Here is a 1,153,433-nt window from a genome sequence, read left to right as displayed (position 1 = left end):
CTTGCTTGTATGATTATTGATTTATATGCTTCAAAAGCATGTTGTTTTGCCATTATGTCATGAATGTTTTTCTTATGAAATTAACTCTGCAATAAATAATGTTTGGAATATGTAGGACATAAAGGCAACTATCTGTCTTTTTTATTATATGAATCAGTAGATACTTTCTTTCTCCTCTGGTTGCAGCAGGAGAATCGATGTACTTTGTTCAGCACTATACGCTAATTTAATTGTGTGTATATAATTTTATCCTGGAGGGACGCTTTTCTTGTTTTTTGCACATATTTAGCTAACATGTCCTCCAGCATGTTTACCAATGGGGTCCCCGGATGCTCGGTCCTGGCAATACCGGGTGACTCAAGCAACCAAACAAAAAAATAGTACTGGACTGGCATTTTATCAGGAAGCACAATACCTTATATAGTTATTTTGGTAAGAAAATACTTTTCAATTGAAATGTATTTTCTGACCAATCAGCATTTTTTTGTTTGGTTTCCCCTCTGTAGCGCGAAGATGCCTATATGGTGATGCATTGTGCTTTATAAAAACTAATTACAAAATACAGTGAACTAAAACATGGTTGCAGACTCTACTGAGTGTGAACCACCCCACAGAACCGGTTATTTGATTGTGTTCGTTCTCAGCAGAGGAGCCCCCACACTTTTGCAAAGAGAGATGGGCATTCTTTTCCCTCTTAATTGTTATAGTGGGCAATCCTCCCGAGACAGGCGCCATAGCGTTTTTTTATATCTTAGGCATATTCGCTGTACTTACATTTAGTGCTTTAAAGGGCAAGTAGTTTGGTTGGGGGGTCTTCCTTCAAATGTGTAAGTTCCAGTTTCTTTACTCAACCAAACAACGTGAATGATACTCTCGTTCACAGCCTTTCTGTTATCAGTCACCTTGAGGCATTTATCAGCATCCTGGGGCAGGTCCTGAGCCTGGAAGGGAGGCAAGGTGGAATATGGCCTTTAAAGGCAGAGACCTCTTCATGACAAGGCAAAAGGAGTATGTGGTGCAGGCCCTCACCTAGGGTGGGGACCAGAGAGGACTGCCTATGTTATGCGATGGTATGTGTGCATTTCCCAATGCTTCCGATCTGTCTCCTGCATCCAAGCTTGATCGCTTTTGCACTTCTGTGAGGCTGCTAGCTGAGATGTGCTATCAACCTTGGGCATGCGCACCTTTTTCATACCAGCACTTATCTGTATCCTGCATCTATGCTACACCCTGCAGTTCTTCCTCATAGCTGCTGTTGTTAATGTAATGGGGCTGGTGAATACACAGGCAATACCCACTGCCCATACTCAGATGAATATGCGAATAGCGATTCCAAACCTTGCCCCTCGCCAATATCGTCCAGGTGAGAAATGGTACCAGCTGAGACAGCTCTACCGCCCCCACAAGCCTAGGGGTGGAAGATGAGACCAGCTAAGACTACAAACTTACTGTTGCAATAAGATAGATGGGTTGACTAGTAGAGTGACAGGGAGTTGTTGCTATGCATCAAGTCAAGTTTAGCTTTTTTTTTTAAACTTTATTTACACAACATGTGCAACAAAAACCCAAGACAATCAATGTACAACAAATAAAACATGGTAAACAATACAAGAAAAGCACAGCATTTCACACAGTTCAATGTACAGAGTGAGATATACAATAACGCAAACCCCCAATAAATCAAACAAATCTCTCAATCACCCGCCCCACCCAGCAACCACAATGTTAGAATAGCTGCAAAAAATCTAGCCCATATTTTTTCAAACAAAGCCAATTTACCAAGTCTCCTATACATCACTCTCTCCATATTTGCCAATTCATGCATCTCAGACAACCACGTCTCAACATTCAATGTCAAAGCATTCTTCCAGTTCCTTAAGATAATTCTTTTACCAGTCATTGCCCCTCTGAACAACCACTTCTTCTCACTCCGAGTGAGATCATCCAAAGACTCATCACTGCCCAATATGATCACACTAAAATCCAAGACCGGGAGACCAACAATCACTTTGTCACATACACGTCCAATCTCACCCCAGAACAGCCTCACCAGCCTACAAGTCAAGTAAGGCTTTATTTTCGGCAAAGTGCCATAAAAGCATTCAGATTCATTAATACAATATATATATAATACAATATATAACTAACAATTTGAATAAAAAGGCATGACATATGATTTTAAAGTGCATTAGTTATCAGTAAACACTGTGTGTAGAACACAGAAGTAAAATGAAAGGTCCTTTAGACAAAATTCAGCTCCAACAAAAGTTGTCCAATCAGTATTCGATATCTGATTAAAAAAAAAATCCAATTGAGATGGCATTGTTCAACCAAAATTTAAAAAATAATTATATACACTTTAAAAATGAATTATTTTAAAAAGATTTAAAAAAACAAAATCTTAAATATAGGGAGAGTAGTAAACTCGCAACCCCAAGATAAAATGATTTCCAATCTCAATAGTGACTTTTCAGAGGAATTCAGACATCATCTCCAAAAACGGGGCACATCTTACGTCTACATAACCACACCCCAATGAATATAACTTACAATGCTTGTAACACAATTAGGGTTAGTGGTGCTCTTACAAAGTTTTAAAGCAATCGCTTTGTCATAATGGTTTTAAGAGCCATGCTCTCACCCATTTCAAACAATTCATACAGAAATAAAAAGTGCACAATCGTTTTTGCTCCCACATTACATAGAGAACAAAGGCCATCCGCACCATGTTTCCACAATTTGGTAAAAGCAACGATATCAACAGCCTGATTCATGGAATTTGCGTGAAAAACGCAGATTTGCGTGCCTTTCTGCCCGAAAATCCCTGTTTGAAGTATAACTCAAATAACTCAATGAATCAGGCTATTAATGGGCTATTAATGTCCCCATACTAAAGCTAACAAACAGAGCATGCACAAATGATGGCTCCAAATAATCCAAATATTCTTCCTGTCCAAATTCTGACTTGCATACTAAATAGTTGGAGCCAAGCGTTAACATGCTAGCAGCTTCCACCTTTAACCTGGATTTGTCGCCCTTAACAATGGATTGTGGGTCCACCCATAATGATGTTTCATTAAGGTTTTATAATACCTTTTTCACGTGGGCAAGCCAGAGGATGTTGTTTCTCTTTTCTAAGGCCAGGACATGTGACATTGCATACCGATATTTCTCAAGGCCTTCTGTGCAAGGTTTAGAGCCACCGGATCTCAAATTGGATACACATTCATCTCTAAGTGCAGCAGTGAATTAGGGGAGCCTGAAGGTATCTGAAGGAGTTGGTCAGGTGTTTGTTTTCCATTCCAGTTAGGGAAGGGAGTCGTGGATGAGCAAAACGCAGACACCAGATAACAATTCCCAGGACAAGGCATGGTAATGTAGAGGAGCAGGTAAATGTTTTCCTGCCAGTTCCCGCCCCCTCACGACAGTGATATTGGGACAGTCGAAGAAAAGCCGTAGATGGGACCCACTGTATTGTTCCTATACTGCATCAAGTGTATGAGAGACATTATGCACTCAGAGAGCCATACAGAATGTACCCATCCCACTGAAAGTGTGGAAGGATGTCGCATGGAAGAAATCTACATGGAAGGATATTGCCAGCCAAAATGTCAGAATGCATCTGTGAACACCATGGACGGTTGTTAAAGTGAAAATCTGACAAGGACGAAATAATGTCACCATGAAGATATATGAACCTATGTTGAAATAATAGGAAAATGTTAAGTAACAATATAATTGAAGCACTGAGAGTAACAGGAACCCCTAAAACTAAAGTACCCATGGATCTAAAAAGAATGAAGTAACTTACTGACAAATAACTGTAAATACGCAGTAATACAAGGTAGAAAGATAATGTATAGATGCTTGCTATAGAGGAACATATAATGTGGCAAGGATGGCCATATTAGGAAAATGGACAACAGCTTATGCTGAATTTAACCAAGCTACCTCAGAGACAGTAAGGCTGTAAGAATCCGAAGATGCTGAAAGACAGCCCCATGAGCAGACCATATGATATGTCAAGGTTGGCCCAGAGCAAAAATGCTATTTTGGGGGATAAGCGCAAAGCACAAAGGGATAAGCTTTGAATGTGGGACATTCCTCATAGATGGAGGAAGAAGAAAACCTCTGTGAGAGCGAAATTGCTGGTCAATTGAAAGTGCATAAAAGTGTATAACGTTCATATGAGATACAGTGAGCAAGTCTCTAGAGGCCAAAAGGAGCAACAGCACCCTGCATAATTAAATCAAATAGCAGTATATGGAAGGCTGAAATGGACAAATGTGTGGTCTTTTCACACTTAGCTTAGAAGTCAAAAACAAAGGCTATTGACTAGAGCCTTAAGCTAAGCTAGTGGTGCGCTCACACTACCTTGAATGTTCCAGAACAGTGAGCAACAACAAAGTCAACTGCAAACGAAAGACTTTGGCTGGTGGCCTACCGATGACATATGATAGACTAATTGGGAAAATGTGGAGTATTCTGATGGGATTCAAACACCTAGGTTTTGTTTCACGTACGTGCTGCTAAGGAGCTAAAAGTCCAAGGTTGGGATAGAATGCCAACCAATCACGGGGGTTGGGGGACAACCTAACATAGAAAGTTGTAGGAGACAATCCACTGATGCTTTGTCCGCTGTAGTCAGTACTGTATGTGTTTAGAGGTAGTTCAAGGCGTGCCATACAGACACCGGGTAGCCAATGAAGCACTGATTCTTATATATTCTATGAGTAGATATGTTCCCTTAACCAATCCCTACCTTGATAGGTTTTGTAGAATGAGATCGTAGATGACACATATTGGGGTATAAGACCTCCATGTAATTAAGCTGCTGTGTGACTGAGCAAGCATCGGTCCGATGTCTGCCTGTGGACCCTGTTTTATTAAATTTAGAATAAAGTTTTATTTTGCCATACTCTTTGAGTTTTTCTGATAAGATCTATTATTGTAATTCCATATAGCACGAAAGACGCTTGAAGGTGCTAGAGCACAGTAGACACCCAAGTTAATTAATTTAATAAGAGCACAACTAATCTCTGGAATCCAGGTCCATGAGATCAGCAAACCCAAAAGCCTTTACAGCAAGTAACCGACCAGTGCCATGAGTGGCCACAAAGAACCCAACATGCACGTTAGAATGAGCTAAAACCTTAATAAATGGAAGGAAATCCAATCTCAAACACGGTATTCTAACACGTGACCCAGATATGGAAAACACTGCCTTTTCATTATGTGCCAAACACAGATGGAGCACATGCAGAACTCCCTCAATATACACACAGACACCAGACGGCACAAACTGTCAAATTCAATTAATAAAGGAGGCCTTATCGCCTTGGGATGATTTGGTATATACTTTAATTGGAAATATGGCAGACCATAGAAGTCTCCTCTCCCACTTGTGTCTCATTCATATCTTGACATCCTGTCAAAGTGTCCAAGGTTGGTAAGCTAGATGCTAACCAATTAAAGGTTCTCTTACCACACCAGCCATGGTGGATAGCACCAACCAATCAATAAGCCCTATAGTGATGTATTAGAAACAGAATCTGTAGATAGGATAGGCCCGGGTGAAGCCATCAGATAGGTATCCACCAATTAAGTGACTAACCTTTAAATGTGCTATATGTAGCTCGATTTACTAACCAACCCCAACCCATGTAGGTTTTGTAAGTTGATAATGTAATGTGATATCATTTCTGATGCAATTGTGTAATAAAACCAGCTTGGAATCGCCTGGAATACAAGAGCTACAAGAGGAAATACTTGTATGTTGTCCCGTCTTACATTTGTTGTCTGACTAAAGCTTGGTTTGACGTGCACCTCAGTCCTCCATCATTAAGTAGTTTTCCTGACTGATTGTGTGATCCTTTGCACCTCCTCAACACAAAACTGTTATGTATCCAGAGTAGTGCACAAACACACCATCATCATGGACTGCTAATCTTGCCCTGGAAATGCCACTTATTCATTATCCTAATTTCAGAAGGAAGAAGGCCATAAGAGAACTTGAAGGGAGCACCCGTGCTGAATTTGATCACTGCTGGGGCAGCATATCTCTAGTTCTGGAGGGGACACATATTTGCCTGCGCCCCAGGCCCTAAAATCCATTGACATGACACTGTTCACCTATCCGATATGTGTCCTCGGACTCCAACCGAAAAACAATAACAACTTGCTGTCAACATGTCTGTTCTTAAATGATTGTCAGGACTCACTCATGAAACTGAAAAATATGTATCTTTAAGAAGACTAACATTAATTATCTGGACACTGGCAAGTTTGACAGGCTTGTACCATATGGTTAAAGGAGTTTCTCAGGATCACATTATTGCTACATATGACACAATTGTGTAGGACAACAGGGATGTTAACCAATGCGTGGTCTGATAGGAGGACAAGGACTATTAAAGATGATACTATTATTTGCATGAGTGCTTTGGTAATGATGTAGTTTTTACACATCAGAATGACAGGTGTATGGTAGGGAGAGGTGTAGTTCCACAGCTTTGGGATGTAATATCTCAATAAATTACGCAATGCTAACACATGAATCGTGGGCTGGAAGGCTTTTTGAACTTCAATATATACAATCTCAGGCCAGTACTTCCTGCACAGTAGATGATCTAGGGGTCCATTTCAGTACCAACCATCCATACATTTGTGTATCCATGGACCCTGTGAATTGTTGTAATTTGTTTCCAAAAGTTAGGATTGCACTGGGTTGAACTATGGATGCAGCTAAACTGTATGTGACATCCCATGGATTTTTCCTGAACGGTGCCATCTTTATCTATAAAACGAATCACAAAGCTCAGCTGTTCTTTATGGGAAATGACTTTGGTTTCATCTACTAACACCGCAAAGTGTTTTGTGACTTTCCTAATGATATTCTCACATACAAGATTTACCACAACTGTGATCATGTCATTTTGATGCTCTGCAGATGAGTAGTGCCCATTTCTTCTAGTCATTTTGGTTTTAAGAAGTTCATTATTATCAGACATCATATTCAATATTTCAAAAATGTTTCCCTTATTGTTGCAATTCGTCTGTTAATCGGAATGCAAGCCTTTGATGACCCAAGAGACATACAACCTTCATTAACGGTGCACATGTTGACGGTTCTCTTCAATCTCTTGGTCTCCAACCTTTTCTAGCATGGAAACAATGGACTGTTGAGGGTCTGTAGGCTGTTGTACAAAATTAAAGTCTGTCCAAGCTACAACCGACGATGTATGCTCTTCACACTCTGAGTGTTTCTTTAAAACAAAACCTTCCTTTTCCCATTTACTGAAGCCAATGTCAACAAATAGAACATTGCCACGCACATGCCACCCTCCTTCTGAAGTAGCACCAAAATGTCTGCATGCAAAGCAGTATACTTTATCATTCTGAACTGAATACTCCAGCCACAGATTTGTTTCATAGACTCCAGTAAACTTAAGTGAACCAGTTACAGGGTATGTAGTAGCTTTAGGCTGATCAGGGTCACTGCATTGATTTCCTGACAGATCAGTCACCACAATATCATCTAAATTGGGAGCAAGAGATCATCTCTGCACACCATGTTCAGCTTGATGCATCTGCATACTCTCATCACTCTGCAACCAAGAGCTGCCTGTGCTCTCCCTGAGCAAGAAAATTTCGGTAGAACAAGCAACAGAGGGGGGATTCTCAAGCATGCCAACACATAGAGAACAATCCTCAATATCAGTATGGAAAGAACATTCGGCATTATCCAGGAATGATGAAATATTGCTTAGGTCAGCATCAGGTGAAGCCATCATGCCTATGTCTGCATGTGTTCACTACAAATGAAGGAGAAACTATGTCAGCCAAGGAAGGAGGAATCCCAGGCAAAGTGTCAGTTTGTGAAAATCTCAGGCCAATGTCAGCACATGTAGATTTTGATGTAATGGCTGCACCTGAAGAAGCAGCTCTGCTGCCAGAAAGAGTTGATGTGCTGGTTGATGGTTGGACAACATGTACAGCTGTGCTTCAACTGCCACTTGAGGTATCATCAGACGACAACCTCTTTCGCTTGCAGATCCTGTAGTAGTGTCAGCTCCTCTTGGTTTTTGAGGAAATAGATTAAGTATTGACCTCTGTTTCGGATCCTTCAGTTTTCCTGTAGTTGTAGACATGTTCATTCTTTTAGTACTGCTAAATCAGAAGCTATTATTCAAGCAAATGATGGAATCCTAGGTGTCCTCCTCACTTGTTTTGTTCTTCACTCTTCTTTGGGAGACCACTTCTGCTGCATATCAAATAAGAGTAGACAAATCTGAAATGTGTTTTTTGGGGTTAGAACTAACATTCATATATTGGGAAGAATGCAGCATTTCACAAATGTGTTTGCTTTACTATCTATCAATGGCAATAACCACATCTGAATAATGGTGTGTGTGATAGCTCAAATACTAAGAGGTGATGGCTTGGCAGGCGAACAACGATGGTCTAGAGGGTTGCCGAGAGCAATACCAGAGGTGAAGATTAATTCCAAACCTTCAGCCATCAACTCTTGTGTTTTGCTTTGGTGTATGATAATTAATAGAAATTGAAAAGCCTGAATGTCAACACGAAGCATCACTTATCTGACTGATAAGACAGCTTGTAATAAACAGGGTTGTGAGTTTTGTTAGTGAAGGTAAGAAAAAGGGTATTCTGGATGGGCCCACATACCGGTCCCTAGTTTCATGCATGTATGAAACACTCTTTAAACGCAACGACATATTTATGTTTCAACAGTATATAACTAAGCAGTTCTTTCAAGTATTCTTCTTTCTGTGGCTTACTTTTAGGCCAGTCCTATCTGTCGGGTTATAGTTTAGATATGAGAGATAAACAGCTCTAAACTGTTCAAACTCTGTCCCTAAAAAGAAGAAAACCCCTCAGTCCTGAGAATGGAATGAAAATGAAAGGAGTTCGGGCAGAAATGTTATTGGCTCAATCGATCGGGCATGTATTTCCAAGCATACATTGATCGTTCATAAAAAGAATTGCAATGCAACTTACCCAAGGTTTTCTCTCTTTAACACATGCGAAAATGACGTGTCGGGTACCGCCATCTTGTGCTAATCTTATCCCTTGATCCATCACCATAAGTTCAAGTTCCCTCGCGGCACTAATTCAGATCACCCGCCCCCAGCGCTGACATCACTAGATGCTCACAATTATCAACCCCTATTTTAATGATGTTAGTGGGAAGCGTACCCAAATGTACCCTGTCATCATCAACGTCATAACGTTATCTAACGCAGATCCAGGAACATAAATACACAGATCAACAAAAGATGCAAAACTTTAGTTTCTTTTCACAAAAATTATAAAAACAGTTTATTTTGAAGAAAATAGCAATAGTCGGCAGCATACAAAGTACTTTTAATTTTGGCATAACGCTAAAAAGAGGTAATTAAGCCCACAAAAACATGGGTAACTTTTTCAAATAGAGGTTATAGCTAGCGCATATGGGATGGTTCTCATTTTTTGTTTAACTGTGAACAGTGATCTTATAATGCTGATTCCATTCATCGATCAATTAATCCCAGTCTGCATTCTTCACAGAAAGTTATTATCTTCCATCACCGATTTATGATCGATGTACATAGCATTCCATTACAGAGAAGAAATTAGTGGTTCAAATTTCAAATGCAACACTTTCACATCTGCACTTTTTCAGAACCTATAGGCTGCCATGTTGCTGCAACCGTGAAAGGACAGATTGGTGTCTGGCAATCGTCCCAGATAATGGTTATCACAGAGGCGTTGTTGATGATTATTGTCCAATTACGGTTGTAGAAGCCATTGACCGGTAGACTGTACTCATGACAGGCGCACATCAGTATTATATAACTATCTAAAATCGAGAATGCTAAAATATATTTCAGTACCCACTTTATAATTGGATATACACCGTACATATTTATGTAAACTATCAATTTAAATTTCAATTAAAATGTATGATGTCTATTCTTTGCGTCAAATTGAACATTCATCCGTCACAACGTTTATCATGTAGCATACCGCACACTTGCCATTCTCACTTGCATGAACATTATTTAAAACTTTGCTTACATGGTGTCTTGAGTTTTCATTCTCCCTATGTGACGGATGACCAACCGCTTCGATAGACAGATCTCAGTAATAGAAACGTAACTTTCCTATGTAAGCTTTCAATATAATGAATCTTATCAATTCTTTGTGGATATTCGACACATTTTGTCCTTCAAATTGTTAGTGCAGTGGACAGAAGGGAACATGTTAGGGTGGGAGGGAGGTGCGGGGGAAGTGTTTCTTAGAACAATGGTGCATCAATGAATGCCATTTTTCAAGCAGACTATCTACAGATCCATCACAAGTGTTTGAGCTCCACCAAAGATGGTTGCTGATAGACTGTGACCAATTTTAAATATTTTCTATAGCCTTTTTTTTCCAGCAGTTGTAATTTTTTTCAAAATTGATTTTGTGAAGTACCATACATCATATTGATGCTTTATGTCTGGGAATTGCTCTTGCACGGACTTGGCTATTGCCACGTGCTTGTAAGTGACTATCAGTTCTATTTGCATTCCTCTGGTTTGCAGAAGTTTAATGGATTTAATGAAACCCTATTTTTCCATGGGAACAGTAGATGTACATTCAGAAACGTGCACAATGACTGACATCACTATTTTTTTTTTGGTTGCCATGTGTTGGAAGTGTTAAGTGCAGTATTTAGCAGAACAACCTGGGCTGTCACAATTTCAATCACCAGCAAACAAGAGCCTTTTGCCAGCGAGAGAATTATCCATTGACATCTGTTCAAGTGTCCATGCATGGCTAATAGCGGGCAACAAGAAATCCTTCTAATATTTGTTGTATTGCGTTTTTGAAAGAAACATGAGTCCAATAAAGTTACAAAAACTTGAAATTGTACTGTACATTGATCCGCTAAGCAACAAAGCAGATGAGCAAAGTACATTTCCAGCAGGCACTTTTCCAAGTATAGGTAGAGCAGACCATGAAAATGAGTTATGGTGGTGTACACAGCTACTCTTGATCTTCAGGTTGGTGCCTTTGTCTACACAAGTAAGCATCACCAGTGGCTCCCCACAAATCCTCCTATGCAATTTATGATCACATTTAATCATTTTCATAATCTTGATTAGGCAGCAGGTGAATAAAATGTATTTTGGTTCCTTCAATAGCCAATCGTCCAGTAGTATACTGTTTAGCGATTCGATGGTGGTGGATAAGTCCTCAACACTAGGAAGAGTGAAGTCCAAATCACGAGCACAATCGTCAATCAGTAGCAAAGTTGCTGCGTTATTTCTGTGTGTGATATTTCCGATCTGTCCACATGTATTGGGGTAAAAGGGAACACTGTCTGTTTCTTAGATATCATTTGTTTAAAGGGTGTGGATTGAGTGAGCAGTTCTGCAAGCAATTCTGAAATATCTTCTGTGTTGTCTGTTTCTTATGGGTGATGTTGTGTGTTGTAACAATGATCCAGTGTTACTTTCTGGTTCTATGTCATTTTATGGACACCCGTTTTTTACGATGGGTCTTTTTGTGATGAGTTTTTGCCCAAAAAAAAACATTGACATTTTTTATTCCCCCCACGCCTCCTGTCCTCTACCTATTTGTTGTTATTCCTAACCCTTTATATGCCCTTTTAACCCACCAAAAATTTCAAATAGTTTTTAAACAAAAAGTCGTAAAAACATCCGTCGTAAAAATGGGTGTCAATGAAATGACGTCGTACCTACTTTCCATGGGTCACTGCTGACAGTCAATTAAAATTCTGGCCACTGGATATCTGCATCATGACAATGAATCTTGGAAGGACCATGGTGAACCTCAAAATGTAGCTACTCGCAAGTAACAACTGTTTGGCAAGGAACATCATTAGTTTGTATAGTTGTCTGAGTCTTTATGCTCCTCTTCTTCCTAGGACTCTAATCAAAACGAAAAAAAAACATACTTAATTTATAGCATACAGAATATATGAATTACAACATGAAAATGTAATATCAATGAAATAACTCCTAAACAACTTATTTTTTTTAAAAAACATTTTATTATATATCCTTGTTTTCTGAATTTTCCTTGAAACAGCCAAATTGGATTTGTCGACCAGCAGACCAATCTGAAAAACAGCATTTGTGAAATTCCATAAACCTTGAAATTTGCTCTTCCACTTAAAGAATCGTATATACATATTTGCACATATAACAAAATGTCACAATGGAAACCATTAAAACATATTAAATATTACATCACAGTTAAAATGGATGATAACTGATATTTTACAATATTTTATGTATACCTCTTGTCCATGTGTCTCTTCAATTTTGACCGCTTCAGTAATACATTGCTTGAACATAAGAAATTCAAAGAACCTTGATTTAATTGTTGAAAAATGTAATGTTGAAATCTTTGATCCCACAAAATACATCTTGAGAAAGTTGATTTAATGATTGACCTTACAATATTAGTTAAACTATGTTTACATGTAACATTTTAAAAAGACATATTTGAAAACTGCACGTGATAACATTCAGAGATGACGCTGGGAGTTGGTGCGAGAACATCCTGCCAAACATATTAATTAAATTGTGGCCCCTTTAATGCATTGTACATGTTATATTGTTTCAGTGATTCCATTTTTCGCTGAGCAGCTAAAGTGTGTGGAGAAAAATATACACCAGTCATATAGTTCATGGGCCTTTGTTATTCAGTGACAATGTACTTTTTTCTGAAGGTTTACTTTCATTGTTTCATGTCTTTCTGTGATAAATACATCATGGTTGTTGATCTAAGTCCAGGTCCTCCAACCAGTAAATCGTGAGCTACTGGTAGCTCTCTTGGGGCTTCCCAATAGCTCTTTGTATCAGACACCAAAATGAGCACTGTGAGTTTATTTTGGTGTCTGAAGTCCCTGGACCTCTTCCCCTGCCACCTCGATCTCCTCTGCTTGCAAAGCAAACAGTCAAAAGCTGTGTGCATGGTGAGAGGAGGGGCTGCATCAGGGCTCAAAGGGGCAGTGTCACAACAAGGGGTGGCATATCAATAACAAAAGCAAAATTGAAAATGTGTGTTGTGGCCATTGTCACCAAGAGGTGCAAATAATGGGTGATTAAAAAGGGAAAGGGTGCATAAATCTGCATGTGATTGTTTCAGTCTCACTGTGTTTCTTTAGATTTATTTCGGTTAGCATTACCTTGCATGCTAGTATTTGTAGGCTTTCAATCAGAATGGGTAAAAATAAAGCTAAAAAATAAAAAAAATAACGCCACTTGTGTAATCATTTTTTGGCGAGTGTAGATGTGTGTGTGCCTGTGTGTATAAAAGACAATCCGTGACCCAGGTTGCAAGAAAAAAGATATATCTAGCATTAAGTGTTGATGTTTATGGTGAAACGCTGCATTCTTTTTTATTGAAGATACTGAAAGGCAATAGTACCCCAACTGTATTAAAGGTTAAGATGGAATATGTGATATGGATGAGCCCACATCTATACATGTCCCAATATAGGAATTCAACCGCTAACAGCAATTTTACACTTATGTAAATGTGGAAAACTACTTACGGACTGCAGTCTAGTGCTTGCCACTACATTTATACAAACTAAAGAGAAATGTAAAGTCACATGTGCCATTAATGCCAGGACTTAAAAACAATGATTTGAGAGTTCTGTGTCAGCTTTTGTATTACGAAACAAGAATACAAATTAAGTAATTGGGTGGGAAAAGTGAGCAGTGGTTTGTATGTATATACTTTGATATGTATAAGATTAATATAGCTTAAACCTAGTTACTAAGTAACAGAGCACAGTACAACACAGGATGGTGAATACAGGAAGAGAACACTGAGGAGAGCCATGGGATGGGAGAACAATTAGTAGGGTTGATCCCATTTGGCTATGTACACACATGGGGAGATCTATAGAGATCTGTGGGGAACTTGCATGAATATGTTCAAATTCTGGTGGAGGTTTTCAACCTTTCAATACAGGGTTGAAATGGTGCAATTTTGGAGCAGTGTTTTTCCTAAACAATTGGGCAACACACCATCCAATGTAAAAGTAATTCCCTAACACATAGAAAAATCCCAAATGTCTGAGGGAGCTGCACACGCAATCCAGGCATGGACCATTGGTCATGCACCAGAATGACCTGCATGATTCCTGCATGCAACAATGAAAAAGGTGGATCAGTGGAATAGGATGACACTGGTTAGATATAAATCACAAATTTATTTGGAAAAACTCATCACATGAACAATTATTTTACTTGCATAAAAATTACCTAAAAAATCTTCCATCAACTCATACCTTCATACGTATCCACATTCAGAAATACATTCGAACATCCATCGATACAACACCCTAGTGTGATAATAACACCAAATTGTGTTGTTCAAGAATTACTTTCTAAAAATATTCAATTAACATTTCCTATGGTGACCGAGTCCATAATATCAGGTGTCATCATATAACCGGTGTCCAATATCACCAGATATCCCTCCTAGAGATCACGTCGACAAGTGTTTCAGTCAGAGACCTTCTTCAGGACGTCAGGCTAGGAGCACTTGCTCCGCCCGGTTCTCCACATATCTGGGCCAGTAGTGAATCTAAAAAATGTAAAAGCCAGTATGTCATCCCTATTTCTTTTCACAGGTGACAAACAATATCACAATATGCTTTCCAAAATAAGCACATAAAGCCCAACTCACCCCCATGTTTTCCACTTGCGGGACGGTGAGGCAGGGCGTCGGAAATCAATCCTCCATGGACCTCAATATGACTGTTGAGCCTATGGAACCAACACAAACACCTCTAAGTATTTGACATAAAACACCCCATTGCATATTTGTACCAATGCGGCATATCCACAGTTGGACATAACTAAAAAAACTTACACTAACAATGTAGCTGATGGAGACTCCTATCATTCACAAGACCCAGGCGCACCTCTAGTCCATGTACATCTATGTCGGATGAGTCGGTCACACAAAACATCTCTGTACCTCTGTAACAAAATGAAGCAGAATTGCAGTGTGTACTAATTGTAATATATTCATACAACACCTCACTGTTAATTCTGCCATAATCAGTTCCCAAATATATCAAATTGGTGCAACACACCCATCCCAAAAGGGGTGTGCCCGCTGTTGCCATATTATGGACTCTCGCACCCGACATATATTGGGACCCATCAGAAAAATACCAAACGTATCAAACAATGTGACGTGTCCCGGTGGCACCACCGTTAGCTGTAACGAAAACACACTTCCAATGTGCTTCATATATCCATTTGCATGCGTATGTATGCAGGGAGTCCGTAGCAGCCATCAATTAAATCTAGTGAGTTTCCGAGTGCTCCCGCTGTGTACTATAACAGAAACACACTTCACATGTGCACTTGCATGCGTGTATATACGACAAATCAGTAACAAACATCAATTACATCTAGGGAGTTTCCAAATGCCACATACATCTGCTCCCATGTACAAACATGCGAGTACTCAGTTGCGGTCATCACATCATGAGTGACTCGAAAAAGTTGTCTACCTTAGCTAGCGTACCGCGCTGCTCCCTGCAGAATAGAAAATAAATCCTATCGTCCAGTCCTCCTGCTTTCACACAGCGCCGGAATCTCAAGCAATGACAGCAAAAATACGCAATGGTTGCTACAGCGGTCCTACACTTCTAACTTTCAAATCTCGTTCCAAACCCACCCACTCGGGCTGGAAACCAAAGAAAGACTGACACAGAGTACCTGCCAGCCACACTAACAATAAACACTAAAAAGGGACTAAAAAAGAACCACCATCACTGGCTCGAAAAAAGAACGGGCGGACCAGTCTTACCAAGAGAATCCTGTTAAAGCATGGAAAAGCAGTGTCTTGCACATTCGGTATTCAATAAGAACACAAACCTAGGTGCACAGTATAAAGAATAATATATACTGTGGCACCAATTATGTATTATTACGGAAACACGTACACTCTGAGTATTATACCACAAGAAAAAATCAACACATAAAGAAGGGTAAAGAATGAGGTAAAAAATGAATGCGGCCATCGAAAAATCAAGCTAATGTGAAAATTTAAAATGCCCCAAATTTCACTTAAACGTGTTTCACGTACTGCATGTAGTCGTACACAGCAATCGAGTAGACAAATAAATGTACACCCTGATGAAAGGAACTGGGACACACCTAAGGTAATTGCATACATATGCATATTGTACTTATGTGAACAACTGAGTATATGATATCATTAGACATAAAGTACAACGAAACAGCTGGATCAAATCCATACCCAAAATAACACATTGTAACACAGTATACCAGAACATGTCTAACCCGTTGAACTACTTCCATGGTATCTGCACACCTGGGGGTAGATACCCTTAAACTTCGAAAATAGCGGACCAGCTGAATTAAATCCATGCCCATTGTAACACATACTGACATAGTGTTGGACTGTTTTCATGATATATGCACATCTGGGGATAGATTACCATAACTTATTAACATCATTAAGTTTATTTCCATTATGTTTATTCTATCCTCCCCAACAGTACAATGATGTTCATCCTCAGTTTTTTGTAACCAAATTGTTCCATTCTACTGAAACGTTCAGTCCCTTCTGGACTGTGTTAAGGGTATATATCAATTTTTGTTCAGTACAATGCAGTATTTTGTCAATATCGCCCCCTCTCATGGTATTCTTGATATGTTGGAGTATAAACCACTTCATATCTGTGTCCTTGTGTTGCATTTTCACAAAATGTTCTACCAGCGGCTTATCTGCCACCTTATTGCGTATGCAGCTCCTATGCTCGGATATCCGTTGTCTCACTTCACGTGTGGTCTTACCCACATAAAGGAGTTTGCATGGACAACTAATGATGTAAATTACATTTTTCGTTAGACAATTAGTGTGACAGTTCATCTTCCATATTCTATTGCCATAATGGAATTCTTTCTTGGTTTCGGTCAACGGGCATGCAACACATTTACCGCATTTATAATGACCAATGATGGGAGGCAGTCCCCATTGGTCATTAATAGTGGGTTCTTTTTTGTGCTCTAAATAAGTGTGCACTAGTTTCTGTCTCAAGTTTTGGTTGCGTTTCAACGCAAACATCGGCTTTTTCAGTAATGTGCCAGGCTGTTTAACTAAATTCCAGTGCTTGTTGATAATTCTCTTTACATCTGTACTCACATGATTGAAAGTGGTAACACATACCAAGCGTTCATTCTTATTTCTTTCTCTGGTGGTCAAACATATCTCCCGATTGGTATTGTCCGCTCTCTTTAATTGATCTTTCACTAGTCTATTTGGATATACCCTGTTTTTCAGCCTCGCCTTTAGATGTTCCGCATGGAATTTGAATTCATCTTTCTCAGAACAATTTCTTTTGATCTGCAAAAACTGCCAGTAGGGTAGATTTTGTCGGAGGCTAGCTGGATGAAAGCTGTCAAAATGGAGTAGGGAATTTTTATCGGTGGATTTCCTGAAAAGTGTTGTGATAAGTTGATTTGCAGATTTTTTGACCACAAGGTCAAGAAAACTCACCTGGCGAAAGTTGTATTCAATAGTGAATTTGATATTTGTATCACATTGGTTTAGCCAGGCATGAAACTCATTTAGGATGTCACTGAGCCCCTCCAAACTACAAAAACATAATTGATGTATCATTTCCAAAACCTCAGATGCATGTTTAGAGTGGGATGGTCCATGAGCTGATTATTTTCACCACGGACAAACTGATCCTCAAAATTAGCCATATATAAATTTGCCACGTCGGGGGCAAAAGTAGCCCCCATGCTGACGCCTTTTTCTTGTTTGTAAAGTTGTTTCCTAAACAAGAAAACGTTTTCTGTCATGGCAAGCCTAATGCATTCTTGAACAAACTCAGTAGGAGGCAAATGTGGTCTCGTTCTTTTGTTCAGAAATTGGCCAAGTACATGTAAGCATTTTAGTTGGGGAATAGCCGTATATAACGACTCTACGTCCATAGTGACGAGAATGTCATCCTCTCTGATTTCAATGTTTTTGATAATGTTGATCATATGGGTAGAGTCTTTTACATAAGATGGCATAGCCAATACAAATGGTTTAAGGAATACCTCTGAATAAACAGATAATGGTTTGAGCAGCAAGTCAATGGCTGACACTATAGGTCTGCCAGGCGGCCCAGTGATATTTTTATGGATCTTGGGTAATATATAGAAGGCCGCCTTTTTCGACTCAGTTTTATTAAGGAAACAACCTTCTTCACTTATCCACCGTTCTCTTACTGCATGATCAGTTAAACTCCTTATTTCGTCTTGTAGACGACCTGTAGGATCCCTCTCTAGTTTCTTATAGGACAATGGCCCTCATTACGACCCTGGCGGAATCCGCGGTGCTAAATGCACCGCGGAGCATGGCGGAAAGCCGCCGATAGCGCCATGGGGGTTGGCGGATTTACCACCCCATGCCGACCTTGGCGGAGCGGTAAATCCCCAATCCCCATTTTACCCTTCCCCATTCCCATTCTTGCCCCATAGGGTATAATGGGAGTGGGGAAGGAGTTAATTACGCCGCCGTAAAGTACGGCGGCGTAATTAACAACGAGGTCCCTTAGCGCCATGGTTTTCTCCGCCCGGTAAAACCAGGCGGAGAAAACCTCCATGGCGCTAAGGGAACTCGTAGTACGGCGGACGGGTCCGCCGCGATTAGCGCTGGCGGAAACCCACTCCGCCAGGGTCCTAATGAGGCCCAATGTGTCACCTAATAGTCGCAAACATTCTGCTTCATACTTGACAGTGTCTAGTACCCCAATCCCACCCCCCTTATCCGTGGGTTTTATCGTGATCGAATCTTCGCTGCATAATCTGATAAGGCTTTGTCTTTCCGCTTTTGTCAAATTATCGGGTTTATGATTCTTAGATTTGATAACTGCAAGTATTTCGCGAGTAACAATGTTCTCGAAAGCTATAATTTCAGGTGTACAGGTATGTGGCGGTGGAGTAAAGTTAGATCTCGTTTTGAGCCCACTCACATTGGGTACCGTATCCGAAGCGGAAACCTTTTCATAGGGGTGCGCTGGAAGGTAAACCTCAAAAAAATGTTTGAGTCTAATATTTCTAAAAAAATGATGTAGCTCGAGTTCCATATTAAAGGCATCGGCTCTCATAGTGGGGACATATGAAAGCCCTTTGGATAACAGATCCAGATCTGATTTAGCGAGAGGATACTGATTCCTGCATGGACATGAGGTGATCCTGTGAGATGTTCTCTGTATAATTGCCTCCTTCATAAAGGGCAAATGGGTGACAGGTCACTACCCATTATGAATAAGTCACCCCTCACTACAAACATACTCTCTTTGCTCAACATTTTTGTGTAAATATTTGTATTTTGGCTGGTTGGGTTGTTATATGATTTGTGCAGGTTTAAAGTCATCACTATGAAACTGAATCTTATTTTAGCCCTGTGATTTACACTTTTTACATATAACTTGATCACATGGTTTTCACGTGTTCATTTTGTTCGCAAGGGAAGCTGCCTGCAATCCTAAAATGTTGGTAAACTAAGTGCTGCAGTGCAAATTCTGTTACAGAGTCATCCTTCAAAGTTGCTAATTATTTGATGAAAAACAAATGTACTTTTTCAAATGTTCCAATTGTGTAGGGTGTAGCGACTCAGTGACAGCTTGTTAAAGATTTTAAAAACTGTCCTGAATGTATGTCTGCCATGTCAGGTTTGCAGTTAGGTGCAAACACTATGGCAAGTAGGGTAACTGCGCTATGATTGTCTGGCTCTGCAAATATGCCCTTTTCAAATAAACTTCCAGAAATCAAAATTTTGATCCCATCTGAGAGGATCTGAGTGCTGTGCTTTTTCAAGCTGCATGCCAAATTACTGAGCATTAGCAGATAGCAAGCAGTGTCAGCCTTCATATTAAATGTCCTGATTAGTTTTCTACATTCTGATCTTCTTTGACAATTTGCAGGAGACAGCTACTAATAAAAAAATAATGTAATAAAGATGTTTTTGAAGTTGTTAATATGATAAACGCACGTTATTCCTTCTTTTATATAAAGAACAAATAAATGGAACAAAATAATCTTCGTACAAGTTCTCATATTCATTGACATCACCACACCAGTAGCTCCCGCCTATTGACCATCAACTACAAGTAGCTCTTGCCAACGTAAAGGTTGGAGACCTCTGATCTAAGTCTTTGCAATTTGCTGACACTATTGCAAATTATCAAAACAATTAGTTATCTTAAATGTAAAAAAAGATATTGCTAACCAATAAATATAAGTATAAATCAATACATTATCACTTCTCATACCTCATCCTCCAGTTGAATTGCAGTAGAAGAATAGTACATTGTCGAAGTTCCAGGCTCTGCCTATATAAGAGTAAATGTAAAAATAAAGATGTAAAATCAAGAAACAATTACATGCAAAAGATGGTTGATATTGACAAAGAAGCCTACAAACCATTTTTTATCAAAAGCTAATATTATACATAACAATATGATTTAAGTTGAACTTGAACAAATACATATTTTGTATAGTCGCATCTGAAGGAATATTCTAAATAAATTACTTGAAAGATGAGTGAGGTTGCTGTTGACTCCAGAATAGTGGTCGATGTAGCATCACGGTTCTTTAATCAATGTATTTATCCATAACATTGTTCAATAGAAAAGAGACATTAGTATTATAATTTAGGCCACATCAAAAACGATTAAAAAAAGTTTGTGTGCAAGTTGCTTGGCCTCACCATAAGGATGTTAGACATGTCTGCTGTTTCCTCCATGGTAACGGTCTGTACTTTCATCACTGCAGTATATGTAAAGACAAACATGGTCATTTTTAAAAAATGACTTATTTTTAAAGGACGCGATGTGAGTGTGTGTTTGGAAGGTCTCCCATTGCATTGAACTATTCGAGTATCCCTAAAGTAGTGATAGACAGAACAATAAAAAGTTCATAATTTATGGTCACGAAAGAAACTTGTGTAATAAAATATCAATGGAAATATTCCCCAAGAACTGAAAACCGTTCATTATGTTACCTGTTCACAGACTATTTCAATTTATTGAGTGGGCATTTACAAGACATATTATTATACAGGCAAATTTTGAAAATGGTAAAATACATTTAAAAATTCAACCGGTCAAGTGGCACAGCGAGTAGAGCGCTCGTTTTGACATCCGTGCAGAGCCTGCTAACGCAGGTTCGAATCCCGGCGGGGCCAATCTCAGCCTTTCATCCTTCCGAGGTCGATAAATGAGCACCACACACCGTGGGTAATAATAAGCAGCGCTCAGATACCTGAGGGTTTGTAGCGCTATATAAAAGCCTAATTATTATTATTATTATTATTAACCTCCACTACTCACCTGGGTCAACGTGTGCTGAAATTCTGTTGGAACTGCATTGGGAAGTAATTAGCGAAGGAGTCAGGTGCGGTGCTTTTTAGTGTACTCTGATTGCTCGTGTATATATTCTGAGAGGTGCATGCTGCAGATGCGGAATCGATTGCCCCTCACGTCATCCAAGACATCCTTGGCTCTGCTTTCAATTGCGGAAACTGGAAATCCACAGCTCAAGAGCCATTTTCTTATTAAATTTAAATCCTTTGGAAATACATGCAGGACTTTTAGCATGGTTGCAATTAATGCAACCCAAAAGGATCCAAGAAGGCATTGTTGGATTGTCCTTATGATCTGTTAAAGAAATATAAATAAATATTACTATTAAAAAAGTATCACAGTGAGTAAATCAAACATCACAATCCTTTGATAATAAAAAAAAATGTATTTTATAAAAACTGGCAAATAAAGGAAACATGCATTGAAAACATGAACTATGAAAGAATAATTGTGCGCCAAAAATGGTGGCGCAAGTGAGAAAAATCCAGTGCATGTGCGCGAATCACACGCAAGCGATTCATGGAAGTCTGGGCGCCTGTTTTTCTAGGGAGCTGCGCTGAAACCGTGTGTGGCGCACACGGGCACACACATCACTGAGACATCCCGAACGCCATGTGCGACGCACACAGCGAAAGCGCACAATGTGTAGCGCACACACCAAAAAGGGGGCGGAACACACAGAATGGGGAACAACGCGTGATATTGAGGGCGTAACTGGGAAGTACTGCTGAGAAATACATGGAACGTGCACACGCACGCAAATAACACATATTGATGGAATCGAATAGGGGAAACCCGCACATGCCAAAAGACACGCACAGGCGTAAACACGTCCACCGCACGAAGGCAGGCGGAAGCGTCCCCGTGCAGTATAAAAGTGCGTGCAAACAACAAACACGTATATACAGCTACGATGAATGTCCCATTTCTCGCAGCAGTGATCGTGGGACACTGAAGGAGGAGGATAACAGCCAGGCCCCGCATTTTTCTGCCCAGGACCAGCCTTTTTGGGATGCCTGAGGATGAGGTCTACGACAGGTATAGGTTACCACCTCATATCATCCTAGACCTGGTCACTGAGTGGGAGGATGAGCTCACATCACCCACCTTGTGCTCCCAAGCACTGAGCCCCTTGGAGAAGGTGCTCAATGTCCTGCATTTTATGGCCAATGGGTCATTTCAGCAGACAACTGCCATAGTTGGGGGTGTCTCACAGCCCACACAGTCATTCTGCCTACACCAGGTGTTGGCAATCATGACTGCATGCCCCTCAGTCCGCAGGAACATATACATGCCCAGAACACCCACAGAAAGGCAGGCCGTGGTCTAGGACTTTTACAGGGTGGCACACTTCCACAAAGTGCTCGGGTGCCATAGATTGCACCCATATGGCCCTACGTCCACCTAGGTCCACTGAGAACATCTACCACAACCGCAAGCACTGACATTCCATCAACGTACAGGTTGTATGTGATGCCCATGGAATCATCACCTCTGTCTATGTAAACTATTCTGGGTCTACCCATGACAGTTTCATATACAGAATGTCTGCCCTGAACCAGGACCTGGAAGCTGGGAAGCATGGCGACACATGGCTCATTGGTGAGTACAAATGTCTGTGCACATGCATGCATGTCACACACAGACAAATTCATAAACCCAACTAATGACAAACATCCTATCCTCCCCAGGGGACAGTGCCTAGCCTCTGAGCACCCACATGATGGCGCCAATACGGAACCCCACCACACCACCCCAGGTAAGATACAACACAGCCCATATTGCAACCAGGTGCATAGTGGAGCGTACATTCGGAGTGCTCAAGTCAAGCTTCCTCTCCCTTGACAGCTCTGGCAGGCAGCTGCTATATGCACCCCCAGTAGTGTGCAAGATCATTGTGCAGCATGTGTCCTGCACAATGTTGCAACACAGCGGGGCGTACCGGTGGACATGGTGGTGCCCCCACATCCCCAACCACAGGCACAGGCGCTGCCCATGGTAGGGGAAAGGGAAGTGGCGAGGCAGCCCGGACCCAGCTTGTGGCCACATTTTTCACCTAAACTCCCACCCATGTGGAGTGCACACAGGCCTGGCACATACCAGGTGACAATCGATGATGACAAAGAGACAGTCAACAGTCACAACCTTACCACCGTGAGAATGTTTCGACGGAAGTGCTACATTGTGTGCATCCCTCGCTACTTAAACATAACCAATCCGGTGTGACCAAAAGGAACACATGCAAGGTGCATATCACACCACTCCCATGCAAACAAGGCCATGAAAATCACTGGTATGTCACCCAGACCCTCCCAACCCTTATCACCCTCGTCGGCCACACCGTGACATGACATGCAACAGCAAAAGAGCAAACCAAATGCACAACACATGACAAATTAGTTACGAAGTGCCATGTGATAAATGGAAACAGGCCTGAGACAATCACACCTGACATGGAATCAGATGAAATGACTGACCAACAACCTCCCACACATACAAAGTCATACACAAATGCATGCCACCAGCGGTACCATCAACAAAAGACAGAATGCCTCTTGGCATGCACATTGGCCAATCCAAATTGGCAAATCCAAAAACCGTGTGCGGTGTGTGTCCCCTGCAACACACTGCTCAGCACACAGCACAGTGAGTGGCCATTGTGTTGTGGATACACCCTGAGCATCATATAAAAAAGGACAAGCAACTAAAATTGGCCAGTGACGCATGTACACGATCCAAAAATGGTAAGTGATCATGCGCTGCAGGGACACAGCATGGCAGAGAAGGCAATCTGTGTGCATGTGTGGGCATGGATGGGTGGTTGCATGTGTGGTGGTGCATTGTGTAAGTGTGTGCATCAGTAGGTACATGCACTCAATACATGCATGTGAAATGAAGTGACCCTCAGTGTCCTGTACACATCACATGTGAACATTGCCCATGTGGATACCCCAGTGTGTCAAACCACACCAATCGCCGGACACCTGAAAAGTAAACCCAATACAGGAACATTCATTGACCAGAACACATCATGTACATAGTACCCCACATTGATAATGTCAGACAGTGACCAATCACTGTAGCCCAAGCGTACTGTCCGACAACGAAAGCACCTCCCTCACTTCCTCATCACCTTGACCTTCAGAAGAACTGTCTCTGGGCTTCTTCCTTCTAGTATACCTGGCTTCAGGATCCCCCTTCCCCTTGGTTTACTTGTTCTTCATTTCATGTAAATAGGGTCTAGCCCCCTCAGAGGCGACCTTGACCGGTAAAAATACCAAATCGCAGAGAACTCCAAGGAGCCAAACCCCAAAACCAGGGAAAAAGTAGGAAAACTGCGATGTCACGCAGCAGGGAAGTCCAAGAGGGAAGACAAATACAACGTGCTATCCAAATGGAACTGAGCATAGAAGTAGTCTAGGCGGACATCTCAGGTGAGGACTGGAGCGTGAGTTGTGGTTCTTGGGTCACATTCCTAATGCTTCAACCTTTGCCACAATTCCCAGGGGCTGAACCAAACACGTACCAACTTGACATTGTCACCACCTCCCCTCCCCCACCATCAGTGTGGCATTGACAGCTAAAGGGTGCAGGCTACCGTCTACAACATGAAGTGCATCAAGCACGTATACAGGCAAGAAATGAAGAAACATCGCAATCAACTTCAATAAATGCACAGTTCAAAAATGTACTCACCAAAATTGATTGCAGATATGTGGAGAAAACATCCATGATCCCCACTAGCAGTGTAAACACAAGTAGTACAGCAGACTGGCCACAGATATGATAAAAGTAAAATGCCCTTGTGTAATTTGCTGTCCCACTGAACCATCCTTGCAAGCACATGGAAAGGGGAAGCAGGAGTGGAATGTGTGTCTGGACCCCAAGCCACAAACACATATTTCTTTCTAAATTTGCCTGTTTCTACTCTGCGCCCTCTGCAATTTATCCAGAATAGGACTTCGATACTTGTTCTTGGCCTCAAGCCCAGGGATCATATCTCCCCAGGACTGAAATCTCTACACTGGCACCCGTTAGCTGTGAGGATTAAGTTCAAAACCCTCTGCATCGTCCACAAAGCCTTCTGGGCCTGGGGCCTCAATACCTTCAACTCTCTCTTCCTAAATACCTTCCTTCTCAACCTCTTCGCTCGTCTGCCTCAAACTCCCTCAGGGTCAGTCGCTTCTCCAAGCAACGAGTTGGTGTTAGATCTCTTTCTTCGGCTGGGCCTCCCTCTGGAACAGCCTCCCTTAAACTTGAGGAGAATCATCTTTGGTGTCGGAAGCACCTCTAAACCTTTCGCTTTGCCTCTGCTTTTTCTCCTCCTCTCCCTTGCTGACTTCCTGGCTGACACTGACTTTGCACTTGCTGCCTGGCCACCCTCTGATCTCGGGCCCAGGTCTCCCGCTGCCAGTCGCACTCCTGCATTGCCCTCCTGGCAACCCCTCACTTGGGGTCTGTTTCTGTATCCCAACAGTCCCACTACCAGCACTTGACACCAGTTGTCTGCACTTACCCTTGCACTTGCCACCTACTGGCGTACTTTACCTATTGTTATTATTTCGCATCCCAAGTGCTGCACTGTCCTCTCCCCCTTCCCACCCTGCACTTCTCCCTCCTTCACATGCACTTGCGCCATCTGAATGACACCTGGCCTAGTAGAATTGCTGTCTGTCCCTCTGTTCCCTTCCTTTGCCTCATCGCGCCTTGAAACACCTGTGTGTAGGTGCGTTTTAAATGCCATATCATATATCATATCATATCATATCATACACGGGACAAGCTTGTATGGGCCGAGCTGAAACACACAGTGGATGCTTTCAAAAGCCACAAAGCACCACACCGTCACACAAATGCACAATAGACAAACAATATTATAAAAAAAAATAAAGCCCACATACGACCTGGGGGAGGAGGGCACCCAGGAGGGTGGAGGTACAGGGTGCACCTCAACACCCACATGCGAAGATGTTGAGATAAAAAAAAAATCCTCCATGGGCTCAAAGCCTGCACAGCCCGACCTGTGTGGGAGATAAGTCGTCATCATACTCACCCTCTGGATGGAAATCAGAAGGTGGACGTGGCACAGTTTCCTGACCATGCCTATCCGCAACTTGCCCCTCAACGGCAGCAAGCCTGCAGCTCTGGTTAGCCCGGTCCTGTGTGGCAATGGCATGTAGGTCAGCATGCAGCACCTCACGTGATACACGTGCTTCCTCTTGCAAGGTAGCACGTGTAAAACGGAGTTCCGCCTGCCTGGTCTCACATGTCATCTGGAGCACCTGCTGGCATGCACCTAGCTCAGCTGAGATGGTGTTCTCAAGCTGCTCCAAGCTCACTTCTGACCGCTGCCTCTGGGACATGTTGAGCACGCCCACAGTAGATCTGAGGGATTTGTGATCATCCCTCAGGGCCTCCCTGTGTGCCTCTGCCTGAGCAGCAAGTGCTTGGTGCAGAGACACAATTTCAGCCCAGCGTGCCCTGTCTGAGGCCACCATGCCTAGCCTGAGTGAGCGGCACGTGGACTGCGCTGCCTGCTGCTGGAGCTACACCTGCCTAGCAGGGGTGGGGGGCACAGATTGGGCCACACGTACCTTACCTTGAGGGATCTTATCAATAGCTGCCCCCTGTTGCTGTGAACTGGCATACATGGATTGCTCCCACTCAATATTCCCCAGTGCCGCACGGCCACCGCGTTGCCAGACATGACACCTGCGGGACCCAAGGAGCCGTGGTCCTTGCTGGATCAGCACCGTCCGCGGCTGCAGGACTACATCCCTCCATTGACATGATGCCCCAGGCACATCAGCAACTGGTGTGGAGTGTGACTGTGCATCCAGAACCACCACAGGAGGACGTTCCAACACTGTCTGACCCATCAGTGCAGGTGTCACGGACAGAGGTTCATCCACATCAGGATCACTCACTGGCGACAAATGGTCATAATGTGCATCCAACTCAACATTGTGCTCAGAGTGATCATCAAAGCTTGACTGATTGCCAGCCCTGGACACGATGGTCTGGAGCACAAGTGGGTTCTTGTGGTCTACCACCCCACGACCCCCACTTGTGCCGGGTTGCTGATGTAATAGCAACCCCATGTCTGGAATGACATTACCATCCTCTGGCACCATTTCTTCATCACCTGTAATGTGAAAAAAAAACATGATTACATATGTCAGCAGCACATAACCCACACACACATAGACATCACATCGACAGCCAACACATGAAGCAGACATGTCACACACAACTCAAATTCTGGCAAGCATCCAGTGGCATTGATATGCAATGGAAATCCCAAAAGCAAAAATAGATGCATGTAAATTGCAAAGCCTACACATGTACTGAATGTAGTATATCACCTCCATCACACACCACCTCTGGCAAGCACATATCACAGGCAGAAATGACAGATGGCAACAAAGAGATGACACGTAGCATAAGCATGTTTGAACAGCCAAATGGCCACAGCTGCAAGTGAATCAAAACACACCATGACACACGTAATAAGCATGTACACATGCATCATTAAATCATCATCACCAATATAACTTCATCCATCTGCAGCTCAGCCCATACCGGGTGTCATGGACCCTGAAGACATAGTGAATGTCCTAAGCAAAGCAAGGGCCTACAACGAGGTATGAGGGACCATAACGCCCAGTACCCAATTCAGCACTTGGTGCATTGAATGTGCCAAAAAACATTATTCAATGTGTGAAATCACCATGCCCAGGCTCCACCAGATTTGCTAAGTGTGCCTGGCCGTACACGTACTGCACGACAGTGCACCTTCAAGATTGTGCCTGTTGAACATAACGGGCGCAATGCTGAAATCTCAGCAGCATTAACATAAAATAACGACATATTAGTTATTCAACAAAAACGCTGCTGAGAACACGTGTGAATAAACACTTTCACACACACCTAAGTAAGTTGCTGCAATGTTGCACTACACAACGTTGAAGCTGCTTGCATATGTATATGTGAAAGTGTTCAAATACACCCGTGTTCATATACACCCGTATGGTGTATATGAACAGCATCCTATACAGGAAAGCAAGCAGCTTCAACGCTGCTTGCTTTGATGTATGTGAAAGTGTACACATACACACATGCAGGCAGCTCCACAGTAATTACAACTAGATTGGCAGGCTATAATCAATCTGCGGCCTATACTAGTTAGTATAGCCCGCAGATTGACCAATCTACTTTGCTAAACACCAGCTAGGATGTTCCAATACAGAGTACATGTGTCACAAGATGCACCTGTGCTAGTGCGTTTCATAACAGTGAAGGGATGAAAATCTGAACATACGTGCAAGGTCACTTTGACATTGCAGCAGTGAGTAGGCATGTAGAACGGTGTAACATGGCTCAGAAGTGCGTGCAGTGCAGAACATGTGTACATTACCAACAATCTACATCAACAAGTACGTTTTGATGTCAATCACTAAACATGACGGCAGTGTAAGGGCAAGGTCAGTCATCATGTGCAATGTGCATGCACTGGGTTGCATTAGTGAAAATGCAGGGAGGCATTGCATGGCAATAAAAGGTTGACCAGAGAGCTGTGTATTGGCAGACAGTGTTGACTAGCGTCAATTCCATCATCTCAGTCAACAGACACCACAGCAGATGAGAATGGGACAGTAAGCAGGACACATGATAAATCCTCAGTAGCACACCCATTCATGAAGAAGCCACTACACCAGTTGAACAGAGTCAGGGGGCCTGCAACAGGGGGAGGCCTGTCCCCCACACAGACAATGACACCCTAAACATGTGCGTGAAACAGGCCTGAGCCCGAGTGAGCATGGAATGGATGACAAAATGCTGTGATACGTATGTAATCCTGGACTGGACACGTACTGCAATTAGCATCCTGCCAAGGACACATAGGGGCATGCATGGAATGCACATGGAGCATGAAAGGGCACTCATGTTCCCGGGAAGCATCTGCCATCTGAACAGTCAGAGTGAGACACCCTGCATCAAGGACAAAGGATGTACCCCACAGTATGTGTCTGGCAGGTTCGCAGGGGGAAGTGTGCATGTACACAGGAGCGTGAAACAGGCCATTGCAGTAATCTAAACATGTTACCCACCAGTGCCATGGTTATATTGAGGTGCAGGGGGGTGGAGGGGCAAGGTAGCATGCCTGCGTGGAGTACCCACATGCAGGCTGTACACACATGCACATCAGTCATGTGATGACATAGTCCGAGTGCTGAGTGGAAAGACACCACAGGCTACATGCAGACAGGTCAGTGAGCTGGAACATGGACTGGAGGGGCAGCCGGGTGACTAGCATGTGAGTAGGGTGCATGTGTGGTGATGAGGACAGTCCACATCTGCTTCACATGTCCAGCATGCATCACAACAGGCACGCATTAGTGAAGCATTGCATGACTCGCACATGAGAACCATGTACACATAGCATGTAGTGGTGGTCAAGCACAACACATCACACAAGCAAACCACACATGGGCTGGACAAACACGCAACAACACTCACCGGACGGGGCATCATAATCCTGCATCTCTCCCACTCCTTTGACCAATTCTGCCGGGATGAACTCCGCAGAGATCACCTTGTGCGGAGTGAGTTCTTCCCCCTCAAGTGGTGGCCCACTGCCAGTCACCCAGTCATGGCATAATTGGAGGCACGCTTTTGCTTAGCACAGAGTTGGAGGTCATCCCAACACTTTTTGCTGTCCTAAACTATGCGCACCTCATATCCGAATGCACTAACACCATCCGCAACATGCTTCCAGTGGTCCCAATGCTGAGCAGGCGTAGTGTGGCAATTTGGGCCCACCAGCATATCACGATCGTGTTTTGACACGTAGCCTACAAGGAAGTCCAGTTCCTGCTTGCTGAAAGGCTTTTTCCTTGATGTGCTGGAGGCCGGAGCCATGTCTGGGGTCCCAGCCTCTTGCACAGATGCAACCTTCCTCCTCTTGGGCAGTGGTCCGGACCCTGACTGGCAAATGCCGCCCTGATCAGTAGGGGCAGTGGCGCTGGTGGACTGGAACAAGGGAGTGGCAGGGGGAACTGTGCCGAGGTCTGTGACCGAGACTGTCCTGGCTGGCAGACTCACAGCCAGGGTGGTGTTGGCTGCATCTGCCCATGCAGTTGTCAACACCCGGCTGCTCAAGGCAGCAGATGAAAACACTGTCCCAGGGACATGTGCCTCGGTCAGAGCATCCCTGTGCGCACGTTGCTTGTGCCTCCTGACCACCTGGGATTTAGCCTGGGTGTCCTCAGGTGCCAACGCATCATGCGCTGGCCGACCCTGAGCCTGGGTGGTGGTCGCCACAGCTGCACCTGCAGCTACCACTACCGTTGGGCCCGTGGCAGTAGATTGAACTGACTGCCGGGTCATATGGGCGCCAGTGTCAGATGCAAGAGCTGCATCTCCCGGAGCCGCAGGGGATGGTGGCATGACTGCACCTACACGTGGCAGAACATCCTGCTGAAGTGGCGCACCCCTGCCTCTTCCCCCTCTGCAGCCGCCCTGACCACCCTGAACTCCCCCTACTCCCTGGTCACCCCGGCCAGGTCCTGACCATGTCCTACATGTGGAGGAAGCCCAACTGAGGCGCCCCTCACCTTTCGTGGCCTCCCAACCATGGCACGGATGTACTAGTGCCAATGGGAGGTGTACACAACAATTGTCCTGGGCAATTGGGGTGAAGGGTGCGGGGTACGTGATGTAAATAGCACCCATGTGCTCCTGCAAGGCTGTATGTGACCCCTGTAAGAAAATGATGGGTCACGCAACGCTCAGGCACCCCAAATCTGCAATAAAACTATGCACGCAACCCCTGGTAGCCCACGTGTGTGGAATTAACCTCCCGCAGTACGCGGTGGCACCCAGAGACACAAAAAACTCATACGCATGGGACACACAGGCTACTTTGACCTCGAAAATGGGTAAGCAGTACACAGGGTGACCAGCAAAGTGAAAAATAGTGCGCGCGACTCACCGTCTGACTAGCATGGGAAAGAAAAACACGCGTAGGCAAGACCCCCAGCAAAAGAAGAGGTATATCCTCGATCCGCTGTGAAGTGATGGCGCGTGAAACAAGAAGAAGTAGCAACACACGCGCCGGTCTCCACGAAAAGCACGTATAGCGAACTGCTGAACCGCGCTCACCTTTAACCCGTTTTGAGGGAAACGCCCGCGTGTGTCACATCACTTACGAACTTAGGCCCTTTCCTCAAATTACATGCATTCACACGCGGACGTGCTGTTTTTGCATGTGCTGATTCACTCTGCATTGAGCTGGCCTTGTGACAACACACGGAAGACCACGCTCCTGCCCAGAAGGCCATATACCTGCCCCCCAGAACCCCGAGCAGCCTCCTACGAGCCATCTGCTGCTGCCTGCTTGCCTGCTGCCAACGTGCCCTGCTATTTGGTGCCTGCACAGAAGCCATAGCCAGGGATCCTGTACCCTAGACCACCTCTGCTGACCCAGAAGGCTCCCGACTGGTGTACCATCGCTCCACAGCCCAGCTCCAGGACCAAGTTGCCCACCCACACCTGCCTCTGGGGTTGCCATGTCCGACTCAACACCATCTGGGGCCAGTGGCAACCCCCAGTCAGAGAGGCAGAGGGCTGCCAGCTTCACAGAAAATGAAGTTGGCATCCTGGTGGAGCAAGTCCTGGGGAATTATGATGCCCTCTTTTCAAGTTCTCGCCTCGACAGGGATGGATGGAGGAGGATCTGGAAGGACATTGTGGGTGCCGTCAACGCAGAGTGGGTGGCATCCCACAACTACGACCATGTCCTGAAGCGCTGGGAGGACTTCAGGTCAGGGCCCTCAGGAAGGCCCGGCACCTCGTTGATGCTGGTGGAGAAGTGGGGCGCCAGGACCAGCTGACCAACAACCAGATGAGGGTCCTGGAGCACATTAAACCAGCGCTTCACCACCAGGTCCTCGAGATGCAGACCCGTCCGGAGTCGAGTGGTAAGTGTCCATGTGTTCATCTCCAGCGTAGTGCATGTTGAGGTTTGTCAGGTGCGTGCACCTTGGAGGAATGTCTTGCATACCCCATGTATGGATGTCTGTGTGCAGGGACATGACAGTGAAGCGTGTGAGTCTAGTCAAGCGTGTGCAACGACAATGGTGTGTGTGTTGCTATGCATGATGTGCACCTGCATGTGACGACGCACACATGTTTGCATGCCTGTGTCTGTACCTGGCCATGTCTGTTGTATGAATCATGGATGCTGATGTCACCCTCATGGACATGCATGGTGTACATGTGCGTGTTACAGAGTGGTGAGTGTGTGACTGAGAAACGCCATGGATGCATGATACATGCACATCTCGATGCATGCATTGACTGTTGTGGCCTAGCTGTCCAAGATTGCACTGTGATGGGAGGTGGACACGGATGGATGCATGACTGTGCAGTGGTGTATGTGCATGTGTGTTGCTTGCAATGACCTGTGTGTCGTGGAAGGTGATGATGGCTATGACATACGACCGTGCCTCTCATGTGCATTTGCTTTGTGTCTATCAGACTTACGTTCAGTCACCTGATGCTTGTCTTCAATGTCTCCCTTTCCACAGTGGCGAGTGAAGAAGAGGGCGGAGACGGCGCTGTGGAGCAGAGCGGCGGGGATGGCTCCAACGGCAAGAGACGCAAGGCCCAGTCATCCTCCCAGGTTATGCCATCTTCCGGGAATGAGGGGACTGGTGCCACATCTCCACTAAAGCCCTAGCTGCTGAGGGGAGGCCCAAGAAGCCAAGGTTGGAAGCGGGCTCCTCGGTAGCGGAAGGGGTAGGTGAGCCCCCACAGGGGCAGGACAATGTGGAAGATGGTGCAGAGGCATCCAGGTTGGTGGTGGGCGAGGAAGAGGAGGAAGCCACTTTATACCCACATGTGGGGCCTGGTGGGGGTGATTCCACTGGTGCAAGTGGTGCAGTCCAGGGACAGGGGCAGGAGGCAGCACAGGTTGCCGCGGAGGTGCTTGTGCATAATCCTGTCCCTTATTCTGCGACTGCATCTCTCTGCACCAGCAGGGATGCCTCATTCCAGGCCCGTCAACAGCTAGCGGATGTGTCCACATCAACTGACCTTCCTCTACCTGCGGACGAGGCAATCCGTGACAGGGTTCAGCCCGTCCTAGTCAGTGTCTAGATGCGCACACATGTGATTCTTGATGATGTGCGTGATTCCAGGAAGGACAACGCACATCATCACAAACAGCTGTGTGCCATCTTGAACTGGCTAGGACGGCTCATTGTCGCAGGGTTCCTCCATGTGTTGTGCGCTCTTGCAACCCCCTCCTCCTCTGCACTCACTATGCGCCAGTCGTCCTCCATGCCATCTTCCAGCCCAGATGCCACCAGAGCACCCTGTGGACCTGCCTCATCCACCACGGCCAGGCTGGTGGAGATCCCATCCCTGCTACAGTCGGGAGTCGGAGGTTCAGCAGAGGTGGTCACCCAAACAACAGGATCCCTGGCAATGGAGGATGTGCAGGCAACTTCCAGCAGGGCACGTCCACGACAGCCCCGGGGGTCGTCAGCATCCCGGAGCCAGTCATGGAGGCACAGGCAGATGACATCAAGGCAGCAGCACCAGGCTCGACATAGGAGGTGTCTGGACTCGGGGCATATAACATCATAGAGGCAGGCATCGGCCGAAGGGCAGCAGGACCCTGGACTATGTGTGTCTTCTTTGTGGCAGCGGATGGGCCAGCAGATGGATGCAGAGCGGCGGCGGGCAGAGAGGGCACGGCTCACCATGGTCAGGGTGGAGAACTCCGTAGGGCGGGCATTGAGCTGGGCACAGTTTCTTGAGGAGACTTGCAGGGAGTTGGAAGAGAGCATGTCAGCGTCCCTGTGAGCCCTCGAGGACAGAGCCCAGTCCCGGCTCCGGGACATAGACTCGGAGTTCAATGATGCCCTGGCCAAGACTCTTCGTAAGAACGGAGAGCCGTAGGACTAGCCTGCCGCCGTTGTATATAGTTAATTAGGCTTTGGTTTCCTTTTGTTTTATTTTTATTTTTATTTTGGAGTCGATGGACATTGCTCCACTTTTTGTACATAGTTGTATTTTTGTAGGATTTTTAATGTTTCATTTGGTTGTGGGATCATGGACCCTAAGAACTTTCATTGTAAATAGTTTTGGAACTGTGGACTTTATTATTTTATGTTTTTGACACACATGTTGGAATGTTTTTTTTATTTACCCTTTGGAACCTGCATTTTGTTTTCTGGACATGGACCACTGAGAGTTTTTCCTTTTCTTTTAATCACATTATTTTTTTATTTGCATTTCAGTTCAGTTCACGTTCATTTACTATTGCTTGTCAGGGTTGTTTTTCATTTGGGAGATTTATGTTATTTAATACATTTTCATCATTTCACATATGTGTGTTGTGTGCTCTCATTGGTTTGGTGCATGTGTCAGTCGTCATTGCCTCAGTCATGTGTCGCTGTGTGGTCATGTTGGGCATGTCTTTGGGTGCATGCATGTGTGCTTCTGTACATGACATGCCATGGGGCCTGTACTGGGAAGTGGGGACAATGGATGGGTGTGGAGTTGCACTGTGGGGGTGCTACATGAGTCGGGGCCTGCTAGCAGGTTGCCGTCACTGGGGATGGGGTGGGGGGACATGAGTCGGGCCTGCTGGCAAGTTGCCGTCACTGGGAGTGGGGAGGGGGGACTTGAGTCGGGGCCTGCTGGCAGGTTTCCATCACTGAGGGTGGGGTGGGAGGGACATGTGTTGGGGCTCCCAAGTGCATGGTGCCATGTGGTCTGCCTGCAGTGCATGGTCAGGTGTTATAGGGGTGTCCCCTGTGGAGTGGGCTGCCTGCAGGGCATGGGGAGAGGGGGAGGGCACACCCGCGAGGGCCCACACTGCCAAATCGCATGTGAAACTCCTCACGTACCCACGGAATACGCGTACCCCGCTCGCACCAGCCCTATCACGTGTGAAACTGCTTGCGCACCCCCGGAATACGCGTACCCCACTCGCGCCAAACCTATCGCATGTGAAACTCCTCACGCACCTCCGGAATACACATACCCCGCTCGCGCCATCCCTATCGCTTGTAATACTGCTCCCTACAAAAAATGATTTACAAAAAATGTCTAACAACTATTCAGATTAACTAATTTTTACATTTTTAAATTTAGTTTCGTAAAGTGGATGGCAGTGACACTACAAATTATACTGCTGCTCTCGAGGTACTGTCTGTATAAATCCACAGTATTGGCCGTGGTCACTGGGGAATTTATTACAAATGGCTCAGACCACACAGGCAGATATTACTCATTGAATGAAAATCCCAGTCTTCTATGAATCCACCATGTAAATGCACGATATGCCACGAACCTAGACCACCTGAGTAAAAGATACAGAAATAGTTTACTTGAATTAACCCAATAATTGCATTTTTCTGTTTGCACTACCTTGTCAAATGTAAGGCATTGTTATGCTTTAAAAAGTACCTTTTTTGTGCAAAATACTGACTGCACTTGTGATTTCAAGTAGGGATCAATTAGAAATGTGAACACACATTCCAGAAAAAAACTGTTTGGGGTGTACTTCCAAGTGAAAGAAACGTAATTGTTCAGTGGATAAATCTAAAGATGAACATTTCAGTTTCACATTAGAATGAGTAATTAATTCAATTTACAGAAACATTCATTCATCAGTGATCCATCAAAGTTATATTGATGTAGGGGAACAATATATTATGTTAGCCGTCTCGGTTGTGAAACATACAACATATATAGAGTGAACATACTTGCTACTTGGATAACAAGGGCAAACTGTAGCTCAAAGTTCATGAATAATGACCATCATCATTTGCAACACGGATCTTGTAATGCAGGTGGCTCTGAGGTCATGCAGCTCGGTAACGCATATCAATGGTGTGTCTTCTTCGACAATGCAGCCACAGTTTTCTCTGCAACAGCAGTTCTCTGCCAGAGTAAGCATAAGCTCACAACAATGGCAGGTACACCCGGTGGAAATGTGTTCCGTGCGACTGGATTCAGACTCAGTGATTGATCCTCATGACTTTCATCAGATTCCACGTCGTCTCGACTTTTTTTCTCTTCCAAGGATTTCCTCTTCTGAATATTCAGGCTCCTAGAGGAAGGGTTGAATTGTTGCCATAGTTCCTGAATAGTGCTAAAGCACAAAATCAACAGTGAGGTAAATAAAAACGTGTTGGTTTGTATTCACTAAAGAAAAGAGTTTTCCCATTAACATTGAATGTTAAAGAAAGGCAAGCGAAGAAAAAGGCATGTTACAAAAACACATTGTGAAAAGACATGAATAGGCTCAAACTTTAACAGTTTGCAAGGACACATATTTAAATATGGTTTGGTAGACATTTATCCATAATATAAGGCATGAAAAGCGACTACTGAATTAATTAATTTTAGGCAGTATAAGTACTGGTTCTCAATCTGTCGTACTTGGCAGATAGCTGAACAGAGCAGGAACAAGTCAAGAAAGCTCAAAATAAATACAGTGACATGAAGGAAAAAGAAACTCCAACGTTGTGTGATCAGAAATGGTTTGTTTACACCAGTCGAGGAATGAGGTGTCTTGGCATTTCCATGGCGACAAGTCAATAGATTGCAAACAGAGGACGTTGACATGAGATGTGCATTGGCATTGTGAAATGGGGCGTGAGCATTTAGTGATGTCAATGTTAGGGGCGGGTGATCTGAATTAGTGCCGCGAGTGCACTTGAATTTAGGACTTTGTATCAACAGATAAGATTAGCACAAGATGGTGGTACCTGACCTGCCATTTTCACATATGTTAAAGTGAGAAAAACTTGTGTAAGTTGAATTGGATTTTATTTTAAGAACGACCTATCTATGTTTGAAAATACATGCCCGATCGATTGAGTCAATAAAATATCTGAACAAACTAACCCTTGAGAAATGTCTTTACTGGCATACAGTTTGAAGTTCATTTCCTGGCATTCGCTGATTCATTGGAAGAGACACAGCAATCTTTAGTGTTGGAACAACTAGGCCAAGGCTACCGTGCAGAAATGCATAAGGACTAAGAGAGAATTAACATATGCTATCCATTTTCAATAACTTGCTAATGTTCATTTACCTCCTGCAGTAGTCACAGATAAGGCTGGATGTCAGCTGCTCAATGGTGGTACTGTTTGCTAAATTCTGAGAACACAGAAAGGAAGGAACTCCCACGAGAAGATGCAGGTCTGAAAATACAAACAAAATATCATAATGGAAGAATCATTTGTACAACACCATGTACTGAACTACCCAAATTTAAGTTGGCCAAGTGATCAACAATAAAAGATCAGAAGAAACGGTTGGTGAAATGTTAAGTATTAGGCGGGTGTCAGGAAGTAGCTACTGTTCAGTTCTTTGGGTGCCCTCATTTCTAGATCCCTGTGTGATCTTGCAGATGAGTGGGTGCTAACTGGCAGGCAGGAGCAAGATAGCCTGCATCTCAAATGCTTTGTTTATACAATCCTGTAGGGAGTTGCCAGTAGACTGTTGAGTACTTAAAAAGCGCCAACAAACAACTCACTGTAATGTGAGAGCTGTTTATCATTGACCAAAGAACAACACTGACAAGGTTCTTTATAGTGCTTCTGGGCAGATCTTGACCTCTTCTAAGAGCGGATTGATATGATACGCAGTTACCATCCATCTTAAAAAGATATCAACCTCAAAATAATTAAGGGCTGAGACAGCCAGGATTTAAAGTGACAATCTTGGTTAAAAATACTGCTGCCTCAGGGAAGATCATAACTTCCTGCCCTATTATACTGCCTTACATATAAAAATAGGGAATATGTGCTATTACTGTTCTTAATACAGAAAGCTACTGAATACTGCTGAACATTATTCTTGCACAGCTTAATATTCCATCTCCTCAATTCTATTTTTTCCTCCAAATCACAAATATATAGAAATCACAGAGAAATTAATGTATGAATCTGTCAGTGAAGAGAGACACTTCGTTGGCCTCCTCATTGTCTGATAGGAATGTTTCTGCTCTGTACAATAAGTGACCCCACCTCTTTGTCTCATGAAGTGAGTGTCTTGAACCCCCAGGTTTGAGTACCAGCTCTCTCACTTCACACATTCCACTTGGGCCCAAGAAACTGGTTAGGTCACAATCGCTCCTGGTTTCACCAACTACATATGCTTTTGTGGTTAGTAATTTACCTATCTACCACCCCTGGACTACGCTCAAAGTGCTACATACCTCTGTCTGTTGGATCTTGTCTGTTCTTCCTTCAGGGAGAGTTGTTATGGTGTTTTCTGTTCATTCTATTGCTTATGGTGTGTTTGATTAAAGTATCTATATTTTTACAGAACCTTGATTGGACATTCTCTTTATTTTGGACTGTGTTATTGTGTTCTTTGGGTCACTACTGGTTCACCTTCACACTCTCAAGATGAAACCAGGATTGCAAAAGTTTCTCCAGCATGGAATGGATAATGTTGGCATCCATGCACCATTCACAATACATCATGTTGGGAGAATCCTTTCTTAAAATGTGTGTGAGTCCTCATGACCCCAGGGCCTTGCCTTGCTCGCTATAGCTCGCAGTGAGATGTAGGCAACAAAGAATCAGCTCCCCGAACCCCATATCTTAGGGAGATGGACGGGGCAGGTTAGATATAAAGGAGATGTGACACCCTTGGAAGGAATCTGGGAGCCAGTACAGTCTGGCATAATAGTCAGGATATCTAACAAGTGTAAGGTATCCAGGAGTTGGGACAGTCTGGAAAAAGTATTACATTGAGCATACGATTAGTCATATTATTCACTACTGAAAACAGCACTTGTGAAACTCTGAGCACTCTGAGATGTGTGCAACAGCTCATGTGAACCTCCAGGACTGGCAATTACGCTATTCACATGCACAGCGCAGGCAGAAAGCAGCTTGGATGGAGCCGGGATAGCCAGGCATATAGCATTGTGGGTGGAACCCAAAGTGGCCAGGCGCACAGCATGACTGACACAGACCAGGTTGACAGAACAACTGACAGAAGCTATGCATACAATAGGGTGGCCATATTCTAGGCAGAAGACAGTGCAAACTTCGAGATCAAGCAGAAAGGAGTGTATGCTGGGGCACTCTATGTGTGCTGGTGTGTAATTGCAGCACTGAAGGCAAAGCGTGTGTGTGTGTGTGTGTGTGTGTGTGTGTGTGTGTGTGTGTGTGTGTAACCTCACCTGCCCTTAATTTATAACATAAGTAATTATCTTGAAAAACAAATAACGTTTTTATGTTTGATGCTTCATGCTAGAGAAGTACCCAATAGGTTAGTCAAGGAAAATCTTCATTACAACATGGCTGCTCTATGTGCCAAACCCAAACAATAACCACTGGCTCTGCCTATAACTATCTTCCATGTATCTACATTCTTATGCCAATAGTTTCTGTTGCTTTGCAAACCCTGTGATGCAGATCTAAAAATGAGAAAACTCATGCATGGTCATCTCTCACCCCAGAAGTGCATTTTTCTAGCATACAGAAATGTCTCTATTTTTTACAGTATTTTTCTAAAATGATGGCTTATAATCCAGAATGTGTCCATGATTTGTATCTCCTGATGCCTATGGTGCGAGGCTTCTGAGCAATCTGGCAAAGTTACAGAGCAATTTCATGGACTTCGTGGTATCTTGTCATTATCTGCCCCTCTAGTGCCAGAGGTGTTTTATTGTGAGACATGACAAGGCTGGTTCGAAATGGATGTCATCAGATGTGTTAGTATGTATATGGTAATCACACTGACGAGTTAGAGGATTCTTGGCCATGCCACAAGAAGTTGGATGGTAGTCTGTTTCATGACAGGTGAAGTCACTTGATAAAGAGTGTCCTGCCAGGACGTAGCAAGTTTCTGCAACCTTTGATCCTCCAGATGTTTTAGACTATGGGCCTCATTACAACTCAGGCGGTAAGGGGTTTACGGCAGCGTTAACAGCGCCGACCCTTACCGCCTGATTACGAGGTCCCCTAGCGCCATGGTGCTTTTAACACCTGCTTTTAGCAGGTGTTAAAATCCATGGCGCTAAGGGACCATGGAGTTAATTACGCCACCGTAATTTACGGTGGCGTAATTAACGCCTTCCCCACTCCCATTATGCCCTATGGGGCAAAAATGGGAATGGGGAAGGGTAAATGGGGATTGGGGACTTACCGCCCCGCCTAGGTCGGAATGGGGCGGTAAGTCCGCCAACCACCATGGCGTAAACGTAGTTTACGCCATGGTGGTAAAGTCACGGCCCAGGCGGTAACTTACCGCCTGGGTCGTAATGAGGCCTTATGACTCCCAAGCCCCCCACCATTGCCTTTGCTGGATAGCGCAGATGGGAGTTGTAGTTGAAAGCATCTGGAGAACCAAAGTGTGCAATAGCACCTTGAAGTGTTTATTATGCGCAAAATAGAATTACCATACCAAGCTACCCCAGACTCATATAAACGTACAGACCCAAAGAATATGGCAAAGTACTACTTTATTGTCAGTTCAAAATAATGGAGGGCAATCTGGCAAACTACAAGCAGAAGTCTGCAAACTCACACACGATTTTAACTACACAAAGGCTTTATACCTCGATATGTGTCAGGGATGACGCCATCCTACGTGGTAAACTTAAAATCTATTGAAGGGAGGGTTTGGTTTAGGAAACATTTGTACCCATATTATATGTAAGTGTTAATACCGGTATTAGCATATCTGACCGTGGCAAACTGATGAATGACCAATTTGACCGAATATTATATGGGTTATTTGGCCTTCGGGCCAATTTGACCGCATATATTGCTACATGCCAATCCTGGAGAGAGGGGGCTGCGGGGGTGTCCCCCGCTATTCAGGGTTGGCATATAGCAATATTGGGGGTGCAGGGGTGTACCCAGCTTCCTTAAAAATGGAGTCGGGGACAAAATTATTTTTTAAAATGCATATGCGTTTAAATTGGGCCCTAACCGAATAGATTTACGGTCAGTTTGCCACGGTCAGATTGACTTCGGTCAAACATACCCAAACCTGAATACCTTCATTGGCTTCCCCTTATCTAGTAGGCACGTCTTGAACTACCTCTAAATGCTTTTAATACTGATTATAACAGAATACAGTAGCAGATTGGCCTGTGCAACTTTGTATAACAGGTTGCTATATGGACTCATATGATCGGTTGGCATTCTCTCCCAACCTTGGACTTTCGATTCGTTTGCAGCACATAAGTAAAAACCAAACCCAGGTGCGGAAAACAACGTCAGACTACTACCCACTTTCTCCAATTAGTCCATCATCTCTCATCGGTCAGGCCCTTAGCCAAGGTTTCTCCTTTGAAGTTGACCTTGCAGCCTGTTTCTTGCTCTGGGACCATTGAAGGAGTGTAGGTACGCCCTTATCTTCATCTGGAGGTTAATGAATGGCCGTTGTTTTACCCTCTGAATCGCTTGTGAGGAGACCACCAATGTGTCAATTTTGACCTCTCATTTACTGCTATTTCATTTAATTGTGCTAGGTGCTATTGCTCCTCTTGGCCTCTGGAGACTTGATCATTCCATCTCACATATGATTTCTGCATTTTTAACTATTTTATAAAACAAAGGGGTGCCTGATTACAGTTCCAGGTCCTTCAGGCGTCATAAATTAGTCAAACACAAATTGGACCAATGGAACCGGGAATAGCCTCTCAAAAGTTAATGTATCTTAGGTGGTGATACTCACCCTACTCGATGCTTATGGGAATAAGGAAACTCCCCTAAATTCTGTTCTGAAGAAGGTTGTATGAACGAAGGGCCGATGAATGTTGACGTCCCGAAAAAAGACAACCGAAACACGTGTAGACGAACGTCAGTGTAATTAGGAATACACAGACGGAACCATCAGATAATCAAATGGAGGACTTTTGTGTAATGTGGAATTAGGGTTGGAGGCCGTCCATATATGAGGCCATATATTTATTTATATGTCAATAATTTGATACAAAAAAAAAAATAGAATGAATCGTAGGAGTGATTGAGTATGAGTGGAACTTTTAGATACTGGCTTGTGGAAATGTTCCAGTATTTTATATGAATTTGGTATGCAAATAAAAGTTTTTAGAAATTGACAATTGAACATGTATTGGTATTTATGAAATAAATAAATGTATTGATAGGCTATTCCCGGTTCCATTGGTCCATTTTTTGTTTGACTATGCATTTTTAACTACGCAAAACTTGACACATGTGTATGTTTGTGTATAGCTTAATCTAAGAGAACCTTGGGCCTCATTACGAGGTCTGCAGTAAACCGGCAGTGCGACCAGCAGGTTGCTGCTGACCCCGTAACACCAGATCTGCCGCCTGGCTTCCCGGTGCCACCGGGACATTACAAGTCCCGGCAGAGCGGGAAGTCAGGCGGCAGATCATGTAAGTCCCCATTCCCACGGAGTTGCATAAGACTCTGGGAACTGGGACTTGGAGCACCGGCACCGTTGTTGACGGTGCCAGTGTTTCCATGGAAACTCTGCCTGCCTGGGCCATTGCGCCCGGCAGGGTCAGACCTGCCAGGCGCAGCGGCCCCAGCAGGCAGACTCGTAGTGTGGCAGTCCAGAAACACTTGGTACAAAACCCTGTGTCATGTCCATGGCTTATCCTCTTGACTTCCTTTGTGCCTTGCAATTATTCCTTGATTGACATCCTTGATCCCAAGCCAAGAGGCTCCTCTCCATCCTTCACATGAAGCTGTTTTTCCAGCGTCTCCCATCTCTGCAGGCTAGGTCTGTTTTCTGAGGTAGCTCGGTTAGATTCAATATGAGCCTGACATCCATCTCTTTCCCCATGGCTGCGTTAGTCACATTATAGGTTATATTGCAGCAAGCTTCTATATGTCTCCTCTACCTCGCGTTTTCACATATATACATTTACTTTGCCTGTTCTCACTTGTTTCTTTGATACTCATGAGTTCTTCAGACTTAATCACATGTTTCTCTTGTTTTAGTTACATCTTTTATTCTTTTGATTATTCTTAGATTGTTTCATTGTGTCCATATGTCATTACTTCAAGACACCACTCTGCAACTGTTAGATTGTTTTTACAGTTCTTCAATGTTCATTGTGGTATGTCGACATCTGTCTACTGTCTCAGCACGAGGGTACATTCTATAATACCGTTGTCTGATTGCATAACGTCTCTCGTACACTCGATGCAGCATCAGGACAATGCTTGGTGCCAAACATACAACTCTTTCACTGTCATTCCAACATGATAGAGATAAGGGGTGGAGCTTAACAATGATGTAGTTGCCTGCTCCTCTACTTTCCCCCCTCTGGTTGAGTCTTTGACCACTGCCTCTTCCTCCATCTTCTTCATCTCTTCTGTCCATCTTGACTTCTTTGGGATCCACACCTTCTGTCACCCACCTTACTGCATTCTTTATATGTTTATCCAAACTCCAGGTTATATGACAACATTCACCGGTGGGCTGGCAGAATACCTAATGTCCAGTATAGTTCTTACGATCCTTTGGGTAGTAGAACTTCATTCCTCGATGTGCCAACCAACATTTATTTTTGTTTTCTCGGGTGGTGTCTTCAGTCTGTGGCAGGTGACCATCTTTCACTCATCCCAATTGCTTTCTTTGCAGTTTTATTGCATTGTCCTATCAATATCCTTATAAAACAGAATCCTAGCAATATTAACACTAGTATTGCTCCAAGTAGTTTGAAGGCATTCACCATCCAGGTCAGAACCCATGAGAACAAAGACAAGAACCAATCATTGTCATCTCCTTCATCAGCTTCTTCTTCCATATTCGTATCCAGGGTTGTCAACATAGTCATCGCCTCTGTCAGGGTTCCATTTTCTCCATCATGGGCAGGTGTGGATGAGCAACAACACGAAGGCCCGATTTTTGCACAAACACCTCCTTCCATTACTGTAATTAGATCCAAAACATACCTGTTGTGGAGGGTCATCAGTCTGATTGCCCTCCGTTCTTCTCTCATCGTGTTAAATGCTTTTATTGACGTATTGATCATTTGTAGCAGCTCCCATCACGTTATCTGTAACCATTTGGCATTCATTGAAGTCTGCAGTCCTGTCATGAATATAGACATAAATATCACTGCTGAATAATCTGTGCTCTGCAGGAATGTCGTCAAACGCATCTTCTGATTTCACTGAGAAATAGTTCTCTCTCTGCATTCTTTGGAGGCTATGCAAACTCCTCTTCCTCTGGTGTGCATCCATTTTTGCAAATTCTTTAATATGTAGGTCACTCTAGGGAATCACCAATGCATGAACATCTATGAACCCAATAGAGCATATTCCTTCACAGTTTTTAGGCAACAGCTTATAAGCTCTGGATCCACAGGCCCAATAATGATCGATTAGAACTGCAGTTCCACCATTCAATCCTGGTATTTCAAACATGTGATTGCATCCTTTATTCTCTGCAACTGGAACAAGGCCTTTGTTCCTAAAGTATACTGTCGCATTCTGTATAGGCCTTATGGACACCGGCCATGCTTCATTGTCAACCCATGTTAGTAAATTGGAATACTTGGGCCATGACTTTGGGCATATGTCTTTTACTAGTTTCACTCTGCTTACTGATTCCTTCATCAATAAGTGTGCAGTGCATGATAACATTCCTTCTTCCCATCCTGTGCTGGTGGCAACTAGTCTATACCAATAGCTGAGGCCTCTCCCAGCATCCTGGTAATCCTGGCATTTCCTTTATATCTGCACACCCCAGCCTATTAATTTCTGCTATCCATACTTGTTCTCCAGTCAAGGATGAATATATAAGCATTCTGCTCAACCAGCCTATGTCTTTCTCCATCTTCTGTGTTTTTACATAAGCATCTTGATATGGAAATTAGTTTTTCGATCGCCATCGTAGGGTTGCCCATCTGCCTTCAATTTGCCCTCTTGTTGTGCACGCTGCTAGATGGCTGAGGCACTTTGCATCATGTGCAGGTATTTCTTATGCAATACATGTCCTGGCTGCATTCATGGCATAGGTGATGAGGGAGGATATGTACCAGCTTTCATCTGACATTCTCTCCCCCACCTACTTCATTTATTTTTATTTTATTGTGCATTTGTAAGGAGCTTATACAACAATACATTGTGTTTCAAGCTACCACAGGGCCAGGGGAGGGAACATGGGATAAAATTATGAACAGTATAAAGGCAGTCCTACTAGACCTTGTGAACATTCAGATCGTGCAAATGCCATGCAAGTGTGCGGATACCACCTGTTGTTCTTTAAATGGACCGAATTATCAAGATACATATTAATTTTTTGATGATCTTCTCCAAAATCTCTTTTGGATCAAGCAATTTGTTCAAATATACCAGCGAAAATATTACTTGTGCCTTTGTTAGGGAGAGAGAGGGATGTCTCATTTTCAGGTATTTCACATGGTTTATAAAATAATACCTGACGAAACACGCAGATCATAAAGAAATAAAGATACGTCATAAAACAAAGTGCAGACAGAAGAAGCAATGCCATATTATTCAAATGCTGCATAGTCTCTTGTGGAGTAGCTGGTCTCTTTGTGAACGTGCATTTTATATACTAGAACATTACCATTTTTAATTCAGTTCATTCACTTTCACTTATTTTTTAGATTTTATGTTTGGCAGTGCCACATACTTGGTTAAAATAGCAACAACAATTCTGCAAACAGTAGGACCATTTTTAGGATCCTCAAAAAATGTAGCAGCATCCACTGGTTGTCTTAGTAAAGCCTGATAAGACTGAAGAATATAGGTGTAAAGTACATTCAGAAAGTTGTGTAACATTACAATTCTGGGCTTTAAAAAAAGGTATATACAGATATAGTATTGCTTTGTTGTTGACTCATTTTTCTGATATCACTATAATATCTCAAGCAGTGTAAGGTGTGCTCTGTAATTGTTATTTCTTCTGGTTGTCATACAGTCTGTTTTTCTGGAACAGCAGCAAGACCATTCACTTCCTATTGTGAATTCTTTATCCTTTCCCTTGGTAACCGATCTGGTCTGCATGCGCAAAACTTCTTCTCTTGCTTTGCAGTCAACGGGTGTCAGAGTGGTCTGTGTCTCCCCTTTGTAGATCTTCACATCGGTCAGGTGTAGCCTGACTCTTCTTCCCTTTAGTTTAACAGCAGTGAGTGCGACCTCTTCTACTAAGTACGGTCCTTCAAAAACACTGTGTATTCCAGGTACGCAAAAAAAATTGTGCCAACACCTAGTCCCCTGGGTTCAAACTAGGCTGCTTAAGTAAAGTGTCAATATCGCTGGGTTGGCTGTCTTCCTCAATCTTCTTCGACCCTTCACTCAATGTTTGATCTGTTGAGAAATGAAAGAGACACTAGCGGTCATATTTGTTAAATAATCATGCATTTCATCGACCAAAGCCTTTGCTACACTGTGGGGCATCATTTTCCACTCGAGTGAGAAGAGCAAGAGGTATTCTCATTCAGTGTCCAGTCACCAACTCATGTGGTCAGGTGGTGATTTGAACCAGGCTGGTTCCTCAGGGCATAAAAAGCAAGGGGCAGACAATGCAGCCACCTCTTCTTCAACATAATTTTAATCTTACCTATCCTTTCCTTAAGGAGTCTGTTAAATCATTCACAAATTCCTTTTGCCTGTTGATGATAGGTAGAAGCGAACTTGTGCTTTATGCCTAATAGGAAAACGATCTGCTCAAACAACTCATTTACAAAATCCGGTCCATTGTCAGACCACAGGACTTCACACACACCCCATCTTGGAACTACTTCACACACACGAGAAACTTGGCAGCACATGCGTCATTGTGCTGTGTGCATGGACCTGCCCAATCCATCTGTAAAAGGGATATATCACTACCTGCATGTTCCTATAGCCATTGCATACATGCAACATATCCACATAATCTATATGTAAATTCTGAAAAGGACCATTAGGCTTTGCAATTGTTCCGCTCACTGTTCTTAAAGTGTGTCCTGCCATGAATTTCTGACACACAATACAATTTATAATAAACTGTGGCACATGTCTAATAAATTTGGTGTGAACTAGTCTTCTGCGATAGTGGCAGCAAGACTCTCTCTTGTGATGTGCACTGGGTAGTGAAGCTGCCCCAGCGCCATCTTCAAGAATGCTAGAGGCATAACTGGCTTTCCAGTACCATCTTATCTCCATTAAGCCTCAGTGGGGGATAAAGAATACCCCTGTTTTTTCCAAAGATCCTGTTCTTCCAGTGGTGCACGACTGTGTAACTCAATTCATTGTACAGTGAAAACATATTAAACCCTTCCTTGATTATCATGCACCATCCTGACAATTGCTTCACACTCTCTGTATCAAAATTAGAAATGGTCGGAAAATGCGCTGACTGTTTGGCTTCTATATCTGTGGCTTCTTTACCATGAGAAATCATGTCTTTAGTATAGGCTGTGCACTTCACAACTGCGATAGCCAATGGAAGCTTTAGTACTTTAATAAGCTTATCCAATAGCGGCTCATGTTTTACGGGTGAGCTGTGTGCGCGGTTGAAACCCTCCTTTTGCAATATGACAAACCTGCATGCACGGTTGACCTCGCATAGGCGCAGTCAGAGTAAACTGTCTCTTCCTCATCCTTGTATCTCTGGAGTGCAGCGATAAGCGCCACTAACTCTGCAGCCTGTACTGAAAAATGCAAAGGCAATCTTGCACTTGTCACTACCTCAAAGTCACCCTCCCAATTCAATTTCACTGCTACCATCCCAGTATGCCTTTCGGCAGCTGTTTGGTTAATTGTTGAAGAGCCAGCAATAAGTAGAACCCTCCCGCAAGAGCATTTGCTCCAACATGGGAAATATCATCATAGAATTCATCATACATTGTCCAATCATGCATATAATCGTCTTTCCCTGATAATTCTGCTAGAAATGTAACTGGATTAACTGATCTGCATCTAGGAATTTTAATAGCTGGGTATGAAATGACTACCTCATAGCCTGATGCTCTTTGTGTAATCAATGTACTATTAGGTTTCTCTAAAATAGCAATTAAGAAGTTCTCAATAACACCACTGAGCACCCCAGTATAATACTTACAGCCTTTTCAAATCACAAATGCAGCAGCAGTTAAAGCTAATTTGCAAGGGTAATGTCCCTGAATAACTGGGTCTAAAATCCCACTATAATAGGCTGGTGGCTTGTGCCCATGTCCAAAAGCTGTTTTCTGTATCAAAGCTTCTGTCACCACTACGCCATTAGAGTGTGAAAATAAATAAAACTCTTCATTGTAATCTGCAATTCCTAGCATAGGGGTTGTACACATCACCCATTTTAATTCTTCAAATCCCACAGTCATTCCCTCCCTCCATGTTATCTTTTTCTTGTCTGTCTTTGCTTCCTTGAGTCCCTTTAAACGTAGTCGAATGTAAGTGCTGTAATCAAAAGCCCAGGCAATACAATAATTACATAGGCCTAAAAACTGTTACATTTCTCTTATGGATTTTAGTTGGGGAGTCTTCTGAATCACTGCTGATCTTTCGTGTGTCACTTTTCTCCCCTCTTGAGAGATCAACTGTCCTATGTATAGGACTGCTTCCTGACAATACTGTAATCTCTGCTTGTCCACTTTATATCCTTTTTCTGCTAATATAGTCATGAGCTGAGTCTTTTCTGCATCCTTCTTCTGTCTCACTGCACACTAAAATGTCATCCACGTATTGAATTATTGCACTGTCAAGCTGTACATTTCCCAGATCCATTTGGAGGACTCTGTTAAAGATTGTGAGAGACTCATAGTACCCCCTGGGGCAAACAAGTATTTTTCAGGTGGATATTTCTATATGGAAATTAAGTCAGATCATATGAGTCCTCATGAAGGGAATTGAGAAGAACGCCTTTTTTATATATATATTAGAGTAACATACTTGGCTGTTGGTGGGATGTAATATATAGAGAGAAAACAGGTTACCGCTCCCTTTTGCACTTGCCTGCTTCACGGTAACATGAAATACTTGCTCGACGTTACAACAATCATCGAGGTTAGCAACAGAGCTTCATTTTGTCCCCCAAAAAATATTTATTTATCCATTATCCAAAATATATTTTACAATTCTCGATTCATTTTCCTGTACTTTTTTAACAATAATTCACATAGAATTCACAAGACAATTCATACATTTCATAAAGAATATTCAGGAAAAAAAACCTAATCAAAAAGACATAGACAACATCATTAGTGCCCACAATGTGTTTTGTCTATACTAAAAACATTCATCAATGCAAAGCAGATGTTCAAAAATCAATTCAAAATGTTTTGAACAAAACATAAACCACACGTAACACACCTAAAGCATCAGACTGAGTTTACTACATATGACATGACCTCATTATACTCTTACTATACTCTTCATCTCTTAGTAGTTTTATGATGTACTTCTGTGTGATGTTGATAGAAAAAAGACTAGTCTGTTGATGGTAGCTAGTCAGATCTTGGTGGACACAATGGGCCTCATTATAAGTTTGCCAGTCCGGGAACCATGGTACCAGTAAGTTTCCGGTACCGTAGTTCCCGGACCAGCAAACTACGAGTTGTGCTCGCAGGTGCCTTTCTGCCCGCCAGGTCGGACCTAGCGGGCAGAGCATCACCTGCGAGCACAGCATGTCGGATGCACCGGCACTGTTCATAACGGTGCCGGTGTATCCGGCGTCCCCATTCCCATTGAGCCCTTTGCGGCTCAATGGGAATGGGGAAGAATTTTTCCTGGCGCCCAGGAATGGGCAAATACTGGGTCCAGCAAGGCTGTAATGACCCAGTAATTGCCCATTTGGGGGTGCCGGAAAAAATAAAATACCGGCAGCAGCCGTGCCTGTTTTACAGTCATGGCTACCGCCAGCCTCGTAATGAGGCCCAATGTGTTTTCGGCCCTATTGAGAATGCGCCTATCCCCTGCGTTCCCACACTATTTGATATTGGGCCTTCATCAGGACAAAGTTGCTCATGAAATCTGCGATTCCGTCTGGTATACCTCCCTTCATTTGGGCCAAACCTATTTTTGCTATGAAACTTGCTGAGAAGGATTCTGATTATTTTGGAGTGTTTCTTGTATTCTAAAAGAATCTGCACAGCGCTCCAGCGAGGCTCATTCCCCGACCCTCTCCCTCTTCTGTGTTTGTTCCTCCCTCCTACCTCAGCTCACCCTCTTGTGGGAGCTGGTCCTATGCAGGCACTCTGGCAGACAAATGGCAGGGGGTGGAAAACCCCACCCTCACTTCCTGCCTGCCCAGTCACTCTGGAGCCTAGGCAGGGACACCCAAGGGTTCCCGCCAAAGGCAAAACACACACACAGACCTCCCCCTTCCAGAATGGTAGAAGAAGGGCTGACAATATCCACACCATTAATGGCGAAAAAAGAAGAGGGCCCCAAGTTGGTACTTTGCACTACTATGGACATAGCCTGCAGTATACAATTACACAATAGTTAGTAGAACACGTCCACTGCCACCAGCCATAACTAGGAGATTGTCTATGTGACTAAAAGCTCACAGGAGCAGATAGAAGGGGGATACAAGGATTCTCTTTGGCATGCCACATAAGGTGGTGTGTGCCAATATCTCAGACTATTAAGTCTTTTCCTTAAGAACAATAGTTACTTGAGGATATAGAACAGGAATCTCAAAGGAGGACCCTTGGGGTCCCTAGAAACATTGCCCATAAGGAATGTGTGCTGCAAAAGTAAAATACAGAGGCATTTAAGAGCTATGGTGTAGACAGACTCCATTGTACATGTAGAATACAAAGAATAGAGTTCCAAAGGACAGAGCCCATAAGAATGAACGAGTGGGAAAAGGCTCCACCCATTCAGGATTTAAGGAAAAAGGTCCAAGTCCAGCAAAAAGTGCTGGGGGTCTCACTAGGAGAGAGGATGAAGCATAACAATGATACATCTACCTAACACTCTTCTCCCCCACCCCCAGACTAGGGACAGAAAGATCTAAACCACTCCTGAATGGCTCTCTTGATCCAGTTGGTCATACTTTCTGGAGAGACCATCAGCATTCTTCTGTTGGATACCTAACCTGTGCTCAATAGTGAAGTCAAAGCGTTGTAGGCTTATGGACCACCTGAGCAATTTTGGGTTTTCTCCATTCACCTGCATCAGCCACCTTAAGGGTTGGTGGTCATTTTGAATCCTGAAAGTAGCTCCATAGGTCTGAATTTCTTCAGGGTCCACACAATAGAAAAACATTCACGTTCAATTGTTGCCTACCTTGTTTCTCTAGCGTTTCATTTTTTTACTAAAAAAGCTGATGGGGTGTTCCCTGCCTTTGCTATCAAATTGGTTCAAGACTGCTCCTATCCCTGTGTTGGAAGCATCAGTTTGGACTTAGAAGGCCTCAGTGTAATCTGGAGCTCTCAGCACTGGAGCTTTACAGAGGGCCTCTTTCAGCCCTTGGAAGGATTACTTCACAGTCCTCATTCCACTTAAGCTTTTGAGGATACTTGAGAGAGGATGGGGTATTCAGAGGAGAAGATATGGTCCCATAGTTCTCAATGAAGTTCCTGCAATAACCAGTAAGTCCTAAGAAGGCTCTTACTTGAGTATGAGTAGTTGGAGTGGCCCAGTCCTGTACAGCTTGTACTTTGCGGGTTAAGAGCTTGATCACCCATCCTCCTACCTCATGACCATGACCAAGGTATACCACTTTGCTGTGCCCAACGTGGCTCACTTGATTTGATGGTCAGATTGGTCTGTTGAAGAGCCTGCAGCACATGTCCCAGGTGGTCACGATGTTCTTCCCAGGTAGGGCTGAACAATGCTATGTCATCCAAGTATGCCATGCAGAGGTTCACTAACCCATTCAGAACATGGTGAACCATTCTCTGGAATGTGGCAGGCACATTCCTTAAGCCAAAGGGCATGACCTTAAACTGGTACAAGTCCTCTGGAGTTGGGATGCTGTCTTCTCCTTGGACTGGTCAGTCATGGCAATCTGCCAATAACCACTTATCAGGTCAAACGTACTGAGGAATTTTGCTGAGCCCAGCTTATCCACCAGTTCATCCGTCCTTGGCAAGGGATGGGCATCAGTCTTGGTAACTGCATTTAATGCCCTATAGTCCACACCAAATCTAAGTTTCTAAATTCCTGCCTTTGGTACTAACACAACTAGGCTAGCCCATGGACTTGTGGAATGTTCCATCACTCCAAGGTCAAGCATCTTATTGACCTCTTCTTTTATGTGATTCGTCACAGAATCTGACATTCTGTAGTCCCTGCTTTTAACAGGTACAGTATCAGCAGTGTCAATGGCATGTTGCCCCTAGGGGTTAAGCCTGGTGTAAGTTAGAACAGAGGGGCAAAGTGAGTTAACAAATGTTTGCACTCTTGCTGTTGCTGCATTGTCAGATTAGTAGAGAGTTTTATCCCTTCTACTGACCGATCTGAAGGATGTTGCCTTAGATTATCTGGGAGAGGCTCACTCTCCTCTTCTTCATGATCATAAACTAAGAGTAAAGCTCCGATCTCTGGTCTGGAAACATAAGCCTACAGACAGTTGGTATGAAAGACCGTAGGGGCCTCCTTGGGGTTTCCCAAGTCTACCTACCAAATGTCCAATCCCTCCAAGTTTTCCTACAACTTTGAAAGGTCCCGTCCATTTGTCCTGTAAGACCCTCACACTTACTGGAACCATTATGAGAACTTGTTGATCTGGAGTAAACTCCACCATGTTTGCCTCTGGCCCTGCCAGTGCTTGACCAGAGCTTGACCAACTTTCAAATTTTCAGAAACCTCTGTCATCATTTGTGCCATCCTCTGTCTGAGGCCTAGCACATAGTCAATAATCCTTACTGGCTTGAGGGAAGGAGCACTCTCCAAACCCTCCTTGATCAGGGCCAAAGGGCCTCTGACAGGATGACCATAAAGTAACTCAAAGGGACTAAGGCCCACTCCAGCTTGAGGAACGTCTCTATAGGCAAAAAGAAGGCATGGCAGAAGAAGGTCCCATTTTCTTCTAAGTGATTCCTCCAAAGCTCCAATCATGTTCTATTAAACCACTCTAGCAACTGATGTCTCTGAGGGTGGTAGGCAGTTGAGAACTTGTAGGTGACCCCACAGCTTTTTCACATGCCTTGCATGTAGTGGGACATAATATTTGACCCCCTGTAAGATACAACCTCCTTAGAAAATCCTGCTCTAGTAAAAAATACCAAGTAGGGCTTTAGCCACTGACTGGGCAGTAACAGGTCTCACTGAAATGGCTTCTGGGTACCTAGTGTCATGGTCCACTACAACCAATACAAATTGGTTGCCTGAAGAAGTTGGAGAACCTAGGGGACCAACAATGTAAATCCCCACCCTCGCTAAAGGAAGTCTCACAACTGGGAGAGACACTAAGGATGCCACATTATTGGCTCTCCTCTTACCAGAGAACCGGCAAGCATGACAACTCCTACAGTTTTTTTTCAATTTCTGCACCCATATTGGGCCAGTAAAAGTACAATGATATCCTCTCCTTTGTTCTCTTAAAACTTAGGGGACCAACCAGGGAGACTTCATGTGTCAACTGTAGGAACTTGGATCTCAATTCTTGGGGTACCGCCAGTCTTCTGAGGTCCCCTGGAATAGACTCCATAGGCTCACTGTAGCACAGTCCATCCTCCCAGTATAGCCTAAGCTTCCCAGGATCTTGCCCTTCTCTCTGGGAAGCTGCCTGCTGACACAGACTTTCTAGAGAGGGATCCTCTCTCTGTCCTCTACAGAAGTCTGACCTTGAGGGTCCACCTTCTGCAAGCAAAGTCTGCAGCTCAGGATGGTATCTTGGATCCAGATCTTCCAGACACGGTTATATCTCCTCCTCATCTGACTCATCAGAAGAGGGTTCTTCAGGGGATTCCTCTGGCACCAACGTGACCTCTAGGTTTTCTACAGGAAACGTTTTCCCTGTGGATGTTTTGGGTTTACAGCCCTTCTTTCCTTTGGAGACTCTAGGTTTTCCCTTTGTCTCAGTTGGAAGATCTCTTAAGGCTGCCTCTCTGGCTTTTCTTGTCAACTCCCTTCTGTTCTTAGAGGGGGTTTTGGGTGTGCTGGAGACTACACTTAAGGCCTTCAAATCATTGCCCAACAGTACCCTTCCTGGCACTTCTGACTGAACACTTACAGGTATCTTAACAGTCACTTCACTACATTTAATGATAGCTGGCAGTACTAGACACATTTGGACTGGGCCTCCTGCTAACTTGGTAAGGCTTTTTGGGAGCCTTAGCAACTTCCTCAGGTTGACAGAAAGTTTCGTCTACCACCGTTATACTGGCCCCAGTGTCTCTAATGGAAGGGTTGTTTTGACCATTTACAACTACACTGTCTTTATAATACTCTTTAGTATTATCAGGAATGGAATTGTAGACCTCAATGTTCTGTTGTTCCCACAGTTCAAGAGATCCTAAAGAAACTCTAGCCTGACCACCAATGGGTTTTTCAGCTTGAGGTTGAAAGCTAGCAATCTTCAGATGCTTACGTCCATTGTGACAATGCCAGTGTGTGTCTCATTTGAACGTCCTCTGTGTGCAATCTATTGACGTGTCTCTATGAAAATTCCAAGACGCCTCTTTCCTCCTTATAAACAAACCCTTTCTGATCAGACAACATTGGAGTTTCTGCTGCCTTTGCGTCCATCTATTGCATTTCAAGCATCCATAACTCCTTTTTTCTCTATTCAGCTAACAACTATGACAAATAGAGCCAAAAAAAAGGTACTTACACTAGCTCTACGGACGTTTCTCTACAAGCACTTTGACTTTCAATAATGCATACATAATTGACAAATGTATTTGCTAAACTATATTTAAACAGTATATTTACATTGGTTGGTTTTTTCATGCGCCAATGAGAATTTTCCAGCTTTGGCCCTATTCCTGTTGTCTTTGCACTATGGGTTTTTATAAAATGTCTTTTTCTTTTCATACATTTCTTATACATGCCATTTTAAAATAAAACATCAATACATTATTTTATCCTAAGGACTAAATATATTTTTATTTTTTTCGCCTACAGTTGATTTTCTACTTCTTCAATCCTCAATAATTATGGCCTCGATTCAACCATACCTTTATGAGCCTGAGTATACCAAAGAGTAAATGCGTGAGAAAGTCAATGAAAAGATACTGGGGCCGATTCATGGAACAAATGTGCGCCGAAAAAAGTGTCGCAAGCTGGTCCAAGCAGGCGCAAGCGTGAAAAAGGAAGCGCACATGCACGCGCACGCGTGCGATTCATGGAAGTCTCTGCACGTGTTTTTCTCGGGATGTGCGCCAAACCCGTGCGTGACGCACATGGGCGCACACGTCATTGCAACATCCCGAACGCTGTGCGCGACGCGCACAGGGAAAGCGCACAACATCCGCGCACATACCAAAAAGGGAGCGGGACACGGGGCGTAACGCACGGAATGGGGAACAACGCGTGAAAAAGAAGGCGTAACTGGGGAAGTACTGCAGGGAAATTCACGGAACGCCCACACGCACGCGAACAACTCATATTCATGGATTTCAATACGGGAAACAAGCGCACACTAAAAGACGTGCACAGGCATCAACACGTCCGCCACAGGAAGGCAGGCGGAAGTGTCCCGCGCAGAGTATAAAGCATGCACAAACAACAAACACGTACATACCGCTACGATGAATGCCCCATTTGTTGCAGCACTGATTGTGGGACACCGCAGGAGGAGGAGAATAGCCAGGGCCCACATTTTTTCCCCCTGGACAAGCCTTTTTGGGATGCCTGACGACCAGGTCTACGGCAGGTATAGGTTTCCACCTCGTATCATCCTAGACCTGGTCAGGGAGTGGGAAGATGACCTTACATGACCCACCTTCTGCTCCCAAGCATTGAGCCCCTTGGAGAAGGTGCTCAATGTCCTGCATTTTTTGGCCACTGGGTCATTTCAGCGGACTACTGCCAAAGTGGGGGGGGGTCTCACAGGCCACGCAGTCACGCTGCCTACAACAGGTGTTGGCAATCATACTGCGCGCCCCTCAGTCCGCAGGCACATATACATGCCCAGAACACCCGCAGAAAGGCAGGCTGTTGTCCAGGACTTTTACAGGGTGGCACACTTCCCCAAAGTGCTCGGTTCCATAGATTGCACCCATGTGGCCCTACGTCCACCTAGGGCAACAGAGCACATCTACCGAAACCGCAAGCACTGGCATTCCATCAACGTGCAGGTGGTATGCGATGCCAAGGGAATCATCACATCTGTCTATGCAAAATACCCTGGCTCCACCCATGACAGTTTCATATACAGAATGTCCGCCCTGAGCCGGGCCCTGGAAGCTGGGCAGCATGGCGACACATGGCTCCTAGGTGAGTACAAATGCCCGTGCACATGCATGCATGTCACACACAGACAAATACACAAACCCCAATAATCACAACCATTATCACCTCTCCAGCGGACAGTGCCTACCCTCTGAGCAACCACATGATGACGCCAATCCGGAACCCCACCACACCACCCCAGGTAAGATACAACGCTGCCCATGTTGCAACCAGGGCCATAGTGGAGAGCACATTCGGAGTGCTCAAGTCACGCTTCCGCTGCCTTGACCGCTCTGGCGGGCAGCTACTCTATGCACCCCCAGTAGTGTGCAGGATCATTGTGGCAGCCTGTGTCCTGCACAATGTTGCAACACGGCAGGGCATACCGGTGAACATGGTGGTGCCCCCACATCCCCAACCACAGGCAGAGGTGCTGCCCATGGGAGGGGATAGGGCAAGTGGCGAGGCTGCCCGGACCCAGCTTGAGGCCACATTTTTCACCTAAACTCCCACCCCTGTGGAGTGCACACAGGCATGGCACATACCAGGTGACAATCAATGATGACAAAGGGACAGTCTACTGTCACAGCCTTACCACCCTGAGAATGTTGCCACGGAGGTGCCACATTTTGTGCATCCCTAGCTACTCAAACCTAACCAATCCTGTGTGACCAAAAGGTACACATGCAAGGTGTGTATCACACAGACTTGCAAAACAGGCCATGACAATCACTGGTATGTCACACAAAGCCACCAAAACCACAACATGACATGGCAACCAATAGCAAAACACCAACACAATAACAATAATGTACACATTGACATGTGAAAAATGCAAAGTGGCGTTAGACAATGATGCCTGACATGGAATCAGATGAAATGACTGACCAACAACCTCCCACACAAAGCAAGACATACCCAAATGCATAACAACAGTTGTAGCTTGAACACAACAGTGAATGCCTGTTCACATGTACATTGTGCACGGCAAAATAAACACTGCATAATACGTGTGCTGTGTCCATCTCCTGCAACACACTGCTCAGCACACAGCATAGTGACCAGTCATTGTGTGTGATGCACACTCTGAGCATCACATGAAAATGACAAACCAAATAAAAAAAAACAAATCACGCATGTACAGGATCCACAAATGGTCATAGATCATGTGCTGCAGGGACACAGTGGTACCCAAAAGGCTAACTGTGTGCACATGTGGACATGGAGGGGTGGTTGTACAAGTTGTGGATCATAGTGCGAGTGTGTGTGTCAGTAGGGACATACACTCAATACATGCATGTGCAATCAAGTGACCATCAGTGTCCTCATCACATGTGCACATTGCCCATGTGTACACCCCAGCATGTCAAACCACAACTATACCCTCACACCTGAAAGGTAAACACAAAACATGAACAGCCATTGATCAGCAGAATAGATCATGTACATAGGATACCACAATTACAATGTCAGGGTGCCCATCACACTGTGGGGCAAGGCAACTGTCCAACAACAAAATACCCCCCTCCCTCACATATCACCATGACCCACTGAACAACTGCGCATGGAGTATGTAGCCTTCATCCTTGAAGTTCATCTGGCCACAGGATCACCCTTCCCCTTTGTCTCCATCTTCCACCTTGCGTGTAAAAAGTGTCCAGCACCCTCAGAGGCCACCTTGACTTGCAAAAACAACAAATCAAAGAGAACTCAAAGCAGGCCAACACATAAGCCAAGCGAAAAGCCTGCAGGCAGTAAAACAAACCAGAAGAGCCTCCAGTAGATGACTTGAATTATCAGTATGTCACAAAGCCAAGTACTAGCACAATGATGGAACAACCAAGGTAGCACAGTAAAACAATGTCACAACAGGATGTGTTCCATGTGTGGTACATAATATCGAATGATGCACCACAAACTGATGTGTACTGTCACAGCTCCTGTGTACCGGCGCAGGAGTGGCACGAACCAACTACCCCCACCGTGGTCTGGGTGCCTGCAAGGTCAAACTCACACAGGCTTCTGAGACCCTGGTGGGGAAGGAGGGTCAGGGATATGCAGTCGGGACAGGTATTGGTATACTGGATAACCGGAATGAGGGGCAGGAGAGGGGAGTAAGATTGACAAGGGAAAGTAGGGAATGTACAAAAACATAATAACCACATTAACACATCCACAATCAGACCAAACGTGTACATCATGCACCATAGTACACCGTAGTACCAAATTACTAAAATTGAAGTCAAAGAGAAACTTATCTCTGGGGTGAGTGCTGGCCTCCTGCCTGCGCACTCTCAGGTCCGGTAACATGAGCAGCTCAATGCTGCAAAGAGAGCCAGAGTCACTAATCTGTGCGTGCCCATAACACACACGTGCATGCCCCAAAGTAACAAGATACTCTACAAACTATCTGGTGTGGTGCTTCGTACCCATACGTAAGATTCCCCCCGTGATGGTACATACACAGTCAATGCAGTAAGGAAAGCGCCGGTGGGTGCGTGGCAAATGTAAGACCAATGTGTCAAGATTCACAAAACATCCAATGTACCCTGGGGAAGCATCCAGACGCATTTAGCAAGGTACGACTTCAGTGCAAGTCGTGTTCCAGCATAACCTAAATAAAGTAGGTAGTGCATGTGGCAATTTAAACCTGTAAATGAAATGCACTGCACACAAGTCTGTCCCTCGCTGTCTGTCCCTGTGAGTTGCTTCTTTCCCTGTCTTGGAACGCTACATGGCTAATACAACTGCCTCAATGGACAAAGTTGGACCAGAGGATATGTGCCACTGCCCCTGCATGTGCCCCTGACAACTTTCGCATCAACTACCCATTACTCCACCAACGCATCTTAGCTGTACTGTGCGCTTCAACACCAATATCTGTCCAAGCTCACCGTCAGTGGTGCTACTTAGCATGCATGTGCAACTGTCCTGGTGGATGCTTGGCTGCGGTGTGGCCCCCTTGTGCTGCTTACCTTTTCTGGAGTTCCTTGAAACACGTCAGCTTCTGTATGATGTATGAGCACAATCCCTGTGGCTCTGCCTACGCACACATGTGCATGTCTGCACCACCGAACGTGGCCAGCTTCCAGACATCCAATGGGCCATGTCTGCTGGGAAAGGTGGTCTGGAGGCTCATCCCCCTGCAGAAAGGGCAGTAAACACATTATTAATGCATGAAATTTCCCTGTGTGTGTCTCCTCAGGCATGTCATGAGTGGACCATGTCAGAGACGTACATCTGAAATCACTCCATCAGTGCAACTTTCCCAGCCAAAGTGTGTCAGCCACTGTCTACAGCATGAATTGTATGAAGCACATGTACAGCAAAGATAAGAAACACACTACACAATGTATAGCAATTAATGCACACATGAATTATGAAACCACCCATCTAGCATAGGAAGAACTGCGGTCAAAATCACACCTATCATCCCCACTAGGGGTGTCAACACAAGTAGTACAGCAGCAGACATGCCACAGATATGACAGTCCTAAGCCCTTGTGTAATAGGCTGTTACACCGAACCATCCTTGCGAGCCCATGGATAAGGGAAGCAGGAGTGGCATATGTGAGTCAGGACCCCAAGCTGCAAACTCATACACGAGACAAGCTTGAAGGGACCAGCTGGAACAGACAGTGAATGCTTTCAAAAGCCACAAAGTACCACACCGTCACATGAAAACACAAAAGACAACCAATTTTAAACTATATTAACTAATTACACTAACTATCAAAAACCTACATTACCTAATTAAACTAACTATCAAATAGAAACTTAACTAACTAAACTAAAAGAAAAATCAAAAATGGCCACATACGACCTGGGGGGGAGGCACCCAGGAGGGGGAAGGTACAGGGTGCTGCTTAACACCCACATGCGATGATGTTGAGGAAATAAAAAAACTCCATGGGCTCAACGCCTGCACAGCCGGACCTATGTGGGAGATACCTCGTCGTCCGAGTCTGGCTCTTCCTGGAAAGGAGGACGTGTCACAGGAGCCTGACCACACCTAGCCACAGCTTGCCCCTCGTCGGCAGCAAGTCTGCCGGACGGGTGAGCCTGGTTCTGTGCGGCGATGACACGTAGGTCTGCATGCAGAACCTCACGTGATACGCGTGCTTCCTCTTGCAAGGTAACACGTGTAACACGGAGTTCCTCCTGCAAGGCCTGGCTGGACAACTGATGCACCTCCCGGCAAGCATGTAGCTCAGCCGAGATGGTACGCTCAAGCTGCGCAAACCTCTCCTCTGACTGCTCCCTCTGGGACATCAGAAGGACACCCAGAGTGGATCTGAGGGAAGCATATTCCTCCCTCAGGGCCTCCATGTGTGCCTCTGCGTGAGCAGCAATTGCTTCACGCAGAGACAACATTTCAGCCTGGCGTGCCCTGTCTGAGGCTGCCATGCCCAGCCTGAGCGAGCGGGCCGTGGACCGTGCCGCCTGCTGCTGGAGAAGCACCTGCCTAGCAGGGGGGAGCATGGATTGGGCCACACGCTCCATGCTCACAGCGATGTTCTCCATTGCTGCCCCCTGGCGTTCATAATTGGCAGTCCTGTCTTGCTCCCACTCAGTATACAGCGGTTGCGCGCGGCAGCCGCATTGCTTGGCTTGACACCTGCGGGACCCAAGGACTGGGTGTCCTCGTTGTGTTGGCACCGCCCGTGGCTGCACGACTACACGCCCCCGTTGACGTGATGGCCCAGGCACATCAGTGACTGGTGTGGAGAGTGACCCTGCATCTTGATCCACCACAGGTGGAGGTTCCAAGACTGTCTGACCCCTCAGTGCAGGTGTCACGGACATAGGAGTGCCCACATCAGAATCACTCACCCCTGACATATGGACCTGATGCACATCCAACTCGACATGGACATCAGAGTGGTCATCAGGGCTGGACTCATTGCCAGCCAAAGACAAGATGGACTGTAGCACATGTGGGATTTCATGGCCTACCACCCCACTACCTCCACTTGTACCGGGTTGCTGTAGTAATAACAACCCTGTGCCTGGCACGACAACACCATCCTCTGGCTCGATTGCGTCATCATCTGAAAAGTAGAGAGAAAAAAGGTCACTACACATGTTAGAAGCACACAACACACACACACATAGACATCACACAGACACCAAACACATGAAGCAGACATGTCACACACAAAAGAGAACCTGCCATGCATGCTTGGTCAACTTGACATTGCTTCTGTGATTAGGCATGTAGAAGGGTGTTATATCGCTCTGAAGTGGGTCGATGCAGTGCAGCACATTTGTACATTACTCACTATCCACATGTACAAGTACTTCATGATGTGTATCAGAAAATGTGAAGGCAGTGCAAGGTCAACTTCAGCCATCACGTGCAATGTGCATGCAATGGGTAGCATGGCTACAAGCAAACCACCCCTCCCCCCAAGTGCAAATGCAGGCATGCCTTGCATGGCATCAAAAGGATGGCCATAGACCTTTGTATTGACAGACAGTGTTGGCTAGCATCAATTGCATCATGTGAGACAAGTGACAACACAGCAGATGATGATGGAACAGTAAGCAGGACACATGATGAAACCTCAGGAGTACACCCACGTGTGAAGAAGACACTATACCAGTTGGACAGAGTCATTGGCCATGATCAGGCTGAGGCCTGTGATCCACACAGACTGTCACACCCTAAACATGTGTGCGACGCAGGACTGAGCCACAGTGGCCATGGGAAGGCTGATGAAATGCCATGCAATGTAGGTCACCCTGGACACGTACTACAATGATCATCCAGTCAAGGACACATAGGGGCATGCATGGAATCCACATGGAGCATGAATGGGCACTCATGTCCCTGCGGGGCATCTGACCTCTGCACAGTCCAAGTGAGACACCCTGCATCAAGTACAAAGGATGTACCCCACAGCATATGTCTGGCAGATTGACTGGTGGAAGTTAGCATGTACACAGGACGCATGAACAGGCAAGTACTCAACGGCAAAAATTGAAGCAGACCAGTGCAAAGGTGAAATTGGGGAGCAGGGGGGGGTGGAGGGGCACGGGAGCATGCCTATGCGAGTACCCACATGCAGGCAGAGGACACATGCACGTCAGTCATGCTATGACATAGTCCCAGGGCTAAGAGGAATGTCACCCCAGGCTACATGCAGAAGAGCCAGTGAGCTGGAACATGGACCGGAGGGGCATCCTGGCGACCAGCATGTGAGTAGGGTGCAATAGTGGTGATACGGACAGTCCCCGTCTGCTCCACATGTCCACCACCCTGCAGAGCAGCCATGCATCAGTGAAGCATTGCATTACTTGCACATCAGAACCATGTACACATGACATGTAGTGGCAGTCATGCACAACACATCACACAAGTAAAACACACATGTCCTCAACAAACACGCAGCAACACTTACTGGACTGGGCATCAAAGTCTGGCATCTCTCCCACTCCTTCGACCGATTCAGGTGGTATGAACTCTGCAACGAGTGACTCGTGCGGAGTGAGGTCTTCCTCCTCAGGTGCAGGCCCACTGCCAGTCACCAGAGTCAAGTTGTAATTTGAGGCACGCTTAGCCTTAGCGCTGCGTTTGAGGTAATTCCAACACTTTTTGCACTCTTGCGGCGTGCACACCTTATCGCCGAATGCACTCACATGTTCCGCAACTTGCTTCCAGTGGGTATCACGGTGGGCAGCCGTAGACTGACAATTAGGCCCCACTAGCATGTCACGGCTGTGGTCCCGCACGTAGTCCACGAGGAAGTCCAGTTCCTGGTTGGAGAAAGGCTTCTTCCTCGACATGCAGGAGGTCGTGGCTGTGTGGGGGTCCCAGCCTGTGCTGCAGGTGCAACCTTCCTCCTCTTGGATTGTGGTGCAGACCCTGGCTGGCAAATGCCGCCCTGATCAGTATGGCCAGTGGCACTGGTGGATTGAGCCAAGGGAGTGGCAGGTGGAGGGACGACCAAAGGCCTGACTTGCATCAGTGGCAGCTGGGTGCCCTCTAATGGACCCTGCGCAGCAACATCCGCTGTGGCAGGGTCATTGACCACGACTTTCCTGGTTGGCAGACTCACAACCGGGGTGTTGTTGGCTGGATCTGCCCCTGCACTTGCCAACACCCGGCTGGTCGGGGCAGCAGATGACATTACTGCCCCAGGGACACGTGTCTCGGTCAGGGCAGCCCTGCATGCACCTACGGTTTCCCTCCTGCCCTGTTGGAAATCTTCCAAGGACTCCTCAAGTGCAAACGCAACCTGCGCTGGCAGAGCCTGAGCCTGGGTGGTGGTGTCCACAGCTGCACCTTCAGCTACCACTACCCTTGGGCCCGTGGCAGTCGATGAAACACAGTCACACGGGCGCCAGGGCCAGATGCAGAAGCTGCATCTCCCGGAACCACAGGGGGTGGTGGCATGACTGCACCGACACATGGCACAACATCGTGCACAAGTGGCGCACCCCTGCCTCTTCCCCCTCTGCGGACACCCTGGACACCCTGGAGTCCTCCTACTCCCTGGTCACCCCGGCCACTTCCCTGACCATGCCCGCCACGAGGAGGATGCCCAGCTGAGGCGCCCCTCACCTTTGGTGGCCTCCCAACCATGGTACAGATGGAGTAGTGCCGGCACAGATGGAGAAGTGCCAATGGGAGGTGTACACCACAATTGTCCTAGGCAATTGGGGCGAAGGGGGTGGGATGCACGATTATAATAGCATCCCTGCACCTGCAAGGCTGTATGTGACCCCGGTGATGTAGTGACAGGTCACGCAACGCTCAGGCACCCCAAAACTGCAGCAAAACTGTGCACGCAACCCCTGCAGCCTACATGCATGAAATTAACCTCCCGCATTATGCGGTGGCACCCAGTAACATGAAAAACGCATACGTGTGGGACACGCAGGCTACTATGACCTCGAAAACGGGTACGCGATACACAGGGGCACCCGCAGTGAGAACAATAGCGTGCGCGACTCACCATCAGACTACCGCGATGATGAAAAACACGCGTAGCCAATACCCCCGCCAAAAGAAGAGATACGTCCTTGATCCGCTGTGAAGTTGTGATGGCGCGCGAAACAACACGAAGTAGCAACACACACGTTGGTCTCCACGAAAGGCACGTACAGCGAACTGCTGGCCCCGCTCAACTTTAACCCGTGCTGAGGGAAACACCTACGTGCATCGCGTCACTTATGCACATAGACCCTTTCCTCAGATTACACGCATTCACACGCAGACGTGCAGTTTTTTCACGCGCTGAACCCCTATGCACACGTCACGAGGGAAACGCCTGCGCGCGTAACGTCACAGACGCGCTTACGCGCTAAGGGCCTTTCCTCGGATTTCACGCTGATGTGCACTTTTTTCATGTGCCAAATCACTCCGTATCAAGCTGGCCACGCGAAAACACATGGAAGACCACGCTCCTGCCCAGAAGGCCATGTTCCTGCCCCGCAGAGTCCCGTGCACGCTCCCACCTGCCATCTGCTGCTGCCTGCTGCTCACATGCCCTGCTATTTGGTGCCTGCTTGTCAGCCATCTGCAGGGGTCCAGTTGCTGTGTCCACCCCTGCTGGAACAGAAGACTCCCGACTGGGATACCATTGCTCCACAGCCCAGCCCCAGGACCCAGTTGCCCACCCACACCTGCCTCGGGGGTCGCCATGTCGGGGCAAACACCATCCGAGACCACTGGCGACCCCCAGCCAGAGAGGCAGAGGGCTACCAACTTCAGTGAGAAGGAAGTTGGTGTCCTGGTGGAGCATGTCCTGGGGCATTATGATGCCCTTTTCACACCATCGCACGCCGACAAGGAAGGACGGAGGAGGATCTGGATGGACATCGTGGGTGCCATCTACGCGCAGAGGGTGGCACCCCGAGACCTGAGACACGTCCAGAACGCTGGGAGGATTACAAGTCCAGGACCCTCAGGAAGGCCCGGCGCCTCTTAGAGGCAGAGGATGCAGCGGGGCACCGGGGCCAGTTTACCAACCAGCAGGCGAGGGTCCTGGAGCTTATTCGCCTAGTGCTTCACCGCCAGATCCTCAGGATGCAGGCCCGTCTGGAGTCGAGCGGTAAGTGGCCATGCATCGCTGTGTGAAACAGGACATGTTGCAGTGTGCTGGTAGTCGGCTACTTGCCTGTATGTGTAACATAGGCCATGTATGGATGTGTGGGAGCCGGGACATCGTGGTAGTGCACGTGAGACCAGTAATGCATGAACCACATGGATGGTGCATGTGTTCCAATGAGACATGGGGAGCTGCATGCAGAATGCACACATGAATGCATGCCAGTCCCTGTTCTTGGACATGGGTGGTGGGTGAGAGATGGGTGCTGCTCTCATGTACATGTATGATGTGCATGTCTGTGTGTCTGAGAAGCGTGTGTGTGACTTTGAAACGCCATGGATGCATGAGCCTCCGGTGATTTGTGTACATGGGGTCAGTATGAGCCATGATGCATGTGAGTTAGAAGGCAACATTTTGGTTAACAGAGGCCCTTGTACATGGATGCTGATGTTGATTGCATGCGCTGTGCCTGTTTCTGCATGTGTGTTGTGTGCCTTGACCCATGTGTTGTGGAGGGACAGGATGGAAGTGACGTTTGACAGTGCCACTCATGTATTACTGCTTACTATCTAGGGGACTATTGTACAGTACCCTGATGCTTGTGTTCTATGTTTCCCTCTACGCAGTGTCCAGTGAAGAAGAGGGCAGAGACGGCGCTGTGGAGCTAAGCGCCGGGGATGCCTCCACCGGGCGGCGACGCAAGGCCCAGACACCCTCCCAGGTATTGCCATCATCCGGGAGCGAGGGGACTGGTGCCGCGTCTGCCACTATGGCTGTAGCGGAAGGGCCGGGTGAGCCCCCACAGGGGCTTGCAATGGCAGAAGACGGTGTGGAGACATCCAGGTTGGTGGTCTCCATAGAGGAGGAGGAGCCCTCTACTGAGCCGCACATGGGGCTTGGTGGGGGTAGTACCACTGGTGCAAGTGGTGCAGTCCAGGACCAGGGTCAGGAGGCAGCACAGGTCACCGCTGAGAGGCCAGTGCATGTCGCTGTCCCTGACCCTGTGACTGCACCACCATGCACCACCAGGGATGCCCCGTCCCAGGCCAGTCCGCAGGTAGGGGGGAGGCCCACGTCATCTGCCTCTCCACTACCTGCGGACGAGGAGTTCCATGACCGCATGGGCTCCGTCCTGATTGGTGTTGCATTGCGCACGCGTGTCATTCGTGATGACATACGTGCTTCCTGGGGGGAGCAGGCACGCCATCACGAAGAGCAGCGTTGCGACGTGGCTCTGTTGGCAGGGGCCCTGGTAGGTGGGTTCCTACATGTGTCACGCACTCTGGTGGACCTCTCCTCCTCTGTGGAGACTATGCGCCAGTCATTCTCCTTGCCGTTTCTGGCCCAGATTCCACCAGGGCCCCCTGTGGACCAGGCCCGACCAACACAGCCAGCTTGGTGAAGATCCCATCTCTTCCACAGTCAGGAGTCGGCAGTCCAGCAGGGGTGGACACCCCAACAACTGGAGACCAGCAGATGGAGGATGTGCAGGCATCATCGGACAGGGCACATGGACAGCAGCAGCAGCAGGCTCTAGGTGGGAGCAATGATGGCTCGGGGCCATCAACATCAGAGGGGCAGGCATCGGGCAGAGGGCAGGAGGACCCTGGAATGGGTGTGTCTTCCATGTGGCTGCGGTTGGGCCAGCGTATAGATGCGGAGCGGCGGTGGGTGGAAGAGGTGCGGCTCACAATGTTGGGCCGAGTGCCTCAAGGCTTTTCGCAGGGAGTTGGAGTCCAACATGGCATCGTCCCTGCGAACCCTCGGGCCATGGAACAGGACCGCCTCCAGGACATTGAGCAGGAGTTCGATGATGCCCTGGCTCGGGACATCGGAAAGTGAGCCATCAGACTAGCCTGCCGCCATTGTACATAGTTTTTAGTGTTAGGTTTCATTTTCGTTTTCATTTCTTTTGGGGTGATTGGACTATGCCCCACACTTTTGTATATAGTTATTTCTTAGGTAGTTTCTTAGATAGGTTTCAGTTCTTTTGTTGGGCTCATGGACCCTTTCAAAATTGCTTGTACATAGTTGGACTTTGGATTTATGTGCACATTTTCTTTGGATTTTACCATGCGGAAATGGATTTTGATTTTTACGTTTCCTTTGGATTTGTTTTGGTGGACAGAGAATTTGGACTATTTTTCTTCAGGATTTATTTGGATTCTTCTTACATTTCATTATTCATATTTTTGGCCATGCATTTCATTTCATGTTTGTATTATTTTTTTGCCTTTCATTTCATTTCATTGATTTTGTTTATAATACATTTTGATATTTTAATTCCATGTGTGGGATTCACTCATTGGGTTCATGCATGTAAAATTGTGGTTTTACACAATCTATGGCAAACAGTGTGTGTGTGTGACAGACATGTGTTGATGTACATGGTTGACTTTTGATTTGTGTCCTGACATAGGCATGTCGGTGTGGGGTGGATTGGTGAAATCATTGCATGTCAAGACTGGGGTGGCATGCAGTGGTATTTTGGTGCACATGAGGCCCATGATTGTGCAGCTTCCTTTCGTGTTGCAGGGGAACATGAGTCGGGGCCTGCTGGCAGGTGCCCCTCAATGCTGGGTGGATGGGGGTGCTGGGGGACATGAGTCGGGGCCTGCTGGCAGGTGACCCTCAATGCTGGGTGGATGGAGGTGCTGGGGGACATGAGTCGGGGCCTGCTGGCAGGTGCCCCTCAATGCTGGGTGGATGGTGGTGCTGGGGGACATGAGTCGGGGCCTGCTGGCAGGTGTCCCTCAATGCTGGGTGGATGGGGGTGCTGGAGGACATGAGTCGGGGCCTGTTGGCAGGTGCCCCTCTATGCTGGGTGGATGGGGTGCTGGGGGACATGAGTCGGGGCCTGCTGGCAGGTGCCCCTCAATGCTGGGTGGATGGGGGTGCTGGGGGACATAAGTCAGGGACTGCTGGCAGGTGACCCTCAATGCTGAGTGGATGAGGGTAATGGGGGACAAGAGTCGGGGCCTGCTGGCAGGTGACCCTCAATGCTGGGTGGATGGGGGTGCAGGGGGACATGGGTCAGGGCCTGCTGGCAGGTGACCCTCAATGCTGGGTGGATGGGGCGCAGGGGGACATGAGTCGGGGCCTGCTGGCAGGTGACCCTCAATGCTGGGTGGATGGGGGTGCTGAGGGACATGAGTCAGTGCTCACTTGTGCATGGTGACATGTGGGCTGGCTGGGGGGCTTCACCAGGGTGGATGGGCTGCCTGTGGGGCATGGCCAGGGGTGCAGTGTGTACCCCTGTGTTGGGGTCTGCCTGCAGGCCCTGGGGAGGGGGGAGAGGGCACACCTGGGAGGACACACACTGGCAATTCATTGGGGCACCCCCGAAATACACGTACCCCGCTCGCACAGGGCCAATCGCGGGTAAAACTTCCCACGCACCCCCGAAATACGCGTATCCCGCTCGCACAGGGCCAATCGCATGTAAAATTTCCTGCGCACCCACAAAATACGCGTACCCCGCTCGCACAGGGCCAATCGCGTGTAAACCTTCCCACGCACCCCAGAAATACATGTACCCCGCTCGCACAGGCCCAATCGCGCGTAAAACTCCCCACGCACCACCGAAATACACGTACCCCACTTGCACAGGGCCAATCGTGTGTAAAACTTCCAGCGCACCCCCGAAATACGCGTACCCCGCTCTCACAGGGCCAATCGCGTATAAAACTTCCCGCACACCCCAAAAATACGCATACCCCGCTCGCACAGGGCCAATCGCGTGTAAAACTTCCTGCGCACCCCCGAAATACACGTACCCCGCTCGCACAGGGCCAATCGTGTGTAAAGCTTCCCGCGCACCCCAGAAATACACGTACCCTGCTCGCACAGGGCCAATCACGTGTAAAACTTCCCGCGCACCCCAGAAATGCACGTACCCTGCTCGCACAGGCCCAATCGCGTGTAAAACTTCCTGCGCACCCCCGAAATACACGTATCCCGCTCACACAGGCCCAATCGCGTGTAAAACTTCCCATGCAGCGGGGTACGTGTATTCGGAGGGGTGCGCGGGGATTTTTACGGACATTTTTGTGGTTGGGGGGCTGTATGCCGGTCCACTGGGCTGTGCGCCATGTACGGGATTTGTGCGCTGTTCATGGCGCACGGGGAGAGGTTGGGGGCATAACTGGTGCTGCTGCAGGGTCGCTGCGCTACTCTGCACCACGACTGGTTATGGATGTTGAAATCCATGAATACGCTGTGCGCGGAAATGGATTTTGGCGCACGCGGCTGGCGCAGACTGTCGCACGCGCACACTGTGCGTCAGCCGCGTGCGCCACTTGTGTGCTGAATTCTATGAATTACCGCCGGTGAATCAAGTGAAAGTTGTGATGATTGCTCCTAGGCTTCTGCCCCTCAAGGCATAGAAGATATTTCAACTTTGTGTATGTGCCATCGATGTGAGGTAATGCCAACAGTGTGGAGAACAGTTTTGTAAAAAAAAAAAACGATATCTGCTTGGCCTACATAGACGAAGAAGAGCCTCCACCACTATGTTTTAACCAGCTGCATGACTTCAGGGCAGCCTGACTTACAAGATCTGTGTTGAGAATTCTGATGGTGGAGATGCACAAAAGTATAGCAAGTGTTTGCTGTCGTGCTCCTAGTAATGAGTAAGTATTGTATCTATCCGATTTATCTGTGACAACTTTGCATTGTAGCCTTTTATGTTGTTCTCCTAGCCCATTGTGATATGGGTTCACTCAGAATATATATTTTGATATATTGAAAAACGTATTGTTCTTTGTTTTTTTTTTCATGCTATACAATTCGACATTCTATTTTGAGAGTCAACACTATAATTATTGTCAATCACCAGCTATGACCAAATGATCTTGCTATGTTTTTTTATACATTAATATAATACCCTTATTTCAAAAATATTGAACTGTGACTACTTTTCTCACAATGTATGTTTTTTTAATTCCTACCCATGTCATATTTTTAACACAATAGGCAAAAACAGAAAACATCAATTATTGGATTTCATTCAAATAATTATTTTTCTATCTTTTACACAGAGGGTACAGGCTTGTGGCCTATCAAGCGTTTACCTGTTTGATATACGAAAGACTGCGATTTCACGTTTTACGTGTCATACCTGCTTGTTTCATTCAAGCCATCCGTGAACAATTTCCTAGTGCCTCATGAAAATTCAAGGGATTTTTACAGACAGTACCACTACCAGATCATTATAATTTGTCGTTTGTATATGCCATCAACCTTTTTATAAATAATATACTTTTTATTAAAATATTTTACTTTCAATGAAAAATATATGTATCTAATTATTTGGCATTTTTATTTTGTAAGTATTTCAAGTTAATGTATTTCAAATGTATATTTATCCTTGCAAATTTCGAAATGTTTTCCAACAACATACAACATGGCACAAACCCTAAATAGAAAATACCAAATCCTCAGTACTTGCATTAAAAGGGGGATTGCATTCCTTTTCTGATTATTTCTACCCATTTTACTTCTTTGTTTCAATTATTCCAAATTTCATTACATTCTATTTAGGAATACACAGGTATTTTACTAAATGTTAACAATCGTCACACTTTGACAGACATAGGAAATAAAATCAATGAAGTAATTTGATGTACAGTGAATGAAAGTGATTGTCTAAGTCACCAACACCACCAAGTATACTAATAAAAACAGTATGCTATACCACCAGGACCAACAAAGTGTATTGCTACTGCCATGAATATGTTTCCAATATCAATCACACTCAATCAAAATATATCCAAACACTTCTCCCTTATCAATGCACTGTTATCATTTTGTCCATGCCTTTTCGTTTAGTTGGAGCTTTGGGCCAGCAGGAACAACAGAGTGTAGGTCAATGTGCAACTCTGTGCTCTTGCGTCTATTGACAATTGTCCACCTAAGTCGTGGGGTCTCCATACCCCCCTTTGAAGACCCTGATGATGTAATCAACATATCTGTGTGTCATTTGACATGGTGCCAGGCCTATTCTGCTCGCTAAATCCTGATCCATCTCCCTCCCTTATCAAAGGCAGTTCTCATTTGGGACGTGTGTGCGCAATGGGGCTTGGTGGATGGGAACGCACAAGGTGTTGAATACCATGTACAACTCAAAGTGGTCTTTCACATTGGGGACCTATGGCCACATTGCCACCCAGGCCCAGTGACTCCATCCTGCCCATTGATGACCCTGCTCATGCAAAGCCAAAACATGTCTGTAGATGCTTGTGGTCTCGTGCAGAGGGAATATGATCTATCAGTTTAGGCTGCACTGCCCCTTTGCGGGTGGGACCAAGCCTGAATTACATATGATATTTTCCCTTCCTGCAATGGCATGGCAGGCGAAGAATGATGGTCTGTAGGCTTGCCCAGAGTTATGTTTTTTATTTTATACGGTTTATTACAAACGTTTAAAATATAATGCATTCTTACACATTTATGTTCAACATTACTGAAAAGAAACTCTCCAAGTTGTACTCATGTTCTTTTTAGACCAATCTTTCAAGAAAAAACAAAGCAGAAAGAAAACTAACTATGGGCGAAAGCATGGGAGAAACTGAAATAAAAACAAAAAAGAGAAGATTCGCTCATCCTCAAGCCACAAAAATAATATTTTACAGCTCCTCTCCAAAAAAAATGTCAATGCAATAGTCAAGGCCCTGTCAATCTCATCGAACATTATCTGCCACCAATCTTCAGCACCTCGCGTTGGACATTTTTCAATAAATCTTCCCAGATGGTTTGTCTTTTCTTGTCGGAGTGACGGACAAAACAACGTCAAATGTTTTAATGTTTCTTCGTTGGATTTGCAGAGTCTACATTGGATATTCATATTGCTAGTTTCACACCAGACACTTGTTTTTTCTTTTGTTTTAAACAAGTTTATACGAAATATCATGTATGTTCTTCTTCGATGTACATCGGGACATAATTTCCAGAAGTTTTGAATCTTGTTAAGAGCTCTTTTATCATGTGGAACGTATTTCATTATTCAGTGGCTTCTTTTATGGTCGCAGGTTGAGCACCATTCACGTCTCCATAACATTTTCTTTGCATGATCTGGGTAAGTTTGTAATATGTCTAACTTAATGTCAAGATCTGCCATAATGTCTTTGCATCGATTCACCCACAGAGCAAATACTGAGTTCTCATTACCAGGACTGGTTGATTGCAAGATCTTTAACTGTATTGGAGCATCCAGCATCGTAATTTTCCTGTATAAGGAAAGCATGTTCCAACACACTCGAGCTTTGATGGAAGTTAAGCTGAGTTTGTGTCGGATACATGCGGTCGGGGTTGCCTTAGGTAAGCACAAGACTGTGGAACAGAAGATGTTCTCAAGGGAGCTCCAAAGATCTTGTGAACAGCGGAATGCGAATTCTGCTCCAAAAATTAATGCAGGAACCACCTTTGATTTATAAAAGGCCAAAGTATTTCCCGTATTTCCTGTTTAAGACAGCAGCCTGAATTGCCAAAATAAGACATTTTTTTTTAGTTATTTCTACCCACGGAGAGTCATTTATGTTCTAATTGATTTGCATGCTCAAGTAACGAACATTTGTTGTTATATTCAGAGCAGTTTTGTCCAGGTGCCAGCAAAAGTTTGGCCGCAGTTTTTTTCTTTGTCCAGTTAGATTTTCGAGGACAAGTATCTCCGATTTAGAAGCATTGATATTCAACCCAATAGTTCTTACATAACAATCCAGTGCATTTAATTTTCTTTGGAGGCCAATTGGGGTTGAGTCTAATAATATTAAGTCATCTGCGTACAGGAGATGACTTATAGGCACTCCATTTATTTTGGGTGAGAATGATCTAGGAGTTTTGATGGCTTGGTCAATATCGGAGATAAACAAGTTGAAAATGATAGCGGCCAGAGGACATCCCTGCTTGACTACACACTGGGTTTTGATGGGCACAGATAATTTGCCAGAGTGATCCAGTCTAATTCTTATTACAGCATTCGTATGCAGCTCTTTTATTGCTAACAATGCGCTTGGAGGGCAGTTCCAGTTGGACATCTTTAGCCACGATCTCTCTCGATCTATGCTGTCAAAAGCGTGAGATAGGTTGATTATGGCTTGATAGATCTTATTACTGGTTCTTATCGCATCCATCTTCAATATGTTGACAATTAATAGATTTAAACTGCACCCCAATCCTTTAATGAAACCTGTTTGTCTCTGGTCGATATGCTTACTAGCAAGGGTCCAGGCTAGAAGCTTACATTGTAGTTGCGTGGCGTAGATCTTACTCAGGACATCCAGTAGTGCAATTGGGCAGTAGTCCCTTGGATTCGCTCTATTGCCCTTTTTAAATATTGGTATGATTATTGCACTTTTCCAGGAGGTCGGTGTCGCACGTGCCCTTGTAATATCTTTAAATAGATTAAAGCAGAAATCGGCCCAGGCCTCAGGATTTTGTTTTAGTATAATGTTAGTGAAACTGTTGGGCCTGGTGCACATGATGTACTTATTCTGCTAATGGTTTCAAGAATATCAAGATATTCGAAATGCAAATCCCACGTATCCAGTGCTGGCAAAACCGGATCAAGGGAGTTTTCTTTCTTCTTATAAAAATGTTCCTAATGGGTTACCCAGGCGTTTTCCGTCACCATGTTTGTTTGAAGTGCTGTCTGAGAACTCTCCTGCTTACTGATTAAGGCCCAAAACTGTTGTGTGTTTTTGTTTTGCATTTTTGAAAGCATCAATTCTGCATCCTGTTGAAGCATTATTGATTGATGTGTCTTGAGCCCGTTTTTGTAAGACTGTTTAGACTTTTTGATGTTCACCAAGTCGTCAGACGTGTATGGCTTCTTGTGTGGTCTAATTTTGCATCGCAGATGCCGTTTATGTTTCAAAATATCGACATCAAAGGCATGTTTATTGACAAATGTTTGTTTCCTCAAGCCTTGTTTCACTGCAAAATTTGTTGATAGATGTTGATATTCCACAAGGCCGTGTTCCATCTGATAAGCGTGATTAAGTGATCTCACATTTTGTTCTTTTAGTCTGAGTCTAATACGACTAGGTTCGACTGCTGTGTGATGCTTCCATGTTTGTGACGGCCCATTTTGTGGGCTACAGAGAACCAATAGTACTAAATTGTGGTCACTTTCGGGTTTAGGAACTACATGGAGTTCTTTAACACGCTTTCGGATGCAAAATAATAGTCCAGAATTGATTGTTGAGTCTGTCTCTTCCAAGTTGATTTATCTGGTGTATCACCAGAGGTGTTGCCGTTAAGAAGATGTATATTTCTCAGATCCATTTCTGTACACCATTGTGCAGCTTTAGAGACACTTGTCACATTTCTAGTTTATATTCAAATCTCCACAAATTAGAATTTTCGGCGCTGCTTCCTGTTTGTAGATTTGATCTATTGACTGGGTGACTTGGTCAATAAAGGTAATTGTGTCCTTTGAGTTGTGTTGCCAATAGACATTGAAGATGTATAGGGTATCTAGCTTGCTCTGGTCCCACCCATCCATGACCAGTACTACTTTTTGAATATATGGTGAGATGTTAGTGGCTTCCAGGATTTTGTAACCAGAATTCCTTTGTACAAATGTCAGTAGACCCGCCGAAGGTCGGCCCATTTTCTTTTTAATAGCTGGATTTAGGGCAAGTTCATAGCCGTCTACTGTCAGACACTTGGTTAAACAAGTTTCCTGCAAGCAGGCTATCACCAAGTTGTCCAGCCAATTGGATTGAAACAAATGGGCAAAACCACGGTTGTTCCAACATCCAATAGTAATTAACTTGGATGACCCTGAGTCATAACATTGGCTTCGAGTTTGAGCAGCTAGGGCTGTTGCGATCCAAGTCCAGTGTGTGACCGCAGCACTTGATTGAATTATACTAGGTACACAAACATCTCCTCCAAGTGTATGGCCCTCATGTGTGAAGGTTATCTTAATGGGATCCCTGGTTTCCAATGCTTGTGCAATACTTGATGCTTCTTGTCGCAGAGGCATATTTTCAGCATCAAGTGCTTGATGTCTGCTCGCCTTAAGTGCAGACTCGCTCTTTATCAGGTCTTTCTGCGCAAGGCATAGATTGTATTTTCTGTCCCTGTTGAGTTTAGAATCAGATGTTGATTGTTTATCTTCGGGGTCTTGAGATGGTTGAGGTTCTGTAATATCGAAACTCATGGATATTAAAGTGGGTGTAGCTTCTAATATGATGTTACATATTATTCTGGAGTCGATATGTAGTTTTACTGCATCATTTTGGTTTTTCTTGAAAAATGTGACTATTTTTATGTCATTCGTGTTGATCATCCTCAGGCTTGGAACATAATGCAACAATTGAAGAACGTTGATCCGATTAAGAGACAGATCATCTTCGATATCCTCTATATGTTCCAAACATAGACAGTATTTTGCATTAAACTGTTTGCTGGCATTTTGTCTCTCATTTTTCCTTTTTGCATTTGATATTTAGTTGCGATCGGCCTCATGGAATCCTCTCGCTTGTAGTTTGTGGTTCTTATACCTATTTCTGTTTTTATCTTCCGCATTCAATTGAGAGGTCTTCCCTTTTTCCTTTTCAATGATTGGGACAAAACCTGCTTTGGATAGAGACAGTTCTTGTTCATCACACACCAGATTAGCAGTGAGTTTGTCCCACTTTTGTGCTAGTGTCACAAATGGCGGACTTATTGGTTCAGAACCGATGATAGGCACTAACGTGCATACTCTTGTTGGTTTGTCCTTTGGGAGCTGGGTCAGGGCAGAAGGGACTTTAATTACTCCTTCTGTGCCAATGACACACTCTGCATCCTGATCTTGTTCGAGTTTGTCCATATCAATGTCTTCATAGACAGATAAATCCAAGAGCTCATTCCGGATTTCATTATTAAAAGGAGGAGAATCTGTTGTTCGATCTTGGATCAGCTCACTGGACTTCAAATTGTGAGAAACCACAGGAATTGCCTGTGTACGCACTACATTGGAATTTATAGTAACGCTTACAGATTTTATATTTCTTAGAAATGTTCTCGAATTGTTGGTCATCCGTGCTTCATTTCCCTTTAGATTTTTAGATTTTTTTAAGTTGGATTGGTTTTGATGTTGCAGTTTTGTTAACTTCTTGTTGGGGTGCTTTGAAGATCACAAAGACTTCCTCCACAGCATTTGGGCTTGCAACTGCGGGCTGCACAGGGCTCAGAAGGTCAATAGTTCGCAGTCTAAGATCATCAAAAGCCGATGGTAGTTGAAGGTCACTATTTGCATTATTTCCCACATCTTGTACCCTTTTCACCGCGTTGGCGAAAGATGTAATTTCAGAAGACGGAACAAATGCAGTTTCTAGAGAATTTTTATCGCCGCTCAATAGAATAGGTGGAATTAGGCGAGCCTCACAAACTGTATTTTCATTCCCAGAGTTGCTTTTTATTGTCACATCAGTGAAGACAGTTGTAACCTTATTTAATTCACTGGATGTCAAATTGAGTTCAGATTAGCCAATTCCAGGTGAAACCTCTTTGGGCACTTCAACTACAGCTTCTTTGTTCTTTGTCTCTGTAATTAAATCGTGAACCGTTGATCGAGGTCGAGCGGGCTCGCTGTCATGATACACGTGAGATGTTCTACACTGATGACTGTTTCCATCATGTAGGAAGTGTTTTTGTTGGCTTAATAAACCAAGAGCTTCTTTGGCCACCCCAGCCAAGAGCTTTTTATCATTGCAGTTCATTTGCTTTTGATCTGCTAAGTACGCCAAAGAACAGTCAATTTTCTTTGTTGATTCGTAGAACATTTGCTTAAATAAATTGTTGTCACACTCCAGGTTAACCACTTTGGAGTTCATCAGGGCAACTAATGTGGTTAAGTCATTCATGCTATCCTTCATTTGTTCATATAGTTTGATGAACGGGCATAGGGTGAGAGTCATTGAAGATATTAAGATTGGTTGCAAATCACTCACAATTTTAGCGAGTAGTTCCTCCAGTTTTAGAGGTCCTTCCAATATTCTCGACTTCATTCTTTTGGGTACTCTCGTTCTATGAATGAGGAATCAGATGAAGAGTCATCTGAACTGGACTCGTTTTCATTAAGCAGTGGGGTCTTGCTCAACAATGAGCAGTGGATTTCTGAACAGATCCATTGTTGCTTTTTATAGAGAGTTTTGTATGTTGATTCTTCAGGTTCTGTGCTCTCAGTTATGAGCAGACTATACCTGGAGAATCGCTGTCATCAATCCTCCTGCGTTTAAAGGGAGCAGATCGACCCATAATGGCAATGGAATAATTTCTTTTGGGTGAGGACTGGGTAAATCTGGCTGCTATCTTAATTCTAGGTTCTGTCATAGCCTCATCTGATTTTACTGCAACACGAGCCACGCTGATTTTTATAGGGTCTTGTAAAAGTTTATTCGCTACTTCTAATGAGTTTAAGCTTGGCAGCCCATTGCTAGGGTTCTGAGACAAACCATTAAGATCAAGATGAGTGGTTGCCTCAACACTCTGCCGTGCTGCTGGTATTTCGAGGTCTGCAGTGGCGTGAACAGATGTTTGGCTAAGCTCCAGCGCCGACCCACTTGAGGCGTGTTCCTCAAGAGCTCGACAGCAGCTGCCCACATATAGATTATTTGTCGATGACGCTTCCTGTGCAGAGTCACATATTTTGGGTTGATTTATTTCCGTGTGCAAAATGTTCTCTTTAGGAGGTGTGCTACTGTCTCCAGTGAGTTCAATTTCAATGAATACATCGTTATGAGGAGACTCTGGGCAGTCTCTATGAAACGAATTATGAGCAGAGATTAACGATGCATTATTGGCGAATGGAAAGTGTGTCACATGTTCGAACACACTTCCCAATGAGACCCTGGGCATTTCCCCTGATTTTGGAGGTATTGGGCCTCATTACGACCCTGGCACTAATGGGTTAACGGCGCCGTAAAAAGCTGCGGCGCCGTTAACCCATTAGCACCTGATTACGAGGTCCCTTTGCAGGACCCGACCTTAACGGCTGGTCTACACCAGCCGTTAAAGTAGGGACCCGCAAAGGGACCTTGGTGCTAAGTACGGTACCGCAATTTGCGGTACCATACTTAGCGCCTTCCCCATTCCCATTGAGCCCTATGGGGCAAAAATGGGAATGGGGAAGGGCCATGGAGGAAGGGGGAATTACCGCCCCGCCAACCTTATAATGGGGTGGTAATTCCCCCTTTCTCCATGCCGGAGTCAGTAAGTTACCGGCATGGACCATGGTGCTACTAGCACCATGTTTTTCCGCCTGGGTCGTAATGAGGCCCATTGAGTCCAACGGTACCTCTGATGCTGAAAAAAAAGGAGACGCGTGTATCAGGCAATCTGCCTCTTTGCTGAATGTTAGCAGTTTGGAGGAGGCGCGGAGCCGCCACCGATGGCTCGACCATGCACGCGAGGCGAGCACAGTCAAGGCAGGAACAGCCCGCCCACTGGCAGCGATCGCCCGCCGCCGCCTCCAGAAGCACCCCACTAGTATCTCCACCGCACACCACCCATCCTCGTCCGCTTCCAGGGCCAGGGCCTCGTCGGAAGCCCCAGCAGATGACACCACAGTCCACGGAACTGTGAGTGTTTTGTTGACCTTGTTGGCCATTATCACTGGCGCGGCGCTGTTGGAAGGCGAACAGTGCGAACAGGGCAAAAGCTGCATGATTCCAGTATTCAAGGTACTCTGGGGGGATAGCGGCGCAGGCTTGAATGCCAGAGGAGTAGACTTATGTGCCACTGATTCTGGACTTTGGAAGGGGCTATAAGAGTTCATAACAGTGGTGTTTGCAGTACGACTTTTGGGCCTGCTAGCCCCCCTGCAAATGTTAGAATTATGAGTACTGTCATGGATTGGTCTTACTTGAGTGCTGGGGGCTGCTTCCAGTCTGTGCATAGATTCACTCGCACCATGGCGCAACTACAGCCAGGTCAGGGGATGCTGCAGCCCACGTCCTCGCCCCTTTAGTCCCATTGGGGGCTCAAGCTCTCCCATTGCAGCGAGCCACACCACACCACCACGCCTCCAAAGACTCTCAAGACTCAGCTGACTCCACGTCCGCTCCGCAGAGAGTCTTGAGTTTTAAAGTGCAGGTGGCAGTAGGCTCCGCCTCCAGGCAGGAGCAATGGAAGAGTTCCTTAGGCAGCAAGAGAAAGCAGACAATCAGGAAGAGTCTCAAGACTCAGCTGACTCCGCGTCCGCTCCGCGGAGAGTCTTGAGTTTTAAAGTGCAGGTAGCAGTAGGCTCCGCCTCCAGGAAGGAGAAATGGAAGAGTTCCATGCAAGGCTTTAAAAATAAGATTGAAAATTAGCAGTCGCAGTAAGTAAAAATGTTTCACGTGACCCAGCAGCAGCTAGTAGTTCTTTTGACCACTGCAGAGCAATTGCACCACACTTGCCCAGAGTTATTGCAGAGGTCTAATATTAATTCTAAACCTTCCAGCCATCGCCCCTTTGTTTTGCTTTGTCACTCTGAGTGGGACGGGTATGCCCAGACATGGGTCCCGAGCATGCTGGGCCTAGAGAACAAGGCTACTCCTCAGTGATGATGACCAATGAGGCCAAAACATGTCAGGGATGCTTGTGGTCTCGTTCAGAAGGCATGTGACCTAGCAGTTCGGGCTGGACTGCCCCTTTGGGGGTGGGACCAAGCCTGGTTTGCATATGGTCTTTCCCCTTTCTGTAATGGCTTGGTAGGGGAAGAGTGCTGGTCTGGAAGGATGCCCCGAGCAATTGTCAAAGGTTTAAGATTAATTCTAAATCTTTCAACCATCACCTCTTTGTTTTTCTCCACCCTTGCAATCAACATATCTGTGTGTCCTTTGGCAAGGTGCTGGCCCATTGCATTCGCCACATCCACATCCTTCCCCTACCCTTATCGAAATCAGTTCTAAATTGGGACATGCTCGCGCAGTGGGGGTGGGTGGATGGGAATGTACAAGGTGATGAATACCATGTACTACTCAAAGGGGTCTTTTGCATGGGGACAACTGGCCACATGTCCGCCTAGGTGTGGTATCTCCATCAGGCCCTTTGAATTCCCTGCCCCTGCAATCAACATATGTGACAAGGTGCTGGGCCTACTGCGCTCACCACTTCCACATCCTTTCCCCACCCTTATCATAGGCAGGTCTCACTTGGGAAATGCGCTCTCAATGGGGCTGTGTGGATGGGAACGCACAAGGTGACAAATACCATGGACAACACAAAGGGGTCTTTCATACAGGGATCAATGGCCACATAGCAATCCAGACAAAGTGCCACCATGCTCCCCTATGAAGTCCCAGCCCCAGCAATAAACATATTTCTGTGTCCTTTCACAAGGTGCCAGGCATATTGCATTTGCTACATCCACATCCTTCCCCCACCCATATCAAAGGCAGCTGTCATTTAGGCCATGTGCTTGCAATGGGCCTGGGTGGATGGGAATGCACAAGGTGACAAATACCATGTACAGCTTAAAGGGGTCTTCTATATGGGGACCAATGGCCAGATGACCACCCAACACCCTGTGTCTCCATACTCCCCTTTGAAGACCCAGTCCCAGCAATCAACATATCTGTGTGTACTTTGACAAGGTGGTGTTTCCTTTGACAAGGTGTCAAGCCTATTCCGCAAGCTATGTCCACATCCACTACCGCCCTTATCAAATCAGTTCTCATTTGAAATTTGACGTCATCAATCCGTCACCTCTATCAATCTTTACACCTACCCAAATATGGATATGTACCGATACTACATCACGCTCCTAAATAAAAGACCAAACAAAATGTAGAGGCAGTCCCTCCCACAACAACTTGACATACACACCATTTTTCAAAGTGTTTATAAACTAATTCAAATCCTTAGCAAGAAAACATCTGTGCAGTTTACCACAGATATCATCATCGCACCACTTGTTATCTTCATTGCTGAATCGCCTTGTAGACTTTCCATATTAGAGGTAATTGAACTCTTGGTTATTACAGTGTTCTTGTTTTCAGCTTGGTACATTTATAGTGCGTTTACTCAATTTTCATTCACATTTTCTTTTCGTGCATCTCAATGACTTCTCCATTATCAACCTTTCTATGTATTATTATATATTGAATTGCTACATCACATGATAGGGTCTTTTTGGAATATCTAGTGTTTTGTCATCCCTCTTTTCTTTCAGTGGCATAATGGATGATCAAAGTCCATTGACATAAGAGCTGGTGGTTAGCCTGGTGGGTCGGACTAGCTTACAGGGCAGTTACCAAATTCTAAAGCGTTGCCTTTGCAAGGTTTTTATTGGTGAATCAATCACTGTCACAATTTATAAATGTGTATCCTATAGTAATTGGTTTTACTAGATCTTTCTGAGCATAAAACAATGCCTTTATGTATTATTTTTGGTTGCACTAATGTCAGCCAGGATCAGACTCTTGCACATTTTCCACAAGCAAATGTCGTTGATATGAACACGGTTGGTCAATTGTGAATTTCCAGTATCCGAGATTGACAGCAGAGCCAAGGATGTCTTGGAGGACGTGAGGGGCAATTGAGTCTGCGTCTGCAGCATGCACTTCTCGGAAGATATGTATGCGCATCAAGGTTTGCCGAGAAGCGATGCCCCATACTTCTTTTATTCTCTGAATGTTCTATATATGTATTCATATAATGTTGTTGTACATCTAAAGATCAACATATGAAAAGCACCATTATAATACTGCATATTTTTGGTGTAAATAATGTATTCTCTTTATTTTTTAAGGATGACAGTATTGTGCTAACTCTTACACCAATTCCCTGTGACACCAGTGAAGTTCCAAAGGTACATTTAAAAATCAATTATTGTTCACATTTTTAGTTGATATAATGCTTGACTTTCTCTGTATAAAAAATACATGTTTTTTCAATTATAAAAAAGTATTTCTTTTTCAATATATTTAACTTTTCTTTGGTGTTTGCATCACTTGTTGAAATTCAACAGGCATAACTTATCAAGATGTAATGTTTTTTATCAAAAAAGTTAACATTACATTGGCCCTCATTACAAGTGTGGCAGCGTTTTGCCGGTGATTCCATGGAGCCGGTGGAAGCATTTCTGGCAAATGTCACCACCAAATCACTGGCACATTACAACATTGCTGAGTGTGCATTCCGTCCTTCTGGTAACGGTGTGACCGGCATGACAGAAACACTGTAAAACAAGCATAAAATCGGTGGCACCGCCTGCAACAACATCGCCGCCGGAACAGGAAATTCACTGGTGGCCATTTTGGAAAACGCAATCCAGTTAAAATCACCCCGTTCCTGTTGCCGTCTGGACACGCAGACACTGGCGTTGCACTAGCAGGCATGACATCTCGCATCCCTGAGAGACGACAGCGGAAGCCATGCTTCACTGAGCAGGAACTAACCATCCTGACATGCATTGTACAATATCCTGGAGAGCTGTTTGCAACGGGCCACTGCCGCAGCACACATATCAGAAAGAATGCCATCTGGGAGGAACTGGCTCAGAAGGTGGCAACTGTGGGACCCATACCCTGCACTGTACCCAACTGCCACAAGCAGTGGGATGACCTCAGCCTGAGGGTGCGCAACCTGCTGCCAGCCCACTGCAAGGAATACCTGGCCACTGGTGGTGGCACAGGCTCAACTATCAAACTCATGCCATTGGAAGAGAAGTGCGGCAGTGTGCTGCACCTTGAAGGGATCGAGGGAGTCAGAGCAGCGGAAGCTGGAGCAGAGACACCTGGAGAGGGCGGTGAGTACAACATGCCACACCAAAACAAACACAGCGGGCAGACAAAGGCAGTGCACAACACATGGAGACATGCCCAACTGCCTGACACAAGACAACATCCAACACATATAGTTGTCAATGAGCCATGGCCGTTTACCAAGGGCACCCAAACATTGACGCCCTCTACGAAAAAAATCCAAACACACATATGCCCACATAAATACTGTACATGTGCAGGCATTGACGACATGAGAACTAACACATGCACAAGGCATTCCCCCATGGTGGAATGCATGCACCATGTGCAATGTGCACCTGTGACACACTCACATGCATGCATGCATCCAATCCGTCCTGACGTACTTGGCCCTGGCATGGTTGACTGCCTACATGTCAGTTCGACACCCCCAAGTTGAATAGTGCCCTTCCCACACCTCCATCTCACTTCTCACCTGTGTCATCCCTCAGGGCACCATTAAATCACCATGGTTCCCCAATACCTAGCTTGCCCCTCTGGCCCACTCGATCACAACTATTGCACCCCACTCCCAGTGTAATGCTGATGACATACCACCCACCTACAAACTCCCATCCTGTACTACCTCTCCATCCTCCCTCATACATTAGTGAATGACTGCTAATCATGCAACATGCTCTGCTGACGATCCCTGCCTCAATCCCAGCAAGACAGAGAAGGCCCTCATCGTGACACCTGCACCCTGTACCCCACCCACTCCCTGGCTACCCTCCATGTGCCCCCTCCCCATACCCCCCTGAGAACCCACAGACAATGGCGTCACTGTTGACTCATCCCACACCTCACATCCGCACATCACAGACCATGGCAAGAGTTCCAGCTTACAGCATCACCACCTGAGAGGCACCCACGCTTACCTCACCTACCCCCATAAGCCCAATGTATCCAGTGCACAGGTTCCCACTGGGCCTGACAACAGCAACAGCCCTCCCTCTCTCTGCCCTTACCCCCCGTCGCCCCCTCATGCAAATCCAGAATAGTGCCTCATGATTCAACCTTGGCCCTAAGCCCTGGGACCACTTCCCTCCAGCCCTGGATTCACCGCAAGGTCCAATTGGAAGACCCCCTCCCCCATAGACAAGGCTGTCTGGGGCCTGGTCCCCCATGCGTCACACTGGTGTCAGCCCATCCTCGACAAGTCACCCTAGTATTCCTCATCAGCATTTGGCCATGACCACCCTTCCCTGTTATAGCTGGAATCTGGACCACCCCCATCCTTCGCACTGCACTCCCCTCCCCCACTCACATCACGTGCACCTTCCCCTGTGGCTCCCATCAACATGTGCCCAGCCCCCTGTTGCCCCCACCCCCTGCAATACACCCCCTCCTATGCCGGTACACTCACTCTTCCCTCCCCTGCACAACACTGTTCCCTGCACATGCACGGTAACAAGGACACAAGGCCAGTGTAGATGTATCTCCTAATTTGTCCACCACCTTCTTGCTGGTGGCACCTGGTAACACTTGTGTATGTGCACCAATGCATGAATTGTAGACACCACACAACAGCATCAAGTCACAAACTGTCTCAACTGCATGTAGTATAGCAAGGCCATAGGATGGCACAGAGGTGACTAGCGGCATGCCCATCTAATCCCCACAGGCACATCATCTGACAGCAAACAAGGTGGACCAAGCACCTCACGGACAAGCACACACGGGAGGAGAGCCACGCCTCGCCAAACTGGTCCAAATGCGACAACAGCACTGGCCACACAAGGCACTGGCACATTGAGCATGCCGCCTGACCCAACAGAGGCACAGCCTGCAGCCCCTGTCGCAACTCCTGCTGAGCCAACAGAGGCACAGCCTGCAGCCCGTCGTAACTCCTGCTGCTCCAACAGAGGCACAGCCTGCAGCCCCTGTTGCAACTCCTGCTGCCCCAACAGAGGTGCCAACAGGATAGCCATTATGCCCCAAACACCTGCCTCCCATGTACATGGGCACACCTACGGATGACGATGCCGGACATGATGCCGGGGACACAACAGAGGGCACATCTGAACACACCCCCTACCACTGTCCCTCATTCAGCCCCACTGACACCCACAGCCCACCTCCACCACCCATCCCCAGCATCAGGGACATGGATGCATGCCTAGGGCGCATTGAGGAACAGCACAAGCAGACGGCGGGACTCATGCACCAACACATGGGGAGGCCAGCTTAATGTAGGACTGTGTGCAGGCCACCGAATGGCAATATGCACGTGCCCTCGGATGATCATCATGCGTGACGGTAACGGTCACACAAAGGGTCCGGGAGGAAAATGACGCCATACTGGCACCGGCTGCAGGCAGCACTAGAGTGAAGGGACATGGCAGGTTCAGACCCACCCTCAACCGTCACCATGCCTGCCAGCTGCATATCCCTGCGCTTGTCAGACTCCCTTCAAAAGGGCAGGCTAGGCGTTAAGAAGTCACGAAAGTGAGCCAGTGCCAGACATTGTGTGACACTGTTGCTACCTAGGGGGTGTCTTTGGGATGGTGTGTTTTGGAGGCTTAGTCGGGGAGGGTCAGTGGGGGGGTTTGGGACTGGAGTAGTTGGAGGGGGTAGTTCAGGATGGGGTATTTGGGGAGTAGTTAGGAGCATGGTAGTTGGAGAATGGGTTATTGGGGGGCGGGCAGGGGAGGGGTTGGTGGGCCAAACATTTCTTGTTGTTTGTTCATGCAAAAATACACATGGTTCTGCATATGAATTCACGTCCTTTATGGGGTGCTTTATTTGTGTGCTGGCCAGGACTATCTTCCCCACTTTCACTGACCTTTACATCAGTCCCCCACCAGAGCGGTGAAGGCAACAGAACCGTGCCTTCAACAGTCCAAATGTTTGCTCAATTGTTGCCCTTGTTCTGATGTGGGCACGATTGGACGCTGCTTCCTGGTGGCTCTGTGGATGTCTCACAGGGGTCATCATCCATGGTAGTAAGGGGTAGCCAGAATCATCTGAATGGAGAGGGACACAGGAGTGGGGACCATGTCATTGAGGTGACATGGCAGTGCATGCATGTTGCGATGTGATATGTGACACATGCATCTGGGTCTGTACACTTGCGACCCTTCAATCACCTTGGTGAACCATGTTACAGATAATGCTGGTTGGGGCATGTGTGGGATCTGTCTCCCACGGATGGGTTGGTCATTGTGGGTGGGGCATAGAGAGGATATGCTCTGATTTGTGACATGTGAGTGATGCATTCTGGTACCTGCGGTGCATTACATGTGCTTGTCCATCCATGGCCAGATTGTGCTGGTGTGTCCTTCCGTGCACTCATGTGTTACATGCCAGTCGTGGGCACCCACTCTAGCATGCAGATTGTGTCCCTGCATTTGCATGGGGCCTGTGGGCCATGCACTGGTGACAGTGAACCTTCCCCTTGCCCCAGTACACATGCCATGTGGTGTGTGTGTTGATCCTTTGACTCACTCAATAGCCAGGTCTGCTGTCCACTGTAACGCTTCATGTACCCAGGCAGCGTGCTATTGTGCAGGACCATGGAGTCATGTGTTGATCCCAGTAAGCATGCGCAGCAGTGTGTGATTGTCAGGTCCGCATTACAGACAACCTGCACATTCATGGAGTGGTACAGCTTTCTGTTTCGCTACACCTCCTCTGTGGCATGGCCAGCGACTAGCTCTATGTGTGTGCAGTCCAGTGCTCCCAATACATTAGGCATTCCCTCAAGGGCATGGAATCGGACCTTGGTAGTGTTCACCTGTGCTTGTGTCATTGGTAGGGCATCACGCTGGGACATCATGATGCAGGAGGGCATCCAGTACCTGCACAAGCACTTTTGAGAATTCGGGCTGGGAGATTACATGCAGCTCCCCGACTGTGCATTGGAATGTGCCCATGGCAAGGAAATGCAGCACAGACACCACCTTCAACAGGAGGTGTGGCAGTACACATGTTAATGACGCTCTGGTTGTCATCCTGGATGTGATCCATTATTGCAAGGATGGTCTCCGTGTTCAGGCGGTAGAGTGGGTGGATCTGAATATCACCAGCGAGCCATGGAAAGTAACGATGGATCATTGTTACAGCACACAATGTCCACCAGAGCTGAACAACAACACAGAAAATGCTTCATCATTACTTGCCGATCCTCTCACCCAATCCATGCCCTCGAAATAATTTCTGTTAAAGAAAGACATAATGTTCCCTATTTCCAAAATATATTTTGAAAATCTATAAATATCACCAATTGAAATCACTGAGGCATCTTCGGAATTCCTTGACGATGATGTGCATGACCCTGACTTCACCATGGGTAGTGCAGAGGACTTATACACCACAATAGAATCTCAAAACACTATATTGCAGGACGATTATCTAGTAAGAGAACCAAAATGCATTGTTTTTTTTTTTTTTTTTTACAGCTGCCGGCTACAGATTATACAAATGATTAAATGTGACTATAGGATACGTTGGAAGATTTGTGGGGAGCCATTGGTGAAGTCTGCTCGAACAGTCAAAGGCACCAACCTGAAGATCAAGGGGAGTTGTGCACATGACCATTACACATTTTCGTGGTCTGCCCAGCCCATTCTTGGAAAAGAACCTGCTGGAAATGCACTTGGTTCTGGTGCTCTATTGTTTAGTGGTTCAACCTTTAGTAAGATATCAAGTTTCTGTAAATGTGTAGGACTTCACTTCATTGCTAAAACTGCATACTACAAATATCAGAGATAATTCTTGTTCCCCGCTATTGGTCAGGTCTGGTCTGGTCTGGTCAGGTCTGGAACCAAAAGATTGTGAGTTCTGTTGTGGTGCAAGGGTCAGAATGTACATCCTCTGCTGCCAAGGAAAAATATGGTTTTGTTAAATCCATTGAACTTCTGCTGTCAAGGTGATTGTAAATAGAATTGATAACCACTGGCATGCCCGTGGGAATAGCAAAGGTCATGCAAGAGCAGTTTCTGCACATAAAGCATCAATTTGATGTATGGCATGTCGCCAAGTCAATATCCCAAAAATGTACAGCTGCTGGTAAAAAAAAAGGAGAAATTCTAAAATGGTCACAGTCCGTCAGCAATTATCTTTAGTGGTGTTCAAGAACTTGTGAAGGTTCTGTCCAGATCTGGTGGAAAGGTGGCATTCAATGCTCCATCATAGTTCAAACATACACTCATGGGAGGATAACAAGCATTTTCATGAGTGTGTACATGGACCTTTGAGTGAAGAGCACGATCGTAAGAAAAAAAGTGGTTGCTGCAAGGCTCCTCAAATAGCCCTACAAAATATTGTGTGTGACAAAATGCTTACCAGAGATTTGAAGGGAATAACAGAATTTCGCCACACTTGTGATTTCTATCTATCGATCTATCTATTGTGGTTTTTGTATAGCGCCATATCGCCCAAAGGCCTCAGAGTGCTCACATAGACAAACAGAGAACAAATACAGTGGACCTACAGCAATAAAAAGAGCAACGGGGGCAATTAGATTTCTCCTTCATCAAACAAGTGTGTCTTGAGTAGTTTCTTAAAGACGGCAAGTAGCACACTGTTTTTAATCAGGGGGTGGTGGGTGGAATTCCAAATCCTTGGTGCCCAATGAGCAAAATTTGTACCACCTACTCTTTCCAAAAATGTTTGTGGTTGTTGTAGGGCATGTTTATCGTTAGATCGAAAGTTTCTTTGGATGGGTGCCTTTGTTCGTTTTTTTGCAAGATAGCTGGGAGTGGTACCAGCTAGGCATTTGAAAACCATGACAGAGTATTTAAATGTAATCCTCTTTTGGACTGGCAGCCAATGAAGTTTTCTTCTGGTTGCTGCGATTTTTTCCCGTCAGCTCAATCCAAAGACTGCCCTAAACACTCCATTTATATGGTTTGCATTTTTGTAACATTGCTTTTGGATGTACCCATCAGGAGACTTATTAAAATAGTCTTATTTTGAGTTAATTATAGCTCCCGCAATCAAAGCTAGGTTATGGTCAGTTATATATGGTAGAATTTGCCATATCAGGTTTGAGTGAAACGCACATGTTGATTTGAAGGTTTTCCATAATATGTGCCTAAAGTACAGGCCTAAAAGGTTGCATTTCAGCATAGACGGTATGGAGGCCAGAGCAAGGCTGGCTGTACTTGCTCATAATTATAACATTGGTAGGGAACAAGCTAGAAACAGGAGGTGGTTTTGCTATGCTTCGTTACACCACAGCGTTTACAAAAAGAAAAAAGCAAAGGTGGCAAAGCCAAAATTAGAGCAGATGCAATTTGACTTTGTGAAAGATCTGACTTTGACTGTGCTGGCCATGCAAACGCACGGACTGACAACAGATTACGTTTCCAGGGGGCAATCTATGCCACAGAACATTGCTAATGTGGCCCGTCACCAAAAGATTAAATTGTGGAAAAGTAGATTCAAAGTGGTGTGGTCTTTAAAATGTCTTCCTATTCAAGTTTAAATCCTTTGTTTTTATTTTTTTCTATTTTAACTGCACATTTCTTTTGATATATCCGTTATTTCAAGTATTTTTCCATAAAATGAATGTATCTATTTTTCTTGTTCGATGTGTACATGTATGAATGTTTGCATATTCTTCTCAAAATTAATATTTTGGTATATTATACAAATAAATGTGAATTGCCATTGTTTTGTTGCTGTACTTATTGGTCACAATTATTACAAAGTATATTGATTCTTAAAATGTAACATACATTTGTGTGTTATTTTATTTTGAAAATTATAATTGTTTATTTTCAACAGTGAAAAATTAGAAAATGCTCACAGGTGCCAAGGAAAGCACTGGCACATTTGAATCATTAGAGTCGCACAGGTGAAGGATGTGACTTTAAATTGTTCTTTGAATTTCATAATGCAGGTCTAAAGAACCGAAGAATATGGGCCTGATTCATGGAACGTTTTCCTATGGGATTGTGCCATTATAAAACACTTCCATGAATCAGGCCCCACGTGTTTCTCACCTTGAAATATATGTATATAAATATGTCAATCTTATACCACATACACAAGGGAGAACTTTAAATGTTTGGCCTAGGGGGCTTGTACAATACTCTGGAAGATGGTGCAGTGGCATAAGGTGGAACAACCAGCCTCCCTAACCTCCATAACAACTATACCCAATAAGAAACTCGACACCACGCTCAAATTGTGAAGTATATGACAGGACAAGAACAGACAGGATACACAGACAGGCTAAGAAGCATTAGTTGTGGGGTTGCTAGAAAATGTGATTTGGGGTGCGCCCTTGGACAATGCAGAGCAAAGAGGCTGAGGCCACTTGTCTTTTATCATGGAACAAATATGCACTTGATTGTAAAGTATGCTGCAGATTGCAGTTTGTGGAAGCAGAGGTAACTGCGAGTATATTAGACAAACGACCGGTTTAATGTAGAGATGTAGAGTAATCAAGAGCGACCTACGATACTAGTATTTTCAAGGAAGGTGGATATAGTGTGGGTGTGTGTGGGTGTGTGTGGGTGTGTTTTTTTTTTTGTCCGACCATGGTGATTTGTTAGAGTGTAACTGTGAATGTGCAAAGTAGACCCGTCTGTTCATGTGATTAGGTATTTTATTAATTTTATTTATGATGACAATATCTGTCTTTGCTTGGTCACGTAACACTGCTCTAGACGAGACATTAAATAAAGTGCTTTGGTAGTCGCTCAGAATTTGGTGATAATGTTGAAATTATTTTAATTTGGAAAAGTCATTTGTTTTTTCATCTGATACATTTTGCATTTCATGAGATAACAATGACTGTATTACATGGACATCCTTTGAGCTGTATTATAGGGTGAACCTATGCTTAGAATCAGCTTATTGTTCACTATATCTAACAAGAAAAGGAATACAAATCGAAATCTTGCAGAGTTTGTTTTGCTGGAATGTAACATGAATATATTCAAAAACAGTATCCTATAAGAATGATAAAGTAACATGGATGTGGTCATATTGAACATTATATATATTATGTGTATGATGAGGTCATCATTGTGCAAGAAACATTTAAAAAGCAGTGATGAAGCTATCTTAAATAATGAAAATTAGAACCAACCAAAAGATGTTTGGACTGTGACTTCATTGATAAGGTGGTGTAGTTAGAAAATTATATGGATTGATGGAGACCAATACTATATGTGATACAGTGGTGCCAATAGCACCAGGAAGGTTTGACACTGAGTTCAATAACCATATGTCTGGGGAATATCCTCTTCGCCATCCTTATTAGTCCATGTGTGGTGGTCGACCAGGTACACCAGCAACATTGCTGAAATTGAGAACAGTCAATCACTGTATAATCTCAGTAGCATTGCAAAGGCATTAAGTCATTGTAGCAGTATAGACTGACTCTTCCTCCACTCTTCTTCAATACTGCTATGACAACAAATACTTCCTCGTGTCTATATATAATGATTTACATCTATATGTATCCATCTCTCTATATCCATCTACCTCTTTTTCTCCATCTCTATCTATGCATCTCTATAACTCACTGTATCCTTCTCTCTATGTCGGTCGACCTGTCTTTGCATGTCTGTATAGGTCAATCGAGCTCCATCATTCTCTCGGTCTACATATTTAGTAATATTGCCGTATGTATATGAATCTCTCCATCTATCTACATCCATCTCTGGCTCTGCATCTCCATTATCCATACTTCTCCATCTATCAATCTCTCTATCTACATTCATCTCTATGTTCACATGCATATTTGTATTCCGCTATCTTTTTGTTTCTCAGTGTACATATACATCACTACATTCTTTGTATTTCTCTATATGTCTATATCCAGCACCCTCAAAGCATCTCTCATATCTACAAAGTTGTCTATGTATACATCTATCTATACACACCCCCATCTATGCATTATGTCTATCCATATCTCTCTATACATATTACTCTATCTATCTCTTTATCTATATCAATCTACGTGTCCATCTTGTCTATCGATATATCTTTATACATTGCAACGTATGTATGTCTTTATGGCTCTCTATCCATCTCTCCCTGCAAATTGCACTGTATGTATCTCTTTTCATATATATCAATCTATCCATTGATCACTCTCTATCCATCTACATGTATTCATCTCCCTGAATGCATTACTCTATAGCCCTCTATCAATTTCTCTGTTCTCTGTATACATCTAGCTCTATGCATATCTCTCTGTCTACATCTTTATCGATCTCGCTCCATGCATCTGTCCACATCTCTATCTATATGTCTCTGGATCTATGCACATTTTTTTGCAAACTCTGTTACTCCACAGATTTGTCTCCCCAAGACCTGTCGCCCACACGCTCTGTCCGTATGTCTGTCTCTCTGAAGTATTGTGTCTTTCACAATATGTAATGTATAGCCTGGTATAATATGCAAAGTGCAGCCTCAAATACCCCAATAATGACATTAAATGGTTGGTAGATTCATCATATGTAGGGTAAAGCCCCAAGAGTACGCACTCAAATTACCCAACACTGTCAAGACCCAGGCCCCATACCTGACAGCCTGTCCCTCTACGACAAAGATTGCAATCCCAATACCTTTAATCCTGCCCCTCCAGCACTGAGAGCACAAGCCCCATACCTGGCATCATGCCCGCTACTACTAAGAGCAAGTTAGCCCTTATTCATTTTATCCAAATAAATTTGACTGGGAAAACAAGTAATACTCAATTTGCATTGTAAAAGTCACTGACCAGATGTAACATCAGAACACTCTCCCATGTGTGCATGCAGTCTTGTTTGAGTAATGCTGAAATTAAATATGATGTGCTTGTCAAGAGTAAAAGTATGGTCTTATTTGTATGTAGAGGCCACAAATGAAATAGAAACATAATCATTTTCATTTCTGCGGTAAAGCCGAAAACGAAAGCTAAGGGGACCTTGGAAATTTGAGCACACTATGAAGAGGCTCTTTGTAAGTTGTCCCTGAATCCCTCATAGTACAAATTCCAAGAATACAATATAGTAAGCAAGTTCAAAGGCAAGATGGACTTGAAAGAAACAGAACAGACGATATTCAATTTTCTGTTCGTACAAGCTGTAGAATTAAAATGAGTGGCATTTTACATTGCTAAAATGGAAAGTCAGCAAATCATATAAGCCAAGTTTTCGGTATCACTATAATATTTATGCAATTGTGTGCTTGAGGAGAAACAATGGGCCACATTGATCTTCAAGTTAATGGAAAGACAGCACATTTATTTAAATATAACTTATATAGAAAAAGCATTTTTTTCATTGCAATGTAGTTAATTGTGCTAATTATCTTGCCAATGGGTACTAAAATATATTTTCCTTTCTCAACTGTACATAGTTACGTCATAAAGAAGTGTGTATTTCAATGCAATCAACTGTCCGTCGATGGGTTCTTCAACCAGAATTGAAGTTTTGGCATCACAAACAGAACAATTATTAGCATCTTCTGGGACGATCGACCCGCCCAAGCTTGCCCATTTGTGGTGGCCGTCATCGGAACTAACATGCAAGCATTTAATGAAGACATGCCGATAGCAACATTTTGTTGTCGATGTATAACAAAACCTTTTTTCTCCAAACAGAATGTCATGTGCTTCGATAGAAAATAGATGATAGAACATAATGGAATTATATTTTACTCCACAGAATTTTGACTTGCTCAAATCAAGTACTGGGATTAAATCATTGAAGAATGGAATCATAAAGATTGCATGGATTGTGACTGTTAAAATAAAAAAGAGTACTAGGACTTGGAGTAAACAATCAGTTATTACACTAATTATGTGCAGCAAATGTTTGAATGTCTGATTGGCTGTTGTGATGAATCCCACAGATCCCTCACTAAACCCCTACCTAAAGTCCCCTCCCAAGTGGCCAGGGAAAGGCAGATGCTCCCTGATCCGGCCCTTGGGGTGGTGCTCTTGCTCTGCAGGAGGATCACCTGGGAGGAGACAAGGCTCGGGGTGGTGAGGAGATCTCACGGGATGAGACACAGTATTTGTTTCCAAAGGGGAAAAACCTTTTCCAAGTACCATAGCATATAATGGCTTATTGTCGTTATGACCTCTCTAATCCACAGAGTGAACATCTTAATGTGACTGAAGCTAATATAAAAGTGTTTAATATCATAAGAAAGGAAAGCCTGTTTGAACATTATCAAGTTGGAAACCCTCCTAATTCCCAAAGGTACAGTGAAAGGACACTTGTAACTGATGACTTAAATTAACTGCCTTCCCCTTTTCAAACAAATCTTTGTAATATTTCCTTGGACATACTTAAGAGAAATAAATCTGAATTTAACAAAGTAAAGCTGACTATAAAATCCAATTCTGTTGTAGGGGACTTCAAGTCTCAGAATTCCCTACGTTCTGGCACGAGGAAGAGGGCCCAGGAGCAATGTTGCAGAAGTGATCAGCTTGTTAAAGCCAATTTCCCACACCTTAGGAAGGCAGAGAGGCTTAAAAGGCCCACTCAGGTTGCCTGGACCATTGTGAAGCAGATTAAAGCTGCTGGCCCTGAGAGGGAACTTTCCCCCTAAATCTGAAGTGCAGAGGTTGCAGAGTGGAAAGCATGAAGAGAGACTGCTTTTTCCCATGTGAACCTGATTGCAGAGTCTGTGGAGAGGGAATTGTGCCGAAGACCGTGGCTGAAAGTTGGTGCACAGCTGAGAGTCTTAGGAGCAAGATGAGTTCTGTAACTGCATGATGGGAACGAGGACAGATTCTCAGAGGAATAGTAACTGTTCCAAGGAAGCCAGAAGCAGTTAAAGTCCTGCAACATACAAAGGGAGTGAAGATAGAAGCTGGTGAGTGTTACCAAGCGTTCTGCTCCCTTGCGTGAATAAAGACAGGCAACTGTAGCTAAAGAGAATCACTACCGTGCGAGTGAAAGCATTGTTAACTGACCGTTAATTTTTGGACAATGGAATGCCACAAAAATAGCACTTGTGTGTGAGTGAAACCTTTCAAAGCACCCGGTATTAGGAAAACTCGTCAAAGCACGCTGCTTGAGTCATAATCTGAAGAAAACAGATGAAAGAGTGGTTGTGTGTGCTTAATGGTGATCCTGAAGGGGATGTTAACTGAAGAGTCGTTTGGGAAGCAGTTTTGAAGGTTGTAACTTTGAATTGGTATCCAGTAATATTATCCCATTAGTACCCGGCAAGGGTCAATAAGAATGTAACAAGCATTCTGATTGGCCCTCGCTGGGGCATTACCCAGCCGGGAATCCCTCGCACGCACATACGATCCTGCGTTTGTTCCCAGGAGGGGGCGTGGCAGCCCCTTAGCCAATGGGGAGGCTCGAAACGGGGCAATCCTCACTCCAAGCCTCCCCAAGGCTGGAGGCTGCCTTTGTCCCCTGCTGGGGACTCAGGTATGTTTTTTTTTTCTCCATCCCCCTCCCCTGCAAACTAGCCCCTTCCTGCCCCCCCAACTCTTCTTCTTTTCTCGGGAGCGAACACGCTGGGAACACTGCTGTTCCCAGCATGTTCACTCCCAATTGCCACAATGGAAAGGGAAAACGGACTGCGTTTTCCCTTTCCTGGCGGCCATTTTATTTGACGCAGCCTTTCGGAACAGAAAAAAATGCAATTAGTACCCCTGTCTAACGGGCCGGGGTACTTATTGCAGTAAGCCCCTCAACGGCAGCCCAATACCACCCACGGTAATGCCCCCGGGGCCTCATTAAGGCCTTCACTACGTTGGGCCTCTAACTATGAGCTCCGGGGGCATTACCTGGGGTGGTATTGGCCCCCGTCTCGGGGCTTATTGCCACAATATATATGGTTGCCATATATATGGTCACTGGGAAAAGGCTGTGGTGACTTTGTATATGGTGACCATATATATGTGGGCAAGGGGAGTGGGGATTGCGGGGGTGTCACCCACAACCCTTGAAAAAAAATGTTTTAGGGGTTGCGGGGGTGTCCCCATTATGTTCAATGTATTCATGTCCCTGCAAACCAAGGTCATTTTCTGGCGACATTTTTGTCAGGCGACATTTTTGCAATGACATTATCACATGGAACCTTTGAATTTAAAGTGAGTGAACGTTATGAAACGGGAGTTCCAGCGAACAAGCATCGCCCAAAGCCAAGAAAGGAACACGCATTGCCCAAAGCCAAGAAAGGAACAAGCATTGCCCAAAAACAAGAAGGAAGCAACCATTGCCAAAAGTCAAGAAGGGTACAAGTATTACCCAAAGCCAAGAGTAGCACAAATATTGCCAAAACCAAAAGAGTTGTACAAGCATTGCCTAACGCCAAAAAGATTAACAACAAGGCATAAAGTTAAGCTGTTCTGGTTGGCAGGAAGAGAAGGGGCGAATTCAAGGTTGTAAAAGGGTGAAACTGATTAATGGTAATTGTTCCATAAAAGATGATTTAAAAATAAAACTCACATTGCCAAAGCCAAAAGGAGGAAAGGTGAAATTACTTCGTTGAGGGCATTTTGGTTGTTGATGTAGCAGAGAGACAAGAATGACAAAGAGGCTGCCGTTCGGGTAGGTGAATGTTCGAAAGAAGACTGCCTTGCTTACTTGGAAGTGGTGAGAGGCACTGAAGTGAATCTTGTCTTTTCTAAAAAGTTGTTGAAAGTCAAAAAGTTACAAATTATTGAAACTATGAGACAAGAGTGGCAAAGAGGCTGCCCTTCTGGAAGGTGAATGCTAAAAAACAGAGTGCCTTGCTAAACTGGAAGTTGTTGATGGAAATCCTGTCTTTTACTAAAATGTTTTTGAAAAGTCACAAAGCTGAAGTTGCTGAAACTGTTGTAAAACGTTTGGTTGTCAGTAGATTTATGGCTTCAGAAGCACTATTAAGTGTGGAACGCTATTGGCCAGGTGAGTAGAAATGCATGGGGAATCCTTGTAGAAGTGAACCTGGTATGAGAGTTAACCAGGTTGAAGCAGAGGGGCTGTGAAGTCATCCTGACAAAGATTTAAACTGTTTTATTTTATCTACAAGAAGCTTTGTTTCTTCGAATCTACAAGAAGCTGTGTTTCTTTGACTATGACAAGAAGTTGTGTTTTCTTTGACATTCAAGGCAAAGCATCCTGACCAGGAATATCATTGATGCTATTTGGTGAAGTGGAAATTATTGTTCAAGAAGGAAGAGATACATTTCTTTTGGTTGAGCATTGGTTTATCAGATCTTATTTTTGACAAATTGAAGGAACAAAGAAATGTGACGGAAATTTATTATCAACCCGGATTTCCTTGTTTCTTTTTGTTGAACTATTAGAACTGAATTCAACTAGAAACCTGGGAAGGAGAGTTCGCCCAGGTGGTAAAGAGACACTGTGAACACATTGCAAAAGTTAGTGTTGTTGTCGTGAATTGACATATATTTTCTTGCGTATTACATGCACAAGTGTGAGGGCCAGATATCCTTAATTAGAGTGTTTCCTTTAGTTTATGATAGGCACGGAAATCCTCATCAGGGTAGGGATAGTGAGGCTTTTATTGAAACTTATGATTTAATAAAAATGGCATAATTTGAGAAATCATCAAAAAGTTGTCCGCCTCACATTTCAGTCCCCTCACACTGTATTCAACTGTTTCCGTTGAATTAAGCAATATTACCACTTAGAAAATTCCCGACTATGAGTATTTATTGAAAAGTGTAAGTGTTTTGCTTCTTTTTATGAAAAGGCAGCAAACTTACTCTGTGTGTGTGTATGCATGTGTGTTCATCTTCCGGGTTTTGCTTTAGGTAATGTGATGACGTAGTTCATGACAGCATATGTTTGGCTAAGCTGTGCAATGTAAGGAAGGCATGTTATCAATAGTAAGACAGGCACAAGTGACCACAGTTCAAGGGTGTTTATTGAACTTCAATAAAAACACCTATCTAATCCTAAATCTAAAGATAGGAGCAAGCTAAGTCCATCAAATAATAAAACGCAGTCCTAGTGGTGTAGACAAAATAAAAGGGCATCTACTAATAACCCTATTGCCAATCCTTACCTCTAAATACAAATAGGGGCTCATTCTGAGCCTGCCGGTCCGGAAACAATGGTGCCGGTAAGCTTAGTGGCACCGTTGTTTCTGGACTGGCATATTACAGGTCTGCATGCCGGAGCTGCTGTGCCTGACAGGTCGGACCCTGCCAGACACATCGGCCACGGTAATCAGATAGTCACAGAAGCACCGGCACCGTTATTATTTCCCCATTCCCATAGAGTCCTATGGGACTCTATGGGAAAGGGGATTTACAATTTAACATCGCCTGACTTTCTGGACCACCGGGATTGTAATCCCCCGGTGATACTGGCAAGTCAGGCGCCGGTAAATCATTATGGGTCCGCAGCAACCTGCCGGTAGTAGCGGCACGGTTACCGCCGGTCTCACAATGAGCCCCATAGTATGGGAAACAATGTTATGTAAAAGAAAAATGTTCAAGAAATGATATGTCAGGATATATAAGCCATAGGCCTCCCTTCCCCATGTTATCAGCATGGGACAAGGCAGGACAACCAAGGTTAGCACAGTTTCTGGCTTGTCTATCACAAGGGTGCAGTTCAAAACTTCAACATCATTGCCTTCTGTGCCAAAGTCTCTTCACCATTCAAAGTCTCTTCTTTCAGGGGGCCTGATGCAACAAACAAGCAATAAAGTTCCTTTCCTTTTTGTATTTCAAATGTACACAATGTTCTTAGGTGATCTACTATTCAGCTCAGCTCCCCCTCAGTGAGGCTCAGATCCACTTTGACACAAAATCTTCAATCAGTCTCCCTCCGCTGTGCTCGGACCAATTTATCTACTTTGCCATTAACTTTCTTGACTCCATCAACATCGAAGACTTTTGATTGTGCACAGGACTTTGCTTTGCTTGACCCGTTGCAGGACCACTTCGATTCACAATTCTTTGCCTCTCTTTCACTTTTGCCACCTCTCAGCTGGATACCTTACAGAGGCATTCGAATGAGTTCACAAGTAGGGCCAGACCACTCTGTGAAAGGTTTCGTATCTTGGTTTCAGAGTTCAATCAGTCATTTGCAGCTCAACTTTGCTCAAGTTGGTTATCACACATACTTCAAGCAATGTTCGTTCCAGCGTTCGCCATACAATGTAGCCGCTTGCAACCTTGGCTTCAACACAGACTGGTCTTGTATCGGTCTTCCCAACTCACCGGCTGTGTTGATTTTTCTGTGGTGTTGCTTGGTTCTTGGAGCCAAGGACAGTACCACAGCAGCTGTCGATTCTCCCCCCTTCTTGAATATCGATGCAGGAGGGCCTCGGGTACCTCTGACACACAACGCTGGATTCCTCAGCCTGGTTCCCTGGCCTGGTCTTACGCTTTCTATTCTCGAGGCTTCAGGAAAGTGATGGTTCCTTGTTGAAAAGGTTAAGGAACTTCCCTCCTTGTGATCCCCTTATGTCTTGCTGTCTTTCTTCTCTCGTTAAACTTCCATCTTGGAATTGCTGTTTCCTCGTGTGCTTTGCCTCACTCAGAGTGTGCTCTCATGCTCCGACTTTTATCCATGTCTGGAAGTGTAATGGAAGTCAGGTGTGTGTGATGGTCAGTAATTGTCTGACCTCTCCTGACCATCATATTGGGACACTTCAGGTATACTGCTTGGTCTGTTTTCTCTTATAGCGGGCTGTCCATGAGAAAGTGTTTGTGTTGTAAAAGGGGGGTTCAGTTCCTAAATATCCTATGTGGCAGGATGTGGTAAAGGTGTTACAGGGAGGGGGATACGGCATCTCACCATCCAGTGTCCTACTCCTACTCCCCAAAGACCCCTCACCAAGGTGATCCTGCCACAGTGATCCACCCGCAGGAACTGTATCCAAAAGCGATGGCCGTGTCCTAGCCACCTGGATGACAGATCCTTGGGGACTAGTGGGTGAGACACCTTCGGTGTTTCTCACAGCACCAACATCATGAGAACAGGCGTAGCATATCGGTTTGACACGTTGATGGCAGCTTGAGGGGAGGGTTTTATGATTTACTGCAGCAAATGCACTTGAATTTAGGGGGTGATTGGTCAACAGATAAGATTATCACAAGATAGAGGTTTACGGCCCATGAGGTTCAAATGTCTAAATGTCAGAAAATCGAAGGTAAGATGCACTGGAAAAAGAATTCTGATTGATTGATATATGCTCAAAAATGCATGCCCAATCCATTGGGCCAATACAATTCCTGAGAGAAGTTCCCCTTTAACTGTTTTTAATATTGAAGCTTCACCAGAATAGTCTCATTAAAATCTGTAAATAAGTTAGATGCCCCCACACAAGTACATGTACCAATCCCCCACAGTCTATAAAGTTTGCCTCTCTCCCAACATTTGAAGGGTAGCCCCCACTGACATTTTAGCTTAGTTGCACCCTTGCTGTAAAGTATGAATTGTAGGATTACTGCTACTTCCTGTGTACACGTGGATAATTCTTTAGTGTCTATTGCAAACCCAAACCTTATTATATAACAACACCCTCCCTCACTTACTTCTTCTTTCATTTGAGTTTTGTTTATTTTATGGCAGAACATTTTACTGGTTATTTTCTACATAGTTCGTGTGCAGCCGGACCTTGGATACTCTTCCTTCTCCTCCACCTTCTCCTCCTCCTCCTCAAAGTACCAACTGCTTGCCTCATAGTCCTAATTTTCTTTCTGCATGACAGAATGGCACCCTGCCCCACCAACCCCATCCCCCCACCCCCACATCAGCAGGGCTGGCAGGTCTTGTTTAAGATTTCAGGAAGTAGCTAGTAGGGCACACAGTATCATCACAGGGCAGCATCATCATGACCTTGGCTCTGGCTGATGCCCTTGGCGGTAGTGCTGCAAGGAAGACACGTGGCTGCAATGTCAGGAAGCTACAAGCCTCAGGGACAATCCCCAACACTGGCAAAGAGCCAGCTGTCCTAATTATCTGTGACAACAGGCAGTAGGAGGCAGACTGAAGTTCTTCATGCAAGACTGGAAAATGTTGATAAAGGACATATGGCTCACAGGAATTGTATCAGAGGAGTACGCTATAGAACTCTGTGCCACACTTCCTCAGACATGCCCTGTGATAACTCAGCACTGAAGATCACAGATTGCAGAGCAATCTTGCAGAACATGCTGGAAGAACTATTGAGGAAAGATAAAGTTGCACTTGTACTGAGTTCCGAGGAATAGCAAGGTTTCTACTATCATGTATTGCTTTTACCTACATCATCGGGGGGATTTCATCTGATGCTAAACTAAATGTGAGAATTCCATGTCTCCATTTTGCCTTGGAGTTACTGCAGAAGATTTCACTGATCATAAGGGTTTTTATGTAACGTCATTAGACCTGCAAGCCACTTATCATCACATTCCCATAAAGAGAGCCCAACAGAGTTCTGGGAAAGTACTACCAGTGCAAGGTCCTCCATTTTAGCCTGAAGCCTGCTTGTGATGAATCAGAGGGAATCATCACTTCTTACCCAGCAGTGACCTCTTCCCGTGTGGACAGGAGACGGCAACGGCGGTATGGTCCTGACCATGGGGGTGACTGTATGATGCAGGATCGCCTAGGGGAGGACAATTCACAAGGGAGGGAGATGGCATTGTTGGTGTAAGGTACATACCAACGTTTCCCTGGTAGGGACATTCATTCTCTTTTGCCAAAACCCATAGGCCAACGCTTACAATCCAATATGCCTTGTAAAATTACTGAAAATCCCTTCTCAAATTCCACATATGCATCTTCCATCAGTGACTTGCCTTCAGAAGCCATTAGGAAATGTCAGCCCGGATTGTTATACAAGTTATCATAAATGGAATATTACCCCCATAACTACCAAAGTACTGAGACGAGGAAGGAAACAAGAATAATGAAAATCACAGAGCAAGGAGTCCAACATTACCGTTCTAGTCTTTGGGAAAGACAATGTGTTACCAGCACACTTAAAGTGGGTACAGCTGATATGGGGCAGGTGAACAATAGTGAAGGGAGTCTTTCTCCTAAAACAAATGGTGAGTATACATGCTGGTGACAAGAGTAGGGAAGAAGAGTTGGTAAGCAGAGAAACGGTGTGCAGACCGAGAATAGGTCTTGGAAAACCCTGAAGCTGTGGGTGGGGGGGTGACTGCGAAGCCCGAGCGAGGATGTTTCACTGGTGTACAGAGCTGGACACCAGTGGAACACCTTATGGTTGCTGGAAGGTACTGCCTGCATCCTGCCACGCCGCATAGAGCAAAGAAGAGAGAATGGAGCAAAATAGATCACAAGCTCAACATGCATTCTAGTGTTTGCTGGCACACACCTGTGCCTGGGAATTTTTAGCAGCCCAAACAGAGAGACATTGACAGCAGCTGTGGTGGCTGGTAAGTGAGAGCTGAACCTTGCTGTGTAGAACAGGGCACTGAGGAGCCAGAACCGGCGTGGGGAAGCCCAGCAGCTCACAGATGGAGAAAGAAGCCGCAGAGTGAAGAACCGCAGCAGGAATGCCAGGAGCTGGTAAGGGACTCCTGAGCATTCGCATACAGAGAAAATCAGCACACTGCTTACCGAAGCCAAGAGGAAAGCAGGCATGTCCAGCAGAAGATGTAGAGGACCGGCCGATGAAGAGAAGGTAGCCCTGAGGAGAAAGTAGGCTGGAATCCTTCATTTGCAGACCACGATAGACAGAATCAATGCCAACAAAGACTGGTGAGTCCACCCAGAAGCAGAGGGAACATTGGGTCATATACATGAAAAGCAATTCAAAGAGACACAGTATGACATATTGAAAAGCTGGAATTTAAATTGGAACAAACCCATCTTCTAATGTGTGGATGTGCTAAATGCAAACATTTAAAGAACAGTTAGAGGTTAACCTGTCACAGGGATACGTTATCCATCCTTAGAAATAAGGATTTATGGGAGCAGGCAACGGCTCCAAGTGTGTGCAAACAGAAGTCCTGGCAGGAGAGTAAATCATTCCATTCAAGTGTGTGAAAACAGAAGTCCTGGTAGGAGAGTAAACTAGGCCATTCAAGTGTGTGTAGACACAAGTCCTGACAGGGGAGTAGAGCAGGACATTTCAAGTGTGTTTGTTAAGGATCCTGGCAGAACAGTATACCCAGTAATTGGGAAATGAACAAGAAAGAAGAAACCAATTTTGTAAAACCAAACAATTTTTGTCTACAAGTGTGGTAGTTGGTCTAGCAAGGCGCAAAGAACTATTGTGTGGAGAAAGCCTCAACGAGCAAGGAAGAATCCAGGGGAAGGGGACTCCCCTCTGGAACCAAGAACCTTGTTCTCTGAGGAACTTTTTGTTTTAATTATTTATTCTTTATGAATACTTTCCCGAACCTCCCGGGGGTAAAGCCATTTCCTTTTTCACCTTTTAGTATAGTTTGTAGTGTGAGCGTCAGAATATGTTTTTGTTTTGAAGTCCTGACACATACCGATCCTTGGTTTTGGTTTAGGTAGCAAAGTTCCTCTAGAGCACCGTCAGTGAGGGCTTCTCCCAACCCCATTTCTTTGAATAAAAGTCTTTAACCAAAAACATGGCAAACCTGTGTCGGACCTTCATTTCTGACTCCTCACACTGCTCCAAAGATATTTACGAACCTGGTTGCACCCTTTATAGATCTCTTTCATCAAGAAAGAATCTAGATATATCCTTATCTGGATGACTGGTTGGTCATCAACCAGACAGAGCAGGAGAATGGGCCCATACCCTATGGATCCGCAAAAGTGTTGGGTCACCTGAGAGTTCTAGTGGCTCACAAGAAGTCTCGATTATCATTAGGTCAGAGACTTGAGGGCATTAACACCTCTATAGAGACAAATGTGACAGTGATTGTAGTAATCGCAGTAGACATTCTGCCTCTGATAGTACCAGCTCCTTGAAGTGGGGGGAACTGTTTTCTGTATATCAAGCCCTGTTGGTCTTTCATCCACATCCTCAAGGCAGGCCAATCAGGGTGTGGACAGACAACATGACAGCAAAAGCATATCTGAACATGCAAGGAGATTCAAGAATGCTCCCCTTGATGCTCATGGCAAAGATGATCTTGGAGTGGACAGAACTTAGCATTGTCTCACTGAGAGAAACCCATCTTCATAAAGCCCTGCACATAGTCAGAGCTGTTGCTGTGGATGAAGTTACCTTTGCCATTGAAGTTGACACTGTGGAACAAAGCATTCTTGTTGATCTGTGCCAAGTTTGGCTGCCTCAGACAGGCTTCTTTGTGATCAATGGCAATGCAGTGGTTCCTTTGTATTGATCACCGTTTGCAGAACCTTAAGTATGTAGGTAGGGTGGGCTGCAGAGTCTGTGGCCAAATTGTTTCCTTTTCTCCTACCCTCCCTTTCCACTGATCCCAAGGGTGCTTCACAAAATAGTGAAGCAAGAAGCTGAGATCATAGCATAGTGGTGTCTTTTCGACCCCAGAGGTGTTGGTTCTCTGTCCTTGAGGGGCTTTCAGTGACCCAGGAGATTCTGCTTCCCAGGTATTCTCCCCATTACATCTAATGGAGCAGGAGTCACCCATCCTCAATCTATAGGCCTTGTAGAGTTAGTCCATGTCAAGCAGCTGGGACAGTCCATGGGGCCAGGAGACCAACCAAAAGCAGGGTATATTCCCATCACTAGGCTTTATTTTAGAGGTGATGTTGGAGCCATGATTACAAGTTCTTAAGAGGGTCATAACATAAAGGATGATACTCCTTTATGCTGTGACCCTCCTAGGATCTTGGGTTTTCTGTTAAAGGGGCTACCTAAAGAGCTTGTGGTGGCTGCTCTTAAGGTGCAGTGGGTTGCTCTGAAAGCCTTCTAGAAGTAATGTGGTGGGTTAGTAGGTTAGGTCCTAAATTGCGGAATGGTTTTAATCTTTTGACTCCCCTAAGATGTATTTATCTATTTATTTAGACCGCGGCTATGGCCCATGGGCACAGAGGCTGTGAAAAACCTGAAGGTGTCTCACCCACTTGTCTCCAGGCATCTGTCAATCAGGTGGCCAGAACACAGCCATCGCTTTTGGATCCAAGTCCTGGGGGTGGACCAGTGCGGGAGGATCGCCTGGATGACGAGTACTCGGGGAGTGGATTGGGACACCGGAGGGTGAGACACGGTATCCTCTTCCTTGCAACACCTTTTCCCCATCCTATCAGTAGGATACCTAGGAACTCAACCCCCTGCCCCTTTCCTGACAAACACTGTTTCATGGACAGCTCACTTTGAGAGCAAACAGATTAACACTCGAACCGTATACCTGACATGTCCCAACACAAGGGTCAGGCAATTACTGATAATGACACACACCTGACTTCCATCACACTTCCCCACAAAGATAAAAGGCGGAGCACAAAAGCACACTCTGAGCAAGGCAAAACACATGAGGCAGCAACAGTTCCGAGATGGCAGTTTAATATGAGGCGAAAGACAGCAAGACCAGAAAGGGTTGCAAGGAGGGAATTGCCATTGGCCTTTTCAGAGGGAGAAAATCCATACTTTTACAAGCTCTCGACAATAAGAAACATAAGACAGGGAATTAAAGCTGAAGAAAGGTGCATTGTGAGTCGAAGGTACCTGGGGCTCTCTTGCATCGAAAGCCGAGGCGGGGAGAAGCGATTGCCTCCGAGGTACTGTCCTTTGCTCCTACAACATAGCCGCTCCAGTAAAGTCATCACAGCCTGTGACTCAGGGAGACTGATAGCAGACCGGTCTGTGTTACCAAGGTTGCAACCGGCAAAATTGTATGAAGAAATCTGCAAAGAACAGATTGTAAGGCGTATGTGATGGGGGACGCTAATATAATTGAATATCTGAGGAGTGACTGAACTTTTGAAACCAAGTTAGATGCCATATACAGATTAGACCTGCGCCATGTGGGTGCTCATTCGACTGTCTCTGTTAGGTATCCAATTGAGATGTAAACCTGTGAACTGTGAAATCGAAGTGGTCCTGCAACAGATCAAGTGCACATTCAAAAGTGTTTGATAGCTAATACGAACTAACTGGCTTGAGCCTGGCTGAGGGTGACTAATTGTGTAAAAGGATTCTGAGCCTGGCTGAGGGGGATCCAGAGTGAATTGTGGGAAAAGATACTTCTATAAGCAGTGGAGAAGAGGATTTGAGCCCGGAAGAGAGGGATCCAAACTAAAGATTGTGATAGAAAAGGAACCTGATCCCAGCTGAGGGGGATCCAGGGTGAAGAGTGAATCGCCGACTTGAACATTTGTAAAAGATCTTTTTGTTGTTTTGGTATATCAGGCCCTCTGAATTAAGAGAATTTAATAACTTAAGAGACTTGGGCACAGAAGGACCTTATGTTGGTAATGGAACTGCGCCCTTGTGCCGAAGAAGCTCCACAGTATGCTTTGCTCGAGTGAACCGCCTTACCCCGTGCTGAAAACATGGGGAAGGGAAGCCAACGGACTGAACATCCTGACTTATCAGTTTATGAACACTTTTTTCTTTTTCATGGAGTTTTCCCCACCCTATTTGTAAATTAGCGGTAAGGATTGGCAAAAGGTGTTTTAGTATAGGCCCTTTTATTTTGACGAGACTCAACTAGGACTGTGTTATTATTATTTGATGGTCATAGCGTGCTCCCATCTTTAGATTTAGGTTTACCTAGGCATTTTTCACACCCTTCTTAAAGTTCAATAAACACCCTTGAACTGCGGTCACTTGTGTCTATCTTACATTGATACCATACCTTCCTTACAAGGCGCAGAAAGAAACAAGACAAACATAAAACAACAGGACCAATATAGAACAGCAAACCAGACCAAGCATAAAGCCAGGCCAGGGAAAAGACAGCAACCCAGAAGTCACGCTAAATCGGGAAAATCAGGATAGGCAGAAAACCCATTTAAAGAAGCAGGTTTCAAGAGCTTTTTTAAATAAGAATAAGGAACGCATTGCCCACAAATGGGAAGGTTGTTCCATAGACTAGGAGCAACCGAGCAAAGGATAATCTGCCCACTCTTTCAAAATTAATTTGGGGCGTTACCAGCAGACATGTATTACTCAGGTTCAATGTACGTACTGAGGATTTGAAGGAAATTCTAGAATTCATATAAGAAGGACTAGAACCATACAGACATTTATGAGTAATGGTGGCAATACGAAATGCTAAATGTACCTTCACAAGAAGCCAATTCAAGGCTCGACAAGCTTCCATCACATGATCCCTATGTTTCAGCTGACTGATCATCCTAACTGTACCATTTTGCAAAGTCTGAAGCTCGGACTGCCACAAAAGTCGATCTTGGAGCCCATGATAGCACAATGCCAGTGCTCCTTAGAGATAAAAGGCTGTATATGACATAGCAGTTTGAAGTAATATGAAGAAGATAACGCTATGTGGTTGGTTTGAGTCTTCATGGAGAGAATCACATCAAGGTATACCTCTAATTTGTTTACTTTCGGCACGCACACACATTTTCCCATTGACAAATAAGATAGGTGCGAGCACACAGTTCCTCAGAGGGTAATAGATATTAAGGCACTTATCTCCTCTCGAGGACATCCGGACCCTGGAGAATGGCACGGAATATAGTCGGGGCAGCCACAGTTCACCGCCGCGACCCGGGCTCCAGAGTTAGCATGTCGCTACAGCCACTCATGATAACTGTCGCGGCCCAGTCTTCTCAGCAGACATACCTCCGGCGTCTCAATAGCCCGCAATTCTGCTTAGCCACAAAGCACACCGCCGCCACCCATGCTGTTCATCAGTAATTATCCGCACCGAAGCACGGACGGTTGACAGTTTAAGAAGTCATCTGATTGCACAGCTGGTTCGCTGTGCGAATGCTCTGAACTACGCAATGACCCACATCCTGCTGGGAATTGTAGTTCAAAGCCGTTTCAAAGCCGTTTCTTACCCATTACACACCTTCTCTTGCCCAAACACCTATTCCTGACAGACACTCAACTCTTTTTCAGACTTCCTGCTGACTCTCTCACACCTTCCTTCACCCCTGACTGCCTGTCTGCCATCCAGGCTTGGTGCTCTTCCAATGATCTCTGCCTTAATGCCAACAAAACTGAGATCCTTCCAATTGGGACCCCTGTTCTATCCTTCTTCCCTTCTCTCTGGCCATCCTCCTTGGGCTCTCCCCCTGCTCCTTCTTCTGAAGCCAGTTACATTGGAGTCATCTTTAACTCCTCTTTATCCGTCCTCCCTCACACGCAGGACATCGCCAAGAAGTCCCACTTCCAACTCTTCTTTCTGAAAGGAATTCCCCCATTTCTCACTTCCCCCAGAGGTTCAATGTTTCCTGAACTCTGGTTCTCTCTAGGCTTGACTATTGCAACAGCCTCCCCCTGAATCTAACTTCCTCCACTCTAGGTCCTCTTGAGCTAGTCCAGAATAGAGCAGAAAGACTTATCTTTGGCCTTAGGCCCAGGGGCCGCATCTCTCCTGCCCTAAAATGCCTCCACTGGCTCCCAGTTGCTGTACGGATCAAATTTAAATCCCTCTGCATCATCCACAAGGCAGTCTGGGGTTGGGGAGCACTCTACCTGCAGCTGTCTCTTACCAAATACTCTCCTTCTAGACCTCTACGCTGCTCTGGCACCATCGCTCTATGTGTAAAGCGTTTCACTAAACAGAGAGCAGGAGGCTGATTGCTTTCCTCAGCTGGTTCCCTCCTCTGGAACAGCCTCCCCTTCCACTGCATCTTGAGCAGGACCTTCTGAAGTTACGGAAACATGTCAAGACTCTACTCTTTTCCTCCTCCTTCCCTTCCTCCTTCCCATGCTAATCACACAGCTGCTCTGATTGGTGCCTTGGACCCTTATGCCTCCGCTGGGCCCCTGACCATTCACACCCTATCTCCCCAACATCTGTCTTCCTTCAGCACTTGCCTCGGCTCACCTTCTGCACTGGAGATTCACACTTTACACCCAGCGTGGCTCCTGGCACGAGCACTTACTATACCCTGTTCTTCATCGTTGGACACCCTCGAACACAGACACGTCAGCACCTACCCCACTGTCATATTTCTTCCTGCACTTGCACATTCTGAATACTCACAAGGAATAGTAGGTTCAGCCTTCCCTTCCCCTCTGTATTTTTTGTATTTAATTGTATATTTTGTATTTAATAGTACTGCTACCCCATGTCCCCTCCCTGCTGCCCCATAGGCACTTTAAAACAGAATTATATTTCCTGTATAAAAAAATTAATAAAATAAATAAATACTCCAGTGCCCAGGAGCTTCCATAGGGGCCCCACCACACCACACCAGGTCTGAGGGGATCCAGCCCAGTCCTCACCCATCAGGGTAAAGGCTGTGCCAGGGCTTGCAGCACAAGAAGGAAGCGTTCAGTAGGGATTGAAGCTGTCCATGACATGTGGCACGTGTCTCATTCCAAGTTCATCTCCAACCCCTTCTCCTCCGGTTTCCTTGCGGCTCATATACAGGAACCAGGAAGCTTTACCAGATTCCTGGTTCCTGTTTGTGACCAGCACAGAGGAGCCGAGGGTGGACTTGAGTGACACACCGAAGCTTGAAAAACAAGTAAGAAGACTTTAAAAAAAATTGATGTGTATTTTGCATGTGTGAAGTGTGTGTCAGATGTATGCATGTGCTATGGGTCAGTGGGTGGTGGGTGAATGAGAAGAAATGTGATAGTGTGAGTGTTTGAATCATCTGGGTGGGGGTGTTTCTGTGTTGAAATAGTAGTCAGAGTGGATGTAGAAGGTGTATGAGTGAGTGACTGGTGGATGAATGAGTATGAATTTGCTACAGTGTGTTTGCATGTTCTGGGTCGGTGGGTGCGTGTGCCTGTGTAAAGAATGCAGTGAGAGTGGATCTAAGAGGTGTATGAGTGGGCGACTGGTGGGTGAATGAGTATGAATGTGATACTGTGTTTCAATGGTCTGGATGGGTATGTGTCTGTGTGAAGAATTGAGTGTGAGTGGACAAGAGTCAGGGTTTATGGGTCAGTGAGTAGTGGGTGAATGAGTAGGAATGTGATGGTGTTTTTGTTTAATGTTCTGAGTGTGTGGGTGCCAGTGTGAGTGTATGTGAGAGAAGGTATATGGGTGAGTGACTGGTGGGTCAATGGGTATGAATGTGATTGTGTGTGTGAATGTTCTGGGTTTGCCTGTGTGGTGAATGCACTGTGAATGAATGTGAGAGGAGATGTATGGCTGGTTGAAAGGCAGTGTGTGTGGTGTGGGCATGCACGTGTCTGCAAGTGTGTGTGCTTGTGTGTGTGTATGTGTGTGGCCCTGGGAGACTGGGGATCACTAGAGCATAGTTGACACATCCTACCAGCATCCTGGTTCCTGTTTGTGACCAGCATACAGGAGCCGAGGGTAGCCTGGAGTGACAGACCGAAGCTGGAAAAACAGGTAAGAAGGAGTTAAAAAAAAGAAAATTGATGTGGATTTTGCATGTGTGAAGTGTGTGTCAGATGTATGTATGTGCTATGGGTCAGTGGGTGGTGGGTGAATGAGAGGAAATGTGATAGTGTGCGTGTTTGAATTTTTTGGGTGGGTGTGAGTCTGTGTGGAAAATGTAGTCAGAGTGGATGTAGGCGAAAGTGTATGAGTGAGTGACTGGTGGGTGAATGAGCATAAATGTGCTACTGTGTGTTTGAATGTTCTGGGTCGGTGGCTGGGTGTGTGCCTGTGTAAAGAATGCAGTGAGAGTGGATGTAAGAGAAGGTGTATGAGTGGGTGACTGGTGGGTGAATGAGTATGAATGTGATAGTGTGTTTCAATATTCTGGATGGGTACGTGTCTGTGTAGAGAATGGAGTGTGAGTGGACAAGAGTGAAGGTTTATGGTTCAGTGAGTGGTGGGTGAATGAGTAGGAGTGTGTGTTTGAATGTTCTCAGTGGGTTGGTGCCAGTGTGAGTGTATGTGAGAGAAGGTATATGGGTGAGTGACTGGTGGGGCAATGGGTATGAATGTGATTGTGTGTGTGAATGTTCTGGGTGGGTGCATGCCTGTGTGGTGAATGCAGTGTGAATGAATGTGAGAGGAGATGTATGGTTAGGTGAAAGGGATTGTGTGTGTGTGTTGTGGCCATGCATGTGTGTGCGAGTGTGTGTGCATGTGTGTGTGGCCCTGGGAGACTGGGGATCACTAGCGCATTGTTGGAACATCCTTTATTGGCTTTGCATGTTTTACTGGTATTTTTGGGCATGTGTGTCATTACCTGGCTAGACTGGCATTTTGGTACAGCCAGTCTAGCCATTGCTTGCGGTGGCATGACATTTATTACTCGGCAGCTTTGATAAAGCAAGTATGATAAGTACTAGTACCTCACTAGATTGACGTTTTGGTGTAGCGGCCTGTATATGTCTTACTGTAGCATGACTTTTTATTAAATGAGCATATATAATGAAGTAAGGATAAGTGTTCAAATGGTTTAGACTGGCTTTCATTGAAGCCAGTTTGGACATGTTTTTTTTATTGCGACATATCACCTTTAATGGCCAAACCAACTAGAGTATTTTCTTGCATAGGAGTACTGGCATATATTGGCAGAGCCAGCTTTGTGTCTAGTGCCAGTAATTATACTATAAAAAACATCTCAAAGCGAACATGAGTATGTTCTTATATGGGAATACTAGCATATGTTGGTGGAGCCAGTATGGAAATGTATGGGCACAGATAGCATGAACATGTTTTTTATACTGGCATATATTGCAGGGACCGGCATGACAATACATTGGGAAATGTGCTTGTGCACTTTTGGTGGCTTGCATCTATTGTAAGTCATGAGTTACTACACCCTACAAAAAACGATTGCAAACTGTCTGGCCTTTTACCCAAATGTTCACAGAATGTGTGCTGTGTAATGCACCATTTTAACACATTATTCAAAACATTTTCTCATGCTAGGGGGAAGAATCCCTGTGACCCCCCTGTTCCACACCAAACATAATTTGGTTAGTTCGGGCCCCCTCGCTATGCTCGGTCGCAGTCGGATACTTATGGCAAATTTTTCCACCACAGATGGCTGGTATATTTGGGGACCAGGTACCGCGCTGTCATGATTCCTGCCCCTCATGTCCCCAGCCCTCCAAGATGTCAGGCTGGAGCCAGGCCACAATCACCTACGTGGCCCTCAAGGGCCTCTCCATCCCTCCAAAGACCCACTTGGAGTCAAACTTGGCGCTTGTGGCACCAGACTCACTCACTCCCATAGGATAACATTGGGGATTGGACTTGTAGTGCATTGATGGGGACAAGATGGATGCCCCCACATATTTCGGTTCCCAGAACTGCATGTGCAGTCTAGTCTTTTGGGTGTGGTTCATCCCAGAGACACCTGGGATACCCAGAGACTATTTAAGCCACGCCCAGGCTGAGAAGCATGATTTGCGTTTTCTGCACCTGCAGCGTGACACTCACCGTGTTCGGATCGGTCTCCAGTAGGCCTGCATCTTTCTTCTGCGCTCAGCTCCTTCAAGAACAAGAACACTGTTAGGAACAGCCTTACCTTGCGGCGCTTCTGCCCATCGTTCATCGCTCCTTCTGTTCAGTGAGCATCTTCCGCGGTGTCATTCCCAGACCGGCACGTCGCTTCCTAAGGAAAAGGGAAAAGAACAGAAAAAAGGCATTAGTAAGCTTTGAGCAAATCTTCGCTTATTTTTTAAACACTGTGCGAGCTTCAAACGCTTACCTGAATCCCAGCCACTCTGGAGGAACTCTGTCTCAGGAACTTCTCATCCATCTGCAAGAGAGAAAAGACACTCCAGGTTAGCGTGGAAACATCAAGAGGCGCCGCATACCGCGCTTACTCACTGCATTTCTTCTTCATAACCGGCATCCACGCTGAAAAAGTTGCGGCACCTAATAGACACAGAAAAAGAACTCAGTTCAATACAAATACGAAAGGGTCGCATTGCGCATCGCGCTCTCACTCACCTTCAGCGCTAATCATCTCAGCAGCACGTCACCATCCCCGGACGCCAGCCATCATCGAAGGAAGGAAAGGAACGAAGTTAGAGAACTTTTCAAAAGAGTCATTATACTTACCTGTCGGAATCTTGCCAGTGAAGTAACTAGGCAGCAAGGAGCCCGCATCAATCATCGCGCCCCTGCGCTGAAAGCAGGACGGAGAGCACACTTTCGAAGAAAACATGGTGAGCTGTGTATCAAAGGGAAGGGTTGTACCCCGGGGAAGAAGGGGTTCAAGCACACAGTGATAATAGGGGGTTAAACTATACCAATCCTGTGTTTCAGGCCCAGTCTCCAGTTGAGTAGACTCCAGGGAAGGGTTTGAGGTCGTAAGAGGTCAGAACAGGCTGAGTGACGTCCCCGTGGATACCAGGTGAGCGTTACACGCCCCTTCTTTCTACGCTAGGTGAAACATTTAAGTTTTGATTAAAAAACATATTTTCTTCTTTCACTTGGAGTAGTGCATGGCCCTCCAGCAGCATAATCTTCATGGACATTGCGCACACGTAGTGTTCCAAGCTGGCCTGGGGTGTGGCATTCCCTGTACTTTGTTAAGGAGCTGGGGGTGGGGGCACATTTTGTGCTATGCCACTGATTGGGCTCTGCTTTTCTTGAATTAATTCAAGAGTGAGGTGAATGGTTGAGAGGGGCCTCACACTCGAACAGGACATTGATCTGGTGCTACACTGTTTAAGAAATAAGCGCTGGAGACAAAGGGCCTCATTCCGAGTTTGGAGGCAGCCGTGGTGCTTTTAGCACCACGGCTGCCTCCAAACTTGGGTCCGGGTCCGGGTTCCCTGAATGGGGATTTACCGAGTCATTCCAACCTTGGAGGACCTGGTATTTCCCCATTCAGGGAAGCCATCCCCATTCCCATTCGAGCCCCCATAGGGCTCAATGGGAATGGGGAGGGAGCTAATAACGGGCCCGTTAATAACGGGCCCGTTATTAGCTCCCTGGTCCTTTAGAGGCTCCCGCAATGCGGCAGTAAGAGGTTAACGCCACCGGCATCCTTACCGGAGCGGTTAACCCCTTACCGCCGCACTCGTAATGAGGCCCAAAGTCTCAGAAGTGAGAGAGCCATGGAGCGACCCACCCCTCCCCACTAAAACTCCTTCTTGGAAAGGGCTTTGTCGAAGCTTCATTCACGGGCCGGTCCTGGGGGGTATAACGCACCTCGCACATAGAGCTCTGAAAATCGTAGATGCATTGAACATCCCGCAGGTCTAACCCCGTTAATAAAAGACTATAGAGGAGACAGATGGCCTCAGCTTACAGTCGCACAATAGGTTTCTTTTATCGTAGTAGTAGCTGACTCATAGATATATTTATAAGCAGGGAATTGTGTTGATACTAAATCCTGGTCAATGATTTAATTTTCAACCCTTATTCGTGCAGCATTTTGCTCCTGGGTAAACAGACAGCACACACCTTCCCAGGTCAGTGCTTTTTTGACTTGTTTAACACATGAGTGCCACAGATAATGAGTACTGTGTCCATTGATCTATAGATGTTTCGTACATTAGATGTAACCTGCGTTAGAGACTTTGGTTACCCTGTTACAAGTACTGCATTATGTATGTTTTACATTTAGGCCCCACGTCAAATCTGGAAAATGACATTCTCCAATTGTGTGATAGTGGACAAATCACTCTTGCCTCAGTTCTAATATCTAGCTGAAATGAGAGCACCTGGAAACACGGGTGTTGGATGCATCTGAAGGTCGTGTGCCATCATTGCTGTGATGTCACTTGCGGTGAGGTAAAAGGACATCACTTCCTGTGATGTAATCAGAGGTCAAGGGTCATGTGATGTCACTTCCACTACCACTGGCCTTTTGGTGAAATGACATCCCTGACCACCATACTCGTAATGAAGCCTTAGAAGCAGATGTGCAACAAATTAGTAATTTGACAGCAGGGAATCATTACATGTTGGCATACATGTAGGTGGCTCACAACCACCACATTTTTATCATTTGCACAGTGGAGTGCAAATGTGCAGGGCAAAAGATAGCATACACGTGTGTACGCCCACTCTTGCCCTGCACTTTGTCACTCTGATGTGAAAAGTGAGTAAAAGTTCCTGATGAGCGCCTCTTTCCATGCGTGCAGGGCAAGCAGCGCTCACAATTACAATTAAACCCTGCCCGACATTCGAGCATGTCGTGCAGGTTTTAATTTCAATTGTGAGCACTGTTACGGTGTTATGCACGCAGGCGCGAGCCGCAACGAGCCCGCGCATGCCCAGTTGAATAAAAGGAGTCCGTCCAAAGGAGTTGCGGCCGGGACTCCGTAATAACCAGACCTGTGCCTGTGTGTTCCTCCAGGTACCAAACGGGGTGGGCCTCACTACGGAGGAAACCTGGTCTGCATTATACTATTTAACACTGGTGATGGGGTCGCAGCTGAGTGCAGAGAGAACTGAATTTCGGGATCAAACACTCGATTTCGGAACGTTCTGTTTCTCGGCGCCCACTAAACGCGTTATCCGCGCGTTACACGTGCAGCTGCCATTTTGTTTGTGTATTAACGGTAGCAGCCCCTCACGGGGTGCTTGTGCGCCGTTTTGGTCAATTTTTGGACCCTTCACAGCTGTTTCATGCAAATTGCTGTTCTTCTATGGACAATTGCCATGTTTCTTTGGACCTTCTTGATTGTGGGCAACGAGAGAGGTGCTTAGTAGACTTTCTTCAGATTTTTACCTTCTCCCCAGATCTGGCGAACCTGTTTATGGATGACCTGGAGGCACATTCAGTCTATGCAGATCATAATCCCTTCAAACACCTGATGAAAACTTGGGTAAGATATATCGATGATGTGTTTATGTTATGGAGAGGTAGTCCATCTGAGTTGGAATCCTTCCTCACTTGGTTAAATAATCAAGATCCTTACATTAACTTCACAATGAGCTCAAGTGTCGACAGAATTCCATTTTTGGATCTTGAGATCTATAAAAGTGACAACAATAAGTTTGGCACCACACTTTTTCGAAAAGGGACAGATAAAAACACCTTACTACTTTTCGATAGTTTCCATCCGCAAAGCTTAAGACAAAATTTACCTTTCGGACAGTTCTTACGTATACGTGGGAACTGTAGCCAAAAAGAGGATTTTGACATAAACAGCAAAGACCTGTCGGCCAGATTAAACGCTAGAGGCTACCCCTCGCATATTGTCCGTAGATCAATGAAAAGGGCAAGAAATACCAACAGACAGGATTGTCTGACCACACGACCACGAGTAAAGGAAGCCAAGATAACGTGTGTTTCCACTTTCTCACCCATTAGGAACGATCTTCGTAGGAGCATACTAAAACACTGGAGTATGATTAATACAGAGGAGTTTGCCATTAATAAACCACGCTTTGCATTTAGGCGTATGCCTAATTTAAGAGATAAATTGGTCCACACATATAGATCACCCAGAGATGGGAGCAATGATACTCAACAAACGCTCTGGAATTTACCACCTCTGGTAGGCCACTTTAAGTGTGGTAAATGTTCAGTATGTCATCTTACTACAAATTTGAAGAGTGTTGACCTGAAAGGCAGAATCTGGAATCTTAAATCTTTCACCAATTGTAATTCAAAATGGGTGGTGTATGCCATAGGATGTCCATGCAGGCTGTTATACATTGGAAAGACCAAGAGGCCCATACGGCAGAGAATCTGTGAACATAGGTCTTGTGTCAAAAATGGTGTAGCAGATAAACCCTTAGTATCACACTTTAAGTCTGCCCATCATAGCCCAGATGGCATTCACTGGTTCATTATTGAAACTATTCTTCCTCAACCTCGAGGTGGTAATGGAGATCTCAAACTGAGGCAGGCAGAACAAAAATGGATTTATTCCCTAAATACTGTGAAAGAAGGTTTAAATATCTCAATTGAGTGGGCACTGTTCATCCACCACAAATTAATATGAAACCACAGTGTAGAGCGGTTGAAATCGGGGCTCAGATCTCGGATACAACAGATGTGGGACATCCATCCATTTCCAAGATGGCGGGCGCTTTTACAGTGCAAATATTCCTTATACCTCCTTTGAAAGAAATGCGACATGTTTCGTTCGCATTCCACATAAAATTTACATTTTCAAAATACAAGTTTGTTTTTCGTTACACCGAGTTCAATGGATAAGCGGAATGTACAGACATTCCCCTTTTCAAAATGGCGGACGCAGATGCGTCGTTATAAGACAGGTACCCCTAGTATAGGCCTGGCCTGGTCCCTCATCATCACGGACACGCTATTTGATACTGCATGACAGACAGACAGACAGCGTGTCATGTGATCTTTTCAGTCAGGTGACACGCTGAAGCAAACTGCGGGCTAAGTCGTTGGCCGCCACAAGGTGAGATATAAACAAACAGTATTATTTGGCTGTTGTGTATCTAGACTACAATGTTCTTACGGTATCAGGTAATATTTTCGCCAGAAAAAATATCGCCGTACATATGGTCGTCAGGAACGGCCATAGGCGATATTTTTGGTGGTGAAAATATTAGGTGCAGGGGTTGCGGGGGTGTCCCCCCGCACATAAAAAAATGATGCGGGCGTTGCGGGGGTTACCCCCGCAGGGTCCATGTATTATTTTCGCCGCAAAAATATGGTGATATTTCTGCATCGCGATATTTTTGCGGCGAAAATATCACATGAAACCGTTCTTACACCATCCCACGGATGTGTTCACAGGCCTCGAGAGGATTAGGTTCCTAGAAGACGAACGCTACATAGACGTTCTGGAGATAAGACGTGGATACGTGTACCGCACGTCGCGTCACATAAAACAGTTCCCGGGATAGCGACCGCATTAGGTGAGCACTTTTTGGTGAACCAACTGTGGTTTTTTCAGTTTTGGGGTAGTAACTGCATTCTTTAATTAATCCTGTTTCCCCAGTATATGCAAACGAGGTGACAGAATACATCAAGCCATTCTGAATTGATACACGTAAAGAAGGCAAACATCAGGACATGGTGGGACTGAAAAGGGTAAGGATCACTGATAGTATCTGCCAGAGAAGGGGTGGAATTAGAACATTCACAACCATCAGAAGGGGCACATGGAAGAAATGTAAGTGTGTTCCTTATATAATGAAAATTTTGGAAATTGAGTAAACTAAGGAAATGGTCCCCTACAAGTATCAATGACGATAAAAATAAATGATTCCTTCTGTTTAAAATTATTCAAAGGTGAAGACGTGAAAGATGCCCAAAGAGTTTTTTTGTGACATGTCAAAAATCATAACAACCATGGTATTAAGATTTGTTTTATGTTTGTTTTTGTAGAAATGTCAGAAAGATGGCACTTTGTTTTTGCCCTCTCATTTAAGGGGGTTTCATTAGGTAGGATTCCAGTAGAGCCATTAAGTATCTCACGGTTAAGATCCATAAGGGGCTTAATTAGAGGTGCTTCTTTGCCATATGAGTCACATATGTGTTATATATATGTGTGTATGTTCATGCAAAAATGAATTTTGACTATGTCATTGTGTTTTTAAATATATGTACTGTTGATTTTTGTAATTTTGATAAATATTAAAATATGAGTATATTTTGTGATAATCCATGGTTACTTGCCCTCATTTATGATGAAAGGGGTATGACATGACTATCTCAAAGGGCATTTAAGAACTCACTAATAACAGAAAGGAAGGAAGCTGGTCTGTGGGATATTGCGTTCTTTACAGGTATTTGTCCTCACCCACACAGCCCCTAAAAAGAGGACTTCGTAGCTCTAGTTAGCTGTTCAGATTTTTACAGCCATCTTCATGGGAAGCCCTGTGTTTTGGTAGACATTTCTGAGTGTTTGATGCCTGGACTGGCAGGTGGGAGGCTGCACTTCTACTGTCTTCCTGCTGCAGGGTCTGGGCTTGGACAGTGATCTCATCTTTACCCACCTCTACAAGTAGCTTGCCTAGAAGCTTGTGTCCGTCCCTTGCCCTCACTGGAAGGGTCATTTTTCTGGCGCCATCGCCTTGGAGCTTTTCGTCAAAGGGTGGGCCCGCCTCGCACTGGACCGGTGTGAACAACTACGCTGCTGGGGCTGACTTGCAGCCTCTGGATACGTGAGAGGTGCCTGTGCGGTCGGCAGCCATGGGCGACAACGATGATGCTCAAGGGGCGGCAGCTCCACCTGTCCTCTGGGCGCAGCCCCATGTCAGACCTGTTCCCCGACAACACGGAATGTTGGCACCCATGCCGGAATTCGACATGTCTGGCCCTCCATTGAAACTGGGCCCGAAGTGGCTCCTGTGGGTCAAGAAGTTGGAGATGTACTTCAGGGCTACCGGTGAGACAGAGGATGATGCGAAAGTGGCAACCCTTCTGTATGCTGCCGGTTCCGAAGTCCATCGGATCTATGAATCGCTGAACGCTCCTGCTGGCACGTACCAGGTTACCAAAGATGCCCTCAAAGAATATTTTCTTCCCCTGGCCAACGAGGACTTCGACCGGTTTGTGATGTGTGGGGAGAAGCAGCATGAGGATGAGTCACTGGACAGTTTCTGCGGGAGACTGCGACACCTTGCAAGCACGTGCCAGTGGGAGAATGAGGAGGGGATGGTCAGAAATCAGCTAATTCAGGATTGCATTTCAGATAAACTATGACGCCAAGTGCTCTGTGAACCTGGGCTCACTCTGAAAGAAATCTTTGACATGGGTAGAGCGTATGAACTGGCTGACAGTCAGGGCTCTAGAATGGATGCAGCGGTCAAGCCCGGGAGGAGTGAGGAGGCCTACGCCATTGGGCGTACTGCAAACTCTGGGCCCCAGCACCCAAGATGGACCCAAAGGAAATCCAAGCCTCTGCAGAAGGGCGATATGCCACAACAGTGTCAGAAGTGTGGGTATGACCTCCCTCATTCTGGCAATTGCCCAGCAAAGACGAGGGTGTGCGGGCGATGCAGCACCGCCGGCCATTTTGCCAGTATGTGCCGGGCGGCTAACCCAGTGGCTGTCTCGAGGGGCCAAAGTAGGTCGAACAACGGAGGCCCATGCAAGCAGAAGGGCGTGGCCACCGTCACACAGGATCCCAAAGAAGTGGACATTGCTGAGGAAGAAGAGGAAGAGGTCTTCTTCATCTCAAATATTGATGCCATCTCGAAGAAGCGCTGACAGCCCATGTGTGAGGTCGACATATGTGAGACTTCTACCCCAGGTCTCATAGACACGGGTGCGTCAGTGTGTGTGATGGCCTTGCGACACTATGAGGCACTGCCAGGACCACCAGCATTGGCCGAGACCAAGGCCAAAGTATACTCTTTTGGGGGAGACATCCACTTTCCCTCCAAGGGGTCTTCACAACGTCCGTCAAGCATGCCAACCGATCCATCAATGCCAGATTCTTTGTGACCGACGTAAGCCCATACTCTCTGCTGAGCTGTGCAGTGTCAGAAGCCCTGGATATAGTGCACTTTGCGCTGGCCGTATACCAGTCGGACATCCATGGCCTCACTGAGCGGTTCGCAGAACTGTTTTAGGGTGTAGGCAGGCTAAAAGGAGAACCCAAACGCCTGCACATTGATGAATAGGTGAGGCCAACAGTGCTAAAACACTGACGCATTCCTTTCCATCTAAGGGCCCAGGTGGAACAAGATCTTCTGAATCTCATAGACCTGGACATCATTGAGAGGGTGGAGGGCCCTCCACCGTGGGTGTCTCCCATAGTCATGGCAACGAAACCCAAGCAGCCAGGGGCGGTACGCATTTGCATGGACATGAGGCTGCCCAACCTGGCCATCAAAAGGGAACAACACCTGACGCCAATGCTGGACGATGTGGTGGGGGAGCTGCAGGGTGCCGAGATATTCTCAAAACTAGACCTGCGCTCAGGTTACCACCAACTCGAATTACATCCTGACTCCCGGTATACCACTTTCACTACTCACAATGGCCTGTATCAATACAAGAGGCTGAGTTTTGGAACATCCTCAGCCGCAGAAGTGTTTCAAAATGTGATCAGGGTGCCCTTGTCTGACTGGCAGGGGTGATCAACCTGAGCGACGACATCTTAGTATACTCCTCCATGGAGAGGAAACATTTGGCCAGGCTGGAGAAGGTGCTGGAGAGGATTTGTGACCTGGGACCAACCTTGCATCGCAAGAAATGTGAATTATTGAAGAAGAGCATTGAATTCTTTGGATTCCTCTTTCAGGCAGAGGAGATATCACCGGACCCACAAAAGGTTAAGGACATTCGAGAGGCCATGTCCCCAGACACTCGCTCCGAGGGGCGAAGGTTCCTGGGGATGGTCAACTACTGTGGGAAGTTCATCAAGAACCTTGCCTCCCTCTCAGAACCACTCAGGGCCCTCACCAAGAAGGACGCTGCCTGGACGTGGTCAGGGGAAGAGCAGAAGGCGTCCGACACCATCAAGGCTGCGCTCATCGGTGAGGAAACAATGGCATTCTTTGATCCCAAGAAAGAATCAGAGCTGGGATGCCAGCCCGGTGGGACTTGGGGCAGTGCTGCACCAGCCGGACCCTCAAGTGCAGATGCAGCCCGTAGCCTATGTCAGCAAAGCCCTCACAGATACCGAGCAACAGTATTCCCAGATCGAGAGGGAAGCACTGGCCATCTTGTGGGGCTGCAAGCATTTTGCCTCTACATACTGGGAAAACCTGTCTCACTTGTCACGGACCACAAGCCCCTGATTCCCGTCATGACAGGGGCATCCTCCAAATGACCCCCGAGGATTGAGAGGTATCCACCTCACCCTCATGGAGTATGGGGTGATGTTGCAGTACAGGCCTGGCACAAACAACCCGGCGAACTATCTGTCACGCATCCAAGGGGCAGCGGCGCACAGCCTGGACCATCAGGAAGGGACTGTGCCGAGATGATCCGGCAAGTGGTTGAGGCGGCCCTGCCCAGTATCCAAAGAGCCCTGCATCGAGTCGATGGACAGGAGCGACCAGCCTTGGGTGACCCTGCATGCAGACTTTGGGTCCACCGGGAGGGGCATGTACTTTCTAGTCCCCATGGATCAGTGGTCCCGCTACCCGGAGGTGGAACTGGTCGAGTCCACATCCAGCAATCACACCATCCAGGCGCTGAAGAAAATCTTTGCCACCCATGGTTTTCCGCAAGAGCTGTGCTTGGACAATGGTCCCTGTTCCAGGGCCGCCAGTTTGCAGCATTCATGGACGAATGTGGTGTCACACACCAGAAGGTTACCCCTGGGTGGCCGCGGGCCAACGGGGAGGTGGAACGGTTCATGCAGACCCTCAATAAGGTGTTCCGGATTACTCAAGGTCAAGGGGGGGAATTGCGGAGGAACCTATACCAATTCCTCTGCGATTATCGAGCCACACCCCACCAGTCCACAGAATATGGCCCCCGCCGAAGCCTTGTTCAGCCGGTGCCCCCGTGGTCTCATACCAGAGCTGGGAGAACGAACCCCTGCGATCATTGATAACCAAGAGACCCTGGAGGCCAGGAAAGGGCACAATGAACATGAGAACATCCGTAGGAATCTGAGGCCAGCGAACATCGAAGTAGGGGACACTGTCCTCGTACGCAACCGTCATCCAGAGGGGAAGCTGTCCCTCAACTACGAATCCCAAGCCCATACAGGTGACTCACGTCAAAGGCTCTATGGTGACGGGGCCTGACCGGAGAGGAACAGTTACGAGAAACTCCTGATTTTTCAAGGTCGACATCTGGGATAACACTGACGCACCTCGTGAGGGGGGCGTGGCCACCCACGCCTCCAGTACGGCGCCTGGGCTGGAAGAAGACCCCAGGGACCCAATGCTGGTGGAACCTCCTCGGGAGGTGAGCAGAGAGGAGGGACGATATCCCTGTCGGGAAGGTCTACGATGCCCGGCCCATTTCAAGGATACAATCTGGACCCAAGTTCCTATGGGCCAGAAGGGATGGCAACTGCCCACGTTGGGCCTCATATAAGTTGTGTGATGATTATTACTGTGTGTGTCACGTTGACATTTTCTCTGTTTGTTGAAACTGTCGAGATTGTTTGTTTGTTATGAACAGGGAGGGATGTTACGGTGTGATGCACGCATGCGCGAGCCGCAACGAGGCCGCTAATGCGCAGTTGAATAAAGGGAGCCCGTGCCAGTGAGTTGCGGCCGGTACTGCGTAGTAACCAGGACTATGACCGCGTGTTCTTCCAGGTACTGGGCAGGGGAGTGGGCCTCACTACAGAGGGAACCTGGGCTGCATTATGCTATTTAACAATCACAGGTAAGCTCTATTCACAATTACAATTAAACCCTGTTGTACATGTGTTAAACAATGGATCCCTATGGAGTATGACTGCTTTTGCTACTGCGTAAAGCAGACAGACTGCATAGGGTTTTCCAGCATGTGTGCCAGCATAAAAATTCATGCCAGCTCAAATGCCGCAGCGGAAACGCAAGTTGTGATTTGCCCCTCCTCTCCGCCATACAAATGATTGAAAATGAGTCATCGCATGAATGGAAGACGTAAAAGCCTGAGCTTTAATGCATTCCATTTACATTACTGCCCATAGGAATAGGATCTCGTCTGTGTTTCTCCAGAGCTTGGTGTGATTTAGTTTGGCTTTTTCTTTTGTGCAACTATCACAATATCCAGTAGATGGCAATAAGAGTTCATGTTATACGTGCATTTGCCCGTGTATTTGACTAACCCGCACATACTTACGCCTTTGCCAGAATACAAAGGAGGTCGCTTTGGTCAACGTTAATTTATACTGAGATCTAAGTGAAATGTAGCAATTTCTGGCCTACAATGGAAAAAATAGTATATAATAAAAATTGGATGAACAACTGCTACACGCACAACCCGCTGGTGTTTCCACGGTAAGTCACTCTACAGCCACAATAACTAAAAGTACCTTCACAAGCGTCATTGAAGTGAAGGTTTTTGATAGTGCAGGTAGAGAGGTGACGCCAAATATGATGAATGTGTGGTCACAAAGGCTTCCTCGATAGTCTCAGTTGTTGCAGTGACCAGGGATGTAGGAGACACACACAATCTGGGAGTACAAGGGACACCCTGGGGACTTTGTTTCAGACACACCCCATTCCAAGCTGCCGTAGGGAGAGTGCTAAAGGGTTACAACTGCTATAAACATATGTTAGATTTATTTTAAGTAAGAACCCTAAATGAGGTTTAGCCACAAATATAATATACACCTGCCTCCCAAAAATACTTGTTTCTGTGCAACAACCCAGCCACTCAAAAACAAATGTAAAAGATGTTTCTAATTTTATTCTCATGTTTTTCTGTCTCTTCACAGCCTCTTCCTCAATCTTATTGGTTCAGAACATAAACCACAGCTTCATATTTACAACCTTTGGAAATTGATTTTGAAGACAGACCTAGAATGTTTTGACCCTGTATTAATTGTAATTTATATTTGCTTGAATATATGTTATTCTGGAGAACAGCCTTTAGGAAACCCAGAAGGGTGAAATGCATGTGTGTGTACCAATTTCTGTGCGTTAGCTTGAATCAGAGTACATTTACATTTGTAACATTAGCAATGGAGTGGATAGATTTTAGTTAATTTGATTGTTTTTATAATCCAGGGCACCGCGCCACTCTAGAATTGGGTGGATTTGTATTTATTTGTTGTTTTTTGTGGTTCAGCACACTGTGCCTAATTGTTTTTTATGTACTACATTTAATGCCGCAAGGTGATTAACAGCTTCATTTAGTTGGTTGCAGCAAGGTCCGCATTCAATATAATTTATCAAACTGATGGATAGTAATTTAGGCAGGGGGCAGGCGCACTGCTCACATACCACCTTTCCTGAGTATATCATTAATTTAAGTACCCCTTACATTTCTCCACGTTCATCTATGGGGATTCGAACCTGGGTCCTCCCAAAGGCTCTACGGCATTTCAAACATCTGGGACTTGTCCTGGTGCTTTCGAAGGGAAAGGCTAAAGCCCTTCCTCCGAGGTCCTGCAGTGTCTCTCTGCCATCCGTACTCATCCACTTCCATCCCTCGGATTGGGGCACCTGGTGCTCCAGTACAGACAGGCTAAAAGGGTGGATGCCCTGATGTTCCTCCGCGTGTCGTGAGCAGCACCGCCGCCGCCGTCCATCCCCAGCGGGCAGAGCTGCTAGAGGTGCCAGGCAGTCTCGGGTATGCCTCTTGTGGGGATGCGGCACCGCAATTCTCCAGAGGGGGAATGATGGAAGATATTGGGCCTCGTTCTAAGTTTGCCGGTCCGGAAACAACGGTGCTGGGAAGCTTACCGGCACCGGTGCTTCCGTGTCCCTACTCCCATAGAGTCCTACGGGGAGTCAGGTGCCGGCAAATATTCACAGTCTGGCGGCAACCCGCCGGTATCACCGGCGTGGTTACCGCCGGACCCGTAATGAGGCCCATTGACCCTTGAGCCTCAGTCACTATAACGAGAATGGATCAATACTTCGATCTCCACCTCTTAATTCAACCAGGCTGTGTATCAACCCGTCCGAGGGGTGCTGTTCTGCTGCTGCTGTCTCATGTTTTCTGCGCAATCTGGCTGCAAAAAAATGACGGCCACATTTGTATCTGCTTCTGCTGGCATACTGCTCGGTTGTGCCACAAATGAGGCACTTGAATGTATTCACTCTGCTTTCAGTGTGTATGAAGTGGACCACAGGGGCGTTGCTAGGGTGGGGGCTAAGGGGGCTATAGCCCCTGATCTTTTGGTTGTAGTCCCGGATAGAATCTCAGGAGCTACAGCCAAAAGACTAGCTAGCCCCCAGTCCCGACAGCTCCGACATCAGCATAGCCCCGGGTCTTTTCCAGACCTAGCAACTCCCCTGGTGGACCATAAAGACATTAAGGTAAAATATGACTTCCTGTTTCAAGGTGTGCATGTCTGAAGGGAACAAAGTTCCGCCTACACAACGATGACAAGGTCCAGCCAGTTGCACAAAAACACTAACAAGTTCCCTTCCATCCTCACACCAAAGTGAAAGCAGAGCTAAACAAACTGGAAGATGTCACCATCAGGGAGGGTGGAAGAAACCACGTTAGGGGTCTCCCCGATGACCCAAAAAGGTGCACGAAGTGTGCCATGGAACGCCATTCTTCATCCACACTCAATCCCATTACTGACCTGCAAGGTGTGGATATTCACCAAATTAGACTTGAACGCTGGCTAACACCATCTCCGGCTTCAACCCGCCTGATATTACAGCGCCTCTTTTCCCACTGCATGGGGCTCCATAGTCTACATTTTAGAATCTCCTCTGCAGTTGCAGTTTTTCAGCCACTATTGGGTGAGTCCTGACAGGTAGTGATGGCGTGCCAAACATAAGTGATGTGTGACAAATCCAAGGAATGTGTCCCCTCTCCCCAAGAGGGAGCCACCTCCTTTGGGACTAAGGGGGTGATCCTGCTCAGCGTATCACACTCTAGGGGACAGGGCAAGCGGGATTCCACTGGGATGAACCCACCTTTGTAGACAGGCCATCTCTAAATATGGATAAGTATCACATTCCCTCATGCCAGGTTTCCCATAGAAATGTGTTGTATAGGAATTGATGTGTGTAAGGACTTAGCCCTTCTTCTACCAATGGCTGGCCTGTTTTCTGACCCCTTTAAGGCACAATCATATATTCGGGTGGAGAATAGGAAGAAATCCCACCCTCTCACTGTACAGAAGATAAGAAACCCAAGAGCGCCAGAAGACAGTGAAAGAGAAGCCTGCAGGGCTGTAGAGCGTGAGGGTGCTCCCAGAACGAGATAGACTGAGAGGGCTCCTGCGGGGAGTTTTGGCCGGGGGCAGAGCCTACATGCCCAGTGTTGAGAGTGGAAGAGCAAAGGAGATGCCTGTCTCTCTTTCTGAGAGTCAGACGAGGGACGCCTGGTCCTGGAGGCTCTCCGAAAGCAAACAATGCTCGATCAGCAACCAAGGGAAATCGGGCAACGTCAATGCTGAGAACCTGCCAAAATGCAGCAGGAGAGGAGCCATGGCTCCCACAAACGAGGAGCCACCAGAAAGAGCCAGAGGACAGAATCTGCATCGGCCAAATAGAATGCCTGCCTGGAGGAGCACCACGTAGGAAGAAGAGGTATGCAGTTGCTCTCTGGAGACGGGAGAAGGGCAGAGAAGCAACCCAGGACCGAAGGTTGGGGTGAAAGCCTGAATGGTCCAGAGTAGGCCAATAGAGAATCAACCCCAATAAGGGTTGTACAGCCGAGACCCCTAAGGCAGGGTGAGATCCAGAAGGGCCCAGGGTGGGCCAAGAGACAATCAACCCCTAGAACTGGTGTGCAACCCAAGACCCCAGGGTAGGATGAGAGCCAGGGGGGCCCAGAGTGGGCCAAGAAAGAAGCAACAACAAAAAGGTGCTCACAACCCGAGACCCCAGGTCAAGACCAGAGGGGTCCAGAGTGGGCTGAAAGTTACCCAACCCCAAGAGGAGGTGTGAAGCCTGAAAAACCACAGAGTGGGGTAAGACCCAAAGTGTCTCTGCACAGGGATAAGAGAGGCCCCTGCTATCCATGAAGAAAAGAGAACTTTTGTGGATCAATTGATTCGAACTATGTTATGGGCAACGAGCTCTATAAATACTTGTGGGTGAAGACAGAACTTTTACTGAGCCTTAATTCGAACTGTATACCAGGCGGGAAGCCCTAAAAACATTTATTGATGCTTAATTTCAAACTGGAACTGGGCAAGAAGCCCAGAGACATTTGCTGGTGATCTGACCTGAACCAATCTACGGGCGAGAAGCCCATTCTACTATAGAGACCTTACAGTGTGGGTCAGAAACCACCCTCCCTTCTATAATTTGAGTAGAAGACCCTTATGATGGCTTTCTGTTTTAGTTAGGTTCTTTTCCTTAGTAGTGGTAAGCCCAGAAGCCAGATCAGGACAGGTTTATAGAAGACAGAGAGACTTTCTTTTGTGTGACATCCAGACAAGCCCCCTTGTGATCTCTGTCTTTTCCTTTAGCACAGGGAGGTCAGCTGTAGGGACAAGATAGGGTTTTCTATTTCAATAAAAGCAACGTTCTCACCCCCCTCCCACCTCTCTTCAAGGGGTTCCAGCCTTCACAGGCACTGTGCGACTCTCTCTCAGATTTCTTTATCTCTAAAATAGAAAAACGTCAGGAAACCATTGCTCTAAGACGATATGCTGTGTGATTTTTCCATCTTCTACGCCTACAGAGACTATCACACAGGTATGGGTAGAATTCCCTATTTTTTCAGCAGTGGAGGTTGACCGAGCCGTTCAGTGACTCAAATCAGCCGCCCCCTCATAAACAATTCCTCTGGCCATACTTAAGGCAATTATGCGGGGTATGTTGCCCTTAGTTACTGACTCCTTGAACCATGCCTGTCAATCAGGTCTGATTCCCACGGAACTGAAGGAAGCAACAGTAATCCCATTACTCAAGAAGCCCTCATTGGACATTACAGTATTAGCTAATGTTCGGCCTATTTCCCACCTTCCCTTTTCTATGAAGCTACTCAAATCACTGGTTTCACCTGTTCTTTCTTTTTTTCTGGAATTGTCCCTGTTTTCTGACCCCTTTCAGTCTGGCTTCTGCCCAGGCATACCAGGGTGGAGTAGGAGCCAGGATTTTGTTAGATCTGTCAGCAGCCTTCGACACCATCGATCACTCCATCCTCATCTTCCAGCTAGTTATGGCGGGCCTCTCTGGGACCATCCTGGCATGGTTCACTTCATTTCTGGCGGAGAGGAGCCAGGCTCTGATGTTATCACCTTTTCTAGCCTCGGTACGTGGCCTCACCTGTGGTGTTTTTCAGTGCTCTGCCTTGTCCCCTATGCTTTTTAATATTTACGTTTCACCGCTAGTTTGCCAAATCGGCTCCTTTTGATTTTGTTGTTACTCCTATGCCGACGATGCCCAGATCCTGGTCCGTCTTGACCAGGCTGGGAAATTGTCTGGCCTCTGCAAATGTCTTTCTGCAGTGGGAGATTGGATGAGTGTCAACTGGATCAAGCCGAATGGGGACAAGACGGAAGTCTTGGTGGTGGGTTCCCTGTCTGAGTCTATGTTATGGACCACCTCACTGTGGCCTACCACCCTGGGTGATCTTCCCGTTCCTGTGATGACTCAGAATCTGGGGGTGGTTCTTTCATCCTCGCCCTCTATGTCCCCAAAGGTGAGTGCAGTGTGTAAAACAGGTGATTTCATGTTAAGAGTTCTCTGGAAGGTGCTCTCCTTTTTGCCGTACCACATGAGGCCACTGGTAATAGCCTCATTGATCACTAGTCGAATAGACTACTGCAATGCGCTGTACCTGGTCCAACCTTTGGGCTCAATCCATCGGTTACAGCTCCTGCAAAATTTGGCAGCCACAAATACTCCCTATGGAGCTCATATCAGTCCTGTGCTATGGGCTCTACGCTGGCTTCCAATTTCCCAGAGAATTTGATTTAAGTCTCTCCGTCTGGTCCATCGAGCTTTGTCTGGACAAGGGGCTGAATATTTGAGGGGAAAATATCATTGTTACTTTCCGGTCTGATTGCTCCACTCTAGTGAGGCCAACCTTTTGGTCATTCCAAAAATCGGACTATCCCATGTGGGAGGTCAAGCTTTTTCTTTCACGGCCGCTAAACTATGGAATAGCCTACCTGCTGCGTTGAGGGGGATGGAAAATCAATCTCCTCTTTAGGCGGGCTCAGAACACTTTCTTGTTTTAGCTGCTTGTCTTGACGTGCGTGCTATAAGTGTCCCTAACATTATATAAAATAACATTAAAAACGTATTGATTTGTCTGTCCCCTAATTCTGACTTACCACAGATGACAGATGATACTTTACTGTATGCCACAAATGAGGTGAAACATGATTGCTTTCTGCTGGCTGTCCTCACGTGGCTCACAGATCACAATCCATCCACTGCATGTAATATGTGTTCATGCATTCAGAACTTGAATATTATATGTTATGTATGTTTTCTCTGCAGGTGACATATCAGGTGCCCCGGCAAAAGTAGATGACATCAATGCAGCAACTTCCCCTCCAACACGTACGAAATGTGCAATTTTCTAGACATGGGCCTCATTACAAGTCCGGCGGTCCAGAATTAAGGGTGCCAGTAGCAATGTACCAGCACCCTTTCCGGACCCACAGACTAAGAGAATGCCTGAAGGGGCTGGTGCTCCCGGCAGGTCTGACCTGCCGGTAGCACCGGCCTCTGCAGGCATGGTTTTCAAGGAAGCACTGGCAACATTTGCAACAGTGCCGGTGCTTTCGTGTCGCCATTCCTGTGGAGTCCTGGGACTGCATGGGAATGGGGACTTATAGTTCCCACCGCCGGGACTTGTAATATCCTGGTGGCACCAGGATGTCAGGCGGCGGAAACAGTGTTATACCACCGACCTCGTAATGAGGCCATTTATTACATCCGTATTTACGAGGCCGCAATCACAGACACCCTGAATCACCTCAGACAGTCATCTGCACTGTTCTATGCTTCGGGGATTTCCTTACTGCGGTCCCTACCATGGCCTTCTTCAAACTTGACAGGTCCACTGAGCTAGTAGTGAATGCCAGTCCCTCTGGCACTGGGGATTCTTTCATTCATAAAACATTACTCCACACTGTGGTGTCTGTAACATGAGTCTGCCGGAATCTCACCGTTACAGTACAACGCTATTCGCAAATTGAAAAGGAGGCTACTGCTGTACTGTGGGCCTCCCATCACTGCCATGCATTTACGGGAAACCAAGGGTTGTGTACAAATGGTCTTTCACTGCCAAGCCACCAACAGTAAATAATAGCATAGGACCACGCGATTTCCTGTGAATACGCAGAAAAAATCAAAATGGCTGGCACTGTGAAGCATCTTTCGTGATGTCATCCTTAGCAGACAATAATAGAGGCTCCAAATTATAGAGGACAAGGGAGCCAGGTTGGTATAGATCTAGTGACCCCCATCCCACGCTTGAAGATGACTATTTATGTGAGATCCTATTTTCTCCACTAGTGAACACATGGAGAGGCATACACAGAATGTCTCCGTTCAAACACATATCAGTCAACAGGGGAGCCATGGTCAGGACTCAAAATATTTCTTACACAATTCTCTGTCTACATGAGAATCTTGAATATCCTTCTTTCAAGAGACATGAATGCCAGATGTTGACCATCCATAAGAACCTGGGTGTGTTTGGTTCTGCATCAAAGAATTGCTAGAAAGCGGCTGATAATCAGGATGGCTCATTCCACTGCACTGAGGACTCTTCTGCTCAGAATTGAACGGGTGGGGGGGGGGGAGCAACAGGGACGAGGCTAGAAATGTATGAATGAGGGTCCTTCCCTCCACCCCACCCTCTTCCCCCCCCCCCCCCCCCCGCCTAGCTATAAGGTAAATTACTATTGACAGTACTGGATTAATTAGTAAGGCATCTTCAAGGTTGGAGTTTGTGGTTTTCCACAAAGATTGGTTTATAAAACAGGAGAAGACTAATACGTGTTTAATGCACGCCTGGGATGGCACCTCTCTTGACAAAGCAAAACATGTTTTTATTAAATAAAAAACTGTATGGGGTTGCTCATCAAATAACATGTTTGTGCAGTTAGCTGATGGAATTAACCCGCAAACATTCAAGGCAGCCTTCCTGCTACCAACCTGCATTATACACAACATGCACTGTACAAGTAAGAAGACTGATACTTAAACCAATAAAGATTTGCTTTTGCAAAATGGAATGAGTGAGAAGAAAAACAGGACCCGCATGGGTCACCGTGGGTTGGCATTCATTGGCCACCCCGCTGGCCGCAGCAGGAGCCTGGGGGCCAGGGTCCTGGTGACCCCTTCCTGTTGAGATTGTGGGAATGTGTTGACATAATCTGTTGCCTCTGAGGATTTAGGGATGCCTGGGAGCAAAACGCATCCAGGGAAACATTTTTCATGCATTGCTCTTAGTAAGCAAGGGTCAGGTGTGAGATTAACCTTCTAGGGTTTCCTGTCCAAAAAAATCACCTTAGTGAAAACGACTGTGGAAGCTAAAATGCAGTAGAATTCACAGCAATGGGAAAGGGGGGCTAAATAGTCCAATATTCCACTGCTTAACTGAGTGCAAAGGAGCAATAGTTCTTTGGTGTGGCAAACGTTTTTGATTAGAAAGAAAATTGTGTAGAGAGTACAGGACACTGGATGAACAGGAGGCAAACATTTGTGATTGATATGTTATCTTGCATTTAAAATTGCATATTAAATTGCATTTGTACAGCGCCTCCTGCCATAGATTAAGGGGTTGAAGTGGTTTTTGATTTCAGAGAGGGAAAGGTGGAGTATGATAAAACATTCAGTAGTGGTATGGAGGAGCAAAAATGGGCAGCTAGTTGGGATGATGGTGAGGAATAGATAAGATGGTCAGGAAGCCATTGGTAGGAAAGGTGTAGAAGCCATAAATTGGACCGCATTGATGGTGGGACTCAACTGTATTTTATGGGGCACTGCCCTGAAAGGAGAGACAGCTGGAGAAAGATGTTCGCTGCGCCAGGGGGTATGTCTGGAATGTACTCACTGCATGGTGATGGTGAGCTGGTGCCTGGTGAAGCCATGGTGGGCAGAAAATGTGACTACAACAAGAATAACTAGATGACTGATCAAGCACATTGATAAGGTACAGCATCATTATGATATCAAATACTGTCCTCAATGAGACCATTAGTATTGGTGGCTCATACATAAAGGGTGCGTGTTCCCTTACATCTGTGGGATGGACAGCAGGTGCATTTAGCCCTATGATACACCATGCTGCCAATTTGTGGCAATATATCCCCAACTAACTGACGCAAATACCACATTCATTTCTTTCTTCTTTTTTTTTTTTTTTTCTTCAGATCGCTGAGAGATCCTCCAAAAATTACAATACCGGTTCATCACCACCACACGAAGTGCAAGTGACTCATCACTATGTCTCATTTCGTGTGGAGTCCAGTAGAGCTCTGCGTTTTCACCAATACTTTCTGACCTTTACGTGGCCCCTTTCAAGCCACTTGTGAGGGATAAGTCACTCGTGGCGAGTATGAAATGTACTGTGTGTAAGTGCAAATGAAAACTGGCTTTCATGGCAGGGGCTGACTTACTTCTGCATGACTAGCAGCTTGCAAACTGAAATATTTACTTGCAGGGAAGGTTTAGTTGAGACCTTTGGCTACCAATTTCAAATGTGTGCAGAGAACACACAGATCGTGCTCTGGGGGGATGGGATTCTTGGTCACAGCACCTTCTTTGAGTGACTGGCAGCCCTGGCTGGACTCTTGGATGCGTGACCACGTAGTAAAGTTGGGGGGAAAAGTTCTTACTCCTTACCAAAAGGATGTCCCATGGAATTGAATCTTTTGGATGCAATTATGGGATCTTGACAGCAGTCTGCATGTGTTATGAATTGAGAGGGGGATGCTTAACTCTCCTCTCAATTTTTTTTTCTCCATTTATTTGCATTTTTAAAGCGCTCACCACACAGCCCGGGGGCATCGAGGCGCTGTTACAGGAATATGTCTCTTAATGATACCACATATCACAGGCAGAAGCCCAATTTTGCTTTTTTCCCAGTTAGCACTTCAGAGGAAGTTTGTGTCCTCTTTTTCTTTTCTCCACCAGGTCCTGATCTTCAAAGCAATTGGATGCCTAAGGATTTTGGCTTGCAGTTTGACAAAATCAACCATCAACAAACAATACAGTAGCAGAAAGTATGTTTTGTTCTCACCCCGAACTTTGGCCTAGAAACTATTTCTCCCTTGCTTGATTTTCATCATACACTGCTTGCCGAAGCCTGACCTCCACCCCAAAGCATTCAAAATGTTCCCCTGGGGCTGAGTGAGAGAATACTGTGTTTCCAATGCAAGATTCTGGAGAGTGTTGGATCTCTTCAATTAGTCAATAGAAACCACCAAACCTGAACACCTTACAGTTTTACAATTGGACAGCAATATTGTCATAGGCCTTTCCCCAGAACATCTAGGAAACCATTCACATTACCGTTGAGGAAACAATTAACAGTAGATGTCGCCAATAACTTCCATAAACAGCTTTTGCACTAACACAACATGCATTAATGCATTTACACTTGCAATGTAGTGCCTCTTTGTACTTATAAATAGAAACATCTATATGCATATGTTTATATATTTTTTTGTATAGATAATATATCAGCATTAACAATACTATAGTCAAGCCATATTGTCCCCAATATCAGCAATAATCTAGTTGAATATAGTCCTAGCAGCCTGCTATTTTACTATTTACTTCTAGAAATCTAGAGCCCACAACCAATCAGCAATGTGTACAGCCATGTACAATATGGGACAGCACAACTTACAATTGTACTCATAGGAGTTCTGCCAGAATCGGTGAGCCAGTGGACAGGTGCAGTTATATTAACCACTGCAATCCAATTAAATGGAAAGGGCTATAAAAAAGCACACTGATCCAGTGGCTTCCAAAGGAAGTTGCCTAAGTTATGAATTAGGAAATCTAGTTGAAATTCATCTACTGGATCCCTTCTTTCCATCCACTTGTGCATAGGTGGGTCCACTTATCCAGGGCGAGCAGGAGCAAACACTTGGATATGCACTTTGCCCAGTCTGCATGCACCACCAAAGTACTGTCTTCTCAAGCTCTAGAGGATAGTTGGAAGCTACATTTACAAAAATGCATCAGGATGTTTAATATCTAGCCAAAGGGAACTACAGACGGTGATGTCTCATGGAACACAACTTGTCTTGAATTATTTCATGGTCAGGACTTGGATGGTAAAGAGGGGTGTGATAGGTCAGTAATCATGTTGTAAAAAAAATATTATATGCCATTCTTTACCATAATAAATGCTTTAAAAAAGGTAATCACAAAACATCATTCAATTATAACAAATCAACCAGTGACAATGCTAAACCCAGAAATGCTTCACACATATACCTGAAAACATAATCTAACAAAATATACACTGTGCAAAGAAGGCCACTAATATAGTGTACTACAGAGACGAGAGGAGGCAAAAGGACCCTTTACCTAACTCTAAGACAATAACCTTATGTTATCTAATTCCACTGTAGTATTTCCATTTAAGTTTTTGTAATGTCTAGCCAAAACAACAGACAGAATAACATAACAAAGTGGCTAACAATTGATTAATCCAGCCTCCAAAATATAAAATCAGCCCGAAATCTTAGAATTTTGAAAAATTGGCAAAGTCTCAATTTTATAATGTATTAAAATATCTGTTTTTTTCTTACCAAAGTGAATCAAGAATCCTACACAGCTATGTAGTTCAGTTCTGCCCCCCAGTTCTGCCATCCCACATTGAATCTTTTTCCAAGGTAATTGAGTAACTTTATGCTTTAGACCTTCCCTGGAGCTTGCTTTATAGGCTGAAGTCAGAGTCATCTAAACCCTGCCAACATCCTTGCAGCCAGTGCTGAGCTGGGGGCATCAGTGCCTTAATCTTTAGTTCTGATCTTTCAAAACATCCAGGTGGCCTGTTTCCAGTTCACTTGTAAATAATGGTTATCGAGATCTCCTCCAACATTGTAATCTTGTCTCCTCCCAAAACTGAGCCGGTTCACAGCAAAGCACAGACCAACCACCATCTAAAGTTGAAACTGCCTTGCGTGTCCATTTCTCAAAGACTTGCATTGATTTCAAATGTTAACAGTGCAAACATTATGTTTTTTAAATTTTATTTGGATTTTTACTGTTCCCTGCTGCCATTTTATTGGTGGCCAGGCACTGCCGTGGATCTGGAAGAGGAGAGGGGGCAGTGGCTAGGAGGTTAGCGGGAGAAGACAAGGAATTGTGCTCAACTGTTGGTGTCAGTAGAGCCAGGAGAAATTGGTGTCTGTGTGTTACGTTCTCTATGTGGCGACCCGGGACTCTGTGCATGGGAGAAATAGCATTATGCAAGCATTGTGGTGTGCCAAGGTATTTTGTTCTAGCCATGTATTGAGTAAGTGAGTGTTTGTTGAGTCGGTTGCTTGAAAGATGAGCATCGATTGAGTTATTTGTATAGATCTGCAGGATTGACTTGGGTTGGTGTATTTTAGGAATGTCAGAGTCTAATCTAGTGTTTCCTCACACAGGAACTCCAACAAAGCCATATCAATTCAGTTGCCTGCGTCATGGGATTACCATTCATGAATCTGTCTTATTTTGTCTCTATGCAGTTAAACTTAAAACAAGACTGAAAATCAAATTCAAGAAAAAGATACACATTGTGTAATGGAGAGTTCCAACCCAGTTTTCTAAATGTGTTTTGTTCCTTGATTAAGGGCCTGTACTCTATGAAACATAAACAGTGAATTTACATTGCATTAAAAGTTAAAGCCACGGTATACCATTGAAATATTTTCTATTTACAAATACTTTATATCAGCTGATTTTGCTTAGCTTATAAATGTGGTGGCCGTGCGTGGCGAATACATTTACTGGTGCATCCCTTCCCATTAAAATGGATCACATTTCAAAAAGAATAAACAATCTAACAAAATGATGACATCGTTTTGTCTGTGAAAACTAGGACGAACGTTTGTTTGGATTCTGAGAGCAATCTGTTTTTGTAACAAAAACATGTTTAGCGGCTGAGAGCACATTTTTACTGGCACAGAGCAGTGCCCTGCTCACATTTATCAATTGTAATAGCTGACTGATGTCTAAATGGCATTTTCTAATTCCTTGGTGTGTGTCTAGTGGCGGCTGATCCAATAAAAATCATTTTAACTCAATTGAGCTTTTTAATAGCGGCAAGCATCTGTGATTATTTTTGCTGCAACATGTTAAACCCAATAGTGTTCATTACATACATTCAGACTTATATCATCATTCGTTTTTAAACGTTAAAAACAGGCTAACACAGCACATGCAACCTCCCCTGTGTTCTCTGCCTTTGCAAGGTCCTATGCATTGTTTACAGTTTGAGCCATCTCCATGACCCTTTCTTTCAAGCAAAACAGTGTAATATTTGTATACAGCCTAGAAATGTGTGCTACCCGTTGCCAGTGCATTTGGGTTTCCCTAATATCAAATCCTTAATTATGGGATGAATGCCTTCTAACAGGAAGCTAAAGTTTGGATACCTTTGCCAGATCAAATTCAGAACCTGGTCAAGCATCTTAGCTTCAGAAAAGCCCTAACCATGTGGTAGCTACCTATCTATTTGTGCAAAAGACCTTTAACACGCTGCTATCAGCAGCAGCAAAGGGCCTTTGTTGGCCCACATTGTACTTTAAAAATACCACTTAATCAAATGAATCAGATCATAGTTCAAGGGTGTTTATTGTACTGTATAGGTAGGTTGGAAAAATGCCTAATCTAAACCTAAATCTAAGATGGGAGCAAGCTTCGGCCATAAAGTAATAATAAGGCAGTTCTAGCGGCGCGTTGTCAAATAAAAGGGCCTTTACTAAAGAAAACGATTGCTAAACCTTACGCTAAATACAAAAAGAAGTGTGGGATAATGTTCATAAGAAAGAAGGAATTGTTCACAACTAATAAGTGAGGATGCGATAGTCAGGGTCTCCCTTTCCTACATTTTCAGCATGGGACAAGGTAGGATTCTGGAGCACAGCACACGCTCGCATTCCCAGCACGAGCCAACAGTTCCGCTCTCTCCAATCAGGGCATTCGGTGGTTAAGTCTCTTTTCTACAAAAAGTCTCTTTCATCCGAGGATCTGATGGGTTTCAAAATAACAAACAAAAGTTCCTTTCTGCTATGGGTGATGCCTTTTCACCCCTTGATCCCCCTCTACCGGGCTCAGACCCCTCTCGAATTTTAGCTTCCCTACATCGGATCCAATACTTCTTTCAACACAATTTAATCTGTGACATACACGCATCTTAATGTCTTTTTAAACAGTTCACTGTGGACATCCCTCTGCTGGGTTCACTCTTGTCAACACACTGTATATCGGGACTTTAGACTTCACCCCCTGTTTATCGTCATCCCTCCTGTGGGTGAACTCTTGCCAACTTTGTCAATCGCACATTTTCTCAATCAGTTCTTACGATGCAGGATTCACTTCCCTTAGCTTCACAATCATCTGTCAGTCAAAGACTTTCGACTGTACAGAGGATTTTACTGGACTCCTGTATGACCACTTTGACCCCCTTTCTTGCCTTTCCCAAGGCCTTCTGGTAACAGTAGTTTCAACAATCGGGTAATAGCCCAGAGTTTCCAGATTGAGCACCCATGTGGTGCCTGACTCCTTTGTTGCTGGTTTTCCCCATCTGGTATCCACAGTCTTGGTACTTTTTCACAGTTCAATTAGCCGTATGATACTTTCATTCAACACAGTTCGGTTTCTTATTGGCTCGGCCCTCCACTCACGGGCTGAGATGAACCGATTGGCTATTCCTCTCCCTGGAGTCAAGATTGGTACCTCTGAGACATGTATCTCTCCCCGTCTTGGCTATCAGCAGAGGAGGGCCCAGTGTACCGTTGACATCTGCTGCAACACACTCTGGCTATTGTTCGCAGTCTTACGATTCCTTCTGTGGAGGTTTCACAGGCCTTGGTAGGAAAGGGCAAGGTCGCTTCTCTCCTTGTCACCCTCTCAGTTTGCGCTGTCTTTCTCCTCCTCTTGAACTGCGTGCTGAGTTAGCTCTCTCATCGTGCGGTCTGCCTTGCTCGTATTGTGCTCTCATGCTCCACCTTTTATCCCTGTGGGGAAGGGAAAGGGCCATCAGGTGTCTGTGGTTCTGGTCAATTGCATGACTTTGCCTGACGCTTGTGATGGGACATGTCAGGTAAATGGCTTGGGTGTTAGTCCTTCATCCTTCATGATATGCGAAAGTGTTCGCGTTGAAATAGGTGGGTGTTTGAGTATCCTACATGGTAGGTTGGGGAAAAGGTGTTATATGAAGGGAGATACTGTGTCTCGCCCATCAGTGTTCCACTTCCACTCCCCGAGGACCCTCCCATCCAGGTTATTCTCCCTCACTGGTCCACCCCCAGGACCTGGTCCAATAGCGATGGCCGTGTCCTGGCCACCTGGATGATATACCCCGGGGACTAGTCAGGGAGACACCTTCAGGTTTCTCACAGTGGTCACACCCAATTTTATCCTTACCCAAGTCTGCTGCACTCCACAATGTGCTACAAATGTGGCAATAGTGAACCACCAGGGGGCGCAGAGATGCACTGACGCATTTCCTCTTGTCTCCTCCGAAGGGTGCCGTTTTTGGGACTTGAGACCCCCAGAACCCCCCGGAGTGAAGTGCCGACCCCCACCGCAGCCTTCTAACATCGTGGGGCACCTGGATACCCCAACTCCGGTCTCCCGACGTGGCGCCTTCGCTGCGCAGTGAGCCCGCGAAGATTGAAGGGAGGGAGTGCCCCGCCTCCCCTGGCGCCGTAGCTCTGCACGAAAACAACAGAGAGCCGCCGATAAGGTGAGGCCTGCAACTTCATCGGACAGAGTGGGGAGAGCAGCCCCCCCCCCCAAAACCTGACCGCAGCAGTCCCTGTGCCCCACAGAGCCCAGGCAGGGCAACGCAACACTTTGGACAACTTTCTGCCACTGGGGCCGTACCCCGGAGCAGCGCATCGGGCGCGGAGGCCTGCGCTGCGGCCTAGGGCCCCAGTGCTCAGTGGACTCGGCCGAGGAGGGCCCATTGGAGAGCTGATTTGCCCCCTCGACCACCCCAACCCCCTCATCGGAGTCTGGCGAGAGCGGAACTCCCCCCACCGGCGACTTGGAAGAGCGAGCAACCCACCCACCCCCCCCCGCTTCAGGCCCTCCCTTGACCTGGCGGTGGATCGTGTGACGTGCCGAGGGGGCATCGGAGCCCCCACGAGGTGAGAGGCTGCCCTAAAGCGCTGCATTATATTGGGGGCAAAGAGGGCCGGCCGTTGACCTAGAACCGGAGAATAGGCCTAAATAACCCTCCGCCCCAACAGTGGGCGCGGGGCCTGGACGAAGAGCAGGCAGGACCTCCTCAGAGGTGTATTGTGGCCCGGCGGCGGTGCCCATTGGACTTGGGGCTCCTAGGGATGCACCCCGTGGGGAGGTGGGAAGCCGGGGGAGGCCTATGAATGGGAATGATTCACTGCAGAAATTCCGACGTTTGAACCCTGGCTCCCCGACTCGCCCCGTGATGGCGGCCTCGACACATCAGGAACTAACAGACACAGGAACGGTCACTAAGGGTATGGCCGCCATCCTCGAGGAGATCAGAGGCTTCAGGGCGGATATAACGCTATGTTTGGACACTTTGGACAAAAAAGTGGACAATATAGATGACAGGGATCACGCGCTAGAAAATAATACTGCCTCGAACGACATCTTTGAGACGCAATTTGACATGCGCCTGGCGGAGCTCGAGAGGAGGGAAGAGAAATTTTCCCTAAAGCTTGACAATCTGGAGAACAGGGAACGTCGCTGTAACCTGCGCTTTTTAGGCTTTAGGCTTTTGGGGCTCATTTATTGGGGATTTTCTTGGGTCACATCAGGTTTTCAGGTCCACTTTGCATTTATAGAAGTGTTTCTGGGCACTAGCAGGGTGCGGAAGTTCCGCGGGAGCATTGTCATTTTGCGCTCCTCGGAGGGAGCCTTGAGCTTTTATCATCGTTTTGATGGATGATTTGCTTCAATTCGTGACAGTGGGGTGATTAAATGTACGTGGGCTTAACTCATCTACAAAGAGGTCGCTGGTAGTGAGAGAACTTTCAAGGCTCCGCCTTCATTTCCTGTTTGTACAAGAAACTCACTGGGTGCGGGGCAAGGAACCCAAGCTAAGGGCCAAGAACATCGATCAGGTGTATGTGGCGTCCTTCCGGGCTAAAAAACGCAGCGTGGCCCTCCTGGTTTCTCCCGGGGCCCACTTCGTGGCCAAAGCTCAGAAGTCGGACCTGGAAGGACGATATATTATGGTCAAGGGGGAGGTGAGGGGCCGGCTGTTCACCTTGGTTTGTATTTATGCTCCGAAAGAGGCTCAGGATATCTTTTGGGAAGGGATGAAAGAGAAAATTATGGCTTTCTCCGAGGGCACCCTATTGGTAGGTGGGGACTTTAACATGGCTCTTTGCCCCGAGAGGGATAGGAAGTCAATAAACCCATGTCCAAACTCGCGTTACCACAAAAAGTTGGCGGAAGTTTTCCAAGAAGTCAATGGAGAACTGGGCCTGAGTGATACGCACCCCTTTAAGCAAGGCCGAGACCCCGACTTCACCTTCTACTCAAAGCCTCATGACGCATTCTCTCGTATCGATTACATTCTGGTTGACGCCATGCTCCGGGGTGAGGTTACGGACTCGGGGGTGGAGATTGTCCCTTGGTCTGATCACGATTTGGTTAGAGTAAAATTGGGCATTCCCCCACCCCCCGCATCCGGATCCCTGTAGAGGTGCAACGACCTCCTCCTGTAAGATAAGGAAGTACGCCAAACTCTTTTAGAAGCCAGAAAAGATTACTTCTCTACCAATGAAAAAGGGGAGGTTGGTGTCATGGGTCTCTGGGAGGCATTCAAGGCAACCATTAGGGGCGTCCTTATAGAGATAGGTTCGAGAAGAAAGAGGGAGAGGGGCCACGAGGAGAAGATATTGAGGGAAAAGATAGATGCTATCCAACCGGGGGGGAAACTGAAAACGCAGATGTTCCCCGGACAATGGGAAGAGCTACAAAGATTGCGTTCTGGGCTGGCGGACCTCCAGGTGGGACAAACGGAAAGGAAGCTGTCCTTCTTGAAATAGAAATACATGGAAAAGGGGGAAAAAACGGATAAGATACTAGCTTGGAGTCTCTGCGAGCTCAGAAATAGTAGGAGGGTGAACTCCATTCGCACCCCGGAAGGGGACTCGACAGTGAGAGACAGCAAGATAGCTGAGCAATTCAGACAATATTACGAACGGCTGTATTGCTCGGAGTATGCAGGGGACGGGACCGAAATAGATGACTTCCTGGACTCCCTCCCGATCCCAGGCCTCTCTCCCGACAAGGCAGAAACACTAGAACTTCCCATAACCCCACAAGAAATAATAGACACCATATCCTCTTTAAAGAGTGGTACAGCCCCGGGTGATGATGGGTTCACTGTTAAGTTTCACAAGACCTGCCGGTCTACATTGGCCCCGTTCATGGCCAGAATGTTCAACTCGGCACTGGAACTGGGCTCCCTTCCATCCACGATGATGTCCGCCTTGATAGTAGTGCTCCCCAAAGAAGGGAACGACCCCTCTCAGTGCCAATCATACCACCCTATATCCCTCCTCAACGCCGACGTAAAGATATTGGCCAAACTTTTAGCAAACAGACTGCCGAGACTCCTCCCTTCCCTAGTACACAGAGATCAAGTGGGCTTTATCCCGGGTCGTCAGGGATCTGACAACATACAGAAGACCCTGGATCTCATGCATGAGGCTTCAAGGCAGGGGGTGGAGGGCCATCTCCTCTCACTAAATTCGGAAAAGGCCTTTGACCGCGTCGAGTGACCTTATATGGGTAGAGTCCTCCGGAAAATGGGTCTGGGAGACAACTTCTGTGGTTGGGTTTCAGCTCTTTACAACGGCCCATCGGCAAGAGTCTTGGTCAATGGTGGCACCTCAGAACCGTTGGCCCTGTCTAGAGGCACCCGTCAAGGCTGTCCCTTGTCTCCCCTTCTCTACGCCTTGGCAATGGAGCCCCTGGCTATAGCGATCAGAGCTGACCAGGAAATCACAGGGATTAGATGTGACAATTGTGACTTTAAACTCTCCCTGTTTGCCGACGACATCCTGGGATACCTGACTAACCTTCAGGACTCTCTACCCCGATTATTTGGACTTATAGACTACTATGGCACCTTTTCGGGGCTCAAGGTGAACACGTCCAAGTCTAGCATTATGCCCATGGGTCCCGGGGACCATGACATCGGGGGTAACTCCGAAATCCTGGGAGTAAGAATAGAGCGGACTTCCACCAGGTATTTGGGCACCACCATTCCCAGGGATCTGTCACAACTCTATCAATGTAACTTCCCGGGGATCTTGGCCAAGATTAGCAGTGATCTCAAACGATGGGCACCTCTCACACTCTCCCGGTTTGGGCGTATGGTCACGGTTAAAATGAATATCCTGCCCCGCTTACTCTACCTCTTCGTGGCCCTCCCCGTGGTGATCCCGGAGGCCTTCTTTGAGACACTATAGTCCCGAGTCCTTCAGTTCATCTGGGCCGGCAAAAGAACAAGGGTCAAATTTTCTACCTTAACTCTCCCCAAGTCTCATGGTGGATTTGGCCTCCCGGACTTTAGACTTTACTACAAAGCAGCTCAACTCCGGGTGATGTTGGAGCACATGAGGGACGATCTGGGGACATACTGGACTTTCATTGAGGATGTCCACACCCACCCGAAAAAAGTCAGGGACCTGCTATGGGCCCTTCTAAGGCCCTCCCCCCTCCCCCACCTCAGAGCGCACCCAACCTTAGCGGCCCTCTGGGCAGTCTGGAAGCCGAACAAGGACAACAAGCTGCTGTCATCCTGGACGTCTCCTTTAACATTGCTGTGGGGTCCCTCAATCGATCTATACACCAAGGGCTTTAGAGACACACAGGCATGGTCAGACTCGGGCCTGTAGAGGGTTTCTCAACTCTCTCGGGAGGAGGGTTTCATAGAATATGAACAGCTGACTGAGGCATTGGGCGACAACCCGCCCTCAGTCTTCGAATATTTGCGCCTGAAAGAGATCCTGACCCACCTCAAACGCCCCCTCACGCCTTTTGAAACTGTCCTAGCTAAAAGCACCTCCTGGAAAGGTTTTATTGCACATTGATAACAGCTAATCTGGAGGGTAGGCAGCCCTTCAAACGAATATGGTAAGAAAGGCTGGGCATGACGCTGGACGACCACACATGGTCGGCAATCTTTAAAGCTACATTCACGGGTTCACTGTACACCGCTGCCATGGAACATAGCTTTAAGATACTCCACTCATGGCATCGCCCTCCAGCCACCCTGTCCAAAATGTTTAAAGAGGTGTCTCCCTTAGGCCCAAGGAAATGTCAACAACGGGGCACTTGGTTTCACATGTGGTGGGGATGCCCGGTCATCTTGGTTTCACATGTGGTCGGAACTGCTCAGCTGGATCAAGGGCATAGAAGGGTACTCCCCGACCTTACAGCCACTAGAAATCCTCCTGGGTACTCCTATGCCGGAGACACAACAGTCCGCATTCCCAAGGGTCATTGGGGCCATGTTGAGGGCAGGGAGGCTAGCACTAGCTCAAAAATGGAAAAATGTCCTAGCTCCATCCAATGGCTTTGTAAACTTAGGTCGATCTTCACCTATGAAAAACTCTTTGCGATAACAAATGACACCATGTTGGATTTTATACAGGAATGGACCACAGTGCTTCTTAATGACAATTGCATCTCTATGCGTCTGTAAAGTATGTCTTTCGATGCCCCCATTTCACACGTATCTCCACCAACCCCAGGGACCCAGCTTGGGCCCCTTACTCGCTGTGAACTGATCTGACCCCACTATGTCAAACTGAATGTCTAATACCGTATTGATTTCTGAATGCTCTCTCTGCAGCTTCTATAACCCGCAAAACCTCTGGACCTGGTATGTTCAAAAAGGTTGCGGGGGGGGGTGGGTTTGGGGGGAGTTGGATTAAAAAAAAAGAAAAATAAAAAATGTAAACTGGCATCTATGCTTGTTCAATGTATTGCTGGCAGGGATTGCCCGCGCACCCTACCTTATATGTATGATGTCAATAAAAACAAAGTTAAAAAAAAATAAATGTGGCAATAGTCACCTCTTCATAATGAAATGGTAAAACAAATGTATAAAATGAGATTTGCACATGACCATAACACTAGGCACTGCAAACAAAATAAAAAGTCAGCGATGGGACCTGTGCACTGGCCATGCTTTGGGAAAGTTAAAAGAGACTGAACAGCTTTGATTTTGATTTTGAAATACTTGTAACACGCAACTGACGGACTAAAATGTATCTGGTCTGGGGCGCAGATTGAACCAACAAGCGGGCCGCCTTTACATCAAGGGCGACCCAAGAGGGAAAACTAGAACAAAACTAAAACCTGAATCCAATTTTTGCTTAACTGTCTGTGACCCACCTGGCCCAGCTATTCAAATAGGCAGGTTTTCAGTGCCCTTTGAATCTGATATAATGTTTTCTAGCCCAAATTTCCATCGGTAGACTATTCCATAGTTTGGGGCCATACACACTGACTCTTGGGTCACCTCTAAACACATAGTTTGACCCAGGAATTTCCAGTAACAGCTTGTTTCTAGAGCGCAGCCAGCAGGTCAGAAGGAGAAGCACATTTTCTTAGATAGGTATGAGAGGGCTAGGTTATTCACACACTTAAACATTAGACAAAGGATTTTAAAATCTATCCGGTCCTTTATCGTGAACCAATGCAAGCATCGACAAAAGTTGGAAATTGAGGAGGATTTCCTCATTTTAAAAATCATCCTTACTTCAGCGTTTTGGGCTTTTTGTATACAATGCATTTGAGTGAGTGGTATACCTGCCAGTAGTCCATTACAGTACTCTAGGTGGGAGTTCACCAGAACCCTGACCACTACTGGGTGGTCCTCCACTGGTATAAAAGGAAGGGCCTGTCGTAGGATGCACAATGTATAGAAAACATATTTTACCTTTGCACTAGCCTGGGCTGTACATCCTAGATCTTCTTGCCAGACGCAACCAAGATTTTCATATTATATTAGGGGCGAACTGTAGATCTGAATCCAGAAGGCCTGGCAGATCCGTCCACCTGGTGTGGCTCAAGAGGTGTTTTGGACCGAACAGAGCAACTTCTGTTTAACCAGCATTCAACAGCAACCCGTTAGAAGACATCAATGCTCTCACCTTCACCAGACAATTTTCGATCGTCTGGAAGGTCTCGTCTGCATTCCCTGGTTTTACGAACAGTTGAGTGTTGTCCGCATAGGAATGGAAGTTGACCTTCTGCGTTCTGAGCAGGTACATCAAGGGGAGCAAGTAGAGACTGAATAAGGGAATAGTTTCTTACCTGTAACTCCATTTCTCCAGCATTGGTATCTTTCGTGGATTCACATACTTATAATATTCCGCGTCGTCAGGCTGGGAATCCTCGGTAAATTATATAGACCTTTTCCATAGGAAAAATGTCGACACTTTTGTGTCCTATCTATGTCGTTTTCGGCCGCGTACGCCTGCGGCACTAGGACGTAGAGGTATAAGTAGCCCCGCCCCCGTGGCGCCCTCAGATTTAGACCCCCAAAGTGGTATGGGGGGACATCTGGTTTGCATGCCAGGGGAGGCTGGCGGGCGCATGTGAATCCATGAAAGATAACAATGCTGGAGAAATGGAGTTACAGGTAAGAAACTATTCCATTCTCCAGCATTGGATCTTTCATGGATTCACATGCTTAGAATACATTGTACAGCAGTATCCCCCATAGATGGAGGTGTGTATGCAAACCAATAATATTATAACCATGCATGCATATTTGTCTTGGCTAGACTTCAGATCATAGTACATGAACAGCTAAAAAAAAAAAACAACACATTAAAGTACATTAGCCGAAGGATATAACCCCGTTACTGGGGCCTACCTTATTGAAACAGGTGCCTTAGGACTGCACGACCCATCTGTGTATCCTCAGCATGTTGCTGTTCGAGGCAATAATGCTGGGTAAACGTATGTGGTACCGACCAGGAAGCCGCCTGACATATATCTCCCAGCGGAATCCCTGACCACAATGCCGACGACGACGAAGCAGATCTCGTTGAATGGGCTTGTGGACGTCTTTCCAGCGGTTTCCCAGCTTTTGAGTGGCAAAAAGAAATGGTAGATGACACCCAGCGGGACAGTCCTTGTTTTGAGATTGCTTTACCTTTAGCCGAAGGGCCATAGGCCACAAATAGCTGTCTTGTGTCCCTGAGATTTTGAGTGTGATGGAGGTAAAATTTCAGAGCCCGTCTCACGTCCAACGTATAGAGAGTCCTCTCCGAGCAGACGAAGGTGTTGGAAAAAACGTTGGTAGCACCATAGAAGAGTGCTTATGGAACATGATAGGGACTTTAGGAATGAAATGAGGATTAGTAGCCAACACGACTTTATTCTTGAAAAACCTCAAATATGGTGGACGATCACTAACGCTTGTATTTCTGACAGATGTCTAGCCGAAGTAATAGCCACCAAAAAGGCCAGTTTCCATGACAGGAATTTCAATGACGACAATGACATTGGTTCAAAAGGAGCCTTCATTAATGCTGCTAGAACCAGGTTAAGGCTCCAAATCGGAGGAAACTTCTTAGGAGGAAAAGTTCGGAACAATCCTTTCATTTAATGTTTAATCAACCGGTCACTAAATAATGCAGTTGAATGTCTCTTCCGAGTAAATCTCGAAATGGCCACCAGATGCACTTTTATTGATGAAAAAGACAAACCTTTTTGAGCCAGGAGTAGCAAGTATGGTAGAAGCTGCTCCGGTGTGATGTGAAGTGGACGTAAACCTGGCTGATCCCCCGCACCAAATACAGAATCTCTTCCATTTGTACGTATACGAAGCGTTCGTGGACGGCGCCCTTGCAGCTTGCAAAATGCAACGACAGTCCGGTGGAATTGCTAACGTACCAAACTCGGAGAAATCAGGAGCCAGGCTGTCAGACTGAGGCTGTCCGGGTCGTGGTGTCAAACCGCCCCTTTGTCCTGAGACAGAAGGTTCGGGATCCTCTGGAACCTCCTGGGCTCTGCTGCTGAAAGATGGAGTAGATTAGAGAACCACACTTGTCTCGCCCAGTATGGGGCCACCAGGATCACCCAACATGGATATCTGTGAATTCATTGCAGCATCCGACGCATGAGGGGAAACGGGGTGAACGCATACAAAAACATGTCGGTCCACGGGAAGGAGAACGCTTCCCCCAGTGAGTCTTCTTGTGGCCACCTACTCGTGTATTGTGAGCACTTCCTGTTCTCTCTCGTCGCGAAGAGATCTATGGCTGGACGACCCCACTTTTCGAAGACACAGTGTAGTTGTTGGTCGTTCAATTTCCATTTGTGTAGTCGATTCATCTCTCTGCTGAGAGAGTCTGCTTGCACGTTTTTGACTCCTGGTAAGTGGAACGCCAATAGATATATCCTGTGGCGGAGGGCCCAATGCCAGATCTCCTGGGCTTCGGTCGACAGAGTCCTGGAGCAAGTACCCCCATGCTTTCTCAGGTAAAACATTGTTGTCGTGTTGTCTGTCATTATCCGTACAACGGATCCTTTTATGCGCGGCAGAAAAGACTTCAGGGCCCAACGCACTGCCCTTAACTCCAGCACGTTGATGTGAAGGCTGGACTACTCCGATGACCACCGACCTTGAACCTGAAGGGAATCCAGATGAGCTCCCCATCCAGTCAGAGAAGCATCTGTCACGACCGTCATCTGGAACCCAGGTTCCAGTAAGGGCACACCTCTTGTTAGATTCTTGGAGATTCTCCACCACTGAAGTGCCTGCACGAGCCTGCTGTTGATGGTCAATTTGTCCGACCAACGACCTTGACTCTGTGCCCATCGATCCGTCAGGAATTCCTGAATGGGTCTCATGAAGAGACGACAATTGTTGATCAAGGGTTTAGAGGACGCCATGGTCCCCAGCAGGGACATGTACCTTCTCACCGATACTTTGGTGCTGACTTTCCATTCCGATGCCTTGTGTCGTAGTTTCAGAACTCTTTCGACAGATGGTTTTACCAATCCTGACTGCGTCTGGAACTCCGCCCCCAGAAAGACCAAGGTCCATGATGGCGATAAGGAGGACTTTTCGAAGTTTATTGTGAAGCCCAAGCGCTGGAGGAGGGACATGGTGGCATTCAGACTTTCCCGTGTCCTTTCCGGAGATAAGCCCCTTACTAATCAATCGTCCAGATATGGGTACACATGATGACCTTCCTTCCGTAACCAGGCTGCCACTGGTGCCAAACATTTCGTGAACGTCCTGGGAGACGATTTTAGTCCAAATGGGAGGACCTTTAACTGATAGTGGGTTCACCCGACGACGAACCGAAGAAATCTTTTGTGTCGTCGACGCATCGGGATATGAAAGTAAGCGTCGTGAAGGTCTAGCGACAACAAAAAATCTCCCGGTTGTATCGATCGGATAACCTCTTGCAGAGTTAGCATTTTGAATTTTAGATTTGTTAGCAGTTTGTTGAGAGCCCGTAGATCTAGAATGGGACGCCATTTTCCATTGGGTTTCTTGACCACAAAGTAACGGGAGTACACTCCCTTTCCTCTTTCGGTCACTAGGGCCAGTTCTATAGCCCCTTTCTGCAGCATAAGCGTCAATTCCTGCACCAGTACCTGAAGATGGGATTGCGGCGAGAACACTGGCGGAATGTGTGGTGGCTTGTCCTTGAACTGTAGGGAGTGACCCAGATGTATCGTGTCCAAAACCCATTGGTCTGTTATGCGTTCCCACTCGTCGACGCGACGAGACACTCTGCCCCCCGGGATGTTTCGAAACATGTCATTGCTGGGTTTTTGCATGTCGATCCTTCGCTGACGATGAGTAGGAGCCTCTCCTTCTTGAGGACTGGTAATCTCTGCCTCTACGAGTAGCTTGGGCTGCTCGTCTGTAGCATTGGGAAGAGTAGGAGGGTCGACTGAAACCTCGGTCTCTAGGTGATCCAAACTGGGAGTTTCCGGAAGCACCTCTGAAAGGACGAAAGGAACAAACATTTCTGCCACTTTGGAGGGCTCCGAGTGACCGAGCAGTGTCAGAGTCTTCTTTCATGCCCTTCAAGGCTTCATCAACTTTCTCGCCAAACAGTTATTCCCCTTTGCACGGCATGTCCAGCACCTTGTATTGCACCTCTGGTCTAAATGTCATGCACTTAAGCCAGGCTTGCCTCCTTAACACTACGCCGTTATTAATTTGTTTAAACCCGGCCTCTGCCAGGTCAACAACGATATTTATGGAGTGATTGGAGGCCTCTTCCCCTTCACGTACTAGTAGCATGGCTGTCTTCCTGTGTTCCTCTGGCAGATGGTCTAAGATAGGAGCCAAACGATGCCACATCTCTCTATCATACCGTGCCATAATGGCCAGGGAGTTGGCTGCTTTCACTGTAGTCGCACCGACTGACAATACCTTCTTTCCAAACGCATCTTGTCTCCTGGCGTCGTTGTCCGGCGGGGTTGTGCCTTTGTGTTGCGACCTCGCTTTTCTGGCCGCAGCAGAGGACAACACCGAATCCGGCGAAGGTTGAGATGTCAAGCATTTGGGGTTGACTCCGAAGCCTTGAATTTCTTTTCTAACCGTCCTTTTATCGCCGGTTCTGAGAAAGGATGACGCATTGTCCTCAACCCCTCTTGCCAGACATGGTCCAAAATTGGGATGGCAAACATCGATTTTCTTCTCTTGCCCATATGATCGAAGAGAAAGCAATCTTTCTTCACTTCTTCCGGCGCCAGGCCAAATTCCGCACACGCTTTTCCCATCATCGCATGGAAGGCCCCGATGTCATCCGGCGGAGATGGTTGCGCCGGGCTCTTTGGAGGTTCCATCTCTGCATCCGACTCCCAAGTGGGGTCCCTTGAGGGGGATAATGAGACGTCTGAAAGGGACCCTTCAAGTTCAGACTCCGACTCCGGCAGTTCTCCCTCCTCCGAGTGTGGGCAGGAACCTCCACCGGGCAAGTTGTAGGTATTCTGGTCGTCGAGCGCAGAGCCGGGCTGGTTTGGCGACGACCGGCGTAGCCTGCGGTACCGCCGGGACACCAGTGTGAGGCAACTGCGTGTCCAGACGCTGTAACAGCTTCTGCAACGTGCTCAACACCTCCAGGGACAATAGAGACTGGGGATTCAGCAAGGAAGAGGCGGTTGGGATGGCACTCCCACTCGGGAGTTCCCCCGAACTGATTGCACGTAACCCCAGATCAATCGGTTGTACGATCGGACCACGGTCATCCTCTGCCGACGAGATGGAAAGGGCCGCTTCTGGCTGCAACAAGGCCTCAGGCAAGATCGGGTCGAAAGCTTCCGGCAGCCAACCCACCGAAGGTGCCACCGTCGACATCTTCTCCATAACCGCTGTTTAACCCGCCGAAGTGATCGTGGGAAGAGTAGGCCCAGATGGCAAAGAAGACGTTGCCGATCTGACCGTCGACGACGATGAAGTTTTTGGCGCAGAGTCTTGTGGCGCACGCGTCGGTTTAGAACTCGGCTTGTGGGTCAACGACACTCGACTCGAGGTAGAGCCATGGCGGTCTCCCGAGGAGGATTTCAATTTCTTCTCCTTTTTTGATGAGGAGGAAGAAGAGGACGTTTTCTTTGACGCAGGATGTTTATCAGAGGGGTGTTTATCCGATGAACGTGGTTTCTTCGTCGGGGGCTCTGCCGATGCAGAGCGACAAGGGGGTACCGGAGATATAGATCTCGAGGCCGTAGAGCCTACCTCCGATGCAGGGTACGCACCCACCCCGTCATTGAGCCAAGTCACCAGGCGTCTGTTTCGGTCCTTCAGGGTCTTCTGGGAGAAGCCTTGACAGATCTCACACGTGTCGGCTGAATGATGAGGGTGATGACAGTAAATACAGTCCACATGCCCATCACCTTCATACACTTTCTTAAGACCGCAGGTAGCACACGGACGAAACAACGCCTTTCCAGACATTTTTGAAGGAAGTCAAAGAAAAAAGAACGCACAACCTAGCAAAAATAGCAGATACACGAGGTAATCCCACTACTTTGGAAGACGGTTGAAATCTGAGGGAGCGGCGGGGGCGGGGCTACTTATACCTCTACGTCCTAGTGGCGCAGGCGTACGCGGCTCAAAACGACGTAGATAGGACACAAAAGTGTCAAAATCTTTCCTATGGAAAAGGTCTATATAATTTACCGAGGATTCCCAGCCTGACGACGGGGAATATTCTAAGCATGTGAATCCATGAAAGATCCAATGCTGGAGAACAGGGGAGAAAGTGATGACCCATGCGGGACTCGGAAACCGTAAGGGAGGGGTTGAGGTAAAACCACCCATCTTGACCAGTTGCTGCCTCTCAGAGAGGAAAGAAGCAAACCATTTACTAGCTTGGGCCGGAGATGTTACCGATCTCTCTGAGCCGCCTGAGTAAGATACAGTGATCCACTGTATCGAAGGCTGCAGAGAGATCTAGCAGGTCCCCCTGTTCAGCCACCTCAAGAAGATTGTACCACACCGCTGTCAGTGCATTCTCTGTCCCAAAACCTGGGTGAAAACCAGATTGCAAGGGATTCAGTATAGATTCATCGTCAATGTACTTTTGAAATTGCAAGGTCACAATCCTTTCTGGGATTTTTGCCGGCCAGGGCAGTTTTTCAGTTCCCCTGGGTTCAAGTTAGGTTTTTTCAAAAGAGGAAAACCGTAGCCTTTTTTAGTACAGGAGGTACAACCCCAGTTACTAGAGACTTGTTAACAAAATATGTCACAAAAGGGGCGATATCCAGCGCTAATCTTTTAACCATTCTTGCAGGTATGGAGAATAGTCATTCATTTGTGGGTTTAAAATGTTCAAAAGACCTGCAACATACTCTTCTGTGACTGCTGAAAAAGAGAACGGTTCTCGCCTAGGGATTGCCAGTGCTGCCTTAGGGCAGTCGTTAGTACCAATTTGTCCATCGGCTAATGTGCTGCCGGTGGCAATATTATTTTGAACCAGCTCAATCTTTTCATAGAAGAAGGAGTTGAACTCATTGGCCTGTTTCACGGAAGCTTCCATGAATGAGAATATGCATTTGAGTTGCACGAAATTGTTAATGACAGAAAACATTTCTTTGGGTTAATTAATTGAATCTTCAATTATTTTTCTCAAAAATTCGGACTTGCCTTTAAATAATGCATTTCTGTACTTCAGAGACATCTCCTTCACTTTATCCATATTGTGAGTGGATCTGCACTTCCTCCACTTGTTTTCAATGCCTCATAGAGACTTGCGCAATTGGGCAAGAACTTGAATAAACCAGGGTTTGGTCATTGTCTTGCCTTCCCCTGCCTCAGCGGGGCTGTTTTGGAACAGATATTCCCCAAATCACTTTAACTAATTCGAAGAACTGTTCACAGTCTTGTGCAGCATCAACTGCTTCCAAGGCATTTTTGACCTCTAGGCCAACAATTTTATCTAAGTTCTTAGGTCTACAGAACCAGATCAGTTCAGCATCTACCATAGATACTGCTCACGTGATTGGTTGTCCCAAATTGAGCAGCCTTACAAAATGGTCAGACCAAGAAATAGGTAAGGTGTTCATAGCTCTGGTACAAACTCCTCTAGCTAGCAGTACATCGAGACAGTGGCCACAGATATGAGAAGTGGAGACTTGCAGCAATGATAGGTTGTGATTGCTTACCAGCTCCCAGAAGGCTTCAGTGTCTGGGGCTGAGCGGTCGTCCATCCAAATGTTGAAGTCGCCAAGACACTGTACTACCCTGTGCTTTGTACCTGATTCAATCAAAAACTGGTCTAGCCTTTCCAGGAAAGATTTAGCTGATTCTGCAGGCCTATAGCCTAGCACAATCTTAATAATGCTGGTGGCAGATATCCACACAATGCAGTGGCTGATCTGAGTGGAGGCATCCCTATCAAGGGCCTCGAGATGGGACATTTTAACAGAATTACTAGAAATCAATTCGAACGCCCATTCCCTTTTATTTGTTCTATTACAAAATTGAATCACGTAGTTATTGGGAACCAACCAGTGGAAAATTGCCTGAGATTAACCCGTAAGCCATGTTTCCGCAAGGAACAGGATGCCTAAATCATGTGCCTCAATAAAATCATGGATTAGGTGAGTATGCTTTACTGCCGACCTTGTATTGATCCTATTCGTTTTCCTCTGATCTGAGCAGGCAGCCATTTTGGGTGTGTCGAGTCCCAAGGCTCTTAACTTATTGAGTGTGATGTGTTCCATACCAGCTGTTTCTTGCATTTCAGTGCATTATCCCAGCATTCCTAAATCAGTTATTTCCCTCATTTCAACTGTGCAATAATGCATGAGTTGTCTGCATTCGAAGAGTGGTCTGTCTTGGCTTGAAAATACTATGTATAAAATAGAACTGCCCTATAGAGAAGGACAATTTCATGGTGATAAAGGCTTGCATTTGAGCTCATGTGTATGCCCATAGTGCTTTGCTCATGCAGCTCTCAGCTGAGGTGAACTTCTAGTGATGTCTACTGGGGTGCACTGTTATGTACGTGTGACTTAGCTGAAATTACTTTTGCTTCAAACCGTTATAAACCCACCATAACATTGCTGGTGATGGCTCAACATGCCCCAATACTCCAACCACAATGATGTCAGTCTCGACTGCACCGATGGTCCCTAATAAGGCTGAAACATCTATGTAGTTGTCTGCATCCTTGACAGCGGCCTGCCTTTGGTTGGCAGTGCTATGTATTAAGCGGCACTGCCCTATAGATACCCAAGGGCAATTTCCTGTAGATAAAGGCTTGCATTTGATCGAATTTGCATGCCCACAGTGCATTGCCAATGTAGCTCTCCCAACTGTAGGTGAAAGTCCATTGATCGCTAATAGGTGTTGATGTGATGTGTGTGACTAAGCTGAAATTGCTTATTTTACTTTTACATTTCAGGTTGAAGTTTTTTTAAGCCTTTATAAACACACTGTAACTTTGCTGGTATTTGCTCAACATAATCCAATGCTCCTACCACAACAGTGTCAGACTGTGCTGCACTAATGATCCCTAATAATGGTGAAACATGCATGTATTTGTCTGCATCCTTGAGAGCTGTCTGTCTTGTACTGAAAATGCAATGTATAAAGCAGTACTGATCTATACACTAGGACAATTTCCTGGAGCACCCATCTGGGACACTTTCAAACCCACATGTAGTGAAAGAATACCCCAGAGGGCTACGGTAAGCACTCCTTTTTTCGGTGCACAATGCTGCTCTGGCATCCACGGATCCAGCCACCTTTGGCTAGACCCTGCAAAAAGTATTTGTCCCAAATGGTGGCCCCCAACAAATGTACTGCCGCTGCCCACCAATCAGATTGTCTCTTTCAGAAAGTCAACCTGGTTTCTCCTTACTGATTCAGGGTTCACCAGAAAGGAACTCATGAGCCCGGATCCAAAGTAGCCAACAGAGTGACCAAAATGTTATATGTGGATTGTACCCAGTGTAACCAAATGCCACCTTCAATTTCTGACCCCTTTTGGGAATGTAACAAAGAAATCAGATTGTCACAAAGCCACAAAAGGATGGCAAGTCAGACCAAATACAAGGTCCTCATGGACATTTTGTGGCATAAATGTGTCAATGAAGTTTAAAAGCTCATAAAACGTAGGTTATGAGACCTTTTCTAAGCCTTTGCCGACCACACCTTGACAAAGCCACATAGAAAATGTACAAGTTATCATATTTTTCTTGGGATGTTTCAGGGAGAGTCACATAATGGGACCGACGTTATAAGCCACTCAAAAAGTTGTTCCTCCTATGGGGAGTCCAATTTAACCATAACTACAGGTTGCTATTGCCGACCTGTAATATGGTTTCATTTTAAAGTGCCTGACAGAGTCTCTATTATAACAATTTTTATAACAATGTTTCTTGTTTGAGATACCGATTTTACATGCCTCATTACCGCCTGTTCCTTTTCCTCGTCACATTCCTTATTGTTATGGGGTAACTGAACATCTGAGACAGAAAGCAAAGTGGGCAGATTTTTATCAGACCTCTGCTCTTTGACATAAATGAGCCTTGCTCCCAGCATCATTCCTGTTGTGTCTGTCTTGCATAAAGGATCAGGGTTGATTCTGGCCAAAGGTCGCCAAAGTTCTTTCATAGCATAAGCACCTGCTAGACTCTTGGCAGGTCAAGCAATTCATGTCTGACATTTGTGCAAGTCCTATGTCTGTGGACTGAGCACAGCCTATTCACAGTTGTGCATGGAGGTTCCATCAAGGCCATGACTTCCTTTTCAGTATTGTGGTTCCAGGTGGATTTTGGTGACCTCCCCCATCTGTCTTCCAGGGAACACACACAAGCATAGTCAGTGTAACACTGAGTGCTCAGTGGCAATTTTGGGACCGGATATGCTGATTTGCACCAGTTTTCACTTCTTTCCACTCATCCAATTGTTAAGAAGTGTGATAAACCAGAATGTGTCTCACCCACTAGTCTCTGGGATCTGTCATCCATGTGGTCAGGACACAGCCATCACTTTTGGATCCAGTTCCTGGGGGTGGGCCAGTGCGGGAGGATCACCTGGGTGAGAGTTCTTCAGGGAGTGGAAGTGGGACACTGGATGAAGAGATGCGGTATACCCTTCCCCCTAACACCTTTACCACATCCTCCCAAGTAGGATAATTAGGAACTCTGCCCCCTCTCCCTTTACAACATGAACACTTTCCCATGGAGAGCCTGCTATAAGGGAAAACAGACTAACATCTGAGCCGTATACCTGACGTGTCCCAAAACAATGGAGAGGCGAGGTCAGGCAATTACGGACTATCACACACACCTGACTTCCATTTAGCTTCCTCACATGAATTAAAGGCGGAGCACGGGAGCACAATGTGAGTGAGGCAAGGCACACGAGAAAACAGCAGTTCCAAGATGGCAAAAGGGGATTGCAAGGAGGGAAAATCCCTTGACCTTTTCGACAAGGAACCATTACTTTCCTGAAACCTCAAGAATAGATAGCTCAAGCCAGGAAACCAGGCTGAAGAATCCTGCATTGTGTGTCACAGCTACCCCGGCCCTCTCGCGTCAATAATCAAGGCGGAGAGAAGCACCAGCCACCATGGTACTGTCCTTGGCTCCAAGAACAAAGCAGCATCAGTGAAAGCAGCACAGCCGGTGATTCGGGGAGACCGATACAAGACCTGTCTCTGTTGACGCCAAAGTTGCAAGCAGCAACATTGTATGGTGAACGCTGGAACAAACATTGTTAAAAATGCATGTGATAAAGGACACAAGTAAAGTTGAATTATTGATGAGTGATTGAACTTTTAATGCAAAATACAATACCCTTGACAGAGTGGTCCGGCACCGCGTGGGTGTTCGGTTGAAAGACGCTGTAAGGTATCCAGCTGAAAATTGGCAAAGTGAAAGTGAGAAAGAGATCATATCAAGAAGAGAGCGAGTAATTGTGAATCAAACTGGTCCTAAAATGGGTTGAGCAAAATCCCACTCAGAATCAAAAGTCTTCGAAGTAAAGAAACCTTGGAAAGATAGATAAAGTTGGTCTGAGCCAAGCAGAGGGAGATCAATTGAAAGGTTTGTGTTAAAGTGGGTCTGAGCTCGCCAGAGGGGGGCCCAGGGTGAATCGGAAATCACCAAAGAAGTTGTACATGTGAAATCCTAAGAAGATAGGAACTTTAATGTTTGGTGTGTTGCATCAGGCCCTCTGAAATAAGAGACTTTTAATAGAGACTTTGGCACAGAAGGTCCCGATATGGAGGTTTTGAACTGTATCCTTGTGCCAGAGAAGCCAAAGAGTGTGCTATGCTCGAGTGTGCCGCCTTGTCCCGTGCTGAAAACATGGAGAAGGGAAGCCAATGGCCTGAATATCCGGACATATCATTTCTTGAACACTTTTCCTTTGCATAACATTGTTTCCCACACTGTTTGTATTTAGAAGTAAGGATTGGCAATAGGTTTATCAGTATAGGCACTTGTATTTTGACAGACTCAACTAGGACTGCGTTATTATTATTTGATGATCGTAGCTTGCTCCCATCTTTAGATTTAGCATTAGATATGCATTTTTCAAACCCAATTGACGTTCAATAAACACCCTTTAACTGTGATCACTTGTGTCTGTCTTACTGTTTGATACCATGCCTTCCTTACAGAAGCTGCTCCCAAGTTAGGTAAGTAAGCAGCCGTCTTTGGGTAGTTACATTTGGGGCAATCCTTGCTTTATGTACGATTGGTGTGATAATGTGATGTTAACAGATGGCTTGTGGCACAGAGGATATACTGCAACACCTTCCTCAAGCGGACCAACAAAAGTGGAGGCTTGGATAAATGCTTGAAGCTGTTCACTTTAACACAGGAATATTAGCTGAACTTCTTCATCAGGTTGAATAAAAATAAGAACTGATACAGGCTACACTATGGGATTGTGACGAAGCAAGAGTATTTGCCCCTTCTCCTCAAGGCGGAGCCATCCCCTTCAAGGCTATGGAGGTGACACCTCACAGCAGGACCCTCCCTAGGAGTCTGGGCAAGTGGGACCTCACTGGGAGTGTCTCCCCTTTAGGTGACATATTGTCCCATTCCCAAAGGGAACTCCCTATGCAGGACACTTTATCTACATACATGGAACTGCCTTGCATCCAAAACACGGTGTCCTCCTTCTGTTTGGCTGTAGGTAATGTGGAAACCAACACGTTATCTGAAAATAAAGGAGATATCACTTTAAGAAGAAATTGCAATGAAAACAGGACAAGATGGCCCTAACAGAGGAGAGAGAGGGATACGCGCGAGAAGCCCCCTGATGTCAGAACACCTAGGAGAGGTGGAGCTGAGTGCAGTCATGGAGCCCATGGTACTCCGGGAAGCAGGGAAGGCTATTTGGAGGACCAGAGTAGCAGACAGCAGGAGAACCGTTGTCAGGGTGGAATCAGAGGAACCGTCCAAAGAGGTGGCTTGACAACAGAGATGCCATGGCGGGCCTAGAGCACTCCTATCTATGCCAAAAGCTGTAATGACAGGAAGCGAGGAAAGCTTCCACCTGCCACCATTCAAGGGATGCAACGAGCTAGCGAGAGGCCAAGTGTGGAGCAATCGAGAAGTGAGAGCGAAGAGAAGAAATGTACCTATCCGAGCGTGAGCCGACTTCTGCAGTGAGCAGCCACCAGGAGGACGAACAATTAAGCAAAGAGACTAAGATTGTGATACATGTATTAACGAAATAACGAGTGAGCAGTAACAGATATCTGAGTAGATATTCAAAAGCCTAAAGTAGGAAAAAGGTTGTGAAGCACAAAAAAAGTAGAAACAACTATCATGGAGAAGAGAGAGAAAACCAGAAGATGTGATTTCCTGGGAGACAATTGATAAAGTGTGGGGAGGTGCCTGTAAGAAAAGCTGTGAAACGTATTGTGAGTTAGGAGTACAAAGTGAAGTACACCAAGAAAGAAGGAACTTGGTAAAGCCATTTTAGAGGTGGGGGACTTTCAAAACTAATAAACTAGAGGGACAAGTCTGAGCAAAAGGAAAGTGTTTAAAAGACTATAGTCAATAGAACAATATTATGGGTCCTTTGCTCAGGACAATGCGACCCACCAACAGTTCAGAAGAGCTAAAAAGAGCTCATGAAAGAAACATTTCACTAGCAGAGGAGATCATCATAAGGAATATTTTTGTGATACACGACACATTTAGATATTACAGACTTGTATGAAATGAGAAGACCCTGGGAGAAGTCGTAATACAAAAAGGCAAAGGGGAGGCCAATAGAAGAGGGAGATTCTTTTGGTCATAGTTTACTTAGTATTATTAGTGGTAGGGTCGGATAGGGTTAGGATTGGACTGAGGACATTTGTGATTTTTAACTTCCTGCCGACAGCCGAGCACCTTAGCTTAATTTAGTTAGGTGGGGAATTCCCCTATAGCGATAGGGCCAACTAGGCCTTTCCTACTATTTATAATAAAGCACTTAAAAATGCCTGTGCTGTGTCCGACTCCTTCATCCGACCTGCCACAGGACCTAGTGTTCAAGTCCAAATGTCCTTACCTACAATTCGATTGCCATGACTATAGCACTCTCTCAATTCTTATTTCACTTACACTCTGTGGGAAGTGGCACCAAGCATGCATATTTGTGATTCTTGACTTTTCCTATTGGTCTGAGGCTCAGCCCTCTGGGGCGGAGGGTTGTCTTGCCAGGCTCTTTAGTGAACACATCATCTACCAGCAGGTAGTTAGTATTCCCGTTGCCTTAAGGGATACCTTATGAGCAGGACTTCCACCCCTTATACCACGGTAGTACTGTTACTTTTACAAGCATGGATATCTTCCTTTTTTCCAGGTTTGTGGTTAAGCTGAAGTTAATATCCCCCACCAGCCAAGGCTTGCATTCCTGTGCTTGAACTCACAACAGGCTCAGATTCTGTCTTTTTGAGCTCTGGCTAGGGTCTAGGCTGTGGCCACAGGAAGCCTAACAGCAATCAGGCCCCCTTGCTTACTGAGTTTTGTAAGGGGTCGGAAAAATGCAAAGCGGAAAACTTGATAGATTATTTTCACAAGTAGCCATTTTATTCAATTATAAGCATGTGGCAAATGCCTAGCTTTCCCTATCCTAACAAGGATTTCCCTGCCTATTAAACTAGGCGTAAAGGAAAACACTCTAGCATCAAAGGTTATCTGTCCCTCACACGGATACATAAAACAGAATCATACAGGGTTTATATGGCTGTTCAAACTCTACAAAATAACAGTTACATTCCAATATAAACTTTATAATCAAATATCCTCGTAACCAGGGTTGGATCCCCTTCCCCAGGATTAATGCAGGATTTCTCAAATCAAAGTTCCAGTCAATAAAGTTATTTTCAATATCCATGGTCTGCTTCGAAACCAACACAAAGCTCCTTTCAATTTCCAAGTTCTGCTTCAAAGGCAAAGTTCCTTCCAATAGCCAAGTTCTGCTTCAAACACTAAGTTCTTTTACTCCATAGGTTTTTCACTTGGTACTTGGCTTGTCTTATTTTTAAACGAAGTGCATCACCCTTAAGAATAATTCCTCTTTGGGGTGGTGTTGCGTGCGAAGCAAAATGGCTGATTGATTAGGTGGCCCAACAGCTCAGGACCTTCTCACAGCGTTTTATGCACCCTTCCTGTGCACATACCGAAGCGAAAACGCAGTAATATCAATCGGAGGGCAATATCATATACCTGGCTGACTTTGGGCTCGGTCGGTCCCCACCCACTGCTACTGGCCTACGCTTCATCTGAAGCCCCATCAGCTTTGCGGCTGCAGTATTCTCCTGGCCAGCGCTGCAGCACCCAGCTCGCTGGGGCACCTGCTTGCACTGGGGCTTGTGCAGGTGTGAACCGCAGCGGTCTGTCCGCTCCTGACAACTTCTACAGGTGCCTGCGCACCCTCAATCCTGAGGCCATTACTACGCCCATCGTCCCACGAGCTATCCAGGTGTTCCGCCTAGCTCTGCAGGCATCAACGCGGTGAGTCACAACGCACTGGCAGCACCCACTCTCCTTGTCTGCCTGAGACCCTGTCCTGGTACCTCATCTACTTTTCCTCCGCATTCTGCTCTGAGCAGCGGCCTGCTCCATGCACCAGAGGACCTCTGGTACTTTTTGCCCTCCGGCATCCGGCCGCTCCTCCTGAACTGTTCACTCCCTGTGGCTGGCTAGGTGAGACGGATACCTCACCTTGGCCTGGACTGCGCTGCCTGCGGAAGAGAGACCCCCACTCACAACAGCACCACCAAAACTTCCAGGGCCAGACTTTTGCCATCCCCCTGTGCTTTTTCCACTACCGCCATTTAATGCATAGACATTACAAGATATCCTGACTACACCCCGACTGGAGGCTTTGATTCAGGCCACAGCACCCGCCACATCTGGTGTTCTCCCCTGCCTCTCGCTGATATCTACTCAATTACCTCACCTACTTACCTGTCATTTCTGCACGTGGCGAAGCCATGACCAAAGGAGGGGGTAAAAAACAAAGCTCCATCAATATGTATACCAAAGCTGCCTCCAAGGAACAGTGGCAGACGGTGGAGGCCAGGGTGGGATCTCCACATCTGCTGCTGGGGAACCCACTCAGATGCAGCGAATGATGGACTACATGCAGGAGGGGTTCACTAACTCAACACAAAACTCAATGACATAAGTGGCGCAATTAGTGCTATAATTAGTGCTATAAAGGCCTGCATGGAAAAACCCGACGCACGTGTCACTGAGGCATTGACCAGAATCGGGTTGGCAAAGGAAGATATCACAGCGCTGAGAGCAGATGTAACAGGCAGGTGCAGGCGGTCAACAAGAAAAACAAAGATTTGGAGTCCTGATCTCGGCGCAATAACTTGCGCATAATCAGTGTCCCTGAGGACAACATAGTCGGCCCCATGGAAGACTTTGTTGAACACACTCTTCTCTCTCTGCTAGATGGTGCCAAACTGTCACCCCAGTTCGCTATAGAACGCGCTCACTGCTCACTAACCACAAAGCCTAAACCAGGAGCTTCTCCTACCCAGATAATTGCCCAAGTCCTGAATTACCGTGACTGGGACACACTACTGCAGGCTGCCAGGTGTAAAGGGGAGTTACTGCTTGGTTCCAACAGAATCCATCTTTATCCTAATTTTTCCATCACTATGCCGCAGAAACAGAAGTCCTTTTGGCAGTAAAGAGGAGTCTCCGCGACCTTGGGGTTAAGTACGCTATGCTGTTTCCAGCTATGCTCATGGTTGAACATTCTGAGAAAGGTAACTTTTTTACAATTCCCGAGGAAGCAATGAAATTCCTGGATCAGCATTTCCCTAGATGAGCCTGTCTACCCTTCCAGTTTACCATTGCTCTCACATGCCGTAGCTAGATCACTGACACAAGATACGATATATACATATTGGCATCAGGGCTCCCCGACATTGGTAATCACTGTCCTCCTGTGTACAGGTTACACATATGGTATTGTGCACAGCATACTCGCCGTTTACTATGCTGCTGTGTCGACGGCCGGGCTGTATGCTGCAAACAGTCCCCCCATGCAAGGTTATAAATGTTATTGGTTTGGTTGGTATACGGTGTTCAATCCTTTGATTGCAAGGGGGGTGCGGGATGGGGTGGGTGGTCAGGAAAAGTTAAACGGAAAATACTTGACATGTGTGATGACATTTTTCTTACAATGTGCTCTTCGCTGGCCCGTAATGGGCCCATGACCTACTGTTTGCAATGGCCTAATGGCGGGTGATACCCTGTTGTGCATGAGGTGGAATGTCAGGGCACTGGGTAATCATGTTATGATGCGGAAGCTACAGCTTTATGCTGAACGACACAAGGCCCGTTTCCTCTTTTTACAGGAAACACAGGCACTAGCTGCAAGCTGTGACAGATTTGCTAAAAGTTGGGGTACACATCGCTTTTATACACATTATTCCACTCAAAGCTGCAGTGTCATGATCCTAATACACAAATCACTGCAGTATGTGCATAAGGCCACTCACATTGATCCCCTTGGGCGCTATGTCCTTGTACACTACTTGGTCTCGAGGTTGTAATGCTGAAAATATATGGCCCCAACGTCGATGACCCCGACTTTTACTCTCAGGTAATAGACCTACTGGCAACATATCCTCTTGTGACCGTCCTATGGGGTGGTGACTTTAACACCTTTGTCAACCTCAACCTGGACATATCTGGGAGCAGAGGCAGCAATTATCCAGGGCTGCCTGGGCCATTCTTGAGGGAAAAACTAGGCTAGGGGTAGAAAATACCTGTAGACTGCTATATCCACAGACACGCAGGTTCTCCTTTTATTCAACAGTGCATGATTCGCACTCCAGGATTGACCGATGGCTGATAACTGAGACACTAATTAACTGGACGGTGGGAGCAGATATACTGTCTAGGACATACTCAGACCCTGACTCCGGCTTGGGGTGCGATGCATGTCACACGAAGGCTGTGGGGGCTTAAGCCTCATGCGTTACTAGATCTGCTATTCAGGGTTGAGTTTACAGAGTGTGCTGAGGACTATTTCAAAATAAACATGGGCACTTTGGATTCCCATACTATTCTTTGGGATGCCTTTAATGCCTATATCCATGGCAGTGCCCTGGCCAAAGAATCGGGGATCGTTAAGATCATCCGCCGAAACATCAGAGACAGCAAAGTCTTCCTCAAGTCACTTGAGGCGCAATATGCGGCAAACCCAGCTGTCACTAATCTAGGTGACATTAAAGATGCACTGGACAGTTTCAGATGCCACACTGACAGGGAACGTAAGTTCCTGGATAGCCCAGGCACAGCAAGGCAACATGGTGAAGGGGAGCACTCGGGCAGAGGGCTGGCCAGAGTTATGCAGCAGGTAGAAGGCGGCCGCCACATTCCACTCATCGAGGACACCGCTGGGGTACTGGTCCATACTGTCCTGACGTAAACAAGGTGTTCCGATCCTTTGCGGTGTTCCGTTGCAGCACTTCATGCCAATAACAATGTGGTACCCGGCCCAGACATAGACGCGTTCCTAAATGGCCTTCCACTCTCTGTACTCTCTGACGAGGCTAGAGATGCTCTTGGCGGCCCGATGAGTGTCGGGGAGATCTTGCTGGACATCGAGGCTCTGCCCGCTGGCAAGGCTCCCGGTCCAGACAATATCACCATGGACTTTTATAAATGCTCTAGGTCCCTCCTTGCGCCCTACTTGTCTGCTTTATGGGACGAATCCTGTGTAAGAGAGGAGCTACCCCCCACACTCAGAGAGGCTGTGATAACTGTGGTCCTCAAGCCTGTTAAACCTGCTACACACTGTGGCTCATACCACCCCTTTTCACTCATCAATAGCGATGTTAAAATATTTGCAAAGGTATTGGCCCTCCGACTCTGCCCCTACATGCCATTTCTGGTGCACCGGGACCAGTCGGGCTTTGTGCCGGCTGCTCTACCGCCCTCAACCTGAGGCGTCTGTTTAACATCCTAGCCCGAGTGGATCCGGAGGTAGGGGTGGTGGCAGTGACACTGGACATTTAAAAGGTCTTTGATTCGGTGTCCTGGTGGTTCCTCTGGGCTGCATTCGAAAAGTGCAATTTCGGCCCCTGATTCATTTCATGGATACAGCTTCTTTATACGCGGCCAGTTGCCAGGGTTTGCACCAACGGCCTGCTCTCATCTCCATTTAACATCTGCAGGGGGGATAGGCAGGGCTGCCCACTTTCCCCACTAATCTTTGCTGTAGTTATGGCAGACCTGATGCTCCAAAAGCATGCGCATAGGGGTGTTAGGCTCTCAGGCTCTCCCGAGATCATATCGCTGTATGCAGACGATGCATTCTTGTATGTGAGAGATCCTGATGAGAATCTCGCTCCCATTATGCATGATGTCCTCCGCTTCGGGCTCCTATCTGGACTCTGAGTCAATTGTGCCAAATCCAAATTATTTCCTTTAACAGACGCCACCACTGCCCCTCGCGATCTCATGGGGTTTGCTTGGTCTCCCACTGAGATTAAGTATCTCAGAGTCACAATTACGAGGCACCAAACCTCGCTGTACGACCGAAACTTCAGATCCTACCTGCAACATCTCTCTGTAAAACTGCGTGTCTGGGTAAATCTGCCTATAACGCTTGCTGGCCGAGTGTCACTCCTAAAGATGATTGTATTGCCGAAACTACAGTACTGAGGGAATGTCCTGATATGGCCCTGCGCAGCGCTGTTCGTGGCACTTCAGGTCACTGTAAACGGATTCCTGTGGCATGCTGGGGTGTTAAGACTTAAATGGGCCACACTCACGAGACCATACAATCGGGGAGGGCTCGCCGCCCCAAACTTCGAGAAGTACTGGCTAGCAGCCCAGGCTCAATATGCGGCCCACTGGTTTACCAAGTGCTCACCACTCCCACATGTGAAGATCGAGCGACATACCACTAAGCCCTGGGATGTCCGCTCCTTGGTGTTATCCCCATTATGGAATGATCCTGGGGTGGCTGCCTCCGGATGAGCCGCTTCTGGCACTAATTATGGAAGGAGCCTCGACCATTGGGATAGTATCCAAACTGTACAGTCTGCTGCAAGATCGGACTTTCAAACCACTATCCAAGCTATGGGAGGATTGGGGTAGAGATCTGGGTTTCGATATCACTGATATGGGCTGGGAAGATATGTGCATGCAGACACATGTGGTTTCCCTCAATGCTAGGTACCGGCTAATTAAATTTAAGGTATTGCACAGATTTCACTAAAGCCCTGCTTGGATGCACCTTATGTCCCGAGACCACTCCCCCCTCTGCCCCAGATGCCATTCAGACGAAGCACGCTATTTAAATATGGTTTGGTCTTGCCCCAAAATCTCTGAGTATTGGGCCGGGGGCTGTGCTGCTGCTTCTGAGATGCTGGACCATGTTATCGAGCCTTGCCCAATGAACTGCCTGTTTCATGAGTTCTTGTTGCTTCAGTGTATCCACCACAAACTTGCTAGTCTTTGTATGATTCTTGCTGTGCGCTGTATATTGCTGCTATGGCTTAGACCTGCTAGCCCCACCGCAGAACAGTGTCTCCAGGATGTTACTTGGCCATCAAACCTTGAGGAACATTGGATCTCCTTGCAACCGGCCTGTGGCAGCCTCCTGGACATTTCCCCCCCTTGTGGGTGTATTTACAAGCACTTGCTGACAATAGACTTGTAGACACAAACCCCCCCGATTCCTCCTTACAACCATGTATGTTTTTTTACTCTGAGCCTTGAGAAGTGAACCTGCATCGAGATGTTTCACTGTTTCGCAATGTGCTTAGTGCTAAGTAAATATCACCTTGTTTAGTACTGTCGCTATGCCTGCACTTGTCGCAATGTCAAGCACCTAATAAATAAAGTGTTACAGAGAATAATTACTCTTTGAATAACTACTTTAACATTTCTTCTTCTTTAATAACAATGCTTTATCAGGATCTTTCCACCACAATCCTTCAATGCAGTACTTCATTGTCTTTTTTTCCTGGTCCACTAACCTGCCAGGACTACCACTAATAACCCCTTTTCTGGTATACTTACCTGCCAGAATGCAAATCCTACTACTACTATTAAAAGTGCTCTGTGGTGAGGCTTGCTTTGCCTTTCGAAAAGTGTTTGACTTTCAACAACATTCAGATTCACAACTTTTTCCATTAGGATAAAACACCCATTGATACGGTTTGTTCCACTGATTTGCTTGCCACGTGCAATGCAGGTTATGCTCCTCTCCCCCTTGATACTTTCTACAAGGAGGGCTTCTCTCCTGCCACCGCTCTGTTCCTACTAACACACCATGTAACTGCTGGTAATGTCTTTTATTCAAGTTTCTCTCTTGAAGACAACTGTTACCCTTTTCATCGACAATTGTCTCTCTTTGGCTTAGGCAAGGCTGGTTATCATCTTCCCTTCCAGATAGTCTCTGTCTTGATATACTATTAGAGAAATGGTTTCCTCTTCTATACTCAACATCAGGGATAACCTGGGATGTCCTGCTCTCTCTTTTGTCTCTGTAGTCAAAACTATACTTGATATATTGGGCAGAAATTAGAGTCCACGAACTGCAGCCCTACTCCTTCACCCCATCATCCTCTGTATGACGAGAAGAGAATGCAGGGTCTTCAAAAAGATTTCCTGGACACTCTCTACTGACTAAATGTCAACACTCTCTCCTGTAAACCATCCATAGCTTTCTTGTATCCTGTACCCATGAATCAGGTTGATTGTAAGGCTGGGTCTTCTCTTTGTCGATCCTACACCAACTCACACCTTGCCAGCATCAATTTGGCATACACTGTACAGCTTGTCTTGTGAGACCTGTCAGCTCTTTGGGATATACTCCAGGCAGGAGTGGATTGTTGGTTTATTTTTTCCAAGAAAGAACAACCTATGGCTTTCATCTTGGGTCCATCTCTGGATGCAATAACAGTGAGGGTGCTTGCCTCATTGGCTTTAGCCACCTCTCAAGGACAGCTCTGGTTGAGGGTTTGGTTTTAGAACCAGGTTCTGAAGGTGATGAAGATCCCCTTATTGGGTCGCAGTTATTCAGTACCCAAATGGAGAGAATGATGACAAAGTTCTTCACGAATCAAAAAGGCAAGAATTCCTGCCGTTCAAATCTAAGAACCAAACATTTTCATCATAAGTCACATTCCTTGCTCTGCATCGACTTGCTCTGTGATATTCTCACTCAAATGCAATCAGCAAGGCTGTAGGTTGGGCGGGCTTCCAACATATATGAGCCTAGAGCTAGGGATACTACCCTTACCAAACTATCAAACTGTCCCCAGTCTCACATCATGGCCTTCCCCTCCAACAAGTGCACAAACCCACCCAAGCCCAGTCAAACCAATACTATAACCAATCACAAGACTACTACGAGCAAACCTACCACTACACCCCTAAGAGGGGCATTAATCAATGCAAGATCGGTAGTAGCCCACACGTTAGACATAGCAGACCTCATCCTAACGGAAGAACTAGACTTCTTAGCCATCACTGAAACCTGGCTTCATGCAGCAGCTGGCCCAGCCCTTGCGCTAGCCATCCCTGAGAATTTCTCCATCCTCCGAGCAGACAGAACTGACTCCAGAGGCGGGGGCCTGGCTATAATCGCCAAAACCCACCTCAACCTTAAACCCGACACCACCGATCACTACTCATCTTGTGAATTGCTCACAGCCAAACTCCCCACTACTAACTCCCAAACCATCACCATCCACCTACTATACAGACCCCCAGGACCTCTAGGCTCCTTCAAGGAAGACCTTAACTCCATCCTCTCCTACAACCTAAAGAATACCTCCCAATGCCTCCTCATAGGAGACTTCAACCTTGGCTACAATGACTCTAAAGACACCCAAGCGTCCACCATCAACAACTCACTGTCAGAACTAGACGTCACCCAAAGAGTGTCAACACCCACTCATAACAAAGGGAGAACTCTTGACTGGATAGCTGACCACAACTGCGCGATTTCCATCACTGCCATCACCCCGCAACCTTGGTCAGACCACCACCTCCTCTCCTTCACACTTGAAGCGCCCAGCCCAATCGCTAACACCTCCATAGCCACAGCCATCCCGACTAGAAGCAAGAAAAATATAACTGCGGAAAAACTCATCCCTCTCATTCTACCCACATTGAACCAACTCCCTGCCAACTCCAACCCCCACCTCTTGGTTGAAAGCTACAACAATAGCATGCGCCTAGCCCTAGATGCCATCGCACCACTAGAGCTGAGAAAACCCAAGCCGATAAAACACTTGAATACCTGGTTCACACCCCACCTAAAAGCCCTCAGATCAGAGAAACGCAAAAAGGAACACATTTGGAGACAAGCTCCCACAGACAGCAACAAGCTGATCCTCAACAAAAATAGTTTCGACCTATAAAAAAGAAATCCTCCTCGCCAAACAAGAATCTTACAACCTGAGAATACTGCATGCCAAATCCAGTTCTAAAGAATTGTTCACAATATTAAAAGAGCTAGAAACACCCATCCCGGCCCCAGACACCTGTAAAAAAGACAAGCAATGGTGCACCAGCATCCAAAATGCCCTATACAACAAGGTTGCAGGCCTCCAAATCCAAACCCATCAACACCCCCCCCACGCACCATCCCTCAACACCCTCTCCCCAACCCCCTCACTCGCTTCAGTTTTTCCAAAGTTTCCACGCTAGAAGTGGAAAAAATCCTACTCGGCCTCAAGCCATCTAACTGCCAAGGCGACCTATGCCCACCTCAAATCATCAAAGACGCAGCCTCATTACCAAACTCATCAACGCCTCCTTCTCTTCAGGTGCCATCCCCAACACTTCAAAGAATCCTGGGTCCTCCCCCTACTAAAAAAACCCACACTCGACCCAGCCGTACCCACCAACTACAGGCCCATCACCACCGTCCCCTTCCTTCTAAAAATCCTCGACAAAACAGCCTACCTTCAAATTCAAAAATTCCTTGAACAAAACCACCTCCTAGGAGTCCGGCAATCAGGATTTAGACCCCAACACGGCACAGAAAATGCACTCATCGACCTCAAGGCCCAAATTGACACTCTGAGAGATAATGGGAAAACTGCCTTACTGCTCCTCCTGGACCTCTCGGCAGCTTTCGACCTTGTTGATCACAAGATCCTATGTAGCTATTTAGACTCGTCTGCCCACTTTTCCCAAGATGCTATTAGCTGGATCACATCATTCCTGAGCAACAGATCCATGCGCGTCTTCTCTACCACGGCCTCCGCTGACCCCATTCCCATCACATGTGGGGTCCCGCAGGGGTCTTGTGTCTCCCCCACACTGTACAATGTGTTCACTAAGCCCCTGTTTGATGATCGCGACGGTTTGGGCATCACCTACACTAACTACTCTGATGATACCCAAATCCTCATCCCGTTGACGGGAGATTACAACACGGATTTGGCCTTGGTGAACAAGGTGTACCTCATCATCCAGGCATGAATGGCATCCCACAGTCTATGCCTGAATGATGACAAGACCGAACTCCTCATCCTAGGATCAGCCTCAAACCTAAACAAATTGGACATCAACTGCTCCAGCTTCACCATAGACGGCAACCCTATCAAGGTAGCTAAGGAAGTGAAAACACTTGGCATCTACCTCGATTCCACCCTCTCCTTCCATAAACAGATCAGCTCCATGGCATCCACCACAGCCTACACTTGCAAGCTTATACGCTCAGCCAAACCCTTCCTCTCACCCAAATCTGCATTATTCTAGCCATAGCTCTCATACTATCAAGACTGGACTATTGTAACTCCCTCTATGTAGGCGCTAACAAACAGATTACCAATAAAATCCAGATCCTTCAGAACAATGCCCTCAGAGCAGCGCTTAGCTTCCCTAAAAGAGAACACATATCGAATACCAGAAGAACACACAACTGGCTCGCTACTTCGGACAAAATCCTGCTTAAGGTAGCCTCCCTTACCTACAAATGCCTTAACAACGCAGCTCCCCGTTATCTAGCAGACAGAATAACCAGATACACGCCCAACAGACACACTAGAAACAGCAATGTCAACCTGCTCGCTGTTCCCAGATTCAAGCGAGCGAAAATGGGCGGCAAAAGCTTCCAGGTGAAAGCAGCCCAACACTGGAACACACTACCACCCTCCGTCAGAGCACCACAAACATGCCATCAATGTAGGCGTAACTATATCCAATGGCTTAAGTACAAAGACCAATAACTGACACCCAGTAACTACTGCAAAAATCTCTTAACCTGGAACTCTGTCGTAATTCTACTCTGTCTCTATGCACCCACTCACTGTGCCCTTGGATGACAATGTATATAATAATGTAATGTATATAATAATGTAAATAATGTACTGAACTGTAACTAAGCTGAGAATATACCTGTAATGCTTGCGCCCTCATACATTCTGGTCCTGGTGCGCCATATAAATAAATAAACAAACAAACAAACAAACACTACTATCCACCCTGCTCGACAACCTAAGGATCCAGCCCTGTCTGCTCAGAGCCCTGGACTATACAGCACCTCTCCTTGCGACAGTGGAGGCAAGGAATATGGTTAGCATCAGATTTATACCTACTGTATTGTTTCACAAGGATATGCCATCAAATTCCCCTCTTTTCTACCCGAATCAGGCATGTTTGCCACTCTTTCGCCATGACTTCCATCAAAGAGTGGAGCTATTCTTTCCAGAATCAATGAGTTCCTTGCAAGGTCAGGAATATTCCAAGCCTGTATCAGTACAGGTCAAAGGCACTATTCAGTTGTCTTTCTGATCCTCAAAGCATAGGGCAAATGCAGGTTAGTAATAGAATAGGTTTGAACCTAACCATGTGAAATCTGGAAGCGCTCTAAAACATTTCTTTTCTGGAAGGAGTTCCAGATTTGTCTCACCACGAGACAAATCATATTTAAATATAGAGAATAGATTAAGGGCCTCATTACGAGTAGCGCGGTAAAAACGGGGCCATTACCGGCATGGTGGCACGAGCGGGTCCGTGCTTGTATGACCCTAATAGCGGGTGATTACGAGTGCGCGAGCATGCGCGAACCCCTATGCCGGTAATGGGCACACCGGCATGCTGCAAAAGGCCGTCCAACCCCCCCCCCCGATAGCGGCATCATGCCAATACCGGGTTTGTAAAACCAGATCCGGAAATAACGTCATCGCATCGGAACGGGAAATGTCCCGGTGGCCATCTTTAAAAACACAATCCATTGCCATCCTCCCTAACCACCAGTTCATACCTGTTGAGCACTATGGCAATACTTTGAGGATGTCCAAGGCTACCCAAAGGCCACCCCCCGGATGCATAAACAGCGGTTCTCCGACGCAGAACTGAATATGTAGGCGGACACTCTAGCTGCACATGCAGGTCCAGCAGAAAAAAAAGGAAATCTGGCTGGAGGTTGCCCAGAAGGTGTCGGTGGTGGGGACCACCCCACGTACTGTCAGGGACTGCCATAAGAGGTGGATGACCTCCGTTTGAGGGTCCGCAACATAATGTCAAGCAACAGGAGGGCGGCCATGGCCACAGGCGGGGGTCCCCACTCTCCCGCAAAGATGATGCCCTGGGATGAGACAGCTAGCAGCTTCATTGATCCAGAGTCGATTGAGGGATTCGGGGAGATGGAGATGGGTGCGGCATCATCCCCAGAAGGAGGTGAGTGACCCTGCACATCCCTGTAGGGGAAACCATGACATAGCACAAGTTATGTAGAATAGAGACGTCCCTACACCCACATCAACATATCCAAGTCCAGATTGCGGCCCAAACCCTGTCACACAGAAATGTATGCTGAGTGCCAATCCCATAACCAACACACGGCCAACACACCTGGACCGTGCCCATGTAACACATAACACAAACCCCAAATCAACGGCATGCCACCTGCCATGCAGAGAATGCCAAAATGCCCCCTCAGAACAACCTGTGTGACACACCTGTAAGACATGAATGCATAAATGAATGAACATTGAAAGCACTATTGTATGCCTCTGGCATGTGACACCATCACTGATGCCCTGCATCTCTTCTACCCCCCAGGCACCGATGAGGAAGATGCCAGGCAGGAGAACACTGCGAAGGCATCCACGTCGCGCCAAAAGAAAAGGGCTACTGCTAGCACCACCTCCATGGCAGACAAGCAGGCAACACCCACAGGCAGTGTGCCTGAACGAGTGGAAACACAGCCGACAACACCTGCTGCCAGTGTGCCGGACACACATCAGACCCAGCAGCCCACACCCACACCAGTTGTAGGGGAGTCCCTATATGCGCCGGCAACTACCGAGGATGACCAGGATACCAATGTGGACCTTGAGGGAGTCACAGTAGTGACTTGTCTACCCACCCCAAGCCCCCTGTCCAACCCCCAGCCCCATATAGAGCCCTCACCCACCAACAGCAGTTGGGTTCCCTGCCACCAAGACTCAGACTTGAGCTCCATTAAGCAGGAAAGCACACAGATTGCAGGCCCCGTCAGTGCACCACCCACCACTGCAGCTCCCACCAACACCCTGGAGTCGCATCTGTCGAGAATGGAGGCCCGACACGAGGCCATGTTGGACCTCCTGCGGCAGTACATTGCCGATGGAGAGGACACAAGGCGGGCAATCGCAACTGCCATTGATGTGACCACAGCGGCCATTGCAGCAAACACAGCCACTGTGAATGCATCAGCTGTACTTATGAGGGACTGCCTGGGGGCAGTGACACAAGTACTAACTTCTATCCTGCTCCACATGCAGCGGCCCCGCCTTGGAGCAGGCGTGGAACCTGCCTCCGAATTATCTACAGCCACCACACCTGCATCCTTAGTCCCCACCAGGCCTGTGCGCCAGACCCGAAGGAGTGCACAGCACTCCGAGATGCCATCCCCGGACAGCAAAAAGTCCCGGAAGTGGTGTGGGCAGACAATGGGAGTGGGACACATGGTTGGGGGTGAAGGGGAGCATTTCATGGAGTATATTGGGGGTGTTTTGGGGGTTTGTTGGGTGGGTATGGGAGTTCACTGGGGGTTTTTGTGGTTTGTTGGGTGGGTTTGGGAGTTCACTGGGGGTTGCGGGGGGGAGTGGTCACATTTTTTCCTGTTTGAACAAATACACCCGTTGTGTGCAAAGAATTCAATGGCTGGACATTGTTCATTTTGTGTATATCCATTTAATGTGTGACGGTGTTCAATGGCCAACTCCCAACAATCCCTGTGTGCATGTCCACATGGACCCAGTGTGTCACTGACACATGTCTATCATAGTCCCTGTGGTTCAGAAGTATTTGTGAATCAGTGCTTGGCGTACTGCATGGCCATTCCGTGCATCACGTACTGGCAGGAGGGCTACTTCACCTCCTTCTCGATCCTCATCATCCTCACCCGGTGCATGCATGTCAATGTCAGGTGGCAGTGGTACATTTCTCCGGACGCACATGTTGTGCAGCATGACACAGGCCATGGTGATCTTTGCCACCTTCTCAGGACTATATAGGAGTAGACCTGCTTAGGCAGCGGAAACGCACCTTCAATAGGCCAAAGGTCTGCTCAATCACGACACGGGTACGGGTGTGCACATGATTGAACTTCTCTTCATGGCTGTTCTGCGGGTTCCACACAGGGATAAGCAGCCACGGCCTCAAGGGATATCCTGCAAGCAAATACAAATAGATGTGTGTCACTCTGAGCTGTCACATTCAGGAAGCACAGTCATGGCCGCAGCTATTTGATGTGGACAGCACATGTCCCTGTACGTATGCAAGATTGTTACCCAGATCCATACTATACTGCTAGAAGGTGTGGTAGTCTGGATGGCGTTCAATAGATGATGCAGGGTGTAAAATGCATGCTGAGGCGGATGTACTGTGGTTGTACGACAATGTTTGGCCTCCCATTGATGCTGTGTATTCTACACTGTGCATGGTCACACTAGCCGCATTGGCACAGTTGCAATCCTGTTCAGTCATGCATTACTTGACGTACCCATGGTGGCCTGGTTGTTGTCTTCGATATGCATTAATGGTCAAATTTGTGCCAGTGGTGTGTCATGTTAGGTTTGGGAGGTTCAAGTCAGGAGTGTTTAGCTCTGCATGCATTCTCCAATCCCCAACAAATGCCACCCAGGTGGAGTATGCATCCCCCCCTTTCCCACCAAGTTGGAGTATGAATCCCCCCACCTTTCCCACCCAGTTGGAGTATGCACCCCCCCTTTTCCCACCAGGTTGGAGTATGCATCCCCCCTTTCCCACCCAGGTGGAGTATGCATCCCTACACATCAGTACCCCAAAGCACTGCCATGGACCAGTTGGCCAACTCACCAAGCAGCCAGGCACGTGGTCCTGCATGTCGCTCCATGTGACGCGGTAGCGTGGAGTTGCGCAGCACCATGTCATCATGTGTTGATCCAGGAAATCGGGCGCAGCAATCTGTGATGATCTTGCTGGAGTCACATACCATTTGCACATTGATGGAGTGGTATTGCTTGCGGTTGTGGTACACCGCCTCTATGGCATGGGGGACTACCAATTCCACATGGGTGCACTCCAGGACACCAACACAATTGGGCATGCCTGCAAGTGCATGGAAGCCTACTTTGGTGTCGGCTATCTTCTGGGCAGTCTGTGGTAGGGATATGCGAGTGCTTGCGTGCTCCAGGAGGGCATCCAGCACTTGGTTCAGCATGCATGAAAATAGTGGTTGTGAAATGCCATGCAGCTGAGCCACTGTGTGGTGATGGGTGCCTGTGGCCAGGAAGTGGAGCACAGACACAGCTTTCAGTATCGGGGGAATGGCAGTGCGTATTTCTATGAGGCTGGCAATGTCGTTGTGTATCATGTCCACTATGGTGGTGATGGTGTCCCGGTCCAACCGGTACAGGGTGTGGATCTGCTCAGGGGTTAGGTTGAATGGCCTGGGTCTGATGCGAGGGATTGGTGGCTGCCTACGAGGCACTGCTGGCTTGGCCTGTCTCACCCTCCTTCTCCTCCTGCGTCTCCTCTGTGCTGCCTGTTGTTGCTGCTGTAGTTGTTGGAGTTGGTGTTGTTGCTGTAATTGTAGCAGTATAGGCATGTCCTCCAGCGCCATGATTGCAACAGCTGGTGGTAGCATTTTGGTGTAGGAAGGGGTGTGGTGTGTGGGTGTACTCCTTTTATGCTGGGCCAGACTCCAGTGAGTGCACCTGTGGCAGTTGGCTTGATTGCTGTTTGCGGGTGGTCCACAATGCCTGTATGGCTGGCATCATGCAGCCCGTGATTACCGGCTTCTGGATGCCGGTATTTGCATGTCCGCGTGGGTTGTGATGTCCTCCTATTACCGGCATGCCGGTATTTGCTCCCCGAAGGGGCGCGTGTACGCACCCATGCCGCTATTAGAGCTACCGTTATTTAGGGTGCCGCTAATAACGAGTTACCGGGTCATAATAGTCCGGAGCGGTGAGCATCGTTTTTCCCTTACCGCCAACCTTGTAATGAGGCCCCAAGTGTGGTTCTGGAGTTTTAAGAAGGACCACACCAGATTCATATTCATAAATAGAGTTAAGATGAACTGATTTGTTGCAAAGAAAACAGTAAATTCAGCGAGTGTGAAAAGTGAAGATCATCTAAACATAGAGTAAATCAGAGATGTTCCCTATGATGTCTATTTTTCACTCATTGTTGCCTGCTGTGATCTAATTTGTGCTTTATGTGCTCATGAGCTGAGCAACAAGGGTGCTCTGAGTTATGATCGTCGTCACTTCCAAAACCCACCGAATTTCCTGGGTTTTTGTTGTGAATAAATCAACTAGAGTTTTTCACTGAATTTCATTGGTTTTGTTGTTATATCTTCTCCACGGACAACTGGGGGGGAAGTGCATGTGAGAAGCCGGAGGGTATCCTCACACCTACTCCCCTTTGATCCTCTTCTCAGGCGGCCAGGGAAAGGGCATCACTCTTGGATCACCTAGGTGGAGGGTCATTGGGGATTGGAGTGAGGGTATCAGCAGGCGAGACACGCTATCCCCCTTTTTCTGATGAGAGCCAACCTTGACCTCTCCCTGCCTTTGTAGGCTGTTGTAAACCATCTCCCCCTCCATTTTCCTCATTTAAACCATTATAGTACTGGGACGAGGAAGAGGCGACTAAGAATAGTGAACATTAATGTGTCCTTTCACCACTCTACCACTGAGACGAGCAAGAGGCCTGAGGAGTGTTGGGAGGGTCAGGCATGTCCCAATAACTATGGTCAGGCAAGGGAAACTAAGTGTTCACATTAGAAACCTGTTAAATGGTTACAGGTGTAAAAACAAAAATGGTAAGAAGCAGCAGAGAAGAGAACCAGTTGGGCCGGAGAGCACAGCCATCCGAGGTCCAGCGAGCAGAGTTTGGGCCGGTGAAAAGGACACAGACAGCAAAGAAGTCAGGAAGACGCTGCAGCCATTGTGGGCCGTGAGAGAGCCTGGAGCTGGTCAGAGCCCGTTGTCTCGTGTTCCCCGTTAGGTGTGGGGAACACTGAGATGCTGCCAACCGCTGCAGGAAGAACTGGAAAGAGCGAACGCTGCTCACTAGAGCTCCTCGGTAGTGAGAGAGGTGCGAGCGAGAACCCAGAAGCGATACCAGAGCACCCGGAGGAGCTGCTCACTCCAGTGAGTGACAGAGAAGGTTTACCGAGGCCAGGGGGCAGCAGGGGCACGAAATGGGTTAGCGAATGCTGAAAAAGCAAGAACACACGTTAAAGGGGTCTGGAGACCAAAATGGGAACTATTGAATACTGAATGAATTGCTAAGCAAGTAATGTGTTTTGAATGCTGATAATGGGGTCGGATGACCAAATACGCACTATTGAATACCGAACAAGTTGACAAGCACTGAATATGTTTTGAATGCAGAGTTAAAGAAAGGGATATGAGAATATCGCACAAATTAAATTGGAAGCAAGGTGCATTTGTGAAACAGATGAATTTAAAGAAAAGGCATTTGCAAACAAAGGGAAAAGAGCAGAAAGTAAAACATTTGGATAGCGTGAAAGCAAGGTGGTAAACAGGAAAAATACCACAAAGAAAGTGTGTGAAAGTTACATGTTCATAATGGCAAGTAGCAGGTTAAGTGAACCAGAAGTATAAGTGGACTTCTAACACAGAGGCAGAAAGGAAACCTGTGTTGTCAAGAAAGTCCTAAGAGAAAGAATTAACTGTTGTAAAGTGGCATGGGTTATTGGTTGTGGGAACTGTGATGGGTGAACAGTGTGGTCCGACAACTGCGCCTAGAGCAAGGAACTCTTCCTTGGAATAAATCAAGAGAAGTCAAGAGGCTGAAACTGGTTGGCCTAAAGTGGTTCAGGGGCTAGAAAGAAAAGGCAAACTGAACAAGTTGATGGAGATGTGAATTTGAAGCCTAAAGAACTGTGTTGAACTTGGGCAAGGGAACCCAGAATCCCTTTTGTTGGAACTGTGTTGAACTTGGGGAAGGGAACCAAGAGCAAACGTGAAGCTGGAAGAAGCTCAGAACTTTAGTTTGAACATTGTTATTTTGGTTGCTGACATCCATACACATTGTTTATCTTTAGGTGTGAGGGCAAGTGTAGGTTTTGAACACAGACAGACTTTTAATTTGAACGCACTGTCTTGGTCTATCCTTAGTTTATTTAGGTAGGGAAATCACACCTTAGAATAGGGCAAGTTAGGCCTTACCCCATCCTGACATTTGAGCTAATAAAGACCTTTTATTTGAACTTTGAACCTGTTGTCTGTGTCTTGCTTCATGAATCCTTCCCAGTGATGCATTAAGGTATGCAAATTAGCTCAGAACCATGTATTGTGCTCAAGACAATAATCATCATAATAATAATAATAATTTTGCATTTATATAGCGCTACGAACCCTCAGGCATCTGAGCTCTGCTTATTATTACCCACGGTATGTGGTGCTCATTTATCGACCTCAGAAGGATGAAAGACTGAGTTTGGCCCTGCCATGATTCGAACCTGCATTGGCAGGTTCTGCACGGATGTGAAAAGCGAGCGCTCTACTTGCTGTGCTATCTGACCGACAATAGTCTTCGCTTTATAGGGCAGCACTATTTTATGCATAGCTTTATCAACCAAAGATAGACAATGCAAGGTTGCCGAAAATCACATATGGGTTTGACCCTCACTAGGGATCATCAGTGTAGTATCAAATAACCTTGTGTTTATTAAACATTCCCCAGTTTTCTTAACACCATCAATGTTATGATGGGTTTCAAAACGCATGAAAAAACATTCTACCTGAAATGTGGGAGTAAAATTGGCCATTTCATCTAGGAAGCCAAGTATGCTACAGCACCACTCAGAATCTATCCCTGATGGTTCACCTCCAGTTCCAGTCACTAAGCAGAGCATTGTGGGCAATTAGCTTAAAAACATGCACTTTGTTACAGAAAATGATTTTTGTCTATTAAGGCAACACTCTTTTATAAATATCTTTATTAAACCCAAGGATGGGGTTGGAGAAGCTATCCTGCTGCTTCCCACTTACTTTTTCTAAAATCCCTACCTCCCTCCTTCCCCACTTTTCATCTTGCTCTCTGAAGGATCCAAAGTTATCAGTACCCTGGTAAACATCCTGGGGCCGATATGAACACCATAAACCGCAATTGCACCTCCCTACTGCGAAAGAAAGGAAATGCTGATGGGCCAGCAGTATTGGTAAGTGCAGGGAAAGATCCTCTACATAGAAGAAGAGATACGCCGCCCCTTCCACCGTATAGCAGTAGGATGATGGATTGGAGAGATTCCATCTTGAGGTTTGTTGTATGAAGGAGACCACAGAATAAAAAGAAGCACAAAAGGGTTGCCCAATCTCCAATGTTACGCCGCCCATGAAGCAAGGTGACTGCCGAATACATATTGCAGAGATGATGTCCTTTTACCTTTATAAATTTAGAGGTGGTGGCAGGAGGAGCCATCAGACAAGCATTACCCAATTGGAAATGTAACCCCTATAGAATGTTTATGTAATCACCACAAGTAACCAATCCCCGTTACCCATAGATTTTGGACACTAGGATTACAGTATGATGCGAGTTATTACAAATGTTGAATATATATGTATATTTATATGTAACGGGAGAGAGCTCCAAGAATTCAATGCTTGTATACTGTCCCTGCTTTATTTTGATGATAATAAAGCTGGGTTTTGCCTTACACTTTGTCTATTTCCGTTACTGAGTCCGGTTTCAACTAACTCCAGAACCTCTATATAATTTGAGACTTTCCTGGCCATCATAAAAGATGGTAGCAGAGGATGGTTTGCTAGGATGAGTCGGATTGTCAAGGGGTCCCCAGTGTGGCCCGAAGACTGTGGAGGTGCCATGTGGCGAGTGGGATTACCGTAACAGAGAGTTCGACAGCTGTCCCTTTGGAGAAAGTCCTGTCCGGTCCCCATAGGGCAACCCGTAGGGCAGCTGGCTTTTAGGGGAGACTTGGCAATGAAGACCTTCAGCAGATCCACAGATGTAAGTTTGACATAGGCCTGGCAAAACGGGAGGAGCGGATCGTTTGTATATTGTGGGATTGTGATCAAATGAAGAGATAAATGGTAAAAGAGATAGCTTCTGACAAGTGTCAGGAAAGATCACATGGTAAACCTTGTTACAGAGTAGTAATAAGAACAGACTAATACCTCACCAGAAGTTGAGAAGACAGCCGTAGTGTGTTTATTTGTGTAGTAATGGCTTGCACCAGCCTTCTGTTGTAAAATAGCTTAGGCTTTGTAGAAGTGGACTTTTGTGTATATTGTGGAGGTGGTGAAGCACTGGTGGGGACTGATAGTCCAGTGTGGGAGCAGCGAGGTGGGGCTGTTCAGAGCGTGAGTGACAGTTGGGGTGTCACTCAGAATGTTTGGTGGGAACAGCCAGGTGGGGCTGTTTGGAGCGTGAGTGGCATTTGTGGTGCGGCTCTAAAGCATTGGGTGACACAGGAGGTGTGCTCTCAATTTGTGGAAAAGTATTGTTGGGACAGGGTGTGAAAGATAGGCAAAAGAGGGTGAGTGAGAATTAAAATAAAATATTGGTATATACTGGTAAGGTAAGCTGTGATGTATTATCATTGGAGACACTCCCATTATATACCTGTGCAAAGAATTACCCGGTATAAGGACAGAATCTTTAAATACCACACACAGTGGGTGTGAAACACGGCAGGCAAAATGTTTACTCCCTCGCCACAAGAAGTCACTCACTCGACGGCACTACTGCAACACATGAAGACCTATTTACATACCACATATAAGGAAAACCAGTTACAGAATAGACTAGCCATTTTGGAACTATGGAAAATGTATGGAGAAGAGGTAGAGGAGCCACCTGCAAAATAATGGATGCTTAATCAGCAGGACGAAGAGGGTATAGCACCCACGGCTCCTCCTTCTCTGCCCCATAGCAGTGATCCGTCTTCGAATGGAACAGGGATTATATCCATTATGACCGTTAAAAGCAGCAGCGGGGTATACTAATCCCACGTATGCGCCCCTTGCGTACTGTAGTGTAGACGTTATAAGTGGGGAAAAAATAAGCACGCAAAGACCAGTGTTCACTCACGTAGAGTACGACGAGCACTGTAACTTACAAGTAAAACTGACAGACGCTGGGGGGGGGTCCAGAGAGAAAGAGCCAGGCAGGGCAACAGGGATGAGGCAGAGATTGTACGAAATGAATGGGTAGGACAGATAGTGCTCAAGTTGGATGGAAAGGGCTTGGCCGATTTCAAAGAAAGAGAAAGGGAAGTTAGAGAAAGGCAGGAGCAGGAAGAAGAGAAAAGAGAGGATAGAGAAAAAGAAATAAGGAAGATGTTTAATATGTTACTTTCTCATTACCCTATTTCTTCTATTGTGAAATATTGAATCTAAAAATTCTTCTCATCTTAATTTTCACATCACTATTTGACTAACATCACTGAAAACAGATAGAAGAGTTCAAGCTTCAGGGTGCTTGCCAAAAATGTCAATTGTTGATGCTCTTTTGAGTTGATGCAGTCGTTATCCCACTAATATCTGATATCCAGATCTGTTTAGTCTGTACATAATATGGATAAAATACAATATTTTATTATAGATCCATACCTTTGAAGTACACATTTGTACCATCTTAAATGTTTCTCCTGGAAATAATGGCGCGTAGGACGTCACATCAAACGTATTCCATCACAGTTTTCTGCTCGGCAACCAGATTGAGAAAACTGAGCAAAGGCACGAAGGAGAATGTGAGACTCGGAACTGTATGTCTATGTGGTTCCAAAGGAGTAAAGTGGGGAAGCTGTGTCTGTGTGAAAAGCTAAATAATGGGATACTGTTTCATGATTCCCTGAGCAAATTGAGAAAAACAAAATGCTGTATTCTCCGAAAAAGAGTCCCGATTCCCAGAGCAAGCAAAGTAACGCTGCATTGAGGGAACCACTTCATTCTGGGATACTGTATCATGAGTCCAACTGCAGGCTTCGCCAATGCTTGTTCTGTATGATGTTTGGCCTTCAAAAAGGCCCGAAGTGACAGGATGGGAAGCAGGCAATCCGAGTTGTAAAGAGTGACATGACACCACGACTTGCATGTAATATGTCATTAAAGACAATTATGCCGTGACATAATTTTCATCCATTACAAGCGATATTTGACGTTAGAATTCGCTTGCAATGATATGATATGATAGTTTATTTATATAGCGCATATACACAATGTGTTTCAAAGCACTTCAAGGTAAGGGAAGGAACAAGGGAAAATACAATGACATTCTTACAGGCCATGAACAGACAGTAAGGATGTGAAATTAACTATTGTACTTGGCTTGACACATTTCAGATAGTGCAAGAGCTAAGACATAGATAAGGAAGGGAGGGAGTGGGAAGGACACAGAAACAGACAGGCGACTACTGGACTAGGACTGACATTTGTGGTAGAGCCAGAGAAAAACAAAAGCTGAGGGAGAGGGGTGCAGAAAGGGAGGGGAGGAACAAAACAAGCGACTAGGCCTGACAACATTTCAGATAGTGCTGGGGGGCGGGGAGGAGGGAGGTACAAAAAATAAGTAAGGAGAGGGGGGAGGAGACAGACAGGGTTGCTATCATACTAACTGCAGGGACAATTCTGATAGAGTAGGTGCACAGAAGAAAGTGAGGGGAGCAGATAGGAGAAGGGAGAGGAGGAGAGAACAGAGAACAGAGAGTAAGCAGTCAGAAAGATTGGAGAAGCAAGAGGGGAGAGCGAATACAATTGCAGAAGTCAGTAGTAACACATAATGTTGCAAGCCAGGATACAAGATGAAGATGGGAACAGCATGATTCAGGGCCACCATGAGTACAAGAAAGCAAAGGGATTCATTCATATTTCAATCATGCTTTTGTAAGCACTGTATTCAAATAATGACAGGCACATTATGCTAAACTTAGCATATTATTAAGTTATTTGCGCCAATAAAAGACATATCACCAGCATCTTGCGAAGGGGAACACCTAGCACGACAAAGGGCGATGAAGCGAATGCACGTGTGATAATAGTGCATGACACCCCCCTGTGCAGGGCTCCTACATGTCGGCCTGGCATCCACCGCGAGAGGAAATCCGAAAGCAGATGCAATAAGCAGAACGGAAGGAACTTGCATCAGAGACTTGTCCACATCGGGAGGTTTATGGGTCCCGAGCCTGGCCTCGGATGCTGGAAAATGAAGTGATGGCGACACAGTGCAATGGGGAGAGGTCCCCGCCAGGTACAACAATGGATATGACGCCAGAGAGCACGAGACAGATAAACAGGAAAACAAGCGAGAACATATTTTTCACTGGTCACAGTACAGCTGTAGCCAGACAATATTTTCCTTGTACACGTCGGCACAAACACATGGCAGCCAGTAGCGTCAACATTTGCAGACAAATGAATCCCTCTGTGTTATACGTTTAAGCAGCATGTAGGTAAGTATGCACGGGCAAAATATCCACTCACAGTGATCGTTGCTTCATCAAAAAAGATTACAATTCAGCAATTTTGATTATGTACTAACGATAAACAGTTAAACATATAGGTATTGCATTTTGGATTGCACTGTTGGAGTGGTCTAGCAGAATTACTTCACAAATATACAGCACAGTCACCATTACAGAGTAAATTAGCTGTGTACAGTGACAATATGTTTGCAGCCTGCGGTAAGGAATGAACAACGTATCTTCTTGAGTTCTCTGTCTCGGGAATAAGGGTTTCTGCAAACTATTTCCACAATTCTCAGGGTCTTTTCTTCTTGACTCGCAGAGCTTGTGTGGTGTCATACGGGGTGGGCTTTCTACATGGTTTTGAGCCAGAGGAGGCTGTCCTAACACTGGGACAGAGTTCTCATTAGGTTCCTCATGTCCTTCCTCCCAGTCATAGTTCTGCTCCTCCAGCCATCTGCTCCAATCCCTCGCTTCTCCTGGATATCTCAACTCAGATTTTCTCCCACAAAACTGTTTTCTCTGTTAGCTACCTTTCTAGGGGTAGTCAGATGTGCCTTTCGGTCTACTACCTTCTCTTTGCCAAAATGTCCCTCTACACAACTTTGTTCTACCCCCTTCGCTAGCCCTTTACTGCTCTTCGTTTCCACCTATTTACTTCCTACTTTTCTTTCTGTAGGCTACCCAAGGGTTCCCCTTACTCTTTCAGCTTCCCGAAGAATCTCGTTTAACACTTCTATCCACTCCGCTTCACTTTCCTCTACTTCCTGTTCTGTTCTCGTCCATCTCTGATCAATATATTATCACACCAACTGCTTATTCTCCTCCCTGCCTTCTTCTTCTTCCCATTTGGCACCTCCTTCAACCACTTTGGCACCACTCATAGACAAATTCAGGCTTTCCAATTCCCTGCTGCTCCTCGTTTGGCTTCCTTCTCTCCTCCACTCCTCTGACACTTCCTCCTCTGGCCTCCTGTATCAATCTTCTCCCACCCTCCTAGACTTCTTTCTCCCCAGACGTGTGGGTCTTGCTCCTTGCAGCCCACTGGGGCTCTTGAGCTCCAACTTCCAGAGCCCATCTATACCCAGCCTCCTGTCTCCTTACTCCAGCCTTCTGCGTCTCTACTCCTGATTTCTGCCTCCTGCTTTCCCCATGCCCCAGGGGCTCTCCTCCAGCCTCCTGTCTTCAATTGCTTCCCCAGCGTCTTCTCTTTCTTACTACAGCCATCACCATAGACACTCTTCCTCCTACTGCCACCACCAACTAACTGAGCCCTTGAGATTGTAAAGGGCTGTGGTCACTCCTTCCAGTATCCTTCTGGTGGAGTGGGGATCGGGGTGGTGGTTTCCTATTGGGAACTTTGGAATTGTGTTTCTCTGGTCCTGCCTGGATGCGAACTTCAGCTTTGAGAACCAGGTCTGCCATGTTGGAAATCCCAAACTACCTTTTGTTCTGTAAACTGCTAGCTGACTAACTTGGGGATATCTCGGTCTAGATCAGGACACCCCTCATCTGCCACTCTCCCTTTATTCATATGGATTCTGGAGCACCTTCAGCACTTGAGCACCCAAGTGCTGCTGGCTCTGCGGGAACGCCGCTCCTAGACTTTCTTAAAGGGGCCGAAGTAGCGACCGTTAAACAGAGCACTTTGTCACGCATACCAAACAAGCTTGCCTCTAAATGATATGACTGTAGTATGTGCAGAAATAAATGGATGGCTTATTTCACATTTACCCTTTTAAAAATGTGCATAGGAGAAACATGAACCTTATTCTAATGTGAAGACACATTGGCTTTTCAATTGGCTTTCTTACATGGTATCATGATCCTGCCAGTCTATACATTGAGGGCTAGATTGATCAAAAGATATACCAATATCCTACCAAATATAGATGTTGTGGTATGCAGAGAATGAACGCCTTCTTGATTTGTGGTTTTAAGATTGTTTGTACTTTTTCACTCCCACTCATTGGCTGTCAGTCTAAATCGACATCCGTCCAGGCAACAGGGGCCGTGTGCACAGGGGCTGACATGGACTTCCTCAGAAGACTGTACGAAGGAAGGCAAGCAGAGCAGGTAATTGTGTTGTGTTTGTGTGAGTGCGTTTGGGAGCGAGGCATGGCTGCATGTCTTCGAGGCGGGGTGTGTGTATGTATGTTTTTGAGTCTGAGTGTGTGTTTGGGTGCGTGGAGGGGAGGGAGGAGACGGGGGAGCTAAAGGGGTGTTTGTGTATGAAACCCCTCCCGATAAGATGGGGGAAGCGGTTCTAAAGGTGGTTCGAGGGGGTGTGGGTGGGGTGGGGTAACTGGATATATTTAATTGGTCTTTCGTGCTTGTTGAAAGAAAGCTTAAAATCTGCATAAACAAGCAGCATTTTTTGGATGCAGCCTTCAAGTTGCGGGATTGCATCAAACCCCATCATGTCTTTTGTTGAATGCTTATTTGTAACCATTATATATTTTTATGGTGTGTTAGCTTGAAGTATTTGGAAATATAGATTTAACATTTTGGGGCTGTTTTTCTTTTTACTGCATTAGTCGGAAGTCTGTTAAGTCATTCATTAGTTCCAACCAATGCCAAAGGAACATCTTGTCCTCCATCTAGCCAGCAATGTTGCTGAGCAGACATGTGACCTTTTGACCCAGTGTGCTGCTCTCGTTTCTATATGCTTTGCTTTTTTGATGCTCATTGTTTTTCCAGAGAGTTTAAAAGATGACCAGGCATGACAATGCCAGCCAGTTGATGTCAACGCCATCCCCGGCCTTTGCCCTCTTTGCTGAAACAATAGATGTTTGGGAAGTGCGTGATGCCATCACATATAACAACGAGGCAAGTTAGATCTGCCAGTCGGTGTCAACGCCGCCAACACCCTGTGGCCCCGGTTCTGGCACGAATTGTGCTTAGTGATGCAGGTTCCCCTTGCCATGCATCACACAGCAATAGCGGAGGCAAAGGCCAATGGAGGGGAGCGCCTGGCCCTACTTTCCAACCTCATAAGATAATAGCACAGAACCAGGAAGACCGGATAAAACGACAACACTTTGTCAGCGTTCAAATGTACCAGTAATGTATATCGTCAGGCGCAGAAGATTAGAAGCAAATCAGTGACACGCTGATGTGTAACTTTACCGCCATTCTGCTTTCAATGCAAGCCAAGCATCTCGGAATACTCTTCAGACCAACGTCGCAGTGGCGGGAAAAAATCCACCCGGGCACCAATGAAAAAGTGGCCCACAATGACACGTCATATAATTCATTATTATCCAGAATACACTGAGTGCTATCCAAGGGGGTGTTTTTGGGAAAATATGTTGCAAATAATGCATTTGAAAACATATTTGCTTACTTTCATTTCACACTGGCCCACTATGACCCAAAAAGTGGTGCATTCCATCAAACAAATTGGCCCATCCCAGCATCATGGACTGGCACGTTGGCCCCTGCCCTAAAGGCCAGCCTTAGCCTGTTTAAGACCCCCAATGCCTGGCTACTTGTAAGGTGATACAATTCGCTCCTAAACACATCTGAATGTTATGTCTGTGACCCCAGCGGGAACTCTGGGTCTGAGTGTGGTGCTCCTCAGCAACGTGTTGTGTATCAGTACTGTGATGGTCTACTGGAAAAGCACCCAAAGATGTTTCCCTTCAGTTACAGTTATTGAAGCAATACAAGTCATGTGATCTTGCAAAGTTTGTGGCGGCTGGTGAATTTTTTAATTGGAGGGACATAAACATTTCCCACAAATATGGCATAGTGACTAAGCGTAATGTGGGAGCCCAAGCGAGCCAAGGAGGATTGGGAGGGGTGGGGGGTCGACCCTGAAAATATATCTTTTATATTGGGTTAAAATGGTGCATTACAAAGCACACTTTCTGTGAAAAATTGGGTAAATGGCCAGACAGTTTGATATTGGTTTTGTAGGGTAACTCCAATCCAAAATTGTAATAGATGCAAGTCACCAACAGTGCACAGGTGCATTTCCTGACACATTTTCATGCTACCTTCACCCACGATATATATATGTCTGTATAAAAACATTTTCACACTGGCTGTGCCCATTCATTTCTATGCTGGCTACACCAATGTATGCCAGAATTCGTATTTGAGAACATAACCATGTTCACTTTGTGCATAATGTTTGTAATTATACCATATGGTGGGGATTGTGGGGGGTATGCATTGGGCACGGGAGGGAGGTGGGGGGAGGAAAGGGGGCTGGTGGGTGAACCACCCAATTTCTAAGAAATCGCCACATAGTGGGAGTGTGTGGTGGTGGGATTGCCTTCCTGGGTGGCGTTAGGGGTGTGAAAACGTCTGAAATAAATCTTTCTCGTTTGTGTTCGGCCTTCAAAATGCAAAAACATTGCATAGAACCAATGTTACGGTCGAATGCAGGTGACGTGTTGGATAAATAGTTGCCCATTTACGATTGCGTTGATTGAATCTGCCCTTTTGGGGCTGGCACCCGAGCCGACAAAAGGCACAGAAGATGTTAAAATGCAATGTCTGCGACAAACGTTAAAGATAGGAGGGACCCGGGTGTCCAACGTGGGCACAAGTGCACTTATTGTTATCATTATCAGTATTATTGACACAGGTAAGTCATTCTTAGCCAATTAGAATGTTCAGAACTTGCTCACTAAGGTGTATCGACTGCATTGTTAATGTTCTGACTTCAAAAGCAGACATTAAACAAAAATGAAATTCCAGGCAAGATTTTGATTAACAACATACTGTGTCTGTGGGGATCTTTTTTTTCTCACTAAAACATACAATTGAACACACTAAAAGGAAAGCTGAAGTAAGTGAAAATGCTTCACTTTCTTATAAACAAGTTACTTTTACAATACTCTTAATGTAACGTTTACACTCTACAAGTGTTCCCCTGTCATGTGTCGGGGGACACGGAGCTGCAGGAAGGGGAGGGGCGGAAGGAAGAGTTCAGTTCATGTTGAGAGTTGACATAATAAACACGGGTTGTCTTGTCCTCTCTTGTCCATTTCCTCCCTTGAGTGACAGAGAAAAAGACCGTGTGGGCGCCTCAGGCGAGGGAACATTGAAGTACTTCACACTGGCGACGAAGGGTTTCATTACCCACAACCTTGGTGGCTCCCCCTCGCGATGTTGCGAGTGGAAAGGAAGGGCGCACTGTCCGCTGAAGCGAGGGATCATTGGCCCGTCTTCACTTCAGGTGTAGGAAGAGCCCGCTGGCAGCAGTGGCTTGCATGGAGCTCCCTCATCACTACGCCAGGGTGTGGAGCACGGCTGCCCCAAGAACTGTGAAAAATAGAGTACGGGAACCACTTAAAGGCCAAGGCTGTGAGCTCACAAGCATTGTGTGGATTCGCTGCGTGGCATCTAGCCCCTGGACCCACAGAGTACTGTTACAACCTTTGTTGGAATAATTTACTTTCACAAGAGAAATTTTCTTTGGATACATTTTGCAAGAACCCTACCCCTCACCAATGAGAAGGCCAATCCGGACAGCTTTCAGTTTAATTAAGGCACGGTTTGTTTATTTTTGCCAAATTGGTACAGATTTAATAAAATAAAAAAAACTTTGTTAATCTGATTCTGTGTTGGTCAGTGCCACCTTTGTGACAGTTGCCTGGTACGAACTCTCAAATTTAGAGGTTGCTAGGCACTTAGAAGGTATGCAAGTCCACACGAGAAACTAATGTATTATAACTTTTGGGGCTGCACCTTTAAAACAAGCCCCATTCTGCTTAGCATGGTGTCGAGTTTATCAGTCATTTAGAGTAAATCATAACACTGTACATGAATAGGAGCTTCGGTGCTGCCATATCAGGTTTGGCAATTGGCAGCTCTACATTATTTTAAAGGATGGTTACACGAGTGTTGTGGTAAGCCTTCATGTGCACGTTTTTTCGCTATATATACTTCCCTCTTAGCCAGCCATGCTGGCATGTAAAATAAATGAGATCAGAAGAAAGTATCCATAGGAGTTTTATAAATGGATGTTATAGATTCAGTTATGCACCCATGGGTTGCCTACCAATCTGGACAGAAATCATTAACACCATATTTTAAGTCACAGATAACTTTATGAAAGTGGGGCTGATTAGCAGACCAGCCTTTCATGCCGAATCCATTCACTTGAGCTCCTGACAATGGTTTGTTGAATAAGCTGCACCATTTTAGATAGGATGAGCCATATTCTCAAAGGATTTCTTGGGTACAAGAGATGCAATGTGCTAGCGCATTCCATTATGTGCACAAAACATAATGGGCCTGATCACGACTTCGGCGGTAACCCTTAAATCCGGCAGTAGCGCTAATACCGCCGGATTTAAGGGTCTGCCGAATCAGGGCTTCAGCAGATTTCGCCCCAGCTCTGAGCTGGGGGGAAATCTGCCGAAAATTTGCGCTATTACCGCCGGCGGTAAGAGCGCGAAAATTCCCCATTGAGCCCAATGGGGAATGGGGCATTCCCGAATGGGCTCAATGGGGAATGGGGAATTACTTTACCGCCGAACTCGTGATCCGGCGCCATTAGCGCCAGGGAGTTCGGCGGTAGGGCTATTACCGCCGGCGGTAGTACCACCAGCGGTAACGGCCAAGTCGTGATCAGGCCCAATATGTGCAATGCACATAGCAAATCTGATTGAGTGCATCATAGTTGCTTGCATTAAAATGTCCTTTCCACCCCCAACCCCCTTTGCACTTTTGCGTAAATAGGGGGCCTTTCTGGACATTTCAATGTGCATCCTAAATTCAAAAATGGGGTCCATATTGAAATGTACAGAAAATAAAAACATTTCCCTGCACCTGTTTGTAACAGGTGCAGGGGTAAATAGAGTTGGGGGGTGTAAAGGAGGTCCCAGACATGGCCTGCACCCCTTCCCCTCATTTCGAGGTACAGGAACGCGCTCACCAAGGTATGTGGCGTATGAAGAGCAAATGAACCTACAAAGAGCTGCAGTGGGACTCTGCCCAGTATACATCAGAAGATCCATAGCGGTTGAAGCCCCCATAACCAGACAACCCTGCGCAGCACGGTAGCCTATCAGACAGCCATACCAGCCGCTGATACGAAATGAAGAGTACCTACACACAGTCCACGAAGAGACCCCAAAAGCCTTAATGGAAGGCCAGTGGAAATGACACAAGAGCCTGAACAGATTCGAAAATGAACAAGAGCAGCTATCGAAGATAACACGCCAGTGCGAGTAACTATGACATTGAATGGAATAGGCACAGAGAGGAGACAATGTTACAACGCCAGGAAACAGTGTTATGAGACAAGATGGAAGCAACCGTCCTGTTAAACGTGTGTAAAAGGCTTGAAACGCAAGGTGCTAAGAAATCGATATTGCTTGCAATGCTTAGTAGAAGATAGAGCGGCACGCGCCAACCGTACATCTACCTCAATAAGGCACATTATACAAGTGCAACTCCATTTTGTAAAAGCAGAAAGGTACCCAGGCGGCCAGAGGCCTGCCAGGCCAAGTTTCGAAACCGAGCCAAAGGCAAGAGAAGGAGCCGAATCGAAACTCAACAAAGAGCAGCTCATGCCTAGGAAATCGAGGTCAACCGGAGAAGGGGAGGAGAGCATCAGCTCACAAGACACCAACTTCAAAGCATACCGGCCTGCCTCATGAAGGTCAAGATAAGGGGGGCCCATGCAGGTGGCTAGGCCGACACAGAATTAAATGCACTAAAAGCTGAAAACTGAAGCAGATTCATGGTGAACCAGCCAGGCGCGAAGAAGTACCATCGCCTGATGTCATCCAGGACCCGAGGATGCCATAACTTTTCCCGATAAGACACTACAGTTCCGAGGCCATCCTTAGCCAACTAATTGACAGGTCGCCCTAAAACACTGATTGATGGAAGGGAGGCAGGGTGAATCTTGGGACATCAGGCACAGGGGTGTCCATTCTGCATGCTGTTAATTAAAAGTGGAAATGTATGTCTAGGGGTGTAACCTGCCCAATCACAATGGACCAAGTTATCTTAAGTCCTATAGCTATTGTAACCAATAGAACGTCGTGGTTATAGTGACGTCTATCACGCGTGATGTAGAGGGATGGGTGTAGATACCCACCCGATAAGAGTTATCCAATCCGCATGCCCTATTATCATATATAGATATAACACCTCTACTTAAGTTACCTTTCCTAACCAATCATATTGCATGTCGAGTTTTGTAAAGTTACACGTCAATGATGACAAACATTGCCTATAAGAAGCTCTGTTCAATTGAAGTTCGAGGAAGTCGGAGCGAGACCGGTGATCGCACTACAGCCGATTCCCATTTGTTTCCCTGTTTGATGTATGTATCATTAAACGGACTTCCCTTTTGCCAAACTACTGAGTCCTCGTTATTGAGTCGTGTCGGAGTGAATCCTGCACCCCCTGTCCTAACATGGTGCAGCTATCTTGTCTTACAAGTTCTAGAGGGTGAGTGCTGACCAATGGGCCGTCAGCGAATTCCTCTCCTCGTGAACACTTGGTAGCAGAGGATGGTTCTGGCCTTCGATTATCGATTGATATAGTCATAAAACACCCTTAGACTGAAGGCACAAAGTAACTCTGGGCCTTCGGTAAGATCACAAGTCCTTTCGCCATTCCGACTGAGTAGACCGAGAAGCTTCCCGTGGACAATGATAGAGTAAAAATTTCAAACATCTGCAATGGGTCCGAAGGAACCCGCCTTTCCAAGCACAACCCTTCTCATTCCCACGGGCAGCGGATCGGACGAAAACCTTAAAAGCAGGAAGACGAAGGGGCGGTGATCCCGAAGTTCCAGAGAGGAAACGATGCGATCGGTGAGTGAAGCAATAAAACTCGTTACTTTGGCAAATGTCGTGTAGGCATTAGAGCCAGCAAGGGAAAGGTAACGGAGGGTGGTGGAGAAACAATAAAATAGTTAGAAGTAGAGAAGACTGTGTATATATATATATATATATATATATATATATATATATATATATATATATATATATATATATATGGGGTAACGACTCGAGCATAAGAAATAAAACGTAAAGAATATCAGGGCGACACCTGAAGTAAAAACGTAAGGAATATCAGGGGGGGTGGGCACCTGAAGATAAAACGTAAAGAATATCAGGGGGGCACCTGAAGTAAAAACGTAAGGAATATCAATGGGGCACCTGAAGTAAAAACGTAAGGAATACCAGGGGGGCACCTGAGCAAAAACAAAGATTCACCTTTTTCCTGCCTTTAAAGAGTGGTCAGAAGGAAAGTGAACCCAGAGCCCACAGTGGGGGGACAATGTAGGCTACAATGACATTTAAAGACGTCATAAAGGGGGTTCGTTCAAATCCCATGACGGGGTATTAATTAGAAGGCAGGTATATGTATGACCAGCTGGTGTCTGTCAAACGTCTGTCATATGTGTTCTGTTGTATGTCGAATGTAAAATAATTGTATTGGTCATTGTTTAAAATGCATTTTGGATTTACGCGATTCTGTAACTGAGAGGGAATCGCCACAATTGATGAGTTTTGAGTAAATTGTTGGTATAAAATTTGGCGGGAAAAGATTGGATTGGAGCTTGCATATATGGTGCTTGCTCATACTATTAAAAGAGTAAAATAACTATATCATTATTTTTAGTGACGAAATTAAGAATGGAGGAAGTTACCCTGCTTGCGCATTTATGCAAGCAACTGCCCAAGCATGCAACAAAGCTGAAGAAATATAGCCAGGAGTGGGTTAAGGCCACCACAAATAAGATGTTTATGCCGTGGCCCCAGAACGGGTCACTCTCTAAGGCTGTTTTATAGCACATGACCACCATCACACATGCCACATATACCGTCAAAAAGCTAGAGAAACGTCTTGCTGTGCTGGAACTGTGGAGAATGTTTGAATAAACGAAGGTGGAAGATACACCCGCAGATTGGATATTAAATGTATGTACAGAGGGGGGTGAGACGCCTACCGCGCCACCTGCCCCGCCTGAGCCAGTGTTCGAAGGAAGTAAGTCACAGGGTCTTTGCCTGCTAAGAGAACATAAGGCAGCCACGGGGTACAGCAACCCGGCATATGAGTCGCCTGCATGCAGTGGTGACGACATCAAAGAAAAAGGGCAGGAAAGTAATCTTGCCTCCGTAGTCCTGAGGGACAAGGAGAGACACAGAGATGAAGGAAAGGATCAGGCACAGAGCAGTACATCTCTCGAGAGAGTGAGAGGGAAAGAAGCAGAAAGAAAGTAGCGAGTTAGCATTCACAAAGGACGAGTGGATGGGAGATGAGATATTGCTAAAACTTGATGGTAAAGGGAGTGATGACATAAGACTGAGGGAATGGTCTGATGAGGTGCTGAGAAAGGAAAAGGAGAAAGAAAAGGATATGAGAGACGAGAGGATAAGAAAGAAGAATAGGTTGAGGCGAGAAAAACTATATTGCGAAGAGCAAGGAATACCACTGAGTCGCACACAATGCGCAGCCTACGAGAAGTACAGGCAGAATATGCTAAAGTTAGAGGAAGAAAGGAGAGTGCACAAAAGGAAAGTGAAGAAGCGAGAAGACGAGGAAAGTAGAAGGGCAAAAGAACGTAGAAATGAACGAATGAGGGAAGTAGATAAGGCTAGAGAAGAAGCAAAGAAGCGAAAGGAAATATATGAGGAAGCGGAACGTAAGTACAGACAGAGAGCACGCGATTTAGAATATGTACAACGGGAAGTTAAAAAATCCAATCCTGTTGTAGAATGGGAAGACATAGAAGAATTCTTTCCTGCAAGCGATGCGGTACCAGGTACAAGCGGGACAAATATTGAAGATGACTTCGACACCAGAAGCATCAGGGAAACGATAGATAAAATTTATGATGAGATGGGCTGGAACTAATTTCCCAAGGGGGAAGGGAGGATGAGCGCTTAGAGAGCACTCAGCTATATGACACTGAGGATGTCACCCGAAGTAATGGGAGCAGGGGACTGTCCCTAGACAGGTTAGAGATTGGGCAGAACGAAGAAGATGCAAGAAGTTGCGTAAACTGGGAGTATTCAGGGTTTGACTCCGGTGGGGAAACGGAGGAAGTGGCATATGATGAAGGGACACGGTGCGAAAAACGGCTCCCAAGGGACCGAGAGGTACGATGGTCAGATGCTAGTGGGTCCACAAGTAGGACACCGAAGTCCGCTGGACAATCCAGCCGACATGAAGAGACATTGCACGGTCAGAGGGGGGGCATCGGCGCCTGCCTATGCAGACAGGTTAAGGGCATTGTCAGGCAGATGGCAAGGCGGGAACCTAACCCCGGCAGTAGACCGGAGAACTATGGGGAAAGAGAAGGACTGTGCTTTCCAATTCCCGTTGCTAGAAAAGGGGGGAGCAAGACCAAAATATATTCCATGGCCACACATGGACTGAGAGAACCTTAAAAATAAACTTCTAATGTTGACATCGGGAGCCGGAAAGTGGATACACGAGTTAGAGAAAATGACGGGGGGTGTCACCTTATCTATAGGAGACATAAAGGGCCTCCTGATCGCCATACATTGTGAAAGAGCCGATGATGTATGGAAACGGGCAGGCTACACTAGGGTAACCCTAACTGACACCTCCCATGATGAAGCTCCCTTTAATAACTGTAGAGCAGCAGTGTGGAAAGACAGTGTACGCTATATCCAGACATGTCTGACATGGGAGAGATAATGACTCGAAAAATGAAAGAGTCAGAGGATCCGTTGCTTTATATCCAGAATTTTCAAGACGCATGGGTGCTCGAAACGCATGAATCTTGGATGAAATCCATCCCTGTATTCTATAATATATTGTGCCAACGGTTACCAGAACCGGTGCAAAAACCACTCAAGAAATTGGTGGGAATAGAAGCTAAACCATGGGCCGAAATACAGTTGACAATCGCGCACTATTGTAGATTACTACAGGAAAAGAATCAGAAAAAGGAGGCAACGCCTAAGGGGGAGGAGGCGAAGCTGGTGCAAAGGAAGCCCTCGAAGTATGCTTTCGAGGGAGCAATGCCCACCAGCCCGGCTGAACCAAGCATACATCAAGCGAATAACCCCATGCAAAATATTCAAGGTAGCACAGGATTTTACCCGAGGGGAAGAGGGTTTGGAAATAGAGGATGGCAGAGTAATCAGGGAGGGTTGCGAGGTAACCATGGAGGGTTTCAGAATGTTCAACGTGGCTTCCAGAACACACAGATGGGCAATCCAACTATGCCAGATGGACAGATGGCACGACCACCACCAGTATGTTGGCTTGTGGAATGACTGGACAGGTGGCGCGTATGTGCAGAAGTCATGGCATGTGGCAAAATAACCAAGGGATGGGCCCGGCATGGCGAATCAACCTGCCGTCCCGCAACAGGGCAGTGCCCAAAATTACACAGAGCAGCAGCAGGCGGCAGGCTTGCAGCAAGGTGCACAGCAAGTGGTTCAACCACCGAACATGGGGAATATGCCTCAAGGACAACCCCAGCAGGCACCACCGCAGATGGCTCAGGGCAATAATCCCAGAGGGGGAATTAACCCTGTAAATGGGGGAAACCCACAAGTGTAGAGTGGACCGAACCTATATTTAAAATAGGACAGCACACGGGAGACCCTGATGTCTTCTATCCTATCATTGACACCAGACCCTAATAGGGAACCTATTGTGAATGTCACCATAGGGGGTAAAGAATATTCCTTCCTAGTTGACACGGGTGCAACGCGTTCGTGCATACGAGAAGGCACATTTTCCTTGTCCGGCGAGGCCATAGATACCCAGAGTTCCACTGGAGCTCATAGTAGAGTTCCCTTTACAGATGCACTCTCAGTGGGAGAGCGCGAAATGAATGTACCTCTATTATATTCACGCCAGACCCCAGTAAATATTCTGGGTCGGGACCTGATGACTAAACTAAACATGACCATCTTGTTTACCGAGGATGGTATAGTATTCTCCACCCCAGGAATGCATTACTCAAACGTGTGCGAAATGTTCAGAGCATACTCAGGACGTATAGATATGAGAGCTATACCGTTAGAACCAGAAGTCTTTGCATATGACGTTCGGGTGCTTATGGCGGGACTGCCAGGACTCGCAGACAAATCTATGAGGACACTTGATGAGTTTCTATTCAGGCCAAGAATACCCATGCACGAAGAGGAGGGACAAGTATTTCCCTTGATATTAAAATCTGCCGCAATGCGAGGAAAAGTGGTATTGGTTGAAGGATATGACGATGAAGGAAGACAATGGTGTGCGATTATTGCCATTGAGGAAGGGTATCGAGTGACTGACGTCACCAATGACGATCTGTTCGAAGAACACCCTGACCTAGAAGAGACAAGGGTGGAGGTGAGTCTCATATTTTGGGTCAAAATGATAAAACGAGAGGTGCCACAGAGAATGATGTTGGAACTGGTACGCCCAGAATACTTCGAGGATGACATGGCGCAAGTGCCTGCCACAGTATGGACTACAGGGCCCTATGATGTAGGTCTCCTGAAAGGGGCGGGTGAAGTGAAAATCAAACTGAAACCAGGAGCAATTTTACCACGAGCACAGCAATATCCCATGTCCAGAGAGGCAGATAAAGGAATAGCGAAGACAATCTCTGCCATGATGGAGCAGGGTATCCTAGTGATGTCAGAATCACCTTGCAACACAGTGATTTACCCTGTCAAAAAATCAAAAGGAGGGTCTTGGCGTTTAATCCAAGATTTACGAGCTTAAAACGATATAGTTGAAGCCGAATTCCCTCTAGTCCCTAATCCATCCACAATTCTGTGAAACAGACCCACTGAGGCAAAATATTTCACGGTGATCGATTTGAAAAATGCATTATTCTCAATCCCTTTGCACCGTGACTCTGAAGACCTGACGTCATTTACTTTCAAACAAATGCGCCTGAAAAGTACGAGGTTGCCACAAGGATACTGTGAGTCCTGCAGATGGACCTAAGCAATATTGCGGTGGAGAGTGTTGTTTTGCAGTATGTAGATGACATTCTGGTCTGCAGCACCACTGAAGAGCAATGCAGGCATGACTCTGTGCAGCTATTGACTATACTCGCTGAGAAGGGATACAAGGTTAATAAGGAGAAGTTGCAGTACTGTCAGCCAGAAGTGTTATACATAGGCCAACTGATCTCTCATGAAGGGAAAAAGGTAACCCCGGAAAGGGCTGAAGCTATCATGAACACGGCCAAGCCGCACACAATAAAAAAGATGCAAAGCTTTTTAGGCCTGTGCAATTATGTCAGTGCGTGGGTCTTTGACTACAGCTCTTACACCAAGCCCTTGCTTCAGGCCCTAAAAAAGGCCCAGACAACAAGGGAAGATATCGAGTGGAATGAAGCAATGGAGAAAGGTTTTACAGAACAATTTGTAAGGCCCCAGTTCTCGGGATTCCTAATTATGCAGAGGAATTCTTCTTGTTCTCACATACCGATGGCAACTTTATGACGGCAGTGCTCGCACAGTGAACCTTGCTGGGGTACAAGCCCCTAGCACATTGCAGCGGGAATCTGGACCCAGTCATGAAGGGCCACTTCCCATGCAAACAAAACCTAGCTGCTGCCGCATTCGCTATTGAAAAGGCATCGTCCATTGTGATGGGATGCTCCATGACATTGTATGTTGAGCACTCACTGTTTGCCATACTAGAGAAGCCAAAGGGCACACTGACATCTCAAAGAGCATCCGCCTATGAGGTGATTATCTCCAACCCATCAATCAAAATAGTGCGATGTAAAACTGTGAATCCTGCTACATTCATAGCTGAACCAGTCAAAGAGGGAGAACCTAAACACGACTGTGCAAACTATGAAGAATTCTATGATGAGATCCCCAGGGTAAAAGAATGCCCTGGAAAGTGGAGAGATCGTCTTTATTGATGGGTCTTCAAGAATCGACCAAGAAGACGGACAAAGGTATACAGGCGTTGCCGTGATAAAACACCTAGTGAATGGGGAGTTTCGAGTACTCGTTAGTGCACGAATACCATCTCACTATTCTGTGCAAGCTGCAGAACTGCTGGCACTGATACTCGCCATTGAGAATCATGCAGACCAGGAAGTAACTGTGTACAGTGACTCAGCCTATGTGACGTCCACAGTACATGCAGGACAAGCGCGATGGAAAAGGAGGGGCTACCTCCGAGCAGACGACACGCCAGTACAACATGCAGCCTTATTGGATAGGCTGATAAAAGCACTACAGCCCCCAGTGGCCATAGTGGTCATGAAATGCACCGCTCATAGCAAGGGGACAGATTTTGTGTCACGTGGAAATCATGAAGTGGACACGGAAGCCAAGCGCATGGCATCCAAAACTGAAACAATCATGGATGTGGAGGTGGCACGTACCCATGAACGAATGATGGTAGTGCGAGCCACACCGGAGGCCTATAGCAATATGGAGCAGACCCAGCTAATGGAGCTCCAAGGGGAGGCACCACAAGAGGAGAAAAATTTATGGAAGTGTCGAGGGTGTTCTTTAAACCCCTCTGACGGGCTGTGGAGGCAAGACAGCACTGGTAAATCAGTAATGCCTGTCGCCCTCCTGAAGGTAGCATTAGAACAACTGCACTACCCCATCCACATGACAAAAGAAAATGTTGCTGCAACGCTCGCAGAAGACTGGTTCATGCCGAATTTAGCGGAGCATGTTGCATTTTTTATGGTGAACTGCATTATCTGCCAGCAATTCACCGCTGGGCACACAATTAAAAGTAGCGAGAGGAATCATTCCCAGACCAAATGGACCATTCCAGCACTTACATATTGACTACGTCGATATGATTCAAGTGTGCAATGGGTACAGGTATTTAATTGTTGTGGTGTGTCCCTTCTCTAGATGGATAGAAGCAGGCCCTATACACACCCCGACGCTGCCTGTGCTGCTAAGTTCCTGTTGAGGGAAGTGTTCCCTAGATGGGGTGTGGGCCCACTTTGTAAATTTAGTGTTCGAACAGATTAGTTCATTGCTTGGTATAAAGCACAAGTTCTCGTCGGCATATCATCCAGAGGGGAACGGGATATGTGAATGGATCAACGGCTTGCTTAAAGAGAGGATAGCCAAGTAGAAGCTCACATTAAAAAAGGGATGGCTGCACTGCCTACCACTGGCATTGTATGCACTTCGGAACCAACCAGGATCCGACCATCACCTCACGCCGCACTAGATAGTTACAGGCAGAAGGATGAGGACCCCTCTTACCCCCAGAGATAGAGCTAGTTGTGATGCCCAGCCGACTAGGGAGGTTCTGGGAAGAGAGATGCAAAAGTACCTGAACTGTTTGACATCCAGTACCTCTGTCATTTCAAGCCAACTGCAGCGACGGCGAAAAGGGGGTGGCGCAGCACAAAACGCAGCAGGAAGTGCTGAAGCAGACATCGAAGAAGGTGTACGTGCGCCCCTCATCTTCCCTGGTGACAGCGTTTTGGTGAAGAACTTTACCAGGTAAAAGGTGGGACGTGCCAAGATTTAATGGCCCTTTCATTGTAGAAGACTGCACCCCCTCCGACCGTCAAGCTCCAGGGCAGAAGGGCATGGATCTTCCTAAATGACATTAAACCCTACATAGGAGAGAGCCCTCCTGTTGCATCCAACTGCAAAGAAGCAACAGACAACAGGGAAGAACCTCAGCACGTGCAGACAAGATCCATGGCGAGGAAGAAGGATGCATGAGCAGAAAACCAAGACAAAGAACCCGAATGCAAGTGTGGCATAAAACTGGACAGGTTCCCCAAGCAAAGGGGGATAAGGACATAACGAACACTCTGTACATCCCAGTTGCAGGCTAAAGGGAAGCACAATCAAAGCCACAACAACATTGATAAAATAAACCGTTGAAAGCACGACATGCCCAAAGTGATACAAGAATCAAGACCCTGATAGACTGTAACCAAAACCTTGCCTGAGTGTGCAACACAGTATCCTGAAGCAACCAGTATCGAGACTTTGATCACGGAATTCATGGTACATTCCAGCAGAAATCTCAAGTGGGATGTGCTAACGTACTTTCAACGTGTGGTGTTATCATACCCGTCACTCATAGGGAGTGGAGCCAGTGTCACAGACTTTATTCGAGATCCTGCAAACAAGAAGGTAATCTGGCAACTGCTGACTATCATAACGAAAGCCTTCATCAAACTGCCCGAGCAGAGCGAAGAGGACACTAATGCTCCCACCTCAAGTGATCATCAATGAACTTACATATACCCTATTTTTCCGCATCATAGAGGAATGCCCGGGACTCTTCGGGAGAACCACAGATATCCTAACCTTTATCAGAGATCCAAGAAACAATTAATTTCTCAACCAAGTATGGTACAAATTGAATTATGTGGTTGCAATCCACGCAGCAGGAAAGTGTAAAAACTGTGTGAATCAAAAGAAAAGCTTGTGATCAAGACACAACCAAACAGGGCAAATGTCCCCATCACCTGAGGACACCCGGCCGGTGCACAATGTCCTGTTTAGATTAGTCACAGACTATCCGAGATGGTGGGGGGCCTGCAGATGTTGATGTCATCACCTTTCTTAGAGATCCAGCCAACACCCCACACATGGGCGCACTCCTCCAAGGCATAATGCTCCAGGTGGAGCTGTCCAACTTCCAGCGAGAATTCCTAAGGAGATTCCAGTGAGACTTTTAGCCGAGGGACAGATCGAGGAAACAAAAACTGTTAGCGCTGCAAAAAAGGCCTGTGATCTAGAGGCTAGAAAATCAGAGCAAATGCCATTAACACCAGAAGACAAACAATATTCATACCGTGTTTTCTTCCATCTCATTGAAAACTTTCCAGAACTAGTGGGCAGACCTAGCAATGTTGACATACCCACATTCCTCAGTAATCCAGCAAAAAATGTGCAACTGAACCGGCTCCTGAGGGCTATTGCAGCGCAACTAGGAAGCAATTATGGATATCCACTGCAGAGGAGAGCCTTAGAAGGAGGAAATCCAAAATAGAACTTTGTCGTCATCATTTCCCTGTGGAACAGATAGAGAAGAGAGACACTGTTCCCCAACTTGTCGCCGAGAGACCGAACGAAAGGAGCAGACAAAAGAACTTCACCATCTTATTTTTCCTGTTCTGCATTCTTCTCATTTTGTCTATTTTTTCACATATTGACTTCTGCTTTTATTTTTGTTCCTGTTGAACAACATCTTAGTTTGCGATTTTTACTCGGTTTCTATTCTCTCCATATGGTCATTTTTATCTTTATTTTTGTTCCTATTCTTACAACTTTATTTTTGTACGATTAACTCATTCTTTCCTATTTTTGCCACACGTTCATTTTTTAATTTTTTTTTATTTTTTATTTTTACTTTATTTTTATTTTTTATTTTTCATGTTCGCTTTTGTTTTCATTTTTACTTTTATTTTTACATTGCACTGGGACCGTACCTACTATAGAGATGCATAATAAATATGATGCATCAGAACTGCTAGCCTAACCCTTTTCCTCAGCCTAGCACAGGAAATGTACCGAGGACCCAGAGACAACCCACGTCACTCACGTGAAGGGGGACATTGGAGAAGCACTCGTCCCTCTGATGAGTAACAAACTCTCGAAAATACGAACCAGAGCAAAAGAAGGACTAAATAACGGTCTATGAACTCATTCGAAATGGGGGCCCAGAACAGTAACTTGGTTTTACCCCCAACAGAAGGGCGCCCCCGCTTTCCTGGAAGAAAATGCTGCAAACTTTCACTCAGAACGATTATGTGTATATGTACAGTGATCATAATTGTTTTTCTATTATTAACAATCAGAACTGCTTTCTTTATTGGTGCATGAAGTGTCCCACTATCAGTGCACCCACCAGATAATGAGCATCTGGGGCCTACAAGAGCACCCAGACCCTATATAGTGATTCCAGTTCCAAGAAAAGCTAATGATGAAGCAAATAATTTAACTTTGAATATAATTAGCAGCGATACGTATACACGTGAGGTGATGAATGAGAGAAAAAGCTGGAGACATGGTCAGCACGGAATGAATGATAATGTAGCACTGGCCACGGCATGCACCCACACTCAGAATGCACACAAACAAGGGCAAGTGACAATAGCTACAAGGCCTCCAACAAAGGCAGCAGAAAAGGAGAGGCTGCCTGCCAAACTTTCAATTCCAGAGAATAGTGGAGATAACCAAGAAAAGCCAAGTAAAATGCCAAAGAAGGAGGGAATAGCAAGATCCCTCAAAAGAACAGAAGTGGCCACAAAAAAACTCACAGAGAAGACCCACATGCTAATAGAGCATTTGTTCCCATTCATAGTCCAAGCAAAGAACCTATACGAGGAGCTGAAAAACAGAACTATAGAAACTGTAACTGCAAGCACACCTGCTCCAACGTAAGGAACAAGCTGCAGGCCTACAGCACAGCCACAAGTTGGGAGGTTGATGAACCAATGGTGGTTACGAGAAGTTTATGGCAGGCTGCAAAAGGCAAGGAAAGGAAGCACAAATCCTCCCCCTACCACAGTGATGCAGTCGAGGCAGCCTGCTCCATCAAGATACCCGAAGTGGAGAAGCAGCACAGATGCATTCAGAGATGTAGTCATAGCAAACTACAAAAAAACACTGAGAATCAAGAGAAGCCCGCATGAAGAGAACAATGAACTTAATGACTACCTGGACAGCACAGCCCATCTCGGAAACAACATATGGTACCAACACATGAAGGAAGTAGGACAAAGGTAGTCAGAAGGAGAATGCTTCGTCTGTGCACCCCTACGATACAGCATGGGAAAGTCCAAGATCTTCGTGGCTGTAGAAATTGATGTCCCTACAGCACACTGTATGTCACATGCAGGAATGTGCAACACCAGAGTACAATTTATGGGAATAGACGCCTCGTTGATATGGGCCAACGAAAAGGATTATCCGGATGAAGATGGCTACATCCAGGACATTAAAACAAGAAACCGAGCACACACCAGAAATCATGTGATCAGCTACAAGACCCCTGGCGTCAAAGGATCTGGGATAAGATGGGAAATAAACCCAAGACTGAACGTTTAAGGAAAAACTGGGGAGGCATATGCACACTAGTAAACATCCACGTTCCCGTACTAATGATCCCTAAGAATGACCTGAAGTTGGACAGTTTCCCGAAAGCAGATGCTCATCTAAGAATAAGATCTGTGGAACTGATATCCAGGATGAAGAGGGAAAATTACTTTTCTCCCAAATCAGAAGAGGCATTCCATGCAATCCTGTATGAACATAGACTGTTCAACCTCATCTCAACAGTATTCACAACACTACTCCTGCCCTACAACCAAGTTGGAGTGAATGCTAAATGGTTACAGATAACCAGGTGGGAGTTATTGCAGACCATCAATACCACTATAAAATTATTCAACGCGATCAAAGAAGAGCTTAGAGCAATCAGACTGATGACCCTCCAAAACAGATATGTGCTTGACATGATCACAGCAATGGATGGAGTTGTTTGTGCAAAAATCGGAGAATCATGTTGCACATTCGTACCATCACACGATGAAGAAAAGGGAACCCTAACAGAGGCCATAAGCATGCTGACAAGCCTGAAAAACCAGATGATCGATGAAAGTGATGAAGTAGACGATGACAGTTGGTTTGGGGACCTATTCTCATGGGTCCCACAATGGATGGCAGATATATTCAAGCTTCTGGGAGCTCTACTAGCAATGATATTGCTAGGATTCTGTGTTTCAAGATAACCATTACACAGTGCCAGAAAACTGCAAAGAAAGCCATAGGGATGAAAATAATGATTGATGTCGAACCAGGATGGAAGCCTAGAGACCTGACTGATGAAAAAATAAGAGACTTTGTGAAAGCCAGCAAATTTGCACCAGAGGGAACAAAATTCACATAACTAAGAAACAAAGAAGGTATGAAGGAACATGGATCTACTGCAGCCCAAATGGACAATGTCAGCTAATGACATGGAACAAAGACGAACATGTGAAGACAGCAGGGAGTTTGAAGGGAGTGATAAAAATATGGACTCCAAAGGCTCACACATTCACACCATCATGTACCAACGCAGTGGATGATGAGCATGACACGAAGAAGCAAAAGAAATTAATGCAAAAGGAGATTGCAGAAGTCTTCAATGAACCGACCAGAGGGGGAAGTATAAAGGAGGTCCCATACATGGCCTGCACCACTTCCCCTCATTTCGAGGTACCAGGAACACCCTCACCAAGGTATGTGACGTATGAAGAGCAAATGAACCTACAAAGAGCTGCAGTGGGACTCTGCCCAGTATACATCAGAAGATCCATACTGGTTGAAGCACACATATCCAGACAACCCTGCGCAGCACGGTAGCCTATCAGACAGCCATACCAGCCGCTGATACGAAATGAAGAGTACCTACACACGGTCCACGAAGAGACCCCCAAAAGCCTTAATGGAAGGCCAGTGGAAATGACACAAGAGCCTCAACAGATTCAAGAATGAACAAGAGCAGCTATCGAAGATAACGCGCCAGTGAGTAACTACGAAATTGAATGGAATAGGCAGAGAGAGGAGACAATGTTACAACACCGGGTAACAGTGTTACGAGACAAAATGGAAGCAACCGTCCTGTTAAACTTGTGTTACTAGACTTGAAACGCAAGGTGCTAAGAAATCGATATTGCTTGCAATGCTTAGTAGAAGATAGAGCGGCACGCGCCAACCGTACATCTACCTCAATAAGGCACATTATACAAGTGCGACTCCATTTTGTAAAAGCAGAAAGGTAGCCAGGCGGCCAGAGGCCTGCCAGGCCAAGTTTCGAAACCCAGCCAAAGGCAAGAGAAGGAGCCGAATCGAAACTCAACAAAGAGTGGCTCATGCCTAGGAAATCGAGGTCAACCGGAGAAGGGGAGGAGAGCGTCAGCTCACAAGACTCGAACTTCAGAGCATACCAGCCTGCCTCATGAAGGTCAAGATAAGGGGTTGCCCATGCAGGTGGCTAGGCCGACACAGAATTAAATGCACTAAAAGCTGGAAACTGAAGCAGATTCATGGTGAACCAACACGTGACCAGCCAGGCGCGAAGAAGTACCATCGCCTGATGTCATCTAGGACCCGAGGATGCCATAACTTTTCCCGATAAGAGACTACAGTTTCGAGGCCATCCTTAGCCAACTAATTGACAAGTCGCCCTAAAACACTGATTGATGGAATGGAGGCAGGGTGAAACTTGGGACACCAGGCACAGGGATGTCCATTCTGCATGTTGCTAATTAAAAGTGGAAATTTACGTCTAGGGATGTAACCTGCCCAATCACAATGGACCAAGTTATCTTAATTCCTATAGATATTGTAACCAATAGAACGTTGTGGTTGTAGTGACGTCTATCACGCGTGATGTAGAGGGATGGGCGTAGACGCCCACCTGATAAGAGTTATCCAATTTGCATGCCCTTTTATCATATACAGATATAACACCTATACTTAAGTTGCCTTTCCTAACCAATTATATTGCATGTCGAGTTTTGTAAAGTTAGACGTCAATGATGACGTACATTGCCTATAAGAAGCTCTGTTCACTTGAAGTTCGAGGAAGTCGGAGCGAGACCAGTGATCGCACTACAGCTGATTCTCATTTGTTTCCGTTTGATGTATGTATCATTAAACAGACTTCCCTTTTGCCAAACTACTGGGTCCTCGTTATTGAGTCGTGTCGGAGTAAGTGAATCCTGCACCCCCTGTCCTCACATGGTGCAGCTATCTTAGTCTTACAAGTTCTAGAGGGTGAGTGCTGACCAATGGGCCCGTCAGCGAATTCCTCTCATCGTGAACAGGGGCAATGCACGGTAGGGCTATACTTCACCCCGTAATGTATTTTAAGTGAAAGCAGCAGTTTCTGCTGTCATACTTGCATTTCCATCACCCAAACAGGGATATACATGCATTTATTATTTTCACATTTCAGAAAGCCCCTCCCCTTTTAGGGAAAAACGACATACCTAATTAAACATTTCCACATACACCCCTATGGTAAGCAAACGTAGGATTCAATATAAATATAGCAATAAATGAATATATCTCAAATAAATCACTGGCAGAATAATGTTGAAAAATTCCAAAAGAAAAATGTGCAAGTTCAGAAGGAATACACTAGACTACTTAAACGATATTGTCTCCAAATAGCAAGACCATAACCAATCAAAGAAGTCTCATTTTAATAGAGATAGACAGGACAACCAGGACAGCACTGACCGAAGTAGTTTTACGAGCTCTGGTGATGACAGATCACCAACAAGTACAACCAGAGGACCACCATCACAAGGAACGTCTATTAGAGGTACGGCACAACTATATCTTCTAGAATTGATTCCATTTTACTGACAGCCTCTTCTTTTTTAGACCCAAAAATAGACCCAAAGGGGTCAAAAGAAACCGAAGGTTCAACTCAAAGTTCTAATGCAAGATAACATTGTAGTCAACATCTCAAGTAAAACACTGGACAAACAACAACTATATGTATTAAACAAAGGTCTTTTCATTTGTTCCTACTGGAAACATTTGATTTTTCTTGGAGACAATTGGGCTATTCAGACTTTTACATAAGATGTAACTACAAATGTTCTTTGATACACAACCAACGAATCTAGATGTTACAACAACAATCGATTATTTAGAAGTGCGTCCTTAAAGTACCTTTGACCCACCCATTAACAATACTTCTTTCAACATCTTACAAGAAGTATTGAACCACTTACAAGAAGTTTTCAAACATTAAGAATAAACAACTTAATATTATTGACACCATACACTGACAATTAAATCAGCAGACAAAAGAGGAGCTATTGTTAATATGGATACTCATTATTATCAAGAAGGTTGCCTTATGCTTCTACAAGATGAATCGGCAGACACTGTACTGGATACCGACCCTACAAAAGCCATTAGCAAGTTTGTTAAGAAGACTCTAGACAAAGCAGAAGAGCAAACATGGATAAGGCCAGGCACCAGAGAGTTCCTAACTTGTAGGTTTCCAATCACACCAGTCTTGTACGCTATTCCTATAATTCATAGGAATAGTTCACACCCACCATTTAGACCGATTGTAGCAGGGGCTGACAGTATATTTGATACTTCAGCATCTTATCTGGAAGGGTCCTACAACCTATCATTGAAAAGAAAAGACTAGCACATATCTATGAGATACAACACACTTTTTTAACTTTGTACATGACTTAGTAGACATTCCTGAACACTGTATTAACTTTACAGTGGACGTACAAAGTGTATATGTATCAATTCCCCATGATGAAGGAATGGAAGCTATTGAATGGTCTCTACTACAGGAAGAGGTCTTTCCAACTAATAAACAATTGGTAATGGAACTTCTACATATCATCCTGTTCAATAAATGTTTTCGCTTTTGTGGAACTCTTTACCTGGAGACCTCTGGAACATCTATGGGGTTTATCAGTAGCTCCAGCGTATGCTAATATTTGTATGTACAATAGTCTTGCTTCACTCGGGCCTGCCATAGCTTGGGCTGGTGTGCCGTTAAAGGCCCTGTCTGCTCTCCTTGCAGGGTATGAAAGCCATATTATAATCTTTGTTCCAGTTTTTGTTAAAATTGTGAATTATGCCATCATGAAAATGCATTGGGCCTCATTACAAGTGTGCCGGTCGGTAAAAATGCTGGTAATTCGGATCTCTGGCATTTTTTACTGGACCAGTAAACTTTACGTTTTCCAGTGAGGGCCATGGATCAGGCCCCTATCGGCAAACAAATGCCTGATTCAACAGCACCATTACTAACTCTGCCAGTGATTCATTTAATCCCATCCCATGAAGTCCTAGTCTCCGTGGGAATGGGATCTTACTGTCACTCCGCCGCCCATTGTATCCCGGTAATAATGCATGGATATCAGGCGGCGGGCACCATAATGCAGGTTTTATATAACATTTCATTGGTCAAAAAAGATGTTGTATAATACAGTATTGTGTTTGCTAAATTACTGTCATACGGATTAGGTTCTCTGAAGACTACTATAGATTGTAAGTGGCTATCATACAAGTTTTTACCCTTTTTTCAAATTTAGTTCCATCATTTTTGTTACTTTATTTTCCCTGTTTTTCTCTTTTCTATAGATTTTTTTTATTTCACTTGATAATACAATCTTCGTATCCTTTTGAGCCCCACTCAGCATTTTTCTTTTCATTTTCCTTGCACTATTTTGTTGATATACCTGTATCACTTAGACAAACTATGACGCAATGACATCCCTGCATCTTCCACATGATGATATCACATAACGATGATGTAATTTTGGCAGCCCGGCCATTATAAACATTTTAGAGCCTGCCATTATTGCTGTTGGATCACTACAGTGTGAAGACATCTCGGCGTCACGATGATGCTACTATGCATCTTTTGGCAGCCAAAGCCATTATAAACACTCCACTACTCGCCCAGATGGTTTCCAAAATGGCAGTCAAAATTCTCTCTTCAATTTTTAACGAGTAAGCTTCCTGTGTAGTCCTTTACATTCTTTTCTTTTTTTATCATACATTACCACTCCAAGTACTAAGAATGCACTTCATAGTGTTCCCTTCTCTGTGGAAAATGTCTGCTCTTTTAGCATGTGAAGGAATTGGTTTTCACAGAGATTTGCAATATGCACAGGTTAGCCTCAAGATTGTATTCGTTCCCCAATCTTTTGTAATTTTCTATTGAACTAATACCTTTTAATGGTAATCATATTTTATTTCATTTCATTTAATGCACTTTATTTTTGCCATTTTTTTATTTTTAGAAAGCCTGGTCTTTGAATCTGAAGGTACTTTCACTCTGACACATTTTAATCATATACATACCTGTCCCTAGTAGGGCTGTCAGTCACAAGCATTACATACTAAAGTTCTATGATTGCCATCTGGATTACACAGTATCTTTGATAGTTATAGAGACATTTGCTTTTCTTTACTTTTTGTTCTTAAACTTCTTCCTGTGAAATATTGGCATTTTTCAACATTGTTCTCTCAGTGATTTGAGATATATTCATTGATTGCTAAGGTAGATTCATTCTTTTTCAAAATAGTTATAGATGAAAAATTGTGGATCCTATGATTGACACTCCTATTGGCTAGCAGTATATATAGTACATATGTATTCATTATTTCTTGTCTCACAGTTGACAGAAGTTATTGCTCCTGATGAAGGGATTATCTCCTGAAACGCACTGAGCTTGAAATTTGAAACTGGGATACAGTAAATCAATAAGACAATTAAAAGGATTTGTTTTGTCCTTACTGCACTTCATGTATTATCTAAGTTGTTAATTGTGAAATGCCTCGATTCCAATTATTGATAAAAGCAAAAAAGATTGCCTGACGGGCTCTACCAGTAGATGTATGCAGTGGGCTGGGGTATCCATATCCTTTGGATACCATTTTTATTTTGCCCCCTCTCAGGGCACCTCAATGTGGAATGCGCTTGTGGGTACCAGTAAGATATTAGCGCCAGGAGCACACACTCAACACTAATGTAGGCAAGGGGGGTGGCCAACACATCTTTTCAGCTGCTGGCCAGCCCCACTTGAATAGGCAGGTAAATAATAGGACAGTTGTATGCATGCAGAAAGAACTCTTGTAGGCTGCTTCAGTGTGATGGCAATTATTTGTGTTTACCGCCTAGTACTTGGTAAGCAGCATGTATAGGTACAGATGCATGTACAGACATGCAGATAAGGGTCATCCATCATTGGTCCCCCTCTCTCTGTGGACTAACTCATTACACTGCTGCAAATCCTAGAACTTTCCCAGTGATATCACCAAGGTTCTACTGGCTCTCCTGCTAGACTGAGCTAGCCGCATAATGCAGCATAAAACAGAGCGCACATTTCTGAAACAAGTGCCAACGAAAAGGGCATTGTCTGCCACTTTCCGTTTGTGCTACTTTTTTACCATTTGCTCCTATGACTCTCAGAAATATATATAAATCCACTCACATTGTGCAAAACTACCCGCACAATGAACATTATATCAGTACAGTGGATCAATGAGATGTTTACTAGCCATGCAGTACCGAGAATATGCCATTAAGTGTGGCTTCATTTCAAACCGGGAGACAAGAAAGGTTATTGAAAGCACTTTGCACTCACAATTCTGTAATGGTTGTTGGGCTCTTTCTGATGATACAGGTTACAAGTTAGACAAGACAGGTTTTGCTTGGGCACATACTCCACAGCAAGAGACATGAGATTGGCTATCCGATGCCCAAGAAGGCCATCAGAAATGTTCTCCCCTTTCTTCTTGGTGGCTGAGATTCTGCAGTGTTCTACTACTAGACTATAATGGCACAAATGGAGTACCTTTCTTTGCAAGTTTCCAGTGGCAATAAGCAAGCAATTCCTGAAAACTATATATCCTTCATGTTCCTTCATAAATGGCTCTTTTCTACAGGATATTTGGTTTGGAGGGTAGGTTTCTGCGACAGTTGTGATGCATATCATAAGTAGCCAATCAAGGTTTTATCAGCTAACAGAAGAACAACTCAGGACCCTTGTTCATGATTTACATTGGCAAACTATCAAGAATGTCAGAGGGTGCATTGGAGGATCCTAGAACCAATTTAACAAAAATATCACAATGGGCATATGCCTACCATGCCTCACGGACATCTCTGCATTCCATGTTTTGAAGAACCTGCAAGTTAGTGATTTGTCCTCATCTCAGAGGGAATGGGAATCCCATAAAGAGAGGTCTCCATTCGGTAGAAGTATGTTTCGAAGCCATTCATTCTTTTTTCCAGCACCAAGTAGTTGTAGTCACAGTCCAATAGTTTCTTTGACAGGTAGGCTATTGGGTGTTCCAATTTATCTTCCCGTTTTTGTTTTAGGATGGCTCCAATGGCTCTATTGGAGGAGTTGTTTCCTATTATGACGGGAATAGCAGTGTTTGGATGACCAAGAACAGGGTATGTCATAGAAAATTCTTTCAGTGCCCAGAATCTTTCTTGGGCTTGTTTGGTGCATCTAAAAGGTAGTCCTTATCTTAATGGCTGGGGAATGGGTGTTGGAGTATAGGATTATTTTGGTATAAACATTAGCCACACAGAAAACTTGAAGACCGAGGATTGCAGTTCCTTATGAGGGTCTGTAGATGTCCCTCCTTTAGACAGGATATATCCCAAGTATGCTACAGAGGAGCCATCAAAAAGACATTTGTCAGCCTTAGCAAAATGTCTATGGTGTTGTAGTCTTCACAGGACATACCTGATGTATTCCACATGTTCATTTTTGGTTTTGTCAAAGTCGAAAGTATTTTCTGAGTACATGATTACTGAACCAGTTAAGAGGTCAGAAATAGGTGGTCAATAAATCACTGAAAAGGTGAGGGAGTGTTGGTCAAGTCGAAGGTATTTACCCGATATTCGTAGTACCCAAATGGTTTCCTTAGTAGCCATTGCCTGTCGCATCGTGGGGTTTTCTGCCTTCAAGTTTAGTATGTCAGCGGTGAATGCTTCCACTGCACACAGCTGTCCTTGCATTGGTTCTATGTTTGTTATTGAAGGCCTCCAAGAGCTGCCCTTACAATATGTCCTTACCTGGACACCCTTTGATTTCTCCTTAACGGTGGTGAGGTATATATAGCCTGTCATTTCCAGACACCAGTAGATCAGCAGGTGTAGGACAGCTGCTAGACAGATGGCAAAAGGAAGAGGTGGCAAGCCCCGGGGGCCTGGGATCTGAAGGGGGGGGGGCTGGTATCACAGAACTTCAGTAGCACATGGTAGGATTCTGGCAGCAAAGGAAGAGGCAGGAGCTGTGAATTCAGGCTTCTAACAGGGAGACTTGGAGTAGCATATAGCCGGCTTTTGGCAGCAAGGAGTGAGGCAGTAACTTGTTTCCCACACTAAGCTTGGCCTTAGAGGTAAATAGGAGAAGAATCAGCAGCAGAGCAGGAAGACGTGAGTGCCAAAAGAAACTGACAAGAGGAGGCAGCGACAGCAGACAGAGCAGTGGGCGCGGCTGCAGCATGGGAGCAGAGATTCTCTGCAGGGAAGAACGAATTGGAAACAAAGTATACAAGAGTGTTTTGATACACTAGATGACGGAGAAAAGCCCTTTATATACTGCTAGCAGGAATCACTCAGAAGCGAAAAGCAGGCACCTTGCATTGGCTCGCCTGGAATGAAGGCAGCCGTCTGGTGTTGCAGAGCCGTAGTCCCTGGAAGGGAACATGGTTCCCAGTTCCAAGGATGAGGGGAAATACGGGGCTAGCACAAACTTCTGTGGGACTTGTGTCCCGCCGGCACAAGCCCTGCCCCACCCACCCCACTCCACATGTGCCAGCTCAGCTTTACGGGCCAACAGCAGAGAGTCATGACAAGAATCTGAAATGTTCAGATACACCTGTGTGTCAATAATGTATGAAGAGCAATGGTGTCCAAACTTAAAGCCATCAGGGGTTGTATGCAAACATTGATTGAAAGAGGAGGAAGGAGAAACCTCCAAGAGACACCACAGTGCACAGAAATAGGATCTGAAAGAAAGGTTCCCAGATTAGCCCTATGTGATCTGCCAGCCAGGAAACAACAAAAACATTGTAAGGCTGTATCCGACAGCCTGACCTAGACCTTCAATTGTTACAAAAAGAATCTCTTGATCAACCATATCAAACGCTGCTAAGAGGTCTTGCATCACTATTAGTGACATATCCCTTGCCGTCTTTAGCCAGAATGTCACCCCTTACCATGACCCATATACAGTTGAGCTGTCCTAACACATGCATGACGGTAGTCCGTATTTGTAGTTGGGTCCTCTCAGGAAATAGCTTTTGTCCATCCCTATTCTGGCAAAATCAGCAAGTATAATCCCATGCTCGGTAGGATCTTAGTTGTAGAGGAGTGTAAACTCCCTCATGCAGTCATAACTAAACAGCCTTTCACCTTTGTTAAAATACCTCAAACTAGAGCATATAGGCCTCCAAAACTGAACTCCTAGACAACATCATATTAAACTTAGCTAACCGCAATGAAAATTGGCTGCAAATGCAGAACTTGTTAAGAATTCTTTTTGAAAATAATCCAAACACTCAAGCAACTTTCCTCAATAATAATACATGAAAGTGTTATAAATAAAACCCATCATGACGTGTAGCTGTAGTCTAGAAAAGTAACCACAGTTCCACCTAAAAGTCCTGACTAATAAGCCTAGAAAGGCTCAATAATGTGTTGGCATTCATACCAGCTTTTAGACATTAAAATCTGTATATTTAAAAAAATGCTGACTTTAAACCTGTTGAAAATAGTTGATAACTGCAATAATAATACATTATTCACCTAAAAGGGCTCAAACAATCCAGGTACTGCTTTTTTGCAGTTTGTTGCCCCAAAGACCTATAGACCTAATTCAACCCCATCCTGAAAAAGTCCATTTAGGCGCTGAACTGCACATTTAACTCGTGTGTGCTCTGTGGTTCCTTTATGTCACAGACCACACACTGATTTATTTGGTAGTTCCCCTCCCGTAGCCAAGTGTGGAGATTTTCGCCTTATCTCAGATGGTTCTTACTCTACCTATGAGGGTAGGCTCCACTTCTGGTTTCCTCTTCTGCGTGCCTGCTATTAGCTTGATCCAGTTCTCTCTATGTGAAGGGTCCCACCAAAACCTACGTAAAGAAATCCAGGCAATCTTCAGGGACGACTTGCCCACCCTCCCCCCTAAGTTTTGTTCATTGGAAGAATTGGACATCAATATTAACCTTTTGTAACTTTTTGGTATTAATGACTTAATGGGCCCCGCTGTTTTCTCAGCAAAGCAGAGATGAGACTTGCCATGACTGGATTCTTTGAGTTTAGCTTCAGGAATGAACTATCCCACTGAAAAGGTTTTGTTTGCAGTAGCACAAAGACCTTGCGTATAGCTTCTCCTTCCACATGACTTAATTTTAAATCAACTGCCTTTTCATGGTACCTCAGTGTCCCAACATTCACTCTGATGTCACATGTAATACCCCCTCCCTGCAGAGAAAATGTTTTAACTATGTACAGCATTACAACTCATAGATATATAATTATCGTTATTGCAAATTTTCATTTGTCCCCCTAATTAAATATTTGGAGGGGAAGATGTGTCCGAAGTTACTGTATGGGATCGAGCTATTCAGATATTGGGTATTGGAATATTTAACTGTGTTGGAAGGGGTGATTTGGCATAGGGTCTTAAGTGTCCCCAATTATGTTCCAATTTCAGCTTTGGGACATGAAATGGCCTTATACTCCTTGAAAGTGAAAGGACAATGGCGTATTTTGTCACTTTATGGGACATTTGTATAAGCCCCAGGAAATACTTTATATAGTGCTTAGCTGAAGGTATGGAAAACACACAGGTTCCAACGCTAAATTAATATGTAGAACGCTGTAAGTCATTGCTCAAGGAGCATGGTATTTCGAATATTGACCTGGGGAATTAACCCATTAGGGTAATAAACGTGCTGCTAAAACAAGACTGGTATAAAATGTACACTCTTTGCATGGCTATACTAGCACGCACCACTTACAGTTGGAACATAAACTTAAAGGTTCTGTAGTTCATTATTTAGAAATATTCCCGAGTGCAAAGATTAGAACTGATTTTCACGTGTCCACTGGAATCTATATCTAACGGGAGACGTACTATTAAGACGGAAATTGCGGCACCTTGACCCCAGCACCACTCGTAGCCTCTACACAAGTGCTCTGCTGAATCTTTGGAGCACAATCCCCTCTGCTCTAGCTGTCTCACTTCCTGCACTTGCAAAGGGAAAAGCAGTCTCCATGTGCAAAGTACAATTAGTAAAGTGCAGACACATGTAAACCATCAAAAGAGCTCCCACGGTTGGAACATGAAGTCTATCATTTAGTGGACAAAAGTATGTTAAGATACTGCCAGCGTTTGGAAAAATTCCCAGCTTGGATCTAGAAAGTACTGAAGACCGTTCAAGTAAAAAGGGCACTTCCATGGGTATTGCAAAGGCATATATGGTAAAATAGACAGTTCTTTCTGCAGCTTTGGTGTTCTCTCTGGAGCAAGGCTGGAACAAAATGATAGGGTTGGGGTAATATTGGTACATCGCCACCTGAAATGTCACTTGCAAAGTGTATTTTCGGGAATTTATTAGCATGAAGACGCTGAATAAATCTGCCTTCTTTCTCCAACAATCCTCTTTTCATGGAACTGGTCAAAATAATTCCTCCAGTGTCATGGGCAACAAAAGCAAGCAAGGAAGACTACAAGAATAATAAAGAGCCTCTTTCCAACCTTCATCAATAAGATGATCCAATCAGCTCAATTTTCTTATTATGGCAACAAAATAATTGGCCCAACTTTATCTTTGAGTAGATCTTCTGGAGGGTCCATGAGAGTGGTTTTGGTCCCGATGCAGGAACAGTGCGAGATTAATGTAGAGGAGCAGCTGCATGCCTCTGCAGGAAACCTTGCCACCCCTTCCTCCCATATGTTGGAGACCTGCTATCGTGCCGTGTTTGACACCAGAAGTTGTGCCAATACTGCAACGTGTGTTCGAAAGAAGATACCCATTGAGACAACCCTACTGAATGTATTCCCAAAGTGGGGACAACCAAAGGGAGGAACTCTCTGAAGGAATATGAGAAAGAGTAAAGACAAGAAGCTAGTGGCGTACCAAAAAAGTTGACCGACGTCCCGACATACTGAGTGAAGAGGATGTATAGATCCTGAAGAAACTAATGACTAAGTAAAGAATCAAGTAAGCTTTTTAACTACGAAGAAGATTAAACATGCAAAGTGCTGCAGCAAATTAACCATTCAACAACTGTACAGATAGATAGACTAAGTCATCATAGGCTATATGTAGTGAATAGACTCAGGCGAAGCCGCCATTGCATAGAAGCTGAAAATTGGAATTATGAATTTAGTAAACCACGACCCATGATGCAGGAAGGGAAAGCTGTGTTCCAGCAAGAATGAGTAGAAACGTGGAGCTGCAAGATGAGGCTGTCTGGCCTGGAGTCAAGGTTGAAGCAGCCAAGGTCAGCTATCTATTCTGGAAAGGATCAAACGTGTCAAGGAAGAATCTTCCCTTTTTAAGGTGCAAAGAAAGAACAGCAAGAGTGCCAAGTTTAATTCTTAAAACTTTAAAAATGGACCAAATCGTGGTCTCCTGTCACGTGAGCAAAGGATGAAAATAGAGTTCGAACAGAATCTCGGAACACGATAGTGAGTACCCTCACTCCCATGTATTCTGAAAGACAAGGATACTTTGCAAGTTCAAGTTAAAAGACAATCTTCATGGCAGTAGGCATGGGCGATGAGAGATGGGGGGCTAATTGGGTGGGGAGGTAGTGCCATGCCCCATCTCCTTGCACCTGGGTCTGGTCTTACTGCTGCTAAGTGAACCGAATATTCCAGACCTGGCGCAAGCGTGCCAACCAATTATAGTAGTCCATATAACAAAGGACCTTATAGTTTGAAAACCTGTGTATATAATATTTCTGAGGACACGTTTTAGTGGTAGGCATATGTTGTCCACCTGATAGTGGACAGCCAATCACAATCCTAGTTTCTTTGGAAAGTATACCTCGATGTTCCCCTTAAGCCAATCCCGACCCTTGGCAGGTTTATCATTATTTCCACATTGTATGACATCACCTCTGAAGTATTTTTGATATAAAGTTTTGTGAAAAGATCGCTGAGAGAACTTGAGCGTACGTACGTGGATGTTCGTTGTAAACTCCCTAATTTTTCTGTTTTAGATCATTGTTAACAAAACAGTATTTTTCCATCTTCCTGGGTTAGTTTGGTTATTTGGATTCAGAGATATTCTGCGTGATCCCATCCATTACATATCGCCGTTCCTAAAGGGCCCTAAGCTCACGTGGTAGCAGTGCAGATGGTCTAAATATCCAAACTAGTTCAGCTCCAAAGTTTTAGACGATCAGGCATCCTCCGTCCTTAGCTGGAAGATCGCAGAGTTTCCTGTGTAGAGCGGCCAAATAGAAATAAACTGAAGAAGAACTGAGCCGGTGGACAGTTCCCCCTTTCAAGAAATCCCACTGGGTTTCCACGGACTCTCTGCGGAGGGAAGGCAAATTGATCGGATTGAAGGAGGAGTCGATACCGAAGGCCTCGAGTCGATTAAGAAATGGCAAGTAGACTAAGGGTAACGGCAAAAAAATGGACGGGATTGTGAAGAATTTTGAGAAATGGGAAATATTGGGACAATGACAAAGACCACCTACGAGTCCAAATTCAAGGGAATTAGAAGGAGACATTTCAAATTCCAATGGGAGTAGAGATGGAGAAAAACACACAGGTCGGGACCGTGTAAGGTGATGTCTCAAACCTTGTAACAGGGTAAAGTAAAGGCGAGAGAAGAAGTACCCCATATTTATAAATGAGATATAAATAAGTGGGAAGGTGATCACAGTGTTTATAATGTGTAAATGTCGGACTAGTCTAAATGTTGTTTGCCGAATTAAGGATCGAGAAGACATAGAAATTGTGAAGAGTTGAAAAATAACGGCGACCAAAGAGAAAGTGTAGCGAAACGATTGCCCCCAATCAAAAGAAGATATAGGTAATTGAAAGAGGATTGAGCAGCGATTGATGGTGCTTGCTCATATTTGAGGTTTTAAAACATTAAAAGTAGTGATTTAAGTCATCATGGGGGATACTCATATCATGCACCTATGCAAGACTGCCAAAACATATGCCCAAGCTCAAACTGAAGAGGGCACAGCAGATAAAATGTTCATGCCATGGCCACAAGGGGGATCATTGTGAAAAGTGGTATTGCAACACATGACCACATACTTGCACGCTACATACACAAGGAAGAAATTAGAGAAAAGGTTAGCAATTTTAGAACTTTGGAAGATGTATCAAGAGTAAAGAGAAGACCTGCCAACTGAGGATTGGATGCTTAATCAGCATAAGGGGGAAGGCATTGAGCCCTCAGCTCCCCCTACCTTGCCTGAAGCAAAGAGTGTTGCTACGGAAGAGATAGGAGTATATCCTTTAGAGGAACTAAGAGCAGGGACGGGGTATAGAAATCCAATATATGAACCGTTAGTTATAGTAGAGACGACAGTCCAGAAGAGAATAAAAGAAAGGAAGATATTTATTAATTCATACAAGACAAGGAAGAAAAAAGTGAGCAGTCTAATTTGTTGACAGAAATAGACAGGGAGATTAAGATATGGAAAGGAGAAAAGGATAAGGCTGGCGAGGTAGAACTCATACAAAATGAATGGACAAGGATAACTTAAAGTGTAAGCTTCCTGTCATGGCCACAGGCCCCAGACCACAAAACCCACACCATCTAGTGATGGGGGCAATGGGTCACTTGACTCACTTATGTCCCTTTGGGATCTATAAACACAAGGGCCTTGGCTGGACTCCATCCTGGCGCCAGGCTCATATAGAGATGTGAGCAGGAACACTATTTCAGTGCAGGAGTGCTTTTATTTTACAAGAACTTTCCAGGAGCTGAAAGCCTTTATTCCAGAGAACATCCTCATGTGCTGACTCATCGGTTGTGGCTCCCTAGGCCTGTTCTTTCGGGTTTTCCGGCGATTCGTTCCTTAATATCGTATCACGGCAACTCGGACACACGTATACCTTTGGCACTTTAGATATACGCCGTATGGTCAATATGAGTACGGGTTCACGAGACGTGCCTCTTTTATGGCAATACGGACGTTTCCTCACAGCACTTTTTTAATGCATGCCATTTTTCTACTGCATGCATTCTATAATGAAATATTTTCCATATTATGTGGAGACACAACCGCTTTTGAGACGTCGTGTATTTTGACACTGACGCACTTTCAGGTTGTTCAATCCATTGATAGTGTTGGTACTTATCGATTCACTTGTTAGGCACTATGAATAGCTGTTTTGAGACACATCTGCAGCGGTCACATTCGCATCTATGAATTTTACTTCAGCCGCGTGATTATGTACGCCATGGTTCAACTTTAAACTACGTCTTTGTTGACACTGATTCAGCTAAGTAAGTGCCTTCGGTTCTCATTCCTTCAGCCTATCATTGTTGGATTTTGAATGTCACTGATTTTTTTGACATAACATCCAGTAATAGTTTTTATACTTACCTTTGACTTGGCATTCTCCTTATACTTCCATCTGTTCTTGTGCTTCGTTTCCATAGGACATGAGTTCCCAGGATTTTTACTTGGTTATGCAGTGCTCGGTTTACCTTTTGTGACCTGCTCACTGGTTTACACATTGAGATTCGATTTATGGCAGAGTAAGTGTTACTTTGACTGAAGTTTTGCCTTTACCTGATTATAAATTAATAATCGGGACATTATTCTAGAATGCCAACGTGAGTTTATCTCTAACCTCTACCCACCTGTTGCAATCCTCATTCTATTCACCCATGGCCATCTAAGAGAGGTTTGGTTTTATTACCATAGTGTTGCCAGCCATCCATGTGCTGTTTTGTTTGACTCTAGATTGCTATGTTTTAAATGGAATTGGAGTGCGTTTTTCATACTAAATATTGAGTCACTTTTACATCTAGAGTAATTTTTGAGATTACGAATTTATTCTCACACTATTTTCTACCCCTAGACAATCTATGGGATATTTCTATTTCTTTTTCACTCTTGCACTGAACATTGGGCTAGTACTGTATTTATTTAGTTTCTATGCCCGGTCGGTCCACTCATTTCTTGTTCATGACCGCTTGTAGCTGTATTTCTTTCTTCTTTAGCAGGTCATGGGACCTTGCATTTACGCCCATTGATAGAGCGTTTTACAGATATATACTGAACTCATTGAAAAAATTGGTAATAGATCAGTAATTTCTGTTCTTTTGTTAACGTGTCAGGTCAAGACTGGCTTACAGAGCTTTGCAACAATCCAGCACCATTGATCACTGATGACTTCAGGCCTTAAATTACCCTGATGAATTTCCACATAATTTACTCAATCATGAAGATGGAAAGAAACATGTTGGTTCTTTGATAGGTCTACGTTTGTTTTGGTCTAAACTGTCAATATGATTTATGAAGGTCTCCAACCTCAGGACATTTTATTGACATTCTATTAATACAGTGCTTGCCACTGACTAGAACTTGAGTATGGTGCTATAATATTTTGTGCAATTGGTTCATTTTTGTTTATGTACATTTCGTGTATTTCACCATAGTATTTGAGGTATGCATTTTAGATGTGTATGAGTCTAGTATGGATGGAGTGATTGGTGAATTGAGTGGGTTTGGTTGTGTTGTGCATTATTTTGAGTGATTGCCTTCGACAATCATGTACTCATTTTCTTGAATTGTATTTTACTATTTCAATTTTTTGTGATACATTATGAGATTTTATAATTCTTATGATATAGTCTATTAAATCAATAAATCTATTTTCTATTATGTTTAGGATGTGAATTGAATTCTTTCACCTCCTGGTTTGTGATTTGCTCTGTACCTATCCGGTTATATTTTTAATCGGCTGTGCTATTAAGGATTCAGTCTTGTCCTTTCACCAAAACAAGAATCCATACCACGGTCTCTTAGTTGCTTTATATATACCGGCCTCTTCCAAGCATGGCCGTGGGTAGAAATTTTTTTGCTTGGAGTCCCCCATTGCCTTTTGGCGTTCCCTAGGCCCGGTCTTCATGTGCTGACTCATCAGGTGTGGCAGGCAGGCTGAACCTGGTGGGCGTGGCTTCATAAGCTCAGCTATATAAGCTGCTCCATCCTTAAGGCTGGTGCTTCGCGTTACTGTGCACTCGCGTGCAACGTGATGCTCACCGCCGCTTGGACCAGTTTACTTACCTTTGAAACCAGGCGTTCTCCTGCATACTCACCTCCAGGAAACCGGTGCTTCATCGCTTCATCTGCAGACTCAACTACTGACATCCAGTGATTTTGATCCTGACGCCGCAGCACCGCACTCTGCATCCATGAACTCGGACCCTGTGAAGAAGAAAGACAAGGTTAGAACATCCGTCCTAGGGCCGTACCACATTTAAACCCCGCACGCCCTCTAGTTAACAACTTACCAGCTACTGTACCGTTGCAGCTTCGTTCCTCATTCCCTCCAGCTGTCGCCTCGAGCTCCACAGCTTCTGCCGGGCCGGCAACATCACCTGCAAGGGAACAAAGCAAAAGAGCAAACATCAAAAGTGGAACGGACAGCAATACAAGGAAACAACCTTAACAATACAACAAAAACAGACGAGGAAAGACGAAGGCAAACAGGAAAACTTACCTGAAGTACAGTGGCTTAGTCGCAGCAGGATTGGACTACCATGTGCAAGGGACTAGTGAAGGAACTCAGTCCAGATCATACAAGAGCCCCTGCCAGAAGCAGCAGGAGGGAGTGCTTGCCAAAACTAATCAACAGGTGAGCTTTCCAGGGACAGTGCATCCCACAGGTACCAGGGTTTGGGAGAAGGAGTCTGGCGGGGGATCAGGCGCACAAGCTGGCATACTCACCCCCCCTATTCTCCACGCAGGAGCAGTCCCGAGCAGCATCACCTATTACCACCAGTCACCACATAAGCGCAGAGGGTGAAGTCAGACTCAAGCAACCTCACCCCCGGGAGGGCTGCAACCATGCCCCAACGCCTCCGCAGAGACCAGGTGAATGTAACACTTCCTAATTTGACTTCAGGGGCTGGGAAATGGATATACGAATTACAGAAAATGACAGGGGATATACGCTGGCCATAAGGGACATAAAAGGTCTCCTGGCAGCCATTCTTGGAGAGAGGGCTGATGACATATGGAGGAGAGCGGGATATTCAAGTGTGACTGCATAAAAACAGCGCATGCTGGGGCACCATTCACTAATTGTAGGGCAGATGTTTGGAGGGTTCTCAGGGTACAGTATCCTGATACATCAGATATGGGTGCAAATATGGCACGTAAAATTAAAGAAGATGAAGACCCTATTGATATATTCAAGATATTGAGGAGAAATGGCAGCTTGAAACTCGAGAGCCATGGGAAAAGACAGTGGCATTGTTTTACCAGATTTTATGTCAGGGGTTTGCCTGAACTAGTGCAGAGACAGAAGAAAAAACATGTGGGGACGGAAGCGAAGCCATGAGCTGAGATACAGTTGACAACAGTACACCATTGCCGGTTATTACAAGAGAAGAACAAAAAGAAAGATGAAAACAGAAAAACTGAGGAAGCCAAGTTGGTTCAGAAAGCGTTGTCAAAATTTGCCATAGAAGGGGCGGTATTGACAAGCGGAGAGGGAATGGGAATGAAGGAAGCAATGGGCATTACAGGCTAATGCATGCCGGATGGGCCAAGGCGAGTATGGGTTTACGCCATAAGGCAGAGGTATGGGTTATAGGGGAAGAGAAGGGGTTAACAACACACAGAACAAGAACCAGAGTAGTCAGGGAGGATATAACCAAGGTGGGATTAACAGAAGGGTTCCCCCAGTATGTTGGAATTGTGGAATTACAGGAAATGTTGTGCGCATATACGAGAGTCGTGGGAATGTACAAAATGGCCAGTTTTCCAGAGTGGGGACAGCTTATCCTCTGCCATACAGCACACATACCAGAGAGGGCTTTGCCCAGGATCACACATCTTATCAGGCACAAGCATCACAAGTAAAGCAGGTGCCACAGCAGGGACAGGCACATATGAATCCACCCAGGGGCAGTCGCAATAGGCCCCTATGCAGACAGCAGTATGCGAATACAGGCAAGTTCCAACACCTAGAATAGGAAGTGTCACTGTGGTAGGAGGAAATCCTTTCACAGGGACAGGGATGAGCTTGTACCCGCAATAGGACAGCTCACAGGGTGATTGATTTGTTCAGTACCATCTGTGACACCAGACCCCCAAGAGGAACCAAGGGATGGCAATGTTTGTAGGGATAGACTATGAGGGTAGCTCTTGCGGAAGGGTACAGACTGACGGACCTAACCGATGATGATATGTTCAGGGAAGACTGAAGCGATGATGAATGGGTGTTCTTCATGAGCATTACATATTGGATAAGGATAGAAGAAAGGGAAGTCCCACAGAGAATATTGATAATGCGGCAACAACCAGCATTTTTTCAGGAGGATCTTGAAAAGGTGCCGAGTGCCCTATGGACCACAGGCCCCTTGACTTCCTTTATTTTTACCAGCACGGCTACCGTCAGGGTTGTAATGAGGCCCATAGATGTTCCCCTTAAGACAATGCCAACCCTTGGTAGGTTTTTCATTATTGTCACATAGTATAACGTCACCTCTGACGTATTTTTCACATAAAGTCTGTTTTCTGAATAGATCGCCGAGGAAACTTGAGAGTACGTCTGTTAAGGACTCCCTGTTTTAGATAATTGTTAATAAAACAATACTTTGCCATCTTCCGAGTTGGTTCAGTTATTTGGATTCAGAGTTATTCTGTGTGATCCCATCCATTACATATGCACGTTCCTAAAGGGCCCTAAGCTCATTAGTAACCAATTAGGACACTGTGCTGCTCATGCTAGGATGAGAGCTTGGTGTTAACTGCTTATTCAAGTATCTATGAGAAGTCAAGGTGAGAAACGCTGCTTAACGGAACTGGACGAGTAACCTAAAGCACTAAGATGTACAAGAGTAACTGAGAAATACTGCATACATGAGTCAGGAGAGAAGGGCCCTTAGCATATGACCTAGTGTTTGGTGAAATCAACTTGAGTAACACTGTATACCCGGAACCGGCATAGAACGTTCCTTAAACATACGAGAAAGTCTGATATACCAAGTTGATAAATGATGTACACAGAAAATGGAAGAGAATGTTCCTAAAGTACAAAACCGGCTGGGAGAGAATATTCCTGGAGTGTGCAAGGTAGATGGTAAAGACATGCTGAGGAATGCTGCATGCAGGACATTGGACACAAAGATCCTAAAAAAAGAGGAGTGACTGCTGTTGAACTTTTGCAGCACAAGGGCACACATATCCCTTGCCAACTTGAAGAAGGGTGCGGAACATAGTGAGGGAGTGATGATGAAATTACTTCTGCCTTACAGGAGTGCATGGGTGAGTAGTGGCTATTGCGCATACACCCCCGCGTAACTGCTACACAACCAGAGTGATCCAAATCAGAAAGGTAAAACAGGCACATACTTCCTTCACCTTTTGTGTTAACATGGGCCGAGTGAAGGCTATTCTATTAAGGGGGATGTGAATGTTATTCAGTAGCAACGCAAATAGCAACGTACAACAGTTTAAAAAAAGGGAATGTCCAATCAAGGTCTATAAAACATACATACCTTAATTAGACCATCTGCAAGATTAACTAAACAGAACAACACTATAGAAAAAAAAACACCTCTGTGGAAAGGGCAGAGAATATGCAAAAGATAGCCAGATACAGCAGCCTGGGAAATAACACAGGGGAGATAGGCAAACAATAAACAAGTTTTGTAAAAAAAGTTTTTGGCGGAAAATGGGTTTAAAGGTGACCAGTCTTTAGGGCCCAAGGTGGACCAAGGGGTCAGGTAGCAGTCAGTAAAACCTTTCTGCGACTCTTGACAGTTGGACAGCGTTGAACCAGGTTTCTTGGTACTGTTTGTGCGGTCCGAAGCAGGCTCAAATGCTTTGGTCACATTGTTGTAGATGGGGAGCAGGAGCCGAGCAAGGGGCCAAGCTGACGTTTGTTGCGGATGGATAAGTCTGGATCGTGAGCGCCACCAGAATCAGTTTGATGGTGAAAATACTGGTGAGTGGATGTGCCGTTTGAGACAGATGGTCCAATGTGGCATTGCGGGTCGCGGTTTGATGAGCCCACCATGGTCTGTTTGACTGGCTATGAAAAATGGCGGTGACGATGCTGGCAATACTAAGGGGAGCGCAAAGTGGTATTCAGCAAAGTATGGATCATCAGTGACTGCAGGATCAGTTTGACAATCTGTTTTGATAGCGAAGATGCTGTTGACCATATACCCAGTTTGAGTCGGAAAGCTCTAGCGCAGCTTTGAAGGTTGAGATTAGCAGGAACTCCCTATCCCCCCCACCGCCGGCCAGGGTCTGGTCGACCCTTAAAGATTGACACAAAGATGCTGGAGGTTCAACAGCGGCGAGTGCAACAATGAGTTTCAAGTTCGAGCCGGGGCAACAAGCTGATCAGCTGCGATGGGAAACTGATTCGAGAGTGCAGAACAGCAGCTCGAAGATTGGTCGAGTGTCAAAGGCAGCTCTGGATGGTCCTGTTGGTTCAAATGGGGTTGAATGGTTCAATTCACTGCTTGCAGCTGTTTGATGGCAAACGCATAGGGATCCTAGCGGTCTTTACTCTCAGGTTGCTGTGAATCTTAATCCAGGGACTAGAGAATAAAATGTTTGTGGCTGGCAGAGATGCAGGTCTCTCTCTAGCAGCAGGTCACCACCAAAGTCCCTGGGGATGGCTAGGAAGCAGAGCTTACCTATGCCTTAGACACTCAGGCTCCACCTCTTTGGACTCTCCCAACAGAGTACCAGCAAATTCTTTCTTAGGAGTTTGTTTCAAACTGAAGCAAACTGAATCAAAGGAGTGAGTGACCCCTTCTTTTAAAGGCAAAAGTTCACAGGTGATTGGACACACGCAAGCCTGCTACGGGGTCCAATCCCTGTTGCGGAGATAAGTGGTCTTTGCCTTCTGGCATCACACTTTAAGCGCTTTGTGCTAAAGGAAGTGGAGGGGACAGGAAGAAAGGATAGAAAAAAGATGGTGGAATCGCCCTCCAACAGGTCTGAGCTACCATGTCTACACTTACCACAGCCTTTCACTTGTGAATGGAACCAAAGGCTCTTTTGATATGCAGCAGCCGGGTGTGAGGCTAGTCCTTTTGTTAAGGGTGCACCCTTTGATTCCTGTCCCAGGACCACGGTGGAATTGCTGACTCACTGGAAAAAAGGTAACCTTACTTCACAGAGGATCACCAGAGACAGCTTGGCTGAGGGGATGCATGAAACCCTTCCACAGCTGAGCTGGACTCACACATCTGTGATAAATGGCTTAGATAATTATCAAATATGCTAGCCACAATACCATCAACTCAAAGTGGCTTATATTTACAGTTTACAACTGCCATCAATATAGCAACTCATTAGTTCTGTAGATTTTAGAACCGGGGTTCATGTCGTAAATGCAGCCACTGTGCTGCCGTGACTTGGCTCTCAAAGAACTGGGCACTTGTGACCCCTGAACCTGCTCAGTGTCACTGGAGAGCAGGATCTGCAGCTCAGGATCCTGATTCTGCAGGGCATGGGTGCACGCATTGCTTTTGTCATGGATCGTATGAAAGGGGAATCTGTTTAGCAGATTACCATTTCTGAGATGGAATTACCTGCATCATGTTATTAATTTAATAAAAATTAATAAAGCCAGGACTTCTACAACCCTTGTAGATGGCAATTCCTCAAAGGAGTCTGAACCAACCAAGGGTGTTAGGAAGGCACGGGTAACGACTGATCACAGGTGACTGATTTCACTTAAGCAATAAAAGATCAAAAAACCAAGCAAAAGAAACGACATAATACTTATGTTTAAAAGGATGTTGAATGTGCTTGATTGTTAAATGTTTTCAGAGGATTACCCTCATCTCATCACACAATTATGTATTTATAGCTCATTTCAATGCAAAACGGTTTGGTGCAGAGACCTCAAATGCACTACAATACACACTGAACTTGGCATGAATAAAAACATCAGTTTCATATAAAATTATTCTTCTTTTATTTTTTAAAAGTTACCATTTATCTTTGTGTAGAAAAGATGCATACACGAAATAATAATACAATTGTCAAGCAGCATTTTCGATTTGGGTTTAGGAGCACTAATGTTCTATGTTCTCTCATGTAAGTCAACTTCATCGTCGTCATGACCACCATCATCTTCTTCACCCAAATTCAATCGGTCAGCCTCCTCCACTTCTCTGTCTCTTGAAGCAGATGCCGAATCTGTGTTTTCTGGTCCTTTGTCACCACTGCAAAGGAAAGGCAGTTGTAAGCACAAGGCTGGTCTAATCCATTCAGTTGTTTTGAAAAACATTGCTTAACACAATTACTTTCTGTGCCAAAAAGGAAACCAGCGGACAATATAGTTGAATTATAATTGTCTGGGGCAAGAGCTTTTTGAATTAAAACACTGAAGTAGAAGATTTTGGCCAATATTTTGTATGTGCAAAGTGAGTGCAAATTAGGCCTGCTGTTCTTGATCTAGGTTTTATTTTATTTACAGTACTTAGAGCGCAGATCTTGCTCCAAGGGGCTCACTGTACACTGATAATACAGAACAAGTAAAATACAGATAGCATACAAAAGGTAAAAATACAGCTATTACAGTTCTTAATAATATAGGATCTAAAACTATGTTTAATTAAGGAGGAAAAACAAGAGACAGAAACCTTAAACACATTTATTTCAGTAATTTTAAATGTTTTGAATTCCCGTTAGAAGGATAAATGTGAGTGGGCCTGTCTCAAAGTGCAAGGTAGAGTGTTCCGGAATCTAGGGCAAACAATTGAAAAAACCTGTTTCTGAGTTTGAACTTTTGTCAGCTTAGAAGTCATTAGTGTTAGTTGGTCTCTAGTGCCCGACGAATGCACATCAGCCAGAAGCAGGAGTTTGGAGAGCCATGTAACTAGACCGAGACAGAATCGGAGCCCAGTACACCAGAATTCAAAATGGATTCAAGTGGAAGCCAGTGAAGGGATGCTGCAATGAAGAACCATAGTTATATTTACAGGCTCTAGTTATTAAACAAGTGGCTGAATGCACTGCAGATTTGAATAGTCACAGGAGCCCATTTTGCAGACCCTGACCAAGAGAGCATTGCCCCCCTCAACCTGAGACAATACAAGAGCATGTATTGCGCAGTGGCGCAAGCTAGGAAGGAGAAAAGATGAGATGTTTTTAAAAAGGTATAGCTGCCATTGAACAAGCCGAGGTTTCTTGGACATGTGAGATTGCAGAGTTTTGTTTCCATTAGGTAGCCAAAGGACAGAGCGGCCCCTGCAAGAGAATGAGTAATGCCTTGTTGGGCCAAGGTTGGCAGCTAGGACTGTGCCACCCGTGGTGATTTTTTGGGCCAGAAAAAATAAGCTATCTTTCCAAAGCATTATATTTTAAACGTACATGAGCTATCCAGGCCTCCATGGGCAGTGGTGTCTCCATGAGTCTTTTGGGGGGGGGGTCGGGAGGGGTGTGAGGAGAGGCACAGAAGGGGTCATAAAAGTATGGAGGTACCTATACATGGGTGTTGTGTGAATTGTTCCCCAAATTGATGAGGACAAAGTAGCTCAAAGTGACCAAGGGGTGGTAAAATGGTTCATTTTTACAGCACAATTTTCGAGGAAAGTTGGATTAAAAAATTCTGTAGGAAACCTTTAATATTCTAATACTGCTGATGCCAGGGCATCAACTGGAAGTAAAATGCTAACTATGCATCATAGGTCACAAGTTTTAATATTGTGCCAGGATATCATGAAGTACACAGTGTTGAGTTTAGAAATGCCAGCATACAGCATTGAGCTTCATTGTCATAATTCCCTCCAAGACTACAACTCGTTTGGCTCTGGTGAATTCTCCTGTCAGTATATTACTGATCGCATTCCTCTTATGAAAACTATTACTATGTAAAATGCTATTACCTTCTGTCGGTTTTCGATAGGTCTTGGTTTCCAATTTATCATTGTGTTTAAAGATTTCTAAATCTGGGAACGTGATCCTTGTTTTACTGAAGGCCATTGTGTGTTGGATATCCAAGTCGTTGCCCTTCAAAGACTCTGAATACTGATTCAATGCTGTTTTTTCACCTTTCCAGATTAAAAGGATATCATCAATATATCTCAGCCACAATATGTTGTTATTTTTAATGGCACTGTAAGTTTGTAGTCTTGGAGTGTATTAGGGCAATGTTGCTCTATTAATTTGCAAACGTTTTAAAGAAAGAGGTTACAATTAAAAGGTTGTCAAAAATGTTGAACTAAAAGTGAAACAAAAAAGATAGATCACAATTGTTAACACCAAAACTGAAAACCAGACAAGAAACATATACACAAAGCAGGTTCATAACCAGATCTAATTCTAATAGTGATCTAATATACAAGTGGCTTAATGAGCACTGGAAAGTACTTATCTCAGATATGGATCTTACTCAATATACTTCTAGATCTCCGTTGGTCACTTTCACAATAGCTAAAGTTATCAAAGATAAAATATCACCAAGTGACCTTCAAAGGGAAACACCTACACATTTTACATGGCTGATTCCTGAAAGATGAGGATTTTATAAATGTGGCATGTGTAAGAATACGTTACTTACCTGTAACTCCTGTTCTCTAGCATTGGTACCTTACAAGATTCATATGGCTCATGAATATTCCCCATCACCAGGATGGAAATCCTCAGTAATAGTAAAGCAGTGTTGCTTTAAAGCTAAAGCTGCTCATCACTTCTATAGCTTATTGCAGTCACTTTGGGTCATAGTGCCCTAGCCAAAGACATTCATCTGCCCTAACTCCACACCTGGAGGCCATCTGCAGATTTAGTAGCGCACGTAAAGTGGTAGTTGGAACCAAGAAGAGCCATACAGGAGAAGGAGGGAGGGTTGCATGTGAAACTATGTAAGATACCAATGCTGGAGAACAGGAGTTACAGGTAGCTTATTCCTTCTCCAGCATTGGATCTTACATGAATTCACATGCTCATTCATACAATTACACAGCAGTACATATACACAACCATGGTAATTGGCAAGGCTCAACAGAAGCAATAAGACTTACACCTGGAACACACTCACCTCGAGACAACAGGTTGTGAAGCACTGCTTGACTGACATGGGACTCTTCCCTGGAATCCCTGCTGATGCAGTATAATCTGGTAAAGGTGCCGGTAGACCTCCATGTAACAGCTGTGCAGATATCCAGCAGTAGAACACCAGACGGGAATGCCGCAGTCGATGCCACAGCTCTGGTGGAGTGAGCTCTCGGCCTCCTTGGCAATGATTTTTTGCCTATCCGATGGCAATGCATGATACAGCCAGAGTGCCACCTGGCGATGGAAGCCTTTGACAGGGCTTTCCTTGTTCCACAAGTGCAAACATAACAAAAAGCTTTGGTGCGTGCAACAGAAAACTTCATGGCACATGAAACGCCCAGTGAATGCAAAGTCCATTCTGCAGGTGATGTAGGATTTGCAAAGAAAACAGGTAAGACTAAAGGCTCATTCAAATGAAAGCCTGATGGTAACTTTGGCATGAAAGATGGATCTGCCTGCAAAACCACCTTGGATTGGTGAAAGGATACATATGGTGGCTTGCATGAGAAAGCTTGAATCTCCCCAAAACTTCTGGCAGAGGTGATAGACACTAGAAAGGCAGTCTTCCAGTACAAGAACTTTAATGATGCCTGGTGAAGGGGTTCAAAAGGAGGACTCATTAGCATTGATAGAACCACATTGAGCTCCGGAGCTGGAACCTTGACAGGAGAGAACATTCTGAACAGACCCTTGAGGAACACTTTTACAAGAGCACTTTTACAAGACCACAGAGAGAGCTTGCCGGGAGCCTGAGTATACCGGTAAATGGCTGCCAGGTGTACCTTGATTGATGGACAGGCAAGTAAGAGCAGGCATTACAGAAGCTGCTGACCTGTGATACGCAACAGAAAGTGGAACGACACCGAACAGTAAAGCGTTTCTATTTGTGCTTGTAGCAGGAAAGTGTAGATGGAGCTCTGGTCTTAGCTAGAATGTCCTTGCATTTGGAGGCAGCGTGTAGTGTCCAAAATCTAGGGTTGCAGGAGCCAGGCTGCTAGGTTCAGAAATGCTGTTTGGGGGTGTAGAATCAAACCTCCTTCGCGAGACAGCAGGTCTGGAAGAGGAGGCAGTATGATGGCTGGAGCCACTGACAGATAGAGAAGATCCAAGTACTAGATCTGTCTGGGCCACGCTGGAGCAATGAGTATCATCTTGCAACGGTACTGTCGCGGTGTGTTTAGCACACATAGCAGCAGGTGAGTAGGAAGAAAAGTGTAAAGGAACAGGCCATCCCTACGGAATGAGAAAGAATCCCCCAACTCTTCGCCTGAGGATACTTGCTGGCAAACTTGTGGTACTTAACATTGGGCGTTGTGTCAAAAAGTATGATGCAAGGTTGACCCCACTTGCTAAAGAGACAAGACACTTGAGCCTGATGGAGTTCCCACTCGTGGCAGGATCGCAGCTCCCTGCTGAGCTAGTCTGCAATTGTGTTGGGAATGTCTGAAAGGTGAAACAGGATGAGAAACATCTGCTGAGCTATAGGCCAATTCAAAAGTTCTTGCACATTCCAGTAGAGGATAGGAAAAGGCGTCCCACCGTGCTTCCTGATGTAGAATATGGCAGTTGTGTTCTCTCTGAAGATGCAGACCACCTTCTCTCAAAGCTGAGGTTTGAATGACTTCAGAGCACAGAACAATGCTCACAGTTCCAGGATGTTGATGTGCAACTCCTTCTCCTCTGGAAGCCAGAGACCTCTGGCACAGAGTTAGCCCGAGTGGGCACCCCAATCTTCCAGAGAGGCATCGATAGTGACTGTCGCCTGATGAGCCGGGGGCCAAAAAGGAGCGCCCTGCGAGAGGTGCGTGCAAATGGACCACCAGTGCAAGGATGGGGCCCAGCTTAAACCATAGCTCTCTATCGTGCCTAGAGAGAATGGCCAAAGCATTAACAGCTTTGATTGTGGATGCACAGTAGTAATGATGCTTTTGCCAATCATGTCTATCTCCTTGCCCCCCTGATTGGAAGTAACCATACATGGGGAAGAGGGGTTGGATGACCTCTTTCACACTGCAGCAGAAACCACAGAGTCCGGAGATGGCTGGGGTCTCAGACATTTAGTGGCTGTCTTGGGCAACCAGTACTTCTTCTCCAGTCACTCTTTCCTAGGAGGAGCTGAGAAAGGGTTCTTCATTACCAACAGGCCGTACTCCCAAACACCGAACAGAGGAATGGACACCACAGTCTTCCTGGAGGACTCCTGCCTCTCAAAAAGGAAACCACCTTTCTTTTTGTCTTCAGGGACAAGATTGCACAGTTTGGCAGCCTGCGTAAGCATTGCATGAAAAGAGCAAATTTCATCTGGTGGAGAATCGCTGGAAGGCAAGTTAACATCTGGCGGGTCACCATCTCCAGGAATGAGGTAGTTGAAATTATCAGTACCCAGAGTACCTTGGGACGTATCCGTGTCCATGAGAGCAGCAGTATCAACTATGGGAGGAAGTGAAATGGACAGCTGGTGAGGAGTGGAAGCGGTCTGATGAGCAGGCACCAGTTGTGGCCCTGAAGGTAAAGACTGACTCCTAGAAAAAGCAGGCAAGGGCGCTGCTGGAGGCAGATGCCACTGCAGTTCTGAGGCAAGTGTGTTTAGAGTGGACAGAACGTCCATCAACAAATCCCTGGGTGCAGTGGGCACTATCCAAGGGCTAGTTGGCCAAGCCGGTGGAGCAGGCTGCAGAGAGTGATGCGCCTCTGGAAGGGCCAGTCAAGCCGGTGGAGCCAGCTGCGGCGAGTGACAAGGCCTTTGAAGTATGGGTTCAAGTTCCTCCTGCCCGCCTTCTTGGTCAGAATAGAAACCCTCTGGGGGCTTGTTGTCTGAAAGTTTGGAAGGATGAATTCATGCAGCAGCAGGAACCACCCTAGGAGATCCCACAGGGGACAGAGTGCTACCCTGTCTGGTCTTGGTCAGCTTTGGAAAGAAAGGGCCAGCTTGCGGCATCTCCTGTCTCTACTAGCACCCTTGGGGAAGGGGGCAATCACAGTAGCCTGCAGCAACATCAACAGAGCTGCCACTGGAACAGCGGAAGGAGATTTCAGGGGCAAAGTCCCCCTGGCTACGCGGGCAAGAACTGTGGTGACAGTAGTTGTGGTTGTCGAAAGGATTGCAGATGGGGTCACTGACTAGGTCGACAAAAGGGTGAAAGGTGTAGAAGATGAGGTCATCAACAAGATGGTTCTTTGGAGCAGTCGACGAGGAACGGGCACACGAGATATGATACCCCAGCTATGCCTACCTGGAAAAAAGGACAATCTGTGGCTCATCTGGACTACATCTTTATATCCCTATCCTTAAATGTCAATATTAACACGATGAAAATTGTCGCTGCACAATCCAGTGATCATCAAAAACTAAAAATGAAATGGATTACTCAACAAGAGAGGTCACCAGACCAGGTACTACCAAGACTGGATCTAAATCAAGGCCAAAACTAGGCTTCATATATCAGAAACACAAACCCCTAAAACAAACTGAACACGCATATGAAGAATGGCAAAAAACTAGATTACGAATGGCTGATCGTAGCATTCAGATCTCTGAATTCTAAACTGTCGACCCAGAGGTGCAATCACAACCATGCTTACAATAAAGAAACTGCCGCCAGGAAAAATCAATTAAGAACAGAACACAAGAAGGTCCAGCGAATCAAAGTCAGAATCAAAATTAAAATCTGTAAGCAATTAAAAAGGAATTGGTTGAGTAACACCCAGATGATTCGCTACCAGAATGACACAGAACAGATGTTAAATGCCTTGTCACGGTGTAATACTAGAAATTTGTGGAAGATCCTAAACGGACAACATGCAAATATAGATCTTACAACATCTAATGTCTCGGAAGCAACCTGGATAGCCTATTTTACCAAACTCTTTGCAAAGAAAAAAAAAGCCCACAACTTCAGAAATGGAAATTAAAATGGGAGTATGATGAAATACTGACACAAATAAAGCCTCTGAATCCAACTCGTGCACCCGGTACGGATGGACACACTAATCAAATCTTAAGAGACAATCTGGAAGCATGGGCTGATCTGTGCCACTGCCATTCCTATTGATCATGGAGCTTAGACAAATTCCAGCTACTTGGCATACAGCGACCCCGATTCCAATCTTTAAAAAGGGCGATAGAAAGATGGCATGTAAGCATTGTTGGATATGCTAGCTAAAATATTTGCCTCTTTCCTTCTACAACAATTGACGTAATGGTCTGCTACGAACAACAGAAGAGATCCGGGGTAAACAGGATTCATTAAAGGAGTGGGAACAAACATCAACCTAATGATCCTGAACTTATTCAAGCTGGAATCAATCAAAACAAATAAAACACAAATTCATGCACTGTTAATAGATTACAAGCTGGCTTTTGACAGTGTAAATCGGCAAAGATTATGGCACAAATTACATCTTTAAACTGTCCGTTAGACATCCTAGAACCAATTAAAGCTCTATACTCTAATACGACCATAAGAGTAAGACTTTCTAGAAACGACAAACTCTCAAAAGAAATACCAACCTGGAATGGGCTGAAGCAGGGATGCCTGCCTGCAGCAACCCTATTCAATCTGTATACTTCAGATCTTGCAATCTCACAGAATGTACCATCCGCAAACCCGCCGATTCTGAATGGGACCCGTGGACTGTACCTTATGTACGCAGATGATCTTGACCTTCTGGATAGAACACAAGTGGGCCTTCAAAAGAGACAGATTGCCCTGGACCAATATGTAGATGCCAACAACCTCACTATCAATGTAGCAAAGTCGCAATCGATGTTGCTGGCTTATCATCCGGGAGAAAGAAGAGAGAAGCAACAGTGTTTCTAAGAACAAGAAAATTAGATAATGTTAATGCCATCAAATACTTGGAATTTGGCTAAACCCAAGTATATGCGAAAAAGAATGGGCAGAACATCCGAGAACCAAAACGGAATCTCTCGCCCGTCAAGGTCTAATGATACACAAAAAATACACAAGGTTCTCTCTAAGGCCTCTTATCGCATTCTATCGGCAAAAGGTTGTAGTGGTACGTACCTACAGTAGTGAAGCTACACTAAATCTTTCATGGGTGACCTGGGATTTAGTGGAAGGTATCTTCTGAAGAAAAATCTTAGCCCACCCAAAGTCTTTACCTGCCCAACAAATTATTTTTTGAATTGGCTCTGCAGTCCATTAAATCAATTGTAACCTGGAAATCTCTACAGGAAAACTTTATCAGATGATAATATTCCAACGATGATCATTCTAAGCTCTAGACTGAACTCATCACACAATGTAATACTGAAAATATGGAAAGAAGCCTGTAAGCAGATGATGGACATACTCGATTGTTCTGTGGAAATTCTGATACACCGACCAACAGAAGTCAAGAAAAAAATTCAGCGTTCCGATTGGATTGACATAATAGAAATCTCAATATCAATTGGCAATACAGGGTGTGTATGAGAATAGAGCTATAAATCAACTACCTCCATACCTCACTCTTTTTCCCTGCCATCAGACTCGAGATCTCTTTCTCAGAATGCGTCTCAATATATTTCCATCAAGACAGGTGAAAGTGGCAAGAAAAAAACTTGTGGCTGGCACTAATACATGTCGATTTTGCCAAAATAACAACCAGCCAGAATCACTATACCATCTTATCATGGAATGCTCTGCTCTATCCAACGAAAGAAGAATATATGCCGCTATGCTACCCCATGAGGCGTCTATGCGCTCACCTGAAGATAGTTTGGCAACATTGTTGTTGGGCTCCAACAAGAGGCTTATTTTTAGAGTGGTGCCGTTTTGGAGAAAACTGATAGAAAAAGACTTGATCCATTTGAAAAAGCCTTTATGACTGCCCAAGCTGAAACATGGCAGAACAAGAACTAAGAATATTAACTAGTGAATATTAGTTTTTTTTGACTTATGATGTTTGCACTTTTGTTGACTCTTCTTTTTGTTTTTTTTTCTCTGTGGTCTTTTTAAGAGGGAACATACTTTATGCCTGTGACGAAATTTGAATGAAAGAGTAAATATAATGAAATTTTTTTTTTAAAAAACTAAATCATTTCATTTAAAAAAAACACCAAAAAACATTTGTTTTGGTGCCCTTGAAGCACGCAATGTGGAGGGACCTCAATCCGGACGGTGTGAAACACATGTTGGGCATTGAACTCTAGGGCAATGGACTGTAAAATAATATAGGACATTTGGTTTGTTTGTTTGTTTATTTATAATGCGCTCCTCACCCGAAGCTATCTGGGCGCAACAAGTATATGCACATTTTTATATACAGTACAATGTAATTACAGGTAAGATACTATTTATAGTACAGACAAATGACAGGTAAGGTACAAATACAAATGTAGTACAAAGAAGAGAATTTACAGAATGATCCATTACATTTAGATGTCGTTAGAAATAAGCCTGGTTTTCATATTTTTCCTGAATTTTGAGAAAGTCTGGTCGGTTCGGAGGTGCAAGAGTAAGGCATTCCAGTATTGGACGGTTTGTATCGGGAAGCTGTTCCCACCTGCTCTTTTCAGGTTAAATTTGGAAACTGTAATACAGCAGGATTGGGCTGCCCTGGTGGGGCAGGAGGTGATGTTCTGATGATGTTTTCTTGGAGGTATTGTGGACAAAGTTATTTAGACATTTGTGGGTGATGGACTCTATTTTAAATTGAATCCTATCCTTGACTGAAAGCCACCTTCTAACTCTTCTAACTTCAGAGATATGTTCTCTCTTTGTAAAGCTTAAGGTGGTTCTCAAAGCATTATTTTGTAAAATTTGGAGTTTGTTGGTGGTCTGTTTGCTGGCTCCTGCATATAGGGGATTAAAGTAGTAGAGTTTCAACAATATTAAGGCTCTCGCTAGAGTAGTACAGCTCTAAGTAGATAAGTAGGGCTTACAAGCGTGAATCAACTTACATGTGTACGCTGTAGCAGAGGAGGTGGTGTTGACTTGCTTACTCGTGTTAAGAGTAGCATCTAGATAAAAGCCTAATGTTTTGGTTTCTTTGGCCACTTTGATAGCGTACCATCAATGGTGAAAGATGTATATTGCGCATCAAGTTTATTCAGGTGGGCTGGAGCACCTAGGATTAGTATTTCTGTCTTGTCGTCATTCAGGCATAAGCCATGGGCTGCCATCCATGCCTGAATGACTCTATAAATTTTACTGAGGAGGGCTAGATCTAGGTCATAGTTTCCAGATAGAGGTAGGAGTATCTGGGTATCATCTGCATAGTTGGTATAGATGATACCCAAATGGTCCAATTTGTCAAATAATGGCTTGGTGAATATATTGTGCATGGTGGGGGACACGCAAGAGCCCTGGGGGACTCCGCATGTAATAGGGGTGGGGTCTGCGGTTGCTGACTGGGAAATACCCTCATTGGCCTGTTGTTAAGAAAGGATTGAATCCAGTCCGAAGATTCTTGAGAGAAATTGGCTGCAGTGGATAAGTGTTTGCAGAGGATTTTATGGTCCACCAGATCGAATGAGGCCCAGAGGTCTAGTAGAAGGAGCAGAGCACATTGTCTTTTGTCCTTAAGTGAGTCCATCTGCACGTTCAAGTCAATTAGTGCCGTCTCGGTGCCATGGAGTGTTCTAAAGCCTGATTCCCTTACACCTAAGAGGTTATTAGTCTCGAGGTACTGCTGGATCTGGAAGTAAGCTGTCTTGTCTAGGATTTTGAGGAGGAATGGGACCGTTGTAATAGGCCTGTTAGTTGGGACACTGCAGGTGTGAAAAGAAGCATTCATTCGTTTGGTAATAAATTGGGCCAGGTCTCTGGCGGCTTCTTTAATTATTTGGGCAGGGCAAGTATCGCCTTGGCATCTTGAGGGTTTGAGTGATGTGATCATTTTTCTACCTCTGTAGTAGATACATATGATAATTTAAACTTGAGGGGCGGGGGGGTGTCTACGAGGAGTCCAACGGGTTCCAGGTGTGAGTCTAATTTGGAGACAGTAAGTCTTTTGGTAGCAATTCTATTTTGGAGAGTAACAATTTTATTAGATAAATCATTTTGTATGTCTGTGCATCATTCTTTGTCCTTGATGCAAGGATCTTCAGGGGATATGGGGGATTCCAATTCCCTTAATATCACAAAGAGTTCCTTTGTGCTGGAACTGGCTTAATTAATCCTGTCATTATACGTACCACTTTTAGTCTGTATGATTTCATCTTTGTATTTGCTAGATAGCTCACTCAAGTTCAGTTTGTTTTCTTTGAAGGGTAGGTTTCTCCATAGGACTTCTAGTTTTCTTTTTTCTGCATGCATAGCTTTTAACTGAGGGGCAAACCATGTATTTAGATGGGCTTTTGGTTTGCTTTTACGCATTTTGGGTGGCGCAATAGTGTCTAGCGCTTGGGTCATGGTGGAGTTGTACAGTTCAACCAGCTCCGCTGGGTCAGATGATTCTGAAGTAGCGTTTAAGGTGGGTAAAAGAAGAAGCAAAAGCGTATCTGTAGTTATGTTTCGTTTGCTCCTCGTGAAGGGAGGTGGTGCTAGCTGTTTGGTTTGGGTGTCTATTCGTTTGGTCTGCGTAGTGAAGGTGATAAGGTAGTGGTCCGTCCAGGGTAAAGATTGAATAGATGAGATAGAGGTCTCGGTGTTAAGGTCTACAACCCAATCTAGTATTCTACCTTTCTCATGAGTAGGTTGGTTAATTATTTGTGTGAAACCTAATTCGGCTAAGGCGTCAGATAGTACCTTAGCTTGAAGGTTGTTGGGGTCTCGGTATCCCAAGTTAAAATCACCTAGTAGCAAAATTTGTGAGGTGGGTTTAAAGTAGTCCGAGAGTAAGGTCATAATGTCTTCTTCAAAGGCCCAATGAGGCCTGGTGGTCGGTAAATTAGGTGGGTGGTTAAAGTACTTGTCTCAGTTGTAGAGAGTTTAACTGTAAGTAGTTCGCAGGATTTAATGATGGGCGAGGTAGTTACTCTGAGCCCTAAACTTGACTTGGCACTGCCACCTCCTTTCAATGTGACTATCAGCTCTCACAATAGTGTAACTATTGGGTATAGCCAATAGGAGGGAAGGTCCTGCAGCCTCATGTAACCAAGTTTCGGTTACAGCTAAGAAGTCTAGGTCTCCTGTGTTAATTAAATCCGCTATATCAGTGGCATGGGCCACAAGCGATCTAACGTTAATTAAGGCACCTTTTAGTGTAGGGATAGTTGTGTTAAGGATGTTGGTGCGAGTCTTTCCTTGGTTGTCTCTTTTTTTTGGAGGTTTTTGAAATGCCGTTGTTGGTTCCTATCGGGTTATAGGCCTATCATGTAGTTTAGGCTGTAAGGAGAGGTTTCTGTTAAGTCTAGAACCGAGCCTGGCATTTCTATCACCAGTAGAACATGTCTGGTTCGGTGTGGGTTTCCTAGCATATAGGTTTATCTATTGAGATGGGGCTAAGGTTTCAGTGGCCTCCGCATTGGCGGCTAGGTTGGCACTGGGGTCCTTGATGGTTTGGTTAGTTCAGGTAGGAATGTAGTTGGTCTGATATTAGGGGTAGTATAAATTTGGGTTGAGGAGTGGCAGACATTTTGAGGATATGATTGCTTGTAATAGAGCCATGGCAATGTTTGTAGTTACCTTTAAGATTTCAAAAGGAGTGCGAAAGGCTGCTATAGTATGAAGGAGGGCCTGGGCTAGAAAGAGCAGGAGGGTAGTTAAGTGGCGGCTAGCAGTGCGCATGTTGTAGGCAGGGGACGGCTATTAGTTTAAAATCCTCTGACAAATGGCACTGTATAAAACAGCCCAATGGCTAACAGTGGCTTATAAGGGCAGTAGGCCAATAGAAAAGTTTATACCGGTTTAAGGCCGTGGGCAACTACCAGTAGTATGTGCCAATTCAGGGCCATAGGTCAAAAGCAGTATTTTGTGCACGTTCAGGGCAGGAGGGCAAGTACCAAAAATGTGTACCAGTTCAATGCAATAGGTAAGTAACCGTATTTTGTGCACATTCAGAGCAATAGGCAAATACCGACAGAATAGGGCAGTGCAAAGCAAAGGGCCAAAAGCAGAATTTTATGCGAATTTAAGGCAATAGGCAATGGGCAAGTACCAACAGTATGTACCAGTTCAAAGCAGTGGGCCGATATCAGTATGTGCACATTCAGGGTGGTAGGCAAATACCAACAGTATGAGGCAGTGCAAAGCAGTGGACCAATAACAGTATGTGCACGTTCAGAGCAGTAGGCAAATACCAACAGTTTGGGGCAGTGCAAAGCAAAGGGGCAATAACAGTATGTGCACGTTCAGATCAATAGGCAAATACCAACAGTATGAGGCAGAGCAGTGGGCCAATAACAGTATGTGCATGTTCAAGCGGTAGGCGAATACCAACAATATGAGGCAGTGCAAAGCAGTGGGCCAATAACAGTATGTGCAAAGTTCAAGGCGGCTCAGAATGTGTCCGGTTTTTCTTTATTAGTCTGAGGTTACCTGTCAGGTACTGATCACAGTAGAGATGGTAGGCGAAGCGAATTAGGGTGTGAGAAAAGCTCAGGGGAGTAGCATTGTGTATTGATTAGACGGGGTAATAGATGGAACCAAGGTGCTGGAGCAGAGGAGCAATTGTAACTCAACATAGTCATACAGAGCCTATGAGAGGAGTGCAAAGCGACCAATTAGATAAGTAGGATGGATAGCTGCTAGACGTACCTTGTGAGCCGGAGCCGCAGAGTTAGCCTGGCCTGGGTGCACCGAAGCGAACAGAGGCAAAATGGGCCTTTGCTTAGTGGGCCTTCCCTGCTGCGGGCCCGGCTTCCGCCTGCCAGCTGATGTTTCTGCTTCAAAAGCTAATTGCATTGCCTAGCAATGCGTTAGCAGCCTGGGGCCTTGGGCGGGCGGCCATCTTAGAGGCAGGCAGCCTCAAAACAAATGATTCAGAGTAAATAAAATTAGAGGATTTCAGCAACAACCGTGAACATGGGAGCCTCAAGGTTCGAAGGAATCCAAAGACAAGTTCTAAAAAGAGTTTTGTGAATGAAATTCAACTGACATAAAGGATATCTAAGTGATACTTAAAGGATTCCACATAATATTTCGTTTTGTTATGCATTTCTAGAACTATACTCTTAGGAGATGACATTTTGTTATGTATCTGAATAATCATGATGTTTTGATATTTATCCTTACTAACTAATGAATACACTAAGCGTATTGTTGTACAACAGACTCATTTTAACTGTATTATGGCATTGTATTAGGTGCAATGTATGCTGCACTGAATTGCTAAAATACTTAAACAAAGTTGACACTGGCACAGGCTTTTAACCTACACCTACACTTTTTTGGTGTAAGTGCAGCCTCAAATCCATCAATAATTCCAACATATTCCTGGTCAGTCACAACATGTAATGTACAGCCTTGCAGTGGCTGCAACAATATGCCAAGTGCGGCTTCAAAGGCCCCAATAATGTCAGTGTATGGTTGGTAGAGTCTGGGGAACGCAGAGAGACTGGAGACCTTATTCTCCTTGATCTCTCTGCAGTGTTTGATACTGTGGACCATGAGATTCTATTCACTAGGCTGGAGCAAGCAGGTATACCCGCCTCCATCCTGGCATGGTTCGGGTCTTTTCTGACTGGCTGCTCTCAAACAGTGCACGTCCAGTCTTGTCATTCTGCTTGGGTAGAGTTAATCTGTGGAGTCCCGCAGGGGTGAGCTCTCTCCCCTCCTCTTTTTTAATTATATGTTCGGCTATTGGCGGACCTCATCACTGAATGTGGAGTGCTGTTTTACTCCTATGCGGATGACACGCAGCTAATATTTCGGTTGGATCCTCCCAAGCTGCGCCCCCCGAGAAGGTGCGAGATTGTATGGAGAAAGTGGGAAGCTGGATGGCAGCCAACTACTGCTACTAAATGGCAATAAAACAGAGGTCCTGGTGGTTGGCCCTCGGGAGAAGGACCACCTCCAGAGCTCGCAATAATGGCCAGAGTCATTTGGCCCATGTTCGTCCCTGTGCTCCTTGTTAGGCAGAATCCTGTGCAGTTCCCTTAGGGAGCACTACAGAAAATTAGGACAGAGCAATAAATCCCCTTTGGTATCAGTCTGTACCACAAAGATTTAGTTGGTAGCTGTGGCTGAGCAGTCAGACTTATCTCAAGAGGGAGATGAGCAGTATTCAGGGTTTACACAATAGGGCTTCAGTACTATGGCACAAGGAAACACTGACCAAAGCTTTGCATTAAAAAGGAATATATATTTATTTTACACACTTCTAGTTAAACACATCTGTCACAAGTATTAAGCAAGTTAAATTCAGTCAAAGAAAACATACACAACTCCCTAGTTAAATTGTAGACAAGTTTGAGCAAGAGTGAAAACTGAGCAAAACGGCACATTGAAAACCAAACACAAATGGCACTCTATCAATTTCTCACAAGGGAGGGAAAGCACAAGTTATAAAAAAAATGTCTTATTACACACCCTAGCAACACTTTCCATAAGTTTGTGAACAAGTTTAGGCAAGGCAGTACTTTAGAATAAAGAATACTGAAATTAGCAAAATGGCACTTCACAGGTTATAAAAGTGGGAAGGAAAAGGTGGTTATAAGAAGTAGTTGCACCAACACAGTTTTAGTTGATAAGCAATCTAAAGAAGGCAGTTCTAACAAATTTAGCCAGAGTCAATAGGCCTGTGCCAGAGTCAGTGGTACAGGGCAAGGGCCCAGGAGCAAAATGTTCATGTAGCTGCAGTCAAGTCTTTGGTTAATGATTTGAAAAGGTGGATGCAGAAGGTGAAAGACAATGTTAAGAGAGAGGGGCGGCCAACCCAACAGGTAGGTAAAGGATTTAAAACACCTTTAACACTACCACACAGAAAGGGCGGCCTGGCGGAACAATGTACCTTATAAATGAAGAAGTGGCTCCTGCGGTGGCGGTTGCTCCTGGTAGTTCCTGCAGTTCGGGGGATCCAGCAGAGGAAGAGAGGCTTTCGTCATGGAGGATGGTTCGAGTTACTGCACTTCCCAGTGATGAAACCAGCCGTGGTGCTGCCCGAAGAATAAAAGGTACGCTCCTTTATTATGGGTCTGGGTGGACGGGTGCCTGGCTATCCGGTCTCCGAGTACAGGGTACTGGCGATTCAACCAAGGCAGGTCCGGGAAGGCGATTGGCAAACTGGATGGCCCCACCAGCTCAAGGGAAGAAGGCTCTTGCAGATGAAGATCTTCTCTCGTTGTGTGGAGAAAAGTGGTGAGACGCTTCAGCAGGGCTTCACCGGTGGTTCAGTCGTTGCAGATGTCTTTGGCTTCTCTCCTATTCAGCCTCTTAGTTCAAGTGGCAACGTCTTGCTCTTCCAGTCCTCAGGTCCCTGCTTTTATGTAAAAAGATCCCCATTCATACAGCCTAGCTGTCACTCACACAGTGGAGTGGTGATCATGGATATCCAGCCTATCAGGATAGAGTGTGACATGGGTTGCTGAGGCAACCCTGTCCAGGGGTCCTACTCCCCCTCCTACACAATTGACTCACCCAAGACTCAGTGGCGCCGAAAGGAGGGCTTCTTGGCAGAAGCCCGCCAAAAGGACAAACAAAGGATCCCCGACCTAGGTTAGGAGTTTAGAGAAAGACACGACAAAGAAGTTATATAAAAGTTCTGGCAAATAAAACCTACCGGAGTAAAGTTAATATTAAAATACACCGGCGGTATGTTAGAGGCTGTCAGAAAATGTGGTAGCCTCGAACAATGGGAAAATCCCATAGGAAAATATTTGCGGTCGAATATTTACGGTAGTAACCACTGGCACCAGCCAGAAACCTTTGAGAGAGGGACTGTATGGTACCCTCTCGAAAATGAACATAATGGAAAAACTATTAACCCTTCCCAGACCTCCATAGTAAGATGGGTCGTACTGGTTAAGTTCATAAAAATTGACTAGTAAAGTCAATGGGGACTTAACATGCTCTGGGAGACAGTAGTCAGTCCCAGGGTATGGAGTCTATGTTTGGGGGTCACTACACACCCCTGTGTCACTGCACGGAGGGTGCTGTGTAACCCATGTGGATAAAGATGGTTCCTATGGAGGCGAGTTAAACCCCATAGACATTAAACACAAAAAATAGTCTAGAACACACATAGCAAATATGCCTAAGAGTGGGAAAAAGAGTCACACTCTTAGCAGGAGAAAAAAACAAACCCTTCAAATCCAGCAAAGCTGCTGGGGGACTATATAGGTAAGGGAAATTAGCCATAGAATGAGAATTCTCCCCAACACTCCTCTGTGAAAAGCCTTGGAGTGAAACTCCTACCTAATGGTTCACGAGAGGCTCAGATTCCTGCCATTTGCAGCGCTGGGTTTGGAAAACTAAAGGCTTTCAGAAATATTCTCCCTCTGCTTCCCCCTGAAAGCCGGACAACTTTGATGACATCCACCATAATTGGTTTGCTAGATTACTGCAATGGTATCTATCCAGGACAACCTAATTACCAGATCCAGCGACTGCAAGTCCTTCAGTACGCCGCAGATCGTCTGGAGTGCAGGGCACCTCGGCTGTCCCCCTCTCTCGCCTTGTTACACCGTTTGCACTGGTTACCGGTGCCGGCTCGTATTGAGTTTAAAGTTACGTGTATTGTCCAACGAGCCGTGCACAATGTGGGTCCCCACGTTTTGAAACAAACTAGAGAGATATTGCCCAATGAGAAACCTGCAGTCAGACTCATCAGCTCCTCAGGATTCCCAAGTTCAGCGGAAGCAGCAGGGTGGTCGTTCTTTTTCCATACTTGCGCCCACCCTGTGGTACGCCCTTCCGCTGGGCCTGAGAACTTTGGCCGATTACCTTTCTTTCAGGAAAGCCCTGAAGACGCATCCGTTTATCTCTTTTTTCCTCTCTGCTAGAGCATTTGGCATCTTGGGTTCTGGTGGCCTGCCCTCCCCTCCACTCAGTGCCTAGACCCTCCACGGGCCTTAGTTTGACCAAACACCACCACCACCCGGAGAGCAAGCCTATACCTGGCATCCTGCCCCCGCCACCCAGAGCACAAGCTCCATACTTGGTATCCTGTCCCCCATGCAAAAGCCATATATATGGCATTCTGCCCTCACCAGACAATGCACAAGCCCCATACCCGGCATCCTGCCCCCTCTGACCCAGAGTACAAGTCCTATACCTGACATCCTTCCCCCCTCCCACCCAAACTACAAGCTCTTTACCTGGCATCCTGCCCCCCCCCTCCACCCCAGAACACAAGCCCTATACTTAGCATCCTGCCCCCACCACACCAGAGTACAAGCCCCATACCTAGAGCCCTGGCCCCCACTATCCACAGCACAAGCCCCATACGTGGCACCCTTCCATCCCCCCACCCCCAGGCACAAGCTCAATACAGAGCATCCTACCACCCAGAGCACAAGCCCTATACCAGGCATCCTGTCCCCACCTGGCATCCTGCGCCCCACCATACAAAGCACAGGCCCTATGTCTAGTATCCTGTCCCATACCACCAAGATTGCAAGCCCCATGCCTGGCATCCTGCCCACCCACCCCCAACACCCAGAGCACACATTCTATACCTGGAATCTTGCACCCGACCATCCAGAGCACAAGTCCCATACTATACCTGGCATCCTGTCACCCACTACACAGAACACAAGCGCCAAAGCAGGGTTTCCTGCCCCCACCACCCAGAGCACAATCCCTATACCTGGCTTCATGCCCCCCCCCATCCACAGCACAAACCTGATATCTCCCATCCGGCCCCCCACCACGATGACTGCAGGCCCCATACCTGGCATCCTGCCCCCCACTAGATCTAGGATGTACTCTTTACAGCAAATACAATTAGGCTTACGCCTAGATACTTTTGAGTATACTAAATCCCTTGTCATACATTCCTCCTTGTGTAGATACTAGGTTACTTACATTTAAGACACCTACAACATTTACCTGGTTGAAGGTCTGGAGCACATTCAGCTAATTCCAACTGACTTATCCAGCAACTTTTGCTTTCCTTTTTTTGGGAAAATTTATTTCGGTAAGATAATGATTTTCCATTTCACTCTTTATGCCTGTTTAGATTGCACATTTGCCTTGTTTTCCTCTTATATTTTTTCTCTCTATATATACATAATCCCTTTCTTCCCTGCATTGAGAGCAAGAGTTAGACGGACCAGGCCACTTCTGGCACGTATCAAATATCTTTTTTAATACTCACGTACAATTTAATACCGCTCCACATTAATATTTGCTCTTCTAGTGATGAGTCACAATGGGGTCACTAAACAAATGACAGGATGTTTTGTTACAAAAAAGATACTAATTCTTTAAAAATAACAATCGTGATTTTTTGAATTGATGTTATGTTCGATTAACACAAATTGTACTAAACAAATACTAATATATTGTTGTATACAATCTTTCTTTTTGTAGACTTTAATTGTTGAATATGCTGCCCCTGACGAAGAGTGTACACAACTCGAAACGCGTTGGGCATATCAAGATGCAAATAAAAAGCAAAAATTGTTTTTTATAAACACGAACTCTCTATTGAACTCTTTATTGAAATTGTACTTATATGTAATTCCAAGTGATTATAATTGCTTAAAACTCGATACTTAATCTCCATTAGGCCATCTCTGGCCTTTCTGAAAGTGTGCAGGGGACGTAGCTATCCTCACTGGATTTCTCTCTTGTTCTCTGTATATATCCAGCCTAGATACCAAGGCTGTGTTTTTCTCCCCCGCACCTTGAACAATTTCCCATAATGTTTATTTCTCTGATTACCTTTAATTGAATTACACTTATTTTGGTGTGCAAGTGTGTTTTCCTGTGTTGGTTATCCTGCCCCCCACTACACAAAGCACAAGCCCCATACATGGCATCCTGCCCCCAACTACACAAAGCACAAGCCCCATAGCTGGCATCCTGCCTGTAACACCTACCCAATGTACTTCGGGAGCACCTGGACCTCTGATGGATGGATGCCTGTCCCACTCCTCTGCACCTCTGGGATGGCACTGGAGTGTGTTTCACAAGGAACAAGTTACTTACCTGTAACTGTTGTTCTCCAGCATGGGTCTGGCATGGATTCACATGCTCATGAATATTCCCCGTTGTCAGGCTGGGAATCCTCGGTAAAGAAAAAATCAGTATCAGTTTTGTTTCTCATCTGTCTTTCTTAGTAGTAACCAAACACTGATCTCTGGGTCATACTGCCTCCAGCCAATGACTGCCATCTCCCTAAGCCCCACCACGGGCAGCCATCCTCAGATTTGGTAGCACGCCAAGTGGCAGTATGACCAAGTGAAGAGCCGCAGAGGGGTAGGTGGGAGGGTTCGCATGTGAATCCATGCCAGACCCATGCTGGAGAACAACAGTTACAGGTAAGTGACGTGTTCCTTCTCCAGCATGGGGTCTGGCATGGATTCACATGCTCATGAATAAAAGAATACATAGCAGTATACACATGCACAACCACGGGAGGTGGCAAGAGGCTCAACATTAAGCAATACAACAACTCAACATTAAGCATCTCTTACTTCCTCACCAGGCTCACCTTAAGCGAACAGGTTGCGCAGCACTGCTTGGCCGACCCTGGACTCCTCCCTGGAGTCCCGATCGACGCAGTAGAATCTTGTGAAGGTGTGCGTCGACCTCCACGTAGCAGCCCTGCAGATGTCCAGCAGGGGCACACCAGACAGGAATGCCGTGGTAGCAGCGATCGCTCTGGTCGAATGGGCTCTCGGACGGCCGGGCAGCGGTCGGTTTGCCAACCGGTGACAATGCATGATGCGCTGGGAGAGCGATCTGGAAATGGAAGTCTTTGACAGAGCCTTCCCTTGATTCACAGACCCAAAGTTCACAAGCAGTTGTGACGTCTTCCGAAAACTCTTTGTGCAGTCCATGTAGAACTTCAGCGCACTAGCTACATCCAGCGAGTGCAAAGTCCTCTCGGCCGGCGTCGAAGGCGACGGGAAGAAAACTGGTAGCACCAAGGGCTCGTTGAGGTGGAAGTCTGATGGCACCTTGGGCATGAAGGAGGGGTGCGTCCTAAGCACTACCCTTGTGTCATGAAAAGTCAAGTATGGAGGCTTGCAAGATAGGGCCTGAATCTCTCCCACTCGTCGTGCAGAGGTGATGGCCACGAGGAACGCTGTGTCTTCCACGACAGGAACTTCAAAGGCGCCGAATGCATAGGCTCGAATGGGGCTCCCATGAGCCTGGTCAGCACCACATTAATTTCCCACGCCGGGGCAGGGGCCTTCACCGGCGGGAATGATCGTAATAGTCCCTTCATAAATTCCTTTACCAGGCGATGAGACCACAAGGACGCCCGTCCCGTAGTCCTGGTATATCGGGAGATGGCAGCCAGATGTATTTTTATGGAGGCGTGAGCCAGTCCACCTTTGGCCAGCAACAGTAAGTACCGCAGGGGATTAATCTTCTGTGCATGGCACCAGACAGAGAACCTCTTCCATTTATGACCGTAACACTTGAGAGTTGAGGACGCCCTGGCCTTTGCAAGAACCTCTCTGCAATCAGCCGGGATATCGTACCCTCCAAACTCTAGTGCTGCAGGAGCCAGGCCGGCAAGTTCAGTGACTGTGGGTCGTGGTGTAAAATGGTGCCTACTTCTCTGGAGAGAAGATCCGTGTCCGCCGGCAGCCTGACTGGCGGGGACGTTGACAAGTCCAGAAGGTCTGGGAACCAGACCTGCCTCGGCCACGCCGGTGCGACGTGGATCATCCTGCACCTGGAGTTCTTGAACTGGTTGATGAGGCGAGCAGCAACGGCAATGGAGGGAACGCGTATAGAAACAGGCCGTCCCAAGGGAACGAGAAAGTATCGCCCATGCTCCTCGGCTGTGGGAACCTGCTGGCGACCCTCTGGCACTTGGAGTTTGTCACCGTCGCGAACAGGTCGACCTGGGGTTTGCCCCATCGTTGGAAGAGTCGATCCACTTGATCCTGGCGCAATTCCCACTCGTGGCACGAGCGCAGCTCCCTGCTGAGTGAGTCGGCGATGGTGTTTTTTATTAATGCCAGGTGGAAGGGAACCAGGAACATCCCCTGGGCCACGGCCCAGTGCCACAGATCCTGGGCCTCCTTGGATAGGGCTGGGGATCCGGTGCCCCCCTGCTTCCGTATGTAGAACATCGTGGTGGTGTTGTCGGTGAAGATCCTCACCACTTTGTCCTTGAAGGACGGGAGGAACGACTTCAGCGCCCAGAACCCTGCATGGAGCTCCAAGATGTTGTTGTGAAGAGACCTCTCCTCCGGGAGCCAAAGGCCTCTTGCGTGGAGATCTCCGGTGTGGGCCCCCCAACCCTCCAGAGAGGCGTCCGTAATCCCCGTCTCCTGAAACGCCAGGGTTTGAAAGTCCGTGCCCGTCGTGAGGTAAGCCTGGGTGCCCCACCATAGGATCGCCCGACGGAACTCCTCGTCGAGGGGGATCCTGTCCTCGAAGCAGCCCCCCGCCTGAAACCAGCGGGCGTCGAGGAACTCCTGTAGCGGACGCATCCGAAGTCTGCAAAGGGGTACAAGCTAGATGCATTAGGACATCATCCCGAGAAGGGACTTGATGGACCTCACCCTGGCCACGTCCGTGGCCAACAGTCGCCGTACCTTGCCCAGGATGGTTTTGGTCCTCTCCTGTGAAGGGGAGGCCAATCGCTCCACTGTATCGAGCTTCGCCCCCAAAAACAGTGCTACTTGCGATGGAACCAGGTGGGATTTGGGGTAGTTGATGGAGAACCCCAGCTCCGTGAGCAACCGGACGGTCCTCGCCGTATGATCGACGGCGAGTTCCCTTGACCTTGCCCGGATTAGCCAGTCGTCCAGGTAGGGGTAGACGTGGATCACCTGCAGGCGCAGCCGCGCCACTGGTGCCAGGAACTTGGTGAAAAACCTGGTTGCCGACTTTAATCTGAACGGTAGGGCTCTGAATTGGTAGTGGCGTCCCTGAACCATGAACCTGGGGAACTTCCTGTGCCTTTTTAGAATGGGGATGTGGAAGTAAGCATCCTGCAGGTCCAGCGACGATAGGAAGTCGCCTTCCTCCAGCTGTGCCAGTACGTGCTGGAGGGTGACCTTCCTGAATTTCTGCGCCTTGATGTATTTGTTTAACCGACGCAGGTTTAGGATGGGGCGCCAACCGCCTGTCTTCTTTCTGATGAGGAAGTACCTTGAGTATACTCCGGAGCCCCGGAGCCTCCTGGGGATGAGCTCGATGGCACCTTTCTTGAGCATCGCCTTTACCTCCAACAGCAGTTGAGGGACGTGATTCTCCTTCCTGGCCATGGGAGGAATGCGAGGGAACTTCTTCAGGAATTCCAGCGAGTGCCCGTTGGCCAGGGTGTCCAACACCCAACGATCGGTGGAGATGGACTCCCACACCCTGACGAACTTCGTCAGTCAGCCTCCCACTGGGGTGCTTCAGTGGGGGCCCGACCACCCGGTTGTTGGAAGCGGCCTTGCCGCCTTGGCCTCCTTGGCGATGACGGCAGGAACCCCCTTACTTGCCGCGACCTCTGTAGGCCTCCTGGGAAGAGTAGCGGGCCGCCTGGCGGTAGGTGGAGGAGCCACCGCTGGATCCTTTGGAGGCACCATGTCTGTCTCCAGAGCTCCGAAAGGGCCGTCGCTGCTGAAGCACCCCAAGGGCCCGGGCCGTCTCCGAGTCGGTCTTGATGGCCTGTAGAGACTCATCCACCGCCTTACCAAAGAGGTTGTTGCCGTCGAACGGCATGTCCAACACTCTGGTCTGGACTTCCTGGCGAAAGTCTGTCGCCTTGAGCCATCCTCGTCATCAAAGGCAAACTCCGTTTCCCAGTTGGCGAAATCCGGTATCAGCAATGTCCGTTGCCACTGTAATGGCGTGATCCGATGCCACCTCGCCCTCCTGCAGAATTTCTAGGGCCTCCGCCCTTTAGTCATCAGGCAGGAATTCTAGCTGCGGAGCTATCTTGAACCACAGCTCCCTGCCGTAGCGGGCCACGATCGCTAAGGCATTGGCCGCCTTAATCGTCGTCGCCGCCGACAAGATGACTCGTCGTCCCATAGAGTCCAACTTCTTACCCTCGCTGTCCGGCAGGGAAGTGGAAGTTGAAGCCGCCGCGCCCGCTGCCTTCTTAGCCGCTGCCGAGACGACTGAGTCCAGCGTGGGCTGGGCCCTGAGGCACAAGGGGGCGGCATCAGGGACTCGGTACTTCTTCTCGTACCTGTCCCTCTTGGCGGGTGTCATGGCAGGGTTCTTGAGGACAGCAAGCCCCTCGTCCCAGATGTCGTCGAGTAAAGGCACTGCGAGGACCGTCTTCCTCTTAGCCTCTCGTCGTTGGTACAGAAACCCCTCCTTTTTCTGTACTTCAGGGCAGAGCTGGAAGAGCTCGGATGCCCTGGTTATCATGGCGTGGAAAGAGCCAACCTCGTCGGCTGGGGACGCCCGCGGGGGGGTGACAATGGGATGTCTGCTGTGTCATCGCCGCTGTCATCGTCCATCCCCGTCACCGTATCCGTCGCCGTATCCTCTCTAGGGTCCGGCGAGGGGGATGAGGGGTCGACCGGTCTCGCAGGCACGAAGGGTGGAGCGGGGTGGACTCTCCTCCGCTTGTTCGGAGAGCTTCCTGACAGGCCTGGTTCTGGCTCCTTCGTCGGGGTGCCTGGTAATCTCATCCTTATCTCGGTACATAAGGATTGGATTGCCAACAAAATCGCCGCCGAGCTATCCTGTGGCCCGGGCAATGGCTGCCACGGACCGGATGGCCGCTCCAGTGGGCCCTGTTCGTCGCTATCTTTGATCTTGTCAGCAGGGACCGTCCCCTGGGATCGAACCTTCTCGAACCTCAATCGTTGAGGCCTATGGACCTTTCGTTGAGGCCCCTCTCGGTCTCCACCAGTTCCTCCTCAGAGGCTGATTCCGAGTCTGTAACGGCCACCACCCCCCCCCTCTTTTTCAGCCGGGGGCTTCACGGGGGTCTTAGCGATGGGCTGGAAAGAGGATTCCCTCCGCGGCAGCAGGGATACTCTGGGCCCAGAGGCCGTTTCCATTGGCGTAGTCTCAGCCGGCTCCCCCAAGGTCGCAGAGACCACTTCGGTAGAGGCCTTAGCCGGGTGGATCAAGGCCCTCACCACCTTAGGTGCGTCCTGGGCCTTTGCCTTGGGGGGAGGGTCAATGCCTCGCTCCCCCTTTGAGATCGAAAGAGGTCGCTCCAGCGGCCCACCCGGGTTCTCTGACTTCCTCTTCCCCGACCCAGAGCGCTGGCTCGTGGTCAAACGTGCCGGGGAAGTAGTGCCCTGCTTGGCAACCGAAGAGCCCGACCTTCCGGCGCTCCCGGAGCCAGCGGACTCGCAGTGCTTGGCCTTCTGTTGGTTCCCCGTCGCCGGGGCGCCCTCAAAGGACTTAGAAGCCCGCTCAGACTTCTTCGCGTTCTCACTTGCTCTGCCCTTCTCCAGCCAGTTGGCGAGGCGGGAACGACGATCTTGTTTGGTCCGTTCCGAAAGGTTCTTGTAGAACGCACAGTCCTTCTCCACGTGCGTCTTTGTCCCCATGGAGGCAGTAGAGACATCGCGAATGCTCGTCCTCCTTGAAAACGTTATATAATCCGCATCCATGGCAGTTCCTGAACAGCTTGGATCCGGGCGTCGAGCTCCCTTTGTCCTGGGCCATGTCTTGAGGTAGGCCGCAGATCTTCCGGAATCCTCCAAGAAGTGTAAACTCGACGAAAACTTCACCCTTGAGGGGTGTAGAAGAAATCCGAAACGGGTCCCTGTTTCGGAAGTAGAAACGGTGGAGCTCGAGGCTCGATTAAACCAATAAAATGAGAAATCTCCTGAAAAAAAAGAGAAAAAGCAGTAAAAAACTCGAGAGCTAAACACGAGGACTCCCAACACTTGAGTGTGCGGTAAAGATCTGAGGATGCCTGCCAGGGGCGGGGTTTAGTGAGAGGGCAGTCATTGGCTGGGGGCAGTATGACCCAGAGATCATGGATTGGTTACTACTAAGAAAGACAGATCAGAAACGAAACTGATACTGATTTTTTCTTTAGCCCGACGACGGGGAATATTCACGAGCATGTGAATCCATGCCAAACCCCATGCTGGAGAACTCCCTTTAACCCAAAAACGAACAGTGCTGTATGAATAAACCCTGTTGTATTTTGGGGGTAAGCGGCAGAAGTGTTTGTGGAGGTGCATTGTCTTGGATCGGAATGTGACACCTAAAAACAAGGGGACAGTTACTACCATAATGGCTGTCTCTACCCCCCCACTCTTCCACTCCCACGGTCAACTGGGGGAGGACAGTTTGTTTATTTATTTCTATAGCGCTCCGGACCCGGGAGTATGAGGGCGCTTGGTACAGGTTACAGGTACAGTGCAATGGAAACACTAATCGTAAGGTAGCAAGTATATAACAGAGTATACAATGAGGACAATAATCATAATGTAGCAAGTATATACAGAATATACAGTAATGGGAGTAATAGCAAGCAGAAATAACAGAAGAGACATGTGCAGTTTGTAAGCAGTTTGAACTGGTTCAGACTTAAGGTTGGCTTTTTGACAGGAGCCACCCAATGGCTAGTTTCCTGAACGACTGGAAGGATTTGGACTCCTTGATATTCAGTGGCAAGGAGTTCCAAAGTTGGGAGGCAAGGACAGTGAAGCTGGACTCACCGTAAGGAGTATCTTTGCTGAGACTTAGACCGGTACCAGTTACTTCAATGATCCCTGCTGTCCAGACTTGCTGCAACACGCATATAGTGCTGGGGCGAGAAAACCCAACTTCTTGAGGTGTAATGTCTGTGTTATTATCTTGCTTTGTCGTCTTCATTTCCTTTCAGTCTTTGTGGGCTTGTATCTTTATGGTTTGCTGGTGTGCTTCAATCGCTAACGTTTTCCTCTTTTTCTTTGTAGGTCACCGGTCGGTGGTATGTGAAAAGAATAGGAGGAGGGGTGTCCAGGAGGTCAGTGAGCCCACTGCAGTGCGTGAATCAGGTAAGTGGATTTGGACAAGGCGGCTTATGGTGCTGCGCGCGTGAACTGGCTCTTACTACTGTCTTTACGCTTTCCTTTTCTTTTCTAGGCTTGTTTTCCTTTGTACGGCGCACGCTTGCTGGTCCTTACTGCCTTTTTCGTTTCCTTTTCCTTTCTGGCTGGTTTTTCTTTAGTGGGGCACGTGCGCATGCTGCTTCTTACTGTCTTCTTTTCTGTTCCTTTTTGCTGACTTTTAGTGCGGCACGCGCAGGCTGCTTCTTACTGTCTTCTTTTCTGTTCTTTTGCTGGCTTTCTTTACAGACCTGGACCGGAATGAAGGAGTAGGCGCTCAGTTGCTTACTCATGGAGCAGCTGCAACGCGAAGCAAGGAGTGAGCCTCAGGGTGTGGTTCTTATAGCCCTGGGCCACTCCCTGGTTGCATTATATGTGAAGCATACACAGACAAATGTGGTATACTCGGCGGCCATGTTGGTTTCCATGCAGAATCTCTTCTGAGATGGCCATCTTGGAAAGGCAATCCAGTTTCAAATTGTGACTGAGCCTGCTGCCTGTGCCAACCACACACCAATGTAGTCTTGTCCTCTCCACTACGCCTACTCTTGTTTTTATGATGTATCCTAATGGGGTGGGTGACATGTGCCCTAGAAGAGTCAATTTGGGTATTGACTCCGGTGATCATGACAGCATTCCCCTCAAAGCCCCCCTCACGGAGTTATTGCTCGGTTGGGATTTTCCTGGATGATTTCTGTGAAATCGGGCCTCCAATCGTGGGGCCTGCACATTTGAAGCTGGTTCCCAGGTCCTGCCTAACACTTTGTACCTTTTCCAGTCTATTAAAAAGTATAGTGCGTTTCTCACTTGTTTGGAATCGAGTATCTCTTGTACCTCATATTTGGGTTCTTCATCCCTAGACACTATCGGGGGTGGTTAAGACAGAGTTATGGGCACCTGGCTGGACTGGTTTTAAAAGTAAACCATGGAACACTGGGTGCACTCGTAAAGATGGTGGTAATTCTAGCTTGACTGCCACCGGACTGACAAGTGAGAAAATAGGATAGGGGCTGATGTATCTTGGATGGAATATTCAGGGCCCCCTCAGTTGGATGTGCTTGGTGGCTAGCCATACTTTGTACCCCATGTGATATGCCGGAGAAGCTTCTCTCTTCTTGTCTGCAAATCCTTTGTAGGCTTTTATGGCTTGCTGAAGTGTGTCAGTGGCCATTTTCCAGGTTTTCTGAATGGTGTCATGCAATGGGGTAATGGCTTGCATCTCTGTGGCTGCTGGTGGATCATAGGCTGAAGTAAGCTGGTGCCTTCTGTGCAAGACGAAAAATGGTGAGAAGCCTGTGCAACTGTGTGTGATGTTATTATAGGCATACACAGCGACCCAGAGGAGTTCAATCCAGTTCTTATCCGTATGAGGCAGCATGCAGCAGAGGTATTGCTCCAGGGTCTGGTCTGCTCTTTCCGTCTGTCCATCGGTTTGAGGATGGTGACTGGTTGACAACCGTATCTCTATCTGGGCTATGGCACAACACCTCTTCCAGAATTTAGAAACAAATTGACTCCTCTGATCCGAGATTACCACCAAAGGACATCCATGCAACTTGACCACATTTTTCAGAAATGCTTGGGCTAGTTACCCTGCATTTGGTAGCCCTTTGAGAGCTTTAGAATGTGCCATTTTGGACAAAAGATCAACCACAACCAGATTTGTGTTGAAACCGTTTTATGAAGGTAGATCTGTGATGAAATCCAGAGACACAATGTGCCATGGAGCTGTGGGCACTGGTAAGGGATGGAGAAGGCACGGAGGTTTTCTTTTCAGTGTCTTGTTCTGTGTACATATATCACAGGTCTTGATGTATAAGATCATGTCCTTCCGACAGGTAGGCAATCAATAGTAAAGTTGGATCTTTTCAAGGGGTTTTGGTGATTCCTGGATGGCTTTCCACTAACGAGTCGTTGTAGTTTTGTATGATTCTTTCCTGCATCGTCGTGTTAAGCAACAATAATCGGTTACTGTGATATGGGAGTCCGTTTTTGTTTTCTCGTTGAGGGTCTTGGGCGACCAAAGCTTGCACTTCCTTGGGCGTGTGAGGAACTCATGGGGACAACAGTAAAGACAGACACGTGATCACAGTTCAAGGGTGTTTATTAAACTGTATGCAGGTTGGAAAAACACCTAATCCAAACCTAAATCTAAGATTGGAGCAAGCGTCAACCATCAAATAAAAATAAGGAAGTCCTTGTGGCATTGTGTCAGAATAAAAAGGGCCTATACTAAGAAACCTATTGCTAAACCTCACAGCTAATACAAAAAGGGTGTGGGATGATTTTCAGGGAAAGAAAGAAATGTTCTTAAATAATATGTCAGGATGCAGTAGCTTGGATCTCCCTTCCCCACATTTTGAGCAAAGGGTAAGGTGGGATTGTGCAGCACAGTACACACTCGAGCTTTCCTCAGCACAAGTCGACAGTTCTGTTGCAGCTTATCAGAAGCCTCGCTGGCCAAGTCTCATTTCTCTTGAAAGTCTCTTGCCTTTGAGGGTCTGACGTGTTCAAATAACCAAAATAAAAGTTCCTTGAACAAAAATGATAGTTTCTTGGTTTCACTTTGGGTGATGACCATTCTTTACTTCCAGCCTCCCTTCTCTGGGTTCACTACGGCTTTCCTTCTCTCACAAATCTTAATGTCTTTTCAAACAGTTCCAGTGGACAAGCGGGTTCACGTTTGTCAACACACTGTTTCCTGGGACTTTAGACTTTGCCCCCTTCTCGTCAGCATGCCTTTTCCGGGTTACACTTGCCAACTTTACATTCACCTTTGTTTGCAGGATTCACTTACCTTACTTTCTCAAGTTCGTAGATCAAAGACTTTCGACTGTACAGGGATTTTGCTTGACCTCCTGTATGACCACTTTGACCTAACTTGGTGGCTCTTCTACGGCCTTCTGGTTTCTGTAGTTTCATTCACACGGAAATCGACAAGAGTCTCGAGTTAGCACCCACATGGTGTTGGTTCTGCAGCTGGTTTCCCCTCAACACCTTGCAGTACTTTTGAACTTAGTTCATTTTGCATTCTTGAGACTTTCATTCACCACACCCCGGTTCTTATCGGCTGTCCCCCTCGACTCACCGGCTGTGATGGACTGCTTGGCTTCTTTCTTCACTGGAGTCAAGGCTGGTACCACAGTAGCAAGAGTTTTCCTCACTCCCGCTTATCAGCCTCAACACACTCTGTGTACCGTTAACATCTGTTGCAGCACACTTGGTCTATTGCACTTGGTCTTTTGATTCCCTCTGCAGAGGTTTTGCGGGTCTGCGTCAGAAAGGCCATGGTTGTATCTCTCCTTGTCAGTCTCTCGATATTCGCTGCCTTTTTCCTCCTGGAACTGCCGGACCTGTATAGCTGTCTCTTTGTGTGGTCTGCCTTGCTCGTACTGTCCTCTCTTGCTCCACCTTTTAGCCATTTGGGGAAGGGAAAGGGCTGTCGGGTGGGTGTAATTCTGAATAATTGCCCGACTTGGGTTATCAGCTTTTCCATTTCACACACCGCGCTGGAAGGTCACTACAAAGTCATATTCTGTGAAGAATAAAGCTCAGCGTAGTTGGCGAGGAAATTTTTCCTTGGCGGTTCTGAGGTATTGCAGGTTCCAATGATCTTTGATAACTGGGACAGGATGTCATGCCCCCAGGAGGTAATGCCGCCATTCCTTAAAGGCAGCTTTGATGGCCAGCAACTCCTCGTCTGTCACGGCATAGATCCGTTCTGCGAGTGTGAATTATTTTGACCAAAATACGACTGGATGCAGCTGGTTGAATTGAAAAAGCACAGCACCCATAGCTACGTTAGAGGCATCAGTTTCTACTACATAGGGGAGCTCTGGTTTTGGATGGTGTAGAATCGGGCTGTAGTGAACTGGTTCTTTAGGAGATTGAAGGCCTGTTCCTCTTCTACGGTCCAAGAGAAGGTTCTGTTTATTTTTGAGGAGTGTCGTGATGGGATGCACTATATCCGAGAACTCTGGTATGAATCGCCAGTAAAAACTTGAGAATCCTAAGAAGCTTTGGACAGCTTTCCCCGAGATATGTGACAGCCACTGGAGAATGGCATTGACCTTGTTGTTGTCCATGCGGACTCCTTGTGGTGACAAAATGAAGCCTAGAAACTCCACTTCTGTGACATGGAACGCACATTTCTCGAGTTTGGCATAGAGCTTATGTTGGCGTAATTTCTCCAAGACCGCTATTACATGCAACACGTGGTCTGCAGGCAAGGTGGAATAACTCAAGATTTTGTCTATGTAATCGATTGTGCATACGTCCAGTAGTTCCTTTAGCACATCGTTCATAAAGTACTGGAAGGCTGCCAGGTACCAATGGCACAGGATATCGTTTTTTAACCGTGAATCAATCAAAGATGGTAAAACAATGGTCAACTAACCTTGAAGAGAAAATGCAATCCCTCGCAAGGCAAGGATGTGTATTAGACTGCAAATAGGGCAAGTTTTCATTTAAACCAATCACCACTCCTCTCTTTTTCCCTCTGTTATGCGCTCTGCCATAACCCTTTTGCTCCGCCCTCATCACCCCTCCCCTCACCTCCTTCCCTCACCACGCCTTCCCCTTCCTTTCCTACTCACCTTCTCCTCCCTCCTCATGTCCATTCCGTTCCTTAATCCCATCCCCCACTCTTCCCGTTCTTCACATACCCTCTCTCTGCCCTAATCTTCTCTACCCCCCTCTGTTCAACCCTCCAGCCTCATGAACATCGCTGTCTGGAACGCCAGATCCCTCTGAAATAAGACTGCAGCAGTTTTAGACATGTTCTTTCGTCTCAACCTTCATTTCCTATGTTTAACTGAAACCTGGATCCCTCCTCACAACACTACTGTCCCTGCTTCCCTTACCACCTCTTCCTCCTCCCCCTCTCATATCTCACGCCCTTCTGGCTGTGGCAGAGGTATTGGCCTCCTCTTCCATCCCAAATACCTTTCCTCTTCCTCCCCTCCATCTCTTCCTTTTCTCCCTTCCTTCGAATTTCTTTACAAATCCTTTTCCTCTTCTCACCCCATCTCCTTTCTAATCATTTATCGACTCCCTGGCCCTCTTTCTTCCTTCTATGATGACCTTGATCACCTCCTTTCTATCATCTCTCCCTCTCCTCTTACTGTACTTGGCGACTTTAATATTCACCTCCCTTCTCCCCCACACTCCTCTCCCCTTTTATCCATCCTCGACTCCTAACTCCTTTCCCCTCTTCCTTCCTCTCCTACACACTCTTGACCTTATCTTCAACTCTTCCTACCCCTCTTCCACTGTCTCCACACTGCCCATCTATCTCTCTGATCATGCTTTACTCTCTTCTTACTCCCCTTCCCAACCCTTCTTCTCCTAAGCCTTCCCCTTCCATCTTTTCAAGATGCGACCTTCGCAACTTTGCTCCCTCCCTTTTTCTCGACACTTGTTCTTCTTCTCTCCCCTCTCTCCAAGATTTCTCTTCACTATCGGCCAATGAAGCACTTTCTACTCTCTCCTCTTCTATCTCCTCCTCTCTTGATCTACTTCACCCCCTTTCCTTCTTCCGTCTAACCCGGAAACCCTCTCAACCTTGGCTCTCTCCTCAACTTCTCTCCATGCAGCATCTCCTGTGACGTTTTGAGAGACTCTGGCTGAAATCTACTTCGCTTTCCAACCAACCCTCATATTTCTCTTATCACTCTCTTTATGACTCTTGCCTCTCCTCAGCAAAACGCTGCTACTACCACTCCTACTACTTAAATCTTCTCCAATCCCATGCCTCCCACCCTCGCCGCATTTTCCAAACTCACTCTCGTCTTCTCTCTCCTCCCACCCCTGATCCCTCAACCTCTTCCACCCTTTCTCCCTCCCACTTTGCAAACTTCTTCTCTTCCAAGATCCTTGCCCTTTGGCAAAAAATCAATTGCTCCTCTTACTCCCCTCCCCCTTCCCCCTTCGAGCTGACGTCACCGGATATTATAAGTAGGACGCACGACGCCCGTAGCCTCAGTTGTAGTTTTTTTCTCCAGAACGTGTGGCACCATTCGTCTGCCAGTAAGACCACAGAAAGCCTTGCAGAAACGTAAGCTGCAATCGCATAAGAAATTCTGTAGCGGGGCAAGTAGGGAGGGAGCGATAGGAATACGTCGTCAGACCATCCCATCGAAAGAACGTTACCAGGTAAGAGAGTAACTTGTTCTTCGAGGGGATTGGGTCCTCCGACGTATTCCATATCTATGACAGACTCCCAAAGCAGTACCAACGTATGGAGGAGGGAAAGAATTTAGAATATAGAAATTTAGAATGCCCAATTAGATTGCAGAGTAAAGGACCACCTTGCCAAAGGCCAGATCCTGCCCATGGATAGAATCTAGGGAGTAGTGCCTTACAAAAGTATGGACCGAAGGCCATGTGGCTGCTTCACAGATGTTACGAATAGGAACACACCTCTGCAGGGCAGTAGAGGCAGCCATACCCCTAGTAGAATGGGCCCGTAAGCCTACCGGAGGGTCCTTACCCGCCAATCAGTAACATTCAAAAATTGTCAAGATAATCCATCTAGACAAAGTCTGCTTAGTAACAGCTTGTCCCAAATGCCTTCCAGCGTAACCTATAAAGAGCTGATCATCCACTCTGACCTGGGACATGCGTGAAATGTAGAAACTTAAAGCTCTCCTAGGATCCAACCTATGGAGCCTCTCATCTTCCTTACCAGGATGCGGAGGAGGATAAAATGCCGGAAGAATGACCTTCTGGCTTAAATGAAATTCCAACACCACTTTCGAAAGAAAGGAAGGACGAACCCCAAGGACAACCCTGTCCTTATGAAACACTGTGAAGGGTGGCTTAACAGAAAGCGCCTGCAACTCCCTCACTCTGTGAGCGGAAGTAACCGCAACTAAAAATACAGTTTTAAGGGTTAACAGTCTCAAAGGACAAGAATGCAAAGGCTCAAATGGAGCACCCATTAGGAATTTTAGAACAAGGTTCAAATCCCAACCTGGCACCTGGAAAGGTGACGATGGAAACACTTTAGTGAGCCCTTTCAGAAACTGAGAAATTAAAGGAATTTTGAAATAAGAACACTCCTCAGACGAGCGCTTAAATATGGACAGCGCCGCCAGGTAACCTTTAATGGTATGCACTTGCCGGCCCTTGTGGGCTAACGAAAGCAAAAAAGACAGAACCACAGGAATGTCACATGAAAAAGGATCCACATTCTTAACCCTGCACCAGTCGCAGAACTTTCTCCAACGGCAACGGTACAGGGACTTTGTTGCAGGCCATCTGGCCGAAAGCAAAACCTCCATCACGTCTTCAGGGAGGTACCAATCCTTATACCTCAACCTTTCATAAGCCAAGCGAGAAGGTTGAGGGATCTGACCTCTGGATGGAGAACCTGACCCCCCCCTGCCGTGAGAGCAGATCGTCTCGGTAGGGAAGACAGCGTGGAGGGCAGATGGACAAGTCAAGAAGGTCCGGGTACCACGCTCTCGGGGCCCATGCCGGAGCAATGAGGATCATCCAGGAACCGTTTTTCCGTAACCTCCGCAGCACTTGCGGGATGACGGGGAACCACAAACGCATCCCCTAAGGCCCCTCTTGGAGGAAATTCCCGCGAGCAGAACCTTCCGCACTTCCGATTGACACTGGAGGCAAGGAGATCCACTTGTGGGGTCCCCCAAAGAGCGACGATCTCCAGGAGAATCTCCTGAGGCAGCTCCCACCCGTGAGAGATCGCTCTCTGCCTGCTCAGAGCATCCGCCGTCTCATTTTTGTCTCTGGCCAGATGAACTGCCGAGATAGAGATTTCCTGCTGGATGGCCCAGAACCAGAGCTTCATCGCCTCCCTGCACGGAGGAAGTGACCCAGCACCCCCCCCCCTTTTTGTTGAGGTAGTGCATGGCCACTGTGTTGTCCGTCAGAATCAGGACATTCTTTCCTCGCACAGTCGGCAGAAAATCCGTCAGGGCAAGCCTGACGACGCTGGGCTCCAACAGATTGATATGGAGTCTGGACTCCGACAGAGACCAGCGACTGCTGACTGTCAACTCGTTGGCATGAGCTCCCCATCCCGTGAGTGTTGCGTCTGTCACGATCGTCACCTCCGGCCAGGGTAGCCAAAATGGAGCCCCCCCCCTCATCAGATTGCCTTCGACGTCCCACCACAGAAGATCCTGGGCGACCGAGGGCAGCACCTGAACGGGGTCCGACATCCTGCCGGAGGACTGTGACCACTGCAGTTTGAGAGCCCATTGCAGAGATCTCATCTACAACCAGGCCTCTGGCACCAGAAGAATGCAGGATGCCATGAGGCCGAGCAACCTCAAGAACTCGAACGCCGGGAGACTCTGAGCATGTTGAAACTTGTGCACCATATGCTGAATGCGATGAGCCCTCACATGGGGAGGGAAACACTGCCCCAGGGACGTGTCGAGCACTGCTCCGATGTACTGGAGCCGCTGCATTGGCGTCAAGTGGGACTTCTTCTGGAGAAGCCCAGCTTGTGAAGGGAGTGGCAGGTGACTGAAAGATGATCCAGGACTTGCTCGGGGGAGCGTCCCCTGATCAACCAATCGCCCAGGTAGGGGTATACGTGAATCCCCACTTTCCTGAGATACGCTGCCACCACCACCATGAGCTTGGTGAAAACCTTTGGGCGGAGGTTGATCCGAACGGCAGGACCCAAAACTGAAAGTGCGAGTCGCCAACCACGAACCTCAGTTACTTCTTGTGCTTGGGATGGATCGGCACATGAAAGTAAGCGTCCTTGAGGTCAAGAGACACCAACCAGTCCTGAAGTTGAAGGGCCTGGAGGACTTGAGAGAGAGTAAGCATCTTGAACTTGTCCTTCCTGAGGAGCTTGTTCAAACCATTGATGGGTCTCAATCCTCCGTCTTTCTTCAAAATCAAAAAATAAGGGAAATACCATCCCTTGTTCCTTTCCGCTACAGGCACCAGTTCTATGGCACCTTTCTCCAGCAGGGATTTTATTTCCTGCGCCAGGAGTAACTGGATACCTCAATGAGAGATTCCCTGGTGGATTGTCGCAAGGCCTCTCCCGGAAAGAAAGACAGCAGCCGTGAGCTATGATCTCCAGAACCCACACATCTGAAGTAATGGCACACCATTCTACAAGATGCTGCGCCAGCCTTCCCCCACCGGTGAACCATGGGACATGGCCTCATGACTGAGCTGAAGTGGCTGCGGCATTGCCTGAAGGTAAAGAGGCAACTACCCGAGCGGCCTTGGCACCTCGAGTACCTTGTTTTCCACCTCTGGTACGCCTACGGTGGCCCCTTTGACTTGCAGCTCCTCTTGATCTACCAAAGGATGAGTAATATCGAAAGGAACCTCCCCCCATTGCTGTCCCCTAGGACGAAAAGGCGGAGGTTGGCGAACTGCAGCGCTCAACGACTTCGCTGCAGCTTTTGAGGTCTGCAACCTCTCAAGGCTCTCGTCAGCCTTGCTGCCAAAAAGAGGTTCACCATCAAAGGGCATGTCCTGTACATCAGGAGCAAACCTCGACTTCCACAACCCCGCAAATCTGCGCATTATGGTGCTCGCCGCCATGGACCGGCTGACGGAATCTGCCATGTCCAGACCCGACTGAACGAATTCACACATGGCATCCTTGCCACCCTGAACAAGAGCAAGAAAGCCATCCGGGTTCCTTCCCTTGGGGAATGTGTTCAGCCGCGAAAGATACAATTCCACAGATTATGAGTGAAACGCGCTAAGGCACACACGGAGTTGGCTGCCTGTAAAGCCATACTCCCTAAAGAAAACACTTTCTTCGCCCAGCCATCAAAACGTTTGTCATCCCTATCAGGAGGGATGGTAGGGTACGATGCCCGCTTTGCCGGGGCCGTAGCCGCCTGCACCACCAAACTCTCCGGAGTGGGGTGCGTAGTCAAGTAGCTGCAGTCGCTACTGGCTGGACGGTATTTTTTCGGCAAAGACTAGCTCACTGCCGGGAGACTCTCTGGAGCAGTCCAAGCCGCTGCCACTCTTCTTTGCAAGGCCATATGGAATGGCAGTACCGGGTCAGTTGGGGGACCTTGGTCAAGGATATCCGTCAGGTCATCCTGCAGAAAATCCACTGGTGGCGCAGACCACCCCAAGTATTCCATCACCCTCGACATAAGGTGCCGGTACGAGGACTCGGCGTGCGAACCAGGCTCAGGCCTACCGAACTCCACCTCCGGAGAGGTGTCCAGACCACTGGCGTTGTGCAAGGACTGACACAGGTCTTCTAGCTGGCTATGACCAGACACGAGTTCGTCAGGAACCTCTTCAGGAACCATACCTTCATCAGACCCTTCATCCACCTCAGAGATGTAATCCAGAGGCTGGAATAAATCCCTGGATGAGGGCACAGAAAAAGGCTCGAATACAGGCCTTACTGACTTCTGCAGGGCCTTTCTTGGAGTTTCCACCGGTCTCCGGGCCACCTCCGAAAAATCCTCCTCGAAAGGCGTCAACGGAATCGGCGTTGAGGGTGGCGCCGATGGCTTCGACACAGGCCTCGAGGGCAGAGCCCCGAGCGTGTCCTTCGTCAGCCTCGGCGCCAATGGCGTCGATGGCTTCCTCAGAGGCAGAGCCTCGAGAGAGTCCTTCAACGGTATCAGCGCCGAAGTCATCAATGTCTTCAGCGAAGATCTCACAGGCTCCGACAGTCTCGATGGCGTCGAGGACCTGGAGCGGGCATGGCTAGAGTGATCCACCTTGTCCGACCGGAACGTCGAAGGTTCCCGGTGATCGCGACGACCGCTTGAGCCTGAAGGCGTGCGAACAGTGTCTCTAGCACGTTCCTTGCCGGCGTCTTTCGACGGCGCAGACGGAACAGAGCCCTGCGACTGAAAAATCACCATCATCTCCTTACAGAATGAATCCCATTCTGCAGGGGCGGAATGCTTGGAGGGACAAGCAACCCGCCGATGGGCGGAGTCCTCGGACGAGGACAGGGAAGGCGACCGATGACAGCGCTTCCGTGAGTGCCTCGAAGAGGCAGAAGAATGGCGCGACCCGCTCCAGGACCGAGACCACCTGAACTTACGCTGACTAAGCGGAGATTCGCCCCTTGAATCGTCAGTCAAAAGCCCAGTGGATTTCGACTTCCAGGGCTTGGACACCTTACCGACAGAAAGCTTCTTCTTACGCTCCCGCAAGGCCTTCTAAGTTAACGCCTGGTAATCGTCACAATCGTTCGTGGCATGGTCCTCACCGAGGCACCAGAGGCAGGCGTCGTGCGGGTCTGTCAGCGACATCTTGAAACCGCAGTCCCGACACTTCTTGAAACCCGGCCGTGGGGTAGAAGAAGACTAAGGCATCATGGAAATCTTCACAAACAAACTGGTTCGAAGAACCGATAGAACAACTCGGAACTGAGGGTACGGGCGTCGTGCGTCCTACTTATAACATCCGATGACGTCAGCTCGACATAGGCCCTCAAGGACAGCGTATCGATGTAGGAATTCTTTTCTGAAGCAGCACAGCTGTGGTGATTACCTGTCATAGATATGGGCTATGTCGGAGGACCCAATCCCCTCGAAACCTTCTGCTGACCCCCTGCTCACCTCTAACTTCCGTCCTATCTCACTTCTCCCATTCCTCTCTAAGCTTCTCGAGCGCCCTGCCTACTCGCAACTCTCAACCTTTGTCACTAATCTCTCTCTCCTTCCTCCCTCTCAATGTGGCTTCCATCCTAAACACTCTCCTGAAACTGCCCTCACTTACATCCTTAACTTCCTCCTCTCCGCTGGACAATCCTCTGTCCTTATTCTTCTAGACCTCTCTGCTGCCTTCGACACCGTCGATCACCCCCTTCTTCTCAACATTCTTTCTTCCTTTGGATTCAAAGGCTCTGTTCTTAACTGGCTTTCTTCTTACCTCTCCTCCCACTCTTTTACTGTTTCCTGGGGAGGCCGCTCCTCTCCTACCCAGCCTCTGGAATACGGAGTATCCCAAGGTTCGGTTCTTGGCCCTTTCCTTTTCTCACTCTATACCTCCCCCCTTGCGCCCCTCTTATCTCCTCATTTGGCATTTCTCACATTTTCTACGCCGATGATAGTCAGCTCTTCCTCTCCTTCTCTTCCTTCTCTACCCACCTCCACCTTAAACTCTCTTCTTGTCTTACTTCAATTAAAAACGGGATGTCTTCTCGCTTCCTTTCCCTTAACACTGATAAATCTGAAGTAGTTTTCTTCCCCTCCAACTCTCTTCCCTCTTCCTCTCCTCCACCGTTCGTTCATTTCTGTCATGCCCTCTCCACACTTACCTCCTTCCACAGAGTGCAGGTGGCGGAGCGGCTCGCGGGTTCCTCCCGCTGCTGTGTTCATCCGGCCTCCGGGTGGACGCCACATTCAAGGGCATCCCTGGCGCCGGTTCCCACGCTTCTGTTTGGGCTAGCCTTGGTGCTTGAAGGCGCAGAGGGTTCCGTTCCCCTGCTGGCCGCGCCATGCCACAAAGGAAGGTCACGTGACTAGGAAGTTGCAGGCAATGGGGCGCCCAGAGCGGTCATGTGACCAGGAAGGAACGGTCACGTGACCAGGAAGTCACCTGCAATGTAGCGCCCAGAGCGGTCAAGTGACCAGGAAGGAGCGGTCACGTGACCAGGAAGTCACCTGCAATTGGTCACCAGACCTGGAAGCACACAATAAAAAGGGGTTAGTCCTTTCATTCATTCCTTCTCAGCTGTGTTGACGGCGTGTAGCTACTCCTGTACACTCTGCTTCATAGTTTTTGACCCTTTTGTATTCTGGACCTTGTTACTCTTTTGGATTGCTCTTGGTTTTGGCACTTGTATCAAATTAGGATTGCCTGCTCATTTTGCCTGGATTTTGGACTGCTTCTTGGATTGCTTTTGGATTTGCCCCCTTGGACTTGGTTTTTGGTGAACTTCCTACCTGCACTGCTCAGACCTTTGGAACTGCTCTTAAGGATTGTCTCTTCCTATCCCTTTGAAACAAGTTTACCTTCCCTCTGGATTTAAGCCTTTACTTCCAGACCCATTACGTGGTGGTTCCCTCCCTTTCCTCTGCACCAGCCCACCGGACCTTCAGGGGGAAACAGTTAGGTGCAAAGCACTCATCGCTCATTCCAAGGGTAGGTGCCTTCACTGTCTATCTGTTAATACTTGTATACCGTGTAACCATTAAGCGAACCTGGTCTTTTTCTTGCAGCCACTTGGGACCCGGTGTTTCCTGTTTCTCCCACCTGTGGCCCCAATAACCATGCAGCAAGTTGTTTTTGCTCCTCTATGACTGGTGCTTGGGGACGGAGGTATACTGATCCACGTGGACCACATATCATGACATTTTCCCCCTTCTAATCTCCCCATCTCTGACCACGCTCACTACCAAGGCATTCACTTTGACTCCTCTCTCATCTTTTCCCATCACATCTCTCTCACTTCTTGTGCCTGTCGCTTCCACCTCTTTAATATTCGCAAAGTCCGCCCCTCTCTCACTTTCCATGCTACTAAACTCTTAATCTCCTCCCTTATCTTCTCTCACCTCTTCTACTGCTCCTCCTTACTCTTTGGACTTCCTACTTCTCATCTCGCCCCCCCTTAAATCTATCTACCACTCTTCCATTCGCACCCTCTGTCTCCTCTCCTCCCATGACTCCATCTCTGCTTCCCTTTCCTCCCTTGGTTGGCTTCCCTTTCACTCCCAACTTAAATTTCAATTTCTCTGCCTAGTCTTTAAATCTCTCCACGGTCTTGCTCCCCCTTATCTCTCCTCCCTCCTCTCTTTCTACACTCCCTCCCACTCCCTTCACTCTGCTGACCACTTCCTTCTCACTGTTCCTGCTTCCCCTTGTGCCACATCCCGTTTCCGCTCCTTCCATCTCCTACCCTCCCTACACTGGAACTCCTTACCTCTCTCACTCTGCTCCATTTCTACCTTTTCCTCATTCCGCACTTTCCTCAAATCTCTCCTTCTCTATTCCCCGCCATGAAACCTCTCCACCCTTCTTGCCCCCCTCTCCCCCTGCCTTATCTCCTTTATCATCTCCCTCCCCTCACTCCTCCCCCCATTCTCACCCTTCACCCCATCCGTTTCCCTCCTCCTCCTCTTCCCCTCCCTCTCCCTCTCAGTTCTACTGCACTACTCTCCTTCTCCCCTTCAGTTTAATAGCTCTACTTACTGTTTTGTTGGTCTGATTCTCAATTGTAAATTGTTTCCACTGTTACAATGTTAATTGTCATATGTATCCTGTTCAAATGTGCAGTGCTTTGGTGTAAAGCGCTATATGAACTAAATCAATACAAACACAAACCTATAATCTCCTATTATAGACAAAAAGTTATCCCAAGTGTAACTTATGGAAGTGAATCCATGATTATCGCACAAAAGATCAACTGGATAAAACTAGAAGCCATTTTCTGGTGTAAAATTCTAAGGCTTCCTTCGAACTATCCAATGGGCAGAATAAGACACGAAGTAGCGACTGAATCATTGGCTTCCATTGTCTTATGGAAGCAATTAGACATATTTCGCAAAATGCTGTCTGACGAGAAAACACTGGCCATGCAAATTCTGAGATTCCATCCTGAAGCTATGAACAATTCTGTCCTACAAGCATGGAAACTTGGTTTAACATGTCAACTGGCCAACGAGGATATCATGATTGAAATGTTAACATTACGACCTCAATCTGCAAAAAGAAAACTTATGTGGATCGACCGGATAAAGACAAATAAAGAGAAAGCAATGTATCGTATGAATCATCAATCTGCTGGCGACATACGGGCCATCAATGAACTCCCTAAATATTTGTCTACATTTCCAGATCATAAAGTCCGAGACAGCTACTTGAAAATCCGCTTGAATTCTGTCCCGACATGATTCAAACTGGCTATGTCTAGACAAATACCATTCACGGAGCAATACTGCCATTTTTGCCAAGATCTTGACACACAGGAAACATTATACCATCTGATAATGGTATGCCCAGCTCTCGCTCAAAAGAGAGCCCTCTTTGGTGCCTTTTTTGAAATTTCATCGCAGAAGGTGGATGCTGAGACTAGATGGTCTATGCTGAAACTAGACGGTCTATGTTAATGAACGGCCAAGCAAACAAATGTATTTACACAATCTCCCAATTTCTTCATAATATACTGGAACTTGACAACTTAATCGTCTGAAATAGTAACATAATTGACACACTATTCTGATGTCTATTCCATTTCTCTTCTCTTTTTCCGTTTTCTTTTGTCCACTTGATAATCAGTTAGTGCAAACTTTAGAATTAATGAGAATATCTGTAATCTCTTTAAATGAAAAGTTTATATTTAAATTATATAATTTTAATAATTTTATTTTTTTTAAAGTACATTTATGCCACCCATCAACATTCCAAAGTAGAGATTTTCCACAAACAAGTTTGAAAAGATTTGGGGGGATTCCAAAATAGCCGCCAGTCAGTAAAGTCGTGGTCAGTCAATCTATGACCCCAAAAGAAACCCATTCTCAACAAAACAATACAACTCTGGCGGCCTTACGAGAAAGATTTTTTCCGAAAAACACATCAGACTCAGCAGTGACGTGGAGCCGGTCTCCACTGAGAAGTACGAATTCCAGGTTTGCAGGGAGATGGCAGACCAGGCTAGTCATAAACCCATACCTGGAGGAAGTCGAGGAGCACCTGGAGAAAGAAGGAATCACCACCTGGAACGGGTAAGGAGACAACAGATACCCGGGGGCCCTGAGGTGCACTGTTCGTCTGTTCATCCCAAATATTCCCCAGCTCAATATGATATAAAACATCTAAACTTGGGGTGACCCCTTCTTCACATGACTCGTAAGGGGGAATACACTCTTGATTTTGATCAATAGAATCTCCAAGATTCAAGGTCAGTCTTTGACTGCAAAGCTCCTGGTGTTAGAATCAAGGGACCTGATTTGGGAGTGGATTTCAATCCAGGATAAACAATTGTCAGGAAGAATCCAGCTAGTAGTGCCTCTAGAGACCCCATCACCTATTCCTTTCACCACTGGGCTTGGTAACTGTGGGACACTCTTGTTCTGTATTCTTGGACTCTTCCAGATGCTGCATGAGATGAACCTCAAGGAAAAGGTTCTGCATATCCTACAACTGACACTATTTGTGAAGGAGACCAACAGAAGTCTGAAGACACATGAAGTAGTTTAGCACTTTTATTGAAGGAAACGGGGTTGGAGTTCAGAGAAAGGCTAACAGGTTTGGAGGAGAATTCGACAACATAACAAGAAGGCCAATCCCTAGGATGGGTAAAAGTAATGATGTGTAAGGTTTACTATTTCTCATGGTTTTCCCTATTATCCTAACAAAGTTCAGCCTTGTGCACTGTAATCGAAGGCACAAGAATCACTCCAAGTCTCAAAGATTATTCAAGGGTTTTTATTAACGTCTTTGTGGCCCCTACGTCTGTCTCTCTGTCTTTCATCTTATATTGACCCTCCACCTGCACACGGGCGTCCCAGGTTAGTAGACATCGATGAGTGACGCCTTACTGTCTAAAACAGTCTTGTTTTGGTGGTGAGGAACTAAAGAAAAAACCCACTTTTCTACCCAAGGCTCCTTCGGGACGCTGTCCCTACACTATCCAGTTGTTGCTGGATAGTGTAGGATTTGGGATTGGGATTTGGGATTGTGCCTTCCAAATACTCTAGTTTATTCACACTCTACTTGACAGGTTCACTCTCTTCTCTACTCTACTCTGCTCTACTCTACTCTACTCTACTCTTTGGCCTAACTCCTCTCTCCAATTTCCTGTTCCTTCCATGTGTTCACTCCACATAGGTCTTGCCTTCACCCTTTGATATCACTCCTCCCTCTAAATTACCACTTCGACCTCTAAACCACCCTCCTTTTACTCATTACCATCCGATTCACAAACATTCCTTACACTAACACTCCCTGACAAGCTTTCTCACCACCCGCCCCCTCTCACCTCGCCCCCTCTTTGCCTACAGGGGGGTGGGGGCAACATCCTCTGGAGTACCCCGGCCTTCAGCCTCGTTACTTCCAAACACCTTGTGGATTGAACTATACTCTCACAACTTGGGGCCTCTACCCCCTTCTGAATCTGTCAAGCCCGACCCCGATTTTGCGCCCCCCGCCCTCTGTGAACATGAATACCTGGGCCTCATTGGCTTGCTAGAACTGCCATTCTTCTTTATCCGGTGCCTTGCTGGCCCCTCATCTCTTCAGGACAAAAGGTGTATCTCAGCTGGGCCCCTGCTGGCTAATCATAGCGATCACTAACTAGTTTCACAGTGAAACCCGGAGGCCCCCGCCCTGCACTGTTTGGCCCCTGCTTCTTCTCGGCTGGGCACCCAAATTAGCACAAAGCTTAGCGGAGTCCCTACGTCTCGCACACTCCTTCGGCGCCTCTGGACCCCCCCCCCCTTCTTCAGCGATCTGGTACTTGCTAAAGGAGCCCCTGTTCCAGTGAGTTACCTTTCAGTCACCTCAGATACTTCTTGACAACTCCTGAGGATGGCCAAGCACCTTAAGCCTCCTAAGAACGCAGACATTTCAACTATGCTCCTCTCTGCAGATAAAGGGAAGAAGGTGGAGCCGCCGAAACTTACGCCTCAAAAGCCCGCAGAAGACAGAGGGACCCTTGCAACTAAAGAGAATCTCCTAGCCTTTATGTCCGACATTAAGGCAGAATTCCGCTCATGCATGTTGGAGCTTACCTCTAAATTGGAGCAGACGGACCAGAGAGTCTCTGATGTGGATCAAAACCTGGGGGAGACAGAGGACCTGGTCCAGGAGCACTCCACCTCCCTTATAGAGATGCAAAGCTCAATTCAGGCTATAATGGACAAAAGCGAGATCCTCAAATACAAGCAGGAGGACCTGGAAAACAGGGCCCGCCGCAATAACCTCTGGAACCGGGGGGTCCCCTACTCAGTCCCAGACAAGGACTTGGCTGAATATGTGGGTGACTTTTTCCAATTGCTGCTCCCACACCTGGACAAGTCACAACTTCTGCTGGATCGCACTCATAGGATATGCCTGCGGCAGAGTGTGGAGGAACAATCCGCCCCGGACGTGATCACGAGTGTCCACTTCTACACCACCAAAGCAGCCATCTCCGCTATTGGTCGTTCCCGTGATGAACTGACTTTCCAAGGATCTCCACTTCCAATCTTCCAAGATCTAGCTCTTCTGACACTGCAGAAGCGAAGGGCCCTTTGACCGCTCACACTCTTTCTCCAGGACCACCAGACTCGTTATCGATGGCTTTTTCCAACAGCCCTCCAATTTTCTCACAATGGAGTCCCCCGAACGATCAGCCACCTTGACGATGCAGCAGAGATCCTACGTCCCAGTTCGCATGGAGGGGCAAAGGCCCCTGCGCCTGATTGCACCGAAGATGAACCCGATAAATCGCCCCCGCCACCGAAACGCACATCCTGGTCGAGAGTACGTAGGAACTGGAGGATGAAATGATGATCAGTGCCTCCCCCAAAGATCAGACAGCACTGGAACACAAACTGCCAACACCTGCTGCGGCCCTGTGCGGCCCATGCCCGACTCCAGGGTGCATGTCACCATATTTCCTTTGGAGTACAACCCAACCTTTATGGACTGTTGTAGCCCTGTTGGCTAGGGGAAGCCCTGATAGAATGATCTCGGCTCCCCAAGTTCTGGCTTCCCGTTGGAGGCCGATGTTGGAAGTTTGTTTGTTTGTTTTATTCACTTTTTGTGCGCGCCAGACCCAGGGGTAGCAGGGCGCAGTAGCAAGAAAATGCGAAACTTACAGGTTACATCATAGAAAAATGTACATTAGAAAATACAATAAGGTCATACAAATAATTTACATTATAGTGTTGGCTACCAATGTAGCATTGGTATCTGTGGTGTCATGGAGACCTAAATTAAAGTCCCCAAGAAGGATTGATTGAGAATGAGGTTTGAAGTTATTTGTGAGTAAGTTATGGAGATCCTCTTCAAAGGTGCCTAGAGGGCCAGGGGGTCTATATAGAAGGTGAATGATAAGTGTTTGATTATTATTTAGTTGAAGTTTGGCAGATAGGGTCTCACAAGATTGAATCGATTGGGTGGGAACTAATCAGAGTGAAAGGCTTGTTTTAGAGATTATAGCGATGCCGCCACCTCTGGCGCCTTCTCGGTCGTGTCTAACTATCGTGTAGCCATGAGGGATAGCTAGCATGAGCGAAGGTCCTGCTGCATTGTGTAGCCAGGTCTCTGTGATAGCGAGAAAGTCAAGGTTGCCTTCTGTAATTATGTCGGCAATGTCTAGGGCATGGGCGACAAGCGATCTCACGTTAAGGAGTGTTCCAACAATAGTTGGGGTCTTAGTGACCTCTGTGGCTTGAGGGGGTAGAATAGTGGACATATTGGGTGTTTTTGACTTATTGTTCCGAGTTAGGCAAATATAGGAATTAGGTTGTGAAGGTCGTCTAGTATGGCGAGGTTTACAGACCTGCTTGAGGTTTGTTTTAATGTTGGTAGAGGGCAGAGATCTGCGGAGGGGTTCATGCAGTTTAGATAGTCTTGCACGGAGTCTAAGGTTTCTGCTAGGTGTATCACATGGGTGAGATATCGCGGTGGCTGTCTCAAGGGGCTCATAGCTAGGACGTAAATATTGGTCAGGAGAGTTATCGTTCAAGTGTACTACAGACGTCAAAGGTGGCAAGGAGTTAGGTACGTTAACATCTGGCATGATGAGTAAGTGTAGGATAGTCCTCAGTAGGGTTGTGTAAATGGCTGGTAGATACATAGTTGTATAGTGGTGGCCTATCTAGAATACCACATTAGTAACCGGTATGTGCAGGCAATCAATGACTTAGAGGCAGTTACTCAAATATGGCCGACTAGGTAAGTACATGTGCAGGCAATCAATGATTCAAATATGTTATGTCTGGAGTTTCATTTATGCAGTAATAGGTAAGCATAGGCTAAAATCGAAATTACTGGCAAGTTGCAAAGAGGCAGTTTCAGTTATGCAGTAACAGGTAAGCATAGGCTAAAATCGAAATTACTGGCAAGTTTCAAAGAGGCAGTTTCAGTTATGCACTAACAGGTAAGCATAGGCTGAAACCGAAATTGCTGATATGATGCAAGAAGGGCAGTTTCAGTTATAATGGCAGCTAGAGTCGGGTGGGCACAAGAGGCGGAGAAGTACTACGGATCACAGGAGATGTGCGTAATAGCATGAGCAATTAAATATGCTAACTGTTAAGGAGTGTGGAGCAGCTCACACAGGCGGACACAGGCAATGCTAGGAGAGAGGCTTAGTTCAATAAGAGGAGCTGGGGAGGCATACAGTAGTGGCAGACAGGATGGAAGGTAAACAAGCATACATGTGGAAGAGCGCCGAGTACGTTGGTTGGCTACAGGTGTTAGTATAGTTCAGGTGCCGTGGGCGCACTGTAGTAGGCAAGGAAAGTGAGTCGGTCGCAGGGAGGCCGTGTTTAAGTCAGTTGGCCACTGGGGTTACGGCGGTTATACGCGGGCGGCGTTTCAGGGGATGTAGAACAAGTGTCTCACCGTAGTATGCTGATGCCGGACAGCGGGCGCACTCTAGCACGGCAAGCTCGGTCAGGCTCAGTCAGAGGAGTAGCCTTTGTCTGTTGCCTTCGTCAGGAGCCGGCTTCGCCTGCGGTGCACCCCGATTGGATAGGAGGTAACAGGCAACCAATCACGGGGCAGTAGGCTACTGGGGCTTGGCAGAGAGGCAAGATGGGTAGAAGGAAGTGGCGGCGGCCATCTTTAAATTGCAAAAACCTTGTGTTTTTGCATTAGCAATTCTGGTGGATGTGGGCTTCGTTTTATGTGCCCATTAAGGTTAAAGGGCTGCTGTGCTTAGCAGAGCTGCACAGAGGGGGTGCCTTAATTTTGAAATAAATTTGGCCGATTTTCTGGTAGTGGAGCGCAGATGCCTAAAAGCATGAGGTGTAGCCTCCTGGCTTACCTAGCATCAGGCAGGGCTCGAGGCTGCATGGGGCTGCTCCTGCAGCTGCTGGTCGAGGGAGCTCCTGCTCGACCTCATGGAGCACGGGAAAGACAACCAGGCTCAGTCAGTGGAGTAGCCTTTGTCTGTTGCCTTTGTCGGGAGCCAGCTTCACCTGCCGGTGCACCCCAATTGGATAGGAGGTAACAGGCAACCAATCACAGGGTAGCAGGCTACTGGGGCTTGGCAGAGAGGCAAGATGGGTAGAAGGAAGTGGCAGCGGCCATCTTTAAATTGCAAAAACCTCGAAGTCCTACCCTCCCGTTGGAGGCTACCTATAAAACCTCAGCAACAGGAAGATCTTGGACAATGGCCGAATCCTGCTCCCCCCAACCCCACCTTTGGGGCTTGTAATGACTCCAGAGGCACTCCCCCACCCCCACACCAGAAATAAAAATGTGTCACATTAAATGTCAGGGGCCTGAACTCTCCCCCAAAAAGGAAATCGACGCTTCAATGCCTAGAGGGCAGGGAAGCCTCAGTGGTCTTCCTCCAAGAGACTCATTTAATCCCAGCTGACTTCTCTCGCCTCCGCAACAGACTCTTTCCGCTGCAATTCCTGGCCTCTAATGGTACCAAGGCGGCGGGCATGGCAACTCTTTTTACAAAAAATGTTAGGCCACAAATCCTGAACTCCCTACGCTGCACGAAGGACTGCTTTACCGCAGTCAAATGCCTTATCTTTGGCCAACTCTATTCCCTCATCTCAGCTTACGCCCCCAACGACAAACGGGAGGGATTCTACGGGGACCTAGATAGGCGCTCCTTCCGTTCATCGAGGGCCAAGTCATCATTGGAGGTGACTTCAACGGAGACCCAGACCCACTCATGGACAGATCTCGCCCCCGTCTCGCAAGGACTTGAGACTGGTGAAAAGTCTTGTTCACCTCTTCCAAACCCTTGATGTCATGGACACCTGGAGAGTAATCTATCCTACCGAGAAGGATTTCTCCTTCTACTCATACGTGCATAGAACCTTCTCCCAGATCGACCTCTTGCTGGCCTCCCCTCAAATCCTGGCTTTCACGGATGATGTCAGTATTGGCCTCAGGGTCCTCTCCGATCACGCTCCAGTGACACTGATGCTCTGAGTTCATGACCCGGAGCCTCCACCCCACCGCCAGTGGAACCTGTATGATTCCATTTTGAATGACATATCAGTAAGGGACTCCATAGCCAAGTCAATCAAAAATGTCTTCATGGAGAATCGGAACGAGGACAAGTCCCCGGCTTATACTTGGGACGCCATGAAGGCGGTGGTGAAAGGGGAATTGATTGCCAAAGGGGTGGTCTTTCATAGGCTCAGGCGAGACACCCACACTGCACTGGAGAGGAGATCCAGGAAGCTGAGGCCACCCACAAGAGGAAGGGCTGGTCCCGAGAAATCCTATCGGCCCCTTCAGGTGGCACGAAAGAGACTGGAGGCACACTATGCCGAGGCCACGGCCCACATGCTAACTAAAACCAAACAATGGTACTAAGCTAAAAGTAACAAAGCAAACAGACTATTGGTGGACAAATTGGCCAAAGCCAAGAAGCACAATTCTATTCTAGCCTTGCGGGACTCTTGCAGCACAATCCGGTACGCAGAGCAGGACAAACTGCGTCTGGCTGTGGCCCACCACTCAGAAATAATGACGGCATCTCTGAGGGACCAAGCAGAGCAAAGGGACTAACTGCAGGGCGCTGCCCTCCCACGCCTCGAGGCCTCTGCAAGGTAATCTCTTGAGGCCCTCATCTTAGGTGAGGAAGTCGACGTGGCCATCAGGAGTCTCAAACCTAGAGCTCCGGCCCAGATGGGTATTCTACCCGTTTCTACAAAACTTTCCACCTCCAGCTGGTGGCCCCCTTAACAACTCTCTTTAACTACTTTACTACCACAGGAACCATATCTCCCTTTGTACAGGAATCGATTACGGTCTTCATCCTTAAACCGGGGAAGGACCCCAAGGACAATAGCTCATTTAGGCCTTTCTCAGATTGGGGGTCCCCGATTTTCACGAATATCAGATAGCAACACAATTAGCCCATATTCAGGCATGGGTACTTACCTCCGGGCGCCTGAAATGGGTGGAGATAGAACAGTCTCATCTGCCTCTCCCCATCCGGTTTCTCCACACATTCCTGCTCCCTAGCGCCGCACCTGGCCGGGAGTGCTGTTCTCAACTAAGCACTTGGTGAAGGCATGGGACTGGGCCTTGAGACCTAGGGGCACCCGAGGGGACTGAGCCCTTCCTCTCCAATTTTTCACAACCCAGCCTTTTCGCCAGGAGCCTGCTCCTCGAACTTTCAGAATTGGGTGGTGGGAGGCCTTGAATCCCTGGGGCAGCTCTTTGAGTAGGGGCGGCCACGCTCCTTTGAACAATGCAAAGAAGCATTCCAGCTAGCTTAAACAGACAGGTTCGCCTATTGACAACTCTGCCACTGATGCTCTCACCCCCTGACTCGACTGGCAGCAACACAAGCCTTGACCCCTCTAGAACTCACTACGAAAGACTTACCAGCACGAGGGAAGATCTCTGCCCTCTACAAATTGCTGCAGGAAAACCCCCTTGTCGCGAAAGCCTCCTATATGACCCAATGGGAGGTGGATCTAGGGCTCACCATGGAGGACCAGACTTGGGTGGATATCTGGTCGAGGATCCACTCATCCTCTTCCTGCATTACCAACCGGGAGTGTGCCCACAAGCTGCTACTACGGTGGTACTACGCCCCTCTGTCTGCACCGTTTGTCTCAGACTCTGGATCCCCAATGCTGGCATCATTGCGACCTCCCAGGGTCCTATTTCCACAAGTGGTGGCCATGCTCAAAGGTCAGAGAGTTCTGGACCCAATGCTTCGCCACAATAAAAGATATTACCAAAGCAGGGATCCCATTGGTCCCCGAATATATCCTCTTAGGAGTCCCGATCCTGGGCTCATACAAGAGAATGTGCAGGATGGCCACCCTCATAAACCAACTACTGCTGGCGGCAAAGATTACGGTGGCTCGCACATGGAAGTCTGTCAAAGGCACCCTGATGGTGCTCTGGTGGACTAAGCTTTGGGATATTTTGATCACAGAGAAAATGACAGCGGCCAAGGCGTACACCCTTCACCAGTTCTCGAACATTTGGGTGCCTTTCTTGGATTATGACCGCAACATTCCGGCATTGACTCACAAAACCGCGCTTAACTGTGAGAGCTCTGCACTCAGATGAGGAAGAGGGCACACCCAGTCACGCCCTGTCGGACCAAGAATGAATGCTGTCTCATGGGAATATAGGGGAAGCGGATGGGAACTGTTGACGCTTTAAGCTGGAGAGAATGCGTTGTATTTGATTGCTAATCTTATGTTTCCTGTCCACTGTTTATAAATAAAAAAATTTTTAAAAAAAAGAAAGAAGTGTTCACTAATGATCAGTCAGGATGCAGCAGCTGGAATTCTCCCTTTCCCACGTTTTGAGCACGGGACTAGGTGGGATTCCAGAGCACAGCACATGCTTGAGCATTGCCAGCATGAGCCAACAGGTCCGCTCTCAGCAATCGGGGCCTTCGGTGGTAAGTCTCTTTCCTACAAAAGTCTCTTTGCTCCGAGGACCTGATGGGTTTCAAAATAATAAACAAAAAGTTTATTTTCTTCATGCACGGCGGGTGATGACTTTTCACCACTGATCCCCCTCTTCCAGGCTCAGATCACAAAAAAGTTCCTAGTAATAGCAGGGCCTTCAGTGGTTCAGTATCTTACTTCCGAGGGCCTGATGAGTTCCAAATAACAAATCAAAAGTTCAGTTCTAATAGTACTTGGGTGCCAATTCTGCACCCCTGGATCCCCCGTTACCGGGCTCAGACCCCTCTCAAATATCAGCCTTCCTCCATTGGGTTCACTTTGACTTATTCAAAAAGATTCCTTGGCTGTATTCATGTGTTGGTGGGGTGATGATTTTTCACCCATGGATCCCCCTCTTCTGGGCTCAGACCCTTTCTTGATGTTTTGGCATTTTCACCCCTGGGTCCCCCTCTTGAATATTAGCCTCCCTCTGCTGGGTTCACTGTTAATTGTATTTCAGCACATCTGTGACATTCACACATTTTAATGTCTTATTAAACAGTTCACTGTGGACATCTCTCTGCCGGGTTAACTCTTGTCAACACACTGTACATCGGGACTTTAGACTTTGCCCCCCCTGTTTATCAGCATCCCTCCTTCGGGTTCACTCTTACCAATCGCATATTTCTGTGATCAACTCTTACGATGCAGGATTCACTTCGCTTAGCTTCACAATCTTCTATCGGTCAAAGACTTTCGACTGTACAGAGGATTTTACTAGACCCCCGTATGGCCACTTTGATCCCTTTCTCGCCATTCCCAAGGCCTTCTGGTTATGGTAGTTTCAACAATCGGGTAATTTCCCCAAGTTTCCAGAGTGAGCACCCACATGGTGTCTGACTCCTCTGTTGCTGGTTTTCCCCCTTTTGGTATCAACAGTGCTTTGTACTTTCACAGTTCAATTAGCCGTTCGCTACTTTCATTCAACACAGTTCGGTTTCTTTTCGGCTTTGCCCTCGACTCACTGGCTGTGATGAGCTGCTTGGGTTTTTTCCCCTCTGGAGTCAAGGCTGGTATTGCAGAGACAATCTTCTCTCCCCGGCTTGGTTATCAGCGATGGAGGGTCCTGTGTACCGTTGACATTTGCTGCAACACACGCTGGCTATTGTTCACGGTCTTACGATTCCTTCTGCAGAAGTCTCACAAGCCTTGGTTGGAAAGGGCAAAGTCGCTTATGTCCTCGTCACCCTCTAGGTTCGCACCGTCTTTCTCCTCCTCTTGAACTGCTGTGCTGAATTAGCTCTCACATCGTGCGATCTGTCTTGCTCGTATTGTGCTCTTGTGCTCCACCTTTTATCCCTGTGGGAAAGGGAAAAGGCTGTCATGCGTTGTGTGATTCTGGTCAATTGCCTGATTTTGCCGGACCCTTGCATTGGGACATGTCAAGTAAACGGCGTTGGTATTTGTCCGTCGTTTTTTGTGATGTGCTAAAGTTTTTGTGTTGGAAAAGTGGGTGGGGTTTGAGTGTCTGAGTATCGTATGTGGTATGTTGAGAAAAAGGCATTATAAGAAGGGAGAATTATATTATTTGTCCTGGGGGGTAGGGTTTGTGAAATTATTGGGGGGGTGGGGGGTGGGGGGAACAGCAGTGTTTTGTTAATGTTGACTGAAAGTTCGGAAAAATCCTCCTCTCTTTTTCCCTCGGTATAATACCACTCCTCACCTGGGGTATTTCTCAGAGCACAACCTCGGGCTCCCCCATCCAGGTGAATGTCTCTCTTCCGTCCTCTCCTAGGGTTGGGGTCTGAGAGCATGTCACCTGAATAAGGGATTCTCGAGGTCCGATTGGGAGAATACCCTCATGTTTCTCACACTCTTGATCCGTAGATGGTTCAAGTATGTTCACCATCGCATCAAAGATGCGTCCGTCCTTAAGGTGTACGTGGATGTGGGAGTCTGAAAAGGCATCCCCTATTGTAGATTGCTCTGCTTCATTGACCAGTGCAAGTAGAGGTGAAGTCAACAAGTTAGTCAAAGGCAATCCTCCCCCAATTCAGTTTCTTGGGCCCATTTCGTATGCAGCTCTTCTTGTATGGGGCGTATTCTCAGCATGAAGTGGGGTACTAAGGATATTGTGCTAGGTCTGAATGCGACCAACCAGTTTTTTGGAAATGTTTTCTTGAAATAATAAGTAAAAAGGCATCACTGACCCTAATCTGTGAATTTCCATGCCTAACAAAACTAACTAGAGTGCTTGTCATATGTTGTGAATTCCAAAGCAAACAGTCTGTCCTCTGTCCAAAACTAAGCTGCACTGACCCTACCAGTAAGAGAAAACAACTAAAGCCTAGGACAATGACTCCCTTTTCCTGGATAGGCTTCCATATCCTTAGTATATAATTCTTGGATAGTTTTTTGCAATCTCTTGCATTAGCTTGTTCAGTTACTTTAGGGAACTTTTCCAAGTCTTTGGTTCCCCTTTTTCTTGACTTTGTAAACGTCTCCTCCTCAGTGTTCTGGGCCTATGAATGTCTCTTATTATGTTTTTCTCAAGTGTCTCTGAAAGTCTCTCTTTCTCGGTTATCTCTACGGAAATAGAATCCCACTTTACGTTGATCTTGTTCTCCATATTTCTCTGGTTCTTTAGCTCCTCATAAGCAAGATATCCAATATCAGGATATCCCTCTTCTAGTTTACTGATTTTCTGTTTGGGGTAAGTATAATAGACCAAATAATTATTCTCATCTTCTTGACCCCTTTTGGTATTACTGAGACGAATAAGAGGTGTCCCGTAGTGGTTGTCACTCTCTTGTTTCTCTTTCATGCCTGGGACGAGTAGGATAAATCCCATAATAAGTCTCACTTTCTGTGCTCTTTCTCGTATCACTGGGACAAGTAGGATGAGTCCTGTGATGAGTCACACTCTCTCTGTTCTTTATTGTATCACTAGGATGAGTAGGATGATGGTACTCATTATACCTCTGTTTCCTCCCGGGTCTCCCGCCGTCCCAGTTACCTTATTTCCCCACAGGTTGCCATCACTAGACAATAGGGACTCCCCTTCATTTGGTCAGGGTGGCTTCTGTTTTCCCTCTTACTCTCTCTGCTTGTTGTCGCCGGCTCCATGGTGCCAGTATTACAGCGGTCTCTGCACCGTTGCCAGAATGCACAGTCCACCTCTCAAAGGTCACAACACAATTCATGACAGGCTCTATCTCTTGGGATTTTCTTCCTCTGATCTCCTCTACCTTCAGCTCCCTTGGTGCTTCTTGCACACGCCAGCTGGTTGCTGCCTCCCTGCAGAGGATCTCTCGGTCTCAGTCAGCTTACACAACACTGCCGATTTGAAATTCCCTGGTATTCACTTCTCCGGCAGTGATCCTTCTTCCCTTTTTATGATGCATTGCTGGGCCCTCCCAACCAGAGGATTATAGTCTCTTTTCTCTTCCAGTTGAGCACTCTCGATTACTCGCTCATTTCCCCTCGTCACAGTATTGCTGCTTTCTAACCACGGAGTGCTCGGTATAACTCGCTCACTCATCTTCTTCACAGTTGTTTTACCAGATATTTCTTCAGGTGGGATCTTGGATCTTAAGACACAATAACAAACAGTGGCTTTGTTTACTGGGTCTTTCTGAAGCCTTGATGTTACTGTTGGTCCAAGAAAGGGGGCTTTAGGGAATTCCTCTGCAGAACAGGAGTCCTTGTCCCCTATTGGGTTGTCTCTCCCTGTGAGGTCCCGCTTGCAACCAACTCTAGGGGGAATATTGTGTAGCAGGCTCACTTCCCAAGCCTCACAAGGAAAGGCTCCCCAAGGCATCAGCCTTTAATATCAGGTATGGAAACAAAGTATATCCATCCAGAGGAGACGCTCCCCAGATGTCATATTTTTCTGCTTAGGGATGATATAATATTCCCATTAGTTGTCTTCATTCCGATCGGAGTGTTGAGTTAGTTCCCTTCCTCCGACTCATCGATTGGTTCCTAGAATACTCCTGGTCTGTATCCATCTGGAATGGCCTCTCTGCCTCTCTCAAACTTGAGCTGGACAACCTGTAGTTCCGGAAGCTGCTCAAGACCTAACTTTTCTCCTCTGCTTTCTCTCTCGCTCGCTCTCTCTACCCTGCTGACCTACTTGCCTGCTGCACCAATTGGTTGATTGGCTCCCCCAGAGTCTCACTGGGTACCAGGCTCCTCCATGATCAGTCTCCCCTGCACTGCCTCCGGGCCTATTGCGCACTGAGGGGCTGTAACTGTAACATCTACAGCCCTCTGCCTTCTTGCACTTACCCAGAGCTGCACTGTTCCGGCTGCACACACTCAGAGCATAGCTGCGCCGATTGCAATTCCCCTTCCCTCTGCCTGGCACTTCCCCCTGCACGTTTATGCTGTCCCACTTTCACAATCTGAATATCACAAGTCCTAGTAAGATTGTTTGTCTTGGTCTCCCTCTGTCTTCCCCGCTTGTCTAGACGCACCTAGAAGCACTTGTGTACAGGCATGTTATAAATGGCATATCATATCACGCATGGTATCTTCCAAGGGGTTAGGTTCCTCTTGTGTCTCTACACAGGGCTTGGGTGGTACTGAATTAGAGTGCTGCAATATGGTTGACTTGGTAGGTGACGGCCTGCTCGGGGATACCGTGGGGGTCACAGAATGTACCTTCTTTGCACATGAAGTTGTTTGTGCTCTGCCTCTGCTCAGCGTCGACTTCTCAGAAATTCTGACACAATACGCTGCTGAGGGTGCATAAAGCTTAGTTAAAAAGGGTACTCCGTCATCCTCAAGAAGTGTATGTATATGCCAGTATGGACTGTCTGCCTTCAACTATTGTAGGCAGGCCTCGCTCATGCTCTGAGAAGCCAGAGTAGATTCTTCCTGGAGGACAACATACAGTTAATCTGTGATCTCCTCAATGGGGACAGTGTGACTCTCTCCTAACCCATGAACGAGTGATCAGTCAATGGGGTCATAGAGAGTATTATTTCAGCAGGCGTTTGTCCCTGTATTGTTGTGGATGATTTATGTTTCTTCGTACTTGAATGAGTGGTCTGTCCATTTTTTTTGAGCCATAGTCAAGGGCTTAGGGGCCATAGACAGTGACATGGTCGACAACTGAGTAGTGGTCGACTTCGTTGATGCTTGGGACATGGACGATGTAAGCACAACCATGGATGACCTTGCAGCTGACTGGCTCATGGTCAAAGTTTTGCCCATGGATGGGCTGGATTATCTCACTGTCTGGTCCATCAACTAGGGTATTGTGGACAGTTTTTCAGCTGACGGTCTGTCAGAGGATGGCCCTATCTACGATGTAGAGGATTCCTCCACCGATTTAGGAGATGTTTCTCCTCTGAATTCCTTGGGGTGTTCTCCATTGTAGCGTTTGTCCTTGGCCGCAGAAGGAGGCCGACAGTAAAATAGGCAACTGATGGTGATATTTATGACAATATGGTTGCAGGAATCAAGACGACTGGAAAGGATGGTAACAATGACATTGATATCATGAAGGTTCTGTACAAATCCATATGTGACTTTTCCAGGCTTCTTCATAAGGAGAAATGGATTGTTACAGGGACTGTCCATTTGGACTATTATTAATTGCCTGAATAGTGACTGCATTAAAGGGAAAATCCCTTATTCTGCTTGAGGGTGTAACTGGTACTGGGGAATCCTAAGTAGTCATTTTGATGGATCAGTTCATATTCAAACAGGCGCCGCATAAGAGCTGATCCATTGACATGCAAGGATCATAAGCAATCAAGGGCCTGGGACAATCGTTCAGTTTGCTCTGGGGACAAGTGAGTGTCTTTAGGATCTGGGGTGGAAGCAAAGCATCCTGTAGTGCTGCTGTTGTTTATGGGGTACTCTAGAAATACTCCACATGGTGTACGGAACAAGTTACTTACCTGTAACTGTTGTTCTCCAGCATGGGCCTGGCATGGATTCACATGCTCATGAATATTCCCTGTCGTCAGGCTGGGAATCCTCGGTAAAGAAAAATCGGTATCAGTTTCGTTTCTGATCTGTCTTTCGTAGTAGTAACCAATCACTGATCTCTGCGTCATACTGACCACAGCCAATGACTGCCATCTCCCTAAGCCCCACCTCTGGCAGCCATCTTCAGATTTGGTAGCACGTGAAATGGCAGTATGACCAAGTGAAGAGCCGCAGAGGGGTAGGCAGGAGGGTTCCCATGTGAATCCATGCCAGACCCATGCTGGAGAACAACAGTTACAGGTAAGTAACTTGTTCCTTCTCCAGCATGGGGTCTGGCATGGATTCACATGCTCATGAATAAAAGAATACATAGCAGTACACACATGCACAACCACGGGAGGTAGCAACAGGCTCAATATTAAGCAATACAACAACTCAACATTATGCATCTCTTACCTTCTCACCAGGCTCACCTTAGGCGAAAAGGTTGCGCAGCACTGCTTGGCCGACCCTGGACTCCTCCCTGGAATCCTGGTCGACGCAGTAGGATTTCGTGAAGGTGTGCGTCGACCTCCACGTAGCAGCCCTGCAGATGTCCAGCAGGGGCTCACCAGATAGGAACGCCGTGGTAGCTGCGATTACCCTGGTGGAATGGGCTCTCGGACGGCCGGGCAGTGGTCGGTTTGCCAACCGATGACAGTACATGATACAGCCGGAGAGCCATCTGGAAATGGAAGCCTTTGAGAGAGCCTTCCCCTGATTGACAGGTCCTAAGCTCACAAAAAGTTGTGACGTCTTCCGAAAACTCTTTGTGCGGTCCACGTAGAACTTCAGCGCTCTAGCCACATCCAGCGAGTGCAAAGTCCTTTCAGCCGGCGACGAAGGCGACGGGAAGAAAACAGGCAACACCAAGGGTTCGTTGAGGTGGAACTCCGACGGCACCTTGGGCATGAAGGAGGGTTGCGTCCTGAGCACTATCCTTGTGTCGTAAAAAGTCAAGTACGGGGGCTTGCAGGAAAGGGCCTGGATCTCTCCCAGCCATCGTGCGGAGGTGATGGCCATAAGAAACGCTGTTTTCCTCGACAAGAACTTCAACGGAGCTGAGTGCAGAGGCTCGAATGGAGGTCCCATGAGCTTGGTCAGCACCACGTTGAGCTCCCATGCCGGGGCCGGAGCCTTCACCAGCGGGATCTGAACAGTCCCTTCATGAATTGTTTCACCAGACAATGAGACCACAAAGACGTCCGTCCCGTGGTTCTGGTGTATCGGGAGATCGCAGCAAGACGAATCTTGATGGAAGCTTGCGCCAGTCCAGCCTTGGCCAGCGTCAGTAGGTACGGCAGTACTTGAGGAGCCGTAATCCGTAGCGGGTTAATCTTCTGTGCGTGGCACCAGACAGAGAACCTCTTCCATTTGTGTCCGTAGCATTTAAGAGTTGAGGACGCCCTGGCCTTTGCAAGAACCTCTCTGCAGTCGGCCGGTATGTCGTAACCTCCAAACTCTAACGCTGCAGGAGCCAGGCCTGCAAGTTCAGCGACTTCGGGTCGTGATGGAGGATGGCGCCTCCTTCCCTGGAGAGAAGATCCGCGTCCACTGGCAACCTGATTGACGGGAACGCTGACAAGTCCAGAAGGTCCGGGAACCATATCTGCCTCGGCCACGCAGGTGCGACGAGGATCATCCTGCACCGTGAACTCTTGAGCTGGTTGATGAGCCAGATCAGCAACGGCAATGGAGGGAACGCGTATAGAAACAGGCCCTTCCAGGGGAACGAGAAAGCATCGAACATGGTCTTCGGCTGGGTAAACCTGCTGGCGAACCTCCGGCACTTGGAGTTCGTCGCCGTCGCAAACAGATCGATCTGGGGTGTGCCCCACCGTCGGAAGAGGCGGTCCACTAGTTCCTGTCGTAGTTCCCACTCGTGGCACAAGCGCAGCTCTCTGCTGAGCGAGTCGGCGATGGTGTTTTTTATTCCTGCCAGATGAAATGGCACCAGAAACATCCCTTGGGCAACGGCCCAATGCCACAGATCCTGCGCCTCCTTGGACAGGGCTGGGGATCTGGTACCGCCCTGCTTCCTGATGTAGAACATGGTGGTGGTGTAGTCGGTGAAGATCCTCACCACCTTGCCCTTGAGGGACGGAAGAAAGGATCTGAGGGCCCAAAACACTGCATGGAGCTCCAGAACGTTGATATGGAGGGACTTCTCCGTCGAAAGCCAAAGGCCTCTCGCGTGCAGATTTTCGGTGTGCGCTCCCCACCCTTCCAGGGAGGCATCCGTGGTCACTGTCTTCTGGTGGCCCGGGGTCTGGAAGTCCATGCCCGCCATCAGATGCGCGTGGGTGCCCCACCACTGGATCGCTCATCGGAAGCTCTCGTCGAGTGTGATCCTGTCCTCGAAGCTGCCCGTCGTCTGGATCCAGCAAGCGTCCAGGAACTCTTGTAACGGGCGCATCCGAAGCCTGCACAGGCGGAGGAGATAAATGCAAGAAGACATCATTCCGAGGAGGGATTTGATGGACCTCACCCTGGCCAAGTCCGCAACCAGCATCCGCTGCACCTTGCCCAAGATGGCCCTCATCCTTTCCTCCGACGGAGAGGTCAGAAGCACCACTGTGTCGAGTTTCGCTCCCAGAAACAGTGCGTCTTGCGCGGGCACCAGGTGGGACTTTGTGTAGTTTATGGAGAATCCCAGGTCCGTGAGTAGTTCGACGGTCCTCGCCGTGTGCTCCGCGGCAAGCTCCTTTGTCTTTGCTCGGATGAGCCAGTCGTCCAGGTAGGGGTAGACGTGGATCCCCTCCAGGCGCAGCCGCGCCGCCACCGGTGCGAGGCACTTGGTGAACACCCTGGGTGCCGACCTCAATCCGAAGGGAAGGGCTCTGAACTGGTAGTGACGCCCTTGGACCACGAATCTGAGAAACTTTCGGTGTCCCCTTAGGATGAGGATATGGAAGTAAGCATCCTCCAAATCCAACGACGACAGGAAATCGCCCTCCTCCAGCTAACCCAGGACGTGCTGGAGGGTGACCATCTGGAACTTCTGTGCCTTGATGAATTTGTTCAGTCGTCGTAGGTCCAGGATGGGACGCCATCCTCCTGTCTTCTTCTTCACAAGGAAGTATCTTGAGTAAACTCCGGAGCCCCGAAGCCTCTTTGGGACGAGCTTGATGGCGCCTCTCTTGAGCATCGCCTTTACCTCCAAGAGAAGTTGAGGGACGTGATGTTTCTTCCTGGCAACGGGGGGGGACACGCGTGCAATTCTTTAGAAACTCGAGCGCGTGACCCCGGGCCAGGGCATCCAGCACCCAACGGCCGGTTCAGTCCTGCTTCGACGAGGCTTTGCCACCTTGTCCTCCCTGGCGACGACGGCGGGGTCTGCCCGACTTGCCTCGTCCCCTGTAGGCTTCCTGTGACGACGAACGGGCCGCTTGACGGTAGGTGGAATATCTGCCGTCGGAACCTTTGGAGGCACCCTGCTTGCCTCCGGTGCTCCAAAAGGGCGGCTGTCGTTGCTGGAGAACACCAAGAGCCCGGGCCGTCTCCGTGTCCATCTTGATGGCTTGTAGGGAATCGTCCACTGTTTTCCCAAACAGGTTGCTCCCGTCGAACGGCATGTCCAAAACTCTGGTCTGCACGTCCTGCCGGAAGTCCGTTGCCTTGAGCCATCCAAGCCGTCTAAGGCACACGCCGTTGCCCAACTGGCGAAACCCAGTGTCAGCGATGTCCGTCGCCATCGTAATGGCGTGGTCCGACGCCACTTCTCCTTCCTGCAAGATCTCTAGGGCCTCCGTCCTCTTGTCGTCCGGTAGGAAGTCCAGCAGGGGGGCGATCTTGTACCACAACTCCCTGTCATAGCGGGCTACGATAGCCAAGGAGTTGGCAGCCTTAATCGTCGTCGCTGCCGATGAGATGACTCTGCGTCCCATCGTGTCCAATTTCTTTCCCTCGCCGTCCGGGGGGGGTTTGACGTAGAGGCTGAACCCCCCCCCGCTTTCTTCCTGGCTGCCGCAGAGACGACCGAGTCCGGGGTCGGCTGTGCCCGAAGGCACAAGGGGGCCGCGTCCGGGACCCGGTACTTCTTCTCGTACCGATCAATTCTCGCAGGCGTTGTGGATGGGTTCTTGAGGAGGGCGAGACCCTCATCCCAGATATCGTCCAGTAGAGGTACAGTGAGGATCGTCTTCCTCTTGGTCTCGCGCCGTTGATAAAGGAAACCTTCCTTCTTCTCTTCCGGGCAGAGCTGGAAAGCTCGGATGCCCTGGCGATCATGGCATGAAACGATCCAATCTCGTCGGGCGGGGAAGCCCGGGGAGGAGGTGACGACGGAAAATCCTCATCGTAAACCTCGTCGTCTGTACCTGTCGCGGCCGTGTCCCTCCCCGTATCATCCCCACGGGTCGTGGACAGGGAGGAGGGCTGAGCAGGGCGCGATGGTTGAAAAGGAGGTGGAGGATGAATCCTTCTTCTCTTAGGAGGAGGGCTCCCAGAAGGGCCTGGCTCCGGGTCCCCCGTCGGGAGAGGTTCCTCCGTTGGTGGTAACGGCAATCTTGTCCTTATCTCCGAGCATAAGGACAAGATTGTCCTTATAGCCAACAAAATGGCCGAGTTGTCTTGCGGCACTGGTTGTGGGGATTCCGACGGGCGGTCAGGAGCCTCGTCGGCACCCTCGACGTTCTCGTCGTCTCCTACGTCGAGGTCCCTCCCGACAGGCTGGTCTTCTTCCACGCCAATGCCGTGGCTTAAGACTTCGATCAGCTCCTCTTCAGAGGTTGAGGCCGAATCCACGACAACCTCCTGCCCCCCCTTTTCTTCTCCGTCGGAGGTTTCACGGGGGTCCTGTCGATGGGCTTGAAAGAGGAGTCCCTCCGCGGTGGCAGGGAGACTCTGGGCCCCGAGGTCACCTCCACTGGTGTAGCCTCCACAGGCTGAGCCAGGGCCGCCACGACTGTCTCGATATAGGCCTTGGCAGGGTGGATCAAGGCTTTCACCACCTTATGTGCGCTCACCGCCTTCTCCTTGGAGGGAGGGTCACCGCCTCGCTCCCCCTCCGATGGGGCCTTCGAGCTCGACCGGGGTCTCTCCAGGAGTTTCGCCGGGTGCTCGGCCTTCCTCTTACCCGAGCCAGAGCATTGGCTCGTGGTTCATGGCGCCGGGTAGGATGCGCCCTGCCTGGCAACCGTAGAGCACGACCGTTCGGCGCCCGTCACCGGGGCGCCCTCAAAGGTCTTAGAAGACCGCTCGGACTTATTCTTCTTTTTCTCGCCTGACGGGCTCTTCCCTTCCAGCCAGTTGGCGAGACGCAGACGGCGGTCCTTCATGGTCCGCTCTGACATATTGCCGCAAAACGCACAGTCCTTCTCCACGTGCGTCTTATCCTTGTGCAGGCAGTAGAGGCAAAGGGAGTGTTCGTCCTCCTTAAAGACATTCTGGAGCTGGCATCCAGGGCAGACCCTGAACAGCTTTCCGGCCGTCGAGCTTCCCTTCTCCTGGGCCATGTCCGAGATGGGCCTGAGAAACTTCTGGAGTCCTCCAAAAGCGTGGCTCGACGAAATCTTCACCCTTGAGGGGCGTAGAAGCATCCGACATGGGTTGCCGTTGATCGGATAAAGAAACGTTGGAGCTTGAGGCTCTTTTGACCGAAAAAAGAGAACTTTCCTATGAAAAAGCGCGAAAACGCACTAAAGCTCGAGAGCAATGGCACGAGGATCCCAACACTTGAACGTGCAGTAAAAATCTGAAGATGGCTGCCAGAGGCGGGGCTTAGGGAGATGGCAGTCATTGGCGGTGGTCAGTATGACGCAGAGATCAGTGATTGGTTACTACTACGAAAGACAGATCAGAAACGAAACTGATACGGATTTTTCTTTACCGAGGATTCCCAGCCTGACGACGGGGAATATTCATGAGCATGTGAATCCATGCCAGACCCCATGCTGGAGAAAGTATATAGTGTGATGTACCTTGCGTAGATCACCACCCCCTAATACATTATCTGGGGCGAAAGGGCTGAGTAAAACTTTAAAAGCAATAGGGCCCAAGGTAACAGATACAGGCTTCGTAACAAGATGCGGTACCTATAGCATTGAAGTGTTAGAAGAAAGTAGTATTGTTGGAAAACTCAAATCATACAGATGACTTGCTAGGCCCCTGTGTGAGCCAGGCATTATACAGATATCCCTTTATAACATACTGAAACACAGGGATCTTCCGGATCTAAAAATAAAAAGGGATTGAAGATGAAAGTGTCTCATAGCTTGTAATTATACTGATCTTCATTTTGCGCTAGACGCTACATCGTTTGGTATGAAAGCTGGTGTACCTGAATTGAGGCATGATGGTGGATTTAGGAGTGGGGCAGAAATCTCTGTTGAGGCTCATTGGAACATTTAATTTTCCAATTACCTTCTCTGTTAAACCTATCATGTTTTCCAATGTATGGGCAGTAACAGGTGCAGGTATTCTCTATCCACCAACGCTAGTGGTGTTATAAACAATGTAACTTTCTTTTTTGATAAATAATTTTCTTTTGCTAAATCTGGATATGCTACTTATCATGGGACCTATTTCATGTGTGGGATTTCAGCATAAACCAATTAAATATGCAAGTTATTAGATAGGATATGTTCTACCTGCTAATAAACAGTACCCCAAACTGTCATCATCTCCAAGAGAACTTGGTTGGGATACTTTTATTGGAGGAATTGGATATTCAATGCCTGAAACATTAATCAAGCTAAAACATAAGATCTAGACAATATCACTGCTAATGGCGAGAGTGGCAAATGAGACTTCAATTTCGCTATCGCCGATTACTCCTAAGCACATACCTATACACACCATGGGAGTGCAGAATGGCCTCAGACAATAACCTGTCCTCAAAAGGAGGTATTTGTGCTCTTGTGGGATCAGAATGATCTATGTTTATTCCAGTGTTTGTAGATACCTTAACTGACATTGTTGCCTACCTTAGAAAGTCTGTGGCTATATTACACAAAGAATACATTCACTGGGCGGTCCCTTTGGCCCTGGCTGACCAGTTTGGTTGGATCATTAGGAGCCTCAATGATTCACAGAGTTCTGGTGATATTGCAATCCTTCTGGGAATTTATTGCATACATTTGCTAATCAAATGTGTTTCTAAATGTTTGGAAAAGAACACTTAGTACCCTGAAAGTTCAAGAGAGACTTCTATTGATGAAAACTACTGAAGTGATGTTTCAGAAAGACACTGGTAATTTTGAGCTGATAATTCAAAGCATTTAGAGGTACACTACTTTTCGTTTTCATTAGCCCCAAAGCAGGTGGGGGATACCTGTGCAAGAAATAATATTAGGGTATTTATTGAGCACAGACCTAGCTTGAGAAAGCAACAGAGCACTTTACAAGTCATGGGGGAAGGACATGGTGAGGGAAGTATAGATCCAAGGGAGCATGGAGCTAACAACAGGGGAGGGGGCAATTTAGCAGCAAAGGATCTACAAGTAACCAGGGGAGGAAACAAGGGAAAGCAGTACACCCAGTCTCAGGCTAGGTGAAGAGTTGTGGGTGTGTGGACCTAGGTGTTGAGGAGAAGCCATTCCTTGTAAAGGAGGAGCTCCTTCCTGAAAGTTAAAAGTGAGGGGGCGAGTCTGGTGTTGATGGAGAAGACACTCTGGAAACTGGGGTCATACATAGAGAAGCCCTGTCTTCCGTTTCATTTCTTCCTTTACTGGCAGAGTTCAGGTCTGTACAGGTCCTTACTTCTGGTGGGTCATAGACCTGTGGAGATACTGAATTTCTCAGTGAGGTAGCTTGGGTACTTCAGAGCAACAGCCTTGTAGATGATGAAGCAGGATTTAAAGAGGATATGTGCTTGCAGCAGGAGCGAGTTCAGTTTGATGGGGGTCAGGGTGATGTGGTCGAATTTGCAGAGTCCTTCCTTGCCTCGTGCTGCAGGATGTAGGACATCTCAGGAGTGCCAGAGTAGTCACGCCAAGGTATTTAAAAAGGGAACTGTGACCATCCACTTGGGATGGTCACAAAGCCTTTTACAGCAGATCTGAAGTGAATGTATGGGATGAAGGGCTTGATTATTCACAGGAGCTAAAGTTGGTATCAAGCCGTTTGTCTCTTCCCTGCAATGTGCTGCTTGAAGGAGAGGTGTATCAATGTCGAACCCAAGAGACTTGATGCAGGAGACCAGCTGGGGTGTGAAACCTACAAGGTATTCCCTGTAGTAAACGAGCTGTGTAATGAGCCCAATTTCACTACTATTACCCTTGTCAATTGGCCCTTCATTTTATAGGCAGTATTGAGTAGATTAGAACTTAATTAAAATGTACAAACACCAGCACATATCAATCTTCTGCAGAATCAATACATCGGCATCCTTACCCGAGGTTACTCTAGACTCTACCATGCTCAGTAGAAAACAAACACCTGAAAGGGTTCTGGATCACTTGTAGACAGCCTAAGTCCTAGAATTGCCCAGGATATTAGCCCCGTATTTGCAAATACGTTATTGCCTCAGTTACTACGGGCTTTGTACCTTCAACCTCGGAAAGCTCTGTAATTAAACCCCTTGTTTTTTTTAAAAAACATCCTTGGATCCTAAGGACATATCCAACTGATTACTTTACTTCCCTATTCGTTCAAATATTTCGAAACAGTTGTTGTTTAACAGGTACAGGGTTTTGTTGAAACGGCCAATTTGCTGGATAATGCACAGTATGGTTTTACACCAATGCATAGTACCAAACTTAAATCCTGACAAAACAGAACTATTCATCAATGACAAACCTAATATTTGGACCCCACTATTCTGTCCCACCCCACGCCTAACGTCAAAGATCTCGGTATAATCCTAGACAACAAACAAACTAAATTATTACATTTCCGCAGTCATAAAGTAGTGTTATTTTATGAGGAAAATAAAAAGACTGCAACCTTATCTGGCTTTTCCCCACAAGGTCATGGTAATTAACTCTTTGGTGTCTTCCCGCCTGGATTTCAACAGTGGCATATATCTCGGCCTTCCAGGATACCAGATTGCAAGGTTGCAGACAGTCCAAAATACAGCCACCAGATTTCTAACAAAATCCTCAAAGTATAAGCATATTATCCCAGCCCTGCGTTCTCTGCACTGGCTCCCAATTAAAAAAGAAGATACTTTTTAAGAGCATGTGCCTAGCTATTAAAAGTCTTACATCCCACAGTGGACCCTCGGTTGCACAAGCTGAGCTCATATACCGCCTTCTGTTATCCTTACAATATATCCAAGTGTGTGTCTCGTATATTCATCCCACGTGCTTGGAGGACCAGGGACCAATAAAGCAGCAATACACTTACCTGTGTGACATGTCTTACCTGCGGCATCAGCGATACAACAATAACATAGTCTTCCTCAAACTCAAAAGGAGCGTAGAACTCCTACACTCCAACTGCGGTGGCCTTGCAACACCCGCCAGAATCTAGGCTGTAGCACAGCAGGCTAGTGAAATTGCTCCTTACTAACAGTTCATAGCTCCTGCCATCTCCTGGTGTACAGGCTAGTCAGTTCAGGCACTTGCATCTCTTGCCTTCTAGTACCATTGCTGCTAACAGGCCATCTCACTGGATTTGTGAAGCTGCTTTTGACAAACCATTTCTTTCAGATTGAGTGCTTTTCTGAAATAGAGCGGTCAAGTTTCCTTTAAGACTGGTCTTTCTCCATCCTGGAGGATTGCTGACCCATTCCTAAACATTTTGCTATGTACTTCCATCAAGGGATGAGAGATGTCCGCCAGAGAGACATTATCAGCTCTGTTAGTGGTTTACTTCTGGAGGCTCCATGCATCCAGTCATCCAAAATGGCAAACATTGAGGCCACAGTTTAAGCATTAACTCGGGAAGACATATGTATGTTGGACCCTATTGGTTGTATCAGAACATATCAATTGTATCTAATTACTTTACAAAAAAAGCTGTATTTTGTTTAGGGTGGATACCATTATCCCTGGTTCCCCTGTCCCTTGCCCTCCTTGGCTCCCCCCAGCACTTGCCCAGCCCTTTGGGCCCCTGCCTTCCTATACTTCTCTCCCCTCCCCCCCTCTTCCCAGCCCTTTCTGCCCTGACCTTCCCCCTCCCCCCTGCACTTATTGTCACTGCACTTGCATAGTCTGAATGTCACAGTGCCTAGTAGGACCATTTAATGTTATTTTTTCCCCTCTGTCCCTCATTGTCTTGTGGCGGCTGGAAACACTTGTGTGTAGGCGCCATACAAATGTCCAATAAATAAATAAATACCATTCATATGTAGGAAGCATGGCTGATCAGAAGATTTGGGATAGGTATAACCCTAGGACGTCAGTGCACCAGCTCAATGTAGCGATATAAAAAGCTATGCAAAGGCACATATTGGGTTATTAAACAGGACTAAGAAAGTAAAACAGTGCATTACTGGAGCTATGGACTGTTCAAGGAAGGAAAGACCAGAAAAGGAAGGTGTAAATAAAGTTAGCAATAGTAACAGACTTGATGCATCGAGGAGAGATGTTGTTGAAGATGCTGCCACCAGTGATAAAAGTGCCAATTCTCGAGGGATCGCACCTTAGAGATCAGTGCGAGGAAGATCATTCTGAATGAAGAGATGAGAAGAGTTCAAACAAGGTGCAGAGCAGCAAGTAGCAGAAGTGCATACGAACACAGGAATCAAATTTATGAGGGGCACAGAGGGCGCCAATGGCAAAAGTAGGGGGGCACAGCCCCAAGTGGGTGTGACCTATGAAAGGTAATGTGTGACGTCACAAGCACTCCTGCCAAGAGCCTTTTGTGCACACCAACTACCCACAACTCACTGTACCTCCCCTCTCATCAGAATGCAAGCACAAAACCATGAAGTGACTAATGGCCCATCATTAGCAGTTTCGTGGCTACATTCTGATGGGAGGGGGGCTTCAAGCTGCTCTGCACACTTTGAAGGGGCTACATTTTGATGGGAGGGGCTGCAAGCTGCTCTGCACACTATGAAGGGGCTACATTCTGATGGGAGGGACTGCAAGCTGCTCTGCTCACTATGGAGGGCTACATTCTGATGGGAGGGGCTTCTAGTTGCTCGATCACTGCTCACTTTGAGACAAAAGGAGCATTGCCCTGTGATCTGCAGACATTTGCCTCAGTGAGTGTCGCAAATAACACCACGAACAGAGAACAGTCACTGCTCTCCTTAGGTAGGTGGGGCACAAGGGGGGGGCACTTGTCCCCCCCACCCCAGGCCTCCACCTAGTGACTCCACTGCGCCTCATACCCAAGCTAAATATAGTCGGGCCTTCTGCTTACAGGTCCAGCCCTCATACTGAATAATCGGGGCCCCGATGGAAACAATGTAGGGAAATCCAGGCTTTTCTCAAAATATAAATGCAGCAGGTACGGAATCGGGAAATATATGGAAAAAAGGCCAGTCTATCCAAGGCGCTCTCGTGGGAATTAAGCACCTGACAGGTTTGTAGTGCGAGACTGTGACTTCTTCGGGATGGCCTCACTAGCCTAGCGGGGAAGGCGCAGGCTAAACTCACACCAAGGGCAGGGGTTCGACCCCATCAGGGGTGGACAGCTACCTTTCCACAAATGTGAAAGAGAGTCTGCAATTCCACTCAGAGGGGTGGACAGCCACCTTTTGCTAAATTGTGCCAGAGAGTCTGCAATTCCACTCAGAGGAGTGGACAGACACCTTTGGCTAAAATGCCACCTTTGGCTAAAATGTGCAAGAGAATCTACAATTCCTCTCAGAGCCGTGTTAGTGGCGGGGGATGTCTCATTAACCCTCTGCTGTCCGTCTTGCCATCTGAAACCTGCCTGTTGCCCCCAAAGTGCAGCGTTGGGTGTGAATATCTGCAGCCTATTGGTACGTTTGAAATCAGTGCCTGTGGCGTTCCTGCAGTGTCTGCAGAAGCAAGCCCCGCACCAATTGACCTCATCATCCCTACCCTAATACAATAATGCAAATCTTGCTTGGAAATAGCTGCCAACTTGAAGGGCCTTTCTAGATATGTTTAAAACAACTATGCAATGTGTGGCGCAGCCATGCACAGCACAACTCTTTTGTGGAAGGAGATAGCCCCATGTGCAAGTGGAGGGGCACAGTGACTTGGATAGAAATGTTTGCTCTCTCTCTTTCTCTCCCTTTATGCGCGGCTTCAACTATCCGACTATTTTTACTTTAAGCAGCACCTGGTGAACTCTAAAACAATGGAGGGAGACTGTCAGCCACCTGCAGCACTCTCTACCGCACCCACTTTCTCTACACCCATCTTCTCTACCCTCACCCCACTCTATCTACCCTACCCCCACCCCAACTTGCTCTACCATCACTCTCTACCCCTACTCACCCTTACCCCACTCGCTCTAACTCACCCACCGTCCTCCCACCTTCTCTACCCCCACTCTCCCCACCCCCAACCCACTGCCCCACTCCCACTCCCAACCCACTGCCCCACTCCCTACCCCAACTCTCTCTACCCCCCACCCACCCTAACCCCACTCGTTCTGCCCCCACCCACCCTAACCACACTCTCTCTTCCACCCACTCACCCTACCTCCACTCGCTCTACCCCCCACCCACCCTATCCCACTCTCTCTTAACCCCCACTCTCTACCCCCCACCCACCATACCCCCACCTTTTACTTACCCCCACTGTGTACACCATCCTACCACCCCTCTTTACCCCCTCTTTCTGCAGCCACCTACCCTACCCCCACTCTCTACTCCCACCAGCCAAACCCCCACTCATCCACCTTATCTCTCTGTCTCCACCCACCCTACCAACTCTCACTACCCCATCTTGCCAGCCTACTAACTCTATACTCCCACCAACGCGAACAACTCTCTCTACCCCCAGCGACCCTACCCCCACCTTCTCCACCCCATCCACATGTGCTACCCCCTCTTGCTCTCCATCCCCACCCCCCTCTACCACCACCCATCCTATCCCCCTTCCTTTCTAAACTACCACCTCTCTGTACCCCCACAAACCACCATACACCCTTTTCCCCCCACCCACCTACCTCATCCTACCTCCTCTATTCCCCACCCACTCATCTTAGCCCCTCTCCCTATCCCTGCTCATCCTTCCTCTCACACACTTGTTTATTTCATACCCCCTCACTCTGTATCGCTCGTATTTCTTCTTGCTCATCATCGATGGCACCCTCTGTCAATGGCTTTCTCCTTTGCTCTATTACCCGTCTAATTCTATTGCACACCTGCACCCCATATTGCAACCTCCTTTCAAACTTTGCACTCTCCTCCTTGCACCCTGGTGCCTATAAATGCAAAATGCAAAAAACAGCTGTAAACACCCAAACTATTGGCATTGCCAGTGCTTGTTTTTAGGTGGGGATGGGCCCAAATGGAATATCGTGGAAGATGCCTGTCAGTCTTAATCTACTGACTATATAATTAGACATACATTATTTCAAAGACAAGCCATACTGATTTCGTGGCTGGCTAGTGTTAAAAAAAGCATCCATATGGTTTTTTTTAAAAAAAAGTTTATGGTAGAAGCTTTAAGACAATCTATGTGCTCACTCCAGGTTTAGGCTCTATTTGTCAACCTCGACATTCCTTGCGCCAGAGAATGCGCTTGGGCAAATGAATCAGAATGCAAATAACGCAATGGCGGCTATAGTAAGGGTGCAAGCAACATTATAATACCATTGAGACTAAGATGTCCCTCCCAGATTTCCTGGCACGCTCTAATGTCAGTCGGGGGCAGGAAATCTGGAAGTGGACAGTATATTGACATGGATGTAACCACAGTGTGCAGTAAAGGTCCGCACTTGGTGATTGTCACAAATATCACCACGAACAGATAACACAGTCACTGCTCTCCTTAGTTAGGGGGGGGGGCAAAATGGAGGCACAGGATTTCAGAGGGGGGGCACTGGCCCCCCCAGCCCCTCCCCTAGCGACGCCACTGTACGAACATCAGTGTGATCTAGAAGCGAAGATGATACTGACATCTGAGACAAGGGAAGGTACCCTAGAGGGGGCCTCAGACATGGAGCGCATCTGAAAGCATGGTGTAGGAGAGATGGGACAGGTTAGAAAAGGGCCACCCCGAGAACGCCAAAAAGACAGGAGGATCGACCGGTGCCTAATAGCCTAAAGGAAGTTGAAAAAATAGGTTGTGCCACAGAAAGGACAAACCCAGGATTCCACAGGTAAATAGATGGCCCAGGTGAAAGCGAATGTGGAGTCAATAGTGATGCATACTGGAAAATGTGGTGCCAAAGATCAAGTGGCATCTAAGAAAGGTTGAGGAATTATTAGAACTGCATGCCTGAGACATAGCAGTAGTCAAACAAGGACAGAAGACGTAAAGAAGAATTCAAGTTGCACCCTGGTAAGTGCAGGCCAAAGTCCCAGCGATGATCTAAGAGGGCTTGAGCAGTCATTTGATTTGCATGCTGGGACATCTGGTCCAATGAGCAAGTGACAGTCAAAGAGGGGATAAGCAGTCCATTTTTTTCTCCAGAAGTTCAAGAGAGTCCTAAGAACTTGCAACAATATAATTGAGAGAGAAAGAAAACATTTGAACTACATTTTACAAAAAGACCCATAGACTCTCAAGCAGAACTGGATGAGTTCAAAATAATTTCAGTTGCATGCTGGCAAATATGGTCCAAAGGAAAAGAGCATGCGAGAGAAATCTTTTGAACTGCATGTCAGATGAATTGCATGCTGACCAATGAAATCCAATGACAATCTAATCAGCGTTTAAAGAGTACACAGTTGAATTTAACTTCAAATTGTAAAGCATGGCTCAAGAACTTAACTATTTTACAAGGTCTGAGAGATGGTATCAGGGAAATCAAAAATATTGCTCCAATCCCTACAGAAAGATCACAAGAAGGAGACCAGAGGAGAAATCTATGAAACACGGACTGATGTATGATCCATCTCTTGGAACCAGATGACTGAACTGTGTTGAAGCAGAGAAAGTAAGTACTTCTTGTGAAATAATAGCAAGGAAATAACTTTGCAATGAGAAACTGAGGGACATAATTTATTTGGCCAGGAACAAGATCAAAGTATCGACACTACCAGTCAAACTGTCATCCTTTTGTTTCAAACACTGTCCAGAACATGACTGAATTCTTGAATGAAGCCATACTAAGGGAATACTGCATACTCCATGAAAAATACAATAATCTTACAAATCTGAAAATAAATTCACTCTAGAGCGTACTCTAATTTGGATGATCTGAATACCAGCAACATTCTAGAAAGAAGTGGCTGTTCAACTTCAGAAGAAAATGGGCAAAAACAGGCCTCAAAATGCACACTTGGCACTGACCACTGGTGATTGATAATTTACTCTTTAGGAGTAAGAAATTGTGTGCCATGTTAATCTGCCCAAACCAGGGAGCAAGAGATTTTATGCCAGGCAGTCCTTTGAAACCAGTCCTTTTTGTCCGTGTTTTAAACGTATAAGAGTTTGCTGAATATGCTCCCAAGTGAGACAGCGACTGATAACTCATTGTGTTGAAGTCATATATTTGAGGCAAGTGGTCAGAGACAACCCTTATTAAGTGATTGGTTCTGGTTTCCGCAAAGAGAGCGGATGGTTCTTGCTGCAGATGTTTGATGAACGCTGTTTTGAGAAAGCGTGGACTTTGGTCTGAACTGTGCTGCATTTGGATTAAACATGGACGGTGTTGTCAAACAGATATTTTTTTTTAGGGAGGACAGGAGAATTTGGATGGAGTTTATGAATATTGTAGTGAATCTGTATCAATAAGTAAAGTGAGTGGAATGCAAAAGTTGTAATCTTTTATGGGCCATTAAGAAGAACTAAATGAAGAGTGGCTTTTTAACACGGCATTATTTTCAAGTTGCAAGCTAGTAGCCAGGCATAAAAAGTCACTCCCTCTCTCAATTCTCCACATACACGCAGCACCTAATAGTGCACGGAGCACACCATTTCTAACCCTCCAAGACTAAATGAGCACTCTAACGAGTGGTGCGTGGAAATGTTGTGGTTTGAAATCATTAGCAAAAAAGGTGTCAGGAATGAAGAAAGGCACAAAGGAAGTTGAAAACAGCAAAACGCTTTTACACTTGACTTAACCAACACCAAAGGGCAATGAGTGAATACGGGAAAATGCTCGATGAACCTTGCCCCTAAACAACTGTTGATGTCTTGTGGCGGAGCCGAATATGCAGAAAGCACAGCATAGATGGGCCAAAGGAAAAAGGGAGATGAACACTATTCATAACCAAATGCAAATCTTTTTCTCCAGGAAATTGTTTGTCTCAGAGGACAGTGTTGCTTTAAACATAGCCCAATCAACCCAATAAAATATTTTTGTCAGGGCCCACTTTGTTTTTCGCTCCCATTTTCCCCTCTATATTCCCGAGAAAATGTATTGGGCTAACAATGCTTGCATCGATCTATTCTGTCCTCTATTCCCACACAAATCAAACAGGTTTTACCTTAAGTATGGAGTGGCGACATCAGCAAGGCATTGTGCGTATGCAAATTAGCATAAATGCAAATCCTTCTCCAGAAAATTGTCTTTGTCTTAGAGGGCAATGCCTTTATTCTGGTCAAATGCTTAACCAACAGCACAAGCTATCACGCATCACCATGGGGACCAAGGTAGAAGAATCTTAGTACAGTTTATCTTTGGACAGTTGAAGACAGGATTTGCAGACATAAACCGCTATAACGACTCTCCCAAATGTTGCACTTATGCCGCCCAAAGCTCGACAGATATTACTAAATCCGTTGCTTCAGTGATAGGAGGTTCCCTAACCATAAGGATCCTAGTGATAGTGACAAGTATGAGCAAGAGGTTTGGAAACTCAAAAAATGCTTACATTCCTCAGGGCGCCAGAGCATTGCAGACGTGTGGCACGTAGCCTCGAATACAGGGACTGCTCATTCTCTATTTCACCCCCACCAGAAACATTCACAAACCTACATTCTTGCCAACAAAAGCACCACGATAGGTCTTGCACAGACTGCAATTAGTATGACTCTCAGATTACAACCAATTTTTACCTAAAAGGTCAACTAAAGGTACAGACTTTTTTTTTTAGACTTTCCTGTGAAAACTTCTTTTAGGTTAAGATGGCCAATTAGATCAACTCGTATCTGTACTAGTGGTTTCTAAGGTATACTCCCCTGTATGAATAATCTAAACGAAAGGTGTAAGGAAAGGATAAACTCCAAATGTTCCTGTTGTTGCAACTCTGTTCTATTCTTGTCAAAATGAGCATAAGATAAACGCTGGTAGGTGGACATAGGTCTTACTCTACAAAATAAAAAGATGCTCTATTCTGATCAAGAGCATCAGCAGTCTCTGTTCAAATGGGACAATTGTTCCATCCATGGATCTCTGTTCCATACAGCACCCAGTATGCTTCTTTACACAGTTTTCAGCTATACAAAGCTCCACAGGCTTCTTGACATCCAAAACAGACGCTGGGATATAACTAGCAGCACACTTTACACCCAATTGCTATTGATAATTTTCATTTCAGGGATATAGCGCACAGTGACAGTTTTTCATTTGTTGTAGGGATAGAGTGCTCAGCTCACTTCTTCCATATTCCAGGCATATAGTGTCCAGATCACTTGTTTTGGCCCCCAGGGAATAATGGGCCAGCCTACTTCCATGGATGATGTATTGTATTGTACTTGTACTATATAGCACCTTTTACCATTATTATAGTCTCAATGCGCCGTTAGTCGGAATGCCTTCAGAAGGCTGAAGTCCAGCTTGTTGGACGTCAAGGAGTACGGTTAGGATGGGTGTGTGCATTTGGCCAGGTAAGGCTTAGCCGGGTTGGCCAGTCTCTGGTAGAGAGCAACCCATGAGGTCAGGCATGTAGATGGGTGCTGAGAGGAGTCAGGAGGTGGTTTGAGTGCTAGAGACTCGTTATGGGTTCAGCGTGCACGAATTTGTCAGAAGTGTTGAGTTGTAGCCTGGTGTAAGTAGTTGAAGAATTAAGTGAACAGCACAACCATATTTTGTCATAGTCCTTGCTGTATTCTGATGTGTGCAGGTAGCCATGCCTGCAGCCATGTAGTGCGTTATACAAAGGTAGCAGAATTTGGTGGCAAATTGTTGTGTGTGCGCCCGCTCAGGAAAATGGCTTCTTCCGTCGATTCTATTACCCAACTCACTCCACTATCCCCAGATATTCTCGCCCTCTGGTTGGGTCGCCCTCCTTGGCAGGATTCAAAATCACAGGTAGTGGTGTTGTTAGTCCTGTCAACACTCTGAGGCCTCATCTTTCACAAGCCTCAAGTTCTTCAGATTCCTTGGCTCTTTCAGATCTTTCAGCTCCTGCAGATATGCCAATCATTGCAGTCTGCAAAGGGCAGCTTAGCTCATCCAATAGGTTCTCCTCGTCTTGCTTGCTCGGTCCCAAAACATTAATATACTCCAGGTAACTCTGGCTGCTAGAAGCTTGCCATATGTTCTCTAGAGATGGGACTTGCTCTCTGCATTTCACCTTGGGTAACGTTTCACAACATTTTGGTCCGTCCCACAGATCAGTTTTCAAGCTCTACTGAGCAACATGATTCATCTGATGGATTTGTCTTCTTTCCTAAAACTTAAAAAAGCCTGGCAACCGCCAATTAATAGCTGAATCGCCAGCTATATGCTGTGGCTCCAAGCCGCACACTTTGCACACTCTTGGCGTCTTGCGGGGGTCTTGTCGGTAACGCCCCCCATTCCTGTCCTCAGAATGATGTTCTCCTCAGCAACATGGTTCTCTTCCTCATCGACCCCAAACGGGTAAGTGGGGTCTGATCGTGTATGTTTGTTCACCTCTTCCTGGGCTTGCGTGGCTCCAGCATGTCCATAATGAGGACAGGACATGTGGCGATGTCACAGCTTCTGTGTTTGTGGTACGGATTTGGATTCCCTTGTGTATCATTAAGGGTCACCGTCACTGGCCTGGAATATAATAGGAGTATGGGGCTCAGGGACATGGAAGTGTTAATGATCCTTTCCATTGCTAGAATACTCTGAGACTAGATACTCTTGGCCCCAGGGAAGCAGATCCCATTGAAATGAAAACTGTGTTGCGGATTCCGACCTTCCCGGGCCCCATGTGTTTGACTGTTCGGGGATAAGGAAGAACATGGAATGGAGTAAGGACACTGACTCCATCACAAATACAGATTTGCACTGCAATATTTCCCTTTTCTTGCTGCAGATTGTTTTAATCAATACCAATATACCATGGGGGAATGTAAATCCAAGAGAACAGGATCAACAGTATGGGACAGCAAAAACCAAAGAGGGGGCAGTCTTGAGACAGAAAGAAGATCTTAAAGAAGTTTTGGGCTAAGAACGATCAGGCACTGAAGGTGTTGGAGTCCAGCATGTTTTTAAATTTCAAATGTTTACTTGCCGTATGAGGGCAGAATTAAAATTTGATTAGGGTCTAAATCATGAACAATGAAATGGGGATAAGGACCAAACAGGCATTTCTTTCACTACTTTAAAGAGTTTGAGCTACTTTGACATGCATGCCAGTGGTTTTGTGGTTTAAGCTAAGCCAGCCATTGTTTTTCTTACCATTGCTATAGAACCCATCAGCGACAGATACTCTTGTTTTTTCTGTATTTGTTCGGTTTTGTTCGGTGTTGAAATCCACAGTTATCCTGGTCAAATTAAGCAGTCTTCTATTTGTGTTTTGGAGACGCATCTCAAAAAGGTGCCTTCGTTCTACTAAAAGAGGCGACATGATCAGATTCTAAATAAGAGGAGTCTGAATCTTGAATAAGGATAAAGGAGAACTAGCAGCTCTTTCGTTTCATCAGGTCCTGTGGCACAGGTGCAGCCTTAGTCACTGTTGCCACAGCAGCCTGTCATTTTCTTTGAATTCCCTCAAAAACATAGTTTGAGCCTTATTCACCTGAGCGCTCGGATAGTGATTTATTCAATATGTAGATATTGACGAAATAAATGATTCAATGGATCTGTATTTATTGCGAGATGTCGGCCAACATGTGTTCCGACCCGCCTGGGTATTTCTCAAGGCTGTGAATCATATTGTGACAGCACCATTACCTAATGTGGGTGTTAGATGTATGCTTATACACATGGTACTGCCTCACAATACGATTCACAATGTTGAGAAAGTCCCGGGAGGGTCGGAACACATGTTGGCTGACATCTCGCAATAAATACAGATCCATTGAATCATTTATTTCGTCAATATCTACATATTGAATAAATCAGCAACCCATCGCTCAGGTGAACAGGGCTCAAACTCTGCTTCGGAAGATACCACATGGAAGAGCACCATTTCATTGGAACCCCATCACCAGCAGCAGGGTATTGCATCTAGCTGAAATATCAAGTGCAGTGATCTACCTATTCTAGTGCCCCTCACCTACTTTGCATACCCTCCAAACATGTTTAGCTTCAAAACTTTGCAAAGGTTCCATTCCAACATCTGTTAGCGGGAAGAACACCTCTCCTATGAAAATGTATATAACATTTACATTTTCCCAGTCCTTATAAAGAAATAATTGAAAGGGGCGGACTATATATTTGTGCTGAAGAAAAAAAATCAAAGGCACATATAATAGAGAAAATTCAGGAAAATGGTAACAATATGAACATTAAATTCACGATGAGAAACACTTGCTGACAGTAAAGGAAATAGTAGGTGACAGGAGATATTTTATTCACGTGGTAGAAGTTGGCCAGACCTCTTAAACACTAATGGAACATCATATAACATGTAACACTAAATCCTCAAGAAATTGGTGGTACTGATCTCAGAGCATCCACTATGATGGTGGAGAAAATAGTGGCAAAATATAGGAGTATGGGACCATTCGATATACTGGGTTTAGAAAAATGGCTAAACTCCGAAAACGGTTTTTGTGCCAAGTCCTATGTTCTCGCTGATGACGTCTGATATTTAAAACCCTCAATCTATAAGAAAAAATACCATGTAGCCACATTCACATTGCTGCCACCCAGTTTACTGTTATACACCATCTCTACAGATGGCAAGGAACACAGATCAAGACCTTGAAGCTGGGTGATTTCTGTTGGTCTCCAAGAACACTTCGTGCCATTGAAATAAATAATCCTATACATGTGGGCTAAGATTTGAAGCCTGATGGTTCTTTTCTCCACACACCTATAAAAAGATTACCAATTTTTATGAATAAGGTAAGAGGTCTTCTACAACAACCTTCTGCCAATAATGTCGGCTTTGCTGTGCATGGTCTGTGAGAAAGGAGAGTGGGGGTTGTTAGATAACGGTAAGGCAAATGCAGAAAATCTCTGGCGTTACTGGGAGCAATTCAAAAGCACCAGTTACATGTGTATGTAAACTGTGTTTTCCAAGATCTGTTTCTAACAGGTTAGCCATAGGGGAAGCACACGAGTTGTTAAGCATTGACAGAGTGATTGTTGATAAGATGTGTTGGCTAGGAGTCTGTTTAGTACACTAGACCTGGTTGGTCATCTGAAGGGAGTTTGTAAAGTGCAAGATTGCAAGATCTTAGTAACGACGAGTTAGTTGCGGGATGGTGATGGGGATGGAATTGGGTATTGTCACTTTCTGGGTGTGGTAGATTTCTTTAAGGCATTTACTGTGCAGTCCAATGTCACATGGGAACTACGAATCAACAGTGAATCTTATGAGATTGTAGTCCTGAGAGGTTTGCATTGTTTGAGATTTATCCAAGATTGCGATTTGAAGGTTAAAGGGAATAACTGATTGAGGTTACATTATTTCAGACAGCACCTATTTGTATTAAGCAGTTGGGCGTGAAAGCTCTTCACTAACAGGAAGTCAAAGGAGGTTGTTCTCACACAATGACAAATGGGCATGACATAAAGCACCCCTTTTTTATTTATACTGTATGCTGCCTTGTTGGGAGGATGTCGGTTGCATACCTCTTGTTGGTTGCAGTTTTCTTTCAAGTTGGTTGATTGAAGAGCCAGGTCTTAGAGAGGTTTCCTGAACGTCGGGTGGATTATTTCCATGCAGAGATGTTTAGGTAGGATGTTCCAGAGTTTCATGGTCAGAAAGGAGGCCCCCTCCCTTGTTGTTTCTTACGAACATTGGGGGATAGGACTCATGCAGCTTTAATAGACCTTAGTACAGTGTAGGCGTGTAGTGCTGGAACTTCCTTCTGAAGGAGGGGCAACCCCATTCATGTTAGGCGTGATGGTAGATACACAAGGTTTTGAACTAAATCCTTTTCTTGATTGGCAGCCAATGGAGCATACATAGTGCTGGTGTGATTTGTTTGAATCTCTTCATTCTAAAGGAGTCATCATACCGGTGCATTTTTGACTTTCTCAATTTTTCTCATCAGGGAGTCTGGGTGTCCGAGATAAAGGCTGTTAGCATAGTCATGCCTGGCTGGTACTAGATACATTTGCAGCCGTGGCTCTGTGTGTGAATATTAAGGCAAGATATGGCGTAGAATGCATAGTTGTAAAAAGCAATGGATCTGACCTATTGTTCAAGAGTCAGGGTGTTGTCCATCGTGGTTACAAGAATCTGGACTGTGGTGGGCGATATTGGGCATTGGCCCATCTTGTCAGGCTAAGATATTGTTATGGTGTTAGAAGTTGTTGGATTGCAGCGCTTCAGTTCTGTTTTGGTAGGGCTGTTTTAGAATGTTTGCTGTATTAATGCATCCATGTTTGTGAGGCATGTTTTGATATGTGAAGCATTTGTTGGCAGTTTGTTCTCAGGTTTGTAGATAATTTGCATGTAATCTGCATAGCTGTAGACCTGTTGAGGTCCAGTAAGGGGGTCATGAAGATGATGAATAGAGTTCAGTGAATTAACTATTTGTGTACGCTGCAGTTTAGAGGGTGAGGCTGGGATTTGTAGGGGCCAATGACAGTGGGTTCAGTTCTACCTGTGAGGAAGGAGGTGATCCAGCATAGTGTTATTTATTTAATTTGAACGTCTTCCAGTCTTTTTAGGAGGATCTTTTAAAGCAGCTGAAATGTCTGCAGGATCAGAACGCTCTCAGAGTTATCATAAGTGTGGCCCAGATCACATGAATCGCTGTTTCTGTGCTTATGTATGGCCTAAAACCATGTTGTGCCTCTTCCAGGGAGTTGTTGGTTTTGATGAAGGCTCGTAGTGACTGTACATTCCAGAGGTTTCCTGAGTGGAGTGTTTCCGATTGGGATGTAGCTAGCAGGGAGAATTAGGTCTGCTCTGAGATTATTAAGCAGAGGTCAATTGTATTCAGATTTCAATGGAGCTGGGATGCTTCCATTCCCGATTGAGTCATTGATGAAGCACAGGAAAATAGGTGTTAGTTCTGATATTACTTGATGGATTGATAAAAAGGGGGGGGGCATGAATCCTCTGGAGATCTGGTTGGGTTGCATAAGTAAAGAGTAGTGAGTAGGTCCTCTGCAGAGTGAAGGCGGAAAGAGGCTAGAGAGATTTGAAATGCAGTAAGGAAGGCTTAATCAGAGTACTGTTGGTGACTTATTGGTGTGGGTGTCCTTCATTGTCGAGGTATTCTTGGATTTCGATGAATGAGAAGTAAATTCATGTTGAGAAACACTCACTGACATTAAAGGAAACTGTAGGTGGCTTTTTGGTGAAATGCGCTGCAATCTTTTCAGAGAGTTCTTGTGTTGGAGTTGTGTTGCATACTGCTATGTTTTTGAATTATTGTATGTCTTCTATATTTTCTTTTGCCTTTTTGTGCTGAAATACATTTGGAGTAGCATCCTTTGTTTGCTTGGGTCACTTCTGTCCTGTAGAAGAACAAGTTACTTACCCGTGGTAACGTTCTTTCGATTGGATGTTCCTCCCACGTATTCCTCATCTTTGATATCTCCATATCCAGCTTTATCTGCTTCGGACATTTTTTCCAGCAAGGGGCGATGCACGTTGATGCCTGTTGACTGGATGTCCCTCAAGGGTATATAACTGGCATATAGCGCGTGCAGTGACCGTTGGCTTCAGTTTCGGTTTTATGCATATTGATTTAGCCTACACCCGACAGTTACCCATCCCGAAAGAGCATAAACTGCAATAACAAGGGAATTGTATTGCGGGGTAGGTTGGGAGGGGCGTTAAGAAATATGTGGGAGGAACATCCAATCAAAAGAATGCTAGCATGGCTAAGTAACTTGTTTTTCAAATGGATTGTGTCCTCCCACGGATTCCTCATTTTATGATAGACTCCCAAAGCAGTGGGAGGGAGTCAGAATGTTCAGTTTCTAATAAGAATTTAGTAGTTCCTCATTAGCCTGTGTCTACAGAATGCAACACTGCCTTCCCAAAACCACGGACCTGGCCCGAGGAAGGGTCCAGACTATAATGCTTGGTGAATGTGTGGACAGAGGACCATGTGGCCGCTGTACAAATATCCTGAATTGGGATTCCCCTCTGTAAGGCAGAGGAAGTAGTCATGCCCCTGGTCGAATAAGCTCCAAGACCCTCGGGCGGATCTTTTCCCACTAATCTGTAGCATTCAGAAATTCATAAAATGATCCGCCTGGATAATGTTTGTTTTGTGATGGCCATACCCAACTTATGGCCCGTGTAACCAATGAAAAGTTGATCATCGCGTCTTTAACTTAGACATCCTGGATAAGTAGAAGCTAAATGCATGTCTAGGGTCAAGCCTGTGTAATCTTTCCTCTTCCATTCCAGCATGCGGTGGAAGATAAAACGACAGTTGTAGGATTTCTTGGAGTTAAATGAAACTCAGACACAGTTTTTGGTAAGAAAGTAGGTTTAACATTAAGGACCACTCTATCCTTAAAGAAGGCTTTGTAAAGAGGCTTGCAGGACAAGGCTTGGAGTTCACTCACCCTACGGGCTGATGTAAGAGCAACCAAAAGGATGGTCTTCAGAGTTAGTAATCTTAGAGGGCAGGAATGAATAGGGTTGAATGGAGCACACATTAGAAATGTCAAAACAAAGTTGAGATCTCAAACCAGGACTTGAAATGGGATTGGAGGAAATACATGTGTCACTCCTTTCAGAAATTGCATACCAGTGGTATTTTGAAGAAAGATACCTCTTCAGATGAGCGCTTAAAAATAGATAGCATTGCTATATACCCTTTAATTGTGCCAACCTAGAGCCCCGGATTAGCTAGGTTTAACAAGAACGATAACACCATAGGTGTGCTGCATGTAAAAGGGTCCACATTCTTATCCCTGCACCAGCTGCACAACTTGTTGCAACAGCAGGGTATAAGGATTTTGTTGCTAGCCTTCTGGCCAAAAGCAAACTCTCCTTTACGTTGTCTGGGTGGTCCCAATCCTTATACCTCAACCTTTCAGAAACCATGCTTGAAGGTTGAGTGTCTTGACCTCTGCATGAAGAACCCGACCATCCTCTCACGAGAGAAAGTCCTCTCTTAGTGGAAGACGTGTTGGAGGGCAGATGGACATGTCCAGAAGGTCCGGGTACCATGTCCTCCTGGCCCAATCCAGAGCAATTAGGATCATGGATTTCCTGAACTTTCTCAACCTCCTGATCACATGAGGAATGATGGAGACTGGAGGGAACGTGTAAAGAAGTGGGAACTCCCAGTCCAGTACAAACACGTCTCCTAGAGCTCCTCTGGGGGAAATTCCCTGGAGCAGTACAGTTTGCACTTCCAGTTGACACTAGTCGTGAACAGATCCACTTGAGGGGTTCCCCAAAGGGTGAAGATCTCTTGAATGACTTCCTCAGCTAGTTCCCAATCGTGGTAGACTGTGGTCTGTCTGCCCAGAGTGTCCGCCGCAGTGTTCTCCTCTCTGGCTAGGTGAACAGCTGATAAAGAGATTCCTTCTTGAATTGCCCAGAACAAGAGCTGCATTGCCTCTCTGCACAGTGGTAGTGACCCTACACCTCCTCTCTTGTTGAGGTAGTACACGGCCACTGTGTTGTGTGTCCTTATCAGGATGTCCTTTCCCCGTACTGAGGGCAGGAAGGACTTCATTTCTAGTTTGATTGCCCACAGCTACAAAATGTTGATGTGTACTTTAGACTCTTATGGAGACAAACAATTGCCGATTGTCAGATCGTTGGCGTGGGTACTGAAGCCAACAGTCGCTGCGCACGCTTTAAACCAGTGATGACGTCGACATCGAGTCAACAGGCATCGACGCGCAGCATGTTCCTGCTGGAATCTTTTTCCAAAGCAGCTAAAGCTGGATATGGAGATATCATAAAATGAGAAATACGCGGATGGACACTATCCATTCAAAGTGCAAATGTTAATTAAAGTTGTATTTTCTTGTTAAATGTGTTTTTTTCCCTTAATATTTTCTCTAGTTTACGATTTCCTTTTTCAAGCGGTTTAGTTTGGGGATGACCCATTTGGCTCGTTTCTTCTTTTGTGAATTTGTTTAGGGTTTATTTGGGTTGATACTGTCCAAGGAGGAAATACTCCAGTTATGAATGTTATGGAGTTTTGCATCTAGCATGGTTCTTATGCAATGTGGGGGAGGGTACATTTGTTTCCTTTAAGTGGTTTTAGTAAAGAAATACATTATATTTCTTTCCAGGGACTGGTCTTTGTTGACAGCTCTTCTAATGGTTCTGCAAGGGGTAGTGTCTCTGTGAATATTGTGAAACATATGGATCAACGCTCTCCCCAGTGAAGGTGTATTGAAGTCCAGGCAGTGATTATATTTTTGTTTCAGAAAGGCCATCCAGAGTGTGACCAGGTGTGTGAGTGGGGCCGTTAACCATTTCTTGATGTGTGATGTGGCAAGATTAGCTCTTGGTACCTTTGTGACAGGGTTGTCTTTTTTTCTATCCAGATGTTCAAATCTCTACATTTATCTAGAAGTTGGTGATATATGACAGTGTGGGAGGTGGGAAGGAGGCCTTTAAACTAAGATATTAAGAGGAAGCATAGTGAAGCAATGGAGCATTTCAGAGCAAGTAACTCATATTCTGGGATGATGTTGATGGAGGAGTTGAGACTATGAAGTAGTATCCATCAACCAGTACTATCCTTCTTCTGTTGTGGCCATTTGCACATATGATCTTGTAGCCTGATTTAGCAACTACACAACCATGCACCCCTTATTATGGTAGGGACTACATGATAATCCAATTAAGAAAAATCTATCGAAACACACAAACATCATTGAAATCTTGTCATCAAATACTTACGGAACAACTATTTCTTCTTTTTTCCCACATTTGGCACAAAGTTCTAATTTACAGGCACATGGCTTACAGATAATGTGATATGCGTCCTTTATAGTCTTCTGTTGGCATTTAACACTGTAAAAAACAAAACATTCAAACAACGTCAGTTTCATAAACAATGTAACTTATCTCATGTTACTATTACAACTTAAATCACAGAAAAGGGAAAAGAAGAATCCTGCCTAGTTGATTCCTTCTCCAATATGTCAAATAGTGATAGATTGAAACAATTGCACCACACACCTTAGAAGATGGAATATCTTATCAGCGTTCGGTTTTATAGCTCATATACAAACACTTTATTTTAGACAATCTGATGGGATTATTTTGCCTATATTTTCCACTGTTCCCTCCCATTTGCACTTTTATGCAATGTACATATTGCTCTGTTGGTAGTTGGGATGGAACACAGATCTCGCAATTCTACTCTTTGTTTCACTAGTGATAAGGGAACGTATGTGTTGGATGTTTACTAGCATTCAATTGTTGCATTTGCCAATTGACTGGGGGAATCACAAGATTTGTAGTGTGAGAAATCGCTTGGACTGCATACTCCTGATCCGTAACAAATCAGGCAAGTCTATTCTTGATGCCCATGATTTAAGTGTGGTAAATGGCAAAACGTCAGGTGGCTGGGCTGCCGGATTAAAGGAGTATTGGCTACATGACTTTCATCTATCCTGCTTGTAAATAGGTGGTCGCTGTAGGGGAGCAGGACAGTGAGGGGAGAGGAGCGGAATTGCCTCAAATAGTGTGAATAGTCTCGTATGGGGCATATAATAAGAGTAGACTACTATATGTTTGAGAAATCTCACTCACCTGGAGACCAATCATGTTCACCCTTGTGATACAACACAGGCACCACTAGAGTTAACTCTGAATCCACGGCATGTGTCTAGTCATCAGCCTCTTGATTCACGAAACCCGAACCGATAGCCCAACATGTGCCCTTTGCCTTGCAATGTCATTCATTGCACATGATCCTGAAACTCAGCCATTCTTTTCTACGCTTCAAAACTCTGCATTATGTGTATCCTGTTTCCAAGACTCTGAAGTTTGACTCCCATCCTCTGCCTCCATGCTAAACATCACTGCCTTTGAATTCTGTGTTACAAGATTTCCAAACAATCTGTCCCCTTTCCGCAGTCTAGTGGTGTCCAGATCATCCACCTTAGTAAGACCGGGCTCTGTGGGGAGTCCAGTAGTAGTGAGGACTAAAGAGGTCACAAACTAAACTCAGGTAGTCATACATATTTTTGTCTTTTCCTGCATATCGACTGCATTCCAAGAAACTGCTGCTCCAGGACGCTTCAGAGCTACACCACATACAAAAAGCACCCAAGGGTGATGCTTGTGCCTGCCATCAATGATTCCAGATAAGTCGCCTTCCGGCACCTTACTCATATTTTCTGGGGTATGCTTGTAAGGTGATGGATAGCGTTTGCGCATTCATTCATTCCTGTGTAGAACTGGCAAGTTCAGCCTGACTGACTGCAAGGCCACTTACCCACCTGAACTGATGGATCTTCTTGTTGCATAAATTCATGACCCAATTAACAGATTCAAATAAAGATGGCTTTGGCCACTCAGAAATCGCTGCTATGCACAGGATGGTCAAGACCCTACAAGATCAGGTTGCCAATTGAAAGGAGGGTTGGTCCATGGCTAGATCCCAATCCTCAACTTCACTAGCGACAGGTTAAACTTCCATGAATTTAGACAGTCCAAACTACACTTTCTCCTGAAACCTTTGCAGTTTCTAAAGAAAATTGGATGGTCATATTCATTTCTGGATGGTGACCCTCTGCCTTGGGCTATGCTCCTGCTAATCTCCGATTATACCATATAATGTGATTACCCATTGTTTAGTGACCTCTTCAAGAACAATTTTGAACAGTGATCCTTGCTTTAATCAATGGAATCAAGATCCTAATCCTAAAAAAAGGCCCAAGGGATTTGCTCACCAACATTGTATATTTACAGAAATGTGTCTTAAAACTCCACTTGTCCAAAGAATCCCAGATCACAGTTATTCAACACAGCTTTGAGGATCACATCCAGGATGCAATAGTGAAGTTTCACCCTACTCTAGATATCACTGGAGACTAGAGAGCTTACTGAAGTGATGCTATGGATCCATCAGCAAATCTAGGACCAAAGGAAAACGGAATGAATCGCACCCTCCTCCCTAGCCACTTCAGTTTGCAGAGCTCTTAAAAATAATGGTTGTCTAAGTGCCGGAAAAAAAAAACATGGAGATCGGGAGACTAGGTCAGCTCTCCCCAGAAAAAAAGAACTAGAAGATGCCTGAAAAAAGTGTGTATGTACTGCGGAAACAAGAGGCATTTCACACTTGCATGCCCTCTTTCTCGTTCGAGAAATGCCAAATCATAGGTAAAGGGAAACTCTCCTACGGGATTAAGAGCAATCCAATATTCCCCCTCTGGGTTTATTCATTCAAAAATGTTGCTTTTACTACTAAACCTAGACCCACGATTGTAGATTCAGACATTTTGCACCTCAAATGCTTTTCTACAGCCTCAATCTCCTATAATCCTTTACTGATGTACCACCCGCCTCCACAGAATATGGAATTTGTCAGCAATTCTTTTGATTTTTTTTTTAGCTCTGCTTCATCCTTGTTGTGCCAAATCAGCTATTTGAGACGATATAAAATATTGGTTGGATTTTCCTGAGCACTCAATCATCATGTTGTAGAGGAGGAGCCAAATACCCCTACTCCAACTGCCCCACCTCTATTACGTATAGAGTGGAAACCAAAGTATGTGACATATGTGGAACAATTGAACCAACAAAGAGCAGAACGTGGACTCTGTGCAGTACCCATAAGACTACCCGTACCCAAGAGAATCTGGGAGGCAAGGTACCCATTGAGAAAACCATACCTGCATGCAAGACAATATGATGGCCATTTGAATGAGATTCCTGAAGAAGCAGAGCAGATGAACGGCAAGAATGAATGGTGACGTCACAAAGGGAGAGATGACACACACAGAAAGATACAGAGCCCAGAGAATGCAGATATTATATAAGGCATCAAGAATGTACCAAGGATAAGTGACATCTTGTGATCAAGTTGAAGAAGCTTATCCCACAGAAACAGATGAAGATATTAATCTAGTTTAAACGTGTACAGATGCAACAGAAACACAAGCAGCAAAGTAATCTTGAATGCTAGCCTCAAATTTTATAGTAAATAGATTGCGGCACGCGCCAATATATATAGGTGCATATGGACAAATAAAAGATGGATGTTTCCACTACGCATTATAAAGCAGTGCTGAACATTAACCCACAGGCCTCACTTCAGTATGTCGCAGTTAAAAGCAAATTAAATTACAAATGAAATCTCAGCAGAAGGAGTTGAATGAGCCAAGAAGCCAAGGTCTTATCAAACAGGAATTGGCTGACATTGGATACAAGTTGTGTGAAAGAACAGAGACTTCTGTTCAGAACACTTGAGCAAAACAAAAGACGTCAGGGGACTAATGAAAAATAATATTAAATACACAAGAAGGTTTGATTTCATGGTGTCCAGTCACGTGGAAGGTGGTCACACCTCCATACGAGGGCAGGCTGTGCCTACACTCCTTAAAAATTCTCAGAGCATAGTACAAATTCAAGGCCAAACTTCAAAGCACTAATTGACACTGGACAATTGAGGTGATGATCGATTGATATATTAATTGGTGGGAAGCAAGTGATAAGATGAGCCCACTTGCACCAGGATGTTCAGTCTGCATGCTGCTAGACATAGGTGGAAAAGTACTGACGGGGGTAGAAGCCAACCAATTATAGAGGACCGCGTAATTAAAGGGTCTATAGTTTGTGTAGCCAATGGAACGTTGTGTATTTAGTGACGTTCATAGTGGCCATTTTGAGGGGAGGGCTTAGTTGCCTGCCTGATGTTAAGTACCCCATCACTTTCCTTCACGGTTCTATACTGATATGGAACTTATACTTAGACATTCACCAATAGGTTTTGTAGTTTGCCACGCAGGTAGTGACACAGGTCGACACGTCACCGATGACCAATTTGCCTAATTAACCCTCCGTTTTTTGTAAGGTTCATCGAGTAAGAGGATCGAGCGAATGCAGATGTTCGTTGCACTCCCTGTTTTATATACGTGTTAATAAAATGGACTCCCTTTTGCCAAACTATCCAAGTAATTTGGATTATTGAAGTATGAATAAAATCTGCATCCCCATCCATCTCCAGGGTATTGCTACTCATCTTAAAGGGCTGGGGCGACCCAGTTCACTTGGTAGCAGAGAGAGGGTGGTTTATTAAAAAACCCATCTACATAAGTAAACTTTAGAGTCTCGGTAATATTGCACGACCTTTGCCATTCGGCTGACAGGACGTGAAGCTCCCCGTAGATGGTGGTTAGTGTAATTGTAAAATTCCTTGCAAGGAGGGTGTGACGGGTCCCCTTAGTGTCTATAAGAATCCCCTCCCACGTCTACGAAGAGCGGAATGGAAAACAGTTTGAAGAGGCGGTAACATAGGCGTACGATCCAGAGAGTCCAAAGAAGAAAATATGCGAATGGTGAGTAGAAACTGAGGAGTGTGGCAAATTGATGCATACGTAGTAAAATAAAGGAGAGTAACGGAGGGAGGTGGGATAAACGTAACTCAAAAGTAAGAGTGTAAAAATATATATATATGGGGAATGAGATATTGACTTGAGTGTGGCTGAGCAATATAATAAGTAATATTGTGTGAGAGGCCACGATAAGGGAGTAGTTTCTTACCTGTAACTTCATTTCTCCAGCGTTGGTATCTTTCATGGATTCACATGCTGTGAATATTCCCCGTTGTCCAGCTGGGAACCTTGGTCATTTTTAAAATAGCGTTTTCCCAGGGAAAACTTCGACACTTTAGTGTCCTATCAATGTCTTTTTTGGGTGCTTTAGCCACCACCAATAAGACGTAGGGTATAAATAGCCCCACCTCCGCAGCTTCCCTTCAGATTTTAACCTCCAAAGTAGAGGCAATCCAAGCTAGGTTTGCATGCAGGGGTGGCCGGCGGGCGCATGTGAATCCATGAAAGATACCAACGCTGGAGAAATGGAGTTACAGGTAAGAAACTACTCCCTTCTCCAGCATTGGATCTTTCATGGATTCACATGCTGTGAATAGATTACATAGCAGTATCAATCATGCATGGAGGCGTGCAAATGCAAACCAATAGAGCACAGAATCACATACATAAGACAAGAAAAACCAGCAGTGATAACGGTCAAAGACACCCCGAAGCTGCGGGATTACCTTATTGAAACAGGCGTTGCAGGACTGTATGTCCCACTTGTACATCCTCACCATGCTGTTGTCCCAGACAGTAATGCCGAGTAAAGGTATGCAGCACCGACTAGATGGCCGACTGGCAAATGTCCATCAGTGGAATCTCTGACCATAATGCCGCCGACGAAGCCGTGGACCTCGTTGAGCGTGCCTTAGGACTTCTCTCCAAAGGCTTTCCAGCCTTAATGTGGCAGAATGAGATAGCCGATGACACCCAGCGAGACAGTCCCTGCTTGGAGATTGCCCGTCCTTTGATGGAGGGTCCATAAACTACAAACAGTTGTTTAGAAAGTCTGAACTCCCGAGTACGACTCAGATAAAATTTCAATGCTCCTTTCACATCCAGCGTATGCAACGCTCTCTCTGCCGATGTAGAAGCGGAAGCAAAGAACGATGGTAACACAATCGAAGAAAGTTTATGAAAAGTGGTTGGCACTTTGGGAATAAAGTGCGGGTTAGTGGCCAACACCACCTTGTCCTTGAAGAACCTTAAGCATGGAGAATCCACAACCAGAGCTTGCAACTCAGATATCCTCCTAGCCGAAGTAATGGCAACCAAAAACACCACTTTCTTAAGACACAAACTACAAGGGCGTCGACGACCGACAGACGTTCAAACGGAGGGCTCATCAGACCTGCCAGAACCATATTGAGGCTCCACCCCGGAGGAAACTTCTTGACTGGAGGAAAAGTTCGAAATAACCCCTTCAGAAAATGCTTGATGAGACGATCACTAAACAGAGGCATGGCATGCTGCTTCAGAGTGAATCTAGAAATGGCTGCCAAGTGTACCTTTATGGTGGAGAACGCCAAAACCTTATTCGTCAAATGCAATTAAGTATGGTAGAACTGAAATGTTCAAAAGGGTCCACCCCAGTTTGGCCCTTACACCACACACAAAACCTTTTCCATTTACACGCATAGGAGACATTCGTGGACGGAGCTCTGAGAACCACGGCTGCCTGGCCCAGCCCGGGGCCACCAGAATCACACGGCATGGGTATCTCCGAATCCAGTGGAGTGTCTGTCGAATGAGTGGAAAAGGAAGAAATGCGTAATAAACCGGTCTGTCGACAGGAACGAGAACGCATCCCCTAGAGACTCGGGCTGAGCCCACCTGCTGGCAAACTCCTTGCACTTCTTGTTCTCCCGCGTTGCGAAGAGATCCAATGATGGACAACCCCATTTCCGGAAGATCATGGACACCTGTTGTTCCTTCAGCTGCCATTCGTGAAGCTGGCTCACCTCCCTGCTGAGCGAGTCCGCCTGCACATTCATCACTCCCGGCAGGTGAAACGCTACAATACTGATGTCGTGCAACAGGGCCCAATGCCAAAGTTCTTGAGCTTCTTTCAAAGCACTCTGGAATGTGTGCCCTCCTGTTTCCTGAGGTAAACCATTGTGGTGGTATTGTCTGTCAACACCCTCACCACAGAGCCGCGTATGCGCAGCAGAAACGATTTCAGGGCCCAATGTACTGCTCTCAGTTCGAGGACAGTGATGTGAAACCATGACTCCACCTGAGACCATAGACCCTGGACGTGGGAGCCCTCGAGATGCGCCCCCCACCCTGTTTGGGAGGCATCTGTCACAATTGTAACCTGAAACTCCGGCTCCAGCAATGACATGCCCTGACCCAGATTGTCCAAGCACTGCCACCATCGAAGAGCTTCCACTAAGTCACCATCGACCACCACCTTGTCGGACCACGATCTGCGACTCTGAGCCCACCGGTCGGCAAGGAACTCCTGCACCGGCCTCATGAAGAGACGGCAGTTCTTCACCAATGGAATGCAGGACGCCATGGCTCCCAGCAGTGACATGTATGTCCTGACCGACATCCTTGTACCGATCTTCCACTCTACCACTTTTTGCCTGAGCTTCCGAACTCTCTCGACCGAGGGCCTCACCAGGCCTAGTTGAGTCTGAAATTCTGCCCCCAGAAACACCAAGTCCTTGGAGGGAGATAGAAAGGACTTCTCGAAGTTGACGGCGAAGCCTAGTCGTTGCAACAGCTGCATGGTAGCATCAAGACTTGCCTGCGTCACTCCCGGCGACGAGCCCCGTACCAGCCAGTCATCCAGGTAAGGGTAGACTTGATGACCTTCTTGTTGGAGCCACGCCACCACCGGTGCCAAGCTTTTCGGAAATATCCTGGGGACGATTTTAAACCGAAAGGAAGCACTCGAAACTGGTAATGATCTTGACCTACTACAAACCGCAGGAAATTGCAGTGTCATCGACGCATGCAGATGTGGAAATATGCGTCCTGTAAATCCAACGAGGTCAGAAATTCACCCGGCTGTACCGACAGAATGACTTCCTGAAGTGTGAGCATCTTGAACTTCAGGCGTTGCAGAGTCTTGTTCAATGCCCAAAGGTCCAGAATGGGTCACCACTTGCCGTTGGGTTTCTTCACCACAAAGTAACAGGAGTAAACCCCCCGGCCTTTTTCGGCCACTGGAACCAATTCTATAGCCCCTTTCTGTAGCATAGGTACAACCTCCTGCTGTAAGATGTGAAGATGAGGTTGCACAGTATACACTGGAGGGACATCTCAGTCCAGTTTTCAGTGTTGGGGAGGCTGAGCAGGCTGGGCATGACAGCCAGGTTCCCAGCACATTCACAGGTGCAACGGCAGGGCCGCAGCGGGCTGACCAGCTCACTGCACTTGTTTGTGAGTTTGTACAGGACAACCGTCAGGCCAGAGAGGAGTTGTGTACAGAGTTAGCTGGACTAGGCCAGTCCATTACGGACAACACTGCCACCCTGGTGAGATCTTTCACAGACAACACCAGTCACCTCTGCGAGGAGGTCTCGGCCCTCCGGCATGTGTTACGGCGCATAGCGGATGCCATGGAGGCAGGGCATGCCGCCACACTACCTCAGCAGGCGAACACACCATTGTCCTGCAGTTCCACACAAACGAGCCTGCTCCGCAGGTCGGTCCGTACACAGCGTCGACCAGACATGCCGCCCCCTGGGACACAGCGTCGACCAGACATGCCGCCCTCTGGGTCAGGGAGTGCCGAGTAATAGTTATGGCAGCCTCATATAGGCTTCGGGGACTCAATGGGACTTGTATGGGGGGGGGTGAGGGTGTGTGGGGGAGTTGTGGGGATAGGGGGAGGGAGGTGAGGGTGTGTGGGGGATTTGTGGGGGGAGGGGTTGAGGGTGTGTGGGGGAGTTGTGGGGGGAGGGGGAGAGGGGTGAGGGTGGTGGAGGGTTTTGTCACTTACGTTTATATTGTTACATTCAATACACCGGTTGTGGGCAAAAGAAGACCTGAGTGGACATCCATCATTGAGCATGTGTCATTTATTCATTTACAGTGGATAGTGTAAATGTACCCCCACACCCAGTGCCCCCTCTGTCCAACCATCATGTCATCCTCTGCTGCCATGTGTGTCAGAAATATTGTGCAATCACTGAATGTGCCCTCCTGTGCATCGGCACTGTGATGATGTCCTGCCACATCATCTTCATCATCATCGTATGGTAGCAGTTCGGTGTCGGGGGCAGGGGCACGTTCCGGCGGATTCACATACTGTGCAGCATTACACATGCCATGATGATCTTGGCCACCTTCTCATGCCTGTAGAGGAGTGCCCCACCCGACCGACTGAGGCAGCGAAATCGTGCCTTCAACAGGCCAAAGGTCTGCTCAACGGCCACACGGGTACGGGTATGTGAACGATTGTAATCCTCCTCGTGCCTGTTCTGTGGGTTTCGACAGGGGTGAGGAGCCACGGCTTCAAGGGATAGCCACTATCACCTGCATGAGAGGTAAATAAAGGTAAATGTTAGGCGATTCATGATGGACAGCTGTACTGATCACACATGCCTGCAGGTTATCGTTGCCCATATGCACATGTCCCTGGACGCATTGATGCCATTTTCAGTCCCTCAATGTGTCCTGTAGCATGGACTAATGGTGTGGGTTGCATCGTCAAGTTGATACATGGTGTGCACTGACATCTTGTTGTACATGCATCGTGTATGCATACACAACTGTGTTATTGTGAAATTAGTAAGGTGTTGTGTTCTGTGAGATTTACTTAGGAGGGAGCGTTGGCACTAGTCTGTGCAATATTGAGCAATCAGCGCTGATCATTCACATGGTGACATGCAGCACTCCTGTGAGTGTGCCGGCCCTGTGCAGACAGTGGATTCCTTAGTAGGTTCAGTCTGATGCACTCTCAGGGATGCTTGTCCTGTGTGGTGATATGCTGGAGTCAGCAACATGGTGCAGGAATGCCGTTACGGAGGGTGAAGGTCGCTGATGAGTGGTGCACGTGTTGTGGGATTCCTGTTAGTCATGTAGTGATAGGTGTTGACCTTACTTCATTCATATGGGATTTGGGTGTCATGTACGGTTTGTGATGGTTTGGGGCACAGTGTTCGGTGATGTGCACATCGTGAAGTGACATCAACATTGGCAGCATGGTGGTGTGTGCATCTATCCCCCAATTTCAATGCCATGTGCCAGTCCTGCTACTTACCAAGCAGCCAGGCACGTCGTCCAGCATGTCGCTCCATGAAGCATGGTGGCGTGGAGTTCCGCAGGACCAAAGAGTCATGAGTTGATCCTGGATATCGGGCACAACAATGTGTGATGATCTTGCTGGCGTCGCATACCATCTGCACATTGATGGAGTGGTATTGCTTGCAGTTGCGGTACACCACCTCCATGGCATGCGGGAACACCAACTCCACGTGGGTGCAGTCGAGGGCACCTACACAATTTGGCATGCCTGCCAGTGCATGGGAGGCAACTTTTGTATCAAATATCTCCTGGGGAGTCCGTGGTAGGGCTATGTAGTCCCTTGTGTGCTTGAGGAGGGTATCCAGCACTTGGTTCAGAATCCGGGAAAAAAAGGGTTCTGATATGCCATGCATGTGCCCATTTGTGTGCTGGTAGGTGCCTGTGGAAAGGAAGTGGAGCACAGACACTACCTTCAGTAGAGGGGGGATGGCGGTGCGTATTTCAATGAGCCTAACTATGTCATCGTGCATCAGGTCCACTATACCCGGTCCAGACGGTACAGGGTGTGGATCTGCTCAGGGGTTAGGTTGAAAGGACTGGCTCTGATGCAAGGGATTGGGGGCTGCCGGCGTGGTAACGGAGGCTGCACTGGTGGGGCATGCTGGGCCTGTCTCACCCTCCTCCTCCTCCTGCGTCTCCTCTGTGGTGGCGCCTATTGTTGATGCTGTGGCAATGCAAGCAAGTCCTCCAGCTCCAGTAATGCTACTACTATTGGAATCATCTTGGTTTCGGAGGGGGTGTGGTGTGTGGGTGTGCTCCTTTTGTACTGGGCCTGACTCCATTGCCTCCACCAGTGCGGATTGTGTGCATCTATGGCAGTTGGGAACAGGGCATTTTACAGTAGGGCGGCGATGCGGCGATGCGGTATTTACGGCATGCCAGTAACCACTTTTTCCGCCTTCATGAGGCCGTTATTTGCATGTCCGCTCATGCCAGCATGGTAGGTCGTGTGCGCGCGCCCAGACCGCTATGAATGGCATTGTATTTTACAATGCCGCTAATAGCGGTCGAGCTGGTCAGAATATCCCGTAGCGGTAAACGATGCCGGTATTCCTTTACCAGCATCGTTGTTCCCTTACCTCCAAACTCGGAATGAGGGCCAAAGTGTTCATTGGACTGTGGCTTGGTTTAGGACACTCCTTTTAAGCCATTCATAAACGGGAAAAGGAAAGCAAGTTTGAACACACTTTGCTGTCATTTCAGGGTAAAAGAAGATATTTGGTTCTTAAAGCCACAATAGCTTATTGATTTTGGACTGAGGCATGCTTAAGCCTTGATAAGAAGAAAGTGATAAGAGGTTATAAACTTTGGACTGAGACATCCTTAAGCCTTGATAAGAAGAGGATTATGCCAGATTTTCGTGCCTGAATGTGGATACAGCAATTGGAAAAGGGTACAGTACCCAGACTCATTCCGTACTGAGTTCGTGTTTGAATTTGGCCATGGTGTTACCCACTGATGACCTTTCTAGGCACATTCGTACTTATTTTGAATTGGTGTTGCGTGCTTACCCTTTGCTGGTGGGGAGAACCACTCGCATTCCAGATTTCTTACAAAATCCTAAGAATGAAGAAGTTATAAAAAGATTACTCAGTCATCACCGAACAATTCTTGCAGCTACCCGAGTACAGCGAGGAGAATACAAATGCCCCTATCAAACAAAGCAGCTCATCTTCTAGTCAGTGTGGTGTTCTTTCGTCTGATTGAAGAGTATCCGCACCTTGTTGGGAGGCACACTGATGTGCTCACCTTTCTAAGGGATCTGAGAAACACTGCAAATCTGAATGTGATCTTGGAAGGCAATATAATCCAAGTGAGCATATATTCTGAGCGAAATCACAGGTCATTGTAAAAACATTCCTTCGAGTGACAGATCGAAAGGTTGCTGATAAACAAAGAACTTTTGGTTCCTGCTGAAAGAAATTCGACATGTCGTCTGGGCTGAGGCAGATTCGAGGCATAGATTGGGAGCTAATCTATTTCATAGAGCTTGTTTTGACTTACTGAGGTCATTTTTCTTCATACTACAGAGACATCTACAGTTCAACTGATGAAAGACTGATTCCAGAGATACAAAGAAGGTTGTTTTCATCGTCCATAAAGCAGACAACTGATCGAGGGCGAATTGCTGAGTCAAGACAGCAGCTTCAAGAAGCAGTTCACAATGCTGATTTATTAAAGTTTGAGGTTTTTCCTTCCTTGCATTGTGTTCATAATCGTACTGCTTTCATTGACTGTGCGAACGGCGTTCTAAATTGGTGCAAACTGAGCCAACACTCCTGTGCATGTTTCTGAGCAGAGGGAAAATGTACACCTGGTAACTACTAGGCAGCCTAGACCCTATGGAATTATTCCTGTCCCAAGGAAAGATGGTAAAATGCCTGAGCTTAAAATGGATGTCATTAGCAATAATTCACATGCAAAACATGTCTTAGAGACTGTTACTGGACGCCAGGGACAGGCTCGGCAAAACAGGCAAGGCAAAGGGTTGATAAAAGGTAAGCCTACACAAGTAATACATGCAAATACACCTGGTCCAGTGACAATTGACTCAAAAGCAGTTTCGAAAAGAAGATCCCAAATGGAGATTATGCGAGACATTTTCGTGCCTAAATGGGCTGCTGAACAGTTGAGATTATGCAAGACATTTTCATGGCTAAATGGGCTGCTGAGCAGATGAGACGTTCTGAACTTTCTCCAACTCAAGGAGCACATGCAGGTGTACCCCGTCCACTGATAGATGCACCTATATCTTATTCAGAAAGAAGAGGCTATGTTGGTACACTTCAGGATATGATTATGGAAGCTCACTTGAAAAGAATGAGAGCTAAAAGAAGCACAGAGGAAGATAATTATGAATTGAATGATTACCTGGACAGCAAGGCACACTTGGGAAATAACATATGGTACAACATATGAAGGAAGTTGGGAGAAGAACTTCAAAGGAGGAATGCTTTGCATGTCCACTCCTGCCCTACAGCATGGGGAAATCGAAGATCTTCATAGCTGTTGAAATAGATCCACACAGCACACTGTCTTTCACACGTAGCACTTTGCAAGACCAGAGGCCAGTTCATGGGTTGTGATGCTTCTCTCAAATGGGCAACTGCTACAGATCCAGATGAAGATGATTATATCCAAGGTATAAAGAAGCAAAACAATGCAAAGACACGGAATCATGTGATCAGATATGAAAAACCTGGAGTAAAAAGACCTGAAATCAGAAGGGAAGTGAACAAGAAACTTGAGATCACAGGAAAATCTGCAGACATTCGAATTTGGAAGAACAGAGGTCAGATGCAGATCTGGGGATCAGTGTTATCACCAGATGGATGGGGAAAAGGGGTGGTGATGTGCAGAGCCTGGATGGTGACTAATCATCCTGAATCAACTATTTTGAATGCACAAGAGGTGTGCAAACCTTTAAGGCCAAGACTTTCTAAACTACTGGCATGGGTCGAAGACAGAGTAGGACCCCTGCAAATAGTGCCTTTGGAGAGCTCAAAGCTGCGCTTCAGAAATTATGGCACAAGACAAGTTGGAGAAAATCAGAAATGCGATTGTATCTTTCATACATTCGGAATGATACATGGAACAGCAGTAATCATAGATCATTATTGGGCTTGTGGATCCAAGGCATACATAAGGCTACCTAAAGACTGGGGAGGAATATGCACATTGGTGAATGTCCATGTTCCAGCATTAGTGATTCCAAAGAGTGATCTGAATCTCAACAGTTTTCCAAAAGCAGATGCTCACCTAAGGAATAAGAGATCTGTGAAGCTGATGGAGGATGAAGAGAGACAACTACTTTTCAGCCAAGTCAATAGATGCTTTTGATTCTATCCCATATGAACACAGACTGTTCAGCCCAACTTCTTCAGTGTTCACGTTGATCTTCATGCCAAGAATCCAAGATGGAGCAAATACCAAGTGGCTTCAGATAACCAGATGGGAATTACTGCAGACAATTAACACTACCATAAAGGGATTCAATGAAATCAGCAAAGAGATGAGAGCCATAAGACTGATGACACTCCAGAATAGATATGTCTTGGATGTTATCACAGTTATGGATGGAGGTGCTTGTGCAAAAATTGGAGAATCATGTTGCTCGTTTATACCTTCTCATGATGACAAGAATGGAACCTTGACAGAGGCCATAGACATGTTGACGAAACTCCATGGCCATATGATAGACGAAGTAGAAGACATTGCTGATGACAACTGGTTTGGATCTCTCTTTTGTTGGGTTCCACAATGGATGGCAGACATGTTCAAATTTCTTGGAGCCCTGATCGTGTTGGTATTACTTGGATTTCATGTAATCAAGATAATAATCTTGCAGTGCAAGAAGACAGCAAAGAAAGCCATTGGGATGAAGATTATGATTGATGTTGAACCAGGATGGAAGCCCAGAGATCTGACAGATGAATAGATCAGATACTTTGTCAAAGCCAGTATTTATGCACCTGAGGGAACAAAATTCCTGTACCCAAAGAACCATAAGAAATATGTGGTAATATGGATCTATTGCAGTATAAGTGGACAGTGCATACTCATGGCATGGATCAAGGATGAGCATGTGAAATCAGCAGGATGTCTGAAAGGAGTCAAAGATATCTATCTCAAAGAAGCAGTTCTTCAAACAAGGATGTCTAGACGTGAAGGATGATGGGAAAGTGGTTGAGGAATCGCCCAGAGGGGGGAGTGTAGAGGAGGAGCCAAGTACCCATACTCCAACTGCCCTGCCTCTATTAGCTATAGCATGGGAACCAAAGTATGTGACGTATGCGGAATAATTGAACCAACAAAGAGCAGAGGGTGGACTCTGTGCAGTACCCACAAGAATACCCGTACCTAAGAGAATCTGGCAGGCAAGGTACCCATTGAGAAAATCATACCTGCATGCAAGACAATCTGATGGCCATTTTAATGAGATTCCTGAAGAAACAGAGCAGATGAATGGCAAGGATGAATGCAGGTGTCACACAGAGTGAGAGATGACACACAGAAAAGATGCAGAGACCAGAGAATGCAAATATTCAATAAGGCATCAAGGAGGTACCAAGGATAAGTGACATCTTGGGATCAAGGTGAAGAAGCTAATGCCACAGAAACAGATGACGATATTAAGCTAGTTTAAACGTGTACAGATGCAACAGAAACGCAAGCAGCAAAGTAATCTTGAATGCTAGCCTCAAGCTTTATAGTAAATAGATTGCGGCAAGCGCCGATATATACAGATGCATATGGACAAATAAAAGATGGATGTTTCCACTATGCATTATAAAACAAAAAGGCCTCACTTCAGTATGTCGCAGTTAAAAGCAAATTAAATTACTAACGAAATCTCAGCAGAAGGAGTTGAATGAGCTATGGTCTTATCAAACAGGAATTGGCTGACATTGGATAAAAGTTGTGTGAAAGAACAGAAACTCTTGTTCAGAAGGCTTGAGCAAAACAAAAGACATCAGAGGACTATTCAAAAATGATATTAAATACACAAAAAGGCTCGATTTCATGGTGTCCAGTCACGTGGAAGGAGGAAGTTGGACGATCGAGGTGGTCACATCTACGCACGAGGGCAGGCTGTGCCTACAGTCCTTAAAAATTCTCAGAGCATAGTACAAACTCAAGGTCAAACTTCAAAGCACTAATTGGCACTGGACCATTGAGGTGATGATGGATTGATATATTAATTGGTGGGAAGCTAGTGTTAAGATGAGCCCACTAGCACCTGGATGTTCAGTCTGCACGCTGCTAGACATAGGTGGAAAAGTACTGACAGGGATTAGAAGCCAACCAATTATAGAGGACTTTGTAATTAAGGGTCCTATAGTTTGTGTAGCCAATGGAATGTCATGTATTTAGTGAAGTTCATAGTGGCCATTTTGAGGGGATTGCTTAATTGCCCCACCTGATGTTAAGTACCCTATCATTTTCCTTCATGGTTCTATACTGATATAGAACTTATTTTTAGACATTCACTTAGAGCCTATCACTCCCTCCAATAGGTTTTTGTAGTTTGCCATGTAGGTAGTGACGCAGGTCGACACGTCACTGATGACCAATTTGCCTAATAAAACCTTTGTTTTTTGTAAGGTTTGTTGCGTAAGAGGATGGAGCAAATGCTGATGTTCGTTGTACTCCTTGTTTTATATACTGGCTAATAAAACGGACTCCCTTTTGCCAAACTATCTGAGTCGTTTTGATTATTGATGTAGGAATAAAATCTGCATCTCCAGGGTATTGCTACTCATCTTAAAGGGCTGGGGCGACCCAGTTCAATGTCTTTCTGGATTGCATGATTTTGGTTTAACTCTATTAGTTAACTATACTCACATGCAAACGTTCATAGAACCTTGAACGGCATAGCTCACTTTTGCCAAATGGCAACTTTGCCGAATTTTGTTTGTGGAGCTTTTTTTTGCAGATGTTTTACCACCGAACAATATAGGGTGAGTTGGGGTAAGGCATGTAATGGGGGTTTGGGAGTGGAAGAAAGAGGAGCAGGGCACATTGGCGAAATTAAATACGCCTTAGTTGTCATTCAGTAAAAAAAATAACTCAGCAAAGGTTCATACTTTGCTAGTGGACGTTGAGCTCTCAGGAATGCTTAGGCGCAGGATCCGGTCAGCTTACTACTTCATACTCCTTGCCAGGCAAACCGACTGAAAGAGGGGACATTGCAAGGCATTCCTCTGCCTGGAAACTCTGAGGGGTTTCTCTCAGGTAATGAGTCAAATGTGAGGCTTTTGTTACAAGGCAGTTTTTTCTGGACAATACTCTCCTCCTGCAAATTCATTGGAATAATAACATATCTGCGTTTAGTTACTTACACTGCACCCCTGTAGGTCTGTGCAAGGACTGTTTCATGTCAACTACATACATTAGCATGCATACATACATTGTAATACCCGTCGGTTTGTTGCTGTTCATTTGCATTTCCGTGGGGCAAATATCACATCTCTCCTCTGTCAGTCGGACTACATTACACTAAAACTCAGGGTGCTACAAAACCAAAAGTTCCCAGGTACGACTGTTATATATGATGCGAATTAAAGTCTGCTTCCCACTAAACATAATTTGATTTTACAAATAGAAGAATAAAAAGCTTGTTCAAACTGAATGCAAGATACACGAGAGCCAGAACGCCTATAGAAGTCACGGGCCCTTAGTAATGACAATACTTCCTGTCAATGAGAATGCATCAGACTACTAATATCTGAGGCATGGCTACCAAGTGACTCAGTGTAACGTAACGAGCTCACAAATTACGGCACAGGATCAAAAATAAGACCAAGGCACTGCCTCGTGAAATGAGCATGACCTTGGTATGAGGCATACAGTTTTACAAAAACCTATTTCCTTTTGCATCACTAACTGACGTAATAGCTTTCACCCATAAGGCATACATATTTAAATGAAGTAACGCCTATATAGCTCGTCCTGTTTGACAATTTACAATTCCGCATCAGATTAATGTTTCATTCATTTGGGATCCAGAATCTTCCTGAAAATAATTTCATGTGAACATCCTTCTGGGAAACGTAAAGGGCAGATTCTTTAATGTTTCTGTGCATCTGCGTGGGCAATGTGCAGACGCAGAGCAAAGATGAAAACTGAGTGGTTTTGATTCACAATAAACCCCCCTCCCGACCAACCAAATGTGCAACACACAAATGGATTTGCAGGTTTCAAAAGAGTTTTTGTGAAACAACCTTGGTGGAGATGGTGCGTGAAATCGACGCTTTAAAGCACACCCGGATTCTTAAAGGGATGCACTTTAAAATGTGCTTCTCGAGCGCCTCTTCCCCCTGCACCCAGTGCAGCAATTGGGCATGATTTCCCCGAATCCAGAATTCCGCAAATGGTCTCCCAGGATCCTGGGTGCAGGGAACCCAACTGCCTGAATAACCATTTCACACTGCAACTGCAGTGATGCGCGGTTTCCAATGCTTGGAGATTAACGTGTGAATTTAGAGGAGATGCGATTTGGTTTGTCCGTTTCTCATTTAGGCACATTTAAGTGTCATTAACGTTCGATGGCTGCAGGCACTAGTGAATGGGGAGTGGCTATGGTCTATGACATATGCCTAAAGAGGTCTGAAAGTTGGGTGATTGGAAATTGCAGGGGTGTATAAAATTGCATTAAACACGGACTACAATCGTGTTTAATTGATGCATTTTCTTTCACTTAAGTTAATACAGTAGGAAAACGAAGATAAGGCGGTTTCCATAGTCTCACGTTATTTTGCATGCTGAGAATTGGAGAAATCCAGGTTTGGGAAAATAAAGATACCATCATACTTTTTTTTGCCCACCTTGTTACTATAATAGAGAATGTATTGACAGGTTGAATTATGAAGTGATTTGTGCACGTTTCAAGTCATCATTTTTTGTTGTTGCTTTATTTAAGTGCATATGGTTGAATTTCAACCTTTTACACTAACCAAACCAACATAATACATTATCAGGAAAACTCATGATCCACACAATCAAATCAAGTCATAATAAAACTTAGTTTAGCCCTGTATTTTTTTTAACCGTTTTTACAAGTTATCATTTGCCTGCCATGACCCCTACCCTATCCCCCTTTCCATTGCTCTGTTCACCCACTCCCCCTAAACAGGAGGTGAATGGATTACAAGAGTAGTTCCTTTTCATTTACAGCACAGCCTGTCCCCATGGTCCCTTGTTAGATCACAAGTGCAGAGGAAAGCCCAATGCTGCCAGGGGTATGCAAAGACCACAGCAAGCATTTCCCGGCAAAGAATAGAAATGCTGCTGCTTTGAATAAACTTAATATACATTTTTCCCTTTCCAACTCCCAAACAGACCACAGAAGGGAAAATTAATTTATAATAATGGGCCCATTAAGAACGATCAGTGTAAATTCATCTTGAGTCATTACATTAGTAGAGGACTTCAATGTATTCATTAGTGTGTCGGAGCACTGTCACTAATGCATTCAATAAGCGGTTAGCCCCCAGCACTATGCTATACACGTGTAGCTGGCTCCGCGCAGCCTGTCGCAAGAGCCTTTAAAATTCGGGGTTTTACAAATAGCAGTCCATTTCTGAAGAATTTGTCCACACGTTGTTTGAAAGCACTGTCCTAAGTGATATTTTAGAGGTAGCTGGTAACATGTACATGCGACCAGTGGAAATTAAATGTGGAAAAAGTACCCAAAAAATAGAGATTATGCTTAATTTGAAAATGGATCTCGATTACCCAAGAACAGTTCCTTAACAACATTGAATCATATAAACTAATATTTGGTAGAAGCCTTCACATTTATTCCATTTTCTTTTCTAAACGAGTTTCTAGTGGAGCGAATAGCCTAACACTCTGGCAAAGTCAATTATACCACAGTCCAAATTGCATAGCAATACTTCTAGAAAACGCACATGTGATTGGACCTCATGGAGTCTACAACATGGAGGTAGAACCTTTGAATTTCCAAAAGACTAGCCTTTGCAAAGAAAGGCTAGGCTTTCCCAGAGCTCTGTTCTGATCTATCTGGGATTTCCCTCCTCGAAGAGAGCTTGGTGTTCCGGGCCAGGTCTCCTTTTGCGTGTGCATTTGCAAGCGGGACCAGGCCTCCAAAGGTCTTATCTTTTCTTTCTCTTTCTGGTTGGTTTACTATACTTGCTTGTGGACCTTCTTTTTTCTGACCCGTGCAAGCATCCAGCCTACGACTTCCTGGGACCACGTTCTGTCGTCCCGTTCATCTTCTTTAGCTTATTTCCTGTGTTGCATGTTTTTCTTTCAGATTTTCTTCTTTTCCCAGAGTTCTATTCTGATCTATCCGGGATTGTTTTCTCCCTTCTGGGACTCCTGTTCCCTCTTATCTCCCTTTACTGTGGCCACCCTCGATGGGCTCTCCCCCACTAGCCTTCCTCCGAGACCAGAAACCTGGGAGTTGTCTTCGACTCCACTCTCTCTTTCATTCCTCACATCTTGGAACTTGCCAAGAAGGCCCATTTCCAATTCTACCTCCTCAGGGGCATCCTCCATTTCCACACTTTCCCCCAGAAGTTCAATGTCTCCAGAGGTCTGGTACTCTCCAGGCTGGACTACTGCAATAGCCTCTTCCTTAATCTACCTTCTTCTATTCGCTCCCTCCAGCTAATCCAAAATAGGGCTGCAAGATATATCCTGGGCCTTAAGCCCAGGTATTGTATCTCTCCAGCCCTAAAATCTCTCCACTGGCTCCTGGTTGCTACTAGGATCAAATTTAAATCCCTCTGCATCATCCATAAGACTGTCTGGGGCAGCGGACCACACTATCTGCAACTTGCTCTCACCAAATACTGTACTTCCAGACCACTCTTCAACTCTTTTTGTCAAGCGCTTCTCTAAGCAGAGAGTGGGCGGACGTTCCCTATACTCAACTGGCGCAATCCTCTGGAACAGCCTCCCACTTACCGGTTAACGTGCAATTGTCTCCCTAGCACTATATATCATGCATTACTTACCGTAAAAGCATTTCTGATGATTTTATCTGCTTTGATTCACATGCTGTGCATAGTCCGACATCCAGTGGTCACTGCAGAGTATTGCATTTTGTTTTTCGTAGTCAAAAAGGGGACGTCGACATAGGCGTGTCTGTAATACTATCCCTATAGTGACGTGCAGTGTACCCAAAATCCCTCACGCATCGAGGTCCCTCTGTTTGTATTTTTCTGCCCTGAGGGAGCCTTCTTAGACGTGAGTGAGTACAGAAAAGAGTGAAAGTAATAGATGTCTATGTTCCTTCCATCCAGTGGGGAGGAAGGGTGGGCGCATGTGAATCTAAGCATATACAATCAGAAATGCTTTTACGGTAAGTAATGCATGTCTTCTGATGCTTGTTAATCTTCTTAGAATCACATGCTGTGAATAGACTAGCAAGCAGTACCCGGAGTTGGAGGTGGGTTGTGAGAAGGAACAGTAGATACTTGCTGTCCCACCTGGGAATCAGATCTAGAATGGGCATATAGACAGTAGTGTTTTGTAAAGGTGTGTACAGAACTCCAGGTTGCCGCTTTGCAAATGGACTCAAGAGGGACATTTGCAATGAATGCTATGGAAGCCCCAGTGCCTCGAGTAGAATGTGCTCTTGGCTTGAAGGGTAGTTCTCGTTTTGCAAGAGTTTAACAGAGAGTGATGCATTGGACAATCCATCTAGATATAGTGGATTTTGAAACTGCATCTCCTTCTCTTCTTGCCGCCACCGAGACAAAGAACTGATTAGTCTTTCTCAGTGGTCTAGTTCTTTCCATATAAAACATGACAGCTCTGCGCACATCAAGTGTATGCAGGCTTTTTTCTCCCAAGCTTGATGGGTTTTGAAAGAACATTGGTAGTTCTATAGACTGGTTGACATGGAATTTAGAAATGAATTTAGGTGCAAACCTAGGATGCGTGCGTAGAACCACCTAATCCTTGTGAACTGTTACAAAGTAGTCTAGTATAGAGAGCGCTTGTAGTTCACTTACTCTCTTAATGGAGGTGATAGCTATTAAGAAAGCAGTTTTAAGATTGAGGTTCTTAAGTGTTGCTTTGTGCATGGGCTCGAAGGGGAGCCCATGAGCCTGGTTAGTACCACATGTAGGTCCCATCCGGGAGCTGGGTTAGATATAGGAGGGTGGATCCTTTTTACTCCCTCCATGAAAGCTTTGATAACTGGAACTTTCCACCATGACACTTTATGTTGAGACGTGGTGTATGCGGAAAGTGCAGCTAGATGAACTTTAATAGAATTAAAGACTAACCCTGAGTCTAATAAGTGAGTTGGGTAAAGAACAATTTGTGTGGGACAGCAGTCAACGGGGTTGATGCTTTTTGCCCTACACCAGATGGAGAACGATGGTGATCTCTCTCTCTCACTCTCTCTCTCTCTCTCTCACTCTCTCTCTCACTCAGAGTCACTCTCTCTCTCACTCTCTCTCTAATCCAAATGTTCACAAGGCCTAGTAGGACTGTTGTACTTTGTTTATTCCATTGTCTTGCTGTTTTCCCTTGTTCCCTTCCCTTTGCCCTGTGGGCACTTTGAAACACAATTTGTTTGATGTATAAGTGCCTTACAAACGCACAATAAATAAATGCATTATAGGTAGGTATGTGGGCATAGTCAAACTATCTTAAGTTCAGAAGGTTACTTAAGATGGACTTTAAGTGGCCTTTGATGGAGTACTGACAACCCAGACTTCACCAACTGAAGAATGTTTGACTGGGTCCACCTTATATCTGGCTTGACTCTATTTGCCCATTGTTAATATCTTAATGATGACTACCCTTTTCCCTTACTAATTCCCAGTCTTCTCCAATAGCATTAATGGCCATCATGCATCTTAGATGTGATGTAGCTCATTACTCAACGTCCACCAACGACTAATACAGAGACTATGCTATTTCGGACACAAACTACCCGAATGTATTCATTATACTCTTTCATTTATTTCTTTACTGTCTTGTAGATATGCTGTGTAACTGAATACAAATTTGCAATATTGTACTTTACATCACAGACCGGTACGACGTATTACGGATTCACAAGGTTAGGACCATAAGTCATAGGAGACAGGGCTCAAGGGTAAAGATCACCCAACATGTAAAGTTGACCAAGAGGGATGTACATGATGGATGCCCCAAAAGTCTCTTCTCGTCCTGGCTTTTCCAAGTGTGACAGAAAAGCCCCCCACCAGTGACGCAGAGGTGCTCCGAGACTATCAAGCTTGCAGAAGTGCATGCAGCACCAGCAGTTAGACTAACCCACAGCGTTCTTGCGACCTGCATTGCTGACCATTAACTTTTATACATCCGAAGATCACATTCTTTAAGTGTTCAACCCAAGAAGGTGCAGGTAAATTAGGAGTCATTAACTATAAAATGGACAAACTTGTACCAAGGGCAGGGAAAATTAGAAATACCAAATCAGAAACATATACAATTAAAGCACAAAGGTCCCACACATGATGAGGACAATTACCCCAAGGGCCCAATTATAAAGTGAGACCCCGATCCTGGCAGTTGTGTGAAAGTTTCAGAGGAGTAGACGGAGCTAGAGTGAACAGCGAGAGGAGAGAGGAATGAGAGGTACACAAGGGAAAGAAAGCTGGAGAAAGGGAATGGCGAGAGGAGAGAAAGGAACATCAGAGACTGGGGAGAGGTAACTGATGTAGAGGGGACAGAGGAAGCTTGAGGAGGGAAATGAGGAGAAGAGAGAGGAACAACAATGGTAGAGAGAGATTGCAGATGTAGGAGGATGAGAGGAAGTAGAGGAAGAGCGTGGAGAGAAGAAATAGGAGGTAAGGAAAGGGTGTTTATCCCCAACGGTGGAAGGTGAGAAGTGGAGGAAGGGGGACAAAGATGCAGTAAAGGCAGTAAACAAAACATCTGAAGGAAGGAATGGAATCAAGAGAAACCCAAAGAGCCTGAAAGTTGGCCAAGCCAAGAGGGACAATTAGGGGTCTGAAGGTGGTACGCAGAGCTAATGGTGTATGAAGAGATCCAGGGGTAATAAAATGAGGCAGACCCTGCTTGAATCTTGTCTCACATGGGAGGGAGCAGGTGATTAAGAAAAATGGAGTGCGACTAGTTGGAAGCCAGGGACAGATCAGATCAGGTGGAACGGCCAAGACCACCAAGGCCACAAACAACCTGGCAAACCAGAAAGACCAAGAGAGATTGAATTTAAGATACAGTATCAAGTGAGGCTAACAAATGGATTTGGTAGAATTAGGAAGTCTACCAATGAGACAATGAGAACAAATATGCAGCCAAGGATTGCTGACACAAAGGCTCCCTGGGGTGACAAGGAGCAGGAGATGTACCCCACAGCTGAGCTCTGGTGCAATTGATAAGAAGAATTGATAGGCTCCTACAAGATTCCTGAAGATCGACGGGGGTGACCTTGGCAGGGGATATGTTTATGTCAGCCTGAAAATCGAACCATGGTAGCAGGGGAAGAAATAGACTGTCAGAGGCAGAGTCAAGTGCGGTCAAGGAGGACTACCGTTCTTCACGAAGAGACGTGAGGGCCTCAAATCCCAAGCACAAGAGTTGGCAAGAGAGACTACAACCTCAATGAAGGAGTAGAACACCTAAAACGGAGTACAGTAGAAACCACCCTGTCCAAGATAAGAGTTTTTTTGCATGTGGAACATTTTCTTTGCTACACATTTTGATTGGATTGTTCCCAGGTCAACAACAACTACCCATAGATTGCAGTGGTGTACTGCCTCAAAAGGGATAGCGTGAAAGATACAGTGCATTCATTTTTTTTTTAAACTCTCAACTATTTATCATATAGGAATGAGGGCGCAAGCAAGCCATAGTCTTGTACATTTACTGAAAAGGAACCATAATGAGCTTTTGGAATGTATTTCTTTTGCAAGAATAATCAAAACCCTTAACATTGCCTGCACCCATTCACCAGTGTGAGACATGCATGGTATCAAGAGAAACACAGACTCAAGGGAAATAGTTTCCACACCTTTATTTAATACAGTTACAGTTTGGTGGAATACCTAACTGGCCCCAACTATAAAGGGATTGTTGCCTCAACTGATGTTTCTAAGGGCCATCTATGTCTGAAAGTGCAAAATCAAAATCCGTCTGTGTCTAAACTTATCCTTGCCCTCACTCAAATATAAACCACAGCTAGTTTCAGGTAGTCTTACCAATAGGTGTAGTTCTGCCAGTTCAAAATAGTTAAACTCAAAAGGGTTGCCTACCACGTAAGGCTCCTGCCGCAAGTCAATAGAGTTCACAATGTCACTGGATCTCTTGGTGTTCCTTTCCCCAAGCTTTGATCCTTCCAGTTCCAAATAAAAGACAGTTCCTGTTAGGCCTCTCAGGTTTCCGTTCCCCAAATGTAACCCTCCCTTCACAAAGATCAACAATGTCTTTAGTGGGCAAGAGTTGGTGCAGGAGTTAACCGGTGGTACATTTTGCTGTTCTTCTGACTCCTGGAAACGCGGTCCCTTTAAGGTGCCTCCACCCCATCCAGGTACAAAAACTGTACTGGCGCAAATCGCCACTGTGAGGGTTGGTGCAGGAGTTAACCAGCGGTACTGGCATACCGTTTTGCTGCTCTTCTGACTCCTGGGAACGCTGTCATTTTATGGTACCTGCACCCTGTACCGCTACAAAAACTGTACCGGGCACGAAGCGCCAGCACGAGATTTGGTGCAGGAGTTAAACGGAGTTGACTCTGAGGTGCGAGAGGGACAAGGGGCGGGACAAGGGGCTGATGGCTACCCCTGACCCGAGAAAGCAAAACCAATTAAGGATGTGTCTATCTACCCCTGGAATTCCTGCTACACAAGTTGAGGTGATTGCACCCGCAATCTGTTCGCATGCTTTGGGCAGCGTGCTAGACTCTGACCATGAATGGAATTACGTCATACACATGCTGAATTGCAATGACGACTCATGGGGCTCCACCTTAAATTTCAAGCAAGAGTTGGAGTCGCAAAATGTTATAACATCATCTTGTGTGGAGACCTGACCATCCATTTATTCAAGATTCCGGGTGTCTGGATTCCTACAGTAAAACTCCCTTCGAAGGCTCAATTTTGGCAAGGTCCATCTTTCTAATCAACAGCCGGCTTCACTGAAGATATACCACCGACCCCTACTTGGCAAAAGGGGGAATCATTAGCCTATTTGGACTATATGTTTTCCTCACTACCATTGGTCTCTGAGTTGGATACCTTGAAGATTATTCCTAATACTAAGAGTGATCACTGGATGTTGTCACTCACCCGGAAGGAACCTCAAGAAAGAAGTACTTTAAGTAAATTACCGACCATCTCTGACCAATGGGAAAAATAGGCTGCCAATTAAACCAGAAGATGCCTCAGTAATGACAGAAAATGTTTTAAGCAGCATAAAGGTTGGCGTTGAGAGACTCTACTATGCGTGGATTCTACTTTCTTGTAGAGCTGCGGAACACCAAAAATAACTTCCAACAATGACAATGTCTACCATTTAGAACTTGTTGAGAAAAGGAAAAGATACAGAGCGGAATTAAGAAAAGTGAGATCCCTCTCGATGGAAGAGCGTCTTGTGCGATCCAAAAAAAAAAAAAATCAAGCCAAGGTATAAGAACTACCTTTGTATGTCTAAAACCCAGCGCATCCAATGGGATGCCATTAGCTAACCAAAATATCAGAGCTCTATGCTACCTTCTGAATGGGCAGAATAAACGGGCTTCCCTATTAATCTCACGTGTCAGAAACAGCATGGGTGATTCCTTTCACATCTTTATTCGCAAAGAAATCTAGTTGGGATGACTGGCCTGAAGATTCCAGACACATTAACTGGGAAATCATGTGGGACAGAGATGAGGTACTGACTCAAATAAAACACCTGAACTCTTTACAAGCCCCAGGCCCCGATTGTCTGACTAACATGATATTAAAAGCCAACCCTGATGCCTGGGCCGATCCCTGCCAATCTCTGTTTAAAGTGATCATGGAAACCAAGCAGATTCCCGATACCTGGAAAAACGTGGTACTGATATTTAAACAAGGAGATCGGTTGATTCCTACAAACTATCGCCCAATAGCATTAGTGGACCCACTGGGGAAACTGATTACTTCCATGCTCCTTCAGCGACTAACCACTTGGTCGATCCAATACAATAGCAGGGATCCCAGACAGACTGGGTTTGTTAAGGAAGTTGGTACCAACTTTAACCTTATGAAACTGAACCTACTAAAGCGAGAGACAATGTGGTTTAAAACCAAAATGTATGCAGTATTCATTGACCTGAAGCAGGCATTCGACAGGATAGACTGTGATCATTTATGGAAAAATTGCAGATTTGGAATTGCCCCTCAGATTTACTAGCCGCTATTCGAGCCCTGTATTGCAACATCTCGGTCCACGTGAGGCTATCGCCCCTGGGAGTCACCACAAACAAAATTGCCACATGGAATGGCTTGAAACAGGGCTGTCCTCTTGCAGCAAGTTTATTCAATGTGTACATCTCTGACATAGCGGCATCACAGAAATAAGTAAGAGCTCACCTGCCAATTTTGAACTGTACTGCGGTACTGTGGATGGTCTACGCAGATGATCTAGTCCTTCTAGATAATACCCAAATCGGACTTCAAAGACAACTGAATGGCTTAGCTGTCTATGTTGATGAAAACGGCCTTACTATAAATTCTGGAAAGACGCAAATCATGACCTTCTCTTGCCAACAAGGAGTTAAAAAAAGATCCTTCTCCCTGCTTTTGAGATCAAACAAACTGGTCCAGGTCCAAAAAATAAAATATCTAGGAGTTTGGCTTAACTCAAGCATCAGTGAACATGAATGGGAGTCAGCTTTAAGAGTGAAAGTTGGATCTCTGGCCCGAGAAGGTCTCATCCTTAAAAAAAAAAAAAATGTGGACAATTCTCTCTGTGCCCAGTCCTCGCCTTTTATCGGCAGAAAGTATTACCAATGCCGACATATGTTGATGAAGCAACACTCAATTTTAACATGACGTATTTCGGACCTGTTAGAAGGCCTCTTCTGGAGCAAAGTTCTTTCCCTTCCTCAATCTTTCCCAGTACCACGGATAAGGTACGAAATAGCTGCTCAATCTATGCATTCACTGGTACTGTGGAGATCACTCCACTTCTTTCGGAAAACTGTCATAGATGACAAAGTGCCACCAATTGATATCGTGAGATCAACTCTGAACACCATTCAAAATGCGATTGAAGTTGGAATGGATAGAAGCCCTGGGATGTTCAATTGAAACTCTGAAGTTTAACCCCATGTTAATCAAGAAGAACTTCCAATAGAATGATTGGATTGAGACACAAGAGTTGAAAAAGCATTACAAACTTTCTATCATCTGCCCAGTTGAAAATCGAGCATTGAATCAACTTCTCACCTATTTACAGCAAGTTCCATGTATAAAGTTTCGAGATCTCTTTCTATGATTGAGGCTAAACCTTCTACCAATGAAAGAGGTCCTAGCGCAGACGAAACAACTGATTGGCCCGTCTAAGACCTGTCGTTTTTGCAAAGACAGTTCAGGTCAAGAATCCTTATTCCATCTTTTAATTGATTGCGATGCGCTAGCGTCCGTAAGAAGAAAATACTGAGATCTGCTACCATCGGACGCAATGCCTTTCACTGCGTAGGAAAGGTGGACTTCTTTGATAATTGGAGAACAAAAGTCCCCAATTTTCAGAGGCTTACAATTCAGGATGGACATTTTGAGTCTAAAAGGTTTTTACATTTTTCGAAATGGAACTGTTATTTTTTTTTCTACAAAGATGTGAAATAATGTGAAATAATGAAAGGTTTGCAATAAACTAAACTATTAGTTAAAAAAATGAGTGGGCCTCTTAGGGTCCTCTTCCTCAAGAATAGGGTGCTCTTCCCCAAACCTAGGCCCCTCTTTATGAAGTTCACCAATGTCTCTTGTGCCTCTTTCATTCTGTCCTGATTCACTTTACTCGGCTTCCTGCACACCTTTACCTGTCGTGTACACTTGCACCTTCTTTTCACTTTTCTGTGCCTCTTGCACACTTCTCTTTGCTTTTCACTGTGCTCTCTTGCACCTTCATTCTCTTGTTAACGTGTCTCTTGCACTCTGTGTTGCACTCGGGTCACTTGCACCCACTTTCGGGTTACTCTCACCCTCTCTTGACTGTCTGTTTTCCTTCTCTCCATCTCTTTGCTGCCTCTCTCAGGTTTGGGTCACTTGCACCCCTCTCCTTAATTCTGGGTTGCCCGCACCCACTCTTGGTTGTTTTCGCACCGCCAGCACACTCGCTCTGTCTTTCATTACTTGCGCACCTTTTCCGTCAATTCGCTTTGCCTTCTTTCACCGCTTTCCAGCTTTTGCTTGTTTCGCTTTGCTTTTAACTTTTTCTTGCTTTGCTTTCTTTCACTGCTTTCGCTCTCTGGGCTGTTCGCCTTTCTCAACACTCCTGCTCCAGCCACAAGCTCGCTACGGAGTTTCTTTGTGGCTCATGAAACTCACCAATAGTAGCACAGCACGGGCAAGCTGGTCAAATGGGTTTGGGTCTAGGTCAGGGTCTCGCCACCTGCCCCTCAGACACTTCTGGGACCCGCACACGTTACAGAGGAATGTGCACTGGCCTAAACAAGGCTGATAGACTACTGGATTCCTGTAGACATGGCTCCCTCGCCACGCTGCAGCCCTGCACACACACGGGGTCAGCCTCTCGGCGTCCCGCACTCCAAAGGTCCTTCTGGGCTCCTCTCCATGCAGCCTTCTGCTCCTTGGCCTCCTGGTTCCATCAAGCAACCCCAGCTCGCTCAATGATTCTGGCAGAACCACCCTTTTATACTGCAGATGAGACTCAATTGGAGTCAGGTGTGCACAGTTGGGGAAAAGTGCCTGAGCTTGCCTGACTATTAGTGGGACAATTCAAAGGTGTTCGATGGTAAGCCTTACTCTGTATCCCTATGTTTTTTCTATGGGTAATCCTCATTGCTCCCGAACACGCCTCTTCTTTGTCCCTGTTATTTACTGGAAATGGGGAAAGTAAACGTGACTGCAGATGAGATTTAGTTAGTGAAGCATTAGTAGGTGACCGACAGTGGACATAGAAAATCCCACTAGCCTTGGTTTTATTTAAAGAGATAGCTTCCCTCTTGGGAGGTCACTCTGTACCCCTGACATACTGGCATACAAGCAAGGAAATGCATAGTATTCTTTGCTGTCTAGAGTAGTGGAAAGTGAATGGATATTTCCCTTAAGACCATGTCTTTGTCTTATAGGATCTTATTTCCCCAGCTAGTTTCCTATAATAAAATTCTTTCTTGTCCTCTCTTGGATCGGGGGTTAATGAGGCCTGGATCAGGGATGATGGAACTAACATATCCCATAAAAGCTGCTGGGACTCCTCCTTCGTCACTTATCCCGTTGGGATACCAGATCTCCCCTTCGGGCGCTCTCCCAGCAGTTCCCAAGAACCCCCTGCACAGGTAATCCTTCCTCGCTTGTCCGCCCCCAGGGTTGTGATCCAAAAGTGATGACCCTCCCCTGGCCACCTGAGCAACGAATCAACAGATCCCCGGGGACTATTTGTGAGAACGTCCTCAGGTTTCTCAAACCAGGTAATTAAGATTTTGGTCAGTTAATCAATTACGACCATGTTTGATATGGTCTTTGATCTGATAAAAATCATTATATATATATATATATGATTTTTATCAGAGATATATATACACACACATGTATATATATATATATATATATATATATATATATATATATATATATTTATTACACAGCCACAGTAGTGGCTGTGTAGTTGTGGTTAAGTTGCTGTTTCCATAGGAAGAGCCATTTTTGGGTGGCTTATAACTTCGCTCTCCCTGGAAGAATCCTCACCAAACTTTGCAAAAAAAGTATATGGGTCACTCTGAACTTGCTTGCTAAATTTGGTGAGGTTTGGTCCTGTGGGGGCAAGGTTATAGGGGGGGGTCCCAAAACTTCTTTTTTTCCCATAGACTGAATGGGGAAATAAACTTTACTCACGCCTACAGCCCAAACCGCTGGACGGATTTTGACCAAATTTGGACCAGGAGCAGCGGCTTTGTCCCGAAAGCGTGCTTTTGCAAATTTTGTGAAAATCCGTCCAGTAGTTTTTTTAAAAATGACCAAAAAGTAGGTCACAAAAAATTAGTGATATCTACGTCCGGTCTGTGGACACACTTCCCTGTCACTCCGCGGACAGTGTCCTGATTGGCCAATCGGCTTGCGTCATGTCCGCGGACATGCAACGTGTTAGCTGATTGGACGGTGAAGAGCGTGAAGTGCGTCAGATTTTTGGAAACGCCCGCCATTTTGGATTCGCGGACAGCGCGGTGAAACTTGCTGGAAAAATACTATTTAGTAAAGTGTTTTGGTGTGTAACAGATATTTGGGGAGAGTGGGGGAGAAAGAGGTGGGTTAAATGTTGTATTTATTTAGGTGGCAGGCACCCTTGTTGTGTTCGTTCTGACCACGGACAATACGGGTGTCCTGAAATGTTCGTAAATAAAGGAAATGGGGTGTCCTGGGGACACCAAGCCTGTTCGTATGGTTCCTAGGCAAGTTGAAACTGTTCTAAGAACACATCAAGTGTCCTGGGATGTTTGTAAATAAACAAAATGGGGGTGTTCTGAGGACACTACAACTGTCCGAATTGTTCGCAAGCTAGCTGAAACTGTCCTAAGAACACATGCAGTGTCCTGAAATGTTCGTAAATAAACGAAATGGGTGTCCCCTAAGGATGCTATGACTGTCCGTATTGTTTGCAGGCAAGTTGAAACTGTTCTAAGAATACAGACAATGTCCTGAAATGTTCATAAACAAAATGGCGGTGTCCTGAGGACGCTGTCGTATGGTTCGTAGGCAAGTTGAAACTGTTCTAAGAACACATCAAGTGTCCTGGGATGTTTGTAAATAAACAAAATGGGGGTGTTCTGAGGACGCTAGACCTGTCTGAATTGTTCGCAAGCAAGCTGAAACTGTCCTACGAACACACACGGTGTCCTGAAATGTTGGTAAATAAACAAAATGGGGTTGTCCTAAGGGCACTGTCTGTATTGTCCGTAGGCAAGTTGAAATTGTTCTAAGAACACATCAAGTGCCCTGGGATGTTCATAAATAAACAAAATAGGTGTGTCCTGAGGACGCTATGCTTGTCCGTACAGTTCGTAGGCAAGTTGAAACTGTTCTAAGAACACTCGTCATGTTCGCGGACATTAAAAGTGCCCATATGGCAGAGTTAAAATGTTTATGTTTAACTCCATGGGTGCGATATGCTGTGATGGTTGTGGCCAGGGCATAGAGTCTTGGGAGCATGGCCGTATGGCCCTGTACCCAAGACTCTATGCCCTGGCCACAAACACTGCAGCATATCACACCCATAGTGTCTTATCCAGTCTTGGGTGCATGGACAAGACCAAATTTATAAGCACCGCAGTTATAAGCTATTATGGGTGTGGTATGCTGTGGTGGTTGTGGCCAGGGCCTAGAGTTTTGGGTGCATGGTCAAGACCAAATTTATAAACACTGAAGTTATAAGTCACTATGGGTGTGATTTGCTGCGATGGTTATACTTATTATAATATACTTACTGTTTGGTTTAGTAACTGGAGTACATGTATTCCTTATTAATTTCTGTGATAAAAGAAAAGATCATGTTAGTATTGGTAGTTTGTAACGACTTATAACATTGAATAATCAACATTTTTGTTTTACCCTCATATTTAGTAGATTACAAACCAGTGTACTGTGCAATTTGCTCAGTTTCTGTGTTTGTTGCTAAAATCATTGAGTCTGTGGGAAAAAAAAACCTTGTTGGATTAAAAACTTTTTTTGTTATGCTACAGTCTGTTTGTTTGTTTTCAGTATTCACTTGTTGTTTCTGGCTAATGTTCTATATGTTGGCTTGTTGCAGATTTTTGGAGCAGTTAGATATCTGATGACATATTGTAACTATTTTTTGTTATAATGAACTGGTATTGATTTATTTGTTTGGATATTGTAACATCTTGGGGCAGTTAGATACAAGTTGGCGTATTCTAATTGTATTTTTTGTTATAATGTAGTAGTATTGATATATCCGTTTGGTTATTGAAAATCTTGAGGCAGTTAGATACCAGTTGGCGTATTCTAACTGTTTATTTTTTTTTGTATGATTTAGTGGTATTCATTTATCTGTTTAGTTGTTGTAGAATATTGGGGCAGTTAGATAGCTGTTGGCATATTCTAACAGTTTATAGTTTTTTAATAGAAGTTTTGTTAATGTTTAAGTACAGTTTAGTTAATAAATTTTGGTTTTAAGAAGATTAAATAATATTGTAAGATTTGCTGGTAATCTGCTTTAGAGTAATAGTACTATCATTACATTCGAACCATCCATATTTTTTTTTTATATATGCAGTATAGTGACCTGCATTGGTTGTGGCTCCTGTGTGGTAGATTATACCTATTGTTGTGAAGGTTTTCTTACCAAGTGATACTTGACCATGTGTGAATCCAGTCAGCTTGCAGTTGTTTTTGGTACCATCTGCATTGTAACGTAGAAGCATTAGTATTACGTATTTACTCTGTGTTTGTTTTAGTAAGGTGGAGCGATTATCCGAATTGCAGGTAGTACATAATCTACCATGGTTTGCATTTTGTACAAGTTGCTGAAATGGAACGGATTCACAATTAGGTATTGATACATACACGAAGCGCTCATTGGGGATTTGTTCTTGTGTGACATTATTGCAGAGAGTGCATGTATGTTTCCACATGTATGAAATCTAGAAGATTTCATTTATAGGTATGTTTTTGTTTTCCAGTACTTGTAGTAAGTACATTAGAAATTCTTGTGGAACTTCCTGTGAGTTTATAGTGAATTTCACCATTCCAGCACAGTAGTCCAAATGTCTTATTCCATAAACACTATACGTGTTGTCAGGATTATTTGTTGCGTTTCTATGAAGTACTAACATTTGCAAACACAATTGGTCTGAACTGTGTAAGTAAATGTTGTCAACAATTGGTGGTAATTGTAATAGAATATTAATTTCTACATTTGCGTAGCAACTTACACCACAATTACATTTGAAAGTCTAAATGGAATAGGTAGTTCTGTATCCGAGTTCTTTTCTTTAGTTTGTCTTCCAAAGGTTTTTCCCCATTCAGTCTATGGGAAAAAAAATAGATTTTGGGACCCCCCTATAACTTTTCCCCCCCCCGGACCAAACCTCACCAAACTTTGCAAAACAGTTCAGAGTGGGCCATATACTTTTTTTTGCAAAGTTTGGTGTGGATTCGTCCAGGGGGAGCGAAGTTATAAGCCGCCCAAAAAGTGCTCTTCCTATGGGTTTAGCAATTTAACGATAACTAGACCGCCACGGTGTCTATATATGAGATACATTACTCACCGTAATCGTATTTCTGATGCTTGTATCTGCTTAGATTCACATGCTGTGCATAGGCCGACATCTAGTGGAAGCTGCGGAGTATTACAGTTTGTTTTTCGAAAATCGAAAATGGGCGTCGACACAGGGCGTGCCAGTAATACTATCCCTAGTGTGACGTCCACTGTACCCATGATCCCTCACGCGTCTAGGATCCCCAGATTGTGTTTTTCCTGACATGAGGTAGCATGAGGAGTAGCGTGAGTACAGATAATCCAAGCAGATAGGTAGAAAGGTAGGACTACAAGCAACCATGCGCCTTCTCTCAGAGGGGAGGAAGGGTGGGTCGCATGTGAATCTAAGCAGATACAAGCATCAGAAATACGATTACGGTGAGTAATGTATCTCTTCTGAGGCTTGTGGAATCTGCTTAGATCACATGCTGTGCATAGATTAGCGAGCAGTACCTGAAGAAGGAGGTGGGGTGTGAGAAGGGTCATGAGCAAATAAATGTCTTAGAACCGCTTGTCCCACTTGTGTATCTGTCTTGGAATGAGTGTCAATGCAGTAGTGCTGAGTAAAAGTGTGAATAGAGCTCCAAGTATTGCAAATGGTGTCAAGGGGTACATTTGCAATGAAAGCCAGAGTGGCCCCAATACCTCTTGTAGAGTGGGCCCTAGGCGTGAAAGGCAGAGTCTTTTCAGCGAGTGAGTAACACAGCTGGATACAGTTAACAATCCACTTAGAGATGGCACCCTTAGAGACGCGATCCCCCTCTCTGCCTGTAGCTACGGAGACAAACAGCTGATCTGTTTTTCGTAACGGTCTGGTCTTGTTTACATAGTAGAGGACCGCCCTACGCACATCTAGTGTGTGTAGTTTCACCTCAACCGAGCTTTGTGGGTTTTGGAAGAAAGCCGGAAGCTCGATGGACTGGTTTACGTGGAATTTAGAGATAAATTTAGGTGAGAACCTAGGGTGTGTGCGTAAAACCAGTTTGTCCTTGTGGACAGTAAAGAAGGGATCCTGCACTGACAGAGCCTGGATTTCACTGACCCTTCTTATAGAAGTAATGGCTACTAAGAAGGCTGTTTTATAAGTCAGATGTTTGAGACTACTTTTATGCATGGGCTCGAAGGGCGGGCCCATGAGTTTAGATAGCACCACGTTCAGGTCCCATCCTGGTGGTGGGTTGGAAATTGGAGGATGAAGTCTCTTTACTCCTTCCATGAAAGCTTTAACCACTGGTATTTTCCACCACGATACCTTGTTATGGGAGGTGGTGTAGGCTGATAGAGCTGCCAGGTGCACCTTGAGTGAGTTAAAAACCAGACCTGCATCTAGCAGGTGGAGCATGTATGTAACAATAGTGGAAGGAGTGCATTCAATTGGGTTGATTTGTTTATTCTGGCACCAAATAACAAATCTCCTCCATTTGTCAAAGTAGCAGTGCCTTGTGTTTGGTTTCCTAGATTCTTTTAGGATGTCCATACATCTTTGTGGTAGATTGAGATGTCCAAACTCTATGACCTCAGGAGCCATGCTGCGAGGTTCATTGAGTAGGGTTGAGGATGCACTGTTTGACCCTGGTGCTGGGACAGAAGGTTGTACCAGGTTGGAAGTCTGATGGGTTCGCACACCGCCATCCTGCGTAAGTGTGGGAACCAAGGTTGTCTTGCCCACATGGGAGCAATTAGGACGAGCGTCATCGACTGTCTGTTCATCTTGTTGACCACCTTCCTGATGAGAGGAGTTGGTGGAAAAGCGTACGCAAACATCCCTGACCAGTTCATCCACAGGGCGTTCCCCTGGGAGTCTGGTTGGGGGAACCTGGATGCAAATCCCGGGCATTGTCTGTTTTCGCTTGTGGCGAATAAGTCTATAGTGGGGCAACCCCACTGAGAGAAGATGTCTTCTACGACCTCTTTGTGTAGAACCCATTCGTGTTCCTCTGGGAGGGAGTCTCTGCTTAAAGCATCCGCTAGGGAATTGAGTTCCCCTGGAACATGTTGTGCTGACAGGAAGATGTTCCGTCTGAGTGCCCATATCCAGATTTTCTGGGCAAGCTTGGACAGATTTGGTGAACGAGTCCCTCCTTGCTTGTTCAGGTAGAACATGGCTGTTGTGCTGTCCGTCCGGATTTGCACTGCCAGGTTGAGCAGGTAGGGCTCGAATGCTAGAAGTGCTTTGAATACTGCCCGAAGTTCTAGCAGGTTGATGTGGTTCATGGCTACTGAGGGAGACCAGAGACCTTGGGCTGTGTGGAGGAGATGGTGAGCTCCCCACCCAGTGAGGCATGCATCGGTAGTGACTATTGCCTGTACCTCGGGATCGTGAAAAGGTTTCCCCTGAGCAAGATTTAATCTTGTCCACCAGTGAAGGCTTTGTACCAATGTTGGCGAAACGACCACTAGATCGTCCCACTGACCCCTTGCCTGAGACCACTGTTTCGCCAACCATTCCTGCATGGGACGCATGCGCAGTCGCGCGTGGGGGACCAGGTAAATGCATGAAGCCAACATGCCCAGCAAACGCATTGCCCTGCGTACCGTTATTTGGCGACCGGCCTGATATTGCGGAATTTGCAGTAGTATATTCCGAATTCTTTCCTCTGAAGGAAACGTTAACCCTCTTTGAGTATCCAGGATAGCTCCTAGGAACTGTTTGGAGGTGCTTGGCACTAGGCTTGATTTCTTCTCGTTGATTGAGAAGCCTAATTCGTGAAGGAGGTCGATAGTCCTTTGAATGTTTGTCCTGCAAATCACTGGGGTTTCCCCCGTTATGAGCCAGTCGTCCAGATAAGGGTATACTGGGATAGCTTTCCTGCGTAGGTGTGCAGCCGCCACCGCCAGTACCTTGGTGAATACCCTTGGTGCCGAAGCTATCCCGAAGGGCAGCACTTTGAACTGATAGTGTTGGCTGTCCACCTTGAAGAGTAGGTACTTTCTGTGCGCTGGGAGCATGGAAATATGAAAATAGGCATCTTTCATATCCAAAGTTGCCATGTAATCCCCCTTTTTTAGGAGGGGGATTACCTCTTGTAGTGTAGTCATACGAAACTTTTGGGGCTTGACATACTTGTTGGCAGGCCGCAAGTCCAATACTGGGCGCATTGTTAAGTCTTTCTTTGGAACAAGGAAGTAAGTTGAATAAATACCCTTGTTTACCTGGTGGCTTGGGACGATTTCTATCGCGTCCTTTTGGAGCAGATTGTAGATCTCCTCGAGGAGGATCTTCTGATGCTCTAAAGAGTGGACTTTTTGTCTTGGAGGATGGTTTCGGGGACGTTGCAGTAGTTCTATACAGTACCCATTGGATACCGTTGACAGCACCCACCTGTCGGATGTTATCCCTTCCCATGCCTGGGTGAAGCTGGATATTCGTCCCCCTACTGGGGTTGTATGGGAAGGGACCCTGAAATGAGCGTCACTGCTTTGGTGGAGGCGTGCCGCCTCCTTTACTGGGGCTGCCTCTGCCTCTACCACGTCCTCTTCTACTAGCCCTACCATACCCCTGGGTAGACTGTTGTGAGTTGGTGTTCCACTGTGTACCCTGGGTGTGGGAATAGCTATTTCCTCTATTGGAATTTTGGCCGCGGGGGCGACGAAAATTGCCGTTCCCTCTTTGGTTAGGTGGTTTTGTAGTTAACTGGCCAAGGGATTTGAGGGTGTCGAATTCCTCCTTAGCGTTTTTTAGAGCGTCCTCGACTGCCTTACCAAACAGGAGATCACTTTCCACTGGTTTGTCTAAGAGTGCAGCTTGTGTTTCTGCTTTGAATCCCGACTGCCTCAACCAAGCATGTCTTTTGATGACAGTCCCCTCTGCTATAATTCTACCCGCATTGTCTGCGGCGTCCAAAGTTGCTTTTAAAATGCAGCCTGAGACGTTTCTTCCCTCTGCACAAATGCGAGATAGCTGGCTCTTAAGGGGTTCGGGAGCGGAATCTATTAGTGCTGCCACTTCTTCCCACTGATGGCAGTTGTAGCTGGCCAACAGTGTGGTGGAATTCGCGATTCTGGTTTGGTAGGCTGCCGTGGAAGCTACTTTTCTACCAAAACCATAGAGTTTCTTACTTTCCTTGTCGGGGGGAGCCTCAGAGGAAGATAATGGGGTTCCAGCTCTCTTGCGGGTGTTAGTTACGACTAGAGAGTCTGGCTTAAATTGACCTCTAATATATAGAGGGTCCGACTGGGCTGCTTTAAACAGCTTCTCTACTCTCGGGTTTACAGGTCTTGTCAGGTTTGGGTTGATAAGGGATGGTGCTATTCTGCGTTGAATAGATTTCAGGATGGGAATGGTCTGGGCTACTGTCTTCCTTTCCCCTATTAGTTCCTCCGCGAAGTCCCTCTCTTCTTGGACACCTTGTGTGTCTATGTGGAAGTGGTTAGCTGCCCGAGAGAGCAGTTCATTCAGGAGGGGCTGATTATCTATTGGGGAATCAGACACTGGGGCTTCCCTTTCGACTGGGGAGTCCATTCTGAAAATATCTGGGCTATTTTCTGGCTCATCCTCGTCTTCGTCCTCCCCGTAATAATCTGACACTGCGAGATCTTCTGGCGTCTCAAATTCTTGACCCTCTATAAGGGAAGAGTCTCCTTGGACTGTAGGGAAAAGGCAAGAATAGGGTTGGACCTCAAAGGGGTCTGAAGCCCTTAATGGTGTCTCGACCCGGGGCCTTTTATTTGAAGGGATAGGGTCCCTTGAACCTGAGGGAGAAGATTCCTGAGGGTTTAAAGCTAGGAGTTGGTCAGGGTGTCTTTCGAAGAAATTTGCCAAGGAAGACATCCTTGACATTACTCTGTCAATGTCCTCGCATGACCAGAGTTTGGAGCTTGGGGTGACCTTGCTGGAACTTTCTATGGACTGTCCCTGAGAAGACTTGGATGTGGAAGTCAGTTCTCTTGTTGTGGAGGATTGCAAGGGTTGTTTCCGTTGCTGTTTACCCCCTTCCCCGTGGGTGGAAGTGTGTTTACCATTTCCCTTATCTTTCGACGCCTGGCGTCGAGGATCGGAGGTGGAATGCCTGTGTTTCGAACTAGGCTTCGAAACTGGGCCCTCCTTACTCCCCAGTGATGTACCCTTTTCCTGGGGTGCAGGCTGGGGATGGAAGTCGTGTTCGTCTCCGGACGAGTGATCTTCCGTGATGTTAATGGCCGAGGCACTATGTGCAAGTGTGGAGGCTTGCCTGACGTCGTGCGGCGACCTCGACCGGGATCGCCCAGAGGACGTCCTTTCGGACCGCTCCTTCTGTGCCTCTTTTGGAGGTTTCGACGACGTCGAATCTCGGGTGGCTTTTTTGTGTTTAGCGTGTGTATGTGTAACGCTTTTGTCGCCGGGGGACTTCCCCATAGTCGCCGGGACGGACGACCTTCCGAGGCCGGGGACGTGCGTTAGGCTGTCTTTCGACGCCTTGGTGCCCTCGCCGTCCGAAAGTCCGGCGTCGCTGCCGTCGCTGAAGGTACCCTCCGCCTCCATAGCTGCTAGCTTGGCGTGGTGGGCCCAACGCTTGGTGGAGCGGACCTTAAGAGTTTTGGTCTTAAACCTACTACAGGCCCTGCAACCCGCCTCGGGGTGGTCTCTGGGCAGGCAAAGATTGCACGTAGCGTGCTTATCTACCCAAGGGTATTTCTTATTACACTTGGGGCAAAACTGAAAGGGCGTACCCTCCATACGCGCCTGTGGGCAGCGGGCAAGTGTGTGTAGGTAAGAAGGTGTCTATATGATTATATATATAACCGAGTGTGGAAGTGTACCACCCCCCACTCTCCCTACTTGTAGGGCCGACGCCAGCGGCCCAGGCCCGAGCCGAGGCGGAAGCCTCAAGGCCCAATCCGTCGGGTATTCGACGTTGATCTCCTCCCCGGTTCGGCGTCGAGATGTTGATCGACGTAAGGGTGACAAAACGGGGCAAATTAGAATTAGTTTTGAGTGCAAATATGGCAAAGCCAGGGAACTCCGATGAAGTGCTTCCGACCAGAATGGCGGAAAAAAACAATCTGGGGATCCTAGACGCGTGAGGGATCATGGGTACAGTGGACGTCACACTAGGGATAGTATTACTGGCACGCCCTGTGTCGACGCCCATTTTCGATTTTCGAAAAACAAACTGTAATACTCCGCAGCTTCCACTAGATGTCGGCCTATGCACAGCATGTGATCTAAGCAGATTCCACAAGCCTCAGAAATATATATATATATTCAGCGAAAAAACTTTGTTAAAGGGACGTTATGGTTCCAAGTAAAACCGAAAAACCCCTGAAATTCGCTAGTTGTGGTAAGCTAAGCAACCATAACTCGCGCCACCACCGTGCACTGCTAAGACTAACACCCACAACATCAAAGATGACATCACAAATGTCATTGATGAAATCACATGTGTATGTACTTTTCATGAAATATGTGTACAAGGGATTCTTATTATAATGTTGCGAAAAAAGTGTCAAGGATCATTGCAATAAATATCATACCCCAAATAGTGCATTGAACGATGCATTGATATAAATAGCATTCTATTATGGGGTTATATCTAGTATACTAAGCTACTCATGCAGAAACATAGCATTGTGTGCAGCGTACAAGATGAAGGTATAATATTCGTAATGTTAATATGTTGAATAATGAAATGATAATTGTTTTCTTAATAGATTTTTGTGTACTGTGAAATATGTAATAAGTAGCTAATAAAACCCATGTATTACATAATTGCATTACTATAGACAGAACAGATACCAATATGGGTATATACAGCGAAAGTGAAGTTAGCAAAAAAGCACAAGTAGTAGCAGAAACAATTCATAACCTAACTGATTATTTTCATGCAAATAAATGATTGCTCTGTTTCAAAGCTACCATTTACCCTATGTATATGTATCACTTGATGTGATTGGACCCTAAGGAAAGTAGTGTGAGTACAATGTATACAAATATGACCATATATAGGAAAGGTACAGCCATAAAGAAACAACAAAACTATCAGAGAGTGCTGATAAGTCTATTGATTATCTTTATGCACAAAAAGGATTGCTGTCTTTCAAGCTTGTGTCTTCTCCTATGTATAGGTTGCATATGATGTGACTGGACTAAGGGAATTACTGTAAGAACCTACTTGAAGGATACGTCTACAAATAAAATAAAATGTTTAGTTTCTGACTGTTACTGAAGAAAACCATGTGGCCTAGATATGTCAGCAAAAGGAAAAAAGAGTGAGCCAGACATGTGATGTCATCAATGATATTTGAGATGTCATCTTTGATGTCGTGGGTGTTAGTCTTAGCAGTGCACGGTGGTGGTGCGAGTTATGGTTGCTTAGCTTACCATAACTGGCGAATTTCAAGGGTTTTTCGGTTTTACTTGGAACCATAACGTCCCTTTAACAAAGTTTTTTCACTGAATTTCATAGGTTTTTAGTAGCGCAACTTAACCATAACGTCCCTTTAACAAAGTTTTTTCACTGAATTTCATAGGTTTTTAGTAGCACAACTTAACAATAATAACTTTGACTTTATGTACATGTAATATTGAACATACTGAACCCCTTCTACTGAATTTGATGTCCGCAAACTTTTTTGATGTCCGCGGACATGTTCAGACAACAGTACCACTACCTACAAACTCTGGGAGGGTATGTTTAATTGTTATATCATAACATATTAACATTTGAAAAATTCACAAAGCAGCACACATACATATTATACGTAGTAATCCATAAGAAATGTAACCCATATATGTAACACACTAACCATTCATTTAAATACAATATGTTCTAAAATGGAATATACCAAAAGAAGATAAATTGGCTTCCAACAAAATTACCTCACAGACACTGCACAACTAAGAGCAAGACCAGACCTACAGAGTACTCAGAACATACCTGAAATAGTAAGTGTACTTCATTTTAATCATATATTTATAAACGTTCTGTATTAGATAAAAAAAAATATATTATCTTTTTTTCTCACAGAAATGTCTAGTACTCTGGAATGGCTAGAGGAGCATTTCCCACATGAGGAAATGTCAGAAGATAGTGAAACTAATGGTACACACTTTACAATATAAACCATTTAATTATTATTATTTTATATACATTTAACATATATTTTTTTTTGTACAGAGCATACCAAAATAGAAAATACCTCTGAAGAAACTGTTACGGATAACACTCTTGACAGCATAAAAGAAAAATAGATATATTGTTGACCAATTTTAATAATTTGAAAACTTTTGTTGAGGAGCATTTTAAAACAAAAAGCGCATACCATTGTCCCACATGTACTTGTCCCCCCTCACCATATCCCAGTCAATTATCCCCAAACCCTCTCCATAACCCAAAACGTTTTGATGAGACTTCCATCCCTTCTTCACCTGATACCAATCATGTTGAAACACCTAATTCTCCTGTTTTTGTTTCCGTTTCTGCCTCACCTTCTCTGTCATGAATTGTTAATATATGTTAAATAAAGTTACATTTTCATATTGTGTTGTAATTCGTTTTTTTTTTTTTTAAACAATTTAGGTGTCCGCGGACAGCACGGTTGTTCTGAAATGTTCATAAATAAATGAAAATGGAGGTGTCCTGAAGAACACTATACCTGTCCGTAGTGTTCGCTAGCTGTAACGCTCACCTGATTCCCGTAGAGGCGCCGGTCTTGACTGGGCGTATACCGTATCGTCAAAGGTGATGTGTAACACACGGCTGGCTCTTTGGGCTAGACCTCTGGGCACTGTATGTCTGACTCGAAGGGTAAGATGTCTGCAGATAGAAAATATGGGATTAATGAACTGGGTTATTGAATGTCTCTCTCTTCTTCCCTTTCTCTTCTCCTGTAGAACCCCGAAGGTTAACGCTCTCACCTTAGGTAAGTGAACGCCGTGCTCTCCATCTGCCTCGGGGCAGGGTGTTGTAACCAGTTTCTTCACTGGATAAAGGGAGCAGGCCTCTTGACTTCAGAGGACTGCTGTCCGTCGTTTACTGCACGAACGGTAAGTTTCGAGTAATTCTAATGTCTTTAAAGTCTTAAGTAATGATGTCTCTTGTTTTGCAGGGTTCCGGCGATGGTGGATGACGGGCTGAAGTGAGTTGAAGATGGAGCCCGTGTGATGAATAGAAGCGCCTGGAAGCACGTAAGTAAGCGCTTGTTGCCTGCTTCACGATGCGCTCTAACTGTCTTTTTATTTTGCAGGTACAAGTTCGGAGCGGCTGCAGGGTGCCGGAATACCCACTCGGTTAGATGTGAAAAGGAGTAATGGCACGTGAGTATTAAAGTTCCCCAATGTCTTTAAACGCACCTTGTTTTGTCTTTCAGATGCGGGATGCAGCGCCGAAGGCCTCCGGAGCGTGCGAAGAGTTGGTAAGCTTTTGTCTTTCAGATGCCGGAATGCAGTGTGAAGACCTCCGGAGCGCACGAAGAGTAGGAAAGCCTTTGTCTTTCAGATGTCGGAATGCAGCGCGAGGCGTTGGTGACAGCCGATGGACCAGGTAAGTGAAGAGCTGTCACTGAAGACCTTAATGCTAACCTGTTCTTTCTTGTCTTTATAGGTGTTGCTGAAGACTGGATTCAGGATGGTAAGCCTTTTTCCTTAGGCCCAGGATCAGATGCAGAAGACACGATGAGCGTTCTGCTGCAGAGGATGCAGAATAACACAAAGCAAGATTCATCCATCGGGTGTGGTTTAAATAGCCTCCTGTAGTGCTTAGGTGTCTCCATCCACATCCACGCCTAGGTAAGAAAAGAGTTCCTGCTTTCCAGAAGAGTTCCAGTGTTGTGAACCTAGGGAGTGGCTCCTGCCCCACCCAACAGGAAAAGTAGTTCCAAACAGAAGAGGATCAGAGGCTCAACTGGCAGGCAAGTAAGCAGCATGGTCTGCTGCAGGTAAGTCCACCCAAGCATTATGAGCCCGGCGCTTCCAGCGCTGGGACTGGGCATATTTATGAGCCTGGTGCCACTGGCGCCAGGACTGGGTCCAAAAGGTCCCAATTGGGACTGGTTGGCACTCGGAACCTGGGTTATGGATCTGCTTCCAAGGGAGTTGGGAAAACCCTGACCTTTTGGAAGCAGAGATCATGACAGTACCCCCCCTCAAGGCCCCTCCCAAACCGGGCTTCTCCGGGGGTTTTGGCTTGTCAGGAAATGTTCGGTGAAATCTTTTGATTAGGCGAGGAGCGTGGACATATTCAGCAGGTTCCCAGGATCTCTCTTGGGGGCCGTAGCCTTTCCAGTCAATTAGGTAAAATAGTTTAGATTTGGAGATCTTGGAGTCCAGAATGCTTTTGACTTCAAACTCGAGTTCTCCATCAACTAGGATAGGTTTTGGAGATTTAGTTAGTCGGGTTTGAGGTTGCATGGGTTTTAATAGAGAGACGTGGAAGACCGGATGTATCTACATGTGCGGGGGCAAGTCCAACTTGACCGCTACTGGGTTTACTATGGTAGTGATGGAATAGGGACCAAGGTATCTTGGGTTGAATGTGCGTGGCCCTTTTAGAGGTAGATATTTGGTGGATAACCAGACTTGATCCCCTACTTGATATTGAGGGGCTTCCTTCCGATGTTGATCTGCTCCTTTCTTGTATTGTTCTTTAGCCCTTTGAAGGTGAGAAACAGCTTCCTTAAAGGCTTGGGTGATTGTAGAATGCAGGTAGTCTACTGCTGGTGTTTCAAGATCTTGGAGGGAATCCAACTCCGAGGTTCGAGGGTGACTGCCGTACAAAAGAAAAAACGGGGTTTTCCCAGTTCCCGAATGGACAGAGTTATTGTAGGCATATTCGGCTATCCAAAGGATGTCTTTCCAAGTTTTTTCAGTTTGTTGCAGCATGCAGCGTAAATACTTTTCCAGAGTTTGATTGGTCCTCTCGGTTTGTCCGTCGGTCTGAGGGTGGTGACTGGTCGATAGTCTCACATCAATTTGAGCCGACCGACAGCAACTTCGCCAAAAATGAGAAATAAATTGACTACCTCGATCTGAAATTAGAACCGAAGGAAAACCGTGCAGTCGGACGATGTTTTCGAGAAATTCTCGGGCCAGAGTTGCTGCTGTTGGCAAGCCTTTGAGCGGAATGAAATGCGCCATCTTGGAGAATAAGTCCACAATTACTAGAATCGTATTGTATCCGGAGCATGGAGGTAGATCGGTGATGAAGTCCATAGAAAGCGTATGCCAAGGGCGAGGTGGGATGTCAATAGGGCGTAAGAGGCCTGCTGGTCTTTCCTTTTGACTCTTGTTTTGGGCGCATACTCCACAGGACATTATAAAGTCTCTGATATCTTTTTTCCAAGACGGCCACCAGAAGTAGCGCTTGATCTTTTCTGAGGTCTTGGCTATACCGGGATGTCCTTCTATTAATGAATCGTGATAACAAGAGATTACTTTTTTCTGTAAATCTGTGCTGGGTAGGTATAATCGTTCTTGGAAATACAATAAGTTGTCCTTTACTGCAAAGTCCTTTCCCTGCAGATGCCAATTCTGTATATCTGCTGGAGTTACAAGTTGCCTGGCTTTATCCTTAACTTCCTCTATGGATTGTGTGGCGATTACACCCAGAATTCTTTGTTCGGGAATGATTGGTACAGGTTTAGGGTTGATCAAGTGTTCTTCCACTCTCATCCGAGAAAGGGCATCAGCTTTACCGTTTTTTGTACCAGGTCGATAGGTAATTATGAAGTCAAACTCGGCAAAGAATAATGCCCAACGGAGTTGTCTAGAGGATTGGGCTTTTGCGGTTTTCAAATATTGCAGGTTTCGGTGATCCATAATCACAGTAACGGTGTGTCGGGCCACCAGCAGATAATGCCGCCAAGCCTTAAAGGCAGACTTGATAGCCAGAAGTTCCTTGTCAGTAATCGTGTAATTGATTTCAGGAGGTGAGAATTTGCGGGACCAAAATGCCACGGGATGCAACTGATTGGTTACCGGGTCCTTTTGTGATAGAACTGCCCCCATGGCAAGGCTTGAAGCATTAGTTTCCACGATGTAGGGGAGTTCGGGGCAAGGGTGTTTTAAGATTGGTGCAGAGATAAATTTAGTCTTCAAATCCTGGAAAGCTTGTTCCGCCTCGGTAGACCATTCAAAACGTTTGTTTTTCTTTAACAAGGCAGTGATGGGCTGGACTATTCGAGAGAATTCGGGGATAAACCTGCGGTAAAAGTTAGCGTAGCCTAACATGCTTTGCACACCTTTTACGGAGGATGGTGATGGCCATTTGAGAACTGCATCGACCTTCTTTGAATCCATACGCACTCCGCCAGGTGATATGAATCCCAAGAATTCAACTTCAGTCACGTTGAAAACACATTTTTCCAACTTAGCGAAAAGTTTGTGTTGATGCAATCTTTCGAGGACCATTTTCACGTGTTTCCGATGTTCAGATTCCGATGAAGAATAAACGAGGATGTCGTCAATGTAAACAACAACACACACATCTATGAGCTCTCTGAGGACATCGTTCATAAAATATTGAAAGGCGGCCGGGGCATTGCAAAGTCCGAAGGGCATGACCTGATATTCAAATAGCCCATACTTGGTGCGGAAGGCCGTCTTCCATTCATCGCCCTCTTTTACTCGTACCAAGTGGTAAGCTCCTCTAAGATCCAGCTTTGTATATATGCATGCTTTTCTGACTTGGTCCAGGAGTTCAGGGATCAAAGGTAACGGATATCTATTCTTAACGGTGATCTGGTTCAGGGAGCGATAATCTATACAAGTTCTAAGGTCTCCTTCCTTTTTTGGAACGAAGAACAAAGCTGAAGAAGCAGGGGACTTGGAAGGACGTATAAACCCATTTGCCAGGTATTGATCCAGGTATTGTCGAAGGTGAAGGTTCTCAGGCTCGGTGAGGGCATAAATTCTACTACAAGGAGGAGTAGATCCAGGTATCAGGTCTATCTGGCAGTCATAAGACCTATGAGGAGGTAGAGAGTTAGCCTGATCCTTCCGGAAAACATCTTGGTATTCTAGGTATTCGGGAGGTAACTGGGGAGTCTCTGAAGAAATTGCTGCCAGTGCAACACCAGATGGAGGGTTACAAGTAGAGACACATTCTGGAAACTGGACCGTTCTTGCTCGCCAATCGATCAGAGGATTGTGTTTCTCTAACCAAGGTATTCCTAGAATAATCTGAAACTGAGGGGCCTTGATCACATCGAACACGATCTTCTCATGGTGTCCATCTTGACTTACTAGCGTCACTTCTTGAGTGGTATGCGTTACTGGCCCGGAGGCTATCTCCGTACCATCCACCGTAGTAATGACGTCTTTACAGCCTTGGGACAAAGAGTTAGATTCATCCTCAAAACCATTTCATGATCCACATAATTGCCGATGGCACCGCTGTCGATGTAAGCTTCAATTGCATGTAATCGATCCGGATTATCAGGGCTAATGAGGACCATAGGTATCACGAAATGCGAGGTCACGGAACTGGTTTTCACGCTCGGCAAGAGGACCTCTATTCTTGTCGGGCGAGGTCGTTTCCCTGCTCAGAGTTTGTAACTTTGGTAACTGCAGCTCCTACTGCCTTCTTGGCAGGTTTCACCGGACAGTCTCGAAGAAAGTGCCCTGAGTTTCCGCAATAGAGGCATAATTGCAACTGTTTTCTCCTTTCCCGCTCCTTTTGTGTTAGAGGACCTTTCAGACCCCCTATTTGCATGGGTTCCCCGGAGTCTACTCCTTTGGAAGGAGTTGGCGGTTTGGAAAATACTCGAGCATCAAACTTGGAATGATCGGCCTTCCTGTTCTGCAGTCTGTGATCTATTTGAATGACTTAGTCTATATAGTCCGAACAATCTTGTGGGGGATTCACTACTTGGGCTAACACATCTTTGAGCTCTCCACGTACACCTCTATAAAACAGCGTAATCCTTTTGTCCTCAGGCCATTGAGTTTCCACTATCAGTCTGTTGAAAGACGCAATATAAGCCAAAAGGTCTTGATTACCTTGTCGCAACGAAAGAAGCTCATTGTCCAAGGCCTGCCCCTGTGAATGTCTTGCGAACAGTTTTTCCATACTGAGCTGAAAAGCTTGAAAATCATGGAGGACCGGATCATCTTGATTTACTAGAGGGATCGACCAGTCTGCCGCATTGCCACTAAGGTACGAAAGCACGAAAGCTACTTTAGCTTGATCAGTTGGAAAGGCTGCTGGCCGGCATAAGAAATGCAACCGGCACTGATTGATAAATACTGTAAACCTCTTTGGGTCACCAGAAAATCGTTCGGGCGGAGCCAGAGGTACATTCCCAGGTAGGTTGATCTGCACTGGATTCATAGAGGATGTAGAAGGAAGATTTCCCCCAGATGCGGGTAACGGGGTCTGTCCGGCTTGTGACTGTAGCAATTGTCTAGCGAGATCATCTGTTCGCTCCTTGGAAATAATCAGTTCCCTTCTTAGAGCGTTCGTTTCCTGACGGGCTGCATGCACTTCTGCCCTTAGTTCCCCAAGTAACTGGGCTAGTTGGTCGGTATTCGAGGTTTCCATAGCGCCTGGACGGGAGTTTTGTGGTAGGCTTTGTGTTCTGTAACGCTCACCTGATTCCCGTAGAGGCGCCGGTCTTGACTGGGCGTATACCGTATCGTCAAAGATGATGTGTAACACACGGCTGGCTCTTTGGGCTAGACCTCTGGGCACTGTATGTCTGACTCGAAGGGTAAGATGTCTGCAGATAGAAAATATGGGATTAATGAACTGGGTTATTGAATGTCTCTCTCTTCTTCCCTTTCTCTTCTCCTGTAGAACCCCGAAGGTTAACGCTCTCACCTTAGGTAAGTGAACGCCGTGCTCTCCATCTGCCTCGGGGCAGGGTGCTGTAACCAGTTTCTTCACTGAATAAGGGGAGCAGGCCTCTTGACTTCAGAGGACTGCTGTCCGTCGTTTACTGCACGAACGGTAAGTTTCGAGTAATTCTAATGTCTTTAAAGTCTTTAGTAATGATGTCTCTTGTTTTGCAGGGTTCCAGCGATGGTGGATGACGGGCTGAAGTGAGTTGAAGATGGAGCCCGTGTGATGAATAGAAGCGCCTGGAAGCACGTAAGTAAGCGCTTGTTGCCTGCTTCACGATGCGCTCCAGCTGTCTTTTTATTTTGCAGGTACAAGTTCGGAGCGGCTGCAGGGTGCCGGAATACCCACTCGGTTAGATGTGGAAAGGAGTAATGGCACGTGAGTATTAAAGTTACCCAATGTCTTTAAACGCACCTTGTTTTGTCTTTCAGATGTGGGATGCAGCGCCGAAGGCCTCCGGAGCGTGCGAAGAGTTGGTAAGCTTTTGTCTTTCAGATGCCGGAATGCAGTGTGAAGACCTCCGGAGCGCACGCGGAGTAGGTAAGCCTTTGTCTTTCAGATGTCGGAATGCAGCGCGAGGCGTTGGTGACAGCCGATGGACCAGGTAAGTGAAGAGCTGTCACTGAAGACCGTAATGCTAACCTGTTCTTTCTTGTCTTTATAGGTGTTGCTGAAGACTGGATTCAGGATGGTAAGCCTTTTTCCTTAGGCCCAGGATCAGATGCAGAAGACACGATGAGCGTTCTGCTGCAGAGGATGCAGAATAACACAAAGCAAGATTCATCCATCGGGTGTGGTTTAAATAGCCTCCTGTAGTGCTTAGGTGTCTCCTTCCACAGCCACGCCTAGGTAAGAAAAGAGTTCCTGCTTTCCAGAAGAGTTCCAGTGTTCTGAACCTAGGGAGTGGCTCCTGCCCCACCCAACAGGAAAAGTAGTTCCAAACAGAAGAGGATCAGAGGCTCAACTGGCAGGCAAGTAAGCAGCATTATCTGCTGCAGGTAAGTCCACCCAAGCATTATGAGCCCGGCGCTTCCAGCGCTGGGACTGGGCATATTTATGAGCCTGGTGCCACTGGCGCCAGGACTGGGTCCAAAAGGTCCCAATTGGGACTGGTTGGCACTCGGAACCTGGGTTATGGATCTGCTTCCAAGGGAGTTGGGAAAACCCTGACCTTTTGGAAGCAGAGATCATGACACTAGCAAGTTGAAACTGTTCTAAGAACACATGTGGTGTTCTGAAATGTTCGTAAATAAATGAAAATTGAGGGGTCCTGAAGAACACTATACCTGTCCATAATGTTCGCTACCAAGTTGCAACTGTTCTAAGAACACACGCAATGTTCTGAAATGTTCATAAATAAACAAAAATGGAGGTGTCCTGAGGACGCTATGTCTGTCCGTATTGTTCGCAAGGAAGTTACACTGTTCTAAGAACAAACGGTTGTCCGTACCTGTTCGTTAGACGTGTGACACACTTTTAATTAATTCAGGACCCGAACAGTGTCCGTAGAACATCAATGCGCATGCTCAAACCAATGTCTGTGCATTTGGTGTCCTGCGAACATGTTCGCGAAGCGATCATGTGACCGCGCCCATGCTGATAGCGTGTTCTGAATGCAGACACTGTTCTTGTCCCTGAACAATTTAAAAGTACATTTTCAAGTAATCCACAACATTTCTCAATAAAAAACTCACCATAGTCCCACATACTAATCCTGAGTTTCTACATACTTTTTGAAAGTTTTTGAACCTTTTTTTGTGTTTGATCTGTCCGCGGACAGCGCGCATGTCCGCAAACTGCGTACAAGCACCCCTATAAAAGACCACGCCTTAGAGCTTTTTGTCATTGTGTTTCTGGCTATTCTTCAGAGCACAGCTATTTTTCCTACAACTTGCAGATTACACCATCATCGAGATGGCATCCATGGCTGCACTACTGCCACCTGGTGCTGCACCAGCTTCAGCACCACCCCCACCCCTTCCACCACCACCACCTCCCCAAGGGCCTGAAGAGGGGAACAGGAGTGAGGATGCAGAGGAGGAAGAAGAGGAGGATGTGAATGAGGTAGTGGAAATCCCTACTACCCGCACTCAGCATGAGTCTTGGGTGCAACGGTTATTTACCATTCATGGGGATGGTCCTAAGGCTCGTGCGAACCGAGTCACCTGCAATGAGTGCAAAATGGTACCCAGTCGCGGGAGGCATGGTTCATACAGCTTTGGGACCACTAACATGAAGCGACGCCTAAGGTCATTTCACTCTGGGGCCATTCGCAAGGTTGTATCTTGCGAGGAGCGTAAAAGGTTGATTTCCTCTACTTCATCCTCCGTTTCTGATCCTGTCACCACAAGGAACACCTCTGTGGGACAGCGTCTTCCTCCAGCTGCCTCAAAGGCCATACATAATGCTGATGACCCTTACCTTTCGAGGGTCACAGTTGTGTGTATGTATTGCGACACAGTACTCTGCAGGGGGAGCGACTTCATAGTGCTTTTGAGACTATTGTCTCAGAGCACGAGAAGACCTGTTCACTACCCAAATAAAACCCACTCTACATCTTCCTCTCTCAGCTAGCCCTTTCTTATCCCTGTGGTTGGTGTCCTCCCCTTTACCCTCCTTTCCCCTCCTCTCCTAGTGTGTCGTGTATAAAAAAAACAAAAAATATATAAAATAACAAAAATAAAACAAAATAAAAAATGAAGCAGGGAACTTGTATTTTTTAGAAGTCCGCGGACATCTAAATTTTGGGGTGCTATCCTATCAAAACCATTGCATTTTTCTCTGGAGGGAAGTGGTGGCTCTGAAAAGAGCCTTTGCGAGGTGGTTGTGTTTCAAAAATTATAAATACTCAACACCTACTTCAAAATGGATGCTGTCATTCTAAAAAAAGGTTGCAATGCATTTTGTATGTTTCTTAGAAAAATCTGATTGCCAGCATAAGTTAGATGTACTCCATCTCTGCGAAAAATGTATGTACTACGAAACATAATATTTTCATTGTGAAAAGAGGACATGCCAAAATCTCTTAGAAAGGCACAAACAGCCTTATTGACATTGCGCCTTGCTTTCTCCATTTGTGGACCAAATGAAGAAGAACAAAGCCACATTTGTCTCTGCGCAATCCATGAAAAAATTAATTGAGAATTTGAAAACATGTCCATGACCTTCCCAAGTCCTTCTTTCATTGCAAATTGCAAAGAAATTCCAGACACATGTCCTAAACTGTTCCCTCCACAATGAATTATAATTCTATCTGGATGTTGCTCTGTCTCCAAAGTAGCACAGAGAGGTAACAAGTCCAACCACTTCATTCCACGTACTCCATGCCAGTGTACTTCCACATGTGGGAATCCAAAATCTACAGCTACTCCACAGGTTTCTGCATGCACCTTCAACCAATGTATCCACGAGTCTCCCAAAATCCAAACAATCTGTTTTCTGAAACACACAGCCATAGCTATCTGTTCTTCTCTCAGCAAATAGAGTATCTGAGAAACTCTCTCCTGGCACAACACACCCACTAAACTTTCCTGACCAATCCCTTTCAGTGCTCATTCTCATTTGCATGACTTCTGAACCCAAAAATCCCCGGATGCAACACCTGATGTCCGCGAACTACCGCCATGTCCGCGGCCATATCGTAACATGAACAGCCCTTCTACCATTTCCAGTTCACTCTCTGTACCATTCCCTCATTGGATGTAGCTAAGAAGTCACATGACCATCCACCAATCACATTCAAGACCTCTACATCTAACTGCATCATCATAGATCAGCACTGCAAATGTACTGTGAATATCTCTGAGTACAAGTGTCATATCATTGGCAAGCACCATCTACAAGAAATACTGTACAAGTTTCCAAGATTTCTACTTGCAGCTCCATGCATATCCATATGCATGAACACAAACTACAGGTATGCATATTTTCTGTACAGTACATGAACACATTTTCTAACTGACCTTTAGCTTGTATAATCTGTAAAATGAATCTACTGTCTTTTTTCAATCTCCTAAAATCAACTGTCACTTACAAATCTTTATACTATTTAATTTCTTTATACACACACACACACACACTCAAATCATGTTAAACTAACATTTTTTAAATGAAATATATAGACTACATATAGTCAAACAAAATTGCATGCACACTATGTTCAAATCTCAAACAATAATACTTGTAAAATTACATATTTATATTTATTTAATTACTTACATTTATATAGGACAAGCAGCCCATGACATTGAGGCACTATTGCTTGGAAGAGCTTAGTTACAGGAATAATGGTATTCAGTGGTACATTATGAATTTCACAAGACATAGTAAAGATATTTTGTTTGCTACAGCTAGTCATTGCAATACAATGTGTTCATTAAGAACATATATGTATTCAACTGGTGCGACATATCTTATGTAAATAAGATAGTTTTAATGGTTTTGAGGAAGGCGCTGAGGATTTCAATTAAAAAAATCAATGTCTCAATTAAAAACAGTGCTATATACAAACAAGATTACTAATGTGTTTCTTTTACAATTGCAGTGAAGACCATTCTCCTCAAAAGAAGCACCGAATTTGAAGTACAAAGAACTACTAAGAAGTAACCTGTTCATTTTAGAAAAAAAGTAAGTAGAATATCACCATAATATTTGTATTATTACTCAAACACACTGTAAGGTTAATTCATGTTATTTCTGTGCCTAAAAATAGAGATTGTGCACCATTCTGTCCAAAAATCCCCATGTGTGAAACAGCGATTTACAGCCAGAATGGCCCACAAATTCTTATTTTTCGACACACAAATTACCCAAATCAACCGCTAGAATTTAGATGTTATAGAACAAACAACTGTTTTAATTGTATAGCATTAGATATACTATTTATACTTCTCTACACCACTGGCTTACTTTTTTCTGTCATCTGGAGTTCTCAAACGAAATGTCAACAGAAAGAACTTCTTAAGTATCTGCGGAGGTGAATGGAATCACGCTACAAGCACAGAACCATACTTTAATGAAGAAGTGTACAAACAAAAGCAAACAAATACAATTGCCATACATAGCAGTGGTCGAGGTTATGAAAAAGTTAATAATACCATAATGGAACAAGAAGTACTCCTTACAAAAATATGTCCTGAACACTTAGAATTACCCCTCCATTTAACTGAATCAGAACGTCTAGTGTACAAATGGCCATGCACGTCAATGTGCAACATTCCCAAACAATTTTTCAAGTCTTTATGCCAATTCCTCAATCAATATGTGAAAAGCAAAGACCAAATCAAATTTAAACTACTGCAAAAAACACGTTACCCCTTACCTGGTAACGTTCTTTCGATGGGATGTTCCTCCGACGTATTCCTTATCTATGATATTTGTTATCTCCAGCATGCTGGCCTCGGAAAAAAAAAATTCTCAGTAGAGGGCGCTGTGCGTCGACGTCTGTCGAGTAGGTGTTCCTCGACAGCCACCGTATCGACGCCGACGTCATCATGCCTATAAATGGCCATGCGTAGCGTCCGTTGCTCAGTTCCGTTTTGTAGAGTAAGGTAGTTATAGCATGAATGGTTACTACCCTTGAAGGAGCGTAAGCTGCAACCACAAGGGAAAAGTTACTGCGGGGATGGATGAGAGGGGCGATAAGGAATATGTCGGAGGAACATCCCATCGAAAGAACGTTACCAGGTAAGGAGTAACTTGTTCTTCGAAGGGATTGTGTCCTCCGACGTATTCCTTATCTATGATAGACTCCCATAGCAGTGGTATGTGATTGGAGGCGGGAGTAAGAGATGCCATATTACTCTTTAAGAATGAACAGAGTAACACAGCTTTGCCAAATCTAGTCTCTTGACTAGAGGAGGAATCCAGGCTATAAAATTTGGTAAAGGTATGTGCGGACGACCATGTGGCAGCCGCACATATGTCTCGAATTGGTACCCCTCTTTGAAGAGCTGAGGAGGCTGCCATACCCCTGGTCGAATGAGCCCTTAGATTTTGAGGGGGCTCTTTCCCTGCCAGTTTGTAGCATTCCAGAATGACTAAAATAATCCATCTGGAGATGGTTTGTTTGGTTATTGGTAATCCCAACTTATGTCCTGCGTAACCTACAAAGAGTTGGTCTGCTTGTCTAATTTTAGCAAGTCTACTGATATAAAAACTCAAGGCTCGCTTAGGGTCCAGCCTGTGTAGTCCATCTTCCTCTTTCCCCAGATGGGGAGGAGGATAGAATGAAGGTAAATTAATCTTCTGAGTAATGTGAAATTCAGAAACTACCTTTGGGGGGAAGTTAGGCTTCACCTGTAGAACGACTTTGTCCTTGTGAAAAATTGTATGAGGAGGTTTACAAGATAGGGCTTGTATCTTGCTAACCCTTCTAGCAGATGTTAATGCTACCAATAAAACAGTTCTGAGGGTGAGAAACTTCAATGAACAAGAGTGGAGTTGAGTCCCATAAGGGAACTTGGAATGGTCTTGGAGGGTAAACATTAGTTAGACCTTTCAGGTATTGTATTACCAATGGAATTTTGAAATATGAAGGCTCCTCTGGAGTGCGCTTAAAGATCGATAGCGCTGCGAGATAGCCCTTAATAGTGACAACTTGAAGGCCTGAATTTGCCAAATAAAGTAAGAAGGATAACACCGCAGGTGTACCACATGAAAAGGGTTCGATATTCTTTTCTCTGCACCAGCTGCAAAATTGATTCCAACAGCAGCGGTATAGAGTTTTAGTTGCTGGCCTTCTGGCCGAAAGCAACACCTCCATGACGTCATCTGGAAGGTCCCAATCCTTGTACCTCAACCTTTCAGATACCAAGCGTGAAGGTTGAGGGTCTTGATGGCTGAATGGAGAACCTGACCTCCCTTCTGCGAGAGAAGATCCTCTCTGTACGGTAGACGAATTGGAGGGTGGATGGACATGTCCAGAAGGTCCGGGTACCACGTTCTCCTGGCCCAATCCGGGGCAATTAGGATCATGGTCTTCCGAAACCTTCTCAATCTCCTGATCATTTGAGGAATGACAGGGACCGGAGGAAACGCGTACAGAAGTGGGAACTCCCAGTCCACTACGAACGCGTCTCCTAGAGCTCCTCTCGGGGGAAATTCCCTTGAGCAAAATCTGTCGCACTTCCTGTTGATACTGGTGGCGAACAGATCCACTTGAGGGGTTCTCCAAAGGGCGAAGATCTCTTGAAGGACTTCCTGAGCTATCTCCCACTCGTGGGAGACTGTGTTCTGCCTGCTCAGAGCGTCCGCTGTCAAGTTCTTCTCTCCGACTAGGTGAATTGCCGATAGAGAGATTCCTTCCTGAATTGCCCAAAACCAGAGCTGCATCACCTCTCTGCACAGTGGCAGTGACCCTACGCCTCCTCTTTTGTTGAGGTAGTGCATGGCCACTGTATTGTCCGTCATTATCAGGACGTTTCTCCCCCGTACAGACGGCAGAAAAGCCTTCAGTGCCAGTCTGATGGCTCTCAGCTCCAACAGGTTGATATGTAGTCTGGACTCTGATGGAGACCAACAACCACTGATGGTCAAGTCGTTGGCATGGGCTCCCCACCCCATGAGTGAGGCATCCGTGACTACTGTTATCTCCGGCCGTGGTTGCCAAAACAGTTCTCCTTTCAGAATGTTCTCCCGACAGGCCCACCACTGAAGGTCTCGAGCCAGTCTGACCGGAATCTGAAGGAGATCTGTCGTTCTCCCTGAGAATTGTGACCACTGAGTCCTCAGTGCACACTGAAGGGATCTAATTCTCAGGCGAGCCTCTGGCACAAGGCATATGCAGGATGCCATGAGGCCAAGCAACCTCAAAAAGTCGTAGGCTGGGAGACGTTGGGCATTTTGAAACCTGGTGACCATCTGCAGAATATCTTGAGCCCTCACCTCTGGCGGCGAGGCTTTTCCCAGGGACGTGTCCAGGACTGCTCCAATGAACTGGAGTCTCTGTGATGGTATCATCTGTGACTTCTTTAAATTGAGGGAGAAGCCCAGCTTGTGAAGGAAGTGGCAGACATAATCTAGTTGGATTTGAGCTTGTTCCGAAGAAACTGCACTGATCAACCAATCGTCAAGGTAGGGGTAGGCGTGAATCCCTTCCCTCCTTAGACTTGCCGCACCAACCGACATTAGCTTGGTGAAGACCCTAGGGCGGAGGTCAGCCCAAATGGCAGAACTCGAAATTGATAATTAGAGTTGCCAATTGCGAACCTCAGGTACTTCCTGTGCTTGGGATGGATTGGCACATGGAAATAAGCATCCTGAAGGTCCAGAGATACCAACCAGTCCTGAAGCTGGAGGGCCTGAAGGATCTGAGAGAGAGTTACCATCTTGAACTTGTCCTTCCTGAGGAACTTGTTCAATTCTCGTAAGTCCAGGATGGGTCTCAGTCCTCCGTCTTTCTTTGGAATGAGAAAGTAGGGGGGAGTACCAGCCCTTGTTCCTGTCCGTTACAGGTACCGGTTCTATGGCACCTTTCTCTAGCAGGTCTACAATTTCCTGCAAGAGGAGCGGATCCGGCACTTTCAGAGAGCTGTTCCCCGGTGGATGGCTCTGAGGGATGCGTAGAAAAGGCAGGCAGTGACCTTGGGCAACTGTCTCCAATGCCCAAGCATCTGACGTAATAGCCTGCCATTCCGTCAGATGGTGAGTTAACCTGCCCCCTTACAGGTGTCTTGTGATGGGAGACCTCAGAGTGGTTTGGGAGCGGCTGATGCAGTTGCCTAAGGTAAACCGGCTCCTCCTCCTGCTGATGCGGCTTTCTTTCCTCTACCCCGTCCACCACGGGTACATTTTCCTTGGCCTCTTTGAGCCGGCTGTCCTCTGCCTCTTCCATATGAGGAATAATAGCAAAAGGACCTTCCTCTCCAAGAGGATCCTGAGGGACGAAAATTAGTTCGGCGGATTGCAGCTCCTAGTGACTTGGCTGCTGCTTTAGATGTTTGCAGTTTTTCCAAACTGTCATCCGCCTTTTTACCAAACAGAGAAGAGCCGTCAAAGGGCATATTTAAAAGTCTGGCCTGTACGTCAGAAGCAAAGCCGGACTTTCTCAACCACGCATGCCTGCGGATTGTGGTACTTGCCGCCATGGCCCTGCTGATACTGTCAGCAGAATCAATGCCAGTTTGAAGGGACTCACACATTGCATCTTTACATCTCTGATGATATTTAAAAATGTGTCCCTTTCTTCTCCTTCCTGGAGGCAGTCAGCCGCTGATGAAGCACACTCCCAAAGAGTGTGGCTGAACCTAGCGAGCGTACAAGTCGCATTAATAGATTTTAAAGCCATGCTACAGGCCGAGAAGACTTTCTTAGCCATGGCATCATATTTTTTATCATCCCTATCCTGTGGAGCAGTGGGGTATGCAGATGTACTGCCTGATGAAGTTGCAGCCTGGACCACCAGACTCTCTGGAGTAGGGTGTTTAGATAGGTATTCAGGGTCAGAAGCAGATACCCTATATTTCGCTGACAACTTCTTGTTAACCGCAGGGATAACTTCAGGAGTTTCCCAGTTAGTTAAAATCTTTCTCTGTAAGGCAGGGTGAAATGGAACCACAGGATCCTCCTGTGGACCTTTATCCAAAATGTCAGTGAGGTCATCCTGCTGAAAAACAGGTGAAGGTGCAGACCAACCCATGAATTCTATGATTCTTGACATTAGGGTTATATAAGGGGTTTCAGCATGTTCCCCTGGGTCTAATTTGACAAATTCCACTTCAGGGGAAGTGTCTAAACCAATTGCTTCCTTTAATACATCCTGAAGGTCTTTCAACCTTCTTTTCTCAGGGTCAAAGGTTTCTGGTTCAGGTGATGTGGTCCTCTGCAGGTCAAAAGGCCTTTCTTGATCGGAGTCTTCCCTTTCCTCATAAATTGAGGTTAAAGGGGGGTGTTCTGAGTGAAAAGGGACAAAACTCATTTCTAAAGCAGAAGGAGCCATCATCACTGGCCTTGAAAAGGTCGATGTCGACACCGATGTAAAAACCCTCGAAGGCGCCGTCAAAGGAGTCGAGAAAACTGGAAGAGTCCCCGTAGAACTCGAAAGGATTGGACCCTGCTCGAGGATGTCGACGACGCTCTCTGTGTCGTGTCGGAGGCTCTTGGCCTAACCGTTGGCTGTGGAGTAGCCGTGGTTTTTTCTTTCATCGGCGTCGACGCCGGTGTCGACTCAATCGACGGATGCGTCGAAGAACCCTTCGATAACGGCGTCCATGGCGCCGATCTATGCTTCGAAGGGGCTTTCGACGATGGCGTCGAAGATGCTTTACTTCCCGATGGCTCATGGCGCTTTCGGGTCGACTCTTTTGCCGGGTGCTTCGACTCGCGGCGTTTAGATTTTTTGGGCTTTTCACTGGGGGTATCACCCTCAGCTGACTTCGAGGGGGTCGAGGCCGCTTTCTCGAAGACGCTTAGCATCTTTCTTCTGAATTCCTCCCACTCAGCCTGAGAGCTGTGTTTTGTGGGGCAGTGTACTCTTTCAGGGGAACTAGAAGACGGCGACAAAGGGGATCTTCTACGTCTCTTTTTCGAGTGTCTAGACCTCGACGAGTGGTGGGAGCCACTTCGAGACCTAGACCGAGAATGCTTTCGATGGTGAGGAGACGAATGTCTCGACTCTACCGCAGAAACTTTCGAGGAAGTTAAAACTGACTTACCTCTCTCGAGCTTCCCCTTACACTCCTTCAAGGCTTTCGCCGTCATGGATAGGCATTCCTCACACTCCGAACACTGGTGTTCGATTCCCAGACACCACAAACAGATCCTGTGAGGATCCGTCAACGACATTTTCTTCCCACAGTCTCTGCATTTTTTGAAACCGGACCGAGGAGTCGTCGGGTCGGAGGAGGAAGCCATCGAGTATGGGTCGGTTTTCTCGAGGAAATATGAATATATTTCGACTGACGAACTGAGCAACCGTATTCCGAGGCACACGAAGCGCGGAAAAACGGAACTGAGCAACGGACGCTGCGCGTGGCCATTTATAGGCATGATGACATCAGCGTCGATACGGTGGCTGTCGAGGAACACCTACTCGACGGACGTCGACGCACAGCGCCCTCTACTGGGAATTTTTTTTTTCCGAGGCCAGCAAGCTGGAGATACAAATATCATAGATAAGGAATACGTCGGAGGACACAATCCCTTTAAAATATGGATACCTGTCCAGTACGCAAGTACACAGGACTTCAAGGACATTCATTGGCCTGCATTACAGGACCTACTTTCAAAACCACCTTCCATGATATCAACATCATTCAACTATAGGAAATCTAGTTTATAAACTGTACTATGCTAAAAGTCCTGCTTTAGCACTAGCCAATTTAAATAACATTCTTCTACATGGTACAGCAAAAGACCTACTAGAAGAAATCGACTATCTCTAGAAAAAATATTTTGGAAGTGAAACCCACTTACAGAATGAAAAGGCTGTAAACCAAATTAGTAACAATTCTACACATGGCAACCTTTTACTACACACATACAAAAAAGAAATACTAAAATTTAAAAGTACATCAGCTGAAGTACCAAACCATGTGTGTGTATGTTGCCGCAGACATTTTTATAACAGTAACACAAAAACTGTAGATCTATCATACAAAATAGAAGACAATGAAGATTCTAAATGGTTTGAATTAGCTCTCTACCTTATAGCAGAAAACAAATACGAAATAACTGACCCCGTAATACTTTGTACTTACTGCACTACAAAACTTGACAACAACCAAACTCCTTCACGTGCTATCACAAATAATTGTGAAATGCAAACGTAGATGTGCAGTACATTGCAGACAATTCTACTGCAGTTGTACGATATGTCACAGCATACTTAACCAAAGCAGAAAAGACAGAGCTTCAAGACCTCTGGAATGACCCGTCATCAGATAAAACAGTGTCTCAAAAATTATACAGCTTGGGCATAAAAATGCTGTCCCATAGAGAATGTGGATCCTATGAAGCAGCTGATCTGTATGGTAAATCTGAAAATATAGTATGGCTAAGTCTTGGTCCAGCTAAATCTAGAAAAAGAGTTCTAAAATCATATGAAGATATAGAAACAATAGCCAAACATGATCCCAACAGCCAAGACATTTTAAAAAACAATTTATTGGACACATACTACTCAAACAGGAGTACCACTTTGGAAACCATGCGTCTATACCACATAGCCCAAAACTACACATACAAAAATAATATAAAACCTGATGAAAAAAAGGTAAATACAGAGTGACAAACTGTGAAGGCAGCTTAGTAAAACTCACCAAAACAAATTTAATTAATCATATCAAATTGTCATTAAAGACTCCTCAACATAAAGAAGTATATTACATGTCCCTGCTACAACTCTTTAAACCATGGAGAAAAGAAGAAGACATACTAGATAACTATGACTCATATGAAGACGCTTTCAAAGCAAATGAAAGCCTATAACTGATGTAAACTTTACACTGTACAAAACAGTGTTGCACAATGAACAGCAACAAGAAGAAGAACTCCAGGCCCAACTAGATAAGGACACTCCTGACAGTAGTCAACCTTCTGTAATAGGAAGCCAAGAACCACTGGGAGAGCCACTAATACCAAATGAGGCAGAATTAGCTATGATAGAAGTAGAAAACACCATGTGTCAGTATGAAGATAAAGAAGACTTAACTATACTACAATCAAAACTAAACAATGAGCAACGTAGCATTTTTCAAGAAGTAACTAAAGGAATTGCACATGGTGTACAACGTGAAATCAAAGAATGCACCTGCCAAAATTACAAACCTATACTATCGTACATCAGTGGTGAAGCTGGTTCTGGCAAAACATTCCTAATCAAAATCATCAGTAAATTCCTTCAACAATTGACAAACAACAAACTGTCAGCTGTTGTCACTGCCCGCACAGGTTTAGCTGCCTACAACATAGGTGGTGTCACTTTACACCGATTACTACTCCTGCCAGTAGAACACCAAAACAAATTAGACTATTACAAACTTTCTACAGAAGCTGCAATGGAACTACGCAGAGTATTGAAACAAATGAAAATGCTTCTAATAGATGAAGTGAGCATGATGTCCAACCTAATGTTGGCTTTGATTCAACTCAGATTACAAGAAGTACTCAAAACAAACTATGAAGAGCTCTTTGCAGGAAAACACATTATTGTTTACGGAGATCTTCTTCAATTGACACCAGTAAAAGGTGAGCCTATTTTTAAAACATTAGGACACAAACTCTGCCGTAAAACTGTTGGCAGCATTGGAAATGTGAACCTTTGGCAACATTTCCAATACAGAGAATTAACAGAAAACATGCGGCAATCTGCAGATCTCACTTATGCCAACATCTTAAAAAAGCTGTAGAAACTCCCATTTATCAGGGTCCTGGATTCGAGTAGGGTTCTTTAACTATATCCCAAATCCGGCTGGAAAACGACTGTTGCCTTTCTCCTAGCAAGTGGGAGGTGGGTAAATAAATAAACCCTTTTGGATTCGGGATATAGTGAAAGAACTCTACTCAAATCCAGGACCCTGATAGATGGGAGTTTCTACAGCTCTATTGGGGCGACCTCCTATTCCTGGATACTAGAGACAAGACTAGACTAGAGACAAGAAGAAATCCCCAATGAACGCTTCATATATATATCAATACCTGATTGTGAGTCTATTCCATTTCAGCAACTTGTACAAAATGCAAACCATGGTAGATTATGTACTACCTTCAATTCGGATAATCACTCCACGTTAGTAATACAAACACATAGTAAATACGTAATACTAATGCTTCTACGTTACAATGCAGATGGTACCAACAACAACTGCAAGCTGACTGGATTCACACATGGTCAAATATCACTTGGTAAGAAAACCTTCACAACAATAGGTATAATCTACCACGCAGGAGCCACAACCAATTCAGGGCACTACACTGCATATATAAAGAAGAAATGTGGATGGTTTGAATGTAATGATAGTACCATTACTCTAAAGCAGAGATTACCAGCAAATCTTACAAACGCTTAATGTTCTTAAAACCAAAATTTGATAACTAAACTGTACTTAAACCTTAAGTAAACTTGTAGTAAAATAATATAAACTGTTAGAATATTCCAAAAGCTATCTAACTGCCCAAAGATTCTACAACGACTAATCAGATAAATGAATACCACTAAAATATATTAAAAAAATAGACAGTTAGAATACGCCTACTGGTATCTAACTGCTCCAAAGTTTTACAATATCCAAACAAATAAATAATATGTTACTGCTCCAAAAAACTGCAACAAGCCAATGTATAAAGCATTAGCCAGAAACAAGTGAACACTGAAAACAAACAAACAAATAAACTGTAGCATACCAGAAAAAGGTTTTTTTTAAAATCCAATAGGGATTTATTTTTCTCCCACAGACCTAATGATTTTAGCAACAAACAGAAACTGAGCAAATTGCACAGTACTCTGGTTTGTAATCTACTAAATATGAGGGTCCAAAAAAATAAAAATGTTGATTATACAATGTAATAAGTCATTATAAAATACTAATACTATTATGCTATTTTCTTTTATCACAGAAATGAAAACGAAATACATGTATTCCAGTTACTAAACCAAACAGTAAGTATATTATAATAAGTACAACCACCGCAACATATCACACCCATAGTGGCTTATAACTTTGTTCCTTATAAATTTGTTTTTGACTCAAAGTTTTAAGCCACTATGAGTGCGATATGCTGCGGTGGTTGTGGCCTCGGCATAGAGTCTTGGGTGCATGGCCTAATGGCCATGCACCCAAGACTCTATGCCCTGGCCACAACCACCGCAGCATATCACACCCATAGAGTTAAACATTTCAACTATGGCCTATGGAAACTTTTAATGTCTGCGGACATTATGAGTGTTCTTAGAACACTTTCAACTTGCCAGCAAACAATACGGACAGCGTCCTCAGAACACCCCCATTTTTATATGTGAACATTTCAGGACACCGCGAGTGTTCTTAGAACACATTCAACTTGCCAGCGAACAGTACAGACAGTGTCTTCAGGACACCCCCTACGAACATTTCAGGACACCGCGACAGTTCTTAAAACACATTCAACTTGCCATCGAACAATACGGACAGCGTCCTCAGAACACCCCCATTTTGTTTATTTACGAACATTTCAGGACACCACAAGTGTTCTTAGAACACATTCAATTTGCAAGAGAACAATACGGACTGCGTCCTCAGAACACCCCCATTTTTTATTTGTGAACATTTCAGGACACCGCGAGTGTTCTTAGAACACATTCAACTTGCCATCGAACAATACGGACAGCGTCCTCAGAACACCCCCATTTTTATATGTGAACATTTCAGGACACCGCGAGTGTTCTTAGAACACATTCAACTTGCCAGCGAACAGTACAGACAGTGTCTTCAGGACACCCCCTACGAACATTTCAGGACACCGCGACAGTTCTTAAAACACATTCAACTTGCCATCCAACAATACGGACAGCGTCCTCAGAACACCCCCATTTTGTTTATTTACGAACATTTCAGGACACCACAAGTGTTCTTAGAACACATTCAACTTGCAAGAGAACAATACGGACCGCGTCCTCAGAACACCCCCATTTTTTATTTGTGAACATTTCAGGACACCGTGAGTGTTCTTAGAACACATTCAACTTGCCATCGAACAATACGGACAGCGTCCTCAGAACACCCCCATTTTTTTATTTACGAACATTTCAGGACACCGTGAGTGTTCTTAGAACACTTTTAATTTGACAACGAACAATACGGACAGCGTCCGCAGGACACCCCCTACGAACATTTCAGGACACCGCGAGTGTTAGAACACTTTCAACTTGACAACGAACAATACAGACAGCGTCCTCAAGACACCCCCATTTTGTTTATTTGCCAACATTTCAGGACACCATGAAGTGTTCTTAGAACACATTCAATTTCCCAACGAACAATACGGACAGCGTCCTCAGGACACCCCCATTTTGTTTATTTACGAACATTTCAGGACACCACGAGTGTTCTTAGAACACATTCAACTTCCCATCGAACAATACGGACAGCGTCCTTAGGACACCCCCATTTTGTTTATTTACGAACATTTGAGGCCACCACGAGTGTTCTTAGAACACATTCAACTTACCAGAGAACAATACGGACAGCGTCTTCAGGACACCCCCTACGAACATTTCAGGACACCGCGAGTGTTCTTAGAACACATTCAACTTACCAGAGAACAATACGGACAGCGTCTTCAGGACACCCCCTACGAACATTTCAGGACACCGCGAGTGTTCTTAGAACACTTTATACTTCACATCGAACAATACGGACAGCGTCCTCAGGACACCCCCATTTTGTTTTTTTACGAACATTTCAGGACACCACAAGTGTTCCTAGAACACATTCAACTTACCATAGAACAATACGGACAGCGTCCTCAGGACACCCCCATTTTGTTTATTTACGAACATTTCAGGACACCGCAACTGTTCTAAGAACAGTTTCAGCTTGCTTGCGAACAAAACGGACACATATTGCGTCCTCAGAACACCCCCCCATTAGTTTATTTAGAACATTTCAGAACAGCCGTGTTGTCCGCAGACAAATCGAACACAACAAGAGCGTCCACCACATTAAAAAAAACACAATACTCTCCCACCCTCCCCAAACACTCTTAACACACCAACACACTCTACTAAATACAAATTTTAAACCAAGTTTCACCGCGCTGTCCATGGACGTCCGCGAATCCAAGATGGCGGGCGCTACCGAAAATCTGACGCGCTTCAAACTCCATGCCGTCCAATCAGCAAACACGTTGCATGTCCGCGGACATCACGCAAGCCGATAAGCCAATCAGGACCCTGTCCGCGGAGTGAACAGGGAAGTGTGTCCACAGACCGAATACAGATATCACAAATATTTTATGACCTACTTTTTGGTCATTTTAAAAAGAAATACTGGACGGATTTGCACCAAATCTGCAAAAGCACGCTTTGTGGACCAAGCCGCTGCTCCTGGTCCAAATTTGGTGAACATCCGTTCAGCGGTTTGGGCTGTAGGTGCAAGCAAAGTTATTTCACCATTCAGTCTATGGGAATAAAAAAGTTTTGGGACCCCCCCTTTAACTTTTCCCCCCCTGGACGAATCCTCACCAAACTTTGCAAAAAAATTCAGAGTGGCCCAAATACGTTTTTTGCAAAGTTTGGTGAGGATTCGTCCAGGGAGAGCGAAGTTATAAGCCGCCCAAGAATTGCTCTTCCTATGGAAACAGCAACTTAACCATAACTACATGGCCACTACCATGGCCGTGTAATATATATATATATATATACACACATATATATATATATATATATAATGTCAAAATAGGACTATGCATTTTCACATTTCTCATTTTAGTAAAATGACATTGAAGAGATAAAAGAAACCATTTGTGGTCTATTGACCCAACAATATTTGCTCACACGTATCTTTTTTGGTCCGGATAAATGCAACTGAAGTGTTTGCAGAAACTATGACCCTGATGGGATATCATTTATGTTTTGGGAGACACCCTATCTTTAAAATGTTTTAATTAAATGTGAGAACTATGTGCCAATACACACTCAGGCGTGGGTTGATTGAAGTCTGAACATAATTTTGCTCCTGAACGTATTTGATGTAATGTCTGTCACCCCAAGGATCAATTTGGGATAGAAAAGGGTTTAGAAAACCTGATGTGTTTTTTTTAACAGTCTCTGCACCAAAAACATAGTACCTTTTACTGTAATCTTTTTAGATAGGTGGTACACCACTGCAATCTATGGTAGTTGTTTTACACCAGGGATAGCGTTGTTCTTCTTGAGGGATTACAATATTGATGGCATCGCATGTTTGAATATTACAATGTTTTTCCTCTATTAATGGTATCGTATAATAGATACAAAGATAACGTTTCATTGACTTCAGATACTTTTCCTTAGCATTTAGAACATAACCCAGGTACCACATCAGAGATTAGGCGCGTACCTTGTGAATATTCCTTACTATTAGCCTCCCCCTACGCATCCCCACCTTGTGTTTTGGCGACATATCTTACCTCTGTTTTCACATTTTACTTCTACCGTAGTGTATAGCACAATAAATCCAGCTATCTTAAGTATTCAGTTGATACCCTTCACCATTTTACTGGGTGTTAGCAGTGGGATTACAGGCCTTGACATCTAAGATTCAGCACACCACGAAGAAAGTTAGATCTGTCACAGTAGACAATAAAAAATACTATGACATAGGGCGATGATGCAGGAGAAGGACTAAGAAAGTGTACTATGGTGGAGAGGACTAGGATGAAGGTCTTTGACAAAGGACTTGGAATTTCACAAAAGAAAATGAACCTGACAAAGGAGACGGACCATGATGAAGGATGAGGAGGAAGAAGGCTGTGTTTAATGAATGACTAGGATGAAGAAGAAGGTCCAGGACAAAGGAGAACTATTATGAAGCAGAAGCACTATGACAAAGGAGAAGTCTGATGCAAAAGGACTAGTGAATAAGATTAGCAAGTTACTTACCAACTGTAACATTCTTTCGATTGGATGTTCCTCCCACAAATTCCTCATCTTATTATAATGCATCTGTGCTGCGTCGGAAACATTTTTTCACCAGAAGGCGCTGTGTTTGAGGCTGCCGAGTCATAGTCCCTCGAAGCAGCAGAGCAAAGCTGGGAGATGCGTTATCATAAGATGAGGAATACGTGGGAGGACACAATGAATTTGAAGTACTGTGACTAAGAAGGAGGTGTAAGGATGAAATAGAAGGACCATGATGAAGCTGTAGACCTCAGGCCAGGACTATAAGAAAAAACAGTGAAAGCATGGACACAAAAAATTATATATGATGCAGCCAATCCATGCCAATTCAATTATCTGCTACTCTTTTCCTTCTCTCTCTTTGTAGCAATGTTTTGGCCACCACATTTGCTAAAACTAAAAAGGGTGGGTTTGTCAGACAGTGGCCAGCTCCAGCATGTGTATCGAATGTAGCCTTAGCGCGCATTGAACCGGAGACCTACGCAGATGGCAGAATAGATGGTGAGAAAAGGACCATCAGGTAGCAGCAACAGGTTCGGTCTGTCTGTGTTTGGGAAAGTGCGCTCGCAGCACCTTCACATCTTAACTGTTAGCAGGAAAGTGTCTGGAGAATCGTCACGGCAGAGCTGGGAAAGTGCGGTTTCCCTGTGGTAATTTACTGTGTAATGCCCATCTGACAGTCCCCAGTTTTTCAGTGCCCTGTCCTCTTGTGATACTTCATCATCTGCCCTTTATCCATGCCCTAATGCTGTACCCTTTCCCCCTTTCTTCCTGTTCCATTACCCCGTGTCCCTGGGTCAGTGTAACAACCACGCATGCGAGTTTGTAAACCGTAGACCAAAAAGGAACCCCAAACCACCTCCAGGTTTCCGTTTGACGAATCCAAGGTGGAGGATGAATGGAGAACATCAAAATAGGGCCATTATTTTCCTTCATGTGTCCCTGTGTGAGCTATTGCACAACACAACCATATTCAAGAGTGCAGGGAGTGCTATATTTGACCTTCGCATCAGCTGACAGTTTAACTAACACACGGTATGCATTCCAGAAATTAGATCAAGAGGTTTGGCACAACGCTATGCGCCATTAATCCAAGACTGAAATGAGTAACATTCCTTTAACCTAACAAGTATTTGTGCTCCAACATCCAGCTGGCAGGAGAAACTGTGTTGTGGTAGAAGCAAACTTATTGGGAAGGAAATAGCGGTTTCCTATGGCGAAAAAGTGATTTATCTTTTGTGATTAGACTAGAATTTACATCAATTTAACGTAACAAGTTTACAAAGCTCCTGATGGTTTTGAAGAAAAAAATAATTGAGGATTTAAGGTGACCTATTAATAAAGGTTGTATTTAAAAGCACGTTTGGTGTTTGGTACATCGTCTCTTTAATTCATTTGCAAAATTATAAGTAAAAAAAAGCGGCTATTGACAAAACCAATTTCCGGCTCGTGTACGCAATTTGGAAAAAGCGTGAAATGCGTCTGCGTCGAGACCTAGTTTACTGAACCGAATTGTGCCCGCGTAATTTGCAATTACACCGTGGTGGGCAGTAGGGGATATCCATATTCAACTGCAAATAAATGTAAGTACAAGGGGGGGTGGGGAGGGGGGGATTCGTGATTCATGCTTGTGTGTTACCTGCACCCATTACTCGCAAAGGGAAACGCCAACATATTCATATCCAGTGTTTTGAAACAACTAAAATGGCGATTTCGTGCAGTACAAAATCACAGTAACATAGCATAACCCTTGAGCTCCCCAAGCTATGCCTTGGCGGAGTTGTGCAATAGAGTTTTGCAGTCGCTGCAGTGTACCAGAGTCTGCTTTCCCTGGCTGCTGTGTGGAGGAGGAACAACCTACAAAATCCCTGGTTCCGCTCGGAGCGCGCTGCGGAGTTGTGCAGCAGAGTTTTGCAGTTGCTGCAGTCTATGCAGTCTAGAGGGCTGGAGGGCTCGAGATAACGCTAGCTGGATTACGGAACACGGGAGAGAAGACACAAACGAGATAAGAGCTGGTGAGAATGACTTTCAACCTCGCTGATCCCGGGTCGTCATAGTGGCATAAAAGCCACGTCTGCCTGATAGATACCCAAGTGCTTGAGGATGTGAGTTGTAAAGCTAGTGATGTCTTACGGCTGCACCCCTCATCGTCAGGTAAAAAGACAGGAAGAGGCGGCTTCAAACAGCGCTCCAGATAATGTGGCAATTTCACCTATCGTCCCCCTATACTGCCTGGATTCGGAGTCGATAGAGTTGGGAAATATACCAAACCCTCAAGAAATGTACTGTAACCGGCTAGTCATGTCTGTTGTAGGGTACCAGAAAATTAAACAATCTATTGTCGATCACAAGGGGGAAGGAGGGGTCTCCTCCATCTTCCAGTCACTTAAGAACGGCGATCCTGGAAGAATCGACTAGATTGAGCATGCAACCAGATTATGTGGAACAAACTGGGGATTTACGAATGACTTCAGAAAAAACGCCTGATATACAAAGCTCTAACACAGTGGTCTTCAAACTTTTTTGGCCAGGGCCTCCCTGAGCAAAATTTGGGCAGGTCGGGACCCCCCAGAAATGCCAAATGGACAGTATATATTGCGCGCCGTCACCTGCTCCCATCAAAGTCGCTGGGCTCCCTCATCCCACTCCTACCCAGTCGCTGGTCTCTCCCCACCCCATCACACACCCAGGGCTCTCCCCACTCTGCTCCCATCACTATCCCATGGTTCCCGCCCATTGTGCTCCCACCATAGTCCGTCGGTTCCCCCATCCCGTTCCCAACACAGTCTGAGGGCCAGTGGCGGCTGGTGAATCTTTTTTAAGTGGAGGGGCATTAAGGGGAGGTTCGGGGGGGTTTCCCCCTGTGAATTTTTTTTTAAATAATAGGTTAAAATGTTGCATTGTACAGCATACTTAACAAAAAATGGGTAAATAGCCAAACAGTTTGCAATTGTTGCTGGGAGTCCAGGGGGCAGGCATTGATATTTTATTTCTATCGCGCTCGTACACAAGTGTTTCAGAGTGTGACAAGGCAAGGGAGGGGAACAGAGGAGAATAAAACAGCGATCTTACTAGGCCCAGTGACATTGAGAACGCGCAAGTGTGAGGGGAAAAGTGCATGGAAGGGGGGAGAAGTGGAAAGTGCGAAGCAGAGGAGAAACAGATAAATAACAATAAATAAATAATAAAGGCAACAAACAGTGGTAGTGCAGCCAGCAATTTGCAAGTGCTACGTTTAAGGCAGCAGACAGGGTAGGTCTGATAAGTGCAGGAAGAAAGATGGTTCTCCTCAAGTTTTAGAGTGGCAGGGCGCTGTTCCAGAGGGAGGCCCCAGCCGAAGACCTACCCCCAGCTCGTTTCTTTGATAAACGACTGACCCTGAGGGAGTTGGAGGTAGAGGAGTGAAGAGCTCGAGAGGGGAGGTATTTGCGGAGGAATAGCTGAAGGTATTTTGGACCGAGGCCCCAGAAAGCCTTGTGGACAAGGCAGAGGGTTTTGAATGATAGATGTCTGGTAAAAAGATACCATCCCTGTCCCCTGGGCCCCACTGGTCCTAACACAATGAACATGATTATGTGTATATGCAAGGCGCTGCACATTCATACAGCAATCACTCTATCATTCACATGAGCATCCATCACCATACACTCACTCATAACGCATCCATACACATGTTTAAATAAAAACAATGAACATAAACGTACCTTCTGCATTGGCCTGTGTGTGGGTGCTGCTCCAGCTGCTCTGTCCGTATGTGCGAGGAGGCGCAGGAGCTCCCCCTCGGACATACAGACATGCAGTGCCCCAGCCAGCATTTCCAATGAGCTATGCAATGCTGGCGAAGCAAAACGCCCCAGCACTTGCATGGCTCAGTGAGCATGTGCGGCTGGGGAACTAAACTGAACTGTCAAAGGGAAACAGTGTTTCCCTTTGACAGTTCAGCCAGCCCAGGAGCACTCCATTAGCTGGATAAAGCAGCTGAGGGAGTGCTCACTGTTTCACTGGGCTGGCTCCTTAGCTCCTCCATAATGGGTGAGGGGCCACTATGCAGTTAGTAATGTTGACCATTGTTGCTGAATATATCACAATTTACTTACATTTTAACACAAAGCACCCCTTTGGGTACTATTGAAACAGTGGGCTTCATAACTACTCTGGCGGTAGCTGTGCCGGTAAAACCAGCACGGCTGCCACTGGAGTTGCATCCGGGTCTGGCACCCGCGAATGGGCAATTACTAGGTCATGCCGAGTTAGGCGGACATGATAATTGCCCTTTCGAAGGTGCCGGTAGATCCCCATTCCCATTTGAGCCCCATATGGCTCAAATGGGAAGGGGGAGCTCGGATGCACCGGCACCGTTAATAACGGTGCCGGTGCATCCGACGAGCTGAGGTCAGACCTGGCGGGGGCTGTCAAGCACCCACGAGCACAACTCTTACTATGGCGGAACGGTAGCAACGGTGCCGGTAGCTTACCAGCACCGTTGTTACTGGTCCGCCATAGTAGTAATGAGGCCCAGTCTGTGGCTAAAGGAATGAATATCCATTTACAACTGTGGGCCACTTTTTCATTGTTGCCTGAGACAGTTTCATGCTTCAGCCCGCCCATGTGGGCCACCCCTGCCCATTTCTTCCAATCTAAAAAAAAAAAAAAAAAAAAAAAAAAAAAAATCTTTTTTCATGCTGAGCTCTCAGGGCCCCCCTGGGATGCACCCGCGGACCCCTAGGGGGTCGCGACCCACAGTTTGAATACCACTGCTCTAACAACAACAAGCAAGGGCCATCAATAGTGCCTGCTTTGGTGCAGGCAACTGAGTGGTCGTCTGAGAAAGCATCCAAACAGCAAAACGGAGTGTTGGAAGTAGTTCCTTCGACCGCGCCAGGGTCCCATTATTATTCACAGTACCTGGAAGGATACAAAGAGGGGAGTCATAGGGGTGGTGTTTATGAAATAGGTCACATGCTCCTCGATGAAGACCCTGCCTGCTGTGATGGTATTTTTTCTAGGCTTGACTCCCGAGAATATGCAGGTCTAATGCAGTGGAATCCAAACAAGGTTGGCAGACTTCCCCATTGCACTCTGGCAATTTTAATAACCTGGAACGGCAGATCTCTGTTCTGTTGTTGCGATTAAGTGGCTCAACTCAGAAGATATGTTCAACCCCCTTGGTGACCAACTCACTTGTTTTGGATGATAACTTAGTCCAGGAGAGTTTGGCTGCTTAGTCCTTAAAAGGAAGGCGAACGATCAAGGCCGTCATCTGACAAAGTATCACCTAAAAGTAGCTTGAATGGGCTGGATCCTGAATTTGATAATCAGCAAACAAGATAAAGAAATGTGCAAATCTCTCAATCATCCTCATCTACTTTGTCTTCACCGCTATGAAGGAGGATTTCTTCTTCAACCAGTAGGAAACAAAATGAATTCCAACCCCCACCACCGACACAGAGTCAAATTCAGAATGTGATCATGGCAGGACTGGCAGTAGCTCTGAAGCTGTATATTAATCTCTATGAATCCATCAATGAGTCCCTAAAGGACCAAGCAACTCTCTTGGCAATGATCCACACAAAATTATTATATCTAGAGTCTTTCTCTGAGGCAAACCAAAAGAGACTTGACAAAGAGGCAGAAATAACAGTGCAATGGCAAGGCCATCTATTCGATCGGGCTAGAAGTGAAGACGCAGACAAAACCATCCTGATGGTCTTGGTACTTGAAGCACTGAAATGGTCAAGGGCCTTCCAACAAAAGGACTCCCAGATGCATGACTGAGTTGATGACAGCAACAATTGTAACTCAAATATCAGAGAAGAGGGGAAAGTTGGGGCAGATTTAGAGGCTTCTAGTAGTAGACCAATGCCATTTACTACTATACCTCCTACAGGGCTGGCTCGAGAGAACAACGGCTTCCGAACTGCAGAAGAGCCACTTGGGGGACATCAATGATCTCACTGCGAGAAGGCAAGCGTTGTCTTCTGATCCACAGGGGGCCTGTCCGCCCAATATAGAGGATGCTTCACCTGAAAGTATAGGTGGGTATGAAACAGTAATTGGCCCCGCATCCATCATTCCATCTAGAATGGCTCTACCCCTAAAGACCAATGGGAAAGCCTTGCCAATATTTGATTAACCCAATATGCAAGAAAGGGGGGAACAGAAGAAAAATCTAAAAACAAGCAAGCAACGGTCAAAGCAAAATCTAATGGATCAATATCTTTTCTTCAAAATCTGATGACCCCTGAGCCTCAAAAAAAGCTTCAGATGATCCCACAGAAATTGAATGGGAATAATCCTATTCGAAAGCCTAAAGTGAGTGTGCAGTAACTAATGGATCAAGAGGATCTAAACCAGAAAGATAAGGAAAGTAAGGAGGCACTCCACCTTTTGGATTTGTCCACCTATTCAGAGGATCAGAGGATTTGGTTGTGAATCCCCTAAATCAGACATGCATATGGATGGATTGAAAATGCAGAATCTTCCCTCCATGAAGCCAACATCTTAGGAAACTCAACGGCTGAGAGCAGGAACCTTGATGTAGATGATGTAAATGAAGACACTATGCTTCATTTCCAGACGGTGGAAGAGAAATGCTGTGCCTTGGTTAGTAAGACATCTGCTGTAATTAAAAACACCAAGGACAAAGGAAAGAAAGAATATGCGCAAGCCTATACTCAAAAGAGAGAAGAAAAGACACAACTATCCTTGGAAACATCAAATGGTGACATATTTATTAAAGGATCTAGAAGGGCAAAGTTAGAAGATGGTTCAATCAAGCCCGGAAATTCCAGGAACTTAACAACGTCAACTAGGTGGTGTGTTGGAAATGAGAGGCTGGAATGTGTGGAATCAATGATGCACTTGGGAATGCCCATCAACTCCAGTCTAATAGAAAAACAATGGATGGAGGTGGTGAGACTGAAATGCAAAAGACTTGCCACAAAAGCTGTAATTTTTCAAAAAAAGGTATGGGAAGTTTTCCATGAACCTGATCATAACCTTCTATAAACAGAAGGTGGTTCCCATCCTTATTTATGGAGTGGAAGTGAACTTGAACCTCTCCTCCTCCTTTTGGAAGGTGATGGAGGACCCATCTCCCGAATGGCTTACCAATTGCATTAATCAGATATGAACTGGGTCTGCAGTCCATCCATTCGATTATTTGCTGGAAATCTCTGGCTCTTTACTGGAAATGTATCGAAATGGAGATATCTCCACCTTGGGAGATCGTAAAAATAAAGATAATGGCAGTAGAGATGGCCTGATTGATAGATGGAAACAATACTGTAGAGATGGGATAAACATTCTTGGTCTAACAAGTGACATCATAATGATGAACCTGGGAAAAGTAAAGAATAAGATGAGGCTTGATTAGATAGGGACACAAGCCAAAAGAGACTCATATAAATCGGCCCTGAAAATGGAATTGGAAAATGGAGCAATCTATCAAGTGCCGGCCTATCTGGCTAAATTCCCCATCTCCGAGTATCATGACCTATTTTTAAGACTGAAATTGTATATTCTACCGACACGAGAGGTTCTAAAAAATAGAAGACTATGTGATGAATTAGGCCCAATCTGTAGGCATTGTAAGGTGAAGGAGGTAATTGAATCATCAAAGCATCTGCTGTTAGAATGTACAACTCTGATGCCATTGAGAATTAAATATTTGTGTGATTTTGCAAGACGGCGTAAAATATTGAAGACGGATGAATGGTGGGATATATTTTTAATTGGGAAAAATCTGTCAATGATGTTTGCGGCCTTGACATTCATGGATGAGGCCATAACGTTGTAAATTGTAAGAGGGATGAAGACGTTATGGATTTTTTTAACTAACTTTGTCCGATGGGGAAAATTTGTAATGAAATGGATGGTTCTAATTCTAATTTTATGAAGGCTTTGTAATAAACCAACCATATAAAAAATGAAAACAAATATGCCTTCCTTATATCCGTACTAGCCTGGTCTATCTTGAGTAGAAATGTAACCATGACATTACAGAGGAGTCCTTAAGGTTCATCCATAGGAGCTCTGCTATCGGTAACATGTCATGTCTTAACCTTCTCTAATCAACCTTTATTTCTTCTGACCACTGTGACGAGTCTCATGATGTTGTCCCTGCTTCCATGGTGACCAGTGACTACTATTCAGGGAGAATACAGTATGTCCACCATACAGTACCCACTGCCTCACCTACTTACCCTGCCCAGACTCCACCTACCCCCACACAAATCAGTATCTCAGTTTAAGTGGCCAGCGAGCAAAGGAAAAAGGAAAAACCTCTGGACACATGAAATGATGAGAATACTGGACAGGCAACACACCTGACAACACAATATGTGTATCCTGGTACTGAACACAGATCCTGGGATAACCAAACAGCACCACGCCACTTAAACTGAGATACGGTGTAAGATTGCGACACAAACTAAAGACATACCAGGCAGGATACGGTCCCTCAGGATGAACGCCTAGACCGAAATGCATTGGACTTTCTAGAGCCTGTGACTTTGAGAATAAAACATAAAACACTTTTTATGGATACCCCATTGAAGATTCAACAACATTTTTTAGAAAAAACACGGAACAGTAAACCAGGAACTATGCATAATGTATCTGAAACATATGTCAATTGAATTAATGAATTATACGTGATTATATACAAGAGGTCCTTCCAAACTCTTGGGTTACATTTGAACATATTTTGACACCTCACAGTGCAAGTGAGGTTATTTTGGCAACAGGACCACAACATGTACACGTACAGATAGAATTTAGAGACTATCAAATACATAATTATTATTCAGTGGTGTCCAATTATTCAAACCTCTCTCACATAAAATAAAATAGGTTACCACACAAACTAGGCCCATGGTACAGATGCTTACCAGCAAATCTCCAGAGTTCCCTATAGGCCAGTCCACCCCTGCGACTGACTCAGGGGAAAGGAGTCATTCCCCCATGGTATATTTGTGAACATTGTGAAAAGCCAAGAGAAGGGAGGCATTCCCTTGGCATTGCAAGAAGCCAAGAGAACCTGTGGAAGGGAGTCATTCCCCCTGTTGTATATGTGTATATTGTGAAAAGCCATGAGAAGAGAGGCATTCTCTTGACATTGCAAGAAGCCTTAAGGGAGACAGGAAAGCCACGAGAAGGGAGGCATTTTCTTGGCAGTACAAGGACCCGAAAGAGAACCCGGAGAAGGGAGTCATTCCCTCTGGTGTGTTTGAGAATATTGTGAAAAGCCAAGAAAGTTGGGGCACTCTCAACATTTCGAAAAGAGCCAAGCGAAGGAAGCCATTCTCTTGATACCGGGACTTTGAGTTGGAACTTACTTTCTTTCTGAACCAGAGAACTTTTTGCTACTCTGGAACTTTGCTTTAACCTTTGAGAAAGGATTGCGACCTGGGGATGGAATCTATTCCACCAGCAACCAGTTTCTCTGATACATGGAACAGTGCCTATCCAGAAGAAGGGCGTCATCCTTAGGGACCAAGAGGACAGCAAACCCGTTTTAGTTTATTTGTAAGTGTAAGGGTTGGAAATGGTTTTTGAAACAGAAAGACTCTACATTCTGACAGATCCCTTTGTTTTTGTGGAGGCATGGAAACCCCTCTTAGGGTTATGGCAAGATTTTTTTTTCCACTTTCTAAATAAAGGTTTTCTGACAACCACTAGGCCACCACTGTGTCAGAGTCGTACTTCCACAATTCCACACCCTTACACCACCCGTAACCGAACGTAACCACATGTAACCAGTTCACAAAGATGCAGACTCTCCTTTGAAGGTTTGCATTTTTAGTGATATTGTCCAGCTCATTCAGGTCAACAGACAGCTTTGCCATAACTGACTTAGAAAGCTTTCATACCAGTCCTTCAACACTGTTTTAGCCTCCATAGCTGCTGCCCTAGAACTCTCTCGTTAATGGATCTGTAGGTCTACAAACTATCCTAGCAACGTTGAACAGAACCCTGTAGCTACTTAGTTGCTTCAGTGCCTGACAGGATTTTCTGACTGAACTCACACCAACACATAGGGACATCCCTTGTAACAAAGGCTGATGGCACTACATCACTACAGTCACTGTGCATAAAGAGCAGAGTTTATGAGAGCTCTGGGATGAAGGCAACGAATGGCGATACTAAAGCAAGGTGTTGACAGTTGGAACCTGGTAATATCTGAAGGATCCAGACTCTAAGGTAATGTACCTATTGCTGTGATGGTTTTGATCCATACTTTAAATCTTTCACGCAGGTTTTGGCATCTGGACCCAGTGCTACATGGCGAGTCTCAAACATCAGGACTACAGACACCCCAGAAACCTGCTCTAGCTGATAAGCACTACTGTGTGTGTACCCTGTAGTTGATGTATATGTGAAGATGCCTTTTAGGAGGACCACATCCTGTTTATCCAATGTTCCCACATATTACTTAAATTCTAATTGGAGCTAGCCTAGTATATTGTGGACACCACAAACTGCTTAATGGAGTTTGAAGATGAGCCAGTGATTGTGTATTGGCATTTTGAGGACCTAGGATAAGGGTCTATAACCAGCCTGTTTGCGAGTATGACACTTTCTCTAAGAGACTTCGGGGTTTACTAAAGTGCATTAAGGTTTTCAGTGTTTACACTTCTGTCTGGACACTTCTTTGTAATTAAGTGCTATCCGCTGTCTTGGACCACCTCACTCTAACCTAGACAGCTTGTCCTCAATTCTCTACCAACTGTACCGTGATGAATCAGATTCTGGAGGAACCATCAATCAGCCCCACACCTCTAGTACACCAGAAGGGATCTGAACAGATTGGAAACACAAGCAAATTATAAACCTCCTTGTCCAATTTTGGTAATCTGGATGGAACAGAAGGCTTATCTCCGAAAGGTTTTGGATCGTTGGTTAGTTGCAACACAGAGAAAATACAATTACTACCCAATGATAAACGGGACTGTCCAGTCAATGTTGTATACGAATATATACTATATTATTACAACCCTGTAAAGGAATGGAGAGGACAGGCAGTTTTAAAGAAGGAAAAGGGATGCACTCTGGATACTGACCAGAGCGTAGTCAGTATAGTAAATAATGGCAACAGTTCAAGGATACTTGGTTTCAGCACAAAGGGAGCAATGGGTCATCAATTGTCACTAGAGGTCTTCATAGAACGACTGGGGTGACAGAACATCAATGTACCTGTGCTTGTAGATGTTCTTGTTGCCCGACATGGTTGAGTCGGTTTCAGGGCGCTTTGCAGCTTCTGCGACAGAGTTCAAGACGGGAGACAGCTGCGGGTATCAGACAGCAAACAGTTTGTCGAGCAAAGCTTAACTAACGGCTGCAGGCTGTCCTACACGGCAGCTCGGGTTCAAGAATTGTTGTCTCAGTGCTGGTCGGGGTTTCTGAAGTACTGATCGAGGCGTCTCAGACGGCTTTAGTGATTGCGGCGTAACAGTCAGCAGTGTAGTCAGTTGCAGCTCGAGGGGCTCGACTGGCTCGAAAATGCAGACATTGGTAGATGTTTTTCGATGCCCTTCTCCTGGCTTCTTCACAGGGCTTGTGTCGTCCTTTAAGGAAGATGGCCCAAAGCTCAGGAGTGTGTTGCAGGCAGCTGCCTTGTCCTTGGTTTAGGGTTCATAGACTCTCTGGCACTTGCTTTCTGCAGAGCGTAGCCGAACACGCTCTGTGCTGGCTGGGTCCCGTTCTGGAGCTGATGAAGGGTCCTCTGGATTCGCCATCTCCCTCTGTTCGCCGGGACATGTTTAGGGGAGGGATCTTGCTCCCCTCTTGGAGGTCCTGACCTTCCTTCACTGGTGGAAGATGCAAGGCAGACTGTACCTTCAGACAGGATCCAATGATGAGTTATTCTGTCTGCTTCTGGTGAAGCCTTCAGATGATCTGCCAAAAGAGGGGTTCCGCCCTCCTTGAAAGCCAAACGGACCACAGGGATTTGTGTAGACTAAGCCTACCTTAATGAACCAATGCTGCGTACCCACCAACAATCTCCTGTATGCATGAGGCCATAACCAGAGTATGTTGCAACAGAAAAGGTAAAGAGGTGAAAACATGTAATACTAAGTCCCACCCATCTTCCGTCTGTTGTGGATCAAAGGGTCCCTTGTGTTAATGGAGCTCTCTGTGGTTCCTGATTAAATGGGGAGGTGTTCCTTGAACCTGTGGAAAGACTATACTTTCTGGCGCTGCCAAACCACATACTCGCACTGTCTGAATGAGGTCCCACCTGCATGATGACTACTGTAAACACACAGTACCAGACATGATATTTCACTGTCAGTCGATACTCAGAGCGGGAACTGGCTTCAGGTTGACAGTGCATATGAAAGGATGTTGGGGTTTCCCCATCACCTTCATTAGCCTCTGCAGCCAGGCCCCTAGTGGGCCTGTTTGTACTTCTCTCTGATTAGTATGCAAAATGCTGCCGCCAGCTTGAGGTCTTAACAAAAATACCAGGCAGATCCATGGAGCCTTTGTTAGTTAATTTGGCTGGCCATGACAGGAGGAAGGTCTGGCCCTCTGCCTTCTGGAGATGCATTGTGCACTCCACCTATCAAATCCCAACTAAATATGACAGGGGGGACTGTGCCTGGAGGCTGTGTCCTCCCAGAGTACACAGGTCTATTTGCATGTCGTGCGGTGAGCATAGGAAAATGAGTGCCGATTAGTCCCACACATTTTCCGGAGGTTGATCTACCATCATTCAATTTCATTTAAACATTTTAAAAAGCCCAGGCGAGTGCACACCCACTGTGTGGATGCTTGAATTCCTCATATGCCCCACAGCCTCAACATGTGAACCATCACACTACTGAGGATCTGGTTCGTCATCAAGGCGAAAGTACCGGCTGAGACCATCTGCATTTCATGTTTTATGTATCATGTTATTCTTTGTACAGCGCTTTGGCGTAAGGCGCTTTATAAATCAATAAAATACAAATACAAATACAATTTCATCTGGGAGCCTGGCTTGTGCTGGATGTCCAGATCTAGTCCCTGTAGGGATATGGCCCAACGCAAAAGTTTAGGGTTCACCCCTTGCATGGCCATTAACCATCGAAGAGGCCGGTGGTCTGTCTGGATCGTAAAGTGTGACCCAAAGATGTAGGGTTTCAGCTTCTTTACGGCCCACAGGACCGCGTAAGCCTTTTTTTCTAATGATGGCTCAGTTGCTTTCCCTTTTTGTCCATCACCTGCTAACGTAGGCTACAGGTTGCTCTACCCCTTCAGAGTTCAGCTGTGCCAACACTGCTCCAATCCCAAAATCCACAGGCGTCTGTCTGGATAGTGAACTCTTCACCAGAGTCTGGCACTTTCAGAACTGGGGCCCTGCGCAATCCATCCTTTGAATCATGAAAAGAGGTTTGACAGGAAGGGTCCAAGTTACCATTTTCGGCATTTTCTTGAAAGTTACATCTTTCAGGGGCATGGCAATGGCCCCATAGACCTTGATAAAGGGCCGGTAGAACCCGTTGAGAGCTAGAAAGGCTCTCACCTAAGTCTGGGTGGTGGGGATATCCCAATCCTTCACAGCCTGTACCTTTGTTTCGAGAGATTGTTTCTTACCTCCACCGACCAGCTTGCCTAGGTATGTCATGGTGCCCTGCACTATGTGACCTAGATAGTCAGACCTGGATTCTGTAGTGCCTGAAGCTCTTCTTTCAGGTGAGATAAGTGATCTTCCCAGGTGCGGCTGAACACAGCAATGTCATCTAAACAGGCGACACTCAAGATTTCCAGACCAGAGAAAATCTAGTTAACCATCCGCTGAAAAGTGGCTGGGGCATTCTTCAATCCGAAGGGCATTACCGGGAACTGATAATGTCCTTCTGGGGTTGAGTACGTAGACCTCTCTTTCGCTCCATCTGACAAGCCGACCTGTACTCATGTACTTAGCAGCACCAACTTTGTCAATGAGCTCATCTGCCTGAGGAATATGGTGAGCGCCTCTGTCTTTGCGACAGAATTTAGCCCCCTGTAGTCCACACAAAAGTGGATTTCAGTATTCCCAGCACTAGTCTTTTTAGGGACAAGTACCACTGGGCTTGGCCTGGGGCTGTGGGATGGCTTTATGACTCCTAGGGACAACATCTTGGAAACTTCCTTCTTGGTGTCCCTGACCTTAATTGGACATCTGGTTAATCCTACTCTTCACCGGCTTACTGTCTCCAGTGTCCACATCATGGATGCACCCATCTGCATGACCTGGGGTCAGCGAAAACTGACCGGCAAATTGTCCCAGTAAACAGCGACAGTCTGTCAGTTGCTGTTATGTTCTGACAGGTCTGTTGCAAGGTTGACACCTTCAACTGTGGCTTCAGTGTGCAGGAGACATAGGAGGGGATCGGTCTCCTCCTCAATTTCTCCATCAGTCACTAATGCCATAACCAAGTCATCCTGGTTATAATGGGGCTTAGCCAGTTGACGTGAAAGACCGTGCGCATCTGTTTAGGCCCTTTTATGTTAATGCAGCAATTCAGCTCACTTGCTTTTTCCAGCTCCAACACAAAATAAGGGCGAGTCCACTTGTCCTGAAGGGTACAGGGTTTGACCGGCTCTATAATCCACACCCAATGGCCTGGAGAATAGACTCTCACTGTGGCCTTCTTGTTGTGCCAGTGCTTCATCAGCTCCTGACTGGCCTTTAGGTTTTTCGTCAACTGTTCCATGTGCTTTGCCATTCCAGAATGAAGGCCAAATATATAGTCCACCACAACTCGTGTAGGGGATGGGGGGTTGCACTTCCATCCCTCTTTCACTAGACTGAGGGGACCTCATACAGGGTGTCCAAACAGAAGCTCAATGGGGCTAAACCCTACTCCGTTCATTGGCACCTCCCTGTAGGTGAACAGTAGACATGGCAGGAGAATATCCAATTTTCTGCTAAGGTGCTCTTCCAAGACATCCATCATGCCTTTCAGGGTCTTGTTGAACCGCTCAACAAGCCCATTTGTTTATCGATGGAAGGATGTAGAGAACCGGTGGGGGACTCTGCACTCTTCCCACATAGCCTTCACATACGCCGATATGAAGTTTGATCTCCTGTCAGAGACAACATTCCTTGGGGAATCCAACACAGGAGAATATCCCAATCACAGCCTTCGCAACCACATGGGCGTTGATGCTCTTCAGAAGGACAACTTCAGGGTGCCTTGTAGCGTGGTCTACCACCACCAAGATCTCTCTGTTCCCTGAGCTGGTTTGAAGATCCAAAGGACCCACAATGTCCATGCCTATTCCCTCAAAAGGCCGACCAACCACAGGTAGTGGAATTAAGGGGGCCTTTGTCACATTACCCGACTTGCCAGAAGCAGGACAAGTTGGCCAGGACCGGACAAATTCATTCACTTTTTTACGATGAACTGCAGCCAGTAAAAGTGCACAGACAACCTCTCTGATGTCTTAGTCACTCCGATGTGACCCACTAAAGGAATCTATTTAGCCAAATCCAAAAGGAACTTTCTGTGGCACTGGGAAATCACCAACCTTCTGGTGACCTTGCCCTCAGAATCTTTTGGCTCATTGTAGAGGAGTCCATCCTCCCAGTACACTTTGGTACTCACCCTCAGCCTGGTCCTCTACCCGCTTCTGCAGGACTGCCAGAGTGGGACACTCTTTCTAGGCTTTAAAGAAGTCAGTCTGATCCAGGTCCCTACCTGATTCAAACTCATCCAGCTTGGGCAGGCCCTCACCTGGTCCTCCACCTCAGGTCCCTGTGCTGTGCCGGGAAACTCTGGAGTCACCGAGGCCCCTACTACGAACGTAGGGTCCTCAGTGGCTAATGGCCCCTCTCCCGCAGGGGTAGGCGACTCAGTAGTCTGTGGAACTGGACCATAGGCTACTGGCCACACCCATCCCTCCAACAAGCCCTCTGGAAGCACTCCAGGCCCTAAGGCTCTGACAGTCTTAGATCTGGCAGCCTCGTGGTCCCTCCATCTCATAGCTGCCGCAACTATCTCAGGATGAGGAAGATCATTACCCAGCAGACATGGGACAGGATGGAGTCTTTCACTGCTACACAGCACTGGGTCATTTCACCTCACCAGCTGTAATCTACTATCGCCAAATGGCACTCACCCTTTGCATCAAACCCACTGCCGCTACAATCAGGCCCATCGATATACTGGCCTGGCTGTACCCACTGCTGGGTGACAGCAGTAAGGTTAGCGGCAGTGTGTCGGACCGCAGGAGTTTTGTGTCCATTGATATACAAATGTTCTAGATAGAGTGGAGTATTATTGGGAACTGGGATCTCTTCTGGAGACCAGGTACCGTTTCCACTCAATGTAACAAATCCACATTTGGCCACTCCTTGGCCTAGTGGGAAGTCCTCCTCTAGGAGGCCCACACTAATGATGGCCTCCACGAGTTCAACATTAACTATAGCTTGCTTGGCTAAGCGATTGCGAGCAGGATCCCCTTTCCTATAGCACAGTTCCTTATACACGAAACAACCTTTGTGTGGTGAGAACGTAGCCATTCCAGTGTTAGGGGCGCCTGCGCTCTTCTTTTCAGTGTGTACAGCCAAACTAAAGTTTTGGCATTTCCCCATCATTCTTTTGGGGACTTGACTTCGAAGAGGATTGGGTTGGACCTTTGTCCTTCCCATCCTCGTTAATTTTTTTGTGCAAATATTTCTCTTCTGGTTTAGGTGTGCTCGCCAGAGCCTTTTTCTGGACTCTAGTACTTACAAACATGTCGGCAACCTTTGCAAGCAACCTAGGGTGTGTAATTGTCTTGTCCACAAGATTCTGGTGTAGGTCAATCCTCACAATTCTTCAATACATGCTTACACACAATCAAATTGTACATCCCTTCAAATGTGTCAACTTTGTAACCAGACACCAGCCCACTCAAATATTTCGATACATGTGTGAATGGTTCAAATGCCTTCCCGCTTTTCTTTCTGAGCCCTCTGACGCACTAGTGATACTGTTCTGGAGTGTTACAGAACATCCTAGGGTGTGCTGCCTTCATGCTCAGAAGTTAACTGAAGAATTGCATCAGTCCATGTGTCAGTAAGTGACTCATCAGGGCTGCACCCCACAGTACCTCGTCCACCTCCTGTAGGTGAAAAGCAAGCTTGAGCACTTCAAACAAGTCAAAAATATCCTTTCTCACTTCGTAAGCGTGCACAAAGTCTTTGGGGATGTGCCGCCGGGGCTTATTCTGACCACCCTGGTATGAGCCACTACTTCGCTAGAGGTGGATCTGTTGGCCTCCTTCTCTTCAAGTGCCAGCTTGCACAGCTCTATGGTGACCTTATCGCACTGTTTCTGTTCCTCTAGCGCTAGTCTCCTCTCCTCCAGCAGGCGCTTTCTAGCAGCTAACTTATCAGCTGGAACAATTACCGGGCCACTTAGAGATCGCGCCGAGGCCTGGGACCTGTGGGATGCCGCACTAGCCCCAGACCTCACCGACATTCTGGAGTGTTGGGAAATTACACTTGCACCCCAGAGGGATGGTTAACGAGAAACATTGCTCATGCTGTCTTCCTCGTCATCTTCCACTACCCCTCCCGGAAAGTTCGGGTACACAGGGCCTAGCCCATCCCCTGGGTTATTCTTCCCAGCCGCCCTCGCTTCTACCCAAGCTTGGAGGCTGGTAAGCAACTCAGTTTTATTAACCTTGGTGCTGTGGGCAAGTCCCCTCGCTTGACATACGGCGTGCAGGACATCCATGGTCATGCCTTTTACAGTCTATGTCAAGATCCATGATTATTACAAATACTTAGCTTGTTTTAAATGTTGCCTGCAACAGTACTTTTATTGTTGGGTGACTAAGCTGTGCACAAGGATCCAACTATATCTGACCGCCTGCCACCAATGTGACTAAATCGGATTCTGTGGCACCAGTGGTCCAGAGATGAATATCGGTTTTGAAACCATCAATCAGCCCACACCTCTAGTACACCAGAAGGGATCCAAACAGATTGGCAATACAAGTAAATTTACAAACCTCCTTGTCCAATTTTGGGGACGTGGACGAACAGTAGTCTTATTTCCAAAAGGTTGTGGACCATTGGTTAGTTGCAGCACAGCAAAAACACAATTACCAAATGATAAACGGGACTGCCAGTTAAGGATGTATAAAATTATCTACTTTATTATTATCACAACAGACAGTTCCAGAAACACTAAGAAATACAACTTACCCAGTAAAGCAATGCAGAGAACAGATAGTTTCAAAAGTAAAAGGGATGCACTCTGGATACTGACAGGTTGGTAGTCGCAACAGCTCAAGGATACTTGGTTTCAGCACAAAGGGAGCAATGGGTCACAAAATGTCACTAGGGGCCGGGGGATAGAACCACAATGTACCTTGTGCTTGTAGATGTTCTTGGTGCTCAACAGGGTGGAGTCGGTTTCAGGGCACTTTGCAGCTTCTGAAACAAAGTTCAAGACTGGAGACAGCTGCGGGTATGAGGCGGCAAACAGTTCGGCGAGCGAAGCTGGACAAACGGCTGCAGGCTATCCTAAATGGCAGCTCGTGGTCAGGAATCCTCTCAGTGCTGATTTGTGTTTCTGAAGCACTGCTCGAGGCATCTCGGACAGCTTTGGTGCCTGCCGTGTAACAAGTCAGCGGTGCAGTCGGCAGCAGCTCAAGGGGTTCGGCTGGCTCCAAAATGTCCTTTAAGGCAGACTTCAGTAGATGCTTGTTGATATACTTCTCCTAGCTTCTACACAGAGCTTGTGTCGTCCTTTAAGGTGGATTTCCCAAAACCGAGGAGTGTGATGCAGACAGCTGCCTTGTCCTTGGTTTAGGGTTCAGAGACTCTCTGGCACTTCCCATCTATGAAGCTTGCAACAGAGCCTAGCAGGTCATGTTGTGTGCTGGCTTGGTACCGATTCTAGAGCTGCTGGAGGGACCTCTGGATTCAGAGGGAACTCTGTTCTTTGGGAGATGTTTAGGGGAGAAATCTTGCTTCTCCTTTTGGGGGTCTTGGCCTTCCTTCACTGGCGGAAGCTGTAAGGCAACTGGACCGTCAGCAAGGAGTTCTTCTTTTTGCTTCTGGTGAAGCCTTCAGATGATTAGCCAAAAGAGAGGCTCAGCCCTCTTTGAAAGCCAAACAGACCACAGTGATTTGTGTAGGCTAAGCCTACCTTAATGAACCAATCCTGGGTACCCACCAACAAGCTCCTGTAGGCATTATTTCATAACCAGAGTGCTCGGCAACAGAAAAGGTATAGGGCTGAAAACATGTAATTAAAAGTCCCACCCATCTTCCTGTCTGTTGTGGATCAGAGGGTGCCTCTGGTTAATGGAGCGCTATGTGGTCCTTATTAAAGCGGCAAGTCTCCCTTGAAGCTGCAGCAAGACCAGACTTTCTGGCACCGCCAAACCACATACTCGTACCTTCTGAATGGGGTCTCCCTGCTGGGATAGCAACAGTAAACATGCAGTCCCAGATATAACATTTCACTGTCAATCGATACTGAGGATGGGAGTGGGCTTCAGGTTGACAAAGTGCTTATGAAACGATGTTGGGGTTTCCTGTCTCCTTTGTTAGGCTCTGCAACCAGGCCCCATGTGGGCCTGTTTGAACTTCTCTCTGATTAATATGTAAATTGCTGCCACCAGCTACAGGGCTCAACAAAAGGACATGGTGGATTTTTGAGCCTTTGTTAGTTAATTAGGCTAGCCATGGCAGGGGGAAGGTTTGGCCTTCCCCCTTCTAGAGATGCATTGTGTAATCCACCTGTCAGATCCCAACTAAATATGACATGGTGGGGGCCTGTATGCTTTGTGCCCCAGATTACACAGGTCTATGCATATGTTGTGTGGTGAGCATAGAAAAATGTGTATGGATTAGCCCCACACATTTTCTGGAGGTTGATCTACCATCATCCATTTTCATTTAAAATTTCAAAAAAGCTCAGGCAAGCGCACACACACCGTACGGATGGTCGAATTCCTCACATCTACTAATAGCGGAGTAAAGAAAATATTACTGAGCCAGATATGTCTATTTCAGGAACAATAGCCATCCTCTGCCACAGAGGGCAGAGAAACAATCAGACAAACGCTCAAGATAAAAACTCTATGCCTCACTAGTTAACAGGGTCCAGCCCAAAACAGCATTTCTTTCATATGTCTCATGCTGCAAATTGCAATCACGTGGAGAAATGCGTTTTGTTCACATGAAGGTCCATTAAGGTGCGAGGGTGGTGTGGTGCTTGCTCAAAAACAGAAAAGGAAGCAGGCACAGACTGGCCTATAGGGCAATTGGGCAATGCCCGAACTAAAAACGCAATCTTAGTGTGGGAGAGTTTTTTGTGACAAAGCGGTCCACTTTTATGGCTCATGTGGTCCAGTTTGATGAGGTACTTCACTATGCGGCTAGTAGCTTTGACCAGTGTTACTTAATAAATATTCCTTAAAATGCACCATTTGCATCACATTTTATCACAAGCCTCCCCCTTGTGTACTATTCAAACATAAGGAATTAATTGCCATTTGCAACTTTGGGCCACTTTTTCATTGGTCCCCGAGACAATTGTATGCCCCAGTACGAACCTAAGCTGAAAGGAAGTATAACTTGTATACTCGATAACTGGGCCAGCGACTGTCAGGCTAATTGTTAGGTCAGTTGAAAAATAAAGGACGAAACTTGGTTATTTAAGTCGATACTGAACAGACTTATTTTCAATATATTTTCAGGGGCGAGAAAACAAAGTATTGCAGTTGCCAAAGCGTTTATTTTGTATTACTACGGCCACTCAAAAACAAAAACAAAAACAAAAACAAAAAAAGCAGGGAAACCGGTGAGGCAGACATATCCTGCTAATGCCAGGCCTCAAAGGTTTACTGACGTACACGGACGTAAGGCCTTTGCTCGCGGCTTTCTCGTCTGTGCCACTCCTCGGAGACACTTTTGAACGGCTTTTGTTTACTGCCATAGCAACAGCGGATAGACTATCAACAGGAGCTTTTTGATGGGTACTTGTAGCAATTAACACCTTGCGTTTAAAAAAAAAAAGTTGGGAAACACATGCAGTGGCTTTTTCACAAATAAAAACAAATCACAAAAAATGACTCCGATGGAAAAGGAAGAAGCAACTGCTCACAGTCCCTTCTCACTTTCCATGAAGCACATTGTAGGAGATGGACAGAGGCGGACCAGCTGCATGAGTGTAGTGGCCATGAGAGGAAGAAAGAGAGGAAATGAAGGAAATCATACTTCCCCCGATTTTTGGAAACCGCATACTTGCCAACCCTACAGATTTAGACAGTAGGCTTCTGCTTTTTAAGCAGTCCTACCGCCTACAGATTTCAGTGACAGATAATATCGCTTTTTACAGTGGCAAGTCATTTATGTGACTCTAAGGCAAGCTCCAGGACAGCTGCAGCACATGAATGTGTCTGTACAGTGGACTGGTAGGTGATTACTTTGAATGGGCTCAGACCAATCCACTGACCTGACAGCTACTTGACTCTGTCCTGCACTCTTGTCGGGACAACCCTTAGGTGAACCACCAGTGAAGGCATGTGACAGAGTGTAACACCATCACACAGCATCTGCCTATCAGACTGAGGGGGGTGTCAGTCACCATGTCATTAACTGTTCAACTTACAATAAATATGTACTGCCTGGGCTGCTGCTACAAAGCAGTGGCAAACGTTGCTTACCAGCTCTGTGTGATTACTCTCTGTGAAGTTAGGTAATTGAATTTGGTGTTAAGTTACCATTCAGAATTATACATTTGAACATCTTTCCATATTGTGCTGTTTGATGGGTGGTGTGTTTTAGAATGCTTCAATGGTGCCAACTGTGCATGTTTTGTATTTTCCTGTGATGTCATTGTGATGGGAATTATTTTGGTCACATAATGTTGGCAAGTATGGAACCGTCCCAGATGTCAGCGACCTGTCCCTGCCAGACCTATGTCCCCAAAATTGTCCCAGATTATTCTTGCAGATATTTACCAATTGTCCCTGTTTTTTGGGGACATTTCCTCCCATTGGTCAGGGGCGAGTCAGAGTGAGTTGCATGTTTAACCTCTTGTACCCGCTTCTATTAAACCCACCTGAGGTGGAGGGAATTGTCTTTGGTGACCCTTCTAATCTTTGGTGCTCTCAATTTTTCTTTTGGCACATATCCTACACATGCTCCCATATTGAAAAACCTTGGTTTCGGATTGGATACTTTGCTTAATTTTCTCCCTCAGTTTGGTCATTTCTCATCTTCCAAGTAATAGAATAGAATAAAATATGATACAATGGAGCATCTTCTGTGCTCAATGGAATTACCAATAATGATCTCAGACCCAAATGACCGGACAGACTAAAAGAATATGGCAAAGATATGTACCCCTTGTCCATAGTCCCCTTTCCTCCATACTGTATGGCGTCCCTCGCTAGGGATGGGAAACTGAACCCTTTTGACCAGAAACTATTGTCTTCCACTTTAAATTTAGATGGGCGCACGGCCCTGCGAGCATGCGCTCCCTTGACTCTACCCACCAGCGCCACGCCTCAGTCCCCTTTGACGCGTTGGCTATATTCCAATTGCCTAATGACACAGGTGTATTAAGAGGAGGATGGTGGGACGCCTTGAGGAAAGGGGACTATGGACTAGGAGTATGTTAGTCACTATGGTGAGTGACATATAATTACACCTACGTCCCGCCCCCTTTCCTCCATACTGAATGGGCGATTACAACTGAATGCAGCCCTGGGAAGGAGAGTTGCCCCTCTAAGAAAACAGGTTTTTAAAAACCACCTGGCCAAATGCTGCATCTGATCTGGTGCTGGCATCCACGTAGTAGTGTTTGCAGAAGGCTGATGTGGAAGCCCAAGTAGCTGCTTTGCTGATGGTCTGCCATGGAACAGGCCTTTGGAAGGCCACAGCCGTGGAGTTGGCTCTGATCACGTTGGCGTGCATGTTAGCTAGCAAAGACATGTGCTGCACCTTGTGCGCCTCCTTGCTGGCCATCACCATCCACCTCTCTATAGAGGCCTTGGATGCTGGACAGCCTGGTTTTGACCCACCGAAAGTGACGAACAAGGCATCCGATTAACGGAAGCTCAGTCCTGTCTCAGTAAAATCTTACAGCATGTCTGACATCTAGACAGTGCAGCAACTTCTGTGCCTCGTCATTTGGATCTGAAAAGAATGTTGAAAGTACCATCTACTCAATGAGGTGAAAAGATGACATAGCCTTTGGGAGAAATGAAGGGTGCGTCCTCAGCACCACCTTGTCCCGGTGAAAAGTGGTATATGGCTCTGATGCCACTAGCACCTGTATCTCACTGATCCTGCGTACTGAGGCAAGGCCAGCCAGTAGAGCAGTCTTTATAGTAACCAGCCTGATATCCGCTGACGCCATGGGCTCAAAAGGCTTGTGCGCCAGAATTCCCAGCACCACATTAAGGTCCCAGACCAGGTGTGGGCGCTTGACTGGGGGATACATTCTGGTCAGACCCGCCAAGTGCCTTTTGACCACTGGATTGGAGGAGGAGGAGAGGTAATCTCCAGATTTTCTGTAAGCCCCTATGGCCGCCAGGTGGATACGACAGGTGTCTACCTGCATGCCTGAATGTGCCAGATGGGCAGAAAGAGACTGCACATGTTCTAATGTGCATGTCAGAGGGTCTACGTTGTTTGCCTTTGCCCAGTGACAGAGTTTTGAATTTTGTATTGGTCGAGCTGCTCCTTGCGTCCTGGATGATAACCAAGTTGTCCTGAGACAAATGCAGATGTTTTAGGGTGATGTGTTCAGGAACCAGGCTGGTAGGGCTAACCTCTGCAGAGTGGGATGAACCACCATACCTCCATACCTCCCTGCTGGGATAGTGGGGGGGGGCTGGTCCCAATGGAAGGAGGACTGAAGTTTGATCCGCCAGTCAGAGGAGTTCTGAGAACCAAGGGCTGGCTGGCCACTGCAGCACCATTAAGATGAGACAAAGCCTCTGTGACTCCTTGACCTTGCAGATGACCCTGTGAATCAACGGGGTAAGAGGAAAAAATCTGCAACACATCCCCAAGAGAGCCCATGCCTTGCCCCATCCAGGATGCAAACTGGTGGCATCTCATGTTGATCTGGGTGTCAAATAGGTCTACCTGAGGGTGGCCCCACCTGATGAAGAATTCCCTCAGGACACCCTCGTTCAACTGCCACTTGTAGTTGTCGACCCCCAACCTGCTGAGTCTGTCCGCCTTAAGGTTGGACTCCCCCAGAAGGTGGACTACTGAGAGGTAAAGGTTGTTCATTAGTGTTCACTCCCATATGTCGATGGACAAGCTGCAGAGGGGAGGCGACGTAGTGCCCCCTTGCTTGTTGGTGTAATACATGCATGTGGAGCTGTCCGCCTGAATGCAAACCGACTTGTTGCCTACAATGGGGACGAACGCTTCAAGAGCAAGCCAGATGGCCATTCTCTCGAGCCAGTTGATGTGCTCCAGTTGTTCCTGCTTTGACCAGATTGCGTGGACACTGTGGTTGTCCAGGGCAGCCCCACATGCTTCCAGGGACGGGTTCGTGGTAGTGGTGACCTCTGGTAGTGGTTGTCTGAACCGCCTGCCCACTAACAGGTTGGCCTCTGTCCTCCAACACAAGAGAACCCGGTGCAGGTGTTGTGGAATGCTGACTAGAGCAGCTTGGAACCCTGTTTCCTGATTCCAAGAGGCTGAGAAGTGTAGCTGCAGCCTCCTCATTCTGACCATTATATGTGGCACCGCCAGGATACAAGGCACCATTATTCCAAGCAGGTGTTGGTATCACCACGCCAAAGTTACTGATCTGCTGAGGAAATGCTCAGTGGCCCTCTTGATTGCCGATATCTTGTCTTCCGAGGGGAAGATCCTATCCACCCTCGTATCCCAGATTAGTTCCAAGAAGGCTATGGGCTGCGTGGGAAGTAACTATGATTTCTTGAGGCTGATGGAGAACCCCAATTCGAATAGCATGTGCATTAGGCAGGCTGCCGTGCACTGAACTCCCTCAAGGGACTCAGCTCGCACAAGCCAGTCATCTAGGTATGGATAAAGGTTGTGGCCTTCCGCTCTGAGCAGGGCTGCCACCGCATTCGCTAACCTTGTAAAAACCCTCAGAGCCGAATTGAGGCCAAATGGGATGACCATGTATTGGAAATGAAAGCCCATGATCCTGAACCGTGGGAAGGAACGATGAGGCTCCCAAATCGAGATGTGCAGAAAATCCTCCTTCAGATCCAGGGAGCACATCCAGTCTCCCCCACTGATAAGTGCTGGCGTAACCATCTTTAAGTTTTGAAAGGATAGGGAAAGGTTCAAAGTTGAGAGGTGCAATACAACACTCAAGCCAGCCTGGTTGTTTTTCTGTATGGCAAAGATACAGGAATAGAAGCTCATGCCCTCGCTGTGAGGCTGGAACCTCCTCCACTGCCTGACTCGCAATGAGCGAGCGGATCTCTGCCAGAAGAGTTGCCGTCCCAATCTGTGGGAGTTGGGGCAGGGGGAGATAGAGCCATCGGTAGGCGGAAGCCCGAGGAAACCACTGAGAGAATCCATGGGTCCGCAAACCTTAAACGCCAGGAATGAATGTGAAGGGCAAGCCAGCCCCCCACTGGAGAACTGTGGATATGGATGGCACAGTCACCGTTTCTTTCCTGCGGAGGCTGGTGCCTGGGAGGGGTACTGAAAGAACCCTTTGTGTGACTATTTGTGCTGCATGACTGCATGAGTCGGTGCTGGTTGGGCGACCTGTCCGGCTGCCTAGATCGGCGCTCCTGAAAGCCCCTGAAGCCACCAAAGGTACGACCTCTGTCGGAGCGTGGTTCACTCTGGCTATAGCTCTTGGGTGCGAGTTAGTTAAAATTGTCAGGGACATGGCTGTTTGAGAGCTTTTTTTCTTTTTATCAAGCTTCTCGTCTGTAGATGAATGAAACAAGCCCCCCCTCGAATGGCAGGCTGAGAATGCGTTCCTGCACGTCAGGGTTAAACTTGGCTGTCTTGAGCCAAGCTGTTGTCCTCATGTCGGTGGCAACACAAATAGCCCTTCCTGCGGTGTCTATATGCGTCACTGTCAACTCCATGATGTCCTGGGCTACTATCTTAGCCTCTGCCAGCCCTGCCTTGAATCACGCCCGACTATGGGCTGGAATCTCAGGAGAGAATTCTGCAATCTCCCGCCATAACTTTTGAGTTACCGCAGCTATAATGGCATCGGCATTAGCCTGCCGTAGGTGGAGCGAAGCATTAGAATATATATTTTTTCCATAGGCCTCTAGACGTTTTTCTTCCTTGCTTAGGAGGGCCCAACTAGGTGTAGATGTGGAGGTTTGTGGCTTAGCATACATACAGGCCGCCGCAATAAGCGAAGAGTGAGGTTCCGGGTGAACCGGCAGTACGAGGGAGTCCCCCTCCGCCTGCCGATATTTGGCATCTAGGCACTTGTTTCTTTGCTGTGTAGTGTAGTTTTACCCAGACCTTCTTTACCAATGACTTAACATCTTTCTGGTTGACCGGATGGTAAGCACCTCAGCCAAGACCCTCGACTGTAGTTGCTCAGCCTGTGGCTGCAGGATCCCCAAGTATTCTGCGAAGCTGGCCAGTCTTTCATGGAAGGCCTCGGCAGGGGAGGAGGTTTCTTGGTCCTCCTCATCGTCCGTGTCCCCCGCTGTGTCCTACAGGTCAGGGTCTGCTGGTGGAGTGTTGGAGGGTGCTGTAGGAGGTTGTGGTGTACTTATGGCCTGCGCTGGTATTAGAGCTAAGCCCCTTGGGGAGATCCCCGGTACAAGAGCCTTACTGTCCCTCAGCTGCGAGACCAGGAGGATCCTCAGATCCTCTCAGCCGTGTGGCCGGTTGCTCGTAGAGCCTTGGTCCCCTTGCTGGTAGTAGGACCTGGAAGGCCCCTCCCACTTGGCCCCTTGCCTGGGAAGGAGTCGCCCTTGCGGGGTGCAGAGGAGAACAGGGCACCAAACTTTGATCTGGTGTTCCTCCTGACGTATTCTTTGATGTGCTCCGGTGGAGATTGTGAGAAGAGCTCCCTCCACTTTGCAAAGCGGTTCTTCAGCGAGCGGGGGATGAGCGCGTCGCACGCCGAGCAGCCGTGGTCCTCGCCATGGTACCATAGGCAGAGCGCGTGTGGTTCCGATGTGGGTAAGGAACCCTCACAGGCCAGACACCTGCTGAATCCTGCCACAGTCGACATGCACCGGGGAGGAGCGTAGCAGCGGAGGACAGTTAACCTAGGAATCTGAAGAAAGATAGAGGAAAAAAGGGAGAAAACTATCCATGGGGAAGTTTAACGTGGAATTACGAGCAAGAAGTAAGGGCCTCAACCACAGCCTAGGTGAAAGAGGTCCTCTCCCGTCGACGCAGAAAACAGGACTTAGGAGTGACACCGGTGGGTGGAGTCAGGGGAGCGCATGCTGCCGGGGCCGCGCCCCCACACGTATCCAAATTTAAAGGGGAAGACAATTGTTTCTGGTGAAAAAGGATCCATTTGTTATCCTTAGCGAGAGACGGCCATACAGTATGGAGGAAAGGGGACGGGAGTGTTAGGAAAGAGTTCCATTTATGTGTAATCTTCCCTCCAGTTGTGGGAGCCAAGCCTTCTGCTGCACTCCTCTGGGCTTCCTCTCACTTTTTATGGGGAAACTGACATGCCCTTAAGACAGTCAGTACTGGGAGACTTTGTTTCCCTTAGTCCTTTCCAATGTTGCAACTTTTCTGCAACATGTAACAAGTGTACAATGTACCTTCCAGTACAGTACACTTGGGTCTCAGTTATTTCCAAAGGCTCTATATATTCTCAAAGGATTTTTTAGGAGATGTGCAGATGTGTCACAGACGGGCCTGGTGGCAGCTTAACTTTTCATGTATTTTTAACCCTTTCCTGCCAGGTAAACCCGTGATTACCGCGTTTGGCACATATAGGTGGCCTGGCTCCAAAATGGCCATGCCATGAGGTTCATTGTCCTGTCCTTTGGCCATCTTGCCCCTTCGCCTTCCTCAGGTTGAGCAGACCTAGGTCAGTCCTTATTTGGGCATGCATTTTCTTTTCTCACCAAATGCCAAGCTTTTGCATGCTTCTGCATACCTTGTGTGAGTGCCTCCAGGATGTGGGCTGGGGTGTCTGTCCCCAATACACATCCTGGGTGCCAGAGAGTCTGGAGTGCTGTGAATGCCTGGGACCGCCGTGGTCCGTGATTGGTCCACGTACGGTATGCCTGTATGTGAGCAGATCTCTATTGGGTCCTCTTCATTTTAGCGTGAAGGAGATTCTGGATAAGAGAAGCCCCCAAACACCCATACCATGTCGATCTCTGGAGTTCTCACTGAACAAAGGATATGATATATGATATTTTATTTGCATCCAAGTATCCTGAAGCTAAGAAGCCGAGTCGAGGAACTGCTGGTGACCCGCTGGAAGGCTTGGCACCCTGAGCCTGCTGATGTCCCGTGGACCCCTCTGCATCTGGTCGTCCGAGAAGGTCTGCGAAGACGCTTTGCCCCATTGGAATAGAGAGACCAACTATTCTCGGCACCTTCATCAAACCCTGCATGTAAGACTTCTCAGAAGTGTCCCTGGGCCAACCAGTGGGCTGACCAGCTTACGCAGGACCTTTGCTCGGTCTCTGGTGCCGTATCGAGGAGGCCCCTGAAACTTGGTATATTGGTAGCTCAGTGTTCACGGCACCCTCACACCGAATTTCATACACGTGGCGTTCCCAGGTCTGAAGTGAGACGAGTGCACCCAAACCGGAGCATATGCGGTTACCGTGTCGCCCAGCTGTGGTGACGACCGTTGCAGGTGCGCTGCATTTGTGCCCCTCTTGCCCCTGAACCCTGCTGCAGTAAAACCGGCCTGATCCATCCACCAGGAACAGAGAAATCGACACTGTCCCGTTTGGGAATCAGCCCGTAGCACCTCTATCCATTTTTACACACGAGTGGCCCCTGAGGGCCCCTCATTTCCACTGCTAGTGCGAACTAGAAAACTATTCCCAACTCTTGAAATTGACTGTGCCCACAAGTGGAGATCCTCCTTGCATAGTGGGAACCTATTCTTCATTGTCTAACCCACCTTCCTGGGTTGCTACAGACCTCGTTTTGCACATTTGAACTACTGTGTGCGCTTGCATTGCATGCACATTTGCATTAGGCTCCACCTTTCTTAGGGATTGGACTGCCTCTTAGCTAGGAGTGTGTTGGATGCAGAAGGGACTAAAGACTATTTGCACTGCCTGTTTTCTTCCCCTTTTATGTTGTGGACCCATTTCGTGCATCAACCCTTTAGACCCCATTTGTCTTGTATATATGTATTTAGATAGGATTGTGTTGGCTTAATAAGTATTACTGTGATTTGATTTGTGTGTTGAAACTCAAAGTCCTTGAAATAAATGTATATGTAGGTTTAATATATCTACACCTGACAGAGTGATTTGTAAGTGTCACCCTCACCCTCACCCCTCCTGAGACCTAGTCTTGACCGCCGCCAAGCTACCTTGATTGGTCTGGCTTGTCCAGAAGGTTACCCTGTTCCAAGAAACTAGGCTGGCCTTCTGAAACTCTGCTCACCAGGTCAGAGTTCAGAAATCCATCTTAACCGGGAGTATACTACTTTATTATCAGCTCAAATAAATTAGGGCAATCTGACGAACAACAAAATGTAGTCCCACCCACTCACACTTATGTTTCGATTATACAAAGGCTTTATACCTCGACATGCGTCATCTATTACATTATCCTACGTGGCACACTATAAACATATGTACCTATACATCATATACGTATTAGTAATATCACTGGATGCCCCTTATCTAGTAGGCACGCCTTGAACCACCTCTTAATATGTATAATACAGATTGTAGCAAAGTAACAGCGGCAGGTTGGCCTGTGCATCATTGTATGGCATGCCGCTACATAACCATTCATGATTGGTTGGCATACTTTTCCCATCTTTGGACATTCGGCTCGCTAGCAGCACGTGAACAAAACGAAATCCAGGTGAGTGGAACAATGTCAGACAACTGCCCACATTGGACTATTAGCCTACCATCTCTCATCAGTTAGACCATGAGCTAAGGCTTTTCGTTTGTAGTTGACCTTGCCAACGGTTTTCTTCCCTGGCATTGTCAAGGGAGTCAGGGTACACGACTTTCTTCGTCTGAGGCTTAATGAATAGACCTTGATTTTGAGTCTTGCATCACGTGTCAGTGGACCACGAATGTGTCCATTTTGACCTGTTATTTACTGCCATTTGATTTTAATTATGCTGGGTGCCATTACTCCTCTTAGCCTCTGGAGACTTGGTTGCTTCATCTTCCATGCGCTTTTCTTCTTCACCCTCGATTGTCCAATACTTGGCACTTACAGATGTTTTTGCTTCTGCTTAATCAAAGAGAAATGTGCCCTTTGTTCATAGCTTATCCTGGTTAACTCCCTTTGTGCTTTCCAATTATGTCTTGCTGTGTTATCCTTAGTGTCAGCAAACAGATATTCTTTGTTTTTTGCATGAAGCTGTTTTCTGCACTGTTTCTGATCTGTGGCCCTGGTTTGTCTCTGAGGTAGTTTTGGTACCATCCGATATCCATCTTCTCATCATTGCCGCTTTACTCATGTTTTAGTTTCTACTGCAGCAAGCTTCTATGAAACCCATCTACCTTGTGTTTCTGTGTCTATACATTCACTACTCATCTGGTTATCTTCTTGGAATGTATGGTTTTGTCTTCTCTGCATACATGTTTCTCTTATTACTTCCATTACATTATCATTCCTTAAGTATTCACATATTGTTTCAGTATGTCTTAGTATCTTCTCTTCACAATGTCACTTTACTCTGGTCTGACTTTATTTACAGCTCTTGTATGTCCAATGGTGTGTGCCGACATCCTTCCACCACATTAGTGCGAGGGTACATTTGATGCGGTTGCTGACTCATATAATCAGTGCATTATTGGGATGATACCTGGTGCCATACACAGAATCTTCCTGCTTTGCTTCCAGTATGATGGAGGGGAGGGGATGGGCACTAGAGATTAAATCATCTGCTCCTCTACAGTTTCAATCCAACAAATCTGATTGCTTATAATATATCTATTATTATTGCCACTGAATGATTTTGCCCTGTCCCTGTACCTGATCCATCCGGCACACCCAGTCTGCTTCACCTAACTCCTTACCTTCCTGCCAACCTGTGAGCATTAGAACTGTTCCTTAATGCTAGTGACCTGTATACTACATTTGTGCCATATGCCTGATTCTGACCCTAGGTACCACTGCTTATCTACATACTGCATTTGTGTTACCCTGCTCTGACTTGAATTGCACGTGATTAAACTGCACTCTGCCCTGCCCTGAATTGAATTGCACATGATTGTATTGCATTTTGCCCTGCTCTGAACAGCCATGTTATTGAATTGCCATATCACTGAATTGCATTATCCCCTGGTCTGAACTGCCATTTCACTGTACTGCAGTATCCCTGTGCCCTAACTGCCATACCACTGAATTGCATTATCCCCTGCTTTATTACTGTACTACAGTGCACCGTGATCGGATCCGTCATGCTACTGCGCATTGAATTTAGCTATTACTGCACCTCTGAACTCCACTGACTTGCAGTTGGACACTTAGACTGTCACCCTACCCTATCAGTCCTGCCTATACCCTATCTCCTAGATAGCAGCCACACTGCTATTCCCGCTCTGCTCGCACAACATCAGCGTTGATTTGCAGAAAATGCTAACTATATTACTCACCTTCTGTGCGATGGCCACGCTGGCATCCCCTGATATTCCCACTCAGGATACCGACTCAGGAGCCTCCCCCTTTCAGCTAGGCACCAGTCCTCCTAATGATTCCTCCATAGCAAGCCACTATTCTGACCCTTCTTGCCCAAAGCATCATCGCAGGTTAGGACCAACAACCCTTGCCTCCTGGCCTTGCCCCACCACCGAAAGAAACAACAAACTTCGCGCTAGACTCTCTAAACTATATGAGCCACCCCGAAGACTCCTTTCTGACTCCAAACACGAATCCAAAGGCCACCATACTAGAAAACCCATGGCCCTAAACCACCAGCCTGCCCCACCTACCACCAAAGGTCCCACCATCCCTATAACTAAGTCCAAACCAATCTCTCATACAAACATCTCGGTAAAAACGGACGAACATTCCTATAAAGGAGCTCTCCTCAATACAAGATCATTGGTAGCACATGCCCTTGATATAGCAGACCTAATCATTAAAGACAAATTAGACTTTATTGCGCTAACTGAAACCTGGTTACACAATGCAGCAGGCCCTGCTCTAATGTTGGCCATCCCAGATGGCTATACCATATCCAGGCAGGACCGGGTGGGCAACCGTGGCGGTGGCATCGCTATCATATCCAAAGAAAGTCTAGCTCTCAGATTAGCCCCGACTCAAACCCTGCTATCGTGCAAATCCCTCACTGCCAAACTCCCTATAAATAACACCCAATCCCTCACCATCCACCTGGTCTACAGACCACCTGGTCCGCTCTGGACCTTCGAGGAAGATTTGCATAGCCTACAATCCAATAATGCGAAAAACCACCTCACAACTACTGCTACTAGGTGACTCCAACCAAGGGTTTAATGATCCAGCAGACATGCATGCCTCCACCATAACCAATACTATTTCATCACTCGGACTCTCACAAAAAGTCAACCTACCCACTCACCTGAAGGGAAGAACCCTAGACTGGGTCGCCGATGCTAATTGCTCAGCGGTCATCTCCTCTACCACACCATTACCTTGGACCGACCATTCCCTGGTCTCATTTAACCTACTGACCTCCAGACCACCTACTTCAACTGTATCACAACTGGCACCACCCTGCCTAATAAGAAATAGGAAAAATATAACAGTAGAAAGAATCATCCCAGCCATCCTCCCAACGCTAAACGCATTGCCAGACAATCTAGATCCCAACACATTAGTTCACGAATATAATAAAATGATGTTAACTACCATGGACAAAATTGCCCCACTTAAACTTTGCACCAGCAAGCCCAAAACCCATTTAAATAAATGGTACACACCCGAACTCAAAGCCCTCTGTCTAAAAAAAAAAAGAAAATGTGAATCTGCCTGGAAACTATGCCCCTCCAGTGAAAATAAAGCCATTCTTGGTACGATTTCCCGTCAATACAAAGCTGAAATCTGTTTAGCTAAACGGAACTCCTACAACAATCGCATTGCTAATTCCAACTCAAGTATGAAGGAGCTCTTCTCCATATTGAAGGAACTTGAGTCACCCATTGCCACACCCGACACCTGCACCAAGGACCAGACTTGGTGCGCAGACATCCAACATGCTCTAGCAAATAAAATAAACACCCTACAAAACAAAATTCAACTAAAAAAAGACTCCTTAAACATCACCAACCCTCCCACACCTCTGCCTAATGCCCTACCAAGCACACACACTAATTCATTCTCCTTCTCTAAAAACACCATCCTGGAGGTCGAGAAAATTATACTTTCTTTCAAACCCTCAAACTGCAAAGGCGACATCTGCCCTGCACACATAATCAAGGACGCAGCCAGAGACCTGTCGCCCTTCATTTCCAAACTTATAAACACATATTTTTCCTCAGGTAGTATCCCTTCCAATTTAAAACCATCCTGGGTGCTCCCCCTCCTTAAAAAGCAGACACTTGATCCTCTCATCCCCACCAACTACCGCCCCATCACCACGGTACCCTTTCTACTGAAAATCTTGGACAAAGTGGCCTACGTCCAGATTCAAAAATACCTAGAACTACACAAATTACTAGGCTCCAGACAATCAGGTTTCCGCCCATTACACGGCACGGAAACATTCCTCATTGACTTGAAGACCCAAATTGATGACCTGAGAGACAAGGGAAAGTTAGCACTCCTCCTCCTACTTGACCTCTCCGCGGCATTCGACCATGTCGACAACAAGGTCCTCTGCAGACACCTGGATTCAGCTGCTCATTTCTCCCCAGAAGCCATTAGATGGATTGAATCCTTTCTGAGTGAGAGAACAATGAGAGTCTTCTCCCCATCAGCAGCAGCAGACCCCTCTCCTATTACTTGAGGAGTCCCGCAGGGCTCATGCGGCTCCCCCACATTATACAACATCTTCACCAAACCTCTGTTCGACGATCTGGATCATCTGGGTGTCACCTACACCAACTACGCAGATGACACCCAGATTCTCCTCCCACTTTCAGGGGATCACAGAAAGTACAGAGAGTTGGTGAATAGGGTGTATCTCATCATTCAGGCATGGATGGCATCTCACGGCCTATGCCTGAATGATGACAAGACAGAGCTCATCATCCTGGGTACCCCCGCTAATATCAATAAACTAGGCCTTGAATATGCCAAATTCAACATAGACGGCAACATTATCAAAGTATCCAGGGAGGTAAAAACCCTCGGCTTTTACCTGGATGCCACTATGTCATTCACTAAACAGGTCAACTCACTAGCATCTACCACTGCGTATACCTGCAAATTAATAAGAGCAGGCAGACCATTCCTATCCAATGATAGCTGTATGATCTTGGCAAGAGCACTTATACTCTCCAGGCTCGATTATTGTAATGCCCTATATAGCAGTGCTAACAAAGCCATTACCCATAGGCTACAAATCCTACAAAATAATGCCTTGAGAGCTGCCCTCGGCATTAATGAAAGAGAACACATCTCCACTACCAGACGCCAACAGAAATGGCTCTCCACCAACAATAAAATCAAACTAAAGTTGGTCTCCCTAACCCATGAAGCCCTCAACAATGCTGCCCCTAGTTACCTGATGGACAAAGTAAAGAGTAAGTCATCCATCAGACAAACAAGAACTATCAATTCAAACTGTCTGATAATTCCCAGATTCAAACTCTCCACCATTGGAGGTAACAGCTTCCCTGTGAAAGCTGCTACATTTTGGAATTCCTTGCCACACAACCTGAGAGCCGATCAACCCTACTTGCACTTCAGAAGGAATCTCATTCGTCATTTGAACTCCAACAACCACCGCATTTAATTGTACATTTTACACCTCTGTATAGATACTGATACTTTCTGTTTGAGGCCTTTGCTCTCGCCACAAACAGCCCCTGTACATATCTGTATATTTCACTCCTTGTATAGATATTAATATTTTTTATGTGTGAAGATTTGTATTTTTCTCATTCCTGTAACCCTTAATTACATATGTCTATAATGTTATCTGAACTGTATATGTCTGCAACATTGTAAGCTTTGCATATTCTTTCTGCCTGCGCCCTGCTGCCCCTGGGTATGGTGCGCCATATAAATAAACAAACAAACAAACAAACGATCTTAGAGGTTTAAAGAGTGGGTCCAGTTCCAGCTAGTTACACTCATTCCAGCTGCCAGATAGCCACATTTTAAGAGCAGCCAGGTCAGTAAATCCTGCTCGTTATTGGCCTAGACAGTGTTTCCCCCCAATTTCTGTATCCCAGGCTTCTACATTCTAATTCTGTAACTTCAGAACAAGCCTACACAACTTAATGTCCACAGATCCTGTTTGCAAGTTGTAAATTAATAACCACACTGCTGACATGTCCCTTTTGTGCAGAGAGTGACATGTTTGGGAAGCAGAAATAAATCATACAAAAGAAACCGCTTAGTTCAGCAAAACTCAAATATTCTTTAACAAATGCACTGCAGCATTCACCCATTTCACCGTGAAACATGCTCAGAATATGTGCAGCTTCCAAAGCCAGCATCACTGTTGTGATGAAGCCCCCCAGCCTGTGGGCAGGACACAGTCCCATTGTGGCCCTATGAGTCACTCTTTTCTGGGAACCTTAAGAGCCATTGTAATTAAGAGGAGCCAGGCCAAGAAACCCTGATAGAGTGGACGGAGCTGAGAGTGCCCTACAAGCTGACCTCAACCTGCACCAGGGAAAATAAACATGTTTTCCTTTAAGGAAACAAAGTTGCAACATTGTGAGAGCAGCGACAATGGGGTTATTGACACTGATATTTTATTTCTATCACGCTCCTACACAAGTGTTTAGAGTGCAACAAGGCAAGGGAGGGGAACCGGGGAGAACAAAACAATCTTACTAGGCCAAGTGACATTGAGAACACGCAAGTGCATGGGAGAGGAGGAGGGGAAAAGTGCATGAAAGGGGGGAGAAGTGAAAAGTGCGCAGCAAAGGAGCAACAGATAAATAATTAATAAATAATAAAGGCAACAAACAGAGGAAGTGCAGCCAGCAATTGGCAAGTGCTGGGTTTAAGGCTGCAGACAGTGTAGGTCTGATAAGTGCAGGAAGAAAAAAGGGGGGCTGTATGGTTACAGATACAGACCCCAGTGCAAGGGGTGGCCTGGAGGCAGTGTGGGAGGGTGGCAGGGTGAGCAGGTAGCTGGGCCCAGAGGACAAAGGGTGGCCAGGTGCACGGTTCCAAGAGAACAGATCAGCAGGAGAGAGGGGAGCAAAGGCAGAAGCAAAGAGGAAGGTCTTGAGGTGCTTCCGGAACCGGAGATGGTTCTCAAGTTTTAGAGTGGCAGGGAGGCTGTTCCAGAGGGAGGCCCCAGCCAAAGACAGATCTACCCTCAGCTTGTTTCTTTGAAAAACGACTGACCCGGAGGGACTTAGAGGTAGAGGAGCAAAGAGCTTGAGAGGGGAGGTATTTGCGGAGGGATAGCTGAAGGTATTTTGGACCCAGGCCCCAGAAAGCCTTGTGGACAATGCAGAGGGTTTTGAATTTAATCCTTGCATCCACTGGCAGCCAATGGCGAGATTTCAGAGCTGGAGAGATACGATGCCAGGGCTTGAGGCCAAGGACAAGTCTTGCAGTCCTGTTCTGGATTAGTTTCATAGGGCAGAGTAGAGGCAGGTAGATTTAGAAAGAGGCTGTTACAATAATCCAAACTAGAGAGAACCAGAGCTTGGGAGACCATGAGCTTCTGGGGGAAGGAGAGGAAAAGCAGAGTACCTCTGAGGAAGTGCAGTAGGAAGTTTGACTTTTTAGAGACATCAGAGATGTGGGCAGAGAAGGAAAGTGTGGAGTCAAAGATGACCCTGAGGTTCTTAGCCTTGCAGGTGAGGATAGGAAGAGGGCCAAGGGAGGCCGGCCAGAGAGTGAGGGGAAGGGATGGTAAAGGTGTGCCGATGAGGAGGATCTCCATCTTGCTGGCATTCAAACAAAGATCATTGGCGGCACACCAATCTTGAATGGCAGTTAGGCAATCAGAGATGGGAGAGGGGGTGGCCGAGGGCAGCCTGAAAATGAGTTGCGTGTCATCAGCGTAGCACTGGGAATTTGCACAGAAAATGGCAATGCAGTGGGCGAGAGTTGCCAGGTATTGGTTGAAAAGCCAGGGCGAGAGGTTAGACGCTTGGGGAACACCACAGGTAAAGAGGAAGATAGATGATAGGAAGGACCCAAGTTGGACCTGGGAGGGTCGATCAGAGAGGAACGAGGTCAGCCAGGCCAGAGTCTGATCTGTGATACCCAGGTTATCACAGAGACGGTTGAGCAGGATGGTATGGTTGACCGCGTTGAAGGCAGAAGAGAGATCGAGGAGGATGAGGACAGAGCAAATGTTAGAGTCAAGGTTAGAGAGCAGATCTTCACGGATGTTCAGGAGAGCAATTTCCTTACTTCTAGCAGCTCTGAAGCCAGACTGGTGGTCATGGAGACATCCAACAGAATTGGAATGAAGGTAAGCTGAGAGATGGCCAACTTTTGCAGGCGTATGCCCAGAAAAAGAGTAATGGAAACTGGGCGACAGTTAGCCGGACAAGAAAGATCAGTTGTGGGTTTCTTGAGAAGAGGATGCACAAGGGAGTGCTTCAGAGGGGAGGGGAAGGATCCTGAGGCAAAGGGTGTTATATTTGTCCCTGTAATGCTACTGAACGAATTATTTGTTACATGTTGCAGGTTTCATGTGGTTAACAGGAACCCCCGCCTCATGAGCCTGATCACACAGTGCAATCGGGAGCAAGCTGAGCACACAGTGGAATCAGGAGCAAGTCAAACCCCTACCACACAGTTGCAAGTTATGTTTCCAAGACCAGACCCTTAGGGATAAATGTCTTGGATTTGGTTGGAGGCAGACGACTAGTAGAGAGAGGACGGGGACAGTATCATAACAGAAGGGCATGCAACATTTTAGTAGGGGGTAGCATGAGTACCAAGCAAGGAGGTGGTCCTTGTTCATTGGAGACAAATGAGTAAATCGTTGTGTACCATAGAGAGAGGGTATCACTTGGGGAGAGAGAGAGAGAGAGAGAGAGAGAGAGAGAGAGAGAGAGAGAGAGAGAGAGAGAGAGAGAGAGAGAGAGAGAGAGAGAGAGAGAGAGAGAGAGAGAGAGAGAGAGAGAGAGAGAGAGAGAGAGAGAGAGAGAGGTAACATCTGGAAAGTGGTTGACACTTCTGTGCAGTAGTGCAACAGTAGAAGGAAAGAGATAAGAGGATATTGTGGGTTGAAAGAAGAGGAGAATGGTATCTGACTAGAGAGGAAGGAGAGTGACATGGCTAGAAAGAAGGGATGAGATACCATCTGGGAGAAGGCAGAGCGAGGCAATGGTTGGGAAAGATAAGCAGAAGAGACTGTTTGGAATCATACTAAGGACCATGTGAGTGGGCTGGGGAGATAGTTTTGGCATAGACGAGAGATACCATCTGGAAAGTGTGGGAGAGGTAGGGCTACAGATCGAGGTAGACCATGTTAGGTGAGCGAGAAGAACAAATGACTTACCCATGGTAATGTTTCTACTGGATGTTCCTCCCACAGATTCCACAAGGAACAAGTTACTTACCTGTAACTGTTGTTCTCCAGCATGGGTCTGGCATGGATTCACATGCTCATGAATATTCCCCGTCGTCAGGCTGGGAATCCTCGGTAAAGAAAAATCAGTATCAGTTTCGTTTCTGATCTGTCTTTCGTAGTAGTAACCAATCACTGATCTATGCGTCATACTGACCACAGCCAATGACTGCCATCTCCCTAAGCCCCTCCTCTGGCAGCCATCTTCAGATTTGGTAGCACGTGAAGTGGCAGTATGACCAAGTGAAGAGCCGCAGAGGGGTAGGCGGGAGGGTTCGCATGTGAATCCATGCCAGACCCATGCTGAAGAACAACAGTTACATGTAAGTAACTTGTTCCTTCTCCAGCATGGGGTCTGGCATGGATTCACATGCTCATGAATAAAAGAATACATAGCAGTACACACATGCACAACCACGGGAGGTGGCAACAGGCTCAACATTAAGCAATACAACAACTCAACATTAAGCATCTCTTACCTTCTCACCAGGCTCACCTTAGGCGAACAGGTTGCGCAGCACTGCTTGGCCGACCCTGGACTCCTCCCTGGAATCCCGGTCGACCTCCACGTAGCAGCCCTGCAGATGTCCAGCAGGGGCTCACCAGATAGGAACGCCGTGGTAGCTGCGATCACTCTGGTGGAATGGGCTCTCGGACGGCCGGGCAGCGGTCGGTTTGCCAACCGATGACAGTACATGATACAGCCGGAGAGTCATCTGGAAATGGAAGCCTTTGAGAGAGCCTTCCCCTGATTGACAGGTCCAAAGTTCACAAAAAGTTGTGACGTCTTCCGAAAACTCTTTGTGCGGTCCACGTAGAACTTCAGCGCTCTAGCCACATCCAGCGAGTGCAAAGTCGTTTGCTTCCCGTCGCCTTCATCGCCGGCTGAAACAGGCAACACCAAGGGTTTGTTGAGGTGGAAGTCCGACGGCACCTTGGGCATGAAGGAGGGGTGCGTCCTGAGCACTACCCTCGTGTCGTGAAAAGTCAAGTACGGGGGCTTGCAGGAAAGGGCCTGGATCTCTCCCACCCGTCGTGCAGAGGTGATGGCCACAAGAAACGCTGTTTTCCACGACAAGAACTTCAACAGAGCTGAGTGCAGAGGCTCGAACGGAGGTCCCATGAGCTTGGTCAGCACCACGTTAAGCTCCCACGCCAGGGCCGGAGCATTCACCGGCGGGAACGATCTGAACAGTCCCTTCATGAATTCTTTCACCAGACGATGAGACCACAAAGACGTCCGTCCCGTGGTTCTGGTGTATCGGGAGATCGCAGCAAGATGAATCTTGATGGAAGCGTGCGCCAGTCCAGCCTTGGCCAGCGTCAGTAGGTACGGCAGTACTTGAGGAGCCGTAATCCGTAGAGGGTTAATCTTCTGTGCGTGGCACCAGACAGAGAACCTCTTCCATTTGTGTCTGTAGCATTTAAGAGTTGAGGACGCCCTGACCTTTGCAAGAACCTCTCTGCCATCGGCCGCTATGTCGTAACCTCCAAACTCTAACCCTGCAGGAGCCAGGCCTGCAAGTTCAGCGACTTCGGGTCGTGATGGGGGATGGCGCCTCCTTGTCTGGAGAGAAGATCCGCGTCCACTGGCAGCTTGATTGACGGGGACGCTGACAAGTCCAGAAGGTCCAGGAACCATATCTGCCTCGGCCACGCAGGTGCGACGAGGATCATCCTGCATCGTGACCTCTTGAGCTGGTTGATGAGCCGGATCAGCAACGGCAATGGAGGGAACGCGAATAGAAACAGGCCCTCCCAGGGGAACGAGAAAGCATCGCCCATGCTCCTCGGCTGGGGAAACCTGCTGGCGAACCTCCGGCACTTGGAGTGCGTCGCCGTCGCGAACAGATCGATCTGGGGTGTGCCCCACCGTCGGAAGAGGCGGTCCACTAGATCCTGTCGTAGTTCCCACTCGTGGCACGAGCGCAGCTCTCTGCTGAGCGAGTCGGCGATGGTGTTTTTTATTCCTGCCAGATGAAACGGCACCAGAAACATCCCTTGGGCGACGGCCCAATGCCACAGATCCTGCGCCTCCTTGGACAGGGCTGGGGATCTGGTACCGCCCTGCTTCCTGATGTAGAACAGGGTGGTGGTGTTGTCGGTGAAGATCCTCACCACCTTGCCCTTGAGGGATGCAAGAAATGATCTGAGGGCCCAAAACACTGCACGGAGCTCCAGGACGTTGATATGGAGGGACGTCTCTGTCGGAAGCCAAAGGCCTCTCGCGTGCAGATTTTCGGTGTGCGCTCCCCACCCTTCCAGAGAGGCATCCGTGGTCACTGTCTTCTGGTGGCCCGGGGTCTGGAAGTCCATGCCTGCCGTCAGATGCGCGCGGGTGCCCCACCACCGGATCGCTCCTCGGAAGCTCTCGTCTAGTGTGATCCTGTCCTCAAAGCTGCCCGTCGTCTGGATCCAGCGAGCGTCCAGGAACTCCTGTAACGGGCGCATCCGAAGCCTGCACAGGCGGATGGGATAAATGCAAGAAGACATCATTCCGAGGAGGGATTTGATGGACCTCACCCTGGCTGGCGTCCGCAACCAGCATCCGCTGCACCTTGCCCAAGATGGCCCTCGTCCTTTCCTCCGACGGAGAGGCCAGAATCGCCACTGTGTCGAGTTTCACTCCCAGAAACAGTGCGTCTTGCACGGGCACCAGGTGGGACTTGGCGTAGTTTATGGAGAATCCCAGGTCCGTGAGTAGTTGGACGGTCCTCGCCGTGTGCTCCGCAGCGAGCTCCCTTGTCTTTGCTCGGATGAGCCAGTCATCCAGGTAGGGGTAGACGTGGATCCCCTCCAGGTGCAGCCGCGCCGCCACCGGTGCGAGGCACTTGGTGAACACCCTTGGTGCCAACCTCAATCCGCAGGGAAGGGCTCTGAACTGGTAGTGAAACCCTTGGACCACGAATCTGAGAAAACTTTTGGTGTCCCTTTAGGATGGGGATATGGAAGTAAGCATCCTCCAAATCCAACGACGACAGGAAATCGCCCTCCTCCAGCTGACCCAGGACATGCTGGAGGGTGACCATCCGGAACTTCTGTGCCTTGATGAATTTGTTCAGTCGTCGTAGGTCCAGGATGGGACGCCATCCTCCTGTCTTCTTCTTCACGAGGAAGTATCTTGAGTAAACTCCGGAGCCCCGAAGCCTCTTTGGGACGAGCTCGATGGCGCCTTTCTTGAGCATCGCCTTTACCTCCAAGAGAAGTTGAGGGACGTGATGTTCCTTCCTGGCCACGGGGGGGACGCGCAGGCACTTCTTTAGAAACTCAAGCGCGTGACCCTGGGCTAGGGCGTCCAGCACCCAACGGTCGGTGGAGATGGACTCCCACACGCTGACGAAGTTCGCCAGCCGGCCTCCCACCGGATGCTTCGGTGGGGACCCGACCCCACGGCCGGTTCAGTCCTGCTTCAACGAGGCTTTGCCGCCTTGTCCTCCCTGGTGACGATGGCGGGGTCCGCCTGACTTGCCTCGTCCCCTGTAGGCTTCCTTTGATGATGAACGGGCCGCTTGACGGTAGGTGGAATATCCGCCGCCGGAACCTTTGGAGGCACCCTGCTTGCCTCCGGTGCTCCGAAGGGCGGCCGTCGTTGCTGGAGAACACCAAGAGCCCGGGCCGTCTCCGTGTCCATCTTGATGGCTTGTAGGGAATCGTCCACTGTTTTCCCAAACAGGTTGCTCCCGTCGAACGGCATGTCCAAAACTCTGGTCTGCACGTCCTGCCGGAAGTCTGTTGCCGTCTAAGGCACACGCCGTTTCCCAACTGGCGAAACCCAGTGTCAGCGATGTCCGTCGCTATCGTAATGGCGTGGTCCGACACCACTTCTCCTTCCTGCAAGATCTCTAGGGCCTCCGCCCTCTTGTCGTCCGGTAGGAAGTCCAGCAGGGGGGCGATCTTGTACCACAACTCCCTGTCGTAGCGGGCTACGATAGCCAAGGCGTTGGCAGCCTTAATCGTCGTCGCTGCCGATGAGATGACTCTGCGTCCCATCGTGTCCAATTTCTTTCCCTCGCCGTTCGGGGGAGAGGTTGACGTAGAGGCCGAAGCCCCCCCCCCCCGCTTTCTTCCTGGCCGCCGTGCAGACAACCAAGTCTGGGGTCGGCTGTGCCCAAAGGCACAAGGGGGCTGCGTCCGGGACCCGGTACTTCTTCTCGTACCGATCCCTTCTCGCAGGTGTTGTGGATGGGTTCTTGAGGAGGGCGAGACCCTCATCCGAGATATCGTCCAGTAGAGGTACAGCGAGGACCGTCTTCCTCTTGGTCTCGCGCCGTTGATAAAGGAAACCTTCCTTCTTCTCTTCCGGGCAGAGCTGGAAAAGCTCGGATGCCCTGGCGATCATGGCATGAAACGATCCAATCTCGTCGGGCGAGGAAGCCCGGTGAGGAGGTGACGACGGAAGATCCTTGTCGTAAACCTCGTTGTCTGTACCCGTCGCGGCCGTGTCCGTCCCCGTATCATCCCCACAGGTCGTGGACAGGGAGGAGGGCTGAGCAGGGCGCAATGGTTGAAAAGGAGGTGGAGGATGAATCCTTCTTCTCTTAGGAGGAGGGCTCCCAGAAGGGCCTGGCTCCGGGTCCCCCGTCGGGAGCGGTTCCTCCATTGGTGGTAACAGCAATCTCGTCCTTATCTCCGAGCATAAGGACTGTATAGCCAACAAAATGGCCGCCGAGTTGTCTTGCGGCACTGGTTGAGGGGATTCCGACGGGGGGTCAGGAGCCTCGTCGGCACCCTCGACGTTTTCGTTGTCTCCTACGTCGGGGTCCCTCCCGACGGGCTGGTCTTCTTCCACGCCAATGCCGTGGCTTAAGACTTCGATCAGCTCCTCTTCAGAGGTTGAGGCCGAATCCACGACGACCTCCTGCCCCCCCCTTTTTTTTTCTCCGTCGGAGGTTTCACGGGGGTCCTGTCGATGGGCTTGAAAGAGGACTCCCTCCGCGGTGGCAGGGAGACTCTGGGCCCCGAGGTCGCCTCCACTGGTGTAGCCTCCACAGGCTGAGCCAGGGCCGCCGCGACTGTCTCAATAGAGGCCTTAGCAGGGTGGATCAAGGCTTTCACCACCTTAGGTCCGCTCATCGGCCTTCCTCTTACCCGAGCCAGAGCGTTGGCTCGTGGTTGATGGCGCCGGGGAGGATGTGCCCTGCCTGGCAACCGTAGAGCCCGAGCGTTCGGCGCTCCCGGTGCCAGTGGACTCGCGGTGCTTGGCCTTCTGTTGGGCTCCCGTCGCCGGGGCGCCCTCAAAGGTCTTAGAAGACCGCTCTGACTTCTTTTTCTCGCCTGACGGGCTCTTCCCTTCCAGCCAGTTGGCGAGATGCAGATGGCGGTCCTTCATGGTCCGCTCCGACATATTGCCGCAAAATGCACAGTCCTTCTCCACGTGCGTCTTGTCCTCATGCAGGCAGTAGAGGCAAAGGGAGTGTTCGTCCTCCTTAAAGACATTCTGAAGCTGGCATCCAGGGCAGACCCTGAACAGCTTTCCGGGCGTCGAGCTTCCCTTCTCCTGGGCCATGTCCGAGATGGGCCTCAGAAACTTCTGGAGTCCTCCAAAAGCATGGCTCGACGAAATCTTCACCCTTGAGGGGCGTAGAAGAATCAGACACGGGTCCCCGTTGATCGGATAAAGAAACGGTGGAGCTTGAGGCTCTTTTGACCGAAAAAAGAGAATTTTCCTATGAAAAAGCGCAAAAACGCACTCAAGCTCGAGAGCAATAGCACGAGGATCCCAACACTTGAACGTGCGGTAAAAATCTGAAGATGGCTGCCAGAGGCGGGGCTTAGGGAGATGGCAGTCATTGGCTGTGGTCAGTATGACGCAGAGATCAGTGATTGGTTACTACTACGAAAGACAGATCAGAAACGAAACTGATAATGATTTTTCTTTACCGAGGATTCCCAGCCTGACGACGGGGAATATTCATGAGCATGTGAATCCATGCCAGACCCCATGCTGGAGAACTTTGATATATCCATATCCTATTTTATTGCCAGCAGAGGGCGCTGTGTGGTATTGAGTCGATGTCCCTCAACTGTTAACATTCCTGCATCCGGACAGGACGTCAATGTTAGTATAAATAGCACACACTGCTCCTGTTGCCTCAGTTCTTATTTTGTCCCCTCTTTCTGCACAGCCAAATTGAGAATGATTTAACCTGCATGCAGTGGCGTAACACAAAGTTTGGGGCCCCCTGCGAGCCATGCTGAGGGCCCCTCACCCCAACAACCCAGCTCGGCAACAAATCACGGGTCTCTCCATACTCTGGGCTGGCCTAGATCACTACGCTTGCGCAAAACGCACAAACGCGTAAAAAGCCAGAGCATTTGATTTTGTAGGGTAGGATTACATCGTTTGGCTCCAACATCTGTTTTCACATTTAAACATAATCACATGACTGGACTAACAGGGCAAATAAATGCGAACAACCCAGGGCCAGTGAAGAGAAGGGGAGCTAATGTGCAATGTGTATTAGGATGCATCATAAAAACATCTATTTATTCATTGTGTTTTTTAGCACTACATATGAATGCTACTGGTATAACTGGAGACATAAATGTGCATTCGGAAGTCTCTAGTAACCGCCAATATGACATTTGTAATTCTTTAACCAAGTGTGCAGTCAAAAAGAAAAAAAAACATTTAGAGCTATGGATTGCTACTTGTTTAGGCTGACTGAAAATGATGTGCCCCCCCCACAAGCCATGCTGAGGGCCCCCATCTCCACTCCCCCACACCCCCCCCAGCTCGCCAACAAATCACGGGTCGTGCCACACTCTGGCCCAGCCTAGATTACCAAGCTTGCACAATACGCACAAATGCAGCTGCTTCAGGGATATGCTGAACACTGTACTAGGAGAAGGATATATATGTGTTTTAATGCATTATACAGCACACTTTCTGAGAAGAATTGTCTAAAAAGCCAGAGTGTTTGCTTTTGTAGGGTAACACCAGTCTAAAAATCCAATACATGCAAGTCACCAACAGTGCCCAAGAACATTAATGCTTTAATGATTGCAATGCTTTGCTATTAAAATGCCATGCCTCAATGACTACATGTCCAACCTGCTGTACGTTATAGACCCAGTCTGGACACATAATACAGTAAAGCATGCATCATGCCAGGCCACATTTAGAAATGAGTGGTACAAATTGGAGTGTGTGTTTTTTGAGGTGTGTCAAGGTGTGTGGATGTTTGTGATGGATGAAACTTGGGTGAGACTTTACGTTTTGGAAATTTGTACTGGCTTGAGATTGTCATAAAATGTATGTCTCACATTGTTTTATTGTATGCGAGTATATACTTGGAAGTCTTTGTGACATAAAAGATTTTTGTGGTTTTGGGGAGTTAGTTGTGCTCTACTTATACTCATTTGCAGCTGCTGCTTTTTACAATTTCTCAGATTGTATAAAAAGTGCTGATGAGTTATCTCTGCTGGATAACTATCATTTGTGAAACATGAAGCTGGATGGGTTATTACATTTGAAGGGCTATAGAACTCTGCCTCATGTTTATTTTATTCACAAGGATAAATGAGATTAACTGTGTGAGCACAGATCACATGACGACATATCTTGCCACCTACTGATACAATGCATTTAATGCTGAGTTGCTGAGGTCACATTACATAGATGGTGGGTTATTTCTGAAAGGTCATAAATGAAAACAATGTGGTTAGGATAAAAGTCGTCTACTACTGTAACCGTTATATTTCTATATGGATGTATTGTGCAACACCCTTTTATCTTGTTACTTTTGTCCTCCTTGCTGGATGGCTGAGCTAAGATTAGGTAGGAAAGATCGAATGCATCTGCTAAAATGCAGGCATAGGTTTCTGGGTGGTAGTGAAGAACTGGTTGTTTATGTATATATTAGAAATCTTGTTGAGCCTGACTATTGTTAGGCATCTTTCAATTGTGATACGTGTATGTTTTTGTGTGCTGTCTCAGTGTTTGCATGGGTTGGGGAATTTATGGTATTGAACACTCAATTTATTTCCGGGTAATTTTATGTTGCTGTTACGTAGATTACTTTTTTGAAATGATGTTATGCCAACTTCGAAGCTTTACTCGTTACTTGACTTAAAATTATGGGGCTACTAACGAAAGGAACTTGGAATGTGAAAGGCTTCAATTGTTTGACTAAATGGAGGAAAGTGCTATTGAAACTTTGGAGGGAAAGAATTGATGTGATCTTCTTTCAAGAGACGCACTTTGATGAAGGTGTTGGGAAACCTTTCTCTAATTCAAGATACACAAGAATGTGGTTGAACTCCTTCCCCTCCAATTCAAGGGGAGTAGGGATTTTGATCCAGAGGGGTTTGGGAGTTAGTTTCGAAAAGGTTTCTATGGGCGCTGTGGGTCGTATAATCTTGGTTGTCACACTCTATGAGGATAGACGTTACCTTTGGTTCCATTTATGGTCCGTGTGCAGCTAGTGGGAATTTATTTACTATCTTGAAGGATTTATTGTGCGACTTGAGAGGAGAGTTGGTTGTTTTAGGAGGAGCCTTTAACTATGTCCTAGATTTTAAGTTGGACAGATCTTTGATGTGCTCTTTTACAGGTCAAAAGTCTAGTAGAGAATTTCGAGAATTTTAAGAAGTTTCTGAACTGGTGGATGCATGGAGGATTGTGCATCAGAGTGAAAGGAGTTTTACCTTCTATTCCCCTGCACATGACTCCCTTTCCAGGCTTGACTACGTGCTCGTATCTCACAAATTGGTTGAGGCTATAAGTGAAGCTCAGATTTGTGAACGATACCTTTCAGATTACTCATTGGTTAAAGTTCAATTGCTCTTTGACTGGCATAAGCAATAATCTTGCAGGTGGAGATTGAAGCCTTTTATCCTGAAGGAAGAGAAAGCTATAGGTTCATTAAATGTCTCTATTGTGAACTATTTTATAGAAAATAATGGTTCTACTGATAGTCTTTTTGTCTATGGCTATTTCAAAGCTACAATTAGAGGCGAGTTAATTAACTGGACCACTAGGGTGAGGAGAAAAGGGGAAACAAAGTTGAGGGATCTTGAACGGGAACTGGCTGATTACAGTCCATCTTTGGCCGCACTAGAACTGAGGAAGATCGTATAAAGGGGGAAAGATAAAGGAATTGTTGAAGTGTGAGATTGATGCTCAAGCTGAATGTGGAACATTTTATACCAAACAACGTTTTTGGGAGGTTGGCGTTTGTAGTGGTAGGTTACTAACAAGTAGGCTGAGGGGCCTATGTGAGAGGTCTTTTATTCATAAGATTGATAATGGTTCAGGTGGAGTATTGGTCAAGAGAGAACAGATAAGGGAGTCCTTTCGCTTCTATGAAACCTTGTGTGCTGAAGATCGTACTCCATTGGAAAGTGAGCTGGCGGAGTTCTAGATTGATGTCCCCTGTTTGTCTAGCAAAGCCAGGGAGTTTTTGGATGCTCCAATATTAGTTGAAGAGGTTTTGCAGGCTATTTAGAATCTGAAGACTGGAATATCGCCAGGTCCAGACGGCTTACCGACTGAGTTTTACAATCCTTTGCTGAACAGATACCACCAGAACTGTGTGTTCTTTATAACCGGTTTCTTATTTAGGGTTCATTATGTCCATCAATGAAGGAAGCAATTGTAACTGTGATTCCTAAGGCGGGGAAAGATGCAACCAAATGTTGTAACTATCGCCCTATATCCCTTCTTAACGTTGATGTTAAGGTATTTACTAAAATGTTGACGATCAGGTTGAATAAGTTTATGAGTAATTTGATAGATGAGACTCAAGTTGGTTTTATTAAGCATCGCTATGGTTATGACAACATTAGAACCCTCCTTGACATTCTGAATCTGTCAAGCACAGAAACAGGAAACCTGCCCTTTAATTTGTTGGATGCAGAGAAAGCTTTAGATAGTTTAAATTGGACCTTCTTAAATTTCACTCTGTTGAGCATGGGCTTTGGCCCTTTGGTCATTAATGCATTTGGAGCACTACAGTCGGATATCAGTGCCAGAGGTTGGGTAAATGGAGTCCTGTCAGCTTCTTTTAAGCTTTTTAAGAGCACACATCAGGGGTGTCCTTTGTCACCTTATCTTTTTAATTTGGCTTTGGAGCCTTATTTAAATTTATATTCGGCATGCTCTATGTCTTTCGGGGTTTAGAGTGGGTTAGCTCGAAATTAAAAAGCTAGCCTATGCAGATGATGTTAGGATTATCCTTGGCAACCCTGGGAGGGGGGTACTATTTTGAGAAATAGGATTGAGGAGGTCGGCAGACTCTGAGGTTACAGAACTAAACTGGGAAAAAACAGTGGTATTTCCAGTACGGAATACTCCTGTATGTAACCAGTTGAGTGACCTACTACGCATTACTGTTTGCTCTGCATTGTGTTAAACTAGGGTGTTTTTCTCCCCTCGCAGGATTCTCAAACTTAGGTGGCCCTGACCTACTACGCATTACTGTTTGCTCTGCATTGTGTTAAACTAGGGTGTTTTTCTCCCCTCGCAGGATTCTCAAACTTAGGTGGCCCTGACCTACTACGTATTACTGTTTGCTCTGCATTGTGTTAAACTAGGGTGTTTTTCTCCCCTCGCAGGATTCTCAAACTTAGGTGGCCCTGACCTACTACGCATTACTGTTTGCTCTGTATTGTGGTAAACTAGTGCCCTCCACTCACTTCCTGTCTGCATACTCGTGTCGTCCGCCTCCCCTCCTACTCCATGGTGCTCTCTATCTTGCCTATCTACTCTAACTGCTTCTCTATTGACTATCCTGCTCTCCTCACTAAATCCGGTAGGAAAAAGTTTAAAAAGGACATCCTGGTCTCCAACCCAGGCCTCCCTATCGCTGACACCTACATGAGCGCCTGCTCCAAGGAAACTCTCACTGACATTCTCTTTTTCGTGCCTTCACCTGACCTATGGACCCTTCACATGGTCGCTGTGCTCTCTCCTTTCTCCTCCTCTCCCATTAATGGTGGCACCCATTGGGATGTCCTCTTGGCCCCTTTCCACTCCTCTAAGGCCATCATTAATGTCTATGCTAACGGGACCGTCTTGGTCCAAGGCCCTCAGGCCAACCTTCACCTCTTTGATAGACGCTTCCCACGCCTCATCAACTTCCTCTCCGCTCCCGCTGTCCCCCCTCCTCTGTCCTCGGCTACCTTGCCTCTCCCCTCCCTCCCTGCCCCTTCTCTTGCTCCCTCTTCAACTCCTTCTCTAACACCTCCGCAGGGCGTACCTCTGATCTGTACCCCTCCCCGGAAGTTTTTCAAGGGTGGCAACCTTCTCCACATTGCCACTCTAAATTCTCGCTCTGCCATCAAGCACTCCTCTGATATCTGTCGCCTTCTTGAGGAACTGGACCTCGACGTCCTCGGTCTCACTGAGACATGGTTCACTGCCAGCTCTGCCACCAGCTTCGACACACTCCTACCTGACGGCTACAAGATCCTCTCCGTGCCCAGGCCCAACCGTTCAGGGGGTGGTGTTGCCCTTATCTTCCCTGAGTGGATTCCTGCCACTGTCACTCCTACGCAGACCTACTCCTCTTTTGAATGTCTTGTCTGCCGACTCTCTCTCTCCTAGCCATTCCCTTACCGTGGCTACTATCTATCGGCCACCTGGTCAAATTTCCTCCTTCCTCTCTGAGTGGGCTGACCTCTCCTCCTCACTCCTGTCCTCAACCACCCAACTCCTCTTTCTCGGTGACTTCAACATCCACCTCGATGCCTCCTGTCCCCCCACTGGTCTCTTTCGCGAACTCTGCAACTCTCTCTCACTCTCTATTCTCCCGTCTGGGCCTACTCACTCTGCAGGGCACACTCTTGATGCTCTGATCTCTTCTGACCTTCCCCTCTCCCTCCCTCTCTCCACTCCTCTCTCCTGGAGCGATCACTTTCTCCTATCCTCCCACCTCTCCCTCCCTACCCCACAGGCAAAGCCACCCTCTTCACTGCCACCCACCTTCTCGGTCATCCGACCCATGAAGCGCGTGTCAGTTGAGGCTTTCGCTGCCACCTTCTCGCCCCTTCCTCCCCCCTCGGCTGACTCCCACCCTGACACAGCCCTCTCCATGCTCTATTCCGCTATATCTGATACTCTCGATATCCTTGCCCCCGTCATGAGAATCCGCCTGAAGCCCAAAGCCAAATATAACTCCTGGTATGACTCGGATCTCGTCACCCTAAAACGCAAGTGCAGGGTGGCAGAGAGGAAATGGCGTGCTTCATGTTCATCCTCTGACAAACTGGCCTGCCGCCTGCTCCAAAGGCAATACCGGCTCTCCGTTCTCACCAAGAAGAGAGCCCTTATCCAAGCCCGCATCTCTGAGGCATCTAACAACTCGGCCGAACTCTTTAAAATCTGCAAGGAGCTGGCCAACCCTGCTGCAGTCTCTACCTCTCCTGTCCCCTCCCAGGCCCTCTGCACTGCACTGGCCTCGCACTTCATCTCAAAAACTCAGGACATCCTGTCCTCGCTCTCCTCCTCTCTCCTCCCTCCCTCTCTTCCCGGCTCTTCCTCTTGCTCTCTTGCAGCCGCCCCTCCGCCCTCCTTCTCTGCTTTTCCACCTTTTTCTGCTGATGAGGTTTCCAGACAAGTCCGATCTATGAAAGCCTCGTCTAAACAGGTTCACCCCTGTTCCTCCAAAACCATCAAGGACCACATCGACTCCCTGGCTCCTGCCCTGGCTGACTTTTGCAACCACTCATTCGCCTCTGGAGTCTTCCCATCCCCCCTCAAGCACTCCCTTGTGCACCCCCTCCTCAAGAAACCCTCTTCCGACCCCTCCTGCCCGGCCAACTATCGCCCAATCTCCATTACTCCCTTCCTGGGCAAGCTCCTGGAGAAACTGGCCATCTCCCAGCTCAACCTCCATGCTGAATCTGTTGGTAATCTTCATGACCATCAATCCGGCTTCAGAGCGGCCAGAAGCACGGAAACTGCTCTCCTGAACATCCGTGAGGACCTGCTCCTGAACCTCGATTCCAACACTCCCTGTGTTCTCATTCTGCTCGATCTCTCCTCTGCCTTTGACACTGTCAACCATGCCATCCTGCTCAACCGTCTCCGTGATAACCTGGGTATCACTGGTCAGGCTCTGGCATGGCTGACCTCTTTCCTTTCCGGTCGACCCTCCCAGGTCCAAATGGGCTCCTTCCTCTCTGACATCTTTTTCTCCACCTGTGGTGTCCCCCAGGGATCCAACCTCTCTCCCTGGCTTTTCAACCAGTATCTGGCACTCCTTGCCCACCGCATCGCCGCTCTCTGCCCCTACTTCCAGTGCTATGCGGACGATACCCAGCTCATTTTCAGGCTACCCTCGGCCTCCTCCTCTCCTTCCCTCATCTCCGACTGTCTGTCTGCTATCCAGGAATGGTGTGCCGCCAATGACCTCTGCCTTAACGCCAGTAAGACTGAGATTCTACTCATCGGCACACCCACTCCCTCCTTCCCTGCAGCTCTCTGGCCGGCCTCCCTTGGCCCCCTTCCTGCCCCTACCTGCAAGGCTAAAAACCTCGGGGTCATCTTCGACTCCACACTCTCCTTCTCTCCTCATATATCTGACGTCTCTAAGAAGTCACACTACCAGCTGCACCTCCTCAGAGGTATTCTTCCCTTCCTCTCCTTCCCCCAGAAGCTCACTGTCTCCCGAGCCCTGGTTCTCTCAAGGCTGGACTACTGTAACAGCCTCTATCTTAATCTGCCTGCCTCCACTCTCCGCCCTCTGCAACTTATCCAGAACAGAACTGCGAGACTTGTCCTTGGCCTCAAGCCCAGGGACCTTATCTCTCCAGGACTGAAATCTCTTCATTGGCTCCCAGTGGCTGCAAGGATTAAGTTCAAAACCCTCTGCATTGTCCACAAGGCCTTCTGGGGCCTGGGGCCTAAATACCTTCAACTCTCTCTTCCTAAATATCTTCCTTCACGAGCCCTTCGCTCATCCGTCTCCAACTCCCTCATGGTCAGCCGCTTCTCGAAGCAACGAGCTGGGGGTAGATCTCTCTCCGCAGCAGGGGCCTCCCTCTGGAACAGCCTTCCTGCCTCCCTGAAACTTGAGGAGAACCATCTCCGGTTCCGGAAGCACCTCAAAACCTTCCTCTTCGCTTCTGCCTTCTCTCTCCCTCTCCCCTGCTAAACCTGCTTAACTCCCCACTGAATTCTGCACTAAACCTGCAACTGGGCCACTCTCAGCGACCTCGGTCCAGGGCCCAGCCACTCTCCACCTGCACTGCCTCCCTGGCTCCCCCTGCACTGTGGGACTGTCACTGTATCCCTACAGCCCCCTTCCCAGCACTTGCTCTGCACTTACCTCGCACTTGCCACCAGCTGGCCCTTTTTATTTATTATTATTATTTTTTTTTTTTACGCTACTTACCTTGTACTGCACTTTCCCCCCCACCTCCTCCCCCTGAACTTTCTCCTTTTCCCCTTACCTCTGCACTTGCACGATCTGAATGACACCTGGCCTAGTAGGATCGTTTGTCTGTCTTCCCCTTGTTTCCCTCCCTCCCTGCCTCGTCGCGCCTTGAAACACTTGTGTATAGGCGCGTTACAAATACCATATCATATCATATCATATCATGGACTGGAACTGCAAATGGGAAAATGAATGTGTGAAATATTTAGGGGTATATCTCACTAGAGACTTAAGTCATGGCTGGGTTTAATCTGGATAGAATCATAGATACTCTTTGGCGGGATATTCGTAAATGAGGAAGGCTTTCATTATCTATTTGGGCTAAGATTAATGCCATCAAAATGGTTCTCTTGCCTAAAGTCTTATAAATATTCCAGTCACTTCCATTAAGATTCACCAAGAAGGTTTTGGGTCGAGTAGATCGACTTTTTCAAGATTTTCTGTGGGGTATTGGGAAAAGACCTAAGATACCAAGGTATCTTATGGTTCGAAGTGTTCATGATGGAGGGTTTGGTTCCCCAGTTCTTGATAATCACTATAAAGGTTTTTTGACAAAGAAATCGGCTATTTATTTTTCTACAAATGAGTTAGGGACTCCACTTTGGACTCGGATTGAAGAATACAAAATGAGACCGTTTCTCCTTAAAAGTCTGTATTCTTTCGGTACGATACCCAAACAAGTCGTGAATTTACAAACAGTATTATCTTCAAAGGATGCTGTCACTTCATTGATTTTGAGTAGTGGACAAGGGTTGTACATGTAGGGGGAGGCCTCCATCTGTCAGAATCCAGGCTTACAAATTGATAATAGAATGTTGTGTTGGAGGAGTTGGATCAACAGAGGCATATAGTTGCTAGAAGATATTTGGTGTGATGATAGTGGGGGGATGCAAACTTTTGAGCACCTACAAAGGAAGTATGGCCTACAAAAGCGGGAACAAAGAAGGTATAATTTGTTAAGAACATTATTAATTGAAAGACGAAATATAATGACCACTCCTCTGATACAAAGACCCGACAGATGCGATTTTATTGTGGCCGCTCCCCATAAAGTGTCAAGTTTTTTTAAACTCTTTCCGGTGGAGAGTCATTCAGTCGATTCCTGGGATAACTTGAGACTTGCATGGTCTAATGAGTTAGGAGTAGATTTGTCTTTGAAAGGATGGGAAAACATATGGAGAGTCCCAATAAAAGCGAAAGTGGACCTGAATTTACGCTACATCCAGCAGAGAATTTTAGGACGTCTCTTTTGGATCCAGACAGAATGTACAGATTTGGCCTGAGCGATAGTGATAAGTGTTGGGGTTGTTTGAAGGAAAGGGGCACCATGTTACATATGTTGTGGGATTGTACAAAGGTGAACGTCTATTGGAATGATGTTCTAGATAGGGTTGACATGGTGTGGAATATTGCTTTTCCAAGAACACCTTTGGCTGTACTTTTGAAATCCCCAAATTGTGTTCGACATTTGGATTGTGTGACGTTGTGTTGGGTCACTAAAATTCTTCTGGGGGCCGCTAGACAAATTTTGCGCATCTGGAGAACAAGGAAAATGCCATGCGTTGAAGAATGGCTAGTACATGTGCAGCTCCTTTCGCGTTTTGAGAATATCAAATTTGGCAAATTGCATAGAGATGAAGCTTATAATGAACAATGGAGTGTTTTTAATGAATTTTATGTTTAATATTTGGCCAGAGTTTGGTTGCTTATGTTTTATTTCCTTAAGAGTGGGTGAAGGGCGGGAGGGTTGAGGGGGCCAGTGGGTTAGTGTTGTGTTAGGTCGTGTGTCTTGCGTTGGTCTGTGTATCATTGGTATCTTTGACAATATTGTATCAAAGTTCTGTTTAACATTCTAGAAATCCTGTGGATATTCTTATTGTTTACGCAATCTGTTTTTGATTTTATTATAAGTTTCATGCTGATTACCTATTCATTATTTTGTTGCATTGAAATTATTTGTTATCCTGAAATATAACTTTGTTTTTATTTAATTGTTCCTTAAAGGTTAAATAAAAGAGGTTTTAAAAAAAAAGAAATTTAAAAAAAGAAATACCTAGACTGGTTGAACCAAAATGTAGTCGAAGCAATAACCCTTATCATGGTTCTTTAATCACAGATGCCCAGAAAAATATGCAATGCCAAAGTAAGAAATCGCTAGATTGGCAGCACCCAAATGCTAATCTGGCCAGGTAATTACACTTAGCAGGTCTGCTTTATCAGAGATGCCCAGTTAAATAAAGCAAAGCCAAACTAAGAAATGACCAGACTGGCTGCACCAAAATGCCTCTCTAGCCACTAATACCACATAACATGCCTGCTTAGCCTGGAGATGGATTACCATTACGATGTATCACACAATCCCGGCCCCCACACATCCCCTCTCCCTCCAACCCTCTGCTGCAACCCCCAAAATCAGCACATCGACCCAGAATTACCTCTGCGTCCCTCTTCCTTGTCCCAGTGCTAACGTATGAGGATGAATGGGGCTACGAGTAATGAAGATTACCAATAAGTAATCATGGCATTAAACAAAAACAGTGGCACAACACCATCGATCTGACTGGCTTCCGTTCTCTCTCCAACCCCCTAACATTTTGGGCTATGTTCACTCGACCTGGTTGACCTACAAAGCCTTTGCCGGACAGAACATGACAGATGTTAAACGGCGCCTGTGATTTGCTGTTAACAAAGGCCCGGCAATTACTAATGTAAAGCATTTCACTGGTAGTTTTTAGGCAGGTAAAATTGCGATGTGGCTTAGTACTTGCATGCCAGCTTGCCAACAGGAGTGATTGGAAGGGCAGAGAGGGGACAGGAGACACATCATTCTCACAGCAGTTCATAAGTGGGTGCTTTCAGACTAGAGATAGTTAACTGCTTGTAACATTGAAACTGCACTAGAATTATCTCATTAGAATGGTTAAAGAAGTTAGATGCCCCCACACAAATAAGTTTTCCCCGCTCCCCCACCATCCGCAAATGCACACCCAGCCACCCATACATTTAAGTGTGCACCCTTTCAGCATACAGGCACACCCATGCAGCCACCCATACATTTAAGTGTGCACCTTTTCACCATACACTCACACGCACACCCAGCCACCCATACGTTTGAGTGTGCACCCTTTCACCATACAGGCACACCCAGGCAGTCACCCATACATTTAAGTGTGCACCTTTTCACCATACACCCACAAGCACACCCAGCCACCCATACATTTCAGTGTGCACCCTTTCACCATACACTCACACTGGCATACCCAGGCTGCATCATGCACTCACTCATTAATGCACATTACATTAACATTATATACATATATGCACATATATACACACACTTAGATGCATGCACATTTGAAGAAAATACATTTTCTTAACTTTAATCGTTGGTCCAGGGAACGAGTCCTTCAGCTCCCTGCAGCAGCCAGAATTGCTTGTTCCTGTCATCTGTAGAGCACCCAGAGGCCTCCGTGTCATGGTGTGAAGGGGAGCCCCATTATTTCAAAAATAAATGGTTTCCTTTTCAAGTCACTTTGACTTCATAAAGAAAATATTTCTGTTAAAGGACTGAACGGGAAGAGAAATAATTTCTTTATTAAGGCAGAGTGACTTCAAACAAACTATTTTTTTGGAAGTCGTAGGGCTCCGCCCACCCCATGACAGGGAGCCCTCGGACTTCATAAAGAAATAGTATCTTTTTCTAGTCACTCTGCCTTCATAAAGAAATTATTTCTGTTAAACTGTAACAGAAAATATGTCTTTATGAAGGCAGAGTGACTTAAAAAAGAAACTATTTTTTCAAATGTAAACTTTTTTGTTGTTTTTTTGGTACATGTGGGAGGCCCCCCACACCATGGGAGCTGCGGAGGCCCCTGTTATGCCAGTGCCCGCATGGGTGTTGAGAGAGGTATATTTTAAAATTCACCCACAGTCAGAGGGGTTGGTTGGGACGACAGAGTTGAGGAATCTGTGAGAGAGCCACCCGGGAGAAATAACATTACCAGGGGAAAGTAATTGAATGGATTGTGTCCTCCCACAGATTCCTCATCTTTGATAGAATCTCATAGTAGTTTTGGAGATGGAAGTGGAAGAAGTGTTTTTTTCACTATTGGTTAATACTGTGCAGATCCACTCTTCCAAACTGAGCATCCTGACCCTTGAGAGTGTCTAAGCAATAGTGTTTTGAGAACAGAACGTGTAGTGAGGACCATGTAGCAGCATTACAAATGTCCTGCACTGGTACCCCTCTTTGAAGAGCTGAAGTGGTAGCCACTGCACAGGTGGAATGGGCTCTCAGGTTTTTAGGGACATCATGTTCCACAATGGAGTAGCACTCCAAAATGCATAAGATGATCCAATTGGGATAACGTTTGTTAGGTCACGGCTTGGCCTAGTCTGTGAGCGGTATAACCAATAAATAGTTAGTCATCTTGCCTTACTTTTTCGATCCTACAAATGTAGAAACCAAGAGACCTTTTTGGGTCTAGCCTGTGCCTATGATGAGGTGGATAAAAAGCTGGTAGTGCTATTTTCTGTTTCAGGTGGAATTCAGACACAGTCTTCGGAAGGAAGGAGGGACAAATCCTCAAGACTACCTTGTCCTTGGCAAATATTGTAAAAGGAGTTGTGCATGACAAAACTTGTAGCTCACTCTCCGAATAGAAGTGATGGCTGCCAAAAAGATTGTTTTCAACTTAAATAATCTGAGTGGGCAAGAATTTAGAGGTTCAAATGAAGCTCCCATTAAGAAGGTTATTACTAGCTTCAAATCCCAGGACAGGACCATAGAGGGAAACGGTGGGAAGTATTTGTCAATCCCATCAGGAACTGAATGACAATTTGCACCTTAAAGAAAGAGCCTTTCACTGGCATGCATTTAAAGATGGATAACTCCGCTATGTAACCCTTGACGGTTGCCACATGCAGCCCCTAATGGGCTAGGTGCAGCAAAAAAAAAAGCACTGCAGGTGTATCGCAAGTAAAAGCATCACTATCATTAGCTCTACACCAGCTGTAAAACTTGTTCGAAAGGCAGCGGTATAGTGCTTTTGGTGTTGGTCTTCTGGCTAAAAGCAACACCTCCATCACGTCTTTCTGGGAGGTATCACTCTTCGTATCTTAGCCTCTCAGAAACCAGGCGTGACGGTTCAGAGTTCTGATTTCTCGGCGACGAAGACGTCCCGCCTCTTATGAAAAAGGTCCACTCTCCACTCTCCACTCTCTCTGGAAGATGGAATGGAGGGTAGATGGACATCCTGACCCAATTAGGATCAATTAGGCTCAAGGACTTCCTGAACTATCTCAACCTCCTGATGACATTAGGAATCACTGCAACAGGTGGGAACGTGTACAGGAGTGGAAATTCCAAGTCCACTACGAACGCATCCCCCAGAGCTCCTCTCTGACGAAATTCCCTGGAGCAGAACAGGAGGTATTTCCTGTTCATACTGGACCTGAACAGATCTACTTGAGGGGTTCCCCAAAGAGAGAAGGACTTCCTGAACCAACTCCCACTCACAGGGAGATCGTGCCCTGCCTGCTCTGAGCATCCACCGTCGTATTCTCTTTTTCCGGGTTGGCGAACAGCCAACAGAAATCCTGTTTTGCAGCACCCAATACGAGAGACAGATTGCCTCCATGCGTAGTGGTAGTGACCCTACACCGCCTCTTTTGTTGATGTAGTGCATGGCCACTGTGTTCGTCATTATCAGGATGTTCATTCCTTGTATAGATAGCAAAAAGGCCATCAGCACCAGTCCGATTGCCCTTGGTTCTAAAAGGTTTATGTGTAGTCTGGATTCTGATAGGGACCAAATCCTGCTGATTGCAAGATCATTCATGTGAACTCCCCAGCCCACGAGGGAAGAATCCGTGACTACTGTTATCTCTGTCCAGTGTCGCCAAAAAGGTTCCCCCATCATCGCATTCTCCTCACATGCCCACCACAGGAGATCCTGTGCAGCGACCTTGCTCGGGGCACAAAGAAGGTGTCATCCTGCCAGAAAATTGTGACCATAGGGACCTGAGGGCTCACTGGAGGGACCTCATCCTTAGGCAGGCTTCTGGCACCAGGAGAATGCAGGATGTCATGAGGCCCAGCAACCTCAGAAAGTCGAATTCCGGTAGATGTTGGGTGTTCTGAAATCTTGTAACCATCTGCAAGATAAGCTGAGCCCTAAACTCAGAGGCAAAGCTTTCCCAGAGGAAGAGTCTAGGACTGCTCCAAAGAGTTGCAGTTTTTAAGAAGGTGTACCCTGGGATTTCCTGAAGTTGAGGGAGAATCCCAGTTTGTGGAGAGAGTGCCAAGTCATGTTGAGATGTTCGAGAGGCTGTTCGGGAGAACAGGCTCTGATAAGCCAATCATCTTGATAGGGAAAGATGTGAATCCCACCCCTCAGATTTGCTGCCACCACCACTATCAACTTGGTGAAGAGCCTCAGGTGGAGTTCTGCCTGAAAGGCAGTACTCAAAACTGATAGTAAGAACTGCAAATGGCGAGCATCAGGTACCTGCTGTGTTTGGGATATAGAGGCACATGAAAGTAACCATCCTGAAGTCCAAGTGACACCACCCAATCCTGGAGCTAAAGGGCCCGGAGAATCTGGAAAGAGAGACCATCTTGAATCTGTCGTGCTGAGGAACTTGTTCAAGCGTCTCAGGTCCATGATGGGTTGCGGTCCTCCATCTTTCTTGGGAACCAGAAAATAGGTGGCGTACCAACCTTGGTATTGGTCTGCTATTGGTACCCTTTCCATGCACCTTTCTCCAACAGGGAAAGAATCTCCTGTCGAAGGAGCGGATCTGGTGCCTGAAGAGATCGGGCGAGAATCTGGAGGCCTTTTAAGAAATGGAAGACCGTACCAATGAGCCATTGTCTGAAGGGCCCATGCATCTGAAGTAATGAAATGCCATTCTTGCAGATGCTGGGTCAAGCTGCCTTCCATTGGAGTCCTGTGCACTAAGTGCTCAGAGAGGTTTTGGAGCTGTGGCAGAGGGCAAAGAGGAGGCGGCTGCTTGGACAGTCTTTCCTCCACAGCGCCTAGGGGCGCATGTGAATCTCTTGTCATACCGAAAGGAACGCCCTTCTCCAAGCCTGCGAAGGCGGTTGTTGCTGTAGTGGCTAACGGATGGCTGCCCCTAAAGATTATGCAGCAGCTTTAGAAGCTTGCAGCTTTTCTCAACTGTAATCTGCCTTCGGGCTAAGGGTGTAGAGGAGGTCCCATATATGGCCTGCACTCCAGCCACCCATTTTGAGATACCAAGAACATACTCGCCAAGATATGTGACGTATGATGAGCAAATAAACCAGCAGAGAGCTGCGCTAGGGCTCTGCCCAGTGCCCATCAGAAGAGCAATACCTGTTGATGTGTCTATAACCAGACAACCATGGGCAGCACGGTACCCGTTGAGACAACCGTACCAACAGCTGACACGAAATGAAGAGTACCTACAAACTGTCCCTAAAGAGACCCAAAGGGCCTTAATGGAAGGCTAATGGTGACGTCACGAGTGCCCGGACAGATGTACAGATGAACGAACAACAACCAAAAGATAACATTCTAAGACGAAAACACTATGGATAAAGATATCACAGACATAGAAGAAGAGACAATGTGAAAATATAAAGAAACATAACCATAGAGCAAGATGAAAATATGTAACCAGTTAATGCCTGTACGTAGGCTTGTAACGTAAGAAGCTAAGAAAACAGTATGGCTTGCTATGCTTAGTAGAAGAATAGAGCGGCAAGCGCCAACTTTATACATATATATAGCTACCTCAATGAAGCACATTATATAAGTGCAGTCCATTTTACATGAAAGCAGAATTAAGCCCAGGCTGGTAGGGCCAAACAGGCCAGGATTCATATACCAGCACAAAGCCAGACGAAAGAGCGGAGTTGAAATTTAGCAAGAAGTAGCTCATCCCTAGGAATTCGAGGTCAACTCCATGAAGGGAGGAGAGCGGCAACTTCGAAGAATCAAAACTTAAGAGTGTAGCAGCCTGCACCATGAAGGTCGAGATAAGGAGGCCCAGGCAGGTGGCAAGGCAGAAGGGGAATCAAATACACAAAAATAAGGAAAATTAAGCAGATTCACAGTGAACTAACACGTGACCAGCCAAGCGCAAAGAGGTAGCAACGTCTGATGTCACCCAGAACCCGAGGATGCCATAACCTTTCCTGATAAGAAGCTACAGCTTCGAGGCCATCCTCAGCCAACTAATTGACACAAAGCCCTAAGGTACTGATTGATGGAAGGGAGGCAGGGTGAATCTTGGGGCACACTGCATCTGGGTGTCCATTCTGCATGCTGCTAATTAAAGTGGAGATTTATGTCTAGGGGTGTAACCTACCCAATCACAATGGACCAAATAATCTAGGGTCCTATAGCTAGTAGAACCAATGAGACGTTGTACTTGTAGTGACGTCTATCACGAGTGATGTAGAGGGATGGGCGTAGACGGCCACCCGATAAGAGTTATCCAATCCTCACATTCTGTTACCATCTACAGATATAGCACCTATACTTAAGTTACCTTTTCCAACCAATAGAATTGCATGACAAACTTATGAGTGTAACACGTCAATGACGACGAAAATCAGCTATAACTATTGCTGTCTGAATGAAGAAGTTGGGAGTTGAAGCGAGGCGGGCAATCGCATCATTGTTGATTTCCATTTTTTACCCTTTTTTGTACTTGTCATTAAACGGACTTCCCTTTGCCAAACCATTTGAGTTGTCCTTATTGATTGGTGTTGGAGTTAAAGAATCCTGCACCCCATCCTCCTTAAGGTGCAGCTTTCTCGTCTTAAAATACTTGAGTGCGAGCTCTGATCCCATGGGCCCGTCAGAGGTTGCTCCGCCCTCCTGTAGACTTGGTAGCAGAGGATGGTTTTGACCGTCAACTATTGAATATTGATAAGATACCTATTGACCGTCGACACAAAGTAACTCTAGGTGTTGGCAATATCACCCGAGAAGAGAGAGGATTTGAAGGCGGACACCTGAGGAGAGAGAGGATTCGCCTTGTTCCTGCGCTTTAATATAGCGGTCAGAAGAAACGTGAACTCATAGTCCCACATAATAGGGAAAGACTAGGCTACCACGACGATTAAAGACGTTGTAAAAGGAGTTTGTTTAAACTCCATGTTGGGGTGTTAATTAGAAGGCTGAGATATTTGTGTCCAGCTGGTGTCTGTCTAGTCTGTCAAATGTCTTTTGTAGCTGTTTTGTTGTATGTCACATGTAAGAAATGTTGTCTTGTATTGGTTGAAATCAAATAGGGTTTTTACGCGATTCTATAGTTCAGAGGGAATCGCACTTGGATTGATGTTCTTGAGTAAATTGGTGATAAAAAAGTTTTGCGGGAAAAAATTGGATTGGAGCTTGCGTTATTGGTGCTCGCTCATATTATAAGGGGTGGTGAAGTTATATGGAAGTATTGTTAGAAACAGGTTTAAGCATGGAAGATATTACTCCACTAGCACACTTATGTAAACCACTGCCTAAACATGCACCCAAGCTTAAATACAGTACCGAGTGGGTTAAGGGTACCGCCCACAAGATATTTATGCCGTGGCCACAGAACGGGTCCTTCTCTAAAGCCGTCTTACAACACATGACGACTTACTTGCCCGCCACTTATACAGGCAAGAAGCTAGAGAAACACCTTGCTGTTCTAGAGGAAGAGCCACCTGCAGACTGGAGACTGAATATTAAATGTATGCACGGAGGGGGGTGAGACGCCTACCGTGCCACCTGCCCCACCTGAAACACAAATAGAGGGAAGTAAGCCTGAGGGACTCTACCCATTAAGGGAGCTTAAAGCAGCCACAGGGTACAGCAACCCCGCGTACGAGTCACCTATGTATAGTAGTGACGAAAACCGAGGGAGGGATCAGGACAAGATTCTTACCTCCGCAGTCCCGAGGGACAAGGAGAGACGCGATGATGAGAGGAAGGATTAGGCACAGAATAGTGCATCTCTCGATAAGGAGAGAGAGGGAAAGAAATGGAAAGAAGGTAAAAGCAGAATTGATGAGATAGCTTTCGCAAAAGACAAAGGGATGGGGGGACAGATATTATTGAAACTCGACGGAAAAGGAAGTGATTATGTGAGACCTATAGGGAGGTTAGATGAGGCGGAGAGAAAGGAGAAAGACAAGGAGTTAAGGGATGAAAGGATAAGACCGAAGGATAGACTGAGGCGTGAACAGCTATATCGCGAAGAGCAAGAGAAACAGCTCGATCGCAAACAGAGAGCAGTCTATGCCTTGGACAGACAGAAACAGCAAGGTTTAGCAGAAGAGCAAAGAGTTTGTGACAAGATAGGGAGACAAAGTGATGAGGAAGTTCCAAGGGAAAATGAACGTAGAAATGAAAGGAGAAGGGAAGAAGATAAGGTCAGAGAAGCGGCGAGGAAGCACAAAGAATGTGATAATGTCATAGAACGTAAGCGTAGACAGAGGGCACGCGATCTCGAATATCTGGATAAGGAAGTTAAAAAACCGAATCCTGTTGTAGAATGGAAAGACGTTGAAGAATTTTTCCCTGCGTACGATTCAGTACCAGGCACTAGTGGGGCGAATATTGAGGACGACTTCGACACCGGAAGCATCGGGGAAACGATCGATAAAATATATGATGAAATGGGGTTAGAACGAGTATCCCAAGTGGAAAGGGAAGACGAGCGCCTGGAGAGCACTCCGCTGTATGACACTGAAGACGTCACCCGAAGTAGTGGGAGCAGAAGAACACTGTCCCTGGACAGACTGGAACTCAGTAAAAGATGATGACACAAGGAGTTGTGTGAATTGGGAACAATCGATGTCCGACTCCATAGAGGAAACGGAGCGCGAGACAAATGAAGGGAGACGGCGCAAAAAGTGGCTCCCAAGGGACAAAGGGGTGCGATGGTCAGATGCTAGCGAGTCCGCACCAAGGACATCAGAGTCTGCCAAAAAGTGGGACCGGCTTGATGGAACACCCCATGGTCAGAGGGCGGTGTCAGCACACGCCTATGAAGACAGGTTGAGGACATTGCCAGGCAGACGGCGATGCGGGAATGTTAACCCAGTGATAGACAGAAGAGCTATGGGGAAAGAGAAAGAAGGCCGTGCATACCAATTTCCGCTTCTAGAAAAGGGGGGAGCAAGACCGTAATATATTCCATGGCCACACGTGGATTGCGAAAACCTAAAAAATAAGCTTCCAATGCTGACATCGGGAGCCGGGAAGTGGATACACGAGCTAGAAAAAATGACAGGGGGTGTCACGCTCGCAATAGGGGACATTAAAGGTCTCCTGATCGCCATACTTGGTGAGAGAGCAGACGATGTGTGGACGCGGGCAGAGTACCCTGGGGTAACCACGATTAACAATGCTCACGACGGAGCACCATTTAATAATTGCAGAGCAGCAGTATGGAAAGCGCTAAGAGTGCTGTACCCAGACACTTCCGATATGGAGCTATAATGACTTGAAAAATGAAGGAGTCAGAAGATCTGTTGATTTATATCCAGAATTTGAAAGACGAGTGGGTGTTCGAAACGCATGAATCTTGGACGAAATCTATACCGGTGTTTTACCACATATTATGCCAAGGGTTGCCAGAACCAGTGCAGAAACAGCTCAAGAAATTGGTAGGAGTTGAGCCTAAACCTTGGGCCGAAATACATTTGACTATTGCACATTACTGTAGACTGTTGCAAGAAAAGAATCGGAAAAACGAGGCAACTCGAAAAGGTGAGGAAGCGAAGCTAGTGCAAAAGAAATTATCAAAGTATGCTCTTGAAGGAGCCAGGCTAACTAACCCAGCTGAACAGAGCTCGCAACAGGTGGCTGACCCACAACAACCAGGGTAACGTAGGACAGTACCCAAGGGGAAGAGGATTTAGAGGAAGAGGATGGCAAAGTAATCAAGGAGGTTTTCAAAATGTGCAAATGGGAAATCCAGATATGTCAAATGGACAAATAGTCCAACCACCGCCAGTATGTTGGCTGTGTGGAATGACAGGGCATTTGGCGCGCACGTGCAGAAGTCAAGACGTGTGGCAGAAAAGCCAAGGAATGGGAGCAGGCACAGTGAATCCGCCTGCAAACTCCCAACAGGCTGGTGCACAGAATCACACAGTGCAGCAGCAAGCACCAAGCTTGCAGCAAGGTGTGCAATAAGGGGTCCAACCTCCTAACATGGGGAACCTGCCACAAGGGCAATTCCAACAGGCACCGCCGCAAACTTCACAGGGCACAACCTCTGGAAGGGGAGGCAACCCTGGGAATGGAGAGAACCCGCAAGTGTACAATGGGCCAAACTATATATGAACTAGGACAGCTCACTGGGAACCCTGATGTGCTCTATCCTATCAGTGACACCAGACCCTTATAGGGAACCTAGGGTGGATGTCAACATAGGGGCTAAAAATAATTCCTTCTTAGTTGACACGGGTGCAACATGCTCGTGCATACGTGAAGGCAGGTTTTCCTTGTCCGGTGAGGCCATAGACACTCAAGAGTTTTACAGGAGCTCACAGTCAAGTTCCCTTTACAGACGCACTTCCAGTCTCCATAGGAGAGTGCAAGATGAATGTACCTTTGTTGTATTCACGTCAGACCCCAGTAAACATTTTGGGTTGAGACTTAATGACAAAATTGAACATGATGATCTCGTTCACGGAGGAGGGCATAGTATGGTCCACTAAAGGAATGCATTATTCAAACATGTGCGAAATAATCAGGGCATACTCAGGACGCATAGCCATGGGGGCCGTGCCTCTAGAGCCAGAGATCTTTGCATATGGCATGCAAGTGCTTATGGCAGGATTGCCAGGCCTCACAGACAGGACTATGAGAACCCCTGATGATTTTCTATTCAGACCAAGAATACCTATGCATGAAGAAGAGGGACATGTATTTCCCTTGATGATACATACTGCAGCAGTGCGAGAGAAAGCAGCAGCATTGGTCGAAGGATATGACAAAGACAGACAATGGTGCGCGATTATCACCATCGAAGAAGGTTATCGAGTGACTGACGTCACCGATGACAATCTGTTTGAAGGACAACCAGAGTCAGAAGAGCCAAGAGTAGAAGTGAGTCTCATATTTTGGGTAAAAATGATCAAAAGAGGAGTGCCTCAGAGAATGATGTTGGCACTGATACGTCCAGAATACTGATGACGACATGGCCCAGGTGCCTGTCTCAGTATGGACTACAGGACCATATGACGTAGGCCTCCTGAAGGGGGTGGGAGAAGTGAAAATTAAACTGAAACCAGGAGCAATTTTACCAAGAGTGCGACAATATCCCACGTCCAGAGGGGCGGATGAAGGGATTGCAAAGACAATTTCCGCTATGATGGATCAGGGCATCCTAGTGACGTCAGAGTCACCCTGTAACATGGTGATCTATCCTGTCAAGAAATCGAAGGGAGGATCTTGGCGTTTAATCCAAGATTTAAGAGCATTAAACGATTTTATGGAAGCAGTGTTCCCTCTAGTCCCTAATCCATCTACAATCCTATGTAACATACCCATCGAGGCAAAATATTTCACAGTGATTGACTTGAAAAATGCCTTTTTCTCAATCCCGTTGAACCGTGACTCTGAAGATTTGACGTCATTTACATTCAGACAAATGCGTCTGAAAAGCACAAGGTTGCCACAGGGGTACTGTGAGTCCCTGTCCATTTTCAACAGAGTCCTACAGATGGATCTAAGCAATATTGCATTAGATGAGTGTTGTCTTGCAATATGTGGATGACATCCCAATCGGCAGCACCACTGAGGAGCAATGCAGGCGCGATTCTGTTAAGCTATTGAACATACTGGCTGAGAAAGGATATAAGGTTGACATGGAAAAGCTACAGTATTTTCAACAGGAAGTGCTGTACATAGGCCAACTCATTTCGCATGAGGGAAAAAAGGTAACCCCAGAAAGGGCTGAAGCTATCATGAACACGGCAAAGCCACTCACGATAAAGCAAATACAGAGCTTTTTAAGCCTGTGCAATTATGTTAGAGCATGGGTCTTCGATTGCAGCTCGTACACCAAGCCCTTGCTCCAGGCTTTAACGAAGGCTCAGGTGACAAAGGAAAAGATTGAATGGACCGAGGCAATGGAAGAACAAGAGAGCGATTTTTCGGAATTCCTAATTATGCAGAGGAATTCTACCTGTTTTCACACACAAATGGCAACATTATGACGGCAGTGCTCACTCAAAAAACTTCATTGGGGTACAAGCCCCTGGCATACTATAGTGGGATCCTAGACCCAGTAATGAGAGGCCACTTCCCATGCAAACAAAGTTTAGCTGTCACAGAATTCGCCATAGAAAAGGTAACCACTATTGTGATGGGATGTTCCATGACATTATACGTCGAACATTCACTGTTCGCTATTTTAGAGAAACCTAAAGGCACGTTGACGTCTCAGAGAGCCTCTGCATATGAAGTGATCATATCAAACCCATCGATCAAAATAGTTTGATGTAAAACAGTAAACCCAGCTACGTTCATAGCTGAGCCAGTCACTGAAGGAGAGCCGATACATGACTGTGCAAACTATGAAGAGTTCTATGATGAATTCCCCAGGGTGAGAGAAAATGCCCTGGCGGGAGGAGAGATCGTTTTCATTGACGGCTCTTCGAGAATCGACCAAGAAGACGGACAAAGATATACAGGCGTTGCTGTAATGAAACACATAGCAAACGGAGAATTCCGGGTACTCGTCAGTGCACGAATACCATCTTGTTATTCAGCACAGGCTGCAGAATTATTGGCGTTGATACTCGCCATTGAAAATCATGCGGCCCAGGAAGTCACGGTGTACAGTGACTCTGCCTATGTGACGTCCACAGTGCACGCAGGACTAGCAAGCTGGCAAAGGAGGGGCTACCTCCGAGCGGACGGCACGCGAGTGCAGCATGCAGCCTTATTGGACAGGATGATTAAGGCACTACAGCTCCCAGTGGGCATAGTGTTCTTGAAATGTGCCGCCCATACCAATGGGGCAGACTTCGTGTCACGCGGAAACCAAGCAGCAGACACGGAAGCCAAGCGTATGGCATCCAAGAGTGAGACGGTCATGGAAATAGAAGTGGCATCCACTCATGAACGAATGATGGCGGCACAAACCACACCCGAAGCCTATAGTAATATGGGGCAGACGCAACTAATGGAGCTTCAAGGGGAGGCACCACAGGACGAGAAGAACCTATGGAAATGTCAAGGGTGTTCTTTAAACCCCTCTGATGGTTTGTGGCGGCAAGACAGCACTGGTAAACCAGTAATGCCTCTAGCCCTGATAAAAATAGCATTGGAGCAATTGTATTACACCATGCATATGTCAAAGCAAAACTTAGCAGCAACGCTCGTAGAAGAATGGTTTATACCGAATTTAGCTGAGCATGTTGCATTCTTTATAGTGAACTGCCTAATCTGCCAGCAATTCACTGCTTGGCACACATTAAAAGTAGTGAGAGGAGTCATCCCCCGGCCAAATGGGCCTTTTCAGCACTTACATATCGAATATGTTGACATGATTCAAGTGTGTAACGGGTGCAGGTACTTAATTGTAGTGGTGTGTCCATTCTCTAGATGGATAGAAGCAGGTCCATGTACACACCCAGACTCTACCTGTGCGGCAAAATTCCTGGTGAGAGAAGTGTTCCCTAGATGGGGGGGGGGTGTGTGAGGTGATGAGATCGGACAACGGGGCTCATTTTGTTAACGCAGTCTTTGAGCAGATCAGCTTGTTGCTTGGTATAAAGCACAAGTTCTCGTTGGCGTATCATCCGGAAGGTAATGGTACTTGTGAGACGCTCAACGGCTTGCTAAAGGAAAGGATAGCCAAGTTGAAGCTTACTCTAAAGAGGGGATCGTTGCACTGCCTTCCACTGGCATTGTATGCTCTTCGGAACCAACCAGGCTCTGACCATCATCTTATGCCGCATGAGATAGTCACAGGAAGGAGAATGAATACCCCTCTTACCCCCCGAGACAGAGCTAGATGTGATGCCCAGTCAACCCGAGAGGTCCTGGGAACTGAGTTACAAGAGTACCTGAACTGCATGACATCCAGCCTTACTGTAATTTCAGACCAACTGCAGCGACGACGAAAAGGGTGCAGCACAGCACAAAACACAGCAGGAGACGCTGAAACAGACGCAGTTCAAAGTCTACGTGTTCCACTCGTCTTTCCTGGAGATGTGGTGGTAGTAAAAAACCACACGAGGAAGAGGTGGGACAAGCCACGCTTCAATGGCCCTTTCATCATAAAGGATTGCACGCCTTCAGCTGTCAAACCGCAGGGCAGAAGAGCATCGATCTTTCTCAATGACATTAAGCCCTATATCGGAGAAAGCCCCCAAGCTGCACCCCACCGCAAAGAAATTACAGACAACGGGGAAGAACCTCAGCACGTACAGACAAGATCCATAATGAGGAAGAAGGACGCATGAGCAGCAAGGCAAGACAAAAGAACCCTTTTGCAAGTTGTGGCTTAAACTGGACATTTCCTCTAAGCAAAAAAGGGGATAAGGACATAACGGACACTCTGTGCATCCTAGTTGCAGGGTGAAGAAGAAAATTGCGCATCTAAGCCACAACACGTATGTTGACACAAACTTGTAGATCAAATCACACTAAAGCATTGTTGAGAAAAGAAAGACTAATAGACTGAGATCGAGGACTTTTACCTTAAGAGCTAAACACAGTATCCTGAATCATCAAATATCAAGAGTTTGTTGTGCAGCATTTATGGTGTCGCCCAGCAGAAATATCACAAGGGATGTGCGAACCTACCGTCAGTTAGTATTGGAATCCTATCCATCACCAGTAGGGAGGGTCACCAGTGTCACAGATTATACAAGATCCTGCCAACAAGAAAGTAATCCGGCAACTGCTTACTGTCATCGCGGAGGCCTTCATTGTGTTACCAGAATACAGTGATAAGGACACAAATGCGTCCACCACAGGCGATAGTAGATGAACTCACCAATATGCTTTTCTTTCGTATCATAGAGGAGTGCCCAGCAATCGTTAGGAAAACCACTGACACTCTTACTTTTATTAGAGATCCAGCAAACTCTGAAATCTTGAGCCAGCTGTGGACCAAGCTAAATTATCTGGTTGCAATCCACGCAGCAGGAAAGTGCCTGGACTGTTCACGTCAAGGGAAAAGCCTATACTCCTGAACCCAACAAGGCAGGACAAATGTCCCTGTCACCTGAGGACAGCCGACTGGCTCACAACTTCCTCTTCCACTTAGTAACTGACTTTCCGGAAATGGTGCGGAGACCTGTCGAGGTTGACGTCCTCACTTTCATCAGAGATCCAGCTAACGTCGCACAGATGGGAACGCTCCTACATGGCATCATGCTTCAAGTGGAGCTGTCCAACTTTCAGAGAGATTACATGAGGAGATTCCAGTGAACCTTCCGCCAAGGGATAGATTGAGGGAGCAGAGACAAAAACTTCACCTTTTATTATTTTTTGATTTTTGATTTTTTCCATGTTTTCTATTTTTTCACATTGAACAGGTTCCAACATGTCCTCAGGACTGAAGCAGATTCGGGGGGTGGACAGGGAACTCACATATTTTGAATATATACAGTAAAAGTGACTTATCTAAATGTTAGTCTAATCTATTTACCATAGTTTAGCAAGGATACCGAATCCTGTATCAAGAGACAATCGTCACCAGAAGAGGGTAGAGACTTGTGAAGCACCAGACACTTTACGATACAAACTGTTCGAGAACAAGTGAATTGGGGGAAAAGAATAAACATTGACATTTTGTTATGAGCGAAATGGGAGCCCAGAACAGTAACCTGGTCCTCCCACAAGCAGAGGGGCGCCCCCGCTTCCCTGGAAGGAAATGCTGCCAACTTTCGTACCGCATGATTATGTGCATATGCATAGGGATTATCATTGTCTTTCTGTCATTAACAATCAGAACTGCATTCTTTATTGGTGCACGAAGCGTTCCAATTTCAGTGCACCCACCGGATAATGTACACATAGGTCCCACAAAAGCACCCAGACCATATATAGTTATTCCAGTCCCGAGAAAATCCAATGGTAAAGTAAATGAACCGAAATTGAATGTAATTAACAGTGACACACACACACACTTGAGGTAACTAATGAAAAGACGAGCTGGAGACAAGGTCAGCACGAAATGAATGAAAACATAGCACCGACAACTACACGCACCCACACACTGAATGCACACGAACCAGGGCATGTGTCAATGGCCACAGGACCTCAAAGCAAAGGCAATCAAAAGCATAAGACTGCCTACCGAATAATCAGCCCCAGAAAACAATGAGAGAAACCGAGAAGAATCAAGACAAACACCAACGAAAGAAGACGTAACAAGAGCCCTTAAAAAGACAGAAGCAGCTGTAGGAGAATTCACTGCAAGGACACAAAGGTTGATAGATCATGTATTCCTGTTCATAGCTAGAGCGAAGAAGCTACATGAGAAACTGGAAAATAAACCTGCAGTGACTGTACTGACAATCACACAAGTTCCAACACAAGGAACAAGTACCAGGCCCATGATGCAGCTATATACTGGGCCGGTGACAGGCTGGTGGCTAATAAAGACACTTTGAGAAGGCAGGAAAAGAATGCAAAAAGAGAAGGAGAGAATTGCAAAATCTCCACCCACCACATCGATGCGGGTAAGGAAACCTGCTCCATCGACCAGAATGCACGAGAGTCCCCCAGCAAGGAAAAGCCACACAAACGCGTTTAGAGATGTAGTTACAGCGAACTACAGGAAAACACTAAGGATCAAGAGGAGCCTGCATGAAGATAACAGTGAACTGAACGACTACCTAGACAGCACAGCACATCTAGGAAACAACATTTGGTACCAGCACATGAAAGAAGTTGGAAGAAGGAAATCAGTAGGAGAATACTTTGTTTGTGCACTCATACCATGCAACATGGGGAAATCCAAGATCTTCGTGGCTGTAGAAATTGATGTCCCAACACCACACTGTCTTTCACACGTAGCAATGTGCAACACCAGAGGACAGGTCATGGGAAGGGATGCCTCATTGGTATGGGCAACCGAGACAAATTACCCCAATGAAGATGATTATATACAGGACATTAAGACGAGAAATAGAGCCCATACAAGGAATCATGTGATCAGGTACGAGAAGCCTGGAGTTAAAGGAACAGCAATCAGATGGGAAGTGAACCCAAAGGTAAATGTCCAAGGAAAAACTCCAGAAGAGGCAAAAAATTGGAAGAACAGAGGCCAACTGCAGATTTGGGGAACAGTGCTTTCACCAAATGGATGGGAAGAAGGAGTGGTGATCTGCCGAGTATGGGTGGTCTATAGAGCCTATAAGGAAGCAATAGAGAAGTCACAGAGGTTGTGCAAACCTTTATGGCCGAAACTCACAAGATTACTGACATGGGTTGAAGATAGAGGAGGACCCCTGCAGATAGTGCCACTGGAAAGCCCAAAATTGTGCTTCAGGAACAATGGCACGAGGAAGATGGGAGAGAATCAGAACTGCAGACGAATCTTTGAAGCTCCAGGAATGACTCACAGAACTGCAGTAATTATGGATCATTACTCGATGTGTGGATCCAAAGCACACATTAGACTGCCGAAAAACTGGGAAGGCATATGCACAATAGTGAATGTCCACGTTCCCGCACTAGTGATCCCGAAGAGTGACCTGAATATGGACAGTTTCCTGAAAGCAGATGCTCACCTGAGGAAAAGGAGATCTGTGGAACTGGTATCCTGAAGGAAGAGAGAAAATTACTTTTCTGCCAAATCAGAAGAAGCATTCCATGCAATCCCGTATGAGCACAGGCTCTTCAGCCTCACCTCATCTGTGCTCGCAATGATGATCATGCCAAAATTTCAGGTTGGAGCAAATACTAAGTGGTTGCAAATCACCAGATGGGAATTACTGCAAACCATCAACTCGACAATAAAAGGATTCAACGCAATCAAGGAAGAGTTAAGAGCAATCCGACTGATTGACTCTCCAGAACAGATATGTACTTGACATGATCACAACAATGAATGGAGGTGTTTGTGCAAAAATCGGGGGAATCATGTTGCACATTTATACCTTCCCATGATGAAGAAAATGGAACCTTGACAGAAGCCATAGAGATGCTAAGAAAGCTACAGAACCAGATGATAGATGAAACCGACGAAGTTGATAACGACAGCTGGTTTGGAACACTTTTCTCATGGGTCCCACAATGGACGGCAGACATTCAAGTTTCTGCGAGCCCTGCTATTGATGATACTACTAGAATTTTGTGTTATCAAGATAATCATCACACAGTGCCAGAAAACTGCGAAGAAAGCCATTGGGATGAAGATCATGTTCGATGTCAAACCAGGATGGAAGCCCAGAGACCTGATGGATGAAGAAATAAGAAACTTTGTGAAGGCCAGCGAATTTGCGCCAGAAGGAACAAAATTTGTGTATCCCAGGAAACTAAGAAAGTATGAAGGAAAATTGATTTATTGTAGCTCAAATGGACAATACCAACTAATGACCTGGAACATAGACGAACATGTAAAAAACAGCAGGAAGTTTGAAAGGAGTGATAAACATATGGACTCCAAAGAGGCACTCCTTTGCACCATCATGTACAAACCCAGAAGATGAAGAAGAAATGAATACAGAAGAACCAAGCAAGGTGAATACAAGAGAGGAGGCAGAAGTGGTCGATGAACCAACCAAAGGGGGGAGTGTAGAGGAGGTCCCAGATATGGCCTGCACTCCAGCCACCCATTTTGAGATACCAAGAACATACTCGCCCAGATATGTGATGTATGATGAGCAAATAAACCAGCAGAGAGTTGCGCTAGGGCTCTGCCCAGTGCCCATCAGAAGAGTAATACCCGTTGAAGTGCCTATAACCAGACAACCATAGGCAGCACGGTACCCATTGAGGCAACCGTACCAACAGCTGACACGAAATGAAGAGTACCTACAAACTGTCCGTAAAGAGACCCAAAGGGCCTTAATGGAAGGCGAATGGTGATGTCACGAGGGCCCGGACAGACGTACAGATGAACGAACAACCAAAAGATAACACTCTAAGACGAAAACACTATGGATAAAGATATCACAGACATAGAAGAGATGATGTGAAAATATAAAGAAACATAACCATAGAGCAAGATGAAAATATGTAACCAGTTAACACCTGTACATAGGCTTGTAACGCAAGAAGCTAAGAAAACAGTACGGCTTGCTATGCTTAGTAGAAGAATAGAGCGGCAAGCGCCAACTCTATACATATATATATCTACCTCAATGAAGCACATTATATAAATGCAGTCCACTTTACATGAAAGCAGAATGAAGCCCAGGTTGGTAGGGCCAAACAGGCCAGATTCATATACCAGCACAAAGCCAGACGAAAGAGCGGAATCGAAACTTAGCAAGAAGTAGCTCATGCCTAGGAATTTGAGGTCAACTCCAGGAAGGGAGGAGAGCGGCAACTTCAAAGAATCGAAACTTAAGAGTGTAGCAGCCTGCACCATGAAGGTCGAGATAAGGAGGCCCAGGCAAGTGGCAAGGCAGAAGGGGAATCAAATTCACAAAAATAAGGAAAATGAAGCTGATTCACGGTGAACTAACACCTGACCAGCCAGGCGCAAAGAGGTACCAACGTCTGATGTCACCCAGAACCCAAGGATGTCATAACCTTTCCTGTTAAGAAGCTACAGCTTCAAGGCCATCCTCAGCTAACTAATTGACACATAGCCCTAAGGTACTGATTGATGGAAGGGAGGCAGGGTGAATCTTGGGGCACACCGCATCTGGGTGTCCATTCTGCATGCTGCTAATTAAAGTGGACATTTATGTCTAGGGGTGTAACCTACCCAATCACAATGGACCAAATAATCTAGGGTCCTTATAGCTAGTAGAACCAATGAGATGTACTTGTAGTGGCGTCTATCACGAGTGATGTAGAGGGATGGGCGTAGATACCCACCCGATCAGAGTTATCCAATTCTCACACTCTGTTACCATATACCGATATAGCACCTATACTTAAGTTACCTTTTCCAACCAATAGAATTACATGACAAACTTAGGAGTGTAACACGTCAATGATGACGAAAATCAGCTATAATTATTGCTGTCTGAATGAAGAAGTTGGGAGTTGAAGCGAGACGGGCAATCGCATCATTGTTGATTTCCATTTGTTTCCCCGTTTTTTGTACTCGTCATTAAATAGACTTCCTTAAGGTGCAGCTATCTCATCTTAAAAGTACTTGAGGGCGAGCTCTGATCCCACGGGCCCGTCAGAGGTCGCTCCGCCCTCCTGTACAAGGGCATGTCAATTAGCCTTGAATGGACATCTTGGGCGAATCCCGATTTGCGTAACCCCTGTGACGTATCCTGAGATGTGGTCACTTCTCCCCAAAGGGGAGCCCCTTCCCATAGTGCCAGGGAGGTGAAGCCACTACCCGATAGTCCCCCTGGGGGGAGGTACTCAGCAGGAGGCTCTCGTGGGGAGAGAAGCCCCCTCTGGGGATCAGGGAGGACATCTCGAGAGAACACGGTTCAACACCCCTCACCCTCCACCCACTTCCTCTACCTCCCATCAGTCCATGTGACCCACCTCCTTCACACCGCCATGCCCATGCCACACACCTCCATGTTATACTCTCTCATGTATGTCTGTGTGGTTGATAAGGCAGCAGTCATTGAGACAAGGAAGAGTGGGTCACACTGGACTAACACCACCAATGGAGACACAGAGAAGGAGGAGATGCAGAGGCATGCAGAGACCTACATGGAATTAGAAAGAGCTGTCTAGTTTCCATCATCCATTGCAGATAAAAAGTAAGGAAGGACTCACATGGGAGCCAGACCCTCCCCGGAGGTACCGCAAGCGAGGAGGATGTCCCGCTTGAGAAGGAAATAAAGCTGCTGACCAGGACGCGAGAGGGAGAATCCAGGCATCTCTATCCGGTCTGCCGTGCACAGGCAGACCGGAAAGCAAGAAGGACGGGGGTCCAGGTGAGAGAAACTGCCTAGCCACGCGGTCGCTGAGAGACACACATTCCCGCCCAAGAAGAAACGCTGCAGAGCTGCTGCAAGCTCCCTGAAAGCAGTAGAATAACGAGGAAAGCCGTCAGAGACGTCATAAGAGCCCAAGAGCTGTCGGAGGAGATGCAGCAGCAACCTAGAAGGTACAGGGGCTGCCTGGATCTTAGATGGGAAAAGATAAGCACTGTAACCAGGGTCTTGGGCCCAGAAATAATAACACAGAGAACCTGGAATCATAATACCTGGCAGGATAGAGAACCGGGTAAAAAGGGAACATGATACATTAAAGAAAGCCATGTCTGGGAACTGCAACCTGAGGCAGAGAAAATCCCCATTGCTCATCTTCTTCGTGGCAGTACCTGGCAGGGTAGTGAACCAGGGCTGTCCAGAACGAGCCACTAAAGAAACTTGGTCTGGGACCCACAACAACTGCCTTGTTAAGTCTGAGAAAGGCCAGGGGAAGGGAGACATTCCACCTGGCATTGTGAACTGCGATACAGAGCCTGAGAAAGGCCAGGGGAAGGGAGGCATTCCCCCTGACATTAGGAACTGGAAAAGAGCCTGAGAAAGGCCAAGGGAAGGGAGACATTCCCCTGGCATTGTGAATTGCGATACAGAGCCTGAGAAAGGCCAGGAGAAGGGAGACATTCCCCCTGGCATTGTGAAATATGATAAAGAGCCTGAGAAAAGCCAGAAAAGGGAGTATTTCCCCAAGGTGTTGTGTACTGTGAAAGTAAAAGCCAAAAGAGTGTGAGAACAAAAGCAAGGAAGACCAGTGGAAGGGATTAATACACCTGGCATTGTGAAATCAAAATCAATTGGAGAGATTCCAGGGGAAGGGAGTAATTCCCCCTGGATTGGTGTGGGGGAAAATACTGAGCCAGACACTTGGAGAAGGGATGCATTCTCCAGGAACCCAATATTGAAGAAACTACTATGGACATTAAGGAATGTTAATGTTTGAACTGGAACTTTACTTTTTGAGTTTGAATTGATAACATTACCACTTTTTGGCATTACAAACTGGATCTCCGTTTTGTGCCTTGGAAAGGGAGTTATTCATTTAGGTATAAATCCCACCTAACAACTGGAACTGTGATCCACTGTCCAGAAGAAGGGAGGCATTATTCTGGACCAAGAAGATCCACTACCTCTTTAGATAGAAGTGTGAGGGACATAAGAACAAGTTACTTACCCGTAGTAACATTCTTTCGATTGGATGTTCCTCCAACGTATTCCTCATCTTTTGATATATCCATACCCAGCTTTAGCTACTTCGGAAACAATTTCCAGCAGGGGGCGCTGCGTGTCGATGCCTGTCCAATTGATGTCCCTCAAGGGTCTCTGTCTCGATATCAACGTCATCACTGGTATATAGGGTGCGCAGCGACCGTTGGCTTCAGTTCCGTTTTTGTGTGTACTTCAGATTTTCTTTTTGGGAGTACCTTACGCAGGACAGTTACTCATCCTGAAAGAACGTAAACTGCAGTAACAAGAAAATCCTACGGCGGGGTAGGTAGGGAGGGGCGATGAGGAATACATGGGAGGCACATCCAATTGAAAGAAAGTTACCAGAGGTAACTTATTCTTCGAATGGATTGTGTCCTCCCACATATTACTCATCTTTTGATAGACTGCCAAAGCAGTGTTGCATTTTTGGAGGCGGGAGTAAGACTTTAGGAGTTCCTTATTGGCTTGTGTGTGCGGAATGTAACACCGCCTTCCCAAAATCACCTTTCCGGCCCGAGGAAGAGTCCAGACAGTAATGCTTTGTGAATGTGTGAGCGGAGGACCATGTGGCCGCCCCATAAATATCCTTAATTGGGACTCCTCTCTGGTTGAATGAGCCCCGAAACCCTCAGGAGGATCTTTTCCTGCTAATCTGTCGCATTCAGAAATTTCTAAGATGATCCACCTAGATCATGTTTGTTTTGTGACCGCCATACCCAACTAATGGCATGTGTAACCAACGAAAAGTTGATCATCCTGTCTTAACTTAGACATCCTGGATCAGTAGAAGCTAAGTGAAGGTCTTTGATCAAGCCTGTGTAATCTCCTGGATGAGGTGGAGGATAAAAAGACAGTAGTATAATATTTTGAGTTTAATTAAAATCAGACACAATTTGTGGTAAAAATATGGGTTTAACCACCCTATCCTTAAAGAAAATTGTCTAAGATGGCTTGCAAGACAAGGCTGCAAATTCACTCACCCTACAGATTGATGTAAGAGCAACCAAAAGAATGGTTTTGAATGTTAGCAATCTTAATGGACAGGAATTAATATGTTCGAAAGGAGCACACATGAGAAATTTCTAAACCAAGTTGAGATCCAAAACCGGGACTTGAAAGGGGATTGGAGGGAACACATTGTCAATCCCTTCAGGCATTGTGCCACTAGTGGCATTTATAAGAACAATACTTCTTCAGAGGAGCGCTTAAAAATAGATAGCGCTGCCAGATACCCTTTAACTGTGCCAATCTGGAGCCCCATATTAGATAGGTGTAACAGAAAGATGAAACCATAGGTGTGCTGTATGTAAAAGGGTACACATTCTTATCTCTGTACTAGCTGCAAAACTTGTTCCATTGGCAGCGGTACAAGAATTTTGTTGCTGGCCTTGTGTAGTATGGACTCCAATGGGGACCAACGACGGCCGATTGTCAGATCGTTGGCGTGGGCTACCCATCCCGTGAGTGAGGTGTCCGTCACTACTGTCATCTCCGGCCATGGCTGCCAAAAGGGTTCTCCCTTCAGAATGTTTTCCTTGCAAGCCCACCACAGAAAATCCTGTGCTACTCTGCTTGGAACCTGAAGGTCTGACATCCTGCCTGAGAATTGGGACCAATGTGTCCTGGGAGCCCACTGAAGGGATCTCATTCTCAGGCGAGCCTCTGGCACCAGGAAAATGCAGGATGCCATGAGGCCGAGCAATCTCCAAAAGTCTAAGCCCGGAAGACGCTGGGCACCCTGAAATTTGGTGACCATCTGCAGAATGTCTTGAGCTCTCACCTCGTGTGGCAAGGCTTTTCCCAATGATGCATAGAGGAGAGCCCAGATGAATTGGAGCCTTCGAGATGGTACCATGTGGTACTTCTTGAAAATAAGGGAGAAGCCCAGTCTGTGGAGGGAGTGACAGGTATAGCTGAGATGTTCCAGGGCTTGTTTGGGAGAATGGGCCCTGATGAGCCAATCATCCAGGTAGGGGTAGACGTGTATCCCCCCTCCCCTGAGACTCGCTGCGACAACAGCCATCAACTTAGTGAAAACCCTCTGGGCGGAGGTCAGCCCGAATAGCAGAACTCGAACGCCAACGACACATAACCCGACTTACACCTAGCCTTCTACACCTGGCCCATACCAAACCTTCTGCTTCCATGAACTACTCTGTACTTGAGGCAACTGGGCATGCATCATCACCTACTAGGCCCTATATGATACATAGATTTATAAGTTTGACTTATAAACTTGATTATATATCTGTCTATTTAGATAAACTTGCAAGAGTGCCCTGGACATCCTAAGATAAGCCCTGTACTTGTAAATATGTTTGTATATATTTCTGTATATATTTTTGCCTACGTGTTTTATATACTCATGCCAAATACTGTAATGAAGCTTAAGATTTCTTGTGTATACTGTTGGGCCCGGCTACGTAAGGGTTTGGTGCGCATTACCAAATAAATAAACAAACAAACTCGAAATTGAAAATAAGAAATGCCAATCTCGGGTACTTTCTGTGCTTGTGATGGATAGGCACATGAAAGTAAGCATCCTGAAGGTCCAGTGATTCCATCCAGTCCTGAAGCTGGAGAGACTGAAGGATTTGAGAAAGGGTGACCATCTTGAACTTGTCCTTCCTGCGGAAATTGTTCAAGTCTCTTGAGTCCAAGATGGGTCTTAGTCCTCCGTCCTTGGGAATTAGGAAGTAAGGCGAGTACCAACCCTTGTTCCTCTCTGCTACAATTACTCGCTCTATAGTACCTTTCTCTAGCAGGGTCAACATCTCCTGCACAAGGAGCGGATCTGGAATCTTCCCCGGCAGATGATAATGAGGCTTCTTTTTTTTCTTTTTTTTTAGAAAGGGAAGGCAGCAAACCTGGGCTACTGTTTCCAATGCCCATGCATCTGAAGTAATACCCAGTCATTCTTGCAGATGCAGTGAGGGTCTGCCACCCACCGGGGTCTCGTGGACTAAGGCGTCAGAGGTTTTGAGGCAGCTGATGTAGCAGCTGAGAGTAAAGCCGCTGATGTCTGGGCAGTCTTGGCACCCCTCCCCCGTCGACCACTGGGACATCTTCTCTGACCTCGTTCACTCGCCAGTCCTCTCCCCATTCCAGCAGAGGAATAAAAGAAAAAGGACCTGCCGCTCCAAGTTGTTGCACTGTGGTGAGTTTGCAGTTGTCTGATTGCGCACCAAGACATATGGCTACCACTTTGGAGGTCTGCAGCTTCTCAAGGCCGATTTGGTCAGGCAAGAAACCTGTTCAGGGGAGGAACTTGATGACGAAGATGGCGATCTGGGACACCTTTTCTTTCTATGTCGTGAAGACGAGTGGTGAGACCCACTCCTAGATCATGATCGCCTTTTAGCTTTCTTCCAAGGAGGAGAGTGGGTCCTCGACTAGTCGGAAGATCGCTTTTTCGACGGTCTTCGAAAGGGAGTTATGTGACCTGCCTGCAGCTAACTTGCCTCTTCGTTCTTTCAGGGCTTTCACTTTGATCGAAAGTCAGAATTCACACTCCAATGTGTTGTGGTCGGATCTGAGACATCCGTAAGGGACCCCATTGGGTCCCTTATGGACCCGATGGGGGTCCGTAAGGGAAATTTTCGCCCTGCAGTCATGGCATTTCTTAAACCTCGATTTGGGAGTCGATGATGCTGACGAAGATGCCATATTTTTTCAAAATAACTGTAGATTTCTTCGCAAAGGAACCGAAGCACGCCGATCTTCCGAAGCGATCGTTCTCGCAGAAAAAGGGAACTGAAGCCAATGGTCGTTGCGCAGGCTATATACCAGTGATGACACTGATAGCGAGAGGGGGCCCTCAAGGGACATCGGGTCGACAGGCATCGACATGCAGCGCCCCCTCCAGGAAAGTTTTGCCAAAGTAGCCAAAGCTGGATATGACTATATCAAAAGATGAGGAATACGTGGGATGACAATCCATTCGAAGTTATGTTTTCGACACAGGACGATCGACTATTGATTTACATGGACATCTTGACAAATCCATTAGCACTTTTAGTTGAGATAGGGAAACCTCTCAGAGTTAAGGAAAGTAAGGTTTTCTCTTTATTTTCATTACTAATAAAAGTTTATGCCAGCAACCACGCCACCTGTGTGACAGCTCTGCCTTCGGCACGCTTACACCACGCAAACCTTATCGCACTAGGGCCCATACACCGGCCAACGCAGTTAGATGCATCCAAGCCTTGACTGAAGGGACTGGCAAGAAGCCTCTTTACCATCGTTGATGAGATTGTAGAACAGACACTATCCATGAAAAGGAAAGATGTTAATGAACAACAATTCTTTTGGGTTCAAGAAACAGAGTATTTTGTAGGGACGTTGTGTTGGCACCAAGCGGACTTAGTTTGTATTGGTCTTTGGAACACTACTTGAAGAACCCCTTTTGGACATTTCAGCACCCTATTGCCCCCTTCCTCACAGGATTATGGCCTTGCAGAGCTATTATCCTGATTCCTTGTTTTGTTGAGCTGGCAAGCATCAGGAAACCTTACGTTACATTGAATATGTTCTTTAACAAAACCTTTAAACTTCAATGTCCTCTGTCTCAGTTCTCAAAACATGGTGTGGGGGAAAACTGAGAATGTGACAATTGATTAAGACGTGGGACCTGCAGGTTGAACAGGGGTCTCACCGGCGAACACAGAGCTGAAAGAGTTCTCTTTTTCTTTTATTGTGCATTTGGTTAACAAAGAAACAAAACCTTAAACACAAGCTAACAAAGATCACAAGAACAAGGATTCCCGTCTGCCACGAAGGTTCGCAAGAGACAACTTCAAAGACTGAAATGGAGTGAAAAAATTGCATGAGGTGGGGAGAGAGTGACACAGTATCCCAGAGGGTGGACACATGCAGTTTGTCACAAATGCATTACAATTAGCACCGTAAAAAGGCAAATATCAGAGCATCCAGCAATCACACCTGGAATAAGGTACACAATGTCAATAAACATGGCCGCAGGATATTACTCATCCATTGCAGGGTATGTGCCAGGTACATATTTCTCCCCCTTATCTCTCCTCTCTTTCTACACCCCTTCGTGCTCCCTTCAATCTGCTGATCACTTCCTTCTCACCGTCCCCCCTTCCCCATGCACCTCCTCCTGTTTCTGCTCCTTTCAGCTCCTAGCCCCCCTGCATGGAACTCCCCACCTCTCTCTATCCGCTCCATCCCCACCTTTTCCTCCTTTCGTGCTTCCCTGAAATCTCTCCTTCTCCATTCCACAACCCGATACCTTTACCCCATCTCATTTCGCTCTCCTTTCCCTCACATCTTCCCCTACGCATCTCTCCCTAACCGCTCCTTTTCTCCTTACCCTTACCTCTCCCTCCTTATATCTTCACCATAATGCCCTTTGTTTCCCTCCTCCTTTCCCTTCCCTCTTACCATACTAGATTAATTTCTCTACTTACTGTTTTATTGGTTTGATTCACGTTTTGTAAATTGCTTCTACTGTTATAAATGTCTATGTATCTCGTAGTTATAATGTAAAGCGCTTTGGATTAAAGCGCTATATAAACACAATACATACAAATACAAACACTGTGCGTCATTATAGTTGTGCTCAGAAAATGCTATCTGCAATGTTTAACAAGTGTCTTATTGCCACTGCTGTGTGAGCCCTGTGTTCTAATGTGCATGTCCCACTCTCAAAAGCTTTATTGCCTAATACCTAGCAGAGCTCACTTCCACAGTTCTCGCCTCTGACGTGTTTCCCTTTTGGCATATAGAAGCAGGTTTTCGACTGCTGCTTTCCTAGGCAAAGCGGCTTTAGCAGACAGAAGTTTTCATATAGTAAGCAGGTCGCCTGCCTCAAGCTGTGTGTGAATTGTACAAATAGCTTGCACAGCAGCGCGCAAAATGTATCACTGAGTGTGAGAGCGGAACCTATGCCCAAGGCTAGTATGCTGTGACGCTGTCCTTGCACTAGTTCATTGTTTCTTCCCAATGTCTTAAAATGTCTGAAACCTCCCTCTCCATTGAAAGGTATGGGTACCTGGGGTATAAAACCCAGTGACTGGAAGAAAGGGGCGTTGTTCAATCAAGTCTCGTTTGTCGTTGGGTTACTGTTTGTCATGTGCATGCCGCTTTGATGACTGCCATTAAAGGTCATTCACCAATCCACTGGATGGACATTAAGCAGAATGTATTCCCACATTTGCATTCAGCAGATGTGGGAAGTCATGACCAGCTTAACTCAGCGCGTACCCATTGCAAAGCCCATGAGCACATACATGTTATAAAATTAAAGTGCAGTTATGCCATTTTGTATGTCATTGTGAAGGCCTTCTTTTATAATATGTATGTGCTCATGGGCTTTGCAACGGGAACGTGCCAAGTTAAGTTGGTTATGACTTCCCATATCTGCTGAATTTTAAGTGTTTTGTTGCGTTAAATCTGCTCAACTAGCTGCACTTTAACTAAAGATTTTTCATTGAATTTCAAGGGTTTGTTATTCCATTGTTTTTTACGGGCCACTTCGGCTGTGTCCAGTGTACATGTCCCCCCCAACATGTTACTTTTACAACAATGGTGACCACAGCCTAAACCACTACCAGGCCACGCCAGTGACCACAGCCTACGGCGGTGTCCACTTTGCATGTTCCCCCAATAGGTTTTTTTGGGGGGCCCTTGGTTATCCCTCGGGTTAGAAAAGGTCATCCAAATCCATCCAGCAAGCCAAAGGTTATTATCCTCTCTGCTGCAAAGCACCAATACCGATGTAAATGTTTTAAGGTGCAGGGGGCACCCCATTCTCTGATTGGAGCAGACCATATACTTTTTTCGAATGGATTGTGTCCTCCAACATATTCCACATCTTTGACATGTAATGTCCATAGCTGTGTACTTTGGAAACTTTTTCGGCAGAGGGCGTCCTGCGTCGATGGTGTCGGGTCGATGTCCATCAAAGGCCTCAGTCGAGGGCGACGTCACCGGATGTTATAAATAGGAGACAAAGCGCCGGTAGCCTCAGTTTATGTTTTTTCCTCCATAACCTGTGACATGCACATATCCAATGCCAGCTTCACTGCACATAGCCTTGCGGAAACGTAAGCTGCAATCGCATAGGAAATTCTCCATAGGGGCAGGCTGGGAGGGCGATGTGGAATACATTGGAGGAAAATCCAATCGAAAGAACGTTACCAGTTGGTAAGTAACTTGTTTTTCGAATGGATTGTGTCCTCCAACGTATTCCACATCTTTGACAGACTCCCAAAGCAGTACCAGAAAATGGAGGGGGGAATAGAATTTAGAGTACCCCGATCAGATGGCAGAATAAAGAACCGCCTTACCAAAGGCCATATCTTGACCATGGATTGTATCCAGGGAGTAATGATTAACAAAGGTGTGGAGAGAAGCCCATGTGGCTGCATCACAAATATTCCTAATAGGAACTCCCTGCTGCAGGGCTGTGGAAGTAGCCACACCCCTAGTGGAATGAGCTTACAGCCCTTCAGGAGGGTCCTTGCCCACCAAACGGTAACATTCAGTAATGATCAGGATAATGGTCTGTTTTGTAACAGCCTGGCCCAATCAGTGCCCAGCATACCCCACAAAGAGTTGATCGCCCATTCTGACCCTGGACATCCTAGAAATATAAAAGCTCATAGCTCTCCTAGGGTCCATCCTATGGAGTCGCTCCTCTTCCTTACCAGGATGAGGAGGAGGATAGAAACAAAGAAGAACCACTTTCTGGCTCAAATGAAATTCAGACACTACCTTACATAGAAAGGAAGGACGTACCCTCAGTACAACCCTATCCTTGTGGAACACAGTAAAGGGCGGCTTAGAGGAAAGTGCCTGTAATTCACTCACTCTGCGAGTGGAAGTAACTGCAACCAAGAACACCGTCTTGAAGGACAATAACCTCAGAGGACAAGAGTGCAAAGGTTCAAACGGAGCACCCATGAAGAATTTCAAAACCAAATTCAGATCCCAAACCGGCACTTGGAAAGGGGACGGCGGGAATACATTAGTGAGTCCTTTAAGAAATTGAGAAATCAAAGGAATCTTAAAGTAAGAACATTCTTCAGACGAGCGCTTGAAGATAGACAGCGCTGCCAGGTAACCTTTAATGGTACCCACTTGTACCTGTGGGCCAAAGAAAGCAAGAAAGACAACACCACAGGAATGGAACACTGGAAAGGATCAACATTTTGTCCTCTGCACCAGTTGCAAAACCTATGCCAACGGCAACAGTACAGGGATTTTGTTGCTGGCCTCCTGGCTGAAAGCAACACCTCCATCACTTCATCCGGGAGGTCCCAATCCTTATACCTCAACCTTTCAGATACCAAGCGTGAAGATTGAGAGTCCTGACAACTGGATGGAGAACCTGACCCACCCGCGCACGCCCCTCCCGCGAGAGCCGATCCTCTCGGTAGGAAAGACGGCGTGGAGGGCAGATGGACATTTCTAGAAGGTCCAGGTACCACGCTCTACTCGTCCAATCTGGAGCAATGAGGATCATGTGGGATCTGAACCTCCACAACCTCCTTAACACTTGAGGAGTTACGCGGACTGGAGGAAACGCATACAGCAGTGGGAAAGACCAATCCACTACAAATGCGTCTCCTAAGGCTCTGCTTGGAGGAAATTCCCTTGAGCAGAATCTCTCGCACTTCCGGTTGGCACTGGTGGGCGAAGAGATCCACTTGTGGGGTTCCCCAAAGGGCAAAGATCTCCAGAAGAACTTCCTGAGCCAATTCCCACTCGTGAGAGTTCGCGCTCTGCCTGCTCAGAGCGTCTGCCTCGCAAATTCTCCTCTCCGGCCAGATGAACTGCTGAGAGAGAAATGCCTTGCTTGATTGCCCAGAACCAGAGCTGCATTGCCTCTCTGCAGAACCGGAGTGACCCTACCCACCCTTTTTTGTTGAGGTAAGGCATGGCCACTGTGTTGTCCGTCATGATCAGGACACTCTTCCCCTGCACAGACGGCAGAAAAGCCTTCAGGGCCAGCATGATAGCCGTCAGCTCTAACAGGTTGATGTGGAGTTTGGACACCGACGGAGACCAACGACCGCTGGTGGTCAAATCTTTGCCATGAGCTCCCCATCCTGTGAGGGAAGCATCCATCACTACAGTCACCTCCGGCCATGGTTGCCAAAACGGCTCCCCCTTCATCAGGTTCCCTTCGTTGGCCCACCACAGAAGATCCTGGGAGACCGAGAGTGGAATCTGAATGGGATCCGACATTTTGCCTGAGAACTGCGACCACTGCATCCCGAGGACCCATTGCAGGGATCTCATCCTCAGCCTGGCCTCTGGCACTGGAAAAATGCAGGATGCCAAGAGGCCAGGAAACCTTAAGAATCCGAAAGCCGGGAGACCCTGGGCATGTTGGAACTTGTCCACCATCTGCACAATGTGATCAGCCCTTACCTTGGGAGGCGAGCACTTCCCCCAAGGACGGGTCCAACACAGCCCAGATGTACTGGAGCTGTTGGGAAGGTGTCAGATGCAACTTCTTGAAATTGAGGGAGAAGCCCAGCTTGTGGAGGGTGCGGCAGGTGAGACCGTTGTGACCCAATGCTTGTTCGGGAGAACGTGCACGTATCAGCCAGTTGTCCAGGTAGGGGTAGACGTGAATCCCCCCTCGCCTGAGATACGCTGCCACCACCACCTTTAGCTTGGTGAAGACCCTCTGGCAGAGGTCAATCCGAATGGCAGGACCCGAAACAAAGTGCGAGTCGCCAGCCGCAAACCTCAGGTACTTTCTGTGCTTGGGATGAATCGGCACATGAAAGTAAGCATCCTGTAGGTCCAGAGACACAAACCAATCCTGAAGTTGAAGGGCCTGGAGGACTTGAGAAAGAGTGACCATCTTGACCTTCTCCTTCCTGAGAGGTTTGTTCAACCCAGTCCAGGATGGGTCTCAATCACCAGTCTTTCTTTGGAATCAAAAAATATGGGGAATACCATCCCTTGTTCCTCTCCGCTACAGGCACCAGTTCTATAGCGCCTTTCTCTAGCAGGGTCCGAATTTCCTGCACAAAAAGTGAATCTGGAAGCTTCAAAGAGATTCCCTGGTGGATTATTGTGAGGCTGCTTTAAGAAAGGAAGGCAGTAGCCGTGGGCTATTGTATCCAGAACCCACGCATCTGTAGTAATAGCTCGCCATTCTTCAAGATGCTGAGACAGTCTGCCCCCAACAGACGAACCATGGGACATGGCCTCATGACTGTTTTGGAGTGGCTTTGGCACCCCTATTTCCCCGACCACCACGGGTACTTTTACGCTGACCCCTTTGACTGGCGGCTCCTCTCGTTCTACCAAAGGAGGAGTAGTAATGAAAAGAACCTCCTCTCCACTGCTGTCCCCTAGGACAAAAAGGCAGAGGCTGACGCACAGCTGCGCTTAAAGATTTTGTTGCAGCTTTTGAGGTCTGCAACCTCTCAAGGCTCTCGTCAGCCTTGCTGGCAAACAAATGCGCGCCATCAAAGGGCATGGTCAAAAGACCGGTTTGCACATCCGGGGCAATGCCAGACTTCCGCAACCACGCAAATCTGCATATACTGGTGCTCGCAGCCATGGACCGGTTAACACTGTTGGCCGTGTCCAAACCCGACTGAAGGGATTCACACATGGGATCCTTGCCATCTTGCACGAGAGCAAGGAACCCATCCCTTTCTTCCCCTTCAGGAATATGCTCAGCTGCAAGAGAAACAATTCCACAGATTGTGTGAAAATCTTGCCAAGGCACAAGTGGAGTTGGCCGATTTCAGCGCCATACTCCCCGCAGAAAACACCTTTCGTGCCCAACCATCGAAGCGTTTGTCGTCCCTATCCGGAGGGATGGTAGGGTATGCCTGAACCACCAAACTCTTGGGAATGGGGTGAGATGAAAGATAGCTGGGGTCGCTAGTGAAAAGGCAGTATTTTTTAGTTAACAATTTGTTAATTGCCGGAAGAAATTACGGGGTCTGCCAAGCAGCCGCCACCCTTTTCTGCAAGGTCAAATGAAAAGGTAACACTGGGTCAGAGGACGGACCTTGATCCAGAATATCCATCAAGTCATCTTGAACAAAAGCCTCAGCAGGAATTGACCAACCAAGATATTCTGTGACTCTAGCCATCAGTCTCCTTTATGATGACTCAGCATGAGCCCCATGCTCAGGCCTGCCAAATTCCACCTCCGGAGAAGTGTCTAAGCCACTGGCATCATGAAGAGATTGTCTCAACTCCACCAATTAACTATCTCCTGAAAAGACAGTAACCTCATCAGGCTCAACAGGGTCCAGATCAAAATCTGACCTCTCCTCCTCCTCATAGATGTCATGCAGTGGGAGGTAAAAGTCCTGTCTCGGAACAGCCGAGGGTCTGGAGTCCCTAACAGGCCTCACAGACTTGGAAGTAGCCTTCCTTGGAGGATCCACAATACCAGGGATCTCCGATGGTAAATTTTGGCCAAAAAGCCCCAAAGGTGTCGAGGGCGCTGATGGCTTCGGAGTCGAGAGCCCCGACGGCTTCAGCGTCGACATCAACAACAATGCAGACGGAATTGAGGGCTGGTGCGAAGGCAAAGCTTCGACGTCCGTATCCGTCGGACACTGTGCCATATTATACATAATAAGTGTTTCAGGGTTTCCTTAGAAAATGTACATTGCATTTTTCTTATTGTAGTTAGATACCAGTTGGCGTATTCTAACTGTTTATAGTTTTTCACTGTTAGATAGTTGTTGTCTTATTCTATTGGTTTATGGATTTAAAGGTTATTGAGGACATTTTGTAGATGTTTATACTCAGATTAGTAATACATTTTGGTTTTAAGAACATTAAGTAAGCGTTTACAAGATTTGCTGGTAATCTATGTTTTAGAGTAATGGAAGTATCATTACATTCAAACCATTCACATTTCTTTTTTTATGTATGTAGTGTTATGACCTGCATTGGTTGTGGCTCCTGCGTGGTAGATTATGTCTACTGTTGTAAAGGTTTTCTTACCAAGTGATACTTGTCCATGTGTGAATCCAGTCATCTTGCAGTTTTTTTTGGTACCATCTGCATTGTAAAGCAAAAGCATTACTATTACGTATTCACTATGTGACTCTATTTGTAAGGTGGAACAATTATCAGAGTTGCAAGTAGTACATAATCTGCCATGGTTTGCATTTTGTACAAGTTGCTGAAATGGAATGGATTTACAGTTAGGTATGGATACATACACGAAGCGTTCATTAAGGACTTGCTCCTGTGCCACATTGGGTGCAGAGAGTGCATGTATGTTTCCACGTGTATGAAATCTAGAAGATTTCATTTACAGGTATGTTTTTGTTTTCAAGTACTTGTAGTAAGTACATTACAAATTATTGTGGATCTTCTTGTGTGTTTATAGTGAATCTGACAATTGCAGCAGAGTAGTCCAATTCCTGCCTTATTCCAGGAACACTAAGTGTTGTCAGGATTGTTGGTTGCATTTCTGTGAAGGACTAACATTTGCAAACATAATTGGTCTGTCCCATTTAAGTAAATGTTTTCAACAATTGGTGGTAATTGGAATAGAATATTGATTGCTACATTTGCATAGCAATTTACACCAGTTGTATTTGAAACATTCAAATGGACCAGACAGTTCTGTATCAAAGTCATTTGTTGGAACTGCGCGTTGTTTCTTTGAAGAGGTAGTTGGTTTTGTTTGTGCAGTAGCTTGGCTTTCTGTTAGAGAAGGTTGACTCCTGTGTCTATATTTGTTGTGGCTGGAGTTCTACTTCTTGTTGCTGTTCATTGTCGGTCATTGTTTTGTACTGCGTAAAGTTTACGTCTGTTATAGTGCTTTTATTTGCTTTGAAAGCATCTTCATAGGGGTCATGGGTATCTAATAAATCTTCTTTTCTCCATGGTTTAAAAAGTTGCAGTAGGGACATGTCATACAGTTTGTTATGTTGAGTTTCTAATGACAATTTGATTAATTAAGCTGTGTTTGGTAAGTTTCACTAGGCTGCCTTCACAATGTTCAACTCTGTATCTACCTTTCTTCTCATCTGGTTTAATATTTTTGTATGTGAAGTTTTGGACTACGTGGTATAGACACATGGTTTCCAAAGCGGTACTCCTGTTTGGGTAGTATTTGTCTAGTAAGTTGTCTTTCAAAATGTCTTGGCTGTTGGGATCATTTTTGGCTATTGTTTCTATGTCTTCATATGATTTGAGAACTCTTTCTGGATTTAGCAGGATCAAGGCTTAGCCATACTATGTTTTCAGATTTTCCATACAAGGCAGTACCGGCTAAATGGTCTGTGGCTTTGTAGCAGCCACATTCTCTATGGGAGAGCATTTTTATGCCTAAGCTGTACAATTTCTGTGACAGTGTTTTGTCAGATGATATGTCGTCCCAGAGGTCTTTGAGCTCTGTTTTTTCTGCTTCGGTTAAGTAGGCTGTGACATATCGTGCAACTGCAGTGGAATTGTCTGCATTGTATTGCACATCTATAGTTGCATTCCATAGGAGGGCAATGATTGCATTGTAATCATTGATGTACTTTGATCCTTCTTTCTTTTTATGCAGTATGTATTCTTAGGTGATTTTTCCTTTGACACTATGTCTAACTGAAGACATGAAGTTGTTCACTTGACCTGTTGAAACTGGTCTAGGGAAACCAAAGCAGCATTTGGTGTAGTATGTGCCTTTGTTTTTATATTTGCACCAACAATACCTCCCACCACTTGTGTCTTTGAAATTGTCAAATTTGTGCATGTAGGTCACTATGTGTAATTTGTGAATGGATTTCACAAGTGACATATTTCTGAATGAACTGCAAAACAGTGGCATCACTGTCCTGACCAAATTTAGGAGCTTCTTTAATCCACAAAAGCATGTGGATGTGTGGTGCTCATCTGGCTTGGTATTCTTTTCTCCAAAAGAAGTGTTGCACTTCTCCGAGGGGATGCACTGTTTTATTACAAATTAAGTGTAGCATGACAATAAAGCGATGATGGAAATATCTTGATACATTTAAGAGGATCTAGAGAGTAGAGTTCTCCTGGTGTTTTTATATCTATATTTGTTTTGTTTTTGTTTGCTATGCGTAGGAAATTGTGCAAAGCTTCCCATGCATATTCTGCACAACTTAATGTCACAAACCACGTGGGTGGGCCAATATTTCTTATCCAACAGCGTACTTCTGCGTGTCGTCGGAACCAGTATTCTTTTGTACCATGCATGTTTGCTAAACGATTTGTAATGCTTGACTGTAAAACTTCATCTTTTTCTTGCACTTTTTGTAGTAATTGCGTAGCAGACATATTTTGAAAATTGGCACCCGATTTCAATGTGTGTGCAACTCCGCAGCATAGAGTTGCTAGTTCACTTTCAAAGAGAAGGTGGAATATGTATTCCACGTTTTGTCTGAGTCTTGGGTCTTCAGAATACATTCATAAAGAGCGGTATTCTGATGCTGTTACTTGTGTGGGTCTTTCATCGTACCTTCCTCCTTTTCCAGTAGGAAAGAGTAGCGGAAAGACTTGTGCTTCTACACTTTTTTCCCATATGCTGATTGGACATCTTTTGGCTTGCCGCATTTGGTAAGTTTCAAGTGCATCATCTATGGTGTCTTTAGAGTGCAATGGGTGAATTGTATAATGGTCTAAAATATTGGATTCTGTCGTAGGATCTAGAAGTTGAAATTGGCCAGTTCCTGATGAGTCTTGAATTATTTCAGTGGTTTCCCTCAGGTTTTCTTCAATGTCTATTTCTTTGTAGTATTCATGGTTGTCTTTTAGATATTGCAGGGCTTCTCTAACTTTATGTAAGTTCACCAGTTGCTGCCAAGTTTTTCTTTTGTAGGTATGCCATTTACTAGGATAATCAAAGATTGATCTATTGGTGGTTGCACTCCCAGAGTGTGTACATTTTCTTTGAGATCTAATGGCAAATAAACTACTTTTCCACAAATGCCTTGCAGTAATTCAGAGGGAGGTAGTTTTGCTTTTTTTGGTTCAAGGCGTATTATTGCTTGAAATGGGAACACTGTTTGAATTATGTTATAATGTTCTCATCCAAGTTACGTTGTTGCAGTGGTTTTGGTAGTGGGAATAATTCCAAGTTATTAGTGATAGCATGTGAAAGTATTTGGTTGTTGTCAAGTTTTGCAGTGCAGTATCTGCAAAGTATTGAGGGGTTAGTAATTTAGTATTTGTTTTCTGCTATAAGATAGAGAGCTAATTGGAACCACTTGGAATCTTCATGGTCTATTTTGTACATTAGGTCTACTGCTTTTTGTGCTATTTTTTTCAGCAGATGTGCTTTTAAACTTTAGTATTCCTTTTTTGTATTTGTGTAGTAGAAGGTTGCCATCTGTAAAGTTGTTGCTACTCTGTTCTAAAGATATTGAATTTTGTAAGTGGCTTTCACTTCCAAAATATTTTCTCTGGATGTGCTCTATTTCTTCGAGCAGTTCTTTGGCTGTACCATGTAGTAGAATTTTATTTAAATTGGCCAGTGCTAAAGCAGGACTTTGGCATAGTACAGTTTATGAATGAGATTTCTTACAGTTGAATGGTGTGTTCCTATCATTTTGATATGGTGGAAGGTGCTTTTGTCCTTGTAGTCCTGTGTTTTTTCGCACTGGAGAGGAGTCCATAGTTTGTAATAGTTTAATTTTCAATTTGTCTTTGACTTTCACATACTGATTGAGGAACTGGTGTAAATATGTGAAAGATTTTTTGCCTATGTTACACATTGATGTGCATGGCCATTTGTAGATTGGACGCATTGGTTCAGTGGAATGGAGAATTGATGCTAAGTTTGCTGGAGATATTTGTGTTAGCAGCAATTTTTGTTCCATGATGGTATTATTAACCAATTGGGTTGGTTCGCTTATGTTTGTATGCTTCTTCATTGAAATATGGTTCTATGCTGGCGGTGTGACTCCACTCACCTGCTGATATGCTCACCTGGTCTCTGCGGAGGTGTTGGTGCACGGTTGCAGCCCTCCCTGATGGTAGATCTCCCCTTCTGGTTTTGTCCCCTGCGGATCAGCTATGGGCGGCGACAATTGGCTCTGCTCCTGCGTGGAGATGGGAAAACGTGAATGCGCTGGTAGGGGCCTGTGGTATCTCCCAACCCCTTCGACCCAAGGTGAGATTTCTGTGGGCACGTGCCAGCCCATAAGGTTCACCTGATTAATGGAATGTATGAGCGCTCCGTCCTGCTACTTCTGGCAGGGGCGCTTGTTGGTGGAATCTAGTTCCTTCACTGATTCCTTAGTATTAGTCCAGTCCGGCTGCGATTAAGTTCCTCTTTCTGCTTTTCTCTCAATGTCTTTGTCTTTTCCCTTCTTTCTGCTTTCTTTCAATGTCTTTGTCTTTTCCCTCTCAATGTCTTGATGTTTTTTGCTTTCAATGTGGTTGCTTTACACTGAATAACGTTTCTCTGTTTTCTCCCAAATAGGTGGAAATGCGGCTTACCAACAGCTGTGGAGGCGCTGAACGTGGCTAAGTGGAAGATGGATGCGACCACGATGTCCCGCAGCAGGTGAGTGATGGATTGTGGGAAGGAGCGAAGTTTTAATGGCAGTGAGCCCTTAACGTAATGTCTGTTAAGTGTCTAACCTTGTCTTTTGCCTGTTCTTTGCAGGTGCTGTGAGTTCGGATGGAGTGCATCGTGCCACGGTGCCTAGATGATGCTGTCTGCGTTCTGGGGTGTTTGCCAGTGAGCCGTGATGTCAGGAAGAAGATGTCAGCGCTCTGAGATGTTTGCAGGTGAGCCGCAGTGCCAGGAAGATGTCTGCGCTCCGAGATGTTTGCAGGTGAAACGCGGTGCCAGGAGGAAGCATGCAGGTAAGAGCGGGATTCTCCAGTGACTAGCACGGATGAAGATGGCAGGATAACTCCAGGTAAGATGGTATCCCAGGCTATGGTGAGCGTTACGCTGCACGGAGGTGCAGAATAACGCGAAGCGTATGCCTTGGGGTTGGGCTGGCTTTTATAGCTGAGCCCTTAAGGCCACGCCCCTAACAAGTTCAGCATGCCATACCTTGCCACTCCTAGAAATTAGAAGATGCACGTGCAGATGAAGATGGAGACCACACCCGGACTAGTTACACAAATGAGAGTTCTTGAGAGTATTCTTGCTCATGTTAAAAGAGTTCCTGTTCATTCTAAGCACCTGTGCCCATAATGGAAATGTCCTGTTTAACTCCTTCCATGAGCCTGGTGCCGAAGGCGCCAGGACTGTGTTCAACCAGGCCCCCTAAGCATAAATGTCCCAAAGGGACGTGCGTGACCCATGATACTCCCGGCTCCCTCCACTAGATGGTGCCACACTTGTGATCCTGGGCATGTGGCCATGACACCTGCACAGATGTTTGTGAAACTATCTTTGTTGATATTTCGTTTGTTGAGAAGTCCTTGTTGTAGTTTAGTAGTTAGTTTTGTTAGTGGTTTAATTCTGTTTAAAACTAATATAAATAATTTCCTTTTGAGAAGGATTGCACTGTCTATGAGAGCTTCCAGGATTCATTTTCTGCGGTAGGTTTTAAGGGATGAGCATGATTTCTCTTCTGTTTTTATATGGTTCTGAAGGACTCTGTGGCGAAACATTTTTTTGTAAAACAATTTTTTTGGCATGTTTACTTGTGGCTACATCAAGATTTATAGGTGCAGTGTTAGCACTAGTGGTAGCTGTAGTCTTTTTAATATCTCTGTTTAGTTTTACATTTTGAAAGAGGAGTCAACGTTTCTTTACTGCAAGCTGCTTTAGTTTCGCTTAGTGACTGTATTATCTGTTTTGTTTGAATCTTTTGTATAAATTCTGCTAGAGGTGGATGCTTATTTTGTACACTTTTATTTTGATTTTCTCTATTTCTGCGTTGCTTTCTACGCAGTTGCTTTTTGGTAGGCATTCTTTGGTTTCTGTTGGAGAAAAAAAAAGTGTGGGTTGGGACGTTGTGCAATATATGTGTGCATTGTGCATGAGTGTTTGAGTATGATAGTAGGCATGTATGTAGGGGTGTGTGATTGTGGAATGGGAATATTACTTCAGGTCGGGAAGGCTATTCTTGTATTTGTGTGTACACATTATACTGGTGTTCAGATGACAATACAAAGTGTGCACCTGCTGCGGTGCAATCAATAATACTGAATCTTATTCTGTAGGGTTGATACAAGTGTTTGTTCTACAATACCAGAATACTACAGTGTTTGAGTAACAGTTCGAACACTACGACAGTATTGCACTTTGTTGGATGCAAACAGTAGGTTTCTTCTGGGTTCGGTCTTCTACTTCAGACGCTACTGGTTTTCAGGGGTGTGGTCTTCACTGCAATTGTGAAAGAAGGAAGTTAGTACATATGTGTGTTAATGGCACAGTAATTTCACTTGAAGACTAGATTAGTTAAATTTGCAGAAGGATTTCTTTCTAGGAAGAGATACTGTATGTGTTAGATTGCATAGCTTTGTATATGAATGGGGATTTTGGAGGATCAGCATCATTACTAAGGGGGTTAGTGGAGTATTACACACTTTCAAAAGTGCACCTCATAGGACACACCAAGTGTCCTATGAGGTGCACTTTTGAAAGTGTGTGTTCCTGTTGCACTGTTTAGTGTGGTAGTGGAAGTTGTAGTAGAGCGATAACGAATGCGTGGAAAGATGTACAGATTGAAAAGGAGGATGTTTTTGTGCATCGAATTCCATTAATTTTTTGGTGTACAGATGTGCTTGCTACATGAGTGCTGGAAACCTTTCAGTTTGTTGACTTTGTATGGCAAGTGTCAGACATTCTGTTTAAATAAATGCATTTTATGTACTTGCAATGCTTTTGTAAGATACAAGCTGATCTCCTTTTTTGTGTGCATTCTAGGAATTTATAATAGTGTGTTAAGGGGTAAGTGGTTGTGAAAATGACAGAAGGAAATTAAAGAATCATAGGTTGGACATTGCAATGAGTTATATGGGTAAATTAAAATTTGGAAAGCAGGCAGATTTGTAAGTGAACTTGATTATAGGAGATGGGAGAAATTAGAGTATTCTTTTTTGCAGATTATGCAAGGTGAATGGCAGGTACCCTGTGCATATTTATTTATAAAAGAGTTGCAAGTTTACTGTAAACACAATATTCATACCTGTAGTTTGTATTGATGCATGTAGATTTAGTTGAATCTGGAAGGAGAAATCTTTACAGTAGTTTTAGCTGTAGGTGCTTTGCAATCACAGGACACTTGTACTCAGAGTGATGAACAGTTCATCTAAAGTGCTGAGTTGTGATGACAGAGTTAGATGTAGAGTTCTTGGGTGTGTTTGGTGGATGTTTGTGTGACGGCTTATGTGTATCCAATGAGAGAGTGGTGCAGACAGTGATGTGGAAAGTGAAAAAGGGCTGCCCCTGTGTTGCGGGGTCCGCAGACAGCACGGCTGTTCGTGGCCAGGGCGTGCCACATCCGGGGTTTCTCAGCATATCTAGCATGGAAAGGGGACTTTGGGGATTAGGGACAGGTGTTGAAGTTGTTCTTTGCAGGAAGAGAGGGTGTGTGTGTAGTGAAGATGGCAGAGGTGAAGAAAGCGAGGGTGTTGGTAGTTGGAGATCTGTTTGTAAATGTTTTTGGAGAGGTATGCTATGTCTAAACATATGGCTGCCAGTTTTGGTGGAAGGAGTGGAGGTTTTGTGGTCAACTGTGCCTGGTTCCAATATGCAGGCAGTGGTTGGAGTTTGTAAGGGTGTCTCCATGTGGAGCAGTCCAGATGTAGTAGTACTGCATTGGGGTGCTGTCCATTTGGGATACATCAGTGCTCCTAGTTTGTCGAGTGCTCTTGAAAACCTGGTTCAGGCAGTGATGGTGGTTCTTCCAAATGCCAAGGTGATTTTTTCTGAAATGTTACCTAGGGTAGTATGGGACAATTGTAATATTTTTTGTCTTCAGCAAAATGGTGCAAGCTGGTTGGTTAACAGACAGATGTCTGCTTTCTTGTTTAGAGCTGTGATGTTGTCTTGTTACAATGACAATATTGATTTTGTTAATGGTGACTATTTCAAAGCAGATGGCATTTCTTTATCTATATTGGGAAATGCTATGTTATTTCAAAATATAAGGAGAGCTTTACAGAATTAATGTGAAGACATCAGGGAGAAAATAAGTGAAAAATAAAAAACAAAATGAAAGGTGTTTTTTAGAAGCACTTTCAGAAAAACAAAGAATAGCCTCTTTTCAGAGCCACCATCAAAGGGGAAGTGGAGTGCACTATTTAAACATTCATTCCTCACTCTCAGAATTTGCGATCTGTCCGCGGACACCGCCTGTTACATACAGGGATTTTGAGGCTGGGAGGCATGCAAATGAGACAGTGCAGGCCAAGGGATTGGTCAATAAGGTTTACTGGGTGTGATGTGTAAGGAGGGACTTTGGCAGAAAGTCCGTTTCCTGAGAGGAGAGCAGATATCTATGGTTGTGTCTTTCAGAAAGCACAGTGTCTGGATTTTGGGGGACGTGTGCATAAATTGGTTGGAGGTGCATGCAGAGCGCTGTGGAGTGGCTGCACATCTTGGATTCCCTCATGTGCATGCGCACTGGCAAGGAGTGCGTAGAATAAAGAAGCTGGATTTGGTTCCTTTTTGTGCTACTTTGATGACACACTGTCACCCAGACATTATTATTATTCATTGTGGAGGGAACAGTTTAGGACATGTGTCTGGAATCTCCTTGCAGTTTGCAATGAAAGAAGGACTTGGGAAAGTAATGGACATGTTTCCAAACTCCCGAGTAATTTTTTCTCGTATTGCGCAGAGACAAATCTGGCTGCGTCATTCTTCATTTGGTGCACAAATGGAGAAAGCGAGGCGCAATGTCAACAACAGTTGGGCCTTCACTTGTTCAAAACGAATGTCAAACTCTGGCTACAGACTAACGACTGCTGACACTTCTACAAACGACCCCTTCCTATCCTTCTCACCATTAACTATATATATATATATATATATATATATATATATATATATATATATATATATATACACACACCAATACCCTGTATGTACGACTTGTAAGATAACTTGTAAGATATGCCTGCAACTGTAATATAAGAAATATAAGATAACTGTAACTTAAGAAATGTTAAATAAGTAATGCAAGATATTCATGTAACAGTAACATGCAACTGTAACATAAGAAATTGTAAGATATTTACGGAACTGTAACCTAAGCTGCCTCACTAGCGCCCAGTTGCCCGGTGCGCTCTATAAATAAACAATACAATACAACAAGGCTATTTGCACTTTTTTGAGAGATGTTGGTATGTCCACTTTTCACAATGAAAATATGTATTGTAGCACACACATTTTTCGCAGAGATGGAGTAGATCTTACTCATGCTGGGAATCAGGTTTTTCTGCAAAATATACAATATGCATTGCAACCCTTTTTGGAAGTATAGCAATCCTTTTTCCAGTAGGTGTTGACCACTTGAACTTTTTGAAACACAAAAAAACATCCCAAAAAGGCTTGTTTCAAAGCCACCACTTACTCCTGGAGAAGAGTACAACATTTTATTGGCACTTTTATTTTTAAACTGTGAAAGTTTTTGTTGATTTGTATTTATTTTTTATTTTTTTACCAAGAAACAGAAGGAAAGGAAGGGAAGAGCGGGTAAAGAAGGGGCACCAACCACGGGGATATGAAACGGCAGGTGGAGAGAGGAAGATGTTGGGTGGACCTCACGTAGGTAGGTGGCAGACTTTCTCATGCTCCTGGACCGGTGCCTCGAAAGCACTTCGAAGTGTCTCCCCCTGCAGAGTACCACGTCTCAATACATACACAATACTGTGACCCTCAAAAGGTAAGGGTCTACTGCATCACGTATGGCTCGCGAGGCTGGTTAAAGGATGCGCTGCCCCACAGGATTGTCTCTTGTGGTAGCAGGAGCAGATATGGAGCATGTTGTAGAGGAACTCAACCTACTACTTTGATAGAAGGGGACAACCCTTCGAACTGTCACCTTGTAAAAAGACCTTAGGTGTTGCTGCATAGAAGTGGTCGTGTAGCTATACAGACCCCGTTTGCCACGACTGAGCACTAAGTCACACTCTGTGCAGCGCACCTTGTCTGCACATGCCTTGGGTACCCTTCCAACGGTGGCAAAGAGCCTCCACACCCAAGACTCACACTGGCCGGCAGTAGTGGGGACTTCCACTACCTCATCCTCGTCTTCCTCTTCATCCCTCTCTACAGCTCCACACCTGTTCCCCGCTCCAGGCCCTTGGGAAGGTGGTGGTGGTGGTGGAGGGGGTGAGAGTGGTGCTGAAGCCGAGGCAGCTGCAGAGGTGGGAGCCATGGTTGCCATCTGGGAAGTAGCACAGCAGGCAGAGGAATGGCACAGCAGACAGCACAGCAGGCAGAGGACAGCAGCCAATGCAATGTGGCACACCAATATTGAGCAAGGCTCTCTTTGGTAGCCAAATACAGAATGAGGAGCAGCTTTAGGGTGTGGTCTTTTATAGGGGTGCTGAAGCGTGCTTTCCAGACAACTGCGCTGTCCACGAACACTTCAAACACCAAAAAGGGCTCAATAAGTTCCAAAAATGATCCAGATTGCTAGGGGCATGGTCTGGTACATGTGTAAGGGTGAGGTTTCACAGTAAAACACCTTGGATTGCTCAAAAAAGCACTTTTTTCATGTACGGGAACCCAGGCTGTGCTCACGGACAAGGGCCTACGCTCAGCATGGGTGTGGTCACATGACATTGTGGACATGTTCACGAATGGAACGGCTGTCCATAGGACACCTATTCCACGGGATCGATTGTACACATGCGCACATGTGTTTTACGGACAGGGTTTGGGTCCCCAAACTAATTAATAGTGCAATACACGTGCGGCTGACAGTTATGGACAGGCGTAATGTTCGTAGGACCTCGAGGGTGGGATGTGCATGGGCACAAGTGTCCGCCAGACAGGGTTCAGGTCCCCAAACTAATTAAAGGTGCGTCACAACTTTGTGGACAGGTTATGCGTTCTACTGACACCTCCATTTTGATTACGGACAATGTGAACAGAAAGAGTGTCCTTACGACACCCCATTTTGATTAATTGCGGACATCCCGGACAGTTGCGCCATCCGGGGACTCCAAAACGGCCTTTTAAAAAAAACAAAAAACAGACACATATAGGAACAGTATACATAATACTTTATTAATATACAAAAATATAGAAATTATGAAAGAGGGGGAGTAGCAGAAATTGAGACATATACAGGGGAATTAGGGTTTTCTATATATAGGGTTAGGGTGGTAGGGGAGGAATGGATTGAGGTCTCATCATTACGTTTTTGGTGATGGGGAATTTTTGGGGATGGTTGACTGGGAAATGGAGAAGGGTTACAGGTGCACGTGGGACAGTGATATTTAATTTTTTCCTTGATATGGTTTTCTACAAAGTTCTTCAAAATAATGAAATTGGTCATTAATTGATCCATTTTTTGTTCTAAATGCTGTAGATTATTTTCCACAGTGTATGTTTGTTGTTCCATTAGTTCATGATTTACTGTTTGAGTATTGTTCTTATTTTTTATATGTACTCTGAAAGAAAAAGAAACGTATTAGGTACATGTGAAATAATGTGCATCACTTGGCTTACTTTGAAAACTGTAGTGTCTACCATTAGTATCACTGCTCTCAGTCATTTCATCCTGGGGAAAATTTTCTTGAAGCCACTCCAGAGTGCTGGCCATTTCTGTGTAAAAAAAAGATACATTATTTTTTAGTGTATCCTACTAAAGAATGTTTATAACTATAGGAATTAATGTAATGTACTTACCAGTTTGTTTTTCAGTTGAACTGTTACTTCTTTGTAGGTGTGCTGTTGATATTTCCTTTGCAGTTTCTGTATAAAGCATCAGTGAGGTAATCTTCTGGATGCATATGTCATTTTTTTTTGGTATGTTCCATTATGTTTCATATGCTATAAAATTGGACTGTTGGTGTCTTACATATATAGTTTGTACTTCTTATTTATTGAATGTAATTTGTTCATATGCTGCTCTTTGAATATGTTCAGTGATATGTTCAGTGTGTTTGTTGTATGATACAACAATGTAAGATACCCCCTGAGTTTTTGGACAGTGTTGATGTTGGCGGAGTCCCTTTACGGACATTCCCATTGCAGCCACTAGCATGGGACAGGGGGTTTAGTATGTTGTATGGTATATCTATATAAACTAAGGGCATCCTAGTAGAAACCTATCAAATTCATGATATCCTTATCTATATTCAGTGAAAAAAAAAAAATTTGCTTACGGGATGTTATGGTTAAGTTGCGCTAGTTAAAACCTATCAAATTCAGTGAAAATACTTTGTTAAGGGACATTATGGTTAAGTTGTGCTACTAAAAACCTATCAAATTCAGTGAAAAAAACTTTTTTAGAGGGACGTGTCATCTTTGATATCCTGGGTGTTATTGTTAGCAGTGCACAGTGGCAGCGCGAGTTATGGTTGCTTAGCTTAGCATAACAGGCAAAATTCAGGGGGTTTTCGGTTTTACTTGTAACAACGTCCCTTTAACAAAGTTTTTTCATATATATATTTTACCGAAGTAAACATGAGGCCACTGGAGTTAGCCCACCCTTGCTGCTTTCGCCCTTCTGCAGTAATTTTTTTCCCTGAAAGCGTGGTGTACCATTTCTAATATACATTCAATTTGCTATTTTTCTACCGTATACTGCTTTGACATATGGGTTTTCTGATATCTCCTGAATTGATAACACAAAGGTTCCAGATGTGATTTTATTTTGAACACAAAAGGTATGATGTGCCCTCAACAAAAATCTTTGTCGACATAAAACTTTGCAGAAGTTGAATTAACCCAGTGAGCTAAAATAGTGGTTTTGAATTATGTTGCATCAGCATTTTCCTGAAAGGGCATCCATGCTCAGAAACAACCAGGTTGGAAACAGCATGGTAGTTGATGGTAGTTGATGTCACCAGCTTCCACAGTGCCCTTTCAACCCGCAGCTCTGTCACACACCCAAGATGATGTGGAGAGTATTTGTGCAGTGGTTGCGATTGGGTCTGTCGTCTGAACATGGAATTTGTTTAAACTAGAGCATACCAAAGAAAGCATGATCGGCACAGAATAAATATCTCTGCAGAATTTGCATTAACCCAAAGGGCTCTGTTAATGGCGTAGATTTACTTGTTTGCACAGTACAGATCTACAACTGGTGCTCAACCCCTAAAAATAAGATCTATAACCTGCAAGGGTATCCAGTTAATATGTCGAAAACATTTTTTTCGATGACACATAGGTTGAAAACATTTTACCAAATTTTTTTTTTGTTTCTTGAGTAAAAAAAAGGGTTAAAAAAGGGGGGTTTGGGGAGAACCCCTCATTGCAAACAAAACATTAAAAAAAAGAAATTTGATTTTTTTTTTGGTGAAATGTTTGACATATCATTCGAATAAATGACATTCGAAATACTCACTAGGAACCACCTGCCGGTAATGCAAACGTCTCGTCAGCACAGGTACATGAAATCCAAGCAAGCACCACGTTTCCGCCCCTCTCTCCTGTCCACAGCACCTTATTCCCTTGCAGAGGTTATACAAAAGCCAACGTTATTGGCTATGGCCATGCTCGTTTAAATACACTTTATTGTAAAGAGCAACCCGGTAGTGCCTTTTTGTTCCTATAAGACTGCTTTTTGGGCGGACACATAATCAGAGCAAGACCAACATTACAGTAGAAAAAACAATTGCAGAGGAGGAAGTTGCTACACTGGAAGGTAAGGTTTGGGAATGAGAATATCACCATCTTCAATATGTGGGCATCGATCAAGAGGTCTGCTGATTATGCCATCTCTGGTACCACCTGCATACCTTTAGTTTCTAGCTTGACCCGGAATTAGGCCCAACTCTTACAACCTAGTGGGACAAAAGCTTTATTAATAATGCTAATTGTAGTATTGATCGGGCATATTTTTTTAGTTTTAAAATGTTCATAATTGGGTGGTGGAGGAGGTTTCCCCAGTGTCCAAGAGAGTAAAGCCTGGACATTGTAAGACCAAAACTGTGGTGATGGGATAAGTATAAACGCTTATTAACATAAGATAATATCACAGTTATCAGTCCCAGTCATTTCAACAAATACGTGAGGGAGGTGCACGCTCCGGCATTGTTAGATGACCTGCAATCCTTTTTATTCCATTTATTTGAAAGGCGTGGTAGTTACCCATCACAGGGAGTGCCTCCCATAGAGAATTGGTCACCTATGTTCTTCAAAAGGGTATGGGGGACAGACAAGATAGAAAGAGCTACGCTGGTGATGTGCACAATAGAAAAGCCAATTAACATAACCTGATATATCTCATGGACACTCGCCATTCGGTTAAAGTCTGACATTTTCATGTTTCATCCAGGTCAAAACAAACAAAACACATAATGCATAAGAAAAAGGAAAATAGACAAAAATGGCACAGGTGAAAGCAGTTACCACGGCAAAAAATGAATACAAAAATAGATGTAGCTGCAGTGAAACGTTTACCTCAAAATAACGAAAAACATGAACCTGAAGGTAATAAACATTGAAGAAACTACAGGTAAAACTCAAAATATCCGATATATTCCACTTTGAAAAACACAGGAACTTCAAGGAATCCCATGTTCTACTAAACTTTGAGAGTCCATTGATCATCTTAATGGGTCAGTGGGTGTTTGCACAGAGGCATAATGATGTATGTCAATGTATGTAGCAGACTATATGTTTTCCCAAACACCAAATTATTGCCATCCTTGCTACAGTAAGATACTTTATAAACCGTGGATTCAGTGATGTGAGCATTTGATGCCTGAAAAGAGTGGTAACACAGCCTAAAGACACCAAGTGGCTTTCACTCGCTATTTAAACAATACACTCTAAGGTGTGGGCATTACCAGCAGGTGCATGGCCCAAATGACAAGCCTGAACACCATTATCTTCTAGTAAAGCCCACCTCAGGAGTTGCAGCTATTAGCATCCATAGAGGATTTCAAGGATTGGATTACCTTTTTTTTTTTAATTGAGAAATAGCACAGTGGCTGTTTCACACTTTAAAAATATAAAAAAAAAACAGAATGGCAGCCACAGACGAAGGGAGTAGGAAATTATCCAAGCTCCTTTTCCATTACTTATTTCTGTGGCAGGGAAGCAGAAAGAGTATATCGGACTTTCTGGAAAGTCAATGCAGTTACAAGTGTACCTTGCTGTACTCCAAAGCAATAGTTTTGGCATATAACTTATTGCCAAAACAAAAGAGAATTCGCTTCAGTAAAATTCAGTTTAAACAATAGTTTTGAGGCTTTGCACTTCAGGCTTCCTTTACTCAGGCCCTGATTTCATTCACTTTCATAAACAACTTTGATGGATTCCTTTAAAATAATGCAATTAAAAAGTGGAACACAAACAACAACAGAAACAGACCAATTTGTAAAGTTAATCTGCAAAATGAGACTGATGGGGGACAATCACGTGGTAAACTGACCATTTCTTTGTTTGTGTAAGTGACTTGTATTTCTTATACTTTATCCGCCACTCCAGCACGTCCTTGCAGCGCTGGCACACGGCATCGTGAACTTTTGTATTCAGTTTCTGACAGAGAAGCAAAGAGGAGAAGCAGATGTTAGACGGGCAATGAATACAGCACTTGAGAATACAATTCTTCTGCAGAGACGGTTTTGAGGAGTCTTAGGGTGTTATACAGTATGGTAAAATATACAGGATTATAATGTACCTTCAACTCTACATTAAACTAATGTTAGAAGTGACAGAGGCGTTCTGTGCCATATAAAACAAAAGACACCAGGCTAAGTACTTTTTGCAGGCAATGAACTCAGGGGTCACTTAATATACTCATACAAAAGAACGACCCCTCTGCAAGATATACAATTCCAAAACAAAGAAAAGCCAAAATATGACGTTTCGGCAGTGCTCATCCCAAGTAGCAATGCAGACAAATTACTTTTCATAAGATAAGTGTTAGATGAAACAGCATTTCAAAACCTTGTGACATGTGGCGACAGGCTTCCAGATCCGAGCACAGAACTTGCCCGAGTAGATGATTTGGGGAGAGCCTTGGGCAAAGAGGAACAACGGCCTGTAAAGATGTACCATAGGCTGCACTGAAGACACAGTGAGTGCAATCGTAAGTGCAGGCTTTATTGTATCCTGGTACGTTAGACACGCAGGGTAGATATAGGCAGGTACACTGGGTGCACGATACAGACAACTGAAGAGACACTTTAGAGACACTGGTACCCCACAAACTTCAGCCAGCTCCTTTCCTTCCACAACTGCCACACCAGCCGTCAACCCTGGAACCCTACACAAGAACACTCCACGACCATACATTCCATGCTGACATCACCAAAGTGCCCAGTCCCACCACACCAAGAACAGACTATAACATGGTCCTTTGGCAAGGAGTGGAAAGGGTTGCAGAGCAGGGTTGGGCATCAGCTGAGGAGTGGGCCTCAGGCGAGGACGGTAAATGAGCCTCAGGAGAGGAGGGGAGATAGTCCTTGGTTGAGGTACAAGGACACAGAGCAACACTTTTTTTAAGGTTACTTATGGCTAGCAAGAGCATGGACACCATGTCTCAAGCAAAATGCAATGATGATAGAGCTAGCAGAATATGCAATAAATTCCAAGGTCGTGGGTGGGGTTAACTGGCAGGTAATGGCCCAGGGCCCAAGTTGCATGTCTGAGCGAAGCGAGGACCTTAATATGGGCCACTCGTACGGTTACCAGGCAATAAAGCGCAGTGCCAATGGGGTTGTACCTATCAACACCGAGGTCTGCGATGCCAATATATTTTTTGTTACATTATGAAAGAGTGCTGCGGTCATTTCATACGTTTAAAATACGACACTAAAAGAAGGCTGCCAAGAAAATAGAAAACGGGAACGTTTCCCTTTCAGTGCCTGCCATCAGTGACTGGAAGGCACCCGCATGAAGCAGGTAGGTCCATGGGGTATGGCAAGAGTCTGCAACCTGCAGCTCTCCAGATTATTTGGATTTAGACTACTATCCCTCACCATTCACTAGGCTGGCTAGGGCGGATGGTAGTTTTAATCCAAAACATCTAGAGAGCTAAATGATACAGACGGCTGTGGTGGGGATTCGTGGCAAGAGATAGGGGAATTACAGGCAAGGAGGGGGAGGGGGGGACACAAGGGTCATGGGGTGGAACAAAGCGAACTAGGATCTCACACAGGCCAGGCTTCACATAAGCTTCCTAAAACCTCTTCATTAGAGTTTTTCATGAGGACAAAATAGAGCAATTCCCTCATGGTCCAAACTGTGCATCAAAGCAACTCAATCAGGGGTGTGGCCTAGCTGGGGCTCGTTGAAGATGTGCTCCCCTGCTGATCCCGTTCTGACTGTATTTAAAATACATTCTGTATGATTGAAATGGCATACATTCTTAATGTTAGAAATAGCAGGGCATAAGAGCTCCATGAAGAGGTTTCATGACTTCCCAATCGTCGGCTTTGGAAGAAACCCATTCCTAGATGGGTTCCCCTGCCTCAAGCGCCACTCTGCACACTATGTAATTAAGCAGTAGAGCAGCAGAAGTTTGGCTTAGAAGCTACAGGGTTTGTGGGTTACAGGAGACACACGTCAACAGCGAACAATCAGAGTGAGGCCTGGCAATTGTGAATGGTTCTGTGGTACGCTTTCCAAGGTTCTAGCGGACCCCATCTCTGGCAGAGGCAGCAACAGTGCCACTCAATGAGTCCGGGAAGTGCTGCAAAACCTCCCTCTGGATCCTGGCAAAGGCCCTCCGGAGACGTTCTTCAGCTTGGGTACCCTGTGCAGGATCAGCCAGCCAGCCGCGGTATGAAAAATCATTTATGCCTTCCTGGCACCCAGGGCTCTGCAGAGTGGATCTTGTTGCTCCCGCGAGTACCCAAGTACCCAAGTCCTCATTGAGGTGCTTCCAACAATCCTGACTTGCAGAATTTGAACCACACACCAGCAGAATACATCTGCGCAATTATTTTGGACAAGACTCGTCTGCAGAGCAATCTACAGGCTGAATTCTTAGCTATCCTTCAGATGATGAATGAACCTTTAACTGACATATTATCGGCTGAAAATAACAAGACTGATGATAAACATAGCCTCACCGGATTTACAAACGTTCAGCCTCGTATGGTCCTAGAAAGGGGAAAATGCATGTCGACAAGTGAACACAATCTCAAAGCTCCAATCTGCCTCCTCTGATGGCAAATTGCTGGTATTCAACACTGCTTCTGCTTAGAGCTTACGAGGCCCCAAAGAGATAAGACCAACCTAGAACACCTTAACAACTTGACCTCCTGATGGGGCATCAGCCAGGACATACCTTCGCTAACCAGACTCCAATTGTTTCCAAGTAAATGTAGTTATCCTTTCAGACAGCTACGCTCCAAAGCACTATACATTTCCATGGCGCCACCATTAAGCTTCTTCAGGATCCCGCCCCAGTTACTGTACTAAAATGGCATCAATTGAGACCACTTTATTATATAGCTACAACAAAAGACGACATTCCGATGGGGCTTTCCCTCTACCCTCTAAAATAATATTTACACTGAAAGAACTAGTCATCAACATACATTTTCTTCTTTAAAATCTCCTGCGAAAACTCTAAACATATCTTTGGATGATGCTCATGAACCAAACATCTCCTCTATAGACATCTTCTCTTCACAAAATACACAATCAGATTGGAATCAGCAAAGCTCCAGAAGAGCCACGGCTAAGAATGAGATGTACCAGCGTGAACTAAGTGCCAACCACAACACTTGTCTCAATTATTTCCTGAGCTGTTGCAGTTAGGCTGCAATCCCTCCACCCTCTTTACAGGTACAGGTTTTAGTGACAATTTCAGCTATGTTTATACGATATTGCGGTTTAGCATGTTTGGTTTCTTTTTTTCATGTGGCACATCAGAGAATGCCCACGCCTGCTTTCCCAAACACCAGCAAGTTTCTAGAAAGTTTTATTAATTCTGTACACGAGTGAACCTTCCATTAATATTGGTTACACGTTTTCACAGGATTCACCAATATAAGCCAATGGTCACCAAGTCGAAAGTAGTGCGTATCCTGCATACTGCAGAAGACAAATTATTGAAAAAGGGCTCATTAAGCGTGTGGCAGTTCTTATCTCAATTCACAAGAAACATTTTCTACTGAAGCAAGATCGTTACCCTCTTAAGTCTCTCTTATTCAACGCACACACATTAACGCCCCAGAAGACAAGCTCAGAGTTTAATGGACTCATCTCACAAATAACCAGCAATATGCAATCATAGCGCTAACCTAAACACTGTATCCTTCAATGTTCAAGTCCTTAATTCACCACAAAAACGCAATGTCGTTTTACATAAACTATCGGAACTAGGAGCTACCATCTTCATTCTACAGTAAGCTCATCTTTATGAGTAAACTAGCATCATCAAAACTATATCTTCATCGATACTTTGATTCAGCAAAGGAAAAGAGAAGCGATACTAAAAAGCAACAAGCTCCACTTTACCAAATTAAACAAAACTAGGGATGAATAAGAGATTGTTTGGACTCTGGCAGTGTAAAGGACCTAACAAAAAAGTATTTTAACTAAACATCTTTCCCCACATCACACAATTTCAAAAGGGTGAACTTGTCATGGTGGGCTAGGAGACTTCAATTCTGTCCTTGAACCTGACATTGATAGATCTCTCGCAGACCTAGGTTTGTAGAGTAGTCCTGTCGAGACTTGATTGTCGTGAAGATTATAGGGGCCTCCGTCCCCAAGTACCACACAGGGAGAGATACAATGATTCTATATGCGATCCTTGAGGCCACAGGTGGGAGATGCAGGAACGCCGGAACCACGTAGCACTGGAAACCCCAAGGCCGCTGTAAGGCAAACAATTATTAGGACAAACAATCACAGTAACAGTATGCAGAATGGACTAGCAACGTCCAGGAAGAGGCTTACCGAAGTGTAGTAGTAAGGTCGCTGCTAACCACACAGAGGCCTGAGATTTAGCTATGTGGGGAAGCGTGAGCAGCACCTTCAGATGATGGTAATGGTAACTTGGGATGGTGTTCGGAGTAGCCACCAGTTGCTGAGCCCACCTGCAGTTGTTGACGTGTAAGACTTGGATATTCGTAAGCTCGTGATTGAGGTGAACCAATCCAGGGAAGAACCAAAGAAGTCCTGAGATGAAAAAAACAGCCAGTGATCCACAAAAAGAAAATGCCAAATCCGAAGGGTAAGCCAAAAGAAGTCCGTAGTTCGAGGTCCGAGTTCGAGTAATCCAGGAATCAAGATTGTAGAGCAAAACGCCAAATAGAGTCGCAAAGAACAGCTGTGAAGCGATGTGTGTTCGCGGGAACTCTGCTTTTATACCTTTTATTTCGCAGTCACGTGACCCAAAGTAGAAGCATGTGATCCGGAAGCAAACATGAATGCCTGAGTCTGCCTGACCATATGTGCCACAGCAGTTGCCAATGCAGAAATGGATACAACCGGGACCGAATGTGACTTCTGCTGTGATGTAAGGTATGGACCCCCAAGCTGCTCACGCGGCCCCAGTCCTACATGTGATGTTGGGATTGGACAGGGTGCAGGACGTGCTGCGGGGAAGCGTGTGTGGACATGATGCATGACAAGTCCACCCTAAGGATTTCTAATCTAGACCATCAAGATATCTAGCAGCACGTCAATCCTACTAGCAGATATTTCACATTTCCCACATATTCTAGAATACATTTTTCTCAATATATCGATTTCTCAAAAGTTATGCACTTCACATCCGCTTGAACGCTCAGACCATTCCCGGAAAGCTTTAATCTTAAAGTTAATCTGGGGATATTCTATCAAAAGAGCATGCTGAAGCCTGAGGACTCCCTTCACCAAGATCCAGAAATCTGTTCCTCTTCACACACCTGTATGCTTCCATTTTAAAGAAATCCTAAATCGAGGAACACAGCCAAACTTTATGGGCAGCAATCCAACTAGATAATGGGTGGCATTATTAGTATAGCCTTGAATAGGAAAGGATGTTGCTGGGAACCTCTGCAGAGAAACCGGTAAGGGAACTATGATCCCAATTGAAATTACACACTTCTCCTAAGGTCTACAGACACCTGCAAACGGTTGGGACAGAGTTAAAAAATCCATTTACTGCTGAAACAGCATTTAAAATGCTTACAACCAAACTAGCTTTACTTTGAAAACTGAAAAAAAAGCAAACAAATTCCTTGCTTATAAAATAACGCAACAATCCAGAAATATTACATTAGGGCTCCAAAAGGCAAGGGGTGTGACACAAAGGACATTGTCTGCAAAATTAGATTTCTACACAAAAGCATTAATTAACTTCATAATCGAAAAATAATCAAAAGCAAAGCGACTTCCTGCTAGCTTCTCGGTTCCCCACTATATCATTGTATGAAAAAGCTGCCCCGGAATCACCTAGATCAGTAGAAGCACTAGAGCAAGATATTCATTTTTCCTGGCTTACAAAGCTCCAGGCACAGACAGCTTCTCAACCCACTTATATACAATAAAAATGTGTCTTTTCGTAGCTCCATACCCTGCCTCTCTTTTTCATATTTTACACGACTGGTGTCCTCAACTCCACAACGAGGGAAACTCTAATCACCCTCTTGGCCAGACCAGAGAGAGAAACATTGAGGGGGTAATTCATAGAATTCAGCGCACAAGTGGCGCACGCGGCTGGCGCACAGTGTGCGCGTGCGAATCCCTGCGCCAGCCGCGTGCGCCAAAACCCATTTCCGCGCACAGCGTATTCATGGATTCCAGCCACCAAAACCAGCCGTGGCGCAGCGACCTTGCAGCAGCGCCAGTTACGCCCCCAAGAACGCCTTCCGCGCAGGGAAAAGCCATCAAAATCCCCAATCCAGCGCAAAGGGCTGCGCTAACCCTGTACCAGCACGGCAAGCGCGATCGGGCCTGGGGGAGCGTGCTACGTGTATTTCAGGGGTTCGCGTGAAGTTTCTCACGCGATCGGGCCTGGGGGAGCGGGCTATGTGTATTTCAGGGGTTCGCGTGAACTTTCTCACGCGATCGGGCCTGGGGGAGCGGGCTACGTGTATTTCAGGGGTTCGCGTGAAGTTTCTCACGCGAATAGCCTGGGCGCGTGTATTTCAGGGGTGCGCGGGAAGTTCCACACGCGAATAGCCTGGCCGCGTGTATTTCAGGGGTGCGCGTGAAGTTCCACACGCGAATAGCCTGGGCGCGTGTATTTCAGGGGTGCGCGGGAAGTTCCACACGCGAATAGCCTGGGCGCGTGTATTTCAGGGGTGCGCGTGAAGTTCCACACGCGAATAGCCTGGGCGCGTGTATTTCAGGGGTGCGCGTGAAGTTCCACACGCGAATAGCCTGGGCGCGTGTATTTCAGGGGTGCGCGTGAAGTTTTACACGCAAATAGCCTGGGCGCGTGTATTTCAGGGGTGCGCGTGAAGTTCCACACGCGAATAGGCTGGCCGCGTGTATTTCAGGGGTGCGCGTGAAGTTCCACACGCGAATAGCCTGGACGCGTGTATTTCAGGGGTGCGCGTGAAGTTTTACACGCGAATAGCCTGGGCGCGTGTATTTCAGGGGTGCGCGGGAAGTTCCACACGCGATTTCAGCAGGGTACGTGTATTTCAGGGGTGCCGGGGAGTCCTACATGTGATTTGACAGTGTGGGTCCTCGCAGGTGTTCCCTGTACACCCTCCACGGCCCCTGCAGGCAGCCCACACCACAGGGGACTACCCTGCATCCCTGGTCATGTCCCGCAGGCAGCCCACCCAACATGGGCATGCCCCCCAGCAAAGGCACATGTCTCCTTGAACTAATGAACACCAACTCATGTCCCCCACCACCCCCACCCCCCCAGCACTGTGGGGCACCTGCCAGCAGGCCCCCACCCATGTCCAACTCATGTCCCCCACCACCCCCACCCCCCCGCAATGTGGGGCACCTGCCAGCAGGCCCCCACCCATGTCCAACTCATGTCCCCCACCACCCCCACCCCCCAGCACTGTGGGGCACCTGCCAGCAGGCCCCCACCCATGTCCAACTCATGTCCCCCACCACCCCCACCCCCCAGCACTGTGGGGCACCTGCCAGCAGGCCCCCACCCATGTCCAACTCATGTCCCCCACCACCCCCACCCTCCAGCACTGTGGGGCACCCTCCACCAGGCCCTCGCCCATGTCCCATCCATGCCCCCCTGCACCTGGGTCCCAACAATCCCCAATCATGTCCGTAATGCCCATCCTCCCCTGCCAAAAGGCCCAACCAACTATCACATCCACCCACATATCAAAGGCAATTACATGTTACACACCCAATGTAAATAATGCAAATGAACACATGTATGTCACACACAATGGCTGCAAGTGAATGTTAAAACACCCAACATGTCATGCATCAAAGTAATGAGATGATATGACACATTGAAGGATGAAAATAAAAATGTATTGAAAATCAACTAGAATGGAAATGAAATTAGAAAAACCACAAAGCAAAACAACAAAAAGAAGATGAATGTCCATGAAAAAAATCCTAAAAATCAAAAAATCCATAGAAACACTATATACAAGACAATCCCTGGTCCATGAGCCCAACCAAATGAAACCTAACTATGTCAACTAACTAAAAACTGAACTATATACAAAAAAGTGGCGCATTGTCCAATCGCAACCAAATAAAAAAAAAATAATTTAAAGGAAACCTACCACTAACTATATAACTATATACAATGGCAGCGGGCAAGTCCTGCGGCTCACTCTGTGATGTTGCCGGCCAGGGCATCATCGAACTCCATGTCGATGTCCTGGAGGCGGGACGCTGTCCTGGCCCGAGGTCTCGCAGGGATAACCCCATGTTCACCTCAAACTCCCTGCGAGCTTCCTCGAGGCACTCAGCCCGCCTCAACGCCCGACGCATGGAGAACTCCGCCCTGACCATGGTGAGCCGCTCCTCTTCCGCCCGCTGCCGCTCCGCACCTATCCGCTGGACCAACTGCTCCCACACGGAAGACACTACCATCCCAGGGTTCTCCTGCCCTCCGGCCGATGCCTGCCCCTCTGATCTTGATGGCCCCGAGCCATGATGCCTCCCACGTCGAGCCTGCTGCTGCCTCCGATGCCACTGCCTCTGCCAGCACGACGGCATCCAGGATGATGGAAACCACCGACGCCGTCGTGCACGTGCCCTGCCCGATGATGCCGTCACATCCTCCATCTGCTGGGGTCCAGTTGCTGTGTTGTCCACGCCTGCTGGACCTCTGACTCCCGACTGTGGCAGGGATGGGATCCCCACCGAGCTGGCTGCATTGGTCAGGGCAGGTCCACAGGGGGCCCTGGTGGCATCTGGGCCGGAAGACGGCAAGGAGAACGACTGGCGTATAGTCTCCACAGAGGAGGAGAGGGCCGCCAGATTGGCCGACACATGCAGGAAACCCCCGAACATGGCCGATCCCAATTGGGCCACTTCGGCACGGTGCTCTTCGTGATGACGTGCCTGCTCCTCCTGGGAAGCACGCACGGCATCACGAATCACAGCCGTGCGCATCGCGACCCCAATCAGGACCTTCTCCACACGGCCAGGGGTCCCCTCGTCCGCAGGTGGAGGGGAGTCAGATGACATGGACATCCCCTCTACCTGCGGACGGGCCTGGGACGGGGCATCCCTGCTGGTGCAAGGTGGTGCACCCACAGGTTCAGGGACAGTGACATGCACAGGCCCCTCCACGGTGACCTGTGCTGTCTCCTGCCCCTGCCCCTGGACTGCACCACTTGCACCAGCAGGGATGCCCCCACCAGGCCCCATGTGCGCCTCAGTGGCGGCCTCCTCCTCCTCCTCTGTGGAAACCACCAACCTGGATGGCTCCTCGCCGTCTACTGCCGTAGCAGGCCCCTGTGGGGGCTCACCCACCCCTTCCGCTGCAGCCGTGGGGGCATCCCCGCCGCCTTGCTCCACAGCGCCGTCTCCGCCCTCTCCTTCACTAGCCGCTGCGTAGAGGGAGACATAGAACACAAGCATCAGGGTACTGTACAATGGTCCCCTAAACAGGAAGCAATAGCAGATGAGTGCCACTGTCAAAGTACACTGCCATCATGTCACACCACAACACATGTGTCAGTCCAGGCAAAACACACACAGTGACAGTCATGGTGCGTGCCATGGACATTTCAATGCATGTCCAATGGACTCTCGAATCATACAATGTAATGGGACTCACATGCATCATGGGTCATGCCTATCACATGCACACACTTCACCTCAGTCACATCCATCTGGCCCCGTACACCCCAATCACAGTGCATACAAGGATGACTAGGCTGCATCAGTGAATCTGTACATTGTCACAGACATGTGTCATGCATCCATGGCACTCACAAGTCACAGACACGCAGGTCAGGCACACAGACATGGATACCACATATGTATCTGGCATCAGCACCCATCCCTCGCCCCCACCCATGTCCAGGAACAGATACTGCCATGCTCTCATGTGTGCAATCTGCACAGGGCTCCCCATGTCGCATTCAAACACATGCAACAACCGTGCGGTTCACACATTACAGGTCGCACATGCATTCCCATGATGTCCCTGCACACATACATGCGTACATGGCCTATGTCACACATGCAGGCAAGTATCAGACAACCAGCACACTGCAACATGCCCTGTCTCACACAGCAATGCTTGGCCACTTACCGCTCAACTCCAGACGGGTCTCCCTCTCAAGGACCTGGGCGTGGAGCGCTGGGTGTGCGCGTTCCAGGACCCTCAACTGGATGGAACTCATGCGGCCCCGGCCCCCCTCCACGAGGCGCCGGGCCTTCATGAGGGTCCTGGACCTCAAGTCCTCCCAGCGCTTCTTGACCTTCTGGATGGTGCGGGTTGCCACCCCCTCCGCGTTGATGGCAACCACACAGTCGGCCCAGATCCTATCCCGTCCTTCCCTGTTGGCACGGGACGATCCGAAGAGGGCATCATACTGCCCCAGAACTTGCTCCACCAGGACACCAACTTCGGTGGCAGTGAAGCTGGTGCCCCTCTGCCCCTCTGGCCGGGGGTTGCCACTGGGGTCAGATGTGGATGTGCCCGACATGGCAACCCCAGGGGCAGGAGTGGGTGGGCAACTGGGTCCTGGGGCTGGGCTGTGGAGCGATGTTATTCGAGTCGGGAGTCTTCTGTACCAGCAGGGGTGGACAGAGCAACTGGACCCCTGCAGATGGCTGATGTGCAGGCACCAAATGGCAGGGCACGGTGGCAGCAGACAGGCAGGCAGGCAGCAGCAGATGGCACGTGGGAGGCTGCTCGGGGCACTGGGGGGCAGTGAATCAGCCTTCTGGGCAGGAGCGTGGTCTTCCGTGTGTTTTCGCATGGCCAGCTTGATACGGAGTGATTTGGCACGTGAAAAATCTGCACGTCAGCGTGTAATTCGAGGAAAGGCCCTTAGCGCGTAAGCGCGTCAGCACGCGTACGCGATTTCATTGGACCAAAGGCCCTTACAGCGTAAGCGCGTCTGAAGTTTTGCGCACGGGCGTTGCCCTGGCAGGGCTTGGAGATCCCGCGTGCCTTTATGTTCTGTACGTGCTTTTCGTGCGGTGCGTGTGTTTTCCATCCGTTGGGGTTCACACGCTATTACTTCACAGCGGGTGTTGGCTACGCGTTCTACTACACGCAAGGCAGACGGTGAGTGGTACCCCGCTCCCCCAGGCCCGATCGCGTGAGAAACTTCCCGCGCACCCCTGAAATACACGCGGCCAGGCTATTCGCGTGTGGAACTTCCCGCGCACCCCTGAAATACACGCGCCCAGGCTATTCGCGTGTAAAACTTCCCGCGCACCCCTGAAATACACGCGCCCAGGCTATTCGCGTGTAAAACTTCCCGCGCACCCCTGAAATACACGCGCCCAGGCTATTCGCGTGTGGAACTTCCCGCGCACCCCTGAAATACACGCACCCAGGCTATTCGCGTGTAATACTTCCCGCGCACCCCTGAAATACACGCGCCCAGGCTATTCGCGTGTGGAACTTCCCGCGCACCCCTGAAATACACGCGCCCAGGCTATTCGCGTGTAATACTTCCCGCGCACCCCTGAAATACATGCGCCCAGGCTATTCGCGTGTAAAACTTCACGCGAACCCCTGAAATACACGTAGCCCGCTCCCCCAGGCCCGATCGCGTGAGAAACTTCACGCGAACCCCTGAAATACACGTAGCCCACTCCCCCAGGCCCGATCGCGTGAGAAACTTCATGCGAACCCCTGAAATACACGTAGCCCGCTCCCCCAGGCCCGATCGCGTGAGAAACTTCACGCGAACCCCTGAAATACACGTAGCCCGCTCCCCCAGGCCCGATCGCGTGGGAAACGTCACGCGAACCCCTGAAATACATGTAGCCCGCTCCCCCAGGCCCGATCGCGTGAGAACGCGAACCCCTGAAATACACGTACCCCGCTCGCACAGGCACTATTGCTGTATGTTGCCACTTTTGTAATGCGCAGGGACGCTACCGCCTGCCTTCGTGTGGCGAACGTGTATCGGCTTGTGCGTGTCTTTCGCTGTGCGTGGCTTTGCCCTATTCGGTTCCATGAATACGTGTGGTTCGGGTGCGTGTGGGCGTTCCCTCTGCTTCCCTGCAGTACATCCCAGTTACGCCCTTGTTTTCGCAAGTTGTTCCCCATTCCGTGCGTTACGCCCCGTGTTCCGCCCACTTTCTAGTGTATGCGCAGAGGTTGTGCGCTTTCACTGTGCGCGTCGCGCACGTCTTTCGGGATGTTGCAGTGACGTGTGCGCCATGCACGGGTTTGGCGCACATCCCGAGGAAGACACGCGCAGGGACTTCCATGAATCGCACGCGTGCGCCTCTTTTTTTCCGCTTGCGCCTGCTTGCGCGTAGATTTTCGGCGCACGTTTGTTCCATGAATCGGCCCCTTAAACTATTCAGAAACCGATCTTCTAATACATATGGTGTAATGCTTTTTGAATTGTCTAAAACATGGAGTTTGTGTGAAATGCTTCTGGGTGCGCCCAGAACAGCAATGGACATTTTCCTGAAGCCTTAGTGAAAGCTGCATTTTATTGTGAGCTCTGAATACTATCTACATTTTTTGAATCACTAGAAAAACATGTTTTTTTGACATACCTTATTAGTCTGCAGTGCTACAAGGACTGTTTTGAATAAAGGGGCCTGATAACGTTACAGGAACCGATAGCAAGTTATGTTGTCTTTCAAGCTCCCATGAGAAAGGAAAGTGTTTACTTATTGACGTTTTCCATGTGACATTTCAGCTGAATGCCCATGGAGACTAGCAACGGGTGAACATTCTGGACAAAAACTATCCTGCATTTGTGGGAGTTTTAAATTGGAGAGCACCAGATTAGGAGATCAGAAACAGCTTTGGGGAAAGGATAGACATATCGCTTTCTATTGCCCATTAAACACAAATCTGCCTGTTCACATAATTTGTAGTTTCCCATTGAAGTGAGTGCACAGATGAGGAGTTGCAGGAGAGGTGCTTTAACAGTGAAGTATTATTAACCTTTTTTGGTAGTATTTTTGTTGTATTCATTTATGTATGTTAGAGAATTGAATAAAAGGCATAACGAGCCATTTTATAATCTAGCTGAGTGTGTATGTATAATTGCCTATCAAGTGTACAGTGTTTTTTCATTTAGGGTGCTGGGGAGAAAAATAGGTAATATATCAGTGCACCTTTTGGAAAAGCAAAACATATGGGCGAAAGGCCTGCTGAGAATCCCTCAGAAGACAATATTAGCAACAAAAGAAACAGAGGTCGCGAGTCCCAGATATCGAAAGCCATCTCATAGCCACTATCGGCTGGAATCTCCTCAAGATCAGCATTGTTTTGAACTTGTACAATAGTACCTAACTTGTCCCCTAAATGGATGGTGTTGGTTCTCACCTAAAATGTGATGGGCTTGCACAGTAAGGCTCCTAGTACCACTTCAAAATATTAAGATTGGTCAGCTAAATCCTATTGAACATCATCTTTTACACTCACACCAATCTTCAGAAGCATGGGCTTAACATTGGGGTAACAACCGTCTCGCTGTGTCGCCTGAATCGAAGGTGGCTTTGAATGATTGGCCCAACTATTTGAAAATATTACCCGTCTGGACTTTGAGGTATATAAAAGGAAAATGTCTCTTTCGTGAAACTGCCCGATCGTTCCGATTTCATATTCATGCATTTTAAAGCCTGAACACACAAAAAAGACAGATTTTTTTGGCCCGTTTTTGTGTTGGCTTTAAAATGCAGAAATATTACATACTGCCCCCCACCTTAGGCACCTCTAACCTCTCCCCCTAATTCTCTCGTTCATAGGGGGGGGTTTAACCCCCGCCCCAAAGCCTCCAGTTCCCCACCAGCCCCCTCCCACCCCAACACATGCATCCTCCGCACACAGACACACACAGACAAAAATGTACCTCTCACTCCTCCGATGAGTCTGCTGGGGCTCTCAGAGCCAGCCAGCCCCTGTGCGCAATTGTGTGTGGCAGGGGCGTGACAGTTTTATTTAGAAAGACCACTCCGTGCAGTCACGGTGGTCTTTCTAAATCCGTGTTTTTTCCCTTTGGAAAAAAGAAAATTATTATTTTGCCCAATACACGTATTCACAAATTATGTGGTGGATCACCAACACCGAAATGAAGTTGTGCTGGGGACACAACCATCTTTGAAGATCTCTTCCCAGGAGATGCCCTTCAGAAAAGCCTTGTGCAGTCCTGAACTATTCTCAACATAACCCCCCTCATCCATATATGGCAAGATGGCAGATAGATCCAGTCACTCAACTAGATGGCATGGGATCGAATCAGGCTACAGCCGCAGTCATGTATGCATGCTAGAGTTACAAATTATGTTTTTGATCGTATCTCAGTCCTTCAAGGCTGACCAAGATGATCCACAAAGCACCCACTTTCTGATGGAGATGCTCTCTTGCTTTTCCATGTTTAGTGGACCTGTTCTATGATTAAACCATTCTCGAAGGTAGCGTTTTCCCATACAAAGAAAATTACAGTATTGATCCCCCTTTGAGCCGCCCCCAATCATACCTATAAACTACCAGGCACATATCTAAACTGATAACTTATCTTTAGGTAGTGGCTCGTTTAACCATAGCCCGACACTGGAAAGCAAGAAGGGTTCCCGATATCCATGAATGGAGGAGTAGAATCTATATGCCATGGACAAAATCTCAGCTATATCAAGAAGTGAGATGTGAAAATGTTTCAAGAACTGAAAACCTTTTATTGTACAATAAGGCAATTATTTTAACCATTTGAACAAAAAATATGACCTATACATGTAACTTTTTACTTTATCCTGTTCCCTAAAATTATGTATGCAACATAAGAACTGTCAACATAACCACTGAAGTAAGCTCTATATCATCACAAACATAACCTCAATTATAACCATTATTGTTAACATTTTCTTTGTTTTTATACTCAACAAACTAAAAACATAAGCGTTATCACTGGATGCCGATTTGCTGGAAATTAAATCAAATCTAAGTATTTTTTAAAAATGAAACACAAACGTAATCATGTTCCACACAGCGGTGCACTAAATTGCATCGAAGGGTCTCTCTAGTCGGTTCAAGAAAAGTCTATAGCAAAAGTCTTTTCAGTTATTATCAGAGCAGCGTCTGGATCCTTCCCAGCAACTTTACTATAACAAATCCAAATGTGGGGGTAAGTGCTCAGTGTCTAAAAATAAGTTGGTGGCAAGAAAAACAATTTTTAGGATCTTGCATTTTCATTCCATAGCCAAAGTCTCCCATGTTTGCAGCCTCCTTGGCAATGTTCCTCTGCAGCTAGCGGATAAGGCCTCCTCCTACTGGATTTCAGAGCTGCACTAGAGCCTGATGGACGCTTTGTAGTTTGTTTCATGTTGGAACTGGCCTTAACCCAAAACCTTAAGCCATAGGAAGACCACCCACCTCCTGGCATTCTTGCTTCCTCCCTATATCAGTGTGCTAGGTTTATGGCCCCCTAACTCAAGCTGCCTTTCCGACATGCCGTCTTGCCAAGCTTGAACAAGGGGTCTCTGTTCTGGCTCCCGTCATACCGCCTTGCTGCTCTTTCACGTCTTGATATCTCCACTCACAGCTATTTACAGCCCAGTAAGCATGGGGCAGTGGCCCCCCTTTCTCCTGTGCTCTTCACTACCTTCTCACCACCACCTCATTCTCAAATACTTGTACCTTGACACTTAAGTGCTTACTTCTCTGCCACCTCTTCCTTTGCTCCCATGACCCCCTCCTTAGCCACTCTGGTCAACGCTTAACTCTGCTCCCCACCTTTTATTTAACTGTGTTTACATCTTGCTCCTTGGACAGCACTACTTCCAGTGCCATAGTCATGCCCCAGCCACGCAGGTCTTGCTTTCCCCCCGGCATTCTGGGTCTTCCTCTCCATGTACTGTTGGTTTTCACTCTCCTGGGCCTCCTAGGTTTCGCTATCCCGGTCTTCCTGGATTTTGCTCTCCATGTCCGCCCATGTCTCTTACTCACCAGGCTTCTGGGTCTTTCTCTGCCCCGAACACCCTAGGATCTTCTCTTCACTGGTCTCCTGGTTCTTCTATTTCCCAGTACCCACCATCTCAATCCCCCCAGCTTCTCGGGCATTTCTATCCCCAGCATCTTGGGTCTCTCAATTACCCGCATCTAGGGTCTTTCTCTCCAAAGTACAGTGGGCCACTCCACCAGCATCCTAGCTCTTCCTCACCACAGCCTCATCGGGCCTGCCTCCAACTCTCCTATCCAGCTGTCACAAATTGAGCTCCTTCTGCATCCTCCTCCAACTTTCTTCCAAAGCCCCTTCCTTTAATAGGACCCTAAACCCGCCACACCTTGCTCTAAGGCTTATACGTTAGGTATGTGTAACTTGATACTGGTGATTTTCTGCGCCTTATCGGGCCACTCCCCGATTGCTCTGGCCCCGCCCCAGGACAGTTCTTCTAGTATTGGGACCCTGCATGTATGTTCTGTGCTTGGACTAACTCCTTAGCATGTGCGAATTCCCTCCATGGGTGAAACCTGCCCCTGACCCTTCCCTGTTCATGGACCGAGGCACCTTAATATCACCATCTTGGATCCTGACGAGTGTATGCGAAGGAGGGATGCCTCAAATGTGGGGATTAATACTGAGCCTTAGTGAATTTGTGAGGACTGTGTCTCCCTGAAATGGATTGGTGTCTATTCAGAGTAAGGGCTCGCAGGTATTCGTTCTGAAACAACACCATTTTGAAGCTAGCTTGTATATTCCAGTGAAGGTGGACTCCGACATCTTGTCTGAAGTAGCACTGCACAGAAGTCAGTCAGTGTTTCTCCATGAGCAGGGTCTTAAACACTTGTGTTTTCTCAATTTGGGTCCCACATGCTTCCCTAGGAGCTCCAAGACATCTAATGTTTTACACTGCATGATGTAAGGTTTCAGACTAGGCTGTGAAGCAGATGACCTGGTGGGTTAGGTCTTTCCCTAATGCTGCAGTCCCTTAAGGGGGCTGACATCGTGCCTTGGCCCATTCTGACAAGCCACTTTCGGTCTGTTGTATGGTGTGTGTAGCCAGCGGATGCTCCCCATGTCATGCCCAGCTCAGCATCAAATATCTTGCGGCAACCCCTTTGGGACAGCACCATCCACCTGTGAGGTCAAGCAGGTGACATCTTCACAAGGGGACAAGCAGGAAGAAGTGTGGTGAGAGAAATGGCATTGTCCAGCGGATCTGGGGTTTGGAAGTGCAGGGCTGATACCATAGAGTCTGTTTTATGAGCCCTGTGATTGGCTGGAAAGTTGTCAAACGTCATGTCCTGGGTGCGAAAGGTCACTTTAAAGACTATTGCCATACAATAAGCTTGTATGGTAACATATGATGTATAAAATCAAGGAAACATAAGACACACCTCAAATTAAATTTGCACCAGGACTAATGGCTCTGGGTTTATCGTAAGAATCTGTTTTTATTTCTGTCTGAGACCATTAACACACCATGTGGCCATGCTCAAATAACCACAATGTGCCTCAATAACCAAAAGGAAAATTGTGAGTCATTTGGAATAGGCTTTAGCTGGTCATACATGCATTACATAGATACCAGAAAAGCAACGCTAACCATGGAACATTAACCTATAATTTTAAAATGCACTCTTTCCTGGAAGTCATGTGATCAGTAATCATTCTCCAGTCAGCTGTAAGCCCTTGGGCCAAGGACACGGAATCAGAAGGGAACTGTGGAACTGAGAAAGTAGAGGATTGCACATAGTACATTTCATTACTCGTTTATTTGAAAGGGTCTGCTAACAATTCAAGGTTGCATGCAAACATGTAATAGTGACAGGAAGTCTGTATAGTTGCTTCAGGACGGACAGGTTGTGTTTCATGGATCGGTATCAGGTGTCAGACGTGGTCACTTCCTGGAGAATTTGCAGTCGGCCGGGCTGATATGCAAAGCCACGCTAAGAGGTTTTGTGTCATTGATCTTGAGAATTAATGCAAAATTGCTCTCTCCCCATTTGGATACGCTTACCTAAAATCAATGATTCATTTGTTTTCATGCAAAGCAACAGAAAGCCATTACATGAAGAACGCATAGAATTTTGTCAAAGGACACTGACAGATGTAGAGTATTCTCTCCACAGGATCCATTTTTCTAAACAAGGAAATTATAACTGTTGCAAAAATGGAACCTTGTTTCATTTTTCCGAAAAAGGACTTCAATTTTCTGAGGATTTCTCAAGTTCTTACCCTTGCACAATTACATATTGTCAGTGCAGTAAACATGGGTACAAGTATTATATATGTTTAGGTGCAGAATACATGGTTCCATGTGTTAATATCCCGGCAGAAATATCGCCATACAAAAATATTGCCATTTATTTGCGGCGATATTAAGGGATGCAACCTGCGGGGGACACACCCGCAACCCTGCTCATAAAAACCGCAAAATTATCCCCCCCCCCAAAAATATCACCTATTGCCGTTCCAGACAACCATATATAGAGCGATATTTTTTGTGGGGATAATATGTAGTGATACCGAATACATTTGCCTGAAGGATGCACTGGAGTAGGCCTAAGCAGGGTCTCCTGCAGCAGCGTTACTGCCATGCATTCAATGTAAAATGTTTACACAAGTTATTCAAGTGTTTCCATTTTTCACAGGTGCGTGTGTTTATGAAGCCATTCCGTTCCTTTTTGAAGGCATGAATGTTGCTACTGCACTCCAAATAAAGCCTAAAAATAAAAACAACTTACGAACTGGAAACCAGGTTACAAATTGAAAGCTCTAAAAGTACAGTTTATGCAGCTAGACACATCTAAGAATCACCTAGCACACTGTTTGATTTAAAATAATACTGCTTTAAATTCATTGTACCTTCCTTCGTGGTCTAATACAGGTTGAAAGTTATGTACACCACTTGCTCCAGTCACAGGTCATCATCAGACTGCAGTGGTTGGTAGGCATGCCAGTTTATTGGTATTGGCCTGAGATGCGCCCAGAATTCTGGCATCTAGGCTGTCCTGTGCATTGTTTCATATTCCAAGGATTTGGGAGTAGATGCGCCCTTCCCATCTGCCGTTTTACGCGTCGCAACCCTTTTCACTCGGAAATATATCGGCAATGCTAGGTGGTAATTCATCATCAAAAGCCAACTCTGCAGCTACAGAGGATGTGACCAGGTCTGTCGATTAATAGCGGTCAGATATCTTGGTGGTGGGCATGAAGGAGCAGTAAGTATCACATGCGCTATGAGGAGAGGGAGATTATTGAATTGAACTACTTACTTCACACCATAGCGTTTACATTCTACTGAAACAGCAGTTCCAAAACAGCACCGTTTCGCCAAAGCATAGCAAAGCTTTCTATGTAAATGTGCACATCCAATACTTACGGAAGAGAGAAATCATGCATGGACACTTTGGTCTTCACCTATCTTACTCCTTTGAATTGTCACAGTCCTGGTCTCCCTTCGTCTACAATTAATGCAATTTTCACATACAAAAGAAAGGTCAGCAGATGCAATTTGAGCACCAATGAAACTCATCAATATCAGATGATTTTGGTCACCATGGAGTGGAAAGGTAAAAAGGATAATGTCGTAGTCTGGGCTTCAGCTTTTGTATGCCCAGGTGCTATCAGAAAACAGCTATTGTGTTCACAGAGGGCATTCTATGCATTTTAAATTAAGCTTTCCATCTCATTTTAACTCCAGACAGAAGGCACATATCTTGCCCTTCCACTCCTAAATCGGCAGCCTACATCTCCTACACAGTCTTTTAGCCCAGTACCTCGAGGGCGGTCAGCTGCCAGTGTGGGAATCACAGCGACACATTTGCAAGGCAAATGGCCAAGGACTATGCCCCAGTCCCAATCAAATGGCAAACGCTGTTCTTAGCTCTGAAGTCCTACCGAACCCAGGGCCTGTGCAAAGTAGTGCAAAACTTCAAACTCATCTCTGCTGCCCCTTGCACATTAAGAAAGGAGAAATGAGGGCCTATTAAACATATTGCCTGGGACCTCTTTAGCGCAACCTAAAAGACCAGGCCTCCTTTACCTCAGAGCACAACACTTAGGGTAGTTCCCACACAAGGTCACGTCTGCCCCTGCTCCTGCCTCCACTTATACGTCTGAACTCCAAGATGAGGCTACCTATGGGCTTGTGTTACAAGCAGCAGCAGTTCGCCCCTAGAACGGCAGCAAGACCGTTCTATTCCTATTGGCGACTAACAGGAAGGTTTCCATGGAGGCGTGCTGTGTATCCGAGATGCTGCACTCCCCGTACTGACGCTGTTGTCAAGGGCCGTCACGTGATCCACAACATCATGTGACCGGAAAGCGTCTCCCGACTGTATTTAAATAAAGTTTTAGCAGGCATCTGGTGCTTCTGATTAGCGTTTCCTTGAAGCTCCAGCCATTTATGTACGCCTTGTTCCTGGTCTCTTTGGATTATACCCCCACCCGGTCTCCGGCCTTCCTTCTTGGAATGTCGGCCATTGTTCTGCATTCTGAATACCCGGCATATCGACCACGGCTTGTTTAAAGAAACTCCTATTCCTGTTCCACGTCATTCCGTCCGCACTCAGAATAAGGAACTGCCCATTCCGTTACTTGTCTGTGCCAAGTTGGCTACCTGCTGCAAGGATTAAGACCAACTATAATATGTGTCCCGTTATTATCCTGTCCCTGGACTCTATTTTACTAACGCAGCATTCAGGTTGTTTTGGATTCACTTACTGTTTCCTGGTTACCGAGATTCACCATTGTGAACTTTGACTCCTCCCTGTATTTTGCTTCCAAACAGTGCACTGGACTTTTGGATGCTCTCCAGGGGATACCTAAAGTGCACCATCCCGTGTCTAGTGCGACCCGCGTGCCGTAAGGGTATAGCACCCTACTGACCCTACCTTTCCCCGTTTCGTTCTTTCTTGGATTACCTTCTTATCTGGGACTTCCTCGTTTTACTATACAGTAAGAGATCATCGGATAATAGCATCTGAGGGAATTATGAAGGGGTGGTCTTGTTTGTGTTTGAGTTCCATACTGAATCTGGTGATCTTGCCTTCCTAGGAGAAGACAAAGAATTAACCACCAGTCGACACAGAAGTCTGGATCCGTCATTCTCTGCCTGGTTAGCTTCTATACATTGGTGGGTGCTTCGCCCTTTCCAGTGATTCACTCCTCTAGCTTTTGATTAATATCAACTAGTCAGGTATATCATTTGGAAGGTCTTTACTCTTCAAAGACTTCAGGGTAGAGAAGGGAGAGCCTCATTGTCCATCAGGACCTAACCGTGTTCCTGGTTAGTCATTTCCAGTTGTCATTGTAGATTACTGACCAGGTTTGTGCACAACCACCCATACACAATGGATCTGTCTGGGAGGCAGAGCAGTTAGTATGCATATGCACATGGACTTTCACTCGCATCTGGATTCATCCCACAAGCTTTGCTATGGTGTGCAATGCGTTGTGTAGCAGCTCATATAATGTTTACAACTTGACACATGTTGTCAAGGTTTTATGATGCGTACAACGTCTTGCTATGCCATTGTGTTATTTGTGTCTTTCTTCTGTGACTAACAAATAACTCCCATTCACACACCATCAGCGACATCCCGATTTCTTTACACGTGTGTGATTGTCAGGTTTGGAGCAAACGTAGTGTTTTCAATTCTACTCTCTAAAAAAGACAACTTTCTGGATGGTTACAGCTATAACCTTGTCGCCCGAAGAGCACATTGTCCCGTACAGGGAAAGTTCAGATAAGCCTTTGAGGGTCAGGTGACTCTTAAAAGGGGCACTTTAATTTCACTTTGGGAAGGACTGTTCTATGTATCCTATTGCTGGTGACTCAAATGTCGATTTAAGAGGGAGGCTGGTCTAGATGTTTTGCAGGGCCTGTCCTGACCCAAGCGCCCTTTCCTCATGGAGGAGAACTGTAAACAAACACTCACTGTAGCAAGTGATTGTGTCTTCCAGTTGATCCTGCTCGGATTTCCTGGGGTCCTGATCTCAGGACTAAAATAATCTCTCCTTCTGAATTACAAAAGGTCTTTTTCAGCTTCTCTTGAACCACGCTGGGTATTGAGAGGACTTCAACTCCCAGAAGACAATTGACTTTGGTTCGCCTGCAGCTTCTCAGCACTACAAACTTTGCCTTGGAAAGTATTGGAACCATAAGATCCATCAAACCATTTTCTGTGGTTAACTTTCGCTTTATGTCTCTTGCACCATGTGGATATTTGCCGAAATGCAGCTCCCAACAAAGTCGTCCTAGGCTGGCTTTCAATCTTTCAGCACTTTACGCACTATAGCGCATTGTCTCAGTAAGTGGTTCACCTGAACTCCCTTTGAGCCTCTTGTGGTGAAGCAGCTAAAGGAGTCGGACGCAAGGTGGACATTTGAATGTTCTTTATTTGACCAAAAGAAAAGAAAAGGCCCATCTTGCCCTATCCTTTTGGGGGTTTTCCATGCCTAAGCAAATCAACTAATGCTGCTCGTCAGTGTCAGTAGTCCAAGACAAATGTCCCCCGTCCAACAAACTACCCTATCAAGCCCTAGCACTTACAACTAACATCTAAATACAGTAGCTTCCCTTTAGCCGGGACTCTCAGGTTTCTCTCAGGGTTTCCAAGCTGCAACAGTTCCAAAATGAGGTATAAAGTCAGTATTTGATATTCATCAGATTTGATGAGCGTCTGCAGCTCTTGGTATAGGCTTAAGTCTTTGGTCTCTGGGAACTTCTTTCTTGCGCTACTTATGGCAGCAGTCTTTTTCATTTCGTTTTATCAACTTGAACCTTTGTATTCTTGAGGTTTTCTCTTCATCCTTGATGTGGTAACTTATACCCCTTTCCTTCACTTGCTAGCCCCCCTTCTGGAGCCTTTTCTCTAATTATTGTGTCAAGTGTCTTTGGACCTCATTACGAGGTGGGAGGTAAGGGTTTACCGGCACCGGTGCGGGTAATCCGTTACCTCCATACTACGAGTTCCCTTTGCAGGTCCTTCCTGAACGCCTGGTTTTTGCAGGCGTTAAGGACGGGACCCGCAAAGGGACTCTAGAGCTAATAACGGTACCGCAATTTGCGGTATCGTTATTAGCGCCTTCCCCATTCCCATTGAGCCCTATGGGGGCTCAAATGGGAATGAGGAATGGCCCTGGTGAATGGGGAATTACCGGTCCCACCGAGCTCGGAATGGACCGGTAATTGCTCCATTCACCAGGGCGGAGTCGGAAGGGTTTTGGAGGCAGCCATGGAGCTAATAGCTCCATGGCTACCTCCAACCTCGTAATGAGGCCTTTGACTATTATAGTACTTGTACTTAATTCAGGCTGTTTATCAGTGTCTTTCCTCAAAGTCTTCCTGTACACGACTTGCCACTCCCTAAGGGTTTCAGTCTCAATATTGAAGTTTCTTCTGTACAAATGCAGTTCCCGCTGCATCCCCCTTTTCAGAATAACCAATTAAGCTTCAATTTGCATGGGTTGGTTCAGCAGGCTCAGCATTGGGAATACATCTCCTTCTGCTGTTCTTCGTCTCTGGTTTCTCATCTCTTTCCCATGCGGGTCCGTCTCGTGAAATTAGCTGACTGTGCTCGGCACAGCGCTACTTAAGGGAGGATTAGTTCCTCCCCCTTGTTCGGGTCTTGGCGCTGGTAGTCGGCCCCAAGACCCAAAACGTTCTTCTCATGGTCATCCCACCCTTCCGGACGGTCTCCTGGACTCTGTCTGTACAGAAGTTGCTCCACTGTGTGAGACACCCGGCCTCCAGTGTCCCTCTTCAGTGTTCTCTTTTGTGTAGGCAGCTGCTGTCTCCGAAGCTCCAGTCTGCTATGCCTCGCCACTGCGTACATACATCAGAGGTCTTCCCCTGCGTAGGCCTCTCTCTCCATGTCCATGATTCGCTTGTTTCTTTTACAGGCTGTTTAGCGTTCCAAATAGTATTACGTTTCTCTTCAGGTGTCTTCTGCTGTCCAGCACTACCTGAAGCCAAAAGAAAGGGAAACCACATTATTGGCGTTTAAAGGCAATCCCATGTATGCAGATAGTCTTGCATGTGTAGGGAGAGCCTCGTGGGAATGGCAGTACTTTTCCCCTAGAGGGGAGTTACTCCCAATGAGGTCCTACTTGCCCAGATCCCCTATGTAGGGTCTCGATAAGCGGGCTCACCCCCCCCCTAGTCTCAAAGGTGATGGCTTCCCTGTGCACACGGTCCGAACACCCTAGATTCGTCACACTCTGCACTGCTCTGAAGCAGAGTACCAGCCCAGCATAGCTCTGCATATTTTCCCAGGTGTGTGTTCGTGTTTTTTGTTGTTGTTGTTTTTTTATCTCTCTCTCTCTTTCCTCCTCCTCCTCCTCCTCCTCCTCCTCCTCCTCCTCCTCCTCCTCCTAACTGCTGGTGCTCGAAGCTTTAAACCACTCACTGCTACTCATCGCCATCTCTTGAAACGTGTTCCTCTCATTGTGTTCTTTCTATCTGCTAGGGCAAGCGTTTGCAAGTTACTCCTCAGGGGTTTGCCTGCTTTGATTTTCTTGCAGATTCAGCTTCAAAGCAGTGCTCTAGTGGAATTGAAGTTTCCATCAGGTATGAAATAGGCAACTTTGAGGTGTCTCCTCATTGTATTTTGCTGGCCCCAGCTAAACGTGTCCATTTTGTTTCTCTTACTACCCTGTTCTTCACTTCATTAAGTAGCGGACGCGGCAACCTAAACCAAGCCAGGGACAACAAACGTATGACTCACTAAACCTGGGAGAGCTAGGTAATTCAGGGGTCGGTGGAGCCAGGGCCGAGTTTGGGATCTGGCCTGGCTCTTTGGGGCAAACACGAGCCGAGCTGGGGAAAGGCCATGTAAAAAGGGGGCCGAGTCTGTGTCAGGGGCTGGGGGCAACAAAAGGCCTACAAGGGCAAAGAAAAGGGGATAAAAGGTTCTGTGGCAATAAAAGGGGAAACACATGAATGAAAGAGACTGGTAAAAAAGAGGCTAAAGGGGGCAGGAAAATGGGCAAAGAGTAGTGGACAAGAAAAGGCTCTAGAAAGGTACTGGGACAAAAGGGGCAAAAAGGTGGCTAAACGGGACTGGGAACACAAAAAGAGGTTAGAGGTTGCTGGGCCACGAAAGAAGGCTGGGGATGAATGTGTAGGGACAAGGCTGGTGTTTATGGGAAGAGGCGGGGAAGAGGGGATGGTTGCATTTTGGGGGAGTGGGAAAGCCATCGGTAAGGGAAGTGAGCAACAGAGGAACACAAAGAGTTGGTAGGCAGGTGCTGCCTACCATCTCTATGTGCTCGCTTATCTTTTGAAATCACTGCCAGCCACTGCCTGCTCGCGCTAGGAAACCTCTTGTCCTGTCTGGGTGGGACAGGAAGTCAGGCTGGAGCGCAATGTGTTTTTAACACTTTTTTTCCATGGATGCGGGCAGCCTGTGGGGCTCGTGGCCTGCCCCTGCTTTGGGCAGGCACCGACCCCAGAGCAGGGTCAGGACAGAGCCCAAGCGGTGACACGGGTCAGCCCGAGCCCCACCGGTCTCGCCCAGTTCTGACTCACAGATATATAGATTTAATAGGTGCACAGCTGCGGTAATGGAAAAATTAATCAAGACTGGGTCGGCTCCCCCGCAGCCCTCGACCTGCATCACCCCCGTCAGCCCTCTTTATCCCCGCTCTTCACATCCTTACAAACGTGTCCTTAATAAATATTCTATCCTACTAACTGTGTGGATACTATTGTAAACTGTATGCCCTTGTCGTATTGCGCTCTATTGCTTCACAGCTAGATTTGCACTGTATCAAACTCATCAAATGAATATATAGAGTGGCTGTTCCGGTCTAAGTATCATGATCCAGCCCAAGTCACAAAAGGGCACACACGGAAGTGTGGTGTGCTGTGCATTGGGCTTCCCAGTTTAGGCACTCAAGACCGCAAACGGATGGCGCTGAAGCCCAGAGCAGGTAAGTGGGGGGTAGGCCTATGGGTTGGTGGTGGAGCTGAGGGGCAGGGGGATTTAAAACAGCGGAGGCCCCAAACAGAAAGGGGCCGGAAGAGGCCGATAACAAAAGGTTGACCATACAGATGCAGCCTTTTCGGACTAGAATCCCCATAGTCAGCCTTTTCTTCCAGGCCTTTCGGACGTAAATCCAAAGTGGCACTAATATGTCAGTCACAATAATACAATACCAGAAGAAATAATACTGCCCTAGATTTATTGAAATAATCTAGCAAAATCCGAATGATGAAGGTAAATAAATTGACATAAAAAGTGACATGTTTATTGAACATCAGCAGAACAAAGTACTTTGAGAGATGGGGTACTTCTACTGAAATCAGCATAAACCATTTAAGGAATTCTAATGCATGTACTTTACAACTAGGCGCCATTCCTAAATACCAACTCATTTCACTGGCATGGAACAACAGGTGGTCCAAAACTATGTTTAAATTATCAAGTAAAAATCAAATAAAAATATTTTATAAATGTAATTTTTTAGCATCTATCTGGGGGTAAAGAAAGGGGAGGACACAGGTGTTCTGAAACACCCATGTCCTAAGAATATGGGAGCCAGCCCAAGAATTCCACTTAAAACTGTGTTACAAGGAGCGTCAAGTGATTTGAAAAGCATGATGGTAAGGTTACACATGGCAAAAAATAGTAGGGTGGTTAACAGCATACGGAATTCGACATTTTATTGTAATAAGACTGTGGATAAACAGTTTACAATAAATCACCCAGACGGCGCTCGGAAAAAGTGTGAGAAATAAACGTTGCCCAATAATCAAGATCTTGTTCATTTGTTGAAATACAATGGACTTACAAAAGTTGCAAAATGAGGTATGTCACAGATGGCACAGAAATCACTTGGTCGTAAAGACAGTTCAAGGATTTTTATTGTTCTTTTGTGGGGCCTAGAAACATACCTCGTGTTCACTCGCTCTCATCTCAAATTGACCCTCCTGCCTAGCCTAGGCATCCATACGGCCCTTAGTGCTAGAAAATGTTGACCCTCTACTGTGTCTTTTCACTGTTTGACTATAGATGTCTTCCTAAATGCAGGCTTTCTTAACTCTCTTTGGGTCTTCCTAACTGTTCCTACTCTAACCAATGGTTAGTGTCCTAATTGGGAATTGGGAAAGCACCTTGCACTTACTCTGCTCCGATTCAGGTTGTCCTTGCACATTCCCTCTCACACCCTCTGCTCTACTCTGACTACTGTGAGAAACCAGAAGGTGTCTCACCCACTAGTCCCCAGGGATCTGTCATCCAGGTGGCCAGGACATGGCCATCGCTTTTGGATCCAGTTCGTGGTGGTGGACCAGTACAGGAGGATCACCTGGGTGAGGGGTGCTTGGGGAGGGGAACACTGGATGGCGAGACGCAGTATCCCCTTCCATGTAATACTTTGACCCCATCCTACCAGGTAGAATACTTAGGAACTCAACCCGCACCCTTTTTTTCCAAGACCAACACTTTCTCACGAACAGCTCACTATGAGAAAAAACAGACTAGCACCAGAGCTATATACCCGACATGTCCCAATACAATGGTCAGGCAGGGTCATGCAATTACTGACCACTAAACACACCTGACTTCAGTTACCCTTCCCCACACGGATAAAAGGCAGAGCATGAGAGCACACTCCGAGTGAGGCAAAGCACATGAGGAAGCAACAGTTCCAAGATGGCAGTTTAATACAAGGTGAAAGATGGCAAAACCAAAGGGGATCGCAAGGACGGAAGTGCCCTTGACCTTTTTGACGAGGAACCATTACTTTCATGAACCTTCGCAAACAGAAAACGTAAGACCGGGAAACAAGGCTGAAGAATCCTGCATTGTGTGTCAGAGGTACCCAGGCTCACAACAAAGCAGCGCCAGCGAAGTCAGCACAGCCGATGAGTTGGGGAGACTGATACCAGACCGGTCTGTGTTGAAGCCAAGGTTACAAGTGGCAACATTCAATAGTGAACACTGAATCGAACATTGTATGAAGCGTATGTGATCATCAATGCAAGTAAAATTAAACAGATGAGTGATTGAACTTTGAAGCCAACATACAATACCTTAGACAGAGTGGTCCGGCACTGCATCCATGCTCATTCGAAAGTCGCTGTAAGGTATCCAACTGAAAGAGTGACAAGGAATTGTGAATCGAAGTGGTCCTGCAATGGGTCAAGACAAATCCCATGCACAGTCGAATGTCTTCGATGTTAAAAGCGAAAAGAAAGAAGATAAAGTTGGTCCAAGCCCGGCAGAGGGAGATCAGCTGAGGGCTTTTAGTTAAAGCAATTTTGTGTTAAAAAGTTAATTGGAATTGGTCCGAGCCCGGCAGAGGGAGACTAACTGAACATTGTGTTATGAGGATCTGGGTGTCATGGTCATGAAGTCAGGGGCAGAGGCATGCAGGGGTCGCATGCACAGGAGACCTGCGTGGACACGGTCATGGCAACTTTGGCACGAGGCTCATGAACAAAAGTAAACAAGAACATGCATTTAACACCAAAAGGCTTTTATTATGGACATAGCACTTCAGATGCATTAACCTTGAAAATTCCATCCATTAATCAGGATCCTTTAACCTGGAACATTCCATTCATTAAGCAGCCCCAAGTGTATTCTTGGGTGTGGCTGCCAATGGCTTGCCTTCGTACATGCTCACTCTCTAGGAGTGGCAGGGTGTCGCTGGTAAGCCGGCCCCAATGGGCATGCCCACGATCTCAGCTATATAAGCTGCCCGATCCTCAAGACAGACGCTTCGCGTTATTCTGCACTTGCAAGCACCATAACGCTCACCATCGCCTGAGGTCAGACTTACCTTTGAAGATCCTGCTTCCTGGACATCCTGCTTCCTGCCAGCATACTTACCAACTGGGGGAAGCTGTTCTTACCTGTACATCTCTTCGGCGAACCAAGTATTCATCTTTACACTTTCCGGAACGCCGAAATCTTCATCTTGGCACCGCAGCATGACACGCTCCATCGTCGACAGCAGCGCCTGCAAGGATAAACAGAAGACAAGGTTAGACATCGGAAAAAACAGTCAGTTTAAGGTTGCGCTTCGCCATACTTAGCGCTTTTCCTTAAACCATCACTTACCTGCTGTCGAACATTGCCGTAGCATCCATCTTCCATCCGGCCGCGTCTCACAGCTGCATTGAGACCGCATTTCCATCTAAGGGGACAAAACAGAGGAGCAACATTATTGCGGGCATAAATAGGAGCAACATATAAATACATTAAACAGAACTAACAGCATCACAAGAGCTCAAGAAAGACTTACCAATCATAAGTAGAAGCATAGTCGCAGCTGGACTGAACTAATCCTTATCCGGGATCAGTGAAGGAACTAGATTCCATTTGACGTGCCCCTGCCAGAAGTAGCAGGACGGAGAGCTTATCTTCCATAATTCACAGGTGAGCTTTATGGGCCGGCGTATGCTCACAGAAACCGTACTTTGGGGTGAAGGGTTTGAGAGGAACAGCAATCACAGATTGGAGCACTCACACACTCTTCATCTCCACACAGGAGCAGTATCACCACATACCTCCGCTCACAGCTTTTCTACTGAGGGAGAGGCCTGAAGGGGGTGATTCAAGTTCAGGGAGGGCTGCAACTGTGCTCCAACGCCTCCGCAGAGACCAGGTGAGCGTAACACTGAGCCCAGCTGAGGGGGATCCTGGATGATCCGTGAATCACCCGAGAAATTGGATGCATGAATATCCTAAGTGCATTGCGTTAAGAGGATCTCAGTCCAGCTGAGGGGGGTCAGAGTTGAATAGTTTATCACCTGAGAATTTGAGCACTTGTGAAATTCTAAGAGGAAAATAACTTCCTATTTTGTTTGTCGCATCAGGCCCTCTGAAGGAAGAGACTTTGAGAGGCAAAGAGACCTGGACACGGAAGGCCCTGGTGCTAATGATGGAAGTGTATCCTTGTGCTAGAGAAGCCAGAGACTGTGCTAAGCTTCAGTGTACCGCCTTGTCCCATGCTGAAAACGTGGGGAAGGGAGGCCAACGGCCTGAACATCCTGACATATCATTTTTGTGAACACTCCTTTCTTTTTCGGAACACGGTTTCCCACACTATTTGTATTTAGAGGGAAGGATTGGCAATAGGTTTATTAGTATAGGCCTTATTTCTTTTTTGACGAGACACCACTAGGACTGTGTTATTATTCTTCGATGGTTGTAGCTTGCTCCCACCTGTAGATTTAGGATTAGATGGGTGTTTCAAGCCCTTTTTTGAAGTTCAATAAACACCCTTGAACTGTGGTCACTTGGGTCTGTCCTACTGTTGATACCATGCCTTCCTTACACTACTTCCCTCGCACACTCCCCCCTCCCGTCTGCCGTCCCTCCAACTTTTCAGTCCTCCTGCCACCGTCTCCACCTGTAGATGTTATTTTCCCCCTACTCTCCACTACTTCTCCCTGCCCCAAGCTACTGCTCCCCTCCCCATCCTACCACTCCCCTCCACCATGCTACTGTTCCCCTTCTCCCAAACCACTACAGAAACACTCTTGTTTCGCTCAGTAACATTCACATCCCGAACACTCCTTCCACTTGACCTGAACGCTTACCACACAAACATGCACAATCAAACTGCAGAATGACTTTCATGCCTAAGCCAATACCTCGCCTGCTCCACAAATTTCCTCCACAAACGGCCACTACCTGTTCTTCCTCCTTCTGTTATCTTAGTCGTCCTTCAACTATAGTCCTTCTTCCTACCTTGGTTTTAATTCCACCTCCTTATCCCGTGATTTGGCCGCTCTCTCTGGCCAATCTGGCCCGGTCTTTCTTACCTGGGCCATGCAGGTTTATGGAAGTCATCAAAAGGGGGCTAGACCCACCTACTAACTCTCTGTGGGCTTGCTGCATAAAAGCCTTGGTGGCCTGAAAAAGATTCCCATGTGTATTCTTGGCTTCATTCCGTGCCATCCAGGTAACTTCTGCCTTTGGTTCTGGTTTATATTTCAACTGTCCACGGTGGTTTAGGGTACTTGTCGCTCCCTTTGATGCCCTGCCACAGCAGCTCCATTGACACACACAGCTTTCCGTTCGGCCGCACACTTTTGGAGCTGAGGTGTCTCTCTCTCTCTAGGGGCCGGGTTCTCGATCAGGTCTGATAACTGGGGCTCCACTGTGGGTGGCCTGCTGGTGGTTGGGTGTTCCGTTTGCTAGCAGGTGAGGTGTATTCATGTTGTAGGGCGATACTTGGAGAGACCAGAATAAAACTGATCAGTAATGCAACTAAGAGCTAATGGTATGCCCAGACACATACTGACACATGGTGGAAGACAGGGGCTGGGTCCCCATACCTCCCATGGTTATTAGAGGCTTTGCATTTCCCTGATCCCTTCCACACGTCTGAAGAGAGAGCCTTCCCCTCCTCTTGACAAGGTCAGTGCACTGGCCTTGTCACAGATGGCCTTAGGGATACAAGCTAGCAAATGCTTTGGTGCTGCATTTAGCACATGCCACAATCCTCCATTTATATTTACAGGCTTCTTTTTTCAGTAAATTGGGAAATTCTTCACAATTATTTCCCTCCATGCAATATGTAGAGGTGTGAACGGCAGGAAGATATAATTAAAGTGGTGCTATGCCCCCGTTTCAAGGGCTGGAATGGGGGTAATGACCCGGTAGCCTAAGTTAATGGCCCGAGCAAAGTGAGGGCCATTACGAGGGACCGCACCGTTTCCAGCACTCAGAACGGCGGCTTAAGGCCATTAGCACCCAGGCTACCAAAGCAGTAGCCCAGGGTGCTAAAAAAAAAATAAGATGAGGGTTGTTTTGCTCCCAAGGATTGCGCACACAACCAAAAATTAAAGTGCTCAATTGGGCGTTGTTTAATGCAATTCAAACAGCAGCCGACACGTGTTTCGAGCAAAAGCTCTTCTTCCAAGGCTGCAAAATTATGAACATATTTTGTACATTTTTGACAATCAAAGTGTTACGATGAGCAACAATTGGACATGAGACAGAACCAAAGACCATACGCTAAGTATTAAGGTGGCATATAAAATAAACGTCACAAAATTTCCCAACAAGATATGCCACATTTATTAGCATTGCAGAGTATAATAATATAACATGGCACAATAAAATTAAACATGAAAGGATATATGGCCCATTGATCATTGAAGTTAATCGAACCGTCAAATCAATGCCATGTGTAAAAAAGGAAAGAAAAAGATAAATGTGCATGAATGATGGGAACGGCCCCGTAAATACAAAGCGCGTCACACTTGTGTCTAACTGCTTACAGTTAATAGGAAATTAGTTTTACCTGAGGAGGCTTGGCACTAGTTCTATTGCATGGGGAAAAGCAAAAAACAAGACACACAAGGTGTTTGTATTTCAATGGACAATTTGGATGTTTGAAAAAGCCCTAATTGGTTGGCTTTCATAAATTTGTCAAAATTAAATTGCTTGCCTAAAGCAAGTTTACCCAAATTAACTTGCATCTATTCTTACCTTTTATATATGGTAGATGATATCCAATAAAGTATATAGATTGTAAAACCATACCTATATAAACGCATGTGCGTATTCAAACGTAGCTGTCAGACCAATTGTGATGTAATGGAGTGAGATTGGAGCAGGCACGCGGCATCGGGTAGAGGGGGAGACAGGAGAGGAAGTATCTAATTAGTCAAATGATTAACACTTGCAAAGGCGAGACGGTCACATGCGCATAGCCCCAGGGCGAATAGTCCGTAGGGGTCGACTCGAAATACCTGCACTTACCAGCGTTTCCACCTGACTAATGAGATAGAGCCTCGCGCGTGATTTTTGCAAACATCCAAATTGTCCATTGAAATACAAACACCTTGTGTCTCTTGTTTTTTGCTTTTCCCCACGCAATAGAACTAGTGCCAAGCCTCCTCAGGTAAAACTAATTTCCTATTAACTGTAAGCAGTTAGACACAAGTGTAACAAGCTTTGTATTTACGGGGCCGTTCAATTTGCTAATCAATTTGGCATTTCTTGTTGGGAAATTTTGTGACGTTTATTTTATATGCCATCCTGATGCTTACTGTATGGTCTTTGGTTCTGTCTCATGTCCAATTGTTGCTCATCCTAACACTTTGATTGTCAAAAATGTACAAAATATGTTTTGCAGCCTTGGAAGAAGAGCTTTTGCTCGAAACACGTGTCGGCTGCTGTTTGAATTGCATTAAACTATGCCCAATTAAGCACTTTAATTTTTGGTTGTGTGCGCAATCCTTGGGAGCAAAAAACCATCATCATATTCTATTTATGTGCACACTGTAGGTAGGGTGTTCACACACTGCTCCTATTTGCTGCCCCTCAACCATTTTACTCTCTGTCAAGTGCGCCAAAATCTCAATTGTCCTTTTCTGCCACAATCTCTTCTAAAAAAAATAATACATTCGTACAATGATTGGCTGGCTCCCCCCGCCAGGGTGCTAATTACATTTGGAAGAGCACTCCTAAGTAAATTAAGCAGAATGGCCAATTATTTTTCAGTTAAAGCGCAAAGGAGCAAGATACAGCATCACAAGTGTTGTGTGAATTGGAAAAGATCATTTTTAAGATGCTCAAACTACAAACATATTACAATAAACAAGATATTTCAATTTTTAAATATTATTCTTGATGTTAGTGACCTTAGAGTGGTGCACTTTCAAATAATTTTGATGTCGATCTTACAGGGGTCTGCAACTCCCATCAGACCCAGCCAGCACAATTACGAGGGATCATGGGGGTGGTCATAGTCTAATACATCCAGAGAGCCACAGGTTGCATCTAGTAAAATGTTTGTGCAGATCAGTCCAGGCTCTGTCAACTTTAAACTGGGTTTTTATGTTGCACCGGACTCCAGCCTCTAAGGTTCGGCTTGGACATGTTCCCAAGATGTGCGTGTTGCCCCTGAGCTTCAGGGTTTTCCAACTGTGGGTCTCGCGGGCCGGAATCCCGGCAGGTTTTCAGGATATCCCTCATTAAGATTCATGAGAAAGAAATTGCATACATTTGGAATCAACATAGAAACTTTTGTTTTTTGGTGACCACAAAAAGTTTCAGACTGAAAAAGAAAGTAATTGTGTTAAAAAACAAAAATCAAATGGTTTGCCAGAAGACATTTAATTTTGTCCATGAAATTTTGTTTTGGAGGTCAAAAACATGATATTTCAGGAAGACAAACACATTTAAGTAAATTCCCTGCAGGCAAAACAGAACTGGGGGGGGAGGGAGAGGGGAGCAATTTAGCCAATATCGTTTCAACAGCGGTAATTTTGCCCACCCGTAGCCATGACTAGGAGACTGAAAATGAATCTACAAACGTGTACCTACCTTTTTTCAATGATGTTTTTGCACCATATATTTTTTTTATGTTCCGTTTCTTAGCTCAGTAATAGGTCTCGGAAATGCTCATCTCAGAGAAGGCAAGTGTACTTTTAGGTGTAAATGCTTCCTCCACCAGCAACATTCCTTTAACTATCTGGCAATTGGCACCGTTTGAGCAACTACTCTGCAGTGGTGCGTAGATACAATAGTTCATGTACAGTTCAAACTAATGAGACGATCTAGAAGATCAGGAGCACGGACCACGTTTTGTGGGACTAACTGGAGTCTTTAAGCCACTGGCATAAACTAACACACATCTGGCTTTTTGAAACGTTAGTGCTCCACTTCATTGATGCTAATCAACAGGGAGTGACAATTCACGCAAAAAATTGACTATTTCTCATAAGAAAATGTGAATGCAAGCATTACCATGCAGCCCTATAGGAGTGCAATGGGCCTGGTGCAGTTTAAACAGTAATGTTTATGCAGTGGGCAAAAACAGTAGTCCCAATTTTTATGTATTTATTGTTTGCTTGTTAGGCGCTTATACAGGAAGTAAATAGTTTCAAAACACCCACAGGGCAACAGGGAGGGCACAAGGGGATGTGAAACAAGGCTAGTCCGGTCTATGAAAGCCTCTTCCAAACAGGCGGATCCAGGCCCTTTAAAAACTATCAAGGGCAACATTGACACTCTAGCTTCAGCCTTGGCGGACCTCTGCAACCTCTCTTTCGCCTCAGGAGTTTTCTCCTCTCTCAAGCACTCTCTGGTGCGCCCACTATAAAACCTTCTGCAGACCCTTCTATCCTGGCAAACTATCACCTGATTTCTATCACTCCTTTCCTGGGAAAACAAAAATATGAACTACAGTGGGCAGGGGCCAAACCTACTATACCCTGTGAGTGTTCAGAACATGCAAGTGCAGAAGGGAGGGGAAATGGGATAGGTACTGTGGTGCTCATGGTTGATCAACAAGTGAATGCACTGTAAGGTAAGTGTGAGCCCCCAGGGTGGAGGGTGAGCCGAGGCAAATGCTGAGGATAGACAGAAGCTGGGGGCGAATTGATGTGGGAGTTCAGGGCCCTGAGGTTGCATAAGGGCCCTGAACACCAAACAAGCAACTGTGAGATTAGCAAAGGAGAGAGAGAGAGGTGGGGCTTTGCGGGAGGAGGTAAAGAGGAATATGGGTATACTGATCAACTTATCTTGGATATTTAAACATCCATTTCCAGTATTTATTTATTCACATTTGTAGAGCGCATAACAGCCCTTACACAACGTGGCGCTTGTTACATGAGAAGAGATTTGTTTAGTTACATATACATATAAATATACATTACATATACACATTGATAAACATTTTAAAGCTTAGTATGTAATAATGTAATAGGTTTTGTACATTTGCTTGTTCGACTTACAGACCTTTTTATGTGATATGGACCAAACAATTATTTAGAGAGGCATGTTCAAGATTGTACTGGTTATGGTAATAGAAGGCCGCCAAACGGGGTTTGAGCCATTTCCTGCGAGACACGCGAAGGGTGGCTCAGCTCAGGTCGTTCAGATGAGAATACCGAATTCTGGAGACTCTGGCAGAGACATTGCTGCTAAGTGGCCCCATGACCTGCGTGAAACCGTCAGCCAGTCTAGGCTTTCAACTTTGCATGCTGGAACTTACAATGGGAAACACACTACATGTGGACGCGTAGAATGGGGAAAAACTGGAGTGGCTTGACCGGTCAAATGCCATACTTGTCAACTTGGCAGCTATGCAGAGAACACGTGCACAAGTGTTTGTTTGCAGCATGGATCGATTTCGATGGACAGTATAGGAATTCAGCCAAGACTAGGTAGTGTGATGTATAGAGTATACAGTTTTTTAATTTTTTCTTTTTTTAAAATAACAAATATCTTTGAGAGAGGGGTAGTGCTGTAGGTTCCACATTAAGTGCCGAAGATGACGCAGCCCTTTCTAACTTCCATCTCTCCATTTCCAACATCCTTGACATCCTTGCCCCTCTAATTAGGGTACGTATGAAGCCTCCCAAAAAGTGCAATTCCTGATTCGACTCTGATCTGGCTGCCCTCAAACGCAAATGTAGAGGAGCAGAACGGAAATGAGTGGCCTCAGGTGCACCCTCTGACAAACTGGCCTGTCGCCTTCTTCAAAGGCAATATAGACTCTGCATCCAAGAAAAGAGTCCATATTCAAGCCTGCATCCCCGCGGCATCTAACAACCTGGTCGAACCTTTCAAAGTCTGCAAGGAATTGGCCAACCCTTCTTCAGCCTCACCTTCCACTTCACCCACCCAGGCCCTCTGCTCGGCACTGGTAGTACATTTCATTAACAAAACCTTGGACATCCTTTCCTCTCTCTCCCCTTCACCAACACATACACCATCATCCTCCAAGCCCTGTTCAGCCTCTCACACTCTTCCCCCTCTCCCTTTTCCTGCTTTTCCCCCGTCACACCTGATGAGGTCACTAGGCTAGTCCGGTCTATGAAAGCCTCTTCCAAACAGGTGGATCCAGGCCCTTCAAAAACTATCAAGGACAACACTGACAGTCTAGCTCCAGCCTTGGCGGACCTCTGCAACCTCTATCACCTCAGGAGTTTTCTCCTCCTCTCTCAAACACTCTCTGGTGCACCCACTACTCAAAAAACCTTCTGCCGACCCTTCTATCCTGGCAAACTATCACCTGATTTCCATCACTCCTTTCCTGGGCAAACTACTGGAGAAGTTGTCTATCTCTCAGCTTACTCCCCACACAGAGTATGTTGGTTGTCTCCACGATCATCAGTCTGGCTTCAGAGCATCCATACGCACAGAAACTGCTTTCCTGAACACCTGTGAAGACCTGCTCTTAAATCTTGACTCTAACTCTCCTTCTGTCCTCATTCTCTTTGACCTCTCCTTCGCATTCGACACAGTTAACCATAACACCCTGATCAATCGCCTCTGTGATACCCTGGGCTTCACTGATCAGGCCCTGGCGTGGCTTACCTCCTTTCTCTCTGACCGTCCATCCCAGGTGGTACTCAAGCCCTTCCTCTCTGCTATGACTCTCTCTAATTGTGGGGTTCCTCAGGGATCTAACCTATCCCCCTGGTTCCTCAACATCTACATGGCTGCCTTGGCCCACATGATCTCCTCCACTTCCAACTTTCAGTGTTATGTGGATAACACTCAGCTCTCCTTCAAGTTACCCTCAGCTTCTTCTTACTCCTTGCTCATTCATGACTGTCTGTCCGCAATTCAGTCCTGGTGTGCAGCTAACCACCACTGCCATAATGCCAGTAAGACAGATTGTTCTCATTGGGATACCTGCTCCGGTTTTCCCACTCTCACCCTGGCCTGCCTCCCTTGGCCCTGCACCCACACCCACCGCTGAGGTAAAACATCTGGGGATCATCTTCGACTCCACCTTGTCCTTCTCCACACACATCTCAGATATTTCCCAAAAAATCCCACTACCAGCTGCACCTCCTCAGAAGTACAAGTATCCTACCTTTTCTCACTTTTCCCCCCCAAGAGACCTACTGTCTCCAGAGCTCTGGTTCTCTCTAGACTGGACTACTGTAACAGTCTTTTTCTCAATCTCCCTACTTCTTCACTCAGACCTTTACAACTGATCCAGAACAGAACCGCAAGACTTATCCTTGGCCTCAAGCCCAGGGACCATATCTCGCCGGAACTAAAATCCCTCGACTGGCTCCCCGTGGCTACAAGTATCAAGTACAAGGCCCTCTGCATTGTCCACAAAGCTTTCTGGGGCTTGGGCCCGCACTACTTACAACACACTCTTCCCAAATACACTACCTCTAGAGCACTACCCTCATCCTCCCCCAACTCTCAGAGTGAGATGTTTTTCCAACCAGAGACTTGGGGATAGATCCTCATCCTCTGCAGGGGCCTCCCTCTGGAACAGTCTCCCTGCCTCTCTCCGTCTTGAGCCAGATCTTATTAAATTCCGGAAACTCCTCAATACCTTCCTCTTCTCCTCTGCCTTCGCTCTACCTCTCCCCTGCTAACCTCCGCTCTCTACCTGCTACCACCTCCCTCTGCTCAGCTAGCTGACTGGTCGACTGGCTCACCTCAGACCCTTACAGGTCCCACGCACCCACACCAGTCCCTGCACTTGCCTCCGGGCCCCAGCATACTTGCAGCCCTACACACTTCCCTAAGAGATAACCCTCTGCAATTAACACAGCCCTCCTGGACCAGGGCACTTCCCTTCACCCGTCACTCGCACTTCCTGTCTGGCACTTACAGGAACTGTATGCACCTTACCTAATAAGTTTGTTGCCTTTCTGTCCTTGGTCTCCCCTTGCACCCCCTGACATTGTGCACTTCAAACACTTGTTTTAGTGGCACATTGTAAATGCATAATAACCTGCTCATTCCCCCTCCTATCCTCACTGTTTGGCATGCACTTGCATTGTGCCCTTTCACTTTAATTAACAAAGAAGATCCTTACTCCTCCACTTTTCCGGTCAAGGATAACCTGTGATTTATTCATCTGCAGTGACCAAGAACCACCTTCAGCAAATCCTAACCTCAGATAGCCATAATGAGGTACTTGTTCCAGCTCGGCCCCCTCTATTTTCATACGACATACAAAGGGTTTAGTTTTTACTGGACTAAATATCATTACTTTCGTTGTGGACTTGTTCAATGTTGGACCCAGACTAGAGCAGTTGGTAACAAAATGTTCAGCTGCGTGAATGGGGAAGTGGGCAACAATACGGCATCGTCTGCTAAACATAATGCCAGGATAATGTCAATGCCAAGTTTGGAGCGGGGATCAAGATCACCACTTTTGCACTCAGCCAACAATGCCAAAATTACTTCATTAATAAAAACTGAAAACAAGAGCAGCGCAAGGATGCAGCCTTGATGTACGCCCCGTCAACCTTGAATTCCTCAGGGCACTCGCCTACTGACCCCCAACTTACCAGTGCAGTATTTTCACTGTACAGAATGTTCACTGTACAGTTGCCGGATTGCAGTAATCAATTCTACCGGGACTCCACGTTTCGTCAACGTCTGCTAAAGCTGGTTTCTACGGACTCAATCGAAAGCGGTCTGCAGATCCACAAACAAAGCGTAGACCTGCCTTCTCTTTAACACTGTATATTTTTGGAGGACTAAAGGTAGACGAAAACACTGATCTATAGTGCCTATCCCTGTTCAAAAGCCCACCTGTAATTGAGAAACCAGGTCGTTCAAGTTCGCCCAATCCTGTAACTGATTTAAAATCACCTTAGCAGTCACTTCGCCGATTCTATCCAACAATGAGATAGGCCTATATTTACTAGGTATTCCTTTATCGCCTTTTTTGAAAACAGGCAATCTGTGCCTTTCGCCAGGAATCTGGTACTTGATTTTAGTTGGCAATTGACAAACAATTTTAACAAAACCGGAGCCAAACATCTGGCTCATCTTTCATCATGTCCACAGGAATCCCATTAGGGCTGCGGGCTTTGTGGCTTTTAGCACTTATGATTGCACATTTCACTTCTGCCAAATAAATGACAATAGTTGAACAGGCAACCACCAGGCCTTCAACCAGGTCCCCCATTTCAGTCACATCCCCATAGACCTGGTCACATTTGTACAGCCCAGAGAAATAATTCAAGCAATCTTGCAGTGGAATGAGGGAGTAAATCCTAGTGTCACTGGTACCCTTTTTGTCCAAAGCCAAGGAACAAAAGGTCTTGGAATCTCTCGTGATGGCTGCCTCCTGAAGTTCTTCCCACTTGAGTTTATAGTAGCCTTCTTTTTTTCACCCGTATGGTTTCCTTATATGAGGTATTGCAAATGCACAGCTCCTCCTTGTATATTTTACCATTGTTAGCAAGACAGTGGCGTAAGGCTCTCTTGGACATCCTGTACTCGTTGTCTAACCAAATACAACTTTCCTTCTCCTTCCATTGTATTGCTTTTTATGGTTTTGTGAAACAGGGTACCAGACTCACTAATAAGTGGTTATATGATGTCATGATGTCCCCATCACCAGATATAGCATCATAATAATATCATCCAGCGCTGCGCCATAAATGGAGTGTTTTAGACCTGCCAGCATTATATACTCCCACTTTACTACACGTCTACCATTTCCTGAGATTACAATTGGTACAGTCAATACCTGCTTAGGACCCAGTTTGCCTCCTAATCTAACCGCCAGCCGAAGGGGTTTGTGGTCACTCTCTCTTCGGTCGATAATGACAAACTCCTTTATAACTTATCAATTGTGGAGCGAGACCAGAATATAATCAATCTTTGGGGAGCTACCAATACCAAAGACCATACAACCTTCTGGGCGATCACCTGTGCTCCTTCCATTATACACCCTCAAATGTAGACCATATAATATTCGGGCTGTCTCCAGGGCATATTTATGGGCCCTTTCTGAGGGGTAGTTTCTAATTCTGGGATATCCCACTCTTGATTGACCTCACCCCACAGTCCCTCCAGCTCCCTTAGCAGTTCAAATTGAAGGTTGAAATCACCGCCTACTACAATGTGCAGCTTTTCTGAAGGAACAAAGTCCCAAGATGTAATAAGTTCTTGGAGTAATTTTGTTGTCCCCATAGGATTGCTACCATTGGGCCTATTATAAAGGTTAAATATGATCAAAGTGTGCCCCTCTTTATTTCTAGCAACAGCCAATTGTAGGTCTGGTGTGCTGTGTTGGCATAATTCTGGTTGCCACCGTGAATCAATAGCTATTAGGATAATACGCCCCCCCACAATGGTCTTCCCCTGGGTCCTTTAAGTGCCAATGTACTATAAGCTTTATACCCCTGAATCTCAATCTTGGATAAAGCCCAGGTTTTAAGGATACAGAAAATCTCCCATCCGTGAATCAAATCGAGCCATCCTGGATCCATTAAATGTGTCCCAACCCTGCAACATTCTAAGAAAGTATCTTTATTCCCCTTGGATTGTCCGAGACCTCCACAGTGGGAGCCCGCGGGGCCAAGGAAAGAGGAAGTCAATCAACCCCCTCCAAGTCAACCTCCCAGGGAGGCTGCCCCCCCCCGCTCGTCCCAATTCCTATTGTGTCCAAGGCTCCCTGGGCTCCCTCATGGCATCCACCATGGGGGGATGGTCTAAATTAAATGGATGTTCCTAGGGGGGGAGAGGGGGGCAAGATCTTGCCAGAACTTAATTCCTCAATGTTAATTGGATATAGCCACCTTGACAATATGGCATGACGCCTCTGGTACAGTTGACAATATCTACTTTGATGACAGAGGTACACCCTCTGATGTGTCGTATCCAATGTATACTCTTATTCGTCAGTGTCCTCAGTCTTGTGAAATCCTGGCCTCAGTTTCGGGGCATTACACATGTAAACAATTACCCTCCTGGCTATCCCTAGTTGTACTCTACAAGGATCATTACTTACGTTGTGGTGTCTAGCATTGGATGGCAAACATTTGATAACCATAAGATGGGCGTGTGAATGGATACTGATTGGTAGAATCAGCTTTTGGTTTTGTCCAATAAGTGTAATTCATACTTCTCGCATTCTCGGCAGTCACCTTGAACTGCTTGGATTTCCTTTCACTATCATTGGCATGCGCATTAGTCTTATGTTGTAGGGCGACCAAGTCTTTCACCAATACCCGTTGCACACCCGGCACAGGTAAACTGCCAGCCTGGTTAGAGGTGGGCTCCTTTTGAAACTTAGATAGCTGGAGCCACTGCTCAGTAACTACATTAACCAGGTTAGCCACAACATAGTTCAATATTGTATTTAACATCTGATTTAGGGCATGATCACATTCACAGATCCCTTTTCTGTGGATTTCTTCCATTAGGCAATTAGGACTGGCTGCTAGACCAACTGCCCCTTTCCTGGATGATTTTCCCTTGGGATTGAGACCTCCCACTGTTTTTAAGACCACCTCATCTCCATCAGTGGTAACAGATGTTTGCAGTTTGGGTGAACTACCGATTTTGCCCTCCTTATCCGTTTCTCCAATATCCTCACCCCGTTCCCGGAGCAGGGAGAACCTATTGTCTAGGCTTATGATCCAAGTTGATTAAATCTACAGTCACCCATATCATTCTCTTCATTTCTGGTCGACAACAAGTGTAGTGGATGAATGTTAGGGGTTAACTGCTGTTGCCTCCCCCCTGGTGACGGGTGTATTTAGATAATCCTATCAATGGCATGACCAACTGACTTTAAATTGCACACTGGGATAAGGTATTTTTTGCACCCCTCCTGACTGATGTTATTTGCTACTATGCATTTAAGGAGGTCACTCTGTTAGCTGATTTTCTTGCACACTTCAACACCACTGTTCTATCAGTGTGAGAGCAAAGGCCACCCACATCTGCTGGCTCAATCATATCCAGATCAATCTGTCCCACTTTTTGGATAACAAAATTAGATTTGCAATTAGTTGAGGGGCCTCCATTGAGGTCAAACAGCAGATCATTAATTTCCAAAATTAATTCATTAACCTCCTGTATAAATTTAAAATGTTTAAAAACTCTTTTTGATCCAAGTCCTGTTGAGACAGTAAGATTTGCTTTACGCTTAACCATATTAACATATTAAATCTTTAACAATTAAAAACTAAAATTGTCGTAAAAAAATACAAGGAAGACAAACAAAGTTCAGCCAAGTAGAACACTGTGCCTTTTCAAGTCAATCTAGCACATGATCGGGGAACGCGTGACCGCTCAGGGGGCAGCCATAGTCAGTCTCCCCGTCCCTGCTCCTCACAAGTCCTTTAGGGAAGAAGAAGCTATTCCAGGCTTTTCACAGATATAGGATTAAGCCTCAGCCTTCCGGAAAAAAATACCTGGCTTTGCTCCACCACAGTGATAGATGACATGCAACAGTTCATCTGTAACCGCCCAAGCTTCTGGATGCAATGCCACTCCTTGGTCGGCCGCTCTCCCCGCTATTGCGAAACTCCCAGCGAGGGCGCAACTCCCGCACCCTTGTCCCTCGCAGGCTTCGGCGCTGCGGGAAGAATATCCAGCTCTTATGGGCAGGGGGGCGCAGCTTTGGCCAGTGGCATACGGAAGCCCTCCTGGGCAAAAAACAAATCGCAAAGCGCAACTCCCGCGCCCTTGTTCCCTGCGGGGATGCCTTAAGGATGGTACATTGAGGTATAAGACCTTTGTATAATCAAGTTTGAGTGTGTGGACTACAGCTTGTTCGCCAGATTGCCCCACATTATTTTATGCTGATAATAAAGTAGCACTTTGCAATATTCTTTGATTCTGTCCGGGTTTTTGGGTCAGAGATCATTATTGGTAATTCCATCTAGCACACAAGACGCGTCAAGGTGCTAGAGCAGAGCTCTAGCAGGGAGGTATTTAGAGAGAGGGCGTTGGATGTAGCGGCATCCCAGGCCCCAGAAAGCCTTGTGGATGATGCAGAGGGTCTTGAACTTGATTCTCGCAGCAGCTGAGAGCCAGTGGAGAATGTTTTATGGCTGGAAAAACGCAGTCCCTGGGCTTGAGGCCAAGGATAGGTCTTGCAGTCCTATTCTGGATTAGTTGAAGGGAGGAGTTAGGCAGATTGAGGAAGAGGATTTTGCAGTAGTCCAGCCTACAGAGGACAAGAGCCCCGGAGGCACCACCCTATACACCTCTTCACATTGTAAACCTGAGTCCTGTACCAATCCAACCCATGCATTTCTGGAGGAACATCGACTTGACTTCCACTGAGACGAGGAAGAACATGGGTTACCCAAGGGAGTGTAATAATAGAAGTACTGGGAATGACTGAAAGGCTAAAGACACTGAAAAGGGACATAGTAATTTATAGCAACCAGCCGATATAAAAATAGATGAAGGACTCTACGAGGAGAGCCAGCCAACCAGCAGGAAAGGTCCAGGAAGTTCATCGTCTGAACGTCACGGAAGCATGGAAGCAGCAAGCAACCTACTCCTCGAGCCAGGAGGCTGGAAGGGGCAACCCTTGTTCCAGTGGCGTGGAACCACTCCAAAGAAGCCTTGGGGCTGGAAAGATGGAGGCAAGACCAGGTGTCCAGAGATCTACGCCGTAGCCACCAACAGGACCCGGCCACAGAGCCGCACAGGATCACCAAAAGCAGAGAAGAGCAACACGAACGCAGACCTGCTGCCCCGCAGAGATCCAGTGGAGAGCTCGTGAGAAGCAGTTAACAGGAGAGGAAATAGGTCTGGATGGGGGCCGGGTGAGAGAATCCCAGTTAAGAGTGGGAAAGAGGGCATCAGGAATAATCCTCCTTCAGCACAGTGGTTGGTCGCTGACAGAAATGGAGGACAAGAGTAGGAAAGAGTGCATCAGGAATAATCTTCCTCTTGACAGTGGTTGGTCCCAGGCCACAATTGAAGACAAGAGTGGGGAAAAAGTGCATCAGGAATCATCTTCCTCAACACAGTGCTTGGTCACAAACCACTCTCAAAAAGTGAAAGAGCGAACACTGGAAGATTTATTTCTTCACGGTCGTAAATGGCAGGAGAGTGAACCAGGTCTGCCAAAGGCAAGTCATAAAGAAGTACTGGTCTGGGACCCGCACCCACAAGAAAAGATTACAAACCCCTTTTAGTGTCGTAGTACTTGGCAGGAGTACAACTGGTGAAAGAAGATAAACCAATGTCAAGGACCATCATAACAAATGGGTGTTGGTTTGCTAAGAAAGGTCAGAGGGAGGGAGTCATTCCCCCTGGTGTTGTGAACTGTGAAATGCAGTCTAAAGAAGACCAGGGGGATGCAGGCATTCCCTCTGGTATTGTGAACTGGGAAAACAAAACTAACAAGGACCAGGGGAATGGGGTTATTCTCATGGTAAACCATTCTGCAAGGAGGATCAAAGCAGGAACCCAGGGGAAGGGATTCATTGCCCCTGGGATATAAAGTCTTGAACTTTGTTATGCAGAGTGTTGAAGGACCTGCATCCTTTTTGTTTGTATATTACTGTAAAGAAAGGGAAGGGAGCGATTCCGACAGCTGAAGAACTTTCAGCCAGAACTGTGCCACCCAGTCCAGAAGGAGGGAGTCACTCTCCGGGACCAAGATCTTTGGTACAACTGTTCATAGTCACAAGTGTAAGGGACAGAAATAGGGACATTTTGACACAGGACAGTGGACTCTTAAATTGATAAAACATCCTGACAGTTTCATTAGAATTTTAGTTGAGGCAGGGAAACCCCTCATAGATATAGGAAGAGGTAGGTTTTCTCTTATTTTCATTGCAAATAAAAGTCTATAGTAACCACTATGCCACCTGTGTGTCAGTCTCCTGCTTCTGCACCCTTACAACGTGTACCAACAAAATCCAACAAATTATGATGAAGGCTAAACCACTCCTGTCTATGCAGGAAGAGGCTGTTGGAAGTGGGTGAGGAGCTCTACCTCGGACAGCACTGATTACTTTATTTAAAAGGAACTGTTGGCAATTTAACTGAAGAGAAAAGGTGAGCAAACAGGTCTAAAGCAAGGCTACATGCAATTGCATAAGCAACCCAATTCATGAAATTATAAAATATACATACACTGAATGGGTATTTTAAACTCTTACATGGATTGGGAAGAATTATGTTTTTGTAGGGAGAAAACATGTGCAATTGTAGATCAAAGCATTGTGTAGCCCAAATATACACACAGCGAGTACATTTAATTGGCCTTTGTTCATCCGAGGAGCAAGTACAAAGGACCACAAACTTAACATACACAAAAGGTACCACTGAGCAATGTTTGACATATGTATATCCTTGTATATACAAAGAAAGACTGGAAAGCAGCATGAATCTGTATTAAAACATGCATATTTTGGGCTAATCTCTACACCACCAGTCCCTGAAAATAGTTTACTTAAGGCCATCCTAAATTCAATCCAGTAGATTTTAACTGGAGCTAGAGGCATCATTTTCTGAACCAAAACTATTGCTTTGCACACATTTCGGAGAATACATTTATATGATTTATGATAGGATATGGCATTTATAATGCGCCTATACACAAGTGCTTCAAGGCGCAACGAGGCAAGGGAGGGGAAACAGAGGGAAGACAGACAACAATCCTACTAGGCCAGGTGACATCGAGATTGTGCAAGTGCGGGTGGGGAAGGGGAAAGGGGAGGGGAGGGGACAGTGCTGTACAGAGGATAACCGTGAAATAAATAAAGATCATAAATAAAAGTGCAGCCAGCTGGTGGCAAGTGCAAGGGTACGTGCAGACATCAAGTGACAAGTGCTAGTGGGGGCTGTAGAGATACAGAAACAGCGCCCGAGTACAAGGGTTGCCGGGGGGGGGGGAAGGGAGTACTGCATGTGTGCGACTGGCAGGGGGGCGGGACCTGGGCCCGCGATCAGAGGGTAGCCAGGTAATCAGTGCAGATTCAGAATAAGCCAGGAGATCAGCAGGGGAGAGGAAGAGAGAATGCAGAAGCAAAGAGGAAGGTATTGAGGTGCTTCCAGAACCGAAGATGGTTCTCCTCAAGTTTCAGAGAGGCAGGGCAGCTGTTCCAGAGGGGAGGCCCCACCAGAACAGAGAGATCTACCACCATCTCGCTGCTTGGAGAAGCGACTAACCCTGAGGGAGTTGGAAGCGGATGACCAAAGAGCTCAAGAAGGAAGATATTTAGGAAGAGAGAGTTGAAGGTATTGAGGTCCCAGAGGGTTTTGAACTTAATCCTCGCCGCCACTGGGATCCGGCGCAGAGATTTCAGTCCTGGAGAGATACGATCCCTGGGCTTGAGGCCAAGGGCAAGTCTTGCAATCTGGTTTTAAAAGAGTTGCAGAGGGCGGAGGGTAAAGGCAGGCAGATTTAGAAAGAGGCAGTTGCAGTAGTCCAGCCAAGAGAGAACCAGAGCTCCGGAGACGGTGAGCTTCTGGGGGAAGGAGAGGAAAGGAAGAATACCTCTGAGGAGGTGCAGCTGGTAGTGTGACTTCTTAGAGACGTCAGTGATGTGAGAAGAGAAGGAAAGTGTGGAGTCGAAGATGACACAAATGTTTTCAGCCTCAAAGGTGGGAGCAGGAAGAGGGCCAAGAAAGGCCGGCCAGAGAGTGACAGGAAAGAAGGGAGCAGATGTGCCGATGAGGAGAATCTTGTTCTTACTGGCATTCAGGCAGAGATTATTGGCGACACACCACTCCTGGATGGCGGACACAATGTCAGAGATGAGAGGAGAACAGGTCGCTGAAGGGAGCCAGAAAATGAGTTGAGTGTCATCTGCATGGCACTGAAAGTTCGGGCAGAGGGTGGCAATGCGGTGGACAAACAACAGATTCAGAGTGAAGATTAAGCTGGGAGATGGCCAGCCTTTCCAAGAGTTTGCCCAGGAAAGGAGTGATGGAGATTGGACGATAGTTAGCCGGGCAGGAAGGGTCGGCTGTGGGTTTCTTAAGAAGAAGAAGAGGGTGCACAAGGGAGTGCTTCAGGGGGGAGGGGAAGACTCCAGTGGTGAAGAAGTCGTTGCAGAAGTCAGCCAGAGCAGGTGCCAGGGTGTCGATGCAATGTGGTCCTTGATGGTTTTGGAGGAACAGGGGTGAACCTGTTTTGACAAGACTTTCAAGATCAGACTTGTCTCGAAATCTCGTCTGAGGAGAACAGGGGAAAGGCAGGGAAGGAGGGAGGAGAGGTGGCCAAAGAGGGGCCAGAGGACGAGCAGGGAGTAGAGGGAGGAGAAGGAGAGGAAGAGATAGAGGACAGGATGTCCTCGGTTTTGGAGATAGCCAGGGCTGCTGTGGCTGTTGAAAACTACACAAGAAAAAAATAGATTTGTAAGTTGTGTCATGACCGCAGCCTCCAAGGAGTCAGGTTTAGCCCAACTGCCTCGGAAGCTGGGTCACAACTTCATTTCCAGGCACCCATCGGCTCCCATAGGGGCCTTATGGACCTTGTCCTGGCGCCAGTGGCACCAGGCTCATAAGGGGACCCAGTCCTGGCACAGGACGTGCCGGGCTCATGATGTAAGGAATGGTGCTTGGGTGGACCTACCTGCTGCAGACCATGCTGCTCACTCACCTGCAGGATGAAATCCTCATCCATCCATCTATGGCTGGAACTACTTTACCTTCTGGGTGTGGCCAGCACCACTCCCTGGGACCGGATACTGGAACTATTCTGGAAGCTGGGACTTCTTACCTGGGCGAGGCTGCTGTGGAAGGAGACACCTAAGCACTCCAGTAAGCTATTTAAACCACGCCCGATCAGAGCAACGTGCTTCGCGTTATTCTGCAATAGCAGCAGGACGCTCACCGTGTCAGCTCCAGAGAATCTTCAACTTCTGCATCTGGGGAAGAGAAATCCGCAATCTTACCTTCCGAAATACCATCTTCGTCTCCAGCAGCATCTGAAAAGGGAAAAGAACACCAGGTTAGCACAAGATAAAAACCAGCGCAGCACTTACCCAGTCCATCGGTGCATCTCAAGCCACGGGCTGCAGCTTTCCATTGTTCCGGCACCCTGTGGAAGCAAAGACATTGGTTAGTAAACCTCTGTGAAACTTTCCTTGCCTGCGCTGCATTCTTCTCGCCTCCGCCGACGCTGCTACTCGCATCTGCAAAACAAAAGGACATCATTAAGAAATACAAAACTCCATCTATACGCACGTGTTTTGGGCAGCGCTCATCTTTCTCACTCCTCGGTGCATTCCTCGACATCCATTTTTCTACCCAGCTGCTTCTGCGACCTGAAAAAGGAAAAGAGACATTAAGAAGTGCTTTTAACTTCGAATTGACATTTTCTACTTACTTGCCTGCAATACCTTCGCCATTCCATCGCTCTCCATATTCAAGCAACCGCCGTTCGTGCTGCTAATAAAGGCCTAGCTCCAAATCTTCATCCTCTGCAACCAAGAGGCTGGACAATTAACCAGTGAAGTAACTGGCTTCGGCGCCCCTGCAAAGACGCAGGATGGAGAGCTCCGCTTTCACCTACATAAGGTGAGCACATTTAGCCTACGAACTACTTGGGAGTACCAGGAAGGGGAGGCAGCTTACCCAGTCAGGCTTATATATCCATATTAACCCCTTGCTCTCATAATTGCAGACACCTCACCCTTCAGATCAAGATCTCAGTGAGGAAAGGGCCTTTCCAGGGTGGCATTCGAGGCCTGCGCGTGACCCTAGAAGACTCCGAGAACCCCCAGCCCAGACCTGCGCCTCCGAGGGATTCAGGTGAGCGTTACAGTTGTCGGTATTCTATTTTAAAAGTATGTTTCAATGGCTTACCACTTAAGGTCTTCACTTAACAAACCCCACAAATCACAGTCTCTATGACATGAATGATTGTTGTTTGAGCTAAAGCTACAGATCCATGTTAAATGAACACATGTCCATCTTTACAAGTCATCACCAAACTATCTCTTCAGCACAGCAACACGGTAGCCTTAGTACAAGCCAAAGCCCTCTATGTAAATGAAAGAGGTTGTTTACAGTCAAACTGCAGGGTGTAAACAAAAAAGGATCTAGATCATTTTTTCGACCTTAGCAAGAAGAATATATTTCCAAGGCCAGAACACAACTTGGTTGGCTCAAAGAAAAAAAGAATATAGAACAAAGATCAAATAATAATTCTTGTTCGTGCCCAGGACATTGGAGAGCGTGACCCTACCTGCAAACTTCTTGGTCAAGTTTGATCTCAATCTATCTAGCAGTGTTTGCATTACAGTTAAGCACAGTGCACCAACAGCAAATGTAGAACCTTCCAAACAATACCTTATCCTATGGTGCCAAAGCCATAACGTCTGTGGACGCAAGCTTAGCATTGAATATATACAGCCCCCAGGGAGATTAAAATGGCCACAGATCTGTAGACTATGCGGCTAAATTAGATTTTTTTCTGTAAAGGGGCCATGTACTTGATCACAACAGACTGAAAGAGGCTGCTAATGTCCCTTTTCCAGATGTTTGCAGCTCAGTATTGAGACTTTGATGTATGCATTCATGATGGCAGCAAGACAGAAATGCTCACTCCTGATCGCCAATCACATTCTTTGAGTGAGATTTGAATTTGGGTCTGTGGCTCACTGTGGACACAACAATCAAATGATCACTATGGGGTCATTTTCCTGAACTAATATCATAAACAAAATGCATAAACAGCAGTAGTTAAAAAATTAACTTTTTTACGCATTCTTTGATTTGTATGGCAAAGGAGGGGAAGATTGTACTATTCAATGCCGCTACCCCATCTGCTCCATCATACAAATCCGACCGCATCGGTAATTGATGGGGTGGAGATGCTTTTAGTATCTGCTTAAAGCAGGATGATTCCGTAGGAATCAATGCAAACATTGTTCGGGGGCATTTAGGATTGCATTTATTATGAGGTAGTAACTATGGACAGAAACTTGGGACTGCCCGAATTTCCATTCAAGATTACCACGTTTTTATGCAATCTATTAAAACTGTAGAGGGCATTGGACACAAAAGTGAAAACGAATGGCGTCCCCCAAGTGCAAATTATGGGGTCACTGAAAATGAACTCTTATTTGTGAAGGGCTCACTTTTTTTTCTATAAAAAAAATGCTTGATGAGTTTTCATCAAACCAAGTAAAGTGCGAAAATTGAACTAGACTACATCTTCGTGCACCTTTTTAGGTAAATCCATCCAGCTTTTTTAGTACAGAAGGACACAGAAGAAATTACCATAATTGAGATTAGAAACTTTCAGGACGATGAGAGCTCCCCCCTGGGCAAAGCCAACACTTTCCATCTTTCCTATTATGCATCGTTAGACGCATACTTTTTTAGCAATGTTTTGTGCAAATTTACTTAAATGTGCCAAAGATTTTCACAACTCAAAAAGTGCACTTCCTAAGGAGAGGTCTAATTGAAGTTCAACTACATACCTACCCTTTTTGACCAAATTCATACTACCCTTCTACACAAAATAAAATGTAAACCCTCTTCTCACTTTCCTGCACTCACTTGTACGCCAACTGTTCTTTCAGTTTTTTTGTTTCAGTTGTACCATTTGTGATACTTGTATCCAAGAATCTGACGAAAATGACGAAATGTTCAACTGTTTTTTAAAAAGAAGAACAAGTTACTTACTTGTGTTAACTTTCTTTCAAATGGGTGCTCCTTCCACGTATTCCTCATCTTTGATATATCCAAGTCTGCTTCCAGCTTGCGTCAAAGTTTTTCTCATTGTCATGCGTTGTCAAATCATGGCCTTCAACGGCCTCCATACGTGTCCTCGCCATGACATCGACCCTGGTATATTAAGCACGTACGGTGACCGTTCCGTCAGTTCTACTTTTTTCTCATTATTCTACATGCCTTGCCACAGATGGATACGAATCTGATGCTGTGAGAGAGGAAGGTGTAAAACAAGGAAACTCTTGGCAAGCAAGAGGGGAAGGATGGGAGGGCAATGAGGACTATGTGGGAGGAGCATCCAGCAAAAGAATGTTATCATGGGTAGGTAACTTGTTCTTCAAATGGATTGTGTCCTCCCACGTATTTCTCATCATTGATACACTCCCATAGCAGTTTGTCCTAAGAGGTGGGTGCTAAGAATTTCTATTTGTCGATATTATGGAGAACAGCCTTGCCAAATCTCCTGACAGAGTCTAGGCAGTAAAACCTGGTGAATGTATGGAGGGACAACCAAGGTGCCACTCTGCAGAGGTCCTGCTTTGGCACCCCTCTTTCCAGAGCCGAAGAAGCAGCCACTCCTCTAGTGGAATGCGCCCTCAAGCCTTCAGGCGAGTCTTTCCCTGCTAGTGAGTAGCATTCAGTAATGCACATAACTAACCATTGTGAAATGGTTGGCTTTGTTACCGCCAAACCTAATCTCTGTCCTGCATATCCTACAAAGAGTTGCTCATCCTGACACACATTAGCTGTCTGTGAAATGTAATAACTCAACATCCTTCTAGGGTCTAGCCAATAAAGCCTCTCCTCTTCTTTTGATGTGTGAGGCGGTGGGTAAAAAAGTTCAGACCATCCATTGCGTTAGATGAAATTCTGACACCACTGTCGGACGGATAGATGAACAGACTCTTAACACCACCTTGTCCTTAAAAAAAAGGACATAAAAGGTGGTTTTGAAGAGGGGCCTGCAGTTTGCTTACCCTTTGGTGCTGATGGTGTCGATGGCTTCCTCAGTGCCGGAGCCTCGAGAAATTCCATCGAAAGGACATGGCGCCGATGGCGCCAATGCCTTCTTCGAAGGCCTCACAGGCTCCAGCAGTCTCGACGGCGTCGAGGACCGGGACCTGGAGCGGGCACGATGGCGATCCTCCTTGTCCGACCACTCCTGGAACGAGACCCCCTGGACTTACGCCGATGTAGAGAGTCGCCCCTCGAATCATCGGTTGAAAGTCTAGCGGACTTCGACTTACGGGGTTTGGAAACCCTACCCGCCGACAGCTTCTTCTTCCGCACCCGCAAGGCCTTCGATGTCAAAGACTGGCATTCGTCTCAGTCATCAGTGGCGTGGCTCTCACCCAGGCACCAGAGGCAGACATCGTGCGGGTCCGTCAGACATCTTGGAACCGCAGTCCCGACACTTCTTGAAGCCCAACTTCAGGGTAGCAGAAGATGAAGACATTTTCTCGTAGAACTTACAACAATATTCGGAAGAACCGATACACAAGAACAGAGGCGTGTCAAGATTTCGGAGCAAACACGTTCGCGTAAAAAACAGAACTGAGGCTACGGGTGTTGTGCGTCCTACATATAGCATCTGGTGACGTGCTGTCGGAGGAGGTCCTCGAGGGAGCGTATCGACGTCATCGACGCAGGACGCCTAAGCCGAAAAAGTTTTCTGAAGCAGCACAGCTGTGGTAATCACTGTCAAAGATGTGGAATACGTCGGAGGACACAATCCCCTCGAAATCCGGTCTAGGAAAAGGTTTGTATGACTTTGTAGAGTCAGTCGAGGTCTTTGTAGGCATCGAAGGCACTGAATGCATGGATGGCATTGAGGGCTTCAACGACTTCGAAAATACTACACGTTGGATTTTCCACCAATCTGTCTTATAATTTGCCACACTTATACCCGATGCCTGAAATAAACCTCCTGGACGATTCCCTTTTGGATTCTGCCTCTGCTCATTATAATCTCGTGCTGACTACATTGCCAGCCACGAGGACCAGGAACTTCTAAAATGGCCACTCGCCATTTTACTTTCACCCTTTCCACCTAACTTCCTTCATCCTACGAGCAACTCGATGTGATTGGCTGCGTTCATCTACTTACCAGCCAACCCCTCGCCGTCAGGTGAACGCCGGCCCACCAGCTAAGGCACACCTCCAAGGCTAACACCCTGTTGTGAGCCTGTCTAGAGTCGACGGGGCCACGGCCAGCATTGCTGCCTTTGTCCTTCCTCAACCTATCTCTGTGACCCCGTACCTCATCTTGGTAAACACACTCCTAACAGCTTACTTCAACTAACTGTGGCTGCAATCACAATCACTCTCATAGTACCACGATATTGTGCGTCAGCTGCACCACGGTTCTACTCTGTCCATTCACATCATCCGTGTTCCGACTAAGTAGGGCCACACAGATTTCAATTTAATCTATGCATACTATGCATGACACATTCCATTACTATGATCGATCCATACACAAATGCACTGTTGCCAAAAATATGTAACGCGCACCCCTCCCTCAGAACCCATCAACTGTGATTGGGCTCTGCTGAATACCCGGCTGCCTGCTCTTTTTTTGTCAGTAAATATAACCGAAATCTGGCGGAACGACCTCTCTAACCAGACTATTACAAATGTGATGGGATCTAGCCTACCACCCACTATTGTATGTGCCTTATAAGTGGAACTAGCCTACTGCCCTCCACTGACTGTGCCTATGCTAATGTAGACCAGCCTACTGCCGGCTATTATATGTGCCTATACTAATTTGGACCAGCCTACTGCTCGCTATTATATGTGCCTATGCTAATTTGGACCAGCCCACTGCTCGTTATTGATTGGGCTCTATGCAGACTGGGACTAGCCTACTGCTCGTTATTATGTGCCCTATGCAGACTACAGTGTATTGCTGCCATATTCTTGTTTAAGCCCGATTCCAGGTTGAATTAGCCTAATGTTACTTATCCTGGCTCTGAAATAGCTTATGGTTGTTATACTACCGCACTATCAGATTTAAGCCGTATATCAGCCTACTCTCACTGTGACTGAACTTGCACACTAATTGGCCCACTGTCTACTGTTGAACCAGCCTATGCCTAGGCCCTGCCTACTAATATCTCTGCCTTATGCACATGTACAGTCACTATCTACTGATCCACATAATAGGTGCCTAGACAGCGCTTATTATTTATCTACCAACTATTTATACTGTCCTGTTGAGGACTGTCCTTAATTTATTTTGCACTTTGAATGCTACCATGAGACCTACTTACCTTTCAACAGTGACCACTCCCTGTATGGAGTCACTTCACAATAATCCTCCCAGCCAGTTCAATCTGGACACCAGACCCTGTTGCCTCTATCAAAGAAATTATAAACTCCGTGCTAGGCTCCCTAAAATATTCAAACCACTGGCCATAACCATATGCTATCCCAGAAGAAATACTACTAGAACCACGGGCCCTCAAACCTTAATTAATAACTCCCTCCACAAAGTTATGTCCACTAAGCTTGCATTAGCGAATAATAGTCAGCCCACTCAAGAAACCAACACCCCCTTTATGCACCCTCATAAGTCCCAGGCACTACCTATTGAAACTACTCAGACTAGCATCAAAAGGTGCCCTAATAAACGCCCTTTCCATGGTAGCCCATACCACGGAAATAGCCCACTTACTTCAATCAGAAAAAATGGACTTCCTTGCTATTACCAAATCCTGGCTCCACTCAGAAGCAGGGCCAGCGATCATGCTAGCCATTCCCGAGGACTATACACTCCTTAGAATAGATGGAACAAATTCCTGAGGTGGAGGCCTCGCCATAGTCGCTAAAACTAGCCTAGCCGTAAGACTCGCCAAGACACAAAAACTTGATTCTTGTGAATCACTGACAGTCAAACTACCCATCTCCGACACTCGAACCCTGACCATCCACCTCATATACAGACCTCCTGGCCCCCTAGGATCCTTTGAAGAAAACGTAACCACTATACTATCAGATAACCTCAAAAACTCTTCACATTGCCTCCTGCTAGGTGATCTGAACCTAGGGTTTAACAACCCTCTAGACCACAATGCCATGCAAATTAAGGATTCCCTTTCTGAACTGGGGTTCACATAAAAAGTGACGCTTCCAACGCACATTAAAGGTAGGACTCTCGATTGGATAGCAGAGCACAATTGCCAGACTTCCATCACATCCAAACGCCACAACATTGGTCCGATCATCACTCGATAACCTTCACTCTAGAAGCCATGCCACTACCCACTCCTAACAGTATAGTACCGGCCATCCCTACCAGAAATAAAAGAAACATCACAGCTGAAAAACGTACACCCGTGATCCTTCCCACTCTGAACGCGCTTCCTGCCTATGCTGATCCCTACACCTTAGAGGAGTACAACAAAATAATGATCTCTTCCTTAGACACCATAGCACCGCTGAACCTAAGAAAGAGCTAACCTAAAAAACATGTGAACGCCTGGTACTCTCCCCATCTGAAATCAATCATATTAGAAAAACGCAAAAGTGAACAAATCTGGAGACAAGACCCTTGCCTCACCAATAAATATAACCTTCGTAAACTAGCCACACTTTACCAAAAAGAAATTGTCCTTGCCAAATAATCCTCCTTCAACTAGCGTATTACACAAGATAATTCAAGCACTAAAGAATTGTTCACAATACTTAAAGAAATGGAAACTCCTATCCATGCCCCTGTCACCTGTTTGAAGGATAAAACATGGTGTACCAGCATTCAGAATGCCCTAGCTAATAAGGTAGCAACCCTCCAAGTCAAGACTGCCAATAAAAAAGAAACTATTAACCTTGCCACCAAGCCTAGCAAACCGTCTCTGCCACTTCCCCCTTGCACTCCATCTCCCTCTCAACAACACTCTGCCCGCTTCAACTTTAATAAAATTACCATTTTAGAGGTTGAAAAAGTCATTCTACCCTCAAACCTTCAAACTGCCAGGGCAACCCTTGCCCAGCTCAAATCACAAAGGATGCCGCGCGCAATCTTCCCCCATTCATCTCCAAACTTATCAACACTTCCTTCTCAACCGGCACTATCCCCAAAAACCTGAAACAGTCCTGGGTTCTCCCTTTACTTAAAAAACAAACGTTAGACCCCTCCATACCCACTAATTATAGACCGATCACCACAGTCCCCTTCCTCTTAGACAAGGTAGCTTACCTACAAATCCAACAATACCTGGAACGTAATAAGTTATTAGGAGTACGCCAGTCAGGTTTCAGACCCCAACATGGGACTGAAACTGCCTTGATCGACTTAAAAGGCACAAATTGACGCGCTGAGAGACAGTGGAAATGCAGCCCTACTGCTCCTACTTGACCTCTTAGCGGTGTTCGATCTAGTGGACCATAAAATCCTGTGCAACCACTTCGATTCCGCCACCCACTTTTCACACAAGAAGCAATAGGTTGGATCCAATCATTCCTTGACAACAGGACAATGCGTGTCTTTTCACCGGCAGCGGCAGCCAACCCTATTCCTATTACCTGTGAGTGCCACAGGGCTCCTGTGTATCCCCGACCTTGTACAACATTTTTACAAAGCCCCTTTTTGACAATCTAGATGGTCTGCTTATCACCTACACTAACTATGCTGATGATACCCAGGTCCTCATCCCGCTGACGGGAGATTATACGAAGGATTTGGCCTTTGTAAACAGAGTGTACCTCATCATTCAGGCCTGGATGGCCTTGCACGGTCTATGCCTGAATGATGACAAAATGGAACTCCTTATCCTCGGCACCCCAGCCAATCTCAACAAACTCGGCCACAACTATTCCAATTTCAGAATAGATGACAACAACATTACAGAAGCCAAGGAAGTCAAAACCCTTGGTTTCTAACAAGACTCCACCCTAACTTTTTAAGTTAACTCCATGGCCTCATCCACTGCTTATACATGCAAGTTAATTAGAGCAGCTCAGCCTTTCCTCTCCACTAACAATTGCATCACCCTCGCGAGAGCCCTTATTTTGTCTGAACTGGATTATTTCAACGCCCTATACTTAGGGAGTGTAGTGATACACAAAATTGCAAATTTGCCAATCAGGGCTTTAGATGACAGCATTAGCCGCTGAAAGCCAATAGTCTATTCAAAGTATGTGCCAAAAATGCTGACAGTAGTCTGTTGTAGCACTTCCATTATGCAGTAGTGAGCTACAAGGAATATGCAGGCCTAGTAGGGGTGGTAGGTCACATTATGCATTGTAGATAAACAGGCAGGGCGAAGGCCCCAGCTCTGTAGCTAATAGACATTATTGGAGTGTTTGGGACATTATGGCACCTATATAGCGCTTAGATAGCCAGTCTTAAGCGCTATGAACACTAAGCTATGAGTGCATGCCTTTTAGAGCTTGCTCACATGGGGTTAATTCATCTCGGCTTCTCTTAGAATATTCTGCCTTTCTAACGGTAGACCTGCATGGCTTCGTAAACAAATCCTCTTTCTCTGAGAAGGCACTGATAAGACATTCCTGAGCTTTCGCGCAGATGGGCTCCAAGTAGGGAGGGGAACAGAAAAGGAGCACAGTGGAAATTCACAGAGTTGGGTTTTTCCATGAGCAAGCCTATATTTTGCACAGGGAAAGTTCTAGAACTGTGCGTCATGGACTGACAGCACGAGATTATAAAAATGCATGCCCACCTGACTCAGGTGGGAGATCGATCTGTGGACTTGGTTCGAGCAAGATCAAGTGTCCGGAATTTGTGGCTCTGTCGGCACCCTGCAGCGCTGTCCTCTGAGCGGGGCTTGTTACAGCTAGCTTATGAGGGCCAGGGTCTCCCAGTGCTGATTGAAGGGGCGTAAGACTGTGTTTCTCTATGTTTCTCTAAGTTCTATGTTTCTCTATATTTTGCATTTCCCTAAGTTTTGTGCTTTGTAATCTTCTCTAACTTGAATCCCAAGATGTTGCTGAAATTCACTGTTTAGAATAAATACTAAAACTTTTTGAAGGTGTCATTTGTCACTAGCATGAGTTCACTGCTCGGCACAATAGAACCTGTATTTTGGGCTGAATTGGGTATTTCTTACTCCCAAGGGCTGGTCCCGAGGAAGACATTTGGTGGCAGCTTGGGGATTTGTGCAGAGCAGTGCCTTGCTGTGAAATGACAAATTGTGTGAGAGAACACAGTGCAGAGTGATGAGCAGGCTGTCGCATTTCCTTGGTGGTCTCGCTGCAGCTCTGAGACACAAAAGACAGCAACGTTGTGTCGGCTTGCCGTGACCGATAGCTTGTGTGGTTAAGACTCCCTTCAGTAAATCAGTCGTGACTGACTTATTGCTTGGGAATGGAGCCAGGGAGCACATGGCGATAAACAAGCGGGAAATGGCTTTGTTTAAAGCGCTCCGATGAATGGTCAAGAAAGATTTATGTTCAATTAGGAAAGAATTTTATCATGCAGTTTCCCCAAGTTTAAAGTTGTAATTTGAAATGCAAAGTGAGACGGAGTTCTCAACTCTATTCTGTCATGAGGGCAGGAAAATAGTTGCAAGAATTTGACATGCAAATTGTGAATAGATTCAACCATTGATTCAGCCCCAGTGTGCTAGCGAGTGGGGGGCTGTAATGTAAGGAGGCGAAGGTTGTTTTTTTTTTTTAAATGTATGCTTTTGAAGTGTTGACATTCCTGAAGATAACATGGGGAATGAGCCGTGTTTAGGAGAAAGAGTAACATCTGTGTTGAGAGCCTAAAGGGTTTGTTTTTCTTTTGGCAACTGTAAATTCCATGTGCTGGCGGTGAATTCTGTTTAAGGAAACACACTAAAATGGCTACATTGCATTTTAGCTGATGGGTGAGAGACTCACTTAAAAAAGAAAGTGAGTGAATGGTATTTGGATTTTCGATTTTTGTGTATTGATTTGAAATTGCAGAATCAGTTTGCAATGGTTGAGGGGAAAAGACAATTTATATTTTCCTAAATTGCCCCTGGAGTATTTTGACTGTTCCCACGCTATGCCATGGATTTGTACTGTTGCGTTATAAGTGATGTATGTTTTGGAAATAGTGACCTGTTGACTGTGGTACATGGTGAAAAATGTTGTTGACACATTAACAGCCCACAAGCAATATAGAGTGTGGGTTGCTCTTGCAGAGAAAAAAAAAACGTGCAGGGAGCTGCACTACACAGGACATGTTTTAAATGCACTGAAATAAGTGGTTATATTCTCGCAATGGTACAACAGAATGAAAAATCTGTGTGTGATAAGACAGCACAAAGATTTAGTGGGTTGCAGGTTCTTTTTAAAGATCGCACATTGCATTGGAGTGAGTTTGTGAAGCTAAACTACAAGGTTACGAGGAAAAAGAAAAAAAAATGTATGCCTTTAAATGGAACATTGATCAGTTCAAAACAGGCTAAAAGACACTTTGACATTTTGGCAAAATTACATGGAGTAGAATCTGATGACAAGAAAGTGCCTCTTTTGAAAATAAGAGTCTTGCTGTGTGTGCAGAGCTTGTGCCTTGAAGATAACTTGCACTGTCTTGGGCGAGGTGCGCGAAGAAAAAAAAACACTGTTGGAGGAAGGCAGAAAAGCAGAATACTGCGCTCCTGTTCAGTGAAATGGTGTTTACAGAAGCTGGCAGATATGGGAGCTTTTCTGAGTTGCTGAAGCAGTGCAGGAAATAGTTAATCTGGATGAACTGTCTGAAACGAGTGCCTTTCATTGAAGCCGCCACAGTTTAAGAGTTATAGGCAAAGAGATAAGTTTGCTGCGTGCTCATGGCGCTGCCATGTGCACAGGAAAGATAAACAATGACATTCCTGCATTCCATCCCCTGTGAGAGACACCGTCAGTGTGAGCAAAAACTGAGGAGGGGGGTGCACAGACAGAATGCTGAAACAGAACTGAAGGCAATAATTGCCGTGACTGAGAAAATGAAAAAGAGCACAATCTACCTTACATGCTGATGTATGCATGCTTTCGGACACTGGCATGCAATAACAGAGCTGATCAGAAGTAAAGAATTAGCCCAGTATCAACACGGGAAGGAAAATGCTGCATGCAGAATGGGCACATCACATCTGAACATTTGGGGAACCTGTGCATCTGTGAATGGGCTAAGAAAAGACAGCTGCCCATTTCAAGGGACATTGCCGTGCAAGCTGCATCCCCATGCGCCATGTGATGTGATGTGATGTGAACTGAAGTAAAGCACTGTGCACTGGAGAAGAAACCTCTAGGCGCTTTGAGAAGTGAAAATACACAGCTGGCAAAATGCAAGCTACATTGCCAGGGCTGGAGTAACTGACAAAGACATTATGGCGTTCCAGATGGAAGCAAAACTGACAAAGGTAGCCGTTTTGCAAGAGACAACATGCAGAGCGGGGCTTTGGAATATAACATGAACACTGCACATTAGCCATGATCCAGAAGCCTCACGGCTTAGTGCAAGAATGAATGATTTGTTGAAGCAAATAAAAGGAACTGATTCAGACTATCGCTCTCAAAGGGGTGGGCCAAGAAATCAGCAGACACCCTTTGGGAAAATGACAAGTGGAAAACCAGAGGCTTGAAAGACACAAGCTGTATGGAGAAAAATAAACAAAGCTGCTTGTGCAACTAACTGCAGGCGGTATGGGACTGAAGGACTTTACCTTTGAAATATGGAGTGATGCCAGCAGGGCAACCTAAATCAAGATCATGAGACACTGGAAGCAAGTTGGCGCCTGGCATTCGTGATCGCTCTGGTGACAAAGAAAAGCATTGATCCATTGAGAAGTGCGACCTGGGTACTTATTATATGGCTTTTGTAAAATCACAGATCAGTCTGAGGTACCATTGACCAACTATGATCGCATTGCACAAATGAGTTTATGATTAGGCAGTTACACCCCGTATGGTTGAGTGCAAATAAGCCCCCAGAAACATGCAGAAGGGTGACAAATAATTGCAGTAGCAATGATAAAGTGTGTAGTTACCTGATGAGACTTCTGATGGTGGGGGTGGTGTTAAGGGAAGGGGTGGTTAACGCTGATATTGTAGTTCTGATGACATCCTAATGTGAAGAACAATGACATTGTACTTTTGATGAAATCCTAACATTTCTGTTTGTATTTTGCCTAGGCAAAAAACCAAGACAGTTGCATGCCATGATTGGGGTAGATGTGTGCAATTTGCGGGTGACACTGATCAGTCAAGCAGACGCATTCTCAGAGAAAGCGAGTCACTGCGAGATGATATGTGAACTTTGAACCTGTCCTGTCCTGCACCGCACTCAATGCTGCTAACATGCATGACGTATGAGGACACTTGTTCTGCAACCTGTGAGAAGGTGTCCAACAGAGTAATAACTTTTGCTGAACTGGCACGGTGCAGACTTGGCTAGTTATCAAATATTTGATGCTGCACATTCAAATGATTCAGTTGCTGGAAATAACTTGGTTGATATGTTTTGCCTTTCTTGTTTAAAGGACTGTGGACAATGGGTTGTGGACTGTAACATCATGCACCACAAACAGCTGTGTGACACAGCACTTGAATGCTAACACATTGAAAAATGGTTTTTAAATGCACTTTTTGAGATGAATCTGAAAAAACGAAATGTTTTGCTCTTCCAACTGAATTGCTTTAACCAGAGATGTTTTGCCTTTTTTAAAACTACTACGTTGCACGTAGGCAGGAAAATGATTTATGAATTGTGTGGGCAGCAGGATTATGCAAGCAGGAGCGTAATTTATTTTGAGATAAAATGAGTGCGCACACCAAAGTCAGCTGTGCGTTGGTTAAGGTTCTTAATTTGTAGTAATGCTGCCAAGTGTGTGAGCTCTAATTTGAGATGGAAACCTTTGAAACACTGGATACTTTTACAGCCAGCCTTAAGGCGGGTAAAATGAAACCATGACTGACTTGATGTTTGATTTTATGACACATAGTGTGACACGGTTTTTGTTAAACCAACCAGTTTCATGTTTTTTGTGGGGACAGCTGTCTCCAGCACACTAATGCAAAGAGTCACCTTTTGATTGTAGACATGTAGAATAATTCTTTGGAAAAGCGCTACAAATGAGTATCCACATGGAATTGCTAGCGTACTGGCCTGGCACATTGTCGGGCATCTTTTGTCACTGACTCATATGACTGGTGTAAATGAAATCCTAAGCCCAAATGTTTCAGTGAATGGATCCAACGATTTGTTTTTCTGACCAAGAACTGCAGCGAGTGTTCTCGCCAAGATTTTATGGACTATAAATTAACTAAATGCATTTCACACAATGGTGTGATGAAACAGCCACTGCCGGATGGTAGTATGGTGTTTGTAGCTAAAACTAATATTGTATATGGTAGGCATCCTATTTGGAGGAGGGTATTCTCCAAGTCACACAAGGTAGAAACTGTGAACATGTTAGATTTTCCAGTAGTAAGGCAACATTTAAATTGTAGGCTGATAATGCACACCTCTATTATTACAGTGATACACTTAGACATAGATTTATTATGAGGCAATGTTTCCTTAGTACTACCAAGCTGCTACAAATGGAGTCCATTTCTATGGCCCATCACTAGAGTGCGCGTAGCTAGGGAGCTAGATTCATTAATTGCGGGAGCAACGGGGAGTAACAGGAGCTTTAAACGATTTTGACATAGAAACTGTGCACAATAAGCTAGCCACTATGGGTTCTGATGCCAGCTCTGCTATAAAACTTCTGGCCTAGTGGGGCCCATTGATACGCCCAACACTGCTACAAGTATTGGTAACCACTGCAGATGGCAAAACTTTAGTTATGAAGACATTTTTTCTGCCATAGGGCAGGTCAACAAGACTGCTAAATACACACGATGCATTTTATGGCAAACATTGTTAAATCAGCAGGTGTTGGCTTTTCGCTCCGAGTGGGGGCAACCATCCTCAACACACTGGCACACAGAGCTACAGTTACCAGCAAACATATGGATCAAATCGCTTGCTTTTGATTGCATGAATAACATATGCCATGCTTTAATGCAAATTAGTAGAATTGTTTTTATTTTGATAACCTGGTGCCCATGGGTTCACCTTACTCATGACAATTAGATGGTTTCTGGTTGGGTTCCACATACATGGGGGAAGTGTCTAATCACACAGCCCATAGTCATGTTTAAATGCCCTGGCATCAGGGGAAGGGTAGGCCCTTAGAGTGAAAGGCTGCCAGGTTTTAGAATTGGTAACCATACATAAATGCAATAGTGCATTGTAGATTCGACTACACCGGATTGCCTTGACATTCTAACTGCATGCTGCTTTTTAACTGACAATCAGTTATACAATAATTATTTAGGTATTTTTGTGTAGGCCAGGTTTTGGCTAGAGTAAATGTCCATGTTCACTTTGTGTAGGTATTTTTTGTGTAGGCCAGGTTTTGGCAAGGGTATATGTCACTGTTCACTTTGTGTACATTTTTGTTTAGGTAGTGTTTTTACTAACCTTGCATGCCACGCTGACTAACCGCTGGAAGATAGTTTGCTTAAACCTCTTGCAAAGCCCCAAGGTCTTTCACCACCTTATTTATCACTGCACTACATACTATGTTCATGGGTATTAGTCAGCATTGTCGCACACACTTTGAATAGGGGTGGAGTGTAGTGATACACAAAATTGCAAATTTGCCAATCAGGGCTTTAGATGACAGCATTAGCCGCTGAAAGGCAATAGTTTATTCAAAGTATGTGCCAAAAATGCTGACAGTAGTCTGTTGTAGCACTTCCATTATGCAGTAGTGAGCTACAAGGAATATGCAGGCCTAGTAGGGGTGGTAGGTCACATTATGCATTGTAGATAAACAGGCAGGGCGAAGGCCCCAGCTCTGTAGCTAATAGACATTATTGGAGTGTTTGGAACATTATGGCACCTATATAGCGCTTAGATAGCCAGTCTTAAGCGCTATGAACACTAAGCTATGAGTGCATGCCTTTTAGAGCTTGCTCACATGGGGTTAATTCATCTCGGCTTCTCTTAGAAGATTCTGCCTTTCTAACGGTAGACCTGCATGGCTTCGTAAACAAATCCTCTTTCTCTGAAAAGGCACTGATAAGACATTCCTGAGCTTTCGCGCAGATGGGCTCCAAGTAGGGAGGGGCACAGAAAAGGAGCACAGTGGAAATTCACAGAGTTGGGTTTTTCCATGAGCAAGCCTATATTTTGCACAGGGAAAGTTCTGGAACTGTGCGTCATGGACTGACAGCACAAGATTATAAAAATGCATGCCCACATGACTCAGGTGGGAGATCGATCTGTGGACTTGGTTCGAGCAAGATCAAGTGTCCGGAATTTGTGGCTCTGTCGGCACCCTGCAGTGCTGTCCTCTGAGCGGGGCTTGTTACAGCTAGCTTATGAGGGCCAGGGTCTCCCAGTGCTGATTGAAGGGGCGTAAGACTGTGTTTCTCTATGTTTCTCTAAGTTCTATGTTTCTCTATATTTTGCATTTCTCTACGTTTTGTGCTTTGTAATCTTCTCTAACTTGAATCCCAAGATGTTGCTGAAATTCACTGTTTAGAATAAATACTACAACTTTTTGAAGGTGTCATTTGTCACTAGCATGAGTTCACTGCTCGGCACAATAGAACCTGTATTTTGGGTTGAATTGGGTATTTTTTACTCCCAAGGGCTGGTCCCGAGGAAGATTTGCCCAATATCAAGACAGGGAGTAATAAATACATTACCTACAAAATCCAGATTCTACAAAATAATGCTCTGAGAGCAACCCTAAGCCTCCCTAAGAAAGCTCATATTTCTGTTATCAGAAGAAATAATAACTGGCTTTCCACCAAAGATAAAATTCTCCTAAAAACAGCCTCCCTGACATATAAATGTCTCCACAATGACGCCACACAATACCTCATAGCTAAATTCACGAGGCAGTCTTCCAACCACCCCAGGAGAACTGCCAATGCTAACCTCCTAACAGTGCCTAAATTTAAAACGTACAAAGACGGGTGGAAACAGCTTCCCGGTTAAAGCTGTCCAATATTGGAACTCTCTCCCACCGTCCCTGAGGGAAGACCTACCCTATCTTCGCTTCAGGTCCAGCCTCATCCACTGGATCAAGGAAAATGACCTCTAATCACATCACTACTACACACTATGCTATTTAGGTATTATGAATTGTGTATATTGTATAAATATGTTAAGTGCCTGACCACACATAATAATAATAATAATAATAATAATAATAATAATTTGGTATTTATATAGCGCTACGAACCCTCAGGTATCTGAGCGCTGCTTATTATTACCCACGTTGTGTGGTGCTCATTTATCGACCGCGGAAGGATGAAAGGCTGAGTTTGGCCCCGCCGGGATTCGAACCTGCGTTAGCAAGCTCTGCACGGATGTCAAAGCGAGCGCTCTACTCGCTGTGCCACTTGACCGGCAAAGTCTAGTCTGCACTCTGAGCATTATGTACTGTATATACTGTGTAAATATCTATTCCTTGCCCTTAAGCCTCATCCTGTATAAACCGCATAAACTGCCTGCACATGCACAGCAATGTAACCAAAGCTGAACAATCTTCTTGATGCTTATTGCGCCCTGATACCCTCGGGTCTGGCGCGCATCACAAATATTAAAACAAACAAGGACGGTGAATGCCTCGATGGTTTTAGCTTAAGTACATGCCTCGACGGTTCGGATGAATCTATCATCTGCTTTGACAGTTTAGGAGAAAGCCACGAGACCAGTGTCAAAGACCCTGAAACTTTAGCCATTCGAGGAGGAAGACAGTGATTTCCCTTTATGCATCGAGGAAGGCTCCTTCGATTTGTGTCGAGGAACCTCTCTTCCCGGGCTATTGGGCACGCGGGAAGGAGACACATCAGAATCCCTGCTGATCTTTCAAGACGCAGAGGGGTGGCCAGATCTCTTAATGTCGAGCATTTTCAGGCGAAATCTTCCCAATCCGTGTTTTTTTTCGGAAAGGGGATTCTGTCAGGAGGGAAGGAAGAAGTTGACGAAGACCTAAGGTGTCACTTCTTGCGTTTTTGTAAGAGGATGACAATGAGCGTTGTGTCCTCGAACTCGAGTGCTTCCGATATCTAGAGCACTTTTTCTCATCTTCCATCTACTCTCTGCCATACCCCAGACTCACTTCCCTGTCTCTTTCATGCACACACCCACACACACACAATTGCTGAGTTAGTGCGGTGTCTAGTCAAATGGTCGACAGACAAATGGTCGACACAATTTGGTCGACAGGTCAAATGATCGAATTTTTTTTTTGTTATATATATTTTTTTAGGTTTTCGTTTAGGGAAAAAAAGTGGTTTTTAGGTTTTTAGTAAGAAAAAAAAGGGGTTTGGGGAGTGAATGTGAAAAAACAAAAACAAAAAAAATTCGATCATTTGACCTGTCGACCATTTGTCCTGTCGACCATTTAGATTCGATCATTTGACCTACAACCGTTAGTGCAAGTAGATCAAGTCATGTGACTTAAGCCCGTGTCAGTCACTGCTAATCTTGTAGTGCCCTCGTTTTCCCCCTGCTTAAACAGTCTTGCAGACCCTTTTCTTATGAAGGTGGGGAGCTGGTGAACCCAGAAAAATACATACATGACTATGCTCTACAACAGACTGCATGGATCTTAAATGGATTGTGCTCTCCCCACATGCTCGACCTTGTCTTCACGTCTTCCCGACCCCCCCCCCTCGTACTTGAAACTCTTGCCTTCAAATGGACTGACCATGCTGCCATCCCCCTTTTCATATCCCACACAAAGATGCCCCATAAAGGCCAGGCCAACCACCTTGCGATTAAGCACTGCACCTTCAAGAATCTGCCATTAAACAATAAAGGCAACATTCAAAACATTCCCCATCAGAGGGGGTGCTGTTGTGCACCAATGAAAATGGCTGCTTGAGTGAAGAGCTTCGCACTTAATGAACTCCTGTTGTAGAAATCCTGTAGATGTTTGTGAGAGGATGACAACGCTCATTGTCATCCTCTCACAAAAACGCTACGATATCTGTGACCACAAATGCCGAGTAACCTGACCTTTCTCCACCTGCCGACCGAAGTTTGGGAGGAATACTACAGCGGAACGCCTTATCTGGATGGCATGAAAGTTACCCTGGTCTATGGCTGCGGGCAGTGTGCATGTCAAAAGAAGGTGGCCCTGCCTGGGACGAGCGGAGCACCGTACAGAGAACAACACACTGCGTGAGAGCGGGTAAATGTTTGTGAGGAAACAGACCCCCCGGGAGCTCCCTTGTTGCGGGGGCTCTGCAAATCAGGACCGCCTGGCGATACCCAGTCCACCGTCTGCTGGTGGATTAAAACGAGAGGTGGCCTCTGAGCTTGGATCCAGGACAAGTATGTGGTCGGGTCCGCCCGACCGGAATATCCTTGCACTTTACAGGGGTTGTAGCGCTGTGGGGCCTCATGCAACGCGACATTTCCCTCTCCAATACAACGCCTACGGAGCAGCATGGTAGGGTGATCTACCTTGCACAACACGCCCCCTTTTACAGGAGGATGGATATAATGTCACACATCAGTTGGTCTTTATACCCTGGCCTTATGGTTATGCCGCAGTTGCATACAGTAACGCACCGCCATAGCCTTCATCAGCAACTTGTCTCATGTGGGAGAGATGGCGTGGGGAGGCGCAAAAGGAAATAAAAAGGGCCCCATGAATGCATATGCGAACAAGCAAAGATCCGAGGAAGATGCGGCGGGCCCCCAGGTAACCCCTGCAGCGGATCAGGCCCCTACTGATAAGAACATGGACTCTTATATGACAACATTAAAGGCCAGGTTTGCAGCAGTGAATAACAAACTGGATGACATAGGCAACAATATTGCCTCCATAAGGGCTGATCTGCAGAAAGTGCCAGGGTCACAGCACCAGAAACTAGGGTGAGTGCTCTTGAGGACACAGTGATTGCACATGGAAAGGACATAGAGGATATCAAGAAGAGTTAAAGGCTGTGCGCGTCAAATGTGAATATTTGGAATCCCGGTCCCGTCGGAATAACATTCGGGTGGTGGGCATGGCCGAGAGGTCCCTAAATGTACCCATGGATGTGTTCTTAGAGCAAGTATTTCGCACAATGTTTCCAGAGGAACAATTCTCGCTGCAGGTTCTTGTGGAAAGAGCACATCGGTCCCTGGCCCCACCCCCTAAACCAGGAGTCCCACTGAGCACTATTATCGCCCGACTACTGAATTACTGGGACCGGGATGAGATACTTCGGCTGGCACATGAAAGAGGCACTCTGACCTTTGACTCTGCTAGAGTCCACATATACCCAGACTTCTGCAATGGCGTGCAGGTGGCCAGGCAAACCTATGACCTTGTCATGAAAGCTCTCAGAGAACGGAAGATCCCTTACGCCATGATGTTCCCAGCCAAGTTAAGAGTGCACACACCAGCAGATACCACTTTTTCAAAACCCTCGGAGGAAGCCATTGCTTATATAGAACAGTACATCCCATCACAAACAGGCAACAGCTGACATCTGGAACTATCCGTTACATACTCGCAAAGTTCACAGGTGTTGTGCCCATATGTATTCCTAGAAGGTCCTTTTAGTCCGATCGAGCCACACAGTACAGCTCACATCTGCTAAAGGTTTAATGCCACTAGTTGGGGTTGCACGTTGCCTCCTACTGTTTCAGATTTGGAAGTTTGAGAAAGGGTGTACAAGGTCCAGTTGGGGGAACGGTGACGGCGGGATGCAGTTGGGGAATGGTTCATCAGACAAAATTGACGGATGCGTTGGGGTCAGACTCACAAATTGCATCTCGTTTAAATGCGCACTCCGATTACTGACTTACTGGGATGATGGCTGGGCCGGACCATAGGATTAGACTGCTCGCATGAAACATTAGGGGTCTGAGAAACCCTATTAAGGCCCAGAAAATACTTGCCTACACCAAAAGACATAACATCTGAGTCCTGATGTTATAGGAAACACACCCAGCACAAGTTTGCGGACACATATGCGTGTAACTGGGGTCCACTACTAGTGGGCACTGACTACTCTGCGCAGTCGAGGGGTGTCATGACCCTCATCCACCAAAGCACAGGGTTCCAGCTAACCAAATCCAAAGATGACACTATGGGGAGGTATGTCATCATTTGGGGGTCCATGCGGAGTCAAAATGTCATACTGGTCAACACATATGGGCCAAATGTGGATGACCCCGACTTCTACTTGCATATCATTGAACTCATTTCACCATTGGATGACGCTAAAGTTAGATAGGGTGGCAATTTCAACACTAGCCTTAACCCGCAAAAATGGACGGAACCACCAGCGCTCCCCGGGCACTCACTAAAGCTGCACACACAATTCTTCAGGGTATGACTGGAGGGAGTTACATCCTCGAGGGGAGGAATTTACCTTCCACTCATCTGTTCATGACTCAAGTTCATGCATAGACTTCTGATTGTGCTCACCCGAATATATCGAGCATTCTCCCATGTACGATAACTGAACATTCACCAGTGCTGTTGGAAGTCTGTGCGGCTGCCCTGAGAAAGGCCCCAGGCTCTGGAGGATGCCGCCGGCTCTTTTACAAGATGCTGCAATACTGGAACCCCCAAGGGTTGACATAACAGAATATTGTGCCCATAACGAGGGCTCGGTAGGGTCCATGGCCACAGTGTGGGAATCATTTAAGGTCTGGTTGCAGGGTCACGTACTGTCACACAGGTCATAATGGGCCATAAGAATGGAATTACAGCGGTCCGAGCATAGGCTGCGATCCTTGGAAAAAGTACATGCTGTGATGCCAGGGGAGGCTACCCTTGCGCCCTTACAGGCGCAGTTAAATGAATTTAGGAAGCTGGCAGACCAGGAGTTTATTATACATCCCTCACCCTACAAGGGCCAGGAGGTATGGGGAGGGGGACAAAGTTAGCAAGACACTTGCCAAACTGATTAAATCTGAATACTATGTCAAATCCGTCACTAGCATCAATGGGGGGATGGGACAACTTACATGGAGGACTGGACAATTAATGATGTTTTTTTAGAATGTTACTCATCCCTATACAAAAACACGGATTTGGTAACTATACACAAGCTGACTCAATACATACATTCGATCCTGCTTCCCAGACTTCCACACGAGGCCAGTCAGTCACTGGAACTCCCCCTAACACTCGAGGAGATCGGACAGGTGATAAAGGATCTCGCTGCTGGTAAGGCTCCCGGGCCTGATGGTCTCCCGATAGATCTTTACAAGTGTTATATGACAGAACTGGCCCCCAAATTATTGGCGGGTCGGAAGAAGCTTTAACCACTGGAACACTCTCCCTGAGCTTAAGGGAAGCAGTCATCTCTGTCTTACTCAAACCGAATAAATCCCTGCATGAGACTACATCCATTCATTGATTAACGCGGACACTAAAGTGTTCGCCAAGGCTACAGCGAACAGGCTACTACCTCACATGACCCAACTGGTGCATCCCGACCAGTCAGGATTTATCCCAACTAGGTTTACTTCTCTAAATCTACACAGACTCTTCGCCATAATTTCCCAACTCGACCCCAAGGCCAAAGTGATTGCGGTATCCCTCAACGCTGAGAAACCGTTCAATTTAGAGTCTTGGAAATATATGCTTGCCGTTTTAGGGCGGCTTGGGTTTGGATTCCAGTTCCTAGGCTTCAAAGAACTCTTATAAGACCCAAGCCCAGAGTCAGGACAAATCACACCCTGTCATCCAGCATTACACTACATAGGGGTACCCAACAGGGATGCCCATTGTCCCCCCTAATTTTCGCCCTCACTATAGAAGGCCTGGCAGCATTAATATGCCAGAGACACTCTAACCTTGGTGTCCGGATGAGTGGCCCCCCTCAACTAATATCGTTATATGCAGATGATACCCTACTATACATCAGAGACCCAGAAGTCAACCTGGCCCCCATTAAGCTAAACATAAATTAATTCACCAGACATTCCAGATATAGAAATAATCCAGCCAAATATGAAATAATACCATTGGCCTGTGGGACTACGCAGATGCACACAATGAAGGATTTTTCGATGGTCCCCATGTTCCTCCTGTTACTTAGGGGTAATATTGGCCACTGATAGACACAACTAAACATTTAGAATAAATTACTGGTCTCTGCTTATGGCCGTATAGCTTTACTGAAAATGATTGTGCTACCAAAACTACTATATCTCTTCAGTAACATACCAATATGGCCAGGTTACGCTTTCTTCACTATGCTGTGCTTGATGGCATCTAACTTTGTCTGGGGTGGGGGAACTTGTAGAATGGGCTGGGTTAAATTGGGCAAGAGGTACAACACAGGTGGCCTCGTTGTCCCCAATTTTGAACTGTACTATAATGCTGTACAGGCACAATTTGCAAGATATTGGTTCGCCAATACCGAAAAATATGCCCACATACAGGTGGAGAAATATGCAGCATCTCCCACTGATACGCTCGGTGATATTCGCTAGGGCATATGGCAAGATTAATCAGGTGGACCCCGTGACCAGCATGGTGAAGGCATGGTCCAGATTTTTTAAGAAGAGGAGTATCCTAGACCAATATAGATGTACATCCCCCCTTTGGTATTAACCTGATATCCCCCCACATTCGACACAACACTACAAACAGCATGGGTACCCCAGAAACAATTGACTATGGGGGACATGTTCCCCAATGGGACATTCGTTACATTGGTGGAGGTCCAGGATAAAATAGGTCATGGGCCCATCATTACTTTGCAATATCATCAGATGAAAGCGGGGTTCAGGCATGGGTGGCCCCCCTTTCCTACTGAACCGGTGACTCACCCATTCATGGCGGTCATTATGCCCCAGGAAGGGGTCAAGCATGGCACCTCTACTTTTTATAGAGTTACACAGTCCCATTCCCCCTCGGAAAATGTAATGAAAGAGATATGGGAAAGAGACTTGGGTGTGTCATTAGATGATACTCCATGAAACCGCTACTGCCAACTCACAAAAACAGTTTCCCTGAATGCGAACCTGCGACTGATACAATTTAAAATCCTGAATCGTGGGCCGCGAAGAACAGGCGCCCTAGAAGAAAGACGAAGGGATGTATTCTCGGCTTTCTCATCTTATCCACAGAAGGAGCAGATCCTATGGAGAGCGAGGCAAATGGATCACATTAGGATGAACGGGGCCGACATTCAGTTATATCAGGATCTGGCATCGGCGACACTACTGAAGAGGAGGGAGATGGCCCCACTGGTGAGGGAACTGGTGGCGAAGGAGATAAGATATAAGTGGACTTTCCCTTTTGGCCTTTTGTTCGCGCGGGAGGGCAAACAGAAAAGAGTGACCACCAGCGAGGAAGGACTTTGTATAATGGGCCTGCAAATGGAGGAGATGGACCCGAGGGGAGCCAGAGCCAAGGGGGAGCCGTATCAGAGGCTGAGAGGATGGGACACCGTGCGGAAAAAAAAGAAACAGAATGGGGGTGGGTTCTCAGGGCAACCCGCTGGGGAGTGGAAGAAACACTCTGACACAAATCGTCGGCCCAATCCAAGTTGGGGATAGGCGGGTGTAGACTAAGATTGTAATCTCGGAATATTAGACGCACTGCGGCCTGGCGGGGGTCCAGGAAAGGACTCTATCGAGGTCTGAGGATGAAGCAGGGTTTAGGACTGCCAGCAAAGTTTTTCCAGAGTTAATTGAGGGCAAGGAGCGATAGGCGTAACGCCCTAGCAACCTTAGGTGACTGGGCCCTCCTCGGGATGAAAGTTGAATTCATGTTAACTGTTAGGGGGTTGTTGGGGAGTTTGGGGGGGAAATTGGGTGAGGGGAACCCCGGAAGAGAGACGGGATCACAACTAGCGGGAAAGTCAGCAGCATCACTAGACTGAGTAAGATGGGGAAGTTCAGATTCTTCTCACTAAACGTGAGGGGGCTGAATTCACCGGCGAAAAGGAAAAAAGTGGAGGCTCTGCCAAGGAGGGAGAAGACGGATATTCTGTTAATCCAGGGGACACATAAAAGCCCAGGATAGACAGAAGGTAATCCTCAGAGGGTACACGGTCTGGGCACAGGCGAACGCCGGGGAAAAGAGAGCGGGAGTGATGATAGCTGCTAAAAAGGGACTGGCGACAACTCCCATAGATTCTCAAGTAGACAGGGAAGGGAGGTACGCATTTGCAAACGTCATACTCGGGGGTCTCCGGCTAACCCTAGCAACAATATACGCACCAAACACTGGGCAAGACGGCTTCCTCCGAGACACCCTGGAGAAACTAGAGGGGTTTGCGAAAGGGGAGGTAATTTTGGGAGGAGACCTAAACATGGCCTGGCAACCTAGAGTGGATAGGAGTGCGGGAGGCTCTCAAGGTCAGGGGGCCACATCAAAACAACTCAAACAGAAAATGGAGCAGTTGGCACTACGAGACGCCTGGAGGGAACTGAAGGGTCAGGCAAGCGGGTTTACGTACTACTCGCATGTGCACAACACAATGTCGAGTATAGATTATTTATGGGTGTCAGTGGGACTGATAGGGAAGATACAGGGACTGAAACGGGCTCCATCGCATTGTCAGACCATGCCCCGCTGTGGCTGGACATTCAGACTGCCGAAAGGGAAAGAGGCCTCTGGAGGTGGAGGCTGCCGCCGGATATTCTCTCGGACCAGGTGTTGGGACAAGCAATAGGAGACAAAATCAAAGAATTCTTTGAAATGAATGACACTGGAGAAGTACCTCTAGGGATCGTATGGGAAGCCTTCAAAGCAGTGATCCGGGGGCACTTTATAGCATTAAAGGCCACCAAGGATAAGCAGAAGTATGACTGGGAACGAACGCTGGAAAACAAAATAACAGACATCCAGGAGGAGCTGGCGGTCCACCCCACCAGAAGCCTCAAAAAAGCACTGAAACATGTACGGGGTCAACTGGATATGCTTCGTAATAAAAAGGCTGAAAGATCCCGCCTATATCTAAAACAAAAATACTACATCAAGGCTAACAAGGCAGATAAATACCTCGCAAGACAACTCAGAGAAAAACAAAATTCAATGACTATAGTGAACAACAAAGATGCAAATGGAAAAATACAAACACGCACTAAGGACATAGAGGAGGCCTTCAAGGATTTCTATAAAGAACTCTACACGTCAGAGCACCCAGATGAAGAGAAACAAGACAGATTCTTACAATCACTCCCATTCCCGAAAATATCAGAGGATGACAAAATAGTGCTGGAATCACGGATAACAGAAGAAGTCCAGAGGGCAAAAGCAGACCTTCCAAACTCTAAGGCACCATGCCCAGATGGCTTCACGGCCCCCTTCTATAATAAATATGCAGACATTCTCACTCCAGTCCTGACCAGGCTACTAAACACATTTAAGGACAGTGGAAATGTTACCCCCTCCATGAATGAGGTAAAGGTCCTAGTGTTCCATAAACCAGGTAAAGACACCACCCTCCCGGGCTCATACCGCCCCATTGCCCTGATGAATTTGGACACAAACATTTACACCAAGGTTCTGGCTGCTAGACTGTCTCCCCTCCTCCCGACCCTAATAAACACAGACCAATCGGGCTTCATACCTCGCAGGCAAACACACGACAACTTAAGAAGAATAATACACCTGGTTGAAAAAACAGGCATTACCCATACACCAGCAATACTACTGTCCTTAGACGCCGAGAAGGCATTCGACCGGGTAGAGTGGTCCATTCTTTTTAAGCCACTGCACCACATGGGATTCGGAGAACAATATATAAATATGGTCAAAGCCAACTACAAATCCCCATCCATTAGAATTGCAATTAACGGGGAAGTCACAGACAGGGTGGAGATCTCAAAAGGAACTAAGCAGGGTTGCCCCCTCTCCCCCCTCTTATACGCCATATTCTTGGAACCCCTCCTTATCAAATTGAGGGAATCGGCTGGGGTAAGGGGGATGGAGATGGCGGGCAGACAACACAAAGTCATAGCATATGCAGATAACATGCTCCTGGCCCTAGAGGACCCGGTTAGTTCCCTACCACAACCCCTAAAAGAACTTGGTCTTCGGAGAGATCTCAGGATTAAAAATAAACAAGAAGAAATCCGAGATACTCTTTCTAGCGGGGGGAAAAGTGGACACTGATAGAAGAGGTGGGTTCCCTGGGACTAAAAATAGCAGAGGAGGGTATCAAGTACCTAGGGGTGACACTCACACATAAGGTGGATGGGCTTTTTGCGAGTAACTACCCACAGCTGCTGGCTAAAGTGAAGAAAGATCTAGATAGGTGGAATTCGCTAAGGGTCTCCTGGAGGGGCAGAATACAATCCGTGAAAATGAACATACTCCCCCGGGTGCTATATTATTTCCATGCCCTCCCAATAGCGGTCCCAAACTCCTTCTTTAAAGATCTGTCAAAGGCTATCTCGGCCTACGTGTGGAACAGGAAACCCCCACGGGTGGCCAGAGCCATCCTTACAGCCCCAACCAAGGCAGGCGGAATGGCACTTCCACACTTCAGGAGATATTATCAAGCATCATAACTCTGGGTCCTGAAAGAATGACTGGGGGATGATCAAAGATCAACTTGGGTGACACAAGATAGGGCGGTCGCCAGGACCCCCCTGGAGGACCTACTGTGGAAGCAAAAACAGCATAGGCATCCGAACCTACGCATAAGCGAGGTCATGAAAACCACCCTACAAGCCTGGGATGAACAAACCAAGAGGGGAATAATGACCACCACACTGGCCCCCTTCGCGCCCATAAATCGAAATCCACAATTTCCACCGGGTCTTGAACCGGGTGCATTTGAAAAATGTGAAGCCGCAGGATGCAGGAAAATAGGGGAAATTATCCAAAACAAAGAAATAAGATCATTTGTGGACTGCAAAAAAATGTGGCACCTCACAGAAGTGGATGGATACAAATATGAACAAATCAAACACTGGATTACCGCACCAGAGATCTTTCAGTGTGCCACCAGGGACCTAACACCATTTTAAAAATTCCTAATCACCAATCCAGGAGACAAGAAATTGGTGTCCACACTATACCAATTTATCAACACACAAGACGAAGAAATTAAATGGACATACATGAAAAGATGGGAAAGCACGCTGGGGGAAGAGATTTCCAGACAGCAATGGACAGATTTGGGAGGGAATCCCAAAACTCACCGGGTCAGTGCAAACCAGAGAAATGTGGCTTAAAATATACACTCAATGGCATTACACTCCCGAGAGGCTCAAAACAATGTACCCGGCAACGTCAGATCGCTGTTCGAGGGGATGCCGGGCATCCGTTTCATGGAGACACATTTGGTGGGACTGTCAGGGTGTCAAGGGCTTCTGGAGGGAAGAGCAAGCTGAAATATCGAAAATGCTCCCAGAGGCCGACCAAATGTGGGAGCGGGTATGGATGTGCGGCTTTAAGGACTCACAGGCCAAGAAACTACATAAAGCACAATGGAGAAGCCTCATGGGTCTAATCATTGCGGCATGGGCAACGATTGCCCAAAACTGGAAAAAACAAGATCCGCCACTAGCATTCACCTGGTTGCAGAAGGTGTGGTCGCAAATGACAATGGAAAAGATTACGCACAACCTGCAGGACCAAAAGAACTCCTTCATGAAGGAATGGGGGGAGGGGTTTGGAATACCTGAAGTCGGACTATATGGAACAATGGTGGTGCCCACACAATATTAAAATTTCGGACATATACAGCACGTAAACTTTCCTGATGCGGATCTGAATGAGGAGCGATTCTTCCAGGGGGGGGGGGGCGGGGTGGGTGGGACGGGAGGGTGCTTTTGTGGGTTAAACATGTTGTTGGTTTATGATATGAAATCAATAAAAATATGTTTAAAAAAAATAAAAATAATGGGACCTAATTCATCATCGGGAGACGCTGAACTAGGGATAGAAATGTTAAATGCGTGTGGGGGGGGGGGGTAAATGGCAAGGCGGAACACACCCGTTGATTAGGCCATATACTGGGCCATGAACAAAGGCGAACCTGGACAATGACGGAATGATTCCCAAGGCATGTGAACGTACCCCATGATACTAGATAAAACAGAGTGAATGGACAAATATGTGTACTATTATACATGTACTAGGAGCCTGGCTGGGAGGGGGATGGGGGAGTTACTGTTCTTATGGGTATTGTGAATAATGTTTAACTGTTATGTAAACCAATAAAGACAGTTTAAAAAAGAAAAAGAAAATCCTGAATCGTCTCCACTTTATCCCCCCAAAAATGGCAACATTTAACCAGAATACACTGGCCTGCTGCCCAAAGTGTAAGGCTCCGGGAGCTGACTCATTTCACATGCATTACACTCCACCCCACCCCATTGAAATACCTCCTAGGTGACATTGGAAAGGTATCCATTAAGATAAGCAGACTTTTCACAGTTGCAAGTGCATTCGCAAAACGCAATATCCTAAGAAATTAGAAGGCAAAGGCTGCCCCAATTGTACAAGCATGGAAAAAAGACCTAACATATATCAATGAATGTGAAAAGGGCTATATCACAATGGTTTTGGCCACCAATAGGCCCAAAGACATATGGGCCCCTCTCTGCCGCTATTTAGCAAATAGTTAAGATACGCCCCAGTCAGACGGGATGACCCTGGTATATGTAAGATGTAAAATGTTGACCTACATGAATTATATGTACATGTGCACCGAATTCTGAGATGTTGCAAGTTATAACATGTTGTAACCGTCAAGAAAAATAAAGTTGCAACAAAAAAAAGATTCCCCACCACAGGGAATGACTCAGCCCTTCTGAATACAATCAACCACTCCCCCCAAAGAACTAGTGGATGCAGACACATCTCTACAGTCTAGTTGCATCAAATTCAAACTATCAGCACCAGGATACACACCCGAGCTCGCCAACTAACAATGCTCAATCAGATCCCTTGAAAAGCAATAGTACATGAACTGCAGGTCGGGGGGAGCGGGGGAAGGGAATCTTTCATCCGTCAAATTATTGTGCACCCAATGTAGATACATGATTGCAAAGCTAAGTCTGATTATTACAACTTCACTGTTGAGGCAGCCTCTAACAGGAGCAAAGCCTTATTTTAAGTAGTTAAGCACTGCTTAAAGCCCACACCGCTCACTGATGTGCCGGCTTCACAATAGAAATGTGACAGAATCAACATCTTTTTCATTATCAAAAGTGCTAAGATTAGAGGTCTCTTCGATGGCTGAAAATCAGACCGAGCTACGTTATACATCCCACTCCAGGCCTGCCCTCCTGTATCAACTTCACCTTCCACTCTACAACAGATCTCTCAGGCACACTTGCTTCCTTTAAATATACCACTTACATGGACAACTTCCTTTCCGGCCTCATAAAACCCTTCTTTAAAAAACTCACTTAACCCAGAGAACCTAGTAAGCTACAGACCCATCACAAGTGTCCTGTTCATTGGGAAGCTTATCAAAAGTAGTTGTCACCCAAGTACTTCCAAAATCGACCAGCTCTGCCTCCTTTGTGATTACCAATCCAGCTTCTACACTACATAAAGCATTAAGAGTGTAACTGTCCAACTGCGGGATGATGCACTGTGAATTGCCAGCATGGGAGACACCTATTCCTATTCGTCTTAGGCCTTGCCACTGCCTTCAACACAGTTGGCCACCTAAAACTTCTCCCCTTTATCACAGACAAAATGGCCTTATTTGGAAGAACCCTGAATGTTTTGCTTCCTACCTATCCGGTAGACACCAGGCCATACAGATGGGCTCATGATGATCAAATCGACTACCATTCACTTTTGAGGTCCTTCCTCTCCCAGATCGTCTCCAATTTGTACATTGAACACTTCTCAGTACATTGCTTACCTCTGCAAATCCCTACCCATCATACAAACATGGATGTCAAATGCAAATTCAAATTGAATCCCACCAATACCAAATTCATCATTGTCCTCTGTCCCCCCCCCACACCAAAAATCAATGTGTGCAACAAAGGCTAGATGACATGCACCTGGAAGGATTGACCCATCAGCTGTCAAACTCAGCCAACTCCCTGGGCTTCATTACTGACGCTAGCTCTTCCTTCGTAAAGCACATAGCCAATAAGGCATAACTCAGAAAGCTGGCTACAGATCTGCACACTGCAAAATAAACCCTTCACCCCCCACTCCCCAGCAGGACTTCAGCATGGTGGTTTTAGCCTTTGTGATCTGACAGAGATGGGGGGGTGACGGAGGAGACACCCTCTTTACTGGGCTTCCAGCCACACACCTGGCCCCCCTCCAGGCAGCCCACCATGCTTCAGCCCGTGTCATTACAGGTGTGTGCAAATTTCGACTATCTGTCCAACAATACGCAAGCTTAACTGGCCCCAAACCCTCCAGGATCATATTACAAACTGCATGCATCACTTCCAAAGCAGTCTAGAACTGAACACCTGCATACTTGGCGGCTAAACTCCACATCTCTGAAGGCTCACAACTCGTCTAGCAAAATTATCAAAAGGTTGAAGCCTGAGCTAGCCTACAAAGAAAAGACTTGCAAGCAGTCCTTCACCTTCCACTATCTAACCATTTGTAACTCAATACCAACACAGGCTCAAAATGCACCCACTGTCCTCCAGTTCTGCAAAACACCAAAATGTGGCTTTCAACAATAGTTGCCGGATGAATAAAAAGAACACTCTCCCGTCACCAAGAGTACTGCTCGATTGAATAAAATGCTAACCCGAATTCTAGCATCCTCCTGTCGAGAAGCACTCTCGAGCTAAATTTGTGCTACAAACAATAAAATAAAATACTCTTAACCCCACCTTTTCTCTGGTTCTATGTGATATTTCCAAATTTAAAAGGGCGAACACAAAAAAGAAAACAAAAATTCAGTCCGATTTTGTGTGGCCTTTAAAATGCTGAAAAACCACATACTGAACCCACAATCCACCCTTCGGAAGGCGATCCCGCTCCCGCTAGATTTCTAGCAACATCGGGAGTGGAGGGAGGGTTTAACCACACAAAACCCCCTTTCATCACCCACCACCCCTCTTCCTAGCACAACACATTCCACCTCCGCTCATACAGTCATGCAAACACTACCCCACTGCTCCCTCCCTTCCCCACCACAATCATTCCCCCTCCTCTCCTCCACAGACACACATTCACTCCCTCACAAACTCACATACTAACAATGCATAAAATATACTTACCTCGCTCCCATGCATTCCCTTTTCTACCAGAGCCTGTCAGCTACTGCATGCACTTGTGTGCCGCAAGTGCATGACAGTTTGATTTAGAAAGACAGCTCAGTGAGGTCTCCCAGCGGTCTTCCTAAATCGCTTGTTTTCTCCATATTTTTTGAATACAAGTTCTTCACTCCACACCCTTTTCTCTATCCTTACTCCAGTCAATCTCTCATTCAGTCACAAACGAACAACTCAGATGATACCACCCTCTCAAAGCCAGTACCTTACCTTCACACTCTCACAACACTTTAACAGACTCCTTGCAATCATTCTCCACCTGCTGCACTCTCCTCTCTGGTCTCTTGGTCCACCTCCTCTGCCTTTGACCTTTCCTGAACACCTTTCACACTCCTTTGCATCTTTTGGCCTTTTATAGCCCAGCCTTCCCTGTTGTGGAGTTCCACTTGGTTCTCATTGGTCCTCTACGTCAGCTGCTCCTCTTGGCTAATCTCTACATGAGCTATTCCCTTGCAGGCCGGGACTTCCCCTGGAGGTCTTTAAGAGGGCCTCTGACCTGCTGACTTTTCAATGTTCCTTCTTATGAAGTTAGCCCTGTGCTCTGGCTGCTTATTCTTCCTGTGATTCCCTCAAAGCTTTGGTGAGTGTCTCTTCCAACCAAGGTTGGGGGGAATTTCTGGGTTTCACAAGTTCCCCTGCAGTTTCTTTACATTCTACGTCGTTTCGCTGTTATTCCACCATTGCCCTGGTTTCCGCCTGGAGTTGGGCATCTCATTCCTTTTGGGGATGGCAAATCCCAGTCCACTCCATTCCTCTTGCTCAGGACCATGTTTTCCCAGTTAGACTAAGATGCATTCTATGAGTGGTGGTTTGCAGGCTCCCGCTTCTTTGTCTGGTTTCCTTGGCTCCATGATTCCTGTCAGACTTTGCAGGCATTTGGTTGTCACAGGTCCGAACGTGTTCTGAAAAGGAAGGGAAAGGACACTGTAGTATCAGCTTCTCGTGATCAGCACGAGAGGCTGACACATGCCGGCAACTAGAGGCTGGCATGCGCTGACAACGACAGACACGCATTGTCTACATGGCATGATTAGAATGTAAACAACGCGTGTCGGCAGTTGGTGACAAGAGCGGTGGAGGAGAGCCACGGCCAGTGGGGCTCTCTTGTTACTGAATTACATATTCCCTTTGTACTTTGTTTATTGTTAATTGCCCAATAAAGTAATTACTCCCCAATACTGCGTGTGCCATCTTACAAGTGGCGACAAGGACAAGGATTCCTGAGAGCCCTGCTGCCCGCTGCAGTCATCACCTGTTGACGAACCTTCATGAGGTGAGATATCCTCCGCGGTGCCATCTAGCATTGCGACGGTCTGCGTTGAGGTTTTCCTTATACACACTGAAACTAAGGAGAAAAGCCATTGGCTTGAAGGCATGCACATGCACACACAGCAATGAAGTTTACCATGCTGATATAATAGAAGCAAATTTCCATAGGCCTGCGTCAGGATCCCTGTTTTCAACGCTTGATGCTCACACCAATCTACAGAAATTACCAGCCCCACCTAATAGAGGTGCATCAGGAAGCACCTTGTATTCAATGCATTGCAAGAGATCTACCGCCAGTGTATAATAGAGGCGCATCTGTTTTCTGGCCAGTACTGGTTTCTGGCAGTTACCGCCATTGTATGATAGAGGCACATCTGCTTTATGGCGCCTGCCTGTTTCTGCCAGTCTGTTACATCTACCAGCTTACACACTTTTGCTGATTTGAATCAACTCATACAATTCATAATAAGCAGTCTGCTCTTCAGCATCACGAATCTCTACTAGTAGAATCACTGCTTAATCTGAATATATGGAGTAATATCTGCAATCCACCTGTGTATATCGTTCTGTAGGTCCAGACATATCCAACCAGCATGGCGTTCAGCGGTGTGCCGCCTCCTGTGTTCTTTTTGCCTGATGTTAGAGAGCCCACCATTCCATGGAGACAGTGGATAAAATCATTTGAACATTATGCCAATGTTGTTTGTGGGCAGAATTGTAGTGAGGAAAAGAGGATGTCTCTTCGCTTACATTGTCTGGGACCAGCAGGTCAAGACAAATTTAAAGATTTACCAGAGCTCACTGCGGAACAAGGGATAGACCTCAATGAATATGAGAAGACAGTAAAAAAGAAAAAGAAAAGAATAGAAATGAAAATAGCCAAACTTTATGAAAAGAAGCTCAGCACTATCCTCGAACGTTACAAATTTGGAAAGAGAGTTCAGGAAGAGGGTGAAAGCGTGGAGCAATACATTAGTCTAAGGCAGTTAGCTAGAACCTGCAACTTTAATGATCAACTGGACAAACGTCTTAGGGACCAGTTCACGCTGAAATGCAATATCCCGAAGGTCAGAGAAAAACTCTGGGCAGAAGATAACCCTTCTTTGGATGTCGTACTACGAGTGGCAAAAGAGGTGGAACACACCAATAAATGCATCAAAATGTTAGAAGGCAGAGTAAAAAAATATAAGCATATCTAATGAGGAAAGTAAAGAGAAGATGTCACATGTGCAGCCCACTGACAACAAGGATAGCATTATGCCAGTCCACAAGACATTTGGAGTGAGGAAATATCACGAGAAGGGGTAAAGAACAGGTCGCAGAAATGACGAGAGGTAGAGCACCTTTCCATGGCCGTAAGAGCAGTCCCAGCAGATGCTACAGATGTGATAATGTAGGACATTGGGCAGATGACCCTGATTGCCCTGCTTTAAAATTAATCTGTAAGTTGTGCAAAGGAAGAGAACATCTATCCAAGTGCTGTAAAGTGAAGAAAGCCACAGCAAATTACATTGGTGATGAGCACAGCGAAGGAGAGGCAGAAGAATGTGTTTACATGATCTCAGGCGAAGTTGATGACGAGCAGGAAATCGAAAGTCCCAGATCCACTGTATGTGCTGACGGCATTGTTATGGATATGATGATAGACTCTGGTGCTAAATACACGCTATTGTCCATAAGTCGTTGGGATCGCTACAAGCATGAGTATCTTCATGAACCCGATATCAACCCCAAGGCGTATGGCGGTGTGGTGATTGACATAATTGGTTGGTTCTGGGGCGATCTAAAATTCAAGGGGAGAGCGGGCAGAGTAAAAATCTATATAACACGTAAAGGGCACATCCCTTTGTTAAGTTGGACACATCAACAGAAACTCAATGTCAGACTAGATCCCAACGCAGAAAAGTCAGTACTCACGGAGCCCACAGTGACGCAAACTGGGAGTGAAAGAATATTTTGAAACAAAATTGGTGGTTTTGTCCACAAGATTCAGATGTAAGAAGGTCAACTGCCTGTGGTGCATAAACTACGAAATATCCCTTTGTCCATGAGAGATGAGGTGAAAATAGAATTGAGAAAATTGGAGTCACAGGGCATCATTGAAAGAATAGATGCCAGTGAATGGGTTTCGCCATTAGTTGCATTGAGGAACAAGTCAGGGAAACTCAGAATATGCGTTGACATGCGCAAATTAAACAAATATGTGATTCCAGAGAGCCATCTGCTTTCAAATATTCAGGAGATAGTGTCCACAATTGGCCCCAGCAAAATTATCTCCATGTTGGATTTAATGTCTGCGTATCATCAAGTCAAACTGCATCGAGAATCAAGAGTTCTCACAGCTTTCATAACACTGGATGGTTTGTTTCAGTACAAGAGAATGCCTTTTGGCCTTGTTTCAGCATCATCAGTGTTTCAGAAAATTATGCACAGACTATTTGATGGCACAGATGGAAATATGTTTCCAAGATGATATACTTGTTCATGCTGACAATTTGGAACAACATAATGAGAGGTTGAAATATGTGTTGGAAAGATTAAATGGTGCAGGAATGACATTAAGCAGGGAGAAGTTCAAGATCAACAGCAAAGAGATTGAGTATTTAGGCCACATTATTTCAGCTGAAGGTGTGCGTCCAAAGAAAGAACTGTTTGATGCAATTGAGATGATGCCCAGGCCGATGTGGAAAGAGGAGGTTCGCACATTTATTGGAATGCAAGAGTATTACTCGAAATTTGTTCCGAATTTTGCAGAACATAGTTTATATGCGTGAACTCCTCAAGCAGAGAGATGCTTTTACATGGTCCCGAGAGTGTAATGATGAATTTTCAGCCATCAAGTCTGCTTTAGCCCGGGCTCCTGTTTTACAGAAATTCAGGACTGACCGCAAAACCATTGTCACCACCGATGCCAGCAATGTTGGGTTAGGTGCTGTCCTCACTCAGGAATATGACAGAGAGGAATTTCTGATAGCATTTGCGTCGAGGTTATTGAAAAATGCTGAAAAATGTATGCCACAATCGAGAAGGAAGCTCTAGCTATCACATGGTCTGCTGATAAGTTTAGGAATTTCATTTGGGGCACTGATTTAGAGTTTCCCACGGACCACAAACCGTTGGTTGAGATTTTCATGTCTAAGGGCCTGGATAAGGTGTCGGGACGAATCACGAGTTGGGTGCGCAGATGCAGGAGTTTGATTACGTGGTCAGATATGTACCAGGTGTTATGAACAAATCGGTCGATTGCCTATCCAGACTCACCAATGACATGGATTCTGGCAAGGGCGACCCAGACGAAGTCGTTTTCAGCATTGACACTACTCCCACTCCACAGGAGGAATGGGAGAGAGCGATGGATGAGGATGAGTCTCTTCATAGTTGAAAGAACTTATACATGAAGGTGGAGATGGAATAAGAAGAAGTTGTCTTAGTGATGCGAGAATAGAGTCTTATTGCAATGTCATCAATGAATGGAGCCTCCATGGTGGTTTGGTGATGCATGGGGACAAAATCATTCCACCTTTGAAGCTATGATCCAGGCTCATAGACCTTGGGCATGATGGAAATCAAGGCATAATCAAGACCAAGCAGAGGATTAGGAGTGAATATTGGTGGCCAGGATGTGACATCCAGATAGAAAGAGCTGTTCGCAACTGTATCCTTTGCTGCAAGAGTGACAAAGTGTGCATGAGTTCAAAACATCCCATGGTGTTGACTGACATCCCTATTAGACCATGGGACAAACTGGTGTGCAGGAGGGACCCCAGCCGGCCCGTAGGAGTGGGGTTTTCCCAAACAGCACTTTAAGATGGAATAGCAGCACCCGTGAGATGGATGGGGATGCAGATTAGTACTCAAGCATCAAATCAATAATGACAACTCAATGGTTTGGCAAAGGGAGTCCGTTTAATGACAAGTGCAAAAAACTGGGAGTTATGAACATCAGCAGTGGCGCGATCTTCCTTCTTGCTTCACAAAAATTACATCCTTTATACTAAAAACTCGTCCTTGCTGACGTGAAACGCTAAAAATGTTGCATGCAATTCTATTGGTTATAGGAAGGTAACTTTACTATAGGTACTACATCTTTATACGGTAACGGGGAGAGGGGATTGGATAACTAGCGTCTAAGCCCTTCCTTTAGAAGGACTATTGTAAACATCACAAAAAGTACGACGTCTCATTGATTCTACGCACTATAGGATCCTAGATTACTTGGTAGATTGTGATTGGGTTGATACCACGTCACCTTGTACTTTTCCACTTTACTTAGCAGCATGCACAATGATCGGCCAGCTGCAGGGTGCCCGTCAGTTCTCCTGGCCTCCCACCAACCAGTACCACCATCCATCACTGACCCACTGCCCATGTGTCAATTAGTTTCTAATTTGTAGGCCTCGATGCTGCCTCTCTGTCTGGGAGAACTCAGATATCACTGCATGGCTCAAGGCTGCGCGTAGGTGTGAAGGCCCCAACTGTTCCTGCTTGGCAGGTCACGTGTCTTAGGCACCATGAAATTGTCTCGTATCCATGTGATTTGTGTATTTGATTTTAGCTTTCTGTCCACCAAATACCTTCTCCTGCTTATCTCGACTCCTTTGAACAGGATACTCGGCTCTTGGTGTCATACATTGTATTAGCCTGTGTCAGGTAAGATTACCTTGATTTCGTTGCATGGGCCTCGTGCCTCTGAGTTTCGTTTCTGTCTTTGGCTTTCGATTCCCGTGATTGCGGGCCTGCTCTCCTGGGGCCTCTGGTAACTTGTGGTTGGTTCTGCTCTTTTGCAAAGTAGACATGTACGCTATATAAAGTGCTCCTTTTGAGGTAGATATGTATATGTGGCGCTTGCCGCATCTAATTTCCTACTAAGCGTAGAAATCTGCATGATTTCCTCAGCTTTCTTGCGTTTCCAAGCATATGTACACGTGTAAACTGGTTGCATATCTTCATTGTTTTTATGGCATAATCTTCTTATACGTGACGTCGTCCTTTTACTTCAACTCAGGATGTCGCTTATCCATGGTGTTTCGTCCCTTTTCGTTATTCACAGGTCGTCGTTTTCTTCATCTGCGAGTAAGTCTGAGTTCTTGTGACGTCACCATTCATCTTCTTTTCTGACTTTCTTGGCCTCTTCAGGGACTGTACTCCGACGATCTTCATTCCGTTTTATTTGTTGATATGGTTTCCTCAATGGGTACTTTACTGTCCATGTTTTCTTTGATGTTGGTACTTCAATAGGTGCTGTCGGTCTGATCAGTACCGGGCAGAGCCCTGCTGCGGCTCTCTACTGGTTTATTTGCTCATCGTACTTCACGTATCTCAGCGTGAACGTTCCTGTTACTTCAAAATGGGCGCTTTGAGTGCGGGTCGTGCTTGGGACCTCCTATACACTGGGTTTAGATGTTCTAGGCCCTGTAAGGAGCGAGGGTGAACGTTTATTTTGTCTGGTGGTGATTGACTTATATACCCGGTGGGCGGAAGTACTGATTAAACCAGAGATCACAGCCAAGTCAGTTATTTGCTTTTTTAATGAAATCAGTGAACGTGAGGGTCTTCCAAGGTGTATAGTTACGGATAATGGGTCACAATTTCAAGCTAAGGAGATGGAAGAATATTGTAGAGCACATTCCTTTGAAAACAAGTTTAGCGTCATCTACAATCCCCAAACGAATGGTGTCTTGGAGAGGTTTAATTGCATTCTCAAAGAAGCCATTCGATGGGCATGGTCCAATGGTTTAGATAGGAAAATAGCTGTGAGTGACACTGTTGTGGCTCATCGGTTTTCTCCTCATTGTACAATGGGTATTTCCCCTTTTGAACTCAGTGGAGGACGCAAGGCCAATACTAAGTTAGTCCCACCCTGGTTAGAGAGGAGTGTGACAATCGAAGTGAGGAGCGAGGGTGAACGTTTATTTTGTCTGGTGGTGATTGACTTATATACCCGGTAGGCGGAAGTACTGATTAAACCAGAGATCACAGCCAAGTCAGTTATTTGCTTTTTTAATGAAATCAGTGAACGTGAGGGTCTTCCAAGGTGTATAGTTACGGATAATGGGTCACAATTTCAAGCTAAGGAGATGGAAGAATATTGTAGAGCACATTCCTTTGAACACAAGTTTAGCGTCATCTACAATCCCCAAACGAATGGGGTCTTGGAGAGGTTTAATTGCATTCTCAAAGAAGCCATTCGATGGGCATGGTCCAATGGTTTAGATTGGAAAATAGCTGTGAGTGACACTGTTGTGGCTCATCGGTTTTCTCCTCATTGTACAATGGGTATTTCCCCTTTTGAACTCAGTGGAGGACGCAAGGCCAATACTAAGTTAGTCCCACCCTGGTTAGAGAGGAGTGTGACAATCGAAGTGAGGCACAACCAGGTCAGGGAACGCATCAGGAGAATTCAGGGTAAGAACAAAAAGGCACATGATGTCACAAGTGGGATGAAGTCCAAGAATGGCGTACCAGCTGTAGGAAACTCAGTGAGGATAAAACGACCTCCTGCTCTTAGGGATGCCGTGCAGATGGTCCAAACCAATGGTGGTGGTAGAGGTGTTCAAACATGCTGTGAGGGTTGATGATGGACGCATATGGAATATGGAAAGTGTGTGTGTGTGTAGTGTGTGGTGAGGTTGATGTATCAATTGATGAGTTAAACAAGTGGTGTGGGTGACCAGAATGGACAGAATGTAGAAAGACGTAGTCCGGTTTCTTCCTTGCCTTGTGGAAACTCAGACAGTGTGCGCCATTCAAGGTGGGGAAGATCATATTGCAGACCTCAACGTTTGGCTGAGAATTCATGTGATTGAGAAGAAGCGTCCGAGTCATGGACTTTGTGGGCTTTACTGTGAAGAAGTGGAAACGTGTAGTATCAGCTTCTCGTGATCAGCACGAGAGGCTGACACGTGCCGGCAACTAGAGGCTGGCATGCACGGACAACAACCGACATGCGTGGTCTACATGGCCCGATTAGAATGTAAAAAACGCATGTCGGCAGTTGGTGACAAGAGCGGCGGAGGAGAGCCACGGCCAGTGGGGCTCTCTCTTGTTACTGAATTACATATTTCCTTTGTAATTAGTTTATTGTTAATTGCCTGATAAAGTAATTACTCCCCAATACCCCGTGTGCCATTTTACAGAGACCTGGCCAAGACAGAGGCTGATAGATACTGAGAATGTGTTAGTGCTACCAATAGCCCTGTACATAGTCAGGCACTCTGGGGAGCTAGATACCAAGGTCTCTCAACGTCCCCATTCCACCACAAACCCCCACCCGGGGCTGGACCGGCTCTGACTGTACCCAGATAGGCCGCCTACCCCAGGTTGAGAGAGGTCGCTGTGCCCCCATAGATGACCCAGTCTCATATTGCTTCCTGACCCATATGTTCTTGAAAGGCAGCTGACAAACATATGCAATTAGCATATGAAAAACATAAATGCTGTAAGATCCTCGGTGTAGTTCTTTAAGAAAAAAAAGAAGAAATCCAATTTTCCCATATTCTAACATCCCACAAAGACTGAGGAGTTCCAGAGAACAAATACGTTTCCAAGAGCGCAAGACGTTGCGCTATTGACTGGGACGCAGTAAAGGCATCGAGTTTGTAAACTGCCTAATGTGTCAAGTTCGTTTGAAGACAATAGAAAGGTTTGCGTGCTATGAGCTCATTCGTGTTCAGTGAATCAGAGCCGCCGGGAATAGGAGGAGTCAGTCAGACTTGAAACACAGTCCGATGCTGGATAATGCTCTCTCTCTCCCTGTCTGTGTAATAGGATTACTCATCTAAGCAAAGGAAAGGGACTGCCATGAAGGTCATTAACACAATCCACAATCCTACTCAAGATACTCTCAGTCAGGAGAGGCAAACCGTCCACTATAATTTTGAAAAGGTTTACTGAATCATTAGGAGTAAAATTTTCACGGACCTGCTACTATTTAATTTCCTCTTTCCATAACCTCTTTGGCTTCGGTTTAAAAAGTATATGCAAACACCGAACACACTTTGGACTACGAGATTTCCATGCGCGATTACTGATCTGCAACGCATCCTGGGAAGATGGAGAATACTGCAACGTTACATTCTTGATTAATGTTCGTAACGTACTGGCACAACAATCTTAGATACTTAACCAATTAAACAAGCAATGGCAATGCCAATAGTTTTGGCGTTTACTGCTGTTATTTGCGCATTGCATTTATAGGCACCAGAGTGAAGGGAGGAGAGTGCAAAGTTTCAAAGGAGGATGTGATAAGGGGTGCAGGTGTGCAACAGTATGAGAAGGGGAATATAGCAAGGAGAATGCCGTTGCTACAAGGTGGCATCCATGACAAGTAACGAGAAATATGAGTGAGAGGGGGGTACGAAATAAAGCGAGAGGGTGAGAGGAAGCATGAGAGGGGGTAGAGTGGCTGGTGGGGGTAGGGTTGAGTATTGTATTGTAGTTGTCATTTATATAGCACCTTTTCCCATTTGTATGGACTCAATGCGCTTTGTGGTAGGAACGCCCTCGGGGACCGGAGTTCAGGTTTGGGAACATGCTCAGTAAAAAGCTTAAGGTGCGTGTGTATTTTGCCAATATTAGGAGATAGGTGGGCTGGCTAGGCTACAGTAGGCAACCCACAAGATCAGGCATGTGGATGGGTCCTGAGGGAGGTCACGACAGAGCACTAGTGCATGAGAAACAATGTGTTGTAGGTTGACGAAGAATTGTAGGTTGTCGCTGTATTCTAATGGCAGAGGTGTTGAGGCAAGTCTGGCGTAAGAGCGATGCCATTAGATGTTCAGCTAGACCAAATTTTTCTAGTCGTAGCTGCATTCTAAAGTGTGTGGATATATAGCTGTGCATGTGGCAGATGTCCACCGAAGTGGTGCATTTATACATACCTCTTAAGCTCAGGTGGAGCTTATTTTTGATCTTGCTGTGTGATCTGGTCATTTGTGTTAAGAAGACATGCTATATTCATATGCTAGTTCTGGGCCAGCTACCCTAAGCGCAAATAGACTGGCTATTAGATTCCGTATTCTAAGCGTGAAAGCCAGGCTGCTATGGGAGCTAGAGTCATAGTATTGTTAGGTCCAATACAACAGGCTACCTTTGTAGACTTGCTCTAGATCTTCCATAATAGGTTTACATCAGGCCTTTTCTAGTGCCGTATCAAGGCTGCCCTGCCCATTTCATTATGATTTATAGTGGGTGAGTTATAGATCTTTAATTGTAAAAGATGGATTACCATGATATATCATCTAGCTCAAAAGGAAGGGACACATCTTATTAACAGTGCTTAGGGAATGACACGCATAATTACTTATAAATCGAGTGGCTGAAGGCAGACCTGGTTTGGCATTTTTATTATAGCAATAGTGTGTTTACAGCACCAATTACCCTATTAACTGTAAAAGATTGCTTTGGAAAAACACTGGCAGGCACTCCAAGTGCAAAGTTTGATAGTAAGGTTTGATCAAAGAGAGCTCAAACAGTTTCCATGAGGCAGTGTTTTGGACGGGGAGGGGCAGGAAGTGAGTGGGAATGTCCCCAAGGATAGCATGGCATAGGGCAATTAATGTGTGGCCAAATAACCACAGCTTCAAGCTTTGTGTATATCGTCATAGGCCATTTGTCTCTATCTGGACTCTAATGCAATAGTTTTGGCGTTTAGTTGGTGCTGCCACTGAATAATTTAAACTAAAAAAAGAAAATTGTTTGACACAGAAGCATTTGGACGACAAAAGAAAACGTTTTTGAGGACAATTAAGTGACATACTAAAAGTGAAAAGACATTCCTGGCACGATATAGTATGTTAATGTTAAAGGATATTTGTACCAGGCACTATCACAACCGGAGTGGTCCCCTGGCAGATCTGAAAAGGAAAATGGGTGGGAGGGGTGAAGTTAGTGGGAACGAGCAGGATAATTGCAAGAGAGCAATGATGTGCTGATGGCAGCTTCAGTTCGGTTAACAATGTTCGCTGTGCTTGGGGGTGCTTTTCAGGTCGGTAGCCGTCTTGTGCTGTTGTGCGAAGCTATGTGTGGTTTGTTTTGTTGTTGCAGTGTAGTGAAGTTTGTGCAGTTTGTTGTGCTTAAGTTTTGTGGCTGTGTTTGGTTAGAGTTTGAGAGATGTATGTAGAGGGGTGAGATTGTTACTCGGTTGGTTATTGGCCTCTCTATCTAGAGGTGATAAGTGCAAAATGTTAATGTTCTTTCCCGGTGTGGCTCGTGAATATCTCTGCATTTCTACATAGATCTGGCACTGGCTAATATTCACAATCCGATCTATATATGATGCATGCCAATATTCACTATTATATCCAGATGTGGCACTGACCTACCTTCAAAAGCCTGTCTAGATGTGAATCAAGCTAGCATTCACAATTCTAGCTAAATATGGCATTGTTAATATTCCACATGCAGTCTAGGTGTGGCAATGGCTAATATTCGCTATTCTATCTATATGTTGCACTGGCCGACATTCATATTCCTGTCTATATGTGTCAGATGCTAATGTTCACAATTCTGAGTGTGGCACTTGCAAACATTCACGATTGTATCTAAGTGTGACACTTGCTTATTTTCATGGGTGGGTAAGGTTGTTGGATAGTGTTGGGCATGTATGCTAATTTCTGTCCTCATGGGGTTGTCGCTTGTGTTCTATTACACCTAGTGTTGTCTCTCTTGTTGTTGTTGTAGGAGTTTCCGTAAGTCGGTTCTGGGTGTTGTCTGTGCCATCATATATTCTGTCAATGTGTTCTTTGTGTTTCCTGTTTGATTATTTAGTAGTTTTAATTTGGTTCTGACGTGGTTAATAGCCAGGTTTTTAAGTTTTCTAAATTTTAGGTGGTCTTTGGTGTTTCTTATTTCTTTCGGGATGTTGTTCCAGGTTTTTGTGGCCAGGTGGGAGAAAGAGGAGCACCCTAGTTTTTTCTTGACGTATGGTATAAGGGACGGACTCTTATCCAAGGACTGTAATAGGAATTATTTTAACATAAGGCACCGATATGAAAATATTTTGCACTAGCACGTGATAGAAAGATCATGTGCGTGACACCCGATACCAGGCTTTTCCTGTGCACTCTCTGTACGTCAGAACCATACATTAAAAGGCGCGCACCTTAAAACAACCAGCAATGCAACAGCACAAACATGGGTGCTTGCCACGAGCAGCCTGGCAACTTTCTAAAATTAAGCCCTTTTCTCCGACAATGCTGGCCTGAAAATAGGCAAAATCATGCATTACCTTTCACAAAAAGGGGAAGGGGGTCCTCCCAGTAGGTGCTAGCATTGAACGCTATGCCCTTATGGGTGTCAAGCAAAAAGTCCAATAGCTTAGAATAACAACTGTGTGTTTTGCTGTGTCCTGCATAGTGTTGCCGCAGAGCACTATGTGCTACGTAGTGCACTGAGCCTTTTTGAGGTTGCCACAACATTTGTTAAATGTGTAACTCTCTGGATACCAAGCGTGGAGCAGATTGCCTGCACAAGCTGATAGGTCACGCAAGGTATGGATTAAAGAATTCACATCACAAGGGTAACCATGGCAACAAGGCAATATGAAGGGTTTATTCATTCTGGCAGTCTTTACAAGGGAAAGCGGTATGGAAGGTGCCAGGTGGTGGTCCCCTGGCCAAGGTGCTTAAGAGGGACAGGCATTTACCACTCCCCCTCCAAACCGCAATTGTAGGGTTAATCCCTGAGACGGGCTGGGTCAAGCACTTGTGGGGTGTTAGAAAGACCTTAGATAACCGACCGGAAAGCCCTGTGCATTATTTACAAGCTTAGCTTTCATTGGAATGCTGGGACTTGTAGTTTGCCTATATTTCAAATAAAAAATCAAAACGATAAGTCCCAGAATCCAAAATGGGTGGGGGAACTGGGCTGGGTGTCCTTTTCATGCATGGCAATGGAAAACATTTGAGCTATGTTGAGATGGCTGTAGACACAGCAGCTAGTGGGGCTGTTCCTCGAGAGCCAGGATAGTGGTGATTAGAACTAGAGCAGCACATATAGAAGCATGCAAAGTGACATAACTTAATTTACGGGATTATTTTTCCACAGTGGTTCTTGCAATATTGCTACATTGTTAAACCAACATGTGTGTATGTTGGTAAATTATCGGTGATTGGCAACAAAATAAAGCTACCATCATATTCTCTTTGCTCAACATGTTACTATAGACATGTACATGTATCTACTTATTAAGCGCGTTATATATTAAGAATAAAATATCAGCGAGTAGTTTCTAAATGCGGATCGGGATTCGAACCTGTATTGCACCGCGTTGTCTTGCTTCCAAGACAAACATGTTGCCCCTGAGCTATCCTTGCTCCCCAACAGAGAACCGGGAGGCCGTCCGGGGTGCTCTGCCATTAGACCCCCGCCACGTCAGCTCGGGGGAGTCTTTCAAGGTTTCCCCCGTGCATGCGTGGTGGGAGAAGGCGCAGCAGGCGCCCTATTGAAATTAAACAACAATAGGGCGCCTGCCGTGCCCGTTGAAAATTGTGTCCCCTCCCTCCCATCCCCTGCTGCATGATTAGAAACGGGTGTGTGGGGGGGGTGGACGGGGAGGGGCGGTTCCAAATGTTTAATTTGCTGACCAGTGTGCTGTGGCTTCTAAGGCCGGCCCTGAGTGTGGGTTCTCCACAAACCTCTCCACACAAAACAGTGGTGCTATTTTGTTTTTGCTATGTTTTTACAAGTAGACTCGTGCTGGTGACAGAGTTCACACGCTCAGCATGGCAGTATTAAAGGAATGACATCTCCACTCAACTGAAAGGACCTGATGGAGGGCAGTTGGCCAAGGACAAGCAAAGTGCCCGGCTTTTCACTAAATACAGATGGATTTCACATGGCGCCGTTAACACGCGTTAAGGCAACCATCAGATGTTGGGCAATATGACCTGTAAGGAAATCTCAAGGTCGAAGTAATTTCTTGGCTTTTATACTTGACAGTTTCTCACTCGTCGGCACTCGCCGGCAACAATGACAAATAAAGATGGCATGGTCCTGCTGAAAAACAGGTTTATGCGCAGGCACCTTAAGTTGCCTCAGCCTGCCTCACAGTAGCACCGTCGAGTCCACACAATTCCTAGCTGTCCAATAACTTCCTCCTACAGTATGGCACAGCAGTCACACGTTTCAGTTTCCTAGCGCTGTAAATACCATGGGCTTCCATTCCAACACACGAGGTAAGAAAGACAGTGATGCGCTTTATAGTTACCAACTTAATGTCACTTAACTCACTGAAGAGTGAAGAGGTTGGGAGCCAATTGATGCTGGAGGCACCCATGGGAAAGACTCGCTGAGCCCTGCTGCCTCAACCTTGCTCTGGCTCCAGTGCCAGTCCGCTTCCTGATTTATTGCCTCTGCCGAATGTGAAAGAAGCAGAGCAAGAAGCAGCTTACCCCTCACTAGCAGAGGATAGGAACTGTCTAATAGTGGCCCACTTGACTTGAGCTGCATTTACATAAAGAGGATGAACGGTTGTCATCTTGCGCATCCAACATGGGATCCCTTTCTGCTGAAAGCTTTGAAATGGAAAAGTGCAAAGCCTGAGAAAATGGTGGTGGCAGAGTGCAGCCTCACATCACGAGTGCACCAGTGAAAAAAAAGGCAAATCACTATGCAGCTGGGAAATAAGAAACAGGACTATTTCCTTCTTACAAAGCTGCTGATTGCAGCAAATCTTGTTAGAGAGCTGCTCATTTGGTAATACAGCGCAGGAGTTCTGAAAAGAGATTTTAGTGAATTGGCCATTTGATTCCTTGCCATTGCTGGTTGCTATGCCAACCTGATATGCTGTGGCCAAAACCCCATTTCCTCTCTCACTTTTGTAACAATGTTTTTTTTCAAATGTGTGGCTTGCATCACAAAAGTTCACCAAAACCAAAAATGAATAGGAGGGTGTTATGTTTTCAAGTTTGTTCTTCATTTCTCCCTGTTTGTAATGCTTTAGTGTAGTGTTTCAGCTTGTACTTTATGATGTCAGGAGATTCTATATGTGAGTATGTTTACCTCTGATTGAGGTTCCAGAATTGTCAAGAGTTCTGTTTCTGTTAGAGATGATAGAGCGACCTTAGAAGCACTGCCTGCTGCTCGTTAAGACTATGCTTAATAAATATACATTATCTGCTGTTGTCGCCGCCGTCTCTTTTTAACAGAGGGGTGAAGGTGGGTGGGTGTGTGTCTATAAAAGAAAGCCTACAAAAGTTGATAATCAGAGAATGCCAAAGTTAAAGTACAAACCCTCAGGACAAATTCAGCATTTCCCGGGGTCACATGATGCAGGAGATATGAACTGCCAACGGCACTGGTCCCAGGCGCTCTGGCGGATTTGCAAACAAAAAGGCGGGAATGGGTTGGTCGGGTGCAGAGGGAATAGGAAAGTGAGAAAGTGGTGTGCTGCTGACAGTTTAAGTTCGGTTTTCATTGTGCGCCTCGTGGGCTGTTGGTGCGGTTTATGTGTTTGTTTGTTGTTGCTGAGAACTGAGCTTGTGTCTAAAGTGAACTCAGTGATGATATAACTGGATTTAATGCAGCAAGGTTGGACTCGATTACTGGCTTCATCAAAGAGACTGATGATCACCACAGTAGTGACGAGTCTACAACAAATGCACTTGAGGTCACTGTGAAAACCTTAACCTTCAAGCGGAAATTAAGAATGTGGGGGCGCAATAGTATCCCCACAGTGTACTGGAGTCAGAATCTTACTGGTGCGGCCACAATTCAGATAACCACAATAATCTAAAGTGTTTCCCGTAAAAAAGGCTCATTGGGCCCCCAACAGCTCCCTGGTGCCAATCCCATAATGATTATGGCCTTGCTATTGCATTTCAGGGATCATTTCACTGATTCAGTCTGTTCTTAAACACCTCAACTTCACAATGCAGACAAAAACGTCCAAAAAGCATTTAGAATAGAATAAGCATCCATTTCGGACTATGTATTTTGCTTTTCGCAAGTTGTAGTTATAGAATTCTTTTTCTGTCGTTCTCTCTGTTATGATCATCACAAGATCTTCCCCATATCGGTGTGCTTGGTCACTTGACAAAAACGTTGTGCCTACAATCTTGCATACAGTGTAGAAATGTTTACTATAGCACATAAAGTGGCCATTGATTTCATTGTGCCACAAATAATGCTTTGTTGTAATGTGTTTATCTTTCCTATCTCCCTGGCATGCTGTTCAAGTTGTTTTTTTGCATGTATGAGGTAACGAGTGCCCAGAGTACGGGATGCCGTGTAGCTGGGCTGCTTTCCTTGCGCTACTCTAAATTCTTTAATATACAGTTATGGATTCTCCCAATGGTATGTATTTTGCCACCCTCTGAATGCTGAAAAGTAGATCCACGCAGACTTGACATGTGGCCAACTTTGCACCAGACCTGCAGATGCACTGGCCTGCTGTTAAATCTCAGTTACCTGTTTAATGTTATCCACTACATAGAGTAATTTGCTTTCTGGCTTTGAGAACATTCAGGCATGTAATTGCTCATTTTACTATAGCCGTTAAGATAACTCTAACCGGTAAAATAGCTCAGTGGGCTGAGCACTCGCTGCTGCAATAGGTTTGTGTGTGATCTGCAGGTTGCAGGTTCGAATCTCGTTAAGGCCAAGTCAGCCTGTCATCCTTCTGAGTTTGATAATTGAGAACCAGGTTGGGTGATATTGTGTCTATATTTGATCTATATAAAGCGCATGAGCCTAAGTGCTATATAATAAACACAACATTATCATTTGGCCTTGGACGTCAGCTTGCATTCACATTAATGTGGTAATATGGGCCAATAGATAGTGATATATTTTTTAATTTTTTATTTTGGTTTGTTACAAACCTTTAAAAGAAAGAAACAGAACAACACACCTCACTATTCATTTTTACAATACAAAAAGAAGAATGATGAGATAAAACATACTAAAATATATAGTAAAGTAGATAAAACGTATTTCCTGGTTTGCTTCTTGCATAGTGCCAAGCTTCCTAGATCTTAAATTTGATGATATCTTCTACCTTTGTAAATTTTACCTCCATTTTTTCCAGGAAGAAAGTTAGGTCAATGGTTAATTTTCGGTCCAAATCTTGAAAAAGTTCACTCCACTTGTCATCAACATTCATTGAAGGTCTTGCTAGAACAAACCTCCCCAGATGAATAGTGCGTTCTTGTCTCAAATATGGACATGACAGGGTTAGATGTTTCAGAGTCTCATTTTCCCCACATAGGCGGCATGTAAGTGGTTCAGAACCATTTTTTGTCCGGATACTTAAAGGATAGTTCCGGGACTTTTTTTTTATTGTCCCTACGGTTCGGCCATGTGTTTTTAAGCATAAATCGGTAGATCGTAGAAAACTTTCCTATGGACCTTACCCGACTTTTCGTCCATTAACGCACTCGAAATCAGCCGCCATTTTGTGATAATCCTATCATTTCCCCCCATCGACCTGGCTCACCTGCGTTTGCGGCACTAAATCATATCCCCCACCCCTGAAACAGACTTTATCAAAACATTCATATTCCCCGCCTCTATCCGTGACGTGACTGTGCTGCGTAGGCAAACGCGCCCAGGCGTCTTCTACGCGACTCCACACAGAACCCGGAAACCAACACAGATCAGCTCACAACACAGCGCGCCACAATTCGGAATATGAAACTGTACTTTTAAATCAAACCGCAAGATTGTAAATTTGGTAAAGTACATTTATTTGACATCAAATGTTTAGAGAATATTCAGCGATTTGCATTTTTATTTGCTCTCGATCCAAAATAGTTCGTCTTGAGGCAAGCGATGTTCGTGTGCAGTACACAGGGTGTTGGTTTACGATAAAATAAGCTCTTCGGTCGCACTGATAATCGCATGGCTGTTCCAACAACGAGGCACTAGGCCACCACAACGGTATGTATGTTGCATCTAGCCATTAGTACCGCGTAAGGGCATACTTGTACTTGGCGATCGTCCCATAAAATGGTCAGGGTGGTAACGTTGTTCACGCGGAGAAGCAACTGGCGGTTGTAAAAGCCATCGGCCGGTGTCTGGTACTCGTGACACAGACAATAATGAAGGATGTACCTGTTTTAAAAACATAAAAAATGAAATTAGTCTCACCATCAGATCTTTATTAAAATTATTCATTTTATATATTAGGTCGGGAAATTATTTCATAGCTAGGACAGTGCAACTGGGTATTATACGTCATTTCCAGTAACCCACCCCCTCTCCTCCGCCTGTTTCAGAGCCGCCTGAGCGCCAGTGGACCACTTCGTCACTGATATGATATAATATGGCATTTGCAACGCGCCTATACACAAGTGTTTCAAGGCGTGGCGAGGCAGGGAGGGGGGGGGGACAAGGAGAAGACAGACAACGATCCTACTAGGCCAGGTGTCATTCAGATCGCGCAAGTGCAGGGGTAGGGGGAAGGTAAAAGTGCAAGGGGAAGGGGAGGGGGGAAGTGGAGTACAAGGTAAGTAGCATAAAATAATAAATACATAGGGCCAGCTGGTGGCGAGTGCAAGGTAAATGCAGAACAAGTGCTGGGAAGGGGGGGCTGTAGGATACTGAGACAGTCCCCCAGTGCAGGGGTTGACAGGGAGGCAGTGCAGGTGGAGAGTGGAAGGGCCCAGGACCGTGGTCGCAGACAGTGGACCAGTTGTAGCAGGAGAGAGGGAGAGAGAAAGCAGAAGCAAAGAGGAAGGTTTTGAGGTGCTTCCGTAAAAGGAGATGGTTCTCCTCAAGATAGTGCGCGGTACAAAACAATATGCCACATAGAACGAACAAGTACAACTTAACCCGTCTTTAAAGCTACTGTATAGTAATTAAATTGCGGTATAAACTCATCTAAAGAGTTACTTACATTATATTTGCATTTTCCATTGTGTCTGTGCGTAGGGCAGCCCCGAAATACCACTCCTTCTATGCCGACGTTATTTCTTCTAATGAACGAACATTAAATGGCTATCGTTTCTGAAATTTTATTCATTATCGTTTCTTACGTTATTGCACCACACCCCCAAAAAGAAGTCTTTCGGGATGGTCCCGGCCTGTCAAGGTCAAATAACAATAGAACCTTATACTGAGTTGTGGGCCATTCCGGCACCCGAGCAAAAAATCAAAGCAGCTGACCTTCACTTTGAACGAGCACACATTCCTAGTTAGCTACATTCAGTGTAAGGCCATCTCACAGGACTTGAAATTTACACTCCATCTTTGCATTTTGTCTGCGTGCTTTGCAGCCCCAGAGAACCATAAATACGGAGACATTCTATATTTTTTGAAAAATGATTTATATTACTGTTTGGTTTAATTTAATGCGCAAATGAACAAGGTTGGATAGACACATTGCATGTACACTGAGCAATCACTCATATTTACACAATACATAGCTACACATATTCAATGGGCCTGCGACATGAGGAGACTCGAGAGCAAAGTCACAGGTGACACCCGGGTGGTTCGCACTACTGCACGGTGAAGGGAGGGGCAAGGGTGGAGAGACACATTGCATGTACACTGAGCAATCACTTTTATTTACACATTACATAGATACACATATTCAATGGGCCTGCAACATGAGGAGACTCGAGAGAACAGAATCAAATTAAAATCATTTAAACCGTGATGTGTATTTCTCAATGAGCTCTGCTTTAGGTGGACATGGAACAGAGGCAATGTTGGGTGGTAATGCAGTTGTCCCCTGCACAGGTTCATTCACAACTCCATGTATGTGCCTATCTAGGACATCAACAATAAGTCTCTCAATAAACTCATATTGCATATCCTCAAACACTGGTTTGATCACCCATTGTTTACTTCTTTTAGTGAAGGCCTTATTGTAGCGAAGCGTCCCTAAAGTTCCGGTCGTCCTACTTTGTTGACGGCCAACATTATGGTTATGTGCCAAGACCGCTAGAAGAGTCCGATTTATCATGCCCTCCATGCCAAAATGCAATCGTTTTGGCCTGTACTTTAGGCACATATTGTGGAACACCTCCAAATCTCCTGTGTGGCAGAATTCCGTGAGTCCCCTCAAATCTCTTGTTATAGTTTTAACAAATACAATCTTTTCAACGGCTTTGTGAGTGGGTGATGAAGGAATCAACCACTTCTTCTTCCGTGCCTCCTCTGTGGACAAATGGCCATGTTCACAATTGTGGAAATGTTGGTTTGTGGTCCAGCGGTGAACGTTGCTACAGTGTAGCATTACTGACCGCCATTTTTCCAGTAGAATTTCCAACGACCCTTCACATGTTTTTGAGCTCCACCAAAGATGGTTGCTGATTGACTTGGACCACTGTGAAATACCTTGCATATCTTTTTTTTTACCTGCAGCCGACATTTTTTTATTGATTGTTTTTGCAAGATGCCATACGTCAAATTGGTGATTTATATTTTTGTACTCTTCTCTCATTGTCTTGGCAATTGAAACGTGTCTGTCCGTGGCTATCAGGTCGATCACCATTCCCCGCGATTGTAGTTCTTGCAATGATGCTACAAAGCCAACTTTCTCCATGGCCACTGAGGATGTACTTTGTGACACCTGCACGACCACCGAACTCACAATTTTCTTACTTTCCATGTCCTGAAAGTGGTAGGTGCAGTACTTGGCTGAAAATCCTGGGCTGTCGCACTGTCCATCACCGGCTAGCCTGAACCGTTTGCCCGCGAATGTACTTTCAATAGACATTTATTCCATTCTCCAAGCTTCGCTAATGGCTGGAAATAGATAATCGGTTTGGTATTTGTAGAACTGAGTTTTCGCAATGAAATGGATTCCCACAAACTGAAAGAAATACTCTAACTTTTTAAAACTTGAACCACTAAAAAGTGCGGCCGCTGCACAAAGTAGATTGCCTGCTGGCAGTTGCCCCAGCATGGGTTGTGCAGACCATGAGAACGGATGATATTGTGTACAGGTGGCATGTATTTTAAGGTTAGTGCCTCAAATTGCACGAGTCACATTAATCAATGGCTCCCCACATACTTCCCCACCAACCGAATGCCCACATTTCATCTTAATAATAATATCAATCAAACAACTATCGAATACAATGAATTTGGCCTCTTTCCTTATACTGTCACTCTGCATCCCAGCTGGTTCGGCCTGTAACGTTGAGGACATGTCACTCACATTAAAGGTACAATCTCTGATATCGTCTTCCGCTATGTTCAGTGATATTGATGGTGTTTCATTGTCGTCCATTTCATTCTCTTCCATTGCAACATCTGTTCCTTCCCCGGCGATGAGAGAATAAAACAATTTCTTCAACTTTCTCGCGGTCTTAGTTTTTGCAGGTGTGGATTCTGTGAATTGATCTCCGACTGCATCCGAACTACTAGGAGGACATTCACTATCAATGGCTGGTGGTGGTATAGCTCCGTTGTCAATCAATTCATATTCTTCCCATTGGCACGATGCATCTCCAGTCTCAAGTCCCTGGCAAAAGGTTTGACAAGCAACATCTCTCGTTCGCTTCACTGTCTGTGTAGATCTAGTTCGTACACCCACTCGCAACTAGAGGACAGATTGGAAAAGGGATGTTCAGTTTAAACACAACTTACAGTATTGAACTATTAACAGTGAAAAACAACATAATATAGTGACCAGGACACTAACCTTCTTTTGCTTTCTTTTCTTTGAAACTTTCTTGCCTCGAACTTCAACATCTGGACGCTGTTGCTCCGACTCGTGTGTGCATGTCTCCACTTCCTCTTGCGCTGCAACGACTATATTTTCATAAGCACATCCATCACGCACTGACGCTCCATCGACTCCCTGAAACATCGAACTTTCATTAGTATGTATAATAATATTGAAAACACAAAATGTACTTGGGGACCAATACCCACGTACATCTCAATAGCAAAACATGAATTAACGCATTGTGTAGAACATTCAAACGACAATTATTCACGCATTGTTGATCTAGTTAGATGGAACTGTCAAGATCCATACCTCGGGCTCCGCATAGACTTCCATTGATGATATTATTGAAGATGACGCTTCAGCAACTCCCTGAAACACAGTAATTGCATTAGTATGGTTTTCTATTTTGTTAAAAAGAACATAAACTTTGTGCAGGCGTCAACGGCTCATCTAAATAGACCTGCACAAATGATCAGTTGTCTAAAATAAATAATGGATATCTAAATATGATTCGATTTGCTCGATCGTTGGAAGTGTCACCACCCAGAGATCTGCATCAACTACTAGGGGTGATGTTCTTGTAGAAGAAGCTCCGTCATCTCCCTGAAACATAGTACTTGCGTTAATAAAGAAGGAAGTATAGCGGATGTAATCACATCATATGATCTCGCTTGATCGAACTGTCAGTATCCATACCTCGAAATGCATAAGAACATCAAGGGACGCTGTAACTGCGGTGCACACTTCTGCAAGCTGTTGCGCCGACCCGTAACTGCATGCTCCCCCTTCTTCTTGGACTAATGCTCCATCGACTCCCTGAAACATAGGACTTTCATTAGTAATGAACACAATATTGAAAAAAGAAGACACATAGGAGGGCGACGACAGAAGGACATATCAATGGCTAAAAACGAAAGAAACATTGTGTGTAACAATCACGCTACAAGAATGCAAGATCTGATGATCTCCATCGATGGAACTGTCCAGAAACGTACCTCGAGCATCTGAGTGACATCAACGGTTGTCGTCAATGCGTTGGACTCCTCAGCATCTCCCTGAAAGACAGTACTTGCATTATTTTGGATAACAATAATTATAACTGAAAACAAAGACTAGAGGACGAGTACTAGGGTGTACCATTAGGTAAAATAATTACACGATAAATTAAAACTATTGATTTACATGCCTAAAACAAGTCAGTGGCAGAATAGCTAAGTAAGATTACCCGATAGGCGCTTGAAGTGGCTGATGACTGCAATAACGACACGGATGGAGAATCTTCCGCCTTCATTTTGAGTGGATACATAAATGGGGAAATTATTGTTAGCTAATGCTACACACTATCGCAAGGCCGAGAGCTAAATCCGTAAACTTGACTCACCAGTGGAGGGATGTGGACGAATAGAGTGGGAATAGCGGTTGAGAGCAATTTTCGCGTCGCTCGCGGTGTTTTCTTCTTTATTAGCAATGATGTGCAGTACATGTCTGAGCTAAAGTGCCTGCTGCAGATGCGGTATCGATCACCCCTCTTGTCCGCAAAGACTTCTAGGACTCTACTTTCAAGCTCAGACGGTGGATATCCGCAATATCGGACCCATTCTCTTATCTGATCTATTGTCTTAGGCAAAACATGCATTATAGTACCTTCAGATTTATTATGGGTCTTCGAAGGGCAACCGCCAACGGAATAGGCAGGCATTGTGGAAAGTTCTGAAAAGTAAAGATCAACAATTCTCTATGAATACCAATGTGTTAAAAAATTAAATGACACATAAAAGGTTCAATGCAAGGTTCGTTTTGGTTCTTGGAACTATACACGTTATTCACATGCGGATAAGTATTTGAATAACTTTAAAAAAATAGAAAAATAATTTGACTAAACTCAGAACATGTGACTAGTTCCTTGCATGTACTGTCTTGAACGAAAAGAAAACATGGATGCAATTTGATGACTACTAGCAAATAGATATAAATTAAAAAATTGGACGCAAAATGATTATGGTACATGGCCTTACCTTGACGAACAAACAGTTAGATGCAGGGATCAGAGTAGTTTCTTGTCGTAGAACAGGGAGCAGTTCACAGGTTGCAAACTGACGAGTTTGCTCGAAGTGGTCACGGAAGTTCACAGAGACGAAGAGCAGATAACCAGCACCTTCACGGGTTGACTAGCAAAGTGCAAAGAAGTTCTCATTAGAAATATGAAGTGGGTTATAAAGAATTCGAAACAGGGGTGTGTTTGTGAATGAATGACGTGTATATGTCGTGGCATTATGCGGTTTGCAGGGGGGCATCCAGCGTGAGGGGGGATGCTTGGCAGGAGACACGGGGTCTGGAGGTAGACATGGGAACAACAACCCATGCTCTATAGACCACTTTGAAGTGTACATGGTCTTTGGCACCTCTTGGCCTTTATCGCTCCCTGACAGCTCCACTTGCCAGCGCAAGTACCCCGGTGCGAACTGCCTTTGATAGGGCGGGGGGGTGGATTGGGGCGGTGGTCTTGCAGACAAGACTCGTTTGCCGCAGGGCCTCACCAAGGAGAGGCCATCTAACTGCATGTAAGAGGCAGGCTGCAGGATCTAGTACATGGAAGGCAGGGGGGTGAGTTTATAAATACCTCACCCTCCCAGGAGAATATATGGGTGCAGTTCACCCTGGAGACCCTGGATGCCTAGGCAGTTAGTCAGCAGCAGGCTGGCCTGTGGTGGCAAGGCGGCACGGGCCAGAGGGGGTCATCTCTGTACCCGGTGCCCAAAAGGATGATTTATTATGATCAACCATATTGATTATTTACCTATAACCATGTTTTGTATCAATAAAATCCAACGGCCTTTTATTGCCAACGCTTGAACAAAGTGGTGTGGTAAGTATTTTTGGGGGAGGAGGCAAGGCCGGGATGGAGACACACTAGATTCATTTAAAAAATCAAAACAACCATTGTTAAAATATATGTTGGGTTTTATTTTAGATCTTAATTTCAATTGAACATAAATAATAAACATTACACATTGTAAAGTTCCGGTTGCAGCACATCCAGGGAAAATCCGCGGTATTGTCCACTGTCGCTGGGGAAATGTTGTCTAATGGCAAGTACCGCACAGGCAGGTATTACCCTCCGAACGCGGTGTCCGAGCCTCCCGTGAAGCCACCAAGTGAAGCAAAGATAGGCCACCAGCCTGTACCACCTGTGAAAAAGAAAGATGCAAACTGTATTAAAATGACAAAACTTTCTTATCAATGTCGATTCAGGTAAAAAATGTCATTCTGCTTTGAAAAAAATTCTATCTAGAAAATGCACAATATGGAACCAATTTACATGCGTTCGAATGATATGTAGATGTAATTTTATATGTGGGAGACGACCATGAAATAGTAGTGGCGTCACTGACATCACAACCAGAGTATACTTACTCGTTACTCGGATTACGCGGACGAACAGTGCCGCGAAGTTCGTGCATAAGCACCATCATCATCCTCAACACGGTCCGTGAGAGGCAGGCTTCCCTGAACTCTGGCAGCTCGGTGATGCATTGCGGACTTGGCTCGCCTTCCGAAATGTAGGCCAAGCACCCGGAATTTTCACGGCAGCAGCAGTTCTCCTCCTCAGTTGGCATTAGCTCGCACCGATTGCACGTGCACCAGGTGGAGACGCCGTCCATGCGACATGGTCCAGGCTCTTCATCCGTTGACTGGTCCTCCCAACTGCCGTCCGAATCCCCATCGTTTTCGCGTGCTTGCCTTTCCAGTAGTTCCTCCTCGGTGTACTCGGGCTCGTACATATACGGCATTATTGTAGCCATTGTGTGGTAAAGAAAGTAAAATAATTTACAGAGATGGTACAGGTGTTCACAAGGCCTAGAAGCGTTGAAGGTAGCTGACCAGACCACAGAAACGAGTCACAGAATACTCAAAGTAACACAGAGAGAGTAATGGAATCGAAAATCTGCTGCTGTGTGTTGTGAAACGGTGTGTTTATACTTATTGAGGAAAGAGGCGTCCTGCCATTTCCATGGCGACACTTCATTAGCTGAGGCGCAGCGATTGTTGACACGAAACGTGCTTTGGCGTTGGGAAATGGCCGGTACGCGTCTGCTGATGTCAGGCTCAGGGGCTGTATTGTGAGATGATCTAAGACCCTGTGTACAGCAAAGGAACATCGCGTGCCTCAAAACTAACTTTTTGGAACGTGAGCAAATAAAAATGCAAATCGCTGAATATTCTCTAAACATTTGATGTCAAATAAATGTACTTTACCAAATTTACAATCTTGCGGTTTGATTTAAAAGTACAGTTTCATATTCCGAATTGTGGCGCGCTGTGTTGTGAGCTGATCTGTGTTGGTTTCCGGGTTCTGTGTGGAGTCGCGTAGAAGACGCCTGGGCGCATTTGCCTACGCGGCACAGTCACCTCACGGATAGAGGCGGGGAATATGAATGTTTTGATAAAGTCTGTTTCAGGGGCGGGGATATGATTTAGTGCCACAAACGCAGGTGAGCCAGGTCGATGGGGGGAAATGATAGGATTATCACAAAATGGCGGCTGATTTCGAGTGCGTTAATGGACGAAAAGTCGGGTAAGGTCCATAGGAAAGTTTTCTACGATCTACCGATTTATGCTTAAAAACACATGGCCGAACCGTAGGGACAATAAAAAAAAAGTCCCGGAACTATCCTTTAAGGTTTCTCTTGAGTGAAATTGATTTAACCGAAATCTCATAAAGAGGGACCTTTGTTCTGTTCCTGGAAACTTTTCAAGGTATGACTGGAGCCTATTGTACTTCTTGGCTTCGGTCGGGACCGTCTTCATAACTCTGTTTGGATCGAACCTCACCAGTGTCTATACAGTCTTGTGACCATAGGATACTGATATTAATGATACATATGGTGATTCCCTTCTTGTATGAAATGTATATCACATTACAGTGATATTGTAAACATATTTTTAGTAGTGTACTTACGAACAATGCTATGTGATGCCACTTCCTGGTTTGTCAAGGGGTGGAAGGTGTAAGGGAGGATTGGTCCAAAAGACCCCCTCCTCCCCTGCATCTTCTTCCCCGGTGAGGTCCATGGCTCGTCAGGGGTCCCCCCCTACCACCAGGGCCCAGGTGGTGGATGGGCCACTGGCTGAAGACATTGACCAAACCTGCTGAATTTAGCTAGGCCTCGGAAACCATTTTGTCTAATATAGATGGTTTAAGCCCTGTGCACCGCAGCGCGGCCCCCACCCTTGGAGAGTTTCAATTATCCCTGTGGCCACAGCTCTCTGTCAGATCCGCTGAGAGCCCGTTCCCACGAACAGACGGACATGAGCTAGTGTTAGATACGAACACTGTAACATTTCACCTTCCGCAGTGTATCGCTGTTTCCAGCATGACCCGGCCAGCAGGGCCTGGGTGGAAAAGAACTGTACAAAGGTCCCCTGACAAAAGCAGAGTCCCCAAATACTAATGAGCAAACCACCTGTGATGGAAGCGTTCTCTCCACAACCTCTCTGACTAAATAATCTGTAAAATGTATAAAAATGGCAGAATGGGTGCTCATATGAATTAGGGATGAAGCACCCACATCCCTGTAGCTATGCGCAAATGGTACAAGCGTCCCAGGGGTTTTTCATGTTATGTGTGTTATCGAGAAGACTGCACCCCACAGTCCCGCGCCAAAACTGAACTAATGCTGCTAGAGTGCAAAGGAAGACAAATGCAACCATATTGAGGGCTCATGTAAGGGGTGCACGAAAATGCACCATGTGTGTCCAAGCCCACTATGTGCCACTGCCGTCAGTCTCATTGGCGGGTTGTTCCTGCGTGCTCCACCAACCTTACTACTACCTCACTTACCGCGCATGTATAAGCATATAACAAAATGTTGTAGTCGTTAAAAATGTAGTGTACAAGTAATGTGCTCAAATTGGCCATATAGATGGCACTAGCAATGTCAAAACGTGAGCTTTGGAAAGACTCAATGAGTATTGTATATTATATGAATGTTTATGTCTCGTCCACCTAAAATCTGCAACACACGAGGAAAATACCTTTGTGAGCACATGCAAGGCCATTCCCCCTTCCTCCCAGTGAAGCCTGCCAGACGAAAAAGCAGAGGCCTGTGCCGCGCTGCTCCACCTCCCCCAACTCGGCTTGAGCCGCTTCAAGCATTCACATTCCACCCGCAGTACCCAAGGCCACGACCTGTCACCTGAATTATTTACAACCCATCAGTAAACCCCGGCCTTAAAACACAGATCCAAAGGCGCCCTTTCTTAGGCTCCACGACCCACCGGCTCACCTTAGGTTAATGGCCCCTGTAAAATTAGGACACCCAATATTATGGCAACATTACAGGAACACATCCATAATGACTTCTAACAAGCGATGATAACACGGACCGCCTGTCCCATGCCCCGAGACCCAACCCCATGACCTATGATACCCGGTCAACAGGACGATGGTAACCATGTATTGATGAATCGCCAACAGACCCCACTCTAGGTGCATTCCTCCTGTGTTGCATTAACCTGTAGAATAACCTATTAGAAGATTTACCAAGGAAGATAATATTGCAAGGTTGAATGACTGCGCTGTGCGTGGCCCTAGGGCAGAAAGTCAGGAAAGACATTCATCTCTGACACTGGTCACAGTTGGCACAACAACACCGTCCGGATGAGCCCAGCTGACCTGCCAGGCCCAGCCCAACCCACGAGGGTAACCAGTGACGTCCTCCAGCCGCGGCAAACCACATCGCAGCAGCACCTATAGCTAGTCGTCGCCACCCAATCCCCACGAACTTGTGCCCCCTATAGTATGTAGGTTCTTATGACGTTTTTTGTAAATATATACGCCTGTCTTTGCTATTGTCAGACAGAGCGCTCTCGGAGTTTGCAGAGTTCTTTGCATGCCCTATCCTGATCGATCTCATTTACGCTCACCCGCACTTTGTCTTGGCCTTATTCCCATCCTGGGAGAGTCCATTATTGTCTCTCATTGTGGGGAGGATTGTGCTATCTGGGGGACGCTCGCCTTCAGTGGTGACCCCGAAAGCGTGATTATTATTTTTCTCCTAACATATATATATATCCCTACCGTCCCCTTTGGCACGAAAATCTCCGGTCGAAAAGGGATATACACTGTGCGCCGGTTCAGGAAGGCTGCTCGCCAACGGCGACCGGTACGCTCAGAAGTGCGCATTCAGCAGAGAGAGGGTACGGGATCCCGGTTGAAAAATCCCCTTTGAGTACCGCTCGCCGGGGCTGACCGTTGAGCGTACGGCAACACTGCCTGGACGGACCCAGTTTCGGAGACTCTCGGTTCAAGACGGGCATGTGAGTATTGAGTGCGAGCGACCATAAAGGGAGTAGGGGAGGAAATATAGGACAGGGAACGAGGCTGGTTGAAAGGGGGGCACTTTGGGTCTACTAAGGACCATCCTAAACTTTCTTTGCTTTTTCTTTGCATATGGCCATTAGGATTAAGAAGTGAACAGAGATAAAGAGACGGGAACCTAGCTCCGCGAGGGGGTCGAAGGTGGCGCCGCATAGTGCTATCTTGACTAGTACTGGGAATATATGAAGAAGTGGAAAATGAGATAAAGGTGTCTGGTAAAGGAAGACACAGAGAATACATTAGTGACTGCTATTATTTCTATTCTTATCTCTGGGTTTACGGGAAAATAAAGTGGGTTAGTACAAACAAAGATATAATCTAAGTAGAAAGACAATTTTACATCAAAATTAGGAGACAAATATATATCAGAGTAAGACGGACAGGGGCAGCTGGCAAGGGAGGAAAGGGAGGACAAACTGAGCTGTGAATAGAGTGCTGCCGATGGGTGTTTAAGCATCGTATGTGTCAGAACATATTTGTTATAATGAGTGTGTAAAGGTGGTCAGAAATGCATAATTATGGTATGGTCATGGTAAGTGTGACCAGAAGAAATATCACAAAGAGAGTAATGTGGTCAGGTGAGTGTTTACTTTTTTGATTTGTTGGGTAACATTGTCGAAATTATTGATGGTTTGCTCTTGTACGTGCCCCCTAAAGTGTATAGAATAGAGGCTGTGCGCAGCCATTCTCATACTGTACAGGTGGTGGGAAAACACGCAGGTCCCCACGTTTAGTAGGACATAAATACGTGAACTCATATGGTGATACATTTATATATATATATATATATATATATATATATATATATATATATATATATATAGAGAGAGAGAGATACATCAGTATCGAGCAAGTACGAAGTATGGGGGCAGAAACACCCCTATCACATATTTGTAAGAGTCTACCTGGGTACGCAGAACGGATTAAGAAATATCATGACCAGTGGATCACAGAGTTGAAGGGGGAAGGATTACCTCAGATATGGCCCGAAGGGGGATCTTTTGACAAGAGTGTCCTAGATATGGTAGCTACGTGCATTTGTTTGAAATACAAGGGGAAGCAGCTACACAATAGGAGAGAAATATTAGACCTATGGAGACTGTTTGAAGAAATACCCCCGCATAAGACAAGGGAATTAGATACTGATCTACCATCTACCACTGACAATCCACTAATGATACCAAAGGATGACAAGGTATTGCCAGAAGAGGAGCCACCGATAGAGGTAACTAGGTTGTACCCAATACTAAATAAGCCAGTGCCCGTAGAGGGATACAGTGACCCAACTTATGTACTCCCAACGACAACCACTACCGCTCAAGGGCCAACAGCACCCCCAAGCATATGAGAGTAATAGGGAGCGAGAGCAGGTAAGTACACCAAGGGTGGACATAGAGAAATTAACAGGAGACCTAAAATCCAGGCTCTCTATAGCCAAAGACGAGCTCTCGAGAATAAAAAGCATATGTGAGCGGACTGCAATCAATACCGCTAGATCAGAGCCTGCATCAAGAGCACAGAGTGAGAATAGAATATTTGAAGAAGGGTGGAAAAAAGGAGAGATACTGTTTAAGATACAGGAAGAACCGACACGAATAATTGAACTAGAGGGAAGAGAGGGGTGTACCGATGATGAGGTAAGGACCACAGGAGGCAGAGAAGAGCTACTGTGTGATATAGGAGATGATTTAGAAGAAAGTGAAAGGCTAAGTATGGCAATGGGAGGGGGAAGCGAGGGGTTGGATGCCGCATGCTCAATGAGAACGATGGATGATGAGTGGACAGGGCGACTAAGGAACAGGTTGGGAAAAATGGCATCGTTAGGAAAATCAGGAATGAAGGCGAGTACAGATACAACAACAAAGGGAAAGTTACAACTCCCACTAATACACAGGGGAGGAGGGAGGGCGAATTACATACCCTGGGCTCAGATGGATAAAGCCAATTTGTTAAAGTTATTGCCCCCGCTATCAGGAGGGGCAAGCAAGTGGATATATGCCTTTGAGAAACACACAGCCGGGGTACCTCTAGCAATAGGTGACGTGAAGAGTTTGCTAGTATCAGCAGTTGGGGATCAGGCTGACAGAGTATGGGCAAAAGCTGGCTTCCCGGGAGTAACGATAGACTGCGATCGCCATGATGGTGCCTCGTTTAACACAGTGCGTGCCAGGGTGTGGGATGCTTTACGGGAAAAGTTTCCAGATACACCAGATTTGCAGTCAGTAATGCAATGTACAATGAATGACGGGGAAGATGCTATGGATTACATTTTTCGGGTCCAAGAGATGTGGAGAGCAGAAACGGGTACGCTCTGGTATCAATCGACATCACTATTCTACTTTATAATAAAGAGGGGGCTCCCAAAAGAGGTGCAAAAGGCACTTGACAAAATAGCAGGCATAGAAGCAAAAGGATGGCCCGAAATTCAGAGTATAATAGTTCACCACTGCAAACGAATAAAAGAGAGGGAAAAGGAGGTGGCGCAGAGAAGATTGGCAGACGAGGCAAAACTAGTACAAACAAAGCTGGTGAAGGTCACCGCAGCAGTAGCCGCGCTCCCACACAACAGGGAGGGAGATGAGGAGGAGGAGGGGCTGGTAGCAATACAGGGGAGGATGGCAACGAATTGGGCAGGAGCGGGGCAACGGCAGTGGAACGAACAGGAGCAGAGTGGAGGTCCGCAGTGGCAAGAGTGGGCCCCTCGAGGGGGACGAGGTGGGTACAAGGGCCGAAGAGGGGGTGGACAAGGGTATGGGGGAATGGGAGGAAACGGATGGCAGGGTCCCAGAGGTGCGCAAGGAAGTTGTTGGAACTGCGGGAGGTGGTGGCACTTTTCAAGAGAGTGCAGGAGTAGACCAAGCAACGGGTTTCCCGAGGTAGAACACTATGGCCATCCTCATCCGGGGAGCCTGTACGGTCTCCCAATGGGACAACAACAAAGAGACCCAGGGCAGGGGTACCCTGAACAACGGCAGGGACACCAATACAGAACACAGAATCACCCGCAGAACAATGACACTATGCACTACACCCCAGGCAACCCTTTCGCGACAACAGCAAATGGAGCCCCAGCACCAGCCCCCTATAGTGGTGTATCAGTAGTTTCAGGGAGTGTGTTCAACCAGGGGGGGCTATGAGACACCCCGCATAGGACAGCCCACAGAGAACACTTGTGTGTCCTGTTCTATCTACAACCTACGATGCAGCAGAGGAACCATTGGTAGAGGCGCAGATAGGAGAAAAGCAGTTCATATTCATGGTAGATTCGGGAGCGGAGAAATTATGTATTAGGGAGGGCCGGTTTCCGTTATCTAACCGGAAGTTAGAGACGCAGGGGTTCTCTGGGGCTGTAATTGAAGTTCCCTACACAGAAGCTTTGGATGTGACAGTGGGGGGTAAAACTGTAAAAACACCCTTACTGTATTATGAACATTCGCCAATAAACTTGCTAGGGAGGGACCTTCTTAGCAAACTCAACATGACAATATCATTCACAGAAAGAGGAATAGTGTGTTCAACTTCAGGAATATGCCCATTACATGTAATGCTGGTAGTACAGGCTCAAACAACTGCTCCGGAAATACGTGGCCTGCCAGGGGACGAAAGAATGTTCATTGAAGGTTTGAAAACACTGGCCCAAGTAGTTCCTGAGCTAAAAAAGCTGGATTGGAGAATACCCGCGGAATTCATCTTCCGCCCAATAGTGCGCCCAGACATAGCACTAGGGTCAGTGGTATCATTAGACTTGCATGCTGTACAGGTATCAGCAAAAAGGATTGCAGTAATTGGGATGGACATAGATGGATGTGAATGGCGCACTGTACTGTGCATCAACGCCAATATTGCCTTACGGGACTTATCTGATGAGGATCTCTTCTCTGATTCAGACAATGATGGCGAAATAATAATGGAAATAGCAATGCCCTGTGACATTTTGATTCAGGCTAGAGAAATTCCTGTCCAGTTGATGGCAGTGGTGGGAACACCACCGTCATTTTTTGATGATGATATGCGACTGGTGCCAAACAATTTGTGGACAACAGGCCCCCATGATGTGGGGTTGTTGCATGGAGTGACACCAGTGGTAATAAAGCTCAAACAAGGGGCGATTCTACCCCGAGTGAAACAATATCCATTGTCCCGCGAAGCTGAGGAAGGGATAAAAGAGACAATAACTACATTGCTAGCACAGGGGATAATAGTGCCTTCAAACTCCCCATGTAACACATGTATCTACCCAATCAAAAAAGCAAAGGGAGGGGCTTGGAGGATGATCCAGGATTTACGCCCCCTAAATGATGTCATACAAAAAGAGCTCCCTTTGGTCCCGAACCCTGCTTCAATATTATGCAGTATCCCAAAAACGGCATCACATTTCACAGTGGTCGATTTGAAAAACGCATTCTTTTCCATCCCCTTGGCAGAAGAAAGCAGATACCTGACAGCATTCACATTAGGGGGAAAGAGATACGAACATTGCAGACTACCACAGGGATACTGTGAGAGCCCAAGCATATTCAACCGCATAATACACGAAGACCTGGGTAATTTATCAGTTGAAAGCACAATCATTCAATATGTAGACGAATTGCTCGTCTGCGCGCAAAATGAAGAAACATGCAGAAAAGACTCAATAACACTCCTGTCGCTGCTGGCGAATAAGGGGTACAAAGTGGACAAGGAAAAGCTACAATACTGTCAGGAAGAGGTCCTGTACTTGGGGCAGCTGATATCAAAAGACAGAAAAAGAATAATCCCTGACAGGGTAGAAGCAATAAGATCAGTAAGAGAACCCACAACAGTAAAAGAGATGCAGAAATTCTTGGGAATGTTTAACTATTGTAGAGCATGGATATTAGATTATGCAGCCTACACGAGACCATTACTGCAAGCACTCAAGGAGGCACAACAAGAAAACAGGAAAATAGAATGGTCAGACGAGATGAGTGACTCATTCAAGTCACTAAAAGAGTTGATTTCGAGTGCTCCAGTACTCGCCAATCCTGATTATGAACGCAAATTTTACCTGTTCTCACATTGCAAGGGGACACTCATGACAGCTGTACTGACCCAAAAGACTTCCCTAGGACACAAACCGTTGGCTTACTATAGTGGCACATTGGATGCGGTGATGCAAGGACATTTCGCGTGCGAGCAATCACCCGCTGCCGCCGCGTTCGCAATTGAGAAAAGTGCCACAATAGTAATGGGATGCCCTGTCACATTGTTTGTGGAACACTCATTATTTGCAATACTTGAGAGATCAAAGAGTACACTGACCACACAGCGAGCAACTGCCTATGAAATAATATTGTCCAGCGCCAATATCCATGTGGTACGATGCAGGACAGTGAATCCGGCAACATTCATTACAGAAGCATGCACACTGGAGGACATGCAGGAACACGATTGTGCGACTTACACAGGGGAAAGAGGGGAGGACACAGTGGTGCGCGAGAATGCCCTGAGCGAGGGGGAGGTGTACTTTGTGGATGGGTCAGCATCGATTGACATGGACACGGGAGAGAAACATGTAGGATTGGCAGTGGTGAGATTAGAAGAAGGTGAGTATGAGACACTAGTGCAGTATCGCCTTCCATCACATTTCTCAGCACAGGCAACGTAACTCATTGCCCTAATAGAAGCATTACATGCAGCTAAAGGTTGTGCAGTAACAATATACACAGATTCACCTTACATGACGACAACAGTACATGGAGGTCTGGCAAGATGGGGGCAGAGGGGGTTTCGGAGAGCAGATGGGACCCCAGTGCAACATACAGAGTTACTGAAGGAGTTGACTGAGGCCCTAAAAGATCCAACAGTGGTAGCGATAGTGAAGTGCCAAGCACATACGTCCAACAAAGACGTTGTGTCTTTGGGGAACGCGGCAGCGGACGCTGCTGCCAAGGAAGCCTCATACTTTACAAAACATGAAACAGGTGAGTATACAGCACAAGACAAACGAAGAGCTCCCAGAAGGATACAATACGATGCCCATAACACAAATACTAGAGCTGCAGGAAGGAGCAAGTGGTGATGAAAAAATGATGTGGGTAAAACGAGGGTGCAGTCAATCAGCAACAGACTTACTAGGGCGACAAAATAACTCAGGAAAAGTGGTAATGCCAGTAAAGCTATTAGAAATAGCGTTTCAGCAATTACACTTTCCAGCACACAACACCAAACAACACATTGCAGCAGAAATACAAGAGGACTGGTTCGTGCCCTGTCTCCAGGAACACATATCAAGATTGACAATGGAATGCACAACATGCCAGATATACAGCTCTGGAATGACGTTACGTACACTCAGGGGAACAATTCCAAAACCGATATGGCCATTCAGAGAACTGCACATTGAATACGCGGATATGGGGGAAAGGTGTAATGGGGCACGCTACATGATTGTGGTTGTATGCCCATTCTCGAGATGGGTGGAAGCAGGCCCATGTGCACGACCTGATGCTAAAAGCGCTGCAAAGTTCCTAGTAAGGGAAGTATTTCCGCGCTGGGGAATTTGCGACGTAATTCGCTCAGACAACGGCACTCACTTCGTGAACGAACTCTTCAAAGAAGTGACGACATTATTGGGAATAAAACATAAATTGTGCTCGATTTATCATCCTCAAAGTAATGGCATGGTAGAAAAGATGAACGGACTGTTAAAAGGGAGATTGTCCAAATTGTGCTTCTCATTAAAGAAAAACTGGATTTACTGTTTGCCCCTTGCACTGTTTGAGCTGAGGAATCAGCCAAGCAAGGACCACCATTTGTCCCCGCACGAAATCGTGACAGGGAGACAAATGCACATAGCAAACTTCCCACTGGGCCAGCACTCAGACGTGCACAGAAGCGCCGCAATATTGGGAGATGAGTTCACAGAATATCTGAAAAAGCTAACTAGGGCAGCGCGCGCAATATCAAAGCACCTCTCACCACCATTCACAAGGGAAGAAGGGAACACCACGGAGTCCCTTACGGAAACTGAAACACCGGTACAACTGATGCCGGGAGAGTTCATTTATGTCCGGAGCTTTGTGCGCCGGTGGAATGTGCCACGGTTCCACGGACCATATGAAGTGGTATTTTGTACCCCTACGGCTGTAAAAGTGAAGGCGCTCAAATATTGGGTACATTTGACGGATGTGCGAAAGGCATATAATAGTGTGCAGGAAGAGGTGGATGAGGGGGCACAGACAACAGCAAACAATACTAATGAAAAAAAAAAATGAGTGAACGTGAACATGTGAGTGGACGAAATGTACATGACTGATAAAATTGTTAACGAGAACCATTATATTTGAGGTTATCTATAAAGATGAAAAGATTGAAAGAAAAAAAAAAGGATTTATGTGTAAATAATAATGTGATGAATATGTATAGTGTCTGCTCCCTTCTCTGTACATCCCAACCCCACTCCCCTACCCAATTCCATTCGCCTTCCATGATATCTTGGCACTGGTAGTGCCAACAAAATGTTTACATGCATGCACTTAATGCACTTTTATATCTCAAACAGGAACTACCATGGCAACTAACGGGCAGCCTGCAACGGATAGATTTATTAGATATAGAGAATCTTTAGCTGAGAGATGTAGATATTCGTATGAGTGTGGATTGTCTGTATGCATTACATTATTTTTTACAATAATGTTTGGCCTGGTTACGTATTGGTTCATAGCGTTCATCTCTATCGAGATGAACGAGGGGGGAGGGATTAACGGGACTAATGTGACAAATGAAACAGCAATTGTAAATACTAAAGAAGGTGATTTTTTGGTATGGGATGGAACTAAACTGGTATGGGGATATTACATGACACCATCCAATGTTGCTATCTCACAAAATGAAGGTCTGCAGGGAAAAATGCAAAACAGCACAATTTCCCCGCCAAAAGTATCTAATTACAATGCCCGCAGTCTAAATGATCGTAACCCCTCTGCTATATCCTGGTTATATAAACACCCCCACCAGCCGGCCCGCTTCCGTAACCAAAAACACACTGCTAGATAGCATAAAGAAAGAGAATGAAGAAATGACAGCGAGATATGAAATATTATATGATGATTGGGCAAAGGGGGGCGAGAGGGTGAAAGGGGGGCCCACATTGTCCATCGCCCATGAAGCTGGGAAATACCTTAGAAAAAGAAATAACAGACGGAAAAGGGAGGCGGGGAGGGGGAAGTATTATGAGTATTATGGGTTAGGATTAGACAAAATGGAAGACCCACGACACCCCCACCAGACAAATAAATGGTATGCGGACATGAATGCAACGGCTAAACAAACAACAAATGAGAGCTGTTATGTCTGCTCCCTCATTCCTCATGCTTCAGGTACACCCAAAGTATTGTTACCCAAAGAGTTGCCTATTGTTGATGCCCAGTGTCTCCTTCATCTCACGTTGTGCAGAATTAAGAACACCTACCAGGCACATGAGGTAACTTTCAGAATGCTGCAGAACGAGAAGACCTGTTATCCAAAGGCAGTAGGAGTGGTATGTCTGGAGGAGCCCTTTTTTATAATAAAGGGGACACTTTTTTCAGACAACAAGTGGAAGGACGAAGAAATAATGTGCAAGGCTGAAGCACTGAGGGGTGTGGCACCAGAGAAACTGCAATGGATAGAAGAAACATGCACACCAGTATGGAAGGAACACATCTCAAAATTGACTTGGGTAACGGCCATTGAAAAACCCTTCAAGCTGCAGAAGGAAATAAACTATGAACTGTGTTTTAAGGGAGATGGGAGAACTACCATGGGGGCAAACAAGAACTGTAACAAGACCCTCACCATCCCAAATATGAGAAAAGGGACAGCGGCCCTAATGGACACCTATTGGGTATGTGGCAACCAGGCGTACCTACACCTCCCACAATCATGGGGTGGCAGCTGCTCATTGGTCACCCTACACTCCGCACTAATGGTAATCCTGGAAAGCCACAGTGATGGGAGCAAGAAGACGTGAGGAAACACCCAACAGAGTGCGGCCCAGCCAACTGCAGAGTCACAAGTATATGTCCTGTCTTCCGGGAACAAGGAAGGGGTGCTGTCTCGAAACAAACGCTCATCGAACTACATATCAAAAGCATCATAGGAACTGCTGGCACAGATCCCGGATAGATATCGATTATTTAGCTCTGCAGAAACGTTCTTCGCCTCACTCATCCCAAGCATCCAGGCGCGAGCAAATGCAAAGTGGCTCCAAATCACACGTTGGGAGCTGATCCAGCTGGCAAATGATACTGAAGAAGGATTTAACGTAATAAAAGTGGAACTGCGGGCACTACGGCTAATGACCATGCAAAACAGGTATGTCTTGGACCTGTTGACAGCGATGGATGGAGGTGTTTGCCGAAAAATTGGAAGTGCCTGCTGCACTTTCGTACCTTACGGAGACAAGGGCTCCCTGTCCGATGTGATCGAAGCAGTACATAACCTAGGAGAAAGAATGAGAATGGAAGGTGGAGCAGAAGAAAGCACGTGGTTCGACAATATCTTCTCCTGGGTTCCATCGTGGCTGGGAATGACTGTGAAATTCTTTATGCCGGCTGTAGTGTTCCTCCTTTTTATTTTTTGCCTGTGCCAGGTGGGTCTTTGATGTTGTGCTAACGCAGTGACGAATGGTGCAATGATGATGGTGACAATGGGCAACGCCCGCGGTACAATACAAACTATGCAGGAAGTCCAGGTACAAACAGGAACAGATGACACGCCGAGATATCAGATAGTGCCTAGGTACCACGACAAGGATATAGTAGATAAATTGTGGCATACTACCATTAAAGAGCCCTGTATACTGGAATGGTACGAGGAGGTGTGGGTGGACTTGGGAGGGGAGAGCGGATGTATATACCTAACTTGCATCCCAGATGAATATGCTAGGAGAGGTGAGAGCCTGCGAGGGGTGTGCAGAGCGTGGATGCCCATAAAAGGCACACCTGCATGGGATGATGCAATAATTGACGAGGAAGAGTGCAGGAGATTGGAGGATTTAAAGAATTTGTTACTTAAGTAACGAAAGGGGGGAAATGTAAGGGAGGATTGGTCCAAAAGACCCCCCCTCCCCTGCATCCTCTCCCCCGGTGAGGTCCATGGCTCGTATGGGGTCCCCCCTACCACCAGGGCCCAGGTGGTGGATGGGCCACTGGCTGAAGACATTGACCAAACCTGCTGAATTTAGCTAGGCCTCGGAAACCATTTTGTCTAATATAGATGGTTTGAGCCCTGTGCACCGCAGCGCAGCCCCCACCCTTGGAGAGTTTCAATTATTCCTGTGGCCACAGCTCTCTGGCAGATCCGCTGAGAGCCCGTTCCCACGAACAGACGAACATGAGCTAGTGTTAGATACCAACACTGTAACATTTCACCTTCCGCAGTGTATCGCTGTTTCCAGCATGACCCGGCCAGCAGGGCCTGGGTGGAAAAGAACTGTACAAAGGTCCCCTGACAAAAGCAGAGTCCCCAAATACTAATGAGCAAACCACCTGTGATGGAAGCATTCTCTCCACAACCTCTCTGACTAAAAAACCTGTAAAATGTATAAAAATGGCAGAATGGGTGCTCATATGACATTAGGGATGAAGCACCCACATCCCTGTAGCTATGCGCAAATGGTACAAGCGTCCCGGGGGTCTTTCATGTTATGTGTGTTATCGAGAAGACTGCACCCCACGGTCCCACGCCAAAACTGAACTAATGCTGCTAGAGTGCAAAGGAAGACAAATGCAACCATATTGAGGGCTCATGTAAGGGGTGCACGAAAATGCACCATATGTGTGTCCAAGCCCACTATGTGCCACTGCCGTCAGTCTCATTGGCGGGTTGTTCCTGCGTGCTCCACCAACCTTACTACTACCTCACTTACCGCGCATGTATAAGCATATAACAAAATGTTGTAGTCGTTAAAAACGTAGTGTACAAGTAATGTGCTCAAATTGGCCATATGGATGGCACTAGCAATGTCAAAACGTGAGCTTTGGAAAGACTCAATGAGTATTGTATATTATATGAATGTTTATGTCTCGTCCACCTAAAATCTGCAACACACGAGGAAAATACCTTTGTGAGCACATGCAAGGCCATTCCCCCTTCCTCCCAGTGAAGCCTGCCAGACGAAAAAGCAGAGGCCTGTGCCGTGCTACTCCACCTCCCCCAACTCGGCTGGAGCCGCTTCAAGCATTCACATTCCCCCCGCAGTACACAAGGCCACGACCTGCCACCCAAATTATTTACAACCCAGCAGTAAACCCCGGCCTTAAAACACAGATCCAAAGGCGCCCTTTCTTAGGCTCCACGACCCACCGGCTCACCTTAGGTTAATGGCCCCTGTAAAATTAGGACACCCAATATTATGGCAACATTACAGGAACACATCCATAATGACTTCTAACAAGGCATGATAACACGGACCGCCTGTCCCATGCCCCGAGACCCAACCCCACGACCTATGATACCCGGTCAACAGGACGATGGTAACCATGTATTGATGAATCGCCAACAGACCCCACTCTAGGTGCATTCCTCCTGTGTTGCATTAACCTGTAGAATAACCTATTCGAAGATTTACCAGGGAAGATAATATTGCAAGGTTGAATGACTGCGGTGTGCGTGGCCCTAGGGCAGAAAGTCAGGAAAGACATTCATCTCTAACACTGGTCACAGTTGGCACAACACCACCGTCCGGATGAGCCCAGCTGACCTGCCAGGCCCAGCCCAACCCACGAGGGTAACCAGTGACGTCCTCCAGCCGCGGTAAACCACATCGCAGCAGCACCTATAGCTAGTCGTCGCCACCCAATCCCCACGAACTTGTGCCCCCTATAGTATGTAGTTTCTTAAGTGTTTTGTAAATATATACGCCTGTCTTTGCTATTGTCAGACAGAGCGCTCTCGGAGTTTGCAGAGTTCTTTGCATGCCCTATCATGATCGATAAACTCCCATTTACGCTCACCGCACTTTGTCTTGGCCTTATTCCCATACTGGGAGAGTCCATTATTGTCTCTCATTGTGGGGAGGATCGTGCTATCTGGGGGACGCTCGCCTTCAAAGGTCGTGCTCTGTCGCTTCCTGTGATGTCATTTCGGGGTGGGGTCAAAGGACAACACTTCCTCTTATTTCATGAGAGGTCCAGAGTTGAGCGATGTCACTTCCGTTACCCCTGGCATTTTGGTGAAATGACGTCCCTGGCTGCTTTGCCTTTAGATTATGCTGAGAGAATAGTCCTGGCAGCCCGCAGTCCAAGTAAGCTTCCATCCCACAATGCAAAGCGGGTGGACGCAATCCACATTGAAGATGGAGCAGAATGAATATGCTCCATGTAGTGCTTGGTTTGTGAACAAGGCAGATTTGATGTTCACTGACAAGCAGACATGTTGAATATCAGAAAATATTGTGCTGACACATTAAACTTTTGTTGATATATCAGACTGGCCCCTTTTTGGCCACCCACCTCAAAGATAAAGTTGGCAAACATAATTCTATGCACTCCTCCTTCTTACCCTTCTCCCAAAGACCTCATCTCTGGTAAACATACTACTAGACGTGTATGTACTATGTCAAATAAGTGGTCCAGTTGGATGATTTATAGGGGGATTCTCTTAGTATTATTAATGTATGGATGATTTAATACTAGACGTGAGGGACTGCGACGATTAAGGTGCTGTGGAAGGGGAGTTGGTCAGAATGATGCCCTCGCGAGAAATCTTGCTGAGGCAACAACATGGTGGCTCAAAAACAATATGGGTGAGGAATCCAATTGCTGAATAGTGGGCAAGGAAGACCGATGTGAAATGGCAGCTTCATGTTGAGGGCCAGGAGACATTGGAAAAAACAGGAAATACTTGACCAGGAAACTGGGGTGCATTGCTTGCGCAGGCCTGGATGGTAGCACCGGAGCCTTGGAGGAGGAGGGAGTAGATCACATTGCCGAAAGGAAACGTCAAAATGCTCATATAAAAGAGGTCCGCATTTGTGCGCACTGACGAACAGTGACTGGAAGTGGAAGCTGCATAGGGGCGGTTTCTATTGTGCTAATGGACCGGCAGGGCCTCTGCAAATACAAACAAGGTTAGAGAACAAATAGCACAAGATGGGGATATTACATGGTTGCTATTGGAATGGTTCCCAAAACTGAACAACAATGTTATAAAAGAGAGGACCTAAATGTTCTGTATAGACTTTTCAGTTATATGATGTGTGTGGGAGGATGAGCACCAGGACAGGCCATCTTCTCATAAGAAAAGACTGTACCGACACAGGAGGCTGTGTCTGAATGACCCCAGTGTGCAACACTATACGTCTCAATATAAGGGGATGACTGTATGGTTTTTGTTACTTTTTGCACGAGAGAGGGTGCGTAACAATGGCATCTGCAGGTGGTTTGTTAGATGAGGATAGGAGCAGTGCTGGAAATGTACTCAGGAAACCCTCTCCTCCTTGCAGGGACGGGGCGAGGCGGAGGGTGTAGTCCCAGGTCATGTCATACACCACAGTATCTCTTCATAGAATCCAAGCCTGGCAATTTCCATAAAAGCAAAAAACATTATGGAAACATAAAAATGCCCACAATTTTAAATTTGAAACATGTCTAATAGTGATTCAGCAAGAAACCCTTTTGAGCAAGTTAGACTCTGCTCTGTGAGAAACCAGAGGGTGTCTCACCCCATACCCCCCGGGGATCTCTCCCTCAGGTGGCCAGGGCACGGCCATCACCTTTGGATCCAGACCCTGGGGTTGGACCAGTGCGGTAGGATCTCCTGGGTGAGGAATCTTCAGGGAGTGGGGGTTAGATAGCCGATGGTGAGACGCAGTATTCCCCCCTCTTTTGTTAATTTACGGCATACTATTGTTTAGGATTTACTGAAGTCCCAACTACCCCCGCCCCCATTTTTACACAAACACTGGGCTGAGGAAGAGGGTGACTAAGAGTAACCAGAGTAACTCTCTCACATCGTACTGGACATGTACCGTTAATCGGGTCAGGCAAAGTCAGGCACTTTACCCTAAGTGCATACACCTGATACCAGTTAGCTCTCCCCACAAGAATAGAAGGCAACACCTAAAGGCACACACTGAAAAAGGTGGAAAAACAAGATTGAGCAGAACTTCCGGAACGAAGGCACACCTACTGGAGCAGAGCAACGGACCAAGGGACGAGAGCAGCGGGCCGAAAACCCCAAGGCTTCCCTACTGGAGGTCATTGCCTCCGACAGGCTGCAAAAAACACATGGAGAAGGCCGGATCCCACAAGTATGATTGCATTGTGTTTCAAGGACGCCAGCGACCCTCCAGAGTTGGAGAGGCATGGCCAGGCCTGTGGTACTAACCTTAACCCGAAAACTGGAAACTGCAAAACAAGAAAGAAGCGCACACAGCTGGTGAGTTGGCAAGCGACCTGAGAGACCGGTCTGTGTTAAAGTGAACGAGGTAGCAACACCATATCACAAGTGAAGACTGCATGCAATTCAGGTATTGTGTGGCCAATTCGGTCTCCCGTGCCCTGCAGATGCTGGCGATCTTCACCCAGTAGTAGAAAATACATTTTTCAGCATATTCACTACATGGTGATGCAGAAAGGGCTTAATTGCTGTGATGGGGGTCAGCAGGCCACCAGATGTACAGCAGCATGTTGGTGCAACGAAAGAGGGGTTGGGGCAGGGGGTGTTGCTTTGGCCCCAGACTACCACTGAATGTTTGCAACAGAGGTGTTGGTAAGGGGTTCCTGACAACACTTCAGAAGACTCGGCATGGGAGATTGAAAGCAGAAAGACTGCTCTCCAAATCAGTATGTATATCTTGCAACTTACAGACATTTATTTGTTAGAGCTGTAGGGAAGGCATGGTATCTCAAGTATTGACACTGACACAATGGATACAATTTGTAAAACTATTGAACATTTTGGGGTTGGAGAAACTCCTATTTTGCCCTATAACTAAGATGGGAGTAGTCTCGACCATCAAACGATAAACAAAACAGTCCTAGTGAAGTCTGTCAAATCAAAATGGCCTATACTAACCAAACCTAATGCCTGCCCTATTGCTTGTACAAAAGTGTAAAAAGGCAAAATGTATGCAAAAGCAAAAATCAATGTTCCAATGATAATGTGGCTGAATCAGCTCTCCTCCCCACGTAGGGCGATGCTTGTAGGCAGGATGACACACCCTGACTGAGTTTCCAACACAGTACACAGTTAAAAACCGTGGATCGAGGTTCGCCTGGCCTTTCATGTTAAAGCTTCCTTCTCCGACTTCAAAATGTATGTTTCAACCAAAACGTTGACAAAGGTCCCCCTCTGCCGGGCTCAGACCTCTCACGATAACGTTCAACACTAAGTTGCAAGGGGGATACCTTCCCCAAGCTTAGTATACTTCAGGTCCCCCTGAATCAGACTCAGACCCCTTTCGGATGTCGAAGTCTTTAGAATGTGTGTGCCACCGCAGGACCACTTTGCTATCCTACTTTCACTCTTGCAGTTTATTCGCCTTTTAGCTTCATGCAATGTACCTTCCATTGAGACTTTTGAATGTGCTACTTCCTTTCACCGGACCACTCAGTTACTTAGTATCTCTGATCTCACAGTGCATTTTACTTTAAAGTTCATTCATGGGTCTGCTTGAATGGCACACGTGGCGATATATTACATCCAATGTTGCATCCTTGTTAGAAGATGGCAGCCCTCCTCATTGGCATCAGGGGCCTCTGAGGTTGCCTTGACTACTGCACAGCTTGCTCCCGATTGGTGGCATGGAGCAAATTCTAGGCCTTTCAGGAGCCGGCAGCCGTGAGCCGGGCCCCGACACAAAGGCCCACATAAGAGCCCCTGTCTGTCCCTGTCCGGAGACAGAGGGCGCCCCCTCCATGCCGCTAATCCTTCATCCTGCCTCCAGGAAATGAACAAACTGGCAATGACCCCTAGCATGGTCTGGTCATGAAATTATTGCAGTGTACCAGTAAGCAACCCAGGCCACATTGGTCTAGACTACATAACCTTCGCACCTAGAAACTCTTGTGTACATGAGAGTTATAAATGCCACATCATATCATACCTCCCTTGGACAATCTACTATTGATTGCTTGGTTGATTCATACCTTTTCCCCACTAGCTTAAGTGTAATCTCTAATTTCAGCACCAGTATCTTGCTGTGCCTCAAACGGAATGCTTTCTGCTGCTTCTTAATTGCCTTGCTTAAAATTCGCATTTAGATGTGTCTTACATCTGTGCATCCTCCATTTTGTGCAGCATTTTAGTGCTTTATTTGAAAACTCGAATTTAGGTGTGCTTTACATCTATGAATCCATCTACCTCCTTCGGCTGCTAGGCCGACTGGTGAGTTTGCTCATGGATTGTGTAGCCCCTCCATCTGTCCCTCTTTAATCCACCTCAATGTCACTCTCCATCTCCCCTATCTATTCTAACTCTTACTCCATCACCTATCCCTCCTCTCTCACGAAGGTTGGAAGAAAAAAGTTTTAAAAAGATCTCTGGGCCTCTAATCTTGGCCTACTTATTGCCGACACCTACGTTAGTGCTACGTCCAGACAGACTATCACTGATCCTCTTCTCCGTCCCCTCTCCAGACCTATGGACCTCCCATCTGATCGCTTCCCTCTTTCCTCTTCAGCCATTAATGTCAGCACTAGATGGTAAGTACTCTTGGCACACTTCTCATCCTCTAGGTGCATCATTAACGTCTATCACAATAGTACAGTCATGGCCCAGGGTGTCACACACTCACCCCCCCCTCAGTGTTCCTAGTGTTCCCCCTGCCCGTTCTCACACCTCCACCCCATCCTTTCCTCTTGCCCCGTTCCAGGACTCACTTGTGCTTTCCCCGAGTTCCCATGTGCCACTGCGCATGGTTCGACATGCTGCCTACTCGTGGAGACGCCCGTTCCATTGGAGTGTTCCTTGGCGATTGCTAGACCGGCTTCTTCCGCGTCACATGACCAGCATCTCCCATTCACGTGTTACTAAGTTACGCTCACGTGATGCGATTACGACTCATGTGACCGGAAGGTAATAGGCAGCGCCGGTATTTAAACAGCTGCATCGCAACACTTCGGTGCTTCACAGCTGTTTATTTGGACACCTGTTTGGCGCTACACTTATTCCTTCGGATTACTTGGACACTGACCTTGGATTACTCTACGGACTGCTATTGGATTTCCCCTGGCTTCTGGTTCTTGCTTCATTGGATTCCTTGTTACGATTCACGGACTGCCTTCTGGACATTCTACTTCCTTAATCCTTTGGAACTACGTTCTGCTCAGCTTCTTTGTCCGAATTCTGACAACAGGTGGGCCCGACACACGCAGCTCAGTGACACCTACTGCCCTGCAAAACGAAACAGCCTTACTGGGTCCCGGAACCTCCACTATAGGTGTAGCAGGTACTCCACGGCCACTTATTGGTAAGACCGTTCCACTTCCTTATTGTCTGGTTTGTTATTGCTGTCTTAGGCTTGTTACTTAACCAGTGCCTTCTTTACAGTGGTTCGGGGTTCCCAGAGGTCCACGGTTCCGGAAGATCATCTCCCACCTGTGGCCTCAAAGGTTGTACAGAGAGTGATTTAGATTCTCTCTGTGTGGCACTTGTGGACAGAGGACTCTTCTGACTACACGACAGTCAAGACACAACAGACTGTGAAGCCATCCTGTCGTGTAGTCAACGGAGGGAGCCGCGGAGGACCCCTTGGCCACTATGGTCCAACCCATAACCGTGTTACGTGCAGATATGGCCGTAGCAAACACTGCCATTCACCAACGTTTAGACAACATCCAAAGCACTAGACACCCCCTGCCTCCAGATGCTGAGTTTGGGGATGCTTCACCAGCGTCATCAGCCCCACACCCTGTCCAGCCTCCAGTTCCATCCCCTCCGAATCCCATACCCGTGGTACTCCCCTCACCTTTTCCATTGGCTGCCCCCGAGAGGTTTCATGGGGATCCTAGTAAGTTTAGAACTTTCTTGAATCAATGGAAATTGCATTTCTTGTGTAGGCCCCAAGCCTTTCCAGACTCAACCACTAAAGCAGCATTCACACTCTCACATTTAGCCGGTACAGCCGCTGCCTGGGCTAACCGCTTCTGGAAAATGATAACCCAGCACTTTATGATTTTGATTTACTGGTCACGGAAATGTCTCGGGTGTTCGACACTCGTCACAAGGTTCAGTCCCAAGATCTGGAACTCCTGGAACTGGGACAAGGGAGAGGGTCCTTAATTGAGTATATAACAAAGTTCAATCAGCTTGCAGCCGAGACCTCATGGCCTGAAAGTAAAAAAGCTGTTGTGTTTTATAGAGGCCTAAACAACGCTATAAAGGATGCTCTTGCTGTTGTTCCCTCCTTGCCAACCTCTTACCAAGACTTAGTTGACCTAACCCTACAGTTGGACGCCATGCGTTCTGAGCGCAGGGCTGAAGCCGGTTTTTCTCATATGTCAAACCCATCTGTCAATCCTGCTGCCTCCAACACCAGTCTCGAACCCATGCAGATTGGGGGCTTAAGGAGCCCGATCACACCCATAGAAAGGGAACGCAGGAGGGTGGACAATGCATGCTATTATTGCGGTGTAACTGGTCATTACATGAAGGAGTGTCCCCGCCGGCCAAAGCTCAAGTCTTCGGGTTTTCGCAGTGCTCGACCCTAGAACCGGGGGCTGGGTTGAGCGCTCCTTGTTACACCCCGAATCCTATTCCTGCATTCGGACGCATCAGGCCCATACATGTACAGGCTATTCTCCAACCCACGCCTGATGTCTCACACCCAGTTACTATTATCATCGACTCTGGGGCCACGGGTAATTATATTGACATCGTGCTTGCTCAAACCCTGAAACTATCTCTGCTAACTAAAACCAGGCCAGAACCAGTGCAGGCAGTCAATGGTACATCTCTGATTTCTGGGCCCATCAAACAGTCCCAATGCTCCTGACCATACAGGCTATACACAAGGAAACCCTGAGTTTTGACCTCATCTCGATGCCCCAGTTTGGCTTAATACTGGGGATACCTTGGTTCCACGAGCACAATCCGTTAATAGATTGGAAAGCAGGTACCGTGCACTTCGAATCTGATCTCTGCCAACACTATTGCCTACCACAACCATTAGCAACAACACACCCGCTCAGGCTTTGGGGGCCATTGCTCACTTGACTATATAGGATTCTACGATTTCCCCAACTGAACAGCATATAGTAGGGCTGATCTCCACACTTGTTCCCACCCAATACCAGGATTACACAGTGGTGTTTGATCGTGGTTCATCTGAAGTCCTTCCTCCACACCGTTCTTACGACTGCCCAATAGACTTAGTTCCAGGTAGTGCTATTCCCACAGGCCGTATTTATTCTCCTTCTCCTACAGAAGACATATCCCTGAAGGATTACATCCAAAAGTCCCTCCGCCTATTCCATATATGTCCTTCCACTTCTCCAGCAGCTAGCCCCATCTTCTTCATCCCCAAAAAAGAGGGCAATTTGCGGCCGTGCATGGATTATCGCCAGCTTAATGCCATCACAAAAAAAGACTGCTACCCCATTCCTTTACTCACGCCTCTGCTAGATCGCCTCACACACGCAACTGTCTTCACTAAACTGGATCTCCGTGGGGCTTACAATCTAGTCCGTGTGCGCCCTGGAGACAAATGGAAGAACGTCGTTTGCACCCGCTACAGGTTGTATGAATATACGGTCTATGTAATGCACCGGCCACATTCCAGAGATTCATGAATGACATCTTTTCCGATATCCTGGACGTGTTTGTCGTGGTCTATCTAGACGACATTTTGATTTTTTCCCAGAATATGAAGGATCACGTACAACATGTTCGGGAAGTGCTTTCTCGTCTACAAAGACACTCCTTGTTTGCCAAACCCGAGAAGTGCCAGTTCCATGCAGATTCTGTGGAGTTCCTCGGTTTTCATATCACGTCCAGGGGGTTGGCCATGAATTCATCTAAGGTCGGGCGGTGTTGGACTGGCCGGTCCCCAAAACCCTGAAGGCACTTCAGTCTTTTCTTGGCTCTGCTAATTTCTATAGGCGTTTTATCTCTGGGTTCTCCTCTCCTGTGGCGCCCCTTACTTCCTTGATGAGTCCTCGCACTCCATTCCTGTGGACAGAGTCACACCAACGAGCCTTCGAGGCTCTCAAAACGGCCTTCACTACCGCCCCTATCCTACAATACCCGGACCCTGAACTACCATTCATCGTGGAGGCTGACGCCTCTTCCTTCGCCTTGGGTGCGGTTTTGTCACAGACCTGCTCTGCCACTGGTCGGCTTCACCCCGTGGCCTTTCACTCCCGCAAATTCACTGATGCCGAATCCCACTACACTGTGACCGAAAAAGAATTGCTAGCCGTCATGGATGCTTTCCGTGTTTGGCGACACCATCTCTTGGGTGCTAAGCACCGGGTCACGGTTTATTCAGATCATCAGAACCTGCAGGATCTAGCATCCTTGAAATGTATCAACAGCAGGCAGGTCAGATGGCATGTATTCTTTGCGGCTCATGATTTTGTTATAAAGCATCGCTCGGGTTCAACCCATGGCACGGCAGATCCATTGTCGCGTTCCACTGGGGGGGTGGCTTTGCCGGTGTTTCTGGATACTCTTCTGGATGTCGGCAAGGTAGTTTGTTTGTGTACACCAACCTTGCCTTTACTCGGAGCTGGGTCACCCTACACCCTGACCAGTTGTCCGAATGGGATCTTGCGATTCATGATGGACTACCCTTTGTTTCCGATCGCCTATTCTTGCCCACTGCAGATACCCGCAACATGGCTTTGGAGTGGTCCCACGATGCCCCTGTTCATGGACATCCCAGCCAGAAACGCACGTTGACGTTACTGAAAAGATGGTGCTGGTGGCCGTCCATGAAGAGGGACGTGGAATGTTATGTCAACTCCTGTGCGATTTGCGCACAATGTAAACATCGTAGGGGTCGCCCTGTGGGTCTCCTGCTTCCTTTACCGGTCCCTCCCAGGCCCTGGCATACCTTGACCATGGATTTCGTCACTGATTTTCCCCGGGTCCAGGGCTTTGATACCTTGTGGGTGGTCATTGATTCCTTTTCTAAGATGGCTAGTTTCATTCCCAGCAAGGGCATTCCCTCCGCTCCTACACTGGCCAGGCTCTTTTTTGAGAACGTTTTTTGTCTCTTCGGGCTTCCTTCGGTTCTCATCTCAGATAGGAGTTCCCAATTTACGTCACGCTTTTGGCGTGCTCTGACCAAACTACTTGGTATGGATGTCCGCTTCTCCTCGGCACATCACCCCGAGACGGACGGCCAGACTGAAAGGCTCCACCAAACCTTGGAGCAGTATCTACGCTGTCTAACTATGCAGATGCAAACATCCTGGTTGAGAGTGCTGCATCTCGCAGAGTTTGCATACAACAACTCTGTGCATTCCTCCACGGATTTCTCCCCCTGTCATGATCTCTGCTTCCAAAAGGTCAGGGTTTTCCCAACTCCCTTGGAAGCAGATCCATAACCCAGGTTCCGAGTGCCAACCAGTCCCAATTGGGACCTTTTGGACCCAGTCCTGGCGCCAGTGGCACCAGGCTCATAAATATGCCCAGTCCCAGCGCTGGAAGCGCCGGGCTCATAATGCTTGGGTGGACTTACCTTCAGCAGACCATGCTGCTGACTTGCCTGCCAGTTGAGCCTCTGATCCTCTTCTGTTTGGAACTACTTTTCCTGTTGGGTGGGGCTGGAGCCACTCCCTAGATTCAGAACACTGGAACTCTTCTGGAAGGCAGGAACTCTTTTCTTACCAGGAACTCTTTTCTTACTTAGGCGTGGCTGTGGAAGGAGACACCTAAGCACTACAGGAGGCTATTTAAACCACACCCGGTGGATGAATCTTGCTTTGCGTTATTCTGCAACCTCTGCAGCAGAACGCTCATCGTGTCTTCTGCATCCGGTCCTGGGCCTAAGGAAAAAGGCTTACCATCCTGAATCCAGTCTTCAGCAACACCTATAAAGACAAGAAAGAACAGGTTAGCATTCCGGCATCTGAAAGGCAAAGGCTTACCATCCTGAATCCAGTCTTCAGCAACACCTATAAAGACAAGAAAGAACAGGTTAGCATTCCGGCATCTGAAAGACAAAAGTTTACCAACTCTTTGCACGCTCCGGAGGCCTTCGGCGCTGCATCCCGCATCTGAAAGACAAAACAAGGTGCGTTTAAAGACATTGGGGAACTTTAATACTCACGTGCCATTACTCCTTTCCACATCTAATCCAGTGGGTATTCCGGCACCCTGCAGCCGCTCCGAACTCGTACCTGCAAAATAAAAAGACAGTTAGAGCGCATAGTGAAGCAGGCAACAAGCGCTTACTTACGTGCTTCCAGGCGCTTCTATTCATCACACGGGCTCCATCTTCAACTCACTTCAGCCCGTCATCCGCCATCGCCGGAACCCTGCAAAACAAGAGACATCATTACTAAAGACTTTAAAGACATTTGAATGACTCGAAACTTACCGTTCGTGCAGTAAACGACGGACAGCAGTCCTCTGAAGTCAAGAGGACTGCGCTACCTATCCAGTGAAGAAACTGGTTACAGCACCCTGCCCCGAGGCAGATGGAGAGCTCGGCATTCACTTACCTAAGACATTTTACTCTACACGTCAGGCATACAGTGCACAGAGGTCCAGCCCAAAGAGCCAACCGGGTGCTACACATCACCTTTGAAGATACGGTAGTCGCCCAGTCAAGACCGGCGCCTCTGCGAGAATCAGGTGAGCGTTACACCCCCTTCTATGTCCTGTATGGTCAGCACCCCCGTGTTTTGCCCTTCATGGATCTACCATCCTCTGTCAACCCGGCTGCCGCTGCTTGTGTTAGGGACATGTCCTCCATCCACGCGCAGGTCTCGACCCACCTCGTCGAGGCACAGGCGGATAGGAAACGGGTGATGGCCCCGTTGTTTTCCGTGGGGTCCCGTGCCTGGTTGTCTACTCGTCACTTACGGCTGGTGGGTTGCCGCAAGCTTTTGCCTCGTTTTGTAGGACCCTATCTAGTCACCAGAGTCATCAACCCTGTGACCTATCGTCTTGCACTCCCGGGATCCTGGCGGCTTCACCCAGTTTTCCATGTCTCCTTACTCAAGCCCTGTCCCGCTCCTATGAGGCTTCGTGTCCCTGTGGTTCTGGTGTCTCTGTCCACCCCGGATGTGTTTGAGATCTCTGCTATCCTGGGCCCCCGTGTCTGTAGGGGTTGTCTTCAGTATCTTGTGGACTGGTCGGCATATGGCCCGGAGGAAAGGTCCTGGGTCCCTGCTGCTGATGTCAATGCCCCCCGCCTGGTGGCACGGTTCCATAGGGATAATCCTTTGTGCCCACAGGGTCGTGGGCCTTTGGGTGGGGGATCTGTCACACCCTCACCCCTCAGTGTTTCTAGTGTTCCCCCTGCCCGTTCTCACACCTCCACCCCATCCCGTCCTCTTGCCCGGTTCCGGGACTCACTTGTGCTTTCCCCGAGTTCCCATGTGCCACCGCGCATGGCTCGACATGCTGCCTACTCAGGGAGACGCCCGTTCCATTGGCGTGTTCCTTGGCGATTGCGAGACCGGCTTCTTCCGCGGCACATGACCAGCATCTCCCATTCACGTGTTTCTAAGTTACGCTCACGTGATGCGATTACGACTCGTGACCGGAAGGTAATAGGCAGCGCCGGTATTTAAACAGCCGCATCGCAACACTTCGGTGCTTCACAGCTGTTTATTTGGACACCTGTTTGGCGCTACACTTATTCCTTCGGATTACTTGGACGATGACCTCGAATTACTCTACGGACTGCTATTGGATTTCCCCTGGCTTCTGGTTCTTGCTTCATTGGATTCCTTGTTACGATTCACGGACTGCCTTCTGGACATTCTACTTCCTTAATCCTTTGGAACTACGTTATGCTCAGCTTCTTTGTCCGAATTCTGACAACAGGTGGGCCCGGCACACGCAGCTCAGTGGCACCTACTGCCCTGCAAAACAAAACAGCCTTGCTGGGTCCCGGAACCTCCTCTATAGGTGTAGCAGATACTCCACGGCCACTTATTGGTAAGACCGTTCCACTTCCTTGTTGTCTGGTTTGTTATTGCTGTCTTAGGCTTGTTACTTAACCAGTGCCTTCTTTACAGTGGTTCGGGGTTCCCAGAGGTCCACGGTTCCGGAAGATCATCTCCCACCTGTGGCCTTGTACAGAGAGTGATTTAGATTCTCTCTGTGCGGCACTTGTGGACAGAGGACTCTTCTGACTACACAACAGTCAAGAAACACCACAGGGTTCTCAACCCAATATTTTTCTCTTTCACTGGCACCTACCAACCCTCATCAACTTCCTACCTTCTCCTGCGACTCCTCCTTCCTCTCTCTCTGCACCCCCGTCACCACCTCCGACTGGTGGACCACTCCACTGTATCCCTCCTCGGAAAACATTCAAAGGTGCAAACCAGCTTCACTTAGCCATGCTGAATGCTCGATCTGCTGTCAAACACTCTTCTGATATCTGCCTCCTTCTTGAAGACTTTGATCTCAATGTCCTCGCGCTCTAACCGAGACGTGGTTCAATCCCAGCACCATTGCTGCTTTTGACTCCCTCCTCCCCGATGGCTACAAGATCATCTCCAAACCTCAGGCCAACCGATCTGGTGGTAGAGTAGCCCTGATCTTCCCTGAGTGGGTCCCTGCTTCCATCATACCCACTCAGCCTTATTCCTCCTCTGAAAGCCTTGTCTGCAAACATGGTGCCTCTCTTACTCTCTCTCACCCTTGACACCATCTATAGACCCCTGTCCCAGTCACACTTCCTCTCGGAATGGGCTGATTTCACCTCCTCTCTCCTGACTTATAACTCTAAATGCCTCTTCCTCCTGTTTGGAGACTTCAACATACACCCTGATTCCACTGCCTCACCCTCCTCTTCTTTGATCTCTTTACCACTCTTTTCCTCCCCATTCTACCTTCTGGCCCTACCCTCTCTGCCAGACACACTCTTGATGCCTTCATCTCCTCTGATCTTCCTCTCTCCAACCCTCTCAACACTCCTCTACCCTCGTCTGACCACCCTCTCCTCTCTTCCCACCTGGGACCTCTCAGCCCTCTGACTGAGCCACCCCCAGCACTGCCCACCTCCTTTGCGGTCATCTGGCCGATGAAACGAGGGTCAGCCGTGGCCTTTGCCTCCACCTTCATCTCCCCTCCTACTCCAGCCATTGACTCTCCCACTGCCCAGGTCATGAGGATCTGCCTGCAACCCACCTCCAAGCACAACAGCTGGTTTGACTCCGATCTAGTCTCTCTAAAACGCAAGTGCAGAGACATTGAACGGAAGTGGTGGGGTGACACCCAGGCGCACATCTCTGGAGCCATAACAACACGGCTGAACTTTTCAAAATCTGCAAGGAACCAACCAACCCATCTGCAATCTCTACCTCCCCTCCTCCTTCTCAGGCCCTCTGCACTGCACTGGCCACCCATTTCTCCTCTAAAACTCAGGCCATTCTATCCTCTCTCACTTTTCTCCCCTGCCCCCTTGCCTCCCTTGGCACCTGTTCCACCCGCCACCCCCTCTCTCCTCCTTTTCGCCTATCTCAACAGATGAGGTCTCTAGAGTAGTCCACTCTATGAAGGTCCATCCAAACGGGTCTCTCCTTGTTCTTTTAGAACCATTAAGGACAATATCTCCTATCTCGTTCCAGCTGACTTCTGCAACCACTCTGCATCCTCTGCCACTTTCTCTCCTTCTCTCAAGCACTCCCTTAAGCACCCGCTCCTAAAAAAGCCCTCAGCCGACCCCTTCTGTCTGGCCAACTATCGCCCTCTCTCTAGTACCCCCTTTCTTGGGAAACTCCTGGAGAAGTTAGTCTTCCCCCAACTGACCAATCACACTGAACTCGCTGGTTGTCTTCATGACCATCAATCTCGGTCTAAGCACCCAGAGGCATGGAAACTGCTTTCCTGGACACCTGTAGAAAACTGCTTGCAAATCTCAATTCCAACTCTCCTGCTGTTCTCATTCTCCTTGACCTGTCTTCTGCCTTTGACATGGTCAAACATTCTATCTTCATAAAACTCGTCCAAGATACCCTTGGTATCTCAGACCAGGCACTGGCTTGGCTGTTCTCGTTCCTCACTGACCGTCCTTCCCAGGTGCACCTGGGTTCTTTCTCCTTCCCCACCACACTCTCTACATGTGGTGTTCCCCAGTGCTCCATACTTTTGCCGTGGCTTTCCAACATCTACCTTGCAACTATTGCTCACCTGATATCTGCCGTCTCTCCTCATTTCCAGTGGTACGCGGTTGACACACAACTCTTCTTCAAGCTCCCCTGTTCCTCCTCCATCATTCCTGATTGCCTGTCAGCCATTCAGTCGTGATGTGTTTCTACCGATCTCTGTCTTAATGCCAGTAAGACTTCCTATCGCAACACCTGCTCCCCAACTCCCTCCAGCACTCTGGCCACTCTCTATGGGCTCTCCCCTTCTCCTTCCACTGCGGCCAGAAACCATCACTTCCATCCTCTGCCCTTGCACTTACCTGTTTCGCCCCCCACAGGACCCTCCAGTGCTTAACCCCCCTTCTCCACTGCACTTGCACGTTGCAAATGTCACAAGGCCAGTAGGACCACTGTTAATTTCTACTATTCATGATCATTATTATTCTTTTAGTCTCCATTGTTCACTTTAGCCTTTTGGAGTCTTGAAACACTGTTCTGTTTTATAGGCACCTTATGAATATCCAATAAATAAATACATAAAACACATGGGCAAGACTGGTTCATAAATATCATGATAAGATGGCCACCAGGTTACAAGAAGAAAGACTACCAAGATGGCCGCTGCCTGGGCCTTCAAGCACAAGGTAGGAATAGCAGTGCAGTGTTGCTTTGTTGTGAAACTATAAAGAAGCCATCCAGACAGAACCTGAAAGCAAATAACATTGAATGAAGTGTATGAGCAAGAACAAGCAACTGAATATTGCTTACAAAGGCAGAACGAAAGAAATTTAAGAGACTGTCAAGTTTGTGAGTGTATGTCGTATACCTAGAAGGAAAGCCCTAGCAGGATAGTATACCAGGCAGCATCAAGAGAACAGGATAGATATAATAGACTATTAAGATTAAGCGTGCGCAGTGCGCATATGAGGAAAGCCCTTGCAGGAGAGTATACCAGGCAGATGAAAGGTGCAAGTGTGTTCATAGAGAAAAGCCCTGGCAGGAGAGTATACCAGGCAGATGCAAGCTGCAAAAGTATTCAAAGGAAGCAATCCAGGCAAGGTCAAGTTGAACAGTGTGTAACATACATCAGCTAAGGAAGTCCTGGTAAGGATACAGCAGGACAGACAAAGGGCAGAGTTAAAATTTGCACAATAGGAGAGAAAACCTGGCCGGAGAGTACACCAGATATCCTACAAAGATACAGGCTATCAGCCAAGGTGTTCTGTATACCAACTGTATTGTTGATCAAGAGAATTCTAAGGAACTGATATTGTTGAAAGCATAAAACAGAGTTAAGAGAAATCCAGGCAAAGGGAGCCACGCTCTGGAACAAATAACTCTAACCTTATGGAACTTCGTGTTGGATTTACACATTTCATTTTTGAACATTTATACACCACTCAAGGCCAAAGACATTACACATTTCACCTTTGAGTTAAATTTTGTAAGAACGTGAGGGCCAGAATAGTACTTTGGACACACTGTGGTTTGCTTTGGAAGTCTTGTCATTGGACAGACTCTTAGTTTATGTTGGGTAAGGAAATACCTCTTGGAGTAGGAACAGAGGCGCATTTTCCAAACCCCATATCATTTGTAATAAATGTTAATGGCCAAAATCATGAACCCATTGTGTCTGTCTTATTTCTGGCTCTTCACAGCTGTCTTGGCCTAAATTGACAGACATTTTCCATTGGCAGTCTTTCAGACCCTGATTCTGAATTATAATATTCAGTGGCTCAGTCTGAGTTTGTATCTGGGTTGTTTGCTATTGAGTCTACTTCCCCACATTTGAAAATAGAAAGACAGCTCTTCCTTTTGCTCTCTCCACTCTTATTTATGAATAATAATTATATGTGCACTTTTGATCCTGTTCAAGCTACTGTATATGCTTGGGCTACAATATTCTGCCATTTGTGTATCGTAGTTCTTTACTGTCTAGATTTGACTCTCTGGGATTTCCCAGACATTTCCTCCTCCATAGACACAGCTATTTGGGCCAAGTTGGATTGAGAAGGAGTGCTGTTCTTGAGCTACAAGTCATCTCTATGCTAGCTAATGATCTATTAATTTATCTTCTATAATTTTGAATCGGAGCATCTTTTTGGAGTAAATGGTCTCCTTTTGCCTGGGAGACTGAATCGTACCCATGTGTTGACCTTACTGCACATTCTGCTGCACACAGCAGACTGGCTTCTTTGTATAGTTCTGTTTAAGGCAATTCGCAGAACCCTACGTCACAAGCTCATTCGTACTGGGATATGGATTCAGAACACCTCCTTACTGATTAGTGCTGGTCTTGTCATTGAAAACTGACCAGGGAAGCCTGGCCGAATTCTAGGTCTCACTTGATATAAATAAGAATTCTTAATAGATTACACTACACACCTTTCAAACTAGCTTGATTCTTTCCCCAAGTGTCCAAGATGCTACACGTTGTCAGTTGAATTTTTACATATCTGCTAGATTTGCTTGCATGTTGTTCCTTTTTGCATTCCTTCTTCCTTAGCCTTCCATAAATATTTGTTGGGCGATATTGGAAAGGTTTCCAACATTAAACATAGATTTTTCAATGTAGATTTTTTTGATTGCTAAGAAATGCATATTGACCAACTGGAAATCCAAAACTCTTTCTCCCCTTAGAAAATGGTTGCATGAATTCACTTTATCCAGTGACTGAGAAGAGACGTAGATCTCCATGGTACCAATAAGCCAGAGGCCGAGAGACATATGGTGTTAAGTTTACATTGGTTACATGTCAGCTGATATTTATCAACTGTGAGGATTCTGAGGGCATGCTCACTTCTTTCCCAAATATATCCTCCTCTGAGGTGGACAGGGAAAGGACGTCACTTTCAGATCCTGACCGTGGGGGTGGATATCTTTATCACACTACTGAATTGCAACCTTTACAGGACCTCTGGGGGTGGATATGCAAGGTGGGATCTCCTCGGTGGAGGAGACTTGGGAGGCACCATTGGGTGAGAAACGGTATCCCCATTTCGGGAGTCAAATATCCTGCAGGCCTTTGTAGGTTATTACCAATCCCTACTTACTTATAAGCTTGTGATTGAAGAGCAAGGAAAACTAATTTGATCTAAAAGTAATGAACTGAACTTTGTGATATTGGTGAAAGGCAACTCATCCAGAAAAACTGGTAAGTATCCCACGGAATTGTGTTGTTTAGGAAAATTGAGAGACTTGAAAGCGTGGGGAAGGGAACCCCTCTTTTTGATAAAGTGAACCATCCTGAATCTTCGGGAAGGGAAACCCCTTTTCCAACCTACAGCTGGAAGAAGCTCTGAACTTTTACTTGAACACTTCTCATTTTGATGCTAACATCCCTACACATTATATACTAGTAGATGTGAGGGCTACAATAGGTTTTGGACACAGACAGATGTTTGCTTTGCACTTCCTGACACAGACAATAATTTGTTTGTTAGGTAGGGAAATGCCGCCTTAGCATAGGACCAGTTAGGACTTTGTCCAACCTTCTGTTTATGTTTAATTAAAGTTTGTTACACAAGCTTTACTCCGTTGTCTGCGTCTACTTCCTGATGCCTTCAAACAGCATGCAAGGTTCCTAAGTAGTTACTTGCATTTTCATTGCTGATACTTTGATATGTATTTCATGGAATGTAATTATACTTATGTTAAGACTCCAATTGGAACATCATTTGTTCAGTTGCTTGTAGCCGTGCCATCGTTTAATGAAACTAAACAAACCTATCCAGCCAACTGTGACTGAATTTTTGGGAAGGTTTTACACAGTCTGTCCAGTTGTGGAAAAGATATGGTGGATTTGCGAGGAGTGTTCACAAAATTTACATTCACCATAAAAACTCATAGGGAATTTTTGTTCTCACAGCAAAAATATGCACACATATTAGCCTGTAGCTATTTACACTTTGCGTTGTGCTTTTTTTTTTTTTTAAATACCGTAAAATGTGGTCAACAGCGACCAAAATCAAATGATAACTTTTTCGAGGATACAGGCCCATGTTTCATTTTTGTGGGTCCCAACTGGCCCGCATGGATTTATGGAAAAGCTGGATCCACATATTGCAGGAATGCCTACTCTGAAAGGCTGATTGAAAGAACCATTCAGATTGTTTGGGGAGATGTGACAAAATAAAAAACGGCTATCATTGTGGCAGGTATATGTTTGGGGTAGGTCCCTGGACCCCACCATGAAAAGTCACAAAAATGGGACATACTGCAGCTCACTCAAATCACGCAGACCTTTGGCAGGATCAACGGGTGGAAAATGACTCTTAAAACAAAGCCTACCATTTTTGCTTGAAGGATGCCAAGCTGGCTCAAGTCTGCTCTCAGACCAGGCTCATGGCCCTTGAGCCCAGTCTGCCGGCTCACACTCGGTTTCAGACCTCACTAGGGCCCACAAACCAGGTCTCAGACACAAGTCAAGCCAGAGGCCTCATGCTGGATCTATGGGACTCTGTGGTGTCCCAAAGATGCTGCGTGTGGCATGTGGGCCCGAGCCTGGTCAAAGCCAGATTTCTTTGGGACTGTTGCATTGGATCGGGTTCTGAGCAAAGTTAAAGGGCATCTGTGTACCTGGCTCCGGGCCCAGGTTCCCAGATCCTTGTCGGTGTAATGACTGCAGACCCGAGCTGGTTCTGTTTGGCCCAGGGGATCTGGATGTGGGCCCTGAGCCATGTAAATGTAGGACCTATGAACTGCACTTGCGGTGCCCCCATGAGCACAGTGCCAACTGGGAAAGGCTGCAGGTTTGAGTGCAAATATCTATTGTTGCCTATGCAGTGCATGAACTATACATTGGCTGCATTCCATAGAGATAAATTAAGGAGACTTGTGGACCCATGTGTGCTTTTAATAGCAATGTTGAGAGAGTGGAGATCTGAGGGACGCCACAGGCTATCACAATGGAGTCAGAAATAAGAGTTGAGAACCTAATGGAGAAAGACATCATCCATACAGGGTTGTACGCAAACCTCCCATATGAACCTGTAAAGATTTGAGCAGAGCAGCTTGGTAAACTCTACCAAATCTTTTGTTGCAGAGAGGTCTGCGATTTCCAGGAAGGTCTTCATCCAGTGATTTGAGCAGTTCCTTGCTAATGGCTTACCAGGGGTTATCATAGGATTTTGGCGGGACTGAAGAATGCCTGGAGGACATGGACAGGTCCTAGTGCTTCGCTAAAGCAATGATGCTGATTTGGCAAGTTCCTCTTTGTTAGTTTAGCTTCCAAAGAGAGACGGGAGAAGAGCAGCATTGGGGTCTGTAACCTTTGGTTCTCCAGATGTTTTGGATTACAAATCCCATGTGGGCACATGAAATCATTACTTTCAACATGCTTAATTCTGCTATGAATAAGTTGAAATAAAGAATGTCCACAGCCCATGAAATTACTATGCGGCCACAGGCACCAGGGGGGCTGGCACTATGAAGTGGGTGCTGGCACTAGGAAGTGGGTACTGACTTTGGCAGGTGTCGGGCCCTAGCATCAGTAAGCAGTGCAGGTTGGACGTTGGCAATAATTAGCAGGGGAAAGGCACGATTAGTGTGTGTATATATGGACTACCCATATTGCTTTGTATTTGAGAAGACAGAAGTTAGCCCCTCAGGGCCACCGTTGAGGTGGGGATGTGGACATGTATCTAGAGAGAAGCAGCAAGCCCATATAAACACAAATAATGGACAAGTGAGAGTGCACTCTCAGAACTGTAGCTACAATCCAAGGCTGAAGTAGTATTTGTTAAGAGGCCCATTGTCAGTGCCGTATAGAGGAATTAAAAGACACTGATCTGTTCATTAGGGTTATTGTTGCCTTTAGTTTAGAAGGAGGCATGCTACAGGTTGTTGTAGTAACACAGACTGATTCTTGTTGCACATCCAAATTTTGTATGTGGATTTGCTTTTCATCGATACCCCTGGACCCTCAACAACGTATGATATGCTGGGAAGGGGTGATGGGAGTTGCGGCCCAAAATATATGGAACACCAGAGGTGGTAGACCTCTGGTTTAGCAAATCCTTAATGCTTGTTGAGCTCTTTTTATGGTTTGAATGAAGGAGTGGAATATGATCAAAGAGCAATCACGTCTTTGGGGTATCACAGGGTCAACTCTACATGCAGCCTTGGTATTTCTATTCTAGCAGGGAAACCAAGTCCTCGAGTAATGCAACAAGCTTTGTGGAATAAATGCAGGTTTCACTAAAACCTGGTTTGAGGCCGGGCTCTACAATCAAGTTACGGACATTGTCATAACGGATATTGTTTTCAAATTTTCATTTCATTCAGCTTGAATACTGTTTTTAGGATTGTGGCAGGTCGGAAGAAGGGGTCAGACACACTGTGGACAGTAATGAAATGATAAAGATAAGGTCTATCTCTCCTTGTCGCTATATGGATTTCCCTACCTAACTAAAGAAACTAAAAGGTGCTAGTCTGTCGTCTGGAAGTTGTCCTCAGTCAAAACCTAATTCTGACTGACCCGTCCACTAATATGAAGAACTAAAGTAGGCCAAAAGAAGGTCTCTTGACTTCTGGTTGTTTCCCCTTGTGCCTTCTTTTTTACAGCTGGGTTTATCTTGGTCGAGGTATATCTTCCATATACAAATGTCTCTCATTTGAAACAATATTTCTTATACTGATCTCCTCTGACAATCTCTTGTGTTTTTATCCAGGAGCACTCTTGCAGCTCCTCCCAACTGTTCTTGGCTCCTGGTTTCACAACAATGTTATACTTGTACCACTCCTTCTTGAGACATTCTCTCAGCCACTTAAAATATATTTTATGTCTCTCATGTTCTTGCTATCCAACCTTTCTGAGGTCTGTCATTTTTTTCATCTGAATTAGGAATCAAATCCCCCTCTCCAGTAGTTTCTCTACAAGATTCATTTTCTTGATATTTGGTTCGCTTTGTAGTCTTGATTCACAACACTCGTTACACTTTCCTAGGGAGTTTTCTCCCCATTCTTTCACATTTATATCTCTTGTGGCTCCCACCGTCTTCCCAGGGTATTCGTCTCCATTTTCTCTCAGTTTAACAATCAACTTTATTCATCAAGTTCTTTAATCGTACCTCATATGTTCAGTGATGTTGGTTCACTGTTTGGATGTCACCCTCATGGCTTTCACATATTCCTCTCTTCATAACAAATTGTCCCTGTTGTTTCCACTTCTCCTGTACATTTGTTCATCAAGGGTGACCTCACGTGGGCTCGGCACTCACTCGGGTAAGCTACTTCGCTTTCTTACTTCCAGGTCTCGGGCTTCGCATTCGTCCCACTCTCGGCGTCTCTTCAGGATGCAGGCGTCGGTAGTTTTCAGCGCTCCCAGCTGCAATGGTCTTGCATTGTTATACAGGCACCTGGCCCACTGCAGTACTACCGTGTTCACGGTATCACGTCGGGTGTTCTTCTCACCCCGTCCTCCCAATGGTTTCTCCCTTGTCTGCATTGCCAGGCCTCTGGCGTCTCAGGGTGCGTTCTCCGACCTGGGAATTGATGCAGGCTCTGCGGCTTCACTCTGTTCCACCTCTCCAAGGCGTTATTACGTCAGGGGGCTTCCCCTGTGCACCATACTCTGTGATCCACTCATCACACTTGCATACAGATCTCTCCTTAAAGAGACACCCCCTTTTCCTGTAGATGGTGTGTTTGATTCAACATTGACTGAAGCCAAATAGGAGGAGGATACAGTATTCATTATGGAAGGCAGTCTCATATGTACAGATAAGGAACAAGCGTCTTACCTGTAACTGTTGTTCTCCAGCATGGGTCTGGCATGGATTCACATGCTCATGAATATTCCCCATCGTCAGGCTGGGAATCATCGGTAAAGAAAAAAATCAGTATCAGTTTCATTTCTGATCTGTCTTTCTTAATAACCAATCACTGATCTCTGGGTCATACTGCCCCCAGCCAATGACTGCCCTCTCCCTAAGCCCCGCCTCTGGCAGCCATCCTCAGATTTGGTAGCACGCAAATTGGCAGTATGACCAAGTGAAGAGCCGCAGAGGGGAAGGCGGGAGGGTTGGCATGTGAATCCATGCCAGACCCATGCTGGAGAACAACAGTTACAGGTAAGTAACTTGTTCCTTCTCCAGCATGGGTCTGGCATGGATTCACATGCTCATGAATAAAAGAATACATAGCAGTACACACATGCACAACCACGGGAGGTGGCAAAGGCTCAACATTAAGCATCACATCCAAAACTCAACATTAAGCAATTCTTACCTCCTCACCAGGCTCACCTTAGGCGAACAGGTTGCGCAGCACTGCTTGGCTGACCCTGGACTCCTCCCTCGAGTCCCGATCGACGCAGTAGAATCTTGTGAAGGTGTGCGTCGACCTCCACGTAGCAGCCCTGCAGATTTCCAGCAGGGGCACACCAGACAGGAACGCCGTGGTAGCAGCGATCGCTCTGGTCGAATGGGCTCTCGGACGGCCGGGCAGCGGTCGGTTTGCCAACAAGTGACAGTCCATGATGCAGCCGGAGAGCCATCTGGAAATGGAAGTCTTCGAGAGAGCCTTCCCTTGATTCATAGACCCAAAGTTCACAAACAGCTGTGACGTCTTCCGAAAACTCTTCGTGCGGTCCACGTAGAACTTTAGCGCTCTAGCTACATCCAGCGAGTGCAAAGTCCTCTCGGCCGGCGTCAAAGGCGACGGGAAGAAAACTGGTAACACCAAGGGCTCGTTGAGGTGGAAGTCTGACGGCACCTTGGGCATGAAGGAGGGATGCATCCTCAGCACCACCCTCGTGTCATGAAAAGTCAAGTATGGAGGCTTGTAAGATAAGGCCTGGATCTCTCCCACTCGTCGTGCGGAGGTGATGGCCACGAGGAACGCTGTCTTCCATGACAGGAACTTCAAAGGCGCCGAATGCATAGGCTCGAATGGGGCCCCCATGAGCCTGGTCAGCACCACATTAAGCTCCCACGCCGGGGCAGGAGCCTTCACCGGCGGGAACGATCGGAATAGTCCCTTCATAAATTCCTTCACCAGGCGATGAGACCACAAGGACGCCCGTCCCGTAGTCCCGGTATATCGGGAGATGGCAGCCAGATGTATTTTGATGGCGGCGTGAGCCAGTCCAGCTCTGGCCAGCGACAGTAGGTACGGCAGTACTTGAGGGGCCGTAATCCGCAGAGGGTTAATCTTCTGTGCACGGCACCAGACAGAGAACCTCTTCCACTCATGACCGTAACACTTGAGAGTTGAAGACGCCCTGGCTTTTGCAAGAACCTTTCTGCAGTCAGCCGGGATATCGTACCCTCCAAACTCTAGTGCTGCAGGAGCCAGGCCTGCAAGTTCAGCGACTCCGGGTCGTGATGAAGAATGGCGCCTCCTTCTCTGGAGAGAAGATCCACGTCCGCCGGCAGCTTGACTGGTGGGGACGTTGACAAGTCCAGAAGGTCCGGGAACCAGATCTGCCTCAGGCACGCCGGTGCAACGAGGATCATTCTGCACCTGGACTTCTTGAGCTGGTTGATGAGATGCAACGGCAACGGAGGGGACGCATATAGAAACAGGCCGTCCCAAGGGAACGAGAAAGCATCGCCCATGCTGCTCGGCTGCGGGAACCTGCTGTCGAACCTCTGGCACTTGGAGTTCGTCGCTGTCGCGAAAAGGTCGATCCGGGGTTTGCCCCATCGTCAAAAGAGCCGATCCACCTGGTCCTGACGTAGTTCCCACTCGTGGCACGAGCACAGCTCCCTGCTGAGTGAGTCGGCGATGGTGTTTTTTATTCCTGCCAAGTGGAGGGGAACCAGAAACTTCTCCTGGACGAGGGCCCAGTGCCACAGATCCTGGGCCTCCTTGGATAGGGCTGGGGATCTGGTGCCTCCCTGCTTCCGTATGTAGAACATCGTGGTGGTGTTGTCGGTGAAGATCCTCACCACTTTGTCCTTGAGGGACGGAAGGAACAACTTGAGCGCCCAGAATACTGCTCGAAGCTCCAGAATGTTGATGTGGAGAGACCTCTCCTCCGGGAGCCAAAGGCCTCTTGCGTGGAGATCTCCAGTGTGGGCCCCCCAACCCTCCAGAGAGGCGTCCGTCGTCACCGTCTCCTGAAACGCCGGGGTCTGAAAGTCCGTGCCTGTAGTGAGGTGCGCACGGGTACCCCACCATAGGATCGCCCGACGGAACTCCTCGTCGAGAGCAGCCCGTCGCCTGAAACCAGCGGGCATCGAGGAACTCCTATAGCGGACGCATCCGAAGTCTGCAAAGCGGTACAAGGTACATGCATGAGGACATCATCCCGAGGAGGGACTTGATGGAACTCACCCTGGCCATGTCCGTGGCTAGCAGGCGCCGCACCTTGCCCAGAATGGCCTTCATCCTCTCCTCCGACGGAGACGCCAGTTGCCCGACTGTATCGAGCTTCGCTCCCAGAAACAGTGCTACTTGCGACGGAACCAGGTGGGATTTGGGGTAGTTGATGGCTAATCCCAGTTCCCTGAGCAGCCGGACGGTCCTCGCTGTGTGTTCGACGGCGAGTTCTCTTGTCCTTGCGCGGATTGGCCAGTCGTCCAGGTAGGGGTAGACGTGGATCCCCTGCAGGCGCAGCCGCGCCGCCACTGGTGCCAGGCACTTGGTGAATACCCTGGGTGCCGACTTTAATCCGAACGGCAGGGCTCTGAATTGGTAGTGGCGTCCCTGAACCACAAACCTGAGAAACTTTGTGTTCTTTTAGAATGGGGATGTGGAGGTAAGCATCCTCCAGGTCCAACGACGATAGGAAGTCGGCCTCCTCCAGCTGTCCCAGCACGTGCTGGAGGGTAACCATCCTGAATTTCTGCGCCTTGATGTACTTGTTTAACCGACGCAGGTCTAGGATGGGGCGCCAACCGCCTGTCTTCTTTCTGACAAGGAAGTACCTTGAGTACACTTCGGAGCCCTGGAGCCTCCTGAGGACGAGCTCGATGGCACCTTTCTTGAGCATCGGCCTTACCTCCAACAGCAGTCGAGGGACGTGATTCTCCTTCCTGGCCACGGGAAGAATGCAAGGACACTTCTTTTGGAATTCCAGCGAGTGCCCCTTGGCCAGGGTGTCCAGCACCCAACGGTCAGTGGAGATGGACTGCCACACGCTGACGAACTTCGTCAGCCGGCCTCCCACCGGGGTGCTTCGGTGGGGGCCCGACACCACGGCCGGTCTTGCTTGGAGGAGGCCTTGCCGCCTTGGCCTCCTTGACGCGACGGCGGCGGGATCCACCTGCTTGCCGCGACCTCTGTAGGCCTCCTGGGACGAGGAGCGGGCCGCCTGGCGGTATGTAGAAGAGCCACCGCTGGATCCCTTAGAGGCACCCAGTCTGCTTCCGGAGCTCTGAAAGGGCCGTCGTTGTTGAAGTACCCCTAGGGCCCGGACCGTCTCAGAGTTGGTCTTGATGGCCTGGAGCGACTCGTCCACCGTCTTCCTAAAAAGGTTGTTGCCGTTGAACGGCATATCCAACACTCTGGTCTGGACGTCCTGGCGAAAGTCCGTCGCCTTGAGCCATCCTCATCGTCAGAGGCAAACCCTGTTGCCCAGTTGGCGAAATCCGGTATCGGCAATGTTCGTTGCCACCGTTATGGCGTGATCCGACGCCACCTCTCTTTCCTGCAGGATTTGTAGGGCCTCCGCCCTCTTGTCGTCAGGTAGGAAGTCTAGTAGGGGAGCTATCTTGAACCAAAGCTCCCTGTCGTAGCGGGCCACGATCGCCAAGGCATTGGCCGCCTTAATCGTCATCGCCGCCGACGAGATGACTCGTCGTCCCATGGAGTCCAACTTCTTGCCCTCGCTGTCCGGCGGGGAAGTGGAAGTTGAAGCCGCCGTACCCGCTGTTTTCTTCTTGGCCGCTGCCGAGACGTCCGGCGTGGGCTGGGCCCTGAGGCACAAGGGGGTGGCATCGGGGACTCGGTACTTATTCTCGTACCTGTCCCTCCTGGCGGGTGTCGTGGAAGGGTTCTTGAGGATAGCCACCCCCTCGTCCCAGATGTCGAGCAACGGCACCGTGAGGACCATCTTCCTCTTGGCCTCTCGTCGTTGGTAAAGAAACCCTTCCTTTTTCTGTTCCTCAGGGCAGAGCTGGAAGAGCTCGGATGCCCTGGTTATCATGGCGTGAAAGGAGCCAATTTCGTCGGGTGGAGAAGCCCGAGGGGGGGATGATGATGGGATGTCCGTTGTGTCATCGCCGCCGTCGTCGTCGTCCGTCCCCATCGCTGTATCCGTCGCCGTATCCTCTCTAGGGTCCGGCGAAGGGGATGAGGGGTCCACAGGCTTCGCGGGCACGAAGGGAGGAGTGGGGTGGACTCTCCTCCGCTTGTTCGGAGGGCTTCCCGACGGGCCTGGTTCTGGATCCTCCGTCGGGGCCCGTGGTAACCTCGTCCTTATCTCAGTACATAATGGATTGGATCGCCAACAAAATGGCTGCTGAGCTATCCTGGGGCTCGGGTAATGGCTGCGACAGACAGGATGGCTGCTCCACCGGGCCCTCTTCGTTGCCATCGTCACTATCTTCGATCACATCAGCGGGAACCGTCCCCTGGGATCGAACCTTCTCGAACTTCTCGTTGAGGCCTATGAACCGCTTGTTGAGGCCCTTCCCGGTTTCCATCAGATCCTCATCAGAGGCTGATTCTGAGTCTGTAATGGCCACCGCCCCCCCCTCTTTTTCCGCCGGGGTCTTCACGGGGGTCTTAACGATGGGCTGGAAAGACGATTCCCTTCCCGGTGGCAGGGATACTCTGGGCCCAGAGGCCGTCTCCACTGGCGTAGTCTCAGCCGGCCGGGTGAATCAAAGCCCTCACCACCTTAGGTGCGTCCTGGGCCTTCGCCTTGGGGGAGCGAGGCGCTGACCCTCCCCCCTCGGGTCCCTTCGAGATCGACCGGGGCCGCTCCAGCAGCTTACCCGGGTTCTCAGACTTCCTCTTCCCCGAACCAGAGCGCTGGCTCGCGGTTGAACGTGCCGGGGAAGTCGCGCCCTGCCTGGCAGCCGAAGAGCCTGACCTTTCGGCGCTCCCGGTGCCCGCGGACTCGCGGTGCTTGGCCTTCTGTTGGGCCCCTGTCGCCGGGGCGCCCTCACAGGACTTAGAAGCCCGCTCAGACTTTTTCTTCGCCTTCTCACCTGCTCTGCCCTTCTCCAGCCAGGCGGCGAGGCGGGAACGACGATCTTGCTTGGTCCGTTCCGAAAGGTTCTTGCAGAATGCACAGTCCTTCTCCACGTGCGTCTTGTCCTCATGAAGGCGGTAGAGACATCGCGAATGCTCGTCCTCCTTGAAAACATTCTGTAATCCGCATCCAGGGCAGCACCTGAACAGCTTGGATCCGGGCGTCGAGCTTCCCTTGTCCTGGGCCATGTCCGTTGAGGTAGGCCGCAGATCTTGTGGAATCCTCCAAGAAGCGTAAACTCGATGAAAATTTCACCCTTGAGGGGCGTAGAAGAATTCCAAAACGGGTCCCAGTTACCGGAAGTAGAAACGGTGGAGCTTGAGGCTCGATTAAACCGAAAAAATTAGAAAATCTCCTGAAAAAGCGCGAAAACGCAGCAAAAACTCAAGAGCTAAAGCACGAGGACTCGCAACACTTGAACGTGCGGTAAAAATCAGAGGATGGCTGCCAGAGGCGGGGCTTAGGGAGAGGGCAGTCTTTGGCTGGGGGCAGAATGACCCAGAGATCAGTGATTGGTTACTACTAAGAACGACAGATCAGAAACAAAACTGATACTGATTTTTTCTTTACCGAGGATTCCCAGCCTGACGACGGGAAATATTCATGAGCATGTGAATCCATGCCAGACCCCATGCTGGAGAAGGTGGTTGGCCTAGGCCCTAGGGAGTTCCTCGCGGGAATGAGAGTCCTTGTCCCCCAAGGATGAGTCACTCCCAGTGAGGTCCCACTTGCCCAGACCCTTAGGAAGGGTCTTCTTGAGGAACGGCCTCACCTCCCTAGCCTCAAAGGGGGCAGCTCCCCCTAGGGAACCCTCGATTTGTCACAGGATCCAGAACTCACATCGTGCAGAGATCTGAAGTTCTAATATTTCACTCAGTGAAATAACACATATGTCCTTTTAGTAATTTCTTGGATGTCGCTTTCACTCATTTTATCTACTTCCATGAGTCACCAGCCATGACCCTTTTTATCACATTGAGATTTGAACTTGAAAATGACAATGAATAGCTCTTTCTGAATCCATGGTGTAAAGCAAGAACTATAAGCTAACATCTCATTTCTCCCTCTCTTTCCTCAGTCTCTCCGATACATTGTTCACAGTGCACAAAAGAGAACTGAGAATTGGTAGGTGGATCGGGATGGTGTTGGGGCCTTTCAACTATTTTGGGTGAAATGGGCCCGGAGTCTCAGGGAGGCCCTCAAACAGCAGAATCGTTAGCAGTGTAAATGCACACCAACCACTTCTTTAAATGAGGATATTAAATGTGCACTTTGCAGCGCACATTACAGGCTGCCTTTGCCGGTGCCTGCAAGCAGTGACATTCCTCTGCCTCTCGTCAGATCCAACCAGCAACATTATCACCTTGTTGTCTTTGTTCTCCCATTTCATCTGCATAAGTGTACCTTAACCTTAACTCACAAGTGCGTATATGGTAATTCCCCTGACTATCTAAAGTACGCTCTGACACGACATAACCCTAGTAGGACTTTGCGATCAGGCTCAGCACAACTTCTTACCATTCCACGTGTGAATCTAGTCAGAGGAAAGAGCAGATCCTTCCCTCTTAGAGGTGCCAGTGCATGGAACAGCCTCCCCGTAAGTATGCGCTCGGAAGAAAAACGTACGCTTTACGTAAAGTTTTTAAAACACTACTCTTCGAATAAATTCCCATGCGGTACCTTCTCTCTGTCCTGTATTGAGCTGTAATGTACGTTTATTTGTGCGCCCTGATGCCTGTGGGCTATGGCGCGTTAGAAATAAATAAAATATTTGCCCTTTGTCGTCAAAATGCCAAATGGTTTTTCAGAGCACTTTCAGTGTTTGAGTTCCCTGTCCCGGCATAATCTGCTGCTAATAGCTCTCTACCCTTTTTTTGGGTTTCCAATGTAATCTAATCACCCCGCGGGGTGTCTCAGAATATTTTCCCAGATGTAGGCAGGGGGGGCCCAAACATCATGTGAAATGGAGCCCAACCAGACCATAGACACTTAAGGCATATTGGGCAGATTGCTTCCTCTCTGGCGCCCAACACATATGAAAATAGAGAGGAAGAAACCAATTATTTATGACCTGGGAAACCTAGGTACATGTCCCTACAAAAGACTCCGTCCCTCAGAGTAGGTGCCTGAACCCTAATAAGCAGTGGTGGGCCACCTACCTAGGTGAGGGATAGAAAGAGAAAACTTGCCCTCTCTAAGTACTGAACATGATTTTCTGAAATAAAAAGCTAATAAAGTGTGTCCGGACTAGTCTACAGAACAAAATGTATTATTTACTGTCCACACACCATTCATAAAAACTCTTGCCAGGTTGTCTGATTAGATAGCTTGCTAGAGTTTAGGACAGACTGTTTTCTTTTTATTCCCCAGGAAAGCGTCTATTATAACTGAGTCAGAATATTGCACGTACAGGGATTAATTCCTCAATCTGGCAAAAAAGAGAGTAAATGAAAGTGATTTTTCACTTCCAACGAATCTGTATATTCATTCTACTTGCAGGTGTGCGATTCAACTTGGCACATCCACAATAGTCAACGGGGTTCAATGGAAAATATATGCTTTTACCACCTTCTTCAGAACTGACGGTTTAGGGCCACTTTCGAACCTCCTTGTGGCTCATTCTGTTACCAGAACGATATACTTCATGCTATTGTCAGCACACAATCGGCAAAGGATGTCAGTACGTGATGATTTGGTGCTGGTCTTGTTTCCAATAGTTTAGTAGGCTTCAAGCTCCATGGCTCCTACTTGCCCCCATCAGGCCTGACACAACTGAGCCAGAACTGTAGATGAGGGAATGATGCAGTCTGGAGACTACTCATTACAATAAGCAGTGTACTAAGTATTATTGAGGCATGAACTTTAGGTTGAGAAAAAGGGCGACTGAGATAGGGAACCTCCAGGCACTCACTTCACCTTTGTTAGTTTGTTAGCAGGCTGAATGTCATTTTAAACCCCACTTAAACGGTATCACTATATATTATCCCCACCAAAAATATTGCTGTATATATGGTTGTCTGGAACGGCCATAGGCTATGTTTTTTGGGGGGGTTTGGGAGCAGGGGTTGCGGGGGGTGTCCCCCGCTCCTTTCAAAATAATGCAGGGGTTGCGGGGGGTGTCCGCCGCAGGTTCCATGCCTTAATATCGCTGCAAAAATATGGCGATATTTTTGAGGGATATTAACACATAGAACCACTTAAACTTGCTCAGGTGCTGCGCTCAATAAGCCCTGCTTGGACTTTAACCTATTAGGGAACAAACAGCGTTGGGCAAGCATTCATCGGGCAATTAGAGCAGGGGCCAGAATCCCTGGTTCTTACTCGCATAAGTCTACTGTATTGGATCCAAAACGCCTCAAATCTTTCTCCCGCAAAAAGGTGGGATGCAGATTCCTCACAGAGCCCCACAAAGAAGGGTCAACCATCCTTTTTGCCCAAATTAGGTACCGTGGTGCAGGAAGGTGAAAAGCAGCATGTGGACAGTGAAATAAAGGAGGTTGTGCAGTGGAAGGGGCCACAATGTTTTGTTAGGGCCAAATCCTATCGCAAGATTTGTTCCTTAAAAAATTGGCCCACCTGCCCATTAGTCAGAGTCACCTGTCTACAAGATGAAGAAATATGATGTAGATATAGGTCCAAGGGGTTTAACATTTATTCAAGAAATTGCCCAAAATGCGAGCACATTTGTAAAACGGTTTAGGGTCAACTTTCCAAATATCGCCATCTGATCTTGTAGCAATGGAAAATATACTGGGTTTTGATACTTTCTTCTTCCTAATCTCATGGTTGGCTGTGCAGCGTAATTCGAGTGGACACAGAAAAATAAAATTAAAGCATGACAAAAAGGTTGCTCGTTATGCTTAGTAATGGTATCAGAAGCTGCTTGGCAGACAAGCCGTGCAGGATATCCACACAGCATCAGTGTCAAACGAAATAACAGTTCAGGATGTTTTCTGTTAACAGCAGGGGCCAATTGCCAAGAGCAGAGTCGGACAGGATTTGTTTTCACAGTATTCCGTTTCTATAACAGCGCTTGTGCAATTTCAGTATTATTTTATGAGCTTGTTTGAAGCCTTGGCAACAACTCCACCAACATGTCTTACCCTTTTCTCACCCAGAATGCTTTGTTGCTTCTACATTTCAAGTGCTTGCCAAACTATCTAAGCTGAAAGGTTTAAAGTCACTCGTTTTAACGCAGTTTATGCATTTAATCATACGTCTTATGTTACCAAAATAAGACAAATCAGTCACATACTCTGCGAAGATACATCAATGCTCCTAAAGGCAGCCCTACGGCAGCCAATGGAAAATAAAATAATTCGTCTAGAGAACGGAGAAGGAGAAAGATATTAGGAGGCTTAGTGCAGATCTGCCCGCTTTGTGATTAGAACAAAAACTGACACTTGAATGCTAATGCGCAAGACAAGCGAGGGAGCTAGTCAGCCACGATACAGGCCCCAGCATGCACCAAACCAAGACAAACAGGAAATTGGTTTATGTTCTCTTGCAAAACCAGTACTTTCAGCAGCAGACTCCAAGACTTAAATACATGTATTGCTGGGAGAACAGAAGGAGTAAAATGATTTCAAACCTAGACATGCATTGAATACCTAGTTCTCATTGTTCTGCGTCACATCAACACCTCTATGCAGACACAGTCATGTTGGTATTGGAACTCTGACAGCTCTGTCTTACTAGGGTTGGTTCTGCAATGGTGCCAATATATTCTCCCTTCATTAAGACCGTGATGTAGGTGAGGGTAAGATCTAATCACTTATTTACCAGGTAATATCCGTTACACCTAGTCAAATTCATCCCCGTCCCAGTCTTGCTCCTCTGACAGGTCCGTCATAGTCCCTTTAAAAATGTGGTCATTTCACCCATAACGAGGCTCATCCACCCCAGCTCTTCCTCTACACATACAAGCGCATGAAACAAGGCTGGTTAAATCATAATGTTCAGAAAGGCACAGAGACACAAAAGGGGAGAAATCAGACTGGAGAGGAATGATGAAAGAAAAACAGGATGAGCGAGTGTGAGGAATTGGAAAAGATGGGGGAAAAGTGACTATGAAAGGTGAAAGCAGTCAGTGACAAAGGAAGGGGTATTACGAGGATACTGTGAGATGGGAGGCGTGTAGAGGAGTGTCAAAGAAAGTGTGAAGAGGAGGAGGACCTGTGAAGGAGTGGCAGTGTGGTGGAGAAAGACGGAGGACGATTGTAAGGAAGGCATGGTATCAACAGTAAAACAGACAAGTGACTACAGTTCAAGGGTGTTTGTGAACTTCAATAAGGGTTTGAAAAACACCTATCCAATCCTAAATCTAAAGATGGAAGCAAGCTACGACCATCAAATAATAAGGCAGTCCTAGTGGTGGCTTGTCAAAATAAAAGGGTATATACTTATAAACCTATTGCCAATCCTTACCTCTAAATACAAATAGTGTGGGAAACAATGTTATATAAAAGAAAGAAGTGTTCAAGAAATATTATGTCGGGATGTTCTGGCCGTTGGCCTCCCTTCCCCACGCTTTCAGCACAGGACAAGGCGGCAAACTCGAGCTTGGCCCAGTCTCTGGTTTCTCTAGCATGATGGTGCAGATCAAACATTAGCATAAGGGCCTTCTGTGCGCAAGTCTCTTTGTCTTTCAAAGTCTCTTCTTTCAGAGGACCGGATGCGACAAACAATAAGTTCCTTTCCTCTTAGGTTTTCACACATACTCAATTTCTCAGGTGATTCACTATCCACCTCGGAATCCTCCTCAGCTGGGCTCATATCCCCTTTAACACAATGCTTGTCAGATTTCCACATATCCAATTTCTCAGGCGATTCACGATTCACCCCAGATCCCATCAGCCGAGCTCAGATCCGTTTCAGCAATATGTTCAATCAGTCTCCCTCCGCCGGGCTCGGACCAATTTGAATTCACTTTAACACAAATTTGCTTTATCCCAAAAGCTTTCAATTGATCTCCCTCGTTCAGGCTCAGACCAACTTTCTGTATTTTGTAATCAGCTTATTCAATTGATCTCCTTTGTTTCGGTCTCGGACCAAATTCTATCAATTTCGTGATCAACTTGCATGGCAGTATCAACATCAAAGACTTTCTATTGTCCACAGCATTTAGCTTGACCACCATTGCAGGACCACTTCTATGTACAGTTCTTTGTCAATCTTTAACCTTTCTGAACTCTCAGTTGGATACTTTACGGAGACCTTCGAATAAGCATGCATGCGGTGCTGGTCCACTCCGTCACAGAGAAAGAGAGGGTAAAAACCATAGGCATTAAGGAAAAAGAATAAGAAACTGGGGCAAAGAGACAGTTCCAAGAACAAGTAGTGAGTAGGAAAAAGCGGGAGAGAATGGAAAAGAGGGTACAGGGGAAAGAAGAAAGGGGAAGGTTAAAGATAGAAGTGGAGGAGCTGGGGAAGCAGGAATTGAAATTAAGTGAAGCTGGGAGCTATTTAGCTCTTGCTTCTAACCTAGAAGAGCCTGGTTAGCTTGACACCAACAGCTACCAGGAGCTACTTTTGGCTCCCAAGGCATACTGATGCCGAACAAACACACCTGCGTGACACTGTAGGTTTGGGTAAATCTATAAATAAGGATTCAGACACATCTATAGGACACACCAAGCACTAGGGGGTCAAACAATAGACAAATAAATGACACATTTAAATTTGATATGGAAGTTAGATTTGTGGGAGGATGTGTACTAACTCCTCACTCCTCAGGTGGTAGCTCCAGCTCCCTGGTTAATGCTTACCCAATCTTAATTTCGATCCCTGGAGAAGGCGTGAGTGACTATGAGAAAAACAGAGGAAGGGGAGAAATAGAGGAGCAAGAGGGTGGTGTATTGAGAAGGCGAGTGAACAGAAAGCACAGGGGTCCATTGGGTGGAGCTTGGAAAACCTGTGGGAACAGTGGTCGAGATACTTTCTGATGTAGAGGGTTGTTTGTGCTGCATGGCCCTTGAAAATGTGTCACTAAAGAGAAGGGGTTCTTTAGCCTTTGAAATAGGGGATTCAGGGAGTAGGGGTGTCACTGTTTTAGACTTGAGGAGAGTGTTCGGGACATGTTTTTTAATAAGCTCCTTGTAGGCGGGCAAGCTTTCCCAGAGGGGATCCCTGGGTGAAACCCTTTTCGAAAGCGGAATAGAGATCCATCACCTGCCCCGGAATGGATCGGAACCCACCGCCTGCAGATGACACCGCCTTTGGAAACCTCTCCCAACAGGTTACCTGGACAGGAGGACCCAGCCGAACACTACCATAATAAGGTGGGGAAGCAGTCAATAAGGTACTGGAGTATTCTCCCAGACGCGGTAGTCCCATCCGGGCCCCACGCCCGAGTCCCACTGGAAAAATAGCCGTTCCCTACGGCCATATATCCAAATAGGTCGAGTCAAGGCCCCCCCATGGTGGGATCAGGAGGCCATGGCAATCCGGACAGATCGAGCCATGAACAGGGTGGTGGGGCTTACACGGGAGGACTGGGCTACATCCTGAATGCGGATTGGAGGGATGAACTAGCCAGGACTTCAAAAGGGTATCAACCTGAAGCTCTTCGTTTCCCACCTGCGGCAGGACCAGCTGTCAAGTTTCGCTGGGCATACTAAGGACAAGGGCGAACGTCGCAGAAAAAGAAGAAACTTTCCATATCGAAGGGAGAAACCGTCTATCAGACCCTGATGTCAAGGAATGAACCCATTATATCCCCGGAACCCTTTCAGGCCAAGAGGCTGTATACCTGCATAAAGGCTTATTTACTTTTTTGCACCCAGTCTACCGTCCCTCATTTCTACAAAGTGGTGGCAACGGTGGGATAAGGTGAAACACACTATGGAAGCCCAGATTCAGACCTTGGCTGAAGGGCAATAACAGCTTCAGCAACTGGTGCAGGTCCAGAGCCATCAAGCTCAGGCGGACTGGCAAGGCTTCCAGCAAGCCCTCCAGTTGCACAGTGCGGCCCATGAGAAAAACCAAAATGCCTTGAAACAAGTGGCTGTTGCCATGGCCGCCTCTCGGGCGCAACCGATAGTGCCTACATCTATCCTACATAAGTACCAACCTGGGGATGATCCTGGGTTCTTCGTTACAAAATTAGAAAGAGTGGCTAGAAATGCCCAGTGTGCCCTCAAGATATGGGGTCACTACGTTGCCCCGCTCCTTACGGGTGCTACGCAAGGGGCCTATCAGGCTGCAATCCCCTCTGGGTATACCATGCATGGGGACATCAAGAGGGCGATCCTGGAACACTTGGGTATGGACGACGAATCATACCGACTCTGCCATCGAGAAATCAAGCTGCGAGCCGGTGAAACCCCCAGGCAACTGTATTACCAGATTCAAAATCTCAGAAGTGGTTAAAACCTACCACCACTCCCTGGTCGAGATCATTGAGAAAATCCAACTGGAGCAATTTAGAGGCTCTCCCGGGCCCAATCCAATGGTGGGTACGGCAGCATCATCGGCCGTCACTGTCTGAGGCCATCAATATTGCCACTGCCTATCAAAAGGCCGGACCCTTACAACCAGGAGGAGGAGGACTAGAAGAAGGGCCAAAAGCACCTCCAGGACTCAAAACCCCTGCAAGTGGGCATCAGGCAACCACAATGCTACGACTGTGGCAAGTGGGGGCAAATCGCTCTGTTCTGCCCTAGGAAACCAAAACTTGAGCCCATGGAAGTGGGTGTTCTTCAACCCCAGGAGGTCAGACGATGACGTCCCCCTCCAAATATGGTGGAGGTTACGATGGATGGGAAACCCACACATGCTCTTCTAGACAGCAGGAGCCAGCAAACGGCCATACACCGGAAGTGGAAATAAATCATTTGATACTGTTCCTGTAGCGATTATATGTGTGCATGGGGATGCAAAGTTATATCCATCCAGGGTTATTGATCTGGGGATTAAGAAACACCATGTGCATGACTGGGCCGCCATCATGCCTGCCTTACCTTCCCCAGTATTGTTGGGATCAGACATCCCGATCTTCCAAGAATGTATCACCGTGGGGGAATGGCTCAAGAATGCCCCTTTCAGCCAGGAGGAGATGCTAGCCTCGGATACTCGAACCAGACAAAGGAAATCGCGGACACAACTTCGAGAGGCAAAAAGAAAGTGGAATAGCCCCTCCATCCAAAATTGTGTCAGACTGGCTACCAGAAGGAAGAGAAGCATCCTTCCGGGCCGAAGCGACCCCTCCCTAACTAGGGCTATAGAACAGGCACTAACTTGATCCCGAGAAAAAAAGGGTTTATATTACCGCATCACACAAGATGGAGAGTTCAAGGATAGAACAACTCCTGGTCCCCCAGGACCTCCACGAGATGGTCATACATCTGACCCACGATGAATGAACAGGAGGACACCTAGCCACTAAGAAGACACAAAAAATGGTACTGAAAAGGTTCTAATAGACCGGGGTGTATGGGACATTGCAAACTATTGCCAGGGGTGCACAGTCTGTCAAAAAACCAGCTCTTTTGTCCCTCCATCCCTCCTCGGCCCCGCTACAGAGAATGCCATTGATCACAGAACCATTCCGACATATTGGGATAGATATAGTGGGACCCCTTGACCCGACTAGCCATGGGTACCAGTATATGTTGGTGGTGCTGGACTACGCCAATCAATACCCAGAGGCGTTCCTGCTAAAAGGCACATTGGCTACCCAAGTTTGTGACGTTATCATTCCCTTCTTTGCCCGCACTGGAATACCCCAGGAAATTGCATCGGACCAGGGACGGAACTTCATGTCCAACGTTACGAAACGGATATGTCAACAATGAAAACTTAAACTGCTCAGGACATCCGTTTACCATCCCCAAATGGACAGCCTCGTTGAACGCTACAATAGAACCCTATAACAAATGATCAAACGAGTGACTGCCCCAACAGGGGGAAACTGGGAACAGGCCCTACAGTCGATTCTGATGGTTTTGAGGGACACCCCTCAGTCTTCCACCGAGTTCTCCCCCCTTTGAACCTCTTTGTGGACATCAGCCCCGAAACATTCTCGACATCGTCAAAGAAGATTGGGAAGAGTCGGGGGAAGAGTCCTTATCGGATTACCATAGACCACACTAAAGGGTATTGCCAGATACCACTTCAGGAACAAGATCGAGTCAAGACTGCGTTCGCAACCCCCAAATTCCAATTCACGGTGCTGCCCTTCAGGCTACATGGTGCCCGGCCACCTTTCAGTCCCTTATGGATACGCTACTAGTTCCCCACGTTGACTATGCCTCGTTTTCAGTAGTTCATGGGAGGATCCACTCAACCACCTGTTCAAATTGTGAACCATGTTTAAGGGAGCGGGTCTTCATATCAACCCAAGGAAAATTATGTCAGCCGCCACCCAGATGAAGTATCTCGGAAATGTCATGGACAACGGGGAAATCAGGCCCCAGATGGACAATGTGGAAGCCATCTTACAGGCGACCCTTCCAAATAAGACATCAGAGCATTCTTAGGTGTAGTTGGGTACTACCGACGCTTTATAATGGAAGGAAGGCATGGCATCAAATTAAGACAGACACAAGTTAACACTGTTCAAGGGCGTTTATTAAACTGCAAAGTGGGCAATCTAATCTAAACCCAAATCTAAGATGGGAGCAAGCTACGACCATCAAATAATAATAATACCGTCCTGTGGAGCCTAGTCAAATAAAAAGGGCCTATACTAAAAAAAACCTATTGGCAATCCTTACCGCTATGCTACAAAAGAGTGTGGGATAATGTTCACAAGAAAAGAAAGAAGTGTTCACAAAATAATAAGTCAGGATGTTATGGCTGGGGTCTCACTTTCCCACGTTTTTAGTACGGGACATGGCGGGACTCTCGAGCACTGCACACTCCTGGGCTTCTCCGGCACAAGCGTACAGTTCCTTTTCTCAGTATCAGGGCCTTCTGTGCCCAAGTCTCTTCTCATGCAAAATCTCTTGCTCCAGAGGGCCTGAAACGCCAAAACAACAAAATAAAAGTTCCTTCCATTAACCTTTACATCGGGTGATTGCCCTTCACCCTTGGACCTCCCTCAGCCGGGCTCTGATCCTTGTCTCTATCGTCTGCCTCCCCCAGTCGGGCTCAGACCAACCAGTGCACTTACCGATTCAAACAGACTTCCGAAGTGTGACCTCGTCTCACTGGGTCACTCCGTTAGCCTACGGCATATGCAGGCTTCATGCCATCACAGTTCGCACAGCTTTCCCCCTCAGCTGGGCGCAAATGCCCGTTTCACAACATCAAAACGTTTTCACTGTGTCAAGGACTTGATTGTACAAGGGATTTGGCTTGACCCTTGTATGACCACCTTCACACCTTACAGCGGCCTTCCCTGCGGCCTTTTGGTACTTTTAGTTTCTTTACTCACAATGTTCAATACAGTCTCTTTGTTCAGGAGAGGGGTACTAGCCAGAGACCTTCAAGTGAGCGCCCACGTGGCGCCGGACCACTATCTCTTGTACCAAGTTTGCTCACAAAAGACCTCTGGTCTATTTATCTTCTTAACATTGCCACTGCAACCTTGAGCCTAACACAGTTCAGTCGACTATCCGGTTCTCACAACTCACTGGCTGTGCTGAACTCGGTGGTGGTTCCTTTGCTGCTGGAGTCAAGGACGGTACCACAAGGGCAACCACATCTCCAGGCCCTGGCTATCAGTGCGAGAGGGCGCCATGTACCGCTGACATCCGTCACATCACCTGCGATTCCTGGTCTTAAGTTTCTTTCATCAGAGGCTTTGCAGGTCTGGGTTGAAAAGGGCAAGGGCAACTCCCTCCTTGATGTCCTTTCAGGTCCTGCTGCCTTTCTCCTCCCTTTGAACTACCGTCCTGGAATGGCTGCTTCCTCGTGCATTCGGCCTTGCTTGGAGTGTGTTCTTGTGCTCTGCCTTTTATCCCTAAGGGGAAGGGAAATGTAGCCAGGTGTGTATAGTTGTTGGTAATTGCCCGACTCAGCCTGAGCCTTGTGTTGGGACATGTCAAGCAAACAGCTTGGGTATTAGTCTGTTGTTCATGCTGTGAGAAAGTGTTTGTGTTGGAAAAGGGAGTGGGGGGTTTGAGTTTCTACATATCCTACTAGGCAGGATGTGGAAAACGGTGTCACAAGGAAGTCCGATACCGCGGCTCAACCTTCAGTGTCCAACTTCTACTCCCAGAGGAGCCCCCATCCAGGTGATCCTCCCGCACTGGTCTACCCCCAGGAACTTGATCCAAAATCGATGGCCGTGACAGGCCACATGGAGGACATATCCCCTAGGGGACTAGTGGGCGAGACACTTTCGGTTTCTCACAATACCTGCCTTTTCTTCAATTGCTACCCCTCTTTCGGGCGTCCTACGATCATCACACACAGTTGACCTGTCTTCCGACAAGGTGGCAAAGGAAGCCTTTCTGCCTCTTAAGATAATTTCTTCCTTCCCTGTGCTACGGTGCCCTAACTTCTCTGAACATTTCTATCTCTAAACAGATGCCTCTGGGATGGGATTAATAGCGGTTCTGTCTCAAGGAACCGAAAAAGCCCTATATCCACATAGCTTTCATTAGTCGCAAGTTATTGCCACATGAAATGCCCTACTCCACTCTTGAAAACGAATGCCGGGCAATCAATTGGGCAGTAGAGTCCCTACGTTACTATTTATGGGTTGCTTATTCACAATCCTCATGGATCATGCCCCTTTGCAGTGGTTGGTCGTACAAAAAAACAAACCACAGAGTACTAAGGTGGTTCCTGACTCTACAACCATATACCTTCAGTACCCTACACCAACCTGCCGCATTCCATCTGGTGTCTGACTACCTTTCTAGGTCGGATGATCGGCCCCAACGGCTTTATCCCTCAGTGGGGGTTTGTAGAAGGGTAAGCTTTCCCGGAGGGGATCCCCGGGTGAAACCCTATCAGAACGGGGAATGGAGGTCTATCACGTGCCCCAGAATGGATCAGAACCCACCGCTGGCAGATGACACCGCCTTCGGACCCTCTCCCAACAGGTTACCCGGATAGGAGGACACAGCCGAACCCTACCATGATAAGGGAGGGAAGCAGTCAAAAAGGTACTCACCTGGGGAAGGCGTATTCTCCCAGACGCGGTTGTCCCTTCCAGGCCCCACGCCGGATGTCCCACGGGAAACAGCCATTCCCCATGGCCTGTTGTCCGAACAGGCGAAGAGCAGGGTAGGCCAAGTCACGCCCCCACAGATGCTGGGATCAGGAGGCCATGGCAACCCATACAGATAGAGCCACGAACGGGGGTTGGGGCTTACACAGGAGGACCGGGCTACATCCTGAATGCAGATTGTGGGAGGAACAGGCAGGGACTTCAAAAGGGTACCGACCTGAAGCTCTTTGTTCTTTGTTTCCAGTCTGTGGCAGAACCAGCTGTCAGAGTATCGCTGGGCCTAGTAAGGACCAGGGCAAAAGTCAGAGAAAAATAAGAAACGTTCATTATTGAAGGGTCAAAACGTTCATCAGACCCTGATGTCAAGGACTGAAACCATTACACATCCCCTAAACCATTTCGCCCAAGAGGTCATATACCTGAATAAAGTTTTATTTACTTTCTTGCACCCCATCTACTGTCCCTCATTTTGGAGTTATTGGAAAGGGCCGTCAAAGCGTCTTTTGACGAACGTTCACCTGTACCAGAGGGTTTGTCTGTTTTGCTTGCGGTGTCGGAAAACAAACTTTGGCGTCTGTTTTGGGGTCCCGTCATGTGGCGAACATGATTGCAGTCGACTGTCGGCCATGGGGTGTGTGCTCTGTGTGGCATGCAGTGTGGGTGCTTGAGCCTCCGGGTGTCTATGTAACAAAACCGCCGGGCTGTCTGATGGAGTCGGGGGCTCGCACACGGGAAACCGTCTGGTCCCAATCGCCCTCGGCGTCACTTAGGATGCTGACATCGCTGGAGGATAACTCCACATCCACAGCAACCTCGGCCTGCATGCTGTGATGGGCCCAGAGCTTACCCTTATGGTGAAAAAGTTTGCAGAACTTGCAATGCTTTTTGGGGTGGTCCCTGGAGAAGCAGAGGTTACACACCGTGTGCGAGTCCTTCCAGGGAAACTTCTTGTTTCAGGAAGGGCAAAATGCAAAAAGGTGTGTTTTCCATAGTATGGGAAGATGGTAGTCCAGCGATAGAAAAGGATGAATAGGGAAATAGACATGTCCTTCCCCCACTCTCCCTACTGTGAAGGGCCGAGGCTGGTTGAGGCCTAAGTAGGCTGCAGTCAAAGTTAGTTGAGACGGTCAAATTAGCCCAGAATATGACAATGTAGTAAGTTGCAAATCAATTAGACACATTTGCCCAGTCGGTATGGAGAATATTAAGTCTCACCCTAAATACCATTCTTCTACAGGAAAGGGCAAAAAATTATTAAATAAGGGGGCCCGAGGTTCGGAAATCGGACACGTGCCTTGAACTGAAGCGCCGAGACTAAGGTTATCAAAACATGACACCGAAAATGGGATGATGCGTTACTCTATACCACAGCATTATATATATAGCAACAAGTGTTTTTCAAACGTTAGTACCCACAACATGGCGTAGAGAGCGTGATCACGCGGCACAGTCTAGCGTGTGTCATCACCAACTGGTTTTTGTAAAAGTTAAACAGCTACAATTTTGATCGCGTTTGGGAATCAAAACGCAGACAAAACAAGCGCCAACCTATCACTATTACCAAAGTATAGTGAGGAGAACGTGATGACATGGCACGGAACATCTTTAACTTGTTTCTGCCAATATATAAACAGTTCTAATGGCGACTACGTTTGGGAATCAGAAGGCGGATCGCAGACACAAGTCTAGCATCAAGTAGGTAAGTGTAAATGCAGTGGACAGGCCCACAATAAAAGAGTACAGTTAACACGAAGAGTAGGCAACACACTAGAGTGCATTTTTGTACAAATGATTAAGAAGAATGGAATTCAGTAATTGGAAAAAAAGAAAACGTGAAACACGATAGTGAGAGTACAAATTATCAGCATGTTAAGTCATACATTATTCCATTAGGAGTAGGGCGATGAATAAGCCTATTCTCCCTATACTAACAAATAGTTATAATAGATACAGGATGTGTAAGCAATGGGAATGTAAACAGGCAAACATCCCTTACAGGAACAAGTGATCTATCCCTGATAAAATGAATGAGGAATGACCTAAAATCAAAGACGACAGGAAATATCAAGAAAGGAGAGGGTGAGTAGGAGTTTAACCTTAATATTAGTGGAAGTATAGTACCCTTAGTAGGGGAGCAGAACGCAGTAGATATTAAACAGCGAATTAAGCAACATTTCGGGAGAAAAATGAAGATTGCAGGTGCGTAGAAGCACTGAAGGAAATTCGAAATCCTTTTTACAATTGTACAGATGCAGTAACGCAAGTACACAAAGTACACAAAGAAATCACAAGGCTGGCTACGTAGTAAATAGATTGCAGGCAATGACCCTATGTATAGGAATGTATAGAATCTGAATGTTCCACTACGCATTGAAGTAAACTTGGACCCTGTGAATCAAAGGGTTGGAAGTGTGGCGCAGCAGAATAGCTGATGGCGAAGGGGAAGAATCGACAAGGCCTGCCTGGCCTAGTGTCAAGAGTCATGGCCTCCGAGAGCCTGGTTATCTACTCAAAAGGATACAATGACGTGAGAAGTGAGCTGAGCTCCTGTTTGAGGTCTCATCGAAAAACACTAGCGGCGCCTGGTTTTCTCCATTTAATAAAATAAAATGCAAGGAAGGAGCTCAAAACATGGTCTCGAGTCACATGGTCAGATGAAAATAGACTTTGGGGCGGGCTACACCGAGGCGGGCTACACCGAGACCAGAAGATAAGACCATCCCTTCACTCCCTTTTATGCTCAGGCACAGAGAGCCTGCACAAGGCCAAGTTCAAACATAATAATTGACTGGCACACTGCAGGAGTGATGATGAATGTTGGGCTAATTGGGTGGGGAGGCATGACTAGGCTGGCCTCCCAGCACCTGGGGTACCAGCTCACATGCTTCAAGCAAGTGGAATATTCCAGAAGTGTACAAGTGTGCCAACCAATTACAGAGGGCTGTGTATCAAAGAGCCCTATAGTTTGAAAAGCCAATAGGTCATCGTGTATTAGTCCAACACGGAAGAGGACTTGCACTTGGGGTGTATTTAGTTGTCCACCTGACTTTAGACACCCAATCACAGCCTCATATCCCATAGAAATGATAAGTAGATGTTCCTCGTAGACCAACCATAATCCCACTTAGGTTTTCTTACTTTGCCACATAGTATGATGTCACTTATGACAAATGTTTGCTATATAAGGATGTTTTTTATGAAAGGTTTTCGAGAACTCGTTGAGATGTTGATGTCTGCGAAGAGCGCTGAGGAGATATATGTTAAAGTCGACTAGGTTGTCTGTTTGTGTATTTTATGTATTAGAAGAGTGAAGTGTCGTAGAGCGACAAAGATAGACTGTGTCAAGTAGAGATAAAAAACTAATATCTATTTTTTTTAGTAATTGTTGACGCCGACTGATCAGGTAGATTGGAGTAAATTGAGAAGTAGAGGCTTTGAGCGCTCATATTTGTTATTTTTCTAAAACATATTTTGTGAAAATCAACGGTAAGTATGGACAGTCAATTGAGACTCGTCATAATGGGGGATGTTACTCCATTGATGCATATTTGCAAGCAACTGCCAAAACACGCACCTTAGCACAAACAGTATAGGGCGTAATGGGTTAAGGGTACCTTAGATAAAATGTTCATGTCATGGCCGCAAGGGGGAAATCGCTGTCAAAAGTGGTTTTGCAACACATGACCACATACTTGCACGCTGCGTACAGAGGGAAGAAATTGGAAAAGAGGTTAGCTAGTTTAGAGCTCTGGAAAATGTACCAGGAGGAGCAGGAAGATCCACCTTCTGAGGATAGGATGCTTAAATCGGTGTAGGGAGGAAGGTGTTTAGCATTCTGCTCCCCCTACCACACCCAAAGTAAAAGCAGCTACAAGCTATAGTAATCCGATACATGAACTGCCTGCTTACAACAGTGACAAGAGCCCAGAAAGGACTAGAGAAAAGGAATTGATTTTTAAGGTCTTACAAGACAAAGAGGAGAAAAGCGAATGACCAAACGTAGCCTCAGATATAGAATGAGAGATCAAGAGATGGAAAGGAGAGAAGAATAAAACTGACGAGGTTACGCTCGTACAGAACAAATGGATGGAGGGCAGATATTGCTCAATGTCGATGGGAAGAGTATCGAGGAAGTAAGGCAAGGGGAAGATCAAGACGAACAAGATAGAAAAGACAGAGAGAAATCGAAGAACGAGACAGGCTAGAAAGGAGGAGGGAAGAGGAAGAAGAACAGAAATTACGAGATAAAAGAATGCAAAGACAAATAGACGAGGAGGTACGTACAGCAAACGAAAGACAAGAAGAGGAAAGGGTTGGATGGGAAGCAAAGAAGCAAAGGGAATTAGACGAAGAAATGGAGCGAAAAAGGAGACAGAGGGCACACGTCATTGATCACATTCAGAAAGAGCTGGTGAAACCGAGTCCAGTAATATCATGGGGCTGCAGAGGAGTAACACCCATCACATGGTGCAATGCCAGGACAATGTAAGGGTAAACCTAGATGAGAATTTTGAGATAGGAAGTATCAGAGATAGGACCGATAAAACTTATCAAGAGATGTAGAGCAAAAGGTGAATCAGGAAACAGGGGAAAAGACGATCCATCTACAGTTGCCGGTTACGAGGCAAGGAAGGAAGTCTGTTTAGTCTCGAGCATAGAGCCTTGTCTTTAGACAGGCTGACTTCAAATAAGGACGGGAAAGATGAAAGCCACACTAGTTGGGAACTAGATATGTCAGACGAAGACAGAGAAACCTTTTGTGGGGAGGAGGGGGAAAGTGCAAGTGGTCCTGAGGGATGTCTGCAGACAGACAAGGAAGTGATATGGTCGGATTTAGACCAACCTAAAGATAGGAGGCCACACCACAAGGCGTACCCAGAGTGACCTAAAGGAAGATCACATAGTGAGAGGCGGGGTGGGGGGGTATTGCCACCATATGTAAACAGACTGTGGTCATTACCAGGTAGAAGGCAAACAGGAACCATTGTCCCCCGCTATGGATAAGTAGGCGATGGGAGCTGATTGCGGATTTGGGTTCACGCAGTTCACCCTATTGGAGAAAGGAGGGGCCAGACCGCAGTATATCCCTTGGCGCCAGATGGACAAGGATAAGTTAAGGTGTAACCTCCCTAGTTTAACGGCGGGTACATGAAAATGGATTTATGAGCTAGAAAAGATGAAAGGTGGAAAGACTCACGCTATAGGGGACATTAATGGTCTCCTAGCAGCCATTCTTGGGGAAAGGGCTGATGACATTTGGACGAGAGCCCGTTACTCAAGTGTTACGGGCTCAGAATACAGCAAATGACGGAGCACCATTTAATAATTTTAGGGTGGCTGTTTGGAAAGCGCTTAGGGTCCAGTATCCAGATACATCAGATATGGGTGCAATTATGGCATGTAAGATGAAAGATGAGGAAGGTCCGCTTGCTCAAATTAAGTATTCAGGAACGGTGGACTTTGGAAACTCGAGAGCCGTGGGGAAATCAGTGCCAGTATTTTAGCTAATTCTGTGTCAAGTATTGCCAGAGCAAGTACAGAGACAGCTCAAGAAGATAGTGGGAATGGAAGTGAAGCCATAGGCAAAGATACAGTGGACTATCGTGCATCATTGCAGGCTGCTGCAAGAGGAAAATAAGGAGGACGCTAGGAAACTTGAGGAGGCTAAGTTAGTACAGAAGAAATTGTCAAAATAGTCCATGGGAGGAGCAGTATTAACAAGCAGAGAAGGGTTGGGACTCAGCAAGCAGTGGTACGTCACAAACAAATAACCGACGGCAACCAGATCAAGGAGGAAATGGGTGTTCGCCGTGAGGCAGAGAAATGGGTTTCAGAGGAAGAGGCAGTTTTCAGAATAATCAGGGTGGCTTTCAAAATAACCAAGGCAGGTTCCAGAATATGCAGAATGATAATCAAAATATGCAAGGAGTGCAAATTAGAAGGCTCCCTCCTGTATGTTGGACATGTGGTATGACAGGGCACATTGCGCAAACATGTGGAAGCCAAGGATTTGTACAGAATGGGTAATTTTCAAGAGGGGGCAGCTTATCCTCCTGCATATAACCCACAAAATAGGGATGGGTTTGCCCAAGATCAGACAGTATCAAGCACAAGCACCACAAATGCAACAGGCTTTGCAACCACAGCAAGCACCATTGAATCTGCTGCAAGGGCAGTCACAGCACGCACCCATGCAGATACAGATACCCGGCTTAGTGGGAAAGACTATGAGAACACCTGATGAGTTTTTGTTCAGGCCACAGATACCTATGGATGAAGAGGGTGGGCAGATTATTCCCTTACAGCTGCATGCAGCTATAGAGCAAAGGGGAATTGGGCATGCTTGAAGGATTTGATGAAGGCAGGCCATGGAGAACAGTGATCGTCATTGGGGAAGGGTATAAATTGACTGAGGTCACTGATGAAGATATGTTTAGAGATGATCCGTCAGATGATGACGTGATATTCGCGATGTGTATTACATATTGGATTAAGATCGAGAAGAGAGAGGTCCCACAGCAAATGATGATAGTTCGACAATGCCCAGCATTTTTTGATGAGGACATCGAGAAAGTGCCAATGTCCTTATGGACTACAGGCCCCTATGACGTAGGCCTTTTGGAGGGGGGTGGGAGAAGTAAAGATTAAGCTTAAACCAGCAGCAGTTTTACCTCGAGCAAGGCAGTACCCAATGTCTCAAGAGGCGGATGAAGGTATTTTTAAGACTATATCAGCTATGATGGAACAAGGTATTTTGGTGACGTCACTGTGTAATATTGCGGTGTACCCTGTGGAAAAAAATCAAAAGGGGGGAATCGCAGTATTTAATTCAGGACATGAGGCCAATTCACCAGATTGTAGAGGCAGAGTTTCCTCTATTCCGAATTCTGCAACGGTTTTGTGTAGTATCCCCACAGAGGCACGATAGTTCATGGTGATTGACTTGAAAAATGTGTTTCTCAATCCCGTCCATAAGGTATTGTGAGTCTCCATCGATCTTTAACAGAGTCCTGCAAAGTGTTGTGTTGCAGTACGTAGATGACATTCTAGTTTGTAGCACGAAGATGAGTGTAGACAAGATTTGATTCAGATAATGACTATCCTTGCAGACAAGAGATATGAAGTGGACAAGGGGACATTGCAATAGTGTCAGGAGGAGATGTTGTACATAGGCCAGTTAATCTCGAATGAGGGAAAGAAAGTCACACCTGAAACAGCTGAGGCGATTATGAAAACACCAAAACCACACCCAATAAAAGAAATGCAGCAGTTCCTGGGATTGTGCAACTATGTTACAGTATGGGTATTTGATTATAGTTCATACATGAGATGCCTTTTGTAGGCTTTGAAGAAAGCCCAAGTGAACAAGGAGAAAATAGAATGGACTGAGGAAATGGAGGGAGGGTTTGAGGAATTGAAAAAAGAAATTGATAGAGCTCCAGTTTTAGGAATTCACAATTATTCTGAGGAGTTCTACCTGTTTTCCCACACAAATGGGACAGTTATGACAGCAGTGCTTACACAGAGGACTACACTAGGGTACAAACCTTTGGCAAATTATAGTGGGGTTTTAGATCCAGTTAAGAGAGGACACTTCCCTTGCGAACAAATTCTGGCAGCAGCCGCATTCGCCATTGAGAAGTCTACAAGCATTGTGATATGATGTGATTGGTTATTTATAACGCACTTAATAGCCAAAGGTTTCTAAGCGCGGACCCAAGATCGAACCTATGTTGCTCTGTGTGGTCTTGCTTCCAAGGTGAGCATGTTGCCGCTGAGCTTTCCTCCCAAGATGGGGTGTTCCATGACTATTTGTTGAGCATGCATGGTTTGCTGTTTTGGAGAAACCTAAGTGTACGCTGACATCTCAGAGGGCTTCTGCATATGAGGTAGTTATATCAAATCCAGCGATTAAAATAGTCAGGTGCAGAATAGTGAACGCTGCCACGTTTGTAATCGAACCTGTGACAGCGGAGGAGCAAGTCGATGATTGCTCCATTTACAATGAGTTTTATGATGAGATCCCAAGCGTAAAGGAGAATGCTCTAACAGGGGGGGGGGGGTTCTCTTCATTGACGGGTTGTCAGAAATTGATCAAACTGATGAAGAAAAGCTTTCAGGTTCAGCTGTGGTAAGGCACAGAGCTAATGGGGAATTTGAAATCGTGGCGAGCATAAGACTGCCATCACATTTTTCGGCACAGGCTGCAGAATTAGTGGTGCTTATTATCGCGCTTAAAAAAAACAAAGGAGAGGAAGTGACTGTATACAGTGATTCTGCCTATGTGATGTCAACCATAGACGCAGGGCTAGCACATTGGAAAAGGAGGGTCTACCTCCAAGCAGACAGCATTCAAGTGCAACAGGCTGCATTATTGCACAGGCTCATTAAGGCACTAGAGCTAACAGCAGCCATTGCAATAGTTAAGTGTGCAGCACATACTAAGAACTGACTTTATCCCACGCGTAAAAGAAGCCGCAGACGACGAAGCCAAAAGGGTTGCAACTTCTTCAGCCAACTCGAGTATTGATACTCCTAATATAAGAGAAGTGGGGACTCTGGCTATGATGAAAGAACAGTTTGTTCATTTACCGAAAACACAGTTAATGGAACTTCAAGACAATGCTCCTCAAGAAGAGCAAGAACTATGGAAACAAAGGGGGTGTTCTTTATCCCCCTCTGAAGCATTGTGGCGACAGGACAGCACTGGAAAGGCGGTGATGCCAATATCCTTATTAAGGGTAGTGCTTGAACAGCTGCACTACCCTGCGAATGTAACTAGGGCAAGCTTTGTAGCAACTTTTGTGGAGAATTGGTTTGTACCGAACCTGTTTGAACACGTTGCACTTTATGTAGTAAATTGCATCGTATGTCAAAAGTTTACTTCAGGGCACACATTGCAAACAATCCGAGGAGTGATTCCTTGACCGAATGGTCCTTTTCAGCATTTACATATCTGTTATGTTGATATGCTGCAAGTCTGTAGTGGATATAGGTATATAAAAGTGGTGGTGTGCTCCTTTTTGAGATGGATTGAAGCAGGTCCATGTACACACCCTGCGGCCATTTGCGCTGAGAAGTCTTTAGTTCGAGAAGTCTTTCCTAGATGGGGAGTATGTGAGGTGCTGAGATCTGACAATGGCCCACATTTTGTTAAAGCAGTATTGGAACAGATTAGCATATTGCTTAGCATACAATATACATTTTCTTCTGCTTATTACCTGGAAGCAAACGGGATATGTGAGAGACTCAACAGTCATATCAAAGAGAGAATTGCTCAACTTAAATTTTCACTGAAGAAGGGATGGCTGTACTGCCTGCCCCTTGCATTGTATGCATTAAGAAATCGGCCTGGGTCGGACCACCACCTCACACCCACGAGTAACAGGGAGGCGGATGAGAACGCTTCTGACTCCTCCATCGAGGATTAGAAGTGATGCCCAGGAGATGCCAAGAAGACAGCAGAATTGTTTTAACATGTATGGCTGCTAGTATCTCTGTCATTTCAGATCAACTCAAGCGTAAGGGGTGTCGGTCTCAGGACACAAATAAAGACCAGTCAGCAACCGGAATTACCTATACGTAAACTATTTATTGGAGATCCCATTCTAATCCACAACTTCACTAGGAAGTGGCACGAGCCCCGTTTCAGTGGATTGTACACCGTCGAGAATATTACTCCCTCAGCAGTAAAGATTCAAGAAAGACACGCCTGGATAAACTTGGGTGACGTGAAGCCGTATGCTGGTGAGACCAGTGCAGCCCCACCCGATTCGCAAGCAAGGAAAGAAGAAGCAGTTCAGCACGTGCAGACTCGATCGATGATGAGGAAGAAGGTTACTAAGATTGCTGATTAAATAAATGCAAGTGTGCATTTGGACTGTGGCTTGCCTCAGCCACTTTACAGATATTTTAGCAGGAGTGAGAAAGTAACTCTTCTTGAGCCACAGGAATTTCTTTCATGGGACGTTAGGAAGTGCTGGTGTGCAATAAATGCCAGACCTTGACTTCATATTTGATGATTGGAAAAGGGAGCAGTTCCCGATTCTAACCTCAGTGAGTTTCTCTTTGGATAGATTCATGGTTTTATCAAACATCGATGCCCACAGGCTACCGGTTATGGTCTTTATGTATATAATTCGAGCCCATCCTTATCTTGTCTGGTGTAACACTAATACATGCGTTTCTACGAGATCCTATTAATCGTCCAGCAATTAGTCAGCTACTTGTGGAGATAAGTGAGGAAACCAAGGCCATATGTGATTATCCCTACACGAGTAAGGTCACCGATTTCTCTGACAACTGTTCCTATGATTCCCTCTATTGGAAGGATGACTGATGTACTCCATGAGCATTATGCACACATTCTTTTGGCAAGAAAGAGACCCAAGAGAAATGCAAGGTAAGATGATTACGAGTTAAATAATTATCTAGATAGTACAGCACATTTGGGGAACAACATGTGGTATCAAAACATGAAGGAGGTAGGAAAGAGAACCTCTGAGGAGGATTGCTATGTATGTGATCTCCTACAATATACTATAGGGAAGTGTAAGCTATTCATAGCTATACAAATAGATGTCCAGGCAGCTCATTGCTTAACTCACCTTGCTCTCTGTCATACAAGAGGTCAATTCCAGGATCAAACAGCATCTTGGTATGGGTGACAGAATGGTCAGAGTCAGAAGAAGATGAATCAAGATTTGAAGACAAGAGCACACAGCAGAGATCATGTGACAAGATATCAACAGCCGGGAATGAAGGGAGCAGGAATCAGATGGAAAATAAACAAGAAGCTCAATTGCCAAGGAAAGACTGATTAAGAAATACAAAGATACAAGGAGAGAGGACAGATGCAGATCTGGGGAACAGTTCTTTCTCCAGATGGGTGGGAAGAAGGCATAGTCGCATGCAGAGCTGCGGCAGTAACAGGACATCACAAACCAGTTATAGATTGTGTGGGAAAAGGATGCAAACCTCTATGGCCTGCCATGATCGCGTGTGGTCAAGCTTGACCCCGACCCTTACCTTCAGCTCAGTTGAGGCTGTGGAAAGTGGACATGGAGTCAGTAGTCACGTTTATGATAATACGCACCACAGGCAGTGACCTAGCACTTTGGGACATATTGCCTGAGTGCTTGTGCCCATCAGCATAATTTAACCGATACAGCCAGGAAATGTGTGAAGTTCTTTAGAATCAAAGAGACACCATTCTAACGCATTACTCAGAATTATGAACTTGACAACGGGAGTAGTAGGTTCATATTTTTTTTAATATCGCACCTTTCTTCTACAAGCTCTAATTTGCATTGCACATGCTATAACAGAAGCAAATATAAAATAACATATCACCACACCTATGAAAAGAACTGCTATATGAGCGAAGAGCATGGTTACGTTAATAGAGAATAGAACAAGTGATCATTTTAGTTCAGCAGCATGAGTGACATGGGATTTATGCTATGTTGTGCTGTGTTATGGTGTAAGTAACTATATGCCTTAGTCATAAAATGCACACAGCAAGAGCCCAAATTTAACTCGCGCTTTAGAGCAGAATGTGCTGCACCTGGACCAATGCCTTCTCTGGTGCTGTGGCTTCCTGTTCAGCTGGGCCTGCTTATCTCTTGCTCTCGCCTCTGCTCTGGAATCTTCGGCAGACGTCTTTCAGCCCCCGCGACTTGTGTGAATCTGCTGCTTGATGGGCGAACATCTCCCCCAAACCCCCAATTCAGTCTGCCATTTATATGTAAAAAAGGGATCTGGACTGTGCGTCATATCTGCCATTTGGGAGGTTAAGGCCTAAGCTTTAGAGTGTCACTCTGTTGGCCATACGATATGCAAACTTATAAGGGACAAGTGGTGTCTGTGTTCAATAGCTGTGTCCATTATATTAACTGGGCTTTCTTTCATTGAAGGGATAAAGCATGTCACTTGCTTCTACACAATCTTATCCGTGCAAGTGCTATTTGTGTCTATTGAGGTTTCCTGTCCTTTGACTGTTTATCAGATGTAAATGGTGTGAAGGCATCTCTTACCCCTGCTGCATGCCGTTTAAGACATGAAGTTACCACTTGCGGTAAGGTTCCCTGCTAGAACAGGAAGACACGATTTCCTGATTGTCACCTTTCGCTGAAACCAAGAAGCAAATGTATGCATCTGCTCTTTGTTAAAAGCATGTGCATTATTTATTCAAGGAACTATAATTTCTGACGCAAGTGTCTGCATCTGCTCCTTGTCGAAGGCCTGTGCATTATTGGAAAGCATGTGTATTTCATTCAAGGAACATATGCAGCTAGCTACCTGCTATTGAATGTTTCCTCTGCAAAATCGCCTGATGTGTGACCATAATTGTTTACCAGGCTCGTTATCCATGACAGGCCGAGGCTTGAGAAATTACTGATATGGGTCGAAGACAAAAGGAGGCCCATTACAGATAGTGCCTCTGGCTAGTGCAGAGCTATGCTTCAGAAATGAATGGCACAAGAAAAGTTGGAGAAAATCAGCAGTGCAGTCAAATCTTCGATGTACCAGGAATGAAAGATGGGACAGTAGTGATGATGGACCACTACTGGGCCTGTGGATTCAGAGCATACATGAATCATCCCAGAGACTGGGGAGGACTGTGTTCTATATTACCTGTTCATGTTCCAGCATTAGTGATTCTAAAGAGTGACCTAAACATTGGTGAATTTTCAAAAGCAGATGCTCATCTAGGAAAGAAGAGATCAAGTAGTTTCATCAATCGAACAAAGAAGGAGAACTATTTCTCAGCTAAATCGATAGAAGCCTTCAATTCTATTCTGTATGAACACAGGTTGTTCAGCCAGACTTCAGCAGTGTTTGCAACAATCTTCATGCCAGGTGTTCTTTCGGAAGTTCCTGTACCAAAAGAACCACAAGAAGTATGTGGGAAGATGGATCTACTGCTGCCCGGATGGACAATGCAGTCTGATGACCTGAAGCATTGATGAACATATGAAATCAGCAGGATGTCTGAAAGGAGTGATAAAGATATGGACTCCAAAGAAGAACCTCTTTAGAAGAGGAGGTCTAGATGTGGAGACTGGTGAAAGAGTGTGTTGATAAATCAACCAGGAGGGGGGGGAGTGTAGACTAGAAGCCAAGTACTCCTACCAGAAGTCCCGCCTCAACCCTGCCTGTTTGTTGGCAACCGGAAATTGCGACATGCGCAAGGCCAGTAATGTTACCTATACCGCGAAGAGTCTTTGAAACAAGATATCCATTAAGAAAACCCTATAAGTATCCGCTGAGAAATTTTGGTCTTCTGAAGGAAATTCCGAAAGAAGTATGAAAGAAAATGAAAGAGAAGACTGGTGGTGTCACACAAAGCAGAAATGACACACCCAGAAGAGATTGCAATGAAGAAAGAATATAGACTTTAAAGAATCTGATGAAGTAGCGAATTGAGCAACATTTCGGGAGTGAAATGAAGATTTAATGTGCGGAGAAGAACTGAAGAAATTGCTAAATGTACAGATGCAGTAACGCAAGTAGACCAAGTAATCATGCGGCTGGCTATGTAGTAAATAGATTGCAGGTGGTGCGCCAATGTACATGTATAGGAATGTATAGAATCTGGATGTTCCACGACGCATTGAAGTAAACTTGGACCCTGTGAATGAAAGGGTTGGGGCAAGCTACACCGAGACCAGAAGATAAGACCATGACTTCACTCCCTTTTATTCTCAGGCACAGAGAGCCTGCACAAGGCAAAGTTCAAACATAGTAATTGAATGGCAGACCACAGGAGTGATGATGGATGTTGGGCTAATTGGGTGGGAAGCCATGACTAGGCTGGCCTCCCTGCACCTGGAGTACCAGCTTGCGAGTGGAATATTCCAGAAGGGTACAAGTGTGCTAACAAATTATAGAGGGTCGTGTATCAAAGAGACATATAGTTTGAGAAGCCAATAGGGCATTGTGTATTAGTCCAACATGGAAGATGACTTGCACGTGGGATGGACTTAGTTGTCCACCTGACTTTAGAGACCCAATCACAGCCTCATACCCCATAGAAAGTATATGTAGATGTTCCCAATAGACCAACCACAATCCCATTTATGTTTTCTTACTTGCCACATAGTATGACATCACTTATGACACATTTTTGCTATAGAAGGATGGTTTTTATTTAATGTTTTCGAGAACTCATTGAGTGAGCTGTGCAGCGTTCGTTGATGCTCATTGTACTCCCTGTTTTAACAAATGTTATTAAAACAGCAGAGATGTTGCCAAACTTCCTGAGTCGGTCTGATTACTGATGTAGGAGTAAGGTCTGCATCCCCATCCATCTCAGATACTGTTACCTCGTCTTAAAAGGGCCCAACACGGATTCACTGTTGTAGAGAAATTGTATTTCTTCAGAAACACTCAGTTGTGGCAAATCATCCGGACAAAGACAATTGTTGATTTTGATGAATTAAGAAAATATCCTGCATGTGAAGAGAATAATTCTGAAGTTTGTTCTTGCTCAAGAAAGAGAAATCTTTTGTTTTCTTTTTTGAATAACTGAGCGTTGCAACTTTCTGTTGTCAAAAACTATATTGGAACTTTGTTACAAACCAGGATTTCTTCATATCTTTTTGGAACTCTGGAGCAGGACCATGCTTTAATATGTGGAAGGGGAATTCACCCAGATTATAAAACTATTGTTCTATTACTAATTTGACACTGATATATATATATATATATCTTCAGGTTACCTTTTGAACTGCCATAAATGACCTTATTGATTTATTGTATCTATGAGTGTGAGGGACAGGTGCCCTTTGTTAGAGTGTTTCCTTTATTTTATTTTAGGCATGGAAATTCTTGTCACGGTAGGGATAGTGAGGCATTTTCCAACCTTCTCATTTAATAAAATGGCATTTGTTGAGAAACCTTCACAAAGTTGTCCACCTCACAATTCTGACCCCTCACAGTCCTCAACCTGGAATCCTTTTCCACCCTCATCAAAAGACTCCTTCACTGCACTCTCAAATTCTGAGCCAGTAGAAGAAAATTGCAAGAGTCACAAATTCTGTTTAGATATGGATTTCCAATCCCATGTCCACAGAGGTGGCTAGTCAGGAGTCGCTGCTCTGGCTGCTGATGCTGAGGTTAGGAGGTTAAGCACCCAACCATGTTGACCGAATATGTGCAGAGTCTTCCCCCCAATGTTAGGATCCTATTAAACTGCCACTAAGCACTAGTGCATGTGGACAGGCAGAGGCTATTTGCTTGATCAAAACTGCTTTGAAACCTGCAAAGGAACCTGCAAATTGTGCTCATTTGCCAATTTTCAAGCTATAATATGAGACCAAATTCATTCCATGTCCTGTTCCAGATTTTGGTTTAATCCAGCAGGTACATTCTGGTCTCTCTGTGCTTGCCAGGAACTAGGAGCTGGGGAGGGGCCGTGATTGCTTTCAACTACCGAATGATGTAAAGAACTGCAGGAGGCACATAGATTTCTCACATCTGCCTTTGGTTGTCGTGTGATCAACCTGTATGGCTGTGAGCTGAACAGGCTCTCAAACAAGCTGGCTTTCACTGGTAAGCATTGTTCTAACCACTTCCTTCTCTGGATAATTTCTGTGGTGGCTTCTATGGCCAGCATCTTGAACCTTTCCTTGAGGACCAGCCTCTGAATCTTGCCTGCTGTGGTTCCATTTTGAAGAGCCCAGGGATCATGTCTCCAGCTCCGAAATCTCTTCACTAGCTCACTGTGGCTGCAAGGATCAACTTCAATATCGTCCGTGAGGCTTTCTGGGGCCTTGGACTGCTCTACCTCCAACTCTCTCTTGCAAAACATCTTCCTTCTCGAGCTCTCTGCTCATCTACCTCCTACTCTGTGAGCGTCAGATGCTTCTCAAGCAGAGTTGGGGGTAGATCTATCTCCTCAGCTGGGGCCTCCCTCTGGAACAGCCTCCCTGCCTCTCTCAAACTTGAGCAGAACCACCTCCGGTTCCGGAAGCAACTCAAGACCTTCCTTTGCACTTCTGTTTTCGCTCTTCCTCTTCCCTGCTGATGCGTCCGACTGCTCTGCGCACTGGTCACCCTCTTAACTTGGGCCCAGGCTCTTGCGTGTCAAGTTGTCCTCGCACTGTCTCCGGGCTCACCAGCACTTAAGGGTCTGTATCTGAAACCCTACAGTCCCTTCTCTCTGCACTTATGAGCCACCCGCTGGCTGCATTTGTGAGTTAACTGCACTTGCCCCTTCCCCACCTCCCAGGCACATCTCCCCTTCCCTGCACTTGCACGATCTGAATGACACAAGGCCAATAAAATTGTTATTTTGTCCTCCCTTTGTTTCCCCCTCCTTTTCCTGTCACGCCTAGAAACACTTGTCTACAGGTGCGTTATAAATTCCACATCATATCATATTACTCAGTTACAGCCTGCCAGGGCTAGATGTAGCTGTGCTTCCTTTTGCGTCATTCCTACAGTACCTTAGTTTTCTGCAAGCTTCTTTCCCACAAAGCTATGTCCCTTGTGCCACAAGTCTGTTTCCCTTTTTTTCTCCCTGCAGTCCCAGTTTCTTGCCTTTGAGCCTGTTCTCTTCTGTTCAGCAATTCCACATATCTGCTAATCCAGAAGCAACATCCTGTATTAGGCTTTTCTATTTGTTCTGGTTTTGCTACTAGACTTCTGTCCATAGCCCAATGTGCCTTTTGTTATGTGCCCACCGTCTCCTCATAACTACACATGAGTTGGTCAATATTCCTAGAATGCTAGGATTCAGAGTTTCACGTGTAACATTTGTTGTCTACCTCCCTGCTAGTTCTGGATGTGTGTTACTGAATCTTCACCTTTGGTTTTCTTTTTCAACTAGCATTGTTGCAGGCTTTCTATGCAAGTGCTAGTATAGCTCCTTTCTTTAGCCACCATCTATTTTTCTTAAATTGTGCCTCTATTCTTTGCGTATCCTTCATCTAATTACTCTATCCACTCTAGTTTTCTATTCCATCTTTATTCCAAATATGTCCATTGTTGTGCCTGATTTCTGGACATGAGCACAGGGTTACCTATGGATTTGTTTCTTAACATCAGATAAAAGGAAAAGCTTTGGAAGCTTTAAGCTAGTTTGGCGACGTCTCAAGGTTTGTTTTACAACAAATCCAAAATCTTTTCTGCATGCCCAATTATGACTCTGCTGTAATGGGGTCAAGAGTTATTTGCTGGTATCATTACCACGTGCCTACCCTAATCTCCCCATTATATTCCAGTACATCCCTTATTCTGATCAATACCTGTGTCATACTAGGTTTTCCTACCATCTCTTTGTGTATCATTCACATTGCTTATAGGCAGCACCTTGCCTTGCAGTTCCAGTGAACACATGATTTAACTTGCATGCGTCTGGTATATACCCTTTTTCTGATGTATGCTAAGTGGTACCACCTAAATTCCCTTTAATCTGCTCTCAATTCCTGTGACCACCAACATGACCCTGGGTTTGGATGCTCCATATGCCCTTTGTGAGTCTGGTCTAATCTGTCATGTTAATGACTCGATGGGATAGGGTCTTTAGAAACATTGGCTGATCTCCCAGTCGTGCTGCAGTAGATTTCACCATGAACGATGTAGGGAACTCTGATTCAAAGGATACAACTTTACCAAGTAGCGTGGAAAACGAAACTTATCCACATTGGGCAATTAGTCTGCTATCTACATGAAGTGGTAAAGCCCTGGACTGGATATGTGGGAAATGAAGAAATGTGCACCTCACTGCAGATGCTCATACTCCCAACTCCAGGAGAGACCTCATATGCTCCCCTGTCTCACCACTTTCATTGTTTAGGAGAAATAGTCTCTGCAAATCCCTGTCCTTCTTAAGGTTCTTAATTTTATTATCCAGAGACGCATAACCCTCACTTCGGACATCCAAGACATTTTCTATGATCAGTCTTTCATTCCACAGAGACATTTTCATCAGGTGTCCCCCGCTGAGTATTAGGACATCTTTTCTGAAGTCCAACTAAGGGCTTAGTAAAACCATTCAACTGAGATAGTACAAGACTCCACTCTTAGAATAAGGCGTCCCACCCACGTATATGGTAGCGTAGACAGAGTAGCCAGGCTTATCTTAGAAGGGAGAGCGAGCTGTAGGAAAGTACACTGAACCTGTAGTACACCAATTTGCAAGTATTGTTTAAATGTAACGCACGCATGAGACAATGTTTCCCGATACCTTGGAGGCTGAATGCTGACCCAAAAGGTGGAAATGCATCTCTTTGAAGTGGAAGTTCAATAGTGGAAGTTCAATACTGAAAAGCAATCATGTGTCCTCAATTTTGCTTTCAATTGAATATACTATTCTTGCAACACAAAAGGCTGAAGCAGGATATTGTAGAAGTCTTAGAAGTTGAAGCCAGAACAAGCATTACCCAAGCCCATTGAGGAACTTCTATGAAAGTAAATCCCACGCACATAAGAACTGTATACCAGTGCTATGAAGTTGATGAATGTATTGTTACCAAAGAGTCTTCATCCAAATCTGGAAGAGTGGCACAACCGCTTTGGGGTAACCATTGAAGGCAAGATGTATACAAAGCTGGGGAAGGGAGTTGGGAACTTGTTCACCAAAGATGTTTTTATATCTGCATGGCAAAGACTGCTTAGAAGAACATGAAGTGGTCTAGAAGCCCAAAGCAGACTCTATGGTAGATGCAAGCCAGGCAAAGAAGCTGCCCTTTCTTATGTTTTAGAAAGAAGAGTGCCTTGCCAACCTGTGGAGGTAGAAGATGTCATGTAGAATTGCCCATCCTGAAGTTGCCATTGTAGCAGCAAATTACAGAGCAGTAGAGGTTGTAGTAGGACTAGCAGGACTGTGGCTGTCAATATTTGTCAGAACTGTTGAAGTTAACTGTGGGGCAAAGGAACCTGCTCCCGTGGTTATATCGCAGAAGGAAGTTGCCGAGAGAGGAGCAAACCTCAAGCGAGAACATCCTGACAATTTGTACTTAAGACACTGAAAAAGCAGAAAGTGGAGAAGCTGATGCCAAAGTGGGAGAGGCACTTTGTCAATGTCATCTATTCTTTCCTGGAAGGAAGTCGTCCAGGAAACTCCATTGGTGCTGTTATTTTCTTTGTGGAGTTGTAAAGAAAGAAGCCTTTCACCAAACAAAGAAAATACTTGGATCTGCCAAGTACAATGAGAGGTCATCCAAAATACTGGGTGTTTGGTAACCTTTTATTTATGTTGTATATATGTTGTTTTGAATGTGTATATTTTTTAGTGTGATGGTTAGTTTTGTGAATGCTAAGTGGTTTTCCTGCAGAACTAAGAATATGTAGGGAATTCCTTGTTAGAGTAGGTTTATTTAGGATTTCTGTTATTATTTTGTGTGCAATAAAATGGCAAATCCTGAGAAAACTCAATACAGTCATGATTCTCACATTACTGACCGCTCATATGTGATATCATTGTTATGGTTCAGTAAGCATTTCTATGCAATGTATTCAAAGGAGGTGGTGATGAGGATGATCCTGGTGACAGGAGCAGCAGACTGGAAGATCAATGCCACCCAACCATCCAGTGTGTTGACTTGTAGAGCAGGCAATTCACATTATCCAAGGACCTTGCACACTGGCAATTCTTGGCAGGTCAATGCTAAGCTAAAATGTAGCAGTGGAATATGGAAAGAACATTCCACTTTCATTATAACACAACTTGGGAATACTGCATTTTCTCTGAATCTTTTGGGGCACCTTAGACACATTTTCATAGGGGTTATGAAGGAGTCCCCATCATCCTATTCTACGAAGGTAGGCAAGAGGGGGGATGGTTATGCAGTTGGTATGCATTGCTGAACTTTAGTAATCATTTGATTCACCTACTTATTTACCATGCGAATGTACAATCAACTGATTGTTTTCTTAGCATAGTTCGCGGACAATGGGTCCTCTTCCCAAATGGCTCTTTCATCAGCTTCCTTTGACAGAGGCAAGTGATCAAAGGAAAAGCCACATTCTTTTCCACATCTCTAAATCCAATATCACTGCATTGGCAGCCACCTTTTTACCAAAAGCATCTGTCTGGGTTGCTGGCCCCATAGAACTTGAACATGGTGATGTCAGGTCCACCATCCTCCCTGCAGGTGCTGTAATGACAAAATGATCAACTTTGGTAATGACGCATTCTGGAGATAATCTGAATCCTTGAAGTCTTACCTACCCTCGTATTTATGGCTGGTGCTTAAAACTGAGACTTCAAGATCAAGGAGATTTTTAATACAGATTATGCCATTTAGCGATAACCTTACAGGTACTCAATTCTGAGATGGTTTGTAAATGACAGTTGTCCATTCGTCCATCTGGTCAACCTTATCATGATTCTCTTTCTCATCCTCATCAAGAAAGGGTTCCACTCGATCTTCGACCGCCACAAACAGATACTGCATACATGCAGTCAAACTGATGCAGGTAGAGGCAGTAGTACCTCTTGTGAAGGACCCAATTCTGATTGTGAATTAATTTTCATTTGTGGTTGCGGTATATTTACAAGAAAATATAAAAAGGGTTCACCGAGGCTTGTGACAAGAAAGCCTCTAGGCCATATATTGGTATTGGACACTCAAGGTGGAATGAACTTGTCCCTGCGAGGGAACCCTGAATCCACTGCCCCAGAAGACTAAATATTCTCTACTATGATGATATTAATCGGAGATGTAATCCTTGGATCTCACCAGGCTTATTTTATTGAAGAGGATACATTTAACCACAGACCCAGTAGTCAATGGGGCTTACATTAACGAAATGCCCCGAAAAAGACCTTTAACACAGTCTGTCTGCTACCTGAATGGATACTAGAGTAATATTTTCAAGAAGAGTCCCATGCCAATAAGGGCTTCCTTCACTTACTGGCTTACCTGGTCCTACTTCTCTTCAGAAAAAGCTCTTTCCATTGAGGTAGCCACAAAGCACCAAAATGATTTGGGGTGAAGTTAAGGTTTTCCTGCATCAGCATAGTGATTATCCACCGAGGTCGAGGTCTATCGTTTAAGGTTTTCTTAAAAACCCTTGTCAGATACTGCAGTCTTACAAAATATGGTCCAGGTGCAGATGGTACAGACAGCTACAGAGGTGGTTTAGGTAAACCATTTTGAACTAATACAATGTTGTTTTGCCATATGGTTTGAACTGAAAGGAGAATGAACAACACTCATTACAGAAGGTGCAAAAGGACCTGGAGGCCTCCGTTGTGTAAATCTGAAGAAAACGATTAATTATATGATAAATTGTCTTATCTGAGGCTTTCCATTAAATTGAATTCAAGCTGCTGCAAAGGCATCCTCCGGCATGACCTGCAGTGAAATAATCTTAAAATATCCTGCACACTCTGCAAGGGCGGATCTTGAGATGTACCTACCTCCTATGGTATTGAAAAAACGCATTTAACATGATGTATGGGTTATTGCTTCAATGTTCAAAGCAATGGAATCCCGTCCTTTTCATTCACGCAAAACACAGAGCACCGAACATTGAAAAACACTCTTAAAAGCATACCACCAAACTGTGCCCTCGGCAGAATTAGATGGAAAAAATCTGTCAGGGTTACTTATTAGCACGCATTCACCCACGATAAAAGAATTTGAACAAGATTCTCCAAAACCCAAATAGCTAATAGATGTACAGAAATACTAAAAACACTATTTTGAGAAACCAATCATCACTCAAGAGTGACTACAAAAGCATATGGCTAACATGGGGTTTATGAAAATAAATAATAATACTGCAGAATCACGTAGTTCTGTATTTATTGAAAACGCATTTTCTTCCTGCTTCAAACTTCTGCTTTATTCCACTAACACAGTAGAATTTGACTACCAATAAGAAACAGTAGTGCAGTAATATCAACATCACTGCTTAAACGAAGAGGATAGGAAATGTAGACTAAAAAGTGAACAGATTTTCTTCTGATCCATTACAAGCTTTGCAAATTAACTAAAGCTGTGCAGAATTTTCCATAAACTGACACGATGTCTTTTTTTTCAAGGCCATGGGCTGCACCAACTGCTGTGCATGTCTTCTAACACAAAGACATTCAATGCAGTCTTCTCAGTAGCCACTTTGAAATATAATAGCATGCATAAAGAACGAGCAATTATCTGCAGAAAGATTAGTATTCGTGGATTGCTTAAGACATCAGAAGGGTGTCGAGGTTTCCTTCTGCAGGATTTCTTTTGAACAATGACGATTTCGCATGCTTACAGTGCAGGGAGTCTTGATTCTATTCAAGACACGGAGGCAAGCATTAAGCTTAAACTTATTTAATGCTACCCTCCATCAGCCTTTCAAATCTCACTAAAATCAAATCTTAATAAAAATGCAATAAAAAATGTTTCATTTTTTTATTTTAAACAACAATACTGGAAACTATCCCAGGAAAACGTCATCTCCCATAAACCTTTTCCTGCTCCAGTAATTTCCTTCCTGAAAAAATCCATTCAATCAGAGCCCCCCTCCCCCTTGACGTCATGCCCTGTCTGGGTCCCTTCCTCTTCTTTTGCAAAATCCAACTGAACGCAGAACAAAGGTAATAGCACCATACGAATAATCCAAATAGCCCAGACAGGCAAAACCAAAACACTGTCGAAGCATCCATGACTGATGACCCTGTGACGCCACTTCTATGTGGCCTCACAGCATCTTCTGGTCCTCCCCTGCAAAAGAGAACATACAATTAGGGTGGGGAACATGCAAGACGCGCACCTGCATCCCTTCCCCATGCTAACTGGGGTGATGCTTCCTCGCCCCAACTTGCTTGTTCTATCAGGAGGGATAATGCTCCCCTCCCTGTCTTTAATAGAATAAAGACTCCCTGCACTGTAAGCATAAGTAATCTTCATTCTGTGTCAAGACCAGATGCGAGCATTATGCTTGTTCAAAGCGCCTCACTACTGCCGACGCCGGCTTAAAATAAACGGTTCGGACGGTAGAGTCGGTTGACCAGTCGGCTGTCTTGAGAATAACCTGTAAGGAAAATCCTACTGTGAACGCATTAGACGCCATAGCACCCCTGATGGAATGCACGCCAAAAACCTAAGTATCAATACAAGTTGCAGCTAGAACCACTTGCAGCCATCTGGCGATGGTATCCACTGCTACCAGTGAAAGGATATCCTACAAGCAATCAGTAGCTGCGATACTCCCTGCGGCCGAACTTGTGCGGATGACCTTTTGTAGCATTTGATCACTACGCCACACACAACTTAAGGTTGTCTGGAAAATATGGGTAAGAGATTACGTCAGAGTTCCGTTTAGTCCGTCTGGTGATGCTAAATGCCACACCATCTGGATAGAAGACCTTCCTGTCCACTTCCAATGCTCTGACGTCAGAGAACCTTCTGCCTGACACTAGGCAGAGCAACATGGCAAATGTACCAGATAGTTGATTTTATCCGACAATTGCTCGTTCTCTGGCCACCAGGAAAACAGATCCAAGACCTTGTTGACGGCCCACAGTGTGGCATACTTAGAGACTGGTGGCTTTACCATCTTCACCCCTTTAAGACGCCTTACCACTGCCGGATGTTCATGCACGAGAGTGCCGTCCACATGGTAGCGTTCGGCTGATTATAGCAGTTCTATACTCCTCCCTGCCCTCCCCCCGCCCCATTGTCCGAAACACCTTTGTTGCTTGCGAAAGTGACACCAAGAAATTAAGCACCTGCACTACAGAGGCAGAAACTGAATGAACACGTTGCCACTCACATCAGGACTCCCAGCGCTGCCATGCCTGCCACAGCTCCTGAGGGTGGAAGGAGCCCGGGACTCTCTAATAAAGAGCAAAGCCTGTTCTGAAATTACCAGCATTTTCCATCATCACCTGAAATTCTGCAAGTTAGTAACCGGAGGGTCTGGGTCCGAATCAGAGGCAGAGGTAGCCCTGCCCGATTGGAAATCAAGTCCTCCAGGGAACGTAATCATCCGTGGGAAATCCAAGGAAAGTTCCATCAGTACTGGAAACCATACTTGCGACTTCCAATCGGGTGCTATTACTACCGCCTCCCAGTTCTCCCTGTGGATTTTCGACAGGGTCCTGGCCATCATGATAAATGGGGGAAAGGTGCGGTGTGTCGAGCTGGGCCAATCTTGCAGAAATGGTTCTGTACCCAGCGCACCCAGGTCCAGCATCCAGCTGGAGTACCTGGGTAACTGTGCGTTGAGGTGAGATGCAAAGAGATGTGTGTGGAGGGGACCCCATAGGCTCTCAATCTTTCAAAATGTCCCCTTGTGTAGTCTCCAATTACTGGAGTCTCTTAGATAAAGTGAGTCACAATCCGTTACCACGTTCTTGACTCCTGGCAGGTTGATCTGGTTGCTCAGGTAGTGGTGCCAGAAGTCCTTCGCCAATTCCACCAACATCTTGGGTCTAGTCCCTCCCAGATGGTTGATGTAGTGGACAGCTGATCTGTTATCCAGCCCGAGGAGGATGCAGCATCCCGCTCAGTCCTTTGATAGAGCCCGAAATGTGAAGGACCATGCAAACAGTTCCAAGCAGTTGATGTGCAGGGACAGCTCTCCCTGCAATCATCGCTCGCCTGTTTCCAATTGGCTGCTCCTTGCGCCCCACCCTGATCTGCTTGTGCCTGACTCGATTATAAGGTCTGGGGCATTGCTGAAAATGGCTTGGCCATTCCATGCCTCCATGTTGTGGAGCCACCATTCCAATTCTGTTTTGGCCTCGTCGTCCAGGGGGACCAGTTGGTGGTAAGCCAACCCCCCTTACAGGTGCCTGATATTGAGCCTTTGCAGGGCTCTGAAGTGCAATAGGCCTGGGAAGATCGCTTGTATTGAAGAAGCCAATAGACCCACTACTTTGGCTAGACTCCAAAGCAATATAACCTGCTTCCTTATTACCTCTCTCAGCTCTTTCTTGATCGCTCTGAGCTTGGGTTCAGGAAGCTCCAGGGTCGCCTTGGTAGTGTCTATGATGGACCCCAGGAATTCCATGCACTTGCTGAGAATAAGATACGACTTCTCTCGGTTTATCAAGAATCCCAGAGATGAAAGCAAGTTGCTGGCCCACTGCATCCGTTCCAACAGCAGCTTCTTGTCTTGCACTAGAAAAAAAGATGTCGTCCAGATACACAATCCTCCTCGCGCCTCTCTCTCTCGAATCGCTGCTGCGACTGATCTGATCAACTTGATAAAGGCCTAAGGAGCGATGGGGGCTTGGCTAAAGGCCATGTAGGAGGACTAGATTCCTGAGGTGCTCCTGCCAATCCGCACATGATCCGAGTAATTACTATGCAAAAAGGCACCAAAACCAGCTGTAATTGCAGGCACGGCTGTATGAACACTTAGTGCCCAACTGAAGCCCCACGGTTGACTGGTAGACGAGGAACTCCGTGCAAGATCAACCCGAAGAATCCGCCGCGGCTGAGAGGAGGAGGAGGGGGAACTAAGATGGCGGCCCGGTCACAACAAAGGGCCAGGATGCGGCAACGAGAACCAGTATGCGGATATCAGAGGGGACGGCTCCAGGAACATGAAATGCAGCTGCAAGACCGCGTACAGGAAAAGGACGAAGCTTCCCTGTTGTTGCACTGCAACAAGTGCCCGGAGTGTGCTGCTGCGGGGATCGCCAGGGGAGCGGGGACCGTGACGCGTTCGCCCGAAGCCGAAGGCCCAAGAAACACGCACCGAAGCACCCCACAGGTGGCCAAACGGTGCAGCAAGGAACGAAAAGCTGCAGAAGGGAGCCTGTGCAACACAGGTACCGCTGGTCGTGCAGGGGTGAATATAAAACATGGCTTGCCTGCACCACCGTGCGCACACCCACCGGCCCCTGCCCAGGTTTCCACAGCTGCGGGGTGCGCGAATGCGCATGGGAGACCTGCGCCGGTGTATGGTGAGAGCCCCTAGGAGCGGGGGCTAATACACGACAGAGCGGCACACCGCGCGAGCGGCCCAGACAAGCGTGGACCTGTTAGGAAGAATTCTCCGTTTAGGCTGAATTTCCTAACCTAGTGAGTCCCCCAGCAGCTTTGCTGGATTTTTGGGGTTTATTTTCTCCTGCCAAGAGTGAGACTCTTTTACCCTCACTCTTGGGCATGATTTGAGTGCGTTTCTTTGACTCTAGATGTGTTTAATGGGCTATGGGGTCTTTTACTCCATAGGGCTTCATGTGTTTTTGTGATGTGTGTTACACAGCACCCTCAGTGCAGTAACACAGGGGTGTCATAGTGACCCCCCAGTATAGACTCCATACCCTGGGACTGACTACTGTCTCCCAGGGCATGTAAAGTCACCATTGACTTTACTAGTCTTAAATTCTGAACAGAACCAGTACAAACCATCATATTGTGGACGTACTGGCTGGGGCAATTCAATTGCCCCGGGGTCTGTTAGTCGAGGGGGCACATCTCCGTCCCCCCCTGAGCGAGTTTTGGCTCGTGGCAGTGGATACTACTTTTTATATTCAACCTACAAATATTTCTCTATAGGATTTTCCCATTGTTCGAGGATACTATCTTTATTTATTTAATTGCAATAGCCTCGAACATACCGCCGGTTTATTTAATTAATATTAATTCTCCGGTTGGTATTTTTTGCCAAAACTCGGTTCTAAAATGGCGTTTGTGTTCTCTTCTGTGACTCCAACCCAAGTCGAGCCCTTTGTTCCACTTTTTTGGCGGGCTTCTCCACAGAAGCCCTCCAAAGTGGTGCCACTCTGTCTGGGGTACTTAGAGGGGTGGAAGGGGATTTAGGCACCCTGGACTGAGTTGCCTAGGCAACTCAAGTCGCACTCCGTCCCGATTGGCCCAAGTGGTGAGCCGGCCGGCTCACCACTTACCATGTTTGAGTGACAGCTAGGCTGAGTGAATGGGGGTTTTCTGCATAAAAGCAGGGCTTTGGGGACTGGAACTTCAGAAGTCGCCACAGGACCTAAGTATCCGACGAGGGAGAAGCTGAGCCGGCCTGCCACGACAACACCACCGGTGGAGCCCTGCTGGACCGTCTCACCACTTTTCCCAACGACAGAGGAGATCTCCCGCTGGAGAGTCTTCTTCCTTTGACTGGTGGGGATAACCAGTTTCACCGTTGTTTCACCTTCCCGACGTATCTCGTGGCCGCCTTGCCTGTGCCAAGCACCCAGGCAACCGGGATACCACGTTTTACCACGACCGCGAATTAAAGGGTATTACCTTTAACCGGAAAACTCCACGGCTGGTTTCTTCCCTAGTAGTGCAACGACCTTCGTCTTTCCTCCAAGTCGAGATATTCTCTTCCCCTGGACGATGACGAGGCTTGCACCCACTGTCAGGAACAACTGCCACCGCTGGAGGATCCTTCCCACTTAAGGTACCGTGTCCCGCCTGGCTTCCCTTGCCACCGACTGTACGGGGTAGATTTAGCCCCCGGCTTTTGAACCTGGGTTAGCCTGGGACACCCTGGCTAAACTTTTCTGAGCCTCTCTAAACTCTTTTTGAACTCTCTGCAAGACTTTCTAAGCCTAGTGCAACTGTGTAATCTTGTGCGCATTTGTGCTCTGCTCTCTCTAAGAGTGGACCCAGCCTTTGTACTTTGGCTCACCAGTGACTTTTGCTCTTCTGCCTTGCTAACAGTGTTCCTAAATCTTAGATTGGTGTACCTTTCCATATTCAGTCTCTCCCCCACCCCCCTCTTTCATACACTTATTGGAGCGCCATCTATAGTTAAGCGCTCACCTCTGTATGAAAATAAGTGGTGTTTACTAAGACTTATCTGATAAGGAATAAGGGGTGTATTTATTATAATAGTAACTGTGTTTAGAGTGTTTTACAATAAGAGTGCTGGAGTGTTTCAAACAGTGTGTTTTTAAAATAAATAATTATATACTTTGATACCAAAGCTCTGGTCAGTGTTTGCTTGTATTATTGTGTCTAAGTGCCTATTGTGTATACTTTGCATACTGCCTAACTCTTCTTGAGGGAAGTCTGACTGCTCAGCCACAGCTACCAGGTAAATCTGGGTGGTACATACTGCTACCAAGTGGGTTTACTGCTAACACCTGTAGTCCTAAATCTTTTGCAGTGTTCCCTAAGGGAACTGCACAGGTTTCTGCCTAACAGGACCACACAACTTAAAGGTCCCCCTAATGCTGACTAGGCATTACTGTACGCCGTGCAACACCATACGCTGAGGCAGCCGTCGAGCAATGCGAGGACACTGAACAACGCCCAAGGGATCATAGCTCGAATGCTTGATAGCGAGGCCCGCGATCCCCTTGCTCTAGCTGGAGAAGTGTGGGGACAAACACCTAGAAAGGCCAAGCTAAAGAAGGAGGAAAAGAGGACCGGGAGAGCAAAGGGACGCATAACAGCTGCGCTGCCAGCATGACATGCACCTTTGGAAGGCATAAGAGACCCAATGCCAATCACTGCTGAGGCTGAGGAAGGACACACCGGAGGCCTGCATAAATCAGACTCAAATCCGTGTAATCCAACGCACTGGGGTGCACCTGGACCACTGAACCCGACACATGGACGCAGGACCACCTGCAGCCCGATTGTAACTCCTACACCCAGGGGGCCCGAAGCGTACGACGCTGCCCAGCAAAGACCCCATGGGGGGCAGTCAAACAGCAGAAAACAGAGTAACGGCCCCTGAAAGGGGACACACTAGGTAAACCACAGAGTGGAGACCAGAACCCCATGACCAGCAAACGTGGTACCCCATGACCAGTGGGCAGGACATTGATTGTCAAGCCGAAGAGCCTAACAAAGACCTGTATTGAGGACTACAGGAACACATAGTAGGTGCGAATGAGCACTGGTCTTGGCGCCCCACTACCCACGAGCAGGGGCACAACAAAGAGGCACTTTACGAATGTGGTGCAACCGGAAATCATAGGGCACGGCACGACGGGCAGAAACAACAGATGGCAGGCTGAGCACAACGCACCCTACTAGGAGACCAAGCGAAGGGCAGAAAAGCATGCCAAGCCCTCTGCGCCTGGCAAACTGCAGTGGTACGCAACATTGAGGAAGAACCAAGCCACACAGGTCATAATTGGCTGTCACAGCCTACCGAGACATCCATCCAATCGCACATACACGAACATTTGAGCAGGGACCCACCAGAAAACAGTGACTTCAACCAGGAACTGGGGTCTGCCGCAGACAGTGGAGTAGCGCAAGGCTAGGGAGGGACCCAGCCGACAGAGAGCCACAGGGGAAGGGAAGTCACACACTGAACCCGAACCAACCATACGGACGCTGTAACAATAAAGCACGATACGAGCGAAAAGGGGGCCCACAAACAAACATGCTGCTGCAAAAGATAGCAGGTGGAGCGCTCACCCAGGGGTTTGCGGTGGAGAGCGCGCACACAGAGTCCTGACCAGGAAACCCCCTACCGGTTCCCCTCCAAGGCCCATAATTTCTAAAATTCTGAACTACCGGGATAGGGAAGAGATCCTGGAACACTTCTGAAAGGGGGGCACAATACAAAGGGCCTCCGCATCCATCACTGCTTACCCGGATTATACCTTGCTGGTCCAGAGGCGACGACTGAACTATGGGACGGTGAAGAGGAGACTACGAGAGGCGGGCTACAGGTACATGCTAATGTACCCAGCCAAACTGAAAGTGTTCCATAAAAACAGAGCCCTATTTTTTGAAACTCCTGACGACGCGACAGCATGGCTGGATGCTCAGAACTGCCCGCAAGAAACGGATGGCCTCAAGGAGGGCAGAACAGACAAATGAGGTGATGGCTCCGGAACCGAGGTGCGTATGTAATATGACATTGGGACTTGACTATAAGTTAGTAAGAGGAAGGCCCAGATAACGGAGCCATAGGTTAAACAGCAACACTTGGGCAGGTATAACATACTAGCGGGCTGTAAAGTCAGCCATGGGGACTGGTACATAAGACAGGAGGCCAGCTGGGTTAGACATGAGATGGGCTACATAGAGATAAGAAACCAGGCATGGTGAAATAGAGCAAATAGCAGGAGACTTGAGGGACTCGCTCTCACACCTCCATAGATAGCTTGGTTAGGTTACTGATAGATCGGTAACTCCCTGCTGGGCTCCAGATATCAGTATCACCGAGAATGGACCAAAAGCGGGTTAGCCTGAGATCCAGGGATGGAGCTGGTCAACAGTTGCGAATGGGAAGGGAGGGATCTGGGGGGGGTTGGGATGTGTGCTGTGAACCTAGTTGGGGAGACTTGGGGAGGGGGGCCAGTTGGGGGGTTTATGTTGTAATTGGACAGGGAACGAGCTCATACTCACGTCAAGCAAGATCAGAGAGAAGGACAGGGGGGGGAGAGAAGGGTTAAGATCTGGATGACAATGGGAGAGCTTAGAATAGTAATCTGGAATGTTAGAGGCCTGAATAGCTACCTGAAGAGAAATAAGGTAATGATGTACCTGAGAAGGCAAAAGTGGATATTGCTTTATTGCAAGAAACCCACCTCACCAGAGAGAAACAAGAGGTGGTTAAGAAAAAGTGGAGAGGGACTACCATAGGAGCTACGTATTCAGCCTATGCCGGGGGGTAATCATCTGGGTGGCGCCACATGTGCCCTTCCAGATGCTTCAGGCCACGGTGGAGTCAGACGGAAGGATGGTAGTGATGCGGGGGCTGTTAGAGAATAGAGAACTGTGCATTATAAACACATACGCCCCCAACCAAGACACAGCGGCCTACTTTAAGACACTATACAGCAAAATCAGCCCCCACATAGGCGGCGCGGTCATATGGGGAGGGGACTTTAATTGCATGCGGAACCCCAAAATGGACAGGTCAGACACAAAATTAAATAAACCCACTCCCGCAGCGAAAACGCTACAGGTCCTGCTGAAAGACTTGTCCTGGAAGACATATGGAGGCAACAACACCCGAACGATAGGCATTACTCACACTACGACGCCCCACACAACCTGTACACGAGACTGGACTACATGTTTGCCACTTCAGAACTTGCTGGGGAAATGACGGGTTCAGAATATAAGGCGAGAATATTATCGGACCACTCCCCTCTGGTCCTGGCGTGGTGACACCAGCCCCCCAGAGCTAGAATCCAACATGGAGGCTTAGGGCCAAGGCACTGAAGGATACTGCATTCACAGAAGACCTAAGTGAAGAGGTAATTGGGTATTTTTATAATAACACAGGAAGCATGGAGTCAGAGAGAACCCTATGGGAGGCCTTTAACATGGAGGTGAAGGGGGCGGCCATATCCAAATCCAAAGGGCTCCAAGGGGGCACAGAACGAGAGCTACAGGAGACGGAAAAGAAACTAGAAGAAATTATGAAAAGAGGGTGCTCCCCACAGGAAGATGCCGAACAGGTATGCCAATTACAACAGGCTTGTGGCGGGCTCTGGGAGAGGCTATGTAATCTGAATTACAAAAAAATACATTGAAAGGCAACATGCTGGTGGGGAAAAACCGGGAAGGCTGCTTGCATGGCAATACAAGAACGAGACCCCAAGATCAGCTATTAGGGAGATAACGGGAGAAGATGGCCAAGTCTGGAACACCCAGGAGGGAGTGAATGAGGGATTCCTTAGATTCTATAAATGCCTCTATGGAGACACAGGGGAGACTGCGGAGCAGGAGACTCAGGAAACGCTAGAAGACATAGGATTACCAAAACTGAATGAGGAAGAGAGAGTCAGTGGTATTACATCTGCCTACGAGCAAAGCCCCGGGGTCAGACGGGCTACCCAGCAAATTCTATAAAACATATAGACAAGAAGTGTTCCCCCCGTTGTTGGCAATGCTAAATGAGGCCTTTGAGAAAGGGAGACTGCTGGAATCCTTGAGGGAGGCAGTAATCATCCCGCTCTTCAAACCGGATAAGCCAAGCACGGAATGTGGGTTGTACGGACCCCTTTCTATGTTAAACCAGGACAGCAAAATTCTTACGGCAGTGTTAGCAAATGGACTGAAAAGGGTAATAAACAAACTTTTACACCCCGACCAAACCGGGTAGAGGGCGACCCAGGTGAAATAGCAATTGTCTCGTTGGATGCAGTGAAAGCCTTCGACTCCATAAGGTGGCCTTGAATGATGGCGGCCTTGAAAGAATACGGGATAGGACCAGGATACCTGCGGTGGGTGAAAATGGTGTACAGCTCCCCAACAGCTAGGGCCAAAACGGGAGCGATAATTTCAGATAAATGGCAACTTAGTAGAGGCACGAGACAGGGCTGCCCATGGTCCCCGAGGTTGTATATCCTTGCACTAGAATCATTAGCGATCTGTCTAAGACAGCAGTATGGAGAAATAGGGATCCACACTAGGGGGGTCCGCACTTGACATCATTATAAGCGGACGATATGCTGCTGTACCTGCGTTTTCCCGAGGAAAACCTGCAATATATTCTGGAGGTGATGGAGCGCTATGCGACTCTCTCAGATATAGCAGTGAACCCCAAAAAATCATGCATGTTCCCCCTGGGGAGGTACATAGGAGTCCCACAGGAGAATTTACCAATCATGCGGATACCCTGGCAGACCAAAACATTCTGATACCTGGGGATAAATATATACCATACGATTGTAAACGAGCATAAATACAACACTGAAACGGCAGTGGAAGGTATCAAGAACAGCATGGGGTTCTGGTCAAAGCTCCCCCTAGACATGGTAGGAAGGGCAGCCTTGCTCAAGATGGTGGTCCTGCCTTGGCTACTACACTTCTTCGTAAATATCCCATACATGTTGCCCAAACGCTTTTTTGCTAAACTCCAGAGCTTATGTAGAGGTTTCCTATGGCACAAATCCAGAAATCGGGTCGCCCTATGAAATTGCAGGGGCATAAACCTGCCGAACTTTGAGATATACCACCTGGCAGGGCGGCTACAATATGTCGCTAGGTGGCTGTTGGAAGACAAGACAACAGAACATAGACTACTGTGGGGGGAATGGGACCCTTATTTCTTAAAAGAATTGGTATGGCTACCCAAACCAGAGCCGCAGGGGTGATCGAGATTGCTGGAACTGTGCTGGAAGATATGGCGCAAAGCGTGCCGAGTGGTGGGGAACCAGACTCCGTGCTCCCCGCAGGTGCCACTTGTTGCGCTATGCGGGGCAGATGAGCAACTGAAGAAGGGGATTTGCAAATACTGGGAGCTGGTAGGCCTAGCTACCTTAGGAGACATATGGCAAGAGGGTAAAGCACTGGGCTAGATTCATGACAATATACACCAGAATAATCAAGCGGGTAAAGGAAACGTGGTCCGAGGCAATACTAGCAGATCAACCTGACACTGCCATAGAAACGATGTACGATATCTCGGAGGGAGGGCACGAAGTATCCCGGATCTATGAACTGGTGATGTCTAGAGTGGGCAAGGAGTTGCTCCAACTGAGACAAGACTGGGAGGAGGAAGCGGGAGAATCTATGCAAGACAGACAGTGGGAAAGAGCCCAGAGATATCATAAAAAGGTGTCGAGAAATGCGAGGTTGCAGCAGATTCAGTTATACGTCACGCACAGGGCATACATGACCCCTCAAAGGATCGCTAGGTTCAGTAATACAGATACACAGAAATGTCCCAAGTGCGGGGAGGTGTGTGCCGGGATAATCCACATGTTTTGGGTGTGCCCGGAGGTGGGACAATTCTGGGAGGAAGTTAGGCTACGGCTATCTGAAAAGGGAATTAAGCTAGAGGTGGAATCTGTATGGGCATGCAAGATGGGGGGATTTCCCAGACCACGCAATCTAAAACATGTCAGTAAACTCAAGGACCTGACATACATTCTGGTCAAAAGGAGAATAGCCATGGGCTGGAAAGCAGCTCTCAGGCCCAGACTAGAGGTATGGTGGAATGATCTCCTGAAATGGGCAGAAGTCGAGACAGTGGCATGGCACGAGGCAGCCAGCAGGGGGTTGGAGGTGGATGAAGTGGGACCCCTAATAGCATGGAGACATATGGTAGCTATACTGTCGGGATCCTCCCATGTCGAATCCAGTGAACAGGACACGTCTGACGAAGATGAAGGGGACTAACCCTGATAAAACAGAAATCTAATGGACTGATGTGGAAGCTCGAGTTAACAGTGGAGTGAGGGGGGAAGACAGCAATAAATAACATGTAAATGTAAGCTAAGAAGCACGTAATCGGAAATGTCGGGTGTGTTGGTTATGTTGTGTTATTGTAAAAAACCAAGAAAATATGTTTTAAAAAAATGATAAAGGCCTAAGGAGCTGAAGATAGTTTGAAAGGCAGACATCTGAACTGCCACATATGACCCTTCCAAAGAAAACTTAAAAAGGGTCCATGCTCGTTGGCTACTGGCAGGGTGAGATATGTGTCCTTGAGATCTAGTCTCACCAGCCTGTCCCCTTCCCTGAGGATGTCTCTAAGGAGATAAATCCCCTCCATCTTAAAAAGTTGGTATACTAACCAACCATTGAGGCTTTTGAGGTTTATCACCAGCCTCACTTTTCCATTCCTGTGAACTACGAATATATTGCTGTAGAATTCCTCCCTCTGGATCCTCAATCCAAGCTGCTCCAGCTCCATCTCTAATAATCGCGCTCCTGCTTGGGAAACCTGCGCTGGGTGCGGGTGGTGTCCCTGCTGTTGTGCCCCACTAAGTCCAAATTGACCCATGCAACCATCTGCGAAACCCAAGCATCGCTTGATAGCCTGTGCCAATTTCGTAGAAATTGGCTTGTCCTCCCTCCTACTGGGGGATACACATGTGGACTCGCTCTCACCTGATCCTGCACCTAAAATGCCAGTTGTAGCCTCTTCCCCTGCGACCTCCGAACCCTTTGCCGTGAGATTGGAAAAAGGTATCCTGCTGTCTTGTTTCCCAATATTGGGCTCTGGGCCCCAGAGGTCATCTTTGTCCTTGGATTCGACTGGTCTATTCACGTGAACGTTAAATGCTTAATAAAGAAGTGAAGCATTTAAACTTTGCATCAAAAATTGAAGAGAGAGAAAGAATTGCCCAAGCCAAGAGTATTCTCCTATTGAGCTTGACAGCAGTTTTTCCTAAAGCCAGAAAACCATATCATTAAGACTGTGAGCCTACAGACAGTATAACATTGCCTAAAATGCAAGTGTGCAAGCATTACCTGGAGCAAAGATAGTGGCACCAAGGCCTCTGGGTAATTATTTCAGCTAACAGTTGGCAGAAAGATTAAGGCAAAGTGGGGGAAGGGAAACTTGCTGTTCATGAATATTATCTGAAGTTGACAATCTAAAATGCTTGTTGATGAATATTATTCGAAGATGAGACAGACCAGAGAGGCAAAGAGGATGCCCCTTTTAAAAAAAGATATTATAGAGAGGCTGACATACAGTCATTTATAGAGCCCACCCCCTCAACTCCATAATACTGGAAAAACAGCAAGATCACACTGTCCTGGACACCTCGTATCAGCCCAATACCACATCGGAGATATGAGAGACATTATGCACTCAAGACAACCGTATCAAATGTATCGCCAAACTGATGTGGTAAACATGAGCCTGCACTGGATATAGAACTATAAGTGAAGTCCGATAGATGGGAAGTGAAGTCATGAAGAAGAGAAGATACGTAGATGTACTGAACTCGATGTATGGACATCTGAAGAAAGAAGATGTGACTGTAGTGACAAAGTAAACATGTGAATATGGAGAAAGCCATATACCATAAGAAGATAAGTGACAAGAGATGTAATAGGTGTATATACGCAGAAACGCAAGGTAGATAAGGCAACTCAGAGGCTTGCTAAAGTAGGAAATAGAAAGTGGGTAAAGCACCCATGTTGAGAAAATGGACATCAGCATTGTGTAATAGTAAGAGAGAAATCTCAAGAGTAGAAAGACCAAGGCTGCAGAGCTGACAGGCATTAGAATACAGATTTGTACAAGAACAAAGGATATTTTACAGAATCGAGGATGCCACAGCAAGAAGCAACTGCAAGGCTTGAAAGGAGTCGAAGAGAATAAGCTACACACACAGAACATATTTCTCTTGAGGTATAAAAACCTTTTTGTGTAACTGAAATACATTGAGAGTGTGTGAGCTGCAGTGTGTTTGTTCACCAGGTTTCCCTACTTTATTGAACTGATAATAAAGTAGTATTTTGCCATATTCCTTGAGTCTGTCCGGTTATTTGCATCTGAGATAATTTATTGTTGTAATCCCATTCAGCACTTGGAATGCTCCAGGTGCAATTGCACAATATTCAGAGGAAGAGTGCCTTGCATGTTGGAAGGTGTTGAAGTGGCTTAACCTAAATCTTGTCGGAACTAGAAACTGTTTTGCATTGCAGAGTACTGAAGCTGTGGTGGCATTTTGAGGTGGTATATCCAAGTGTCAGTAGATGGAACATTTCAGAAGCCCAAGTGAAGTACTAGGAGACAAAGGAGAGTGTTCACATGGTAAACGTGAGTAAAAGTGATGTTGTTAAAGTAGAAGCATGAGCAATATCCTAATCTTGTGACTAATGACCTACTATCTGTTAACCAAGAACTGTGTTTCAATAACAGTTGTGGAGGTTGTATTTCTTTTTAACTGTGGCAAGCTTCTTGGATTACTGAAAGTGGCGACAAAGCATTGTGGCTGAGAATCCCATTGGTGCTGTTCTGAGGAAGCGGAAATCCATATTTCACCAAGAAGAAGAGATTTTCTATTGTTGGAACTTTCGTTAACAAACCTTTACCTTGACATTGAAACATCAAGAACTGATTTGAGACTATTCTATCTACAAGGATTACCTTGTTTCCTTTTTGAACATTGGAGTAGAATTCACATTGAACCTCGCCCAGGTTATTGAGAGGTTATCAAAAAACTGAATGTTGTTGATGGTATTTTAATAGCAATATTTTTTTGTAATTAGTGTGAGGGCCAGGCATCTTGTGTTAGAGTGTTTCCCTTTAGTTTTGGTTAGGCAGGGAAATCCTGAGCAGAGTATGGATAGTGAGGTATTTAATATCATCTATACTTTAATAGAATGCCTTGTTTTGAACAAACAGTTGTCCGCCTTGCATGGTTGACCCCTCACAGTAGGGAAACTCTTCAGGATAGGAACAGAGAGGCCTTTATCTAATCCTTTTTATTTAAATAACCGATCCACATCCATCCGTCCATATCCATCCATTCACCCAAGTACTGATCCATCCTAAGGACTTATCCAACAGAGGACCCATCCATGCCTTCATGAATCAATCTATCTATCTATTAAATGCAACAAGCAGATGTCCCTCCTTAATGATAAGGACATGTTCCAGCATACAATTCCATGGCTGCATCCAGACCACCGTCAACTTTGAAACCCTCAACCAGCTCTTTCAGGTTGGGATATTGCTGTCGCACCTCAGGAGGGTGTCTACTACCAACACCAGCCTGATGGTCTTCTAGACAAAAAGAAATCACATCATATTCCTCACCAAAATGTTTTATAATTAAGCTAGGGGATGTTTCATAGGTGCAGGTATAAATCTAGGACCCTTGATTCAGGTATCTTTGAGGGATGGTGCAGTGCCAACAGTGTTGCCATTGGTGCTAGGGGCAGAGTCACACGTGGGGGTCACTGGACAATGAGGCCTGAGCAGGCCCCTCTTGAATTTCACCCTGAAAGCGTGAAACTTGACGGCAGACCAGATAGGTGCAGGTGTTACCCCACCAGAGAATGAGTTAGCCATACAAGTAGTCTCAGGGGCCAGCGCTGATGGGATTCAGGCTAGGTCCCACTGTCCATTAAAGGATCAGCTGCATTGTTGCTTGTGCCACAGCTTGCATGCATATTTCTAGCATGCTGGGCCTTCAGGAATCTCATTCAGCTGGGGTGTGGTGGGGTTGGCCATAGGGGAACAAACCACCCACACCTTCTTCCATAATTTGTAATATGGTGGTACAGATTGTTCTTCCATTGTACTATTGATGGTCTCTGCAGTCAGGACCTGGTGGTGCTGTGTTCTGGAAGAAGAGTGAGGTTTTAAGAACGGGGACTCTTCTGGAGTGAGTTTCCTTTTCTCCTTCATAGATGTCCTGCTGCGTCGAAGAATTGGCTAGTACTTGGTTAGGGGCATAAGAGGCCATTTTGGGAAGATATGGACTGACCCATCCCCGATTGTCAGTCGTGTGCATCAGAGTAAAACTCTTTGCCACATGTTCCCCAACAGCATTCAGATAAATGGACTGACATGAGGCAAAAGTTAATGCCATGATCTGGCTTCAGACAAAGCTCTAGTGCAAATCTGACTGAGATGTCTGGTGCTTACTATCTGTCCAAGGTTTAAATCCGGAAGCCTTCAAACAGGTTTTTTCTTTTTTTTTTTAAAAGCAGCTTTCACACCATCTGAAAAATGATGAACCTACCAGTGTTCTGACCTTCAGACACGAAAGAAGACTCAAGAAACCAGCAGGCTCTGGGCTAGGCAGCTGCAGGCTCTCCGCACCCTGGTTTGACTGCAATAGCCTAGCATTTCCCTTGTGCAAACAAGTTGGCCATGCCCCCAACGCGCCCAATCCCACTGCCCACGACTCTAAATCTAAGATTTGACATCACTATAATCGTATGGTATGACCAGGCAAGCTCACTGCCACCCAACCAACCATGCCCCACGCTCTAAGAACAGGCAATGTATGTCTGTATATATCAACCTGGAAACTAGAGCGCAACCTGGGCCTGTCCCCTCCCAGGCCCTCTTCACGGCCCTGGCTTCTCACATCATCTTTAAAACCCAGAACATCCTGTCCACCCTTTCATCCTCTCCTTCTCCCTCCACTCTCTCCTCTTCCTCCGGCCCCCCTGCAACCACCACCCTCTCTTCTCTGCCTTTCCTCCCTTCATCACTGACAAGGTTTCTAGACAAGTCCGAATAGCCTCTTTTTAAATCTGCCTGCCTCTAATCTCTGTCCTCTGCAACTCATCCAGAACAGGACTGCAAGACTTGTCCTTGGCCTCAAGCCCAGGGATCATATCTCTTCAGTCCTGAAATCTCTTCATTGGCTCCCAGTGGCTGCAGGGACCAGGTTCAAGACCCTCAGCATTTTCCACAAGGCCTTATGGGGCCTGAAACCATAATACCTCCAACTTTCTCTTTGGCAGCATCTTCCTACTCAAGCTCTTTGCTCCTCCACCTCCAACTACTTGAGGGTCAGTCTCTTTTCCAAGCAGCAAGTTGGGGCAGATCTCTCCCTCTTCGGCTGGCGCTTGCCTATGGAACAGCCTCCCTGCCTCTCTAAAACTTGAGCAAAACCATCTCTGCTTCCGGAAGCATCTCAAGACTTTCCTTTTTGCTCCTGCCTTCTCCCTTCCCTGCTGATCTCTTATCTTAAACTGGACTGGTCACCTGGCTACCCTCTGAACCACAGGCCCGGGACCCTGCCCGCCCAGTGGCACCCCTGCACTGCATCCTGGCAACCCTGCACTTGGGTCTGTATCTGCCTCCCACATTCTTCCCCCTACCTGCACTTATCAGACACTTGTTGTCTGCACCTAAACTTGCATTGCCACCTGCTGGGCACACTACTTGTTCTTTGATGTTTGATCCTGTGTCTTGAACTTGCTCCTCCTCCCCTGGCACTTTACCCCTTCCCTCTCCCATGCACTTGCGCAATCTCAATGTCATTAGGTCTAGTAAGATCATTGTCTTGTCCTCCCTTTGTTCCCCTCCCTCACCTCGTCACGCCTTGAAACACTTGTGTATAAGTGTGTTATAAACACCATATCATATCATTGAGGCTCTGTCCTCAAGACGGCACTCTATCAAGTCTGAGGCTTATAGTGCGCTCCTTGGTCTTTTTCACAATGTCTTTGGACTTCCTCATTTAGGGCTCACTGGTCTAGGCGCAGTTGTCAGACCACACGCTCCACCCATCACAGGTCGCGCAACCAGGAAACCCAAAGCTCTCCAGTTCACACAAGTTAATCTGCACTTGTTCCTGCGGACAGATTCACAATCAATTGCCAAGTCTCAGCCCAATGATTTTAGGGGCAGCTTCACAATTTCCTGGTTTCTCCCAGTTAGCCTCTTGGCTTTGGCACGTCTTGTCACACCTCTCTTTCCAAGCTTTGCCCCTGTTGCACCGTTTCCAGTTATAAAGTTCACTTTCTGGTGGTCTGGTTCATACCCCACCTTTTGTTACACTTCTTCACACTTGACTATTTTCTGCATAATGCTTTTCAAATGGGTTCTTTCCTATCGGCTTCTGTTTGGCATTAGCTTTGCCCATAAAACAAACTACTGTATTCAATATGCCTACTTTGGCTCAAGTTCCAATTTTCATTCAGTTTGGTATTCAATATATCTATTTCATCAATGTTTCAAGTTTGCACACAGTTCGGTATTCAATATATATATTTCATCATGGTTTCAAGTTTGCACCCCACTCGGCACTCCATAAGTCTTAACTGGCACTGCATTACTCACACGCGGTGGTCAGTCATAATGTCGAAAAAATAATGTCGAATGACAAAAATGTCGAAAAAGAAATGTCGAAAAAAGAAATGTTGAAATGTTGAATTCCGTTTTTTTAAAATATTTTTTTCGAATTATTTTGTTGAAATAATGACTTTTGACATTATTGTTTTCAAAATTATCACTATAAACCACTCACACGCAGTACTATAGAGGCGCTCTGGCTCAGAGTGACTCCCCCGACACTTACCGGTCTCTGGCTTCCTCTCCGGCAGCTCCAGCTGCCTTCTTTTTGCTTTTCCGGCTGACGGACTGGCCCCTGCGAGCCCAGCTTGCATTTCTGATGTCTCTGCCTCCTTCACACAGACACGGATGGTGTCCTTGTCTTCCTGCTCGCTCGTGTCGCTACACGCATCCCAGCACGGAGGCTCCCATTCTTGTGGCAAGCCAATGGCCCATCTGGTCTGGGGGTTCCCCCAGTTTTCCTGTGCTTCAGCTGGCATTCTGGCTTCCTGGCAGGCCCCACCACGGCTGCCTCCTTACGACACAGGTTCGCTGCTGGCAGCTTGCAAACTGGCCACCCTGTCTCTCTCCAGTCTATTTCACTGGCCTCTCTTTACAAACATGTAACCCTTCAACAGGTTGCAGGGGTGGATTCACCATCATACTTTGCTGACCATAGGGACATGCCTGACCCTCACAGTTCTTTGCAGGCATCTTCTTTGTCCCAGTACCAAAGAAGTGAAATAAAGGTGTAGTGCTCATTATTCTCAGTCTCCTCTTCTTCGTCCCAGTACTTTCAAATGTCAAATGTCAGATGGGTACGTGAGACGAGTTGTTTTACCCAAAACGTTCACAAAAGATCCCCCTCTGCCGGGCTCAGACCCAAAACACAAACTTAAAAGTGGGGGCTCCCTTCCCCAAGCTTATTTCACTTTGGGTCTCCCTCCGTCGGGCTTGGACCCCTTTCGGATATCGAAGACTTTCGAATGTGCATGGTTTACTTTTCAGACCACTGCAGGACCACGTCAACTCAACGTTCATGGTTTTACTTTCACTCTTCCCTTCTCTGGGAATCAATCTTCTTTATTTCACTTTTGCTATTCATTTGCTCTCTCGCTTTAAACCAGGGACCTTTCATTGAGACTTTTGAGTGGGCTACTTTCTTTCACCGGACCGCTCTGTTACTTACTGATTTTACAGCTGTCCTTTACATCAAAATTTACTCATAAGGCTGCCTTTCTTTGAGTCTCATTCACAAGCGTGCAGCCTTCACTTGCAATATAATGTTTCTATTTCAAACTTTAACACACACCGGTCTCTCAGGTGGCTGTGTGCATCTTTTCCTGGTGTTTTTCAATTTCTAATTCAGGAGTAAAGGTTAGTACCACAGGCTTGGTCTCGCTTCCCCAACTTTGCCGTTCACCCAGGAGGGCTGCTGGCATCCTTGCAACACAATGCAGTCTTCACCTGTGGGATTGTGCCTTCTTCACGTGGTCTTTCACGGCCTGTCAGAGGCAACGACCTCCAGTAGCGAACGCTTGTGGTTTTCTACCCGCAGCTCTTGTCCCTTGCTCCAGCAAAGAAAATATGACAATTAATAAATTGAAACTAACAGCAGTCCAACTGGGCCTTGTGACATTCGAAGCATGCTAACGAAGTGAAAAAAGTGGGATGCGGGTAAGTGCTATTAGGGTCTCCCAGAGGGGGAGGGACAGAGGTGCCTGTTGGGGAGTGTGAGGAGCTCATGGTGGCAATAGTAAAGACAGACAGACACAAGTGATCACAGTTCAATGCTGTTTAATAAACTGAGTTTGCAGTTTGGGAAAACGCCCAATCTAAACCTAAAGCTAAGATGGGAGCAAGCTACGACCATCAAAATGAAAATAAGGCAGTCCTAGTGGCGCTGTATCAAAGGGCCTATACTCCAAAAGAAAATATCACCAAATCCAAACTAATTACAGAAAGAGTGTGAGATAGGGTTTTCAATAAAGAATAAGTTAATTACCGCTGGTAACGTTCTTTCGACTGGATGTTCCTCCCACATATTCCTCATCTTTGATATTCGATATGCAGCTTCGGAAAAATGTTTTTTTGGCAGAGGGCGTTGTGCGTCAATGGCATAGACTCAATGTCCCTCGAGGGCCTCCGTCTCGAGGATGATGTCATCGAAGGCGTCTATAGTACGCGCAGCGCCGGCTGGCTCCAGTTCTGTTTTTTCCCCTTGCAGCAGAAATACATGCATGAACACAGGAATGGCCATACTCAGCCTTGAAGGAACAAAGCTGTAATAGCATGGGAAATTCTACTCTGGGGTAGGCTGGGAGGGCAATGAGGAATACATAGGAGGAACATCCAGTCGAAAAAATGTTACCAGTGGTAAGTAACTTGTTCTTCGAATGAATTTGATTTCGAATGTTTCTATGAATCGAGTGCAGGTCTGATTTACCATAGCTACCATCCTGACAGAGGGAAGATTCCAGGCAGTAATGCTTTGGGAACATGTGGGTAGTAGACCAAGTTGTTGCTTCAAAACTATTTTGTATTGGTACACCCCTTTGCAGGGCTGAAGAGGTAGCCATGCCCCTATTGGAATGGGCCCTTAAACCTTCCAGAGGGTCCTTCCCTGCCAACCTGTAACATTCTGAAATGATCAGAATGATCCAACTGGATAAGGACTACTAGCGAAAAGATTTACCCCTCCAAGGTTGGCCACTAGGTCGAAAAGGCTGAGGTTGCCTAATAACGGTGCCTAAAGATCTGGCTGCCGCCTTCGAGGTCTGCAACTTCTCAAGACTCTCGTCAGCCTTGTTGCCAAAAAGGTGAGACCCGTCAAAGGGCATGTTGAGAAGTCTGGATTGCACATCTAGTGCAAAACCTGACTAATGCAACCACGCAAATCTGTACATAACGGTGCTAGTAGCCATGGCTGTGCTGATGCTATCAGCAGAATCCAGACCTGACTGAATGGCTTTGTTGACATCTCCAACTATGGTTAAAGACCGGTCTCTTCCATCTCCCACTGGAATGTGCTCTGCCGCCATGGAAATGCAGTCCCACAGAGTGAACATACATTTTGCAAGGGCACATGTGGAGTTGGCAGATTTGAGTGCCATACTCCCTGTGGAAAATACCTTCCTTGCCCATCCATCTACTCTTTTGTCGTCCCAATCTGGAGGGATGGTAGGGTAAGCCACTTGCTTAGATGGTGAGTAGCTGCCTGCACCACCAAACTCTCTGGAATGGGGTGTTTCGACAGGTAGTCTGGGTCACTACTGGAAGTGCAGTACTTCTTGGTCAAGTTTTTATGTACAGCCGGATTAATTTCCGGTGTTTCTCAATTCGTCGCCACCATCTCTGTAAAGCATTGTGAAACAGTAATATGGGATCTGACTGAAGACCCTTATCTAAGATATTTGTTAGATCATTTTGTTCAAATGGCAATGGAGGCCTTCTCCACCCCATGTAGTCCACTACCTTAGACAGGAGTCGTCTGTAGGACACACCTGCATGCTCCCCAGCCTCTGGTCTCCCAAACTCCAACTCAGGTGAGGCATCCACCCCACTTGCAGTCTGTAGGTTGTCAGAGGTCTCTCAACCTGGACTCCTCTGCAATAAAACTTTCAGGTACATCTGGCAAGCCAAACTGGAGGCCAAATGCAGCCTCTTCATCTGATGGTTCATTCTCTTCATATATGGAAGAAATACTTAAAATAGTCCTTTTTCTCAGTAGTGGCACATATGGTTTTGACGCTGGAAGAGTTGTTGAAACTTTCTTCATTGGCGTCATAGGTTTTATTGGGGCGTTCGGCGTCGATGGCGCAGCTAGCAATGATGGTGCAGCTGGCATCTCCGGCATCGATTTCGAGGGTTTGGCTGGCGTCAAAGGCGCCACCAGCGTCGATGGCATGGACGACCTCAACTTATGCTTTCTGCTCGACTGATTCTTCGATGTTACTTCATCGGATCAAGGCCTCAACATCTCTCGAGGCAGATCGAGCCTTCGTCCCAGACTCGAGGGCACGCAGGATATAGGCCGAGCCCTTTCCTTCCTGCCTTATTTCGAAGGCACGGTAGGAGCATGGCTTGAAGGCTTCTGCTTTTCAAATATTTTGAGCATCTCTGCTCTGAAAGCCTCCCACTCAGCCGGAGTGGATTTTTTTTAGTTGAGCAAGAAACCCTCTCAGGGGAAGCATCCGACTAAGTCGACAAAGGCGACCTACGGTGCCTTCTCTTAGACTTCTTCGAGGACGAAGAGGGGTGAGAGCCACTGCTCGATTTCGACCGCTTGGCCTTCTTCCTCCAAGAGAGTCGCCTTTCGACTAGTCGTTCGAATGTTTCTTGGCCGTGGTTGGGGATTTTGAGATTCGCCCTACCTTCAACTTCCCCTTTCGTTCCTTCAAGGCCTTTCCAGTTATACACTGGCACTTGGTACAGTCCGAGGTGTTGTGGTCCACCCCGAGGCACCACAAACAGATTTGATGGGGATCGGTCAAAGACATTTTTGACCCACAATCACGTCAATTTTTAAACTCGGTCTTCGGGGTTGTCAGTGTCAACGGAGACATTTTCTCTCTCAAAATAACGAAGACGTCACGAAAGTGAAGAAGCACGCCGTATTTTTCGAAGCTAAAGCTGTAGTGGAAAAACTGAACTGAAGCCAACGGGCACTGCGCATGCTATATATGCCTTTGATGACATCATCCTCGAGAAGGAGGCCCTCGAGGGACATCAAGTGGACGCCATCCCATCGACGCACAGTGCCCTCTGCAGAAAAAACAATTCTGGAGCAGTTGAAGCTGAATATCGAATATCAAAGATGAGGAATACGTGGAAGGACACAATCCATTTGAAAGAAGTGTTCACAAATAAAAAGTCAGGATGTGATTTCCAGGGGTCACCATTCCCAACGTTTTCAGCACGAGACACAGTGGGTCTCCTGAGTACAGCACACACTCGAGCTTTTCCAGCACAAGTCAACACTTCTGTACCAGCCATCAGCTTCTTCGATGGTTAATTCTCTTTCAACAAAAGCCTCTTGGCTTCGAGGGCCTGATGTATTCAACAAACAAAGTGTTCTGTTCTACATATACATTGGGTTATGGCTTCATATCTGGGTCCCCATCTTCTGGGCGTAAACCCCTTATGAATCATATTCAACAAAACAAATACAAAGTTCCTTTCCAACTGGACCTTTGGGGGTGATGACTTTCCACCCCTGGATCTCTCTCCTTCGGGTTTGGACCCCTCTTGGACATCAGCCTCCCTCCTTTGGGTTCACTATGGCTTTTCCTTGGTACACAATACTTAATGTCTTTTTAAACTAAACAATTCCTCAGGCTTCGTCCCTTTCTGTCGGCATCCTTGTACCGGGTTCACTCTTGCCAACAGTTCACTATGGACATCCCTCGGTCGGGTTCCCTCCTATCAACACACTGTATTTCGGGTGTTTAGACTTCACCTCCTTTTATCAGCATCCCTCCTTCGGGTTCACTCTTACCAATCTTGTCAATCGTATCTTTCTCATTCAACTCTTACGATATGGGACTCATTTCCCTAATCTTCATAATTCAAACAGCTCATTGTGAACATCCCTTGATCAGGTTCACTTCTGTCAACACACTGTTCATAGGGACTTCAGGCTTAACCCCTTTTGTCAGCATCCCTCCACCGGGTTTACTGTTGCCAACTTTATCAATCGTGCCTTTCTCAATCACCAGTCCGTCAAGGACTTTCAACTATACAGAGGATTTTTCAAGACCCCATGCAGGACCACTTTGACCCCTTTTCCACCTTCTCCAAAGGACTTCTGCTTATCGCAGTTTCATCAATTGGGTAATCGCCAGAGTTTGAGTGAGCATGCACGTTGTGCCGGACTCCTCTGTTGCTGGTTTTCCACCTCTGGCATCAATAACCCTCCCTGTATGTTTTCACAGTTCAATCAGCCGTTTGCTACTTTTCATTCAATACAGTTCGGTTTCTTATCGATTCTCCATCCTACTCACCGGCTGTGAAGAACCACTTGGCCATCTTTCTCTTGGGGGCCAATGTTGGTACCACAGAGACAAGCGTCTCTCCCCGGCTTGGTTATCAGTTAAGGAGGGTCTTGTGTACCATTGACATCTTCTGCAACACACGCTGGCTATTGTTCCCTGTCTGAAGATTACTTCTGCAGAGGGTTCACGGGCCTTGGTAGGAAAGGGCAAGGTTTCTTCTTTCCTTGTCACCCTCTCGGTATGCACTGTCTTTCTCATCCTCTTCAACTGCTGTGCTGAGTTAGCTCTCACGTTGTGCGGTCTGCCTTGCTTGCTCATAGTGTGCTCTCTTGCTCCACCTTTTATCCCTGTGGGTAAAGGAAAGAGCCGTCAGGTGTGTGCGATTCCTGTCAATTGCCGGACTCTGCTAGGCCCTTGGGTTGGGACATGTCAGGTACACAGTTTTATTAGTAGGTTGTCTGTGTTGTGCGATAAGTGTTCGTGTCGGAAGGGGTGTGGGGGGTTAGAGTGTTAGAATATCCTAAGGGATATGGAGAGGAAGAGGTGTTGTAAGGGATTATAAACCTTGTAGTAAAGGGGTTCGTGGTGATCTCGGAAGGGTGGTTTTTGCAAGGTTTGTGAAATGGGTAAGGGTTTGTGGGAACTGTAGTTGTCGGTCACAATCGACTAGGAGTTCGGAAAATGATAAGAGTGACGGGATTGGTAGGGTTTGTGAAGCAAACTGGAATAGCCGGAATTGTGAAATGAACAGAGGGGATTGCGAGTACAATAGCATTTTGTCAAGGTAGACTGGGTGTTCGGGAATTAATTATCAGAGAGACGTGGAAAATAGTGACCGGGAGTATTCGGATAAGACGCAGAAAAAACAGGATTTTCAGAGAGATTTTTTTTGATGCAACAGAGTTTGGGATCCTAGGGGATATGTTATATACAGAGGGGGGTAGGAGGGAGGCGGGTCAGTGGATTTGGGTTAGAGATTCAATGGGAGGAAGGGATGCAGATGTGGTACAGACTACAAAGGTCTCAGGGATCTCGCTATCGTTTCCTTATTCCCCGGTATCATACCATGTTTCACCTGGGTTATTTCCCCGAGCACAACCCTGGGCTCCCCCATCCAGGTGATCCTTTTTTGCTCTTTTGACCCCAGGGTCGGAATTTGAGTGTGCCAGCCCTTCCTTGGTCACCTGAGAAGGGATTCTCAGGGTCTGCTTAGGAGAATACGTTCAGGTTTCTCACAGGAGACAACAGATAAGTGCACAGGCGGAGACGTCCCAAGCCAAGAAGGAAGTCTTCCGTCCAACAGGTAAGTGTAGGGCATAGGCAAACCACCCGACAGGCGGGTGCGGGTGCTGTAGGTGATTGGACAGAAGGCCAGGACCCTATAGGACTCTTGAGGGACCAGGCCTCCAATCTCAGTGGCAGAGGGGATGGTTTGTATAGGAAGGGAAGAGGGATGGAGGAGGAAAAAAGAAAGTTCTTGAGTTGTTTGCAGAACATGAGGTGGTTCAGATCAAGACGGAGGCAGATAGAGGGATTGTTCCGTAGGAGGGAGCCAGCAGCAGAGAGAGATCTGCCCCAGCTTTCTGCTTGGAGAAACATTTAATCAGCAGAGAATTGGAGCAAGAAGATTGAAGGGATCTGGAAGGAGAGTCATTGGTAAGAGAGAGCTGCAGGTAAACGTGGCCCCAGGCCCCAGGCAGCCTTGTGGGTGATGACAATGATCAGGAGAGATACGGTCCCTGGGATTGATGCCAAGGATAAGTCTTCCAGCTCTATTCTGGATTATTGGAAGAGGACAGAGTGACAAAATATGCAGGTTGAGGAAGAGGCAATTACAGTAACCCAGCTTAGACAGCAGCAGAGCTCTAGAGACATTGAGATTCTGGGGGAAGGTAAGGAAAGGGAGAATGCCTCTAAGAAGGTGAAGTTGAAAGTGGGCCTTCTTGGCAAGGTCCAAGATGTGGGAAGTAAAGGGGAGAGAGAGGAGTCGAAGATTACGCCAAGGTTTCGGGCTTCAGTGGAAGGAGAGGGAGAGGGAGGTGAGCTCATAAAGGGTGACGAGTGTACAGGAGGGAAACAGGGAACTGGATTCCTGATAGGAAGAATCTTTGTCTTACTGGCATTAAGACAGAGATCATTGGAGGTGCGCCAAGACTGAATAGCAGACAGGCAGTCAGGGATGATAGAGGAGGAGGAAGAGGGGAGCTTGAAGAAGAGTTTTATGTCATCAGCATAACACTGGAAATGAGGAGAAAAAGATCAGGTTGGCAAGAGGTGCAAGGTAGATGTTGAAAAGCCAAGGCGAGAGGATAGATCTCTGTGGGACACCACACAGAGTGAAGGGTGGTGGAGAAGGAGCCAAGTGAGGAAGGAGGTAAGCCAATCCAGTGCCCAGTCTGAGATACCAAGGGTATTCTGGACCTGCTTTATGAGGATAGAATGGTTGACTGTGTCAAAGGTGGAGGTGAGGTCAAGGAAAATGAGAATGGAAGGAGGGTCAAGGTCTGCAAGCAGTTCTTTACAGGTGTTCAGGAGAGCAGTCTCTGTGCCTCTGGATTCTCGGAATCCAGATTGATGGTCATGTAAACAACCAACGAGCTCAGTGTGTTGGGTCAGTTGGGGGGGTGAGACCAACTTCTCCAGGATTTTTCCCAAGGAAGGGTGTAATAGAGATCGGGCGGGAGTTGGCCAGACACAAGCAGTCGGCTGGAGGCTTTTTTTAGGAGGAGGTGCACAAGTGAGTGCTTGAGGGAGGAAGGGAAAGAGCCAGAGGCTAAAGAATGGTTGCAGAAGTCAGCCAGAGCGAGTGAGATGTTGTGCTTAATGGTTCTGGAAGAACAGGAAGACACCTGTTTGGATGAGACCTTAATAGAGCAGACTACTCTAGAGACCACATCCGTTGTGATAGGTGAGAAGGAAGAGCGAGTGGGTGGGGGTGGAGTAGATGCCATGGAGGCAGGAAGGGTGACGGGGAGGAGTGGAGAAGGAAGAAGAGAGAGAGGTCAGAATGTCCTGAGTTTTAGAAGTGAAATGGGTGGCCAGTGCAGTACAGAGAGATTGAGAGGGAAAAGGTGAGGTGGAGACTGCAGATTGATAGGCAAGTTCTTTGCAGATTTTGAAGAGTTCAACCGTGTTGTTAGAAGCTGCAAATATACGGGTCTGGATGTGGGCCCTTTTTTTGGCATGGATAGAGATTGTATTGCCTTTGGAGTAGGCGGCAGGCCAGTTTTCAAAGGATGCCACTATGCACTTGCGTTTGAGAGAAGCTAGACTAGAGTCATACCAACTGTTACCAAGTCAGGTTTCAGGCAGATCCTCATGACTGGCAAAAATGTCAAGATTGTTAGTGATAGTGCGCTGTAGCACCTTGAAGCACTTGTGCTAGATGGAATTACAATAATGGTCACAAACCAAATAATCGGACAGACTCAAGGAATATGCTCAGTTTAATAAAACAGGTAAACTGGTAGACATCGGACTGATGCTTGCATACTTACACAGCAACTTGATTACATGAAGGTCTCATACCTCAATATGTGTCATCTATGACATCATTCTGCGTGGCAAAATACAAATCCTATTAGGGGTAGGGATTGGTCAAGGGAACATATCTACTTATAGAACATATAAAGGTTAGTGCTTCATTTGCTACCCCTTGTCTGTGGGACAAGCCTTGAACTACCTCAAAATGCATACAGTAATGATTATAGTGGACAAAACGATAGTGGATTGGCTTCTGCAACAGTGTGTATTAGGTTGCCCCCCCAACCCCACTGATTGGCTGGCATACTATCCCAACCTTGGAATTTTGGCTCCTTAGCAGCACGTACATGAAATGAAACTTAGATGTTTGAATCCAGTCAGACTACGCCCCACTTTCCCAATTAGGCCATCATCTCTCATCGGTAGGCCACAAGCCAAAGTCTTCGGTCTGTAGTTGACCTTGTTGCTGCTCACTGTCCTGGAACATTTAAGGGAGTGTCAGCACACAACTATCTTAACTTGAGGCTCTAATGAATAGCCTATGTTTTTGACACCCGGTTCATGCGTTAGCAGACCACCAATTTGTCCATTTCAACCTTCCATTTACTGCTATTTGATTTTATTATGTAGAGTGCTGTTGCTCCTTTCTGCCTCTAGAGACTTGCTCTCTCTATCCCATATGAACCTTGTATGCTTTTAATTGACCAGCGGTTTGGCTCTCACAGATGTTTTCATCTTACTTCATTTATAAAAATGTCCCACATTTCAGAGCTTATCCATGTACTCCCTTTGGGCTCTGTGCTCATCCCTCAGAATAACATCTTTGCTCTGGCCCAACCTTGAATCATCGTTGGCTCTGCTCACAGGGCTGTTTTTCCACATCTCCTGATTCGTACAGCCTCGGCTTGTTTCTTAGGTAGGTTGGTTAGATTCATGAGAACCGTCCATTTTTTTGATATGGCCGTCCTTGCCACGTAATATATTCCTCTATAGCAAACTTCTATATGTTGCCTTTTTACCATGCGTTACTGCAGATTTACAGTTATTGGTCAGTAAGTTACTTCATCTTCTTTTAGATCCATGATTACTTTAGCTTTAGGTTCATGTTACTCTTTAGTGTGTCAGTTACACCGTTACTCCATTATTTTCATATCGTTTCAATATAGGTTCATATATCTGCTTTGTGACATCACTTCGTCTTCGTCAGATTTCACTTTAACGTCCATTCACAATATTCATTGAAGCAGTCTGACATTGCGGCAGGCGACATCCTTCCGTGTAGCATTCTTCCACACTTTCAGTGCGAGGGTCCATTCTGTATGGCTGTCTGAGTGCATAACATCTCTCATACACTCAATGCAGTATAGGAACGATGCAGGGGGTCCCATTTATGGCTCTTCTCCAACTGCTCCAATATGAGGGTGGTGAGGGGGTGGAGATTGGCAGGATGGCGTCTACCTGTTCCTCTACATTAGCAAGATAAAGATTAGCAAGGACAGAGTCAGTGAAAGAGTCAGGACGAGCGGAAGGAGGAGGGATGAAGGTGAAGGCAAAAGCAGCAGCTGACACTCGTTTTATCAGTCGGATGACAGCAAAGGAGGCTGGCAGTGCTGATGGGAGGCTCTGTCAGTGGGCCGAGAGGTCCCAGATGAGAAGAGAGGATTGAGTGGTCTGATCAGAAGTGAGGGGGTGTAGAACAGGAGATCAGCAGGAATGAAGGCATTGAGAGTGTATCCAGCAGAGTGGGTATGGGGAATAGTGAGGGAGAGAGAGGTACAGAGATCACAGAATAGTGTGGAGGCAGGAACAGTGGAGTCACGGTGGATGTTAAAGTCCCCAAGGAGGAGGAGTTTAGAAGTAGAAGTCAAAAGAGAGGAAGTAAAGTCAGCCCATTCTGAAAGGAAGATAGACACAGGGCCAGGGGGCCTATAGATAGTAGCAAGGGTGAGCAAGAGAGTCAGAGATTCACCAAGCTTGCAGACAATACATTCAAAAGGAGGCTTGGTGGGTATGAAAGAGGTAGTGGACCCACTCAGGGATGATCAGGGCTACTCCACCACCAGATCAGTTGGAGAGGATCGTGTAGCCATCAGGGAGGAGGGAGTCAATAGCAGTGACAGAGCTGGCATTGAATCACGTCTCAGTGTGAGAGAGGGATCGAGGGGGGAAAGGGAGTGGGGGGGAACACAGAGAGAGAGAGAGAGAGAGAGAGAGAGAGAGAGAGAGAGAGAGAGAGAGAGAGAGAGAGAGAAAGAGAGAACGTTGAGATCAAAGTCTTCAAGAAGAAGGCAGATGTCAGAAGAATGTTTGACAACAGAACAAGCATTCATAGTGGCCAAGTGAAGCCGGTCACCACCTATGAAGGTTTTCTGAGGAAGAGTACAGGGGGGTGGTACCATTGGAGGTGAAGGAGGTGCAGAGAGAGAGAGCAAAGATGCGTAGCTGCAGAAGGTAAGCAGTTGATGAGGGCCCGCAAGCAGAGGTCGAAGAAGAAAGGATTGGACTGAGGACCCTGGATCATGACAGTGCCAATGTGATAGACATTAATTATGCACCTAGAAGATGAGAAATGTGCCAAGAGTACTTCCCATTTAGTGCCGCCATTAATGGGTGAAGAGGAAAAAGGGGAAGAGGGTAGAGATCAGATGGGAGGTCCATAGGTCTGGAGAGGGGACAGAGAAGAGGATATCAGTGATAGTCTGGAAGTAGCACTATTGTAGGTGTCAGCAATAGGTAGGCCAGCCTTAGAGGCCAAGAGATCTTTCTTAAACTTTGTTCTTCCAGACTTCATGAGAGAGGAGGGATAGGTGATAGAGTAACAGTTAGAATAGATGGGGGAGATGGAGAGAGCCATAGAGGTGGAGGAAGGAAGGACAGATGAAGAGGCTGCACAATACACAAGCAAATACACCAGGTGGCCTAGTAGCCAAGGGAGGCAGGAGGATGCACAGATGTAAAGCATACCTAAATTCGACTTTTCTGCCGCCGCTAAATGCAGCACAAAATATAGGATGCACAAATGTAAAGCACACCAAAAATTGAATTTTCCAATAAAGCACTGCCGGCACACCTAGATTTGAGGTTCCAAGTAAAAATAAAGGAAACAGATTTGGAATTAAAAAGGTGAAAAGGCAAACCCAGCCGTGAAAAGGGAGGTAACCTACAGACATGAGAAAGGTCAAGGCAATAGTCGAGTGAGCGCAGGTTGGCTATTCCCAGTGTTGCATTAGTTTGGCAGTTTTTGGGCACACAGATTGCAATGGCCTGGGAGACATTGCAAAGACCATGGTTTTGGGACATTCACAGGGGCAGTGGAGGTGAGAGCCCTGAGAGATAAGGAGAGGCCAAAGCAGGGAGCATTTAGAACTCATGCAAACTGAAACGTAACAGCGCTTGAGTGAGACAGAACGTTTGTAAGGAAGTCTGAGTTCTCAGGTGAATACGGAGAGTGCAGGAAATGTGAACCAGTGCAGAAGCCACGGTATGGGAACTCGCATGCAGCACCAAAGAGAGGGTAGGGGCTTACTGTTGTCACAGCTTATGTCCTTTATGTCTTCATGTGGATATGTAACTAAGAATTTGGAAATAAACTTACCTGAAGAAATATTAAAGAGCCTGGAACCTGCTTTTTAACAATGGCGACGAGTCGGTCTTTGGTAACCTACGTGCCACAAGCTGATGGACTGAGGACCCTGCTGCGGGGAGTGCAGGAAGGACAAGCTTCTGGAGAAGGACAACACCGCCCCCAAAAACTAAGTCCCATCACCCAGGGCAGGGTGCAGGGGGAGCTGGAGGATTAAAGCTCCATCTTTGGTGGGACCGGCGCACATAAGTAGTGGGCAAGCTGGGCCCCAGGGAGTCTTCAGGGAGAAGCCCTGACATGGCTCCTCGGAGCACAGGGGCAGGAACAGGAATTGGGGCCCATTGCAGAGGGATCAGCTCCAGGAGCAGGAAGGAGGACTGCGTCCCAGGGTTCAGGGGAAGTCCAAGAAAGAGGCCCCTTTTTGGATGGGCAGCTCCTAAGTAGGAGGCAGAGCTCTGCCTGGGGGCTGGAGATGGCGCTGGACCAGCAGGTGAAAGATAATACTGGCAATACTGGGAAATTGATGTTGAAAGCAAACGCTGTACCCTGGTCCTCCGTGAGATGTAATGAAGAGCTAGCCCACTGGGAGGAATGTGATGCTACTCTACGTTTTTTTTAAAAGTTAGAATGGCAATAGAAAAAAAGACGCTGCTCTGTGTTTGGGAAATGGATGTGAATGTGACATGAACAAGGAGGACTGTTTGCCTGACTACATGTCACTCCCATGTCATGTGCACTCATAGCAATGGGGAGCTGTTTTAAATGGTGTCCTTCTCACGAGATAATTGCAGGCTTTGAAGTTATGGGAGCCTGGCAGCACCGTACTGTGCTTATCATGCATATCATGTTTTTGGCTATCTGAAACTCTGGTGATTTATGAGCCTTTCGTGGCGAGGTCTCCTGGGAAGTGAACGACCGTTGGCCTATGAAGCTCTGCATAGCCCTGCTGAGCAGTAGTGACTGATGATGTCGCACATGCAGCAGGGGGAGATGGTGAAGCGTACAATGTTCTTTGGAATGTGCTATTGTTAGAGCTTCGTATTAGAAGTGCTATTTGCCCTGAGGATGTAAAAGGGAAAGTACTTTAAGGAATCTGACGTTTGGCAAGACATGTGTCTTAGAAGGAAGGAAGCAAAATATGTGTGCAGCTATATTAAGGCAGGAATGAACAATGCTTAGAACATGGGAACCCTATGATACAAATCGGATCCAAGAGACATGGTTTGTTTAGGTGCCAAATGCTGTGGTCTCTGCTTGGCAAAAGAGACAGTTTCGGCGGATTGTGATGCTGGCATGCCGCTCCGTCTCAGTTAGTGAGGCGACGGGTAGCGGCCAACAAATAAGGTGACATTTTTAGGTCATGACAGTATGGTGGGGTATAGGCTTGTGCAGAGAGTAACAGCCATAATGTCAGGTAGTTCAGAACTTTAATATACCTATTTAAAACTGACGGAGCATTTTGCATGTGCAGGATGGTGAGTGCCTTGGTGCAATGTGAATCTGTAGAATGGGGCACTGCGCGGATGCAAATGAGTTTGTGTTGGGTAAGTGAAGCGGTGACAATATAGTGTGGTAATATGTTGTATTGAAGGGTATTTAGCATAATTCTTTTGAGGAATTGCAGGTTTCGAGTGCCAAGCACCATGGCACATGGACACTAATGTGCATAAATCTTTGCTGTTAGTGTACGATAGGTGGTGTGTGTATGAGTGTGATTGCTTTAATCATTTTGAGGATTTTCAGCTATAGTGCACATGTCAGTAGAGCCTGTGTAAATGGCTAAGGACTCATAGGTTCGCTTAAGAGCCTACAAATGGCTATTGACATTTTAGTTCATAAAAGTGTTCGTTTTGGGGATTTTACTTACTATGAGCAACATGGTTTTGTATTCAAATGTGCACAAATGTTTTCAATGCGGTTTATGTATTGTTTACAGCATATGGTTGCAGCATTCTATGACTTTGGAATGCATGTTATGATGAATCTGACTCAGATAGGTTGGAGAGAGTCAGTGAGTGTTGGGTATTGGGTGGACTCACATTCAGCATGGGAGTGTAGCAGTGTGAAATGCATGGTTTGAATTGTTTGGGTAATGTCAGTGGGGTATATGTTTTCCTTACATTGTTTTGGTTTGGTTAGTTACCTGTCGTGGTAAAATTTGAACACCCATGGTGTTATAGGGGTTACCTGATTCCAGGAAAGGTTGAACAGCGATGAGGTTGTTCTGTGAGGGAGGTAGCGCCTCCTCTAGGTTTTTTTTTAATCCTTCTCATCACATTGGACAGTAGGTAGCTGGTGGTAATGGGGTAGCTTGGGACGCCTGGTAATGACCCGTCGGTATTGAGTGTGGCAAGTCCTGAGATGATGAGTAAATTGTTTTCTATGTTACTTGTGGTATTTATTGTGGATTTCGTTGTATCCATGGGTTCAACAGCTTGTTTTGGGTTAGGATGTTTTTCTTGCTATAAGACCGTTTAGTTTTACCAGTCATTGATGTTGGCATTGGGAGTGCGTGGCCACCGCTCCCAATGTGTTTGGAAGGCTTGTACATCCTGGTCTGGTGTAATGAGTATGGTATTAAGACCATGGGTGTTTGTGATGTTGTTTGTTTCCACTTTGTGAATCCCTGTTGGAGTGAGGTTGTGATTGTCTTTTTGGAGGCTTTGAGGTCTCAGTTCTCTAGAGTGGCAGTCTAGAGGCCTGCTGGGGTTCCAGAGTGGCAGCCTGGACACCCGCGTTGTTGTAGGCGGGGCAGGTGGTAGGAGGTGTAGCAGTCTTGTGGTTGTTCAGGAATGTAGGTGAAGTAGCCCAGTTTCAGGGTTGGCCAGGTCCTGGGGTGAGAGCCCAGTTGCTCGTTTGTGGCAGGAACAGGCCGATGGATGACAGTATTTTTGTTATTGGTACATGGAATGTAGTTTGTCAGGGTGTGATGTTTTGATGGTTGGGTTTGGGCGTGGAAGTGTCTGTCTGCCAGTTGAGTGTTACGTGTGCGTATATCTTGGAAGGTGACAGTTGTGTTGTTCTGGTATGTGACTTGTTCTGTGCATGTATGTTTAGTAAAGGAGGGATGTGTGTTGTATTGAGCCTGTCTGAGGTGAGGTAGCTTGAGATGTCATGTGGAATGTTTGTGTGTGGATGATGGAATATTCTGAGTGAGTGTTCTGTGTAGAGGCGGTTACAGCTGGCTGGCCCTGGGTGATGGGAGCCGGTGTTGTCACAACTTATGTCCTTTATGTCTTCATGTGGATATGTAACTAAGAACTTGGAAATAAACTTACCTGAAGAAATATTAAAGAGCCTGGAACCTGCTTTTTAACACTTACCAGAAGGAGCACTGGAGGATCCAGCAAAGGCAGCCACATCACCAGTGAGGGTCTAGGTCCCCAGGACCCTCCCAGGCCTGGACAGGGCCAGACATGGTGAGAGTCTGCCCTTAGGTGAAGCCCTTGGTGGGGGCCGGTGTCCACCTGCCAGCTCCCAGGCTCACTGCTTATAGGTAGATCAGCAGCCAATCAGGCACCCCAAAAGAGGCTGGTGGAGAGCTCAGGTCCTGCACCAAATGGCGTTGGCCATGTTGTGAAGGCCTGGTTTACACAGCAGGGCAATGATGGTCCCAGGCCCACAGGCCCTCCTCGAGGTGCTGGCAGGCCAAGGGCTGGAGGAAAAGGAAAGCTAGCCAGGGCAGCCTAAGCCCTTAGGTGAAGCCCTTGGTGGGGGCTGGTGTTTGCCTGCCAGCTCCCGGGCTCACTGCTTATAGGTGGAGCAGCTGCCAATTAAGCACCCCTGAACGAGGCTGGTGGAGGGCATAGATCCTGCACCAAATGCTGTCAGCCATATTGTGAAGGCCTGGTTTACACAACAGAGCAATGATGGTCCCATGCTCAATGCCCCCTCAATGTGTTGGCAGGCCAAGGGCCACATTTAAACACCACATTTGATGCTTGGCTGCTCATGGGGGGGATACAAAGTTCAATACATGCAACATGGTTTCTATACTATTGGAATTTGAATTATATGCATATTACAATTTTGTGCATTAAATATATTTTTGAATACTTTGATGTTTCTCAGTTAAAAGGATAGCTTCAGCATCCATTGTTGAAATTTATTTTCAGGAATGTATCCCATGACCCTTTTAGGATGGTTTATTCAGTTCGAATAAACAGTACATCACTTCCAGAAATAACCAGTTCGAGGATCTTTCGGAAATATTTCATCTGCCTATGCAGACTGCCAAGGTTTATTTTTGGGCAACACTGACTATTTGAGAGTTAATATCACCACAAAACTGGGACTTTATGTACTCCATGAACACTTACTGTTAATTTACTAACTCGGGTAGGACGACCAGTAAAATCATCTAGCTATCATGAAATCCCACTAGATACATTGATTAGGATATACCTGTAGATTTTATAGGCAAAGATATCTTTCAGAAGGGAACATTAGGTACACTGTATCAGACTTCCTCACTACAAAATAGCAGAAAGAAAATAAAATGACAGTAACCTGGATTTATAAGTGGATTACAATTTGAAGCGATATGGCCATATATTTACTTTATATGAGGTATTTTATCAACATAGTTGTTACGTCCTGATCCCTTGGATGCTTGGCTGTATAATGTCACTAAGAGAATGTTGACTGTGTGCCTGGAATGTATGGATGTGAACTGTTTTCCAGCCCAGGCAGTGGAAGAGACTTGACGACTTAAGCCTTGGTGGTGGGTGCCAGTGGGTCCCCTTTGGGGACCAGCACTGTTCCTGAGCTACTTCCCTTATGTAACATGAATAAAGGAATTTCTATCAACATACCCGACGTCTCCAGGATCCATCATTACAACAATATTTTATTCCTAAAATACGGTTAATATGCATATAATTTGTCAACAATTATATTAGAATTCTCTATTAAGATCAGATTTTTGTGAGAAACCAGAAGGTGTCTCACCCGCTAGTCCCTGGGGATCTGTCATCTAGGTGGCCAGGACCATCGCTTTTGGATCCAGCTCCTGGGGGTGGACCAGTGTGGGAGGATCACCTGGGTGAGGGGGTTTTCGGGGAGTGGGACGCCGGATGGCAAGACGCGGTATCCCCTTCCCTGTAACACCTTAACCCCATCCTATCCGATAGGATACATAGGAACTCTAACCCCCGACCCCCTTTTCCTACACAAACACTTTCATACGAAAAGCCTGCTCTGGGAGAAAACAGACTAATACCCGAGCAGTATACCCGACGTGTCCCAATACAATGGTCAGGCGCGGGCAGGTAATTACTGACCATCACTCAGACCAGACTTCCATTAAGGTTACCCACACAGATAAAAGGCGGAGCACGAAAGCACACTGAGGGAGGCAAAGCCTATAAGAAAACAGCAGCTTAGAGACAGCTGAACTGTGAATAAGGACGGCAAAACAGGAGGGGATCGCAAGGAGGGAAGTTCCCTTTACCTTTCTGACAAGAAACCTTTACTTTCAAGAGCCCTCGACATTAGAAAGTGTAAGGCCAGGAAGCTAGGCTGAAGAATCCTGTATTGTGCGTCAGATTCCCAGAGCCCTCCTGCGTCACTAATCAAGGTGCGTAGAAGCAGCAGCCACTGTGGTACCGTTCTTAGCTCCAAGAACAAAGCAGAGTCAGTGAAACCAACATAGGGTGAGTTGGGAAGACTGTTACAAGACCGTTTGGTGTTGAAGCCAAGGTTGCAAGCAGAAACATTGTATGGCGAGCGCTGGAACGAACATTGTTAGAAGGGGTGTGATAAAAGGCGCAAGTAAAGTTGAACTTCTGATTAGTGTTTGAACTTTGAAGAGACTTTGATACGATGCCTTTGATAGAGTGGTCCGACACTATGTGGGTGCTCAATCTAAGGTCTCTGTAAGGTATCCAGCTGAGAAGTGGCTGAAGTGAAAGTTAAAGGGTTATATTAAGAAGAGAACAAACAATTATGCATCATTCAGTTCTGTTTTTTCGTGTCATTTTTACAGCAGAACTACCAGCATTAAACTGGTTTAGACCATACCAGACTCTGAAGGAGAGTACAACTGCAATAATATGGACATTCTACTGCGGGGTAGGCTGGGAGGGGGGGATGAGGAATATGTGGGAAGGACATCCATTTGAAAGAATGTTACCAGGGGTAAGTAACTTGTTCTTCGAATGGATTGTGTCCTCCCACGTCGATTGTGTCCTCATCATTGATTGACTCCCAAAGCAGTATTCGTTTTGGCAGAGGGCGTACGAATTTTGTCATCAAGGGTTGTTGTGAATTGCCTGCAACTCATTCACCCTACAGGCTGATGTTCACGCTACTAACAGAATGGTTTTGAATGTTAGTAGTCTTAAGGGACATGAATGGAGTCGTTCAAATAGTGCACACGTAAGATACTTTAAAACAAGATTACGGTCCCAAACCAGAACCTGAAAATGAGATGGAGGGAACACATTAGTGAGTCCCTTTAGAAATTGTATCAGCAAAAGAATTTTAAAATATGACGTTTCCTCAGACAAGCACTTGAAGATGGAAAGCACTGCCAAATAACCTTTAATGGTCCTAACCTGGCGCCCCAGATTGGCCAAATACAGCAGAAAAGATAACACCTCCAGTGTTTTGAATAGAAAAGGGTCAACAGTCTTATCCCTGCACCAGCTGCAGAATTTATTCCAACGGCAGCGGTACAAAGACTGTGTTGCTGGTCTTTGGCCAAAAGCAAAATCTCCATTACGTCATCCGGGTGGTCCCAAACCTTGTACCTCAGCCTCTCAAAAACCATGCATGAAGGCTGAGTGTCTTGAACTTTGCATGGGGAACCCGACCCTCCTCTTGGGAGAGAAGGCCCTCTCTTTGTGGAAGACGTTTTGGAGGGAAGATGGGCATGTCGAGAAGGTCCGGGTACCACGTCATCCTGGCCCAATCCGGGGCAATTAGGCTTATGAATTTTCTGAACTTTCTCAACCTCCTGATGACGTGAGGAATGATGGGGACTGGAGGAAATGCGTACAGAAGTGGAAACTCCCAGTCCACTACGAATGCCTCCCCTAGAGCTCCTCTTGGGGGGAAATTCCATGAAGCAATACAGTTTGCACTTCCGGTTGCCACGGGTCGCGAACAGATCCATTTGAGGTGTTCCCCAAAGGGTGAAGATCTCTTGAATGACTTCCTGAGATAATTCCCACTCGTGGGAGACTGTGTTCTGCCTGCTCAGAGCGCCTGCCGCTGTCTTCTCCTCTCCAGCTAGGTGAACTGCCTATATGGAGATTCCTTCTTGAATTGCCCAGAACCAGAGCTGCATTGCCTTTGTACAGTGGTAGTGACCCTACACCTCTCTTGTTGAGGTAGTACATGGCCACTGTGTTGTCCATCATTATCAGGACATTCTTTCCCTGTACAGAGGGCAGAAAAGCCTTCAGCGCAAGTCTGATTGCGCTCAGTTCCCAAAAGATTGTTGTGTAGTTTGGACTCCAATAGAAACCAATGACCACTGACTGTCAGATCATTGGCCTGGGCTCCCCACCCTGTGAGTGAGGCGTCCATAACTACTGTTATCTCCAGCCATGGTTGCCAAAACACTTCACCCTTCAGAATGCTGTCCTCGCAGGCCGACCACAAGAGATCCTGTGCAACCCTGTTTGGAACCTGAAGTAGGTCTGACATGTTGCACGAGAATTGAGACCATTATGTCCAGAGAGCCCATTGAAGGGATCTCATTCTCAGAAGAGCCTCTGGCACCAGGAAAATGCAGGATGCCATGAGGCAGAGCAACCTCAAGAAGTCAGAGGCCAGGAAACGCTGAGCACTCTGAAATTTGGTGACCACCCGCAAAATGTCTCGAGTCCTCACCTCGGGTGGCGAGGTCTTTCCCAAGGATGTATCCGGTACAGCCCAGATGAACTGGAGCTTTTGAGATGGTATCATGTGGGACTTCTTGTAATTGAGGGAGAAGCCCAGTCTGTGGAGAGAGTGGCAGGTTACGCTGAGATGATCCAGGACTTGTTTGGTAGAACGCACTCTGATCAGCCAATCGTCCAGGTAGGGGTAGGCATGAATTCACCCTCTCCTGAGACTCGCTGCCACCAGAGCCATCAGTTTGGTGAAAACCCTTGGGGCAGAGGTCAGCACGAACGGCAGAACTCGAAACCGATAATGAGAACCGCCAACGGAGAACCTTAGGTTCTTTCTGTGCTTTAGATGAATTGGCACATGAAAATAAGAATCCCGAAGGTCCAATGACACCATCTAATCCTGGAGCTGGAGGGCCTGAAGGATCGGAGAAACCTGTTCAAGTATCTCAAGTCCAAGATGGGTCTCATTCCTCAGTCCTGCTTGGGGATCAGGAAATAAGGATAATGCCATCCTTTGCTCCTCTCCTTTACAGATACTGGCTAAATAGCGCCTTTCTCTAACAGGGTCAAAATGTCCTGCACAAGGAACGGATCAAACTGATCTGGAACCTTTATCGAATGGCTTCCCGGTAGATGATTGGGAGGTTGTTGAATGAAGGGGAGGCAGTAACCTTGGGCTATGGTTTGTAATGCCCAAGCATCTGAAGTAATACCCCGCCATTCTTCCAGATGCTGAGATAGTCTGCTTCCCACCAGAGTGTTGGGAGTCAAGACCTCAGGTTTGGAGGCGGCTGGAGCAGGGGCCGATGGTAAAGATGCTGCTGCTTGGGCAGGCTTTGCACCTCTCCCTCGTCCACCACAAGGCAATATTCCTTGGCCTCTTTGGCCAGCCATTCCTCTAGCTCTTCCAACTGAGGAGTAGTGGCGAAAGGATCTACCCCTCCAAGGCGGTCCACTGGGGTAAAATGGCTAAGGCTGCCTAATAGCAGCATCTAGAAACTTGGCTGCCATCTTCGAGGTCTGCAGCTTCTCAAGGCTTTCATCAGCCTTGCTGCCAAAAAGATGAGACCTGTTAAAAGGCATTTCAGGGAGTCTAAACTGCATGTCCGGTGCAGATCCAGACTTCTAAACCACGCAAACCTGCGCATCACGGTACTTGCTGCCATGCCTCTGCTGATATTGCCAGCAGAATCCAGACCCGACTGAGGAGACCCACACATTGACTCTTTGCCAACTTTTGCAATGGCTAAATAGCTGTCTCTTTCCTCCCCTTCGGGAATATGTTCAGCCGCCACGGATGCACGGTCTCATAGCATATAGGTGAATTTTGCAAGGGCACACGTAGAATTGGCTGATTTGATAGCCATGCTCCCAGCAGAAACGACTTTCCTTGGCCAGGCATTTATACAGTTATCATCCCGATCTGGTGGAATGGTCGGATAGGCAACCTGCTTGAAGATGGTGGTTGCTGCTTGTGCCACCAGACCTTCTGGTGTAGGATGTTTTGAAAAGTAGTTGGGGTCATTACTTGGCGGGGGGCTATATTTTTTGTCAAATTCCTATTGACTGCTGGACTTCATTCCAGTGCTACCCAATTTGCACTTACTCTCTTTTGTAGAGCGAAATGAAAAGGTAGGATTGGGTCCCTTTGAGGACCTTCATCCAGGATATCTGTGAGGTCATCCTGTTTGAATGGGAGGGCAGGTCTGCTCCATCCCATAAAATCAGTGACCCTGGTCATTAACTGTAAGATGCATCTGCATGATCATCTGGTTCTGGCTTACCAAAATCCAGCTCTGGTGAAGTGTCCACCCCACTGCCCGACTGTACATTTTCATGAAGATCCTGCAACCTAGATTCCTCCAATATAAAGCTATCAGGGACATTAAGAGTGTCATATTGCAATCGAAAAGGTGGATCATTGTCATCTGATGGCTCATTCTCTTAATAAATGGAGGGAGTGATTCAAAAAAATCCTTTCTAGGCAAAGGTGTGAAGGTTCTTTGAATTACTGGTAAAGGCGTTGATGGCTTTGATGATTTTGAGCCGGATGCCAATGGAGTCGTCAATGGAAGACGTCTTGGACATCGATGGCACAGGTGGCGTTGATGGCGTCAACTGAGCCACTAGCGTCGATGACTTTGATGTCGACTTGTCTGTGGACTTTGTCTGTGACAGACTTTGATGGCTCGAAGAATTCTTCAATGACTTTTCATCTTGTCGAGGCCTCGACGGCTCTCAATGAAACTCTGGCCTTCGTCCCGGGCTCGAGGGCACGCAGGATTTGGCTCGAGCACTTTCCTTACCGGCTTCAGAAGGCGCCGTAGGCGCATGGCCTACTTGCTTCGAGGGTTTCTGGCTCTCGAAAATGTTTAGCATTTCCTGCATGAAGGATTCCCATTCAGCCGAGTAGAGGCCTTAGTGGGGCAAGATATAGTCCTCTCTGGCGAGGAGTCGGATGAGGAAGACGAATGTAGGGGATTTGTGATGCTTTTTATTCAATTTCCTCAATGATGATGAGGAGTGGTGGGAGCCACGGTGTGACCTGGACCTTTTAGTCTTCTTCCGTTGGGGAGAGTCGTCTCTCGCTTTGTCGAAAGAATGTTTTTTCGATGGGGTAGTCGAAGGGGATTTTTTGGGGATTCTACCTACCACCAATTTCCCTTTACGTTCCCTCAGAGCTTTTCCGGTCATGGACTCACACTTCCAACAGGTCGAGGTCTTGTGCGCCACACCAGGACACCACAAGCACACCCGATGTGGGTCCATCAGCGACATTTTTTTCATCAGAGTCTTGGCATTTATTTAACCCGGTCTTCAGGGTTGTCGTAGCCAAAGATAAAGACATTGTTGACACATTTTCTAAGAAAAATATAAAGCGCGCCATAGTTCACATAGCGAAAGCTTACTCTGAAAAACGGAACTGTAGCCAACGGGCACGGCGCATGCTATATATACCTTCTGTGACATCATCCTCGAGACGTAGGTCCTCGAGGGACATCGAGTCGACCTCATCGACACACAGCGCCCTCTGCCAAAAAATGTTTAAGAAGGAGCTGAAGCTGGATATTGGAGATATCAAAGATGAGAAATACGTGGGAGGACACAATCCATTCAGAATGTGACTTTACCGAGCTTGCCTTCTGACACCTCTGAACAGCTACCTTGTGGTTTGGCAACATGCAGTCACACAGTGATAAGTGCATTTCTCCAAGCAAATGTTGGGATCAAACAACCTGCAGATCTGCCTTTAACCGTGCACAATCTTGAGCCTTAATTAAATTATATAATTGTGGACACCAGGATCTGGTGGCAGATGAAAAATCGAAATATAAGTCATATCTAGTTACGATATAGTAGTCTCTGTGACGCCACAATTATATTATCCCCACAAATATTGGTTTAATATACCTATCAACTTGGCTACCTGTCGCCTATCTAGTCCTTTGAATTTACTGCCTGGAATGGAGCTTTACCAAAACAAGCCATGTGGGTTCAGTCCCAGCAAAAGTCTTTGTCCTCGCTGAGAAAGGATGGTCACCTCAGAGGAAGAAAGGACCTGCACCCAAGTGGTAGGGTGAAGGCCAGTGCTTCAAAAGACAAGCCTGCCAGTCCAAAGGAAGTCACATACGGGTGTTAATTGGCAAAGGCCCTTTGAAGTAGTCAAAGGAAGGTGGTGGAGAAAAGTAGTTGAGAAGTGGACTTTCCATTGAGAGTGGGGTTCTACCACCTTTGATGTTTGTAGGGGTCCCAAACGTCCTGACCTCCCTGCCCATTTACTGCCGTAAAAGTAATCGGAATATGACATAATCAGGCAAAAGACTCTTAACACAGCAGCCAGGATTGGAGCCATTATAGAAGACGAGAATGGAACCAATCAGCTGTGGCCTTTTGCACCCTTCCCTTGGTTTGGTTGGTTGAGCAACATTTGGATGCTTAAGGATTCATCTGGAACATGTTGGGGGCACAGCCTGCTCCAAAGTCATCATAGAGGTGAAGACCAAGATTTCCAAGAAAGAGACAAGCTCCCACCCGCCTCCGCCCGCAACCATCCAAAGGGAATATTTGGTGTGGTCTGCAGGCTGGATAAGGCCCAATGCAGCTGACCACTGGTACCCAGGAGCTTGCTCACTAGAGGAGACATAACCAAGGAAGTGCTTCCTACAAACCTTCCTGGGTAGAATGTGCAGAAAACAACAGCTTACCTTGTCTCTGGAGACCAGGGTTCGGTCTCTCGCAGCACCCAGAAGCCAAGAAGCCAAGAAGCCAAGAAACAGTTCTGGACCATTTTCCAACTTGGATCCGTATTCAAGTCAACTCTACCGTGTTGAGGTGTTTTTGGAGCCCCTGCAAGCACTTGCAACTGCCTTTGACATTCACAGCTTTTCAATCTGTCGCCAAACCGTGGACTCTGCCCATGGTCTGCCTTTGTTTCGGGCATCTTCAAGCCAACCGCCACTGAAGAGCCACATCACATGGACTCCTCCGAGTTGACTTTACAAACTAGATATCCCTACTCAACCCACTGACCTGTCTATTCTTCATCCGATTCAAGCCGACAACCACTATAGGAACACACTGCATCGTTGAACCATCTTGAGCTGACTCAACTCTCTTGAATACCACAATCCATGGGGAAACCGCAATCTGAAACATCTTGATGCCTACTCTACCAATCAAAAGAACCTAGAAGCCTGGCTCAACCCGGTTAAGCCCAAGAGAAAGCATATTAAAAACAAACATACTTTCTTCTACCGCTGTTGTCGAGGCATCTAGCTCCGACACATCCTCCACTAGGCTGAAACGGGCGCCAGAGTAGGTAAGGGTGTGCGACCCAACCAGGACCACCCACAGCCATGGAACTTGTGACTCTGACAAGGCTTTTACTTCAGCTAACTCTAACCAACCGGGGCTACACTCTACTGAGGTTCTCTCCACTGCATCGCTCTCCACTTGCTCACTGCTCCAGTAGCTTTGCCCGTTCTTATGCGGGTTCGCTTTCTTGCTTCACACCTTGCTTTGACCCCAAAACTGCAACCTGTGCTGGCAACTCACTCCATGTTGGCCTCTTCGAGGGTTATGCTTAGTCAAAAAGAGGTTGTTTCTTTTCAATTTGGCTCAAGGCAGTGTCACTCATTTACCTTTACAGACTTGTTGATGGCAGTGCAAGGCCCCAAGGGCAGTTCAACTCTTCATTCTACCTTTACACCCAGAGTAAGGAAGCAACAGGTGGTTCAATAGAGTTTGATGGTGCCACAGAAAATCTGGATGCGGTTGCCGATCAGGCTTTTCTATAGGACTCCTTCATGCCACTTCTGGTAGAAAGTAGAGAAATCCTTACAGATCTGGAAAGAACATCCTGTTGTTTCAAGGATGGCCCCCTGAAGTGATCTAAACAAATTTGATTGGAAAGCCTCCCATGAACCTTGCTTCCCCCGCTCCATTGGAGAGGATCTGTTAGTAGTCAGCAGATTATCTCCCCCCCTCTGGTTTGCAGGGGATTTAGGAACTGAGTGGCGAATTGAATAACCAAGAGGGCGTTTTTGGAGCTTGAATTACCATATTCCACGGTTGCAAATCTCCTTCCACTACTCACAAACTCACTCACAAGCTCAATGCCTTCAAATACTGGAGGGGGTGAAGAGCCTTTCAATTTTGGAAGAGTTTGTAAAGAACACAGGCAGTGACTGTGCCGGAGACCATAAATGCCTGGTCGATTTTTTAACCTCTCAAGAATGTAAAGGCTTTGTTGGGAATAAGGAACTTTACAGAGACTGCTGGACGCCTTAGGAGGGCCACTATTCCAGCTGCAAAGAACTTACTGCCCTGTATGACCAGCAGGAACTGGTCCCCAGTGCAGTCGGAGCAAATATAAAACTGCTTCCCAATGTTGACGGAATAAATGTCATTCGTCGAGGGGTTTTTGATGGGGCTCTAAGGAGTGGGCTGCGCCTGATGACAGGAGAAAACAAGGGGAGGAGGTGGTTCTGTGTACACTGCAGTTGAGGTGATCTGCTTTTGTGATGAGCTTCCCTTGGGGGGGTGGGAGGGGAGGAGCAAACGTCCTCCATTCACCCTAGTGTTATTCTTGTGGCTAAAGAACTGTTGGCGGATGGGGAGGTGGAGGACTTGCTTGTAGACAAAATGATCACGGTTAATGGCCCTCCCGATCCGGGGAATCTTGCAATACCTGACCAGTTCAGGCCAAAGAGGGATAGAGCCAGGCAAAAAGCTCTGGATCCTTTGCCAAAATGCACTACAAAGTCTAATAAATGTGTATAAATATGCCTCCAAGGGGTCTAGAGCTTTCTTATGTAACTTGGCAATCCCTCAGAACTTCTTTCAGCCCCATAAGTCCAACAAAATTCAAAGGAGGGTTGTGAAGGAGGGTACAGGGGCCATGGCACCAGGTCCACCCGAATTGATGGAGCCGCTCCCCGGGGGGTCATGGGGCCCCCCCCCCTCTGGTATTCCCATCCAAATGAGGGTTCATGTGGGGTGTATTCCATAAATTGGTCCTTCCCCAAAAGCCAGTACTCTATTAGCGGCCTAATCAATTGGTCTTCCATCTGTAACTCTGGACAGTGTTGGGAACACCAAAGTCCTCCCAGCCATGGAAGTGGCAGAGGTTAGTTGTGTCCGGGATCCGATGGTCGCCTGCGAAGGGGAAGGGGTTGCGTCATTCGTAGAGACAGGTACCCTGTCGACCAAGCATTTTTGACTTGGGAAAGAAGAAAGCAGCTACAATAAAGGTTACAATAAAGGGCTCTGGTGGGGAGGACCCTCAAAAATGGATTCTCATACTAGAACGATTGGTGGAGGATAGTGTGCTAACAATACTAAATAGAACCTGTGTCCTGAATCGGTTAATGAAAGTAACACCTTTGACTCGCATATCTTCTGCTGATATTCACCTGGTAGAATTTTTGAACAATGCACGCTTAGATAAAGTATTTTAACATCTAAATTCTAGGCTGGTGCTGAAACAAGTACTCCAGGCGGCCCCCCACCTGAGGTTGTTGGGTTTCTCAGTCACCCTAAATGTGGCTGTGAAGACCTGCTTCAAGTCTGTACAAGCATGTGAGGGGCAGAGGGTCCCCGAAGGAGACTCTCCCCACCTGGCAACCCTACTGATAAGATGCAGGGGTGAGGGCTTCACCAAAAGGCAGTTGGTGGACCCTACTGATGGGAGGGACGCAATGAGGCTGGGAGATTACTGGAGTTGGTTAGCAGCAACATTTAATTCATGTAGACATTAACTACAGATACGTTTGGAAGATTCTGACTCCTATACATTGAAATTGCTTCATGGAACAGTAGGGGTCATTCTCATTTACCGCTAGCTCTTGGTTCTGTATTTAAGGGAGTGGATATTTTTTGTTTTCAGGAGACGTGGCTGATGGACTCTTTGGACATGGATGGATACACAACTGTGTTGTCCCCAGCATAGAAGGGTGCCAAGGGACACCCTGCATCAGGTCTGTTTGTTTGTCCAAGTGATAGAACTTGGGTGGGATAGAAGCAGGTACCCGGAAATTACCTTCACTTTAATCTTAAACTTATACTGAAACCCCAGCTAGTTGGAACAGTTAAACTTGTTTGAGTCTGTTGAGGAGTTTTTGTCTCATGGAAAGAAACTCCATACTATTTTGTGGGGACCTTAATGCCGCCTCTCTCCAATTGGATATCCAACACCCAAGTGCAAATAACACTCAAGATCTTATTGCCCGTGGAAAAGCTTGGCTGGCGCTTATGGAGCCATGGGGTCTCTGCATCGTGAATGGTGTAGTGCCCAGGGTTAACCCATCAATACACATGGCAGAGAGGCGACTAAAAGTATACTGGACTACTTCGCTTCCGGGGAGATATTCCAGGACACTCACTTTTCCATCGTGCCTTTTGATAGGAGTGATCATTTGACTCTCTTAATGAGCTAGCATTTGACAAGAAGTGGGTGCCCTTATGGTACCTACTTTACTGGATTGGAGATTAACATCAGTAAAAATCGGGTCACTTGGAACAGATCCAATATGCAATTATTCGACCGCACTACGCAGGGCTTGTTGTCTCAGTCAGAACTTGAGGTAGTCCTTCTTAGGGTTCTCTAGCACAGTCTTGGACTCGATTTATCGACTAATGCCTGTGCAACAACTGAAGAGCTGTGTGGTGCGGGGTCATCAATATGACCATCAGGTACAGCTGAAGAAGATGGAGCGGAGAAGACAACTGTGTACGAACAACAGGACCTCACAAGGAAGGGTACTCAGATCTGCACAAAAAGCGTGGTTGAGGTTTTACAAATACGAACTAGTACTGAAAGACTCCAGGACAATGTTGCAAAAGATACTGAGCCGGGACGCTCAACATCTACGCAACCATAAAGCCAGGTGAAATCTAATACAATACAAACCCCATATCAGAGGCAGCGTAGATTGAGCACTTTGGGTCTGTGTAATCGGGCTGGGATAGTGAAGGGAATATGGCATTGGAGTCCTTCCCTCAATCTTGGGACCTGAACTTTGACAAGGATAACTTTGGGTTGATAATCAGGCGTAGCAAGAGCCCCCGGGCCACTGAGTCCTGGACTGAGTCTATCATAGTTCCCATTCACAAAAAGGGCTTAAGGTCAGAAGCTGGTAATTACCGGCTCATAGTGCTACTGGATATTCCAGCGAAAATGTTCACTTCCCTTCTCCTGAGGGACTTATCGGCCTGGGCTAGGGCCGTAGGAAAAATTGACTTGTTCCAGACAGGGTTCAAAGGGGAAGTTGGAACAAATGCTAACGCTTCCTTTCTGGGATTACTTAAACAAGAGGCCATGGTGAAGTCCAAGCCTGTTTATATAGTGGTTATTTTTTTTAAACTCTTTATTTCTTGTTGTCAACAGAAAATAAGAAATGCAACAGTAATTACAGCTTAGGTCATTGGACTAAAAACAACACCATAGTTTAAAACAGAATTCAAAGTAAACAGTAAACTATAGCGTTTATTGACTTCACCATGGCCTCGGATGGTGTGAACAGGAATCTTCTTTGGTATAAATTGCAGCAGTGGGGTTGTGCTTCTGGACTATTACAGATGATCATGGCTTTGCACTCAAACACCAGGGTGCGCGGCAGGCTGAACACTCTGGGAAGGTTGTCAGCGTCGATACAAAGGCACTGTGGCTTTAAGCAAAGCTACGTTTTAGCCCCGCTTGCGTTCAGCCTGTTTATTTCCGACATCAATGTGGCATTTGAAAATGTGCGCTGTTTTTCTCTTTGACTTGCAAATTTCAGCTTGCATTATTTATTATACGCGGACAACTTGGCACTATTCGATTATACCACAATTGCCTAGAGCATAAGCTGGAAGCGTTGAACGTCTACGCCAGGGCTAATAATTTGGTTATAAATGGTGCCAAGTCAAAAACTCTCTGCCTCAGGCCAGGCATGAAACAAAAAGGACATGAAATTCCAGTTGTCTTTGGATGTGGAGAAACTAGAACATGTTTCAAACTTTGTATACCTGTGGATACCATTGTTTGAGCTGAAAAACCAGGTGGAACTCCACGCGTACTATAGAGCAAAACTGACTGCCCTTGCAGCTCAAGCTATTACGATCAACTGTAAGTTCGGCCAATTCTCTCTAACTCCAATCCTGGAATTCTATAAAATGAGGGTCTTACCAACTATTACATACGGGGCGGAAAATCGCTGCCTTCCAGTCCAACTGGACTGTGATGCGCTGGAAGGTCACTTTTGGGACAAGGGGCCTCTTTACGAGTATGGAGGTAGCCATGGTACTATTAGCCCCATGGCTGCTTGCATAACGGGCTCTTATACCGGGGTCTGGGAATGAGGAATTACCGGGTCATTCTGACCTTGGAGGACCCGGTAATTCCTCATGCACAGAACCATTCCCCATTTTCATTGAGCCCCCTTAGGGCTCCATGGGAATGGGGATGGAGCTAATAACGGGCCCGTTATTAGCTCCTCGGTCCCCTCGCGGGATCCGGAAAGGATGTCTGGTTTTTACCAGACATCTGTTCCGGGTCCCGCTAGGGGACCTCGTAATCAGGCAGCCCGTAATGAACGGTGCCGGACCCGTACCGGCACCGTTCATTACGGGGCCGGCAGCCTCGTAATGAGGCCTAAGGTATTGAAACTTCCGAATGGGGCACCGGCTGCTGCAATTCGATGCGAGCTGGGACTGCCATCAATTCAATCTGTGTTCCTCTGGAAGAACCTCTCTCTACTAAATAAGATCACATTTGCAGAGGAAGGTTCAATCTGGAGAGAACTGAAATTCTTATTTGGGAAAGGTTCTTGGCCTTCATTGGTGAGTTGGAATGAGGAGTGTGAGCAAATTGGTTCAGATTATAACATCTCTAGCAATGTCCTATATAGAACCCCACTGAACGCCAAAAGAGGGTTCTGTGAAACCAACTGGATTCACACAATTGAGAGAGTCAGGGAATACAGGTTGTATGCAGAATTACTCCTTTATGTGAGCCCTATCAGAGTTTGTCCGGCCTATTTGATCAAGTCTCAAAGTGCTTTCTGGTGCTCTCAGACAATGCGATTGAGACTAAACTTGGTTCTGACTCGTGAAATTGTAGGACTCAGACACAATACTCCGAGAGATCAAAGAAATTGTAGGTTAGGCAAAAGTTGGAACACATTTTATTAGACTGCCATGCAATGAAAGACTGCAGACATTTTTATTTTGGTAAGCTCTTGGAGAAATACGAGCTTCTCTCGACAGAGGTGGTATGACAGTTTATGATGCTTTCGTATGGCCAAGATCATTGGGTCACAGCAGTGTTGCACTTCTTGAACGAGATTTTACCTCCTACTTTTAAATGTGATTGAGTGTAGTGTAGCAGTTTTAAGTTGTATGGTATTAAATTGTGTTTTCTTTCCCCTTCTAGTTTTCTTTCTTATCTCTCTTTTTTTTTCGTTTTTGTCGTAATTGATCAAATGTATTACTTGCGTAATTATTGGTCTTACTTCTTAAGTTATGTTATGTTATGTTACTTTGCATTTATATAGCGCCTTATGTACTATTGGTATGGTCTGAAGGCGCTGGTAGGTTGAACGCCCTCGGGAACCGAAGTTCTAGTCAGTCGAGAAAATAGAGAGAGTCAAAGGTGCGTGTGCGCACCGTATATGTGTGCAGCTGGTGTGGCCTTTGTGTGGTAGCTGCTTCTTAGCGGTAGGTGTGGTGATTGGGAGATCAAGAGTATGTGTTCGTTGGCAGGTATTTATCCAGACCGATTCTGGCTGCTTCACACCTGGAGAACGCCTAGGCTGGAGGGTGTGCAACCAGCAGTGATTAGTTAGGGTGATGGGGAGTATGAGGCAGATGATGGTATGAGAACAGCTATACCGAATGGTGTCATAGTATCGCTGTGTTCTAGTTGAGTGGTGGTGTAAAGAAGAGAGAGTAAGCATGGGGATGTGATATGGTGGTTTCATGCCATTCCATGCACTCCAATCCATTCCATCACTCCAATCCATTCCATTCCATGCACTTGAAACTGTTCAATGCATTCCAATCCGTTTCATGTACTCTTAGCAGTTTTATGCACTCCAACCATTTTATGCACACCAACCAATTTTATGTAATGCTACTTTCGTTAGTTTTACCCACGTTATTCTTTCTCCATGCCTCATCCATCCACATACATCATCTTCACAGGTTCCATCCACTTCACTGGTTCCACCCACTTCACCCGTTCCGCCCACTTCACCCGTTCATCCTTTCGATCTGACATACTTCACCCGTTCCATCCACATACTTCACCCGTTCCATCCACATACTTCACCCGTTCCATCCACCTAATTCACCTTCTCCATCTACAGACTCCTCCACTCCCCCCCCCCCATCCGGTCCCATCTCCCTTTCCTCCCTATCCCCTTCAGTTAATTGCTCTTCTCACTGTTTTATTGTTTGATTGATTCATATTGTAAATGCTTCAACTTATTTCATTTATGTTTTATGTATTATGTTGTTCCACTGTACAGCGCTTTGGCGTAAGGCACTTTATAAATAAATACAAATACATACTTCACCCTTTCCGTCCACATATTTCACCTGTTCCACCCTGTTCATCCTTCCTGCCCTCTTCATCCGTCCTGCCCTCTTCATCCGTCCTGCCCTCTTCATCCGCCCTGCCTTCTTCATCCGTTCCACCCAGTTCATCCGTTCCATTCTACTCCACCCGTCCCATCTACAAACTTCAATCGTTTTATTCAATATATTTGACCCATTTTGTCTACATACTTCATCCGTTCTTCCCTCATACGTCACCCGTTCTTCTACATCAATCGTCCAATTCCTACCACTCACTTCACCCGTTTCTTCCCTTTGCTACATCGGTTCCTTCCAACTACTTCACCGGTTGTTCCATCCACATACATTATTTGTTCGATCCACATACATCACCCGTTTGCTCCACACGCTCTGCGCTCTGCACCCGCTCCGCACTCTACATCCACTCTGCACTCTACTCTTGTTCCTCACTCCGCACTCTACACCCGCTCTGCACTCGCAAATGTACCATACTCTACATCCGCTCAACACCCTACATCTGCGCAACACCATCACGCCCTACATCCGCTCGACACCCAAATTCTGCTCAACACCCTACATCCGCTCCACTCTAATTATCCATTCACACAACCTACATCCGTACTACAACCAAAATCTGCACCATGCTCTTATCTGTTCCACACTCTCGTCCACTCCACACACTCATCCGCTCCACCGACTTCGTTAATTCATCTTGCAATATCGGTTCAGCCCGTGTCACTTTTCGTACGCACTCAATCCGTTCCGTGCTCTCCATCTGTCTCATGCACTACACTCATCTCAAGTACTCGAATCGTCTATTCCGTACGTACAAATTATACCATGCACTCATACATTCTATGCCATCTGTCTGTGGGCACATACTTCCCGTGTATTCATCATTCCATCCTCTTCACTTTATTCATTTCGTCCATTTTGTTCCTTTCGTCCATTGCAATCATTACATCCATTTCATTAGTTTCAACCGCTTTAATCCTTTCGTACCATTTATTCTTTTTATCCACTTCACTGCTCAGATCTACTTAATCTATTCTGTTTGTCCTTTTAGATTACATTTGGGGGTTATTAGCTGTCGATTTCTCGCTTGGATCTTGATGCTGTATTGTTATTTGTTTTATTGTTATTTAAGATCTAGAAGTTTGGGTTAGTTGAATTGTTTGTTATCCACTATTCCTCACGTCCACATCGATCCACTTATCGATTACATTTATTTTGTCAATTTCCTTAATTTCAGCTGCTTTGCTGCTCTCGTACAACGTATTCCTTTTATCTACTCCAGAGGTTTGATCCTTTTTACTCATTCTATTTTGTTTGTCCTTTTCAGCTAACCAATGGAGGTTAATTAGTTTTCAAATTCTCGCATGGATCGTGATGCGCATTGCTATTTATGATCTAGTATTTGGTAAAGTATTTGAGATGCTGATATCTAGTTTGAGTTGGTTTGAGTTCGGGGTCGGTTTTAGGGGAAGAGCCAAGTTTTCAGCAATTTGCGGAAAGATATGAGGTCTTCAGTGAGTCGGATGTGGGGTGGGAATGCGCTCCACAGCGTGGGGGCTAAGGCCGAGAATGATGATCCGCCTAACCTGACTGATTTTGTTTTAGGTATGACTCGGAGGCCGGCTGAGCTTGATCTTAGAGTATGTGGAGGGTGATAGGATTTTAGTTTGTCTTGAAGATATTGAGGTCTGGTTTTATGCAATGCTCGGTGAGAAATGCATAAGGTTTTGAAGGTCACCTTTCGGGCAACCGGAGGCCAGTGCAGAGTTTTGAGGGCTGGGGAGAAGGTTAAATGTAACCATGTAACAAATAAAAGGAAGAAGAAAAAGAAGGAAAAAAGGTATTTGAAGGGATTCTGTCCCCTGGGTGCCTTAAAGGGCCCTGGTGACTTGTAATAACCAACGTTCTCACTTTGTAAAGACAACCTCAGTAACTTTGACATTGCTGATGAAAAATATTGTCTGTGCGCCTGTCTTCAACCCAGTGTGCCCCTTTTATTTCTAAGATTGAATTCTCTGCGTTTTCCTTTACAGGGGTGGGTTATAGTGTTTTTGATTAATTTTGTCATGTTATCATGTTATTAGTTTGATTAAAGTATTGTATTTTTAATAGACCCTTGGTTGGACACTATTTTTGTTTGGGTACCACAGTACTAGGATTGTTTGGTCTGCTTCTCTGCTAGCTCACATCCTCCAAGGAGTGTATAGCCTTGCCTCGTTCTGATCTACCCTAACTAGAGGCAAAGTAGGAATACCTTTCTGGCTTTGCTCGTTTCACCTTTAGGATTGGGAACTCTGCTGATTTAGTAGTGGTTTAGCCTTATGCATGCCTGTACTCTTCCTGAGCAACGGTCATTTCATTAGACTGCAATGCAAAAAAATACAAACACTTCACAGCCAATAATACAAGTAAGCAATGTGTAGTTTCGAAACCACACTCAGCCCAGAAGCACTCCTCTGGCCAAGCTCTCATCATTCAAGGACACTGGACAGCATGGCATTTATAAAGATTGTGTTTACAGTGGCTGGAGCCTTTTGCGAAAATACCTTTGTCGGTTTGCCACAACAGTATTTCACAATGTTTGCTGAACGGACAGTACAGTTTTGTTAGTAAAAACCATTCAGTGTATGCTTGGAAATATACATCGGTGGACTAAGGTTGCGTTGCTCTACAAATATTAAAATGTTCTTTGCTGTTGTAAAACAGGGGAATATGTATACAAAGAAAACGCTTTAAAAAAGTGTCATGCAGGAGTACACCTTGTAAACGTTCAAAATGCCAAAATATGCTATGAAACAGCGCCCTTTTTCGTAGACTGTGACTTGGGTCAGAGGCCGTTGTGCAAATATATATATAAGCAACATTAGCATGCCAGAAAATGCTCCAAGATTTTTGTTTTTACTGAACGGCTTCCAATAATAATTCCAATATCAGAAACGTATGAGGAAACATTAGTCATCGAGTCATGAGGAACGTCTTCGCACTGTGTAATTTGGCAGGAATTGCAGACCTACAAATTGATAAGTGATAACGTTACTTAGGTCCATGTAAACAGCACTCTGCCAAAAGCAGTCTAGAGATTCTTTCGAAAGTGGGCATGCCAAAAAGCAGCCCGCCTCTTCCCGTCCACTGACTACACGGACATTCATTCCCCAAATGGAATGAGACATTGTCCAGCCGCCCATCTTATGTCATTAACGTACTGCATGAGCTGCTTTTCGAAACAATGGAATGAATTATTAACTACGCAATAAATGACGGGCATCTCCGATTACATTCGATTTCGGTATCCTTTTATGCCGGTGAAGGCTAGAACTCCTGACTTCACAGACTGTTCATGTTCCATTCACTGTCGAGACAAATGGCAGGTTCAGTGAATCCCAAGCTCCTTCGTTGTAATGGGCATTTGTATAGTGCCTTTCAACATTGGTATGGTCTCAACACGCTGTAGATTGAATGAAAGCACTAGGGAAATGCGTCAGAGAGATTATAAAATGGGGGGAGTGTGCATTTTAGCCAATACGAAGGTAGGAAGGGGTGGCCAGGTTCCTGCTAGTCAACCACGCTGAGCAGGCATGTGGGTGGGTGCAGATAGTTAGTATGGAGGACTAATTTACTTCTGGCAACATACATAGTGTTTGAATAGAAACTTCAGGAAACCACTAAGCCACACAGCAAAAGCAATTTTCTTTTTCTATTTTATTTCAAAAAGACAGCATTATCACCCATGTAGGGAACTAGAAGTGTTTCAGGGATGTGTTGTTGCCCTTTCTTGCTGAGACTTTTAATGACCTCTCACCAAAGAGTGAACTGCGTCCTGAAAACAAGTGTTAAAATGTCACCGATGAAAGGGGCGATATGCCCTGAGGAGGCGGGCCACCCCTGTCGGTTACAGCCTTGCGGCTGGAGTTGGGAAGGAGAGAGGGTCCCCCTAGGCGATACTGAATGAGAAATAAATGCTAGATTGTATATTCAGGGAGCAGGGGGGGAGGGTGGTGGTGGTGGAGGGGCACACGAAGAAGGGTGCACAAATCACAGAGGGTGCACAATCACCATAGTGCGTGCATTAGAGCCTATGTAGTAGATGCGGGTGTGAATGCCATCTTAGCTAACGGCAAATATTTTAGAACTTAGGCCGAAGTGCCGTGCAAAGCATTATAGAGGTAGTATTAGATACCCTGCATGAGCGCTGACATCACCCACACCCATGGGCAGGTTTCAGAGATCCATAAAGCCTCCCATTGCCCTAGAAGTTACAGGCCTTCAAGCCATGGAAAGAATGCACTCTGCAAGGTCATGAGAATGGCGCAGAGCGCCTCTTGGCAGTACCATCCCACGGAACAGATAGCAAGGCCCTCCTGCCCCCAACAAACCCCACATGAGAAATACAGCTTTGCCATGCTTTCATCTTAGGACCACCGCATGTCATTGTACCATCCAAACCCAGACCACCAACCATAAACTTTGAAACCGCTCGATTGATCACCAAGATCAGAAGGCAAGGCTATCTTGCCTCCTCAAATGGGTCACGTGATTTGTGCAACGAGGTTTCAAATTATTGCCTAAAATGAAGGTGGAAGGCCTTGGAAGTTGCTGATCTGCCTGGGAGTGAGTGGACTATGTGAGTTAGTATGACCTTGGCTTTCCCCCCGGGCTCATCTCTGTGCCTGCCAGGTGCACGGGTCCAACGATAAAGTAACATCATTTTTCCAAGTAGCTAATTAATTGTAAGGCCACCCTCACAGCTGATGGCGAGCCCAGCAGCGCCTACGTGGACGAAGATGGACAGATGAAGATGGACCAATGGCCTGGCATCCCCTATGGAGCAGGGCCTACATGTATATGGCTCTGCCAGTTCGCGTTTTAGAATTGTACTATATGAAATTACGTCATCAGTGCAGCTGTTTGTGATTATAACATGCTGCACATGCCGATAACGCTTGGCGGCAGCAGAGTTCTTTGCTGTTGCACTTCCATTTTGTAGAAATAAATACTTGTTATCCTTGCAAGCGGTGTCTTGGGCCCTTTTCGCTAGCGGGTTGTATTGTTGTTGGTGTAAGTGTGCAGGGGTGTGCCTTCATTTGGTGACCCCGACCTGATCCCAGCATCCCCCTGAGGCTTGCGGGCCGCTTCTCCAAAGAGGCCGCACCCACCTGCAGCAACCAGTCGCCAGATGAGTCATTCCCAGGTGTGCAGGATCCGTTTTTAATGAAGTCCATTCTGCTCTTTGAAGCAGGCATGGTTCAGGGGAGAGTGCAGGCTGTTGTTGGAACCCTGTGACAGAAAATTTCGGGTGAACACGCACATGTGAGTATATCCATGCAAGTGATAACAAGTAGGGGAGTGGTACATGGGGAAGCGTGTGGTGTGCGAGGGAGTGAGTGAAGGACCACATCGCTTGTATGGTGTAGGTGCGATTTTCTTCTGCTTTTGTTATTATTGGTTTTTAAAAGGAAGACATTACGGAAAGGAAAACAGGAGCATAGGGAGCCTCCCCGAGTGAGGGGGAAAAGGTGGTACCACTCATTTTATGTAACAGAGGAAAAAGGAAATAAGTAGGAACCCCACGTAATTACATATGGATACAATAGTGGTTGTTGCTTTAGTGTTTTTCGATTTTTGGATACGGTGAAGGCCCGAGGAGGGGCGGTGTTCATAAAGTGCGTTTTTTTAGCAAGTAGAGTGCAATATTGGGGGTGTGTGAAAGGGAGGGGGGGGATTAACGTCGGCTGACAGGTAGAGGGGGACAGTGGGATTATTTTATGACTGACAATTGCAGTGCACCCAAGCACGCGATTAGATGTGTAGGGGCGCTTTAGAGCGTGCAGATTGATGTAATGGGAGGGGAGATCCCCTTAGAGTACATGTGCAAGGCCTTGCCCTTGTACCAGGAGAAGATTGGGAAATACCATAAGCAGTGAATGGTAGAAAAATTAGGGGGAATGCCCCACTCTTGGCCAAAGCAGGGCACTCATAATAAGGGAATTTTAGAGCATATGACTACATTCTTAATAGCGAAGTACAGAGGCAAGCAGCTACAGAACCAAAAGCACATTTTAGATTTGCAGAAGATGAGCTACACTAATCCAACCTATGTGCCCACCTCCAATCCGGCAACGGCCCCTTCACCCACATACATACATACATACATACATACATACATACATACATACATACATACATACATACATACATACCCCAGTAACCGGCCTCCACAACATTGCAAAGGGCAGAGGAAGTTAGAGGAAGCACTACAAATCAGCACGAGTAGAGTTGGCGTGATTACGAGCAGTACAGAGCGAAAGGAAAGCAAAAGGGAGTGGGCTAGACAAGAGGAGGGCGGGGGACATTTTATTCAGATTGGACAGTATGGCAAAGGATGTGCATATCGAGAAGAAAGGCGGTGAGGGCAGGCCGGCAGGCAGCACAGGGTACGAGACAGCGAGGCCCAATAGAGGTTCAGACAGATTTTCCAGGAGAAGATAGGTGGAGTACCATTGAGGAGTAGGAGGATGATGGTGAGGAGAAGGCACAACAGGCACTCAAAATAACACCTTGGGTGGAGTTTGTGGAACGAGGGGGTAAGGAGCAGGTTTGGCAAGGAAGGAGAGGAAGAGAACGGACGCATTTGAGAAACAGGCAGCGGACGTACGCCTGGCTGTGGGCGATATGAAAAGCTTGTTCATGGTTATCGTGTGAGACCAGGCTGGGAACATGTGGATTAAAGCAGGGTACCCAGGAGTGAGGCTAGACAACGACGTGCACAATGGTGCTTCGTTAAACAACATTAGCGCGCCAAGGTCTGGTGGTTTCTGCAAAAAGAATTGTTGATAGGGACTGGCCAGGGTGGGTGAGAACGGTGCACAGTACTTTGCATTGACCCCATGGTACCTATGAGGTAGGTAACTGATGCAGAATTGTTTGAAGACAGGCCAGATGATGGAGAATTTGTGCTAGCTATCTGTATCCCCTGTGAAATCATGGTACAGTACCGGATAGTCCAATGACCTCTGATGGCCATTGCGGCCCTGCCCGAGTTCATTGAGGCAGATTTGGAACAGGTGCCTGAAAGACTGGACCACTAACGCCCATGATGTAAGACTCTTACAGGGAGTGACCCCAATACACATGGCACTGAAACCAGGAGCAGTACTGCCCTGAGTGAAACAGTATCCACGCTGCAGGGAGGCAGAAGAGGGAATCAGGGATACCATCAATGCCCTACTCAACAAAGGAATAATAGTACCATCTACCTCCCCATGTAACACGGCTATCTACCCTATGAAAAAGGTAACAGGGGGCAATTGGAGAATGATACAGGATTTGCAACCCCTAAATGATGGTGTACAACAGGAGTTTCATGTGGTTCCTAATCCTGCCACGATCTTGTGAAGCATCCCCATAGAAGCAACCCACTTCAGGATAGTGGACCGCAAAAACGCATTCTTCTCAATACCATTACATCCAGACTCACAGTACCTCACTGCCTTTACACATGTGGGGAGGAGGTTCGAACACACAAGATGACCCTCAGGGGTACTGGGAGAGTTGAAGCATTTTCAACAAAATATTGCACACAGATTTGGGAAATATTAAAGTGTCCAGCATGAGCATCTAGTATGTGGACGATCTGCCGGTGTGCAGCGACAGTGAGCAACATTGCAGACTAGATTCCATTATACTTCTGTAGCTCCTGGCCCGCAAAGGATAAAACGTTGACAAAACTAAACTACAGTACTGCCTAGGGCAGTAAATGGCAGCAAACGGCAAAAGAAGACTGCCTGACCGCGCCACCCCCACAACAGTGAAAGAAATGCAAAAGGTCCTAGGGTTGTGTAATTACTGCAGCACAAGTATCCTTGACTATGCATCATACACCAGGCCGCTCTTACAGTGCCTCAAGGCTGCACACAAGATGGACAATAAAATTGTGTGCACAGAAGAAATGTTACAAAACTTCAATGACTTCAAGGAGGCAATCTCGACTGCTCCTGTGCTAGCTACCCGAGATTACATGCAGGAATTCTACCTATTGTACCTATTCTCACACTCGAATGGCCAGCTCATGACTGCCGTGTTGACACAGAAAAGCACTATGGGCCATACACCATTGGCCTATTACAGCGGCATGCTAGACTCAGTAATGCAGGGGCAGTTTGCATGCGAACAGGCACTTGCTGCAGCGGCAATTTCTCTCCTCTTCGCCTTCATCTACTACATGTTCAATTTAGCTCCAAGAGTTTTAGCCACTTCGGTTCTATTGTGCACGTGAGGAGGTTTGCTCGATCTGTTAAGAAATGAGCAAACATTTGTTTTTAAAGCTTATTCAACTTTCTGTAATGGTCGGTTTTGTGCTGGGAACAGTCGCTGTGCAAGAGCGCTGTGCCCCAGTCACAAAACCAAAATTTAGCGTCTTTACAATTTGTTGCATGTTTAACATTTGGTTGTCTCACCTGTGTCGAGAGACCGATGTGGGGAACAAACACCTCGTTTGATAAGCGTGCGCGCTTGATGTTCAGTACGCGTATGCTGAAATTCATCCAAACACTCGGTTTCTTCAATTTCACCGCTCGATGTGTGCGGCACGGCCTCTCGCTGTTATTCAGTCCACAGTATACGTGTTGTTTTACCGATACTTTGCAAACACATTGTTTTATCCAATTAGGGCTCCATCTGAATGGTCCTTTGTTTCTTTCAATTACGTTGCTGAGTTACTGGTTGTGTTATTGTACCTCACTGAAACCGTGGGCCTTGAGGTGCTGGAAGAATGTGTCCAATTCTTCATTCGTGCCATTCCAAATTTCGAATATATCATCTATAAAGCGGAACATGCACTTCAATTTATTTGTCCATCTCTCTTCGTTGAAAATATGGGTTTCTTCCAAACATGCAAACTCAATGCAACCCAATGGAATGAATGCGGATTGGGATCTAAGCTGCTTTTTATTAAAGCGCATATTTAACATCAGAAAGATACATACAATGCTGGTTCTGGAATAGCAGCAAAATAGGGACGAAATTGAGGAAAGCATTTCAAAGTTCAAGATCTCGACTATGTTCACCACAAGGACCATCACAGCTGGTAATGCACATGAATATCAAGGAAAACCATCAGCCCAAAGGAACGACAGGGTAATGTTTAACATAATAATGACCATCTCTACAATATCGTGTAAAACTGATACTTTAAAATAACCGGAGTATCCGTGTGATCTCAAGCATTAAACAGCACAATGCAATTTGATCTTCTAATTCAGTCAAGCCATTAAAAGATGGCGCCCACGATTTCAGTGAGGTACATTAACACAACCAGTAACTCAGCAACGTAATTGAAAGAAACAAAGGACCATTCAGATGGAGCCCTAATTGGATAAAACAATGTTTTTGCAAAGTATCAATAACACAACACGCATACTGTGGACTGAATAACAGCGAGAGGCCGTGCCGCACACATCGAGCAGTGAAATTGAAGAAACCGAGTGTTTGGATGAATTTTGGCATACGCGTACTGAACATCAAGCGCGCACGCTTATCAAACGAGGTGTTTGTTCCCCACATCGGTCTCTCGATACAGGTGAGACAACCAAATGTTAAACATGCAACAAATTGTAAAGACGCTAAATTTTGGTTTTGTGACTGGGGCACAGTGCTCTTGCACAGCAACTGTTCCCAGCACAAAACCGACCATTACAGAAAGTTGAATCAGCTTTAAAAACAAATGTTTGCTCGTTTCTTAACAGATCGAGCAAACCTCCTCACGTTCACAATAGAACCAAAGTGGCTAAAACTCTTGAAACTTAATTGAACATGTAGTAGATGAAGGCGAAGAGCAGAAAAGTTTACAGGATCACAGGTACAATGGTCACTTAATAAACACAATAAGAAATTATTTTTCTAAAAAAACATTTGCTTTTAAAAAATAGACAACATATGAAGGACAGAATTTCTAAATAGAAGAACAAGTTACTTCTTACCATGTAACGTTCTTTCGACGGGATGTTCCTCCGACGTATTCCTCATCTTAGATATCTCCTTCCAGCTCTGCTGGCCTCGGAAGAATTTTTCTCTAGAGGGCGCTGCGCGTCGACGTCCTCCGAGTCGATGTCCCTCGACAGCCGCCGTATCGACGTCGTCGTCATCCTGCCTATAAAGGCCGCGTGCAGGGTCCGTTGCTCAGTTCCGTTTTGTAGCCCACAATAATTCTTTCTGGACTAGACTAATCACCCTGAAGGAGCGTAAGCTGCAACAACAAGGGAAGTAGAACTGCGGGGATGGATGGGAGGGTCGATGAGGAATACGTCGGAGGAACATCCCGTCGAGAGAACGTTACAAGGTAAGAAGTAACTTGTTCTTCGAAGGGATTGTGTCCTCCGACCTATTCCTCATCTTAGATAGGCTCCCATAGCAGTATTCTATTATCGGAGGAGGGAGTACTGACTTCATGGTGTCTTCTATTGATGAATAGAATGCAGTACAGCCCTTCCAAACCTAGTCTCTTGACTGGAGGAGGAATCCAAGTTGTAAAATCGTGTAAAGGTATGGACAGACGACCATGTAGCGGCCGCACAGATGTCTTTAACCGGCACACCTCTTTTGAGGGCCGATGAAGCTGCAATACCTCTGGTCGAATGAGCCCTAAGGTTTTGAGGGGGCTCTTTCCCTGCCAGTTTATAACATTCCAGAATGGCTAGAATGATCCATCTGGAAACGGTCTGCTTAGTTATTGGTAACCCCAGCTTGTGACCTGTGTAACCTACAAACAGCTGGTCTGCCTGGCTTATCCTGGCTAGTCTACTGATGTAAAAACTTAAAGCCCTTCTAGGGTCTAGCCTGTGTAACCTCTCTTCCTCTTTCCCCGGATGAGGAGGAGGATAGAAAGATGGTAGGGTAATCTTCTGAGTGATATGGAATTCCGAAACCACCTTTGGGAGGAAATTAGGCTTCACTTGCAGGACAACTTTGTCTTTGTGAAATATTGTGTGAGGGGGTTTACAAGAAAGAGCTTGTAATTCGCTCACCCTTCTAGCAGATGTAAGTGCTATTAATAAAACAGTATTAAGGGTAAGGAATCTTAACGAACAAGAATGGAGAGGTTCGAAAGGTGTGCCCATCAGGAAAGTTAGTACTAAGTTTAAATCCCATAGGGGAACTTGGAATGGTCTTGGGGGATAAACATTAGTTAACCCCTTTAGAAACTGTATTACCAAGGGTAATTTGAAATAGGATGGTTCTTCCGCAGTGCGCTTAAAGATGGATAGCGCTGCGAGATAGCCCTTAATGGTGCCAACTTGAAGGCCTGAATTCACCAAATATAGAAGGAAGGACAAAACCATTGGTGTACCACATGAAAAAGGGTCGATATTCTGTTCTCTACACCAGCTGCAAAATCTGTTCCAACGGCAGCGGTATAAAGACTTTGTTGCTGGTCTCCTTGCCGAAAGCAACACCTCCATAACATCATCAGGGAGGTCCCAATCCTTGTAACTCAACCTTTCAGAAGCCAAGTGTGAAGGTTGAGAGTTTTGATGTCTGGATGGAGAACCTGACCTCCCTTCTGTGAGAATAGGTTCTCTCCGAGTGGAAGTCGAATTGTAGGGCAGATGGACAAGTCTAGAAGGTCCGGGTACCACGTTCTCCTGGCCCAATCCGGGGCAATTAGGATCATGGTTCTCCGGAATCTTCTCAACCTCCTGATCATTTGAGGAATGACAGGGACCGGTGGGAACGCGTACAGAAGCGGAAACTCCCAGTCCACTATGAACGCGTCTCCCAGAGCTCCTCTCGGGGGGAAATTCCCTTGAGCAGAACAGATAGCATTTCCTGTTGACGGTGCTGGCGAACAGATCCACCTGAGGGGTTCCCCAAAGGGCGAAGATCTCTTGAAGGACTTCCTGAGCTAGTTTCCACTCGTGGGAGACTGTGCTCTGCTCAGAGCGTCCGCTGTCAAGTTCTTCTCTCCGGCTAGGTGAACTGCCGATAGAGAGATTCCTTCTTGGATTGCCCAAAACCAGAGCTGCATCGCCTCTCTGCACAGGGGTAGTGATCCTACGCCTCCTCTTTTGTTGAGGTAATGCATGGCCACTGTGTTGTCCGTCATTATCAGGATGTTTTTCCCTTGTACAGCTGGCAGGAACGCCTTCAGCGCAAGTCTGATGGCTCTCAGCTCTAACAGGTTGATATGTAGTCTGGACTCCGATGGAGACCAACGACCACCGATGGTCAAGTCGTTGGCGTGGGCTCCCCACCCCGTGAGTGAGGCATCCGTGACTACTGTTATCTCCGGCCAGGGTTGCCAAAAATGTTCTCCTTTCAGAATGTTCTCCTGACAGGCCCACCACTGAAGGTCTCGAGCTACTCTGTCGGGAACCTGAAGAAGATCTGTCATTCTCCCTGAGAATTGTGACCACTGGGTCCTCAGTGCCCACTGGAGGGATCTCATTCTCAGGCGAGCCTCTGGCACTAGGAAAATGCAGGATGCCATGAGGCCTAGCAACCTCAAAAAGTCGAAGGCTGGGAGACGTTGGGCATGTTGAAACTTGGTAACCATCTGTAGAATATCTTGAGCCCTCACCTCTGGTGGCAAGGCTTTTCCCATGGAAGTGTCCAGGATCGCTCCTATGAACTGGAGTCTCTGCGATGGTATCATTTGTGACTTCTTTAAATTGAGGGAGAAGCCCAGTCTGTGAAGGGAGTGGCACACGTGATTTAGTTGGATCTGAGCTTGTTCCGAAGAAACAGCCCTGATCAACCAATCGTCCAGGTAGGGGTAGACGTGAATCCCTTCCCTCCTTAGACTTGCTGCCACTACCGACATTAACTTGGTGAAGACCCTCGGGGCGGAGGTCAGCCCAAATGGCAGCACTCGAAATTGATAGTGAGAGTTGCCAATTGCGAACCTCAGGTATTTCCTGTGTTTGAGATGGATAGGCACATGGAAATAAGAGTCCTGAAGGTCCAGAGATACCAACCAGTCCTGGAACTGAAGGGCCTGGAGGATCTGAGAAAGAGTGACCATCTTGAATTTGTCTTTTCTGAGGAATTTGTTCAATTCTCGCAAGTCCAAGATGGGTCTCAGTCCTCGGTCTTTCTTTGGAATGAGAAAGTAAGGGGAGTACCAGCCCTTGTTCCTCTCCGCTACAGGTGCCGGTTCTATGGCACCTTTCACCAGCAGGTCCAAAATGTCCTGCAAGAGGAGAGGATCTGGAGCTTTCTGAGAGCTGATCCCCGGTGGATGACTCTGAGGTATACGTAGGAAAGGCAGGCAGTAACCTTGGGCAACTGTTTCCAATGCCCAAGCATCTGACGTGATAACCTGCCATACCGCCAGATGTTGAGTCAACCTGCCTCCTACAGGTGTCCTGTGAGGGAAGTCCCCAGAGTGGTTTTGGGGCAGCTGATGTAGATGCCGATGGTAAAGAGGCACCTGCTGTTGCTGCGGCTTTTGAATATCTACCCCGTCCACCTCGGGTAGTTCTTCTTTGTCCCCTTTGAGCCGGTCGTCCTCTACCTCTTCGAATGCGGAGTAGAAGCGAAAGGACTTGCCCCTCGCAGAGGTTCCTGTAGGACGAAAAGGAGTTTGACGGATTGCAGCTCCTAGGGATTTTGCTGCTGCTTTTGAAGTTTGCAGTTTTTCTAAACTGTCATCCGCCTTTTTCCCGAACAAAGAAGAGCCATCGAATGGCATGTTCAAGAGCCTGGCTTGCACATCTGGGGCAAAACCAGACTTTCTCAACCAAGCGAATCTCCTGGTTGATGTACTTGCCGCCATTGCTCTGCTGATACTGTCAGCCGAATCAATGCCTGTCTGGAGGGATTCGCACATAGCGTCTTTACCGTCCTGTATAATATTCAGGAACGCATCCCTTTCTTCTCCCTCCGGGATGCAGTCAGCCGCTGTAGAAGCACACTCCCAAAGTGTATGGCTGAACCTAGCAAGGGTGCAAGTAGCATTAACAGATTTTAACGCCATGCTACATGCTGAAAAGACTTTCTTTGCCATAGCATCATATTTTTTATCGTCCCTGTCCTGTGGGACGGTAGGATAAGCCGTCTTGACATCGGTAGAGGATGCTGCCTGTACCACCAGACTTTCTGGGGATGGGTGTTTAGACAAAAACTCCGGGTCTGTAGAGGATACCCTATACTTAGTAGACAGTTTTTTTATTTACTGCTGGTACGACATCTGGGGTTTCCCAGTTTGTCATGACCTTCCTCTGAAGAGCTTTCTGAAAAGGCACCACAGGATCCTCCTGTGGGCCTTTGTCAAGAATATCCGTGAGGTCATCTTGTTGGAAAGATTGTGAAGGTGCAGACCACCCCATGAACTCTGTGATCCTGGCCTTTAAGGCTCTATAGGGGGTTTCAGCATGCTCCCCCGGGTCTGGCCTAGCAAACTCCACCTTAGGGGAAGTGTCTAACCCACTTGCCTCATGTAAGGAATCATGAAGATCCTTTAACCTGCGTTCTTCAGAGGAAAATTCCTCTCTAATTGGGGCTACAGGTCCCTGCAACTCAAATGTGTCTTCCTGTTCAGACAATTCACCCTCTTCCAAAATTGAGGACATAGTTCTCAATTGTTCTGAACTCAAAGGGAGTAAATCCCATTTCCAGGGCAGAGGGTGCCGAGCTTGTCATTATCGGCCTCGAAAACGTCGATGTCGTCGACGCCGACGTCGAAGGCTTCGAGCGTGGCATCGAAAACAAAGGCGGAGGCCTCGATGACCTCGACAGAATTGGGATTCTACTCGACAATCTCGAAGCCATCGTCATCGAGGACCTGGGGATAGTCACTGGGTGTGTCATGACCGTGACTTTTCTTGGCGGCGACGCCGGTGTCGAAGCTGGCGTCGAGTCGACAGACCCGTGTGTCGAAGGTCCCCTCGACAACGGCGTCGAAGACATCGACCTCGACGTCGACGGAACCTTCGCCGACGGCGTCGACGGAACCTTCGAGGAAGGTTTGGAGGTCAGAGTCCTACTCGAGGGTTCGTGCCGCGCTCGAGAGGTTTCCTTCGCCGGGTACTGCGACTCACGGCGTTTTTGACCTTCGGGTCTTTTCGACCAGAGCATCGCTCTCGGCAGTCTTCGAGGGGGTCGAGGCCGCTTTCTCGAAGACGCTCATCATATTTTTGCGGAATTCCTCCCATTCAGCCCAGGAACTATGTTTCGTGGGGCAAGGGATTCTTTTTGGCGAAACAGAGGAAGAGGAAGACGGAGAAGGGGATCTTCGACATCTCCTCTTCGAGTGCTTCGATCTCGAGGAGTGATGGGACCCACTCCGAGACCTGGAGCGCGAATGGTGACAAGGAGACGAATGTCTCGACTTCGTCGACGAAGAAGAAGCTTTAAAAGTCTCACCTTTCTCCAGCTTCCCCCTACGCTCCTTCAGGGCCTTAGCTGTCATGGACATACAGTCCTCGCACTCCGAACAATGGTGTTCAGCTCCCAAACACCACAGACAAACTCTGTGAGGGTCAGTCAGCGACATCTTTTTTCCACAATCTCGGCATTTTTTTAAGCCGGATCGAGGAGTTGTCGGTTCCGACGAGGAAGCCATCGAGTACGGATCGAATAACTCGAGGTATTCCGAGGCACTGAGTAAGCGCAGAAAAACAGAACTGAGCAACGGACGCTGCGCGCGGCCTTTATAGGCAGGATGACGTCGATACGGCGGCTGTCGAGGGACATCGACTCGGAGGACGTCGACGCGCAGTGCCCTCTAGAGAAAACATTTTCCGAGGCCAGCAGAGCTGGAAGGAGATATCTAAGATGAGGAATACGTCGGAGGACACAATCCCTTCGAAATATAGGTTTCATTTTCAGAATCAACACATTGAAAAATAGTATTTGGTCGCGCCTGATGAAGGGCATAAAGAGCCCGAAACGCGTTGTGCATTAGAGAAAAAGACAACCTAAAGATCAGTTCAATAATCATCATGGAACACCTTGGACTCTAAGTTTTCACAAACTTATACAAAATGAATTATTGAACTCACAGAATTGGTGATGCTATTTTAAAAAGCTGTTACAAGTTACACTTCTGTTTCATTGAAAAAACTGTACTTAATTTGAATTAATGATTTGCATGAATGATAATGTCAAATTATGAATTATGTGTTTTTTGGAATATTGCTTAAGTCGAACAGTGATATCGATATTAAGTATATTGATACTCTTTATTTTGAATTATTTAAAAGTTAAAAACATTATCAACTACAAAATTGTATCAAGAAGATTTATTTTGCATGAGTTCATGCCCAATAGTGTGCATAGATTTAGGTCACTTTGTTCTAAGTGATCCCACAAATATTTCTGCCGATTACAGATTCTGTAGCCCAGAATCAGACTCTGTATGGCACCTAAGTAAGTCGCAACTATATGAAAAATCATACGAGTACACGCTAAGTAACGGACAAGTTAGGAGTGCTCCTCTACACCAAATCTATCCCAGGCAAAGCAGTAATGCCATACGAACTGCTAGCACTAGCATTTGATCAGCGCCATCACCCCTCCCACAGCTCCAAACACCACATTGCTGCTGACATCCAGGAGGATCAGTTTATTCCAAACCTCCAGGAACATTTGACCAATATGGTTATTCGATGCACCACATGTCAGAGTTTCACTACAGGTGTGACATTACGAACAGTGAGAGGAACTCTGCCCCGCCCTACTCGGCCGTTCCGCAAGTTGCATATCGACTATGCGGACATGGACGAGAGAAGCAATGGGTCTCGATAATTGATTGTTGTTGTCTACACCTTATCGCAATGGGTCTGCCCTTCTCACCCCCAGATGCCAAACGCACAGCTACATTTCTGGCCCACGAGGTCTTCCCTCAATGGGGTGTGTGTGATATATTAAGGTCGGATAATGGCACACACATTTTCAATTAGTTATTTAAAGCGATCATTGCATTACTTGGCATTAAACACCGGATGGGCCCGATTTATCACTCCCAGGCCAACAGAGTTGTGGAGAGGATAAACAGACTCCTCAAAAGTAAACTGTCTAAGAATTGCACCATGATGAAGAGAAACTAGATGCACTGCTTGCCCTTGGCACTGTTCATTTTGTGCATACAAAGCCCTGCAAGGGCCACCATTTACTACCCCATGAGCTGGTCACTGGTTGTCGTATGCATAAACCCCCGTCTCCTATTAGGAGGGCATCAGACGCCCATAGGGCAGCAATTGTTTTAGGAGATGAATTTAATGATTATTTAACAACCCTAACACGGGCCATTAAATGTGTCTCCCGACAGATTGCACTGCCCTGATCAGACCACATACTGGGCACCGAGCTGCCACAGCAAATGATTCCCTGCCCACTCATCTGCTGTTGCAGGAGATCTTATCTACATACAGAGTGTTTTCTACTCATGTTGCAGTTGAGGTCAAGGAACTCAGTTATTGGATCCACCTGTCAAACGTTCAGAGAGCACCCCCCTGGACATTACCCCAATACCCTGAAAGACTGGCAATGCATTTTATTGCTGGGTTATTTGCGATCTCAATGTTTATATTAGAGATTTATTTAGGAGCATATTTTATATTGGGGACATATAAAACAGGGGATTTGGGGGCAGGTATCACAACTCGACTGTACATAATAGGTCAAATGCATAAACAAATGAAACTGGTTCTTTACCTTCCCTAATGCACAACACTTAGCCTCAACACGACAACAATTCTGTCCATGATACAAATGCACACTCCCGCACTGGATTGTTAGAATATATTTTTAACTCCCTACTGTTTTCAAGATTCTCCAATGCTTTTCTTAATACAAGTTTTACCAATGTCAAAAGTATTAGTAGTGTTATTAATCGATATATAGGCAGACCTAAAACGTACAAAGAGACAAGCACGATGGGCGAAACCGGATACCTACCATGTGCTTGGTCTCAACGCCATAAAAGATGTGCGTCACCCAGAATTATCCAACAGTTGGTATATGGACGTGAGTTTGGTTGTGTGACAAACCTGAAGGTGTCTCCTGGTTAGCCCTCTGGCATCTGTCATCCAGGTGGCCAGGACATGGCCATTGCTATTGGATCCAGTTTCAGGGGGTGGACCAGTGAGGGAGGATCACCTGAATGGGGGGGGGGTCCTTGGGAAGTGGGACACCAATGTGTGAGTCAGAGTATTCCCCTTCTTTCGACACCTTTTCCCCATCCTACCATGTAGGACATTCAAAACCACTGCCCCCCCCCCTTTTCCTACACAAACACGTTTGCAAGACACACCAGAGAACGAACTAACACCAGAGCCGTTTACCTGACATGTCCCAATAGAAGGGTCAGGCAAAGTGAGGCAATAGATCAGAATCACACACACACACCTGACGGCCCTTTGCCTTCCCCACAGGGATAAAAGGTGGTGCAAGAGAGCACAGTACGAGCAAAGCAGACCGCACAATGAGACTGCTATTCAGTCCCGGCAGTTCAAAAGAGGGAGAAAGGCAGCAAATCAAGAGGCTGACTAGGAGAGACACGAACTTGTCCGCTTGGATAAAACCCTGCAAACCCACCGAGGAAAAAATCGCAAGGCCGAGGACAATAGCTCAAGTGTACTGCAGCAGATGTCAGCGGTACACAGAGCGTGTTGAAGCTGATAAGCGGGAGTGAGGGAAACTCCTGCTACTGTGGTACCAGCCTTGACTCCAGTTACAAAAAAAAAGCAAAGTGGTTCATCAAAGCCAGTGAGTCGAGGGGAGAGCTGATAAGAGCCAGACTTTGGTGAATGAAAGACACTAAGTGGCAAGTTGAATCAAGTTCAAAGAACTGTAAAAGTGTTGATGGGAGACCAGCTGTAGAGGGAACCAGCACCACGCGGGTGCCAACTGAAGAGACTTTGGTCGATCCCCGTCTGTGAAACTACGAATACCAGAAGGGCGTAGGAGAGCCGCCAAGATAGGTCAAAGTGGTCATACAGGAGGTCAAGCAAAATCCCTGTACAGTTGAAAGCCTTTGACCTAAGAACTGAGAGAAAGCAAGGGAAGAGAATCCTGCAAACCTCTGTGAATGTGGCAAGAGTGAACCCCATTAGGTGCTCTTTATGCTCTAACCATCAAACTCAACCTCGCACTTTATTGAAAAAGATTGGTGAGACCAACTTTGATTTCTGGGCATCGGCCCTGTGGAATGCCCTTCCTCTTTTGCTCAGGTGAATCAGGTCAATCACATCACTGGCACAATTTGAAAAGAGCCTAAAACATTTCTTTTTGATTGAGGAGTAGATTAATCACCCCGAGACAACAATCACTGCCATCGATATGTGATTGATTGCCCAGCGACATCTACTGTTGGCGCGTATGTTTTCTGTCTTTTCTGCACGATGCCTTTGTGCTTGTGGCATTATAACCCTTCAGAATAGAATAGAAGGGTTCAATGTTATAAAAGGTGGAAATGTGTGCCCTGAGACAGATGACCATGCAGAACACGTAGGTCCTCGATCTGCTTATGGCGATGGAAGGAGGCGTTTGCAAAAGGATCAGGGTGTCATGCTGCACATTCGTGCATCCCGAATATGCTGAGAAGGGCTCCCTCTCCCAAATAATAGAAGCTGTACACAACCTAGGAGTGCGCATGAAGGAGGAAGCTGGACTGCAGAGCGAGGACTGGTTTGACACAATTTTTTCCTGGGCAACATCTTGGCTGGGGCGATCGTGGGCGATCGTGAAGTTACTGGTGCCCGTCATCGTCTTGGTCATCTTCAACTGCCAAACGGACCTTGATGTTGTGCCAAAGCAGTGCCCAATAGCGCAATGATGATGTTTCAATTGGGGTAACATCTCCAGCTAAATCAACCTAGTGCTCAGTGTAGATTTCCGTATCTGGTGGGAGTGTGGTACAGATTGAAACGCGCTTACACCCCCATTGTACACCACACTGTGGCCATCATGTCTAGGTCCCAATATCTATTCTCGCCCCACGTGATGTTACAAATGCCACTAATGGATAAAGATAATTTGAAATGTAAATTACCTAGTTTGACTGCAGGGATTGGATTGTTTCCTCCCACTTATTCCTCATCGTTGATATCTCCAATATTCAGCTTCAGCTGCTTCTGAAACATTTTTTGGCAGAGGGTGCTGTGCGTCGATATGGTCGACTCAATGTCCCTACGCAAAATTTATGTCAGGGACTGCCCGAGCCAGTGCAGCCCCAGATGAAGAAACAGGTAGGGATGGAAGCGAAGCCATGACCAGAGATACGACTATTGTACACCATTGTCGATTGTTAAAGAAGAACAAAAAGAAAGCAGGAGGAAGCAAAGTTAGTTCACAAGAAATTGGCAACATTTTCCATAAAAGGAGCCGTACTGATAAGTGGTGAAGGTGTGGCGACACAAGATGTACAGCCAGCACAGTCAAGCAATGTAGGGTATCCTATAGACAAAGTGGGTGCAACTTTTGGCCATGAGGTAGGGGGAATGGATCTAGGAGGACAAGGTAGATTACAATGTTGTAATTGTGGAAGGATAGGACACATGGCCGGAACATGTAGAAGTAGAGGGTGTATGCAGCAGAACTGACAAGCTCCAAGAGGGGGGATGGGCTATTCTCCACAGTACAATCCAGAACCACAAGAATATTATGCCCAAGATACTCTTCTCAAGAAGCCCTCAGCCGACCCCTCCCTTCCGGCTAATTATGGCTTTGATCTCTCTCACTCCTTTCCTGGGTAAACACCTGGAAAGGCTGGCCATCTCCCAGCTTAATCTTCACACTGAATCTGTTGGCTGTCTCCATGACCATCAGTCTGGCTTCAGAGCCGCCAGAAGCACGGAAACCACTCTCCTGAACATCCATGAAGACCTGCTCTCTATCCTTGATTCTAATCTCCCCCCTGTCCTCATTCTACTTGATCTCTCCTCTGCCTTTGACACAGTCAACCATGCCATCCTGCTCAACCAGCTCTGTGATAACCTGGGTATCACTGATCAGGCTCTGGCCTGGCTAACTTCTTTCCTCTCTGATCGCCCCTCCCATGTCCAACTTGGATCCTTCCTCTCCTCAATATCTCTCCACCTGTGGTGTCCCTCAGGGGTCTAACCTTTGTCCCTGTTTGTTCAACCAATGCCTGGCACTTCTTGCCCACCGCATTGCTGCTCTTTGCTCCAACTTCCAGTGCTATGCGGATGACACCCAGCTCGTCTTCAGGCTCCCCTCTGCCGCCTCTTCTCCTTCTCTCACCCCTGATGGTCTGTCTGCTATCCAAGAGTGGTGTGCTGACAATGATCTGTGCCAGAATGCCAGCAAAACAGAGATCCTCATCATCGACAAACCTGCACCCCTCCTTCCTGCCAATCTCTGGCTGGCCTCCCTTGGCCCTTCTCATGCTCCCTCCTTTGAGGCTATGAACCTCAGAGTTATCTCTCCTTCTCTCCTCACATCTCTGATGTCTCTAAGAATTCAAACTACCAACTGCACCTCCTCAGAGGTATTCTCCCTTTCCTCTCCTTCCCCCAGAAGCTCAATGTCTCTAGAGCTATGGTTCTCTCTGTGCTGGACTACTGTAACAGGCTCTTTCTACATCTGCCCGCCTCTACTCTCCGTCCTCTGCAACTCATCCAGAACAGGACGGCATGATTTGTCCTTGGCCTCAAGCCCAGGGATCGTATCTCTCCAGCACCGTCATCTCACAATTGGCATCCAGTGACTGCAAGGATCAAGTTCAAGACCCTTTGCATTGTCCACAATGCCTTTTGGGGCCTGGGACCAACACATCTCCAGCTTTCTCTTCTGAAGCATCTTCCTACTCAAGCTCCTCCTCCAACTCCTTGAGGGTCAGTCGCGTTTCCAAGCAGCGAGCTAGGGGCAGATCTCTCTTCGGTTGGCGCCTCCCTCTGGAACAGCCTCCTTGCCTCAGTAAGACTTGAGCAGAACCATCATGTAGATGATATATTAGTGTGCAGTTAGAGGAAAAGTGCAGAAAAGATTCAATCTAACTAATGACCATACTAGCAGAGAAAGGATACAAAGTAGACAAAGAAGTTACAATATTACCTGGAAGAAGTCCGGCACATAGGACAGGTAATCTCTCAAGAAGGGGGAAAAGGGACACCTTAGAGGGCAGAAGCAATAATGAACACTCCTAAACCAGAGACAGTGAGGGAAATGCAACCGTTTTTAGGCTGATGTAATTACTGCACGGCCTAGGTTTTCAATTACAGTACACATATTCAATCGCTTTTAAAAAGGACTTAAGGAAGCAAAGGTTTGCAAAAGTAAGATAAGGACAGATGAGATGACCGAAGGATTTGAAGAGTTAAAAACAGCGATGTACAATCCCTGTGTTAGGGATGCCAGACTATGAAGAGTTTTATTTATTATCACAATGAAATGGAGAAGTAATGACAACAGTCCTCACACAGAAGATGACATTAGGACATGGACATAAACCATTAGCTTATTATAGTGGGATTTTAGACCCAGTAACGAAAGGACATATCCTTGAAAACAGGGGTTCGCTCCTGCTTCTTTCGCGTTTGAAAAAGCTGCAAGTATTACAATGGGATGCTCAATGACGTTGGTTATTTGTTGAGCATTCCTTATTTGCCATTAAAGAGAAGCCCAAAAGTACATTGACTACACAGAGAGCATCAGGATAGGAGGTAATTATTTTGAACCCAGCCATCAAAATTGTTAGATTTATAGTAGTGAATCCAGCGACATTTATAGCAGAACCGGTTGGGAAGGAAGAATATGTACATGATAGAATTCAGTATACATTGTGCAATGACGATACTCCCCATGTTAGAGAAAATGCTCTAGTGGGGGGTTAATTCTCTTCAATGACAGTTCTTTGAAAATTTGCAAAACAGGAGAAAGACATATGGGAATGGCAGTAGTAAAGTTAAATAGGAGTGGGCAATTTGAAGTAGTAACAGGTGCAAGACGGCCTTCACATTGTTCAGCACAGGCTGCAGTATTAGTAGTGCTGATTGCTGCACTCCAGAGATATGAGGATAAGGAAGTGACAGTGTACAATATGTGACATCAACCATACACCCAGGATTGTTACACTGCAACTGGAGGGGCTTCTTCGCAGGCGGCACACCAGTGCAACATGCGTCTCTATTGGAAAAACTCATTGAGGTATTAAAGCTCCCAAAGGCTATCGCTGTGGTGAAGTGCGCAGCCCATACTAAGAGAGCAGACTTGATTTCTCGCTGTAGCAAAGCCACAGACGTTTAAGCCAAAAGGGCAGCATATTTCCCAAACATTTTGGATTTCAAAATATAAATTGTTAAGCAAATGTCAGAGCAATATATGGTGGTAACGGAAGGTTTTAATTTATCCATTATACAGTTAATTGAATAACAAGGTCTAGCACCACAGGACGAGCAAGACTTATGGTAGAGACAGGGGTGTTCTGTATCCGCCACTGAGGCTTTATGGAGACAAGATATGACTGGAAAGACAGTTATGCCTCCAGCATTATTGAAGGTGGCGCTGGAGGAGCTTCACTACCCCGTGCACATGAGAGAGAATCTTGCTGCCATGATCGCAGAAGATTGGTACTCCCCAAATGTATTAGAACATGTGGCACAGTTTATTGTGAATTGCATCGTATGTCAGACATTCACAGCAGGATGACTGAGGGCAGGCACCACTTTTTGATCGATACTCAATATTAATGGTATTAGTACTTGACGTTGTCGGAGCACAGCTTGAGACCTTTGCACAAGGTTATGAATAGTGGAGGAAGAAAGAACTAAACCCCAATCTAGTTCTAGGCGTGCGGCTATCCTATGGAGTTGCAATGGAATTTACAGTTATCTTTATCGTCATATTTAGTATGTCAATCATGGAAAAGCAGGAAACTATAGCGCTTCCAATTTTAATTGCTTGGAGGCAAAAGGGGCACCCAGAAAATCAGTGCCACTATTCGTGGTTGCTGATGCATTTCAGGCAGAGTTCATCTTCAGGGCAAGGGCACTGTGTACATTAATATACATTCATAGTATTACAAGTTATGTGGTTAAACGCATCATAACATTCATTGATATTCAAAAACACAAGAACAAATGCATTCCATTTTAAATATCAGACACATTCAGAACATTTTGTCAGTTTGCATCATATTATTAGTTTCCAAAAATTGTAATTTCCAACACTCATCCGGATTCTTTTTTCCTTGTGGTGCACACACGGGGTGGAGGCACGCAACAAAGATGTCATTTTACAACATAGAACCACTAACGGATATTAGGGCAGAAACACTTGGTTTCTAAACTGCAGAGGCCAAAGCCATGTTATCACAGGTCAGGGACTCGAACTGGAACACAAAAAATGATAATAGCACTGATCCTTCAAAACGCATGAAACAGAGTATTTAATACATGAAAAAATAAACTGGAAGCTCCATGCCATCACGTTAGGACGATATAAGAAACACAAGGACTGAAGGGAGAGTAACAAGACAACAACAGAAGAAAGCTTAGTTATTAACCTCTCGTCCAGACCTTTGAAAAAAGCAGAGACAGTTATGTTGCAGAAAGGTTTAAGTTTCGTCCCTACACACAGCACGTCACCTTTTTAAACCAAAGTGGACCTAGTTTGTAAGGATGTTTAAGCTCAAAGTATTTTTCAACAAACTAGTGTCTACAGACAGCCAACAGTTGAATAACAAGACAGACAATACACTCCAGGAATTTAGAAACAAAATTTACTTCATGCACCCCATCAACATACCATCAATTGACATGTTCTATAAACAAACTTTGAATGACCTCAAGAAGATCTCGTATAAACGTCCCAGATTCAGTAACTTAAAACCATCGGAATTCACTGATGCTAAGGAACCTATATGGAGACAACAGCATAACAATACGACCCGCAGACAAAGGCTGAGCATTAGTGATCATCAATAGCCTGGATTATCATAAAGAATGTGAAAGACAACTTAACGATCTTACAATTTATGCAAAGCTCGAGTCTGACCCTACTGCAGAAGTCCTACTCAGTCTAGAGGCATTGCTCAACAAATCAGAAGATCTCGAATGGATCAACGATCGCACCACAGCATTTTTGATTAACAGACGCCTCAGGATACAAACTTCTACACATTACCTTAAGTACACAAACATCCCACTCGACTGCCGGACAGACCAACAGTGTCAGAAATGGACAGCCTACTCCAACCATAGGGAAAATACATCGACTATTTTGCTCAACCTCTTATACAGAAGACCAGTATGTATATTAAAGACGGGATAAGCAAGTGTTGTGAGCACAAGGGTTTCCTCAATTTTTTAATGGGGTTGTGGTATGTGAGGAGAGATACAGCAGAAAAAAACGTACATATACCACTAGCTACCCACCTCTAACACACCGAAAGGTGGCTACTTGTCAGAAATTTACCTCACAGTAGGAATTTCATAGGGTTATATCTCCCACCATAGACAAAGAAATGTGTTTAGCATATTTTAATTATTATATCAAACAACTTGGTAAAACAACATAAAAACCTATTTCCAGCGTTCGTTATTTGTAGAAACACAAACGGGCGGAAGAAGCAGACACCAAAACATTTGCAATGTACAATTTGCTTGATGTTAGTAATGGTGTATTTTGATCGCATTTTCAATTGTATAACAACATGGTATAATAGCGTCAACATTTGAATATGTTTCTAGGGAGAAGGACAACACTGTTGCAGTTTAAAGCTCATCAGTAAAGTCAAACGCCCCGTCTTCAGGACGCGATAGGTTAAAGAAACACGTTACACTGGCAACATGGCGCCTATGTGTCAGTGTAGTGACCTAAAAGATAAATAAAATTGTTTTACTCAAACATGATAAAAACGGTGATGGTGGTGTTTGTGTGCATACAAAACAAGTAGCCAGGTTGCTAACCTTAAAAGTGATTTCTTTTGGTGTGATGGGCAAAGCGATTGCATGAATCAATTTAATTGAGGCGGCAGACCAGTCCGTCTTAAGTATTCAACCTGTAAATCAATACGTACATTTATTTAGATTTTTGTTGAAACAAGTAACATATTGAACCAACAATAGTTACATTTTGATATATGAATCAATCATATTTACCACTTTATGTGTAAGGCAGGGATTTTTGTTTCAAGTACTGCAGAGAAATTTCAGTGGTGTACCGAGTTTCTATGGTATTCCGGATACTACATGTCCCATAATGCATCATGGAATCTAAAAGAAATGCGAAAAGCCTTTCAATTTCACAGGTTTCACCTGATTTACGTTTCTTTCAAGCGTTTAAGTGGCAGGGAGTAACACTTACTTGGCCATAATGATCCCCAAGGCTGTCTTGCATTGTTATATATTGGGTTAGATATTTTAAACCGCTCGCGTGTCAGTGAATGGCTCTGTGTGGGAGACAAAGGTACCAGAGAGTACAATTAGACTCTCTGTACGTTTTTGAGCAACAATCAAGTGTGGCATGGATTTCAAAGCGGGCTTACCTGTCGTGTGTGCATTCGCCTTCAAAGAATCGCTTTACCCCGTGGCTTTTTCCCTGGTTGAATACTGGTGTAAGCCAAATGTCATTCGTTGACATCGAAAGAGGACTGCCAAGTCCAGTCCATTTGTGTGTGTAATAGAGGAAGGACTTTCCTCAGTATTAGAAAGGGGTCGGCCATTTTTGAGTGTATATGGATCCTATGAAGGTATACTTAACACTGCAGTAAATAATGATCTGCTTGCTAGTTCTCAGTAAGGGGGTGTGTATAGTGTGTCAAATACATTTTTTCTTATAGAGCAAATTTGTGCACACAATGGTTATGCATTATATGACAATTTTAGACAAGGCATCACCCTCCAGCAGACATGATAGACATAAATGGCAATGAGCTCATATTTCATTAACCCCCCACTGGTTGTCTGAGCTATTAGTGGATAAACAGACTCCACTCTAGGGCAATATTTAGACCGGACTGGACTGTATTGAGATTATAAATCCATTTTTGCTCCATTTTTTTAAGGAACAGATCCCTATTCCCTCCCCGTGGGTGAGCTTTAGATGTCTCAATAACAAACCAAAATATATCTTCGCATGTGTGTTTCGCTTGTAAATAATGGGCCACCAATGGTTTATCCGGAGTACCATTCCGTATGGCTGACCGATGTTCGTCAATTCGCAATTTCACTGACCTGATCATTTTGCCTATATAGATTAACCCACAAGGGCATTTTATCCCATAGATCACCCATTTAGTCAGGCAATTTGAGAAGGATTGGTATTTCCATAGCCTGTCATACAGATCAATCTGTTTCAAATTCTTGGTCAAATGGCAGACTGAACAATGTCCGCATGCATAATGACCACTGACTGGTGGCAGTCCCCATAATGTAGATTGAATGGGTGTCTCAATGTTGTTAATAGGGTAAGTGTGTACTAATTTATCCCGCAGATTAAGCATCCACTTGAAGGCAAATCTAGGACAATTGGGTTGAAAATCATCGGTATGAATGATTTTCCAATTTTTTAGTATCACCCTTCTTAGGTCATTACTCAGGGGCGAAAAAGATGAGACACATGTAATTCTATCATCTTGTGGTTTTGTGCGTTTCTGAAGGATCACTTCGCGATTTGCGTTACGTGCTCTCTTCATAGATCTCTTGATTATTTTCCGAGAATATTGTCTCTGTTTTAGTTTTTCGCTCAAGAACTGGCTATTGATTTTAAAGTCAGCCAATTCACTACAGTTCCGTCGGATTCTAAGAAATTGTCCATAGGGTAAATTTTCCCGTAGACTAGACGGATGGAAGCTACTGAACAATAAAAGCGTATTCTTGTCTGTGGGTTTTTTGAATAATGTAGTACCCAATTGGTTTTCCTTTTTGAAGATTTTCAGATCAAGAAAGGCTATATTGTCAGTGCTTGATGACATGGTGAATTTGATGGTTAAAGTTTGGCTGTTGAGCCATATTAAAGAGATCTAGTTGGTCCTGGCTTCCGTGCCAAAGCATGAACACATCGTCTATGTAACGATGCCATGAACTTATGTGTTCATGGAAGATTCGTAGTGATCCATGTATAAATTTGCTAAGTCTGGTGCAAATGTAGCACCCATTGAGGTCCCTTTGCCTTTGTTGGTAAAAGGTTTGATTACACAAGAAAAAGTTTTTTGTCAGTGCCAGCCTCACGCATTCGATGATAAAATTGGATGGCACTGTACGGTCAGCTCTTGTCTCTAGATATTGATGTAATACTTCAATGCAGTGGTCCTGGGGGATGTTAGTGTATAACAACTCTACATCCAGGGTGACCAAGATGTCATCGGCCCCTGGGTGTAGACTGGCACCTACCTGGCGCTTCCCCTTCCGCTCCGGCAAGGCCTTGGCAGTCAGCGAATGGCATTTCGAGCAATCGTCGGTGTCGCACGACTCACCCAGGCACCACAAACAAATGCAGTGCGGGTCGGTGAGCGACATTTTCGACTTGCAGTCCCGGCAGGTCCTGAGCCAGACCACGGAGTCGGAGGGGGTCGAAGAGAAAGACATCGTAATGAGAGGTTATGGAGCCCTCATTCTCTTGGAAGAAACGAGTCACGCCTTTCCTCACAGCTTCCAAAAATACTATCTCGAAGGCTTTCATTCTTAAAGTACCAGCTCCTGAATGTCCCTTTCCCCGGATGGAGAATGCCAACCAGCGGAGCTGGAGCATAGCCAGAAAGTAACAATATATATCAATCCAAAAACCAGTCGGACCCTTTGGTGGAGTCAACAAGAAAAGTCCAGTAGAGCAGCAGAACTATGAACAAAAGACTGGAATGTATACCCCTCCCTGTACCTAGACCTCCATACATCCACCAAGCCATCATCAGTGCAAATCTGTAATAACTTAACAGTAACCTTGGACATCCCTCTACTAAGCCCTCCCGATTTATCCAGTGAGTTATTCATGACGGCGTTGAAGTCCCCCACCCAGCATACCATTTGCAGGGTGCTTCCTCGAGTGACATTCGATAAATTCCAATGTCTCTATTCAGTCTGTCTTTGGACCGCAGTAGTTCACAAAGGTGAACCTTTGCCCTTGTATTAGTCCTGTGACGATCAATGCCCTCCCTTCAGTGTCCCTCGCCACCTCTGTGCATAGAAACCCCACTGTGCTTTTAATTATACAAACCCCTTGAGAATATCTGGAATATGATGAAAAGTACCTATGGCAACCCCAGGATTTGGCAAAAGCGGATTCACTGGCGGGCATGAGGTGAATATCCAAACGGTGCTGTTACATATTGAGTACAACCTTTCGAGGGGCAGGTCAACCCTCTAACTTTCCATGACATGCACGTAACCCCCTCATCAGACATTCCTCCAGGATTCTCATCGAGCCCCCCCCCACCTCCGAATTTGCATGCAAAGTAACTAGAGGCCATAGAAGTGTGTGCTCAGAGACTTCCCACTCCCCACCGACAACCCCAACCTGCCAGTAAAGCCCCTCCCCCATTCCACAATGTAACCATATGCCGAAGCATGGGCACACTCGAGGTTAGCCACCCCTACCCGCCTCAAACACAATTAAGATCCCAGTGGTTTATCACCCCACAGAAAGCCAACGCAAGGAAGCCTGATCGATGAGCTGCCACCGAACCAACGTGTCATTCTGGATCCCGAGGCAAGGCTCTCCCCGGCCGTCTCTGCCCCTTGCCGGGCCGGATCCACCATCAGCGGTGTCCAAGAAGTCGCATGCCTCCTCCAGAGTTTGAAAGAACAGGGATTTGCTATGGTGTTCAACCAGCAGGCGTGCAGGAAACACAGCATGGCATACTTGAATCCTTTATCGCTGAGTATTTTCTCCACATCTATGAAGTTCTTTCACAATGCCGGCACCTTATTTTAAAAAAATCAGTAAAGAGACGGATCTGGACCCCTTGGTAGGAGAGGGAGCCGAATTCCCTTGACTGTCGTAAAGCATGGTCATGGTAATTAAGGAGTTAAGCAATAATAGGCCTGGGGGGCGAGCCCGGCACCGTGGCACGACCCCCAGGAATGCAATGGGCTCACTCAATCATGAAGGCAGAGGAAAATCCAGATTCTCCCAGCGTTTCCCGCAGCATTGCTTCCACCATTTGCTCCATGAGCCCTTTATCTGCTGCCTCTAGCATCCCACCTACCCAGAGATTTCTTCTGCGGATGGATTCCAGTTCATCTTGCTTCAGGAGCTGCTCGACAGCCTTCTGCAGCTGGACCACTTCCCTAGACGACGTGAATGACTCGTCCACCATGTAGAGCCATTGTTCAGCTTTGTCCAGCCCGTCCCCGTGTCCGTTGAGCCGGACCTGCATATGGTCCACTTTACAGGTGATTGTATCCATCTTGTTGTCCCGGGAGGGCGATGCCACTTGGGTCAGAATGCATTTGATGTCCCTGAGCGTATCCGGTGAGGGCTCCAGCCTCTGTTCAGCTGCCACCTCAGCCTCACGAGTACCCTGTGATGCCAACTTAGATTGCAACTGAGTCCCATATGGGAGCTTGGAGTGTAGTTTTCGTGTTCCCCCCATCTTCCACCAAGCAACTATAATACTGTCAGGCAGATGTGGATTATAGACGGATCACATTCCACTCAGCAGGCCTACCGCTGTGATTTCTGCTACATGTGGGAACTATCCACAGAGCTCCCGGGATAACAGCTGTCTATTACTCATGGAAATGGAGTCAGTGCTGCAAGAGCCTCTATACCCACAGCGCCACACAAATCACTGGAGCACGGGTTGGGTGAATCCTGTTCCGTGGCATGGAGTGCCGACCCTCTTCTGTGCAGTAACTAAGGACCAACTGCACCCACTGGGATGTGTGCCTTACAGTCCAAGTCCGCTGAGCACAGTGTCACCCCTGTCCACCAGACTTCTCACTACAAAAGGACCACCAGCGTCCCCCTGTGGCTGTATAGGGTCTCCAAAAGCGAAAGGAGCGGAGGCATTCACACACTGTGTTGGCTGCCTTACTTGCATATGTGTTGGGAGTAAAGATCCTCCGGGTGCAGGCAAATCCACTCCAGGATCCAAGCTCACTGCAGTAGAGCACGAGCACTCTCAGTCACAATCAAGAATAGACTTATTTGTCGGCAGTGATCTTTGGTGCTCCCCCCCTCCGCTGGGCTTTCCGCATCCAAGGCCTTCACGCACTTCGAGTAGTTTTTCCCCAAGTTGAATCACAGGTGCGTTCTCCTCATCAATGCGGTCTGCTGTCCCAGTATGCAGATGCGTGCCTTCTGTACTCGCAGCTCGGCCCACCCCACCAGAATGCAGGCGGCCGCTGCGCTGAACGAGGCACTGCTGTCCGCCCCTCCAGGACCGCGCCTGAGAAGCATCCCGTTCTGTGTCTGCTCATCAGCCCCTCTCAGCTATGCACCAGTTTAGAGGCTTAACATCAGCGGCTTCAGAAGCATGGTTCTTACTGTCAATGCCGCACTGTGCCCCCACTCTGCATTGGAGCCACACCAGAAATCACCTGGTTCTGGCACCTGGTCAACACCCAGCACACACCCCTGCCGAGTTGACGCTGCAGGGTTCCAACTTTCACTGCTCCAGGTCCCTGCATCTTAACTGCAGCACGAACGAGCCTCCACACACCTTCTAGGCCACTGCAGCGCCTCGGCTTCAGATCCTTTACTCTAGCCCAAAGGCAAGGGTACGCACAGGCAGACACTTATCGGAGTGGTTTCCCATTTGGAGAGGCACCAAGCAAAGATGCCCTTTGTCCCCTATGTTATATATAGTAGCCTAAGAGCCACTAGTGGTGTTCTTGAGAAAGGATTTCAGAGATACAGGCCTCCTGGTAGATGGAGTGAACCATGTTGTTTCACAGTATGGAGCCGATATATGTTACTGTACGTCCGGAGCCCGGAAGACAATTTGGAAGCTTACCTGGAGGTGTTAGATAACTTTGCAGAGCTATCGGGGATAGCGGTCAGCAGCGCAAAATCATGCATATTTCCGGTGGCAGGATGGGTTGGAGAGCTCACAACTCCCGAATCTAGGGTTACAGTGGAAAGTTAACACATTCTGATATTTAGGAATCAATATATACCATGATACGGTGGTGATTCACCGGGAAAACACATTAAGGGCAAGAAATGGGCCAGTGAATTCAGTTCGGTTTTGGGAAAAACTACCCCTCTCGGTAATGGGGAGGATCTCGCTGCTGAAAATGGTGGCCCTCCCCCAACTACTTTACCACTTCCTAAATACCCCATAACTTCTACCCAGGTGCTTTTTTAAAGAATTTAATAGGGTAATGTGTGGGTTTATATGGGGTTCAGGGAGATGTTGCATAGCCCTGGATACTCTATGCAAGTATTACAAGGATGGCGGGGTGAGACTTCCACATTTTTAATTTTACTACTTGGTGGGACAGTTGCAACATGTCGCTGGGTGGTTAGCCAACATAGAAACGATAAAGCACAAGCTATTGAGCACAAAACGGACCCAATACCACCTAAAAGAAGTGATGTGGCTAACAGAAGATAGAATTGGCGCCCCCCTCCCACCCACCAGTTTCTTACAGTTAGGAAGGAAGGAAGGAAGATCTGGGAAAGGACCAGGGCATTGTTGAAGCTGAAAGAGCCATGCTCTTCCCACATCCCCCTAGCAGCAATTTACAGAAGGAACACAGAAGATCTAACACAAATTAGGGAATAGTGGCCGTGGGAGATCTGTTCACATCAGATGGGCTCCAGAAATTCCAAGAGCTAGTGGATGGGTTCAGTATAGGAAGGGCACAATACCTGGCACACTCCAGGATGATACATGAAGTAAGGAGTAGATGGAAGGATACTCAGCTGCGCCCCAGAAGACGACAATGTACTCAACCTGTTATTCGTCATCTCCGAGGGAGGGCATGGTTGTTCCAGGATGTATCAGAGACTATTGGAAGTCATATCAGGAGAGGTATCTAAAAGGGAGGAGCAAGTAGATATAGGTAGAAAACTTGCGGAAACCAGAGTAGACTCTGTCATTGACATACCATAAGAAAGTTTTGAGGAATGCTAGATTGAAACTGACCCAACTAATACATACATAATAGGGCATACATGACACCAAATCTCATTTCACAATTTCCAGGTGCAGGGGACAGGAAGTGCCCAAGATGTGAGGGGGATGAAGCCAGCATGATACACATATTCTGGACATGCCCAATAATACTAGGGTTTTGGAGATAGAAGTAAGGCTCCGAAGGGGAGGACTGTCCACCTACACACGGACTCCAGAGGCTTGCCTGCTGGGAGTGTTTAGACGTCCAAAAAATGCTCAACCAAAAAACAAAATGATGGATATTGTATGGGTATTGGCGAAAAGACAGATCACCATGGCATGCAAATCGCGGGCATGCCCAAGTATAGAGGAGTGTGGGGGGGCGTGGCTAAGTAGCCATGAGATAGGACGTGTTGTGTGCTGTTTCCTGCTGATCCTTTCAAGATCCCGTAGCTTACATATGCCTAAACTGACTCACGAGCCATAAGAAGACATATGGAGTTGTGTGAAACCATGTGGAACAGCTGAAAGGACTCTTGGGCGAAAACCAGACTATGGTAACAAAGTTACGATACAGAATGCAGTAAGCGCGGACTGCAGCAACTTCTGAAGAAAATTGCATCCGCCTTCGCATAAAGAACAAAGGACGGCGCTGATCCATGCAGGGACTGGATCGTAGCGCTAGCATTGCACAGGGCTCCTGCAAACTAAAATTAACACCGTGCACATCGCAGGACCAGTGGGGTCACACACCCTTGCAGACCCAGAGCGGACATGCACTGCAGAGAAGCGACAGTAGGGCTGTATGTGGGGCCCCGGCAGTGGAACGTGCACATCATCGGAATTAAACATGCTCCTTATAGCGAGACGTCCGTGAAGAGGCTCGCAGGTAATAACTGGAGGGACCCCTGAGAAACTACTGTTCCCGCAATTTGGTATGGATGACTGCAGGGATGCGCTGGGCGGACCCTGACTAGTAGGGTAATGGATTAAAGCGAAGCCCGCTCAAGTGGAAAGTCAAGAGGCCGCACAGCGTTGTAGTACGAGGATGGAGAGAACTGAACTAACATAATGCATGCCGCGCGCACAGTAATGGCAAGTCAGATCTCCATGGCAATGAATAGCGCACTGCCTAAGATGCTCAACAACCGGAGGTCAGACTTGTGACAACCGTCTTGGGAGCAGCTCCCTAGGGGAGCCCCGATTGCTGAAGGTATCCGCATTAGAGCGCAATCTTTCAAGGACACGGAAATCCTTGTGGGAGAGTAAGATCTACGCAGCCATGGCGGAATTAAAATCCTCATTGGAATTCAAAATTGATGTGGTCAGTGTGGACGTCAACCTGCTGAGACAGTATGTAAGAGCAAGAGATGGGCACAGGAGCGCTTACCCAAGGGTTCACACTAGAGAGGGTGCACAGAGCCCTAGCAAGGAGACCCCAACCAGGAGCCCCTCCCCGGGCGATCATTGCCAAGATTCTGAACTACAAAGACAGGGAGAGGATCCTGGAATACTTCCGCAAAGGTGGGACGATAAGCAGAGCATTGGTGACCGTCACAGCATACCCAGACTACACCTTTCTGGTCCAGAGACGACTACACTATGTGGCGGTAAAGAGAAAGCTGCGGGAATAGGGCTTCAAATACATGCTATTATATCCAGCAAGACTGAAGGTCTTACATAGGAGAAAGACGTTTTTCTTTGAGACTCCAGAGGAAGCGGTGAGCTGGCTGGACACACTGGGTTGCCTGGCGGGAGCAGATGAACAGACTCAGAACGGACAGGATAAGTGAACCGGCTCTTCCCCGTACTGTACTATTGACTGGTATGGTTGATGTTAGTTACCAGCTGTATCACTGACATAGACATGGGGTAGTAATAAAATCCAGAGGGGCTCACCTTGTACGGAAGAAAGAATGTAGATATTGACCTCTGTTTGTGCTCATTACATGGGCCTCTGGACTTGAATATAAAACATAACAATGTGTTAAGGATTTCAATCAGGCGACACACACCTTGGTCTCGGCCGAGTATGTAGCGCACAACTGAGATGCTTTTCTCCTTATTTCATGCAGATTCAATTTGAGATGGTACACAACTCTTATCACACACCCTTTTCAAATACCCTGGGTCACAATGGACCATGAACCAGGCTGGTTGGTGAAATACAATATTTATTTTAAAATTCAAAAGAAATCATACAATTTTTAATATGGGGCAGCAATCACCAATGGGGTGATATTTACAATGAGAATGTAAGCAATGCACTTGGCTTAACTTTCTAGTGGAACATATACAAAACACCAGGGAATAGGAGCACTTTTTGATTTTGGAAAAATAGCACCCAAGTTAGAATTTCCCCCTGCAATGTTCCCTCAACCCACAAATTATCAATTCTAGTATAAAGATGCAGCAGGTAATCAGGAATAAGAGGCAGGAAACAATCAAAATCTGACCTTTCCTCCTCAAATAAGAGGGAAAACGGATGTTAAACCCCTTGCAATGTTATGAAATGACACTTGGAAATGGAAAAATAAATAATTGATGTGTGTTAAAAACCTTGAAACAAATACCATTTCTCACCAAAGCAACAATGCAAAGATACTAACAATCACAAACAATGGATTACCAAGAGAATACAATTCGAAAAACAAGTGGAAAGTTCAAAAAGGATTGAAGCCAAATGACGTGTAAAAGTTGCATTTCCTTTCAATTTCTGTGTAAATTTACTCACACGGATTCTTTAAAAAACGGGTAAAATATTGCAAATCGTGATGCGGTTTTTAGTCTGGGGAACAGAGGTACATATAACAGGGATATTACAGAAGTGAAAGATTGGGGGTAGCTGCAGTTTTGAATGAGATTTTCAGGTTGAAATGGGGTTCAGTTTTCGGAATACAAAGCGGTCAAAACGAAGACTTCAGTTTTAAAAGAAAGACAAATGTTACTTGAAATGTATCATCTAGACTATATTGTTGAAAAGGAACACAGTAAGCACCAAGGTTGATTCGCAAGATCAACCTTACCACCACAGTGCTCAACCCCAACAATCAAATATATGGAAATTAGTTGGATTACTTTAACTATAACTAAGGGCTTACAGTTACACCAGACAAAAATGAAACGAGAGACGGCGCTAGCACTTGAATCAAGGGCAGGGCTGCACGGATAATTCTGACAGTTATCAGGATAAGGATAGGATGGCTTAGAGAGTGTGGGATAAGAAAAAATGCAAGACAAGAATGACTATGGATTTCTATGGTGTAGGGATTATCCTTACAGTCCACTTTTAGTTTGGGATTTTTGGACCGTCAACAGGTTCTTGTCGCCTCACGGCAGCATGCCTGGCAAAGGACAGCTGGTCATAAGACAGCGGAGCAAGGTCGGGTCACCGGATAGTAATTCTGGTTGCTGGATGGCACAGGTACCGCTGGATTCAGTTAGTGGGCAGCAGTTAGTGGTATCAGGATGCTTCCCAAAGAATACCACAGCCTTCTCCCTTTGGTTATTTGAGATTTTAGAATTGAGGCCTTGCTGGAGGAGTCAGCAATGCTTAGGCCTTGTAGTTGGAATCTGGACTCAGCAGGATGAGGGAACAGGAACGCCGGCGCAGGAAAATCAGGAAGGGTGTCTGCCTTAAAGTCTTGTCAGGGACTCTTAATTAATTTATAATGCATAGTGACATCATCAAAGTATATGGCTGGGCAGGCTTAACTAAGCACACCTCTAACCGACTGGATTGGTTAGGGGTGCTAGTCTCCGCCTCGCTCTCAACTGGTTTGATTTCAGGATAACATGTCAGATTTATGATGTGAGTTTTACAATGTTCAAAAACCTCCCACAGTTACTTTATCTAAATCCGATTTTGCCACAAATGGTACATTTATACAGTTCAAGTCTCTGAGCAACTTACATAAAAAGATACATATTTTATGTAGAACATTCTACTCCAACTCTTAAATCTGTGAGACATTGTTTCCCCATTCTAATACTTTTTAGTAATTTTCCATTCTAATACTTTTTAGTAATTTTGAGTATGAAGGGTTAGGCCTAAAATTCCATAACTGTATACATGTGTGTGGATTATCATAAGGGAGGTAAGTATGAAAATTCGCAATGGGATCATGGATACTTTTCTTATAATCCCCTATTCTTTGCCATTTCTGTCCCCAAGGTGTCAGTGAATTCTACAATGTCTCAAATTATACCCCACAAAATCACTTTTAAACTGTGAAAGGTTTACATTTTTACAAAGTCTTGCTGCAGAGATAAAAGTCTTTACATTTTTATTAATCAATAGTCTTTGGAAACAAATGGCAGTTCTTTGTTCGTCACAGGACTATTATTTTTTTCTCTTCAGCTGCCATCAACTGTCATTTCCTCCAGAGCTAGGTGGGGGTTTCCCAGCTTCACTGAAGGTTTATTGCCACGTCCCCACTTCACACTTCCTTCTCCTGGGAGTTCCATTGTCAGGGGGTTCAGCCCAGACCAGATTCTGTCCAACCTAGTAATTATCACTGTGGTGTTAGTATCTGCTGAGAGTTTATGGTGGTTCCCTTTCTTTGGGGGAAGCCTTAGATCTGCCAATTGAAATAACCTGTTTTTGAGAGCTTGCAAAACCCAGCCCAGGCAGTTTAAAACCTTTATTTTCTTATATTTGGTCCTGAATTAAAACAAGCCTGTGGAATAAAACAGCCCATGTGTGTATTTTCACCAGCAACCAACCCCTTCACATGGCTAGGTAATGGCAGGCTTTCATTCAACAGTTGTACTTTTTAAAACAAACATTTTTCTCCTTTAGTTTGTAAAGCCCATTTTCATTTCATTTTTTTTAAACTTGTGGTGCAAGCTGGCATGTCTTTTTAAATTCAGTTTTGCATCTCCATCAGATTCCCACACTGTTTTGCAGCCATAATTATTTTCTTATATGCCAGAGTTTGGTTTGAAGCACAGATGCTTTGAAATTGACATGGCCCAGATAGCTGGAGTTCATTTGAACTACTGATCTTTGATACTTTGTGAAGAAAATGAACGTGTTTCCCTATGCAGTAACAAGTGAAGTTCCTTGGTTGATTTTTCACAGAGTTGGTTCGACAGGGCCTGTCAATTATAAAAGTAGTAGACTGTGGCATTAATGCATGAGACAAGGAGGAAACGCGTTCTTAACCCCAGTAGTTTGTTTAGTCGGGATACCAGTAGTGCAGTATCCCCCTGCTGTGTTCCAAGTACCGGTGGAGGCCAAGAAAGAACTAGATGCAGGGTAGCCTGAGTTCCAGGGATGGAGCTGGACAACAGTTGGGGATGGGTAGGGTGGAAGGAAAGTTGGGGAGTTTCAAAGGAGGGAAGTTAAGGGATGGGAGGGGGTTACAGGAGTTGAGGGGGGAGAGGGAGTTTGGGGACCTATTAAAGGGCGAGCCTACAACTATAAATCACTGCATGTTGAGCAGAGGATAAGGAGGGACATAAGTGGAAAGGTATACAGACGAGAGGAGGGACATTAAGATAGTGACCTGGAATGTCAGGGGGCTCAACAACTGTCTGAAGTGAAACAAGGTCATGCTGTGTCTGATGAGACATAAAATTGATATTGCCTTATTACAGAAAGCTCACTTTACAAAGATAAACAGGAGGTGGTGGGGAGGAAATGGAGAGGGACCACCATAGGAGTGTAGAGGAGGTCCCAAATAAGGCCTGCACTCCAGTTGCCCATTGTGAAGTACCAGGAACATTCACACCGAGATATGTGACTTATGATGAGCAAATAAACCAGCAGAGAGCCGCAGTAGGGCTCTGCCCGGTACATATCAGAAGAGCAACGCATATTGAAGTCCAAATACCCAGAAAACCATGGACAGTAAGGTACCCATTAAGAAAACCCTACCAGCAAATGAGATGAAATGAAGAGTGCCCAAGTACTGTCCCGGAAGAAACCAAAAAGGTCTTAGTGGAAGACGAATGGTGACATCACGAGGACCCGGACTGACGTGCAGATAGAAGAAATGACGACCCGAGAACGACACACAGAGACGAAACACCATGAATAAAGATATTGTGAACCTAAAAGGGGAGAACGATGTTGAAATACAAAGAAGCTTAAGCTATAAACAGGATGAAGATATTCAACCAGCTAACACCTGTACATATGCTTGGAACCGCAAGAAAGCTAAGAAAACAGTGCGGCTTGCTATGCTAATTAGAAGAATAGTGTGGCAAGCGCCATTATACATAATCTACCTCAAAACGAAGCACAGTATTATAAGTGCGATTCCATTTTGCACGAAAAGCAGAATCACCTTAGGTTACTAGAGGCCAAACAAGAAAAGATTCATATTCTAGCAAAACGAGAAGAGACGGCTGAATCGAAACTCGGCAGATGCAACTCGTGTCAGGAGAGCCAAGGTCATACCAATAGAAGGAACAAACAGTAGCTACACATAATTGAAACTTAAGAACAGGATAACCCGTCTCTAAAAGGTCAGGATAAAGAAGCGTAGGCAGTTGGCAATCTAAATACGAATCAAATGCACAAATTGAGAGAACCAGACAAATTCACGGTGTGGGAAGCACGTGACCAGCCGAACGAGAAGAAGTGTGGGTTCACACCTATGCTTGGCAGCCTCACAAGCAGAGATATCAGAACTTTTCCAGACAGAAGATGCAGTTTGGACCAAGTAATCTAGGGTCCTATAGTTAGTAGGACCAATGGGATGTCATACTTTTAGTAATGTCTACAGTAGTCATTTTGAAGGAAGGGCTTAGACGCCCACCTGACAGCGTTTACCCAATCCCCGCACTCTTTGACCATATACAGATATAGTACCTATATTAAAGTTACCTTTTCCTAACCAATAGAATTGCATGTTAACTTTTGAGTGTTACACGTCAATTATGACGAGTTTTGAGTATAAATGTTACCACTTGTATGAAGTTTGTGGAGTTGAAGCGAGAAGGACGATTGCATCACTGCTGATTTCCATGACTCCTGTTTTTTGTACTGGTCATTAAACGGACTCCCTTTGCCAAACCATTGAGTTGTCCTTATCGATTAGTGTTGGAGTAATAAATCTGCACCCCCATCCATCTCAAGGGTGCAGCTATCTTGTCTTTAAGTACTTCGAAGCAAACCTCGGCTCTATGGGCTGGTCGGGGGTCTCCGGAGTACAGGAGCAACATATTCGGCATATGCCAGAGGGGTTATTACGTAGATAGCACTGCATGTCCCCTTTAAGCTGTTGCAATCTACTATAGAGCCAGCTGGAAGGATGGTGCCAATAAGAGGGCTACTAGAAAACAGGGAGTTGAGCATCATTAACACGTACGCCCCGAACCAGGACGCCGCTAGATATTTCAAAGTCCAATATAGTAAGATCAGTCCGTATATCAGAGGGGCAGTTATATGGGGAGGGGACTAACTGCACGCTGGATCCCAAGTTCGATAAATCAGATGAGAGGAATGAGAGGCCCACCCCGGTAGCTAAGGCTTTGAGGACCCTGATAAGTGATAATCGATTAGTGGACATATGGAGAATGCACCACCCGCGAAACAGGGAATACTCCCACTACTCTGCCCCACAAAACCTGCATACTCGGTAAGACTACATATTTGCGGCATCAGAGTTGACGGGAGAATTAGTGAAGTCGGAATACAAGGCGAGGGTCCTCTCAAACCACGCGCCGTTGATTATAACATGGCAGTACTCGACACCCAGGGCAAGAATCCCGACATGGAGGCTTAGAACCGAAGTGCTGAAAGACACAGTATTCAAGGAGGAAATAAGGGAATATTTCAAACACCACACCGGGGGTGTGGAATCGGCTGGTACACTATGGGAGGTATTCAAGTTGGTGGTGAGGGGGGACAGTCATATCCAATTCTGAAGGCCTACAAGGCGGAATAACACAAGAGTTGCACAAGGCAGAAAAAAGATTGGAGACAATAATGCGGGAAGGTAAGCACACCATAGAGGAGGCTGGGACCATATGGCAACTACAACAAGATTGCATTGATCACTGTGAGAGATTATGCAACCCGAACTACAAAAAATATGTTGAAAGGCAGCATGCGGAGGGAGATAAGCCAGTCAGGTTATTAGCCTGGCTGTACAAGAATGAGTCCCCCAGACAAACAATTAGAGAGGTACAGGGCATGGATGGAGAAATACTAGATACCCAGTAAGGTGTGAACAAATGCTTCTTAGAGTACTAGCACTGATTATATATGGACGTTACTGATGGGGAGGAGATTAATATGATGGAAACATTGACAGATATTAACCTTCCCAAACTGGAGGCAGCGGAGAGGGAGAACTTAGAACTCCAATTACGCTGGAAGAAGTGATTAAGCTATTACCTATTAGTAGGGCCCCGGGGGCGGATGGACTCCCTAGTGAGTTCTACAAAACATATAGGGCAGAGTTGCTCCCCCCAATACTAGCAATGCTAAATGAGGCATTGGATAAGGGTACGCTGCCGGAGTCTCTTAGGGAGACAATCTTCATCCCGCTCCTTAAACCCAATAAACTGAGCACAGACTGCGGGTCATACAGACCACTATCCATGCTCAACCAAGACAGCAAGATACTCACGGCGGTGTTGGCAAATAGGGTGAGACCGGTTATAAATAAACTCATACGCCCTGACCAGACCGGGTATGTTCCGCGCAGAAGCATTTCCGACAACCTTAGAAGGCTCCACCATGTCATAGAACAGACGAAAAGGCACTCCCAGGAGGTTGCATTAATTTCACTAGATGCAGTGAAAGCCTTCGACTCAGTCAAATGGCCTTGGTTGATGGCAGCCTTGAAGGAATATGGGGTCAGACCCACATACTTGGTGGGTCCAGCTGCTGTACAGTAAACCACTTGCTCGAGTCAGGACGGGATCGACCATCTCAGAACGATGGCAACTTAGTAGGGGCACTAGACAGGGATGCCCATGGTCCCCGATGCTTTTAATCCTGGCACTTGAACCTCTAGCGATATACCTGAGACAGGCATATGGAGAAGTGGGAATTGACACGAAAGGAGGGAAACACCGGATATCGATGTACACTGACGATATGCTGCTACACCTGAGATACCTTGAAGAGAACCTACAATATATTATGGAAGTAATGGGGCGCTATGCGACGCTATCTAGCATAACAGTGAACCCCAAAAAATAGTGCATATTTCCCTTCGATAGATACAAAGGGATACCACGGGATAAACTGCTGGTATTACAAATACATTGGGAGACCAAGACTTTTAGATACCTGGGGATAGATATACACCATAGGGTTGAGGTCGAAAAGAAACAGAAGGAGGTGGCTAAAATTGAAAATAGCATGAAGTTCTGGGACAAGCTCCCTTTGACCATGATGGGCAGGGTGGCACTGTTAAAGATGGTGGTGCTGCCTAGGCTATTGCATTACTTTGCGAACATACCATATATGATACCCAAGCTCTCTTTGTCAAAATTCAGAGTATGTGTAGGGGGTTCATATGGCACAATTCCAGAAACAGAATAGCATTTGGAAACTGCAAAATACATATGAACTGGGGCATTAAATTGCCCAACTTCGAGATTTACTATCTGGCCAGCCAACTGCAATATGTGGTGAGGTGCTTATCGGAAGACTTCACACCGGAGTACAGATTGTTGAAAGCCGAATGTGACCAGTTTTTCCTGAATTAATGGATATGGCTGTCAATATTGCAACAGGAGGAGGGGACAAGAATGCTAGATTTGGGCTGGAAAATGTGGCGGAGGGCTTGTTGGGTCATGGAGAACCCGTTCCTGTGTTCCCCACAGATGCCGCTAGTGGTGCGGAATGGGGTGGATGAGCAATGGAGGAAGATAGTCAGAAGGCATTGGGAACCGATTGGTATTGCAACGCTGGGGGATGTGTGGCAGGATGGGAAGGTGGTGGAGTTTGACACTTTGGTGGAAGATACCAGTCTACACCGGGGGCAGTACATTACTTATACTAGGCTGGTGCGGAAGATAAAAGACATGTGGTCGGAAACAGTGTTGGCTAGACAGTTCGATACAGCCATGTGTCAGATGGAGGCCACAAGGTCTCCCGAATATAAGAGCTATTGATGTCAACAGTAGGTAAGGAGGTGATCCAGTTGAGACGAGATTGGGAGGAAGAAGCTGGAAAATCTATGGGCGACAGGTTGTGGGTAAGGGTACAGGGATACCATAAAAAGTGTCCAGGAACGTGAGGTTGCAACAAATCCAGTTAAATGTTACCCATAGAGAATATATGACTCCTCAGAAGATCGCTAAGTTTAAGGATGCGAGAACACAAACATGTCCCAAATGAGAGGAGGAGAATGCGGGACTCGTCCATATGTTCTGGTCATGCCCGGAAATAAGGAGATTCTGGGGCGAGGTAGCCTACCTCTTGATGGGGAAAGAGATAAATCTGGATGTGGAATCTACGTGGGCGTGCTTGGTGGGGGGAGGGGGTTCCCTGGGCCGCGTAAATTGAAACATGTAAGTAAACTCAAAGACCTGGCTTATATACTCGCTAAGCTCAGAATAGCCATGGGCTGGAAAGCAAGTAATAGACATAGATGCCTGGTGGCATGATCTCCGGAAATGGGTGAATGCGGAAACTGTGGTGTGGTGCAAAGCAGTAAACAGAGGTGGGGATGAAGAAGTGGAGACGAAGGTAGCCTGGAGGCAATTAGTAGCTACACTGTCTGGGCCGGACCATGCAAGCCTGGAGGACAATGGTTCTTCAGGGGGAACCGAGGGGGGGAGCCCACAGAAATGGTGGTGCAAGGCGGTGATGTAGGGTAGGCTCGGGATAGGGGATGGGGAATAACGGGGGGGGGCGTCGGACATAAGAAATTTCACATGAGAATTGGAATGTATAAAACTTGTTAATTTCTTGGTTCCATGGTGGACCTAAAAAAAATAAAAATAAAGTATAGAGGAGCGGTGGAAAGACCTGAAGAGATGGTCGATGGCTGCAACAGTGGTTTGGTATGAGGCGATTCAAACGAGGAGGGGAGACAATATAGAGAACTTAACAACCTGGAACGCCCTGATAGGTGCTCTGTTTAGCTCCCCTGATGACAAACCTCAGTGAATCCTCATGGTAACGGGATATATGATGGAGGGGTAATACCACAGAGGAGAAGTGTCAATAAAAAGCGGGAAGGGTGAAGCCAGAGCAGTCCAGCTGCAGCACAAAGGCGAACTTCTGACAGTATACAAGCCGTGTATGGAGTTGTTTAGGGTTTGTTGGTTGGGTTAGGGAGGGATAGAGGGAGGCAGAGGGCAGTTAAGGAAAGGCAAATGCGGATGATGAAACAAGGAGTCCCCGCGCCCTCAGTCATACTGGAATAGCAGCAAGAGAGCAATGTGTGTTACACCAGGTATCGTCCCAATACTGCATCAAAAATACGAGAGACGTTATGCACTCAGACAACCATATCGAATATACCCTGACACTGACCTGGTGGGTGGATGTCAACATGCACCACTGGACATAGACGAGCTATAAGAGATATTAGAGCAGAGTCAAGTGACGTCATGAAGAGAAGACACATGGACGCACTGAAACGCAAATACTTGATTGAAGATGCAACTGAAGTAATAAGAGAAACACGTAAGCGAATATGAAGGAATCATATCCATTAGGATAAGTGAGAAGAGGATTAATAATTGTACATATGCAGAAACGCAAGGTAGATACGATATACAGAAGCTTGCTGCAGGAAAAAATCAAACGCAATTAAAGTGGCCATAATGAAAAGATGGACGTCGGACTTGTGGTAAAAACAACCAGACTACCTCAGACAGAACAGGGCTGCCGAGCTGAAAGGCGCTGGAAAATAGCTTTGTGCGAGGAACAAATGTCTATTGCCCTGGGATTGAGGATGCCAAATCAAGAAATAATTGCAAGGCACAAGGGGAGTCAAAGAGGATAAGCTATGTAAGCATGACATATTTCTCTTAGATTAAGTAAAGAAGAAAACAAATTTAAGTGCCAAATATTGAACAATTAAAGATGCAGAAAGCATATACCAGATGGAGCAACCAAGTCTGCAGAGGCAAAGAGGAGTAGTAGCACCCAGTATAATTGAATTAAATAGCATCAAATAAAAGGTCAAAATTGACTAAATTGTGGTCTCCTCACATGTGATTCAGGGACTCGAAAACTAGGCCTATTCATTAGGCTCCAATTGAAGATAGTGATGTACCTACACTCCCTTAAAAGTCCCAAAGAGGAGAACAGTCAGCAAGGTCAACTACAAAGAAGAAGCCTTGGCTTAGGGTTTAACTGATGAGAGATGGTAGGCTAATTGACCAAGTGAATAGTAGTCTGACTTTGTTCCCCAGACCTGGTTTTTGTTTTGCTCATGTGCTGCTAATGAGCCGAAAGTCCAAGGTTGGGAGAGAATGCCAACCAATCATCAGGGCCTATGTAGCAGTGTACTATACAATGTTGCAGAAGCCAATCCACTGCTGTTATTCTGCTATTAATCTGTATCATACGTATTTAGAGGTAGTTCGAGGCGTGCTTACCAAATAAGGGACAGCCAATTATGTTACACCTAAACAATATAAAAGTATATATGTTCCCTTAACCAATCCCTCCACTCAATAGGTTTTACTGTTTGCCACTAAGGATGACATCATAGGTAACGTACATTGAGGTATAAAGCCTTTGTATCATCGAAATATAGTTGACAGTGTGTGAGCTGCAATTTGTCTGCTCACCAGGTTTCCCTACTTTATTTGAGCTGAAAATAAAGTAGTACTTTGCCATATTCTTTGAGTCTGTCCGGTTATTTGGGTCTGAGATCGTTTATTGGTAATTCCATCTGGCACTTGGATCGCTCCCGGTGCACTGCACACCTTCACCCCTGACCTCTCCTTTCATGTCATTAAATGCCTTGTGACTGTCAGACATTGGATGGCACTTCACTATCATACAGACCAAAGTCACCTCCCTGCATGCACCACTTACTTGATACCCCTTTTGTCCCATTCCTTTTCCAGGAGACTGCTGAATGGCCTGCACTGTCTGACAGCGACCTAAAAGTTCACCAATTCATAACCTACACTACTAGTGATGCCAGGTTCAAACTCCTTAACATCAGAGTAATCTGGCCATCAAGGAACCTGCCTGTCAAAACAGCAATCTCACTCACTCACCAGATATATTGCTCTGCCATACTCCTTGGTTTCCCCATCTACTACTTCACCCAGCCCCTCAACCCCGCCAACAAAATGTAAGCTGGCTGGCTCTCTATGCACCACGGATCCCTTTTCAAATGTCTTCTTCTAGTCTTCAAATCTAGCCATAGCTTAGTCCCTCCTTACCTTGCTGCCATCCACTACTCCCCAATACTTGCTCCCTTCTCACTGCATTACTCAATCTCTGCTCTCCGTTGCTCCCACGCTTCCAATGAAGGGAGGGGGGACAAAAGAGCAGAAGCAGGAACTCCATTCCCACGTATATAAAGAACACAACCACCATCTCGGCTTTCAAATCTGCCCTTAATCTCCAACTCTTCTAACTTGAAATAACAATATCCTACCTCTAGAAGCTCTTCCTTGCTGTAAATAAAATGTAAATATGTGTGTATATACTGTACCATTTGTACAGTGTACATACAAATGTCCTTATCACACTTGCCATCTCCCTTCAACAACTGGACTTCCACCCCATCATGAATCAACACTTATGAAAAGCAAACTGTTAAAGTGTTGCTCCAGCCACTGTTGTACTCTCTAGTGCAGCATTTATTTTAGGAGTGCTCACGTTTCTTCAAGGAATACAAATAAATACGATCCTAATACACCACTCACGCCTTCAAGGCTCAGTGGCTATCTGTGCAAATGTGCTTGCTACTAAAATTCCTTGTTCTGGTCTTTAGATTTGTACTCTGCCGCACTTCCCCATGCCTTACCCTGGTCGACTCCTATCTCCTATCTCCTATTCTTCTCCCCTGGCTCTCTTGGATACCAAACCCTCCTCGACCTCACCCTCCCCCCCCCCGTCTTGCTGCATTGACTCTCAGCTATTCACCCTGCTCGCCGTCTACCACTGGAAGCCCTTATCCACGTTCCTGCCACACTCAACACTCAATAGCACGCTCACAGTGAATAGCTGCAAGGTTGCTCTAAAATGACACACCGCATTAAAGTAGTGGGCCCCTAAGTTATTCAGACACATCACTCCTTCCCCTATGGATCTTGAACCTAATCCTCAACTGTAGGTGCAGGAAATGTTTCTCTTTCTATGTGAATTGCAATGGAGGGTTGCCACCGCCCATTTCACTACCACTAACAGTACCCATTACATCAAACCAACATCTCATCTTCTCAAACCATATGGAATGGAGAACAAAGCCCAATCATGCTTTTTCTAACAGTGAAGAAATATGTATCCAGCAAATAAATGAGTGATCAGAGAAATCTTTAGTACAAACATTGAAAGAAGATGCAGAGTCAGAACATGAGCATAGAACTGCTTTTAACAGGAAACACGAAATAAAAAAACGCACACAAAAGGGAGGAGTCGATGCAGACCAAACTAGAAAAACAGGATTAGGAAGACACGCAGAAAGAAAAATGAACACAAGCATGATCTGAAGGTTAATGGCTTAGAAACAGCACAATCCTGACTATACAGAAAAAGGTTGGAGCATTGCCCCGAGAGGGTGCGAGTTTAGCAGCTGCACATAAACCCCTCAACCCCATTATTCTGTGTTCCATTTATTCTTTTACTCATTACTGAGTGCCAGACGTGCTCACAAAAAGGTGTAAGCACTGCATTGGACATACATGCCCAACACTATTCTGAGAGCACCTGTGTGGAACTCGCGTATGTGGGGGTTATTCCAGTTTTTAAACCAAAGACGAGATTGCCACACAGGGACTCACAAATAGTATTGGGCACGTCGGCACTATACCAATGCTTATGCCAGAGGACCACACGGGTGCATAGAGTGTTGTTAAGCAGGTAGAGGAAATACCATTGCTTATACCCTAGTGCCGCCCAGGTGCTCACCTAATGGTGTTCGGCATTCTATCGAAGACCCATTCACGGAGCTAGTAGGCGAGGACCAGAGGCTCCGTGCAATGAGGGCCCTATCCATTCTGTGGTGTGACCCATGGAGGTGGAACACAAAGGATCCAGTAGTGTCTGCCCTGTGTTGCCAGGTGCAGCCCAAAAACCCTATCACGCAAAGTCATGGATACTGGAAGACCGCTAAATCCCCCGGAAGGCCAAACGCAGACATGAGCTTCTAGAACGGCCATCTCCATGGATGGCTGCGTAACAGCTGTCCCCCAACTCTGAAGACTATAGAAAATACTGGGGAGATCTACTTCTGCTCCCTACTCCATGGCAGAGCTACAAAGGATCCAGAGAACCTCCTAACCCGTCAAGATGTGCAACTTTATGAATTATCACTGTAATTCAGCCACGGGAATTGACTGGTTTTAAAATGTTTTTACATGTTTTAATGTTTATTACGATGCATTCTTGCATTTTTTATGCTTGAAGGATTTCTATCCCAAATAAACATTGTTGTTTGTTGGCGAGAATAACTTAAGATCGACCTTCACCAGGTCAGCAGAAGGACAAATGCCTGCTGTTAATAGTCTTGGGCATGCCCTAAAGGAAGTGGCAATAGTCAAGCAATCACATTTGACTGCTCAGCACATTAGAATAATACAAATTCTAGAGTTATAAACAGTTACAAAAAAAGATGCTTGCTGCTAGCCGTGGGATACATGAAAACGTCAAGAACCTAGGAAAACCAGGAAACAACGTATTATGAACGAGAGAATGAAGCTCTGTGCAGGAAACTTGTGGGACTCAAACACTAGGGCTTACTGAGACTATACACTGGAACTCAAACAACAGGAGACTGCGAGTAGAGTCAGTGGAAGTTGAACAGAAGGGAAATTGATCCTAGGCCTTATGCCTGGTTTGGGAACCCTGGGGCGCATATTTCTTTCATCCCGACACTTTTTTTTTTTAACAGAATCGCTACCGTTTCAGGCAGAAGGTGATATTGTATAACCTGTAGGTCGAAAAGGGGCACAGGTCTGTGCATGACGCCTACGTTGCCACGAAGAGAGCGAGATCATACGGGGCGAGTGTGCCCAGTGCAGACTGTCAAGTTGTCCACTGAGGAAACGCAAATGAAAGTAAGGAGAGCCACACAACTTGAGGCATTAAGGTGGTTAATTCCTGTTAACGATTTTTGTGCTACAGAGCTTTGTCAAGACAAGGAAACAGAGCCAAAATGCCTATTTAAAAAAGTAAATGCATATAGTGAAAAAAGGAGGACTAAAAAGCCCACGATACGTTGCACCAGAGAGTGGAAACACAGCAAATGGAGGAAGAATGACTGGAACGGTCGTGAAAAATAAAATGTAAACAAAGTAAATCAGAAGCTACACACTAATATGCGATATCAATGGCAGCATAAATAATTGATGTCAACAAAATACAATGAAAAGTAGAGAGTACAGAGGGAAAGGAAATTGAAAAACAGAAAAGTGAGAAAATAGAAGCGTGGTGAATGTGCACTGACAATGAAAACAATCAAAAATGCACAGTCACAAAAGCATCAATGTAGTACAGTGCAGTTAACTGAATAAAATACAATGCCATACAAACTGGGAAATTTCCAGTAGTTGTCAAAATGTACTGTCATAATGACAAAAAATATGAAGTGTGCATTCAAACGGATTGTATGAACATAAGTGGGGAGAGCAGGTGGGTGGAGGGAGAACACAAGTGAAATGGTAGAAATAAAACTCAAAGAGAATGGTAGAGAACTGCTACAAAGAGTACATTGCTTGTATAAAATGTGTAATCGATTGAAAATGCAGAAATTATGATAACAGTGAGTCTGGATGTTAACTTGGCTTAGCGCGGAAGATGGGGATGGAAAAAGATTATTTGGTGTGTTAAACTACACGAAGGAGAGATCTGGAAAGGGGCGCAGCATGGCACAAAGAGGACAGGGTGAAAGGAAGGAAGCTACTTACTTCAAATTGGCACTAGTCAGCGGATGATTTTTACTTTGGCCCAATTCTTCAGATTGCTTTTGAAACTCGAGGACGTATTTTATATATGGGTCCACATTATTTGGCATTCATCCGTCATAATATCCAGTATTGCCTTGAATTATTTGAATATTGCCACATTAGTCATTGCAATAGTTGACCTGTTGCACACTGTTATGACTAGGCACTGCTCTCAATCTGGGACGACCTAAACGTTAACGCAGACTCAGACAAAAACACAGCGGTAATACTTCGGGATCTCTCCGCAGCATATAACACTATCAACCACGGCATCTTCATCAGGAGATTGGAAGAAATATGAATAATCGATCAAGCGTTTACAATGGATTAAATCCTTCCTAACAAACAGAACAGAAACCATAAGGATCAAACCTTTCAAATCCAATCCAAGGGAATCCACCTGTGGAGTACCACAATGATCATCCCTATCCCCATTGTTCTTCAACAGATAACTGACTCCACTAATCAGCCTCATTAAAAGACACAGCCTCATATGCTACAACTTCGCTGACGACACTCAGATCGTCTACAAGATACCCTGGAAGGAAACAATGCTGGAAAGCTGTCTGCAAGAACTCTATGGCTGGATGAACAACAGTCTCAAACGCAACCCGGGCAAAACAGAAATAATTATCATATCCAAAAGTGGGGAAACCATCCACTACATCCTATGGCCGATGAAGCTAGGAACAGCACTGACCCCATCAACTATAGTAAAGACGCTGGGAGTCCTGATGGACAATGAACTAACAATGGAGCCACAAGTAAATGCTATAAGCAAGAAATGTTTTTTTCTCCTACATGCAGTAAAAATGATCCTACCTTTCCTCTCTTTCACCCATAAAATAATCACCATCATCGCTCATGTCCAGAGTAGACTATGCCAACAGCTTATACCTAGGAATGCCATAGCGATTACTTAAACTTCAGCGCATCCAAAACTCTGCAGCGAGACTCCTGCTCAAACTCCCACGAAGAGGAGACATTACCCCAGAATGGAAAATGCTACATTGGCTACCAATAAAACAGCGAGTAAAGTTCAAAACAATGTGCACGACACACAGAGCAATCCACAACCAGGGAGAAGAGTTCCTAAATAGGAAAATAACCATCTATCAGCCAACAAGACCACTCGGATCAACCAACAACATCTGCCTGGAACCAAAACCATACAACAACAAAATAAAATGTGGCAGATCATCTTTCTCTCACCTGGCAGCAATAACCTGGAATAACCTACCAAAAAACATACGCAACACAAGGGATCATCTAGAATTCAGGAAATTACTCAAAACCTGGCTATTTTCTCCAGAAACAGAAGGAAACGACTAGGAACCACAAAACACAATCTGGAAACTAGACTCCCAACGAGGAACCCAGGACTTCACTTAATCCTCCCGATCCAGGTGGCGGGAGGAGGACACCCTTTCAACTCATGTCCACATACCACTAACACTTAGAGGAAACTGATATGTAAGAACCCCCTCACTGATGGGAAGGGAGGGACCAAAATCCTCTGACCTAAACCGTGAAAACCCTGAATGGGAACACGCCTGCACTAGCAAAATACCTATACCACTAGAGTAATACAAAGGATCCCATAGCATCCAACTTAACCCTCTCCAACCGGAGGCCGGGGCAGGGGGTGAGGGTTGCCCTCTCAACCCTTGTCCACAATGTGGCTATCTCACAGAGGAACTTAGATAAGTAAAGACCCCACACTGGATGGGCATGGAAAGAACAGAATAGCCCAAGCTAAATCCTGCTATCACTGAACGAGGGAACTCACCAGCACCAGCCAGGTACACAACCCACTAGAGTAATACAAAGGAAATTGTCACTCTGCAACATGCCTGCTAACTAGATGAACAATTTACAAATGCCAGACACACAGGATAACCATACATGTTGAACGCAGAAGCGCAGTAAGAAAAGCCTGCTATCCAAACTCTAAAACCTAAACTTTCCGCATTCACTCCTCATACTAAATCTCACACAACCACTTCTCTACACAGCAATCTGCACATACTTCACCATATTGCAACAACAGGCGAACAACACAACCCAGCACAACAGCACGTGGGAATTCACACCAAACGGAAAACGCACTTAAGCTCGGCGAACGGTGCAAACGGAACCAAAGCTGCCAACAGGACATCACTACTCTCAATATCCTATTCTGACTACACCCTACTAAGCACCCCCTAACCCCCTCCCCTTTCAGATCTGCCAGAGTGCCTGGGGACCGCTTCCGGTGGTGACGTTGCACGCTATAAATACCTGTAACATTAACTACTAGAACTTAAAACTCCAATAGACAAGAGCAATGCAAAATCGCCTGTATCCCAATCCTCGTTGAAACCAGCTTCCAAGCTACATGGTAAAATGATATATCTCGATTCAGGCTTTTGCAGTTTAAGTTCACGATTACACCCACATGGTGATGAAGGGATACCACATAGGACAAAAAAATGCATTTACCAGATCTTCTGCACGTACGTTAGCCAAACGGGTAGCTACATAGGTCACCTTTCCTTATGACTGCAAACGTCATCATGCTCCCGAGTGTTCGAATTGGGCTGGCTACATACATCTGTTGCCAGGGAAACAAATGATCAATTGTCAGACCACACACGATTTCTAATTATAAAGTATCTTATTTTGAGAACCTTGGTAGTCTTTAATTGAAACGTGTTTTTCTTCTAGTCCAAATTGCCACATTTTGCATTTACGTCAAGTAAAACCGCTTATCGGTTCGGAGGTAAACACTTCGGCGGAGTTGTAGCAGTCCGTTTAACCCACTGTGGGGATATTATGTTGCATAGGGATGAACTCGTGTCATAGCAGGGCGAGCGCTGATATGTTCGTGTAGATCACTGTCCATGTTTAGCAATGCCAGCGTTTGACGCTAGCATATATACTGGTACTTTGTTCAGGGTAGGTGGCCATGAACCTAATCACCTCTGTCGCTTCGGCTCTGCTTTCTTTCACGGGCGTTGTTAGGGGATGAAGCGATTCTTACAATGACCCATCACTGCTTTTTGAGCTGCTGCTCCAGGTTTGGCAGGACTAAAACCACAGTTGCAGAAGTGCTCCAGGGTCTCTTTCGCATGTTTTTAAAACTCCTCCTCTCTGTTACAGTTGCATCTCACCCTGAGAAATACTCCATAGGAGAAACAGTGTTTCAGTGAGTGTTGCATGCTTAAGGAATAGAGTTGGAAGCGGTCAGTGGTATGAAAACTCCACGAGTCTCCAGGACTAGGAAGACCGCATTTATATTGTAGGTGAACCCTAGATTGCAATTGTTCTCATTGGATCTGTGACAACTTCCAACATTTGACCGTTTTTTAAATTTTTAAATCTTTTTTTAAGGTGGCGGGGAGGGGTCCATCTAATTTCCCCATCTACACTACCTCTGCTCAACCCCCGCCATTGCATCAGGCCCAGCCCTACTCAAACTACCCCGGCCCCCATCGCCCCAAATAGCCTACCACGATGCAGTCAGTCGGATGTGGCCAGATGGGGGATACCTTCTTACTTTTTAAGAGCCACGTGTGCCTTCATAGATAACACAGATGTAGCCAAGCTGCACCCATGCTGCAATACTTTCTGGAAAATCGGTCTCTAAATTCTGCCAGGCATAGTTACGTGCAAATTACCCCATAAAATAACCCTTTTGCGGCATGGAGAGTGAGGGCCTAGGAGCCCTTCCAGCGGGAAGTATGGAGTATGGCGCACCAGAAGCAAGTGTTAGCCGTACGGTTTGTTTATCCCTCACTCACCCTAAGCAATGCCAATTCAGTGACATAGGCGACACCAGGATGTTCTGTTAAAATCATCATCATCCTTTATAGATATTTTTCCAACCCATCCATGTGCGAAATAAAGAGCTGTTGGCTTGAAACACGAGCCTCGTCTTCTGTTCATCCCACCCCATCACTGCATATAAATTCTACACCAGTGTTTCTACCAGAGTGCCCAATAGTTGCTCCATCGGCCGTTTCTGTGTAGTCTTGTGTGCCCCAAGTGCTGTGTTTTTGGCACCAGAACATCAACAGATTTACTTTTCAGAAGCCAGATTTGCGAAGGAGAATCCCCAAGTATTCTCCTTTCTTTATGCAGACGCGAGCCGTGGGGGCCGGTCTTCCTAAAAGGCGAAATAAATGGCCCACTTGTATCGCTTTTATATTTTCTCTGTGCACCTGGTAACTTTCTGTTATGTTTCTCACATGTACACATGGAATAATTTAATGTGGATAAATAGGAAAGTGGTTTATTATCTCCAGTTTGTCAGCTTTGAATAGTGTGAATCACCCTATGGTAAATTCATTGAGGAGCGCCTATGAGCCCCTTTACGAATGTCTTCATGGTAGTTAAAGTCAGGTTTAGCAAATAGTATACATGTCTAATCCATGCTCATTCCATCGCGCTGCATTCTTCGCTATATTTCACAGCAGCTTGGCTAATTAACTCTGGTACCTTTGTGTGTCCCTTTCTGGTGTACCAGAGAGGTCAGAGCACCTCATCACCCCACTCAAAAAACAGGGTGCTTACAAATACCCCATTAGCATGCTCTAAATTCTCTTTCTCAATGTGGTCCCTCCCAGGGTAGGAGATAGAACCTCAGTATGCTCTGGGCTTATTCTCTAAAAACTCCCCTTGTCTTTATTACTGATCTAGCTATAGTGAACCAAGGTGATCTAGACGAACACTAAAACGAATGCAGCAATCAAGCTGTTCATGCCCACTATACCACTACATGCAGAAGAACAGACGAGTCCCACGTTACTTGGTTCCCATTCACCTTGCAGACAGTCTGTTCTTAACTTGGCCACACCTGACATCTAGGCTTGGAAGGCCAATATATGCAGGATTTTCTTTTGGTCACACAAAGTAAATTCATTCCATGGCAAAATATAGACACGATCCAATGGGTTTAGTGTGAACACATTGGGAATTCGTCACATCACACCACAATTATGACTACTTAGTTATCTTTCTCAAAACTGCCTTAAAGTAAATACTCCCTGCTCCTGCAGAAACCTTTGAATGTACCCTCTACTAAACTAACACTCGATCCATCATCCATTTGGGCTGCTCAACATGCACCCAAAGGATCCCAAACATCATCCCTCTCACTAAAACTGTTTGAATTCCTGCTCATTTTATCCTCAGCCTCTATCCCCCAAAGACATGCACCCTTCCCCAAAGCCATGCACCCTTCCCTTATGAAAGCATAATAAAGACACCAGGTCGCCAGGCCAGTGTAATGGTTCAGTGTACCACTCCCTGAATTCAGATAACCGTTCTATTCAGGGTGCTGAGAAAGCCAAAACACTGGAGAAACCCTGGGCTGCTGATAGGAGCCAAGAGAGCCGACAGGCAAAGAAGAGTTCAGCAGCCGGAGTCCTGCAAGGTGTTCTAAAATGACGCAGGCATAAGGGGAGAGTATCTTAGGCAGACTGCGAGAACTATCAGAACACTAGATCTCTGAAAGCAAAATTAGCTGGGCTCTCTATGCCTGGAAGTGAGCTGGGTAATCTGTCCACAAAAATACAGCTAGCATTCTGGAGGGTAGATCTCCAAGACTATTGGAGAAACAAGAAGCAAGACTTCATCCTGGATCCTGTGTCAAGAAGTATGCTTTGCACTATATCCCAGGGCCTGTACTTCAAGCAGAGAGATCCAGCAGGATTATCAGTATCCCTATGAGATAGGGTTACAATTGAACCAACGCCAACTAATTTACCTTAGACAGTCCAGAGAATAGTGTCTCTTTCAGTTGTAGCACATATATGTATATATCTCATTCCGACAACAATAAAGTTTGTTTGCACCATATATCACCTGGTGTTGGCCACAGGAACAGGCCACAATGTGTGTTCATACTAGTGAACCATCATACCAGCGGGTTAGTTATGGCAAAATGTGGCTTTTAGCGGAAAAGTATTTTTAAGATTTAGAAGGCTTTACTCTGTTGAGAAAGATTGGGGTCAAGGAGATCATCGGCAGTAATTGGCACTTTACTACATGTGGAGTTCTAGAATGTACTCAAACATATAATGTGGGAGCAACGTTTTAGAATGATGGAAAAATGAAACTGCTGGGATATTATATTGAAGTTAGATTTGCTGGAACACCCCTTGCCACCTTCCCGGCTGTTTCTTTTGCAGAGATTTCTTGTTTTGAATAGGTGATGAACCAGTACCCTGGAGCTACCGTCAGCTTTGGCTTAGCAACACAATTGTATTGCCTGGAAACGCACTCCCTTTTTTGGTGTCTGCACTTTTCTGTCCTCCAGACAAAACATTACAGATCCACATCTGGCTTTCCCCACATTTTCTGGCATTGGTGACATGGACATGGATCCAAATCCATAGACGTAGTGCCGATAGAATCATGAGCGAACGATGAACGCCCCAACTTACCTTCCTGAATAAGAAAGGGAAAGTGGTAGGGTAGTGAAGATGGTGCTTCCCGGTTTGTAAACTACTCAAAAAAGCATCCAACAAAACAGAATTTAGGTTTTGTCATGATACAGGCCTGCGGTACGGAGAAACCATTGAGTCTGCTATGGGAGAGCTGGTGGCAACCCTAGCACATGGGCAATTACCCAGGAGTCCTCATGGTTACGCAATGTCAACAAGGCAGCGTGATCATGGCGTCCGTTGCGCCGTTGCTATGATTCGACATGTAAGGAGTCTCCAGAAGTTGTGCCATGGTCTACGCTTGCAGTGAGACCCAGTCTTGTGTTTTCATCCCTCCCATGCTAGCCAATTAGTGCCTTCCTGTGCATCTTACCCTGCCTGCCCAACGAACTGCTGCTTTGCCTCTGCCCTAACCACCCCTTACTTGTGTATCAGACCCCGGTCTCCTGAAAGGCCTGTATAGTAGACCATGCCTGGCTGAAAGGACAGTTTCACATTTACTCCTGAAGCATGGTGTTGTCGATTCTGTAAAAAGATATATATATATATATTTTTTTTTTTACAAACCTTTCACATCACAAATACATACAAAAAATGAATGAATACAAATTAAAAAAACAAACTATCATCTCCTCTCACTAAAAACTCCTACCTAAATTATCAGTATCTCAAACTGTCCATTAATCATCTACATAAAAGACATTTAAAAATGTTATCAAAGCAAAACTCATTGAAATGTTATCCCTGATAAAAACAACAGCCGAAGAGGCCACCAAGGGGCACAGGCAAGATGGCAGCCTGATCCATACGCTCCCTGCATAGCCCCGGGAAGTCTGCTGAGTTATCCCGCTAGCAGACGCCTAATCTTCCTCGAATTGCGATAATTGGGCTTCGGAACCCGTGAGGAGCCCAGGAGTGCTCGTCCTACACCTGAAGGTGCCCCCAGCCCAGAGATATTCGGTCGCGGGCCACAGAGCGTCCCCTCCCCCCACACGGCCTTGAAACGAAGACAGGAGAATTACTGTGGAGCTGCCCGCCGATCCGAGGGGGGAGGAGCCCAGCGCCCTGCCCGGGCCGCCAAGGATTTCCTTGGACATCCCGGCGCAGAGTGAAGCCCCTCCACAGCCTCTGGCTTGCAGTGAACGTCCCTCGTGGCTTCTTCTGCTCTGCGCCACTGGAGGGATCAAGCGACACAAGCCAACATCATGAGAGGCGGTGAGGGGAGGCGTTGCGCAGCCCTCTGATCGTCCGGGGCGGCGCTGCTCTCCCCCGCTTACTTGCCCCCATCAGAAGATGTCGGCACCGGACTGGGCCGACGCGGGAGTGCGCCCGGGCCCCCATCCCCTTCCTCTATTGGAGCCGCATGGCAGGCAGCATCACCCCTGGGGATTTCATCCCCTCCAGGCAAACCCCTCCACTGACCTGGACAGACGTGGGAGCGTGACCAGGGCCCCCCATCTTTCCCCACCCAAGCCTCACACCGTGCGCTGTCGGGGAGGACTGCCTTGGCAACAAGGAGGCCACAGAGCCCGGACTCAACCACGCGGCCGAATAGGGGATCCCGGATCGAGAAGTCCCGGCTCCCCTGCTCTCCGGCATCACCGAGGAACACCTCTGACCGCCCACGCACGCTGCTGGGAGACCACCTGCCGGGCTGACCCCCGCCTGGACCCCCATCCACCGGGATCTAATGCAGAGGGGCGACCAGCCATAGGAAAGGGGCCACAGGCAACCCCCTGGGGGCACCCTCCCTCCTCACCACATGGGGGAGGCACATAGAAGGAATACGAGGAGGTGCCTGAAGAAGTGGAGAACTTTGATCCCGGACCCTGAGAACCCACCTGGGGTCTCGAGTGGCACGTCAAAGAGGGCACCAGAACAGCCCCGGGGCATCAACCTGAATCCACCACACCACTGGCGATCAGACCCCGACATCCAGAGAGGCCAAGAGCGGGGCGGTGCCGAAGCAGGGTCTGAGGGCTGGCGTGAACCCCAACCTTTTGAGGGGGTACCCAGAGGCGCGCCTATTGCACAACTGTATAGAAGGTCCGCAGTGGTGGCGGGGGTGCGGCCCTTGGTGGTGGGAGGATGTCACGAGGCACGCGAGGAAGCCACAGCAACCTAGGTTGAGCGGCCCCCCCATGAGTTGGAAGGAGACTGGCAAAATACCAATACACACCAGGGGACCCAGATATGGAAACTAGAGCCCCCTCCACTCCGGCTCCAGACATGAACACCATCCAGGGCAGCATCCAAACGATCCTCGATGAAATAAGAGGGATGAGGTCCGACATGGTGGCCAAGCTGGCCGACGTCACCGACACGGTCTCCACGTTGGAGGACCGAATGGAGGGGGTTGAAAATAACCAGGCTTCCACTGACCTCCTCGAAATACAGATGGAGGCTAGATTCAAGGAGATGCGACGCCGCAAGGACCACCTCCGCCTCAGGGTCGACAACATGGAAAATCGCGAGAGGAGAAATAACCTGAGGATCTTCGGCCTGGTGGAGTTGGAAGGGGAGACCCAAGTGGGCTTGGAGGGCAAAGTACAGGATATCATCTGGATCGTCCTGGGAATTGACTCTGGGGAGACGGTCTTGATTGACAGGGCCCACCGGGCGGGTGGAGGCAGAAGTGGTCCGCGTTCGGTGCTGGTGAGATTCCATTACTATAGGGACAAAGCCAAGGTCCTGGAGAGGACGAAGAACCTGAGAGACATTCAATATGAGAACTCTAGAGTAACAATTTTCCAGGACCTCTCGGCACTGACACTTCAGATGAGGAAATAATGTGGGGCCGTTACCAGATGGCTACAGGGGAAAGGAGTCCGATATCATTGGGGGCATCCATTCCATCTGGCTTTTGAGTGGCAGGGTGAGAGGTATCAGCTTGTAACGGAGGAGGATATTCAGAGAACCATTGATGACATAGTGGGGGACCTCCCGGGCACATCCAGAGAACAGAGCGGAGGTGACAGGGATCTCAGCCGCGCTTCGCAGGGTCCCGATCTAACTCAGGGGAAGCTCAAGATGAAGGGTGCTCGGAAGTTCTAGAAAACTCGGCACCCTCCCACAGACCATGGTGGACCCCCATGAACACACGCGAAATGTCACGAGACGAATCACTGGAACAAAGTTGCTTATACGACTCCCCTGGGGTCTAAGTGACCGGGGGAAAAGGAAAGTTAACTTGAATGTTGCCACGGTTGGCAGGCGTTTGGTTCAACGGGGCACAGTACAAAAGTGTAGAATTATTTGATGGGAGGCTCCAGAAGTTATGTAACTTAAAGTTTTCACATTCTGCCCCCAAGATCAAAGGGTGTTTCTGGGTCATTACGGAACATTGTCCCACTGGGGGGTGCATAATTGGGGGGGGGGGGGCGGATGGTTTGGTATGGGCACGTGGAGGGAAATATGGACAGGGGGCCCTTAATGGAACCCCAAGATTAATTGAAACCTGGGGACGTCCCCGAGACGGGAGGAAATGTCTCATCACCTTTGAAATTCCCAGGGCCAGGGTAGTAACCTTGGTGGTTTGTTGACTAACTCCAATGCTAGTTGGGTGAAGAAGACGAATGCCTTGCAAAATGGGCAAAGGGGCTATGGGGGAGGGGAAACGGGAGGGAAAAGGGCAATGGGAACAACAAGTCATTGAAGTTATGCGAGGAGACTGATCAGGATGACCACACTGATATTCTAAAGGGCATGGGTAGCGACTATCATGGCTGAAGACTGGATTGGCACGCTCAACGTAAAGGGCCTAAATTCTCAGAACAAGCGCTCCCTCACAAGCAATATGTTTTGCAAACAAAAAGTTGCTTGTCCTCTTCTTACAGGAAACACTATAGGAGGGGGGCCGAGTCGAAGATAAAAAGGGAAGGAGATAGGCAGGAACTTCTGGACCTCCCATAAGTCTTCCAAAAAGGAGGGTGTGGGCATTCTCCTGGGTAAATCAATGCACCTCAACGAGGTGGATATGAAAAGGGGCTTCTAGGGTAGATTTCTTGGGATAAAGGGGCCATCTCTGGGAAGGCGAATCACACTGGCTACTTTGTATGCGCCCAACGTCAGGCAGGTCAAATTTATTCACAAGGTACTCAAGGTTATGGACGGATGGAGCAATGATTCTGGACGGAGATTTTAATCTCATCACGGACCACCGACTAGACTGGTGGTCTGCTAAAGGGGCAGGGACAAAGGAACCCACAAAGGACAATCTCGCCATGAGGGATCTCCTACAGGAATATTATTGGGTGGATGTATGGCGAAAGTGTTACTAAGCCCCGGGGGGTACACATTCTTTTCTCCCCCACATCATACACCAGAATTGACTTACTATTGGTATCAGAAGAGGGGAGATCAGAAACCCATCAGTCAAGTCAGTCACCTGGTGGGACCACAAGCTACTTGTTATGGACTGGCAACTGCAGGACACCACAAAGTCATACAGGTGACGCTGTATTTGGCACATAGGCGGAGGGAAAATAGAGCAGACAGACAGGTTGAGGGTATCAGAGAGGGGGGGGGAGGCGACATTCAAACTAAAACCGAGCATATAATAGAGTCCTTTGCGAGGTTCTATAAACACCTGTACACCAAACAGGAGGGCGGGTCCCCGGAGGAGCTCTAGAGATACCTCGAGGATCACCCTCTTCCCAAACTCACAGACCAGAGAGGGAGGCCCTGGAAAGGGAAATATCAGAGGAAGTGGTAAAGGAGGCCATCAAGCGACTGGGCAAGACCCCAGAGGGGGTGGATACACAGCCGACTTCTTTAAACAATACCAATTGGTCTTGATACAACAGCTGACCAAGCTATTCAACCAGCTATTCAACCAGATTAGGACCCCGGACACCATCCCGCCGACATTCATGCAGGCCTTGATCACGGTGATACCAAAACCTGGTAAGGACCTGGCGCAATGTGGATCTTACAGACCCATTTCACTTTTGAACATTGACGCAAAGATATTTACCAGGATTTTGGCTACACGCCTGGAGAGGTGCCTCCCCCGATTGGTCCATCCAGACCAAGTAGGTTTTATGCTCAACAGGCAGGGCGCCAACAGTATGCGCAAAACCCTGCACATACTGAGCTCAAGGGAGGTCAGAACAGAGGGCGCCCTTCTCCTATCCCTGGATGCGGAGAAGGCGTTCGACAGGGTGAGCTGGTCTTTCATGGAGGGGGGTTTGTCGTCCCTGGGGATGGGCCAAAATGGCGAGGGTGGCTCTCCGCCCTCTACCCTAACCCATCAGCGAGAGTAGTGGTCAATGGTGGTGAATCAGCAACATTTCCACTGGAGAGGGGCACCAGACAGGGGTGCCCTCTATCCCCCCTCATATATGCACTAGTGATGGAACCGTGGGCTATAGAGATTAGAGGGAACGAAAAAAATCAAAGGTATTGGGATTGGGGAAATGAACTGCAAAGTGAGTCTATTCGCAGATGTGTTGCTCTATCTTTCCAGTTCGTCCCAATTGGTTCCCGAAGTACTGAATAGCTTAGAACAATACGGGGCCCTCGCGGGGTACAAGGTAAACCTAGGGAAGTCGGTTGCATTTGTGGCAAGGCAGCTTAATGAGGCGGAGAGGCAATACATTGCGGACCTCCCATTCTGTAACCGGGCAGAGGGCCTCTGTAATTTGGGGATCCATATACCACCAAACCTGGCTGACCTTTTCACGGCCAACTACCCACCCCTGTGGACGGTAATTAAACAAGACATGGAAAGATGGGCAAAATCCGGTCTGTCCTGGATGACACACCTCAATTAAATTAAAATGGTGATCCTTCCTAAATTTCTGTACTTGTTCCAGATGCTCCCGAGCCAGATACCTAAGCCGTTCCATCTTGAGGTCAGACGTGCCCTCCTGCGCTACCTCTGGGCAGGAAAGTCCCACAGAATTGCGTATGATGTACTTACAAGGCCCAAAGATGAGGGGGGGGGGGGGGGGGGGTGAACTTCCAAGACTTATACACGTATTACAAGGCAGCCCAACTGCGAATCATGGTTGACCACTTTGCACAGGGCACAAAGAAAAAGTGGGCAGAAATGGACAAACTTTTTTCCCCGGTTACCCTCGACGAATGGCTGTGGGTCCCCAAAGCACGTATCCCGAGGAGAATCCTCAATCACCCAGTCCTGGGGGTACTGTGGTCCATATGGAAAGAGGGAGGTTCCTTTAGATGGCCCACAACGTGGCCCTCGCCTCTAAGCTGTATCTGGGCCCCTCCACTTATGGATGGGATCGATGAACCATTAGCTTTCCAACAATTGTATGAAGCGGACTTAAGCATGGCAGGGCAGCTTTGGGCAGACAGAGTATTCATATCCATAGGAGATCTGAAAGAGACCCTGGGCCTGAGCAACCTCTCCCCTTTTCGATATTTGCAACTGAAAGGGGCCCTTACTGAAAATAGATGGGGTGACACCCTTAGGAGGGACCCAACAGACTGAGAAACTCCTGATTACATATAAGGGAACTAAAGGGGTAATATACAGGCTCTATGGCCTCTTGTTGTTGTCCACCCCACGGGATCCCACTCCTGCCCAGGTACAATGGGGAAAAGACCTAGGTACACCCATCACCGACAGGAGGTGGACTAAAATGTGTAGACAAGCCAATCGCTCGACAGCTGCGCCCCAATATCACCATCAGGCCCTGAAACTGATCCACAGATGGCATTACCCACCCACAGAGGATAGCCAGGATGAGGAAGGGCTATGACCACATTGTTGGAAATGCCACACTGAGCGGGGGGACTATGTACATATGTGGTGGAAATGTCATGTGGCACAAACCTACTGGAATGAGGTCCTATCCTGGATAAACCAGGCGGATGGAATTGAAAGAACTCTATCCCCATGGTTGGTCTTGTTCGGCATCGAAGTAGAGGGACGGCGCAAAATTAACACATGACCACATGCTACAGGTCATGCTAGTGGCGGCCAGGTGTTGTTGGCCCCATAAGTGGAAGGCTGCCCAACCTCCAGGGGAGAGGGAGTGGGTTACTAAACTCCACGCCATATACGACAAATTACTTACCCACCGAATCGACGAATCTAAGACCAATATTGAGGGCCTATGGCTCCCTTTCTTTGATAAATATGGGAGAGTGGTCTGAGTACTATGGAACATTTTAGAGCGACCAATTGACTTGGATGCCGGCCTCACCGGACCCCACACCAAGGATTGGGGGGGCCTGACAAGGCGGAGGACTCAATCCTGGTGTGCCGGGCCCTGCGCTTTGAGCACCCACATGAAGATAACCCCTTATTAGTAATGTATTGTAACAAACGGTGTTGGACCCTTGCCGTAAACGTTATTTTAGGAACCATGACGGGGGGACCAGGGGAGAGGGAATGGGGGAAAAGGTTGTGAATGCATTTGAGCCTATTCTTGTGGTTGATGGTTGTTTTATTAATGTCATAACCCAAATATACATTTTCAACAAAAAAAACAACAGCCACCATTCCTCTGTGTTAAGAGAATTCCTCTGTAATTAACTTTCCCCAAGTAGTTCGTTCTCATGGCCTTCAAAGCTGGACAATACAACATGTGCTTTAATGTTCCCATCATGCCCCGATTAAGGCAGAATCTACAACTGGAGTCTCCTTCCACTTGATTTCGAGCAGTACGAACATCCGTAGTTGGGTATAAGTTCATATGAAACCGCATAAATTGATGACAGAAATAGGAACTTGGGAATTTAATTAGATATTTGGGTACTACATTGCAAGATCTTACTTCATAATTTAAGTGTGAGAATAGCTTATACTTTGTCCTTGCCTGTTTGGTTTATATCCAATCCAGATGTCATAGCTTCTCTTTTGTTGCACCTGGATTCTTGTCCAACACTTACTCTTGTTGTTCTTAAATTTTCTACAATTTCCATTTCCACTTCTCTACTGGCCAAAGGCTTCCCTTTTCCTTAACTTTTCTCAATAACTCAAACGGCGGTGCAACCTTTCCCATTACACATTTTCAAAACAAAGAGAGAGACTTACAAATCACTGCTGCGTACATGGATGTTAAACCAAATTCATGTCTTATGGTCGATGTTGGGATTCATTTTGGGATCCGTACAACTCTCCTCCAAAAAGTTCCCTCTAATGTGACCCAAATTTCCCACAGAAGACTTATGGAGGCCTCTACCCCATATGTAAGGATTGACACTACTAGAAAGTTGATGCACCTTGATAATGAACAAATGGACTCGGAATGATTTCAAGGTATTTACTTCACTGAACGACCCTGCGCCCCGCCGCATCCACTCTCTCTGCCAACCGTCCAACTCCTGTCTAGCCTCTCACCATTCAACATTCTCCCTGCAACACTCTAAACTCCACGCTCACGCATACCGGAGGGAACGCAGGTAACAAACTAGAACACAACGCCCGGCCCCAATTTCCCAACCTAACAACAAAACAACCTAGAAGACAAAACCTTAATGTAACCATATGTGACCATGTACAATAATATAGACCATAAAGGAAAACAAAATGTAAGAAGATTTTAGATTCTTCACCGTTATTTCATGACATAGTCGCTCGACCACATAGGAGGTTTCCTGACCCTACCTCTCGAGGCACCCGTCTCATTCACGGGATACTCCCTCATTCTTCCAGAATCACTGCCATGCTCTCTTCTCCTCCAACCTCCTTCGATTCCACTCTCTTCCTCAAACAACTCGATGCCATTATGCTTTACTCTCCTCAACACCCATGGTCTCTCCTTGCCATCTCCATCTACTCACACGATCCAGATTCCAAATGGAACCATCTTGAATACTAATGGCATTTTTAAATACCTCCTTGACTCTCACAGGCTTGGTGGACTTTGACTCCCCCATTCTCACCGTTCTCCCCTTTCTTATTCTGATAAGATTACTAGGCGCCACTCCCGCTCTAAATGAACACTTAGTCCTGTTATAATCCAATCCTCTGCCGCTACCAACCTAAGGTCTCCTACAATTCACCCATACAGGATTCAATACAGTATTATGTTCTCTGCCTCTTATCATTTCCAACAGTGATTTACCCGTATCAGCCCTAACTGAAGTCCTTCAACTACACAACTTCTCCTCTAGAACCTTCTCAACCGACATATTGCTCAAGGCTTGCTCCACTGCTTCCACAATCACCCTGTTGCATCTTTCCACTAACCCATTAGTTTGGGGATGATAACTGGCAGAAAATCACCATTCAACAACCACCAATCTGGCATATTCCATCATCTCTTTACTTCTAAACTGCACATCATTGTTGTTAATAATCACTTTAGGACAGCCCTCCCTCCTAAACACATGTTGCATGAACCCAATGACCTCATGGGGGTCAACTCTATTCACCATTTTAATCTCCATCCACCTACAGCAATAATCCACCATGACTATTAAACATTTTCTTTCACTCGCCAAATCATCATAAGGACCCACTACTTCAACTCCAATCTGCTCCCATGGTTGTTCTGGCTTATGCATAGTAATAGTCACAGTTTGTTTTCAACACCTTACAACTTTTGTCAGAATTTTGGCAAGGGCAACAACACCTCAAAAACCGCTCCAGCATGTGATGAACTCTAGGCCACCAATATTTAGAACGAACATTGCGTTTGGTGCCAGTGGAACCTGGATGTCCCTGATGGGCTCTCTATATTATCCCCTGCCCGAGACTCCGGGGCGGTAACAACTTGTCTCCCACCAGTAATACATCATCTTCCATAGAGCACTCATCCTTAACTTCCCAAAACGGAAGACAACTTTCATCTACCAGTCTCTTATCCGACCAACCTTTCCTCATATATTCTATGAGTCTGCACAACACTTCATCCTCTTGTATCTCCTAAATCAATTTTTCCCTCGAAATAACTTCCAAAATGACAGCAACACCCTCCCACATCATCAACCTGCTCCACCTCCTCCCCACTGAGAGGCAATCGTGAAAGGAAATCGGCAACCTGATTCTTTCCCCTCCCGCCCCTGTACATATTTCACTTCAAAGTGATAATCTTGCAATTTCAAACTCAACCTAGCAATTCTGGGGGAGGCCTTGCACGTTCCTCGCACCGACAACACTTCTACCAAAGGCTTATGATCTGTACCTACAAACGTACTTCCCCACATGTATTTCCTTTAGTAGTTCACTGCCCACACACAAGCCAACATCTCTCTCTCTCAATTACAGAGTACCTACGCTCTACCTCTATTATGGCGCTAGATGCATGGCATATAACTTTTTCACTTCCATTCTCCGAAACTTGTGAAAGGACTGCTCTCAAACCAACCTCACTAGCATCAACAGTAATCTTGGTTTGGTTTCCAAACACAAATCCTCCTAGATCTATTGACTCACATAAACTTCTTCTGATGCACTCTGCTGACCTTTCGCATTCAGTATGCCAATCAAACGTGACCTCTTTTTTAAAGTAACCTTCTCATGGGTTCCGTTATGCTGGCAAAATTCTGTACAAATTTATTATAAAATTCGCAAAGCCCCAAAAACAATCTGAGTTCTTCCTTATTCTTGGGATCAGGTGCATCTTTGATAGCTTTCATGGCCTCCAGTTTGGCTCTATAACCTTTCCCACTAACCACATGTCTTAAATACTCAACCTCAACTTCTTTAAACTTACATTTGCTCTTCCCCACTTTCAACCCTTTTTCATTCAATCTCCGCAACACACTCTGCAACCTCTCGTCCTGCTCACACTCCCCTCTTCCAAACACAATTATATCATCTTGGTAAACTAACGTCCCTTAAATCCTTTAAGTACTTGGGTCATGACCATTTGATACACTGCAGCCGCAGAGGCCAATCCAAACAGCATCCTTTTATACCGGTACAACCCAAACAGTGTAATAAATGCAGTAAGATCTCTGCAGTCATCAATGAGATTACTTTGATGATATGCCTTAAATAAATCCAGCGTGGTAAATGTGTCTGCGTATTCAATGCAGTTCAACTTCTCCGAAATAATGGGCAAGAGATATTTGTCCACCAATATGTTCTTATTTACATCTCTGAGGTCCACACAAATCCTCAACTTCCCGTTCTTCTTTACGGCCATGGCAATGGGACTCACACATTGGGAAGACTCGATCTCTATAACATTTTGCTTCTCTAGTCTGTTTAATTCTTGTTCAACTCCATCCACCAACGCGAATGGTATAGGCCTGACTTTGCTATGCGCAACAGGTCAACAGGCTTTGCTTCTGGTTTCAAGACTACCTTGTGAGCATAGTTTTTCAATAATCCCAACTCCTTTTGAAACATGTAACTGGTGTCTTTTCTTGAGTTCCCTTCCACAACAGGACTGCGGCTCTTTACTAGCAACAATGGTTCTTCTTCACATGGATCTAGTCGTATTTTCAACATTGCTTGATCCCTTCAGCCAAGTGCATTTACACCCTTCTCAGCTATATAAAGTTTGATGTCCACTTGGCGACCCTTGAACTGTACCGCACTTTTGAACCAGCCTGTGATGTGAATTTTCAAACCCTCAAATCCTCCAGGATTCGTAATGTCCGGTGGACGCAACTTTGTTTTCAACACCGTAGAACTCTCCTCCAAAAACTTCCCTCTAATGTGACACAAATTTCCCAGAGGAGACTTAAGGAAGCCTCTGCCCGATATGTAAGGATTGACACTACTTTCAATTTATAGAAAGTCCAACCCGGGAGGATGGTAAAGCTTCCTATGTATCATCTAACCCTGAGCGGCTAAGCTTTTTGCTTTTGCTCCTAAATCTATAGCCCGAGGGAGATAATTTAAACTGCATTTATGCAGGTTCACAAATAGACAATAGAGTCCACCTGCTTTAACTCATCCAACCCCAAATGCCAGATAAAGGAGGCCTTCTGCCTACCCTTCAGGATCTGAAGGGTCAATATTCTGGTCTTGTTTGCATTGATCACTAAGCCATTTCCCACAACATAGCCTTGCAGTGACTTTAGTCTTCGCTGTAGGCCTTTTGGAGTTAGGTCAATGGGAATTAATCATCAGCGTATAACCTCCAAGCCAGGTTATTTCCATTGATTTTAGGAGAAAAGGCAGAGGCGTCATCCAAAGTACTATTCAAGTCAGAAAAAACAAATTAAATAAGGCAGCGGCCAATGGGCACCCCTACTTTAGGCCCATGTTCTCATTTTGCTCAACAAACCCCTAGAGTTTAATCTGACATGAACTGGGTTGGTTGAATAGAAGGCCTGTATAGGGGACAATAACTCAGCAGGGCAATTCAAAGCTCGTAATTATTTCTACAACAGGTCTGTGTCAATACTATCGAAGGCTTTAGCCGAATCAATAAAGGCCAAATAAATGTTGGTACCATTTCCAATTGCCTTTAATTTTGATAATTAGTAGTAACAGGTTTAAATTGGTTCCAACCACCCTCACAAACCCTGTTTGTCTAGGATCAAATGACCTACTTGGTTAGCCCATTTTGTGAGGTGCCCCAAAATCAACGAAGCGATCAATTTATCCAGAACATCCAAAAGTGCAATAGGGCAGTAATTATTAGGATCTGCCCTTTTGCCCATTGGCCGCTGCCTTATTTAATTTGTTTTTATCTGACTTGAATAGTACTTTTGCCCCTCTTAAATATGGGCACTATTATTGGCAATTGCCAGGAACTTGGAACGTCCCATGCCTTGGTCACCTGCTCAAAAAGACTATAATGAAATTCACCCACTGCACAGTAGCCTCTTTAATCAGGTAGTTGGTAAGCCCATCTGGGCCAGGGGCTCTCGAAGTAATAGCCTTCTTAATTAGTACTTCAATATTGTCTCTGTCAAACGGAAATTACCATGCACTACCTACTTCATTCTCAATGTAATTATTAGTGCTATTAATAGGAGCTAACAAGGATCCAAAGTGCAATACCCACCTCTCTTCGCTGACCACATTAATTTGAGGGCTAACTGAGGAGTGCTTTCATTATTAATTAGTTTCCAAATGTGAGCTTTATTTTTGCTGCAAATAGCCTTTAACATTACTTCGGCATCATGTTGATTCATTTTACCTCTATGATGGATTGATGAATTTCTACATCGTTGTTTTCATTTCCTCAAAAGCAATTCTCTTGGTCCCTTCTGAAATGTATTAATTTTCCTTATGTCAGCACATAGCTGTTTTTTGGCATCTACGATCTCCTGATCATAAGCAGATTTATATGAGAAGCCCGGTTCAAGACAGTTTTTACCAACCACCTCAAACTCGACAGATAGAGATACATAATTCAGGCAGATTTTTTATTCCTCAGGTCAGCCTTATATTTTTCTAATAAGTGTAAGACATTGTGAGGCTGGATTCTCAACCCGTTTCTACCTTGCGTTACCTCAATGGTAGGAGTGCACAATTCCCTTCTTAATTTTTGATGCTGCACTCCATGCCATTTTTATAATGATCACTCTTTGTTGTTTAGATAACCTCTAATGTTTTTACAAAGGGGATCATATTCCCGAGACAAAAAAAGTAGTCCAGGAGTCCAAGCTGGGGGCCCCTAGACCACGTAGGTCTACCGAGAAGATCTCTCGTTATCTGACCATTTAACATGTGGAAGTCTAAAGTGCAATGCTCTCGTCCAGGCCGCTGTTCTCATTAGCCCAGTATTCGCCACACTTAAAATTCAGTAATTACCAAACACTTTTGGTCAAAACACATTATATTCAGATCTCCACATATAACAATATTGGGTGTTGCCCATTGAGCATTACACTCGTCGATTATATATTCATTACGAAATCCACAAATTTACCAGGCAGCATCCCCACAGGATTCCTATTTAGATTTGAAATTGCCCCAGTTTTGAATCCTGGACCTCTTCCTGCTCTATTCTAATCAGAAACACCTGGATAAACGGATTTGTGTTTCAAGTGTGTAGAACTACCAACCCTAAGCAGTTTTTCACAAACGTCAGAAGGCCCGAAGTGGCTTGGATGCTTATTTGCTGGATTAAAATAGGTGCTGTAGCCGTCTGAGACACGAAGAAGAGGTAGACGATGAGGCCATCTGTGTTCCATCCATTAATTGTGGTAATAATTGGTGGCTTGAGTCGTCTGCGTGGGGTTCTGTATTGTTGCGAACATCCAACGGCCGCACAGCATCACCGATCGTCAGACTTTCCGACTTCAAAGCCAAACTCTGCAAACTGCTAGAATCTTTTCGTTGAGTAGTCAGCTGGGATGTGTAATGGGTGGTGTGAGGAACTCATGATAGCAACAGTAAAGACAGACATAAGTGATCACAGTTCAAGGGTGTTTATTAAACTGAATATGCAGGTTGGGAAAATGCACAATCTAAACCTAAATCTAAAATGGGATCCAACTTCGACCATCACATAACAAATAAGGCAGCCCTTGTGGCGTCTTGTCAAATGAAACGGGGACTATACTAAAAAAAATTACATATATATATTCAGTAAAAAAAAAAAAACTTTGTTAAAGGGACGTTATGGTTAAGTTGCGCTACTAAAAACCTATGAAATTCAGTAAAAACAACTTTACTAAAGGGATGTTAGGGTTCCAAGTAAAACCGAAAACCCCCTGAAATTTGCCAGTTATGGTAAGTTAAACAACCATCCTATATACAAAAAGACAGTCCTATGTTTTATACAGTGTCGTTTTTGGTTCTTCCCATAAAAATAGAATTCATTATCACAACATTTTATTAAACACTAATCATCAAGTTCATAAAACAATCATAAAAAAGATCATCATACATTACACAGATACATCATATTAAAAACAACACAAGTAGAAGCACCATGCGTGAGTACATTACAGTGACTTTTCAAGGATCTCAAATGTGTAAAACGAATAAAACCCAGGTTTTTATTTTAAATATACCAACATGAAATAGGCTGAAAATAGTGAGGCATGGGAATCAGAGTGTTATTCGTTTTACACATTTGAGATCCTTGAAAAGTCACTGTAATGTACTCACGCATGGTGCTTCTAATTGTGTTGTTTTTAACATGATGAATGTGTTTTATGTATGATGATTTTTTTTATGATTGTTTTATGAACTTGATGATTAGTGTTTAATAAAATTTTGTGATAATGAATTCTATTTTCATGGGAAGAACCAAAAACGACACCGTATAAAACATAGGACTGGCTTTTTGTATATAGGAATTATAGATTCACAGAGCAAGAAGTCGTTTTGATCCCTACCTGTGACACATAACCGTTTGATAATAAAGTTAAACAACCATAACTCGCGCCACCACTGTGCACTGCTAAGACTAACACCCAGGACATCCATATATAAAAGTAACATTATTATATGTGTCCTAATTCATTTCTTGTTTTTTTTTAGTTTTTTTTTTTTTTTAAAGCAGTTGAGGTGTCCGCGGACAGCGCAGGTGTCTGTAATGTCCGTAAACAAACGAAAATGGGGGCATCCAAAGGACACTATACCTGTCCTGTACTGTTCGCAGGCAAGTTGAGACTGTTCTAAGAACAACCGAGGTGTCCGAGATGTCCGCAATTAAGCAAAATGGCGGTGTCCTTATGACACTATACCTGTCCGTACTGTTCGCTGGTAAGTTGAAACTGTTCTAAGAACACACTCGATGTCCGGGATGTCCAATTAACCAAAATGTAGGTGTTCAAAGAACACTATACATGTCCGTACTGTCTAAAGAACATCTACGCACATGCGCCCCACACCTGTAAATTCTCCGAACATTGCACCTGTCCGTTAGTGTTTGCGTCGCTTGTGTCGCACTTTTAATTAATTTCAGGACCTGGACACTGTCCGTAGAACACCCGCGCACATGCACACATGCACACAACCGTTCCCGTGCAGCTGATGTCCTGCGAACACCACTTCCGTTCGCGGACATGTTCGCTGCGCCATCATGTGACCGCACCCACGCTGAGCGTGTGTCCTGAATTGCGGACAATGTCCGGGTCCCCGAACATTTAAAAAAAGTACCTTTTCGAGCAATCCACGGTATTTTATGCTAAAAAGGCACCATAGCACATGTCCCAGACAATAACCTTGACTTTCCACAGATTTTTTAGAACTTTTTGAGCCCTTTTGGTGTGTTCATTTTTGTCCGCAGACAGTACAGCTGTCCGCGAACCGCGCACCAGCACCCATATAAAAGGCCACACCCCAGAGCTCATCCTCATTGCGTTTCTGGCTACCTTACAGAACACAGTGCATTTTGCTGCCAATTTTTGAAGATTTTCTTCTGAATCCTGATGGCATCCATAGCTCCTCTACTGCCACCTGGTGCTACATCTGCCTCAGCACCACCCCCACCCCCTCCTCCACCACCACCACCACCACCTCCCCAAGGGCCTGAAGAGGGGAACAGGCGTGAGGATGCAGAGGAGGATGATGAGGATGAGGTAGTGGAAGTCCCTACTACCAGCACTCGCCGTGATTCTTGGGTGTGGCGGTTATTTACCATTCATGGTAACGTATCCAAGGCGCGTGCGAACAAAGTCACCTGCAACAAGTGCAAATTGGTACTGAGTCGCGGGAGGCCTGGGTCTTATAGCTTTGGTATGACTACTATGAAGCGTCACCTAAAGGCATTCCACGGTAGGGCCGTTCGTAAGGTTGTACCTTGCAACGAGCCTAGTAGGTGGAGTTCCTCTACTTCATCCTCATTTTCCGCTCCTCTCACCACAAGAGACGCTCCTGTGGGAGAGCGCATCCCTCCATCTGCCTCACAGGCCATTCACAATTCCGATGACCCTTACCTTTCGAGGGTCACAGTTTTGTGTATGTACTGCGACGCAGTACTCTGCAGGGGAGATAGACTTCGAAGTGCTTTTGAGACTCTGGTCTCAGAGCATGAGAAGACCTGCTCACTACCAGGCCCACCCTACATCTTCCTCTCTTCGCCCACCCTTTCTTATCCCTGTGGTTGGTGTCCCCCCTTACCGTCCTTTTCCCTCCTCTCCTAGTGTGTCGGGTGTAAAAAACCCCAAAAAATACAAAACAAAAATTTAAAAAAAGGCTCTTTTCAGAGCTGCCTTTCATAGTCAAAAAATAGAAGTGGGAAATAAATTGAGCAGGCTACTGTTTTTTTTCTTTTTAGATGTCCGTGGACAGTTCGCGAACATCAAAAAAATTTGGGGTGTTGCCTTATCAAAATTATTGCACTTTTATCTGGGAGGAAGTGGTGGCTCTGAAAAGAGCCTTTTGTGGATTATTTTGTATTTAAAAAACTTCAAAAATCAACACCTACTGCAAAAAAGATGGCTGTAATTTCACAAAAAGGACGCAATGCATCTTGTACATTTCTCAGAAAAATCTGATTATCAGCAGTAAGATGGACTCCATCTCTACCAAAAATGTTTGTGCTACGAAAAATAATATTTTCATTGTGAAAAGAGGACATGCCAACATTTCTTAGAAAGGCACAAACAGCCTTATTGACATTACGCCTCGCTTTCTCCATTTGTGGACCAAATGAAGAAGAACGCAGCCACATTTGCTTTGCGCAAAGCTTGGGAATTTGGAAACAAATCCATGACCTTCCCAAGTCCTTCTTTCATCACAAATTGCAAAGAAATTCCTGACACATGTCCCAAACTGTTCCCTCCACAATGAATTATAATTATGTCTGGATGATGCTCTGTCTGCAAACTAGCACAGAGAGGAAACAAGTCTAGCCACTTCATTCCGTGTACTCCATGCGAGTGCACTTCCACATGAGGGAATCCAAGATCTACAGCTATTCTACAGCTACTCCACAGCGTTGTGCATGCACCTCCAACCAATGTATCCATGAGTCTCCCAAAATCCAGACAATCGGTTTTCTGAAACACAGAGCCATAGCTAACTGTTCTTCTCTCAGGAAAAAGACCTTCTGACAAACTGTCTTCTTACACAACACACCCACCAAACTTTACTGGCCAATCAATTCCTCTGCTCATTCTCATTTGCATGCCTTTCCACCCAAAATCTGTGTATGTAATTCCGCAGACTTCCGTTATGTCCGCAGACATATCGTAACCTAGACAGTCTTTCTACCATTTCCACTTCACTCTCTATGCCATTCCCTCATTGGATACAGGTGAACAGTCACACAACCATCCACCAATCGCACTCAAGACCTCTACATCTTACTGCATCATCAGAGTTCAGCACTTCAAATGTACTGTAGATTACTCCGAGTACAAGTCTCATATCATTGGAAAGCACCTAAAACAAAAACTACTGTACAAGTATTCAATATTTTTACTTGCAGCTGCATGCATATCCACATGCATGAATACAAACTACAGGTATGCATTTTTTTCTGCACAGTACAAATACAAATCTTATGAATGCATATAAACAGAGTAACTGTCACTTAATCTGTGTAACCTACAAAATAAACTTACTGTCATCCCCCCCCATCTACTATAATCAACTGTCACTTCCAAACCTGTCTGCTATCTAAAAGGTTTTTTACACAAACAGCTATCGAAACAATTACACACAGTGAGTATAAGGTCAAGCACCTTCAAATACTCACACATATAACCCCCAACATTGAAAAACTCCCAACTGCAATACCACCACTACCTGTACATCATATCCTTCTGATTTATTACCCACACCTTCACAAATGCATACATTCCATGATTTTCTATAAACTATCTGCCATTTACCTTATAAAAATTGCAAAATAAGTATATAATTATTTCTTCTATCTCCTAACATCCAATAACACAGTCTTAAGAAGCCAAGCATGTTTCATGCACTTTCTAATCTATTTATTTGCATAGCATGTTCAACTAACATAATGTAAATAAAATATGAAGGCTGCACATAGTCAAAGGAAACTACATACTAGATACACAAAACATTAATAACTTCTTTCCTTTACAATTACAGTGAAGAGCACACTCCTGAAAAGCAGCAGAATCCAAAATACAAACAACTCAGAAGAAACCTAATCTTTCCACACAAAAAAGTAAGTACAATACTACCATAATATGCTTACTGTTACTCAAACACACTGTGCGTTTAATTCATGGTATTTGTGCACCAAAAAAGAGATATGTGCACCATTCTGCCCACAAATACCCACTTGTTAAACAGGAATTTGCAGGCAGAATGATGCACAAATCCCCGTTTTTCGGCAAACAAATGACATAACTGAGCCTCTAGAATGTTATTATTGCAGAACAAAGAACTGTTTTAATCCTGTACTATTAGATTTAGTATTTATGTATCTCCTCACCACTAGCGTACTTTCTACTGTCATCTGAACCCCAGTATAGTAACACACAAATAGAATAGCCTCCACACATCATCACATACATCTCTACCATCATACTCAGAAAACTCACGCACACAGCATACAAGCATTGCAGAACACCCAACCCATACCTTGTTTATTTTTATCAACAGACCCCAAAGAATGCCTACCAAAAAGCAAGTCTGTAGAAAACAACGTAGAGGTAGAGCAAATGAAAAAAAGAAGTATCCAAAATAAGCATCCATCTCTAGCAGAATTTGTACAAAAAGTTCAAACAAAACAGCTAATACAGTCATTTAGCAAAACTAAACAAGTACAGGAACTTTGTCTCCTCTATCGAAATGTAAAACGAAACAGAAAACTATCAAGAATTCAGCTACCACTACTACTAAAACTACTCCTATAAATCTTGACATAATGGCAAGTAAAAATACCCCAAAAAATATTTTAGCAAAAATGTTCCGCCAGAGTCCTTCAAAATCTTATAAAAACAGGAGAGAAATCATACACAACCCTTAAACCCGACCGTAGAAAATGAATATTAGAGGCCTTGCAGTGCAATCCTACTCAAAAGAAAATTATTTATTTTAGTGTTAAAAAGAATGAAACCACTAACAAAACTAATGAGTAAATTACAAAAAAAAGACTTCTCAATAAACGAAATGTCAACAAAAATAACTTCTTAAATATCTGTGGAGGTGAATGGAGTCACACCACAAACACAGAACCATATTTTAATGAAGAAGCATACAAACAAAAGCAAACCAATATGATTGCTATACATAGCAGTGGATGAGGTTATGAAAAAAAAAAATAATAATACCATAATGGAACAAGAAATACTGCTTACAAAAATATCCCCTGAAAACTCAGAATTACCTCTCCATTCCACTGGACGAAAACATCCAGTATACAAATGTTCATGCACGTCAATGTGTAACATTCCCAAAAAATGTTTCAAATCTTTACGCCCATTTCTCAATCAATATGTGAAAGGCAAAGACAAAATCAAAATGAAACTGCTGCAAAATATGGATAACTGTCCAGTGCGTAAATACACAGGGCTACAAAGACATTCATTAGCCTGCATTTCAGGACCAATTTGCAAAAGCACCTTCCATCATATCAAAATGATATCATCATCCAACCATAGGAAATCTAGTCCATAAACTGTACTATGCTAAATGTCCTGCATTAGCACTTGCCAATTTAAATAACAATCTTCTACATGGTACAGCCAAAGAACTACTTGAAGAAATTGACCATATCCAGGAAAATAAATTCGGAAGTGAAAGCCACTTACAAAACGCATTACCTTTACAACAAACTAGCAAAAATTGTCCACATGGCAACCTCCTACTACACACATACAAAAAAGAAATACTAAAATTTAAAAGTACATCCGCTGAAATACCAAACCATGTGTGTGTGTTGCCGCACAACTTTTTATAAAACTAACACAAAAACTATAGACATAACATACAAGATAGACCACAATGAAGATTCTAAATGGTTTGAATTAGCTCTCTACCTTATAGCAGAAAACGAATATGAAATAACTGACCCTTAATACTTTGCAGTTACTGCACTACAAAACTTGACAACAACCAAACTCCTTCACGTGCTATCACAAATAATTTGGAATTGTTTCCACTACCAAAACCCCTGCAACAACTCAATTTATATGAGAGCATCATAATTCAAACAGTACACCCATTTCAAGCAATAATACCTCTTCAACCAAAAACAGAAAAATTAACTCCCTCAGAATTGGTGAAAGGTATTTGTGGCAAAGTAGTTTATTTACCATTAAATCTGACAGAAAATGTACACACTCTAGGAGTGCAAACGGCCAATAGAACAATATTTAATTATCTAAGTAAATGGTGTACCAACAAAAGAAACAAATTTGGCAACAACTCGTCGACTTACATAAAGTTAGACAAGCCTTGCAATATTTAAAAGACAATAATGAGTACTACAAAGAAATACATATTGAAGAAAACTTAAGTGGAAAAACAAATAATTCAAGAGTCACGAGAAACTGGTCAATTTGAACTTCGGATACTGATGCAGTATCCAATATTTTAGACCATTATACAATTCATCCATTGCACTCTAAAGACAGCATAGATGGTGCATTAGAAACATACCAAATGTGACAAACCAAAGGATCACCAATGAGCATATGGAAAAAAGTATAGAAGCACATGCTTTTCCTCTGCTAGTTCCTACTGGCAAATGAGGAGGATACAATGACAGACCCAATCAAATAACAGCATCAGAATACCGTTCATTACAAATGTATTCTGAAGATCCACATGTTGTCTAAATCTGGGAATACATATTCCACCTACTCTTTGAAAGTGAACTAGCAACTCTATGTTACAGAGTTGCACACATATTGAAATCGGGAAAACAGTTTCAAAATATGTCGGCTGCACAATTAATACAAAAAGTGTAATAGAATTAATAGAAAAAGATGAGGTTTTACAATCAAGTATTACATATCTGTTTGCAAACATGCGTGGTACGAAAGAATACTGGTTCCGACGTCACAGAGATGTATGTTGTATGATCAGAAACCTTGGACCACCCACTTGGTTTGTTACATTAAGTTGTACAGAATATGCATGGGAAGATTTACAGGAATCCTTACGCATATCAAACAAAAACAAACCAAACATAAATATACTAATACCTGGAGAACTTTGTTCTCTAGATCCTGTTAATGTTTCAAGATATTTCCATCATCGTTTCATTGCTATGCTACACTTTATTTGTAATAAAACTGTTCCTCCACTCAGAGAAGTGCAACACTTCTTTTGGAGAAAAGAATATCAAGCCAGAGGAGCACCACATATCCACACGCTTTTATGGATTAAAGATGCCCCTAAATTTGGTCAGGACAGTGATGCCACTGTTTTGCAGTTCATCCAAAAATATGTCACTTGTGAAATCCCTTCACAAATGACAAATAGTGACCTTCATGCACAAATTGTACAATTTCAAAGACACAAATGTGGCCAATATTGTCGTCGCAAATACAAAAAGAAAGGGAAATACTACACCAAATGCAGGTTTGGTTTCCCTAGACCAGTTGCAGAAAGTAAAAAACGTCATGTCTTCAGTTAGACATAATGTTAAAGGTAAATCACCTAAGAACACATATTACATAAAAAGAACAGAAGAATCAAAATATATCAATGATTACAATGCAATCACTGCCCACTTATGGAATGCAAACATAGATGCGCAGTACACTGCAGACAATTCCACTGCAGTTGCACGATATGTTACAGCATACTTAACAAAAGCAGAAAAAAAACAGAGCTTCAAGACTTCTGGAATGACCTGTCATCAGACAAAACACTATCTCAGAAATTGTACAGCTTAGGCATAAAAATGCTCTCTCATAGAGAATGTGGTGCCTACGAAGCTGCAGATCGTTTAACCGGTACTGCTTTGTATGGAAAATCTGAAAATATAGTATGGCTAAGTCTTGGTCCTGCTAAATCTAGAAAAAGAGTTCTCAAATCAAATGACGACATAGAAACAATAGCCAAAAATGGTCCAAACAGCCAAGACATTTTGAAAAACAATTTACTAGACAGATACTACCCGAACAGGAGTACCACTTTGGAAAACATGTGTCTATACCACTTAGCCAAAAACCTTTCATACAAAAATAATATAAAACCCGATGAAAGCAAAGGTAGATATACAGTGACAGATTGTGAAGGCAGCTTACCAAACCAAGTTTAATTAATCATATGAAATTGTCATTAAAAACTCCTCAACAGAAAGAACTATATTACATGTCCCTCCTGGAACTTTTTAAACCATGGAGAAAAGAAGAAGAGTCATTAGATAACTATGACTGCTATGAAGAGGGTTTCAAAGCAAATGAAAGCACTATCACTGATGTGAACTGTATGCAGTACAAAACAATGTTGCAAAATGAACAGCAACATGAAGAACTACTCCAGGCCCAACTAGATAAGGACACTCCCGACAGAAGTCAACCTTCTATAACAGGAAGCCAAAAACCACTCGAACAGCCAATGATAGCAAATGAGGCAGAATTAGCTATGACAGAAGTAGAAAACACCATGTTTCACTATGAAGAAGATACAGAAGACTTAACTGCACTACAATCAAAACTAATCAAAGAGCAGCGTAGCATTTTTTCAAGTAGTAACAAAAGAAATTGCACATGGTGTACGACATGAAAATAAAGAATGCACCTGCCAAAATTACAAGCCTATACTAATGTACGTCAGTGGTGAAGCTGGTTCTGGCAAAACATTCTTAATCAAAATCAGCTGCAAATTCCTTCAACAATTGACAAACAACAAACTGTCAGCTGCTGGCACTGCCCCCACAGGTTTAGCTGCCTACAACATAGGCGGTGTCACTTTACACCAATTACTACTCCTGCCAGTAGAACACCAAAAAAATTAGACTATTACACATTTTCTACAGAATCTTTAATGGAACTACGCAGAGTATAAAAACAAATGAAAATGCTACTAATAGATGAAGTGAGCATGGTCTCCAACCTAATGTTGGCTTTGATTCACCTCAGATTACAAGAAGTACTCAAAACAAACTACGAAGAGCTCTATGGAGGAAAACACATTATTGTTTTTGGAGATCTTCTTCAATTGACACCAGTGAAAGGTGAGCCTATTTTTAAAACCTTAGGACACAAACTCTGCCGTAAAACTGTTGGCAGCATAGGAAATGTCAACCTTTGGCAACATTTCCAATACAGAGAATTAACAGAAAACATGCGGCAATCTGCAGATCTCACTTATGCCAACATCTTAAAAAGTATTAGAGTTGGTATACTATCTCAAGAAGCACAAGCAATATTGAAAACCCGGCACATTCATGCACTTTATGGCGATAATGCATGTGCTACGGATGTTATGGAACAATTAGCGCACAAAAATGTCAATTGTATGGCCTTAATGCCAACTCTTGCAAGCGGTTTCAAATTCAACTAAACAATGTTAAAAAAAAGAAATGCAACCAATAATTGAAATTAGCGCCACAGACAAACTAGACGTACATGGTATGACACTACCCATGTGTGAGCAAGCACCAACAAGACTAAATAGTTTAGAAAATTCAATCTCCAACACAGCTGGGTTGGAAAGAAATATTGAAATTATCATTAAATTGTAGAGTAATGCTTAAACGTAACCTTGACATGGATCAAGGACTAGTTAATGGAGCACAGGGTACAGTTGTTGGCTTTCAAACATACCTACGTGACAACAACATTCAGTCAGTTTGTCAATATTCTCTTTGAAAAACTTACAGAAGTGAAAAGGATAGGAAGCTGAACAGCTCGATTCCTTCTCTTCAAAGACATGCATGTACGCAGAGAACAATTTTCTCTAACTCTTGCATACGCAATCACCATTCATAAATCACAAGGTCTTACCCTAGACAAAGCATTGATAGATATTGATAACACAGTCTTTAAAGAAGGCATGAGCTATGTAGCACTATCACGCTTACGTACACTTGAAGGTCTATTTCTAATCAATTTTGATGCAAGTAAAGTAAACGCTGATATTCCTTGCATTTTATAATACAATAGACTTCATTCACTATACACCCCCATCTAGAAACATATTGTTATTACTGTTAGGGAACTGTGTAAATCTGAGTAAGCTGTTGTAGAATTAAATCAAGTAATAGCTCACACACAGCTCACCTTGGCAATCGATGACTCCAACTGGGAGGGTTTAAGCAGCTGTGAAGATTTCCCAGTGACAGCCCTGGCCACTCAGCCCAGGGTAATGTAACCCAGGAGAGCGGGCAGGACTCCCAGGGAAACCCTCAATGGGAAGAAAACCCTGGACGAAATCCCAGCTCGTGTAGATCAGGTTTTATGATGGAGGGTTGGGCGTCTCTGACAGGAACCCCCGGGAATCACACAAGACACCTTGTCTGCAGGAATGAGAAGTGAAGAAATAGGGAGCAGGTTAGAGGAGGGTTCATAGAAGGGAAAGGAAAGAGATATCAATGGGAACACTCTCACCCAAACAGGACTGGGGGAAAGTTCGGATCGGGAACCTGGCTGAAAAGGACAGCTCCGGGCGAGTCGGGAGAGTCTGGAAGGATAACAGGAGATGAGGACCTGGTAGAATATTCAAGGGAATCCGAGAGAAAGGGAACTTACTCAGATGGGGATCTGTCCGGAATGGGAGACAAATAAGATGGATTTGCGAAGCCGGTGGAGAAGGAAACCAGCAAAGGCTGAGAGGAGGATCTGACGAGAGAAAGTAACACAGGGTAAGTAGGAGCCGCAATCAACAGAGAGAAATGAGAGCATGAAGAGAAAGGTTTCAGAAGCAAACTCACGGAGCGTCAAAGGCAGAAGCGACGCGAAGCACTGGTCGCTTCGTTTCCGGATAAAGGATCATGTGATTGGTCGTCCGCACGTCAAGGGAGCGTGCAACCACTAGACCGCTGCCAGCAGGTCGGAAAATTCACCGGCTTCCATCTTAGAAATGTTAGGAATCAGGACGCCGCACAAGCCCCGATTCTGCTAGTGGGAGCAGTTCCACCCAATTGTCTTGAGCCGCTGAAATAAAAGCACCGTAAATATCCCTCGAGGGTTTGGTTCAATCGCTCAGTTTGGCCGTTCGTCTGAGGATGATATCCAGAAGAGAGGGCACATTTAATACCCAGAATGCGACAGGCCTGTTGCCAAAAGAGAGAGGTCTACTGGGGACCTCTGTCCGACACAATTGTGTCCGGTAGACCATGGCGAGAAAATACCTCAGAGAGAAAAATGTTGGCCATGGAGGGAGCATTTGGTTATCTTCGCAGAGGGGTAAAGTGTGCTAACTTGGTGAAGTAATCGATCGTTACCATGATAGTAGTCATATTCGCTGATGGCGGTAGGTCAGACATAAAATCAGTGGAAATGATTTGCCAAGGACGGTCTGGTATGGGCATTCTTGCTAATAACCCTAATGGTGGTGAGCGAGATGACTTAGCAATAGCACAGATCTTACAGGCGGCAACATAGTCCGGACATCAGATCTCATGGAAGGCCACCAGAAATGTCGTTGGATGAGTTCCAATGTAGGAAGTACTCCCCTATGTCCTGCAGCTCATGAGTCATGGCAGATTTTTAACACCTCCAGTTGTAAAGAAGGAACAGGAATCAAAACTTGAGTACCATGAAAGTAGTATTCTGTTTCCTTGAAGAGAAGATAAGTAGATGCCAGGTCTTCACAAAAAGTCTTATTACGAGCGGTGGCTGTTCGTACCTCTTGCAGGAAATCAGTGAGTACAGCAATAAACCGAGCATTGGGGAACATCTTTTCTGGGCAAAACAAGGAAGTTGGAGAATCCTTACGGGATAAAGCATCTGCTCTTAAATTCTGTCTGCCAGGCCAGTATATAAATTCTATCCGAAAAGGTAAGAAGAAGTAAGCCCAATGTGCTTGTCTGCTGTTAGTGGTATAAGCATTTTGGAGAACCTTGAGATTTTGGTGATCAGTACGCACCAAGACAGGAAAGGGTGAGCCCAAAAGCAAATGTCTCCATTCCTCGAAGGCGCGTTTGATAGCCATCAGTTCCTCCTCAAGTACTGAATAATTTATCTCAGCAGAATTAAAGGTCTTGGATAAGTATGCCACCGGTCTTTTTTCACCTTGTTCTGATGACTGTAACAACACAGCTCCTAACGCATTCTGAGAAGCGTCTGTCTCGACAATGAATTGTTTGGATTGGTCAGGGTTGATCAAAATTGTTGAGGAAGTAAACATTTCCTTCAAAATATCGAAAGCTTTCTGAGCGGATTCATTCCAAACAAATGATACCCCTTTCTTAAGAAGTCGAGTCAAGGGGAGTATGATTTCTGAGAAGGAAGGAATAAATTTACGATAAAAATTTGCGAACCCCAAAAACCTCTGTATGTCCTTTATTCCTGTTGGAATAGGCCAATCCACTACTGCGGATATCTTCTTGGGGTCCATGGAAATGCCCCGGGAGGATAGGACAAATCCTAGGTAGGTAACTTGTCTCTGATGGAATTCACATTTGGATGCTTTGCAGTAGAGATGGTTGGATTGCAGGCGTTCTAGTACAGTGTTAACATGATGAATATGTTCCTCTTGGTTGTTGGAGTAAACAAGGATATCGTCGAGATAGATGATGACGAACCGGAACAATATGTCGGCAAATAGATGGTCCATGAAATATCGCAGGAGCATTAACTAAGCCAAATGGCATAACGTGATATTCATAATGTCCAAAAGGAGTCCGAAATGCAGTCTTCCATTCGTCTCCGGGTGCAATACGAATAAGATGGTATGCACCACGAAGGTCCAACTTGGTATACCAAGACGCCCCTCGAACCGCTTCAACAATGTCCGTGATGAGAGGCATGGGATATTTGTCAGTAGTGGTTATCTTGTTGAGACCCCGATAATCAATACAGGGACGGAGCTCATCAGAGTCCTTTTTGGGGATAAAGAATAATGATGCTCCTGCAGGAGACACCGACTCAGAAATGAGACCATTCCGTAAATGGGTTTGAAGGTATTCTTTTAATGCCGATTTTTCTCTTTGCGAAAGAACGTACATGCGGCCAAAGGGAATGGGCTGATCGGGAAGCAGATCTATGTGACAGTCATCTCTTCGATGAGGAGGGAGATTAGGAAATTCAGGGTTTTCAAACACTGATCGGTAAGGCTCATGACAGTCAGGAATCTCAAGTTGACTGATGGAAGATACAGTCGGTTTGAGTGTCTCATCTGAAGGTATACGGATCCCCACTGATTCTTGAGAAAGACAATGACGGACACAATATTCTGACCCTAGAAAAGGGGTTGCAGCAGCCCAGTTTATGAATGGGTTATGTAATCTCAGCCAAGGGAGTCCTAGGATAATTGGATAATGGGCAGTTCTGATTACATCAAAAACCAGGGTTTCTTTATGGCTAGATATTTTACAAGTGAGCGGAATGGTTTGCTCTTTAATGGGGCCCGAACTCAGAGGTGTACCATCTACTCCCTGAATAGGAGTAACCAAAGTCTTTGGTACCTGAGAGATACCGTGTAATTTTGCCCACTCCACATCCACAAAGTTACCAGCCGCTCCACAGTCTATTAAGGCCGGAATACCTGGGATGACATTTTCTGGTAGCAGGATGGAAAGAGAAACTACCACCATGGCCTGGTTGCTGAGAGAGTTGTCAAGTGACATACTGGTCTGATACTGGGAAGAATGGTGCTGGTCACTTACCAGTCTTCCCCCAACGGTAAGGCTTTGAAGTTTCCCGACTTGGGAATAGGAGAGCGACGAGGAGGAACTAAGTGACAGTCTTTCAAAACATGAGTAGAGGACCCACAGTACATACATAGTTTCAAAGATCTTCTCCTATCCCTTTCAGTAGCTGAAATCGGTCCTCTAATGGTCCCAACTTGCATGGGTTCTTCAGTAGGAGACAGAGATTTCTGAGGGGTTGGGGAATGATCACACTGTGGTCGTGTTCCTTTCCCCTTTTTCTTTTCGCATGTCCTTTCATGCATTCGGTAATCAATCTGCATGGTTAAAGTGATCATATCAGCTAGATTAGCGGGACGAGGGACTTTAGAGACCTCGTCTTTTAGTTCATCTGTGAGACCTCTCCGAAAAAGAGTGAGGAGACCTTCATCTGGCCAGCCTAGTTCAGAGGATAGTTGTTTAAACTGAGTGATATACCAAAGTAATTCTTTGTTTCCTTGTTTTAAATCGAGAAGTCTCTCTTGTGTGGCAACCGAAATCTCCTTTCTCCCAAACATGGTTTTTAGGCTGTTAGTGAAGGCGGTGTAAGAATCGAGAATAACATTGTTGGAGGTTACTAAAGGAGTCGCCCAAGCTAACGCAGGCCCAGAAAGGTGGGAAATAATATAGCCTACCTTATCTTTATCGGTAGGGAAGAAGCGAGGTTTAAATGTAAATTGGACGGTACAACTGTCAAGGAATTCTTTTAGTCTGTAGGGATCACCGTCGTACATAATGGAATGTAAGGACGACGGGGGAGAGTCTGAAAAAGCTCTAGCTACGTGATGTCGTAGTTGAGCATTATCCTGTTTCAAGGACTGTACCTCTAATGACATGGCCTGCATGGCCGTCATTAGCTGCTGCATTTGCTGTTCCATTTGGAATTACGATTGCCAATATTCTTTCGGGCGTCGCTTACTGTTATTACTGTTAGGGAACTGTGTAAATCTGAGTAAGCTGTTGTAGAATTAAATCAAGTAATAGCTCACACACAGCTCACCTTGGCAATCGATGACTCCAACTGGGAGGGTTTAAGCAGCTGTCAAGATTTCCCAGTGACAGCCGGGCCACTCAGCCCAGGGTAATGTAACCCAGGAGAGCGGGCAGGACTCCCAGGGAAACCCTCAATGGGAAGAAAACCCTGGACGAAATCCCAGCTCGTGTAGATCAGGTTTTATGATGGAAGGTTGGACGTCTCTGACAGGAACCCCCGGGAATCACACAAGACACCTTGTCTGCAGGAATGAGAAGTGAAGAAATAGGGAGCAGGTTAGAGGAGGGTTCATAGAAGGGAAAGGAAAGCGATATCAATGGGAACACTCTCACCCAAATAGGACTGGGGGAAAGTTTGGATCGGGAACCTGGCTGAAAAGGACAGCTCCGGGCGAGTCGGGAGAGTCTGGAAAGATAACAGGAGATGAGGACCTGGTAGAATATTCAAGGGAATCCGAGAGAAAGGGAACTTACTCAGATGGGGATCTGTCCGGAATGGGAGACAAATAAGATGGATTCGCGAAGCCGGTGGAGAAGGAAACCAGCAAAGGCTGAGAGGAGGATCTGACGAGAGAAAGTAACACAGGGTAAGTAGGAGCCGCAATCAACAGAGAGAAATGAGAGCATGAAGAGAAAGGTTTCAGAAGCGAACTCATGGAGCGTCAAAGGCAGAAGCGACGCAAAGCACTGGTCGCTTCGTTTCCGGATAAAGGATCACGTGATCGGTCGTCCGCACGTCAAGGGAGCGTGCAACCACTAGACCGCTGCCAGCAGGTCGGGAAAATTCACCAGCTTCCATCTTAGAAATGTTAGGAATCAGGACGCCGCACAAGCGGGTCCGTGCCCATAAAGACCACTTGCCGCGATGTGTAACACATATCCTGTTCCACAAAAAGTAAAACATTGTAAAAGAAAACTAAAATCAAACAGAAATGCAACAGGATGTCACTGCAAATCCCCCAAAGAGAGTACAATAAACTAATACTTCATCAAGTACCACAAGCACAGAAGAACCTATTAGGGAAAGTAAACCAGGTACTTTTTCAAAGAAGGAAGACAAACTCCAAAAAAAGCACTCAGATACAGAACTACCTGATCCATTTAAACTTTCAAATATAACTGGTATAAATTGCTATGCAAATGTAGCAATGAATATTCCATTTCAATTACCACCAATTGTTGACAACATTTACTTACATAGTACAGACCAATTGTGTTTGCAAATGTTAGTACTTCATAGAAACGCAACAAACAATCCTGACAACACGTATAGTGTTCATGGAACAAGACAACAATTGGACTACTGTGCTGGAATGGTGAAATTCACTATAAACTCACAGGAAGATTCACAAGAATTTTTTAATGTACCTACTACAATTACTGGAAAACAAAAACATACCTATAAATGAAATCTTCCAGATTTCATACATGTGGAAACATACATGCACTCTCTGCAACAATGTGACACAAGAACAAATCCCTAAAGAGCGCTTCGTATATGTGTCCATACCTAATTGTGAATCCGTTCCATTTCAGCAACTTGTACAAAATGCAAACCATGGTAGATTATGTACTACCTGCAATTTGGATAATCGCTCCACCTTACTAATACAAACACATAGTAAATACATAATACTAATGCTTCTACGTTACAATGCAGATGGTACCAAAAACAACTGCAAGCTGACTGGATTCACACATGGTCAAGTATCACTTGGTAAGAAAACCTTCACAACAATAGGTATAATCTACCACGCAGGAGCCACAACCAATGCAGATCACTATACTGCATATGTAAAAATAAAAATGTGGATGCTTCGAATGTAATGATAGTACTATTACTCTAAAGCAGAGATTACCAGCAAATTTTACAAACGCTTATTTAATCTTCTTAAAACCAAAATGTGTTAACTAATCTGTACTTAAACATTAACAGAACTTCAATTAAAAAAACTATAAACTGTTAGAATGTGCCAACAGCTATCTCACTGCCCCAAGATTCTACAACAACTAAACAGATAAATGAATACCACTAAATTATATTTAAAAAAATAAACAACAGTTAGAATACGAGAACTGGTAACTAACTGACCCAAGATTTTCAATATCCAAACAGATAAATCAATACCACTTCATTATAACAAAAAATAGACAGTTAGAATATGCCAACAGGTATGTAACTGCTCTAAAAATCTGCAACAAGCCAACATATAGAACATTAGCCAGAAACAACAAGTGAACACTGAAAACAAACATACAAATAGACTGTAGCATAACAAAATAAGTTTTTTTTTGTTTAATCCAACATGGATTTTTTTTCCAACAGACCCAATGATTTTAGCAACAAATCGTACTTCGGGTAATGCTTCTCCACCCTTGGGACCCCTATGCTGGGCGCAGACCCTTTACCTTTCTTATGACAGTTTAGGGTGATGGTCCCTCACCCATGGGTCCACCTCTTCCGGTTCACTATGGCTGATGCACACAGTTCCTTCTCTTTTCAGACAGGACAGGATTAGTCTCCTGTAGCTTTCAATGCCTCGTCGGTCAAAGACTTTCGACTATACAGATGATTTTGCTAGACCCCTGTATGACCACCTTCACCGTCCCCTTGCAGCCTTCCCAAGGCCTTCTGGTATCAGTAGTTTCAACAAAAGCGGGATTGAACCGGAGTCTCTCAAGTGCACACCAACGTGGTGTCGGACCACTCTTCAGCTGGTTGTCCCTTGATGTTTAGAGTTCTTTGACCTTCCCTTAAGATGCTACTTTGCAACTTTCGTTCAACACAATTTGGTTTCTTATCGGCTCTCCCCTCGACTCACTGGCTGTGATGAACCACTTGGTTTTTCTTGTATCTGGAGTCAAGGATGGTACCAGGGTAGCAGGCATCTCCCTCTTTCCTGCTCATCAGCGTAGGCATGCTCTGTGTACCGTTGGCATCTGCTGCAACACACCCTGGCTAGTCTTTTCGGTCTTCCGATTCCATGCCGGGAGGTTTCGCGGGCCTGGTTGGGAAAGCGCAAGGTTGCTTCTCTCCTTATTGCTGTACTGGGATAGCTGTCTCATTATGCGTCCTACCTTGCTCATATTGTGCTCTCGTGCTCCACCTTTTATGCCTGTAGGGAAGGGAAAGGGCCGTCAGGTGTGTGTGTGATTCTGGTCAGTTGACCGATTCTGCCTGACCCTTGTATTGGGACACGTCAGGTAAACAGCTCTGTTATTAGTCTGTTGTCTGTCTTGGTATGTGAAAGTGTTTGTGTGGGAAAAGGGGGGAGGGGCAGTGTTTCTGAATGTCCTACGTGGTAGGATGGGGAAAAGGTGTTGACAGAAGGGGGATACCGTGTCTCACCTGTCGGTGTTCCACTTCCACTCCCCCAGGATCCCCCCCATCCAGGTGTTCCTGCCACACTGGTCCCCCCCCAGGAACTGGATTCCAATAGCAATGGCCCTGTTCTGGCCACCTGTATGACAGATCCGAAGGGACTAGTTAGGGAGACACCTTCATGCTTCTCACAGTAGCATCAGTTCAACCCTCTGACTTCTTTTGACACTCAAGCTTCTCCTTGATATTAGCAATGTCTCTAGTTAGACGTGCTGCCAAATTTGATGGGGACCCCTCATTACCTGGGGTAGAGAGAGCAAGGGGTACTTCTGGCTGTAGTTTACCCTGGTTTTTCAAAACCTGGATATGCGGTTTAAAGTTCACACCGGGAGTGGGGGGAGGGGTTTAGAAGACTCATGACCGACCAGTTGCAACAAACCCACTATGGTATCAACAGCCATCATCTCTGTGGTTTCTGATTCAGTTAATACCACCATCTCATTTAAAGCCACAGGCTCACTTTCAAACATTTCTGCATCAATCAGGTCATGTATATGTATTACAGTCAATGTTTTTAAACTGTCCTGGTCATTGAACACCACGTCAGACAGTTTTTTATTTTAAAGCAGTTGACAGGAGTGTTGATTGTAACCATAAAGGATGCTGGGGAAACCATAATGGTGACCTCTTAGATAGTAAGGCTTTAGAGAGATCACCACACTCGACCCCCCCCACCTCAGAATCTTGTGTCAAAGTTTCGGCATCTGTGGGCATAGCTAAGGAGCCATGAAGTACGAAGCGCTTCAGAGAAGTTCCTGCTGATCCGGCACGATCCTAAGATATAACAGAGGCAATACGGTGTGTTTGCGCACATAAATGGATGCAAGTATGTTAATGTTAAAGGATATTTGTACCACGCACTATCACCACCGCAGTGGCCCCTGGTGCTCTGGCGGATATGAAAAGGAAAGGGGGCGAGGAGGGGCGAAGTTAGTGGGAACAAGCGGCATAAGTGCAAGAGAGCAGTGATGTGCTGTTGGCAGCTTCAGTTCGGTTAACACTGTTTGCTGAGCTTGGGGGGCGCTTTCCGTTTGGTATCCGTCGTGTGCTGTTTTGGCAGAGCCAAGTGTGGTTTGTTTTGTTGTTGCAGTGTAGTGAAGTTTGTGCGGTTTGCAGTGCTTTAGGATTGTGTTTGGTTAGAGTTTGAAAGGTGTATGCAGAAGGGTGAAATTGTTACTGGGTCGGTTACTGGCCTTGCCATCTAGAAGTGATGTGTTCTGATTTTCTACGTTCTTTGTAGATGAGGTGCGCGATTATCTCTACAATTCTAGCTTGAACCTACACTGGCTAACATTCACAATCCTGTCTAAATGACACATGTAAATATTCACCATTATATCCCGATGTGGCACTAGCCCGCCTTCAAACCTATCTAGATGCGAACCAAGCTAGTATTCAAAGTTCTATGTAAATATGGTATTGGTAGCATAACCAATGCAGTCTAGATTTGGCAGTGGCTAGTATTCGCTACTCTGTCTAGATGTGGTACCAGCCGACTCGCACTCCCGTCTTGATGCGACACAGGCCAATGTTCACAACTCCATCCAAGGGTGGCACTTGCTAATGTTATGGGGTTGTCACTTGTGTTCTATTCCACCTAGTGTTGTCTATTTGTTGTTGTAGGAGTTTCCTTAGTCAGTTCTGGGTGTTGTCTGGGCCATCGTATATTCTGTCAATCTGTTCTATGTGTTTCCTGTTGATTGTTTAGTCGTTTCAGTTTGTTTCCGAGGTGTTGAAGAGCCAGGTTTTTAGAGGTTTTCTAAATTTGAGGTGGTCTTTGGTGTTTCTTATTTCTTTCGGGAGGTTGTTTTTGGTTTTTGCAGCCAGGTGGGAGAAAGTGAAGCCCCCAAAGAGGAGCCCCCTAGTTTATTCTTGACATATCGTTTTGGTTCCAGGCGGGTTTCATTGCTTGATCCAAGGGTTCTGGTTGGTTTGTAGATTGGGATTTTCATTTGTAGGAATTCAGCTCCCTGTCCGCTGATTGCCCTGTGTGTTTTGCACATTGTCTTGAACGTGATAAAATGTTTGCTTGGGAGCCAATGTAGTATATTTAGTGCTGGAGTGATGTGGTCTCTTCTGGATAGTTTGAGGAGGAGTCTGGCTGCTGTCTTTTGGATGCGTTGTAATGTCTTCAGTAGGTTTTGGTTTTCTGGCATCCCGAGGTAGAGGCTGTTTGTGTAGTCGATTCTTGACATTATGAGGGCGACGATTGTCAGCGTTTTGTGGGTGAACGAGAGCAAAGGTAGGATTCTTCTTGAAGGAGGAAGAAGCATTTCTTGATTATTGCGTTTACTTGTGGTTCTAAGGTTAGGGCGTTGTCCATTAGGACTCCCAGATTTTTTTTACTACCTTAGATGGTGTGGGCGCAGCTCCCATTTCCGTCCTCCAGTGAATGTAGGTGGTGTTCGCTTGGTTTTTGGATATAATCATGATTGCATTCTTTCCTGGGTTGATTTTCAAATTGCTGGCGTTCATCCAGTCAAAGACTTGTTTTAGGCATTCTATTAGGGTTGAGTGATCGGCTTGAGTATTTTATATGAATAAATAAATAAATACGACCCATCCTATCCATCAGAAACCATATCCAAAAACACCTCTGCCCGCCCAGCTAGAAGCCACCTTGCTAACCTTACATAAAAAGAGCTAATGCAGGCGGCATTGGCTTCCCTCACATAGTACCCAAACTTTGGAATGCCCTACTGAATGCACTCGGAGAAGAACCTTCCCTGTTCACCTTTTGCAAATCTCTCAAAACCACACTATTCATATAACCCTCACCTCAACATCGCTTGGCCAATCCGATAATTGCACTGTACTCATCACAGTCCAGGCACTATGTAACCCAATTGAACTGTAAATTCAAACACATGTAACCCTAAGTTGAATCTGTAATAACCATTTAATGTAACCACCTTGCGTTCTTTTGTAACCAGCAATGTATATCTGTAACAGCGCCACAATGCCCTTGGGCTTATGTGTGCTTTAAAAATACGAATAAATAAATAAATATTTTGTAGATGATTTGAGTGTCGTCTGCGTAGTTGTAGCATGTAATGTATTTTTTGAAGATCCTGATTACTGGAGTATGGTCTTTGTTGAAGTGTAGTGGTGATAATGAGAATCCTTGTGGTACTCCACAGTTGTTAACTCGTGGAGTAGATTTGAAGGGTTTTATCCATACGGTTTCTGTCCTGTCTGCAAGGAATTATTTCATCCAGAGTAGTGCCATGTCCGTTATACCTATATTTTCCAAACTTTTGGTTAGGGAGTCATGGCTTACTGTGTCGAAGGCTGTGGAGAGGTCGAGCAGAATCAGAGCCGAGGTTGCGTTGGAGTCTGCATTTGTTTTTAGGTCGTCCCAGATGGATAGTAATGCTGATTCTGTTTCTCTTGCGGTTCTGAAGCAGACATGTACTTGATCTAGTGGTGTTTTCCTACATGTTCTTTGGTTAATTTGTATACGTATGTTTCTAGGAATTTTGCAGCGTAGGGAATGTTTGAAATCGGGCTGCAGTTAGAGAGGTCATCCACGTCGCCACTTGTGTTTAAAGAGTGGCTTAATATATGCCGATTGTAAGGATCGTGGTACAGTTGAGAGTGACAGATTTAAAAGGTTTCTGTAATATTCTGAAGGAGTCCCTGGTGCAAGGATTGATTTGTAGATGTCAGGTGGGCAGGGATCCATGGGTGATACCGCTTTCTTGCTTTCTTTTACCAGCTTGATGAATGCCTCTGCTGATATTTCAGGGAAGTTTTGTTGTTTGTGCTGTGGCTCCTTGACAGGTCCGGTTAGTTGACTGTTAGGGTTGGTTGGTGTGTTTTGTACGATTTGTCAGAGGTCATCGATTTTGTTGCTGAAATGGTCTGCCAAGTCGTTGCATAGTTTCTCTGAGGGGGTTGGAGTGTTGTCGCAACCACAAGGGTTTCTCATTTCTTTTACGATGTTGAACATTTCTTTTTGTGTGTTGGTGGCATTGGTGAATTTGTCATCATAATGCCTTCTTTTTGCCTTTTGAATTTCCTTCTTGTATGCTCGGATTTGTTTCTGGAACTGGGTTTTCTTATCTTGGTTTTATTCTTTCCCCCATTCCAATTCCAGCTTCTTGTTCTTTTTCATGGTGCTTAGTAGTGGGGTGAACCATTTCGCTATTGCTCTTTTTCTTTAGAGGGTAAATGGTTTTTCCGGGGCAATGTTTTTGATTGTATCAGCAATCCATTTGTGGAGTAGCTCCCACTTTCCTGTCTAAGTCTGCCATCTCCAGTTCTGCTGCTGAAGGTTTAGTCATCTCCAGTTGTTACATTAGGTTGCTTGCTTTGACGGTTTTCCAGTTTCTTTTTGTGGTGGTTCTGAGCTTGAGGGGGTGGATGCTGACTTAGTAGTGTGATCACGAATGGAATGATGAGATGGTCTCTCTAAAGTATTTGTATCGGTGGTGCCGTGGAGGTACGTTTTTTTCTTGGCGAAGATTGCGTCAAGGGTGTGTCCTGCCGAGTGCATTGCCCCTTTGACCAACTGTTGTAATTTCATGGTAGTTAGCTGTCCAATTAGTGAGTTTTGAGAGTTGGCGTGTTTTTCTTCTAACCAAATGTTGTAGCCCCCCAGGATTATTAGATGTTTGTGCTCGGTGGCTATGTTTCTATGAAATTGTCGACAAAGGTTGCATTGCATGTCGATGGTCTGTAAACCAGTATGAATTTGATGTTTGTTTTTGTATTTGCCGATAGGTGTGATAGGTGTATGGCCATGGTTTCGCAGTTGAGAGGTTCTTCTGTTTTTACAATCAGGTGTTCTTTGAATGCTATTGCGAGGCCTCCTTTATTTTTCCTGTTTATCTGAAAGCATTTGAAGTTGGTGGGGAGGCAGCTTTGGAGTGTGATTTTTGTAGTTGTTATGCAGCCATGTTTCTGTGATTAATAGGATGTCAATGCCGTTGTCACAGAGCAGGTCAAAGATCTCTGTTGAGTGCTTTGACATAGATCTTGCATTTATTAGGTTACAGTGTATTTTGAAGGTGTAGTTAGGTGTGTGTGCTTTATTGTTGGTGTTGTCTTCTGACTGGTGTTAATGTGTCCTTCCAGATCGGTCACTAGATGAGGTGTTGGTGTGGTTGTGCCTGTGTTGTTGAAAAGCTCTTCTAGGTTCAGTCTTGAGGTTTTTGTTTTCATCCGGCTCCTCTTCTAAATTTTGTGGCTGTCAAGCAGAGGGTCCTCTTGTTTTGGTGATGTAAGGGGTTATGATGTCGATTATTGTCAGAATGTTGAACCTCACCACCCTTCTCCTCACCTGTGGCTTCCTCTTGTTTATCCTTGGAGCGCTTGGAAGGCCTTCGGGGACTCCTGGTGTCTTCCTTTGCGGGTTTGTCTCTGGACTTCCTGTCGTGCAAGTAGGGCCTGGCTCCCTCGGAGGCCACCTCGACAGGGAGTGGGACCTGTCTCGGGGGGGCCCCGAGGAGCCAAGGTCCCGCAACAGGGAAAAGACTGCTGGACAGTAAAAAACCCTGTGTGGTCTTTCGGAGATCGTGACGAATATTATGCTCTCCAATGGTGGATGTGGCTGTTCGTGATCCGGAGTGAACCAGGAAACTGTGGATCAGGTAAGACTGACCGTCCTCCAATATGGATATGGCTTGAGGAAAGGAGGCAGGATCCGATCCGTGGGATAATAGGCAGGACGTATGTAAGCAGATAATGAGAGAAGCTTTGTGAGAAAAGAGAAGAGGGATAACCCCGGAACGGGGAAACGTTCCGAACCCAGAAGAAATGGTACGGATAGGAAGAAAGCTGAAAAGTCCCCACTTACCAGATACGGCAAGATCCACGAAAAGCACAGGGAGGAACGCGTAGAAACGCGAGAATGGCGGCAAGCCGCTAGTGTGAATGACAAGACGCCGAGTGAAGAAAAGTTAAAGAAAGTGAAACGGACGAGCGCCGTGAAAGGGAAAGGGGTTGAAAGCAAAGCCAGCAAGCGCAAGGGTATGCGGGCGAGGGAGAGAACTGCAGAAGGCACAGGAGGTGGATAAACAGAGTTAGTCGAGCGCTGGTATCACGAAGAATAACACAGATACAACGCGCCGAGAGGGGGGCGTGGCTTGCTTAAATAATGAAGGCGGCCATGTTGGATGAGGGCTGGCCCGCTAGCAGAAGGTTCTCCGCGGCGTAAACTTCCACTTCTGCCATAGCTTCCATGGGTGGATCCTGACAATTATGTTCTTGTTATTTCTAGCTTTGTCTGTTCTTCTACTACGCAGTTAAGTTTAGAGGTTGTTCGTTCTTGATTTGTACGTTGGGTTGGCTCATTCTGGTAAGTGGTTATTTGCAAGGTATGGAGTTCGGTAAAGAGATGTCTCTCTTCTTTCGGCGCCAGTTCTGTTGTCGTTCCTGTCTGTGGGGGTGTGTTCTGCAGTCAGGAGTCTGATTTTGTTCAGTAGGGTTTTTCTGTTCTTTGTCTTTCCCTTGGTCTAATACGTTTGCACTGCATTTTGAGTTTGAGCGATTCTGGTTTGGGTTTTCTTCAGTTTGTTGTTGGAGAGTTGGTCTTTGTGCTTTTGGTCCGGCTGTTTTGTGGTGTTGGATTGCATGTGGGGATGGTTTAGTCAGCTGATATTGGTGGGGTAGGTCACTCAATGCCTCGAGTTAGGGTTGTCCGGTTGGGGAGGTCTATTAGGGTTATATCGCTGGGGGTATTCCAGTGGGTGTCCCTAATGTGGGTCTCCCTGCAGGAGACTTAACACGATAAACACGTTTGTGGTGTGAAGCAGGGTACAGCTAATAATTACTGTTTTATCCTAGAGGGCACAAACTGATAATCACAGTGCTATCCCAGAGGGCACGAGCCAACAATCACAGTCCTATTCCATGGCAGTGCTCTCCAGAAGTGAATCAGATCAGTGTGTGCTAACCTCTAAGGGTAGTGCTCACTCTAACAATCAATCACAGTTTTATCTTGCGAAACAAGCCAATAATCACAGTACTATCCCAGGAGGCGCAAGCTAACGATCACAGTACTCTCCTAGAGGGTGCAAGCTAATGATCACGGTACTATTGTAGATGGCCCAAGCCAAAAATCACAATGCTACTCTATGGTGGTGCTCCCTAGCTGTGAATCAGGTCAATGAGTGCTAATCTCTAAGGTCAGAGCATCATCTGATAATCAAGGGTTATCCTAAGGGACAAGCCAGTAGTCACAGTATTATCCTAGGAGGTGGGGGGGACAAGCTGATAAATCACAGTACTATCCCAGGAGGCGCAAGCTAACAATCACAGTACTAACCTAGAAGGTGCAAGCTGGTAATCACAGTACCATCTTAGAAGGTGCAGGCTAACCATCGCATTGCAATTTTGTTGTGATGCTTTCTAGATGTGAATAAGGTCAATGGGTGCCAATCACTAAGGGAGGGGCGCAGTATATAAGTCACAGTACTATCCTAAGGGGCAAGCCAATAATCACTGTAGTATAGGGGAGGGGAGTTGCTAATAGTTACAGTACTATAATAGATGGTACAAGCCAACAATAACAGCACATTACCCTAGAAGGTGCAAGCTAATAGTCATGAGCTAATAATTACAATACTAGCCTAGAAGGTGCAAGCTTTGAGAGTCCTGCATAGTGGGAGAGAGGCGTACACCCAACAATGCAAACTGAATACCAGACAATGCAGTTTGAAATGGGACACAGCAAAAATTCGAGAGTCCTGCGCAGTGGGAGAAAGGGCCACACCTAACAATGCAGTTGGAGCTCAAGACCAAACACAGCTAGATTCGAGAGTCCCGTATAGTGGGAGAAAGGCCTACAGTCAACAATGCAAATTGAATACCAGACAACGCAGTTTGAAATGGGACACAGCTAAATTTGAGAGCCCTGTGTAGTGGGAGAAAGGCCCACGCCCAACAGACCAATTGGGTACAGTACCAAACACAGTTTGATTTTACAGTGTTGGAGAAAGGGAGGCAGTGGAAAATAGTCACAGTATTTTAGATGAGTTTGCTAGGCGTATAGTATTTGTATTTTGTATTTTATTTATTTATAAAGCACACGAGGCCCAAGGGCAACCGGGCGCATCACATAGTTACAGGCATAATGAAAACAAGGTCACGGCATTATATATACAAACAAAAATATAAACATATGAACATATGACTTAAATATACAGATATATACAGGTAATGCAGTGAATATACAGGTGTGGGATAGGCAAGTTTAAGGCAGTGGGCAGTAAATGCAGTATAGGCTTCCAGAGTAGAGTAATTGCTTTACTCCCCATCCAGGCCACTCCTACCATACTCGTCCAAGTCGTTGCAGGTTGACGGCTGGCCAATGGCTTCCCCTGCTGACACCTGCGGAGACGTTCTGGAGTCGCTTCAGTTGGAGCCACCCTTTGCCATGGAGGACCTTAGCCACAGGGGCTGCACAGGCAGAGGGCTGTCCTGGAAGGTGACTTATGAGGGGGAAGAGGCTAATCAGAGACCTGGTGGGTGGGAAGGAGGGAGCGGGGAAACACGGAAGAGGGAAGCGGTGTGCCCGAGAGCGTGTTTGCTTTCTTTTTGGGTATTTAAAAGGTGCCAGGCTGCAGGGGCAAGATGGCCTCACCTGGGGCTGGTCTCTGTGCGTGTAGGGACCGAGGTGCAGGGGGACTAGTTCCCTACTGCTTACAGTGGCCTTCGAGGCCAATCAGAGACCTGGTGGGCGGGAAGGAGGGAAGAGGGAGGAGGGAGCGGGGAAACATGGAAGAGGGAAGCGGTGCGCTTGAGAGCGCGTTCGCTTTCTTTTTGGGTATTTAAAGGTGCCGGGCTGCAGGGGCAAGATGTCCTCACCTGGGGCTGGTCTCCGTGCTTGTGGGGACCGAGGTGCCTGAAACGTGTAAGTATGTGTAATGAAGCCGAGCAGGCAGCTGACCATGCTGGATGGCTGGAAGAGGACGATTGACAGAGAACGTGGGTCGGAGATACGGAGGTCCAGCGAGAGAAACGAGAAACAAGATGGTGGACACCGCAAAACAAAGAACTTGGCGGACTCCAACCACTGCAACTCGGCGTACCCAAGAGAATCACTGAGGATCGCAGTATAATGGACCGCATATTGCCGGGAAGAAGGGTGCTATCTCCGATCTGACTGGACTGGTAGCCGGCGGCAAAAAACTTGCAAGCATACTGCTTGCTCCGTTGGATGGCACCCTAAGAGCGCAGTTCAAGTGCCGCACGGGCACTCACTCCCACAGAAGGCACCACTGGAACGACAGAGCTAACAGAAGACACCAAGTGCCAGGGGTGTGCGTGACTTTCGATGCTGGGGCACCGCTGAGTCACTTACTTAGCTGAGATACAGATGGTGAAATTCCTGATTTCGGCGCGGACTCGCGATGAGGCGGACACAGGGGAACTGCGGCGGTGAAGAAGAGAACATAAAGCCGCAACAAGTCATAGCAGTAGCGGAAGGACCCATGAGATACACGGAACAAAGAGTAATCCGTATTGCCGAGGGGCTTCCACTACGGTCCGACCCATGCAGCGGGTCACATAACAATAGCATATAACTGCTTCCACTGTGGCCCGCTCCTTCATAAAGGGCACAGCCCACACAACAGTTATAAGAATATGCCGGTTTCCACTGCGGTACGCCTGAGGGGTACTAGCATGGCCCGGTGAATGAGCAAGGTGGTGCACTGAGGCCTTCCAGTGCAGTCCGCTTGGCACGGCCTATGGAAAGAACAAGAGCAGCGTGTGCGGGCTGAAGAGCATAAAATCCGCACACGGTTTCCATTTCGCTAAGGGATAATGAGCGCGGCCTAAAAAAGGTGCTGTATTTTGTACTGTTTCCACTGTGGTCCGGCCATTGCCGCTGGCAGAACGCAATCTGCAACTGGACGCTGTTCCAGGTTGGTCTGACCCGGAAGGAGAAACAAGGGCAGTACAGCAGATACAAATCAGAGGAGTGGGAGATTTGCCATGGCCCGGCCCGTGCCCGTGCATGCAAAAGGGAGGCAAGGAAGAGTCAAGATACAGGAAATTGGTGACAAGCGGTACAGCTACAACGGCAGAGGGAGAGGTGAACCGCACGTACATGGCAACATGTACTTGGGAGGTCAACGCCATCCCTGGCCCCTGAGCTGTAGCTGCACGCTGCAGGCCAATACAAGGCAATTGTGGCTAGCAGTGGGGAGGTACTTAGGGTACACCGCCACAACTACTGCATAAGGAGTACTCATTAGGGTGCAATAATCCTATTAAGGTCCAATATACGGAGGGCGCTCTGATAAACACCTCAAACACTGCCCGGCGGTCAGGTCTGAATTGAAACAAAGTTGCTGGACACAAGGGCCATGGAAGGTCTGAATGAGTAATATAACAAAACTAATGGAGAGGTGCTACCCAGTACAAATGAATGCTACGCAACATAGAAGTGTGAATACTGATGGCCTTTCTGGCTGCGTGAGGGCATAGACTGAGGGCAGCATACGGCAAACCCCCCGGCAATAACAAACCGACAAGTGACCGAGCCTACGCGCTGGGGAGGCACGATCACTGGTGCAGGTGTTGCAGAACAGGACGCAACACACCATGGTGTCTAAAACTCAAAAAACTACGGGGAAGCAGCTCACTTTGGAGGCATGTACCAAAACTGCGATCTTGTCGAAAGCCCTGATTCAACAACCTCAGCACCTCAAAAGGAGAAGCCACTAGCCGAAGGAGACCAACAGATCCTTGCGGCCATAGCATCCCTGAAAGAGTCTCTTGAAACTAAAATAGACGCTATCAGCATAGATGTGAACCTGCTTAGACAATAAGTGAGGGCGATCGCTGAATGCACAGGTACACAGGAAAAGTCAGTGGCAGAGAATACCAGTGGCCTTAAAGTGACCTCAATAGAAGTCAGTGCACTGCAACAACATGTGCGTAACCTGGAAGACAGGGCCGAGGATACGGAAAGTAGGGCACGTCGTGACAACTTCAGAATTATTGGGCTGCCAGATAGGAGAAGAGGGGGCAAACCCGACAGAATACGTCGAGACCCTGCTGCAGCAAGAAATGCTCCGGGCGCCCTCACCCAGGGCTTCATGGTAGAAAGGGCGCATAGGTTGTTTATGAGGAAAGCAGTGCCCGAAGGCCCGCCAAGGCCAATAGTCTGGATTCTGAACTACCCCAAAAGGGAAAAAGATCCTGGAATACTTCCTTAAGTGGGGGGGGGGGATGATCCAACGAGCGTCAGCCACTTTTACAGCGTACCCGGATTATACCCTACAAGTGCAAAAGCAACAGATGAACTACATATCCATTAAGAGGGGACTCCGAGCGGCTAATCTGAATTATATGTTGTTTCTGGCGAGAAAGAAAGTGATCTATAAGGGCCGCAGTGTTTTCTTCGATAACCCCGAAGAAGCAAGCACATGGATGGGCACGCAAAACCGGAGAAGAAGCTGGACCGAGTGGAGGGGAGTAACCACACGCAGTTGGCTATGATGAACACAAGACAGCAGACGTCAGCCGCTATGTACCTCTAGACACAAGAATTGTTGAATGCAGGAGCCCACAGTGTGGTGCATATTTTATAGCGCACCACAAAGGAGCATCCTACACCTCAGAATGGATTTGTTTGATTGGATACTAGCTGTCACGTATCCACCTACTGTGCCCCATGCGAGAAGTGGGAAGGCCTGAGCACAAAGGCTTGAGCTGGGCTAACGTTGGGGGGTGGGGGGGAGTTGTGGTAGTTAGTTGGGGGGCAACCTATGAATCTGCACTGTATATGCTGAATTTAAACATGGGAAAATGGGTACTGGGTACACATCGGAATTCTTATGTGTGATGGGGGAACTTAAAATAGCATCCTGGAATGTCAGGGGCCTCAGCAGTTAGATTAAGCGGAATAGAGTTATGACATGCTTAAGGCGCCAGAAAATAGACATTGCGTTGTTACAAGAGATGTACCTTACAAAAGGAGAAACAGAACACCTTTGCCAAAAAATGTAGAGGCGTAACACTGGGCTCGTCATACTCATCCTATGCTAGGGGAGCAGTGATATGGGTGGCACAGTCGGTACCCTCGAGGGTGCTTGAGACATTCCACGCTGCAGGGGGGCAGGATGTTGCAGTTGCGAGGTTGAGTGGAACATAGGGAATTCTGTATTAACACATATGCACCTAACCAAGAGACAGCGGCTTATTTCCGCACGTTATACACATTGATAAATTCCCACAGGGATGGCACATTGATATGGGTCTGGGATTTTAACTGCCCCCTTACCCCTACATTGGACAGGTCAGATGACAAATGTACGCATCCAGTCCCTGCAGCCAAGGTCCTGAGCACACTGTTGCAAGCATTTAAACTCTTGGATATAAGGCAGAGTCTACACCCACAAACCCGCGGATATTCGTATTACACTGCTCCCCTGGACCTGCATACGAAATTGGATTATATCTTTATAGGTGAAGCTACCTTGGGAGAATTTGATAGGGTGGAATATAAAGCACAGTTGTTGTCAGATCATGCCCAGTTGGTGGTAACATGGCGAATCTCCCCGTCGCGGTCCCCCATCCTGACATGGCGACTCGGGAGTGAGGCTCTGAGGGACGATGCATTTGGTGAACACTTAAGAGAAGGGGTGCAGGATTATTTTAAATATAACACTGGGAGCGTGGAGTCAGCGGACACATTATGGGAGGCCTTTAAGGTGGTGATCAGAGGGACTGTGGTCGCTAAGGCGAACGGGATTCAAGCTGTAATAGAAACAATTTACGTAAGGCGGAAATAAAATTAGAAGCTATGAACGAACAGAAGAACCTATCTAGCGAGAGTGCCCAAGAGGCTGTTGCCCTCCAGCAGGAATGCTTAGTAGACTGGGACAGATTAGGTAAACTGAGTTACAGGATATACATGGAACAGCAACATGTCGAAGTGGACAAACCGGGACGATTGCTGGCCTGGCTGTACGAAAGCAAATCCGAGCGTAGCATGATTCGGGCAGTCAAAGTTAAGAGTGGAGAGATCTGGGAGACACAACAGGATATAATAAACAAATGTGTATCTGAGTTTTATAAGACGCTAGAAGAGGAGACAGCGGAAACCAATGAATCCGAGATAGAAGAAGCCTTGGTGTTGATAGATCCCCAAAGCTTGAGGCGGATAGGCTAGAGGCCCCTATAACCAAAGAAGAGCTAGAACACACCGTAAGAGGGTTGCCGACCGGTAAGGCTCCAGGTGTCGATGGTCTGCCAAGTGAGTTCTACAAGGAATTCCTGGCAGAGATCACGCCCTCACTGTTGGCTATGCTGAACGAAGCATTAGATAATGGTGTCTTGCCGCTGTCATTAAGAGAGTCAATCATAGTCCCATTACTGAAGCTTAACTAACCCCATACCGAATGCGGCTCGAACAGACCCCTCTCTCTGCTTAACCAAGATGGTTATAACAGAGTCTTTTTTCCACTGACTTTCATAATGTCGCTGGCTGGATAGCTTCCCGACGATCTTTGCTGCCAGAATCCAGCTATTGCCAGTAAGCTTGCACGAGAAACGGGGAAGAAGGCAGACGACTAGCAGCCTCGTAAGTGGCAGAAAAATGACAGCCAGCCCTCATATTCGCGGTACACTGCAGGGGCATTATGGAAGTATGTGATTTGGGACCCTGCTGCCAGTCAGGAGAGTGATTTATTGAGCCCATTACACCCAGGGCCATGGCTGCGGACAGGACTTGCTGGAGAGGCCACGGAAGCGCAGCCACACACTGTTGCAGTCAATGCAGAGAATATCTCACCTACGCAGGTGGGGTCCTTGAGCGCCTGGGAGCCATCCGGTAGCAGCGTGGTGAGTCAGACACTTGGGATCACTTGCGGGGGGGGCCTGACCCTGGCGCTGGGTCTGTGTATTGTGGAGCGGCTGCGACGGCGAGAGACGTGGATGCCTGTATCGCTTCTGGACTTTGCACAGGGTTGCGGACCCTTGTACATCTGCTGGCCCGGACCGAGGGCACTGGTGCCCTGGACAGTGTTGGACTAGGAGTGGAGGGACTTGATCTTCACGGTCCGCTCGGTGGTGCTTCAGGAAATGTAGGTGATAACGTGCGGTGCAAATGCCTGGAGGCGAGTAGGAGATTGACCCGGCTTCCCAGTTGCATCACACAGAGCCAGGCTCTCCCATGGAGTGCATACATCATAACATTGGCGAAGAGCGGCCGGGAGCTTAAGTAGTGTCATTCTTTACCTGCCAATGGCCTGGTAGGTGAACACCTCTCCCAATTGCTATACATTACCAGTGCTCCGTGTGCCACTAGTGGAAAGGTCCCCTACACATTGTTGCTGCACACTAGCGCATAGACTTGGTGCTGGTGTGTGGTTGCTGGGCAGGGGAGGCACCGGTGACAGTGAGTTTCATTAGGGAGCGGTGGACGTTAATACTATAGCTGTGGGCCTGGATCAAGCAAGGCACTGGGCTACCTCTGACCAGCGTGCGTGTGGGTATCAGGTCCCCCCCGTGTGGTGGCTCTGGACTCCATCCGCCATGTTAGCAGGTGCACAGACCTCTGGCAGGCTTCCCTCCTTGGCGTTTGAAGTGCATTGCCTGGGCAGGGGGGGTTGGAGGGGTTTATCACTTTGGCCTGAATAAAGCAGGAAGGGCCGAAGCAAAGCCCACGAGCCCTGGGGCCCAGCACACCCAAGCCTCTGTGCGCATAAACTCTGGGATACTGAATAAGCAGGTTCTTGCAGATCCTGTGAAAGTGGACTGAAATTGGGAAGACCTGCTACAAAAATAAACTACACAACAGACCAGGCCTGCTTATTCGAGTGCTGCCTGGCAAACTCTGCTTGGCACACAGTATAAGACAACATGGGGGGGGGGGCCCTGATAGCCCACACAGACTACAGCAGCAATAGTGTTGAGGTCAGTTTGGAGGCGTGCAGTTGGCAACCCCCATATCCGAGAGTGCATGATCAGACGGAGAGAGTGACATTCCCTTGGGCACAGGGGACGCTTACAAGAACACTTGCCACCTTGGCTAGCAGTGCAGAGCCTTGCTGCACCACAGAGCGGGGATATGCCCACCAATAAGCCCAAACCGAAAGGCACTGTTATGGATTCATTTGCAGGGCGCGGGAAGACACAGGTTCCCATTGAGCCACAGAACGACATGGAACCGATGGACAAAGACACTCCTGGAGCAGCGGGAAGATAAGGTGCTAGCGGCGATAGCTGTTCTACGGACTTTGCTGAAACATAAGGCGGATGAGGTTAAAGTAGTTGTCCAGCTATTGAGACTAGGATGCGAGATCCCTGGCAGAGCGAGTCGCACATGTGGAGGAACAGCTGAAGCAGACCGTAGATGTGGTCACCCACTTGACGACCAGACTAAAGACCTTGGAAACCAGGAATCGCTTCCTGGAACAGAGAGCCGAAGATGCGGAAGGTCGCTCCCGCCGGAATAATGTCCTGGGCATTCCTGAGGGGGAAGAGGGCAGAGACCCTACGACATACATTGAAACTTTGTTCCAACAGGAAATTGGAGCAGGCAAGCTGACACAAGAATTCTCGGTCGAGAGGGCGCACAGGTCGCTCCAGAAGAAGCCCCCGCCGGGGGTCGCATGCCCGCCCGATCATAGCCAAGATCTTAAACTTCTGTGACTGTGAGGTGCCGTAGGAGTTTTCAAGAGATGGGGTAGTGATTGAGCGCAGAGGTTCGAGGGTTGCCATACATCCAGATTATACGCCCCAGGTACAACAACAGCGGAACGGATTCATTTCTGTCAAGACCAGGCTCCATAAGAAGGGCATCAGATACATGCTCACGTACCAAGCAAGGCTTCAAGTGATACATGAAGGCAAGATGAGGTTCTTTGAAAGCCCAGAGGCAGTGACAAAGTGGCTGGAACACAATAACTTGGACGCAGATGAAGACCCAGTATTGCAGAAGATGGAGTCTGTGAGAAAATAGGGCCCAAAGGTTGACACTGCTGCTGTCTTTTTTCCTAACAGAGACTGCCTGAGCGCTGGAGGGAGACACCAGTGATTGCCCCCCCTCCCCTTCTTTTGGACTTCTGAACTAGCTTCTGCACTGGGGCTGGCAACCCAGCCCAAATGAGTTCCGAGGGACCCCACCCCAATCCGAATGGATAGATGACAGGCAGTCCATGTCGTAACCCATGGCGGGTGCCAGTTCACTCTAGCTGGCACTGGCAGGCCCAAGCGGACTTTGTTCGCTGGGCACAGTTGGTACCCCATGTTCCATTGGTTGTTGGTTAAGTACTATATGTTTTATCCAACCAAGGTAAAGTTTACAGGGGATTAATCCTCATGCTACTTGGTATTTGAAGATGTACGGGTGAATGTGTGGTCCCGAGAGGGTTTGTTTGCACATGTATTTAGCTGTCGGCACGCTGGTCTCTGATGCTCTTTAATAACATGGTACACAAGACAGTATGACACAGGTTATCATCATCACATGGAATGTGAGGGGCGTTGGCACATACACGAGGAGGAACATAGTCAAGTCATATCTGCAGCGTAAAAAAAATAAATCTTGGTTGCCTTGCTACAGGAGAAGCACTTGACGGCCAAAGAACAGGAGTCAGTGGTGAAGTACTGGGGTGGGGCAGTACATGGGGCCCCTTTTTCTAAATTTGCACAGGGAGTTCTCACGTGGCTCAGCAGCACACTCCCATTTCAGTATTTAAGCAGCGATAGCGATGTTGATGGTCGGTATGTTATCCTATGAGGGTATGTAGAGGGGGTAGAAGTGGTTATTGTTAACTCCTATTTTCCAAACCATGCCATTCCATCATATGTCCAAAGTATAACTGCACGTATTGCGTCTCATAGGGAAGCCTTCTTCATATGGGGTGGAGATTTTAATTGTGTACTGGACAACATACGAGACAGATCCAATCCACCTAGGTCTGGAACTGCTACAGCGGGAACAGCGCTCAACACTGCTTTAACTGAATTAGCTCTCACAGATGTATGGCGGGAGATACACCCAAATTGGACCGAATACTCTTACTATTCCCCACCGCACAATCTCCATAAACTACTAGATTATATCTTTGTAGGGGTTGAACAGTTGCTGCACTTTACCAGCACAGAGTACATGGGCCGTGTGATCTCGGACCACTCACCCCTTGTAGTGGTGTGGGATTACAGAACGCTGCAAACCCCAGTCCCTACATGGCGCCCAACCACAGACGCTCTGCAAAATGCGGCCTTTTGTGAACAACTTACAGATGCTCTGTCCTTATACCTTGAGAAGAACATTGGCGTTGTCAGTAGGTGGGCAACGGTTGTGGAAGCTTTGAAGGTGGTCACCAGGGGGGGGAGGTTCATCGCTGGAGCAGGGGGGGTCTGGAGACAACTTAAAACAGAATTGGACGGGCGAGAGAGTAGAGTTTGAGATCTGGAAGTCAAGCTGCCGGTAGACCATGCAGTGGAACGCCCCCTTCAGGAGGCGCGACTAAATTACCAGGCTACCTGGGAGCGGCTGTTAACGTTTGATTATGCCACTAAGACTGGGTGCATGCATGCAGAGGGAGACAGATCAGGAAAGCTCCTAGCCGTGGCTATGCTGGAAGGAACACCACAAAACATCGATCACGCTTTTGAGAGATGAATGTGGGGAAGCCTGGAGGCACAATCCACTATTAATGACATATTTGCCACACTCTAGAGTCATAGCTCACACATTTCAGCAGAAAGACTAGCAAAGATCTTCACAGAAATCACGCTCCCCACGCTTACTAGTGGTCAGCGCGACCTGCTAGACCACCTGTTCACTTTACAAGACCTGGAGGAGGCGATAGCTACATCTGCTGCGGGCAAAGCGCCGGGAAGTGATGACCTCCTGGCCAAGTTCTATAAGACGTACAGGGGAGAGCTGGCCCCTATACTCCTGAAGGGCTTTAGGGGGCCTTTGAGACTGGGACACTCCCGGACTCAATGCGGGAAACGTGGGTCGTTCCAATACTCAAACCCGGGAACTCGGCAGACACATGTGATTCGTATAGGCCGTTAGCTATGCTGAACACTGATGTTAAGCTACTGACAACTATGCTTGCATCTCGTCTTCGGAATTGTATTGTGACGTGATACATTCAAATCAAACTGGCTATGTGCTTGGTCGCAGTACTACCTTTAATTTGCGCAGGCTACAACATATTATTGAAAAGACAGATGAAAGTTCTGGGCAGTATGTAGTGGCCTCACTCAACGCCATGAAGACTTTTGATTCTGTTTATTGGGAGTGGATAGAAGCAGCATTGAAGGCCTTTGGATTTGGGGAGCATTTCCGGAGGTGGATTAAGATTCTCTATACCTCTCCTACAATCCAGAAAATTGGACAAACAGAGGGGGACACGACAGGGGTTCCCCCTCTCGCTGATGTTTTACATATTAGCACTCGAACCCATTGCAGAGTATCTCGGGCAGGAATATCTGGAAGCCGGGATACGTATTGGAAATACTACTCATTTACTCTCATTGTATGCGGATGACGTTTTGCTCTACCTCTGCCAACCACAACACAACCTGTCCCTCCTACTGAATATATTAGATTATTTTTCCAGTCTGTCGGGGATCACATTTAACAGACACAAGTCATACCTTTTTCCTCTTGCAGAGCTGAACGATGTCAGGCTAACCTCCACGCTGGACTGGGGATTGAAATGGGAACACGATTGCTTTAGGTACCTTGGTAAACAGGTGGCGCATACTCCGGAACGGACAAATGTACTAAACACACTCTAGAAAGTCGAGGCAGTTAAAAAAATCTATGGCGTTTTGGTCTCGTCACCCCCTCTCGCTTATGGGTAGAATGGCCATTACAAAGATGATTATACTACCAAGGCTGCTATATGGTTTTACTAATGTCACTTACTACATCAAGGTTCCCTTTTTCAGAGAGCTAGAAGCGTTACTGAGGGATTTTCTATGGGGCCCCAAGAGACACAGATTGCCCATAAAAACACTGACATTTCCGTTTGAACGTGGTGGGGTTCAACTGCCTAAGCTAGAATTCTACTATTTAGCAGCGCAACTTAGTTTTCTTACCAAATGGTTAGCTGATTAACACAATATGGAACATACCCTGCTTGAGACCCCGATTCGTCCAGTGCGGTTACAATAAACACTTTGTCACCCACCGCGCACACAATGCGACCAACCGCTGCTAATATCAGTGGGTAGGAAAATCTGGCAAAGGACACTGAAAATCCTGAAGGCCCCACACCCCTACTTACTGCACAGACCTAAATTGATTGGTGACAAAAAGGACCCAGATGAAATTAAGATTGTGCAACGCTCGGAAGAAGTGGGCATTGTAACATGGGGTGACTTGTATGAGAGCGGTACCTATAGAGAATTTTCACACCTTGTCCAGTGAGAGTGTCTCCCAAGGGGCACTTTTTGAGATACATGCAGATTACCAAATTCGCTAAGCACACCTGGCCAAATTGGCTGACAGAGCCCCAACCAAATGCGCTCCCGTCGCTCGCGTAGGAGCTGGAAAGTGGCTGGAGACCAGTGTCCCGATTGTATAAAGCCCTCATTGATGTAACTCTTCCAGAGCGCGCACACAGCTCAGAACCAGTTGCGAGGCAGACCTGGGTACAGCCTTTACAGACAAGCAATGGCAATGGGTGCTCGGCAATGGTAAACATGTTTCACGCAATGCAAGGTTTAGACTCCTTCAGATTAATGCTCTGCACCACACATATTTGACCCCCGCCAGGATCGCTAAGTTTAACAAAGATGCAACGTCTGACTGTCCTAGATGTGGCAGGGCCGATGCTCACATGATGCGCATATTTTGGGAGTTTGTGTATGTGTAAGAGTATGGAATGCGATCAAACTTATCTGTGTAAATGCTGGAATCACCAGGTACCAATGGACCCCGCAAGAATGCATTCTGGCGATGTACACCAGAGCTGGTAATTATAAACACGTTTCCAGATTTATGGATCTGGCCTGCATTTTGGGTAAGAGAAGTATTGCCATGACATGGAAGTCAAATATGGGGCCGAGGTTCGAGGTTTGGTTGAAAGAAATGCAACGCTGGTGCACTGCAGAAACGACAGCCTGCGGTCGGGCCATTGATGTGCATGGTGGGGAAGTGGGCTTCCTTTTCGAGGCATGGAAGTCTCTGGTTAACTCTGCATTGTACCCCTTGGATGATAAACCCCCCCCCCCCATGAGCCCTAGATAATTCTAAACATCACACTTTACATCCTGCCAAATGAACAGCATAGATCCAGAAACCTATACGTATGTAAGAGACAATAGATTGAGGTGAACCTGTACCACAATAGTGTAATTGGTTGGTCTGTTCTTTCCTTTTTCCTCCTTTTATTTTGTTTTTGACCGTTTCATTTTGTTGGCTTGTTATGATACGAAATATTTGATTCATTCAAGCTACTGTTTGTCGCCCAGTTGTTATGTTTAAAAAATGCTAATAAAATATGTTTTAAAAAAAAATAAAAAAAATGTAAAAACAAATCAGAGTAGAGTGATGGCTCTTTTCCTCACCCGGGCCACTCCTACCTTACTGGTTAACTGCTGGCCATTGGCTTCCCCTGCCGACACATATGCAGACACAAGATGGAGCCACCTCTGAAGGAGTCCCCCTTTAGCCTAGGGGCCCTTAGCCGCAGGGGCTGCACGGGCAGAGGGCTGCCCTGGGAAGGTCAGTGATGACCAACAGACACACCAATCAGGGGAGGTGGGAGCGAACAGGGACCAGGAAATGGATGCCAGAGAGGGAGGGAGGACACAGCGGTGAGAGCGCTGCGAGCAGCAAAGTTGAAACAGAAAACAAAGTAAGGCCCAGGAGGGTATTGTGGCACACACGCTCACCTGATGTTGAATGCCAAAAGTAATAGTTCTACTTCCTGCGCATGCCTTTGACTGTAATTCTTTTACCCCAGGAGGCATGAACGTACGGGATGTGAAGTGGCAGGCCCTTAAAGAAAATAGGCATGAAGTACCCAGGGAATGCACATGGAAAACCAGTTTCCCCCCACAACACAGGGTGGCATTAGAGTGCTCCATCAGCTGCACGCTGCTTCCAAGGGAGCACTCTGGTTACACTGGGCCTGCCCTATTTTGCACCTAAATATTTTGAGACACCCGTGTAAAGCCTTTTTTATTTGCAGAAACCACACGTTTTCAGTTTACATCACTTATGGACAGCATTTCCAGGGGTTGAAAACTAGCTCCTAGGTATTGGGCATCACCTATTAGGCAGGAGCTAACTCTAGAGACCCAGGAGCTGGTACATAGCGCACCACAAATCCAACTTCTATATGAGATGCAAACTTGAACTTTGTGTCCACTAAAAGCAATCCTAGATGTCTCTCATGCTTCTTTATGGACATTCTCAAACACAAAGTTAGTGTCACATAGGTATTCTTATATGGCACCAGTTTCCCTGAGAGCCAAATGTAGATCCTGGTAGTTGCTGGTGTCAAGCCAACCAGGCTCTCCAAGACAAGAAACAGGGGCGAAATAGCTCCCAGCGATTTCGAACCCTGCATATTGTCTTTATGACATGGCTCAAGGTTGTGCAAATAGAAATGTAAAGACAAGCAGGGGTTAGTCTCTAAATTCTGAAAAAACACACGATTCAGCACAATTCATGAGATCTATTCAGGATTTTAGTATCAGAAGCCAGCACAAGAAGATACAGGCACTTGGATATAGTCTTTCTTTGCAATTTATTATAGATGATTATGAACTCATTTTTGGCCTTATTGAAACTGCCGCATTCACACAAAGAGAAAACGTATTACACTGAAGTAATTAGTGAGGGTTTTCCAATTCTATATTGGTGGATGTTACATGGAGTGTACTGCAATTTAGATACTTGTAAACAGATATCAAACGGGTCTTTAGATTGCATTCTAAACGGCGGACACATGGTCTTAAGCATCATTAAGAGTTTGGTCAAATGCAAAACTGACTACATACACATAGGTGATATCGATGTTCATGCAAAGCAAGACAGTTTAAAACTTTGCTTCAGTATTCTCAAATGTTACTTGTTCTGGTAGGCGTTTATTATTTAAAGCAAGAATTTCAGTATTTGAGAAGTAAAAGTACATGAAGTGGCATTTTGTTTTTTTTTCATGTGAAAAGAGTAGTTTAGCAATTACAAACGTTAGCTGATTTTTTTTATAGCATTCACGAACATTCCTGAACAGGATACCATATTCATACGTAGTACTTTGTAGCTTCTTTTATCAAATCATACAGTTCAGATACTGGTTTCTTTAAAGATCTCAGCAGTCTCTTTTACTCTCTTGTTCTATCTTTCCTTTCTGTTTTCTTCTTGTTTGATCCTATTGGGATTATCCCTTTCCTTCCACTGGACCATTCTGTCACTTTCTGTTCAATCAAATTGAAGACTTCCTCTTTACTCAATGTCCACTCTTTATCTTGACTGGCATGATTTTGCAGATTCAAATAATGATTCTCTTGTATTTTGTTCACTCAATAATGCATCTTGACTGCAACGAGTATGAGCGTTCCCATAATTATTCTCACTCACCACATGTATACTTGATATCTTAGTTTGACAGGACAAGAATGAGTGTCCCAGTAATGATTCTCACTCTTATGTATTCTCAATAGTTTCTCTTTATTCAATATTTACTTTTTATCTTGACTGGGACGAGTTTGTAGATTTAAATAATTATCTTTTTGCATTTTATTCACTCTCAATAATGCATCTTGATTGGGACGAGTACGTTTTCTAGTAATGATTCCCACTCTCTACATTGACTCTTGCAACTTTTTCTTGATAACTTATCTTGACTGGGTAGATTATGAGCGCTCTAGTAATGATTCTCACTCTCCACGTGTACTCTTGACATTCGGTGTTGACTGGGACAAATATATCTTGATTGAAACGATTATGTGTGTTCCAATAATGATGTTCACCATTGTTTGACACTTGGTCTCAACTGGGATGAGTATGCATGTTCTGGCAGTTATCTACGGTCATCCTCCTGGGTCTCCCGTTCTCCCAGTAACCTGTGTTCTGGGCTAACATCACCGGGATTTCCGGTAGGCCAGGGCCCTCTTGGTCAGAGGTCAGGTTGTCTTCTTCCTTTTTCCTTCATTCAGCTCACGCCACGATGCCCTTCTGAAAAGGGTATCAGCGTTGTTAAGGGACCCCCAGGTCCACCGGGATGCAGTCAAGCCACCACTTCTTACTCGCACTGTCTCAGGACACTTTTCACCCGGCTTCTTCTCTCATTGCTCCTCCTGCGCCACGCAGAACAAGCTGCAATTGGCGTCTTTCCACCATCGGACGGCGTGAGACCACGTTTCTCTCAGTCTCCGTCCCAGCTTTTTTGAAACTCACGGTTTCCTCTCTCACCAAGGTCTGCGCCTCCAAGATTTATGATGCCAACGTGGAACTTCCCGGCATAGTGTTAAAATCCTTCTTCTCTGTTCTATTTTCACTTTGTACCCGTTCAATGGTTTTCTTCGTCTCAGTACCACATAGAAGCATCTTCATAGGTACCACATAGATGCCTATTCATAGGTACAATCAGACTATTTGGCTGACAATAACACAGGTTTGTTGGTTCTTCATGTTTTCTTACACTGGTTTTTAAAGACGAGTTAGAGTTATGTTGTTTAGGGAGTTCCTCAATAGAACTGTGTTAGGGAGAATTCTCATAAATGGATGATTTCCCTTACCGAATGAGTCCTTCAGCAGCTTTCTGGATTTCTAGGATTTTTTTTTTCACCTGGTAAGAGTGTGAGCCTTTTTTCCCACTCTTACATGTGTTTTGCTGTGTGCATTTTCACTTTGTGTGATCTTGAGCACTGGAGCCTCACCTACTCCATGGCCTCATATGTTTATGTGTGTTACACAGCACCTTCAGTGCAGTGACACAGGGTTGTCTGAGACTTCCCAACGACTCAATTTTCTGGGGCTGACTACTGTCCCCCAGAAAAGGGTAAAGTTGCCATTAACTTTACCTTAGTCACTTTAAACCACAGACCCAGTACACCCCATCTTACATGGAGTATTGGAAATGTTTAACTCTTATCCCTTTTTGTCTGTGCCTCTTGTAGCATTGTTTCGCTCCCTTTACATCAGGCTTGGCTGGTGGCAGTCGTATCTACCCTAACTTTTCTACCGTGATTATCTTATATAAATGTGGTATTGTTTTAGGCTATTATATTAGCCTCAAACATAAACCCGCTTGACCAAATACATTTTATTTTGGCCCTGGCTGTGTTTATTCGCGATTTCTTTTTGTTAAAGTCTTTCTCGTGTTTTTCTTTGCACGCCAAACCGGGGATGACTCCTTTGTTCGCCATCTTTTCATGGGCATCTGCACAGAAGTCCTCCTTAAGGCGCCTCAAAGTCTAGGTAGGCAGGATGTGAGGGAGGGATCTTCAGACCCTTGCCATGGATTCCCTTGGTAACCCAAGTCGCACTCCTGTTTGATTGGCTGAGGGGACTGTGCTTGCCAGGACAGCCACCCTGCTGTGCAATTGACAGCTAGGCTGTATGAATGGGGGAAAACTGTATAAAAAGCAGGTCTCTGGGACTGGAAAGGCAGAGTCGCCACTGGAACGAAAGACCCAACAAGGAACTGGCAGAAGAGGATCCCTACGACGACTGAACCGCCCGGTGAATCCCTGCTGCAGGTCCGAATCTCCAGATCGACGACAGAGAAGATCCTACAGGAAACTTCTTCCCTTGGGCTGGTGGGACCAACCAATATACCCAAACTACAAGCCAGGACCCCTCCTCTGGTCGAATTCGCTGTACAGAGCTACAGTGGCCCGGATAGCCAAGAAGGTCGGACCATGCGTGGGTTTTAAGGAGCGCACCTTTTATCTGTTGCTTTGCTCTGCTGCTGGTTTCTTCCCTGGGTAGTGCAGGAGCCTCCAGTCTTCCTACTTCATGTCAGTCCGACAGTCGCTTCAGGAACGGTGAGCCTGCAGGAACTACCAAGAACGTCCGCCTCAGCTACAGCTCCCTCTCCGTTTTAAGGTACTGTGCAAATCCGGTTGTCCATTGCATTCAACCGCGGTGAAATTGTGAAATCTTTCTCCAGTGAGGGCTTGTCCTTCTCTTCTCTTTTGAACTAACTTTTGTATCAACCAACCTCGTCCGGAAACCGTGCCACGAACTTTACCGCGAACTACCCTGAACTGTGCGATCTTGAGCAAAAGACTTTTGACCCATTGACTTTGGCCTTAAGCCTTTTCTACCTGATTCTATCTCTGTAGTTCCTCTTGTTCAATTGCCCTGAGTACTTACCTGTTGGTTTGACCTAATTTCTAATAACTTTGTTTTTCCCCTCCCTTTTAAATTGCTGGAGTGCCATTTTGCTCGCACTTCATTTTGTGAGCTTAACTTGTCTGGAATTTAAGGGAAGTGGGGTATTAAGAGTGTGATTTTTAGACTGCTTATAATAGTGTACTGTTATACAACTGAAGAGTGAAATAAATGTATATTCTTTTACTTGAAAACCTTGAGTCAGTGTTTGCCTGAATCATAGTAATTGCTGTCCTTTGTGTAACTATTTGATACTGCTTACTTACTCTTGAGATAAGTCTGGCTGCTCCGCTACTGCTACCACTATAACTGTGTAGTACAGGCTTGTACCAGAGGTGAAATTGTACTGTCACTTGTAGTCTTAATTGTGTGTGGTGTTCACAAAGGGTACTGCATATAATTCTGCCTAACAAATTGGAGTCGTGGCAAGCAGAGGGGTGTAGAGGAGCAGCTGCATGCCTCTGCAGGAAATCACGCCCGCCTACCTCCTTTATGTTGGAAGCACGAGATTGTGCCATGTTTGACACCAGCAGTTGTGACCATACCACAGCGAATATTCGAAAGAAGATACCCACTGAGAAAACCCTATCAAATGTATTCCCGAAGAGACTATAATCTGAGGGAGGAACTCCCTGATGGAATATGAGAACGAGTGAAAAAAGGAACTGGTGACGTCACGAGAGACTAGTGTGATGCACTGAGGATACTGGCTGAAGCAAATGTATGGACCTTATAGAAACTTATGACAAAGTTAAAAATCAAGTAAACTTTCATATGCAAAGAGAAGATTGCATGTGTGTGACGCATTGCAGAAATTGCAAGCTGTTCAATAGCTGTACAGATGGAGCAATGAAAGTAGATTAAGTAATTTTAGAAACTGGCTATACCTAGTTAATAGACTGCAGGCGGAGCCGCCATTGTAGAGAAACTGGACATTGGTGTCATAAATTTAGTAAGCCCGGACCCATGGAGAGGAAAGGCTGAGAACTGTGTCACAGCAAGAATTAGCTGAGATCGTGGATACAAGTGGCGAGGCAGTTTGGCCTGGTGTCAAAGGGAAAGCAGCCAAGGCCAGTTGTCCATCTCAAAGGCAGTGAACATGAGAAGCTGAATCATCCCTTGTTGAGGTGCAAAGAAAGAACACCATGCGTCCTAAGTTTTATGCATTTAAGATATTTACATGCTGCAAAATGGACCAAATCATGGTCTCCTGTCACGTGAGCCAAGGATGGAAATAGAGTTGAGCTTGTAAAAGATAACGCCTAGATTCCTACCTAAAGGGACTCTCAGAAGGACAAGTCTCAAATCCCAACGGGGGTAGAGCAGAAATATATAACGCACGAACAGGTTCATGTAAGGTAATGTCTCAAACCCTGTATCGGGTATAAGTAAAGGCGAGAGGAAAAGGTGAGGAAAAGGTGATCACTGTGTTTATTAATGTGTAAAGTCGACTAGTCTGTAAATTGTTTGTTGAGTAAAAATATCAAAGAGCGATAGAAGTTGTGAAGTCATTGGAAACCGTTGAGGAGCTATACTAACTACCATAGCGAAGAGGTTGGTACCAATCCAAAAGGTAGAGATGGCTCATTGAGAAATTAGAGGCTTGAGCGGCGATTGATGGTGCACGCTCATATTTGAGTTGAAAAAGTGGCGATTTATGCAAAAGCATACCGTTTATTTTATAAGTCTGATAAGTATCGAAAGTTAATTGAGACTCATTATGGGAGGTACTCCTTTGATGCACCTGTGCAAGACACTACCAAAGCACATGCCCAAGCTCAAACAGTAGAATGCAGAATGGGTGAAAGGCACGGCAGATAAACTGTTCATGCCGTGGTCATAAGGGGATCACTGTCAAAAGCGGTATTGCAATACATGACCACAAACTTGCATGCTGCGTACACAGGGAAGGAATTAGAGAAAAGATTTGCGATTGTACAGCTCTGGAAAATGTATTGGGAAGAGGGGGAAGATCCACCGCCTGAGGAGTGGATGCTTAGTCAGAGAAAGGAGGAAGGTGTTGAGCTCTCAGCTCCCCTTACCTCGCCTGAAGAAAAGGCACTAGTATGGAAGAAATAGGGCTACACCCATTAAAGGAGTTGAAAGCGGCGACGGGTTTGTAATCCGATATACAAACTGTCAGCTTACAGTAGCGATGATAGTCCAGAGGAGAGTAAGAGAAAAGAAGAGATCCATAAGATCATACAAGACAAAGAAGAAAAAAGTGAGAGATTGAATCTGTCGACAGAAATAGACAGGGAGATTAAGAGATGGAAAGGAGAGAAGGATAAAACTGACGAGGTAACACTCATGCAGAACAAATGGATGGGAGGACATATATTACTCAAGTTAGATGGGAAAAGAATCGAGAAAGTTATGCAAAAGATAAGGACGAGCAAGAAGGAAAGGACAAAGAATGAGAGAAGAGATTGAAAGAAGACAAGCAGAAAAGGAAGAGCAGGGAGCGACGAGAACAGCTGTATCAGCAGAAGCAAGAGAAAAAAAAAGAACAGGCAGAACAAAGAAAATATGACAATAGGCAGAGAGCGATAGAAGATATGGATAGAAGAGAAAGGAAGAGAGAAGAGGAGGAAGCGCAAAGACTAAGGGATAAAAGAATACAGAGACGAAGGGAAGAAGAGGAAAGAAGGGAAGGGGTAAGGAGAGAGTAACCAAGGCAAGAGGAAGAAAGAATGGAAGAAGGAAGGTGATTAAATGAAGAGAATTAGATGAAGAAATAAAATGAAGGAGAAGGCAGTGTGGTCTTGATGCCAGCTTTGGTCATAAAGAACCAGTGGGGCCAAGCCCAGCAATACGATGGGATAGGACATAAGAGTTCCTTCTGATAAAGGAAGCAACGGCTGGAGCATCTAGGGTAGTATTGGAAGAAGAAAAGTTTATGCGGGAAGCATCGGAGAAAGGATCGATAAGGTCTATCAAGAATTAAAAGGAAAGTAGCAAGTATGGAAGTCAAGGCAAAGGGGATCAATCCCTAGCATTTAAAACATGAAGTGAATAAGAAAATCTGTTCAGTAATGGACACAGAACGTTGTGCTTAAGCAGACCGAGCCTAGACAAAGGTGAAGGAGATTATAGTCACACTAGCTGGGCACAAGACATATCAGACGAGGAAAGAGTCTATCCACGAGGTAGGAGGAGGGAGCGTGTGTAATCTTGACGGAAGCCTGCAAATGGATAAAGAATTAAGATGGTCCGATCTGGAACAACCTAAGGATAGGACGCCAGATACCATACCATATTCGGAGCGTCCCCGAGGACGATCGTATAGTGAAAAGGGAGAGTCGCTGCCATATGTGAGCAGGTTAAGGTTGCTACCGGCAAGAAGACAGACAGGGACGATCGTCCATGCCAAGGATAGACTAACGATGGGAACCAACTGCGGGTTGGGGTTTATGAAGTTTGCCTTATTGGAAAAAGGGGGAGAAAGACCACAGTATATTCCATGGCTGTAGATGGACAAGGATAATTTGAGGTGTAAGCTCCCGAGTTTGACTTTGCATGCTGGGAAATGGATATACGAATTACAAAAAATGACACGCTGGCCATAGGGGACATAAAAAGTCTCCTGGCAGCTATTCTTGGGGAGAGAGCTGATGACGTATGGAGGAGAGCAGGATATTCAAATGTGACAGCACAAAACACAGTGCATGACTGAACACCGTTTAATAATTGTAGAGCAGATGTGTGGAGGGCTCTCAGGGTACAGTATCCCGATACAGAAGATATGGGTGTGATTATGACACGTAAGATGAAGGAAGATGAAGACCCTATTGCTTACATTCAGGATATTCAGGAGAAATGGCAACTTTAAACTCGCGAGTCGTGGGAAAAAACGTTGGCATTATTTTAACACATTTTCAGGGGTTGACTAAGCCAGTATAGAGGCAGATGAAGAAACAAGTGGGAATGGAAGCGAAACCATGGGCTGAGATACAGTTGACGTAGTGCATCACTGTCGGTTGTTACGAGAGAAAAATAGGAAGAAATATGAGACTAGGAAAATAGAGGAAGCGAAGCTAGTTCAGAAAAAATTGACAAATTTGCTATAGAAGGGGCGGTATTAACAAGCGGATAAGGATTGGGAATGCAGGAAGCAATGGGTACATTGCAGGCGAAGAAATCAGCACCCGATGGACCAAGGTGGATATGGGTTTGTGCCGCGAGGCAGAGGTATGGGTTATAGAGGAAGAGGAGGAGGATTCCAAAATGATCAAGTCGAGTTTCAGAATACGCAGAATGAGAATCAGAGTACCCAGGGAGGATTTAACCAAAGGGGAGTTGTCAGAGGAGCACCACCAGTATGTTGCACTTGTGGGATGACAGGGCACATTGCACGCATATGTGGGAGCCAAGGGAATGTACAGAATGGGCAATTTTCAGGAGGGGGGGGTGACAGCTTACCCTCCACCATATAGCACACAACCTAGAGAGGAGTTCACCCAGAATCACACAGTTTATCAGACACAAGCGCCGCAAGTACAGCAGGTACTGCAGCAAGAGCAAGTCCAAACAAATACAACACAAGGGTGAGTGGCAACAGGCCCCAATGCAGACATAAGTGTATGTAAACACAGGACAAGTGCGGACACCCAGAATAGGAGGGGTCACTGTGGTAGGAGGAAATCCTTTCACAGGGACAGGGATGAGCCTGTACCCACAATAGGACAGCTCACAGTGTGACTTTTTGTGTTCAGTACTATCAGTGACACCAGAACCCCAAGAGGAACCAATGGTTGATGCGACGATATCAAAGAAAAACAATTTGCCTCCTAGTAGACAGTGGAGCTACTCGTTCGTGTATATGAGAGGGAACATATCCAATGTCGGGGATTGCCATGAATGCTACGAGTCGAGTTCCTTTTCCTGATGAACTACCAGTCTCTATAGGAGAATGTGACATGTCTGTTCCTTTGTTATATTCACGACAGACAACAGTTACCATTTTGGGAAGAGATTTGATGACTAAACATGACAATTTAATTCACCAATCAAGGAATAGTGTGCTCCACTCCAGATATACACTATTTAAACGTAGGCACATTTATACTGGCGTTCACAGGGCAAGTGGCTCTGCGAGGCGTTCCAGTAGATCCTAAGATTTTTTATATGGAGTGAGCATTTTACTTACATGGCTACCTGGCTTAGTGGGAACAATTGTGAGGATACCAGACGAGTTCTTGTTTAGACCAAGAATACCTATGGACAAAGAGGGGGGGGGACAGACTATCCCCATAGAATTAGAAGCAGCCATAGTACAAAAGGGAAATGGCAATGCTTGAAGGGGTAGATGACGGTAGACCATGGAGAACAGTAATAGCTCTCAAAGAAGGATACAGATTGACTGACCTCACCGATGACGACATGTTTTGGGAAGACCAAAAAGATGTATTAGTGTTCTTTAGGAGCATCACATACTGGATAAGGATATAAAAGAGGGATGTGCCACAGCGAATGGCGATAATGCGGCAGCGTCCAGCATATTTTAAGGAAGACTTGGAGAAGGTGCCAAGCATCCTTCAGACCACAGGCTGTTATGACGTAGGTCTATTAAAGGGAATAGGGGAAGTTAAAATAAAACTGATGCCAGGAGCGGTATCACCTTGAGCAAGACAGTAGCCCATGGCTGATGAAGGCGCATTTCAGACCATTTCGGCACTGATGGAACAAGGAATTCTGGTGCCATCAGAATCGTTGTGTAACACTGTGGTGTATCCGATCAAAAATTCTAAGGGAGGGTCATGGAGATTTATACAAGATATGAGACCGATTAACCAGATTGTAGATGCAGAGTTTCCTCTAGTTCCTAACCCGGCAACGATACTATGTAGTATCCATGTGGAAGCTCGATATTTCATGGTGACCAATTTGAAAAATGCGTTCTCGATCCCGTTGCACAAGGATTCACAAGACTTGAAGTCATTTACATTTCACCAAACTCGACTGAAACAAACTCGTTTGCCCCGGGGGTACTGCGAGTCCCCATCAATCTTTAACAGAGTCCAACAGATGGACTTAGGCAATATTGATCTTAAGAGTGCAGTGATACAATACGTTGATGACATTTTAATTTGTAGCACCACGGAAGATGAGTGCAGACAAGATTCTATTCAGTTGATGACTATTCTAGCAGATACGGGATATAAGGTAGACAATGAGAAGTTAGAATACTGCCAAGAAGAGGTGTTATACATAGGGCAGCTGATTTCACATGAAGGAAAGAAGGTGACACCTGTAAGAGCTGAGGCGATTATGAAAACCTTTAAGCCAAACAGAGTGAAACAGATGCAACCATTTTTGGGGTTATGCAACTATGTTGTAGCCTGGGTGTTTGATTACAGTACGTACACAAGACCCCTTTTGCAAGATTTAAAGAAAGCACAAGTGGATAAAGTAAAAATAGAATGGAGGAAGGGTTTGAGTAACTGAAAAAAGCAATTTGCATAGCCCCTGTTTTGGGAATTCCCAATCATGCCGAGGAATTGTATTTGTTTTCGCACACAAATGGGACAGTAATGACAGAAGTGCTTATACAGAGAACTACTTTGGGGTACAAGCCTTTAGCATATTACAGTTGGATTTTAGACCCAGTTATGAGAGGACCCTTCCCTTGTGAACAGTCATTGGCAGCCGCAGCGTTCAAGAAGTCTACAAGTATTGTGATGGGCTGCTCTATGACTCTCTTTGTGGAGCAAGCTCTATTTGCCATTTTACAGACACCCAAAGACACACTGACATCCCAAAGAGCTTCAGCTTATGGGGTAATGATTTCTAACCTGACGATTAAAATTGTAAGATGTAAAATAGTGAACCCTGCCACGTTCATAGCTGAGCCAGTAAAAGAAGGAGATCATGTGCATGACTGTGCTAATTATGTTGAATTTTATGATGATATACCCAGAGTAAAGGAAAATGTGTTGGCGGGAGGAGAAATCCTCTTTATTGATGGTTTTTCGAAAATGTATCAGACCATTGGGGAAAGGTATTTAGGCGCAGCAGTAGTGAGGCACAAATGGACAGTTTGAAGTTGTAGCAAGTGCAAGACTACCGTCTCACTTTTCAACACAAGCATCGCTTATTGTTGCACTCGAAAAACACAAAGGGCAGGAAGTGACAGTGTACAGTGACTCTGCCTATGTGATCTAACGCACTGTGAGATCACGCACTGTACATGCACTGTTAGCATGTTGGAAAAGGAGGGGCTACCTCTGTGCGGACAGCACACCAGTGCAGCACACAACCTTATTGGACAGGCTTAGTAAGGCACTGCAACTCCGTGGCCATAGCAGTCGTTAAATGCGCAGCAAACAGATTTAATCTCTTGCGGGAACGAAGCTGCAGACAAAGAAGCCAAGGGGTTGCATATTCTCCAGATATTTAGAGTTTCGATACTGAGAATATTAAAGAGAAAGTAGTTACAACCATGTTGATGCAAGAAGGGTTTAATAAATTGTCGATAACCCAACTAATGGAGATTCAAGGGAGTACACCAGAGGACGAGCAGGAATTACGGAAAAGAAGGGGGTGTTCTTTATCCCCCACTGAAGCATTATGGCAACAAGATAGCACTGGAAAGCTGGTGATGCCAGTAGCATTATTAAAGGTTGCGCTTGAACAGCTGCATTATCCAGCACATGTAACTAGGGAGAGTCTTGCTGCTACAATTGTAGAAGACTGGTTAATTCCGAATTTGTTGGAACACATTGCACTATTTATGGTAAACTGCATCGTGTGTCAAAGGTTTAATGCTGGACATACACTGAGAACAAATAGAGGGGTAATACCCAGACCGAATGGTCAGTTTCAGCATTTACATATTGACTATGTCGAGATGCTGCAAATATGCAATGGATATAGGTATAAGTGGTGGTGTGTCCCTTTTCTAGGTGGATCGAGCAAGGTCTGTGTTCACACTCTGATGCCACTTGCGCTGCAAAGTCTTTAGTGTGCAGCGCCTTTTCGAGATGGGGTGTGTGTGAAGTGCTGATATCTGACAATGAGCCGCATTTTGTAAATGAGCTATTTGAGCAAATACGACTTCTACTGAACATTAAACACAAGTTTTCTTCTGCTTATCACCCGATAGGAGCAAACGGAATATGTGAGAGACTCAACGGCCTAAAGAGAGAATTGCCAAGATGAAATTGACTTTGAAGAAGGAATGGCTATACTACCTACCCTTTGCTTCATATGCCCTTCGGAATTGACCAGGATCAAACCATCAACTCACCCCTCACGAGTTAGTGACAGGGCTGCGAATGAGAACACCTCTTACACATCTGTCTAGGAGTAGAAGTAATGCCCAGAGTGTAGCTAAAATTTTAGGTGATGAATTGCATGATTGAAATGTATGACCTCTAGCATCTCTCCCATTTCAGATCAACTCAAGCGCCAGGGGGGGGGGGGGGGGGGTTGTTTATTTATTTGTAATGCGTGCCAGACCAGAGGGTATCAGGGTGCAGGAGAAGCAAGAAGACTTTCAGCTAAAGTTACACAGTGATATATAACAGAAATACATGTCAGATAAACAAGGGCAAGAAGTACAAGTGAAGGTAGGTAGATGCAATACTAGGAGACACTATACAGCAAGAACATAAATAACAAAGGTAATTAATCTATTTACAGTGCAGGTGACAGGGAGACGGATGCATTACTGGTCATTAACTTTGAGCCAGTTGATAAAATTCAGTCTAAAGTTCACATATGATTGGTCAACTCTCAAGGATAGAGGTAGGGAGTTCCAAAGTTGTGCAGCTTTGACTGGGAAACTACCACCTCCGACCTTAGACAATTTAAATCTTGGCACAGTTAGGCAGTTAGTATTGGCCATTCTAGTCGGCCTGCTTGAGGATTTTCTGTTGAATCTCTCAGTAAGGTAGCTAGGCGCTGTGTTGTTCAAGCATTTGTAGGTCAGTGAGGCAGTTTTCAGCCGGATTTTGGCACTGGTAGTTAACCGGTTATACTGCCTCCTAGTCTCTGAAATGTGCTCTTTCCTTACTATACCTAACAGCGCTCAAGGCATTATTTTGGAGTGTTTGAATTCTCCCAATAGTATGCTTATTGGCACCAATGTAAAGGGCGTTACAGTAGTCCAATTTTGATCAGATTGGAGCTCTGGCCAGGATGATGCAGCTATTCTGGGATAGCAAAGATTTTCCTGCTTTAATTAATTTGCATGTATATGCAGTGGAGGAGGCCATGGAGTTTACTTGTTTGATAAAGTGAAAGTAGAGTCAAGGTGGAAGCCCAAGGGTTTCACCTCTTTGGTAACTTTATCGTCAATGTTAAAAGAGGTGTATTCAGGGCCAAGCTTTTTGAGGTTGGATGTGGTACCCAGGATAATGAGCTCAGTATTGTCATAATTCAGGCATAGACCATGATCAGCCATCTATGCCTGAATGATGGGGTAAACTCTATTTACCAAAGCCAAATCCTTGTCATAATCACCGGTAAGTGGTAGGAGAATCTGGATATCATCTGCATAATTAGTGTAGGTGATACCAAGATGGTCCAGATCATCAAAAAGGGGCTTGGTAAATATGTTGTACAATGTAGGTGAGACATGAGCCCTGTGGCACCACACAGGGGATAGCGATGGGGTCAGCAGCTGCTGAGGGTTAGAAGACTCATAGTCCTGTTGCTGAGGAATGACTGGGTCCAAACTATGGCTTCTTTAGAGAAATGTGCTGCCGAGTTCAAGTGGTTGCATAAGACCCTGTGGTCCCCTAGGTAAAATGCAGCCGAGAGGTCAAGGAGAAGAAGTAGGGCCGATTTACCCTTGTCCCTGTCCTCGTCAATGGCCCTTGAGATCAATTAGTGTCTTTCGGTACCATGTTGGGGCCGAAAACCTGACTGACGGGATCCAAGGAGATGGTTTAAGCTCCAGGTACTTCTATATTAAGATTTTAAGAAGAAATGGCATGTGGTGATTGGCCAATAGTTCGAATGGAGGGGTCCAATGTTTGTTTTTTGAGCAGGGGGGGGCGGATGGGGGAGTACCCAAGACACTTTAAGGTTAACCGGGATGGTGCCAGAGGAGAATGAGACGTTGATAAACTTTGATTAAAAAAAAAAAGGTGCTAGGTCTCTTGCGTCATCCTTAATTAATTGGGCTGGGCATTGGTCACCATGGCAGTTTGAGGTTTTAAGTGAGAGGATGACTTTTTCCACCTCAAGGATGGACATTTTGGAGAAACTAAATCGGAGTGGAGGTTTGTGGTTTGGCAAATGGATGTTAAGTGAGGACGAAGTGGTTAAGGATGCTTTTTTTTGGCAATCTTGTCCTGAAGGGTGGTGACCTTAATAGCTAGAGCTTGCTGAATATTGGCACACCATTTTTTATCTTTCACACAGTTGTCTTGCACTGGGATCAGTGTTTCAATCTCTTTTAGGATTACAAATATTTCCTTTATACTTGAATTAGCTTGCAAAATTCTACTATTATAGGTTTCTTGTTTGGCTAGAAGTATTTCTTTCTTGTAGGAGGCTGCTATATTAGAAAGGTTAGTTCCGTTTTCCACAGAGGGTGATAACCTTCATGCCGCTTCGCATTTTCTTTCATCCAATCTCAAGACTTTCAGGTGAGAGGCGAACCAAGAGTTGAGATGGGCTTTCGGCTTACTTTGTCTCACTTTTAGGGGGGCAATGGAATCCAAAGTTGTAGTCATCATTTTGTTGTATGCATATACTAGCATGTTAGGGTCCATATTATCAGGTAATGAATTAAGAGTTGGTAGGATAAGGGGTAGAGGTTTATCAACCGTCATGTTCTTTTTGTTCTTTGTTAATGTGGGGGGAGCAGATAAGGTATTTTTGTTAGTAGGCATTTTGGTTATTAGTGTGAACGATAGGAGGTGGTGGTCAGTGCATACCTGAGGGGTTATGGCAGTGATCAAGACATTGCAATTATAGTCTGCCACCCAGACTAAAATTCTTCCCTTGTTGTGGGTGGGTAAGGTCACTCTTTGGGCAAAGCCGAAATCTGCCAGGATATTAGTGACAATGGTAGCTTGTTAGTCTTCAGGGTCATTAAATCCCAAATTCAGATCCCCTAATAGTAACATTTGCAAGGTGTTTTTTAGCATGTCAGAGAGAATGGTAGAGATGTCCTCCTCGAAGGAGCTGATGGGTCCTGGAGGCCTGTATACAAGATAAATTGTGAGTGTTTGGGAGTTGGCGATTGGTAGTTTGGCTAAGAGGGATTCACAGGATTTAATTTCTAAGGAAGGGGCTGGTCTCATTGATAGATTAGATTTAGCAATGAGAGCTACACCTCCTCCTTGTGTGTTACACCTGTCAGCTCTCAGAATATTATAATCGTCTGGGACTGCGAGCATCAGGGCAGGGCCTGCTGAAGCTTGCAACCACGATTTGGTGATGGCAAGAAAGTCTCAGTTTTCTTCCAGGATGAGGCTGGATATCTCCATGGCATGCGCGACTAGAGACCTGCCGTTTATTAGGGTCCCCTTAAGATATGGGGCAGAGCTGTCTGGCAAAGGAGGAGGTGAGGTACCAGTGGTCACTGCAGCATCTTGTGATGCGATATAGGACTTGATCTGCTGTGGTTTTTTTGTAAGGTGGATGTGTTGTGCGAGTGGGTGAGGTAAGAAGAGCGGGCTTTTCTGTAGTATTAATTTGTCTGAGTGGGCTTTTTCTCATACAGTCATAGATTTCTTGTTTTTTTTTACTTTTTTTAAAACATTTTTTTTAACAACACACCAAACATTACAATAATTAGGACTTCAATGTTCAAGATTAACAACATAACATTACAAAATACGTTCTTCACTCCAGCTCCCTCCCGCCCCTTAACTTGAGCCACTGTGTCCGTATCATCAGCCTGTACGTCTTCAGGCGGGTCTATTGTCCTCATCGTGTCCATATCATCATCACTGTGATCGGGCTGGGGGGGCCCACCATGGTGGCCACCAATTTCCTCCATTCGATTAGGTTCCTACCTCCTCCTCTCCTCCCCTGCTGACCGCTTCGAACCAAGCAGCCGTTTCTGTCTCTGCCCACTTCAAGAGGTCAGCCCACCACAACTCCATCTTCGGCCAATGGGCTGACTTCCAGCACATTGCAATCCTCCGTTTGGCCAGGATGTATGCCAGGTCAATCATCTTGCTAATGTGCCTCAGATGACGTGGCCTAGGGAAACACTCTAGCATGCATGCATGCCCAGGCCGACACCACCTCCAGCATAAAGCCTTTTCCTGCCAAGCAGCTCTTCAGTTCTGACCAAAACCTACCCACCTACGGACAAGCCCAGAACATGTTTAACATCCCAGCTTCCTCCAGCCCCCACCTGGGGCATCTCTGAGTCAACAGGCCCCCAAACCTGGCAAGCTTACTGGGGGTCAGATATGCTCTATGTGTGACATATAATTGGATCTGTTGGAGCCTCTCGTTCCAGGACACTTTCTTATGATATCTTTGGGCTCTATCCCATAACCCATCCGAAATAGGCTCTCCCACCTCTTCCTCCCAGAGTTGTCTCAATAGGGGCAATTCCTTCCACACCTTGGACCCCAGTAGCTCATATATGCAGGATATCTCATGCCCACCCTCCGAGATGTCATATCATCTCCATGGTGGCATCCGGTTGTTCTGTGAGCACCACTGCCGGTCACTTTTCTCGCACTCGTTTAACAATTCTGGAGTAGGTTATATGTTGCCCTTTATGCACTCCGGTGTCCTCTATCAGTTTCTGGAATTCCAGTGCCTCCCCTTCCTGCCATATGTCTCCCAAGGTGGCCAGGCCCATCGGTTCCCAGTATCTATGGACCCCTTGTATCAATTGGGGTCCTCTCTGCATAGCGCCGCCAACGGCACCTGCATAGAAAACAGAGGCGGGTATCCCACCATCTGCCATGCTCTGTGCCACACCTCCCAGCCAAGCACCAACAGCCTCGCCATCTCTAGTACCTTCGGCTTTGACAACCACACCACATCTCTAAGGAGGTAGGGAGCCGGTTCCATGCACAACAGCTTGGTTTGAACTGTTTCTTCATCAGACAGCTACCTGGCCACATATTGCAGTTGTCCCGCTAAATAATATAACTCAAAATACGGCAGGTTTATTCCCCCCCTATTGCACGAATTCTGTAGTTTCCAAAGAGCCACCTTGTTCCTGGAGTTATGCCATATAAAGCCCCTGCACAAGCTGTGATGACTAGCAAAGAAGCACCTAGGGATCATATGTGGGATATTCACAGAGAACTGTAACAGTCTGGGCAGGACTACCATCTTAATTAGAGCAGCTCTCCCCATCATGGCCAGGGGTAGTCTGGACCAGAATCCCATGCTATTTTTGATGCCTTCGACTGCCTTTACCATGTTGTGTTTATGTTCTTCTCCTCCTGTCGTGTGGTATATGTCAATTCCGAGATATCGGAACGACTTGGTTCGCCAGGGTATTGGCAATATCGGCAAACCCCTAGGTAGGACAAGTCTATATCTCCCTAGGGGGGGGGGGGACATGCTGGATTTCTTGGGGTTTACCGCTATGCCGGAGAGGGTAGCATATCGTTCCATCACCTCCAGGATGTATTATATATTCTCTTCTGGGAAGTGCAGATACAAGAGTATATCGTCAGCATATAATGAAATAAGATGCGGACCGCTTGCAGTGCGGATCCCACTTTCACCATATTGTTGTCTAAAACAGACAGCCAATGGCTCCAACGCTAATATATACAACATGGGCGACCAGGGGCAGCCCCGTCTGGTGCCCCTGCTAAGTTGCCATTTGTCTGAGATCGTGGCACCCGTTTTAACCCTTGCAATTGGAGAGCTGTATAAGATTTTAACCCACCTAAGGTACCACGGCCCCATTCCATAGCCTTCTAAAGTAGCCAACAGCCAGGGCCATCTTACTGAGTCGAAAGCCTTAACCGCATCAAGCGAGACGATCGCCAGCTCAGGCGGGTCCTCCTTTGTCTGATCGATAATATGATGCAGTCTTTTATGGTTATCAGTTATATTCCTACAAGGGACGTAGCCTGTTTGGTCAGGATGTATCAGCTTACCAATGACTCATTTAAGCCTGTTTGCCAGCACTACCGTAAGGATTTTGCTGTCTTGGTTGAGCATTGATAGGGGTCTGTATGACCCGCAGTCTGCTAGGCTTACCCGGCTTTAACTGCGGAATGATCACTGCCTCTCGTAGGGACTCTGGCAACCTGCCCTGCTCATACGCTTCATTAAGCTTATCCAGCAACTGGGGAAGCAGCTCTTGTTTGTAGGTTTTGTAGAATTCACTTGGGAGCCCATCTGGCCCCGGAGCCTTACAAGTGGGAAGGTGTTGAATCACTAACTCCAGCTCTTCTAATGTGATTGGGGCATCCAGGTCTGCCTGTTCTAAATCGTCTAAGGTGGGCAAGCCTTATATCTTCTAGCGCATCCTGGATTTCTTGGTCTCTTTCTCCGCCTGGGTCCTCATAGAGCCGTTTGTAGTATCCCAGGAACTCTTCCTTCACTCCCTCCTGGGTATCCAGGATCCGGCCTCCCTCCCCTCTAATTTCCCGGATCACCGGCCATGGTGCCTCGCTCTTATATAGCCAGGCCAGCAACATTCCCGGTTTGTCTCCCCCCGCATGCTGTCTCTCCACATATTTCTTATAGCTTAATTTACATAACCTGTCCCAGTGTTCGCTACTAGCCCGTTGTAGCTGTCTTATCCTGACCCCATCCTCCCTAGAGGTGCCTCCCCTACGCATAATGTCTTCCAACTCTTCCTCCGTTCCCCGCAGCTCTTGTTTTATGCTCCTCTGGAGCCCTCTGGATTTTGACATAGCCACCCCCCGCACTACCACTTTGAATGCCTCCCACACCGTTCCCATAGATCGAGCACTGCCAGTATTAATCTTGAAGTACTCTGTGATCGCCTCCCTTAAATCCTCCCGGAATCCTGAATCCTGCAGAGCTTCGGTTCTGAGCTTCCACATCGGAATCTGCGCTCTAAGGGGTTGGTGTTGCCACTCCAGGACCAAAGGGGAGTGGTCTGAGAGCACCCTGGCCTTATATTCCACGCTTCTCAACCCATCTACCAGCTCGGCAGCGGCGAACACGTAGTCCAGCCTCGTGTGCAGGCCATGTGGTGCCGCATAGTGTGAGTATTGCCTATCTGCTGGGTGCTACGGTCATAGTTAGTCATTAAGCTAGCCGCTGGTTCAAATATTTTGGGCAATCTAGAACGGATTCTAATGTTCCTAAAGGCAACATTACAAGGACTACTAAGATCAGGTGTATTCCGGGTGATCAAATTACTTGACAGTTGTCTATATGCAAGGTTATTAGTTTGAGATGATGTGGACAGATCACCCAAGGTCGAGGTCATGTTAGTTATCAACTTGCAGTCTGGTGCTGGTAAAATAGATGATTTTATTAAGCTAGCCATAGGACCTACAACTCGGAGAATTACTAGTGAGACTAGATTTAGCACAGTAGTGTACATAGTGTCTCAAAGGTTATAGGTAGTGTGGTGTAGCACTATGGCTATAGATGTGGAGTAGAATAGGCTAGTGAAAGTAGAGTTAGATCGCATGAACTATCTGTGAGTTTAGGATCAATACAAAGATGCCGGGAATGCACGTGCAAGCGGTGGGCTAATTCCAATCAGTCAGTGCAAAACCCTACGGATGCAAATGGAATACAGTGGGCAAATTCAAGTCAATGAGATACACATGGAATACAGTGGGCGAATTCAAATCAGTGAAATACACATGGAATACAATGGGCAAAATCAAGTCAAATCAATATAAAAGACATTAGAAGTACATGTGAAGTACAGTAGGTTTGTTCGAGTCAGTAAAGAACACCAGAGATCCACTTAGAATGCAGTAGGCCTATTTGAGTCAATATTAAGCATAGAAATGCACATGGAGTACAGTGGGTGCTTGCCAATCAACGTAAAACACTGGGGAGCAGATGGGATACAGTGGGCAAATTCAGGTCAGTGCGACACTAGAAATGAGCATGGAATGCAGTGGGCTGATACAAATCAATATAAAAACACTTGAAATGTGCAAGATTATACGCAAAAAGTAAGTAAGTTATTAAAAGGACACTAGGAATCCACGTGGAATGCAATCGGCTAATTCAGGATAATATAGACAATAGAGATGCACGTGAAAGTACAGTCTGCTCATGCAAAAAACTGAAGCACTGGGGGAGCCCATGGAATGCTGTGGACTACTTAGGGTAGACTTGTGTGCATAAGGGGCTGTTCAAATAACATAGTTGTATGTGGGATAGCTTTGTTCATAGTTGGGTGGTGCTTCACAAGGTTATCCAGCAGTAGGGGGGAGTCAAGAGCTCTCTTAGTTAAGGTAAAGTTGGCAATGCTCAAGCAGGCATATTTATATACTAGGACTTTTGTGATAGCATGTTGCAATCAACCTGTCCGGTGTGCGGCGGTGATGTTAGTTGGAGATAATAGCATCCGAAGTAATGCACGGATAATGACAGTATACAGTTATAGTAAGCGTTGCAAGTTCGTCAAGGCTTTCATATAGTTGACCGGGCATTGCACTAGGTAATTGATCATAGATTTAAGTTACATTGCAAGTCAAGGTTTGAGCGTGGGTGACACGGTGGGGTGGCTGTGTTAAAAGCTGACCTTTGTAAAACGTGGAGGGGAGGCGCCACCGCGCACAAACAGGCACAAAACAGGGCCTTAGGTGCATTAAAAAAGCACCCACATTGCTAGACAACGCTATGTAATTTCGTCGTAATGGCTTAGGCGGCCATTTTGGGATCAGGCTTCAGTGCAAAGATGATTTTGTAAATTCCGGGTAAGGCACATGTTATCAGTGCCATACAGGCAGGAATGAGGCAGGCAAGGTGGTTTCAGGCAGTGGGGATCATGTGGGATGGTCATCTGGCGAGGAGTAGCCAGCTGCTCCTGCAGCTGCGTGCGGGAAGCTGGGGAGACAGGCTCCCTGCCCTCTCATTGTTAGCGGTGTCTGGTCTCAGAACACAGATGAGGACAATTAAACAACCAACCCAACTGAACTTCTACAGGCACCCAAGTTATATGTTGGCGACCTAATTTTGATAAAGACCCTTAATAGAAAGTGGCATGAGCAAAGGTTTAATGGCCCCTTTTGCATTGAGAATATAACCGCCCCAGTTGTAAAGGTCCAATGAAGACGAACTTGGCTTCACTTGGGCGACGTGAAACTCTGAAAAGGCGAGAGTCTCCCTCCCACCGTTGCCAATCCAGAAGCAAGACAAGAAGAAGAATTTCACCGTGTGCAGACTCGATTAATGATGAAGGACGACAAACCAACAAATTGTGAATTATACAGATTTAGCTTGGACTAGAATTCGGAGGGCACTCTTTATAGATATTTTAGCAGGAGTGCAAGGACTTGCTGAGAATTTTAGTAAGCCAAAAATGAACTCTAGAAACACATTGAAGCATCAAAGATATGCCTAAACATCAGTTCTTGATCAGAAAATGGAAACGAGATCAGTATCCAGATTCATTGTGTGGTGCATACCCGTTTTAAACAGTTAAACACATGGTACTTATTGATAGTGATGTGTATCAGCTTGTGCTTGCTGTTTTTTTTTTATTTATACTTTAAGCTTATCCTGCTCTTGTCAGAAGAGACGGTGATATTCGCACTTTTTTACAGGATCCTAAAAATGGCCCTGTGATTACAAGGCTCCTAATTGCAATCATCAGGCAATTTTTAAAGTTACAAGTGTAAAGAAAGAAATCTGGAATATAGCCCGGTTCAGAGAATGAACAACAAGTACCAGGATGGCGCAAAAGGTGGTTGCCTATGTTTTGGTGCATAATATATGCCTACACGATTACACTCCGTCTTTCTATTCCTTCTTTTTCACAGTCTTTATCATACTAGTACTCCCTCTGAGACAGAGGCCTCCATTGTTCCCCCCCACTACGGAACTGCTTTTGATTTGCTTACTTCCACTGAGGTAGAGTTTCCTATGGTTCTCCCCATTGTGAGCACTGGGTTTGATTTGCTTCATAAGTATTATACAAAGACTGAATTTGAGAGAGACATATAAGAGAAGTGCAGAGGATGATAATAATAATGAGGGGATAAATACCTATCTAGATAATGCAGCACATTTGGGTAATAACGTGGTAGCAGCATATGTCAAAGGTGGGAGTGAAAACATCTAAGTAGAGTCGCTACGTCTGTGCACTCATACCCTATGCCATGAATACAGTCCGAACTTTCATTGCCAGAGAAGTTTCAGAACACAATGCCAGGTGTCTCGTTCATCATGCAGCATGCACGACCAGTAGACAATTCCAGGGAAGTTGGGCCACTTTGCGATGGAGGTCAAAATGGTTGTTTCAATTCCAGGATGATTATATCAAGACTACACAGATGGAAAAGGAATCTGCATGGAAGATCAAGATGCTTACGTATCCTGCGACAGGAAGAGGTAGTCATTAAAGAGATGAAAAGAATGAGCTGCCCTGATAGAACAGAAGTAGCTGAATGGCCTGGATGTTGAGAGCGAACTCAAGTCTTAGTCTATGGTCGAGTTGAATCCAAGAAGGGATGGGAAGAAGGACTGATGTCCTGCACAGCTCATCTAATAAAGTCAGAATGTGTTCAAGCGGTGCAGAGAGTGGAAGACAGATGTTTGAAGTCAAGGGCTCAGCATGCCAAACTGCTGACATGGGTAGAAGAAGAATTGGGTCCAATGGTTGTGATCCCATTGGCGAATACGATATTATGCTTCCGAAAACATGGAAAGAATCATGTGGGAGATAACAAAGGCTGCAAAACGACAGTTGACGTTTCCAGGATGGGAGCAGCGACACCTGTTCTGATGGATCGATATTGGGCTTGTGGGCCTGGGGCCTACATGAAGCTGCTGTCATGAATCACAGAGTGCACCCCTTTTGGGCTTCTTGGTCCCTGTCACAGCGGGCTTACACTCATTAATACTCCCAACATGGCCGTCCAGCGTAATCCCTTCCCGCTCCATGCGCTGGACGTAGCCTTTTCTACTAATAGACCACGCCTTCCGCGGCTCCGCGCATCTCAATGCTATTGCGAAGTAGCGACCAGACGTGTGCTCCATAGATGGCGGTTTTTCCCATTTTTCTAATCCCGCTATCCCTTCCTAGTCCTCCCCCTTCTACTTTCCTCCTGGATTCCTGGCTAGCGTGCTTCCACTGCCTCCTGGATTCCTGGATTCGGCGTCCCGGAAACTGAACGCATTCTGGATTCGGAAGAGAATTGGGCAGCCTTCTTCAAGACCCGTTCCATCCGCAAGAAGGCATCGAACAAGGACACCAGTAAAGAATGGACTCAGGTGAGAAGGGGGGAACTCCTTGACAGTTTGAGACGCCACCTGACCGAACTTGATATTGATATGGAGGCTGCCGTGCAGGACCTGATGCGTAGTATGCAGGAATTATCAACCGAGGTACAGAATTTAAAGGCGGAGAACGCCACTCTCAAACAGTTGGTCCTAGCCCGGGATTCTGCTACAAAAGAAAGTGTCTTACTGGGCGGCATCGTGGACAAATACAATGGCTCAGCAAAGACCCTTCGTGCATTCCTGGATTCGTGCTTGGTCCACTTTACCTTCAAGCCCTATTACTTTTCAACCCTCAGGGCCAAGGTGGGTTTTATAATCTCTCACCTTTCCGGGAATGCCTCAACTTGGGCTACTCCCCTTGTTAACTCTAGTGATGCCCTCTTAGACTACTATTATGGGTTTATACAGGCCCTTAAAAACATGTTTGACCGCCCTGAGCAGGTTTACAGTGCCCAGGAACGCCTGTTAGACTTTCAGCAAGGTTCCCAGGATATGCTCACGTTTGTGACCCGATTTAAACAGTTGGCTAAGTAAGCTGACTGGTCCGCTGAGGATTGAACGTAGAGATTAAGGATGAGCTGGCCAGAGTGGTACGACCAAGCTCGTTCCAGGCACTAATGGATCTTGCCATGCAAATTGACTTCCGTATCCAGGAAAGGAAGACAGAAAAGAAAAAAACCAGGGGAATTTCTCCCAAGGCATCATTTGAGTGTACCGTCAGAACGGACACCAACCCAAGCCCAGTCACGGAACCAGATCCCAAGCAGATTGGGGCCTTTTGTGGACCCATATCCCCGCAAGAGTGAATGAGAAGAATTCATACGGGCTTGTGAATGTATTGTGCCTCGGATAAGCATTTGGTTAAGGAATGCCCTCTAGCACCCCCTCGGCGTTCGGGAAACGCCAGCTCCCGATCCTAGATGGAACAGAGCTTTGAGAGAGAGATGTTTGCTCCACATCAATTCCATCCTTGAATTCTCCTGGACAAAACTATTTTGTGATATTACAGGCCTTTCTATCACCCTCCAAGAATAAGACCTATCCCATTTTGGCCCTGGTAGACTGCGGAGCTATGGGGATATTCATCGATCAAGAATGGGTTACTAAACATCGAATTCCGTACGAGCCACGAAGCACCATGCAACCTGTGGAAGCTATTGACGGAAGACCCCTCGCATCAGGGTCCATAAGCCTGCAGACCAAAGGGATCCAGCTTTCAATAAATCACCATCAGGACCTGATTAGGTTTGACATCATTAAGTCAGCTCATTACCCCATGGTTTTGGGTATGCCCTGGCTACAGAAACACAATCCATACATCAACTGGACAGCGGGTTCTCTATTCCTAGGCTCAGAGGTTTGCATGTCTCACTACCATTCCCTGGAACCTCCGTTAACAAACCCAAAGGAACCAACAAGGGAACAACAGACATCACTCATGGTGTCTAATGTCATACACGTTCCTGAGGCCTATCAAGGATATGCTGATGTGTTTTCAACTGCCATAGTCCAGGCCTTACCCCCACACAGATCAGAAGACTGCGCAATAGATACTGAACCCTCTGCAGTGATTTCCTTCGGCAGGATGTTCATCCTTTCCGAACCCGAGAAAAAGGCCCTAAGAGAATACCTGGATACCAACCTTGAAAGTGGCACCATACGACCTTCAAAATCTCCTGCTGGTGCTTCCCTATTCTTTGTTCCCAAGAAGGATACCAAGGAACTCAGACCCTGCCTCGATTATCGCAGCCTGAATCAATGTACCATCAAGGACCGGTACCCGTTACCCTTGATTTCGGACATCCTGGGAGCCGTGAGAGGCGCGGTAATATTCACCAAGTTGGATCTCAGGGGCGCCTATCATTTGATTCATGTCCGGGAAGGGGACAAATGGAAAACCGCCTTCAGAACACCCTTTGGCCATTATGAATATCTAGTCATGCCCTTTGGACTAGCTAATGCCCCGGCAATTTTCCAACACTTTATGGACAGGGTGTTTTCTGACATGTTGTTTCTCTTCGTCATTGTATATCTGGATGACATATTGATCTTCTCCAAGAACCCTATACAACATGAAGATCAGTCTTGCAGAGACTTAGAGAACACAAACTCCTAGCCAAACCCGAAAAATGTTTGTTCCATGTAACCTCTGTTCATTACCTAGCATTTATCCTTAGCCCAGAAGGAATCGGTATGGATCCTTCAAAGGTAAAGGCCATACTGACCTGGCCTGCTCCTGCTTCCGTGAAACAAGTTCAATCATTCCTGGGCCTTGCCAATTTCTACCGCAAGTTCATATCCAACTTCTCCGAGACAGTACAACCGATTGTTGCTCTCCTGAAGAAAGACACTCCCTTCCTTTGGTCTACACCACAAGAAATGGCGTTCCAGCGTCTGAAGACAGAGTTTACACAAGCTCCTATCTTGGCCCAACCCGATACAAGTCGACCCTTCCTAGTAGAAACGGACGCCTCGAATTACGCCATAGGTGCGGTCCTGAAGCAAGAATTAGGAGATAAACTGGACCACCCAATTGCTTATCTTTCATGAACCCTGACTCCTAGTGAAACACACTATTCAGTCCTGGAAAAGGAATGGTTAGCTATCCGTCAAGCCTTTACCGAGTGGCGACATTTACTTCTGGGAGCTAAACATCCAGTTCAGGTCCGTACGGACCACTGGAACCTCCAGATTCTACAGTCTTTGGAGTGTAGGAATAGTCGTCAGGCGCGATGGGCCTACTTCTTTGCCCAGTACCAGTTCTACATCACTCATGTTCCAGGATCACAAAACCTAATTGCTGACGCCTTATCTCGACGACCAGACTATGATTCCATTGAAGACAAGACATATCCCCAGATGTTTTCCCCCCCCAAGATCTTTGTAGCCCAAGCAGTCAACCTCCTTGAAGAAATCCAAGCTCAGACCCAATCCTCTGATCTGTGGAAGGATAGATCTAAGAAAAATCAATGGAATCTAAGGGTCCGGGAAGGGTATCTGTTCAAGGACAATGTATTAGTCATTCCTACAAAAAGGCTACAACAAAGAATAATAAATCTCTGTCATGATACCCTACACTCAGGACATCGTGGCATAGCCAATACTCTCTGTCTTATACAAAGGCAATTCTGGTGGCCTAGGATGAGATTCGACGTACAGCAGTACATTCAATCCTGTATTGTCTGCAGTCAAAATAAACATGATAACAAGAGACCGGCGGGCCTTCTACTGCCAACCAGGCCATGGAAGATTATCGCTACGGTCTTCATTGTGGAACTACCACCTTCCCGTGGATAAACTACCATTATGGTTACCATAGACGTGTTCACTCATATGGCTCATTTTACACCCCTGCATAAACTGCCATCCTCCTCCGAACTAGCATTAATCTTCCTGGAACACATATTCCGTTTGCATGGACTCCCTTCCAAGATCATATCGGATTGTGGACCTCAATACATCTCACAATTCTGGAAAAGTCTCAGTCAATGCTTAGGAATCCAACGCGCCCTTTATTCAGGATATCACCCTCAAACCAACGGAGCCACAGAACATGTCAATCAAACCCTGGAACAGTATCTTCGATGCTTTGCCACCAGGGTTCAGGATGACTGGTCCCTCCCGATAACCATGGCTGAATTTGCCTACAACAATTCCGACCATTCGGCACTTAAGACCAGCCCCTTTTATTGCAGTCAAGGTTTCCATCCATCGGTCCTGCCTTCTGTTCTTCCTCAACCTACACCAGTACCTACAGTTGACTTCTGGATCGAAACCCTTGTCAATATACATAAGGAGGCCAAGGAATTCTTGGAGAAGGCCAGAAAACAGACCAAGAAATATGCAGATTCCAAAAGAAGACCAGGCCCTTCTTATGCAATCGGTGACCAGGTCTGGTTGTCCTCAAAATTACTACCCCGACATCTATGGCCGAGTAAATTGGCCCCTCGATACTATGGACCATTTCCCATCAAAGAAGTTATAAATCCTGTTTCTTATCGAATCAAATTGCCACAAATTTCACATTGCTGAAACCCTACTATCCATCCTCCCGGAAACCCTGCAAACCTCCTCCTATACTGGTCGACAACCAATTGGAATACAAGGTGTCCCGGATTTGTGATTCCAGGTATAGAAGGGGTCAGCTTCAATATCTGGTTGAATGGAAAGGATATCCCCCCTAGTGAAAGAACCTGGGAGCCTATGTCAAACATCAAGGCCCCTCGACTGCTCAGAAGATTTCATCTCATTCACCCGGGCAAACCTGGAGGGAAAGGTCTTCGGAGGAGGCATGCTGTCATGAATCACAGAGTGTGCCCCTTTTGGGCTTCTTGGTCCCTGTCACAGCGGGCTTACACTCATTAATACTCCCAACATGGCGTCCAGCGTAATCCCTTCTCGCTCCATGCGCTGGACGTAGCCTTTTCTACTAATAGACCACGCCTTCCACGGCTCCGCGCGTCTCAATGCTATTGCAAAGTAGCGACCAGACGTGTGCTCTGTAGCTCGCGGTTCACCTCCTTTTTCTAATCCCGCTATCCCTGCCTAGTCCTCCCCCCTTCTACTTACCTCCTGGATTCCTGGCTAGCGTGCTTCCACTGCCTCCTGGATTCTTGGATTTGGTGTCCCGGAAACTGAACACATTCTGGATTCGGAAGAGAATCGGGCAGCCTTCTTCAAGACCCGTTCCATCCGCAAGAAGGCATCGACCAAAGACACCAGTAAAGAACGGACTCAGGTGAGAAGGGGGGGTGGGGGGGACTCCTTGACAGCTCCCCAAGGATTGGGGAGGAACGTGTTCCTTGGTGCTCATCTATGTTCCAGCTTTAGTGATTCCTCAGAGTGACCTGAACATTGGAAAATTTCCAAAAGTGGATGCCCATTTTAGAAGATCGCTTGAATTTCTCAATCCAACCAGAAGACAGAATTACTTTTCAGCCAAGTCAATAGAAACATACGAGTCCATTCCTTATGAGCACAGGTTGTTCAGCAAGACTGCTTCAATATTTACAACTATATTCATACCTGGGATCCAGACAATGGCCATGCCAAATGGTTGCAAATTATCAGGTGGGAGCTCCTGCAAACTACCAAAACCACCATAAAGGGACTCAATGCTACCAAGGAAGAGTTGAGGACCATACGACTAACGACCCTGCAGAACAAATACGTCCTTAACATGATCACAGCAATGGAAGGAGGAGTTTGAGCCAAAATCGGGCCAGGTTGCACGTTCATACCTTCTCACGATGGGACCTTGACAGAGGCCATAACGCTGTTGACCAACCTGCATAACCAGATGGAAGACGAGACAGAGGACATTGTGGATGACAGTTGGTTTGCTTCCATATTCTTATGGATTCTGCAGTGGATGGCAAACATCTTCACTTTTCTTGGAGCAATATTGGTGATGGTGAGGTTGATGTTTGGATTCTGTGTAATCAGGATAGTGATCGCCCAATGCAAGAAGACAGCAAAGAAGGCAGTAGGAATGAAGATTATGATGAAGGTCGAATCTGGGTTTGGACCGAAGGAATTGACTGATGAAGATGTCCGAAAATACATAGAGGTCAGCATCGAGGCACCTAAAGTAACAAAGTTCCTGTATCCGAAGAATAAGAAATTTGTGGGACGATGGGTCTTTTGTAATCCGAATGGACAGTGCAGCTACATGACCTGGAGTGTGGATGAACATGTCAAATCAGCCGGCACCCTGAGGGGGGTGATAAAGATCTGGACTCCAAAGAAGCATTTCAAGAGAAAGTCAAGATGTGGAGACAATTGAGGAGGTGGTCGAGGACTCGACAGGAGGGGGAATGTAGAGGAGCAGCTGCATGCCTCTGCAGTAAATCCCACCCCCCTTTCTCCTGTATGTTGGAAGCCTGAGATTGTGCCATGTTCGACACCAGAGGTTTTGACCATACCACGGCGAATATTTGAAAGATAGCCACTGAGAAAACCCTATCAAATGTATTCCCAAAGAGACGATAACCCGAGGGAGCAACTCCCTGAAGGAATATGAGAACAAGTGAAAAAAATTAGCTGGTGACGTCACGAGAGACGAGCGTGACGCACTGAGGATACTGGCTGAAGCGAATGTATGGACATTATAGAAATTGATGATGAAGTTAAGAATCGAGTAAACTTTCATATGCGAAGAGAAGATTGCACGTGTGTGACGCACAAGCCGTTAACTGTACAGATGCAGCAACGCAAGTAGATTAAGTAATGTTAGAAGCTGGCTATACGTAGTGCATAGACTGCAGGTGGAGCCGCCATTGTATAGAAACTGGACATTGGTGTCATGAATTTAGTAAGCCCGGACCCATGGAGAGGACAGGCCGAGAACTGTGTTGCAGCAAGAATTTCAGGAGATTGTGGATACGAGTGGCGCGGCTGTTTGCCCTTGTGTCAAAGTGAAAGCAGCCTTGGCCGGTTATCTATTCTCAAAGGCAGTGAACGTGAGAAGCTGAATCATCCCTTGATAAGATGCGAAGAACATGCATGCCAAGTTTTATTCATTTAAGACATTTAAATGCTGCAAAATGGACTAAATCTCAGTGAGGAAATAGAGTTGAGCTTGCTTGGAGTTCTAGAACTCCCTTATATTCACAGAGACAAGAATACTCTGCAAGGCCAAGTTCAAAGACAATCTTCATGGCAGAAGGCATGGATGATGAGAGACGTTGGGCTAATTGGGTGGAGAGGTAAAGTCCAGTCCACCTCCTGGCACCTGGGAATTAGTTGACGTGCTAAGCGAACTGAATGTACCAGACATGGCACGAGCTTGCCAACCAATTATAGAGGGCCGTATAATGAAGGGCCTTATAGTTTGAGGGCCAATGATAAACCATGTACTTAATAGTGTTGAAGACGACATGTTTTAGAGGTAGGCATTAGTTGTCCACCTGACAGTAGATATCCAATCACAATCCCACCCCTTATAGAAAGTATACTGAGATGTTCCCCCATGAGCCTATCACAACTCTTCATAGGTTTTTCTCATTTGCCATGGAGTGTGAGGTCGCCTATGATGGGTGTTTAGTATATAAATGTATTTTTATGTGAAATGAACTGAGAGCTTGAGCGCACGTCCGTTCTATCTCCCCAGTTTAGACAATTGATATAAAAACAGCAAACTGTCATCTTCCTGAGTTGGTTTGATTATTTGGTGTCAGAGTTATTCTGCCTCCCCATCCATTGCATGCACAATATCCAAAGGGCTCGACGCTCACAGGAAGTCTATCGTGGCAAGGTCCATCGCTTGCCTCTCCCCATAGGCAGGGTATTGCGTAATTGTCTCACGTCCCTAGCCTTACATGGAAAGGCTTCCCACTGGGGAGAAGTGAAAGAATCCCTCGATTTGTCACAATGCATAGCATTTGGTTGTTTATTCATTTGAAAATGTGCTCAGTTTTCAATTAAGAATGCATTTTCATGCATACAAGCAGCAGTGTTCGTAAATCAAGTATTCATACATAATTCAGCTGCATCCCGGTGACCTTCATTTATAATATCTAGTAAATATCATAGTTTATCTTTCATAAATAGTACATGCCCTTCCATAATGTACCAAATGCCTTTTCAAAATTGATTGAAATGTTACATTGCAGAGAATACACCTGTAGTGCAATTTGGACTTTCAGCCATTTTGAAAAGTCATATTGCATATGGAGCAAAAATGTGCCCAACACTTGAAAAATGTATGGTTGTGAGAGGTGTAAGGAACTCATGGTGGCAACAATAAAGACATACATAAGTGATCAGAGTTCAAGGGTGTTTATTAAGCTGTATAGGTAAGATGGAAAGACACCTAATCTAAACCTAAATCTAAGATGGGAGCAAGCTTCGACCACCAAACAATAATAAGGCAGTTCTAGTGGTGTCTTTGTCAAATAAAAGGGCCTATACTAAAAAAACATAAATCTACTGCCAATCCTTATGCTAAATACAAAAACAAGTGTGGGATAATGTTCATAAGAAAGAAGGAAATGTTTACAAATAATAAGTCAGGATGCGATAGTCGGTGCAGGGGTGGACTGGGAACCAAAAGAGGCCCTGGAAATAATTTTCAAAGTGGCCCCATATTACACATTTTCAGCAAGCCCAACGCTTTTCCTATGGTAACATTTGGAAAGACCTCACAAAAGAGGCCCAGAGTGCAGAGGCTTACTGGGAAATCCCGATGAAATTTCCCCAATAGGCCAGTCCACCCCTGCTCTCATCCCAGTCCAATCCCACTTCTTTATGGAGCATTCTAAGCTCTCTATTTTGCACCCTTTTCTTATTTGCAATAGCAATGTCAAATGTTCTCAAATGGATATCACTTCATTTAAAGCTTAGGATATGTCTGGGGGTGGCTGGACCCAATGATCTAATTAGTCCCGTTCATTGTCAATCATTAGAAGCAGCATCTGAGCTTGCAATTCATAAGAGGATGCAATTAACTAATTACATTTCTCAATCTTCATGGTAGTCAAACAAAGGCGATTGCCCTGTATGTTTACTTCTTGATTACTCTTAAGTATGTCCTCTCTAGTGGAAACCACTGAGAGTGACATAGTAAGAATAGTGTGGGCAGTCAGGTGGGTATATAGTATTTTGCCCACTGGATTTTTCTGTAACATGGCATCGCTTATGAAAATATAGTTGATCCTGCTCGAATGCGTGCCATTTGACCACGTGGGTGTAAAACCCCCACCAGGTGGTATGAGAGGATTGACATCAAATTCCAAAAATAAGCCACACCAGTCGTCCACCGCCCCCCCCCCCGCACCCTCCCAAGAGAAATTAAGTTCCACTCCTCTCGCTTGGCGGACAGACAGGCAATAATAAAATCCCTGGCCATGATAATTTTATTCTTAGGAAATTGGGCCAGCCATTCTTTTAGGGAGTCTTTGACTGCCCTCATTAGTTTCAATGTGTAGCTGCCATTGGGAGGATCATAAAGAGTAATTAAAAGCGAGGGGCGTATATCAAGAGGGGGGGGTGAAAGAAACCCACAGAGAAGATTACGGTGGGATAAGCCACCCAAAAAAGGTTTCAAATCAAAAGCAGTCTTAGCCCCCATACAAAGACCACCCTAAGGGAAACCCACCATTGGGGTCTTAGAAAGGCTGAACAACAGGGAATAACCATCCAAATCAAAACTTTGCGTTAGCCATGTCTCCTGCAACAGGAAAATGTTAGATGTCCTCAACTTGGCAGTCCACTCTGGCTTAACCAGAAAGGAACTGTGTCCTCAGGTGTTCCAGGAAATCATATTGATAGTGTCACACCGTAGGGTCTTAAGTTATTGCTTGGTCGAAGGAATATTCTGCCAAATTCCCTGCACACGTCCTTCTCGTCGAAGCACCTTTTTAAATGTAAAATGCTGGTGACCACTCCGATGGCTCTTTGGTCTCAGATTACAGACATCCAGCAGGTCATTAAATGGTTGGATAATCGCCACTTCAAAGCCCAGCCCAACCAGCTCTTCTACATGGCTGTAGATCAAATCAGCAGTCTCGGAAGTGGCCATCGTTGCTAGAACCAATTGGTGGCACTTCCAACCTGTGGTAGCTCCAAAGAAGCTATATCAGAAAATGTTAGCTTTGGTAATTCAGGAATAAGGCCAAACAACTGGAGGAGCCACGTACGATAAAGAAAAGGGCTCAAGTCTGTAGGTTGTTTCTCCACTATTTTTACAAACCTCAAAACAGACACTGGATTGTCAGGTAGTTTAGCTTGTGCTGCTGCCTCTTTACGCTGTTGGCAATGTTCCACATGGGCCAACCAGCGCTGGGAAGCATAATCAATGCTGTTATTGAGGTGCACCCTATCCGGTGCCTGTATCTGAGATTTATGTTGGAGCGGTTGGATTTGCTGATTGATGCTTCTAACCCTCCTTTTATTCTTGCTTCCTACCAGCCTCAGAAGAGTGCATTTGTCTAGCCCGACTAGTCGATACTTGGCTGAGCTCTTTGGGTGAGACCAGTTCCCTGCCCTCTTTATTTCGTTTATTTGATGTTATAGAGCGAGTAGCAGGAGACACTGTGTACATGGTTTTACCATAATTTTCCATTTTTGACTTATTATGGAACACTACTCAGTCGGCCTTTGCGGCCGATTTCCCTTTTTATTGTCCCCTTTTGTTACTGTGGCCCATCTATCAAGAGGACCACGTAGTTGAACCTGCCTAGTTGATCCCTCTCCCGTATCCCTTAGGATGGTATAAAAGCCTGTAACTGATGGTTGGAGGGATGGAGAATTCGGGCTATTAGTAAGGGCAGGCGCTTGTAGGCTGGGCAACGGGCACCCCACACGTGTGCAGGAGGTGGGGGAAATGGCTATTGTGATCATCGATGTGGCTCAGGGCTGGTGGGCTATTTAGCATAGACAGTTCAGTGCCTAATGCTTCCAAGGTGTGGTCCTCAGATCGGGCCACAATATTCACATGGTCCTTGTCACAATTTGCTGTCGTTGGGAGATGACAGTTTGGGCCCCCTAGGTTTCAGCAACAGACCACTGGCTTTGAAAGCTGGTTTGCCCAAAGGTGTAGATCTAGCAGGTGTTTGGTGGCCCATTTTAGTGGGTGCTTGGCCCCGCTTTCATAGTGATTTTTTGCTGGCAATGATCCAAATTATTTTCGAGGAGCAAGGTTGCATTTGATTGATTATCAGCCAACTTATTGACTAATAATATTAAAGATTTCAATTTGAGTACATGGTCTGAAGAATGTCTCCTCGTCTTTACCCAGGTCCCCCACTCACTGTCTGCTATAAACAAGCCACATTCAGTGTCTTCACAAACACTACTAAGAGTAGTTCCAAACTTGGCCAGGTCTAGCATTTCAGACGGATTAGTAGCTTGAGTGTTTGCGCCAGGACTTTCAAGCCCAATGATTTCCTTCGAATGTTTTCACAGAGATTTAAGAGGGAACCGTTATTGTCTATTGTGATGAGGTAAGCAAGGGGGACGGCTGGGTTACCACATCACTAGGGACCCTTTGTAGGCCAGTGACTGGGGACAGGACAGTCAAAGTGTCTTTGGACGCTACAGAAGTGGTCTGTACTCTGGAAAAGTAGCCTTTAATTTTGAGTTGTTTTCCCGGCCCCATCATATCCTTTTTTCCATTATTTGCAGGAGGATGTCCACGTTTTCCCTCACACTAGCAGGCTTGGGATGTGTCCCCTCTTCTCGCGAAGTGCCAGCGCACTTCTCAAGCAATATCTAGTTCCTTGAGGCCATCCAAATTCCCAGAAAAGGGAGGGGGCTACTCAAAAGAATAATAGAGGGCGTTGAACGCCCAAGTGCACACCCTCTTTCTAGAGAGCCAAGCAAAATCTGCGTGCCAGCCACTCAATCAAGTACAAAGCTGGAGGTGGGGGGCAGGGGCATAATCACAGCTCAAACGCCCAATACTACGGCCCCTTAAGGCAGTCCCTCTGTTCTCCTGCACACTGGACTTCAGCCAAGGACAGGACTGGGTAGCCTTCTTGCAGGCCACAGAAAGCTTGAGAGCTCTGGGTGTAATGCATCCCAAAGTTGAAATCTACCCATATATAAAATTGTATCTTTCATCTTCCCCTCCTGTGTTTTTTTTTCCAACACCTGCACCGTCCCTTATGGGTCAGAGTTGTAGAGTGGAGGCCTAGAGCTACAGGGCACTATCAACAATATTTGTTTAAAAAAGGGTTCCCTCTCCCTTCAGCAGACATCAACACAAAAAGAAAAACACTTGGCAGAGAAATATCTGTTTCCACCTTGGCGATGTCACAGCCGTTCATTATGAATCCGGTCATTCTCGGCTATGACATCACAGCAGAGGATACAGCACCCAGAAAGGGAAATAATTGCTTGTGGCTTACTATGGACGCCATTTCTCATATAGGGCCCATTATCAAAGAAGTCTACTGGGCGGGTGGCCCCAAGGACCTCCACCCGCTTTAACTCTGGATAGCCACGCTAACCAGCCATCATAGATTGTCAGAGCCCAACATGCCCCAATTTCATTCAGCAGATGCTAGTTTAGGCCTGGGTTATGAACGTTGAATTCTGGAGCTTGCAGTCTTGGGTTTATAATAGGGAACTCAGAACTACAGATTCCAGAATGGTAAGTAAAAACGAGGACCGACCTGTCATCTCCTGCAGGGAAGGGGGCATGTGTGCGTGGAAGGCCCGTCTACAGACACAAGGGGGGAAGGGAGAGATGCACACAGGGCCTCCTTAAGTGTAAACCTGCTTTCTTTTCACTGTCACCAGCTTATTTTACCCCCAACCCCTTTTCCAGTTTCTTTTCCGCCTCTTCCATGCGCCCCCTCTTCTTCCCTCTCTCTTCTAGCACACTGCACAGCGCCATGGACCAGTCTGAAGGCGGTGTTAAGTGCTCTACACAAAACCCACATCAATACATTTACACACACACTTAGCGAATGGACCTCCGAGGGGTGAAAGGCTGCACCTGGGGCCTGCATATTTCAAACAAACACATTAACCCACGAGGATGTCTTGCCAGACAAGCAGTTTAAGGCTGAATAGTACAGAAAGTTCAATTTCGCCAGCAGAAGACACTCATTTCAACAGCACGCTATCTCAACATGCACTCCCACTCAAGCCTTTCCAGTAAGTTTCAATAATAATAATCCTAAAAGGGGAAGACTTGGAACAGCTTAAAACAGAGTTCTCAGGTTTCTTATTGAACATACATGAGGTTATTTTTGCCCTTTAGAATTCTGGGACATGTAGTTTTCAATCATTTGAAACGGGAATGAAAGACTGCATGCTACAGTATTTAAGAGGGGGTTCGGGAGGGAGCGGGGGGAGCGGACTGGAAAACCTTGGCATACATGGTGAAGAGAATATTGAGAGCTCTTTTGTTAGTACATATTTTATGGGCGAGATTTGCGAGCGACCCCACCATGAAATGACCTCTGGCTACTCTGCGGCGGACTCGCACCTTGGATTCTGGAAATGGCAGACAGCTGCTGCTGCTATCCCATGCATCAGGGGCCCATTTCCACCGAATGAGCGAAATACGTACATGCACTGCGGCAGGTGCACAAACACAATGATTTCGAGATGAAGAAAAAACATCAGCATCTATTTCTGGGAAGAGAGGACTGATTAAACAGTGAATGTGATTTGGGGGAGGCCAGCTGCCGCTAATACGTAGTGATTAAGTGCACCGCCCAGAGTAAACAGGCGTTACCCCCACCTGCAGGGAGCCATCTTACTCGGGCAGGGGACATGCTGGGAAAAGGGGGTGGTTCTGCAGGCCTTGCAGGACCAGCATCTCTCGGACATGGTCTGGTGCAGTATATCACTGCTGAAGAGGACACACAGTAGATCACTCTGGAACTCTCACAGTTGTAAGCAGGGTCCTGCTGCAAGTGTGTCACACTACTTCCTTTAATAACTCACAAGGGGGTGGGGTTCATACACCTCAACTATACATTATGAACAGTGGCAGGTCACCATTACTACAACCATGTGCAATATTCCCCCCTACGGCTGTCTTGTCGAACAATTCCTGAGATTCTAATGTCGAATTCCTGCTGGTGGAAAGAGCCTGGCTGAGTGGGATAGCCTCTATCGTCAGGTGCGGTGCGCCTCCCCCTGAGGCAATGAGATGTGCAGGCATGTGCGCGCCTAGATGCTGGCTGGGTTAAAGATTTGCTCAAGGCCAGTCAATAGCAAGCACTGAGTATCTGCCTGAGAAATGTGCCTTTGTCCCAAGCGCAAGTAATGCCACTCAAGTCCCAGGCCCTGTGTGAATCACTGCACTATCACCTCTTCATCACAAGCCATAGAGTTGAGTCTTTGATTACTGGTGTGACTCACGGTGTCAACTACTTACCCTGTGATTTCAGCTCTAATCACTGATCCGCCATCTGCAGGGCTTGCACAGTGGAGAGGTTCACATTGTAATTGGCGGAAGCTCCCCGACCACAGAGTGTGCTTTGCCATAGGCCATAGGACCTCATGCGCAGGCTCGCAGCCCATCCCTACTGGGAAGATAAACTAAAAGCGCAGCGTCAACGTGACATAGGTGGTGGCAGCCGGCAGGCAGCCAATTCGATGAAACCACCCAAGCGGATTCACGCGGAAACGCACGCTTTATTGTATTCTTCCGCCAAAGAGGCCCTGCAGGCCAGAGGCCTACCGTGGGATGTCCCGGTGTCCCGATGGGGCAGTCCAGCCCTGAGTCGGTGTCTCCCTTCCCCACATTTTCAGCACAGGACAAGGTAGGACTTGGAGCAAAGCACAAGCTCAAGCTTGACCAACATCAGCAAACAGTTCTGCTTTCAGCAATCAGGGACTTCAGTGGTTGGTTTACTCTCTTTTCTACAAAAAAAGTATCTTACCTCCGTAGACCTGATGTATCAAAATAATAAACAAAGAGTTTCTTTTTCACATATACACAGGGTGATGCCTTTTCCACCGCTGGGTCGCCCTCTTCCGGGCTCAGACCCTTCTCTATTGTTATCCTCCCTCCACCAGGTTCACTATGGCTTTCAACACAATCATCTGTGTGTCATTCACGAATCTTAAAGTCTTTTTAAACAGTTCACTGTGGACATTCACTCTTGTCAACTGTATTTTCGGGACTTTAGACTTCGCTGCCTTTTTAAATAGGCATCCCTCTTTCAGGTTCACTCTTGGCAATCTTGTCAATTGTGCCTTTCTCATTCAACTCCTACGAGGCAGAATTCATTTCCCTGATCTTCACAATCATCTGTTGGTCAAAGACTTTTGACTGTACAGAGGATTTTACAAGACCCCTGTATGACCACTTTGACTCGCTTCTCGCCTTTCACACACCCCCCCCCCCCCCCAAGAACTTCTGGTTATCGTAGTTTCAACAATTGGTTAACCGCCTAGAGTTTCCCAAGTGATCACCCACGTGGTACCTCTGTTGCTGGTTTTCCTCCTTTTCCATCATTTAGCCTTTCACAGTTCAAATTAGCCGTTTGCTACTTTTCATTCGACACAGTTCGGTTTCTTTTCGACTCTCCGGCTGTGTTGACCCGCTTGGCTTTCTTTCTCTTTGGAGTCAAGGTTGGTACCTCAGAGACTAGCATCTCTCCCTGGCATGGTTATCAGCATAGGGGTCTAGTGTACCGTTGACATGTGCTCCAACACACGCTAGCTATTGTTCGCGGTCTTTCGATTCCTTCTGCTGAGGTTTCACAGGCCTTGGTCGGAAAGGGCAAGGTCGCTTCGCTCCTTGTCACCCTCTCGGTATGCAGCATCTTTCTTCTCCTCTTGAACTGCCGTGACGAGCTAGCTCTCTCGACATGCAGTCTGCCTTGCTCGTATTGCACTCTGTCTTTTGTCCCTGTAGGGAAGAGAAAGGGCCGTCAGGTGTGACCGGTTCTGGTGAATTGCCTGACTCTGGTGTTGGGACATGTCAGGTAAATGGCTCGAGTTTTAGTCTGTCGTCCTCTGTCATACGCAAAAGTGATCGTGTCGGAAAAAGCAGAGGGTAAAGTGTTTGTGTATCCTACGTGGTAGGTTGGGGAAAAGTTGTCATAAGAAGGGGGATACTGCATCTCACCCGTCAGTGTCCCGCTTCCACTCCCCCAGGACCCTGCATCCCAGTGTTCCTCCCTCAGTGGTCCACCCCAGGAACTGGATCCAATAGTGATGGCTGTGTCCTAGCCACATGGATGACAGACCCCTGTACACTCTTCAGGGAGACGCCTTCAGGTTTCACAGAGTGAACCATGTAAATGTTCTACAATATGTTCACAGTCTTTTCTCAAAAATGTAAGCTATGGAGAAAAAAAAGAAGATGGCTTGTTCAGCTATGTATGCGGCTTGAAGTTTGTTGTGGGGTAGCTCAGTTTTGTTGTACGTGGAGACCCAGTTTCCAAACCACTACATCTCTATGCCATGCATTACAACTGTGTTTTTTCTTACAAACACAATGGTAATCTATGGCGTATACGTGTGGCCGACTGGTTCAAAATATCAAGATTAGACACCAACACCACCAGGTCAGGTATGGCGGTTAGGAAACAGGTGGTGTTTAAAGAAACCTGAATTCACCATATAAAGCAACGTGAGGGGTCAGCAATGTGAGATGGACAAGTAGATCGTTTTCTCAAAAGTAGCCATTTTATTCAACAAGATGAGACAAATGGCTATCTATCCCTAACCTAACAAGGGTTTCCATACCCATCATATGAAGGCTAAAGTAAAATGATCTAATGTCCATATACATGTCCCTCACACTCATACATACAACAAAATCATCCAGGGATTATTTGGTTGTTAAAACTTCATAAAATAATATTTAGATTCAAACAGAGAAATTATCAAAATAAATCCTTTTAATAACCAGGATTCAATCCCATTCCCCTGGATCAATTCAGGATGTTTCAAAACAAAATAAACAAAAGTTATTCTCAATAGCCAGGTTCCACTTAAAATATAGCACAAGTTTCTGTTCATTGCATATGTACTTCACTTGACAATATAATTGTCTTATTTTCAAGTGAAACCTTTCAACTGCTGTTTATTGAACCAAAAAGACTTTGGGCCTCATTCCAAGTTTGGCGGTAACCTTTCCGGTAAAACTGGCAGGTTGCCGCTGGACTTGCAAATAATACAGGGGGCTGGCTTGCCAGAAACACCAGGGCATTACAGCCCCTGCGGTTCGGTAAGTCAGGCACCGGTCAATGTTAAATCCCCATTCCCAATGAGTCCCATAGGACTCAACAGGAATGGGGACCACAGAAGTTAATAACGGTGCTGTGCCTCCGGTAGGCTTACTGGCACGGTTGTTACTGGACAGGCACACTTGTAAGGAGGCCCTTCATCTTCATATATCAAATCTGAATGCAATGTAATTATTCTCTTCTCTGAAGACCAATCATCTTCCATTAAATCACATGTCTACTTCAAGAGCACCCAGTTTTGCCACGATGATTCCACAATAATTCATCAGTTAATATCAATGGACATACCACTGTCTTTCCATGTCAAACTCCTACCACATTGTAGTGCTTCAATGTATCGTCTTCCTGGTCCACTCGCCTGCCAAGACTAACCACTACATGTTCCTTTCCTGGTACACTCGCCTGTCAGGATTTTAAAAAAACTACTACCCATACGTTCTGATGAGGATTGCTTCAAACATTCCACAAGAGGGTTATAACTTCTACAAAGATACAGTACACATTGACAATGTCTCTCCCACTTATTAATCTGCCCCAGGCAATGCAGATTATGTTTCTCACCCCCTTGATGATTGTTACAAGGAGGGCTTCTATTCTGCCATCTTTGGTTTTGTTTAATTGCCTCTCTTTGGCTTAGACAATGCTTGTTACAAGCTTCTTTTAGAAGTGATCTTCCTTTCTGTAAATCACATCCACTTTGTTTGAATAGTGTTCCCTGTTGGCTTGGCTTGGACAATGGTGGTTAAATTATTATCTTAAAAGGTAATAGTCACACCCAAATTTCTTCAAATCATTAGTTCGGTATCAAATGTTCTTTTCAGCCAGCAGTATATTCCGGTGCGTCTCCGGCTTACCCAACACAACGGTCTTTCTGCGCATCTCCATTGGACCCGCTGCTCCAGTTTCTTCTTTCATTGGGTCTGCCCAGGCATCCGACTGCTCCGGTAACGTTCCTGGTGCTCGTGCCTCCTGTTGTTGGAGCTTTCCCTGCTCTGCTAGCACTCCCGTGAACGCCACATACCTGAGCAGCACGCAGGACCAGTAGAGCATCTCTCTCTCCTTCGGGACAGCTCATTTCGGTAGCCTCTTCCTGCTACAAGGTCTCTGCATCCTACAGGACTCCCGACCTCTGACACATTCATTTAATTAGGCATTTGTTACAGCGCACAAAACCCTAAGGCATCTATCTAGGTGCTAGTTACAGTGAGTGCTTGTATGCACTTCCTCCCAAGAAATGTAACAAAGAGGTTACAGTAAAATGAAGGTGCACTGACATGCCTCTCCTCTTGTTGGGGGGCTACGTCAGGCATACGGACACTGTAAGGACAGACAGGTACAAATATGCTAATAGGCAGAGTCACGCCTCTTGTTGCGGGGGGCTAAAGCGGTCATGCAGAAATCAAAGGGCAAAATAGGTGCAGGTATGCAGACTGGTGGAATCACACCTCATGTTACAGATCCCCAACTCTTAGTATTAGTCTGTACTACTCATGGAGCTTTGGTAGAGTGGCAGAACAGGCAGGCTCATCCTAAGAGGAAGATGTGAGTTGTAGGCAAGTACACTCAAACTAGTTAGTAATGCAATTCAAACAAACACTTAATCAATGTAGATTAAAATATAGATTATATATGCAGAGGAATTACTTTTAAATACTCAGCACATAGAACCAAAACACTTTAGAATACTTTTCAAAGGCCACGGCTTGGTTTGTAGTTGCTTCTGGTTACAATTGTACAGCTTTTGACACTAATTTCAGTTTTACCATACTATTGGTAATAACATGCACTGGTGCACACACACAAAGCAATACGGTAATTGTATTTAGATAGCACTACCGCATAAAATAGTGACTTTTAGGAAGGAAAAGAGTTGGTTAGTACAATACTAGCAGATCTTAAGGTTCTACCAGCAGTTTCTTTGCACAGCACAGCTTTAAGTCCAAAACGCAACCCTAGTTGAAGGCAGTTCTAAGAGGTCTCAAAGTCTTGACAAACAGCAGAACAATGAAAACTCATGTGGATATTTTCTAGTCTCTAAAATGCTTGAAGATACAATGAACGTTGGAGACCCCGTTAAAGGACTCGCTAAAGGGACACAAGCAGCAGCTAGGGTCAGAGGTAAGAGGGGGTTGCCCTGGACTACATGCAATCCAATGCTCTGGAGCGACTTTTTCGGATTAAGGTAAGCAATACCTTTTTCCCCACAGTACCCTTGGTTTGAAGAAATGTTCATGTCTGTATTCTCCTCGATGTGGCAGCGCTGGACCCGACCTCCGGATCCCTTTTTCTGGCGACGAAAGGCAGGACAATGGATGTGATCTCTCAGCAGCAGTCTCAGTCGAGGACCACTGGCATGGATTTCAGCAACTTCTCAGGTCACTCTGCAATTTTGGTGCCTTTCCTGCAGCACCAACAAAGGACATGATTCGCCTGGACAATCTTCTTTGGTTCGTGAAGTCCTGCACTATGTTGAGGGGACTTTGTCAGGTCGGATTGTGTCTATGGAGGTTCACCTGGAGCTCAGCAAAGACTTGGACAGATTAGGACTTTACACAGCAATTCACTTCAATTGGGTCAGAGGTCTCCTGGTATTGGGGTTCTGCAGCTCTGGAGAGGCACAGCACCTCAGGAGATGGCTCTGATTAAAGTTTGTCTTGGGACTGGTTGCTCCCACCCGTCAATGGGAAGGATCCGTCCTCTTCAGAGTTCCTCTGATGTACAGAAAACAGGGTGAGGACACAAGTGTTGCAAAAGGTCTGCAGGTGTCTCTGGTTGTCGTCTTCTTTGGTCACTTCAGTTTCCAGTGGTGGCTTGCCCTTCACCTCAGGAATATCACCTTTCATTCAGTTTCCGCACACACTTCTCTGCTATCTCCGACAGCATTTTACAGAAAGTGGCGGGTGGTTGTCCAATCGGGACATCCAGGCCCCCATTGGGAGCTGGTCCCACTCAAGCACTCAGGCAGACAGAGAGAAGGGGAGCGAATAACTCCTTCCCCATGTCCTGCGTGCCCAGGCTGACTGGAGCCTAGGCAGAGACACCCAAGGGTTCTCGCCAAAGGAAAAACCCACACACAGACTTCCCTCTCCCAGGACGGTAGAAGAAGGGCTGATAAAGAACAAACATGCTAGAAATGGCAACAAAAAAAAAGAAAGGAGCCACCAAGTTCGAACTTAGGTGAGCCCCATTGTGCACAACTGGGGCTATGAACATAGCCTGCAGTAAAAAAATAACTATAGTTGGTAGAACAGGTCCACTGCCATCAGCCATAACTAGTGGGTTGTCTATGTGACTAAAAAGGCACAGTAGCAGAGAGAAGGGGGATACTAAGTATCCCCTTGGCACTTCTGAGAAACCTGAAGGCACTCTCACATCCACTCCCCAGGGATCTTCTGTTCAGGTGGCCAGCGAAGGGCCATCGCTTTTGGATCCCAACCCTGGGGTGGACTAGCGAGGGAGGATCACCTGGGCAGAGGGTCATTGGAGAGAGGGTGCCAGAAGGCGAGACATGGTATTTCCCCACTTCCGGACAGCGATTTAGATCATCCTTCCTCAGATTTTGTGGGATATTGTTACGCAGATGCTACTTTTCCCCCTTGAAGTCAGAACAAGTACTGGGAAGAGGACACTACCCAAGAGCAATGAAGATTACCCATCGGAAACACCACTTAGTACGGGGATGAAGAAGAGGGAGTCTGAAGACTATAGATCTGAAGGTCAGGCATGTCCTGTTGATTTGACTAATTGGGGTCAGGCAAGTGAGCCTGGGACTTACACCTGCAGCCTGTTGGAGACTCACAGGTTTATAAATGGTGGAGTCCACGGAGTTGGAGAGACCAGCCCATGGGAAGCCAGAGGAGAAGGGGACACCAGGATGCTGAAGCACAGTAGAGCGAGAGAAGCCGTCATTGCGTGGTGAGGGAACTGTGTCTCCAAGAAGTCAGAGAAGTCAGGACAAGGGTACCGTGGAAGATATCAGACCCTTTAACTGTGGCCAAGAACCGCTTGTTCTTGGCAACAGTTCCCATCACATTAACCATCTAGGGATGTCTGAGGGGCAGGTAGTTGGACCCTGACCTCAAACCCCACAGAAACTAGCAGTCACGCTTGGCGTGCCTAACACGTGGATACGGAGTGCTCAAACAACACATCTTTATTCTCTCAACCTTTCTACTCACTACCTTTTTTGCCTTCACGTCACTTCCCACCCCGATCCCGCTTCTATTCCTGGGCACTCCAATATCCAACATGACATTGTTATGGTTAAGAAGGTACGTGGGGACCGGAGTACGTCACAAGTTCGGTGCATGCTGGTCACATATGCTGGTCGCATATGCTGGCCACATGGGTGTTGGGGGCTACTCCATACTCAGGTCGGGGAGCACCCGACAGTGCACACACTGGTGCGGCGATCACGCCGCTGGCTCAGGGTTGGGTGTTTATCCCACCCGCTCCGGATCACCGGAGCTCCACACGTGGCTGGGGGCACCCAGCACACCGCGGCCCCGGCTCTGGGGGCACCCAGGCCGGTGTCACCTCCCCAACCCGCCTCACAGGGTTAGGGGGACCCACAGGGACGGCGTTGCCCGGCAGGGACACTGTCCGGACGGCGTTGCCCGGCAGGGACACCGTCCTCCAGCTGGGCCCCGTCCTTGGGCCCAGCACACACAGCGCAGCACCAGCATGGTGCTCCAAGAACGACGCTGGAGCCTTGTGATGGAGTGACTGGCGAGCCGGAAGCGGCTCGCTTCTTTTATTATGTTGGTCAGGTGGCTACCGCCACGTGACCCATTACAACATCCTGAGAGCTACCATGCTCCCAGGAGGGGTCACCATGCAACAATGGGGGTGATTAATAAAAAAGCATGTGAGCGACATTGCGCTTGCCAGGTGTACGTGTCATCATTTCGTAGAGGTCCACATCCAGTGCAGCCTCCCCTAACAAGAAACTAATAATTTGACTCAGTGTCAATGTTATAATCATGACTTTCCTACGTTTAGTATAGAACATCTGTATTAAATGAATAAAGTGTTACAAACGAAAACACTTAAAACAGTAACAATAATATTCTGGGCAATCCGATGTCAGGTGTAAAAAAAAAAAATAGTAACTCTTACATGTCAACATTTCAGATCACCTAAAGGACATTTTGTAATGGAAAAATGCACTTTGCTCATTTACTTGCATGGAGGTGAGGGAAATTTAAGGTGGGATGAAATCAAAATATATGCGAGTAGCATTTCTATCTGAAAAAATCCTGAGTCTCCCTCCTAATTAGGAAGGGCATGGTAACCATATACACACTAGCCGAGAACTCTGCTCTTCGTGAGTGCCCCGGAAGTAAAAGCACAACTGTGTAATCCGATTATCCGAGGCTCCTACCTTTGTATGGCTGCTTGAATCGAACTTGTTGTTTTTGAAAGCTGTGGCGTTCTGGTGGCACTGAGGACGCGTGCGAGACACGTTGCCACGCTGAGAACTCATCTCGGTGCTACGAATGTAAGAAAAACACAAGCAGCACCGGGTTACAGCTTAGTGGGACGAGTTTAATCAAGTTGTCCCTTTTCTATGTCATAAGACCTTTCACATCCCAGTCTATCGTCTATGTTCATGTAACAAAATGATATGACTGGTAACTTTTTATTTAATAGCATGAACTTGAACCTGTAGTAGAAAAGTATCCATTTTACGATGGATACATAATTTCTACTTCCCAGCTGGTGGCTCTTTTTTACGGTAAAAGAACAAACGTGCCACAGTTTTCCGAACGAACTCCGCCTGCCTTGCTAGCGTTGCTTATTAGGGGCGACGTAAGCAGAAATATTGAGACGGTACTGTGACTAAGGTATATGACGGTGAACACTGTTTCTTTTGTTCCTCACGAATAGCGTTACAATCAACATGTTGAGCTTTTCGAAAGTACCCGTAAACTAGTCTTATAAGTAGAGGTTTAAAGGGAAAAACACTTTTCGTCTTGCACTACTGGCAAGTACTCTCATATCTTTATCGCCGCACACTTTCCCTTCCTGGCCTCTTTTCTTTTGTATAATAAAAATCCATTCTAAAATGGACACACATTCAAAGGCATCGTTTGAGCGCCTGCCCCTTTAACCAGCCGACTTGCAGCCTCTGTGTAACTGCAGCTTTACGTCACCCTCTATCTGATTGGGTGAGATAATACAAGCCGGGCTGTGCCATTGCAGTGGCTCAGCTGACCGTCACTCCGGTAAGTTTGTGATCTTTGATTGGTGTTGTCTATTGTCATTCTTGGTCTGATTGTCCCGCCCCATCAACACCCATTGAGCAATCGATGGGGTTTCAGAACGTTGGCTGTGCTTTGATTGGTCTGTCGCTGCCGGTTGCGGCGAAGCTGAGTCGCGGTGTGTTCAGGGCGCGGAGCCGCCCTTCCCCCACCGGCGCTGTTTATTCCCAAGCGCCGGACATCCCGCAAGGGCATCGGCGGGTCTGTAGCAGGTGCCCATCTTCCGTTTGTGAGTGTTGAAACTCAGCTGGTGTGCGGGAGCAGTTCAGGGCCCTCGCGGCAGGTGCCGGAGCAGAGAGGATGCTGGGATCCCCAAGAGCCTGACACCGAGTGAAGACAGAGGCCGCGGAGCCCGCAGCCCCGGGTCTACAGACACCGCTCCGAGGTCTGGTATCCCCTTACAAAACACCATCGGTGTTCTCCTTGTGTTCTTCGCCTGTGTTTTTGCCAGTAGATGAAGGCCAACGCTCCTAAATAGGCTGCTTTTTTGTAATTTTTTTTTTTGGGTGGGAATCGTCTTCCTGGTAGGTTCTTCCACCACCAGCTTTTCTGTTGGAGCCACCCTCTCTCTTTTACTGCTTCTACTTCCTGGTACACAAATATCGTCTACTTCTCATGTCGCTTCACCCGAGTGTTCATTCCCCACACCTTCAATTTTGGTATGGTAATCGATCTAACCACCAACGTCGTTTCCTTGCCAACCCATGCCGCCGGTTTCTCCTTGTGTAGCCACCATCTTTTCCCTGTTGGCCCCCACGCCCTTTTTGTGTGTTTTTCGGAGGACCCCGTTGCTCGATTTTCTATAATGGATCCTTGGGAGAGGAGGCCACAGCTGTCTATGGCGGAAGTAAAGTGGTAGACAATGGTCTATAGAGTCATGTTCCGTTTGTAGTCTAGAGCGCGGCGACACACACTAGTCTTATATGTACTTGCATTGGACCCCTTGGCGGTGGGTGAGTTGTGAGCTTGTTCCTGTAAGAAGCCCATTTACGTTTAGCGGTGCGAGTCACAGAGATAGCATCTACAGCATAAAAGCCACTTTCTGCCTCCGAGGTTCAGACGCTGGGAGATCACATTCCCTCACCTCCCGATTAGCTCCTAAGCTGCTTGGGGCACTACTGTGAGGCTTGAACTAATTGAGCAGGGTTGGAGTTCCGCTTAGGGCAGTGGTCTTTAAACTTTTTGGCCTGAGCCCCACCATGAGCAAAGTTTGGGCAAGCCGGGCCCCCCAAAAAGTGCCAGATGGGCAGTATGTAGGAATCGCTATGAACTTTTGCGTGCCGTCACTGCACCCTATTCCCAGTACAGACCCTGGGCTCTCCCCAGCACTATCCTAGTGCTGCCACCACAGTCCCATAACACAAGCATACACACATCCTTACACATTTAAATACAAAATAAATCGCCATAAACTTACCTCGCGTGGTTGCTAAAATGCCCCGTTCCAGATTGCTCTGCCCGTATGTGGGAGGAGGCGCAGGAGCACCCCCTCGCACATACATACATGCAGTGCCCCAGCCAGCATGTCCAACGAGCTATGCAAGGCTGGCGAAGCAAAACACCCCCAGCGTTGCATGGCTGTGATCATGTGCGGCTGGGGAAATGAACTGTCAAAGGCAAACAGTTTCCCTTTGACAGTTCAGCCAGCCCAGGAGCACTCCCTCAGCTGGAAAAAGCAGCTGAGGGAGTGCTCCGTGTTTCACTGGGCTGGCTCCTCGGCTCCTCCATAATGGGTGAGGTGGCCAGTGGATGGACGCCCCCTCACCCATCATGGATGAGCCGGTAGGCTTGGACTGGCCAATAGGGCGATGACCGTACCAAAAATGCAAAATGCTAGTGTAGGCCAGTAAAAATGGGCCACTTTTTTGGCCAATGTGGGCCAGTTTGATTAGTTACTTCACTATGCAGCTAGTAGTTTTGACCACTGTTGCCGAATAAATATTCTTTAAATATCACCATTAGTTTACATTTGAACAAAAAACAACCCCTTGGGTACTATTCAAACAGCCTGTGACTAAACACTGAATATCCATTTGCAACTCCTCGCCATTTTTTAATTGGTGACCGTTTTATAGCCCAGTGTGACCATGTGAGACGCCCCTTCCCATTACATCCAATCTAAAAAAAAAAAAAAACTTTTTTTTTACATTTTATGCTGGGCTCTGGCGCTCCCCCCCCCTCCTGGGATGCGGCCAGGTCCCCCTGGGAGGCCGCGCCCCACAGTTTGAAGACCTCTGGCTTAGGGTGACCAGAATTTCAATACAAAAACCGGGACGTCGACAACATAAAAGCGGCACTACCCCATCGCAGCCCATCAATTACCGCCCCTCCCCCAACACGCCCCCACAACCACCACCCAACCATATTTCCAGCACTTCTCCTTCCTATAAACTGTATATAATCTCATTTGTGGAGTTTTTGTCTGTGAATTGTGGCATGTTAATTCAAAACGAGCATGAGCTCTAATTGATATTACATGACTTGCTGTACAACGATTTCCAAGCCACTCTCTGTGGCACAGTCAGCAAGTGTTGTGACTTGTACCTGTGAGGTTGCGGGTTCGAGCCTAACCTCCAACTTCAAAATTCTGAAAGTGTTGTGATAAATAATTACGGTTTTAATTACTGTAGCCACCCAACCATGCAAACCCCGGACGGGGTTTAAAAAATGAAAACTCTCCCAGGACGGAGGGTGATTTCCTGGGACTGTCCCGGGAAAACCCAGACGTCTAGTCACCCTAGTTCCGCTAACTTTCCAGTGCAAACACCTCCAGTGCAAACACCGGATATTGTTGGTGTGCGTGATGTAATCGCAAAGGGTCGCTTGCAAAGAGACTCACAAATATCTGCACTGTGGGCTTTTACACCCTACCGCAAATCAGAAATGCAGCATTCCAAAACATATAATTCGAGGTGGGGGGAGTCGACATTGCTGTGAGCTATTTAGTTATTACTGATACTCTAAAAACGCATGCTTTGTTTTAATACGAGAGCTAATGTTCAATTAGCTGTCGTATTAAAACGTAGCTTGGTCATCGCGTGCCATACACACGTGCAACCCATATTCGATTATCTGTCTTTAGGAACGCATCTACGAGAGCATTAAGGCGTACATAGTAGACATGTGTAGCATAATAATCGACGACAAGCAGATTGTAGCAACAGGCTTTATTTACTTACACTCATGTAGTGATAAGTATCAATAAGTAAAGGTCCAATAAATGTCGAGATGCTGATGGTGGTAAGGATGCATTCCCTGGGGCCCCAGGCTTGTCCTGAGGGCCTTGTGGCAGTATTGGGTTCCTTAAATCAGAGGAGCGCGTCTGCTCTGTGTCACTGGTGCCTTGAAAAGGTTTGCCGCAGCTATGCATGCTTCTGGTTGAAATCTCGCGAGACTTCGGTGGTGCCGCGTCTCGCAATTTCTCTACACACCTCCCTTTGGAAAACCTAGGACCTGATTCACAGAAGCATTTTATAGTGGTTCCATCCAATAGAATAACATTCTGTGAATCAGACCCAAAGATGTATATTCCATAATAGTCAGCATCCTTCACCAGTTTAATGTGCTGTCTTCTCAGAGACCCTCCTTCGTCCCTCCTGTATCCGATGCTTGCATCGTTTCACAAACCACTTCCGGCATCATTTCGATCTCTTTTCTCTGTCATCTCTCACTGATGCTTCTAGCTCATGTTCTCTCGTTGCATCACAGTCTTGACAGTTGCCAGGATGGGACTCCTCTTGCATTTTCTCGGTGGTCTGATGCCTCTTAAATGTTGCCACATGTTCACGTGCAGCCATCTTCTGTGCGGATGTGATTATAGGCTTGATGAACTTCGACACTGTCGTTTGATCTTTATAGGGTAGCCAAATTTTGATCCAGCCTCCTTCCCTGACTTCAGGGCCTTGGGTTGCTCTTCTCCGGTCGCTCCACTTTTCATGCATGCTTTTACGTTCCAACCTCCACATCACTGCTTCCATGCTCACTTCATCATCTTACTTTACTTTGGACAACTATGGTGGTACCAGTTTGGACGCTGCTCTTCTTCCCCTCTACCCCCAAAATGGCGACACTTGGGTGACACCATTGGGGCTAATCTGTGAGCTGCTACGGCTTCCTTGACATATTTCAGGGGATCAATTCCTGACGCCATTGCTAACTGAATTGCCCCTTTGATAAACCTGTTGGCCCTCTCGACCAGTCCACTCGCCTCTGGTGATACAACACGGCTTTCCTCTGCCTTATGTTGTGTGTCTGCATAAATCTATGTCCTTGGGAGGCCTTCCCCCTGAAAGGTGGGTGTGAGGACTTCTATAACTGTTGCAGTAGTGATATTTGGGACAAATTCCGCTTCTACCCATTTTGACAGTCTACGATTACTGTTCCGTACCAATGCTTTTGAGCCATTGCTTCTAACAGACCCAAGGACATCCAGTCTCACTTTGTACCAGACTGCTTCGGGGATCTGATGGAATCTGAGGCGCTTGTCTGGTCTTCAAATGTTTATCACTGTACATGCACTCATGATTCATGTACTCGTGGTATCTCTCCATCATGGAGTGGATGTCCTCATCAATGGCAACCAGTATGCCTCTTACTCGCTGGCGCTTCATGGTGTTCTCCAAATGCCCTCAGTGAGCTCTGATCAGGATGATTCTTCTCATTACCGTTGGGGGCATTACCTGGTCGCCCTTGAGAATCGGGCCTTCTACCTCTGATATTTCTTCTGGCTGGCCACTCTGGGCGCACTCTCTGACTCTCCCCCGGGTGGGGTCTTTACTGTCCTCCTCGTTCCATTGACCTTCACTCCTCTCTAAGAAATCTGGACGTCTTGGATGGATGCGACAATACTCGTCCTGCAGGAATGTGGTGGCTCTTTGTTTCTGGGAATCCTGGTCATACAGTCAGCTAGGGCTTTCCTCCACCCGGCATTTTGGGTTTTCTCAACCGTATATTCCTGAAGTCTTGCCACAATGCTAGCCAGGCGGGGTGTGGACGACTTTGTTCCTCCTGGACTGAATATATGGATGAGGGGTTTCGCATTTCTTCTGGGTGAGCACAGCACCTAATCCGCACATGCTGGAATCCAGTGATAACCATGTCCCATGCGAGATTGAACAGCTGTAGGCACGGTGCTTCCACTATCCGCCTTTTTTATTTTTACAGCCTCCTTCTGGGCTTCGGACCAGGTGAACTCTGCTCCCTTCTTGAGTAGGTCTCTCAGCAGTGCAGTGCCTTCTGAAAAGTTTGGGATGAACTTGGCATAGTATTCTGCAAGCCCCAGAAATTATCTTACTTCGTCCTTGCTGGCAGGCTCTGGAGCTTTGACAATGGCCTGCACTAGGTATTGTTTGGGGCTGATTCCTCTGGCAAATATCCTGTACCTCAGGTATTCAACTTCTTGTGCTTTCAAGGCGTACCTCTCATATCTTAGTTTGACCCCAGCATCCTGTAATTTGAGTACTTTTCTCAATGTGACATTGTGCGTGGACTCCTCATCAGCGTACAGCAGTATATAATCCTGAACATAGGAGACAGTTCCTATATCCAGCGGTAGTGAGTCCATCATATGCTGGAATGCAGAGGCTGCTGATGACAGGGCGAAGGGCATCTTGGTAAACTTGTATGTGCCAAAAGGGGTGATATAACGCTGTGAGGGGCCTGGAATCTTTATGAAGATGGATTTGATTAGCTTTGAAAACACGTTTGTCTCCTTCATCATGAGGATTAATTAATTAATTCATAGTGGGATGGGCATAGCTTTCTGAAATGAGGTTGAGGCTGCAAAGGTCTATGCAAACTCTCCTGAATTTTGCTTTTTAATCAGCACACCCGGGCTCTGCCACGCAGAGGCTTCCACTTCCTCGATGGTACCCTCTTTCACATCTTGCCGAGTTGGCTTTAAATAATGTCCCTGACGGTCGCTGGGACCGGCCGCACATTATGCTTGACAGGGACAGCGTTTGCATTGAGCATTATTCTGTGTATGAAGTTCTTGATTTTCCTTGGACCATCTGAAAACCATTTGGGGAAGTCTTCTTTCACCACCAGCACTCCTCCTGCATTGACTGCCAATACCTGATCCTCCATGCTGGGGTCCAGTTTCATAGTTTGGCTTGTTTGTCCCATCCTTGGATGCCTGGGCCTTCTTTGTACAGATCTTTTCGTCTTGTTGTGGTCTCTCTTCCTTTGAACTCCACAACACCCTTAATGTACCCTAAAAGTTCAGTTGCGCTCCTCCAAACACGATGGGCTTGTGGCGCGTGCAGAATACTTAAACTCCTGTCTGTTCCCACCGTTTCCCTGTACTTGTGTAAGGGTAAAATGGTCAAATCGGAGCCTGAGTTTGCCATCACTCGTGTCCCCATAACCTTCATCCTGATCATGTAATGGGCTTCTGCCTTCTGGCTCTTGAACTGTTCGCCATCAACACTGTGGGTCTCCCTTCTTCTGAGGAGGATTCTGCTTCCACGTTGTTCTGCATTGATAGTCACTTTTTTGTTGCACCACTTGCACACCAATGCAAAGTGTCTGATTTTCTTGCGCACACAGAACACTCCTTGTCCCTCGACAGACATTCTGTCATTAGCTAAGTGTCTTGTGCTGGTGCACCAGTGACACTTGAGCGGCTCTTTTCTTCCCAAATTCCCTTCTCTTGCGTCAGCCACTTGCTTTTCTTTTCTGTTTCTAACCGTGATGGCCTGGACCTCTGCTGGGACTGAGGTGCTAGCAAACTTTCCTTTGCCCCGCTGTCTCTTCTACGGCTCTCGCTATCTCTACAGCCTCATCGAGCTGAAGTTCTTTCTCCAATATAAACTTAACTTGCACCATCCTGCTGTTGGTGTCGATGGTCAACATGTTGCAGATCATTCTTTCTGCATTATTTCCAAAATTGCATAGTGCAGCAATTTTGTTATGTAATCGTCCACGGGTTGTGACGCTTGTTGTTTGCGCCCATACGTGTTCTGTGCAGCACTTTGTTTTCTTTGCTTTTCAAACAGCTTCACAATTCTCCTCACGGTGGCCTTGTACACATCACCGTCCTCATAATCACCTGCTTCAGGCGTAAGGCTAGTGAAAACATTGTCCTACTCCCAGAGCATTCATTAAAATCACTCTGTGCCTCGCAGCAGTATATCCTGCACCTCCTAGTGCCTCCACATACGTCGTGAATAGGGGTTCAAATTGTGGCTATGGGATTGCAGCCCTACTTAGTGTTTGTAGGAACGACGGGGGAGGCGTTGCTCCTTACATGTTGATTTTCAGGCACCAGGATCCCGTCCTCGTCTCCAAATATGTAGTATAATAATCGGGTGACAAGCAGCTCGTAGCAACAGGGTCCAATACGTGTCATGGGCTGGTGGTGGTAAGGACGCATTCCCTGGGGCCCCAGGCTTGTCCTGGGGACCTTGAAGTTCCTTAACTTAACTGGCGCCTTGGAAACTGTTTGCTGCTTTGCATGCTTCCAGGCAAAATCTCTCTAGACTGGTGGTGCTGCGTCTCGCGAGCTCTCTATATATGCATTGACAAAGTTGTACTTTTGCATCTCGTACAGCAGTTGGATTAACGGCACATTATATACTAGCTTCTCTAACCAACGCATTTCCCAGAAAAACGGAGCCACACGTTACCTCACAAACTTATGGCTTTACTGGACAAGATTGTTGTATATTCTTTAGTGTCTCACATGTTTGTGCGTGGCTGTCAACACATTCTATTGTTGGAGCAATACAGTTTGCGTTGACTGTCCCCATTCCAATTAATAGCAGGTGTATGTGTACCATTATGGCCCAACCTGGGGCTCACTATGTCTGCACCATAACTAGGCGTTGCCCTGCTGGGGGATTGGGGCTGGAAACTACAGTGGAAGCATATCGGTTGTAGCACTTTACTTTTTCATGTTATACCAATAACTGCATGCTGTGAAAAGCTTTGAGAATGTTATGGACAAGCGGTAACTATGTGAATGGTTGATTCCGAAGGCTGCCGCTTATCATAGCGGCAAGATATGTAGATGAATAATGAAGACCCATTCTGTTATGATGTGTAAATCCACAACCCTGTACAGACGCACTTGTCAACCGGTGATAACGTGGGAAGAAAACGCCTCCATTGTGTTTTAATAGGCAGGAGCTAACTTGCAGGTGCCCCATGAGATAACATAACATCAGTGTTCCGTAGCTATGCTGCACTGGCATCCTAGCTGTGCCATCCATGAATTTCTTGGCTTTGAGGGCATGAGGGGCTCCATGCAGAAGCTGCTGATGAACCCTTTACCTCACTGAAATCTTTAACTTGAAAATCCCTCCAATCCCACCCACTTATTTATTTGGCGCTCGTGCATTTGCAGGAAATGATTACCGGTTAACTAGCTTGGCTCTGCAGCTGTAAGCAGTCTCGGTCACATTTCCCAATCTCCCCTCACCACAATGTTCCTCCAACATTGCATTGCCCTTGGGGCCGTGATCGAACTATTGGCTGAGCTGGACCCTTGTGGTCTCAACCAGCACTTTTTAAATATATTTTTTCAGTGGGTGCACCCTGTAAATCATCTGCAGAGCTCTGAAAGATAAACAAAACAGCCTTAAGAACAAACAAGATTGAGAACTTTAAAGCAGACCATGTCATTGAGAGGGAGGGTGGGTAGTCTGGAAGCTAGACGGTTCAGTGCGCCTATAGGCCTGCCAGACATGCAGGAAACGCCCCTCCATCTTCCTGCTGGCTGGTCACGCCCATCCTTCCGCCTACCACCCACAGCTTTAACCTCTCCCACAGCCTGCACGATTGCAGCCAAAACCCATCCCCCCAGATGGCCCAAGTACCCTCTCCCACCCCTTGACACCTTACACCCTGCCACAGCCATCTCGCTCCCAGTGGTGGGCACCACTGCTAAGGGCGAAATCCTCCCGCCTTGTTGGCTCGAGCCCTGGCGATTCCCTCGTACTTGTTCCTGGGAGCAGATTTATGGGAGGCTAAATGTAGCTTTGAAACACTTTGATTAGGTTGCAGTGTGTTCAGTTCTGTTGTTTCTACGGTTAGTGTGTGGCAGTTTCAAACAACCTATCTTTGCCAGTGTACAATCTTAGTTAATTATTGATGAAGGTTTGCAGTTTTTGAAAGTCTGCTTATGATGAGAAATAAACCTAATATAAAATAACAGGTGTCAGTTGTATGTATACGAAGTTGAACTAACCCCATAGTCGCGCTTGTGTATTTTTAGAGGACACTACTGTTAGGAAAGATTCCCATTTATTTATGTGTAATTTTCCCTCCAGTTGGGCACTCCCCAACTTTTTGCTGATGTCTAAACGCCATAGTCTGACTTTACCAGAGGAGCACACACTTCTGCTACACTCCCATGGGCTTTTCGCTCACTTTTAATGGGGAAAGTGACATGCCCTCAGTACTGGGAGACTTTTTCCCATAGTCCTTGTCCATGTTACAACTTTTCTGCAACATGTAACAAGTGTACAATGTACTCTACAATACAGTGCACTTGGGTTCAGTCATTTCCAATGATCCTAGATACTCTCAAAGGATTTTTTAGAAGTGCAGATGTGCCTTGGACAGGGCTGGTGGCAGCTGATCATTTTGCATATTTTTAACCCTTTATTACCGCATTTGGCACGGTTAGGTGGCCTGGCTCCATGGCCACGCCACAAGGTTCTTTGTCCTGTCCTTTGGCCATCTTGCCCCTTCACCTTCCCTAGGTCGAGCCGACCAGGGTCAGTCCTTATTTGGCATGCATTTTCCTGCGGAGCGCCAAGCTTTCGCGGGCTTCTGCTTGCTGTTTGTGTGTGTGTGCCTCCAGGATGTGGGCTGGAACGTCTGGTTCCAATACACATCCTGGGTGCCAGAGAGTCTGGAGTGCTGTGAATGCCTGGGCCCACCGTGGTCCATGATCCACGTGTGGTATACCTGTATGTGAGCAGATCTCCCATTGGTTCCTCTTTGATTTGACACGAATGAGATTCTGGATAAGAGTTGGCCCTAAACACCCATACCATGTTGATCTCTGAAGTTCTCACTGAACGAAGGATAGGATCCAAGTATCCTGAAACTAAGAAGCTGAATCGAGGAACCGCTGGAAGGATTGGCACGCTGAGCCCGCTGTCGTCCTGCTGGACCCCTCTGCATCTGAGCGTCCTAGAAGGTCTACGAAGAGGCTTTGACCCATTGGAATAGTGGGACCAACTATTCTCGGCACCTTCATCGCAACCTGCAAGGAAGCCTTTTCGGTAGTGTCCCTGTGCCATCCAGTGGACTGACCAGCTTGCGTAGCCGTTGGGCTCTGAGACCGCCGCCGTTTCGAGGAGGCCCTTGAAACTTGGTATATCGAAAGCTCTGTGTTCACTGCACTTTCTCACTGAATTTCGTACACTTGGCGTTCCCAGGTCTGGAGTAAAGTGAGTGCGCCCGAGCCAGAGTTTACGCAGTTGCCACGTCAGCCAGCTGTGGTGACAAACTTTGCAAGTTCATTGCAGCTGTGGTCCTCTGTGCCCTGAAGCCTGCTACAGCGGAACTGGCCTGATCCATCCACCAGGAGCGGAGAAATTGCCACTGTCCTGTAGGGGAATCGATGCTGTAACTGTCGCTGAAAGCCGCAGAGCTGCGAGATTGGCACATTTGAATCTGCAACCGAAGTGGACTGCTTACTGAAGTTTGGTCCGGAGTGCGCCGGGGCTCGTAATCCCAACCCTAACCGGTGGCCCATAGCGCATCATCCATTTTTATGCATGAGTGGGCCCTTCTCCTTTCCACTGCTAGTGCAAACTATTCCCAACTATTGGAATCGACTGTTTTGCCCATTTGCACTACCACGTGCACCAGCAGTGCAAGTACATTTGAGCAATAGGGTACACTCTTCTTAGGGATTGAACTGCCTTAGGAGTGTGTTGGATGCAGAAGGGACTAAAGACTATTTGCACTGCCTGTTTCCTTCCCCTTTTAGGTTGTGGTCCCATTTTGTGCATTAACCCTGTAGACCCCCTTGGTCTTGTATATATGTATTTAGATAGGATTGTGTTGGCCTAAAAGTTTTACTTTGATTTGTGTGTTGAAACTCAAAGGCCTTGGAATAAATGTATGTGTGTGTGTATATGTATATATATTTCTGAGGCTTGTGGAATCTGCTTAGATCACATGCTGTGCATAGGCCGACATCTAGTGGAAGCTGCGGAGTATTACAGTTTGTTTTTCGAAAGTCGAAAATGGGCGTCGACACAGGCGTGCCAGTAATACTATCCCTAGTGTGACGTCCACTGTACCCAAGATCCCTCACGCGTGTAGGATCCTCAGATTGTTTTTTTCCGCCATACTGGTCGGAAGCATCTTGCGGAGTTCCCTGGCCTTAGCCATACTTTTGCTGTTATTATAATTTTAATTCTTATTCATTCCCTTCCCCACCCCAACGTCGACCCTCAACCTCGACGACGGCTGGAGAAGTCATCGACCGTCGACTGCTGCACGACGGATCTGGGCCTCGGTAGGCCGCTGGCCTCGGCCCGGGCCTAGTAGGCCGCTGGCCTCGGCCCTTACAAGTAGGGAGAGTGGGGGGTGGTACATACTCTTCACTCTTGATATATAGTTACATTTATATATATTCCTACACTTAGCAGCCCGCTGCCTTAAGGTGCGTATGGAGGGTACCCCTTTTCAATTCTGCCCCAAGTGCAATCGCAAATACCCTTGGGTCGACAGGCACGCCACGTGCAATCTCTGCTTGCCGAGGGATCACCCCGAAGCGAACTGCAGAGCGTGTAGTAGGTTTAAACCTAAGACACTTAAGGACCGTTCGACAAAGCGTTGGGCCCACCACGCCAGGCAGGAGGCCATGGCAGCGGAGGGCGCCTTCAGCGATGGCAGCGACGCCGTACTTTCGGACGGCGAGGGCATTACGGCGTCGAAAGACAGCCGACGAGCGCAGGTCCCCGACCTCGGAAGGTCGTCCGGCAAGGCGGCTATGGGGAAGACCCCCGGCGACGCAAGCGCTACACACCTAACACACACTAAACACACTAAGACCAACCGGACCTCGACGACGTCGACTTCCCGGAAAGAGGCACAAAAAGAACGGTCCGACTCGGTGTCCTCTGGGCGCTCTCGATCGAGATCGCCTCACGACGCAAGGCAATCATCCACTCTTGCCAAGAGTGCCTCGCTACACACACTAACGGAAGTTCGATCGTCGGGAGACGAAGACGACTTCCACCCCCAGGCCGCGCTCCAAGATACCGAGACCGCGGTTAACATCAGTGAGGCCCCACGCCCGAAGCACACAGATACCTCTCCAGACCCTCGACGCCAGGCGTCGAAAGTCTCTGGGGCCCCCAAGGGACAGGGAAAACATTTTTCCACGCACGGAGAAGGGGGGAAACAGCGGAAAGCACAGCCTTCCACCCCTGTAAAGCCTAAGCAGACAAGCAAACACAAGTCTACCCTTGAAAATAAATCACCTGCTAAAGTAATACCCTGTTCCAGGGAATGGTCCAGTGAAGACATAGACAGGGTTATGTCTAGGATGTCTTCCTTGGCTGATTTTTATGATAAGAACCCAGAACACTTTCTTTCATATAACCCTCAAGGGGCCACACCCTCAGGCTCCTCCGATCCTATCCCGCTAAGTAAAGAGCCCCGGGTCGAAAGACCTGAACCCTTCAAGGTTCAGCCTTACTCCACTCCATATTCTACTCCACTCCCCAGTTATCAGGGACAAGTTTTCCCTGAAGAGGACCAGGAGTTTGCATTTATGGAAGAACAAACCGGGACAGATTACTATGCAGAGGATGAGGACCTGGAGGAGGGAGAAGATGAGCAGGAAATTTACAGAGTAGATTCCCCAGTACAAAGCGAAGCCCCAGTTACTGACTCTCCAGTTGATAACCAGCCCCTCCTTAACGAGGTTCTCGCTCGAGCAGCGGAACACTTCCACATCGACACCCACGGTGTACAGGAGGAAAGGGACTTCGCGGAGGAGTTTGTAGGAGAGAGAAGACCGGTCGCTCAGACCATCCCTATCCTCAAATCCATCCAACGAAGAATAGATCCTTCCCTGGTGAATCCTAACCTCACCAGAGCTGTCAACCCCAGAATTGAAAAGATTTTCCGGGCAGCCCAGTCTGACCCTCTGTATATAAAGGGACATCTTAAACCAGATTCCCTAGTGGTGACCAACACTAGAAAGAGGGCTGGCACGCCCTTATCTTCATCAGAAGCTCCTCCCGACAAGGAGAGCAAAAAACTTTACGGGTTTGGCAGAAAGGTAGCCTCAACGTCCGCCTACCAAGCAAGGATTGCGAATTCCACCACCCTGTTGGCTAGTTACAATTGCCATCAATGGGAAGAAGTCGCGGCGCTCATTGCCTCTGCTCCAGAACCGTTAAAGGGCCAGCTGGCTCGGATCTCGGCAGAGGGGAGAGCCGTGTCTGGTTGCATTTTAAAAGCAACTTTCGACGCCGCTGACAACGCAGGGAGATTGATAGCAGAAGGTACTGTTATCAAGAGACATGCGTGGTTACGGCAGTCGGGATTCAAGACAGAAACCCAGGCTTCTTTAATAGACAAGCCAGTGGAACCCGACCTATTGTTTGGGAAAGCGGTCGAAGACGCACTTAAAAATGCCAAAGATGAATATGAGACTCTCAAATCCCTTGGCCAGCTTACCAACAAACCCCCTAACCAGAGGGGGAACAATAATTTTCGTCGCCCACGCGGCCAAAATTCACAAAGAGGCAACTATGCCCAGGGACAAGGTACACAATGGAATAACAACCAGCAGTCTACCCAGAGTTACGGCAGGGGTAACAAGAGAGGTCGTGGAAGAGGCAGAGGCAGCCCCAACAAGGGCGGGGGCACGCCTCCACCAAAACAGTGACGCTCAGTTCAGGGTCCCTTGCCACGCAACCCCAGTAGGGGGACGCATTTCCACCTTCACCCAGGCTTGGGAAGGGATCACCTCAGACAGATGGGTGCTGTCAACAGTATCCGCAGGATATTGTATAGAACTACTGCAGCGTCCCCGGAATCATCCTCCACGACAAAGAGTGCACTCCCTAGAGCATCAAAGGATCCTTCTCGAGGAGATCGCCATTCTGCTAGAAAAGGACGCGATAGAACTCGTCCCAGGACACCAGGTAAACAAGGGTATCTATTCAACTTACTTCCTTGTGCCAAAGAAAGATTTGACAATGCGCCCAGTATTGGACTTACGGCCTGCCAACAAATATGTCAAGCCCCAAAAATTCCGTATGACCACGCTACAAGAGGTAATCCCCCTCCTAAAAAAGGGGGATTACATGGCAACCTTGGATATGAAAGATGCTTATTTTCATATTTCCATGCTCCCAGCGCACAAAAAGTACTTGCGCTTCAAGGTGGACAGTCGCCACTACCAATTCAAGGTACTGCCCTTCGGGATAGCTTCAGCACCAAGGGTATTCACCAAGGTACTGGCGGTGGCGGCTGCACACCTACGCAGGGAAGCAATCCCGGTGTACCCTTATCTGGACGACTGGCTCATAACGGGGGAAACCCCAGGAATTTGCAGGTCAAACATTCAGAGGACTATCGACCTCCTCCACGAATTAGGCTTCTCCATCAACGAGAAAAAGTCAAGTCTGGTGCCAAGCACCTCAAAACAGTTTCTAGGAGCTATCCTAGATACTCAGAAAGGATTGACCTTCCCTTCGGAAGAGAGAATTCGGAATATACTTCTGCAAATTCCGCATTATCAGTCAGGTCAACAGATAACAGTACGCAAAGCTATGCGGTTACTGGGCATGATGGCGTCATGCATTTACCTGGTCCCCCACGCGCGTCTGCGCATGCGTCCCATGCAGGAATGGTTGGCGAAACAGTGGTCTCAGGCAAGTGGTCATTGGGACGATCTAGTGGTCGTTTCGCCAACACTCGTACAGAGCCTACACTGGTGGACAAGAGAGAATCTCGCAAAGGGGAAACCCTTTTACGATCCCGAAGTACAAGCCGTGGTGACTACAGATGCATGCCTGACTGGGTGGGGAGCTCACCATCTCCACCACACAGCTCAGGGTCTCTGGTCTCACTCAGTAGCCAAGAACCACATCAATCTGCTAGAGCTTCTGGCAGTATTCCGAGCGCTAAGGGCGTTCGAGCCCCATCTACTGAACTTGTCGGTGCAGATCAGGACGGACAGCACGACAGCCATGTTCTATCTGAACAAGCAAGGGGGGACTCGTTCGCCAAATCTGTCCAAGCTTGCCCAGAAAATATGGATATGGGCACTCAGACGGAACATCTTCCTGTCATCGCAACATGTTCCAGGGGAGCTCAATTCCCTAGCGGATGCTCTAAGCAGAAACTCCCTCCCAGAAGAACACGAATGGGTCCTTCACAGAGACGTAGTAGAAGATCTCTTCTCTCAGTGGGGTTTCCCCACTATAGACCTATTCGCCACAAGCGAAAACAAACAATGCCCAGGATTTGCATCCAGGTTCCCCCAGCCGGACTCCCAAGGGAATGCCCTGTGGATGAACTGGTCAGGGATGTTTGCGTACGCTTTTCCACCAACTCCTCTCATCAGGAAGGTGGTGTACAAGATGAACAAGGAATCTATGACGCTCATCCTAGTTGCTCCCATGTGGGCGAGACAACCATGGTTTCCACACCTACGCAGGATGGCGGTGTGCGAACCCATCAGACTCCCAGCCTGGTACAACCTACTGTCCCAGCAACAGGGTCAAACAGTGCATCAGGAACCCAACTCTATGAACCTAGCAGCATGGCTCCTGAAGTCATAGAGTTTGGACATCTCAAATTACCACAGAGGTGTATGGACATTCTAAAGGAGTCCAGGAAACCAAATACAAGGCACTGTTACTTTGATAAGTGGAAAAGATTCGTTATCTGGTGCCAGAATAAACAAATCAACCCGGTTGATTGCACTCCTTCCAACGTTGTGACTTACATGCTCCACCTGCTGGATGCAGGGTTGGTTTTTAACTCGCTGAAAGTACACCTGGCAGCCCTCTCGGCTTACACCACATCCCATAACAAGGTCTCGTGGTGGAAAGTACCAGTGGTTAAAGCCTTCATGGAAGGAGTAAAGAGACTTCACCCTCCTATTTCGAACCCACCGCCAGGATGGGACCTCAACGTGGTGCTAGCTAAGCTCATGGGACCCCCATTCGAACCCATGCATAAAAGTAGTCTCAAACACCTGACTTATAAAACGGCCTTCTTAGTAGCCATTACCTCCATAAGAAGGGTCAGTGAAATTCAGGCTCTGTCAGTGCAGGATCCTTTCTTTACTATCCACAAGGACAAACTGGTTTTACGCACACACCCTAGGTTCTCACCTAAATTCATATCCAAGTTCCATGTAAACCAGTCCATCGAGCTTCCGGCTTTCTTCCAGAACCCGCAAAGCTCGGCTGAGGTGAAACTACACACCCTAGATGTGCGTAGGGCGGTCCTATACTATGTAAATAAAACCAGACCGCTAAGGAAAACAGATCAACTGTTTGTCTCCGTAGCTACAGGCAGAGAGGGGGATCGCGTCTCTAAGGGCGCTATCTCGAAGTGGATTATCAACTGTATACAGCTGTGTTACTCTCTTTCTGACAAGACTCTGCCTTTTACGCCAAGGGCCCACTCTACTAGAGGCATTGGTGCCACTCTGGCTTTCATTGCAAATGTTCCCCTCGACACCATTTGCAAAGCGGCTACTTGGAGCTCTATTCACACTTTTACTCAGCATTACTGCATTGACACTCATTCCAAGACAGATACACAAGTGGGACAAGCGGTTCTAAGACACCTGTTTGCTCATGACCCTTCTCACATCCCACCTCCTTCTTCTGGTACTGCTCGCTAATCTATGCACAGCATGTGATCTAAGCAGATTCCACAAGCCTCAGAAGGGATACATTACTCACCGTAATCGTATTTCTGATGCTTGTATCTGCTTAGATTCACATGCGACCCACCCTTCCTCCCCTCCGAGAGAAGGCGCATGATTGCTTGTAGTCTTACCTTTTCTGTCTATCTGCTTGGATTATCTGTACTCACGCTACTCCTCATGCTTCCTCATGTCAGAAAAAATACAATCTGAGGATCCTACACGCGTGAGGGATCTTGGGTACAGTGGACGTCACACTAGGGATAGTATTACTGGCACGCCTGTGTCGACGCCCATTTTCGACTTTCGAAAAACAAACTGTAATACTCCGCAGCTTCCACTAGATGTCGGCCTATGCACAGCATGTGAATCTAAGCAGATACAAGCATCAGAAATACGATTACGGTGAGTAATGTATCCCATATATATATATCATGGACGCAGTAGCGTCGATGTAGTTATGGGTTAAGTTGTTGTTTCCATAGGAAGAGCATTTTTTGGGTGGCTTATAACTTGGCTCCCTCTGGACGAATCCTCACCAAACTTTGCAAAAAAAAGTATCTGGCCCACTCTGATTTTTTTTGTTGAAAAGTTTGGAGAGGTTTGGTCCGAGGAGGAGGAGGAGGGGGCGGGGGGTGGTCCCAAAACTTTGTTTTTTCCCATAGACATAATGGGGAAAAAAACTTTGCGCACGCCTACAGCCCAAACCGCTGGACGGATTTACACCAAATTTGCGGCAGGAGCTTTTTAACTGACCAAAATGTAAGACAAAAAAATTAGTGATATCTCAGTTCGCTCCGCGGACGGACTTCCCTGTTAGCTCCGCGGACAGCGCCCCGATTGGCCAAGCGGCTTGCGTGATGTCCGCGGACATGCGATGTGTTTGCTGATTGGACGGCATGGTGTGTGAAGCGCGTCAGATTTTTTGTGGCGCCCGCCATCTTGCATTCGCCTACGACCGCGGACAGCGCGGTGGTACTTGGATTAAAATTTCTATTTAGTGGAGTGTGTTGGTGTGTAAGAGTGTTTGGGGAGGGTGGGGGAGTATGAAATGGGTTCAATGTTCTGTTTTTTTTTATGTGCTAGACGCTTTTGTTTTCGATTTTGTCTGCGGACAACACAGCTGTTCTGAAATTTTCTATATAAACTAAATGGTGGGGTGTTCTGAGGACGTTTTGTTCGTAAGCAAGCTAAAATTGAGCGAAGAACACTCGCGGTGTCCTTAAATGTTGGTACATAAACAAAATGGGGGTGTCCTGAGGACGCTGTCCATATTGTACTCTGGCAAGTTGAATGTGTTCTAAGAACACTCACGGTGCTGAAATGTTTGCAATTAAACAAAATGGGGGTGTTCTCAGAACGCTGATCGTATTGTTCGCTGTCAGGTTGAAAGTGTTCTAAGAACCCTCCTTATGTCTGCTGACATTACAATTTCCTATGGGCCTTACCCGACTTTTTGTCCACTAAATAAACGATAAATCAGGCTGCTGTGCGCCGACATTATGTGATAATCCTATCACTTGCCCCATTGACCTGGCTGACCTGTTTTTGCGACACTAAATCATATCTCCCTCCCCTAAGCCCGACATTATCAAAGCATTCATATTACCCGTCTCTCCGTGACGTTACAGGGTGCGTAGCCAAACGCGCCCAGTCGTCTCCAGTCCTACGCGACTTTACACAGAACCCGGAAAACAACACACATTATCTCAGAACACAGCGCGCCACAATCCGGAATATGAAACTGTGATCTAAAAGCAAACAGCAAGATTGTACATTTCATAAAGTACATTTATTTGACATCAAATGTTTAGAGAATATTCAGCGATTTGCATTTGTCTTTGCTGTCGATCTGCAAAAGTTCATCTTGACTCGCGCGCTGTTCCTTTGCGCTACACAGGGTGTTGGTTTATGATAAAAGAAGCACTATGGTCGCACTGATAATCGGAAGGCTGTTCCAACAACGAGGCATTATGGATTATAAAATACTCGCATATTAAAAATGGCAGTACACGTTTAAGAAGCGACAACAGAACAACCTAATCATTGTGGGTTTTTTTTAAATACTAGTGCATTTGCATGTGAATGTATGCATATGGATGTAATGAGTTTGCATGTGTGCATTCGCGACTTTCATTACAAAAAAGGGGTGAGCTCAATGAGAGGCTATAACAACCATGCCCTCGGCAATCACCCATCATGCACTTGATGAATTATGCAAATTAGGTTATGATGTCATTTAGCTACTTTTATGACTGCCACTAGCTACTTTTCTTACTAAGGAGTTGCCAACACTGCTCCTACGCGACTTCATACAGAATCCGGAAAACAACACAGATCATCTCGCAACACAGCGCACCACAATTCGGAATATGAAACTGTGATTTAAAAGCAAACAGCAAGATTGTACATTTATTTGACATCAAATGATTAGAAAATATTCAGCGATTTGCATTTGTCTTTGCTGTCGATCTGCAAAAGTTCATATTGAGTCACGCGTTGTTCCTTTGCGTTGCACAGGGTGTTAGTTTAGAAGGACTGTGGTCGCGCTGATAATCGCTATTACATTTGTGATGTCATCTTTGATGTCCTGGGTGTTAGTGTTAGCAGTGCACGGTGGCGCGAGTTATGGTTGCTTATTTTACCATAACTTCCAAATTTCAGGGGGTTTTCGGTTTTACTTTGAACCATAACGTCCCTTAAACAACTTTTTTTTTTCATTGAATATATATATATATATATAAACACACACCTGACTGGGAGTAATTTGTAAGTGTCCTTTGCTCTGTGTGCTCATTGAGGTCTTTCAGTCACCCTCACCCCTCTTAAGACCTAGTCTTGACCGCCGCCATAGCTACCTTGATTGGTCTGGCTTGTCCTGAAGTTTACCCTGTTCCAACAAATTAGGCTGGCCTTAAAGGTTGCCCCCTTGGGCTTGTGTTGGCTGTATCCTCTTGAGTTGACCTAGACATTGACTTAACCAGGATGGTGAAGTAAGTTTACATGAGTTCAGCATTTTAGTTCTAAGTTGTCCAGGCAGTTGGTAGAAGATCTGTTCTAGTGAACTGCTATTGAAGCTGGCCTTTATGAATTGGAATATTGTCCATACTGAGGGGATCTTTCATGCTTGGAGAGGATTGATTTATAGTGAATTTTGATAGTCTTGCAGTTCGTCCTCTGGTTGTGTTGCATGTCGTGCATTTTAGGGGTGTACTGTTGACATCTGAAAGGGTTTGGAGTGCTGAAGATCAACAGGCCTGTTGCTCTAGGACTAATATGTAGGAGTCGGCCAATTGCTTTCCGTCTATTAGATATCTGTATGAACCGGAGAACATGTTGGCAACTAATTAATCCAGACAGAAGATTGGGTAGTAAAAAATGGAGTGGGAAATGCTTTGGCCGGGTTTCCACAAAGTATTTGGTAGCAAGAATTAACTCTCCTTAATGTTGTGGACACATGTGCTTGATGGGCCATCTGTCGCTTTTGTGCTGCAATGTCTTCTAAATCTGATGCTGAGATGAGGGAGAAAGACGACAGTTGTGCACATGAGGTTTTTGACAAATGTATACTTGCACTGAGCAGAATTCAAAACCTATGACCCTGTGCTCTTGGGCCCCAGCAAGCCTACGCAGACAGAAGACATTTAAAGAGAATGCCTTTTTATACAGCTAAAACATGTCATTTTACTAAAACGTGTGTGCTTGTGGACAGCATGTTATCTCTGAAGGTGGTCCAGTCTTTTTTTTTTTTTTATTTTTTATTTTTGAAAACCCAAAATGATGCTCATTCTTCCCCCTCCCAGTGAGCTCTCCTAATTGGACTTCCATAATGCCCCATGCTGAAAAGTATAGTGCAAAAATGTAGCTCTGTTCAGCCAATCGAACACCCATCAGCAGCTGCCTTGTAGTTTAGAAACTTGGCATTTGCAGAGTAATGTGCATTCCTGCATGGAACCCAATGTTCCAATAGGAATTCCTTAACTTTGGAGCACATTGATCAAAATGATATAATGTTTCTAACCGTCAACTAAATGCATACACGCCATTTCTAGTTCTTGCATGGTAGTTTCTGGGAATCTGCAATTATTATACTGATGTCAATTTATTGTCACTTTTCTTTCTAGTAACACATTCTGTCAGGGTCATCTTTGTGTTGTCTGCCTGGGACAGTTTAATCCAAAATTGACCATTTGTGCTCATGCCCAGCAAAGCCTCTCTTGGGCAGGGAGGGGACGTTTGCTTCGAAGCACAAGCTCTACCGGCTAGAGAAGTCGTGCACGAGAGACTGTGGAGTTAGATTAACGAGGAGAGAAGTTACAGTCCAAAGAGGTTTTTTTTATTGTTAATATTTCCTTTTTAGTTTCACTCTTGTAAAGTCATGCCAGCAGGCGTCCAGGCTTATCGCCTTCCACATGCTGTCTCTCCATATATTTCCTATAACTCGGGTTGCCTAGCATACTCCAGTGTTCCAGACATTCCTGCCGTAGGCGGGTGACCTCTTGGTTCTTTTCTGTGTAGGTCTCTTTCTATGGTGCCTTGTATGCCTTTTTGTTTTGCTATCGCCATCCCTCTAACCACGACTTTGAAGGCTTCCCATAGTGTACCTGCTGCCTCCACACTACCCGTGTTTCACTCCCTGTCTTGGGTGTTCTTGGAATTCTGTATCTTGGAGTGATTCCCCTCTTAGCCTCCAAGTCGGGATCCTAGCTTGTGGGACATAAACTGCCATGTGATTACCAATGGGCCATGAAAGTTCTCTAGTTTTATATTCCGCCTTTGAAAATTCCTTCAGGGTCTCTACTCCTGTGAATACATAATCTAACCTCGTATAGAGATCGGTAAGAGCCATATAACGGGAGTATATCCTATTCCCCCAGATGTAGCGCACTCCATATATCGGATATTTTCAATGTGCGCAACAGTGTGTTTAGTGCTTAAGCCGTTGGGGTAGGGCTCATGTATTTATCGTCTGACCTGTCTATCATCGGGTTGAGCGTGTGATTAAAGTCTCCACTCCTTATCAATGTGCCATCCCTGTATGTGCTAGTCTTGGGGTATAATGACTGAAAATAAGCTGACGTTTCTTGGAGCGTATGTATTAATAACACACATTTCTCTTTGCTCAATCAAACCCGGTGTTACAGCCATCCTGCCCTGTGTATTTTGAAAGGTTTTAAGGGCTGTGAGTGGTACTGAAGACCTGACCCAAATCGGAACTCCTCTGGCATATGCCGAATACAAGGAACCCAAGGATGTGCCGCACCACTTTTTTGTTATGGTGTTTTGTCTCTTTAGTGAGATGTGTCTCCTGCAGGAGAGCTATATCAATTCTCTGGCGTCCCACTTAAGACATTACCCTTTTTCGTTTGATATAGCCGGTCAACCCCCTGACATTCCAGGGCGCTATTTTAAGTTCCCTCATTGTGCATAGAGGTATTGACCGTTACCACAAGTTTGTTGCACGTGCTATATTTACCTCGTGTGGATTTGTAGGCTAACTTCCCAACAACCCTAGGCCCTCACCCCAACAACATAACCATCACATGCGGTGTGCCCCAGGGTTCATGCGTCTCGCCGACACGCTACAATATTTTCACTAAGCCCCTCTTCGATGATTTGGATCATCTCGGTATCACCTACACTAACTATGCAGATGATACACAGATCCTCCTCCCACTTTTAGGGGATTTTGAAGAGGATTTGGCCTTGGTGAACCGAGTGTATATTATCAACCAGGCATGGATGGCCCCTCATAGGTCCAAAATATTCATCATTCTCAATTGATGGCAATATCATAAAAGTAGAACATGAGGTAAAAACACTTGGCTTCTACCTCGTTTCTAACCTTTCCTTTAACAAGCAGGTCCACTCCCTAGCATCCGCCACAGCCTACACGTGCAAACTGATATGCACTGGTAAGCCATTCCTCTCTGATAACAGATGTATTACCCTGCCAGAGCCCTCATCCTCACGCCTGGACTACTGTAATGCCCTTTACCTAGGATCGCCCAAAGCCACCATCAAAAGAATCCAAATTCTACAAAATAATGCTCTTGGAGCGGCTCTACGCATATCTAGAAGAGATTATATCTCGGAGTCCAGTCGACAGAATAATTGGCTGCCAAAAGACAAATTCCTCCTAAAAACTCTATCGCTGACATACAAACCTCTAAACAATGCCACACCCATCTACCTGGCTGAGAGATTTCACAAGCAGATATCCACTAGACCAATAAGACTTGCCAATAGAGATCGTCTCGCCATACCAAGCGTCAAACGATCCACAATTGGAGGTAACAGCTACCCAGCGAAAGCGTCCAAACTATGGAACACACTGCCTCCTAGCCTAAGATCAGATCTTACCACATGTTTAAAGCTAACACTATCATATGGCTAAAATCCAACAACCAGCACTCCTAACTACCATCATACTATGGTCACTGCTACAACTGTAGCTTATAATTATCCCTCTCCCAGACTCTTTCGCACACACCTTTTTGGGAATGAGCTGTATATTCTCCTGTTGGATACCATGCCTGTAAATTTGCCTCTCTGTATATAATTTGTATCTGTATGTATCCTGTATATACTTGTGTAACTAAACTTCACATATACCTGTAACCGCTGCACCTTGTTACCCCCGGGTATGAGGCGCATTATATATAATAAACAAACAAATTGTCCAGCTCAATACCTTTGCTCAGGCATCCCTGCGTCTCCCTCCTGCTCAAGATACTAGACTTGGTGCACGGAGTGCAGCAGGAGGATAAGTAACCGCTAGTATCCTAAATCAAACCAAACTGTTCTCGGGTGTAAATTTCCTCCCTGTGCGCACCCAGCTGGGTGTTACACCGATGCTTCCTGCATTATACAAAACAGATTTAATGCATTTCTCTATTCTGTGGCGTTGCTGTGCACAATTATCTTCACTGTTACTTTACAGTGTCCACGCAAAAATCTAGGATGCATCACCACCTCCTGTAGCCTGGCCCTCTGCTTCTGTTGGCAGGTTCTCGTGTCCATCAACTTTTGTGGTTCCTCAGGAGTTTCAAAGAAGATAGTGCAGCTCTTATATATCTGGCCGGGTACGACAGCATATATTTGAGGTTGCCCTCTCTCAACCTCCTTGACAACCGTGAAGTTCATACTCTGTTTTTGCACTAGGAAGGTATAGTCTGGGTAAGCAGTAATATTGGCTTATGCACGTTAAATGTTCCTCCTTTGCGAAAGTGCTAAAGGATCGTTTCTCTGTCCATGTACATATCCGGGCAATTATGTGCCTCGGCGGGGCTCCGGTTGGTGGTTTCCGCAATAGGCTCTGGGTGCTCTTTCGCTGATCTGTTCACCTTGCACTCCTGTTTTGGGTTGTTCATGTATTTAAGGGAATACCTGATGGCACAGCAGTGCTTTTGATGATTTTAAGGTGCAGAAGAGATGACAATCAACCCTGGCATCTGGGTTGTGAAATATACGTGAACAAGATAAGTTACTGATTAAGGAACTCCCGTCCCCTGCACACTATCACAAGCTCATAAATGAGCTAAACATTTAGGAACATTTTAGAAGTAAATTTCAATTCATACACTCAGTTATGATTGCTGGCATACAAGCATATTGTAATTTCCAATGATATATCTCAAAGATGAGGATATTTCTTCAAAGGTATTTTTATTGTTCAAAAGTTCATAGAAGGCCCAACGTGTTAGAGATAAACATCTCTTCAGGGGTATATTCAACATTATGTAACACATTTATAGAAAAATTCAAAAAAGACGTAATTACATTCATAGTAGAGTACTTTTTGTTACTGTTTTGCATATATAATGGTAACATGTTTATGTTCAAAAGGAAAATAGAAAAAAGTGGTTCTTGTGATACTATAAACAGCTGTCTAGTCATTCTAATAATTGTAACTTATTTTTTCAACTTATATTCAACATTGACTCTGCTAATCTCAAATAAAATACCTGTCAACATACTTGTCTAAGCTAAATACGAACCAAAGCTGACCGTTAGTCTAAAAATCAAAATGGAATCCTCAAACAAAAGGCTATGGATTATCTGTAGGTACTGTATCCTCGTTGGTCAATGGGATAGTCTCGTGTGAGGGCATGGTACCCAAAGAGTCTTTCAAAAGTTTGCTATGGTATAGAAGTGTGTGGTCTTAATGGCATTTGTGCCTGAGGGAGTTTAACAATAATAAGTCAAAATAGCTTATTCATAGGTCAGATTGAATGTTGGTAAACACTGATTAAGTGCCTGATGGTAGTGAGAGTAATTAAGTTCTTACCCTAGGTAAGGTTCCAGAAATTGCTGTTGTGTGCGGTGTACAACTTAAGGTGAGGGATACCAGGTAAGTCAATGCGTTCTTATGGCGTTCCGTTGCTAGTGTGCCGTGTGCTCTTTCCACAGTAAATCCTTGGGTACCTGGACCTATTTCTTGCAACAGCATATTTTCTAGGTAGTTGAGTTAGATCCTTCTTCCCCTTCTGGGAGCCTGATGATTCTACGTTGTTTCGTATGGCTGGTCCTCTGCCTATTCCGCTCTGCTTTCGCGGTTCCGCACTTATTGTTGCAATAATGACACTTCCCTGGAATTCTTTCAGGTTTCTGCCACTTTTTATTTTATTTAATTTTTTTAAAGCACCTGTGCGTTATGACGTACATCCTGTCTCAACAGGTTCAGGTCAAGGCTGATGGTGTCCATTTTAGATTCTAGGGCTATCTTCAAAGCTGGAATGGTGTGTAGGACTTATTGGTATTACCCAAATTGTTCGTTACAACTGTTCGAATGAACAATTGACTGAATTTAAAGGGTCACAATTGACCTTTTCACAATTGACCAAATATATATATAGGGTTGTGGGGGGTTTCCCCCCACATATATGGTACAATTGACCTTCACAATTCGCTCAATTGTCATTCGAACAGTTGTAAAACGAACAATTCGTTTACAACCGAGTTATTGGTTACCTTTGGTCTGAACTTGGTCCCCTTGTACCATGGAGGTAGTTTTCTGGTGCTTGTGCGGGTCTAGCCAACGTGGGCTGCTTCACTTTATTCTTGTGAGGCTTGTACGCCATAGTTGTTTTAATATGCTCTGGAGAACTTGGCTCCTGCCAGTCCCCCACCTGCCTTGTTTTTTTTTTTTTTGTTCTCCACTTTCCTCTTTCCTTCCGTATGGGTCTGTTCTATGCAGTGTGGGCTCCTGTTCTTATTCGTCCACCCCGTTGCTTCCTGGCAGATGTCCGTTGATGGCTACTGCTTATCACAGGGACGCACCATTGACTTCTTGCTGTCCGCAATATTCTCCTATGACGGGAGCCAGTGCATGTACGGTCTCCTTGTTATGCTGCGTTTATTACAGTGCCTGTATTGCAGTTCAGGACTCCCACTATCACTGTGTATGTGCCTGAAAAGACCATGGGGTTGTCAGTTCCTGTGCTTCCGCACCCTACCACTGGACCTTTTTAGGGTGTGTGGAAGCTAATTATTTATATTTTCAGAGACCGCGTTCTTGGGCAACGTTTGCTAGAGGCCTTTCCCCACTGTGGCCTAACTTTTTTATATGATGCTTGATTTGCGAACACTCCTGTTTCTAGCTTCCTGTCGTCCCTGTATCTAGGCCCCTTCCAGTATAGATTGCATCCATTGGGGCTTGTCTGCTCCGTCCTGAACCTTGCTAACCTCTGAATTTAAATTAATTCAACCATCCTTGCTTGGGGATCATGCTCGGGGGTTTTTGTCTATATGGATGTGTGATTGCACTCCATCTCTCACTGTGTGCACCCTTATGTCAGGTTTATACTCCTTTGTTTGCCTACCGTGCGCCTTACTTCAGTTACGTGTCACTGCCTCTTCGTGCTTCTTGCCCTGGATCTGGGCTTCCTCGGCAGGGGCTAGTACCACCACGGGTGCCCCTCCTACTTTACTCTTGCCTGGCGCTCGTTGGACTCTGTGCCTTACTGACTCCTGCTATACTGGGCTGCTTGCACCCCAAGACTGTAAAGAGTCTTCCTGATGTGCTGCGGTCTGGGCGAACTGGCAACCTCCTATGTCCATCCACATTGTCCTCCTATATGTTTGCTGTCTCCCCACCCCTAGTTCACTTTTATACTTGCAGAGTATTGGCCATTTCTCGTGATATAACAATGCTCCGTCTTTCAAAGCACCTGGAAAAAACCCTCTGCTTTCTTGCCAGGAAGTATGCGCTCCATCTCCCATGATTAAATCGATGCCTAAGCAGTGCACCGGTTGCTCGTCCCGTCCGGGCGTACTCTTGTCATTCGTCCCTTAACCCTCTGCCAGTGTATGTATTTTGGGGGTTCCAAAGCATCACGCTATGTATCCTTTGTCACTCCAGCCTGCTAGCTAGTATGTAGCTGTAGTTGAAAGATTTGCTGATACTTGAAACTTGAAACTGGGACGTATTTAGCAGCCAAGGCCTCTTTTACCTTATACCATACATTACGGTAGGCAGTGTTCTCTTCCTTTGTTCTCCTCTGATGTTCTACTTACATCCAGCAGGTGTGATATTCATCCGTGAGGGCAGGCGCTGATGCAATGAATCCTGCAACTTTTTGGCATCACAGTCCTTTATTTAGAAACCTCGTCCCCCCCCTCCTCCCATTCTCCAGCATTGCTCCCTGATTTCTCCTTTCTCATGCTGCCTCCACGATCTGATGTTCAGGGTGACGGCGGTTTGTGTAGGCGCTGGTGTGTTTCTGCAACAGTCCCGACGCTACACCCATACGTGGTTTCTCCTGCTTTATCCTTCATGCCTGCTGCACCACCCGATCTTCATGCGACGAAGGCGTATGGGGCACCAGCTTCCCACTGCCCACCACGAATCGCAGCGGTTTCCTTACCGTCTAATCCAAGGTGTAGCAGCTACTGAAGCACTATCACGATGCAATATCTGGACTGGCTCCATCGTACTTTGCAGCAGACCAGCTTTCTGAGTTTCTTGCCAGGTTGCATACTTTCCCAGCCACTTGCAGCCGACCCTTCGTGCTGCTTAAAGGAATGGTGCGCTCAAAAATATTATTGTCCCAAGGGTTTGGGCATGTGTTTGCATATGTTGATCAATCGTACAAACATTTCCTATGCACTTTACCATAGTTTTCCTCATTTTTACACATGCGAAATCAGGCAGCAGGGCGCGGCCATCTTGTGCTAATCTTATCGTTGCCACATCGCCCCAAGGTGAACTGCCCTGGCGGCACTAAATCATATCGCCTGCCCCTGAGGCTGAGTTCACCAAACCTAGTGATATTCTCTGCCTATCTCCATGACGTTACTGGGCAGCGTAGCCAAACTCTCCCAATCATCACCTGCATGTTAACTTAAGTTGACGCAGAACCTGGAATATCAACTGACCTCATCTCACCACAGCGTGTCCCAATTTTGAATATAAAACTATACTTTTAAAGGAAATGGCAAAACTCTACAATTTGTAATGTACTTTTATTTCACAATAAACGCTCTGAGAACCTCCAGCGATTGCCATATTCAAGCAAATGGGAAATTTTTTTTTTCTTTGTTCTCGATCCACAAATGTTTATCGTGAATCACATGGTGTTCCTTTTGGCTATATGAAGCGCATTGGACGCACCGTGAATCACAAGGCTTTGGCATCAATTTGGCGTTAGGTCACCGTAACAATGTGAGATTGCTCCTTTATCGCTGGTACCGCGTAAGGGCATATCGTCACAAAACAGCGTCCTGGTGATCCAGCCATTTAAGTGTATCTGCGGCTGCCTGTCAAAGAAGCCATCAATTGGTATCTGGAATTGATGACAATCGCAGAAAGGCAGGATGTAGTTATTTGGAAAACATAACAGAAATGTGTCTCAGTAGACGTTCTTTATAATTTATCATTTTACCCATTAATTCTGCACTGTGTAAACTAATGATGACTACATACTTGAAACAATGGGAACACAGAAGAAAATGTGGAAAGTAGTCTACAATTTACTTGAGAGGTTAGTGCTATGGAGTATGTTTAGCTCGCAATGGGATGCGGAAGCTGACGCTACATTTCGAAGAACACAGACAGCATTTTAACTAAATATTACTGTAGAATTTGGCGTTTGTGGAACCTGGGGGAAACCAAATGTGGACTTAGATGCATTTCGATGCTGGACTGCCCATGTGCCCGGGACAAAGACAAGTAATGAAATTGATATAGCGCCTTAATCCAAAGTACACACACAGGTTGTATTTGCGTGTTGTTACAATATGCCAAAAATAACCATTACAATGTAAACCAGCAATAACGGTCGGCTCATGAAACCTTGACTCGTTCATCTATAAAATGGTCTACAGTAAAACTTGATAATCAGCATTTCCATTCTCTCGGAGTAACGCAGAGACTCCGTTCAGATCAATTTTCATAAAATTAAATCGCATGTTCCTGTCCAGTTTTGGAATGGTGAACCTTATCATATTTGACGGTATAACACCCCTTAATTCCTTTCGGAATCCTCCCTTTCCTCCAACGTCAAAAACCAATTGAACCTTATACTGTGTACGATGCATGGGTTTGCACAGCTCGCAAGCAAAATTCAAAGGCGCTGACCTTCACTCTGAAATGGAGTGAATAGCCCTTCAGACCATAGTGGCATTAGAAATATTTTTGAAAAACAAATGAATTGTTTGTTGCCATCCAGCAATGCTGCGCAAAATTTCTAGTAATTTACTTTTTTAAATAAACAGTTTCCAAATGCCTTATTTATAATGTTCCTCTGGAGAACTTCGCACTCTCCCAGCGACTGCCACAACCAGCCCTCGCCTCCTGTCAGCTCAGCCAGTATCCTGGTCACACAGCAAATCCCGTAAAAACTTTTCGCAAGTAGCGAGTCTCGAGCCCTGACAAAATGTGCTTGTACGATGTCTGAGCAATCCCTGCTGCAACCCTATCCTGCCAGGACGCGGTCCCCTGAACCGATGACCCCCATTTCTCTTTGAACGCATCTGGTTTCCAGACCCTAACCCCGCACCACCTCAACCTCACCTCCCATATACCTATTCTGGATTGGTCGTATATTCTGGTAACAGACACCTACCCCCACTGCGTTTAAAATTGTAAGACTCCGAGGGCTGCGAATCAAAGATCGCCCCCTGTGTTAAGACATCGGATAGTGAAGGCGCTTACTCCCCACACTGATCTACACACTTATCTTAGACATGATTAAATAATGATCATCACTATAACTTTAAGTATATATACACGAGGCCTATAAATTGCACACATGTTTATTCTATTCCACTTTGAGTCACTAGTGAGGTGAAGGGGGTTGGAGTCTTGCCCCCTGAGGTAACGGGGGTCGGGATTGATGGCCGACAGGTCTGGCACATCAGAACGAGAAGGGGAGTGGAGTGATTCATGTTAGTTTAGGACGTAATATACTGTGACTGAGGTCTTTGTTTTACTAGGAGGCCCTCTGGGGTGGTCAGCATTGAAGATTAGCACTTCTGGTAGATCAAAAGAATAGTTTTGGAGGGGCACAAGGTTGAACAAGTAGTAATTTTCCAACAGCGGGGGTGAGAGGTGCAGGAGCAGATTGGTTGAGATTGATGAATTAAACGTCCTGGTTTGGCCCGGTCACACACAGAACAGCGATCTCGGAGGAAGAATTAAATTGATAAATTCTTTGCTCGCAACATCTTGTCTCAGCGTATCCGTGAGAAAGGGACTTGGGAGGCACAGGAGGAAAAATGTTAGGGCTGTCAGTGCGCACCGCTGCTGAGGGGAGACTTTGCAATGCCAGAATGCGGCCTAGTTCAAAGTTGGAGTCGAGGGTACATAAAATGGAGTCCAAGTGTGTCTAGCAACAGCCCCACCTCTGCTTATGCCAGGCACTTCTTCCCATGGCTGCAAAAGGGCAAAGGAGGAGTCCCCCTCGAGTGCAAGAGCAAGTGGTCCTTTTTAAGTAGAATGTTTGGGGGGGGGGCCCTCAACCGACCCACTCCTTCCTTACATTAGCAACGAGCCCTAACACATGCCCCCATGACAATATAGGTCAGAATGCACCTATTTCTTTCCAACCACCCCCTTTAATGCGCTGTTTTGCATACAGTCAGTAGTTCTTGCGTGCCAAGTATCTTATCTAGCCTAGTTTTCATTCCTTTTGTGGGACTTGTAGTTATTCGGCTATTTGGGCAGGTGTTTAGTAACACAACTGGCGAACACCAAAGTTGCTTTCATGCTGTTATCCATTTGACCGTCCCACGATCAGTGAAGGACACACAAGAGCTCAACGAAACTGGGAAGTGTGAAAGCACAGCGTTGCACTTTATGGCATCCTCCAAAAGGCACTTGCAAAAACAAATTTGACAGAGGATAGATTTGAGAAATTGGATGCTTTATTTGGACATTATTGTTGAACAAATAAATAGCTGCTTATCATTTGAACCGGGAAAGGAACTGTTCCACGAGCTCAGCTTTCGGTGGACAGGGCACGTTTGCAATGTTTTGTGTATGTGTCCTCAGAACAAAATTGTGCGATTCCATGAGTGTATATGTCCATAAGATCTTTCACAAAATCAAATTCCATTTCCTGGTATATTGGCTTGAAGCCCATTTTTTGCTTCTTCTCGTAAAGGCCATTGTGTAACGAAGCATCCCAAAGTTTCTTGCAGTCGTGGATTGTTCACGCCCTACGTTCTCGTTATGTCCTAATACCGCTAGTAATGTCCTATATTACATCCCGTCTATGCCGAAATGCAATCTCTTGGGCCTGTACTCTAGGCACATATTGTGGAACACCTCCAAATGTCCCATGTGAAAGAATTCTGTGAGTCGCATCAGATCTCTTGATAGAGTTTAATCAAACACAATCTTCTCAAGAGCTTTGTGTGGAGGTGAAGATGGAACCAACTACTTCTTGCGTTCCTGCTCCACCGACAAAGGTCCATGTGTACATTGGTGGAAATGTTGGTTTTCTGTCCAAGAGTGAACGTTGGAACAGTGGTGCATTAGTGACTGCCATTTTTCTAGTAGAATTTCCACAGACCCACCACAAGTTTTGAGATCTTCAGGGATTTGATGAAACCATGTTTCTCCATGGCCACTGAGGATTTACATTCGAACACCTGCATGACCACCGAACTCAAACTCTTTTTAGTTTCCATGTCCTGAAAGTGGTATGCGCAGTACTTTGCTGAAAATCCAGGGCTGTCACACTGTCCTTCGCCAGATAGCCTGAACCGTTTGTCAGAGAATGTCCTAGGCCTAGGGTGTCGCAGCCATCAAGGGAAACAGGGAACCCCATGCATTTCCCAAAAGAGGACACCCGTGGGAATCCAGAGGTCTGCCTTGCGCAAATTGCCCCAGTTTTTATTAGCCACAATCCCCGACAAAGTGTGATATTTGGTGGGGAAAAAACACAATGTTCACTTTGTCTGGGGTTCTGGGTAATAAATTCTGGCCCGCTTCGCGCAAATCAGACCTCTGTGCTTTCCCACGGGTGTCCTCTTTTTACAAAATCCCTGGTGGTCTAGTGGGCCCCAGGGCCCCAAAACCCCTCCCACCTCCCTCCCTCGATTTTTTTTTTTTTTCTTTTTTTTTTTTTTTTATTTCACCCCTGGGGGCAGTGATCATCTGCCCCCAGGGGTCTCTGCCGCTGTGGCCCCATGCCTTGGGGCCACGGGGGAGGGGGAGGGCGCTTACCTAGTAAGCAGCCCCCTCCTCCCCCTGCGTCACAAACAGATCTGTATTGATCCGGTGCCATTGCTGCCCACGGATCGCGCGCCCTGCGCCCGATCCGCGGGCAGCAATGCCACACAATGGGTATCGTTGGAAAGGGGAGAATCTCCCCTTTCCAACGATACCTGCCTCGATCTCCGGCTTGAAATACAGCCGGAGATCGAGGCGGACAAAGAAGGTCTCATACCTTCTCTCTTCCCCGCAGCAGCCGAAAATGGCTGCTGCGGGGAATTTACTTTGTGTCACGCCGACATGCGTTACGCACGCCGACGTGAAACTGAAGGTAATCCAGCCCCCTGGCAGTGAGGGGGGACCTCCCCCTCACATAGCCCGGGGGTTGGATTACAGTTTTGAGCGATCCCTGCTTTGCTTTGCAGGGATCGCTCAAAACAAGGTGCCGAAAAGGAGGAGCTATCTCGTCCTTGGCACTGCGTATGCACTTCCAAGGACGAGATACCTCGTCCTTGGCACTTAAAGGGTTAATCAAAATATACATTTCGAATTTCACCTGATTGATTGCTAGTGTACTCGATCAGAGATCACAGTGCGAAGCCCAACTGATTGTAATGTTGCAAGCGTTTTGCAAAAGATGCTAGTTTATAAAAATGTTACTGTCTAGTATCTAATGTACGATATACTTTCTTTCATTCAAGGGAACTGTCAGTACTCGTACCTCAGGCTCTGGATCAGCTTCAAAGGATGATGTAATTGTAGTTTAAGTACCAGCATCACCCTGTAACACAGTACTTGTTTTATTATGGAAGAAGAAAGTGAAATGAATCACACACAATGGTACATATCAATAAAAACCCATAAATGAAACCTATGTAAACAAACAACGGGATATGTAAACTTGATCATATTATCTCTAATTCCATGCATAATACATTTCCTGAACTGATATGCAAGTTGTTGTTCACTCTGGGAAAGACATGGATGCAGAATCTTGCATCTTCATATTCGGTGCATTGTCATGGAGTTGTAAAGAGAAAATTAGATTTGAATTAGAAATGCTGACCTAAAAAAATGGACATGTAAAGCAACCGATTACGAAAAGATTATTTCCAAGGTCACTATAGCATAGTTTTCTGTGCCCATAAATAGTTTTCTATGATGCTCCTGAAACCAAAGACAGATGTATAGCAAAATGGGGTTTCGTTATAAAGCAATACAATCTTGTAAATATGAAAATTATTATAAGGGACATTTACACCTAAAACACCAATCCGCCCATGTAGTTACCTGTTGACTACCCAAAGGCCTACAGCTGAATCATGAACCATGACTCAAATGAGGCAGCGTGTGCATGAATAGAGTTGGAATTGCATTTGGAAACACTTTACAAGACGTTCTGAGTCGATGCTTCTTTGTGTACTGCGATTGGTCGTAAATATTTGTGGTAAAGTGCAGGCTGCAGATGTGGAATCGATCACCCCTCAAGTCCACCAAGACATCCTGGGCTCTACTTTCAAGCTCTTCTGACGGAAATCCGCAATATCTGACCCATTCTCTTATTAGATCTATATTCCTTGGGAATATATGCATTATTGTGCCTTTAGGTTTGTTATGGGTCTTAGACCGGCAACCGCAAAACATACATGCAGGCATTGTTGGAAATTCTATTAAAAAAAAGTCCACATCATTATGGAATTGTCATACATTTTTCTATGCAATCTATGTTTTGGTCACCGAAGCAAAACCTGTGTAGCGTAGCCGACTATATTCTAGGATGACTTTCATACACGATTGATGTGATGCAAACCGTAACATGTTACTTGCCCCTTATGTACTATCATGCATCAAAAGGAAACCTGCTTATAGAGGCTGTCCGCGAAGGATGCAATTCTATCCCAATTGACACTGATGACAATTGCTATATACCGAGAACAGAACAAATTATGAAATGATTGAACATTACACTACTTGGTAGATTTGTTTGAAATAGATAGAAATTTAGAGATCAAAAAGATATGATTAGGTGACCTGCCCTTACCTTGACCAACAGTTAGATTCAGCAAGCAGGTAGCAGGAGAACAGGGAGATGGTCACAGGTAGCACGATGACCAGCTGACTTGCAGTGCTCGCAGATGTTCTCATGATAAATATCAAGGGATTTATAAAGAATAGAAAAGTGGGTCTGTATGTGAATGGGTGACGTGTATATGGTGTGGCCTTATGTGGATAGCAGGGGCGCGGCCTGCTTCAGGGGAGCATGCCTGGAGACACTGGGTCTGGGGAGGCCATGTACAAGGGCCGGAACACTGCTGAATGGAGACCCACTCGATTCACTGAAAAATTGAAACAACCATTCATAAAAGTTCAGTTGTATTTTATTTTGTTGCTGATTTTGATGGCACAAATGTACTACACATTATAAACTTCGGATTGCAGCACAGTATGGGAAAATCCCCTGTACTGACTGCTGTCACTGGGGAATGTGTCTCTAATGGCACCAACGACACAGGTTGGGTATTACTCGTCGAACACAGTGTCCAAGCCTCCCATGAAGCCAACATGTAAATGAACGATGGGCCACAAGCCCGTACCACTTGTGGAAGAGAAAGATACAAACTGTTTTTAAATGAACAAGATAAGTGTATTAAACCTTAGTTGAAAATGCAATCTTGTATCCAAAGGCATTGTTGCCAGTACATCACGGATCAATCCACTTGGGCTTTAAAGTGTAGACACGTTACAATATTGAACAACTATGCATTCCAACACATTTGGGACACAAATATTGCTTCATGGTTGTACATGAAATAAACCTAAGAAGACCACTATGATTTCCCCAAATCGCGAGTGATGTGTAGAATTGCAAGACTACATTCATTTGGCAGTGATAGATCAAAGTTACGACAATATAGGATACAACCATGAAATGTTAGTGGCCTAAGTGACATCACAACTATTTACTCGTTACTTGGATTGCGAGGGCGAACTGTTATGCGAAGTTCGTGCATAAGCACCATCATCATTATCATCCTCCGCACAGACCGTGTGAGGCAGGCTGCCCTGAAGTCATGTAGCTCGGTAATGCATTGCGGCCGTTTCTCGTCTTCCGATATGTAGAACAAGCATCCAGAGTTTTCTGGGCAGCAGCTGTTCTCCTCCTCGGTTGGCATTGGTGCGCACCGATTGCAGGTACCCCAGGTGGAGACATTGTCCATGCGACTAGGCTCACGCTCTTGATCTGTTGCTTCATCCTCCCAACTGTCGTCCGAAGCCCCATCGTTTCTGCATCTTTCTCTTTAGAGTAATTCTGTTTCAGAACACTCCGCCTCGTACTTGGAAACCTTGCACTGTGGCTTTTTGGTTAGTAGGTATTTTGGTACTTCCCTTGGAACTGCGTGATGGGAAAGGGAATTGTATAAACGCTGACATGATGATTAAGGCTTCCGGTTTTATGGCATTTGTTTCTTCATTTCTATCTGTGTTTATCCATATCTATTTTTGGGGCTTTTTTCTGTATTTCTCCACATTTTATTTTTTGTCATATAGGATAATTTGCAATAGTATTGTGCATTCTAATAAAAAAATGCAATTAAAGCACACATGCCGACATATAGGCAAGAAATGCTAGCTACGTTTTTTTCAATAACCACAAACGGTTGCTGCTGCCTTAAGATCTATGCTGTCAGCAATTTGAAAAACTTTAATGCTATTTTTCTACAAATTGTACACTCCCCAGGCTGCCCATCTGCAATGTGATTGGCCTGCGATGTTTGAGTGACATCCTAGAGAACCAGACAAAGACTTTTTTTTTGTCCAATTTTATAAATGCAGACCGAAAGCAAATTTCAATCTGTATTTGTGTAAAAATCAGTAAAAACTGGAATCCTTAAATATGATATAGGGTGGATATTGAGGTGTAAGGAAATGTTGGTCCAGAATAGCCACTGCAGGCCATGGTCTTTTGTGACTTCATATAGGCCTCTTTAGCCCCACCTGCAGCTCCTTGCTGTACCATAAGCATTTGCAGACTATAGAGGACTGGTTATGCGAAGTGTCCTTTTTCGAGAACAAACCGTACTTGCTTTTGTTAGACCTGCATAGTAGAAGTTTGGTCTGTGCTGGTGCCTGCAATAAATATCCCTGCATTATACCAAGGGAGGAAACCCTTTAGAAAAACTACCCCCAAGGGTAGTAGAAAAACCTCTACCTTCAAAAAGGGTTTAAAGAGACAAAATACAAAATAGCAAAGTAGAGAGAACAATCACCTACACCAAGGAGGAATGGATTAAATCACAACATATACATTTTATTAATAATCTTTAAAAAAAACTTTTACAAATGCTAAACCATGCCGAGCTCCACTGGTTTGTCTATTTGGTTCTCCATTGACCAAGAATTTACCTCTCCTGTATGTGTCCTACTGAGGTGTAAGTAGGAGTTGCTGTCCTAGTTTATTTGAAGACTAGGCATGAACTGTTACAATTCAATTGTGAGCATTTTGCTTGGTGTCACTTGCACTTTATTTTTTATTATGTTTTAGCATTTGTAAAAGTTTTTTTGTTTTTAAAGATTAATCAAATGTATGTTGTGATTTAATCCATTCCTCCTTGGTGTAGCTGATCTCTCTACTTTGCTGTTGTATTTTGCAATAAATATCTACATGCGATTTGCATGCATTGACCCTACAGTAGCCTTCTGGGTGGCATTTATGTATGACAAACCTCCTAGTAGATTCCCACATTGTAGAAAGTTTTGCGTCCTCTTTAGCAGTTCATGACCGTTTTCTCGCATCCCCTTTGTTACATGGTCCATAAGCTTAATGCTTCCCTCCCCCCCACCCTAAAACACACACTCCAGATACACCTTTGACCAAGAACTCATTTAATTGTAGGTTTTATTTGTTTTACATTCCGGAGTATGATGGCAAAAGGGCCCTGTTTTGTCGGGACTGTCCATGCAGTTTTTTCTTACCAGAGAGCTTTTTCATTTGAAAACCTGTTCATGTTTTTGAGAGGTGGTCTTCAGTGGTTGCACTACCGACTGCTCAGAAGTAATGGGTTGAAATGTGTGTTTTATAAGCGGCACACGGAATAATTATTTTTCAAAATTTGATTAGCAGAGTTTGCTAATTAAAATGTTTTTCATTAGCAAACCAACCCATTTGAGTAGTAATGTTGCACTAATATGTTTAATGTCACCAGAAGTTAATTGTACTCAAAACATAAAATGAGCAACAATAGAAGAAAAACAGATGACTTATACCTTGCAAATACTTTACAATTCTGCTAGACCTGCAGGGTGATTAACTTAATCTACCTACTCAACCTAAGAGAAATGCATGGATGACAACAAATGTAAATGTGCTGTCTGTAAAATGGTGCATGGCACCACAGACCCACTATGTTTCGCACACTGCTGAAATTCCAGAGGCCAGCCATGCACAGAACTGACATTTACTGCAAACCAAGTGCATCTTAAATACAAGTTTCAAACATCCACTGCAAATGGCATTCTCCCTTTTATAAAAAATTTACTTGATTATGCGAGTAGGTGAAAAGACTTTGCGAGCCCTGGATGAGTGTCTGAAAGTGTTATCTGCATGAATGGAGATAAATATATAAAAAATCGTTTGAAAACAGTTGGCCAACTATCTTCCTATGTGAGCAAAGTGAGCTCTGGAGACTAACGGTGTATGGTAGAGCAGTAGGTCTGAAGATATACTGACATGATGGGAACTATTGATCACTAATTTGTGTAAATGTCTATCTAGTTCGCTTTGTGTATTCATAATGCAAGCAGAAAGAAAGGCCACGCCGAGTGGATGGCAAAGCATGCCGAGAACTGGGCGGAATATTGTAGTTTGCGGATCGAATGTCAAGGAGCATGGGATTGGCTCACGTGTTGAGACAGTTGCACAGATACCTGCAACCAACAGTCTATAGAACTAGTGCACGATAAAAAGCATTTGGCCGTGTGATCATGCACTAAGTGTTCACGGTCAATATGATGCAACCTCCCTAACAAAAATCTATTAGACACTATATGAGATTTAGATATATTAACCTGAACTTGACTGTATAGCATGGACACAATGTAGTGTTTTCCAGTAGCAATACTAGAATTATGCTCCAACTTGAATTTTTGGAAAAGGAATTGCAGGACTGTCTTAAAAAAAAAAAAAAAAAATTAAGTTAACACATGATGGTTCTTGCCAGATAGAGTATAGTTGGTATAATATCACCTCGATTCCAATTATTTGAAAAAGAAAAAACTAATTTTGCCTTGCATTCCCACACAGGAATTGGTGATTAAATGCTGCTTGTGTGGATGTTGATAACATCCCTACTGTAGTAACTTTTGTTTGGCAAGATTGCTACTGCTTGAAGTCTTTAGTGTGTTTTTTTTGTTTGTTTATTTATTTTTTTACCATTCCTTCTAAAATGGGCATGCCCCCTGAACAGCTATTTAAATCTTTTCTATCTGAAATCGCCAGTGGCTTATTCACTTTTTTATTTTTTTTTCTTCCAGATAAGATGAATAACCTTTCCTTCAGTGAGCTGTGTTGCCTCTTCTGTTGCCCGCCATGCCCAGGGAAGATTGCCTCAAAGTTAGCCTTTTTGCCTCCTGATCCAACATACACATTGATGTGTGATGAGAGTGGAACACACTGGACTCTACATCTTTCAGAGCGAGCAGACTGGCAGTACTCCTCTAGAGAAAAGGATGCCATTGAATGTTTTATGACTAGAACCAGCAGGGGTAACCGGATTGCCTGCATGTTTGTGCGTTGCTCACCGAATGCCAAATATACTCTACTCTTCTCACATGGAAATGCTGTTGACTTAGGCCAAATGAGCAGTTTTTACATTGGGCTCGGTTCTCGGATTAATTGTAACATATTCTCTTATGATTATTCTGGCTATGGAACAAGTTCTGGGAAACCAACCGAGAAAAATCTATATGCTGACATTGATGCTGCTTGGGTGGCCCTCAGGACAAGGTAATAAGCATAAGACATTATTTTTTTTTACATTGTAAGATTTATGAGCGGACCCGAAATGTGCTCCTGCATATGGTTAAACCAAATGCTGTGTACACCAGTAATGGCTATTTTTTGTGTTTGTGTGTTTGTTTTGACACCCACGTTTAAAACTGCTTTTCGTATTTCTGCATTATTTAACGACTGTAATGGCTTACATGGATTTATTTACCTGTTGAACGATGTTAAAACTGTGCGTGGTTCTGCATCTGACTGCCATTTCCATGGCTAGAGGTTCAAAAAAGGGTGACTGGAAACTTGGCTTTACACTTTTCTGGACATAAAGGCCTTGTCTTTTGCCCAGAACTCATTTGCTGTGTACCCAATAGCACTTCTTTGTGTTCAGCAGTATGACCATTCACAAATCTGTATACTCTACTGCAAACTTGTTACCTAAATGTCCTATATTTAGCAGAATCCCATATTTAGTGCCAGTAAAAATAATTTTGAGAGAATACAGAACATTTGGCTTTTTTTGGACTGAAAACTACTATAGACCAGTTACATAAGTAGCCAAGATAAATACTACCTACAATGAATACAAGACCTCATTTTACTTCAACGCACCTGTAACCCAATGTATTTTATCTGGATTAGAAGTGACATTTTTGTAGTTATCTTCATAAGAACATTCTCCAAATGAGTGAATTTTCATTCTGACTCTAATGCGGAGGTCACGGGTTTGGATCTCAGAATGGCTGGTGCAGCCTTTTGACACGAGGTCGAAGGGAGTACAGTCTGGTTTGGTAGCTCCTATTTTGCAGCTCTTCCGAACTGCCAGTTATTGGCAGCAAACGTCACATAAATATGGGAGTGATCTGGCCATCTAATGACTTGCTGTGCAGTTCAGGCAAAACTATACACATTACTTGAGGGTCTCAATCTTATTTGTCAACACCCTGTGTCTAACAAATCCCCATAATTACCTGTTTGACCTTTGCTGAGTATACAATTAATATTTCTTGGGTATTATGCACTGAAACATTTGGTTCTTTGGGATCCTCCCACCACCACCACTTTCTACACCCACGGGAGCCTTGTCCAAAGCACACACTGCTGCTGGTCTTCCTAGGCGGAGAGAAGCATGTTGTTTGTTTGGGGTTTTTGTGTAAAATATCAAATTTCAACATAGGGTGATCAAGTTGCACTCGCTGATAGCCAATTAGCGAGTTGGAATTGACTCTTGGGCAAGTGAAACTGTATGCCGTGTATACAATTCGAAGGTGGCGGATGACTTATTATGTATGGGTATTATCTGGCCATAACGTTTTACCCCGGTTTCAACTGAAGTCCTAATAATAAGAGTGTTCAGACTAAAGAAAAAAACCTACATGCATTCACAAATGAGCGCATGTTTTAATGTTTATTATTTAGTCAGTTCCCGAGCAGCAACAACTTCAATTAAGTGTTTCCAGTAAGTCTCAGTAGTTTTGAAGCATGTTGGCCCATTCGTCCTTAAAGAACTGTTCTTGAGGGTTTCTTTGAATGGACAACTAGTTTGGTTTCAATTGGGTTAAGGTTCATACTTTGATTAGGCAATTTTAAAATGAGGAAGTTCTTCAGAATCTTTATTTTTTTTATTTGTCTTGTTGGGGCTGTTCTCCACCCCCTTTTTCTAGTTCATTTCAACCACTGGATGGGTAGCCTGACCTTCCCATCTAGACCATTCGATTTATTGCTGCTTTAAATGTCTAAACTAACATCACACACGCAAATTAAAAAGTGGGGTTGCATGCAAGTCCTAGTTGAAGGCAGGGAAACGCTGATGGTCCTGTGTCTAATCGGGAGAACGCTGATCTGACTGAAAGATGGTGATTCAAGCGTTTATGTCCTCTGGTGCCTATGAAATGTGGCTAGGTCGGAGATTAAAAACGAAGGGGAACAAAGATCAATGGGACCAGTTATTGGGTGAAGACCTTAGACTGAAAACAGTAAATGGGGTGTGGAGGGGGAGGAAGGGGGGTGGTGGCATGGGCACTAGCTTTGCAAGCCTGGAGGAGGGCAATGTGCTGCAGAGACGCAAACTTTGGTTGTCTGTACCCAGGTGGCACTCTGTACCAGTCAACCCAGGTTGTTGGAGGGTTTCTAGCACTTGCAGGCCACGTTGGGAATTTGGCAGTGTCTACTAGGGAACATCAGCCTAACAGTGTCTTCCACTAGATAATCTGGAAAGTGGATCAGTGTGCTTGGGGAAGCCGCTGCTTTGTGGCAGTCCAGAGGAAAACCTGAATGCAGACCGGGTCAAGTTGAACAGACTGAGGAGGGTTGAGTGCATGTTAGGCCTATCCCTGAATGTTTGTAAATGTAGTAAACGTTCAAAGTCTTTTGTTGGACACTGACTTCTGGGAGTTGTAGTTCAATACCAAAGCATGCTTAAAAAAATGTGAATTGATGCTGTTCCCTTTTAAATGTAATTGAATATTTTTGATTAGTAACTGCACATTTTCGTTTGCTCAAAGAGGCCAACACTTCCCACTCCCAGCACTGGACCTGGTTGGGATGAAGTTTTTTCCGTTCAAACACAATGTTCCTCATTTACGTCCAACGCCTGCCTCCCTGATCTGTCAATAGAACATATTTGCAAGTCTGAAGTTTGGCAAAGAGCATTTGATGATGCACAAAGGCCCTTATTTTTAAATCTCTATCCTTGCATGAATACCGTTCTTGTGTAGCACATTTTCTGAGCATTTTCATTGGTCTCACTCAAAGTGGCCTGCACACCCTTTGATGTTACACTCTGGGTTCAACTCCATGAGCGATTTGCTGGTTTGTTTTTGAATACACATTGGTAAGAATGCTCCTATCGACTGTTTTTGATTTTTCTCATATGCATTTGGGGTGTGAAGCCCTAAATCGTTCGTTTTGTACACATTTCCAGAATGGTAATCACTTTTCTGGGGTTCTTCTGTGCTTTTTCCCTTTTTTTTTTGATTGTGGTAAGATATTTTTTCCATGAGCACGCGGACCATCCCATTCACTCAGTTTCTGATATTTATGTAGTGGTGACCTCCCAAACTCGACCTTTGAGCTTGATTTACCGCACGGCTCAAGTTGCAAGCTACTAGGCCACTGTCGCCTCTTACACCAAACACACTCCATTCTCTACATACAAACATTACGCTAATTCATACTCCCGCAGACTTTTCAATAGCCAGTGAGTGCCATTTTGACTCCTGCCTGATTGCTAAACATCTGATTGTAATTATCTGCTTTAATCTGATTTGTTTTTTAAAGCTGATATGTTTGGGATATTTCTTCTCTGTGAAAGATAGTGAGCTAAAGACTCTGGGTAAGTCTCTCGTAACCAGGACTAATGTCTGGCAGAGAGACTCCCAGGGCCCCCCTTGTCAATTTGCATTTTTTTTTTTAAAAGCTACCGACTTAAATTTGCAGAGCCTTAACTTTATTTTTTTTAAAGATGTCTTTATTTAATTTTTAGTAAATCACATCAACAATACGCATTTATATCCACAATTCATGAACATCATCTATACATATTTCATTAATATAATCCTCCTATGCGAAACAAACTACCATCACCAAATGTACACACTACTACACACAACAGACTTGAACGACGAGGGAGAAAAAAAGGAAAAAGAATTACTCACTGTTACCATATCTATCCTTCCCAATCTCACTACCAAATCAACCGTAAAGGTCTTCAAACGGTCCCCATAACGACAAATATCTCTTCTTTACCTTTATTTTTCAATGCAACATTTTCATATTGTGACAGTACTTGTAATTCCATCAACCAATCAACATTGGGTTTCTTCCAAATTTTGAGGATCAGCTTAATTGCTATCATCACAGCCCTGTCAATCCGTAAATTATATTTCCTAGTTCTCATACATCTGTCTTCATGTGAGAGCAAGATTGTTTGCAGCAGATCTTTGTAAGCTTATTCCAAAAACTAAATCCATCCTATCAATTACATCCTTCCGAAATGTTTGTACCCTCGGGCACTCCCACAGCAGATGTAAGAGTACCTTTTTACAGAACCACAGCTACAACACAAGTCATCTAATCTCAGTATCAACTTGAACATTTTAACTGGTGTCCAATAAACTCTTCCAATAATTTTCTTTCAAATTAAATGCAAATTCATATCTCCCCTAATCTTCATACTTACCATTAGAATATCCCAAAACCTAAAGAATCCCACAATACAGCTTCCTTCCCTTTCTGCTAAGAGTGAGTAATACTAGATGCATGCAAACTTAGTCATGTTCACCCCTTAACCAAAAAAGGGTGAATAACCATGTAATTATCAAAAATATACATATTTTAATATTTACCAAACACATTACAATAGATTTCTCTAAAAATACACACACCAATATGATCAGAACACATGTCTATGCGTATACATGTTTACATGTTCTACAAATGGCAAAGAAGCTAACGCTTCAAACCTTTCTGTGCCTAACTGTAGGGTAAGTCTCTATTTTAACCACCACTGTTATTAATATTACCCTTCTTAATTCATACCGGCAAAAGGCTGTGCCAACACTTCAAAAATGTGTTTCTAGAACCAACATGAATCTTAATCTCGAGAATAAACACAGAAATTAATCCACATTGGGCAGACTAGCCTTAATCAAAATGATAATATTACCAAAACTGTTCTATCTGTTCAACACAGTACCGGTTTAGCCGGGTCGTGCTCTGTTTACTAAAATGAAAAGTGCCTGTGTCATGTTTGTGTCGGGAGGGCATCCTAGGCTAAGTTGGAGGATGTTAACGGATACATATCCAAGGGGAGGGTTGATGGCACCAGACTTGGAGCTTTATTACTTGGCAGCACAGGCACACTATGCCGCACAATGGGCCACAAACTTTCTCAACCCAGGGAACCCACCACCTGCTCTGAGTGAACGAAAAGCAATCATAACGCTGCACAAGATGACTAGATCAAGCTCCAAACACCATAACGCCAATGACCTCACAACCACAGCCTGGGCAAAAATTGCTGACACATTTGGAACAGAAAGGTTATACCACCCGAGTATGCCGATCTGGGGTGACCCCCAAACACCATTCACTTTAGATGGAGAGGTGGTCATGCATTGGAGTGCCAGAGGTATAGCTCAATGGGGACAGTTATTTCCGGAGAAGCTCTTTGTGCAATGGGAAGATATTGGGGATATAGTGGGAAATACGAACAAACATAAGCTACAATATATGCGTGTAAAAACTGCCATACACAATGCGTGCCCCACCTACCCAAAAGAACAGGAGATAAACACGGGACTTGGATATATGTTTACACGGGGGGGGGGGGTGGCACAGAAAATCACAGCCTCTGCACTGTATAAAGTTATAGCACAGGCGTGCCCAGTAGGGAACCACATGGCCAGGAACATGTGGGAACCGGACCTGGGGCAACAAATGGAGGACCACGAATGGGGCAACAAATAGAGGACCACGAATGGACCCAGATCTGTCCATTGACCAAATAAATACCTTGCAACGCTAGATACAAACTAATAATTATAAAATAGTACACAGGACACATTGCACCCCAGTAAGGCTGAAAAGAATCTATCTCGCTACATCGGGAACCTGCCAGAGATGTAACACCGAAGACGCAAATATATAATCCTATGCTTTGGGCATGCATTAAGCTGGGAGATTACTGGGCAGAGGTTTGTGCAGCTCTAGATGAAATGGCAGATCAACCGGTGGAATGGTCACCACGATTATGCTTGTTGGGAGCGGAGGGGAAAAATGAACCCGACCTGGCAAACTTTTAAATTTGAGCCTGTTAATAGCCAAAAGAGCAATACTAATGAAATGGAGGAGGGGGGGGGCAAATCCGCCAACCACGGCGGACTGGGACATAGATATGCTATGGACAAACGACACAGAAGAGCTGTACATGGACTCGGTGCTGCCCTCCTCCAAACCCAGAAATATATGGGCCAGGTACAAACAATATCTGGCAGACAAAGCTGAACTCGAAATCTCAGATTCAGAAAGAGAGTAGTTGTGTACAATGCAATGATGGGAATGTTGATTATATATTTGTATGTGCCACACCCGTGTGCAATAATAAAGTGCGTGATATGGCGTTTAAGAATCACTTCACTGGCTTGACCTTGCAAAGTCCACCTTGTACCAGTGCCTCCGGTAGCACTCATTCCTCCTGCTACTTGTGGTCTGCATCCTGCTCTGTGTGATCTTTGTCACCTACATGGATTCTCTGACCAAGACCGACCAATTTATCTTTCGTGATGCTATATACTGGTCGAAATTCCAAGTTGCAAGCAAATTCCCAGGTCTAAAGCCACAATCGCCCTCAGTTCAACCCATTCACAGAGCACACCAAGGCCTCATGCCAAAAGTAGATCCTCACTTGCCAATGGCTAGTGGCACGTCTAAATTTGGAAGCATTGCACACTTGCTTTATCTCTAAAATAACCTATATTCAAAATCGTCTGAAAGCTGAAATGCTGCTATTTCGCTAGCTGAGCCACCTTCTCCTTGTTCTCACTATAGCTTTGAGATTTCAGATGCTGATCCTCTTAATTCCATCCTATATTGGCTGCCGATATTATGTTAATGTTAAAGGTTTTTATACCGCGCACAGGTGCCACTTTAGTGGTCTCTGTGCTCTGGCGGTTCTGTGAGGGGGAACAGAGGGACTGGGTAGGTTAGTGGGAGGAGCAAGAGATGTGCTGCTGGCAGCTTCAGTTCGGATGTACTGTTGGGTATGAGATCCGGGAGGCGGACGTCATGTGGTGTTGTGCAAGGTTGTGTGTGCGCTATGTCTTGTTGCAGTGTGTGCAGTTTGCTGTGCTTCTCCTCCTGATCCTATTTCTCAATCTTGTTACCTGGTTACTTCTTTCTTCATGTGCTTGCGCGGGAGGTGTGCGGATGTCTGAGTTGAGCCTGTTTTTTTTCAGCAGTTTCCTGAATTTTGTGTGGTCCTCCACTGTTCGAATTTTCCTTGGAATGGAGTTCCATAGATTCGTGGCTGAGCAGGAGAATGCTAAGCCACACAGTTTTTTCTTCTGGTACCATTTGGGTTCAAGACTGATTAGGTTGCAGATTCTCAGGGATCTAGCTGGTATGAAGGAGAATTTCTTTTGGAGAAAGTACCAAGTTGTCAGTTATTAGCCAGGCACAAGTTACTTGCCCTCTCCACTTTCAGTCCTCTTTATGCACAATGAAGCTTTCACTGCAATGGCTAGTGGTGAACATACACTTTGAGACTTGCTTGCCCCTGTGCATTTTTGGGTACTTTGGGTTGTCATGCCAGTCTTGGGCTTATGACACCCTGGTGTATTTCAGGATCTCTTGACCTCCCTGACTAATTGCTTGAATGCAGTGATTTCTTCAATACTTAACATTCACTACTTCACATTGGGCATTCACTACTTCACATTAAGGCAACTATGCTGTACTACCGCTTATCTTTCTTGGGAAGACTTTACTTCGGTTGTTGGCACGTATTTCCATACTACACTATTGAAATGTTTTGTACATTGGGTTACCAGTTTTCCATCTGAATGCTGCTTTTAGGCTTTTCTTATTTTTGTCTCTCTCTTCATTTGCTCGGTGCCAGTCTGGCTTAGAAATTTCAAGATGCTGTAGCTCGTCTTTACATTTATGGACTGCCCCTGATTTATCTTGTTAAAAAATTGAATTCAATAGACTTCCAATCCCTTGTTGGTATTTGGTCCTCTTAACTATTCATTCCTGAAACCAGATATTTGATGAGGGGTCCAGAGGTTCTCAGTAGTTGGCCCTCATTTAAGGAACAATTTGAATTGTTTCACTAAAGCTTTAAAGACTTAGTGTTTTGCTGCATTCCACCTACTTCTGCTTAATTGCTGTTGTCCTACAGATCTTCGGCTAGAGGCTGTTTATTTTACAGAGCACACATGCTACAAATAACTCAAATAATTATTTTTAAAGCCCTATAGCTGTTCGTCCCAGCACTTCTGCTGTTCTGGTTGTGATAGAAACCAATTGTGGGAGAAAGCAGAGGATGAGTATGCTCCTTACAAACATGGGTAAAATTTCAACTTTCAATTACTAACCAGGCAGCAAGTTACTCACTTCTCAACAGGCACAGAGCAAACCATACCATGTCTTGACTTACCAAGATGCAACCACTAGTCAATGGCTAGTGCTAATTTTGAGGCCTGCTAAAAGTATTGTTCTGCCATATTCCACTTGAATATGTGATGGTATGGATGGACATATATGGCCACATCCTTCCCCTTCATTAGTGGGTGCTTGGCTTGGTAAATCGGTTAAAGTCGTGCACCCTTTTATGGCGGATGTGTTGATGGCTTCCATCATCTGAGCTGTGAGGATCAACCGGGAGTAGAGTATGGAAAGCGATTGCACCCCGTGATTCAAAAGTTATCTTGGGAGGGGTCCTACTTGCTGTGAAAAAGGAGTTTTGGGTGCAGTCTTTCCTCTGCCCCATGTCTAATTCCCAGCCCTCCTGCCACACCCCACCTCACCCATACCAGCAGGGTGAAACGAAGGTTGTGCCCTGAGCCCCCCAAAGGGCAGAGGGTGAGTGGCACATGGCAGAGGATTAACTGAAATGTGGTGGGGTGAGTGACTTTTCTCGTGGAGCGCTGAGGCTTACTTGTGATTTTGGCTTATACCTTGCAACATGCATGGCTGTGGGACAAAGATGTGGGCCCCAAAAGCTAGGGGAACAGATGAGACTGGTGCATCACTATTTATTGCACTCCTCGTAGTGTGCAAAGCCCATGGGCATTTGGGTGCTGATGCTTACAGTAAGGTAGGTAAAGGCAGTTGCAGAACAAGGTTACAATGTGAGGCAGTGTCGATACATACTGCGTAGTCCTGAAAGGGGAGAACAGTTGGGGTAAACGGGTGTGCTTTGAGGTTTTTTTCGGAAGAGGTAGGACTGTTCCTCCCAGAGCATGAGGAAAGCTGTAGCCGCCAGCTCTTTTTTTTTGCATTTAAATCTTGGTGTGGTAAGGCAATGGCTGTGTGTTTCTTGACCTTCTGGGTACAATATTGGGGCGCGTTGTTCGACAGCCAGCGGCGGGTTATGGTGAGAATTTTGAATCATTTGTTCAGCGACTGGGTGCCTGTGGGCAGATCTTACCTCTGAGATGTGGTCGTACTTGGTAAGTTTTAGGGAGGCACACGTGCCACAGAGTAATGCATTGCAGTAGTCCGCTTGGACAGTATGAGGGCCTGTGCAATAGTGAGACGATTTTCAGTGCGGATGAAAGTTGCAGCCATTAGGCTTGGTCGGGTAGGCTGAGGCAATGTAGTTGACATGGTGTGTCCTAGTGAGGGATGCATTGAGACTCTGTTTTTACCGAGGTGGCGACTGGAATGGAGTGGCCATTGATGCTGAAGTTGCTGAAGGCTACGTCAAGCTTCATGAGACAGGCAGAGGAGCGAATATATACTCTACACTTTGGCGGGGACCTGTGTGTGTCCCAGAGGGGGATGAGGATTTGGGTATGGTCTGCTTAGTTGGTGTAGGTGATGTTCAGGCAGTCGAAGAGGTTTGGTGTAAACATTATAGAGTAGGAGAAGCACAGAAACACGTGAGCCTTGTTGGAGAGATCAAGTAGTAGGAGGAGAGGGTAGTTAGTGGCATCTATGGCTTCATCAAGCTGATTTTCTTTAAGGTCGAGGAGGGCTATTTCCGTTCCATGTTTAAGATGGAAGCCAGATTGTCGTGGGCTCAGGATTTGCTGTGATTCCAGGAAGTCTTGGATTTGTAAATGGTTCTCCAGGAGAAGAGGCACCGACTATGCTTTCATTACTACAGAACTACATTACTGCAGCACTGAGCATCACCCTGTTGCCTGTGGTCTGGAGATTTAGACTTGCTCCTTGGTGGAGGTTCACTCCTACTTTGGACTGGTCTCTCTCATCTCACTTGCCCCTTTACCAGCTGTAACATTGAATGGTGTTTGCCATGCCGCATAGGAAGAGGCGTCGCAAAGGAGGGTGGAGGTGGCCTCTATATTTTCACCAGGCTCTTCAGCTAAATATGGAGGATCATAGGTGTGTACTCTTGTGTAGTTGTCCCGACTGTGGACTTCTAATGGGGAGTTCATGTTAATTGCGCAATTGGAAAGTTCCGAACGTCCTCGTATAATCTTGCCAGTGCAATTAAGCTTGCTGTCTGACGTAAAATTTGAGTCGCTTCTGGCTAAAGTAGTCGCGGTGAAGGGGACATTGCAGGGTTTATAAGTACTGTTGCAGAGAAAAATACTATGCAGAAGATTTGGAGATGCGCATATTGCTCCATAGTCCAGAGTGATATGGAAATTGTGAGGGTAGAATTTCCTCCAAATCTGAGATGGTGAGTTCTTGATGGTGGCCAGATGTTTCTCGCCACAAAAGAGCTGACTGCTCAACCTTCAAATATAAAGGTCATAAAAGCGATGCACTTATTGATCTAGAAGTGCACCTGATGGTTGGTGGTGCAGGTTGGGAGGGAGAGAGAATGGGCACAGTCCTGTTGGACGTGTAACGGTGAAGAGGTCACAGGCTTTCAAAGAAGATGCAATATTGGCGTTTCCTGATATGGCTCTCGAAACCCAATGAAAAACCCAAGTAACTTCTGCAACTGAAAGTTTGCAAATCTCAGAATATAAGCTAGTGTGGAGTGTATCGGAAGCAGCACATGTTTGAGCAAGCAACAACATCCTGAGCAAGCAACATGCGAGGCCATGTCAGACGTTTTGTGATAAACGTCACGATTATATGATATGGCATTTATAACGCACCTATACATAGTGTTTCAAGGCTGAGTTTTTGTGGGGGTTGACTGAACTGAGACTGGAAACATGGTCTTTTTTTCGGTTGAAATCCTGTACATCTTGGGCTTTTGATATTTAATTTGCTGAGATTTCCTCTTAGTACTGGATTTGAATAGCTTGCTTTCTCAGTGAGTAAGCGGGATGTAGTATTGCATTTCCTGCAACTTGCTCAATAAGTACAGGTTTTTGCCCTTCCATGGGTTCTGGCTTCTTGATCACATTTAAAAGCCCATTCTACCAGTGATCAAAGTGGATCACTGCTTCATTTAAATTAAAAGGAATCTTGCTTGGCCACCCACTGTTTGTTCCGGTCCCTACAATGCTACTGAATAGTACTGCCTCGTAAACTTGGCTCTTGAAGTGTAAGTATGGCCTATTCAGTACAAAGTCATTTCTATCACAAAATGTGCTTTTTTTGGGACTAAATTATATATTGTAACTGCCTTATTTTCATCCCATCCATGTTCCCAACTAAGGTAAAAATGCTTCTTTTGATTTGCATCAAAATAACAATATTGAAGATGTGCCTGTTGCACTGCTTTGCTGGTACTTATGAACCTATCCATGCTGCTTTGTTCATGGACTGTCGGTTTCCTGGTATTTGTTAACAATTAAATTATCCAGTACCTGTTTTTAGGGAGTAAAAGTGGCTTGTATGCTGCCTAGTGGAAGCGCTGATGATCACAAATGCTCCCAGTCCCTTTCAGTGGGTTTAAGTCTTTGAACCCTGCCAACTTTTGTATGCTTTGAATGTGACTCCTATTACTGAGTTTGCTTGGGGAGTAATGGGAGTCGGAGAGGCAATTTGCTTGACATAATTGCACCGTTTGACAGAATAACGTCTGGCTATTTCACATCTTGGACCAGCACCAATTCAACTTAAAGGGGAAGTTAACTCAAAAATGTTATTGTCCCGATCGGGCATGTATTTTTAAGCATACTGTAATCGATCTTAAATGTTTCCCATACATCTTACCTTAGTTTTCCTCACTTTTACACAAATGCAAAAACTGGTTGGGCACGGCCATCTTGTGCTAATCTTATCCGTTTAGGCATCGCCCTAAGTTAAAGTGTGCTCGCGGAAAGAATAAAGATTGCAGCCCCTGAAGCGGACCTCAATAGTCCAACCGATATGCCCCACCTATTTTCATGACGTTCTTCGCCAGCATAACCAAACGTGCCCAGTCATCACCCACGCCAGAACGTCATTTAACGCAGAACCAGGAAGATAAACGCACACATTTTCACAGCGCATGACTTTTTTCTTGTCCCAAATAGTATAGGAAAACGTTAATTGTCTGCAATGTGACAAGTGCTTTTATTTATCAGAGAACGCTCACAAGAGAATTTGTCCACAAAATGAAATATATTTTTTGCCATAGAAGTTATAGCTATCGAACATTGTATGCTTCGAATGTTTAACTTCCTTATGTTACACTGATTGCGATCAACGATAGATCACTCCCAGTACTCCAATTCTTGTGTGTTCTTATGTTACACCAGTAAAACCTTCTAATGATGCACATGGTGTTTCTTTCGTGGGAAGATATGGATTCTTTGCACTTTAAAGCGCAATGCTTTCGCTTCAGCCCGTTGTTACATTGTGAACGCTCACCGGTTGCTCCTTATTGCTGGTACTGCCAAAGGGCAGATTGGTCCCTGTCGGTTGGCACACAACGGTTATACAATAAGCACCGTTTATGCTTCTCTGCCAATGTTGATTGAAGAATCCATCTGAAGGGGGGGGGGTGCATTTCCAATCTATGGAGTGTCGGGATGCAGGACTGTTTTATACCTGAAACTACTTGGAAACCACAAGTAACGCGGGTGGTTCCATAGTTGGTCCTGGCCCCTGGTTGGGAGTGCACAGACCAATGTCATTATAACGGAACTGGGAGGATTAGTGATCGAAAAGCGAGCCAAGTGCCCACGGAAAATGTTCCGCCGTCCTTTAAACTATGCACAAATAACAATCATTGCTAGACAGATAAAACGTGAGTTACGCACTCCGTTTTTTAAGGTGTGCGTTATAAATCAACATGACATACTGTGTCCATAATTTTCATCAAATTGCACGTTGCTGAATTATTCATTATGCATACAGCACACGCTGTTTTTAATCGCAAAAACAGTCTGTATAGTTGAACTTGCATAATGTCGGGAACTTCCGTTCTGTCAGTGTCACGCTGAGTAACCGCTCTGAACAACATATAAGACCCTTTGCATTGTCCACAAGGCTTTCTGGGGCCTGGGTCCAAAATACCTTAAACTCCCCCTCTGTAAATACCTTTCCACTCTAACTCTTCGCTCCTCAACTCCCTCAGGGTCAGTCGCTTCTCCAAGCAACAAGTTTTTAGATCCCCCTTCCTTGGCTGGGGCCTCCCTCTGGAACATCCTCCTTGCCAGTCTAAAACTTGAGGAGAACATCTCCGCTTCCGGAAGCACCTCAAGACCTTCCTCTTTGCTTCTGCCTTCGCTCTTCCTTCCCCTGTTGATCTGTCTGCTTCGGTGCCCTGCACCTGGTTACCCTCTGACTTCGTGCCTAGGTTCCTGCCGATCCATCCATCCATCCATCCATCCATCCATCCATCCTCCTGGTCTGTAACTGTAACCCTACAGTCCCCTTACCTGCACTTATCAGACACCCCTTGTCTGCACGTTAAACCCTGCACTTGCCACACTGCTGGCTGCACTACCAGTTATTGCTTTTATCCCTTCGCACTTTCCACTTCTCTCTCCCCCCTGCACTTGCGCGTTCTCAATGTCAATGAGCCTAGTCAGATCGTTGTTTTTGTCCTCCCTAGTTTCCCTTCCCTTGCCCTGTCACGCTCTGAAACACTTGTGTATGAGTGTGACACAAATAAACATCTTGCTGTTTCAAATCTAGATGCATCTTTTCCACCGCTGTCTCAAATTTAGGTGCATTCTCACACGGCTGTCTTGAATCTAGGCGCATTTACACTGCTGTGTCTCTCGAATCTTGGTGCATTCTCCCATGCTGTGGCTCTGGGTGTTTGTACTTTACCTGGCTGTGCGAGTTGGCCTAATCTTTAATTTCTCCTGATCGTGCCAGTTGGCCTAGAACTGCATATCATTTGATTGAGTAGGGCAGCCAAATTTCACATCTTCATGAATGTGCTAGTCAGCCTAAACTGCATTTCATCGGAGTGGGGTAGTGTAATATTTCTTTTCGACAAATTGTGCAAATTAGCCTAAAACTGCATCTCGCCGGTGTGAGTGGATTGCAGATGGGAGAGTTCATACTAGACCTAGAGGTTTCTGACGCACCAGGCGCCCATAAAGGGGAACATAGTTAATTTGGTAAGGTAATCGTGGAGAGGGAGGCATCTTCCAACCTTACAGATGCTCGCACACAGTGCTCCAGCTAAGATTTTGGAGTGAGACTATTTTACTCCCGGCTTTTTTTAAATTGAGAGTAAAATTATTTGGAGTACAACTAAGTCCCGTTCGGAATGGTAGTATTTTATATGCGAGTAAAAATGTTTTGACTGTAAAATAGAAATGTTTTGTTTTAAATATTTCTTTGCACCATTTGTTCATGCACATAAGAAAGGTACATGTGTACCTCTTTGCATCAGACATTAAGAATACAAGACTTTATTTTTGTGTACTACTGGTCCAAACCTTTCCGTGGAGATGTTGTTGAAAACAGACATTTTTGTTGGGAGTATTTGTACTCCCTATTTTTATTTTTTGTTACCATTTGCCTATTTTTAGGGAGTATAAGTAGCCAATATCTTTAGGGCTGCTCTCGTATCTCCCATTACTGTGACTCACCACTCGGCACCTACAACATTAGAATGCAGCTATCCCCCACAAGCGATTAGACACACAATTTTATATACCACCTTGCACAACTCAACCTTTTTAGAATGCAGCTCCCCCACAATAAAGTTGGCTTAGCTTCACACATGCTACCTGTATCGCATACTGTGTATACTATTTCAGCATTAGAATGCAGCTTTCCACTTAAGATGTGTTCTAGCTGCATAGATACAGACTGCACACAATATTTTATTTACTGCTCTGACCATCTCCACTGACCTGGACTCCGGTCCCCAAGGTCATTCAGCCTACAGCACAACCATATTAATGGTGAAAATCACCATACAAATAACCATTAACATAGCATTACATATTCCTAATTCAGCATGTTGGCCTTCACAAGCGTCTTCCCCCCCCCCCCCCCCCCCCCTCTTACAAGAGTGCCTGCCAATCCAGTGTTGAGCTTCTGCCTAGGATGATCCATGATTTTTACAAAAGGTTGGACAAACTCTGCCATCGTTGTCATGTATAAATATCTTAAAGGGTCGCCTGTTTTGTGAACCCGTCAGTGCAAGTGACCATCACAGCAGTGGCATATAGTGGAGAGCGAATTGTCAGTACCCACTGAATGTTCGTACTTCCAGCCTGGAAACTGCTGCAGAGCATCATTGGCCCTCCCTGCCTTTCTTAACCTATCCCGGGGCACCGGCAGGCGTAAGCCAGCCCCCAACAAAGGCACATCACCACTAGGGCACCTGTCTGCCTCCATACTCCTAGGCCAGGACCCCTGCCCAAATCAGTTCTGCACCCCCTATTGCTACCTTCCATGGACTATCCACATCTATTGTCCGCCACCCAGGCCGCCGATCTTCGCCGCTCCTTCGCACGCACTGTGGTAAGACCCACATCACCCAAGCTCATCTGAACCATGCTGCGCTCCACTATCACGAAGGAATATTAATGGAATTTACACAATGTCTTAGCGTATACAGCGTTAGTAATTTGCCCTACCTGTGTTTCATCACCCACAAGGCACTATTGTGTACCGTATGCTACTGTCAGACTATAGTATGCATTGCCCAGATTATCACACGGATAGTATTCAATCAAATGTTGCCAATCCCAAATGCTCAGCCTAGTATTGCATTGTGTAGTCCATCCTTAACATTTAATTAACAAGTAATTTATACTATTCCACGGCAGCTCTTATGATTGTACTGGGCAAGCCCCTAACTGCGACTGCCTACTTACTTGGCCACTCATGAAGCACGGCCCCACTGCTAATGTGCCATATACCTCTCCTAGGTTATCGTATGCTTTGCCTTGGGGTTTTCCTCTACTCCAGTCAAACGTCGTTTTAATTGTACTGCCTTGGACTGCATTGTTTTGCCTCGTCTAACATACTCTAGCTAGCCAGTAAATAATATACTGCTTTTCGGTTGTGCTATTATGTTTGTACCGTGTTCCCCTCTGAATGTGCTTGCCTACTCCCTGCCGATATCAGAATCCTTCAGTTACGCCAAGAGGTAACACTTGCCAAACGCAGCATAGATCTGCCAAACCTATAGGTACAACTATATGCGCTCTATTATGCTTACTATCACTACTACCGCAAGACAAACAACAAATCCAGACTGTATCAGCCACACACCTCTACCAACGCACTATGCTTCACAAACCTAACTATAGCATAAACGCCACACCATGCTCTAAGGGTGCATTCATCCAGCTAGGGACAGGCCTAGCACGCCTATATTGCCCCACCCCATTTCTGCCCAATACACCAGCATTCATCACACCACCCATTGCCGCCATAACACACACCTCTATGCCTCTCCTCTGCATTGATCACTGCCTCAGACTCTCCTCCAGAACTTATACCCCCCCCCTCGCATGCACCAGAGCCATACTAGGAACTATAAGAAAAGCAAGACTCCTCCTGCACTACCAAGAACCCCACCATCTCTGCTCCTTCAGAAACCTAGCTAGATTCCAAGTGACCGGCATTCACAAAACCATTAACATTAGTTCACTATCCCATCCCAAACTTAAAAATACTATCAGAAAACTCAATGCACCACCCCCACAGAGACCCCCCCCCCTCCCCAACCAGTACTCCTAACCCAAACCAGCTGTTCCCTGCTAGTCACAGAATCGTTAAAGGGTGCCCTAATCAATGTGAGATCCTTAGGCGCTTACGCCATTGAAGTACACAACCTTATTCTTGAATACAAACTCGACTTTCTAGTAATAACTGAAACCTGGCTCCATTCGGCATCAGTCCCTCTGCTCACATTAGCTATACCACCTGATTACACATTACTCAGAACCGATTGCCAAGAGGCCACCGGAGGCAGAGTTGCCACTATCTCAAACTCCAGTTTAGAGAATGTGAAACAGAAACATTACCAGGATACGAACTTCTAGCCCTTAAGCTAGCTATAGACCCCAATACCGCCATCAGTGTCTTAGCAGTGTACAGAGCCCCCAGCTCAACCAATAACCCTGATACTGAATTACCCCTACTCATTTCCCCACTCCTTAAACCCAAAACTAAATTAATCGTCCTAGGAGACATTAATCTAGAGTATAATGACCAATCCAACCTCAAACCTACAGCCTTCCACAATGCATTCCTAGAAAATGCAATTTAAACAAATTGTTAATGCCTCAACCCACTCAAAAGGACATATCCTCGACTGGAGCCTAGCTCTGAATACTACAGTTCTGCTAGAAGGCATTATAGAAATGTCCTGGACTGATCACCTCATCAGGTTCAACATCACAACGAGGAAAATCGCCCCTCCTGCCACCCCAGCAATACACATCCTGATGAGAAACTCAAGGAAACTCGCCCCTTAACTCCTTTGCTAAGTAAGTTAATACTCCACCACCAGCAGACCCCAACCCTGATGCCATTTTACAGCACTACTATACTTGTCTGAGGTCAGCTATCGATGAAATAGCCCCTCTCGGGTCAAAATGCACCAAAAAAAGCACAGTAATACACGGTTCAATGATGACCTCATCGAACTTAGAAGGAAAAAACTAGCTCTAGAACACCTCTCCAGACAGAAAAAACCCAACAAGTGTATCCAAAAACTAACTCCAGTTAGTATCCAATTCCTGCAAATTAGAAGTACATACCCAGAAAGCGAACTCCCTAAACGTGCGCATCACTAAGGCCACCTCAAATAGCAAAGAGTTGTTCGCTATTATCAAAGAATTAGAAACTCCCATCCTTCCTCCCAGTATAGTCCTAGCAAGCAAAGCCTGGTACGCTACTATGCAGGATGCACCAGCTTCCAAAATGAATACTCTTCAGGACAAAATCGAATCACAAAAAAAAAGTTAGCAGCCACCACAGACCCAGTCTCCCTGCCGTCAACGGACACCATCACGAACATACCTGAATTCCATTTTACCCGAGTGACTGCAGATCATGTACTAAAAACGATAGCCTCACTCAAACCCTCGAACTGCAAAGGGGACAACTTTCCTGCCAAACTAGTTAAGGATTGTGTCCCTACTTTAGTACCCACCAGCTTCGTTAATGCCTCACTCAACACCAATACCATCCCAACTAACATCAAAGAAGCCTGGGTTACCCCCTCCTTTAAATAAAAAAACTTAGATCCCACTATCCCTACCAACTACAGTCCCATCACCAGTCCCCTTCCTCCTTAAAATTATACATAAAATTGCTTATACCCAAGTCCAATCTCAATTGCTAGGAGAAGACCAGGATTCCGCCCCAGACAGAGCACAGACAGCATTGTTGGATCTAAAAAAAACAGATGGACACGGTCAGGGATTCAGGAAAATGATGCCTCCTATTACCTTACCTGTGCGTGGCATTTGACCTTGTAGATCACAATAAGCTATGCCTAACATTAGCCAATAACTTTCACTTCTCTAAGAAAGCCACCGCTTGGATTAAATCTTTCCTCTCAGACCGCACATCTAGAGTAGCCATTGGCGACGTAGTAGCAGACCCCATTTCAGTCCCTCTGTGAGTTCCTCCAGGATCTTGCCTCTCCCCAACGCTCTACAACGCTTAAGCAATGGGATTTAATTTATACCATCTTCGCTGACAACACACACCTCGAACAAGACACCACATCAACGGCACCCCATTACCATTTCCAACCAAGTAAAAATCCTAGGGGTCTATCTGGACTCTAGTCCTACCATGTGCAAACTTATTACTTTGCGTCGACCCTTCCTCACACAATTGTATCACCCTAGCCAGAGCTCTCATATTAGAGAAGATTGACTATTGTAACAAACTCCTAGTAGGAACCTAAAATAAATATATAAATAAAATTCAACTACTCCAGAACAAAGCGCTAAGAGCAGCACTACACACAAAAAAGGGACCACATCTCACAACACAGGAGAGAGGCACATTGGCTACCTATTAAAGCCAGGATACTGCACAAAACTCTTACCCAAACACACATAATGCCCCCCAGTTACCTCAGCCAAAGCCTTAACCGATAAATCACAACCAGAACTCTTAGATCCGACGCACACACGCACCTGTTCATCCCCCGTTTCAAGAATGTAAGAACAGGCAGCTCCAGCTTCCCCGTAGCAGCCCCAAGAATGTGTAACTCGCTCCCAGCCAATATTGGCAACGAGACTTCCCTCATTAAATTCAAGGAACTCCTTCAAACTTGGCTCTTTAATAAATACTAACTTCTTGACAGATACCTAGCAAGAATATGGTTGATTTCTGCCCCATCTCTGATCATCCGCAGTTTAACACTCCCAGAGACCCACTCATGCCCACATTACTAAGTTGAGACAACTCATTGTAACAATTCCCTCTTGTATACAAGTATTGTATGTAATGTCATTGAATGTAAGATGATAAAGTAATTACCATGTATCTTTCAAGATTGTGTCTGACAAACTAGATTCAGCACCACCCTGTTGCTAGTCCATCAAGCTTAAAATGTATTGGTTAAGTAACAAGAATACACCACTGTAAGCTTTTCTATCATGTATATTCACCTATGTAACTAGACTTCACCACCGTAAAGCTTTATATATGCAATAACTAAGAATAAGTATACTTGTAAAACTACGCCGTGATACCCATGGGGAGAGGTGATAGAGTAGCAATTTCAGTAGATGGGACAGATGGAGAGCACCATGGAGCGGGAGCGCAGAGATTGAAAGGGGGGGGGGGAGAGTGATGTAGAAACTGCACAATACACAACAAACTCACCAGGCGGCCTAGCAGAAAGACAGGTGTAGACGAATCTGCGTGAGAAAAGCGGTCCATAGATTAGATGTTCACAAACTGTGCCTACCAAACAGCAGCTGGGTCTGTGGTGGTTTCACCGATTGAAATGCAATTGCGGGCTCTGTCGCTGCATTGAGAAAGAAATAAGGCAATAGTGGAACCTGGGGGTGGCCAGATTAATTTCAGAGTGACTGCACCCTAAAACCAAAGTTGAGAGAAAAGGTTGTCCCTAAACCATGCTACAAAGGCTACCAAAATTCAGAATGTTCGATTTTAATGTTACCAGACCAACTTGGGTTCATGCCCCTCCTAGAAAGGGATTGATACAATTACAACCATAGTTGGAAACTGTATCCTAGATTATTTCTGTAGCAGGGGTGTGCAGTGTGTTGGTATGATATATTTAAATCTACAGTATGTCGCGGGTAATTAGGAAAATTCCAGTCTTTGGTAGAAAACTCCAGGAATGACTCATGAAAAATGGCACTTTGGGTAAGCATCCTTCACTGTTGGTGGAGTTTTAAAGTTGCAGAAATGTCCCCATAGGATTAAACGGGACAACGTCCATCGGCAGGGGAACGATTATAGTGTAACGTTTGAAAACGACCCTAGTGGATAACCCCACCCAGAGTCCAGGCAGTCTGCCAGAGCGGGAAAGGAGGTGAGCAGGATTAGGCCCAATAGATTCCAATGCAAACCACACTTATCACTGCAGGGCCCAAGGGACCCCGTTTTATATCAGAGGACTACACGACCCGAGGGCAATTGCGTATGGCACCAAATGGGGAGTGCTTGGGTCAGGAACTGCGAACCAACCTGTGCAAGAATGATTCCACAGGACAAAGGTTGAGGTCGGGACCCAGGGGTTGTACCTCTGCGCAGTGACCATGCAAAAGAAAATGTATCAGGAGGATGACAGACCAGCCAGGGGCAGAAACAACTAAGAGGAAGGCACCTGGAAGATGGAGGAACCAGACCAAGTTTATTTTGGCAGTTTGAAGGGCAGAAATGGTCAACCAACAGAGACATGTCAAACAGTGGGATATAAAGGTGGAAGTGACGAGGCCTGCCCAGGTAATAGCCGAGATGAGAGTAACGCTGAAAGGCAAAATAAGACCGACATAGAAACTGTTTTCATGGGAAAACCAGTCCAGCTTGCAAGGAGAGGACTAGGAGCAGCCAAGGAAGGACATCCATCAGACAAAGACCAAGCCACTATGACAGAACCTGGTCCTAGAAAATTAGCAGCCCATCTCCATGGCAAATAGAGAAAAGGGGTTAAAAAAACTGAACTGGCTGTCATCGGCTTGCTCAAACCTCTTTGTATGATGTCATGTATGACGCGCCTGTACACATGTTTCTAGGTTTGACACAAGGGAGGTTAAGGAGGGAGGATGCGACAAACTGTTACTAGGCCTTGTCATTCAGATTGTGCAAGTGCCGTAACAAAGTGAAGGGGGAGGTGGATGTTGGGAGGAGGGGCGGGGGGAGTATGTAATCACCGTTGGGCCATAATTGGGTACTCAAAAGCACTCCTATCGTCATATGGGCTCCCATAGGTGCAGCAGCACATCAAAAAGAGGTGCAGTGGCATTGAGCTCCACAGGGCTCTCAATGTACTTGCCCACTCGCATAGTCAATGAGATTTTATGGAGGTACAGTACCATTTGTATGGTACCCTAACTATCTGGTCTATATGGGGAAGTTTGAAACTTTTATTTGACATTAACAACTGCAGTAAATGCCAAATAAAAGGTTCAATGCACATGGCTGACACCTGGATGGAAACATTACCACAGGTGTCTGAAACTTGTGGCTCTCCAGATGTTTAGGACTACTGCTCCTATGATCTCTCACCATTAACTTTGCTAGCTAGAGCTGATGGAATTTGTAGTCAATGCACCGGGAAAGCCAAAGGTTGCAGTCCCCTGCATTGCACTAAATAAGTGTGCTTATGGTGATATGCACCATTTTATAGAATGCACTAGTACTTTCATTAAGGCAATAAGCCCTGAGCTGGCGGGCCATTACCGCGTCTGGTAATGCCCCCGGGTCCCATAGTTACGGTAATAGTTACGCGTCGCTGTAATGGCCAGCTGTCTCGGGGCTTATTGCCATTAGTACCCCGGCCCGTTAGACCGGGGTACTAATGGTGCTTTCTTTTTCGGTTGCGAGACACGTTGCGTTTCGCAGCCGAAAAACAAAAATAAATGTCCACCGCAGACTGGGAAACCCCCTACATGTAGTCCCTTCTCGCTTTCCATAGCAGCCAGTCACGGAAGGAACCTCTGAGCTGCTGCAGTGAGGGAGCCTTGTCGGCCGGGTAATGCCCCGGGGAGTGCCAATGAGCTTGCTTGTAACAAGCTCATTTACTCTCGCAGGGTACTAATTATAATTTTTTTTTTTTTTGTCTGTTCCCGTAGGACAAGTGCATTTCTTTTAGGTAGAGTAAACTCGACCTGCAGCTAGAGCGCGATTTTTAGAATTGGCAAGGCAGGCTTCAGTAGATATCCCCCTGACCACAAAGAGCCAGGAAAAAGCAAGTGTCTAGGGATCCCAGGAAATGTCACCAACAATTATTCTGTCAAGTGTGTTTCATGTCTGTATATATGTGCTTGTTACTGGTTATGTTTTTGTAATTTGTTTGCGGGGCTCGAGTGTGTAGTAGAGTGGGTATAGGAAACTGAAGCAACACTATTGCATAAAAATGCAACTTTAATCCTTTGCAACCCCTTTTTCATTTGCTGATTTTAAACCTATGCTCCTTTTTGGAATTTTGCAGGTACGGAATCCGTCCTGAAAATGTGATCATTTATGGACAAAGTATAGGAACCGTTCCATCTGTGGACCTTGCTGCTCGCTATGAGAGTGCTGCTGTTGTACTTCATTCCCCTCTAACCTCAGGAATGCGGGTAGCCTTCCCAGATACAAAGAAGACCTACTGTTTTGATGCTTTTCCAAAGTAAGTTACGTCTGGTAGTGTTTAAAAACGGGTGATGTAAAGTACATATATACAACAGAGGATTGCTCCCCTTTTTCTTTTTAACATGGTTCATTTATTCTGCAAATTCATACAGAGCACACGCATTTAGAAATATTCATGAACAGTTATCTTTCAACTAGCTTACAATCCCTTTAGAGTCCCATGAATTGTCTCTGCTGGCTCTGCGGGTTTTAACTTTTCAAAATCCCCATCCCAACATCCTTATCCCCGATTTCCCATATACCCACCCCCCCCCCCCACCCCCCGTTGCAAGTTTGTTTATTGTTGGAGTCTGCCTGGTATCTTTGTCCATCTAGGTCAAGCTTATTTGATATTTCAGTAGGTGTCCACATTTCTAAGTATCCTGGGTCTGTAGTAGTGGGGCTCTTTATTTTTTACCATCTCTCGGAAGGGTTCCCAAATTGCCAGGAACTTGAGGTATCTCCCAGCTTGCAGTGCACAGATCTTCTCCATTGCCAAAATTCCCCATATTTGAATCCACCACCACGCTATAATTGGGCCATGTACCGTTTTCCATCCCTGGGCCAGAGTCGGTCTTGCAGCCGAGAGCAGGTGCGTGATTAGCGTGGCCTTGTGTCCTCTTGCCGCATTTGTCTTCAGCTACCGCTCCCAGCAAGACGACTTTCAGGTCTTATGGCACCGTGGTTCCAGTCATTGCCTTTGTGTCCCAGGACCTCTTTCCAGAATCTCTGCTTTAGGGCAAGTCTACCACATGTGACAAGTCTCCTTTTACCCCACATTCCCTCCAGCAAAGTGGGAGTATTTGGAGTTTCTTATGCAGTCTGGTGGGGGGCATATACCATCGATAACAAATGTAGGCCGATTCTTTAATTGCCGTACATCTAGACCTTTTATGTGCTCTTGCCCATATCCTCCCCCATTCCTCCACCGTAATAATATCCCCTAGGTCTTTTTCCCAGCTCGTTTTGTACTGCAGGGCATCTTGTGGGAGGGCCCTCTCCAGTAGTTCGAAAAGACTTGCAATTCCTCTCCTAGTTGAGCCCTCCTGTAATCTTAATTTGAGGCCTATAGGGGGTCTATTAGCGGCTCTTTTGACAGACTGGTGTGTAATCCAATGTCTTAACTGGGTATATCTGTATCTTCATTTTACCCAATTTTTTTTTTTGCATTCCTCAAAGGAGAGTGGCTCTCCATCCCAGAACATGTCAGACAAGGTCAGAGTTTCTGCAGCTACCCAATCTTCCCAGAATTTTACCTGAAGTCCCGGGGTAAATTCGGGGTTGTACGCTATTGGGGAGTGTGGACCCAGCCCGTGTTGGATTTTTCTCATCTCATCGTCCCAACTATTGAGCGCCACCCTAGTGGCTTCTAGCAGTTTTCCCCTTACCTGACGTTTGTGTGGGGAACGGGTGCGTAGTGTTTTTAGCGGGAGCGTAGTGACCTCCTGTTCTATTTGGACCCAGCCCAGGTTGGTGTCTTGGGCCGCCCAGATGTATATCTGGTAATCCTAGGCTTCTGAGAAGTGGGGGTCGCGTCGTAAGTTTCTTCTGAATTCTGGGCCTTTTGCCTTTCCACACAAAGGTGGAAATAGCTACCTGCAGAGTCTTAGAGCCTCTGGGCAGGATCCTTACTGGGAGGGTGCTGACGACATGCAGCATACAGGGGGAGTAGTCATTTTCACAGCCATTATTTGGGCAAACCAAGACAGCTCCTAGTTATCCCACCTACACAGGTCTTACTGCAGTTGTTTCCATAGGGCTTTAATGTTTACCTCGTATAGATCACTAATTTTCCCAGTTAAGCGGACACCGAGGTATTCTAGGGATTTTTTTCTCCCAGGATAGTGGGAGTAACCTTTCTAGTTCCGAGATCTCTCCTTGTTGTTCTGTTATATTCAGGGCCTTTGATTTCCCATAGTTTGTGGAACCCTGAGACCCCTGCGAACTCTTGCAGTTTCTGCATTACCCTTGTCAGTGTGTCCCAGGTATTTGACATGAAAAGCATCAGATTATCTGCGTATAATGCTATTTTATGTTTGGTTTCCCAGCATTTCACCCCCTCAATGTTTCTATCTTGTCTAATTTGGGCTGCAAATGGCTCCATTGCCATGGCAAATATTAACGGGGTTAGGGGGCAGCCCTGTCTAGTGCCTCTCTATCCTGATCCGCCCAGAGCTTAGCCCGTTCACCAACAGATTCATCGACGGGGTCTGGAAGTTTGCTAATACCATATTGCTAAAATATGGCCCACACCCAAACTTCTCTAGTACCAACTTCAGATATCCCCAATCCAGGCTGTCGAACGCTCTCCTGGCGTCTAACGCCGCCAAAGAGAAGCGTTGACCCGTTCGGGTGCCTAGCTCTGATGTTTAAGGCCTGTCTCACATTATCCTGGGTATTTCTTCCTGTGATAAACCCAGTTTGGTCGGGATGTATAATTCGAGGGAGGACCTTCCTTAATCTAGTTGCCGCAATCTTAGCGTAGAGTTTAGCGTCCGAGTTCAACAATGCTATGGGTCGATAATTGGCACAATCTAAGGGGGTGAAGGATCTACCCATGTCTGGGGTGACTGTGCCTTCATTTCTGATGACATTAAAGAGTTTTAATAATGGCGTCAATAGTTGTGTGCGGAAAGTTTTATAGAATTTACCCCCCAACCCCTAAGGCCATGCGGTCCAGGAATTTTATTTGTCGGTAGGCCGGTCATAGCATCGCTGACCTCCTGTGCCGTTATCTCAGCTCCCAGTGTGCCGTTTTCCTCCTCCTGTTATTTGGGGCAGGATTATCTCTGACAGATACCTTCCCTGGACCTGGGGATTTAATTCCTTTTTGCTTTAATAGGTTTGTATGGTAGTTATCATTATTTCCATCTTCTCTTTTTCCCCAGACCGCAATTCCTCTTGACTATTCCTCAGTTGTCATATCTGCAGGATTTCTGTTTTTGTAATTCGGCCACTAGGAATTTATTCGCTTTTCCCCCTTATGAACATAATAGGATTGCTTGGTGCGCAGGAGGGATTGCGCTACTGTATCTGCTGTGTGGGCTTCCAATTGCGCTCTAATTTTCGTAAGCGCTCTGAGTGACTTTTGTGTCTGTCTGAGCTTGTGTTGGGTTTCGGCTTCTTTCAATTCCTTTTCCAGTTTTTGTTACTAATGCCTGCTACCTCTTGTACAGTGCTGCCTGCAAGATGAATTCCCCCGAATGACTGCCTTTCCTGCATCCCAAACAGTTTTAAAATCCATTCTTCCTTATCATTTTCCTTAGTAGTTGAGAATTGCCTCTTCTATGTTCGCTCTGAGTGCTATGTCTTTCAGAATGAGCTCATTAAGCGTCCATCAATTGTTTTATTCATTTTAACCTCCCCATATTCATGTGAATTGTAACTGGCGCATGGTCCGTCGGATATTGGACCCCTATATTCACCTTACTTGTGGGATATATGTAGCATATACCAGGATCATATCAACCCTGCAATACCCCCGATGGACTGCTGAGAATGTGTTTACTCCCTTTTCTTTTTCGTGGAAGAACCTCCAGGTCTCGATCACCCCCAGATCCCAGAAAAGTTTGCCTAACGCCTGCCTATTCCTCCCATCTGCCGTTGACGCTGGTAGTTTTATCTAATGACGAATCCATGAAGCAATTAAAATCCCCTCATATTGTTTGCCCTTCGCACCACCCACTGAATTTATCCAAGACCCCCCTGAATGTACTTGTCCTGTTTGTCGTTGGGTACATATAATGCAATGATAGTGTATTTCTGCCCTCTGATCCAGCCCTCAAGGCCTATGAACCTCGCCTCTGGATCACTAAGCATTTGATCTTTCTGGAAACCCCAGCTCTCTGCTCAATAGGATTGCCACCCCCTTCGATTTCTTCCCTCCTGAGGCAAAATATTGTTGTGGGAAGAGTCTGTGGGCCATTCGCTTTTCGTCCTCCATGAGATTTCTCTTGTAGGATCCCCACCAACACCAAGTTCTACTAGCCTCCCCAGTATTGCACGGCGTTTCACTGGGGAATTTAATCCCTGCACATTCAGGGATACTATTACTGCCTCATCATTGCGCATGACCTGTGGGATCTGTTGTCCCTGCTTGTTACCCCTAGTCTCCTTTATGTATTTCCTTAATGGGTTGCTGCTTCCCATGTTCCACCCTTGAACTCAGAATCTGAATGAACTTTTCCCCAATCTACAGTTGGCCCTTCGTCCCCCGTGCCCCCCCCCCCTGCCCTTCCCTCTTTCCCTTTCCCCCTCTCCCTTTTAAGATCGTAGGCAGCAGGTGATCGCTTCTTCCGTTTTGGGGGCCCCAGCAGCTTTATTTTGCTTTCTTGTGCCCCATAGCCACTTCTTGCCATTTCACCCGGCACAGCGTTTCCCCGACACACTCTCCTCGTTCCCCTTACCCAGTCCTGCCTCCCTAGCCCACTCCAGACCCTGATTGGCTCCTCCCTCCTTACCCAAAACCTCAACAGGGCAGCCCTCTGCCCGACAGCCCCTGGGGCTAAGGGCCCCAAAGCAAAGGGCAGCCCCAACAGAGGTGGCTACAGAAAGTGTGAGCAGGGGAAGCCAATGAAGCCAGCAGACAACAGACACTAACAAAAGCAGTAAGTGTGGCATGGGTGGGTTGTAAAGCAATTAATCTATTCCAGAAAGCCCCCGCAACTCTACCATAACGTAGACTGCCATAGACTTGCAACATGCATACGATGTGTGACCACTAGCCTAAATCTTTTTATGTCTGGACTGTAAATGTTGCTGTGCATTAGATACTAACATAATTACCAATGTTAACAAGTGCCACACCTAGAGAGAGCAGTGAAGATTGGCCTGTGTCACTTATCGTGTTCGCATGCGCCACACACTTAGGTGGAATTCTTAACTTTAGCTTGCGTCACTTCTTGATAGAAATGTGAATGTTAGCATGCACCACACTTAAATGAAACTGGGAATGTCACCAAGTGCCACACTTGGATGGAATCGTGATTGCTAGCCTACCTCACATCTAGATAGGATTTTGAAGATTAGCAAGTCCTACACTCAGATGGAATAGTGAATGAAAGCAAGCATCACAGCTACATAATTGCAAGGACAGCAATGCCAATTAACCAATCCACTAACAATTTCACCCCTCTGCATACACCTCAAACTCTAACCAAACTTCACTACACTGCAACAACAAACCACATAGACTCGCACAACAGCACACGACGACTACCGACCGTAAAACACCCCAAGCCCAGCCAACGGACCCACCGGACTGAGGCTGCCAACAGCATATCAATGCTCTCTTGCACTTTTCCAGTTTATCATCCCTCCCCCCACCCCCCTTCCCTTTTTCAGAACTGCCAGAGCGCCAGGGGACCACTCCGGCGGTGATAGTGCGCGGTACAAATAACCTTTAACATTAACATGGCAAAGGTCCGGATTGCTCCACTTTTAACCTAGAATCGACAGCAATTTTATTTAAAGTGCCTTCACTACTCTACCAGTTTTATTGAACGTTTGCAACAGTCGTATAGGAAGATCCACTGCAGAGCACTTTGTGTTTCAAAGGGGTTGGAAAAATGAGGGAGTGGTAAGAAGTTGGGTCTGACATCGGAGGAGCACAAGGGGATAGCTAGAGAACTGGTGATCCGAATGGAAGATTGGACGCAGAAGTGTACATTTTAAAGCTCTTCTGACAGCATGTAGCATCCGCGTTTAAAAGCAACTTAACTGCCTTACAGCCAGTACTGGTATTGGCTTCAAACGTAGAACATGCATTTTACAGATCTGCCGTAATACACGCTTAGCATGTGGAGGGGGTGTGTTACCATGCAGGAGCTTAAAACCGGGTTATGTGTTCGTGTTTTTGTTTTATTTTTTTATTTATTTATTTATTGTTTAAGCCAGCCCACATTTCAGAGTGGTACATTTCATTGCGACCATAATACCGAAACGCTTTATTTGGGGGGGCTCCCCAATTATCAGTATTTTGCCTTGATACCCTTCAGGCCTAGCTGCTTTACTTTGAATGTCCTGAAGCGTCGATCTTCATGTTGGCGAGGTCTGCATCCTTAAAGTTGTTAATCACAAAGTACACATTTATCGGAGTAAATCTCAGATGCAAGTTGTCTGGTAAAGCCCTTATGAAGAATGTAGTTGTAGCTTTTTACAAGCGGATTAACGTCATTTGTGAGGGGATGCTTTGCAAACGACTCCTGGTTGCAAATTGATTGGCCAAACTTTGGGAGCAAGTGAGGCCCACTAATGTAAATGTTGTGCGACAGCAGGTTGATAACCCCTTAATGGCAAACAATTGTTTTAGTTTATCTGTACTTCCTCCATTCCTCAATGTCCTCTGCAAATTGAAGGCAGTGGTCTTTGCAGTCTTACTAGTCCCCGGGTTGACATAAACAGGGCTGGGAGTTGGAATTCAAGGCTAAAATGCTTGCTTTCTGCCATTGCAGGCATAAATGCATTAAAGAGAAAAGGAGATTGCAAAGATCTATAAGGAATACCACAGTAAAAAGGTAGGGTGGCATAGAAGAGTGGGCTTGAGTCTTTGAAAATAGTTAGTGAGGATGTACTTGATAAAGGTCAAGAACGAACCATATGCTGGCCAAGAGTACATGTGGGTGAGAGAACCAACTACCACCAATTCAGGAAGACTAGGAAATCTGGATGTCCTTTTGTCAATTTTTGCCAAATCCCCTACTGCACATACAAGCAGAATTCGGCCATACTATGTAAAAAAGCAGAAACCTGACTTGTAGTTGCCAAGAGCATTTCCAGCGTTCTGTTAATGGAATATAGGTTATAAATGTTGAATTTGGTGGTAATTTTTTGTTTAAGGTGTTTTTTAATCTTGCATGAGGGTCTGATATTAGGCTGTTGAGATGGAATATTTGTTCAGAGTTTTGGTAGCATCGTCAGCAATTTGAATGCAAGAAGCTGCTGAACAGTGGTTGTTTGAGTGATCAAAGTGTGATTACATTCATGGGAATAAGTATTCGGGACAAATAAGGGTGTACAAAATACTTGTGCTTTAATACTCCTACATCCCTTCCTGCGTACTTGAGGGAGTTCCTGTCTGTGGGGAAATGACCATAGCCTTTTGGTCCACATCAAACATTCGATTTGCTGCGTATACACAGCCACGCCCATTCAGGTGACGCACCAAGCCTCACATTTCCATTCCTTTTCTCCACACTAGATGGGATGGAGCTTGGGTGCTGCACACAATGTGTTTTTTTTTTTTTTTTTTTTTTTTTTTCTCTCCTTCCCTTTCATTATTTTCGTTTTGTAGTTCGCTACACCTTCCTACAGCCCCCAGCGTCGGTTGTAGTTACCTCGCCTAGGCCGGTGTTGTGGCATGTGCATGCTGCGAGAAGCAGATACCGGCCAAATATTCCTCATCCACTCGGCACAGGAGTGCTTGGGCACAGAACATGGGTGGAGGCTGCCGGTGCGCCAGATGTGTTTTTGCAAAAGCTGTCCTTCATTCAGTACATGATTTTAAAACTCTGGTACTCCCTCCTCCAAATTACAACTGCTGTGGGAGTCTATCTAAGATGAGGAATACATGGGAGAACACAATCCATTCAAGTACAAGTTACTTACCAACTGTAACGTTCTTTCGACTGGATGTTCCTCCCACGTATTCCTCATCAACCCTCCCAACCTACCCCTCCGTACAGTTTTTACGCTTTTTGCACTTGTACTTAAGAGCCTGACATCCTTCGATGTCTGATGCAACTGATGTGACCATTAACGCTGAAAAAACAGAACTCGGACCAACTGGAATGGCTTGAGTCTTTTATACGATGTCGACATTCAACAGCGGCCGTTGAGGGACTACAACTCCACGGCCTCGAACGGCGTCCTCTGGCAAAAAAAATTCTGAAGAAGCAGAAAGGCTGGCAGACAATATCTAAGATGAGAAATACGTGGGAGGAACATCCAGTCGAAAGAACGTTAGTTGGTAAGTAACTTGTTCTTCTTTCAAAGATCGAAAGGGAATGTCGACATGGGCGTGACTAACACTATCCCTGACGTGTAGTGTACCCAAAATCCTGCACGCGTCTAGGTCCCTCAGTTATTTTCCGCCCAACTAGTTGGTTGCCCTTATGTGAAGCTCACAAGAAAGCCGGTCAAGAGGCACAGCGAGTAGAGCGCTCGCTTTGGCATCGTGCAGAGCTTGCTAACGCAGGTTCGAATCCCGGCAGGGCCAAACTCAGCCGTTCATCCTTCCAAGGTCGATAAATGAGCACCACACACTGTGGGTAATAATAAGCAGGGCTCAGATACCTGTGGGTTCGTAGCGCTATATAAATGCCAAATTATTATTATTAAGAGTTGCTATTGCTCATTACTTACTTTGTCCCACGACCGACGATCGTCTTGTCTTTGCTACTTCTTTTCTATGACTACTACGCTGAAGACATCCACTGCGTTCGGCGACTGGTGCGTTCATTGACGTCCATCGACTGCGTGGCCTCGGGGTTGATTCTTTTTGAGAATGCATTTCCTTTTCCCTTCTTTTTCCGTCTTTGTTCTGGCTGCTGCCTTCTATCTCTGCTATGGAGAGGACGCCATTTAAATTTTGTTAATCGTGCAACGGAAAATTCCCATGGATGGACACCCATCGCAGATGCAATAGCTGCTTACCTTGTGACCCCCGACGAACATTCCTGTAAGTCCTGCAAACTTTCATCCCAAGAAGTTAAAGCACAGGTGGACAAAGCGGTGGGCGGCCCATGCAATTTTTTTCCCCCGTTGGCGCCGTCGCTTTGGATGGTGAGGACTCTAGCAGCAGCCATAGCTCAGACCTGGAAGCCATGGGTCTTTTTGGCAGAACCCTCAGGGTCCCAGGTCCCTGGCCCGACAGACCACTGGTTCTGTTATGGGGATTCACACACTGGCGACATGGGCACACATGCAAAACCCACAACCCCTAAGGCCTCCTTGACGGCATGTCGAAGAAGTGCCAAACGCCAACATGCCCGCCGTAAACTTCGACTGTGCCTACTGAACCTTGCGGTCCAGCGCCCTCCCCGCAACCCTCTTCAAGGCATGCAACTGGTCTTCCCTCTCACAAAGACGTCCCCATGAAAAAGCACACAGCTACCAACATGTCGTCCAAGGGCGCACTCACCCAAGGCTTCACACGGCAACTGTAGCGACGTCTGCAGGCGTGACAAAACCCAGCATTCATCCGCATGAAAATATGCGAGAGTCTTGCTGCTATTATTTCAGCAGCAGAACCGCCCAGAAGCACCCCCTCGTCAGTACTCTGAAGGGCCCCAGCCCCTCTCTAGGGCTTTATTAGCCAAATTACCCCCCCCCCCCTACTTTTGAACAGCCATTCCCTCCTCCAGACCCCCCTGCTTCATTCCTGTGGATAAGGCAGAGATTTGATAATTATATGGATATTCATTGACTTCTCTGAGAAATACATTACTCCTAAGAGGCCTAGCGAGGACGACTCCTGCCCCATTCCAACAATGCTGTAGTAGAAGTTTCCAATTTAGTCACAAATCCTTCAAGAGGGAGGTATGAGTATTCATATTCCAAGAGACCCTATGAGGAAAATATTTGTTATCAGAACACTGCTGATCAGGACCCAGACTGGCAAAAAAATTAGCCAGCATATCAGGGGCCTTGGCTCTCACCCACACATACCCCAGACATTAATTGCCTAGACCCGCCTTCTTAAAGGCAATCATCGCAAATAGATCAACAGATGGTATTTTATGCCATCCTGAAGAGAGCCGCAGATGACTTTCAGGTTGCTACACAGGAGGCTGTTCAGGGCTCCCACTAGTCAGGCTTTTCCTCTGCTCAACTCCATAAAGAAGCACCTTGCCCCTCCTTTGGCTCCTTCCCCTCACAAAGGCTGTCAACCCTCGAGTTCCGAAACTTTCACCCTTCTCTATCTGACCCGATGTTTATTCGAGGGCATGCCACCAGAAAGAGGGCAGGGGTGCCGCTGTCCACGGCGGAGGCTCCGCGGATAAGGACTGCAAAACTCTTTGCCCTTTGCAAACGTATTACCACATCTGCGGCTCATTCCACCAGAATTGCGAATAACACAAGGCTTCTCGCTAGTTACAGCAATGTACAATGGGGCCTGCTCTAAAAAGGCCTCCAAGAGGTATCTGAACCCATGTGTTCGCGCCTGCTGGCGGTCGTCACTGAGGGTAGACAGGTGACCCATAATATTTTCTAGAACATACTTGACGCTGCTGAAACTGTGGGACACACTCTGGCACAAGGAACTCTCCTCCAGAGACACGCCTGGTGAAAGAATTTAGGCTTCGAGTCAGAGACTCGAGCCTCCCTGATAAATAAACCCATAGATGAGTCAAACTTATTTGGTAAGGCTGTTGATGACACCTTGGAGACGACTAAAAAAGAACATGAGATGCTGATCGCTCAACCAGATTACAGCTGAGCCTTTCCAACAGCGAGAAGGTTCAAACTCGTTCCTTTCAGGGTCAGTGCTTCTCCTGATCTCCCCATGGGCAATATGGTGCGGGAGGCACCTCATGGCCTCCGGACAAGGTTCATCTGGCAACAGCCATTATCGGCAAAGAGGGCAGTGCAGAGGCCTGGGTAGAGGCAGAAACTCCACCCCAAGAGGCTCCCCGGCCTCAACATCCAAGTGACTCACCAATCCGGGTCCCCTTCCATGACTCCCCGGTCGGGGACGGTTGTCATTCATTCACGCATGGGACGGAGATCACATCAGACCAGTGGGTGCTCAAGACAGTCACCCACGGGTATTTCATAGAGTTCCACCGGCCACCTCGCTAACACCCACCAAAGAGCAGACGCCCATCACCAGCACACCTGCAGATCCTGCTGAAAGAGGTGCAGATCCTTCTGGAAAAGAGCACTGTAGAAGTTGTCCCCATTCACCAGGTAAACAAGGGTATTTGTACTTCCTTGTACCCAAAAAAGATCTCACCACCCGCCCTGTGTTAGACCTGTGCCCAGCGAACCAATATGTCAAATGCAAAAATTTTGAATGACAATATTGCAGGAAGTAATCCCAATGCTGGTGCTGGGGCATTACATGACCAATTGGATATGAAAGATGCATACCATCATATTCAATGTTGCCGGTGCACAAAGTACCTTCATGATAGAGAACACCCACTATCAGTTCAAGGTTCTTCCCTTCGGCATCGCCTTAACTCCACGGGTGTTCACGAAGATATTGGCGGTAGTAGCTGCTAACCTGCGCAAACAGTCCCTACCAGGCTATCCTTACCGTTAATAAAAGATCAAAACTGGGGATTCGTATGGAACATGCCAACAAAAACAAAATCTCCTTCAGCCTGGGGTTCTCAATCAACGAGGAAAAAGTCCAGTGTAGACCCCAGCCGAGTCAGTTTCTGGGGGCTCTAATTCGGACCAAAGGCTGCCTTGTCTGTCCCGCCAATGAGTGTTCAGAACATGCTGTTCCAGATCCCTCACTATGTAGCCAGTCTCGACGTGAGCGTACGCAAGTCCATGGGACTGTTGGGGATGATGGCCTCCTGCATCTACCTTCACCCCCCACCCCCCTGCAATGGGACGATCTAATCGTTGTCTTGCCAGCCCTTGTTCAGTCTGCAGTGGTGGTGAAGAAAACCTCCTGCAAAGGGGAAAACCTTGATCACCAGTGCAGTAGAAGCCACTCACCACAGACGCATCTCTAACAGGGTGCGCCCTCGCCTTCATCAGACGGTGCGCCGTGTGTGGTCCCCAGTGGTAGCATTCAACTACATAAACTTATTGGAACTGCTAGCAGTGTTCAAGGCCCTGAAGGCATTCCCACCACACTTCCAGGGGAAGACAGTTCTAGACCTCGCCTCACAGACAGTACTTTGGCCATGTAATTAAACAAACCAGGGGGTACTGAACTCTCCAGGGCTGTGCAAACTGTCACAGAACATATGGAAATGGGCTCTCAATCCTCCCCCTCCCCGATTTCCCCTGATCAACAGGATAGTGCACAAGATGCACCAAGAGCCAGTCAGGATTATTCTAGTGGCCCCAATGCGGGCCTGCCAACCTTGGTTCACCCATCTCATGGCAATGTCAGTCTCCCCTCCCAGGAAGCTGCCGTGCCCTTACAACATGGTGTCACGAGACCAGGGGAAGACTACTACATCCATGCCCTCAAACTTTTTTTTTTAAAACTTTCATTTTATTAACAGATGTTCATCTGTTATCAAATCCATACCCAGCAGGCAGTCCCCATCCCTTCCCTACGCCCCCCCCCCCCCACCCTACCAGGCTGGCAGTGCTAAACCTAGGATATTGCTTATTCTAGACCAAGCTCTTTCGGACATTCTAGCATTACAACAATCGGACTCGTGCCATCTCAATACTATCCAGATTCGCCAACATACACGATACAAGGGGGTGACGTTGCTTTGAGTAGGTTCCAATCTGTTGCTGGACTCATTGAGTAGCCACCCCCTCTTCAAAACCAGAGACTAAAACCGAAACAACAATAAGAAAAATGACTCAACAAAAAGGACCTTGACACAGGGGTCCACCTGCGAGACCCAGGGAGACGGAGGCAACAACTCCAGCCAACCCTCACCATCCCCCATCACCCGTACAGCCACAACTAGGTACCACGAGCTGTGGAACGGACAAGACACAACTAATCACCACACAAACGGAAGTATGGACACTAGCAGCTGCGCTAGTCATGTGGGGGGGTGAGGAGCATGCAAAGTTATTAAGGGAGCGGGCGGAGGGGACAGCTAAATCCTCAAACGGCCTCGAATGGAGAAAAAAAAAAAAAACGAGCACGTACCTCCTGAGGCACAGGGTGTACAAGCATCCCGTCGTGTAAGATTACACGAGCCCAACCGGCTCAATCCAGGATAGAGATGCCAACTAACCAATACCACTAACAACTTCCTTCTCTGCATACACCTCTCAAACTCCAAACCAAACACAACCACAAACCTCCAGCACAGCAAACCGCACGAACTTCACTACACTGCAACAACAAAACAAAAACACACATAGACTCGCACATCAGCACACGACGACTACCGGCCGCATACACCCCAGGCCCAGCCGACGGAACCACCGGGCTGAGGCTGCCAACAGCACATCACTGCAATCTTGCACTTTTCCAGCCTCCACCCACTAACCCACCCCTCCCTCCCTCTTTCAGAGCCGCCAGAGCGCCAGGGGACCACTCCGGTGGTGATAGTGCGCGGTACAAATGACCTTTAACATTAACATTAACTAATAGTTTCAGTATGGTTGGGCTGCCACTGTTTTTCCGACCTAGGTTCTTTTATATCAGACATTCCTCACTTCTAAGTCTGTTTTTGTTTCTGATCTGAAATGTATTGTCGGAAGAGGGACAGTAATCCAGCGGTCGTCTGTTGATTGAGAGAGTTGATGCATATCGAGTCATACATTGTATATTCATTTGTCATGCGCACTGGACCCTTGGGTAACTGGGCGCCACAGCATACAAAGGTTACTTTAAGCTTATGTAACCATAGTGAGGAAAGAGGCATACACGCGATACAAATTCAACAAGTCAAATCTGGGGGCTATTCACCAGTGCAATATACAATACTATACATCAGTAAATATATACATAAGGCAGGGTATGAAAGAGAGCGAAGGGGATCAAGAGATGACTGTTACAGTATACATAGGCTAATCTTGGCGGTTGTTGGAGCATAACCATTTTATGATGATTCGTCTGAAGCTATAGTAGGATTGATCTTTTCGAAGGTCAAGTGGGAGTGTGTTCCAATACAGGGCCGCCTTCACCGGGAAGCTACTACCGCCTGTGTTTTTTTTGTTTTTGGCCTAAATTCATACGTTCCAACCATCTCAAACAAGGTGCATTACATTTCCCCCCCATGCCTTAGCTACCAAGTATCTGGCTGTCACCATGGCCATCCCCCAACTGCTTCTTTCCAGCACAAGGCCCTTCCCCAATCGGTGCCAGGAGCCATGATTCTGGTGAGTAGTTCCATGATGTCGATAACATAAGACATTGCCTCCTCAATCTTTCCCCGGAATAGTCTGTGTGAACAGGACCAGGCTACATGAAAAGTCAGCTGAGACGATTTTTACAGGTGGTGTGACCTCTCTGGGAAGTACCTGGATAATCAGCCCGGGTAATAACAGGCTGGTGCAGGAATTTTAAATCCATGCCCTCAAACTTTTAACTTGGCAGCCTGGCTCCTGAGGTCATAGAGTTCAGGCACCTCCAACTCCCTCAAAGATTTATGCACATACTCTGGGAAGCACGGAATCCGAACACCAGACATTGCTATTCCAGCAAATGGAAACGCTTTGTCATCTGGTGTAATGGCGAAAGCATCAATCCTATTGAACGCACACCAACACATATTGTTCTGTACCTAACTCGCCTACTATATTCAGGCCTGGTTTTCAATTCCCTAAATGTACACCTACCTGCGCTTTCAGCACATACCACGTCCCAGAAAAAGGTTTTGTGGTGGAAGATTCCAGTAATTAAAGGGTTTATGGAAGGGGTAAAAAAGACTTCATCCCCCTATTTCCAACCCAGCTCCCGGGTGGGACCTGAGCGTTGTACTTACCAGACTAATTGGGCCTCCCTTTGAACCAATGCACAAGCCTAACCTTAAATTAACAAGGAGGGGAGGGGGCTAAGGGGAGGGAGGGGGTGGTGTTGGGTTGGGCGGGGGTAGAGGGGGGGGTATGGGAGGGGCAGGGGGGGGGGGAGTCCTGGCAGTCCCTCTGCCAGACATTAGTCCTGGTTACAAGAGCTTTACCCAGATTCATTAGCTCATTATCTTTCACAGAGGAGAAATATCCAAACCATTGCTGTCTTTTTCCTGCCCTTGGGCAGTCCAGCACCGAAATGCTAGACAATTCTTCCCTGAACAATGGTACCAACAGCAACCCCAGACATGTGTTTCAGTCTGGTTGGACCTCATCAGTTAGGGTGCAGCTGTGCCTCACTAAGAATAGTGAGCAAGGGGTCCACATCTGTGGCACAGGAATTCCCAAAGGTTTAAATACCTTCTCTTGGGGAAACTACTGTTTCCAAAAGCTGAAGTGAAATTGACTTTACTTACATTTTGTAACTTTTCTAGACCCAGCACACACTCTTACCATAGGGTGCTGGAGGGGTTATCCCCTTTGTCTAGTTTGTTACCCTTCTACAATGAATGGCTGGTGGCAGTGGTTTACTTTTTCCTACCATTGTGTTTTTAACCGCAGGCTGCCATTGCAGCTGCAGTAAAGCACATATAAGTGCCCATTTTGTCAAAATGACCCATGTCTTTTTTTTCACCATTTCTTGTTGGAAAGGTCCTTATTGAGATTTGGTCCCTTTGTTCGTTTTGTCTTTGGCTGGATTCATTGGTGAAGCTAAAGCCTGTCTGGCAGGGGCAGGAAGTGAGGGAGGTGCCCGAAACTCACTGTGCTTAATCCCCTTGGTTACGGGAATGCACCCAAAGGTGATTAGCCGGCTTGCTATCCTTGGAGGACAGCCACCCTGCAGTGAATGACAGCTAGGCTGCAAATGAATGGGAGAAACCTACATAAACGGTGAGGCTTTTTGCTTGAAAGGCAGTCAACCACTGGACGAAGGAATCCAAAGAACTTGGACGAGACGTCTGCTGCAACTCCTGGACCATTGGTTTGCCCGGTGAAGCCCTGCTGCAGTGCTGAAGCTCCGAATTTGCCTTGACTAGAGAAGCCCTGCAACGGACAACTTCTCCCCTTGAGTCGGTGGGACCAATCAACCCCAAAGTGAACTCGTCTGGACATCATCTTGGAGCTGGCTGTACTTCCATTGCTGCTGCAGGAACCAAAGTGCCAGGGAGAGCAACACCAGTCTGAGTGCATCGCTATGACGTCAGATCCGAAGCAGGACTGACCAAGCCTGAGCTACCTCAAGAGTACTGGGCCCCAGGTACAAGGAAAGTCCGTAGTGGTATCCGATAGACCATGGTGGTGCTATTTGCTATAGACGCGAGGAGCTGAAACTGCAAAGTGCTGCTGAATTTAAGTGTGCCCATTGCTGCTGCCTACCTTCAAATTGTAGTGCAGGAGTCCCCATACATTTTCCCTCTTGTCCCCTCGACTGAGGCCCAGGAGCAAGAGGATCTGCAGAGCTATACAGGAACAGAAGCCAGGTGGAACTATTTCTTCTAACCAAAGGTACTGTAACACTAAGGCAGTGGTCTTCAAACTTTTTTAACCTGGGCCCCACCTGAGCAAAATTTGGGCAGGCCGGGCCTTCCCCCCAAATGCCAAATGGTCAGTATGTATTGTGCACTGTCACCACATCCTGCTCCCGCACCTGCTAAGATAGTCACTGGGCTCCCTGGTCCCACTCCTACCAGTCCCTGGGCTCTCCCCACCCCATCACACATCCTGGGCTCTCCCCATCCTGCTCCCACCACTATCCCATGGTTCCTGCCCATCCTGCTCCCACCACAGTCCCTGGGATCCCCCATCCCGTCCCCAACAGACTGAGGGCCAGTGGCGGCTGGAGAATTTTTTAAGTGGAGGGGCATAACTATTTCCCCCAAAAATGCCATAGCGACCGAGCGCAGTGAGGGAACCTGAACCAATCGAGTTCGGGGGGGGGGGGGGGGGGGGGGGGGTTGTGGTCTATTTCCACCCATCAATTATTTTTTTTAAATAGTGGATTCAAATGTTGTATTGTAGAGCATGCTTTAAAACAAAATGGGTAAATGGCGGGGGGGGGTGGCGGTGTGCAGCCCAGGCATGCTTTTTTTTTTTTTTTTTTACTGGAAATCTATGATGTCCAATAAACGGATACCATCCCTGTCCCCTGGGCCCCACTGGGCCTCAGAATGAGAGCCTATTTTTTGGCAGGTGGGTAGGGGGATTGTGCAACAAAGGCATTTAGGCATTTTTGAAATGCCTTTTGTTGTACAACCCTCCTTCCCCACTCCCCCTCTATCCACCACTTGCCAAAATCAGCTCAACTGACCAAAACAAACCAACACAAACACACGCTCATACAGCATACAGCAATCACTTTATCATTCACACGAGCATCCATCATCATACACTCACTCATAACACAAGTATACACGCATCCATACACATGTTTACATAAAAAAATGAACATAAACCTAACTTCTGCATTGTCCTGTGTGTGGGTGCTGAAACGCCCTGGTCCAGGCTGCTCTGTCCGTATGCGCGAGGAGGCGCAGGAGCTCCCCCTCGCACGTAGACATACAGTAGCCAAGCCAGCATTTCCAATGAGCTAAGCAATTCTGGCGAAGCAAAACGCCCCAGCCTTGCATGCCTCAGTGAGCATGTGCGGCTGGGGAACTGAACTGTCAAAGGGAAATGGTGTTTCCCTTTGACAGTTCAGCCAGCCCAGGAGAACTCCCTGAGCTGGAAAAAAAGCAGCTGAGGGAGTGCTCATTGTTTCACTGGGCTGGCTCCTTAGCTCCTCCATGATGGGTGAGGGGGCCACTGGGTGGTCGCCCCTCGCCATTATGGATGAGCCGCCAGGCTCGGACTGGCCTATAGGACAATAGGGCAATGCCTGTACTAAAAATGCTAGTGTGGGCCAGTCAAAATGGGCCGCCTTTTTGGCCAATGTGGGCCAGTTTGATGAGTTACTTCCCTATGCCGTTTGTAATTTTGACCATTGTTTCCATTGTTTCTGAATACATATTCTATAAATATCACAATGTACTTACATTTTAACACAAAGCACCCCCTTGGGTACTATTCAAACAGTCTGTGACTAAAGGAATGAATATCCATTAACAACTGCTGGCCACTTTTTCATTGGTGCCTGAGACAGCTTAATGCTTCAGCCCAAGTATGTGAGCCACCCCTGCCCATTTCTTCCAATCTAATACCACTGTACAAAGGGTACTTGCCTCTTGTTGTGTAGTCTTACTTGTTCTCTGTTGACGCGTCTTGGGTACCCTTGCAGAGTTGCTTGCAGCTTTGCCCCTCACAAGCCTCCCAGCTTGTGGCCTTTCAGGCTTTCATTTCTACAAACTTTTCTAAAAACATTGCAAGACTTTTACTTTACGGCAAGAAGATCCCTAGACTTTGCTCAACTAACATTGGCTCTCCTGGCTCCGTGAGAGACTCGTCTTCCCTCTGACTTTGTGCATTTACCTTCCCCCCCCCAGGAAAGGATTAATTTACTTTGCATTGGAGGGTTCAAAGAGTACTTACCAGTTTATGAATTATTTGTTAACCTTTGTTGTATTCCCCTATCTAACCTTTACACCAAACTCTGTATTGCTCTAAATGTAACCATGACACATCAATGTGCACACTGTCCTAGCTATTGAAGTCTAAGGGCGTAGGAAGTGTCTGTGTGCCATCCGCAATGGGTATCATTTGATTTAGCGAAAGTGTGTTTTGAAGTATATTTTAGTGTTGCATGTTTTTGCTAAAGCACCTAGGATGGTACAAGGTCTGTTGATGGCTGCACGAGCCTGCCTCACTATGGTGTGGAAGAGGGCCAAGCTCCCTACTAAAACTGAATGGCTTGCGGTTGCCCAGACTCTCTATAGGATGGACTACCTAACCGCCGCTATACGCGGAGATCTTACTGTTGTCGAAGGTGCCTGGTCCGAGTTCCGAGCCAAACACGCCTTGTGAAGATAATGTGTGCAGTATATTGTTGCGATTCGTGCCAATAACGATAACAAACGAAGATTTTTGCTGTGGCGGACCCTTGGATCATGCTATGTGTCCTAGTCGGATATCATATTTATATTAGAAACCTTCTGGTGTTGTCTCATTGTTTAACAGTGTTTCTCAATCACGTACTTGGAGATAATAAAGAGAGGGTGGGGAGGGGGGGTGAAACTGGGTTTTGTTGATCTCAGTCATTATAATGTTTAATGTTCAGGAACTACTCCACATGATATGTGAAGATGGTACTTGCCTTATATAAGATTTTGGATGTAAGTGACTGTTGAACTTGTACAAAATCAATAAATCTTGAATTTAAAAAAAAAAAAAAAAAAAAGGCTTCTATAACTGACAAGTTTTCTTGCTTAAACAATTATTTGTGTATTTGAGTGTACGAGTTTATTTGAATACTTGTCACTGAGAATCTCTGTGTAAACACCCTCCTGCTAACATTGACCCCTCTTGAGATGAGCCTGGCTGCTGAGCCACACTACCAACCTGTGTAGTACAGACTTATACCAAAGGTTGGGTTACCTATTGACAGGAGGACAAGGTTGGTGTAGTCTCCCAAAGGGTACTGCCCACAATCTTGCTTAACATTCTTAAAATGACTTCCTTTTATTATTTGTATGTTGGTTCTCGGTCAGTTCTTACTGTGCTACTCTGTAGTCCTGCTGCTACCTCATTTAGTCTTTGCCTGGCTTTGCTGCTACTTCATAACTCTTCCAATACATGCGTTGATGCATTAATCTGTACCTGTCACTGCCTCCACATTTTTCTCTTCTGCAACCTTACTCTTTTGGTTTGCTGCACAATCTGGTGCTTCTACATAGTATGCAACAAGTCTAACTTCCGAATGAGATGCAACTGCTACTTTGTGGTCGGTACATACGGGCCATTCAGCTTTTATGCAAAGTCCTAGTTAATGTCAAGATGGGCATATTTATATGGCACCATCTGGCTGAGGGGAGTCCAAAGTAGCTCTTTGTAGCTGTTGGTATCAAGCTAACCGGCCCCTCTAACCCCCATCCAGGAGCTTAATAGCTCCCAGCTATTTTGATCCCTGACCTGTTCAAGATTGTATGGCTAATTTTGGGGTCACTGAATTAGATAGATTGCAATACTTCCATGTAAGGCACTAGGTGATGCATCAAATAGTTAAACCAGGACTGTATGCCTTTTGACAAGCCCCTCAACAGACAAAACACCCATGAATTGTTTGATTCCCAAGAGTTAAAACGTTCTCCAGCATGGGGTCTGGCATGGATTCACCTGCTCATGAATATTCCCCGTCGTCTAGCCGTGAATCCTCGGTAAGAGAAAAGTTTCACTTTGTTTACAAACTGTCTTTCTCCTATAAACCAATCACTGAGCTCTGGGTTATACTGCCCCCAGCCATTGACTGCCCTCTCCCTAAGCCCCTCCTCTGGCAGCAATCTTCAGATTTCTTCAGCACATCCAAGTGTTTGGGAGTCCTCGTGTTTCGCTCTTAGAGCTTTGTGTGTGTTTGTTTGTTTTATTTTTTTTGTGTGCATTTTGCTAGAAAAATCCTATTTTTGTTAAATCGGGGCAGTGTGCTCTATAGTTACTTCATCGCCCCTCAAGGGCGGAATCTTCAACTGTTTTGTTCTTTGCAGTTTTCAGGAGGCCATCTGGCCTACACCGCAAGCAGGACCATGTTGAAGGAGGAGGACAGAGCCTGCTCTAAACCAGCTGCGGTTTGTGGAATGTTTTCATGGAGGACAAGCATTCCCAGTGCCTTTTTGTCTTCTCCCGACGCACAAGGATTGCGAGATCTGTCATGGCTTTACAAAGCGCATTATGAAGGATCAGCACATCACACTGGCGGCCTGACTCAAAGCCAAGGCCTCTGCCCAGTGTGGTTCACAGGGGCACGTCTCAGCTGGATCCAACCAGTCAGGGAGGGCTCCTAAATCCTTCCGTGGGGGCAGAAAGAGAAGCCAGGCACTGCGAGTCAGGTTCCGTCTGGGTCGCCGCGCAAGCCTGTCCCACGGCGGCCAGGGCGCGTTAATCTTCTCCGGTGGTCTCAGCCATCGCTCCAGTTCTTCGACAAAGAGAAAGTCAGCTACCTTGCGGAAGCTGCGGGAGAAACCGGAGAAGGCCAAACAGGACCTTGTGTCCAACCTGCCTGTGAAGGCCCAGGTGATTGAGGCTAAATAGTCACCTATCGAGCTTGTGACGGCTGCCCTTTCGAAGGCGAAAGGAGCTGACCCAGTCCAGGGTACCCCCGCGGTGGCTAGGGCGGCCCTTCCTCCCATGCAGGAGGGATCGGCCAAACCAGTGGAAAGGACCCCAGAAAAGAGGATGCCGCCCCTTAGCCCGAGACATACTCCTTAGGACCCAAAAGGGGGGTCGAAGAACTCCATGACACAGATATTTCTTCTGACGTGGTGGACGGGTTCCGTCCACACCATCACGGAAGATGTTGGGGACGATGGCTGGAACATCTAGGAGGTAGCCGTCGGACGCGGTGACATAGACGCTGGTCCCATCGACCCTACTCCCCGGGCACCTCCCAGAGATCTGTTGCATGACATTCTCTCGACACTCCACACGCTGGTGTCGTAGACACAGAAGAGGATGCTGACAGCACCACTACCGACACCACCGGTGATGACCCCATTGACACCAGGGCCACCACCGCTGAGGAAAAGGAAGAGGCGCACCCTATGTCACTGCTAAAGTGCCCACCACCCTCTAGGGATTTGGGGATGGACACACCTGTGACTGACGGACGCTGGCATTGCTCCGCCTCAAGGGCTTCTCCCGTGGACGAAGTGGGTTCCTTCTACTCCATGATCTCCCGCGTATCGGAACTCTTCCAGCTCATGCCGGAGGAGACAAAGGAGGGTTTCTTTTATCCACCCCCGGGAGGCAAAAAGGAAGACCATTCTGGCAGTGCCGCTCCTGGACGACGTCTGGTATGAGGGTCTGGTGCTGCTGAAAAACCCTGCCTCAGCCCTGGCGAAAAGAGAATGGCTTGAAAAGAAATGCAGGGTTCTGAACATTCTCTCGCCATCCTGGCCAGATTTGACGGTGAACTGTGGTTTAAATCTGTCCCATATTGTAATTTCTGCTGGATGACAAGAAGCAGAAGGTTGCTTGGAGAGGGGGATTTTGGACTCTGACCATGCCATTTTGGTGGCCGTAGACCTCACTGACGCACATTTCTGCCAGATGGGCAATGGTGCTGTTCTGCGACGCAAAGGCTGGCTCAAGGCTACTAATATATAAAGCCTGATGTGAAGGCAAAGGTTGTCGATATGCCTTTTGATGGGGGAAGACCTTTTCGGCAAAAAGGTGCATGATGCGCTTCAATCCATCAAAACTGATTCGAGCCCAGTCCAACTCTGTGGACTGTTTCCGTTCTTTCGTTTGAAACAGCCTTTTTCCATGTCTTGCAGAGACTACTGCTCTTCATATCGCTCCCACGTATACAGAGAAAAGGCTTGCCTCTCGGGCAAACGACACAAAGCGCAGTTGCAATCTTAAGAAATACCCACGACTTTGTGGTTCCTCGCATCCCAAAGGCCACTCCTGGAAGCAGGCTTCACACCTGCTTGGCACCCCCTCCCACTTCATTTCAGTGGGATGTCGCCTGCCATAATTCCTACCTCCAATGGAGACTAAACTCTGGACAAGTGGGTCCTCCATTATCGACCAGGGCCTTTCCCTTGAATTTGTGCAAAGACCTCCAGTACACCTGACAGCAAAGCCAGAAAAACACTTTAACAAGCTTCAACTGGAAATACTCTTGCTACTCTCCAAAGGGGCTGTACAATCTGTGCCACACTCCCAGCGGAATCCAGGCGTGTATTCACAATACTTCTGGAGCAAAACATGGGCCAACTGGAGACCTATCCTCAACCGGAGGTTTCCAGAAGAAATTCCTCTGTTTCCAACCATTTCAGTATGTCACGCTACAAAAGATCCTCTGCCAACTGCACACCTGGATACCACGTCATCCACAGCCTCACTGTTTGCCAACAGGGTCCAGTCTATGCTTTCCAAGGTTAAAGCTGTGTCCAGACTACAAGTGGCCTGTCTGAGCACTCCGACACATGATGCACAAACGTATAAAAGAATTGCTGTTCAAGCATGCATCCTGCAAGAATGCCTAGATGCCTGCTGGGATCAAGTCTACTGCCAGATATTCTCTCCCCAAGTCATTATGCTAGTGCAGCAAAGCTGCCAATCCCACCTGGTGGAGCTCCCTTCTACCCCACTCAATCAACTGACTGTAACGGACACATTCATGGAAGGTTGGTGAGCCCACACCACCAGTCTGCACACGGAAGACATCTGGTCGGTGGATGCAAAATCGCTTCAACTATACGTGCTTATTCTTGGGTGGTGTTTTGGGCCCTCTACCTTTCTTGCTTCATCACAAGGGAAAAGTGTTTTGGGTGTTTATATAGAATACCGCCTTTATGATCTACGCCTGGAAGCATGGCAGTACCAGATCTCCAATCCTCTCATCTGGGGCTCAATATCTATGGGAATGGGCTCTGGCCCCATGATTGTTTCCATCACCATGTCCTCGACCAGGCTCCCACAGCATTCAGTTGCCGATTCCCTCACCAAGAAACTCCACTCCTGCCATGAATGGGAATTCCTCTAGGAAGGAGTGGATCTCCTTTCAAACTTGACCAGAGATGTGATTTTTTTTTTTTAATTTTTTTTTTTAAACCACAAAGACAAATGTGACTCGTTTGCCAGCAAGTTCCCTCTTCTGGGCCAACCTGGGAGCCCTTTCACGTTTCCATGACACTGAAGGTTCCTGTATGCTTTCCCCTTGTGCTACATCCTCCACACTAATAAGCCGTGTAGACTGATCTTTGTGGCACTTGCTTGAATTCGGGTTTTCTGTGCTTCTAGCCTGTTCATCAATGCAGTCCAGGGACTGGGGTGAGGTTCTCTGTGATGCGTCCTGGCTCAGTCACAAGGCTTGGATCCTTTGTCCTTAGAATTTGACCACGTTGTTGTGTCCTGTGACTGCAGGGGTTCCATTGGTAAAGCATGAGCGCCAACTATCCCCTCCTGCTATGCCAAGAAATTGAAACATCAATAATCTGTTCCAGTCACAGGATCGGCCCCTTTCGTTTCCAACTACAACAGATTATGCCTTACTTACTCTCCCTGGCTACCAGAGGCCTTGCCCACTCTTCACCAAGGTTAATCTTTCAGCCATTTCCCCCTTTACGCGTGCTCCAATGTCTCCTTCACTATGGTCCCATACGCTGGTGAAGGAATTTCTGAAGGGCCTCTTTGGAACAATTCCATCCCGCCCCTCCCCACCTCAATGCGCAAATGAGTAATTTCCTGGGAGCTTGATGTCATGTTCGCGAAATGAATGCCCCTCCAATGGAGTCCATGCATTAGGCTAATATCAGGTTTCTAATGGAAGGCAGCATTTTTGTCTGCGCTCACTTTGGCCAGAAAGAAGTGTGGGCGAAATGCAGGTGCTCTTTCGACCAGCCCTACCTCTTCCACAAGGACAAGGTTCTACTTCAAACCAATCTCACTTTCATGGCCAAGGTAGCATCCGCTTTTCTTATCAACGAGCAGCTGGTCCAGCTGTTTTTCTTAAGCTCTCCTGCTACACCTGCTGAATGCTCTTTTCACACCGTTGATGTTCTGAAGGCTCTGAAGTACTTCGTTGATCAGACCAAACCTTTGACAGTCGCGACCTGCTGTTACTGGGAAAGCTTTTGAAGGCTTCGATTTTGTTCTGCCACCAACTTGCTAACTGGCATCCTGGTCAGTCCGAGCACACACTAGGGCAGTCTCATCCACCACTGCTCTCCTGGCAGAGGTCCCCTGCAGGTTATCTGCAGCGTAGCCTTGTGGAGGTCTAACACACATTGACAAAATGTTACTGCATCAAAAAAATGTGCGGACAAAACAGGTTTAGGCGAACAAAACGCTGCTTGTTCAAGGTGAGCATGCTTTCTCCTCCCATTTTCCAACATGTTGATGCATGTTGTAATCTATTCTAACAGCTTGTGAATAGATGAAAAATTCAGGTTCAGGTTCTCTGCATTGGTATCTTTCAGAGATTCACATGCAACGCTCACGCCTGCCCCACAGATGGCATATCTTTCCAGAGGTCGAGCTAAGGGAGGCTGTGCCTATTGGCTACAGGATAACTGACCTGAAGCACCACAAAGTGAAAGTTTCCGGTTTCTACGAAACTGTTTGATTTTGGAGGATTCCCAGCCTGTCCGGCATGTGAATCTTAAAGCTACCAATGCTAGAGAACTGGAGTTACAGGTAAGTAACTCATTCCATTAGAACTGTCGGCTGCTTGATAAAGGTTTTGGCACAAAGACCTTGCTACAGAACTGAACTTGGTTAGAAATATAAATTACTGCACGTAGAATATAAATCTCAATACCGATTGACACCAATGCAAACCTATTTGCAGGTGGTGCAGAACACTGGTCTGTCGAAGCACATTTTATCCAGATCTGCCCCTTTGCTGGAGAAATTGTAGTGAGGCGCGTTCTGCCAGATTGAGTGGGAATGTCAGTCCTGGAGAGAATTGTGGCTGCTGACGGTTCAATCACGAATTGCTGAAATCATTGTGCACTCTGTTCCTGCATAATCCCTCCTTTTTGTTACTACACGATTGTCGGGGATTGGTAATGGCGTATTCTCCGGAACCGTAGACCATTTATATTGCTTCTTGCTGCTAGATGGTGCATACCCAGATTATGGAGGAAAGTTGAGTCACCCCCCAACCCCCAGTAAATCTGTGAGGCAGACTAAGGGGTCGGAAATGATTGAAAAATCTGCAGCTAAAGACTGCAGGTTTTGCGTTACCCGCAAAATTGCTGGCATTGAGTTGGTTTGGGAGCAGGGTGCTGATGCTAATGTAATGCTGTTCCTGCTTATAATGGCAAACCAAGTAGGAACGTTGTGCTCCAAGTTTGTGTTTTACGTTCTCGATTCCAGGCGGGGAGGTGGGTCTTTTTGTTTTTTGAATGATTATAACAAGCTGAAATCTTAATTTATACGAATTATGCCACTGTAAAAATTCTTGTTACGTGATGCCTGTACAGCCTATGTTATGGTGTCCTTAAACTCAAATTTGGGGTGGAAGTAAGACAGTTTTGTTGTAAAACTGGTTTAAGGTGTTGAGGGCCCGTTGCAGAGATGAGAGTAACCTTCAAATCTGTTATTGTTTTAGGGTTTTTGCCTTTAATAATTTTTGAGGAAAGTAAAAGGAAAAATATTGACCATAAGGTTGAAGCTGCCAATCTGTTTTGTATGTTGGACTGCAGCAGCGATCGCTTTTCTCTTGCCTTGCAATATGAAACGAGCATTGGTAACGCAGTTGGATTTGGTGTATGCATTGGCTTATATTTTACATTTTTAGACTTTAGTAAAATACTTGGGCCCTACAAACCCAGTAATTACGTTAGGAACCCATCTGCAAGTTGTTGGCAGTCACAGCATTAGTGGAAGACTTCCTTTCAGCTGTAATGACTAGGTATGTGGCATCTTTCGCATTCATACCATCCTACTGTATACCTTTTTTATTTCTGAACCGCCAATTTCGAACCTAGGACTGCACATTGTACTTATTACTGTCTGTATATTTTTGTAATTCTGTATTCCATGACCACCTTATACCTGTAACACTTAGAACTGTTAAGACGCGCTATACAATAAATAAAACAAACATACCTAGAAATGGAATGCCAAAAATGATGGCCTTGCCAAAACTGTTTTGAATAGTGCATACTGAAAGCAATCATTTCTGGGACTTCTCCATTTATTTAGTTTTGGCAGATAAGACAACACGATTTACCTATGTTCGCACCAGTTCAGTGATGAACTGAGATTTAGGCACTGGACCACATCTTGCCTTCTCTGGGTTATACTAATTTCTTAAGATTAGGTTTCAAGAGCTAAAGCATACTTTATAGATGTGTTATAGAGCTATATCAAACCTTCCATAACAAACCATTCCACAGGAATATGAAACTTGTTCTAGAAACACTGTGAGCCAATTGAGGTTCCTGTAGCTTTATTTCCCCATTGGAAGCCAAATGGCATAAGTAATGAGCCAAAAATAACCTTGGTTTTACAAGTGCAATTGCAAAATTAGATAAAATGAACGTGCGCATAGTCACTTGTTTCGCAACTGGGTCCCTCGTGAAACTGGGAGGAATGGGTTGAGATATATGCAGGGAAGCCACAAGAGGGTTGTGGCGTGAAAGGGAGTAGAACACATCATGTGGGGATGTTAGGCAAGATTGTATGTACTAACACTGTGGGAGACTACAGCAGCCTTGTCCTCTTGGTAATGGGTAACCCAACGTTTGGTATAGGCCTGTACTACACAAGTTGGTAGAGTGACTGAGCAGCCAGGTTCATCTCAAGAGAGGGGTCAATGTGAGCCGTAGGGTTCATGCATAGATTCAGTGACAAGCATTCTAATACGTATACTCCAGGTTTCTTATTAAAATAATTCTTTATTCATTTAAGAGTCAGTTTTAAACTAAGCCTTCTTTAGAAAGGGCAATAGGCAACAATAAAATGCACTTCAAAAATACACTCCTTCAGTTTCAGTAAGTAGATACCATCATATGCGCACACACATTGTCACACACACAGTCGCATACACACATACACACACACACACACACTGAGGTGACTTCAATTGCTAGGACACTGGATATTCAAATATCACTTTTAACACTTTATGCAATACTGAGGTTGTGGAAAAAGTAATGCTAGAACACGAGGGTTAACAAGTTTCTCCAAACAGGTAAGCCCTTCACAATCCCCCAATGAAATATAGGTTAACCCTTACCCAGCTATACAAGTAACTCATGTATGACTTTTTGAGAGACAGATTAACACAAAGTCTTCAGGGAGCCAGGCCAGCCAATGTCAATTGGGCAAAGTCTAGGGGAGCTGAGGCACTTCTTGATGATAGCACAAGTCTTGCACAATGTTAGAGTTTTGTTGTAAAAATAATCACAGTTGGGCCACAAGCTTGGAGGCTTGTGAAAAGCACAGATGCAAGCAACTTTGCAAAGGGCAGCAAATGCAAGTTTCAAGTGGGAGCAAGCAAGCTACACACAAGACATGAGTACCCCTTGTTACACAGTACCTTGAGTCTGAAGAAAAGGTTCCAGCTGGCTTCTCTTCCTGTTGTAGTCCTGCAAATCCTGTTCCTGGGCCTCAGTCGTGGGGACAAGAGGGAGGCTGTCTGGGTTCTCCTGCTCTGCGGTTTGAAGGTTGACGACAGCAATGGACTTACTCCAGATCAGTGTCACTTTGCGGTTTCAGCTACTCACAAATAGCACCACTGCGGTTCTTGCCCACCTTATGGGCTCACCCTGCTTCTGGGGACTGTTTAGGTGGCTCGGGCTTGGATAGTCCTGCTTCAAGGGAGTCCTTATGATCTTCCTGGAGCTTGAGTCTGGCTTAAAAACAATGCACTCTATTCTGGTGTTCCTGTCCCCTGGCACTCAGTTCCAGCCGCAGTGAAGAAGTACAGCCAGCAGGGAGAGGGGTTCCAGACAAGTTCGTCTTGGGGTCAGTTGGTCCCACCAACCCAAGGGAAGTACTTGTCCGTTCCGGGCTTCTCTAGTCAATGTGAAAATTGGAGCTTCAGCCCTGCAGCAAGGCTTAACTGGGCAAACCAACGGTCCAGGAGGGTGCAATGAGCCTCTTCTCATTTCTTCTTGGGTTCCCTCATCCAGTGGTCGACTAGCTTCCTTGCAAAAGACTTCACCTTTTATGCAAGTTTCTCCCATTCATTTGTAGCCTTGCTATCACTCACACAGCAGGGTGGCTGTCCTGCAACGACAGCCAGCTGGCCAATCACCTTTGGGTGCATGCCTAAGCACAGGGAGTTTCGGGAACCGCCCTCGTTTCCTGCACTACCAGACACGCTGGAGCCAGAGGCAGGAGGCTTCACCAGATAATCCCACCAAAGACCAAACAAACAAAGGGACCAAACCTGGTTTGGCGTGCAAAGTAAATCTCAAGAAGGAACTTACAAACAAGAAATGGTGAAAAGACCTAGGCCATTTTGACAAAATGGGCACCCAAGGGTGCAATACTGCAGCTGAAAATTCAGCGTGCAGTAAAAATGCACAATGGTAGGAAAATTAAACCACTGCCACAGCCATTAATTGTAGTAAGGGTTACCTAAACATTTTTACATGAGAAGGTAGACAAAGGGGATACTAAGTAACCCCCAGCACTCCCTATAAGATGGCGTGTGCTGGGTCTACAAAGAGAAAAGGGTAAAGTCAATTTCACTTTACTACTCTTGCAAACAGTAGTTTTTCCAAGAGAAGGTATTTAAACCTTAGCAAAAATCCAAAGGACTTCTCTGTGCCACTGCACTTACGGTGCTGTGCGTCACAATACAAAAAGATGATGCCTTTGGAGTTTTTCAGACTCCAAAACAAAAAAGAAACTGTTTCACAGAAAAATGCATGAGTGAGTGGTAAAAAGGTCTCGCTCCCTACTGGATACAAAATAAAGTCCAGCAAAAGAGCTGGCTGTCTCGAAGGTAGAAGGGAATTGGCACAGAAATGTGAATTCTCCTTAACAGGCTAAAAGAGAATGGGGGAAGGGAGAGAATAGTGTGCAAGAGTGATTAAAGCAGTTCCTGAGAGGAGTGATCATGCACAGAGCAAGATAAAGGAAGGAGTGAGACTCAAAGAGCAAGCATGGTAATGGAAGAACGAGCCGTGAAAGATGAGGATGATTACGAGGTCTAAGTGGGATGCTGGGTTTGAAATTGCTATGAGCTGAGCTATTTAACTCCTGCATGTATCCTAGGAGAGCTTGGTTTGCTTGAGGCCAACAGTTTCCTGGAGTACTTCACTCCCAAGGCTAACTGGTTGCACACAAAACATTCCTATGAGATATATTCACTCTGGAATTGTGTGTAAAGGAGAATGTAGGATACGTCGAACGGTCGTTTAAAGCAGAATCTGTAAAGTAATTAATACAATTCTGAGTTTATTTTTCATGCACAAATTCTATTTGTCATGTGCTATGTACTGGCTCCTGATTACCCAGATGTTGCTCTTTCCGACTGGGTAATTCCCAATACCCAAGAGCTGCTTTTAGCGTCTGCTAATCAAATCTCAGTTTCAATCCTTGATGAGGATGGAGTAAGTGAAGGAAAGGAGGCTGCAAAAGCACTAGCAGATAAAGCAAATGGCAAGTGAGGGAAGAGAAAGGATACACCATGTGAGAAAAGAGCGAAAGATGGAGAGGGGAGCTTGCAGTTGGGCTTTAAAGAAAAAGAGGAATCCAAGGGTGGAGTCTGTAAGTAGGAGGAAGATGGCTATTGGCGGGGGAGCATGGCACTGCAAGGGGAGAAATGTTGTGAAAGGAGTGTAAAAGGTAGATCACAGTAGCAATAGGGGGCAGACGATGTAACTGAGAACCAGACTGGTCGGGTGTGGGTGAGGTAGAAGAGAATACTGAGGTAGAGGTAAGGGATCTCGCAAGTATATGCAGCAGCTACAGATGGCATAGAGAGTAAGTGAGACAGAGTGATGCAGCGTGGGACAGAGGTAAAATGGTGGGACTCTCAGCCCAGTGTGCCGGATCATGGCACAAACAATACATAGTCTTGTGCAAACTCACGACTGCTTGAGCCCTGGAAATCCATGGGCAGCACTGACCAGAGTTAGTGGACTCTGCTTGGGTTTTAAAAAAATATTTTGCATGAATTTTTATCCGGGTTTCTGTGGATACAGGACACCCTACACTGTTTTGGTCGGAGCAGTGCATTTTACTGAATGGGCTATCCAAACTAGAAGGAAATTGAGGGGTGATGGAATGCTTATCCTCTTACCGGCTCCCCTCCATAGCAGGAATGAGCTAATGTTCCCCAGTGGACGTGCCGTATACTGATTTAATCTGTGTTCTGTCATCCTTACGTGTGGCTGCTGACTGGGATAACTGGTCGAGTGTGACCGAGACTGGGGGAGCATACCGAGACTACAAACCCTGACTTGTAACATCCTGGCTCTACTGCCGCCCTCATGTGGACTCGGAAGGGGTTGGGGTGGAATGTTTCTTGCCCCTAAAGGGCAGGACTGTGATGTTTGGTGGTTACATTTTTACGCCACAGACTGGAGGAAGGTGGTAATGCGTTGGGGAGGGGATTTAAAAAAAGGTTCTCAATCATAGTAGGATACTTTAGTAGCCACCCACTCGCCTAGCGCTAGCCTGCATGCGGTCCACTGTTCTAATCCTCCTTGGGGTTCTCCTTGATTGGGGGGAGGGGTTGGAGGGGGAAGATGGGGAACTACTCTGCTGCAACAATGAGGCACTCTCCCCACAGATTACACTATCCCTTCCTTCTCTCTTCCCCTGCTACCACAAAAGAGTAGATTTGTGATATTCGGATTTTCTTCGTACCGTTCAAAAAAATAAATTCAAGAGTCTTAAAATCGCCTTAACTTGGTGAATGATGACCGTCAAGTACAAAACGCTTACACGAGTAGGAAACTATTCATGTCCTGCATCCCCACTTCTGTATAGATTACGTTCATTATTCTTGTTTTCTCTCCCGTCATTGTCATGTATTATCTTGGAGACGATCCCCTTCTGTGAAAAAGTTTTACTTTTGTATACATTTTCCCTTATTTGTAAAAGATTGTAATGAACTAAAAAAAAATAACTTTGTCAAACGTTTTATTGTCATTTGGTGGGCGGTGCACTGATTAACGGAACCATTTGAAGCAGTGACTCATTAAGAGCCTCTATATAATCTGTGCTGACTGCTTCTGTTAGGGAGCAGCAGTTGGCAGACTGGCTTGTTTCAACCCAACTCCTGATTGGCCAGTTTTAACCTATCAACTCCTCATGGGTTGAGCTGGCATACAACATAGAAAACACAAATTTGGCTTCAGCCGATGGAAGTCAGAAGCATTGCCGTTTGCATGCCTATAACATTTCCTCATTATCAACACCTCTTCCCTTTTCTGTTGGGTGTTTTTGTCTAGTCTCCACCAAATGTGCCAAAAAACGAGATGAAGCAATTATACTGTATGAAAGCTGCAATGTACAACTGTCATAAAAAAGGTTTCACATCAAATATGGAACATTACGTTTTGAAAGTAAAGGGAACCATTGCTTTAACATATCGGGAAGATAGTGATGCATTCAGGGACAAGACTATTCTCCACTGATCTGTTGTACAGTAGAACGGAGTGTCCCTAGTGGGTGAATTTTAACTCCATTTTGAAACTTGACTGTAACCCAGAACCACCATGGTATAATATCAAAATGTGGATTCTGTCCTCCCATGTATTCCTCATCTTTTGACACGTTATCCAGCGTCAGCTGCTTCGGAGCATGTTTTTCGGCAGAGAGCGCTGTGTCAATGGTGTTGACTTAATGTCCCCCGAAGGCCTCTGTCGAGGATGTCATTGAAGGCATGTACAGCACGCGCAGAGCCCGTTGGCTTAATTTTCATTATTTCGCGACAGCGATTGCTTTGAAGAAATGCAGCATGCTGCTTCTCATCTTGTTACGTGTTTGGTAACACGTTGACATCGCGATGTCTTCGTAATCGACACAGACGACTCCAAAGTCTGGTTTTAAGGTGTCTGGATTGCGGATCGAAAATGTCCGACTGATCGGCACCAAATCTGTTTGTGGTGCCTCGGAGCAGACCATGACACTTCTGACTGCTCAAAGTGTCAATGACTAGAAAGGCCTTGAGGGAACAGAAGGGGGAACTGAAGGTAGGCAGAGTTGCCAAATAAATAATCTCTGATCTGTGAAACCTTCGATTTACTAGTCGAGAGGCAACTCTCTTTGAAGGAAGAAGTCAAAGTTGGCCAGGTCGAAGGAGTGGCTGACACCACTCTTCTTAGTCCATGAAGTGAAAGAGAAGGCACCGTAAGGGGTAAGTAACTTGTTCTATGTGATTTCATCCCCACAAATTACAAAGAGGTAAATTAATTTGCAGTAGGTTTAATCCTGTGATTTACTTTCTTTAATCGTTTTTTTATAACTCGTTTAATACTGCAGTTCGGTTTTTAAGTGCAGATCCAGGATTCAAACCTCTGTTGCTCTGCGTGGTCTTGCTTCCCAAACCAGCACATTGCCTCTGTGCTATCCTCCGTTCACATTCCTCCCTTTTGAAAGGGGGTCCTCCAAATCCCTCCCCCAGCTGTGCCCTACACTGACCATTTCATCCTCCCACCCACTACCCACTTTCAAATCCCCCCTTCCACAAAGTACATTCCAGGTTTGAAATTTGTGTTTGGGGGGGGGGGGGGCAGAATATGGGAAAGGTACCATACACGTCTGACAAATTAGATACTCGTCACGATAAGTGCCCGGAGTATAGGGCATAACACAACAGTAAGTCTGAGCACTATATATCTGTGTACTCCATTTCAAAACGACATGACAAAAAAGTGTTTCCTGGGGGGGAATCCATGTGGTGCTTTACCAATGTCCAATGCTTTCTTCCAGTGACATTTCATAGGCCCGTTGATTTTGTTTAAAATTGTGTTTTGGTCTTGTCCTTGTATTGAAGTGCTTTTGGCTTTAAGTAGTACAGGTTTTCTTTTAGTTCTGGAAACGAAGAAAATAATGATCAGGATTTCTAATCTACTTTTTTTTTTAAATGTATGGTGCTGCCCTTCAGCTTCACAATGGCCCTGTGCATATTCCTTTGGCAGATGGGAGCACACCAAAATGAGCAAGGCCATTAAATCTAACCTGATCCGGATGGTTTGTCTCTTTCAGACAATGCACCTGGTGACAATTGTCGAAAACCCCAATTAGGTTAATACTGTCTGGTGATTGACACACACTTAAATACCCAACATGGCCTAGCCCTGCCATCTCAGGCGAGGTTCAACTTTGTGGTGTGGATTGACGAAATTTCTAGCTCCAGGACAAATTGATGGTCTAGAAATGCTTGTAGTTTCTGGGGCTTCTCTCTTCATGCATATCATTAATCCCCTATTGCAGATCAGAATGCAACCCATTCAGGAGGCGCTCGTCCATGTGGGTAACCACGAAATAGGAAAAGCAGTTTCACCAAGACTGCTAATTTAGGAAGCCTCTACTGTTGTGTGCTCTTATCGTGATGCCCCATTTCAAGTTATACAATTAGACATTAATGTGACATACCGCCCCACTGAACAGATGGGGAGGCGACAACCAACAAGTCAAAATCCATCACAGTAGTACCAGCGCCACAACACCTTGGTGGGTGGCGATTGTGTTTTAGGGAATGGGGGGGGAGGGCAAAAGCGGAAGATGTGGTATAGATATTCGGACATCACTACTACAAAGTTGTATATCGAGAAGCATGGTGGGGGGCCCACTCGCCATTTCTTTTTTCTTCCAAGAATTCCAATTTGTAAATGGGAGTTGGCTCTGCACCACCACCACCACACATTATTCCTCTTTGCCGCATCTCTCAGGCCTTCACAATGTTTCTGCGGGTTCCTTGAGCAGGGCATTCAACTGCAACAAGTGGTAGTTGAACCAGGCTCAATTGGTTCACGTCTTGAAGGGAGTTGGTGCTCTTCACCACTGTACACAGCCTTTAAGGGCTGGTGCTACGCAAGCAGGTTTGTGGGACAGGGTTTGCTGGCAAAGGTGTTAATTGAATCCTTATTCAGGAATATTTAGCTGTGCCTTTCCATCAATACCCCTGAACAGGAGTTTTAAACCCTCTATGGTAGCCTTGCTGAATGATCCTGTAGCATGGGCTAGGCAACTGTGGTCCTGACCTTCTCTCAGTATTACTGAAGAACAATTCATGTGTATGCAGAAGAGCATATATTAACACAACCCCACATTACTGAATGCATGGTGCCTCAACTCACATTTTGGACATGCAGATCAGTCCCAGGAGTTTTCTGCTGTACCTCAGACAGCTGTGGGCTACTCCATTGCCTGAACTAAGTTGAACTTGTTTTAATTATTTATAATGTGCTTAATACTAGATATTGTTTTCTAAGCGCGGGATTGGGATCCGAACCTATTGCGCTGCATTGTCTTGCTTTCAAGACAAACTCAGTTTCCCCTGAGCCCTCCCTTATGCAGCCAGAACGACATGCATTGGTTTTTGAGCCTCCTACATTAGATTCAGGGCCATTTTTTTTTTTATCATTTTTCTTTTTTTTTTTCATATGTTCAAGAATGGCTTATAGTATGTTTATCTGCCATATCCAGAATAAACTAACACCTGGTGCCAAGTTTAATAAACCGTGCATCCCTGTTCATAGATTGTTTCTTGCTGGAATTTATACAAATGCAAAAATCGTGCCAGTGGGTGCCTTTTTGCAGCAATTTGTATGGTGCAGAGTTTCACACTTGTGCGCTCCCACAGCATTTACCTAATTGCCAGATAGTGAGATCTATGGTATATCGGGAAGTGCATTTCCTGGAGGGCAGTGCTATATTTTAAAAAGAAATTCAGGTGGCGTTTGCGCATCTCACCAGCTACAACTATGCAGACTATACCCAGATCATCCTTAAAATGCCAAAATCGCCAGACTCGCAACTGCCCAGATCTGTCATCATGCCTCTCGGATATAGACTGAACACTAACCACCTAAACCTCAATCACGGGAAAACCGAAATCCTAGTCTGTGGGGAAAACGGCACTCTTTTCCCCAACCTATTCTCTGGCCTCACTCCATAGGCTCCTGGCAACCTCCACCTTGTTGAAAAACCTTGGATGCACACTAGACACAGATTTATGCCTCTCCCAGCACATTAACTTTGAATCCAGAACCTGTTTCTTGCGCCAGAGGATGCGTAGGTGGATCTTCCCATACCTCACCTATCCTCACTGTTTCTCTGCCACCATCCTCTCCTGCCTAAACTATGCAGACTGCCTTTAACTAGGCAACACCGGCGTTCCAGCCAATGAAATTGCAAAGAATCCAAAACGCTGCAGCCCCCCTGCTAATTAGCCTCCCTCCCAGAGAACACATCAGCCCTACACTGAGTCCACCACTGGCTCCCTATATGTCGACAAATTGCCTTTAAAGCCATGTCCATCACTCAACGTGCCATCCACAACACCAACACGGAATTTCTCCAAGTCCAACACACTCACTACCACTCCTCGGACACCCTCGGTCCAGCATCAATCCTAGTTGTGCACATTACAACTGTACCAGACTGGGCGGATCCTCCTCGTCCTCCGCCCAGGCTCCGATCATCTGGATCGCTCTGCCCCTCCACATCCACAACATTGAAAATCACTTGCCATTCAGAAAGGCCCTCGAAACCTGGCTGTTACCTTCCTCCTCTTGAGACCCTTTCGCACTCGATCCTGTTCCGCCCACAGAAGTACTTGCCCAAACCAGACAACACACCTATCCACCCAAACCTCCACGCATGTCGGCAGCGTTCGCAGTGGCACGCCATGACAAACTCCCTCTTACCCCCCACCCCCTCCTGTCAATTTTAGATCACTCCCCGTCCCTCGGGGTCCCTCTTCCATTGCCCAAGCTCTCAATCTAGGTAGACCACAGCTTGTGAGACAAGCCAATTATGTTGGACCTAGGAAAACATCAAAGATAAACTCTGTCCGAGTTTAAGGTATGTACACATGCACCACATCGGTGGACACAGGCCGCAGGCACGGCCACCCATCCATGCACTATAGAATGCAGCTATGGCTATGCAAATCTGGTCTAGCAGCTCTCATAGCCGTCCACACGACTCCCTGACTTGCATAACGCCTCTTTGATTGATTAGTATACAGCGACAACCTACGAAACAGTCTCTGGCACTAGCACTCTTATCTTAAACCATTAACCGCATCCGCCCATGTGCCTGACCTCGGGCTCCTTACTGAAGCCTAGCCAACCCACCTAAGTACTAACCTGGCAAAATGCACGCATGCATCTTAAAGTTAACTCTTAGAATCTCACACATGGACTACGGTCCCTGACTTTATTCTAACCACAAAGTGCATTTAGGCCATACAAATGGAGAATGGGCGTTATATAAATGACTAATACAATTTGTTGTGCCAGCATTCAGAAACTCGAAACTGGGTCGGGCACAAGAGATGGCACAGCATTTCCCTTTTTGAATAAAGTATTGTAATGTTTTGCAGTAAAAAGACGGTAGATTAGGAAGACTGCATTGGCAAGAAGTAACATTTTCACAGTGCAAGTTTTTTTGTTTTTGGTTTGGACTGAACGAGTTTTTTGTAAAGTTAAAAAAGAAACCTCAGACTTATGTCATGGTGTGCGGAGACACAGTGGCACATCTCACAATATTCCTGTGTCCATGAAAACTGGCTTTATTTCCTGATGTAAGCTAGTGTTTGCTTCTGACAGCTAGCACCGACATGAAGCCTCATTTATCGGGAGGCCCCGGGCCTCCAAGGCATTACCTTCAGCTCATTGCCACTCTCTGCTACCTATGGGCTCTAGTAAAGCTTGTGAATACTCTGAGGACCAGTAGATCGAATTGTATCCTAGGTCTCCATTGCGTCTTGTATTCTGGATGGCACGTTGCACTTTTCACATCTTTCATTAAATTTGCATTTAAATGTAACGCTAATCTGAATTTTTTTGATTGCTGGTAGTTTGTAGAACACATTTTCGTTTGTAGTTTTTTAAAAAAATGTATGTATGCTTTATTGAGCAAATTTGCAAATAAATCTGAATAACTGCAGTGTGTGTAATCTTTGTATCTGTGATGCATATAACTAACTTGCATGAAGTGTTTGCAGCGTTGCTTAATCATATAATGGTGTAATTTTTATATTGAGACGGATTCAGAGTTCTGATTTTGAGTTTTGTCATTCACCAATTGATTGATCTTAAATCTAGACTAATGTGTACATAGAAATTTGATTTGGGTGTTTTTTTTTTCTTTTTCTTGCAGCATCGATAAAGTCTCAAAGATAACCTCACCAGTGTTAATAATCCATGGGACGGAAGATGAAGTAATTGATTTCTCTCACGGCCTTGCATTGTTTGAACGTTGCCAGAGACCAGTAGAGCCTCTATGGGTCGAAGGAGCAGGTCATAATGATGTGGAGCTTTATGGACAGTATCTTGAGCGATTGAAACAGTTTGTTTCACAAGAGTTGGTGAATTTATAAAACATATTTTGTAAATTTCTTGCTAGGTTTTGTTCCACTGCTAGACTGTGCACCATGGTTAATATAAGACATGTATAACCTGAGACCTGAAGATTTGCTTGCAAATCTGGTCAGTTGCCTTTAAATATGCAAGTAATGGTTTGGAAACATAAGTGATGAAGGTTAAAATACCAGTATTAACAATTGGAAAAACACTGTCATGCAGTCAACCATGTGTAGTTAAACTTAATCATTGTGATGGGTTTTTCATATTGGATGTAAAAGTAAAATATTGGACGGAGCAATGTATGAAATCATGTACAATTAGAAAACGAATGCATGTTTTACCAAATGCTAAAGCATTTTAGGTTTTTAAAACTTTTTTTTTTTTAAATTTCCTGTTGAATATATTGTACAATAAATTAAAAATGCTTCGAAACCGATTCTGAAATGTGTGGCACAGCCATGGTATGCACCCCTAGTCTGTGCAAAGTCTGTTAAAGATTACTAGAGCAGCAATCTATCACTGGAGTTCACCACAACCCTATTATATAGGGATCAGATCAGAACAAAGGTGTTTATTTAATGAGTTGATAGCACTTTTTTATGTAAAGTTTTTGTACATGCATTGCAAATGCCATCTTTTATTGGAAATGGAAGAACAAATACTACACCTCTCTCCCTCCAATAGGCAGTTGTAATCATGGGGTGTCTGAATGCCACTAAATTCTGGTAACATGAGTCTCTTTCAAGAGCTGTGTTACAAGATGCAACTCCCGGCTTAATGTTTCTGGTAAAGCTGTAAAAATTTGAAGGAACCTAATGTATAAAACCATGTGTTAAAACTTTAGCTGAATGCTTATTGATTCAGTTTTCTGAAGTGGGAAACTGAATGTTTTCATAGTTTCTCTTTGACGTTGTATTTTTTTTCTCAAGTTTACTTTTCGAAGTTTTATAGAAGTAGAACTTTTTGTTGTATGAAAATTTTTACTAATTTACTGCAGTGTGTGGGGCAGATGATGGGAATGTAGATATTTTGTATTAATGTAGTACCTTCTTTTTGTAAGTTGAATTTCCTTTGCGTTGGTAAATAAAATTATCAATAAAATAAATTCAAATTAACAATATGGAGTTTAATTTGAACAAATACTCCAATTGAAATACACTGTGGTATATAGGAAGGCCTCATATAGTTGGCCTTGTTCCTATCTGTGGCTCAGATTGCGTATAATTTAAATGTATTCTGCCTAGATTATTGTGAATGCCTTGAATCACGTGTTAACTGCCAGTAAACTATATTCTAACCGTTTATAATTCTCTTTCTTTATAAGGTGTTAAGTATCTGGAAAATGTATACTGGGAATTTACGTTGAAAAGGTTTTATCCATTTTCTTTTTATAGCACTCGAGCAGCTCATCCAAGTGTGCAGGGCAAGCGGAAGTTAGTTGAAATTTGAATTTGCAAAAATGATAGCAACTTTTCAAGTGTTGTGTACATGTGGAGATTATTCCAGAGGCAACCTGCAATATAGAAATGATTTGCCACCTGTTTCTACACAATTGATAACAAGAATAGAAATTGGCATGGGGGTCGAACAGCAGGAAAAGGTTATTGTATTTGAATCGGAGATCTCTGCACTGGATTTAGATTCCCAAGTCTAGATGTGTGTGTGTGTGTGTGTGTGTGTGTGTGCTGTCCAGCCAAGTGCAGCACCACTTGCTGTATCAAAAGTTGTAGAAGTCTGCCGTTTTTTTAGTGGTAAAACGCCACCTACAAGCTGAAAATATTGCATTACAGGTAGGGGGAAATGGCATTGGAGTGGGGACACAAAGCTTATATTTGATTAATTGCCAACCTAGCGATTATCTATTGCTGCGCTACTCCCTATGGCCATTTGCAACCACTTCCTGCCCAAAACGCATCCTCCTGGGAACTAAACTAGCTTTATCAAGCCTTCCCATCGTGGACGAAGTGCCTGCTGGTCTTTTTTCAAAGCAGTCGTCTGAGTTAATGACTTAAATTGGCCCTGAAAACTGGCGATTTGTGTAACACAAAGTTCTCAATCTGGTCTGCCTTCACCCACTGTATTTACTATGCATGTATGTCACTAACATTTGCAAAGCCAAAAGCTTTGGCTTGTGTAAGTTTCTGGCATTTGCCAGGCTCTTCAGTTAAATACCCAGGCACTCGCATTATACCGATGCTACCATTGATGGCCAGTTAATACCACTACAGCAGTGTCTTGTATTTCCCATACCAATACACAATCCCAACTGCATTGCCAATGAGTTTTTTGTTGTTGTTTTGTATATGCACCTTGTGTGCATAAAATGTAACGCGAAAACTATTCTCTAGTGTGGGTGCATTTTGTATGGTGAAAGATCACTTGTCAACTTTCTCATTTTTCAAATTGTTTTCAATGGTTCCCTGTGTCTCCAGCTGAGCCAGGATCAACACCTGTCATAAATGACAAACTACTCATGATCAAAGGCCATGGCTAGTGGCCCATTTATGTTGATAGACATATATAGTGGGCACAGCCAAAGATTGACCACTGGCCAGAATTGTGATAAAGCCCATGGTTGGTGGCTGATTAGTGTATAATAATAATATACAGTGGACACAGTTCAAGATTAAGATTGACAGAACTGAAGGCCATGATTGATACGCAGTCATATATTTGGCCATGCACACTGGCAATGGCTGAAGGCCATGCTTAATGCTAGTTGTAATGCAAGTAGTGATGTGATCTGTGATGTCATTGTGGTTGTATGCTGCGTAACTGGGCATGAAGTTAAGGTGGCTTTTGCTGAATTTCAGGGCTTTTGTTTTGTATACCCATTTCATCGACGATTGAGAGCCATCTGGTGTCAAAGGAGAGTTCCTCCAAGTCATCCCTGATCTCTGGGCCATCGCACTCGCCGCACGACAACCAGCGTCCGAAGCAGGTGCAGAAAGTGGTTTCAGACACTGCGCCTAAAAAAGCCCTCCTTTCACCCACCGAAGGTCATGCGTTGAAAGGCACTTCGACGTCCCCCATCCAAAATGAGGGTACTTATCAAAAAACATGTCCCTGTCGCCCTCCTAAAGTCAAACAGTAAAATCTTTGATACCTCTACTGTCCAAGCCCCCTACCTCCCAGGATAGTGGCCTTCCTACCTCTGTAGACACCCTTTCAGGGGTCCTGCATCACAAAGAACAGCCACCCTTACGTGACATTCCTACCTCCTCAATATTTGTTAGATTAACTGAATGGACCCCAGAGAGTTTCGATAGAATTATGATGAAAATGTCCTCCTTCATGGACCAGCACTCTGAGGAACTTAAACATCTTCAGGGTGCTACACAGAAGGAGGTGGCCAGGGATGAACTGTATACTAAAGGGCCACATCTGGACGTTTCTCAGCCCAGCACTTCCACCCAGGCCATCTCCAAGTACCATGATACCTCACAAGATCTCTTCTTTATAGACCCCTCAGGGTTTCAGGGAGACCAAGATGACCAGGATCAAAGTGATGACTATGATATGTCATCCAATCACCAGACCAAGACCAGCCAGTGGCTGACTCATCAGTCGACAATCCACTTCAATAGAAGGAGCTTCTTCTCAAAGCTGGCCAACATTTTTAAATGGACTCAGGTTAACAAAGATGTTGTGGAGGACACTGCCACTCAATGTATCCCCCTCTTGCAATCCATCCAAAGTTGCATCCAGCCGCCTCTTCTTACACCAAACCTCACAAGGGTGGTTAATCCTTGCATCGAGAAATTATTCAGGCCAGCCCCTATCGACCCCTGTACCACTACAAGGAAAAGGGCATGCACCCTGCTGTCATCTGCGGACGCCCCACCAGATAAGGAAAGCAAAAAAATGACGCCTTTTGGGAGAAAGGTGACTTCCTTGGCTGCCTACCAACTAGAATAGCGAACAATACCTCCCTCCTGGCTAGCGATAGTTGCCATAGGTGGGATAAACTAGAACAACAAATTGAAGTTGTCCCAGAACCCCTGAAGTCACAACTTCTGAAAATTGTGTCGGAAGGCAAGCAAGTATCTTAAAAAATAACCTACATGCCGCAGACCATGCAGACTGCATCATAGCCGAGGGCACCCTAATTGAACGCCACACTTAGGCAGTCAGGGTTCAAATTAGAAACGCAGCCCATGCTACTCAACATGCCCATTAAACCCAATATCCTGTTCGGCAAGGCAGTGCATGACGCCCTAAAAAGTGTCAAGAAGAATGACCCCCTCCAATTTCTTGGACAACTAACCAACAAGTCGTCTGTCGAAAGGGGGTCTTCCAACACAATGTTTTGTGGGCAGGGCCCTCAACACTCCTCTAGTTGTGGCCACGGAAACCAATCATCTTGGGGCATCTCACAGGGACAATCCTTCTCCAATTTTCAGAGGCTATGAAAGGTCCACGAGCAGAGGTAAAGCCTCTGCAGCCAGAGGCTCCACCCCGCCCAAACATTGACACCCCGCCTGAGTTCCCCTCCTATGCCACTCCAGCAGGTAGCATCTCACAATTCACCCATGCATGGGAGGGAGATCACGTCGGACAAGTGGGTGTTGTCCACCGTGGCAGGCGGATATTGTATAGAACTTCTACAAAAGCCATCCAACCATCCGCCAACACACAAAAAAATGACACTGGAAGAAAGGTACATATTATTGGAGGAAGTGAAAACCCTGCTGGAAAAGGATTCCATAGATCATCCTGGCAAACCAGGGTATTTATTCAATGTACTTCCTTGTGCCAAAGAAAGACCCAACAATGCGCCTGGTGCTAGAACTGTGCCCAGCGAACACGTATGTCAAGCCTCCCATTTCACATGGCAACGCTTCAGGAGGAAATTCCACTCTTAAAACAGGAAGGATTACATGGCCACATAGGACATGAAAGATGCTTACTTCGGTATTTCAATGTTCACAGTGCACAGAGTATCTGCTTTTCCAAATAGCAGGAAAACACTACCAGTTCAAGATGCTCCCTTTCGGCATAGCCTCGGCCCCAAGGTATTCACAAAGGTACTAGCGGTGGTAGCGGCGCACATATGCAGACAGTCAATCCCAGTGTACACTTATTTGGACGACTGACCAATAACGTGAATCCCCTCAAATTTGCAAATTCAACTCCCAAAGAACAATCAACCACCTGTTTCAATTGGGATTCTCCATCAAAAAGTAAATCAAGTCTTGCACCCAGTCGAACAAAACAATTCCTTGGAACAATCATAAAAACAAAGGAGGGGGCTAGTCTTCCCCTCAAACCAAGAGTTCAACTCACTACCTAGCTGGTCGCCAGATAACCCTACGCAAGGCAATGCACCTTGCTGGGAATGATGGCGGCATGCATTTTTCTAGTTCCAAACGCGTGGCTGCGCATGCGCCCCTTGGAGTGTTTAGCAAAACAATGGTCTCAGGCAAGCGGTCAGTGGGATGATCTAGAGGTTGTTTTGCTAACCATAGTACAGGCTTGTCGCTGTAGGTCCAGTGACAACCTGCTACAAGGAAAACTCTTTTGCAATCCACCAATTCAGGCGATATGAACTACAGACACCTCACTCTCCGGATGGGGAGCCTATTGCCTTCCCCACACAGCTAATGGCATATGGACACGCACCCCTAAACCACATCAACCTCCTAGAGCTTCTGGCAGTTAAGGGTCTACAGATTTTTCAGCAGCATCTGAAGGGCGGTTTGGTTCCCCTTGCTGCTGGTTCTTACCTTGTTTGCCTGACTGCTACCTATCCCTCTCATGTGACTCAGCTGCGTTTTGCTCATGGAATGCATTGCTTGACCTTAGTTCCTTTTTGCAACACATGACTTGCATCTGCTGCCTACCGCTGAACTTTGTTTCCTTTTGGACTTTCACATTGTGTTCAACAAGCAGCTTCTTGTTCCGAGAAGGGTAGCTTTACTGCCTCTACTTCTACTTCGTCTTGTCCCTCTGGGATTGTATACTTGATGTTCGCCCCATATCATAAGGCGTGGCACGGGCAGTCTGTAAATTTACCTTAAGTGTCCTGTTTTCTGTCTACCTGTTCCTGCTCAATTTGTTGTTAGCCCCCAGCACCTTGCTGTAAGGTGTTTGCTCACTATTGCTGTATTGCCCCTGCACCTGGAGTGACTTTTCCATATTGTGCACACTTTCTAATGTCTCTTCTTTCCATCCGTTCTCTGTGCCTGTACCTGCACGATTACTTGGTTGCCATCCCTTCCCTGCCGATGCATCTAATGTCATCTGCATTTTTGTTTAAAAAGCTATTGCTGCATCTATGCTTACCTGTACTACATACTAGATGTATCCCCCTGTAACTTGAGGCCTGGCTTTGCCAAGTTGTATACACCAACTGTCTGTAACCATATGCGTATTCCTGAACTAAACTAATGTCTTATGCACCATCTGTAACTAGCGCCTTGATGCCTGAGGTCTTGGTGCGCTGAAATAAATGTAAGTAAATTTACAAAATCTAGTAGGTCAGACAGTGCAAGGCCTCTCAGATGGCACTGCTGCTATGTTTTACATAAACGGTAACAAATTAAGTGATAGCCGCAAGGCTAGTAAACTTGGTAGCTGTGCTGGTGTGATAATTAAAAAAACTAAAGCAAGTGTACCATAATTGGCTGAAAGTCTATCGGCATGTACTGCTCCAAAAAGATGCAAATGCATGTTTATCTCACTCTGGTCAGAGACTGAAGGCACTCACTCCCCATCACCAATAAAAAACTCAGAATAAAGGACCCATCCCAGTAAAGAATGAGACCAAGAGATTGATTTTGAGAGTCAGCAAAGGTTTATATAAGATTCAGCATCCAGAGAACTCTGCTGCCTTGAGCGCTCTGGCAAACAATACAGGAACAATACATTTTACCGGGTTAGTGTCATCCGTGACGATTTCTATGCAGTCTACAAATTACATTTTCATTGGGTAGGGAAGGGGTATAGCGCTGTAAGGGCCGGCTCCACGAGATTGGCTGATGACTTGGCAGGAGGTTGGACATCACGTGGTTCATCTGGGCTGGTCTGTGCGAGGTGAAGGTTGGGTCTGGTCCGGAGAGGCGGCTGGTTCTGGCTAACTAATCTACACTTATGCTAGACATCTATTAAATAATGATCATTACTATATGTTTTTATGAGAGGCCTATGAATTGTACACGTGTGTTTGCATTCTCTCACTTTGGATCACTGGCGAGGCAAAGGGTGTGGGGGTCTTGCCCCTCAGGTAACCTCTGCGGGGGCTGGAGTGATAGCTGTCAGGTCTGGCACATCAGAGCAGGAGGGGGTGGAATGACACATGTTGGTTTAGGGCAGAATATACCCTGACGGGAGTCTGGTTTTATTGGGGGCGCTCTAGGGTGGTCAGCAACGAATGTTCACACTTCTGTTACATCAAAATAATAGCTTTTGTGGGGCAGAGGGTTGAACGTGCAGTCATTTTCCAACAATGGGTATGAGAGGTGCATGTGCAGGTTTGTTGAGATAGATGGGCCACAAGTCATGATTTGGCCTGGCCAGGACAGTGATCTCAGAGGAGGGATGAAAAGAATACACTGTGTTCGCAACAACTTGTTTCAGAGAATCTGTGAGAAAGGGACGTAGGAGGCAAAGGGGAAGGAGGAAAAAGGTGGGGGCTGTCGGCGCTTGCAGTGCGCAGCGCTGCTGAGGGGAGAGGAGACTTTGCAATATCAGAATGTGGCCTAGTCCAAAGATGGAGTCCAAATGTGTCTTGCAATAGCCCCCACCTCGGCATGTGCCAGGGACTTGTCCCCTTAGGCCGCAGAAGGGCAAGGAAGGCGTCCCTCCATTAATGCAAGAGCAGGTGGTCCCTTTCGGGTAAAAGGTATGGGGGGGGGCTAAACCGACCCCCCCCCCTTTCGTTACATCTAAAGTAACAAATTGTTTGGTATTATTGGCATTCCTGTAGTGTTCAGCCTCCAACACTGCCTCGTCCCAGGCAGGTGTACCTTTTATTGGCATCCATGTTCTACACACACCTCATAAACGTTGACCCCCTTCTAGCATATTCATCAGGAGTGCAGGTCATGTATATGCCCCATCCACATCCAGATCTACTCAGTATCCTTCTACCATTCTAATTCCCGGGGTTCCTTGATTGTGGTATGATACAAGTTGTCCACCCTGTCCCCTGGGTAACAACATACTGCAGTCATGCAGTATCTAGGGTTGCCAGATTCCGCTGTCTGCATTTGCGCATCCTTCATAGTTTGTACCTTCATCGAACCCCTACCTGGCACACACAAATCAGCAAAAGAAAAGCGATAAGTGGGACAAAAATGATCATCATAGTTCAGAACCAGGAAGGTATCCAGTCAAATGTCGTCTAACCAGTTGCTTGGCTGGATCCCCCCTTCTTTCTTCATTCTTTCACCCAGGTTGTGTACTGCAGGTATCACATGTGACGGTGTTCAATTGTCAGCGTCAGCAGAAGGTATGAATGTGTACAGCATGCACTCGTGATTTTTCGTCAAACACCGCTCCCTGTCCATTGCTGTGAGTAGATCTAGGACGTACCGGTTCTGCATGGTCATCAACTGCAGGGTTTGAAGTTCCACTTTGATCACTTTGAATCCTTCTGTGTCGTTGGCCAGCTGGATCAGTCCCCAGCGCACAATTTGAAGCCATTTGGCGTTGGTTCATGTCTGGATGCCTGGCACGAGGAGGAAGGTAAAGAAGGTTTCTGGGGAATTGAAGAGTTTGTATTGGTCAGGAATCTCCACCAGGAGGTCTGAGGATTTGCTGGAGATTTAGTTTTGAGGACCTCCTCTTGTGGGACACTGCAACTCCTCTTCTGACAGTATGTCGTATGTGGAGGGTTCTTCCATTGCTGGCTTGGATGGCGACGATGTTTCAGTTGGCACCCACCCCCCCCCCCGGACATGGCTTTCCGGGATCACCATCAAGGCTGAATGCAACGTGGCCATGGCGCAAGTACCTCTCCATGATGGTGATAGGTGAATGTATGCTCGTTTGCCACATACCCAGTAAGTGTCCACTAATGCTGCTGTGCCTTTTTTCATATCTGGAAGAATGATTTTTATTGCAATGTTTATTTGAGCCCATGGGCACCTTCCCTTCACCGTGGAAACAGAGTTTCTCCAGCATGGGGTCTGGCATGGATTCACATGCTCATGAATATTCCCCGTCGTCAGTCCGGGAATCCTCGGTATAGAAAAAAATCAGTATCAGTTTCGTTTCTGATCTGTCTTTCTTGGTAGTAACCAATCGCTGGTCTCTGGGTCATACTGCCCCCAGCCAATGACTGCCCTCTCCCTAAGCCCCACCTCTGGCAGCCATCCTCAGATTTTTACCGCACGTTCAAGTGTTGGGAGGCCTCGTGCTGTAGCTCTCGAGCTTTTGCTGCGTTTTCACGCTTTTTCAAGAGATTTCTTTCTCATTTTACGGTTAGATAGAGCCTCAAGCTCCACCGTTTCTACATCTGATCAACGGGGGCCCGTTTCGGAGTTTTCTACGCCCCTCAAGGGTGAAGATTTCGTCGCTTTTGGAGGATTCCAGAAGTTCCGAGGCCTACCCCGGACATGGCCCAGGAGAAAGGAAGCTCGACGCCCGGGAAGCTGTTCAGGACCTGCCCTGGATGCCAGCTTCAGAATGTTTTCAAGGAGGACGAGCATTCGTTATGCCTCTACTGTATCCATGAGGACAAGACGCACACAGAGAAGGACTGTGTGTTTTGTGGGAACATGCCGGAGCGGACCATGAAGGATCGCCACCTCTGTCTCGCCAACTGGCTGGAAGGGGAGTTCCCGTCAGGCGAGAAGAAGAAAAAGAAGTCCAAGCGGTCTTCTAAGTCCTGTGAGGGCGCCCCGGCGACGGGGGCCCAACAAAAGGCTAAGCACAGCGAGTCCGCGGGCACCGGGAGCGCCGAACGGTCAGGATCCTTGGCTGCCAGGCAGGGCGCATCCTCCCCGGCGCCATCAACCACGAGCCACCGCTCTAGCTCGGGTAAGAGGAAGTCCGAGAACCCGGCGAAGCTTCTGGAGAGGCCCCGGTCGATCTTGAAGATTCCGGCAGAGGGGGAGCGAGGCTCGGACCCTCCCCCCCCAAGGAGAAGGCCCCAGGCGTACAGAAGGTGACAATGGCCTTAATTCACCCTGCTAAGACCTCGATTGAGGATGTCGCCCTGGCTCAGCCTGTGGGGGCTACATCAGTGGAGGCGACCTCAGGACCCAGAGTCTCCCTGCCACCGCGGAGGGAGTCGTCTTTCAGGCCCATTGAGAAGACTCCCACGAAGTCCTTGTTGGAAAAGGTGGGGGAGGGGCTGGTGGCCAGCATGGATACGGACACGACCTCTGAAGAAGAGCTCATCGAAGTCGTGGAAGAGGCACAGCCCATTGGGAGGGATCCTCGACACTTCGGCGGCCATTTTGTCAGCGATTCAGTCCTCATGCTTGGAGATAAGGACAAGGTTGCCCCTCCCCCCGACGGAGGTACCTGAGCCAGACCCGACGGGGGAACCGGAGCCAGGACCTTCGGAAAGTCAACCGCATAAGAGGAGGACAACGCATCCTACGCCACCTCTCCCACCTCTGCGGCCTGCTCTGCCTTCCCCCCCAGTCTACTACCCATGGGGATGATACAGGCACGGACACGGCTACGACAGGTACAGATGACGACTAAGGCGACAACGGGACGTGTCCCCCGTCACCCCCTGCTCGGGCGTCCCCGCCCGTCGAGATTGGATCCTTTCATGCCATGATTTCCAGGGCATCCGAGCTCTTCCAGCTCTGCCCAGAAGAGAAGAAGGAAGGGTTCCTTTACCAATGGCGCAAGGCTAAAAGGAAGAAGGTCCTCGCCGTACCGCTTCTTGATGACATCTGGGATGAGGGGTTCGCACTCCTCAAGAACCCTGCCATGGCGCCGGCAAAGATGGACCGGTACGAGAAGTACCGGATCCCCGACGCTGCCCCCGTTGTGCCTTCGGGCACAACCTACCCCGGATTCGGTCGTCTCGGTGGCGGCAAAGAAGAAAACTGGGGGGGCATCGGCCTCGACATCAACTTCCCCGCCGGACGGCGAGGGCAGGAAGCTGGACACGATGGGACGACGGATCATCTCATCCGCAGCAACTACTATCAAGGCGGCCAACGCCCTGGCTATCGTAGCCCGCTACGACAGGTAGTTGTGGTTCAAAATGGCCCCTCTGTTGGACTTCCTTCCGGACGCCAAAAGGGCTGAGGCCCTTGATATCCTACAGGAAGGTGAGCTTGCTTCGGACCACGCCATCACGGTGGCAACGGACATCGCTGACACCGGTTTCCGTCAGTTGGGCAACGGCGTTTGCTTGAGACGACGAGGATGGCTCGACCACGGATTTCCGCCAGGACGTACAAACCAAGGTTTTGGACATGCCCTTCGACGGGAACAACCTGTTTGGGAAGGCGGTTCATGAGTCCCTTCAGGCCATCAAGACAGAGACTGCCCGGGCACTGGGAGTGCTCCAACAACGACGGCCGTCCTTTCGGAGCTCCGGAGGCAGACAAGGTGCCTCCAAGGGATCCGGCAGTGGCTCCTCCACATACCTCCAAGCGGCAAGATCTTCGTCCCAGGAAGCCTACAGGGGACGAGGCAAGTCAGGTGGTGCCCGTCGTCATCGACAGGGAGGTGAAGGAGGCAAGGCGGCCTCCAAACAAGATTGAACCTACCGTGGGATCGGGCCCCCGCCGAAGCACCCCGGTGGGAGGCCGGCTGGCGAGGTTCGTCAGCGTGTGGGAGTCCATCTCCACCGACCGTTGGGTGCTGGACGCCCTGGCCCAAGGGCACGCCCTTGAGTTTCAGAAGAAGTGCCCTCGCGTTCCACCCGTGGCCAGGAAGGAAAATCACGTCCCTCAACTACTGTTGGAAGTAAGGGTGATGCTCAAGAAGGGTGCCATCAAGCTCGTCCCAAAGAGGCTTCGGGGCTCCAGAATTTACTCAAGATACTTCCTCGTAAAAAAAAGACAGGAGGATGGCGCCGAATCCTGGACCTGCGATGACTGAACAAGTACATCAAGGCACAGAAGTTCCGTATGGTCACCCTCCAGCATGTGCTGGGACAGGTGGAGGAGGGCGATTTCTTGTCGTCGTTTGACTTGGAAGATGCGTACTTCCACATCCCCATTCTAAAAAGACACCGAAAGTTCCTCAGGTTCGTGGTCCAAGGGTGGCACTAACAGTTCAAGGCCCTCCCGTTCGGATTGAAGTCGGCACCCAGGGTGTTCACCAAGTGCCTCGGACCTGTGGCAGCGCGGCTGCGCCAACAGGGGATCCACGTCTACCCCTACCTGGATGACTGGCTCATCCGGGCAAGGACAAGGGGGCTCGCCGTGGAGCACACTGCGAAGACCGTCCAGCTGCTCATGGACCTGGGATTCTCCATCAACTTTCCAAAATCCCACCTGGTTCCGTCGCAAGTCGCCCTGTTTCTGGGAGCCAAGCTCGACAAAGTGGCGCGGCTGGCCTCGCCGTCGGAGGAAAGGACCAGGACCATTCTGGGCAAGGTGCAGCGTCTGCTGGCCACGGACATGGCCAGGGTAAGATCTATCGAGTCCCTCCTCGGGATGATGTCCTCCTGCATTTATCTGGTGCGACTTTGCAGGCTTCGGATGCGCCCCTTACAAGAGTTCCTCGACGCCCGCTGGGTCCAGTCGACGGGCAGCTTCGAGGACAGGATCCCTTAACGAGACGTTCCGTCAGGCGATCCGGTGGTGGGGTACCCGCTCCCATCTGTCGGCAGGCAGGGACTTCCAGACCCCAGCTCACCAGGTGACGGTGACGACGGACGCCTCCCTGGAAGGTTGGCCTCTATCTCCCGGAGGAGAAGTCACTCCACATCAACATTGTGGAGCTCCGCGCAGTGTTCTGGGCCCTCAGGTCTTTTCTTCCGTCACTCAAGGGCAAGGTGGTGAGGATCTTCACCGACAACACCACCACGATGTTCTACATCCGGAAGCAGGGCGGAACCAGGTCCCCGGCCCTGTCCAAGGAAGCCCAGGATCTGTGGCATTGGGCCATCGCCCAACAGATGTTTCTGGTGCCTCTTCATCTGGCAGGAATAAAAAACACGATCGCCGACTCACTCAGCAGGGAGCTGCGCAAGTGCCACGAGTGGGAACTACGCCAGGATCAAGTGGATCGACACTTCCGACGATGGGGCGAACCCCAAATCGATCTCTTCGCGACGACGACGAATTCCAAGTGCCGGAGGTTCGCCAGCAGGTTCCCCCAGCCAAGGAGCATGGGCGATGCTTTCTCGTTCCCCTCGGATGGCCTATTTCTTTATGCGTTCCCCCCGCTGCCATTGCTGCTCCAGCTCATCAACCAGCTCAAGAGGTCCCGGTGCAGGATGATCCTCGTCGCACTGGCGTGGCCGAGACCGATCTGGTTCCCGGCCCTTCTGGACTTGTCAACGTCCACACCAGTCAAGCTGCCGACGGACGCAGACCTTCTCTCCAGAGAAGGCGGCGCCATTCTTCACCACAACCCAGAGTCGCTGAACTTGCAGGCCTGGCTCCTGCAGCACTAGAGTTTGGAGGGTACGACATCCCAGCCGACTGCAGAGAGGTTCTTGCAAAGGCCAGGGCGTCCTCAACTCTCAAGTGCTACGGACATAAATGGAAGAGGGTCTCTGTCTGGTGCCATGCACAGAAGATTAACCCTCTGTGGATTACGGCCCCTCAAGTACTGCTGTACCTACTGTCGCTGGCCAAAGCTGGACTGGCTCACGCCTCCATCAAAATACATCTGGCTGCAATCTCCCGATTATACCAGGACTACAGGACGGGCGTCCTTGTGGTCGCATCGCCTGGTGAAAGAATTCATGAAGGGACTATTCCGATCATTCCCGCCGGTGAAGGCTCCTGCCCCGGCGTGGGAGCTTAATGTGGTGCTGACCAGGCTCATGGGGGCCCCATTCGAGCCTATGCATTCGGCGCCTTTGAAGCTCCTGTCATGGAAGACCGCTTTCCTTGTGGCCATCACCTCCGCACGATGAGTGGGAGAGATCCAGGCCCTATCTTGCAAGCCTCCATACTTGACTTTTCATGACACTAGGGTGGTGCTGAGGATGCACCCCTCCTTTATGCCCAAGGTGCCGTCGGACTTCCACCTCAACGAGCCCTTGGTGTTGCCAGTTTTGTTCCCGTCACCTTAGTCGCCGGCCGAGAGGACTTTGCACTCGCTGGATGTAGCTAGAGCGCTGAAGTTCTACGTGGACCGCACGAAGAGTTTTCGGAAGACGTCACAGCTGTTTGTCAACTTTGTAACTGTGAATCAAGGGAAGGCTCTCTCGAAGACTTCCATTTCCAGATGGCTCTCCGGCTGCATCATGCACTGTCACTGGTTGGCAAACCGACCGCTGCCCGGCCGTCCGAGAGCCCATTCAACCAGAGCGATTGCTGCTACCACGGCGTTCCTGTCTGGTGTGCCCCTGCTGGACATCTTCAGGGCTGCGACGTGGAGGTCGACGCACACCTTCACAAGATTCTACTGCGTCGATCGGGAGTCCAGGGTCGGCCAAGCAGTGCTGCGCAACCTGTTTGCCTAAGGTGAGCCTGGTGAGGAGGTAAGAGATGCTTAATGTTGAGTTGTTGTATTGCTTAATGTTGAACCTGTTGCCACCTCCCGTGGTTGTGCATGTGTGTACTGCTATGTATTCTCTTATTCATGAGCATGTGAATCCATGCCAGACCCCATGCTGGAGAAGGAACAAGTTCTCCAGCATGGGTCTGGCATGGATTCACATGCGAACCCTCCCGCCTATCCCTCTGCGGCTCTTCACTTGGTCATACTGCCACTTTACGTGCTACCAAATCTGAGGATGCCTGCCAGAGGCGGAGCTTAGGGAGAGGGCAGTCATTGGCTGGGGGCAGTATGACCCAGAGACCAGTGATTGGTTACTACTAAGAAAGACAGATCAGAAACAAAACTAATACTGATTTTTACGGACCCGAGGGCGTTCAACCTACCAGCACCTTCAGACCATATATGGTATATAAGGCGTTATATAAATGCAAAATAACAATAACAGCCCTATCCCTTCTCTACTCTTCTATTACTGATACTCTTGATGCTCTTGCCCTTGTCATGAGGATCTGCTTGAAGTCCAAAGCCAAGTGCAATTCCTGGTTTGACTCCGACCTAGCTACAGTCAATCTTAAATGTAGGGCAGCTGAGAGGAATTGGAGGTCTTCTTGCTCATCCTCTGACAAACTGGCCTGTCGCCTACTCCAAAGGCAATACTGACTCTCTGTCCGCACCAAGAAGAATCCACATTCAACCCTGTCTCTCAGCGGCCTCTAACAACTCGGCTGAACTCTACAAGGAGCTGGCCAACCCTGCTGCAGTCTGTACCCCTCCTGTTTCCTCCCAGGCTCTTCGCAATGCCCTTGCCTCTCACTTTATCTCACAAACCCAGGTCATCTCGTCCACCCTCTCCTCCCACTCCTCTCCCCTCTCCATCTGTGCTTGTTGACCCTCCCTCGGCCATCCCCCAACCCCCCCTTCTCATCCTTTCCTCTTTTCTCCATCGATGAGGTCGCTAGACCAATCCGATCTATGAAATCCTCGTCAAAAAAGGTTCATCCCTGTTCCTCCAAAACCATCAAGGACCACATTGACACCCTCTCTCCAGCCCTTGCCGATTTCTACAACCACTCCTTTGCCTCAGGATCCTTCCCCTCCCCTCTGAAGCACTCCCTTGTGGATCTTCTTCTCAAGAAACCCACAGCTGATCCTTCTTGTCATGCCAATTATCACCCAATTTCCATTACTCCCTTTCTGGGCAAACTCCTTGAAAAGCTGGCCATCCCCCAGTTTAACCTTCATTCTGATTCTGTTGGCTGTTTCCTCGACCACCAGTTTGGCTTCAGAGCTGCCAAAAGCACGGAAACTGCTCTCCTGAACATCCGTTAAGACCTGCTCTCCAACCTTGACTGTAGCATTCCCTCTGTCCTTATCCTAGTCGATCTCTCTTCTGCCTTTGACATGGTCAACCATACCATCCTGCTCAACCGTCTCCATGATAACCTGGGTATCAGTGATCCGGCTCTGGCCTGGCTGACCTCTTTCCTCTCTGATCGACCCTCCCAGGTCATACTGGGGTCCTTCCTCTCATCTATCTTCCTAGCTACATGTGGTGTTCCCCAGGGATCTAACCTCTCGCCCTGGCTGTTCAACCAATACCTGCCAACTCTCGCCCACTGCATTGCCATGTTCTGCTCAAATTTTCGAGTGTTACACTGATGACACTCGACTCATTTTCAGCCTGCCCTTGGCCACCTCCTCTCACTCTCATCTCTGACTGCCTTACTGCCATTCAGGATTGGTGTTCCACTAATGATCTTTGTCTGAACACCAGCAAGACTGAGATCCTCCTAATCGGCACACCTTCTCCATCCTTTCCCCTCACTCTATTGCTGGCCTCCCTTGACCCCTCTCCTACACCCACCTGCAAGGCTAAGAATCTTGGTCATCTTGGATTCCACACTTTCCTTTTCCACCCACATCTGTCTCTAAAAAAAATCAAACTTTCTACTGCACCTCCTCGGAGGTACTCTATCCTTCCTCTCCTTCCCCAAGAAGCTCACTATCTCGCAAGCTCTGGTTCTCTCTAGGTTGGACTATTGTAAGAGCCTCTTCCTAAACCTACCTGCCTCTACCCTCCGCCCACTGTAACTAATCCAGAACAGAACTGTGAGACTTGTCCTTGGCCTCAATCCCTGGGATCGTATCTCTCCGGCTCTGAAATCTCTCCATTGGCTCCCAGTGGATGTAAAGATAAAATTCAAAACCCTCTGCATTGTCCACAAGGCCTTCTGGGACCTGGGTCCAAAATACCTTCAGCTATGCCTCTGCAAATATTTACCCTCCCGAGATCTTTGCTCTTCTACCTCGAACTCTCTCAGGGTCCGTCATTTTTCAAAGAAACGAGTGGGGGTAGATATCGGTCTTTGGCTGGTGCCTCCCTCTGGAACAGCCTCCCTGCCGCTCTAAAACTTGAGGAGAACCCTCTCTGGTTCCGCAAAAACCTCAAGACCTTCCTCTTTGCTTCTGCCTTTGCCCCCACTCTCCCCTGCTGATCTGTTCTCTCCTGGCACTGTGCACCTGGCCACCCTCTGTCCGCCGGGCCCAGGTCCCTGCTCACCCTCCCGCACTGGCTCCTGGCACCCCCTTTTTTGATGGCACTCTTCCCCCCCCCACCCTAAATGGAGGGGGTGTACCTCACGCAGCAGTTTGTAGGAGGCCCATGGAGGCCTGCATGAGGTGCCCCTGCCACCCATTTGGGGTGAGGGGGGAGAGGGCCATCAAAAATTGTGGGACATGCCTCCCAGTGGGTGGGGGCAGTAAGGGTTGGACACCCTTGGGCCAGATTGGCACACCAATGTGCCCCTCTGCGACAAGGCAAGTTTCGTAAACAAAGAAAAAAATGGAAAATGGTGGTATGCATTTTAGGGGGGGCTGTGGGGCACCCCAAAGGGACAGGGAATTTTATAATGGGACGTGGTGGAGACCCCGTCTCTCCCACCCGCTATGGAGTGGGTGCCAGTCCATGCAGCCCTCCCTGGGACCAGATATCTGCTCCTAGGAAGGGACGTTTGAGCCCAGGGCGGAGTGCAGGACAGCCCCTCCCTTATCTGCTCCCAGGGAGGGCTACATGAGATGCGCTGCCCCTCCAATTGGGGTGGCGGTGGAGAGGTGCAGCCCCCTTCACATTAGAAAATTCCCCAGCGGTGTACGGTGCCCATCAGCCCCCGCTAAAGGGCAGGCTGCTACGTTGAATTATTTTCTTTGTTTAGTAAACTTGCCTTGGCACACCAATGTGCCACTCTGCGCCAATCTGGCCCGGTGTGCCCAAACCTTACTGCCCCACCCACTGGGGGGGCCTGTCCCACAATTTTTGGGGGCCCTCCCCCGACCCCAAATGGAGGGGGGGGGGTGTACCTCATGCAGCCGTTGGTAGGAGGCCTGCATGAGGTGCCCCTGCCACCCATTTGGGGTGAGGGGGAGAGGGCCCCCAGTGGGTGGGGCAGTAAGGTTTGGACACCCCGGGCCAGATTGGCACACCAATGTGCCCCTCTGCACCAAGGTGAGTTGGGTTACCAAAGGAAAAAAGAGAAAATGGTGGAACGCATTTTAGGGGGGGGGGGCTGTGGGCCCCCCAAAGGGACGGGGAATTTTCTAATGGGATGGGGCATTGACCCCCATCCACAATGGAGTGGGTGCCATGTCATGCAGCCCTCCGTGGGACCAGATATCTGCTCCTAGGAAGGGACGCCTGAGGCCAGGGAGGAGTGCAGGACAGCCCCCACCTTATCTGCCCCCAGGGAGGGCTACATTTTGCTGGTGTGACCATAGGCAACACATGTTTTTTGTTTTGTTTACTGCTTTTTCTACGTGAGCAGCTGCAACGTTATGTGAGTACTGTTTTTTATTATTCTATGGTTGGGGCCCACTGTCAGTGGGGTGGGTGAGACTGGGGCTGGATTGTTGGTGGTGTGGGTAGGAATGGGCCGTCGGGGCAGATATGTTGGTGGGCTGGGACACAATTGCAGGGGCGTGCCACAAATTGCCCCCAGAACATTGGTGTTTCCCTGGGAGAGGATCCCTCCCATGTGGGTTGTCCGTCTGCAAACCCAGGCTCCACCTCTGGCTATGCTACGTTACAGATGTCACCTTCGGGGAGGAATGGGGATCCTGCTGGGGCTCCCTGGAGCTGCTGCTGTGCTTAGGGGACGATACACCCACATGGTACATGGATGTCCAAGGCCAGGGACATCACTTCCAACTGTCCTGGAGTTGCGGCTAGGCTGCATTACCAACTCCTTGTTGGGGAGAAGCTGTAACGCAGGGAAGCCAGGGCTCCAGCAAAGTCAGCGGTAATATCCCTGGCCTTGGGCACCCTTCTCCCATGTGCGTCTTTGCCAGGGTTTCTGGGTAATAAATTATGGGCCGATTTGCGCAAGCCAGACCGATGTGGATTCCCACGGGTGTCCTCTTTTGGGAAATGCATGGGGTTCCCCGTTTTCTTTGCTGGCTTTGACACCCTAGGGCCAAATCGGTAGGTTGCCCACATGAACAAAATGGGCTGTGCTGAAAGGCTTGGGGTTACCAGTGGGTTACCCCTTTTTGTTTTGCGCCTCCGGTAGGTGCACCCACACATGTGAGGTACCGTTTTCATCGGGACACGTGTGGGGATGCGGGAAGGTAGGCCATGTGTTGGTGTGTTTCGGTGGGTGGCCAGAGCGAAATATCTGAGAATTATCCTCATTTCCAGCCAATTTCAGAGACATTTCCGTGTCCACTCACCGAAACACGTCGCCAACAACAGATGTCATACCTTCTCGCGTTTCCACAGGTGTCCCGACGAAAACGGTGTGTTTGTACTCCTTATCTGTGTAGGTGTAACTTTCATCAATCCCTTGCCTGGTTTACTTTGCCGACTCTGTCTCCGGCGTTTCAACTCATTTGCTACAACAAGTGTTGTGTTTGTGTCATTGCTTACCACATCCATTTCAAGCTCAGCCACTCGGTCATTCTTTCTTGGAACAGGAATGACTATATAAGGTCTGGGCGCTCTTGTGGGTATCAGGCATACATTCTCAGATGGGTACACGGGAACAACACTTTCTGCACCTATAAAAAAATGCAGTTCTAATCGTTAATGACAGTAATACGTTTCTCCAGCATGGGGTCTGTCATGGATTCACATGCTCATGAATATTCCCAGTCGTCAGGCTGGTAATCCTCGGTAAAGAAAAAAAATCTGCATCAGTTTTGTTTCTGATCTGTCTTTCTTAGTAGTAATACTGCCCCCAGCCAATGACTGCCCTCTCCCTAAGCCCCGCCCCTGGCCGCCATCCTCAGATTTTTATCGCACGTTCAAGTGTTGAGAGTCCTCGTGCTATAGCTCTTGAGCTTTTACTGCGTTTGGCGTATTTTCAAAGAGTTTCTCTCTCTTTTCAGTCAATCGAGCCTCAAGCTCCACCGTTTCTACTACCAATCAACGGGGACCCGTTTTGGGATTTCTCTACGCCCCTCAAGGGTGAAGTTTTCGTCATGTTATGCTTCTTGGAGGATTTCAGAAGATCTGAGGCCTACCTCGTAGACATGGCCCTGGACAAGGGAAGCTCGACACCCAGATCCAAGCTGCTTAGGAACTGCCCTGGATGCGGATTACAGAATGTTTTCAAGGAGGATGAGCATTCGAGATGTCTCTGCTGCCTTCACGAAGACAAGAAGCACGTGGAAAAGGACTGTGTGTTTTGCAAGAACCTGTCGGAACGCACTATGAGGGATCGTCGGACCCGCCTCGCCAGCTGGCTGGAGAAGGGCTCAGCAGGTGAGAAGAAGAAGTCAGAGCGGTCTTTTAAGTCCTGTGAGGGTGCCCCGGCGACGGGGGCCCAACAGAAGGCAAAGCACCGGGAGTCCACAGGCACCGGTAGCGCTGAAGGGTCGGGCTCCTTGGCTGCCAGGCAGGGCGCACTCTCACTGACGCCATCAACCACGAGCCAACGCTCTGGCTCTGGGAAGAGAAAATCCGAGAACCCAGCTACGCTTCTGGAGAGGCCCCGGTCAACCTCGAAGGGATCAACTGAGGGGGAGCGAGGCGGTGACCCCTCCCCCAAGGTGAAGGCCTCAAGCGCGCCCGAGGTGGTGAAGGCCTTGATCCACCCAGTGAAGGCCTCTGTTGAAGGATTTGCGGCGGCCCTGGCGAAGCCTGTGGAGACTAACCCAGTGGAGGCGACCTCGGGGCCCAGAGTTTCCCTGCCACCACGGAGGGAATCCTCTTTTCAGCCCATCGAGAAGACCCCAGTGGAAAAAGAGGGGGGGGGTGGTGGCCGTCACAGACACAGATACAGCCTCTGAGGAGGAGCTGGTTGAAGTCGTGAAGGTCCTCAACAAGAGGTTCGAGGAGGTCCGGTCCCATGGGGGGAACCCTGAAGAGGCGGACGAAGAGAGCGAGGGTGGCGCCGACGTGACTCCCGTGGAGGAGGAGCAACCGTCGCACCCATCACAGCCAGTGCCCGAGCCTCAGGACAACTCGGTGGCCATTTTGAGGGCAATCCAAACCTTATGCACGGAGATGAGGACGAGATTGCCCCTCACCCCAACGGACGACCCGACGGAACCGGGCCCGTCGGGAAGCCCTCCGAACAAGCAGAGGAGAGTTCACCCCCCCCCCCTGCCGTTCCAGCCCTCGCGGCCCGCTCAGCCTTCACCTCCTTCCCCAGAGCCTAGGGATGACGCGGGAATGGATACGGCCATGACAGGGCCGGATGACGGTGGTGACGACGGGATGGGCCTTCCATCACCACTCCCTCGGGCCTCCCTGCCCCACGAAATTGGCTCCTTCCATGCCATGATTGCCAGGGCATCCAAGCTTTTTCAGCTCTGCCCGGAGGAACAGAAGAAGGAAGGTTTCCTCCATCAGCGGCACGAGGCCAAGAGGAAGACTGTCCTCGTGGTACCGCTGATTGACGACATCTGGGAGGAAGGACTTGCTCTCCTGAAGAACCCGTCCATGACGCCTGCCAAGAGGGACCAGTATGAGAAGAAGTACCGGGTCCCCGATTCAGGCCCTTTGTGCCTTAGGACACAACCGACCCCGGATTCGGTCATCTCGGCGGTGGCAAAGAAGGCAGCTGGGTCTTCAACTTCGACCCCCCCCGGACGGCGAGGGAAAGAAGTTGGACGCCATGGGACGAGTCATCTTGTCTGCAGCGATGACAATTAAGGTGGACAACGCCCTAGCGATTGTGGCCCGCTACGACAGGGAGCTGTGGTGCAAGATCGCTCCCCTGCTGGACTTCCTACCAGAAGACAAGAGGTCTGAGGCCCTGGAGATCCAACAGGAAGGTGAGGTGGCGTCCGACCACTCCATAATGATGCCCACGGATATCGCTGACACCAGATTCCACCAGTTGGGCAACGGTGTTTGCCTTCATTGACAGGGATGGCTCAAGGCAACTGATTTCCACCAGGATGTTCAAACCAGAGTTTTGGACATGCCCTTCGACGGGAACAACCTGTTTGGGAAAACGGTGGATGAATCACTTCAGGCCATCAAGACCGACACAGAGACATCTCGGGCCTTGGGAGTGTTGCAGCAACGACGGCTGCCCTTTTGGGACGCCGGAGGCAGACGGGGTGCCTCCAAAGGATCCGGCGGCGGATCCTCCACGTACCGCCAGGCAGCCCGCTCCTCATCGCAGGAGGCCTGCAGAGGACGCGGCAAGTCAGGGGGGGTCTCATTGCCAAGGTGGCAAGGCCGCCTCCAAGCAGGACTGAACCGGCCGTAGCGTTGGGGGGGCCCCCACCTGAGCACCCCAGTGGGAGGCCAGCTGGCGAAGTTCGTCAGCGTGTGGGAGTCCATCTCCACCGACTGTTGGGTGCTGGACGCCCGGGCCCACGGGCACACTGTCGAATTTCTAAAGTCCCACCGCATTCCTCCAGTGGCCAGGAAGGAAAATCGTGTCCCTCAACTACTGTTAGAAGTAAGGGCGATGCTCAAGAAGGGTGCCATCGAGCTCGTCCCGAAGGGGCTCCAGAGTATACGCTAGGTACTTCATCGTCAAAAAGAAGACCGGCAGTTGGCGCCCCATCCTGGACCTGCGGCAGTTAAACAAATACATCAAGGCCCAAAAGTTCAGGATGGTCACCCTCCAGCATGTGCTGGTACAGATGGAGGAGGGCGACTTCCTATCATCGCTGGACTTGGAGCATGCTTACTTCCACATCCCCAGCCTAAAAGGACACCGAAAGTTCCTCAGATTCGTAGTCCAGGGACGCACTACCAGTTCAAGGCCCTCCCATTCGGATTGAAGTTGGCGCCCAGGATGTTCACCAAGTGCCTAGCACCAGTGGCGGCGGGGCTGCGCCTGCAGGTGATCCACGTCTACCCCTACCTGGACGATTGGCTCATCCGAGCAAGAACAAGGGAACTCTCCGTCGAACACATGGCGAAGACCGTCTGGCTGCTCACGGACCTGGGATTCTCCATCAACTTCCCCAAATCCCACCTGGTTCTGTCGCAGGTCGCACTGTTTCTGGGAGCCAAGCTCAATACAGTAGCACGATTGGCCTCGCCGTCGGTGGAAAGGACGAAGGCCATCCTGGGCAAGGTGCAGCGTCTGCTGGCCACGGACGTGGCCAAGGTGAGGTCCATCAAGTCCCTTCTCGGGATGATGTCCTCATGCATCTATCTGGTGCGCCTGTGCAGGCTTTGGATGCGTCCTCTACAGGAGTTCCTCAACGCCCGTTTGATGCAAGCGGCTGGCAGTTTCGAGGACAAGATCTCGCTCAACGAGGTCTTCCACCAAGCGATTCGGTAGTGGGGCACCCGCGCACATCTCGCGGCGGGCATGGACTTTCAGACCCCAGCACACCAGGTGACGGTGACGACGGATGCCTCCCTGGGAGGGGGTGGGGAGCGCACACCGGAGATCTTCACGCAAGAGGCCTTTGGCTCCCGGAGGAGAGGCCACTCCACATTAACATACTGGAGCTCTGAGCAGTGTTCTGGGCCCTCAGGTCGTTCCTCCCATCCCTCAAGGGCAAGGTGGTGAGGATCTTCACTTACAACACCACCACGATGTTCTACATTTGGAAGCAGGGAGGAACCAGATCCCCAGCCCGATCTAAGGAAGCCCAGGAGCTGTGGCATTGGGCTGTTGTGCAGGGGATGTTTCTGGTACAGTTTCATATAGCAGGGATAAAAAACGCCATCGCGGACTCACTCGGCAGGGAGCTGCGCTTGTGCCACGAGTGGAAACTATGGCAGGATCAAGTGGATCAACTCTTCCAGCGATGGGGCAAACCCCAGATTGACCTGTTCGCGACGGCAACGAGCTCCAAGTTCCAGAGGTTCGCCCGCAGGTTTCCCCAGCTGAGGAGCATGGGCGATGCTTTCTCATTCCCCTGGGACGGCCTGTTCCTGTATGCGTTCCCTCCGTTGCCGTTGCTGCTCCGACTCAACCAACTCAAGAGGTCCCGGTGCAGGATGATCCTCGTCGCACCGGCGTGGCAGTGACAGATCTGGTTCCCGGAACTTCTGGACTGGTCAGTGTCCCCACCAGTCAAACTGTCGACGGATGCAGATCTTCTCTCCAGAGAAGGAGGCGCCATTCTTCATCACGACCCGGTGTTGCTGAACTTGCAGGCCTGGCTCCTGCAGCACTAGAGTTTGGAGGGTACGATATCCCGGCGGACTGCAAAGAGGTTCTTGCAAAGGCCAGGGCATCCTCAACTCAAGTGCTACAGACACAAGTGGAAGAGGTTCTCTGTCTGGTGCCGTGCACAGAAGATTAACCCTCTACGGATCACAGCCCCTCAAGTGCTACCGTACCTATTGTCGCTGGCCAAGGCGGGACTAGCTCATGCTTCCATCAAGATACACCTGGCAGCAATTTCCCAATACACCAGAATTACAGGACGGCCATCCATGTGGTCTCATCGCCTGGTGAAGGAATTTATGAAAGGACTGTTCCGATTGTTCCCGCTGGTGAAGGCTCTGGCCCCGGCGTGGGAGCTCAACGTGGTGCTGACCAGGCTCATGGGGGTGCCATTCGAGCCTCTGCATTCGGCACTGTTGAGGTTCCTGTCGTGGAAGACAGCATTTCTTGTGGCCATCACCTCCGCACGACGAGTGGGAGAGATCAGGCCCTATCCTGCAAGCCTCCATACTTGACTTTTCACGAGACGAGGGTGGTGCTGAGGACGCACCCCTCCTTTATGCCCAAGGTGCCGTTGGACTTCCATCTCAACGAGCCCTTGGTGTTGCCAGCTTTCTTCCCGTTGCCTTCGTCGCCGGCCGAGAGGACTTTGCACTCGCTGGATGTAGCAAGAGCGCTGAAGTTCTACGTGGACCGCACAAGTTTTCGGAAGACGTCACAGCTGTTTCTGAACTTTGGACCTGTGAACCAAGGGAAGGCCCTCTCGAAGGCTTCTATTTCAAGATGGCTCTCCGGCTGCATCATGCACTGTCACCGGTTGGCAAACTGACCGTTGCCCGGCCGGCTGAGACCCCATTCGACTAGAGCGATCGCTGCTACCACGGCGTTCTTATCTGGTGTGCCCCTGCTGGACATCTGCAGGGCTGCTACGTGGAGGTCGACGCACACCTTCACAAGATTCTACTGCGTCGACCGGGATTCCAGGGAGGAGTCCAGAGTCGGCCAAGCAGCGCTGCGCAACCTGTTCGCCTAAAGGTGGGCCTGGTGAGGAGGTAAGAGTTGCTTAATGTTGAGTTTATGTGATGCTTAATATTGAGCCTTTGCCACCTCCCATGGTTGTGCATGTGTGTACTGCTATGTATTCTTATATTCATGAGCATGTGAATCCATGCCAAACCCAATGCTGGAGAAGGAACAAGTTACTTACCTGTAACTGTTGTTCTCCAGCATGGGTCTGGCATGTATTCACATGCAAACCCTCCCTCCTACCCCTCTGCGGCTCTTCACTTGGTCATACTGCCACTTTACCTGCTACCAAATCTGAGGATGGCTGCCAGGGGTGGGGCTTAGGGAGAGGGCAGTCATTGGCTGTGGGCAGTATGACCCAGAGGCCAGTGATTGGTTACTACTAAGACAGACAGGTCAGAAACGAAACTGATGCTGATTTTTTTCTTTACCGCGGATTCCCAGCCTGACGACTGGGAATATTCATGACCATGTCAATCCATGCCAGACCCAAGCTGGAGAACAACAGTTACAGGTAAGTAACTTGTTCCTTATGAATATAATGCATGCATAGACCATGCATTGGTAGGTCATCTTACAGCATTTGTTTCTTGGGCAATATGAATGTCTCTCCTCCTGAGGGAGAACAATGTTGCTGCTCTGGCTTTCCATCTCGAGCAAAAACTGGTTCTTTAATACATTTTCATTATTATCACTTCCTTCTGGGTTCTGCTGTCTCTGCTTCATGGATCAGTAGTTCTGGACCAATTGTCCTTTCACTCTGGAAAAATAGACTGTCTCTTGTCTCTGGAAACAGTTGATGGAAACAGTTGATGACCTCGGCAAGTCTATAATACGTGTTCCATATAGACTAGTTCCCAATCTATACCTCGAATCTGCTTCACTCCAGATGGCATGTTGCTTCCTTGTCAGCAAAAAGTGTTTCTGGTCAATACTTCCACTATCTGTCCCTCGAATAAAAGTCTCTACACTCTTCAGTGATTTTGATGAGATGAAAGTGCAACCTGTATTGTTATGCTACGTAGAAGCATACTCAAGTTTGTAGTATTGGCTGGATCACAGATTAATGTGAGCACATCAACATTGGCATGTCTCCCAAGAAGGTCTGGAAAGTCTTCAATTAAATGAAAAACCACTGCATTTGTCAGTCTGATTCTCTGGTGATAGGGACATTTGTCTTGTCCTCGCTGTATATGATATGGCATTTGTAACGCGCCTATACACATGTACTCTGGAAATCACAGTGATCAGTCTTATTGTTATCAGGATCTTGCAAAAACTCTGCTATGCTTGTAAGTCTCCCCACCGACGGGTAGGACCTCAATACCAATTCGAAATAGGTCACTATGTGCCTAGTGAGGTCACTATTGTGACCCCATAAGTAAGTCCAAACAAAGATTCTGTCTTGAAGGACTCTGGATACTGTTTTATCTTCCAATTTCTATAACCTCGATCAAAATTTGGCATAGCTTTTCTTAACAGGATTTAGTGTGCCTCAGTCCAAAGTCAACAAGGTACTTGTGGCTCAATAAATGCAATTCTTTCCTTTCACCCTGCAACTAGGATGCACAGAGTATTTGTGTCTTTTTTCCTTGTTTTGCGCAAAGGAAATGTCTTAACTGGGCCACAACCTTATCACAAAGGTTTCTTGCTTTTTTCACTTAAATGGTCATGCGTCCTTCTTCCTCGTCATAGATCTTGTTTGCACGTGCTGTGGTTCTTCATTGTCTGTAGTTTCTCTGAGTTGGGGTGCGGGCAGATGGGTCTCTCCGATATATGGCTTGATTTCACCGATGAAGATCCAAGATCATCTTCCCTGCAACTTGACTGCAGATGGCGTAATGTCCTCCACAGTGAAAGGGCCATGGAACCGTGGCTCGCCCCACCTTTTCCTTGTGCGATTCCGAACTAAGATGGTATCCCCAGGGTTTAGTTGAGGTACATGTAACTCCGGAACCTTCACAGCTGTAGTATCTCCTTCTGTGTTGTGTACTGCCCTACACCCTCCTTGTCGTCACTCAGCTTGGAAGTCCTACAGTTCAGGTAGTTTTGCATTTCCTATACTAGTACTACTTCTGTTGGCTGAGCATCACATCTAGCTCTAGTTTAAGTCATTAATGGCATCCGCATTCTTCTGCCTGTCAAAATTTCATGTGGGGTAAGATGGTAGTCAAAACCAGGCTGGTTTCGGAGTGCATACAATACCAGTGGAAGGCAGTGCAACGATCCTTTCTTCAGATTAAGCTTCAACTTGGCTAGCCTTTCCTTTTACAACCCATTGAGCTTCTTGCATTTTTCCATTTGCTTGCGGATGTTACGCTGACGAAAACTTGTGCTTTATACCAAGCAACAAGCGGATCTGTTCAAATACTGCGTTAACAAAATGAGGACTGTTATCCAACCTCATCACTTCACCAACTCCCCATCTGGGAAATGCCTCCCTCACCAAGAATTTGGCCGCATAGGTCGTCTGGGTATGTACATGGACTTGCTTCTATCCAGCTAGATAATGGACACACCACAACAATTAGATACTTGTACCCGTTACATACTTGAATCATATCGACCTAGTCGATGTGGAAGTGCTGAAAAGGACCATTAGGCCTTGGGATGACTCCTCTGATCACACGTAGTGTATGCCCAGCTGTAACTTTCTGACAGATTATGCAATTTATCATAAAAAAATGCAACATGCTCCGGTAGGTTTAGTACAAATCAGTCTTCGGCAATGGTTGCTGCTAGATTCTCTTGTTATATGCGTTGGATAGTGTAACTGTTCCAGTGCTATTTTCAGTAGGGCTATAGGCATTACTGGTTTACCAATGCTGTCCTGTCGCCATAAAGCCTCAGAGGGGTTTAAAGAACACCCTATTCGCTTCCAAAGGTTCTTTTCTTCCTGTGGTGCCTCACGTTGGAGCGCCATTCACTGTGTATTTGACATGTTACTGTAGCCTTCCGGCTCACTCCTCACCACTATCATTTTCTCATGCACATCAGATATTTACACATCCATCATTATTTCATCTTCAGTTGCCACATGCTTGGCTTCAGCGCCTGCTGCTTGATTTCCACGTGAGATAAAATCTGTCCCTTTCGTGTGGGCTGCGCTGCGCATATCACGACTGCTCTGCCCACTGGGAGTTGTAGTGCCTTAATCAGCCTGTCCAATAGGGCTGCGTGCTGCACTGGCGGTCCGTCCGCTCGGAAGTGGCCCCTCCTTTTCCAGCGCGCTAAGCCTGCATGCACTGTCGACGTCACATAGGTAGTCACTGTACACCGTTACTTCCTGGTCTGCGCGATTCTCAAGCGTGAGTATCAATGCCAATAATTCTGCAGCCTGTGTTGAATAATTGGAGGGTAAACGTGCACCAATAAGTACTCGGAATTCCCCATTTGCTGTGTGCTTCACCACAGCAGCACCTGTATATCTTTGTCCGTCATTTTGATCGATCCTCGAAGAACCATCAATGAAGACGATTTCTCCTGCTGCCAATGCATTTTCCTTTATTCTTGCGATCTCATCATCTTGGGATCTCATCATAGAAGTCTTCATAGTTGGCGCAATCATGTATTGGCTCTCCTTCAGTAACTGGCTCTGCTATAAGCATAGCTGGGTTCACTATTCTGTATTGTACTATTTTAATGGCTGGATTTGAATGGACCTTTTCATAAGGAGAAGCTCTTTGTGATGTCAATGTACCTTTTTGGTTTCTCTAAAATGGCAAATAATGAATAACTTCATTGGGCACCCCATTACAATGGTTGTAGCTTTCTGTATAGCAAATGCGGCGGCAGCCAAACTTTGTTCGCACGGGAAATGACCTCTCATTACTGGGTCTAAAATCCCACTGTAGTATGCCAGGGGCTTGTACCACAACGTGGTTTTCTGTGTAATGACTCCTGTCATAACCGTACCATCGGTGTGTGAAAACAGGTAGAATTCCTCTGCATAATTGGGAATCCCTAAAACTGGTGCCGTGCAAATAGCCTTTTTTAATTAATCAAACCCTTCCTCCATGTCGTTGGTCCACATTTTTTTTCTTTCGTTGTCTATGCTTTAAGGCTTGTAATAAGGGCCTGATAGAAGAGCTGTAGTCAAAGACCCATGCCCTGACATTATTACATAATCATAGAAAACTTTGAATTTGTTTTACTGTGTGTGTGGCTTAGCCGTTCCCAAAATAGCTTCAGCTCTTCCAGGAGTAACCTTCTTTCCCCTCATGTGAAATCAATTGGCCTATGTAAAACACTTCTTGTTGACAATACTGTAACTTCTCCTTCAGCATGGGGTCTGGCATGGATTCACATGCTCATGAATATTCCCCCATCAGGCTGGGAATCCTCGTAAAGAAAAAATCAGTTTAGTTTTGTTTCTGAACTGCCTTTCTATCAATAACCAATCACTGGTCTATGGGTCATACTGCCCCATCCAATGACTGCCCTCAACCTAAGCCCCTCTGGCAGCCATCTTCAGATTTTTACCGTACGTTCAAGTGTTGGGAGTACTTGTGCTTAGCTCTCAAGCTTCTACTGCGTATTGAGGTTTTTTTCCAGAGAATTTTCTCAATTTTTTTTAGTCAATTGAGCCTCAAGCTCCACCGATTCATCATCCGATTAACGGCGACCCATTTTTAAAAGTTTCTACGCCCCTCAAGCATACATGCCAACATTCAGATGCACCTGGGAGGGAGATTTCCACAGGGAAATCGGGAGACACACATTTCCCCATAGGAATAGATTGGGCCTACAGTTATTTTAGGCTGGAGACCATGAAAAATAGCAATATTTTTCACTGAAAAATCGGGAGTCTTCTGCCTAAATCGGGAGGGTTGGCATGTATGCTCAAGGGCACATTTCGTCGAACTTCACTTCTTGGAGGATTCCAGAAAATACTTGAGGCCTACCCCGCGTGGAGATGGCCGAAGACAAAGGAGACTCAACACCTCGGTTTAGTTTCTTCCCAGGATGTGGGCTACAGAACGTCTTCAAGGAGTATGGGCACTCCTGGTGCCTTTACTGCCTACACCCAGACAAATCGCATGTGGAGGAGGCCTGTGCGTTCTGCAAGGACATGTCCTCCCGCACTATGAAGGACTGTCGCAAGCGGCTCGCTGAGTGGCTGGATACAAAGAACCCAGCGGCAGGTGAGCCCCGGCAACGTTCTTCTCCCAAGAGAAAATCTGAGCGGTCTTCAAAGACCTTTGAGGGTGCTCCGGCGACGGGGGCCCAACAAAAGGCAAAGCACTGCCTGCGAGTCTGTGGGCACCAGGATCACCGTGGGTATGGGCTCCTCGGCAGCCATGCTGGGCGCAGCTTCACCGATGCAGTCAACCACGAGCCAGTACTCCGGTTCAGTGAAGAAAAGGAAGTCTGAGCAACCGGGTAAGCTTTGAGAGAAGGCCTGATCGTCTCCGACGGAGAAGGCCTCAGAATGACCTAAGGTCGTGAAGGCCCAGGCCACACAATCTATTGAGGGAGTGGTGGCATCCCTGGTGAAGGCCGCCGATGCGGGTTCCTAGGAGGCATCCACAAAACAAGAGGTTACCTGCCCGCCTGGAGGCAATCTCCATCTCGCCCCTGTCCGAGAAGAGGGTGGCGCAGTGGTCCAACTAGACTCGGAGACCTCTTCTGAGGAGGAGCTTTCAGGCCTTAAGGCGGTGCTGGACAAGAAGTTTGCCTTGGCCAAGTCCTATGGGAAGGACCCCCACAACGCGGATGAGGAGAGCGACGAGGGAACCAACGAGGAACGGCAGGGCAAGGAGGAACCGGACCCGACACTCCTGTCACAACCACTTCTACCATCGACGGACAGATCGGAGGACATCCTACAAGCTCTGCACATCGTGTGTACGGAGAAACGGACAAGGCTGCCCACTCCGGGTGATCCAGTGCCTGGACCGTCAGAGGATCCACCAACTAAGAGGAGACAAGTCCATCCTCCTCCACCGTACCACCCCTCCCTTCCATCCCCTCTGCCGAGGGACGCGATGGGGCCGGATACAGCGACGATGGGTATGGGTGACGACGACGGAACAGATCTCCCGTCGCCAGTACCCAGGGCTTCTCCCCCCGATGAGATCAGATCCTTCCACACCATGATCTCCAGGGCTTCGGAGCTGTTCCAGCGCACACCCGAGGAAAAGGAGGGTTTCCTTTATCAGTGACGAGAGGCCAAGAGGAAGACCGTACTCTTGGTCCCGCTGTTGGGCGACATCTGGGTCGAAGGGCTGTCCCTCCTGAAGAACCCATCCTCGACCCTGGCAAAGAGACTGGAACGAGAAGAAATACCAAGTTCCAGACTCTGCACTGATGTGCCTCAGAGTGCAACTGTCCCCTGACTCTGTGGTCTCCACGGCGGCCAGGAAGAAATCTGAAGGGTCGGCAGCATCGACTTCCACTGCCCCACCGGACGGCGAGGGGGAGAAGCTGGACGCGATGGGACGACGGGTTATTTTGTCGGCGGCAGCGATGACCATTAAGGCGGCCAATGCTCTCGCTATTGTGGCCCGCTACGATAGGGAGCTGTGGTTTAAAATCACCCCTCTCCTGGATTTCCTCCCAGATGACAAGAGGGTGGAGGCCCTTGAGATGCTGCAAGAAGGCGAGGTGGCTTCGGACCATGCCATCACGGTGGCCACAGACATCGTCGACACTGGGTTCTGCTAGATGGGCAGCAGCATTTGCCTTCACCTGCATGGTTGGCTCAGGGCCACCAACTTCCGTCAGGGCGTCCAGGCGAGGGTACTGGACATGCCCTTCGACTGAGACAACTTGTTCAGCAAGGTGGTGGACGAGTCACTGCAGGCCATCAAGGCAGACACTGAGACGGCCCGTGCCTTAGGCACACTCCAGCAACGGCAGCCGTCCTTTCGGTCGCCCGGAGGCAAATCACAGGGTGCCTTCAAAAGATTCGGTGGCAGCTCTTCTCCATACCACCTTCGGCCCGTTCTTCATCTCAGGAAGCCTACAGAGGCCACAGCAAGGCCGGAGGAAACCGCTGTCACCGAGGGACCCAAGGTGGCACAGCAGGACTGAACAGACCGTGATGTCGGGCCCCCACCCGAGCAACCCCGGTGGGAGGCCGGCTAGCGAACTTTGTTGGCGCGTGGAAGTCCATCTCCACTGACTGTTTGGTGCTGGATGCCCTGGCCTACAGACACACCCTGGAGTTCCAAAGGAAGTGTCCCCATTTTCCACCTGTGGCCAGAAAAGAGAACCACATTCTACAACTACTTCTGGAGGTACGAGCAATGCTGAAAAAGGGCGCGATAGAACTCATCCCAAAGAGGCTCCGGGACTCCGGAGTATACCTGCGGTACTTCCTTGTCTGAAAGAAGACTGGCGGTTGGCGGCCCATTCTAGATCTCCGCCGCCTCAACCAATATATAAAGTTCCGGATGGTCACCCTTCAGCACGTGCTAGGACAGCTGGAGGAGGGAGACATCTTGTCGTCGCTGGACCTGCAGGATGCTTAATTCCACATCCCCATACACAAGGGGCATCGAAAGTTTCTGTGCTTCATGGTCCAAGGGCGGCACTACCAATTCAAGGCCCTTCCCTTCGGTTTGAAGTTGGCCCCCAGGGTCTTCACCAAGTGCCTGGCACCGGTGGCGGCGTGGCTGCGCCTGCAGGGATCCATGTCTACCCCTACCTGGATGATTGGCTCATCCGAGCGAAGTCAAGGGGGACTCCCCGTCGAGCACACAGCGAGGACCTGTCGGAGGACAGGATAAAGGCCATCCTGGGCAAGTTACAATGGCTGTTGACCATGGAAGTGGCCAGGGTGAGGTCCATCAAGTCCCTGCTCGGCATGACGTGCATCTACCTCGTGCAGCTGTGCAGGCTGCGGATGCAGCCGCTGCAGGAGTTCCTCGACGCCCGTTGGATGCAAGTGGCAGGAAGCTTTGAGGACAGGATCGCCCTCAATGAGACATTCCATTGAGCGATTTGGTGGTGATGTGTGTGTGCCTGCGCCTCTCGCAGCGGGCACAGACTTTCAAACCCCAGTGCATCAGGAGATGGTGACAACGGACGCCTCCCTGGAGGGATTGGGCGATCATACGGGAAATCTCCACGCAAGAGGCCTGTGGCTCCCAGAGGCGAGATCGTTGCACATCAACGTTCTGGAGCTCCGAGTCATGTTTTGGGCCCTCAAGTCATTCCTTCCGTCCCTCAAGCGCAAGGTGGTGCGGGTCTTCACCGACACCACCACCACAATGTTCAACATTCAGAAGCAGGGGACATGAGATCACTGGCCCTCTCCAAGGAAGCGCAGGACCTATGGCACTGGGCCGTTGCCCAGGGGATGTTCCTGCTACCCTTTCATCTAGCAGGAGTGAAGAACACTGTCGCCGACTCACTCGGCAGGGAGCTGCGCTCTTGCCACGAGCGGGAACTTTGGCAGGATCGGGGGCGTGGCTACGAGGCCATGTGAGAGGACAGGTTCCCGGAGGAGCTCCGCCCATCCTGCAATGATCCGTATAGAAAGTGCACACACGGGTGCCTACGATTGCTGAAAATGCATATATATGCATGCGAATACGCCGAGCATGCCTGCAGAAACTTTGATGCCCGCAGGACTTACTGGAACAAAGTTCTGCACATCACGAGGATGGTGGTGGCCGGGGACCAAAGTAGACACAAAATGGCGGCCCGGAATCGAGAACAAAGGACCTGATCAGGAAGTTTCGCTTCTGCTGCTACAGTGTATTTGCGAAGGTACGCGAGCACAGTGGTGCTAAGGAAACACACCGTGGCGTCCCTTAAGGGAGATACAAGCTCTAACGCGCGTGTACGACCAAAGCACAGTGGTTTGGAGCATGTGCGCTGCCCGAACGAACTGACCCCGCAGCCCGGACATTGAGCGGACGAAATCGGGCCGCAAGTGAAGCGGCTGTACATGAAAATATGGAGGGGTCGGGGTCTGGAGCTTACGCAGCCCCCTCCCGCCCTCATAACGTGTAAACGCAAGTGAGCATTTACATGCGGCCAGCGAGCGCTAACACGCACAGCCGCGATCGGCTGTTCGTGCCCTGAACACCCGCGGGACGGGGAGCCGCGATCAGCTGTCTGCGCACCGAACACTCTTGAGGGCGGCGGAGGAGGAGCAGACGGGTGCCCGGGACGCAACGAGAATCCCACAGAAAGCACATGGACTGCTGCGTGCTGACGCCCGGACTCCCCCTACATGCCCACATGCACAGTGCCCAGGAAAATGGGTGAAGCACAGTGATTGTGCATGGGAGATCCTCTGTTCCCCAACTGACAACAGCTGTAATAGGACTGGCGGGGAGATACAGAGGGGAGGCCAGGCAAAGGACACAGCTGGAGGGGCCCCCGGGACACATCTCCTGAAGTAGCTGCAGTGGGGCAATAACTTACAACACCAGCACCCATTGGGAGAGGAAACTGGCACCGTGGGTGCTGAGAGACACTCGCTCCAGGAGGGTGAACAGTAGGCAGCGAAGGCCACGGCCGGAGGAGACCACAGAAGTGTATTGCGGGGTGGACAATGGAGGGCCATGCTCCACGACGGATAGCGGGCCGAAGATAGCGGAGACACATTTGGGCACTGGGCAGCAGCGGTATTGAGGGTGCGGTGCACATTCCACCCGTGCCGCAGGGTCAGACCGCCCCTTGACTCACGATTGTGGATGAGAAGCTACCCTGACCGAAGGGATGTCCAACAAACCCTTGAGAACGAAGGCTAAGCAGCCCACGCTGGATGACTACACCAGAACGCCGACCGGCTTCGAGGGGGCCAGGAGCAAAGATAAGACCCCAGCAGTGGGAATGGCCGCTGTGAGTACGAACCGGGAGGTCCTTGAGGCGATTGCGGATCTGAAGGCGGCCTGGGTGTCCAAACTACAATTGGCTGTGACGGAATTGAAAACGGCGATGGAGCTTCAAGTTGGAGCGGTACAGGAAGATGTGAACCTCCTCAGGCAGGATGTTAGGAATCTGGCGGAACGCACAGAGACCCTGGAGAAAGAGAGGGGCCCAATCGCTGCGGACTGTGCTGCACACAAACGGGAGCTGTATGCCCTGGTGCAACGAGTGGGCAATCTGGAAAGTAGGGCGGAGGAGGCAGAAGGGCACGCTCGGAGGAATAACATTCGCATCGTTGGACTGCCGGAAGGGGCTGAAGGCCACAACCCGACGGAATATGTGGAAAACATGCTGCTACAGGAAATCACTGGGGGAAACCTCTCCCAAGGGTTTGCTGTGGAAAGAGCGCACTGGGCCTTGACAAGGAGGCCACCGCCAGGTAACCCGCCCAGGCCAATGATTGCCAAGATCCTCAATTATCGGGATCGCGAGAGAATCCTTGAACACTTCCGTAAAGGGGGTACAATTCAACGAGGAGCGGCGAGCATAACTGTCTACCCTGATTATACCCTGCAGGTACAGCGAAGCCGTATGAACTTTGGATCGGTCAAGAGGAGATTGCGGGAAGCTGGGTACAAATACATGCTGCTCTACCCGGCCAAGCTAAAGGTTTTTTATAAGAACAAGATGCTGTTCTTCGACACTCCGGAAGACGCTATGGGGTGGCTGGATGTGCAGAGCTGCCCTCAAGAGCCAGATATTCAGAAGGAAGACGGAGCAGGATGAGAGAAGTAAAGCTGTGGGCCTGGTTGGGCTGCGGACTGTGGGACTTGATTATAGTCACTGATGCAGTTGAAGAGCAGGTACGCGCTAGTTGGTAGGAAACATGATCCGTGAGCACGGAGACTGCTGCGAGAGGAAGGAGCCTCCTGAGGCCGATCTTTATATCCCCATTTAGAGTTTAGTTTGGTCACTGATAGTGAGGTGACACCCTGTCGGGTTCTCAAATTGGGCTTCCAAGGGAGAACCAAACGCGGGGATGCCTGAGATCCAGGGATGGAGCTGGGCAGTTGGTTGGGTTGGGGTTTTGGGGTGTTTAAGTTTAAAAATGAGCCTTGGGGGAAGAACTAAAATCAGGAATCTGTTTGGTATGGGGGGGGGGGGTCTGGTTGGAAGGGGAGCTATTGATGAACCATGGGGGACCTTAGGATATTAACGTGGAATGTTAGAGGGCTCAACAGTTATTTGAAGCGGAACAAGGTTATGCTGTATCTGAAGCGACAGAAGATAGACGTCGCCTTGCTACAGGAGACGCATCTGACGCGAGAGAAAATGGAGTTGGTGGGGAGGAAATGGAAAGGGACAGCGGTGGGTTCGTCGTACTCTGCTTATGCAAGAGGAGTACTTGTCTGGGTGGCGCCACATGTCCCATTTAAGTTGACTGAAGTTGTGGCGGCGGATGGGAGGTTGGTTATAGTGAGGGGGCTGATAGAGAACAAAGAAGTATGCATTGTAAATACATACGCCCCCAACTAAAACACGGCGTCATACTTTAGGATGCTGTGTACCAAGCTCAGTGCGTGTGTGGGGGGTGCGGTGATTTGGGGTGGGGATTTTAATTGTGTATTGAATCCTAGGGTAGACCGGTCGGATGATGAGACGGCCAAGCCCAACCCAGCAACTAAAGTATTGCAGACGCTGCTGGCGGACTTTGGCTTGGTAGATGTGTGGAGAGCGAAACGCCCTGACGAGAGGCAATACTCGCACTATTCGGCTCCGCATCAACTACATAGGAGGCTTGATTATATCTTTGCCACTCTGGACGTAGTTGCGCAGAGTAATCATATAGATTACAAAGCAAGAGTTCTCTCTGATCACTCGCCCCTGGTCCTGAGGTGGCAGTATTGCCCCCCAAGGGCGCGCATACCAACATGACGCCTCCGGGCGGAGGCGCTCAAAGACCCAGTCTTCAGAGAAGACATAAGGGACGGGATTATTGCTTACTTCGAGGTGAATACTGGTAGTGTAAAGTCAGCTGGTACTTTATGGGAGGCTTTTAAGGTTGTAATGCTGGGGATCGCCATTGCGAAGTCAAAGGGATTGTTGGGTGGAGTTCGAGCTGATCTACATAGAGCTGAGATCAAGCTGGAAAGAGAGTTGGAAGGTGGCGGGGCTGATACAGAGGTAGTCTTCAAATTACAACAGAAGTGCGCGGAATACTGGGATAGGCTCTGTAACTTAAATTATAATAAGTATATAGAGAGACCGCATGTGGGAGGAGATAAAACAGGCCGACTCCTAGCGTGGTTGTACAAGAGCGAAACCCCGAGACCCCCGATTCGAATTGTAACCAATGAAGAGGGCGAGACGGTGGACACCCAGGAAGGTGTAAACAGGGCATTTGCGGAATACTATAAGGCATTATATGAAGATGATGAGGGGAGCAGCCAGGAGGAGATAGATGAGGTACTGGAAGATATAGGCCTGCCTAAGGTCGGTGACGAGGAGAGGGAGGAGCTGGATGCTCCGATCACTCTGGAGGAATTGAAAGAGATTGTAAGGCAGTTACCCACCAGCAAGGCTCCAGGTGCAGACGGGTTCCCTAGTGAATTTTATAAAGTGTATGGGGAGGAGGTGCTCCCACCCATGCTAGAAATGCTTAATGAAGCGTTTGAGGTAGGACGGTTGCCGGAGTCACTCAGGGAGGCGATCATAATACCGCTCCCCAAGCCCAATAAACCGGGACACAGTTGCGGTTCCTACAGGTCCTTGTCGATGCTGAACCAGGACAGCAAGATACTGACAGCTGTCCTGGCCAACAGAATGCGGAGAGTAATCAGCAAGTTAATTCACCCTGACCAAACGGGCTATGTCCCGAGCAGGAACATCACTCACAACCATAGACGACTCCACCAAGTGGTCGAATTGGGGGTGCAGTAATGACGGCGAAATGGCGATTGTGGCATTGGACGCAGTTAAAGCGTTTGACTCTGTTAAGTGGCCGTGGTTGCTGGCCGCCCTAGGAGGGTATGGAGTGGGGCCAGGTTATATTAGATGGGCTGAGATGTTATACAGTGAACCGCTGGCCAGGGTCCGTACAGGTGCAGTGGTGTCTGAAAGATGGCAGCTGGGCAGAGGCACTAGGCAGGGGTGCCCCTGGTCCCCGATGCTGTACATACTGGCCCTGGAGCCCTTAGCAATATACCTCAGGCAACAATATGACCCGATCGGTATTGAGGTGGGAGGGGAGCGTCACCTTATATTCTTGTATGCAGATGACTTGTTACTATATCTGAAATACCGGGAAGAAAATCTGCGGTATGTTTTGGAGGTGATGGGGAGGTATGCCAGGCTGTCCGGTATAGCGGTGAACCCCCAGAAATCTGCCCTATTCCCGCTGGGTAGCTATGTGGGAACTCCTGTAGAGAGGTTGTCAGTGTTGCAGATCCCGTGGGCAGCGAGCTCCTTCCGCTACCTTGGAATAGATGTGTATCACACGACGGAGGAAGAACATAGGCGCAATACTGAAATAGCCATTGGGAAAATCGGGAAATGCATGAGGTTCTGGAAGAGGTTGCCCTTAGCGATGATGGGCCAATGTGCTATGCTTAAAATGGTGGTATTACCTAGGCTTTTGCATTACTTCAACAATATCCCATACATGATACCTAAGAAGTTTTTTGTTAAGCTGCACAGTATGTGCAAGGAATTTTTGTGGCACGGTACCCGGAACAGAGTTGTATGATGGAAGCTGCAGAACTTTTACGAAAAAGGCGGTATTAAACTGCCTAACTTTGAGGCCTACTATGTAGCGGCGCAACTGCAATATGTGGCTAAGTGGCTCTCCGATGAAGAGACCCCTGAACACAGGTTGTTCGGGAGGGACTGTACCCCTTTTTACTTGCGGGAAATGATCTGGATGGCTAGCGCAGACATGAGGGAGCGCCCTAGAATGCTGTTATTGGGGTGGAACATGTGGCGCCGAGCCTGCCGGATGATGGGGGACCCCTTCCCGTGTGTTCCGCAGATACCATTGGTCGCACTGGCAAAGGGAGACAGGCAGCTGAAGGTAATTATCAGGACATACTGGGAATCAGTGGGACTAGTCACTTTGGGAGACATTTGGCAAGACGGGACTATCATGGAGTTGGGGGAACTGGGGGAAGTAGCGGGATTGCACAGAGGCCAATATGTCACTTATCATATGATAGTGCAGGAGATTCGGAGCAGATGGCCTGCAACTACTTTGGCGGGGGAACCGGATGCTACTGTTGGGGTACTGTATGATATATCGGAGGGTGGGCATGAGGTTTCTAGATTGTATGAGATGTTGATGGCTAAGGTTGGGAGGGACCTGGTGCACTTGAGATTAGAATGGGAAACGGAGATGGGAGCCCCGATGGAAGATGGGATGTGGGAACGTGCTTTGGGATATCATAAGAAGGTGTCGAGAAATGCCAGGTTCAAACAAATACAGCTATATATAACGCACAGGGCATACATGCCCCCTCTGAGAATATCAAAGTTCCGAAATATTGGGCGCCAGGGGTGCCCTAAGTGTGACAAGGAGAATGCCGACATGATACACATGTTCTGGGCATGCCCGGTAATTGAATGCTACTGGGGTGAAGTGGCACAGAAACTAGCAGGGAAGGGGGTCACGCTCAAAATAGACTCGGCCTGGGCCTGCTTGCTGGGAGGGTATCCCAGAGCGCGAAAACTCAAACATGTTGGGAAAATGAGAGATTTGGCATATGTGCTCGCGAAACGAAGGTTTGCCATGGGATGGAAGAAGTGTCATAAGCTGCGAGTGTTGGTCTGGTGGAAGGACCTACAAAAATGGGCGGAGGCTGAAACAGTGGTGTGGCAAAAGGCTAGCAACGCGGGGGAGGATGAAGAAATGGGCTCCCTCATGGCATGGAAATTATTGATAGCTGAAATGTTTGGAGCAGTGTCGGCTCCAGCTGAATCTTTGAGGGCAGCGATACCCTGACACACGGAACGGATAGTGAATGTGAAGAACAAATAGGCTCATAAGGGGTGGGGGGATTGGGAGTGCGGTGTTTATGTTGTTAAATGTGTTTACTTATGTTTTGTTGTATTGTTTGGTTTGAATAAAATAAAAATCTTGTTTAAAAAGAAAAAACAACTTTGGCAGGATCAGGTGGAGCTACTATTTTGACGATGGGGCAATCCCCAGATCAATCTGTTTGTTACGGCGACAAACACCAAGTGCCGGAGGTTCGCCAGCAGGTTTCTCCAGCCAGGGAGCATGGGGGATGCGTTCTAATTCCCCTGGGATGGCCTGTTCCTCTATGCGTTTCCACTGTTGCTTCTGCGACTCATCAGTCAACTCAGATGGTCCCGGTGCAGGATGATCCTCGTCGCACTGGCGTGGCAGAGGCAGATATGGTACCCGGACCTTCTGGACATGTCGGCGTCCCCTCCAGTCAAGCTTCCGGCGGACGCAGATCTTCTCGCCAGAGAAGGAGGCGCGATTCTGCACCATGATCCGGGGTTGCTGAACCTGCAGGCCTGGCTCCTGCAGCGTTTGAGTTCGGAGGATACGAGATCTCGGCGGACTGCAAGGAGGTACTTGCCAAGGCCAGGGCTTCTTCGACTCTTAAGTGCTATGGACATAAATGGAAGAGATTCACCATCTGGTGCCGAGCACAGAAGATAAACCCTCTACGGATTATGGCCCCTCAAGTGCTGCTGTACTTGCTGTTACTGGCCAAGGTGGGGCTGGCACATGCTTCTATCAAAATTCATCTGGCGGCCATCTGCCGCTACACCAGAACCCCGGGGCAGTCGTTGATGTGGTCGCAAGTTTATGAAAGGACTTTTCTGCTCATTCCCGCCGGTGAAGGCTCCGGCCCCAACGTGCTAACTCAATGTGGTGCAGACTAGGCTCATGGGTCTGCATTCAAGCCTCTGCATTCGGCGCCTCTGAAATTCCTATTGTGGAAGATGGCATTTCTTGTAGCCATTACCTCCACACGACGGGTGGGAGAGATCCAGGCCCTCTCCTGTAAGAGTCCTTACTTGACATTCCACGAAACGAGGGTTGTGCTGAGGATGCACCCCTCCTTCATGCCCAAGGTTCCATTGGACTTCATCTTAACGAGTCCTTGGTGTTAGTTGTTTTCTTCCCATCTCCTTTGTCGCCGGCCGAGAGGACTTTGCACTCGCTGGATGTGACTAGAGCGCTGAAGTTCTACGTGGACTGAACAAAGGGTTTTCGGAAGACCTCACAGCTGTTTGTGAACTTTGGCCTTGTGAACCAAGTGAAGGCCCTCTCCAAGGCTTCCATTACCAGGCGGCTCTCCGGCTGCATCAACCATTGTCACCGGTTGGCAAACCGACCGTTGCCTGGCCATCCGAGAGCCCATTCGACTAGAACGATCGCTGCAACTACAGCGTTCCTGTCTGTTGTGCCCCTCCTGGACATCTGCAGGGCTGCTATGTTGAGGTCAACGCACACCTTCATGCGATTCTAATGCGTCGACTGGGATTCCAGGGAGGAGTCAGAAGTCGTCCAATCAGTGCTGCGCAACCTGTTCGCTTGAAGGTGAGCCTGGTGAGGAGGTAAGAGATGCTTAATGTTGAGATGTTGAAATGCTTAATGTTGAGCCTTGCCACCTCCTGTGGTTGTGCATGTGTGTACTGCTATGTATTATTTATTCATGAGCATGTGAATCCATGCCAGACCACATGCTGGAGAAGGAACAAGTTACTTACCTGTAACTGTTGTTCTCCAGCATGGATCTGGCATGGATTCACATGCGAACGCTCCCACCTACCCCTCTGCGGCTTTTCTCTTGGTCCTACTGCCACTTTACATGCTACCAAATCTGAAGATGGCTGCCATGGGAGGGGCTTAGGTAGTGGGCAGTCATTGGCTGGGGACAGTATGACCCAGAGACCAGTGATTGGTAATTGGTAGAAAGACAGTTCAGAAACTAAACTGATTTTTTCTTTACCGAGGATTCCCAACCTGACAGCGTGGAATATTCATGAGCAGGTGAATCCATGCCAGACCCATGCTGGAGAACAAGTTACAGGTAAGTAACTTGTTCCTTGTCAACTTTATATCCCTTCTCAGCAAGTTTAGTTAATAACTGAATGGAATCGCGTCTGCACTCTTCCTCTGTTGTGCTGCAGACTAAAATGTCATCCACTTATTGCAAAACAACACACTCTAATGCAAAGTCCATCTGCAGGACTCTATTGAAAATCAAAGGAGACTCGCAATAACCTTGAAGCAGCCTTGTGCTTTTCAGATTAAATTGCCTGAACATGAAAGATGGCAAATCTTGTGAGTCTTTGTGCAATGGGATTGAGAGAAATGCATTTTTCAAGTCACTCACCGTGGCATAACATGCCTCAACATGTATGTTGCATAGAATTGTAGACGGGTTAGGGACTAGAGGGAACTCTGCCTCTACTATCTGGTTTATCGGTCTTAAATCTTGTATTAAATGCCAAGACCCTCCCTTTGATTTTTTTAATCGGATAAACCTAAGTATTGCATGGTGAATCTGACGTCACTAAGATGCCTTGATCCAAACAGGGCAGAAATTGTCTTAAAAATTCCTTCATCTGCCTCCCTAGACATGGGATATTGTCATGCTCTTGGTGAAATTGCTCCTGGTTTCAATTTAATCTTCACTTCTTCAACTTCTTTCAGTGGGCCTAGATCATAAGGGCCTGTAGTCCATACTGAGACGGGCACCTTTTTCATATCGTCATCAAAATATTCAGGATGTTTTTGTGCCAGCATCATCCTCTGGGGCACTTCTCTCTTAATCATTTTCTCCCAATAAATGAGATTAACCTCAAATGTCATCTCATGCTCACCTATTTGTTCTTCAAATAGATGGTCATCAGTGACGTCCTTCAATCTGTAACCTTCCCCAATGGCGATTATAGCGCACCATTGTTTGCCTTCATCATCACAGCCATCAAGCAAAGCCAGGCCATCTCTCCTTGCACTATGGCTGCGGGTATTGTTAAGGGAAACGCTCATCTCTTTTCCTCATGCATAGGTATTCTTGGTCTGAAAAGAAACTCATCTGTTGTTCTCATTGTTCTGTCTGCAAGGCCTGGTAGCCATGACATTAAAATGCGCACTCCATATGCAAATATCTCAGGTTCTAATGGAATAGTTCTCAGTCATTGGTCCTGCGTATGCTAAAATCATTTCGCACACGTTTAAATAGTGCATTCCTGGAGTTGAACATACTATGCCCTCTTCCATGAACGAGATTGTCATATTTAACTTTCATCAAATCTCGTCCTAATATATTGACAGGCTTCTGTCTCGAATACAATAGTGGCACTTTCATGTCACATTCTCCTATAGAAACTGGAAGTTCTTTTGTGAAAGAAGCTCGGCTTGTGGCTTCTGTAAAACCTTGGATATTCATGGCGTCGCCAGATAAAGAAAACTTGCCTTAACGTACACACAAGCGTGTTGCACCCGTGTCCACTAGGAACAAATTTTCTTTATCCCATATAGTGACATCTACCCTTGGTTCCTCGTGAGGGTTTGGTGTCCCTGATAAGATAGAACACATCAGGTCTCCCAGTGAGCTGTCCATTTATAATTTTGTCCCACAGTTAGTGAATGGATTTCCTCCATCACTCGTGGCATGTCCTGCTCTAGAGTTCAATACCTGTCCTGTGCCTGTAGTCTGTAGAAGTTGCATCAGGGACTGTTGAGACTACCCTTGCGGGAAATTGGTCAGTCTGCTGTGGCTATAAACTTTGCTGCACTCTGGCGCTTGCTGCTGTACAGTTTGATTCTGCGCAAATCCATCTCCACCCTGCTGCGAGAACACAGGTGGATTCATCATCCCCCCTCTTGTAAATTGATAAATTGATCATTTTGCACCATCCCTTGACTTCTGCACACACGTGCTAGATGCCCTGTCATCCCACACGTCCAACACGTTGGCGGCGGTCTGATCATTTGCCCATTTTGCTTATTCTGATTTCCGCCTTGCATATTCTGAAAGCCTCCCTGATTATTATGCCATCCCCTTCCTTGGTAGCCTCTTCCACTTGGGCTAAACCCATTATTGCTTTGATCAAACTGACTTTGGTTATTAACCTGCTGAGCATTGGATTCATCTGTGCTAGTGAACATTGCCCCTTCAATGGCATATTTCGACCATTTTTTTCTGCACTGATTTGGCTGCTTCGCCCTTTCTTGTGTCATTCTTCTTGCGATTTTTCTCTTGCTGCAGCCTGCAATAATGCGCAATGGTCAATTGTATTTCTGACCATGGCTTAGCTTCAATTCCTACCAACTTCTTGAGCTGCTTCTGTACCTGTTCTGGCAGCCCTTGACATAATTTATGGTGAAACACGGGTGTAGATTTCCCCCAAGAGTCACGAGTTTCCAGCACCCATGTGTCTTGGAAATTCTGAATGTAAATCAACGGATCATATCCCTCTTTCATCTTACGCATCATTATAGCTCCCATGTCAGAAGTGTCCGGGTATAGCACTCGAAGCGCTTTCCATACCGCGGGTCTGCAATTGTTAAACGGTGCTCCGTCATGTGCAGTGTTGACTGTAGTCACACCAGGGTAACCTGCACGTGTCCAAACATTGTCAGCTCTATCACCAAGTATGGCAATCTATAGACCCTTTATCTCCTATAGCCAACCTATTACCTCCCGTCATTTTTTCTAACTCGTGTATCCATTTCCCAGCTCCAGATGTCAACATTGGGAGATTGTTATTTAGATTCTCTCTATCCATTTGTGACCATGGTATGTACTGTGGCCTTGTCCCTCCCTTCTGTAATAAGGAAAACTGTGACGCACTAAACTCCTTTTTCTTCTCTCATCATTTGTCAATACTCCCGAGGGTGTAATATTCCCACATCGCCGCCCGCCTGGCAATTTCCTTAACCTGCTTACATATGGCGGGGGAGACACCACCACCCCTGCCCCCTCTGACTGTGTGGCAGTCCTTCATGCCGGTCTGCCTGTGTCACTGACTCTGGCACTTTGGATGTAGACGCAGTTGAATCCGACCATCTTATTCCCTTTCCCCTAGAGAAACGTTTCTCAAGACCTAGCTCTCTGTCTGTCTTTCTTTCTTCTCTTTCACAGGCTTCCCTTTCTTCATCTGATATTGCCTTTACCCAACTTGTGCAGCTTCTCTCATCTTCCTCATTTCTATTTAGAGTTAGCCGATGGAACGACAGCTCTCTGTCTGCTTCTGTGTGAAGCATTCTCAGTATCGTACAACTGTGTGCTTTCAAGGCGCTCATCCTTTCCTTTTCCTTGGGGTACCTTTTCTAGTCCCATCGCATCTTATCGATTGTCCCTCCGATACTTCTGGTGTTGAAGTCATCTTCTAGATATACCGTAGACGTGCCTGGTACTGAATCGTACTCAGAAAGAATTCTTCTATATCTTCCCATTCTACCACTGGATCGGTGTTTCTAACCTCCGTTTCCAGATACTCGAGGTCAGGCGTTCTGTCTACGCTTGTGTTCTATGTTGTCATCACATTCTCTACGCTTCCTCTCTAGCCGTGTCTAACCTCTTTTTTTCCTAGTATCTCTTCGTTGATTTGCCCTTCGCATTTCCTCTTCTTTCCGTCTTTTTATTCGCTTCTCTCGTATCATTTGCTCATCTATTCTCGTTTGTTCTATTCTTTCCTGTTCATCAGCTGTTCTTTGCTTATTATCACATTTTCTTTGTTCTTCCGCCTTTGCCTTTTCCTGTTTTCTGGCCTGTTCATCATGGTATAACTGCTCTTGTTTCTGCCTATCCTTTTTTCTTGCTCCTTCATCTCTCAATTGTCCTTTGTCCTTATCCTTTCCTTCTTGTTCGTCTCGTTCTCCCCTTTCTCATGTCCTCAATGCCTTTACCACCGAGTTTTAATAAAATCTGACCTCCCATCCATTCGTTCTGTGTGAATGCTATCTCATCAGTTCTATCTTCGTCTCCTTTCCATCTCTTTACCTCTTTTCCTGTACGTAGAGATGTACTTACTTGTGCTTGATTACCTTTTTCCTTTTCGCATCGCTCTTTGTCCCTCGGGACTTTGGTGGCACTATTTCTTTCTTTGTCTTGCTCTGGGCTTTCGTCACTACTTTGTGAAGGTGACTCATATGACAGGTTGCTATATCCCGTTGCTGCTTTAAGTTCTCTTAGTGGGTACAATCCTTCTTCTTTACTAGCTTCGTTTTTTATTTCAGACGGGGCGGGTGGCGCAGAAGGCTCTTCATCCCCCCCACCCCCTTGCATATATTCTGTATCCAGTCCAACGGTGGCTCCTCCTCTTTCTTCCTGGTACATCTTCCAAAGTTCTAAACTATCCAGGCTCTTGTCTAACTTTTTACCAGTGTATGTGGCATGTAAATATGTCATGTGCTGCAGGACGATTTTAGATGGTGATCTGCCTTGGGGCCACGGCATAAACATTTTGTCTACGGTCCCTTTAACCCATTCCGCACTGTACTGTTTAAGCTTAGGTGCGTGTTTAGGCAACTGTTTGCACATGTGTATTAATGGAGTAATGTCTTCCATGCTTAACTCGTTTATCTTTTATCCATATAACACTTGCTTATTTTTTCACTTCACACTTATTATAATTACTTCTCAATAATCATGAGCGAGCACCAATCATCGCAAGCTCCAATCCCGTTATTTCAACAATATTTTTACTTTACTCTTGCTAAAAAACAACCATCAATCCATGTCCTGCACCAATTTCCTTCTACAATCGTGCAATTTTCATGCTCCTTTTTTCACAAAAAAGTTTTTGACTATGACATCACAAGTTTATTTAAACACATAAAACAAACAGACAAACTCTGGCCAGACACATGAACCTTATGCCGTCTGCTCTCTGACGCATCTTACCCCTAAGTTTGTTCCGACATGCAATTCAAGCCGATCTCTTTCAGATCGTCTTTAATTGATCTGGTCTCTACGTCATCCTGTTAATCAGGACCTTAGATAAGGGCTTCTGCTATCTTTCTTTAAAATCTACGAACTGGGCATATACTCTTTATTGTGGCCACACTCACGATAACTCTTTATATTGCTTGGCCACACTAGAGTCAATTTATTTCCCCTTATATATACATGTTTCTTTTTTGATTTATTTTTAATTTTATTGAAACCAAACAAAACAACAATATACACACATCCAACACGCAGTGTAATTTACAACAGTTCCATTAAACATCATTTCGTTTTTTCATTTTGCCACTGCTCCCCTGATCCCACCCTCCATTATGAGCCTATTTGTACTTTGCATTCAGTATCTGCTGCATGTGGCAGGGTCTCGCTACCCTCAAATTCCATTGGGTCTGATATAGATCCAAACAATTCCGCTATTAATAATGTCCATGCCATCAGGGTACCCACTTCCTCTTCCCCACTCGTGCAGTTCGCCTCTTGCCATAGCATTGTTTCAGCCTCCGTCCATTTTTGCAACTCCTTCCACCATACCTCTACCCGTGGCTTGTAGCTCTTCTTCCATCCCATGGCAATCCTCCGTTTTGCTAGCACATATGCCAAATCTTTCAATTTCCCAACATGTTTTAGTTTCCATGGTCTGGGGAACCCTCCCAGCAAGCAGGCCCAGGCCGTGTCTATGACAAGCGTGACCCCTTCTCTGCTAGTTTTTGTGCCACATCACCCCAAAAATTCTCGATCACCGGGCATGACCAAAACATGTGTGTCATGTCAGCGTTTTCCATATCGCACTTAGGACACGCCTGTCACCCAGCGCCTCCGAACTTGGATATCCTCAGAGGGGTCATGTATGCTCTATGCGTTATGTACAGCTGTATTTGTTTTAGTCTGGCATTTCTGGTATCCCAGAGCGCGTTCCCACATCCCATCTTCCATTGAGGTCCCCACCTCTGCTTCCCAATCTAGTCTCAAATGTGTCAATTCCTTCCCAACCTTAGTCATCACCATCTCATACAATCTAGAGATCTTGTGCCCTCCCTCCGATTTATCATCTATTACCCCAATAATAGCGTCTGATTCCTCTGTCAATACTGTTTCAGGCCACGTTTTCCAAATGTTCTGAACCATCCTATGATATGTAACATATTGGCCCGTATGTAATCCCACCTCCTCCCCAAGTTCTTTAAAGTCCTTAATGGTCCCCTCTTGCCAGATGTCCCCTAACGTTACCAGCCCTACCGATTCCCAATAGGTTCTGATGATCACCCTCAATTGCTTATCTCCTCCTGTTAAGGCCATTAGCTGTATCTGCGGGGAGCATGGGAATGGGTCCTCCATCATTCGACATGCTCGACGCCACATTTTCCACCCAAGCATCATCATCATCATCATCCCAGGGCGCTCCTTCATTTCTGACTCAGGCAACCATATCATTTCCCTTAAGTAAAATGGGGTACAGTCCTGCCTAAACAGCCTAAGTTCAGGGGTCGCTTCGTCAGAGAGCCACTTGGCCACATATTGTAGCTGACTTGCTACATAGTAAACCCCAAAATTAGGCAGTTTAATACCGCCTTTTTCATAGAAGTTCTGCAACTTCCATAGCGCCACTCTATTCCGGGTACCATGCCACAGGAAGTCCCTACACATACTATTCACTTTAGCAAAATAATTCTTGGGTATCATGTGTGGGATATTACTAAAATAGTGTAGGAGCCTAGGTAGGACCACCATCTTGAGCATCGCCCCATCATTGCTAGGGGTAACTTCTCCCAAAACTTCATGCATTTCCGGATTTTCTCAATAGCTATCTCAGTGTTGTGCTTATGTTCTTCTTCTGCCGTGTGATACACGTCTAGTCCAAGGTAACGGAAAGAACCCACCACCACCAACTCAAGGGTGAAGTTTTCGTCGAGTTTACGCTTCTTGGAGGATTCTGGAAGATCTGCGGCCTACCTCAACGGACATGGCCCAGGACAAGGGAAGCTCGACGCCCGGATCCAAGCTGTTCAGGTGCTGCCCTGGATGCGGATTACAAAACGTTTTCAAGGAGGACGAGCATTTGCGATGTCTCTACTGCCTTCATGAGGACAAGACGCACGTGGAGAAGCACTTTGCGTTCTGAAAGAACCTTTCGGAACGGACCAAACAAGATCGTCGTTCCCGCCTTGCCGCCTGGCTGGAGAAGGGCACAGCAGGTGAGAAGGCGAAGAAAAAGTCTGAGCGGGCTTCTAAGTCCTGTGAGGGCACCCTGGCGACGGGGGCCCAACAGAAGGCCAAGCACTGCGAGTCCGAGGGCACCGGGAGCGCCGAAAGGTCGGGCTCTTCGGCTGCCAGGCAGGGCGCGACTTCCCCGACACGTTCAACCACAAGCCAGCGCTCTGGTTCGGGGAAGAGTAAGTCCGAGAACCCGGGTAAGCTGCTGGAGCGGCCCTGGTCGATCTCGAAGGGGGAGCGAGGCGCTGACCCTCCCCCCAAGGCGAAGGCCCAGGACCCACCTAAGGCAGTGAGGGCTTTGATCCAGCCAGCAAAGGCCTCTATCGAAGTGGTTGCTGCGACCCTGGCGAAGCCAGCTGAGACTACGCCAGTGGAAACGGCCTCTGCGCCCAGAGTATCCCTGCCACCGCTGAAGGAATCCTCTTCAGCCCATCGTTAAGACCCCCGTGAAGTCCCCGACGGAAAAAGATGGCGGGCGGTGGCCATTGCAGACTCGGAATCAGCCTCTGAGGATGATCTGCTGGAAACCGAGAAGGGCCTCAATGAGAGGTTCATAGGCCTCAATAAGAAGTTCGAGAAGGTTCGATCCCAGGGGATGGTCCCCGCTGATGTGATCGAAGATTGCGACGAAGAGGGCCTAGTGGAACGGCCATCCCGTCCGTCGCAGCCATTACCCGAGCCCTAGGATAGCTCTGCGGCCATTTTGTTGGCGATCCAATCCTTATGTACTGAGATAAGGACGAGATTACCACGGACCCCGACGGAGGATCCAGAACCAGGCCCGTTGGGAAGCCCTCCGAACAAGCGGAGGAGTGTCCACCCCCCCTCGGGCTTCTCCAGCCAATTGGGTCCTTTCATGCCATGATAACCAGGGCATCCGAGCTCTTCCAGCTCTGCCCTGAAGAACAAAAAAAAGGAAGGGTTTCTTTACCAACGACGAGAGGCCAAGAGGAAGACGGTCCTCGCCGTGCCTTTGCTCGACAACATCTGGGATGAGGGGCTTGCTATCCTCAAGAACCCTTCCAAGACGCCCGCCAAGAGGGACAGGTACGAGAAGAAGTACCGAGTCCCCGATGTCGCCCCCTTGTGCCTCAGGGCCTGGCCCACGCCGGACTCTGTCATCTTGGCAGTGGCCAAGAAGAAAGCAGCGGGTGCGGCGGCTTCGACTTCCACTTCCCCGCCGGACAGCGAGGGCAAGAAGTTGGACTCCATGGAACGACAAGTCATCTCGTCGTCGTCTGCGACGACGATTAAGGCGGCCAATGCCTTAGCGATCGTGGCCCGCTACGACAGGGAGCTTTGGTTCAAGATAGCTCCCCTGCTAGACTTCCTACCTGACGACAAGAGGGCGGAGGCCCTACAAATCCTGCAGGAAGGCGAGGTGGCGTCGGATCACGCCGTAACGGTGGCAACGGACATTGCCGATACCGGATTTCTCCAACTGGGCAACGGAGTTTGCTTCCGACGCCGAGGATCACTCAAGGTGACGGACTTTCGCCAGGACGACCAAACCAGAGTGTTGGATATGCCGTTCGACGGCAACAACCTTTTTGGTAAGGCGGTGGACGAGTCGCTCCAGGCCATCAAGAGCGACTCGGAGACGGCCCGGGCCCTAGGGGTACTTCAACAACGACGTCCCTTTCAGAGCTCCGGAGGCAGACAGGGTGCCTCCAAGGGATCCAGCGGTGGCTCTTCTACATACCGCCAGGCGGCCCGCTCCTCGTCCCAGGAGGCCTACAGAGGTCGCGGCAAGCAAGGGGGATCCCGCCGTCGTCGCCAAGGTGGCAAGGCCTCCTCCAAGCAAGACTGACCCGGACCTGTCGTCGGGCCCCCACCGACGCACCCCGGTGGGAGGCCGGCTGACAAATTTTGTCAGCGTGTGGTAGTCCATCTCCACCGACCGTTGGGTGCTGGACACCCTGGCCAACGGGCACTCGCTGGAATTCCAAAAGAAGTGACCTCGCATTCCTCCCGTGGCCAGGAAGGAGAATCACGTCCCTCAACTGCTGTTGGAGGTAAGGGCGATGCTCAAGAAAGGGGCCATCAAGCTTGTCCCCAGGAGGCTCCGGAGTGTACTCAAGGTACTTCCTCGTCAGAAAAAAGACAGGCGGTTGGTGCCCCATCCTGGACCTGCGTCGGTTAAACAAATACATCAAGGCGCAGAAATTCAGGATGGCCACCCTCCAGCACGTGCTGGGACAGCTGGAGGAGGGCGACTTCCTATCATCGTTGGACTTGGAGGATGCTTACTTCCACATCCCTATTCTAAAAGGACACAAAGTTCCTCAGGTTCGTGGTTCAGGGACACCACTACCAATTCAGAGCCCTACCGTTCGGATTAAAGTCGGCACCCAGGGTATTCACCAAGTGCCTGGCACCAGTGGCGGCGCGGCTGCGCCTGCAGGGGATCCACATCTACCCCTACCTGGACGACTGGCTAATCCGGGCAAGGACAAGAGAACTCGCCGTCGAACACACAGCGAGGACCGTCCGGCTGCTCACGGAACTGGGTTTCGCCATCAACTACCCCAAATCCCACCTGGTTCCGTCGCAAGTAGCACTGTTTCTGGGAGTAAAAGCTTGATACAGTGGGGCAATTGGCCTCCCCGTCAGAGGAGAGGACGAAGACCATTCTGGGCAAGGTGCGGCGCCTGCTAGCCACGGACGAGGCCAGGGTGAGGTCCATCAAGTCCCTCCTCGGGATGATGTCCTCATGCATCTACCTTGTACCCCTTTGCAGACTTCGGATGCGTCCGCTACAGGAGTTCCTCGACGCCCGCTGGTTTCAGGCGAATGGCTGCTTCGAAAACAGGATCCCTCTCGACGAGGAGTTCCGTCAGGCGATCCTATGGTGGGGTACCCATGCTCACCTCATTACAGGCACGGACTTTCAAACCCCGGCATTTCAGGAGACGGTGATTACGGACGCGCCCCTGGAGGGTTGGGGGGCCCACACCGGAGATCTCCACGCAAGAGGCCTTTGGCTCCCGGAGAAGAGGTCTCTCCACATCAACATTCTGGAGCTCCGAGCAGTTTTCTGGGTGCTCAAGTCGTTCCTCCCATCCCTCAAGGACAAAGTGGTGAGGATCTTCACCGACAACACCACCACGATGTTCTACATACGAAAGCAGGGGGGCACCAGATCCCCAGCCCTATCCAAGGAGGCCCAGGATATGTGGCTGCGCTCGTGCCACGAGTGGCAACTACATCAGGACCAGGTGGATCGGCTCTTTCGACGATGGGGCAAACCCCGGATCGACCTTTTCGCGACGGCGACGAACTCCAAGTGCCAGAGGTTCGCCAGCAGGTTCCCACAGCCGAGGAGCATGGGCGATGCGTTCTCGTTCCCCTGGGACGGCCTGTTTCTATACGCGTTCCCTCCGTTGCTGTTGCTGCTCTGCCTCATCAACCAGCTCAAGAAGTCTTGGTGAAGAATGATCCTCGTCGCACCGGTGTGGCCGGGGCAGATCTGGTTCCCAGACCTTCTGGACTTGTCAGCGTCCCCACCAGTCAAGCTGCCGGCGGACGCGGATCTTCTCTCCAGAGAAGGAGGCGCCATTCTCCATCACGACCCACAGTCGCTGAACTTGCAGGCCTGGCTCCCCCAGCACTAGAGTTTGGAGGGTACCATATCCCGGCTGACTGCAGAGAGGTTCTTGCAAAAGCCAGGGTGTCCTCGACTCTCAAGTGTTACGGTCATAAGTGGAAGAGGTTTTCTGTCTGGTGCCGTGCACAGAAGATTAACCCTCTGCGGATTACGGCCCCTCAAGTACTGCCGTGCCTACTGTCGCTGGCCAAAGCTGGACTGGCTCACGCTTCCATCAAAATACATCTGGCTGCCATCTCGCCGATATACCAGGACTTCGGGACGGGCGTCCTTGTGGTCTCATCGCCTGGTGAAGGAATTTATGAAGGGACTATTCCGATCGTTCCCGCCGGTGAAGGCTTCTGCCCCGGCGTGGGAGCTTAATGTGGTGCTGACCAGGCTCATGGGGGCCCCATTCGAGCCTATGCATTCGGTGCCTTTGAAGTTCCTGTCATGGAAGACAGCATTCCTCGTGGCCATCACCTCTGCACGACGAGTGGGAGAGATCCAGGCCCTATCTTGCAAGCCTCCATACTTGGCTTTTCATGACACGAGGGTGGTGCTGAGGACGCATCCCTCCTTCATGCCCAAGGTGCCGTCGGACTTCCACCTCAACGAGCCCTTGGTGTTACCAGTTTTCTTCCCGTCGCCTTCGACGCCGGCCGAGAGGACTTTGCACTCGCTGGATGTAGCTAGAGCGCTGAAGTTCTACGTGGACCGCACGAAGAGTTTTCGGAAGACGTCACAACTGTTTGTGAACTTTGGGTCTGTGAATCAAGGGAAGGCTCTCTCGAAGACTTCCATTTCCAGATGGCTCTCCGGTTGCATCATGCACTGTCACGGGTTGGCAAACCGACCGCTGCCTGGCCGTCCGAGAGCCCATCCGACCAGAGCGATCGCTGCTACCACGGTGTTCCTGTCTGGTGTGCCCCTGCTGGACATCTGCAGGGCTGCTACGTGGAGGTCGACGCACACCTTCACAAGATTCTGCTGCGTCGATCGCGACTCCAGGGAGGAGTCCAGGGTCGGCCAAGCAGTGCTGCACAACCTGTTCGCCTAAGGTGAGCCTAGTGAGGAGGTAAGAATTGCTTAATGTTGAGTTTTGGATGTGATGCTTAAAGTTGAGCCTTTGCCACCTCCCGTGGTTGTGCATGTGTATACTGCTATGTATTCTTTTATTCATGAGCATGTGAATCCATGCCAGACCCCATGCTGGAGAAGGAACAAGTTACTTCCCTGTAACTGTTGTTCTCCAGCATGGGTCTGGCATGGATTCACTTGCGAACCCTCGCGCCTACCCCTCTGCGGCTCTTCACTTGGTCATACTGCCACTTTGCGTGCTACCAAATCTGAGGATGGCTGCCAGAGGCGGGGCTTAGGGAGAGGGCAGTCATTGGCTGGGGGCAGTATGAACCAGAGATCAATGATTGGTTACTACTAAGACAGATCAGAAACGAAACTGATACTGATTTTTTCTTTACCGAGGATTCCCAGCCTGACGACGGGGAATATTCATGAGCATGTGAATCCATGCCAGACCCATGCTGGAGAACAACAGTTACAGGTAGGTAACTTGTTCCTATCCACACATTCCTGATTAGTAAAAAGATGCACATTACCTCAGGTATTCCAAGATTTTATCGTTAATACAATCTCCTCCCGGGTAGCTGTCGAACCAGTACTCTTATCACAGTACCAATTTTTACCACAGGAAGGAGATTATAGTTGCCCAATCTACATCTTTCATTTCCCCCATATCCATATTTTCTGATGACCCCGATTTTCCAGGTATACATAGATTAGATTTTATGGCATGGTGAGCAGTTTCCCCCTTCTCCTCCTCCACCCACTCGACTTCCATACAAATCACAGATAAGTCTTCCCTCTGGGTAAGGATAAGTTCCCCCACCAGAGGCAAGGCCAAGTCAATGACACTGATAGCCATTTGATTCTTCACTGGGAATGAGACTCTTTGGATATCGTTTGGTACCACCAAGGCAAGTGAGGGGATTTCTGAGAAGATGGTAAGAATATTAGCACGATTCAGACATATGTTGATGCTCGGATCCAAGTTACTACTGATCTGGATTCGATATGGCAAACGTTTATTATCAGGGTAAGGCCCCATACCTGATCGGCCCCTGTTAGCAGGTAGCCTATCAGATCTACCTGTATTTGCCTTGTGGGGGAGGGGGACATATTTGGAGGGGTGATAAAGTCGTTGTAGGATACCAGACTGCCTCTGGTATGTCTGCCTCAACCTACAAAAACCTTGATTTACCCCCACTACATCCCTCACTTAGTTTAAGTGCCCCAGACTTGCGGGCACCAACAGTACAAGGTACATGAGGGAGCCCCTCAGACGCCTCTCGTTGGGCTAAAGTAGTGGATATACCCGTCCCATGGTTGTACTGGGCTTGGGAGGAAGTGGAGGCCCCTTTACAGGGTCCCCAAGCAGACTCAATTTGTTCAAGGATTCCTCGAGGAGGGGGGGGGGGGTACACTTCCCTCCTAGCAATAGTAGTGATTAAGGGTGGAGGTAGTAAAGCCATATTCTTGAAGGATGGTACTTTAGATCCATCCTTTCGTGGGTTTATAGCCAACAATGCCTCAGTGGGTTCCGAAGCAATGGGAGCCCTAGGTACCACAGACCCACTGTCTACTACATCAGCCAATCCACCAATAGAATCTTCCCACTTAGGGTCTGTTTGGATCACAGAGTCCACTCTCTTAGCTTCTGGTGGTGAGGCCAAATTCGGGGATTCGAGTTCTACAACGGGAGACAGGCCAGAACAAAACAGTGAGCTATGAGCAGTTCTAATGGATAGTAGCCGATTTTTACGAAAACCCTATTTGACTCTTGTCTGATTCCCTCTGGCTGCAATCACTCGTTTATTAGGGGGTCGTTTCGCCTTAGTTTTTCATTTGTCAGTCATCAGGTATTTCAATAGTAACCATAGGTACAGCACCCAATGAGGCCGGTATAGTGGTCACTTGCTCAGCCCCCTGAGATAAAGAGACATGGTCACCTGATTGGCCCATCCATATGTCTGCCATCACCTCAGGCTCAGCTCCTCTAGTTTAAACATAACATCAGTCAGTACTACATTAGTGGATTTCAATTCCGCCCAAATGTTATGTAGGGAGACAAAAGAACTCAGAACCGCATTTAATGCAGATACTGTGGGGTGCGCCAGTCGAATACGTTCATCAACCTCCCTCGAGGTATGGTGCAGTGCCGATGAGTCATTCGAAACCTCCTGCCCCATCACTGGTGATAGTTGAACATTATCAGGATGATCATGTCCGGGAAAAATCCCAGTAAGCATATCCACCAGTGGGGTTGGTGAATCCAGGGTAAGTACATCCACGCCCTGCTCACCTAGAGGGACAGGCATTAGTGGTAGGTCAGTCTTCAATTCTGCTTCAGCTTGGTCCGCCCCCACAATCATACTGATGTCAGTAAGGTCCTTCAAGCCAGAAAAAATAGGCTGTGTGATCATAACTGTATGTTTTGTCAGTCTGTGTGGCTAGTGGAGAAACTGATTGGGTGCCCCCAGGGATTGCGGAGGCTCGCCTTTTGGTGTTTCCCTTTGGCCGAGGAGTGGCCCCATTGACTGATCTACACCTGCATAATTGAAGTATGCGATCTGGTTTGCGTAGCGGGGGAGACCCGGACTCAGCTGTTACGCAAAGCTTATTAGCAGATCCTACCTTCGCCCAAGCTGCAGTAAGATTACAATTGGGAAATATGTAGTCATGGCTGGGGAGGTCATTGACATGTGAACAAACAGAAGGTGGTCTGCCTATCTACCAACGTAACCGGAGCCACCCTCTCAAGACTACTCCCAGCATGACCCATAGTCAGAATGAACATCAGCCGGGGCTGAACCAACTAGCAGGACATGCACAATTAGCCTGCCAATCGGCACCCTGCTCTGTAATGGATGAGTCCATACAACGTTTGATGCCAACAAATATAGCCTCTCAGGGTGTACGTCAAGTCCAATGTCACCACACTGAAAGAGGGGTGCGGACTCTTCAGTTTCAAACACCAAAATCTACCCGGGCCCGAAACCCATTTCTGGTCCACGTGTTATGGATCATTATTTCCCTAAAACAATCATCACCAGTACTGAACTTAAAGCTCTACCTGCTATCAAGTGTAAAGCTATGCTAGATCTAAACAATTTCTTAGGCAAACTTCCAAGATTAGCAGACTTCCAAGGTACCAAATTCCGATATACCAAGTTGTTGCCAGTAAAAATGAATCCGTACAGTAGGTCAAGTGGCAGATACAAAGTAGCAGTAGCAGTTATGCACAATGGATGTTGCAGTGGAGAGGCGCCCCCACAATAAATAGTGTAGGAGAGACTGCTAAGCTGTCTCTGGTAGGTTCGCAAAAGGAGCAGACAGTTGATTAAAGGGCGCACAGTTCAAAGGAACAAATATCAGTCACTGTGGCTCCAAGAAGAGAGACTAAGCCTCAACAATAGTTTATGACTGCTTCAGTAGTTACGGGCCTGCTCCACTGAGCTGTATCTGTCTCAGATTGCTATCAGGTTTTGGCCGGAGTATGAGCAGCTCAATGATGTGGTATATGATGGCGGGGTCTGTCAAATGCATAAACCTATAAATATGCTAAAACTGTTGGCTTTTGCCCAGGTTTGTTTTAACAGGAATTCGGGGCAAAGACACTCGTCAGGCTTATAAATCAAGATGTTGAACGCACTCCTGTTTATGTAATGTCAATTACACCGGTAGCACATTTACAAATCTAATTTTATTTATTGGGTATGTATTATGCAACTAATCAGCCAAATGGTGTTTCAAGGCGCATCAAGACAATGGAGGCGTAAAGTACAGAGAGAAAACAAATAAAAATGTTCCTACTAGGTCTTGAAACATTCGGAACGTGCAAGTGCTGTAACGAGAATGCAGGTGAGGGGACGCGAGGAGGAGAGGGTAGTGGGCGAGGGACAAAGAAGAACAACAATAATAACGTTCGTTCTCGTCTATGAGACAATTTGGAGCGTGCAAGTGCAGTAACAGAAAGAGGGGGGAGGAGAAGTAAAGGTGGAGGGGGAGTAGGATGGGATGATCAGGGAAGAAGACAAACAACATTCCTACTATGTCGTGAGACAATTCGGAGCATGCAATTGCGTTAACAGAAATGAGGGGGTGGGGGAGGAGAAGTGCAGGATGGAGAGGAAGGTTGATGCTAAGGCGAGAGGGCGGAGAAGGGAACATAAAGTGCAAGTGATAGGCTCACTTGCACTATTGAGGAGAGGGTGCACAAGGGAGTGCTTGAGGAGAAGTGGGAAGGAGACAGTGGCAAAGAGAGACGGCTGTGGCTGGCACAACGCAGGAAATGTTGTTCAGGTGGAGCAGGGGAACACCTGTTGGATAAGACTTTCACAGAGAGGCCATCCAGAGACCTCACTAGGTGATGTGGGAGAGGGAGGATATAGCAGAATGGAAGGGGAGAAGGGGGCCAAGGGAAGCCTGAGAGCAGGTGATGGAGAAGCACGAAGCAGCTTCAACAAAACAGCAAATCAACTGTCCAGGATGAAGGTAAAAGCCTAGGTTTCAACATTCAGCAGAAAAAGGAAAACACCTAGATATGAATTTCCTGGAAAGGGGGAAAGGGGGAAACGGGCCTAGGTTTCAACATACAGCAGCAAAAAAGTAAAACACCTAGATTCTCAGAATACGATTTTGAAATAACACTGCCAGGTACTTGCAGCACAAAGTTTGATGTTATTGCTCAATAAAAGTTGCTCCTAGAGATAATGATATGATAATTGTTGTTTTTAATAACACACTTAATACCGAAGAGGTTTCTAAGCGTGTTGTCTAGACGAGCGCGTTGCCACTGAGCTATACTACCCGGATCCGAGGAGAATGTGTATTTAGTGGGGATGTACAGAACATAGGTGGGAATGGCTATAAGGATTAGCATGCATGGCTATTGGCAGTCAATGTGTGGATGAATAACTATACAAAACCCACACGGTGTGCTTTCCTCCTCATATGACTTCTCCCTCCTGGTTGTACTTGAATGTAGTAGTTGTGGCTAATAGCTGGAGCTTCAATGCCACCTAATAGCTAACACTATAATGAAAAAGTGAACAACAGGGCCGGTGAATGGATGCTAAGGATGCAACCCACATCTTTTCACGTCCAGAGATGCACACTTCTCATGACCCGACACCTTGCATCGTAGCTGGCATTAGAAATGATATGATTAATGCCATTGCATCCAACATCGCCAGTGAGAGAGGGTACTTTGTGTACCATGGGATAGACCAAGAAGAGCCCTGAGCCTTTGCCAGTGGAACGTTGTCAGTGCAAGTTTATACCACTCCGATATACCAAATAATACCAAATGCCTTTATCTGTGGGATGCGTTTAGAGCTGTACTCTTTTAACCCCTCCTAAAGCATTGTGTAGAATATGGCATTTTAGATGTCAACACAAATTCCATCATAAGAGAAAATAAATTGAATGCTAGTGAAAATCAATGTGCTTATTAGCGGAACTTCCTAAAACTCTGTTTGGTACTCATCTGTGGCACGCACTTTCTAGGCCGCTCAGATACAGGTAGAACAAACACACCCAGAATCTTTAGTGCACGTGCGTTATTTTCTCAAGCCCTTTCAAAGCACCACGCTTAATCTGTGGGCCATGCTTACTGCCTGTAGGGTGAAAACATACTTAACAGCTTGCAACTGTGCACCGTGGGATACCACTCGGAGATACCAAATGCGCTCCACCCCTTTTGGTTGCAGACTGTCTACAGTTCATGTGCGCAGTACACTTTGGGCGTAGCCATAGGTCATGGACAGCGTGCACCCTGCACAAGCAGTATACATGCCCCTCAGCGAATGGCCGCTACCATGCTTGGTGTTTTGCGGCAGTCAATGGACTACCGCCATAAAACTATTAGTTTAGAAGCCTCTAGTGTTGCTTTAAATGTGTATGACACTTGACCGGCCTTTGGTCTTTACAGAAGAACCAGAAAGCTGACTGTATATCGCATGCATGGATTTGCTACCGGTTTGCCATCCCCAAGTATCAGTATAAGCTCAGCATCCAAGTCCTCTGCCTTGCGGCTGCGCATCATTACATGTGAGGACCCATGCACACCATTGAAAAACACTTTGTAAATCAGGACCACAGACTGCGTTCACCGACCTGAATCTTAAGAACATGCTTCCATAATAACACCCATGGGATGTCTTACAGCACAGTGCCATTTTTGCCACTGGTTCATAAATGCCCCCTACGCAGTTCAGAATAAAACATCAATATGTCATACCGCTGACCAGTAGTGCCAGTCAAAGTATCCTCACTGTTGTTAAACCACCCAAAGGAGAGTAATACAACAAATCATTAGAAATGCACTTCAAAAGTGTAAATATATAGGCTACCTGAGTATTGCTTCCATGCTAATAAGGTTTGAAGCCAACATTCATGTTAATAGCCCTATGTGGTATAAATCCTAATGCTCCTACGTCCAGTCTCCTTTCCTCCATACTTTTGGGACATTCCGTCGAGTGGGACCAGACCGGAGCTCTTTTGTAAAAAAAAAGCATCAAATTGAAAAATGGGTCCTTCTCTTTTTAGGCAGGATATTGCACGTGGCCGTAACCCCGCCCTCCTTATCTCCGCCCGCCCATCGCCCTTCAGTCCTTTTCTCCACGAGGTCGGGGCTGGAAGCACTTGAATCACCGGGAAGACCTTTTTCTTTCCCGTTGTCCTTCTCTCCTGCTCTGGTTCTGCGGTCGCGTAGTGCTCCATCTATGCCGAATCGTTTGGGATTTGTTGTTCCTCTTGCGAACGTCGCTTTGCTAGGGCGGATCCCCATTCTCTGTTTGGAGTGTCTGGGACTGAATCACCATTGGGACTCATGTTTCTACTGCGATTCCCTTTCCGTCTGGGCACTTCAACGTTGTCTTCGTCGGTGGGAGGAGATCTTCCAGACCGTTCCTCCATCGCATTTTCGACTCTTCATCGACGGAAAGAAGAGACGCCCGATAAGTTCCTTACTTTTCAGAGCACCCTGGCCAGGGGACTCCTTCCCAGGGTCCTCCAGGTCTGGCAGGGGCTTCAAAAGCTCTGCTACCAGGGTTTCTGAAGAGGTGCCTCGCAGGCCTAATTGGCGTACCAGGTTTTTTTCCAAGGGTTTCCGCAAGGGGCCTGCCGAAACCGGATCACAATCCGCAGTTCACCAATCAGGTGCTAATAGCCAGCCTAGTCGTGCTGAGGCGTTTGGTACCGGAGTTCGCTTCCGAGGTCTCCTTCTTTGGAGCTTCCACCACAGACACCGGGGTGTGCCCTGAGGCCTCAGTTGAGGCTTTCTGTACCGCACCACGGTTCAAGGCCCCTCTCGGGGGAGCTATAAAGACCGGATTCTGTTCTGAGGTTCCTCTTATCGAGGCTAATTTGTGTACCAACAGAACTGAGAGACCTGTTAAGGTCTTGTCTGTGAGGTGGATTCCTCAACTTTCCAGCGCTCATGGTGTTACCGGTTTTGTTGAGGGGGCGCAGGGAGAGGTCGCCAACCATTTCTCCCCTGTTTTGGCCGAGGTTCCTCCCTTGGGGGCTAACTCGAAGGGTCACGACAGGATGTCCAGTAAACATCCCAGGCCCCATAGCACGGGCTCGGCCGAGGATCATTGTGTCAAGGCTAAAGTTTTGATCAAGTCCCCTGACCAGTCTGTGGAGATGCCTGCCTCATCCACACATGTGACGCAGTTCTGCTCAGATGTAAACAAAATGGCGGTCTTCCCATGTGGTCTACGCTATCGACAGTGGGTGCTAGGAACCTTCTTTTTGGTGAACAACCGTTTCCATGGGTCAGTGGGAACCCATTCTGCCCTTCTTATGACTGGCGTGCTCAGATACCACTACTACCGCATACGGTCTCGCTTCCTGGCAGCCTCTTCATCCGAGGATGCCTTTTTTTCAGGAATTTTCAGAGACTTATGCACTTTGACCCCATAAGGAAGTACTTTAAGGGCCATTCTTATAGCTCCGTCACTGAGGTGCCCTAAGGGTCTAACAGGTATACCGGAGATTCCTCTAAGGGTTCTGACGGTACTGCCAGTACCGGGCATTGCTCCGAGGTTCACCATCACGGTGCTAATGTTAAGCCCAGTTCGGCTGGGTGCTGGGATACCAGGGTTCACCCTGAGGTCTCTGTTTCTGGAGCATTCCCCACTGTAACTAGGTTGAAACCTGAGGTTCCTCTTGTGGAGGCTAAAATCTGTACCAAGTCCCGACTCGAGGCCCCTTTAAGGGAGCTTTATATACCAGGTTAAAACCTGAGGTTCCTCTTGTGGAGGCTAAAGTCTATATTGACATATCTGAGAGGCCTTCTCTGAGGGTCTTGTCGGTGAGGTATTGTCCTCAACCGTCCCACGCTCAGGGTCGTGGTGGTACCGTTTCTGTTGAGCGGGCAAAGAGGGGGGGTCATGGACCGCATTCCCTCTGGTACCTGCTTGTCCGAGGTTCCTCCGTTAGAGGCTAATTTTGAGACTGGTTCAAAGATGTCAACTAAACATCCACGGCCACCCAGTACCAGCTCTGCCGAGGATCCATGTAAGGCTAAAGTGTTACTTAAGTCCCCGGACTCTGCTGAGGAGGCAATTGCCTCAGTTACGCATGTGACGCAGTTCTCTGCAGGTGGCGACAAAATGGCGGCGGCCCAACCTGGGTGGCCTATGGCTGCCTTTTTGGATACCTCCCTTACACCTACATTCGCAACGTCTGGTGCTGGGAGCATTCCTTTCCGCAATAGTAACCCGTTCCACCCTTCTTTGACTGGTGTGCGTGGTCTCCCCTGCCTCATACTGTCTCGCTCCCTCCTGCTTTTGCTCCACTGATCTATGTGGACCCAGCCGGTGGTGGACCCTCCTGGCAACCATCCTCCTTGTGTTCGGGGGTAGGTCCCTTACAAGCAGTTTCTTCCTCTTCGACACCTAAGCCCTCAGCTGAGGATGAGTTTTTTGGGGAGTTTTCAAATGTTCATACACTCTGACCCTATGAGGACATATTTCAAGCGTCTTTTCACTCCTGTTCTACCCCAGCCCCTCGGATTCGGGTTTCCTTTTCAAACCTGAGGCGTTAGGCGTGGAGGACCAGTCTTCTGTTTCCGCCTCGTCGGGATGAGCCTTAAGGGGATGAGGACTGCGATGAGCAGCCCCGCTCGCTGAGAGCATTCCATGACAGGTCTGTTACCAGGGATTCCCCTGAGGTACCTCAAGGGCCCAATAGGTGCACCAGAGGGTTCTCTGAGGATCCCTCAGAGGACCTGCCAAAACCGGATGTGGTTCTGAGGTTCACCATTTGAGTGCTAAGGTTCAGCTCAGTTCGTCATTGGCTCTGGATACCGGGGTTTGCCCTGAGGTATCTATTTCTGGAGCTTTCCACACTGATACCAGGGTAAGTCCTGAGGTCTCAGTTTCTGGTGCTTGTCACACCGAGCCTTGGCTCGAGGCCCCTCTTGAGGGAGCTTGGGTTAAAACCCAAGGTTCCTCTAATTACAGTACTGACGGAGTCGAGGGACCCTCTAAGGGTCCTGTTGGTAGGGTACATTCCTCAACCGTTCCACGCTCAGGGTTGTGGTGGTACCTATTCTGTCCACTAAACACCCTAGATCTGCCAGCACCGGCCGAGGATCCTTGTTTCAAGGTTGTGTTTCTTATGTCCCCTGACTCCCCTGAGGGGACAGTTGCCTCTTTTTCTCCTATGACGCAGTTCTATTCAGGTGTTTACTAAATGGCAGCCCAACCTCCTTGGTCTAGGGCAGCCATTTTGGATACCTCCCTTACACCAACTGTCATGACGACTGGTGCTGGGAGCGTTCCTTTTTGGGCTGAGCAGCTTTTCCATGCTATGTGGACAACAAAGACCCATCTTTAGGTCCTGGCGACAGCTTCAGCTAAGGTCCCTTGTACACAGAGGTCAGGGTCCCAGACTCTGTCCTTCCCTGAGATCAGGGGGTTTCAGGGTCGCTGTGCGCGCCGATCTGAAACTCCTGGTGGTAACCCCGCCTTAAGCGGCAGCGGCAAGGGGGTTGGTTGTTCTCTCAGCATTGGCCTCCTCTACAGGGACAGGTAATCTCTCTGCCGACAAATATTTTTGTTGGTCACACTACACTTCGGTGGGAGATGAATTTCGTCTCATCTGGTCATCTGGAGGCGTGGCAAACCATCACCGAAGACTGGTGGGGTTTGTCCATCGTTTAGGCGGGTTTTCACTTGCCCTTTCCTCCTACCCCACCCTTCAAACCTCTCTGCCGACAGATCGGGATGCCCTCCCTCAGAGCAGAGGTACAGAAACATCTATACCTCAGAGTGGTGGAACCTGTTCCCCTCATGGAGCAAGGGAGGGGCTAGTACTACTGTCCTTTCACAGTGCTCAAACAGGCTGTCCGGCGCACTATCTTCAATCTTCCCGAGAGAAATTCAAGTTGATCATGCCCTGCTACATAAAGTCCTATCTTTGGAAGGGCGATTGGCTCAGTGTGGTGGTCTTCCAGGATGCGTAAATGCACATCCTGACTGGATCCTGCATATGAAATATCTGTGGTTCTCTGGAGCCCGCATTGGAAATATCTGCGGTTGTCTGTACGAGCAGAACACTTCAGTTTCGGGTGGTACATTTGGTCTCGGCTCAGCTAGATGCACCAGAAACTCCTCCGAGGGGCCCCGCAGCTGTCTCCCAATACCAGATCTTCTTACAGGGTTCCTCATTTGGGGCTAGGGCTGACCCCAGTTCTGTTGTGGTTTTTGATGCCAGGGTTTACCCTGAGGCTTCTCCATCTGGAGCTAGTTGTACTGAGTCTTGTCTCGAGGCCCCTCTCGAGGTGGCTATAAGACCAGGGTTAAACCTGAGGTTCCCCTGCTTGGGGCTAAATCGGTCACCAACAGAAGTGAGTCCCTCATCGAGGGTCCTGGCTGTAAGGTATTTCCGTACGCCTTTCCGCACGCACGGCCGTGGTGATACCAGTTATGTTGAGGGGGCGAAAGTAGGTGGTCGCGTACCACAGACCTTCCAGTACCAGCTCTGCCGAGGATCCTCCACTAGAGGCTAATTCTGGGGAAGCCCCTGACGTATCGAGTAAACACCCTAGATCTACCAGTAAAAGCTCTGCTGAGGTTCCTTCTTTCAAGGCTAGGATGGCACGCAAGGCCCCTTACTCCCCTGGGGAGACTATTGCTTCACTTGCTCCTATGACGCAGTTCTCCCCTTGTGTGTGATGATGGCGGCCCAACCTCCGCAGGCCACGGCAGCCATTTTGAATACCTCCCTTAAAGCGAGGTTTTACATCAACAAGCAAGGCGACACAAACTCTCCTCTCCTTGTAGATCTTGTCATACATATTTATGTTGGGCCATCCAGTATATTGTTTGGCTCCAGGCTCCACACATCCCAGGTCACCTCAATGTGACCACAGATTAATTCAGTCACCATTTGGCATTGGTTACGAGTGTGAGATGAACAGCAATATCATCTTCAACTGTTTCCAGCAATGGGGAACGCTAGAGGTGGTCCTCTTTGCAGCTTGTGGGTCCTTCCCCTCATTGCCTCCTATTTATTGGTTGCTCTCTAAGCACATTGAACCATTGCCAACGTAGCTACTGCGGCTTTCCCACCAGCTTTTGGTAAGCACTACTGCTTAGACCTGGGCTCCAGAGCCGATGCTCAATTCAGCCAGGCTGTTCTTAAAGCCTTTTTCAGTAAGGAGGTTCCATCCAGCCGTATTTCCTGTGAGGAGTGCTTGGTAATCTCCCAAAAGTATGGAGGAAAGGGGACGGGACGTAGGAGTATAACAAAGTTACTCACCATAGTGACTGTCTTACTCCTAGTCCATAGTCCCCATTCCTCCATACGCCCGCCCGCCGTCCCCTCTAATAAATATCCTCTATTATTGCTTAACCGTCTCAGACCTGGCGATAGAAAAGGACTGAAGGGTGATGCGTGGGGCGCAGCTAAGGAGGGCGGGTTAAGGCCCTGTGCGGTACTCTGCATAAAAAGAGAAGGACAAAACATTTTTCAATTTGATGCTTTTTGACAAAAGTGCTCTGTTCCCGTCCCACTTGACGGAATGTCCCAAAAATATGGAGGAAAGGGGACTATGGACTAGGAGTAAGATAGGCTCTATGGTGAGTAACTTTGTTATAACATAGTATACAAAATAACATAACGTATCATGTCGGCCTCTCAAATTTAGCGATAAATAATGCAAATCAGCACCACCTATACCATTGGCAGGGAGGAAGTGTCAACCCAAAATATTCTTAGTGGGATAAAGTGTTATCACAAGTACTCAAAATTAGCTCAAACTTCCAAACCACATACACTGAACAACAAATATTATGAACGTTTTTGGACCCCTAAGTACTGTAGCAACTTATGTACAAGCGATTAAAGCAGCTATTATAAAGCAAACTACTTGCATTTGCTAATCCATATTATGAATTATTCACGGAAAAGATGTATCTGAATGCATTATTCTAACAACCAATGAATAAGTCAAAATATACACCTTGTGATCAAATAGGACTTTCAACTAAAAGAATGTTAGCCTAACTTCTTGTACCAAATGGAAGCTTGCACTTTCATATTTTAACTTATTAGTGGATTTCTTATTGCAGGCAAGTAGCTATGTCACGACTCACCTGTAAAAGTAAAATGACAACACTTCAAATGTGTAATACTCCTATGTCCCGTCCCCTTTCCTCCACACTTATGGGACATTCCGTCCTGTGGGACGGGACCGGAGCACTTTTGTAAAAAAGCATAACATTTTCAGAAATGTGTCCTTCTTCTCTCCTTGCGCGCGGTACCGCATGTGGCCGTAACGCCGCCCTCCTTAGCTCCGCTCAGCGCAACGCCCATCAGTCCTTTTCTCTGCGCGGTCGGAGCTGGCCGCACTTGAATCTTTAGAAGATTTTTTCCTTCCAGTGTGCATCTCTCCTGCTCCGGTTTGGCGGGCGTGGTAGTCCGTCTATGCCGGTTCATTTAGAATTTCCTTCTTGTTCTTCTTGTGACCGACGCTTCGCTAGGGTGGATTCCCATCCTCTTTGTTTAGAGTGCTTGAGTCCGGATCATTGGTGGGACTCGTGTTTTTACTGCGATGCCCTTTCAGTCCAGGCACTTCAACGTCGTCTGGAGCAGTGGGAGGAGGTGTTTCAGCGTGCTCCACCTCCGCATTTTTTAGAGTTTCATCGATGAAAAGAAGAAACGCCCGGTAAATTCTTTAGTTTTTAGGGCACCCCGACCTGGGGATTCCTTCCTAAGGCCTTTCCGGTCCGGAAGGGGCTTCATAAGCTCTATTACCGGGGTTTCCCTCCGAGGTGCCTTCCAGGCCTAAAAAAGATACCAGAATTTTCTCAGTGGGCTTCCATAAGAGGCCTGCTGACACCAGATTACAATCTGAGGCCCCTCCTGTGGGTGCTAATCGATTGCCCAGTTCTACTGAGGGGGTCGGTACCGGAGCTTGCTTCGAGGTCTCCTTGTCTGGAGCTTCCCATAAATAGACCGGGGTTCGCCCTGAGGCCTCTGTAGAGGCTTTCTGTACGGAACCAAGGTTCTAGGCACCTCTTGAGGGAGCTGTTACCAGACTCTGTTCCGAGGTTCCTCTTTCAGAGGCTAAGGTGATCGACAGAACTGAGAGACCTGTCAAGGTCTTGTCTGTGAGGTGGATTCCTCAACATTCCGTCTTTGCAGTGATACCGGTTCTATTGAGGGGGCACAGAGTGAGGTTGCTGACCGTAATTCCTCTGTTACCGGCGATGCCGAGGTTCCTCCTAATTTGGCTAATAGTATGTCTCAGAAACATCCTAGGCCACACAGTGCCAGCTCTGCAGAGGTTCCTTGTGTCAAGGCTAAAGTAAAGGCCCCTGACCTGTCTGTGGAGACTCCTGCCTCACTCACACATGTGACGCAGTTCTCCTCAGACGCTGCCAAATGGCGTCCGATCCCGCTCAAACTATGGTGGTCATTTTGCAATTCTCCCTTACACCTACACTATCGGTGTCGGGTGCTGGGAGCGTGTTTTCGGGTGACCATGGACTTCCTGGGGTGAATCTGTTTAGTTCAGTTTATGACTGGAATGCTTGGATGCCATTACCGCACACGGTCTCGCTGCCTGCTACATCAGCTCCCTTGATCTATTTGGATCCGGCTGGAGGAGGTCCTTCTTGGCAGCCCTCTCCCTTACGGCCTTGGAGTTACCCCTCTTACGAGCAGCCTCTCCCCACTCCAATACCTAAGCCTTCTGCGGAGGATGCCTTTGGAGCACCACTCTGGACTTCACGTTAACAAGAGGATTGACGCGCATTATAGGCTTCACTCTTCGGAAGAGGTAGTCTTAGCATCCTGCCCGCTCCCTTCCTCCACTGTGGTGGCGGGCACCACGCTACAATTCAGACCGGCATCCGCGTCTTCTACAGCAGCAGCTCAGGTTCTGGCCAAGGAGGACAAGTTTTTTGACTCCTTGGGGAGAAAGATCTTTGCTAATTCAGCCCTGCAGTTGCGCCAGGTGAGCACAGAGCTCATCTTAGAATTTGAGGAGTTCATTCCTGCGGACAAGCTGGATAATTTTAAAGGTGGCTTGTCGGATGCCAGGGTTCTGGTGCAGGATATGCTTGAGGCCGCGGCTCATCATGTTGACACCTCGGCTCGGGGCCTCATGCTTGGTGTTGACATCTCTCGTCAGGCTTGGCTTCATGCCACAAAGTTTTCTAAGGAAGTCCAGGATAAGGTTCTGGACCTGCCTTTTGACGGCAAGGAGCTGTTCCATTCATCAACGGATGTGGAGCTGACTAAGACTAAAGACAGCACTCAAACAGCCAAGTCCCTGTCCGTGTTGGTGAAGCCGCTGTTCAAAGCTCAAAGAACGTCATCTCAGCCTCAGTCCTCTGGTTTTTGGGGGTTTCTAGATCGAGGACGTGCAGGGTCGATCCTCCATCTGGGAACTCTTGTCCGAAGCAGCAGCGAGGCCGTTTTTTCTGTCGGTCCTCTGCCTCCCCATCAGGATCAAGCGGTCTCTGAGCCGAGAAGTCTGCTAAATGATGTTTTTCAGCACTCGCACAAGACCTCAGTGGGAGGGCACATTGCGTCTCACTGGGAGGTGTGGCAGACCATCACCGAGGATCGGTGGGTCTTGTCCATTCCTCGGGCGGGCTTCCGCTTGCCCCTTCCCCGTACCCCACCCATCAATCCTCCCTTCCAGCGGTCGAGGATGCCCTCCCTCAGAGCCAAAGTCCAGAAGCTTCTGGATCTCAAAGCGGTGGAACCCGTTACCCTAGGGGAGGGGAGTGAGGGGAGGGCTTCTACTCCTGCCTGTTTACGGTGCCCAGACCCAACCAGGCTGGCCTGCGCACCATCCTAGACCTTTCCCATCTCAACCTTTCTCTTCCCCAAGAGAAATTCAAGATGATCACGCCCAGTCAGATAAAGCCCTCTTTACAGTAAGGCGATTGGCTCAGTCTGGTGGACCTTCAGGATGCGTATATGCATATCCTCATTTGGAGCATTTCCAGTTTTGCGTGCTCCCGTTTGGTCTCCGCTCGGCACTGAGTGTTTTTACGAAGTTGATGTCGGTCATCACAGCTTTTCTTCAGCTACAGGGTATCCATGTGTATCCGTATTTGGACGACTGGCTGCTGCACAGTCCTTGTCCACTGAAAGCCTCGAGCAACCTTCAGTCTCTCCTCCAGCTCCTGTTCCACCTTGGGCTGTCGGTGAACTGGTGGAAATTCTCCATGACGGTCTCTCAGGACTTGATTTTCTTGGGTTTTCGTTGGGACACGATCAATTGCAGAGTATACCTGACTGGGGACAGAATGGCAGATCTGTTGGCCACGTGTCAGGTGTTTATGCAGGCATAGAGCATGTCGGCCTGGTGGTTCCAGAGGCTTCTGGGCCTTGTGGCTTCGTGCGTGCTGGCTCTTCCTCTTGCTTGCCTCCAGATGAGGTGGACACAGATGGCTCTTCAGAGCTCATGGCTTCAAGCAGTGGATCTAGATTCCAAAATGATACTGGTTCCACCTTTCATGAGGACGGAACTCTTGTGCTGGTGGTCTCTCAGCAATCTGTTGGTGGGCTCTCCTTTCGAGGACCCTTGCCCACTATTGACTGTCACAACGGATTCCTCCCTTCTGGGTTGGGGTGCGATGTTGGATCATCTTTAGGTTTTTGATCTTTGGTCGCCACAGGACAGACAGCTTCATATACTTTTTCTGGAGCTCCTGGCGATATTCCTGGCGCTGAAAGTGTTCAAACCAGGCATTGTCAACAAGGTTGTCCGTGTCCGCACGGACAATGCGGTGTCCATGTTCTATATCAACAAACAGTGGGGTACTGTTTTTTCGCTCTTGGGGCACTCCAGAAGTGGACCTTTTTTGCGACATCGACAAACAGGAAGCTTCCTCTGTATGCCTCCAGGAACGGGCTCGGAGCCTCCTCCATGGGGGATGCTCTCGAAATTCCATGGCACGACACGAGGGCCTACACTTTTCCGGCCCTTCCTCTGATCCATCAGGCGCTTTGCAAGCTAAGGAACACAGTAGCTCCCTCCTGTTCATAGCCCCTTAGTGGCCGGCCAGGTTTTGGTTTTCGGAACTTCAGCATCTGTCAGTGTGCCCGCCGCTCAAGCTTCCGCTGGTTCCCGATCTGCTTCACCAGAGCTATCAGCAGCTGTGGCACCCCTCCCCACAATCATTCAGCTTGGCGGCCTGGTGCCTGAGTTCAGATCTTTAGAGCAGTTCAATTTGTCCGCGGATAACATGCGCATTATTCAGGCAGCCAGGAAACCCTCGACAAGATCTCAGTATATAAGTAAATGGTTACGGTTCTGTCACTGGTGTTTAGCTAGGCAGCTGGACCCCAGGGAGGCTACTATCGACATGGTCCTGTCTTTTGTCTCACATCTGGCAGAATCGGGCATTCATGTCTTGTCTTGCAGGACTTATTTGTCGGCTGTCGCCGCTTACCTGTCCGATGATCTGTGCTCTTTTTCACTGACACATCCGGTCATTAAGTACCTTTCGTGGAAAGTGTCCTTATGATTGCTGTGACTTCAGCAAGGCGTGTAAGTGAGCTTCAGGCTTTGTCGGTGGAGCTTCCATTCCTTACTTTTCATAAGGATAAGGTTGTCCTGCGGACGAATCCCTCCTTTCTTCTGAAGGTGGTCTCTGATTTTCATTTGAATCAGTCAATTTCATTGCCTGTCTTCTTTCCAGACCCATCCTCAGAGGACGAGAGGGTTCTACACTGCCTGGACGTTAGAAGAGCTCTTAAGTTCTATCTGAACAGAACATCTGAGATCAGGAATTCTTCACAGCTTTTTGTGACTTTCGGAAATCTGCAAGGAAAGCCGGCCTCGAAAGCAACCATTCATGCTCATCTTGTGCGGGGCAAGGCGGCTGCCATTGCCTTCCAAAAATATGTTCCATAGGAGACCATCACGAAAGCGGCTACGTGGGCTTCCCCATAGGCTTTTTGTAAGCATTGCTGTCAGGACCCGAGCTCCAGGGCTGATGCTCAGTTCGGTCAAGCTGTGCTTAGGAACTTGTTTCAGTACAGAGTTTCCATCCACCCGTAACTCCTGTGAGGAGTGCTAGGGAATCTCCCATAAGTATGGAGGAAAGGGGACGGGACGTAGGAGTATAATAAAGTTACTCACCATAGTGACTACCTTACTCCTAATCCGTAGTCCCCTTTCCTCCATACACCCGCCTGCCATCCCCTCAAATAAGTTTCCTCTGTTATTGCTTAAAGGTCTCAGACCTGGCGATAGAAAAGGACTGATGGGCGATGCGCTGGGCAGAGCTAAGGAGGACGGGGTTATGGCCACATGCGGTACCCCGCGCAAAGAGAGAAGAAGGACACATTTTTAAAAATGTGATGCTTTTCTTTACAAAAGTGCTTCGGTCCCGTCCCACAGGATGGAATGTCCCATACGTATGGAGGAAATGGGACTATGGACTAGAAGTAAGGTAGTCACTACGGTGAGTAACTTTATGATAACCTATTACAGTTGTGGGCGATGCCACAATGCTACTGCTAAGAGCCAACAGAGCGTATAATTTCCAGTGCCAGTAGAGCATTTAGGGTTGCTCAGCTTTTCTCATTCCTTTCTTCTGAACTGTCTGTGACATGTCTCTGCAATCTGCTCATAAGGAAAAATGTATAGTGCAATGCTTATTTTGGGAGCTGCTGTAGTTTAGCACAGGAGCATTGTCAACTATCCACGTTGCCAATTCTGTCAAACAACAAAAACACATTTTTAACACATGAAATCTGCTTTCAATGTTTTTGGTAAAATGTCAAACACTACATTTTGGTGTTTTTAGCCAACCTTAACAGATCATACATGTATTCCCCATATGATCAACTAGGAGAGATACCTTGAATCAGACCAATTACTTAAGGTGAGGACAGTGAGATCATGTATTTATAAGGATTACATTATAGGTCATGGTTTTGTATTTGGACTCAGATTTTGATTAAAGTATCCATTTTGTAATGCAATGTGGCAATCTCATCTTGGTATATGCTCCGTATATAAGAACTCCTTCAGTAATGCATCAGTTGTAACATGCGTGATGTTGTTAACCATGTAAAGTTTAGGAGTTGTGCTACATGGCGATCAGAAATGCAACATAACAGGATGTTTTCGATTTTTTACATTTTTTTTTAATGGGAGTACATACACATACTGCTTTATTTTGTCAGTTATGTAAACTATATTACAAATGTTTTCTTTGTCTGGAACCCATGACAAGCAAACATTTTGGCGATACATGTGCGTAGCTTGAAACTATAATTCAGATTTTCCACACTCGTTACAGAAAGTCATAATTCTATTAAAGACACGGAGGCTAAGGATTATGCTTCTCTCTCTTTACTAAAAACTCAAGCAGCATAAATCAATATCAAACAACTTTACAGCATCAAAGAATAAACACATTCAAAACTACATTTCCCATAAAATCTTTTGTGTGAGTTTCATTCTTTTGATGTCCATGAAATAACAAATCACGTGATTCCTCCACCAATCATCACATATAATGTACTTTACCCTCTTTAACACTCCCGAGTCCTTCCTCCTTCTTTGTCTGTGTCCAACTTTGTCAACCTTTCGTCCCAACCGGTAAGCACTGTAAACTACGACCTTTTATTCCTCATGCTTCTAATGAACCATGACCTCATGAACCATTCGATTTGCTCTCCGCCGTAGAACCTGAAACACATACCATATTTCAGACTATTGTCCCCAGAGTGGTTATTCGACATGAAATACTTTTCCATATACCTTATTCACAACATCAACTTTTATAACAATATCATCACAGAATGCAGCACATTCATATTTACAACATCGATTATTGGGTGGGATAATCCTGCGCCTCCGTGTCTTTAATAAAATTATGACTTTTTGTAACAAATGTGTGGAAAATCTGAATTCCATTTCATGACACGGAGGCTCGTATTATGCTTGTTTAAAGCTTACTTACCATCAACGTAGCTATTTTTCCACTGGCTTAAAGTAAAAGGTCTTAAACATCGATTCATAAGGGCAGTCTGCTGCCTTCATGATGTCCTCTAGTCTGGCTCCTGATAGAAACGCCTTAGATGCCATTGCTCCCCTCACTGAGTGAGCCCCATATGAATCTGTGTCTACTCCAGCCTGTGTCATCACCCATCTAATCCATCTTGCTAACGTGGCCGTTGCTACTGCCCCAAAAGCTTTCCTTATGGCTATAAGCAACTGGTTTACCCCTGGGGGTCTCCTTCCCTTAGTCATGGTAGAGCTGCCGGCACCGTTAACCCCGTACCGCCTCATTACAAGGTCTGCTTGCGGGTCCCACTAAGGCAGAACCAGGCGTCCTTAGCGGGTCCCGCGAGCAGAGTAGGATGCTAACAACGGGCCCGTCATTAACGGGCCCGTTGTTAGCATCCTCCTCATTCCCATTGAGCCCTATGGGGGCTCAAATGGGAATGGGGATGTACCGGGTCCTGGTTCCTTGAATGGGGAAATACCGGGCCCTTCAAGGTCGGAATGGCCCAGTATTTCCCCATTCAAGGAACCCGGACCCGGTCCCCGGTATGGGGGTAGCCATACTTGTAATGAGGCCCTTACTCTGTAATGCATCTCACTGGATATAATTTTGGTTGCCCTGGGAATGCCTGATATGAAATTGATCTCAACCACGTCTTAGTTCTCTTCACTATATCAAAGGTTATACCTTGAGATAATGACTTCCTATTAATCTCTAAAGCCTTCACATCTGAAACCCTCTTGCATGACAGTAAACATAATAACATAGTCAACTTGGCTGATAAAGCCTTCCTAGATAGTTCATCATTGTCTGGCCATGATAGAAACATCTTTAAGACTTTGTCTACATCCCATAACTGATCATATTTATGTTTCGGGGGTCTAATTATTCTAAACGCTTTCAACAGTTTGCAAACTAAAGTATGTTCTCCCATGGCTAACCCCTCAATACTTGGGTGTAACGCATAAATAGCTGATCGGGCTGTATTAGTTGCCCTATACGCCTTACCCTGGGCTGCTAACTGAGCTAAATAATTAACTACATGTACTACATCTGTTCTAGTGGGATGTATGTCCCTTGCCAAACACCAACTGTGCAAACCTGACCAGGCTGTTCTATGTGCCTTCTTGGTCCCAGGTGCCCAAGCCTCGTCGATAATCTGTTTACCCTCTCCCGATAATCCTGGCCTAGACCAGGCTCTCCTGAAATTGCCCATGCAATGTAGCTGAGGCTGCCTGACTTCCCAAAGGGGAAGGGTTACCCCCTAGTGAACTGTCACTATGAAATCTAATCTCGGCAGTGCTATCAGATTGTTGTAAGTCATCTCTAGCAGGCCCGGGAACCATGCTTGACCCCTCCAATCCGGCTTAATCAGTATCATGGATACATGCCGTCTCCTCGCCTGCGCTAGAGTCCTTGCACTCTTCACAAAGGGAGGGAATGCGTATTCTTTGCCCGGACCCACTGTTGTAGAAAAGCGTCTATCGCTTCCGCCCCCGAGTCCGGTCTCCAGCTGAAAAATCAAGCAAGTTGCTTGCTCAACCTCAATGCGAAGAGGTCTGTCCTGCATGGACCCCATCCCTCCATCAGTGCCTGGAAAACCTTCTCTTCCAGCTTCCAGTCGCTGGCATCCCTGAGGAATCTGGAGTTCGAGTCGGCTATCTCGTTCTGACGACCTGGCTGGTATTCCGCCATCACTGATATCCCTCTCTGTAGGCACAGGTGCCAAAATTCTTTCACCAGCACCACTAGCATCCTCGATTTTGTGCCTCCCAGTCTGTTTATATAACAAGCTGCTGACACGTTTTCCATCTTGAGGAGTATGCAACATCGTGCCCTCTTTTGTGTCCAGCATTTTACTGCAAAGGGGCCTGCTAGAAGCTCTAAGCAGTTTATGTGGAGATTTAATTTGTCTCCTGACCATCTGCCCCTGTCGACAGATCTCCACATCTGGCTCTCCATCCCCACCTGCTGGTAACGGATTCTATCACTAGGTCCATGGAGGAACCAAATATTGCCCTTCCATTCCAGGCATCCATGTGCTGCAACCACCATTGCAGTTCTTCCTTTGACTCTGTAGACAGGGGTATCCTTTGCTCGTAAGATGCTTCCCTCCTGAGGTGTTGGATTTTTAGCCTCTGAAGGGCCCTGTAATGTAGGGGTCCCGGGAATATCGCCTGTATTGACGATGCTAGGCGTCCCACTAATCTTGCTAGTTCTCTCAGGGATATCTTTTCTGCTGTTAATCTGTTCCGAATCTTGCTCTGTCGTTCACCTTGCTCAGAGGAAGGTTTAACGTTCCCTGAACTGTGTCTAATCTGAAGCCCAGAAATTCCATGTTCTGTTCTGGCTGCAGGCTCGACTTCTCTGTTTATTAGGAAACCCAGTTGCTGTAACAGGTCTATCGTAAGTTCTATCTGTTCTCTGATCAGCGTTTTGACCTGACACATTATACAAATGTCGTCCAGATAAATGATCAGTCTGATCCCTCTCTCCTTGAGGGATGTCACTACCGGTTTCATTACTTTTGTGAAACACCAAGGGGCCGATGCAAGCCCGAATAGTATGCAGGTGAATTCCCAAACTTGTCCCTGCCAATTAAACCTCAGAAACCTTTGTTGTTCCTTTGCCATAGGTATGGTCGGATAAGCGTCCTTGATCTATTCTCGAAAGCCAGTCCCCTTGTTGTAAAATATCTCTCAGCAAGTGTATGCCCTCCATTTTGAAATGTCTGTAAACTACGAATGCATTTAGTTCTCTTAAATGTATTATCGGTCTTGTCTTGTGAAGGGCTCTGACTATAAACATGTTGCTTATGAAGCTGTCTCATTACCTGTTTTATAGTATCTTTCTGTGCTAATTCTCTTATCTCTGTATCTAGTAATGTTTCATCTGCTGTGCTGAGCTTTAATAATTTCGGCCATCTCTCTTGATTTGCTAAGCTTATCCAATCTTTTTTTTATATATAAACATTTCTTTATTAATCGGTTCACATCAATCCGGCATCAGCCTTACATATATACCGAAGCTCACAACAAGAAACATCTGTGTAGTACAATATGGGGGATGCAACTCTTGGGCTCCTGTGGCCTGCCCTTAACTCGACATGAAATATGCTGTAAAGAGTTCACTGTTCAGCACCGTTACATGTGGTCAGATCGGGGTGTCCTCCCTTGACACCAAATACACTGTAAGGGGGTTCCAAATGTTCCTAGGCCGGTTCTGCCACCCACCGAGGATTGCAAATTCACTATCAGTGTCACTCAGCCAGATTAGGTCTTGCAGCCGTTTGTTTATCCCCGGGGGTGCTGCACTCGTCCATTTCATAAGGATGCACCTTCTGGTCGCCATCATGCATGTTGCTAATAGTCTACGATATTGCTTAGGTCTCCCTGGCAACCACCCAAATATGCAGCACAACAGTGAACAAGGAACGCTCCTCTCAAACATCTCTGACATGACCCGGTCACCGCCCCCACCCCCCGTACCCCACCTCGAGTAGGGTCGCAAGCTAGTACACGATAATAGCATGTGCAAAGTCGGCCGGGTCTGCCCTGCATCTCGGGCCATTAGCGGGCTTGGAGTTGTCATATTGATGTATGCGTGCGGGTGCGATCGATGCCTTGTGAAGGGTCTTGAGTTGGATTTGCTGTAGCCTGGAGCTAAAAGGCATGGTGCCACACATTTGTTACCCCAGAGTCTTCTTCCCATTTGCCTCTACACTTCAGGGGGTCACAGGCCGAGTGTGCCTGGAATAACTTGTATATTGTCGAAACCACTCCCTTGCAACCGGGGGAATAATGGGGTTTTTTGTGGAATCACTGGGAATACCGGGACCATTCCCTGAAGGCCGCCCTCATTCTGAAGTATTATAGTTTGCGTCAGAAGCTGCCTCCCATCTTATCAACAAACCCTTCCAATGAGACTTAACAACCCATTCGCATACATATCTTCGAGCCTGGCTATGCCCATTCCACCCTAGTCCTGCACAATGGACTCATCACAAGTCGGCGCCAGACTCGATTTACCAAAGCGAGATGCCGGGGTCGAAAGGATCGCCCACACCAAGCTTTACCAAAGTGTGCCTCCAAGCAGGCTACAGGGTCGAATTTACACTTATCTGCAATTTTGCCGGAGATCAACAGCCATTTGAGGGAGGCCGGGTGTACTGAACCCCTTTTTATGCGCACATGTGGTGTCATCTGTGCTTCCGACATCCAATACCGCGCAAAGGAAAATTGTGCTGCTAAGAAGTATGCCTCAACATCTGGGGCACATGCACCCTGCCTCTCCCATAGTACCTCCAATGTCTCCCATCCTATAGGTGGTGTTTTTGGGTGACAGGCCAGTTTAATCAGTAGGGAGCGCACTTCCTGGAAGTAGCTCACACCCTGCCATACTGGGATGTTCTGAAACATGTTAGAGGAGTTTGGGGATAACTACCATTTTTAGCTACGCCGATACTGCCCATAAGCATGAGCGGGAGCTTGCACCATCTGTCCATGTTAGTTTTTAAAGTGAGTAGGTACTTCTTATAATTGTCCCCCAACAGGGAGTGGACGTTTCTGCTGACTCTCACCCCCAGGTACGTGACTGAGGTTTGCTCCCATCCATAACACTCTGTATTTAGCGGGTGTGCAGTGGCCTCATTTAGGGGGAATAGAGAGGACTTGGAACCATTTTTCCTGAGCCCGGAGGTGACTCCGAACTCAGCTATTTTGTGCGTTAGTGAGGCCAGGTTGACTTGAGGGTCTTTAATGTAGACAATAGCATCATCTGCATACAGTGACACGAGTTCACTGACCCCTCCCATCGCTAGACCCCTGTGAGTATGACATTTCTGCAGCCGAGTCGCAAATACTTCAATCGCGACAGCAAAAAGTAGGGGTGAGAAGGGGTACCCCTGTCTGGTTCTGCACCCCACTTTTAAAAGGGTGGACCTCATGTCACTGATACCTATTTGAGCATTTGAATCTGTGTACAGGAGCCGCACCGCTCACAAGTAGTATGCCGGGACCCCTATCTGGGATAGCACCTCGAACCAGTAGTTCCATTCAACAGAATCAAAAGCTTTTTCCATATCTAGGAGAGCCGCTACCGCCCTTGTTTTAGGATCTATCTGGGCTAGTATTGCGAAGAGTCGTCAGAGATTCAGTGAGATCGACCTCCCTGGGATGTACCGAGACCAGTCCCTGTGGATGATTTGGTAACATGGAAGCAAGCGGTCTGCCAGTATTTTAGCAAATATTTTTGTATCAAGATTTAAGAGGGATATCGGATGATATGAGGAACACTCCTAAGGGTCCTTGTCTGACTTAAGAATCAGCGTTCTCACCGCCTCATGCATCGTGGGGGGGAGAAGGCCCACTATTAGACCCTCTTCCCATACCCCCAGCATGTGCTGCGCCACCTCTGGACCCCACTCGTTATAGAACTCAGCAGTTATGCCGTAAGTGCCCGGCGCTTTGGAGGTGGGGAGGGGGCATATTGCCCCAAGTATCTCGTCCATGATGGGGACTGCTAGGGTCTCAATGGCCTCGGAGCTAAGCCTTGGGAGTGCTGCCTCTCTAATATAATCCTGGAGGGCCCTGATCGATTGTGTACCTCTCGAAGTATAGAGCGACTCGTAGAACTTCCCGAACTCATCCGCTATCTTGCACGGCCTCACAACAACCTCTCCTTCTGTCGTACTGACAGTCGTAATCTCCCTGTAACCTTGTTCGTGTTGCACCATTGTGGCCAAATACCTACCCGGTCTTCCCTCTTCCCCATATCTGCGATCCATTCGGGATTATCTACATTGGCCCATAAATATTGACTAACGTGAGTGTCATAGTTCCCACACAACCAGAGACGATAACGTATCTCCCAGCGGGGTCAATCACTACATCACTAGCCCGGAACCCGAGTGCTGAATAAGTGGTGAAGTATTTGGAGTTTCCCCAACTCCTGCCAACTCCCTCATTTCCCTTCCCTTTTAGGTTGGTTTCCTGCAACATGAATATCTTTGCCCCGTGATGTTCACAGTACTGCACCACCTTGCTGGCCTTACGCAGGTTGTTAAGTCCCTGCACATTCCAGCTAATTACCCCATGTGCCATCACTTGGGTGAGGGCTGAAAAGAGAGGCCATTTTGTCTAGCATCCCAAGCGTTCTGGCAAATTGGCCTGTGGCTGCCTTGAAGAGATGTGAACCTTTTTGAAGAAACTCAAAGTTGCCAGCTTGGCAACTTCTCAAAGAACTGTTTCCACCCCCACACCCCCCCCCCCTTCCGGGACAAACCTCATCCCACCCTCTCCCCACCCACACTGCCCTCCCCCAACCTGCAGTGGCTGGATCCCCCTGCCCCAAATCCCTCAGCCGCAGGACGCCACCACCCAATTGACCCCCACCTCATCGGACCTCAAGGGGAGGGCTTTAATCAAATCATAGCTTTGTTTGCGACTGGACTGGCTCGTTACATTTCTAGCACTGGATTATCAATACCCACCGGATCCACCGCTCTCATTGCCACTGTTCGCTCACTTGACAGTCTAGGCATGGGCATTCCGGCTGGAGGAACTCCTCGTTGTGTTGGACCCTCAACTTGGGTGGGTACTGCATGGAATATTGGAGCGCTCACTCTCGCAGCACTCTTCTCACCGCCATGACGGACATGCAGGCCTTCTGTACTGTTGATGTAAAATCCGGGTAGAAGGACACCCTGGGGTTCTCGAACATGAAGTCCCCGAGTTCACAGGCACTTTGCAGGATGTTATCACGGTCTCGGTAGTTCAGAACCCTCCGATCACTGTGTGTGGGTTCTGCCCTGGTCTCTGAATGACTTGCGAAACCCAGTGTGCCATTTCTATGAGGAACTGCGAGGATAATGATGGGCCCTGTAGGACCTCTTTCACGAATGTCTCCATGAATACTTCCATGTTTTGTTGTGGGACCGTCTACTATGGGATCCCCACCACCCTGATGTTGTTCCTCCTCGATCTTGCCTCAAGGTCCTCATTTTTATCTCTCAAGGCCCTTACTTCTCTGCGCAGTTCTTGTGACATGTCATTGGTATCCTCTAGTGCCGTGACTCTGGTTTGAACCTCAGAGCTTCTGCTGCTTTCCATGTCAATGCGCTCTTGCAGTCTATTGACCTTGTACGCCATCCCATCAAGTTTCGTATTGATAGCAGCAAAGCCAGACCTAATTTCTGCTAACACCAGGCTCAGTTCTGATGCTGGGGCATCAGCGCATGTCCCGGCTTTGCCATGGCTTGGGCTTTAGTGCTTGGCACCGGGGGGGGATACTTGCAGCGCTGGTTATTACCTTCTTTGCGCAGGCCTTCCTTTTGTGTGGATGGAAGGCGGGTCTGCCTCTTATTCCGTTTCACCATAAATTTCTCAGGGGTCCCCCCCTTCTCTCACAGTATTGCCTCTCTTCGTGGGTAGACCACAAGGATTACATGACCTTACAGTTTGTGATCTTCGTGCCTGTTGTACTGCACTCATGTGCAGGTCTTGGGGCTGTGCACCATGGCCAAAGCTGTACCAGACCCACTACCCCGGTCCCAGGTATATGGTGCCCCAGGGTGTTCAAAGCCACTCGTGTTGAGGGTACCCTAGGACTGTCGCAGCCCCCTCCGCCTCTTTCACTCTCCTATTCACCAGTCATCGTTACTTGATTCCACTTTGGTTGCTAGGAGTGCTTGGGCTTTTCTAGTTGGCAACCATCAGTTTGTGTCAAGCCCACCCTAGGTTAGGTGCCAGCCTTCAGCCAGTTCTTCAGGGGTTTTCTGGCAGAGATAAGGACTATTAGCTTTGTTGTTCTCTGTGTCACTCCTGTTCAAGCCTAGGTGCTGTGCACCGTGGTTAAGGCCATTCGAAATACCGCCACCCGTTCCCAGCTGTGTTATACCTCCGGGTACATGCTGCCGCTCATGTGGAGGGGGCCCGGTCTGTAGTTGTTGCAGCCCCCTATCCCATTCACTCCCCTGTTTGCCAGTAGTCGCTGATTGAGTACCCTCCTGGTTACTAGGGGTGCTGGGGCTGTTCAGGTGGGTGTCCGCTGGTGTGATCCGAGATGACCCCAAGCAAGGTACCAGTGCTGAGAACCCCCTTCCCCTTGATGCTTTCAGCCGGTTCTTCAGGGGTTTTCTGGCATATACAAGTGCTATTAGCTCTGTTGCCCTCTGTCACACAGCAGCCACTTGCTTTTCTCAGCTAGCTCCTGGTCTGTGGAGGCCAGAGGACCGAAGAGATCTTCCTCGCTGCAGGGTGGGAGCTCTGGTGCCCTTTCAACGTACCGGTGGTCGTGCTGTTTCCCCTCTTTTGCCAACCAGGGATGCCGATGCAGTTACTCTCGTATGGTAGCCCCCACCCTATGCACCATGGCACCCAGGCGCAACCCAGAAAGTTGATGGAGGAGTTCAGGGCCACCACTGTGCCGCACCTGGCTGTGCAAGCAGTTATTTGAGCCACTTTGGTCCCTGGGCCACCTTGCCCGTAGCTGTTCTCTGGCCTGTTTTGTTCCGATGAGGGTGGAGGGGGCAGGCCCCACCACAGCAAAGGGGAATCCGGGCCGCGGCGGCATGAGGAATCTGCTTGTCGCACTGTTCAGGGCAGCCTCGAGGGGTGCAGCAAGTGGTGGGCCAGCGTCGGGTCTGCGGCTGCGTGCTCCCCACCCCGACTGAGCATCCCCCTGAGTACGGTGCAGCTTGTTAATGACCCCCGGCTCCCCTCTTCACTGGGTGCTCCCTGGGGGCCTTCCGCCTCACACCTGCCGGCAGCCCGCTCCGGCACTCACCTCCAACAGGGGCCGAGAGAACGGTTGCGTCACTCTCTGGGCACAAATCGCCCTGTTTCAGCAGTTGGTCCCAGCTCCAGGGATGCCGCAGGCCACGGCCAGCAGGGACTCGGTTCTCCAGTCTCCTGGCGGGGCACAACAGCTTGCCAGCCCCTCGCCGCATCCACTCAGCACCACTCTCAGCGAGCACACAGCACTGCTCTCAGGGGCCCGGGCTGCACACAGGCACTTGCGTGGATCATCCACCGAGACGTGCGCCCAGGCCTCATGTGACTGCAACACACTTTCCCGTGCACAGTATTCAGGGTACCTGCGGGGTACAATTTCACTCCGCTGCCTGCTCGGGTGTTCAGCAGTGTTATGCCACCCTTTGGAATCACTTGGATACCGATGGGTTTCAGGTTAGTCGCTCCTTACTCAAGGTCCTGCGGGAGCTCACACGGATGCGGCCATCTTTGACCCGGCTCTCTAGCACCCCCACGCTTATCCAATCTATGTGGAAACCCTGTACAGTGTCTAAAACCCAAGCATCTGAAGAAATCAATCTCCATTTCTCTACACATTTCTCTACTCTTCCCCCTACTGCAGGAATATGCATTTGGATTTTCTGCGCTTGTGCAATTCTCCTCACCTGTGTTAGACTGCTGTTGGCTTCCGGGGTGTCTCCACCCTCGCCCTCTTCCTCTTAACAGGAAGAATGGGTTTGGCTTTCTTTCATCTTGTTTCCATTGGTATCTGTCACCTTGGAACCTGTTACTGTTGAAATGGCTGGCGGAGCGGCGCCTACCTCTTCCAGCCCCTGTCAAAAGCATGTCTGCCAAATACTCTTCAGAGAGAGGCTTGTTCCTTGTCAATCGCCACATAGGAGTTGGCGAATTTCGTTAGCTCCTTTTATAAAGGCATCCCCAGATAGCTTCCCTTTCACTAAAGCCACAGCCTTAGAGGTGGCCAACTCACTCAATTTTGGATCAATCTTTACTAGAATTGACCTTCTCCTTTCAGCCATAATCACACTGTTGGCGTTGCCTAATAAGCAGATAGCTTTCTGGGCCGAACTCGATAAGATATTTGGGTCACTGAGCTCATTTTTACATTTCGCCTCTTCTGCCAATTTCATTATCTTCGTAAGTGGTCCAACCACGTCTAGCATCTTATCTTGACAAGATTGCCAAGATCTGTCCAAACCTTTCTTTATGTCCTTCACATATCTCCCCATGAACGTGACCATGTGGTCATCAATGTCCGGGGTTTCCACAATCCCTTCTGGCAGGTGCGGCCTTGGGCACTCGGCTCTTAATTTGTTTCTGGATATTTTTGCCAGCAGTGTTCTAAACCTCTTTTTTTATATACATGCAATCTTGGATGGTGGTTCCCATTCTGAGGATCTCGGGTGAATGAGTGCGTCCAGATGACATTCGTTTCCGTCCCCCTCTTTGTCCTCTGTTTTCATTTTCTTAGGAGTTCTCTCTTCTTCTTCTTCTTCTGAAGGTATCACTTCTACCTCCGCTGATGACGGGCTATCCCACTCACACTTCGTCATACCCCTCTGAGCTATCAGAGTTATCATCATGCCATTTCTGTTCTTTTCTTTTCCGGCTTGCAGCCTTGCTTATGCCCTTACTCTTTCTTGGGGTGGGGGGTCCTTGCCTTTCTCAGCTTAGCAGGCTGTTTTCCTTCCCCCTTTATCCTTTCCTATACCCTTTATTCCCTTCAGCTCCTCCATTCCTCTGGAGAACTTAAGCAAGTCTTCCATGACTGCCAGTTGTTGGGAACTGTGCCACATGGATTGACTTGGTGCTTGATGCTATATGTCTCCCATGCCAGGTTGCAGTCTTTTCTGGCTCACTTGAGCCCTGCCTTCCTCGCTTGAGCTGGACATGTCGAGGTGTAAGGGACAGTAATGCCACTGTATGTTATTCCAGGTGTCTTGGGCCTGTACCCATCTTAGTATGCTTTTAGGACAGATATTATTTCTCATATGCGTGATACAAATCTCCTTTTCTGCTTAAAAAGGCTGTTGTGCCTTATTTGGCCGCCACTACGTGGCACTGGCTTAGAATTGATACGCTCTTTTCCCCATGGTCTGACAAGACCTACTTATGTCCCTGCACGCTCAGCTGCATTTGCTTTGTAATCCTCCTTTGATCTATTTCACTCTGTGAAAACAACTCGCTTTTCACGCCTGGCTACTGCGGTTCAACTCACTAGTTCGGCTAACTGTCACTCCTAAAGGAAGTAATGGACAAGGAGCTCTGGAACCCTTAGACAGTCACCGTTGTGCTCCTGGAACATCCGTGACAGCAGTGCCCTCTATCTTCCACGGTTTGCTGGAACATTCGTCACGTTCCAAATCCTTTATTAGTACTAAACTTGGGGATATGCTCCGCCAAACTTTCTATAATGCTGCACGTGCGCTTTGCTTAGATGTCAAATTCTTACAATATGTTATCATAACATTTAGTAATTTAGCCACTTCATATATCAATTAGGTTAAAGTAACTTAACTGGCTGCCCGAGCAGCAAAGAAAGAGGAAGGACTCGGGAGTGTTAAAAGAGGATAAAGGACATTATATGAGACGATTAGTGGAAGGAATCGCATGTTTTTTTTATTTCATGGACATCAAAAGAATGAAACTTACACACAAGACTTTATGTGAAATGTAGTTTTGAATGTGTTTATACTTTGATGATGTAAGGTTGTTTGATTTATGCTGCTCGAGTTTTTAGTAAAGATAGAAGCATAATACGAGCCTCTGTGTCTTGACATAGAATTTCACTTCAAAGTATTTTCATTGCATGCCCTATATTTGATGTATTGGGGAGTTAGTTAAATTGTTACGTTAATGTCATTTTACCTTTAACATTAGAAGTGATCAGCACTTACGCAAACCCTAAAATAACGAACGTTTTGCAAAACATAGTCTGAATCTTTTGCCCAAGGTCTCACCTTGACATTATTTTAACTCAAGGTATTTCTCGTCAATGTATGCAGAAATCATCAGCCTTCCACAGTCCGGAGCAGCTGACAGCATCGATTGAATGGGGTGCTCCCGCTCTCGCGCCCTCACCCTGCACAGGAGCCCCTACTCTGAAGAGGAACACCCCTAATAACAAATGTCCAAGAGGAACCGGCTGTCCCCTCGCCGCCCCGGTGGCTAAGGAGCAGAGACCAAGCACAGCGCCACCTGACTGCCAGGAGCCGCCACCACCAGGTGAGCCTGCCTCCAAGAAGCCACGTGGAACTCTGCCCCAAAAAGAGGCCCCACAGTAGCGCGCGGGCATGCACACGTGCACCAACCAACCACTGAACCGAAAGTAAATCTCTGGGACAACATACGAGCAATAACCAACTGCACATCTTAAAACAATAAAGGCTGACAAAAGCTCGAAAGTGAAAACTCTCACAGCGTCTGTCTAATTAATAATATCAAGTTAATGGGTATCGGTCCAGAGTTATCGTGTTTATATGTAGTAAGAAATATCTCTTGACAATGTAGTAAGAAATATCTTTTTTTAAAAAAAACAGATTGGGTTGCAGTTTCAATATGTTACGCTTCATTATATCTTGTGGAACTCACCTAAATTGTGCCAACACGTTGCTGTGTAGAATAAGGTTAGGTGTTGTAAAAGTCTTATGTTAAGAAAATGCTGAAAATCCTAATCCAAGTAAGGTAATGATTCTTTTATTCTTTTATTACATGGTTTTTCCTTATCGGTTATTAAATGTGTACTATAGTCCATCACTAGTCATTATTGGGGAGGTTTTCCTGGAGCCCTCTGCTCTTGTGGCATGGAGGGTCCACCAAGTTATTCCAAACTATTTCAATGAATTACGTGATGCAGGAGTCTGCCTTCAGTATTCGAATGTGGGAGGGGAGGGCTGGTATCCATGTACAGTTACGTCCACACTATCACACAATGCACTTCATCACACAATATAATGAAAATATATATTCTTTTTAATGTGACGTGCATTAAGCAACCATAGTTCAAATAAGTACTTTAGAACGTGTTATAGTATATGTAAAACACCTATAACATCTAAAATAAGCAATAAGTTAAATGAAATCACAGGGATTGATTAAAAATACATCTAAGCCTTCTAAAATCCAGGACCATTTGGAGCGTAAAGGCACAATGAAGATTCACAGGTACATCGCTGGTTCATTTAAGTACTTTAGGAAGTTCAAGAACATTTGTTGATAGGATTTGTTTATATTTTCAATTTTTAGGGTTTCCTTAACTTTGTCGGCTCAAGGTGCGCTCAATGGGTGCCAGAACTGAGCCCCCTGATGATCTGCATTTGTGGTGGGTGGGGGGAATGCACAACTCTTGTACAGAGCGCTGGCAGACCTGGGGCCGGCACTGTGAAGGCACATGGGGGTTGAGGCATACGGAGTGGCAGAGGGAGAAGAGGCAAATAATAAGGTCCCATGTGACATAAGTACAGAAGGGCAGATTTTCATTAAATGGGCGAGAACATTGGAGTCTTAAGCTGTCTTCCGACTTCATCTGGTCAAGTATCATCCTAAGGATGGTGGGAGCGATTTCCATAGGGAACAAGGAACAGCCTTGAAATGTGTGAGGTCTCCTTCGGAAACCCTTGTGGTTAAGCTGGTTGGTGATCACTCGGTATTGGCAAGATGTCCTAAAATGTCTAGTCGTCGGCAGTGCAGGGGTGGTATTCTGCTGTATCTTGGCACTGAGCCATGGATGGACTTTGAGCGGGAGTTCAAGCCATTTTTGGATGTTCTGAAGGCAAACAAAACTCAAAAAATTTCTAAAAACCCTTCACTAGTTTGCACTGTGTTTCAAATATGACTCCCAGCTGTGGAGCCTCAGGATTATTCTTTATACATGCTGATGGTATTTGAATGTACGTGGACCACCTCCCAGAACACCCCTTGCTCTGTGTCTACAGTGGGGCTTTTGCAAATTCACCAAGTAGCAACTCCGATTTTTTGACCCAGAAGCCATTTACTCCCACAATTTTCAGGACATAAGTATTTTGCCTTCCACATAAATTAACCGATTTTTGACATTTCTGGTCACAGGAGTATATTATGTTCTTTTCCAAAAAATGGATTTGCTTATGAGCGAGGCAAATTACCTTAAAGCCAACCTAATATATCACTCGCAATCAGGGAAGGAAATTTAAGGCTGGGGAGATTTGGTCAGGTCTTTTCAGACTGAAGATCAGAAAAGTGGTATGATTTTTAACCACGTTGTTTCATTGGCAAGGCTTTTGCCAGTAGGCCAGTAAAGATTTGTTTGCAGTAGTCCAGTCTAGAGAATACAATAGCAATCACAAGTGCAATCATGTGGGCAGTCTTGATGAAGAGAATGATTACTCGTAGGAGCTGGAAGCGAAAAAGACTTGGGTTTAATCATTTCTTTGCTACATAAACGACAGGTGAGTATGAAATAATAGTCCTAGGTCACAGATATGCTGCCTAAGTTTGAGGTAGGGCCCAGCTTGAGCGGCCATGCAAATAGTAGAGGGCTTGGTTTAACTTGCCATGCCAGTAGGAATTCTGTCTTTGAAATTCTGCCTTTGAAGCAAACAAAGTTGATGCACTGCCCTCCATCTTGAATTTTCAAGAGATAACCAGCTATTTCATGGCAAATGCATAAACAACGTTTCATGGCAGCTACGTAGATGCAGCTGGGATTCATCTGCAAATGCAGTAGACAGACCTGTACTTCTTGGCGAATGACGACATGGTGACAATGAAGCCTCACATATATATTGAAGAGGATGGTTAGGGGACTGTGCACGGTCAAATGGATATGGTAGATTTCAAGGGCAGATGTTTCAACTGACTGGGTTCTGAAGGAAAGAGGTAAACCACTTCAGAGTGGTCCAAAATACCTCTATTGATTCATTTCGGTGCCCTGATCAGATGGAGTGGTCTATCATTGAGAAGATGCAAAGAGATGAAACTGGATAGGTACACAGGCTTGCTCTTGAATCTATCCATTTTCTGACACTCATGACAGCTGTTTCAGTTCTCTGCAAGGATAGAAACTCGATTGAAAGTCATTCAAGGGATCTCTTACAGGCTTTACAGGAAATGATGACTGGGCTGTGTTGAGCTATATTGAGGATTCTGACTCTTGGTCTCCTGCCTCTTACCCCTGTGCCCATCTTGATGAAAATGAAAAGAGAGAGAGAGAGGGGTGGGGGTGTTTGCAAGGATTTATAAATGTTTGCTTCTGTACCAAATCTTCTTTGGCCAGTGGGGGGAGAGTTTATTGGCTGTGCAGTGTTTTTCATCTGTAGGCTGAGATGAGTGGGCAGACACTGGTTAGTTGTTTTAAAAGAAATACTTTTATTTAACCTTTTTAAAGGTTAGAACAGTGAACATATCAAAGTGCAATCAAATGCAGAGAACAACAATATTACAAGCAATTACCACATTTAGCTCCCATGACCTCCAAAGACCTGACGTACAAATAGTATTACAACGTGAGATACCCGTGTATGTGCAGATCCATGCCATGCAATACCCCTCCATTGGTAATATTGGTATTTCAATATTTACTATCATTAAAAACTGTCATGCTAAAGAAGGCTTAAATATCTAATGGAGGTTAGTGCTGCAAAAGTCTATGAAACGGGATCGAGTTTGTAGGTATTTGGGGAATTGATCCAACAGAAGGGCTTTGATCATCTCAGTTGCTAATATTTCCCAAAGTTTCCCCAGCATGTGTGCAATATAGGCCCTCAGTACTTTTCCAGAATTGTGCTGGTGTCATATTGGCCGTAGTGAGTAGGTGGTTACGAGTTTTGCACAACATCCAGATACCAGATATATCCCTTCTCCGGTGTCACCCAGAAGCTCTATCAGGGGGTTCATAGAGTCAGGCTTGCACCGCCTTCCAAAATGCTGTGCCCTAGGGCATAACCACCAAATGTGAGTCACGGATCCATCTTCCTCACAGTTCCTCCAACATAATGGTATGTGGATTTTATTTTCTTATGTCATGTTGACAGTAGGTACCACCTATAACAGAGTCTGAAAAGACATTGGCTATTTGTTGTGAATTTAGATGAGTCATAGCTTGGCGCCCAGATATAGATCCATGTAACATGGTCCATTGTCATCCCCATTTCAGTCTCCCATTAGGAGAGATATTTGTTCATATATAATTTGTTTCCATGTAGTATCCACCCTCTCTAACATCTTGTTCAATGTTATCGTGCAAGCTGTAGTGATGCTCTCTGCATATGTAATCCCCACTGTGGCTATTTGCTTATTATCAGCCTTCTTCGCCAGAGGGCTAGTAATCCAGCGGTGCAAATGGAAATAGTGAAATCTCTCTCCTTCCTCTTGTTGAAATATTTATTTTCCATTCTTTAAATGACAAGGGAAATCCCTGATTCTAGAGTCAAGATAAAGGGCCTCATTACAATGTTGCCGGTCTGGTAACAATGGTACCGGTAAGCTTGCCAGTACCGTTGTTACCGGACCGAGGCCTGCTTGCTGGTGCCAGTCAGCCCGGCAGGTCTGACCTGCCGGGCGGAACGGCACCCGCGAGCAGGCCTACACGGTAGCGCGGGCACCATTATTAACGGTGCCGGCGCTACCGGCCTCCCCATTCCCATGGGGGACTCATTTTTAACGGCACCCGGCAAAGGGGAATTACTGGGTCCGGCGGGACCGGGATGCCATGGTACTTCCCCATTGCGGTAAAAAACTATTTACCCGCATGGCTACCGCCACCCTTGTAATGAGGCCCAATGTTTTAAGTTCCCAGAGTTTTCATTGCTGGATTTCTCGCCTTGAAATACCTGGGGAGAAATCCGGATTGACCAGTACCAGTACCAGTGACTATGGGCCCATGCCAGGCTGCACAACCGATCAACGGAACATTTCGTTCCAGTAGTGCGAGTTAAAGATTAAAGGGATTCACCACTTGGTCTACCCAATATACTAATGAGAGGCTATGAACCAGGCGAATCAATGCCACTGCCATTTTCACTCAAACCCATTTTTCCAACCATCTCCAGAGGCCCCAGTCCATCCTGTAAGAGAGCTGAGCAGCCATGACATAGCTCTGAACATCTTGGGACCCAACGCGCCATGTGCATATATATCTCATGAAAACATTCCTAGGGATTCATGTTTATTTCTTAGCCCAAATAAAAGAGAACTTTTTTTGTTGCAAATCATGGATCAATGCCCTAGACCAGCAATAGCTAGAAATGCATACAGGAGCCTAGAAATGAAGTTAATAGTAGTAATAGCCGCAAAGCAACTCATCCATTAAATCTTCTGGTTGCTCCATCAACAGTCAGTCAGAGGTCAATTCTCTGCAAAGCTCCAGGAAATGTACCCAAAATATATTTGATGGGAATGAACGTATTTTAACTCAAAATACTCTACACACTAATGAGCCCCAGATACCCAAGCCAAAGCGGGCACCCTCAGAGACATGTCTTACATGGCTCTGTCACGCACCTCCACCTTTCTCTTGCTTTTAAGTTCAGTTGCTCATCAGCATGGGAGGCCTGTGCCTCACTTTGAATTGAGCCCTACTCCCTGTGCATTGAGGACACTGGCAGGCAAAGATGCTCGGGCTGAGGATGCAGCGTCAGAGGCTGGGTCCCTGGGATGGCCCTTTGGAACTGTTCTGTGGAGGGAAAACATTTCTCTGAAGGACATAGGCAGGTGGAAGCAGTCAATTGTTGGCATTGTCCTGTGATGTCTGCCACATCAATCCCCCAGAGCCTGATTGCACTGATCACGTGTTCCTTTCCATAGCCCTAAATTCTCATATCTTGGAACTGAGTTTAACACTTTGTAAACAAGCCATTCCCACCATAAACTGTAAACTGTAAAGGAGCCTCAAACGGGGCCATCTTAGCACTGTTGGGGCCCTGGGCACGGACATCTTTGGAGCCCCCCCTCCACCAAACCAAAGGAATTAAGGGATCAAGAATACTGGTCACGGCCCTCCCACCGTCGCGCTCACAACTTATAGGTTGATATGCTGTCTCGCAGCATAATAAGCACGTTTACTCCCTTTAAGTCCCATTGCCCTCTTCATTCTTGGTCTAATCAGAATGATAAACAAGTAGCATTTGAAAACCAACATTAGCAGTCTACAAAGGCGTTACTGTTCTAGTACATACAGGATACTTTTTATCAATAACATCCAGGAAGGTAGATGTAGTATTAATGCAGGACAGTATGTAAAAGGTACATGTAACCCATAATAGATAGAGAACTCACATTACCTGCCTTACAGAATGCAAAAGTGCTCATGCATAGAGACCACCAATTGGAAGGAAGGAGAACGCTACAGATACCGTAGCATGGATAGTGGAGGTAGATTAGAAACTGCCAGGAAGGTGTCTTTGTCCAGACAAACTATGATTAGAAGTGGGATATGTTTTACAAATAGTGTTGCCATTAAATATCAAAGGAACAAATGCCTTTGGTGTGTGAAATAAATATGCTCACTATTAACACAGTGAAACCATGAGAAGGAAATCACTCGGAAGAGCTGACAATTTTGAAAGGTTTAGGGACTGGCATTATTGAGAGGTTCAACAATACAAGATTAAATGAGATGTCAAGGATCACACATTGGTTAAGGGGTGAAGCTGGGATTTGTGCCAACTCTGCAATTTCTGCATTTGAATACTTTCTGTTCCAGTTCTTGCCATGAAATAAAACAAACTCATTTTTATAATAAAACAAAAAAGGACTTGGAAAGTACACAAATGACATTACCAAACATGACAATTTTTAAAAATAATTATAGAAGGGTGTTATGCAAAAGGGGAATTATTCTAGCTTCATTCTCTCCATTATCAGAACCAGCACACCAATCGATGTGATTTAACACATTTAATCTGGGGTTGTCTTTTGTATTTTAAAGCGTTAAATACTTCCAAAACAATGCCTTGTGACATTTTCATTTACGAACTTGCATAAAAACCTTTGACTTTTACCAAAAAGCAAACCGTTTTTTGTATCAAACAAGCAGACCTTAAAATATGCTTGCCTGAGGCCTGCAACATATGGTCCGCTCTCTTCTGTCTACCAACCCTTCCACCCAAATGGCCTACATAAGAAGAAAGATCAAGTAATGGGCTAAACGATACCAGCAGCATGCAAGAAGGCAAACCTCGCAGAAGACAGCACAGTAATATAAGATATATTAGATGATTTGACCAGGATCACTGTATCATCTGCTGGCAAATCCAGGATACAAACATGAATGCTGTCCTTCCATAGTCTTAAATTTGTATACGTATTCAACTCTTGGACTAACCGTTCATGCCATTGTTGGAGGCGATTGCTTAGATTTTACAACACCCCATCTGAACGAACCAATTTCTAGACCTTCACTATACGGATGATATGTTAGTTTTTATAGCAACCGCTATCTGGTACAGGTACATTGCTGAATATAGCAGATGTTGTTCTGCAAAACCAAGTACCTATGCAGGCAGGTTTACAAACTTCAGACATAGGAAAGGCTCAGCCAGCCTTGCTGGAATGTGATATTTTAGTTTTGCATATGAACACATATCTCTGCAATGGGTGTTCCAAACACTGAGATAACTTTTGAACCATTGTGGCACTGAATTTATCAATATGCATTTCACCATTGCCTATTGCACATGATCAACATAATTCCCACTGGAAGGAAAGAATGCTACAGAATTGTGCCATAAGTAACACACAAACTATGTATACCACAATGAACACAGAAAACAATACATGATGTGATCAAGGGAGAATGCACTTGCCAAAACAGAAAGGCAATGGGGTAGAGCCTCAGCAGCACCCCATAAAATATCCTGATGTGTGCTATTTACGACTGTTGAACAATGGAATCTTACTTCTTCAGATCAGCTAGCCTTGTGGGCCCCCCTCCATGGTGGGGGCCCTGGGCAAGTGCCCCTTTTGCCCTCCCATAAAAACGTCCCTGGCCTCAAACATTCAATGGAAGCCTCATCTGAAAACAGGGCCCTATAGGCTTTTATTGAAGCTCGAACTTGGGAATGAAAGGCAATGCCCTAACGACCACTCAAACTTTGAAAAGCAATCTACCTCTAAGCCATGGTGAAGCCCATCACAGTTCTTAGCAGTGATACTGTGCGACATTGTGTAAGGTCCGGATTTTATGTAGTTAGATGAGCCCCTGTTATTCTTGAAGTATTTACATTCTTAATTTTTTTTAGCAGGTTTCTGCTGTCTGAGGTGCCACAATGCGTGTCAGCGCCATGCTGTGAATACTTTGTTAAACATGTCTGCCATCTTAGAGTGGTATTACAACATGTTGGAACATCAGGGTGTGTTGCCTTTTTACTCGGTTCCATGAGTGAAAAGAAAAGCACAAAGCTCAGCAGTGTTCCCCAGAATTAACCAAGCCCAAGAAACCCGCTGAGCTGACCTTTTCTGTCCTGGTGGCTCGTGGTGATGGATCTCTGAGAGTAATGCTCTGACTAGCGCGGAGTATGTTGTGATTAGAGGGTCCTGGTTTTTGAGGCTCGAATATAGGTGTGAGAGGGCCCATTTTCCAGGGGCCCTGGTCATTGTTTATAGGGGGTGGCTAGGTATTCTTGACACATTTTTGGTTCCAGATGTGGAATTATATTTCATCAGCATTGTCCCTTCTGAGAGCAGCAGTGCTAGAGAGCTGACTGGCTGTAGGACGTAGTGCATATTCTCAGAAGGTATGAGCAAGTCCAACCAAGCATAGTTGCTATAGCGCTTTGGGTGAGAGCGTTCATTGCAATTATTCTTGGTTAGGCCATGGCAACCTGACTTGATCAGATACCGCCTTGTGTACCTGAGAGGTGACATGATCGCACCCAATTGTAATGTTTGAGACCTAAGTGCTATTAGCCCCTGTGATAACGGCTCTGCATATTAATTCCCAGATAGGTAAAGCTTGGCACAGGATTAACAAGAACAGGGTCAACATTTTCTTTGACTGACAGAGGAGCCCGCGATAGTGGCTCTGCATGCTAATTACCAGTTAGATAAAGTTTGACACAGGTTAACAAGAACAGTTCCAGTCGTATTTGACTGACAGGGGAACTATTAGGCTCTGGGACTGTAGCTATGCGCAGTAGTTTGCAGATAGGTTTGTATGACAACGGTTGGCATCGCCTGGAATGATATTGCTGTGCTTAGGGGAAAATAACATTTAAGCTGAATTATGGCAGAGAACAAAGGTGCGGTTGGCCTCTTATTGGAGTCTGTGAGTTTGTTTCCAGGTTGATGGATACAGGCAGACACTCCTGGTCTAAGAGTGCATTGCATGTCAGGTCAGTTGACAGTGAATGGGCCTGGTCATAGCATACAATTGTGGTTTTGTTATGTCTCGGGTTTGGAGTTGTGAGCATTTAAGATTGGAGTGCTGGGGAGGGTGGGTCATGGTCAGCTTGGCGGTACAAGGGGAGCTGCTTGGCCAATGTATTTAAGCTTGCAGCTACCTAGCTCCGAGCAGACTGATCCCAGATCCACTTCCGTGACCCGACTGCTCCTACTTTTCCGTGACTATACCGTTCTAGACTGCTTCCATGACCCAACTGTTCCTATGTTTCCGTGAGGAGCCGTTCATTGTTCATTCGTCTTACTGCCATTAAAAACTGGATGTCATCCCGCTTTCTTTCTCTCAATGCTGATAAGACTGAAGTCTTATTCTTTCCCTCAACACTCTTCCCCCTCCCTCTCCTTCACCTTTCATTCACTTTCCCCCCACTAATCTTTCTATTTATGCCCACGCCCGCATTCTAGGCGTTCACTTTGACTCTTCCCTCTCCTTTTCCCACCATGTTTCTCTTACCTCTCGTGCCTGTCGCTACCACCTCTTCAATATTCGCAAAGTCTGCTCCTCCCTCCCCTTCCATGCAACAAAACTCTTACTCTCCTCCCTTATCTTCTCTTGCCTCTTCTATTGCTCCTCCCTATTCTTTGGAGTACTTGCTTCTCATCTTGCCCCTCTCAAATCTATCTACCACTCAGCCGTCCGTACCCTCTGTCTCCTTTCCCCGCATGACTCCATATCTTCTTCACTGTCCTCCCTTGGCTGGCTTCCCTTCCACTCCCAACTTAAATTTCATTTCCTCTGTCTAGTCTTTGTCTGTCCATGAGCTGGCTCCTCCCTATCTATCCCCTCTCCTCTCTTTCTATAATCCCTCCCGCTCCCTCCGTTCAGCCGACCACTTCCTTCTCACCGTCCCCCCTTCCCCATGTGCTTCCTCCCGTTTCCGCTCCTTTCAGTTCCTAGCCCCCCTGCACTGGAACGCCTTACCTCTCTCAATCCGCTCCATTCCTACCTTTAACTCCTTCAGCTCTTCCCTGAAATCTCTCCTTCTTCATTCCCCACCTTGAATCCTTCCCCACCTCTCATTCTCTCCCCTTCCCATTAATCTCCCCTATGATCCTCTCTTCCCTCCCCTTCCCCTTATCCTCCCTCACTTTCACCCTATTCCCCTCCTGTTTCCTCCCTCCTCCTTCCTTCCTCACCCCTTCCCCCTACAGATGAATTGCTCTACTTACTGTTTTTATTGGTTTGATTCATGATTGTAAATTGCTTCTACTGTTATATTGTTCATGTATTCTGTTATTTAATGTAAAGCGCTTTGAATGAAAGCGCTATATAAACTAAATAAATACAAATACAAATTGATGCGAGGGTTTACTGGCCCCAGTCAGCCGCTTACATGGTTTAGGGAAAAAGCCAGGTTGTCAGTGCTTTACGGAAAGCCATGAAGTCTTGGTTGTGTCGAATGTGGGGAGGCAGTAAGTTACACATTCTTGGCGCCAAGGTTGAGTAGGCGTATCCTCCAATTCTGGCTGAATTGGAGGCTGGAATCACTAGCAGGAGGGACATGCTTGACCTAGGGTGCGTGTTGGGAGGTAAGGCTTAATCTTTTCTTGTAGGTATATATCGGGCCGGCCATGTGCACTGCTTGGTGTGTAATGCATAGAATGTTAAAGGTGACCCTTCGTCCACTTGGGAGCCAATGAAGGGTGCGGAGAGCATGTGACGTGAACCCATCGTCCGAGTGCAAGAAGGAGTCTGGCAGCTGGGTTTTGGACTCTTTGGAGTTTGTTAAGTTGGTAGGCCGGTGCACCCAAGTAGATGGAGTTTGCATAGTCCAGTCTAGACATGACAATGGACATAATTGCAGCCAGTCTGTTGGGGTAGTTGAGGTAAGGGAAGATGCGTCTCGGAATTGACTACCACTAAGGTGGTAGTGATAGGATTTGGATACATTATTGATCTGGTGGGACAGGGTTAGGCCCAATTCCATTGTGCAGCCAAGGTTTTTGACTGGGGTGGAGGTAGGGGAGGGGTATCGGTGGAGGGATACCATGGGAGTGGCTGCGGGAGTAGAGCTGTATTGCCACACACCATGATCCCTGTTTTCCCTGGGTTCAGAAGGAGGTGTTTACTTGTCATCTATAAATCTATATCTATGAGACATGCTGCTAGATCAGGTTGTGGATCAGAGCTCGATTTGGGAATTCTCAGGGTAATGTGGGTGTCGTCAGCATAGTTATAGCAGGTGAGGTTATGCGAGCAGATGATCCCTTGTAGGGGGGCCTTGTAGAGGTTGAAGCGAAGTGAGAGGGAGGCACCTTGAGGTACTCTAGTGTTCACTGGGTGTGCGTGCGGTAGAGAGGAAAGGAGAGAGGAAAGTGATTTGTTGGCTGAAGTTGAGGAAAGATGCAATCCAGTTGAGTGCTGAATCTCGGATTCCTAGGGAGTGGAGTTGGTCAAGGAGGACTGAGTCGGTAATGGTGTCAAAAGCTGCCGAGAGATCCAGGAGAACAAGTGTTGCGCATCTTTCAGAGTCAACCGAGACTTTGAGGTCATCCCAGATCGAGATCAGTGTGGTTTCTGTCCTATGGCGCGGCCGGAAGCCTCATTGTGCTGAGTCTAGGAGGTTGTTGGATTTAATGAAAAGGTTGATCTGAGAGTATGCCCAACGATCGATGAGTTTTGCAAGAATCGGGTATTGGAGATGGGCCTGTAGTTGATTGGCTGGAAGCGGTCAATACATGCTTCTTTAGAAGGGGTTTGACATGCTCTATTTTGAAGGGTTCTGGGAATATGCTAGAGGTGAGGGAGTCCTTGAGTATGGACCTTGCCCCGTTCACCTGCACAGGTGGAGGCGAAGAGTTCTTTGAGGAGAGAGACAGGGCAGGGGTCAAGGGGGGACCCAGAAGGTCTGCTGCTGGAAAGTAGTTTGAGGAACTCCCCGCTTTAATAGGGTTGAAAGAGGTGAAAGAAGGCGTTGCAGGGCTAAGCTGGTGGAATCTCGAGGAGCTGGAGTTGGGCATGGTGACATTGAAAGTTTTGGCCGTCCTGTCCAGTGCTGTGTTGTTGAAGTGTTGAGAGAGGGAGTTGCAGAGCGTTTGCATGGATGTTGTTGGGGCAGTGGTGCAAGAGGGCTTCACAAATTCCATGATGATCCTGTGGAGCTCTTTGCTGCTGCTGCAGCAGCTTGGGATTCTTTTATTGTAATAGGCTTTTTTGGCCTTTTAGGTCTCAGATTTGCAGTTTCGGTGATGGTAGGTGAACACTGACTTGCTCTGAGGGCTTTTGGATGCTCGCCATTTGTGCTTGATGAAGTGATTATGGCTTTTGAAAGCCTTCAGGTGGGGGGTGAGCCATTTGAAGGTTGGTCCTTTGCGAGTCTATCTGTGGCCGGGAGTGTGCATAGCTGGGCTTCAGCCAGGTTAGGTAGCACCGTGACCATGTACCAGCATTTGTGATCATGTCGAGGGACAGGGCGGGCCTTCAGAGGTATGAGTGCTGTGAGGTCACAGAAAGGTATGGCAAAGTGGTCTGTACAGATGAGGGGTTTGAGGGTGGACCGTGAAATGAGGTCAGAGGAGCTGAAAACTGCATCAAGGGCATTGCCTCCAATGTGGGTGGTACCTGTAGTATGCCGGGAAAAGCTGAGTGACTCTAGACTGTTGACAAGGGGATGGGTCATGGAGTTGTTGGGCATGTCAAACCAGATGTTCAAGTCCGCCAGCAGGGTGAGTGCTGAGTGGTTGACCAGTGTGGTTGCTAGTGAGTCGCAGAGACTGTTGCCAAAATGTCTGTCATATCCAGGTGGCCTGTAGATGAGTAGGAAGCTGTGTGAGAGAGTGGGCAATAGAGAGAGTTTGACTAGAAGGAATTTGCAGTTAGCTGCACAGGGATGGGTTTCAGTGAGTTAGATGGAGATTTGAGGTTTGTGGAGGATGGTTACTCTGCCACCTCTGGAAGGTCTGTTGTGCGAGATGTGCCAATAATCCGCTGGGCAAGCCTTGTGCGTGATTGATGTGAAATTGTCTGAGAACCATGTTCCGGTGATGAAGATGAGATCAGGGTTGTCAGAGCATAGGAGGTCAAAGATGCTGTGTCTGTTATTGGCCACAAAGTGGGCATTAAGTAGGAGACAGGTGACAGGTGACTTGATGGGACACAGTCATATTTCCCCGGGTGCTCGTGGCCAAAGGGATTTGGATCGCCTGAGTGGTCAATGGGCAGGTGTTGGTCGCAGTGGGTGGGGGCGAAGTGAGTGGCAGGGCCAGAACAGTTCGTGTGACTGGAGGGGTGGTGATGGTTCAGGACCAGAATTCTGTTTGTGGGGGGCAGGGAGTGTGTGAGGTGGACTGGGAGCAGGAAGAGTGAATGGGTGGTGGTTGACTTGTATGAGAGTAAGGTAGGGGGATCTGGGTTGCAAGATGGGCAGTGAGTGTTGCCTGGCTTGTTGTTGGGTGGTGTTTGTGTCCAGAGGGAGGGAGCGATGTTGATGTAGTGGGTGAGAGGTTGTGTTCAGAGGGAGAATGGGGTTATGGCTATCAGGGAGCTCCTGGCAGCTGGGCTAGGGAAGGTGAGGTGAGAGGAGCGATGCAGGCGTGGCGAGGCATGAAGAGCCGAGGCTGAATGCTGGCCTCTGCTCCCTAGTTTTGTGTGTTTGGTTGCAAGAGGTGTGTTAGAGTGGGTAGGTGGGTTCTGAGGGGAAAGGGGATGAAGCGATAGTTCTGGAAAGCGCAAGGTGTGCCATGCTGAGTGAGGTGAAAGGGGTGAACGGGAGGGAGGTAGATGTAGATGTATCATTTGCAGGTATGTAGATAGGAAATCTTAGAATTGCTAATCAGGGCAGAGGTCATTTTTTAGTCTCACTTTCCTAGAAGAAAAGATAGGAGCACAGAGAATGCAAAATGTGAGAGGTTGGGGGCAAGAAAGGGAAGGAAGGTGATTGTTAATCTGTTTGTGGATTAATAGAAAAGCCCATGTCGCCATTAGACTTTCAAAGGAATTCTTCTGGCATGTCCACTGGGATTTCTTCCAGCACGCTTGTTTTCCACCGCCTGTGCTGCCACGCGACTCATAACAACTTTACGTGGCTACCATCTTGGGTCCCACGTGCGCATTAGAAAAGCTGTCTTGAATGATTTAATAGCATTCTGGATTCCTCCCTCTACTAGAGTAGCAACATCAGTTGTCATTGTGTTTTGCAGGCAGACATTATTCTGTAATGGACTAGAAGGTGCCAATATTTGCTTGTAAAAATGAAATCATTGGTTAGTCCAGGATTAACACCAAAGCCCCTGAATGCACTGAAACTAACTGTGATATGGATGGACAAATGGGTGGATGTGTGTGGGGCATCCAATCCAGGACCCGATGACGTGCAGTCGGAGGTAATATATAATATGCGATTTTATCCCACATTTTGGGGTGCCAGTGAGTATTAATAATGACAAGAAACAGACTTCATGGGGAAATTGGTACAGGAGCTCTGTAAGGTACTGAATCTTCAGCAAATGTTATATTGCCCCTATGACCCACAATCAGCCAGAGCGGCAGAAGGACAACACAAATGGGATCTTGAAATATACAATATCCAAAATACGAGCAGAAAATGATTTGATGTGCCCAGATGTGCTTCTGCTTGCTCTGAAGGACATCTGAGGAACCGCAGGACTGAGCCCACTTTAGATTCTCACTGGTAGACTGGTGCGCTTACCAGAAGCCCCATTGCCTTTGAGACAAGGCAACAGACAGCTGATGGAGGACAGTATATTCAAGTAGTTTGAAGAACTGTCAAAGTTGTGAAATGAATTTATTGGCATATTTGGGAGGTGCTCCTGAAAGAGGCAGCAGCTTCATTTAATCCTTTCCAAACTGGAAGTTGGGTTGCTATGGAGACCCATTGGAGGAGAAGTTGCCGGTCAGTGAGGGGGTCGGGACATAGTATGTTCTGCTATTCACAGAGACAGTAGTTCACTGAAGAGATGTCCCAGACAGAAATTAGAAGGTAGGGGGCGCACTCAGAAGTAAAAAAAAAACATGAATAGTTACTAATTGTTCAATTTAAATATCGATGTAAACACTCGGGTGGCTAATAGCCTAAAGGCCACCCATGGATCAAAGGAAGTCAAAAACAGGTTCCACAGAGTATTCTGAGGAAACAGTGTTTTACACAAACATGGTAAACAAACACCTTCAGTACGGAATGCCAAAATTAAACCCCAACAGCTTAATCGGAAATGTAGACATGTTTTTTTAAAAAGAAAATATCCAGAATAATTCATAAACAAATATTCTGAATGGATATTGCATTGTTTTCAAGCAGTTTTTCTAGTAGTAAGTCATGACATCCAACAACATGTTATTTACACGCTGAAATAATTAAGAGGTGTCTGTACAATAACATGCGAAAAAAGCATACATCTAACAAATGATGAATACAATGTATATTCAGTAGTGGAATCAAGCAAGCTACTCTAGAAAGTTACAGCAAGTAACTAAGTACACAATTATTCATGTAGAGTGGTCTGCAATATTGCGTTTCAGTATGTCCTTCTTCAGGAATGTGGCCCTTTAACTTTAAGAAGGTTTTTTTTTTTTTGCCTTGCAGGTAGTCATGCCCACGGGTAAAATGCCACAAAGGCATGGAATCCCGTAAATGACATTGACTGGATCACATGTGCCGTAGTTGCGTAACGCAATCCATTTCCCTGAGTAATGATGTCTCACTGTGGGTCCTTTAATGTTAGTTGGAAGCAGTCTGGTTTAACTACATGGATATTGCTTTTCATATAGTGACCATTAGGTAAGTAACGTGATCATTACTACAGTTGTAGGGTGGATGGTTTCTCATTCAGCATGGTAGCATTAGGTATGTTTCTGTTTTTTTAAGGGATACTGATGTGTAACTTTCTCGAAAAGGACCCGAAGGCGGCTTCTTTTGAATGCACTGCAGCACTCTCTTAAGGTAACAATAATGATGGGGAACGATAGAGGTGTTTAGCATCCTTTGTTACCTTTGCTATAAGGATATTAATTAGTGGCTCCTAACTTTACAGATTATCATCTTAATTAGAATATTGAACAGTGATTTTTTTCTAAATGATCTACAGTCAGAGATCGTTCTGAATTCTTGGGCTTTGCAGAACACATGGTGAAGCATGGCATCGCCTCAGAACAGTGTTATATATACACTTACAGGCGTACACTATAGTTAACTGAGGAATGTTATTGATACTATTAGTGAGTAACTTCAGTTAATATTTTGTACATTTTTGTAACTTATCTACTTCCTGAAGAAGGGCATACCCGAAACGCCTTGACATTTTTGACTCAATGCAATATTACAGACCTCTAAATATGAATTACATTTTATACTTAGTTTATTGCTGTAACTTTCTATATTAACTTGTCGATTCCACTAGCGTATATTCCTTGAATTTATCATTTGTTAAATGTATGTTTTTTCCACATACACCTTTTAATTATTTGACTGTGTAAAAATCATACTTTTTGAATGTCATTAATTACTAGTAGAAACACAGATTGAGAGCAATTCAGTACCATTTCGAATATTTGTTTATACATTTTTCTGTGTAATATTTTTTTTTTAAAACGAAAAGGTAAAATTTGATTTCTGGTTCGGGTGTTGTGTTTAATGTTGCTATTCCCAACTGAAGGCATTTGTTTACTGTATATGTGTGCAACACTGTTTTCACGGAGTACTCTGTGGTACCTGTTTTTGACTTGGTAAGTCCCAGCCTGGACCCAGGCAAGCTACTGGCTGTCAGCAATGCTGCTCGCCAATGCAATGTCTCTGAACCCTGTTGACTATTGAGTGGAAGCGCCCCCAAGTTAGCACGATCCTCCCCGCAATGGGAGACAATAATGGACACTCCCGTAATGGGAATAAGGCCAAGACAGAGTGCGGGTGAGCATAAGTGGGAGTTTATCCAAAGAATATGGCATGCAAAGAACTCTGCAACCTCCGAGAGCGCTCTGCCTGACAATCGCAAAGGCAGGCGTATTTCTAATACAAAAAACGTCATCAGAACCTACACACTATAGGGGGCACAAGTTAATTGGGATTGGGTGGCGTCGACTAACTATAGGTGTTGCTGCAGCATGGTTGGTCCGGGTGAGATGTCGTCACTGGTCAGCCTCGTGGGTTGGGTTGGGCCTGGCAGGCCGGCTCGAGGTCATCCGGGCGGTGTTGGTACGCTGGGGCAGCCTGTGACAAAGATGAATGCCTTCCCTGACTTAGGTGCCCTAGATCATGCACATTGCAGTTACTTAAAACCCCATATCTAACTTCTACAGTAAATCTTTCAATCAATACAACACAGGAGGAATGCACCTTGTGAGGGGTCTGGTGGTCATCTGTTGGATTTACCGGTGTTCTGACGTCTGGTATTTCAGGTCGAGGGGCTGGGCTCTGGGGGGCTTGTGCCGGGTGGTACATGTTTTATTACTACGTTAGAAGCTACTATGAAGGGGGCTCTGTGTCTTGTCCCATTGTCGGGGGTCTCCTTGGGGTGGTCTGGGGGATTGTGGGATTTACGAGAGGGTGCTGGTAGATCAGTGGATTCAAACGTAAGTTTATTATCGTGCTGTAAATAACGCAGGTGGCGGCCGGTGGCCTTGGATGCTGTGTTGGGGCCTCTGACTCTCTGGAGTAGTTCCAGCTTGGCCGGGGGAGGTGGGGGAGCACGGCACAGGCCTTAGCTTTTTTCTACTTGGCAGGCTTCGTAGGGCGGGAGGGAGAATGGCCTTGCATATATTCACAAAAGGTATTTTCCTCGTGTGTTGCCTAATTTTGAATACAAAACTTTTATATCATTTGTCTTCTTTAAACTACTATACCATACATATATACTTCGAGTTCATTAAACATTTCGTTAATATATTCAGTCTGAGTACCTTTTCGTTACCTAACATTATATTCACTACAGTATTTGATTATTTTATGTACATTAGACGTTACATGAGGTAGTTCTAGGTTATGGCCTACAGAGATTGATACTCGCCGCTTGGGGTGATTAAGAAAACATATACGAGTTCAGGTTTCTACATAAAATTGAGAGAACACTTATACAGATAAAGGTTATACGTTTTGTCGACATCTTTCTCTGTAGTTATAGCAGCATTAGTCCAGACCTGGGGTGACATCATATAACGTTACATCTTTATGGTTGATTCACAGTTTACAGAATCTGTTTAAACAGAGGTAGTTCGTTAATACCAATACTTGAATTATTTTCTACTTTCTTCAGATAGTGATGCTTCAGCTTTTTCCCCGTCACCCCGGCCTCGCGGACCAGGTCATGCGGGGTGCAATATTACATTGTGAACGATAAAATGTTACAGTGTTAGCATCTCGGGTTAGCTCATACCCGACTTTCTCATGGGAACGCGCTCGCAGCGGATCTACCAGGGCTACGGCGGCAGGGATACTTGGAAAGCCCTCCAAAGGTGGGGGCCGCGCTACAGCGCGCTGAACTCATGCCATCTTTGCTGGGCAAGAAGGCTTCTAGGCCTATCTAAACGTTAGTGTGAGTGTATGATGGATATGTGGGGGCAATGTCATCGGCGGGCAAGCCCTCCTCCACCTGGGCCCGGGTGGCATGGGGGGACGCTCGGCGAGCCATGGTCCTCACCTGGGGAGAATGATGCAGGAGAGGGGGGCCTTTAAGGCCTGTCCTCCCCTACATTTCCCCCCTTTCGTTACTAAAGTAACGAATTCTTCAGGTCTTCCAACCTTCTGCACTCTTGTTCCTCTACTATCGCGTCATCCCATGCAGGTGTTCCCTTGATGGGCATCCATGCCCTACACACCCCCCTTAAGCTCTCTCCTCTTCTAGCATATTCGTCTGGTGTGCACGTTAAATATATACAGTCACCACTTTCCTCCAAATCTACCCAGACCTCTGTGTACCATTCTAATTCCACGTTTCGGGGCTCCTTGATAGTGGTATGCCATAGCTTGTCTACTATGTCCTTGTCACGGTACATAGGCACTAACCGGTACTGGGGGGTGTTATCTATCCCTGTCTGCACATATACTTCTTGTGTTGCCCTCATTGTACCACCAGAGTTGCCCATTGTCACCCCCATCATTGCGCCGTTAGGGACCGCATTTGCACAACATCGGAGGCCCAACTGGCACAGGCAGAACGCCACGAGGAGGAACACCACAGCTGGTACCAGAAATTTCATTGTTATTCCAAGCCAAGAGGGAACCCAGGAGAAGATATTGTCGAACCACGTGCTGGCTTCTGCTCCACCTTCCATCTTCATCTTCTCTCCCAGATTATGTACTGCTTCGATCACGTGGGATAAGGAACCATTTTCCGCGTCTTCAGAAGGTACGAAAGTGCAGCAGGCACTTCCTATTTTTCGGCAAACACCTCCGTCAATCGCTGTCAGTAGGTCCAGAACATACCTGTTCTGCATGGTCATCAGGCGTAGAGCTCGCAGTTCTACTTTTATTATGTTAAACCCTTCTTCAGTGTCATTGGCTAACTGAATCAGTTCCCACCGTGTTATCTGGAGCCATTTTGCATTTGCCCTTGCTTGGACACTTGAAATTAGCGAGGCAAAGAATGTTTCTACAGAGCTGAACAGCCGGTACCTGTCTGGGATCTGTGCCAATAAATCAGACGAAGCTTGAGATATGTAATTTGATGCCCGTCTGTTCCGTGATAGCTCTTCTCCCTTCTCTCCGGAGGACAGGACATAGAGGTGTGATTTTGCAGTGGGAGGAACCACACCCTGGTGCATGTTCCCTGGCATCCTTTTATTTTCGTCAACGTGGCTTTCTGGAATCACCATTAGGGCCGAGTGCAGAGTGGCCATCGAGCAGCTGCCGCTCCATGCCTGGGGAAGGTGCAAGTAGGCCTGGTTCCCACATACCCAGTATGTGTCCATCAATGCGGCTGTTCCTTTTCTCATCTCTGGGATGGTGAGGGTTTTGTTGCAGTTTTTATTCGTCCCTATTGCCACTTTTCCTTCTCCCTTAAAACATAGTTCGTTCTTGATCTCACTTTGTAGCTTGAAGGGTTTTTCCATTGCGGTTACCCATGTCAGTTTGGAAATGTGCTCCTTCCATACTGGTGTGCATGTTTCTTCCATCCATCGCAGTCTGGCTGGTTGGACACCTCTCAGTGCTTCCGCTTTGCACAGTACTTCTTCATCTTTCCATTTGTTTTCAGAAAACAGTGTCCCTTGTATCGCAAAAAATGGTTCTTTGAGACATACCACTCCAGCTGCTTTTGGGTAGCACGTTTTTTCAGTCTGTATAATCTTGAAAGTGACGTCGTGTGCCTGGAAGGTGTTTTTTATACGGCATAGCGTGAGATGAAGGAGACACTGGGCATCTACAATGGGCAATTCTCTGGGCAACAACACTTTAGGTGTGCCTGATGCATGGGGAATGAGCGAGCAGACATAACAGCTCTCATTTGTCGTTTGTTTGGCTGTGGCACTCATATCAGCATACCATTTATTTGCTTGGTGGGGGTGCCGAGGATCTTCCATTTTGTCTAAGCCTAACCCATAGTACTCATCATACCCCCTCCTGCTTGTCTCTCTTCTCCACCTACTATCCTTGCTTCTCCTACGTCTGCTGTTTTTGATAGAAGAAAAAATGGGCCCCCCTTCCTCCTTCCCACCCCCCTTGTCAAATTTCTGATATGTTTCCTTATGTTCTTTAATAGTTATAATATTCCCATCTTCCTCAATAAACAACAAGTCACTTTCTTCTGATGGGGTGGGGAGGGTGTTGGGGCTGTTATATAGTTCAGGTATGGACATTGTGTTATTTTCCATTTCTGTTTGTATACCTCTTGAATCTGACAGGGCGACAGTTGGTGGTTCAGTGTAATAACCCCATACAAAGTGTGATCCATCCCACACCAGAAAATCACCTTCTTTAAAATTTACACTTGTGGTTGCATTGCTCCCAGGAGCTCGGGTGACGTTACTCCCCCCTCCCCCCTCGGTCATCTCGATAGAGATGAACGCTATAAACCAATATGTTACCAGGCAAAACATTGATAGGAAGAACACAATAACACAAATTGACAATCCACATTCATATGAATATGTAAGTCTATCTATTAACATTTCTTTAATTCTAACAAATCTATTAGTTGCAGGCTGCCCATTAGATGCCATGGTAATTCCTGTTTGAGATACAAAAGTGCATTAAGTACAGGCATGTAAACATTTCCAACGTTGGAAGCTCTTTTTTTTTTTTTTTTTTTTTTCATAAAACATGGACGTGGGTGGGGGAAGGGTTTGTTTCCACAGACACGGGTATTTACAATCAATACTTTTAGATCATTGTATATTATATAGAAAAAACTTCTTCAAAAGAAAGAGAAATTTCAAAAAATGAGAGAACAAAAAAACATTCAATTAAAAGAGCAAAAATATATTCTTTTTTTTTTTTTTTTTTTTTTTTCGTACGAATGCCATGTCATCAGTTGCATTCATTGTCAATCGCTGCACATACAGAAAATCACCTTCACTCATTCTGCACAACTCCGCTGTTGCCTGTGCCTCGTCCTGCGCCTCACCTTCCACGGCGCTATAGGCTCTGCGCACGTCTGTCAAATGCACCCAGTATTTTAGGCCCTTCACCTTTACTGCCGTGGGCGTGCAAAACACTACCTCATAAGGGCCATGGAAACGTGGCGCATTCCACCTTTGCACAAAACTTCTGACATATATAAAGTCACCGGGCATTAGCTGTAATGGTTTGTCAGGCAGTGTTACTAATTCTGTTGTATTCCCCTCCTCTCTTGTAGAGGGGGGGGCTAGTTGCTTCGCTATTATGCGCGCTGCCCGTGTCAGTTTTTTCAAGTACTCTGTGAACTCCTCTCCCAATACCGCTGCGCTTCTGTGTGCATCAGAACGTTCACGGACAGGTGAATGTGTTGTGTTCATTCTCCTTCCCGTGACGATCTCATGCGGGGACAAATGGTGGTCTTTACTTGGCTGATTGCGCAATTCGAACAGGGCCAGAGGTAGGCAGTACATCCAGGTCTTTTTGAGGGAAAAACATAATTTTGACAATCTGCCTTTTAACAGGCCGTTCATCTTTTCCACTACGCCATTACTTTGAGGATGATAAATCTAACATAATTTGTGCTTTATTCCCAATAACGTAGTCACTTCTTTGAATAGTTCATTGACAAAATGTGTGCCGTTGTCTGAGCGAATGACTTCGCAAATTCCCCAGCGCGGGAATACTTCCCGCACTAGGAACTTTGCGGCGCCCTTCGCATCAGGGCGCGCACAGGGACCTGCCTCCACCCACCTTGAAAATGGACATACAACCACAATCATGTAGCGAGCCCCATTACATCTTTCTCCCATGTCTACATAATCAATGTGGAGCTCTCTGAATGGGCCATTTGGTTTTGGTATCGTACCTCTTAGTGTGCGCAATGTCATACCTGAGTTATAAATTTGACATGTTGTGCATTCCAATGCCAACCTTGTTATGTGTTCCTGGAGGCAAGGTGCAAACCAATCTTCTTGTATCTCCGCCATTATGTGTTGTTTTGCGTTATGTGCGGGAAAGTGTAGTTGTTGAAACGCTATTTCTAACAATGTAACTGGCATCACCGCTTTTCCTGAACTTTCTTGTCGCCACAATAAATCAGTCGGCGATTTGCTGCATCCCCTCTTAGTCCACAGCAATTTTTCTTCTGCACTAGCTCCCTCTTGCAGCTCTATTATTTCCTGTGTGGGCATCATGTTGTATCCTGTGGGGACCTCTTGGCTTGTTGTGTGGTGCAATATGTACTCTCCTACTTCACCTTTCTGCAAATATGAAGCTTCTTTGGCAGCGGCGTCTGCTGCCGCGTTCCCCAAAGATATGAAATCTGTATTTGTGGTGTGGGCTTGGCATTTTACGATGGCTACTGCCGTGGGGTCTTGCAGGGCCTCAATCAGTTCTTTCAATAATTCTGCATGCTGAACCGGTGTTCCATCTGCTCGTCGAAACCCTCTCCGCCCCCACCGTGCCAGCCCGCCGTGTACTGTTGTTGTCATGTATGCTGAGTCTGTATATATTGTCACTGCGCACCCCTTGGCGGCATGCAATGCTTCTATTAGCGCTATTAGTTCTGCTGCTTGGGCTGAATAGTGTGATGGGAGGCGGTGTTGCACTAGTGTCTCGTATTCATCTTCCTCTAATCGTACAACTGCCATACCCACATGTTTCTCTCCTGTCTCCATGTCTATTGATGCTGACCCGTCCACGAAATACACCTCTCCCTCGTTCAGGGCATTCTCAAAAACCACCTGGTCCTGACCTTCGTCACCTGTGTACGTTGCGCAGTTGTGGTTCTGCATGTCTTCTATAGTGCACGCCTCTGTGATGAATGTGGCTGGGTTCACTGTTTTACATCTCACTATATGGATGTTTGCGCTGGACAATATTATTTCATATGCTGTGGCGCGTTGTGTTGTCAATGTGCTCTTTGATCGCTCTAATATTGCAAAGAGTGAGTGTTCCACAAAAAGTGTCACAGAACAGCCCATTACTATCGTGGCACTTTTCTCAATAGCGAACGCAGCTGCAGCTAGGGATTGCTCGCACGCGAAATGGCCTTGCATTACTGCGTCTAGGGTGCCACTATAGTAAGCCAGTGGCTTGTGCCCTAACGATGTTTTTTGTGTCAGCACTGCTGTCATCAGTGTTCCTTTGCAGTGTGAAAATAAGAAGAATTCGCGCCCATAATCTGGATTCGCCAGTACTGGAGCGCTTGATATCAGCTCTTTCAGTGAGTTAAATGATGTGTTCATTTCTTCTGTCCATTCTATGTGTTTGTTTACCTGCTGGGCCTCTTTTAGTGCCTGTAATAAGGGCCTTGTGTATGCTGCATAATCCAATATCCATGCACGGCAGTAGTTGCACATACCCAGAAATTTCTGCATCTCTTTTACTGTTTTGGGCTCCCCAACTGCTCTAATCGCCTGTGCCCTGTCTGGTATGATCCGCTTACCATCCTTTGATATCAGCTGTCCCAAGTATAGGACCTCTGTCAGACAGTATTGTAACTTCCCCTTGTCCACCTTGTACCCTTTATTGGCCAATAATGTCAGGAGTGTTATTGAGTCCTTTCTACACTCCTCCTCAGTTTGTGCACAAACCAATAAATCATCAACGTACTGAATCACCGTGCTTTCTACAGGCAAATTCCCCAGATCTTCATGTAGTATCCTGTTGAATATGCTTGGGCTCTCGCAATATCCTTGCGGTAGTCTGCAATGTTCGAACCTCCTCCCCCCTAGTGTAAACGCTGTTAAGTACCTGCTCTCTTCTGCTAAGGGAATCGAGAAAAATGCATTTTTCAAGTCAATGACCGTGAAGTGGGACGCTGGTTTTGGAATATTGCATAGTATTGTCGCCGGGTTCGGCACTAGAGGGAACTCCTTCTGAATCACATCATTGAGTGGGCGTAAATCTTGTATCATCCTCCAGGAACCTCCCTTCGCCTTTTTAATCGGGTAAATGCATGTGTTACATGGGGAGTTTGAGGGCACTATTATTCCTTGCGCTAGCAGTGCATCTATTGTCTCTCTGATCCCTTCTTCTGCTTCGCGTGACAATGGATATTGTTTTACCCGGGGTAGAATTGCTCCCTGTTTCAGTTTTATTACCACAGGCTGAACCCCATGTAATAACCCCACATCATGGGGGCCATTTGTCCATATGTTAGTGGGTACTAACCTCATGTCATCATCAAAAAATGTATGTGGTGCTCCTACTACTGCCATTAATTCAACTTTAGTTTTTCTCGCTGTAACTACAATGTCGCACGGCATTGCTAGTTCCATCACTATTTCGCCATCTGTCTCAGTGTCAGAAAATAGCTCCTCGTCCGATAGCTCCCGCAGTGGGATATTTGCATTTGTACACAGTACTGTCCGCCACTCACATCCTTCCATGTCAACTCCAATCACACATATTCTGTTTGCTGACACGTGTACTGCGTGTAAATCCAATGATAGCACTGACCCGGGAGCAGTGTCGGGGCTCACTATGGGGCGGAAAAGGAATTCGGCTGGGATCCTCCAATCCGTCCTTTTTAGTTCTGGTACTATGAGAGCCAATGTTCTCATGCCCTCAACAAACATCTCCTCGTTTCTTGGTAACCCTCTGATCTCTTGCATGATTGTGTGGCCGTGTATTACTGCTAGTACGCGGAGGGGACATATGCCTGGTGTTGAACATACGATACCGCTTCCTGTGAATGATATTGTCATATTTAGTTTGCTTAAGAGATCCCTCCCCAGCAAATTAATGGGAGAGCGTTCATAGTACAGTAAGGGTGCTTTCACTGTTTTACCCCCCACTGTCACATCCAATGCCTCTGTGTAAGGAACTTCAATTACAGCCCCAGAGAACCCCTGCGTCTCTAACGTTCTATTAGATAACGGGAACCGGCCCTCTCTAATACATGATTTCTCCGCTCCCGAATCCACCATGAATATGAATTGCTTGTCTCCTATCTGCGCTCCTATCAATGGTTCCTCTGATGCATTGTGGGTCGTAGATAGTACTGGACACGCAAGTGTTCTCTGTGGGCTGTCCTATGCGGGGTGTCTCATTGCCCCCCCTTGATCAAAAATGTTCCCCGAAACTACCGACACCTCGCTATAAGGTGCGGGGGCAGGCGCTCCATTAGCTACTGTGGCGAAAGTGTTACCTGGCGTGTATTGCATATTGTCATTATTCTGTGGGTGGTTTTGTGTTCTGTACTGATGCCCGTATAGTTGTGCGTTACTTCTTTGCCCTGCATTTTCTGGTTGCTGGTATTGTCCCATGGGGAGGCCGTATGGGCTTCCTGGGTGGGGGTGACCGTACTGCTCTGTCTCCTGGAACCCGTTGTTTTGTCTGCTCCTGCACTCCCTTGAGTAATGCCCCCATCTCCCACAATTCCAGCAGCTCCCCTGTGGACCTCTGGGACCCTGCCACCCATTTCCTCCCACTCCTCCATACCCTTGTCCTCCTCTTCGGCCCCTGTACCCACCTCTTCCCCCTCTTGGGGCCCACTCTTGCCACGCCAGACCTCCGTTCTGCTCTTGTTCGTTCCACTGTCGCTGGCCTTGTCCGGCCCAATTAGCTGCTATTCTCCCTTGTATTGCTATCTGCCCCTCCTCTCCTTCGCCTCCCTCCCTCATGAGTGGGAGTCCGGCTACCGCTGCTGCAACCTTCACTAACTTTGACTGTACCAACTTCGCTTCGTCTGCCAACCTTTTCTGTGCTACTTCCCTCTCTCTTTCTTTTATTCTTTTGCAATGGTGCACTATTATGCTTTGGATCTCCGGCCACCCCTTCGCCTCAACCCCTGCTATTTTGTCGAGTGCCTTCTGCACCTCTTTTGGGAGCCCTCTCTTGATGATAAAGTAAAACAGAGACGTTGACTGATGCCAGGGCGTGCCCGTTTCCGCTCTCCACATCTCCTGCACCCGGAGAATGTAATCCATAGCATCCTCCCCGTCATTCATTGTACATTGCATTACTGACTGTAAATCAGGGGTATCTGGGAACGTCTCCCGCAGTGCGTCCCACACCCTTGCTCGCACTGTATTAAAAGAAGCCCCGTCATGGCGATCACAATTCAACGCCACGCCTGGGAAACCAGCCTTAGCCCATACTCTGTCCGCTTGATCTCCTACTGCGGATACTAGTAGGCTTTTCACATCACCTACTGCCAACGGTATGCCGGCGGTATGTTTCTCAAATGCATATATCCACTTGCTCGCCCCTCCTGACAACGGGGGCAATAATTTCATTAAATTAGCCTTGTCCATCTGGGCCCACGGTATATAGTTTGGTCTCCCCCCCCCTCTGTGTATCAACGGAAGTTGTAACTTCCCTTTTGCAGTTGCACCCTCCCCTACCTTAGTCGCTGCTGACTCCAATGACGCCATCTTCCCCACTCTATTTCTTAATCGTCCCATCCATTCATCATCTATAGTCCCTAGCGAACATGCACCGTCCACCTCCTCGCTTTCCCCTCCTACTGCCATACTCAACCTATCACTCTCATCCAACCCTCCTCTGACATCACATAACAAGTCCTCTCTGATCCCTCTCTCTCGTGATACATCACCAATGCTCCCTTCTACTGCTCCTACCTCTATTATTCGTGTCGGCTCTTCCTCAATTCTGAACAGTATTTCCCCCTTTTTCCATCCTTCCTCAATTTGTCTACTTTCGCTTGACGCTCTAGACGTGCGTCCTGATTGTGTAGGGGCGCACGCTGTGTGCTCACATATGTCTTTTATTCTTGAGAGTTCATCCCTTGCCACAGAAAGCCTCGACTCTAAGTCACTCGTTAGCTTTTCTATATTCACCCTCTGTGTGCTTCCCTGGGCGCGCTCTCTAGTGCTTTCGTATGGCGGGGGGGCTGTTGGTCTCTGTGGTGTAACAGTTGTGGGGGGAGGCACATAAGTAGGGTCGCTATATCCTGCTGCGGGGGCTGGTTTGTTCAATATTGGGTACAAGCTAATCACCTCCGTAGGTTGTTCTGTATTTAACTGGTCCTTTTCCCCCCTTGGAATCATGAGTGGGTTGTCTGTTGTGGGCGGCAGATCAACATTTGGTGCCGGATCTTTGGGTGGGGGTACTTCCTCAAACAATCTCCAGAGGTCTAATATCTCCTTCCTGTTTTGCCATTGTTTTCCCTTATACTTGAGGCTAATGCATGCTCGTACCATATCAAGAACGCTTTTTTCAAAAGATCCTCCCTCTGGCCAAATCTGGGGCAATCCCTCCCCTTTCAATTCTGTTACCCATTGATCGTGATATTTATTTATTCGTTCAGCGTACCCCGGTAAGCTCTTACAAATATGCGACAAGGGAGTTTCTGCCCCCATATTCTAAATCACTAGCAACGACCGTGTCCACCTCCTTTACTTTTAGTTAGGTGTAGGTATATTTATCTATATCTTTATGGCACAGACAAGAGCGGACGTCTCAACGATATCACCCAAAGTTATTCACTGCACAAATCCTTTCTTACTCACCACAACTCATCCCCTTCTCATTCCCATACACTCTCATGTGATTTCACTTACAACCAATCAGCTACTAGTTATGGCCAACACTCTCTAGCACCCCCTCGCGGTCAACCGTTCGTCTCCAATACTCACACGGTGCGCGCACCCCTCACAATACTTTCCCACTCACACCTCTTCTTTTTTCCTCCCTTTCCTCCCTGGCCAGCTGTCCCTGTTTTTCTGCTAAGGTTACTGTGTTCACGTCTGTACGTGCCACTACTTAATCCCACTCCTAAAAAAGTGCTCCCTATTTTATAGTTCTTCTACAAGTATGTTTACCTTATACCCTTTTCGCGTTCACCCCTTGCCCCGTGGACTGGAAAAAAGAAATAGAAAGAGTAGCAATCACTAACAGTATCCTAAGTGTCTCCCTTTGCCAGACACCAATAACTTATTTTTTACTTCTTCATATATTCCCAGTACTAGTTTAGATAGTACTATGCGGCGCCGCCTTCCACCCCCTTTCGGAGCTAGGTTTCCGTCACTTCTACCTCTTCACTTACTTCTTACTCCTAATGGCCATATGCAAAGAAAAGATAAAGAAAGTTTTAAGACCTGTCTTTAGTAGACTCCCGTAATTCTCTCCCCTACCTGCCCACGTTCTCCTATTCACAAGTTCCCCTCCCTTCCCCTTTATGATCGCTCGCACTCGGTACTCACGTGCCCGTCTTGAACCGATAGTCTCCGAAACTGGGTCCGTCCAGGCGGTGTTGCCTTTCTGCTCAACAGTCAGCCCCGGCTCCGGCGAGCGGTACTCAAAGGGGATTTTGCAACCGGGATCCCGTACCCCATCTAGTTTGAGTGCGCACTTCTAAGCGTACCGGTCGCCGTTGGCGGGTAGCTTCCCGGAGCCGGCTCACCGTGCGTTTCCCTTTCTGACCGGAGATTCTCGTGCCAAAAGGGGGTCGTTAAAAGGAGTTCAGGAAAAATAAATTTGGAAATATCACGCTATCGGGGTCACCACTGAGTGGAAGCGCCCCCAAGTTAGCACGATCCTCCCCGCAATGGGAGACAATAATGGACACTCCCGTAATGGGAATAAGGCCAAGACAGAGTGCGGGTGAGCATAAGTGGGAGTTTATCCAAAGAATATGGCATGCAAAGAACTCTGCAACCTCCGAGAGCGCTCTGCCTGACAATCGCAAAGGCAGGCGTATTTCTAATACAAAAAACGTCATCAGAACCTACACACTATAGGGGGCACAAGTTAATTGGGATTGGGTGGCGTCGACTAACTATAGGTGTTGCTGCAGCATGGTTGGTCCGGGTGAGATGTCGTCACTGGTCAGCCTCGTGGGTTGGGTTGGGCCTGGCAGGCCGGCTCGAGGTCATCCGGGCGGTGTTGGTACGCTGGGGCAGCCTGTGACAAAGATGAATGCCTTCCCTGACTTAGGTGCCCTAGATCATGCACATTGCAGTTACTTAAAACCCCATATCTAACTTCTACAGTAAATCTTTCAATCAATACAACACAGGAGGAATGCACCTTGTGAGGGGTCTGGTGGTCATCTGTTGGATTTACCGGTGTTCTGACGTCTGGTATTTCAGGTCGAGGGGCTGGGCTCTGGGGGGCTTGTGCCGGGTGGTACATGTTTTATTACTACGTTAGAAGCTACTATGAAGGGGGCTCTGTGTCTTGTCCCATTGTCGGGGGGTCTCCTTGGGGTGGTCTGGGGGATTGTGGGATTTACGAGAGGGTGCTGGTAGATCAGTGGATTCAAACGTAAGTTTATTATCGTGCTGTAAATAACGCAGGTGGCGGCCGGTGGCCTTGGATGCTGTGTTGGGGCCTCTGACTCTCTGGAGTAGTTCCAGCTTGGCCGGGGGAGGTGGGGGAGCACGGCACAGGCCTTAGCTTTTTTCTACTTGGCAGGCTTCGTAGGGCGGGAGGGAGAATGGCCTTGCATATATTCACAAAAGGTATTTTCCTCGTGTGTTGCCTAATTTTGAATACAAAACTTTTATATCATTTGTCTTCTTTAAACTACTATACCATACATATATACTTCGAGTTCATTAAACATTTCGTTAATATATTCAGTCTGAGTACCTTTTCGTTACCTAACATTATATTCACTACAGTATTTGATTATTTTATGTACATTAGACGTTACATGAGGTAGTTCTAGGTTATGGCCTACAGAGATTGATACTCGCCGCTTGGGGTGATTAAGAAAACATATACGAGTTCAGGTTTCTACATAAAATTGAGAGAACACTTATACAGATAAAGGTTATACGTTTTGTCGACATCTTTCTCTGTAGTTATAGCAGCATTAGTCCAGACCTGGGGTGACATCATATAACGTTACATCTTTATGGTTGATTCACAGTTTACAGAATCTGTTTAAACAGAGGTAGTTCGTTAATACCAATACTTGAATTATTTTCTACTTTCTTCAGATAGTGATGCTTCAGCTTTTTCCCCGTCACCCCGGCCTCGCGGACCAGGTCATGCGGGGTGCAATATTACATTGTGAACGATAAAATGTTACAGTGTTAGCATCTCGGGTTAGCTCATACCCGACTTTCTCATGGGAACGCGCTCGCAGCGGATCTACCAGGGCTACGGCGGCAGGGATACTTGGAAAGCCCTCCAAAGGTGGGGGCCGCGCTACAGCGCGCTGAACTCACGCCATCTTTGCTGGGCAAGAAGGCTTCTAGGCCTATCTAAACGTTAGTGTGAGTGTATGATGGATATGTGGGGGCAATGTCATCGGCGGGCAAGCCCTCCTCCACCTGGGCCCGGGTGGCATGGGGGGACGCTCGGCGAGCCATGGTCCTCACCTGGGGAGAATGATGCAGGAGAGGGGGGCCTTTAAGGCCTGTCCTCCCCTACACTATGATTATCTTTAGTGGGTGTCAAGGAACTCTTGTTGATGGCACGGCATAGGTGGGTGACTTCCGTCCGCTCCCCAAATGGGTTTGAACCAGTCAAGCAGACCAATAGCTACCCACCTGAAAAGCATATAGGTGATGGCCTGCAGGTTCTAAAAGACAATAGGACAGAATTAGGAAAGGAGCAAATCTACCTCAGCCCACAATCTCTAGGTATTATAAGTACCTTGTATGTTCCAGGGAGGATGAAACTAGGAATGCAAGACAGGAATGGAGGGGAAAACCGAAAGGCCGGAGCAACGACCATAATGAAAAAAGGAACGCAGGGACCTTCCGGGTGGCATGAGGACAGTAACTGGAGGAATGGAGGACGGAAGTCCAATTATAAGTTCATGCGAGAAATCCATCGGAGTGTAGAAGGTCAAAGTCAGGAACAAAATCCGGGGTATTGTTAATGGAGAGGACAAGAACTTGAAGACAAGGGAACACAGGTGAGAAACACAAGCAGAAATCGAGACTTAGGAGAACAGCAAATACTTGAAAAAACACAGAATGAAATGTTATCTAGAGGCATTCCAGAAGGAAGACCAGGGATTGGTACACCAGTGAATAAGGTATGAAGACTTTCCAAGAGAATATAACAGCGTTACAGTGGAGGAAAACAACACACTGCACAGAGAGGCTGGCCAGAGTGTAACACTAGCACAGGCAAGGAAGGAAACGGGTCATCCACAGAACTTAGGAAGCAACCACGGAACAGAAACACAAGCAAACAGGATAAAATACAGTGACCTACATAAGCTTTGACGAGCAATGCGTTCCACGCTGAGCATCCCTAAATGGTTCAGAGAAAGGTTAGCTGTGCCCACTGGGGAGAAGCTTGTTACGCAGCGTGAACATGTAATGTGAGCATGGGGTTCTGGGAAATGTAGTTCTGTTTCCCAGGTGCCATGGAAGTCACCATTGTCCCCAGACCGGTCTTTGTGCCCATATAGAATTGTGGCCTACAACCATGACAGTGGAGTAGTTATTTGTCTATTACACTTACAAACATTTTAATAAGTGTTTTCTTTCCTTTGAACCAGTGACTCTCCATTCACTGTAGAGCTGCTGTTACCTCAAAGGACTAATGGCAAACTCTGTTTTGGGCCTATGAACTGTCATTTGGTTACATATGGCTCCCATTCTAGCCCACCTCAGAACTTTCACATGTTCCTTCACAGCCAACCTTACCCCTTCCCTTCCCACTCACCCACTTACCTTCTGCCTTTTGGATTGCACACTTCATTCACTGTTTTCACTAGCCTATGTCTTCTACCCTCGATCATGAATCTTGACTTCTCTCTATTCCTTCTTGAACTCACCTTTTTCCGTCCCTTATTTCATAGCCTTCAGTTACAACTCGGTATAACTTCTACCTCATTATCCCCATCTCCATCTCCCTGCTTCCCTTCTGCACCTGTTTTTGCAGGATCTCCAACCTCATGTATCCTCCTCATCGAATGCACATGTGCTCCTCTCCCCACAAACCATCACTCACTAGCCTTCTGGAATGGGCAATCCCTCTGCAGCAAGTCTTCCTGCATCACTGATCAGCTTCAATATTCACTTGTAGCTATCACAGAAACCTGGATATCCCCTCATGACTCTGCATGGCTCTCTACACTGATGCTCCTATCTTCCTACTCCCACTTACTCTGACTTGTTCTGATGGATAGTGGGGTGGGTTTCCTTATCAACACATCTCTCACCACTGCCCCCTTCCCCAGGATATCACCTATTCCCCTTCTGAATATGCCACCATTCAACTCCTCCCTCCTTCTCCTCTTGCTGTTCTGGCTGTATATCAACCCCCTATCCACTCAACTCCTCCTTCTCTGATCTCAACCTTCTCCTTGAGTCACTTCCTATTGATAGCCCCATTGTCATGATAGGGACTTCAGCATTCCCAAGGCCTCCACAGCCACCCACATTGAACCAATCTCCCTACTATTAAACCACTCATTCTACTACCTTAATGACCAGCCTACCCTCTCTTGTGGGAACTCTCTTGACCTTGTTTTTCTCTCTACTTCACTCTCCTTGTCTAAGCTTTCCATTTCCCGCTCATACTCTAATCACTCCATTGTTCAATGTAATGTCTTGACCCCTTCACCATCTGTTCCTCCTCTCTCCTCTTGAATGATCAGTTAGGTCTATCTTTCCCCTCACATTGATGATGTGAGGCACTCTCATTTGTCTCTCTCCCCTATCCATGCCTCTTCCATTGAACATGATTTTTCTGAATTTCACTATGCACTTATAACTCCCTTGTACCAGCTCTATCTTGCCTGCAGAGTCACACTTTCTTGTCCCTGTCCTCAGCCCTGGTTCGTGTCTCGGATCCAGATTCTCAAATCAAGCATGCATTGTGATCTATGATGCTGATGCAAATTATGGAGCCCCACCCTAGTCCTAGCCTACAAACATTTCCTTGCAGCCCTCACCAATGCAATGGCCTCTTACTTCACAAACCTAATCTAAACCCTTTGCAATCACCCCCGAAAACTTTCAACTGCCCTCCAAGATTTACTCACACCTCCCAAAATAATAGCCATTGCCTCCTCCCTTTCTGCTAATGACTTTGCTCACTACTTGTCCTCTAAAAACTTTAAAATGTGCAACACTTTCAGAGCCCACATAGCCCTTCCACTCTCTGCCACTTCTCCCCTACCTCTGCTACCGAATTAGCACCCATCCTTCACAGAACCAATCCGTCGTGTGCTCCTATCAACCTATTTGCTCCTCAAACTGTTAAAGGCATAGGGGCTCATTATAACGGTGCAGTAATAATGTGCCGGTAATTCATTTACCGGCACATTACTGCACCGGCAAAGTACAAGTTTGCCGGTGGGGCATCTGAGCTACCTCCAGCTATAAGCTGGAGGTAAGTTAGGTGACTTACTGGCAAACATTGCCGGTAAGTCACCTGACGCCCATGTGGTGGAACTTCTGTTCCAATGTGAGAAGACACTGAGACACGCACGCAGCTATATTCATCTAAAGATCTCTCCGACAGTGGATTCAGAATTAACCCGTCACATTGATGGATAAAACAATCACACAAACAACTCTTTAGCACCTTTGTGATCATCGCCTCTTGAAATAAGAGTGTTGTTTCTTAATCATCTGGTCCTACAGAGAGACCGACAGCAAGTGCCTCATAAAATTGAAGTCATTTAAGCTGTTTTGTCATGTATACCATCTTCTATAGTGAGAAAGAACACTGAGAAGTAATCCAAATATAATGTTGAGACATTTGTTGTCACAGAAGAACAAATGAACTATAAGATTTTCCCCTGAAGAATGTTCCGTAATTAATACGGAACAGAAACCTGTCGAGCACATGAATGGAAATTAATATCTAGTTGCTTTGCTCATTTTTTAGACTTTCTGATTGGTTGCTATATATGTTTTCATGTTATGTAAAAGATTCTTATACTGTGCACTGTAAATATTTGTTTTTTTTATGTAAAGTATTGAGTTTTTCTTTTGTGTTAATCATGTGGTCTATGTGAATGTACAGTATATATATTTTTCACCCAAGTCACTTGCTGATGGTTTAGTGGTGTTATGTCTTCAGTCATCTGATTTTTTGATCTATGTTTTTTTGTTTGCGATTCTGTCGGGAGATTCATATGGTTGGTACTATATGTATAGATTCATATGTGTTACACATTTCTAAAAACATGTCTTTAAGAAATGTCTTAAAATGTTTTAAATTATAGATATAAACCAAGTCTGATCTATTTTGATTACAATTCCTACTAATAAATATATATATATATATATTTATATATATATATATCTAACAGGAAAGTGTCTTAATGTGATGTATGGGAAAGGTACTTTCCAGGCACTGCCATAGTAATATTAACTGGCCATTGATGGTAGCAAGTGCAAAATTGCTCGAGTATTTAGCCATCTAATAGAAGTGTCTAGCATATGCCTAATACTTATTCACAAGCCAAAACTGTTGGCTTTGCCAATGCTTGTTTTCAACAGGACTTTAGTGAAGGACACGCATAGTGCTTATAAATCGAGTGGCTTAAGTGTCGTTGAAAACCAAACATGGGTGTTAGCCGGGGTAAGGATGAAGTGGGCAAGTGGGTCATGATGATGGGTCATGGTTCTTTGCCAGGTCCAGGGATGTGGGAGGAGAGTCGGCTGGCCTGGAGACTGGAGAGGTTGTTTTTTCATGGCCCGGACCTGTGCTGATTTCGGTAACATTTGAAGACTTGATCTGCTGGTAAATAGGCTCTGCTTTGATCACACCATAAAGTTGTCATGCAGTAGAGACACTTTGCTCTGTCTGCCCCAAAGCCAATCCCGGCATTATATACTTGGAACAGGTAACCATAGCCGGAGACATTATTCAGTTCACCTTTAATTTGAATGAAAAGCATTAATGGGAGTTTCATTTCTTTTGATAATCAAAATAATCCTCATCTGTATCTTGTGAATTGAAAACATATTGTTAGTTTGGACAATATGGACAAACACGTAGTCCATAAAAATAAAAGCAATCATGAAATCGCTCCTAACGAACAGTTAACGTCAGACAACAAACCACAATCATAATTTGAAAACAAAGAAAATGGGGAGTGACAATTATGGGGTGCGCTCAATTGCTCCAAAATTCGAGTAGTCTAATGCAGCAACCCCTGCACGGGAGGTTCCCCCAGGTTCCTCCAAGAGATAATAGCATGATGCAGAGTTTGTGCAGTATGTGGCACGCAGAAGACTCAGTAATCAAATGGACATATCCTCATGATAAGAGCTCAAATGTCCTTGAATAAGAAGGAGATCCAATAAAGTGGAAAGTGATTTATTGCGGTCACAGCCGACACGTGTTTCGACCCATAAGGTCGTCCTCAAGGCAAAAAGCGTAGAGGGATAAATCCCTATTAGAAGTTGATGGGTGGCAATTGAGTCACATACGGACCAAATTTAGAAAGTCCAAGTCGGATAGACGGCATGTACATTGAACACTCAGCAAAACAGGAGTAGCACACAATTTGTTACTGATGGTTGGAACTCTTGTATAATACCTGTATCAAATGTATAAGGGCTAGATCCCAGGACGCTCTGTCGCGGAGGCAGCCGTCAGTAACACATTTTGTGCTACTCCTGTTTTGCTGAGTGTTCAATCTACACGCTGTCCATCCCACTTGGACTTTCTAAATTCGGTCCATATGTGACTCAATTGCCACGCATCAACTTGCCTTGAGGACGACCTTATGGGTCGAAACATGTGTCGGCTGTGACCGCAATAAATCACTTTTCACTTTATTAGATCTCCTTGTTATTCAAGGACATTTGAGCTCTTATCTTGAGGATATGTCCATTTGATTACTGAGTCTTCTGCGCGCCACATACTGCACAAACTCTGCTTCACACAATCATAATTCATTTGCACTGCAATCCAGTACTCTGGCCTTGCCAAGAGGGAAGAGGAACTCTTCTCTGCACTGGATGGGAGGCCCACCATGGAGAAATCCAAAGCCTGTCCTACCCCTCAGGGAGAAAGTGAAAGTTGAGAGGTCCCCAATTCCTGCCCTTCCATGGCCTGGTGCCAGTTTGGTTCTGAGTTGTACACCTTTGTCTCATGCAACACCTCCTAAGCAAGATGCTTGCCAGTGTCTTTGTATGTTTCCTAATGATGAAATGCCAGAGTAAGGGGAACAGCAAAAGGCACCCGAGAGAGAGCTGTCATCGGGCGCTAACGCCAGCCAAAAATAGAGAAATGAGACCAGGACCTGGCTGCCAGCAAACAGTCCCCCAGTGTTCATTACTCTGTTACTGTCAGAGAAGGGCTATTACCGGAGAGAAAGGATCTCAGCAGCACCAGCATTATGTGGCAGACAGACCAGCAGTGCAGTGTTGCCAAGCAATGAGGGAGAACACTCACAGCTGCTGCCCTAAACTACTAGGGTCTACAACCGGGGGCACAAGACCTTCCACCCATTGAACTTTCCTTAGGGGTGTCAGGGGCAAGGCCTCCTAACATGAATGAGGGCATTCAACTTCTCGGGCTTAAATTTACCATTCTGGGGCAAGCCTGTGCAGAGAGTGTGGGTGGGCTTACCCGGCTATTATAGTGGCTGTCTAGTTCCCTATGAGTTCTTTTTAAGTTTAATGATTTTTATTTATTGAACATATAACAATTCAAGACAGCAACCTTGCCTTACAATGACTGTGAATACATTTAAATATACTCTATCAATATATTAAGAACATTCAAAATATTAGTGTAAGTAAAATGAAGACAGTCAAAACAGTAACTGTGCGGAATATAATGGTTACTTAATAAAACATTGTTGTATATGAAGAAGAAATTGTATACATACAGGGGAGACACTACAAGACAGGAAGGGAATAAACGAGAAGGAGGGGAAAGTTGCAAGGTTAATGGCCTAATAGGCAAAAAGGAGCATCATTCAACAAATGGGGAAATACAACATGAAAGAATATGTAGGATCATAATATCAAAAGACATTAGTTATGAGCCATGGATTGACATATTATGATAATCTAGGTAGTTAATGAATAGGGCCCATTTCAAATTGTACTTAGGTAATTTATCTAAATAGGAACCCACACAATGCTCGATTCTGTGAGTATGACACACATTGTTCCACCAGTAGTTCTTACAGGAGATGTTTTGAAATTGTTTCCAATTGGTGGTGACAAATTTGATGGCAACAGCAATGAGGAGATCATATAAAGTGGAGGACGGGAAGGATATTTTCCCTTTGAGTGCAACACTCCCAAGAAATACATTGCCAAAAGTAAGCGGTATCTGGAGATCAAAGATGATCATCATGTATTTCCAAACATCTTGCCATAATCAAAAAACATGAGGGCAATCAAAGAACATATGTTTATATGAACCTGGGGTATCTCCACAAGACCAACAATTCCTGTCTGTGTGAGCTTGAGCTTTTTTAAGTTTAACAGGGTAATACATGCTCTGTGCATAAAAAATAGATGGTTTTGGGTAATGTTTGCTGAGGTAGAGACCCCCCTAATTCTAGACCATAGCTGAGACCATGTGTAGTCATCAAATGTAGTACAACAATCAATTTCCCATTGAGTTTGAACAGACCATTTCAGCGTTAATGGTTCTGCAGGTTGTAATAGTTTATATAATCTGGCAGCCCTAATATCAGAGTTAGTGGAGAGTAACTGTATTTTCATCGTTCCAGGAGATGGGGCCTTGTTGTCATGTGCATGTAATCCATCTATGCATGCGTTCACCGATAATGGTAGGGAGAAAGATGCTCTAAGATCCTGAAATGATGTGATGGTGTGATTGTGAACAATTTGGTCTATGTATCTAATACCCTTGGAGAGCCAGATTATCCTGGAGAAGGTTCTGCAGTTTATAGTGATTGATTTGTTGTACCATAGATATGATATGGTGAGAGCTCTCGGGAAAAGGATTTGGTAGCTGGAAAAAGAAAGATCCTGAGGGTAGATCTAGAAATGCTTATGGGTTCAGAAAGGGTGGAGGTAGTATGGTGAAAAAGAAAAATGGTGTCTGTGATGTCGTGAGGAAGGGCTATTTGTTTTTCAACTTTACCCCAGGAAGGGAGGTATTCTGAATGCGACGGTACGTACTAACAGTACCAACAGCTACACTGCTTGAATAGGAAAGCATGATGATATTTCTTGAAATCAGGAAAGCGGACTCCTCCTTGTTCATAGGGGGCTTTGAGTTTATTGAGGGCAATTCTTTTAGATTTGCCTTTTCCCCAGAGAAAGTTAAGAAGGATTGTATTGATGAATTTGAACAATGTGGTGGGACGGGAAACGGGAGGCATTTGTAGCATGTGTAATATGATAGGGGAGAGCATCATCTTGATGGTGTCAAGACAACCCCACCAAGAAACTAATAGGGGGGACCAAGTGAAGGTTAGATCGGATATCCTATTAAGAAGGATGTCTGTATTGATTTTAATAGTACTGTTGATAGTGTAACTAAACTGTATGCCTAAATATTTCACAGAGTTAGCGCACCATTTGAAACCAAAAGTGTCAAGTTCATGTTTAAGACAATAGGGATTTAGGGGTAGCAACTCTGATTAGTCTCTGTTGAGTTTATAGCCTGATATGGCCAGAAATGTCTGTGGTGCATCCAGTATGTCTTGAAGGTGTTGTTTAGGGTTTTTTGACAGTAGCAGAATATCATCTGCATATGCCGCTACTTTAGCTTCATAGTTACCAACCGAAATACCGGGGATATTCCTGCCCTGTCTAATGAGTTCCAAAAGAGGTTCAAGAGATACGACATACAGAATAGGGAGGAAGGGGCAACCGTGTCTAGTACCTCTTTGCAGTAGAAAGGATGATGAGGTTTGACCATTAATGAATATGGAGGACTTTGGATTTGAATAGAGGAGCTTAACTAAGGAAATTAAGCCATCACCGCACCCATTGCACTTTAGTGCATGAAACATAAAATCCCAATTAACATGGTCAAAGGCCTTTTCGGGGTCTAATGCTATGGCGGCATACCCCGGTTTATCATTTTTATCTTTGGCAGTAATATGTAAGGCATTAAATAAAAGTCTGGCATTGGCTAAGATGTTTCTGCCTTTGACATATCCGACTTGATCAGATTTAATCAATTTGGAAAGGTGAGATTCTATTCTATTTGCTAGTAACTTGGCAAATCTAGAGAAGGTCCCAAAGAAAGCCTGCACTCCAATCATCCATTTTGAAGTACCAGGAACATTCACACCGAGATATGTGACGTACAACGAGCAAGTAAACCAGCAGAGAGCCGCAGTAGGGCTCTGCCCAGTACCCATTAGAAGAACAGCACCTGTTGACATACCCATACCAAGAACACCATGGACAGTAAGGTATCCATTAAGAAATCCCTACCAGCAAATAAGACGAAATGAAGATTGCTTAAGTACAGTCCTGGAAGAACCCAGAAAGGCCTTAATGTAAGATGAATGCTAACGTCACGAAGGCCCAGACTGACTTGAAGATAAAAGAAATGACGACCAGAGAATGATGCAAAGAGATGAAACGCCACAAAGAAAGATATCGTGAACCTAAAAGAGAACGATGTTGAAACCTGAAGGAGCTTAAGCTGTAAGCAAGAATGAAGATATCCAACTAGTTAACGCCTGTACATATGCTTGAAATGCTAGGAAGCTAAGAAAACAGTACAGCTTGCTATTCTTAGTAGAAGAATAGAGCGGCAAGCGCCATGTTTACATAATATACCTTGAAGCAAAGCACAGTATTATAAGTACGAGTCTACTTTGCATTAAAAGCAGAATCAACTAAGGTTACTAGAGGCCAAGCACGACAAGCTTCATATTCTAGCAAAACAAGGATAAACGGCTGAATCGAAACTCAGCAGATGCAACTCATGCCAAAGGAGCCAAGGTCACACCAATAGAAGAGGCGAACAGTAGCTACATCTAATTGAAACTTAAGAACAGAATATACTGCCTCTGAAAGGTCAAGATAAGGAAGCGTAGGCAGGTGGCAAGCCGAATAAGAATTAAATGCACACATCGAGAGAAACTAGGCAAATTCACGGTGTCTGCATCATGTGACCATCCGAGCGAGGAGAAACACAAGTTCACACCCACGCGTGGCATCCGCCCAGGAGAAGATAGCAGAACTTTCTCAGTCAGAAGATGCAGTTTCGAGGCCAACCACAGTAACATAATTGACACATTGTTATTGAAGTGATGATTGATTGTAACCTTAATTGAAGGAAGACCGGGTCGCTGAGGGGGCACCCTGCACCTGGCTGTCCATTCTGTGTGCTACTAGCAAAGTGGAAATTTATGCATGGGGTTGGTGCCAACCCAATCACAGTGGACCAAATAATCTAGGGTCCTATAGTTAATAGAACCAGTGGGACGTCCTACTATTAGTGACGTCTACAGTGGTCATTTTTAAGGAAGGGCTTAGATGCCCACCTGACAGTGTTTTACCCAATAACCTTACTCCATTACCATATACAGATATAGCACCGATATTAAAGTTATCTTTTCCAAACCAATAGAAATGCTTATTAACTTTTGAGTGTTACAGGTCAGCTATGATGAGTTTTTAGTATAAATGATATTGTTTTTATGAAATTCGTTGGAGTTGAAGCGAGACGGACGATCGCATCACTGCTGATTTCCATGACTCCCCGTTTTTTGTACTTGTCATTAAACGGACTCCCTTTGCCAAACCATTGAGTTGTCCTTATTGATTGGTGTTGGAGTAATAAATCTGCACCCCCATCCATCTCAAAGGTGCAGCTATCTCATCTTAAAGTACTTCGGAGCAACCCCAACTCTATGGGCCCCGCTGGGAGACTCCCCAGTACACTTGGTAGCTGAGAGGATGGTTTATCGACCATCGATTATTGATTAAGTAAGACACCTATTGACCATCGACATAAAGTAACTCTAGGTCTTCAGCAATATCACGCGTCCTTTGCCATTCGGTTAAGTAGACCGTGAAGCTCCCCGTAGACAATGGTAGCATAAAAAGACTGCAGTCAGAACCTGAAGGGACCCGTGTTCCCCACACATCCCTTCCCATTCCTATGGGCAGCTGAGAGGGCGAAAAACTGAAGAAGGCGGTAACGAAGGCGGTGATCCCGAGGGTTCAGAGAGGAACCATGCGAACGGTGAGTGAAACAAAAAATGTAATGCTTTGGCAAATAGTGCATGCTTTAGAACAAGTAAAGGGAAAAGGTAACATAGGGAGGCGGGAAGAAAACAAAATATAGTTAGAAGGAGAGAAGACTGTATATATATTTAAGGGGATAATGACTCAAGAATATAGAAGTGAAAGGTTACCGGGCAGACACCCGAGAAGTGAAAGGGTACCGGGGCAGACACCCGAGAAATGAAAGGTTACTGGGGCAGACACCCGAGAAGTGAAAGAGTACCGGGGCAGGCACCCGAGAAATTAAAGGTTTCCGGGGCAGACACCCGAGAAGTGAGAAGATACCGGGGGAGACACCTGAGAAGTGAGAGGATTCGTCTTATTCCTATGCTTTAATATAGCGGCTAGAAGAAACGTGTACCCAGAGTCCCACATAATGGGGAACGATTAGACTACCACAATGTTTAAAGACGTTGTGAAAGGTGTACGTTTACACTCCATGAAGGGGTTATGATTAGAGGCAGAGATATCTGTGTCCAGCTGGTGTCTGTTTAGTCTGTCAAACATCTGTCGTGTATGTTTTGTGTTGTGATGTCATATGTCTAAAAAAAAATATTTGAGCAAACAGAACCAAAACTTTGTGCGATTTTACAGCTGAGATGAAATCGCATGTGAATTAATGTTTTGAGTACATTGAAAGATATGACATTTTTGTGAACATTTGGCTTGGAGCTTGCTGTGTTTGGTGCTCTCTCATATTGTTAGAAGTTGTTTTAAGTCACATGAAAACATGGATAAGTGTTATATAAAAGGAAAGGAAACAGAGTTAAACATGAAAGATATAACTCCATTGGCACACTTACGCAAGCAGTTGCCAAAACACGCACCCAAGCTAAAGAAATATAGTACCGAGTGGGTTAAAGGTACCGGCCACAAGATGTTTATGCCATGGCTACAAAATGGGTCTTTATCTAAAGCCGTCTTACAACATATGACGACATATCTGCATGCCACATATTCAGGTCAAAAAGCTAGAAAAACGCCTTGCTGTTCTCGAGTTGTGGAAAATGTTTGAAAAGGGAAAGGAGGAAGAGCTGCCAGCAGACTGGATACTTAATATATGCACAGAAGGGGGTGAGACGCCTACCACGCCACCTGCCCCACCCGAAACGAAAATTGAGGAAAGTAAGGACGAGGGGTTATACCCACTGAAAGAACTCAAAGCAGCCACGGGGTATAGCAACCCCACATATGAGTCACCCACACATAGTAGTGACGAAAACCAACGGAAGGATAAGGACAAGAATATTATCTCCGTAGTCCCACGGGATAAGGAGAGACGTGATGACGCAAGAAGAGATCAGGCATAGGCAAGTACATCTCTCAACAAGGAGAGAGAAGGAAAGCAATGGAAGGGAAATGAAAGTAGAGCTGATGAGATGGCATTCGCAAAAGATGAATGATTGGAGGACACATTTTATTGAAACTCGATGGCAAAGGCATTGATGATTCGAAACAAAGGAAGAAGTTAGGTGATGCACAGAGAAAGGGGAAAGAGAAGGAGTTAAGAGACGAGAGGATAAGAAAAAAAGACAGACAAAGGCGAGAACAGCTATATCGCCAAGAGCAAGAGAGACAGCTCGATCGCAACCCAAGAGCAGCCAATGATCAAGACAGACAGAAACAGCAAAGGTTAGAAGAAGAACAAAGGATACGTGAGAGAAGAATAAAAAGTCGAAGAGATGAGGAAATTCGAAGGGTAGAGGAACATCGAGATGAACGCAAGGAGTTCGATGAGGACATAGAACGTAAGCGAAGACAGAGAGCATGCGTTCTTGAATATCTGGGGAGAGAGGTTAAAAAACCCGCTCCAGTGGTAGATTGGGAAGACATTAAAGAATGTTTTCCTGAGTGCGATTCAGTACCAGGCACGTCTAGGTCAAATATTGATGATGACTTCGATACCAGAAGCATCGGAGAAACGATCGATAGACGATAGACTGTATGATGAAATGGGGTTAGAACAAAAATACCTCAAGGGGAGGGGGAAGATGAATGCCTAGAGAGCACTTAGCTTTATGACACTGAGGATGTCACTCGAAGTAGCAGAAATAGGGAATTATCTCTAGATGGATTAGAAATCAGGAGGAACGAAGACGATACAAGAAGTTGCATGAATTGGGGACAGATAGGGCCTCATTACAACCCTGGCGTTAAGGGGTTAACGGCGCCGTAAAAGGCTGCGGCGCCGTTAAACCCTTAACGCCCGATTCACACTTTAACGCCTGCTTTTTGCAGGCGTTAAAGTCCAACCCGCTAAGGGACCTTGGTGCTAATTACAGCACCGTAATTTACGGTGCCGTAATTAGCGCCTTCCCCATTCCCATTGTGCCCTATGGGCCAAAAATGGGAATAGGGAAGGGGCCATGGTGAATGGGGAATTACCGCCCCACCAACCTTGTAATGGGGCGGTAATTCCGCCATCCACCATGGCGGAATCCGGCATGGACCATGGTGCTAATAGCACCATGGTCCAACGCCAGGGTCGTAATGAGGCCCATAATGTCTGACTCCGAAAGGGAGGAGCGCAAAGGAAAATGAGGAGGAGGAAAGGAGCAAAAGACGACTCCCGAGGGAAAAGGGAATAAGATGGTCAGACACTAGTGAGTCTGCACCGAGGGCATCAGAGTCAGCCATGCAGCCTGACCGATATGAAGAAGTATCTCACGGTCAGAGGGGGGTGTCTTCGCCGCCCTATGTGGACAGACTAAGGGCATTGCCAGGTAGACAGCGATGTAGAAATATTACCCCTCCAATAGACAGGAGAACAATGAGAGAAGAGAGAGAGGGCTACACATTCCAATTTCCGTTTTACTCGAGAAGGGGGGAATACGACCACAATATATTCCATGGCCACACATGGATCGAGAAAACTTGAAAAACAAGCTTCCAATACTGACATCGAGAGCCGGAAAATGGATACACGAGTTAGAAAAAATTACAGGTGGAAACACGTTAGCTATTGGGGATATTAAAGGGCTCCTAATTGCCATACTTGGTAAGAGAGCCGACAATTTGTGGGCACGAGCAGGCTACCCTGGTGTAACCACGATTAATACCTTGCATGACAGAGCTCCATTTAACAATTGTAGAGCCGCCGTATGGAAAGCGCTACGAGTACTATATCCAGATATTTCCAATATGGGAGCTATAATGACATGGAAAAGGAAAGAGTCTGAGGATCTGTTGATTTATATACAGAATTTTCAAGACGCATGGGTGCTCGAGACTCATGAATCTTGGATAAAATCCATACCTGTATTTAACCATATATTGTGCCAAGGACTGCCGGAATCGGTGTAGAACCAGCTCAAGAAGCTGGTGGGAATTGAAGGTAAACCTTGGGCAGAAATACAGTTAACCATTGCACATTATTGTAGGCTGCTGCAGGAAAAGAATTGCAAAAAGGACGCAACTCGAAAAGGTGAGAAAGCGAAATTGGTGCAAAAGAAATTGTCAAAATATGCTCTTGAGGGAGCCATGATAACTAGCACAGCTGAATCAAATATGCAGCAGGTGGCTAGTCCACAGCAAAATAATCAGGGTAATGCAGGGTTTTACCCACGGGGAAGAGGATTTAGGGTAAGAGGATGGCAGAGTAATCAGGGAAGTTTCCAAAATAATCAAGGAGGTTTTCAAAATATGCAAAATGGTATTCAAGATATGTCAAATGGGCAAATAATCCGACCACCGCCAGTATGTTGGCTGTGCGGAATGACAGGGCACTTGGCGCGCACATGCAGAAGCCAAGGCATGATGCAGAACGGCCAAGGGACAGGAGCAGGTGTGGTGAATCCACCTGCAGCATTTCTGCAGGGAGTTGCACAGAATCACACGGTGCAACATTAAGCACCAGGATCGCAACAAGGTGCACAACCTCAGAGCATGGGGACTTTTCCACAAGGACAATCCCAACAGGCACCAAAGCAACAGTCACAATCAAGCACAGGGCAGGCCATGAACCCTGGAATGGGAAATGACACTTCTCCTGGAGGAAATCCAGCAGCACCAAATTTGTATATGAACTAGGACAGCTCACTGGGAACCCTGTGTTCTATCCTATCAGTGACACCAGACTCTCAAAGGGAACCAAGGATGGATGTCATTATAGGGCATAAAGAATATTCCTTCCTCGTTGACACAGGTGCAACACGCTCGTGTATTCGTGAAGGCAAGTTTTCCTTGTCCTGCGAGGCCAAAAATACTCAGAGTTTCACAGGTGCGACAAGTCGTGTTCCCTTTACCAGAGCACTTCCAGTCTCTATAGGAGAATGTGAGATGAACATGCCTTTATTATATTCACGTCAGACCCCAGTAAACATTTGGGGAGAGATCTAATGACGAAGTTAAACATGACAATCTCGTTCACGGAGGAGGGCATGGTGTGTTCAACTCCAGGAATGCACTATTCAAATGTATGCGAAATAATCAGGGAATACTCAGGACGCATAGCCATGAGGGCCATACCATTAGAGCCAGAAATGTTTGCATATGTTATGCGTGTGCTTATGGCAGGATTACCAGGCCTGGCAGACAAAACCATGAGAACCCCTGATGAGTTCTTATTCAGACCCAGAATACTGATGCATGAGGAAGAGGGACAAATATTTCCCTTGATGATACACACAGCTGTAGTACGCGGGAAAGTAGTCTTAATTGATGGTTACGATGACGAGGGCAGACAATGGTGTGCGATAGTCACCATTAAACAAGGATATCGAGTGACTGAAGTCACCGATGACGATCTATTTGAAGAACCAACAGATATGGGAGAGACAATGGTGGAAGTGAGTCTCACCTTTTGGGTTAAAATGATTAAAAGAGAGGTGCCCCAGAGAATGATGCTGGCACTAAATCGTCCAGAATATTTTGATGGTGACATGGCCCAGGTGCCTGTCTCAGTATGGACTACAGGACCATATGACGTAGGCCTCTTTAAGGGGGTTGGAGAAGTAAGAATTGAATTGAAACCGGAGCTATTTTACCCAAGGCTCAACAATATCCCATGTCCAGAGAGGCAGATGAGGGGATTTTTAAGACAATTTCTGCCATGATGGACCAAGGTATCTTAGTGACGTCAGAGTCACAATGTAATATGTCAGTGTATCCTGTGAAAAAAAGTAAAGGGGGGTCATGGAGGCTAATTCAAGACCTTAGGCCAATAAACAATATTGTTGAGGCTGAGTTCCCTCTAGTCCCGAACCCGGCTACAATTCTATGTAATATACCTGTTGAGGCAAAATATTTCACAGTGATTGACCTGAAAAATTCATTTTTCTCAATCCCGTTGCACCGTGACACACAAGATCTGACGTCATTCACGTTCAGACATAGGCGTCCGAAAAGCAAAAGGTTACCACAGCGGTACTGTGTATCCCCTTCCATTTTCAACAGAGTCCTGCAGATGGACTTAAGCAATATTGCACTAGAAAGTGTCGTCCTGCAATATGTGGATGACATCTTGATTTGCAGCACCAGAGAAGAGCAATGCAGATACGATTCTATTCAGCTATAGACTATACTGGCTAAGAAAGGATACAAGGTTGACAAGGAAAAGCTACAATATTGTCAACAAGAAGCGCTGTACATAGGCCAGCTGATCTCGCATGAGGGAAAAAAAGTGACTCCAGAAAGGGCTGAAGCCATATTGAACACGGCTAAGCCACACACGATAAAGCAGATGCAGAGCTTTTTAGGCCTATGCAACTATATCAGGGCATAGGTCTTTGACTACAGCTCTTACACTAAGCCTTTACTTCAGGCCCTAAAGAAGGCCCAGGAGAAGATTGAATGGTCTGAGTCCATGGGAAAGGGGTTTGCTGAACTCAAAACAGTTATTTGCACAGCACCAGTTCAAGGGATTCCTAATTATACAGAGGAATTTTACCTGTTTTCGCATACAAATGGCAGCGTTATGACAGCAGTGCTCGCTCAAAGAACCTCATTGGGGTACAAGCCCCTGGCATATTACAGCAGGAATCTGGACCCAGTGATGAGAGGCCACTTCCTGTGCGAACAAAGTTTAGCTGCCGCAGCGTTCGCCATAGAAACGGCCACAACCATTTAATGGGATGTTCCCTGACGTTGTACATCGAGCACTCATTATTTTCTATTCTAGAGAAACCAAAGGGCACATTGACATCTCAGAGAGCCTCTGCTTATGAAGTGATCGTATCAAACCCATCGATTAAAATAGTCTGATGTAAGATAGTAAACCCAGCTATGTTCATTGCAGAGCCAGTCACTGAGGGAGAGTCGATACATGACTGCGCGAATTATGAATAATTCTAGATGAAATTCCCAGGGTAAAAGAAAATTCCTTGGCAGGAGAGATTGTCTTTATGGACTGGTCTTCAAGGATCGACCAAACTGATGAGCAAATATACACAGGAGTTGCTGTGATGAAGCACACAGCAAATGGAGAATTTTGAGTGCTTCTTGGTGCACTAATACCATCTCATTATTCAGCACAGGCTTCAGAATTATTGGCATTGATACTCGCCATTGAGAATCACGCAGACCAGGAAGTAACGGTATACAGTGACTCCGCCTATGTGACATCGACAGTGCATGCAGGCTTAGCGTGCTGGAAAAGGAGGGGCTACCTCTGAGCAGACAGCATGCCAGTGCAGCACGCAGCCTTATTAGACAGGCTGATCAAGGCACTACAGCTCCCAGTGGGCATAGCGGTCGTGAAATGTGCCACCCACACAAAGGGGACAGATTTTATCTCACGCGAGAATCAAGCAGCAGACACAGAAGCCAAGCGTATGGCATCCAAAAGTGAAATGATCATGGAAGTGGAAGACATCCATATCAATGAAAGGATGATGGTGGCACAAGCTACATCTGAGAGTTATAGCGATTTGGAGCAAACACAACTAATGGAACTCCAAGGGGAGGCACCACAGGAAGAGAAGAACCTGTGGAAACGTCAAGGGTGTTCTTTAAACCCCTCTGACAGCTTGTGGTGACACGACAGCACTGGTAAATCAGTATTGCTTGTAGCCCTATTAAATATAGCACTGGAGCAGTTACATTACACAGCTCATATGACTAAAGAGAATCTAGCAGCAATGCTCACGGAAGACTGGTTCATACCAAATTTAGCGGAGCATGTTGCACTTTTCATGGTGAATTGTTTAATTTGCCAGCAATTTACAGCAGGGCACCCATTAAAAGTAATGAGAGGAGTCATCCCCATGCCAAATGGACCTTTTCAGCACTTGCACATCGATTACGTTGGCATGATTCAAGTATGTGAAGGGTACAGATATTTAATTGTTGTGGTGTGTCCATTCTCTAGATGGATTGAGGCAGGTCCATGTACACACCCAAACTCTACCTGTGCGGCCACATTTTTAGTGAGGGAAGTTTTCCCCAGATGGGGGGTCTGCGAAGTCATGAGATCAGATAACGGCCCTCATTTTGTCAATACTGTATTCGAGCAGATTAACTTACTGCTTGGTATAAAGCACAAATTCACGTCAGCATATCATCCACAAGGTAATGGCATCGGTGAGAAGCTCAACGACTTGTTAAAGGAAAGGATAGCCAAGTTGAAGCTCGCTCTAAGGAAGGGATGGTTGCACTGCCTTCCACTGGCACTGTATGCTCTTCGGAACCAACCAGGCTCCGACCATCATCTTACGCCACACAAGATAGCCACAGGAAGAAGAATGAGAACTCCCCTAACAACCAGAGACAGAGCTAGATGTGATGCCCAGTCAACAGGAGAGGTTTTAGGATCTAAAATGCAAAACTATCTGAACTGCATGACATCTCGCCTTACTGTAATTTCAGACCAGTTGCAGCGAGGACGAAAAGGGTGCAGCACAGCACAGAACACAGGAGACAATACAACAGACCAAGTTCAAGGTCTACATGTTCCACCTGTCTTCCCTGGCGATGCCGTCTTCTGAGAAATCATACAAGGAAAAGGTGGGACAAGCCAAGGTTCAATGGACCTTTTCCAGCAGAGGACTGCACTCCATTCGCTGTGAAACTGAAAGGCAGGAGAGCATGGATTTTTCTCGGTGATATCAAACCCTACATCAGAGAAGGCCCCCTGCCTGCACCCCAATGAGAGGAATCGACGGGGAAGAACCACAGCACATGCACACGAGATCCATGACGAGGAAGAAGGACTCATGACCAGCCAGACAAAGAAAAAGAACTTTTTGCAAGTTGTGGCTTAAATTAGACATTTCCTCTAAGCAAGAAAGGGGATAAGGACATAAAAACAGACATTCTGTGCATCCTAGTTGCAGGGTGAAGAAGAAAATCACACGTGGAAGCCACAACACAGGTCATTAACTATTGAACTTTGAACTAAGGCACGCAAAAAAACTTAATAAAGGAAGGAGAGCATGAGATGTTTTGATCGAGGACGCATACGCTGGAAGAAAAACCAATATCCTGACTCTTTCTGCACAGTAACCCTGTTCGGAATCACTTATGGTGTCCCACAGTAGAGACATCACAAAGGAGGTGATCACTTATTTTGACCTACTGATAAAGTAATTCCTGTCATTGGTTGGAAGGCTCACCAGTGTCACTGACTTTTTACAAGATCCCGAAAACGAAAAGATAATAACACAACTGCTCACTGTCATAGCCGAACGATTTGTTTTACTCCTTGAGTACAGTGAGAAAGAACCAAATGTCCCAAACACAGGCGGAAATCGATGAACTCATCAACACACTGTTCTTTCGCATAATCGAAGATTGTCCAACCCTCATTGGGAGAACAACAGACACACTCACATTTCTTCGAGATCCAGCAAATACAGAACATTTGAGCCATCTCTTAAATAAGATAATCATTCTCGTTGTACTCCACGCTACAGGACAGTGCAGACATTGCTTACATCAAGAAACAAGCCTATAATCTTGATCTTCAACAAAGACAGGACAGATGTTACTGTCACCAGAAGACAGCAGGTTGGCACACAAAGTCCTTTTTCGCCTAGTCAATGACTTTCCAGAGCTAGTGGGAGACCAATCAATGTTGACGTCCTCACATTCATCAGAAATCCAGCTAACGTTGCACAAAAGGGTATGCTTCTGCATGGGATAATACTCCAGATGGAACTCTCTGACTTTCAGCGGGGCTACTTGAGGAGATTCTAGAACACTTTTGCCGAGAGACAGATCGAGAAAGCAGCGACAAGAACTTCATTTGTTTTGAATGTTTTCTGTCCTTACTCCTCGTATCTGACCAACATACACCATCTCCTCAGGATTGAAGCAAATCAGGAGGTGGATTGGGAGCTTACCTATTTTGAACATGCACAGTAAAGGGGACTCACTGAAGTGTTATATAATCTGTTTTTCCCATAATCTAGCAAAGGAACTCTATCCTGGATTAAGAGACAATTCATTGCCCGCAAGAGGGGGGACACTTGTGAAATATCTAACACTCATAAATGCAGTATTCTAAAGATAATATTGGTTAAGGAAATAATAAAATTGACATTTTTGTCGAATGATAGAGATGGGGGCCCAGAACAGCAACCTGGTCCTCCCACAAGAATAGACGCACCCCCGCTTCTCTGGACGGAAATGCTGCCGCCTGACTTACAGGGGCATAATGTACCTATGCATTATATTCATCATTTATTGTCATTAACAATCAGAACTGCATTCTTTATTGGTGTACAAAGCGTTCCAAATTCGGTGCACCCACCTAATGATGTACGCATGAAACCCACAAAAGCACCCAGACCTTATATAGTCATTCCAGTCCCTAGAAAATCTGATGGCAGAATGAATGAATTTGAAATGAATGTGATTAGCAGTGATACACACACTCTAGTGGTAACAAATGGAAAGGATAGCTGGAGACAGGGTCGGCAAGGGATGAATGAAGTAACATCACTGACAACTACATGCACGCAAACACTGAATGCATGCAAACAGGGCTAGTGTCACTGACTACAGAACTACAAACACAAATGGCAGAAAAGAAGAGACTGCCCGCCATAAGAAAATCCACAGCAGACGTTGTGAGAAAACAAGAGTTAAGAGAAAAACCAACAGAACCCATGATACCAGAAACTCTTAGGAAAACAAGAGCCAACTCGGAGAAACTCTCTACATGGACACAACCGATATTAGTCTCATTGTTTCCACACATAGAAAGAGCAAGGAAGCTGCAAGAGGAACTGAAGAACAAAACCGTGCAAAACATATATGTCCCAACGAAAGGAACAAGCACCAGTTCCACAGTACAGCCATACACCAAACCAATGCCAGTATGGGTACGAATGTTCCTAGCCCGAGAAAAAAAACTATACGAGGAACAAGAGAAAGCAGCTAGAATTCGATCAACTGAAATGGTACAGATGAGAAGGCCTGCACCATTGACCAGGATACCTGAGAATCCTCCAGCAAGAAAAATCCATACAGATGCCTTCAGGGATGTAGTCATAGCCAACTTCAGGAAAACACTAAGAATCAAGAGAAGCATGCATGGAGATGACAATGAACTAAATGATTACCTGGACAGCACAGCACATCTGGGAAACAACATTTGGTACCAACACATGAAAGAAGTTGGAAGACGAAGTTCAGAAGGGGAATGTTTTGTATGTGCACTCCTACCATACAGCATGGAGAAGTCCAAGATCTTCGTGGCTGTAGAAATTGATGTCCAGACAGCACACTGTATATCGCACATAGCAATGTGCAAGACCAGAGGTCAGTTCATGGGTAATGATGCCTCTCTGAAATGGGCAACTGATCCAAATGAAGACGATTATGTCCAGGGCATAAAGACAAGAAACAATGGAAAGACACATTGTGATAAGATATGAGAAGCCTGGAGTTAAAGGAGCAGAGATTAGAGGAGAAGCAAATCAGAAGCTAAATGTTCAAGGAAAAACTCCAGAAGAAGCTCAGAGATGCAAGAATCGAGGCCAAATGCAAATTTGGGGAACAGTGCTTTCACCAGACGGATGGGAGAAAGGAGTAGTGATATGCCGAGCATGGATGGTCTTTGGTCACTACGAGCCAACCATCAACATAGTACAAAACGGATGCAAGCCTTCATGGGCAAAACTTGCAAAACTACTCACATGGGTCATAGACAGAGGAGGACCCTTGCAGATAGTGCAATTAGAGAGCCCAAAGTTCTGTTTCAGAAATAACGGCACAAGGAAGATGGGAGAAAATCAGAACTGTTTACGAGTTTTTGACGCTCCATGAATGGTACATGGAACTGAAGTGATTATGGACGATTATTGTGTGTGTGGATCCAAAGCATACATCAGACTGCCAAGAGACTGGTGAGGCATATGCACGATAGTGAACATCCATGTTCCAGCATTGGTGATCCAGAAAAGTGACCTGAATATTGACAGTTTTCCAAAAGCAGATGCTCACCCGAGGAAGAAGCGATCTGTGGACTTAATAACCTGAATGAAGAGAGAGAATTACTTCTCTGCCAAATCAGAAGAACCCTTTCATGCGATCCCATATGAACACAGGCTATTCAGACTCACCTAATCAGTGTTCGCAACGATTTTCATGCCGAGATTTCAGGTTGGAGCAAATACTCAATGGTTGCAGATAACCAGATGGGAGTTACTGCAGACCATCAACACGGCCATAAAAGGATTTAATGCAATAAAGGAAGAATTAAGAGCCATCCGACTGATGACTCTCCAGAACAGATACATGCTTGACATGATCACAGCTATGGATGGAGGAGTTTGTGCAAAAATAGGAGAATCATGTTGCACGTTCATACCATCACACGATGAGGAGAATGGAACCTTAATTGAAGCCATAGGTATGCTGACAAAATTACAGAACCAAATGATTGATGAAACCAACGAAGTTGATGATGACTGTTGGTTTGGATCACTGTTCTCATGGGTCCCACAATGGATGGCAGACATATTCAAGGTTCTAGGAGCCCTGCTAGTGATGATATTACTAGGATTTTGTGTTATCAAGATAATAATCTCGCAATGCCAGAAAACTGTGAAGAAAGCTATAGGGATGAAGATCATGATTGATGTCGAGCCAGGATGGAAACCCAAAGACCTGACTGATGAAGAAATAAGAGACTTTGTGAACGCCAGCAGGCACGCGCCAGAAGGTACAACATTTCTCTATCCCAAGAAGCACAGAAACTATGTGGGAAGATGGATTTACTGCAGCCCGAATGGACAATGTCAACTGATGACCTGGAACAAAGATGAACATGTAAGAAACGCAGGAAGACTGAAGGGAGTTATAACGATATGGACTCCAAAGAGACACTTCTTCAGGCCATCATGTGTAGATAACAAGGGGGGTCCTGGGAGACTCTCTGCCAGACATGAGTACTGGTTACATGAGCCTTACCCAGAGTCTTTAGCTCACTATCTTTCACAGAGGAGAAATATCCTAAACATATCAGTCTTTGTCCTAAAGACTCTGGGTAAGGCTCTTGTAACCAGGACTCATGTCTGTCAGAGAGTCTCCCAAGACCACCCTTGTTATCTGCATATTTCAAGTAACTTTGGGTCTCACCCTAAGTTACTAGGGGAATCCAGACGTGGACCCCTTGCTCAATATTCTTAGAGAGGCACAGCTACACCCTACTGATGAGGTTCAACCAGACCGAAACACTTGTCTGGGGTTGCTGTTGGTACTCTTGTTCAGTGGAGAATTGCCTAGCAATTCGATGGTGGACTGCCCCAGGGCAGGACAAAGACTGATATGTTTGGGATATTTCTTCTCTGTGAAAGATAGTGAGCTAAAGACTCTGGGTAAGGCTCTTGTAACCAGCACTCATGTCTGGCAGATAGTCTCCCAGGACCCCCCCTCTTGTTATCATCATGTGTAGATCCAGAAGATGAAGAAGGAATGAACCCAAGAGAAATGAAGAAGAATACAGAAGAACAGAACAAAATGGATCTAGAGAAGGAAGTGAAAGTGGTCGATGAATCGCCTATAGGGGTGTGTGTAGAGGAGGTCCCAAAGAAAGCCTGCATTCCAATCTTCCATTTTGAAGTACCAGGAACGTTCACAATGAGATATGTTACGTATAACGAGCAAATAAACCAGCAGAGACCGCAGTAGGGCTCTGCCCAGTACCCATTAGTAGAACAGCACCTATTGACTTACCCATACCAAGAACACCATGGACAGTAAGGTATCCGTTAAGGAAACCCTACCAGCAAATAAGATGAAATGAAGATTGCTTAAGTACAGTCCTAGAAGAACCCAGAAAGGCCTTAATGGAAGACGAATGGTAAAGTCACGAAGGCCCGGACTGACTTCAAGATAGAAGAAATGACGATCAGGGGATGATGCAAAGAGACGAAACGCCACGGAGAAAGATATCGTGAACCTAAAAGAGAACGATGTTGAAACCTGAAGGAGCTTAAGCTGTAAGCAAGAATGAAGATATCCAACTAGTTAACGCCTGTACATATGCTTGAAACGCAAGAAAGCTAAGAAAACAGTATGGCTTGCTATGCTTAGTAGATGAATAGAGCGGCAAGTGCCATGTTTACATAATATACCTCGAAGCAAAGCACAGTATTATAAGTACGAGTCTACTTTGCATTAAAAGCAGAATCAACTAAGGTTACTATAGGCCAAGCACGACAAGCTTCATATTCTAGCAAAACGAGGATAAACGGCTGGATCAAAACTCAGTAGATGCAACTCATGCCAAAGGAACCAAGGTCATACTAATCGAAGAAGTGAACAGTAGCTACATCTAATTGAAACTAGAGAACAGAATATCCTGCCTTTTAAAGGTCAAGATAAGGAAGCGTAGGCAGGTGGCAGGCCGAATAAGAATTAAATGCACAAATCAAGAGAAACTAGGCAAATTCACAGTGTCTGCATCACGTGACCATCCGAGCGAGGAGAAGCACGAGTTCACACCCACGCGTGGCATTCGCCCAGGAGAAGATATCGGAACTTTCTTAGTCAGAAGATGCAGTTTTGAGGCCAACCACAGTAACATAAGTGGCACATTGTTGAAGTGATGATTGATTGTAATCTTAATTGAAGGAAGGCCGGGTCGCTGAGGGGGCACCCTGCACCTGGCTGTCCATTCTGCGTGCTCCTAGCAAAGTGGAAATTTATGCATGGGGTTGGTGCCAACCCAATGACAGTGGACCAAATAATCTAGGGTCCTATAGTTAATACAACCAATGGGACGTTGTACTATTAGTGACATCTACAGTAGTCATTTTGAAGGAAGGGCTTAGATGCCAACCTGACAGTGTTTTACCCAATCACCTTACTCCGTTACCATACACAGAAATAGCGCCTATATCAAAGTTACCTTTTCCAAAGCAATAGAAATCCTTATTAAGTTTTGAGTGTTACACATCAGCTATGACAAGTTTTTAGTATAAATGATATTGTTTTTATGAAATTCGTTGGAGTTGAAGCGAGACAGATGATTGCATCACTGCTGATTTCCATGACTCCCCGGTTTTTGTACTTGTCATTAAACAGACTCCCTTTGCCAAACCATTGAGTTGACCTTATTGTTTGGTGTTGGAGTAATAAATCTGCACATCCATCCATCTCAAAGGTGCAGCTATCTCATCTTAAAGTACTTCGGAGAAACCCCGACTCTATGGGCCCAGCCGGGAGACTCCCCAGTACACACAGATTTTACTTTCTACATTAATAAGGGAAATGGGTATATCGTTTTTAGGGTAATGGTGATCCTTCTCTGATTTGGGATATAGGATAAGTAGGGTGTCAGAGAAAGTACCAGATGAAAATCCCTTGGACAGAAAAGATGAGAATACAGTATTAAGTCTGGGGGTAAGCTGGGAGACTCCCCAGTACTCACATATTTTACTTTCTACATTAATAAGGGAAATGGGTGTATAGTTTTTAGGGTAATGGTGATCCTTCTCTGATTTGGGAAATAGGATAAGTAGGGCGTCAGAGAAAGTACCAGATGAAAATCCCTTGGACAGAAAATATGAGAATAGAGTATTAAGTCTGGGGGTAAACTGACGCGAGAAATGACAAACAAACTCTGAAGAAAGACCATTAGGTCCTTGGGCTTTGCTTATAGTTAATCCTTTGATAGCTTGATTTATTTCATTAGTTGTAAGTTCACCTTCAAGGTTTGTAAGATCTATTGTAGGATAGGAACTCCTGTAAGTATTATCAAGAAAGTTGGAAATATTGGTTTCTGATATGGTTGCGTCTGGGGAATATAGATCAGAGTAGAATTCCTTGAATATTTCCATGATGCTCAAATATTCAGTAATTATTGTTCCTGATGTGTTTTTGATACTAGTAATTAATGTTTTTTTCTTTTTTTGCTTTGAGATAGGATGCAAGGGCCCGACCAGCTTTATTCAAAATTAAATATATTTTAGATTTATACTTCAATATTGCACCTGATGCTTGTTCCGTAAATGTTTTGATTCATTTGAAAGCGTATGGATGGAACGTTACGTAGGTCAACATTGGACGAGGAAAGGTAAAATTGTTTTTCTGCCTGAGTAAGAAGCAAATAAAGATTGTCAAGGTCTTCTTTATATTGTTTCTTTTTTATGCTGGAGTAGGCAATAATGTGTCCTCTTAGGGTGGCTTTGAAGGAATCGCAATTATTACGTATAGAGGTGTCATTGTCAGAATTGTTTTCAAAATATTGATGTTGGAATGTAAGAAAGGATTGAATAAATTTCTTATCTTGAAGGAGGCAGTTATTAAATCTCAATCTAGAGGATGGTCTTTTAATATCTGAGAGGTCTAAAGTGGTGATGACGGGAGCATGATCTGAGATAATAATATTTGAGATATGGGAGTCTGTGACTGAATTTGTGAGGGATTTAGTAATGGAGATATAGCCAAGGCGTGATAGTGTGTCATGTGTATGTGAATGGAAGGTATAATCTAGATCCACTGGATGTGCCAGTCTCCATGAATCAATGATACCTGTCTCCGCTAGACACTGCTTGAAGGCTTTATGTGACTTTGAATTTTTAAATGAACATTTGGATTTTCTATCCAGGAAGGGGTCCAACACATGGTTCATGTCTCCACATAGTATGAGGTTGGGGAAGTTTGATGTGAGAATGATCTGTTTGATAGAGGACCAAAAGTCAGTATCGGGAAGAGTGGGACCATACATGTTCATGATTGTGATGGTGTCAGGTCCGATTTGTAATTTAACCCATGCCCATCTTTCATTGGTGTCTACATCTTGATCCACAATTTTATATGACCGTTTTTTACTAATAAGAATAGCTACACCATTTCTCTTACCCTCTGCCACACTTGCTATTACGTCTTTATCCCAAAAAGATATGAGCTTCATGGCTTCAGGAATGGAGAGGTGGGTTTCTTACAAACATGCAATAGAGGTATTAAGCATTTTCAAATGGGATATGATCTGATGTCTTTTGATTGTGTGGTTACAGCCCTTAATAATCCATGTTACACAACCAAGTACCATTATGACTCACTGAAAATGATACAATAAGTACATTAAGTTCTTGAGGAGTGTTGCAATGTTGAGGAGGTTTTGGCAGGACCAATACCATGTGCCTGTTGGATATTAAGTGGTATCTCCGGGTATTTGTAGAACTACTGAGAGGAGATTCTGAAGAAACCTGATGGCATCATTCCCCTCACTGCCCTCCGGAAGCCATGTAATTCATAGAATATTACGTCTGCTTCTGTTTTCTAGATCTTCGTTGTGCTTTGAGAGGTCTTTTACAGATTTTTCTAACAGTAACACTTGAGGGGGGATATCCTCTGTGAGACCGATTCTATTCACCATTTCTGTCATCCTTTTTTCAAAGATATTCCACCTATCGTCCAACTGTTGCAGCTTTTGATTGGTAGTTTCTATAAAAGGTTGAAGAGATGTTATTTCTTGCAATATGGTATCAATTGCAGGTTCCATGAGGGGTTGCGGTGGGAGCGAGTCACTTTTTAGCCTTTTATTGGTAGCTACAGTAGCTTGTGTTTCTTTTGAGGCTATGGTATATTTCTGGTTATTTTTCCCTGAAGCCATGCCAAATAAATATGTACCAATAATATGTAGAAAATATCCCAAAAAGAAATATTAGCAGCCAGTAGAGTCAGATTGTAGTGCAAATAAGCAGACCTTCCAAGAGTAATAATATAACCTTGTGATAAAATGAGACCCCACGTTATTCTGAAGAAAGGAGTTGGTTTTTCTTAAAGTCAATAATTTGTATTTAAAACATGCTTGTTAAATAAAAATGTCTCATCACAATACCTTTAAAACAGTGTATTTCCCTGTATAAAAATGAACGTCCACTAAATGACAATGTCGCGGCTGTTTATATGCCGGCTAGGCCCAAGCCGGGCGATTGCGTAATGTTTTCTTCCGAAGACTTCCTCACACATGACAGGGACACGACGTGAGGAGCTGCTGTGAGCTGCAAGAGATGGTGCAGCGGTTCTATAGAACGTTGAAACTCCGTTCAAAAAAGGACACAAGGCTTCTTTTATGCCTGCTGAGGCCGTTACAAGATACGAGATCCCATATTTTGTGCTGGGATGCTGCAATAAGGTAGGATAATGGAGGGGTGGGTCGGAGCAGTCGCCTAAGCTGCCATTCTGGTCCGGCGCCACGCCATGTCCCCAGGTTCTCTAGGAGTGCTACAGGGCACCAGGCCCTCCTGCCTAGTCCACTCCTCTCCTCGCACTTAGCATGGGGACCCTCACCCCTGCACCCCTTGCAGTCCCTGGCAATTGCCCTCATGACCCCCCCTTAGCACTCGCCTAGCCCCTTGCCCTCTTCCCCCCTCTCCTCCACCCTTTTCACTTGTATTCCCTCCTTTTACCCTGCTTTTCCCTTCCCACCCCAGCACTTTGCATTCGCAAAGACCGGCACGCCCCCTACCCCGAACTTCTTGTTATTGCACTTGCACAATCCGAATGTCACAAGGCCTAGTAGGAACGTTATTGTTATCTTTCTCCTTCGTCCCCCCGCCACCCTTTTTTTGTCATGTGGTGCCTTGAAACACCATTTGTTGTACAGGCGCCTTACAAAAAAACAATCAAATAAATAAATATCCTTTGCTACCTTCAACACGAGGTGGGGAAGACAGGGCCTGATTGGCCAGCGCAAGTGGTCCAATAGGGGGAGGAGGGGGAGGATAAAAAAGCCAGCAGGGCATAGGAAACTGTGGGTTATTCAGTGAGGTCAGAGGAGGGTGAGATGGCAGACCATGTGACCAGTAGGAAAAAGAAAGGAGAAGCAGAGTGTGGAGGTGTTTACTGGAGAAGGTGAGACATTGGCTAGTGAGTGAAAGTAGTGCTGCTATGTGAGTGTGTGTGAAAGTGTGTCAAGTGAAGGAGAGTAGGGTGTGATTGTGTGAATGAAAGGCGGGTGTCTGAATAAGAACTGGGTTAAGTTGCCATGAGTAGTAGAAAAGAGGAGGGAGGTGTAACATCAAAGGGTGGAGGTGAGGCCTAGAAAGTACTGGAGACATTAGTGGGAGCGAGAAGAAGAGGGCGGAGAGAGTAAAGGCGGATGGACGTAGAGAAGAAGTGCAGGGCGAGGTAATGCACAATCCGATATTGTTCCCATTTTGTTCTATGTGAATTCTCCTCTTTTTGAAGGCCGCACTTAATTAAGACTGATTTATTCCGGTCGATTTGTGTGGCCTTCAAAAAGCCGAAAAAGCACATTCCTGAGTTTTTATTTTTATTTTGAGGGGGTTTCAACCACCAAGTCCCTTTCCTTCTTGCTCCCCTCCCCTACCACATACACACTCAAACATGCAACCAGTTTAATTTCCCCCTGCCCCTCCCCTTCTCAAACATTCCTTTTCACACACACACACACACACACACACACACTCTCTCACACACACACACACACAGACAGAAATGTACTTACCTGACACTCCTGCGACTCCTCTTCTGGGTTCCGCTGTGCCTGTCAGCTCCTGCACACCATTGTGTGCGTTACAGGGGCTGAAATGTCAAATTATAAAGACTACTCTGTGCGATCACAGAGCAATCTTTCTAATTCTATCCTTTTTTCCGCTAATTATAAAACTGCCATGTCACTTAATACCTCCCATATCCCTCTAGAACACTGACAACTTGGTAGAGTAGTTAATGTTAGGAAGTCCCTGAGGTGGTTTAGTGAGATAAGGTCAATGGTCTTTAGGTTGACATCTTAGCCAGCCTATTAGTATACTCCGGGTAAAACTATTTACTAACCAGGGGCTAGGAACATCTGGGTTAGGGAGGTGGTGCTCTCAGACGAGAGAGAGAGCGGGCCAAAGGACCCATTGAAAGTTCAATAAAGACCCATGAATTGTCCTTGAGCGCTGGAGTGTTTCTTGAGTCATCTCTGACCTACCATAAAAAAACACTAACTTCTTCTGAAGAAACCTATTCTATCATAGAAAAGGAGATGCTTACCTGAGAATTGGGCCACAGCATACTTCTGTTACTATTTGTATGTAAGGAAGTTCAAGTTGGACACTGACCACAAACCATTAGTACATATACTTAGGCTAACAGGAACCAAATCAATTATGCCCTCCTTAGCTAGTTTGGCAGCAAAGCTTTAAGGGTTCATATTTTAAGTGGAACATATTTCTGTAAACCTCCATAAACGAGTTGATTGTCTGTCCAGATTGTCACTAGTCAAGGATCGAGAATCACATTTCTTGAACGTGTGTACAGTGGCCTCAGTAGAAGACGTTGAAATTGAAACAGGTTGAGCCATCAGTAAAGAGAGACAGAGCAGCCACGCACATCAGAATGAGACCATGAAACTGCTGCAAACACATTTGCAATGGGAAGCCAGCAAAAAGACGTTTTACCATGAAACTGAATATTGCTGATGAACTCACTCTCGATGACAGCCTCGTGTTGACAAATTACGCTTTTGTATAACTTGTGAGCTTACAAAAATAACTCAATGATAGAGCACACTAAGGCCATCTGGGAACTACATTAACAAAAACAGGACTCAGCAATATATACTGACTGCCTGGATTCGACACAGAGGTGGAGACTCAAATAACTGTGCTGCCTGTCACCAAAGTAACAAGTGGTTGTGTACCGAGAAGCTCTAATGGTGTAGCTGTCAAATCCCAGGTGTGGAACAAACCGGGTCTAGGTTTTATCGATCTGCTTGATCATATTAACAATGGAGTCAAATACTGAATAGTAGTTGTTGTTTACTTGTCCAAGTGGATAGAACTACCCATTGATAATAACATCACAACTACAACAGGGATGCTTGAAGCAATATTCAAGAGAAGGTTATCCATCTGAGAGTGTCACCGAAATGGCACTCAATGGACATCTCACAAGACAATAAACTATTTGTAAAGCAAAGGCATCAAACATAGTTTAACAGCCCTTTTATCATCCACAAACCAATTGCCAAGTGGAGCGGGTAAATGGATTTAGAAAGTAACATCTACAGCTAGTAGCAGTCAGGTTTAGCAGGCAAAGAGATGCTGTTCATGGCTATTGCTAACCATTGCATACTCCAGGTACAGTTAAGGGTATAATTTCCTTTTGATTTTATGAGGATGAAAGGAAGATCAGAGTTGTTGCCACTGCATATGCTGATAACTGTGGATCCAAAGACCATTGATGTGATTGAAGTCAAATTCAAGATTAGGCAAATGTAAGATGTCATGAAAAACAGCTGTAACTGTACACATGCTGTAAAAGCTACTGTTAAAAAGGTGGAAGACAAGAGGAAAGGTCAAATTGCCTGCAAAACACATGTACACCTTATCCAAATACAGTACACTCCAGTTTGTGACAGGATTTTGAGAAAATTACATAAAATTGAAAATGGTAAAACATGGAAAATGGAGAGTGCCGCTACATCAGACATTGGGCTCAAATCTCTAGTGAGCGAAGAGGGCACAGTAGGGCCAGGGTTGAAAACGACTTTAGTGAATATGGATGAATTGTCACAAATGAACCTTGATGATGCAGCTATTGATACCTCCCTGAGAAGTCCTTCAGGAGAGAAGGAGTGAAGCGACAAGCAGTGAGACACTGTTAGAAATGCAGTCGATGCTCAGCAACAGAGCGAACCCAGTAATGTCAACAAACTTTCTCGGAGGTCGAGAAGAGCAAGATTCTGTGAGTTGCATTAAAGATTCTCTCTCGATCTCTTGCTCTCTCTGTCCCCCTCTTTCTTTCTCTCTCTTTCTTCCTCCCCCTTACCCCTTTTTCGGCATATGGAGAAGTGTGGCGTACAGTCTTTCCTGCACGGTGCTGCTTGGAGGCATGGAGATAAGAGCACGGGTGCCATTGTGGATATGAAGAGTGGAGATATGCAGTGAGTACCACCTTTCCATCACTACATTACGATTGGGGCCGAAAAAATGCATGCTGTACCCTGAGTACCTATACGCGTTTGTGCCGGATCTGCTTGCATTGTGTGCACCAGTGCAGGCAGTGGAATGGTATGAAGTCAGTTGGAACCTTTGGGTCATCAGGGTTCCGAGACTGTCAATCGGGACTTCAGGATGGGAGAACTGATCTGAGAGGATGCGTTCTACTTAGCTCCTGCCTCCCTTCACCCAACTAGCCCTGTAACACAATAAATCTACTTACTCTCACATAAATCAGCCTCTAGCGTCATCTCTGCTTCCTGGTGAATCTCCCAGTATCCCCAATACTACAGTTTGCTAAAGCGCAATCAACAAACAGTAATAAAGCTCCTTTATTCATGCAACAAGTTACTGAATGGTTTCCACGCTTTGAAATGAATTGTGGTGCAAGGGTAAATGAATTCCCACTTTATTCATGTAAGCATGTCTATGTATCTGTGCGTTACCAAGTGTCTTGATAAGCATGGAACATGTTACTTTGAGCAGAACTCGGGTAGCGTGGACAGCACGGTGACGATCTGGGAGGCCCTTAAGGTGGTGGTCAGAGGTGCGGCGATGGGGAAGATGGGAGGACTCAGGCGGGAAACCCTAGCACAACTGGATGAGTTAGAAAGGAAGATTGAGAGGGCTGAGAAACGGGCGGGGGAGAATGGAGGAGAGCAGGACAATCTTACCACCCTGCGGCAACAATGCACGGCGACTTGGGAAAGACTGGGGCGCCTAGACTATGGGAAGTATATACAGAAGCTGCACGCAGAGGGGGATAAGCCCAGCAGACTCCTGGCCTGGCTAACCAAACAGGAGACCAAGCGGGAACCGATTAATGCAATTCAGAATAGCCAAGGGGAGGTGATAAGGTCCCAGGAGGGTATACATGCGGTGTTCTTGCAATTCTATGAGAAACTGTACACCAAAGTCCAAGAAGCAGAGGAGGGGGACCTGGAGGACGCCTTGGTGGAAATCAGGCTCCCACAAATAACCAAGGAGCAGGCCCAAATGCTGGATGCTCCCCTTACCGTAGAGGAACTGGCGGAAGTGATCGCCCAACTGCCGACAGGGAAGTCCCCGGGACCAGACGGGCTACCGGGGGAATTCTATAAGAAGTATTGAGACAGTTTAGTCCCCAGACTGCTAGAAACATTGAGGAGGCATGCGAGACAGGGAGGCTCCCGAATAGTATGTCAGAATCCATTATAGTACCAATACTTAAACCAGGGAAGCCACCCCTCGAGTGCGGGTCTTATAGACCAATTTCCCTGATAAACCAGGACTCTAAGATCCTGACAGCGGCACTAGCTAACCGGCTCAAAAGAGTGATACCCATCCTGGTCCACACAGACCGGAAACGGTATGTACCAGAACGAAACACGACATGGAACCTCCGGAGACTCCATCACGTCATTGATAGGACTAACCAAGCAGAGGGGAAGTGCACAGTAGCTTCACTAGATGCGATCAAAGCATTTGATTCGGTGAGCTGGGACTGGCTTCTGGGAGCGCTCGCCCATTTTGGGATAGGACAGGGGTTCCTTCATTGGATAAAGCTGCTCTACAAAGATCAGAGAGCAAGGGTCAAGACAGGTAGGCTTGTCTCCGGGGATTGGAGGAAAGAGCGAGGTACGAAACAGGGGTGCCCGCTGTCCCCAATGTTATATATTTTAGCCCTGGAACCATTTGCGGCCTTCCTAAGAATGGATTACAAAGACACGGGCATAGTGATAGACGGGGATACACACCAGATATCGATATATGTAGACGGCCTACTGCTCTACATCCAGAACCCACACACCCACTTGCGAGATTTACTTGAGGCACTGGGAGCGTTCGGTAGGCTATCTGGAATTATTGTTAACAGGGAGAAATCCTCACTGTTCCCTCTGGCTGGCCTGCGAACAGTGCCACCAGACCAATTGCCGCACCTGGGCCTCACATGGAGAAACAGGGTAGCACTGAATACACTACAAAGGGGCTACGAGTGGGGGGGCATCAAACTCCCGGACTTCGAGCATTATTACCTAGCGGCACAACTCCAATTCGTGGTGTGATGGCTGGGGGAGGAAACCTCCATAGACGCAATACTTCTTCGGCCAGCACTCCGGCAATACTACTTGAGAGAACTTCTGTGGATAACTGCCGCCCAGGCTAAAACCCTCCCCAATATGGCCCGGCTGGGCCGGACACTATGTAAAAGAGCCTGGAAGACTCAAGGCATGCAAGACCCCTGCTCGAGACAGATCCCATTGGCGGGTCTGGTAGACACCTGAATAACAAGCCTGGCCACATACAGGGCACAATGGGAGGACAAGGGAGAAGCCCAAATAGGGGACTTGTGGCAAGATGGACAGTGGGTCGGATTTCAGTCCCTGGTGGAGGAACAGGATGTACACAAAGGCCAATTCATCCTGTATAACAGCTTAGTACAAGCAATAAAGAAGAGATGGGAAACCATGCCAGAGGCAGAGGACACTGGGGGTGAGCTAGACGCCTGGTATGATATTTCTGAAGGAGGACATACTGTGTCCAGGCTCTACGAGCAACTATTAGGTACCACTAACAAAAGGACACTGAACACGTGGGCAAAGTGGGAGGAGGAGCTTCAGCAGCCCTTCCAGGACGAAGAATGGAACAGAACCCTCCAGTATACGAAAAAGGTTTCTAGGAACGCCAGGTTTAGGCAGCTGCAAATCTATATTGTGCACAGAGCATACCTAACTCCCAAAAGAATAACGAAGATGGGAAATGGGCAAACTCTCAGCTGCCCACGCTGTCGGGAAGAACAAGCAGACATGGTGCACATGTTCTGGTCGTGCCCAAAAATAACAGACTTCTGGAATACGGTGAGGGACAAGGCGAGGACAGCGGGAATCCATATACAAGCTTGGTCACCTAGGTCTTATATACTGGGCCTATTCCCGAGGGGAGACAGGCAGATGACACACGTGGCAAAGATGAAAGACCTGATGACAATACTGGCGAAGCACCGCATAGCAATGGCATGGAACACGAGTGAAGGACCCTCGACAGAGGGCTGGTGGGCAGATCTACAAAAGTGGGCAATAGCTGAAACGACAGTCTGGACGAGAGCTACGCAGAGGGGAGAAGGCAACAGTGGGGCCAGAATACTGGCGTGGAACACCCTGGTGCAAGACCTGTTCAGAGACGGAGAGGAAGACAACATGAGTGACTCAGGCGGCTCGGAAAGAGAGCAAGCTGACTCGCCCGTGCCTGGGAGCGAAACATAGACCAGAGGGAATACATCAATTGGGAAGGAGGAGGCCTGGCCGTGGCCGGAGCAAACGATGGACAAGATAGACTCAACTCCAAGGTGCCAGAATACGGGTTCATGGACAAGGAGGAGCCACTCCCAGGGGAGGGAGGGGGGTAGTCGGGAAAGATGGTCTCTCTGTTATGAACTTAACAACTTTTGGTGAGCGGTCCATGGCGGTAATGGACCACGGACATAAAGCAGCTGTCTTGAAGGGGAGGGAGGGTGGGGGGCTGAGGGGAGTTGGGAAATGCATTTTTTTCTTTGTTGTAAAACCAATAAAAAGAAGTAAAAAAAAGAAAGCATGGAACATGTTTTGTCTGTGTTTATTCCATCTGTCTCCACCCATCTTTCATCCATAATCTCTCCAAGTCCAGAAAGCATCATTACTATTATGGAAATAAAACTGCTTCCTTTGCAATTCCAACGCCCACCCCAAACCCACTGCTGTCAATTTCAACGCTGGAGTGAAAATCATATTTCAGGGGTTAAAACAACAGGAACTGCTTGGATGTGTGCAGTATCTTTTTTTATTTTTAGTTTAGAAAGATTTCTTTTATTTAAATCAAATCATACAAATTATAAGAAGGGATCATAATATATCTTATATCCAATCTTAGCATAAAGGAGTAACAATATAAACGTAACTGTTAAGGTATGAGAGGGCCTTGTGTGAATACATACTCATTAATCATTACAATTTCAATTTTAAAAGGGGAAGGGGGAGATGCATACATTTAAGAAAAAGAACATGACATAACAAGAACAGAACATACGCATGATGAATGTTGAGGATCAGGAGGGGAGGAGACAAAGGTAAAGAGTGTATGACAAGTATCAGGTAAACAACAGTTAAACCAAAGATGAATGTGCAAGAAATTCAATACAAGGTTTCCATTTTAGTTCATGTTTTCGTAGCAGATACAAAGTAGAAGCATTACACCTTTCTAGTCTATGAGTGTTACATTTTGAATTCCACCATATTTTGTAAAGCCGTTTGTCTACATTTTTCCAGTTGGATGAAATAGTTCTAATAGCTAGCATAAGGAACAGGTCAAACAAAAAATTCTCATGCCTGTTAGCATAAATTCTCATGCCTGCTAGCATAAATGCTCATGCCTGCTAGCATAAATTCTCATGCCTGCTAGCATAAATGCTCATGCCTGCTAGCATAAATTCTCATGCCTGCTAGCATAAATTCTCATGCCTGCTAGCAGTGCGTGCAGTGTCACTGGGTGTGATACCCACCATGCTTCCAGTACTCCTAAACAGAGTGGGCACACATACCTATGCTGCATCAGTCAATGCCTGATTGTGGGGCACCTCGCTACCTTACAACAGGACCAGGTTTATTATTGATGGAGCCTATCTGCATTCCATTGATGACACCCTACTTGATATGCCCCAGGCAGTCACCTAGAATTGTCTTGCCAAAGAACGTGCCTCACCTCTGAGCCTACATTGCCATGGCATCAAGATTGCAGTCATGCTCACAAATGTTTTCTCCTGCAAAGCCCATTTTGTAATATTTCAGGGAATCAAAAAGGCTGAGGCAATGGGGTGAGAGGGATCCACACTGTATCCTCTTTACAAGGACATTTTTGTTCAGCAATGCGGCCATCTCTGTGGAATTTGATGCCAGCAGCCATTGCTATGAAAGATGATTGCCCCACATGCCCTTGGATGCATGCCTGCCTTCTTTTCTTTTGATTTGTAAAAAATGCCTGATGAATTTGTTGCTTAAACGGATGTTCTTGTCTCTTTTGCTGTGCACAACGAAGTGCATTGAGGCGTTGATGTGCTTGTACTATGCAAACAATTGAACTGAAGTAACCCTTGATGAAGCCTCTTACTGTGTGACGCCTTGATGCCCCACAGTGTCCTTACACAAGTGATCTTTGTGTTCCCAGAGCCTGCTGTATTCCACTGCCGGCATGCACACTTTTCCTGCGGAAATTTGAATTCCTGGGAAGACAACAAAGCAGTGCTTCTCTGGGGGGCAACGTCACCCACCACTCAGAATCCTGTCAATGCACGAATGGAATCGCTGCACTCACCGACTTATGCCACTAGACACTTGACGCTAGACAAATGCACATGTTACTATGAACAATCCCAAACTATCAAGAACGGAAACACTTCAGTTAAGAGACGATGACTCATTGAGTCATGTGCATTGGGCAAATGTAAATTTCAGCTTTGAACAATCCAAGACATGCAAGCTTACTTTAATATACTATCACTTTAGGCAATTGGCACTTTGCAATGTGCTCAAAAGAATATACATTTATTGATAAACTGCCTAATTCCCCATTGATACCATAGGCTGCATTAGTATTTTATCATTCACATCACCTTTGCTGCAGATACTGCTAATCGTATGTCTTCAAAACACACTGGTTTCACAATGGAACAAAAGTAGCCAAGTACCTCTGTAGTTGGACGTGTAGTGTACCCCATGTATGATGTATGTAAAAAGGTGACTGGGTCTAACATACAAACAACACTTACACCTAAATCTGTAACTCTATGTGTGGGTGAAATATGCAATATCTCCACTATACAAGAGCAGGGTTAGAAATGTGTTTGGCCTCAGAGCTATTAGCCAGTGTCACTCTTAACAGGACTATGCAGGACCAAAAACACACGCTTCATGCCTCCCTTTTGCGTGCCATGCATGTGCACCGGCAGACTTTATATGAATGCTTATGAAAAAGGTTGTATGTTGCCGATCAGCGCAATGACCCTAATTCAAAACATCAGTTAATAAACCATAATGCATAAAAGTCCTTATTCAATATAAAGTCCAAATATGTCTCGTATGGATATTCTGATTTATTGGCAAGATGCAAAACATAAACAGCGACACGTGTTTCGACCAACCGGTCGTCCTCAAGGCGAATGGTTCAGTAACTGAGTTCCTAGTGTAGGATGAGCTAAACACGTCACCAAAATATTCGATGGAGGCACTAAGTACGGTGCAATTCCACACTTGGTAGTGTATCAAATAGATCAAATCCTTGTGCTATTCATCAGCTTATCCTTGAATTCCATAAATCTTGCATGTCGTAGAAATGAGTAGTCCTGACAAAGTATCACTAAATAGTGATTACAATACTCTATTCTCAGAGGATTAAAGCGCTATATGAAATGGTGTCTCCACTTGTAGTAAATAACAGGTGTCAATACCCATGTGTATCAAAATGGAAACGGGCTGGATCCCGTGTACTCTCTCTATGTGCATTATGGTTTATTAACTGATGTTTTGAATTAGGGCCATTGCACTGATCAGCAACATACACTCTTTTTCATATACTTATATTAGGAGGCCTAGGGGAACCTCGTATGCTGCTGCACCTGACCACCTGTTAGATTAAAGAAGACTAGCGCATCCAAATTCGTTACTCCCCACAGTTTCTTATTTATATGAATGCCACCTGTTGATGGTACCCACATCATCACGCTATCTGGCAACTTGACTGCAACATCCCTTCCCACTCAACTAGATGTCAAAACATGACACAGTATACGTTTAAACACTTAAGACTCATGTAAACATAGCTTAGCTTTTGTGAAATAAATTATCATATTTCTCAATCATATTATACATAGTCCTCCAATCTGTGGGGTGTCTTTGAAGAAGCTCCCCAGATCCCTCAGTACAAACTCAAAACTAAAGCAGATCAAGGAATCATTCCAGTATTTGAGGCACTTTTGAACCAAGGTATAATTGACCTTGCTGTAGAAAAGACCATGTACCATATTGTCCAAGACGTAGGAGCCATGAATGTAATAGTCATCCCCTCCAAAGTGGTGACAAACCCCACGATTATACTGTTGTGCATTCCACCAGCTTCAATGCACTTTACAGTAGTAGACTTATGTTCAGCTTTCTTTGGAATCGTACCAAAATTAGGACTCCACTATTGCGCCCCTGCAGTTACTGCGCCTTTGGTGTGCACAAAATCCTGACTCCCATTACTGAGTCCAAGCAGAGCGGAGGTTTCAGAGGTGTTACCCGCTCCTCTTGGGCGCAGTAACGGGAGTCAGGGGTTGCGGGGGTGTCCCCCACTTACCGTAATGGTAAGCAGGGTGTAAGAAGTAAAACAATAAATAGAAAAAGGCCCCTGCGACGTGAGAATCGACCCACGCAAAACTAACGCTGCAGGGTCGGAAGAGAGATGGCGGCACACTTCACTGTGTGCCGCCGAAAAGATAAGTGGATATCGGGGCGGGGGCGGGTATGGGGATGCAAGGCACAGTGATCTATCTGATCACTGAACCGCACCATAATGGGAGTCGGCAATGTAATAGTCAACATTATGGGCAGCGCAGTGATCACATAGATTCCTTTCTTCTATGTCCTTGTGCACAGTCAGCCAATAGCTGTCAGCGTTGTCACTCAGAGGAATGGAGTACACCTGGACCTTTTTATCCCAAGGATACATAGAATTCCTTACCCTTTTCTCTCAGCAGTTAAAGAAGAACTTGAACAATATAAAGGTCCCCGGTGGATTGATTCTAGTTCAGTACGTAGATGGCTTATTGATTGCTTCACCATCATATGACGCTTGTAAATAAGACACACAGGTTCAGATGACCGCTCTTGCTGACAAGGGGCACATGGCATTTAAAACCAAGTTGCAATTGTGCAGGCAGACAGTGCATTATCTGGGACATGATATAATATAAGGGCTCTGTTTGATAGCCCCTTCTAGAAAGGAGGCAGTGCATAAGATTCTGAAAAAAATACAGACTGTAATACAAATGAGGGCATTTTTGGATATACTGCTGATAGTGGATCTTAGTATACACTGAGATCATTAAGCCCCTACCTACAGGAATATACCTCAATAAATACTATACAGCCCTTACAGTGGACACCAGAGGCTAAAGAAGCATTGGTCAAAATAAAAAATAGTCTGGTTAGCGCTCCAGCCTTAGGACTTCCTGATTACAAGAAGGGTTTACATTGCACTGTCATGGGAGGAATAGGGGTTCCCTAGCTGTCCTGATGCAAAAACAAACAATACATAATAAACCAATAGCTTACTACAGTGAAGAATTAGACTTGGTTGCAGTATGCATGCTGTCTTGCTTGAGATCCGTTGCAGCAGCCGAACTGGCCGTGGAACCGTGTGAGAATATTGTGCTGGGATCCCCCTTGAAGTTGGAGTGCCCCACTCAGTGGTCACTTTATTATTAAAAACCAAAATGCAGCGTGTGTCCGTTAGGAAACTGCTGCAGCGGTTCCGACTTGTCCCACTGCGCTATGTCATACTGTAGCCTGGTGCCTGTACCCAAGGTGGCAGATGCATGGGAAAGTGCCAGGTAAGGGGTGATGACGTGAAACTGGAAGTGAGCATGTATCACCTCCGGTAATCTCGCTCAAGACATTGCCGAACTCACATAGTGGCATCTGAGCAACAGACACGCAAGCTATACACCAAGGAGGATTCACTACGGGTTTCTTCATCACGCATTCCTCGCAGACTATCATCTTATACACCAAGTAGGTTTATGCTTAGATAGGGACAGCAGGACATTTGTATCTCACAGGGACGATACTGGATGCAGTGTATGCAGAATATGAACCTGGGGAGGTGGCTGAGAGTTGAAAATTACCCCATGTCACTTCAGCCCAAGTGGTAGATTTTATAGCCCTTACAAGAGTGTGCAACCTGGCCGTGCAACAGTCAATCACCATTTGTATAGAGTGCTTCTATGCCTTCGGGTGGCACAGGATTTTGGTCAGCTCTGGAAGCTATCATGCTACCTGAAAAGATAGCCATTATCAAGTGTACTGCACATCGGTCTTTAGATAATGAAGTTTGATGTGGCAATGGTTTTGCAGACCAATCTGCAAAATGTGCAGATGTTCTAGACTTAGAAGATGAATATGTCCTAAATGTTAAGAACAGTCCTGTCCATTCTCCATATTAAACTTTGGAGGATTTGGCTCTGGTGAAGGAAAACACTCCTGCCATTTAAAAAGACAAATGGGTAAGGAAAGGCTGTCAAGTACATGAAGACTCTCGGTGGCGAGATGCCCAGGGTCGATTGGTGGTACCCCTAATACTACTTGTTAGATACATCATGGCCAGAACCATGTAGAGTGAGAAAGGATGTTTATGGTTTTAAACCAAACATGGTTTGCGACAGAGTTTTCAATAATGAAATGTCTCCAGTACAACGTAGGAAAAACTGTAACTGGCCCACAGGGAGTTTCCCATCGCCCATTTCGCCCATTTGTAAGTTGGCAAAACAATATCCTCCATCATGCAGATATAAAAGGCAATCCCTTATTTTAGATGTGTTCTCTGGAAGGGTGGAGGCTCTCCCCTTGTAGGAAGGCAGATACTGTCAAAGTTATAACAATACTTGTGAGAGATTTTGTCCAAGGTTTGGAATGCCTGTCAGCAGCAACAGTACCACGGTACCTCATTGAATTCGAAATATCGCCTCATAAACTTCAAGGTAATGAGCAGGCTGTACTACTTAACTTGTTTAGGCCGGATTTGGCCAAGGTATGCCCCAGGTGTCGTAACCCGCATTCTTCTTTGTTACATATCTTGTGGGATTACCAGTGGTGTAGCACAAAATGTGGGGGGGGCCTGTGAGCCATGCTCAGACCCCCCCACCTCAGCAACAAATCAAGGTTCACACCACACTCTGGGCCGGCCTAGACGACACGCTTGCAAAATACACACGATCATGATGCCTCACTTGATGAAACGATTCCCATGTTTGTGAGAAATTGCATGTGCGAACAGTGGTTTTTCGCAATTTACACACAAATAATACAAGTCAGTATCACGGACTTGTACATCCAGTTACATGATTCACTATGCTAACGTCTCCCCAAGTTTCAGCTTCACCACCTTTTCTGGAGAGCTAGAAATATATTTCAGGTTGTAGCTTGAGTTGCCAAGGTTGGATTTTAATGAGTATCAAATCAACACCTGCGCCTTGGGATAAGCTTTAAAATGGCATTTGAATGGTTTTCCTATGAATTATCGTTCCCGGGAAAATCCATAAAGTATAATTCTCAAACACTCTTATTGACATCTCTTAATTATATGCATATTTTTCAGTTCCTTTGTCAACTAGGTTTAATTTTTCCTGAAACCTGTGCTCCAGGCATCTCTGCTCCATTGTTAGTTTTGGCCTGGTCTAAATTAATTAATCACTCTTGTGAAGACTGAGGTCTGCAGAAGTGATCTTATCTTGCTGGCCTGGTTTGTCTCCATCATCATGTGACAATCTTGATTGCAGGCCATCCCCAGTCAGCCCAGGGATGGTTCACAAAATGCCTTGAAATTTGGGGATTTTACAAAGTCCAGCCCATGAAGGCAGACCTTTCTGTCGACCCAGCCGGACCAATACATTTCTCTCTCATGCATGAATACAGCTCTTCTCTGTGGCACTGAAACTTCAAAGGAATGTTCTTTCAAATCGATAGCAGAGCATGTGATGGGGAATGCCACTATTCTTAACTTTATGGGGAAAAGCAAGTATTTCTATTTTTCAGGGCACAGACTTCCGTGGCGTGAAAAATGTCCGACCTCTTCAAATACTGACATTTACCTATTATTTTCTGGGGACATGTGGGCTCATGTGGGTTGTTTATTACCATGATAAAGCCAAAGAAATCACCCATTTGTGTTTGCATTAACAAAACATCTCCATTGCAATGTATGCACCACGCAGCTGCCTTGCACAGATTTTCCAGCTGTAGAGAAGGTGTCTCCCAACATCATTTTGAAGTGAGACCCTAGACATTCTCAGCTGGCCCTGTGAGGGGAAAATCATCTTTGGCTGCCTGTGTCAGTCACACTATCACCGATGCGCAGCCTCAACAACGTAAAGAAGAAAATGCACTCTCGAGCTGAGTGCTTGGAACAGGACGCAGAGAGAAAAGCTGTTCCGCTCGATATGATTCTTTAGCAGTGTTTGATTAACTGTGTCTAGACTGCCATCCCTCGCTGCGTTTATTGTTATCACTGCAATACATACATTCGGACCCACTACCTTTACTTTTAGGGCCTTAGTCTGGGGTTTGGCAGTGCAATGAAAAGTGGTTGTGACGGGAGTGTAGCCACTTTTACTGCACCACCAAATATAACGTTTGAAACTGAAATTCAGTGAAGTCCATTTACTTTTGTTTGAAGAAAATGTCCTCCACGGAAAACCCTCACCACATGTGGTACGGGTCCTCAAACCGGGGAATAACTGAAGGTTCCACGTAACTGTAAAGCAGGTAGCGCCTTCCCATTATGACATAGTTTGCGCGTGCAGTAACAGCATTGGAGTTCATGGTATTTGTGCCAAACTCTAAATGAGGTCCTTGGTGTTTCACTGCATGGACCCAGACCTCCAACTGTTCAAACCCTGGACCTCATCATAGCGCAAAGCTCCTCTAGATGCAGCTTATTGGGAAGTAACTCATAAGTAAACAAGATGCACAAAAACTAAACTAATGAAAGGACTCCCTCTGCATCCTTTCATTGCAAACTGATCGTCAGATCATCAAGAATGAGAACTGAGGAAATAAATAATAATGTATTTATTGTGATAAGGCTATGACATAAAATCTTGTACATCTACAATTTCAAACATCCAATTAAACATGAGAAAAGGGAGACCAAGGGGCGCAGGCAGCATGGAAGCCTGAAAGTTCGTCTCCTTGAGTACCTTCGAAAAAATGGTGAAAAAGTGAAGAAATGCCGAGCCCGCGAGCAATTCCACAACACCATTAAGGAAGGGGAAAGATCCAACATCCTCCTCACCAAAGCCCGAGCAAAATCAGAGAGGGGCTCAATGAAAACAGGCCGTCGACAGCTGAGCCATCGGCTCCCAGGACCCGGCGGCGAAAACTTGCCCTTCCTGCGGACAGTGCCAGTAGCACAACGCCGGGTGGCGCAATCAAGGAGCTCCATACGGCCGCGAGAAAACGGCGGCCCTCCCAGAGGAGCACCCACGAATAATAAACAGTGACACCCAGGCGGTTCATAAAGGGGGACGGCTCTTGAAGGCTCGGTGGCCGGAAAGCAAGTGATACCAGGAGGAGCGGCCCCACTACGTGAGGCAGAAGGGAAGGAGCGCTTGGAGGGCCGCGGCAACAGCGAAGCACCTCGGCACACTCTGGGGGCCTGCGGTGAGTCTGTGGCCTGGGAGCCCCTCCTAAGCCCATACGAGTGGAGAGAAGTCGGGCCGCATCCAAGGAGAGATGACAAGGAGTGCAGTGGCCTAACACGCCGACACGACCCCATTACGAATATACCCAGGCAACAAGAGTTGCAGTGCACCGGCCACGCATGAAAGTGTAGACGTTTAGGAAATCAGCAGACCCAGCCACACAATAAAGGAGAACAAGGGAACTCCCTGGTTGTTCACTGCCCCAGCGGAGCCCCCTAATCCAGGAGCTGCAAAGGGCCACAAAGGAGAACGGAGCATAAGACATCTGCGGAGCGTCATCCAGTGCAGCCACAAAGCCGGTAAGGAGAGGGATGAGGGGGGGCACACAGGAGTCAAGCCACCCGCTCACAGCGCTGCAGTAGTTAGGATCACCGCCATACCATGCAAAGGCGCACCAGTTTATGAAACAGTGCTGAACCCAGAGGAGGGTGGGGGCCGCTCAGCCGCATTGGCCTGGTCCCCCAGCCCCCTATAGAGAAGGATTTGCCGCTCTAGACCCGGTAAAAGCAGACAAAAGGAGGTTCTAGGGCAACTGGATCACGGACCTGGCCCACTAACACCCCAGCACGATTGACTGTGTTCGGGGCTGGGGGTTTGGGGCGGTCAAGGTGCCGGTCCCCTCCCCCTTCTTTTTCTGAAGAACAGCAGAGGCAGGTAACTGGGAGCCTCCACCCACGCATCACCCCCTCCAGGGAATTGAAAAGGCGGCAGCAGAGAATTTAAGCTTGGCACTATTATACTCTAAGTGCAACGGCGAGACAAGAACTATAATTAAACTATACGCCTCCCCCGGTGTGTAGAGGGATATCTGGTGAAATAAGCAGCACACAAAGGTAAATTAATGGCCAGGGCTGGGGAAACCTGAACTGTGACCCCGTATGCAGCCGACTACAGCTGCCCCCTCATTGGAAAAACGACAACAATACAGGAGAGACTACACACAAATGGCTGCCTCTGCCCCCCAAGAGGCCCTGCCGATTTTGGGAGGAGATCAAGATATGCCCACTAAAGCAGATATCCGCCTCCTCTTTGAAGAAATACGTGCCTTCAGAACGAGTATGACCTCGACGGTCAGCGTCATACAAGATAACGTCCATAAAATCGAGGACAAGATGGAGGCCTTGGAGAACAATCAGCAGTCAGCAGATATAGTAGAAATGAGAACGGAATGCTGATTCCAGGAACTGGAGCAGAAAAATCGAGACTTGGAAGCAAAGGTCGATGACCTAGAAAATCGAGAACGCAGGTCAAACGTTCAGATACAAGGCTTGAAAGAATCCCCCGGGGAGACGCCAGCCTCTCTTGAAAGGAGGGTCAGAGACCTTATCACCGCCATCCTACTATCACAGCCCAACTAGAGTTCAAAAGAGTTCACAGGGCGGGAGGCCCACCAGGAGGCCCCAGATCGGTGCTGGCAAGATGCCACCACTATAGACACTAAGCGGAGATCCTCCAAAAATCAAGGGAACTAGACACCATCGAGTTTGAGGATTCCAGGGTCAAAATCTTTCAAGATTTGTCTGCAGCGACCCTTGCGCAAAGAAGAGCATGTCGCCCCCTCACTGCTTGGCTGCGCGACAAAGGTATCAGATACCGGTGTAATCACCCATTTGCGCTGGTCTTCACATACGACAATGAATGAGTACAGAGTAACTTCGGAGGAAGAAGTGGAAGGAGTACTAAAAGGTATGTAAACGGACCCGAACAGAGAGAAAGGGGAAGAAGTGCTGTCCTCGTCACAATCGGAGCAGGCACCAGCCAGTCCGTGGAGACAGAAAAGCAAGTCCAGAGGCGGCAAAAAATTCAAGAGACTGAACACCCCATGACCGGGTAGAAAATAAGAAGCGTGATATTGTTGGACGCTCAGCATTTCCAAAAGCAGCAGCCGGACTGGGCTTTTAAAACCAGTAGACATTAAGCATTCACTAACAAGGAGCAGTAAAATGAAACAGTAGAACAGAGGGTTCCGCAGGCGACACCTGTTGGTGGCCCTATGTTCATACTTGGGGCGTCTCCACTGTTATGGAGGGAGTGTATCTATCCTTTACCACTTTTCTTCTCTCTTTTTCACTTTTCACACTTCTTAGGGGGTAGGGTGGGGGTGGGTTACAAAAGGCCTGCCCAGCCAGTAGAAACAATGGGAATTGAGGATGTACAGTTGAGCATTTTAAAAAAAAAGGGCTGCCAAAACACAACGTCAAGGCTCAAGCAGTGACTAGCAATGATAACGATGATGGAGGGTAGAGCGATAAGAGTGGGGTCATTGAACGTAAAAGGGCTAAACTCACCACAGAAGAGATCAATGGTGAGGCGTACATTCCATCAAGCTAAACTTGGACATTCTGTTTGTCCAGGAAACAAAATATGAGCAATCAGGGGAATTTGACATAAAGGGGGGCAACATAGGGGGGTCGTTATGGGCGTCTGGACCAGAAAAAAAGGGAGGCGTGGGCATACTATATCGCTCCACCCTGGGTTCCCGAATTACACATGTCTGCAGAGATGTAGGCAGATCGTTTTTATTTGTACGGGGTGTCTTAGAATCCACTACAGTCACACTATGTTCAGCATATGCCCCGAATGTGCAGCAGCTAACCTATACCAAAAACCTACTGGCGGTTTTGGAAGGTGAAAGAGTGGGCCCACTCATTTGCGGGGGAGATTTCAGTCAAATCATGGCCTCATCCTTAGATTGGCGATCATTCCGCCCTGGAGCTCACCCCCCCCAGATAATACACTGTTCCAATCACTAATTTCAGAACACCACATTTTAGATGCTTGGCGTGTCATACACTCGTCCAGGAAAGCACATACAGTCTACTCACACCCTCACCAAACCTTCACGAGAATCGATTATGTGCTATTAGACTGTAGCCTGGAACATCTAATCTCTAAAGCAAACAGAAATAGTGGGATGGTCTGACCATGATATGGTTACGGTCGACCTGAGTCTGGGAGGCCGAAGGCCAACAGGGGGCCGATGGACATGTAATGACACACTGTTCAAGGATAAATTATTCAGAGAAAGCCTAGACAAAGAATTACGTGAATTCTTCATAAGAAATGACACCGGTGACACCTCCAGTTGCACGGTTTGGGAGGCTGCAAAAGCTACCATGCGAGGACTCATGATAGCGCACAGTGCTTCGGTCAAAAGATTGAAAATGTTGGAAGAAACTCGGGTCAAGCAACTAATAAGTAAGAAAGAACGATCCCTGATAGAGGAAAAGGGAGACTTATTGGAGGTTAGAGCAGAAATTAAGGCCCTCAGACAGGAATTGAAGGATATCTGGATGGGCAAGGCTCTGTCCAGCCTCAGGTGTATCAAACAGAAGTATTTAGAGAGAGGGGACAAAGCCCACACATTGCTAGCAGCAAGACACCGAAAGGAGAGAGCGGATAGAGCTGTTTTTAGGGTAAAGTCATCCTCTAATCTGATCATGTCAAATCCAACAGACATCACGACACGGTTTGCTCAATTTTAGGAACAACTCTATGCCGCTGATACACCGCCATCCCCTGAAAGCGGGAGTAGACTTTCCTCTGCTTGCAGACGCTGATAGGGAGCTACTAAATGGCTCTGTCACCACAGAGGAGGTTGATTGCGCCATTAGCTCTTGAAAGCAGGCTCAGCACCGAGCACGGATGGCTTCACCCCAGCTTTCTATAAAAGGTTCAAAGGTGCTCTAACCCCATTCCTCACGTGGCTTTTCAATAGCATTATGAAGTCTGGCATAGTTCCCCCGTCATTCACGGAACCTAGAATAATAGTCCTCCCAAAAGAAGGGAAAGAAAGGTCAAAATGCGGCTCCTATCGGCCGATTTCACTTCTAAACGTTGATGCCAAGGTATATGCCAGCATCCTGGCAAAACGACTAAGCAGAGTTTTACACCAACTGATCCACAGGGACCAGACGGGCTATGTCACTAACCGCCAAGGGACAGATAACGTCCGTAAAACACTGGACCTTGTGGCCCTCATTCCAACTCCCGAGGTAGAACCCACATTGGTCTCGATTGACACCGAAAAGGCATTTGACCGCGAGGAGTGGAGATTCATGACAGACATTCTTAAAAAAGCGGGCTTGGGCCCAGAATGGATCTGAGGAGCCAAAGCCCTGTATCAGAACACCCGAGCAAAGGTAGTGGTGAACGGGACTGCATCACAGGAATTCCAGTTGACTAGAGGGACAAGACAAGGGTGGCCCATCTCCCCGTTGATTTACATTCTTGTCATGGAACCGTTGGCTCAAAATGTTAGGCGAAATCCCAATATTAAAGGATTCAATAGATATAGCACCTAGTGCTATTTGCGGATGGCATATTGGCGTACGTCACCTTCCCCGACCAGTCGATACCAGCTTTGCTGCTTGAAATAAAGGACTATGGGGCGCAATCTGGGTTTAGTATAAATAAACATAAAACAGTAATCCTCCCTCTCAAAGAACCAGGTCCTTCTCCTGCTGCTACTCCACAGACGTGGGGCTTCCAATTGTCACAAACAAACCTGAAATATTTAGGGATAACAATAACTAGAAACCTTCGAGACCTGTTTCAAACCAATTACAAAAGGCTGTGGGCCACAATCCTGAAAGACCTAGACAACTGGAGTAAGCTTAATCTGTCATTGTTACGGTCACCTGGTATCCACGGGGACGCCACCCAGCCAGTTGGTCGTTGGTGCCCTTCTCTATGACTCCCTGGTGTGGTTCTCGATGTCGATGGGATTCCGCCTGGAAATGAAGACTACATTAGGACTGGATGACCAAGGTAAGTTTTTCCCCACCTCCCCTGTGTTTTCAGCCCCTCTGGGTTCTCTTCTCACCTGGCTGTCGGAATTGGTGAGCTCTCCGTCCTGCTCTCTGGGCAGGGGCACGTGGTCTTTTGTGGGCGTGGGCGGTCCAGTTACTTCACTGACTGCGGCCCTTGTAGTGTCTTTCAGGTAGGTCTTATTGCGATTGATGGCATTGTTATTCTTGCATGCCTTTTCTCTGTTCTAAAATGTCTCTTTTTATCTCCCTTAGGTGTGCGGAGTATCCGCTTGGAGAACTGGGTAGGCAGCTTCTCACTGGTAGATGATGGCGCTCAATAGGGCTATGATGCGGTAAGGAGGCGCTTTGCGCAGCGCAGTGATGTCATGTCCTCACTGACCTGTGCTTTTCTCTTTTTCGTAGGTCGCGGTGTGCTTCCAGTGCAGATGGAGTTCCGGAGCTATGCCGGTCAAAAATCAGTCAGCCAGATAAGTCTCTAAGCGCTTCGTGGTTGTAATGTCTCTTTTACCTCCTTTAATAAAGTCTTCCTCCCTTTTTTCAGGTCCTTCGATCCGGGCGGCAAACTCTTCAAACGGAGCTGCCCAGGAGCTGCGAGCAGTGAAGGATGGAGATTACAGGTAAGATTCTGCTGCTAACGATGTTCTTTGTTTTCTGCAGGTCCGGAATTCGTCAGGCTTGTGAGAAAGCTGGACACGGTGAGCGTCACGTTGCTAGTAGCAAAGTAACGCAAAGCGTGTTGTCTTGTTCGGGTGTGGTTTAAATAGCCACTGCAAAGTAGTCCAGGTAAAGTAGTTCCTATGCCACCACACCCAAAACACTAGACCGCATAGCTTGGTTCTAGGAATCAAGCTATGTGGATGCCTCCATGTTGGCTGAAATCTCTAAAAAGTAGTTCCACAAGCAGATGTCTATCTTTGTTTATGAGCCTGGCGCCAAAGGCTCCAGGACTGGCCTCAAGAGGGCCTGAGAAGTGGATGCCAGGCCTTATAAGCGATCCGAGTCCTGATTCCACCTGGCCAATGGGCTTGCCAGTGGGGATCAGGGCTGAGGGTCGTGACAGCACTCCCCCCCCAAGGCCCCTCCCATGGTGTGTCTCCTGCCTGGTCCAGGTTTAGTTGGTAAGTTCTGGTGAAACTTCTTGATTAGATGTGGTGCATGGATGTTTTCACTGGGTTCCCAGGACCTATCTTGAGGCCCAAATCCCTTCCAGTCGACGAGATACTATAACTTGGCTCTAGAGTATTTTGAGTCCAGGATGCCTTTGACTTCGAATTCTGGTTCTCCGTCAATTAGTATGGGTTGAGGTGGTGTCTTGACTCGTGTACCAGGTTGCATTGGTTTTAAGAGGGATACATGGAATACCGGATGGATATGTAGATTAGGTGGTAAATCCAATTTGACGGCTGCCGGGTTGATAAATGCCTTGATGCTATAGGGTCCTAAATATCGAGGATGGAAGGTCCGGGTCCCTTTGATGGGTACATATTTGGCTGCTAACCAAACCTGGTCTCCCACTTGATAGTCTGGGGCCTTTTTCCGATGTTGGTCGGCGAAGTGCTTTTGTTTTTCTTTGGCATGAATGAGATGTTCCTTCGCCTTTCTGAACGCCTGAGTGATGGTTGTGTGAAGAGTCTTTACTGCAGGCATTTCCAAGTTGGCAGGAAGGTCGAGTTCTGAGGTACGTGGATGTCTGCTATACAGGGTGTAAAAAGGTATTTGTCCCGTGCTAGAATGTACAGAGTTGTTATATGTGTACTCAGCTACCCAAAGTGAGTCTTTCCAATCTCTCAATTCATGGTGCAGCATGCACCATAAATACTGCTCGAGGGTCTGGTTGGTCCTCTCGGTTTGGCCGTCCATTTGGGAGCGGTGACTGGTAGATAGCCGGATGTCAATCTGTGCCATTGCGCAACATTTTCTCCAAAGGTTGGATACGAACTGGTTGCCTCGATCGGAGACCAGAACTGATGGAAAACCATGTAGCTTGACAATGTTTTCCAGAAATACTTCTGCCACGGTGGATGCGTCCGGGAGGCCCTTGAGAGGAATAAAATGTGCCATCTTAGAGAACAAATCCACGACTACAAGAATGGTGTTAAAACCTTGACTCGGTGGCAGATCAGTGATAAAGTCAAGGGAAAGAGTGTGCCATGGAGCGGGAGGGATGTCCAGTGGTTGTAGGAGACCCAATGGTTTCTGTTTCTGGGATTTATTTTGTGCATAGACGCCGCAGGACTGAACATACTGGACAATGTCCTTACACCAGGTAGGCCACCAAAAGTTCTTTTTCACCTTGGCTAAGGTTTTAGCGATTCCAGGGTGTCCTTCGATCAGAGAGTCATGATAGTCTGAAATGATATGCTGTTTTAACTCCTTCTTGGGTACATATAGCCAGTCCTTAAAAAAAGGTAACTGATCCTTGATGCAATATTGTTCTCCTTGAGTTTGCCAATGCGAGGAAAGCATCTGGGCTCATTGACTGTCGAATTTTGTTTTGTAATTCGGCTTGTGATAGGGTTGTTGTGATACCCAAAAGTTTGTTTTCTGGTATTATGGGTACCGGGTCTGGCATTGTATACACCGTTTCATCGATGCCCATCCGAGATAAGGCGTCAGCTTTCCCATTCTTGACCCCAGGTCGAAAGGTGATCACATAGTCATATTCGGTGAAGAAGAGGGCCCACCGTAACCGGCGTGAAGACTGGGCTTTGGCTGTTTTAAGATATTGTAGGTTCCGGTGGTCTGTGATCACTGTAATGGTGTGTCTAGCTCCCTGAAGATAGTGTTGCCACGCCTTGAAAGCAGACTTGATGGCTAGGAGTTCTTTGTCTGTGATAGCGTAATTAATTTCCGGAGGTGAGAACTTTTTTGACCAGAAGGCCACAGGATGCAGCTGGCCAGTTTCTGGGTCCCTCTGTGAAAAGATCGCTCCCATTGCCATAATGGAAGCATCAGTTTCAACAATATAAGGGAGGTCTGGACGAGAGTGCCGCAGGATTGGAGCGGAGGTGAACCTTCGTTTCAGTTCCTGAAAGGCTCTTTCTGCTTCCTCGGTCCAAGTGAACTTTTTATTGCATTTTCGTAGCAGTACTGTGATCGGGTGCACAACCTGAGAGAAGTCTGGGATAAATCAGCAGTAAAAGTTTGCAAAAACTAGCATGCTCTGTATCCCCTTCAGAGATGTTGGTGATGGCCATTTTAGAATAGCATCAACCTTATGTACGTCCATTCGGATGCCTTTGGGTGAAAGGATGAAACCAAGAAATTCTACTTCGGTGATGTGAAAAAAACATTTCTCCAGTTTTGCATATAAACGATGTTGGCGGAGCTTGGTGAGGACTGAACGAACGTGCCTGATGTGATCTTGTTTTGAGGCTGAGGAGATCAAGATGTCATCTATGTACACTAAGGCGCAAACGTCAATCAGTTCTCTCATTACATCATTCATGAAATATTGAAACGCTGCAGGAGCATTGCATAAGACAAAAGGCATGACTTGATATTCAAACAAGCCATATTTGGTACGGAGAGCGGTTTTCCACTCATCTCCGCTTCTGACCCGGACCAGGTGGTATGCTCCCCGAAGGTCTAATTTGGTATAGATCTGGGTATCTTTGACTTGGTCTAGCATTTCCGGGATAAGAGGCAAGGGGTAGCGGTTCTTCACGGTTATCTGGTTTATTGCACGGTAATCAATACAGGTCCTCAAGTCCCCTTCCTTTTTCGGTACGAAGAACAAAGGACTAGCTGCTGGAGACTTAGATGGGTGATAAATCCGTTTGCAAGGTACTGGTCCAAATAGGATTTCAGGTGAAATTTTTGTGGTGCGGTGAGAGCGTAGATCCTGCCGCATGGGATTTTTGCCCCAGGAATAAAGTCAATTTGACAATCATAAGGCCTATGCGGCGGCAATGTGTTAGCCTGGTCTTTTTGGAATACGTCCTGAAAGTCACGATATTCATCTGGTAGAGTATTAGTTACCCCGAGGGTAGAAGCTATAGTATTGGAAGTCTTGGAGATACAGGAGTTGGTTTCCGGCTCAGGAGAGTAGCAAGCCGTGGAGCAGTTGCCCGAGAAGGTCAATTTCCGTGCCTGCCAGTCTATCAAAGGGTTGTGAGCAACCAACCATGGCATCCCTAGTATCAACCGGAACTGAGGTGCCTTAATAAGATCGAACAAAATACACTCCCGATGTCCATCCTGGCACAGCAAGGTTACTGCAGCTGTGCACTGGGTTACTGGTCCGGAGGCGATTTCTGTCCCATCCACGGTAGTCACCTTGTCCCTGGTAGACTTAGAACACAAAGGGAGCCAGCCCCATCTCTGCTGCCAACTCTTGATCTATATAGTTCCCAACTGCTCCGCTGTCGATGTTTGCTTCTACGGCATGCATCTTTGATGATTGTTGGTGGTTTATTAAGTTCACGGGTATCGCAAAGTGTGAGGTCAGTGGCTCTTTCTCATCACTCGACAAACTGACCTCTACGGTTGCCGAGCTTGGTAGTTTTCCGATTCCTTAACTTCATCCTTTTCTGTGGCCCCGACTGTCCTCCTTGGGGTTTTTACTGGGCAGTCTTTCAGAAAATGTGCTGGTTTTCCACAATACAAACAAAGTTGCTGTTGTCTTCTTTTATCCCGTTCTTGTTTTGTTAATGGAGGTCATATCCCTCCGATCTGCATGGGTTCTACAGCGTTGTCTGGCACCCGTGGTGCGTTGTCTCTAGGCCGAACATAAACTACTCGAGAGTCAGCTTTGGACCGGTCTGTTTTTCGGTCCTGCAACCAATGGTCTAGCTGCACGACCAGATTTATGAATTTGGTACAGTCTCTGGGGGGTTCAACTACTTTGGCCAAGACGTCCTTTAATTCGCCGCGTAAGCCTCGATGGATAAAGTGGTTCTTTTGTTTTCTGGCTACCTGGCTTCAGCAACCAGTCTATTGAAAGTCGCAATGTATGTTATCAAGTCTTGGTTCCCCCGCCGGAGGGATAAGAGTTCGTTATCCACTGCTTGTTCCTGGGTATGGCGAGCAAACAGTTTTTACATTTCTCTCTGGAACCCCCCATAGTCCTGTAACAATGGATCATTATGGGTCACCAACCGCACCGACCAATCCGCTGCACTTCCACTCAAGTATGATAGGATGAAAGCTACCCGAGCTGGAAATGCCCCAGGGCGACAAAGGAAATGAAGGTGACACTGATTTATGAATGCTGCATACTTCCGTGGGTCACCCGAAAACCTTTCTAGTGGTGCCAGGGGAACTGTTCCAGACAGCGTGATATGTACTGGTGTGGGGGTATAAGATGGTGAGATAGGATTTTGCATCGGTGGATTTCCTCCAGGCAGAGGAGTCTGACCTGCCTGCGATTGCAAGAACTGTCTGTCGATTTTGTCGGTGAACTCCTTGGTCACTATTAGGTCTATTTGGAGTGCATTAGTCTCTTGTCAAGCTGAATGAACCTCAACACAAAGGTCCCCCAAAAATTGGGCAATTGGTCGATTTCCGATGTTTCCATGGCGCCCAGGTGGATTATTTATGTGACGCTTCGCATTCGGTTACGCTCATCTGGTATCCACGGGGACGCCACCCAGCCAGTTGGTCGTTGGTGCCCTTCTCTATGACTCCCTGGTGTGGTTCTCGATGTCGATGGGATTCAGCCTGGAAATGAAGACTATATTAGGACTGGACGACCAAGGTAAGTTTTCCCCCACCTCCCTTGTGTTTTCAGCCCCTCCGGGTTCTCTTCTCACCTGGCTGTTGGAATTGGTGAGCTCTCCATCCTGCTCTCTGGGCAGGGGCGCGTGGTCTTTTGTGGGCACGGGTGGTCCAGTTACTTCACTGACTCCGGCCCTTGTAGTGTCTTTCAGGTATGTCTTATTGCGATTGATGGCATTGTTATTCTTGCATGCCTTTTCTCTGTTCTAAAATGTCTCTTTTTATCTCCCTTAGGTGTGCGGAGTATCCGCTTGGAGAACTGGGTAGGCAGCTTCTCACTGGTAGATGATGGCGCTCAATAGGGCTATGATGCGGTAAGGAGGCGCTTTGCGCAGCGCAGTGATGTCATGTCCTCACTGACCTGTGCTTTTCTCTTTTTCGTAGGTCGAGGTGTGCTCCCAGCGCAGATGGAGTTCCGGAGCTATGCCGGTCGAAAATCAGCCAGCCAGGTAAGTCTCTAAGCGCTTTGTGGTTGTAATGTCTCTTTTACCTCCTTTAATATGTCTTTCTCCCTTTTTTCAGGTCCTTCGATCCGGGCGGAACACTCTTCAAACGGAGCTGCCCAGGAGCTGCGAGCAGTGAAGGATGGAGATTACAGGTAAGATTCTGCTGCTAACGATGTTCTTTGTTTTCTGCAGGTCCGGAATTCGTCAGGCTTGTGAGAAAGCTGGACAAGGTGAGCGTCACGTTGCTAGTAGCAAAGTAACGCGAAGCGTGTTGTCTTGTTCGGGTGTGGTTTAAATAGCCACTGCAAAGTAGTCCAGGTAAAGTAGTTCCTAGGCCACCACACCCAAAACACTAGACCGCGTAGCTTGGTTCTAGGAATCAAGCTATGTGGATGCCTCCATGTTGGCTGAAATCTCTAAAAAGTAGTTCCACAAGCAGATGTCTATCTTTGTTTATGAGCCTGGCACCAAAGGCGCCAGGACTGGCCCCAAGAGGGCCTGAGAAGTGGATACCAGGCCTTATAAGCGATCCGAGTCCTGATTCCACCTGGCAAATGGGCTTGCCAGTGGGGCTCAGGGCTGAGGGTCGTGACAGTCATGGGCTGGCAAACTGACAGCGATCAAAATGAATGTCCTCCCGCGACTCCTTTTCCTCTTTCAATCACTGCCAATTGTCCTCCCACACACATTTTTTAACGTAGTTAAAAAAGCTCTGCTATTCTTCCTATGGGACAAAGGTAGACCCTGCATCGCATATAAAACTTTGATATTAGCTAAAGACAAAGGGGTCCTCGCCTATCCAGACATCCACTCTTATTATGCGGCAGCAGTGCTTCACATCTTAGTTGATCACATTAGAGAGTCGCGGGGCAAGCAGTGGGTTGCTTTGGAAAACTGTATTTTTGCTCCTGTAACCATGGGCAAATGGCTCTGGGCATCCACAAAAGCCATGCCACGTAAAGCAAGGGAACATCCTGTCTTGTCAGCTATTTGCACCCTATGGAATACAAAAAAACCCGGGTATGAAGGGAGTGACAACCTGGCCATCGCTGCACAGCTGCATTTGGGCTCCTCCAATCAGAGACACTATAATAGACCCCCTTCGCTTTCAACCTCAATACGAGCAAGGCTTAGTAAGAGTGGGACAAATGTGGAGGGAGGGTTCCTTCCTGACCAAGGAAGAACAAGAGGAAACGCAGGCTTTGACCATTAGGCCCCTCCCATATCTCCAACTAAAGGGAGTCCTCACAGATTGCAAATGGAAGGATCAGTTACAGCATCCTTTGACCGCATTTGAAGACATTCTGAACAAACACAAAGGCTCCAAAAGTGTCATATCGAGCATGTACAAAGCACTCCTAGAAAGAGGACACCTCCCAGACCCCAACACCAAAGCTAAGTGGGACAAGGAACTTGGGTGGGAGGATAACAAGGCGGGATGGGATGCCATATACAAAGCGGTGTGGAAATCCTCAATAGCGATGCACAACTGCAGGATATTAGTACAATGGCACCTAACCCCCCAACGTCTTGCGAAAATGTATCACGGGATTACCCCCTATTGTTGGCGTGGATGTACACAAATCTGCACTTATTGTCATCAATGGTGGGCATGCTCCCATATTCAGCTTTTTTGGAAAGAAATCCTGGGGTGGACACATGAGATTGAAGGCATTCAAAGGGTTCTTACTCTACTCCTGGTTCTTTTCGGAGTGGAACAGAGGGAGGACAGATACACGCTTCTCCCGCACATGCCAAGGAACCTCTTATTAGCAGCCCGGGTCTGTGTCACAATAAAGTGGAAGGCACCCTCTCTCCCTACAAAGGCTGATTGGCTGAACAAAGCAAAAGAAATTCATGAAATGGAAAGCCTAACAGCCATTATAAAAGAAACTAACACTTACATAGACCAACAATGGCTCCCGTTCCTCCAATTCCACAGAGAAAGACAAGCTGACCAATAACTATACCAGCTCTAGAAAAGCATTAGCCTTTTTGCATATGCCATGCCCTCGAATGAGCGGACTATAATTTAAAAAAGAAAGAGAAAAACAGTGTCAGAAGACTGGCCTTATGGCCTTAGCTTCCCTTGGAACAGCACCTCACCAAACACCGATACAGGAAACTGACCCCCTACTACACACTCTTGCACGGAAGGCCAACACTCTCCACCGTCGAAGTAGCCATATATTCTTGACGTGTTTCCAATTCCACCATACTCAGCAACCTGATCACCGACTCCCTTAAATAGGCCAGGGAAGGGAGGGGGGAAGGTGGGTATAGGCAACGGGCTTTCTTTCCTCTATACTTTTTTCTCTTTTTACCTGCTTCTTTTCGACTATTCTTTTTCGATCCCCCCTTCACCTCTCTTTCGAAGCTCTTTGGAGGATGGGTGCTCTTTTTCTACTACTTTCTTTCTGAAAACTGAAAATGCTCTTGATGTGATAGCATTGGTCAATATGTAAAGTGTTTTTGGTTGATTCTTCTTTAAGGCAGGTTGGCCAATGTAAGCCTTGATCACAATAAAAATATATTTAAAAATAATAAAATAAGAAAAAGTTAAAATTACAGAAAAAGAGAAAGAAATATTGGCAAAGCTGCCCTCTTTATCTCGCTCTCTCCTCCACTTCTCCCATGGCATCCTCTATCTCTGTGATCTACTCTAACAGCTTTCTAGCACCTATTCTACCTCTCTCACGGAGTCTGGAAGAAAAAAGAAAAAAACAGAAAAAGCTCTCTTGGACTGTAATCTAGGACAACCTATTGCTGACACCTACGTCAATGCCACTTCCTGGCAGACTATTAGGGATATCCTCTTCTCGCTCCCCTATACTGACCTATGGACCCCCCATTCGGTCTCCACTCTTTCCCCGTTCTCCTCTTCTCCCATTAATGGTTGGCCCGCTACCCTCCACTTTGCAATCCTGGCGCATTTTCAGCCCTCGGACTCCGGGTCCCAGTATTCCACTTCCTAGTCCTGCCTCCCCGGGCCCTGATTGGTCCACTCACTCCTTAACCTTAACCTTCCCAGGGCAGCCCTCTGCTCATGCAGCCCCTGCGGCAAAGGGCCCCAAGGCAAAGGGCGGCTCCTACATTGGAGGCTCCAAGATGTGTCTGCAAGTGTCAGGAGGGGAAGCCAGTGGCCAGCCTTCAACCAGCTGCAATAACCAAAGTAAGAGTGGCATGGGCGGGGGGTAAAGCAATTATTCTACTCCAGAAAACCTGTGCAACTCTACATTACCCTAGCTCGGAACTGTGAATATTAGCATGTGCCACACTTAGATAGAATTATGAACATTAGACTACATTGCATCTAGATAATACTGTGAAGGTTATCAAAAGCCGCACTTAGATGGAACTGTGAATGTTAGCAAGTCCCACACTTAGAACTGTGAATATTAGCATGTGCCACAATTAGACAGAATTGTGAGCATTAGCCTGATGGTCAACTTGCCAATGTGTGCTACAAGGGCCTAACCATGTGCACCCCTTTTCCCTGTGCCATTTCCATGTTGGCATTCAAGTGAGCTTTGGTCTGGTGGTCCCCCTACCCTCCATGTTGCAATCCTGGTGCATTTCAGCCCTCGCACTGTGCGTCTGAGTGTTGCCCTTCCTAGTCTGGCCCCCCAGGCCCTGACTGGTCAACTTGCCTTTGGGTGCTACGAGGGTCTAAACCTGTGCACCCCTGCTCCCTGTGCCAATTCCATGCTGGCATTCAGGTGAGCTTTGGTCTGGTAGTTCCCTACCCTCTATTTTGCAATCCTGGTGCATTTCCAGCCCTCAGACAACGCGTCCCAGTGTTGCCTTTCCTAGTCCAGCCCCCCGGGCCCTGATTGGTCAACTTGCCCATGGGTGCTACGAGGGCCTAACCCTGTGCAGCCCTGCTCCCTGTGCTATTTCCATGCTGGCATTCAGGTGAGCTTTGGTCTGGTGGTCCCCTTACCCTCCATTTTGCAATTATGGTGCATTTCAGCCCTTAACTCTTCGTCCGAATGTGACCCTTCCTAGACCGGCCCCCCGCACCCGAGCCCTGATTGGTCAACTTGCCCGTGCGTGCTACGAGGGCCTAACCCTGTGCACCCCTGCTCACTGTGCCAATTCCATGCTGGCATTCAGGAGAGCTTCGGTCTGGTGGTCCATCTACCATCCATTTTGCAATCCTGGTGCATTTCAGCACCTGGAGTCTGCATCCCAGTGTACCCCTTCCTAATCCGGCCCCCCCGAGCCCTGATTGGTCAACTTGCCCCTGGGTGCTACGGGGGCCTAACCCTGTGCACCCCTGCTCCCTGTGCCATTTCCATGCTGGCATTCAGGTGAGCTTTGGTCTGGTGGGCCCCCTACCCTCCAGTTAACAATTCTGGTGCATTTCAGCCCTTGGACTCTGCGTCTCAGTGTTCCCCTTTTTAGTCCCGCCCCTCAGTCCCTGATTGGTCAACTTGCCCTTGGGTGCTACGAGGGCCTAACCCTGTGCACCCAAGCTCCCTGTGCCATTTCCATGCTGGCATTCACGTGAGCTTTGGTCTGGTAGTCCACCTACCCTCCATTTTGCAATCCTGGCATATTTCAGCCGTCGAATACCGCGTCCCAGTGTTCCCCTTCCTACTCCCACCCTCCCCCCTAGCCCTCATTGGTCAACTTGCCCGTGGGTGCTACGGGGGCCTATCCCTGCGCACCCCTGCTCCCTGTGGCATTTCCATGCTGGCATTAAGGTGACCTTTTGTCTGGTGGGCCCCCTACCCTCCAGTTTGCAATCCTGGTGCATTTCAGCCCTCGGACTCTGCGTCGCAATGTTCCCCTTCCTAGTCCCGTTTGCTCGGGCCCTGATTG

The 1,153,433-nt window shown here is 46.3% G+C and overlaps 2 protein-coding genes across 3 annotated transcripts; one reads left to right on the top strand and one right to left on the bottom strand.

Annotated features, from left to right (window-relative positions):
• Positions 1-227,402: 227,402 nt before the first annotated feature.
• On the bottom strand, positions 227,403-875,898 carry C6PH9orf85 (chromosome 6p C9orf85 homolog). Of its 2 annotated transcripts, XM_069625805.1 has the most exons (5): positions 875,725-875,898; positions 484,050-484,156; positions 312,027-312,140; positions 246,660-246,718; positions 227,543-227,676 (listed from the first exon to the last, which is right to left on the bottom strand). In XM_069625805.1, the coding sequence occupies exons 1-4, from the start codon at positions 875,824-875,826 to the stop codon at positions 246,694-246,696; spliced, it is 348 nt and encodes a 115-aa protein (XP_069481906.1). In that variant the 5' UTR covers positions 875,827-875,898; the 3' UTR covers positions 227,543-227,676; positions 246,660-246,693. The 2 variants fall into 2 exon arrangements, with proteins under 2 accessions (XP_069481905.1, XP_069481906.1); XM_069625804.1 differs by lacking the exon at positions 246,660-246,718 and having other exon boundaries at positions 227,403-227,676; positions 875,725-875,896.
• Positions 875,899-876,562: 664 nt separating this feature from the next.
• ABHD17B (abhydrolase domain containing 17B, depalmitoylase) lies at positions 876,563-978,056 on the top strand. Its single transcript, XM_069625803.1, has 4 exons — positions 876,563-876,989; positions 915,670-916,141; positions 938,790-938,969; positions 976,544-978,056. The coding sequence occupies exons 2-4, from the start codon at positions 915,675-915,677 to the stop codon at positions 976,761-976,763; spliced, it is 867 nt and encodes a 288-aa protein (XP_069481904.1). The 5' UTR covers positions 876,563-876,989; positions 915,670-915,674; the 3' UTR covers positions 976,764-978,056.
• Positions 978,057-1,153,433: the final 175,377 nt, after the last annotated feature.

This window comes from Ambystoma mexicanum, chromosome 6p, assembly GCF_040938575.1.
Source record: "Ambystoma mexicanum isolate Mex_15411 chromosome 6p, UKY_AmexF1_1, whole genome shotgun sequence".
NCBI lineage: Eukaryota > Metazoa > Chordata > Amphibia > Caudata > Ambystomatidae > Ambystoma > Ambystoma mexicanum.
The sequence above is the reverse complement of the archived record's forward strand: the minus strand, read 5'-3'. Positions and strand labels throughout refer to the sequence as shown.

Coding starts and splice junctions, on each gene's coding strand:
- ABHD17B (XM_069625803.1), top strand. CDS start 915,675: ATGAATAACCTTTCCTTCAGTGAGCTGTGTTGCCTCTTCTGTTGCCCG. Junction 916,142..938,789: donor TGGGTGGCCCTCAGGACAAG/GTAATAAGCATA, acceptor GGAATTTTGCAG/GTACGGAATCCGTCCTGAAA. Junction 938,970..976,543: donor TGTTTTGATGCTTTTCCAAA/GTAAGTTACGTC, acceptor TTTTTCTTGCAG/CATCGATAAAGTCTCAAAGA.
- C6PH9orf85 (XM_069625804.1), bottom strand. CDS start 875,826: ATGAGTTCTCAGCGTGGCAACGTGTCTCGCACGCGTCCTCAGTGCCAC. Junction 484,157..875,724: donor ATTCAAGCAGCCATACAAAG/GTAGGAGCCTCG, acceptor CTTCTCTGTCAG/AAACTGAATACAAAAGTTCA. Junction 227,677..312,026: donor AAAGAAGAAATAGTTGTTCC/GTAAGTATTTGA, acceptor TTTCCTTTGCAG/TGGTGACAAAGGACCAGAAA.